The sequence below is a fragment of the Canis lupus genome, chromosome 18, assembly GCF_048164855.1.
Source record: "Canis lupus baileyi chromosome 18, mCanLup2.hap1, whole genome shotgun sequence".
NCBI lineage: Eukaryota > Metazoa > Chordata > Mammalia > Carnivora > Canidae > Canis > Canis lupus.
Genome location: NC_132855.1, coordinates 46,655,355 through 47,770,022, shown reverse-complemented (window position 1 = coordinate 47,770,022; position 1,114,668 = coordinate 46,655,355). Strand labels below are relative to the sequence as shown.

Genomic DNA, 1,114,668 nt, shown 5'->3' with positions numbered 1-1,114,668 from the left:
AATAATTTTCTCATAGCAGTCTTACCTATAGAAAAGACCTTGACTTTAGGTAATTAAAAGCAGCATACAGACTGGCAAAGAAAGGAAAATTTCAAGAAAACTCTAGTTCCCTCGTCCCCGTTCTGGAATCTAACTCAGATTATTCAAATGGTTTGTGATGATCTGATCAATAATTTTACTTTTAAAAGTCTAGTTAAAAAAAATAATATAAAATTCCTAATGAAATTTGAGGGAGGGGGTGTTTAATTGTGAAGGTTTAAATAGCTTAAAGTCACTAGGTGGTCATAAATTTTCCACTTTCATTTATGCAGTACTTACCTGAAAATTGAACCAAACTTTGCTAATCATCAAAAGTCATTGCTGTATCCAAATGATACTAAACATATAGATTTCTTTAAATTTTCTTTTTTAAGTTAGATCAGATGGTAGTGTAATAACTCCAAATTTTAGAGATTGTCTAGGTACACAAAGATTAGGGAAAAAATCTAAATCAATTCAAGCAATAAATTTTCTAAGAATCCATTTTAAACAGTCAAAATGAAAAAATTAATGAATTTTCTGTATTTAGTTAGCAAAGTGATAATAGTTTTGACAAATGTATGTTGTTTATTATACACTCAGGAGGACAGGTGTTTCTGGAAACCAATCTGACAATATACATTAAGTGCCTTTAATACATTTGTGCCAGAATCCAGTAATTTTTAGTTTCAGGACTTTAATTTATGGAACTAATAAGTAAGGAGTACAAAGTTCTGTACAAGAATACTCACCATTGTCTAATACAATTAAACATGAAACAGCCCACGTCTCCGGTAGAGGAATGGTTACATGAAATTACACTACTTCACATGGTAGAACTGTATAGATTTTGTAAACTATGTTTCCCAAAGTATAGTAAATGAGTCAAGGAAATGTTATCCTATAATGTTAATGTAAAAAAACAAGAAACAAACTTTGATAAACAATATATTCCCAGATATAGTGTGTAGGGCAGGAAGTAGTGTTTAAGTGTGCTTTGTAGAAGGAATATGACTAGAAATCAGTATGTTGGCAGTGATAATCTCTTAACAGTGGCATACAGATATTTTTCCTTCTATTTTTTACAGATTCATTTTCAATTTTTTCATAATTATCATAGGTTATTTTCACAATCATTATGAGTTATTAGACTGTTTGTGTTCTTTGATGCCTACCAATCCTACCTCAAGAAATCATCAAAGATATATACAAAAATGTAAGGACAAAAGTGTGCACCAGTGTTATTTGTCAAAGAAAATAAATAAAACCTAAATACCTAATATAAGGGAAACAGTTAAGTAAACAATAATATTCAGTGGTATATCATCTCAACCCAAAGAATTGTTTAATGAAAAGTCTCTGACAGAGGGAAATGCCCTCAAGAGAATTTCAGTTAAATGGGAAAAGTCATGACACAAAATTTATATACAATTGATACATCCAATAAAATAAACATATAAAAAAATGAACAGGAGGCTAATTTCAGGGGTGATTGCCTAGGGAACAAAGGAGACTGAGTTTGGGAAGGAGTATAAAAGGGACTTCACTTGCACCTTTATAGCTGAAGGGAAAGAAGGAGGGAAGGGAAAGAGAAGAAGGAAGTATCTGGAGCAAATATGACAAAATGTAACACTGTTTCATTAGTGTTGGGGGCTATTCTTACAATGGCCAACATTTCTGGAGCACTTGATAGGTAGATACACTGTTCCAAAAGCTTTCAGAGCACTATTTCATTTAACCCTTAAAACAACCCTGTCTCATAGGTGATCTTACTGTCCTCATTTTACAGGTAAGCAAATAAAGGCACAGGTGGCTCAGCAAGATGGAGGGTGAGATTTCAAACACAGGCAGTCCAATTCTAGGGCTCAAAAGGTTAGTTTGTTTTTGGTTTGTTTGTTTTTGGTTTGTTTGTCTTAATTTATTTTTTTAATTTAAATTCATTTAATTTAAAAGGTTAGTTAAAAAAAATAAAATAAAAGGTTAGTTAAAAGGTTAAAAGGTTTGTTTTTGGTTTATTTGTTTTAATTTATTTTTTTTAATTTAAATTCATTTAATTAACATATAATGTACTATTAGTTTCCGAGGTAGAGGTTAGTGATTCAACAGTCTTATATATAATATCCAGGAGATTAGTTTTATTACCCTCTGTATTTTTCCATATTTTTTAAATACTTAAAAATTTAAATTACACATTGAATATGATCTTTACTAGTTTTTTTTTTAATCCATATTAAAAAGACTGAAAGGGATAGACCAAATGATTCACAACGATGTTTTCTGGAAATATGATCTGGGTGATTTTTTTTTCTATTTCTCCATATTTTTTCAACACTTCTAATTTTTTTTTACAGAAAATACCTATTGGTTTAAAACAAGATTTAAAACAAGAAAGCTGAAGTATATTAAAATAGAGTGTGATCCTTAAACTATTCTTCTATCATATCCTGCATTTTATATATCAATTTGTCCACCATATTTTAGATAACTAGTAGGGGAAGAAGAATGGGGGATTGGGAAGGATAAATAGAGAGGATTCAAAGAGGAACAAAAATGCTTATTCAAAAAATGGAAAATAGGTCATATGAAGAAAGGCTAAATTAGGGTGTCTTGATTTACTGTCTCTAAGTCCAGAAAGACTTTTACCAGTGAAATATATGTCCCTTCCTCTCCATTTCCTTCAAGCATCAAAACAAAACTATTTTTAGTAAAAGGAGAAAAGTTTTTCACTTGGGTATACAGTTATACCTTCCATGAGAAGTTGTGGAGATATTAAAAAAAGATTATGAAGTCAGACAAACCTGGATTTAAAGTCAAAACTCCATTGCTTGCTGGCTGTGTGATCTGGGGAACATTACTTACTCTCCCTTGGCTTCAATGTCTTCTCTGTAAATCAGAGTTAAAAATGCGTAGGCTTGGTTTGCAATGAATTCATAAATATAATGAATTAATGTGCCTAAAGCATTGCCATGCTTATTGATGTATTTGTAGCTCTTTATAAACGTTTCTTCCTTTTTTCAAAAAGATTTTATCTATTTGAGAGAGAGAGAGAGAGAGAGAGAGCACAAGCAGGGGGTGGGGCAAAGGTAGAAGCAGGCTTCCTGCTGAGCAGGGAGCTAGATGCAGAGCTCCATTGATTCCAGGAACCCAAACATGACTCAAGCAAAGGTAGACACTTAACCCAGGCACCTCTATAAATGTTTCCTCTTAGGAAATAAGAGCATTTTTCTACTTGAGTCCAAAAACCCCCATGGTGGGCTGGGGAGGGAAACACATTCAGTGTCTTCTTAGAGATCAAGGATTTTCTCTGATAATTTTTTATTTTGTATTTGCATTTTGTTGATAATCAGAAAGATTATATATGTATACATAAACATATACTTTTTTTAGGTTATTTGCATGTTACTCTTTAATGCAAAATGTTCCTTTGTTTGCACTTGACTTTATGACCTCTAAGTTTCACTCCCTGTATGCCAGCCACACTGGCCTCCCTGCTGTTCCTTCAACAAACCAAATGTGCTTCTACCTTAGGGTCTTTGTATTTGTTGTTTCCTCTGCCCAGAATTCTCCTTCTTCTTCAGGTCTTTACTCAAATGTCCTCTTTACTCAAATGTCTCAGTAAAGACCTCTCTGGCCACGTTTCTAACATCCCTGACTCTCCCTACCCATTTCCTGCTTTACTCTTCTCCCTGGCAGTGTCATCATCTTGCTTGTTGCCTATTTTACTTATTGTCTATTTCTCCTCACTAAAATGGAAGTTCCATGGAAATAGGTTTTGCTTTTGCCTTCAATCGCTGTGTTTCCAGGTCTAGTACATAGGCACACAATAAACATAGGTGGCATGAATGAATACATTATGAGATTTTCATAAATGAGAGCAATTAGTTTGTTACTGTTAATATGAAATATTTCAGATGCATAACAATGAATTTAATAGTTTCTAAAATTCATCCAAAGATGAATTTGAGGGGAATCCTCAAATTCTTAATTTGAGAAACAAAGGATGAGTCAGGAATAATGGAATCCACTTTATCCAGTGTAAAGAAAAAGGAACTTAGTGCACAGTATTGGGTACTTTGCAAAATGTCTTGAGGGACCAGGGAACAGTGCTTGGATTTACACAGCCAGGAGGATTCCACAGCTAGGAATGATACCATACCATCTCATAATACTGCTGTGGTGGGAACTCCACTGCAGCCTCCACATACCACACAGCGCATGTGATGTTAAAAACTAAACATCCAAAAAATAATAATAATAACCCTAAATATCCAAACCTCTGTGCCAACTAGAGCAGAAGACCCAAATGGCCCTGTTGCCTTGTCAGCTGGAAGAACTAATCTACACTCACACAGCTGCTGTTTCACATTGCTCACCCCCTTCTTCTGAATCTCATGTGAGGCCATTTCCTTGGCAAAAATCTAGTTTTAGTGTACAATCTGGTTACAAAGGAGTCTTGGGAATGTTTTGGCTAGCTGTCTCACCTCTTTGGTTCAGGAAGACATGAAGTAGGACACATCGGGTAAAAGTGAGTCAAAGTACACTTTCTGCAGCAGTTCCCCCTCCTGCCACTCAACCTATGAAACACCCGCCCCCCTACATTAAAACTTCCATCTCTGGGGGATGTTCATTCCTCTTCTAACTCGGTGACAATCCCACCTTGATATCCTGAAATCTATCAGGTAAATTATAAAGTTAACTACCACCAATCCACCATATATTAAAAACAAGGGGGTTGCTATTCAGTAATAAAAAGAGAGGAACGATAACATGATTATAACTTGGAGGAATCTCATAGGGCTTTTTTTTCTGTTGTTTTAAAGATTTTATTCATTTATTCTCACACAGAAAGAGGCAAAGACACAGGCAGAAGGAGAAGCAGGCTCTCTATAGGAGACATGTGGGACTCCATGTGGGACTCCATCCCGGGACTCGGGGACCACGCCCTGGGCCCAAGGCAGGCGCTAAACCGCTGAGCCACCCAGGTGTCCCTCTTATAAGCCTTATGCTAAGGGAAAGAAGCCAGTCTCGAGTGTACACACTGTATGATCCCATTTATACGGCACTCTCAAAAAGACAAAACTATCATGATAGAAATCAAATCAGTGATCATCAGGAATTACAGTGGTATTAGGGAAGGGTGACAAAAAGGAATAACACAAGGGAGATTTTGGGGGAGTGATGAAATTGTTTTGTGTCTTGATTGTAATGGTGGTCACGCAAATTGACGTATGCATTAAAATTCATAGAATTTGGGATGCCAGGGTGGCTCAGGGTCTGGGATCGAGTCCCACATCAGGCTCCCCACAGGGAGCCTGCTTCTTCCTCTGCCTATGTCTCTGTTTCTCTCTCTCTGTCTCTCATGAATGAATAAATAAAATCTTTAAAATAAATAAATAAAATAAAATAAAATAAAATAAAATAAAAAATTCATAGTATTGAACACCAAACAAGTCAATTTTACTGTATGTTGAAGAATTAATTAAAAAATATAGTGCAACCCAGTGACTACTAAAGTTAAAACCACTAAAGTTGACAATGTTAGGTTTTGTAGACATTAAATATTTATTAAATTTGAAAAAAACTAAGAAAACAAGAGAGGAAAAACAATATACTATTATTACATACATACAGAAACAAGAAAATATGAATAGGGACAATAGTTTTCATTTCAGCAATTGCTTCCAATGTTACCTTTGGTATAGTATACCTTTGGTATAACTTTCTTCACCTCCCTTTATGCTAAGGCAGCCGGTCAGCTGATCATGATTGTTTGGCGAAGCAATCCAAAACTGAATTCCTGACTGGTCTGAACTTTCGTGACCCTAACTGGGGTTGCTGAAATCTCCTATTAACTCTTATCAGTATATATTACAATACTAGGAGGCCCTCCAGAGGCATTCCTGAGCTCCATCAATGAAAATCATAGTAAACTTTTTTGTTTTCTTTTTTGCCTCCTGGTCTATTGTCAGGAGGAGCCCTAAAAGGCCAAATGGCCATCTTAGCATCTCAACTCCCAGTTCAATAGTCTCCTTTGGTGGAATATTTCTCCACTAAATACTAAGACCTCCAAATTAGCAGCCTCTAAAGGAACAGACTTGGGAAGGAAAAGTTTTGCGCTTTGTTCATTCAATGTAATGATGAAAAATACTACCCCTACTTCACTCCTCAATTTCTGGACCAACATGGTCTGGTTTTGGAAGAAACATTATCATATATTAGTCACTAGTTTGGAGAATATGCTTTATCCTGTTGGCCACCACTCTGATGTCAAAAGGTACTGTCTACCAGCTGACACAGTAAATCAGTTCCTTCCGTTATTCTGCTATATCATAAGCCAGGTGCTCTAGGTCAATGTTTTGTGGAAATAACCAGCCACGGGCACTGACCTGAATTATTTCATTGTGAAATGAACTTCTTGATTAAAAGTAATATTGTTTGAGAAAGCAATATTGTGTTGTGTAATAAGACATGACATAGGGGATCCCTGGGTGGCTCAGTGGTTTAGCGCCTGCCTTTGGCCAAGGGCATGATCCTGGAGTCTCCGGATCGAGTCCCACGTCAGGCTCCCGGCATGGAGCCTGCTTCTCCCTCCTCCTGTGTCTCTGCCTCTCTCTCTCTCTCTCTCTCTCTCTCTCTCTGTCTATCATAAATAAATAAATCTTTAAAAAAAAAGGCATGACATAAATAAGTCATTAAGTCAACAGAAGCAGCATACTGGACCGAGAAAACAGTCTAGATTAAGCATTTATTTCAGTGAGGATAAAGCACTATTCATTTTGTAATGTAAAGACGCCAATATAATCAACCAGCAGTTAGATTGGTCCCCTCTTGATATCATCCAATTTCAAGAGCTCACTGTTGGTCTCTACTGCTGGCAGATTGAGCATTCAGCGGTCGTAAGAGACCCAGGTCAGCCTTGGAGACAGGCAATTGATTTTTTATTAAAACATGTACCGTCTTCATCACTGCTCTAATGCACCATTGTTTATGAGCTCATTGACACAGTGCCTTAACCAGAGAAAGGAGTTGACTCAACAGAGTGAGTCATTTGGTTCACTCGGTTATTGAACACTTGGTGAAAATTCACATGGGCCATTCATATTCCAATGCAGTAGGCTCTTTTTGAGATTCATTTACATGATTCATCCTCAATACACTTTATCAGCAAACCTCCAATATTGTTTCTTCCAATTCCTTCATCATATGCCAAATTTTTGGCTATTACCCGTGCACTGGTATAGATAAGACATCATGTCATTTTCTTCCAGGCAATGTATACCATGAGGTTATATCTGTTGGAAAAAAATCCCTTTTCCATTGTCCTTCAGAGCCACACATGATTTATTTGTTAATTGATATAAAAGCAGAGAGATAGTCTGAGTTTTTCAACACATAATTCTAAGGCCATAAAGCATAAACTAAAAATCAAAGAAAAATTAAACTACGTGGAAGCAGACTATTATACTAAATGAGATAGTAAATGTCAATACAACTTCTTCCTATGAGACTCATTGTTCAAAGAATTCTCTGCAATAACAAGCTTGCTTGTGAATTGCATACCCAATATTTGCATGTCTATTAACTAATAATGACATTACTTGGAACAAATCATTGCTGACTTTTAAAACTGAGCCATCAGAAATCCTGTGACCTGACAATTCTTTAACCATTTTATCAACTTCCCTATTTTAAAAGAAATGCAAGTATGATTGGCACATGCAGATTCTGCAAATCCATTTGCCCAGAAACTACAGATAAGAGCCGTGAAGGAAATAAATTTAGCCCTTAAAGGTCAGGGATATGCAATTCTGTCTTTGGGTGAGATGCTTCAGTCAAATAGTTTTTTGAAAGAGAAGACTGGGTGACTGGACACAGATTTTTTTAAAGATTTTAAATGTTAAGCACTGTAAAGAAGTCAACAGCTGCAGAACCACAGAACCTTAAGAGAGGTTTGGCCTTTAAAGATCACTGAGCCAAATCCCATCTCAAATCCCTGAATCCCTGAATCCCTGAATCTCCGCAACTCTCCATCAAATGACTTTTCAGACTTAAAAAAAAAAACTTCTGTCATGAGCAATCACTCCTTTCCCAGGCAGCCATTCTACCTTTACAGAGCTCTCCCAGGAAGAAAGTCTTCCTTCAGGGAAGAAAAAAAAAAAAACCGTCTCATTATCATAATCCTAACTCCAGGGCCCACAAGGTTCCTCTTCCCATGGAGACCCTTCAAAAAGCTTTTTCCTATTACAATCTTCTCTTCTCCAGAATAAGCATCTCCAGTTGCTGCCATCACTTTGCACATTATTTGATTTTATGTTCACTTCAGTTTTCCAATATTCCTCTTAAAAGTCTGCATTTAAAGTGAGGTAATAGCATAGATTTCCTCCATAATAGAGAAGTATAATTTCCCTTATTCTAGAGAGGCTATAGTTCTATTTTTGCAATTTCATTCCAGGTAGAATTTCTGCAAGTCATACTAATGTTCTCTGTAATTACTACCACTCATTAGGAGCTCACTGTGTGCCAAGAACCTCAAAGAAGCCCTCACATACATCATCTCATTTACTCGTCATGACAATCACCTAGGAGGCAGGTACTATTTTTATCCCCATTTTCAAGTAAAGAAAATGAGGCTTAGAAAGAAAAGTATCTTACCCAAGTTCAGATAACCTATCAGTAACAGAATTTGTTGTTTTTTTTTTAAAGATTTATTTATTTATTTGAGAGAGAGAGAGAGCACATACATGCATGCAAGTGGGGGAAGGGGAAGAGGGAGAGAGAGTTTCAAACAGACTCCCCACTAACCAGGCAGCCCAAATCAGTGCTTGATTTCACAACTCTGAGATCATGACCTGAGCTGAGATCATGAGTCAGACACCCAACCCACTAAGCCACTCAGGTGACCTATAAGTGTCAGAATTTGGATTCTATCCCAGGATTTCTGGAAAAGTAGTAGCTAACATCTATTGAGCACATACTATGGGCCACCACTGTTCTGAGACCTTACCTCAAACTGTTAAATACCTAATATTATTATTCCCATTTTACACATAGGGAAACTGAGGCTGAGAGATGTTTAACAAAGTGGTTAGAAATTAAGAACTAGCTTATTGGAACAGGATTCCAGATTCAGGATTTTATATTTATCTCTTATGAAATTTATCTTACTGGATTCCATCCATCCCTCTACTGTGTCAAAATTTTTTAGAGATACTGATTTGATCTAAAGTATTTTTATACTTGCTTCTTTTTTACAACTGCAAGTCTTAGGAGAAAGGTTTCCATGTATTCAAGTTACCAACATATTACATTGCATAGAATAAGGCCTAGGAAAGAGTTATCCACAAACCACCCAAAACCTCTCTCCAGACGCCATCAATTCACTCATCAGACCATATCTACCCAGTCATTCAACCTCTGATACACTGTCTAATCTGCACCATATTTCTTCATTTTGTCCACAGGAATACCATAAGTGTGTTAAGTGTTCTACTGAAATATATATTTGTGACCCCATCTCAAACTTAACGACCCTATCAAGAAAGAATATCATATTAGTGTGAAATAATTTAGAAAGGGTAAACCTATCTTGGATCTTAGTGATTACTATTTCTGCTTCTAAGTATTTAATATGTTTTCAGAAACAAAACACTAAATTATGTGTTAAGTTGTTTTCATACTGATGGTACTACATTCTTATTCATGTAATTGGAGGCAGCCCTTTCTGCATCATCGAAATGCAATTTGAGTTCCAGTGTCTTCCCACTCAGTCTGCTGGGTTGGTTTTGAGTCTTCTGAGTTGATTTTGGTCAGGCAGCGTGACAGACAGTATGTTGCTTTTTATAATCCATGCTTGTGATCTTGGCTCTTGGGTATCTTTAAGATTGACAGTATAATTTTAGAGTTTTGTTTGCATTTCCTATTTGGTTAAGCTTATAGTTTCACTTTTTTCCTTAATTGAATTACCCATCGCTGTAAGTGAATTGCCTTCTCTTGAGAGTCATCCAGAAGCTTTTGATAGATAGATGCTTGGCACCTGAGTAATAATCCTTTAGGACCACAAATCTGTCATATAATCTTTCCTGGCTTTGAAAGGCCAATAGATTTGGCAGTTTCCTACTACCTTGGATTTCACTGTTTGCCATTTAATAGTCGTTCTTTGTATAAAATGATGTTTTCTTTCAGTTCTGTATTACAGTGTTGTTTCTTTTAAACTTTTAAAGCAACATTACAGATTCAAACTTAATTCAAGCATTGAATCCCACCACATACGACGGTATTACAACTCACAAAGATAATGACCACTAAGAAAGGTAGGAAATGGGGCATATTCTTTTTTAATATTGCTTTTGAAGGAACACCCAGATTTCAAGTATATCAAAATATGAAAAATATCTAACTTTAACAGTTGAAGAGAGACAATAGTTATGCTAATTATTGTGGAGTTTAGGCTATAAACTGTGCCCATATTTCAAAGCAATACAAAATGGAGAATTTTCAAGTGTTTTTCTGTCCTCCATTCCCTATCTACAACCTATAACAGAAGATAAAGTTGTTTGATTAGGAAGTGACAAAGTGATTAGGAAGTGAAATGCTTTGTATCACATACTCTATATTTTTTAACTGAATCCCAAATTTTCCCACGTATTTTTGTAAATCTGGTGTCCTATTCCAATTAGATTTATCTTAAATATATCTGTATGGTTATTACCCCTCTGAGAGATACAAAAGGTCACTTTCCTTTTCTAAAATACAGAATTATTCAACAGAGCTTAATAACTGCACTGCTAATGTAATTCTTACTATACCTCTGAGAGAAAATGCTGCTTGAGATAGATTTGGGCCAACTTTCATTTGTAATGTTAATGTATTTTGCCTGAGAAAGCCTCAGCTGTGTCACTTCGCCACAGGCTGACCAGAGCCTAATGAGGTTTTGGTCCTGAAGTGGAGAAAGACACATTCTCATTTTTCATCTCAGTTCAGAAATAAAAATTACATTAGCCATTTGTAGTATGCCTATTAGTATTCCTTTGATAATTTTATGATCCTTAGCATTTTTAAATAGACCTTGAATATTGATACCATAAATCCTAATTGGCATTTAATGATTCTTTTTCTTATTAGCAAAATGAGTTGACCTAAGAAATTTATAGAGATGTTCTGTTAAATGACTATCATAACCTAAAAAAAAAAGATAAAATGACTGAAACTGAGCAAGAACCAGCCCAGTTCTCTCTTTAAAATATTAGGGAAATATTAGTTCCTAAATACTATGTCCTTAGAGTTATGATTCAGGCTTGAATCTTAACTCATGGAAGGAAATACCAAGATGTTGCTCCAAATCGATTTAGAGAATGTTGGTTTTTTTTTTTTTTAAAGATTTTATTTATTTATTCATGATAGAGAGAGAGAGAGAGAGAGGGAGATTGGCAGAGACACAGGCAGAGACCCAGGCAGAGGGAGAAGCAGGCTCCAAGCAGGGAGCCCGACGCAGGACTCCATCCCGGGTCTCCAGGATCAGGCCCTGGGCGGAAGGAGGCGCTAAACCGCTCAGCCACCCGGGCTGCCCTTCAGGGTTTCTGATGATGGCAGAATGTTGTTCACATTATAACTTTCTTTTTTTTTTTTTTTTTTTTTTCACATTATAACTTTCTAACACTGCTTAGAAAAAAAAAATTTCTAGGGCAGCCCAGGTGGCTCAGCGGTTTAGCGCCACCTTCAGCCTGGGGCCTGATCCTGGAGACCCGGGATGGAGTCCCGCGTCGGGCTCCCTGCATGGAGCCTGCTTCTCCCTCTGCCTGTGTCTCTGCCTCTCTCTCTCTCTCTCTCTCTCATAAATAAATAAAATCTTTTTTGAAAAAAGAAACCCTGAATAAAATAAAATATCCATATTTTGCTTGCCTCATACTCCCATACTTCATCCATCCTTATTCATGCCTATTTATAATTACAAGAGATTAACTGAGTAAGTCTTGATACCACTATCCGCCTCTCATAAATAACATATTTTAAACTATATAAAACCAAGAGGTGTATGTATCTATTAATAACTCAGGCCCCCTACTAATTTAAGTTCAAATTGCTTGGCCTAGAATTCATGGCCCTTCTTATCATTAACCATTTCCTTAAAATCACTATGATCCATTGAAGCATATAGTTATCTAAAGCCATTCCATGCTTTTTTATCTCTACACCTGTGTTCATGCTCTTTGATCCTTCTACCTAGAATGAACTGCCATTCATCCCCCTCTGTCTACCCTATCTACTAAGATACAATATCACCTTCTTTTTTGTTATTGTTAATTTATTTATTTGACAGAGAAAGAAAGAGAGCTCAATTACGTGGAGCAGCAGAAAGAGAGAGAAGGAGAAGCAAATTTCCTGCTGAATAGGGAGCCCAATGCCAGGCTCCATCCTAAGACCCTGGGATCATGACGCTAGCCAAAGGCAGATGCATAACCAACTGAGCCACCCAGGCACCCCAAAAAATCACCTTCTGTGCAGTGATTTGCTTCACTTCCCCAATTGGGTATGAGTAATTAGTTTATACCATCTTTATGAAATTTATCATTGTATCTGTAAATGGTATAAACAATCTTTGAAGCTCAGGGACCTTTCAGTATATTTACTGGTATCTTCTTCGGTGTAACACAGCACCTCACAGAATACTCAGTGAATATGTGTTAAAGACTGAATAACTGAATAAGTGTTTAGCCTGTGATCTTATATTTATACTATGTATTATTCATAAAGATATCCCCATTCTTTTCATACCTGTGCAACTTTATTATAGGAATAAGTTATTTTCAAAGACCCTAAGAAATCCATTTTCCAGTAACATGACACACTTGACACATGATCAACCCTCCTACTGAAAGTAATTAAAATAATTCTAAAAATTTTAAATATATCCCTATGTTAGCAAGAAAGTAAGGATCTCAGACACCAAAAACTAAGTGAATACAGGAATCCAGAGAGGTAACCTGAGCTTTGAATCTGGCTTTCACTTTAAGGACATTTGCCAATTAAGGTGAACTTGAGCTTCTATATTTATAGGTAACAGGAGATAAATCCTAAGAGGCACCTTACCAAGATGAGGAATATAATAGGAGATGCCTTAATAAATCAGGTACCCCAGAGTCCTAAACCCTCCAGGTATATGTGAACTAAAAATAAATCCAGGAGACAACAAGGAAAATTGCCTATTATAAAATGTGGCATTGGGTAGAAGGAAACATTAAATCCTCCCTTGGAATTTGTATCCACAAGCTGGCCTTCACTGGAGGTCATACTATCTGGGAATACCAAAAAAACAAAACAAAACAAAAAAGATCCTCAAGCAAGAAAATGTAAAGTGTTTCTATGTCAGTAGAGTTCCCCAATGTTTGGCAAAAGCAAATGCAAATAGTCACTGGAGGTATGAATTCCCAATACAGGACTTGAAAAATTTGAACAGATAAAATTCCAAAAACTAAGATTTTACAGTTAAAACTTGCAAGATGCATGAGGAACCATGCCACCTGGACTGGAAGATGGTAGAAGTGAAGACAGTAAATTTAGATGTGCAAAAACTTCAGATATTGCAATTAGAAGACAATATTAAATATACTTAATATGTTTTAAAAATTAAAAGAGCCCTAAAGATAAAAGGGGAAAATAGAAGAAAATATGTAAAGATTAAACTGGTTTTGGAGCACCTGGGTGGCTCAGGTCATGATCCCAGGGTCCTGGGATCTAGCCCTGCAACAGGCTCCCTGCTCAGCAGGGAGTCTGCTTGTCCCTCTCTCTCTCTGCCCTCCTCCCCGGACCCATAGCCCCACTTGTGCATGAGTGTGCTCTCTCACTCTCTCTCAAATAAATAGTAAATAAACACATACATACATACACATTTGTTTAAAAAGATTAAACTGGTTTTAAAAGAGACAATGAGAGAGAGGAAGGAGGGAGGAAGGAACTACATAGGACACTTCAAAATTAAAAACACTAAAGTTGGAATTAAAAACTCAATAAAGTTTTCCTTTTCCTTTTCCTTTTCCTTTTCCTTTTCCTTTTTCTTGTTCCAGCCCAATGATTCAGGCTTGATATTTTTTAATTAGCAAAATTTCTTCACCTGATCTGCCAACTACCACTGAACATCATACTTACATGCAGAAACTAACAAAGTTTATTAAAAGCATCCTTCCAACAGACTTATTATGTAAAAATGCTTTGTACATCTATACCTGTCACCATATCAATTTTAATAAGTTAAACATTGAAGTCATCGTTTTTCCTAAAACCAGAGTTATCTAACACCAAAATTTGTAGTTACACTTACCTTATTTTGCTTTCCATATTCATGTGTTTACCAAATACATTCAGCTCTTCCTCTGAAAGTTTCTCACGTTTTTGTTCTTTCCATTACCCTGTCACTGTCATGATTCAGAGCTTCATTTTCTTAAATGTGATAAGCTTCTAACTGGTCTCCCTGTCTCAAAGCTACCTTTTACACCCTTCCTATTTCCTGATCACCAGACCTAGATTAATCTACCTTAACCACACTTTAGTTTTCAATGAAAACATATTTAATCATAACCATAATAACATGTTAAAAGTGTTCTAAAAATGGGGAGTGACGTTTTAGTTATATGTCATAAAACTTGATATATGAAAGTACACCTCAATTTGGTGTATACTAATTTGTGAACCATATGAAAAAAATTATATTTCTAAAGTACACTATATATTAAGAAAATCATGTATAAAAAAGTGAAACACTTTTGAAGAGGTAGGAGACTATCTTTACAACCACAGAGTACAAAAGCTTTCTTAACTAGGACATAGTAAGTACAAACTATATAAGAAAAGATGGTAAGTTTTTTTTTTTTTTAATTTTTTTATTTATTTATGATAGTCACAGAGAGAGAGAGAGAGAGGCAGAGACATAGGCAGAGGGAGAAGCAGGCTCCATGCACCGGGAGCCTGATGTGGGATTCGATCCCGGGTCTCCAGGATCGCGCCCTGGGCCAAAGGCAGGCGCCAAACCGCTGCGCCACCCAGGGATCCCAAGATGGTAAGTTTGACTACATTAAAATTTAATGCTTGTGTTTACTAAAAAAAATCCATTAAAAACTGAGAAGATAAATCATAAACTGAAAGAAAATATTTGTCTCACAAATTACTGTCAAATGATTAGTGTCCAGAAAATATGTTTAAAAAGTTTTGTCCAAATCAATGATAAAAGACAAATAAACCCAATGGAAAATGGACAAAAATCTTGAAAAGTAATAGAAGTGGAAACATAAATGACAAAAAAGCCTAAGAAACCATGTGTAATCTCATTATTACTCAAGGATATGCAAGTTTAAACTACACTGGGGCACTTGGGTGGCTCAGTTCCTTAAGCATCTGCCTTCAGCTCATGACCCTGAGGTCCCGAGATCAAGCCCAGCATCATGCTCCCTGCTTAGCAGGGAGTTTGCTTCTCCCTCAGCTCTTCCCCCTACCCATGTACTCTCTCTCTCTCTCTCTCAATTCAATAAATAAAGCCTTAAAAATACATACATACATACATACATACATACATACATACATACTACACTGAGCTACCACATTGGCAAGAGTCAATTGACAAAAACAAATCTAAGATGTGGTTACAGAGCAAATAAAACTGTTATATGGCTGTTACATGACTATAGCATAACTAGTCCAATCATTATGTTGTATATCTGAAACTAGTGTAACACTGTATGCTAACTATACCTCAGTCAATCAAAACTGTTACATGGCTACTGGGAGTGTAAATTGGCACAACATTCACTCTGGAAAAACACTATGACATTATCCAATAAAGTTGATGCCCTTACTCTATGACCCAGCAATTATACTCCTAAGAATATATGTCCCCTACAGAAACACTTGCATATGTGCATTAGGATACTTGTAAAAGAATGTTCACACCAGAATTTGTTACAGCCAAAGCCTGGAAACAGCCCAAATGTCTGTCAACAACACAAAGGATAAACAAACTGTGGTCTATATATACAATGGAATTTCACATACAGCAGTAAAAACTAAACTACAGATTACACAGAACAACATAGATGAATATGAAGAACATAATATCAGACATAAATGCTGACCATAAAAGAATAAATAAGTAAATAAATGCTGACCATAGAGAATGTAAATAATATGATTCCAGTCATATAAAGCATAAAAGCATTTATGACATACATGGCTATTTTTCTATAAGCAATGTTGTTGGTTCTTCACAATCTGGAGGCAAGCAATCTAGCTAGGAATTTGAAAATAATTTTACTACATTATTACTTTCCTGGGAGTCAGCCAAAGAACTTCCATCAATCCTTTTCCAGAAATTGATGATATATAAATTAGAAAGGAAGAAAAAGAGAATGAGAGCATGAACGATAGAGTGAGAGGTACACATATTTTTTTGTGATGTCAAATCAATATGTTTCAATATGTCACCTTTCTTTCATCTTTTCTGTAGAGTTCAACTAAGCAATCTTTTATTTTACCTTGCATCACTTTATAAATTGTTCAAAATATCAACCATTTCTTGTTGGCAGTAATCGGTTAAATTTATGTCACTATTATAATGGAAAGCAATGAACCCTGTCCAAAGACTTGGTTTCTAGTTCCAGTTCCACAGTTCATCATGTGTCCTTCATTGGGCTTCAGTTTTCTTTTCTGTTAAAAGAGGGAAAATCATGCCTGCTTCTGAGCATCCTCATGAGAATTAAATAGTCAACATTTTTTTCAAGTGCCAGTGTGGTTCCCAACATACAACATGCATTTAACAAATATCAATCTCCTACTACTATCATTGGGCTACTTGACTATCTGAATCATTTAAAAATAATAATTGGGGTTCAGGGAGGCAAAATTGGCCTCAGAATGCACGCCACTTATTTGCTTTCATCTTATAATTACAAGGTCACCAAGTCTGTTGAAAATATGTTTGTGTCTGTTGCAACAAAAAAAGAGGTCATAGTAATTTCAAACTTACATTTTCTTTTCTTTAGCTATTAACATCATTACATGTTCAATAATTGCACTTATTTTATATAACAGTGCTTGACAATTTAATGACAATCATCATGTCTTGTCACTGTTTTCCTGTTTGTTTATATAGTTTTCTCATGACCCAGGTGCCTAGTCCTGATCCCACCCTCCTTTAGGTTGCCACTGATTGCCTAACATGCAATATCTTTCTTTATGCTTATTAAAGAATTAGCATGTTACTGGCATACCCAATTCCCTATATTGCTTCTGCCAATCCTCTTCTGTTACCTCAGCTGTTGAACATGGAGGAATGTTTGCAATCACTACCAGGGATCTAGGTACCTAATATTTGAACTCAGGAAACATGTTTTCTAATACACACACTATAATTTATACATCACTTCCAAGAGTTAAATATGCCCCTAATTTCAAAACAATAACAACAACAACAACCAACTAACCTGCAATGGAGCATTGGACTTAACCTATTACTAAGTGATTAAAAAGAATGAATCAAAAATGACTTTTGCCTGAACCAATTCTCTATATCCATGCATAGGAACTTTTGACTCTCTTCTCACCTTCATGATTGCTTAATACAATGACATGCAAAAGCTGATCATCAATAAATACTGTTGACCGACAGATTCTTATTTAAGTATATGACAGAGACAATAGGAAGACCATATTTCCCCACCCTCTGCATGTAGGTCAGACTGTATAATTAGTTTGGGCCAAAGAAATATGAATGGTGTTATACCTCACTTTCTGGCCTGACTCTTAAAACATCCCATGTGATGCTCAAAACTCTTTGTTAGTCAGCTGCTCAAATGGAGGGTATGCTCTGAAGGAGTCTGGAAGCCTTACTGAAAAGTAGAGCCACCAGATGGAAGGACCCTGGGTCCCTGACTCAATATGGGGGGTAGGTGGGGGGGTTGGAAAATCCCCAGGAGAACTAGCTGACCTACTTTGTTCTGTGATGTGAATAAGAAATGAAACTTTTTGTCTTAAGCCACTGAAACTTGGGAATTGTTTGTTACAGCAGCTAATGTTAATTACCCTCGACTAATAGCATGAATTACTTTACTACCTGACAGTTTACATGTCAAAATAAGATGCAAAACATAGCTGTGATATACTCCTAAAAGTAATTTGCCAATTCAGGTAAATACAGTCTTTAGAGTTGGAGAAAGAATAGCAAATAAAGGCTAAACCCAGCAGGAGAAGACAAATAATAAAGATTAGAACAGAAATCAATGAAATAGAAACCAAAAGAGCAGTAGGACAGATCAACAAAACTAAGAACTGGCTCTTTGAAAGAATTAATAAGATTGATAAACCCCTGGCCAGACTTATCAAAAAGTAAAGACAAAGGACCCAAATAAATAAAATTATGAATGAAAGAGGAGAGATCACAACCAATACCAAGGAAATACAAACAATTATAAGAACATATTATGAGCACTCATATGCCAACAAAATAGGTAATATGGAAAAAATTGATGCATTTCTAGAGATGTATAAACTATCAAACCTGAAACAGGAAGAAATAGAAAACCTGAACAGACCCATCACCAGCAAGGAAATTGAAGCAGTAATCAAAAACCTCCCAACAACAAGACTCCAGGGCCAGATGGCCTCCCAAGTGGAATTCTACCAAACATTTAAAGAAGAATTAACACCTATTTTTCTGAAGCTGTTTCAAAAAAGAGAAATGGAGGGAAATCTTCCAAACTCTTCCTATGAGGCCAGAATTACCTTGATCTCAAAACCAGACAAAGACTCCACCGAAAAGGAGTATTATAGACCAATATCCTTGATGAACATGGATGCAAAAATTCTCACCAAGATATTAGCCACTAGGACCCAACATTCATCATGACCAAGTGGGATTCATTCCTGGGATGCAAGAGTGGTTCAATATCCACAAACCAATCAATGTGATACACCACATTAATAAAAGAAAGAACAAGAACCATATGATCCTCTCAATAGAGAAAAAGCATTTGACAAAGTAGAGCATAAAGGGATAGAGGGAACATACCTCGATATTATAAAGGCCATCCATGAAATCCCACAGTGAATATCATTCTCAATGGGGAAAAACTGAGAGCTTTTCCCCTAAGGTCAGGAACACAGCAAGGATGTCCAGTCTCACTGCTGTTATTCAACATAGTACTAGAAGTCCTAGCATCAGTGATCAGACAACAAAAAGAAATAAAAGGCATCCAAAGCAGCAAAGAAGAAGTCAAACTCTCACCCTTCACAGATGACATGATACTTTATATGGAAAGCCCAAAAGACTTCACCCCAAAATTGCTAGAACTCATACAGGAATTCAGCAAAGTGGCAGGATATAAAATCAATGCACAGAAATAAGTTGCATTTCTGTACAGTAACAATGAGACAGAAGAAAGAAGAGAAATTAAGGAGTTAATCCCATTTACAATTATACGAAAACCATAAGATACCTAAGAATAAACCTAACCGAAGAGGCAAAAGATCTGTACTCAGAAAACTATAGAACACTCATGAAAGAAATTGAGTCAGACACAAAGAAATGGAAACACGTTCCATGCTCATGGGGTGGAAGAACAAATATTGTTAAAATGTCCATGCTACCTAGAGCAATCTGTACATTCAATGTAATCCCTGTCAAAATACCATCAACTTACTTCACAAAGTTATAACAAATAATCCTAAGATCTGTATGGAACCAGAAAAGACCCTGAATAGCCAGGGGAATACTGAAAAAGAAAACCAATGCCTGGGGCATCATAATGCCAGATTTCAAGATGTATTACAAAGCTATGATCATCAAGACAAGATGGTACTCTTGCAAAAACAGAATCATAGATCAATGGAACAGAATAGAAAACCCAGGAATGGGCCCTCAACTCTATGGTCAACTCATCTTCAACAACGCAGGAAAGAATATCCACTGGAAAAAAGACAGTCTCTTCAATAAATGGTGTTGAGAAAATTGAACAGCCACATGCAGAAGAATGAAATTGGACCATTCTCTTATACCAGACACAAAGATAAACTCAAAATGGTTGAAAGATCTAAACGTGAGACAAGAATCCATCAAAATCCTGGAATAGAACACAAGCAGCAACCTCTGTGACTTTGGCCATACCAATTTCTTGCTAGACACATCTCCAAAGGCAAGGGAAATAAAGGTAAAAATGAACTATTGGAACTTTATCAAGATAAAAACCTTTTGCACAGCAAAGGAAGCAGTCGACAAAATCAAAAGACAACCTATAGAATGGGAAAAGATATTTGCAAATGACACATTAGATAAACAGCTAGTATCCAAAATTTGTAAAGAACTTATCAAACTCAACAGCCAAAGAACAAATAATCACATCAAGAAATGGGCAGAAGACATGAATGGATATTTCTCTAGAGAAGACCTATACACGGCCAACAGACACATGAAAAAAATGCTCAACATCACTTGGCATCAGGGAAATATAAATCAAAACCACAATGAAATATCCCCTCACACCAGTTAGAATGGCTAAAATGAATAAGTCAGGAAACGACAGATGTTGGCAAGGATGTGGAGAAAGGGGAACTCTCTCACATTGTTGGTGGGAATGCAAGCTGGCACAGCCACTCTGGCAAACAGTATGGAGGCTCCTCAAGAATTTGAAAATAGAGCTACCCTATGACCCAATAATTGCACTGGGTATTTACCCCAAAGATACAAATAGAGTAATCCCAAGGGGCATCTGCAACCCAATGTTTATAGCAGCAATGTCCACAATAGCCAAACTGTGGAAAGAGCTGTCTATTGACAGATGAATGGGTAAAGAAGATGTGGTATATATATATACAATGGACTACTACTCAGCCATCAAAAAAAAAATAGAAATCTGGCCATTTGCAATGACGTGAATGGAACTACAGGGTATTATGCTAAATGAAATAAGTCAATCAGAGAAGACAATTATCATATGATCTCATTCATATGTGGAATTTAAGAAACAAAGCAGAGGAGCATAGGAGAAGAGACGAAAAAATAAAACAAGGTGAAATCAGAGAGGGAGACAAACCATAAGAGATTCTTAATCATAGGAAACAAACTGAGGATCGTTGGAGGGAAGGGGGTAACTGGGTGATCGGCATTAACAAGGGTATGTGATGTAATGAGCCCTGGGTGTTATAAAAGACTGATGAATCACTAAACTCTACCTCTGAAACCAAAAATATATTATATGTTAATTAATTGAATTTAAATAAAAATCTAAAAACATATAGTCTTTAGATCATGGTCCTAGACAAGAAAATATCTCTATTTTACAAACATCAGACACTTGCAATCTTCCTAAGTTCTAAATAGAAAAGGTAAAAAAATAATAATAAAAAAATAAATAGAAAAGGTATAAGAATACGAAAGTAATAGAGAATTTGGGCACTATTTGGGTAATATCAAGTCAGTATATTTTGTCAATAATAATCCCTAGTATCTAGCATTCTGAAGCTCTTATAGCAATAGTCAAGCCTAAAAGACTCTGATCATAATTTCTTCTACAATGTAGAAATAATACACCTTCTATCTTTAAGGCTGAGCTGTCAAAAAATGCTTACAGGTTAGGAATGTGTGGCTTGGGTGACAATTCTCCGTGAATTTTTACGTTTCTTCACATCTTGTAAGTAGAGGCACTGACAGTCTTCTATTCTGGACTATCTTTTCTAGGATACTTTACAAAGAACAGTCTTAAAAGATGGAAAGAGTATGTCCCTATGGAGCATAGGATAGGGTTGTTTGCTATCTAGTAAAATGAAAATAATGTCTCCCTCTGGTTCAAATTTTGGGCAGATTTGGGGTTCTCCTAAGCTTGGAGTTCCTCAGCTGTGACATAAATCCACTGTGTACATAGCACTCATTAGAGCCATCAACATTGCTCCTGTGGGATTTGGAGAAAGTGGAGAGTGGGCTAACTAACGTGAAGTTCAAACTACTTCACATGTCTTGAGTAATAAAGCCCCCTGTCTCTGACTCGGAGTCTTATGTCTTCTGCCAGATGCCATGAAACCGTGGCAAGCTAACTTCCTAGCTTGAGAGCAGGGTAAAAGCTCAGATCATGGTTCTTGACAACATGATACATGAGAAGTCCACTAAAGAGAGGAGGAGGACAAAAGAAAGCCCACACTCAGTGTCCAGGGAGAGTGTAGAAAATAAAATGACAAGAAAATGAAGAAAAAACATCAAATAACTATGCCCCTTCCTTTCCCTCTCAGAGCAGAATGCCTGGACAGAGCAGGGAAATGGAGACACAAAGAAATATCCATATGAATGAGGGGGGATCCGATCCCAGGAATGTCAATTGGGAGTCAGGAGTAGCTAATGACATGCTTCCCCAGGATAGTGGATGCTATGGTATGGCTCCCAGTTCTTCCCTCTTTCAAGACTAATGCACTCATTTCCCTAGATGGTGGCAGTATTGATGTCTGACAGTTTACAGCTAAATATTTCTCAGAGAACTGCTTTCAGCTGAAAAGAGCTGCACTGCCCAAGGGAATGTCCCCACAGGTCAGGTGGGCAGGGAGCAATTTTCATCCAGTGACTGGTCAATACAAGTCTAATATTGATCCAATACTAGTCTACATAAGGTGCCTAGCCCCCTTGCCTTAATTCAGGACATCTTTATGGTTTATTTCAGCTTCAAAGATTCTCTACAGGATTGGCTGAGATTTTGTGGCATTCCGTCACACTTCAATCCTGCTTTGATCATTCCTCCGCCGCTTCTACCCATGTGTAAATTCTAGGAGCCCTTCTCACCAAACTTCTGCATGCAAATCTCCACCTCAGAGTGTGTCTCCTGGAAATCTTACCTGCAACACTTGAGAGAGTTTATGCCCCTAGAGTGCCACACACAGCGTCATCCAGCATGATGCAGAAGCAATAACACTTCATTGGTGAAGGATGCTAAGTAGGCCTGAAACAGCACTCATGTCTCCTACAGCCCACACAATGGGTGCAAAGACACCCAGTGGTTTCTGTATGCTCTGATAAAAGGACATGAGTTCTGAGAGCTGGAGGACGAGCAAAAGCGTAGAGTTGGGATAGCAAAGCCACAATATGTGGAGATTTCACTTCTAGAAATATACATCTGGGAGCCAGGATATATGCCAGCACAGTATTCAAATGACCACATGGATGTTTCAGCAGATACTAGTCTAGGGAGAAAACCAGAATGGCCACTCCATAGCAGAGACCACTTAAAATCCACAGGCCCTTGTAGCCTCCTGCAATCATGTGGTCACATAAGCCTCATCCCCAAATACAACAAGATACCATTTTAAAAAGATATAGAAGGAAGGGAAATAAATTATAAATCTAAGACTCTGAATCATTCAGAAAAGAATATTCAAAGCAGAAGATATTATATACTGGCAAATTTGAAGTTTATGTTCTTACCCCTTCCTCCCCAACTTCTGTCATCAGAAGGTATAAGAAACTTGAGGGCTACATTCCCTTGGCACATTTGTATTAGTGAATTTGCAACCATTGGTAAATATAGGTCGATAGCAATTCCATAAAGAAAAATTCTAGTTTTTAAACCCTAATGGTATGAATGATAGTACAGCTACAAAGGACTAGAACTTACATGGGTGGTTTGAAAGTCCTCTGATCCAATAATATGAATTTTCAATCGACCAGATTAACAATTCACTGAGAACTGAGCTTTTCTTATCTCTGAATTCCCCCCAGCAACTAGGGTAGCATATGATGAATAAATATTTGAATATAATTTACTATCATCATATTACCAATTTTGGATCTTATAGTTCCATTCTGTGTCTTAAAGATTTAGAAGTCTTTTGATTTTTAAAACCTTTTAATAACATGAAAATATCTGCATGAACATCATTTTTTAAGTTCCTATTACAAAATACCTTATCAGGATTAGCCTAAGACTAGGAGTAAGAAAAGAGAGCAGAGTTCTGGGAAGGAAGAAATAAGACTTAGGGAGGGTGCAGGGCAGAGGGGAGTGCAGTGCGGGGGAGGGGCTGCAGGATAGACAGACCAAACAGATTTGTGGGTTCACAATTTGCCTCAGGCCAGCCCTGAAAAGGAGCATGCAAGAACAGTAATTTTATCCCCAAAATGTACTTTGTACTGCAACAGCTGAAGTAGGAAACAAGTATGATTGAGAAATAGCAACAGGAAAACAAAATCTCCCCAATGATTCTGTTCCATTTCAGACATTATCTACTCTTTTGAGTTAAAGTGCTTGTGGTAGGCAGAATAACGCACCCACCAGAAAGATGCCTACATCCTAATCCCCAGAACCTGTGAACACACTACCTCACATACCCAATGGGACTTTGAGCTGTATTTAAGCTGTGATTAAATTAAGGATATTGACCTGGGAGACTTCACCATGGATTATCCATACTGGGCCCAATGTAATCTCAAGGGATCTTAAATGGGGGAGGCCCAGAGTATTGGCGTCAGAGGAATGCTATGTGAGAAAGACAGGCCATTGCTGGTTTTGAAGATGCAAGTGGAATAAAGTGGATCCTGGAAAAAGCAAGAAAACAGATCTTCCCCTACGGCCTCCAAAAAAGAACACAGCCCTGCAGTAACCTTGATTTCAAGCTAGTGAGAACCATTTTGGACTTCTGACCTCCCAAAATTATAAGCTAATAGATGTGTGTTGCTTTATGTCACTAAACTTGAGGTGATTTATTTCAGCAGCAATAGGATACTAATACAGTGTTCACTGAAGCAGAAGGAAGCAAAGCTGAAGAAAGAATCAAATCACTATTCAGTCAGTATATTTGTTTAATCACTTGAGAAAAGGTGTTTGAGTAAGTCTTCAGACTGACACATTATCCATTGTTCTTCCATTGGGAAGCATTCCCACATGAAGTCTCTCTGGAAGACAAATCTGACCAAGAAGCATTGATGCAGTTCCACAGGGAAGACAGCAGCTAAACAAGAGTGTGTGTCACAGCAGCACTGAAACAGAGATGGGTCCTGGGGGCTTTTTATGTTTCTACTTCCCTGAGAGATTTTTAAAATACGAATGGTGAAAAGGAACATAGCAGTAAATATTCGGGCTCGTGGGATAATGAAAAAAAAATCAATCATCTCAAAACAACTTCATCTCCGGGATGACTTCAGTAATTTAGGAAATAATGGCCTGTCCTGGATATGAACTTGTTTTTCAACTTGTGGAAAATACATGCAATCTTACATTCCTCAAGAAAAAAAGAGGCAAGTGATAACTAATTATTTATTGACTAAATATTCTATAAATATTACATATGATGCTAAGCTAGAAACAATTAGAAAATAATGAATGCATCTATTTTTATATTTGTTTAGCACTTTTCAATTAAAATTAATATTCTAAAGGAGCCCAAGTTGACAATTAACCATTATTGTCTTTAGGTGATTGGTCTACAGAGTTATGTTGAAAGAGGGTTTTTAAAAATATAATGAATGTTGTGAGCCTGTGTGGCTCAGTCAGTTGTGTATCCGACTTTTGGTTTTAGCTCAGGTAATGATTTCAGAGTTGTGAGATCGAGCCCCATGTGGGGCTCCATGCTTGGCAGGGAGTCTACTTGAGATTCTCTCCCTCTCCCTCTGCCCCTCCCCTGCTCTCTCTCTCTTTCTCTCTCACAAATAAATAAATCTTTAAAAATATATATATAGTGAATGTTAGCAAATCTGAAAAGCAAAGTTACCTCTTAATCATCAGGAGGCAACTTTGCTATTTTACCAGTGACCTGTGAAAGTTCTCTCTGGTATTTATACTCTTTAAAATTCATCTGTGAAAAGGTAAACGAAGGGTGCCTGGGTAGCTCAGTTGGTTAAGCATCCAACTCTTGATCTCAGCTCAGGTCTTGATCTCAGGGTTGTAGGATCAAGGCCCACATCTGGCTCCTCACTCAGCAAGCAGTCTGCCTGAGATTTTCTCTCACCCTCTGCCCCTCTCCCTGCTCATACTCTCTTTCTCTCTCAAATTAATAAATAAAATCTTTAAATTAATTAATTTAGTTACATTTAAAAAATAAAAACGGGGGATACCAAGTAGCTCACCTTCTTTAGGAGACAGTCATTCTGTTCAGTCTTCTGGAAAAACTGCCCCATCTTTCCTACTGACTAGAGAAATCATAGATTATTTAAATTTACAATTAATCTATAAACATGGAAACACAATATTACCAAATTTATGCTGATAAAAAAGAAGAGTGATCACACGAAACTTAAGCTTTATCGTAAGTGCTTTTATTCTTAGGGCAGGGGTAGGCAAACTTTTCCCATCAAGGGCTAGATAGTAAACTTTTAAGGCTTTGCAGGTCACAATATCTCCTACAACTGCTCAGCACTGCCTCTGCAGTTGGACAGCAGCATAAAAACTCAAGTGGCAGCTACTGTGATAGACTGCTGCATTTCGTTTTGCATGTTATGAGATTTTCTCATTATTTTCTCCCCATAAGTCATATGTGAGGAAGAGAACAAGTGTGCATGAATATACACATATAAAACCAAGTAACCTTGAGTCTTGAAGTATATACCAGAAAAGCACTAATGGATTTGAACCTAATGATGCTTAATGAAGGGGTCTCAGACTAGAAGTCAAGAGATACAGGTTATGGTTCCACTTCCTTTCCCAGCAAGCTTAAATTTGGGGAGCTTCATTGTCTTCCTGTGTAAAGAGAGTCAAAGCATTCTGATGCCGTATCCTAAGCCTCCAGAGAACAGCTACCACAGTCATGCAGTTTTTTAGACACTGGAGCTCCTCTCAATAATACATCCCTCAATGCCTTAGTGAAAAAAGTCATCACTGGGCTCTCTCTAGTATTATAGAGAAGGGGGTGGAGCAGTGTGAGGCTGCCTATGATTAATCTACTCCAAAGTTTGCAATGTCTAAACCTTTGTTATTTCTTCCCCAACATTGCTCCCAGAAGCTTTGACATCTGAACCTCATTGAACGTACACAATCAATGAGCCCAAGTGTCAGTCAATCAACCAAGCAAACTGTTACAGATATGTTCAGCTGCTTGAGCGAATACATTAAATACAGACTCTCTGTGAACTCACATCAATAAAGTTAGCCTAATACAATGTTATATTCCATCTATCTTAATTTAACAACCAGAAAACCCATTCCCACGTAAATTCATCACATTTATGCCAATACATAATAATGAAATTTTGCAATTATTTTGAGCATAACTACACCCTCCTGACACTACCTTGTATTTGTTCTGACTCAAGTTATAGAGGCCATGCGAGGTGGTGTTGGTAGTTCTTGACAAGGTGAGGCAGAAGTAGCTGATTTTGCTAGCAAGGGAGTGTTAAAAACCTCAGGGATTCAACACTCTCAGCTTTGAGTTTATACAGATACCCCATTCCAGGTCCCACTTCTTCCCAATCTTTCAAGTAAGAAGTTGGCAGGTTATAAATCCAACTGATATTGTAACTGCAACCTACCCAGTTAAATTATGGACTAATCTGCAGCAAAGTCAGTTCATTGTCTACAGAAAATAAGAGAATCTTTTAGGGATGCTCTAGAAACCCTGATTTTTACCTAACAATGTCTTTAGTGGAAATTTTAAAGGCCTAAAGTTGGTCATTTTTCTCTCAGTCAACTCACCAGTGCAATCAAAAGCAGTCACCCTACCTTCTAGTTTTTGCAGTTTTCATTCTTACTGAAATAAAAGGAAACAAAAAAGTAAGATAGCTGCTTGGTCGCCAAGGCATTTGCTTCAACAATTAACCACAAGAGTTCATTTACTTAATCGTGATACCAATGCATGTCATGATTAGTAACTTTTTTTCCAGGCCAAGGAGTTTAGCAGTGTATTTAAGGCCAAGAACATAACTGAACCAATTCCAGAATTCTATATTTTAGGATATGTTTCCTGAGACCATTCCTATTATTACATAGTAGGATCTGGAAGAGAATTAAATATAAGGAATCGATTACACAGGTGGTTTGTGGGATACAAGAGCAAAATAGAAACCCTGAAATAACAGAGATCCTAAGTGTAGCTGCCACCCCTTAGGCCAGGGGAATACAAATGTTTAGATTATCAGAGCCTAGAAGCTCAGAGGAGGGAAACTTGGATGCTCCAGGTACCTCCAAGGAGACACACAAGCAAAGTACAAACACAAATGGAGACTGGAACAAAATGTGATGTAGGGGCCTTTTTAACAGGAATAACAAGCAAGCAGGATGAAAATCCCTTCTGTCCTAACTCCCAATTTCTTTGTAGGGCCTGCTGCTTGAGGTGCCTAACAGGCAAAGAATTCTGGGAAATGTAGCCTGCAAAATCCCAGCTACATCATCACTGAGCAGCACAGAGAAGGTTCAATTTGGAGTGAAATAATAATAGCTCCATCACTGGTACCTGCCATGTCCCAAGGGAGGACTCCTATTAACCCCTAGTAATGCTACCAAAGCATTAAAAAAACAAATGCCAATGTAGTATTATACAATAAAAAATAATTGCCACAAAACCAGAATGCTTAAAGTCAATAGGATGAGCACTTTTTCTCCCTGGAGGCAGAAAGCTCCATGAGAGTAAAAAAAAAAGTCTTGACCCTCAGTTCCAAATTAGCCTTTACACTTTGAGCTTTAGATATGTGTAAATACTAAAAGCCTCCATAACTCTGATGTCAAAAACCTGGAATTATTTTCCCATTTATAATTAGCCCATCTGAACACCATCTGAGACCTTACCCTCCAAAATCAGGAAAATGAAGTCTACTACTTCTTCAGTTCTTCAGATTCCCTGGAAATCTCTCCTTGTATTTAACAGAAAAAAAAAAAAAAAAACATTTCCCCGAATTATGTGGCCTGATTAATCAGGACTCTTTCTGGGTACAAATTACAAAAATTAAACTCAAATTGGGTTAGGTAAAAAAAAAAAAAAAAAAAAAAAAAGCAGAATTTATTAGCCCGTGCCAATGAGTCAGTATGCATGTACTGGGTATACCTGTATTCAGCTATTCAGGAGTGAAGAGATAAAGTAAAAAACTCTTCTTCATTGTTCTGGCCTGTTCCTGACCTCAAGTGCCTACCCTTGTTGCTTATTATTCTGCTTGTGACCTTACAAAAAGGATCTTCTCTACTCCGGTCACTTCCTCTTCCACCTATGCTCAGGTTTCTGGTTGGTTAAGATAAAACATAAATGAAGTTAAAAGAGGACTGATAAACTGGAGAAAACTTTAGTGATATATATAATATTAACTAGGAGTTAATATACAGATAATATCCTTTAGTAAAAGAGCTCTTTAAATAAAACACTTTGAAAGAGATGAACAACCCAAACAAATATGTAAAGAACATGAATAGGCAATTCCCAAAATAAGTGAAACATTCAAAACACCAAATCATACTCAGGAGAAAAAAGTTTCCATAAACCAATAGGGAAAGCAAAATTTTGTCACTTTAACAATGAGTATCAAATCATAAAATCTGTACAATTTTTGGCCCAATAATTCCACTTCTAATAATTTAGCCTGAGGAAATCATTAGACAAGTGTACATGTATAAAGATGTTGAATGTGATACTTTCTATAGCAGTAAACCCTAGATATAAGTTTAGTGTTCTTTAAGAACACTATGAACATAGTATTACTATTTTTTTCATTTCTTTGCCTCATGCTCCAATATGTGTAGCATGAAGCTGTTCCTGATCCTGTTGCTATTTAAACTTTTGAGAATTTTTGGCATTGATTTTTTGCATTACTTTCAGTTTTTTAAAATATTGCATTCAGATACTATTTATCTTGATTAGTAAGGATCTTTTGTGTGTGTGTGTGATGGTGCCCTTTAAATGTGCTGAGGCAAGTGTTTCATTTGCTTCACCCCATTTCCAGTCTTGTTTAAGAGAAACGAAACAGAGATTAACTTTACTCGTGTGTATTAGTTTGCTAGGGCTAATGCCACAAACTGGATGGCTTAAAAGAGATTTATTGTATTACAAGTCTAGACTCTAGAAGTCCAAGATGAAGATGGTAGGAAGCTTGGTTCCTTCTGGGGACTATGCTACAGAATATGTCCCATGCTTCTCTCCCAGCTTCTGGTGATTTGCTAGAAATCTTTGGTGATTCTTGGCTCATAGGTGCATGAATGTGATCCCTGTTTTCATGTTTACATGGTGTGTGTTTCTCCAAATTTCCCCTTTTTATAAAGACACTGGTCATCTTGGATTAAAGGCCCATCCAATTAATATCTTGGCTATTAATTCTGTACCTACCCAGAAGCAATTACCTTATAGGCTGAGAGATGTGTAGCACCTCAAGATTGCCTATTCACCAGTCCATTATTGCTCACTCTTATAACTCAGGTTCTGGAACAAAAGGAAGCAAAGAAGGGTTGAAAAGTCAGTGAACAACACGAACCCTAGGAGAAATGGGTCTATAGTTTTTTCTTCTCTTCCCTCATCAAAATCTTTGTACAGATGGTTGTTCTTTGCAAGGATTGTATATAAATGAGCAGAACTCACAAGTGTTTTTCACCCTGATATAATTTAATGTTTTAATGATGCCACTTAATGACGTGCAACAGATAGCAGAACTTCTGTCTCTGTAACTCATGATAATTAATTCAAGGGATAAACAACGAGTATTAACTGATGCTGTCCTAAGCCCAAGCAAAAAAGAAAAAAAAAAGGAATGGGAGAAAGAAATGCAAAGCTTGAGAGATCTCAAATCATGCTGTGGTATCATTCCCTTTTTGAGGGGATTTGTGGAAATAAACAGTAACAAAATTAAGAAGGAATGACAAACACGTATATCTCCTTGTTATTTGTTTTTTTTTTTTTATTGCCATCTTTTCATGACAAAATGAAATTAGACATGGTAGCTCTCAGGAAAAATTGGTCTATGTATTAAATGATATTCTATGCATATTCAATTATCTGTGCCATGCTGAATTGTATTAAGCTTTGTCATCACTGAAGTCTTATTGCTGTCATCCTCCAAATCATTGTTTGCACATTTTCTAGAAGGCATCATTCTAGAATTCTCAGGATAGGAAAATGAAATGTCCACACTTAACATAGTCTTCTTTCCCATCATCACTGGCTCCTTACAATTTTACCATACCTACTTCCTCCTTCCATTATGCCACCATCTCTCGATTTAGTTGTGGTCAGAGCATGAGAATTCTATCACATGAATTGAAATCACTTTACCACTATCTACTGTGATTTCCCAGTGCCTGGCTTACTCTTTGACTCTAACCTTCCAGAGATACACAACTTATTATTTAAATCTTGTAGTGAAAAACAGTTTTGGAATCATTTTGGAGCTTTGAAATAGATCACACAATCAAAAATTAAATATAAAATATGTATTTGAAGTTAAAATGTACTGCAATAGAGAAGACATCTGTTCATTATGAAATGTGCTCTCTGATGGGATATCTACAACTTCACAGCAGAAATAAATGTTTACTTGGAACATTAGATCCATCCTTGGACTATATATTCCCTCTGTTCTCTTTGTTATTTGCAAAGAGGGCTATGTAACTCAATCTACCTGTTTCCTGTCACCTTTACCTCTTTAATCCTTCTAGAAGAGGTATGACTATCCATACCCAAGGTGGAAACTACTCAATAAGAAAGTACAAGTGTATCTAGCTTAAAAAACAAAACAAAACAAAACAAAACAAAACAACTTGATAAAATGGAAACTTACAGAAAACAAAATAATGCACTACAGAGCCTTAATTATTACTCAACTACTTATAACATTTACAAACAATTTTTCTGTTATCATTGGAAGGAATATATCTATAATTATGAGAGTAAGGTCCTGGACCTTCAGATCCTACCACTCTTCCCCACTGGCAGCAAAGTAATTAGTGACCTACAAATCATTAACTTTAATTATAGGTTCTTTAGAAAAAAAATTGTATTCATTCTTCCTATTTGGAAGGGAAATCATGACATTATCATTTAATGAGTAGGTGCCATTTTAAAAGAATTACAAATATCTTGGTGAAAGAAATGCAGTTTTCCCAAACAAAAAATGAACAAATGCCTACAGTCACTACCAGTACAACCAGCCCTTTCTCTCGAAGTATCAGGTCCTTCCAGAGTCCTCTGGAATACAATATAAACATAGACAAGCCTCTGGTGGGTAGAACCTTTAGGACTATTATGCAATTCAGCCTACTGGCATGATGGGTCTATGTAATGAGATGCTCAAAACCAGCTCAAAGGCACACATTCTTGCAAAGTTCATATATGAGTTAAGAACCTGTCCACATTTCATTACATCCTTAAAATTCAATACCACACTAATTACCATTACAACCTGCTATAGTAAACACTAGGATATAGAAGATGGGGTGGGGAAAGGGGGATCTCACAACGTTGTTACTATCTGCAATTCTGAGATACCGTCCTGGTTGGGGAATGCGAGGTCTCAGTGACCTCATCCTCTTTCAGAGATGTTAGAGCATCTCATAGAGTCTTAGCCCTTAGCACAGGTAAAAGCCTCCAGATAGATAAGAATACTCCAAACATCACATCAACAGGTATGTTACTTAGATTATAGATGGACTTCCCAAGATTTTGTTCTTTAAATCAAAATTATTTAAAAACAGTACAAAAAAACAAAAAGGAGAGGAACAGACCAAGGTGGGTTCAAAATAGACCCTGTCTTCAGACTTCTGTTGCTTAAACTGAATTCTAGCTTTTCTACTTGGAAAACCTCTCTTTTTAAACTTAATCCAGACATAGAAGAAAAAATACATCTGCCATTCTACCCACCTTATGCCAAACCCTTTCTTCTCCCTGAGGAAAGAGGAATTGCTAACCAGATTGATAAGGCTCAAAATATTCATTTGGCCACACTTAAAAGTATGAGAATTCACTGTGCATTTAAAGTGCATAAGGCGCACACAGATTCTCTCTTGGCTTTCTTTCTTCCTGGCACTGCGTGTGTAAACAGACTTGGAATTACCACTAAGAAAGGGCAGGTCCTGCCAGATCTTGAGGAGCTGGTCATTACTTCTCACTACCATAGCTTGTGGCTGCCCAGAGGGTGGTAATGTGACAAGATAGAGACTGGGGCTGGGAACAGAATGCAGGAGGCCTCACTTAGGCTCACAGAAATGCCTTTAAAAGAAACACTAATGAACTGGAGTGTGTCCAGAGGTACACAAAGTATAAAAGTAACCCTTTGGGAAACACTAATATAGGATATGCGTATCAGATAAACAGCCCTGAGGCACCTATGCTTCCCCTTCTCTTATTAATCTCTTCTTGAAAGACAAATTGTAATGCAAGGAAGGAGCCATGAGTGAGGCAGGTGTTGGTTCTACTGGCTAGTCAACACCTGAGTCTATCAACACACTGTGTGAGCACATCTTATCTCAACCACACAGCTCAGCTGGAGGAACTGCCTCTCCCTCCCTGCCTTGCACCATCCTCAAGTTAGCCATTTTAATTTTAGCACCTTTTTGCTACCAAAGCTGTCTGTGTTCCTCATGACCTGATAGCCCTAGATTAATAAGACTGGTGGAGCAGACAAGGGGACATATGATATGACCTGTACCCTCCACCCCATCCCAAGGACTGCCCACTTACTAGAACTAATTAGAAAAGCACAATCAATAATGCATTAGCCAGCCTTTTGAAATTTCTCATGGGTCAGCAGCCATGGGCCCCGTTGAATTTTACACTTGAGAAGTTAACTGACTCTTACTATCATCTCAAAAGTCAGAGTAATAAGGGAAATACTTCTTTCTTTTCCAGGAAATTCATTTAAAAATTGGCATCTCACATAGAATAATATCACTTACAGTAAGTCTGAAGCTAAAGTAAAAAAAAAAATGTTTTCTAAGAATCATCTCATTGATTTTTGAAAATCCCCAGGTATTAATTTAATTAATAATATCTTCCCCACCAATAATTACAGTCACATAATATGGTGATTCTGATAAAATGATGTTCAAATATGTATGCACCTGAAATATTAAAAATTTTAAAGTAAAAGAGAAACTAGAATACTACAAGATACCATGACTGTATTCATGTGCTACATTTTTGATACAGCAAACTCCTGGAATCAAAAGCAAAATATCCATCAATAGGGTACTAGATAAATGAATCACAGTACATCCACAAAATAGTATTACATTCTGCCATTTGCTTTTTTATTTTTAGCTAAATTTTATATCCTGAAGACCTTTAAGCCATAAAAAAAAAAAACCTCTAGGTAGATCTGTCTGTTTTTCTGTGAAAATCTCAAAGATACATAATTAATTTTATTTTTAAAGATAACATGATCCTATTGGCATAAATTTCTTTGTGTGTGTGCACATGCTTGTGTGTGTGTGTGTGTGTCTGTGTGTCTGTGCGTCCTTGGGAAAATGTATTCATTCATTCCAAATATGCATTATACCCTCTTTTGAGTCAGGCACTGTTCTTTTCTAGGTTTTATGGGAACTTAGAGAAAAAAGACAAAGTCCTCATTCTTATGGAATTTACTTGTGCGTAGAAGACAAATAAAATGAACAATTAAAAGATAGACACTTTTGGAGAGTGACCAGTACCGTGAAGAAAATAAACCACACCAACAGATAAAGTGTATAAATAGGCTGAGGAAAGACCTGAAAGCCAGACTAGATCCGGGAGAGAAATCATTTAATGTAAGACCCTCAGACAACACAAAGCCAGGGAAGTGAAATGGGCTAAAAGAGACAGTAGGAAAAGTTAAGGAAGCAGGCAGGGCCAGATCATGAAAAGTCTTTTAGATCATGTAAAGGAGTTTACATTTTATTCTGTATGCTCTGGGAAACGAATGAAGCTAAGGTTAGAGCGTCAGGGGAGGTAAGCCAAAATGAGTTACATATCTTAAAGAGTACACAAACGCTCCCCATGCCAGTCCCCAGGGTGCATTAGAAACATCTAATATGAAATACAAACTCTTTCTTTATTGTTTTATTTTTTAACTGTGTGCATATAATATTTGAAATTTTTAAAAAAATGTTATTTACTTATTCCTGAGAGACATAGGCAGAGGGAGAAACAGGCTCCATGCAGGGAACCCAATGTGGGACTCCATCCCAGGACTCTGGGATCACGCCCTGAGCCTAAGGCAGATGCTGAACCTCTGAACCACCCAGACATCCCAATATTTGAAATTTTTAACAAAAAAAGGGTGGGGGCTAAGAATATAAGGTGGCAAACAAACACGGAGAATATTTGTTTCTTAATTTAGTGTACAACACTTCTTTTAAGCTTACCTGGAATGTCACCAGTCCTCACCAAAATGAGCAAGAACAGTGTCATATTAACAGTAACTAAGGTTTCCAAGCTTCTAAACTCCCCACCAAATCAGGTAGAAATTCCTTTTTAAAAGTTCCTCCCTATCTTCCAGCCCAATTGGAACCAATCATTTAACTTCTGGGAAACACAGCTTGGAATTATATAAAGAGAGCAGTGATATATACCTTAGGTATAATGAGTTCATGCAAGGAGAACTGAAACTTGAGTACCTATTGGAGTACTACTTGAAGAGTTAATAAAAGACAAAAGGCTCCCTGAAGTAGGATAAGACTTGAACATCTGCATTGTATGCAGAGTTCTCAGGTGATTCTGACCCAACATTGAGAACCACCAAGTTAATATATTTGGTCCATTTAGTGGTCCATTCCTGGCTATGCAAGCCCCAATTAAGAAAGGGTTTGTGCTTATCCTTCCCTCTTCTGCCTGAACTACAGACTTCCTATGACCCTGCTCACCAGCTCTTAAATGAAGTTAACAAAATTAAAATTGACCAAAATAAAAGATCCTGCATAAATAAAAAGTCACTTGTGTAAATATTAAATATTATATGTTATATGTTGTAGTCAGTTTTTACAGACACTTTGGAATTTGCATGTGCATGAGATGGGTAGGAGTTTCATGAGACCCAGCCTTCTCAGTGAGTGGCAGTGGACGGTACTGTCTTCTCCAGTAGGGACAATGATGCACTTGGGTCCATACTTAACCATGCTATTGGCAGTGTCTCCCAATACCAATGTCTGACCCAGTCTTGGGCCAAGCAGTGGCATGGCTGCTGCTGTGCTCTCTATAACACAGCCACCACAGTTCTTGTGTCCCTCCCAGGTAAAAAGGGACCCAGTGAGGCTCTGGCTCTTCCCATTACTTCAGTGCTGAAAAAGAGCTACATGGGATCTGCAAACCGCCACCACCACCACTACCCTCTACAGAGGGGCCAAATAAACACAACTTACAAATTTGAAGAAGGTTATGTATTCTAAGAGATAAAAACAAAAAAAGAAACCAGCAGATAAATTCCTTGCCTTTCTGGTCCTAACCCTACCTCTCACCTATGTCCCTAACCCTGTCCCCCAACTCTACTCATATCAAATTGATGGTTCCATTAGTCAGTCCCTAAAGCCATCCTCAAGAACCCCAACCTCACACCAACTAGAAGTGAGCTGTTAAAACTGGCAGTTGACCTCCTCACCTGTGGTCATGAAATATAATGGGCAAGAAGGATCCCATACTCCCACCCTGGCAAGTACCAGAGGCTGCAGAATGAAACAGAGATTTCAAAAAAAAAAAAAAAAAAAAACAGAAACAGAATCTGCTATATTGGCAGCAACTTCCTTGACGCCAGAGAGAGTTCCTTGCTACTCCGACCCATCAGGATTTGATATTTGCTGTGGACCAGTGAGAGCTGGATGGTTTTTTGTTTGATTTTTTTTAACATCTCATTCCAAACAAACCTACAATTATTATTGTAGTTTTCCTGGCACTTCTTAATAATCACACATGATTATGTTGAGAACCAATATTCTATAAAATACAAACAATATTGTATTTTAATTTGTATTTCACTTTAGTCCAGGGAAACACAAGAAGACCTGATGGAATGGGGTGAACATCAACCAGAGAACTGGACTTTGAGAAAAGAATGAGAGGTTATATAAATGGAAAGAAAAATGTGATGTTGGGCACCAAAGAGGTGGACTATGAAAATTCACTTTCACCAGCATGATAACTGTACTTTTGGCTACTGAATTCCTGCTTACAATAGTTATTATATCATTTAAAATATATACCAGTCTGGCAGGTATAAAACAATATGTCAATGTTAATTTAGTTTGCATTTTTATGACTACTACTGCATTAGAGCATCTTTTAATATATTTATCAACTGTTTGGATTTGCCCTTGTGAACTGCAGACTTATATCCTTCATCTATTTCTCTATTGAGTTGTCCTTTTTTGTCAAATTGTAAAAGCTGAGTATTATAGTTACTAACCCTTGCTTAATCCATCATCTGCTTTGCAAATATTTGTTCCAAGTCAGGTAACTATCTGCAGGAACTGCTTATCATTTATTTTACATACAAGATTTTAATTTTTTAAGATTTTATTTATTTATTCATGAGAGACACAGAGAGAGGCAGAGACACAGGCAGAGGGAGAAGCAGGCTCCTTGCAGGGAACTCAATGCGGGATTTAATCCCAGAACTCCGGGATCATGCCCTGAGCCGAAGGCAGATTCTCAACCGCTGAGCCATCCAGGCATCCCATCATACAAGATTTTTAATATTTATATTCTCAGATATGTCAATTTTTAAACATAGCTTCTAGAAATAATAATAATATTATTATCATCATCATCATAAGATCTTTCTTCCTAGATTGTATGTTATCTCCTAAATTTCTTTCTAAAATTCTTAAGACTTTAATTTTTATATTTAAGTATTTGAACTGAAATTGACTTTTATATATATATGAAATGTAGGAATCTGATTTTATACTCCTATAGGTGAGCAATCAGTTTTACCAGCACCAACTGTTAAATAAATCCTTTCTCCCTGAAATATTCTTGTCATATATTACATTTTAATGTTTTCTGCTCTATATCTGGATGAACAATTTGTCTACTCTTATGCCAGTTCTATATTACTTGGGTTTTAGTGGTTTCATACTATGTTGGGATGCCCCCTTCACTATTCTTTTTTTTTTTTTTAAGATTTTATTTATTTACTTACTTACTTACTTAACAGAGAGAGAGAGAGAGCACAAGCAGGGGTAGCGCAGGCAGGGGGAGAGGAAAAGCAAAGCAGAGAGCCCAACATAGGGCCAGATTCCAGGACCCTTAGATCATGACCTGAGCTGAAAGCAGATGCTTAAGTGACTGAGCCACCCAGGCACCCTCTCTGTCAATATTCCTTTAGATAAATTTCCTGGCTATTTTTAATATTTTTTTTTGTCTTCCAACTGAACTTTAAGTGATTGTGTCTATTTCTAGAAAACAAATCCAAGTTGGTATTCTAACTGTAATTATATAAAATATATAAATTGATTTAGGAATAATTCACTTTTTTAAGATTTTATTTATTTATTTATTCATGAGAGACACAGAGAGAGAGAGAGAGAGAGAGAGAGAGGCAGAGACATAGACAGAGGGAGAAGCAGGCTCCATGCACGGAACCTGATGTGGGACTCAATTCCAGGACTCCAGGATCACACCCTGAGCCAAAGGCAGACCCTCAACAGCTGAGCCACCTAGGCGGCCCATGGGAATAATTCACTTTTTACAATTACACAATTACAATACATGGTATGCCTCTCAATTTGTTCAGACCTTGATTTTATGTTGAAATTGCTATAGTTTTCCTCACATAGAGATTTTATTCATTTTGGGTTTTTTGGTAGATTGATTGTGTAATGTCAGCATAAAGACAGACTATCTTTCTCACCTCGTGAAACTTGCTTTGACAAAAACAGGCACGCAACAGTGATAAAATGCTAGTTCCAAGCCTAGGCCTTAATATGCCTTGCATGTTTCTGCTTGTTCTCTTCTACTGTTGCCATAGCCATGAAAAGAGTTTTCTCTATAGCCACTGACATTTCAACCTAAAGGCAGATCTTAGAGCAAAACTCAGCCAAGCCCAGCCAAGAGTTATGAATGAAATTGTCAAGATGGACCTGTCAAGACAGAACATTCAAAGATCCCATCTGCCAATCCCACTGTGTCCTTGTGAGGAAAGCAGCCCCTGCCATCTCTGCTGTGACTTATACCAGGTACATCAAGAACAACCAGCCCTGCCACTTAGAGCACAGCAGATTGGACCAGATATTCTTGTCCATGCTAAAAGCAGACATGGTAAGCTGAACATTAGGAAAAGCAAATCCTCTGAGAAACTTGCAGTGAAGCTCTGCCCAGTTGGAATACTCTATCAGATGGTAACATATCAACACCCTCAGTTCCTCTTGCTAAGGATGAAATAATATGCACACATAAGTGGGTCTTACAGGCACTGTATAATAAACAATTGCTCCACCTCTCCCTGTAGTTTGCTCACAGGCCAATCTGAGAAGTGCTGCCTACTAACCTCTTTGGTTTTGGCCTGTGAATGTCAACAAATCTCTATACTCTGACTTTTCATTTTCCAACAACAAAAATAATAACTGGTATATTTTAGTATTTATCATAAAAATAATTTCAAAACATGTCAATAATATCAAAACAAACAATACCAAAGAAATCTGGTATTGTTTTCCCAACATTTATGTTTTCCCAACATTTATATGTCTCTTTTTGTGCAATCCTAACAAATGAATCTATTATTGTTCCCCTTTTACAGGTGAGGAAACTGAGCTTTATTTTATTTTTTTTGTTTTTGTTTTTGTTTTTGAAACTGAGCTTTAAAGTGGTAAAATAACTAGTTCAGTGTCACATAGCTTGAAAGTAGAGGGACTGAGATACAAATCCAGACCTGTCTGGTGGTCTGGGTGGTCTTCTATGCTTCCTAAGCCATGGTTCTCAATGTGTGGCTCTCAGGCCAGCAGCATCAGCATCCCCTGGAAACTTGTTAGAAATGCACACTCCTGGCTCCTACCCAGACCTACAGAATCAGAAGCTCTAAGAATGGAGCACAGGAATATGTTTTAATCGAGCCCTGTCACTAGGATTCCAATGACTGCTTAAGTTTGAGAGCCACTGCTCTAGACCATACCACCTCCATAAAATGATTGTAAATGAAGGAAAGAATTTTGTGAGCAGAAGTGATCCGAAAGACTTCCTGAAGAAGATGTACTGTAAGCTGAACTTTAGAGGATGGAAGAACAGAAGTGGGTGTAAAAAGGAGATGGGAAAAGCTAAACCTACTCTTACCATATGATCCCACAATTGCACTCCAAATGAGTTGGAAATTTATGTCCACACAAAAACTGGCACATGGATATGTTTAGTATCACAGCTTTATTCATGATGGCCAAAATTTGGAAGCAACCAAGATGTCCTTCTGCAGATGAATGGATAAATAAACTGCTACATCCAGACAATGGGATATTGTCCAGTGCTAAAAAGAAATGAGCTATCAAGTCATGAAACGTCATAGAGGAGCCTGAAATGCACAGTACTAAGCAAAAGAAGCCAATTAAAAAAACTATTTACTTACAGTTATATGACTCTAACTATATGACATTCTGGATGTGGGCAAAACTGTGGCAATAGTAAAAAGATCAGTGGTGGGGGATTTAGGGGCTAAAGTAGACATTTTTAGTAGGTAGTGAAAATCCTCTGTGTGTTATTATAATGATAGATACATATAATTACACAATTGTCCAGCCTATAGAATGTACAACACCAACAGTGAATCCTAATGAAACTATGGACTTCAGATGTTATAATGTGTCAACAGAGGTTCATCAATTATAACAACATATCACTCTGTTGGGGGATATTGATAATGAGAGAAATTGTATGCGTATGAAGGTGGAGGTATATGAGAAATTTCTGTACCTTCCTCTTAATTATGCTATGAACCCAAAACTGCTCTAAAAAATTAGTCTTAAATAAATTAATTAAAATGCCAAGAAGCAAAAGTACTTTGCTGAGGAGAGTTCAAAGTCAAGAGTGAGGGGATCCCTGGGTGGCGCAGCGGTTTAGCGCCTGCCTTTGGCCCAGGGCATGATCCTGGAGACCCAGGATCGAGTCCCACGTCGGGCTCCCGGTGCATGGAGCCTGCTTCTCCCTCTGCCTGTGTCTCTGCCTCTCTCTCTCTCTCTGTGTAACTATCATAAATAAATAAAAATTAAAAAAAAAAAACAAAAAAAACAAAGTCAAGAGTGATTAGGACAACACCAGCTTTCATAGAGGAGATAATCATTACAAGTAGCCATAAAGAGTTTGGAATTTGCCCAAAGAGAAAGGAAAGTGCTATTTAGGTATGGTTTCTTAATGTTGGCACTAGAGATACTTGGAAAAGATAATTATTTGTCATGGAGGGGCTATCCTGGGCGCTGTAGCAGCATCCCCAACCTCTACCTACTAGATGCCAGTAGTACCCTCCAGTTGTGACAACCAAAATCTCCAGATATTGTCAAATGTCCATGATGAGGGGAGAAGGGAAAATATAAGATTGCCCCGGTTAAGAACCAGTTAAACAACCAAGTGAAGAGAACACATGGAAAAGGCATGCAGACAAATAGCATAAAGGAAGAAAATGGTTTGGTTGAAATACAATGTTGTAACAACTATTCATTATGAGAAGTAGACCCCAAGTCTTCATACTTTTGGTTTAAAAGTTTGAGGTATATTCTGTAAACAAAGAGGAACTACAGAAGGTCTTTGATCTGGGAGTAACAGGTTTAGAGCATTAGGATTTTCAACCATAAGGTTATTTGGAAGGGATTAAAAAGAGTGGCTAATGTGCCTTGGTGAGAGAGTTTTAACGAATTTTTATGTAGTTAAACCATTTATACTAAATATTTTCTTTGTCAACTAAAAGGTGGTGAAATTTTTTTTTTTTTTTGGTGAAAATTTTATACGTGTGCAATATATTTCATAACAAAATCTTCTCCTGGGGTGCCTGGGTGACTCAGCTAGTTAAGCATCTGCCTTCAGCTCAGGTCATAATCTCAGGGTCCTGGGATCAAGCCCCAAGTCAGGCTCCCTGCTCAGTGGGAAGTCTGCTTTTCCTTCTCCTTTTGTCTGCCCCTTCCCCCTCCACTAGTGTGCACTCTTGCTCTCTCTCTCTCAAATAAATAAATGCAATATTTAAAAAAAAATAATAAAAACTACTCCTTAGGGGCACCTGGCTGGCTCAGTTGGTTAAGCATCTGATTCTTGATTTTGGCTCAGGTCATGATCCCAGGGTTGTAACATTGAGCCCTGGGAAGGGCTCCATGCTTAGCAGGGAGTCTACTTGAGATTCTCTCTGTGCCTCTCCCTCACCCTCTGCTCCTCCCTCTGCTTGTGTGTATGTACACTCTCTCTCTAAAAGAAATAAATAAATCTTACAAAAAAAAAAAAGGCTTCTTCTTAAAAAGCTCATTTGAAAAAAAGAAAGATGGCACTGTTTCTAGCCATTTACTCCTGTTTTCTCTATCATACCATGAGCTTTATTTTTAGAATAGTTTTATTCTATGTTGAAAGGTATCTGACATTTAAAAAACATTTTAAGAAGTAATTATTTAATAATTTAAAACATGAAATAATTTGAAACATGAAATAATTATGTGATTATTAATATTATACTAGCAGATTTTTTTCAGACATTTAAAGAATAGTACAAACGCGAAGGTAAAAAGCTGGGGCATCTGGGTGGCTCAGGCAGTTAAGCCACTGCCTTTAGCTCAGGTCATGATCCCAGGGTCCTGGGATTGAGCCGACATAGGGCTCCTCCGTGGGGAGTCTGCTTCCTCCTCTACCTCTCCCTCTGCCGATGCCTCTGCTTGTGGTCTCCTGCTCTCTCTCAAATAAATAGTCTTAAAAAAAAAAAAAAAAAAAAAAAAACGAGATAAGGTAAAAAGCACCTCGAATCTATTTATCTATTTGTAGTCTTTTAATGTTTTTCTGAATTTTCTTTCAAATATATTTTATTTTATTTTATTATTTTTTTAAGATTTATTTATTTATTTATTTATTTATTTATTTATTTATTTATTTATTTATTTAATTTATTCAGAGAATGAGAGAGAGAGGCAGAGACACAGGCCGAGGGAGAAGCAGGCTCCATGAAGGGAGCCTGATATGGGACTCCATCCCAGTTCTCCAAGATCACACCCCAGGCTGTAGGCGGCACTAAACCACTGCGCCACCAGGGCTGCCCTCAAATATATTTAAATATAAGAATTCATACCATGAGCTTTAAAGGAAGTGACAGTTCTTAGCTCTGAACTGGCACATAGGGATACTCCATACATTTTGTTCAATGAATAAAATTTTTGATGAAATATAATGAAATATATATTTTATTCTAGGATTTAAGAGAAATTGATTTTTGTACTCCTGTATTGTCTATGTACAGTGATTATATTTCAGAGTTTTTTTGTCTTTAAAATCTATCTCTGTACTCTTGGACTCCTCAGCAAAAAATGTTCATGCCCTTATTTCCCATGGCTCTCAACATAGGTGCCATGAGCTCCTGTAGCACTGTGATAATAATATGGCCCATAATGTTCAATTAGCTTTTGCAACAAGTAGAATATTGCCTGAACAGATGAAAAGGGATGCTCCAAATTTAGTCTTGTTAAACTGAAAACTTTCAAAAATTGGGGAAAATCAAATCATATGAAAACCAAAAATAATACATTTTGTAGAATATAACTTATTAAAATCTGAAGTGAACACAAATTCAATAAGCAGAAGATTAAAAGTGGCATCCCATTATAATCATGTAACGCTGAACTAAAATGATAAGGTTGTTAATTCTCTTCTATTAGAGATAGTCTTATTGGTGTAGATCACATAATAGAAACAGAATATGTATATTTTCTATGGAGCAATTCCTTTACTATGATTTTGATCAGCACATCTTTAATTATGCATTAACACATAAATAATAACACAATTTTGAAATTATATAGAGTTCTCCCACAATCACATGGCCTGAAAAATGATACCCTAAGTGACCCTGAGTGATTAAGATTTTCTTTTATCATAAAGTGTCCTCCAGCTCCCAAGAGTAACTGGGAAATAAATAAGAGGCAGACAAAGCATATGAATCAAATATAAATATGAAGTCTTAAATACTTTGCATACTTTCTTGAAAGATGGTAGAGACTTTTTTAGGAATATGGTTATTTTTATTACTATATGAATGTATATTATGACTTGCTATAGGATATTTTAAAAGGAGATCTAGCTTGATTGAATTTAACCTATTGGAAAAGAAGTAGTTCAAGGCTAAGATGAATAAACAAAATAGAAAGTGCAGAGATAAATATGGAATTTTAGATGCTCTGAGTCAGCATGTAAAGGCTATAATATCCCATGACTTAGAACAGAGAAGTCCTATTTACAGCAAATAAGAAATGCACTGATCCAGGCAGTTAAGGTTTCTAATCCCCTCCCCTTGGGTATGGTCTGGGTTAATGACTTGCTTCTAACAAATAGAATATGGCAAAAGTGGCCATAAAATCAATGGCCTAAGATCTGAGGTGAGGTTACAGAAAGACCATGGCTTTTACCTTGGGTGCTCTCTCATACTCTCTTACATACTCACTTTGAGGCAAGTCAGCTGTAATGTTAAGAACAGCCCTCTGGAGATGCAGAGCTTGGAACTAGAGATACATAGCAAAGAACTGACCAACAGCCAGTACAAGAAAAGAAGCCCTCAGTTCAACATCCCAAAAGGAACTGAATCCTGCTAACAACCAAAGAAGTCACAGAAGTGACTGAGAAGTGTATCCTCCCCAGTCAAAGCCTAACATAAGACTATGGCCCCATCTGACAGCTTAACTTCAACCTCACCAGAGACTCAGAACTAGAGGCATCAAGCATCTGACTCAGAGAAATTGTGAGATAATAAATGTTTACTATTTTAAGCCACTAAGTTTTACAAGCTAAACTAGAACTCACAGCTATAGCTTACCATTGGCTCAATGGTTGAAAGAATGCATTTTTAAGGTGTGAAACTCAGAGACTAATCCTTAGACAAGAGATAAGATCTTGAGACCAAAGGGTAATAATGATGGCAGAAGAAACTGGAAAAGATGTATCTAGATTTTAAAGCCCTCTCAAGTAACCCAGTAAAGTGAGAATTTACTTTTAATTTTGCTTAAAATATATGCCTTTCTTTGTGAAATAAAAACATTTAGTTCTACCTTGGAACCAACCATTCCAAGGACTGTACTTTAAAAAAAAAAAAGCAGAGAGGGAAATGGGGAAGTATCAAAGGAAGTGAAAAATGAGGGAGAGATCAGATCTTAGCCTTTAATAGAGAAAGTTCCCTGCTTGGGGTTTATCTGAAAAAAAAAGTTCAAGATCCACTATAGTACTTATTCTGTACTATAATTGCCAGTTTGTCTTCTGTGCATATTCTGAAAACCTTGGGTAGACATTTGATCTTATTTATACATGTATTCCAACACACTTTTTAGGGCAGAGAACAGGGTAAACATTCAATTATTTAGCAAAAAAAAATGAATGAATAGATAAATCCAGGGGATCGAGGTTCCTTATATCACAGTACATATGGAATATATGATCACACAGGATTGGGGTACCTCAATTTAAAAGATAACTAAAGAGTTTCTGATTTCAGGTAAGTCATTTTAGCCCCCTACACTCTAGTTCTCTTGGTGATTATAACTAAAAGTCCTGCAAGAGAATACAAAGAGCAATATCAGAGAACTCTGAAAATAAACAAGAGCAGACATATTAGGGAAGGAAACCAAAACTTAAAGAAAAACCTATGCAACAGTGTCCCAGCTTAGACTTGAGAGCAGCCCAATTCCTACTGTGCAGCACACATGAACATGAATATCTCCAAGAGAAATACAATTTCTCATCACAGGATGTGATAGTAGCCTGCCTGAGAGCATGGGAGAAATTTTGCTTTGTTTTGTTTTGTTTTTCTCTGTCCCTGCCTTCCCCACAGCAAATGCCCGGTGAAAGTCAAGGTCTTACAGGCTCCTAAAACCCAAAGGAAACCCTTATCTCCAGATAGAAGACAGGGGTAGGGCTGCTACCCATACTCCAAAGTGTGAGAAAAATCCAAGGTATTTCTCTCACATTTTTTTTCTTTATTCTTTTTTTCTCTTGCCCCTGGGTCCCAGGGATGGGAAGAGCACAATGGTTGTGGGGAGGCTAAAACTCTAAGACAAACTGTTGCTTTCTAGCGAAAGGACAGAGGACAGGGAAATGGTGTCCTTGGAAGATAGGAAATCACAAAGCCGGGAGCTGAAGGAGAAACTCTGGGTCTGTGTATCCCTATGTGAACTTGCACAGGTCTTAGGTTTACCGTGAGATGCATGTGCAAACAGCATAGCAAAGGCTTTACAAGCCAGCCAAGATATAGTGCCCCACCGAGGTCCCAGACTGGCTGGTGGGACACACATGGATGGGTTCCAAATAGGTGTAAAGACTAAAAATTGAGTCACTGCCCACAGAAGACAAGATCTGGAATTTGAACCTTTAGTAACCAGGATGTCTACTAAAACAACAATAAAATCAACATTTCTAAAGGATATTTACATGATCCCGGACACCTGGGTGGCTCAGTGGTTGAGTGTCTGCCTTCCCCTCAGGTCGTGATCTCGGGGTCCTGGGATCCGGTCCTGCATCAGGCTCCCTTCTCTTTGTGTCTCATGAATAAATAAATAAAATATTTTTAAATGATATTTATAGGACCTAGAGACTTCTAATATTCAAAATACAAGAAAATCTAAACAGTTCTTAAGAGAAACTACAATCATCAGATGCCTGGAAATAGGCAGAAAAGTTAAAGCATGTAGAGGTCTCCTGTGAACCTATAGTTGTGCAATTTGAAGCAGTTTCACAAACCAAGATCCAGAAGATGACTGATTTTGGAAAAGAAAGCTTCTAGGAAAAAAGTAGGAACCCCTAGAAACCATCAGAACTTTGCAGTGGGCTCTGGGTGCACTGACACTCCAGCGATGCCACTTGCCAGCTTTGTAATCTTGGCAATGTTAGGCTTAAGTCACTGCTTGGTGCCAGTTTCTTAATTTGCAAAATGGACATAAAACATCACCTGTCCTCAAGATACTTAAAAGTTAAAAGTACATGTTGTGAGAATGAAAGGACTTAAAACATGTAAAGCACTTAGAGCAGCTCCTGAGCAGACCACAGACTGCAGAAAAAGGAAGCAAATGGATGGCACTGCCTGTGTGCTCTTGTGCCTGCTGTTCCCTTCTCCATCCCCTTGAAGCTTTTCTAATGCCATAGGCACTGTACTAAATATTTGACATACTTTCCTCTGTTTATCTTCAAAAGGCCACTGTGAAATAGGTGCAATTATTATTTGTATTTTTCAGTTGAGAAAATTGGATTGATTTGCTTTATATATGCACCTACTCACAAATATATACACACATATCACCAATCAGGTCACCATTACGTCTTACTCTTATGTGTGAGTCTTGCTGTATTGCTGGGTAATATTGTATATGTTTGATGCAACCGCTAGTTGTTGATTTTATACAATACAATAAATCACAAAGGAAAATGCTATTTTCCTTTTTAAAAAGTCTCTTGGGTGGGACCCCACTCTTGTTCTCATATACCACCTACCTCACCACTGATTACTTTTCTCCTTTAAATATGTTATTTTATAGACTTCCATCTGGATCTAGCTCCTTTGGCTTTGTAATGGGCACACCATGGTGCAAGTGCAGAAATCTGACCAATGGAGTGTTTCCTACGTCTGAGAGTAGGCATTCTTGGAGGCAATGTAGGAACAGTTTTTAGTAGCTACTTTGTGTTGTAATGACAGAAATGTAGTATTAATAGATTGGACTCTCCCTAGCATTTGAAAGCAGACCTGATTCCTTTGGGATGTTTTCTTTAAAATAAGTTGATCAATTTTCCTGCACTTAATGCCAATGGCTGTGTCAGCGTTGCTGATTTGGAGGCTAATTACATGATTTCATAGCTATTCTGGGAAAACATGAGCATACTGGAAATAGAAGGAGGGAGGGTATGAAGAGTGTTGACCTGAAAATGGAGACAAGCCAAACTGTTAATGACTTCCATGGTATTCAGCAGAAATCATCTCTCATGGTGTTGTTGATATAGTTAGAATTTAGGAATTACAGATTTCCAAGTTACAAATCACTTAGCAAGTGACTATAGGAAGTCATCAAAATCCTAGAAGAGAATGCAGGCAGCAACCTCTTCAACCTTGGTCTCAGCAACTTCTTGCTAGACACATCTCCAAAGGCAAAAGAAACAAAAAGCAAAAATGAACTATTAGGACTTCATCAAGATAAAAAGCTTTTGCACAGCAAAGGAAACAGTCAAAAAAAAAAAAAAAAAGACAACCGACAGAATGGGAGAAGATATTTGCAAATGTCTTATCAGATAAAGGGCTAGTATCCAAGATCTATGAAGAACTTCTCAGATTCAACACCCAAAAAATAAACCATGCAGTTAAGAAATAGGCAGAACACATGAACAGACATTTCTCCAAGGAAGACATACACGTGGCCAACAGACACATGAAAAAATGCTCCACGTTACTCAGAATCAGGGAAATACAGATCAAAACCACAATGAGATACTACCTCATACCAGTCAGAATTATTAAAATTAACATCAGGAAACAACAAATGTTGGCAAGGATGTGGAGAAAGGGGAACCCTCTTATACTGCTGGTGGGAATGCAAGCTGATGCAGCCACTCCAGAAAACAGTGTGGCGGTTCCTCAAACAGTTAAAAATAGAGTTACCCTATGCAATTGCACTACTAGGTATTTACCCAAAGGACACAAACATACTGATCCGAAGGGGCACCTGCATCCCAATGTTATAGCAGCAATGTCCACAATAGCCAAACTGTGGAAAGAGCTGAGATGTCTATTGACAGATGAATGAATAAAGAAGATGTGGTATATATATACATATACAATGGAATAGTACTCAACCATCAAAAAACCAAAATCTTACCATTTGCAATGACATGGCTGGAACTAGAGGGCATTAGGCTAAGCAAAATAGGTCAAAGAAAGACCATTATCATATGCTCTCACTCATATGTGGAATTTAAGTAGCAAAACAGGATCATATGGGAAGGGAAGAAAAAACAAGAGGAAATCAGAGAGGGAGACAAACCATAAGACTCTCAACTATAGGAAACAAACTGAGGGTCGCTGGAAGGGAGGGAGATGGGGAGATGGGGTAACTGGGTGGTGGACATTAAGGAGGGCATATAATATAATGAGCACTGGGTGTTATATCCAACTGATGAATCACTAAACTCTGTCTCTGAAACTTAATACACTATATGTTAATTAATTGAATTTACATAAAATAAATTTTTTTTAAAAAAAAGAAGTCCTCTCTTCCTGAAATTAAAAAAGAAATTAAGGTCTACTTTAAAATAAATAGTGGTTATTCAACAACATTTATTGACAATTTTAACTTGGTCCCTTTATGAAGGAAGTATAGTATATCTCATATAAAAAATTACATGTAAAGACAGTAATCTTTGGAAATCCTTCAAAATTAAGTGGGAGATAGAGGTAGAAGTTAGGAGAGATGAGAGCAGAGCTACTCACAAGGGTTAAGGAACTCAGACCAATCATTTTATGTGGCTTCTTCCCGTGCCAATATTTATATACAGGTGAAATCAGGTAAAAGTATATTGCATGCATTTAAAACAATTGTTGAATCCATTAATAATCAGTATATATGAAAGAAAAACCTACTCAAATTGGCTTTAGCATTAAAGGAGTCTGTGCCATTAAAGATTCAGTTTTCTTTCCATCTTCCCACTCTGCCTTTCATAACATAGGTTTTATCATCAGGATCTATATAATGGCCTTCCAGGGAAGTCTCACAATTTCCCTGCTGGTGACAGTAATATGGATATAATCAAATCAACCTTGCATGTTATAACTCATCATCCAGGGCAAAAGAGATATCTTCTCTGCCATTTTCCACAATTAAATTTTTTTCTTTATCTTTCTTTTAACAAGATAGGTAGACAAATACGACCTTAAATATTGTTCTGATCTGTTTATGCACCCATGTCTGAAACAATCACTGTGGTTAGAAGGATGGGATGCACAGATCGGCTTAAGTCAACATGGCTCAAATGTTCCAGAATAGATGGGTTATGTACCCAGCTCTATGTTCATGAACTTCCAGGTTTCCATTATCAGACTACTTCCCTCCTTCCCTAATCTTTAGCAACCTTTGGAAGACTTTAAGGACGTTCTGACAATGGTCTTCCATTAGGACCAATACCACCCATTTAAAAGATTTTAATAAAATTCAACCTCAAAAGAGAAGGGTTTGGTAATTCAATTTCTACTCCCCTAGAAAGTACCTCTCCTCACATATGAATCACTCACTTCATGCTATGAAGGGCCAGCCCTTCATAGCATGGAATCATGGGAGAGATTGTCCTTATAAGGCCATATTTCCTCCAAAGAAATGGTTCCTATTGGCTTATCTTTTTATAACTTTTACTCTGGACAGAAGGTAAGGAGCTATATTTCTTGATTCAAAATCAAGCATGTTCACTTTTAATTTTTTGATATGTGTAACAAACAAAAAAGAAACATGGACAAAACATAAGCATACAACTAAATAAATTTCATTAAGTGAACATACTTTATAACCAGCATCCAAAGCAAGATACAGACCATGACCACCAGCCCAGAAGTCTCCCCTCAAGTTCCTCCTAGTCACTTAACCGCTATGCATCAAGACTAATCAGGATCCTATGTTCTAATACCGTAGATTGATTTTGCTTCTACTGACTTTATTTAAATGAAATCACATAGTATCTACTCTTTTCTGCCCAGCCTCTTTAGCTCAACATTATCATTTTATGTAATTATATTTCTTTTCATTCTTACATTTATATTGTGAGAAAGAAAAAAATGGTAAATTTATCATTTCATTCAGAAAAATAAGCAAAATGGATGTTCAAGTTATACAAGCTTCTTTCAAAGATGCAGCATGAGGTTTGATTCCAGAGCTCCAGACTTCCAGGTAGCTGAATGGTGATGAGGACACCCACTCTGATTGGACCCTGACAATGAGAGCTAATATTTCGAAGTGCAGCCAGCTACTGTACTGTTTAGTTTTATATGGATTACTTAATCCCCACAACTTTATGATGCTTTACATTTAGTAGAGGAAGAAATTGAAGACTTATGTTATAAAACTTATCTAAGATCACAGAGATAGTAATATAGCAGTGCAAGATTCTGGATATGAATCCAGGGTCTTTGGAGCCCATGTTCTTAGCCACTAAGTCATGTTCTCCTCTGAGACACTGAATGAAATAATTCGCATTATTCAATGTAATGTGCATATCTATCTCCAGTACACTACAATACTACTCCACATCAATAATAATAAGAAGAAAAGTATTTTAGATGACTTTTCCTTATTGTAAAAAATAATGCCTGTAATTTCAAGGATGATATTTTATTAAATTGATCAACACGTTAAGGAATTTATAGACTTGGTTTGCAGCCTATAGTGGGCATTTCCTCCTTCTTTCTCCTCTTAAAGAACCACAGTTTTCATTCCAGTGTCTTCCTTCTCCCATTCACTCCATGTGTTTCATGCATATACACTGATGGGTTTACTCCAAATAGCATACTCCATTATCTGGTCACAGTAATTAATTCAGGAAAGGGCCCATGATGCAATTCACATCAATGAAAAAAGAGATGTTTGCTAGAGGCTTTCAGGAAGACAGCCTGAAAGCTACTTTATGTTCCTGCTGAAGCTACTTGAAGAGATACTTTGAATCCTCCTGATCAGTGGGGTATATGGATGTGAGGCCTAGAACTTCAGCTGTTTTTCTATCATAAGGGCAGTCAGCCCAAGGATGGAACCAAGACACAGAGGAAGGAAAATCCAAGAGAATCTTGATGGACGAAGAGTCCTGATTTATTTACCATGTGTGGAGAAAATGGAGAGATGGAGAAAATGCTCATTAGGGATGATTGGAAAATACACAGAACTTCCTAAGATACATTAAGATGTAACTCTAGGGGTGCCTGGGTGGCTCAGTTGGTTAAGCATCTGACTCTTGATTTCAGCTCAGGTCAATCATGACAGTCGTCTCACAGTCATAAGACAGAGTCCAGTGTCAGGCTCTGCGCTGGGAGTGGAGCCTGCTTAAGATTCTCTCTCTGCCCTTCCCTCTGTCTCTCTCTAAGAAACAAAAACAAAAAACAACCATGGACGGAGTCCCCCCTCAACAGTACAGAACAAAGTCTCAAGACCACACCACCATAGATATATGATGAATCTACTTAACACTTGTAGTTGTCTTTTCAACCATTATCCAACTAAATGCCCTTCTGGAAAACTAACACTCTATTTCTTCTATAACCTTTTATAAGACATACTTACTAAGACCCATATCACACTATACAATCATGGATAATACTCTTCTCCTTTATGCCCACATTTCTTTTCCCATCAGTTGAATTGCATTGTCATCAAGTTAGTCAGGTTTGCTCAAACCTGTTCATCCAGCGGAGCTTATTACTGTAAATACATAACTCAGATAAATACAAAAAAAACCAATTAAATATAAATGAAAAAGGCAAAGTTATTTTTAATAAAAATTAAGTTAAATGTTTTAGAAATGCTAAGTAATAGAATTTCACTGTCTTATTCACATTAGTGATTCAATAAAGGTGACTCTCTAAGAACTATTGTCTTTGAATTACAAGTTGAACAGGAGCTCCAAAAGATAGGTAAACAAATCTTAAAAATAGATTTCTCACCATTCATAAGTATTTTGAAGTTTCCATCCCATTTTCAGGAAACAAAACTGTGAATAACAAGTTATAACTATTATGTGTATACATCATGTATATATGAAAGAGATTACAGAGTTCCAATCACGAGACCCATGTGAAAAAAAAAAGCCATGACTATTCCAAAAGCTTGACAAAAGGATACATATTTATGTCCTAAGTTTGAATTACACATTTAATATATTAATTTTTAAAGCTTCCTTGAAAAAAAGGAAAAGGAGAAAATTTAAGAAAAGATTCTAGGTTTTAGCCACATTGTTGATTAGCCAACCAACTACCCATCCCAGCTTTGTCAGGTAAGAATATTTCTGCCATTGTTCAAAAACAAGTAAAGCTGCACAGTGTTCCTGTGTCCCCAGTAAGTATCTTGGGCCCAAATGAGATGTGGAAACCAAGCGTGGATTATTACAAACAAATCCAAGTGTATACTGAAAAGGATGATAGCTTATGGAGTCATACTGTCTTTCATTATCTTAAATGCCTCAGAACTGCAACAATGTCTCTCCCATAATAGGTGATCAAAATATTCTTGTTAAAAAAGCTATTTAACTCGTATGTTGTTTTTATTAAAGACTGCCATTTCAGCAGTGGGGCATTGCTCAATGATTGTAATAATAAATCATTCCTTGTATCATACTCAAAGGGGTCTGAGATTATTCCTTACTACTTTTTCAAAAAACTAAAGAATGAGATAAAGTCAACAAAAACATATCCTATTCATTCACTCGTTCATTGTATTCAGCCTCTTTTTTAGTGTTTTTTGTCTTGCCCAGATAGAATCTTTCTAATGGGTAATTATTCTAGTGTACAAAATGTTCTAATTTCAATTAACTGTCTCACTTTATATTGAACTAGTAAACAGCTCCAAATTGATTTGTCTATATTTCCAGGAAAAGTCCCATTTAATTTATTTTTATTTCATTCTGAAAGGTAAGCTACATAAAGATAATGCTATATGTACAGATTGCTAAAATAAAATGCTTTTTCTTTATTGTTTTTATAATCTATTTTATTTATTAATGTTTTCCATTTAATTTTATCTGCTAAATACTTAAGTTAAAATTTAAAGTTCTGGGATAGAAAATTTTCAAACTGACATAATATAGATATAATATAAAATGTGAACTAAATGCCATACCCTTACAAGTGATAGTACAAAATACATGCCTCTGGAGGCAACCCAGAAACTGCAGTGGACAGGCCCTAGTCCAGTTTCTGCCATAGTGAGCTTTCTTGATCCTAGTATAACAAAAATAATTTGTGACAATTTGTTACCACTGAATGACTGCTACTTGACATGGAAAGCTTAACTTTCTCACTATTAACAAGATTAGAAGTCTATCTGTTCTTGCAGTCATCCCACATGGCCTTCTTTCTCTCATGTTAATGTTTGAGAGTTTCATTTAACTCATTTCTGACAATAACCTAAGCATATTCTCCCATGTGAGTTGAAATGCAATCCTTTCAAATATCCAAATAATAATCATTGGGGCACCTGGTGGCTCAGTGGTTGAGTGTCTGCCTTTGGCTCAGGTCATGATCCCCTGTGGGGAGCCTGCTTCTTACTCTGCCTCTGATTCTGCCTCTCTCTGTGTCTTTCATGAATAAATAAATAAAATCTTTTAAAAACTTAGAAATAATAAAAAAATAATAATCATCAATGACTTAATCCATCAAATACTTTATTTTACACTTAGATTATGGGAAACAAAAGCCTGCACAATTAAATCACAGTCATAAAACTTCATTGAATAGTATAGCAACATAGCCAAGCTAATTAGGTTGGCAATCTAGAAACAGTACAGATTATGACACTGAAGAGATTGGGTGGTAATCCACATCACAGCTATTAAAACAGCTATACATGTTGATTTAGATGTTTCCATGGAGAAAGGCTGAGATAAGAGGAAATTACCCAGGTTTCTCTTATCAACGTGAAGTCAGAAATTTAGCAAAACTCAGGGGAGGTTGCCTAAATTAAATAAATAAACACATCAATTTCAGAATAATACTTCTAATATCAAGCGGAACAATAAACTTTAGAGTCTGTGAGCTACACAAAACAGGGTGGTATCATCAGACCCAGATCCTTTTTATCAGGAAAAAAAAAAGAAGAAGAGCAATTTCAGGCAAATTGGGATCTGAATTGTTTTCCTAAAGTCAATAAATAAATATGACATTAAAATAAATAGAAAAAAGAAACAAAACTTTCAAAGCACACCTGTTAGGAAATCCTTTCTTTAATTTCTCGTGTGTGGTCATAATATTCCTGTTTCCTGCTGATACGTTCACGCCAAAATGGAAGCAGGAAGAAGACTGGGAAGGTACACAGATACTGATATGCTACTAATACTGACACACTTGATTAATTTGAGTTATATAGACTAGAAATCTGAAGAAAATATGCTCACATGCATGGCAGTAGTTGGAGGAAAGATGAGTAGCAAGGAGGGTTGAACTACTCATTCAGCTCCTAGCAGTCTGGCATTACATTGATAAATTCCTCACAGGCTTGGCTCGAGAGCCTTGAAAGCTCATAAGCCTGATGTCTCAATTCACCATGCAGCATTCCACTAATCCAGCTCACAAAGACTGATATATAAACTCAATTTCAAGTCTATTAATTCACAAAGAAAAGTATTCACTGCCACTCATTGCTATGGCCTACGCATTCCTTACCTGCAGGACCACTGTATGGGAAGCTAGATTATAATCAAAAGGCTTCTTGGTGATCATAACCTCAGAATGAGGAGTGTCAGTTCTATGCTTCCTCTAGGTCAAGGTCTCTTGTTCCTAGGTATAGTCAATCCTTGCACCTGTGATCTTTCTTTTTCTAAAAATTTCAGAGCTAGCTAAGGCCCCGCACCATCTGACTAACACTATTTCCTTTAGCTACTAAATATATTCAATCAGGTTGCAGTTCAATATTACCAGCTGAGCAGCCATTCTTTCCATTTAAAGAAGATTTTGTTATTCTATACTGTGATCCTCTTAAACTTTAAATTCTTAACAGACAGTCTAAAGTCTGACTGAGGAGGAAGGGAGTTCACCTTCACCTTCAAATATTCACAACACATTGTAATCTTGAATTTTAAAAATTCCTCTTTAGTTAGACTTTCTTCACATGTCTCCAAAGCGTCATCTGGGCAAAAGACTATTTCAAGCAAGGGTGTATCTGTGAGGGAAGGGGAGGTAACCGAGAAGCAATGGTACTCGGACACTTGGATATGGGATACCAGTTTATTTTAGCCATAGTCAGTTTCCAGACCAACCTGTGAGAAGCTCAAAAACATATCTAAAATGAAAGTAAGGATGGGAAAACTAAGAGGAAGCAGAAACCAGAAAAGCCAATAGAAATCACAGTTAGGAACAATGAAATCCAGAAGGTAGGGTCAGGCAGAAAATGGGTATAGGCAGGACCCAAAAGAGTCAGAGTAGAACTAGGGCTGCCTTAGTGGATATCCCAGAGGGCACCTTTCATGTCAATGTCTGTTATGAATGTTACCTACTACACTTTGGCCACACACATGCACAGCATCTTCAGAGGCTCTAGACATCAGAATAAGATCCCAGATCTCAGGAGTAAGTAAGGGGAGCCAAGGAAACTGAAAGGGAAAGACAAAACAGGAAGGACAGAAAATGTGAGACCACTGCACTGAGAGGGCTTTAAAAAATAAAAATGCTGTCTTAGGGAGCTTTTCTATGGTTCTGCCAAGGTAGGAAACATTCTTTAAATATGACTAGTCTATGACAGCAAATCAAAACAAGCTACACACCCTGTTAAAGTGGGCAGGGATATGTGGGGAAGATGGCAAATCCCAAGAAATGCTGTTTTCAAGTTGCACACTTGATGGAGGATGATGTTTCCAAACATATACTCCAAGACGTCAAAGGTACCATTGAAAAAAAGCTTGGGTGGTAAAGAAATAGTTGTTAACTTAGTAGAATGCATTCCCCTGATGGAAATTTACAATTCTCAGTAATTTATAATGATTCATATATAAAAGGCTAATCTATTTTTTTTCAATATGGCATGTCTTTTTGTGACATGAACATTCTGTGTAACATGCTTTAGGAACTATTTAATTCTCCCTCAGGATTGATAGTATATTTAAGTTGAGAAATACTATACTCCTAACCAAACAAGATAAGAGGAAAAGAGATCAGAAAAGTACAGTGGTTAAGGAATGGTTTAGGCTGCTAGAACTGATGCTCAACTATAATGACTTACACCCATGAGGTCTCAATCTCTCTCTCTCTCTCTCTCTCTCTCTCTCTCTCTCTCTCTCTCACACACACACACACACACACACATTCTGGAACTACACAGTCTACCAATATTATGTGGTCCTACAAAGTCATGAAGAACTTACACTTTGTCCTTCTATTCTGCCATTCTTAACTAATGACTTCCACACTCAAACTTACATAACAGTTGCCAAGCAAGATAAGGCATAAAATCCTCTTTGCCAAGCTAAGTCAGCCCATCACTAATTTTTTTAATTGAGTTAAAATTTACATATGGTGAAATGCACAAATCTTACATGTACAGTTCAATGGGTGTACTATAGAACAAACACCCCAATGAAGAGATCAAATATTGCCATAATGGCAGCAAATGACTTTGGGTTCCCACTCAACTCCATGCCCTATAGGCCACCACTGTTCTGGTCAATTGCTATAGGTTAGTGTTGCATGTTCTTGAACTTCATATAAATGGAGCATTCTTCTCTGTACCTGGATTCTTTCATTCAACACTATGATTTTGAGGTTTATCCATGTGATAGCATGTATCATTCGTTCTTTCTTTCTCCTTTTAAAAAATACTTGCTATGCAGTATTTTATTGTATGAATACACCACAATTTTCATGTACTCTCCTGTTGGGAGACGTCTGTGCTACTTCCAGCTTTGAGCTTTTATGAATAAAGCTGCGTAACTATTCTCATATGAATCTCTTTATGAAGACATGTATATATTTCTATCCACTGAGAGGCCTGGAAACAGCAGCATTCCAATAGTTATAGCCACACCTAGTACCCAATTCTTGATTCCTAAATACGATCCTACACTAAAATATCACTATAGGAAATATACACAAAAGTAATCATGGGTAATGGTATATATATCATGTTAGCAACTTACTTTCAAATGGCTTAGGAAAAAAAGTTGATTATACTGTATTACCAACTATTCTGTCAGTTTGAGATTGCTTCTCTTTTGAATAAAAAATAAAACAAGGGGGTGCCTCGGTGGCTCAGTTGGTTATGTCTGCCTTCGCCCCAAGTCGTGATTCCAGGGTCCTGGGATCAAGCTCCGTGTTGGGCTCCCTGCTCAGCAGTGGGTCTGTTTCTCCCTCTGCCTCTCCCCCCAGCTTGTGCTCTCTCTCTCTCACCTCTCCCAAATAAATAAAATCTTAAAAATTAAAATTAAAAATAAAACCGAGGGGGAAAATCCTTTATATACAGATTATATTTAAGTCTTCAAAATACCATGAATAAGAAAGTTTCTGGTGTGAATTAACTTGCCAGAGGACAGGTAACAGTAAATGACAGAGGATAACATTAAATAAGAGATGCAAAAAAAAAAAAAAAAAAAAAAGAGAGAGAGAGAGAGAGCGATGCAAACTTCTGGCCCAGATTTATAAAGATTGTTCTCTGCAGGAAATAACTATTACGTTATTTTGGGTCATTTTAAATTGTCCAGTTCTTCATCTTAAAAATTTCAGATGTTTCTGTCTTCAAAGTTGAGTTTAAATCCAGTTTCTGATTCTATTCTCATTGCATTGCTCAAAGAAGGCACATAGAGATCTTTCATCTCTTTGGGTATAGGTCATCTAAATCCAGTTCTCCAGTGGTGGTGGGGAGAAGCAGTTCTCCAGTGGTGGTGGGAAAATAACAGATGAGAAATAAAGAAGGTTATTCTTTTTCTTCAATGTAATTCTGTCTCCGCGTTTCAGAACATTCTTCCTACCTTCCATTTCTCCCCCAGTTAAAACTCAAAGTGACATGTGTACCAAAATATTTTGGGAATATAGAGTGTAGTGGAAGAAAAAGAGAACCATCATATTTCCTTCTCCCCAACCTAAGAAAGTATAATGGCACAGCCCATATATCATTATATAATTTTTCACATATTGTAAGAAGTCATTCTCATTATGACTTTTCATGTGAGTATTTAAAGTGCCAGCATTTCCAGTACTCTCTGATGCATTACATAAGATCATGGTTCTAATTTAATATCCTTCCATTTTTGTCAACAGCTCATCTATGTACTGACAGCTCAAACAGGCAGCATATACTCTTCATTCATTCTTGTCCCAAATAATTATTTGAGCAAAAGATTATTAGTTATTAATTTACCATTTGTCAAAAGATATTTTTTTATTCATTCATTTAACTATCAAGGGGATCCCTGGGTGGCTCAGCAGTTTAGACCCTGCCTTTGGTCCAGGGTGTGATCTTGGAGTGCCAGGATTGAGTCCCAAATCAGGCTCCCTGCATGGATCCTGCTTCTCCCTCTGCCTGTGTTGTGTCTCTGTCTCTGTCTCTCTCTCTCTGTGTCTCATGAATAAATAAATAAAATCTTAAAAAAAAACTATCAAGTCCCTTGTTTGGGGCACATACTGAGATACTGCAACATGGAATAAGTACCCTTTGGAAGCTAAATCTCCATCTTCTCCCTCCTTCTTTCACAGTTTTCTACCTCTGCCAGACACTTCATTATCTCTTTCTATTGCATTCTGTTGCATCCCTGTTCAACAGTAAAGAAACTCTATGCACCTTCAGGCTTTTCTAGAAGTATTTTTGGTTATAGTAACATAGTCAACATCTGGCTTTTCCTTGATGATATCTTCAACCTTGAAATCTTCTATAACAGAATAATTCTTATTCTCTCCAATTCAAAAGAAAGAGGGTTAAGCCTCAACTTATTGCCCAACCACCCATTAGTTGTCCTCATGCAAACTTCCCCTTCTGCCTTCTATGCCTTATACAACCTGCTCCTGATACTTATGCAACCTGAGCAACATCAGCCTACATTTGTAGGGGCATGTCAAAGGGGGCAGAGGAGCCAATTCAAATAGCTCCTAGTCACCAAAGCTGAAACAATTCAAGCTAGAAAATAGAGATCTGTATTAAATTATAACCCAAAGTATATGATAAATGCTTATGAGTCCATACTGATACATATAAATTACTGAATAAATTACAGTGGACCCTTGAACAATATGGGTTTGACTGCATGAGTCCACTTATATGTAGATTTTCTTTGATAAATACAATACAGTACCACAAATGTATTCTTTCTTATGATTTTCTTAATAACATTTTCTTTTCTCTAGCTTACTTTATTGTAAAAAATACAGTATATCATATATATAACATACAAAATAGGTGTGAACCAACTATTTATGTTATCAGTCAATAGTAGGCTATTAGTAGCTAAGTTTCTGGGAAGTCAGAAGGAATAGATGAATCTTCAGTTGTGCACCGCTAATCCCCACACAGTTTAAGGGTCAATTCTAACAATGGGGAAGAAGAAATAAATCTCCCATATAAGAGTATAATTTCAAGTAATTTATGTAGACATTCTACCCTCAAGAAGGGGAGAAAAATGATCTATTCCTTAAGTGTGATTTGAGCAACGTAACTTCCTTCCAAAGGGGATATGGTGTTGGGGAGTGTGGATCACAGAACAGTAACTTTACAGTGCAGAGACCTGATAAAAACTATCTTAGCCAGGTGATAAAGATTCACATTAACAGTAGAAAGAGTTGTACCTTTTTTTTTTTTTTTGAAAGAGTTGTACCTTTGATATGATATGAAGAAACTGGTACTTTACCTCTGTGGTCTTCCTTCCAAAAACCTATAAGTTGTGGCTAATCATGAGAAAAACATCAGACAAATTTCAACAGAGGGGCATCCTACAAAATGCCTAACCAGTACTCCTCAAAACAATCCAAGTCATCAAAAACAAAGAAAGTCCAAGAAAATGTCATAACCGAGAGGAGTCTAAGAACACATGATAACCAAAGGTAATATGACATCATGAATAGGATTTTGGGACAGAAAAAGGACATTAGGTAAACTCTAATAAAGAAATCTAGAGTCTGCTGGGAAGATGGCAGAGTAGGAGGACCCTAAGCTCACCTTGTCCCACAAGTACAACTAGGTAACACTCAAATCAGCTTAAATAACCCCCAAATCAACCTGAGGACTGACAGAACAAATTCCACAACTAAAGGTAGAGAAGAGGCAACATCACAGAAAGTAGGAAGGGGGTTTGCCTGGGTGGTTCAGTTGGTTAGGCATCTGACTCTTGATTTCAGCTCAGGTCTTGATTTCAGTTCAGGTCTTGATCTCAGAGTGGTGAGTTCAAGCCCCATGTTGGGGCCTGCACTTTGCATGGAACTTGCCTAAATTTTTTTAAGTTAATCAATTAAAAAATTAAAAAGAAAATAGGAAGAATAAAGATATGGTCTGGGAGCAAAATGGACCAGGGTCATCAGTGATGGGTAGGGAGCCCATAGCATGGAAAAGACAAAAAACAGACTTTCACACCAGGGAACCTACAAATGAGGAGGCTGAATTCCAATAGTATTTGCCTTTGAAAGTGAGAGGGGCTGAATTTTGTGAGTTCTTACAGCCAGTAGGACTTAAAGCCTGGAACTTTAAAAATCAGTGGGCTGAGGGCTCCTTGCTGACTCAGTCAATAAAACATGCAACTCTTGATCTTGGGGTCACGGGTTTAAGCCCCATGTTGAGTGTAGAGCCTACTTTAAAAAAATTTCTGGGCTTAACTCTGGGAGAGCCTAGAGAAATTTAGGAACTAGAGTCCCCATCCTTAAAAAGACAGCACCACAAACAGGCCATGTAGTTACAGCATAGAACCAGCAGTTTGAAAAATTCCTGGGGAAAATGGGAGGGAAAGTGATTTGTTCAGCTCAGGGCATGGCCCACAGAGAAAGGGATCACAAGGACACCCCTCCAGGAACAAAAGAGTTGGCAGGTACCATTTCCCTCACCCACCCACAGCATAAGTAACAGCCACCTTTGGGAACCAGCACAGTGCCTACACTTGATACATAACTTGCTTACACCAAGTCCTAACCTCCCCTCACTTCCTACCTCCTATCCTCCCTTACCAGCCCCCTCACCAACCATGCTTCCATGGATACACCCTTCCTATGTTTGCCTCAGTGCCATCCCCCAGAAGAACAGTGCAAACCCTGCTAACACTACATCTCCCAACCCACATGTCTTGTAGGACCTCAGTTCCAGCAGTAGCAGGGGAAGTTCTCATTTTACAAGCAGACCAACATACATCTTGTTAAAAAGCACTCCACCTCTGCTGGAAACCAAATACTACACAATAGGCAAAGAGAACCCCTGCAGACTAGACTGAAGGAAAAAAAGGCCAAGAATCAACAGCAGAACATATGTGACATACATAGTAGCCTTTCTCTGAGGCACCAGGCCCTGGGGAACATGGGAGACTGCACTGCAAGGCACTGTGGGGCCTCTTCTTCATAAGGCTATTATAATTAAGAGCAAAAGAAATAAATGATTTTCCTAACATATAGTAACACACAGAAAGTAGACAAAATGAGGAAACAGAGAAATAAATATCTCCCAAATGAAAGAACAGGACCAAGCGAAAAAAGATATAAGTAATATGCCTGATAGAGAATTTAAAGTAATGATCATAAAGATACTCACTGGACTTGAGAAAAGACCAGAGGACAACAGTGAGAACCTTAACACAGTGGTAAAAAAGAATTAATCAGAGATCAAGAACACAATAAATGAAATTAAAAATAAACTTGATGGAATAAATAGCAGTCTAGAAGAAGCAAAGGAATGAATTAATGACCTGGAAGACAGAGTAATGGAAAATAACCAAGCTGAGCAAAGGAAGGGAAAGAAAGAAAATTGGGCAAGTTAATAATACTCTCATGGAACTCAGTGATTCACATCAAGTGTAATAACAATCACATTATGTGGATCTCAGAAGAAGATGAGAGAGAAAAGGGGACAGGAAATTTATTTGAAGAAATTTTAAAAAAGAAATAATAGTGGGGATCCCTGGGTGGCTCAGCGGTTTGGCACCTGCCTTTGGCCCGGGGTGTGATCCTGGAGTCCTGGGATCGAGTCCCGTGTTGGGCTCCCAGCATGGAGCCTGCTTCTCCCTCTGCCTGTGTCTCTGCCTTTCTCTCTCTCTGTGTCTATCATGAATAAATAAAAAAAAATTTTTTAAAGGAAATAATAGCTGCAAAATTCCCTAGTTTGTAGAAGGAAATAGATATATAGATTCAGAAGGCACAAAGATCTCTCCCCAACCCCTGCCCCAGAAAAACTCAACCCAAGACACATACTAATTAAAATGGCAAAATGGAAAAAGTAGTGATAAAGAAAAAAAATTTAAGCAGCAAAAGAAGACTGTTACATACAAGGGAAACCCCATAAGGCTATCAGCAATTTTTTAGCAGAAACTGCAGGGCAGAAGAGAGAGGCAGGATATATTCAAAGTGCTGAAAGGGAAAAATCTGCAGCCAAGAATATTCTATCCAGCAAGGCTATCATTCAGACTAGAAGGAGAGATAAAGAGTTTTTCAGACAAAAAAAACTAAAGAAGTTCATGATCAGTAACCCAGCCCTACAAGAAATATTAAAGGGGACTCTGAAAAAATAAATAAATAAAAATAAAAAATAAAGGGGACTCAGAATGGAAAACAAAAAGCATAAGTAAGAATATGAAAAGAGGGATCCCTGGGTGGCGCAGCGGTTTGGCGCCTGCCTTTGGCCCAGGGCGCGATCCTGGAGACCCGGGATCGAATCCCACGTCAGGCTCCCGGTGCATGGAGCCTGCTTCTCCCTCTGCCTGTGTCTCTGCCTCTCTCTCTCTCTCTGTGACTATCATAAATAAATAAAAATTAAAAAAAAAAGATAAAAAAAGAAAATGATAAAAAAATTATGAAAAAAAAAGAAAAGAAAAAAGCAGTAGAAAGAAATATTTCTATAAAATTTCTTCAAGGGATTCATAAAATTAAAAGATGTAAAATATGACAACGTATACCTAAAACATCAGGGGAGAGGAGTAAAGAATAAGCTTAAACTTAAGTGATGATCAACTTAATATAGATTGTTATATGCAGATGTTATATACAAACCTAACAGTAACCACAAATAAAAACCAGTAATATATATGCAAAGAATTAAAAGAAAGGAATTCAAGTATATCACTAAAGAAAACCAAACCATAAAAGAAAGCAAGAGAAGAAAGGATCAGAGAAAATCCATAGAAACAATCACAAAAAAAGTGACAAAATGGCAATAAATACATATAGACCAATAATTACTTCAAATGAAAATGTAAATTAATCCATCAACATGCTACCTGTAAGAGACTCCTTTCAGTCCAAAAGACACCTGTAAATGGAAAATGAAGAGAAACATGTATCATGCAAATGAGTGTCAAAAGAAAGCCAGTGTAGCAATACTTACATTGAACAAAATAGACTTTGAAACAAAGACTGTAATGAGACAAAAAGGACACTATATAGTAATAAATAATAAAAGAAACAATCCAACAAGAGGATATAACAATTTTAAGTATTTATTACACCCAAAATGGGAACACCTAAATACATAAAATATTTAATGACAAGCAGAAAAGAAATAATCAGCAGTAATATAATAATAGCAGGGGACTGTAATACCCACTTACATCAATGGATAGATCATCTATACAGAAAATCAACAAGGAAACACCAGCTTTGAATGACACACAGGACCAGATAGATTTAACAAGTATATTCAGAACATTCTATCTTGAAACAGCAGAATACACATTCTTTCAAGAGCACACAGAACATTCTCCAGAATAGATCACACATTAAGTCACAATACAAGTTTCAACAAATACAAAAAAATTGAATTCATATCATTCATCTTTTCTGACCACAATGCTATGAAACTAGAAATCAATTGCAAGAAAAAAATCTGGAAAGAGCACAAATACGTGGACATTAAATAAAACATGCTACTAAACAATACATGAGTCAACCAAGATATAAAAGAAGAAATCAAAAATTACATGGAAACAAATAAAAATGAAAACACAATAGTCCAAAATCTTTGGGATTCAGTAAAAGTGGTTCTAAGAGTAATTTATAGCAATACAGGCCTACCTCAAGCAGCAAGAAAAATCTCAAATCAACAACCTAACAACCTAAGTAAAACCAAACAACAAACCCCAGCAAAAGGAAAAAAATAATAAAGATTAGAGCAGAAGTAAATAATCAAGAAACTAAAAAAATAATAGAACAGATTAATGAAATCAGGAGCTGGTCTTTTGAAAAGATCAACAAAATCAACAAACCTCTAGCAAGACTCTTCAAAAACAAAAAGAGATAGGACCCAAATAAATAAAATCACTTATGGAAGAGAGAAATAACAATCAATACTATAGAATATTATAAAAACCTATATGCCAACAAACTGGACAACTTCAAAGAAATGGATAAAGTCCAAGAAACATAATCTACCAAATGTAAAGTGAGAAAAATAGAAATTTTGAACAGATCATTTACCAGCAATGAAACTGAATTAGTAATCAAAAAACTTCCAACAAACAAAAATTCAGGACCAGACAGCTTCCCAGGTGAATTCAACCAAACATTTAAGGAAGAGTTAACACCTTTCTCCTCAAAGTATTACAAAAAACAGAAATGGAAGGAAAACTTCCAAATTCATTCTATGAGACCAGCATTACTCTGATCCCAAAACCAGATAAAGACATCACAAAAAAAGAAAACTACAGGCCGATATCTCCCATAAGCAGAAATGAAAAAATCTTCAACAAAATACTAGCAAACCAAATCCAACAATACATTTAAAAAAAAAATCATTCACCACAATCAAGTGGGATCTATTCCTGGGTTGTAAGCACTGTTCAATATTCACAAATCAATTAATGTGGTATATCACATCAATAAAAGAAAGGATAAGAAATATACAATCACTTCAATAGACACAGAATAAGCATTGGACAAAGCACAGCATCTATTCTTGATAAAAACCCTCAACAAAGTAGATTGTTGTATGAGGGAACATACTTCAACATAGTAAAGCCATATATGAAAACCAGCTAATCATCTTTAATGGGGGAAAACTGAGAGCTTTTCCTTTAGGGTCAGGAAAAGACAAGGATGTCCACTCTCACCACTTTTATTCATCATAGGACTAGGAGTCCTAGGCACAGCAATCAGGCAACAAAAGAAATAAAAGGCATTATGAATTGAAAAGGAAGAAGTAAAACTTTCAGTATATGCAGATGACATGATACTATACATAGAAAATTTGGAAAAAAAAAAAAAAAAAAAAAAAGGAAATTTGGAAGACTTCACCAAAAAAATTGCTAGAACTGATACACAACTTTAGTAAAGTCACAAGATACAAAATCAATGTATAGAAATCTGTTGCATTTCTATACACCAATAATGAATCAGCAGAAAGAGAAATTAAGAAAACAATTCCATTTACAGTAACACCAAAAACAATAAAATATCTAGGAATAAATTTAGCCAAAGAAGTGAAAGATCTGGACTCTGAAAACTATAAAATAGTTTTGCTGAAAGAAATTCAAGATGACACAAAGAAATGGAAAGATATTCCATGCTCATGGTTGGAAGAATAAATATCATTAAAATGTCTATACTATCCAAAGCAATCTACAGATTAAATGAAATCCCTATCAAAATACCAATAGCATGTTTCACACATTTAGAATAAACAATCCCAATATTTGTATGGAACCACGAAAGACCTCAAATAGCCAAAACAATCTTGAAAAAGAAAAACAAAACTGGAAGTATCACAATCCCAGTCTTCAAGTTATTTACAAAACTATAGTAGCCAAAACAGCTTGGTATGGGCATAAAAACGGACACATGAATCGATAGAACAACAGAAAACCCAGAAATAAGCCCACAATTATAGGTCAAGTAACAACAAAGGAGGAATGAATATCCAATGGAAAAAAGACAGTTACTTCAACAAATGGTACTGGGAAAGTGCTTGAGCGAGGGGTCTTCCCTTCTTTGCTGCTGCTAGAGGAACAAGCCCAAGGCAGGCACCTGATTTGACAACATGGAGAACTGAGCCACACTAGCCATCAACCTATCAGCTAGATGTGTGAATGAGGCCATCCATTCCCAGTTGATCCTCCAGCTGATTTCAGCTGCAAGAGTAAACCTAAGGAAAACAGCTGAAGAACTAACCAACTGCTGCCAGTTCCAATTGCCAACCCATTAAGTAGTGAGTAAATAATTGTTTTAATACACTAAAACTTGTTTATTTTGGAGGGGAGGGTGTTATTACATGACAAAACAGCAAAGATGAACTAATGGATGCCTCCATTAACTTATTCCAGCCAAGTCACATTTCCAACTTTGTTTTCCAAAATTCCCCTATGCTCCACCAAAATTGCATGTGTTTTTATTCCCTAGAAATTCTTTACACTTCCCTCAATATTTCTTCATGAATTTTTCTTCCACCTGAAGTGCCTTTACTCTCATATCTCTTGAAGAAATATCATTCATATTCCCCTTGTACAGAAAGTTTCATATATAAAAATATAGAGGGAGAGAAAATTTGGTGCACTGGAGTTCCTCTCAGTATTCTTAAGAAATACGTTGGTGAGATGAGAGGGAACTTGAAGGGCATTGCATGGATTAGAATATAGACTCAGCTGCAGAAACAAAAACTCAAAATATGAGTGGATTAAAAAGAAGATAGGGGCACCTGGGTTGCTCAATCAGTTAAGCATCTGCCTTCAGCTCAGGTCATGATTTCGTGGTCCTGGGATGAAGCCCTGCATCCAGCTCCCTGCTCAGCAGGGAATCTGCTTCTCCCTCTTGCTCTTCCTGTCCTTCCTGCTCAAGCTCAGAAAGAAAGAAAAGAAGGAAAGGAAAGGAAAGGAAAGGAAAGGAAAGGAAAGGAAAGGAAAGGAAAGGAAAGGAAAGGAAAGGAAAGGAAAGGAAAGGAAAGGAAAGAAGAGAAAGAAAATTTACCTCTCTCTCAGTCTCTCAGGGCATAGTAGTCAGTCAAGGACAGGGATAGGGACTCCATCCTGTCAGTACATCTTGTTGCTCTACTGTTCCTGTGGCTCTTATCTGCATAGTTCAAGATGACACTGCCATACCCACATTCCAGCCAGAAGGAAGAGGGGAAAGTGAAAAGGCAGGCTCATTCTTTTATGGAGAAAAACCCGGATAGTGTATACTTCAGTTTCCGTTTACATTACATTAACTAGTGATAGTCATACAATTACACCTAGCTGCACAGAGCTAAGAGATGTTTTGTTACCTTGGCACTCAAATATTCTACTAATACTATGGAAAAAGGGAAAAACAAATATAGGGATCTGTAGTAGCCTCTACCACAAGTTAGATCATGTGCATTAGCCCCATAAAATGCTATGTATAAGGCAAGAAGAGAAGTTGATTTTGTTCCTGAACGTTAGGAGAGAATAGGAGAGGGGAGAGAAAGAAGATGCTATGACTCCTCCCTGAAACCTTTTTTTTTTTTTTTAAGATTTTATTTATTAATTCATGAGAGACACAGAGAGAGGCAAAGAAATAGGCAGAGGGAGAAGCAAGCTCCCTGCAGGGAACCTGATGCTGGACTCCAGCCCAGGACCCTGGGATCATGACCTGAGCCAAAGGCAGACACTCAACCACTAAGCCACCAAGGTGTCCCGTCCAGAAACCTTTAACTCCACAACAAAAGTTCTAAATACTTGGAATGAGAAACCCTGTGATGACTGGTAAAGAGATTCAATTTTTCAAGGTAAACATAGAGTGTACACCTGGATGCAAGAATTAGAAGAAGAGGGAGCCAAGTAAAACTCTGAGAACCTACAGAAGAATATGGAAAGCTCTGAACCAAAGTGGACTTTGGAAATGAAGCAATCTTACATTGATTTCATGAGATGGGAGATAGGATGCCCCAGCATGTGAGTACAACCACAGTTCCTTTTAAATTCCACAACTTTTAAATAAACAGGGGTTTTAAGAGCAAGATTAAGCATAGTTGAAAAAAACACAGTCAAAAAGAAATCAATGTAGAATTCCTAATTGTTTTACTTATAGCAACTATAAAATTAGCAATTTGAGAGAGCTTTAGTTAGGCTTAACATAGTAGTGAGTTTTAGCTACTGGAAATAGATCAGAAGTATGAATCACTTTCTTAACTGAAAAGTAGACTAAATATAACCATCACAGATCTTAAGAATTTCACCTAATTTTTTTCTCAATCACATTTTGTATACTGACACTAACACATCAGTAAAGAAAACAGGATGAACTGGCCAGTTCCCTGCTGGGAGCCTGATGCGAGACTCTATCCCAGGACCCCAGGATCATGACCTGAGCCAAAGGCAGATGCTCAACCACTGAGCCACCTAGGTGCCCCAGTTTCTGTCTTTCTAAATGAACTCCATAATATTAGTGGAAATGACCCAGCAGATGGACAAACTGTGCGTTTCTGACAGACTGCAACGTGACTGATTACAAAATAATTCACTGCTGAAGAGGCCTCATCACCATCAAAGCTGTCATGGAGGAAGTTTATTTAGAACCAAATAAATACAAATCAAGAGTCATCAAGAAGACCTATGTGAGCACCTATGTGTCATTTTTCACAGAAAGTCATCTTTCAGATGTTAACCAGGTACACTACAAGAAGGCCTTCTTAAAAGAAATCCCTTGTTGAACAATATGGTCCTGTCTTTCCTAAGTAAGCTTTTAGGGGAATGTCATTGAAAAGACATGACCACCAATCAACCCCACCTGGAGACTTCTCAACCCTGTTCCCATCCTTAGGATGTGGGGTTCTGCTTGCCTTTCAGCTCCCAGAAGCTGCCCCAAGAAGAGAGTCTTGAGGCATGGATGTGGTATTGAAAACACCTACACAGCATATGTACTTGAGCCCGGTTAGGCCCTCTTTCTAAACTTTTAAGATGAGGAGGGTGGGTGCAGGGATCCAATCATCTTGCTGCCACCCAAGACAGCCTCATATGTATATCCCCTTTGTTCACTAAAACTGCCACCTACCAACCTGGAGTAGTCTGAGTATTTCTTTAATCGCTCCTCTTCCTCCTCCTGCAGGGGCAGGTTTCAGATCACACCTGGGAAGCTCCTTAGAGAGCTTCAAACCAATAAAACTGTATGAGAACAGAAGTTGAAAGTGTCTCATTAACTGGAAATGTAGAATATGACTGTCTTATTTGAGCTTGTGGTGAGTATTTCAGTTTTCTGCCCAGATATTCAGGTTATCTCCATGTTACTGATTACTGACAAGCAGAATTTCAGATAATTTGGTAATACAACAAATATGGGACTATCTATCACACTCAGATACCATTCCTTTTCTGCCCACACCATGGCTTGCAAGTGTTTGTGTCAGTTATATTTAAAAAAATGTTAAAAGTAATATATAACAAATTTTTTCAGCTTCTAATATATAAAATTTTAAAAATCCTCATCTTTCTAATACCTTCATCTTGTGTAAGAGGGCTCAGCAACTCTGCATTGTGCCTTATTGCCACTTCTATGTCCTATTAGCACTGTCTTATCTCTCCATTGCTATAAAGGACTCAGGTGGATTCATCACTTCCCACCTTTTGAGACCCAAAGGCATCGCTGTAGTCCTTGGAATGTGCTCTGCTGATTTGCTTCTCTCTTAAAAATGCTGATATTTTTCAGGTATATATTTCCTTTAATCTCCATTTTCTATGGTAGAATGTTGTAAATTAAGGATTCCAGTTCTGGGATCCCTGGGTGGCTCAGCGGTTTAGCGCCTGCCTTTGGCCCAGGGCGTGATCCTGGAGACCTGGGATTGAGTCCCACATCGGCCTCCCTGCATGGAGCCTGCTTCTCCCTCTGTCTGTGTCTCTCCCTCTCTCTCTCTCTGTATCTCTCATGAATAAATAAATAAAAATCTTAAAAAAAACAAAAAAGAATTCCAGTTCTGGGTATGAATTCCATAGCTCTCAAATTCCAAAATCTATCATTCATAGATAGAGAATTACAACAGGAATACATACTTTGTGCAAACTTTTATTAATTATCTAAAATCAGGTAGCACTTAACATAGATATCACATATCAAGTATTTTTTAGTAAAATAATAATTTTGAGCTACTAATGGGTTGCTGTCTTTCCTGAACTTTCTCATACCTGTCATCCTTCATGAAGGCAACTTTGATAGTTTTCTCTATGCTGCCTCAGAGGAGGAACAAACATACACACTAGAACTAAAGAAGTAAGTTAAACTTCTGAATGGACCTTTATAAATTTATATGAGACAATATTGAAACCCAAAGTCTTATCTTTAAGAGCCAGGAGGTATGGAGGAAAAAACAAAAACAAAAACAAAAACAAAACATTGAGGGATTCTAAAAACTTTCATTTAAAAATGAATAGAAGAGCCTAAACTACCAGATCAGAGTTTATATCATGAACCAGAGCATGGGAAGAGTGTTGATGATACAAGTATTTGCCAAAAGAAATGAAAATTTTGACAAGAGAACAAGCAGGAGTAGGTGAGAAGGGACTCCATATGCTATTGCCTTCTTGGAGACAAAATCCTAGGCCAGAGGGAGAGAAAGGAATAGAAACCCCAGATAAATTTGTGGGGACCCCACAAAAGAATAAAGTAGCTTTTGGCATTCTAGGGTTTAGTCCAAAAGGCTCCATGTTCTGGTTAGCTAGTACTGAAAAGAGAATTACTCCAAAACACAGTGGCTTAAAACAACAATAATCATTTTATTATTGCTTATAGCTTCTACGGATGAGGATTTGGGGAAAGGCTAGGATAAACAATCCCAGCTTGCAGATCTCTCATGCCTTTGCAGTCAGATAATGGCTAGAGCTACAACAATGGACGGAAGGTATCTGCAAATCCCTTCAAAAAGTAGAGCCTGATCCTACCTTATTGATTGTGGGCTGGACTTAGTGACTCACTTCCAATGAATAGAATAAAATAGAAGTGACAATGTGTAACTCCTGAAGCTAGGTCATAAAAAGAATTGAAGCTTCCTCCTTGCTATACTAGATCTCTTGCTCTCAGGGAGGCCAGTTGCCATGTGATTGAGGACAATTGAGCAGCCCCGTGGAAAGGCTCACATGGTAGGAATTGAGGCCTCCAGCCAATAGCCAAGGATGAAGCCTCTTGCCAGCCATGTAAATAAACCATCTTGGACTAGATGAATGAAGCCCCAGCTGACATCTTGCTTGACTGCAACCTCATGAGAACTGATTTCCAGCTAAGCCACTCCTGAATGCCTGACCCACAGAAACGAAGAGGTAATAAAAGCTTGCTGTTTTAAGCCACTATGTTTTGGGTAATTTGTTATGCAACAATAGATACCTAATTTGAAGAGGAGTTTGGAGCAGCAAGGGGCTCTCTAGTCATACTTCTCTTTTTACATGGTGCCTCTTCATGTGGTTTTTCTGAATGGGCTAGTTTGGGTTTCCTCACAGTATGGCAGCTGGACTGCTTATATGGTAGCTGCTTACATGATGGCTGATAGGCTTTTGATGATCTATCCTCAGAAGTCACATAGCACCACTTTCTGCATACCCTATTGGTTAAAATAGCCACAGAAGCTGTGCCATTTCAGGGGAAGGAGTCCCTTCTCTTAATGGGAGGAGGGTCAAAGATGTATTGCATGAAGAACACATTGGATGAGAAATAATGATATAGTTGTCTTTGAAAAATACAATCTTCCACATTTAAGCCAAGTGCAACATCCAACAGGGCATTTGAATAGGAGATTGTCAGAATTACAAATGTAGGAGTCATCAGTATTTAGAGAGCAATTGAAGCCCCTGGAGTGGATGAAATCACTTAGGAAGAAAGAATAGAAAGAGAAGGAGATGTAGACCCAGGAGTTCATCACAAAGAACTCTAAAACTTAAAAGCCAGGCCAGCCAAGATGTTTAGAGAGACAGAAGGAACTCCAGAGTGATTTAAAACTGCCAGCTATTGCATGCTGCCTAAAACCATTAAAGATGAAATATAAAACTTAAACCTTCCTAAACAAATAAACAAACACCTTGTCTAGAAGAAGAAAAAAAATATATGCATAGCAGATTTATGCCTACAGCATAAGGAGTGTCTATAAGTTTCTAATTCTCTGTTGTTGTTGTTCTTGCCACTCAAGGAAATCTGAATTTATTGTGGCCAATAGTATTGTCATTGCTTCAAGCATAACCTCCCTACATCATGCTAGGCTAAAATATTAGGCATCTAGTGTTGATACACTAAAAAAATGGTGTTCTTCATGCCTGAGAAAAAAGAAAAACAACAGAGTATAGGATTTCAATATCAAGAAAAAAAAAGAGTATTCAAAGAAAGAAGAGGTAATCATTTCAGGAGAAAAGGCTGCTGAAAAATTAAGTTAAGTGATAATAGAATATTATTCACTGGATTTAACAACATGGAGGCCATTAATGATCATCAATCAGTGGCATGTTGGGAGGCAGAAACCAGACTATAGTGGTTAAAAACATAGAAGAAAAAATAAGCATAGTCCTGGCAGGGAGACAAATCAAAATCACAAAAAAAGAGATTAGCCTTGTGAATAAGAAAACCAATATCTCTAGGATTGTAGAGAAGGAGGTTAGATGAACACAGATGACTATATAAGTGGGATCAGTCCATTGAGGAAATTCATACTATAAAGGACCTATAAAGGTCATTTGTTGAGAGAGAAGAAGAAAAAATGGCTATCAGAGCCTGAGGAGCTTTCCGAAGGCTCATTACTGAAGAAATGGCAGACATATTCCTTGCAAAACTATAGTGTATGATCTATGTCTTTAAAATTTTCATTAGGACTGAGCTTTACCTTTTATTTGTTTAAAAAACAATAAAAAGAAGTGAAATCAACCATTTTGCTTTCCATTTAGTGTTTTTTTAAATAAAACATCTAATAATATTATATATTACTACCAAGTCAATATGGGAATGGTAGGAAAACCCTGGTCATTTGTTGCATCTTACTAGCAGTTATAAGCCAGCTCTCCTAGGGAAATCTAATTTTTAAATTCTTCATCCAATCTATTACTTTCTCAAAATGTAGTTGCAGTGAAGAGAGAGGTAGGAAAGGCCTAAAAGCAAAGGCTTCAGATTCATTTTTGGTTTTAGCCATTGCAAGAGACAGATTGCTTATAGAGTACTATATTTACTGTGACCTTTTCAAATAACATAGTTATTTATAACATTATGTATGAGATATTGTTCTATCATATATTTTTCCTGCAATTGGTTTACAATGGTAAAGCAGCATGGATTCCTTCTCAGAGGAGATTCTTGTGAAAATTTATTACAGGCTCAAGATCAAGAGTGTTCTCAATAATGATTTCATAGCAGATGGCTCTTTGGCAAAGGAAAAGAAAGAAAAGACTGCAGCGTCATGTGAAAATGGGCTCCTGTTCAACAAAAATAGAGCTTATCCAATTATAATGGAAATAGAGAAAGGAGTTTCACCTTCAAAGAATGGCTTTAACAGCCTTATGTCCTACTACACCAGACTGAACTAACACAGACCAAAGTTCAACATAAATGTAAATTTCTAGTAAGAAACATAAACAAAAGAAAAAGACATTAGTGATACTGTGACTATAGGAGCCACATATCTTCCTTATGCTAGGTTTGCTGGTATCAGTATAATACTGCTGCAATGGCTACAATTCTAAAACAGGATTATATGTAATAATATTGTTCTCCAGTCTGAACAGATGGCCCACAGAAGCTCTGCTTTCCTAATCCTGTTATTCCCAATCTCATTAAATTAAAAATTATATATTCCATGTTTTTACTGGATCTGCTCATTTAAGATGCAGTCATTATAACAAAGGTATTATGCTCTGGAATTTAATTTGATACGGTTATATTTAATACACTGTAGATGTTCTTAAATTGGGCAGGTATTTTAAAAGACTAGGTTGATATTTCAGGTAATTGTTTTTGGAGGAATTGCTTCTTTAATAAACAGTATATTTTGTTGTGTTTGGGTTTTAAGTCTAACAATTTCAGGCCAAGACCTTTAGCTTGCATTTGCTTATATGCATCTGTTGTATCCAGTGAACCTTAGTAGAAGGAGATTCCTCAGATAAGTGGCCATATCACTTTCTCCAGTGCATTAAGCACTTTGTCCAGAAACATTAAAACTGGCCTGTTTCCAAGAAGTTTCAGAGAAACAAAAACTTAAAACAATGGAAATTATAATATCCCTTTCCATATCTATCAGCAATAGACTGACATTTTGGTTTTGGGGTTTTTTTTTTTTCATAGATTTTATTTATTTATTACTGAAAGGCAGAGAGAGAGAGAGAGAGAGAGAGAGAGAGAGATGCAGAGACACAGGCAGAGGGAGAAGCAGGCTCCATGCAGGGAGCCTGACTTGGGACTCCATCCCAGGTCTCCAGGATCAGGCCCTGGCTGAAGGCAGCGCTAAACCACTGAGCCACCCGGGGCCGCCCTAGACTGACATTTTGAAAGGCAGTTTAAAATATATCTAAAAACAGACTACTTGTTATTTGTATTTGGAGATAAATCATTTTCCAGTCTAAGTCTTAATAAATAAATTTTTTATATCCCAAACTTATTCACTGAAATAGAATTGTTATTCTAATAAATCCTACTCAATAGTCAAATAACACAATTCTCTCCTGTTTTTCATTTTTTGTTCTTATGATGGGCAAGCCAAATAATATCTGACATTTTGGAGAACCTGCCACTTGCCAGATATTGTTCAAAGTGCTTCGACTAGAACAAATACTTGTTAAAGTGTCTATACTACCCAAAGCAATCTACAGATTAAATGAAATCCCTATCAAAATACCAATAGCATGTTTCACACATTTAGAATAAACAATCCCAATATTTGTATGGAACCACGAAAGACCTCAAATAGCCAAAACAATCTTGAAAAAGAAAAACAAAACTGGAAGTATCACAATCCCAGTCTTCAAGTTATATTACAAAACTATAGTAGCCAAAACAGCTTGGTATGGGCATAAAAACAGACACATGAATCAATAGAACAACAGAAAACCCAGAAATAAGCCCACAATTATAGGTCAAGTATCAACATAGGAGGAATGAATATCCAATGGAAAAAAAGACAGTTACTTCAACAAATGGTACTGGGAAAACAGGACAGCCACATGCAAAAGAATGAAACTGAGCCACTTTCTTTCACCATACACAAAAATAAACTCAAAGGGGATGAATGACTTAACTGTGAGACCTGAAACAACAAAAATCCTAGAAGAGAGCACAGGAGTAATGTCTCAGACATCGGCCATAGCAACATTTTTCTAGTTATGATTCCTCAGGCAAGGGAAATAAAAGCAAAAACAAACTTGGGATTACATCAAAATAAAAATTTCTGCACAGTGAATGAAACAATCAACAAAACTAAAAAGGAAACTTACTGAATGGGAGAAGATATTTGCACATGACATATTCAATACAGGATTAGTGTCCAAAATATATGAAGAACTGATACGGGGATCCCTGGGTGGCACAGTGGTTTGGCGCCTGCCTTTGGCCCAGGGCGTGATCCTGGAGACCCAGGATTGAATCCCATGTCAGGCTCCCGGTGCATGGAGCCTGCTTCTCCCTCTGCCTATGTCTCTGCCTCTATCTCTGTGTGTGTGACTATCATAAATAAATTTAAAAAAAAATAAAATAAATAAACCAAGGGAAAACCAAATCATTAAAATAAAAAAAAAACTGATACAACTCAACATCCAAAAACCAAATAATCTAATTAAAAATGGGCAGAAGACATGAACAGACATTTCTCCAAAGAAGACACACAGATGGCCAACAGATACACAAAAAGATATTATCACTTCCCATCAGGGAAATGTAAATCAAAATGACAAGAAGATATCACTTCACACCTGTCAGAATGGCTAAAATCAACAACACAAGAAACAGCAAGTGTTGGGGGAGGAAAAGGAACCATGGTGCACTCTTGGTGGGAATGCAAACTGGTGAAGCCACTGTGGGAAACATTATGGAATTTCTTCAAAAAATTTGAAATTGGGGAACATGGGTGGCTCAATGGTTGAGCATCTGCCTTTGGCTCAGGTTGAGCTTGCCTGGGATCAAGTCCTGCATCAGGCTCCTCGCAGGGAGTCTGCTTCTCCCTCTGCCTATGTCTCTGCCTCTCTCTGTGTGAACATGAACAAATAAATAAAATCTTTTAAAAAAATTAAAAGTAGAACTACCCTATGATCTAACAATCTCACTATTGTGTATTTATCCAACAAATACAAAGAAACCAATTCAAAGTGATACATACACTCCTATGTTTATTGCAGCATTATTTACAATAGCCAAACTATAGAAGCAGCCCAAGTGCCCATCAATAGATGAATGGATAAAGATGTGGAATATATATATATATTTATATATATAATGGAATATTATTCAGCCATAAGAAAGAACAAAATCTTGCTATTTGCAACAACACTGTTGGAGCTAGAATGTATAATGCTAAGTGAAATGAGTCAATCAGAGAAAGACAAATACCATTTCATTTTACTCATGTGTGGAATTTAGGAAACAAAACAAGTGAGCAAAGGAAAAGAAAAGAGAGAGAGAGAAAAAAAAAAAAAAAACAACAAGAAACAGATTCTTAACTATAGAGAACACATGGTGACCAGAGGGGACATGGTGGGGGAATGGGTGAAAGAGTTGAAGGGGATTAAGAGTACACTTACGAGCTGAGTAAGGTATAGAATGGTTGAATCACTATATTGTATTCCTGAAACAAATATAACATTGTATGTTAACTATACTGGAGTTAAAAAAAAACTTAACAATAATATTAAATAAAGAGATGTAATTTAAAAGAAAAAGTACTTTGATGAAGACTAATGAGCATTGATCCACCTTTCCTAATATTTGCCATTCAGATTAATCAGATGATACCAGGTGATTTGATTCATATTCTGTCTTAATCCCTCATTAAATTGTTAATAATGAGCAAGTTTTATGGGCAGTTGCAACAAATCAATAAATTGGTACTTTAACCAAAAATTTTTTACAAAGACACATTGAAAAAAACTACTAAAAATGTAAGCTCCTCCTTTAGAATATACATTCTCTGAGGACAGGGACATTATCTCTCTTGATCTCTACCATATTCCCTCTCCCTGAAATAGTGCTTAGCACAGAGCAGGTGCTCAGGAAGGCCTGCAGAATGAAACCAATGAATAAGTGTATCACAGATGCTCAAACTCTTGAAATCTATAGAGGTTACATGAGTTCCTTATTTATTTTTCTGTCACTCACTGAGTATTCTGTGCAAGGGAATTAGATGTACATTGAATAAAAGAGGAGGGGATAAATCAATGACAAGTCTTTAATGCTAGAAGATGCTGCACATTTGGATTTCAAAGCACATCCCTTTGGTTTTCTTATTGTTGAGGCCTGTCATTGGTCTACCATAGTGTAACACTAATAAATTCAAGCCACAAATTCTACTGTTGAAGCTACTACTCGGGAAAGAAAAAAAAATCCTGCTGAACAACAGGGACATCTGCTGGTTAAAATATAATGCTTCTACCCTTCAAATATTGCATCTAGATGGATAAGGAGATTTGGGAAATAAAGTAACACCAAAACTTCTGTTAGACAAATGCTTACTTTCAGAGCATTCTAATAAAATGATCTCCTCGCACTACAGCAATAATAAAAGGTAGCATTTGCTTCATTCTAGAGTCACACAAATAGTGACACCATCTGAACAACTGAGCTCTCCGTAGTCAGTAACTATTGCCCTAAAGTAATTGCCCCAGTAACTATTGTCTATTCTAAAGAAGAGAAATGGCTATCTTCCTGCTCTTCTGGCTTAACATACTTAATTATCTTTGATCTCAACATTTAAGTCTATCAAGTTAAAGTATTGTGCCATACACTTGCAAACTGAAGCTATGAGTCAGAGGTGGCAGACAGTCCAACTACCTCTGAGCATGAGCTGACTCCCATCTTAGAGGAAGGGACTTAAAATGAATTAACGTTGCAAGAGAGACTGAGCCTACCCCTAACTAACACTGTGCTCTTTCCTTTTTACAAACATCATATAGTTCAGTTGCTTCCTACAAATACACTCTTTCCTACATTAACTGGACAAATGTTCTCCCATCCTTTACCTCCTACTATGGTGATTTCTTCTCATCTTTCCAGTCTCTGTTCAAATGTCTTCTCAGAATACCCTACTCTAACCATCACTTTAAGGGCATTCACTTTGTGTCCTCCTTAGAACTTACAAAAATTGGCAATTTTTTATTGACTTATTGGTGTATTATCCCTCTCTCTCCTATTACAGACTGTAAAGGAACAGGTCTTGGAATCTGGGTCCAGACATTCTCCCAATTCTAAAATTGGTAAAGTAAATTAGCTGGTTTATTTTGCACAAAAAAATTTCAAGAACAGAATGAAAACTTTTATCCTTGCTTGCTAGGAGTATCCAGTTTTAGTTCTCCATTTTCTTAACTGAAAGAGAAACCAAATTTTGCTAATGTTCCATTAATAAGTCTCAGTAAAGAACTATTGCAAAAGAAAAAGTGAGGAGGGTATAAAAAGGTGGTGACTAGATTGAGAGATTAAAAGAAGTGTGGAGATGATATACTGACACAAAATGGGGGGGGAGGCAGGAAAAAAGGAGAGTTATATAAGCTCCAGAGAAAAGTGTAGAGGAGAAATGTGAGACAAAAGTGAACCTGGAAGAGCCTGATGTGTGTGCCTAATTAGGGACAGTTTGTTCATTACCCTATTACTGTAGGAATCCTCATCATATTTCCGGAATTTCTTGAAAGCCTTCCAGTGTAAACCATGAACTGTATTAACAGGACTCAGAAACTGTGTGCAAAGAAAATGGACTACTCAGTAATTGTATTTTTCAAGTACTTTGAACAAAAGCCCTTGCAAACTTCTCTTTCATACCATCCAGGACACAAGATGATCATCATACACCACACCTTGCCTCTCAGTATTTGAAATACTTTTGTATTAATATATCACCCTTGCATAAAAGAAAGGTAATTCTATTAGTATTCTATCATTGAAGATCTTCAAGAAAGTGTTATAAAAAAATCTAGAGTACAAGAGAGTTAATCATAACTAGCAAGTGCAGCAAATACTGTAACTGTGCTGTAAATACTTTTATAATATAACTTCTATTCGGGATAGAAATATTTCTCATGATTTTTCTACAAAATATTTAATTCCTAATTAGGTAAATCTTAGGATAATAATAAAAAGCCTCCTGCATTTCCTAGGTATACAGTGATGAAGTACTAAGGGAGAAATAACTTAGATGTACAACTATAGAAAGTTGCCCTAGACTTTGAATTATCTTATGGATAGTCCTTACAATGATTATGCAAGTTAAAGATATAATGGTGTTTCTATAATTAATTTTATTATTTTTTCTTATTACTAAAAAAAAAAAATTTAAGTACACCCGTTTCTCCCACCCTCCACCCATCACCTCTGGAAGCTATCAATTTGTTATCTGTACATATGAGTTTGGGGTTTGTCTTTTGTGGGGGGAAGGTGTATTTGTTTTTAAGTTTTCACATTAATTATATGGCATTTGTCTTTCTCTTATTTCACTCAACATGATCAACCCTTAGGTCCATTCATGTTGTCACAAATTTCAAGATTTCATTTTTTTATTGTGAAGTTTTATATATTTATATTGATGGATACTTACATTGTTCCCATAGCTCGGCTATTATAAATAATGCTGCGTTAAATATGGGGTGCATGTATCTTTTTGAGTTAGGGCTTTCATTTTCTTCCACTAAATACTCAGAAGTGGAATTGCAGGATTATATGGCTATTCTATTTTTTGAAGGAATTTTATTGAGGAATATCCATACTGTTTTCCATAGTGGTTGCACCAATTTACATTCCCACCAACAGCATGACGGTTCCCTTTTCTCAACATTCTCATCAATGCTTATTTATTTTTGATAATATCCATTCTAACAGGTGTGAAGTGATATCTCTTTGTGGTTTTGATTTGCATTTCCTTGATTAGTGATGTTGATCATCTGTGTTTGCCTTGGAAAATGTCTATTCAAATCATCTGCCCATTTTTAAATCAGATTGGTTTTTTTGCTATTTTCCTTTTAAAGATTTTATTTATGAGAGAGAGAGAGAGAGAGAGAGAGAGAGAGAAGCAGGCTCCATGCAGGGAGCCCGACATAGGACTCGATCCCGAGCCTCCAGGATCACACCCAGGGCTGAAGGTGGCGCTAAACCTCTAAGACAGCAGGGCTGTCCGTTTTTTTTGTTTTTTTTTTTTTGTTTTTTTTTTTTTTTCTGTTTGTTTGCTTGTTTGTTTGTTTCCGTTGAATTGTATGAGTTCTTTACATATTTTGGTTATTACTCCCTTATCAGGTATATGACTTGCAAATATGTTCTCCCAGTCAGCAGGTTGCCTCTTCATTTTGTTCATGGTTTCCTTTGCTGTACAGAAGCTTTTTAGTTTGAGGTAGACCAGTTTATTTTTGCTTCTGTTGTGTTTGCTTTTGGTGTCAGGTTCAAAAAATCACCACCAACACCTCTGTCAGGGAGACTACTGCTTATGTTTTCTTGCAGGAGTTTTATGGTTTCAAGTCTTATGCCCAAGTATTTAATGTAATTTAGGTAATTTTTATATATGATGTAAGATAGTGGGCATTTCATTCTTTTGTATGTGGCTGCCCAGTTTTCCCAGTACCACTTATTGAGGAGCCCATCCTTTCATCATTACGTATATTCTTGGCTCCTTTGTCATAAATTAATTGACCACATATGTACAGGTTTACTTCTGGGCTGTTTGTTCTCTTGAGCTATGTGTCTGTTTTTAATGCCAGTACCATACTGTTTTAATATAGCTTTGTAATACAATTTGAAATCAAAGAACATGATGTCTCCAGCTTCGTTCCTCTTTCTCAAGAATGCTTTGGATATGTGAGGTCTTTTGTGATTCCACACAAATTTTAGAATTATTTTATTTCAGTGAAAAATGCCATCAGAATTTTTAAGGAATTTCGTCGAATCTGTATATTGCTTTCAGTAGTGTGGACACTAATAATATTAATCCTTCCAACTCATAAGCATAGAATATTTTTCCATTTATTTGTCTTTTCCTTCATTAATGCTTCATAGTTACCAACACGCAGGTCCTTCACCTGCTTGGTTAAATGTATTTTTTACATATCTTATTCTTTTTTAATACAGTTGTAAATGGTATTGTTTTCTTAATTTCTCTTTCTGATACTTTGTTATTGGTGTATAGAGATGCAACCAGTTTTTATGTATTGATTTGTATTCTGCGATTTTACTGAATTGATTTATTTTTTTTAAGATTTTATTTATTTGTTCATAGAGACAGAGAGAGAGAAAGAGAGAAGCAGGCTCCATGCAGGGAGCCCGACGTGGGACTCGATCCCGGGTCTCCAGGATCACACCCCGGGGCTGCAGGCGGCGCTAAACCGCTGCGCCACCGGGGCTGCCCACTGAATTAATTTATTAATTCTAAAAGTTTTTTGACAGTCTTTAGGATTTTATATATATAATACCATGTTATCTGCAGATAGTTTTACTTCTTCCTTTCCAATCTGGATGCCTTTTACTTCCTATTCTTGCCTAATTGCTGTGGCTAGGGCTTCAAATACTAGGTTGAAAAAAAGTGGGAAGAGTGGGTATTTCAGTCTTATTCTTTTTTTTTTTAAAGATTTTATTTATTTATTCATGAGAGACAGAGACAGAGAGCGAGAGAGAGACAGAGACACAGGCAGAGGGAGAAGCAGGCTCATGCAACGGGAGCCCGAGGTGGGACTCGATCCCAGGTCTCCAGGATCAGGCCCTGGGTGGAAGGCAGCGCTAAACCGCTGAGCCACCTGGGCTGCCCTCAGTCTTATTCTTGATCTCAGAGAAAAAGCTTTTGGCTTTTCACCGTTATGGTTAGCTATAGGCTTGTCACATATGGTCTTTACTATGTTGAGGTACATTCCTTCTATATTCACTTGTTTTTATCATAAATGATGAATTTGCTTTTAGAATTATATATTAAATATTAAAATACATTTGTCTTCCCCAAGTAAATACCAACTGACTTTTGAAAAGGTGGTTATGAAAGAAACTCATCCAGAAAGGGAGAATTATAAGGATGGGCTTGATTTTTTTCAGGGAATTAACAGCAGAGTGCAGCAGAGTGCAGGCTGCAAAATTTTGCAGGGGATAACAGACAGCCAGACTATAATTTAGATGCTACACTGTTATGCCTTGGTGAAAAAGAATCCTATACACTTGTGCTTCATGAGAAATGTGGCTAATTAGGGACTACTTCCTCATAAATGTTAATGTTAACAATTTTACATATGTAATTATTTCATTAGAACTACTCTGAGAGTAATTGCTTTTCTAGTTTACTTTTAAGTGCTTATTACTACACATTAGGCTCTGTGCAAAGCATGTCTACAGTATTTTGGGAGGTAGATTAGATTATTCCCATAATTTGAAGGCAAATGAAGTTGAGCAGTGAATTACTATACCCACTACTAAGCAATAAAGCCAAGATGCATACTCATGTACCCATTTAAAAATTGAGTGATATATGTAATACCCAAATAGGATATAGAGTATCACATACTGGTAATAAAGTTGATGTGATAAAATGCTGCTTAGCATTTATTTATTTTGAAAATTGGTCAAACATGTCCATCTTCCAGTTGAGTAAAGACTGGAAACTGGTTGAAATAACTTGTTTTCATTATAAAAAAGACTGTTGCCAATGTGTACTTTGTGAAATGCAAAAGAGTAATAGTTCAGAGCATAGGCTCAGGGGCTGAGGCTTCAATTCTGACTCTATCACTTCTTTGCTGTGTGCGCTTGGACATCTTTTCATTTTTTGGTTGTCTAAAATAGGAATCTTTTGTAATAACTATAGTGATGCATCTGGCATTTGTGAACATTAAATGAGTTTCATACATGTAAAGCATTTGACACATAAGCACTCAAAAACTGCTGGCTCATATTGTCCAAATCCAGAGGCTTATTTCACCCTTTCATTCTTTTTCAAGCAGACTTTTTTTGAGGAGTAGTTTAAGGTGCACAGCAAAATTGAGAGAAAGATACAGACTTCCCATATACTACTTGCTCTATACATGCGTAGTCTCCTCCATTATTGTCACCCAGAGTGGTACATTTGTTACAAATGATAAACCAACAACGACACATCATTATCATCCAAAGACCACAGTTCACATTAGGGTTCATTATTGGTGCTGTACATTTTGTGGGGTTTGATAAATGTAGAAGCACTTGTGTATTATCTACCATGTTAGTATCAGAGAATTATTTCACTGCCTTAAAGATCCTCTGCTCCATCTATTCCTCTCTCCAACCCCAAGCCTTGGCAACTACTGATCTTTTTTTTTACTGTCTTCAGTTTTGCCCTTTCCAGAATGTCCTATAGTTTGAATCATACAGTATGTAACTTTCTCAGACTTATTTTACTTAGTTATATGCATTTAAGCTTCCTTCATGTCGTCCACAGCTCATTTCTTCTCAGCATTAGATAATAATGTATTGTACAGATGTACCACAATTTATCCTTTCACCTACTGAAGTACATCTTGGTGTCTTACAAGTTTGAGGCTTTTATGTGGATGTAACTTTTCAACTCATTGCATAAATATCAAGGAGCAACTGTTGGATCGTACAGTAAAATTGTTTAGTTCTGTAAGAAACTGCCAAACTGCCTCTCAAAAGGACTATAACTTTTTGCATTCCTACTAGCAATTAATGAGAGTTCCTGTCCCACATCATCACAAGAATTTGGTGTTATCTGTGGTTTTTATTTTAGTCATGCTAATAGGCATATAATAGTATGTCATTTTGTGAAACCCAACGTTTATGACTGAGAAATTCTTTTACCCCAAAGAATAGCATGGTAATGTGGACTACTGCTGAAAACTATGTACATTTGACGTAAAATGTAAATATTTATGTTTCTAAACCCATTTCAGTATGTTTTTTACCACCACCCCACAGTTTCCTTGATGAATTACTGTCCCTTCCACAAAGTCAACAATACTTTGTAGTCAAAGGAAACAACTGCGTAGAAAAACCAAAACAAGCTAAGATAACTGGGGGGAGGGGGGGCGGTGATTATTAAGCATTATTAACCTCATTAGTTACTTAAGACCAATTAAGGAGTACATATTTACGTTCTCCATAGCCTTTATTTGACCTTTACGACTGAGGCTGAGTAAAATGAGATTGGAATCATAGAGTTGTAACAGACTCGCACCACTCCACCACAAGATTTTCAGGGCCTTGAAACAGAGGCACATAAGTGGCTCAGTGGTTGAGCATCACCCTTGGGTTGAGCATCACCCGGATCCCAGGATCGAGTCCCGCATCCGGCTCCCCGCAGGGAGCCTGCCTCTCCCTCTGCCTATGTCTCTCATGAACAAGTAGAATCTTAAACAAACAAACAAACAACCCAAGCCTCTGCCAGGGTCTCACGGAGCTTCTGAAAGACTGGCCTAGGGGATGGTCCCAAATATTGGTCCTTTCTAAAAGTCTCGGCCGTAACTGCGGAGCGGCCGGCCTAGAGAAGCAGAGCTCTGAGGCGGACAGCGCACTAGAGTGGCAGCTGCCTAACCCGCAGAGGGTGTTTGGCCGGAGCCGCATCCCACGCTCAAAGAGGTTCACACGTCCCTTCAAGCGCCCACCGGAGTGCAGCCTGGGCGTGAAGGGCCAGACACAGTGCCCGGCTTTCTTTCCCATCTAGACACGGCTCGCGTTCCTGCCACACCCGGCTGGCTCTGGAGCCCGGGAATTTACGAAACTCTGCCAGGGGGTCCAAATGCTCCAGGAGCCAGAGAGGCAGACCACAGTTACACCCAACAACGGTGGGCCTCCTCCTTCAAACATCAGCAGAGCCAGTGTCGGCACCGGGATCTCACAACGAGAGAGAAGAGCGGACCACAGGCGACTGACTGCCAGAGAAGGGCACCGACGCGCCAATACCCCGGGACTTTTTTTCCGCGCGCCGACTTGGCCGGAAGTGACGCGAGCAACCGACGCGCAGAGCGGTCCCCAGGGAGAGGAGAGAGGGAGGGGGAGCGTGCGGGGGCTGGGGGCGGGGCGCGGCCGTAGCTCCGTTTCCGGTGGCTCGTCGCGCTCGCTCACTCCAGCTGCAGCCACTCTTGCCCGTGGCTGCTTCCTCCATCCTGGTATTTTTTGGAGCCTCCATCCTGGTTCTTCCAAAGTGCCCGGACCCAAAACAGGAAGTAAGTGCGATGGAACCTTCAGGTCCCAACCGCCGCCAGGGCCGCTCCGCCCAGTGGAGCCTGTCCGGCCCCCTTGCTGCCAGCTTGCTCCCGCCGATCGGCGCAGGCTGTGGGCGCCCGGGCACCGCGGGCGGGGTCGGAGCTGGGCCTTCCTGACGCGGAGGCTGCCGTCCCCGCACGCTCAGGCCAGGGCCTCCCTCTCGGGGCCCGGCCCGCGGCGGTGACTCTGGCTACAGAGTGCGGGAGCGAGCGGCCGCCGAGGCGCAGCAGCGATCCGGCGGGGGCGGAAAATGGCGGCGGCTTCGAGGAGCTAAATGGCGCCGGGACCCCTGGGGGTGGGGTGGGCCGGGAGCTTCGGTAGAGAATTGGGCCTGAGAATGCGGAGAGTGAGGAGCCTTACTTGCTCTCTCGTGGTGTTCCTTTTTTTTTTTTTTTGTTACCTTTTAGGGTTTATGCGGTCCGGTGACGGAGAGGTGGGCTGGAGAGAGTTGGGCGGGTCTCGTCCCCCCCCCCCCCCCTTTTTTTCTTTTACCTTGTTTGCGTCTTAGACTCTTCCATCCTTTGGGATTCGTCCTAGCTCTGCTATTGAAGGCCCATGCGGAGGCAGTCGGGGGTGCTGGCCGCATTATCTCGGTCAGCCTCTCTTGAAAAGGACGGACAGGACTGACTGCGGGGAGAGAGTGTCCTAGTCGAGCGAAGAACAGTTTTAAAATGCGTCTGCAAAAGCAGTAATTGTCCTATTTTACTGAGTCCTGCGGAAGTCTTAAGATTTTTTTTTTTTTTTAGATCTTCTTGTCCTCTAAAATAGACTTTGTTCTGACCCTCTCCCCGGCGTAGATTGGAGAGTGGAGGTGGCCAAGTGCCGTTCTCTGCAGTTGAATGAGACAGCATGTGTGTTTTGTTTTTTTAATAATAAAAATACTCGGTGAAGGTAAGGAGAGCGTGATAATTGCATGACATGTATGTAAGTCAGGACTCCCACTCCCTTTCCATGTTTGAATTTGGAAATAACGTTTCAGTGTGTGTTTGCTTTTCTTGTAACTTGATTCATCGTCGTGTTGCTCCTGACAGGCGAGGCTGCTGGTTGGGACATCCGACAAAACACATAGGATCTAGGGTGACTCTCGAATATGCAGTGCTTGAAGCCTAGGATAATACCATCTCGAAATTTTGTGTCTTTTCCTAATCATGTCTTCACTTTTAATTCGTGCAAGACCATGAACCATTTGTAGCTTTTAACCTCCAGTCCAAGTAAGAAAATATTCTTCCATTGTGTTGAAAGTTTTACGGAACGGAATTTTTTTTTTTTCTTTTCTGTTTTCGTTTTCAGTTAAAGGTTTTCATGTGTGTGTTTTGTTTTGTTTTGTTTTCCCCATTAAGATTCCTTTTCTGAGCCGGCTTTAAATTTGTTGTTTCTAATAATCTTTATAGTATTACTGATTTAATTTTTAGTAATTTGAGTAATTATCACCACTTTAACATTTAAAGATTCTTTGATGATGATGATGATGATATACCAAAAACTTGGCATCTTCCTATGGTGATATAGTGAGAGGTCTTAACCTTATTAGGTTAAGATTCAGAAATTTAGTTAAGATTTAGGAAAAAAGTAAAATTCAGTCCTTTAATCTTAGAATTGTCAGGCTGTCCGAGAACTGTTGTTTTTTCATTCACAAGGGACAAAAAAATAAATTTTATGTTTTGTGATAATATTATGTCATTTTTATTTCCATATACTTCTGTGCCACCAAAAAGCTAATTTTTTTTTTTTTTTTACTATTTTAGTTGATAGGCTCACCCCAAAATATGCTTTTTGGGACTGATCTAGAATCTGCATTTTCTGCGTGAATCTCTTTAATTGATTGCAGTTGAGCTAGATGATGGAGCCAAAATGCTATTGCCCTTTCTTCATCTACAGTTAATCAGTAAGTACTGGGCATTGCATACTTGCTTAGAACTTTTAAGTTCATACTTTGAGCAGTTAGATGAATAAATATGTATTGTGTAAATATTTTTCTTAAAATGTTCAGGTTTTAGAAATACTTTGAGGGGAAGCAGTCACGTTCTGGAGTTAGGCTTTGATTTTTGAAAGCAGAATATGACTGAGAAATGATTACTAATAGAGAATTATATTAAAAGAAGGCAGATGTCCTCTTGATTCTTTAAGTTCTCTTCTTTTTACAGGGTCCCCCCCCTCCCCCCGTTTTTTGTTTTTTGTTTTAAAGATGGGGCAAGTTTATCTCCTTTTACCCCAAGGCAACAGGAGAGATAAGCATATTTGTAAGGTTAGATATTGCTAGTTGGTATTGAAATACAGACAAAAGCTTTCCTTTTTTTATTCACTTCATTTATCTCTCCATCTACAGACCTTATTTTATTAACGTTGTAATAAGATTGTATGTCCTGACAGTAACTTCACATTATTATAAACAGTTGCTTTTGTCATGCTCCATTAAGTTCATTGGCTTAAGTTAACACAAGTGAGGATGAATACACTAATGTGAAACACGAGCATCCCTAGGGATTTACAACCTGCATATAGATGTTAAAAATTTAGGAGGACTGGGATGTGTGTTTTAAAAGTATTGAGGTCTTAGATCATAGCGAACACACTTCTATATCTGTTGTAGGGACAGCAAAACTTTAGAACAACAATGGTTTAATAAGAGTTGTACTTTCTCTTATGTCTTAGAGGCTACTTATTTAACAAGGGGTGTTTATCTTCTCAAAATGGAGTTTTATTTTTAATAATCAGTTTTACTGCCCTAATCTTGAGCAGTTTTTTTCCATATAAATGGTTGACTAAGAAATGGTGTACCTCTAAATGCTTTGCAATTTCAGTTGCAAAGTCTCTTCTATCCTCAAATGATAGGAAATGACCTGGAAAAGTGATGAACTTCTTGCTAAGTGTATTAAATGTATAGATTTATTAAATGTATGTGGCATTTGTTTGCTTTCATATCTGAATTCCCTCCCCCTTTTTTTTTCCTTTTGTGAAGAAAATTCTTGTAATAGAAATCACGAATAGGTTTTGGTTTTGCTTTGATTCCATAAAGATAAATAAAAGAATGAACCTGTTTATCATGTCTGCTGCTTCAAGTTTGTGGAAAGACACCCCAATCCATGACTGAATTCCAGAAAGATGTTCTCAGGAAACAGCACATTGGACAGCCCTTTATGAACAATTTTTTAATTTTTTTTAAACTGTCATTTTGGTTATGTACACTGTTATCAGGCCATTCTCCAAGCACTGAGTTGTCAACACTTTATTTATCATCACATGTTATGTAGCAAAAGAAATGCTCATTATGTTTATTTACTGTCTATTTGTATATTAGTATCTGTCAAGTGTCCTTTAAAAATCAACTTTAATGTAAATCGGAGGACTATGATGAAAATTTGATGTATTTCCATATATAAATGTAGCCAAATGCTCATCATAAGTTCTGAAACCATGTACTACTATGTGAAAAATATTCTTTCAGATCAGCAATATGATTTTATTGCCAAACTAGGTACAAAATTCTGCACCTTGAACCATACTACCAAGTAATCGTCTTTGATAATAACATTGTTTTTCAATAGTTTGTAATTGGGGGCGAGGGCAACTGAATGGCTCAACTGGTTAAGCCTCTGGCTTTGGCTCAGATCATGATCCCAGGAGCGGGCCTGTGTCAGGCTCCCTGTGCTACAAGGAGTCTGCTTCTGCCTATTCCTGGCTTGTGTGCCTCCCCCCCCGCCCCCCAATAAATAAAATCTTTAAAAAAAATAGTTGGTAATTGAAATCAATCTTAAGCAACTAAAGCCTTTTACAATAAACTCCACAAACAACTTTATTGATGTGGTGTGTAGTCATATTTTGCTACCTTAAAACTAAGGTATTACAATCATTAGTTACTTTAGTATACTTTATATTCATTTATAACTTTGCTTCTCAAACTTATCCACAAAGTGTACAAAAGAGCAAATCCCCAGGGACTTGGAACCACAGTCCAAAGCATTCAGCCTCAGTGTAAAATGTCCCTATCCCTATCTTGGATAAAATCAATATTCTGCAGCTTTCTATTCTGCCAGCAATCTGAGTACCCATGTTCAGGATGTAGCCATTTGTTACTTAAGCTCTTCCACTAAGACTTTCTAACTAGCAAAGAGTCTTATTCTTTCAAAATATCTTAAAACCTATCTTTAAATTTTTTGTTACATGTTAACTAAAATCCACTTATAAGCATTTCCTAAGGCATTAGTTGTATGCAATGATGGGTTTGGTGGTGTCAATATGGGGTTTTTATAATAGCACAACCTCAAAAATGTTGGCTTTACAGGATAATGGTTACATATATTTAGATACTATGTACCCATTAAAAATGAAGTAGAAGAATAAGTAGAGATACTGGGAAATACTCTAATAAAGTAAGTGCAGGAAAAAGTTATAAAAGGTGTGACATTGTTTGGAAGATTGTCACAAAATGTTAGAGGAATATATGAATAATTTGTCTTAGATTGGTTTAAGTAAAGACATTTAAAAATTAAATGCGGCCTTATTGCCTTATTAGTTGAATTACACCAGAAACCTTGTATCTGTTTTTCGGTCAACTCATTCAATAAAATTCTAGTGTTAAAGGTCTGTAGCTTGCGTGATTTTCCCTAACAAAAGTATCTTATAATACTGAATGTTTAGTCTCATCACATCTTTTGATGTAGAGTCCCAATTTCAAGCATGTAGAGTCAGCAACTTTTGGCTCCTGTGCTTTTCATGATCTCCACTAAAATATACCCTCCCACACTTGGACTGTTCAGAAACAGATACAAATTTATCTGCAAAACTAGTTCCCACAGTAGGAAGAAATGCTGCTTTTCCTGGTTGTAGTTTTTGGAAGATAAACTTGACACTTCATTTGGAAAATTAGGACAATTAAAGGCATACTTTAGAGATAACTGCAGCGGTTCAGTCCCAGACCACTGCAAAAAAGCAAAGATTGCAATAAAACATGTCAAATGAATTTTTTGGTGTCCCAATGCATAAAAAAATTATGTTTATACTTTAGTTCATTTAAAAGCATGCAAGAGCATGTCAGAACCAATGTGCTACAAAATGTTATCTGAGCTTTCATCTAGTCTTAAATCCTAATCACAGATCACTACACCCAACACAGTTTTGGGGAGCTTAAGGGAGATGGCCCCCTGGGTGGTGGAAAATCCCTGTATAACTTTTGACTTGCCCAAAACTACTAAAAGCCTACTGTTGACCAGAAGCCTTACCATTAACAAACACACATAATTGTTTATGTGTTATATACTATATTCTTACAATAATAAATTAGAGAAAAAATTAAAATACCTTTACTATATTTTAAAAAGTCCACATGTAAGTAGACATATGCATTTCAAACTTACATTACTCAAGAGTCAACTGTAATAATGAAAAAATTGAAAATAGTTTGAGAATTACCAAAACGTGATGTAGACACGAAGTAAGCAAATGCTGTTGGTAGTGCCAATAGATTTGCTTAATGTGCAGTTGCCGTAATCCTTCGTTGTATTAAAAAGTAAATCTTTTTTAAAAATGTGGGTGAGGGACACCTGGGTGGCTCAGTAGTTGAGCCTCTGCCTTTGGCTCAGGTCGTGATCCCAGGGTCCTGGGATTGAGTACCACATCAGGCTCCCCCGAGGGAGCCTGCTTCTCTCTGCCTCTCTCTGTGTCTCTCATGAACAAATAATAAAATCTTAAAAACCTCAGTATCTATGAAGTGTAATAAAATGAGTTTTGCCTGTATATAGTTGATGGAAATACCAGTCTAAAGTAATGCCATTGAGTAAGAACTTTACATCAGTATTGGAGTGAAGTAGGGTGAAGGATTCATTTCTTTTAATTCTGTATTAAATACCAGATCCAGAATTGTCCTTTTGTTCTACGTTAAATAGGGTTCTTGTTCATTTGGAGCTCTAAATGAAGACAAACACATTTCTCACTTAAACATGAATATAAATAATCCATTATAAATGTTTTATACCACATTTCACATGTTCTTTTCTTCATTTTATTGGCATATTGTTGCTGTGTAAGATATTTACCAGATGATGGATAGAAACATGCTAAAATGCCATTTCACTAGGTAAAATGGCTGTTAAAATTTCTTTCTTCTTCTCCCTTCTAGTTAGTATAAATATAGTTCATACAGCGTAACCCTTGACCGTGAAGGAAGAGAAGACCTCAACAGGCTGATGGCAGTCCAAAAGAAAACTAAATAGTTGAAGGTAGAAGATAAAAAGTTGATGTATCTTTCTGACACATTTCCCCTGTAAGCCAAATAAGGACTAGGTCTAGAAATTAAGCATAGTTTCATAATGAATTACAATGGGAGGCACCGTAACACTCAGCTTTATACCTTACTGTCATAAGTTTATTCACCAGCATTTTTCAGGCACTCTAATAGTCCTATCAGTATACAGCTGTGCTTTTCTAAATAACAGCTCTTGAGACGTTAAAGTAGCTAGTATTTGCTCACTTGCTGTGAAAGCTAAACCTCATAAAAGACCTGTTGTTTGTCTTGTCTCCCAACTTTCAGTTCTCCACATAGTCCAGCAGGGCTTCTGTTCCCACTATACCTCAGACTATTTTTATTAAGGCTGCCAATGTTCTCCATATAGACAGATCAATTAGTCACCTCTCCATCTTTTTTGCAATATTTAACATGGATGACTACTTGAAAAACACTCTTTGTGTCTTTTAACACTTCACAGTTTTCCTTCTCTATCATTAGCTAGTCCTTTTCAGTTAATTTTATAGCTTGATTTCCACCTGTTAAAGGGTGCTCTAGAACTGAAATCTAGGTTGTCTTATCTAACCTTTCTGGGTGATCTTAAGTTTAAAAATTATTTGCCAGTGCGCCCTGGGTGGTGCTATATCAGTTAAGCATCCATTGGTTTGGTTTTGGCTCATGACATGAAATAGAGCCTCTCTGATTCCACACCCAGGTCAGAGTCTGCTTGAGACTTCCTCTTCTTTGCCCTTTCCCTGTACCCCCCACCTGCAAATAAACAAATCTTTAAAAAAATTATTTGCAGGCCACTAACTCAAGTTTGTCTTGATATGTCTAATCTGTTGAATTCCAGCTTCCAACTGTCAATGTGAAACCCTCATTTGAATGCCTTATAACATTATTTATACTAATAGTAATAAAAACACATAATAAAATATATCTAAGTGTTACCAAACTCAATCAGCTGTTCAAGCAAAAAGCCTAGGGTTCAGCTTAAGATAGTTACCCTTCTCTTAATCTCCATGATCCCTTCATTCAGCAAGTCTGTCAACACTCTCTCCAGAATGTATCCTTTGTTCAGCCTCCTTTGACAGTCCAAACAAGAATCATTTCTGGGACCACCATTTGTCTTCATAACTTACCCATTCTCCATACTGCAGTCTAAGTGATTTTTTTAAAAATGCAAATTATATTCCCCAGCTGAACACCATCCAAGGATTTATAAGGCCTTGTGAGATCTACCCCTGTCTTTATCTCCAACCTTATATTCAGCTACTCTTCCTCTTTATGGAAAGCCTCTGCCACGCTGGCTGCTGGGTTTTTTTTTTCCCCCCTTCAACAGGCCAAAGCAGGTCCCACTTTAGGGACTCTGCTATTATTAATCAGTTGGCTAGCTTATACTGGTGTCTCATCTTGCTGCTGAGGTACTAAAAAGTAGCCATTAAGGTACTGTTCATTGTTGGTATTATAATACTATTTCTGTAAAGAGACTGTAGCAGGAAGGGCTATATTGACTTACACAGGCATAAAATCATTGGAAGGGAGCCTGAGATTTTTTTTTTTTTTCCTGAGGGAGCCTGAGAAATTGATAACAGTTTACCTAAAGAAGGAGGGGGACCAGGTGACTAGGGAACTGAAGGAGGAAGTAAACTTCACTGTATAACCACTTTTATCTTTTGAATTTTGAACCATGTAAATGCGTCACCTATTTAAAATAAATTGAAAATAAAACCAGATTAGTTTCTTAAATATTAATAAATACACTGACCTCCTAGCTCCCAACTACAGTGGGATGTGGGAGAGCCCTGGGAAAGTGAGTCGAGACTATCTAAAGAGACACTTAAAAAAAACAAAACAAAAAAAAGAGTGGCCACCATATCCCAGTGCCTAAAGAGTGCATATATAGTAGAGATGTGATAAATATTTCTTGACTGAACAAATATGCTTGTTAATTTGCAAACCGCCTTAGAACCATTTACTAATCTCAAACATGAATTGCCAAATTTTTGAAAATGAACCTAGATTTCTGATTTAAAGCTAGTATGTTGCATAGGATCACCTGTAACCAGTACAAGTTGTTAAGAATGAAATACTTTATTTCAGCTAGCTATTTCAGACTTCTTTTTTCTTGTATTATCTCATATCTCCATGTTATCTTAAATCTACCTTTATTTTTTCTAAAGTTTTAGATTAATTTGAGTCCTAATGACACTGATTAAAATGCTAAACTAGTGACTACTTTGCACCTATCCAATGAACTTTTGTGCTGTTTTTTGCTTTGTGCTTTCTTTTTAATAAAAGAAAGGTTGCCAAGGATTAAGTTTCTATCTCAGTGGTTTGGGTATAAATTCAAACAGCCTTTCCAGAAAACAGATTGCAGTATTGATGCAGGCAGACCAGGTCCAAGTATACAGAAGGGGTCCCACAGGACCAGCCAAGGCAGTTCTTGGCTTCCCACAGGATGGAAATCAAACTCCAGCCAGCAAGAAGTGAGAGCAGAGTTGATGAATATAGAAGAGAGCAGATACAGATGAAACATCTGGGATACTCAAAGGGGTATCTTTGTTTGCTGGTCCAGAGTTATAATTAAGGACGGTGGTTTGGTGTACATATCTTCTCAGGCATTCAGGAACTGGTTGAACAAGGACTAGTGTTCAGGTGTCCTTAAGTCACTGATGCCCTGGAGCCCAGGGTCTTGGCGTCTGGATGTTTGGAGTCCATGGTCTTGGGAGAACTTCCATGAGGACCTCACGTGGTCACTCCTTAGATGTTATCAGTTGTGCTGGAAGACTTCAAAGAAATCATTAACTCCTTGACCTTTACAAGGAGGACATACATTAATGCATGTCTAAGGTGGGGTGTGGGTCCTAGCAAAAACAGAAGCAGGAAAAGGAACAAAGAAAAAAACAGCTTTTTTTAAATTTTTTTTTTCTTATGGGGTCCCTTACAGTTTCTGTCTCAGTGTGACTCAGGAGTTCTAAATTTTGTCATATTCCTTTAATAATTTCCATTAATATTGTTTAAGGAAATAGAGTGTATAAATGTTTCATTACGTTTTAAGGAAATGAAAAATTAGGAACAACACAAATGTCCAGTGATAGGGCAGTTAAATAATGTCATGTTTTTTATGTGATGTAAGTTTTAAGTGATACAGAAAATCTTCAGTTAGATACCTGGCTTGGTTTCATCATACCTTTAATATGAATAAACTGTAAAAAGGAGGATAATAGTTGCTTGTTTATACACTTTTACAAACGCACGCACACACACCAAAGAGAGTGAACTCTACTTTTGGTAAGTTTAAGGATGATTTTTTTAACATTGAATTTCTCTATCTTCTGCACAAAAATATTACCAGCTTTTTAAGAAAACTTAATGGATTCAAAAATAAGAACAATGTGAAATCTAATAGCTGACTAGAGGTTTCTCTAGCAGGATCTGTACCTTTTTTACTTTTTTATTATTTTTTATTTTTATTTATTCATGAGAGACACACACACAGAGAGAGGCAGAGACATAGGCAGAGGGAGAAGCAGGTTCCACGCAGGGAGTCCCATGTGGACTGGATCCTGGGACTCTAGGATCACGCCCTGAGCCAAAGGCAGATGCTTAACCGCTGAGCCACCCAGGCACTGCAGACTTATTTATGTATGGCAGTTCTCAAAATATAACCATCCTGGAGAGAGGAGTTCTAATTAGAACACTGCTAAAATGGAAATTTCAATTGTTAGCTATTGCTGAAATACCCTTTAAATCTCAAATCACAGGCAACCTGGGTGGCTCAGCGGTTTAGCGCTGCCTTCAGCTCAGGTTGTAATCCTGGGGTCCCGAGATCGGGTCCCACGTCGGGCTCCCTGCATGGAGCCTGCTTCTCCCTCTGCCTGTGTCTCTGCCTGTCTCTCATGAATAAATAAATAAAATATTTAAAAAATAAAAAAATAACTATTAAAAAATAATAGTAAATAAATTTCAAATCGTGTTGTACTCCTTGATTCTTTGGTTGACCCTTCGGGATGATAATAAGAAGTTTATTGAAAGAAACTTTAAAAATCATTTCAGATTTTGTAGGGCTCACCTTGGATTCAAGAGCTTGCTTATAATTTTACCTTTTCTGGCTTAGTTGTTTAGGGTTTCTTTTTTTCCACAGATCCACGGGCAAGATTATTCAGATATGATATAGTTTTAAATACTTTAAGATGAAATACAGTATTGTGTATAAAAAGAGGTGTGGTAAATTATTATAAAGAAAAAATGTAGTTACTGGTAGTATTTGGCACTGTACATCCTGGGTGATATTACACATACTTGGGTCTACAGTAGCATAGTTGAAGCTCTTTTTTTCTGAGAATATTTGCCGGTTGAAGGACAACTTGGGTTGAGAAACTGCCTATAAACTAATTTACTAGGTATAGGACCTCATCATTTTCTGCCTTTCATTGGGGAAAACTTCTAGAGGCTGACTTCTAAAGGTCTATTTAGAAAAAAATTCTGTTTTTTTAGTTAAGACATCACAGAGGCTTGTGGCTAAAGTGTCATGAACATACCGATAGAACACAGTTGTTTGTTCTTATTTAAGCCGTATTGTATAATGCTGTTACTTTTTCAGAGTGTTGCAGAGGTAGGAATATGGGAGAGAAGTAATCTGGATAACATGAAAGTGATGCTGGTATCTAAGGAAAGGCGACTTGATTCTGTGGGAAGGGCTATACCTGATCCATCTATTTTCTAGGTAAGCCTGCCTTTGTTCCAAGGACCATACCTTGTTTTTTGCAAATTTTAGTGATAACTAGACCATGATTTCTATTTATCTTTAATTTGGGGAATGTCATCTTTATTATTGTAAAATGAACAATGTCCTTTTAAAACAGTAATTTGTTTATAAAACCTGAGTGAATCATTGGATCTTCATCATGTAAATGTTGACAGATCTTAAGTTTTTCTGGCAAGGGAAGATACACTTGAATAAATGGTAATTATATGAACAGACTAATATGTTGTATATAGAAGCCAAATATATATTAAGTGATCATTAAGTGATCAGTACACATTAAAGCTTATGGCCTTCATTTTAGTTGATAAAAAGTATGTGGACAAGACTGAAATTGAGTACTGAGGGAAGAACTTCATTGAATATTATAAAAAGAACCTCAAAGACTTTAATAAGGCCCTTGATTTTAATTCAGTACATTTCCTCCCATCAGCCAGTAGGTATTGTATTGTGAGACTCTGATCATTCAGTTTGTCTGAACAAGAGGAAAATTAGATATATGTATAAAATATCAGGTAAGGGCACTTTAAACAAAATCAGTTCTCTATTTCAAAAGAAGGCCTACCTCCATATCTGTTAAAAGCAGTTTGGAGTGATGGTTATATACGCTTTAATATTTTGGAAAAAAACACGGTGAAGATAATTCCATAGTGTTCTTAGTTTTCAGATAATAATAGAGCTTAAATACTTGTAAAAAGTGTTTTTGGAGCAATAATATTGATAAGACAACTTGGAACAATCTTTTTCATTGGATGTGGTAAAACTAAATCTTAATCCTATAGGTTTTTAATTAGAGAAGTCGGATTTTTGTAGATTATTACATCTCATTCTAAATAATGGGTATAACCTTTTAAAAAACAGTTTTTGCAGTCTGAACTGTCATTGCAATTTCACATAAAGAATGCTGAATCAAATTTAAATTATGGGTTTTTTTTTTTGTGGGGAAGAGGGATAAGTTGGGGGCTACTTTATGTTCATGTTTGGAAATAATGTTTTAAATCTGAAACCTATCGTCTAGATTTGAGTATGAGCACAGTTGAAGAGGATTCTGACACAGTAACAGTAGAAACTGTGAATTCTGTGACTTTGACTCAGGACACAGACGGGAACCTCATTCTTCATTGCCCTCAGAATGGTAGGAGAACTTTCTGTCATATAATTGTGGATCTTTCTATATTTCTGGATTTTATGTCACCTTTGATCCCTGTTACCCAGATAGACAGTTTAGGCTAGGACAGTAGAAAAGGGAGTTATCTCTTTGGATCATGAATTAACTTAAATTTATATTTTTATTTTTTAAATATACCTTTGTAAAAAAAAAAAAATATATACCTTTGTATTTTTAAAATTTGTCAGGTATTTGAACTTTGATTAATCTCATAGCTACTTTCATGGATAAGTAGAATCTCATGAGCCTATAAAGATGATGATGGATTAACTGTAATATACTTCCTCTTTGATATCATTTGGTGCCAGCAATGTACATTAGGAAATGTAGTAGTCCTGTCAGTTTTTTTTTTTTGCTCCAGTCTGTTAAAGGATTTTATATGACTGAATAAGATTTAATGTGATTACCTATATAATCAATCAAGATTCAACAGGCTTGTGATTTTGTTGTCACTTCTCTACCTATTTATTATTTATATTTATTATGTATTTTGCTGTAATTTTATCTTTCCTCAACCTAGGCTTTATCTCCTTTTCCCATTCAATACTTAATTTCTGGTTATTTTATTCAAACTTGTGATTTTAACTATCACCTACTATTAAAATGATTCAAACTTCTGTCTTATTTTCTGAATTCTTTGTGTTTCTCATAGGCACCTTAAATTTCACATGTTCCTAACTGAATTCTTCACAAAATTCCCAGACTAGTTTTGTTTCTCAGTCAATTTCATTACTTAGCAATGCAGGTCATAAATGTGGGTAGGAATAAACTCTTTTCTCATCTCCTACTTTCATTCTATCATGAAGATTTGTTGATAGTATTTTGTTTCTTGAATCCATTGCTTTCTTTGCCTCAAGTCCCCCTTTCTTAGTTCAGAGTCTCATTTCTCACCTGGGAGGCCCCACTAGCCTAATGAGTCTCCCAACTTGAATTCATCTTTCAAACTGCTGATGACCTTGCTCATGATACTCAGTAGTGTAGGAAGGTTTGTTTTTTCAAGTTTCCCATGGTTTTTAGAGTACAGTGATGGCCTCCCATCATCTCCGCTTTCCTTACAGCCTCACTTCCTGCCACATTTCATATATCTGTGTCCCAGCAATTCATAGGTGTCTTGTTTTCCTTACGTACCTTAAGCTTTTCATACCTCACTGTCACTGCAAATAATTATTCCTAGTGCCAGTATTATCATTACCCCTAGCTTCTATTCATTCAAGTTCTTTCCAATTCAAGACACCTTCTCCAGGAAGCCTTCCTTTACCAGTAGACAAAATTAGATGTCTCTCCCCTCAGCTCATGGAACAGTCTCTTCATTCCACCTGCACAGCTCTTACAGCACCATTTTGAGATTGTTGTTTTAGTCATCTCCTCCATCACCCTGTGAGCTCTCCTTGACAGTCAAGGGTATCTGTCATTGTTCTCTTCCCAGCACTTAGCACATAGTAGGCATTCAGTGATTATTAGTGAATGATTTAAATTACCAACGCCTATCTTTACTTGTGAAATATTTGGAAAGATAGGTAGTTAGTAGCACTGAAATATGATATTTAAAAAGTGGCCCCTCTGTTCTCCTAATTCTTGTTATCAGAATAGGAGCTGAGATACTGTCCTGGGGATATAGAAGACAGGGTCGTTGAAGTCCTACTTGCACAATTGGGTTAACTGAGCAAATTGATAAGAAAATTATTTTATAGTTACTTGTTGAAGATTTTGGGTTTTCTCATTGGTTTGAAGATTTTGAGTTTTTGTTTGTTTGTTTGTTTCATTAGAAGCTGATGAAATAGACTCAGAAGATAGTACTGAACCTCCACATAAAAGGCTTTGTCTGTCTTCTGAGGATGATCAAAGTATTGATGATTCTACTCCTTGCATATCAGTTGTTGCACTTCCACGTAAGTCACTATGTATTAAGAACAGAGTTCCCTTTTGAAATCACATTGTAGCTTGGGAGAGATCAAATTGGCATTTCAAGGTAGACTTAGGTCCATTATTTTCCTCTTCATTAGTCACAAAAACCTTCCTAACTAAAACACTTAATGACTCTAAATGCTTTTACATATATTGCCTATTTTAATCTTCTCAGCCTTTTTAAAAAATTACTGTCATCCTTCCTACCCCAAGCTTTTTGAGACATTTTCTCTTGATCATGTTCTCCCCCTTGATATTGTAATATCACAGATATACTGTTGTTTTTTTAATGTACTGTATTGTATATGTTGTTTTGTCAATAAAGAGAATTTTTTTTTTTCACCCACACCTCACCCAGAAGCATTTTTGGCCCTCATAGAGAAAGAATGCTCTAGAGTAGGTGTTATGATTCCTGTTTTTAATGAGAAAACTAAGACATGGAGAGGTATGAGAACTTGTCTAAGGTCATACCAGGCATTCTGGTACTTGAGAACTTTCATTTTGCACCCAGGATCAAGCAAAATCACATCTTTATCCAGTTGGAAAAAAGTAAGATTAGGTTTTCATCATAGCAAAACCTTGTCTTTACAAGTAGATGTGTACTTTTTATGTAGAGTTTGCTTATTCAGTTGAACAGAAAAACCATTTTATATCAGTTTACTGTGAGACTTTATTGAACAATGGTTCATATTAATGCCACTAACATTGCTCCTAGTGACATATACAAACATAATGCATTTCTAATTAAATGATCTTTCCTTCTAGTGATGATTCATGATTTTTAAAACTCCTGATTTGACTATCATTAGGTTGTGATCCAGTCTTAAAATTTGATTGGCCTGTCTGTACAGATATAATCCTATATGGACATTTTCTAAGCTGGAAGTTTTTTTAATTCAGAAATAATTAACCTGTAACATTATGTTAGTCTTAGGTGCACAATAGTAATTTAGTATACATACATGTTGTGAAATGAACATAAGTCTAGTTAACATCTGTTACCACACATAGTTACAGTTTTTTCTTGTGATAAGAACTTTAAAGATTACTCTTAACAATTTCCAAATATATCTTAGATATTATTAACTATAGTCACAGTGCTGTACATTACATCCCCAGGATATAAAATAAAATGAAAATACTTATTTTACTAAGCCAGAATTTGTGAGGGATTATTTTTACATAAATTATGGCTGGTTAATTCATTTGGTTAAAGTTGAGTACCTTGATCAAACTACAGTTGATATTTTGTTCTATTTTATGGTGTTAGACTGAATCCTTCACACACTACTTAGCTTAACTGGGCAGGATGATATGGATGTGCTGGCATAAAAGCATCTGAATTGCTTGAAATCAGGTCAGCATGATGACGTATGGAGGACATTCTGGAGCCTAATATTTACAGTGAGACTAAATTTATGAAAAGTGGACTTGAAGTATTCCTAGATTTGTTAAAAGTGTGTTGATAAAATCACAAACAAGTTTAGGGAAACTTCTCCATTAAAAAAGTCATATAAAAACATAAAATGCTGTGTTTGTCACCATCATTTAGCACTGATTGAATGGGCAAGTCATTTTTTGCTGAACTTTAGGGAAGTAAATATTAGCTTTTAAAGATAGTTATTAATTTAAGTTTTAATTTTAATATTCAAGTTTACATTCTTTTAAAACTGGTAAAAATTTGATCCTTAAAAATCCTCTTAACTCTTATGTTAGTCATTCTACATCACTTAACACTTCTTACTGTGATTATCTACCACCATATTTACTCCATTCCCTAGTCACAGTTAGAACTCTTGGTAATTATTCATTTAGATAATTGTTGCAATATCTTAACCTCTTCTACCTTTTGTTATCCACACTACCTTGTTTATTACTCCCATTACCTCCTTTGCTGTTACTTATTAATGAGATCTACTTCCTATCTTTCCAGGGAATCCATTTGTGATCTACTTCCAGCACTACTTCCTATGTTTCCAGGTTATTTCTTCTAATACTCTTTATTGCTTATAGTCCTTTGCCCCACTAGGACCCACTGATCTGACCACTTTTACATTGTTCTTTTCCACTTGTATCTTTTGTTTCTCTACCCAGTTTGTTTCATGGTTAATCATTATAATCACTCTTGCATTTACCCTCAAATCCTTTTTTCATTCTTTTAGTAAAACCACAACCCTGGTTAAATCTGTCTACCTATTTATGTCTATACTGGCACAGCTAATTGAAAAAGAGCACAAGCAAGCTGAGTGATCTTACTTTAAACTCATGATCATTAACTTGAAGTGGGCTCATACTGTTGCCTGCCAGCTATGCCACACTTACCAAATGGATGATTTTTCTCCCATTCAGTGATGACTGTCATAAACTCCTGAAACTTCTAGTATTTTCTCCACCTTTGTTCCTCTCAGCAGATAACCTTGTTTCTACTTACTGAGAAAATTGAAGTAGAACAAGTTCCTACAAAATTCCACTACAACAAATACATATCCACATGTAGCTAAGTCCATACATTCTCTCTTTTCTGCTAACGCTGGCCCTTTGCTTTACTAGATTGCATCCCTTTTACCTACTCAAGGACATCGTTGCAGCATTTGTTTCCTGTCTCCTCTGAATCATCAGTTTTTTATTCTCTACTGGATCATTCCCATAGGCGTTACTAACATACTATAATATCTTCTTTAAAATAAAAACTCCCATTTGCCCACTTTAGGCTCCCATCTAACTGCTCTCCTTCCTTTAGAGCAGAATACTTCGAAAGAATTGATCACTTACCTCCATTTCTTCTTTCATTCTTCCTTAAACCCACTCCAGTCAGGGTTTCACCTCTAACAGTTCACCAAAACTGTTCTTCCCAGGTCTACTGAGACTATCATGCTGCTACGGCCAGTGGTGGTTATTGTTTGTTTTAGTCTTTGTCATATTTACTTGATCTGTCCACACTTTTTGACAATATTTATCACTCTGTAACATTTTGTCATTTGATTTCTAAGGAACACTTTCCTCTAGTTTTTTTCTACCTTAATATCTGTGCCTTTTGAGTCTCTTATACTGTTCACATCTCCCCAGGCTCTAAATTGCAGTAGTCCAGGACTCAGTTCTTAAGTTGCTTCTGTTTTGTTTTCTTTCTTTCCCTAGAATTCATGGTTTTAAAACCTATCTCAGGTAATGATGCCCAGATTTATTCCATTCCAGACTTCATCTTAATTCTAGATGTTTTATCTCAAACTAGTATGTTTAAATCCAAGCTCCTGAAACTTCTTAAATTCTAAAATTTGATTCTTCTGTGCTCTTCCCCATTTCGTTAATGGAAGATACATTCATCCAATAGTTCAAATTTTTGAAACTTTAATAACATCCTTGACTTTTCAGTTTCTTTCGTATTTGGTTTATCTGCAAATCCTTTTGGTTCCCAAATCAAAATATATCCACAATTTGAACTACTCATCACCTTCACTTGCTTCAGCCCTTGTCCAAGTCACTGACTTCTCTTACCTGGATTACTGAATTAGCCTCTTAACTGATTTCCCTGCAGCCCCTCTTGCCCTTCAGTTTGTTGTCTGCTTAGGAGCCAGAGCGAGCCTATTAAAAGTCAGATTATGTAACTCTGCGTCTTCCAGTAGTTTCCCATTTGAGCATTAAAGCCAAAGTCTTTACATTGCCCTTCAAGTCTCCACACGACATCTTTATGTTCCTGTTCAGTCTTCTGTAGCCACTCTGTCTTCCTTGCCATTCCTTTGAACAGTCCAGGTGTGCCTCTATCTCAGTCTTTGCCCTTGGCTTTCCCTCTGCATGAAGTGCTCCTCTTTAAGATACCTATGCAACTAGCTCCTTTTCTCACTTGCGTCTAGCTCTTGTTTACTTTTCCTGGCCTGCTATCTAAAATTTCAGTCCCTACGTCCAATACATTCTCTTTTCTGCTTTATTTTTTTCTCATTAGTTATCAACATTTGACATAATATGTTCATTTTGTGTCTTCCTTACTAGAAGTACCATGAAGTCAAGATTTTGTTTCATTTGCTTACTGCTGTCTTCCCATTACCCAAAGCAATACTTGGTGTGTGTGATTAGGCACACAATAAATTTTTGTTAAATATATGTGTATTTGTTAAATGTATATATGTGGGCTTAATTGGCAAGGAATGTGTTAGGAAATGAGATGGTCACATATTTTTTTTTCCCATGGATTTTTTTTTTTAATAATTAAAACTTGTATATTCTGGAGTTGAATTGTTCTTTTTTTCTTTAAGTTTCAGAAAATGATCAGAGCTTTGAGGTGACCATGACTGCAACCACAGAGGTGGCAGATGATGAGATTACTGAGGGAACTGTGACACAGATTCAGGTATAGTGAGTCTTTTTACTGACTACAAGAGGATTATCCTTAACACATACTTTAGGTGATAAAATGATGAGAACATAATTTATCTGACAAGACAGAATTGAGGTAAGATTTATTATTTCATTCATATTTCCAGTCCCTGCTTACATGAATCTCAGAATAGTAGACAAAGATAGAGTTTGAAAATGCATTCCCTGTAGAGTGGTTCACATCTGTTGAAACAGATGGTGCACATGCATTCATCAACTACATGGAATAATCTCACTTGAGCTATTCAATAACCTTAAGTTTATCTTAACAATTATATAAGATATTGATATAAAGCCTTTTAAGTGTTAACCCAACAGTTAATGTCTAGTAACTGATTTAGAAAGGCCACATATGTTCCCTGTTCTAATATAAAGGGAAACTACTCATCTCACATAGATTTTAAACAACAGTCGAAGTCCCTTTTGGTGCCTATAGGACTAAGATACATTTTACCCTGAGTTAAGAGGTTGAATAGCAAGTAGGACTTACTGCTTTCCTTTTCTGTGAACTTCTTTGTCTCATATGAGTCATTTCTGCCAAACGTAATCAGAATTCTTTGCTCTCTTTGATAACCTGGAGCTTAAATCTATTTTACTTTTAAGTTTATGTCTGGCTGATTGTGCCTTTCTTTTTTAGTATCTTGTCCTTTTGCTTCATTTCTTTATTTAAAAAAATATTTTTGAAGTAGATACTAGAGACATTATGACATTTTTCTTATGTGAAGTATCACAATGACCCTTCAGTTAAGTGTAAGAGTTACGAGGTGATATATAACATCAAAGACTAAGGACATCTCAGGTGGGTGCACTGTGAACCTTTTTCAACAGGAAGCTTTACAGTGATTCCAGGATGACAGCATTTTTAGAGGAGTAAGTCTTTCATGTGTTTCAAACAGTATTGAGCCTGGCTAGAGATCCTCATAATCTGCTCTTGGATTTCAGTGGGTGATTTGGAAGGAATTTTTTCCAAGTCCTCTGAAGCCATAGAACACATTCTTCAAAATGGGGCTTCTCAAATTCATTCCAATTCAAAGAATGTATAGTCTCACTTCAATTCTGTTTTGAAGAATTGAAATCTCACTTCAATTCTAGTAAAAATAGCTGTGTATATATACGTGTGTGATTTGGTTTACAACTTGTTAAAAGACTGGGCATTGTCAGTGTTAGACAAATCATAGGGTGTTTTTTTGGGGGGTTATTTCTTTAGAGTTAATGAGTTAATAATTTGCTGTTGGCCTCTTGGTTTGTTATTACCAGTTTAGTGAATGAAGAACATTTAATAATTTCTAGTAGCTGTTTCACAAGAACACCGTTAGGTCGTGAGTTCGTGAGTGAAAGCATAGTTCAGAGTTCAGAACTAGTCTGCTTTTCGCTGTGCTCTGTGTCAAAGCAGGTGTAATTATTTCGCATATTGTAGCAGTTGATGTACTAGTTCCATTTCAACAATGGGAGATGCTTGAAAAGTAATTAGAAACTAAAAAAGGTTCAGAGAGTGAGCTGTATATTCTAGACTCACTTTGGGAAATAGTGATTTTATTCTTTTAACCAGGTGATTAACATGTAAGAGAAGGTCATCTCAGAATATTTTCTACATTACATTTCTTAATAGTGGGTATTATTTTTATCAAAGTCTTTCACAGCAATCTATATCACCCTTGAAGAATAACCTCTGTGTATCAAATCTTAGACAATTGGGATCTTCAGAATATGAGAGGCCTTAGATATTACTTGTCTAGTCTTCTCCATTTTCACCTTTATAAAGGTAGCCTCTTGATCTTTAAAAAAAAAAAATATATATATATATATATATATATATATATATATAAAATGTAGGACACATAAACACAGGGTTACAAAACTTTTCATACTTGTTCCAGTGACTTTAGCCTTTTGCGCATGGATTTAATTAAGAACAGCACTCTCTTGAATACAAGATATTCATTACTCCCAGATATAAAAAAACATAGGTGACAATGGAAATGTGACATTTCTCGTGTTCACTGACAGCTTCTCTCTTTCCAAGTAGGATAATTTCAGTTCCTCTTGAAATTAGAAATTCAGTTTCTGCCTATTCAATAAATAGTCCAGTGTCTGTTAGGACTTCCCTCTGGCCAGTGACATAGTGTAGTTGATCTAGTCAACTGAAATTGAACTTCGTTGAGTGGCCACTAGCGTGTGACTTTCCTCCTGGTCTGCCTATGATAGATGGACTTATCCCTGAAATGGTGTCACGGTTGCCACATCTTCCTGATTCACGCTATAGCTGTATCTAACCCAAGGCACCAGCTCTCTTAAGCGGCTTTAGTTCCTACAGAATTCGTTAGATTAGGTATGTCTGTAATTGAAAATATACCTGGTGTGATAATTGCATACATGTACTGAAAGCCACTGAATTGTATACTTTAAAGGGTGAGTTTTATGGTATGTGAATTATATCTCAAAAAGCTGTTAGTTTTTAACTCTACATTTCTTGATAAAGACTGCTTTAGCTACAATAATAATAAAAAAAGGAATACCATATAGTTCTTTGATAAGAAGGTACATTGATGAGGTTAGGAACCAGTTTTAGAGATTGGTGAAAATAAAGTTGTCAATAAAAAATAAGCAGACCTTGATTTTGTAGTGTCTTTTGATTTGGCCTGTTAATCCTTTAAATTTAACCAAGAGATTACATTACAGATGATTATATATTTATCAGCAAACTACCTATGAGGACATGAACAGTCATGATATTCAATCAAAGCATTTCCATTTTATTGTATGTATGAGCTCATTTTACATATCTAAATATACGTATGGCTTTAGATATCTTATATTGGTTTAAGTACCTAATGGAATCTTAGTTACTCTATAAATTCAGGCCACTACTACGGAGTTATTAAACAAAGGCCATATTTTGTTAGGCAGTTTTGTTTTCAAATTACCGTAATAAAAATAAAAAAATACTTGTTTTTCTATAAATTGAAATTGTTTTTACTATATCTAAAGCAAATGAATTCTGTATTACTATATTAGAGTTTCATAATGTTTAGTATCGCAAAGAAAATGAATCAGGTTGTATTAAATCAACCTATACTTTTTTTTCTTTTTTTACCTTTACTTCTTCAAGATTCTACAGAATGAACAACTAGATGAAATATCCCCCTTGGGTAATGAGGAAGTTTCAGCAGTTAGCCAAGCATGGTTTACAACTAAAGAAGATAAGGATTCTCTGACTAACAAAGGTAAAATATATATATATATATTTTTTTAATTTATTTATGATAGTCACACAGAGAGAGAGAGAGAGGCGGAGACATAGGCAGAGGGAGAAGCAGGCTCCATGCACCAGGAGCCCGATGTGGGATTTGATCCCGGGTCTCCAGGATCGCGCCCTGAGCCAAAGGCAGGCGCTAAACCGCTGCGCCACCCAGGGATCCCGGTAAAATATATTTTAAATTTTAGTGTCCATTGGGAATAAATAGAGATAAAAAGAACTTATAGTCATCAGGATTTTGATGATTTCATAATTGTGATTGAGTAGTTACAATAATTGAGTTTTTGTAATTGTTTAACTTTGGCTCTGAATGAGACCATGAAACCAACATTAATTTTTTAATAATTGATCATAACTTCTCTGAGATGCAGTAAATTATAAACAGATGCACAGTGGTAGCATTTAAAAGAAAGTATAGTTACTGCACATGGGAGTGGGAAGTCAAGTCTTTTCAGAGATCTAACTTTGGCCTGATAAGCAGCTTAGAAGATTAAAGTGTTTATAGAGCTATGGAGTTCATAAGGATTGGTAGGGAGCTGTTATAAGAAAGTGGGGGTTGTGTGTACACCACTCTGAAGTAAGAAAAGGAAGCAAAAGTAAGTAAATTGATTGTTTTCAACCACTGCATAGTAAATACTCATTTTGAATATATAATTCACTTGATATCCAACATATTATTTTTACCTTGTCCTAGGATCTTTTGTGTGTTCTCTTGCCCATAAAATATATTATTTCCATTGATAATTTTTCAGACAGTTTTGAGCATGATTTGGTTCTTTAATTTTCATGTATTTTTAGCATGCCTTTATTGCTCAAAGAATAAGACATACAACTGAGAAGAAGTAATAGTTTTTCAGTCTTTTACTAATTATTGTCTTTATTTAATAGAATCAATTGTATCCGTTTTGTTTTTGTTTTTGTTTTTGTTTTTGTTTTTGTTTTTGTTTTTGTTTTTATTTTAGAGAAGAGGAAAGAGTGAGAGGGGAGGGAAGGGCAAAGAGAGAGGGAGAGACCAGATCTCAAGCCGACTCTGGTCTGAGCGCAGAGCCTGATGCAGGGCTCGATCTCATGACCCAGAGATTATGACCTGACCTGAAAGCAAGAGTTGGACACTTAACTGACTGAGCCTCCCAGGTGTCCCAGAATCAAATGTATTCTTAAAAACAAGGGGTTACAGGGCCCCTGGCTGACTCAGTCAGTAGAGCATTTGACTATTGATCTCAGGGTCATGAGTTCAAGCCTCACATTGGGCACAGGGCCTTAGAATAAAAGAGGTTACAGACAATTAAAATACTTAAAAGAGGTTGCAAAAATAACTCCCTGGGATCTTTCAGATTTCAGATAAACAAGAAATTAGCTACATTTTATTCCCTCAGATAATTTATTTAATCACATAGCAAACTTTAGTATCTTATTCCTCTTGAGGGATAACATTTTCTATAACATTATCTGTTTTTCTTTAAGGACATAAATGGAAACAGGGGATGTGGTCTAAGGAAGAAATTGATATTTTGATGAACAATATTGAACGCTATTTAAAGGTATTTTATGGCATTTTTTTTTGTTTCACGAATTTTTCATTGCCAATTGCAAAAATTAATCACAGCATTATTGTATCTACTTACTAGGAGCTTTGCAGTAATTTCTGTAATGGATGATTGACTAATATGTATGTTATAGCTTCATAATTGTAAGGTGTATGATTATAGTATATTTTAAAATAAATTTTGAATTCATAGTTTACAGTAGCTTTACTGCTTTAGGAAACACCTGAAGTTTATACAAAATCCTAAAAGCTTTTCAGAATCTTAAAGCCCTGTCTTTTCAAGCAGCCTATAAAAGAGTTTAAGCTTATATTGTCTGAAGCCTAATATACACATCTTCTTTGAGTGAACTTATGACATGAGAGTCTTCCTCTTTTTAAAAAAAAATGAATAATTTAGTTCATTTTCATATTGAGGCCTATTTGCTGTTAGCTAAGTCATTCTTTTCATTAAATATCTCTTGAACAAAGTGTTTTTGAAGTACTGGAGATATGAATTGCCATAACCCATGGTATTGCCTTTTTAAAAACCAGCAGTTGATTTGGGAATGTTGAAAGCAAGTAAAAAATAATACAAGGCTTTGTACCCTTGAGTGATACATGCTGTGAATTCTGCATGAGATTGGAGAAGGAAGAATATGTTCTTAGGGTTAGGACAGTTATTGAAAATATTGGAAGAACAGGATATATATATAATTATATATATATAATATATATATATATATATATATATATTTTTTTTTTTTGGAAGAACAGGATTTGAGTGGAGTCTTACAGGAATAGAACTTTGGTAGCGTGGGGCCGGAGGGAACAGCATGAGCAAATGCTGAGCACCAAGGAGTCAGAAATGAAACCCAGAGCACATTAAGTTAGCCCCTTTAACTTGAACTGAATAATTAGCCTTTGGAAACTTGACTGTGAAGTCCAGTCCTATAGGAAATGAGAAAAACGGGTAACTTAGTTGAGTGAGGGATTGGTGGAGTAGGTCTGTGCTCTTCTCAAGGAAATCTTTCCAATGATTTGCTTATCATTCCCTTAAAGGAGTTAGTGCATGTTTGAAAAACAGACCATAGCATTGTTTGGGAATGGGAGGTGTACAGTATTTATTTAGCCATTCTCCTATTGTTTGATACTTAGGTGGTTTATATAATTTTTAACTATTATACATACATTGCTGCCTAGAATGTCCACATTCTTAAGCTTAATTTTAACCTGCATTCTTCCCAAGCGAAGCTCTGTAAATTATAAAGAGTAAATTAAAAACTTCAGTTCTGGGGCGCTGGGTGGCTGTCGGGTTAAGCGTCTGCCTTTGGGTCAGGGCATGATCCCAGGGATTGAGGCCTTCGCTGGGGAGCCTATTTCTTCCTCTCCCTCTGCTGCTTCCCCTGCTTATGCTTGCTCTCTCTGCCAAATAAATAAATAAAATCTTAAAAAAAACAACAACCCTTTAGTTCTTTGTTAATGAATAAAGATCCTTCTCACCAAACTAATTTTTTAAAGAGAAACACAGATACAATGACCACTGAAAAACGTATTCAGAAGTGTATTAAAGTTATCCACTGGTCACATACACTTTAGTTAAAACTTGAAAAATGCTGCAGATTTAGATAAGGCAGTAACGAATGGTAAGAACACAGAACTTTGGGAAGTAAGCTGATTTGTTGTCTGGAGAATTGGAGTGGATGGTTTCCAAGGACCCCTTCAACTCTATGATTAAAGAGTGGGAATGCGACTGAAATTTGAGACCTTGTAGAGGATCATTTCACTTGACCAGATAAGAGTAGTTAAAGACTTTAAAGGACAGTGGTGGAAGAATTGGCAGGGAAAGGGTAGATAAGCAGGTAGTCTCTCTAAGGACACTTGGTGACTGGATGTTGGGGAAGAAGGAAAAGAAGGATTCAGAGTGTTTTATTTTGGATGACTGGGAGAATGATGAATGGATTGGCAGAAATAGGAAATGTCCAAAAAGATGTACTGATCTTGGTAAAAGATATTTTATCTTATATTTGACCATGGTTTTTATTATGTGCTGCTGTTTAAAAAGATAGCAGAAGAATCTTTTCATCTCACTATATGGTTATCCTGCAACACAGTGTCTTTCATGTATTAGGCTTGTAAATGTTACGTTTAATTATTTGCAGAACTGGCATAAGAGAATTTTAGATTCTAAAATTAGAAACTTGGAGCACCTTGCCGGCTTAGTCAGTAGAGTGTGTGACTCTTGATCTCAGGGTCTTAAGTTCGAACTCCACATTGGGTATAGAGATTATATAAAATTACTAAAAAAAATTTAGAAACTTTTTACTGTGAAGGGTTTTTTTATACATTCAAGAGAATGGATAAAATGCATATCAATGTAATTTTATTTCTTTAATTGGCTTCTGTTATTTATTGTGGTTTTGTGATCCATACCCTGTTGACTTTTTTTAACTATTTCATTATGCTAGTATATATACTGTAGTAACCTATGTGCAGTTAATGGTCATTTGGGGTCTTTTTAGTTTTTTTGATATTAATTTGTACAAATCTGATGGATGTAAATGGTATTTTATTTTGGATTTAATTTGTATTCCTCTGATTACATAATCTTATATGTTTAGTGGCCACTTTTTAGGTTTCCTCTTTGAAATTCCTATTTGTGTTTTTAATCAGTTTTTCTCTGGGGTTATCTTTTTCATTTTCTAGACACTCTTAATGTATGCTGGATACTAATGGCCTTTTGTTTATTTGTAGGACAGGTATTTTGTCCCAATTCAGTGGCCTATCTTTTCCCTCTCTGTGGGGGTCATTTGATGAAAAAAGATTCCTCATTTCAGTATCAAAATAACCATTTTTTCCTTTTATATTTTGCATGGTTATTTAAGAAATCCTCTTCTGCCTCAAGGGCAGAAAGATACTCCCCCATATGTTGTCACATAAAAGTTTTAGAGTTTTACCTTTCCTGTTGATTTTTTTTTCCTATAGCTTTGAGATGGGGTTTCACTGTTGTTGGAGGTTTTTTTTTACACAGAAGACAGTTGTCCTAGCATTGCTATGGAGTGTCAGTCTTCTCCCAGTCTTCAGTGTCCATTCTGTCCCAAATCAAGCTTCCGCAGATTTGTTTCTAGGTTTTCTAATTTGTTCCCAGGTTCTATTTGTTGATACTTGCACTAGTATAGATAGCACAGTCTTCAGAAGTCATAGCATCTGATGGGGCAAGTCTCTTTATTTATGAATGTCTTGGTTGATTTTGTCCCTTAGCTTTTCCATTACAAATTTAGAATCAAGTGGCAGAGAATGGAAAACTGTTGGCATTTTATGGGGGCTGCACTGAATCTGTACATCAATTTAAGGGTAATTAACATCCATACCGTATTCCATCTTCCGACTAAGAACATTATATACCTTCCATTGTAGTGGGTTCCTCCTTAATTCCTTTTGATAGTTTGTTTTCCTCCAAAAAGGACTTGCCTTAGATTTAGTCCTGTTGCTTTTAATTTTGATGTTACTGTAAATGGGAACTTTTAAACTTTTTTATGATCTTTGTATAGAGATGCAAATCACTTTTATAATGATTTTGAAACCAGTAGACTCACTAAATACTGTTTAAGTTTCTACATACGTAACATCTGTGATTTTTCCTTTTCAGTCTATACTTTTTATATATTTTCTTTTATCAGATTATCAGTAAATCCAAACTTGATAGGAGTGTAATCCCATATGAATGTTCTATGTTATGAATGCTCTTTCCACATCTATAGAGATTAACATTTTCCATAAATTTAATAATACTATAATAATTAGTAATTTTTCTGAAATTAACACAGAATTCCTATAATAAGCTCACTTTTCATATTGACTGCTAACCTTTTTATACATTGCTGAGTTCAGTGTGCTCAATATTTTAGGGACTGGGGATCTGTGTTACTCAATGAGCTTGCCTAAAAATTCTTCTCTGAAACAGTCTTGTCTGATTTTGCTATTGAGGTTATGCTAGCCTAATAAAATGAGGAAATGTCCCCCCTGTTTTTCTATACCCTAGGATAGTTTAAAATCAGAATTCTGTTTCTCTTGATTGTTTAGTAGGATTTACCTGTAGTGTCATGTGGATCTGGTATTTCCATTGTGAGAAAATTATTAATAACCGATTAAATTTTCTTGGTGGTCTGTGCTTATTAGATTTTCTATCTTCCTGATTCTGTTTTGGTAAGTTGACTTTTTCTAGGAGTTTATTCATTTTATGTAACTTTTCAAATTTTTTGCCATAGAATTTTCATAATGTTCAGTTCTCTTATCTCTTTAACATCTCTACTTAGGCTCCATTTTTTCATTTCCAATATTGTTTTGTCTTTTAGTGTTGCCATAGTCTATCTTTTCATATTTTATTAGTCCTAATGAGTTTTTTCAGAGAACTGTTATTTAGCTTTGCTTGTCATTTGTTATTTATTTGATTCCTAGGTCCATTAATTTTGTTCTTATGATTCTTTTCTACTTTCTTTAAATATTAACTTTTTATAATTTTGAAAGGGGTTGACACAACTTGACTTTATTGAATTTAATACAATTCATTTTTGGAACATTTAAGTATCACTTCATTATCTCTTGAAACATTTTAAAGTTTATATTTGACTTATTAATGAATTAGCAATACATTATTTTTCTAAATGCCATTGATGATCTTGAACATTAAAAAACAACTTATAGAAAGCATAGTATATCCAAATGCATTTTACCAGAAATCCCTAAATCAAAGAAATGTAACCCATTTAGGCACGCGGAATAAAAGATGCTACAGAAATCATCTTTGAGATGTCAAAAGACGAAAGAAAAGATTTCTACAGGACTATAGCATGGGGTCTGAACCGGCCTTTGTTTGCAGTTTATAGAAGAGTGCTTCGCATGTATGATGACAGAAACCATGTGGGAAAGTATGAAAACCTGTAATGCTGCATGTTTTCATGTAATTAGGGGAAATATTTAAGGAGCAATCATTTTTAAAATATAGTTATGATCAGAACTTTAATTGGAGACAGTTATAAATTACTGTTTGTTGTGTTAATGTTTTTTTCTCCAGGTCCATGTTATAAATATGGAAATCTCATTATAACAAGGCCTTTTAGAAATTAGTATCTCAATCACCTTATATATGTCAGATTTTAGACTTAGCTGTCTTCATACATCAAAGTCTGCTTTATAATAAAGTAACATTATAAAAAAATTATAGTGGTTCAAGATTTAGTGTATGGAAAAAAACCCTCTAAATTCATTAGTAATATTGTTCCTATTCATTTTTTGGTTAAAGCATGTATTTATACTATAGCATTTCCTAGGTTAGTGACTTTTTTTTTTTTAAATAAAACCAGAGTGAAAAATAACTAAATTTCTGAATATAATGCGTGGATTTCTGTTATAGGTAACATTGATGGGAAGGCATCATCTTTTTCAATGCAATGATTCTGTAGTGTTCCTGACATAGTTTTAATTTCTCTTTGGGAATTTTAGGTAGTCATAGTGTAGTTTATAAGATCATGCTTTCTAAAAAGAACATTGCATTGACTGTATTGAGTACTTGTCAACTAAAGAAAAAGAGCCTTTATATTGGAGCAAGAATATGGCAGATGTCCATGCATGGGTAGGGGAAATGAAGAGAATTTTTAAATTTTTTGGTGCCTTGTGAGAATTTACCATAAATTTGCATTTTAGCTCTGGTTTACATAAGTGTCATTCATAAGTCTTTAAGAATAGCTATGATAAAAAAAAAAAAAAAAAAAAGAATAGCTATGATATTAGAGGGTCTGAAACCAGTTTTGAAATAAAGGAAGACTAAGAATAGAAGCAAATATGCTTTAAATGTTGAATTTTCCTAGAGAAAAATGTACATTGCTCACTTTTATTATAGCTAAATGTTTGTTTTTTAAAAAGAGAAAATAAAAGCATCAGTTTTAATTTTCAGTAATTTACTTTGGAATTGGTTATTTTAAAAATATTATCAATAATGCTAAGTGACTTAGTATTTGGCTTCCTAAGTGAAATTCTGATTTTTATTAAAGTTTTTTAGTATTCTTTGTTTTAATTGATCTTTTTAAAAATGTCTTTAAATTTCTAGATACACACCTGAAGAAATTGAAAAGCTCAAGGAGTAAGTTTAAAATTTTTTTCTTTCCATGAATTCTGATAGTTGGGTTTTAACTTTTTTAGTATCTTCGTTTTTTAAACTTTTACTTTGAAAATGTCAAGAGATTTTATTAAGCATGATTGACCATAAAAAGAACTATTCAGATCCATACCTGCACAGAGTAGCCATGCCCATAAATTTAGTCTTCTACTATTGTGAGTTGCCAAATATGTCCTCAAACCACTAATAAGAGTTACAGAACAGAACAGATTAGATGGCCATTCCTGGTAGCCTGAAGACTAAATCTCAGGAACTTACATACCAAGATCAAAACCAGGGTTCTACATCTTAGTTTTAGAACTGCGACTTGGCAAATGTTTCACTTAATGTCTGGGTGGACTCTACCTTAAAAAGACTATTTCACAGGAAAAAATTTTGCTTTGTTGAGTGGGGCCATAAAGTATGAGTTAATGGATTGTATGGGTCGTGGAAAAAAATTGAAAGTTGATCCTCTTTATGATGGTAGCAGCTTGGGAAACTTTTTCAGTTGTCTGAGAAGAGCTTGTTAGGAGTACTCAAAAGGGTACAATCTGGGGATTGCCTGGGAAATTATGTCAGTAACCTGAGGGGAAATTTGGTCTTTTTTGAACACATATCCAAGTTACTTATTTCTTCTCTGACCCAGGAAAAAGGCAATTGCTGCCTGTTTTTTTTTCACCCACAGACAACTGTGGACCCCCCAAAAGGCCACACTTTCAAACTTTGGCTCTCAAAGTATTGCTGCCCACAACTTCCAAACCAGTCAAATGGGAAGAAGAAGAATGAAGAATAAATGATGAAATTAAAAGGGAGAAAACAGTTGAACCCAATGCTGATTGGCAGACTCTTGTTTTAGGCTCCGGATAAAGCATGGCAATGACTGGGCAACAATAGGGGCGGCGCTAGGAAGAAGCGCGTCTTCCGTCAAAGATCGGTGCCGACTGATGAAGGATACTTGCAACACAGGTACTGTGAGTGCTGCTGGGGGCTGCTCCTGTCTCACTGGAGCCTCCCGCCCCTGCACTTAACTGCTTTCTCTTCTGTTCTGGAAAGACATTTATCATTCACTCAAGTTCACATTTTATTTTCTAGTCTTCCTTTTTCTTCACACTTTATAGACCCAAGTAATCATTCATTTTTCTGCATTTGTGTAAAGTAACATTGTTCACAGGGACACAGCTCCTCAGTTTCAGAGGTTTCAGGTGTAGCCCATTTCCATTTTGTAGCAATTCAAAATTGCGCCAGTGGGGAGAGCACTTACTACTAAGGCTTATATCCAGGAAGTAGTTTTAATTTAAGCCCATCTAACTGTTGAGCTTCTGTTAACAACAGCTTATCAACTCATGTTTATAAAAAACTTGAGTTCAGGCAGATCCCAACGTAAGTTATCTTCCAATGCTGTGGCTGTTTTGCTTAGTTCAAACAAGTAAGTATATTTTCCGTACAACAAAGTCATTAGTGTTTTAGTCTCTAGTCCAGACCACAAATACCTATTTAATGTTTAATATATATAAACATACTAATGATACTATTAAGCCTAACCTTTGTGACCAGCAACAGTATTGAGGCTCTGACACTAACTTTCACATAACCTTTCTGAGCCTCAATTTCCTCTCAAATAAAGAGGTTAGAAGAGGTGATCTCATAGTTTCCTTTTAGCCCTAAAATTCTCTAAAGGAGCCACAATCTGTGCTCAGTCTTTGAATAAGAAAAATAGTTCTCAAGGTAAGCTTACGCTTCCAGGGTATGTATTTTCTTTTTTCTCTTCCCTCCCTGCTAACGTGGAACCGGGAGTATTTCCCTCTTAACCATTTCACCAGCACTATGACCTGCAAGACATTGAAAACATAAATTCCACCAATTCTGTCATTCCATGATTCATGACAGCTTAATCAATGAAGCAGGAATAGGAGCTCTAGATTTAGGATGGGACCCCAGAGTTTTATATTAGGCACTGTGAATACAGAACCCCTTTTATTGCCCTGCTAAAATAGGAGAGCAGGACTTTGTCTTGAAAATTGGTATCCACAACTGTGCCTAGCACATAATGGACATTCAGTAAATATGCCTAGCACATAATGGACATTCAGTAAATATTTGTTCAATAAATGAATCCCTGATGTAAGCACACAGCTCTTCTGAAATTTTCTAGATTATTTTAGCTGCTAGTCACAAAATGGAAACAAGTAGAAGGAGTTAAAAAAAAGTTTGGTCTTTCCTGTTTCTCTGCTCGAGTTCCTTAAGGAAAAAACAAGAGGATCATTTGGTGTCATGACTGGTTTATGGCTTCAGGAAAACCTGGAATAAAATCATGTGTGAACACCAGTCTCAGACTTCTGTTTGATCACAGTATCTTGGAGTTGGGATAATGGGGAAAGGAGATGGTATAAACCTGGTTTTCATATTTACTAAAGTGGGTAGAAGCCCATGGGAGTCATTCCACTTGCCTCTCATCATTCATTCCTGTAATGAAGGATCTCTATTGAGCTTACCCCACTTCTGCAGAGCAGGGAATCTTGGGCAAGACAGGAAAAATTGTGATTATGAGTTTCTGTGTCCTGTCAAGCCATCCCTGAAGCTCTTCCCACTTAGGATTAGTACAACCTGACAGCACATAATTCTTCCTAGGTATGTACTGGGTAGTTTTTCTCTCCAGAGTCAGTGTTTTCTTTTAGGATTCTGTATTTTCTTTTGTACGAAGAACCTTACTGGGCTACTCAAATGCAACTGTCTTAGTAGATATGTGCAATTTACCACCCCACAGTCATTCAGAAATACTTTTGGTGCTTCTGTGTACTTCCCATAAGTCCTTGGAAATACAGGGCTGTATCTGATTTGTAAAAAAAACAAAAACAAAAACCAAAGAAGGTAGCAGTAGTAGTCTAGATGACTTCCTTCTTTCAGGGAAGTGGACGGAAGACGAGGAAAAGAGACTTGCAGAAGTGGTTCATGAATTGACAAGCACTGAACCTGGTGACATAGTGACACAGGGCGTGTCATGGGCAGCTGTGGCAGAACGAGTGGGTACCCGTTCAGAAAAACAGTGTCGTTCTAAATGGCTCAACTATCTGAACTGGAAACAGAGTGGAGGTACTGAATGGACCAAGGAAGATGAAATCAATCTCATCCTCAGGTTTGTGTCCTAAATATTTTAATGAACAAAAACTGCTTCATGGCTACAGGTTATTTCCCCTTTTGGTTTCCCTAGATGCCTAATGTCTGAGAAGCATCCTTTCCATAGGGAAAGGATCCACAGAGGATCTTTTAGATCCTATGCATTTCATATTGAGTTGTTCTTTTTTTGTTTTGTGTTTGTTCCTTTTTAGTGGATTTAGTACTCGTGCAAAGTACCAGATTGAAGGTGTGGAGACTGAAGTCCTCTGTATATCCACAGAACAGGTATGGCACAGTGGTACTACAGCCTGCCACTGTCCCACCAATGTGCCTCCATGCTAACCTAGGGGGCCAAGTTGCAGGGAAGAGGGCTCTTCAGTCTCCATGCCCTTCAATCTTGGGCTGTCATGCTAAGATTGCCAAGGAGGGGGCCCAGTGTACAGTGACCCACACACCTTCACATTGGACCCAATCAGAAACTTCCATTTTGTACATATCCTGAAATAGCTTTAAGATCATAATCCTAAGCCTATTTTTTTAAGTTAGTCGGTTTAACCATTAAGACTCAGAGACTCAAATGGGCAAAAAAAGCAGCAAGAAAATGTATGAGGCACTGAAGTAGTAAAAGCTACTCCCTCCTGAAAATCAAAATCATGACAGTTGAAGCTGGAAAACAAATAGATCATTAATACCCCAGATTTAGTTGTACTATTACATTGCTGTTTTTTGTTTTGGTTGCTCCTGGAATATTTTTGTCTTTTTAATTTTATTTTGGGTTTTGTTTTTATTTTTTGTTTTTATTTTTATTTTTTAAAAGATTTTATTTATTCATGAGAGACCGAGAGAGAGAGAGCGAGAGAAAGACAGAGAGACACAGGCAGAGGGAGAAGCAGGCACCATGCAGAGAGCCTGACATGGGACTCAGTCCTGGGTCTCCAGGATCAAGCCCTGGGCTGAAGGCGACGCTAAACCGCTGAGCCACCTGGGCTGCTCAGGTTTTGTTTTTAGTATACTTTTTCAACTAGTCATCTGCAAAGGAGCTCACTTCTAAACATTTTTGTTGATTATAGAAATGGAAAAGCTCAGATTTAGGCAATAACTTGCTGTAACACACTATAAAACATTGCAGAACACTATACACACACTTAACCCTGTTCTTACCCCGTTCTAACCTTTAGCTACTCCCTTTCCTTGACAGAGCTTCATCTGCTTCTGGCCATTTACGGTTTGGCCCGTTGCTTGTACCATTAACAAAAGGCTCTTGCTAGTGCTATGTCCTCGCTATTAGCTCTGGGAGCAGTTCTGCACTCCTAGAATCCTCTCCCATGCAACTAGCAGCAGCGTGCCCATGACATAGGCTACCATCCCCTCTGTTGCCAGGGCTGTCACATGTCATCAGAGGAGGGTTCTTCCAGAGAAATAAATTAACATCTAACAGACGTTTGTTTTGTAACCTGTAGGATAGCAGAGCTTGATGTAGCTGATGAAAATGACATAAACTGGGATCTGTTAGCAGAGGGATGGAGCAGTGTCCGCTCACCACAGTGGCTTCGCAGTAAATGGTGGACCATCAAAAGACAAATTGCAAATCATAAGGATGTTTCATTCCCTGGTAATGTATTATTTGCTTCTTAAAGTCCTACCCTTGTCTTACCATATTTACTCCTCAGGAATTGCTTAAAGGTTCAAAGCCCTTTGCCTCAGCTATAGAGATAGGAATCTTAGTAGATCTTCACTCTCTTTCTTTGGGTAACTGTTTTGTCTACCCTTGAGAAGAGCTGGGGGTGATGGGTAATATTCAAAGCACCTAAGACGAAAGTATACACATTTGCACACATTCTTCTCCTCCTATAAACTGTGAAGAAGAAAACGATTTTACATATTGTGTACAAAGCTCTATTTCTGAAACTTTAGGTTTAAATCAACTGTTATGTGTTGAATAATGTCACATATCTTTACTGGGTTTGTTATTTAGAGAGATTCTTTGGTAGTTTTATAGTACAAAAACTATAAATTTGTAATTTATTATGTAAATCTAGAGATCTTAAGTTGGGTTTGCTTAAAAGTGAGGCACAGCATGCTTAACCCTTCATTGCCTGCTTTGTACTAGGCATAAAACTAAGTTGTACAATCCCTTTAATTAAGGCAGTCAAATTCATTCCCCTTAGTAGAATGCTCCAACTTCTTTTTTCCAAAGGAAAATTAAACGCTGAAGAACTCTGGCTTAATGAAAATAAGATTTAAAAAAAAATACAGTTGTAAATTGAATATTAAAACCAGAAGAGTGAATGAATACCAATGTCACATGAACCCACCCAGGTTGCAGTTATCACCTGAGAGGATTGGTAGTTAATCATGACTAGTGGAGGGGGGCAAGTCTAGATTTGACTTTCCTGTACAAGAAGTCAAGGTGGTTGCATAATTACTGTTTGGAAAAGATGAGCTGCTACTCTGGAGTTGTGAGTTAAACTCACAGCCAACTGATGATGCCTTTGCAGTAGCTAAAATAGTCCATTCTCTTTGAATACTTTGTGTAAGTGGAGGGGGAAGTACACTGTTCACTTAAAAAGAGAAATAAGCTATTTTGCATTAACAATATTCTTCCCAAATTTTATCCTGAAGGCCTAGGACATAGTGAAGGTCTTATTTTCATGTTCCTCACAATGGCTACTTTTTAAATGCATCTTAGATGGCAAGAAAACATTATGTTATTTAAAAAATTTTTTGTTATGTGATAATGTTTCTAAAAATATCCAGATAGGTTATAGCTTTCAAATATTTCTATTGTTATTTTGCTGAGATCTCACATGCAGTGTACAATTATTTATTCCAAATACTTTCCCTCCTTACCCCCACCTGCCTTGCTGCTTAGATGGTGGTCTGTCGGAGAATCAATGTTCTTTTTGTCTACCCATCTCCCTTCAGTCTTAATAAAAGGTCTTAAACAGTTACATGAGAATCAAAAAAACAACCCAACGCTTTTGGAGAATAAATCAGGATCTGGAGTTCCAAACAGTAATTCCAATTCCAGTGTACAGCATGTTCAGATCAGAGTCGCCCGCTTGGAAGACAATACAGCCATCTCTCCAAGCCCCATGACAGCCTTGCAGATTCCAGTCCAGATCACCCATGTCTGTAAGTGTTCATTTAAGACTCCTGGCTGTTGGACCTGTATGATTTGGTAACGACTCTAATACCTTTCATTCTTCTAGAATGTTGACAGAAATTTGTGGAAGTTAACAAAGGCAGTCTAAGGCATTTTATATTTGTTAGCTCAATTAATATTTGCACAAAAGAGTCATCATAAACCATTTTAAATCTTACTTTTAGATGTTACAAAGAATTAATGATTAATAGACTGCTACCTAAAATACAATCAGTTGAACAAAGAAATAAGAGTTCATAAGGTGGCACATCATTTTGTAGTAATTCACCAGACACTCAAATTGGGGGTGAATTTGAGGTTGTGTGTAGAAGAAATGGGTTTGAATGAGATTTTCTTCAGGAAGTAAAGAACCAGTTTCCTGTGGAAAGTATCCTGTTTATCCTTTTTTTCCTTAGCCTCTGATATTTTTGTGTTTAATGAGATTATGAGAACCCAAAAGGGAGGGGAAGTTTATTTCCTAAGATCTAAGCCAAGTTGATATTTCTACTTTTTTTTTCTATAACAGAAAAGGAATGAAAATAAAATTCTCAGAACCATACGATTCTTCACTTTATCATTTCTTTTGTCTACTTAAACACTATGCCTATGGAAAGATGATTGCCAAGAGCATATCAATTGCTGTGTGTTATTCTCAGGGGATTATTGGCATTTTGAGTGAGACAATTCATTGTGGGCTGTCCTACACATTGCAGGATGGTCACTGTCCCCTGCCTCACCCACAAAATGCCAGTAGTACTTCCTCATTATGGCAAATAAAAACACCCTCCGGATTTTCAAGTGACCACTATGACACCATTTTGAGAATCACTGCTCTCTGGTGGTGGTGGTGACACACTATCCACATATCCAGTGACTGTCAAAGTTTCCTTGGAGACCTTTAAAAGTAATCATGCCTGTCTTTAAAGTTCTACTTTAAGTTTGGTTTTTTGCTTTAGCTTTCTACCAATCAAATAAAACATGAAGAATTTCTTTAGCCCTTGCTTATTTAACTTTATAGCCTGAAGAACTGCAAAAGAACGTGAAATTACTGATCCGCCATAAATGTGAGAGCTACTGTTGGTTATAGATTGTGCACAGAGATTGTTAGAACTTTCCCTGGCTGTTGGGTTACTATACTTTGTGGGAATGCAGACATTTTAGAATTGGTACCTTAGGATAGCCTTTTTTTAAGATGTAGAATGATTTTATTTCTTCCAGCAAGAAATGTTAGTAAGAAAAAAAAAAAAAAGAAATGTTAGTAAGAGTTTTACATTGTATCAGTTATTCTTTACATTCAGGCTAAAATTTCATGTTTGTTTCTTCCTTTATGTTGTTAGGAGTCAGGGACTAGCAAGCTTTAGAGCCAGAATAATAAACAAACATGTTAGACTTTGCAGCCCATAGGTCTTTGTGGAGTTTTCTAGTTTTTAATCAATCTTTTAAAAGTGTAAAAACCATTCTTAGTCCTGAGCCACATTTGTCCCTGCCCATAGTTTGCTTAACCATGACAAAGGTTATTTATCTGGAATCACTTTAAATTATTCTAAGTATGACCTTAGGAGTCATCAAATAGAGAAATACTAACATGAATCAAGTATATGTCTTTCGAAAGGTGTCTCATTTCTTTTCCAACTTAGAATTATCATAAACACTGCACATTAAAAGTTAATTCCAAATCACTTTTCACATGGATTCATATACAGGTGCAAATGAAAGCACCAGGAGATCGCATTTTGTCTAGTCTTAGTTCCTTATAATGTTGGTCAGGTGTAACCAACACTAAAGCCTCAACTGACACACCTATAAAGAGATGATACTTTGTGATCTTTAAAGCACCATTCAGTCTCCCAAATGTGTTCTTACATTTCATGTTTGTGGTTCCTCCCAACAACTACATGAAGTAAACAGGACAGATAAAGTCTCTGAACTTTAGTAGGTTCAAAGCAAGCTGTTTTCTCAGGCTTATATTGCTCAAGAGTAATACTGGTAGAACTGAAGCCTCATGTTCAGGGACTACTACCATTTCAGTCATCTGTACTGCTGACCAGAATGCCCAGGATTTATTTTATTTTATTTTTTTTACCAAGTTCCTGTTGACTTGTAAGTTAGCCTTAGTGTATTCTTCTTACTTCCTAATATTAGAAATATTTTGTGATCTATACCAGGGGTTAGCACATATTGTATCTATAGCAGCTAGTCAACTCTGCCCTTACAGTGCAAAAGCAACTGTGGAAAATAAATGGGTATGGTTGTGTTCTTATAATACCTTATTTACAAAAACTGGTTGTGGGTTGGATTTGGATGTAAGCCATAGTTTGCCAACCCCTGATCTATGCCATCCCAGGTAAATCCATTAGAGTTCTTCTAAGAAATTTAAATGACTTCAGGTTTCCAGGCAAATTATTCAGTTTGAGACTGTATTTTATTATTATCATTGTTCCTACCACAGCTTCATCAGAGTCCCCTGCTGCTACCGTTGACTCGGAAACAATAACACTAAACAGTGGAACACTACAGGCATTTGAGATTCTTCCAGTGAGTAACACTTCACAAAATAGAAATTGGTCATTTTATGCATAAGAAAAAGGATTGGTTTTAGCGCTGTTATCATATGAACAAAGGAAATAAAAACATTGGCATTAAGTGCAAGTATATCCATGTTTTTGAGGCCATGTGGTTAAAAGATAACATAAATAAGACTTTCACTTTTATACTTCACTCTTTGTATAGGCTTAAAGCAATAATGTGCTCTTTTTATATATGAAAGTGACAGGGTTTAATGAGTAAGGTGCATGCTATGGACTTGTATTTAGTCATAAACAAATAACATATATAATCAAAAAATTTATTGTACTGGCCCTGGGGATATAGAATATAAAAGTCCCAGTCCTATGAGGTGTAACCACTTTACAAAAAATCTTGCAGTTCCTAAAAAGGTTAAACAGTATAGTTAACATCTGAGCCACCAATTCTAATCCGAGGTATACCTAAGAGAAATGAAAGTAAGTTTGCATAAACTTGTATATGAACGTTTCTATTCCTAATAATCAAAAAGTAGAAACCCACTTGTCTGTCCACTGACAAATGGGTTAAGAAAATGTGTTGTAGCCATACAATTATTCAACAGTAAAAAGGAACAAAGTACTAATACATATTCGAAGAGTGAACTCTGAAAATCTTACGCTAAGTGAAACTAGCCACAAAATACCATCTACTGTTTGATTCCCATTTATTTGAAATGTCTCAAGTAGGCAAATCTATATAGAAAAAAAAAAAAACAGATTTAATGGTTGCCTATGCTAAGAGGTTTTGGGGAGAAAGGGACCAAGATTGCTAATCTGAATGGAGTTTGTTTTGGGTGTCATAGAAAAACTTTTAAGTCCCATTGCTTGTCCTGTTTTCTTAAATAGGTAGTACCCAGAATTAGTTCATTTTTTCAGGAAGAAAATCTAAAGTAGGTTTTATTTCAATTATGTCAAGGTTTATTTGCTGTGAAGACCATAGGGATGTTATCCTTTGCACAGCCAGATCTCATGAGGATGTCCAACATGGCAAAAGGTTCTCTTTTAGAACAACTTTGGAACTTCCACTAGCAACTTTTACTTAATCTAAGCTTCCACTTCCTAATCCTGTGGTCTCCAAAATAGGGATGTGTAATAACCATTTGCCACAGGTAGAAACCTTTATTTGGCCACTTCCCCTCCTCCCCCTGGCCAGATAATATGTATACATATATTTAGAGTCTGTGTTCAGGTTTTTACTTATTTGGGTCACAGAGACTTCTGTCCTAATTTATTAGTAAAGGAAGATAGTAGTGCCTCAGTTTCAAAAAATCGTGAGCATTACTGCATTTAATAGAATGCATCTATATGTCAAGTATTTACTGTCTGACTACATGTAATTTACTAAAAGCTGTGTTTGTAAACAATCAGCTTTTACTTTTATGGGGAGGAAAAAAATTGAGTCCTCCTATGTGCCAGGCACCATTTTTTGTGATTTGTAATGCTCACAACCCCTTCCCTGAGAGTTAGTGATTAGGCCTCTTTTAGCAATAAGGAAACATGGATTCATTGAGCCTGGTACCAGGAGAGCTGCTGTAACTTCAGTACATAAGACCACAGGCTCTAGGACTTTAACATCACCCTTTGTTTTAAGTGCAAATACTTTCCCTTGGGGGGACGGGGCAAGGAGTAGCATAAACTGAACTCAAATTATCAAATAGAAGCTTATGGCTGTGAAAGACTTATTGGTGTATAGTTTTATTGTAGTTCTGTAAAAACACTTTGAGATAAACTTATCAGTTAACCAGCTTTTCAAATAGCAATAAGTATTCTGAATGAAAAAGAATTCCTTGGGATCCCTGGGTGGTGCAGCGGTTTGGCGCCTGCCTTTGGCCCAGGGCGCGATCCTGGAGACCCGGGATCGAATCCCACGTCGGGCTCCCGGTGCATAGAGCCTGCTTCTCCCTCTGCCTATGTCTCTGCCTCTCTCTCTTTCTCTCTCTGTGACTATCATAAATAAATAAAAATTTAAAAAAATTAAAAAAATTAAAAAAAAAGAATTCCTATCTGTACATTTCTCCTTAGTATAAAAAAATTTCCTAAAACTATACTATGAAAAAAAATGGTTCAAGTAAGTAAACTCTCCTGTGGTACCTTTCCGAAAATGTGAAACTTTTAAAAAGCAGGGAGACTGCCAGTTCTGCCTGTGCTAGATAGACAGTAAAGGAAGACTGGGTGTGTAGGTTACTGTACTGGACCCAGTGGCTCATGCAACCATGTCTTGATGCCTTGGAATAAAAAGCTAAGACCAGACCATAGACATACATGAGAGCATCAAAGAGCAGGATCCAAGGTCTGGCCTTGCCTCTGTTAAATTTCCAAGACAAATAAAGACGTAGAACATGTCAAGAATGTTATACCTTTATTTTGTTACGTGACGGCACCTTTGGAATTGGGAAGTACATTTATGGCTAGACAGTTGGAGTCCCCTTTTTGGATATAAAGCTACACTTAATAAGTAAGCATACTTACTCAGTAGTTTGTTGCGCACCTGTGTTGATATTAATTTTTTTTTCCTTTAGTCTTTCCATTTACAGCCCACTGGCACTCCAGGCACCTACCTACTTCAAACAAGTTCAAGCCAAGGCCTTCCCCTCACTCTGACGGCTAGTCCCACAGTAACCCTGACTGCTGCTGCTCCTGCTTCTCCCGAACAGATCATTGTTCATGCTTTGTCTGTATGTTACATCAATTCCTTGATTTTTTTTTTTTTCTAGTTTCTGTAGAGAAGACTAGCTGATAACAAAAAGCTTCTGGTGACACTTAATTCTATGATAGAACTTATGTGCCTTCAGTAACAATCTAGGGGGAAAACGGATTATGTACTGTATTTAAAGATCTGTTAGGGACCACAATTAATTGATACAAAGTCTAGGAGCCAGAACTAATAGAGTCCATTTATTTAAATAATTTTTCCTACCTCTGTTATCTCAGGAATGTAATTTTACACCATCAGTTTATCTTCATGGGGTATAACCCTTATCCCATGGGTCTCCATACATGAAATGGAAATGATAGGGGAGGGGGGTCTAGAAAAACAGCAGTTAAGAACACTGCAGTTCCAGAGGTGAACGGATGGGGGAGGGGGGAGGAGAGGGGGACTGTTAGGTACCACCTATAAATAGTATCTGTCACCTGTAACTCAAGTCTGGTAGGGACTTTCTCATTTTGCCACTGATCATTTTCTTTAACATTTTATAGCCAGAACATTTGTTGAACACAAGTGACAATGTCACAGTACAGTGTCACACACCGAGAGTCATCATTCAGACTGTTGCCACTGAGGATATCACTTCTTCCATATCCCAAGCAGAACTGACAGTAGATAGTGATATTCACTCATCTGATTTTCCTGAGCCTCCAGATGCCCTAGAAGCAGACACTTTCCCAGATGAAATTCATCAGCCTAAGATAACTGTAGAGCCATCATTTAATGATGGCCATGTATCCAAATTCAGTGACCAAAATAGCACAGAACTGATGAATAATGTTATGGTCAGAACAGAAGAAATCTCTGACAGCGACCTTAAACAAGAGGAGGAGTCATCTTCTCCTTTAGCCCGTGCTTACGTTACTGAGGTAAGTTGCAATTAAAGGAATGGCCTCTGGGTTCTCACCCTCAGCCTTAAACCTTCAGTTTGGAAAAAGCCTAGAAATGATTTAGGGGGACAGGGGTGGTGTCCTCCATTACCTACCTTCTCTCTGTAGACAAAAAAAGCAAATGTAAACCCTACCTGTGACCTCACAAGTATGAGATAGCAGTGCTTAGCCTTAGTACTAAAACCTTTCCCCCTACATACCCTTCCAATAGATTGAGAATTGCTAGAACCTATGGAACCATTTTTAAGAGAGTGCTTAGTAGTAAGTCTCCATGATGCAGCTTAGAAACCTTACTTACCCCAGTGTAGCAGCATTATTTCTTCTATGTTCAGGGGACCTGTAACTGAATTGCTTAAGTTCTATTTGTCCATTTTTAGGCTTTAATTTTCTTGTCTTTATAAAATGGGATAGTGTTTGAATATTAAGTCTTTTTAAACCTAAATGTGTTTGGAATCTTAAGAAAAACTAAAATAGGAGTCCGAACCCTCCCTTTTTTTTTTTTAATTGCTGTTTAGGATCTAGAGTCTCCTACCATAGAAGAACAAGTTGATCAAACAACCATTGATGATGAAACCATACTTATTGTTCCTTCACCACATGGCTTTATCCAGGCATCGGATGTTATAGATACTGAATCTGTCTTGCCTTTGACAACACTAACAGGTACTGTAATATAACTGTGTCATGTGCCTGATAAATCTTAAGGGGAAAATCAGGCTCCTTGATCCAACAGTAGTCATCTTGTTAAATTTTGGTAGAGTACTTACTGTACATTCTTGACATGGATTAGAGTACATACATGTTAAACTAACTTTACACTTAACTCCTTACAGATCCCATACTCCAACATCATCGAGAAGAATCAAATATCATTGGATCATCTTTGGGCAGTCCTGTTTCAGAAGACTCAAAGGATGTTGAGGATTTGGTCAACTGTCATTAGGTAATTCTTAAAAAGAGACAGGTAGCTCAGGCAAAGAAGCCACACTGTTAATTACAACATCTCCAAAGAAATAGGAGCAACTCGCAAGAGGCTTAATTCACCATTCCTTTGGCTTTTAAACAGCTACAGTGCATAAGCCACATACAGTGTTGCTGCTATGACTTTTTACCTCCTTTAAATGTACCATTTGAGGTCTAGTCTTAGGAGTCTTGTGGGTAGGTGAATTGAGTATGGACGTCTTAACTGCGTCCATCCCTGTGGTTCATGTTAACTGTCAGCAGGGATTTCATTCACTTCAGCTACTGAGAAAAGTTTACAATCACCAAAGCTTAACTGTGTTTTAAAAGCAGTAATGTTCATCTCTCTTAAGATCAGACATGGCTCTATCCCATCTCAAGTTGGCCTGTTCTTATTTTAGAAACATCCCATCAACATGGTGTAGAGCTTACCAGTGACCCTCAAAAATGTTCTAAGTATCTTTACTTTGAGAGGTTACTAGCATACACAGAGATCAAGGAGGGGATTGTGTGGCGGTTACTGTTGTTTTACCCATTGCTGGCAGTGGGAGCTGATTCAGGCTGGGTACACAGAGAAGCATTATAAGAATTAAAAAAATTCACTACAGGTTTTTTTATTACTTTTAAAGGGAATATGGAATACAGCTCACCAGAAGCTAAGTAGAGTTTTTACCCCTTCAGAACCCACTATGGTCAGTTTACAAAGTTAGCACTTTGAAATAAAATTAAACTAAATGGGAAAAGTAAGGTTGCCTACCCTATACCATGACTCTTTCTTACATGTTTTGCTATACAAATTACCCAAGAAATAGTTGGGGAAGGTATCAGAGTCTGCCCTTCACTTTAGTGCAGTAGCTGGTGGGGTGACATAACTTCTCCCTCTCAGGCAGTTTAAAGAAACAAAATTTGCTTCTGTTATCAAAGGAAAGAAATCAGGAGCCATTCCTGTATTAGAGAAGGTGAAGCCAAAATTAGCCACTAGGGCTTTAATGAACAGGATCCCTATAGAAAAGTCACAGGGAAAGAAAAAAAAAAAGCCCATGTATAAATTATTTTATTTATTATTGTAATTAGATCTTCACAATCAAAGTTGTCTTTTCACCATCTGTGTTTTGTTAATGTGAAATTAAATTGTAGTTATAAGCAAAAGTTGGTTGCCTAGGGAACAATTGTATATTCAGTTTAACAGAAATAAAAGAATATTTGTCTTAAAATGCAAGATTGTTACATAGCCTTTCGCCATGCACTTACAGTATAAAAAAATTTAATTTCAAAAGTGAAAATTGCTTGTGCCATTTGAGCTTTAAGGGTTGGAATGTTTAAGTGCAACAACACCTCCTTAAAGAAAAAGCAAAGCAATCTAGGTCTCCCCTGCAAGAGGGTATTTTAGATTTACAATTAACATGAAAATCATGTATCAGACTTGTTCAGGAGATTCTTCAGAAGCTTACCCAGCTCTTGTTCACAGTCCTAATGGATAGCTTTGAAGAGACCTGGTAAGTATTTCTCCTATAGCAGCCTCACCTCCCCACGTCATGGAAGTATAGGTTTGCACATATACATAACATGATGATAGAAAATAAGATATAGTAAATTAGATTTCTAAATTTCGGTTCTAAGTCTCCTTGTCGATACCAGTAGATCTAAAAGAAGAAGAATTAAATAAGAGTTAAAATCGTAGTCACTGGACCTGGTATAAAAATTTCTAAAGAGAACTAATTCTTTTCAACTGTGACCAATTTCATCCATATATACTTTTCCCCCTAAGTGAGACAGTCTTTATGTTAATCTACATTTCTGAAACTACCACAACTAGAATGTAATTTTTCTCTTTATAGTTCTAGTAGTATGGAGTTTCCACATCCAAGATCATACTTATTCCTGCTTTCTCAGCTACCTTTATTCTCTTCAAACCAGTAGTCATCCAATTACTGACAAGCCATCCAAGAATTTATACCTCGTAGATCTATTTTAAATATATTTGAGTAAAAAGGTACAGCTCTCTTAGGTTCTGGAAGGGATAACAACTTTTAAGTTCATATTACAGAGTCAGATTGCCAATACAAGAAAAGTTTTTATACAAAACTAAATCAGGTTAGTCACTCCTGGCTTTAGGCTGGGAGTGAGAAGGAGTCATTTTCTGGTAGCTTTGTTCCAAAGGCTCTAGAAGTGGATGGGACAAGTCTTCCTCATATCATAAGAGTAGAGCAGGATAAGTTAATTAGATAAACACATTGCAATGGAGATTTAAGCCCTATGTGAGTCAAAACTATTACTTTTAAAGGTTTATAGTTTTGGTTCTACTGCTCCTCAAGGGAAATAAAACAACAGCCAGCTAATGAATGACTGAACAATTGGCAAATATCTAAGTGAGGATTATCACCATCTTTCTTTCTTTATATGAAAGAAAAGCATCTTTACAGTAAAATTGTACATTCTTGTGACAAGGATACAGCTGCAGTTTAAGGTTTCCCAGGAGATTCTTGGTGTTAATTACTTTCATTTGGGGAGATACGCATAGAGATTAAAATAGACTAATTCTGTAATTAGAAATTAATCCAGAATGCTGTATCTCTTCCCTTTAGAGCAGTAATGGCATCTGGCAAATCCTGTTGGGCCTCTAAGTCCTTGAAGGAAGATGAATTAGGTAAATTAAACCAAAGCTTTGGCCATCCCAGTCCTAACTATTTTCCCCCTTCCTTTTTTTTTTTAATCTTTCAAAGGAACAGTTACCCTTTACAGTTAACAACTCCTGATCCCAAAAACAAAAATCTGCCAATTAATACTGAGATTTCTGACATCCTTTGTTGCAAGGTGAGGGTGGGTAATTAGACCTACCCTTTCTTACAGAGCCAAGGCTGGGAATCTGTCCTAAATAGGCACTGCAGCTTTCAGCGATCAAGGATACTCAATTTAAATTCTAAATAGTACTCACAAGTATGCAGGCAGTAATACTACTCAAAGAGATGCAGACAGCAAAAAATATATTCAGCGGTTTTGGAGGTAGTTGAGGGAAAACAAAAGCACTGATCAGTGTTACCTGTATGAAAAGAAATGGTGTCAGACCTTATGAGTAATTCCGACACTCTGTTAGATTAGAATTTAAGCAATGTCCTATTAAAAAACACTTCACACTGTAAAACAGTATCTTACCCCCCCCCCCAGGTTGCCTTCTGCTAAGTTAATATTTAGTGAAGGATTTCTAAATCTGTTCCAGTAAGTTACTTCTTTTAACACTTCCTTTTTCTATCCTTTTCCTCTAACTAAAGGAGACAGAAAACATCATAGCTCATAAAACTAGCTAAGCCCAAAACAACCCCTTGACAAAAAGATTACAAAGCATTTAAATGTCATTCCCAGGATTAAGGATTACACGGGGTAAAGTTCTAAACTTTGTTAACATTACTTTGAATATGCCGACAAAAATTAAAACCAAAAACGTTTTTGCTGAACATTTTGGAAAATACTGAGAGATCGGTTTCTAATAACTGGAGTTCTGCTTCTACCACAGAAAAGCATTCTGTGATAGAAGAATTCTTTTCATTAAGAAATCAATGGAACTTCACTAAAATTCTCAGATTTAATGAAATTGTGGTACAAAAATGCCATTTTCACACTATGGGAACTATAGCTTTGTTTTCATTTTACAGCAGTAGCAACAAGCTACATTATATAGGATGAAGTATGACTACATGACCAAATAATCTTTTTAAACCAAAGGATAATAGGCTTTAGGAACAAAAAAAAAAAAAAAAATGAAGGTATTAGCAGAAATGGGGAGTTGTGGGGTATATACAGAGGGGAATTGCTGGTGCCACTGACAAGTTACAGATTTATTAGACAAACATGGCAAACACAGAGAAACTACTTAATTGCCATGTGCTATTTCATATACTCATCTGGGGGGTGAAGGTAGAAATCTATCTATTCCTGTTGCCAAATGCAGTTTTCTTCAAGCAGTTATAAAACAATACTAGGCTATGACTAGAATACTTCACGTGTTCACGTACTGGCCTTTTAAATATTTTTTCTGAGTGTTAAACTGAACCACAATACTGAGGCTTTCAAAACTTTGGCTAAGAGCCTGGGTGAGACACAAAATAAAGATACTTACTAGAATCAATAAGGATGTTAAGCTGCCAACAACTAAATTGATGATTCGATCCTGAAAGAGAAAAGAGTTTTTGAGCCCTGTGATGGATCCACAGCACTTTCAGGCACAATGCTAGCCACTGGGGCGATTTAGAATTAAGAAACTAAGGTCCTGCCCCTCTGAGCTTTACACACATACACAGAACTGCCAAAAGGCCAAGCATACTGAGCCACTCTGGGAAGACCCGGACCACTCATGAGAAAAGGTTTCCTGAAAGGAGAGGATGTTTTTACACTACAGTCTTTTGAAGACTGGAAAGGACTGAATATCAGGGAAAGGATGCTTATATTCCATGTGCTGCTGGGAACAGTTTAAACAGAAGCAAAAGGACAAGGGTACTGGAATGGCCAGCCCAGGGCCTCGGTGACAACAGAAACTGACTGCAGATGATGCTGAGTGCCCTGACTTTGGGCCTACTTGTATTACAGGTATCCCAGTCTAATGTAATTTAAAAGTAGATGCTACTGCTGGAAGGGATCACATAATGGCAGAACTGGAGGCAATCTCAGACTATCTAGGCAGTGCTTTTCCAACTCCTTTAATAGCAAAAGCCTTCAATAATCAAAGAATCATTTGACGGAATGCAGAGCCTGGGGTCCTACCTACTGAGCCTTGTCACTCCCATCCCCACTCCAACCAATTCCATAGAATGGTTTAGAAAACTTCTCATCTGGGCAGCCCGGGGGGCTCAGCGGTTTAGCGCCACCTTCAGTCCAGGGCATGATCCTGGAGACCCGGCATTGAGTCCCACCATCGGGCTTCCTGCGTCGCGCCTGCTTCTCCCTCTGCCTGTGTCTCTGCCTCTCTCTCTCTGTGTCTCTCATGAGTAAAAAAAAAAAAAAAAAAACTTAAAAAAAAAAAAAAAAGAAAACTTCTGATCTAATTCAATCCTTATGTTGCTTAATATATATTTAGGTCCAGTGAGTGTGGTTAAATTATTTGCCCAAAGTCCTACAGTGAGAAACAACTTTGTAACAGGACTCCTAAGTCAAGGTCACTGGTTAGATAAAGCTTCAGCTGTAGGAACTCAAGATTTTATTTACACCTAACTAGTATAAAGTAGTAACATGTAATACACTTGTAATATATAGATTTGGTTGAGTTTACAGAACAGAGTTCTGATTAAGGAACACTTACAGGCCATTGAGATTACCAAGTAGTCTTATTTTTGAGGAGTCAAAACTAAGAAATCAGTAGTTTTATAAAGATTATTTTGGTATCATCTGTGCAAGGAACAGCAGGATATGGAACAGGAGTAGCCAATAAACAAAATCTCATGGATGAAAGGGCACAGGAAGGAACAAGCACAGAGCAGCATCAAATACCCATTTCTGAGTCGTCCATATTTAAAGCTAAGAATCCAAAGTTAAGAGGCAGGCAAAACTGGGAGAAAGAGTAAAGGAAAGCCAAGTATTAAATTGGATGTGCCTGATCTAACCAAGGACAAACCACTCTCTACAGACCAAGGCCACTGCAATTCACATGTTATACAGGGCAAAGGTAACACAACCAGCCACACCCTTACTAAACCTAGAAGGACTCAGAAAAGATCTTTTCATGGCCTCAGCTAGAGAAGCCTGCCCAGCAAACCCCAGAGTCTGAAATTATGACCATTTCTGAGGGGAGAGACCCAAGGGCAAATTACACTGATCACTAATAACTTATTTCCACACATTAGTGTGTGCCCTAACCAAAGTCATATAGACCGCCAGTATATTAACAGGAGCCCCATTATTTTTACCTTGTGAAAAAGGTTTAACTGAACTCTGATCTATTCGGAGAATATCTGCTCTCTTTTCTAGGAGTTCAGGGATTTGCAAAAGTTTACAAATGTCTGCAGACCTCACCACAGCTCTCTTACCAATAGATAGAAGACAGTGAAGAGGTTCAGGTGAGGTAGCCAAGAAGAATCACTTATCTCCAAACAGCACAGCAAGATGCCAACTAGGATGAGAGCAGGAGAAAAAGTAATAGTGAAGGGATAGTAACTATGCCAAGAGCGTTTGCATATCTTCTTTTTAAAAAAAAAAAATTGGGGATGAAATGGTACTAGGACTATTTTACAAGTGGCAAAAGACGCTCTGAGAAACAATTTGCCCAAGGTCTCAAGTATCAGTCAAATGACAGAAACAGGATTGAGCTCCAAGAGAGCAGATCTCATTTACACTTCTCACTGGAAGCACAACCTAGCATGCTACATCTGGTCTAAATAAACACATCAAATGACAGGTGGCTCCTCAAAAGATCATTCACAAAGAACTACAGTGCGGTGTCTTTCAGGAATGAAGAGTTCTTGATTTTTTCACGTTAAACTTAACTTGTGTATGCCTAACTGGTTTTAATCTTTCATAATAATGTATCTAAACTTTAATGAAGACTCCTTGTTTGCCTTCTAGACAGTTCATGGAATAGAATCCCAAGTCATCTTCATGAATATCAGTTATTCTATCATAATGCAGCCCCCCTGGGACTCTCAAGATGGGATGAACCATTTAGGATATGGTCAAGTGTTTCTCACAGGGTTTTCTGAGAATTCTCCAAGACAAGGACTTGGCTTCAGGCCTTCTGTAACCAAGTAACCATGAATCCAGGCCAAAGAAAGAGCATAGTTGACTTAGTAAGACCTCCCACTTTTAGCCTCTTCTAAAAGTGTGCTATGGAAAGTGTGGTCTGCAATGTAGCAGCATCAGCTCAAGTGAGAGCCCATGAGGAATGCAGAATCATGGGCCTTGCCCCAGGACCTATTGAGTCAATCTGCATTTTAACAAGCTCTTCAGATGATTTGTACATTAAAATCTGAGAAGCACCACTCTACCAACAAGTCCAAGCTAAACCATTCTGATTACTGAAAAGTTTAAATAATAAGAGAAGACTGTTGCCTGGGCCCAGAGATTACTTTTCAGGGCTTTAGCATCTCTCCCAGTTCCCAGTCTCCTAAGATAGAGCAACAAAAGCAAATAATTAGATAGCATTTCAAAGGGCAGTTTTCAAACTAATATGAATACCAATTTCTCATAGAAACTGTCTCCTCCTGTTTCATTATTCCTATTTCTGCCGACCAAAACTTCTCCCCTCCCAGACCTTTAGACATTCTACTGTGTTTTATTTTCACTCCCCACAAAAGTTCAACAGGATCATAATCATCCTTGATCCTTATGTGCATGCGCAGAGAGGATAGGATAAGCAATTTAGGACATTCTAGAACCTGAACACAGAAATATATAGTGCAGTCCTGAGAGAGATTCTGCATATATTACTTTGCAAGTCATTTATTCACTTAAAGATCTCAATTACAGTTCAATAAAATGAAGAAAATTACTATATTCCAGATGCAAATACAATGAGTAAAACTGTCTAACCTGCAGAAGTTGACACTGTTCAGAGCTCGAGAGGGCACTAAGGAGAAAGGAAGGGAGGTACCTTTGTCAGGTAGAGAATGTAAGACAAAGCTGAAAGAGGACTGGCAGATGAACAAAAAGAAGAGAGGGTAGTCCCTCAGGACCTTAACCACGACCCCAAAGAGAAAAAATGCATGGCAAATGGAGATAGCCAATAGTTGAGCCAGCTTCATTAAAGCTGAGCAAAGGGCCTCCCATCAGCCTGAGCCCAGAGCATTCAGGTCTTCATCTTCTTTCAAATGGGAAAGGAGAAAATGATGGACATACATGCCACTGGTCTGTACCTGGGATGACAGAAGGTAACCCTTGAGGCAAGGTAGAAATACATGATCTCCATTTGCCAGTGGGTAACTAGGTTCAGTGAAACACCCAAGGTCATACAACCAGGTAATGGCCAACTCTATCCAATGCTCTCTGAAAAATCCAAGCCAAAAGGTCTAAGAATCCTTAGACTAGTTATATATAAGAATCCTGAAATTAGACTGAAGAGACCAAGTTTCTCATCTCGGTTCTGCCACTGGCTAATCATGGGACTTGAAAAACAACCCTTAACACATTTGGGTCTGTCATACAAGAGGACTTGGCTTCCTGGTATCTGGACCCTTTGCTTTAACAATTAATGGTTCTGGATGGTCAGCTCCAAACTGCACTTTGGCCAGAGAAGAAGGCCTACTCCCCAGCAATCAAAAAAGCAGAGAAGTCCCCAATCTTGCCTTGTTGGTCATGAGCCAGCATCTTTAATACAAGACAGAGAACCCCAAACTCCTGTCAAAGGCTCAGCTATTTCATGATAGCTCTGGGAGAAAACTGGCAGCATCCCAAACAAAAAACTGGCATTTACCCTCAGCAGCCTGGAATCATCCTGGTTCTAGGCTGTTTGGAACGCTAACAAGTATTCCATTTCCAAAGCAATTTATTTTTTGCTTACTTCCAAAATGAATTTAAGGGCTTGTGCTACTGCAGTAAAACCCTAACTCATTTAAGCAACAAGCAAAAAGAGCAAAGCAGAATTTCTAGAGCAGTTTGGGAAGTGGAATGAGAGGAAGGACACAGAAAAGTTAACTCAAGAAAACTTTTCTGATTTAAGCTCAAATGTTAGTCCTAAGAGTGCTGACAACCAAGAGTGCTTGTGGGAAGTGCAATAGGGTTTAAGACTGCTTGCTAATTTAAGCACACTGGATCATTCAAAGAGGCAAACTTCTGGATGTCAGTTTGTTGCATGGGTCTGGAGGACACAGGGACACAGAAAACACAGCAGCTACTTCACACACAGTCTCTTATATTGACCCATAAGAAAAAAAACAAAGGCATAATGGTCTCAAAAGAGTAAGCTGTGGGGCGGGAGGTGGGATGGCTAACATGCCACACTCCCAATTTGAATGCTCACCCTTCAGAGCTCAAGTCAAACATCAAATCCACTGTAAATCCTTTCTGGACACTATCCTCTGGCACCTTCCTCTCAGGATGAGATGCTCTCATCTCAAGACACTAACATCACATTGCCCACACTTTATGCTTACTGCACCAAAATAAAATGTATTGCCCATCTCCTGCATTAGGACTGGAAGTTTAGGGATCCCTGGGTGGCGCAGCGGTTTAGCGCCTGCCTTTGGCCCAGGGCGTGATCCTGGAGACCCAGGATCAAATCCCACGTCAGGCTCCCGGTGCATGGAGCCTGCTTCTCCCTCTGCCTGTGTCTCTGCCTCTCTCTCTCTCTCACTGTGTGCCTATCATAAATAAATAAAAATTAAAAAAAAAAAAAAAAAGGACTGGAAGTTTACAGCAAGGCAGGCAGCCTACTTGTCTTCCTTCACTGCAGCCTGGCACACTGTTGACACTCTGCGAACACTGGTTAACATGGAGAATCATAAACTGGAGTGGCCAACGGCATTTCCCTTAGAAGGCCTCTCACCAACAGAGGCTGGAAGCCTGGCTCTCCAGAAATCTCAGCTCCCAGGCAGAAAAGCATGTGGCCTCACTGTTCTGGGATGGACACACTGCAACACAGCAGAAGCCATGGCCTGGTCCTGCTGCCTAAAAGTTCATGTTTTTGCCAGCCACGAAGGTCCAACACCCTACTGGTGTCTCCCAGGCTAGGTTCCATTAATTCCATAGAAATATCTAATAAACCAGGGGCCAGGTTTCCCTACCTGAGTATAAGCCCAATTTCTCACTTTCTGCTAGAGCAGAACCAAGCACTGGTTTCAGAGGCATGGGAGCAAGGCCTCCTACTGAGGAATTCATCTTTCATCAGTGCTGCTCAGCATCCCCAGGGAGAAACAAAGGAAAACAGAAAGCTCTGTGCAGACCACTTGGATGGACAAAGCCCCTGGATGGACAAAGCTACAGAAACTTTCCCCTCCTCTTTCTGAAGGGAGACAGAGCGGGTGAGGGTTGGGGTAAAGTTGATAATTCCATTTTTGGCATTGTCTCTAGTTTTGTGGCTCCATAAAATCCTTCACCTCAGACAACATCGCAGGTAGCCCAGCAGACCCACACCCTCCCGCTCAATGTTCTCCATCAGTCCTCACACCCACACTTTCAAGTCCTGTGAGCCATCCCACCCCCAGAAACCTGTTCCATGAGAGCCAACAGGCTTTGTGCACTGCAGAGTTCCACACCCTGGATTTCCTTGTTGTCTGTCTTTGAACACTGTCCCCAGTAGAGCCCATTTCACCCATGAGCTCATCCCAGGTTCATGGCTGAGGAGTAGGATGCAGGGCATTCCCTACTCCCTGGGCCAGATGGAGTTAGCTTTAGTAATGCCCTGTGCTGTGGTCTGAATGTGTCTTCCTAATTTCTCAGGTGAACATCCTACTGCCCAAGGTGACAATATTAAGAGGTAGGGTCTTTGGGACATCATTAGGCCACAAGGGTAGAGCCCTCAGGAATGGGACTGGTGCCCTTATGAGAGGCTCCAGAGATCTCTCTCACCGCTTCTGCCACATGAGGGTACAAACACAAGCTACAACCTGGCAAAGGACCCCATCCAACCATGCTGTCATCCCTGACCTCAGACTTCCAGCCTGCACAACTCTGAGAAAGACCTGTTTGTGGTTTATAAAAATCACCTAGTACTCAGTCCATGGTATTTTGTTGTGGCAGCCCAAATGGACTAAAGCATCCTCTTTAAAATCTATGTCTCTGGCAACATCTGGTCCACTTGTTCCCCCTCTTCTTCTCAGTTCCTCAGTCATTTCTGTACCTGCTTTTGCCCAATCAGTATCCCTGCCATGTTGTGCCCTACTGCCCCTGCATCTGATCTTTACCCACATCCACTGACTCGATCATTCCCTACCTGTTACACCAAAGCTCTAACTTGAGGGCCTCCCTACCAGTCTCAGACCATGGGTTCAGCAGTTTCAGCAGTGCATAGACAACTCCCGGTCGGATCTGTTCCTGTGCTCCTGAGGCTCTGAAAACCCAGTCCTGACTCCCCTCTTCCTGCCCCAAACCCTCAACCACTTCTATGCTCAAGTGCTATGCTCTTGCTGTAAAGCCTTCCCACTGTCCTGACCTCACCTGTGGGTTACTTGTCTGTCTCCCTCTCTATACCATAAGGTCTGGGAGCCGGAGGGCCACATCTTCCTAGTTCACAGTCAGACTGTGAGCCACTCACAACACATGGCTGCATGGCTGCTGTCCAGCCCCATCCTTCCCCCCTCCCAGCTGAGCACCCTGGCACCAGCCTGCATCACCCATCGGCAGCACCTTTCTCTCTTTCAGACAAAGCCAAGCCATGTGGCTGAGGGAGCCGCCACTGCCGAGAGCAGAGATAATCTCCTTTTGTGGGTTTTTGATTATGTGGCCCAAAAGTGCCACTGCATGGGGAGGAGTGGGGAGCACAGTGCTCAGCATATATTAGGTGCCCAAACATTAGCTGAAAGACGGGCTAATGGAGTTGGCTGCAAATTCCCGTTTTCAGCTGAGCCTTCACTGTATTTCCATGGCCTTTCATTTTGAGTTGATGGTCCCTGCATCTTTACAGAAAGTGGTTTGAGATGGCTCAACTCAGCTTCCTGGTCCCACTCTATCCTAAAAAAAAGATGCCACGAAAAAGAGGAAAACTCCTCCTCCTCCACCTCCTGTTTCCATTCCTTCCAGCCCAAAGAGGACCAGAAGGTGACCTGTTTCTCTGCCCATCCTGCACCCCTTCTGTGGCCCAATTAACTGTCTCCATCTTCTTCATCTCTAATTGAATCTCTCCCTCATGGAGTCCATCTCCAGCCTGAAAAGCTCAAGTCCCAGGAACATCATAAGAGCCTTCCATCCACACTACCTCCCACTTTGATGTCAGGCATTCATTCTCCATTCCTTTTACATGTCAAGTGTGAGGAAAGTTGGAAGAAAATAAAACTGGGTAAATGAAGGATGGCCAGGGTGGATATGGGAGGCTATTTTTAAAAAAGAGGTCTAATAATCCTTTCTGAGGATGTGACCTAAGGAATGGAAGAGGAACGAGACGTGCAAGAATCTGGGAGAAGGGTATTGCCAACAAGCCACCGCAGCGAGTACAAAGGTCCTGAAGCTTGAAGTGTATCGGGAAATGGATTTAAAAAAAAAAAAAAAAAAAAAAAAAGGGCCAGGATGGCTGAAGCTCAAGCTCAGCAAGGAGGGAACAAGGAAGAAAAAGGATTCGTTTAATGCCTTTCTATCTTCCTCCAGAAGCAACTCCTACTCCCTAGCACAGGATTCAAGCCTCTCCACCCAGCCCATTCCCATCGAGTTCTCGAGTGCAGTCATAGTGGTACTCAAGAGTTCCTTCACTATTTCCTGCACCTTCCTGTTCCCACCCCTTGACACAAGCGAGACCTCCCATTGGGGATCCCCAGTCACCTCCTCTGTCAAAAATCTTACTCCTGGTTTCAAGGTCTAAGATGCAAAAGCCCTCTGATCTGGTGCCCTGAGTAGAATTTTCTCTTTCTTCAGGTTCCCAGAACTTTGCTCATCCTTTCATTAAAGGCCGCAGTCCCATTTTAAATCCAGAACTTACCCTCCACAACCTACAAGAGCTTCAGGTCACTGAAGACCATGATTATTTTCTGGTGAGGCAAAGAGACAATAATAGTCTGTTTAGCGTGTAGGAGACGTCCAAAGGGCACCACTTCCTACCATTGTTAACTGAACTGAGTGATTCAGACCTTTGAGCCACACCCTACAATTTTGTATCAAAATTTTTTGCATTTCTTAAACTTAACAGTTCCAATACCATATATAAATGGCCAATTCTCAGAAAGGATTTTCCTTTTATTTCTTCCAAATCTCAGTGGAAAACTTCTTGTCAGGAAAAGTCTGGAAGTGGCGTAAGAGGTCTCAAGAGGCAGCCCTACAGGAATAAACCTACCAAGAGGGGCAGGGTAGCTTAGGCAGTTAAGTGTCTGCTTTTTGGCTGAAGTCATGATGATCCTCGGGTCCTAGGATCCAGTCCCACATCAGGGCACCCTGCTCAGTGTGGAGTCTGCTCCCTCTGCCCCATCCCCCTGCTTGTGATCTCCACTCTCTCAAAAAATTTTTTTAAAATAAATAAATAAAAGTAAACCTATCGAGATGTAAAATGGGGGAGGTTGGAGCCCAGCTGAAGCAGGAAATCTCATGCCTTGCCAGTAGGTTAACCTGGTTTCCCCAGAGCTATACAGCTCTAAGTAGGAGCCTCCTCTCCCACTGTTATCTGGGGCAAACCTAAGGACAGCACGCACAGGGTAGAAAGCCAGGGGACATCCTACGTCACTGGCAACACACAGGAAAGAGTAAACTTGATCATAGGTGCGTCTCTTCTGAGACCTCCCAAAGAAACACCAGACTTAGAACAGCGTAAGGAGCAGAGGCCTCATGAGCAAGTAGTCACGAGGATACAGGCACACCCACACTATACAACCCTCACACCCAGAGAGCTCTCTCAAATGTGCCGTGACCACCACTGCTGCGTGTCCATCTGGACACCAAATCCCCCCTCATCTCAGTTTAGAGAAAGTACGTGCACATTTTTCAATTTCTCTTATTTCACTCACATTTTGAAGCAGCTTTCATTTGTGAATATTTTTGTACATCTTTTGTACATTGTAGGACACCAGATTCTCTTTCTCGTAGATAGATGAAGTTGAATATATTAATTTCATTAAAGCACTACTTATGGAAATCACATCACAGCGAAAATAGAAAAATAAACCTCCTACATAAGTTTAAGGGGCAAAATAATCCCTAGGATCCCGGAACAGGAAAGAGTGTGACCTCCAGCATGAGAGGCACAGTGCAAGATTACAAGGTTAGGAGACTGTGGATGAGACGGATTTATTCTCCTGCCATATGCCAGCCTTAGAGAAGTCTTTCAACTTTTAAGCCTAAATTGCCATATTTGTACAATAGTCGAACATGTGGGGCTGCTATAAGGATTTGTAAGAGAATATATGTAAAGCCCCTAGAACAGAGTGACATTTACCAGAGTTGGTAAACGGCTGCTAATATGGTAGTATTATTTCTCCATCTAATGAGGCATCTTGCCAATGAGACGTTGGGTCCTCAGACATGAGTGGGAATAGAGGGGGGGCCCATACCCTGGCCCCAATTTCTAAGTCCCAATTTTAAATGCATTCCATCATTCCTACAGGGACACTCAAGTCTGTCAACCCATTTAATCCTAAAGCTGCTCAAAAAAAGTCTAATTATACATATACATGACCCATAGACTGACCCTAAGGGGAAAAAAAAGACTCATTTCTGCAGACCTAACCTACCACCTCAGACCTGCAAAAATCCCGTCTATGGAGAGGACTAGTCAGTGGACCAGAGAGCTTCTGGGAGGCCAACCCAAAAGGCCTGGTTTAAGTTTTTTTGTATAAAACTGTATTAGGTATACTACCTGCCCCTTTGCTGAAGTGCAGCAAGGAGAAATCACAGGAGGCCATTGCTGCAGGAGAGCCTGAAGCACCCTTTCCTGGTTTGGTATCCAGTGTTCCAGGCTTCTGAACACCAGCCCCCTCTCCTGCTGTCACCCAACACGTCCGAAGAATGTAGATTACCTTTTTGGTGATGCTTAGTTCTCACATCTTAATATACTTAACATCAAGACTGGCCATTGTGCCCACTGCCAGAAAGGTTGGAGAAATGAGGCAACTGGCTCCTACCCTCAAGGAGCTGACGAGGATGCAGAGGATAGCAAATACCCTCGAGAAGTTTCGAGAACCCCTTGAGAAGTTTCAAGGTCCATCCAGGTCCTGTTCCAACTGCCACATACTCTGCTAATCCTATCAGCCATTCCTAAGCTCAACAGGGTAACTCTGATTTGGCAATGTTCTTCCCTGCCTTGTTGGGCTGCCCTTAATACAACTTTCTCTGCTTCAAACCCGGTGACTCAGAGACTGACTTACTGCACATCACGAGTCTGATTTCAGGGTTCAGCAAGAACACTACAGAAAGGTAAACAGCATTGGCCAAGAGCAGGAGGCAGCTAAAGGAAAGAGGTGTAGTGGTGCCAGCCTGCACTGGGCTTCCACACAGCATGGGTAAAAGACCAAGGGATTTCAGCCCTCTCTCTACACCAGCATCCTTGGAGGGGCTTTCTAAAATTATAAATGCCTGAACCCAACCTGCAGAGATCCCCAGTCCTCTGGTCTGGGGATGGAAGACAGCAAATTTATTAGACTAATAAAGAAAAAAGGCATGGCATGGACCATCCTCAACTATCTCCAGCACAAGAAATCTCAACTCAAAGCGGTTTGTCAGGCAGGATGAGAGGCAAGGGGATAGCTGATCTGGTACCCTGGGCTATTAGCTCCCCTTGGAGGGAGACAAAACTTGGGTTCAGAGGATCACCCTAAAGCTGTATCAAGAGGAAAGAAGCTAGAAGCTTGCATCCCTCAGAGTAAAGGCTTTGGAGTTCTAGGCAGTGGGGGGTTGGCAGCCAGACATAATAATCTTCATCCCAGCTCTGTTATTAATTAAGAGTAACTCTTAAACCACCACCCCCCCTACAAAAAGCACAAAGTAGCCCTCACATTTTACACCATCATTTGCAGAAGCTAAATCCTCTAAGCTGGAATTGCTTTAATTGGAATACAGGTCATAAAAAGACTTTTTTGGCCCTCCCATCTTATTTATTTATAGGAAGAAGGAAGGAAGGAGGCAGGAAAAATACTTTCTCGTACATGAGCCCTTTGCCTTTGGAACCAAAAGATCTGAACCTTGGGGCCCAGTAACTTATCCCCTGCACAGACCCCATTCTCCCCATATCATCTGAGTTCAGTATACATACCTTCACCAAAGTCACTCACTCTCTTCTAGCACATCCACGTATGAATGGAGAGGTCACCATGATCACCACCTGCCTTAGAAGATGAATCACTCATTTTTGGAATCAGTGACCCATCAACAGAACAGGCTGGTCCAGAAAGCAGTTTACACTACATTCCACCACGGGTGGTATCTCCTTTCCCGTCTGTGCTTGCTATGGGAGCTGGTTTGCTTTCTCCCCAGAGAGAACCATCTTCTCCCTCCCATCTAGGTTCATCCATCTGGACTGGATGAAACAGATTTCAGATGATGGGACAGGCAGCCGGCAAACCAAAAGAAGATGGATTCAAGCCCTGAAGTTAACTTAGGGCCCCTCTGATACTTAGTAAGATGGCCCCAACTATGTGTGGTCCTAAAGCAAACTTTAAAAGGCAGCCACGGGTAAGAGAGGGAGAATTTCTCCAGGTTTTAGTTCATACCAGGGGAGGGAAGGGAGGAGCAAAGGAAGAGACTTCCTATAGTAACATTTCCCAGAAAGTGTTCTGTAGAAATTGGGTGTCACCGATGCTCCCAGGGGGGAGGTAAGAACTCTAACTCATTGCGCCAGTCCCAGAAGGCTAAGTTACCAACAGTCTATCAGTAGGGCTTACCTATCCTCTCCAACCAGAGTCCCAGGGAAAACCAGCATATTAAAAGTTCTGAGAAGCCCCACAGAGAATAATATTCTGTGAAAAGGACTACGGGAACACCTAGCTACGAACTCCTCAACTTCAGAACTGTGTTGTCCAGTAAGGTTAGTACTAGCAGTCTGTGGTTACCCAGCACCTGGAACGTGCCCAGAACGGACATGGGCTCGGAGGAAAAAAATACATGTTAGATGTCAAAGGCTTAGTTAGCCCAGAAATGTAATAATGTCTCTGCTTTTTATGTTAATTATACATTCAAATGTTATTTTTGATAGGTAATTAAGTAAAATGTATTAATTTTACCTGTTTATACTTTTTTATGGTTACTAGGACATTTAAAATCACATGTGGCTCACATTACATTTCTACTGGACAAGGCTCCTTTAGAAAACGCTAAGCCAGAGCACAGGTTTATGCTCTCTCTCGGCAGATACGCCATCTCAGCAACTGATCTATTCACCTTAGCAACTGCGCCAACTTAGCAACTGGTTTTTCACTCTAAAGAATGTACAAAACTACATGCCAGACTCTGGGGATGGATAAAAACAGCTGAAAACATTGTGACCAGGATTCATCAGCTAGCCCACCTAGCAATATGTAATTCCAAAGGAATGACGGATAGGTTTCCTTTCTTGTCTATTATCCCTTAGATATTTATGTAAGTACAGAACGGTCTGTCTCACTTTGCCGTTCCCCCACCACTCTACGTGAGAGGTATTGCTAAGTCTCATGCTGAAGTCTAGGTTTAGAGTTTGGTAGATGAAAGAAACAGAAGCATCCCGTGAAGTCAAAAGCGACTTCAAAGACCTGCCCACGAGGAAGCTGCTCAAGGCCCACTGGATTCTGTCTTCTAGTGAATTCTAGTATCTCTCACTCACTCACTCCACAACTTTGGATGAACCCTTTCACCCATTTCCTGGGAAGGGGTAACTCTTACATGAATGTCTACAGTGCTTTTCTAAGTATGTAGTACAGACTGCACCATTCAGTATTTACTATCCTCGTCATAAAAGGGACTTGTTAGAACATTACCAGGGAAGAGCTACTAGTGTGAGTGAACAAGTAGCCTCCTCTGTGGATTAGCTTCCTTAGTGATACAACAGAAGTCACAATGCCCACCTCACAAAGGAACTGGATGACCAACCAAGGGAAAGCCTGAATGCCTAGCATGCTGCTGCCTAGCAGTGAGGAAAAACCACCTCCCTGGAGACTCTTTACTGCTCTGTGGGCTCTTAGTCATCTCTGCCTTAGAGTTAGACACTAGACCTGAAGTTCTGGTCTTTTCTAAATTTACATTGAGAGGTTAAAAAAAAAAAAAAAAGATAAAAATAAAATAAAATAGATGGTCAATTGTTGTTATATGGCAAACAAGATTCCTGAAAGTTCAGAGAATCTAACAGACTATGACAGGAAGTGGGCTTTCCCCTTTCTGGATTTTCTCCTCAGAAATGGTAGCTCCTTAATACAAAGTTTCACAGTTAAGCAGCTTGTGTGTCCAGTTTCCTGGCATCTGGAAGAGAGCAAGCTGGGAATACATGCACACAGAGGCCAGTGAAGGGTTTCTCGGGGTCCCCGGGAATCTGCTCTGGCAGAGACTGTTCTCCACAAGAATAGCTGCTCCACTGCAACTTCTTCTGCCTGCTTCCTGTGCCCTGTCCACTTCAAATCCTCCAAAAAAATCATTCACTATGGGCAGCCCTGGTGGCGCAGCGGTTTGGCGCCGCCTGCAGCCCAGGGTGTGATCCTGGAGACCTCGGATCGAGTCCCACGTCCGGCTCCCTGTGTGGAGCCTGCTTCTCCCTCTGCTTGTGTCTCTGCCTCTCTCTCTCTCTCTGTGTCTCTATGAATAAGTAAATAAAATCTTTAAAAAAAAAAATCATTCACTGTCATTAAAGACCTAGGTCTCTCCTTCACACTTGACATCTCAATTTATAAGACACATGATGGGGGTGCCTGGGTGGCTCAGTCGGTTAAGCATCTGCCTTGAGCTCAGGTCATGATCTCAGGGTCCTGAGATCAAGCCCCATGCCTAGCTCCTAACTCAGTGGGGAGTCTGCTTCTCCTTCCTTCTGCTCATGCATGGGCTGGCTCCCGCACGTGCACGCTCACACTCACTCGACTGTTCGCTCGCTCGCTCTCTCCTCCTCTTAAATAAAATCTTTAATAAATATATATAAGACACATGATGTTTTCTCCCATCCTCAGACCAACAGTCTCTTTCCTTTCTCAGTTCTAATTTCTGTCCCATCATTCTTTCAGCCTCATGGAGGGAGCTACAGGGAGTAATTCTGGTACCTGGAATTGATCTTCATTCTTCATCTCTGAGCAGCTGAACCCACTGTTATCATGCCCGAAGTTGCCTACATAATACCCGGCCTATAAACTCTTGGACTAATAAGGATGCAACAAAGAGAGAAACATTGCCAGCAGTCAAGTTCTTGGATGGGTTTCAAACTGACCACAGGCAATAGGAAACTTACAATCACTGTTTAGGCCCAAGCAAGTCAGAAAACATCAGTACTTTTCAGTGCCTTATAAATCAAGCCCATTATCAAGTCATCTACCTCAGTATTAAGGGGCTGCCGGGTTTAAAGGAGGTACAAGTCTACGTGACCCGGAACCCCAATCTGCGTATGATGCCATTTGAGGAAGACACTGAACCTCTGAGTTCCCGGGACAACAGGACAGTCAGGTACCTGAGTCCAAAACCTTCAAGGAACAAGCTGCTGCCACTCTCCAGGCCCTAAATCCTCTTCTTGTTAAACCCCAATTTAGGGGCATTCATCTGTGCAAGCCCAAGGCTACCAGAAATTCTGAATGGAAAAGCCATCCAAGATCTTCCCCAAACTTCCCCAATGAAAGTCATCAGTTTCTCCTAGGTACCCCAACACTCCCCGTCTATGCCCCAGTCATAGCACACAGCCAATGCACCGCATTTGTTTACAGATCTCGCCCACCCACCTGTGCTCCTTGGAGCCCCAGGGCCTATCCCATGATATTCAATCATAGTAGAAATAGGAACATCTAATGAAGTAGAACCATGCTTCTCAAACCATATGCAGGGTGAGCTGGGATTACGCAAAGCCACGAGATAAACAAGGTGAATCTTCCTAGAGATCAAGCTTGAAACATTTTCTTGTTCAGATACTCTTAAAAAAATAAAAATAAGAAAGAGGAATACCCACAGAGAGATTAAAGGTAGAAGGCTGGCAGCTTCCTAATTCAGGGCTATGCACCCCCCTGCCAGGTGTACAAGTTTCCTATCCTTTCTCTTAGATGCCCCCACCAAAGCTGAAAAACTCAGTCACTTCCGGACTCCGGTTGTGCCCTACTTTTTTGAGAGGCCTGAAAGGACTCTGTCACCATTCTCCCTCTGCCCCTCCTGCTTGCACACTCTCGTTCTCTCTCTAAAATAAATAAATAAATCTTAAAAAAAAAAAAAAAAAGAGGGACTTTGTCAGGGGTCAGAGGTCACCAATACCTCTTTCTAGGTGTAAAAAACACAAGCTAATATTGCCAAAATGACTCAGAGAGCGGAAGACAGGCAAAGAGCTCTCTTCAATTACCGGCCCGGAACATCACATGATAAAGCCTGTAAGAAGGCATCATGCTTTTTAAAAGGCTAAAATAAGGTACTCCAGCTTGTTTGGGTCCAGGGACCCTTTGCTGCCTTCCCGGAATGGAGCAGCATCAAAGAAAGCCTCCCGTCGAGCCTCTTTCTCTCTCTCTGGCTGCCTCAGCCGCAAACCCTCCAAGGCCCTGGATAAATACTCAGCAGAAGCACCTCTCTGGGGTTGGTTCTCACTGAAGCTTTAGTGGCACACCTGAAGCCTCTCGAAGATTAGCGCTCCGGCTCCACCTCCCCTCCCCGGAAGGGCCTCCAACAGCCCAGAACTTTCCAAACGTTTCTCCATCCGCGCCTCCAGGGCCCCCGGGCCCTCCCCATCCCGAGGAAAGTGCCGAGCGGCGGGGCAAACACGTGCAGGGCAAAGCCGGGTGGAGAAGCAGCTCGCTCTCCTGCAAGTGCCTTGGGGGCCGCAGCCAGGGCTCCGGGGGGCGGGGGGGGGCAGACACTCGGACACACACACGTCCCCAACCCGCGTCCAGGTCCGCACTCACCTTGGCCGACGTCTCTCCGAACAGAGGTCTGTTGTCCAAGCCGCTGGTGCCGTAGGTCCTGGTAGAAAAGTCCTCCATTTTGGGGTTTCCTCGCTCTCCCGGGCCACTCAGGACTGGGCCGGCATCACCTCCCGAAGGGTCGGGCCGCGACTCCCCGGCCGCGCAGTCACCGGGAGCTCACGGCCCGCGGCGGCGGGTGCGCGCTCAGGCCCGGGGAGCACGGCCGCCGCGCCCCAGGCCCGCGGCCCTCGGCATCGCGAGCAAGCGCTGCAGGAAGCGAGAGGAAACGGGCCCCGCGTGGCCGACTCCCCTCGGACGCCCCGCCCGCGCGGCCCCCACTTCCCCAAATCTCGGCGCGCGGCCCGCGGCCCTCGGTCGCACCCCCGCCGCCGCACGGCTCGCACGCTACCCCGCACGCCTTCCCGGTGCTCCGTAGGGCACCAACACCCCCATGCTCGGGGGGGGGGGGGGCTCCAGAAGAGTTCGGGCCGAGCCCCCCCCCGAGCCCTCCGCACCTCTCCGCCCCTCCAACTCGCCGGCGGGCGGCGGGAAAAGTGAAGTTGCCCAAGCCGAGCGCTGCAGCTGCAGGTCGCGGCCGCGGCCCGAACCCCGGCTCCCCGTCATCGGCCGCAGCTCCCCGCGCCCGTCCTGCCACCCGCGGCTGCCCGGCGCCCCCCGCAGGACCCGCGGCCGGAGCGCCTGCCCCCGCGGAGCCGCGGAACAGAAGAAGCCTCCGTCCCGCACAGATTGGCCCGCCCCGGGGCCGCCCCGCGCCCGCAGGCCGCACCCGGCGCCCCTGCCGCCCTGCAGCTGGGGCGTCCCGGCCGCGCGGGGCCGCCTCTCCCGGGCTCACCCCCGCCGGGACTCTGTGCCGAAGGCTCTGCGGTGCGGGCGAGACGCGCGGAGAAGCAGCCTCGGGGCTGGCGGAGAGGCCCGCGGGCCGGCGCGGGCTGCGGCCCCGGTGCTCAGGGCCCCGCCCCGCCCCGCCGGGACCCGCGGCCTCCGGCGCCAGCCGACTTGGCCCGCCCCGGCGACGTCACCGCCCCGGCAGCCTCTCCCGCCCGCCCGGGCGCCGCACGCGCTGCGGAGCTTTATCCCTGGAGGTGCCGGGTTACTCCTGGCGGGGCGGTCGGTCTCCCGGCTGCGCGTTTCTCAGCCTCTTAGCAATTAGCGTCCGCGCGCCACGTGGGTAAAGAGCATCTCCGAGGCCAGCTCTGCGCGTGGCTGGAAACCTCTTTAAAGCAGCCTATTTTAGCCAGCCTAGTCTGTGCACGACTGGAATGCAACGGGGGGCACTGATAGGTTTGGTTTAGGATTGTCCGTATGTTTGTTTTTGTCTTGTTTTGATAGGGATCCTGTGGCATTTAAAGAAACAGTCGGGACGTGACACTTGCAAGGTACCGCTTTGACTTGCACACTCATGCCGGTCGTGGATGTGCTGACTCAGCATGTTTGCAGCCACAGAGAACACTTCGTGTGTCAACCTCTTTAACGGGTGTTAAGAGCAGAGAGAACTGGAGGTGGACAGGCCTAACAGGCAACATAAGTGTCACCGCATCTGAAGTCATAAATATTAGGGAACAAACGCAACCCGGCTAGGTTCGCTGGACGCTGCAGCTCCGAGATTAAAGAAAGCTCCAGGGCAGCCCCGGGGCGCAGCGGTTTAGCGCCGCCTTCAGCCGGGGGTGTGATCCTGGAGACCCAGGATCGAGTCCGCGTCGGGCTCCCTGCATGGAGCCTGCTCCTCCCTCTGCCTGTGTCTGTGCCTCTCTGTGTGTGTGTGCCTCTCATGAATAAATAAATCAAATCTTAAGAAAAAAAATAAAGCTCTGACAATGCTCCTATGCAGGGAGAACCCGTGTTGGAACGCTGTAGCGGTGAAGCATTCCCAAGCAAGGATTCCAGGTGGTCTTTTGGTGGTTCAGGTCAAGGGATTAGAACAGGAGATGGACTAAGAACCACAAATCCATCGATTTGTAATTTGCAGCACTGAATAGAGTCAGGTATGGTGCATATCTGGTCTCCCAGTTATGTATTTCATAAATGATCTTGTGCAGGATTTTTTGTTTTCATGAGAATGCTACACAGTCCTGCACCCAGTTCTGATAGAAGATTGATGGGCTTAAAAAAAAAAAAAAGATTGATGGGCTTAACAAATAACTTCATTCACATTCAGCCACATTCATTTAACAAATACCTTTGGGAGCCTGCTCTGTACCAGTCAACCACCAGACAGGGAATAAAGGTAATCAAGAAAGAGACAGACAAGATACAGTGGCTAAGAGCACAAGTTTTGAAGTAGATCAGATCTGCCCTCAAACCCTAATGGCACCACCCATAAGATTTGTGATCTTGGGCAAGTCATCTAACCTCTCTTGAGCTCCTTCTTATATAAAAAGTAAGGGATGCCTGAGTGGCTCAGCAGTTGAGCATCTGCCTTTGGCTCAGGATGTGATCCTGGGATCCCGGCATCAAGTCCCACATCGGACTCCCTGCATTGAGCCTGCTTCTCCCTTTGCCTGTGTCTCTGCTTCTCTCTCTCTGTCTCTCATGAATAAATAAAATCTTTTTTTAAAAAAGTGAAGATTATGTTAATAAATGGACCTAGAATATCTAAATTCAACCTGTTTTTACTTAAAAAAAATTAGTAGAGAATGTACAAGACACCTGACAAATATCCAAATGGACACCAGTGAGTGCTATAGGGAAAACCAGGAGGGCACCTACCAGCTTCGGTTGACAGGGAAAGCTTCCTCAAGGAGCCTTCTAAATCAAGACCCTGAAGAAAAGTATGATTCAGCCAATGTGAGGATAAAAGTCAAGAAGGCAAGCCAAAGAGGCCAGGTATTTGTGTAGGGCCTATTTGAGGAGGAAGATTGAATTGGATATAATGACCCACTTACTCTCAAGCTTCTTATTCTTTTGTCTCACTACTTTTCTATGCCTCTGATCCATTCTTTTTTTCCTAAGAACCGGTTTCTTCATGATTATCACTCCCCAAAATTTCAAGTGACCTATGGCCTAAGATTGTTTTGCTGCTGAACTTGGGAAAATAGATCATATAGAGCCATTGCCCACTACTGGTTTGCAGGCTTAGTCTCTGTTTTGTTAGTTCAGAATCTCGTGAAAAATTTCAATCACCTGAGTTTGGATTATGGGTGGTTTTCACCTGTCTTAGGTCCTCTACCCCCCCCCCAACCAGTCAACAGGTGGGGCCAGGTACAACAGGTATCTACTAGGGTCCACCCCCTTCTGCAAAGTGGGATAGAGGATTCTTTAAATAAAGAAGGGAGTATGTATAGAAGACCATGATGGGGTTATCTAGTGTCTCGTCACTCAAAGTGTGGGTCCTGGACCAACAAATTGGCATCACCTGGACTCATTATAACCGCAGAGCTTCAATCTTCATCCCAGATCTACTGAGTCATAACCTGAATTTTAATAAGATTCCCAGGAGAGTCACATGCCTATTGAAGTTTGAAAACCACTTCTTTCGTCCACTTTTATGTTTACAAATTGGGCCTCAGGCCATATAGATGAGCTTTCCAATACTGATAGCTTTTCATTTCTTGATTTTCATTGTACTTAAGCCACTCATTCTAATACAACTAGAGGTTTACTAAGCCTTATCCTCCAATCCTTCCACTTTACTCATTCCATATCAGTTGCTCGGCCACTTCAGTATCTCTGATCCTTTGGTTTCTTGAATTTCTCCCAGTGGATCTATTCCCCTGTTTTCACTTTCTCTCCTTTCAGGTTGTGTGTGCTATCAGTAAATTTGCTCTTTCAACAATGTCTTCAGTTCCCTTGTCCCATTTATTTTACCGTACCTGTGCAGAAAGTCCCCTGAGATAGCCATCGTTCTGTCATCTCAGCACCCATGGCCAGGTGTCTAGAGCAGCTGGTGGGGGGGGGGGGGAAGGAATCATGAATGCCCCTAATTAGAATAACTTTAAATTCAAGGCAGCCAACCTCAACTGCGCCCCTAAAACCAGCTGGAAATCCTGTCTTACCTGGGCAACTCTCTCTTGCATTGTCTTTGTTCCCCCGCCCTTGACAGATAAGTCAGCCACTCATGTCACAGGAAAGAAACCAAAGCCATCATTGGAGGTCCCCTCAACTCCAGCAAACCAACACATGTACTATAACCACCCTCTTCATTTCTCCTTCTCTCCAATTAGAATGAAAGAGACACCATCCATCTTTCATGTTTTACTTCCCATGTATCCCACAATCATGGGGGCCCCTCTATTATGATCAATTTTTTTCTATGAAAAGCATTTAAACATGCCCAGCTTCAACCATATTAAAACAAACAAGCCAGAGTCCATGTTTACCTCTGGCTACCATGCTCTCCTCATACTCTCTGTGGAACTCTGTGGTCACCCATGTAACCATCCTTCTCTTTCCCTACTTCTTTGAAAGCAGAACCTACCTCCCAATATATAGGACAGAAATGCCAGATGTTCACTTGCTGAAAATCCCTTGTAGGTTTCCTCCCTAATAAAAGGAGAAGCATAAAAGGAGACCTATCCCTTTGATGTTGTCATGTGAGGATATCATATTTGAAGATGCATCTGCCATCTCATGACCATAAATGGTGGCCACGAGTATCCCAGAGAAGCCAACTAGAGTCTAAATCTATGAACTGCCCTCCTCTGGGCTTCTTGTTATCTGGTGTGTGTGTATGTAGAGTGAGAGGGTCTCTATTGTAGAAGTCACTTTTATTTAGGTATCCCTATGCTTACAGCTGAACACACACCGATACATTTTTAAAGCCAAAATTTCAGTAAAAAAAAAAGGTCCATATAGATTGTTTCCACTTCCTTACCTCCCACATTTGCCTCAATCACTGAAATCTGCCTTACCCATACTGCTCCCCCATGTTCTCCCATGAACGTTCCCATGAGGACTTGGTGCTGATTCCACGGGTTTTCAGGCCTTCTCCTACATGGCCACTTGACAGCCCTTAGCATTGAAAAATCCTGGCAATAACCTGTATTATAGCTCTTCTGCTCTTTTTCTACACAGCTCTTAAATACTATCCCCCGGGCTCTGTTCTTCTTTTTCCCTTCTCACTACATGCTTTGCAAGAGCCAGCTTAATTACAGCCATGGCCTCACTTTATGTCTGTATGCTAATGACTCCGAGACTCACATATGTAGATGACCATAATTCGGCAGAAGACATAAAACTTATGAAGCCGTTTTTGAAGTTAAATAACTCATTCATTTCATTTATGATTTACTTGTGTTTCTCCTCTTCTGTTGTCTCTACAATAAAGCTATCACAGAGAGCAGTATCTGGACATTAAAATACGTGGAGTGTTGCACAACCTGATGCCTGGGGTCGTACCCCAGGCCAGTTACATCAAATCTCTAATATGAAGCAGTAATATTTCTTAAAGCTCCCATGTGATTCTGGTGTACAGCCAGAGAACCACTGGTAGATAAGTAGCATAGACTTTGAAGTCCACACACCTTGGTTTGAATCCTGACTTATTACCCTCTCCCTAGATGCATGAATCTGAGCGAGTTACTTAACCACTCTGAGCCCGTTTTTACTTTGTAAGTAAGATGAAATGAGCAAAACAATACTTCCCCTGTAAGGTTTTGTGGGAATTAAAGAACATATTTTAAACAATGGACACATAGTTAACACTCTGGAAATTATGCATAGTATGCATCTACTAAAATGAACATAATGACAACTATAGCAAAATGAAAAAAATGCACCTGATTTAATGTTAAAGGGAAAAAAATATAAAGTAGAATATAGTATACTTGCTTAACATATCTATGCATGTGAACTAAGACTGGGAGGAAACATGAAAACTGTAAAAACATGAAGAACATGAAATCTGGCTGGCTCTGTTGGTGTAGCACGTGACTCTTGATCTCAGGGTCATGAGTCTGAGCTTCACTTTGGGGTGGAGATTACTTTAAGAAATGAATAAAATCTTAAAGAAAAAAGAAAAATATAAAAACAGAGTTGTTATTTTTAAATCTTCCTCTCTTTTTGGTTCCATGCTTTTGCCAGAACATAGGAAAACTGGCAATAATGCATTTGTGCTTCCATACAGTTATTCTTTCTCTTTAGTATATGCTCTTAGTATATGCTTACTAGCATCACATGATCCTTCAATAGCCAAGGTCAACAGTCCTTGGGTCAGGAAAGGGTGAGGACGGAAGCTGTGTTCACAGTCCAGGCGGTGAGAACAGTCTTGAAAGAAAAATTCATATTCCAACACCTGTTCAGTGAGGTGGCTTGCAAAAGGAAGGAAGCAGGTATGCACACACAAACTTTGCTGGGAAGAGGAATATACTAAGTAGCTTCAGCTAGGTAGGATCACAGAACCAAATTTCGAAGAAGTGTGCTTCTCCTTGATCCCAGAGATCAAAAATGAGAAGAGTGCATACCAGGTAATTTGTATCTGAATCTTATTAAACTGAGATGTCTCTCTTTTTATATAAGATTTTTATTTATTTATTTATTTATTTATTTATTTATTTATTTGAGAGCACAGGCAGGGGAGGAGCAGAAGTAGAGGGACAACCAGACTCTGCTGAGCATGGAGTCCACCGCAAGGCTCAATCCCACAACACTGAGATCCTGACCTGAGCTGAAATCATGAGTCAGATGGTTAACTGACTGAGCTACCCAGGCACCCTTAATTGGTAGATGTCTCTTAAATACTAGGGGTGGGGAGAAGCACACATCTTCAGAATTCTCATGACTGCCACTTTTACATCCTCACTCAGTGGACACAAGAAGAAAGATAAATGGGAAAAAAGAAGTCAGTTGACAAAAAGCTGCAGTACCAATAACGAGCAACCAGAAACAGTAAGGAAGCAAGTGTCTTCCTACATCACCGGACCAGATGGTAAGAACTGCTGGGGGCCTTTGCAGGTGCACATAGTTTGAATAGTCATGTCATTGGAAGATCGATTCACAAATATAATGAATTTAGGCATTGCAACAGATTGTACATATCCTTCTGCAAGTGCCTCCAAAAGGAAGTAGGACCTGTGAACTTGCTGACAAAATTTTTAGAATCGAAGTATGCAATTTCTACATGTGCCCTGCAAATCAAGCAGGTATGGTGAAAGAGCCAGCTTGGTAATTGGGAGCCTGTCTGGTTTGAGTTTAGGAAAGTCAGCTTGGGCACCAGTTTCCTTATCTGTAAATGAAAAGGTCATATTCTCCCCTGCCAGATCTAAAATGCTACTAAACTCTGAGAATAGAGGACCTATTTTTAAAAATCAAAGTTTTGCAATACTTTGAGATTTACCAAAAAGTTACACAGATAGTACAGAGTTCCAGTATACACTTCATCTGGTTTTCCCCATTGTTAACATTTTATGCAACTATGGTACATTTATTTATTCAAACCTAAGAAAATTAGCATTGGTATAATACTATTACCTACAGACACTTTATTTGGAGTTCTCTAAATAAGACTGATGTATAATACAGAACTGTGACTATAAGCAAATCTCAGAGGCTCAGTTTTATAAGTGCTAAAAAACGTTAAGGAAAATAAATTCCCCCTTAAGGCTGTTGTCTGAGAATTTAAATGAGATATCCTGGGGGAAATTGATTCTTATACTCTGAAGTGTTATTTGCTGGAATGAGACACAACTTATAAAAAGTAATTTTTAGGGGTTTTAATAATGAATTTAGTACTGATACTAAAGTGGATAAAATCTGAAGCAATTGCCTATTGCCCACAACTGAAACACTACTCTCAATGAGAAATGCAAAATTTGCATAGAGAAATTGAATTAAACAACATGACAATTTAAGCTAACCCCCTTAAATAGGAACAAATAGAATTTTGAGCACCTAGGCACTTCATTACTGTAACTACAGTAACTTCTGGATTTCAAATTTTGTATGTGTATGTATGTGTGTGCATTGTTTTTAATTCTATGAATTAGATATTTGAAAACAAAGATGCAAGACAAAGTATTCTTCAGATTTTGAACTGTAATATACCTCTTAAGAAAACTTAGAAAAAAACTGATGGGAATGACAATTAACTTTTTTAATCATTTCATTTGATATCTAGAATCTTCCTGATCATGATTTTGAATGAATTGCTTAAAGTTCAGTCATTTAGCTGCAGAAGTGTGTGCCAGGCGGAGGCTTTGTCACTAACTGTGTCACATTCACTTATTTATTTAACCTTAAGATTTTCCATTTCCTCACTGTGAAATGAGAACAATAGAATAACTTTTTGAGGGTTTTCAGCACAAAAATCATGTGACTCTTTGAGCTTAAGAGAGGAAGGTCAAAAGTTAAAGGGGAGAAAAAAATATATAAATGTAATATAGTTCACGGTACAGTTATATTAACTTTTCACATAGTGACTTTGGATCCTTTGGACCTTTTTTTGGAAGAGGGTAAGATATTTTTCACAAAGGTATTTTCCCTGTGATCCTTAGATATTTTTAGTACTGTATGCATAGCACCACACACTCTAGTCTAAACCTGCTAGCCTTGCTATTGGCACCTGTCCTGTAATACATAGGGTGTTGTCTAAGCAGACATAACAGTGGGGCAATCACACTTCTTTTCTTAGAATAATGTCACTTTCATTTTTTAAGGGCACCTAGGCAGGAATACATTATTTTATTGCTTAGAAATTCAGGTTCAAGGATGCCTGAGTGGCTCAGTCAGTTGAGGGTCCAATTTTTGGTTTTGGCTCAGGTAGTGATCTCATGGTCATGAGATGGAACCCCAATGTCAGGGCTCCACACTCAGTAGGGAATCTGCTTGAGAATTCTCTCCCTCTCCCTCTGCCCCTTCCCCATATTGCAGGTTCTCTCTCTCTCTCTCTCTTTCTAAAATAAATAAAAATAAATCTTTAAAGAAAAATAAATTCAGGTTCAGAGTGAACAATAAACATCTGAAAGAAGTAAATGATATTATTTAAAATAGCTATGCTGTTTCTTGCTAACTATGGGAAATTTACTGAATTAACTATTTCACTGTAAAAATAGAGAAAAGTTTTTTGAAAAGAATTAAAAAGTTCACATGTTTTCATTCTTCTGACTTTTTCGATAAAATACATGGAATGTTACAGAAGTTACAGAATAGGTTTATTTTCCAGGGAACAACTTTGGGGGGGGGGGCTTCTTCTTTTTTCTTTTTTTTTTAAGAAAGATATTAAGATCAGGGGAAAAAAAAACTAAATAAATAACAAGCAAGATAAAGAAATTCTTTTGCAACCTGTCCACCCAACAGCACACATATTTTTCCTTCTTAGAGAGTCATTTATATTCTCCCTGGTGGAAATATTAACACTACCTCCTGTTGGCTGGCTTCCTTGACAATCCCTGTGGTGAGATCAGACATCTGTTACTGATCCTTTATTTAGGGAAAAGCTATTAACTCTCAGAATACACAAATGAAGAAATCTCATCTCTGATACCCAGCATGGTGTTTTTCCACCCCACCCACTAAAAGAGAGATATGAGCAGAACCTCTGAATATCTAATGTAATTAGCTGTCCTCTCAACTATGTCTTTTGTTGCCTCTGTTAGCAGATTGAATTGTGGACTCCCAAAATATATGTTTACCCAAAAACCTGTAACTGTGACCTTATTTGGACAAAGGGTCTTTGCAGGTGTAATTCAGGTAAGAATCTCCAAATGAGAGCATCCTGGATTAAGTTGGAGCCTAAGTCCAATGCCTTTATAAGAGAAGATGGCCATGTGAAGACCGAGTCAGAGTGAAGGAATGCCAAGGGTTGCTGGCAGCTCCTAGAAAGTAGGAAAGAGAATGGAAGGAATTCTCCCTCAGAGCCTCCAGAAGGAAACACCCCTACTGATACCTTGGTTTGGACTTCTGGGCTCCAGAAATTGTGAAAGGATTAATTTCTGTTGTTTTAAGCCACCCAATTTGTACTAATTTGTTTTAGCAGTCCTATGAAACTAATACGGGGAACTGCTACCTCCTTCACTAGAGATATTGCAAAGATTTATTAATTTTGACAAAGCTCTCTCCTATATTAAGTCCTCTAGAAGATCCACTTGTTCCAAAGCTAAAAAGATCTTAAGAAAACCATTAAGTAAGAGTACAGACAGAGAAGGCTATCAGCTGTATGGTATGAGACCTACCTGTAAAATAACAACAGTGAATTTATTTTTTAAAGATTTTATTTATTTATTTGAGAATGAGAAAGAAAGAAAGAGTGGGGCAGATAGGGTGGGGAGAGGGAAAAGCAGGCTCCCTTCTGAGCATGGAGCCCAATGCAGGTCTCCATCCCAGGACTCTGAGATCAGAACCTGAGCCAAAGGCAATATAAATATTTATATTTATTATAAAACATAGACTCATGCAATTATAAAGTTTGAGAAGTCCCATGGTCTGCCATCTGCAAGCTGAAGACCCAGTAAAGCTGGTGATATAAATCGGTCCCAGTCTAAAAGTGTGAGAACAGGGAAAGCCAATGATATGGATTCCAATCTAGATCTGAAGGCCTAGGTACCAGGAGTGCCAAGGGCAGAAGAACATTAATGTCCCAGCTTAAGTACTCAGGAAGGACCAAATTCTTCCTTCCTCTCCTTTTTCTTTCTCTTCCAGCCTCAACAGATTGGATGACGCCTACCACATTGAAGGCAAATTGCTTAACTGAGTCCACTGATTCAAACACTAATGTCATCTGGAAATGCCCTCACAGACACATGTAGAAATAATGTGTAGCCAAATATCTGAATGATCCAGTCAAGCTGACACATAAAATGAACCATCATACAAGTTATGCAAGCAAAACTGGTTCATTGATTTATAGTCACAACTCCAAGTGTTATTCTCAATCTTTCTTCTTCGACAATTTAAATTACAATGACAGAGACTAAAATTGAACTTGAATCCACATGACTTTTAAATTTTAAAAATGCATGTATGTGTATGTATATCCACCCTTCACTTTATACCCACCAGACTGGCAAAAATTAAGAGTATAACAATATCATTTTGAGCAAAGATTTGAAACTTTAGGAAACCTGAGATTCTGCTGCTGATAATTCTACTGGAAAAACTACTGTCCTCATTACATACTAAAGGTTAAGATGCAAATATTTTCTACACCAACAATTCTAAAAATGGGTATAGAGGAGAAACTCTTGACATATGCAACAAGAGATGTGCAAAAGAAAGTAACATTATTTCTGATAACAAAAAGTAGAAATAGGCCAAATGTCTATTAGCAAAAGAAGGGATTAAAAAAATAAAGGATAAATAAATGGAATATAGTCATAGAATGGAATATAGCAGTGAAAATGAATGAACCCCAATTTACATGTACCAGCATGCCAGCATGGATGAATTTCACAACTACAGCAGTGAACAGCAAGCCAAAAAAAAAAAAAAAAAAATAAGCTCATAGAGTGTGTAACAAGATACTGGAGGTGTCCTGCTTATAATCCCTTAGGCCTTACCATTACAGCCAAGGTCAATCCAACCTCTATGTCAGTAATTTCAACCCTCTGCCAGGGGATTTCTCTGCAAAGCTTGCTGTCTACACACATGGCAGGCTCAGGAATTAACACCCTCTAGAGCCAGGCCTCAACCCATGATTGCCAGGAGTTGCTATATTCATACTGTGGTTCCCTCAGCCCTTGGGTGGGATAAATCTTTAGCGTATTTTCTACTCTGGCTCCACAGTATGACTAAGATATAGTTGGCACAGTGGTGACTTCTTTGTTGGATTTCCCTCATTGTTTCAGTTTTCCATTCCCTTACCGGGTTTTTGTGGCCATGTTGATTAATTTTGTCAACTTCACTGACTGAACTAAGGAATGCCCAGATAGCTGGTAAAAGACTTCTGGGTGTGTCTAGGAGAATGTCTCTGAAAGAGATTAGTATTTGAATGATAGACTGAGCCAAAAAGATGGTCCTCACCAATGCTGGTAGGCATCATCCAATCTTTTGAGGACCTGAACAGAAAAAAGAGGCAGGTAGAGGACAAATTTGCTCTCTGCTTGAACTAAGACATCCATCTTCTCCTGCCCCTGGACATTTATGCTACTGATTCTTGGACTTTCAGACTCAGACTTACCAGGCCGATTCTCAGGCCTCTGGACTCAGACTGAATTACATCACCAGCTTTCCTGGTTCTGCAGCTTGTAGATGACAGATGGTGGGACTTCTAAGCCCCCACAACCATGTAAATAAAAATAAATCTTATCTTCTATATATCTACGTATATCCTATTAGTTCTATTTCTCTGGAGAATACTGCCTAATACAGTGGGTTGCCTCCCAAGTAAACCACTCTCACTAGAACCCACATCTCAGAGTGTGCTTCCAGACAAATAGAGCTAACACAGTAGGATTCTGTGTGTATATAATTTAAAAATAAGGAGAATGACAATATATTGTTAGGAGTCGGTGGACTAAGTAGTTAATGGTACAGAAGCTAGAGCAAACTGCTGAGGTTTGAAACCAGGGCCTGCCGCTTACTAGCTGTGTGACTTTGAGCAGGTCACTTAACCTCTCTGTGCCTCAGTTCAGTAACTGCTGAATTGGGATGTTAATGTTTACCCTTTGTGGTGGTTGTGAGGACTAGAGTTAAAATAAGTGAAAATTTTAGAACAATGTCTTACAAAGAGCAAGCATGCAAAGAATGTTAACTATTACTGTCTTTTTTTTTTTAAGATTTAATTATTTATTTTAGAAAGAAAGAGTGTAAGAGTGAACACAAGTGGGAGAGGCAGAGGGGGAGGGAGAGGGAGAGAGAATCTTATGCAGACTCCTCACTAAGTACAGAGCTCCATTCAGGGCTTGATCTCATGACCCTGAGATCATGACCCCGAGATCATGACCTGAGCTGAAACCAAGAGTCAAGCGCTCAACCAACTGCACCACCCAGGCACCCCTAGCTGTTACTATTCTTAAGGATGCATACATTTGCAATAAAACCATAAGGGACACATTAAACACAAAATTCAGAAGAATGGTTACTTTTGGAACTGCAGGAGCTTGATGGATTCAGGGAGAGGTATACGAGGGTCTCAAAGATATTAACCATGTTCTATTTTTAAATGGGATAACAGATATATTTTTGTTGTTTAATTATTATGCTTTATCACTTACATATAAATTATATCACTTTGAATGTTTACCAAAAGGGCATAATTTTTAGAATTCCAAAAAGATAAAACAATTTCTACCAAACATACTCAAATGTTTGTGTCCTTTGAGAGCGGGGGGTTATCTCTGCTTCAGCTACAGTCAGCGTTCCACCATTCTCCCAGTATTCCCTAGCAGGACTAGCCTCTCAGACTTTACTCACAGTGGCCTCTATGAGGAAAGGTCCCAAGACACCTGCACCCTGAAAGGCCTCTGGGACTCAGACCAAATCACAGTATCCTTTGGAAGACACTCAGCAACCTTGTGCTGTTATCTTTAAAAATATCTTGGTTTTTAAAAATTCCTTCTTTCTTTTTAATGAGCACTACACTTAAAACATTAAACAATTAGTATATGATTATTTTAGAAAAAAAACTTGTGCAAAAAATAGTATGCTCACAACTCATCATTCAGCTATGACTGGTTAATATCCCGATGTATACCCTTCCAGATTTTATTTTATACATTTTAAAACAAAATTACATTAAAAGGAAATACTCTGAAGTGATATTCTTTTTTTAACTTAATATGCTGGGAACATCTTTCATTTTGTTTTTGTTTTTTTTTTTGCAATTAGTCTCCTTTGTAGGAATAACAGACTTATGGGTCCACAAACAGAGGAAGAGTTTGCTGTAAGGATCCCTGGCACTCAGGAATACGGGATCCAGGAGACTTCTAGAAAGGGAATTCAAATGTGTGACGGGGCCTCTCAGAGCTGGAAGTTCTAGAATTGTCCGCAGCAGGAGTGTGGGATCCTCCCTCTGGGGTTCCACCATCCATGTGACTGCCCCTCAGTGTATATTGATGCTATGATGCTATCCCCCCTTCCCCCGGGCAGGCTTCCCTGCTCTAGGTATCTTTTTAAACTTCTTCTATCTTCTTGTTCAATTTCACCTTCCAAACATAACTTGAACTTACTGAACCTTTGGCTTATTACTGACCCACTATTACCTTCCAGCTTCTCATTATCTCATGGATTTTCACCTTTATTCTGCTAATCACTTAAATCTCTGCAGTTTCCGTGTCAGATGCATGTGACTGACACCCTGATAGTTTCTACAGGAGCAGAGATTTTTGCGTCACACCTTTGGATAGATTCATGGTCAAGGGGGGAGTTGTCCTTTGGCCAGGTGCTTTGCACCTGGTCCATTTAATTGTGTCCTGCAGAAGACAACATCCCTGCCCTCTCCCCATCCCCAGTACCCTGGTGCCGGGAGCCTTTAATCTAAAAATGTGTGTGGCTAGAATTGTGGTGCCTTCTTGTGGAAACTTCAGGTATTACAAGCACCATGGTTTTCTTCCAGAATCGGTTTCAAATTATGCATACATTAATTTAAGGATGATGAAATCAACTAGAGACCAACAACCAGAATTTTAAGAATGAAATAGAATAGAATAGAATAGAAAATATAAGACTGCATCACACTTAATAAGACTGAGTACTGTTTGCATGAAACTTCTATTTCAGATGTGTGTGTATATATGTGTAACACAGTGTATATGAAACTCCAAAAATTTAGGAATTGGCATGACATAGGAAGCCCTCAACCTGTCATAGATGGGCATGGTTGTAATGCAAAATATTTCTTTTTTTTTAAGATTGATTTATTGGTTTGAGAGAGAGAGTAAGGAGGAGGGGCCCCAGGAGAGGGAGAGAAGAACTCAAGCAGACTCTGCACTTCATCTGGAGCCCGACTCAGGGCTCAATCTCACAACCCTCAGATCATAACCTGAGCCGAAACCAAGAGTCCCACAACCACTGACTGCACCACTCAGGTGACCCAAGGGTTTATTTCTTAATATAGGACATGCCAAAAGAGTTTGAAAGACAGTGTTCTAGAACACAACTCAGTACAGGCAGACTTCAAAGATACTGTGGGTTCAGTCCCAAACCACTGCAATAAAGCAAGTATCACAATAAATTGAGTCTAATGAATGTTTTAATTTTACAGTACATATAAATTTTATGTTTATACTCTACTATAGTCTATTAATTGTGCAAGAGCATTGTCTTTAAAAAGTGCATATCTTAAATAATATTTTATTGCTAAAAAAGCTAATCATCATCTGAGATTTCAGCAAGGTGTAATCACTGATTGCAGATCATCATAACAAAAATAATAATACTTAAAAAGTTTGAAATAGTGTAAGAGTTACAAAAATGTGATGCAGAGACACAAAGTGAGCAAATGCTGTTGGAAAAATGGTGCCTGGGACACCTGGGTGGCTCAGCAGTTAAGCATCTGCCTTCAGCTCAGGGCATGATCCTGGAGTCCTGGGATCGAGTCCCGCATTGGGTTCCCTGCATGGAGCCTGCTTCTCCCTCTGCCTGTGTCTCTGCCTCTCTCTCTGTGTGTCTTTCAAGAATAAATAAATAAAATTGTTAAAAAGAAAAATGGTGCTAATAGACTTGCTTGAAGCAAGATTGCCACAAAACTTTAATTTGTTAAAAAAATGCAATATCTGCAATTCATAAAACAAGGTATGCCTATAGAATTATGCATCAGAATTTTTAGTTATTGCATGGTATTTGTATACATGTGCTATAATTTACATACCCTCTCTTTCTTCCTTTGTCTTTTCCTCCCCTCCCTCTCCTCCTCCTCCTTCTCTCTCTCTCTCTCTTTCTCTCCCACCCCCTCACATGCACACACGTGGAACATTACTAGTCTTAACCATTTTGTGATTATTGGCTGTTTAGATCAGGCAGGAGGTAGAGTGGAATGGTTAAGAGCATGGACACTAGATCTAGACAGCTGAGGCTAAATCCTGACTCTCAGTTATTGGGCAGATGACCAGATTACTTAAGTTCTGTGTGCCTCAGTACTCCATCTGTAAAATGGGGATGATAATCATAATAGTATCTCCCCCATATTGTTTTTATGAGGTCTGCATGAATTAAGCTGTATAAAGTGTTCAAGCAAGTGTCTAGAACATAGTAAATACTCAGTTAAATGTTAACTATTATCATTATTTGGATTGTGTCCAGTTTTCCAGTATTAGTAAGTCCAAATACTGACACAGTGAGAATATTTATAGTAAAATCTTTGGAAAATAGATTTACTTAAGTCTACTTGTGGAAATAGAATTGCTAGATGAAGTATGTACATTTTTAAGGTTTTAAAAAATTTTGCTAAATTATCACCGCAAAGAATCTATTACAGTGTTTGAGAGCCCATTACCCCAAACTCTAGTCAACACTGGATATTATGACTTATTGGCAAAGGAAAGCTTTGCCAATTTGATCAAGGAAAATAGTATTTATTATTATGTATTTGCTTGTCTGTGATTACTAGTAAAGTAGAATAATTTTTCAAATGCTTAGTGGCCGTTAATATTTGACCCTCCAGTAGGGCACCTTGACAGTCTCTCTCTCTCTCTCTCTCTCTCTGTGTGTGTGTGTCTCTCTCTCTTTTTAAGATTTAGTTATTTATTTGAGAGAAAGAGAGAGAGAGAGAGTGGGAGGCGGTGAAAGGGAGGGAAAGAGACAGAGAATCTTAAGTAGGCTCCACACCCAGCATGGAGCCTGCCACAGAGCTCTGTCTCATAACCCTGAGATCAAGACCAGAGTTGGAACCAAGAGTTGGCCACTCAACTGACTGAGCCACTCAGGCGCCCCAATGGTGTATCTTGATGTAGAGTTACTTTTACACGTGCCTGTCCCAATTAAGCTATGAGGCTCTCACTTTTTGCTCTTCTTCTCTGGTTGAGCACAAGTTTGCACATAATTGGTCCCAATGCATTTTAGCCAAACTAGAGATCATGGTCACTACATCTAATCTCTGCAGTGAATTTTTGAGCAAAATTATCTGGCAGTCAGAAAAAGAAAGAAGACATTATTGATCTCCTCTCTACTCTCTCAAAATGGCCTTGGGCAAAGGGAGGCAGTATCGTTTCTTTGTGCTCCTGAGAACTGACTTTGTAAGAGTGTTTACATGCATTTCTTTTTCATTACTTTTTTTAAAGATTTATTTATTTATTTATTTATTTATTTATTTATTTATTTATTTATTTATTGAGGCAGAAACACAGGCAGAGGGAGAAGCAGGCTCCATGCAGGCAGCCTGACGTGACTCAATCCTAGGTTCCCAGGATCACACCCCGGGCTGCAGGTGGCGCTAAACCGCTGCGCTTTACTCTGGTAGCTATATGTTGAAATATTCCCCTTCTCAAAGAAAAAAGGATTGTTTTCATATCTGAGACTACACAAACACTGCAGTTCCAATGGGACTGTCTTTGTATTACCAACAAATATCTATAAAACGATGACTGGGTGTGAAGCAGGGGTAAGGTTATGTGGGTTTATGGGGATGGTGGGAATGAATATGTATACAAAATACAAAATACATTCTCTTCCTACAAGGAAGTTAGCATTTAGTTGGTGAAGGAAGCAGTATAGTGTGAGAGGAATGATACTGAAGGGGCATCCAGAAATTGACATTCTGTACTCAGTCCTTCTATCACTTACTGTGCCAACTTGCATAAATCCCTCAGCCTCTCCGTACTTTCGTAATTGCCTGGGAAATTAAGAACAGATTATGTTTCTAACATCTGCCTATGAGCTATACAGCGTAAGAGATAAAGGGACAGAAACAGAGAGACATGGTAAGACTCCTAAGTGGTCACTGTCAGGTGAGAGATAGGCCAGATAAGGGAGAAGGGTTTCAAGTGGGTGACGGCGGGGCACCTGGGTGGCTCAGTGGTTGAGCATCTGCCTTCGGCTCAGGTTGTAATCCCCGAGACCTGGGATCAAGTCCCACTTCTCCCTCTGCCTATGTCTCTGCCTCTCTCTCTGTGTCTCTCATGAATAAATAAATAAAATCTTTAAAAATAACTTTTTAAAAAACCATGGGCGTTGGCATGTCCAGTTGGGGCAATTGAAGGAGACTGTATAGAGGTTAGAATCTGATTTCAAGCTATACAATAAAGCTGTAGTAATCAAAACAGTCTGGTACCAGCACAAAAATAGACGTCTAGATCAATGAAACAGAATAGACGGTCCAGAAATATATCTACCCTTATATGGTCAATTAATCTATGACAAAGGAGGCAAGAATGTACAATGAAGAAAAACAGTCTCTTCGATAAATGGTGCTGGGAAAACTGGACAGCTACATGTAATAGAATGAAACTGGGCCACTTTCTTATAGCATACACAAAAATAAGCTCAAAATGGATTAAAGACCTAAATATGAGACCTGAAACCATAAAACCCTTAAAAGAAAACATTAGTAGTAATCTCTTGGACGTTGTCAGCCTTGACAATATTTTTCTAGATATGTCTCCTCAGGCAAGGGTAACATAAGCAAACATAAACTATTGGGGCTACCTCAAACTAAAAAGCCTTTGTACAGCAAAGGAAATCATCAACAACATAAAAAGGTAACCTAATGAATGGGAAAACATATTTGCAAATGATGTATCTGATAAGGGGTTAATATAAAGATATGCAAAGAACTAATACAATTCAACACCAAAACCCTCCCCCAAATAATCCAATTAAAAATGGGCAGAGGACCTGAAATAAACATTTCTGAAGAAGATATACAAATAGCCAACAGACACATGAAAAGATGCTCAACATCACCCATCATCAAGGAAGTACAAATCAAAGCCACAGTGAGATTTCACCTCACACCTGTCAGAATGGCTAGTATCAAAAATATAAGAAATAATAAGTGTTGGTGAGGATGTAGAGAAAAAGGAACCCTCATGCTCTGTTAGTGGGAATATAAATTGGTGTAGCCACTATGGAAAGCAGAATTGGAGGATCCTTGAAAAAATAAAAATGGGAATACCATGCAATCCAGTAATTTCAGTGCTGGGTATCTACTCTGGGAAAATGAAGACATTAATTTGAAAAGATATATACAGTCTTACATTTATTGCAGCATTATTTGCAATAGCCAAGATATCGAACCAACCTACTTGCTCAATGACTGATGAATGGATAAAGAAGATGTAGTATACATATACCATGGAATATTAGCCTTTAAAAAAGAAATGATATCTTGCCATTTGCAACAACATGGATGGACGTATTATGCTAAGTGAAATAAGTCAGACAAATGAAACCAGACCCCATAGAGTTAATGAGGTTGAAACTAACAGGAAATTTCAAGCTTATTTTTTGGAAATCTGTTTCTCCCTCATCAGCTACTGTTTCTTTTCAGATTCCACTAACAAATACACTAGAAGGTCATTGATAGGGTTCCATCCAAGAACAAACATGGTCTTGCATTCCTTACCCTACATTAATGAGCCCAAGACCACATCCAGTTTCTATAGGCTCTTGGAGTGTGCCAATAGCTCTCTCCTTGTCCTAAGATGACCTCCTGTCAGAAGGTGAATTTTGCCTCATTTTAATATTAAGTGTCCACCCCAAAGTGAACATGGGATGCATTTTACATCTATGTTTGCCCAATGCACATGCTCTATCTTTCCTCACAAATAGTCATAAATTTCTCCACCTTTTTCATCAATATGTATGTAATTCCAACCCTTTGATTATGAAACACATGATTCTAATCTTAGTTCAGGAAACCAATCTGAGCCAGCCTCCTGTCTTCTCATTCAGCTATCTCTATAATAAACCCTTTCCTTCCTACATACTCAGTGGCTTTGCTGTGCATGGAACCAACGAAATTGGGCTCCATTACAAATACATACTATTCCACTTTTATGTGGAACTAAAAAACAAAACAAACAAACAGAAGCAAGGCTCATAAAGATAAAAAACAAACTGGTGGTTGCCAGAAGGGAGCCGGTGGGGGGATGAGTGAAATAGATAGAGATTAAGAGGCACAAACTTCCAGTTATAAAATAAATAAGTCACAGGTATAAAAAGTACAGCAGAGGGAATAAAGTTGATTATATTATAATGACCTTGCATGGTGACAGATGGTGACCAGACTTATTGTGGTGAGCTCTGCATAACCTACAGAGTTGTCAGACTTGTTAAATCACTACGTTGTACACCTGAAACCAACATAACATTGTATGTCAACTGTACATCAATTAAAAAAAAAAAAAGAGGAGTTAGAATCTGAACTGGATCTGGCAGGGAAGACAGTTAGGTTGGTAGAACAGGGGACATGGGAAGCAAAGTTTGGAAAACAGCATAAGGAAAGAACAAAAGCCAAGGTGAGAAAGAGCCATGTGCCCCCGGGATGGTGAGTAGAGCATCTGGGCTAGAACAGAGGGCTCACACAAGTATCCACAGAGATTTCACCAGAAGAATGAAACCTTTAGTGGGGAGCGCCTTGAGCACGCAGTCTACCCTCAGGGCTCTGGGTCACAGCACCAGAGGGTGTCTCCTCTGCACCTGATGAGTTGGGGTTTCCAGAAGCACCAGGTTGAGGGAGAAGACTGCTGTGGGGTGTGAGCACTGTGTGCCCTGATTAGGGTCAAGGACCACAGGGGCACGGTGGGGCTCTTCTGTGACCCATGTTTGTCATTCCAGCCCTACAGCTTAGGAAGATTTGAAGGCTTTAGAACAGAGTCCACACAAAAGCAGGGTTTAAGTGCAAGCAACCTGTGTGAGATATGAGACTGGAAGACAGAAACTCAGTAGGCGGCTATTATATATTCAAGGCCTTACAAGTAACTGGGGATGAGCGAGGGCCTTGAACATGTTCCGGCTCCAAGAGCAGGTGGCAAGGAATGGAAGACCCCAGCAGGAAGTTGGCGACAGAGGCCTGGAAGGTGGAGCAGGTGAGGAATGGATCCGGTCAGGTGCAGACAGTGGGAGGAAGGAACACTGAAAGGTTCCAAGTCAGGGAGGAGCTTATGCCTCTGGTTTTTTCTTTTCAGTTCAGTGCACGTGGTGGGAGGCAATCTACTGCAGTGGTTAGAGTCCTGAGCTTTGCAGCCAGCCAGACACACGACGATTTTTGGTCACTGAGTTTTGTTAGCAGCCTCACCACTGGTGGAATATGATGATCAGCAAGTTAGTATGAACCTACCTAAGCAGGACACCTGGGTGGCTCAGTGGTTGAGCGTCTGCGTCTGACTCAGGGTGTGATCCTGGGGATCCAGGATCGAGTCCCCCCAATCGGGCTTCCTGCTGGGAGCCTGCCTCTCCCTCTGCCTGTGTCTCTGCTTCTCTCTTTATGTCTCTCGTGAATAACGAACAAACAAAAAAGAACCTGCCCAAGCTTCTATGTCCTCTTCTGCACGTGGAGATATTAACACCTCCTGACTGGGCCATGGGGAAGATATTCATCTGGGGCAAATAAAGACAATAAAAAATATTTCCTGGTAAAAGTATAATTTTTATTTTCAAATATTTACATTTGTATATGTACTGAGAGTAGAAGGGTTCACCACTGTGGCTGGTGGCTATAAAGTAGTCCAGGTTAGAGAGCCCTTTAGGGAAACAGAAAAGGGAATCCTTTTGTGATCAAACCTCTGGATTCTCCTTTTTTCTGTCTCTTAAAAAAAGTGTTTGTTAAGGACATTTTAAAACAAATATAAAGGGATCCCTGGGTGGCGCAGCGGTTTGGTGCCTGCTTTTGGCCCAGGGCGCGATCCTGGAGACCCGGGATAGAATCCCACGTCGGGCTCCCTGCATGGCGCCTGCTTCTCCCTCTGCCTGTGTCTCTGCCTCTCTCTCTCTCTCTCTCTCTCTCTGTGTGTGTGTGTGTGACTATCATGAATAAATAAATAAAATCTTTAAAAAAAATAAAACAAATATAAAAGTAGAAGAAATAGTATAACAAATCCCCTGTGCCTGTCACCCAGTTTTGCCAATCTTGTATGGTTTTGAGGAGCGATGGAATTATTTTAATGCAAATCCCAGGTATAATTTCATGTAATCTTTTTATTTTATTTTTAATTTTTATTTATTTATGATAGTCAGAGAGAGAGAGAGAGAGAGAGAGAGGCAGAGACAATAGGCAGAGGGAGAAGCATGCTCCAATGCACCGGGAGCTCAATGTGGGATTCGATCCCAGGTCTCCAGGATTGCGCCCTGGGCCAAAGGCAGGCACCAAACCGCTGTGCCACCCAGGGATCCCTCATGTAATCTTTTTAAAAGAACACACAGGGGCACCAGGTGGTGCAGTTGGCTAAGCGTCCATCTCTTGGTTTGGCTCAAGTGGTGATTCAGGGTCATGAAATAGAGCCCCATGTGAGGCTCCAAGCCCAGCAAGGAGTCTGCTTGAGACTCTCTTTTCCTCTCCCTCTGTCCTTCCCACTTGTGCTTTCTTTCTCTCAGATAAATAAGCATTTTTTTAAAAAAAAGGTAAAAAAAAATAGTTAAAAATGAAAGAACACACAAGTTCATTTTCCAGCAATATCATGGATGAAGTATCTTCAGGAATACCTCACTAAATTTTTTTTTAATGCTGGATTAAATTAAGGGAGAAAATCTTTTAAAATGCATTGAAGAGGGGCACCTGGGTGGCTCAATTGGATGGTTGTCTGCCTTGGGCTCAGGTCACGATCTCAGGGTCCTGGGATCAAGCCCCATATTGGGCTCCCAGTTCAAAAGGAAGTCTGCTCTCCCTCCCCCTGGGCTGCTCCCCCTTCTTGTGTTCTCTCTCTGTGTCTCTCTCAAATAAAATCTTTTAAAAATAAAATAAGTACATTGAAGAGTTGGTAAGAAAGAAAGGAATTCTCAGAGGCAAAAAACTATGTGAAAGTAAAAATCAGAGCAGGCAAAGAACTGAAACTGGCTTTCACCTTGAAGATTTTAACTAAGCCCAGATGCACTTGCATTTCCATTCTTAATGACAACTATGGATTCAGGGACAGAGCCCAAATCCCAAAATCAACACCAGGTGAAGAGAATAGTTAAGACCTTCCTCCACATTTATGCTGGGTGCCAAAAGGCTACATCCTCAGGGTGAATGTAAAGTAGAAATAATGAGCTTTTCATGGAGCAACAAGGAAAATGGGTTGTCTCAAACCTTGTTATCAGGTGAAGATAAAACAACAAGAAGAAATTATGACCACAAAATGCCCTCACAATAGAGCGTGGCCCCCACATAGCACTATTGGGGTATTCTGGAAAAAAGAAAAGCCCTCAGGGTGAAAATTTAAAGTGGCCCTGGGTTTGCAGAGCCTGAAAACTCTGGAAAACATATATTCTTGCTGGAGGAAAACCTCTAAAGTCAGTCCTCTGAGAATTCCCACAGATAAAGTTCCAAGAAATCTGAACTCACTGTCAACAATCCCAATGCTCATAAGGAAACAAATAGCCATGAACAGGAGCTCAAAGAAACAGAGGCATTGGACCCCCAGAATATATACATATGTGTATATATATATATATAGAATATTACTCAGCCATCAATGGAATATTACTCAGCCATCAAAAAATGAAATCTTGCCATTTGCTAGGAAGTGGATGGCACAAGAAGGTATTATACTAAGCGAAATAAGTCAAGCAGAGAAAGACAACTACCAAATGATCTCACTGACATGTGGAATTTAAGAAACAAAACAGAGGCTCATAGAGGAAGAGAGGAAAAAATAAAACAGGATGAAATCCGAGAAGGAGACAAACCATAAGAGGCTCTTAATCATAGAAACCAAACTGAGGGTTGCTAGAGAGGAGGTGGGGGGGTGGTTACTGGGTGATGGGCATTAAGGACAGCATGTGATGTAATGAGCACTTGGGTGTTATATAAGACTGATGAATCACTGACCTCTATCTCTGAAACCAATATTACATTATATGTTAATTAATGAATTAAAAAAATGACCAGTATCAGAACATAAGTTACGAATGCAGAGCAGTGAAAGCTCCAAGAAGTTAAGGAACTCACCTAAGGACAGAGCTCATAAGTGAAAAAGCCCAGAGATTTTAGCTATGGTCTGAAATCAGGTGTGTCAGATGCTGAAGCCTTTTATTTTTTTTCTTAAAGGTAATACTTAACACGTTACATACATACTGCCCCTAAGCTTTGCCAACACTTGATCGTGTTTGCTGCATATTACCAAATAGCATGGAAGCCCCACTTGTAACCCTGCCCCATTTCATTTCCATCTCTCTGCCCAGGAGTTTATAATATTTATGCATACTTTTGTAATTCTGCAGCTCTTCCTTTCCCTTAACCTGTGTTTTTAAGATTTATCTATATCAATACATGGAGCTCATCTCATTCATTTAGCTATTGTTTGAAGATACACCACGATTCATTTGTGTACTTTCATATTAACAGAAATTTAGGTTGTTTCAAATTTTGTACTGCATGTGGGAGTTTCTTTGGTATACACCAAAAGCAGGAACATATGAACATAACCCATACAGCCAAATGGCTTTCCCAAGGGCGTCACAGGCTTATGCTCCCACCAGCTGTGCAGGAGTTACCATGGCTCCACATTCCTACAGTGTTCAGTATTGTTTGGTGTTTAAATGTTTGCCAACATTTTGGGTTGGAAATAGTATCTAGTATTAATTTATATTTTCCTGATTACTAGTCAGACTGAACATCTTTTTAAATGTTTATTTGCCTTGCATTTTCTCTTTAGCGACTTGCCTGTTCAGATCCTTCACTCATTTTACTAGCAGCTTGTTTGAACCTTTCCTTATTGATTTGTAGGAGTTCTCTGATAAATTCTGGATGCCAATTCTTTTTTGTCGTAGATGCTATGAATGTCTTCTCCCAATCCATGGTTTGTCTTTTCACTTTTTGAAAGGCATCCTCTGATGCACAGATGTTTTCATTTTGACACAGTTGATGAACATTTTACTTTGTGATTTGTTTTATGTCTTATTTTAAAAAAGCATTTTTCTATTCGAGGTCCTGCAAATTCTCTCCAAAATTTCATTCTAGATGTTTTGAAGTTTTGCTTTTCACATTTAGATCTTTAATCTATCTGAAATATGTTTGTGTTTGATGTGCAATAGAGATCTAATTATTTTACCCCTTACAGGTATCCCATCCTTCCTCTACTGATCTGTAGAGCCAAGCCAATAAAGAAATGGAGGAGAAAGACTCACACCCACGCCAACAAAGAAGGCCATTCTCTGACCAGGGACCCAACTTTATTAACCCTACTAGGAATGAACAAAAGCACAACTGGAAGGCAACCTGTTTTATGCCTTTAATTTTTCTCCACCGTCTTGCTTTCCATTTCAGAAATTCAAGGTGGGCCATTCATGGGTGCTGCTTTGTGAGGGCAGCCATTGTGCTTTTCCCATTTTTCCTACTGCCACCCCCATCATTTTGCTTTTGTGTAAAATCCTTCTTTGAAACATACCTGTCTTACTTACCTTGATGTCTGAGTGCCTATTATAATGCCTAACTCATACTCTCAAGTGAGTATTTGTTGCATGAGTGTATTAGGTGAACCAGGTACTTTCTTTATTCATCCAGTGATCACAATACTCAGAAATAGGCAAAAGGATATTTGGAATCACACAATACATGCTGGAATTGGAATATACAGACCCCATGGTAAAAGCTATAAATAAGGGCAGAAACAGATTTTGGGAAATATATTTTTTTCCCAGGTATCGGATGACCTACTAGAGGCAGAAGACAGTTCCATTTCAGTTGACAAAATCACATGAGAGTGAGTAGCGGATGCTGAACAGTAGGTGAGAGACACCTAGCTAAAAACATAGGAAGTTTATCAAAGGCCTATGAAATGATAATGTCTATGTCACGTACCACACTTGCCATCTAAAAGTAGCTTAATAAGCCTCAGTTTATCATGGTAGTTGCTATTTATATGCTAGGCATGTAGAAAATAAGAGAGGCCTTAGACTAAATTTTTGCTCTAGGACTTTTTTTTAAGATTTTATTCACTTACTTCAGGGAGAGAGAGAGAGAGAGAAAAAAAGAACAAACAGGGAGACAGGCAGAGGGAGAAGCAGACTCCCCGCTGAGCAGGAAACCCAACGTGGGGCTCCATACCAGGACCCCAAGATCATGACCTGAGCCCAAGACAGATGCCCAACCTACTGAGCCACCCAGGCACCCCATTTGCTAAAGTACTTTAAAATGATATTTGTATTAAAAGGTGGGGAAAGCCAAACTACATGAGAAATGAATTGAAGGGCAGAGATAAGCTTTGAGGAAGAGCAGAAAGGGAAGGGGGTATTTTTGTCAGGAGAAACTGAAACGTGTGTAAGTCTAATAGGAAGGAATCTGAGAAAGAATAATAAGATATAAGAAAACCAGAATGTGATTAATACAGGAAGTAGTAATAAGAAATGCAGTCAAGAGCTCAGGTGGGCAAGTTACATTTGGAAAGTATGGAAACTTCTCAGAGAAGGCAGGTGAAGATTTCAGGAAGCTAAGGTAGATTCAAGATCCACTGGGCTTGCCCTATGTGGATCAAATCCTGGTGACATGAGTCAAGAAGACTACTATACTGGGTAAAGGGCCTTTGGAGCCAGATAGACCCAGTGTCAACATCCTACGGCTCTGAATATTTATTTTTATTTTGTTTGTATTTGTTACAACCTTTTAAAGCAGAATGTGACTTGAATATTATGTTTCCACTCACAAAACTTGCGGAGTTACTTCTTTAACAGCTTTACAACATGCCTAAGGGGCTTACAATTTTGCTACTCTAAACCATGCTCTTCTTTAGAAAACAAGCGCTATACATGGCTACTCCCATCCAGTTGGTTCAGTTTCACTACTAGTTTCTAGAGGCTTAGTATGTGCAGTTGATAACTATAGGGGATAGAAGATTTAAAAAGTAGATCCTAGAAGGTGAAAATTTTTTTTTTTAATTTTTTTTTTTTTTTTTTTTTTTTTTTTTTTTTTTTTTTTTTTTTTTAGGATAGTCACAGAGAGAGAAAGAGAGAGGCAGAGACACAGGCAGAGGGAGAAGCAGGCTCCATGCACCGGGAGCCCGACGTGGGATTCGATCCCGGGTCTCCAGGATCGCGCCCTGTGCCAAAGGCATGCCCCAAACCGCTGCGCCACCCAGGGATCCCCTGAAAATTGTTTTAACTTCATCAAGTTTCTCAGTATCTCTCATCTTTCTTTTCATCATCTGTAAAATGGAGATAAAATGAGAGAACTGAGGTGAAGGTTCACATAAAATTTACATAATCACATGTAATTAATTCATGTATGTAATATGCATAGCACAGTATCAGGCACACAGCAAATACCATGAAGAGCAGTAATTATTAACAGGAGGCAATAAAGGAAATCTGCACCAAAGACTGGGTGGCTTATAAACAAGAGAATTTTATTTTCCTCAGTTCTGAAAGGTGGAAATTCGAGATTAGGGTGCCATCATGGCTGGGTTCTGGGGAAGACCATCTTCCAGGCTGCAGACTATGGACTTCTTGTGTCCTCACGCAGCAGAAAGAGGACACGGGGGCTCTCTAGGTCCCTTTAATGAAGGCAGTCATCTCAGTCATCTCATTCAATTAAGTCACTCTCATGACCTAATTACCTCCTGAAGTCCCCACACTCCAAATGCCATCACACTGGGGGGTTAGGATTTCTACAATATCAATTTAAGGAAGACACAAACATTCAGTCCTCAGCAGGTACCACTGGGAGGTGGTTGGCCCAGTAGGAGGGCTGCTGGTGGTGCTCACTCAGTCATGGCTGGGCAGTTCCTTCCACATGGTTCCCTGGCACTTGTTTGGTTTTTAAGATTTATTTGAGAGAGAGAGAGATCATGAGCTGTGGGGAAGGCAGAGGGAGAAGCAGACTCCTGGAAGAGCAGGGAGTCCAGTGCAGGACTCAATCTCAGGACCCTGGGATCATTACCTGAGCCAAAGGCAGACCTTTAACTGACTGAGCCACCCAGACACCCTCCTTGGCACTTGTGTTGGAGGCTCCTTGCTCCCTCACCTTCTAGGTTCTCCACTCTCCCTCTACTCCTTTGTCCTGGTCTCTCTTCACTCTCCTATCCCCTTCCTCAGTCTCATCTAGTTTCTGGACATGGAAAGTTTGTTTTCTAAGTGTGCTTCTAAAGTAAGTTAGTTCTACTGAGATGGGGCTGGGAAGAAGGAAGAAGCAGAAATGAGAAAGAGCAATGGGAACAAGAAACACATGGGACATATGCTTATGTCTTTACAGATGTGACCTGCCATGCATGCATTGGTGTGAAGCTATTTTCAACGTGGTTGTGAAAAAATAGAAGTATCTTAGTTATTATGTGACCTCATCATTCACTACATATTTTCTTAATTTGGAACTGAGAATCTGTTACTTTTTTCTTCTGTTTCAACCTGTGAGTCTCAGTCTTGTGCTTATTGTAGACTTTTTGCCATAGAGTCTTCAGTTGGAAATAAATTTGGGGGCAGCCCCAGTGGCCCAGTGGTTTAGCACTGCCTTCAGCCGGGGGTGTGATCCTGGAGACCCGGGATCGAGTCCCACGTCAGGCTCCCTGCATGGAGCCTGCTTCTCCCTCTGCCTCTGTCTCTGCCTCTCTCTCTCTGTGTCTGTCATGAATAAATAAAATCTTTTTAAAAAAGGAAATAAAAGTTGGCTGTACTTAAAATGAAAAATAGTAATTCACAAATATAGGTACTTTTGAACATGAAAAGAATCTATGACTTCTGTAGTTAGGAAGGTGGTTTCAGATATAGTTACATTGATTTGGTTTTCAGTATTGCATTATACCACAGTTCAATAGCTTCCGATTTTGCCTCTTCACTCATACTATCAATATTACTTACAAAACCCAAACCGAATAATGTCAGTTCATTTTCCTCAAGCTTTAAACCAGAGAACCTTTTCTGAAATCTTTTCTTCAACTCCACAAGTTACAAATGTAGCTCCTTAGACCTTATTCTTATTTCTGGGAACCAACTCCAGTACGAGAAAGCAGGACACATTATTTCTCGCCAAATTAGTACATCAACTCATACATGTCTGTGATTATTGTTAATACCTTTGCAGAGGGATGTGCTTGCATTCATGGAAACTTCAACCCCAAAGGCTTTTTGGTTCATTCTTTGTTGGTAAACTGAGGAAGGGACTTTTCCTTGAATTACAGGAGCATTCTGATTTCTTTAATTTTAATCAACCATAAGAAATTACTTGGCATTGTCTTCTGTTCTCAATTCTCTAAAAAAACAGTGAGTGATAGCTAATTATGTTGTAAATCATCTAAAAACAGTGCCTTATGTCCTGGCCCAGGAGTGGGGTTCATCATGACTTATGTCTGGTAGAATGCAATGCCGTTGCAACCGTTTTCTATTACCTTTTTATATATTCAGCCATTGCCTCAGAAAAAATACAACTTTAATCTGCCTGATAAGTTTTATCTACTGCCTCCTCTTTTTGATAAAAAGTTTGTGGGTTTTTTTTTTTTTTTTTAGTTTTCCATTTTCTTTGCTAATTAATAGCCGAGCAAGAGGGGTTTTTTTTCTTTTTTTTTAATGTTTACTGTCAAAATGGTTACACAGTTACCTTCTTCACTGTTGAGCAACACATTTGTATGCTAAGTATTAAGTTTTTCTAGTGTATTAGAAATGCTATTGTAAATACTTGTAATACTTGTAATTTAATATAATGATTTAATGATTTAGTATAATAATTTAATTAATGATATAAATTACTGCGATTTAATATAATGATTCTTCTAGAATATAAAGTTTTTCTAAGAAAAATGTCAGGTGAACATCAGAGCACCAAGGCATTTGAAATATTTTAAACTTTTAATCTTGTGTTTTTACATGGATTTATTAAGAATACTTCTAAATTGTGGGGCAGCCTGGGTGGCTCAGCAGTTTAGTGCTGCAATCGGCCCAGGGTGTGATCCTGAAGACCCAGAATCGAGTCCCACGTCAGGCTCCCTGCATGAGGCCTGCTTCTCCCTCTGCCTGTGTCTCTGCCTCTCTCTCTCTTTCTGTCTCTCTCATGAATAAATAAATAAAATCTTAAAAAAAAGAATACTCCTAAATCATGTTATAAAATGAAGCAATTGTTTCTAAGAGATAAAATCAGATTATCATTTTTCTGTAGCTATGTTGAATCATTTTCTTTGTGGTTTAGTTTTTCAGTAAAACTATGGACTTTTGATTATTGATTTTGCATATTAGGACTGCCAATAAATGATCTGAGTCAAGATAACAAGAAAAGAATATAGAACCAACCAGCAATGAAGAGATTAGTTGAACCCTTGGTGAAGGAAATTAGCAACAGTCTGAAAAACAGAGTTCCAGAGTCTATCACATAAAATCAGGAGATAAAAAAGAAAAAGAGCAGAATACAATCTTAATATAATTAAAAATGGAAAGTGCTAAGGGGATCCATGATGTTATACAATCGGGTAAGTAAGTCCTAGCTGAAATGTGGGTTGGGGGTCCCTCATTTACCTTGTTGGTCATATCCAGTTATAAGAAAGACCATGCTATGTTCAGCTCAGGTACACTCAACCTGGTACCCATTTTTTTTTATTTTACTTATTTATTCATGAGGATACAGAAAGAGAGGCAGAGAAGAGACATAGGCAGAGGCAGAAGTAGGCTCCCTGCAGGAAGCCTAATGTGAGACTCAATCCTAAGACCCTGAGATCACACCCTGAGCTGAAGGCAGAGGCTCAACCACTGAGCCACCCAGGTGTCCCTTGGTACCTAATTAATTCAACAAGTGAAGGACACCCACTGGATTCTTGTCCTGCTGCTGTATCACATACCATAGTTAGAGAAAAAAGCAAATCAAAAATGCAATCTCATACGAAATGCTATCTTATAGCGTCATTTCTTAAAAGGTGCCCTCTTTAGCACTAGATGAAATCAACTTCCTTTTTTTTCTTCAAAAGATTATATTTATTTATTCATGAGAGAGAGAGAGAGAGCGAGAGGCAGAGACACAGGCAGAGGGAGAAGCTGGCTCCATGCGGGGAGCCCGAGGTGGGACTGGATCCTGCAACTCCAAGATCATGCACTGGGCGGAAGGCGGCGCTAAACCGCTGAGCCACCCAGGCGTCCCTGAAATCAACTTTCTAGCCAGACTAGATTTGACCCGGACATTTGTGTAACTGACGTCTATAAATATCGATGACTCTTGCAGATGGAATAATCACATGGAGGGGGGTGGGGAATGCTCCTTTTCCGGCATGAACAGACCAATCTTGGCAACCTTTTGTCTTAAAATGCTGAGTTGTTGTTGTTGTTTTAATTTGATGAAGCATTTCTTTTAAAATCTGACTCCTTCAAAAAAATGTGCAAGTGCAACTCACTTTCTTTTCTTAATGGTTTTGTTTCTGTGTCTTCCCTTCACACCAGTAATTATTTTATGGTCCAAAATCTTGAATCTAGAAACCTCAGGCCACCAGAGATGAGAACTCTGTTTATAAACTTTGTTCTTACTGACATGAACCTTGCATATCTTATCATTTAAGGCATCTGTATTCTGACTTTTTCGAGAATCTGATATATTAGCCATGTGATTTTTTACTTGAAATGTGGGATTATACTTTCTATTGTGATTTAGCATGTAGAATAATTTGATCAAGTTTATAAACTGGATTTGGATGTTGGTGAGAACCTAACTTATAACAGCTGAATACTAAGAAAGATCTTGCTTATATGTCCCAGTTGGCTGCTTCATTAGATATTTGAAGTATTCAAGAAAATCAGATACTCGACATCTGTATTGGTTGGTTTAGAGGATTAAGATAGTGGTTCTCAAAGCATGGTCTCCAGACCAGGAGCATCAACATCTGGAAATGTGTTAGATATACATATCCTTGGGCCCCACCATAGGTCTTCTTTGTCAGAAATTATAAGGTGGGGTCACTGATTTGTGTTTTAGTGAACTTCCCAGAAGTTTAAGAACCACTGGTTTAAGGTAACTTATTGAATAAGTTTATAAATAGGTTATTTGTCCAGGGGAGTTTAAACTGTTAGGGAAACTTTGGTTAGAGAATACTTGAGTTTTATTAGGATATGCAAAATTACTTTACTTATAAATGGAAAATCAAGATGAACTCAATATCCTGAGTTTGAAATTAAGTTGAATGGAATCTTTTAAGAAAAACTAAACTTGTTACTAAACTAAGTAACTGTAAACAGGCTGTACTTCAGAAAATTTAACTGTGAAAGACCTGGATATATTTTAACTTTGTTTATTTCCTTTGGTGAAACCAATGTCAGGTCAAACAATTACGTGTATTTCCCTGTTCCTTTCATATACATTATTTTAAAAATATTGGAAAAAATGATGTACTAAATTAGAAAGGAAATATAACAAAGGAAAAAAATTTTAAGATTGATTAGGAAATCAGCATGCTTCTCTGAACTGCAAATCTTAGTACTAAATATTGGGCACTTCTAAATTGTTTCTTTCCTATGGGGTTCCTGGGTAGCTAGAGTACAAAAACAATTCCTGTATAGCTACTATACAGTGACTGTATGCACGGTATAGCTCACTACTCTTTGGTGACATAATGAGTTGTTTGCTACTTCAAGTTACATAAGAACTTTAGATGGCTGTATAATTTGAAATAATTTTTAGTGTCAATTTTTATTATAGAAAGCAATTTGTGGGCCACCTGGGTGGCTCAGTTGGTTAAGCATCTGCCTTCAGCTCAGGTCATGATCTCAGGGTTCCGAGATCAAGCCCTGCATTGGACTGTCTGCTCAGTAGGGAGCCTTCTTCTCCTTCTCCCTCTGCTTCTACCCCAGTTCATGCTCTCTCTCTCTTTCTCAAATAAATAACATCTTTTTTTTTTAAAAGTAAGTTGTTCATTTTCTGTCTAGCACTGAGTTGTTTTCCAAATATCACAAGAACAATCTTCACTATAATAGGAATCCCTGGTGCTTTATATCTTCACAGTCCACTGGTAGTGCCAAGTACTGCATTTTTAACTTTATAATTCCCCTAAATTGGTTCAAAACAATGCAAAATAACAAACTACACAAGTACTACACTTTTAGTTTTAAAATTCCCTAAAATGGAGACAGAACATAAAGACTGCTAACTCTGGGAAACGAACAAGGGGTGGTAGAAGGGGAGGAGGGCGGGGGGTGGGAGTGAATGGGTGACGGGCACTGGGGGTATTCTGTATGTTAGTAAATTGAACACCAATAAAAAAAAAATAAAATAAAATAAAATTCCCTAAAATGGTTCAAAATAAGTGCAAAATAACAAACTACACAACTGAAATTACCTTTGTATGGCCAGAGATTTTAGCTGTTCTGGAAAATCAGTGGCAGTACAAATTATGCTCACATCATTTAACTCTTTATTATAAAAAGTATGGTTACTAACAGATATGGCAGAAAGTTTGTTAAAGTATATCAAAATACATTGGATTTATTCAACTGTGAATCATTTTTGCAAAACCACTTTAGGACCATTTTCCTTTTAAGTCATTAATACCTTACAATGTGCTGAAATAAAATTTTTTTGTTGTTTTAGGGATGTGTTTCAGGTATTACTATTTTCTACCATAATTTATGACAGTTCAAATAAAAAAACATAAAGCACTACAAAGTACGTGGCATATTATTCTTTTAATCCACTCTAAGTTCCTTTGTGCTTCTGAAGCAGCAGTTTGGGTTTAGCAAACTATTTTCTTCCTGAAATATGCTTGACTTTTAGTGGTGAGCTACAGTCGGCTCCTGCCAGCTTGCACGAGCAAAATGTTAAATTCTCAGGAATTTCATGAACTAGTTGTTAAACCCAGCCATTATTAAAAATTAAAGTTCAAAAGCTTACAACTGAATGCATTATATTTAAAACAAAGATATTAAATAAATACTCAAAACTTGCCACTTCTGAGCCATTTTAGTACACTCTATCATGTACTCTTGAGGCTATATAGTATATCATGCCTCTATGGTGGATACACACTGCATAACGATGAGCTATTGCACGTCTCTTCCAGCTCCCAGTTTAGTGACATCACCTTGGCAGCGTGAAATCAGTAACAGTGAGAGTCTTGACACGAGGCAAATTAGCAAATACTCACAGTCAAGATGTTCAGGTGTTTGGTCTGTTTTCCTCCAGCAAGCCGGACATGAAACATTGGCACACATACCACTGGAGATACTGGGTAGGCCAAAACATGGGATCAAAAGTATTCCCACCTCTTTATTTATTTGTTTTTTTAAGATTTTATTTATTTATTCATGAGAGACGCAGAGATAGATAGAGGCAGAGGGAGAAGCAGGCTCCATGCACGGAGCCCGATGTGGGACTCGATCCTGGGTCTCCAGGATCACATCCTGGGCCGAAGGCGGCGCTAAACCCCTGAGCCACCCGGGCTGCCCTTCCCACCTCTTTAGAGTTGCCAGATAAAAGACAACATATCCCATTAAATTCGAATTTTAGACAAGGAGGAAATTTTTAGTATACCTATCACTCATGTAGTATGTGGGTATAAGTATTTTATTTTAAAATTTTATTTATTTATTTGAGAGAGAGAGCACGAGGTAGGGGTGGGGTGGGGAGGGGCAGAGAGAGAGAGGGAGAAGCAGACTCCTCCCTGGGCAGGGAGCCCGGCGTGGGGCTCAATCCCAGGACGCTGGGATCATGACCTGAGCCAAAGGCAGACACTTAACTGACTGAGCCACTCAGATGTCCCTAAAAGTAGTTTTTAAGTATAAGCAGGCACCAAATATTTCAGGAGATATGCGTATATTTAAAAATTATTATTTGTTTGAAATTCACATTTAGGTGGGCATTCCATATTTTTATTTGTGCAATCTGACAATCCTACACCGACTCTCTCTCTCTCTCTCTCTTTTTTAAGATTTTATTTACTTATTCATGATAGACCTAGAGAGAGAGGAGGGAGAGAGGGGGGCAGAGACACAGGCAGAGGGAGAAGCAGGCTCCATGCAGGGAGCCCGACGCGGGACTCGATTCCCGGACTCCAGGACCACGCCCTGGGCGGAAGGCGGGCGCTAAACCGCTGAGCCACCCAGGGATGCCCCGACTGTCTCATTCTAAAGGATTCTTTTCCATGGAGTCACCATGCTTTACCCTTCATGACCCACCATCGTCAGCACTGCTAGCCGATGGAGCTGTGGGAGGGCACTGGCTAAGAACTAGCCTATCAGTTGGCCTCGTGTGAAAGTTTTGTCCAATTGGGATACAAAGTGACTAGTTAGATATTGTCTTTTTCAGATGTGAAACCAAGATTCAGGAGAGAGTCAGGCAGTTGGCAGTGGCAGTAACAGGTAGACAAGCGGTGGTGCCAGAGGACAGGTAGCAGAGACCTTGAATAAAAAGCAGCTTACCTGTTCCACAGAGTGGAAGATGAGGAAGTAGACTGTCTCCTGCAAGGCCTCCACAAGCAAAGACAGTGGTGACTCAGAGGCGAAGCAAATTAGAATCACCTGGCAGGCTTTCAAAAATACCGATGTTCTGTACACTCGGCAAATCAATTATTTCACAATCTCCGGCAATGGGACTCAGACTACAGTTGTTTTTGTTTTGTTTTATTTTTTAAAGCTCCTTTGATGGTTCCATTGTACAGCTAAGTTTACATTTCATGAGAGCAAAAATTTTCTTCAGCTTCTAGAGGCAAGGTGCTACCCAGGTTACTCACTGCATTCTGAATGACCTTCAGCTCTAAACTGCACTCTGGTCACCTGAAAGCCTGGCGGGGTTGCAGTACCCGTCTTTCCAGTGCAGTCTTGCTTTGAATTGACATTCTCTGCCTTTAAAAAATGTCTGTCTACAGTCTTACAATATCTAAAATTCATTCAATATTCTATATTTTCATAAGAGGCTTTTATTAATTCAGTTAATCTGTGTTAGTTTCTGTCTATGTAACCCAAAGAGCTCTTCCAACACAGTAAAAAACCCACAAGGAACCCTTTAGTTCCTTGGCACTTCCACTTGCCTTTTCTTCTCATTTTCAATCTTTGGACTTGTGGTCCTTAACCTAGGCCCCCTGCAGACCTCCTGCATCAGCACTGCCTGGAATGCAAATTCTCCAGCCCCAGAAACTCCAGCGGGGGTGGGGGATGGTGGGGATGGTGGTGATGGTGGTGGTGGTGTGTGTGCCCAAGATCAGTGTTTTAACAAGCCCTGCTGGTGACTCTGAAGCACTTCACAGTTTGGGGACCTTTGCTCTAGAGGCAGCCACTAATTCGGGGCGAACTCTGGGTCCTAGCTTCTCCTCTTTGAGGTTGTCGTGTTGTGGTTGTTGTTTTTCGTTTGCAAAATAAGAAAACCAGAAGTGCTTGCTAAAAGCTCTTCCAGCAGCCAAGTTTTATAATTGTGTGAGATGTGACTTGGAAATTAGAACATCTGATGTATAAGGATATATAAGGAGAACTCCTAAAGCCATAGCACATTTATTGACTTTTCCTAGATGATCAGGCTAAAATATATCCTACATTACCTTCTGTACATTACCCAGAACTACCAAAAGATATTTGTCTTGTCCTAAGTCCTCTACTTGGAATCTACAATTGGGGACTGAATGTGCCCTGGAAATCAAGACTGAAGCGCTTGGAAGTTTTTACTCCTTCTTTTGTTTTGGTGGGTGGGGTGGGGGCTATTGTTCTTTAATAAATGAGGCACTGATTTGATGAATCCTTGCCCAGACATGAACTTGAAAACCATTTCCAAAAGGTTAGTATTTTTTTTCTCACCTTGGAAATACTTGTTAAGCTTAAAATTTGGGGATCCCAGGAAATGCTCAGAAGAAGCCTTATTTCCTTTCATTAGTAAAAAAACAAAAACAAACAAACAAACAAAAAAAACAGCTCCTCTCTAGAGAGCCATTCCCCACTCTTTTACCAAATAAAGGCTCCAGGAAATGGTGGGAACTGACTAGAAGCCAGACTCACCTTGTACCTCAGATGCCCGCCCCCTCCCCCCATTTCCCATAATGTAGACAGGCAAGCAGAAGTCTATCTCAGATTGAGCACACTGCTGGATCAGATGGGTTTCCCTGCTGCTCCCAGTTCCCCATTGGGTCACCACTAGCTGCATGTTTCCCCACTCATTATTAAATAGTCCATCTAACTGGATAATGTTCTTTCTCCAACAGAGCCAGGGACAAAACGGGTGACTCAGGCTTCTCTCTCTGAGTCAACAAGATTTCCAGCTCAACAAGACTGTCCCGTGAGGACATATAAATGCTTTCTTTGAAAGGTTAGGGAGATCTTCAAAGAAATTCATACCACAGGAAATCAATCCACCAAAGTGCTTACTAACTAGAGCTCTACCCGAGAGTCCTATGGGATAGCATTAAAGGGTGGAGAGCCCTTCACAGAGGGGATTTCCTCCTGTATGCTCCCCACCTCAAAGAGCTTGGTCTCTGTTTCTTCAGATAAATTTCAATGATCAAGCAAATGGCCGCTAAGCAAAGGGAGCGGCCACAAACCCTGGATCCATTCTCATCCCCACTGTGTAATTTACTCGACTGAGTCATCTGGTCTGAAGGAACCCCAGGGACTTGGCTGATGATGGTGGGTTCAGCTCACAATGCAGGGACAGGAAGGATTCTTGTTGCTCTCCAGCTTTTCCTCCTCAGCCGGTTTGTGTCCTCGTTGGCTTCTCAGAACTTTCACCAGCATGACCTGTTGGCATACCTGTTCTGGAAGCATGAAATACGTACATGCATATCTCTCATGGACAGCTTTTACTCTTTGGAGGAGAAATTAGGAGAGAAAATCTTTTCTGGATATTATGGATTGAATTGTATCCTCCCCACTCGCTCCAAATTTCTGTGTTGATATCTTAACAGCCCCGACTCCAGCACCTCTGAATGGGACCTTACATGCAAATACCATTGTTGGCAGTTAAGATCAGGTCACACTGCCCCATGAGGATGGGCTCCTAATCCAACATGACTGATGATCTTATAAAAAAAACACCGTGTGAAGAGACAGAGACACACAGAGAGAAGAATACTGCCTACACAGAAGGTGTGGATCAGATTCTGCCTTGGAGCCCTCAGGAGGAACCTGCAGGTCTCAGACTTCTAGACTCCAGAACTGAGTGCATTGTCCATTGTTTAAGCCATCAAGTTCGTAGTACTTTGTAACAGCTGCCCAGCAAACTAATACAGACTTGAGTATTGGTCAATGAGGTACTGTTACCTTAGATACCTAAAAATGTGGAGATGGCTTCAGAACTGGGTAATGGGTAGAGACTGGAAGGGTTTGCAGTGCTTGGTAGAGAAAGCCTTGGTTGCCTTGAGGAAACCATCAGTAGAAATAGGAACATTAAAAGCATTTCTGGTGGAGGCTCAGATAGATGTGGGAAACATGTTTTTGGAAACTGATGGAAAGGTGATCCACTTTATAAAGTGGCAGAGAATTCAGCTGACTTGTGTTCTTCTATTGGGTGGAAGGTAGAACTCCATGGAAAGAACTTGGATATTTAATTGAGGAACTTTCTAAGCAGAGTGTTGAATCCATGGCCTGTTTTCTCCTTGCTGCTTCTTGTAAAATGCAAGGGGAAAAAAGTAAACTGAAAAAGGAATCTTTAAGCATAAAGGAAAGAGAACTTGAAGATTTGGAAAATTGTTGGCCTGTCTATATTGCAACAAATGAGAAAGTGCTCTAGAGGGAACACCAAGAGATTAGACATAGGACCTTGTGGACCTCATCATCCATCTCTGCAGACACTCTGCAAGTGTGGACTGAAGAGGGGCAGAGACTGCAAGAAATGAAGGGAGGGTGGGGATCCCTGGGTAGCTCAGAGGTTTGGCGCCTCCTTTGGCCCAGGGCGCGACCCTGGAGTCACGGGATCAAGACCCGCATTGGGGTCCCGGCATGGAGCCTGCTTCTCCCTCTGCCTGTGTCTCTGCCTCTCTCTCTCTCTCTCTCTCTCTCTCTCAGTGTGTCTATCATAAATAAATAAATAAATCTTTTTAAAAAAAAGGAAGGGAGGCTTTTGGATTTCTGGGATGTTCTAGGCAAGAAACTGGACAATACAGCTATTTCACAGTGAACATGTGTTATTCTTCTTTAAGAAAAGGGAACTACCCCTGAAACTAATAATATACTAGATGCTAACCAAATTGAATTTAAATTAAAAAGTTTTAAAAGAAAAGAAATAAAGGAATAAAAAGGAGAGGGGAAGAATGTCCTTGCAGAGACCAGCTCCCCTGTAGTTCCAGAGGGCAGGGCCACATCCTGGTTCCAGGAGGCTATTGCCAACCCAGTGCACCTGGAGGACAGCATCCATCCAAAGAAAATTATTCTCAAGTCTCACAATCTAATGCACTTTGCTGTGCTAGGTTTCCAACTTGCTTGGGATCCATGACACTTTTTTCCATTTCTTCTTCTTTTTTTTTTAAGTTTTTATTTTAATTCCAGACAGTTTCAGGTGTGTAATATAGTGATTCAACACTTCCATACATCACGCAGTGCTCATCAAAACCAGGACACTCCTAATTTCCATCACCTATATCACTCATCCCTCCCACCCCTCTGTCTCTGGTAACTGATCCAGCAATTGCACTTCTCACTCTTTACCCAAAGAATATAAGAACACCAATTCAAAGGGATACACACATTCTTATGTTTATAGCAGCATTATTTACAATAGCTAAGATATGGAACCAGCCCAAGTCCCCATTGATTGATGAATGGGTAAGGAAGATGTAATATTTATATATATATAAATATATAATATTCAGCCATAAAAAGAATGAAATCTTGCCTCATTTTTCCTTTTCAATTTTTCCATTTAAAAAATTATTTAAAATTTGTTTTGTATTAACAAATTGTTACAATTTTTAATTGTTGAAATTCCAAATATATTCAAAAGTAGAGAGAATAATATAATGAAGCTCCATGTATCCATCACCTAGCTTTTGAAATGATCAACACATGGCCTATCTTACAGGTTTGTTTTGTTTTGTTTTTTAAAGCGTGGGAGGAAGGGAGTGGGAGAAGCAGAGGAAGAGAGAGAATATTGACCAGGCTCCATACCCAGCGCCCAGCATGGAGTATAGAGCCTGAATAGGGCTGGATGCAGGGCTCAATCTCACAACCCCAAGGTCAGGACCTGAGCCAAAATCAAGAGTTGGATGCTTAACTGAGCCACCTAGGTACCCCCAATCTTACAGTTTTTTAAACACAATACTTTGTTCAAAAGAGACAGCCCTCATTGTATTGTGTGTGAACGAGTGTGTATGGCTGTGTCTGTTTGGCCGGAGAGGGGTATGGTGCCTAAAGCACTGAATTTCAAGATGCTACTTCCTTTCAAAGAGAATAATGAGCATTTGTATATGGATAATAGGGGAGCAAAGTAAAATTTCTCTCCAGTTGAGGGAGCTTGCTATAGAATGCTAGGTGAGACAGAGAACATGGCCAGAATTCCCCAAATACAAATTGAAACACAGGCACAGATATTGGTAAATACTCGTAAATGTAATCCCCCAAATTCTCCCTTTTGGAATGGGATTGTCTGTCCTATGCCTGCTTCATCTTCAAATTTTTTTAAAGATTTTATTTATTCATGAGAGAGAAAGAGAGGCAGAGACACAGGCAGAGGGAGAAGCGGTCTCCATGCCGGGAGCCCGGCGAGAGACTCGATCCCAGGACTCCGGGATCACGCCCTGGGCCGAAGGCAGGTACTAAACCACTGAGCCACCCGGGGATCCCCATTATCTTCAAATTTTGCAAGCAGACAACTTGTTTGGTTTTATAGATTCCCAGACAGAGAAGAATGTTTCCTAGGACAGCTCATACCCTGGATATCATCCATACCTGATTTAGAAGAAACTTTGACTTAAAGTTGATGCTGAAATGGATTAAGACTTGAGAACATGGGGATGGAGTGGCTGTATTTTGCATGTGAGAAGGACAGGAGTTTTGGGAACCAAGGGACAAACTGTTACAAATTGATATCTTAACCCTCCAGCACTTCCAAATGTGACTTTATTTGCAAATAGGGTCATTGCCGATGCAGTGAATTAAGGTCAGATCATAGTGGAGAAGAGTGGGTCTCTAGTCTCATGTAACTAGAATCCTTATAAAAGAACACCATGTAAAGAGACAGATATACACACCAGGAGAATGCCATCTGAACATGAAGGCAAAAACTAAAATGAAGTGTCTACAAACCAAGAAACACCAAAGATTTCCAGAAAATCCCAAGAAGCTAGGAGACAAGCATGGAACAGATTCTCCTGCACTTCCCTGTGATGGAAAACAAAACAAAACAAAAAACCAAAAAACAAAACCTTGCTGAAAGCTTGGATCTTGGACTTCTAGAGGTGGAAGACCATACATTTCTATTGCTTAAACTCCCATTTCTGGTACTTTGTGACGGCAGCCCTAGCAAAGAAATACATTTATTTTTTATTTTTTTACTTTTCTTTTTAAAGAAATACATTTAAATAGCCATACACTGTTTTATTCCTATGAAGTTAAGAACCCCATTATCATATTTATGGGTTCTTTCCTCCTCTGTCTCAGGGCCCACTAGAATAATATGAGCCACAACCACCATAACAAGTTGCCTACGTGGATCACTCAGAGAGGGTGTGGACTGGTGGTCACTGTTGCAAAGACTCCATTTAATGTTTGGTCCTATGAAGTGTCCTTTTGGGTTGGTCAAAAAGTACGGGGTAAGGAGAATTGGGTTGGTACATCCCCATGCTTTAGATGATAAGTGTGCTTGTTTCTCTTTAGGAGGCCTGTGGCCAGGAACAACCTGTAACATTGAACAGTGGACATTATTAACTCTCCAAGCAACATGCTCCGTGCCAGGTGACCCTGGTGACCCTGGTGATGAAACTGAACCTGGTCAGTAGACTTGAACTCTCTCTTTTTTTTTAAATTTATTTATGATAGTCACACAGAGAGAGCCAGAGGGAGAAAGCAGGCTCCATGCACCGGGAGCCCGATGTGGGATCACACCCTGGGCCAAAGGCAGGCGCCAAACCGCTGCACCACCCAGGGATCCCTGGACTCTCCTTTTAAGGCAGACCTGAACAACAGCCCCTCCGAGGGGGCCGGCTAGCATGCAGTACTCCAAGTGTGCCAGAAGGTGTCGCTTCCACAACCAGCATTTGCAGGAGTTTAGAACAGAATCCAGGTCTTTAAATCCACAACAAAGCGTTTTTCCAAGATGGTAGCTGCCCGGGAGACCTTAGCTTCATCTGGTCCCAGGAACTCGGCTAGACAGCTGTCAAATTATTCTAAAAACCTGTGAACTCAACCCAAGATCTAGAAAAGAATTGCTACAATTCTAAAATAGAAAACAACCACTTCCTGCAAGATAGAAGGTGCAGAGCAGTGAATCCAAGGTGATCTATGGGAAGATACAACACAAGGAGAGGGAGCCCCCCCCCCAGCCAGTTACTAGAAAGTGACAGAGCAGCAGAGCAAAATCCGAACTGTCAGAGCAGCTCCCCTGAGGATGGCCCTGCCTGAAAGGCGCTCAAGTGGCGAAGCAGGTCAGAATCCTGGTGGGACAGCGTGGTCTCAGGATCTCTGGGGTCACAGGAAGACTGGGGGTTCTTGAGTGCTGCAGAGTTCCCAGGCACCCACCCAGGGAAGCCGGCTGCCATCAGCGAGCCCATAGCTGGGCTTTCAGCTTGGGCTTGCCATAAAGCATGAACCACGGCACCTTCTGGCAACTGCTCTCCAAAGCAGGGGCCCAGCAAGTGGCAGAACCACAGCGATACCTCCCGACCTGCCCCCAGGAGGAGGGGCACAGGTGCACGCCACGGGGTCCCCACGATTTACTGAATGGAACCAGGGTCACGTGCCTAAGACATAACCCCTCAGTCACAGCCTAGGCGAGCACAGAGGGTAGACGGAACCCAGGGAGACAGGACGGACTGACTGCTTTTCCCTGAGGGAGCACTGAGCAGTGGGGCCCTGAGCTTTAGGCTCCAGGGCTGGAGACTGGGAGGCCCCCGGGCTCACTCTCATCCTCTAAAGCAGTGCAGGAAGCTTTCAGGGAACAAAAGCCACAGAGAGCAATTCTGTGTGGCCCCTGGCAAGGGCGGTGCAGTTCTGCCCTGGGCAAAGATAACCTGAGAATCAGGGCAATAGGCCCCTCTCCCTGAAGACAGCAAGAACTCTGAACTAAGACCAAGTCTGGGGATCATTGACAACTGCAAAACTCCAGTGCTAGGGAAAACAGTACACAGAGTTCTCAGATTTTTCCCTGTAATTCTTTACCTTTTACATTTTAATTTTTGGTCTCTCTTTCCTTTTAAACTAAATTCTTATGTTTATCAACTCCTTTTTTTTTAGGGGGGGTCTTTTGTAACTTTCATTTTTACGGTTACATTCTATCATTTCATATTTCATTTTATTTTTGGAGACATACGGTTTTCTTTCTTTATAATTTTGGGATGTAGTTCCTTCTAACAAACAGACCAAAATACACCCAAAATCTAGTGTATGGTGCTGTTCTCTTCATCTATCTAAATGCTGTCTTTTTTTTTTCTAATTTTCATTTTTACAGTTACGTTCTATCCTTTCATTGTTTTTAATTTTATTTTCATACATCGATAAGTCTTTCTTTTTTTTACAATGTTGGGATCTAGTTTTCTAACAGAACAAAATACACACAGGATCCAGTGTGTTCCTCTTTCTGCTCACCGGTCTGATTACATTCTCTTTTTTAAAAATCTTAATTATTATTATTATTTTTTGCTTTTTTTCTTTTTTTTGGTTTCGAGTCTCTTCTGATTTGTTTACTGTATATTTCTCCAAGGTCATTGTTGCCATTTTAATACTTTGCTCTCTCGTTGATCTATTCTTCTCTAGACAGAATGACAAGATGGAAAACCCATCTCAAAAAAGAGAACAAGAGGCAGTACTGACTGCCAGGGACCTAATCAGTGTGGATATAAATGTCAGAACTAGAGTTCAGAATAACAATTATGAAGATACTAAGTTGGGCTTGAAAACAGCAGAGAGGACGTGAGATAATCCCTTTTTGGAGAAATAAAAGAACTACAATCTCATCAAGTCAAAAATCAAAAAGACTATTAATGAGATGCAATCAAATGGAGGCTCTAACTGTTAGGATAAATGAAGAAGAACAGAGAATCAGTGATATAAAGGACAAAATGATGGAGAATAAAGAACCTGAGAAAAAGAGAGAGAAACAACTACTGGATCACAAGGGGAGAATCTGAGAGATAACCTTGACCATAAAGCAAAAGCACATTAGAATAATTGGGGTCTCAGAAGAAGAGGAAAGAGATGAGGGGCAGAAGGTATATTGGAGCAAATTAAATCAGAGAACTTCCCTAATATGGGGAAGGAAGCAGGTGTTCAAGTCCAGGAGGCACAGAGAAACCCCCGCAAATCATTAAAACTAGGTCAGCACCTTGACGTTTAATAGTGAAGCTTGCAAATCTCAGAACCAAAAAGAAAATCCTGAAAGCAGCTCAGGACAAGTCTATAATCTACGTAGAAACATTAGACTGGCCGCAGACCTATCCCCAGACACCTGGCAGGCCAGAAAGGACTGTCATGATATATTCAGGGTGCTAAATGAGAAAAATACGCAGCCAAGAATACTTTGTCTAGCAGGGTTGTCATTCAAAATAGAAGGAGAGAGAAAGGGCTTCCAGGACCAACAGAATCTAAGAGAGTTTGTGATCATGATACTAGCCCTGCAAGACACATTAAAGGGGATCCCTTAAGTGATCCCAAGAGAGCCCAAACCAACACAGATCAGAAAGGAACAGAGACAATCCACAGAAACAGTGACTTTACAGGCAATCCAATTCTCTAAATTTCTCCTTTTGATTGTTACTCTGAATGTAAGTGGGCTCAATGCCCCAGTCAAAAGACACAGCGTATCAGATTAGATTAACAAGCAAGACCCATCAATATGCTGTCTGTAAGAGACTCATTTTAGACCCAAAAACACCTCTGGGTGGAAAATGAGGGCATGGCAAACCATTTGTTATGCTAATTGGCATCAAAAGAACACTGGGGTGGCAGTCCTTATATCAGACAGATTAGATTTTAAACCAAAGACAGTAATAAGAGATCATACTTAAAGGTCTATCCAGCAAGAAGATCTAACAATTGTAAATATGTATGCCCCTAACATGGGAGCAGCCAATTAAATAAACCAACTAAAAACAAAACTCAACACATCGACAATAATACAGCAATAGTAGGAGACCTTAACACCCCACTCACTGCAATAGTAGACTTAACACCCCACTCTTCATCTAAGCAGAAGATCAACAAGGAAATAAGGGCTTTGAATGATGCACTGGACCAGATGGACCTCACAGATATATTCAGAGCATTCCATCCAAAAGCAACAGAATACACGTTTTTCACAAGTGCACATGGAACATTCTCGAGAACAGATCACATACTGGGTCACAAATCAGGTCTCAACTGGTACCAAAAGACTAGGCTCATTCCCTGCATGTTTTCAGACCACAATGCTTTGAAACTGGAACTCAATCACAATAGGAAATTTGGAAAGAACTCAAATACATGGAGGCTAAAGAGCATCCTACCAATGAATGAATGGGTCAACCAGGAAATTAAAGAAAAATTTTAAAAATTCATGGAAACAAATGAAAATGAAAACAGAACTCTTCCAAACTCTTGGGATGCAGCGAAGGCAGTCCTCAGAGGGGAGTCTATAGCAATACAAGCCTTTCTCAAGAAACAAGAAAGATCACAATACACAACCTAACCTTACACCTAAAGGAGCTGGAGAAAGAACGGCAATTAAACCCAGCAGGAGAAAAGAATTACTAACAATTAGAGCAGAAATCAATGAAACAGAAACAAAAGAACAGTAGAACAGATCAATGAATAGGAGCTGGTTCTTTCAAAGAATTAGTAAGATTGACAAACCCCTGACCAGACTTATCAAAAAGAAAAAAGACCCAAATAAATAAAATCATGAATCAAAGAAGAGAGATCACAACCAATACCAAATAAATACAATTATAAGAATGTATTATGAGCATTATGTTGTATGTATGCCAACAAAGTAGACAATACGGAAGAAATGGATGCATTCCTGCAAATTATAAACTACCAAAACTGAAACAGGAAGAAATATACAGTTGACCTTTGAGCAATGTAGGGATTTGGGGCACTGACCCCCTGCACAGTTGAAAATCCACATATATAACTTTTGACTCCACCAAAACGTAATTATTAATAATAGCCTATAGTCGACTGGAAGCCTTACTGATAATATAAAGCCATAACATGTATTTTGTATATGTTTTAATATACTGCATTCTTCATAATAAAGTAAGCTAGAGAAAAGAAAATGTTACTAATCAGTCAAGAGAAAGTACATTTATAGTGCTGTAATATATTTACTATACTATACTATATTTATTGGCAAAAGCTGCATATATGTGGACTTATTCATGCATTTCAAGCCCCATGATATTCAAGGGCCAACTGTGTGTATATATACACACAAATGCCACCCGCTTGTCTTGCCTGCCCAATACTTCTCCCAATCTGAACCCTCCCAACCTGGGGATCACTTTGGGCTTCATCCCTCCTCCTACCCGCATGCCTCACCCAGGAACAAACACCACTGCCAGGCCAGCTGCTATTTCCATTTACCTGTCTAGATTATTGCATAGAAATCATCCAGAGATCTTGTAAGGGCACCGGGTGGCTTGGTTTGGTAAACATCTGCCTTTGGCTTAGGTCATGATTCCAGGGTCCTGAGATTGAGTCCTGCATTGGGCTCCCTGCTCAGTGGAGAGTCTGTTTCTTCCTCTTCTGCCTCTTACCTGGCTTGTGTGAGTGTACTCTCTCTGTCTTGCTCTCTTAAATAAGCAAATAAAATCTTAAAAAGAAAAGAAAAGAAATCATTAGCATATCTTGTGAAAATGCAGATTCTAATTCAGTAATTCTGGGATTGGGCCTGAGAACCTAAAAAGCTCCCAGGTACTAGAGCTACTGGTTTCTGGACTAAACTGGGTAGCAAGGGTCTAGATCAGCATTTCTAATAAGGATTCCCTGACACTTTTTAAACATACATAAACTGAAGAGGTTATTTCTAAATCCTTCCTCAAAACATATTGTTATGAATTTGCGGAAGTGTTATGTTAGTATCAGTAATTATCTTTGAACACTGTCCTTTTCGTGGCTCTCTTATGATTAAAACTTTTAAACTTCTTATATAAGAGGGTGAATCTAGTTTCATTCTTTTTACACTCTTAATACAATGTTCAAAGTTTATTTCCTGATTTGGCTTAGAGTTAGGTACCCTCCTCCTGAAGTTCTTGGCAGAACAGAACATGCTTCATCTTGTACTTTAATTGCCAAGGAGTTGCAATAGCTGCAGAACTTGCTAAAGAGTAAATGGCAATTGCTTTGCTCACTGAATTAAAAATCCAAATAATCAGACCCTATTCATTCATCCTGGGTCCCATTAGAGACACAGATCCTATTCTGCAGGTGGGGCACTTTGGAAACTGGTGGACAGTTTTAGAAAAGAAGCCCCTAACATGAGTTATGGCACACAAGATTAATTAGGAAAGAATGGAGGAGGGGCGGTGAGGCGGGTAGGGACTGTTTCTACTCAGGCATCCTCATGAGAAGTAGGGACAATAAATGCAGAGAGGGGCTCATTTCCATCCTTGACCTTCCTGTGTTTTCTATTGAAATTGGAATAGTTGTGAGGAGCAACAGCCACCATCTCCAAGTTTAGTTTCCTGGCACTTGGGGAGGGAGAGAGCTGTGTATCACAAATTTTGGGCAAACCAATTAGTCGGGAATTTTGGCTCTGACCAAGGGCCTCCAGCAAGGTACTTGCCTCCTTGAGGAAAACAGTATTTTCTGCCTAAGGCTGTTGATTACACAAGGTGATGCATGTAGGAGGTTCACAAAGATTGCACAGGATAGCTGCTCTTTATGTTATTGTTAAAACTATCAAGGATTAATGAATGGGAGCAAGTTTTCATGTTAGTGTTCATACTATCAAGCCCTATGGGATATGTCTCAGCAGCCAGCTAGCCCAGTTAAGGGGTCTGGAATTTAACTCGTTCTTCCTACCTTATCAGGAAATTTGGGTAGAGGTGGTGCGCCAGGTGTTGAAACTTGGTAGAGCTTGGGCTATTTATAAGATATGATTTATAGGATATCATATAGCACAGTGATATGTCTGGAAGACAACTGTTATGCCAGGCAGGTCTCAGCAAGTTCACCAAACAAAATGAAGAAACACAAAGTCAAATACAGAGCTGGTTCTCCCACGCAGAGACCTGTGCTAGAGGGAGAAGCAGCTAGCCCCCACCTCAGGTCTGCAGTTTCTGCCATCTATCATTTCCCTCTCACTTTCTTGCCATTGCCCTTGGTTATTGAAACTGAAGGGGTAATTCAAATCTACCCCTTGAATCAAATCCAGGTTCAAATCATGTCTCTTGCCATCTTTTTCAGGCAGCTGACTTTGGGGAAACTGTGTCTCTGAGCTTCATTCTATTTCATCACCTGTGAAACTGTCATCATTTACCTATACTTCAACTTGGTTGGTAACTAAAATTGACAGAGTAGCAAATAGAAATACAGGATACTCAGTTCAATCTGAATTTCAGATAAACAGTAAGTTATTTTTACTATAAATTATACCCAGTTAAATTTGATGTTTTATAATATAATATGTCCCAAATATTGCATGATACACTTATATGAAAAAAAATTTGTTGTTCACCTAAAATTCAGATTTAACTAGGAATACTGTATCTTACCTGGCAACTCTATTTGTGACATTGAAATGTGTGAGATTATTTACCACGAAGAAGGTAATAAACTGGCCATTTATGTATTCCCAAAGAACTCTGTACATAGTTATATCAGGTCCTCAAGGACAGTGAGAGAGAAAGAGAGAAGTAAAGGGGGGGGGGGATGATAGAAACATAATTTAGAGGAAGTAGTATGAGATCTGGCTTTGAAGTGCAAGAAGTTCATCAGGCTTAGAATCCAGCAGAGTGTAAGGCACAGGGGTGGTTAATGAGTGAAAGCAGTTAAGAACCACTGTGAAGCTTGAATATTATCTTGGAATCACTGGAAGAACCACTCATCATCTTTTCCAGGACAGTGATTTGATCAGATTTGGGTTTTAAACAGATAGCTCTGGGAATGGTGGAGGCGGTTGGACAGAGATGGTGGTGAGGGGGGAAGGCAGTGGATGGGGCATATAACAAGGGAAGAGTCTGCACCAAGTTCATGGCAGTGAATGGTGAGGAATGGATAGATTCAAGAGACATTGCAGATGTTGAATGACAGGAATTTGTGAGAGGAGTCGCAATTCACAGTCGCAATTTGACCGTGAAGATGGAGAGAGGAGTCGCAAGTCCACCAAAATAGTGCTTAAGTGAAAATTTTAAAGGGAGAGGGATTACACAGGAGAAAGTGGCATCATAGAAGTCAAGGTGGCAAGATTGGAGGGAAAATGGTGAACAGTGTTGTCACTGGCATCTGATCCTCTAAACTCAGGAAATTCCAGTAGAACCTTCTAAGCTAATCTTAGCTTTTAGGAACAGAACTCCTAGAACCTTCTACCTAAAAATCAATCGTACTTTAAGAAACTAACTGACATGAACTGCTGGAAGAGAAAAAGAAAGTTTTGAGGAAGACACCTGCACAAATGAATCAGAAAGTGTCTCAGCCTCACTACAATATTAAAATTCCCCTCTGAATATTCATCCCAAGCTCTAATAAAATGAGTCTTCTTTCCCTTGCTTGAGGAGTCACAACTTTGGAAATGGTTCCCCATGATCTCCTTATTCATACAAATAAAGATGACCTTGTGTGTGACAACTCTACATGGTGTAGTCTCTGTCTATAAAGCACCAAGAAGGGGACCCACTGTGGCCAGCCAGCAGTGTCTCCTTCAAAGATGAAGGAAGATGAGGGTAGAGAAGGGAAAGAGGTCATTGAGTTTCACTAACCTGGGTACATATGATAGAGGTTCTGGAGAGGCACTTGCATGGATAATTGTAGAAACACCATGGAGTACATGGGAGGTGAGCAGGAGAGAAATGGAAGGTAGTCTGTGCTTTCCCAAGATTTACAGGTGAAAAGAGAAATCAATTCAGGGGAACGCATGATCCACAGAGGATGTTTGGTTTGTGTTTTAGTATGTGCAGGAAATGAGTGATTTTTATAAATGAGGCAAAAAAAAAATCCAGAGATTAAAGATAAGGGAGACTGAGCACATAAGCTATTTGAATAAGTTCTCTGAGCAGAAGGGAGATAGTAACAAAGGTGAAAACTGCTAAAGGACACTTCCTTCCTCTATAGTAAAGAGTTGAGGGAATTCAAGGCTTGATGATCTCCATTTTTCCTGGGAATTATAGATAAACTGAGGGGAAGGGGAGAAGTCAGCAGGCTGTAAGCCTTGTCATGCCAACAAAAAAGATTTAGTGGAAGAGAGAGCAAAAGTGGTATCAGCATCAGCAAGAGGCTGTAGCAGGAAAGGGAATTTATGACAAAGATATGTTTTACTTACCAGAAAATATACATCACATACAATTTACCTTCTTAACTTGAAAATTTTAAAGGGATATTTCAGGGTGGTAAATACTGGATTGTGACCTACTGTGTGGGTTCCTGAAATTGAAGTGAACATACTTAAAGGTGAGGTAAAGAATTGTGAAGCTCAATGAGGGAGAGAATTTTTGAAGGAAGGTTGTAAGCAGTGAATTGAATGAGGCACAAGACAGAGCCAAGACTAGTCTAGAGATGGGGATGTGGGAATGAGCAGACTCCACCTGATACTAAGCAGAGAAATCTTTATTAAGGGACAAACTTTAGGTCTTCAGTTACATTGAAGAGATGGCAGCATTTTAGGAAAGAGCTAAATTTCTAGGGAGATCTCTTAGAAATTAGATCTTTGTGGTTTGAGAACATAAAAGGAAGATAAAAAGAATCAGTGGGAGGAGGCAAGGAAATGGGTAGAACTCAAGTGGGTAGACATGAGCCTATGTAAGAAATTAACCAGATAGTAGGTGTTCTGAGCTGGAACTATGGTGGAGAGATGGGGATGGCAGCTAGAGAGCTTGACTTTAATGGGCCTAACTAGGCTCAAGGTCCATCTGGTATCTAATTACTCTTGTCTCTGCAAACTCTCTATCTTACCTCTAGGCAGACCTGTAAGCTCACTGGGAGCCAAGGACATAATATGTGTAGATTGTGCTGTAGATTATTAGTTCTTTGGTGGCTTTGGGATTTTATTGAGACTTTGGTAGTTCTCATTTAGTATATTTAAACTTACCTCAACCAACTTCTTGATTTTCATGAGAAGAGGCGGGATTAAGACAGTCACGGACACTAAGAAAATAATTTTTTTCCTCAGGTGTTTTTTTTTTAATTACTTTTTCCCCTGAAAATAAAAGAAACACCTCAGTAGAAAGTCTAAAAATTTTAAAGAGATAATGCAAACAAAGAAACAAACAAAACCTTTCTAAATCTACCATTCCAGATTAACCACCTCCAACATTTTGGCTTATTTCCATCCCTTTGCTTCTTCCCTCCTTTATGTAGAATCATAATACAGATATACACTTGGCTTTTATTGCTTGGTATTTTTATAGTAATCTAGTAGGACGGTTTAAAAGGCTTATTTAATAAATTGGATCTATTTTTCTAGATTTGTTCTAGAGTTTGTTCTAACTTTCTTCTAGAATCTGAACCTGGTGGAGAATGACTTCTTGAATCTTCTTCCAAATGCCTTATAGACTTGAAACGCCTTATTACCTAAAATAGAACTTTATGGAAGTTCTACATTGTATGAGGCATCTCATTCATATACTTCTCATTCTGGAGTCTAGAGACATTGATTGTAGATGACAGTGGTATTTGTACTGTACTGATGCATTCTTTAATTGTGTAAACTTTTAAGATTTTTAAATAAGATTTCGATGAGAAAAATAGATACATAGAAAACCACCTTTTTTGGCAGAAAGGTTAAATTTAAATAATATATATTCAGGCTGTAAATCCACTAGATTCATATTGGCAAATTAAAATAAACTTATGATATGGGATTCAAGTGAATTTACTATTTGGAATTCTAAAAATTAAGAAATTTATAACTTTTGCAGATATATCAAAGGAAGTATTGACAAGTTTCCTTATAACTCTGGGCCAAAAATGATAGAAAAATATGGAATCTAATATACTTTTTAATGAAAAAATTTTCATGATTTAAAACTTTTATATTAATACAATGAAAGGAAATTTAAAAGAAAATTAAGGCAGTTTTGAAGCCAGTCAAAACCCAGCATTGCTGAAACACCCCTGAGCTGCGCCTAGAGGGTAGCCCAGGCCGCCAAAGTAGTTACTGGCAAAAACAGAGCCTCTTAAGCTCTTCAAGGCCTGAGCATGGTTGGTCGACTCACCTCAGATTACCCTTCTCTGGACCGAAAAAGAACCATTTGGTTAAAAAGTTTTGAAAGGTGAAAGACCAACCGTGTTAAAGAATTTTGTTTGTCACAGGGCTCCATTTTATAGAGTATAGTGAGCATAAGATATTAGGCAAGAGAAGCCACATAATGACTTACTAATTAAAAAAGGTGTGGAATCTTGCTCACTGGTAGAGATTTCAAAGAACAATTCCGTTTAAGGAATAAAGAACAATGCATTTATCATACTACATCATTTTTCAAAGACTAATCCATCAGACTAAAATTATAAGTTCCAACTCAAAAGCTCCCTCCCCAACTAAAATGAGGGTTTTAAAATTAAAACTTTTATTTTGAGATATGTAGATTTCTATCCACTGGAAAGAAATGATGCAGAATGATCCCATGTCTACTTACCCAGTTTTCCCTAATGAGAAGATATTACAAAAAATAATGTACAATATTACAAGCAGGATTTTGACGTAAATATAGTCAAGATAAAGAACATTTCCATCACTCCAAGGATTTCTCAGATTACCCTTTCATAGCTACCCCTAGTTCCCTCTCACTACCTCCTCCTCCTCATTTAACCCCTGGCAGCCACTAATCTGTTCTCTGTTTTCGTCCTTTCTAGAATGTTATATATACAAAAGCATATGTTAATAACCCTTGTGGGACAGGCTTTATGACAATCAGCACCATCCAGACACCATCCAGAGTTTAACTCTTCATCCATTGAAGGACATCTGAGTTGTTTCTAGTTTTGGCTCTTATGAATAGACATTAATGCACAGTTTCTGTGTGGACATAAGTTTTTTATTTTTCTGGAATGAATGCCAGGAGGGTAATTGCTGGAATGCATAGAACCTGCATTTTCAGTTTTTTTTTTAGGAAACTGCCAAACTGTCTTGCGAAATAGCTATACCATTTTACATTTCCTCCAGCAACATGTAAGTGTTCAGGCTTCTCCCTGGTCTGATCAGCATTTGATACTCTTACTAATTTTTATCTTAACCATTCTCATGGGTGTATAGTATTATATTATTGTGGTTTGATTTTGATTTTGCTAATAGCTAATAAAATTGACATTTTTTTCTTGTACTTATCTGTAGATCCTCTTCAGTGACATATCTCATGCTTCATGTTTTTTGTCCACTTTCCAATTGGACTATTTTTTTACTGTTGAGTTTTGAAAGGTCTTTATATATTCTAGTTCTTTATATATTCTAGATGTAAGTCCTTTGACAGGTATGAGGTTTGCAAATATTGTCACCCACTCTTGGCTTCTCTTAGAATCCTTTTATGAGGGTCTTTGGAAGAACAAAAGTTTAAGTTTAAGTTTTAACTCAGTCCAATTTATCAATTTTTCCTTTTATGGGTCATGTCTTTGTATCTAGTCTCAGAACTTTCTGCTTCATTCTACATCCCCCAAAATTTCTCCTCTTAAGAAAATTGTATTTTTATATTTTGCATTTAGATCCATAATCCATTTTTTTTATAGATTTTATTTAAAAACCTTGAAGTGTGAGGATTACAAAAATGGACGGGGGGAGGGTAGAAAGATCCAGTTTGTTATCTTGACTTCACACCACCATCTTTGTCATGATTCATCTTCAGCCCTACTTCTGTTTTGTTTTGTATATAGTTTTTATCAGGTTTTCTGTGAATGTATTCTTGATTTCTGTACTGACCGTACAAAAAACCCATAAATACAAATCAAGTGAATAGAAGTCTAGAAAATTCCCTCGTGTTGGAGAACATAAGCACATTTCTCTAAACCTTAGAGGGGGAAAAAAGTAGGAAGGGGCAGAAATGAAGGGGAAGATTAAAAGAAAAACGATCTATTATCAATTTGCAATGTTTAGATTTGGGTCACAATGTATTATCTGTTTTATATGTTATTGGGTTTGGTTTGCTAACACATTGTCTAAGATTTTTCCATTTATGTTCATTAGTACATTGACCTAAAATTTTAATTTCTAGTAATGTCCTTGTGGGATTTTGGTATTAAGGTTCTGCTAGTCTGATAAAATGAGATACTATGTTTTATCTTTTTCTGTAAAAGTTTGGATAAAATAGATATTATTTTTTTCCTTTAATTTTTGCTAGAATTCACCAGAGAAGCCCTCTAGCCTGTTTTTGTGTGTTTGTTTGTTTTACTTCTATATACTACTGCGTTAGTATATAAGTGAATAGTTTATACAAACTTAAAATAGAATTAGACTTTTATTGTTAAGGTATGACTTAAAAAAAAAAACTTCTAGTTGGAAATAATTACACACGAAGTTGCAAAAGTAGTATAGAGAGTTTCCACTACATTCTTCCCCTAACTTTCCCCAATGATGCCATTTAACATAACTATAATACATATAAAACCCAGAAAATTGACCTTGGAACAATGTGTATATATAGTTCTGTGTTATTTTATTAAGTTTGTGTAAGTTGTTATAACCATAGCTGTAATGAAAGTGTAGGAGTATTCAACACCACAAAGAATGCCCTGGTGCTAACCTTTTATAATTATATCTGTTCTCCTCCCTTCCCCCACCACAGCTACCCCTGGCAACCACTAATCTGTTTTCCCACTCTACAACTTTGTCATTTCAAGAATGTTGTATAAATGGAATCATACTTGCAAGACTGGCTTATTTCACTAGGCAAGATGCTGCTGATACCTTTCCAAGTTGTTGTATGTTGAAAGACATTTCCTTTTTAAAACTTTTTTTTAAATTAAGTTCAATTTAATTAACATATACTATATTATTAGTTTCAGAGGTGGAGTGTAGTGATTCATCAATTGTATACAACATCCAGGGCTCATTTCTTAAAGTGCCCTTCTTAATGTCCATCACTCAATAACCCCATCCCCTACCAACCTCCCCTCCAGCAACCCTTAGTTTGTTTCCTACAGTAAAGAGTCTCTTATGGTTTACCTCCCTCTCTATTTTTATATTTTTTTCCTTCCCTTTCCCTATGTTTACCTGTTCTGTGTCTTAAATTCCACATATGAGTGAAATTGCATAGCATTTGTCTTTCTCTGATTGACTTATTTCACTTAGCATTATAGCCTCTAGTTCCATCCACATCATTGGAAATGGCAAGATTTCATTATTTTAATGGTTGAGTAATGTTTCATTTTGTGTGTGTGTGTGTGTGTGTGTGTGTGTGTATTACATCTTTTTTATCCATTCTTGAGACATTTTTGGTGCAGAAAAGTGGTTTTATTAACCACGGGGACAGGACCCATGGGCAGAAAGAGCTGTACCTGCCAGTAGGAGGGGTGACTGATTATATATTTAAAGTTTTGTGGAGGGAGGGCAGGTAGAGATAACATAGGTTTCCAAGGGATTTCTGTATGCTGAAAGCAGGGTCTTACAGGACTTTGAAGACTCAGCTATTTGTTAAGATAAAGCAACTTTTAGTCTATGATGAAATATAACATTAAGGTGTTAAGGCAACCATGAACTTCTTGAGGAATGTCCCATTCTGCATGTTTCAGGTATCTATCAGTGAGCTGCAAGCAGTAAGATCTAATTTAAACTACATTTTTCTTGTCTTGGTTCTCCTCAACAGTTGACACACAATGTTACATTAGTTTTGGGTGTATAACGTAGTGATTTCACAAGTCTATGTGTTATGCTGTGCTCACCATAAGTGTAGCCACCATCTGTCACCATAAATCACAATTGACCATGTTCCCTGTGCTGTGCCTTTTATTCCCATAACTTATTCATTCCATAACTGAAAGCCATATCCCCCTCTCCCCTTCCCCCATGTTGCCCATCCCCCCCTTTTCCCCTCTGGCAATCATCATCAGTTTGCTCTCTGTACTTATGGGTCTGTTCTTTAATGAATTTTTTTTGTTAATTCCACATATGAGTGAAATCATATGGTATTTGTCTTTCTAAGTCTGACTTGTTTCACTTAGCATAATACCATCTAGGCCCATCCTTGTTGTGGCGAAAGGCAAGATCTCATTCTTCTTATGGCTGCATAATAGTTCATTGTGTGGGTGGTGGGATGGGTGCATGCACACACCATATCTTCTTTATCTATTTGCCCTCTAATGATATTTATTTTGTAATTGGAATTAGGTAGTTACTTTTCTTTGACAACTCTGCTCATACCAGTAAATCTGCTCCCATACCCCAAAAGTGGCCCTAAAGCTCAAATGGATGTGTGTAGGCAATTTTGTGTGTGTGTGTGTGTGTGTGTGTGTGTGTGTGTGTGTGTATGTAGGCAATTTGAAGATGAACCTATATAGGAATTCATTTTGGCTGCACTTGATTTACCAAGTACAATTTATTTACATATCTTAAATTATTTTATAAAATCAAGATTACTGGGGAGCCTGGGTGCCTCAGTGGGTTAAGTGTCTGCCTTTGGCTCCGGTCATGATCCCAGAGTCCTGGGATAGAGCCCTGAGTCAGGATCCCTGCTCAGTGGGGAGTCTGATTCTCCCTCTCCCCAACCCCTGCTTGTGCTCTCTCGTGCTCTCTCTTTCAAATAAATAAATAAAATCTTTTTAGAAAACCAAAGATTATTTACTTGGATTAAATTAATTTCAACTCACCCAGTTCACATCCAAGTCAGATATTAAAGTTTGACTTCCAGGGGGGGATATTTCAAAATAGAAGGGAAATCTTTGGTTGTTTTCCAAATATTTTGCCAAAAAAACAAAACCAGAAAGGAACAAAGTGACACACAAGGTTATTACCACTGAAAAGATAAATACGTGTTTTGATATTACCAATATTGTAGATTTCCAAGTGAATTGGTACAAATTCCACTGCATGTGTATTAATTTTCAGGAAAGCAGTTTGGCAATTCCTCAAAATGTTAAACATGGAGTTACTATAAGACCTAGCAATTCCAGTTATGAACAGCATGTGAGCATGGGTGTGAAAAGAGGCAGAGGGGAATAGAGTGGGAGAAGCAGACTCCCTGTTGAGCATGGAGCCCAACTTGGGCTCCATCCCAAGACCTTGAGATCATGACCTGAGCTGAAGTCAGACACTTAACTGATTGAGCCACCCAGGTGCCCTGTGTTCTGTTACTTTTGTCTAAAAGTTTCTGTATAGCTGATTTGTCCCTCTCCTGGTCCTTTGGTTAGAGAGAAGGATTTTACTAGTTAGAAATTTTATCCTTTCAGCACTTTGAACACTCTGATGGCCTGCAAAGTTTCTGCTGAAAAACCAACTGGTAGCCTCATGAGGGCTCCCTTCTGTGTAACAAGTTGTTCTTCTCTTGCTGCTTTTAAGATTCATTATCCTTTTACATTTTAATTTTAATTTGCTTGGCATGGTCCTCTTTGGATTCATTGTATTTGGAACTTTTGTGCTTCCTGGATCTGGATATCTGTTTTTTCTCCCAGGTTAAAGAAATTTGAATCCATTATTTCCTCAAGTACATTGTATGCCCCCTTTTCTCTCTTTTCCTTCTAAGATCCCCATATTGCTAATGTCATTCTGCTTGATGCTGTCCTATGGGTCTCTTAAGCCATCTTTACTTCTTTAAATTCTTTTTTGTTTTTGCTGCTCTTTTGGGTGAGTTCCATTGCCCTGTTTTCCAGGTCACTAATCCATTCTTCTGTCTCATCTGGTGTACTCTTGAACCACTCAGTGTATTTTTCAGCAATTGAATTCTTCAGTTCAGTGACTTCTGTTTGAGACTTATAATTTCTAACTCTCTGTTGAAGTTCTTTCTGTGTTCATTTTTTTTTAAGAAAAATATTTTATTTATTTATTTGAGAGACAGAGCAAGTGTGAGCACAAGCAGAAAAGGGGCAGAAGAAGAGGGACAAGCAGACTTCTCACTGAGTGGAGGAGCCTGACACAGGGCTCTATGCCATGACCCTGAGATCATGACCTGAGCCAAAGTCAGACGCTTAACCAACTGGGCCACCCAGGCACTCCTCTTACTATGTTTATTCTTTTTGCAAATTTGGCAAGCACTTTGACCCTTACTTTGAACGCTTTATCAGGTAAATTACTTATCTTCATTTCATTAAGCCTTTTTTTTCTGGGGTTTTATCTTGTTCTTTTGTTTGAAACATATACCTTTGTTTCCTCATTTTGCTTTTCTCTCTGCATTTGTTTCTATGTATTAGACAAACTACAACCTCCCCTAGAGGAGTAGCCTGGTATAGGTGATGAAACTTACCTTTCAACTTTGCCCTACCTCTTGGTTGTTTTTTAAATCTTTGTGATTGTCTAAGCAGCCTTACTTATTCTTGGTAGGTCCCAGTTGTTGAGATTGTGCCAAACCCACTCAGTGCTCCAAAGGGTAGAGGTTCAGTCTGTACTCAGTTTCAAGCTGATTTGAAGCCAGACCCTCAAGCAGGAGCTTTTAAAGTATATACAAATACATATAGCCCTGTGGGACTGCAAGCATAACCCCTACTGGCCTCCAGGTCAGGAGGTCTGTGTGTCCTCTTGGTGATAGCTATAAAAATGGCGCTCTAGGTAAGGTATAAATTCCTTTTTTGGGAAGTACGAGTGAGCTGTAGCAAGGCCAAAAGAAAGTGATAAACTGGTATTCCCTGGCTTATATTCCCTGAGAACTTCTCCACACTCTAGGTATGTGGTAAGCCTGAAGCTTGTCCTTAAGGAAGAAGTTCCAGGACATGTAACTAGTTCTTTGTCACATGAAAACTGGTGGTTTGTTTCAGTTTACTGTCTGGAGTTGGTAACTTGACAAGAACCATCTCTCCACTTATTTCGGTCCTATGGAGTTGAACAGCACAAGCAGAGAGCCACCAGAGCTAGGTGTTTGAAAGGTATTGCCTGCATGGGCTACATGTCCCTCTCTGCTACAGTGGTGCCATGGACAGTGCATGGGTAAGGTGACCCCCTTTGCTGCAATAGGTCTATTGGAGTGTTGGGGAGGTAGGACAAACATGCCAGCTACCTTGGGGTCATGGGAGAATGTGAGGTGGAACAAGCCTGCTGGTGCAAGAAAAGTGGGTGAGCACACAAAAATGGCTCACTAATGTCTCCTTTCTGGAGAAAATCCTACCAGACCCCTGGGTCTCAAGCAAACTTTTGAAAATAAGCTAATTAATCTCCTTCACATATGGAAATACTTTTCAAACTGCTTTTGTGCTGGATCCAGAGTGAGTCTGTGAGCAAGTCCTTTATTAGCAGACTTTTCATTCCTCATAGGCTTTTAGGTATGGAACTGAAGTCAGATGCTTAACTGACTGAGCCTCCCAGGTGCCCTGTTTTCTGTTCTTTCTTTTTTTTCTCTTGGTTTTTAAGATTTTACTTATTTATTTGTGAGAGAAAGAGAGTGAGCATATGAGCAGGGGGAGGGGTCGAGGGAGGGAGAGAAAAGCTGAGCAGGGAGTCTGATGTGGGGCTTGATCCCAGGACTCTGGGATCATGAGCTGAGCCAAAGGTAGACATTTAGCTGACTGAGCCACCCAGGCACCCCTCTTTTCTGTTATTTTTGTCTATAAGTTTCTGTATAGCTGATATGCCCCTCTTCTGGTCCTTGGTTAGAGACCTGGACCCGAGACACAAGCCCCATTGATATTCAGAGCCAGATGTTTTGGGAGCTCATCTTTCTAATGTAGGTCCCAAAGGCTGGGGTGCCTGATGTGGAGTATGAACCCTTTGCTTCTCAGGGAAAAATTCTGTATTTGTGAGATCCACCCTGAATTGTGAGTTGTCATGCCAAGGGTGGGTTTTTGGTAGGATTGCTTTTCTACCTCTCCTAACCATAACTCTGTGACTCTTTCAGCCTTTGCCGTGTGGAGTTCTTCAGCTAGTTTTCGGGTCATTTTTCAGAGGGAATTAATCCATATGTAGCTGTAAATTTGGTGTGTCCATGGGAGAAGGTGAATTCAGGATCTTCCTATGCCATCATCTTGAACCATTCTCTCAGCATAATTATTTTTAAGATTCATGCATGTTGCATATATCAATAGTTCATTTGCTTGTGTAGCTCAGTAGCATTCCATTGCTTGGATATTCCACAAATTGTTCATTCCCAATTGACTTTTAAACATTTATTTTCTAAGCACTCATTGAGGGATTAAAATGTGCTAGGTATACTAGTTTAGAGCCAGTGGTGCACTTATTGCCCTATGAAACAAGATTTACTCGATCCTTAGAAGAATGTGTCAGCACTGCCACATGGGATTTATAGTACTTATAGTTACTGCTTAACAGATTCTCTTGATCTTTTCGTGAGAATATAGATACAACATTTAATTTATTAAAGATGAAATTTAACCAATTAAAAAATACATTAAACAAATGTAAAAATCAATGGCTTTAGATGCATGTGTATCAAGAACTCCAAAAGGTTTCATTAAAAAATCTATGTGCTTTTATTTTTTAACTTGTGGCCAAAATAAGGAAAAGCTTTTCCTGAGGTATTGGCATCAGAGAACTAACAATATCATTAACAATGTGGTAAATGTCTTCTGCAAATGGTTCTTAGATCACATTCCTTTTCTGGCATATACTGATTAAAGGATTAATCAGTAAATGCTAACACCAAGATACAGTGCAGCTTTACAGTCTTCTATTAATGTTACACTACTACTTTATTTTTTTATTTTTTAAAAGATTTTATTTATTTATTCATGAGAGACAGAGAGAGGCAGAGACACAGGCAGAGAGAGAAGCAGGCTCCATGCAGGGAGCCTGATGTGGGACTTGATCCCGGGACTCCAGGACCACGCCCTGGGCTGAAGGCAGGCACTAAACCCCTGAGCCATCCAGGGATCCCACACTACTACTTTAAAAGCATCTCAGATAACAATGTTCATGTCCATTCAAAGAAAGTTTGTAAATTTGCAAATTAGATTTTGGTAAGATATACTTACAGACATATGATTGCCGTTTGAAAATGATCCCTAATTATTTTCGGTACTGAAATACCCTGTTTTTATTTAAAATACCCCTAAAATTTATTCACATCTTATTCTCTGATTAAAATAATTACCTAATGTGGGTCATTGTGATAGTAAGATTCTTTATGGTGTTTTTTGACCTATCCGTTTTTTCATGTTACTCAATACATTTTTTAAATACTCCATGCATTTTTCATTCAGTAACATTTAAGGCAAGTGCTTATTCACTCATTCACTCATTTTCAATTCTCTCATCTCTTCCTTTCACGTGACTATCTCTTTTTCAATTGCATTTCTTTTTCCTCTTATTTTTTTTCTCCTGTTTCTGCCTTTAGGTGATACCAATAGGCTTGAGACACTATTTAATCCCACTGACATTTGAAGATAAAGGTGGTGGTGATTATCATGCCATCAGATATCACTAATATTTAATATATTTGCAAAATTAGGGTCAGCAATTAGATAAAAGCAAAAATAGATTATTTTTGAATAACCCACTATCTACCCCTAGTTTCTCAGACTTCACAAGTTTTTTTTTTTTTTTTTTTTTTTTCGGGTTTTTTTGGTGCAAAATGGTGGTTTTATTAAAGCACAGGGACAGGACCTGTGGGCAGGAAAAGCTGCTGCAGACTTCACAAGTTTATTTATCTTCACAAGTAAGAAAATCCAGAGAGGAGGATTGTATTGTTAATCTCTGTTGATAATAGAAAAAACTAGGGGTAGATAGTGGCTTATTCAAATAATCTATTTCTACTTTCACCTAATTATTGACTCTGATTTTGGAAAGGCTGTTGAAGCTACCAAGTTAAGGGAAGTATAGAACGAGATTTTGCTCTCACATAATTAACTAGGCTAATGGTAATGGTAATTCCTTTTGTTCTGTTCTGCAGTTATACCATAAAGGCTTCTCAGGTTGGTATTTATATGAACATTTTTCCCTGTTAGATTAAATGTATTTGAAGGCTCTGTTTTACACAGGTTCATTTTAAATTCAATGCTCTTGTTAATTCTTTAAAAGCAACCATTAAGTTATGATTCCCCTTTGGAATATAAATGTCCATTAGGTGTAGAACTCTGTTTTCATAGAAATAGGATTTCTATATTTGTTCAGAAGCATCTTTGGAAAAATGGCTTGACTGCCTTTATTTTTATGTTTAAGCTTCCTTTTGAAATGAAAGCTTATTCCAACATGGATTCTAAGTTCAGCAAAACTATTCACCAATGGTTGTGTTTATTTTTTTCTGGCTTTATTGAAGTATAATTGACAAATAAATCATACATTTTTAGGGTATACCACATGATTTAATATTTGGAAACCTTGTGAATGATTACCACAGTCAAGTTAATTAGTACATCCATCACCTCACATAGTTATTTTGTGTGTGTGTTGAGACACTTAAAATCTACTGTCTTAGCAAATGTTAAATAAATGACACAGTATTATTAACAATATTCACCATACTATATATGAGATCCTCAAAATATATTTCTTTTACGTTTGACTGATTTTAAAAATCTCTCTTGATGTTTTGGACATTTCTATTAATTAAATAACTATCTCTGGTCTCACGTATTCCTTTCATATTCAAAATCTCTAGAGTTACCATATTATTTTTCTTTAAGAGCTCTAAGTTGCTTCTTTCCTATTTTTGTTGCTTAACTTACTGAGCCAACCAAGTGCCCCCAAGCATCCCAGGTGTTCTGATGAAAATTATAGCCCACACTTTTAACAAGGCTGAGAGAGTATATATATGAGTATATATATGAATAAGCTTCAGGGCATCTGTGAACCTCCAGAAATTGTTAACATTTTGTTTGTATATGTGTATGTGTATTTCTCTGAGGGGATGTTTCATAACTTCCAATAGATTATTAAAAGAACCTATGATAGAATATTTTTTTTAAAAACCTACCCACTTACAGTGTTAAATATTTACCATGAATACATGTCCTTGTTAAGTAAAATAAAACTTCCTTCCTATTTGAGGAATAAAACATGAATTCAAGAATATCAATTGCCTTCTTAGCAAGATATCAGTTTTGATTAATGATAAAGTATTAAGTAGTTATTATATAAAATAAGAAAAAGATGGGAAAATATAAATGAGAAGGAAAACATTCACCCACAACCCAAAAGCAACAACTGTTAATATTCTGTTATATTTTCTTCAAGTCATTATTATTGAGAATCTGATATGTGCATTTTACTATATAAGGCACTCTTAGATTAAAAAAAGAACAAAATTTTCAGTGATTAAGAACCATAGATACACACACACACACATACACACCTGTATTGTTCACTTTAAATTTCAGAATATCAGAGATTTAACATAAAGCAGGTAATACATATGTATAATGCCAGAGGAAAGGTGGTTCCATACTTCCACCTGCCATGCGCATTTTAACAGGAAAAATATAAAATTAGTAGCTAGAAAAATCTTGGCTCTGGTCCCTCCTCCATTATTTCCTACTTGCATAATTCTTGATAAGCCACTTAATATTTCTAGGCTCCTGATGACTGACCTCTTATAAGGATAATGGCACATAGTATTTCTGAAGGCAGGACACAGGACTGTATGATATCCTAAGATCCCATAAAAATATGTCACTATATATAGATAAACATACAGATATATAGGTATGTATGTTTGCATGCATACATGTGACTATATAAACAAATTATTTATGTTAAGCCAATTGAAAAATGCAGAAGAGTGCAAAGACAAATAATTTCTAAAAAAAAAGAAAAAGAATTTCTACTTTTACAACCCAGAGATAACTCTAATCCATTATTTTTTCTCACATAAAATTTTATGAAGCACCCATTTTAGCATGGCACTGAATGAAAGACATACAAAATATGTCTAATAAAATGATATACAACCTATATATGGATTTTTATTTGAAAGGAAACATTAATACAAGGAATAGCATTAAGCCAGAATTGAATAAGTAATGAAAACATGCAAAATTCAGCATTTATGTTTATACAAACAGAATGGCAAATACACTTTGATAGACGTTACACACTTGGCAGCCTATGATTATTTTTTTACAGTGTATGTGCTTCACCATAAAATATAGCCAAAAAACACCTGAGGATTCCTACCTTATATGAACTGTCATAACTGTGGATACAGAAATTGGGAAAATACAGAATTGACTTGTTGATTTCTATCTGTACTAAACAGAATGTTAGGCAAGGGGCAGTGCTCACTAAATGCTTATTTGTATAGCCTTTTCCCTCTTTAGCTAATCACATGTCAATTTGTACAAAACACAAAGAAAAGGAAGTGAACATTATACACACCAAAGCAGAGTAAACAACATTTGGAATGCTAAGAAGAAAGCTGCAGTATGAGGTGGCCAGTGTCAACAAATGTATCAAATTGCCCAGTCCCATGAACGAACCCCTTCAAGCAGCTTTAATAATGCAGGGATTTGGGGTGAAACTGTACCTGAGAAGGGTTCACAATGACTACAGAAACGGTAGGCAGTGAAAAAGATTTGGTAGGAAACAAGTGTGCAGTCAGCCTGGGTTGATGGTGATGGTGACAAGGTAAGAGAACAAGAGGAGAAAGAAAATTTTCCTACAGGAATTGAGTGTAAGAAAGAGTGGACAGCAGCTCCAAGAAATGATCGAACCTGTTTTGTGTTCTAAGGCTCCTATAAGTTTCCTGCAGTGGGATCATAAATCATACTCACACTATGACAATTCCAGTTCCCCATGAGATTTCTGCTCAGTAGGAGCCATGGTGATGATGAGCACAGCTTTGGGATACCTGGCAAAGTTCATCAGGAGTTTCTCAGAACTATAAAGTAAGTATGGAAGATGGAGCTCAAAGAGTAATCATTTTATATCCTAGAGAACTCTGAAGCCTACCTGGAGCTTGTGTGATTAATCCTCGCATGATTGAGAACACATATCAGAGACAGAGGTAGGTTTCTAAACCTTCTCAGGAGTGCTCCAACTATACCACTCTGCCTCATCCCACTTTATCTGGATTACAATGGTCCTGCTATAGTCTTGAGGCTCTCCAAGACTATTCTGAAATCTGTTTATAAAGATTCATCATTTATTCAAGAATATTATATTGTCAGGGAGCCTGAGTGATTCAGTTGGTTAAGCAATGGATGCTGGATTTCAGCTCAGGTCAGGATCTCAGGGCTGCAGGATGGAGCTCTGGGAGGAGCTCTGCTCTGAGCTCCATTGAGAGTCTGCTTGTCTCTCTCCCTCTGTTCCTCCTCCCCACCCACCCTTCTTGCTCTCTTTCTCAAATAAATAAATACAATCTTAAAAATAAGAATATTTTATTCTCATTCTCAAAATCTTTCTGGAAAAATCATGGTCCTAAAATCTAAATAGTTTTGTCCACCAGGATGAATCTCAGAATCAGGAAGAGACACGGGAAACCCCTCAGGTATTCTTCGTACTATAGATGAAATATATTTGCCACCGTAAAGCAAGAAGACAACTTTGAATAAAAGTTGATATACTACTGTGTAAACGCTAATATGATAGAGTATCTTTAAGCTTTTAAAAATATATTAAAGTACCTTTAATCTTAGTGCTCCAAAGCTATTTTATGTTTACTGATATAAAAGCAGGCCATTTTTTCCTCCTTTGCTCTTTTTTTTTCATTGAAATATGGTTGACACACAGTGTTACATTAATTTCAGGTGTGCAACATAGTGAGTCCACAAGTCTACATGTTATGCTGTGCTCACCACAAGTATAACTACCACCTGTCACCATACAATGCTTATTACAATATCACTGACTCTTTTCCCTATGCTGTATCTTTTGTCCTATCTAAGTCCATTCATGTTGTCACAAATGGCAAAATTTCATTCTTTTTTATGGCTGAGTAGTATTCCAGTATGCATGTGTGTGTGTGTGTGTGTGTGTGTATGTGTGTGTGCATTCGTCTCTTTTATCCCTTTTTTGTTGTATGTTTTTTTTGAATAAATATCCAATAGTCAAATTAATGGATCATATGGTATTTCTATTAATTTTTTGAGGAACCTCCATACTCTTATCCACACCAACAGTACAGGAGAGTTCCTTTTTCTCCACATCCTCATCAACACTTGTTATTTCTTGTCTTCTGAGTCTAGCCATTCTGACAGGTGTGAGATGATATCTCATTATGGTTTTGATCTGCATTTCCCTGATGATGAGTGATGTTGAGCATCTTTTCATGTGTCTGTTGGCCATCTGTGTGTCTTCTTTGGAAAAATATCTATTCAAGTCCAAGAGCAGGTCATTTGAAATTTTGCCATAAAAACTTCATCAAGTTGTTGAATTTCTATTTCTCAGGAGAAAAGCTCTTACTGAGGAAGAGTTCCTACTTTCTTCTTTTAGTACCTGATTAAATGGAATGTTTCCTCAAAAATATTTTGTATCGAATAACAAACATAAGGATTAAATTTATAGTACTTAAGCTCATTCACAAAACTAACTCTCCAAAATGTAGAAAAAGGCATCTTTCAGTGCCTTTCATTTTCTTGGAAAGTAGTGATATGGAATTTCATATTCCACAGCGCAAAGATTGCTACTTAAGAGAATCTTCTACGAAATGTATTGGAGAGGTTGCTCCTAAGAAAACTCATAGTTTGTCTTTGTGTAAATCCATTTTATCTAATTTGCTTAAGTCCTGAATATGAAGTTGAATGGAAGCCAGCTGTCTTTCAAGTCAATTGAGATAGCTCAAAGGACACAGACCATAACATTCATAACACTTCCTAGAAAGATCCATATCCTGATAAATACTCACTTTTATGTTCTTGTCTCTTGCAGTGCAGGAACTATATCAATAACGTAGTGGGCACTGGGAGTACTTCCTAAGCAGCAAGCTCGCTCACTATTGCTTTCTCGTGCTCTCTCTCTCTTTTCCTTCAGTAGTGAATTCCTTTTTGAAAATGAAAGCCTTGTTTTTGGTTCTACCTCTTGAAAGCTTACCACTCACTTTGCTACACTCTCTAAGAGTGTAGAGTGTAGCAACGTGTCTCTAAGACACGTTATAGCTTAGAAGCCTACAACAATGGCTTTCTAGTGTCAAGAAAGATCTTGAAAGGCAATGGGGTACAGCAGAAAGTGAGTAAGGGAATCTGCACTCTAGACCTGTGGCAGTGAAGGGGGAAATTGTACCATTGGGGCCTCGGTCTCTTAAATTTAAAGTAGAAGGTTGTAGTTCCTGCTTTCAAATTTTGCATTTTTTTCCTCTGTAGCATTCAAGGCTCTTCATCAATTAGGACCATTTATCCAACTCTCTCTCTCTATGCATGCCTAATGTGAATCTTTCATCTCCACTGGCTGCCTCATCCTCCCTCACATACTTGTCCAACACTCTACTGTTACTACTTTCAGAATGAAAGCCAATCTTCCTTCCTCCTTACCAACTGATACATTTCCTGTGTGACCAGTCTATCCCAAATTTTCTCCAAGTTAGAGCTTGTGATAATCTCACCTATGTTTTAAAATGCTGTGGCAGAGGGATCCCTGGGTGGCTCAGTGGTCTAGCGCCTGCCTTCTGCCCAGTGCATGATCTTGGAGTCCCGGGGTCAAGTCCCACGTTGGGCTCCCTGCATGAAGCCTGCTTCTCCCTCTGCCTGTGTCTCTGCCTCTCTCTCTGTCATGAATAAATAAATAAAGTCTTTAAAAAATAAAATAAAATGCTGTGGCATTAGTATTTATAGCACTCAACTTTTAAAAGACACACCATATTCTCCAGTTATTTTCACGTGGACATTTGTTTCTGCATCTTTTAACTACATACACTTTTTCTCCCTCTTGGTTTTTTTCCTTCCCACCCTTCTCTCTTATTACACAGGATTTGAAAGTGCTTTCAACAAAAAAGGTAAAAAATATGTATGTAGGACAAAGGACACTCTGTGATCAACATTTTGCTGTTTCCTGCTACCTATAGCTTAAAGGAAATCCAGTTACTTAAATTTCATTACCAAAACTTGCCCTGAACTCAAACCTAAGAGAAAGTTTTAATGTGAGACATAATAGGAGATATCGTAAGTGATGCAATAAATGACTTCTTAACATTTTTATAGCATATTTCAAATTTCATGTGATTGCTCCTTGAGAGAGCCTCCAACAAAGCTGAAGTCAAAACACTGACATAAAACTAGTGAAGATGATGCTTTAAAAACTTCATGTATAGTTCCCTGCAGAATTTTACACATTCAGTACATGCTGAATAATGACTTATTTGACTTCTTTAAGGGAGTTTTTACATTATTGCCTTTTAAAAACTGGGGATGAAAGTCTGCCATGTTTTTCTGTTAGGGTACCTAAGTAATTGAAGAGAACTGGGGATGTAGAGAAAGCCAGCTGTACTAATTTAGGCAGTCACAGCATGGTTGAACCTCCTTCTTTTTACATAGTCGCTTAGACCAGAGCTTCTTAACCTCAACACTATTGACATTTTAGGCCAGATAATTATTTCTGTAAGATGTTTAGCAGCATCTCTGGTCTCTACCTACTAAATGTCGATAACATTTCCACTTACAGTTAAGATCATCGGAAGTATTTCCAAAAATATTTCGGGGGGCAAAATCACCCCATTTTGAAAATTATTGCTCTAGACTATGTGAGACAGCTACCAGGTAGTACTAGCTAAGACACTTTATGGCTAGATTTTAGTTGTTAGGATAAGTTTGTGTTCTGCAATGTGATTTCTACACTCTTTGTGTTAAAATTCTTGCTTATATACCTTTTGAAAATTTAAGTTTGTCCTCATTGAACTGAAAAAGGAATGTCCTCAATTTAGGTGGAGAACTCAGCATGTTAGTAGACAATAAGAGTCACCACACCGAAGAACCCAAGATACAGGATAAAGAGACACAGGGAGAGTTGTAGACACTGAAGTTCTCTCTTTTAAAAAAAGCTCACTACTGTTTCTTCCTTCCTGAAATTTCATAGGATAGTTATATTTTCTTTGCAGCCTCATATAAACTTCCTCTTGAGCTCCAGATTTGTACACCCAAATATTTCCTGAACATGGCTCTGAATATTTCAAGACCACTCAACATCAACACAGTACCTTTGAGATAAGTGAGAGGAACCTGACTACACATCACATGTGTCCTGAGAGATTTAGGCTCACATGAGGTGGTATTCTCCCAAAGTATAACAAGACAGAAATAAAAACAAAAAAGACAAGGATTGTTCTAGAGGTCCCGTGAATTCAGAGAAAGAGAAAGCTTAAAGGAAACCACAAAAATACTAGCTGAGATGGGACATTTTCAAGAACTGAAGTAAAGTAGACAGGGACTATCAGTACAGGAGAAATCAGTGGTCATTAGACAAAGTTCAGATGGTTCCGTCTGGCTCTAATAAAAAATGAAATTACTTCTCCAAAGGAGCATAATTTGTGAGGAGAATTTGTGTTTGAAAAGTACGCAGTCGTTTCCAGCAACTGGAAAGAGGATAAGGAAAAGGATTTGTGTTTATTAATTAATTTCACTACAATAGAGATCTTACTCATATACCATGTATATATCAAGTGGCTTATAGGTTAATATGTTTACATAAACTTGACATGGTGGCAAAAGGATGCTATGATAGGGGAGAAGATAAGTTTGATATTTGGAGTAGAAGTGGAAATCTTTCCTCAGCTTCTTGATATTAAAGATGGTAAGACAAACATCATGCCATGCTTTGCTTGCCTGTGCTTTGTAATATACAGATTGTCAAGAATAAAGTACAATAACTGGTGCTTGATCTTAAGTATGTAGAACATAATTTCATATTTCTTTGGCATTACCGAGGGTACTTCCGATTGTGCAATATTTCAGATCTTTATAAATATCAGTCATCTTGGTAAATACTAAACATTAATTCCAAATATTTGTGCTTCCCATTTTTTAAGTTCCATAATCACAAGAAAGTATGACATAACAGATGACTTCATCTCATCTCATGGTTAACATAAAAATCCTTATTATAAAATTTTCAAATAGTAATTTTAAGTGTTAGTGTCTAATTTTAGTTACAAGCATAATAGACAAGAAGCAAGCAAGAAAACAAAATACAATTAATAAAACAAGAGCTCAGAGGAGTTGCAAATTGTTAAAGGTACTGTGAAGAAAAAATACAAAATAACATGACACCTCCCCTTCTGTATAAATCCATAATAAAGTTCCCCCTGTTTGGTATATGGTATCCTTTCTAATAACTGAAGGGTAGGGGGAAAAAAAGTGCAGAACAATGGTTAAATACCCAGAATTATTTTAAATATGCAATACCTTCAATATACTTCAGAGAAAATATACATGTATTTTTTAATAGGCAAAGTATATTATGAGGCATGTATCAGAATATGAGGTATACAATAATATGGAATGCAAACTTTAAAAGACAAAATATTTAGTTTATTACAAAAAGGTAACAAATTAAAAGTCACTCTCAAAATCTGACATTCTCCTCTAAGCACTTAATGTTGATTGATAGACAATTTTTGTATTGTTAGTAGAACATTTAATAGTTAATTATAAAAACACAACTGAAAATGGAAAAATATTTCTAAAACTAAAACAAGTTCAGGTTCAAATGTCAGTAAACATGATGAAACATAATCAGGTAGCTCATCCATAATTCCATGATAACTAGTTTCTCAAATGACTTTCTTTTTTTTTCCTTTTTTAAAGTTTTTTTTTTTTTTTTTTTTAATTCATGAGAGACACAGAGAGAACGAGAGACAGAGACACAGGCAGAGGGAGAAGAAGGCTCCATACAGGGAGCCCGATGTGGGACTTGATCTTGGGTCTTCAGGATCATGCCCAGGGTTGACGGTAGGCGCCAAACCACTGTGCTCCCGGGCTGCCCTCAAATGACTTTCAGAGTTAGATTCTTGATACTACTATTTGCCTTGAAGCATATGGCCTGGTGATTAGCCCTCACTGATGTTTTTCTAGAGGGCTGACTATAGCATTTTTTTATTGGCAAACTATAGTTATTTAAAAGCTAAATGGAATAAGACTGGTTTCCTTTTGTGGACACATGTACATTATTTCTATTATCTTTTTTTGTTTGTTTCTCTTATTCTCTTATCTGGAGGAAAAAATACTCTATATACTCATTAACATGATTATTATGCCATATATAAATTATAAATCGAGTGTTGCTAATAAATATTCACATTGAATTTCACATTTGTAAATAGCTTTTTCTTCATAACAACTGTGTAAATGAAGATGCCACTGCCTAATACTGGAAAGAACCAAGAACAATGGTATTTCCAGGTCACTGACTAGATTTGGTTTCTCAGAAGCATAATCTAGATGAAAAATCAATATTTACATATCAAATCAAACACTGTATTCTGATGTCCCTAGCTATCTTGCAAAATGTTCTGCCCTTGGAAACAAAGGAAATCCAAAATACCCAAAGCAGTCTTAAAAAAAAACCAACAAAGTTGGAAAACACAGACTTCCATATTTTAACTGTAATAATCAAGACAGTGTGGTACTGGCATAGAACAGACATATAGATGAATCAAAGAGAGTTGAGTGCAGAAATAAGCCCTAAAATTTATATTCCATTGACTTTTGACAATGGAGCCAAGCCAGTGTGACTGGGAAAGAATAATTTTTTCAACAACTGATTTAGGACAACTGGATTTCCAAATGCAAAAGGATAAATTTGGATCCCTTCTTTAGGCCACACATAAAAAGTAACTTCAAGTGGATCATAGGCAATAGGTGTAAGAGCAAAAATGATAAGACTCTTAGAAGAAAACACCAGAGTATATCTTTATGATCTTAGCTTAGGTAATGATTTCTTAGCTACACCATCAAAATTACAAGTAATAAAAGAGAAGACTGATTAGGATATTATTAAAATTAAAAACATTTGTGGTTCAAAGAACACTATCAAGAAAGAGAAAAGACAATTCATAGGAGGTGAGAAAAATATTTGCAAATTGTTTATCTGATGAGATTTGTATCCAGAATGTATAAGGAATTTAACAACAAAAAGACCACCCCGTTAAAAAATGAGTAAAAACTCTGAATAGATATTTCTCCAAAGACACACAACTGGTCAATAAGCACAGGAAAAGATGCTTAACATTCTTAATCTTCACAGAAATGCAAATTAAAATCATAATGAGCTAATACTTCACATCTCCTGGGATTGCTATAATCAAAAGGACATACAATAACAAGTTATTACTGTTATGTTGTTAGTGTTTTTACAGTGTGGAGAAATTGGAATCTTTATTCATCATTGATGGGAATGTAAAATGGTGCAGTCACTGTGGTGAAAAGCTGCGTGGCAGTTTCTAAAAATGTTAAACACAGAGTTAGCATATGACCCAACAATTCTGCTCCTCGGTATGAAAACGTATGCTCACATAAAAACTTGTATATGAACATTTATAGCAGCTTATTTTAATAACTAAGAGACAGAAACAATCCAATTGCCTATCAACTGATGAATTGATAAATAAAATGTGGTATATCCATACAACATGATATCATTTAGCCATAAAAAGAAATAAAGTACAGATATATGCTACAACATGGATAGATCTTGAAAACATTATGCTGAGTGAAAGAAGACAGTCACAAAATACCTATGGTATGATTTTATTCATATGAAGTGTCTAGAATAGGCAAGTCTAGAGACAGAAAGTAGATTAATGGTTGCATAGGTCTGGGGAGGTAGAAATCGGGGGTTGGTGAGGAACGACTGCTCACCAGTGTTCTTTTTGGGACTGATAAAAATGTTCTAAAATTAGATTATGGTGACTGCATAACCCTGCAAATTTAGTGAAAGCCATTGATTTATATGCTTCAAATGGGCAAACTATGGTATGTAAATTATATCTTGATAAGGCTGTTACTTTTTAAAAAATGTTATGTCTGTTTAGTAATAAGGAATTTTATATGAGATATAAAAACATCATAGTTATCTTAACTCTTCCCCAGGATTTCAGTGGTAAATTTTTATATACAGTAAACATCATCAAAGGCAATCCCCAAACAATGATCAGTGCTAAAAAGAGGTCCCTGTGTGTTTATCTGTTGTTGGTAGCGGAGCTAATTTTTAGTCTGTGGTTGGTCTTTTTGTATCCAGCAAGCTTCAGTTTGCTGCTGGGTCCTTCCCAAAATGACCACCTTTTTATCGTCCTCTCCATTAGAAATAAGAAAAGATCACACAAGTATTTTTTCAATATGTTCATTTTACACATTGGGGTGAAAATAAAGATCTATTCCATAGATTAGAGCTATGTATACATTACTGCATTACTTCTTAGTGACGTAGGCAAGCCCTATCTGAGGACCCAAATGGGGTCCTTGGCTTTGTGCAGGATAGAAATCAAACATAAGCCAGAAGACGTGAAAGCAGAGTTTAATGAATAGCAGAAGTGATAGCATATAGCACATGGAGCATCTGGGAGGCTCAGAAAAGGGGAAGGGAATTTCTCCATTGCTTGGGATTAGGGTTTTATATTGGAAAAGAGTCCAGGGCATGGATTCCTTCAGGAATCCAGGTTAGGGTCCAAGTAAAGACGAGTATCTGGTGAACAATAGGAGTTATCCTATAAATTATGGAAGGTAGGGGGTACTGGCACCAGTGTCCACTGAGGTTTGTTCTTAAAATGTCATCAGGTGGATGGGAGCCTAGGACAAAACTCAGGGAATGATCAACTTTCTTGCTTCTTCCTTGGAGAGGCAACATAGCTTCTTTAGTTTTACTCAGATGAAAGATGAAATATAGAACATGAGTAAATGGAGCCTAGCAGAGAAACAATAGAGATGGAGTTTTTCTAAAATGGAGTCCCTTCAGTTCCCTATCTCTTGAGAGTTTCACGTCTTTACATAGTAAACTACATATGCAGATGGACGTGCAAACTTCTAGTAGTTTTACATTTTTTATTATGGAACTTATCCAGACTTGTCTATAAGGGCTTTTTCTATTTGTAGTATAGTGAGAAAGAGCTATGTAGGACTAAATATGAAAGCTCTTTTATGGCAACTTAAAAAAAGAAACTTATTATCACCACTTACAGTACTTAAAAGTTTTTCTCCAGAAAAATATTTTTTTAAAGATTTTATTTATTTATTTATTCATGAGAGACACACAGAGAGAGGCAGAGACACAGGCAGAGGGAGAAGCAGGCTCCACGCAGGGAGCCCGACGTGGGACTCGACACACCCCCGGGCTCCAGGATCATGTCCTGGGCTGAAGGCCGCACTAAACCGCTGAGCCACCCGGGATGCCCCAGAAAAATATTTTGATTCATGATCAGTTTTTAATCTTGAGACTTCTTGTTATCGATGTACATTATGTATCTGAAACATCTTCCTCATTAGCCAATATATTGCCCACATCATTCTAGAAAATGCAAAGTAATTCAAGTTTAACCTGAGCAGAACATAATTTGGAATCTGCCATTAAAATAGACATTATACATTTTGAAGAAAAATCACTTATGTGTTTTTTGGATTATGGGTATATACAATTGCCAGTATAACATGTTTTAAAAGATTGCATTTTTTTTCCCCCTGCACACTCAAGTCTCTGTTCCTGTAATTTTCAATGAGCCCACATTTTTTTCCCCTTTCAAGAATCCAGGAATCTTTACAGAAATGTTTTTCTTCCCTTTAAATCAATATTAAGAGTAGGATAAAGACAGTGAAGATAAGAGATCCTAAATTCTATGCCACCAATGGGCATTAGACATGTACAAACTTTTTAAGAGGTGCCAAAACCCATTAGGAAGAAGAAAAAAATACAGTGAAGGCTTTTGAGCAGTATTTTATTAGTCTGTTTAAGAATACTATCTTGTAAGCGAATTTTAACATTACCCAGGACACATTTCCATACTATGAGAAATGTTCTTTATTGCAGCTTCAGAAATAACTACTACAAATTTACAATTCCGTATCTGAAACCTTGGCCTGGCATATTTCAGAATTCAGAACTCTTATTAGAAAAGTGTGTCTGTCTGTCGGGCAGCCCCGGTGGCCCAGCGGTTAGCGCCGCCTTCGGCCCCGGGGTGTGTCGAGTCCCACGTCGGGCTCCCCGCGTGGAGCCTGCTTCTCCCTCTGCCTGTGTCTCTGCCTCTCTCTCTCTCATGAATAAATAAATAAAATCTTAAAAAAGAAAAGTGTGTTTGTCATGTATTATGCAACACCTTCAACAAGAGTTAGAGCTTCTGTACTGTAATCAAACGCGTTAATAGTTTTTTAGAAAACTGATCAGGGATCCCTGGGTGGTGCAGCGGTTTGGTGCCTGCCTTTGGCCCAGGGCACGATCCTGGAGACCCGGGATCGAATCCCACGTCGGGCTCCCGGTGCATGGAGCCTGCTTCTCCCTCTGTCTGTGTCTCTGCCTCTCTCTCTCTCTCCTCTGTGACTATCATGAATAAATAAATAAAATCTTTAAAAAAAAAAAAAAAGAAAAGAAAACTGATCAATAGTCACACCAAGTGCATATTCAGCTGTGCAGGGCTTCAATTCTGTTCAGATTTAACTAACAAGGGAGTTAGGGAAGACAGATAAAGGACTGGGACCTGTAAATGACATGTTTATCTGAAATCTGGTTCTTTATGAATGGCGTCTGGTTCAGAGCCAGAGTAAACTATAGGTCTTTTCGTCCATAAAAAGGAAACAATGTATCTAAAATGAAAACTGAAACAGTATATTTTGTTTTAACCTGCGAAACTAATTAGATTATGATCTTCTTGAACTTGTGTAGCTCCACTCGGTCAGAAACTCCCATTTTTTTTTGGCGCTATAGTAAAAGACACCAGATCAACCCCAGGCTTGTGGGGTGAGCATCCCTCGCGGCTTCACGGAACGTGGGCATCAAGAAGAACTTAGACGGGCAGGGAAGCCAGGGATGCTGCAGAGCGCTCCCGCGTTATCCACACGGGATCATGCAACTTATGCAAGTTATGCAACTTCAGTCTCAGTTGCATAAAGGGAAAGGGATTAAATAGACATCTCTGAGGCCACCGCTCTCTTGCCAAGACACTGGGCGAACTAAATTCCTTTCAGAGGCATTGGTATAAAATCTTGCTTGGGGGCTGCAAAAAGAACTCTCACAGGTAAGGGGGAGGAGTGGCTAATAAGCCGGAGCCGGGGCTAGAAGAGGAAGGGAAACAGAGTGCCGAGTCTTGCACAAATCGGGTGAACACGAGCCCGAGCCATCAGTTCCTGGATCGGTCCCACAGAGTTAAGCGTACGCGCGTGGGAGGAGCACGGCGGGACCCGAGCCTCGGCGCAGCAAGCAGTTAACTGCTGCGCAGCAGGAACTGGGCCTTTCCTCCGGGGTCCGGGAAGTGTCTCCCAGGGGCGCAGCCCAGAATCGACCTCCTCGAGGAGGACGCCCACGGGAGGCGGGGCTCGGTCCTCCCGGAGCGCAGGCCCAGCCCGTTCCCCCCGGCTTCAAGTAGTGGGCGGGGCCCTCGCGGCTTTCCATCCAATCTTCGTTCCCGGGTGACTGCGGGGCGGGACCCTCGCGGCTTTCCGTCCAATCTTCGTTCCCGGGTGACTGCGGGGCGGGACCCTCGCGGCTTTCCATCCAATTCGCGCTCCGGGGCTGCGGCGGAGAAGCCTGCCTGTGCGGCTGTGGCGAAGCGTCAGCGGTGAGGACCCGCGGGCCCCACCGGGCAGCGCTCCCTTCCTCCCCGAGCTCTCAGTGATGGTGGGGGAAAGTTAAGTTGCGCAGAATGAAGTTAAAATAGCGTAGGACGGTGGAAGTGGCGGGACCCGGCGGGAGCGTGGTGTCGCCAGGCGACTTCCAGCGGGTGGGAGCCGTACCCCTGAGGCTGGGCCCCTGGGCTGACCCCTGGTGCTGTTGAGGTAGATTCCTCTCCCTTGGCGGCCTCTTGAGTGTGCCGAGCCGCTCCCGGTGTGTGCTGGCAGGAGTCCGAGCTCACTTGGCGCTCTGCGCGCCCACTCCTGGGCCCGGGACCCGACCTTGGGAGGCACTTTGTCCAATGAGAGTGTGCTTGCCCGAAACCCGGTTAACCCTCGAGGAATTATGAGCCGCCTGTTTAGCAGATGAACTTTTTGCGTCTGTTGGCTGTGATTCCCAACGGTTTAAGACTTGCGGCTTCCCGGTCTCGAGGTTGGTTTGTGCTCCACGTTCCTTCACCAGTTTTTTGTTAAAAAATGTGTCCCCCCCCCCCGCAGTTCGCCTGCTTGTTTTCCTTCCCGCAGTCGCCAGCCTGGTTCAAACCTCTTGGGTTCTCAAAGCAGAATTGTTGCGGCAGGCTCCCGGCGGTCCTGAACTGTTCATCTGGGTGTACCGGTATGTGACAGTACGGTTGGTTGGTTGGTTGGTTTTTTTAAATTTTTGGTTCTCTTTTCCGCTTGGGGTTTACATTTTCTTACCTTGAGGAAGCCTACTATAATTAATTCCAGTATCATCATTTTATTAATGCCTGTGTAGGTTCTTTTGGAAGTATTTAATCTTCGCGGTTGAGAGTTTTGAACACTCAGCCCTGAAGGAGTCTGGTAGTTCATATTTTCAGTGTGTACCTTTTGATGAGTTAAGACTAGTAGGTATGGGATTGGTAGTCTTGGCATCAGTTTTGTTGAATCAGTTAAGTAACAGGAAGATATACAACGAACAGCATATCTCTTCTATGCATGTGTGTTTAGATTCTTATTCCTGACTTAACAATTTATCACAGACTAAACAGTTCAAAGAAAAAAAAAAATCGCAAATTGGTTATCTCAAAGCTTCTGTAGATCCGAAGTCCAGGTAGGTTTAGCTGGGTACTCTGCTTAGCATCTCACAAAGCTTAAATAAAGGTTTCTGGAGTTCTGCAGTTGCTGGAGACTCTGGAGAAGAATCCACCTCTAGGCTTTTGAGGTTGTTGGCAGAATTCATTTTCTTGGAATTGTAGGATGGGGTTCCCATTTCCTCACTGGGTTCCAGCTGCAGGCTTTCTCAGTTCTGTAGGACCACTTGTATCTTCATAGCCAGACAGTACCTTCAGTCCTTTTCGTGCTTTTAATTTCCCTGAGTCATCTACAGCCAACTTCTGGTGGAGTTGGTATTTGGAACCGTACCTACATTTCTATTAGGTCTAAAGCTAATATTTGTGGAATGTCAAGATAAAGTACAGCCCAAGTTATTGGATATGTTGTACCTTATTTTGGGGCTGTCTCTTTATATCAGTGATGTAGGTTAAACTCTTATACCCTAACAAAGCCCAAAATACAATAGCGTGAATAAAAGTGTTTTTTCATACTTCTAGATGGAGGAGGCTAGGGCTAGTAGGAAGATTCTGACAACCTCCATACATAGCTTCCGTAAACAGTTGCAAGGTGCTGCTTCAGGTGGTCCTGTTAGGCAGTGTGGAGGAGAGAAAGCACGGGGGGATACATGTAGCTAGTCCTTTATGGGGGCATGACCTGGAGGTGACACATTACGAGTCATACCGAGTGAGGTCCAGGGCAGGGTAGGAAAGATAAAACTGTGTGGCTTTACATCAGTTGAAAGTCAGGATTTTGTTAAGAAAAAAGGGGAAAACAAATTGGCTAATAATCTCTACCACTACCCTTGCTTTTGGTAAAGTTTTATTCTGTAACCTGTGAGTGAAATATTTTGTTTGACTTTGCTATTTTATTTTTTTTTAAGATATTATTTATTTATTCATGAGAGACACACAGAGAGAGAGAGAGAGAGAGAGAGGGGCAGAGACACAGGCAGAGGGAGAAGCAGGCTCCACGCAGGGAGCCCTACGTGGGACTGGATCCCCGGGGGATCACGTCCTGGGCTGAAGGCGGCGCTAAACTGCTGAGCCACCCAGGTTGCCTGACTTTGCTATTTTAATTTAAAAAGTGGTATTTGCAAGGATAGATAATTCCTATTATAGAAATTCCTTGATTTCTCGGTTGCCATTATAATATGTAACTTAGTTTTTAAAGACGTCTTTGAGAAATCTCATTTTCTGTTCAACATTTGTATACATCATTCACATTTTGGGTTAGTTTGATTTCTCTGAAGAAAATTAATAAATTTGTGGTAAATGTTTTAGATTGCTTCGGGATACTTGAAACCATTCTGTGTAAGCCTCAAACCTGCATAAGTAGGCTACAGCAGCTTGTCATGTGATTTATGTATTCTGTGATATTCTACAGCTGGATGAGTCTTATACTGCTCTTCATAGAGTTCTCTCTTTCCGCTTTCATACTTTTCTACACATCTGAATTCTACCTACCCATTTAGACCTACTGGGAGTTCCCTCACTCTCACCTAGCTTTTGTGGAGGGTGAAGATTGTGATCAGAGTTGTGGGTTTGACCTCCGGCAAGTTGCTAAATCTCTTGAGGTTTGATTTCTTCATATAAAATGGAGGTGAATACCAAGAGGCAGAGGTAATACAAAGATTAGATAAATATCTTCTGTAACACTTGTTGTACTACTCAACAAATACTAGGCACTCAATAAATCATAATTACGCTATTTCCACTCATGACTTCTTGAGTTCCAGCACTTGGAGACTACACTCTTTTTCTTTTCTTTTTTTTCCCCCAGGTTATTTTCTCTGACAAGTTTATGAATTCCTTAAGAACTAGTACCAAATTCTGGATATACTGGGGTCCCTGAATAATGATTTAGTGAATTGGAGCTGGCATATTTAAGAATATTTATGAGATTAAAACTCTGAGGGCTTTTTCTTTAGTTTTCCTGTTGTGATCGCATCATGGAAAATCAGTTGGCTAAATCAGCTGAAGAACGAACATTTCAGTACCAGGATTCCCTTCCATCTCTGCCTGTTCCTTCACTTGAAGAATCATTAAAAAAATACCTTGAATCAGGTATGTTTATAATCTTTTAGTATATGTTAATATTATTAGCAACATAGAAAACTATGAAATTATTAGAAGTTGATGAGGGTCTAATTGCTTTTTCCTTTAGGCTCTTGATAATTAAAGTATCCTTAAAATGTCCAGAACTTGGGGCACCTGGCTGGCTCAGTCAGTTAAGAATCCAACTCTTGATTTGGGCTCAGGTCAGGATCTCAGAGTCTTGAGATAGAGCCTTGCACTGGGCTCCAAGCTGGTTATGGAGCCTGCTTAAGATTCTCTATCTCCCTCTGCCACTCCTCCTCGGCCAAACAAAAAACAAACAAAAAACATTTTAAAATGTCCAGAACTTTTCTGTCTTTATCTCTCAAGTAATTTTTTCTGTAGTTTAAAAAACCACATAGTACTATTAAGTTTGTAATTATAAAAGTAGTAGGCCTCTGCCTTATTCAGTACTGCCACCCCCATCCCACTCCCTCAAGCAAATATTTTCAAGTAGTTTATCTTTTGTTTGTATTGTTTATCTCTGGATTTAAAGTAACACTTTAATACTACTATTTCTTAGGGTTTTGTAAATTGTAGATATTATAAATTTGTTCCTAAAAAGACGAGGATTAGGTCTTTCACACCTTTAAGCTTCCCCCTCTTCACACTCAACGTATAGGCAATCCAACATATTGATATTTTCCTTTTCATTCTTTCAGTATAGTTGTACAAAATCACCATTTGGGATTAAATTAGTATTCACCTGATTTAATTCCAGGTTTCACTTGATTTAAATCAATATGTACCAGAGTTAATTTACTCAACCGTTTAGGGTTTATTGTTATGCAGTTATTCACAAGAGAACCATTCAGTGTACTTTGGTTGCCTCTGTGCGTTTGTTTTGTTTTGCTCATTTGATATTTGCTTACTTTGCTTTGTATCCTTAAGAATTCACTCCCAAATACTTCAGTATACTGAAAGTCCCTGACTACATTATATACATTATATATGATACATACATATGTACATATACATACTTTATATACATAAGCTATTCTTTCATTTTCATTTCTTGGGAACATCCCTCCTGGGGCCCTCTTCCCTCTTGCTCCAAGTAGTGTGTACTTTTCTTGAGTTGGCTGGACCACTGCTAATCCTGGAGCTTTCCTTCCCTGTCTCTGACAGCTCTTTTTACCCCTCTCCCCTTGGAATCTTGGATTTCCTGGTTGTCTTTCTTTTTATTTGTCTTTTCACTTGTATTTGTGAAGTACATCTTTAGTAGCTGCTTGATAAAAGTTTCTGGGGAGGAAAGAATGTAAAACCTTAACATTTATTCTTCCCTCATACTTGGTTGTATGGCTGGGTATAGAGTCTTCTGGATTGGAAATGATTTTTCTTAAGAGTTTTGAAGGTATTGTTCCTCCTGAGGAGTTCATCCTGAGATGCCCCTCTGTTTGATCCTTTGTGACTTGTTTTTTACATTCTGGATATGTTTGGAAACCTTTTTCTTCATTCCTACCATCTGAATTTCTTGATGTTCCTTAGTGTATAGATTTTTTCATTTATTTCTCTGAATATACAGTAGGTTCTTTTAAGTTTAAAAATTCATGTTATTCAGTTCTAGGACATTTTAAAAATATTGTTTCTTGGATGGTTTTCTCTTTCTTTTGCCTTCTCTTTCTGGAATCATGTTTATTGGATCTGGAGCATTCTGGACTGAGCTTTTAATTAAAAAATTATTTCCCTCATTATTAGTGCCTTTCCCTTTCTAATCTGTTTACTCTTTTGTACCTCCAATCCTATTTCTGCTTATTCTGCTCTTTGATTGTCATGTGAGAGGCTTTTGTCAAGTATCTGACAATCATTTGTCATTCATTTTTGAGAGTTAGGCTCTAAGAGATGCCTGGGTGACTCATTGGTTGAGCAGCTGCCTTTGGCTCAGAGTGTGATCCCGGGTCCTGGGATCAAAGTCCGCATCAGGCTCCTTGCAGCCTGCCTGTGTCTCCCTCTGCCTGTGTCTGTGCCTCTCTCTCTGTGTCTCTCATGAATAAATAAAATCTTAAAAAAAAAAAAAAAAGAAAAGACTTATGCCCTAAAAAGCTGATTGAGAGCTCTGTGTGCATGGATAGGGGCTTTCCCAGTGGGCCTTCTAGTGAACCTTGTTTCTGAGATCTAGCAATTCCACTTGCCATGCCCAGATATCAGTAATACTTTCACTTAGACTGATCTGTTTCCCCAGAGAAGAATCCTCTTTTGTTTAGAAGGCATGAGCCTGATGTCTAGTGTTTTGGTAGCTAAGGAAGGGAAGGAGGCTGGAGGGCTCATTGTTCTGGGTGTACACTTTAATAAGAGTCTTTTTTTAAGTATGGATTAGGATCTGTGTATACTGCTTGCTTGTTGGTTTAATTTCTCCTTAAGATTAGACCTCTAGATTTCTCCTGGCATTGGTAGGAAATCGCCTGGCTATCCAGAATGGAGAAAGATTTGCAGGGGTGGGTGTAGATGGGGTGGTTGTATGCTCCTTCTGAACACTTATAAGCAACCTGTTTTCAGTCTCTTTGCCCCCTGTGGAAGTCCATTTACCTTGAATTCTTGAACCTTTTTGGGGTTCTACTGCAGAAACTGGCTGACTTCTTGGTGTGCACCTTACCCTACCCGGTCTCATCCTACCTTCCACTCTCCAGGTTTTAGATATTAACTTTCTTCTTTCTACAGATTCAGTCACCATTTTCTCATCTGTTTTCTAATTTGTGAAATGGTAGCTTAACTAGTCTGCTGCTGTCTACATTCATATTCTTTGTCCTTCTAGATTTATGCCTTTTTAATTACTGTCATTTTAGTAAGCTTCTAGAAGTATTAGAGATAAATGTATGCATTTAGTTCACTTTGTTTAACTGAAAGTCATCTGATATTTTTTAGATTTTTTCTTTTTCTTCATTTATTTTTATCTGGGAATTCTAGTTTCTTTTTTTAAATTTACTGATTATTCACTTTTTTGATTATTCATTTTGCCTTGTACTTTTTCTAAATATAGCTATTTAAATTGACTTTAAGATAGTATGTTGAAGAGGGGCACCTGGATGGCTCAGTTGGTTAAGTGTCTGCCTTTGGCTCAGGTCATGATCTCAGGGAACCTACTTCTCTCTCCCTCCCTCTGTGGCTCCTGCTGCTTTGTGCTCTCTCATTCTTGCTCTAAATAAATAAATCTCTAAAAGAAAAAGATAGTACTTTGAAGAGACAAAACAGAAGGAAGATATTAATTTTAAACAATAGATTTTCATTTTCATGGACTAGGGACTCCCTCCCCACCCTTGTTTTTTGTTTGTTTTTTGGGAAGAAACCATTATTGGCTCTGGGCAGGCTTTATAATTAAATTTACATATATATTGCGTTTACATACATGATGTTCAAGGCTCTGAACATTAGTGGAAAGAAGCTTTAATTTTATTCATGGCTAAACAGGATTTACTTTTCTGTTGGACCAATACCTAGGTGATAGTCCTGTCTTTATCATTTTAATTTCATTATCCAGAATGATTTTAAAATAATTTTTCAGAAAATGGTTATCAGATTACACAGTATCCACTGTTTAATTTTTTACAGCATTTTGCAATGTTGCTTTTCAGTCATTTTCATGTTGTAAAATCTATTACAATTTATTGGACTGCTGTGATAATTAAGGCATACATAATTGAATCTCAGTATTTGTGTAATGATGGAGATAAGTTTGTGCTACTTGATGTCTAAATATTTAAATGCATATTTTTTCCTTCTAGTAAAGCCGTTTGCAAATAAAGAAGAATATAAAAAAACTGAAGGAATTGTTCAAAAATTTCAAGATGGTATTGGAAGGAAACTGCACCAGAAATTACTTGAAAGGGCAAAAGGAAAAAGAAATTGGGTATTTATGTTATTGTACTTATAATTAGAAAATTGATGATATTTAAAGAATGAAAAATAAAAATGTCAATAGCTTTCATTTTAAAATTATTAGTGTAAATATCCTTGCAGTCATTGACACAGTCATCCAAAAGAACTAATGAATTGTTTAGCTCCAGGGAGTTTTGAGTGTTATGTGTGAGATCCTGTCTTGTCAAAATACAGATTTCCTACGACCAGTGATTCTGAATGGGGTCCTGGAAACCCTTGTTTTAACTGTCCCATGTGGTTCTGGTAAAAGTGATCTGTAGACCTTGCTTGTGAGAAACATTTTGTTCAGGTAAGCCTAGCCTAAAAAAGCTCCAGACACTAAAAATAGACTTATCACATAGGTGGCATACAAATATTTAAACATCATATGGGAGAGAAAGGGCCATTACAAAATTGAAGAATGGTTATCAGTATTACATCTTTCAGTTAGATAGATTGAAGGGGAATGTTGGTATAATAATTACTGAGGCATGCAATAATTTTCTACAAGGAATCTTTGATTTCTTCAGCCTAACTACTTCTGTAATATGAACCAGAGGGTAAGTTTTCATATTTAAAAAACATTGCTTTAATCTAGAAATAATGATTGTAATTATCTTTAAGTTTTAGAAATAAAAAGTAAGCTGATCTTTTCATTAGTCATTGATACCTATAATGGAATAATAAAATTTTATACTTCCAGATTCTTTTATTCTCAATCTTGAGTGATTTTTTAATTAAATCAGGGTAAAGGTAAAGAAGTCTGTATCCTTTTTGCTTATTTCTTTTTTCTGAATAATTGATTATAGTTTATAACATCAGTTTCTTAAAAAATAACTCCAGATAATTTGATGAGATCTGCTTACTTATGCTTGAAATTCAATTGCATATTGTGAAAGAGGGACACAGCACTGTCTGTGAAAAATCTAAATTAGTTTTAAGTGTACTGAAAAGGTTTTATATTTCTGATTTAGTATTTTAGTTTTCGCTTGGAAAAGGAAAATTGCAAATGCCCTAATATTTTTTACAACGAAGTGAGGGTTTGTTTTACATTTATTGTACCTAGGTGCTCTGAGAAAACAGACCTAAGTACTTTGGTATTTGTGACTCCAATTTTTTGTCTGAAAAGATGCCTTTTCAGTGCTTTCTTGTTGCCTGTTTTTGGTAATGTAGTTAAACTGAATAGTATTGAGATCCTACAATTTCAAAAGAAAGAAATGATCACAAAAGCATTTCTCAAAATATAAGTTGATTTTAAAACAAGAAAATGTTTTATTTTTTTGTTTTTAAAACAAACTTACTGAGGTAAAATTAATTATAATAAAATCTGTTGCCCGTGTACAATTGGATATGGGTAAGAAAACATGTTAAGTGTTAGCAGTAAAGAGAAAAGAACAAATAACAGCTTTTTTTTTTCTTCCTGCAGTTACGCATTCAAGTTTCATTAGGTTGATGTTCTTAATTTCTTTTAGCTGGAAGAATGGTGGCTGAATTTTGCCTATCTGAATGTTCGTTTACCATCACAACTAAATGTCAATTTTGCTGGTCCTGGACTTTACTTTGAACACTACTGGCCTCCGAAGGAAGGCACTCATTTGGAAAGAGGAAGTATATATCTTTGGCATAACTTGAACTACTGGCAGCTACTAAGAAAGTAAGGACAGTTGTGTGAATTTTGTAACAGATTTACCTAAGTTTCAGGTGGCAAAATGTTGAGAAAACTTATTTACTTGTTTGAGTATACTACAGTTGTGACTACTTGGTTTATAAGTTTTATAATGACTTGTTGATCAAAATACTTTTTGTTTGTTTTAATAGAGAAAAAGTACCAGTTGATAAAAGTGGAAATATTCCTCTAGATATGAATCAGTTCCGAATGCTATTTTCTACCTGCAGGATTCCAGGGATTTCTAGAGATTCAATTAAAAGTTATTTTAGGACTGGTAAGTGGAAAACATGAGTGCTTTTTTCTGATAAAGGCATTGGGATTTGGGTGGTTTTGCTGCAGTTTCTACTATGCCACTATGGAACATACTATTTCAAATATTTCTTTACTGGATTTTGACTAATCAGAGGCTTTCTGTGAACCTTTTAGTCATTGTGATTTGTCAGAAATAATTTATGGGAATGGATTTTATAAACTGTACCTTATATTGTTATATATAAAACCTGAAGCCTAAGTTGTGTCATTTGAGGGTTTAAATTAATTAGTTAATTAATTAATCAGTATTAGGAAATCTGGAGCATATGATTTGGATCTGTCTCTGACCTCTTCATATTTGAATTCTCCCTTTGATTATGCTTGTCTGTGTTTATCATGCCCCATTTTTCTTTGTGAGTATGCCCTCCCTTCCACCTTGAGCAGTCTAAGGTGAGAGCCTGGTATCAGTCTTCTTGAAGACATATGAGTTCAGATAGACTAATCAAAGTGTTTGTTTCTACTGCCAGTTTAATGGCCAATTCTGCTTGGTGTACCAGCGTATCTTGAAATGGAAAATTCTGTTTTAAGTGCTGGTTTCCAGTTGTTTCAGGATCTTTTTCTTTTTAGAATTTTAATAATATAGTTTATAGTTACTGTGAAATGTAATTATGAAAGGATATTTTTCTTACCTGAAATTTCATTTAAAAGTAAAATTTCTACAACCAATTTTGGTTGTAGTGTGGGAAGAATGAGTTTACTTTCAGTAGAACTCAACTCCTCTTCATAAACCTCATTAGATGTTTGAGATATTTAGTGTCCTCAAGCTCACTCATATTTATCTTGATGTTACAAGTGAAGGATGTGGGTATTTATGGCATAAAGTTTGCTAAATGCCCAAATATGAATAGAAAAGATGAGCAGAAGAAAACGGAGAATAGCAGTAGCAAAGAGAGAAATATGCCTATCAGGGTCTAATATCAGTAGACTTGGTTTTCAGTTCAATCTTTATCACTTCATAGGTCCTTAGATAAGGTAATCCTTTAAGTTGTAATGTGTAAAATGCAGATTCATTAATAACGTGTCTCTTAATGTAGTCCTTTAAGCTGTCATGGCTAGTATATTCTTATACTTAAGACCATGTGAAGTGTCTTAAGAGGTGTAGATAGGGATAAAGCTGAGGGAATAACTAAACAAAAAAATAACAGTTAGTGATAAATACTATATAGAGAATTCAAATAACATGAGTAACTGGGTGGCTATTTTAGAGTAGGTAATCAGAGAAAGCCTTTCTAAGGATCTGAATGATATGATGATCCAGCAGTTGTTTTGCTTTTTGTTTTTGTCTAGTTCAGTTTTTTGTTTCATGTGTTGAGGAAGGAATCCTGTAGGCATGAATAAACTTGGAATGTTCAAAGGGGAATATGGATGGGGCAGAGTAAGCAGGAGGCAGAGGGGACAATTAGAGTGTTGATTAGAGGCTGGATTGTATAGTACTTTGGAAGCCAACTAAGGTTTTTGGCTTTTAAAATGTGAATAGATAGTTTTGAGAAAGAAAGTGACGTGATCAGATTTGTGTTTTCAAAAGATGATTCTACCACTGTTTGAGGAATAAGATTTTTAGAAAACAGATCAGAGTAGAAGCGGGGAGATCAGTTAGAAAATTGTTTTAGTAGTCCAAGAGAGCCATAATAATGACTTGTAACTAGGGTGATAGCATGTTGCTGGTAAAAAGTTGTTAGATTCTGGGTATATTTTGGATTTGAGTTTAGTAGAATTATTTATAGATTGGTTGTGAGATGTGAGAGAAAAGGGGGAATCAGAGATGACTTCAGGATATTTGGCTTGAGTAATGGGATAAGATAGGTGTGTTGTTTCATGAGGGGAAAATTTGGGAGGAAATATTTAGGGAGGAAATTAGGAGGTCCCTGAGGCCATGGTGAATTTAAGATGCCTTTTAGACATCAAAGTGGAAATGCAAGTAGGTAGTTAGATACAAAGTTTGGAGTTCGGGAGAGATTTCAGTACTACATGTAAAGATTTAGGAATCACCATTAGTAGGCATCGAAAACATTTTTAAGGCCACAAGAGTGGCTAAAGTTACTTTTGTAACACATATAGGTGAAGATTATCAGGAGAAGCAGTACTGATTATTACCACAATTAAATAGGGTATTTGGTAGTCTGAAGAGGAGAACACAGCAAAAAAAAAAAAAAAAAACCCAGATGGGAAGAAAGAAAGGGGCAGTGGCCTCCCAGAAGCCAAGAGAAGGAAGTGTATCGAATGCTCCAGAGGCCAGATGAGTTACAAATTGAGTGACCATTGTATTTATTGACATAATGGGGACAGAATCTTCCCTGACAAGAGCAGTCTTAGCGGAAGTTGGGTAAGGGAGCTCAACTGGAGAAAATGAAAGCAAACCAAATAAGTACTGATAAATAAAGCTTACACAAAGTTTTCATGTGCAGTGGGAGATATTCAGTTATTTTAAAAAAAAATTAGTGATATTATAAAATAGGAATGACATAGGAGAGAAAGAAAGCAGGGAAAAGAATGAAGTCATTGAAAAGTCATTGAAAAGCCAAAGTCATTGAAAAGATAAGAGCCGAGAGGGTCAAGAGTAGAATTGGTCTTTGGGAGCAACGATGAGAAGGAATGCAAAAAGTGTGCATCTAGCTGCAAACAGATTGGCCAGTTTTGTTGTGGGAAGATGAGGAGGTCTATGTATGCCTTGTGTTTTCCTTGGTGAAATGAAAACTGAGGTCATTAGGTGGGTAAAAAATTTGAGAAGAAAGGGGAAGGTTTAAAATACTAGGCATTTTGGGAGGGTGCCTGGGTGGCTCAGTTGATTACGTGTCTGACTCTTGGTTTCCACTCAGGTCATCATCTCAGGGTTATAGGATGGAGCCCCATGTTTGGCTCTGCACTCAGCATGGAAGCTGCTTGGTGTTCTCTCTCTCCCTCTGCCTCTCCCTCAGGTCTCTCTCTCTCCCTCTCTTTAAAAATAAATAAAATCTTTAAAAAAAAATAGAAGATAGTCATTTTGGAAAGTGGGAGAAGCAAATGTATTATGGGAATGTAGGGTAGCTGATCAGTGTTCAGTGCCCATTTGAAACGGTTTGTTTATGAATTTAAAGTGAGATTAGATGGTAATGTTGTGTTTTTTTCCTTCAGCAGCAATCAGATGGAGAGGGAGAGAGTGAAGAATTTAAGGGCTTTACAGGAAAGAAATTAAAATGCTGGGCCATGGAATCTATCTTTGATACAGAGAAAATCGAAGAGATTATCCATGTGAAGGGAGCATGTAAGCTGTTATGGCTAAGAGGATAGTGTCATTAAGGAGGTGCAATAGTTAGAACTATTTTTATTTTTACTTACCCCTTAAGAAACTATTAAGGCTAATTCAGTCATTTCTTTTACCCTGTTTACCTCATTTTGCTCAAGCAGTTCAAACCTCTCAGGTAGTCTGTTAACATCTGGGTTCAGGGATTTGTGCATAGCTTGATTTGATCCAAGTTTCCTACAAATGTGATCCACCCTCCCTCCCTTTCCCAGTGTCTTCTAATGTACTTTCTGGAGCTCATGGTCAGCAAAACCCTTTATATCTTCAACCTTTTCTTTGAAAGTACCTGTTTCCTTCTGAACGGTACTGTTGCTGAACTTGGTTATTCTTTGAGCTTACTGCATTCCCTATAACCATCTCAGGTGGGTATATTTTTTCTCATGCTTTGGTACTAGATAGTATGTAAGAGATATTGGTGTCCTTTTTATTTCCGGTCGCCCTTGTCCCTTTTCCTTCTTTGTTAGAGTTTGAGCTCTTAAAAGAAGGAAAGCTATCAGGTTATGTCACCACTGCTTGTCGTTGTGGTAGTGACCTTTACTTTGTAAAAAATTTTTTAATTTAAATTCAATTTAATTAACATATACTGTATTATTAGTTTCAGAGGTAGGATTTAGTATCCCCCCCATTGCTTTATCATCAGTCCCACTATCCTTCTTTCCATTACTACCTCATTCACACTGTTGATGACTTTAGCTTCCAGTTGTAGATGATCCGTGACCTCTCCTTTCCTTCACTTTTTCCCTCTAGTAATCTGTACCTCCGTACCTCCTCAAGCACACACTCTTGCGCTCATGCATTAGAACTTGTTAATAAGAAACTCTCATCTCCTCTGACATAGAAATTATAAGCATCTCACTCTGATCTCTACCTTTTCTTCACAACTCATTTCCTTTTGAAGTCTACCTTAGATATTTCTTTGACCACATTGTGACTTAAATTGAGTTATGCTACAGTTCTTCACAATTCCTCTACCCTCAGTCTGTACCTCTGTCCTTCTCCACTGTAATCCCTCCTTTGCATACACATTCAAACTTTTGCCCATTGACTCCCTCACGACTCTACCCACACCTCATTACTGTTAAATTTTAATCTTCTGTCTTACCTCAACACATTAAAGATACCTACCCTAGCAATTTACTTGGCCTGAGAAAACCAGAAAACCTCATTTAATCTTCACAAACCTCAAGTGGATCCATAGCATGACTTTGTCATATTATTTTGTCAGGTTATTCTCTCCCTTCCAGGGAGACTGTTTCATACCTTTCTCCTTCCTTAGTCTCAGCTAATGAACTCTTATTCTCATCAAATGTAAAGCTCTTTCCATCATTAAATTTACTAGCCTGTTAGGCAAAATAATGCCTCCCCAGCTCCCCAGAGATGGTTGTTTCCTAATCCTTGGAACCTGTTGAATGTATTAGGTTACGTGGTAAAGGGGAGTTAAGGTTGCAGATGAAATTAAGGTCATTAATCAGTTGACCTAGACATGGAAGATTATTCTGGATTATTCAAGTGGGTACAAAGGAATCACAAGAGTTCTTTTAAGTGAAAAGAGAGGCAGAAGAGAAAACTAAATTGATGGCAGCAAATTGATAAAAAGTTGTGATCCTCCGTTGATGGCTTTGAAATGGAGGAAGAAAGCCCTGAATCCAGGAATGTGGGCAGCTTCTAGAAGCTGGGAAAGCAAAGGACATTGATTCCCACTTAGAGATTCTAGAAGGAACACAGCCATGTTGACACTTTAATTTTAGCCCACTGAGATGCATTTCAGACTTCTGGTCCCCAGACCTGTAAGATAATAAATTTGTGTTGTTAGTGGTAATTTGTTACAACAGTCATAGAAAACATACTCATTCAAATATTTTCTCATCCTGCAACCTCCTTGCAAGACATTGTTGTATGTTCATATACTTTGTCTTCCCTTGTTTAAACGGATGAACTGCTCTGACTCGTAAAGATAGCTCATCTGTATGGTGCACTGGGTCCCACCTCTGTGGGACCTGTATTATCTCTCATCTTAAAAAAAAAAAAATTGACCTCTTGTCTCCTTCAAGTGTCACACCGCAGTTAAAGCCACTGTCACTTTTCATTTAGAGCATTCTGACCTGGACTACTTTAGTTACTTCCCAACTGATCTTGCTGTATATTCTCTTCTCTTTTATGATCTCTTCTCCATATAGCAGTGTGAGTGACCTTTTTAAAGTACTAATGAGATTGCATTATTAATCTCCTGCTTAAAACCCTCCATAGGCTTCCTTCCCATCGTATTTAAAATTGAAAATGCTTTCTGTGGCCAGTATAGACTGGCCCAAGCTTGTCTACCATTCTAACCTTTTCTGTCTCTACTATGAGTGTACTTTTTTTTTTTTTTTTAAAGCAAACTATCTCATTTTGTCCTAATGCCTTGGCACTTGCTGTTTCCTCTGCCTAAAACTCTCTTCCTGAAGATATTTCTATGGTTTACTCCTTAACTGCATTTAGCCTTGTGTTAAAATATCCCCACATAGGCCCATCCTGAGGTAATGCCCTTCTGTCATGCCACCTTTCCAACATCTGTTGATTATTTTGTCATCAGTCTTACTTTCTTTTTTCTTTTCCAGCCCTAGATTTTGAATAGGATGTGGTCAGTAAATGACAGCAAAAAGGATATAGTATTAAATGTAGAAAGATACAGCGGTTTTTGAAGGAGAAGAGGGAAGAAATATTTTGGAAATAGCCATGAAGAACAAGGAAAATACATACCTCACCTACTAGGACTTGAGGAAATAGGATATAAGAGAAAAAAAGTGCTATCAGGAGATAGTGTTTCCTTGATAGTTGATGGATTCCATGAGATAATGTGTATGAAACATTTACTACAGTTCCTTGTACATAATATCAACCAGTAAATTTCCTTCCATTGGTAGTATATGTCTTCTCTGTCTTTTTTTTTTTATTTAGATGGAAGGGATAAGTGCAGGGATCATATAAGAAGCCCTGTGTTAAAGGGAATAATAAGTGAAAAATTAGGCTAAATCAGAATAGTCTGAGATTTACAGCACAGAAGTAGTTTTTAGGGAGTTAAGGCATGCCCAAAGAATCATAGAATCAGTTATCAGTGGCTTTTCAGGTATCATTAGAACCTTAAGTAAAGCTAGATTTGGCAAAAGGCATTCTCCTTACTACTCAGGCAAACAATGCCCTTTCTCAACTGAAAACTATTTTATTTAGAAATCATAGCTAGTTAATACTGCAATTATCTGGTGAGCAATCAACATTGAAATAAACCCAAAGAGTTCTTCTCCAGGATACCTTGCTACCTTTTTCCCTTGTCATTCCTATCCATGAATAAACTAGAAAGCCTTGCAGTAGTTTGGGATTTATACAAATCCCAAGGTGTACAAATCCCAAGGTGTACAAATCCTTGAAACTCCACAGATTTTTGGATGTTTCACATGGACATTTTCAAGAGTGTATATTTATATCATGATTGAAAGTCCTTCACCTTATTATTGATATATGTTTGATGAGTATATGAAGTATTGGGGCAAGGATTATTTTCTTCTATTGGATGTAATTATGCAGTTTTACTCTTGTTTAACTTTGAGAGATTTAGTTTGTGTTTTTGTTTCTTTTTCCAGAGAGCGAAGGACATTCTCCAACTCACCTTACAGTGCTTTGTCGTGGCCGAGTTTTTGTCTTTGATACAATACAGGAAGGATGTTTGATCACCCCACCAGAGATTTACAGGTTTTCAAACTACTTTCTTGAGTCTTGAGGTGTTAAACTTCTGCATGAGTTAAAAAAAATAAATGTTTAGAATTGCCTGTTTATAAGATGATAACAAGCTAAAAAATAAGAATTTTATGTGTGCTGATTTAAAAAAAAATCTATTATTTTATTTTTAGTTTGAATTAATTTTTATTTGTACTAGATGTATATTAGAAAAGGAAAAATAATTGCAAATATTATCATTTCCATTTTTTGCCCCAGAATTAATCACTTTTACTAGTTTGATATATTCTATACTACCATATCTGTTGTAATGAATTTATATGCACATAAAAATTTGTAAAAAAGTATTTTTTTTATACCTAGTATATAGTTAAATACATAACCTGTGACTATCAGTCTATGGATTTAAAATTTAAATTTGATGGTTATTTCACCTTTGGTTAAAGTTCTTAAATGGTTCTTTGTGGTCTAGAATAAAGTCCCAGTTCCTTAGCAGTGGTCTAAATTTGACCTTTGCCTGTCTTTTTAGCCTTGTGTCTGGCTCTTCCTCCTTGTGCATCTTCTATTCCTATCCCATTTCTGTGATAGCAATTCATTTTTTTTTTTTTTTTACAGTATGGCAGTAACTTATTTAGTGTTACCTCAGCTGCTTAAAGGCAAACCAATTTCAACAATATCTCATTTAATGTTTTATTCATTCATAAAAATAGAAATAAAAGTGTATGACAGTAGCAGGAAAGAGATCTTACATTTGTCTCCCATTATGCAACTTAAACTTCCTTCATTTTTCTTGAAAAAGTCAAAAGATTGACAAATGCTGCATCAGACAGATAAAATATGGTGTTATAATTTCCTATGTAGAGCTACACAAAAAAGGAAATATTTCAAATGTATATAATTTCATCATAATTTCAATCATTACCTAATATTTCATTTATAAAACTGGTTTCCTTAGTTTAAAACTTATTTTTTGAGGGTGTGAACAAGGTTTTATTTTTCAATATATTTTTAATTTAAATTCAATTAATTAATATAGTATATTATTAGTTTCAGAGGTAGAGTTCAGTGATTCATTAGTCTTATATAATACCCAATGTTCATTATATCACATGCCCTCCTTTAATGGCCATCACTCAGTTACCCCATCACCACACCTTCCTCCTCTCCAGCAATCCTCAGTTTCCTATGATTCCTATGATCCTCTTATGTTTCCCTCTTTGATTTCATCTTGTTTTATTTTTGCCTTGCTTCCCCCATGATCCTGTGTTTTGTTTCTTAAATTCCACATATGCCTGAGATCATATGGTAATTGTCTTTCTCTGATGGACTTATTTCACTTAGCATAATATCCTCTGGTTCCATCCATGTTCTTGCAAATAGCAGGATTCATTTTTTTGATGTCTGGGTAGTATTCCATTATATGTGTGTGTATATATATACATATACACACACACATACACACACACACATACATACATACATACATACATACATACATACACACCACATCTTATTTATCTATTTATCTGCTGATGGACATCTTGGTTCTTTCCATAGTTTGGCTATTGTGGACATAGCTGCTCTAAACATTGGAGTGCAGGTGCCCCTTCCCTTCAGAGCACTCCATTTATATCTTTGGGGTAAATACCTAGCAGTGCAATACTGGGTAATAGAATAGCTCTATTTTCAACTTTTTGAGGAACCTCCAGACAGTTTACCAGACTTAGCTGTACCAGCTTGCATTCCCACCAACAGTGTAAGAGAGTTCCCTTTCTCCTCCTCCTCACCAGCATTTGTCATTCCCTAACTTGTTCATTTTAGCCATTCTGACTATAAAGTAGTGGTATCTCATTGTGGTTTTGATTTGTGTTTCCCTGATGCCGAGTGATGTAGAGCATTTTTTCCTGTGTCTTTTGGCCATTTGTACGTCTTTTTATGAGAAATGCCTGTTTGTGTCTTCTGTCCATTTCAAGGTGGGATTGTTTGTTCATTGGATGTTGAGTTTGATTAGTTCTTGATAGATTTTGGATACCAGCCTTTTGCAAATATGTCTGATAAGACATTTGCAAATATCTTCTCCCATTCTGTAGTTTGCCTTTAGTTTTGTTGGCTGTTTCCTTTGCTGTGCAAAAGCCTTTTATCTTGATGAAGTCCCCGTAGTTCATTTTTGCCTTTATTTCCCTTGCCTTTGGAGATGTGTCTAGCAAGGTCACAGAGGTTGTTGCCTGTGTTCTTCTCTAGCATTTTGATGGATTCCTGTCTCACATTTAGGTCTTTCGTCCAATTTGGCTCTATTTTTGTGTATGGTGTAAAAAAATGGTCCAGTTTCATTCTTCGGCATGTGGCTGTCCAGTGTTCCCAACACCCTTTGTTGAAGAGATGGTCTTTTTTCCATTGGATAGTCTTTTCTGCTTTGTTGAAGATTAGTTGACCATAGAATTGAGGGTCCACTTCTGGGTTCTCTATTCTGTTCCATTGACCTGTGGGTCTATTTTTGTGCCAGTACCCCACTCTCTTGATGATTACAAATTTATAATAGAACTTGAAGTCCAGAATTGTGATGCTACCAGCTTTGGTTTTCTTTTTTAATGTTTGTTTGGCTACTTGGAGTCTTTTCTAGTTCCATACAGATCTTAGGGTTTTTTGTTCCAACTCTGAAGAAAGTCCATGGTATTTTGACAGAGATTGCATTGAAGGTATAAATTACTCTAGGTAGCATAGACATTTTAACATTTGTTCTTCCAGTCCATGAGCATGGAACATTTTTCCATTTCTTTGTGTCTGCCTCAATTTCTTTCATGATTGTTCTAGTTTTCTGAGTGCTGATCCTTTGCCTATTTCATTAGGTTGTTTCCTAAGTATCTTATGGCTTTGGGATCCCCCTTCACAGCATTCTACTCATTCAATTCTGAAAAGGAGGGTTATGAAAAGGAATTCAGCCAAGAAAGACAACAAGAAATTTTGAGAAGAGCAACAAGGAACTTACCAATCTATGCCTCATCAGCTTCAAGGAGTAAGAAAAATCAGTCTTAAGCTTTCCTTTCCAAAGAATTTTTAAAATATGATTAATCCTGCCAAGATAATCTGCATGAGTCGGCAATTAAATGGATATTGTGACTTCTACATATAACATCTACAAGAACAAGAGAAAGGGGTTCGGCTCCTTAGTTTTTCTCTCTTCAGTCTCATTTTTAGTGTATAGAAATGCAACTGATTTCTGTGCATTGATTTTTATATCCTGCCACTTTGCTGCATTCCTGTATGAGTTCTAGCAATTTTGGGATGGAGTCTTTTAGATTTTCCAAATAGAGTATCATGTTTCTGTGAAGAGTGAGAGTTTGACTTCTTTGCCAGTTTGGATGCCTTTTATTTCTTTTTGTTGTCTGATTGCTGAGGTTAGGACTTCTAGTACTGTGTGGAACAACAGTGGTGAGACTGGACATCTCTTTCCTTTTCCAGACCTTAGGGGAAAAGCTCTCAGTTTTTCCTCATTGAGAATCATATTCGCTGTGTGCTTTTTGTAGATGGCTTTTATGATGTTGAGATATATTCCCTCTGTCCCTACTCTGTGGAGAGTTGTAATCAAGAGAGAATTCTCTACTTGGTCAAATGCTTTTTCTGCATCTATTGAGAGGATCCTATGCTTCTTGTCCTTTCTTTTATTAATGTAATGTATCACATTGATTGATCTGCAGATGTTGAACCACCCTTACAGCCCAGGAGTAACTCCTACTTGGTCGTGGTGAACGGTGCTTTTAATATACTGTTGGGTTCTCTTGGCTAGTATCTTCATGAGAATTTTTGCATCCATATTCATCAGGGATATTGGTCTGCAATCTTCCTTTTTGATGGGGTCTTTGTCTGGTTTTGGAATCAAGGTAATGCTAGCCTCATAGAGTTTGGGAGTCTTCCTTCCATTTCTATTTTTTGAAACAGCTGCAGAAAATGGGTACTAATTCTTATTAAAGTTTGGTAGAATTCCTCTGTGAAGCCATCAGGTTCTTAACTCTTGTTTGTCAGGAGAATTTTGTTGACTGCTTCAATTTCCTTGCTGGTGGTGGGTCTGTTCAGGTTTTTTATTTCTTCCTGTTTCAGTTTTCGTAGTTTATAAGTTTGCAGGAATGTATCCATTTCTTCCGTATTGCCTAATTTGTTGGCATATAGTTTCTCATAATATGTTCTTATAATTGTATTTCTAGGTATTGGTTGTGATCGCTCTTCTTTTATTCACAATTTTATTTATTTGAGTTTTTTTTCTTTTTGATAAGTCTGGTCAGGAGTTTGTCGATCTTATTAATTCTTTGAAAGAACCAGCTCCTGGTTCATTGATCTGTTCTACTGTTCTTTTGGTTTCTGTTTCATTGATTTCTACTCTAATTGTTAGTAATTCTCTTCTTCTGCTGGGTTTAGTCCTTAAGTGCTGTTCTTTCTCCAGCTCCTTTAGGTGTAAGGTTAGGTTATGTATTGTGATCTTTCTTGTTTCTTGAGAAAGGCTTGTATTGCTATAGACTCCCCTCTGAGGACTGCCTTCGCTGCATCCCAAGAGTTTGGAAGAGTTCTGTTTTCATTTTCATTTGTTTCCATGAATTTTTAAAATTTTTCCTTAATTTCCTGATTGACCCATTCATTCATTGGTAGGATGCTCTTTAGCCTCCATGTATTTGAGTTCTTTCCAAATTTCCTATTGTGATTGAGTTCCAGTTTCAAAGCATTGTGGTCTGAAAACATGCAGGGAATGAGCCTAGTCTTTTGGTACCAGTTGAGACCTGATTTGTGACCCAGTATGTGATCTGTTCTCGAGAATGTTCCATGTGCACTTGTGAAAAACGTGTATTCTGTTGCTTTTGGATGGAATGCTCTGAATATATCTGTGAGGTCCATCTGGTCCAGTGCATCATTCAAAGCCCTTATTTCCTTGTTGATCTTCTGCTTAGATGAAGAGTGGGGTGTTAAGTCTACTATTGCAGTGAGTGGGGTGTTAAGGTCTCCTACTATTGTTGTATTATTGTCGATGTGTTGAGTTTTGTTTTTAGTTGGTTTATTTAATTGGCTGCTCCCATGTTAGGGGCATACATATTTACAATTGTTAGATCTTCTTGCTGGATAGACCTTTAAGTATGATCTCTTATTACTGTCTTTGGTTTAAAATGTAATCTGTCTGATATAAGGACTGCCACCCCAGTGTTCTTTTGATGCCAATTAGCATAACAAATGGTTTGCCATGCCCTCATTTTCCACCTGGAGGTATCTTTGGGTCTAAAATGAGTCTCTTACAGACAGCATATTGATGGGTCTTGCTTGTTAATCTAATCTGATACGCTGTGTCTTTTGACTGGGGCATTGAGCCCACTTACATTCAGAGTAACAATCGAGAGGAGAAATTTAGAGAATTGGATTGCCTGTAAAGTCACTGTTTCTGTGGATTGTCTCTGTTCCTTTCTGATCTGTGTTGGTTTGGGCTCTCTTGGGATCACTTAAGGGATCCCCTTTAATGTGTCTTGCAGGGCTAGTATCATGATCACAAACTCTCTTAGATTCTGTTGGTCCTGGAAGCCCTTTCTCTCTCCTTCTATTTTGAATGACAACCCTGCTAGACAAAGTATTCTTGGCTGCATATTTTTCTCATTTAGCACCCTGAATATATCATGACAGTCCTTTCTGGCCTGCCAGGTGTCTGGGGATAGGTCTGCGGCCAGTCTAATGTTTCTACGTAGATTATAGACTTGTCCTGAGCTGCTTTCAGGATTTTCTTTTTGGCTCTGAGATTTGCAAGCTTCACTATTAAACGTCAAGGTGCTGACCTAGTTTTAATGATTTGCGGGGGTTTCTCTGTGCCTCCTGGACTTGAACACCTGCTTCCTTCCCCATATTAGGGAAGTTCTCTGATTTAATTTGCTCCAATATACCTTCTGCCCCTCATCTCTTTCCTCTTCTTCTGAGACCCCAATTATTCTAATGTGCTTTTGCTTTATGGTCAAGGTTATCTCTCAGATTCTCCCCTTGTGATCCAGTAGTTGTTTCTCTCTCTTTTTCTCAGGTTCTTTATTCTCCATCATTTTGTCCTTTATATCACTGATTCTCTGTTCTTCTTCATTTATCCTAACAGTTAGAGCCTCCATTTGATTGCATCTCATTAATAGTCTTTTTGATTTTTGACTTGATGAGATTGTAGTTCTTTTATTTCTCCAAAAAGGGATTCTCTCACGTCCTCTCTGCTGTTTTCAAGCCCAACTTAGTATCTTCATAATTGTTATTCTGAACTCTAGTTCTGACATTTATATCCACACTGATTAGGTCCCTGGCAGTCAGTACTGCCTCTTGTTCTCTTTTTTGAGATGGGTTTTCCATCTTGTCATTCTGTCTAGAGAAGAATAGATCAACGAGAGAGCAAAGTATTAAAATGGCAACAATGACCTTGGAGAAATATACAGTAAACAAATCAGAAGAGACTCGAAACCAAAAAAAAAAAAAAAAAAGCAAAAAATAATAATAATAATTAAGATTTTTAAAAAAGAGAATGTAATCAGACCGGTGAGCAGAAAGAGGAACACACTGGATCCTGTGTGTATTTTGTTCTGTTAGAAAACTAGATCCCAACATTGTAAAAAAAAGAAAGACTTATCGATGTATGAAAATAAAATTAAAAACAATGAAAGGATAGAATGTAACTGTAAAAATGAAAATTAAAAAAAAAAAGACAGCATTTAGATAGATGAAGAGAACAGCGCCATACACTAGATTTTGGGTGTATTTTGGTCTGTTTGTTAGAAGGAACTACATCCCAAAATTATAAAGAAAGAAAACCGTATGTCTCCAAAAATAAAATGAAATATGAAATGATAGAATGTAACCGTAAAAATGAAAGTTACAAAAGACCCCCCCTAAAAAAAAAGGAGTTGATAAACATAAGAATTTTTTTTTTTTTTGATAAACATAAGAATTTAGTTTAAAAGGAAAGAGAGACCAAAAATTAAAATGTAAAAGGTAAAGAATTACAGGGAAAAATCTGAGAACTCTGTGTACTGTTTTCCCTAGCACTGGAGTTTTGCAGTTGTCAATGATCCCCAGACTTGGTCTTATTTTTATTTTTTATTTTTTATTTTTTTATGATAGTCACACACACACACACACACACACAGAGAGAGAGAGAGAGAGAGAGGCAGAGACATAGGCAGAAGGAGTAGCAGGCTCAATGCACCAGGTGCCTGACGTGGGATTCGATCCCGGGTCTCCAGGATCGTGCCCTGGGCCAAAGGCAGGCGCTAAACCGCTGTGCCACCCAGGGATCCCCCAGACTTGGTCTTAGTTCAGAGTTCTTGCTGTCTTCAGGGAGAGGGGCCTATTGCCCTGATTCTCAGGTTATCTTTGCCCAGGGCAGAACTGCACCGCCCTTGCCAGGGGCCACACAGAATTGCTCTCTGTGGCTTTTGTTCCCTGAAAGCTTCCTGCACTGCTTTAGAGGATGAGAGTGAGCCCGGGGGCCTCCCAGTCTCCAGCCCTGGAGCCTAAAGCTCAGGGCCCCACTGCTCAGTGCTCCCTCAGGGAAAAGCAGTCAGTCCGTCCTGTCTCCCTGGGTTCCGTCTACCCTCTGTGCTCGCCTAGGCTGTGACTGAGGGGTTATGTCTTAGGCACGTGACCCTGGTTCCATTCAGTAAATCGTGGGGACCCCGTGGCGTGCACCTGTGCCCCTCCTCCTGGGGGCAGGTCGGGAGGTATCGCTGTGGTTCTGCCACTTGCTGGGCCCCTGCTTTGGAGAGCAGTTGCCAGAAGGTGCCGTGGTTCATGCTTTATGGCAAGCCCAAGCTGAAAGCCCAGCTATGGGCTCGCTGATGGCAGCCGGCTTCCCTGGGTGGGTGCCTGGGAACTCTGCAGCACTCAGGAACCCCCAGTCTTCCTGTGACCCCAGAGATCCTGAGACCACGCTGTCCCACCAGGATTCTGACCTGCTTCGCCACTTGAGCGCCTTTCAGGCAGGGCCATCCTCAGGGGAGCTGCTCTGACAGTTCGGATTTTGCTCTGCTGCTCTGTCACTTTCTAGTAACTGGCTGGGGGGGGGGGGGGGCTCCCTCTCCTTGTGTTGTATCTTCCCATAGATCACCTTGGATTCACTGCTCTGCACCTTCTATCTTGCAGGAAGTGGTTGTTTTCTATTTTAGAATTGTAGCAATTCTTTTCTAGATCTTGGGTTGAGTTCACAGGTTTTTAGAATAATTTAATGGCTGTCTAGTTGAATATTTGCAACCAAAGAAAACTAATGTCTGCTACTCCTCTACTATTTTGGAACATCCTCTGTGTTAGCAATTTTTTTTAAAGATTTTATTTATTTATTCATGAGAGACACACATAGAGGCAGAGACATAGGCAGAGAGAGAAGCAGGCTCCATGCAGGGAGCCTTATGTGGGACTCCATCCCGGGACTCCAGGACTATGCCCTAGGCTGAAGGCAGGCACTAAACCGCTGAGCCATCTAGGAAACCCCTGTGTTAACAATTCTTAAAACACTTCATATTATATGTAATCTTTGCATGTACTCATGCTTTCTATTTGGAATGCCATTTTATGTCTTTTCCATTTTTGAAAAAGCATTCTCTGTCATGCCATATATCTCTGTTCACATATCACCACAAGGTTAGCTCTCCTAATTTCCCATTCTCTTTCTGATAATAACCATCGAAATAGCTGTGAAAATTTCCTTCTCCTTTTAAGGGTGTGTAATATTCTTTTCCATCCTGTGTGTGTGTGTATAAAATATTTTGTTTATCCATTCGTCTGTCAACAGATAGCTATGTTGCTTCTACCTTTTGGCTTTTGTGAATAATGCCACAGTGAACATGGGGGTGCAAATGTCTCTTTAGAGTCCTGATTTCAGTTCCTTTGGATATATACTCAGAATGGGATTCTTGGATCATAAAGTAGTTCTATTTTTAATGTCTTGAGGATCCTGCATACTAGTTTCCTTAGTATCTGCACCAATTTACATTGCCACCAACAGTGCACAAGAGTTTTTTTCTCCACATCCTCACCAGCTCTTATTTCTTATCTTTTTTAAGATTTTATTTATTTATTCATGAGAGACACGCACACACACACGCAGAGAGAGAGAGAGAGAGAGAGAGAGGCAGAGATACAGGCAGAGGGAGAAGCAGGCTCCATGCAGGAAGCCTGATGTGGGACTTGATCCCGGGACTCCAGGATGACACTCTGGGCGAAGGCAGGCGCCTAACCGCTGAGCCACCTGGCATCCCCTCTTATCTTTCTTAGAATAACTATCCAAATAGCTGTGAGGTGATAGATTGTTGTGGTTTTAACTTATATTTCTGTGATTAGTCATGTTGAATATTTTGTCTTTTACTTGTTGGCCATTTTTATGTGTTCTTTGTTCCATTGCCTACTTTTTAATCAGGTTTTTTGGATTTTCTTGCTATTGAGTTGTAGGGGTTCCTTATATATTATGGATGTTAACCTCTTATCAGATATATGGCTTGTAAATACTTTTCATATTCTGCAGGTTGTTTAATTTTGTTAACTGTGTTAACTCTTTTGGTTTGATATAATCTCACTTGTCTGTTTTTCTTTGTGTTGTCTATGCTTTTGTTGCTTTGCTAAGCCTCTGTGGATTTTTTTCTGATGAGTATGTATTTCTTTATTGGAGAACCCTGTTATTTCCCTGTCATATGTTTAAAGACACATGAAACTCATCAGACTGGGAGAATAGAGTAGTTTTGGAGGAAATAATTTGTTTTTATCTAATAGAGTCTTTAAAATATAAAGATCATAAGTAAGTAACAACAGTAAAGGTCGAAACATTTAAATTGACTATAGTAACTCCGTTTTTGAGGTTACACAAGAGTATTAATCAGATATAGAGTAATTCCTATGTTAAATATATATGCATATTTTTTTTAGTTAGATAAGATATGCATAATATTTGTAATATTATTTATCAGAATATTTTTCATGTTCTCTATTGTATGGAGTATTTACTGTGTAAGAGATATTTACTTGGACTCCAGAAGTACAGGTACATTTTGAAAGTATAAATAATTCTAGCCAAGTATCCAATTTATTTACTTAAGTTATTGTCAAAAATACATTTGCATTAATAGGCCACATACTTCTTTTTTAAAAAAAGATGTGGTGTGGGAAATCCAATTGCTGTTGAGATTACAATCCCTTTCTTTGGGTAATATATCAAAAGATTTATATAAGTACTGATAAACATTATGACCTGTTAAAGACTGAAAGTAACTAGTGATCTTGCCTATGCTCTTTTTAAATACTTTCTTTAATCTTCCCTAAGGCAATTGGCATACATTCACAAGAAGTGCCATAGTGAACCTGATGGACCTGGGATAGCAGCATTGACTAGTGAGGAGCGAACTCAATGGGCTAAGGTTATATAGTTTCATTTAAGACTTTATTTAATTAGTTTATTTATTTAGAGGGCATGTACGAGCAGGGGGAAGTGCAGAGGGGAGAAGGAGAGCATCTCAAGCAGACTGCTCACAGAGCTTGATGGCAGTGCTTGAGCCCATGAATCTGAGGTCATGACCGGAGCTGAAATCAGGGTTTGGACACTCAACCAACCAAGCCACCCAGATGCCCCTCTTTTTTTTTTTTTTTTAATTGAGATATAATTGACATAACATTATATTAGTTTCAGGTGTACAACATGATTAGATATTTGTATATATATATATTGCAAAATGATCACAATAAATCTTGTTAACATCAGTCATCTCGTATGATTACACATTTTCTTTCTTGTGATCACTTTTAAGATGTGTTCTATTAGCAATTTTCAAATATGTAATATAGCATTATTAACTGTACAGGTATCCCCCACTTTGAAAGTTTACATTATGCCACTTTCACAAAGGGCCTACACTAGTACTTTTGCTTTTATGAAAAAGGCAAAAAGCAAAAATAGTGTTCAGCATTTGTTTTTCACTGCATGCTCTGTGAGCAGCAAGAGTGGTACGCAATGCTACCCTCAGGAGCTAATGCTCAGTTTCTCAGCATCAAGCTTTTGAACACCTGTGTCTCTGAGCCTCTGTGCTTTATCTCACTTTTTTTGTGCATCCTTTATCAAGATGTGTCCTACTTTATCAGTAAAGCCTAAGGGAGGTTATTTTTTGGGCCTGGAAATGTTCAAACATTTTTCCATATAAATTAATAGTAATTGCTTCTTTGCTTTATACCATTTTGGCTTATGAAATGTTTCATAGCAATGCTCTATTTTCAGATAGCAGTTTATACTTTTCTTAATGAAATTTTTCTCTAAAGAACTGTTTTGAGATCTTCTGGATGTATTTAATTTGTAACATTTAATCTTTCTTTATCCATTAGGCACGCGAATATTTAATTAGTCTTGATCCAGAGAACTTGACTATGTTAGAAAAAATTCAGAGCAGTTTACTGGTATATTCCATAGAGGATAGCAGTCCACATGTAACACCAGGAAATTATTCTCAGGTACTTAACTATCTTGCTATTGTATTTCTCTCAAATTATTCTGGAAGACTCTTGTGTATACTGAAGATGAGAAGATTTTTGTTACATGCAGGCTCTTAACATTTTTTCTTAGCTGACATATATATGTACCAAATTAAAGCTTATACATAAAGAATCCTTTGTAAATTTGCCTCATTATTTAGGTAATTTAGATATATTTTGAACATTGTTTAAAGAAGTATGGCCATTGTTTGTATGTGGAGAAAACTTGCATAAAACACTGGACTAGATGAGCTTATCATGCCAAAGGTGGCATGAGAATCTTTCTGTCACTCACACCAGTGTGTCTTGCGTGATACCTTAGTAGGGTCTGTCCTAAGAGTTACAGCACTCTTGTAATTTATTTTCATGTTTATTTTTATTGACAGACATACTTTAATGAGTTTAAGAGTAAATGTGGCCTTACTTTATACTTCCCCTTGTAATAATACTTCCTGGGAAATAATAAAAAGTAGTCATATTTGTAGAAGTCTCTTAGTCTTTTGAAAACACTTAAATTATTTCATAATTCATTCATCAATATTAGATGATAGAAATAATACAGGATTGAAAAATCTTGTAGGTAGAAATAACTTTCCTTTATATAACTTCAGCTGAATTTTTTTAGGAGAGTCACCAAACTTCTTGAGGAAGAATGTATTCTAATGTAGTGTTGTTTGAACTTTTACTGGTAGAATCTAATTAGACTTGCATTTAGATTGCAACCCGTTACAAACTTATACATCACTTCAGAAGTTTCACAAAATAGTAATTACTTTTACTATCTGTGATAGATTATAATATTTATATTCTCTTTTGTTCTTTTATTTTTGTAATGAATGTTTACCATGATACACTAAATCGATTTCATGACTCACTAATGGAACAGAGCCTACTGTGTGAAAAACAGGCTTTGCGGGATTTGAATTCTTGAAATATTTTCTTTATAACTAGATTCTAATGACTAAATTTACCATAGCTTCTTAGACTATTCATGTTGCAAGGGCTTTGTTTTTTCCTTTGTAAGTTCTTTCATGAGTATTGTACCAGCGTTTTTCTGGTAGGATTTCTTGAGATTTTGAGAAATACTTAAAGACAGGGCTGGAATTAGTATTTTTTTAAAATATTTTATTTATTTATTCATGAGAGACACAGAGAGAGAGAGAGAGGCAGAGACACAGGCAGAGGGAGAAGCAGGCTCCATGCAGGGAGCCTGATGTGGGACTCAATCCCGGGACTCCAGGATCATGCCCTGGGCCGAAGGTAGGTGCTAAACTGCTGAGCCACCCAGGGATCCCCAGGGCTGGAATTAGTATTATCTTTTGAGTATAATTACCATTTTATTAAATTTGGTTTACTTGAAGAGGAAAAGTGGCCATCAAACATATAGTGTATAGGTATAGGTGTGTGTATATATATATATATATACACACACACACACATATACACATACCTATATACACACACACACACACACCTTAAACACGTTTTAGCTATGTATGTATGTATACACTTAAGAAAACCTTTTAATATTAAAATTTTCTTGTTTTTAAAATATTACATTTATTTTAGGTAACTGCACAGACTCTTACAGGAGATCCAACTGTACGCTGGGGAGATAAATCTTATAACTTGGTTTCCTTTTCCAATGGAGTATTTGGCTCTAGTTGTGATGTAAGTAAACTTACAGAAGTTATTTTTCCTTTCAATTGTTTAGGTTAATTTAGTGGCAATAAATTACAATAGTTAGGCTATGCTGGCAATAACTACAATAGTCTATGAACCAAGAAAATTTTAAAAAATTAATGGAAGTCAGAGGTTGCAATATGCAATTATAATCTCATCCTAAGACCTTTTGTAAAATATATAATTCCAATAAAGTAGCATGAGGTATGTTTGTTTTTAGTGACTACAATGGTTAGGCTATTTATATATTAAATAGGCTATTTACTATATAAATACTTACATAGCTCTGTGGCATATACTAAAAGATTTAGTTACAAATTCTCAGTGAAAACAGAGTATAGGACAAGTTATTTTCATTTTTTTTTAAGATTCTATTTATATATTAATGAGAGAGACAGAGAAAGAGAGGCAGAGACACAGGCAGAGGGAGAAGCAGGCCCCATGCAGGGAGCCCGACGTGGGACTCGATCCCAGGACTCCAGGGTAATGCCCTGGGCCGAAAGCAGGCACTAAACCGCTAAGCCATCCAGGGATCCCCCCTATTTTCATTTGTAATATGGCTAATGGTTTGTATCTGCATAGTAGAATTTGCATGTATTTTATGTAGTCATGGATTTATTATTTTTTAAAATATATTTTTATTTTTTATGGTTTTATTTGAGAGAGAAGGTAGAATGAGAGAGAGCATCGGGGGAGGGGCAGAGGGAGAATTGGCTCCCTGCTGAGTAGGGAGCCCAATGCTGGCTCCATCCCAGAATCCTGGGATCATGACTTGAGCCGAAAGCAGATGCTTAACCAACTGAGCCACTCAGGTGCCACATAATTACGGATTTTTAAAAAATTATGAAGCTCTTTCACCACTGTTACCTACCTGCTTATTGAGTATTACAACCTATTTTTAAAAATACAGCATTATGTTTATATTCTGTGTGTAGAGAAATATATGTGGGATGTATGTGGATATATTCTAGATTTACCCTGTAATTTTTAAACTATTCTCCTAAAGTGGCACATGATCTTTGGAACATTTATTTACCCTACATGTTAAAGTGTCTGGTGTTTTTACCATTTTTTACCTTCTTGATTTAAAAAAAAGAAAAAGAAAAAACTTCTGTGTCATCTTTATTAACTCTACCTTGCCATTTTCTGATGGATATTCAAGAAGTCTATGAACCAAGAAAATTTTAAAAAACCAATGGAAGTCAGAAGTTGCTATATACAATTATAATCTCATCCTAAGACCTTTTGTAAAATATATAATTCCAATAAAGTAGCATGCGGTATGTTTGTTTTTAGTGACTTCCAGAAGTATTTAGTGACTGTACAATACTAGGAAGATCTGTTATATTGATCTGGGATCAATAGTTATATAATTGGTATTTATTCAGTTTTAGGGGATGGAAACCTAAATTATACTGGCATTAGTTTAAGAAAGTATTCATTGACCTAGGGGTACAGCTAAATTTGGGTAAGACTGACTTCCAGTGTCCAAATGCTATTAGAAATTTCTCTCTCCATTTTTTGGCACTGCTTTCCTGTGTTTGACTTCGTGTTTAGGTAGATTATCCCACGTGATTGTTGAACACACAATTTCATGTCTTCATAGCTCCCTTCATAGATGAGTGTTCCCTATGCAAATGGGTAGCTTACACCACCGCTTTCCCTCCCACCCCCAGTAGTTCCAGCAGAAGTCCTGAGAATAATGCTCTGTGGTTTGATAGGCCTTTGCCTATCATGTGCCCATTCTGAGGAGTCAGGTGCTCTGATTCATCTGGCCTGGGTCACATGTTAAACTTTGTAATCTAGGGGGTAGAACTAATATCATTTGAACCACCATAGATGTGCGGTGGTTGTCTACAAAAAAATAAATCTCAGAAGGAGAATTGGTTGATGAGCAGGTAATAAAACTAGATGTCTATTATAGTAGCTCATCAGAGTAAAAGTTTGCAATTGAGTCCCTTTAAAGATTTGTTGTCTTTCCTCTTCCTTGGAGTCCATTGTTGATAAAACATTTCTTGTAATTACTTCAGTTTTCTTCTCTTGAGTTCTTTTATTTTTCTTGACTTTCTCAATCTGGTTTATATCCTTCATTTCCTGGAAAGAATCTTTGTAAAGTAGCTGAGTACTTCCTGTTGTTTTCCTTTATTTCTCTTTGACCTGTCTGCTGCAGTCGATTACCCTCCTCATACATATTTCAACACTGCCTCCATCTTAACAGAATCTACTGATTCTGACCTTAATGTTCATCTCACTTTACCCTCCTGTGCATGTTCTCTTGCCTGGTTTAATACTTTCATTGACTGTTTTTATATAGATAGCTTGCAGTTAGTCTTTTTTTTTTCTCCAGTTTTTGTTTGAATTCCAGTCAGTTAACATACAGTGTAATATTAGTTTCCAGTATACAATATAGTGATTCAACACTTCCATATTTCACCTAGTGCTCATCACAAGTGCATTTCTTAATCCGCATTACCTATTTCATTCATCTCCCACTTACCTCCCTTCTAGTAACCATCAGTTTTCTATAGTTAAGAGTCTGTTTCTTGATCTCTTTTTTTCTTCCCTTTGCTCATTTTGCTTGTTAAATTCCACTTATGAGTGAAGCCATATGGTATTTGTCTTTTTCTGACTCATTTTGCTTAGTGTTATACTCTCTAGATTCATCCATATTGTTGCAAATGGCAGAAATTTAATTTTCTAGCTGAGTAATATTTCATTGTATATGTATACCACATCTTCTTTATTCATCACTTGATGGAACAGTTATTCTTTTTTAGTTTTTACCTCTTATTCTCATTTTGTTTCATTGTATGTTGTTCAAACTGGATATTATATTGTTACATAGATTAAATTGTTATCATCAAGAACTCATCATTTAACTTGCCTTCCTCACTTCCAATTCTCAAACCCCCAAAAAACCACATTATGCTACTCATATTTTTACTAATAGCACTAAACTCTTTCTGTTTGTTCAAATTTAGGATGAAAATAATGATCTTTTTTATCTCTAAATAAAGAATATTGGTCCCAGAATGAACACATATCTTAGTGCAACTGAGATCTTTCTTGTAGTAAGTGTATGGACATGTTTTATGTGTATGTATTAACACCTGTTTATTTATAAAATTGATCTGATTATTTCCCCCTTGATAATCTGCTTTTAGAATCATGTGTAGGTTTCCCTCATAACCTAAGATGATATAGAAAAAGCAATATAACCTATGTAAAACATCATTAGTAAAGTGTATACGGTTGACCTTTGAACAACATGAGTTTGAACTGTGTGGGTCCACTTAAATACATGAATTTTTTTTCATAAATCCATATTTTATACTGTGATTGAAGAATAAGGTAGAAGTTGCCAAATGACTAAAAGTGAAGGGAAGGTGATGGAGAGATACTGGGAAGGCTGGAACAGCAGGCTCTCACCTGCTTGTGGCATTCTTCACCCCACATCTGTGCAGTTTGATTCACTGAGATCTTCAACTAAAAGGTACAAAGAAACCAACTCTGGAGAGGGATTCTCAGTAAAGTGACAAGACCAGTCATTGTCCACAGTTGGCCAAAGACCACAGAATGATAATCTGCACCCCCTAGCTGGCTCCCCGGGGGCCTGGGAGAACACTTGGGGCAGGCTAGCACCAGGTAGTAGTAATGTGGGCTGCAGAGGACATGGCAGGAAGGAGCGCTGTCTAAGGTGCTGAAAGTTCTCTGAGGCGGAAAACTAATACTGCTGAGAGCAACTTGCCAGCATTTCCCACAAGCAGAAATTGAGTTAGAACCATGTGAAGGGGTCAGGTGGAGCAAGCAACCTAGAGAGAAAGCTAACAATGCTGTACCTTCCCTTGTTCTCTGCCTTTCCCTGAACTCTACTTGGAAGGAGGTTTCCTGCGTTCCTGGGTGGCTTTGCTAACTTTGGGTGGGGATGAGATGTGTGGTGCCTTATTCTACTATTGTACTGTGTAGCAAATGTCTTTTCCCTTCCTTATGATTTTCTTAATAACATTTTATTTTCTTTATTGTAAGAATACATTACATAGTACTTAGAACACAAAACATGTTAATTGTTTATATTACTGGCAAATGTTTCTGTTCTGGTCAACAGTAGGCAATTAATAATTAAGTTTGTTCTGCGGAGTGAAAAGTTATATGTAGATTTTTTATTGCATGGGAGGTCAATGTTGTTCAAGGGTCAGCTGTATACTATAAAAGTTGGTCTATTCTAAATGTGGAGCCATGCTGTTACTCTATTCCATTAATGCTTAAATACGTACTTTGGTGATTATAGTAGTTATTACATTTCCCTCTTGGGATTTAAAATCCTGGGATCAACTATTTTGTCTTCTCTATCTAGGCTTTATTATACGGCTTTGTGAAGGAACAATAGGAAGCATGTAGTAAACAGTTAAATAATAACAGCAGTTACTGATTACTGCTGTAGTCCAGGTTCTGTAGTAAGCACTTTATAAGCCTAATTAAAATCATTTTTTCACACAACTATATGATTATTATCCCTACTAATGAATGAGGCAGTTTACTTAAAGAATTAAGTAACTTAAACAGTTGCATAACTGGGAAATGATAGAGTTTGAATGCAGAATTGAAGCCATCATTCCTAAAAAATATGTTATATATACTGTCTCCATAGAAATAAAAAAAGAAAGTTAAAACTTTATGAACAAATAAAGCATCAGGAAGGCATATGAAGTTTTCATATTTCCTAACATTTTTTAAAATTAATGATTAGCTTTTCCACCCTGAGTTGGGTGGGTAGAATTACCAGTCAGAGAGATTTTAATCCTTCAGTCTTGCTCTTTCTACTGGGTCTAGTAAAAGTGTTAGTAAGTAATATTATTTTATCAAGTGAAACCATATATGATATCTGTGCAAATTCTTTGTAAAATTTGTAAGATGTGGTTAGAAAACAGGTTTGTCAGTGACCTGTGAGTCTCATTATTATGTCAAAGGGCAAGTGGAATGAGTTGCTCATGCATCTTCTGACCTCCCTCCAGAGTCTTTCTTGATATTGTGGCTGCTATCTAGTTGGTAACAGTCTTCATACTATACTGTTAGGCCCTCCTGTGCTGTGACATAAGGCAACAGATCTCTGTAATGTTACTCCTCTGAAAGTGAGCCCAAGTGTGGTAGGCCATATCATAAGCCTCCTTTCTTTCTCTCCAAGGCTGGAAGTGCCATATTCAGTTCATAAATTGTAACTATCTAACATAAAGTGATAGCAGTAGCACAGAGGAAAAAAACTGATGTAATTGTCATCAAAGGACATGGAGAAAAAAAGGCAAAAAGTTTGTTCTCCAGAATAATGAAGGAAAAATTCACTAGCTGAGATTTCTCTTTCAGTATAGCTGTCAAACCTGTAATGCTCCTGTAACTCAGCCCATTTTTCCAGCATTCCTTAAACATTGAAAATTATTTCTGCTGCATCTGAACATTCTTGTAGACATGAACACAAACTGATTATGCTTTTAAATACTCACCTAGTGGCCTGTGTCTTTACCAGTAAAGTTCATATCCATGCTCAATTTAGCCTTCAGAAAGTCTGTCATCCTCCTTTGCTTTTTTCAAAGTGCTCTTAAAATTTCAGAACATCTTAGCACTGCACACATACACCTCCTTTCATTTCCAGTTTAAATAGTTATTTTCTCTACATTGTCCATGTTTGCTTTATACCTCTCCCCATTACCTCAAGATCTCTAATCAGGTGCTTCCAACTTTAAGTATTTTTTCTTTTGCAGCAAATAAAATATAGCAGTCACTTCCTATGCTATAGGATATCTGTATCTTATCATTAGGTGAGGCATTTGAATTCTGCACTTTACTATTTTTTAAGATTGAAGAGGAGGGAAATTGAAAATAAAATATTGGGTCAAGTTGTATGAGTTGACATAAGGTATTCAAAATCTTGTGTATTTTCATTAGCATGCTCCTCTTGATGGAATGGTTATTGTGAACATAAACCATTATGTTGATCAGAAGATTTTTGAGAATGAAGGAAGATGGAAGGTATGTTAGAAAAAGTATTTCATCTTTTTTTTTCCTAATAGTTCTTTAATTTAATATTTTTAAGTCTTTTCCCTATTTTCAGGGTTCAGAAAAAGTACGGGATATATCACTTCCAGAGGAGCTTGTTTTCACTGTGGATGATAAAATACTAAACGACATTAATCAAGCTAAAGCCCAATATCTCAAGCAGGTAGATTTTTAAACATTTTTTTTTCTTAGATAGTAATGGTTTTTCTTTTAACTACCACATCTAAAACTTTGGCTATTATCCAAGCATGCCAACCATAAAACATTTTATTTATTTTTAAAGATTTATTTTAGAGCATGAGCAAGGGCAGGTGGAAGGAGGGGCAGAGGGAGAGAGGGAGTAAGAATCTCAAGCACACTCTCCAGACTGAGCACAGACTGATATGGGGCTCCATCTCATGACCCTGAGATCATGACCTGGGCTGAAATTAAGAGTCCAGTGCTTAACTGAGCCACACAGGCACCCCAGCAACATAAAACATGTTAAATTACAGCTTTAATGCCTTTAAGTTTTTTTAATATCTAATGGTTAATGCAAATGACGATTTGGTTATCTTTGGGATATTCTTCTTAGCTGATTTTTCACTTTTCCCATTTAATTTTTTTTGTTAGGCATCTGATCTGCAGATTGTGGTGTATCCCTTTACATCTTTTGGCAAAAAGCTAACCAAGAAGAAGATGCTTCACCCTGATACATTTATTCAACTTGCACTTCAGCTGGCCTATTATAGACTTACTGGATGGTGAGGAGCATTCATTTACTATTTTCCATTTTCAGAACCTTAAAGTCCAAGAACAAATCTTTACCATAGCTATTCCATCCTAACTCCCCAGTGTTTTTCCTGACTTTTTTTCCCAAGTAACATCATGCCCTAATTTGGATTTCCATCATCAGTGTATTAGAGTTTTGATGTGTGACACTTTTATGTTTTTAAAGATTTTATTTATTTATTCATGAGAGACACAGAGACATAGGCAGAAGGAGAATCAGGCTCCCTGTGGGGAGTCTGATGCGGGACTCAATCCCAGGACCCCGGGATCATGACCTGAGCTGAAGGCAGACGCTCAACCACTGAGCCACCCAGGTGCCCCGATGTGTGACACTTGTAGTCTTGTTTTTCATCCTCTGAAGTGTCTGCTGTCTTCTAGGAGGGGTTTTACTGTTATTTGGAATTCATATCACTTGGTTTTCTTATAGCCTCAGTTTCCTGATGGGTTCATGATTTTATAGATTATCCAGTCTTTACTAATTTTTAGGATAGGAGAGATGGTATGTTATGACTTTCTACATCCCAAGCAGAATTAGAAGCTCCTTGCTTTTGAAATATCTAATCTGAGAATATGTGCCTTTAAATGGGATAGTTATGTCATTAGCATTTAATATAATAATCAATAAGGTTGGGTTTAAGTCTACCATATTGCTCTTTCTTTTCTTTCTATCATATCTGATTTTTCTTCTTTTTATCTTCTTTTGAATTCATAGTGTTTTTTTAATTGTTCCATTTTATCTCCATTGTCGGGTGTACTCTTTTTTTGGTTTTGTTTTGTTTTTAGTAGTTGCACTAGGGTTTATAAAATACACCTTTAGCTTACTAGAGTCTACCATCAAATAACATTTTCCATTTGAAGTGTAACATAAGAATCTTAAAACAGAATGCTTCTCTTTTGTTTTTCCTATTTTTTTTTGCTGTTGTATATGATACCTCTACATATGTAATAAGCCTCACAATACACTGTTATTATTTGCATTAAACAGTTGATTATCTTTTTTTTATTGTGGTAAAATATATATAGAAGAAAGCTTGGCCATTTGAGCCACTTTTAAGTGTATAATATAGCAGCGTCAATTACATTCTCAAAGTTGTGCACCATTACAACTATTTGCAAGATTTTTTCATTGCCCCCAAGAGAAACTATACCTATTAAGCAATAATTTCTCATTCCTCCTTTTGCCTCAGCCCCTTGTAGTCTCTAATCTACTTTCACTTGTCTTGTTTGTTCTAGATATTTCACCTAGGTGAGACCACACAATATTTGCCTTTTTGTCTCTGGCATATTTAACTTAGGATAGTGTTTCCAAAGTTCATCCATGTTGTAGAATCACAACTTCATTCTTTTTGATGGCTAAATATTCCACCATATGGGTATACTACATTTTCTTTATCCATTCATCTGTTGATAGAGACTTCTTTCCGCCTTTTGGCTATTGTGAATGATGCTGTTGTAAACATTCACATACAAGTATCTGAGTCCCTGTTTTAATTTCTATACCTAGGAATGGGTATAGAAATTAAATCACACACCATGTTGTGTAATTCTTTTTCACTCTTTAAGCATTTGCCAAACTATTTTCCACCATAGCTATACCATTTTACATTCCCACCAGGAGTATACAGATGTTCCAGTTGTTCCACATCCTTGCCAACGCTTATTTTTTTCATTAAAAAAGTTGTAACGAGGGCAGCCCAGGTGGCTCAGTGGTTTAGCGCCGCCTTCAGCCCAGGGTGTGATCCTGGAGACCTGGGATCGAGTCCCACATCAGGCTCCCTGCATACAGCATGCTTCTCCCTCTGCCTGTGTCTGTTCCCCTCCCCCATAAATAAATAAATAAATGAATAAATGAATAAATAAAATCTTTTTTAAAAAGTTGTTAACAATCAGTTGTGAAGTAGTGTCTTGTTGTGGTTTTTGTGTTTCTCTATTGACTAATGAGGTTGTGTATCTTTTCATATATTCATTGGCCACTTGTATATCTTCTTTGTCATACTGTCTATAAAAGTCCTTTGTGCTTTTGGTAATTAGGTTGTCATTTTGTTGTTGAATTGTAAGCGTTCTTTATGTATTGAGGATATGAAACTCTTATCATATATGTGATTGGCAAGTATTTCCTCCATTCTGTGGGTTTTCTCTTCACTCTCTTGGTGGTATCCTTTGAGCACAATGTTTTTTAATTTTGAAGTCCAGTTTATTTCATTTTCACTTGTTGCCTGTGCTTTTGTTGTCATATTCAAGAAGTCATTGCTAAATCTATTGTCATGAAGTTTTACCCTTATATTACCTTCTGGAGTTTTACTGTTCTAGCTTTTTATGTCTTTTATGCTTTTTTCTCTCTCACTCTTTTTTTAGAGAGAGAGAGAAAGAGTGCAAATGGTGGGGGAGGAGGAGGGGCAGAGGAGGAGAGAGAATCTTAAGGAGGCTCCATGTCCAGTGTGGAGCCCAATGCAGAGCTGAATCTCATGCCTTGGAAATCATGCCCTGAGCTGAAATCAAGAGTCTGACATACTAACTGTGTGTGTGTCAGAACCAACCAGGCCACCCAGGCACCTCTCTTTGATGCTATTTGAATTAATTTTTGTGTATTGTGTGTGGTAAGGGTCCAACTTCATTATTTTGCAAGTGGATATCCAGTTTTCCCAGCATTATTTTTTGAAGAGACTATTCATTGAACGTTCTTGATGATGTTGTTTAAAATCAATTAATTATAGATGTAAGAGTTTATTTCTGGACTTTCTATTCATTGTTCTCTATGTCTCTTCTTGTGTCAGTACCATACTATCATGATTATTGTAGCTTTGTAGTAAGTTTTGGAAACAAAGGTATCTTTCACCTTTGTTCTTTTCAAGAATGTTTTGGCTATTCTTGAAATTCCATATGAATTTTAGGATTAGTTTTTCCATTTTTGCAGAAATGTTGGAGTTTTGAACCTATAGCATTGTCACCTTAATAATAAGTCTCCAATCCATGAACACAGAGTCCTTTTCCATTTATTTATATTTTCTAAAATTATTTTAAGCTGTGTTTTGTAGTTTCCTGCGTATAATATTTCTTTTTTGGTTAGTTTAATCTTGAGTATTTTATTCTTTTTGATGCTATGTAAATGGAATTGTTTTCTTAATTTTCTTTTCAGGTCATTCATTTCAGGTGTATGGAAATGTAGCTGATTTTTGCATGTTGGTTTTGTACCTTTAAACTTTGTTGAATTTATTAGCTCTAATAGTTTTTTATGGATTTGAGATCAGATCATCTGTGAATAGTTTTGCTTTTTTTCTTTCCAATTTGAATGCCTTTTACTTCTTTTGTCTTGGCTGTAACACCCAGTAGTATATTGAATTATCCTTGTTATATTCCTTATTTTAGGTGGACATTTTTTATTCTTTCACTATTGAATATGATGATAGCTGTGAGTTTTTTAAAAATGTCCTTTATTATGTTGAGGAAGTTTCTTTTTATGCGTAGTAGATTGACTGTTTTTATTATGGGAGAGTGTTGGATTTTGTCAAATGCTTTTCTGTCTCAATTATCCTGTAGCAATTATCCTTCATTCTATTAATAAGGTATATTATATTGATTGATTTTCATTTGTTGAACCACCCTTACATTCCTAGCTATATCCCACTTGGGCATGGTGTATTGTCCCTTTAATATGCTGCTGAATTCGGTTTACTAGTAATTAGAAGATTTTTGCATCTATATTTATAAAAGGATATGAGTCTATTGTGTCTTGTAATAACCCTTTTTTAACATTTTTATTTAAATTCCAGTTAGTTAACACAGTGTAACATTAGTTTCAGAATCAATTTAGTGATTCAACACTTCCATACAATACCTGGTGCTCATCACAAAGAATGCACTCCTTAATCCCCATCACCTATTTGATCCATCTCCCATGTACCTCCTCTTTGATCACCATCTATAGTTAGAGCCTATTTCTTGGTTTGCCTGCTCCTTTTTTATCCCGCTTTTGCTTGTTTTGTTTCTTAAATTCTACATATGAGTGAAATCATATGGTATTTGTCTTTCTCTGACTGACTTGACTTTGCTTACTCTCTAGCCTCATCTGTGTCATTGCAAATGGTAAGGTTTCATTCCTTTTTATGGCTGAGTAATATATACACCCCATTCTTCTTTATCCATTCATCAGTCAGTGGACATTTGGTCTGTTTCCATAACTTGGCTTATGTAGATAATGCTGCTATAAACATTGGGGTATACGTGCCTCTTCGAATCACTGTTTGTATCCTTTGGTTAAATACCCAGTTGTGCGATTGCTGGATCATAGGGTAGTTCTATTTTTAACTTTTTGAGGAACCTCCATATTGGTTTCCAGAGTGGCTCTACCAGTTTGTGTTCCCACCACTAGTGCAAGAGGGTTTCCCTTTCTCCTCATCCTCACCAACACGTGCGGTTTATTGTGTTGTTGATGTTAGCCATTCTGACAGCTGTGAGATGGTATCTTGCTGTAGTTTTGATTAGTATTTCCCCAGTGATGAGTGATGAGCATCTTTTCATATGTCTGTTGGTCATCTGAATGTCTTCTTTGGAAAAATGTTGTGTCTTTGTGTTTCATATACAGGGTAATGTTAGCCTCGTTTATGAGCTAGGAAATGTTCCTTCCTTTTCAGTTTTTTGGAGGAATTTGAAAAGAATTGGTGTTAATTCAAGTGTTAGAATTTGCCAGTAAGTTATCTGGTCCAGAAATTCTGTTTGTTGGGAGGTTTTTGATTACTGATTCATTTCCTGACTGGTAGTAGATCCAATCAGATCTCTGTTTTATTCTTGAGTCACAATTGGTAGTTTGTGTGTTTTTTGGAATATCCATTTCATATACATTACCCAGTTTATTGGTATATAGCTGTTCATAGTATTCTCTTATAATCCTTTTTATTTCTGTAAAGTTGGCAGTAATGTCCTCTCTTTCATAACTAATTTTAGTAATTGGAGTTTTCTCTCTGTTTTTTCTTAATCATTGTAGTTAAATGCCAGTTTTGTTGATCTTTTCAAAGAACCAAGTTTAGTTAACTTTCTCTATTTTTAATTTCTGTACTTCATCTCTAGTCTTAATTATTCTCTTCTTTTTGCTAGCTTTGGGTTTATTTTGCACTTTTTTCTTTTTATTTTTTTTCCGAACAAAGATATTTACAGCTATAAATTTCCCTTTGAATACTTTTCATCCGTTAAGTTTTGGTAGGTTGTGTTTTCATTTTCATTCATCTCAAGGCATTTTCTAATTTCCCTTGTGATTTCTCCCTTGACCAGTTGGTTGTGTGTCATTGGATTTTTTTACATTTGTGAATCTTCTAGGTGTTCTTTTACTGATTTCTGGCTTCATTCCATTGTCATTGAAGAAGATGCTTTGAAAAAAAAAAAGAAGAAGATACTTTGTATTAATTCAGTATTTTTAATTTTTTTTTTAATTCATGAGAGACACAGAGAAAGAGAGAGAGGGGCAGAGACACAGGCAGAGGGAGAAGCAGGCTCCATGCAGGTAGCCTGACATGGGACTCGATCCCAGGTCTCCAGGATCAGGCCCTGGGCTGAAGGCAGCGCTAAACCTCTGAGCCACATTGAGACTTGTTTTGTGGCTTATTATATGGTCGTTTCTAGAGAGTGTTGTGTGTGCATGTGAGAAGAATTTGTATTCTATTTTTATGAAATGACATGTTTTATATATGCCTGTTAGGTCTGGCTTTTTATATTGCTGTTCAAGTCCTCTGTTTCCTTGCTGATTTTCTGTCTGCCTGGACTATCTCCATTATTGAAAGTTGGATATTGAAGTTTCTAATTGTAGTTGAATGAATGTCTGGTTCTCTCTTTAATTCTGCCAGTATTTGCTTCATATGTTTTAGGGCTCGTTTTTGGTGCATATATATTTATAATTGTTTTGTCTTCTTAATGAATTAAACCTTTTATCAGCATGTAATTGTTCTTTTTGCCTCTTTTAACTCTTTTGACCTAAAATCTGTTTTGTTTGATAATAACAGCCACTCCAACTCTCTTTACTTACTATTCTTATGGAATATCTTTTTTCATCCTTTTATGTTTAACCTCTTAATGTCTTTGTATCTACAGTGAACCTCTTATAGAAAGCATATAGATAGATTATGAGTTTCTTATCCATTCTGTCAATCTCTGCCTTTGATTGGATAATTTAACATATTTACATTTAAAATAATTACTGATAAAAAGATATTTATTCTGCCACTAGCTATATTTTGCATGTTATTTGAGTTTTGTTTCTAAATTCTTCCACTATTTTTTTTTGTATTTGCTTATTTTTTTATAGTGTACCATTTTAATTCCCTTTTTATTTACATTCTTTATTTTATTCATGGTTACTTGGGAGAGTACAATTAATATTTATAATAACCTCATTTGAATAATAACAGCTTAGTTTTAGTAGCATGTAAAATTCTGCTTCTGTACATCTCTGTACCCTCTGTATTTTGTCACATATTACATCTTTATATATTGTGTGTCCATTGATACAAGATTATATTACTGTTTTATGCATTTGCCTTTTAAAGCCAAAGAAAAATAACTGTTAAACATGTTGCTCTGTCTCCCATGTTTCCTATAAACTGGAAGTTAGATCTAGAGACTTGAGAATAAGAATCAGTTATTTTTATTATTTTTTACAACAGAAAATCAAATAATGTCATTTGTTTTCTGTTTCATCTTGTTGAGATTGAGTGGATTTGTTAGCCAATATCCATTATAAAGTTTCCTCCCTTCGTTTTTTACTTAATAGTTTTAGTAGTCATTGATAATCATAACCAAGATCTATTATTTTATTAGAGATTACAGAGCAGTGATATTTTTACTTACTGCTTTTATTTTTCTAAAGAATGTTAGTGTTAAATTTTTACTTATACTTTAATACTATTCCAGCTCAGGGAGACAGCATTATAGAAACACCAGGCAGTAGAGGTTTAGTAATTCTGTTTGAGCCTTCTTAATGCCTATGTTCACATCTTATCCTCTCACTCCATTTGATCTTTATAACTATGAATTCCAACCACCAGGAAAAAGAATGTTACATAAGTAAGAGAGCTGTACATCTAAAATTGTTGTATCTTTCTTCAACCCAGGAAAGCAGTCTTCACTCTGGGGAACTTTTCAGAGAATGCTTTTACTTAATTCTGTAGTCATTCATGTTGTATATGAAGGAACTAAAGGCCAAGGGCTCTGTATTATCTATTGCTGTGTAACAGTTACCACAAACTTACTGACATAAAACAACAAATGCTATTTCATATTTTCATATTTCATATTTCCTGTTACACCCAGGTGTAGGCTAGCTAGGTGCTTCTGACTTCAGGTCTCCTGAGATTGTAGTTAGAGTGTCATTCAATTCTTTTCTCACTTGAAGATACCCCTCAGAGGGGGATCTGCTTCCAAGCTCACTTGTGATTATTAGCAGAGATCAGTTCCTTCCAGGCTATTTTCCAGAGGCTTACCTCAGTTTCTCACCAGCTGGACCTCTCTGTAGAGCAGTGTGGCAGCTGGTTTTCCTCCTAACAAGAAAGTGAAAGTAAGTGAGATCTAGTTTCAGAAATGACATCCTTTCACTTTTGTCCTGTTCTTTTCATGAGAAGCAAATCACAAGGTGCATCTCAGACTCAAACTGAGGCGTTACACCAGAGTATTACTACCAGGAGGCAGAGATCAGTGAAGGTGCATCTTAGAGGCCACCTACCAGAGATGTACTGCTGAACATAACCTGACCACAGCCAAGCCTTTGAAACAGCCCATATTGTACCAGCCCTGTTTATCGGAGTACTTTTTTACTCTTTGATCCTGGAAGTAGTCTCTTTGTTATTGAAAGTCTCAACTACGGTCTGTAGTTGTAGAACTTAGTTTCTGACCAAAGCCAGCTTTATTAGGTAAGCTTTCTTTGTAATAACATTTTAACATTTTCTTTCTTATGAAACATTCTTTTCATTTTTTTCTTCTTTATTTAAATTCAGTTTGCCAACATAACGTATAACACCCAGTGGATATCACATCACGTGCCCTCCTTAATGCCTGTCACCCAGTTACCCCATTCCCTCACCCACCTCCCTTTCTGCAACTCTCAGTTTCTTTCCCAGAGTTCAGATTGTCTCATTTGTCTTCTTCTATAATTTTTCCCTAGTCAGTTTCCCCTTCTTCCTTTGTGGTCCCTTGCACTGTTTCTTATATTCTACATATGAGTAGAATGAATCATCAATGAAACCATATAATTGTCTTTCCCTGGTTGACTTATTTCACTCAGCATAACCCCCTCCATTTCCATCTACTTCGATATCAGTGGTAGGTATTCATCCTTCCTGATGGCTAAGTAATATTCTATTCTATATATGTGTGTATGTGTATGTGTGTATATATATATATACACACATACACATACACACTCCATTGTATATATATACATCTTAGTTTTCCTTTCATCTGTTGAAAGACATCTCGGCTCCTTCCAGTTTGGCTATTGTGGACATAGCTGCTATGAACATTGAGGTACAAGTTACCCATCATTTCACTACATCTGTATATATGGGGTAAATTACCAGTAGTACAATTGTTGGATCATAGGGTAGTTCTATTTTTAGAACTACCAACAGTGTAAGAGGGCTCCCCTTTCTCCACATCCTCGCCAACATTGTTGTTTCCTAACTTGTTCATTTTAGTCATTCTGACTGTAAAGTGGTATCTCATTGTAGTTTTGATTCGTATTTCCCTCATGACAAGTGATGTGGAGCATTTTTTTCATGTGCTTGTTGGCATGTGTTGGTCTTCTCTGGAGAAATGCATCTTCATGACTTCTCCCTATTTCATGATTGGATTGCTTGGTTTTTGGGTGTTGGGTTTGATAAGTTCTTCATAGATCTTGGATACTAGCCCTTTATTTGATATGTCATTCGCAAATAGCTTTCCCCATTCCGTACATTGTCTTTTAGTTTTGTCGATTGTTTCCTTTGCTGTGCAGGACTTTAATGAAGTCCCAGTAGTTCATTTTTGCCTTTGTTTCCCTTGCCTTTTTTTTTTTTTTTTTTTTAGATTTTATTTATTTATTCATGAGAGACACAGAGAGAGAGGCAGAGATATAGGCAGAAGATGAAGCAGGCTGCCTGTGGAAAGCACGATGCAGGACTCAATTCCAGAACCCTGGGATCACACCCTGAGCCAAAGGCAGATGCTCAGCCATTAAGTCACCAAGGTGCCCCTCCCTTGCCTTTAGAGATGTGTCTAGCAAGAAGTTGCTGCAGCTGAGGTCATAGAGGATGAAGGGCCTGTGTTCTCCTGTCTCACACTTAGATCTTTCATCCATTTTGAGTTTATCTTTGTTTATGGTGTAAGAGAATGGTCTAGTTTCATTCTTCTTGCATGTGGCTGTCCAATTCTCCCAACACCATTTGTTGAAGAGATGGTCTTTTTTCTATTGGATATTCTTTCCTGCATTGTCAAAGATAAGTTGACCATAGAGTTGAGGGTCCATTTCTGGGTTCTCTGTCCCATTCTTCTGTACCATTGATCTATGTGTCTGTTTTTGTGCCAGTACCATGCTGTCTTGATGATCACAGCTTTGTAATAGAGCTGGAAGTCAGACATTGTTATGCCCCCAGCTTTGGTTTTCTTTTTCTACATTCCCCTGGCTATTCAGGGTCTTTCTGGTTCCATACAGCTCTTAGGATTATTTGTTCCAACCCTGTGAAGAAAGTCCATGGTTTTTTTATAGGGATTGCATTGAACGTGTAAATTGCCCTGGGCAGCACAGACATTTTTACAATATTTATTCTTCCAGTCCATGAGCATGAAATGTTTTTCCATCTCTTTGTGTCTTCAATTTCTTTCATAAGTGTTCTTTAGTTTTTTTTTAAATTTTTATTGTTTTTTATAATAAATTTATTTTTTATTGGCGTTCAATTTGCCAACATACAGAATAACACCCAGTGCTCATCCCATCAAGTGCCCCCCTCAGTTCTTTAGTTTTTAGAGTACAGATCTTTGGTTAGGTTTATTCCTGGGTATCTTATGGTTTTGAGTGCAATTATAAATGGGATTGTCTCCTTAGTTTCTCTTTCTTTAGTCTCATTGTTAGTGTATAGAAATGCCACTGATTTCTGTGCATTGATTTTGTATCCTGCCACTTTGCTGAATTCCTGTATGAGTTCTAGCAAGTTTGAGGTGGAATCTTTTTTGAGTTCTCCATATACAGTGTCATATTTCTGTGAAGAGTGAGAGTTTGACTTCTTTGCCAGTTTAGATGCCTTTTATTTCTTTTCGTTGTCTGATTGCTGAGGCTATGAGTTCTAGTACTGTGTTGAACAACAGTGGTGAGACTGGACATCTCTTTCCTGTTCCTGACCTTTGGGGAAAAGCTCTCAGTTTTTCCCCAGTGAGAATGGTATTTGCTGTGGGATTTTCATAGATGGCTTTTATGATATTGAAGTATGTTCCCTCTATCCCTGCATTGTGGAGAGTTTTAATCAAGAAAGGATGCTGTACTTTGTCAGATACTTTTAAAGCATTTGAGAGGATAATATAGTTCTTGTCCTTTCTTTTATTAATGTAATGTATCACATTGATTGATTTGCAGATGTTGAACCACCCTTGCAGCTAGGAATAAATCCCACTTGGTCAAGGTGAATAATGCTTTTAATGTACTGTTGGGTCCTATTGACTAATACCTTGGTGAGAATTTTTGCATATATATTCATCAGGTATATTGGTCTGTGATTCTCCTTTTTGGTGGGGTCTTTGGTTTTGGTATCAAGGTAATGCTGGCCTCATAGAAAGAGTTTGGAAGTTTTCCTTCCATTTCTATTTTTTGAAATAGTGTCAGTAGAATAGTTATTACTTTTTCTTTAAATATCTAGTAGAATTCCCCTGAGAAGCTATCTGGCCTTGGACTCTTGGGAGGTTTTTGAGACTGCTTCAATTTCCTTGCTGGTAATGGGTCTGTTCAGGTTTCCTATTTCTTCCTGTTTCAGTTTTGATAGTTTCAAAGTTTCCAGGAATACATCCATTTCCTCCATATTGCCTAATTTGTTGGCATATAGTTGCCCATAATACGTTCTTAAAATCATTTGTATTTCCTTGGTTTTGATCATGATTTTTCATTCATGATTTTATTAATTTGGGACTTTCTCTTTTCTTTTTATTAAGTCTGGCTAGGGGTTTATCTGTTTTATTAATTCTTTCAAAGAACAAGCTCCTAGTTTTAATTGATCTAGTCTACTGTTCTGGTTTCTGTTTCATTGATTTCTTCTCTAATTGTTCTTATTTTTCTTCTCCTGCTTGGTTTAGGCTTTATTTGCTGTTCTTTCTCCAGTCCTTTAGGTGTAAGTTTAGCATGTGTATTTGAGATGTTTCTGGTTTTTTGAGAGAGGCTTGTATTGAAATGTACTTCCCTCTTAGGACTGCCTTTGCTGTATCCCAAAGGTTTTGAACAGTTGTGCTTTCCTTTTCTTTAGTTTTCACCAATCTTCTTAATTCTTCTCTAATTTCATGGTTGACCCAGTCATTCTTTAGTAGGATGCTCTCTAACCTCCAAGTGTTTGAGTTCCTTCCAAATTTCCTCTTGTGGTTGAGTTCAAGCTTCAAAGCACTGTGGTCTGAAAATATGCAGGGAATTATCCCAGTCGTTTGGTACCGGTTGAGACCTGATTTGTGATCAGTATGGGGTCTATTCTGGAGAGAGTTCCATGTGCACTTGAGAAGAATGTATATTCTGTTGTAGGATGGGATGTTCTGTATATTGAAGTCCATCTGGTATAGTGTGTCAAAGTTCTTGTTTCTTTGTCGATCTACTTAGATTATCTATCCCTTGCTTTGAATGGGGTATTGAGGTCTCCAACTATTAATGTGTTATTATCTATGTGTTTCTTTACTTTGGTTATTAATTGGTTGATATAATTTACTACTTCTAAATTAGTAGCATAAATATTTTTAATTGTTAGATCTTCTTGTTAGATAGACCCTTTAAGTATGATATATTGTCCCTCTTCATCTCTTACTTAACTACAGTCTTTGGTTTAAAATCTGATTTGTCTGATATGAGGATTGCTAACCCGGCTTCCTTTTGGGGTCCATTTGCATGGTTCTCCACCCCCTCATTTTTAGTGTGAAGGTATCTAGGTTTAAAATGAGTCTCTTGTAGACAGCATATGGATGGGTGTTGCTTTTTTATCCAATCTGAAATCCTGTGTCTTTTGACTGGAGCGTTTAGCCCATTCACATTCAGAGTAACTATTGAAAGATATGGATTTAGGGCCATTGTATTACTTGTACAGTCCCTGTTTCTGCAGATTAACTCTATTTCCTTGGACTCCCTCTTTGCTTATAGGATCCCCCTTAATATTTCTTGCAGAACTGACTTGGTGGCCACATATTCTTTCAGTTTCTGTCTGCCCTGGAAGCTCTGTGTCTCTTCTTCCATTTTGAGTGACAGCCTTGCTGGATAAAGTATTCTTGGCTGTGTGTTTTTCTCATTTAGTATTCTGAATATATCATACTAGTTCTTTCTGTCCTGCCAGGTCTCTTGGATAGGTCTGCTGTTAATCTAATATTTCTTCCTTTTTATATTAGGAATCTCTTGTCTCAGGCTGTTATCAGGATTTTCTCTTTATCCCTGAAATTTACAAGCTTCACTATTGTATGTCGGGGGTTGATCTGTTTTTATTGATTTTGGGAAGGGTCCTCTCTACCTCTTGGCTATGAATGCCTGTTTCCTTTCTCAGATTAGGGAAATTCTCAGCTATGATTTGTTCAAATATAACTTCTGGTCCTCTCTGTCTTCATCTGTATGCCCTCAGGAATTCCAATAATACTGATGTTATTATTTTTTTTTTCAAACTATTGCTTATCTCAGAGCCTCTCCTACTGGGCTCTTAATTTTTCTCTTTTTTCCTCAACTTCCTTCCTTTCCATCAACTTGTCTTCTATGCCACTTATTCTCTCTCCTGTCTCATTTACCCCAGCTGTTAAAGCATCCAGTTTAGACTGCATCTTGGAGTATTTTTTATTTCTGCCTGATTAGATCTCATTTCTAAGAGATTCTCTAGAGTCATTTATGCTTTTTTCAAGACCAATTAATAACTTTATAATTGTGCTCCTGAACTCCATCTCTGACATCTTACTTAAATCCATATCCATTAGATCTGTGGCAGACATGAATACATCTGGTTCTTTCTTTTGTTTTGAATTCCTACTTGGAGTCATTTTGTTAAGTAAAGAATCACTGTATGAGTGGGCAGAGTCAAAAACATCAACCATGACCCAAGCAAAATACACACTAGATAACTCTGAAGAGGTCAGGAACTAGAAAATAAAAGAAACAAGATGAAGACAAAGAGAAAGCCCCCAAAAAAGGATGGGGGAGGGAAAGGGAGAGAATGGGCAGAGGAAGAAGGGTAGGGGCAGAGAGAATATAATCTCATAGCATGGACAAAACAAGGTTATCCACTTGGTGTATTTTGGTCTGTTTGTTAAAAGATACTAAATTCAAAATTATTTTTTTAAAAAGTAACACACATATGTGTGTGTGTGTATGTGTGTATATATATATATACACACATACACACACACATTTTCTGTTTTGTGTGTATATATACACACACACAAACATAAAATTGAATACATTAAATGAAGCCAAAAATGAAAAATATATCCATGACATGTAATTGCAAATAATAAGTTAAAAAAGAAAAGACCTAAAAACACAGAGTTAATAAAATAAGAAACTAGTTGAAACAAAAAAATTTTTAAAAATTGGAAAATTTTGAACTGAAAGATAAATCATAAGAAAATAAAACTTCAAGTTCTATATACTATTTTCCCCCAGTCCTGGAGTTTTCCAGTGCTTCTTGGTCAGTAAACCTGCTGTTTCCCTGTTCTTCCAGCTGGTCTTCTGAGGGAGGGGCCTATTGTGCTGATTCTCAGGTGTCTATTCCTAAGCAGAGATGTACCATGTACCGCCTCTTGCCAGGAGGCATGCTAAGTGTAAGCTGTTTGCTGTGTAAGGCTTTGGTTCCCTGGAGTCTTTCCATACCTCTTTAGAGGGCGAAAACAAAAATGTCCCACCCAGATCTCCAGCCCCCAAGCTGAGAGATCCTGAAGTGTGCCAAACTCTGCAGACTCCTATGGTGCCTGCCCAGTCATTCTCCTGGGGGTAGGCGAAAGGACTGATTTGTGCAATTTGTAGGGTTCCGGCAGGGAGAGCCTCTGCCTGCTTGTGTGTGCTTCCACTCCCAGAGGAAGCAGAGGGTCACCCGCTTCTGCCTGCTGCAGAGCCCTGGAACAGAGAACATTCATCCTGTCTAGTGAGCATCCACTCCACCTTTCTCAGAGGAAGGCAGAAGGTTGCCATGTTCAGTCCTCTGCAGGCACCCAACACAGAGAGCCCTCATTGGATCCACCTTGGTTCCGGTTTATGGCAAAACAAGCTGAGCCTCCTCCCAGGCTTACTGAGTTAAACCCATTTCCCCACTCTTTTTTTTTTTTTTTATTCATGACAGAGAGATAGAGAGAGAGGCAGAGACACAGGCAGAGGGAGAAGCAGGCTCCATGCAGGGAGCCTGACGTGGGACTTGATCCCGGGTTTCTAGGATCACTCCCTGGGCTGCAGGAGGTGCCAAACCGCTGGGCCATCAGGGCTGCCCCCATTTCCCCACTCTAATGTTAGGGAACTCTACTGGCTCAGGTACCTCTCTTCCCTCTATGCCTCTGGAAATATTGAGGTCCCACTGTCCCACTTGTGATTCTGCCCTGCTTCATTGAGCCCCTTTCAGGCAGGGAAGTCTCTCACAGGAGCAGATTTCTAGAGGTCCCAATTTTGAGCTCCTGGGCTGTGTCAGTTTCCCCAAAGTGACTTACAAAAGCTCCCCCCCTCTGCTCCCCTGCCATTTATCTTCTGATATATCCCCTCCTTTTTTCCTCTGCAATCCTACCTTGAGAAAAATGGTCACTTTTCTACTTAAAGAGTTCCAGCTGTTCTTTCCTTACATCTCAAGTTGAATTTATAGTTGTTCAGAATGATTTGATAGTTATCCAGCTAACTTAAGGGGATTAGATGAATAAAGGACTCCTGTTTTCCTGCCATCTTGCCTCCTATTTTCATGTTTTCTTGTAGTCCTGGCAGCTGCTATGAAACTGCTATGACGAGGTATTTTTATCATGGCCGTACAGAGACTATGCGATCATGTACAGTAGAAGCATTGAGGTGGTGCCAATCCATGCAGGATCCTTCTACTAGTGTGAGTATTTGAAAGGAAAAAAAACTCACAGTAATTTTTATTTGTTTAAAGGAACCTTAGTCCTTGAATAGCTAACTTCTCTGCTTAAATTCCCCTAGATCAGTAAAATACTGTCAGATATTTTTTCCTCAGGTTTTCAAAGCATTCATTTACCAGTGAAGTATATATTTGGGAAGAATATGAAACAGGAAAGACCTGAGAAGAAGCCCATTTGTGTCACTTTTTAGGCAAAGTATCTTTAATACCATGAATATTTTACTGTTACTGATCTACCAGTAAAGTGCAAACTGTCCCAAAGTGCCTTTAAAGGAAGCTTTTCTTGATGTCATTGAAAGTTTTTGAAATCACAGATGCTTATTTTCATGTATTAGAACCAGAACAGTTCTGTTATATGCTTCTTTTTTTTGTTAACCCTATCAGGAATCAAATTCCCTACCAACCAAGCCAGCCAGGCACTCCTATACTTTTTTTCTTTTTCTTTTTGGAAGAATTTAGACAATATGTTAGCTCCTTCCCACCGCTGTTTTGATATTTTTCTTTAGTTTTGATAAACACGGTTATGTATATGTTAATTTATTTTAATGTCATAGAACTGTTTCATTATCATTTTTTAACAGCTCTGAGTCAGTTTTGAAATCTTAGTTGCTTCTGTCGTTAACACTTTAATATCATTTCAGTGCTGCCCACAAGTTCCTATTTTCCTTTTCTGGGAAAGAAATAACCAAGGTGAAGGACAATATAGGACAGAAAAGGCAGTAGAAGAAAGAAGGAAAATATATAGAAGCATGAGTCTCAGTGTCTTTCTGGAAATCTTTTCTCTCTCAGGTTACCCGGATCCTGATTATGTTGAATTCAGGGGTTTTAAAATTTGGCTTCTGTATAGTTTATTGAAGTATGTCTTGATTTTTTTTTTAAATACAGTTCCTTGAGCAACAACAAAAGATGTTACAAGCTTTTACAAAACATAATAAAATGATGAAAGATTGTTCATCTGGAAAAGGTACTTACTTTGGAATTATTCTGACTTAAAAATAATCTCTCATGTTGAAAATTTTTTTCTACCTTCATTCTTGGGCTTTCATTGCAGGATTTGACCGTCATCTTCTAGGTCTTTTACTCATAGCAAAAGAGGAAGGTCTTCCTGTTCCAGAGCTATTTACAGACCCACTTTTCTCCAAAAGGTAATATAATATAGTGTTTTCTAACTTGATCAGTCAGATCCTTTTTTCTGAAGGTTAAAAATTCTTCAGAAGGAATGTAAATTTCTGTAAGCCTGGTAAAATATCTTTTCTTTATGCCACACAGTGGAGGAGGTGGAAACTTTGTTCTCTCAACAAGTCTGATTGGTTATTTAAACATGCTGGGAGTGGTGGCTCCCATGGTCCACAATGGCTATGGATTTTTCTACCATATCAGAGATGACAGGTAAAGCTGCTCTTCTCATTCTTACTGTACTATTAGAGGAATGTCTTCCTTGTGCTGTGATTCTTTCTGTCACTTGCAACATAATTATTTTTACCAGTTTCTCTGTCCTGTTTTGGGACACTTTAGGCATTTTGTGCAGAACACCATTTAAGGTTCAGTGACATACCATCATCATTCTCAAAACTCAGTACATATATTAACATATTAGTTCCACTCAAGGTGTTTTCTACTAAGTTCTGATAAAATTTGATTGTAAATATGTGGTGGTTCATGTAGTCATAGATAGTACTGAAGTGTCCAAGATAATAGATTAGGTAAAGTAATTTATATTAAAAAAAAGAATGTCTTACCAGTCTTACCAATTCAGATGCATTTCATTTGTGTTGTATGAGGTTTGTGGAAAGAATGAGAAAGAAAATACTATAATCTGGTAGTTGGAGAACAAGGTAATATGAAATTGGTAGAAAGGCTTAAAAAGCCCTCATTCACACAGTCTGGCCATCTCTTCTCAGAGGTCTTTGAGAATATGAGCTTTAAAAAAATGATGTGGCTACATTTAGCACTATGTGAATAAGATAATAAGCATGGAAGCCTCAGACGGAATGGGAAAAATTGAAAAGATAATATGTATGACATATTTCAGTGTGTAATATATTTTTATACTTTAACTTTTTTTTTACTTTAACTTTTTTTTTTACTTTAACTTTTTAAAAGAGTTTAGTAGTGTTATTTTTCAAAATTTTATCATCTGTATCTATGTCAAGTGTCCTCTGTGCATAGTCTGTTATACCATAGGTACATGTATTTGTTAGCATCTAAGTCCTAAATGATCATTATATATTCAGTTATATTCAGTTCATGTATATTAGTGTACAAATTAAAGAGTAAATTACAAAGATTAAACATAGATTTTTTTTTCATAATAAAGTGTCAAAGGTCTAAAATCATCAGACACAGAGGATAAGTAAGCATTCTTACATACTTCCAGACAAATATGGATATTGTATTGTGTGCAGTGATAGGAGTTCCAGCCAGACACACCTCAGCTCTCTGACTTTAGAAGAAGACCTGATCCTGGAGCAGAACTTCCATTCATTCATTCATTCATTCATTCAGGAAGTATGTAGTGAGAACTTGTATTTTAGGTGCTAAGGACATAAGACAGACAAGATTTCCCTTTTACAGATTTTATTTTCTACTCGGGAAAGAGAGCCAAAAGCAAACAAATAAGGAAGATAACTAATGATGAATGCTATGAGGGAAATAAACAAGTTGATGTGGTAGTAGACAAACTGGCAGCTGGGGAGTGGGATGGAGCTCTGCTTCATTTAGTGTGGTTCGAGAGGGCCAGTGAAGCCGAGATGTAAAGGAGGAGAAGGAATTACTCACATGAACAGCCAAGAATATAGCTCTCCAGACTCTGATCTGTTGTCTGCTATCTCCAGTGCTACCCCCATAATGAGCCACCACCTTCTCCCACTTAGGTTTTTGCAACAGGTTCGCCTGTGGTCTTCTTACTTCACCCTTTCCTTCCCTGCAGAACATTGTCTACGCAACAGCTCTTGATGCCCTTTTAAAAATGCCCTTCCACTCAAAATGTCTCAAGAGTTTATTTCACTCACAGTAATATCTGAAGTCCTCCTGTGAGATCCTGCATGATCAGGCTCTCAGTTATAGCTCTGACCTTACCTTCTAGAACTCTACTCCTGTTTCACTCTACTCCAGCCATTCTTCTCGTCTTCTTGTACTTTGAATATAGCAAGAAAGCTCCCACTTCATGGCATTTGCAGTTATGATTCCCTCTGCCTTGTACTCTTCCTTGAAATATATGCAAGGATCACTCCTTTACTTCATATAGGTATTTGCTTAAAAATTTTCTCTCATCTGGGAGGCCTCCTCTGATAATCTAAAATAGCACCCCCCCCCCACTATATTTTCTTTGTAACACTCATAACCACCCAGTGGGCATACATTATTTGTATATTAATCTTTCTTTCCTTCCTAGAATACAGGCCCATAAGAACAGGGTTTTTTATTTGTTTGTTGTATCTCCAGCTCTGTAACAATGCCTAGCAAATAAGTTGAATTTAGTAAATATTTTCACAATGGCTTTGTCTTTGAAAATAATTATATGGTCTTCAGTTAGAAAGAGCCTGACATTTATAAGGACAGAAAAAGGCAATATAGCTATAAATTAGCCATGAAGTTGAAGTGGGCAGGGGCGGTAGAAGAAGTTGTTGAGGAGAGGTAGAGAGGAACTAAATCTGGTAGGACAGCATTCTCAACTCTGAGTGCACAGTAGAATCTACCTAGAGAGCTTTAAAAATATTGCTTCTGGATACATTGATTTGGTTGGGGTGGTCAGTTGATAATAGGGCTTTGTAACATGGTAAGGAGTTGAGATTTTCTTCTAAGGATAATGGGAAGCATTTTACCGGTTTTTAAGCATGAAAAGTACACATGCTTTATTTGTATGTATAAAGGACTGTTGGCTGTTATACGGAGTGCAAGTAAGATGAACAGTAATATGAGCAAGAATGAGATGAGGGAAATCAATAAACACAAATGATAAGTTGAACAAAGGAATGGATAATGAAGGTAGAGAGAAGTGGAGGGATTTGAGAGCTATTTTGAAGGTGACTTACTGATGAATTGGTAATTTTTGATGGTAACTTTTATTGGGATGGTAAAAATTGGAGAAATGTGGTTGGGGTATGTTAGGATAGAATTAAGAATCTTGTTTTACATGTTGACTTTGATATTTAATAAAAAATGTATTCGTATATGAGGGAATTTGTCAGTAGGCATATGGTTATATAATTGTGAATCTCACAAAAGAGGTCAGAGCTAGAGCTACACATTTGTAAGTCATTACTATGAATACATATTAAATAGTTTTCACTATACGGAAAGCGCTTTTCATTCATTGTTAAATGAATATTGGTTTTTTAAATAACATTTTAAATGTACTGCATGCTCATAAAAAGTTTGTAAAAAATGAAAAAAAATGTAAGAACAGAATCATTTCCATTTCAAGATACAAGTCTGTTATTATGTTTCTAGTCTATAATGCATATAGTGTATAATTTCTGTAAATTTAGATCACATTATAAATATTTTAGTGTCCTTTTTGGGAAATTCATTTCTATTTAACATTATTTCAAGCAATTTCCACTGCTGTTAAATATGCTTTGAGATGTTTTCAAAGTTAAATAATGTCTTATGGATTTCTATAATTTATGTAACTACTTCCCTATTTTCAGTTTTTCATCATTACAACTAACGTAATGTTGTAATGTTACGATATATTCCTTTTCATTTCATCACATCACAACTCTAGGCATTATAAGTCATTGTTGGCCAGTTTTATAGGCAAAAATAACATAACTTTTTGAATGCTTACAAAGCAAATTTTCTCTGCATTGGCATCTGTATACATTCATTTATAAGTTATGCATGTAGGAAAGCTTTCTTTCTATAATTTAGAAAGATCACTGAATGTTTTAAAATGTCAGTACTTAAATAGCAATTGTTAATCATTGCAAAGAAATATATTTATATGGCTAAATATTCCAGTGTAGCTGGAGAATGATGAGTGATGATGAATCACTAGATGAAAACAAGGCAGAACTTTCTGTAGGTTTGTGGATATGTTTCAGCAAATATAACCAGTCAAACATAAGTTTCATCATTAAGCACTAGGCCAGAGCATGTTTTTATTGCATCTGCTTAATCGAAAAGTACATGTTGAAGTTTTAATTTTCTGTCTTTTTTAATGATGTGAACATTACATGATTATCCAGAAGCTCTGCATTGTACCAGCAGCATTTTGATTCCAATTTATGCTTAATGCATGGTTTGCTATGGAAATGTGAGTGTCTGGAAAGAGGAATGCTAGTTTCAAGAGGGTTAGTACTGCCAGATAGGGGATTTTTTTTTTTTTTTTTTTTTTAAATCAGGAGACTCTAGAAGGAGATGGTGGAAGGCATGACTTTTCCCAAGAGAGTTTCTGTCTGGCTTTCCTAGAAATAGCTTTTCTCTCCTCTTATCCTTTCTCTGATTTTTTTTCTTTTTTAAACTGTCTTTAAATGCTATATTCCTGAAAAATAGTTCAAGTTTCATTGCAAACATTGCATGAATTCACCCTCGAACTCACTATGTTTTAGGAAGGGGGTTTGTTTGGTTTTTTTTCAGGAAGAGGTGGGTGGGTTGGTTGAACATAGTGAGACCTTACTCCAGAGCGCTCTTGAGCTCTAATTTTTTTTTCTCTTTTGTCCTTAAGTCACACAGTACATTAGGTATTCCTAGCATTATGTATACATAGAATTTACCTTCAGTTGTGTCCAGTTACATATACCTAATGTCAATAAGAATTCACACTTGATATATGAATAGCTAGATGGAATAAAGGTCATGGCTGTATTCATCATCACTTTGGAGCCTCTTTGTGTTCTGATTTTTGCATAGTACTTACTCATCTTTTTCTTTGTGCTTCACAGGTTTGTTGTGATCTGTTCAACTTGGAAATCATGTCCAGAGACTGATGCAGAAAAGCTAGTTCTGCTGGTTTTTCATGCTTTGCATGATATGATGCAGCTAATGAACACTGCTCATCTTTAGAGACTAATCATTTATTAAGCATTTACAAAAATATTAAACTGGGTGTGGAGAGTGGTTTGGTGATGTGAGATAGAAAGGTTTCCTTTAGGGTCAATATCCCTATTAAATCTAGAAATTAGTAGAATCATGCTAAGTTTATTCTCACATAGAAGATTAAAGTATGAATTTTAAACTTCCTCTGATGCAGTAGCAGTGCAGATATTAAATGTAGAACTATGAAAAAGTTGAAGATAAGCCTCAACAATGCAAATCTCTAAATTTTAATAATGCAAGTCTTACTCTAACTTACATTTTTGTTGGTTGCCTATATAGGTTATAAAATGCTCTCTCTGAACATCATTATAGGGTCTGTCAGGCACTCTAACATTTCCTATTTGCCAAAGGGAATGGAATACATGAGTAGATGTTAACTTCCCTGAAATCACTGCCTTCCACATGCACCACAGGAATACAAGCCTACTATGTTAGATGGGAAAGACCACTACAATTAAGTGGTCATTTGAAAGTAGAGATTCTGTTGGACAGAAGAATTAGAGGAAGGTTTATACTCTGACACACACACACACACACACACACACACACACACACACAGAAAAGCCTTAACAAAATTCATTAGAGTATATTGTAATTAGTTTTGTGAATATAAAATTAAAGCACTTATATTTAAAATTAGAATTAGTGACTTTAAGATTGAATGTTGAATCAAATTCTCAGGATTTTACAGATTTTTTTCCTGCTATTCAAAATTTAAAATAAAGCTCTCAATCATATAGCTTCTTGTTTGGTGTTTGGATTAAGTAATCCACTCTTATTTGACCTTATGCTTTCTGATCTAAGTTACGTATTGCTGTGTAAAAAAAACACCCAAAACTTACTGTCTTAACTCAGTGTATTATTTCTCATGAGGGTGTCAGTTGATTGTATCTGGTTGATTAGTTCTAGTCTTGCTGTAGTTTATTTCTACAGCTGCGCTCAGCAAGATGATAGGTGAAGGCCATGAAGGTGGCCTTACCTGCTGCCTGGAGATGTGGTGCCTGAGACTCTCTCCATGTGCTGATTCTTCAGTGCCTTGATTTATGTACTTGGCAGTGGGAGTGTTCCAAGAAAGAACGGTAGCATCTGCAAGGCCTCTTCAGGCCTAGGCTCTGAAGTCACAGGAAATTATTTTGCATTTTATTGGTGAAAAATTGCAATGGAAATTCCTAGATTCAAGGAGTAGGGAAAAGTGTCATCTCTTGATAAACAGCCAAGTCATTTTTTAAGTGTAAATAAGTAGGCACATTTTTTGTGACTTACTGGGGGTCATTTTTGTAGCAATGTTTTCCATCAAGATCACAGTGTATTTACTGGTTGTATACATTTTAAAATTTTCACATCTGCATTTGATAAGACCGGTTTATTGTTTCTTTGGAAAACACTGAGTTGGCTTCTGTGGCATTTGATACATCTGACAGTTCAGATTTCTTTTTCCCATTCTATGGTGTGGACCTTTTCCTCACTAGTACAATTTAATAGACTATACTGCCCATGGCTTTTAGCATCATTTGGTTGGTTGGTTTTTTCTTTTAAATATTTTATTTATTCATGAGACAACACACACACACACACAGGCAGAGACACAGGCAGAGGGAGAAGTAGGCTCCATGCATGAGTCGTGTGGGACTCAATCCTGGGTCTCCAGGATCAGCCCCTGGGCTGAAGGCAGCACTACACCGCTGAGCCACCCAGCCTGCCCCGGTTGGTTGTTCTTGAATAAGGTCTAAGACTTGGGTATTTTAGAAAGTGTTCACTTCCTACAGAGAAACCTGTTCTGTGATACTTTAACATGTTTCTCTGACCTGCCTGAAGTTAAGAATCACCTGGAATGCTTTTTAGAGATTTCTGGGCCTCTACCCAGTGCTATAGAGTTAGAATTCCCAGAGGCTTTTGAGTCACTGAGGTAATGTACCCCTCGTCCCAGTCTTTTCTTGGTTAATCTGAAATTTAGTCTACTGTACACATGGTTCCATTTGAAAACGTGTGGTAAGATCTGGGGTGTTATAGATGGAGGAACTTATTAATTTGGGTAGTTAACTGACCTAAAGGACCAGTGATACTGGTGAGAATTGATATTGCTTCAGTAAATAATAAGGAAAAAATATTAAGGAAAAACATTTCAGTGTGGCTAGCCTCTGAAGGTTGCCTAGTTTTTTGTGCTCTAAAGATTATTGATAAAAAGTAATGGAGATGCTAGAGAGCCTCAGCATTTCATTGTTATTTCCAGTGTTTCAAATTGCAGTTGATATAATTGCAAGTTTTATTAAAATTTTCAAAGATACTCAATGGTATGCTTTTTCTCTTTTTCCTTTATGGAACACATATCTGTAAAGTTAGCTTGTCTAAGGGCCATCTCATTTCCTCTTGCACTTTGATAATAAAGCTGGGACTACATTTACTTAACAATCCTGAAGGGGGATCCCTGGGTGGCGCAGCGGTTTGGCGCCTGCCTTTGGCCCAGGGTGCAATCCTGGAGACCCGGGATCGAATCCCACGTCGGGCTCCCGGTGCATGGAGCCTGCTTCTCCCTCTGTGTCTCTGCCTCTCTCTCTCTCTGTAACTATCATAAATAAATAAAAATTAAAAAAAAAAAAAAACAATCCTGAAGGGAGGGGCAAGATGGAAGAGTAGGGGTCCTCAACTCTCCTGGCCCCACAGACTTACCTAGATAACTCTGAAAACATCCTGAACACCTATAAATTTGACCTGAGGTTTAATGAGAGAACAGCTGGAATGCTACAGAGAGAAAAATTTTCACTTCTAACAAGGTAGGAAGGTAGGAAAAAAAAAAAAGATACAAGGTGGGGGAGGGACACCACAAGGAGAGGGGCTAAAGCTGAGCGGCAAGAACAAATGGGGCAGGAAAGCCCAGCCCTGGAGAAGCAGGAACTTTAAAAATCTGCGCCAGAGTTTTCCCTGACAGAAAAGTGCTTAGCAGGGAAATCGGGCAGACTCACAGGAGCGGCAGTGAAGCCTCCAGTCTCCGGGAGTCACTATAAGAGGAGAAACCCAGAGGAAAGCTCAGGGCAAACCGCAGTCTGATATCAGTAAAGGGCTGGAGGCCGGAGCCCTCCGGGGCATTTGGGAGAAGCTAGTCAGGTGGGCCAGCTTTGGCCAGAGGTGGCTGTACCCGGTTCCCTTTAGGAGAGGCAGTTCCCTGGAGTGTGGGTCCAGCGGCTCTGGGCCCCGGGTCCCAGGGCACCCAAGCAGACAAAGCCGGGGATCCTGCACTCCCCCTGGGACAGGTGGAAGCAGGGAGGGCACAGGACAGCAAGAGCTCTCCTGCCACTGGGCGCCCTCCAAGCTGTGCAGATCAGTGCACCCGGGCCTGCCCCCAGGAGCATCTAGGCCAGTGAGGACTGGGAGACTGCGGTTAGTTACTCATGGGGAGCTCGACTCCAGAACAGGAAATCTGGCCGCTGCCAGTGTTGTTTTTCCTCTTTGTTTCACCTTGTGCCTGGGAGGGGAGGGGCCACCAGGGAACAGAGGCCTCACAGAATAAAAGGCTCACACTGAGCCCAGCACCGGGGCATCTCCCCTCAGGCACAGACACCTGAGAATGAGCACAGCAGATCCCTCCCCCAGAAGAACTGCTAGAAGAACAGGGGAAGAGCAAGTTTACTGACCAAGCAGCACCGGAAAGCTCCAGGATTCAGGGAAAACAGTATATAAACTAGAGGGTGCTTCCCCCACCACCCTGCCACCCATTATGACTCATTTATATTTTCAGACTAAAAATTTCCAATGTTTTTCTCTTTTCCCATCTTATCTACAATATTTTTACCAGCTCCTTTTTAAGTTTTTTCCTTTTTGGCTTTCATATTTCTACAATTACATGTCTTAGATACATTTTTCACTTCTGGATTCCCTTCAACGTATTCAATTTAATTTTGGTAGATACATGAGATACAGTTATTTTTTTTCTGCCTCGTTTTGTTTTACAATGGGGGAAGTCAGTACCTTCTAAAACATGACCAACACACACCCAGAACCAAGTAGAATACTGTGTTGGTCCATTCTGTGAGATTCTCTCTTCCTTCCCATTCTACCCCTTCTATCTTGTTTTTGTGGTCAATGTTGGGGATTTATATAAGTATTGCTGGTTTACATAAAATTGAGATTGAGCATCTTCTAACATACAGAACAAAATACACTCAGAACCAAGAGGATCTCCCTCTAGGCCCCCTCAGGTAGACTGCATTCTCTCTCCACTACCACTTCTTCACCACTACCATCCTCCCCCCCCCCCCCCCCCGGCCTTTTTTTCCTTTTTCTCTTTGTTCTTGGTTTTTGGCTTTTTATTTTGACTACTTTGTTTTAAAATTTGTTTTTCGCTTTAGTGGTCCTTTTATTTTATTCTTTTTCTTTTATTCTCTGGTCTCTGACCTCTTTGGAATCATCTAGGTGTATTTTACTTAGGTTGTGGTTGATATTTTTGACTCAGCTCACTCATACAGCCAGTCTGCACTAAGCAAAATGACTAGAAGGAAGAACTCACCACAAAAGATAGAAATGGAAACAGTACTCTCTGCCACAGAGTTACAGAGTTTGGATTACAATAGGACGTCAGAAATTCAATTCTAAAGTACAATTCTAAAGTTAAAAAGCATAAAAGACTCTAGATCTCAATTCTGCAGTAACGAAGTCTCTAATCAGGCCGAAATTAAAAATACTTTAACCAAGATGCAATCCAAACTGGATGATCTAACTGCTAGGGTTAATGAGGTGGAAGAGAGTGAATGACACAGAAGACAAGTTGATGGTAAGGAGAAAAGCTGAGGAAAAAAGAAAATTAAGAGCTCACAAGGAAAGGCTTAGGGAAATAAAGGATTGCTTGAGAAGGAAGAATATACATCAAATTGCAATTCAGAAGAGAGAGAGAGAGAGAGAGAGAGAGGACCACAAAGTATATTTGAACAAGTCATAGCTGAGAACTTCCCTAATCTGGGGAAGGAAACAGGCATTCAGATCCAAGAGATAGAGGACCCCTTTCAAAAAAAAAAAAAAAAAATCAATAAAAACCATTCAACACCTCAAACTTGCAAATTTCAAAGATAAAGAGAAAATTCTTAAAGCAACTTGAGAGACAAGAGATTCTTAACTTATATGGGGAGAAAATGCAGATTAACAGCAGACCTCTCCACAGACAGCTGGCAGGCCAGAAAGGGCTGCCAGGATATATTCAGGGTCCTAAATGAGAAGAACATGCAACCAAGAATACTTTATCCAGCAAGGCTCTCATTCAGAATAGAAGGAGAGATAAAGAGCTTCCAAGATAGGCAGAAACTGAAAGAATATGACCATGAAGCCAGCTCTGCAAAAAAATATTAAGGGGGACCCTGTAAAAGAGACAAGAAGCCCAAAGAAATAATTCACAAAAACAGGGACTGAATAATATAATGATACTACACTCCTATCTTTCAATAGTTACTCTGAATGTGAATGGGCTAAATGATCCCATCAAAAGACACAAGGTATCAGACTGCATACCAAAGCAAGACCCATCTGTTTGCTGTCTAAAAGAGACTCATTTTAGACCTAAAGACACCTCCAGCCTAAAAATGAAGAGGTGGAGAACCATTTACCATTCAAATGGCCCTCAAAATAAAGCTGGAGTAACAATCCTCACATCAGATAAATTAAAGTTTATCCCAAAGACTATAGTAAGAGATGAAGAAGGACACTATTTCTTACTTAAACGATCTATCCAACAAGAAGAGCTAACAATCATGAATATTTGTGCCCCTAATGTGGGAGTGGCCAAGTAAATCAATTAATAGCCAAAGTAAAGACATACTTAGATAATAATACACTAATAGTAGGACACTTCAACATGACAGTTTCAGCAAATGACAGATCTTCTAAGCAGAACATCACCAAAGAAACAGGGCCTTAAAAGATACATTGGACCAAATAGATTTCACAGATATATACAGAACTTTCCATCTGAACACAACTGAATACAGATTCTTCTCAAGTGCATATGGAACTTTCTCCAGAATAGACCACATACTGGGTCACAAAACAGGTCTCAACTGATACCAAAAGATTGGGATTGTCCCCTGCATATTTTCAGACCACAATGCCTTGAAACTAGAACTTAATCACAAGAAGATATTTGGAAGAAACTCAAACACATGTTGGTTAAAGAGTATCCTACTAATAGATGAATGGGTCAACCAGGAACTTAGAGAAGAATTAAAAAGATTCATGGAAACTAATGAAAATGAAGATACAACAATTCAAAATCTTTGGCATATAGCAAAAGTGATCCTAAGACGGAAACACATCGCAATACAAGCCTCCCTCAAAAAATTGGAAACACCAAGAAACAAGCTAACCTCGCACCTAAAGGAACTGGAGAAAGGACAGCAAGTAAAACCTACACCAAGCAGAAGAGGAGAGCTAAGATTTGAGCAGAACTCAATGAAATAGTGACTAGAAGAACTGTAGAACAGATCAACAAAACCAGGAGCTGGTTCTTTGAATTAATAGGATAGAAAACCCCTAGCCAGCCTTACTAAAATGAAAAAGGACTCAAATTAATAAAATCATGAATGAAAGAGGAGAGATCACAACCAATATCAAAGAAATACAAACAATTTTAAAAATGTATTATGAGCAGCTATATGCCAACAAATTAGGCAATCTAGAAGAAATGGACGTATTTCTGGAAAACCGTAAATTACCAAAACTGGAGCAGGAAGAAACAGAAAACCTGAACAGGCCAATAACCAGCGAGGATATTGAAGCAGTCATCAAAAACTTCCCAAGACGGGGATCCCTGAGTGGTGCAGCGGTTTGGCACCTGCCTTTGGCCCAGGGCGCGATCCTGGAGACCCGGGATCGAATCCCACGTCGGGCTCCCGGTACATGGAGCCTGCTTCTCCGTCTGCCTGTGTCTCTGCCTCTCTCTCTCTCTCTCTCTCTCTCTCTGTGACTATCACAAATAAATAAAAATTAAAAAAAAAACAAACAAAACAAAACAAAAACTTCCCAAGACACTAAAGTTCAGGGCCAGATGGCTTCCCAGGGGAATTCTATCAAACATTTAAAGAAATAATACACTATTCTACTAAAGCTGTTTTGAAAGATAGAAAGGGAGGGAATACTTCCAAACTTGTTTTATGAGGCCAGCATTATTTTGATTCCAAAACCAGACAAATACTCCATCTAAAAGGAAAGTTATAGACCAATATCCCTGACGAACTCGGATGCAAAAATTCTCAACAAGATACTAGCCAACAGGATCCAACAGTACATTATGAGGATTATTCACCATGACCAAGTGGGATTTATCCCCAGGATGCAGGGTTGGTTTAACACTCATAAAACAACATGATAGATTATATCAATAAAAGAAAAAGCAGAACCATACAATCCTCTCAACAGAAGCAGAGAAAGCATTTGACAACATACAGCATCCATTCCTGGTCAAAACTCTTCAGAGTGTTGGGATAGAGGGAACATTCCTCAGCATCTTAAAAGCCACTTATGAAAAACCCACACCAAATATCATTCTCAATGGAAAAAAAACTAGAGCCTTCCCCCTAAGATCAGGAACACAACAGGGATGTCTACTCTCACCACTACTATTCAACATAGTACTAGAAGTCCTAGCCTCAGCAATCAGACAACAAGAAGAAATAAAAGGCATTCAAATTGGCAAAGAAGTCAAACTCTCCCTCCTCGCAGATGACAAGATACTGTACATAGAAAAACCAAACAACTCCACCCCAAGATTGCTAGAACTCATACAGCAATTCAGCAGTGTGGCAGGATACAAAATCAATGCCGAGAAGTCAGTGGCATTCACTAACAATGAGACTGAAGAAAGAGAAATTAAAGAAATTAAGAAGTCAATCCCATTTACAATTGCACCCAAAAGGATAAGATACCTACCTAGGAATAAACCTAACCAAAGAGGTAAAGGATCTATACCCTAAAAACTACAGAACACTTGTGAAAGAAATTGAGGAAGACACAAAGAGATGGAAAAATATTCCATGCTCATGGATTGGAAGAATTAATATTGTGAAAATGTCAATGCTACCCAGGGCCACTTACGCATTTAATGCAATCCCTATCAAAATACCATGGTCTTTCTTCACAGAGTTGGAACAAATAATATTTGTATGGAATCAGAAAAGACCCTGAATAGCCAGGGCAGTATTGGAAAAGAAAGCCAATGCCAGGGAGCATCACAATGCCAGATTTCAGGCTGTATTATAAAGCTGTGATCATCAAGACAGTGTGGTACTGACCCAAAAACAGACACATAGATCAATGGAACAGAATAGAGAACCCAGAAATGGGCCCTCAACATTATGGTCAACTAATATTTGACAAAGCAGGAAAGACTATCCACTGGAAAAAAGGACAGTCTCTAATAAATGGTGCTGGGAAAATTGGACATCCACATGCAGAAGAATGAAACTAGACCACTCTCTTGCTCCATACACAAAGATAAACTCAAAATGGATGAAAGATCTAAATGTGAGACAAGATTCCATCAAAATCCTAGAGGAGAACAGAGGCAATAACCTTTTTTGAACTTGGCCACAGCAACTTCTTGCAAGATACATCTATGAAGGCAAAGGAAACAAAAGCAAAAATGAACTGCTGGGACTTAATCAGGATAAAAAGCTTCTGCACAGCAAAAGAAACAGTCAACAAAACTAAAAGACAACCACAGAATGGGGGAAGATATTTGCAAATGACATCTCAGATAAAGCGCTAGTATCCAAGATCTATAAAAAATCTTATCAAACTCAACACCCAAGAAATAAAAAATCAAATCATGAAGTGGGCAGATGAACAGAAATTTCTCCAAAGAAGACATAGACATGGCCAACAAGCACATGAGAAAATACTCCACATCACTTGCCATCAGGGAAATACAAATCAAAACTACAATGAGGGGGCACCTGGATGGCTCCAGGTGTGGTCCCAGCGTCCCAGGATCGAGTCCCACAACAGGCTCCCTGCATGGAGCCTGCTTCTCCTTCTGCCTGTGTCTCTGCCTTTCTCAGTGTCTCTCATTAATAAATAAATAAAATCTTTTAAAAAACACACACACGCACAATGAGATACCACCTCATACCAGTGAGAATGGTGAAAATTAAGATAGGAAACAACAAATGTTGGAGAGAATGTGAGAAAGGGGAACCTCTTGCACTGTTGATGGGAATGTGAACTGGTGCAGCCACTCTGGAAAACTGTGTGGAGGTTCCTCAAACAGTTAAAAATAGAGCTACCCCAGGACACAGCAATTGCACTACTGGGTATTTACCCCAAAGATACAGATGCAGTGAAAGACCGAGACACCTGCACCCCAATGTTCATAGCAGCAATATCCACAATAGCCAAACTGTGGAAGAAGCCTTGATGTCCTTTGACGGATGAATGGATAAAGAAGATGTGGTCTATGTATACAATGGAATATTCCTCAGCCATCAGAAAGGACAAATACCCACCATTTGCTTCAATGTGGATGGAACTAGAGGGTATTATGCTGAGTGAAATAAGTCAGTCGGAGAAGGACAAACATCATATGGTTTCACTCATATAGGGAATATAAGAAATAGTGAAAGGGATTATAAGAGAAAGGACGGGAGCTGAGTGAGAAAAATTAGAGAGGGAGACAAACCATGAGAGACTCCTAACTCTGGGAAACAAAGGGTTGTGGAAGGGGAGGTGGGTGGGGGGTTGGGGTAACTGGGTGACAGGCACTGAGGAGGGCACTTGACAGGATGAGCACTGGGCATTATACTATATGTTGGCAAATCGAACTCCAATAAAAACAAATGAAAACAAAACAAAAAACCTCCATTCCCCAAAAATTATTTTGAAAAGTCAGCAAGGGAAAGAGTAGGCAATGAAACAATATAGTTTTCCTTTGTTCTTGTGAAAATTACTCCCCACCAATCTGTCATCTACCCAACTATTTCAGGACCAGAAGAAGTTTACCTGTCTCTGATTTGTTAGTTCTACAGCTTTAATATATCTCAACTTTCCTTTCTCTTTACATTTCCAATTCAAGAGGTAGGCTGCTGTTTTTATACCTCAACAAGACAGGTATCACTTTTTACTCTTAAATTTCAGATGCTATCTTATCAACACCAAATGGGATATTCTATATTGATATAGAATAAGATAAACCTGTAGTTTTTGATGATTTGTGAAAGATGCTTTCTAGTTTAAGTCAGAAAAAAAGTTTTATTTTGTATTTATTTTTAAGATATAGCAAGAGTTCCTAAGTTCTGTGTTCCAGTCTGGACACTGACCATGGAAAAATAGATGCCTTTCTGAGCCAGCAGCTGTTGATGCGTGCCATGCTCCTTGACTTTGCCATTCTGAAACACCACTATTATGTCTGCATTCTGGATGGTGGACAGGCGGTGGGCAATCACGATACAGGTCCGGCCTTCTCGTGCTTTGTCCAGGGCTTCTTGGACAATCTAAAGATAAATCATCACAGAAAAAAATGTTACCTTTTATTTTGCATGTGTTTACATAAATAGCATTATAGTCTACAGTTAGTTCCTATTATAAAAATGAATTCTCACACTAAATCACAAGTATCTAAATTTTCTGTCCACAATCCATCTTACTAGTTCCCTTTTGTTATTTTATTTTCTAGTTTTCATTATTAGTTAATGTGCTAAAAATATGGAGGTATGCAGCTTTCTTCTGAATGCTTTTATTAGTTTATGAAATTAGTAATATTTTACAAAATTTGGAAAATACTAGAATAGGAAAAGTTTAACTCCAAAATAAACAGAAAATTTCAATTTTTTTCATGGTTGACAGTACCAAAAAACTTCTGTTGTACAAATTAAATGGAACAAGAGTGGAAAGACCCCACCTTTTCACTTTCAGTATCCAGAGCTGATGTAGCTTCATCCAACAATAGGATTTGAGGTTGTCTGATGAGGGCTCGAGCGATAGCAATCCTCTGTTTTTGACCTCCTGAGAGCTGAGTTCCCTTATCTCCCACTCTTGTTTCATATTTCTGCAAGTTAGCCATTAGTTAAGTTAAACAAGTCCTCATGACTTGGTATAGGACTAATAGTATACTGAATAAATGTGTATTTCTTAATATTTGACAGTTCTACTTATATAGGAAAAAGCATTTAGAAACAAAAGTTACTATAACAGCCACATAGTGATCCATTTAATATTTTTTCCAGGTAATACAATAATCATTTTCAGAATCAAACTTAGTTCTTAGTGGTATTCTGCAACAGAAATTTGAGCACTGAATTCTGGAATTCCTATCATTCTCATGATGCCAATTGATCTTTGGCATCCTCAAAAGATTAGATAGAAATAATTTAATTGAGATAATCATAGGACCTACATGGAGCCTAGTTTATTCTCTTTCATTAAACTCATTCCTTCATAAGTACTGAATAGCTGTTACACTAAAAACTGTAAGAAATACAAAAATGGAGAAATACAAGAATTCCTGCCCTGAAGAAATTTATAATTCAAGGAGAAAAACTGGATGTGCAACATTCAATGTAAGGTCCAGTAGGTACCAAATTAGTAGTATATTCAACATGCTATGAAAGATCAGAAGAAGCAAAGAGAAATTATGGAGATAAGGTAGAAACAAAGGAGAAATGTACGAAAGAAAAGATACCTTTGCTAGTTTCCAAGATCTATAAAGAACTTATTAAACTCAACAGCAAAGAAACAAACAATCCAATCATGAAATGGGCAAAAGACATGAACAGAAATCTCACAGAGGAAGACATAGACATGGCCAACACGCACATGAGAAAATGCTCTGCATCACTTGCCATCAGGGAAATACAAATCAAAACCACAATGAGATACCACCTCACACCAGTGAGAATGGGGAAAATTAACAAGGCAGGAAACAACAAATGTTGGAGAGGATGTGGAGAAAAGGGAACCCTCTTACACTGTTGGTGGGAATGTGAACTGGTGCAGCCACTCTGGAAAACTGTGGAGGTTCCTCAAAGAGTTAAAAATAGACCTGCCCTATGACCCAGCAATTGTACTGCTGGAGATTTACCCCAAAGATACAGATGCAGTGAAACACCGGGACACCTGCACCCCGATGTTTATAGCAGCAATGTCCACAATAGCCAAACTGTGGAAGAAGCCTCAGTGTCCTTCGACAGATGAATGGATAAAGATGTGGTTTATGTATACAATGGAATATTCCTCAGCCATTAGAAATGACAGATACCCACCATTTGCTTCAATGTGGATGGAACTGGAGGGTATTATGCTCAGTGAAGTAAGTCAATCAGAAAAGGACAAACATTATATGTTCTCATTTATTTGGGGAATATAAATAATAGTGAAAGGGAATAGAGGGGAAGGGAGAAGAAATGGGTAGGAAATACCAGAAAGGGAGACAGAACATGAAGACTCCTAACTCTGGGAAATGAACTAGGGGTGGTGGAAGGGGAGGAGGGCGGGGGGTGGGGTGAATGGGTGACGGGCACTGAGGGAGGCACTTGACAGGATGAGCACTGGGTGTTATTCTGTTTGTTGGCAAATTGAACACCAATAAAACATAAATTTATTATTTAAAAAGAAAAGAAAAGACACCTTTGTACAGAATTTGAGAAACAGGATCATGAGAAAGAACATTCTAGGCCAAAAAAGTATAGAATGAATAGAAGCCCAAAAAACTACCATAGGACTTATGCAGTAATGTGAATCAGTCTGCTAAAGTCCAATATAAGTAAAGAGCCGAAGCCTTTAAGTTTTCCTATTAATCAAATCCTATCCTTGACTGAGGTCAATGACTCCCTGTTAAGGGTAAGGCTACCCAACATGAAGGGGTTGAATGTGTGACTGCTAATTACAGCAGAATACAGCAGTACAAGTTAAGATTCATTTCCTGATTCAGTGGAACCTTAGATGCTAAATGAATACCACAAGATCAATGATCCCTGCCATCACTTTTAGCAGTTTCAAATAATCTTTGCTGGACTAACCTTTACCAACTACTAAAGAAAAATTTCACTGAACTTTTCCTTATTTTTCAAATCCATATTAACTTCACTGCACTTTGGCTACAGACATAGCAGCTATAAGAAGCTAACAAGGGAGAGTTAGGGACCATGGAAATTGGAGAGTATATGCCCCCACCAAAGGAATAAAATGAAACAAGAAATAAAAACCTTGCACAAAAAATGAACTTAGAATGGATCAGGGACTAAAATGTAAAATCCTAAAACTTTAAGGAAAAAAAATGGAGAAATTCTTTAGGAACTAGGACTAGGCAACGAGTTCTTATATTTGATACCAAAAGTAGTCTATAAAAGGATATGTCAGGCTTTATTGTGTGTGGTAAAATTCCATGGGATATGATTTGATTTAGAATATATTCAAATTCTTACAATTATGATACTGAGTTATGACAGACTTCTGTTATTTTAAACCACGAGTAGTGCTTTTTTCTCCCTATATGAAGAATGTTAATATTTTGGATTATAAGTGTTCAAGTTGTAGGCTGAAGTTACCTATGCAAGACGAATTCTGTGCAACATTTTTGTGAAAATTAAAAGTAGGGTTTTAAGAGGGAAACCTGAATGTTTTTATGTACAAGTGCCCAGCTGAAGAACCATAGAAACAATAAAATCAAAATCTCTCAAAAGAGATTTTTTTTTTTGGAAAAGGTAGACTTTTAATAACTGCTTTTATCACCAGGTTAAGTCATGCAGTTACAAAGTAGTTAGAAATTTTGAAAGGATATTGTTTAAAAAAAAACAAAAAGCTCATTCTTACATAAATAATATCTAGTACTTCATTGGGACACTACTGTTCAAAAGGCCCTCGTGAAATAACTCCCAAACAAAACACTCAACCCAAGGATGTTTCCAGCCCAGTGGTAATGAAGCTGCGAGCAGAATTCAGGCCTCTCAGGGGACGCCGAGGCAGGCCGAGTCGGGGCCCCTGGCAGGGCTCGGAGCCGCCAGCTAGACTCCAGAGCGGGAGTCCAAGTGGTTTTTTTCTGGGACGCTCTACTTGAATTGTTCAATTAGACAACACAGTAGATCTTCAGAAGAGAACAATTAATCACCATGATAAGGAGGTTACTGCACTCTTTGGACTCTGTCGTAACTGTGGTTAGTAAATTCAATTATATTGAACCTTATCAACATTAAAAAGTTTGGCTCTGCATATGACCCGGTTAAAGGATAAAAAAACAAGCTATCAACTGAGACAAAGTATTTGCAAACTATATATCTAACAAAGGACTGATCTATCTATCTATCTATATATATATATATCTCAAAATTCAACATTTAGAGAAAAATCAGAAAGTGGACAAAAAACAAGCAGAACATGGATCCTGCTTCAGATTCTCTCTCCCGCTCCTTCTACCCCGCCCTGCCCCTGCTCATACAAGCTTGTGCTCTCTAAAAATACCAACATCATTTGCCATTAAGAAATCCACAACAATGAACTTTACTGCACGTCTGTCTGAATGACAACAGCAAATGTTGGCAAAGAGGCAGAGAAAGTGTCATTCATACCTACTGGTAGGAATGTAAGATGGCACAGCCATTCTTCAATTACCACAAGGCCCAGAGCAATTGCACTTGTGGGTATTCATCCCAGAGAAATAAGAACTCAGGTTCACACTAAAACCTATACACAGGGCACCTGGTGGCTCAGTCCATTAAGCATCTGCCTTTGGCTCAGATCATGATTCCAGAACCCTGGGATCAAGCCAGGCATTAGGCTCCCTGCTCAGTGGGGAGTCTACTTCTCCTCCCTCTATCCCTCTCCCTTGTTCATGCTCTATATCACATGTGCTCTCTCTCTCTCAAATAAAATATTAAAAAAATAAAACCTGTACACAAATGTTTACAGCAGCTTTACTTTTAACAGCCAAAAAACTAGAAATAGCCTAGATACACTTCAAAAGGTGAGTGGTTACCCAAATAATGGTACATCCATATCATCCAATCTTAGTCATCCTACTAAAAATAATACCACTAAAGAAGTAAAAAAGAGCCAACTATAGAAACAAGAATTTCAGGGATGCCTGGGTGGCTCAGTAGTTGGAGGTCTGCCTTTGGCTCAGGTTGTGATCCCGGGATCCTGGGATCAAGTCTCATATCAGGCTCCCCACAGGGAGCCTGCTTCTCCCTATGCCTATGTCTCTGCTTCTCTCTCTCTCTCTCTCTCTCTCTCTCTCTCTCTCTCTCTCTCTCCCTCTGTCTCTCATGAATAAATAAATAAGATCTTTTAAGAAAAAAAACTTCAAGGAATTATGGTAAGTGGAAAAAGCTAACCTCAAAAGGTTATATACTGTATGTGTGCTTAATAATAACATCTTCAAGTAGAAAATTACTGAAATGGAGAACACTTAGTAGTTTCCAGAGGTTGGGTGGAATGAGGACAAAAGGGAGAGGGGTATATTGTAGCAGGGCAAGATGAGGGATCTGAGTGGTAAGGGAAACATTCCGTATCCTGACTGGTGATGGGTACATGAGTCTACACATGCAATAACACTGCAAAGAACTATATATGCAAATGACTACAAGTAAAACTGGAGGTGTGAATAAGATCAGTAATCAGATCAAGTTCAGTAAATCTGATCAAGGTCAGTATCCTGGTGGTGATATTGTACTACCATTTGGCAAGATGGCACCAGGAAACTAGGTGAAGGGGACATACAATCTCTGTTCTTTACAGCTGCATGTGAAAGTTTAACTATCTCAAAATAAAATAGTTAAAAACACAAGTACCATAATGGATAAATTAAATGTGACTGCGATCTGAATGCTGCCCACAACCACCAGTTTGCAACCAGAGATAAATGGTGCTTACAATTAATACCACCTCATTGGCCTCTCACTACATTTATAAGCTCTAAACATGATGCCTGATATTCTCATTTGGCAATAGGGAAAACTTGGTTTCATGCAGTTCAGTTTTTTCTTCAAGGTCCTGGTGCCACTACATAGACAAGTCTTCTTATAAGATTTTGTTGGTATATAACTTTGGAAATTGTTTTTGAGGATGAAATTAGTTTGTAGTTGATTGCTATTTCATCCTAATAAATTACAGTTAACTTACATGGGGTAAGGTCTCGATGAAAGGATGTATGTTGGCTGCTTTGGCTGCATTCACAATTTCATCCTGTGAGACAGCCCGACTATTGTCTCCATAGGCAATATTCTCAGCAATGCTGCAGTCAAACAGGACAGGCTCCTGGGACACAATTCCAAGGTGGGCTCTGAGCCACTGGATGTTAAGTTTCTTTGCTTCTTGACCATCTAAGAGCTGAAAACCAAAGTCCACAAACTGTAAGAAGTTCTTAAAAAAAAAAAAAAACAACTAAATCCTAAATGAACAGATTAACCATTTGGAACATTGTGACATGTGGGTATCATTGGTTTGGGAAATACCAAGCTTCACAACCTCTAAGCAATTATTACAGTGTTGGAGGCCAACAAAATGATTTTTATGGTGATTAGACCATCCTTTATCTCACTGGCAAGACAGTAGCACATTTGGCCCTGTCTTTCCACATTCCTCTTTGTCTTTATCTACCCTTCTTCTCCTGCCTCTAAAACATTTGCAATTAGGTATCCTACTCATATCTACAGTGCCCAGAATGACTCCAACCTTTCAACTGGACTTTATTCCCCTCCTCTAGGCAGACCAGAATAAAAATGCTGATTGTTAGCATGACCCCAGATTCTCAAAGTTGGTTACTTTTTGTCCTTCCTCTATCACTATCCCCTCTACCACCCCTTTCCCCAAGTAGTATTAGCTTTAAACTTCTCCCATTTCTCTTTGACAGCACTGAGGAAAAGAGTTCAATGGAAAGTGAACAAGCTCAAAGGACAGTATCTTTGAAAGCATAGTTTTATTGATGGTAGTTTTGATTATTTTTGTTGTTGTTGTTTAAGCAGGAGGCATGTTTCTTCTAGAGGAGTCTTGTGATATATCAACTGAGAATTCAGCTTCCTTCTGGGTGAAGGAATAGAAACAAGTTCAATTACTCTCTCTCAAAGAAAGAAATTCTACCATAGTATTAGCACAGAGTGCTGACAAGCTGGTTTGCCTATAATAATACCTATAGAGTAGTTTCAATAGTGGAAGCAGAAGATTTCCCAAAAAGAGCTAATTACACAAGGATTAACATTTTGGTGACCATCTCAATGGGGATGGACTCCTAGGGCTTGGTCAGTGGGTGCCTAGGGCAAGGCAATGGGAGATGCAGGCATTATCAGTAAGAGCCAAGTGTTCACTCATGGAAGAAAGCCAGGAGCTAGATACCTGAAAATCACTAATGAAAGCTAAGTATAAAAGGGCCAGAGACGAGGGTAAAGTCAAAGAGCCTTGAGTTCAGGGTTCAAGAGATGAGGCTAGGCAGAAGGAGCAGGGAGGGATTAAGAAGGTATTAGCCTGTCCCGGGTGTCTGCCTAGAATTCTGGCCAGAATTCGTGGCTTACCTTTACAAACCGGGAAGTGGATATTTACTTAGGAGGATCAGGATGGCTCTAAAGGCCTACAGCAGGGTGGAGGTTAGCTTCATATTCAGTATTTTCTGAACTATACTCTAGATGTTCTATACTACTGTCCCCATGTATTTGCCTGAGTATGGGTACCAGTTTGGGTTTTTTAGAATGTGGTCATTGCATCAAACAGGATTATAGGCCTTAATTTTTCCAATGTTTTTCTAGTATAAGAATAATAGTTTATGGGGCACATCTGGGTGGCTCAGTCACTTAAGCATCTGCCTTCGGCTCAGGTCATGATCCCAGGACCCTGGGATTGTGTACCTACTGAGCAGGGAGCCTGCTTCTCCCTCTCTCACTCCCACTTTCCCTGCTTGTGCTTGCTTGCTCTCTCTCTCTCTCTCTCTCTCTGTCAAATAAATAAATAAAATCTTAAAAAATACTGGTTTAGTAGCCACTTTAAATAAAGCCTTAAATAAGGTACTAACTTAAGCAAGTGTGCTTACCACTGTTCCAGCGACTGGGTCATAGAAGCGCTCTAGGAGCTGGACCACTGTGCTCTTCCCACAGCCACTGCTGCCGACCAGGGCCAGCGTCTGGCCCTTCTTCACCTTAAGACTCAGCCCCTGGAGCACGGGCACTTTTGGCCGCGTGGGATAGTTGAACATGACTTCATTAAATGTCACATTTCCTTCAAATTTATCCTAAAAAAAAAAAAGTTAATGTTGCTATTATAATTGGTCTGATAATTATTGGAATAAGAAGTATTTCACAGAAGCTTTACCAAAGATGGTAAGAGAGGAACAGAAAATTCCTAGTCAGTCTAAGTGTTGGCACCAGTTAATACTGAAAGCAAGCTTTGTTATATAAAATGAAGATAGGAGATGGGGGTAAAAGTTAGATTAGACAGAGTCACATCACAAAGAGTTGTTACCAGAAAGGAGAGATCACTACCAACACCAAGGAAATACAAATGACTTTAAAAACATATTATGAGCAGCTATATGCCAATAAATTAGGCAATCTAGAAGAAATGGACACATTTCTGGAAAACCACAAACTACCAAAACTGGAACAGGAAGAAATAGAAAACCTGAACAGGCCAATAACCAGGGAGGAAATTGAAGCAGTCATCAAAAACCTCCCAAGACACAAGAGTCCAGGGCCAGATGGCTTCCCAGGGGAATTCTATCAAACGTTTAAAGAAGAAACCATACCTATTCTACTAAAGCTGTTCGGAAAGATAGAAAGAGATGGAGTACTTCCAAACTCGTTCTATGAGGCCAGCATCACCTTAATTCCAAAATCAGACAAAGACCCCACCAAAAAGGAAAATTATAGACCCATATCTATATGGGATGCAAAAATTCTCAACAAGATACTAGCCAATAGGATACAACAATACATTAAGAAGATTATTCACCATGACCAAGTAGGATTTATCCCCGGGATGCAAGGCTGGTTCAACACTCGTAGAACAAACAATGTGATTCATCATATCAGCAAGAGAAAAAACAAGAACCATATGATCCTCTCAATAGATGCAGAGAAAGCATTTGACAAAATACAGCATCCATTCCTGATCAAAACTCTTCAGAGTGTAGGGATAGGGGGGACTTTCCTCGATATCTTAAAAGCCATCTACGAAAAGCCCACAGCAAATATCATTCTCAATGGGGAAGCACTGAGAGCCTTTCTCCTAAGATCAGGAACAACACACTCTCTCCACTGCTATTCAACATAGTACTAGAAGTCCTAGCCTCAGCAATCAGACAACAAGAAGAAATAAAAGGCATTCAAATTGGCAAAGAAGTCAAACTCTCCCTCCTCGCAGATGAAATGATACTGTACATAGAAAAACCAAACAACTCCACCCCAAGATTGCTAAAACTCATACAGCAATTCTGCAGTGTGGCAGGATACAAAATCAATGCCGAGAAGTCAGTGGCATTTCTATACACTAACAATGAGACTGAAGAAAGAGAAATTAAGGAGTCAATCCCATTTACAATTGCACCCAAAAGGATAAGATACCTACCTAGGAATAAACCTAACCAAAGAGGTAAAGGATCTATACCCTAAAAACTACAGAACACTTGTGAAAGAAATTGAGGAAGACACAAAGAGATGGAAAAATATTCCATGCTCATGGATTGGAAGAATTAATATTGTGAAAATGTCAATGTTACCCAGGGCAATTTACACATTTAACACAATCCCTATCAAAATACCATGGACTTTCTTCAGAGAGTTGGAATAAATTATTTTAAGATTTGTGTGGAATCAGAAAAGACCCCGAATAGCCAGGGGAATATTAAAAAAGAAAACCATAGCTGGGGGCATCACAATGCCAGATTTCAGGTTTTACTACAAAGCTGTGGTCATCAAGACAGTGTGATACTGGCACAAAAACAGACACATAGATCAATGGAACAGAATAGAGAATCCAGAAGTGGACCCTCAACCACATGGTCAACTAATATTCGACAAAGGAGGAAAGACTATCCACTGGAAGAAAGACAGCCTCTTCAATAAGTGGTGCTGGGAAAATTGGACATCCACATGCAGAAGAATGAAACTAGACCACTCTCTTGCACCAGACACAAAGATAAACTCAAAATGGATGAAAGATCTAAATGTGAGACAAGATTCCATCAAAATCCTAGAGGAGAACACAGGCAACACCCTTTTTGAACTCGGCCACAGTAACTTCTTGCAAGATACATCCACGAAGGCAAAAGAAACAAAAGCAAAAATGAACTATTGGGACTTCATCAAGATAAGAAGCTTTTGCACAGCAAAGGATACAGTCAACAAAACTCAAAGACAACCTACAGAATGGGAGAAGATATTTGCAAATGACGTATCAGATAAAGGGTTAGTTTCCAAGATCTATAAAGAACTTATTAAACTCAACACCAAAGAAACAAACAATCCAATCATGAAATGGGCAAAAGACATGAAGAGAAAGCTCACAGAGGAAGACATAGACATGGCCAACATGCACATAAGAAAATGCTCCGCATCACTTGCCATCAGGGAAATACAAATCCAAACCACAATGAGATCCCACCTCACACCAGTGAGAATGGGGAAAATTAACAAGGCAGGAAACCACAAATGTTGGAGAGGATGCGGAGAAAAGGGAACCCTCTTGCACTGTTGGAGGGAATGTGAACTGGTGCAGCCACTCTGGAAAACTGTGTGGAGGTTCCTCAAAGAGTTAAAAATAGACCTGCCCTACGACCCAGCAATTGCACTGTTGGGGATTTACCCCAAAGATACAGATGCAATGAAACGCCGGGACACCTGCACCCCGATGTTTATAGCAGCAATGGCCACAATAGCCAAACTGTGGAGGAGCCCCGGTGTCCATCGAAAGATGAATGGATAAAGAAGATGTGGTTTATGTATACAATGGAATATTACTCAGCCGTTAGAAATGACAAATACCCACCATTTGCTTCAACGTGGATGGAACTGGAGGGTATTATGCTGAGTGAAGTAAGTCAATCGGAGAAGGACAAGCATTATATTGTCTCATTCATTTGGGGAATATAAAAAATAGTGAAACGGAATAAAGGGGAAAGGAGAAAAAATGAGTGGGAAATATCAGAAAGGGAGACAGGACATGAGAGACTCCTAACTCTGGAAAACGAACTAGGGGGAGTGGAAGGGGAGGTGGGTGATGGGTGGCGGTGACTGGGTGACGGGCACTGAGGTGGGCACTTGATGGGATGAGCACTGGGTGTTATTCTATATGTTGGCAAATTGAACCAATAAAAAATAAATTTATAAAAAAACAAAAACAAAACAAACAAAAAAACAGAGTTGTTACCTAAATTCCATATCCAGTTCATTTAGAAAAATATTTAGCTTTCCCAAATGATGGTTCTGAAGCTAGAGCCAAGCCAGTGGCCAAAGGCTCAAAAGCTGGGGAATCTGGCACAGTGCCTACCTGAGGTCTCAGTGGGCAGCCCTTTCTCCAACTCTGGCTGCCTCCTTATCTCATTCGCGGGCACAGTAATTTCCTCAGCATACAAAATCCATGGTAAAGCCCCCCAAAACTGTCTAACTCCTGATTACCTATACTGCTGCTCATGCATTAATATGGGCAGCAGCCTGTGTCATTAAAACAAAACAAAACACAAAACTTACTTGGGTCTAGATTTAACTTTGAAGGTGGTATAGGCTTATTAGTCTTAATGTGATTAAAGTAAGTCTTCTCAGCAGTTGTAACTCCGGCACTACAAAATGTGATTAAAGCCAGGATGCAACTTGCATTTACCTCCAGAGTTACATCTGCATACCTTCATGCAGAAATAATGAACATTTCTCACGGAAATTACTCAGTTCTAGTATATCTGGATTTTTTTTTAAGTTTATTATGACTTTTGTTTGATAAGAAGGTTAAAAAAAAAAAAAACTGGAGTAAGCTCTATGCCCAATAATGCAGGGCTTGAATTCATGACCCCAAGATCAAGAGTCACATGCTCCACTAACTAAGCCAGCCACTCACCCTTTTCTTTACTTTTGATGTGCTCAACTTCAGAATCCTCAAAAACCCCTGTGAAATTTTAGAAAGTTAAGAATGGTGGCCAAGGGGCACCTGGGTGGCTCAGTGGTTGAGCATCTGCCTTTGGCTCAGGGTCTTAGGATGGAGTCCTGCATCAGGCTCCCCACAGGGAGCCTGCTTCTCCCTCTGCCTATGTCTCTACCTCTCTAGGTCTCTCATGAATAAATAACTAAAAAAAAAAAAAAAAAAAATAATTGTTGGCCAAATAGTAGCCCTGTAAATACCACAGAGTAAGCTAAATAAAGGTCAGTGTCGTCATTACAAATTTTTCCTGTGGTATAATCTAGCAGATGGCAAACCTTTAGGAAACATTAAGCAAGCATTCACCAGACAGCAGAGAACTCACAGGCCTCAGGCCTTCTTCACTGTAGCTGTCAATCAGAGGTTGTCTTTCAAGCAGCATGAACAAGTGGGCGGCAGACAGCTTGGCTTTAGCATAGTCTGGCGCAAAGGAACTGGCATGTCCGAGAGCCACTGCACCAAACACGATTGCTGAAAACACCCTGGACAAAAGTAGGGGAATTAAAAACTTAGCTTCTATAATTAGCTCTCTGATGTTTCAAAGTCCAAAGACATAGTGCTTACCAGTGTCAATGTTCTTTTTTCCCTCCACCCCCTGCCGAAACTACTACACACATTTCCATGAACTTCCCACTAACAAAGGAAATCTAGAGGACAGGCCAGAGCTAATGTAACTTCCCACAGTTCTCTTTCAGGAAGTGGCTTGTAACTGAATCCGACTTGTGACCTTAAGTAATTTTAGTCATGAGTTCTATCCTTTTTGGACTCTGGAGAACTGAAGCACACAGTGCCGGAGGGATTTCATCACCATTGGACAAGGAGTGAGGTTTCCTATTCATTCGCTGGCCCTCACTTCCAGTTCACTTCTATGCGCCTACACAAACAGTATTAATCACTGCAGTTAAAGAAATTTTATGAGGGAAAATAAGCCTTTCTTAGAACTAGTTCTTCTCTTATTATTAAGGTAATTGTTGGCAGTACCTGGAGAAAACAATTGTCCTAAGCTAAAGTTCTATTGTCCAATGATAGGCTCTTTGAAGAACGGAAATAAATTATAACATTTTTTAGGAAGGGCTTCAGATTCTGGGATCTACATCTCCGCAAACCTATTCACTTCTGATACCCAAGCTCCCCTAGGACAAGAGGAGGGACAAGAGGAGGAGGACAAGAGTAATACTGGAGAACTTAACTTTTTCATTTCCAAACTTCTAAATCTGAGGTATTAAAATGTGTTCTAAATACATGGGAGCAGGAATGGTAGGTATAGTAAGGCTCTCCCCTTAAATACTTGTTAAGGTTGGCTACCAAAAATTAAATTTTAAAATACTGATGAACAACCCACATGTGACTGCCTTAGTTTTCTCATCTAGCCTATAATCTAGTGTTAGCATAAAAGATTAAAATGTCTTGCAATTATCCAGAATTTAATTTTTTGATGGTAGAAACAAAACAAAAAAAGCAGGGCCAATTTCCTCAGTGATGCTCTCCTAGACCTAACTGCCAGAGCTGGATATTGCCACTTATCTCTCTAAAACCACTTTCTGTTCTCGGCTCACCTCTATCTGACACCATCCCACTCCCTGCCTGGGAGGCTGACCTTCATGGACTGCATCAAAAGGCTTTTCTTGTCCCCTGGCTTCTGATGGGGTTTGTCAATGAAAGGTGCCAGCAGGGGAAGGGAGGGCAGGAGGAGCATGAGGTGAGGGCATTTGTTTCCTTGGCTTCTTTCTTGTTAGACTGTGTGATTGGCCTCCCTCCACCAAGGACCACAGAAGCCCCCTATGCTGGGTTCTGAACATCCTTCCCTCCTCTTGCACTTTAGGCAGAAGATCTGAGTGGTTTCTAGCTGGTAACTGCTGGGTAGTTAGTTAACAGCCTTCTTGGGTACCGCTTCCCTTAACACTTCTCACACCTCTGTACACAAACAAGCCCTTTAGGAACCCTCTTAGTTACTCCATCTGAAGGGGCATTTGTTTCCTGCTGGGATCCTGAATGATACCAAGATTGTACATACTTTTTTCATAGTTACTTTAATTTTGGATGAAAATACTTTGTCTTGACCCTCTTCAAAAAAAAAAAAAGGCTGTTCACTACTACTTTAAGAATCATCCCACCAGAGCAGAAATAGGCCAAGTGATTTTCAAAAGAATGGCTTCCCTTTGTCAAGACAAGAGCACAACCTAATTGAATGTATTTAGCATATTTTGAAAAGACAAATGCATCAATTAGGAAGACTACTGGCTAGCCTTGGAAACCAAGAAAAAAGGAGAGGCTACAAGGCAAAACGTTGGCAGGGTCATTCCAGGCCTGGGCAGGGGAACAAGCCTTTGCCAGATTTTAGTGAAGCATTCCCAACCCTATATCAATGCCATCGTTTGGTTGCAGATAAACAGCAAGCTATTTAACCCTCTTGTTTGAGTCCATGGTAACCAGCAATTTTCCCCTTATGATTTATTTCTGCCTACATTGTGCAACCAGAAGGTTTGCTATCCTGGAGCTCTATTACTACAGTTCCGGTTTATGATCATTTTTATGAGCTTGGTCAATTTTAGCCCACTTGGATGATTCAGCTGTGTTTGGAGTATTATGAAGATCAGATTTCTGTGGCAGATTCAACTCTCTGACTTTATTTTAGAACAAGTGAGTTTTTTCCGCCCTACTCCCAAATTTTGCATAGACCTACTAAAACCATATAGAATAATCTTATATTTTTAAAGTTACTTACAGAATAACATCTCTAAAGCGCATATGTCCATTCACAATGAGATAGGCACCAAATCGAAAACAACCGGCATAGGAAAAATACATAAATGCTTGTGAAATACTAAAAGTAATTCCATAGATGTGTGCCTTCCGCACAGAATTCCTGAAAGGCAAATTAGTATATTCATAATCATCTCTTTGGCCTCTCTCAGCACAGCTTCTAGTGTAGTTGACTGGGTTTATATTCTGCCCCTAGTTCTGTTAGAGAAGTTGTCACATACTCAACCTACGTATTAATTTTCTAATTTGTATAATAATGGGGATAACCAATAGGATACAGAATTCTTTTTAGAACTAAAGAAACAATATAAATGTCTAGAACAGTACTGCATATTATTGGTTCAATTGATAGTTGTTGGTATTACTACATGTTTATATGAATCAACTTCTATGATATAAATGTGTCTGTTGAATCAAAAACATGGAGGATGTCAAAGTTAGGAGGATGTCAAAGAATTGTCTGAATGGGATTTCTTGAGTATTATCTTGTCTTCTGTGACTAGTCACAGTCTTATGTCACAATTCATGTTTCAGATTCGCAAAAGCAGGGTCACTGAGGTTTATACAGACACACATCAGAAGATCTGCCCTGGGCTAGATCCCACCATTTCCAATACAATTTGTTTTACACCATTTCTAATTAGACCACATGTTACCCTTTATTAGTATAGCTACTTAGTATTCTAAATCCTCTAAAAGAACAGTTATTTATTTACTCCCAGGTTAGAAGGAAGGCATTTGGAAAGACTGGCAAATTTCAAACAACTACTGATTTGGATATTTTCATTTGCATGCTGTGAGCGTGGTCGTACACTACTTAAAATTAATTTGCAATGCTCTTCAATCATTAAATTATTATCAAATTAAAAATTGGCTCTTCCTTAATTCCCTTGAAGTTCAAACTGACCATAAGTTTTAGGTAATGGAACATATATATCTACATATCAAACATCAAATGGAGAGAAAAGAATGCAATTTCATGAAGTATAATTAAGGAGATAGAATAAAATGCAATTTTTAATTTTCCCTTTTCAAATTTGTAAGTATTCAAGCTACTGTTCTAGTCCCCTGGCTTATATATAAGCTATATTAAAGTCCCCTGGCTTATATATAAGCTATATTAAAGTCCCCTGGCTTATCAAAGCTATATTCTAAGCTGTGTTCAATTTTCTTAGTGTTAAAAAAAATATTCATTTATAAAAACTTGCTTGGAAGCAAGTGACACACCGAGCTGCTGGAAGTTTCTTAAATTGCTCAAATATGAACCAGTGAAAGAGACTATGTGTATGTTCCAAGAGTAGATTGGATCTGGTCCTCATCCAGAGAACAAATGGAATACTCTAACTAAATAGTAAGTCTCATCCTTAGTTCAGTCTACACAATTCCAAGAAAATCAAAGTTCGAAGAATTCTCTGAAGTACTTCTCCTCCATCAACCAGATAGGTTGTTTACACTGTCTGCCCTGAGGAGCATACACTGGTACAGTCCTCTGCACCTTCAGGTCTTGGAGACCCTCTCTGTTGTTTTCACAAGAGATGTAACAATCCAATCCTACAGCCTAATCGCATCAAATAGCTACTTATTTTCAGTGAGATAGTGAAAACATGTCATCCTTACAGTCACAGAATTTTTATTTTCTTTTAGGAACAATTATTAAGCCTCAGGAAAGTACTAGGGTCTTAATAACAATAGTTTAGTTCATTACCTGTAAGCTCCGTATAACTTTTCAACATACATCGATTCAAATTTTCTTTCCCGGGCTAAGGACACAACTGTCCTAATATTTTCTATTGCTTCTGTTGCAATCTGTAACATAGAACAGATCTTGATTAGAAATAGGGCTTTTACTTCTGGATAACGAAAATTAGAAACCTTAGGGCTCTATCAGAAGAATCCTGAAGATTATATTGACAGGTTTTTAATCCCTTCAGTTTGAAAGCAAAGGCATAACCTGTTCTTCAAGATGAGCTCTATGACAGAGTTGCCCATCTTAAAAGCACATCTGGTTGTACCAGATATGGTGGGCATGTCTTCATAAGCCTGGGGAGACTGAGAAGCTTAGAGCAGGCATGGTGATCTAGACACCAGAAACCTGATTTTATCCCAGCCCTGCAACCAGTCAGTTACTAGACTGGCTTCAGTCACAGCCTTTTGTGGCTTTGCTTTTTTCACAGGGTCGGGTCCCAAGAGAGCATCAAGCTAGGTGATTTCTGTGGGCCCACTGGAGGTACCAGGCATTTCCTCTTTGCACAAATCCCTCCTTAGAGGGGCCAGTCAGTCACAACCAGAACAAAGATCCCAACTGTCAACATGACCCTGCCTTAAGTCCCCACTTAACCCAGCAATAGACACTGGACTATCAGTGGCCTGGACTTGGAGGTCACTACATGAACTGGGAGGTTGTGTAGATTCCGAGGGGAAGGTCTCCATTTGGGGAGCCACACTGGGTATGTGGAGGCAGCTAGTCTGAATGCTCAGCAGGTGAGGAACAGAACACAGGTGTAGAGAGACTCCAACCCAACAGAGTCCGTGGCTCTTAGAGAGCCTGTGGCTTTACAGCAATATAATCCATGTGTATTCCCTGAACTTCAGTGCATCCTTGCCTCAAATTCCTTTTTGCCCAAACCAGCCAGAGCAGTTTTCTGACTCTTCCAGCCAAACCACCTTGACTAATGTTAGTGGTCACTTAGCTGTTCAGCTTAAAGACTAGTTCTACAGCTGACTTACCTCAACCATGAACACAAAGAGCATCAGGTTTTAGTTTTACGTTTTTGTTTTATCAGCTTTAAGACTTTTACCTCAGTTCTCAGCTTCTGTAACCAGATGAAGGCAAGAGATCTGATACCTTAGGCTGTATAAACTTATATCTTTAATTACAAATGAAAATTCTAACAGCAACAATAGCCAGAACAGAGAATATTTAGTGAGCTTTTACTATGTGCCAAGTATTACTTTGTTTAACTGTCAAGCACCCACTTAGCCTTACACAACCCTGTGAGGTAAACACTATCCTGTTTTCACAGATTAAGGAACTGAGACACAGAGAAGTTAAATGACTTCCCTCAAGTTCTAGAGATAAGTAGGCAAGGATTCTCTATCAGGCTATCAAGTCCATGTTCTTAAACCATTATGCCTTCTTGCTTCCCCTGCTTTGTGATTTACACAGGGAGAAGCTGGTTGTTAATGAACTCACACTCAACTCATGATTTTCTGGTCATGGATTAATTGCTCCGAGGCCTATCCTGGTTTAGCAGCGCTGTCGTCTCAGTCATTATGCAAGGCGTGAATCAGGAGGGTTAAATGCAGCCTATCCCTACCTCCTTACCAGCCAAGAAGTCAACATCCTCACTGTCAAGCCCTTTATGAAACATAAAACTGCGAACATATCTCAAATCCTGATGCACTTTAACCATGGTTTATCTGCAACCAGGTTAGTAAGAGCTTTCCTTTTGAAAAGAAAAAAAAAAAAAAAACCCAAAGAGCAGTGATGGGGTGGAAGGTATTCCAAGTCCTTCTTTCTAATCCTCATTCTGTGTTACATCAGGAGTTGACAGTAAACAAAATTGAATTATGATTGCTAACAATTAACATCAAAAATTTTAAATCTTTCACACTATTTTTTAAAAAAACTCATCAGGTTAAAGCGGCTATTAAAAATAATTTTGGTCACTCTGAGTTATACATGGATTCCCAGAATGAGAATATTAGCTGGAAGGAACTCATGACATTATCTAGTACAATTTTCCATTTCATTCAAGTGTGAAGTGAAGACCAGAGAAGTTGAGGATCTTCTGTATCATACACCATGATGAGCTAGACCAAGACTAATAATCCAAGAGGCTAGGTTTCATTTGCTATAAACTCATTTCAACTGCCCTGTTCCTGCCAAAATTCTGATGCCTTTTAGTGTTGTCATTTTAATAGAGTCAAGACTATTATCTTAACTGGATTCACAATGTTTTCTTTCATGTAACTGGTCTAAGAAAACTTGATCTTCGTCCTATCTACTGACAAGTTTCCCTTCTGAAATGTGGAAGAACCAGGGTTGGGGGAGAGAAGAAATAAAAGCTACAGTGTTTTCTCAGCATTTAGTTGTGCCAAACAGAAGACCAGGAAATGGTGCCCTCATGTACACGCAGCCATCGGCCATGAGGATCTTCAAGCACTGTGAACACCCAGGGCTTCAGGAGTCCCAGAACCACAAAGTGGCCTGCAGATCTCTGGCTCCCGGGCAGAAGGCAGGGTGCACACCAGAAGCAAGCATTCTGAGGCACACCATGGGGTGACACCAACATTGCACTGAACTGTGGCCCATGTGGGTGGGCAGACAAGGGGAAATGGTTTCACTGGACATAACTGGTTTAGTGCAAACACGCTTGGACGGAATTTTCATTTCACTTCTAACATGACACACATCTGGAGCAAGTCACAAAACCTCGGAATGCTCTCTTCCATGTGAGGTGGCCACACTACCTGCCCCACCTCACACAACCACGATGAAGGCTGCTTGCCAGAACGTGTGCAAGGGCCCTGTCAAGTGCAGTGCTGCAGAAACTTTATCACGGTTTATATTGTCTGCTTCACCTCCTGATGTGTCAGTTAAGGATAACATACAAGTAAGTAAAAATATTCCTGGCTGTAATCTACATTTAAATATTTAAATGCAGGTGCATGCAAGTAAAATGTTTCTATGTAGATTTAGGCACATCTCAATACATACCACAGACTACAGAGTAAAGAGCTTTGAAATTAGACCAGGACTTAAACCCTAGCCATACCTTTATCTAGGTTTTCAAGTTCCTCATTTATAAAATGGGGTAACATTAGAACCTGTCTCATGGGATTACCGTGAGAGTGGCAGGTGTCGGTGCATATACTTCACACGATAATGGGCATACACAGTAGGGCCCAAGTAAATGTTTGCTCAATTGCCAGGATAGTTACAACCACAAATCGCAGCATTTACTGCCATCTGGTGGCTACCCACCTTAGCTGTAGAAATCACAGCCTAAGTACCAGCAATTAAACAATGTACTTATACTCTCGGCCCTAAGGACGACTTCTGTAAAATAGGCGTGTATTGGTCTCAACAGTGACATTGGGTTATTAAGGGGAAGGTTAAATGGACTTCAGATATTCAGAAATTATAAAAAACCACACCTGAAGTGCTTTTTGAGAGGCTAAGAGCCTTACATTAATTATTCCCCTGTTATAGACATTGTTATCGCAGTAAATATTCTATGCAGTGTTGACAGTTATCGGTTGTAGCAAGCATATTAACCTATCAAAGCATGCATTTTGGAATAAATCAAGTAAAACGCATGTCTAAAAACAATATGTATACTCACTGAAGCCTTCTTTGACCCACCTTTCCAGCAGTTTCCAGTTCTTTTTTATCTCTCTTGGCATTTCCAGCCAACATTTTCATTTCAACAATTCCTGATACAGCAATGACTGGCACAACGACTAACAGCAGAAGGGTCAGCTGCCAACCGTAGATAAATGATATGATAATACCAGTTCCGAGGTTAGCTGTGTTCTGGGCAATTAAAGCCAACCTCATCCCAGTGGCCTGCAAGAGCAAAAGCAAAGAGGGAGCCATGTTTTAAGTTGTAAATCCATAAGCTGCAGTCTCAGGCTTCTTGGCCAGAATGAGGAGAGGGTTCTGGGTCCGGCTTACATTTGCCCCCTTTCATAGCAATCAACCCAAGATACCTGTGCCTCACTCGTGAGGCTCTGCAGGTTTTTCTGTGCTTGGCCCTTCAATTCTCATTCAGCTCACAAAAGCAGGTCCTCAGCTGCTCTGCTTTGGGAAGAGGATGCACATCCTCTTGCACTCACAGGTACTTTTGCACAAAGGCAACATTTAAAGAGAAAACTCACCCTAGTACACTCTGGTCATTTTAAGAACCCTTTGCTGCAAATGGATAGAGAAAAATTCACACACTCCAAGAGGTCATCTGCTTAAAGTGTATCCATCCTAAGAAACCAACCCCCACAAAGCATAGATTCAGATCCGTTACTGTTTATATGGCTCAGAAAAGGAGGACTGGTGTCCTGGACACTGCAGGTGACTCTCCTACCACTGCTTCTGCTTCTGGGTTGTGTGGAAGCAGGAAGCTTCAAAGTAACAGCCCTCAGTTCTAAGGGTGGGGACCTCAACCAAGGAGAGCATGGCTGTCTCCAGAGACAGGAATCTGCTGCAGGTTGGGCAGATGACCCAAATTAGCCTAAATTAGATTTAAGGGAAGGTGGTTGTTTGGTGGTTGAGGTACAGGTGGGTGCTCTCTCACTGGACCATTCTATTTGCTGCCCGCAGCCATCCTGGGGCCATGAGGGAAGGAGCAGTAGGAAGAAGCCACCTCAGAGGCACAGAGGGGGCACTTGTGAATCAATCAACCCTGAAGTCAAACCTTCCTTTTTATTGTTTAGGTCAGTGTGAGTTTTCTTTCATTTCCCCCTGAAAGCAACTTAACTGATGTAGCTACGCCATATATTAATTCAAAACCACATTAAAGGAGTACCTTGGTGGATCAACTGGTTAAAGCATCCAACTCTTGATTTAGGCTCAGGTCATGATCGCAGTGTTGTGGGATCAAGCCCGAGCCCCTCAGAGGGAAGGCTCAGAGCTTTACGGAGAGTCTGCTTGTCCCTCTCCCTCTGCTCCTTTCCCCTCCAAACCTTCCCCCTCCCCTTTCTGTCTCTCAAATGGGTAAATAAAATCTTCAAAGAAAACCCCCACATTAAATAGTAGAATGAAGTCTACATACTCCTTGGACCTGGGAGGCATCAGTTGCAAGTCTTGTAGAAAGCGCACCAGTACTGTTTTTATGATCATCAAACCAGCTCATGTCCTGTGGCACAAAACACACCTTCAAATTAGTTCAAAATTAAAATGAGCAAAAAAATGTAGATGAAACCCCCAACGTTTGACTGCTGGAAATACCCACCCCTAACTTGGCCCTGGAGTTAAGGGAGAGATGACACACAGCACAGAAACCCGGTCCCTGCCATGAGCATGCACCCTTGAGGTCCAGGCTGCTCTGCTGTGGTAGGGATAGCATGACTGATCTGGGAGCTAGGGGTAGGGTAAGGCTTCTTTAGATTGCAGCTGTGCTCCTTGCCAGCTGGACCTGAGTAGTGGGCACAGGTGAGCATTCCATCACCCAATCCTTACAACATGCACTACAGACACCACTTCCCTGACGGGTTGATGCCCATCATAAAGGGGCTGGAGTTGTGCTCGACACAACTCTCAAATTCTAGGCATGAGAAAATCAGCCCTGGTTCCTCACCATGTTTGGTTTTGTTGTTGTTGTTTTTAAAACAAGAATTGAGGGCAGCCCTGGTGGCGCAGCGGTTTAGCACCACCTGCAGCCCAGGGCGTGATCCTGGAGACCCGGGATCGAGTCCCACGTCAGGCTCTCTGTGTGGAGCCTGCTTCTCCCTCTGCCTGTGTCTCTGCCTCACTCTCTCTCTCTCTCTCTCTCTGTCTCTATGAATAAATAAAATAAAATCTTAAAAAAAATTGAAAAGGTGTATATTAAAAATTATCTTAATGCTCATCCATAGCATCTGCTAGCTTCACATGAAATAATTCTCCCTACACAGTAACACTTAAAAGGTACTGGAAAAAACCTTGTAGGGATCCCTGGGTGGCACGGCAGTTTGGCGCCTGCCTTTGGCCCAGGGCCTGATCTGGAGACCCAGGATCGAGTCCCACATCGGGCTCCCGGTGCATGGAGCCTGCTTCTCCCTCTGCCTGTGTCTCTGCCTCTCTCTCTCTCTGTGTGTGACTATCATAAATAAATAAAAATTTAAAAAAAGAAAAAAGCTTGTAAACTCAGACCTGCTCAAAACAGGATACCTTCCATGGGCTCTTTTGTGAACAGGAATATAACAACTCCTGTCAAGTGCATGGATGATATTCTGGCCCTCTTGTAGGCCTCCTCTATAAACACAGAGAATTGAAATCTGCACATAATCCCACATGTCCAGCACTAGACTGGACTTCTCAAGAGGGCATATCATTCATTTTATAGCCCCAGCTACCAGCACACTGGCACATAGTTGGTAATGACTGAGTGAATTAACAAGTGAGTTAACAGAAAAACAGCTCAAATAAGACAACACCAAAACTCAGTTACCAACATTTGGGAAGCTGTTTAGTTAACGTAGTTAATCATGGATATTACCAACCAGCTTTCCCTTTGTTTAAAGGTGGCCCGAAGACCTGGAGTCTCAAATGCCTTCCTAGGGCCTGCATAGAAACCAGAGAAGAGCTACAGGTCCATGAAATGACAGGATCCATGTGAATAGAGATAGTTGCAAAATAAGCCCAAAAAAGCTACCTAAATGAAACCCATGAAATGTCCCATGAAATCCCTGAGAAGTCTTTGGATGTTCCAAGACCAGGACAATTTGCAGGGCCCTGATCAGTCCCTGCATGAACACATGGAAAGGGCAGATGGGTAGAGATACAAACTATAGTACACCAGAACAACAGAAAGAGGCTTTGAATGAAAGAAATCTGAACAGAGGGACTTCTCAAGTGCACACACCTACCTGTCTTAGCATTGCTCTGAAAGCCAATGATCGAAGCCTTGTGGTGAGGATCTCGCCAGCTTTCCCAAAAGTGAAGCCCTGGTTGAGAGAGGGAAAAAAAAAAAAAAAAAAAAGATTGTCCCTTTTGATCATCAGTATTCTGACCCAAGTAGGTATATTCACATTGATTTTTACATTATTTATATATTAATCCACTATTCAGAGAGCAAAACTCTATGACCCAAGCCTAATTCAAAGTCCCAACTTCAAATTCAAGTACTACCAAATCATTAGCATGCAAAAGAATCCTAACACCAAAAACCTTACAAATGTCCAGTTCTGGCTTCTGGAACATTCTAAATATATTTTCTTTTCTAAACTTTCAAGGACAACATCTTAGTAAGAACACTATCATATATAATTACAACTTTCAGTGTGTTTCTGATACTTTCAACAGTTGAAAACAGAAGTAACAAAACTGTGTGCAGGAAGACGTTTTGGCTCTTGTAGTGCAGAGTGCAGTGTAGAGGAAAGGAGGATGTGTACAGAATCAAGTTTCAAATGAGTTTGCTGGTTGACTGTCACAGCTCCACCTACTCTCAGATTGGGGAACAATTAGGCTATTCTTTCTTCCCAAGCATCCCTGCCAGAAAAACTTCTCTCTTTCTGAATTACACCATGGAACAACTGAAGAGCAGCCCGGATGTCCACAGCTGGGCCTGCTTTTGGGGGTCTGGGGATGGATGAGAGCCTCCTGGCACACACAGTGGGGATGTAGGTGTATAGAGTGTGTTGTGGGGAGGATGCATTAGGAGTCTTGATTAAGCCAGGAGGATTGGTGATCGGTGTCTGCGGACGAGTCAGCCCCAGTGTCTGAGACTGGACTGCTACTCTGGTCTCCTCCTTCAGCCGGCAGGCACTCAAGGCCGGTGTGGGCACCGCAGTTCTGTGCATCATCCCCATTCTCACAGCCTCCAAAAACACATTTATAAAACCAGCTCTACTCCCTAACACACCAGGGCCTGTGGCTGGATGGGTCACTGAGTTGCTACTAGTAATTCTAAACAAAAAGCTTGGCTTGCTTTTACCAACGGTTCCACAATGACAAAAGACAAGTGTGCTGCATGTGACTAGGAAACCTCATTGTATTGACTTAATGGTCTATGTTAGGCCCAGTGGTCTTAATGGTCTCTGCTACAAAGACAAAAGATATTTAATAAGAGTCTAGGTAGAAGGGTACAGACAGAGCAAGTCTGAAGAGTTTCTTCTGGCCAGGTCTACAATACCTAAATGCAATATTATGCATGTTCTTTCACAGAATTCCTCCATTAAGGAGGAAAAGATCAGAGAAGTTACCTGATACTGTATAAAGAGTAACAATAGAAGAGAGAATCCTGTTGGACTTTTTTCCCAGGTTATAAGTTTAACTGGTACTTATGTTTTCCTACGGATTCAAGTCCCTTTTTTCCTCTGTAATGAATGTTTGCCATGGGCAAACCTGGAACGTAACATAATTTAGTGTACAAGGAAGTCACAATTATTTCCACTAAGGACACTGCTCTCTGAAACAGCCTCACAGACTGCATTTGCAATTCATTTCAATCTAAGATTTGGAAGCTCCATTAGGTTTTGATAAACTAATAATGTGTATTAATAGATAATGAAAATCTAGCTAATAGATAATATATATTCTCTAATAGAATGTGGACTCGAGAAAATGAAATCATAGGAACCTACCTGAAGGAAGAAAGTAAAAAAGGAAATAATTCCCAGACCTAAAAAAAGCAATGAAAACATGTTGCATTTCTGCTGCTTCACTTCATCATCGCCTGGTCCAAAAACCTAGAAAAGAACATTTATTTTTTTTATTTTTATTTTTTAAATATTTTATTAATTTATTCATGAGAGACACAGAGAGAGAGAGAGATGCAGAGGCACAGGCAGAGGGAGAAGCAGGCCCCATGCAGGGAGCCTGATGTGGGACTTGATCCCGGGTCTCCAGGATCACGCCCTGAGCCAAAGGCAGATGCTCAACCACTAAGCCACCCAAGGATCCTGAAAAGAACATTTAAAATGCCTACTTGGAGGGATCCCTGGGTGGCTCAGCGGTTTAGCACCTGCCTTTGGCCCAGGGTACAATCCTGGAGTGCATCGGGCTCCCAGCATGGAGCCTGCTTCTCCCTCCTCCCATGTCTCTGCCTCTCTGCCTCTCTGCCTCTCATAAATAAATAAATAAATAAATAAATAAATCAATCAATCAATCAATCAATCAATCAATCTTAAAAAAAATAAAATAAAAATAAAATGCCTACTTGGATTACATGATCCTCTTTACTTTTCCCATAATGGCTTGACCATCACACCTTGAAAAACCAGGCTCTGACCATGTGGGAGATTTTGTATTGTAAAATATATATGCAACAAAAAATTTACCATTGTAGCCACTGTTAAGTATGCAATGCAGTGGCATGAAGTTCATTCAAGGTGTTGCACAACCTTCACCACTACCGGTGTCCAGAACTTTTTCTTCATGTCAAACTGAAACTCTGTACCTGATGAACAGTAACTCTGCCCATCACCCCTTCCCAGCCCTCTGGGAATCCCTATTCTTTTTCCTGTCTTTATGAACTTGAGTAATATGTGATTATTAACATGGGTTGCAGCATTGCATGTGGAATGGGTGTGGTTGCTCCCTTGACCCAGCACTTGCTGCTCCCTCTGCCCCAGCTTCTTCCCACCAGGCCCTAGCCCTGCACCCTGTCCCTCCACAGAGCTCTGCTCTGCTCCCTACCAACCAACCTCAAACAGCACCTCCAGCTCCAGCTCTCCTGCTACCCTTGTCAGGTCCTGCCTTTCAAACACTTGCCATCCCTTGACGCATTATGTATTTGGGGTTTTTTGTGTGTGTTCTCTGTGTGTGCCAGTAGAAAATAAACTGTTCTGAGGGCAAGGCTGGGTTTATCTTGGTCCTATCTCCAGTGCCTAGAGCAGCATCTGGCACATAGGTAGAGGCCTCAAAATATAAATATAATCCACACAACTCTTGAATTGCAAGAGATACAGGAACTGCTTTGTTTTATCATTTTAAAACATTTGGAGAGTACTTTCTAATTTATCCCTTTTTTTGGCTTCTGCTCTTAATTGTAGACCAACATCCAATGTCCCAAGTACCATAAATTCGTAACATGATGGAGAGTAATTCATCTTAACAAGAAAGTCTTGGGACACCTGAGTGGCTCAGTGGTTGAGCATCTGCCTTTGGCTCAGGTTGTGATCCCATGATCCTGAGGTCCTGAGATCTAGTCCCACATTGGGCTCCCTGTATGGAGCCTGCTTCTCCCTCTGCCTGTGTCTCTGCCTCTCTCTGTGTGTCTCTCATGAAAAAATGAATAAAATCTAAAACAAAACAAAACAAAAAACCAAGGAAGTCTCTCCCACAATGTTAGAGGCTAAGATTACACCATATAAATGGTGGGTTTTACAGAGCCTTAGCTGTTTCTGATGACTTCCTATAAATATCCCCCACTGCACTTAACAACTGGAGAGTAAGAGTTTTCTAGGTTTCAGACTCCCCAGGCCTTGGAAGGACTGCTAAAACAATGATATACTTGCTATTGCTTTTTGAATACTCACTTCAAAGCAGACACTCTTAAAAGCTCCAGTTCATCGTTTTCTATGTAATCTCTTTCCATCCTCAGCCATCCTGTGAGGTGCATTTATTTTAAGGATGAAGGAGTGAGGTACAAGGAGGGACAGCATCCAGCCAAGGTTGCACAGCTGGGAAGTGGCGGGCTGGCCTTTGCCTGGTGCCTGGGCTCTCTGAGGCTGTGATGCTGTGACATGAGCCTGTCCCTTCCTTTACCCCACCCCACCCTACTGTGAGCCTCTATCTCCTCTCCATGAGTGTGAAGGGGGTCATTGCCTCACAGTGACCAATTTCACCAGTTTCACCCCAGTGAAGAGACCTGATTAAATGCCTCCATCAGTGATTTTTTTTAACATATAATATCCTTAATATCATAACTTGGAATGGGTTGAAAGACTTCTTTTCCTTTTGCCTCATAGCCTTCCTCAAAAAGGGCATTAAAAACTTCGGTTCTCTTTCACTTGAGGCTGCTTTACTCCAAAATGTACTGAGCGGTGAAGCTGGCATGAGAACTGATTTAATTCAAGCTACTAAACGAGGTGTTCACACTTACCGCTATCATTTCTGAGAATATGATGGAAAACGCTGGCTGAAGCGACCCGTTGGCAATGGCGCACATGGTGCCTATCACAAAGTATGGCCATTCTGTTTTATTCAATTTCAAGACCTTCAGAAAAGACACTGATGGCACATTTTCATCCTAGAACACACACACACACACACACACACAGGAGAATCAGGAGAAAGTGGTGAGGAAACAACAGTTAGCAGAATTTGTAGACAAAGACAGCATTGTCCTCAAAGGACTTGCAGACTAGGTGCAGAGAATGACACGTCTACTTCAAACTACTGAAGAGTGAGACCATCTATTATAAAATACTAACAATGTCCGTTGATTACACGGCATAAGCTGAGTGAGAGTTGTTCACCCAAGAAGCAGTGTCCATGGTATGATCAGCCTATCTCTATTCCAGCCTCAGCAAAGGGAGGTGATGCTGGACTTGGGCACAAAAGGCTCTAGCATTCAGGTCCCAGCTCAACTCCAGGAATGATGTAGGGGTCAAGTGAGACAATACCCATGAATAGATGGAGAAGGTCCTTACAAATGTGGGATACCATTATTAACCTGAGAAGATGGGCCTAGTCTCCTCACCCCCAGAACCCTGTCCAATGCTGCCTTTTTCTGTGACATGGCCCCAATTCACAAAACCAAATTAATTATGCCCATTTTCTGCTATTACTGTTCTGTGGAAGGCTTCTCCTATTTCAAAGCTTAGCTTGTTTTGTGATCTTTTTTTTGTGTATTTACATGCCTCCTTTTCTAATACATGAGTTTTGCTTTTAAAGGTGAAGACTACATGTCTTTATATTCCAAGAAACTATCCCAATACTTGGCACATTGACCAGAGTCTCAGCAAATGTCAAACTCAATGTCTGCTCAAACTTGAAGGATTTAGGTCATACAAATTACCCGTACAGTCAGAATATTCTCCTTTAAAATTAAACTAGATACAAAATGTGCCTATGAAAATCCCATAGCTTTATGGCTGTTAATAGATCATGTTTGGGTCTCTATGAAACAGGACACAAGGGAAGCGCTCCTTTGGTATCTGGAAATACCAGACTGTACAGTCGTAGCAGTGTAGCTCTAAAGGTAAAAGAGAAAATAAAAAGTGGATACTTCCAGATCCAAAGGTGGGGGGGGTAGGTGGGAATTGTTTATCTTAAGATAAAGCAACTTCACAATAGTATAATTATTACTCTTCTTTCCATAAATATACTAAGATTAAGACCTCTAAGAGAGCCCTTGTAATTTCTGCAGTAAATAATATTGTGGGCAGAGAAAAGCAGAAGCAATGAATTCTCTGTAGGATTAGTTTCTTCAGGCCAACACAAGAGTTAAAATTAGCCACCTTTATCAAGTAACATCCAAATGTATTTTCAAAGATTTTCTTGAACTAAGAAAATACCTTTTCTTAGAATGGATTCCTTCTCCATTATAAAAGTTTCTGTTAACTTGATCTAATGACATCATAAGTCTTCAAGAGGGAAGTGTTAAAGAACATACAATTTCACTATTTCTGGACATTCCCCCCTTCTTCTTACTAAGAGAATTCCAATCTAATTCAGAGAGGCAATACATACAATAAAAAGATTAAATTTTTTATCCTCCTTTGTAGCTAGAGATGGCTCTGGGATTAAATTATGGCCAATGACATGTAAGTAAAAGTATTGTATGGAATTACTGGAACATCTCTCTGTTTCTTCCTGCTGCTTGGAATGTGAATGTTATGGCTGGAGCTTCAGGAGCCTTTTAGATCCCTGAGGATGGAAGTCACCTGCGAGCACAGTGAAGAACAAAAGGAGCCCGAATCTAAGGGACCTGTGGAGTCACCACCATGCAAGCGTTGGGTTTCTCACTACTAAGGCTTTTTTAGGTGAAAGAGAAATGAAACCTCTTAATGTGTTCTAACTGATGTTATTCTGGCTTTTTCAGCACATACCATCAGAGGTAATCCTTCCTAATAGAATGTACATATTAGGGCCTCTTTTCTAGATTTGTCTTGGATCTCAAAAATGAATGGACTATCTACTTTTAAGCATCTAAACACAAAGACTATGTTTCTGAGTCTATTTTTCCCCCACTGGAAATCCATTTTTAATTGGAATTGATTTCAGTTCTTCATCAAAATGCATTTGAAAGTTGAAATTTCCTTTTTTCCAGGAAGGGTATCATTTATAGTAGGAATCACTTGTGCCTGCAATATACTTTCAAGGGTAAGAATTTCAACAGCAAAAGTATAACATATAAGCTTTAATTTAAGAGAAAAAAACAACTTACAAGTTCTTTGCTTTCTACATCAAGGCCATTATGATACTTTTGTGAATTCCTAAGGCTTTTCTGTGTAGAATTCCTAAATATGCGAGATTTCCAGCCATTTGGAGCCTTATCCCCAACAGCCTTTTCATTATTTAGTTCAACATCAAATTCTCCTGATTGGGTTTGGTTTCCTGAGGTCTGAAAGAAGAGAAAATGTTAAGTTGTGTGTGTGTGTGTGTGTGTGTGTGTGTGTGTGTGTGTTTCCAATCAGATATAACCTCCAAGCTTAGAACCATAAAGCCATTTTGAATATTACATGTATCATGACTTGCAGATTCCCTAAAAGCTTCTTAATCAAGATTAGTTTGAAAAGTGTCAAGTGTTTCAGCCCAGAGAAGTTGTGTTAAAGGTTTAAAAGGACAGGAAGGATATATTCCATTTGAACAATATAAAAATTAAAGCATAAAATATTTTATGCTCTAAAAATTCCTAAAAATTAAAAGGCAAATTTTTCATCATCTAGCAGATACATAGGAGTTTTCTCTATATGTGAGAATGCAGGGAGCCAGTCGTGACCACCACCAAATAGAAGTATTAGCAAGGACTAATTTTTAAAGCTACAAACAAGGAAAAGCTGGTCACTCCCCATGGGAGGCAATTAAACTGCTTTCCTCCACTGGCTGGGTGTATTCATTTTCCTCCTTGTATCCTGCTCAGACTCACCTCACCCCAGGTGACCCCACCTGCAGGCTAAGCCTCCTTGCCTGCATTAGGATGAATTCTCTCCTTAAAGAGGCAAGGCGAAGGGTAATTTCTGACCTCTAGTTCAATGCCTGGTGAGGAACTTTGAGTCTGGTTCTCAGTTGGCTTCCTCATGTTCAAGTCCACCTCTTAGTGGTTTATCTAGGACCTGAGTTATTGCCGTATTGTCTTGTGCTTGCTTCTCTTTAGGTCATGTCCCCATAACCAATCCTCTGACTAGCACCTTAAAGCACCTACAGTAGCCTCTCTAGAGCTCTGCATATTATCTGATCCTAGCTTTCCATCTGCTTTCAGTCCCTGACAAAACCTCACCCATGTGCCTCAAACCACACTGCAGTGATGTGTTCTGAATGAGGGACTTCCTTTCTCGCTTCAAACTGGAACTGTATTATATACCATCTCCCCACCCAAACCAAACTAAGCCTTAGTCTTCTAACTCATCCTTGCAGCCTCACTTTCATCAATCCCCACACTGCTACCAGCTTCCTCAAGGACAGTTCTACTCAAATCACATCCCAGCTCAAAAATCTTGCACAGGTCCCCACTGTACACTCAAGCCTGGCTCCCCCAAATTCTAGCTCATGGCAAGTCAAACTGGACCACCTCTTGTGAATGCCTTTTCTTTTCCTTTTGTCATCTCCATGCTATCAAAGGGTCCATCTCAATGGACAATTCTCCCAATGAGTCCACTCTGATTTTAGCCTTCTGTGACAAATGAACAACCCCTCTCTCCTGTGATATTTTTTTTTCTATGCCTTAATGTAAAGCCCTCATTTGGTGGGTACTGAGGTCACTGAACTCCAAAGTTGAGATGGCCACTTTCACCAGGTGATGAAAAGTATAGATTTAAAATCAGTAGCCTTTATTTCTTATACCAAATATACCACAGCTGTCTCAAATAGTTAATTATAGAAAGTAAAACAATAGGGGATCCCTGGGTGGCTCAGCAGTTTGGCGCCTGCCTTCAGCCCAGGGCGTGATCCTGGAGTCCCGGGATCGAGTCCCGCATCGGGCTCCCTGCATGGAGCCTGCTTCTCCCTCTGACTGTGTCTCTGCCTCTCTCTCTCTCTCTCTCTCTGTCTCTCATAAATAAATAAAATCTTTTTTTAAAGTAAAACAATAAATGTTGAAAGAAAACATGGGTGAATATCCTAAGAACAACTCCAAATCCTGAAGACATAAAGGGAAATAAAATAATAAAATGATAATATAATTACACATGATTTTAAAGCTTTTTTTATGGTAGCCAAAAAAACTACAAAGCAAAATTAAAAGAACAAAGCAGGAGGCACCTGGTGCCCCAGTTAAGCATCTGATTCTTGATTTCTGATCTGGTCATGATCTCAGGGTCGTGGGACAGCAAAGTCTAACCCAGAAGTGAGAGATGTGAGAGTAGGATAGAGAAGTTTAGGGGACTAAGCATTAAAGAATGCCAGAACTCGTGGAAACATTAGTGAAACATCAGTGACCACTGATGTGGTCATCTTAGGGCACACCCTGCTCACTGAACAAGTGAAGATGCCAGAAAACTAGGACTTGCTGAAACCACTGCTTAGCTGGTGACAAGCATCTTCTATCACAGGAGTGTTCAATCTTTAATTGTATGACTTTTCCTAGGAGAGAAAGGCTATGGAATACAATATAGAAGGGTCAGAGCTGTCCTTCACCCCTTGGCAGCCTCCCAGCCTAACTGTGGGTGGGTATGAAAGGTCATTCCTTCCGGGGCACAGAAGTGACCAGCCAGAGGAGAAAGTAGTTGCCTCACTTGTGGATCTAACATGTCTTCACAGGCAAAACCATACAGCATTAGGAACCATTAATAAAATGAAAACTAAAACTAAATTAAAGGAACATTATTTTTTAAAGAGAGAGTGCGTGTGAGAGAGTGAGCATGTGAGCATGACGGGGGTGGAGATGGGGTGGCAGGCAGAGAGAAGAGGGAGAAACAGACTCCCTGCTGAGCAGGGATGCTGGACTCAGTCCCAGGACCCTGAGATCATGATGTGAGCCAAAAGCAGCTGCTTAATCAACTGAGCCACCCAGGTGCCCCCATACTTATTTTTTCACACCAGGAAAATGATAAAGACCCTGTGATGCCTCGGCCATATAGAAGCAATTAGTAATAACACTATAATTATTCCCCTCCTGCTGGAAAATATTCTCTGGCAAATTGAAGCAAGAGTTACAAGACTTTCCATCATTTCATTTGGTAGTTTCACTTCAGGGACTTTGTAAATTTCGGTAATTATTATTTATCATTTTGTGTCCGGTGCCTCCTTTTAAAAAATAAGTTTTATTAAAACAACTCACATATTTTTTTAAAGTGTTTTTAAAGTATATTCAGGTGCTATTTCGTCACCTTATAACAAGCTTGCATGGTAGATTTAGTATTTTAAATGCAGAAACTAAGGCTCAGAGAAGTTACCTGTCAGAAAACAAAGCCAAATTTTGACTCAACATTTTTGGAACCACATTTCCAAGAGGCAATATAGGTATTCTCTGCTTTCTGAAAGTTCGCATTTCACTGCTTCAATTTTACAAAAGACCTACATGAATACCTGTTTTCACTAACAAAAAGAAATCTGAGGAGGATTTTTGTGCTGGTGAAAAAGGTGAAAAGTGAAAACAGTATTCAACATTTGTTCTGCAGCCAGCTGCCAGAGGGGCAGCACACTCCTCGCCTGGCAGCACAGTGGGCCAAGCTCTTTCCCTAGACTATACTCTGCATCTCAGCACCAGGCTGCCAGAGCTCTGAACTGTGTGAACTATGAGCATCCGTGCTTTATCTCCATTTGTTTTGTGCACCTGTTAGCAAGATGTGTCCTAAGGTATCAGAAAAACATAAGAGGTTATTTTCTGGCTGTGGGAATGCTCACAATTTTTTTCCATGTAAGTTAATGGTAATTGCTCTTTTGCTTTATACCATTTTGGCTTATGAAAGGTTTTATAGGAGCATTCTACTTTTGGACAGTGAAGGAAATCTGTATTTAGAATAGAGGAATAGGGGCACTGAGTGGCTCAGTCAGTTAAGTGTCCCGACTTTTGATTTCATCTCAGGTCATGATCTCAGGGTCTTGGGATCCAGCCTGCCTGTGGCTCCCTGCTCAGCAGGGAGTCTGCTTGAGATTCTCTGTCCCTCCCTCTGCCCCTCAAAGTGCTTATGCACTTTCTCATTCTCTCAAATACATACATACATACATAAATAGGGGCACGTGGGTGGCTCAGTGGTTGAGCCTCGGCCTTTGGCCCAGGTTGTGATCCTGGGGTCCTGGGATGGAGTCCCACATCGGGCTCCCCGCAGGAGCCTGCTTCTTCCTCTACCTAGGTCTCTGCCTCTCTCTCTCTGTCTCTCATGAATAAATAAATAAAATCTTTAAAAATAAATAACTAAAATCTTAGAGAAATACGGGAAATAAATCCAGAATCCAACTTTAGAGAAACAACTAAGCAATTTATTACACATTAATATAATGGACTGCTGAGTACCAATTCATGTTAGCAATCTGGGTGATATATATCTGAAATGTTAAGATAAAAACCAACAATATCCTTGTACATACTAGTTACAGTTATATTTATAGAAGTATATGCATTTGTTTTAAGAATCATGTTTCTAGAAAAAATATTTCTAGGTTATTTTGCAAAGTTGCACAAGTAAGCATAATACAACAGTAATACAAACCGATGATTATCATCAATATTACCTGTTTTAGGAACTAGAATGAATGATTTTTTTTTTAAAAAGAAGACCACACTACTCACTTCCTAGAGCCATGAATCTTGCTAGTGGTTTTGTTAGGATAATCTAGGAAGCATTTGGAAATCACATAGGACCTCTCCAACTGCTGGAGATCCTAGCATTGCCCTCTTACTCCTGCCACTTCTCTGGTCCCTAATCTGTGGGTGGGAAGAACCTGCTAGTTTGAACACAGGTAATTAAGGATCTCTGTGGTGAGGAATAGATTCAAAACGTTTTTGACATCTTCCTTTACCTTCCTCTCTCACATTTCTTTCAGGATTCTTGCCTGTTTCTGAATTCAAGTCTCAGATGCCCATTTTTGGCATAGTCCTGAAGTTTTATATTTCTCAGCATGGCATTAGCTGCCTGATGTTTTAAGAGTATAAAGAATGCTATATTGAGAAACAGAAAGAAAAATTCTTGGAGCACATACCTGCATGTTAACAAGCTTGAAGTACACCCCCTCCTTCTTCATCAGCTCCCTGTGGTTTCCTTGCTCCACAATGACGCCATCCTCAAACCCAGCAATGACATCTGCATTTCGGATAGTGGACAGTCGATGGGCTATTACGATGGTGGTCCGGCCTTCTCTGGCCTAAAAGGGAGGACAGGTGTGATGCAACAGGGTTACAATGTTGATGCACTTGCCAGTAGCATGCACGGTTCAGCAATTGGTCTCATGTGTTTGCAGTTGATGAGCTTAGCTTCCCCCTTTGTGAACAGGGCACACAGACATCCTCATCTATGGAAGGCTACAGTGAGACTTGAGCTCTGGACCAGAAAAGAACGCCAACCCCTCTAGTATGAGGATGAATAATTTTGAAGGCTCATGGTAGTATAGGCTTACCTAAGAACAAGAAAAGGTCTGACTCTTCTCAAGTGCTTTCATACTCCTCTGAGGAGCCCTCCTTGTCAGTTACATGGCAGGCTAGAGCTTTAGCAACCACATGTTAGTAGAATTGTTGCCAAATGCAGCCTTCTCCAGGGCACTTCTGTAGGGTTTCTTTTGAGGTGCCTGATTTCAATTGTAATTCTGATGGCCTGCATGCAGGAAGTTTAGATGAAAATGTACTTTGGGGTCAGAATGGTTTAAATTATAATCCAAAGACCATCTGCGTAACTATCTCCAGAGTGGGGCCAATAACTGCTTTTTAACAAGTGCCCCAGGTGAGTTTTATGCATGCTAAAATCTACAAATCACCCCCACTAAGTAGTTCTGTGAGCTCACATGTTGGCTTGGTGGATTTATCAATGGGCATTGAAATCCTGGAAAATGCTCATCGAATTATTCACGTTATATCATTAAGAAAGGTTATTCTTTTTGATACTCATTAGCTCTGTTAGACTATAGCTTCTTAAGACCACTCCTCCTCTGAGGCAATAAAACATGTCATTAGGATGGTTATTAGAGTATTGCTTAATTCACCTAAGTAGTTAAAAATGCAAATTAATAACGACAGCTGAGATTAATAATAGCCAAAAAGTGGGAACAATCCACATATTCATCAGTTAATCAAAGGATAAACAAAATGAAGTAGATCCATACAATGGAATATTATTGGGCCATAAGAAGGAATGATATTCTGATGCATGCTTGAATACGGATGGACTTTGAAAACACTGAAATGAAAGAAACCAGTTACAGAAAACCATGCATTGTATGATTCCATTTATATGAAATTTCCAAAATAGGCAAAACTGGTAGAGACAGAAAGTAGATGTGTGGTTGCCAAGGGCTGGGGTAAGCATAGAATGGGGAGTGACTGCTAATGGGTAAAAGATTTTCATGGGGATGACAAAAATCTTCTGCAATTACACTGTGGTGACTGTGGCAAAATCTTGTGAATATACTAAAAATCAGTGAATTGTACATTTCAAAAGGGTGAACTTCATGGTATATGAATTATATCTCAATTTTTTAAACAAACAGCCATGAAATTTCTGAAAAAGAAGTTAGTGAGCAAAGAGTGCTTCCCCCAGATATTACACCATAAAAAGCTACTTAAGATAGCAATTAAAATAGTAAAATCCAAGGGAAGCGATCAGTGAATAGGTGACTTGATCAATAAAGCAAGATAGAGAGTCCAGAAATAGATATAAAACATTGAAGAATTAAAAAAAAAATTGAAGAATTAGCACATGATAAATCTGGCATTATCTATCAGTAGGAGAAGATGGATCGTATGATAAATGGTATGAAGTCAACTGTGTAACCACCTGAAAAAAAGTAATGTGGTCTTTCTCCATCAGTCCTTACATTAATATTACCATCATCGACTGTGTTTAAGTATAAAAGAGTTAAAACATAGAAGAAGACAGAGTCTAGAGCATTGCTATATTGGATAACATTTCAGACTGTTCCATTTTTAGTACACAGGCCCCAAAGAAGCATGCATAAATATTAACCGATGTGGAAGTTGCATGGCTTTGTCTATGTATGATAAGGCACGTAGGAAATAATTTGATAATTCTAATCTTATTCGTGATACTAATAGTGATGAGTAAATTGCTAACAGTCACTGTGTTATATTATGATAATCATAGGTTGATACTATGTCAATATAAAAAAAAAAGCCCAGAGGAATTACAGTCAGATTTGTGAGTAAATTATTGATGTGCTAGAAGAAACAAAGGATGTACTGGTGAGTTTAAACGTTAGAAACTGTCACCCTTAACCAAGAAATTCTGGCCAGATTAGAGATTTGACACAAAGAGTTTTTTTTCAGAGCTCTCAGATGCTCCAATGATGAAAAAACATTGGCAGATAAATATCCTAGATTCAAGGACACCAAATGTTAAGAAATTTGAACCTTCTGCTAACTTTGGGTGTGCAGGGATGAAAGGCAAGTTCAAACAAAGAGAGTACTAATCCATTAGCCTTTCTGGAACTTCTGAGGGAAAACAGGGGGGTGGGTATAAAGTGAAACCTTTGGAATCATTTGGTAAAATCACATGGAGGCTAATTTTTATTTTTCTCTTGCCCCTCCAGTATGGTAACGCTATGAGTAGGAGGAGAGTCATATAGGCATGAATCTTTGTGATTTAAAAAAAAAAATCAAAATAGCAAATCTGTATTTGTATTTTTTAAGACCTTATATGGAAAAACCTATTGTTTGTTTTGATAAATAGTCACTATCTATGGAGTCATCAACTCATATGGTCCTTAAAAATTTTTAATGTATACATGTATTATTTCAATGAACTGAACCATGGTAATCTATTCAGTAAATATTTATTTAGGATCTACTATATGCAAAGCCCTGATTAACTGTTAAAAAGATATAAACATAGAGGCACTTAGCTGGCTCAGGAGAGCATGCGATTCTTGATCTCAGTGTAGTAAGTTTGAATCCCATGTTGGGCATAGAGCTTATTTTATTTTATTTTTTAAAGATTTTATTTATTTATTCATGAGATTCAGAGAGAGAGAGAGATTGAGAGAGGCAGAGACCACAGGCAGAGGGAGAAGCAGGCTCCATGCAGGGAGCCTGATGTGGGGCTCAATACTGGAACTCCAGGATCACACCCTGGGCCCAAGGCAGGCAATCAACCGCTGAGCCACCCAGGCATCCCATAGAGCTTACTTTAAAAAAAGATTTAAATATGAAGCATTTATTAATTCTGTCTCCTAGAGGATTTATTCTTTCTAGAATATAGAAGGCACATAAATAAATAACTACAATAAGTTGGTGCCACACACGAGGTACTGATAAATGTATAAAAGATCCATAAAAAATATTCTTCTTGCAGGATAGGTAATCAAGGAAGGACAAAAATAGATATAATAGTGTTACATCCTTATGCTCCTCAGAGGAACAATAATAAATTACAAAATTCAACTTGTCATTGTTAAAATATAGTTGGTTTGTGACTGGCCCAAGTGACTGACTAGTATTACTGAGGAAAGTGCAGTAACAAAGGATTTGCCTTTTAAAGATAGGATTTATTGTCTGCAAAATATATTAGCTCAGTTATCTTGCAAAGTATGCAGTCGATTGGGTAGATTATAAACTATAACGACTATGGTACATTAAACACAAGCACAAACACTCCCTCCCGGAGGTAGTCTATTTCTCCATCTCCTCAAATCTGAGCAGGCCCTGTGACTTGTTTTGACCTAAAGAATGTGAAGGAATTATGCAATTTCCAGAGCCTAGGCTTCAAGAGGCCTTACAGTTGTGCGTTTGCTATCTTGAATCCACAGTAAAAGGAAGCTTGTCTAATCTGATGTAAGATGGGAAGCCTCATGGGCAAAACTGAGCTGCCTCAGGAAACACCCATTACCAACTGCCAGGCACAAGAGTGAGGCCATCTTGAACATTCCAGGCCAGCAGACCCTGAGCTGAAAAGAGCTTCCTAAGAGAGACTAGGCAAAACCAACAGAGGGACACCACCAGCCATCTCACTAAGTTTTGCCTTAAATGCAGAAATCTTGTTAGTGAAAACTGGAAGAAAAGTAAAGACATTGCTACTGGCTCTTGGAAAGAGACTTATGTGACCTTCTAATAACTGGAAAAGAAAGTGTCCTATGGTCACTTGAAAGAAAGGTATTGTATCTAGTGAACTTGTACATCTGGCTAAGAAGATTCCAGAGATCTCCAAATAGAATGTTGAACGTGCCAATGGGATTCCACTGGCTGTAGGTTATAAGGTACAGGAAGAGAATGGTGAGCTTCAGAAGGAGCTATTTGGTTTGCAAGTTGAATTTAGACCAAACATAGAAGACCCAGTACCTGCTTTTTTGAAGAATCAATTGTTAGTAGTCCAGTGAAATGAAGCCAAAGATCAAATCAGTGTGTGAGTATCAGATTTTTTTGTTAAAATCTCTCAGAGAGGGGTGCCTGGGTGGCTCAATCAGTTAAGCATCTGCCTTCAGATCAGTCATGATCTTGTGGTCCTGGAATTGAGACCCATATTAGGCTCCCTGCTCAGTGGGGAGCCTGCTTCTTCCTCTGCCCCTTCCTCTGCTCATGCTCTCTCTCTCTCTTTCAAATAAATAAATAAAACCTTAAAAAAATCTCTCAGAGATTTAAGGCAGATTCTAGAGATGCCTGCAGCTACCTAAAAGGACTTTGGAGACTCTTAATTAAAGATTTTCTCATGGCAGCTTCACATACAGCCCAAAGTAGAAAGAGGTTCATATTGAAAAAAAAATATATAGATGTAGGTTTTGGGGCTTGAGTGATCCATGGCTGTATTTCAAACAAACTCATAGTTTTTAGGAGGGTCTACCAGCTTGGACTGAAAGAGATTGAGAAAATTCAAAATGTAAAGAGGCCTGTAGGTCCCAAATTTTATGGGCAGAAAGATGCTGAGAAAGCTACTCAGCTGCATTCACAAGCCATTTCTTATTTATTCCCTTTTCAGGAAGTACTTCTCAGAGGAAGGATCTAAGAACCCCAAGTGTGGAGCCTAAAGCCAAAGAGAACATTTCACTGATGGGGTAGGACTGGGCCTTAATCAAGGAACATTCCCTTTCCCTGGAGTAATTGGCTACACACCTGACTGCATTTCAGAATGGACCAGTAACTGCTATGTGCTTCCAGTTCTAATTTTACAATGGGAGTGACTATTATTATCTTATTCTTGCATCAACATTACATGTTGGGTATATGTGTGGAAGACAATTTGTCTCTTGAGTTCACAGATCTCTGGATCAAGATGAGCATAACATGAAAAACCTATCCATATCTGGATCCCATACAGATCTTCAGGTACTGGACATTGAACCTGATGTCATAGCTGCATGAGAATTTTGAGAGTATCGAGAAGAGGTGAATTTATTTTGTACATGGGAGAAGGGTAAGTAATTGTGGGAGAGTGTGCTGTGGATGGTTAAATATGGTCACAGATCCTTTCCAGCTCACCCATCAAGAGGTCGAATCTATCTCCTCACTCCTTCAGTCTGGGCTGCCTTGTGGCTTGCTGTGATCAACAGACTGCGATGAAACTGACACTTTGGAAGTCCTGGAGTCTAAGCCTCTAGGTAGATGTCTTCTAGCTTCTGTTTCTGGGTACAATGTCCTAAGAAGGCCACATAAGGCAGCCAGGCTAGCCTACTGTACAAGTATTAGTATGAGAAGCCACATGAGATGCCCAGTCAATAGCCAGCCTGGGAGGAAGGCCATGTTGGACTATTTTAGCTAACTCAATCCTGCTTATGCTTAGGTGAAAACAGCAGAAGATCCACCCAGCCAATCCACAGAATTATTGTTTTAAGTCTGAGTTTGGGATGGTTTGTTATACAGAATAGGTAATCAATTCAGCAAGTAGCACAATTAATAAAAATCATGGTAATGGCAGTCACCATAATAACAGCACCAGCTAACATTATCATTTCCCATGTGCAAGGCATGTGCTAATAACTTTACATGTGGTATCATTTAATCTTTTCAATCACCCTATGACATTATTTCTTCCTCTCTCTCCAGTTACTTCTACAAGATCTCAGGCTTAGAGAGAGGTTAGTTAATTTTCCCAAGATCATGCAGCTGGAAAGGGACAGAGTCAGGACTCCAACCTCAGCCTGTCTAGCATCAAAGCCTGTGCTCTTAACTCCTCCCCAAGCTGCTAAGGGCTTTTCTTGGGAATTAAAAAAGAATTATAAGTGATTCATCAGCTATTTTTAAAACCTAAAAGTTTATCAACTGGGGAGATCATAATCCTAGGGGACACAAATTACTAAGATTGAATGAAGTAACTTGTCTAACTATGAATTAAAACTTGCAAGTCCACAATTTTTCTGGTAGCATCCATGTAACAAAAAATTACTTGTCCACTAATTCTGTTCTCTTAGCACAGAAAGGGCTAATATATTGAATATTTGTATCCTAGAAAGTATTGGGACCTGGGCTCTAGTGATGAATGGGACTTTTTCCCCCATAAATATCTTTCTTATCCTACCTGACTTTTCCTTAAAAAGTCTATGTCAACACATGAATGCCCATGTAAGGTAATTTTTAAGTTTTAATTTATGTACTTTAAAAAATAATTTCCTGCTTTAAGTCATGCCTGATTAACCAACCAAATGCCAGTTTCCTGTATATATACTTTGGTTCCTTAATATTGAGACTTAACATACATGAAAGCAATATAATTCAATGTAAGAATTTGTGAGTAATAACTATCATCTCATTAATCATTACTAGATTAAGTTATATAAGACAAAATATTAATCTGATAAACCAGGCAGCCCTGATTACAGTTTATAACACACAGTGTTTACTTAGGATTCAAGTATAAATTTTCCTGAGAAAATAAGATTCATACGGTTTACATCCAAAATTGCAAGAGGTAGTTTGGATAGAAGTTGTCAAGTAACTTGTACATTTGATTACTAAACCTTCTGAGACCAAATATGTTTGTGATATTTATGTTTTTGAGACCCATTTATGTGGTGTCATCTGACTCTGGTTATTATACTGGGTTATCAGTACTGATGATATCAGCACTGATCACAAAAGTCCCAACATAAGGTGCTTCCTGTGAAGCTTCAGCTTTTAAAAATGACAGTGAGAGGTTTAGAAATGCCTGAGCTGGACACATAAACTGGCATCCTTAAAATGTGTTTCTTATGTGCTTAGACAAACACACAAATTGAACCTTACTTCCTTTCACCTTCATGAATAAAGATAGTGGTATTGCCTACCTACAAATAAGGCAAGTATTTTGAGCTCTTTTTTATCTGGACCAGTTTCTGGGTAACCAGATTTTTCTTTGTACATTTTAACACAGCCACTTCTGATCAAAGAAATAGCCTCTGTGCAAGAAGTAAACGAAGCTAAGTGGCTCATTACCTAGGCCTGATTTGGCACCAGTGCACTTGGGTCAAAGGAAGCCAGTTACAGAATGGGCCATCTACCTCTCTTTGCAATGTGGCCTGACAGAAAGGGGAAATCATTACAGCCCCAGGAGAGAGCTTCACTTGCTCTCATGTGTATGTTTTTCAATCTAGAGTCACAAACTATTAGCAAGAATTTCCAGTAAAGCTTCAGTTTGCTGGTCCTGCAGGTGTTTCGGGTTGACTGACCTTATCCAGGGCCGCCTGTACCTCTGCTTCACTTTCAGTGTCCAGGGCTGACGTGGCTTCATCCAGCAGGAGGATCTTAGGGTTGCGAACCAGGGCCCTCGCAATGGCAATTCTCTGTTTCTGTCCACCACTCAGCTGGGCCCCTCTCTCTCCAACCAGGGTGTCAAATTTCTATGACAGAAAACATGGAGGAGCTCCTGATGTATCTCAAGTAGAAAAGGCTATGGAGTTTAGAAATTCACGAAGACAACATGGAGCTTCATATTGACTATGATAATGGGTCCTAAGTTATAATAAAATCAATAAAAAATGACTAACATATACTCTGTATAAAATTTTATAGGATTCATGTCCCAGGCTGTATGTACTCCTTACACCTCCAACTGAATAATGCAAGGGACTTGCCTAAGCAAAGTTGAACAACCTTGCCTCTCAAACATTATTAGGTTAAGCTTTGAAGAAAGAACTCACTTGCCTGAAGTCAAAGTCAAATTTCAAGGACAACTACATTAACAGAGACTTTACCTGTGGTAGTTTCATGATAAACTCATAGGCATTGGCTTCTTTGACAGCTTTCTTTATCTCATCCATGGTGACATTTCCACGGCCATAGCGAATATTTTCAGCAATTGTGGTAGAAAACAGCACTGGCTCCTGACTCACCACTCCAATTATTTCCCTGAGATACCTTACATTAAAGGTCTTAATATCCTGCCCATCAATGTTAATCTGAAAGAAAGAAATATTTCCATGAGATATTTTAAACCATCTGACATCTAAAGCATCAAGACGCTTTAATTTGTGACACAAAGTCTTAGCTAACATTTAATGTTTAACTTATTAACTTATTTAACTTATTTTCATGGCTAGAAATGGTTGGAGATGAGAATTAGGAACAAACAGTAATGTGCAAGAATAAAAATAAAGAGCATATTTATTATCTTACACATACAGTTTTTTCATGGGTGGATTATTTTCCATAACTGGTACTAGGTTATATATTTTTAGCGTACTATTATTTTTTGCTTACCACTATTTAAATTTGAATAAGAATGTCTACTTAACTACATATCATTTTGATGGCATTATGATGTCTTACTAGATGTAATATGCCATAATTTACTTTAGCGTTTTCCACCTGCTAGATATTTGGATATTTGACTTCTTTCGAGGAACACTGAAAGACAATCTGCAGAAGTAGAGAGTCACCAGATAGAAGAGTATGAGTTCTTTTTATTTCTCTGATAACAACTGCTTATCTGTACAATAACTGGTGATATTGGGCATTTATTATTTGCTGAATAAAGGCTGAATAAACAACATTCTAAAAAGATTTTTAAAATTTACAGTGTCAGCAAAAATATGTAAATGTATCTGCTTTTGCAATTTACTAGCTCTGAGTTTTATCATTTTAATTTGTTTTTTTCTAATTAATAAGTGCAAACTAGTACCTTATATTTGCTTTGTTTTATGTATATTTATAAATGAGGCTGGACATTTCTTGAAACTTTTTACAGATGCATACTTATTCTCAAAAGATTTTCATGTTCGTATCCTATTACAGATTCATATTAATATCTCAAATACTAAATATAATAGTTTTTCCATATATATCACAAACCATGTTTCTATTTATTGCAGCTTTACTATGTTTTATTATAGAGAAGTTTAAGCAAAAATTAAATGAATAAACTGTACCTCTGGACATTTATTATTTTAGTAAGCAAATTGCTAAATCATGATGTGAACAGTGAATATCTCTGAGTTATAGAATTTCTGAAGACTTTTTCCCTTGTTGACATGTATATTTTAAAAATATGTATTACTCCAATAATTATCTTTTTTATTTTTTATTAAAAAAAACTTTAAAAAAAATTTTAACTGGGCTTTACACCCAATGTGGGGCTTAAACTCATGATCCCAAGATCAAGAGTCACATGTTCCACTGGCTGAGTCAGCCAGGCACTCCTACTCCAATAATAATTTTAAAAATACTATATTTTCAAATGCATATTGTTAATGATTAGTATTTTATTAGGTTCTTTTTTTAAAGATAAAGAAAAATGTTTACAGTTGGACCAATCTAGAGTTTGCTTTAGTAAATAAGGATAGGATTATGTTCCCCTCTAATATCAGATTTTTCCAAAATGTGTATTTTATTAAGTTAATTAAATAAATAATTCATGTACCTAGAACTCTGTATTCACTCCTGCAATCTGTGTTCTATCTCAAATGCCTTTTAACATTTTTTGCCTTTCTTTGTAACTTGTAATCTTCTGTTTTCAAAATTGTTGAATTATTATGTATTTTAGTACCAGGTAAGCTCAATGTCCTAAAGTTGGCACAACTGAGGAAATTTGAATACATACCATGGGCTAGTATCGTATTAAAATTGAATTTACTGATAATTGATAACTGTTTTGCAAGAGAATGTCCTTCTTCTTAGAAAATACATTCTGAAGTATGTAAGAGTCATGATGTCCTTAACTTCGATTCAAAGGTTCAGAAAAAAATCTGCCTTCGTGTGTGTGTGTGTGTGTGTGTGTGTGCGTGCATGTGCATGTGTACTTCTTATATATGTGGAGAGAGAGAGAAGACAATAAAGTAAAAGGGCCAAAATAGAAACAGTAAATCTGAGTAAAGACTATATGTGTTTCCTGCTTACAACTTTTCTTTAATTTTCAATTTATAAGAAAAATTTTTTTAACATTTTATTCATCTATTTTTTAAGTAGACTACATGCCTAGTGTCGAGCCCAATGTGGGGCCAATCTCACGACCCTGAGATCAAGCCCTCAGTGGAGAGCAAGAGCCGGGTGCTGCGCTGAATGAGCCACCCACATGCCCCATAAGAAAAATTTTTAAAGGCAAAGAATATACCCTAGGCTAATAATGTCTTGCAAGTCTTCAGAAGTTTTTAAAGAAACTATCCCATTTTCTCCTTCAGATATTCCAACACTTAAGAAAACTCAACTGTCTTTGATGAATTTAATTCCTGTCCTGAGATTTCTTGTGACCTTGATTATCAGGTTCTCAAAAATTGCTATGTGGAATATTTTTTACCAAACCCAATAATTCCTTAAAAATAACAGTCTCAGTTGTCTGGATGAGTGTCTTACAGTTGATTTAGTGAGTTAGGAAATGCTTAGTTAGAACACTAGAAAGTGTCATCTATCTTTTTTGGCTTTTATTATCTTGTATATTTTTTAAACCAGCCTAAGTGGGGTTTTTGTTTTTGTTTTTAGATTTTATTTATTTATTCATGAGAGACACAGAGACAGAGGTAAAGATACAGGTAGAGAGAGAAGCAGGCTCCCTGTGGGGATCCCGATGTGGGACTCTATCCCAGTACCCCGGGATCACGCTCTGAGCTGAAGGCTCAACCACTGAGCCACCCAGGTGCTCAGTCTAAGTGTTTGAGTGAATTATCTAGAGGCATTGCAATTCTATAACCTTTTTTTTTTTTTTTACCAAAATTAGATTCACATGCAAATTTTCTACTAAAAAAAAATTTGCAGGGCTAATTGGTAGCCAGCTGACCACTTTGCGAACTTGGTTCTGACCACTTACCATACCCTCATCAGGGTCATAGAGCCTCTGCATCAGCTGCACGGTTGTACTTTTCCCACAGCCACTGTTCCCAACCAGCGCCACCGTCTGCCCGCTCTGAACCTTCAGGTTGAGACCCTTCAAGATCTGTGAAGGAAAAGAGAGAAAGAGAACACTCTTCACGACAAAATCCTGGAAGGGGACTAATTTTTTAAAATATTTTATTTATTTATTCATGAGAGACACAGAGAGAGACAGAGCCATAGGCAGAGGGAGAAGGAGACTCCCTGCATTGAGTCTGATGTGGGACTCCATCCCAGGACCCCAGGATCACTCCCTGAGCCAAAGGCAGATGCTCAACCCCTGAGCCACCCATGTGTCAAAAGGGGACTAATTTGATTCAGTTTTAAATTGAAGAAAGTAGCAAATAAGGAAATAAAACCTGCCACAGGAAAAAAATCATATAAATATCAAAATAACAGACTTCAGAGTCCTTATGATGATTAAACAATCAGAGTTAGGAATTCTTATAAAAACATCAGTGACAGTACCTTTACATCAGCTCGAGCTGGATAAGAAAAATGAACATCAATGAACTCCAAATTCCCTTTGATGCTGTCAGGTTTGTGTCCTCTCTCTGAAAAACTGTCAATTTTAGGATTCTAAATAAAACAAAATTCAATGACTATTCCATCATAGGACAACCAACTGCACTTTTAAGGAATATGATTTAGCAAATTCCAAAAAGAGGACCTTGAATGGCATAACTTCCTTCCCATGAAACAGAACCTAGTTGTAGATTGTATGTGAATGTGTGTGTATGTGTGTGTGTGTGTGTGTGTGTGTGTAAGGAAATATTCCTTCACAGAAAACAGACGTTTTCTGAAAAGTACCTAGGGATATATTAATATCATTTCCCAGGATATCTCACTTTAAGTTTTTGGCATATTCCCATACATTTTCCAAATGGTCAGATACCCATGCTTCCTACAAGTGCAATAACCAGACATACTAGTAGGATTGAGATAACCAAGTACTCAAGCATTTAGTGAAAATAAACTTATCCCTAAACAACAAAGGAAATGGATTTGGATTGTGAAGATGGAACAATTTGTCAGGGCCAACTTATTTGGGAGAAATGTAAACTGTAAATATATTTAGAAGCTGAATAATTTTCTCCTGATTCAGGTCAATAAAACAGGAGGATCTGCTTGGATTACTTGACCAAACTTCAGGCACCTACTTTGCATTTTATTTATGTAAATGTGATGACGTGCTTCAGTATGTGAAAACTATATTCTTTATGTCACTGCAGTTAGTAAAACTCATTCCACATTGATGATTCAAAGTCATATGAATCATGCAGTGATTTTTTTCTTCAAAGGGGGCAACCCGCAGCAAAATATACTGTTGATATGGGTCCCACCAATAATTTGTCCATCTACTCAGCCTGTGTACAGAAATCATAATATTCCTCATCTAGTTACAACATGGAAGAGCAAGGGAGAAAAGCTTGGAAGAGCAAACATCTTTGCTCTGAACTCTAATAATAAACACATTGGTGCAGATGTACATTTCCAAAGCAAGATCAGTGTTATTAAATTATTTCAAGATGAACTTTTAGAAATATTAATGAGGCATTTTGTTTCACTCATTACTAAGAGGTCCCTTATTTTCACATAATTAACTTTCACATAATTTTTAACCTAAAGCCAGATTTAAGTGTGCAAGCCTCAAGGAATTTTTTTTGACATGGAAATAATAAATGACTCACACTGTCAATAATGTTGAAGATCGCATAGGCGGCTCCTCTTGCATTGGCAAAAGAGTCAATACATGGAGCAGCCTGTCCCACACTGAAGGCTCCAATCAGGATTGAAAAAAAGACCTGAGCAAAAGAACACAAGAAGAAGTTATAAGCCCCATTCTGTGCCTGTTTTTATCTCAAATAGGACTGCTTGAAACACATGCTACACTAAGGATGGAGTTTAGGTTTATCCCTTATTTTTTTTTTTTTTGCAAAAGGGCAAAATCTATAAAGTTAATATAGCTTTTCATTGCACAATGGGCTTCTTCAACCTCACAAATATTTCCTTGTCTAGCTTGTCCAACTATCTGTTGTCCTTTTCCTGCACTTACAGAGTCAGAAAGGTTTTTATACCTACTTTCCTGACTCTAAAGCTGATGCCAATAGAGGGAAACATTTCTCATTTGTATTATTATTCAGTCCTTGCTGACTTTGTCTACTAAGCATAGAACTACACAGAATGTTCAAGATGAAACAGTAGATTTCGGTCCCATGGACTTTCCCTAAAAAAAAAACAGTACTTTACATACATATTTTGATAAGATTTTTTAATATAAAATAACAGATCCCACATTATATATAGCTAAATCATACCTGTGTGCCTTGATTAATAATTCCTTCACATGATTATTCTATACTATAGCACAGAGAGATTAACACATTTCCCTTTAATATAGAAAAGCCAAGGATATAGCTCCAGGAATGTATATTATTAGTATAACTTAACCAAAGAACTCAAACAGATAGACAAATTACTCCTCTCTCTTTGGGCATGATGAAACTTCTACATACAGCTTAACTTTTCTCCGAAGACAGTAATAATAAAATGTCACATACCCAGAATTCAAATATCCCACAAATATCTATCCAGTCTGCAATACAGATAAGAACCAATAAGGAAGCCAAAATGTCTCTACCAAAATAGATGTTACAAAGTTCATGCATCAGAGCTCTCTACGTTTATGCAGAGGGTGTAGCTGGGTTCTCTGCATCATGGCTCTCACTCTCCAGCCCTGCCAGGGAGATGTCACTGTCCACATGGCACAAAAGAGGAGACTGGACCAGAGAGAGGAGTCAGGATTCTCTCACCTTTACAAAATTTAGAAAATGAAGATGTGGAGAAGGTGGAGAGCTTCGGAGCTGACCACCAGAAAGGAGGCCAAAATGAGAAAAGGGAAAGAAGAAAGAAAAGAAAAGAAAAGAAAAGAAAAGAAAAGAAAAGAAAGAAAGAAAGAAAGAAAGAAAGAAAGAAAGAAAGAAAGAAAGAAAGAAAGAAGAAAAGAAAAGAAAAGAAAGAAAAGAAAGAAAAGAAAAGAAAAGAAAAGAAAAGAAAAGAAAAGAAAAGAAAAGAAAAGAAAAGAATGAATTGACTCCACAATTATAAAAGCTCATCTGGCAAACACACCTCAACACCTAATGGAATCTGAAGATATCACTCTGGAAAACATTTTGAAATGCTTTATTTTCATAATGACACTCATTCATCACCAAAGTACCAAATGGGTCAGTATCCTCTGCTTAGAAAAATAGGAACATTTAGGTTTTAAAAAATTGGACTTGAGCAGCCCAGATGGCTCAGCGGTTTAGTGCTGCCTTCAGCCCAGGGCATGATGACCCTGGAGTCCCGGGATCGAATCCCACATCGGGCTCCCTGTGAGCCTGCTTCTCCCTCTGCCTGTGTCTCTGCCTCTCTTTCTCTCTGTGTCTCTTATGAATGAATGAATAAACAAACAAATAAACTTCAAAAAAATAAAAAAAAATTGGACTTGGAATGGTTATATGTTGTTTGATCATCACTGACACATAAAAATGGTATAAAAAAATTGCTGGTCTATAAAAAAGGTTGGACAGGTGTCTGGGTGGCTTAGTCAGTTAAGCACTCAACTCTTGATTTCAGCTTAGGTCATGATCTTTGGATCCTGGGATCGAGCCCAACATCAGGTGACATGTTTAGTGGGGAGTGGGCTTGAGGATTCTCTCCCTTTCCTTCTGCCCTTCCTTCTGCTTGTATGCTCTCTCTCTACCAAATAAGTAAATCTTGGGATGCCTGGGTGGCTCAGCGGTTTGGTGCCGGCCTTCAGCCCAGAACATGATCCTGGAGTCCTGGGATCGAGTCCCACATCAGGCTCCCTGCATGGAGCCTGCTTCTCCCTCTCCCTGTGTCTCTGCCTCTCTCTCTCTCTCTCTCTGGGTCTCTCATGAATAAAAACAAACAAACAAAAAACAAATAAGCAAATCTTTTAAAAAGAAATCTTTATGAAAAGATATGTATGATATAATCCCAGTCTTGAAAGAAAAAAAAAAATATATATATAACATTATCTGGGAGATCTACACCAAAAGTTATCATTAAATATATATGGATTATTTAATTGAATTTAATTTAAAAAATTTTAAACTAAAGAAAACAGAGATATGGATTATTAGATTCTAAGTAATTCTAAGTCATTTGTAATTTTTAAAATTCTGTATTCTAATCCTTTGTATAACTACTAGTATATATTATTTTTAGGATCATAAACTAAAACCATGTTCATCCTCCTTATATTTTGGATAACTGATATTTTATATTATGTAAATTTCTCTCATACTATGTCCCATCTATAATAATGTTTACTTTCTTATATAATGAAACTCAGTGGCAGAAAGGGGATGCCTCAAAACCATATTTGTTCATTGATAAGTTCATTCAATTTTTACTTTCTTTTATGTATTATATAGCTTTTATATATTGTATGTGGTCTAACTACATGCTACTTTTCTGCCCCCGACTCATAATTGGGCCTTGTGTATTCCAGAAGGCCAGTTCTGCCCATGGGATAGAGCAAAGATTCACCAAAAGACGAAAAGCCTATAATCAGACTCATTCTTTAAAAGGAAGACTATGAAAGAAAACACAAGGTAGATGGATAAACAATATGTTTGGTTTCTTCACGAATATTAGAAAGACTACTTACTGTCATTGCATTTCCAATAGTATATTCTTTTGATATAACTAAAGTGGATCCATACCAGAAGGCCAGCGCATATGATGCATATATTAACAGGAAGGCGATGCCCATGGAGATGTTTGCGGAAATAGCTTTTTTAATTCCCATCTTTTTGGCATGTTCTAGATATTTCTCATACCTATCAGAAAATGAGGGGGAAAATTGTATCAAGAAAACAGTCCATAATCATAGCCATACTTGTCTCCTGTATAGTTGGAAATTTAAGGAACAAAGCTAATGAAGTAAGAAGCTACTGCTGAGACCCAGCTCCCTGGGAACTGAGCCAGTCCAGGACCAGCCAAGACTAGAGCCCATCTGAGCCTTCTCTTTATTGGCCTGGACTCATGTGCCCTGGTCCCTACCAGTCTAACCAGTGTTCCTATAGCTGTCCCAGAATGGAGCTTCACTCCTGGGATATGCAAAACCTTCACTATCACCTTCATGGCCAGCACCACCAGCCAAGGTTCAGGTGGAAGAAGAGAAACCAAGCCAATCAAGAATGGCCCTAAAATATAAAAACCTTTTGGGGTGTTCAAACTAGTTAGCTTCTTTACACAACTCAATTTTTCTTCTCTAGAGAAGAGGACAATCTCCCTCGATTGCGCCATTGGATGAGGCATGGGAATTTTACACATTCTTGTACTTAAACGTGTGCCTTTGCTTTTTGTTTTGTTCTGGTTTTTGTTTTGTTTTGTTTTTTGGTTAGGCTGATCTTTGACTGTCAGGCCAGGGTACAAGGTAATAAAGTGGTTACTACTTACAGGGTTCTTACTCAATTTTTCTAGATTTTAGTTACATTAACTATAAAGTGGAGTTAATAATGCCTACCTTGCAAGATAATTCTGATACTGAGAGATAATTATAGAGAGTAGTACCTGGCACACAGTTGGCAAAACCTGGTAATTCCTATTCCTATTATTACTATTACAGTTTTAGAATTCAAACTCCTGAATAGTGCACATTCTATGGTGTTTTTGAATAGTAATTAAAATTCATATTCCTGGTTTGTAGGATTTGATACAAAGGTATAAATGTCTACAATAGGTCTGGTAAATTACAATTTTTGTTTTTTACATCAGTCTACATTAAATCTGCCTTTCCATGCTAGAAACAGAAAGTGTGTAAAATCTAACTTTGGCTTCCTAAAATCAGAAAAAAAAATACATTACAGCTAAAATGAGGAAAATATCTGTGGGGAAAATGTCATAAAAATAGTGTCTTTCTAACCAAAACCAAATATCTTTCTTTTTTTTTTTTTTTTTAGTGTAACCAAATGAGACACTGTGAATGTATTCTTTTTTTTCTTTTTTTAATGTAGTTGCCACCGAAACGTTTCTTTGTTTAATTACTTAAAGCAGCCAACTCCTGGGTGTGTGTGTGCCTTGCTCGTGTCCCCGGGGAGGTAGCCGGCCGCTGCTGGCCACGCTGTGATTAGTCCTGGGTGGCCCCGGGAGATTCAGGTCAGCCCCAGCGTGACACCAGGCTCCGGTGACGAGGACACGCTGTAATTACCTTCACTCAGGCAGCTTACTTCCTGCCGCTAATGGAACCGAAGTGATTACACTCACATCCTGAGGTCCCAGTGAGAGTTTGTGTGCTCTGTGTGGGCTACTGTGTGCAGGAAGCAGCAGTGAGAGAGAAAAAAGAAGAGATTAGAGAACCAGGAATGAGGTGGTCTTGCAAGGGGCTGGACGAATAGAGGGATCGGAAAAGAACATGGACAGAATGCGGGACACTTTGCTCCTAATGAGAGCGAGTTTCCAGAGAATTTCCCTTGCAAGAAGTTGCGGGTATCAGGAGTCCCTCCAAATGGGGAGAGAGAAGACTCGATGCCGGATCATGCGTCCACTGTTAGGGCATGTTATTTAAAGAAAAGTGGTCGGGGACATTAAAGAAAAGCAGAATAGCCTTTTTCTGGGGGCTTTGTTCTGACATTTCAGTTTCTGTCTATCAGGTTCCTTTAGAGCAGGGCTACTTGGTCAAGCGATCCATGGTCAAGGAATTTGAATGTGGAAAAAAAATTTTTTTTTTCACTAACCAGTACCTGTACCTGAAATGTAGCATTTCCTCAGATTATCAGCACAGGCAACAAACCACTATGGAGTTAGCAGTAACTATGACTTTGTTGCCATTAGAGATCCCTTATCCAGATCATTTTTATATCATGTTACAATTGAAACAAGTATCTTCAAACATCTTTTAAGTGCATTTCTACTTCAGAGTTACAGTAGTTATTGAACCCACAGTTTGCTCTTACTGTTTAATATGTTAACAAAATCAGATATTTACTATGTCACAATTTAAAAATATTTTGAAAATTGTGCTTCATTATAATCGGTTTCCTTTGTAATCATCTGTATTTTGTCTTATGCATTTAAAATTATTATTCTAAGGAGGGAGTCCATCAGCTTCATCAAACTGTCAAAGGAGGCCATGGAACATAAAAGGGGTAAGAGTTCTGCTTTAGAAGCTGATATTAAGGGGCACCTGGGTGGCTCAGTGGTTGACTGTCTGCCTTTGGTTCAGGTCGTGATCCCAGGGTCCTGGGATTGAGTCTCGGGATCTAGTCTCGCATCAGGCTCCCCGCAGGGAGCCTGCTTTTCCCTCTCCCTTTCTCCATGTCTCTCATAAACAAACAAATATATAAAATCTTTAAAAAAGAAGAAGATGACGTTAAACTTCAGAATCAGGAAGGGGTCCCTATATTTGGGGGGGAGGGGTTAATATTAAGAAAAGGAAATTGGTAAACACACACCACAAAAGAATGAGCAACAAAAAGCAAATGTGGGAAAGCAAAAGTAGGTTCTTTGAACCAGTGGACAAAGAACCTTCCTGACCTCTTCAGCTCTTTGTTCTGGCCTCCAAAGGCTATCACGGTCCTGATGGCCCCCAGAGCCTCTTCCGCCACAGCTCCTGCTTTGGCATATGCAGCTAGTTCTTTGTCACTAAATGCCGAGAGTATCTGGACAGAGAAGAAACATTCATGAATTTTGTATTGGGGGTGGGGGAGAGTAAAAAAGGCAGTCTGGTCAACTCTTTAACTTGTTTTTTTCTTCCCAAACCCTATCCTCTCCCAAACACTGAAGTCATGAAGTCATGAAGCAGTCAGTGTCCAAGATCCAGAGGCTCCTTCCACCCCCGCCCTACAAAGGCTGGATCTGATCCACTCTGATGATACATGCTCTAGATCAGGAACAGAAAATATAATCTTTGAATAGTGTCTGGAGGAATAATGTCAAGTGCCACATCTACTGTGTTTTTTTTTTTTTCTCTGCTAATTGCAAAATAAACTAAAATAAAGCCTGATTGCTTTGGAAAGTCACTCTTCTTTCTTTTATTGTATCACAATTTTAATGACTATGGAAACTACTTCCAGATCTACTCATGGACATTCTACTTAATCATAAGCTAAACTAGATGTTACAGGAAACAGGTAAAGGAATAATTGAAATAAAATGAGTACAAGTAAGTTCCTAAGCAAATCATCAACCTCCAAAAGAGCAAGAATTGTCAGTCAAATTTCTCAATTCTTCAGCATTGTCTGAAGTAGAACAGGTTATATATATTTTATTGCAAGGCAAAATTGGCAGAGTGCCACTTAATTGTCACTGGTAACAATTAAAAGTAAATAAAACAAATCTAAACTTAATTTGGATTCATTAATTTATATTCATTCAATCGTTCAGAAAAATGTTGTTTTAAAATCATGTTTCCTTAAATAAGGATATAAACCATTTAAGTAGTTTAAAGTACTATGCCAGAAGATTTACCCACAGAAATAATAGCAGTGCAAAAAAATCTACAATTGAGGTAATAGCTGACATTTTAAATCATCTTAAAAATAAATTTCTTTATTACAGCATTCACAACATGCTTTTAAATGTGGTTTCAACTGACATGTAACACAGATATGCACAACTATTAGAACCAGAACCCTGCATGTTGAAAATAACTCTCATATGTGTTGGCTAACACATGTGAAAATGTTCCCGTTTCACACACCTTTGCCCAAACAGCTGCAGAGAGTCCCAGAATAGGGCTGATGGCCATTATCACAAGGGTGAGCTTCCATCCTCTAACGAACCCTACTATGAATCCTGCAAAAAACGTGGCTACTGCTTGAAAGAACATTCCAACCTTGTCACCAATTCCTTCACTGATTTTGGAGATGTCACTAAAAAAGATCACACTTAAGTGGTTACAGGCAGGAGGTCTTCAGTTAGAAAGCAGAAGTAGACATCTGACAAACACACAGGTAAAACTCATTCACACTACTGCAAGCCTCGTTCACAGTCTTAGCCTCTTGAATGGTACTTTCCCCCACCAAATACTGTACAAAGGAAGAAATTCAGGTTCAGTTCATGCTTCTAAGAAGTTCGTATCATTAAAGTTGATGCTATTAAATTAGTCAATTCTATTCAAGAAGCATTAACATTTTGAATGTGTGAGTCAGTTGGTTTAAAAGTAGGGGTTAGGAAGTGCATTGCAACAGTCATAGGGAAGGGCTACTGGCTTCTACCCTTGGCCCTACTCTCAACCCACTCTATTCTCAATACAGCAGCCTGTGTGATCCTTTGAAAATGGAAGTCTGAACATGTTACTTCTCAGATCAAAACTTCAAGTGGCTGCCCATTTCACTGCAAGTCAAAGCTGAAGTCCTTAGCGAGGTCAACCAGGTCCTAAATGCCTTGACCTTCTCTGATTTTTTTTTTTTTTAATTTCATTTGCTCACTACTCTTGCCAGGAACTCCCGTAAGAAAAAGTTTGTCATCTATTTCCCCCTGCTAGAAAGTAAACAACTTGGGGACAGAGATCTTTGTCTTGTTCACTGGTATATCATAAACATCTAGAATCGTGTATAATAAATAGGCCCTTAAATATTTGTTAAATAAGTGAAGAGCCAACAATTACTAAGACAAATCTCACTGTGCCTTCATTCACACATTTACTCATTCATTCAATCATCTTAATTGAATGTATAACATCAGGATCATAGTCAGACCTGTACTAAGCTCCACAGAGAGGTAAACAAATATAAGATGTGAGCTCAGTTTCAAATTAACCAACTAAATCACTGAGGAGAAAAAAACTAACAGATAAGGAAAATACATGGTGGCACAGGCTATAAAAGCTAGAAATGGCTGTCGGATGATCTATTCCCAATACATATCAAAAGTTTCATTTAGTAATTTTTTTTTAATTTAAAATCTAACCATGACAAATTTTCATATAGTTAGTGGTTAATTTCATTACAAAAGTATGACATAAATGATACACTTACTCTGTTAACCGTGTATTAAGTTCAGTGGTGTCATTGACATCAAACCAGCCTATTTCTTGTCGTAGAATAGCATGAAAAAACTCCTGTCTAATTTTCCTGATCTGTCGGCCGGCTGCCAGAGTCCAAAATGAAACTTGTATATAGGCAGCAACGAGAACTCCAGCACCTAACCCTGAGTAATAATATGCATACCTGGAAATAATTAGAAAGTTTCTTTTAAATATTGTTCTTTATTCATCTCTTTCAGGAAGAATTTTCAGAATTGGGAATTAAGTTTATTGAAATTATTTAGATTGTGTAGGACATCATAACAAATACCCATTAAAATTTTTTTTCTCTTTTCTTAAATTATAAGAGGATGATGGCAAATCCATTTACTTGAATTATTAGCCAAAGAAGACAGGTACTTTTTTGTGGTTAACTGCAAAAAATAATGGTGTTAATGAATCATCTAAAAACTGATAATGACCATTTGTACATACATTGTGATTCTTCTTTCATAATTAAGATCCTAGACTTGCATATCTTATTGTATTGAAAAAGTTCATTACTATTCACATATTACAAGCATAGGAATAAGATCAAGCATGTGAAACAGTTCCTGGAGTAAATTTTCTTGTATTGTTTATAGAAAGAACCCCCTCACACACACAAAAACCAAACAAATCCTCTTTTTCTTTAGCAGAATTAAAAAAAAATTTAATAGTATGCTAAAAGTGTCATAAATTCAAACTAACTTTGAGTAATGTCTTAGGTAAATTAGAGCAAAGTCTGTATCCTTACTCAGTTTTGATACTTTCAAAGACATTTTATATAATTTTACCAAGGTCTGCAGGAGCATACAGATAGAGCTTGTTTAAATCAGCAACATTAGGGGATCCCTGGGTGGCGCAGTGGTTTGGCGCCTGCCTTTGGCCCAGGGCGTGACCCTGGAGACCTGGGATCGAATCCCACGTCAGGCTCCCTGCATGGAGCCTGCTTCTCCCTCTGCCTGTGTCTCTGCCTCTCTCTCTCTTTGTGTGACTATCATGAATAAATAAATAAAATCTTTAAAAAAAAATCAGCAACATTAATTGATAAGTAAACATACATACATTATGTTACAGGCTTTTGAGATTTCTATTAAGAAGGCTGAAGGAAGGGGAAATGCCACAAAGCATATTATTGGATCAACTGACAAAACTGGAATACAGATGGTAGATTAGATCAAAGTACTGTATCAATATTAAATTTACTGAAATTGATAACTGTGCTGTGGTTATGAAGAGAGTATCCTATGCTAAGGTAACATATTGAGTATTTATGAGTAAAGGGCCATGATGATGTATGATAGTTACTTCAGATGCCAAAGGTGAGGGAGGTAGGTGTAAGTGATAGGAATAGGTCAGGGGCCCCTGGGTGGCTCAGTCCATTAGGCTGCTGACTCAGTTTAGGCTCAGGTCATGATCTCAGGGAGCCCCAGTCAGGCTTCATGCTCAGCACAGAGTCTACTTGAGATTCTCTCCCTCTCCCTCTCCCTCTGCCCATACGCTGCTCACGCTCTCTCTCCCCACCCCCACTTCTAAAATAAATAAATCTTAAAAAAATGATAACAATGGTTCAAAGAATATAATAAAAGGTTAAGAGTATACAGAGATCTTTGTATATTCTTATAATTCTCTGTAAGTTTGCAATTATTCTCAAATAAAACATTTCTAAAAGTACATCATATTTACATATAAAATACATATATTTATATGTATAATACCTACATATATATATATATATATGTATTAGCCAATTACCTAGTCATTTCTTCTTCCAGAATTCTGCCTGGATTTAGCATTGATAATGAAAAATTCACTAAACAAAAACAAAACAAAACAAAAATAAGACATTTTTGAAAGGCTGAACTATTAATAGGTGTTACTAGGTTTTAAGAATCTTTTTTTCCTTTCAACCTCAATGAATTCTTTTCACTTTACTCAAATAAAAAGTCCAAGGGTTTAGGTGGAGAACATCCAGGTCCAGGATGGAGAGAGATAGCCCCCCTAGGTTCATCCCTGACCCTGGCAGTCTCAGGCCTTTAGCAAAGCAGCTTCCTAAGACAGCAGAGAGGAGCTGATGGAGGGCATACAGAGCATATACAAGGCAGAGGAGGAAAAAAGAAATGGTAATAGTCTCAATAGAAATACAAGATGTAAGAGGCGCTTTTCTTATGGTTAAAAGCACTTTACAGATAATTGTTTCTGTTCATTTTATTTTAATATATGTGTGTTTTCCCTACATGCTTCCTTTTAACATGAGGAATAGAAAGTCTGACTTACATGCATTGTAAAGGAGAGAAGATTAGAGACAAGGAAGATAAGTGAGTTATTTAAAGATGAAACAGTGGATCATTGACAATTTGTCATCATGTGCATTCCAAATCCTGTTTGCTGACAAAACTGTATTCTGGTATTTTTAAAGCAGTATTTATTGGAAGGAAATATATTGTTTATTAATTTGAACTAATTTGATAAAAATGCCTATGTGTCATTCCTGTTTTAATAAAAGCTAGCATGTATTTAATATTTATTATCTGCCAGGTTCTGTTCTGAACAACTTATATGTATTCATTCATTTGATTTTTATCACAACCCTATGAGGTAGGACTGTTTTAAGAATCCCCATTTCTGGGGATCTCTGGGTGGCTCAGTGGTTTAGCACCTGCCTTCGTCCCAGGGTATGATCCTAGGGTCCCGGGATCGAGTCCTGTATCGGGCTCCCTGTGTGGAGCCTGCTTTTCCCTCTGCTTGTGTCTCTGACTCTCTCTCTGTGTCTCTCATGCATAAATAAATAAAATATGTTTTTAAAAAAAGAATCCTCATTTCACAGATGAGGAAATTGAGACAGAGAGTGATAAAGTAACTTCTCCAAAGTCACACAGTTAGCAAGTAGGCTGAGGGTCCTAACACTATACATAGAGCTTTTAGCTTCATACTACACTAATTGTTACATGTGATAATGACTTCTTTTCACTTTTTAAAAAAACACAAAGGGGCACATGGGTGGCTCAGTTACACATCTACCTTTGAATCAGGTCATGATTCTGGGGTCCTGGGATGGAGCCCCCCTTCACCCGCACTGCATAAGGCAACTCGCTCAGCGAGGAGTCTGCTCCTCCCTCTCCCTTTGGCCCCTCCTCCCACTCATGCTCACCCTCTCTCTCAAATAAATAAATAAAATATTTTTTAAAAATAAAAAAACACAAAGTGAAAAAATATAAAGGAAACAGCCCATGTCAAAATAATAGGACAAAATATCACCACAGCATTTGTTGAGAAAACATACCAGCATAGGTAATTCCCATTTACTATGATGCTAGGACAGAAGTTAGTCTTTGTTCACTTATCACATGTAGATAACCCAGTAGTCATGTATTATGGTTGTGGTGTATCTTCTTTATTTTCTTCTAAAGAGGGCTAAGGTCGAGATGTATTTAAGACTTAAACTACTGTCAGGATTAATTACCCAGCAGGTGGCCCTGCCTGTGGCATAATTTCTCCCTCAAAACTGTAACTTCTGCTGATGTTCACAGTAGAGTGTTTCCACTTATTAATCTAGCTCTCCATCAGCTATCAGATCCTATTTTACTTCTGTTTTTATCAGGTCAGTTGTATATGCTCAATTCTTCCCTGAGTTCTTAAATATGGTAGCTTTGAGATGCCAAATGGGAACGGTATTTGGAATTAGAGGCAGACAAGCTCCCTAAACCTTGGTAATGGTGGAAATCATTGTTCAAATCTTGAGAAAACTCGACATATATGTGTACAGTGCTAGTTTTCCCTCAGAACTTAAAAATCAGGCAGAATCTGAAACGAATTTTGCTCTCCTTCAATGCCTACCTCAAATGTTTCAATTCTCTCAATGATTATAACTCAGACTGATCCTTCCTCCTAGGAAATAAGAATCTACGGACATTGAAAATCTGAAATGTTCCTTCCTCAGAGTCCAAGCAAAGAATGGCAATCCAGGTCTGAGTTAGTAACCCAGGGGCTCCTAGGAGAGCTTCTACTGCCCAAGGACTAACATAAGTCAGATGTGTTCTCAGAAAAATCATGGGACTCTAGATTTGGAGTTCTAGATCAGGAAATCTCATGGGACTCTAGATCTGGACATCTTATGGGGTCCTAGATCTGGAATTCTAGGCCTAGAAATCCATGGGACTCTAGATTTGAAAGGGCCAAGGCCTGGTCTTCTCAGATGCTACTTATTAGAGCTCAGTCTCATAAACAATCACTAAGTTATCTGGTTCAGGGGTTCTCAATGCTATTTTGCCTGTTAGACTCACATGTAGAGCTTGAAAAAATACACCTGCCCAGGCTCCCATGCAAGAACAGTTAAATCAGAACTTTCGGCTGAGTCTAGAGAATCACATTTCTAAAAAGTATCCTCACTTGATTCTAATGTGCTAGGATGGAGAAGTCTCACTCTGGTCTACCTGAATGCTTCCCAGAACAAGGAAATGGAGAATTCTTGAAGCTGCCTCTTCATTTTAGAGAGCTTCCATAAAATCCATTCCTTTTATGGATGAAGAAACAGAATTTTAGAGTGGTTGTTTCATTTCCAAGTTTTTACAGCTAATTCTCCCCAATATTTATTGATCATTTACTACATTCCAGATGTTTTACATAAATCATCTCATTTAATTCTATCAGTAAGTCTTCGATCACTTTTTAAAGATAAGCACAGTAAGAATTACAAAGGTTAAGTAACTTGCCCAAGGTCATACAGCTGGTAAGTGAAGGGCCTAAGTAACTGCCTATCTTAGGTATTACCTAGGGATACATGACACAGAGAGTCCTGACTGTCATTTTTAAGTCTCAGACCAATGTCTGCTTTCCTTAATTCCACCTAGAACTTCTCTTATCTCATGGAAATGTACAGCACAAAATAAAGAGTGTTTGTTCAGGTAACACAGGCCGTAGTTAGTTAAGGTAACCAGGGTCTCCAATATGGCTCTTCCTCTCAATCATGGCAGGGTGTATTGATCTCTCTACAGAATTTTCTAGATATTACAGTCACATAGACTTGACATGAAATAGATCAAGTTCCTGATACTCTGCATAAAAAAAAAAAGTCTCCTCCGAGTCTGTCCTTGAAGTTTTAGATGTAGAATGTGCATAGTTTCTGTACAACTGTTTCATTGTCAGAGAACAAACTTTGCCACCAAGTAGCTTTATGCTGTTGACAAGGATGTGCTCTGTTCACAATCATTTACTGTCAAACCCTCTTGGAATTTAAACCCTTTTTTTTTTCTTTTAACATCCCCTATTTGGCTCCCATTAAGTGTAGCTGTCCAAGAGCCTAACAATTCTAAAAAACAGACTTTGAATAAGCATCATCTCTACAAGATGAGCAAGTGAGCTCTGCTCAGGCTAAGTACAGCTAAGTACCTGATATTCTCTCAACTTTCATGCTTTTTGCTAAACTCTACAATTCTTTACATACCAGTGAGCTCTCTGGTTTTAGACTGAGTAGGAAATTTAAAGATTTCCCTTTCTCCAAAGAGGTATGACAATATTATCTTTACAAACTACTAAAGAGTGGACATTGGAAATTAGTAACATTTGAGGGACTTCCCATCACAAATCCTCTAAGCCTATAGGCCTAATGACAAATGTAGTTATAGAAAACCAATGGTAACTTCATCTGGAGGTTACAGAAACTGAGTTGGCAACTCTGGTGAGTTTATTGATCCAGCAATCACAGGTTTGTAAGTGACTTGTTCATGCCATTCCCCAGAGAGACCTTGGATTTGGCCCTGGGCACACAGAACATGACACTCATCTGCCATGCCCAGCTTCAAAGCTATTTGGTTGCATAATTAGAAACACACTGTTCCAAATAAGAAACGTGTGGAATTATTTTGGTGTTAGTAAAAAAAAACAAGACTCATAAAATTGGTTCAAACGCTAGTTCTTCTGTGCTAAGTGTGTGACATTATTTAACCTAATTTAAAAAATTTTAGTTGAAAAATAACATTGACCATCTTAACCACTTTAAAGTGTACAGTTCAGTAGTGTTAAGTGTAGTCACACTGTTGTACAATCTCCAGAACTTTTTCATCTTGTTAAACTGAAACTCTATGCCCATCAAACAGCAACTTCCTATTTTCCCCTCCCCCCAGCCCTGGCAGCCTCTATTCTACTTTCTACTTCTGTGAATTTGACTACTTCAGATACTTCATATAAGTGGAGTCATACAGTATTTGTCTCTTTTGTGACTGACTTATTCAAGGTTTATGCATGTCGTAGCATGTTAGGATTGCCTTCCTTTTGTTTAGCCATTCATCCCTTAATCTATTTTTTAACCCTAAATTGAAATTAATTTTGATTGACATGTCCAAATATGGATTATCCTGCCATATATATAAACACATAATAGAGCTAAAGATCTTCTAAGAAGTAAAAGGAAAACAAATAGAAAATCCCTGCCCCTTATTCCCTTAAAGACTTTTTAAATTATCCTATCTTGCTCCAATTTTACCTTTATAGTGTTTGTGATAAAATTTTGGTCACTGGTCAAGCAAAGTAATCTATTTAAATCTTCCAAACCCATTTTTTGTGTTTTTTAAAAGATGTTATTTATTTATTTAAGAGAGCAAGCAAGTGAGAAAGGAAAAGAGCACACAAGCAGGGGGAGGGGCAGAGGCAGATTCCCCCTTGAGCAGGGTACCTGACACCAGGCTCTATCCCAGGACCTGAGCTGAAGGCAGACACAACCGACTGCACCACGCAGGCGCCCCTCCCCTCATTTTTGTTTTTAAGAGAAAACATAATCGGGATCCCTGGGTGGTGCAGCGGTTTAGCGCCTGCCTTTGGCCCAGGGCGTGATCCTGGAGACCCGGGATCGAATCCCACATCAGGCTCCCAGTGCATGGAGCCTGCTTCTCCCTCTGCCTGTGTCTCTGCCTCTCTCTCTCTCTCTCTCTGTGTGACTATCATAAATAAAAAAAAAAAAAGAGAGAAAACATAATCATTTACATTGGGAGTATAATGTCTATAGTCCTGAGCATTGTTTGGATAGCAGAAAGGCCTGGGTTTGAACTCTGTCCTGACCCCCACCAGCTGTGTAACTCAGGACAAGGTCTTTATCCTCTCCAAGCCTCAGGTTCCTCATATGTTACAGAGGATAATATTACCTGCTGTGTAGGATTGGTTTTATGAAGGTTAAGTGAAATAGGACCTACCAGATAATAAATGTGATAAATTACCATTATTATTATTTTATAAGAAAGAGGTTCTGGGCAGCCCGGGTGGCTCAGCGGTTTAGCGCCGCCTTCAGCCCAGGGTGTGATCCTGGAGACCCGAGATCGAGTCCCACATCGGGCTCTCTGCATGGAGCCTGCTTCTCCTTCTGCCTGTGTCTCTGCCTCTCTCTCTTTCTGTGTCTCTCATGAATAAATAAATAAAAATCTTTAAAAAAAAAAAAAAGAAAGAGGTTCTTCTCAGAAACAATAGTATTAGAACATAAATTGTGTTTTTGTAGGATCTTGTTTTAATTATTCAAAAGACAAGACACCTGGGTGGCTCAGTCAGTTAATTTTATTCCTGATTTCAGCTCAGGTCATGATCTCAGGGTCATGAGAGCAAGCCCTGCTTCAGGCTCGCATTCAGTGCAGAGTCTGCTTGTTTCTCTCCCTCCCCACACCTGATCTCTCTCTCTCTCTCTCTCTCTCTCTCAAATAGATAAAAATCATTTTGAAAAAAAGGCACATTTACTGGATTTCTAAAAGATATTAATATTTATGTAAACAGACCCTATTGCTGAATCAAGCAATCATAATTACACTTAAGCTCTACAATGCTAACCAAACATGTAGCTCTCAATCAGTAGACATTGAAAACCCTTATTGATCTAAATGATAGAGTCCACTTTTTCTCAAATATCTGCTCTGTAGGCTGCCTTTCCTTTATCAGTTTTTTTCCCTTATATTTCACCATCTGTGTACCAATAAAACTTCACTTCATCTTCTCCAGCCTTATACCCACAAGGTCTCTTGGGAGGAACTAGGCCATCGGGTCTGGTAGAAAGCACCAAAATCTTCCCTTCTGTGTTTAATCTGACTAATATGAACATAACTGTCCACCGGAACCTGACTCCAGTGCTCTTGCCTCCTGTAGAGGCATTAACTTATGGGACTCCTCTGGCTCTTCAGTAATTACACTCCTCTGTGTGAGTTTCAAAACACATCATTCTCATACTGAAAACACCGACTCTTTAATGAAGTGTTATACCAAGTTCCAGTCAACCTGGTTGATCCACAAATTAGACACAGAAAATGAATATACTTTTAACAAAAGGGGTGGAAAGAGAGAAAATAGAAAGAAAACAAGAAACAGATTTACAAGCTGAGGATAGCTGAGAAGTACTGCCATGCTAACTGGGGTCTTTTCAGATGTGTTAGTCATCACCAAAGAGATGGACATTGCACAGACATATTCAAGTATGGTTCCACCGTCCTCAAGTAGAGGGACTTCCCTGCTTTATTTAGATGCAGAGCTTCCTGCATATTTCCTCATTCTGTCTTAAAAGTCAAACATATATACCTATTTGTTGAAATATAAATGAGTATTTGAGGAATTTTCTGATAATTTTATAACTTCTTATGATATCTGGAGTCATCTAGAAGTGCAAACCATTAAACAAGTAGATGAGGAATAGTAAAATCAACTTCTAATCTTTCATCCAGTTTAAAGAGTATAATGGATGTTTAAAAAAAAATAGACAAATGCTTACCTGGAAAGGAGAAGTTTCCTGCAGTATCCACAAATTTGTCAGTCATTTGTCCAAAAACGATCATCATGAGGGGGAGACCTGATCCATGAGCTATGGCCATGATAGTGCCCAGGGACATCAATAATTTATCCTGCCAGTCAGAATATCTAAACTTAAAAATTAAAAAAAAAAAGGAAATAAAAAAATACTTCATAGGAAAGAATTTTTCCTTCCCCAAAACTATATGTTTTTTGGATTTTTATTTAATGTCAGTACTTTTTTAAAAAGATTTATCTATTTATTTTATTTTTTTAAGATTTTATTTATTTATTCATGAAAGACACAGAGAGAGGCAGAGACATAGGCAGAGGGAGAAGCAGGCTCCCTGTGGGGAGCCTGACTTGGAACTAGATCCCAGGACCCAGGGATCAACACCCTGAGCCAAAGACAGGTGCTCAACCATTGAGCAAATAGCCACCCTATTTAGTTTAAAGACAGAGAGCAAGCAAGTGAGAGTGAGCAGTTGGGAGAGGCAGAGGGAGAGAGAGAATCCTCAGGCAGACTCTCCACTGAGTGTGGAGTTGGATGTTGGGCTCAATCCCAGGACCCTGAAGTCATGACCTGAGCCGAAACCAACAGTCAGACACTTAACCGACTGTACTACCCAGGCGCCCCTAAGGTCAGTACTCTTTATTTAAGGTCAGTACTTTTTACTTAAGGTCAGTAGTTGCAGATAAATGTAATAGGGAAGAAGGAGGATTTCAACCCAAATTATTGACAGATTAATTTTGTGATTCTATTTATTTTATATTCTGTGAAGAAATCAATCTGATTCCATTTCATCAGTATCTTCTTTGGTTGAATGACATCAATATAACCAGAGAGGATTAAAGTTTAGTTCTATTAAGAAATACTGTTGGATCTTCCAGAGCTACTTATGTAGTGAGTTAAAAACAGCTTGGAGTAAACATTAAATACACACACATGCACCTACACATCACATCCTTTAAAACAACATTCAAAATATTTCAGAGGGAGAATTACAAATAGGGAGGAAACAGATCCCCTGAGTCTTATGGATAGGTTCCCTTTAAGAGGTTTAAGTTAGCCTTGAAAAGGCAGCTCAGACGCGGAATGAAAAAACATTATGGAGTGCCTACATGTGTACTTTAGGGAAGACATACTTAAGGAGAAAATGCTCACTGCAGAATCTGGAAGATAAGGGAGAAGTCGCTGAAGAAGAAATGCGGAGTCCTGATAAAGTGGAGGTGTTTCGGCTTAGCACAGCAAGGTGCCTAGAGACCGCATGCAGCACTCAGGTAACTCCATGCAGTGGAAGTCCTGAAGCGCACAGTGTGGAAGATAAGATTAGAAAGAGGTAAAAAAGGCCTGGTGGGCCACACCAACTGTCTTGGACTTAGTACTATCAATGTAGAGTGTACTTAGTACTAGCACTTAGAAGGCTGACACCAGTTAGTACAGTGACACATACAGTACCCAAGAACTAACCAGCCAATCAATATCACAGTATTCCAAAGGCTTTGTCCCTCACTGTCTTTTTAGCCCTAACTTCTTTTTCTTCACATTTTTGATTGATCATTCTTTTTTTTTTTTTATAAGACAGGAACAGACTGTTCTTTTTTTTTTTTTAATTTATTCATGAGTGACAGAGAGAGAGAGAGAGAGAGAGAGAGAGGCAGAGACACAGGCAGAGGGAGAAGCAGGCTCCACTCAGGGAGCCTGACGTGGGACTTGATCCCGGGTCTCCAGGATCACACCCTGGGCTGCAGGCGGCGCTAAACCGCTGCGCCACCAGGGCTGCCCTTGATTGATCATTCTATGGCTCTCTCTGTCTTCTTTCTTCTTCTGCCTTCTAGATTACATCTATCTTCTCTTATATTTCCATTTCTATACCTTCCCCTCTGTCCTTTGCATCTGTCCCCTTTTTTTATTTATTCCTTTTTTAAAAAGATTTTTTATTTATTTGAGTGAGAGAGAGAGGGAGAGGGAGAGGGAGCAAAGCTGGAGAAGTAGAAGCAGACTCCCCACAGAGCAGGGAGCCTGATGCAGGGCTCCATTCCAGGATCCTGAGATCATGATTTGAGCCAAAGGCAGACACTTAACCAACTGAGCCAGCCATTGCCCACCCCCACCCCACTGTCACCCTGTCCCCTCTTTTAAATTTTTTCCTTCTACCCATTTCCCTCACCCTGCCTCCTTTGGGGGATGAGACATAGTCATCAGGAGACTGAGTGATGAGTCAGGTTTGGCAGAGTGGGATCTTTGAGAACTGAGGGTGAGTCAAACAGAGGCAACAGGCTAGGGCAGTCTGAGGTCAGACACACTGGGTGGGAAGGAGGGGTGTGCAAACTGTTCTCACAGAGTTCCAGAAGTTCAGTATGGAGAGGCCAAATTCCATCCTCAAACATACAGGGCAAGCAAGTGCACCAAAAGAGACAAAAAGTCAGAAGCCAGGTAGAGCTTGGAGCAGAACAAGGGGAGTGGGTAAAGTCAAGAGCTAATGGAGAAGTGTCCCTAAAATTGCTACAAAATGGACTTGTGTTCCCAGGGTTCAGTGGCTCTGAGGGAAGGGAGATAGAGCACTTGGGTCTACTGGCCACAGATACAAGCACAGGATCAGGTCAGTATGTCATGTTCTCAATAGTGAACATTTACATAAAATTGAGGATCATGTTAAGTGTTTTTCATGCTACTTAAATAAAATTTCATTGTCTCCAAGCTTAAATTTAAAAATATAAGAACTTCACAGCAATATCCTAAGCAAATTTAAATTTGTTTTAAATGATTTTCAACAAAACAATGAATTTCTAATTCTTGTTAGAAACAGGTTTGTCCTGAACCCATCTCAGGACTAAAAATATCTATTCAGAAGCATAAAAGATTATATTTCTTTTTTTTAAAAAAAGATTATATTTCAATTCAATTTAAATTTTAACTTTTAAGTTCAGATTAAACATATTAAGTTTCTGTCTCAAGGTTTGTGGTGTCTTATTTGCTATAGGAGGCAGATTTAAAATATGTGCATTCCAATCAGATTTAGTTTTATAATTTATTCTCTAAAGCATTGATTTTTTAACTCTGACACTTTCAAATAAACACACAATAAGGGAGAAGAGAATGAAATGTGGTGGTGTGGTGACATGAGAAATGTGCAGCAATACTTGAGACTGAGGAGGTTTTGGTGTCTTTTCATCCATTTACTTACAAAGCTGGATATTTCAGCTGACGTGCCAATTAATACCAACTTCTTTGCTACAGAATAATGGCTGTCATAGTTCGAAATCAATCGTACTTACTCAAGGTAGGCAAACATCTTCTTGGGCCACCTCTCTGAGGCATATTACAAATGAAAAACAGATTAGATTTCTTCCAAAAAATATGTTGGCTTGGCTTGTACCAGCAGATTGTGGTACATAGTCAGAATTGACTTACGATTGTGTCAAACATAGTCAGAATCTCTAATAGTTTTTCCATATTTAGTCAATTTACTTGGAAGTCAAATGTGAACATAGATGTCTTATTTCCAAATTTCTGTAATTAATAATCACTTTCTTTATATGAAAGCTTATTTTAAGCAAAATTGGGTGAGTGGAGGGTGTGATGGTGGTAGTGTGTGTATGTGTGTGTGTGAGAGAGAAATAAATATAAAGATGTGTTTTCCTGAGATTGGTTATTTTGTGAGGTGCTATGAATACAAGTCCTAGCTCTGCTCTACTCTGCTCGCCTATCCCCTACCTCTTTTATCATCCACTTTGAGAATGTGGTCCATTGACTACAAGACGTCAACCTAAGACTATCTTAAAGCACTGACTCCATAACTATTGTTTCAAGACACCAGATTTGAATGAAAACAAGAATTACTCATATTTAATATTTCACAGCTTACCAAAGTTAATGATCCAATCAGCTTCATTCTCTTCATTTTTTTCTTGTCTTGGTAGCTGTAAAGAAACATACTTGTTTGAATTTAAAACTGTTACCAAATGTTTCATAGCCAACTGAATATAAACTTGAATAGTTATCACATCCAACTGCTATAATATTTTCAAATATGAAACAGTGATACCTACAAATTGTCCAAATTATCTAATTTAACAAATATCGCAAGGCAATCACCGGGTGCCAAGGTAACTGTCCAAGGTACTACAAGGATATCTGGATTAACGAGAGATGGTTGCCTTCCTTGCAGAGCTTGCACACAGAAAGAAAATACATAGGTTAATATCTGCCAAACAATTAAATTATTCTGTTGCTAAAAATATATATATTGTTCTAAAAATAGGGTAAAGTCTACTGTTCTGAAGGACTGTAGGAGTGGTGTCAGGAAATCGTGTTGACTCAACATTCACAATATATCTAGAATTCAACCACTACTCATCACTTTTACTGCTATCCCAAGAGCCTGGGAGAATACCTGCCTAGTCTCTGTATTTTCAATTATGCCAACTTCAGTTTACCTTCAACACAGCACCCATACAATCATGTACAAGCTCAAGTCATATTATGCTACTCCTCTGCTCAAAAGCCTACAATGGCTCCCATTTTTCTCAGAGTAAAAGCCAAAATTCTTTCATTGGATTTTGGCCCCTATATGATCGGTCTCCTTGTTATCTCTCTGACCATATTTCTTACTCCTATTCCTGTTTGCTTCAAGCCACCCTGACCTCTCTGCTGTTACTGTTCTGTGAGCACACCAAACACATCTCCATAGCAGGGTCTTTATATTGTCAGATACCTCTGCTAGGAATGCTGTCCCCTCAGGCACCCACACAGCTCTCTCCTCTCATGCTTTTCCAGTCTTTGCTCAAATACTGCCTTCCTATTAGGACCTATCTTAACCACCTATTGAAAATTGCAAACTACTTCTTCCTTGCACTCCTGATTTCCTTAGCCTTAATATTTTCCATAGTATTCATCATCTTCTAACATTTGCTGTAGCTTACTTATTTTGCAGTATTATTTACGTCTGTCCTCCATACAATAATGTAAACTCCACAAGGGTAGAGAATTTTTTAACCCTAAATGCTCTTATTTAGCTTCATTTGTTAATTATTTAGTTTAGGTATGTGATGAAGTTTTGCTCATAAGACTTGACCCCAAATTATTTAGAACATTTGCTAAAATCAAAGGACAGACATCTGCCACTAAATATGTTCAAAAGAAGGTGCTATAGGCAATATAGCAGTATGAATGCAACTAGCATATAACTAACTTGCCATTTGCCCCAAATAACTGAAGTGACCTTGACTTCCTTGGAAAGAATAAGCTTCATGTGCTTTTTTAAAAAAATAAAAATTAGTCTCAACATGTACTCTCATAATCCTATGGTCTTAACCTACTATTAACTTTCTGTATTTCTGTTCTGAACTGTTCTCTGGTATTTCCCATACAAGGCTGTGGACTTCACTTCTGAGAACTCCTTTGGGTTCTGGAGGATTACTGCATCTTTTGCAGGGATAGCTCCTTTGTGCACTCATCAAATGTTCAGCCAGTGCAATACATAAATAGCCTTCATAAAAATGCCATCTATTTATAGATTCACAGTCAGTCCCAGCTGATGAAAACCACTTTTTTTTTTCTGGTAGAAATAATACCATCCATCTGTTTTCTAATTCTATTTGGCAAACTAAATTTTCTATGAATGAATACCACCCATCTTTAGAAGGAATAAGGCAGTATCACTGTATGAAGAAGTTAACAGACTAAAATAATTCTTTAGCTTAAACATGAGACAAAGGGGCCCGGCTAGCTCAGTCGGTAGAGCATGAGACTCTTAAACATGAGACAGGCATATTTTCAGTTGGTTACTCAGGCCCCTTGCAGCTTGAGGACACACTACAGAACCTGACAAATGTGTCCCTCTGGGTGATTACTTGATGACATAGGTCAATTAGTTCTGGATGGCCTGGCATGAACTCAGAGACCGGAACAGCCTCAGAAACTATGGGAGGCTAAAGGCGAAAATGATTCACTATTCCCACACTGAAAGAGGAAACAAAAATCACACACTGTTGACTGGTCACTTCTGCCCCTACCAAGGCCTGTGAAGTGCGGCTACCAAGGCCCCCTTGGTAGAACCCAAGAGCACAGCCACAGAGAGCGAGGAGCAAGCAAGCGAAGCCTGGAGGTTTTCCCCTTGCATCTGAACAAACACTGATTTGGGAGCGCAGGTTACAGAAGAATGAGGCTGCCCAAGGCCCTCCTCCCCACTCACTGCCCCAAAGGGAGAAATGCCCACCAAGGAGGTGATGCGAGACGGGTGGGGGTGGGGGAGGGGATAACACAGGAGGAAGAGGAATTAACTGGGGGAGGAGGGCTTCCGCGGTTGCTGCTGTTTTTCTGCTTCACTAGTCTTCAAAAGGCGCAACCATCAACAGCAGGTGTCTGATGCTCTATAGCACGAAAACTTTAGTTTAACTTCATCATTTTAGGTGATGCCGGTAAAATCTGTAAAAGTTTTGAGTTTAATAATGCGAGGAGGGATCCCTGGGTGGCGCAGCGGTTTGGCGCCTGCCTTTGGCCCAGGGCGCGATCCTGGAGACCCGGGATCGAATCCCACGTCGGGCTCCCGGAGCATGGAGCCTGCTTCTCCCTCTGCCTGTGTCTCTGCCTCTCTCTCTCTCTCTCTGTGACTATCATAAATAAAATAAAAAAAAATTAAAAAAAATAATAATGCGGGGAATGTTACAGGGCACAGACGTTCATCGAATCACCCCGCACAGAGTTGGGGGAAGTGGCATTTTTAAAGGCAGCTTCTTCTTCCAAATCCGTTCCAAAAGGAGCCTCTGAGACACTCCTTGAGGAAAGTCGGAACCTTGGACAGGACCCTCCAGTGAAGCCTCCGAGACCCGGGCACCAACAGCCCCTGCCCGCTCCCGAAGCCTCGCTGGAGAGCGTGCGAACGTGGGGCCGCGGGCGAGGTACCTGCTGCCGCCTGGTTCAGAGTCGCCCTCCGCCCTCCCGGGGCGCCGCGCCGCGCCGTTCCTTCCCGCCTCGAGATCCATGTCCACCTGGGGAGAGACCAACAGCCTCGGGTCGGGGCGCACCCGGCCCAGCTCGGGGGGCACCGGCCTCCTCACCTCCCGCAACCGAGGGGTGCGAGCCGGGCGCACACGGCCGCGGGGCTGGCGCGACTCACCTGGGGCCTGGGCCGAGTGGCGGAGCAGCCGCGCGCGGACTTTGCCCGTGGGAGCCTCCCCCGCCCTGCACGCGCGCGCCGGGACACGCCTCCGCCGCCGGCTCCCTCCGCCGCCCCGCGCGGGAGGGGGTGAGGGGCGCCGCGTGCAGCCCCGCCGCCGGGGAGGGTGCCGGAGCGGCCGCCCCGCCCCCCCCCGCCCCCCCCCGCCCCCCCCCGCCCCCCACACCGCCCCGGGCGAGCCGCCAGCCCCCGCCCCGCAGCGCCGCCCCGGCCGCTGAGCCGGCGACCAGCCCGGTGTCCTGCGCGCTCGCTCGGAGAGCCTCGCCCGGCGGGCCACCCGAGCCCCCAGGAGGGACTGCCACACGCTCTGCACGCTCAGCTTTCTTTGGACACCCGTGCGGGGGGCTGTTTCCGGACCCTCGACAATCAGGGGGCGTCCCCAGGTCCGGACCCCAACCACCTCCGGAGGCCGCCCCGAATCACCACATCACCACGTTAGGCTCCTTGCAAAAGACGCACGCTGTTGGTGCCCTTTTACTACCGAGGGGCACAGAACTTTAGGGCTGGAAAGGCTGTTAGGGATCTCCTAATTAAAATCCAATTTTTTTTTTTTTTTTTTTTTTTTTTACAAAAATAAATTGATGCCAGAGACGCTGAATCCTGCCTGAGGCTGCATCAGAGAGGCCAGAATCCAGTCTCCAGGGCCCTCCGCGGCCTCCCTGCTCTGATCTCAGACTTCTCCCTACACTAAGTTGTCTCTACAGAGAGCGCCTACCCCAGTGCCCTGTATGGCGTTCTCGTCCCTTCTTTTTTTAAGATTTTATTTATTTATTCATGAGAGACACAGAAAGAGAGAGAGGCAGAGACACAGGCAGAGGGAGAAGCAGGCTCTACGCAGGGAGCCCGACGTGGGACTTGAACCTGGGTCTCCAGGATCACGCCCTGGGCTGAAGGCGGCGCTGAACCGCTGAGCCACCCGGCTGCCCTCGTCCCTTTCTGATTCCTTTTCTTCCTGAAAAGAAAGGATCTAAAACAGGGAGCTATATATCATGAAGGCTTTGAAGCCAGTGGGATTGAAACCCAGAGCTTCACATCCTGTAAGCGCTGTGAGGTGAACCCTGCTCACTTCTCTGGGCTTCAGTTTCCTCCTATGTAAGTAACAGGATAAAGGCAACTCCCTTTCCAGGTTACTGCCAGGAATAAGTGAATCAAGAAAGTAAGGATCTAGTATCATGCCTAAAACATAGTGTATGCTCCACAAATATGGCCTGCTTTCCTCCTGATCAGGTAGCCAGATTACCTGCTGGTCCTTCCTTCTGCTGTGCCTTATTAGTACTAAAGTCATCCCATGACTTTCTTGGGTTCCCCGAGAACCTTAAAGCAGTGCCAGGTATCACAGGAACTGAGTTGTTGGGTAGACACTCCTATGAATCTCACCTCTGCCGTGTACTAGCTGTCTGGCCTTGGGCTGTTTTATTCTTGATTCAATCCCTGAATCCTTATAAGACAGGGGAGTTACTAGAATTAGAAATGATGTATGCCGAGTGCCCAGCACATAGGAAGCACCTGATAAACTGGTATTATGGTTAAAAGATCAGAAGAAGTTGATGAGGAAGGACAAGTGGAGGCAGCTGCTCTGGTCCTCACTCGCAAATGCGCCACTCTCCGTCCTGCTCTGCCTGGTACCTGTTGCCTTGGCAGATCACAGGATGCCTTGAAGAACATGCTGGAGTTGATTGAAACTATGGCATATTTTTGAATTAGGTGATAGAAATGAACTTACATGAGTTACTTTTCCTTCAAAATATTTGTTCTCCTTTATCCAGTCTACCATCACCATGAGGATTCTCTTTCTTGAATCAACCAGAAGTCCTTGTCTTTAGAAGGCTAACAGGTGGTCAGATCACTGTTTTAAAATACTCTGGGACTAAAGTCATTGGAATTGCTTAGTTTGAAAGAAGGCCTGGTAGTAACCGGGGGACGTTATAAGTCAGTAGACAACAAGGATGAGAGCCTCTTCAGTTTCTGTGCAAGAATCTTGGTGAAGTAAAACGGCAGACACTTGAAGCAAGTAGCAAGCTGCTGAGCTAAAACCATGAAACAAACAAAGAAACAAAACACACCCAGTAATGAGATGTGTTTGCCTAAGTCAACTCACAACCCTGTTCCTCAAAAAGTGCTTATCGTGGGTTTTCCGTGTCTCAGATCAGAAGTGAGAACCTAGGACAAGTGGGTGTTTGTGGAGAGATAAGCCATGCCAACATAACTGTGTTCCTGTGTTTGCCTGTATCAGAGCCAATCCCAAGGGCTCCTTTTATGTTTTTGATAACAATGAAGCAACCCTACTTGTGCATCCATCCAGTTATTCACTCATTCAAAGCCCATATTTAAGCCGCCACAATAAACTGGATGACGCTCTCAATGACACTCAGGCGGTAAGAAATCTTAACTTTCTCTTTGAGGTAGGATTTTGAGATACTTCTCTCCTTTGTTCTCACTGATACAGAATTGTCTTTCCACCGCTCTGCTATCTTACCTTTTCCATTTGTCCCACTTATTTTATCTTTCTTCTTTAATGTTAATTTTTATCTTCTTTTGGATCTATTGAATATTTTTATTATTTTGGTTTCATTTATCTTAGCTCATTAAGGATATATTCTCTTATTATCTATTGAAAGTGAAACCCTTTCTAAGGATTATAGCAAGTATCTTCAATTAACAATTGCTACCTTTTCCTCATCTACAACATGCAAAAATTTTATGGCTCTCAAACTTCATTTGTCTACCTCTGACTTGTACACTATTGTTGTCAAATACTTTAATTTTCTCTATCCATTTATGACCCTTAATGAGAATGTTATTACTTTATAGAGTCAACGTTCACTGACATTTATCTATGTATTTGTCCTTTTCCTGCTCTTTATTTCTTCCTACATCTCAGAGTCATGATCCTGGTCATTTTCCTTCAACCTGAAGAACACTTAGATACTTCCTCCCTTTTTTTTTTTTTTTTTTTTGAAAATGTATTCTGCCCTTTTTTTTTTTTTTGATAAATTATTTGGGGATTTGCCTTACTGAATATCAAGACTTTTACTATGAAACAATAGCAATTAAGGCAATGTGTTTTGGACAGGGCTAAACAAAATTAAAGTGGAGCAGAATCAAGATCTCATAACTGACAGAGCTAGAACTCTAATCCAGACGAGGTTTTTAGCTACCATGTTAACCAGGGCAGGGAAGTGGGGATGGAGAAGATGTGTCAGGTGTATCAGATGGTTAAACACCTCCAACCATTGATCCCACCACCATCTTTTTACTGTTCCTGACTTCCTTGATGTACTCTCTTCCTTCGTAACCCATCTTGTAAATATCTGCAACTCCCTTGCCTCTCTTTTTATCGATCTCACTTGGTAAAACCATGATCCTGGCTAATTTAAATTATCCAACTACTGCAAGGCTACACCATGCTACAGAACATGGCTGAAGAAGAACACAAAACCATCTGGCTGGTCTTGCCACGAAACAAAGTACACACCCATATTTGCCACCAGTTCTTGTTTGTAGTTTTATACTATAGATCCTGTCCTTCCGGCATCATCAACTTTCCCATCCTAGCTGGATCATTCTTGTTGGCACACATGTCGCTGTTATTTTTTTTTCCATCTTAAAAAAATCTCTCTTGACCCCACTTCTCCTTCCAATTGCTGTCACATTTCTCTCCTCTCTGCAGCTAGACTTCTTTAAAGAATTATTTCTATCATTGCCTTCATTTTCTGCCCTCCTGTTTTCCCTTAAACCCATTCTAAGTAGAAGTTTGACTCTTTTACACTATGAACACTGCTCTTTTAAGGGTGACTGATAACCTCTATGCTGCTAAACCCAAAGGTCAATTCTTTGTCTTTATCTTACTTCACAAATTTAAGCAATTAACAAGTTTATCATTTTCTTTTCCATAATACTTTCTTCACTTGGATTCCAGGATGCCACATATTTATTGGATTTTGTGATGCTTTACTGGTCACTCTCAATTTCCTTTGTCTTCATCTTTTTTTCTTTTTTAAAGATTTTATTTATTTATTTATTTATTTATTTATTTATTTATTTATTTATTTGAGAGAGAGTGTGTGTGAGCTGAAGGGAGAGGAAGGGAATCTGAAGCAGGCTCCCCACTAAGTGCAGAGCGCAATGCAGGGCTTGATCTCATACCCCCGAGATCATGACCTGAGCCAAGAGTTGGCCACTCAACCAACTGAGCCACCCAGGCATCCTTGTCTTCCTCGTCTCTCAACTTTTAAACTACTGCTGGAGTGTTCCAAGGCTCCCTCCTTGGACTTCTTTTTTGTCTATTCTTGCTCCTTCTCTAATCTCAGCCAGTCTCATGGCTTTATTATTATTATTTTTATTTTTATTCATGAAAGACACAGAGAGAGAGACAGAGACACAGGCAGAGGGAGAAGCAAGCTCCCTGAGGGAAGCCTAATTTGGGACTTGATCCCAGGACCCCAGAATCATGCCCTGAGCTGAAGGCAGATGCTTAACCATTGAGCCACCCAGGGGTCCCTCTCATGGCTTTAAATACCACCTGTATCCAACAATTTCTAAATTATTATTTCTAGCCTAGAGCTCCCTCCTGAATTCCTGACTCATACATATGCCTGTATCTTTGACATCTCTGTTGGAATATCTAACATCTCCAACTTTGACTCTTGATCTTTTCTTCAAGCTGGTCCCTCCAACAGGCTCCTTCTCAGTTGGCAGCTCCAGCCATTCAGGTGCTCAGCCAAAACATTGGAGTCATTTTGCATGCTCCTTTGTCTTCCGCATTCCATACTCCATCTGTCAGTACGTCCTATAGATTCTACCTTCAAAACCTTTCTAGAATCTTACCACTTCTCTTCCTCCAGTTCTACCACCATGATACAGGTGCTATCATCTCTCACCTGAGTTACTACAGTAGCTTCTTTTTTTAAAAAAGATTTTGTTTATTTATTCATGAGAGACACAGAGAGAGAGAGGGTCAGAGACATAGGCAGAGGGAGAAGCAGGCTCCATGCAGGAAGCCTGATGTGGGACTCGACCCCGGTACTCCAGGATCATGCCCTGGGCTGAAGGCAGACATTCAACTGCTGAGCCACTCAGGCATCCCTCTTTTAAAAAAAAAAAAAAAGATTTTATTCATTTATTTGAGACAGAGAGAGACAGAGAAAGAGTGAGGAAGGAAGGAAGGAAGGGAGGGAGAACGAGTTGGGGGAGAGGCAGAGGGAGTGGAACAAGCAGACTCCCTGCTGAGCGGGGAGCCCAATGTGGGAGGTTCAGTCCCAGGACCAAGATCATGACCTGAGCCCAAGGCAGATGCTTCACCGACTGAGCCACCCGGGCGCCTCACTACAATAGCTTCTTAACAATCTCTCTGCTGCTGTGGTTGCCCCCTCTTCTGCCTTTGTCCATTCTCAAAGCAGCAGCCCAAGCTATTCTTTTGAAACAAGTCAGATCATGTCCCTCTTCTCACAATTCCCCAGTGGCCTCCAATGCACTCAGAGCTGTGCCTGCAATGGCTCACCCTCTCCATGGCCTCTCTGATCTCAGTTTCCTCTCCCTGCCTCATTCCATCCCAGCCACACTGACTTCTTTGATTTTCCTCAAACAATAGAGTTCCACCAACTCTGGAACATATTATTTCCTCTGCCCCCAATTTTCTTCCCTTCAATATTCACATGTCCAAAACCTTTAACTTCTACATGTCTCTTCTCAAATACCAACTTCTCAATGACATCAATCGTGATCTCCCCTTTAAAAACTGCATTCTATATCTTCAGGACTTTCAGTTCCCATCTATTTTGATTTTTATTCTCACAGCATTTATCACTTCTAGTATACTATACAACTTATAGATTATCCTTGTTATTTATTGTTACCTCAGTAGTGAGACCCATGTGAGTCAATATTCTTCACTGCGATACCCAACATTTCCTGCCTATGCTTACTATGTGCCAGACCCTACTCGAGCATTTGAGGATATAAAGAAAACAGGCATGGTTCCTGCTCTACAATGGACTGAGAATAAACCAGTTCAAAAATCATGCAGAAATACAGGGTGCTTTATAAAGAACAGAGCCTGTCCCACACATGTATTATCCCATTTGATTATCAAAAAAAGAAGCACATTTAATTAAGGTAAGCAAGTGAGAAGCTATTCTTAATTTAAAGGTGGAGAAACTGGGATTGCTAAAGAGTAGGTGAATTTCCACGTGGCTAGGACACAGTGGCATTAAGAGTCTAACCTGGCCTTGTGACTCCAGTTTTCTGTTCAGTATCCCTGGGGAAGACTACTGCCAGGCAGAGGACATGCCTATCTAAAGTTCTAGTCTCCACAGCAATAGAAGGCTCATTAAATGTGTATTGAATAGGTCAGTATTTTAAATGACATATATGGCATAAAAGATTGTAAAAAAGAGTTTCCGGGCAGCCTAGGTGGCTCAGCAGTTTAGCGCTACCTTCAGCCCAGGGCCTGATCCTGGAGACCCCGGATTGAGTCCCTCGTCGGGCTCCCTGCATGGAGCCTGCTTCTCCCTCTGCCTGTGTCTCTGCCTCTGTGTGTGTGTGTGTGTGTGTCTCGAATAAATAAATAAATAAAAACCTAAAAAAAAAAAAGAGTTTCCTATAGTTTCCTGTAGGTAAGGAACAAATGCCATCTACCAACATATGTTAAAGTACATATGAAATATGATAATATGTAATATTTAGATAATACAATAATATATTATTTTATTTTCTACTTAAATATAAATTAATTTGCAACAGATTTCTCTGAAGAGACTATATGGACTCAGCTCCTTCTCCACTATATGGACTCAGCTCCTTCTCCAGTTGACTTCTGGTTTGACGATAATTTGCTTTGTGGTCTTTCTGTCACTACACTGTATTGGTGGCTAACAACCTTGACACTTCATCCCTGAAGATGGTTAGATACTATCTTCAACTACTATATTTTCATGTGGCTACATTTAGCAGCACTGTTTCCAAACTGTCTGCCACTAGTACTTTTCAACCTCTGCCTAACTTTTCCATATTCTTCTCAAAGTTTATGAACTGATTTCTCCTGTCTTTACCTTCTCCAAACTATGCTACATCTTGCACTTTTCTCCAAAAAAAATTTTTTTAACTTTTTCATTGCTTGAGAAACAAAACAAAAATTCCTCTCCATTTTTGACCTAGGTTTCTTCTTTAGAAAATTTGCTTTTGATCTCAGTCTTCTTTTGTTCATTATAAAATTCATTTAACTAATTTGGCTCAGCACATTGGAAGGCATTCATACGATGATGAAGATGAGGGTAGTACCGATTCAGCTCTCTCTTTCCTGATTAACTCTTCCTTACACCCTCTCAAACCAGGGCCGACTGACAAAGGTACCGTGACCAACCTTTGAGAAGCAGTTGGGAAGAGTTTGCCATGAATCACAGTGTCATATCATTCTGTCAGCATAGAGTAATGGCATGTTGAGAGTTCCAAGGTCACATTGCCTAATGGAATTCTTGTGCTCTGTGAGGGTTATGGGAATGAGTGGACAGGAATGGCTACAGGGTGCCAAGATTGGAGATGAAATGAATAAGCATGACATAGGGTTACTATGCTTTAGGTCATTTATGTTGACTTACTCCTAAGGTTATTACAAAAGTGTACCTTTTCAAAAGATTGTACTTTACTTTGCTACAGATTCAGATATTTGCTAATATTGAAGTGTCCATAAATAATATAACAAAAAGGAACAGTAATATCAAGTTTGTATTTGATATTAGCCTTCAGTCACTCACAGTACTATTTCCTAGCCTCAAAATTGTGGCATCCTAAGGGTTCTTCAACTATTTAAAGGGTGTTGTAAAACGTTCAGAAATCTATCAGAGCAAAATGAACTTGGGTTTGCAATCATGTATAAATCAATTTCAGAACTCTACTAATATCAGATGGAACCTAAGATTGTCTTCACCCACTCCTTTGCTATGGTTTTTTTTTTAACTTTTTATTTTGAGATTCTTATAGATTCACATGCAGTTGTAAGAATAACACAGAGAAATCCCCTGTACCCGCCCCAGTAGTAATATATTGCATTTTTGGTTTGGTATTCATGAGAAATATTGGTCTATAGCCTCCTTTCCTCCCTTCCGCCCTCCTCATCCTTCCTTCCATCTGTCTTTGGTTTTAGTATCAAGGCAGTACTAGTTTCATAAAATGAATTGGGAAGCATTCTCTCCACTTCTATTTTCTGGAAGAGATTGGGGGTTGCCTGAACGCTTTTTAAACTCCCATTGTTCTGAGTATCACACAGCACATACACATACCTTATCACAGTCTATTGTTGCTGCCATTTTACTTGCTCGAGTGAAATGTAGAAATGTCATTTCCATTACACCCATTTACCCTCTCCTATTTATAATCTAATGGTCTTCTATATTCCTCTACTTACATTTAAAACCACATCGGGCTGTGTGGTTAATTTTTTAAATAAAATTTTGCTTCAACCATCAAAAACATTTAGAAAACACAATAGGAGACAGGTTATTGTATTAGCAATACTTTTGCTTATGACATTCTTTCTTCCCAATATTCCAAGTTTCCCTCTTTTATTATTTCTCTTCCATTTGTTTTTTAAAGGTTTTATTTATTTATTTATGAGAGACACAGAGAGAGAGGCAGAGGTGCAGGTAGAAGGAGAAGCAAGCTCCCTGTAGGGAGCCCGACGCAGGACTCTATCCTGGGTCTCCAGCATCATGCCCTGGGCTGAAGGCGGTGCTAAATCTCTGGGCCACCAGGGCTGCCCTCTCTTTTGTTTAACCCTTCTTTTAAGGTGGGTGGGCTAGTGACATATCCGCTTAAGTGTCCTTCAAATAAAATGTCTTCATTTTCCCTTCCTTCCTAAAGGATCATTTCACTGAATTTGGAATTCTGGGTTGAGGTTGCTTTGTCTTCAGCACTTGAAAAAGGTTGTGCCACTTTCTTCTGAGCCTCGTAGTTTCTTATGAGAGATCCAGTGCCATTCAAATCATTTTTCCCTATAATGATGTGTCATTTTTCCATGGCTGTCTTCGACATTTTTCTGTGTATTTAGCTTTCTTTTTTGTATTTACTTTTTAAAGAACAGCTTTAGGTTCACAGCAAAATTAAGTAGAAGGTATAGAGATTTCCCATATTTAGTTTGATATCCTCCCAGTTCTTGGTCTGTTGAGTGTAACTCAGTTGAAATGTGGATATTGGAAATACGATGTTATAAAACTCTAGATCTTACATAAGCCTACTGTTTACCTTGATTTTTAGACATCGCTTCAGCTGAAAAAGGGATACCATTACTGCCTCATTCCTGTAAGTGGAGAGAGAAGTCCAGGTTCTTCACTTGGGCTCCATTCACACTGAGGTGGGAGGTGGTCCTTGTTACTGCTGGGTAGAGGTGGAAGTTCTGACTTCCTACTAGCCTCCACTCCTACCTTCCTGGCTGGGAGGAGAAGTGCATTGTAAGAGTTCTCCACATGGTCTCCACTGGCATCTGGGGTGGGGTGGGGGTGCATAGGGATGGGAGTGGGAGGAAGGAGGATGGCGAGGAGGCCTTGGTATCGCTGTGTGATGGTTAGAGTCTTAACCCTACTGAATCCCTTCTGACACCACCCTGGAGGGAAAGGGAAGAGAATGCTTCATTTCTATTAGGTGAGGAAGAAAAGTTGGCTTTTTATTTACTCTTCCTTGACATGGCTGGGGCAGACAGTGAAATTGGGGTGTCTTCTTACAACCTAGCAAGGATGGGAGCTGAAGCTTGCCACTTAGCTTTTTCAGGTGTGGGTCTGAATGATACCAGTTTTTTTCCTATGTTGTTTGGCTAGAGTAGCTACTGTCTAAACAATTTCTGTCTTGCTAGGCTGCCCCTTTCCTGGTCCTTTGCTGGAGAGAACAGGCTTTTATTAGGGCTCCTTTTTGGCTGTGCATACTGGCATTTCATATTCTTCTCCTCCAAGCCTGGGACATAAGGGGGCAAAAATGACACAAAGCAAAACAAAATGGGAAATTCATCACCATGTCATTCTTTGGATTCAAATGTCCTTAGCTGGTTTGCCTTTTTCAGAGTCTTCTTATGTTTGTTTCATGTACCATGTTCAGTGTTTTTAGTTGGACTTAGCAGGAGGAATAGGAAAAAATACATCTACTCCATCTTCTTTGAACTTGCTGCCTAATTTTCTAAATCTGTTTTCTCTAATAAAACACAGAGGCAAAGAAAGAAGATCCTAAAATCAAATTAGCCAGTATTTGTATTTGTTCATCAATTGAAGAGATGTGAAGTACTTGCTAAAAAGCTTTCTCTAACTTATCTGCTCATTTCCCCCCTGCATCCTCTTAGTAACATCTAGTCCAATATGTCTACTTATAAAAATCTGCATGTTTTTCTACATAAGACATGAGAGTAGGTGGACACTATCTCAGTCTGGCCTCAAGCTTATTCAGCAATAAAATAGGGAGTCAAATGCCAATAATTAGAGATGATAACATGGCACAATAATGAGGCAATATTAAAGAAACCAGAGTTCAGGGGATCCCTGGGTGGCTCAGCAGTTCGGCGCCTGCCTTTGGCCCAGGGTGCGATCCTGGAGTCCCGGGATCGAGTCCCGCATCGGGCTCCCGGCATGGAGCCTGCTTCTCCCTCTGCCTGTGTCTCCCCCTCTCTCTCTCTCTTATCTGTGTCTATCATAAATAAATAAATCTTTAAAAAAAAAAAAAGAAACCAGAGTTCAAGCTCTTCATTCATACAGCCTTATGTCATGTTTTGCATTATGTTGTGCTGCATTCATTATACTTATTTTTACATCTTTCCTTCCTGTGAGCTTCCTAGACTGTGAGCTTCTCCAGGAAGGGAGACAACACAAATATAGTAGCTGGCACATTGTAAGTACCTGATAAATCCTACTTTCTGCCTTCTTGTCCACTCGTTTTCCGTCCCTCACTAGTTCAGGATCAAGGCAGAAAGCCCAGGAGAGAATCTGCATCTGCAATTAATCTAGGCTTAAGGCTTGAAGAAGATCTCTGAATCAATGACCAGTTACCATCAATCAGTACCTCAGACTGATCTTGCAGGAAGTGCTGGCCACCTCCCAACTCCCACCATCTTAGAAGATCATGACAGAGCAGACACCATGGAATTAAAAGGAAGGGGTTTGTCAGAGCACCTGGTTCACTCAGTTAGTTAAGCATCTGCCTTTGGCCCTAGTCATGATCCTGAAGTCCTGGAATCAAGTCCCTCAGGCTGACCTTAGCCCTGCGTGGGCTCCCTGCTCAGTGGAGAGTCTGCTTCCCCCTCTGCCCCTCCCCACCTTGCTTGTGCTCTCTCACTCTCTCTCTCTCAAATAAATAAATAAAATATATTTTTTTTTAAAGCTAAGGGGTGGGGTGCCTGGGCGGCTCAGTGGTTGAATGTCTGCTCAGGTCGTGATCCTGGGGCCTGGGGATCCAGTCCTGCATCAGGCTCCCCTCTGTCTATGCCACTGTGTGTGTGTGTGTGTGTGTGTGTGTGTCTCATGAATAAATAAATAAAATCTTTAAAAAAAAAAAGGAAAGGATTGTAGAACTCTGTCTTCCACTTCCTTTCTCTTAGAGCTCTGACCAATTTTGTCAATATTTGTCCATTTATTTAATATATATTTATGGAAGAAGAGAGGGGTGGAATTAGAAGCATCCCCCTAGAGCCAAGTTTTGCAGACTGTGAACTGGGGATTGCCAGCAAGTACTTAGTAGGCAACAAGGGTCCCTTAGATAACAAGTGTTCATGGTCAAATAAGTTTGAGAAATGCTGCTTACCACACTGCTCGCTCAGAGGATCACAATGCACATCGAAGATCAAGAAGTTTTGGGGTAAAAAAAATCACCTAGCTTTGTTTACCTGTGTTTCCTCCCCACACCCCTATCTCACAATACCCACTGAAAGCATTTATACTCTCTTTAGCCTTACACATAAAACCACTTCTAAGAAAGGTATTCTCAAAGTTCCAAGAGCAGGGAAGTAATGCAGAACAGATGGGAGTGAAGAGTGGAGCCCCGGAAGAAAGATGGTGTGATCTTAATTTGGCTGAGGTGAGAGGCAGATAAGGATGTGGTGGACTACATACGGGGTTTTATCCACTGAAAGACTAAAAATGAAGTGGAAATTTAGACTTACAGAGGCTATCAAGACAGCTTTTAGAGAGCAATCATTGTACTGGTCAAGAATGGTACCTTTTTCAATGATATAAACTTTTATCAGTCGATGTCTCAGCAAGGCAGGAATGGTACATTCAAAATTAGGATATTCGGGGCACATGGGTGCCTCAGTGGTTGAGCGTCTTTCTGTGGCTCAGGGCATGATCCCAGGGTCCCAGGATCGAGGCCGACATCAGGCTCCCTGCCGGAAGCCTGCTTCTCCTTCTGCCTGTGTCTCTACCTCTCTCTCTGTGTGTCTCTCATGAATACATAAATAAGATATTAAAAAACAAATTAGGATATTCAAGGATGATTTAATGAAGGACCTAGTAATAAAGATATCGGCAGAACATAGGGTATAGGGGATATATCATAACAGATAGTGGAGACCTTGGGGCCACAAAAATGGGAGGCATTGCCTTCCCCAGGCCAGCATCGTAGGGGAGGTAGCTGTTGCCAGAACTCATATTAAGTGTCATGCAGGGAAAACTGCTTTGAGAAGGAAAGTGAGGCCCTCCAAGTGCCCCCAGGCTCCCCTTCAGCTGAGCCCACAGAAGTCAATCTCCCAGGGCAGAGAGTAGTACAGAGAGAAGGATGGAGTGTAAATACGGAAGAACAAAGGGAAGATATTTGGCACATGTCTCAAGAAGGAAGCCTCTGGAAAGTAGCTAAAGATATTTGAATTCTGCCATTTTCTGGCCCTGATTATCTATGATTCATGCAATCCTTCTGAAGTGGTCATCTACTGTGTCAGGACACGGCATTAAGCACAGCCAAGACACAGACATGAAGATAGAGACACAGCCCTCAGGTATGCAAAAATAACTATAAACAGAGTGAAAAATGAGCAAATGACTAAAATACAGAGAGAAATATAAACATCAAAAGATGTACAAAGTCTATGGGAGTTTTGGCGCAGATAATTTGCATAGCTAACTTAAGACTTTGGCCTTGATATGCAATGCTAATAGAAAAAATTGTTGGCTAAAGTAACCTGTCTGGTATAAATGCAAATTTTGAGAATTTAAAATGTACTCGATTTAACTTCATCTGTTAATAGCCAATAACAGCCCATAATAAAAAATTTAGCTATTCAATGAATTGCTTTCAGAACTAAGGTATATATGCAAAAGACTTTCACAAATGCTAAGTGTTGTGAAACATCCCATGATCCAACATTTTTAATTTTCCTTTTTTTTTAAGGTTTTATTTATTTATTCATTGGGAGACATAGAAAGAGAGGCAGAGACACAGGCAGAGGGAGAGGCAAGCACCCTGTGGGGAACCCCATGCGGGACTCGGTCCCAGGACCCTGGGATCACAAAGGCAGACGCTCAACCACTGAGCAACCCAGCTGTCCCTCATCCAATGTTCTTAAAGATCCTTTTACATATTTGTTCTCATAGAAGAAACACCCTGAACTAGTTTTTCACTTTATCCTAACTTCCATTTTGGCATATTTCTCTCCAGGTGTTGTCTGTCTGTACATATTCTGGACCTGGGCTGTCTGACCCCAAAGAATTTTATACCATTTTTTACTTTAGGGAGGTAGATTATTACAGCCATGCAGTTTTTCAAATAATTCTGATAGTCTCAGCCCTAGCTTGGCTGAAACTGGCGCTTTACCAAAGCAATGGAGAAAATCCACGGATAAGTCCCAGATGAGTCATCTATTTAAACTCTAAAGGATGGGAGTCATGGGGTCAATGCCCACACTGATTGACATGTTTTGCATAAGAGAATTGAGGAAGGACAATGAACTTTTTTGGAAATGAAAAAATTTGCCACATACCAATTCTGATGGAATTAGGGAAGCCTCAGCTGAAAACTGGTGTGATTATAGAAATAAAATATTAGAGTTATGACTTTGGTAGTACTGTTGAAGCTTTCTCTATCTTTTGACTAACACAGAAATTTTAAAAAGTCCTCCTTTCTCTTAACCGTGCCCTTTCCCTTCCTCCTCAAACAGAATAGTGTGATTTCTTGTGTAAGATGCTAGGAGTTGTGTCTCCCTGATGCTTGTGAATGAAATGTTATGGGCACAGCAGCTCTCTTGCTGGCTACCCACATGCTTTGGAGATGCAAGGTAGGTTTCTAAAGTGTAGTCTTTTCTTTCTTCACTTATGGAAGTTGTAAGGTATGTATTTTCATCTTTATAATGGAAATCAAAAAGGTAAGATGTGGTTCATTTTATTTATTTTTGTAATTTTTTTATTGGAGTTCAATTTGCCAACATATAGCATAACACCCAGTGCTCATCTCTTCAATGTTGTTCATTTTATGAAATCTCACTGCACATTTGTAGGAATGTGAACCCCCTAAAATAAGGCATATCTCAATACTCTCGCCATTTCAAATTGACCACGGCAAGAATACAAATCAATCTATTCTGGCACACCATGCTTTCACACCTGGTCCCTACCTCACTTCCCAGACTTATCCCTCTGACGGCCACCACTCACTCCTTCCAACACACAGCACCGGAAACTGACCACTGTGAGTCACTTCCCATTCCAGCCGTAGGGGCTGTTCTACACTGCTCTTTGCAGCCACACCCCCTTCCCTACTGTCCATCTGTCAGGTAGATAGATACTCAGTTCTCCAGGCAGCATTTTTAAGGCTAGAACACTCCCAGGAGGAGTGATCACTCTCTTCTTGATTCCTCAAGAAGTCTTGCATCATGACACCAATACATATTACTAACCTAATCTCTTTTTTTAATAGATTTTATTTATTTATTCATGAGAGACACAGAAAGAGGCAGACACATAGGCAGAGGGAAAAACAGACTCGTATGGGGAGCCTGATGTGGGACTCGATCCCAGGACCCTGGGATCATGACCTGAGCCGAAGGCAGATGCTCAACCACTGAACCACCCAGGCACCCCCTAACCTAATTTCTTGTCTCTCAAACTGTGGTCTCCTCATCTTATTATTTTGCCCCCAGTATCTAGTCCAAGCACTTCACATAATTGTCAAAGGAATAAATACAAACACAACTTCCTTTTCACATAAGAGAACTGGTAGCCTTGAAGAGCAAGGAAAATACGAAGTGAATGCAACCAACATTATTTTTTTTGCTTATAGTCTACATACTGAGTATTGTCCTAAATCCTTCATTATATATTTCATGCTCAAGTAATCCAATAAGGAGCTATGGAAATCCCTTAATTGCCAACGAGAAAATAAAGGCTTAGTGAAAAATAAGTAACTTGCCCAAGAATCATACATGTTAACAAACTGGCAGTTAAAAGAGAAACCCAGATCTTTCCAGCTGGAGAGACTAGGTGCTTCTCCATACACGAAGGAGCAATCAATGAGAGGGAACACATTTCTGTGTGGCTGACCAGTGAAGAAAGCGAAAACATTAGTTTCCAGCTCCAAGGTCACTTTTCCTTATGACCAAAACTGGCTCTTTTGAAAGAGTCAAAATATTTCATCATGTACCTTTGCCTTTTGCACATATCTGGAAACATTCCTGCTTTTCTCTTTGCTATTCTGATTTCTCCAGACTCCAAGGGCAGAGGTCTTTCACCTTGCTGTTAGAAGTTCCAAGTGGAACAAAGGACTACAGTTGCAGAAGGTGCTCCCTGAAAATCTTTTGTTTAGTCTTTTTTAAAGAGCAAAGATATTTTTTCATTAACATATACTTTTGTTGAGGACTTTCAATGTGCTAGACCATTGATAGAAGTGTTGGAGTACACGGGTGAACTAGGTATCCACCAAGACACTGAAATTTTGAGGGATACTTTTAAAGATTAAGAGAGAGTAAGTGAAAATCCTTTATAGGCTCTGGAAGAGTCATTGCTTGTTAGCCATCAATTGGCTTAAAATAGTGGTTTTTATTTTTTACTTTTTTTTAAAGTAGGCTCCACATAGTGTAGGGCCCAATGTGAGGCTTGAACCCACAACCCTGAGATCAAGACCTGAGCTGAGATCAAGAGTTGGACGCTTAACTGACTGAGCCACTCAGGCGCCCCAAAACTCTGAATTAAGTAGGTTCAGCTAGGTGGTTCTCATCTCATGATGGTGCAGTCAGATGCTGGCTGGGTCTGTACCCTAACACTCAACTGGGCTGGATGTCTGAGATACTCACTCACATGGCTAGCACTTCATGCAGGCTGTGGGCTAGAGGCTCAGTTGAGTCAAGTCATGTGGCATTTCCATGTGTCTGAGGCTTCTCCTTACAGCATGGTGACTGGGGTCTGAGTTGGGGGATGATCATCAGCTGAGGATGGTCCTCAGCTTCCAACACTCCCAAACTCCATCTTGTCAGAGAGGGCTCCCAGAGAAAAGCAAGCAACTGTGCATACCCCACCACAGTGCCTCATGCCACTTTCTACTTCATTTAGTCAGCTCCAACCACAACGTCCTTCTTTCTGTACATCAAATTCTCTTTGAACAAGCTATTTCCTCTACTTGAAATCTCTCCCTCCTTCCCTATGTCCTGTCTCCCCATTTCTACTACTTCCTTGGTAATTCCTCTTTGTTTCAGATTTCAGCCAGAACTATCATTTCAGAAGCAACAAATTCTTAAGTTTAACTGTCTGAGTCTATTTCTTTTTTTAATTTTTTGTTGTGAAATATAGACTCACAGGAAGTTGAAAAAACTGTAGAGTGGTGTGGCTCCCTCATCCAGCTTCCTCAAATGATGGCATATAGTTACTATAGGACAAAATCAAACCGAGGCCATTGACATCGGTACCACACTATTACCAGACTACTCTAATTTCTTAAAAACAAAAACAAAAAATTTCTTTTACAAAATTATGGACATAAATCCCATAAGGGTTGCCTTTTATTCTGCAAAGCAGAAAAGGCTGGATTTTAGATTTTTTTGGTAATGGTCACTTCCCTATTTTTTATATAAAATTATATGGCCTTGGATAAAAATTCTCTTAATATACATTAACAAAGAACTTTCAGATTTTTTTTAAAGAAAGGAATTTTTTAAAGATTTTTATTTATTTATTTATTTATTTATTTATTTATTTATTTATTTATTTATTCATGAGAGACAGAAAGAGAGAGAGAGAAAGAGAGAGGGAGAGAGAAAGATGCAGAGACACAGGCAGAGGGAGAAGCAGGCTCCATGCAGGAAGCCTGACATGGGACTCAATCCCGGGGTTTCCAGGATCAGGCCCTGGGCGGAAGGTGGCGCTAAACCGCTGAGCCACCTGGGCTGCCCCAGAACTTTCAGATGTTAACTTGTGATAAAACAAAACTGACCCAGAGAGGAAAGCACACACTAAATCAAAAACTTGGCAAAACAGCAGGTACTCATGAAACCTCTACTAGATATCAAGGACTTTGCCAAATGCAAGAATCAAGGGATACAAAGACAGTCATTTTCTCAAAATGTTCACAAACTGGGAGCAGGCATCTGAAACAGAGATGTGAGTAAGAAAAAATGAATCACAAAGACTTCTTATCACTGAGATCTGGGAACAAATAGCTACTTTGTGTGTCAAGAAACAGACTGAAACACATTTTGGTCTAAATTCAGAACCTGATTCTGGTGAAGCAAAGAGAAGGGCCATCATTGTTCAGAGTTGGATATAGCTGGAGAATCCTAGCATGGAGCTAGGAAAATAAAAGAGTGGAATCAAGCAAACAGTACACTTTGGGACCCAGCTGTGTTTGGTTAGTACCCTGAGGTCCAAACTTCTGAACGCCTTCTGCTATGATGTCACCTCAAAGCCAAAAGAACAAATCATCTTCCTTCTAAAAGAGTTCCTCATCCTCATCAAACTCACAGCATTTTTCAAGTCAGTTTTTCTTTTACCTTTCTCATACAGATTATGGATGTATCTCAGAGCCATCTATTCTCTGTTCTCACCAGCCCAACTCAGACTCATTACCCGCGTTGTTTTGTTTTTTAAATAAAAGCACCTTGCTTAGCTTCTCTGATTTGAGGCTTTTATCAGTTTCCTGAGGCTACTGAAACAAATCACCACAAATCTGGTGGTTTAACAGAGAAAACAATATGGAGGTTCTTCAAAAAATTAAAAATAGAAATACCATATGATTCAGCAATCCTACTTCTGGGAATATAGCTGAAGAAAATGAAATCAGCACTCCTGTGTTGACTGCAGGATGATCACAGTGGTCAGGATATAGAAACCCACATGTCCATCAATGGATGAAAGGATAAAGAAAATGTTGTGTATATACATATATACAACGGAATAGTATTCAGCTATAAAACAAGGTAATTTTGCCATTTATGATGACATGGATGAACTAGAGGGCATTTTGCAAAGTGGAATAAGCCAGAGAAAAATTTTTTTGGTGGGGCTTTTAGTATTTATACACACACACGCGCGCGCGCATACACATGCACACACACAAGATCCTATTATTTACAAACCAAGACAATTTTACTTCTTCCTTTCTGATTTTTTTTTTTTTTCTTTTTTGGCCTGACTGCTTTGGCTAGGACTTCAGTAGTATATTGAATAGGAATGGTAAGAGTTAACCCTTTTCTTTTTCCTGATCTTAGAGGAAAAACTTTCAATCTTTCACCATTAGGTATGATGTTAGCTGTGGGCTTGTCATACATGGCCTTTATTATGTTGAAGTATGTTCCTCTATATATAATTCGTTGAGAATTTTTATCATGAAAATATGTTGCATTTTGTCAAATTCTTTTTCTGCACATATTAAGAGGATCATAAGGTTTTTAGCCTTCATTCTATTACTTTAGTGTACGATTTATGCATTTGCATATGTCGAACCATTCTTGCATCCCAGGAATAAACCCCCTCCATCATGATGTGTGATACTTATAATGTGCTTTTGAATTTGGTTTGCTAGTATTTTATTAAGAAATTCTGTATCTATATTCATTAGAGATATTGGCCTATAGTTTTCTTATAGTGTTTTCTTTCATTCATTCGTTCAATTTTATTTTTTTAATTCCAGTATAATTAACATACATATTAGTTTTAGATGTCTTGCAGTATTCTTATCTGGCTTTGTTATCAGGGCAATGGTGACCTGGTAAAATGAGTGCTGAAGTGCTTCCTCTTCTTAAATTTTTTGGAAGAATTTGAGAAGGAATAGTGCTAATTCTTCTATGTCGAATTCACCAGTGAAACCATTTTGTCGTGGGCTTTTCTTTGTTGGTTTTCAATTAGTGATTCAATCTCCTTGTTATTGGTCTATTCAGATTTTCTATTTCTTCACAGTTCAGTCTTGGTGGGCTATACGTCTCTAGAAATGTATCCATTTCTTCTAGGATGGCATGTAATCTCTTCATAGTAATCTCTCATAAACATTTGTATTTCTGTGCTACCAGTTGTAATGCTCCCTCTTTTATTTCTGATTTTGAGTCTTCTGTTTTTCTTAGTCTAACAAAAGTTTTGTCAAGTTTGTTTCTTTTCAAAAAATAACTCTTAGTTTCATTGATCATTTCTATGTTTTTCTGGTCTCCATTTCATTTTATGTTTTGATCTTTGTTATTTCCATCTTCCTGCTAACTTTGGGCTTGGTTTGTTTTCCTTTTTCCAGTTCCTAAAGGTGTAAAATTAGGTTTAGTTCTTTCTTAGGTATTTATATTTATAAATTTCCTCTTAGAACTACCTTTGCTGTATCTCCTAGGTTTGGTATGATGTGTCCATTTTTGTTTCAAGGGCCTTTTTTGTTTGTTTGTTTCAAGATATGTCTCTACTTTGATTTCTTCTTTAACTTATTGATTGCTGAGGAGCATGTTGTTTAATTTCCTAATTATTATGAATTTTCCAGCTTTCCTCTTGTTACTGATTTCAAATTCCAAATTATTGTGGTTGGAAAAGATCCTTGGTATGATTTCTTTTTCTTTTTTTAAGATTTTATTTATTTATTCATGAGAGAGAGAGAGAGAGGCACAGACACAGGCAGAGGGAGAAGCAGGCTCCATGCAGGGAGCCTGACATGGGACTTGATCCCGGGTCTCCAGGATCAGGCCCTTGGCTGAAGGCAGCGCTAAACCGCTGAGCCACCCGGGCTGCCCTGATTTCATTCTTTTTAAAATTTGCTATAACTTGGAACCTATCACATGATCTATACTGGAGAATGTTCTATGTGTGCTTGAGAAAAGTATATATTCTGTTGTTATTGGATGGAATGTTCTCCACATATCTGTTAATCCATTTGGTGTAAAGTATAGTCCAAGTCCAACATTTCTTTGTTGATTTTCTGTCTTCATTATCTATCCATCATTGAAAGTAGAGTCTTGAAGTCTTCTAGTATTGTCTGAAGTCTACTATTACTGTATTGTTGTCTACTTTTCCCTTCATATCTCTTACTATTGGTTTAATATATTAGATGCTCTGTTGTTGGATGCATATATTTTTACAATTATTATACCCTTTTGGGCAGCCCAGGTGGCTCAGCGGTTTAGCACCGCCTTCAGCCCAGGGCATGATCCTGGAGTCCCGGGATTGAGTCCCTCGTCGGGCTCCCTGCATGGAGCCTGCTTCTCCCTCTGCCTGTGTCTCTGCCTCTCTCTCTCTCCTCTCTGTGTTTCTCATGAATAAATAAATAAAATCTTTTTTAAAAAATTATTATACCTTCTTAATGAAGTGACCCCTTTAACATTATTTAATGACCTTTGTCTTTGTTACCATTTTTGGCCTAGAGTCTATTTTGTCTTATTAAGAATAAGCTACCCCTGCTCTCTTTTGGTTTCTACTTGCATGGAATATATTTTTCCATCCCTTCACTTTTAGCCTATGCGTATCCTTAAAGCTGATGTGAGTCTTTTATAGGCAGTGTATAATTAGGTCTTGATTTGTTATCCATCCAGCTACTCTATTCCTTTTGATTAGAGAATTCAATCAATTTGCACTGAGGACTTATGATGCCATCTTACTATTTCTGGCTGTATTTTAAGTTCCCTTGTTTCTTTTTCCTCTCTTGCTACCTTTCTGTGAGACTTGATGATTTTCCATAGTGGTGGGTCTTGATTTCTTTCTTTTTGTCTTTTGTGAATCTACTGTAGGTTTTTGCCCTGTGGTTACCATGAGGCTCACATAAAACATCTTAAAGGTATAACAGTGTATTTTACAAAACATAAAAAAATATTAACCTTTTACTTACCCTTTTCATGTTTTTGATGTCACAAGTTGCCTTTTTTATATTGTGTACTCATTAAAATTATTACAGCTACATAGTTAACACTATTGTCCTTTAACCTTTATACTAGAGTTAAGCAGTTAACACACCACCATATTATAGTACTATAGTATTATGAATTTAACTACATACTTACCTTTACCAGTATGTTGTATATTTTTATATGTTCTCATGTTACTAATTAGTATTATTTATTTCAGCTTGAAAAACCCCTTTCAGCATTTCCTATAAGGCAGTTCTAGTGGTGATAAATTCCTTCAGCTTTTGTCTGGGAAAGTCTCTCTCCTTCATTTCTGAAGAACTTTGCCAGACAGTTTATTTTTGGTTGGCAGGGATTTTTTTTCCAGCATTTGGAATGTATTAGCGTAGTCTCTCCTGCTGAGAAACCCAATGACAGCCTTATAGGGGCCCCTTACAAATTACAAACTTTTTTTTTCTCTTACTACTTTCAAGCATTTTTGTATTTGATTTTTGACAGTTTTATTATAATATGTTTAAAAGGGGATCTAAATTGATTTTATGTGATGACCCATGAGCTTTGCAAACTTGAATATCCAATTTCTTCCCAGGCTTGGGATGTTCTCAGCCATTATTTCTTTAAATAAGTTTTCTGCCCCCTTCTACTTCTCCTCTCCTTCTGGAACTCCAATAATTCAGAAACTGGCTCTTTCAATGGTATTCCATGGATCACAGGCTTTCCTCACTCTTTTCCATTCTTTTTTCTTTGTTCTCCTCTGACTGGATTATTCAATGCTGTTGTCTTCTGTCTCACAGACTCTTTCTTCTGACTGACCTATTCTTCTGCTAGTGATCTCTACTACATTTTTCATCTCATTCACTGTATTCTTCAGTTCCAGAATTTCTGTTCCTTTAAATTTTCTCTTTGTTAAACTTCTCATTTTGCTCCTATACTGTGTTCCTGGTTTTGTTGAATTGTCTTTGTGTTGTTTTGAAGTTCATCAAGTCTCCTTAAAACAGCTATTTTGAATTCTTTACCAGATAAAACATAGAGCTCCATGTCATGGAGTCGGTTACTGGAAAATTATTGTGATCCATCGATTGTGTCATGCTTCCTTGATTTTTTTCATGTTCTGTGAAGTTTTGCCTCACTGTCTTCCCATGTGAAGTAGCAGTCACCTCCAGTCTATTCAGTGGCTTCAGGAGAGAAATATCTCCCATCAGCTATGCTAGTAACTTGAAGGTTTCATCTGACCCTCTATGAATAAAAGTGACCCACACTTCTTGCTCCCCTTATTGGAAGAGACCTTAAGCTTATGTGCCTTCTCTTGACTCTATACCAGGCCATGTAGTGATTGCCTTCCTTTTGTTTTACCAAAGGTAGCAATAAAGCTCAAGTCTGTGGCCTTCCCCTGGCCTGCAGACTTGGGCCAGCCTTCTGTGTGTGCTCACTAGCTGTCTGCCAAGTCTTTTGCTCTTACCACTGCTCTTGCTGCCACCTTTGGGAACTTGTACAAAAAACTACCACAGGACTGGGCAGAGGCTATGTGTATATCAGTAAGAACACTGAGTGCTGGGGTGCTCCATGGGCCAGTTGGGGGAATTTGCAGGCAAGGTTTTCCCTGTGGCTTGCAGCCAAGTTTCTTGATAGAGTCCATGACACAGTTGGTAGGATCCATGTATCTTCAACACCTTCTCAGAGTCCAATCTGCTGCTTTCCCAGTTTCTTCCCACACCCTCTCAAAGTCATGCATCTCAAAATCCAGTCCTCTAGATGAGGAAAATAAACCTTTTTGGCAGCATTCTGCACAGCTGGGGAAGCCAGGTACTCCTTCCTGTTTTCACTTCCCTCCACAACAGAAGTCAGGGGCTAAGCTCTCTCCTGGGCCTTCAGCTGTGTTGCCACGATAGAGGAGTGGGACAAGTCAAGCTATTCCTCTTACCCTCTCCAATGCATTCAAGCTAGTATTCTTTTTGCTCTTTTTTTCTGGAACTTCTTCTCTGAACTCCTGGACTTCTACAAAGGCTGTGTCATCCATGGGTGACTGTTTACCACAGTGTTTTCTAGAACTGGGACTGAGAGGGCCTGGAGCCAGTTCACAGGCCACCATCCATAGCCAGGACCAAGGTCTGTCTGCCTATTATGTGACACACAGGTGGGTGAGACTTCCCTCAGGACCCTTGGCTTCTAGATCCCACAGCTCCCACAGAGGCACTTGTGTCTGTGGATGGCTGCTAAATTATTGTTGTTGGGGTAGGGGTAAGGACAAAAACACAGGACATCTTATTTCACCATGAGGCTGCTATTACTCTTCCAGGGTATTTTATTTTAATCTACATTTCTTTCATTATTGAGAGTGTGCACTTCTTTATTTTTCTAATGTATTTCTTCCTTGGGAACTACCTGATCATGTCCTTTGCCCCTTCTTCTTTGGTGGTGGTAGCATTTTTTCTTTTTAAAATTCTTTAGATAGTAAGGATATCAATTGTTTACAATAAATATGGCAAATACAACTCTAGCTTGTGTCTTTCAATCTTGTTTGTAGTGCTTTTGGGCTTATTTATTTGTTTGTAGTCAGAGTATCATTCTTTGTGGTATTTTCTTTTTTCATTCGCATATATCTGCCACTAGAAGGGTCAGCTTTGGAAGAGACCAATTATTGGGAAAAGTGATTCATTATCAAAACAGAAAAAGAGTTATTATATTTTTTAAAGTGCAGAAATATTAAGATCCTGTAAGAGCCCTTTATAAGAGCAACACAAAATATTTGACATATAGCAGAGTATATGCTATACCCTGTATATCCTGTGCCACCCTCCCACCCCTAAAATTCTGCATTGATATGTGTAGTTGGTTTGAGAGCCGTCATAATGTAGAAACACAAGAACCAGCAGGATCAAGTCCACAGAGAATGAGGGCTGGTGGTTCCTTAGGACCCACTGTGAAAAAACATATACAATGGGAATTATTTACACTATTTAACCATTTTCACAAAAATTAATGGGAGTTTTTAAAGAAGGCTTTTTTTAAAAAAAAATACATTAGTAATCTTTAATATTTCATTTGAGAGATGATATACTTATAGGCATTTTAGACAAGAGGACTCTCGTCATATAAAAGTTTAGTTTTATTATAGCTAGCACTTTATTCAAACATTCAGTACTTTTTACCACTTCTATAATCTTTCAGCAAAGCAGTAAGTTACAAATAAAATATAAACAAAAATTATACAATTTATTAACAAAATCTACTTTGAATTACTCTATAATTTTATAATGCAATTAACACCAGTATTTTATTCCATCAGATAATGTTTCTTTTGGTTCCTTTAATTATAAAATCTGAAGACTCTGAACTTGGTGGAATGATCTTCAGTTGCAGCAAGAAATGTTAAACAGGTAGTTCTACATAGTTTTTCCAGTAAGTGCTCACCTTTTAACTTTGATTAAATGCCATGTTTTAACACAAATATTAAAAAATATTTAACAGCTCATATGGCCACAGTTCACTAGCGCTTTGCTCCAGCCTGGACACTGACCATGGAAAAATAGATGCCTTTCTGAGCCAGCAGCTGTTGATGTGTGCCATGCTCCTTGACTTTGCCATTCTGAAACACCACTATTAAATCTGCATTCTGGATGGTGGACAAGCGGTGGGCGATCACAATGCAGGTGCGGCCTTCTCTGGCTTTGTCCAGGGCTTCTTGGACAACCTGACCAATAACCACATAAATTAATTCTGATAAAAACAGTCCTCTCCTTTCCTCCTCCATAATAAGGCTCATAATCATCCTCCCTTCTTTAAGGATGGTATCAGTGAAATACAACAGAATTGACAAAGCAAGGAATCTGTCATAACAGGAGATAAGTGAATCGTAGTCTGGATTAGTTCTGAGACAGAGGTCATCTGTTCTGAAAGTTATGACAATAAACACAGTCTGTTCAATCATTTAAAAACATTTACTGCTGTGCCCACCCACAGAACACCTCCAGGGCCACCCTTCAGTCCAGCTTTACAGCAAATTCAAGGAGAGTGAGCACAAGCTGAACACAGCCTCCTTGAATTTGGTATTTTTAAGACAGGGTATAGCTCAGAATTAATTTGTCTTTCAGATACTCGAATAGTGAACTTTTTGCTCAAACTGAAAATGATTACTAATATTTATCTTAGGGTACAGTCATCTTTTACAGTATATTAAGCTCTTGTTTTTTTATATAGTTGCTGAGGAGATACCACCAGTAGAATGGGAAAGTGACCTCCTTAACACAGCATCTTTGGTCAATATAAGGTGATCCGGGCTATTTTTTGGAGCCTAAGTGCTATAAGACTAATTTCCCTTATTTTGTCTTAGTTCTCTTGAATAACAGCTACAGAAAGGGTCTACATTCTGTTGAACACTGACGTAAGTAACAATCAACATATCTGGACTGAATTTTGTTCTCTTCTGTGAAAGACCGAAGCATTTATTTAAACCTTTCAAGGACAACCGATTCAAGCATACTGAATCCAATTTAAATTCTTACCTTTTCACTTTCTGTATCCAGAGCTGATGTAGCTTCATCCAAAAGCAAAATATGAGGCTGTCTAACAAGAGCGCGAGCTATGGCAATGCGCTGTTTCTGGCCACCAGAGAGCTGGGTTCCTTTGTCTCCTACTCTGGTGTTGTATTTCTGTGAATAGGGTTTTGTTATTGAAATGGAGAACTGATAACCTAAAAAAAGAGTGTGCTCACAGAAAACAGGATAATCACATTCATAAACACACAAAAAAGTTTAGGTTCAGAAGCTAAGAATGGGTTCACAGAGGATTAAACATCAAAAAAATAGCTCTGCATGGCAGGTTTGACTTCTCTTCTTGAAAACAGACATTTGGAGGGCGCCTGGTTGCTCAGTCGGTTAACTGTCTGCCTTTAGCTCAGGTCATGATCCCAGGGTCCTGGGACTGATCCCCATGTCTGGCTTCCTGCTCAGTGGGGAGTCTGATTCTTTCTCTCCCTCTGCCCCTGCTCTCCAGTGCTCACTCTCGCTCTCTCTCAAATAAAAAAAAAAATTTTTTTTTCTAAAAATTGAAAAAAAAAAAAGAAGAAAAAAGGGAGAAAATAGACATTTGGGCATAAGAGGCCATGTTTCAGTGTAAACAAGTCAATATCTTTATGAGGAAGACTACTGTTACAATGTTAGTCTCTTCCAGGCTCCTGGTTTCATTATATTTGGGACAAAGATTGGTTCCAGGAAAGAAATCAGACTTCAAACAGGCAATGCAAAAAATAAATGAAGTTCATTTTACTTATAACCAGCAGGTGGTGCTCTCTGCACGAAAGTCAGGAAGGGAAGAACTTCTTGGGATGCTAATCTTACCTGTTTTTATAAAACTATGTCTAACATTTCAATAATTTTAATGGCTGCTAACGAATTCCATTCTGATCCTTAACTTTAAAAGCTAAAATATCTTTTTAATTTTTTTTATTTTAGAGTTCTCCCAAAGTTCTTCACATATTGTTTCCCACAGTAGACAATTGTCATTTACTACTCAACAGGATGATACACGAGTTAAAAGGTTATGTAGAAGAGAGCAGGAACAAGACACGACAGCATATGTAACCTAGAAAACAAGACTATCATAATTTACAGGCTCTTGCCAGATTGGAAGTATATCTGATTCTGACAATCAGGGTTTGACTTAAAAATTCATGTTCTATATAGGATTGGCTATTTTTATTTGCTATATCTGTCACCCTAGTTCAGTGGCACTCAGACCGAGATGTCTACCTGCAGGCAAAGTCCGAGGATCTCACCTGAGTTTCCAGCAGATGCTTTCCACTGGTTCCCCCACCCCCACCCCGCCCCCCGCCCGCCCCGGGGCTGCAGGTCCCTCAGAAGGCAGGAACACTGACGTGTGTTCTACATAAGTGTAGGGATCCCCGAGACAATCTGATCCTGTTGCAGCAGGTAAAGGCAGAGCTGTTGAAGGAAGTGGGTCACCAGACTAGCCTCCTTTGGGGTGAGGGAAATCCTAGTAGGAATTGCTCAGGTAAAGAAGTGGGTCCTTGGGCAGAGAACAGGACTCAATGGGCTCTGCCTTCTGTTTCCACATCTAGACATTGAGGAAAAGAATCATGATGTCTATAGGTGTGCTTTGTGTGACAGAGACCAGGAGCCCAGAAGGGCTGGGTCCTTGTGGTAGACAAATGAATGCCAGAGGAGTATATTTAATGAGAAGCTAATATTTACTCTCTGTGTTTGTCTCTGTTAACCTCCAGCCCAGTGGTTCTCAAACTGTAGCCTGGTATCTGGGCTATTGAAACACAGATTGCTAGACTCTACCTCCAACACTTCTGATTTAGCTGGTTCTAATGTGATGGTTCATGCCCATATTTTGAGATCATTAGTAAAGGGGATTGAAGCTATGTCTTTCAAGTTTTCTAGCCTTGGGAAAGACCGGTTATCCCACAGCTGGGCAAGAAGGTTGAAAGGAGGGGAAAGGGACAATCCTCTTCCTGGGGGTCTGTGATGTGGGGGCTGCAGTTATCAGAAGAGCCTCAGAAAAAGGAAGTTTGGGAAAGAGTTAGGGCCAGTTGGTATTGCCATCCTTACACATAAGGAAATTGCCTTCCCTACTGGTTTGAGGCTACTGAGCTTTATTCTTTAGGGGTGCTTCCTTATAAGTAACTAGTGGTGATGGGACATGGTGTAGACAAGCCAGTTCAAGGTGACTTCAAAACACAGGATCTAAAGGGAGGGCTTTAGGGAGGGTAGGGTTCCTTTTAACTTCCTGGGAAGAATTCAGAGGGCATCCAAGGACAATAGCTCAGAGAGCCCCAAGGAAGTTTTCGGCAATCAATCCTATAAGAGCTTGGAGGCCATGAAATGTGCAAAGATGAGGGATTGAGGGATTACATGATACCACAGTTATTCCCAGGGCTCAGCTCTATTCAGGGAGAGCCTTCTTTTTGACATGGGTTCAGCTCCCCAGCCTGGCCCAACACAGAGGTAGGCTTGCAGCTTGGGAGAGAGCAGCAAAGAGGCAGAAGGAAGGTCGGGAGAGGAATGAGGGTAGGCGGCTATGCCTACTTCTACAGAGCCTGTACTTGGGCTCAGAGGGAAAGGCTTCCTGCAACCACATGCTTTTCCATCAGGCTTGCTCACAGGAAGAGCCAGTCAGGTGGTCAGGCAAGCATAGTATCAAATGGGCATAGGAAGTTTGGCAAGATGTTGTGCACAGGTGTGTATTCTGGTCGCTCACTTCTCTTCAAGTTTGGAAAACCTGCCTTTTAGAAATCAAAGTGTAGGCCAGGGAGGTTGCCACAGGCTCCTGGGCTCCTATTTTGGAGAAAGACTTACCTCAGGGAGTGTCTCGATGAAGTGGTGTATGTTGGCCTCCTTGGCTGCCTGCACAATCTCTTCATGTGATACGACCCGGCTGTTGTCTCCATAGGCAATGTTCTCGGCAATGCTGCAGTCAAACAGGATGGGCTCCTGAGACACGATGCCCAGGTGTGCTCGGAGCCACTGGACATTCAGGTGCTTTATCTCTTTGCCATCAATTAGCTGAAAACGAGAATTCATGGGTGACTCATGACCAGCACATTTTTAACTTAGCAAAATCACTGTCATTATTTCATACACTAAAATTGTCAGGTTACCATGGGACAATATTTTTGTTGTTGTTGAGTTTGGATTGTCAAAGTTAACTGAACAAGGTCATAATTGTATGCTCTGATAAGTTGTCACGTTTCTTCTGCTTTAACCCTGGTTTCGCTATGTGCTGTGGTAAGTAGGATCATGCCCCTCACCCCCCAAGATATCCACGTTCTAACTCATGAAACCTCTGAGAATATAATGTCACATGGCAAAAGGGAATTAAGGTGTAAGGTTGTTCATCAGCTGATCTCAAAATAAGAAGATGATCTGGGATTATCCAGGCAGGCCCAATGTACTCATGAGGGTCCTTAGCTGTGCAAAACAGAGGCAGGACACTTACAGCTGTGCAATATGGCAAAGCCTCATTTAGTCATTGTTGCCTTTGAAGATCGAGGAAGGGGCCAGGAGTTAGAAAACAGTCCCCTCAAGCCTCCAGAGGGAACACAGCCCTGGTGACATTTTGATTTTGGCCTGATGAAATCTATTCTACATATATGACTTCCAGAATTTGTAGGATAGTAAGTTTGTGTTGTTTTATGGCATTAAATTTGCTAGCATCCTTATTCTTATGTATCAGTTTTTCACAAGAAAATTAGCTAAGATTAGAAATCAGTAATTACTGTGAGCACATGAGAGGTCTGCAGGTCAGGTTTCTAAGAATCAGGTTTTAGAAGAATGGGATGTAGCAGTTAAACGGAATAGAAATAAGATGGCTGCTGTATCTCTAAGTAGTTGTTGGTCTTGGGAAAATGAGCTAATTTCTCTGACAGCTACTTTGTGGATAAAATGAGAATTATGATAATAATTCCTAAACTCATAGAATTGAGAATTGAATGAGATTTCATCTAGACCCCACTCAGCACAGTGCTTCAAGACTGTCAGAGATTGGTTAACTCTGTGTGGCTGTAACTGAAACTACAGTGGACGGATGCAGGCTGAGAAGATGAAATGTTGGACAGACATCTACAATGTTGGGCCAAAGGAGTAGGAAGGAGAAACTGCCTCTTCTCCAGTGACCTGGCTCTCTAGGTTACCGTGCAAGAGCCTAGGCAGTGCCCCTTACAGCCTTGCTCTGATCCACATAGGTCTGCCCAAAAGATCTACTTTGCAAGAGAACTCTGGTATTCAAGTGAGAGAGCTAGTTCATCCCCTCCAAAGAAGCAAGTGACTCAGATGCAGGCTTTTCCCATCGTGCTGGTGAGTGTCTACTGAGCTATATATACTCTTTGGATCCCATGTGCCTGGCTTGGTGCCCCTGGGAGACAGCTGGCCAGGGGTAAGGTATAGTCTTTGCTGCAGGAACGCGGCTTCTGTTTGTGAAGCTGCCAAGTGCAGGGATAGAAAACACAGCCATGACCTTATTAGTACCGAGCCCAGTTGCCATGGAGACTCTTCCAGCATCTATGTTGCAGGCATCCTTATAGTGTTAAGTGAAGGTGGGAAGTAGAGGGTGGAGAGAGGCAGTAAAAATCATACAAAGATGTGGCAAAACAGCAGATCCTGTTAAATGGAACACTGTACTTGAGAAATGGAAGTTTCAGGAAAGGAGTAGCTTAATTTTTTCTAAGCTTATGCTCCTGGGAGGGAAACAGATACTGCCAAACTAATCTAATTAGGCAAATTTGAGTCATCCCATCAGGTTTTAAGGAGTTTCTCTCTATCACGCTGTATATGGTAACACTCTTGGCCCTCATCATTCCCACATGATATGCTGGAATTGCAAATACTTAAAACCTGTGTTAGCTGAAGCATCCTCTCTATAGAGAAAACAGGTTTAGAAACCCAAATGTGGGGATCCCTGGGTGGCGCAGCGGTTTGGCGCCTGCCTTTGGCCCAGGGCGCGATCCTGGAGACCCGGGATCGAATCCCACGTCGGGCTCCCGGTGCATGGAGCCTGCTTCTCCCTCTGCCTGTGTCTCTGCCTCTCTCTCTCTCTCACTGTGTGCCTATCATAAATAAATAAAAAATTAAAAAAAAAAAAAAAGAAACCCAAATGTGATAAAGACCAGTGCAGAGGTTCTTGGGCTGAGGCATGAGTGATGGTCTGAGGGAAGACCAAGGAACTTTGAGGATTCAGAAAACACTGTTCCAAAGATACTGGCCTACATAAAACTTAACTAGGAAAGTAAACACACTGGTAATAATAAGGTAAAATCAGGTTAAATGGCCAGCTATCTCTATTCTAGATTGTTAAATGTGCTGCTTCCTTCATAAGCACAATCATATGTTAAATATGTACTACTCTGTTATATGTATTTACTCTGAAATCATGATTATAGATAAATTAGTGAGCACTGACTGTAAGTCCTGTGATAAGCATGTCTCATGCATTTTCTTGTTTGATCTTCACAACAGCCCTAGTGAGGTAGTATGGTTTTGCTTTCTTTTTTAAGATTTATTTATTTATTTGAGAGAGAGTGTGTAGTGAGTGGGCAGAGGGGCAGAGGGGCAGAGGGAGAGAAACCCAAGCCAAGTCCGTGCTGACCTCAGAGTCTGACCGTAGGGCTCCATCTCACAACCCAGGAGATCCTGACCTGAGCCAAAACCAAGAGCCAGGAGCTTAACTAACGGAGTCACCCAGGTGCCCCTGGGGCAGGCGTGGTTTTAATCTCCATTTTGCAGATTAAAAAGATGAGCAGAAGTAAGTAATTTGCACAAGATCACACAGTAACTAGGGTAGCTGGGATTGAATGTGTACACTACAGGGTGGGTTTTGGTAACACACACACCTTATCATTGAAAGACATTCTGTATCCTCCCTCACAGAGGAAGGGCCCACTTAGCTCAAGTGCCCGCCAGGTAATAACCAGACTATGACCACAGGCTTCTGCCAATGGTGCATGTGATAGATGGGAGAAGACTCAGACCAGAAGCGATTTAACAGTGATGTTAATGAAGTTCATCTTCAAGGGTCCTGAATTGCAGGTGACTGCTGGCTGCTGAACTGTGTTCTGAGTGGGGGGAAAGTGGGGGGCACAGGCTGCAGTCAGGAAGCTCTTCTAGGTGATTTTATGTATCTGCTTAAGGAGGAAAGAGACCTGAGGGGCACCTGAGTGCCTCAGTTAGTTAAGCGTCTACCTTCAGCTCTAACTGAGATCCTGGGATCCTGGGAGGGAGCCCCTGTCAGGCTCCCTGCTCAGGGGGAAGGTCTGCTTCCCCTCCCTCCACTCATGGCGCACTCGCTCATGCTGTCTCTCTCTTTCTTAAGTAATTAAATGAGAAAAGGGACTTGAATCTTTACGTTTTCAATATTTTGTTGTGATTTGTTTTATTAGAAGTAAATATTCACTTTTGTACCTAATTTCTTTGTATTCTTTTAAGTCAAGTCTCTAAAAATGTATAACCTGCACGCCCCACAAAACTTGAAGTACCCACTCTGTACAATTCAGTAGCTTCATTTTTCAAGACTCTCCACAATTTAATCTACATCTTTCCAATTTATCATTTCAGTGGTTCTGAAATGATAGTTGGCATCTGAATCACCTAGGAAAATTGTAAAAATTAATAGGCCGACCGATTGGAATGAGCCAGGGTGGCTGTGTTCTTTAGTAGCTCTGTAAGCCCTTCTGATACACATCATTTTGAGAATCACACCTCTGGTCACTATTTCACAAAGTACAATTCAAGGCCCACTGATGATCATGAGGATTTCCTGACTGTAGGATCACATCCTTTTGCGGTTCTTATGAGCAATCATGCTCAAATCCACACTCATATTTTACATGACAGTGAGAACTAATTATAAGTCACCTACTAACTGAGTTCTTAAGGGTTACTCATTGATATTTATGAACAAAACTTGGCACACATATTAGTGTTTCTTGAGGACACTTGGCTAAGAATTTTGGCTACTGTGCACCACTTGGCAGGACTTCAAAGCTCTAGCACAAATGTACAGGAGCAGACAATAGTGTTCCTACAATAGATAAGGACACTTTGTTTCCCATGTATTTTAAGTGTTGTCTTGAGATGGTTTTTGCCCTGTGCACTCAGCATTCATTTCCATATTCTTCTGTGTATACCCTTCCATATATGACCGGAGTGGAAGGCTAAAAACTATTTCCCAGACTCCCTTCTGGTTCTGGAAGTAATTGTGGTTCTACCAGAGAGATGCACTGTGCAAAATCTGGAAGGTGTAGGCTAATTCTCTTTAGTAGCAGTACTAAACTAACACATGTGAGTATGAGTACAATGGGGAGGCCATGAGTTTTTTTTCTTTTTTTTTGCTCTTCCTAAATGGGTCATAATTTAAAAGTGTGAAAATCACAACTTTCATTAAATCTGCTATTTCAGACAAAAAGAGGTTATATGGACATTGGGAGCAAATAACTTATCAAGCACAGCTCACATTATCTCTTTCATCAAATGATATCTTGCATGCTCACTCTCACCCTCATGCAACCAGCTCTACTCATCCCTTAAGAGCCATCTGTAGGTCTACCTTCCTTTATAGAACTCATGGAAGTATATGTCCCATCTCCTCAGTTAGAGTCTTTGAGTGCAGACATAACCTATAATTCATTAAAGATCAACATTTAATACACTGCTTACTCAACACCTATTAGGGGCCATAATCAGTGTCTGAGAGCTAACATTTCCTTCTGTAATTGCTTCCTTTGTCTCTACCTTTAGAGTCCTCTGTTCAAACTTTAATAGCAAAATTGAAGCATAAAATCAGAACAGAAAATATAAAACAAGGGATCCCTGGGTGGCGCAGCGGTTTGGCGCCTGCCTTTGGCCCAGGGCGCGATCCTGGAGACCCGGGATCGAATCCCACATCAGGCTCCCGGTGCATGGAGCCTGCTTCTCCCTCTGCCTGTGTCTCTGCCTCTCTCTCTCTCTCTGTGACTATCATAAATAAATGAAAGTTAAAAAAAAAAAAAAGAAAAGAAAATATAAAACAAGAAAGTAAAAATAAAGGACAGAGCTTATGTAGGTGTTAAGAAACAGACTGAGTAGAATACAATAAAAAATATCTATGAGTAAGCATGAGTGAATTTAATTTTTTTAAAGATTTTTTTTATTTATTTGAGAGAGAGTAAGCAAGAGAGAGAACACAAGCAGGGTGGAGGGGCAGGGGGAGAGAGAGAGAGAGAGAGAGAAGCAGACTCCCTAGTGAGTAGGGAGCTGGATATGCGGCTTGATCCTAGGACCCCGAGTTCATGACCTGAGCTGAAGGCAGATGCTTAGCTGCCCCAGCATGACTGAATTTTCAAAGAGCTCTGGACTACAGGTTGTAAGTCTATTTTCACAATGGTCATTAATTCAAGTGGATTCCATGTGGAACTGGGGCATCAATATGTACAGAGCAGGTATCCATTCTGTTTGGTCAGTGCTCACACCATTCTAGTCATTAATTTTTTTTTTTTTGAAAGGGAGGAGTGGGGAAGGGGCAGAGGGAGAGGGAGAGAGAGAATCTTAAGCAGGCTCCATGCCCAGTACAGAGCCTGATGTGGGGCTTGATCTTATGATCTGAGATCATGACCTGCACCAAAATCAAAAGTCAGATGCTTACCTGACTGAGCCACCCAGGCACCCTTGTTGTTAATTTTTTTTTTAATAGCACTTCATAGAACAACCAACAACTAAATACCCATATAATAAACATTTCTATTCCTTCCTAATTTGATTCTTTTCCTATTCTCCATTGTAGTCATTTCACAGCTCCCTTCATGACTCCTATCTCATCCCCAGTACCTAAGATAGTCCCTGACAGGCACTCAGTAAATGACTATTGAGTGCTAAATTAATAAATGTGACCATTTATTCTTTTAGTTCAGGAAAGAAAAGGGAATCCCTCTATATTCTTTATCTGCTTCCCAAATCTGTTGATCTCACTGTTGTTGTTGTTTTCTTTCCTTAGGAGGTGTTTCAATACCCTCTCAATGATTTTATCTTATCCTTTGTCATAAAAATGTTCCAGATTTCCCCTTCTCAAACCCCTCCCCTGGACTCTGCTACCCCGCTCAACCTGCTGTTCTTGTTATTCTTTCTTTCACCTTTGATCTCCTAGATAGCCTGCATTCAGTCTCCACTTCCCCTTCCAGCCCTGCCTCAGGAGACAGATGATAACAGGCTGCTGGCAAAGGAGGGTGGAGGGGAAGTTTGAGAGAGAGGCCTGAGAAGCTGCCTCTGGCCGCAGACATAGCTTAGAGCCCTGATCTAGGATGTCAGAATTTCCGTGAGACTGTTATTTCAAGGTTGGAAAAACTGTGGCTTATAGTCAAGAATTAAATACATCCAGGCATTTACATGATGAAAAACTTAAAATGAGGTAAGAAAGTGTGCTCACCACTGAACCAGCCAAGGGGTCATAGAAGCGCTCTAGGAGCTGAACAACTGTGCTCTTCCCACAGCCACTGCTACCTACGAGGGCCAGCGTCTGGCCCTTCTTCACCTCGAGGCTCAGCCCCTGGAGCACGGGGATGTCTGGTCGAGTGGGATAGTTGAACACGACCTCATTAAATGTCACATTTCCTTCCAACGTATTCTAAAATCAGAACAGTAACAATAAAAATGATTATTACAATCCCCAAAGTTTTGTATAGCAAACCCCCTCTACTACCAGGTGTCAAAAGACAGTGAACTTGTATTACAATTAGGCTGCATTTGTAACTGCCAGAGTGCAGTAAATAAGATCTAAGAGTCAGTGTTTTTATAGCACGTATTGTTAATAGAAATGAGCTAACTCAAATATGTTCCCCAAGAATACAGTGACCTACATATAATAAAATCTAATTAACAAGATTTGCTTATAAATTGGGCAGTATTTCTATCTCCCTGTAGCCTTGTTCTACAAAAGTATGGGATGTAAATGTACATTATTAGCATTTATTAAAATGATCTCATGATCTAGAAAGTTTTTTTTTATTACCAGCAAATAAAAAAAAGCCACAAGTTTTATTAAATTTCCTCTTAGAGTACTTGTACTTATCAGTTAGGAATATATCATATCATCAAAACATCAAACTCACTGGCTTGAGGCCGTGAGGGCTGTAGCTGTCAATCAGAGGGCTTTTTTCAATGATCATGATGACGTGGGCTGCTGATACTTTGGCTTTGGCATAGTCAGGAGCAAATGAACTGACCTGCCCCACTGCCATGGCACCAAAGACAATAGCTGAGAATACCCTGCAAAAACAAAGACAAAGCATGCATAGAGTTAAGATTATAATGCTAGACAGCGGACAGTTCTACAACTAGAGAGCATTGCCTCAATTAAAAACAGAAGTTAAAAAATAAAACAAAACAAATAAACACTTTTCCTCATAAAGTTCACCTCAGTGTAACATATTGTAAGATGGCCCCATTTTTCATCTGTCTCTGTATCCTCACCTTCTAGTAATGTGACTTTGCAGCTCCCCCTTTAAGAAGAGGAATTAGTTTTCCTAACTTTTGAATCTGGGTTGGCCTGTGACTTGCTTTGCCCAACAGGATGTGGTGGTAGTGATGGTTGCCAGTCCTAAGCCTATCACTCAGGGGCCTGTGTGCTTCTCTCTCTGCCGACTACCATAAGCCCAGCTAGCCTGCTAGCAGACAAGGCACAGAGGGAGTCAAGCTGTGTGGGCCCTGCCAACTAGCTTTTAGTCCCCTGCACATATGAGTGAGCCTCGCTGAGATCTGCTAGGTCTAACCCAGATCAGCAGACCCATCCACCTGACCCATAGACTTGTGGGCAAATAGGAATGTTTGTTATTGTATGTCACTGGGGTTCAGTGGTTAGTTGTTATGTAGTGTGATTGTGGCCATCAATAACGGATGTAGGCATTTGTGACAACGTGGATAGACCTAGAGGATATTATTATAAGTGGAATAAGTCAGACTGAAAAAGACAAACACCCTATGATTTCACTTGTGTGGAATCGAAAAATATAAATGAATAAATAAAAAGCAGAAGACGACCTATAAATCAGAGAAGAGACTGATGGTTGCCAGAGGGGAAGTGGGTGAGAGGAGGGTGAGCAAAATGGGTGAAGGGTAGTGGGAGAGGCAGGTTTCCAGTTATGGGATGAATAAGTCATGAGAATAAAAGGTACAGCATAGGGAATCCAGTCAATATTATAATAGCATTGTATGGTAAGGGATGATAGTTGAACTTGCTGTGAGCATAGCATAATATATAGAGAAGCTGAATCATGTTGCACACCTGAAACTAATGTAATATTGCATGTCAACTATTAAAAATAACAGATATAGGCAGTAGTGCTGAAATTACATTGGATTCTTGGAAAACATGTGAGCTGTACAGCAAAGAGTGAGTTTCTTTTTTTTTTTTTTTTAAAGAGTTTATTTATTTATTCATGAGAGACACACAGAGAGAGGCAGAGACATAGGCAGAGAAAGAAGCAGGCTCCGTGCAGGGAGCCCTCTGTGGGACTCGATCCGGGACTCCAGGATCATGCCCTGGCTGAAGGCAGGCACTCAACCGCTGAGCCACCCAGGTGTCCCAGAGTGAGTTCCTTATAGAGACAGATATGCTTCTCTCAAAATGCATCCACATGTTTAACCTATGCCATGGGAATCATAGAGGCTTAAAGCTGGGAAGGGTTCTACAGGCTATCAAGAAGTCCAGCTCTCAATATTTGTTCCTTGGGCACTTTTCCTAAGTTGACTTCCATCCTTTGTTTCAGGAAGTAGCAACTTTGACTAAGCCTATTGTTAAAAAGTTCTTTTTCAAATAGAAGAAAAATGTACATCCTTTTACATAATTCAGCCCTTAACTGGAATGTTGTTAAAAAGGCCCTTTGCTTCATTGGGAACTCCTTTCTCTCTCAACACACCAGCTGCCCTCCTCTGGACAGATTTCTCAATATGTCTTTTTATTATTTTATTTTTATGTATTTTTTACTTTTATTATTATTTTTTAAGTTCCAAGTTTTTATTTAAATTCTAGGGAGTTAACATATAGTGTAGTAGTAGTTTTGAGTGTAGAATATATAGTGATTCAACACTTTCATACAACACTCAAAGCTCATCACAAGTGCCTCCCTAATCCCCATCACCTATTTCCACCATCCCCTCCCCTTCCCCCTTCTGGTAACCATCAATTTGTTCTCTATAGTTAAGTGTCGTTTCTTGGTCTGCCTTTCTTCCCCTCCGCCATGTTCATGTTTTGTTTCTTAAATTCTACAGATGAGTGAAATCATATGGCAATTGTCTTTCTCTAATTTTTTTTTCACCTAGCATTATTCTGTCTCCATCCATGTCATTGCAAATGGCAAGATTTCATTCTTTTTTATGGCTGAGTAATATTCCATATATGCCACACCTTCTTTATCCATGCATCAGTCAATGGACATTTGAGCTGTTTCCATAAGTTGGCTATTTCAACATGCCTTGTTAAACAGTGGGCCTGGAATAGGATAATATTTGGGAACCTTCCCAGAAGAATACTATGAGTCCATCACATCCTCTCCTTTGGACTCTAAATAAATCATACAAATGGTTCATCTCAGGCTTGCCATCATTCGTCCCTGTGAGATCTTTTAAAAATGGACTACTTTCAGAAAGGTATCTCCTTTTCTTTATGTGGAAGATTGATTTTTCCAGTCTAAATGCCCACATGTCAGCAATTTTAATCAATTCAATGCCTTATCTTGAAGTAAAGCAATATATCAAATAATTATCTAATCAAAACCCCAATGCCAGTGATGCCTGGTTTTGATCTTTTGGCTCAAGTCAAAAATAGCTCCTGTGTATCATTTGTCAGAGATATTAAGTGGAAATTTTAAATCCTCTGTTGAGGTCATCCTGAGCAAACTATAATGCATACACAAGGGAATGTCTAGATAGAACAAAAATATTATACTAACACCTTATATTAACCAGGCTTAAATGATTCTGATTTAAATGTAAAACTTTACTATCACTAATCATGGTATGCTATCAAAGGGAAGACTCTCACTCACCACCAAATCTAGATGCTCAGAAAGATTATACATACTTTTCACTACCCAACTGCTTATTTAAGTACTTCAGAAGTAAAATTAAGTTCAAGTCTGTCTTTCCCTGACTGAAGTATAATTTTTTGCGTTCATAGCAATGGAGCAGAAATCCTCCTAATCTAGCTTTTCCTTTATCATTTCTGAATTTCTTCAGCTCTTACCTTCTAATCGCTCTTTTTGTGTATCAAGGAAAACAAATTTATCCTAGAATCTCCCAAGGCTTGCAAAACTCAGTGTCGCACACCTGCCCTTTAGCTGCCCTGTTCAGAGACTTCTTTAAAAGGAGCCAGGTGGGCAGCCCGGGTGGCTCAGCGGTTTAGCGTCGCCTTCAGCCCAGGGCGTGACCCTGGAGACCCGGGACTGAGTCCCACGTTGCGCTCCCTGCATGGAGTCTGCTTCTCCCTCTGCCTGTGTCTCTGCCTCTCTTTCTCTCTGTGTCTCTCATGAATAAATAAATAAAATCTTTAAAAAATAAAAATAAAATAAAAATAAAATGAACCAGGCAGTTGGTGCAGGGTTAGGTTTCTTCCCAAATGCCAAAACCTCCTGGAAACCCCTTACTGAATCACTACCATCACTGAGCCAAAGATTCAGAAAGGTCAAATGTATGAGTCAGCACTGGGGAGGAGGCCAGTCATTGATTCCCCAGAAGAAATGGGATTACTTCAGTGATACTACACAGAGACTCAGGAAAAATTCCACCTTTGGAATAACCAGAATCATGAACCTTACAGTAAGGTTTTCTATCCAGGCATGAAGATGTTTACCTCAGTTTTATTTCTAGAGTTCGATTGCCAACATTTACAAGAGAACATCCAATATTTATGATGTACCCAATACTCACAAAAGAACATCCTGAAAGTTCATGAACTCATTTGCCACCAAGTAGGCACCAAACCGGAAACAGCCAGCATAGGAAAAATACATCATTGCCTGGGTGATAGAAAATGAGACCCCGAAGATGTGTGCTTTCCTCAAAGAGTTTCTGAAAAGAAGACATTACGAAACTTACTTGACTTTGATTTCTCAGTTCTTAAAACATAACCTGTGCTAGATCAGCAGTGGGGCATGGTGGGCAATAATGAGTTCAGTTTCCAAAAACATAAGTTTGGTCTTCATTTTTCTACTTGTGAAAATTTAGGACACTGCCTAATGGAGGATTAGCCACACCTCCAAGTGTTAGGGCAACTTAAAATAAGCTGAGGAAAACATGAAGAGCCTGTTAGGGGTTAATATAAATACAAGTGCCTTCCCTTTCTCCCCACTTTTGGGCATACAAAATATATGCACTCTTGAGTAAACATTCATTCAACACACATTTACCCAACATCTACAAGCTGCAAGGACCATGGTGCATGATGCAGAAGAATCAGTCGTGTTCTTGCCCTTGGGGACCCAGCAGTCAAGTTGACTATAATTATGCAATGAAGGAACACTATGAATACCATGTTAGGAAAAGAAAGGAGGAAGCCCTGAACTCTCTGGGGGATTTAGAGAAGGCTTCACAAGGCGTAACATTGGTGGGTTTTCTGAGCCACATTAACTGGGTGATGTAGAGGGATCAGGCTGGTGAGTAGGCACTGGGCCTCCCACCTCTGCTCCAACCATGTCAACTCTGTTTCTATCTGTTTCATATATTGTATTTCAAATGAAGACATCTTCAGAAAAAAAGGCTCTACTATTATTTTAAAAAAAAGTTTGTAAATCCATCAATTAAATCCAGCGGTCTCCTTTTACCATATAAAAAACTGAGATTCAAAGAAGTTGGGCTTAAAAAAAAAAAAAAAAAAAGGTTGGGCTTACTTTTAGAACCCTCACGGATAAGTTCATTAAAGGAAATACAAAAGTTCTCCACTAGAAAACCTCAAGAGAGGAAGGAAAGTCATCCTCAAGAAGTACCACCTCCTCACCCAGGTCCCACAGATACATCTGATTTCATATTCCATAGAGAACTCATCCCCACTGAGAGCAAGTAATAGGGTCATTATCCAAGCTTGGCATTAGAGAGTCATTCTCTATCTAACCTCTCCCTTCTGCTTCCCATCAGTTACTGCTCTTACAGGTTCTACCTTGGAGAGGTCAGGGTCTTGTGATTTCTCTCCTGGATAATTACAAGTGCTTCATGGTTGGTTCCCTTCTAATAGCTTCTCTGCTTGTTCCCCATCTTCTGGCCAAAGTAACCTTTCTGACAACGAATCTGGTGATGGATAAGCCTCCTCATAATCCCCTCCTACTCTTCAGTGGTTATTACCTGTATGGTACTTGCAAACTCTGTGCATACATGTATTCAAACTTCTGCTCCCGAGTCAAAGAAACAACAGTTCGGAAGTTTTCGATGGCTTCTGTAGCAATCTGTAACAAAGAGCCCCCAGGCACAAAGTGAATAGTGGTAATTAGTATGAAGTCCATAAAGAGATTAATAAAGTTAATTTTATTATTATATATTACTCATTTATTATGACCTATGAGCTTCTTCACCATGAATAAGGAGACTAATTTATTAAATCAAATTTTAGATCTGGAAGGAAGATTGGCTAATTCAATTTCCTCTTTATAGAGAGAGAAGCTAAATCTTAAAAAGACAGGATAGTTAGCTAAAGCCGCATAGCTTTACAGGGCCTTTTTTTTTTTTTTTAAACAGGGCTAAAATTCACCTGAGAGCTCAGTATTTTACATCTACATCGCAGTGATCTTTTTTCTATGGCATTTTAGGTTTATAGTTATTTTATATGTATTTTAAATGTGATGTTTATGTTTTTCTCTCTATAATTATCATTCTTGACAACTAAGGAATATTTGGGAAATACTGAGAAGATAAAAAAAACTAATAGAAAACTACATATAGATATATTTTATATATTAGCTTACAAATTGTTTTTTTTTTCTAAGCATATACGTACATAAGAAAATTGGGACCAAAGTCTCTATTTGGCTTTTACATCAGTATTTTTTACCTTGACAAATATCAAGAGCATTTTCCAAGGTCATTAAATATACATTAAATAATGAGCTATTTACAGGCCACATATCTTAGCCAGTAAAGCACTCCTTTATTGTTGAACAAGGTTTTCCATTCTCTTCCTATTAAAAATAATAATACTATGATAGACATCCTTACACATAAACCTTTGTCAAAAGTAAATTATTTTCTTAAGAGAAGTTCTTAAAAGTGAAATTACTAGGTCAAAGGGAATAAACTACTCTTTAAGGAACCTGGCACATATTATCAATGTATTTTCCAGAAAGTTTTTGTCACTCAGTTATTTTTTAACTGAATGCAATTTCCAACAAGTCTTTGTGATTAGTACAAATACATCCTTTTGGATTCTGGGTAAAAGATTCTGGAAAACATGAAAAACTCCAGTGTACAAAATGAGATGTCAGCCTGTATCAGCCATGTGACTAAATTATAAATTATAAATCAATAACTAAGAGAAATCATACTTCTACAAAGATTTTCTTCCTTTCTCTGGCCTGTACACTGGTCAGAGCTGATTTGTTTTTTTAAGAGCAGAAAGAGGGGTAGAGGGAAAGAGAGAATCTCAAGCAGACTCTACACCCAATGTGGAGCATGACATGGGGCTCTATCTCATAACACTGAGATCAAAATCTGAGCTAAATGATTTACGACTTAAAAAATCATAAACATGAAACCTCACTTATTCCTTACTAAATCCTATACAAATTACCTAACATCAAAGGGAAAAGCAAATATTTGATACAACATAAGTCAGTTTTAAAGAGTAACGCAAAGAGCTATTAGAAGAAAAAGAAAAAAAAAAAGAAAAACAATATTATATATACTTAAAAACAAAAACTTATTTAAAAAGTAAAGTTAAAAATATTACACTCCGACCCAATTAGGCCAAGAATATCACACTATATTTACTCTAAACTACTGACAAAGATAGAAAAACATCCAGATTCAATTCATGTTAAAATATTTCATAAAAATCTGTACACACTATGAAAATAATATACATTCATTTTAGAAAATCCTAAAAGTACAGAAAACATAAAGTTAGAGGAACAAATTCACCTCCAATCAAACCCCCACACAATCCTGGTTCAGACCCGTGTTAGAAATATTTTCAATGATAATGCTCCCAACAGAAAGGTTTTTTTGCTTTAGTAAGGAAATTCAACAAATTATAACAATGTCTGCTAAAAACAGATTTTACTGTAAATTTCAATGTGGTTTCTAGGAAAGATTTTCTGTGCACCATTTTCTAAGAGAAGTGTGTTTTGTTTCTGACTGGTCTATAAATGTGGTCACTTCATAGAGAGTGTCAACAGCCCACTACAAGTGAATTTATGAGTCACAGACCTCACGTAGTGAGTAAAACAATACAGTAATCACTTCACAATCATCTTTATCTTGCTTCACAATGAAGCAATTAGGAAAAGGCTTAATTAGTACTCTGTATTCTCAAAGCTTCATGTTCTCCAAGAGTTTTAAATAGAGACTCAGTAACCACTATGAGCAGATAGAACTTCTTTAAATAAGATTTATTACTTATTTCAGGGAGAGAGAGAGCAGGAGGAGGGGCAGAAGGAGAGGGAGAGAGAGAATCTCAATCTGACTCCCTGCCCAGCACAGAGCCCGACTTGTGGCTCCATCTCATGAGCCATAGATCATATGAACCCATGAGATCACCCCCTGAGCCCAAACCAAGACTCAGATGCTCAACAGACTGAGTCACCTAGAAACTCCAAGGAAAGAGAATTTCTAATGTGGAAAGAGTAAATAGCATTGAGTTTCCTTCAGTAGCCATCATGAATTAAATAATTTTGAAGAAAGCAACATATATATTTTTTTCTAGAAAGAAAAAAAATCCCTCCTGGTGCCTCTCTTTTTATCCCCAAATAAACTGATGTTTGCTTATGGCTTTTTTCTGAAAGGGAAAAATCATCTATTTTATTAAGATGTTCATTAGTCAATAATAATGTGACAGAAATCTATGGAGCACAAGCAAGGTAGGGGCCATGAGCAGGCTGACAGCACACAATCCTGCTCTGGGATCCTGGGCCTGCTCTGTTCCTTTAAAGGCAAATCCACAGACATAGTCCTATCCCCATGAAGCTTATGTCTTAGTAGGGAAGACAGACCATGAATCAATAAAGAAAGAAATAGTAAAGAAACCTCAAGTGCTGAGAAGTGTCACAAATTATTTCAAGTTTTAAGAAAAGCCTCTCTGAAGAAATATTAATGCTGAGACCTGAATAATGTAAAGGAACCAGCCATGAAAAATCAGAGGGAGCCAGCATGGAATGTTCCAGGAACTGAAAAAGGAAGCCCATGAAGCCAGAGAGGGGTAGGCATGGGAGAAAGTAGAGAAAGATGAGTTCACAGTTGTTAGGGAGGCTGGGTCATGAAGAATCTTATAAACCAGGGTAAAAAGTTGATCTTATTCCAAGTGTGATCAGAAGCCACTGGAGGGTTTTAAGTTGGTAATTGGTTAGCATGATCTTATTTGTGTTTGTAAGACATCAGTGTGGCTTCTGTGAGAGGAATATAGAAAGCAGGTGGACAAGAAAGGAAGGAGTGGAAGTAGGGAGATCAGTTAGATTATTGCTGTGTGATTTGGGCAGGTTACCTGACTTCTCTGAACCTCAGGTTTTGTCATCTAACAGGCATAATCCAAAAGAGTTATTAAGAATATCAAATGAGAAAATGCATACAGAGCTCCTCTGTGATGCTGGCATATAATAAATACTCAATAAATGGTAACCTGGGAATGATGAGCTTTGGGAGTTGATTTTCAAAATTACATGGACTGGATGATGCTGCAACCTCCACTTTCCCTACCTGCATTAGCCTGTCTCGTGAACCACCACTGAATCAGAGCATTTATCTCACCTACAACATTTGCTCAGTGAGCCTGCCACATTCACACATAACCACGTGCATCGGCACCCTTTCCTTTGCCCCATGTGATACAACTCCAAGAGTCTTAAATCTGATGCACCACTTCAAAGGTGATAACCTATGGTGTGCAATGAATTACCTTATAACTATATCTTATAATTTGATCACTTTCTTCCAATAAATGACCTAAGGCTCCTTTCTGGTACATTTTGAACACCTCAGGAAATGATGATACTACGTTTTCTTTTTATACATGTTGTCCTATATTTTTCTGTCTTCTCATATGAAAAGCCAACAGCAGAGGTGGGAAAAGAAAAAAACAAGACAGTACAATATTAAATGAAGTGACTGGTCACAGAACAGGTTCCCGGACAGGGGCTTCCTAGGTCTGTGCCCTGACTCTTGGGAACCTTGAAGGGTCCACTAATAAATGTATCCCTACCCAGTTTTGGGGGTCACTCATACTCTGACAATTTCCATTTCTGTATTGACAAAAATTATGTGATATCAGATTTGTTTGGCCATTAGCAGACTTCCCTGGGTCTTCACAGAGGCACAGCTTTGGATCTCCACTCTGAGGCTTATCAGTCTAAAGCACGGGGGTCATTACCCATCTTCAGCTGAAAAAAAGAGTTAATGACAGAGCCTACCTTCAAGGCTACAATGAGGAAGTAAAGCTTTACCCAGGAAACACAGTAAATGCCATACAAGCATTTGTTTAAAAAACAACAACTACAACAACAAATAGACAAGTATGCAAGAAGAGAAGGAGAAGAAAGAAAAAAAAAAGTAGTGGTAGCGGTGGCAATAGCAGTAGTAGGATAAAGTTAAATAGAATTAAGATGCTAGCAGGAGGCATGATAAAAAAGGAAAGAGTGCTAATAATTTAACCCCTATAGAATAAATGCCTTTAGGACTTTTCCATATTTTAATCCCCTTAATCATAACATCATATGTAATTAAATAGGGCAACCCTCCTCAGTAAAGGAATGGATTTCAGCCTGCTTGCGGGGATGGGGGGTAGAGGATGTAGAGGAAGAGTGTAAAGACAATGGTTTGAAACTAGAAAAGCCTAATAAAATTAGTCATTGGCCTGTAGCCTCAGTATTTGTTTTGCTCCTTTTCTTCCATTTCCAATCTGCTGAACAAGTGTCAGGTGAGACTGCTTTGAGGAATAGTTATAACACCGTTCTCCAAGCATAGTAAGTAGTAGTGAGTAACAGAACAACACTGATTAGAATATTTTGCTCTATTAGATCAGCAGTGATATTTGGTTGACTCACCTTCCCAGCTCCTTCTAGCTCTTTCTTATCTTTCAGTGCTTGTCCAGACAACATTTTCATTTCAACAACTCCTGCTATTGCAATGATGGGTACAATTGCTAAGAGTAAAAGTGTTAATTGCCAACCATAGATTAAGGATATAATAATGCCTGTCCCAAGATTTGCTATATTCTGGGTAATGACAGCAAGCCTGGAACCTATAGCCTACAAGAAAAAAAAAAAAAAAAAAGACAGAACAAATTACAGAAATGCTTTCATATTCTCTTTAAAAATCTATGCCTAGATTTTCTTCAGGATGATGACAATTCAGCTTCATGAAATTCTATTAATTATCTTCTCAGTTACAAAATAAAAATAAAAGGTTTACTAATAAGTTTATTTGGTTTCTAAAATAAAGATTTCAGAGTAAATCTTGAAAGTAAATACTGAAGACTTCAGAGTAAATACTGAAAGTAGAAGATCAATAATTCAAATCTAAATTACATATTTGTATCTCTTCAATTTTTTTTAAATCCATGCCCAGTGTGGAGCTCAATGCAGGGCTTGAACTCACAACCCTGAGAACAAGACCTGAGCTGAGATCAAGAGTCAAATGCTTAACCAAATGAGCCACCTAGTCACACCTCTATTCTTCTTCTTTTTTTTTTTTAAGGCAGTAAAACAAGGTGATGGCACAAAGCTCTGGAAAAGGGAGGGGACCCGAAAGGGTTGTCACCAGAGTTTCTAAGTTTAGGGGTTTTTTAGGCTTGCTTGGTGGGCTGTTTTAATTTGATTAACCCTCCATGTGCCTGTCATCCAGTCAGGTCTTGGTCATTTATCTATCACATGGGAAAAGGTGGAAGGATCTCTTTTAATTTTTAACACAAAGAAGATTTTCATTAATCAATGAAACTATGATCACTAAAGCAATCTATTCAAATTAATACAAGATAAAATAGTCCAACAGTGACACAGGAAATGTTGGCAATTTCCTATATTAGATGCATAGCTACTCATAAGTTGAACCTAATATTTGTCATTAAGAATATCCAAATATATCTTGGCCTATTTGAGATGCTTATTGTGTTTAATTTAACCTTCATTTGATGTGGAAAAACTACACAGAGCTGGAAGTTATGGAATTTAAGTTAGGATATTAAGCGGGCATCAGAGCCTTTAGTCTGAATGCTAGAGGGGGCCCAAAGCATGACTTTCAGTAGCATGCAGTGACTTCCAGTTCTAAAGCCAAAAGTCAAACTATAAAGTCAATTCAGTCTACTACTCCACACTGTACTTCTCTACCTTAGAAACACCCAAGCCCTCAATCCATTCCAAATTCTTGCTCTGATCCCCAGATCTGGAAACGGCCCATGTTTTTTCTACTCACAAAGTTCTCTCTGCATGCATGGAGCCAGACTCAGGTAAAGATTATGATGGAGTAGAGTCCAGAATGGTCACTATCTCCTCTGTGACTTTGGACAAATTTCTCCCAACCCTCAAAATGAGAAAATATGTTGATTAATAACCAAAACTTCTCTCAGCCCTAAATTTTAGGATGGAATTCTTTATATTCCCCCTTCTCCATCACTCCAGTGTCAACCCTCTGCAATCATTCAACACCTATGTGATGTAAACACTAGGCCGGTAATTAGGGGACAAGGGTATTGCAACTACCAGGAGCCTCTGTACATTAAATTCTATACCAGGATTTGTACCATACAGCATGAAAAATGGAGCATTTCTTTTTATTTGATGCAGCCATTGGATTTCTATCAGAGGGATGCTTAACCAAATTTGACTTAAGCCAAAGAATGAAGTGGATTTCAATGCCAGCTCTTTGTATTGAACATTTTCAATCTGAAAGTCAAAGGTTACAAGCCAGAAAGTCTGTGGCATGGGGATGATGTAGATTGCGCCTGTTCTCAGAATCTACAAATCCTACCCAGAACTCATTTCCCACAGCAACTGACTGAGAGAAGCCTCAGAACATCCCGCAAGCTCACAGCAGGTGAACCACTCTAGAACATTACTGTTCTTTATCCCAAAGACTAACACTCACGGTTCCACATCTATTCCTCATGCGGAATATGAGTCTAGAGTTCTGAGGATCACAGTTAATGGGACAGCAAAGATTAATAGTAGCATGGTAATTTTCATTTCAAAAAAGTAGAGCTGAGGGGAACCTGGGCGGCTCAGTGGTTGAGTGCCTTTTGCTCAGGTCTTGATCCCGGGATCTGGGATCGAGTCCCACATTGGGCTCCTTGCAGGGAGCCTGCTTTTCCCTCTGCCTATGTCTCTGCCTCTCTCTGTGTGTCTTTCATGAATAAATAAATAAAATATTTTTTTAAAAAGTACAGCTGAGAGAAGATAACAATCCAAAAATCACAGCCCAAGCGTGAAACAGGGTCAGACAAAAATAGGCTAACACTTGAAATCCACCAAGACCCCTCATTACCTCTCCACCCTACCACACATTCAAGTAATTATATCTCACTTCCTCTTCTACTCATTTTTCTGCCCATTCTGCCTTGTTACTCCCTGCTCTGCTATTTATTTCCTCCTCCAAACATAACCATATTGCTTGAAATCTAATTTAAAACATTTGTGATACTGAAAAAAAAAGCCTATTTCTTGAACCTCTTTCTGAAATTAGAAACATTTATAACATCATCTTTTCCTCAACCACCTTCTCCTCGGAAAAACATTTTTTAACTACACGGTGGCTTTTGATCTCTCCACGGCTCTCGTTTGCTTTTTTTTCCCTGCAGAATTCTAGTCCTAATACCAAAATAAAACTTAAAAGCTCATCATTTCCCAGGTAAAATATTGAGATATATTTTCTCCTGATTTATTTCTAGCAGAATTATGTTGCTTACTTAAAAATACATCTGAAAACATGTTTCATTGACAATGAAGTTAAATATGAAGACCATTAAACCTAGACAAACATTATCACTAACTATATACACACAAACTTGAGTTAGCCCTGCCTTGGGTGGAATGATTTTTAACAGTACTGCTTACTTTGGATATTTTTAGATATAAAAAATTAGTTTCACTACTTCCCACCATGAAATAGACAGATGGAAGGGTATATACATGTATATATGAGTGTATATATGTACATGTATATATATATGTGTATGTATACATATTTACACATCTCACACATACACCCCATCATAAACAGGTCAGCTGGTAGTATAAAGTGGATACAACTACACTGTCTCTGCTGATTTGTGGTAACAGCTACACTGGGCTTTTCAATTTGTGATGACACTCACAGCCCTACTTGCTTCCTCTTGCTTGGTCCTTCTCTATTAGCTGTTGTTCGAAGTTCTGGAAAACAGTTCTGACTTGATGGCTCATACACGGTGTGCAGGTGCCTGTGCTAGGAGGGCCATGTGAGTGCAGGTTTGAAGAAGCAAGTGAAAAGCACCTGGTCAACACCAGCAGGCAACCAGGGACTGCTGGAGTTCCTGCGAGTGGCCGAGGACCTCAAAGGCAACAGTAGAGGGAGAGGGCTGACCACCCATGTGACAGATACAGGAAAGGAAGGGGGCTAAGGGCAGACCACAACCCCAGAGGGACCTCAGAGGAGGGGAGAAAAACTACCTGTGCATGATGCTCACACTACACCTGCTCATGGTTCTGGCACCCAGGACTGAGTTTCCTCTAGGATGTGGCCTCCACACCAAATGGGCTATCGGCCGAGTGTATCGACGCAAGCATATCGCGCACACGACCAGGTCTCCGTGAAAGGCCTACTAAAGTTATGGCAGCAAAGTTCAACTAGGAAAAACTGGATTTCAGAAATTTAAGTACACAATTTGTCCACACTGATTATGGTCCCCAAGAATGGCTTCTGAAGGGAGGGAGCAATATTGGATTGACCCCAAGCTCACTGGCTGATTCTCAATACAATTTATTATTATTATTTTATTTATTCAGTTTTATAATATTTTGTTTATTTATTCATGAGAGACATAGAGAGAGAGGCAGAGACACAGACAGAAGGAAAAGCAGGCTCCCTGCGGGGAGCCCGATGTGAGGCTCAATCCCCGGATCACCACCTGGGCAGCTGTCCAACTGCTGAGCCACCCAGGAGTCCTGCAGAAAGTCCTTTAATGATTTGTCCAATTGTGTTAGCTCTCTTTTCTCCTTCCTCATGATTCCACTCCCAACAGGTTTGTTCCTACCACTCCCTGGAAACAGTTCTTGTCAACAGCATAAGCACCTCTGTGCCATAAAATGTTCAGTCATCTTGTAAGCTCATTGGCGTGTTTGATATCCTAGACTGCTCCTCCTTAAAATGCTTTTTCCATGTTGTGTCTAGGACACTGCTCTCTTCCCTCTCCGACTCCCTCTCAGTTTTCTCTATGGGTCCATCCTCATAGCCCTGACCTCAGGGCCCAGGACTTGCTATGCTCTCTACCTACATACACTTCTTTAGCTCTCTCACTCAGTCTCATAGTTTCTAGGCCACCACTGCACTGAAAAATCTCCAAGTGTCTATTTCCAGACCAGACTTCTGTGTTCAACTCCAGACTTACACATCTCTCTGCCTTCTTGACATCTCCATGGGGACGTCTCACTGGGCATCTCAAAATTACCATGCTCCAAAAAGAACTCTCAATTCTCCCTCAAATCTGTTCTTTCAACAGGCTCCCAGTTTCATTAAAAAGTGACTCCATTTCTTAAGTAATGCAGGTCAAAAATTGTGGAGACATTCTAAATCCCCATTATCTTCTACCCTGTGTATAACCAACAGATTCCGTTGGCTAGATCTTCAGACTATGTCCTGGATCTGATTACTTTTTGTCACCTTCAGTATGACCACCCCAGTCTTCCAGTCTAAAACATTATCATCTCTCCCCTGATTTATGGCAAAAGAGACCCTGCCTCCACCCTTGCCTCCTTCAGCCTAGTCCTACAGCAGCCTTAAAAAATTTCAGATCACATCACTCCTGTATTTGAAACCCTGCAATGGTTTCCTGTCTATTTCCAGATATAATACTGATCTCAATTCTTATGACTCTTCCTTTCACTTACTTTACTCCCACCCTACTATCCTCTTTACTGTTTTGGGAACAGTTATGGAAATGCTTCTGCCTCAGGGCCTTAGCACTTGCCGATCTTTCTGTTTAGAACACTCCTCTCCACACATCTACAGGGTTAGTACCTTTCCCTCACTCAGGCCTCTTGCGTAACCACCATATCTTTGAGGCCTTCCTTATCTGACAACTAGAAAGCCCCTATCTATACATCCTGCTACCACTTATTTCCCACAGCACTTAATGACAATCTGACATACCATGTAGACATATAAGGCCAGGGTTGTTGTCTGTTTTGAGAAGTTCAAAGGTATTACAAGGAATGTATATTTGGCTCTGCTAGGTGCCATACGACTCAATCAAACCTCAATTTTTGTTGATTTGTTTGCTTTGAGTAAAGAAATCTATATGAAAACAATTCCTAAGACTTATAATTTTAAAACTCCATGTGCTTTCATATTGATCACCTAATTTATTCTTACAGAAGCCCCATTTATTAAATAGAAGAAACTTTAATATAGAGCTACCTTAGAGAAAGACTAAAAGATAAAGATTAGTAAGGTTCAAGGGAGGGAAGGACATGGCAGAGATCATATGCTTTTTTTCAAATCCTACATCATCTCGTAGATTTTTGCCATCAGCAGTTGTAGTTGAAGAAGAAACTGTCACTTCCTCCACAAATCAAGACCTCGTTTCTAGTTATACCAATTAAAGAGAGTCATGAAGTAGTAAAATTTAAGCTTCATAACATCATAAAGCTGTTCCTTCTAACCACTGCTTTAATTTTTTAATGTGTTTCTCATTTTTTTTCTTTTTTCCCTTATTTCTTTCAACCTGTTTTTATTTTATTTTTTTTTACACACAGAGAGTACATGCACGTGAACAGGGTGGGCGGGGAGACAGAGGAGGGAGAGAGAGAGAGAATGTTAAGCAGACTCCATGCCTGCCCAGTGCAGAGCCCAAAATGGGGCTCTATCCACGACCCTGACAGCATGACCTGAGCCGAAATCAAGAGTCCAATGCTTAACCGACTGAGCCACCCATGTCCCCCTCGACCTTATTTTTAGATTTTTTCCCTCTTCTCTCAACTGCAGTGCTCCTAAACATTTATACAGAAACTTTATGCATTCTTTTTTTCAGTAGCAATTACAGTTTTCTGTTGATTAACTGAACACAAAACAGACTGAAGATACATGATATGCTGCTGGTAAATACTTCTTTTTCTAAATAATTATCCTTCCATGTGTATCTTGTTAAAGCATGACTAACTAGTAAATAACAAAAGAAAGCCTATAAATTATGCATATACTATACAGTATATAATGTTTAAATGGTTAACATTTTTGCTATAAGGCACATGATTGGTTGTGTGACATATTTATCTAATATTTTAATGATGATGAGAACACTTGTAATGAGAAAATTAATTTCATGCTGAGATCCAAAATGGCCAATTAAGACAAACACCAGCAGAATGAAGGCACATACCCCTTTAACTTGAGCCGCATCATTGGCAAGCCTGGTTGTCAATGCTCCAGTGGTGTTTTTAGGGTCATCAAACCAGCTGACATCCTGTGGCACAAAAAATGACTTTAGTGTCTTAAAGCTTTATTTATAAGACCCTTAGTTTTGAGGGCAAGGACAGGGTCAGGTTGGTGATTACTTCTATCCCTGCATTTAGCACTCAGGATTTGACACTCAATAGACGAGAAAGGAACAGATGAATACATAAATAATTTCATTTGTTAAGATAATTTTTTCCCTCTCTTCTTCTCTGCCTTCTTTTATCCAAATGTGATTTTAAGTGTTGGATCTATACAACCGTGAACAAAAAAGAAAAAGTTGCTGCTTTCATGAAGCTTAGACTCTAGAGATGGATGCCACAAGTAAATAAATACATATTATGCCAGGTGGTAATAAGTGCTATGAAGAAAAATAGAGCAGAGTAAGAGGGAAAAAGTGAAAAAAAAAAGGCACAGAGAAGGCCTCTCTAATGTGATATTTGAGCAGAGATGTGAGGGAAGAGAATATCTGAGAGAAGGAGGAAACAGCTTGTGCAAAGGCCCTGAGGCAAAGGCATACTTGATCTATCCATGCATTTTCTTTTCTTTTCTTTTTTTTTTTTTTATCCATGCATTTTCAAGAAAGCTTTAAGGGCTTTAAAAACCTTTGTATGAATTTATAAAAGTTGCCTCTTCTTTTGGACAGATTTCCACTCTCATTTGGCTCTCCTACTCCTTCCCTCTCTTATCCTTATGCAGTAAGCCATTGTGTACAGACTGTACAGTGGGAAAAGAGGGAAGCTGTAGGAGATGGGTCTGAGAGTGACAGGGACCACATCATTTATGACCTTAGAGGCAACTGTAAAGATTCCAGATTTTACCCTAAGGTATATGAGTAGCTGCCAGCAGGTTTTGGGTAGAGGCGTGTGATTTAACTTATATTTCAGAAGGATTACCCTGGCTCTTGGAGGTAAAACTAATGGATTTGAATAAGAATGGGGGCAGCGAGACCAGATAGGAGGCTATTGTAACATCACATGGTAAGAGAAGGGTCAAAAATGACCTTAAAGTTCTTAGCCTGAACAACAGGTACAATGGAGCTGCCGCGACAGATATGATGGAAGACTAGGTAAGAAGTAAGCCCCATGGCAAAGGGAGACCAAAAGTTCAATTTTAGAAATGAGCATGAAATGCTACCTAGACATCCAAATAGAGAGGCTGAATAGGCAGTTTAGATAACTGTAGTTTAGGGCAGAATAAATGAAATGGGTTTAAAAAAATCAACAAAAGAAATCTAGATGAAAATTTAAGTTTAACATAAAATAGGATTTTTTTATAAAGCCATTTACTAATTTTTTAATTTTTTAATTTAATTCAATTCAATTAATTAACATATATTATTAGCTTCAGAGGTAGAGTTCAGGGATTCATCAGTTGAGTACAACACCCAGTGCTCATTACATCACATGCCCCCCTTAATGCCCATCACCCAGTTACCACATCCCCCCTTCCCCTCAGCAACCCTCAGTTTGTTTCCTATAGTTAAGAGTCTCCTATGGTTTGCCTCCCTCCCTGATTTCATCCCATTTTATTTTTTCCCTCCTTTCCCTATGACCCCTTGTTTTGTTTCTTAAATTTCACATATGAGTGAGATCATATACTAAATGGCTGTCTCTGATTGACTTATTTCACTCAGCATAATACCCTCTAGTTCCCTCCACCTTGTTGCAAATGACAAGATTTCATTTTTTTGATGGTTGAGTAGTATTCCATTGGAGATATATACATACCACATCTTTATTCATTCATCTGTCAATGGACATCTGGGTTCTTTCCATAGTTTGGCTATTGCGGACATTGCTGCTATGAACATTGGGGTGCAGGTGTCCCTTCAGATCACTATGCTTGCATCTTTTGGGTAAATACCCAGTAGTGAAACTGCTGGATCCTAAGGTAGTTATATTTTTAGCTTTTTGAGGAACCTCCACACAGTTTCCCAGAGTGGCTGTACCAGCTTGCATCCCCACCAGCAGTGTAAGAGTCTTCCCTCTTCTCCACATCCTTGCCAATGTTTGTTGTTTCCTGACTTGTTAATTTTAGCCATTCTGACTGGTGTGAGGTCGTATCTCATTGTGATTTTGATTTGTATTTCCCTGATGCTGAGTGATGTTGAGCAATTTTTCATGTGTCTGTTGGCCATTTGTCCATTTACCTTTTTAAATACATAAATACTAAAAAGATTTTGAGTGTGAAGTATGAATTTATATCTGTAATAAAAGTAACTGTGGTCCTGTTATCTGTACTGGTGATTTGCAATTAAAACAATATCTACCATGGTTTCCCAAAATATTTAAGAAAAATGAAAGTATATAAGTTATTCTAGTATGTATCCCCTTGCCTTTTAAAACTGTGTGTTTGAGTTCCTCTTCCACTGGCATGTAACTTCCTTGAAGACAGGGACTACTAATGTTTGAATGCCTGACAATAACTTTGTATTACAGCTCTGAAAGAGAAGGTCCTCCATATGTATGTACCAGACTTAATAATTTATGGAGAGGTCATTACACAAACCATCCCCTCAGCTTCCAAAGTATAATGTATCCAGGAGTCGGCCTGGGGGCTGGTAGGGTAATGGGGAATTTGGTTCTGGACCTAGATCAGCCTCGGTCCTAAATGGAATCTCAGTTACAAATACGGTTTGACTCAGAGTCCTAGGACAGGGCCCCCATCAAATAGTGCTCTGTTACTCATTCAATTCAGTCCTGGCTCTGTCAGTCACTGACTAGCAATTCCCATAAATATGCTTCTTTTTAAGTAATGGTGGCACAGGTGGGAGAGGATTGAGGAACCAAAGACAGCCAGAAAAATGTGAACGTCATCTAGAAATCCTAATGGAGCAAACTGAAGCTTCTCAACTAGCATTTGGCACTCTTGGCACATCCAGGGCATCCTTCTGGAGCCTCATTTTATTCACTGGCAAGCGACCAGTGATTTTAAAATGGAGAGTTATAAAGTCATATACAAAATTTCCAGGATTGTTAAAGAAACGTTGCCTTTGAACTGGGCTGCTTTGGGTTACATTCCCAGAAGCTCCCTCCCCCTTTTCCTAGAAAACATTCACATGAGCCTGTTGCTAGGGTTTTGAAGGTATGAAATCTAAGAGGCATTCCATTAAGCCAGTATCAGCTTGTTACACTGTGACTTGGATTACTGTATCAGTCTAACCCCAGCAAAGAAATTGGGCAGTGGTGATCTACTCTGATTTGTGAAAAGAAAGGGTGTAGGAAGCATCTCTTGGTGGGAAGAAACATGAATGTCTTGGGTTTCCCAGGGGAAAGAAGGAAAGAGAGAAAGGGATGAGGGGTACCGCCTACATTGCCTCCAATTGCCAAGACAAAGGCTGGAGGTGAATCTGCTCTGGGGACTCTCTGTGGGAATCCCATTCCCTGTCCCACCCACAGCAGCCGACAGCCAGAAGGACCTCTGACCCAGACCTAAGGGGTTGTCCAGTCACATATCTGAGGGGAGACCAACATGGGAGCTTGATCTGAGTAACCTGACAGCACTCCCACTACGTGAGACCATGGGCACAAGCAGGGAGTTCTGCACGGCCCAATCCTCAACAGACATACCTGTCTCAGCATGGATCTGAAAACCATGTATCGAAGCCGCTTAGTGAGGATCTCCCCAGCTTTGCCAAATGTGAAGCCCTGTGAATGAGAACATACCACAAGAAAGGAGACTTGTCAGAGACCCAGCCACTGATTACACAAAAGGAGGGAGACCTGATGTCCCTGCTAAGAGGACAAAATCAGAAAGCCAGATGTCAGGGTTGGCTATGTTCCAGTAACCATGTACTATGGTACAGACCACATTGGCAGCATAGCCAGGGTGGCCCAGTTTTTAGATCATCACTGCTATTCCATAGTTACTGGCAGGCTGATCAGGGATTTATTAGTAAATGTGTTTCTTTGCTCCTATTCCTATTCCTGCTTACTTCTTCCAGTGAACCAGGGCATATCATTCAGAAAACTGAAGTTGTTTCCAAGACAGGAGCACTCGAAGCAGGGTGGCTGTATTACATATCACTTTGAAAATGCAGAAGGATGCTTTTACTAAAATACCAAGACCTGAGGTGTAATCTGGGAAAACGGAAATATTTAGCCACCCTAGCCATAAAGGATGCAAGGAACAAAGATATCAAATTCCTAGTTTCCAAGTTAAAAAAACCAAAGTCCAGGAGCAAAATAGGCTGGGGAAGAAGGCTGACCAAGAAAGAATGCTATACATTGCCCCTCCCCTTCCCCCCAAGGATATAACCTTCTGTGTCTGAGAGGAGGGAGGAGTTACTCTGAGAAATAAAGTCTGGTGTGAGTTTGTGGCCATGTGGGGTCACATCTGGGGAGAAAGGGCAACAGAACCTTCATCCCAATGGGTGTGGGGATACAGGACTAGGAGGAGGCAGTGCTTCCCCATCTTCTGGAGCTCCAGGAAATGGCAGTCTATGGATAAGGTCTGCCACACAATGGCATGGGGAAAGTAGAGCAGAAATGGCCCATGGTGCGTCAGAAGAGGAGAAGCTCCAATAACAGTTCAATTCCCTGCAGAATCAGAGATGTGGAAAGGGCAGTTATATCTCCTCTGTGTCCCCAACTAGCATGTGGAGATTACTGAGAGAGGGAAGAAACGGAGGCAAAGAGCACAAGTGAAGAAAGAGCCAATTCTTCCAACTGGTTCTGATAAAGGCGGACAGCCAGGTGGGACCATGTAACTGAAGGCCTCAGGCTCTACCAGGTGCCAGCAGGCAGCAGGCAGCCACATAATGTCCAAAGACCATCACCCTGCACCCCTCTGCTAACACAGACACTGATCTAGGAGCGGGAGGAAAGGGAGAAACCCTATATTAATGGAATTAAAGCCTGAAATTACTAAAACAATATACTTAGAAATGGCCAGATTAAGGTTTCTGCTACTACACTGAACAAAATGTGAAATATCTGGCTCACTACAGGAATATTACTGTTATTTTTGTTGAGACCTAGCTGTTGTTACGTGCTTATTCTGAACCTGTAGTTTATATACATTACATAAACATATATGTATATACATATGACAACTCTCTTAGTGATGGAAGAATGTCATCCTATGACAACCATATAATCATCACTTTACAAAAGCCACTGAGGTTTAAGGAGGCTGCTAAGTTGCCAGAGGACACACCTGTAAGGTGTTAGAGATGGAACCCGAATCTAGGTCTATGAGAATCCTAACTGGAATGGGAACCCAGCGTCCAAAATTTTTCACCTACAGAGCTCTCCGCTTTTGTTTCTAAATGAGAGGCCGGGCATTCTAACGGTGTTGGCCACTGTGCCATCTCTACATTTCCAAGGTGCTAACATTTAGAGCCTTTGTTTTCACTTAGTTTTGCCAGGCAAGTCAAGCTCCTGTCTCCCCGAGCATCATCATGTTACAAAGGTACTGCTTTCACTGCCTTTGCTTTACCAATTCAAATCTCCAAAGTTTAAGGGACCAGCTTAAAGCCTACCGCCCTTAAAATCTCTTAATCAACTTCACACTCAGGAATCTTTAAGTTCTATGGCATTAACAGTTGCTATGGCAACCGTGCATACAGTGAAAGTGTTACATCTATTCTGCTTAGGTCAAATTACTGGATAACGTTTTAAGTACTTCGTAATGAAAGAGTTCAGTGTTTTTTCTTTGGTACGTCTTATAATGTCAGGAAAAATGTTGTCTCTATAAAAATTAATGCATGCTTATAACATATTAAATAAAGAGATCTGTTCAGAATTTTATCTTAAAAAATTACATATGGTTAACATCCATTCATTTAATAAGTAATTGAGTGTTTGCTACTAACTCATACTGGCCTGAGAACTTGATCACCTTATTTTTTTCTTTTCCTTTCTCTTTTCTTTTTCCTTTCTTTCAATGGTACAGTTTTTTAATTCCTAGAATCTAGATTTGAGGTATCCATTCCTATAGGAACTAGTTGTCTTTCCTACTGTAGCCAAAAAGATTTGTTTGGATACAAAAAAGCTAGCTTTATAACATGCGCACACACACACACACACACACACACACACACATATTTATTCCTTCCTTTGATTTTCTGGCATTTCTAAATTTGTAGTAAAAGTTTCAATATGAATTTTTTCTTCAGTCTGCAATGGAGTAGACACCATTGCTTATGCAAACTCAAGGAGTCCATTCAAACTCATGAGAACCAGACACTTCTAAGAAGACACAGTGAATTGCTGGCACTCTCACAGGGGGTGCTTCTGTGTTAAAAGGTTTAGAGGGGGCAGCCCCAGTGGTGCAGCGGTTTAGCACCGCCTGCGGCCTGGTGCGTGATCCTGGAGACCCAGGATCCAGTCCCGCGTTGGGCTCCCTGCATGGAGCCTGCTTCTCCCTCTGCCTGTGTCTCTGCCTCTCTTTCTCTGTGTCTCTATTAATAAATAAATAAGAAAAATCTTAAAACAAAATAAATAAAAGGTTTAGAGGGTGGAAACAGCTCCTGCAGTTGTATTCTGAAGATGTGTTCTGGAAGGTCAGTGTTAGCAGGCTTCACCCTCTGGGGGACCCAATAGCAAGTAAGTGGAGTGTGGCTAGATACAACAGCTCCTTCTGGAGGAAGAAGAGCCTAAAAGGTTGGTATAGAATGCATCAGAAGCTCTTTTACGTCAAACTTTTTTTCAGGGGATCCCTGGGTGGCGCAGCGGTTTGGCGCCTGCCTTTGGCCCAGGGCGCGATCCTGGAGACCCGGGATCGAATCCCACATCAGGCTCCCGGTGCATGGAGCCTGCTTCTCCCTCTGCCTATGTCTCTGCCTCTCTCTCTCTCTCTGTGACTATCATAAAAAAAAAAAAAAAAAAAAAAAAAAAAAAAAAAAAACAACTTTTTTTCAGGATCTAGCTTTACAATAAGCTTTTGCCTCTGAGTAGAGAGTCCTCTCTGCCACACTTCAAATGTTACAGGAAACAATTTCCTCCCTTCAACTTTATCAAGTTGGCTATTTATCACTACTGAAGAAAAGAGGATGGGCCTTCTAAAACTGATGTTGAGATCAGCAGTCATGACAATTCCCCCAGCTATAATCGCAGACATACCAACAGCAGCATCAATCATGGTTGCAATGGCACCTCCGTAAAGGAATTCAGGTGCTCCTTGCAGGTAAGGACCTCCTTAAAATATGAAAACCACCCTTTTTTTGGTATATTTTTTAATTGGAGTTTGATTTGCCAACATATAGTATAATACCCAGTGCTCATCCTGTCAAGTGCCCCCCATCCCCCGGTTCACGAAGTCACACCATCCCCCCGCCCACCTCCCCTTCCAATACCCCTTGTTCATTTCCCAGACTAGGAGTCTCTCATGTTCTGTCTCCCTCTCTGATTTTTCCCACTCATTTTCCCTCCTTTCCCCTATTTCTATTTCTTATATTCCCCGTATGAGTGAAACCATATGATGATTGTCCTTCTCTGACTTAATTCCCTCAGTATAATACCCTCCAGTTCCATCCACGTTGAAGCAAATGGTGGGTATTTGTCATTTCTAATGGCTGAGTAATATTCCACTTTATATATAGACCACATCCTCTTTATCCATTCATCTTTCAAGGGACACTGAGGCTCCCTTCCACAGTTTAGCTACTGTGGACATTGCTGCTATAAACATTGGGGTGCAGGTGTCCTGCCATTTCACTGCTTTTGTATCTCTGGGGTAAATCCCCAGCAGTACAACTACTAGGTCATAGGGCAGTTCTATTTTTAACTCTTTGAGGAACCTCCACACAGTTTTCCAGAGTGGCTGCACCAGTTCACATTCCCACCAACAGTGCAAGAGGGTTCCCCTTTCTCCACATCCTCTCCAACATCTGTTGTGTCCTGTCTTGTTAATTTTTCCCATTCTCATTGGTGTGAGGTGGTATCTCATTGTGGTTTTGATTTGTATTTCCCTGATGGCCAGTGATGCGGAGTATTTTCTCATGTGCTTGTTGGCCATGTGTATGTCTTCTTTGGTGAAATTTCTGTTCATGTCTTTTGCCCATTTCATGATTGGATTGTTTGTTTCTTTGCTGTTGAGTTTAATAAGTTCTTTATAGATCTTGGAAACTACCCTTTCTGATTATGGAACACTGCACAATCAAAGCTTCAAGGCCCCTGGGAAAAAGTGGGGTCTATGGCATGTGTTCTTTTATAGGCTTTGCGTCAGGAAGAAAGGTTTTGAAGTCTTTGATCCTTCAAGTACACTTAAATTTATATGAAAGCAAATATTTCTAGGAGCTGTGTTCACTGTTCTTCATGAGCTGGTCAAAGAGGAGTCTCATGTCCTTGCTCCCCAGCTGGGGCTGAGAAGAGAATGGTCCTTATCAGTAATCTTCTCTCAAGAAAATGACCTTGGCAGTGACCTCGGCTCCCTCGCCTGTGGGGACGCATGTGCCCAGGGCAGCAGAGGGTGCAGTAACACATGGCTGTTCCTCAGTTTGGCTCCAAGGGTGCGCCAGACGATGCTGGACAGCCGCCTGGCCCCTGCTCCAACACTCCTCCCCAGTCATGGAAAAGGCACATGACATTGGTCACATTATTTTAATCATCAAGAGGAAGGTACTGATATTCTTACTTTACAGATGAGGAAATTGAGGCTTAGTTTAAATTATTTCTTCGTCCTAAACCACAAAATTAGGAATAGGTGCAACTCATACTCAAACCATGTCTAACATCAAAACCAACACTGCCTTACCATACTAGACTTTTAGAACACTTAATTTCTTTGCAATTCTCTTCCAGCCAAATGATTTGCATGCTGTAAAATCTGACTCCTCACAAATGTGTCTATAGTTTCTGTTTAAAGACTGACGTTCTTCCATCATTAAAAAGTTTCTTCTTCCTTTAGCAAAAGTTGAATGATAAACTCTTCAAACTTTTTTTTTTTACATCAGTATGACTTGCTTACAGTGTTTTGCTTTTGTTGTTTTCAGGACATACCAAGACATTTTTGAGTACTGTAACTGACTGGCAGTACTTATATCCAAACTTATGGCCAGGGTTCCTCTGAATTCCATTTTTGACTCCCAGCTTTCATTTTCAATCATCGTATTAGATCAGACACCCTCTTCCCTCTGATTTCACTAACGTTTCATTTAGGGGAGGTGTTGGTGGGGAAGAGAAGGTAAGTAAGTGCTCCAGTGGAAGCAAAATGTCTTTGTTTTAAAATATTTTTATTTTTTAATATTATTTACTTACTTACTTATTTATTTATTTATTTATTTATTTATTTATTTATTTTTGAGAGAGAGAGAGAGCACAGTATGAACCAAGAGGAGGGGCAGAGGAAAAGGGAGAGAGAGAGAATCTTTTTTTTTTTTTTTGAGAGAGAGAATCTTAAGCAGGTTCCATGCCCAGCACAGAATCTGACTCGGGGCTCAATCCCATGACCCTGAGCCTAAATCAAGAGTCGGATGCTTCACCAACTGAGCCACCCAGGTGCGTCAAAACATTTTTGTTTTAAATAGGTCAAAGAAATTTGGTTCCCAGTAGACCAGTTAATAGAGAAAATTACAAAGATGTTTAGAAATTTCTCCAGCTGAATAAGGATGCATTCCCCAAAATGGATAAAGTGAAAATGTAGACACTTACCTGGAGGAAAAATGTAATAAAAGAAATAATTCCAAGGACTAGAAACAATACAGAAAACATGTTACTATTCTGTCGTTTTGTTTCAGGATCCTCATCTCGGGTAAAGATCTGTTAAGAAAATATTTAAAGGTTTTCAGTTCAAAGACTAAAGAAGTCTTTCTGGGTCTGACCCACTTCCCATCAAGCACAATATTTGGGAGTCAAGATAGGCTTAGCATAATGGAAGTCAGGGCTGGTTTCCCTAATGCCAAACCTAAAGATGTGTGTACTCTGCCTTCCTTATGGGCCAAGAATGGGTCTATATCATTTCTAAAGGGACCTACTCCTTTCACTGTGCATACTCTCTCTTGCAATAACGAGTACCATAGAGGCCACATCAACTATATAAAGTAGAAACAAGAATAAAGACTGCCCTCCTAAAAAAAAAAGAAAAAAAGAAAAAAAAAAAAAAGACTGTCCTCCTATTTGAGTGGTAAACTACATTGTATGGCAATTTATTGTTTTACAATTTGGACATTTCAAGCTGGAGACAAATTTGCTGATGCTGTTTTGGTAAACCAGAGAGAGGTAGTCATTCACTCAGCCCAGGCCTTTGGCAAGAAAGGAGCTTCAATGAGCCAGTCTTCTTTGTAGGATGGCCAGTTAGATAGCCAGCCGACCTAGTACCATACTTGGAGATCTTTCTAGTGATGGGAAGAACGCTAATAGGATGTCTTGGGCTTAGAGAACACAAATAACTACTTCATAGGAAAAGAAAACAAGCAACTCCCTTCATAGTGTGCCAAAATTGTCTTATAACAGAGCTACATTCCTAACCCAACCCAGTAAACTTTATCCTTTGTACAGGGGGGGAAAAGGCCTTTTAAAGGAGATTTTTCTTAGTTATTTTAACCAAAAAATAGCTAACAATCTGTGAGCTCTTATTCTGTGAGAGCTATTATTCTCATATTCAAATTCACGTATACTATTCCTCTATCCTCACAGTTACCTCCTAAGGTTTATTATTGTCACCACCTTACACAGAAGCACAGAGAAATTAATTAACTCATCTAAGGTAACAGCCAGCCAAGTGATGACCCAAAGATATAAACCTGAAGAATCTAACTCAGAGCCCATGACCTTAAACCCTGTGTTACAAACCTTCAATGAGGCAGATAACTAGTTGCCTAACCAATATTTAGGAGTCAATGTGCTGGATCATTTGCTTCTAGACTTACTGTTACATGAAGAACAAAGAAAATATAAAATCCTTAGGCTGAGTTTTTGTTACATACAGCCAAACCCATTCCTAACTAGTCCACTTTTTTTTTTCTTTTCCTGATGATGCCACTGTCTACCTCCCTGCCTATAAACAAATGTTAGAACAGGGATGAGTTCCCTGTGGACCACCAGCTAAATGTTTATATAAAGCTTTGATGGAATAGTGCCATGTTCATCTGTTTCTGCACTGTATGGGTGCTTTTGTGCTACAACAGTAGAGCTAAATGTTTGCAGCAGAGACCATATGGACTTCAAAATCTAAACTGTTTACTCTCTTACCCTTTATAGAAAAAGCTGGCTAACCCCTGTCCTAGAACATATGCTCCATGCTATCAGACACTTTGTCTCCTTCTTGGTGTTTTGTTTTGTTTTGTTTTGTTTTGTTTTGTTTTGTTTTGTTTTGTTTTTACTGCCTGGAACAGTATGTGGCACAGAGCAGTCACTGCAAAAATATTTCTTGAATACATTAAACATATGAATACTAACCAGAAAGAAGTTAGCCAGGCATGGGTAGACCTGAATATTTATATATTTTTTGGTATATCAAAAGTCAATGTTTGGCCTCTTTCATGTAGGGATCAACTTCTTTCTCTGTCATATTTTCAGTAGTTATGGCAAGGGTATCCTCAGCTTGATATCTGAACACCAACCGCTAAACAGAGAGCATTCCTGCCTGGGTTGTAGCTTTATTGCTAAAAATGCCATCATTTAAAAACAGGCACAACCACCATATGTCAACCTTTCAGAAGCCATTCCTTTTTGTTTTCATCTTAACAAGTGGGATGGACATCTCAGCAGAGGCAGCATGAGAGGCCTGCCCACATCCTAACAAGTGTGTACGTCACAGGACAGTTCTGTCTCAAGTCAGCCTGACAAGCACACCAAGAGCTCTCTCTGCACACCAGTGATATGACTTTTCATGATGTTTACTCAGAGCCCTGGGACGGCAGGCAAGAGATGCTCACCTAGGCAGGTTTATGGCCTATTACAGGGACCTGGACCCTAAGACAGCCACAAACTACAAGCACAAAGGAAGCCTTGAAAAATTCACCTTCCTGTCAGACCTACATCTTCAAATTGTGGAGTTTCATAGGAAGGTACATATTTTTTGTGGCTTATGAATAAAAACAGCTCATTGTTTACTCAGGAGTCACAATTTTTTTTTTAGGAGTCACAATTAAATCCAAAAAATGGACATAAATTCTTACCCCTATAATCCTTGAAAATATTATTGAAAATGCTGGTTGCAGGCCTCCGTTTATAATAGCACAAAATATACCAACCACAAAATAAGGCCATTCAGTTGAGTTCAGCTTCAGAATCCTCCAGAAGGAAACTGGAGGTACATTCTCATTCTGGAAAACAAAAGATTACAATAGGCTAGTTAGAAGAAGAACTGATACTTTTAATCAATTTAATGATGCACAGTCCTTCAATATGTACAAAAATTTTAAATGAAGATGTTTTATTCCAATTTTCTTATGAATTGATGGCTATTTAATTTTTTTATTTGATTTTATTTTTTAAAAGATTCTATTTATTTATTCCTGAGAGACACAGAGAGAGAGGCAGAGACACAGGCAGAGGGAGAAGCAGGCTTCATGCAGTGAGCCTGATGCAAGACTCGATCCCAGGACCCCAAGATCACGACCTGAGCCAAAGGCAGACGCTCAACCACTGAGCTATCCAGATGCCCTGGCTATTTAATTTTTTAAAATGTGCTGACAGATTCTATTATATTGTTCCTTTATATTTTAAGAAATAAATGATGTTTCCATAAATATTTAATAATTACCTGACATTTAGAACATGACAAGAGAAAAAAAAAAGAACATGACAAGAGTATTTACAAGTAGGGATAAAAGGATAGAACTGTCCATGTTTGAAGACTCATTAGAATTTCTTTACATTATAGGGGCACCTGGGTGGCTCTGTCAGTTAAGCATCCAACTCTCGATTTTGGCTCGGGTCATCATCTCAGGGTCATGAGATCGAGCCCCATGTCAGGCTCCATTTCAGAAGGGAGTCTGCTTCTCCCTCTCCCTTTCCCACTGTCCTTCCCCTGCTCACACATATACACACTCTCTCTCCCTCAAATAAATTTTTAAAAAATCTCTTTACATTATAAATTCTAATTCTAAAATTCTTGTTTTATAAATTCTCATTCATAAATGGTAATCGGAGTCTAAAATGTTGAGATTTTGGTGTGTGGAATATTTAGGGGGATAGGACAGGAGGATTTTGAATAACTCTTGTTCCTACTCCTGCCACCCCAGGGCTAGCCCAGAAGGAGGACTGAAGACATAACTACATCCTCTCCGTACCAAGTCCTCTTTTGTACCAAGCTTTCTGTCTTGGCCTTGTGGTGCATGTATACTCCTGCGAGTTGATCTTCTTTTTATTAAACTGGACCCTGAATCTTTTGGAGACATTTCCAAGGCATCACTTTCACTTTTGGATTCACCAGTGGCATTTTCTAACTCAATTTCATTTCCTCTTGTCTAAAATAAACAAGAAATAAACATAAGCAGGTTAGGCTCAGAAAACAAATGAAATTTATCAAAGAAAGTGGTAATTTACATCACTGTAGGAAAGGATAAAGCTAAACTTCTGGGCACGGGTGTTGTGTATAAATATGTGATATATTTGAAAATTAAAACCAGTGAAGGGGGATTACCACTGAATATGATGAAATAATATGACATCCTGTCCTTGTATCTTACGCTCATAGGACTTTTTGTGGGTGTTTGGGCTCAATAATATTTGCTTTGGACCAGTGCTATCAACAGAAACCCATATTTGTCATTTAAAATTTTCTCAGTAGCCACATTTAAAAAGGCAAGAGATCAATCCATTTTTACTATGTATTTTATTTAACCTAATAGATCTAAAATATTAGCATTTCAACATGTAATCAATATGAAAACATACTGAGACAGTTTATATTCTTTTTTTGGTACCACATCTTTGGAATCTGGAATGCATTTCTACTTAAAACACTTCAGTTCAGAATAACTACCACTGACGTGCTCAATAGCCATATGAGGCTAGTGGCTACTACAGTGGATAGATTACCTTTAAATATTTATAAAATTTTAATTTTCTCTAATTAGCCTTCTTTATTTTCCTTCCTTTTAAATGAGAAGAAAAATATGGTCTTAATTCCCCAAGTATTCTTCTCACTTATCAATATAATCAACACAAAAAGTAATGTTTATTTATAGTACTAAACACGCAAAATTAGTTTATACCTGAGATACTTGAGGAAAATTCTGGAGTTGGACTATTACCTGCATTGTGACAAGTTTGAAGTAAATGCCCTTCTCTTTCATGAGTTCATCATGATTTCCTTTCTCCACAATGACTCCATCATCAAAACCAGCAATGACATCGGCATTACGAACTGTAGACAAACGATGAGCTATCACAATGGTAGTCCGGCCTTTTCTGGCCTAAAGAGAGAAAAATTAGGTTTTTGAAAATGTGTACAATTATAGGCAAAAGTTCATCCAATTTATGTTTACTGAACACCAGTGCTCTGAATATTGCAAAACCATCTAAACTATATAAGGTAGTCTCTGGCTTAATAAATGTATAGTCAATTGATAATGGCTTAAAATGATGTTTTATTATAATAAATATTAACACAAATATTATAGTTACCTATTAATGTTTTTTTTTAATTTTTTTTTATTTATTATTTATGATAGTCACAGAGAGAGAGAGAGAGGCAGAGACACAGGCAGAGGGAGAAGCAGGCTCCATGCACCAGGAGCCCGACGTGGGATTCGATCCCGGATCTCCAGGATCGTGCCCTGGGCCAAAGGCAGGCGCCAAACCACTGCGCCACCCAGGGATCCCAGTTACCTATTAATGTTAAGTAAGCTTCTAAGAATTTTACTTAACCTCTATCAACCCAAGTTTACAATAATAATCAGGGGCTTATACAAAATAAAAAATGCTACAGTCCAGGCACTGGCCAATCAGAGCAGACACAGGCCAGTGTGTGGTACTGGTACGGACTAGATAGCACCTGTCTGGGGATTCATAGTGTCCCATCTCACAGAACTTCTGGATAATTAATACAAATAATAAATGTGAGGCAGCAAAGTCCATTGTTACTGCCACATTGATCTGAACTCAAATCTTAGTTCTGCCATTTATGAATTGTGCAATTTTATCTAAATCTTTTAACCTGTGTGGGGCTCAGTTCATTCACATATAAAATGGAGATAATACTCATTTCTTAGAGTAGCTGTGATAACTAAATAATATAATTACAAAGCGCTGTGATTTTATATATATATATTACTAGTTCCTAGGTAGAAGCGTTATTAAAAGACTGAAGAGCTATGCAAATGATTTTAAATACCCAGTGTCATTTTTGTTTTAATATGGAACAGAGGTTAACAGAGTTTAATATGGAACCAGAACTTGTCTGAGATTTCTTTCATCTCTATAACTTTCCCCAGGGCTTATGACTTTTGTGACTTTGTATTTCTCTCCAGGAACTAGAAATAAAATTTTCAAACTGACAAGAGGTATTAAGATCAATATAAAAAAGAGAAGTGGAAAACTGACAAGAAAAAAAATACATATAGAAAAATTAGGTGGTAGCAACTAGAAGGTAGAGAAGATAATCGATCAGTTCTTTGGATGTCTTTAAGGAAAGGGGGCATGTGGAATTATCCTTCCAAAATTTACATTGTAAAGGAAAAGTATTTTTTAATAGTTAATATATATATTTTGGGGGGGCAGGTTGGAGGGGCAGAGGGAGAGGGGGAGAGAGAGAATCTTAAATACACTCCATGCCCAGTGCAGAGCCCTATACAGAGCTTGATCTCAAAACCCTGGGATCATGACCCGAACTGAAATCAAGAGTTGAGATGCTTAACCAACTGAACCACTCAGGTGCACCTAAAGAATAAGCATATTTTTTAAAAAAGATTTTATTTGTTTATTTGACAGAGAGATAGAGCCAGAGAGCATAAGTGGAGGGAATGGTGGAGGGAGAGGGAGAGAGTAGGCTTCCCCTGAGCAGGGAGCCCAACACTGAGCTTGATCCCAGTACCCTGGGATCATAACCTGAGCTGAGGGCAGTGCTTAACTGACAGCCACCCCAAGAATAAGTATTTTTAATGCAACTTTTAAAAATCATTTTTATTTATAATTTAATACATACTTCCATTGTGGAATAATAAGAAAACACAGACATATAATTACAGATAAGCAAAGTGAAGGGAGAAATAGCAGCCACAATCCCATCTGCCTCTATTGTGATTCATTCAAGTTTTAGTAACCTGCTTTTCTCTCCCTCAATAATCCATTAAACACATTGACAGGATGTTTAAAGGAACATCCAGTATTGTTTTGTTACTAGAGAAGGGGAGAGCTGGAAGAAATAGGAGTTCATCTTTGACTTCTACTGTGATACTTCTATACAGGGCACTTCTGGGTTAAAAGGTCTTTACATTCTGAAGAGGAAGAAGGCAATGGAGTAGGAGGACCCTAAGCTCCTCTCCTCACACAAACACAACTAGATAACTATCATATCATCCTAGAAATTGACGTGAAGACTGGCAGAATAAATTCTACAACTAAGAAAAGAGCCACACTGACAAAGGTAGGAAGTGAGGAGATGTGGTTTAGGAGGAAAACGTCACAGGAGCTGCAGTGGGGACGGAGCCTTGGTTATGGAGAAGGGCATGAGAGAGAGACAGAGAGAGAGAGAGAGAGAGAGAGAGAGAGAGAGCGCACACAGGGAATGTGCAAGGAGAATGTTTCCCCAAAGCCATTGGCTTGGAAAAGAAGATGGGCAGAATTTTGCAAGTTCTTGCAACCATTAGGGCTTAAAGCCTAGAGCTTTAAAGGTCAATGGGCTTGGCTGGGACAAAGCTTGGAGGGCACTGTGCTGGTCCTGGAGAGAAGGCAGACAAATAACCTGGGGGTGGATAGTGTAGAAATAGTGATCTGAAAAATGCCTGGGGGGATATTATGCACTCTTCTCAAAGCACATCCCAGAGACTCCACTTTGGGAACAGGGGAGCTGGCCAGTACCATTTCTCTCCCCTAATCTCAGCATAAACACAGAGCCACCTGCAGGAACAGTGCAGTGCTGATACAGCAGGCTGCCTAACTTGCTTACATCAAGCTCCTGTGCTCAAGCCCTTCTCTGCAGAGCTTCCCTCAGTCCCAGTGTGGTAGACTCCTTCCTCAGAAATCCAGCACAAGACCCTGCCCACACCACATCTCGAAAGCCTGAAGCTATAAAGGTCAGCCACCTTGGCTGGGATAAAGCCAGGAGGGCAGGAGAAATAAATAGCTTTTGTAACACAGAGAAGAAGGCAGAGACTTAGACAAAATGCCAAGATGGAGGAATGTATCCAAATTAAAGAACAAGTTAAGGCCACAGCCAGAGAACTAAGTAAAACAGATATAAGTAACAAGCATGTTGGAGAACTTAAAGCAACAATTATACGGATACTCACTGGGCTTGACTAAAGAATAGAAGACAGGGAGAACCTTACCACAGAAATAAAAGAGTTACAAAAGAATCAGAGATGATAAATGAGGATGGAACCAAATTGGATGCAGTGAACAGAAAGCTGGAAAAAGCAGAGGAATGAATTAGTGGCCTAGAAGACAAATTAATAGAAAATAATGAGGCTGAACAAAAGAGAGAAAGAAGAATTATGGAACATGAGAATAGACTTAGGGAACTCAGTGATTCCATCAAATGTAATAACATTCATATTATAGGAGTCTTAGAAGAAGGAGAGACAGAAAGGGGGGGCAGAAAATTTATTTCAAGAAATAATAGTGGAAAATTTCCCTATTAGGGAACAGATGTCCAAATCCAGAAGACACAGAGAACTCCCATCAAAACCAAAAAAAAGCAGGGATCCCTGGGTGGTGCAGCGGTTTCGCGCCTGCCTTTGGCCCAGGGCGCGATTTTGGAGACCCGGGATCGAATCCCACGTCGGGCTCCCGCTGCATGGAGCCTGCTTCTCCCTCTGCCTATGTCTCTCTTTCTCTCTCTCTCTCTCTCTCTCTGTGACTATCATAATAAATAAAAAATTAAAAAAAATTTTAAAAAAATCAAAAAAAGCAGGCCAAAACAAAGAGACACTGTAATTAAATTTACAAAATATAGTGATTAAAAAAAAATCTTAAAAGCAGCAAGACAAAAGAAGTCCTTAACTTATGGGAAAACCCATAAGGCTAGCTGGAGATCTTTCAACAAAAACTTAGCAAGCCAGAAGGGAGTGGCATTATATATTCAGGTGCTGAATGGAAAAAATCTACAACCAAGAATACTCTATCCAGCATGGCTACCATTAAGAATAGAGGAGTGATAAAGAGTATCCCAGGGGATCCATGGGTGGCTCAGCAGTTCAGCGCCTGCCTTTGGCCCAGGACATGATCCTGGAGTCCCTGGATCGAGTCCTGCGTCAGGCTCTGGCATGGAGTCTGCTTCTTCCTCTGCCTGTGTCTCTGCCTCTCTCTCTCTCTCTCTCTCTCTCTCTCTCTCTATGTCTATCATGAGTAAATAAATAAAATCTTAAAAAAAAAAAAAGAGTATCCCAGACAAACAAAAACTAAAGGAGTTTGTGACCACTTAAATCAACCCTGCAAGAAATACTAAAGGGGACTTTTTGAGTGCAAAGGAGAGACCAAAAGTGACAAAGACAAAAAAGGATCAGAGAAAATCTCTACAAACAATGACAAAACAAGTAATAAAATGGCAATAAATATATATCTATTAATAATTACTTTGAATGTAAATGGACTAAATGCTCCAATAAAAAGACATAGGATGTCAGAATGGATAAAAATATAAGACTCATCTTTATGCTGCCTAAAGGGACTTATTTTAGACCTAAAGACACCTGCAGATTGAAAGTGAGAGAGTGGAGAACATTTATCATGCAAATTGATGTCAAAAGAAAGAGTAGTAATACTTAGATAAACTAGACTTTAAAACAAAGACTTTAAAAAGAAACAAATAAGGGTATTATATAATCATAAAGAAGCCAATCCAACAAGAAGATATAACAACTGTAAATATTTATGCACCCAACATTGGAGCACCAAATATATAAAACAATTCATAACATAAAAGTTCTTACTGATAATAACACAATAATAGTAGGGGAACTTTAACACCCCACACACTGCAATGGACAGATAATGTAAGCAGAAAATCAACAAGGAAACAATGGTTTTGAATGACACAATGGACCAAGTGGACTTAACAGACGTATTCAGAACATTCCATCCTAAAACAGCAGAATACATACTCTTTTCAGATGCACATGAGATATTCTCCAGAACAGATCACATATTAGGCAACAAAACAGGGCTCAACAAATACAAAAAAGACTGAAATCATACTGTGCATTTTTTCTGACCATGCACAATGAAACCAGTAATCAACCACAAGAAAAAACTTGGAAAGACCACAAATACATGGAGATTAAACAACATGCTACTAAAGAATGAATGGGTCAACCAGGAAATCAAAGAAGAATTAAAAAATACATGGAAACAAATGAAAATGAAAACAAAACAGTCCAAAATCTCTGGGAGATAGCAAGAGCAGTCTTAAGAGGAAAGTATATAGCAATACATGCCTACCTCAAGAAGAAAAAATCTCAATAAACAACCTAACTTTACACCTAAAGAAGCTAGAAAAAGAACAAATGAAGCCCAGAGTGAGCAGAAGAAGGAAATAACAAAGACTAGAGCAGAAATAAATGATATAGAAACTAAAAAACAAAACAAAACAGAACAATTGAACAGGCAATGAAACCAGGAGCTGGTTCTTTGAAAAAATTAATAAAATTGATAAACCTCTAGCAAGACTTATCAAAAAGAAAAGAGAAAGGACACAAATAAATAAAATCCCCAATGACACAGGAGAAATAACAACAAACATCACAGAAATGCAAATAATTATAAGAGAATATGATGAAAAACTATATGTCAACAAATTGGATAACCTGGAAGAAATGGATAAATTCCTAGAAATATATCAACTACTGCAACTGAAACTGGAAGAAACAGAATACTTGGACAGACTCATAACCAGCAAAGACATTGAATCAGTGATCAAAACACTCCCAAAAAACAAAAGTTTAGGGCCAAATGGCTTCAGAGGTGATCTCTACCAAACATCTAAAGAAGAGTTAATACCAGTTCTTCTCAAACTATTCCAAAAAAATAGAAAAAGAAGGAAAATTTCAAAATTCATTCTATAAGGCCAGCATTATCCTGATACTAAAACTAGGTAAAGACTCTACTAAAAAAAGAGAACTATAGGCCAATATTCCTGATGAACATGAAGGCAAAACTTCTCAATAAAATACTAGCAAACCAAATCTAGCTATATATTAAAAAAATCATTCATCATGATAACTGAGATTTATTCCTTGGTTCCAAGTGTCATTCAATATCCTCAAATCAGTCAACCTGATACAACACATTAACAAAAGAAAGGATAGGAATCAATTTATTTCATTTCATTTCAACAGACACAGAAAAAGCATGACAAAGTACAAGATACATTTGTGATAAAAACCCTGAACAAAGTAGGTTTAGAGGGAACATACTTCAACATCATAAAGGCCATATACAAAAGACCTACAGCTAATATCATCCTCAGTGGGGAAAAACCGAGAGCATTTCTTCTACCATCAGGAACAAGCCAGAAATGTCCACTTTCACCACTGTTATTTAATATAGTACTGGAAGTCCTAGCCTCAGCAATCAGACAACAAAAAGAAATAAAAGGCATCCAAATAGGCAAAAAAGTCAAACTTTCACTATTCACAGATGACACATTCTTCTATGTCGAAAATCTGAAAGACTCCACCAAAAAATTGCTACAACTGATACATGAATTCAGCAAAGTCACAGGATACAAAATCAATGTACATAAATCTGTTACACTTCTCTATACCAATAATGAAGAAGCAGAAAGAAATCAAAGAATAAATCCAATTTATAATTACACCGAAACCATAAGACACCTAGTAATAAACCTAACCAAAGAGGTGGAAGACTCACACTCTGAAAACTATAAAACACTGATGAAAGAAACTGAAGATGACACACAGAAATGGAAAAACATTCCATGCTCATAGATTGGACAAATATTGTTATAATGTCTATACTACCCAAAGTCATCTACCCATTTAATGCAATCCCTATTAAAATAACACAAGCATTTTTCACAGACCTAGCACAAACAAATCCTAAAATTTGTATGGAATCAGAAAAGACCCTGAATAACCAAACAACCTTGAAAAAGAAAAGCAAAGCTGAAGGTATTATAATCCCAGACTTCAGGCTATATTACAAGGCTGTAGTGATCAAAACAAGATGGTACTTGCACAAAGTAGACATATAGATCAATGGAACAGAATAGGAAGTTCAGAAATGAAGCCACAGATATATGGTCAATTAATCTTTGACAAAGCAGGAAAGAATATCCCACAGGAAAAAGTCTCCAACAAATGGTTTTGGGAAAACTGGGTAGCAACATAAAAATGATGACACTGGGCCATTTTCTTACATGAAACACAAAAATAAATTTGAAATGGATTAAAGACCTAAATGTGAGACTTGAAACCATAAAAAATCCTAGAGGGGAACACTACAGGTAGTAAACCTCTTTAACATCGGCTGTAGCAATTTCTTTCTAGATATGTCTCCTCAGGCAAGGAAAACAAAAACAAACTATTGGGACTTTATCAAAATAAAAACTTTCTGCACAACAAAGGAAATAATCAACAAAACTGAAAGGCGACCTATGGAATGGGAGAAGATATTTGCAATTGACATATCTGGTAAAGGGTTAGTATCCAAATTATATAAAAAACTTATAAAACTCAACACGCAAAAAGGAATAATCTAATAAAAAATGGGCAGAAGATATGAATAGAAATTTTTCCAAAGAAGACATACAGATGACCAACAGATACATGAAAAGCTGCTCAACATCACTCATCAACAGGAAAATACAAATCAAAACTATGGGAAATATCACCTCATGCCTATCAGAATCAACAACACAAGGAACAACAGGTGTTGGTGAGGATGTAGAGAAAAAGGAACTCTAGTGCCCTGTTGGTGGGAATGTAGCCACTGTGAAAACAGTATGGAGGTTCCTCAAAAAGTTAAAAATAGAACCACACTACAAAACAGCAATTGCACTAGTAGGTATTGACCCAAAGGATACAAAAATACTAGTTCAAAGGGATACATGCCCCCCAATTTTTATAGCAGCATTATCTACGATAGCCAAAGTATGGAAACAGTCCAGTGTCCATCAACAGATGAATGGATAAAGAAGAGGTGGCACATATATACAACGGAATATCACTCAGCCACAAAAAGAATGAAATCTTGCCATTTGCAATGATGTAGATGGAGCTAGAGAGAATTATTGCTAAGTGAAATAAGTCAGAAAAAGACAAATACCATATGATTTTTCTCATATGTGGAATTTAAGAAACAAAACAAATAAGTAGAGGAAAAATAAAAAGAAAGAGAGAAGCAAACCAAGAAACAGACTCAACTACTGAGCACAAACTGATGGTTACCAGAGTGGGGAGGGTGGAAGAGGGGATGGGGGAAATAGGTGATAGGGACTAGGGAGGGTACTTGTGATGAGCACTGAGTGTTGTATGTGAATGATGAATCACGAAATTCTACACCTATATTACACTGTATGTTAACTAACTGGAATTCAAATAAAAATTTTAAAAAAGAGGTCTTCATATTCCTTGTCCTCACAGACCTAGCTTGGTTACCAATACATGCCAGGGACCAACCAAACCGTGCCTAGCACAGTGTAAGCACTCAAATCTGATTGGGTGAATGAGTCCCGTGAACTCAAGGATTGCAGGAAGGTCAAGCTCTGTTGATAGTCAAGGACATTTCATGGCCCAGATAGGTTTCCAACATCATCAGTTCTCTGCCTCTTTCCTGAGTACAAGAGGTTTCTCATTTTCCATAGGGTTTTCAATACGTATTTAACATCTTGGAGATAAAATGTGAACCTTAATTATATTTTCCTCTTGTTGACAACAGCAAAAACAGAAAATGTAAATAACAGGGTCATCTCTACATAACAGGCCAAGTTTCAAGATCATAATGATGACCAATTTTCATTTGAAACTCTATTTCTCATTGTTTAATTTTAAAATTTTGCAAGTATCTTTCAGTGAAAGTTTATTCATTTTTACTTAAAAAAAAAAACAGAGAAATAAATAGAAATTTAATGAACAGATCCAAAAAGGACTACAGATTTAATTTTGATACTTGACGGGATCACTTTAGAAGTTATCAGAAATGTCCTTTTTCAAAAATAATATCAAGAAGAATTAACGGTGGGCTCTCCTTATGCTTATAAATCAGGTCAGTTTGAATCAAGGGTCACAGACCTTATCCAGGGCCACCTGAACCACTGCTTCACTTTCAGTGTCCAGAGCTGACGTTGCCTCATCCAGCAGAAGAATCTTGGGGTTGCGAACCAGGGCCCGAGCAATGGCGATTCTCTGTTTCTGTCCACCACTCAGCTGGGCCCCTCTCTCTCCAACCAGAGTGTCAAATTTCTACAACACAGAAAATAAAGAGGGGGTCTTAGCAAAAGAACAAACTATCTCAGCTTACATTTTAAGATGGGAAGTGATCCCATAAACAACCCACAGGGAATACAATCCAGGTCCTTAAAACTTAGCAATAACCAACCCCAATTTTTACAAATATACCTACTATTAGCTGATGGTGCTAGAGCTTTAAAATCTGACATAATCTTGATTTCCCTTCTTAGGAGTTTTCTATAATTTACAGTAGATTCCTAACTTCTTTTTTTAATTTTTAAAAAAATTTTAGTTATTTATTTGAGAGCAAGAGCCAGAGAGATTACAGAAAGAGAAGCAGGGAGAGAAGCAGACTCCACTGAGCAGAGAGCCTGATACGGGGCCTGATCCTAGAACCCTGAGATTGTGACCTGAGCCAAAGGCAAACACTTAACTGACTGAGCAACCTAGGCGCCCCTAGATTTCTAACTTCTAATACAACAGGCCAGCAATCTATTCTATTTTATTCTTTGAACTTCTAGCATGGCAAAGATCAAGAAAGACTTACATTAGGTAGTTTCATGATAAAATCATAGGCATTGGCTTCCTTAACAGCTTTCTCAATCTCATCCATGGTGACATTTTCGCGGCCATAGCGAATGTTTTCAGCTATCGTGGTGGCAAACAACACAGGCTCCTGACTCACCACACCAGTAATTTCCCGAAGATGCCTTACATTTATGGTCCTAATGTCCTGTCCATCAATACAGACCTGAAATAAAAAGTAAGCATGATTTGCATGCCTTGCAGATTTGTAATGTGAGCTGTGCAAATGGTAACTGCTGACGGCTGCAGCATCTAGTTCAGCAGGAGCCACCTCACCATGCCATCTGTGGGGTCATAGAGCCTCTGCATCAGCTGCACGGTCGTGCTCTTCCCGCAGCCACTGTTCCCAACCAGCGCCACTGTCTGCCCACTCTGAACCTTCAGGTTGAGACCCTTTAAGATCTAACAGAACGAATGAGAAATAAACTTAAGGATAATAGTACACAGATTCCGGGACTATGAATTGACTATGAAGTCAAAACCAGGTTTAAATGTACATTTTTTTTAAATCACTAAAGTCAAGTATCAGACACTTTCAACCAATACATGGTTGAATCACTAATTAATCATGTATCACTGTACCTTAACTTCTTTTCGAGAAGGGTAACTGAAGTGAACATTTTTGAATTCCAAATTTCCCTTAATATTATCTGGTTTATGTCCACTCTTCGAATAGCTGTCAATGCTTGGTTTCTAAACAGAATAAAATTTCAGAAGATCACTAGGGTACAATAGCTATTTTTAGTGATGTTTGTGGAGCATTGGATAAAGTGATAAAGAAATTGACATTTAATTAGAAATCTTTTAGAGGGAAATGGCTAGCCTGGACTTACATTGTCAATTATCTTGAAGATTTCATAAGCTGCTCCTCTTGCGTTTGCAAATGCTTCAATGCTTGGGGATGCCTGTCCAATACTAAAAGCCCCAATTAATACAGAAAAGAAGACCTGAGGGATGTGAAGGAAAACCATCAAGTTACTTTGTGTTTATTACAATTTTTTTCATACATCTTTCTTCTGATATAGCCAATGTTGTTGTTGTTATTATTATTATTATTATAAGTTATTATTATTTTTAAGGTGGCTTGTTATGAGTCCTGGTGTTAAAAACACTTTAAAAGTTTAAATCCTTTTTGATTTACAATACATAATGAGTCTTACTTGCTCAGTGAAACAATGGTACAAGTTCCACAGGACCAGAATAGGATAGAATATATATTTATTTAATTATTTATAAATATTTACTTAATTATTTTGGTTCAGATCATCGGCAGGGCATAGGGGAAATAAATATCCAAAGGAGTGTCAGAAGACCAAGGTCCAAATTCTGGGTAAGCACTAACTAGCTGTCTGGCTTCAGGCAATTCTCCTAGAGTCTCCAGGCTTCAATTTCTTCATTTGCAAAACTAGGCAGGATTCTATGGGTTTTCCTTACCTGGCAACCTTAGAGTTGTACCAAATGAAACAGTATATATAAAAATATTTTGTAAATCATAAAGCACACATCTAGGGCATTATTCTTGATCAGGCTGTCTTCTTTCCTCCTACCAGGCTGTGTTTTCTTTGAGGTCTGATAAAAGGGGTTTATTTTTTCATTTTGACCAAATTAAATTGTTTTTCTTTAGGGTTGCAGAGAACTAATATCACCATTCATTCCTTTCTAAATCACATAGCAATTACCCAATAATTCACATAGAAGAAATTTTGCTAAGTGATTCTACATTCATTTTCTCAGTTAGGATCTACAACTATACTAAAAGTTAAGGCAAATTATTCTTGCCATTTCTATTGGCAAAAGAGGTAGCAGAAACTTGAAAAGTCTAGGTGGCCACCCCAAATCATACAGTTAGTAAGTGGCACAGATGGAATTTAAACCAAGTCAGCCTGATTTCCAATCCCATGCTCTTACTCATATTCTGCATGCTTTCCAGCTTGTGAGACAGTTCTGGGACCAGTGATACAAGATTTTAGACTACTTATCTGTATCACAATTAAGTAGAACACATTTCTTATACAACCTAGGTTCACTAACACCATTACTCTCATAATAAAAGCTTTTTTGGTAAAAGCCATTTTTACTAAATAGCCTTGCACATTTTGGATGAGCACAACTGTTATATCTACATTACAAATCTTGTTCCTAGGAGAAAAAATGAGTGGGGAATATCAGGGAGGGAGACAGAACATGAGAGACTCCTAACTCTGGGAAACGAACTAGGGGTGGGGGAAGGGGAGGTGGGCGGGGGGTGGGGGTGACTGGGTGACGGGCACTGAGGGGGGCACTTGAGGGGATGAGCAGTGGGTGTTATTCTATATGTTGGCAAATTGAACACCAATAAAAAATAAATTTATAAAAAAAAAACAAATCTTATTCCTGAGAAAGGGAACTGTTGTAAGGGACTTAAAATATGGTCTGTCACCAACAATATTACTTGTGCTTGGACTGTGAAAAAAGAATTCAAGGACTCTTCTAACAGTATGCACTTTATTAGATCAAGATATAGGTTGAACTATTTCACCATTTTTAAATAAATGAGAACAGTATCAAATGGCAAGCTTTCTGTGCTTGTACAAAGTTCTAAAAGGCAGAGAACCTCCAAATAGAATTTCTTTAAGGAAGAGTAACAATTAATACTCCCATAACTTTGCAAGGTAGACTAGCTATCATTCAAAAAAAATTGAAAAGTAGTTAAATACTGTATTTTGCCATTTGTTGTTGTGAATAGTAAATCAGAAAATAAAAATGAAATGCTTAGCACTGGGCCAACCACAAAGAAATAATCTCAACAAATAAGATTTCATGCTATAGAGATTTGTAATGTCAATATTATTTAGGCTGCAAGACAAACTGTGCAAGAGATTTGTAAAAAAGACACCACTGGTTGCTCAATACCTCTAATTTCCTTTCCACTTTTTAATCTAGTAACACATGGCTCTTCAAATTATTCAATAGTTCTTCAATACCTATTCTCCATCATCACTCAAGCCAACACCACTCAACTCCATTGGAATTTTCACGAGAGATTCATTTCTTAAAATAACATCACTTACAGTGAGTACTTGTCCAATAGTATATTCACTGGAGAGGACCAAGGAGGTCCCATACCAGAAAGCCAGAGCATATGATGCATAGATCAATAAGAAAGCGGCACCAATAGAAATGTTGGCCGTGATAGCTTTCTTTATCCCAATTCTTTTAGCTTCTTCTAAATTTTTGTTGTACCTATGAGAAATAAAAAAACTATCACATATATTCATAAATCATATGAAATGAACCAACATAGCCTGATGGTTATTAAAGACTTAGAATGTGCCCAGCCCTGTTCAGTGTTTTACATGTATTTTCTCCTTTTGTCCATACATTGACCCTATGGTGTTAGTACTATTTTAACCCCTTGTTGTAGAAGAGCAAACTGAGGCTTACTTATCCACAGAGATTAAAAATTTGGGGGAAAGTATTCTAAAGCTTCTTCTCTGGTCTTAACAATAGTTTAGTAAGTAAAATAATGTTTAGTAAACTTCAAGAATTTGCATTGTTTCATAGGCAAAACAAAACAGAGGCTCTAAAAACATTTGTGTTTTCCCTTTAAAATATTCATGCCTTTTAAATTTAATAATAAAAAGCAGATATAATGCTAGATAGTGCACAAGTAAATCCTTTAAATCTCTTAATGTTTAAGGAAATGTTAAGGAAGATTCTTTTTTCTTTTTTAAAAATATGGGCCCCATTAGCTTATCTCATGTCTCTTTTCTTAAGAAGAATCTTTGTAAATATAGAATGATGGTAAAATTATTAGGGAAATAAGACTGATTATAATTGAGTCTTAAATTTTTGTCCTTTTAATCATATTTCCCTAGGAACTTAGAACATTGCCTTATAGAAAGAAAACATTCATAACTGTTAGAAGAACTTGCTTCCATATAAAATTCATACTTTAAGGTTCTTTGATCCATAAAAGCATGACATAGTATTATGTTAATTTTCTTTGGAGGATTCACTCCCTTAGTTGGAATGTACAGACAAATTCAAGTCCCGCTCAGGTAAAAGCATGCATTCTTTCTTGCCGTCGTGACTTTAACTGGCTACTTTACTAGTTAAAAGAATGCCAAATGAAACTTCCATATCCACTAAAAACCAAATTTAAACAGAACTTTATGATGATAAAATAGTAACATACCATTATAGTTTCTCTCTGCAAAAATGTGTATCCCTAACTGCCAGTAATAATCTTTGAGCAAAAAAATTATTTTTGAGTAACATGTTTCAACGGTTGATCTATCTGTCTCCCACTTTTTGAGTTGACCTGAGGCAAAACGTATTACTAGGCGTCAACAATACATGATTACAAAGAAGGAACGTTAATACACATGACTCACACCTTTTTTGTTACTTCCTTTATACCAGTCCTTGCTTACCGAGACTAATGCAGAACTCATTTCACTGATATGTTGTTGTACCATGCAGCCAGAGGAAACATTTTCATAGGAAGAAGCAACAACAAGGAAGAAAATCAGATACCAGAAAAGATAAATGGAAAAAAAAAAAAAGAGGGTAAGGAGGAAGGAGATATCAACAATGCTACAATTACATAGGCTTTTGATTAGGGTTTTGCTAAAAATACCACACTACCAAACCCAATATGAAAACCATCTACTCATTAAAAGCTTTAGTATAAGAATGGTCATTTAAGTCACCATTCTTAAAATGGATTAAGGATACATAACAAAAACCCTGATGTTTAGAAAACAATTCTTTTTTTTTTTTTAAGATTTTATTTATTTATTCATGAGAGACACAGAGAGAGAGGCAGAGACACAGGCAGAGGGAGAAGCAGGCTCCATGCAGGGGGCCCAATGCAGTACTCGATCCCAGGTCTCCAGGATCACGCCCTGGGCTGAAGGCGGCACTAAACCGCTGGCCACCCGGGCTGCCCCTGGAAAACAATTCTTAAATATTATGAAAATATTTATCAGTGATGTAAACAGCCATTTACAATAGCAAGAAACACTTTTAGCTAAGCAGAGAAATCAATACTAAGAAGTAAGACACACAGGTGAGAAAAATATCATTTTAAAATTAAGGAGAATAAAACTATTCCTACACTACGGAATTGAATTCATTGTAAATTCTGGTTAAATTTCCATTCTAAGAGAGCCAGCTTCCGCTTGCACCTATTAATTGGAATAGAAAGTCAGACTAAAACCATTACTTGTCCATGCACAGCAGAGAAAGGAAGGGAAAGAACTACAAAGAAAACTGAAGGATTACATTTGGCCCAAGAATAATTTTAGCAAACATACTTCCAAATGATATCTGATATCTGGGTACTTGTCTCCCCTCTCCTGCCCACAGTCTACATCAGGCCACCACAGGTCTTTCCTCTCAGGCTACAACAGCCTTGCTACCAGCCTCCCTGCCTCCAATCTTTAACTGCTCCCCTCCACTCACCAAACCAATTACAGACAGAGAAATGATCTTAAAATATAATGGGGATATTTGTTCCTTTGTTTAAGACCCTCAACTGCTTGCCTGTGCCCTTAGAGTAAAATCTTAACTCCTCTACAGCCCACACTGCCTTCAACAGCCTCTCTTCTCCATCTCCCATCACTCAACAGAGCTCTAGGCACACAGACCTGATGGCATGTTCTAGAACATACCTACGTTTGCCACCTCAGGAAATCTGGAAGACTCTTCTGTCCCTACCCTAATCCCACCAGGACAGGCTTTTCCTCACCCTTCAAGTCTCAGCCTAGATGAAATCTCCTCAAAGACGCCTTCCCTGGCTGCCAAGGCTTTCCATGACTGCCATATTTAAAGTAAAATTTCCCTTCTCACCCTTATCAGCACACCACTTGATTGTTTCATAGTATGTTTTAAAAGTTGATTATTTCATTCATTTCTTCAGTGATTTCTTTCTTATCTTCCTTTCTACTCTCTTCCTTTCCCCTTTTCTCCACCTTACTCTTTGGACTAAGGATCCTAAGAGGAAAAAGTTCCTCTATTTCCAATTTTCTATTGAAAATGTAGAGTGCAGCACATACATGTGGTAGACACTGGCTAATCTGTTGAATTGATGAACTTTCAAGAAATGCCCAACCTGGAAAGAAAATCAGGCCAGCATGTTGTGGTCCTGAATATCCTCTTGATCTAGTTTCCTATATACCTCTGGTATACACTCTATATTAAGAAAATTAATTCTTACTCTTAGTTTTGAATTTTTGTCATGAATTATACATAATTAATCCATTTTCCTCATCCACCAATACAAAACATTTCTTCCTTTCAATCTGTTAATATGGTTAATTATATTAATAGATTTCCTAATGTTAGAATCATCTTTGTATTCATGAGATAAAGCTAGTAAGTTCCAGTTTTTTTTTTTTAATCTGATGATATTTTTCACATGGATTTGTTTAGCTAATAACTTACGTAGACCTTCTGCATCTAGGTTTTAGGTGAAACTGCTTTATAATTTTCCTTTCTCATATATCTGCCTAATTGTGGCATCAAAGTTACACTGGCCTTATATGGTGAATTCTCGACTTTCTATATATATTTTTTTCACTCTCTGAAACAATCTCTATAAGGTAGGGTTATCTTTCTCTTGAAGTTTTGTTAGAACTTGTCTGTAAAATTATCTGGACTCTGGGTTTTACTGTGTATATAAAGGCAGAAGGTGGCAGTTTTTAACTTTGGATTCAATCCCTTTAATGATTGTCGGTCCACTCAAGTTTTCTTCCTCCTAAGTAAGAGTTTTAGCCTATATATTTTTTAAAGATTTATTCATGAGAGACACAGAGAGAGAGGCAGAGACATAGGCAGAAGACAAGCAGGTTCCCTGTAAGGAGCCTGAGTGAGACTTGATCCCAGGACCCCAGGATCACTACCTGAGCCAAAGGCAGACACTCAACCACTAAGTCACCCATAAACCACTGGTTTATATTTTTCTAGGGTATTGTCTAGTTCATTAGTTTACCAAAAACTTATTGGTATAAAGCTGTACTTTTTTAAAATGAAGTTTTTTTTTTGATCTGTAGCAATTTTTCCTTATTATTTTTTTAAATTCCTGATTAAATTTGCAAAAAATACTTGATTATTTATTAGTCTTTTCAAAGAATTAATTTATGCATTTGTCAGGCCTCTGCTTTCTTACATTTATTTTCTATTCAGTTAATTTTTGCTATTTATTACTCCCTCCTTATACTTCCTTTATTGTTCTTTTTTAAATTTCTTTATTTGGATGCTTATTTAATTAATTTTCAGCAATTTTTCATTTCTTCTACTGGACACCCTAGTGGTTTCACTGGACATGAAATCCTCAGTCTTGGGGAGAGAGCCCTCTCTCGTTCACAGAATTTTATAAATTCAAGCCCTAAGTGCATCTGAGGGTGATACCTGAGATTTTTTATTTCTGTAAGGAGATGCTTTCCAGCTCAGAAACTAGGCAGAAGCAGAAAAGCTTTATTTGTCTCCCTATGTTGGTGGACGTATTCTTTCTCTGGTCCACCCTTCTACTGAGAAAAACTAGAAAAGAATCAAAACTTCATTCTCTGTTTGCTCAAAATTAACTATTTAAAAAAAGCTTCTGAATCATCTAAATAGTAAACCCTATGACTCTAGGGTCATAGTAACCCCTATGACTCTTTATATCCCAAATACTGTTTACCTAACTGGTAAATTAGATATTTTGTTACTTATAGTTGTCTACATTCTTCCCCTTCCCATCCCTCTGAAAGAATTTAATTGCCAAAGAGGAAGGACTGTATTTGATTGGATGCTTGCCAGATCACTAAGTAAGACTTCTCATTTTGCTTATTTGGTAAGCAAAAACCTTACCAAAATTAAGAGAGAACATAGGTGTTACTCTCCTTTGAACTTAGCCATCATAAATTTTTCTCAGAGGACATCTTTGTGGCTATGAAATATATCAGATGAACAAAAGTATACCCAAAACACACAGGCACAGTATAAAAATTATGTACAAGTATTATAATTATGCCGTGAACACCCATCTCACCACAACTGAGGTTAAGACGTAGAATACTGCCAAAACCACAGAAGCCCTCTGCTATGTGTCTCACTCTTATAACTCATGCCTCATTTCTCCCAGGGGTAACTATCATGCTGACTTATAAAAATTCCCTATTTTCCTTATGGCTCTACCAACAATGTATAATGTTCCAAACAATATAATTTAGTATTTCCTAACTTCCAAGTATACATATAGTCATAACATTAAAATACTATAATATCAGATTATAACATATATTCAATAAAGTCTGCCACTGTTTAGCAATCAATGGATCTGATAAATACTATACATTGCAATAAATTTACCATCTATACTCTCAGAAATCTAATAAAATGGGACAGTTGCAAGAAAATACTAAACAACACATAATAAAGATTCTGAACTTTTGTACAAATGTGCTTTTTAGTCATATTTTTATCTTCCAAATCATGGAGCCTAGCCCAACAGATGAGGAGCCTGGGCAAGAGGGGACACTAACTACAGTTTAAAAAGTATCACTAGATCTTATACAAAATACTCATTTAGTCTTAGAGAACCAAGAATTAACTTGATGGGGAAAAATTATTGTCAGATATAAAATATGTTTCAGCCTTAAGAAATATTTTATCGCCCTACCCACCTAGGACATTCTAGAACATATTTTAAATTAACAGATATAAGAAGACTATAACTAAAATTACAACTCTTCCAGAATATTAGCTATGCTGTAGAATATCTAGAAAGCTATTTAAAAGTACACCCCCACACACATACCTTTATATTCAACTCTATAAACTTGAAGGGCATCTAAGATGACATAGAATTTAAAATTACTAGCAACTTAAAACAAAAGACTCAAACCTTTCAAGTTCTTTCTTTTGTCCTCCAAAGGCAATCACAGTTCTGATTGCTGCTAAGACTTCTTCAGCTACTGCTCCAGCTTTTGCATAGGCCAAGAGTTCTTTATCAGTAAATGAAGATAGTATCTGTTTAAAAATTCAATTTCAGATCATTTAATATTCTTTAATGAAGGCAAAGCTGTATCAATGGCCCTCCCCACTCTGCACACAGGACTCTGATGATCTTGTAAAATTTATTTTCCCTTCCAAGGCTGTGTGTGGTGTTCATTTAAAACCAATTTGATGTAAGAGTGGGTAGCAGGTAGAGGTTGGTCCAGTTTGTAATTTCTGTTGAGTTCACCACAACTTAGAGAAAGCACTACAAATTCATTTGGCAAAACCATATAGGTGTTGGTAGGCCAACAAAAGTTGAGCCAAACTCAGAACAAATCAGATGGTAAATATTAAGAAGTTTTAGAAATTTTACCCTAGAGGGTGGATATTATTTTTATATTACAAATAATAACTACCATTTATGGAGCATCTACTATATCAGACAAGTACATACTATCCTTCTGAAGTATAGGTATTATCTTATTTAGCACAGGAAGAAACTGAAGTTCTGAGAACTCTGTTAATTTGTTACTGAGAGTAACAGTGTGTAAATTATATTCTTGGTGGTGATAATGCATTTCTCTATTAGTCAGGTGAAATACTTGGCAAAAGTTTGTGTGTTAATTGATTTTTCTGTTTACCAGAACAAGTCAGGTGGCAAATTCTTCATGTATTTATTGAAAAACTGTTTAATATGTACGGATGTCTGTCCTAGATAAGTTAGAAACAGTTCATCTTTTAATAATGATGCATTGCTTCAGATACTATTTGTTTAATAAATGGAGCCGTAGGCTTATTGCTGGAGACCTAGGTTTTTTGTTTTTTTGTTTTGTTTTGTTTTGTTTTTTTGGAGACCTAGGTTTTAATCCTCACTCTTGGATTAAGTTTTGGTATGATTTCCAACAAATTTCGTAAGTTCTCTGGTTATCAGCCCAGTTAAAAAAGAAATGTGGCCCAAGCTGGGAAGCTTCTTTGTCCCTGTGAGCCTGAGGCTCTTCTCTCTAACAGAGACAAGAAGGAAGAACAGAAGGGACCCAGTCATGGCAAGCTCCAAATAAGCATCTTCAGACCAGTGTGCTGGCACTTGTCACCTTCCACCCAGAGACACCGAGGCAGCTAGAGGGCATAGAATCTACTTGCACTCTCCCAGGTGACAGATACATGAAAAGTACTAGCAGCTCCATATAAACCATGCTGACTGACCAAAATAATGTGCAAAGGGTCTGAATATGACACTGCCACTGGAACCCCAGCTCACAAAAGAAGGCCAGGAATTGCAGGCTAAGCCCACACATGGTAATGACTTGCTAAAATTAAAGACTTTAAATAGGACCCATCCTCCTCACATAAAGGACAAAATGTCCAGGATACAATAAAAGTCACTTGAAAAAAAAAAGTCACTTGAAACCAAGAAACCAAGAAAATCACAACTTGAATGAGAAAAACAACAACAACAATGAACTGACACTAAGACAAATCAAATGTTAGAATTACTTAACATGGATTTTTAAACAGCCACCATAAAACGCTTCACTAATCAATTACAAATTCTCTTGAAATAAAAGAAAAAAAATAGGTACTATACTATTAACATTGAAGTGGAAGTTATAAAAACAGGACGAAATGAAATGAGAAAACTGAAAGATCCAACAGCAAAATTAGAGGTCATGGAGGAAGGTCTCAGTCTCACTGAGTGTCGGTGACAGAACAGAATAGGTGTCCCTAGGATAGAACAATGGAATTCACTTGCTCTGAAACAGAGAGCAAATGAAAAGCTTCAGGGACCTGCGGAACAATGGGAGAAATTCCAACATTTGTCACCATTGAAATCTCAAAGGAAGAGGAGAAAGAGAGTAGGGTGGAAGGAGTAAAGGCCATATAAAGGCCATATATGAAAGACCCACAGCTAACATCATCCTCAAAGGGTAAAACTAAGAGATTTTCTCCTAAGGTCAGGAACATGAAAGGGATACCTACTCTTGCCATGATTGTTCAACATAGTACTGGAAGTCCTAGCCTCAGCAATTACACAACAACAACAACAAAATAAAAGGCATCCAAATCAGCAAGGAAGAAGTAAAAGTTTCAATATTTGTAGATGACATGAACTCTGTGTAGAAAACTCAAAAGATTCCACCAAAAAATTTGAAGAACTGATACACAAATTCAGCAAAGTTGTAGGATATAAAGTCAACATACAGAAATCTGTTCCATTTCTATATACCAACAGTGAAGCAGTAGAAAGGGAATCAAGGAATCTATCCTGTTTACAATTACACCAAAAACTGTAAGATATATAGGAATAAACCTAGCCAAAGAGGTAAAACACTTGTATACTGAAAGCGATAGTACACTTATGAAAGAAATTGAAGACACAAAGAAATGGGAAAAAATTCTATGCTCATGGGTTGGAAGAATAAATATTGTTAAAATGTCTATACTACCCTAGATAGTCTACATACTTAATGTAATCCCTGTGAAAATACCACTAGCATTTTTCATAGAACTAGAACAAACAATCCTAAAATTTGTATGGAACCACAAAAGACCCTGAATAGCCAAAGCAATGTTGGAAAAAGCAAAGTGGGAAGCATCAAATTCTAGACTTTAATCTATATTACAGAGCAGTAGTCATCAAGACAGTATGGTATTGGCACAAAAACAGACATATAGATCAATGAATGGAACAGAACAGGAAACCCAGAAACAGACCCACAACTACATGGTCAAGTAATCTTTGACAAAGCAGGAAAGAATATTCAATGGAAAAATAGTCTCCTCAACAAATGGTGTTGGGAAAATTGAACAGCCATATAAAGAAGAATGATACAGGACCACTCTCTTAAACCATACATAAAAATAAACTCAAAATGGAAGAAAGATCTAAATGTAAGATAGAAAACCATCAAAATCCTAGAGGACAAAACAGGCAGCAACCTCTTTGACCTCAGCCACAGTGACTTCGTACTAGACATGTCTCCAGAGGCGAAAGAAACAAAAGCAAAAGTGAATTATTGGGACTTCATCAAGATAAAACTTCTGCAGAGTAAAGGAAAAAAATCAACAAAACTGAAAAGCAACCAAAGGAATGGGAGAAAACATTTACAAATTATCTATCAGAAAATGGGCTAGTATCCAGAAGCTATAAAGAACTCATCAAAATCAACACCCCAAAAATACACAATCCAGTTAAGAATGAGAAGATACGAACAGACATCTCTCCAAAGAAGACCTTCACATGGCCAACAGACACACGAAAAAATACTCAGCATCATTTATTATCAGGGAAATACAAATCAAAACCTCAGTGGGATACCACCTCCCACAAGTCAGAATGGCTAAAATTAACAACTCAGGAAACAATAGATGTTGGCAAGGATATGAAGAAAGGGGAAACTTTTGTACTATTGGTAGGAAAGCAAACTGGTGTAGCCACTCTGGAAAATGGTTTGGACGTTCCTCAAAAGGTTAAAAATAGAACTACCCTATGATCTACCAACTGCATTACTAGGTATGTATCCAAAGAATACAAAAATTCTTATTTGAAGGGGCACATGCACCCCAATATTTATAGCAGCATTATCAACAATAGCCAAATTATAAAGAACACAAATGTCCATCTACTAATCTACTAATGAATGGATAAAGAAGAACTGGTGTATGTGTACACACACACACACACACACACACACACACACGATGGAATATTACTTGGCCATCAAAAAGAATGAAACCTTGTCATTTGCAATGATGTAGATAGAACTAGAGGGTATTATGCTAAGAAAAATGAGTCAGTCAGAGACAAATCTCATATGATTTCACTCATTTGTGGAATTTAAGAAACAAAATAAACAAACATAGGGGAAGGGAAAGAAAAATAAGATAAAAATGGAGCCAAACCATAAGAGACTTAACTGTAGAGAACAAACTATGGATTGCTGGAGGGGAGGTGGGTAGGGCTGGGCTAAATGGGTGATGGACATTAAGGAGGACACGTATTGGGATAAGCATGGGGTGTTATATGTAAGTGATGAATCGCTAAACTGTACTCCTAAAACCAATAGTACATTATGTGTTAACCAATTTGAATTTAAATTTGTTTTAATTTTAAATTAAAATAAATAAATAAATAAATAAATAAATAAATAAATAAATAATAAAATAAAACCAAGTATCAAGTATAGATCTGGGTCCTCATATGATAAAAACAGCCTTCCACCATGGAGGATGAGGTGGGGACAGTTTAAAACCTAGAATTAGGGCAGCCCAGGTGGCTCAGTGGTTTGGCGCCACCTTCAGCCCAGGGCATGATCCTGGAGACCTGGGATCAAGTCCCACGTCGGGTTCCCTGCATGGAGCCTGCTTCTCCCTCTGCTTGTGTCTCTGCCTCTCTCCCTCTCTCTCATGAATAAATAAATAAAATCTTAAAAAAATTTAAGTAAAATAAAACCTAGAATTATATGCTTTACCCACCTTTGCCCAGATGGCGGCTGAAAGTCCAAGAACAGGGCTGATGGCCAAAATCACAAGGGTTAGCTTCCAACCACGTGTAAACCCCACTATAAAACCGGTGAAAAATGTTGCTATTGATTGAAAGAACATTCCAATTTTGTCGCCAATTCCTTCATTGATTTTGGAGACATCGCTAAAAGTGTTAGAGATAAACAATCAGAACTGTGAACATAGAACTTTTCTCCTGAATCCAGTTAGTTATTTCATTTTGTTTTGAGGATGGGGCAATTTGTTTACACCTAGGATTTTCCTTGGGAATTTCCTTAGAAAGTACTGTGTTGTTGCTCTATCACACCACTCTCCAAGGACTTTCTGAGTCTGGCAGGTATCCGTCACTCATTGCATGCCATGCAAGTCTCCTCATGCCCTGCTGGGGCAGTGAGAATCAAAGGATGTAGAAGACATGGCTGGGGCTCAGAAGGAATGTAGTCTCATAGTCACTTCTGAGTCCTCTGCTGGTATCTCTGAGCAGATCTGATAACATCCTTTTTCACTTAAGTAAGAGTAAGAAACGTGTCTGAGTTCAATATGAAACCAGGTACTGGGGCACCTAGGTAGCACAGTGATTGAGCAACTGCCTTTGGCTCAGGGCATGATCCTGGGGTCCTGGGATCAAGTCCTGCATCAGGCTCCCTGTGGGGAGCCTACCTCTCCCTCTGCCTATGTCTCCTCCTCTCTCTGTCTCTCATGAATAAATAAATAAATACAATCTTTTTAAAATAAATAATTAATTAATTGATTTTTTAAAAACCAGATACTTACTCTGTGAGCCGGGTGTTAAGCTCCCCAACGTCATGCACGTCAAACCAGCCAATCTCCTGTCGCATGATAGCATGAAAAAATTGTTTTCTAATTTTGAGTATCTGTCTTCCTGCTGCCAGGCACCAGAATGAAACCTGGATGTAAGCAGCCACCAGCACGCCAGCACCGATCCCACTGTAATAATAGGCATACCTGCAAAGCAACAAGAACACTACACAGACAAGGCTTTCTCATCACTGCAGCCTTCCCCAACCAATGACTCATACTTTTGCTTTCAGTCACCTGCATACCTTGCCATCCTTAACAAATTAGAAGAGGTGGTAACAAGCAGAACTGGTGGTCAGCATCCAACTACGTCTATGCCAACACAGTGAGATGGTGAGGAGTGTGATTTCTGCTTTGGCTCAAATCTCAGCTCTTCATTTAACTGCTGTATAATCCTGAGCAAGTTGCTTAACCTTTCCAAAGCTCAGTTTTCTAAATTCTTATCTGTAGTGAAATGCAGATAAGAATAGTAACGTGGCAGTGCACAACATGCACTTATGGCCAGGGCCATAAGCTCCAGAGTATATGCCAGTTACTGTGAAAGACTTGTGTGGTGCCCTGAAGCATCACAGCATCAAGTTAAGACCTACCACTGTCTTCCTGTCTACTTATATTGCCTCGTGATCAGTTAATGAGCACTTTGAGGTGCTTTCTGCATATTGGAGAATAGAAAGAAGTAACAAAACTTGTCAGAATGTGGAACCAAAAGATGGAAGTGGTGCCCTGCCCTTTGGGGCTATTAATCTGGCAGCACATAGAAGCCAAATAAAAAGTATTTTTACATTGTCTGCCCAACTACCATTCATGAGTTACCCTAAAATGCTTACAGAATCAAATAGCACTCCTTTCAGTTTAAACCCTGACAGTAAAAAACATGACTATCTTGTAAAACCAGACCTGTGATCATCTAGAAATAGTGAATTTATGTTTCTTTGCTCTGAGTCTTTATATTTTTTTTTTAAAGGAAACAAGTCTTACATCTTACTAAGCAAATTCATTTTTAGGTTAAAGACAAACATTCTAAAATGAAATCTGAGATTCTAATATTCCCATTTTTACAAGTTCACTACTTGCCACCTTCCCATAAAAAGGTTGGTACGAACCATGCAGAAACTATAAAGTGACGATGTAATAACCAGAGAGTCATGGATGTTACTGCTTACAACATAGTGTTCAATCCCGCAGGCATTTTGGTAAACATGTTTTCCCCAAGCTATTCCTTGTGATTACAATATATTTATTTGGGAAAATGTAATGAGAATACTAAATTTTAGTTAATAAGTAATTCAGTAATTAATTATTATCCAAGCGTTAATGATATAGCAAGAAATAGCTCAAAAGAAAACCCACTTAACAAATAGAATGCTTGAGGAGTTAATGTATTTTAAGCCTCAGTCCACATAAATTTAAAAAAATCTATTTATATCTAAGCATTCATAAGATGATTACAAGACAGTTTCATTTTTCTCAATATAAAAAAATACCTCTCTATAGGAATATTTGCTTCCCATCATTCAAAATATGATCAAGAGTCTCTATTTTCTTCAAATCCAACATTTACAGGGTAATGTGGAATCATTACCTTCTGATTAACCAACTTGTACCTTTGGACATCTCTTACAAACTGTTTTGGGAAGCAAACTTCAAGATACATAAATCATTAACAAAAGCTTTTCAGGGCAAATAAAGGTCAGAAGGACTATATTTATTCTGGGATGTTTTGTTTCATTGTTTACAATTTGATGCTGTGTTAAAGAAAAAATTGTATTGATTGGTTTAATTATATCATGACTAAAAAAGTCCAGGAAGTAAGTTAATAATTACAAAGTCATTGTAAATACGTGATTCTTAATTTAATTACATTTTAAAAAGCCACTTCGAACTCCTCTAATTTCCCAGTATATGATATTGTATATTTATAATGCATATATAAATCTAATCTAGGCTTAACTTTGAGTACATCTCATGCAGTAAATTCTTTTCATAAGAAATAAAAAATTTTACATTGTATCCTGCTAGAAAACTAACAATGGTATTCTTAAAAGTCTGAATCTTTATCATAATAATGCAAAATTTTAAACACTGCTATAATTAGATACAGAAAATAGTAAAGAAAATGTTTAATTACGTGGTCATTTCCTCCTCCAGATGGTTGATGAAATGTTGTGTATTGTTCGTAATACCTAGATCACCACAAAACAAACATATACCATCATGTCTCTTTGTTCTCCAGTAAAAATAAGCATATAAAAATTAATCAAACTTGTGTCACTTAATATTTTACACATAAAATTATGTTTTATGTGTAAGCACTATGGCATCCATTCAAATGCTTCACTATTGGCCATCAGCAGCCACACACATACTTAATTCTGGGAAGCTTTTTTTTTTTTTTAAAGATTTTATTTATTTATTCATGAGAGAGAAAGAGAGAGAGAGAGAGAGAGGCAGAGACACAGGCAGACGGAGAAGCAGGCTCCCTGCAGGGAGCCCAATGTGGGACTCAATCCCGGGTCTCCAGGATCACGCCCTGGGCCGAAGGAAGGGGCCAAACCGCTAAGCTACCCAGGGATCCCCAATTCTGGGAAGCTTATTTGCAAGAAGAAACCCACATTTGTTAAGCAGCAGTGTGTCAGCTGGAATATTGGTATCGATGAATTAAAATATTTTATGAAATATCACTCTAAAATGACACAGAGCAAACTCTTTCCTACGGCCTCTTCTTGATAATTAAATACCAATGCATATTTGACACTAAAGCAGTTGGCATTTAGAGTCTCACAATATTTTTCCACCTTTTATTTTTATTTAAATAAAACACAAAAAATTATATAATAAGCACCACTGAGTTCATCATGCAGTATTAGCAAAAGTTGACATATTTAGACAAGGTACATTAAAACTTCAACACTGCCCACTGCAAACTCCCCCCCCAGCCACACACACACACACACACACACACACACACACACATAGTACTGTTCAATATTTTGGTGCATATTTTTTCATTTCTTTTCTATATGCATGCCTACTCACACATAAATACACATACATGCTTGCTTTAAAAAAAAAATCACATCCCACATTCAATGGCCAATTTCCTGTCAATGTGTGTGTATAAGTGCGTGTCTCCATTTTTTCAAATTTGCATCTATTTCAGTTGTTTCCAATATTTTACTGTTACCAGCAATGCTGCATTAAACATACCCACACACAGATATTATATAGGAATGTATGGTATATATTTTTATAGGATGAACTATCATAATCCAGATTGCTGGATCAGTGGGGAAGCATACTTTAAATCCTACAGTCATTTCAAACATTATGTCATAATATGAGAGGGCCTAGTTCAGACGAGTCTGATTTTGACAGGCATGAGAAAGGGGAGGAGACGTTTTTCTGGCAAAGGGAGAAACATGGATAAAAGTTCACGGCATGTTTGAAGAGGGAGTAAGCCTGTTTGGCTGGGGTGTGGGTGTGTTGTGTGGATGGGAGAGGGTGGATATGTGGCTGGAAAGATCAGCTGGGCCCCATAGGTCCAGGATATAAAACTAGAAGTCACTCAGTGGTGAGTGACACGAGGACACGATTAGAGGTCTGGTGTAGGAAGATAGAGCTGCTAGCAATGTATAAAATGAACTAGACTAGAGAGAGACTAAGCAAAGTGAGCTACTGCAATTCTGTAATCACAGAGGGTCAGAATGAGAATAGAAAAGAAGGAAAGTACCCATAAGATTTAAAGAAGGAGAAGTTCCAGGTTCTAGCAACTGCTGGAAGAATCAAGACCCCAAGTCTAAGTATCTGGAGAGTGGTGGTATCATGGTGGGAAATAATTAAGCAAAAGAGAGAGAGAGAGAGAGAGAGAGAAGGTCTGGTCAGATGTGAGATTATTGGCTCCATTTTGAAGATTTTTATTCTGTGGTATCTGGAACATTCAACAGAAAATGTCCTATAACTATTGAGACTATAGTGCTCCAGTTCTGGAGAGAGTTCAGGTCTAAAGATGTAGGAGTCATGTGCTAGAGGCCCTAGCTAAATTCAAGAAAGAAAAAAAGCCATTTTCCCTTAGCTGTGAGGACAGGGTGGCGGCAGGTAAGGAGAAGAGGGTGAGCAAGTACAGAACCCTCAGGGAATTTACATTTAGGGCTAATACAGAGAGTAATGAAGTAATAAAAAGATGCAGAGATGTAGCAAAGCATGTAGCAGAGAACCTTGGTTGCTTCATGTTGCCTTTGGCAGTGCAATAATAAATGTGTCCAGATTGATTTTTTAAATGTTATGAGATTGCTTCTGCTCTATATTTTCAGGGATAAAATATTAAATAGCTAGCTGGGTGAGGATTTTTCTTCACATGAGTCTTAGAATATCTCTCATTAGGGATTTTCGATCTTATCTATCTAGCCAGGAAATGTTTTTAAATGGTATTAACTGTCACTATATATATATATAATATATAATATATATATTATATATATATATTACAATATATATAGAATAACACCCAGTGCTCATCCCATCAAGTGCCCTCCTCAGCGCCCGTCTCCCAGTCCCCCCCCAATCCCCCACCCACCTCCCTTTCGATCACCCCTAGTTTGTTTCCCAGAGTTAGGAGTCTCTCATGTTCCGTCTCCCTTTCTGATATTTCCCACTCATTTTTCCTCTTTTCCCCTTTATTCCCGTTCACTATGTTTTATATTCCCCAAATGAAGGAGACCATATAATGTTTGTCCTTCTCCGATTGACTTATTTCACTCAGCATAATACCCTCCAGTTCCATCCACGAAGAAATGGTGGGTATTTGTTGTTTCTAACGGCTGAGTGAATTCAAATTTTTAACTAATATAAACTTATAATATATATAAGTATACATATATATAGTGTGTGTATATACACACACGTACAATACCGTAAAATATGCGTGTGTGTGTATATATATATATATGTACATGTATATACACACATAGATTCAGTCATCAGAAACTAACTTTAGCACCAAGTACCTTTTACTTCTGCTTCAGTAGTGTCAAAGTGTACCAGTCAGAATAACAATGGAGGACTCAAATCATCTGACAGAGATAATCTCTACTGACCAATAAAATAAAACTGTTACATTCTTTGGACTCCCTCCAACCAACTTCTCTTTTCTTCCCATCAATTTTTATTAATTAAAAGCTCTCTGGCCCAGAGATTCTTACTGTCTCTAAGACCTCACAAAATTCTCATCCTTAGGCATGCCTTCACAAAATCAAAACTTTTTTTTTTAAGATTTATTCATTTATTTTGGAGAGAGCAAGCATGCATGTGAGTAGGGGGAGGGGCAGAGAGAGAATCTTCAAGCAGACTCCCCACTGAGTGCAGAGCCTGACGTGACATGGGGGTGGATCCTATGACCCTGAGATCATGACCCAAGCCAGAACCAGGAGTGGGATATTCAATCTACTGAGTCAGATAGGTGCCCCACAAAATCAAAGCTTCCAAGCTGAAATGACCTTAGAGATCATATAGTCCAGTGACTTTTTACATGTATAGATCTCAAGAGTTACTGCCCACATCAGTAGTTATAAAGAAGAACGTTTGAATAGTATCGAAAAATTAATATTATTTTTCAGTGGGAAAAGCCAAAAACTCTCTATATAACATACAGATGTGTGTATGTGTGTGCATACACATAACAATATCAACCAAATAAGGAGTACAAGAAAGCCAGACATTTAAATGCAGCATTTGTTTGAATAAAATACTTGCTTAGATTCTTGACCACTTTCTCTTCTTCTGGCTTCTAGAACCTCATTCTCCGGGTTCTTCCACCACTGTGATCCTTCTTAGTGTCATTCACTGGTTCCTCATGTTCCCCCATCCCCTACAAGTTGATGTTCCCCAGAACACCATGCACACTCTTAGGGTGACCTCAGCCACTTCCACAGCTTTAGGGATTCCCATATCTGGACTCGAGCTATTCAAATATTCTCTTTCCTCAGGGTCAGTGCTTTGGTTCAGGGCCCCATCATCCCTAATCTCTACTCTATTAAGAGATCCTAACTGGTTTTTCTACTCATTCAGGTCTTCACATTGTCATAAGATTTTATTTTTGCAAACAAAAATGTAATCATATTGGGGCTCTTGGGTGGTTCAGTTAAGTGTCTGACTCTCAGATGGTTAAGCATATGATTTCAGCTCACATCATGATCTCAGAGTTGTGGGACTGAGCCTCACATCAGGCTCCACACTGGGTGTGGAGTCTGCTTAAGATTTTCTCTCCCCCTCTGCCCCTCCCCCCTCTCATATATATATATATATATATATTTATATAACACATATATGTATATATGTATATATATTGTGTATATTTATACACACACACACACACACACACATATATATAGAGTTAGAGAGAGTGTGTCATATTGCTTCTATTAATAGCCCTCAATGACAGTCACCACATCAGGATAAAGTTCAAGGTCCCATAACAGATCACATTAGCACCTTTTCAATCTCGCCACAATACATCCCTGACAGGATAATGTTTTTGAAATGTCAACAAATGATTTTTCAAACATTTTCTTTACCCTTACATCTTTCTCCTTTCAGTACTAAGGCACTGTGCAGTCACTGTCTAGAAGGAGATCTGTTACAGAGTAAAAAGAAAAAAATAGTGCCTAAGTTTTTTCTCTGTGTCCCTGAAGCCTTTGCCCTTGGAGACTGGAGACAACACAGAGTATGACAAAGTATTTTGATTAAATGTCATGAGGCTGAGCTCCAACCTTTTACACTAAATATTTTCTTTTTTTTTCTTTTTTTTTTTCTTTTACTAAATATTTTCCATATACTGAGAAGAGATTCAGTAGAGAAGTGATGTCAGTTTTCCTCCTCTAGGCTTTTATTCTCTCTACCTGGAAAGCCTTTTACTACATTTTTTTCTTCTGCTAAAGGTTCCTCCTCATGAATGAGCTCAAATACGACCTCTCAAATGGCTTAACCCCTTAGTAGAGTGACTCATCTTGTCATAGAACTCTAGAATAATTGACACATGGTTCAATTTACTAAGTCAATGCTAGAAGTATGATGGTTTATACCTATCTCCTCCTTCTACTCCCACTATATGAGCCCTGGAAGAACTGGACTGTCTTAGTAATCTTTACCTACTCAGTACACAGCCTGCCCTAATTGCTATAACCTCGCCTGTCCCAAAGGTTTACAAGTGGTTTCACAGTCACCACAGCAATGCAGACCATTGCTCAAAATATTCCATCCAATCATTCTATTTTGTATATGTGTCTCAAATATTTTAAGATTAAAAAGGAGATACAGTAAACCAGTACCTTACTACCCAAGCAAGACTTCAAAGAAACTTCAAATGAACAGAGCCCACCACGACTGAAGAGACTCCATACCATTAATGAATCGCATTACATTGCATTTTTATCTGCCCCAAATACCTCAGTGTTTAATAATTTTACCTACTGAACACTTAAGAACAGTATGAATAAAAAGTATGAGACATAAATACATTTGTGATTTCCTAAATGGTAAAAGGAGATTGTATTATAAGGGTGATTTTCAGACCATCTTCCACAGAGCCTTCACATTATGCACTAATCCAGACACTGGGGTACAACCTAGAATGAGAAAGCATTTTTTTTTCTAATCTTGGATTTCTGTGCATGCAGGAAATACTTTTACTTTCAGGCCCAAACCTTCTGTGAAGGGCACCACTGCTAAAATGTCTACAACAGCATTTGCCAGAAACTTCCTCTTTTCTCCCCATGCCTTTCTTCCCATTTGACAAGCTGTAAGAAGCAAGCAATCCAATAAATCAACAAGATAGTTTTTGAGTAGTAAATCTTGTTGAGACAAGCAGCAATGCTATAGTGACTTTCAGGTGGGTTAGGGCCAAAAGGCCCTTCTGAGGGAGAAGTGAATGACAAGAAGCCATTACAGAGAAATGGGTAGTTTCTGTAACACCAGGAAGGAGGTGGGAGTGCTCACAGAGAGAAGATTGCAGGTGGGGCTGTCCTGAGTAGGTAATAAGCAATGAGATTTATGGGCATAAGGGGCAAGGTCACATGAGCCAACATAAGGAATCTGTATTTATTCCATGCAACAGAAAACCACTGGGAGAGACGTGACCTGAAGTTCCATGAGAGACATTATATACACAGTGCTGGGGGCAGAAGAGTTGGATAGTGTGATTAAAGAAGAGTTAGTAAACCACAGAGTTAAAAGATTGACAAAGTGCATTCTAGCTTAAGAACACTGAGTCCAGGGATCCCTGGGTGGCACAGCAGTTTGGCACCTGCCTTTGGCCCAGGGCGCGATCCTGGAGACCCGGGATCGAGTCCCACGTCAGGTTCCCCATGCATGGAGCCTGTTTCTCCCTCTGCCTATGTCTCTGCCTCTCTCTCTCTCTCTCTGTGACTATCAAAAAAAAAAAAAAAAAAAAAAAGAACACTGAGTCCAATTCTTCCAGTTTTCTTGCATAGGAAGCTCCATAAAACACATGCAAGAGAAATTTGGGCCTTCTACCTAGATGATCAAATGCCTCTGGCATTTGCCCAGGCTAGAATCTGTCACTCCATGAGACTGGGCTTACTGCAGCCAACGGGTGGACTCCAGGACCCACATTCTCCTCAGGTACGCCGTTTTCACACTCCTGGCCTGAAGAGCTACACCTCATGGCTGCCCTGCCTGACATACCTGTAAGCAAATCTACAGGATGGCATCTTAGGCAGAGAAAAGATCAAGTGAAAAATTGTTTGCCACAATTTTAGGCAGAGTTTGAAATCACTACCAGTAGAGTGGACAAAATATCAGACTAAAAGGCAGCTCTGCCAACTGACAAGCAATCCCATTGTGATCACATTGCTTTAACTTCCTTGGCCTTGTCTTCTACATCTATAAAATTATAGGTTTGGGCCAATTTCTAGGTTCTTTTCATCTATACAATCCCATGATTCAATCTTTCATTGGGCTCATCCCATTTCTTAAGTATCTAAAATAGGTAAATATTATCTATGTATCCTGTCTTTATAATATATTGTAGAAAAGACATTGTAGGTAATCTACTTTTTGGTTTGCAAAAGCATTCTCCTAATAATAACAAAAAAAATCTGGCTATGTTATACTGCTATACTAGAAAAATTAGTCACATCTTAATTTTAATACAAACTTTAAAAACTACCACACTGAACAGCATACTTCCAAATATGTTGTTGATATTTGATACTCAATTTTCCTGAAATTTACCTCTAAGAATTTTTCCAATGAAATAGTTGGGGGCAGAGGAAAGCCTTGAGCAAATGAAAGAAAACAGATCCATTATGGGAATTTTTATGAAGTACCTCAAATTTAAATATTATCTAACATTCTAGTTTGGAGCATACACACTGCTGGCCTTAAGAGCATAATAAAGCGGGATCCCTGGGTGGCGCAGCGGTTTAGTGCCTGCCTTTGGCCCAGGGCACGATCCTGGAGACCCGGGATCGAGTCCCATGTCGGGCTCCCGGTGCATGGAGCCTGCTTCTCCCTCTGCCTGTGTCTCTGCCTCTCTCTCTCTGTGTGACTATCATAAATAAATAAAAATTTAAAAAAAAAAAAAGCATAATAAAGCAATGTTTTCTTTGTGTATATCAAAGTCTTGAAACACACATTCAAGATCTGTACATGATTTACACACTCATAGTGTAAGCAGCAAAATACAGATATTATTTTGAGGATAATTTTACAAATAGTTTTCTTACTCCTCATGAGTTTTAGAGCAAGGGAATAGAAATGATAAATATTATGATAAATATGAAAATAAGCTCCACTTTTCCCCTTTTTGTTTGAATTATGAAATTGTACCAAATTTTAAATGACCCACATATTCTCCATTCCTCAGCCCACAATATGTAGGAGACTAAATAGAACCAACCATAATACAGTTATGGAAAAAGAAAAAAGCCATCCATATGGATGTACCATAAATGGAAGCATTAGAGACAATAAATAATCAAGTGGTTATTTAAAGAGTATCTCTGGGAGATAACCATCATAAGATATGGCAAATATCCCCCATGTTCCTTACTTTCTGGATAAGTATGTTATCTTCAGTGTCTTCCTTTCTGGGTGTCCCTCTTTTCTTCAGTGTGTGGGCTGGGGGCCAGTCTACAGGAGTTTGAATCCTCATTACCAACTCTATAACTGGAGGCAACTTAGATTTACTCAACCTTCTGGATCTCTTTCCTAATCTGTCAAGTATAGATAATAATAGTATCCACCTTAGTGCACTAAAGGAGGGGAAAGGGTCAATACATATAATGTACTAAGAACAGTGCCCAACACATCTTGAATGCTCAATAAATGTTAGCTTTAGTTATTGCAGATGAATGGGTCTCTTCTCAAAGCTTAAGGCTCCTACTCCTTCTACTTTCCTCTGTATCCTATCCCAAGAGGTTTAACATCCCTTCCACTCAAATACTGCCAATTCTCTAGTCCTTTTCTCAATGCCAAGATTCAGTCTTATTTCTTCAACTGTCTGGCTGTCATTTACACTTGTACCCAACCTGTCACCTTCAACACAACATGTCTAAAATTACAATCATCTCTATCTGGGCTCATTTCTAGAGAGTTGTTAGTCTCATGAAGAAGATGCAAACTCATAGAACATTACAGAAATTCTGCAGTGGTTAAGTTTTTTCACCAAAGTTGTATGGCAGGACCAGAGAGTTCCCTAGGCCAGAGTCATCAGAGATTTTTGGGTAAAAGCAAATTTTAAAAACAAGATAAAGATGGATGAAAGTAGGGTGTCAAGAAATCAGGTCCACAACAAAAAGAGCAGGACCAAGGCCAGTGTCTGATAATGAGGATAAGGCATCAGGATAAAATAAAGAGCATTCATAGGGGTTTATTGTAGCAGCAGAGAAGTATCTTCTCACTCAAAGTTTTTGGAGCTATCTAGTAAAATCCAATGTTTAGTGTAAAACTCTCAGGCTTTGAAGAGCCTTAGCAAATCCAAATCTCCTCTACACAAGAAATACTTCTTGTCCAGTCTACCCTCATGGAGAGGTAATAAAGTTCTTCAGGGGGAGGGCAAAAGAAGAAAGATCAGAGAGTGTCGGGGTGCTAGGAGTTCAGTAAACTGGCTCTCCCTCCAGAAACATCAGAGAACTCATTTGCTTTCATATCTAGGACCTCAAAACCTTTGAGGCTGTCCCAAAAAAATAATCTGATATCTGGAAATTTCAAAGCATGCTGCTTTTGAAAAGACATAGAAGGATATACAGCAGGGTAGTGGCAGTAAGGGGTGGTGTTGAGAGAAGGATATTAATTTATTTTTTACTTAGTATTTATTTTAAAAGAATTTCGCTTGTAACACAGAACATGTTTATTTTGTGCATGAGAGGTTTGATGCTGACGAAACCTGGTTATCACCTCCTCTTGGAAGCCTCCCATGATTTGTATATATGGAGTCAAGTGCCCTTCCTCTCCTTTCTCAAGGATTTTGTGTATCTCTGTTTCACAGCACTAATATCTGACTACATTTGTTGATTCATGTGTCCATTCCTCCCACTACACTAAGTTTCTTAGGGGTTGAGAATGAATATTTGGGACATGTACTGTGTCTGGCACATGAAACAGTTTAAAGTAAATTTACTGATGGAACAATTAAAGATAATAACCCCCTATTCAATACCCTACCTCAGAGAATGGCCTTTTACTGGAAAGAGTCAGAAGATAAATATTTTAGGCTTTGTGGACCATATGGTCTCTGTCAACATTCTACTGCACCAGTGTGGTGTGAAAGCAGCCACAGAAAATATGCAAATGAATGGGCATGGCTGTATTCTATTAAAACCTTATTTACAGATGCTGCAATTTCAATTTTATATAATTATCATGTGTCACAAAATATTATTCTTCTTTTGATTTTTTCCCCAATGATTTAAGAATAGAAAAATCATCCTTTAGCTCACAAGCAGTATAAAATGAGGCAACAATCCAGATTTGGCTCCTGAGCCATTATATGAGGCTTCCCAGAAAGGCATAGCTAGTGGTCCACAGTTACTAAGAAAATGCTGCTAAAAGGGATAATTATCCATATCTATAACAGGGACTGAGTAACTCTGGGTATGTCCCAAACTTTAAACAATAATAAAAATTGAGCAAGTATCACAGAGTTCTGTAAAGATGAAATGACACAAAGAACCATGTCATCATTACAAGTTATGTAGGTTCATTTGTTAGAAGCATGGAAGCATGAATTTACTGACAATATGACAATTGTAACGAACATTTGTTGAGTGTTTTTTTATAACCAGGCCCTGCTCTGTGAGCCTTAAATGACGAATCTATTTAATTCTCACAACCACCCCATGAAGTAGTTCTACTGTTAGTCAATTTTTTTTACCGACAAGGAAATTAGAGTATGAAGAAATCCCCCCAAACCTCAAAACTAAAAAATGATAAAGGTGGGGGATGGTTTACAGCCCTGCAGTCCAAATCTAGAGCCTGCTTTCTAACCATTAAATGTCATACCTCCTAAGAACTTGACAGAAACACACTTTGAAGTTTTCCCAAGATCAGAAGAATGAACTAAGTGGGAAGGATGGGCAAAGAACACAATGTGAACTCCAACTCCAATTGGAAACTATATGATGCAGGCGTCTATGAAGAGGAAATCCCAGTGACAGCCCATGAGGTGTGGTGATGCAGGCATTATTCAGCCTGGAAGTTGGATCAGCAGGCAAATACATGCGCCTATGAGGGAGCTAGTCTCCATAGCTGGACCACCATCTGGGAAATCATGCATGCTAGTGGGTAACTAAGTCAGATTACTGTCCATCTCATCATATCTACAGGAGGTAGGCATAGGAATGATTAGTATTTCCACTTAAAGAAATCAATTGTTTTGTTCATAAAGTAACAGATAATATCTGGGTGATAGAGATACGGCATAAAAAATGTTAATGCAGTTTTTTTAAAAGGCCACTGGACACTGCAGTAGTTGAGTAGTTGAGAATTAGAATGGGCACAGATGGGAGCTCCTATGTGGCTCTGTCAGTTAAGCACCTGCCTTTCGCTCAGATCGTGATCTCAGGGTCCTGTGATAGAGCCTCTCATCAGGCTCCCTGCTTAGTGGGCAGTCTGCTTCTCACTCTGCCCCTCTCCCCACTCCTGCATGCATGCTCCCTCTCTCAAATAAATAACATCTTTTTTTTTTAAATGGGCACAGATGTACGCATAATGTACACATGGGCTACCAGAGAATACGATAAGATTTGATTCTTCCACTGTGAAGTAGTAAGAGAACTAACCTCAAAGAATATTGCCAAATACAGCATAAGTGGGAACCAATAAATTTAGCGAGCACCAAGAACTTCCTTTGGGTGAATGATATAAAACAAAGGTGCCATTCCAAGGTAGTATATCTTCTGGTAGGTCCTTCTGAATGCCATAAAGGGACATAAGAAATGCTTAAATTTCACACATATCATAAATTCTCTAGCCCAACTCTTAACTGCATTCACAGAATTGAAGTAAGCCTGCCTCAAGGTAAACAATGTGTTCTTCAGAATTACATAAGAGTTCCTAGGATCCATGGATAGGTATCAAAGGATACATAAAGGATGCATACTTTGGAGGAAAGGACTTACAACATTCATCAGAGACCTGAAGTTGAAAAAGCTATGTGAGTATCAATGTATACTCAAGTGTATTCTCAAACAGGCATTTTCAAAATTTCTACCACTTGAGCACCCACCAGGTTATAAGTCTTTGAGTAGTTTAGTTTAAGTCAATCTAGGCTTGGGGTACCTGGGTGGCTCAGGGGTTGAGAATCTGCCTTTGGCTCAAGGTATGATCCCAGGGTTCTGGGATCGAGTCTTGCATCAGGCTCCCCACAGAGAGCCTGCTTCTCCCTCTACGTATATCTAGGCCTCTCTCTCTGTGTCTCTCATGAAGAGATAAATAAAATCTTTAAAAATAAAATAAAACAATCTAGGCTTGACCAAAGGTGACTTGGGGGCTCAGAGCTATCAACTAGTCCCTCCTCAATCAAGTGTAAGTGTGAGAGTGTGTGTGACACCCAAATCATTTCAATAATCCATTCCCACTCTCCTGGAGGACTATTTTACATCTCTTTTCTTTATTAGTCAAATGTCTTGCTTCCTACTTCACTGAGAAAATTGAAGTAATCCCAAGAAAACTTCCACAAATTCTCACCTCCTTATCAACTCCGCTTTGCGCACTGGTACTCAAATCTCTCTATTTCCACCTGTTACTGCGTATAAATTTATCTGTGCTCCTACCTAAAGCAAGTATTTCTTTTTGGACATTATATTCCATCCTTTGTCAAGGACTTCACTCAAATCTCTTCCCTCTCTCTCAAAGCATCACTTTCTTCTCTCTTTTGGATCATTTCCACTAGCATGCAAAGAAGCTATTATTTTTCTTCCATCCTAAAACACACATACACACACATACACACACATACACACACACACACACACACACACACAACTTCTCCATTTTAGTATGTTTCCAAAGAGCCCAACCTGTGACAATACTTAAAATTAAGTTTCTAGTATTTACTGCCCAAAAATATTCTCTCTTCATCCTCCTTATCTCAGTTGATGGTAACTACATCCAGTTTATCCTGTTTCTTAGGGTAAACATTTTAGAATCATCCTGGTCTTTTCTCTTACATTCATATCCATTACGTCAGAAAATCTCATAACTGATTTCTACTTATTATTCAAGGTCTAGATAAGGTGGTTCCTTTACCTCTTCCTGAAACTTCCTGGGATCTTTCTGAATTCACAGAACTCTGCCTTTTTCTGCATATCTTTGCCAAGACCTCCAGTGTGGATTCTAATACTTATGATTATTATCTTCTCAAACTTATTACCAATATTAACTGTAGCTCAGACTCCTCCCTTTTCCCCCAGAAATAAACACACTAATGTATTTAATGAGGGCTAAACATCCTTCTAAGTAACAGATTTTTCTTCAAACCTCTAAGATCAGTGCCACAAATAATACTTACTTTCATTAATTATAACTGGAAAAGTTTTGTTTCTTGAAATTCCTGCATTTGCAAAGCTATCTGTCATGTTTCCAAAAACCAGCATCATGAGAGGGAGTGCAGCTCCATGGATGATGGCAGCCATTGTCCCCACCAACATATACAACCTATCAAGCCAATTTGAATAGCGAAACTGAAAAAAAAAAAAAAGAAAGAAAATGTAAAGAATAGGAAATTAGCACAGTTTCATGGATAGTTTGCTCTACTTTCCAAATATATTCAAAATCCTAGAATTTCTCAGACTAATACTATTACCATCCTGGTCCAACCTAAACTATTATAATAGCCTAATTAGAAATATTTGACTCTTCTATTGAGTTCTGATCTACTTCTTCATATTGGATTCAGTTTGTCTTCTTTATTATATATGAGTTTTGATGAGAGGAATGGGACATTCTGGGAAATTGTAAAAGTCTTTAATGATACAACAATAGAAATATGTATGTGTTGCTCTGATTTCCAAGAATAGAAACCACTTTTCATCTCAAGATTTTTTTAACCCAGAAAAATCATGATTGCCAAAGGCCCTTCTGAGAACATAATCGAGGAAATGCTTTGTTGCTTTATGAAAGTTGCTTGAGTAAAATATCTGTGGCCTAATGAAATTAGCATTGATGTAAAATGGTTTGAATGCAATTAGGCCTCAATAGTAAGAAGGAAGATGAAAGGAAGAACCAGTTATTTGCATGTTTCCTAAAAAAGGATTTCCTGAAAAGACAGACTATGACCACAGTGACTGACCTGTGTAGATCTGCATAATCTCTTTAAATATAGGCAAGTCAAAAGTAAAGAAAGACTTCTCTGCATCCAGAAAATGATGAGAAGAAGACACAGTAAGGGGAATGAGCTCAGGGCTCTGTGACAGTCCACTTGAAAAGCAATCAATACTTCTGTATAATTCAAGGAACTTAGTTAAGGATCAAAAGAAAACCAAATGAAAGAAAATAGAAACAAAAACAGAGACAAGATGAAGCCCCCTGTTGAGGTTTGTGGATAAACCCCAATGCAGGTGGCTGTACTGTGGATGCATGAGGTATAATCAGCAGGTTTGTAATCTAGGGAGGAAAGTGGGTAAAAAATCATAGGCCTAAGCAGGGAACACAAACCAAAACAAAGACCAAAATCAAGCAACATAAAAGACACATCAATAGAAAGGTTTTAGAGACAAAGAGACAGAAGCTAATCCTAAAGTTAGCTAAAAAGGAACTTAAAATAGTAATGAGTAGGAATAAGTATTAAATTGACAAGTGGAGAAAAAAGAGCAGAATAGTTCTTGGCAGTAGTGACTGGCAATCCATGAAGTAGAAAAGAATTAGTAGAGCTGAGTTGTAAAATTAGCAAAAATTCAGGGCACCTAGGTGACTTAGTTGGTTAAGCATCCAACTCTTGTTTTGGCTCAGGTCATGATCTCAGGGTGGTGAGATTAAGCAGCAAATCAGGCTCTGTGCTCAGGGAGGAGTCTGCTTGAAGATTCTTACCCTCTTCCTCTTCTCCCACACACATGTGTACATGCTCTCTCTCTCAAATAAATAAACAGGTTTTTAAAATTAGCAAAAATTCAAGTTTGGTTTAAGAAGAACATCTAATATATACTGAGGTATTTGCATTTAAATTTTTTTCTAGGGGCACCCGGGCTGCTCAATTGGTTAAGCATCTAGCTCAAGTCATGATGTCATGGGTTTTAAGACTGAACCCTGCATCTGGCTCTGCCCCTCAGCAGGGAGTCAGCCTAAAGATTCTCTCTCTACCCCAACAGGGGCAGAGCAAAAGGCCTCTCTCTCTCTAATAAATATTCTTTAAAAAATAAATATTTCTAGCTCTTAAAAATGAAATCAAGTAAGCTTAAGTTTGAGTTAATGACATATAATCTATAGCATCCTCCTCTTTACAAATTAAAACTGGGAAACTATGTTCTTTTGGCATTTTTTTTCATATTTCATTGAAACACAGGCTAAATTTTGCCATTATTTACTTTGTCTTAACTAAGCATTCATCCACCCCCTTAAAAAAACACAAATAAGGTGGAAGAGACTGGCAGAAGCCATTTATTCTCTCTTAGAGACTCCTTTAAAGTGGACAAAATATCAAATTCCTCACTATAAGAAGAGAAAATAGTTGATATACAAGGATTTCTCTCATCACTACTCCCACAGGATATTTTACCTCCTAAACTAATCACTGGCCATAACAAAACCCAGCAGGCCATGAATGTAAGTGTTTATTCAATACCTACCCAATAACTAATAAAAGCCAGATAAATACCAAACGTTTACATCCTGTCCTCAAAGTCCTTGAAGAGAAGGAGGAAGGCAAAGCAAAAAAATATATGCAATCTATATTCTGCATGTTAAGACAGTATGGTGTACAAAGTAGACATAAAACTGAGCAAATGGTCATTTCCTTCTTTGTGGAAAAGCTTCATAGAGAAGGTTTTGCTTTCTTCCAGCTTTGAATATTTGGCATGTGTTTAGAAGCAAGAAGGAAAGGCATTTCAACCAAAAAAAAAAAAAAAAAGCCAGCAGGCAGAGCAGTATGCTCAGAGAAGACTGGGGTATGAGGTATAGAAGCAGTAATATAAAGCTGATTGACAAAGAAGTACCATTTGCTGAGCTAAGGCAAACCACAAGAGGCAAGAGTTTGAAGGGAAGGGACACAGAGAAACCTCTTTTGTGCCATTTGACTGCTTATCCTAGAAGTGCTATCCAAGAAGCATGTGGAGCGAATTCAGTTATAATACAGTTTTGTGATACTAGCATAAAGAGCAGAAGTCACGGGAGCTGGATAAGATCATCTATGAAGAGAAAAAGAGTGACTGGGATTAAGAATAATGTGAAAATGAAGCAAGTGAGACAGCACGTTGACTGTCCTTTTGATGATCTTGGGGCAAAACAAAAAACAAGAAAATGACACCAGACAAGGATGCAACATCAAGGGTAGACTACTTAATGAAGTCTTACACATGTCTATAGGTACATCACTCACAGAGATTATTGGTGAAAATACAGGAAGGAAATTGAAATGGGCAACATCCTACAGAATAAAGGAAACAAATACTTCAAGAACCTGAGGAAAGGGATCATTGGTGGATGATATACCTAATGGGTGAAACAAGATATCCCATGGTACCCCAAGATAATTCCTAGTGAGGGTAGGTAGAGATCCTTCTACAAAGGAAATGTCCAATCTGCCATCACCTTAACTGAGTGATCAAATTTAGCATGTAAAAAAGTAAAATACTCTTGACATTTGATGTTTCCAGATGTGATGAGATGTGAAGTACACGCATCCTCTATGCAATCTTCTTACCACAAAATATTTAATGTGAATGTATTTATAAGTAACTTTTAGTATATTAAAAATGTAAGCCATGGAAGAACAAGTGAAATGATGCCATAAGGAAACAATGAAAAGAGTCTAGAAGATGAGGCATTCTACAGGACAAATAGTATAGTATTTTGAGCATGTCAATGTCATTTTGAAAGAGAAAGTTTCTAGACCACAAGATATACTATTTAAATGTTGTCACTGACTAGACCCTGTTTTGAACAAATCAATTGTAAAATACATTTCTTTTTTGAGATAATTGCAAATATTTGAATATAAACTGGACATTACATAATTTTAAGGAATTAGTATTTGTTAAATATGATCATTATATTACGTTTTATAAGAAAAAGTACAGGAAAACTTTTGAGATGTCAGGCAGTTAGGTATGGAACATCACAAAATCTACAATTTCAGATGAAATGTGAGGCAAAATGCTAATGATTGTTAGATATAGACAACGAGTATATGAGCATAAATTTACTGTTCTGCTTTTCCACTGAGCCATCAACATGCCTGCTTCACCTTAAACTAGAAGGAATGAGCTAGGAGTAGGCACGAATACAAACAAGTTTCCAAGAACAGGGACAAAGCTGACAGAGTTCAAAACCTCATGTTTAGTTGTGACAGTAGGCAAGATTGATTTCTGGAGACAAAGTGGTAAGAAAACTTGAGGAAAATTGGTAACATAAGGCTAAGTAACACAAAAGCTCAGTGAAATGCCCTAGCTCTATCACTTACTAGAAAGGGGAGTGTGGGGGAAAATAATCTCTTAATAATGCCTCAGTTTCTACATTTATAAAATGAGGAAAATATTCACGTGTGCAGCAAGTCTCACAAACCAGTTGTGAGGATGAAAATGGGACTTAAACTTTAATTAAGTATACAATATAGTAATATGGAACATAAGCAGGTGCTGTTACAGGTTTAGGAAATGTAAAAATTCCTAAGACTTCTCAGTAGCTCACAGTGAAGGAGACAAACAAAACTTGTGACACATCAGGTGAAATATAAGACAGAGGCTTAAACTAATTATAAATGGAACCCTTTAAATACAATAAAATGGAAAATGTTTGGCTAGATATTGATAAGGAAAAGAGAAGGGGTGAAACAGAGCCACAGAGAAGGAAGGCCAACACACAAAGGAGGGTGATTTAGGTAATATTCAGTAGGCTTGTTAGTTAACCTGACTGTACCATGGTCCCTGGGTTGGAGAAGAAAGTCAGTGAACACATTAATTTTTTTCATTCATTCAACATTCAAAATATATATATATATTTTAATTTTTATTTATTTATGATAGTCACACAGAGAGAGAGAGAGAGAGAGAGGCAGAACACAGGCAGAGGGAGAAGCAGGCTCCATGCACCGGGAGTCCGACGTGGGATTCGAACCCAGGTCTCCAGGATCACGCCCTGGGCCAAAGGCAGGCGCTAAACCGCTGCGTCACCCAGGGATCCCTCAAAATATATTTGTTAAGAAACTAATAAAGGTCAGGTTTGGTTCTAGGTACTAGAAACAACAGTGAAAAAGACAAGCTACCTATCCTCATAGAGGATGCAAATAGTAAAAGTGGGAATCAATGTATTCAACATTCACTCAATATCTAAGTACCTATTCTAGGCACTAGGAGTATCTAGTGAAACAAACATACAAAAACTGCTTCCCTCATAGAGCTTAGACCACAATGACCAGCAGGGTCAGCTGGCTTAGACTGGCTGGTTAGGGACTGTCTCTCTGAGAAGACAACATCTGAGCTGAGACCTCAATGACAGGAAGGACTCAGTCACATGATGATCTGGACACAGAGTACTCAAATGAGAAAGAAATTTTGCATGAAGACAATTTGGAAATTTCTGTGTGAAAGTATAAAAATGCCAACACCGTCACTGAGTACTGGGATAAGGGGTTAAGGAACTCTAACTTCACAAAGATGACAAAAGAATGGAAGAGATTGGGGGGCACTTGATGGGATGAGCACTGGGTGTTATACTATATGTTGGCAAATCAAACTCCAATAAAAAAATATACAAAAAAAAAAAAAAGAACAAAAGAGACAAGAGAGGGGCACCTGGGTGCCTCAGTCAGTTAAGTATCTGACTTTTGGGATGCTTGGGTGGCTTGGTGGTTGAGCATCTGCTTTTGGCTCAGGGTGTGATCCCAGTTCAGGGATCGAGTCCCACATCAGGCTTTCTGCAAGGAGCCTGCTTCTCCCTCTGTCTGTGTCTCTGCCTCTCTCTGTGTGTCTCTCAAGAATAAATAAATAAAATCTTAAAAAAAAAAGTATCTGACTTTTGCTCAGGTCATCATCTGGAGATCCTGGGACTGAGCCCCATGTTGGACTCCCCACTCAGTGGGGAGTCTGTTTCTCTCTCTCCGTCTGCCCCTCCCCCTGCTCATGCTCTAATGAAAATAAAATCTTTAAAGAAAATTTTTTTTAAAAGATAAGACCCACATCAGCATACTATAGCATCATGGAAGCAAAGGGAAGAAAGAGTATGATAGACCGTGTCAAGCACTACTTAAAAGTCAAGATGGAATCAAGATATGTCTGCTGAATTTGATGAGTGGTGGAAACAAGCCAAGTTATAATATGTTAAGAAGTGGAATAGAAAGTAAAATTGAGACAAGTAAAGGCAGCTCCTGTGTGTGAAGCCAGCAAGAGAGAGGGGTGGTTTGAAGGATGGTGTTACTGAAACTGAAGACACTTCACATGTAGATGTCAATGGGAAAGACCCAGTAGAGAGGGAGAGACCATAGATACAAAAGAGAAAGGATAATAATAGTAGTAACATAAGGTCCTTGAGAAGGCAGAGGATGTGAGAGTCAAGGTAAATGAGTGAATTACATTTTTTTTTTTTAAGAGAGAGTGTGAGAGAGCACATGTGTGGGCTGGGTAGGGGCAGAGGAAGAGGGAGAGAGAGAATTTTAAGCAGGCTCCACACTCAGTGCAGAAGGCTAACATGGGACTTGATCTTATGACCCTGAGATCATGACCTGAGCTGAAATCAGAAGATGGAATGCTAACCGACTGAGACATCCAAGTGTCTAATGAATGATTAATTTTAAGAACCAGATTCTTCCTCTGTTACATTCAGAGGGAAGGAGGAGGGATCTGATCCAGGTAGAGATAGGCTTGTAGAATGGGCAGGATGAACTTTTGTCAGGTGGCTTCCATTCTGTTTGTGAAATAAAAGGAGAGCTCATCCACCAAAGAGAGAAGGAGAGAAATGGGAAATATGAAAGGAGTAGAGGTTTGACACAGTGAGAAGAAGAGTAGGATTTCAGCTGGAAATACACCCTGTTTGGCCGTGGGGTAGGGGTGGGGGGTATTACAGCAACAATCAGGTGAAGAAGTTCAGGCACCAAGGAAGCAGACAGTGATTTTGCTTGGCCTTTATGTAACAGATGACAGGTGAAAGGGTGTTTATAGTTTGGGCAAGAGAAGTGGCTGGTGGGCAAGGGATGGGTCAGTGGGCCAAATATCCAGAGAGAATAGTGAGCAGATTGAAAAGAAAGGAGATGGCTGACTACTTGAAGCTGCTGCTTCAACTGGTCACTTTCAAATAACAATTTTAATAACAGTTTCAAATAACAATAAAATTCAGGATGTGAGTATACAAGCAGATGGCTGGGGCATAGAAGAAACAGATTACTGCACCTGTGAAGGTCAGGGAGCCATTATCCAAAACATCATAAAAGCTACCCAAGATAGTAAGAATTCTGGTGTGGAAAGGGAGACACTGAACCTGGTGGTAAAATCTTTAATGATCCTAGAATGACCAGGTGGCCAGAAGATAATAGCATCAAAAAAGAACTTTGATTCCAGACAGATAAAAGCTTAACTGATCGATCATAAACTACCATAAATGATTCAAGTTGTTAGAAGCTTTAGCTCTGGAGGGGTGCCCGGGTGGCTCAGTCGGTGAAAGGTCTGCCTTCAGCTCAGGTCATGGTCCCAGGGTCCTGGGATCCAGCCCTGTATAGGGCTCCCGGCTCAGCAGGGGGTCTGCTTCTCCTTCTCCCTCTGCCCCTCCCCCTGCTCCTTCTCTTTCTCTCTCTCTCTCCCCCTTTCTGTCTCTGCCTCAAATAAATGAATAAAATCTTCTTCTGGAGGAAGTAGTCTGTGGCAAATCCTGGGCCTGCCCCCTTACTAGCTACGTAAATCTGTGACTTTGAATGCATTGCTTAACTTCTCCTGTTTCATCATTTAGTGTAAGAACAACACAAGCTCCTATGTCATTGGATCACTGTGTTTAACAAGTACCCGGCACAGAAGAAGTACTAGATAGATAATAGCTATTATCTATTTTGAAAGAAATTAATTTTCCTTTAAATTTTATTTTTAAAGATTTTATTTATTTATTCATAAGAGACACAGAGAGAGAGGCAGAGACATAGAGGGAGAAGCAGGCTCCTTGCAGGGAGTCTGATGAAAAAATTAATTTTTCAACAAGATAGGTGAAGTAAAATGCTCAGAGTTGAATCTGCAGCATGTTCCTAGTAAGAGTGGGTAATCCTTCAGGAGTACTTTGTGTAGGAACTGCAGCCTCACTTGTATTTTTCCTATACTTATTTCCCATAGAGTTTATTTTACTTTTATGTTTCTTGTTCTGTTAAAATAAGATCTGATATTTTTTAAAATGCTCGTAGAAATCCTGAATATCACTTATGTTTTTCATCACTTTTTCAAGACTGCTAAGAAGTCTCATAGTAGAAATAAGTTAACGTTGTAAGCCTGAGACTTGCTATTTCACAAGATCTATGTTCAAGATTGGCCCTTGGTGGGCACCTAGAACTTGGACTTGGGGTGGGTTAACAACACTTAATTGATAAAAGTACAAATTATACTTTGTATAATGTGCTTTTGCTGAATACTGCCTTCCTTCTAGGAGTCTGGAATTCTGGTGTATGCCATGCCCACATAATCAGCCCTCAGTACAAATTTCGGGTACTGAGTTTCTAATGAGCTTATCTGATAGCATTTCAGAATTGTCACAATTTATTGCTGGGAAGAGTTAAGTGTGATTCCACTGGGCAAAGACTCTGGGAGGTTATGTCTGGTTTCTCCTGGACCTCTGCCTGCCTTTTTCCTTTTTCCCTTGTTGATTTTGCTTTGTTGATTTTCCTTTTGCTGTAATAAAGCTTAGCCATGAATATCAAGAGTATGACAATATGCTGAGTCCTGGGAGTCCTCCTAGTGACTCATCAAACCTGGTGTTCGTGGTGAGCCCTAACACACGAGTTTTTGTCTTACCTGACAACATCGTACTATAGTGTTAACTGTCCTGAATATGTCCTCATGTCTATAGTCTTCACATATGAGTTCAGTTCAGCTTTCTATGTCAACTCCTCAGGAAAAAGACATGAGGAAAAGCCACATAAATAGTACAGCTCTTCATCAAAAGGCTTAGAATATATTCCTTCTATGCCATCCTGAGCACTGTGATTTAGATTCAAACCTTTACAGGTTTGAATCCTGGCCCTGTTGCCTATCAAGTGGGCAAGCTAATATGTCTGGCCTCAGTTTCTTTATCCATAAAATTAGAATAATAAAAGTATCTACCTCAAAGGGAGTTGTAACAATTAAATGACTTTGGTATAGAGTACTCAGAACAACACATGCTTTATGTATGTATTATTACTCCCTCACATTTAAACTCCAGATTTTTATTCTTTTGTGGCTTAAATTGTACTGATATTACTTCTGTCTATTAAATGTCAATTTTTCTTTTTTTTTAAGATTTTATTTATTTATTCATGAGAGACACAGAGAGAGAGGCACAGAGACATAAGCAGTGGGGAAAAGCAGGCTCCATGCCAGGAACCGGATCCAGGACTTGATCCCAGAACTCCAGGATCGCACCCTGAACTGAAGCCAGATGCTCAACCGCTGAGCCACCCAGGCAATCCCATATATTAAATTTTCTAAATAAGACTTTAAAAAAAAATTTAAGCTACAAGTAATAAAAACCAAACTGCAAAAGACAGAAATATTTTGGTCTCAAAATGACAAAACTGAAATTAAATCTTGTAAATAAACACTACTTTAACATAAAAGCTTCTTTTAATAAATAAGAAAAACAAAAACTGTCCCTTGATCACCTGAGTAGTCTTTTTTATTAAATATTTATTTTAGAGAGATAGAGAGAAATAGCGAGCACACATGAACGGGGGGAAGGGCAGAGGGAGAGGGAGAGAGAGAATCCCGGACTCCACACTGAGTAGGGAGTCTGACGTGGAGCTCAATCACATGACGTACCCTGAGACTATGACCTGAGCCGAAATCAAGAGTCAGATACTCAAATGACTGAGCCACTCAGGTGCACCCATCTGGGTAGTCTTTCTGAGAATGACCTATTCTCAGAATGTATTTAGTCTCATCCCCAAATCATTCCAAAGAGAGGAGAGACAGGACAAAAAGTGAAAGAAACCATAACCAGAGCAACTTTAGTGCAACAAGATGATCATGGAAGATAACCACAGAGTCCCCAGTTAGGGGACTATTTTTTTTTCCTGCCTGTTACTATTTTTATATTCAATTTGCTAATATCAATTTTAGAAGATAGCCTATCCCTCCCCCACAACCGACATTTAAAAACTATCTGATGTGTTATGACTGAATTATAAAGTATGCACTCACTGCCAGACTTAATTGGTACAAGAGTGTTCTAGATTCTTAGGAAAGAAAAAAAGGAGGACCCAGGTAGATAGACACTAGAAACCAGTCACACCTATAAAATCCCTCTTATTCCAAGTCTGATTGAAGAAAAACTTCTAAGCAACTACCAAGCAACCAGCAAATGAGATAAAGAATTATAAAATGTTTTTCAAATTTGAGATTATCAGTTACTCAAAACAGAGGAATAATTACATGTACTAAGTTCCATAGTAATAAATAATGCATTGCTAACTTCTGCTTTTTGGGTGCCTGAGACTTTGACCTCAAATCTGCCAGAATTTGAGAGCCACTGATGACAAGGAACTTTGTGTCCTGTAAGAACATTACTCTATCTGGTTTCCTCTATCCAGATGGCTGAGACCATCACTGGAAGAAGTGAATAGATAACAGACCACTGGCCACATAAATAATTAGCAGACTATGGAAATCTAGGCCAAGAAGAGTGGCTGTTGAGGCTCAATATACATGGCAAATTATGATCAGCATTCTGCTGAAAACAAGCTAAATTAAACCTATTTGTTTTACCTCTTCAGTAATATACTTTCTGTGAAAATATTATACCAGATGAAATATCTCTTTTCTAGGTAAGAAGAAGTCAAATTTCCAAAGCATTCTGAACACTGAATAAATTCAGACTCACCATTGCAAACGTGCTGACAGTTGGTTTCTTTTCTTTCTTCTCTTTTTTTTTACTGAAAGACAGCAACAGGATTACACAAAACTTTTTAAAAAATGTAAATTTATAAATGACAAAATTAACATAGATCCTATATTTAATAACAAATAGGACAAAGAAACATTTCTATATTACTCTGCAAAAATATACGTTAACAGTGTGACTCCATTTATAAGTTTAAAAATGTTTTTATCTTAGAAATCTGTATATATGGTTATCACTAAGTACTGAGATTTCTATCAAAATATTTTCTTTTTTGTGCCTTTGGTATTTCTTAATTTTCTATGATGAATACACAGACATACAACTTTTGTAATTATTAACAATAATGCTTAAAAAAAGAGCTTCCTGTTTTTATTCTACAGTCGGTCCCCGATTTATAATGGTCTGTCTTCAGGATGGTAATAAAGTGTTATTCATTCAATAGCAACCGTGCTTCCAGTATGGAATTTGGAGGTCTTCCCTGGGCTAGCAACATGCAGTACAGTACTCTCTAGTGATGCTGGGCAGCAGCAGTAATCTATAGCTCCCAGTCAGCCATGCAATCACAAGAGTAAACAACCCATACACTTAAAACCATTCTGTACCCATACAACCATTCTATTTTTCAGTAGGGTATTCAATAAATTACATGAGATATTCAATACTTTATTATAAAATAGGCTTTGCGATAGATGATTTTGCCCAACTACAGGCTAATGTAAATGTTCTGAGCATGTTTAAGGTAGTCTATGTTAAACTATGATGTTCAGTAGGCTACGTGTATTAAAGGCATTTTCAACTTATGATATTTTTAATTCACGATGGAGTTATGGGGAAATAACCCCATCGTAAGCTAAGGAAGACCTGTAATTAGAAAATCATTCATGTTCTCCAGAGTCAATTCTCTTAATTATCATCTAAGCAATTCTAGCAGTTGATATTCTATGTATTACCTATGTATTATTCTTAATCATTCTCTCTACAAATGGAGAGTAACGGCAATCAGATGCTGAGCATAAACTAACCTCAGAAGAAAAGTAATTAAATCATTCTCTATAATCCAATCTAATTCTGAAAGGATGTCTGGAGCCCTAAATGTACCATTACAGCAATAAATTCAATCTAGAAAAGCTATGATCAAAAAAGATGGTCTGTAAACCGTCATAAAGCTGTCCTCAGGAAGAAGGCAGCTAATTATTATTTTGAGCCCAGATTCAAATGACTCTAACTATAAGCTGTTTTCCACTCTGTGTAACTGCCATCTACAGCATGAAAGCAAACAGACCAAAAGCAGACTCGGCATCTTTATTTTCATATGTACATATGTAAGACTATTCCAAGTAAGAATCACATCATTTTTATACAGATTTTCAAGTTCAAAAGTAAATTTATCTTTGTTTTTTACGCTGCGCAAGGTCAAAGAATTGAAGAGACTTCTAAAAAAAAATCCACAGCTTATCCAATTTTTGGCTTTAAAATAATGTTAGATGGACATGAAAACACACAAAATACACAAACATAACTTCAGAGATAGCCCCACCCTATTCCCAGTAAAGCCTGGTTTCAGTATTTCTGGAACCAGGATTAGAGGGAAAACACAATCACATATAATTGAATTTTAGCTCGAAGCCTTTTATTTATTTTTTCATTCTCTAAAACTGCTCCTACTCTGGAAGACTTATAACATTCCAAATGCGCCTACGTAAACACTTCCCATACACAACCTTATTTAATCTTATCTCAATCTCTGCAAGGCAGGCACGTTTTTGTCCTTCTGTCAGAGCTGAGAAAACTGCAGGTGAAGAGAGTTCACGAACTTGTCCAAGGTCACACAGCTGGAACAAAGCCAAGTTTAAATGGAAAAGTCTATCCCCTGAACACTAAGCTATTTATTCAGTGCAACCTCAGACTTCTGAGATATTGCATTATACAGAAATGCATTTCTATACTGATCTTTCATCCCTACTAGATCATTAATTTATCCCTATCGGCTTGAAACACAGGATTTACAAAAGTCAAGTCGCTTATCAGACCTCTAGAAATACATATATCCCACATGATACTATCATCCAAGCATTATAGATATTAGCAAAGCCACATGTTTCTTTATAATTCCAGTTTTGAACTTTTAGTTGTTAAAAAAAAAAAAAAAAAAAACTCAGAAAAGGAGATGAGGTTTGTGCTTATCACAGGCTGAGAGGGAGGTGGAGACTGGAGGAACTTGATCCAAAGGTACAAAGATAAGGGAGTCAGTGCCAGGGGTGTAACATACATGATGCATACAGTTAACAGTGCTGTATGATACATATGAAATGTGTTTAGAGTACATCCTGAGTTCTCATCACAAGCAGAAAAAAAATTTGCTTTTTTTTATTGCATGTGTATAAGATGATAGATGTTAGCTAAACATAATATGATAATAATTTCACAATATATGTAGGTCACACCATTATGCTGAGTACCTTAAACTTATATAGTGTTGTCAATTATTTCTCAATAAGACTAGGAAAGAAATCTATAGTTGTACTAAGAACAGATTAAAATCAGTGATGATGAGCACAGTTTAATAAGAATTACTTGCCAAAAAAAAATTACTTGCCAAAAAAACAATTTTTGTTTAAAAAAAAAAAAGCTAAAAAAAAAAAAAAGCTGTATGCATAAAAACCAATAATAAAATGAAGGTATGTGTGGACTGCAACATACTTCTTCACTATTTATTTCCACATACCCTCAGTACTTTTTACTCCAATATCGCTAAGTGTTCATGTATTAAGGATGTAGCTCCTTAAGGTATCCAAAAAAAGTGTAAAAATAAAGAGCAATATCTTCCTTCCACTCCATGAAGTCTTTTTTTCTTTTTGTGTATATGAAAATTTTCATTATGAAAACTTTCAAATAGAAAAATTGAAATACTTATAATGCCTACCCACACAAAATTCACCTAGATTCAATAACTGTTAACATTTTTACCATATGCTCTTTATCTATAGAAGTAAGTATACATTATCATTGTTAATATTTTGCTGAGGCATTTGAAAGTCAGTTGCAAACATCATGGCAGTTCAAGTATTTTCCTACCATTTTCACATTTCAGAAAATTAAAAGCAATTTTTATATCAACTAATATCCAATCTACATTCAAATTTCCCAAGAACATTTTCTACAGATTTTTCCTTTTTTGATTTTGAACTCAGATGTAATCAAGGTTCACACATTATATCAGATGGTTTTGTCTCTTAAGTCTCTTCTAAATCCAGAAGTTTTTCTGCCCCCTCCACCCACACTGACTTTTTGTAGTAACAAGATATCTTGTAGAAAATTCCGCATCTTGGATCAATGTCAGTTTCAAAATAAGTTCAAGCTGAGATGTGCAGGAAGTATAAAATACAGAGCAGATTTGAGGACTTAGCATAAAAATGAGAACGTAAACTGTGTCATTAACAATTCTGATCACATATAGAAATAATATTTTAGATATACTGGGTTCTTTACGATATACTTTCAAAATTAATTAATCACTGGTTTCTTCTCACTTTTTTTTTTAAGGTTGCTACTAGAAAATTAACAATTACAAATGTGGTTCACATTATATCTCTATTGGACAGCATTAGTCTAGAAGCTTGATGGGATTCCGACTAAATGTTTTTGCAAACATACTTCCCAGGTGGTGTCATATCACAAACACAAGACTCCACCATGAGTGGTGCCAGGTCTCATCACTTGGTTATGATTGTTAACTGCAAAAATCTCTCCACTGAAAATTCCCACTTTCTTTTTTCCAATTAGTAAAAATTTGGGATAATTCTTAGAACTTTTGCCTGAGTGGTTTGAGATCCATAATAATCCTTGCCTGAATCAATTATAACAATGCAGATTCCAATATGATAACTGGCATTTTTCTGTGAAGAATATTCCTTTATTCTCACTACCTCTCCCACCTCTTCAGTTTTCTTCTTCGTTTCAGAATTTTATTAAAGATTCAGGGACTATACTGTATACAGTATTCCACAATCAAGCATAGTGAAGTCAGCTCCTGTGTTCTTTTTGACAATTCTCTTTGAACAACAGGATGGTCCAGGCTCATTTTGTATCTCCCCCGCGCCATCCCCAATATCCATAGTTGTAATTAGCCATTTCTCCATGGAGTACAGATTCCATTTAGTGAGGAATGGTATTCATAAACCAAGATCTGGCAATAAGTGTACTCATTCCTACTGTCCCCTTCGGTAGAGAGAAAGTAAACTATTTTAAAAATCATGAGGTCCTATTGAAGTCAGTTAAAATTTAACATTATTTTTAAAAACCCACGTGATGTCCATATCTGCATTTTTCTTTTATAGTGAAAAACATGGTTTCTAATATTAATATATTTACTAACTTATCTTATAATTTTTATTACAATGTGCAACTAACAATGAACCTATTGAGCAAAGTTTAAAATTCCCCGTATAGACACTGTACCATGATTAAAATGTACTTAAAAATTCCCTGTGTGGTTCCATTACCAATAATTTCACACAATGCTAGTAGCTTCTTTGGTACTGCCGTCTTCTCCTTGAGAATTTCTTCTACAAGGGTCAGTTTGTATTGGCCTTTAAAAAAAAAACCAACATTAACACTTAAATGTGGTTTTGGCCTTCTGTCCCATCTGCCAATGCCACAGACACGCAATGTTTATGTGGCCAGAAGCTAGAGACCAGACCACGGAGCGGAGCACAAGCAGCACATGTTCGGGTACGTGGGCGATCAACATCGCTTATAAAGCAGAAAGCTCATAAACCACAGAAAAGGATGTGAGCACGGGGCGCGCAGGGGGCAGGAAGGCTGAGGAAGCAGCACGAAGGCCAGGCCGTGGGAAGATGTAAACGCTGTCCTCAACTCAGCCAGTGAACCTCTGCAGAAGAACCGCTTGCATTCGAGGTTAAAAATGTCATGTCTTCATTTATTTCAGAGCTGGAGACTAGAAATCCATCTCCCCAATTTCGCAAGCCATGTAAGGTATGAAAGTGAAAGAAACTGGCTACCTTTTTTTGCCCATTTTCCAGAAGTTCTTCTCTGCACTCCCCTTACGGCCTCCTTCAGGATCCATCGTCACCTGAGGATAAAACAGAGGCCATCGATGAGATGGGTGACCCGCGGGGGGCGGAAGTGACAGTCCACACGGCCAGCCGGAGGGCGGCTGGGCATCCCGGACTTCGCCCGCCGCCTCTGCGGCTCTGGCCCCGGCTCCTCTCGGGCGCTGATGCTTGCCCCGGGCACCTGCTCGGGCACCTGCTCGGGCACCTGCCGCGCGGCTCTCCGCGCTCCGGACAGCAAAGCTCAACGCGCGCGGCGAGCGCTGAAAACCGAGCTGGGCGCTCCACGAGCCCCCCGGGGGACTCTAGTTCTCACCCCACTGCCCCGGAGGACTTGCCGAGAAGACTCGCCCCCTCCCTCCTCTCCGAAGCCCTTCTCCCCCGGGGACCAAGCGCGGGAGACTGGGGACCCGACCCTTCCTGCGAACTTGTCCCCATCGAGCCCTCAGCATCGCGCGCCCTACCTCGGGCTTTCCTTCGCAACCTCCACCGAGAAGGGAATTTGGGAAGAGGAGAGTCAGACTTTAAAGACCCGGAGGGCACGAACAACGGCCTGGGCTCCTTGGAGCCAGGAGGAGCCGCTGCTCGCAGGCGCCCGGGTTTCCTGCGTCCCGGGGAGCGAGGCGGGGGCGCGCCGTCCACACCCTGGTGCTCCTGCGCCAGCCAATCGGCCTCGGGGTTCCGCCTGTCCGGCCCGCTCGCCCGAATGCTGATTGCAAGGCGAGTTACGAAACAGGTTGGAGTTCCAGGAGGAATGTCCTCCTTGCTGTTGCTCCTTAGAAGAGCCAGGAGAGAAACGCATAACGGCTGAATCACTGGGGACTCTTAACATTTCATAGAGTCATGTCTCTGCATGTCCACATAAAGCTCCATATCCGTGGAAATATACAGATGTGTATATATATACATATATGCACATAATATATATGTGTGTATATATATTTATGTGTGTGTATATATATGTATATGTATATGTATATACACACATCTAAGCGGGGCCAGCTTGTCTGGTGACTTTGGAGGCTTATCCTGCTTTTCTAGTGGATGCGTCCTTTATACTATGTCACCACCACAACAATTTCATGAGCGATCTAAGGAAAATCTATTGCTTCCCTGCCTCCCACTTCAGTGCGAATGTGTTAATAAAACCCCTACACATAGAATTTCATGCAAAGTAAGTCAAACAGCAATTATAGTGGTATGTGATGTGTTTGGCTTAAAGAAGCTTGTGTTACTGAAGTTAATGCAAAAGTCTGGCCTCTGCTCATGGTGTTACTAAATATATATCCTAAGGGATCAGTCATCTGTTATAAACGGTCATATCCCTGGGTATTAATAAACATTTCTTTAGAGTTTGGGGGGGAAAAAAAATATATATATACCCAATTGTTTCCATGGGTCTTGAGTAGATAAGGGAAATTTTCTTTGCCATTGCATCTAATACAGTTGATAAAACAACCTCCGACCTCACCCATTCTGTAGTTAACACGAGTTAAACTTTCCTTTCTAGCAGCACCTGTAAAAAAAGCCAGGTGAAAATGTTCTGCAAGTCTTCAGTGTGTTTGGCAGTTTCTGAGGTGTAGCTGTTCATCTTTTTTTGAAAATTAATGAAAGAGAAATATTTTTAAGTATGTAAATCGAAACAGACATTTCAGAGTAAAAATAATATTTAGAAGAATGTGACCTTTACAGTTTAGCCATCAGATCAATGCCCATGTTTTCCCCAAGGCCTTTCTCAACTCCTATGTTTTAGTTCTGATAATTAAAAAAAGTATCGTGTATTTTAGCATATTACTTTAGTTGTAATTTAATTTCATATTTACTACTACCATTTACTGTTTTTTTCTTGTCCACTGTTTTTTTCACATTGATGAAAAGTGCAATCTTCACAATAAAAATTCATAAGGCAGTGTTAACTCATATCAGAGCTTTTCTTCTTATAAATCTAGGGGAAATAAATGTTTTTGTCATCTTTAGTCTTCATTCACATATGCATGTGCCCCTCAACTAGCTGCAAAAGTTCAAAAGGAGAAAAACCTTTTAAAGTGCATAGTGCACTTTCTCTACTTTCTTTGAGAAAGTCATTCTTCAAAACCCTAATTTTCTTTCCATCTTTTACTCCAAATATTCTATTCTATACTCTGGTTTCTTTTTAGTCTGCATAAATCCTTCACCTTTTGCCAAAAATCCTCTGCCTTGATTTTTTTTCATAGCCATACCATCAAGTTTCTTTACAAACTGTAAATTAGATTTTCTAACAGGGCACTAATTTTTTCTCTGTTGTAATTGGATATGCATGTGAACAGCATTGGTTCACTGGTTAAAAGCCTATAATCAATCCTGTGGTCCACCTGGGGCAAATGTATACAGCTTTCATCTTTGCCACATCCATTTTTTTTTTTTTTTGCCACATCCATTTTTAATCTGATTCATGACTCTGCTGTTTCCACTGTTGTTTTACTTTGTCCCACCTTTGGTTTATGTGATCTTGTTACATTTTATGTATCCATAAAAATGGCCTTAAATCCTCCCTAAAACAATGCAGGTTTTTTTTTTTTTCAAGTATAATATTATGGTAATACTATGTCTACAGGCTTGAGCTTCGAGTGAAAATCTCTATCAAGGGCATATGTTGTTTAAGAACTAGAATAGCCCAAAGAGGTGGGGTTTTTTAATTTTTTGTAATTTTTAATTTTTAAAAAATTTTATTTAAATTAAATTTAGTTAACATATAGTGCATTATCAGCTTCAAGAGTAGAATTTAGTGATTCACAGTTGCATATAACACCCAGTGCTCATCCCAATGTGTGCCCTCCTTAATGTCCATCACCCACTTAGTCCGTTCCCTACCCACCACCCCTCCAGCAAGCCTGTTTCCTATAGTAGAGACTCTTATGGTTTGCCTCCCTCGCTGCTTTATTTTTATCTTTATTTTTCCTTCCCTTCCCCTGTGTTCTCTGTCATCTTTCTTAAATCCCACATGAGTGAAACCATATGATATTTGTCTTTCTCTGACTTATTTCGCTTAGCATAATATATTCCATCCACATCACTGCAAATGGCAAGATTTCATTCTTTTTGATGGCTGAATAATATTCCATTCATCTATCTGTCTAAAAATTTGGATATAAGATATGGTGGACTTAAAACAACAGCCTGTTCTAGCTACTTCTAAGCCACAGTCTTGACTTTTTTTTTTAAAGATTTTATTTATTTATTCATGAGAGACACAAGCAGAGGGAGAAGTGGGCTCCCTGCGGGAAGTCTGATGCGGGACTCAATCCTAGAACCCTGAGATCACGACCTGAGCTGAAGGCAGACGCTCAACCTCTGAGCCACCCAGGTGTCCCCCACAGTCTTGACTTCTTTAAAGATTTTGACACCTGTCAGGCATTACTGCCCACTACTCCTGGTAATATCTAACAGCTGAACTTGGCAGTTCCTCCCAGAGCTTCATTCATTTCCAGTGAAACCCAAGTCTTCACTTATACACCTTCATACAGGCAGCTACTTTTCCTTTTAGAAGTGTGCTTCCCCATAATTCTGTACCTTCCTGTCCTCCACCGGCATGCAGTCCTTTAACCAACTTGTCTCTGCTCTCCCATCCCTCAACATTTGTGTTCCTGCACATACCTGTGGGATTCATAATACTAACATTTCCTAAGTACTGGCCAGGTACCAAGAACTGCCCAAGCACTTGAAAGAGATTCACTCATGTAATCCTCACAAGAATCCTATAAAGTAGGGACTGTTATTAATTGCTCCCATTTTACAGGGAATAAATAGGTTTATATCATTTGCCCAAAGTCACCTAATTGGTAAGCAGCGGACCCAGGACCTGAAAGCAGTTCAGCCCTTCCTAATTACACTCTTAACCACTAGTCTATACTACAGCGCATTGCTATAGTACATTCTACTGCACTGCTTTTTTTTTTTGCATCCAATGAAACATTTTCGTCTATGACACTGTCTTAGAAAGCCTGCAATGGTTCCCTATCAGCAACTGTATCATATCTTAAGGGTTTCCACCCAACTTTGAAGGACTGCAACACATCACCTCTCTGTGACCGTCTTCACCTACCTCACCTCTTTCTATTCTCTCCCTTACCCCCAATACATATATACATGTTTATTCCATTTCAGCCTCAGATGATTGGCTCTTTTTCTTCACTCTAAATAGGAATCTTTCCACATGTAAATCTGTAAATTGATTTTCAACAATTTCTATCTTTGGTATCTGACTCCACTAAATAATTTGGGATTTAGAGTCAGAAAAACAGGTTCAATAGCATTTCTGCTGTTTTTGCTGCACAAGTTTGAATGGGTTCCTTAATTTTTCTGTCTATGTCTTGGTAAAGAGGAGATAATCATGGTATTGTATGGTGTAATTGAATGATTAGATGATTTGTGTATTTAAAAGGCTTGTATAGTGCCTGAAACAGCCCCCAACACTCAGCAATTGCTATGAATTAATAATTAGATCCCTTCTCAATCGATTTTTGCGCTTCGGTGGCAGACTTCAGCACTCATGTATGTAGCTGCATTTATGTGTTCTCTACTACTTTTGGTAGGGTAACAGAGAAAGGAAAGACAGGTGTGAATACCATTGCATACCTGCATTGCCACTCCCCCCAGCATCTGTCACCACGAATGTTAAATACTGAAGTAACTTCAAAACTGGTCTCTCTACTTCTACCTTTATTCCAAAAAGTCTCTCTCCACCCTCTCCTCCCAGCTCTGTTGTTAAGACTAAGTCAAGTCAAATTCTGTCACTATTCCATGGTTTCGCCTCTTACTCAGAGTAAAATCCAAAATCCTTCCCATGGCCTATAAGTCCCTACATGATCTGGCCCCCTCTCATGTCTAATCTCATCTCCTATTATTCTTCCCTCATTCTGTTCCAGTCTTATCAGCCTCTGTTGTTTGTTTGTTAAGATTTATTTATTTATTTTAGAGAAAGGGAGAGATAGAGAGTGCATCAGTGCAGGGAGGGGCAGAAAGAGAGAGAGATAGGAAGAGGGGAAGCCACACTGAGCACTGAGTGCAGATTCCCCCCACCTCACTTTGGGGGCTGATCCCACAACCCTGAGATCACAACCTCTGAGCTGAAACCAAGAGTGGGAGGCTTAACTGATTGAGTCAGTCAGGTGTCTCTCATCAACCTCTATTCTTTTTTTCCCCCAAAGATTTTATTTATGTATGTATGTATTTATTTATTTAAGACAGAGAGGAAGACTGCAAGCAGGGGGTGGGGCAGAGGGAGACGAAGAAGCAGACTGCACACCGAGCAGGGAGCCAGACTCAAGACGCTCAATCCCAGGACACTGGGACCAGGACCTGAGCTAAAGGCAGTTGCTAACGGACTGGGCCACACAGGGGCCCCTTATCAGCCTCTGTTCTTTGAACATCCAGGCATGCTCTCACTTGGGGCATTTGCACTTAACCATTGCCTCTGCCAGAAACTCACTTCCCTTAAGGCAGCTATACAGCATGACTCATTTCCTCATTTTTTCAGGTTTACTCAAATGTCACCCTATTTTGCTTAAAGCACCTAGAAACAGTGTCTGGCTCATCATGGTAAATGCTCATGAAAAATGTGTTAAATGAATGAAAAAAAAAAAAAAAAAAGAATGAGCAGCTTGACTCAGGAATGTGTAGACTAAGTGTAAAATTATATAAAAGCTTTTGATTCTAAGATAGAACATTGCTCCTAATTCATATGCTTCTTAAAATTTATAATTATTTTCTAATTATCTGAAAACAATTACACTTATTGGAATGTTTCTTCATAGATCTGGGCTCCAGTTCAGTCAATATTTATTCCACAAACATCTACCGCGTGCCTGGCTTATGCCAAACATTGTGCTAAACTGTAGTGTTGGATGATGTAAATATTATATTCTGCCTTCAGGGAAATTGTAGATTATTTTATTTGTAGACATTCTGCTGGCCCAGATGGGCTGGGATTGTGTGTCTTACTTGTCTGTTTGAATAGGAGTCAGTATAATGCTTTTCTAATAGTGGGGATTCCGTAAAAACTATCATCAGGCTAGTTGCCTTATTTTCCCGGAAACAGTTTTTTTTTCCATCCAAAATAACACGAACCCAAAATAGCATGAATCTCTTCAGAAACATACCTTTCTACCCTACCTCAAGCAAAACTAGTATGTGAGGATCTACCAAACAACTCAAGTGAAGAGTACTTGACATGTAAGTTCCGTAAATGCTGAGTTTCTCCTGGTGCATTGAAATATTTGATATTAGATGTGGAAGGCCCTACCAGTATTTTAGCTACTCTTTATCTCATTTAGTTCTCTTTATCTCACAGCCTGTTAAACAATGCACAAATAAATCTTAATTATAATTCTTTCCTTTTAGATTTCTGCAAATGTGTTGTAAATAAATGTTTATATTTCTTAAATGTGGAATGTTCAAATCCATTTTGAATTTTGCCATGAATAGAAAATCCATTATATGTGTTTCTATCAATCAACAAGCATTCACTAAAAATATACTTTAAAGGAAGTGCAGGCTCTTTGGTTGTATTTTCAGATAAATATTCATATTCCAGCTCCTTCAACTCTATTATTTTTTCAAGCCCCTCTTAAAATTTATCTATTATGTTTTCACCTACTTTCCCTTCTTCTCCTAAGACAGGAATTCTTAATTCTTTAGAAGTTTCTTCCCTTCCTCTTTTGTTGTAAATCATGTTTCTTTCCCTGATCTCTCTTACAATTCATGTCTCCTATTTCCCCTGGCTCCTCTATGTCACCAATCTGAGTCTGAACTGAAAGTTCAATATTGTGAAAGAAGAAATACAAGTTCATGTCAATGAACTTAATTGATCTGAGTCAGAGGAAGAATATATCTGAAATTTCTAGTTCAAAGATCAAGACAAATGACTCAGTTATGGCAATAACAATAAAGCGTGACAGTATTCTCCACCCATTTAGGTGTAATTGCCTTTTATGTATGAAGGATATGGGATTGTCTTAATGGCAGGGACATTAAATGCCTGTATGTCAACTCACGTTGGATTACCTCAGATAGCTTCTATGCACGCGTGCACTTAAAAAAACAAAAACAAGGGTGCCTAGGTGGTTCAGCCAGTTAGGCGTCTGACTCTTGATTTCAGCTCAAGTCATGATCTCAGGGTCCTGAGATAGAGCCTTGACTCAGGCTCTGTACTAAGCTGTTTACAATCCCCCCACCCCCTCGCCCCTCGCCCATGCCTAGGTGGCTCAGTGCCTTTGGCTCAGGTGGTGATTCTAGAGTCCTGGGATGGAGTCTTACATCAGGCTCCCTGCGAGGAGCCTGCTTCTCCCTCTGCCTATGTCTCTGCCTCTCTCTCTTTCATGAATAAATAAATAAATAAATAAATAAATAAATAAATAAATAAATAAATCTTTAAAAAAAATGTGTCCCTCCCCGCCCCTTTTAAAACAACAACAGAAAGTGAAACACTAGACACTTAACAGATTCTGTTTATCTCCAAAGTGTTTATCCCCAGTGGTTATTTCTGGTAATATCATTTAGCCAAAGTTGCAACATTAAAATGGTGATCAGGTGATAATAAATTGATGTAAAATTAAATAATTTAGTCATGTGTCAGTCGATGGCAAATAGAAGCCTGAATTTTACTCCTCTAGGAAGCCTTCTGTCTACACCAGCCAGAAGTGATTTCTACCCCTCCCTAATCCTGCTGCTCATTATTTGTAGCTCTTATTCAATATTTATTAATGTCATTTATGATTAGAACTTTTAAAATATTTTAACAATATAGCAACTTACACAAAATAAAGATTCAATAAATGTTGTAAGTATTAAGGGTTGCTAGTCTGATGTCAGAGACAGTTTTTGAGGATTTGGATCAGCAGGCTAACTGCCCAAGTTATCATTAAGGTCCTTTGAAAGTTCTATAGTCTCTACCAGCTTTAAAACTGCATTAGAAAACCATCTCTCTGAGTAAGTCATTGTTTTCTCTTAAAATAAATTTACCATAAAAGCACAAGAAGAGTTGTTGTTGTTGTTTAATGAATTACAGAATCAATGGAAGAGAGGACAAAAGAGTATGATGAAGGAAAAGGTAGGAATGAAGCTGGGCTCAGGAGGTGTGAATTTTAATCTTATCATTTATCAGCTGAGTGGCTTTGGACTGATACTCAGCCTCTCAAAACCTTGACTTCTCCTTCCTGAAAATGGAAACAATAAGAGAATCCACTCAGGTGTATGTAAGAAGTAAATCCAGTAAGACTTAAAAAGTGTTTGGTATTGAGTAAATAGGATTTTTACTCAGATACCCTAACAAAGATGACCCATGAGCTACCAAGACAATAATAAAAATGAGGGATCCCTGGGTGGCGCAGCGGTTTAGCGCCTGCCTTTGGCCCAGGGCACGATTCTGGAGACCCGGGATCGAATCCCACATCGGGCTCCCGGTGCATGGAGCCTGCTTCTCCCTCTGCCTATGTCTCTGCCTCTCTCTCTCTCTGTGACTATCATAAATAAATAAAAATTTAAAAAATAATAATAATAATAAAAATGAAAAACTTGAAAGCAAAAGTGTCATGACTAGAAGAGAGGGGCCAGTGATGAGCATTAAAAAAAAAATAACAATGTGGAAATAATTTTAAGTAGTTGTTTTAAATAAAACTAAAAAGAATATAAAAATTATCTTGAAGAAATTCACATTAATGGCAACAACTAACCAAATAGTTATTCATTGTAAATATCACAATGAGTTAATATTTTTAAATACCTTTTTAATTTAAATTCAATTAGTCAGCATATAGTACATCATTAGTTTCATATGTAGTGTTCAGTAATTCATCAGTTGCGTATAACACCCAGTGCTCATCACATCACATGCCCTCCTTAATGTTGTTGTTCTTAAGTGTAAAGCAATTCCTTTACTTAAGCATAAAGTAATTTATCTGACTGCTTTTCTGTGTAATTCATTTCCTAACTGAATTAAGAACTGCTTTTTTTGAGGCTTTGTGAACCAAAAGCTTTTTACTAGTAGTTTACATTCTTAATATAATAAGAGCTCATATAAATTGATAAGACAATTCAAAGGCTGAAACAGAACCAGGCAAAAGACACAAAAAAGGCAATTTGCACCCAAAAGGTATCAGCACACTGGTGAAAAAAAAGCAATGGAGTGAAATGTTCACACTAACTATAAAAAATGCAAATTAAAACAGCAAAGACTTTGAAAAAAAATATGACTACCAAGTGTTCACAGAAGTGAAGTAAAATAGGTAGGGAGTGACAACTATAAAAATGAGTAAGGAAATAATATGACAATATAGACCTTAAATGTGTCTGACTTAATTCAGTTTTAGAAAACTCGTCCTAAAGAAATAGCCCAAAGTACTGAAAAAAAAAAACAAGCAGAAGGATGTTCATCACTGCTTTATTTCATAACAGTGTAAAATGAGAAGTGACCTGAGTACATAACAACATGTGTGGTTGAATAAATTATTATATGTTCACTTAAAGAAAGTATAATATTAAATATGCTCCCAAAGTGATTGCAATAACATTCAAAAATACATATGTTAATATTCAAGGAAAAGGATAGGGGAAAATTGCAACAGCATGATATTAACTATTAAATTAAAGCAAATCAACTGCTATAATCCTAGAAAGAAATATATGAAAATGTGAAGAATGCTTTTTTGTGGGGCAGGGGGGTTTAAGTGGTGGAAGTTAGATCAGTTTTTTCTTTTATACTTTTCTGTTTTTCCAATTTTCTATATTAAAACAAATGAGCAAAGGGGAAGAGAGAGAGAGAGAAAGGGAAGCAAACCAGGAAACAGATGATGATCACCGAAGAGAGAGCAGAGATGGGTGAAATAGGTGATGGGGATTAAGAGAACTCTCATCATGGTGAGCCCCGAGTGATGTGTGGGAGTTCTGAAACATTATACTGTACACCTGAAACTAGTATTACACTATACACTAACTGGAATTTAAAGGAAAACTTTAAAAACTAGAAATATTTTATTTTTACAATAGAAAAACAATGAAATGAAATACAGTATATAGCACACAGATGAGGATAAGGAAGTGGGTCCAGGATCCTGGTTCTTGTTATCCATCCCTCAGTGGAGTTTGCTGTTGATTAGGGAGCAAACAGCAAATACTAATTATGTGGCAGATACTCTGCCAGATGCTGATGATATAGATAAACCAGCACAAAGTCCGTCAAGGAGTGTGCGTGTGTGTGTGTGTGTGTGTGTGTGTATTTTTGGGGGTAAAAACTATTAGTGTAATTTTAGCATATGGGGCAATTGTTTTGTATTTGTTTTGTTTTGTTTTACAAACAAAACTGAACTTTTACATTTAAAATGACAACTATCCTTTTCAATGTCAACACCCAAGGAAGCTAGGAACCAATTTCAATGCCTACCAAGAAATAAAGTAGTGTGAGCTTTTTAAAAATTTGTTTTCAGAGTCTACAGAAACATGTTTTGAATGTCCTCAATAGTAGCAAATTCTGTTATTTACTGATAAATTTATTTTAGAAACGAGACAACCTGGCATTGTAGTGAAGAACATGGGCTTTACCATTAAACAGTTTTAAATTCTGGTCATGTGCCATTGAACAATCTATTTATTCTCACTGCGAATGAAATTCTTCAATTGTAAAATGAGATCGTGAGCAAAGAGCAGTTCGCTTAGTACCTGGATGTGAAAGTTCTGCATGTTTACTTCTATTGTTCTCTTCATTATTGTTATTATTAATAGATTAGTGAGGGACTTACTTAAGAGAAGTTTCAGTTGAAAAATGAAATACTGCTACCATGTAATGAGCCTAATTTTCTTGTGTGCTTGGTAAATTTGTCCTAAAGATTATTCCTAAAGGGAAATTCCTTTGAAGTTCAATACTTACTTGGTTAGATCAATCTTGGCATATAGTATCTATTTAATCATTGTCTTACTTAACAGCCAAACCTTTTGCCCTCACACATCAACACTGAGGAATTCTTAACATAAAAATAATAACATGTCTTTAAATAGTTTTTGAATTTGCAGAGTTCACAAAAAAAAAAGTCATTTCCTTTTTAGTTCTTTAATTGTTTTATGATTCACTGACTTGGAACTTGTCTAATCTTAAATGAACTCTCTCCTGGGAGCAAGGTCAAATCAGTTCAGTGAGCTGATGTGCACTTACTTTTTTTTTTAAAGGTGTGTATTATTTCACGGGATGAATCTATTTTAAATATACTTCCATATGTAAGGAACATTGTGCTAATAGACCAATTCATGTTTGGTTAGATATGCTTTTACAATTATAACCCAAGTTAAGGAATGCTTCATTTTAAATTTATATTTAGGAATTCATTCATTCATTCATTCAACACTAGTATTTGAGCACCTGCTATATGCCATGTGCTATTCTAGACTGGCATGCATCCATGAACCAAACAAACAAAACTCCCTGCCCATGTAGAACCTTTATTTGATGATGGGGGATGTGGGTAGGCAGATTGGCAAAAGCATAAAACAAAATAAGTGACTTAGTAGGTTAAAATGTGGACAGTACTATGGGGGAAAACAGAGCAGAGGAAGGAGACCAGGTTTGCTAGTTAGGGAAAGTTAACGATTTTAAGTAGGGTGACCTCATTTGAGCCAAGACAGGCTAGAGCTAAGGAAAGGTTTGAATGAGTAGGTGACCTCTTGGAAATCCTTGAATATTAACACTTCTAAAGTTATTTCTGTAAAATGGTTTCTACTGCAGTTTTCTCATGCTCCAGTGTTTCTAGATTCATAGATATTTCAGTTTAGAAGAGAATGTAGAAGTCATCGATTGCAGTTCCTTCATTACACTGAGTCTCTAAAACGCTAAGAAACTTGACCAAGGCCACACAATCAGTTAGAAAAAGGGCCAAACCAACAACATAGGTTTTCTGATATGGAGTCTGCTGTTAGAATATTTAGAGGGACTTCTAATGGTGAGGATTTCAGATTGGCTAGTATGGGATACATGTTAGGAGGACAGGTGAATTCATATCATCTAGCTGTTTTACTTCACATTTGAGTAAAGTTTCTCTCATTTTTAATTTTGTTTTTTGCCTTTGATCAGTCAGACTACCTTGTTTTAATTATCATTCTTCAGGACCCAGGAGAAGGGCTACTGGTTCCAGAGTGCATTCTATTTATTTGTCTTAATAGTGTCTGCAGTTCAATTACCTAAAATTTGGGGCCTGAGGTTTATTTTATTGTTCAATACTTAGAAAAGGATGAAAAAAAATAACGTTCATTGCAAGTTGCATTTTTGTTGTTTTAACTGTTAATAAGAGGATCTATTAAAATACCATAAATATTAACAAATTGAGGGGAGTTACTTTGGCTCCTGTGTGAGGAGTGGATTAGAAGAGATCTAAAATAGAATTGGAGAATTTAATCAGGAAGCTCTGATAGCAACCCAAGTTAGAAAGAATAGTGGTTACAATGGTTCGGGAAGTTTTTTGTCACCGCTGAGAAGAAGCTGGATTTGGGGACTGAACAGAGAAAGCTAGGAGAAGGCATTCCAGGGATGACTCTTGTCCATCCCCAGGTTTGTGACACAAAGTAAATGCTGCATATAGAGATAATATTAAAAAAATTGTAAAACTTTTAATTTATGTGTGACCTTTTCATAAGACACTGATGACATCTGATTCTTATCTTTTAGTTTCCCTTGCATTGGTCCTTCCCAGTAAAATACTCTATAATTCTGCCAAATATTTGACTGTCCTGTCTCTGTTGTGTGATATGCATGCCATGACCTTGTAGTTATCGTGTTCCTTCTAAATGACCAGTCATACTACAGTGCTTTTTTCTGAGAACTGACAATTGAGTTTGCAATTAATATTCTACTATCATTTCTAGCTTTGTGCCTTTAATTTTACTGAATACTATGCATTTCTGCATTAAAATCAAATAGTGTTCACCCATAGTCAACTATATTACCTATATTATAATTTCAGCATATGACAAAGGCAGACCTTCTTACTATTTGGTAATCAAGTTTTCCTCACCCTCTCCCATCATCTTTGTAATTATTAAAGACTGCAAATTCTAAAGCTCATTCTATAGAAGTTGCCACCCAGGTGGCTCAACAGATTTCATGTCAAGCTCTAAATTTTTTATCTCATCTCCAAATGGTTTCTCTTTTAGTGAGCACATCTCAATATGCAGCATTTACTTTGTGTCACAAACCTGGGGATGGACAGGAGTCATCCCTGGAATGCCTTCTCCCTGCTTTCTCTGTTCAATCCCCCAAATCCAGCTTCTTCTCAACGGTGACAAAAAACTTTCTAAACCACTGTAACCACTATTCTTTCTTACTTGGGTTGCTATCAGAGCTTCCTAACTAAATTCTCCAATTCTATTTTAGATCTCTTCTAATCCACTCCCCACACAGGAGCCAAAGTAACTTATAAAAATGCATATATGACCATGTTAAACCAACAGATAAAACTTGCAATGGTTTCCCTTTGCCCTCAGGTTCAGTTATGAAGGCCCTCTATGATCTGGCTTTTGCTCATCTCTCTAGACTCAGGCTAATTCTCTTTGCTCCCTCAGGATCCAGCCATGCTGGCCTTCTGGCACCTCCTTAGAGCTTTGCTGTGCCCTATGTTCCTACTCCCTGGATTCCTGACACAGTCTTTCTGTACACTATCCCTCCTCCCAGCTGCCCAACATGCGTTTGCATGAACACATGCATACACACACACACACACACAAACACACCCTTCATCACCTAGCTAACATGTAAATTCTTCTGACTTAGTGTAAAGATCACTTCCTCAAGGAAATGTTCCCTATACTTTCTGATTAGATTTGTTTGCCTTGATAGTAGTTCATAGGTATTTTATATTTCTCTCACATCCTGATTACAATTTTTGCTCATTACAAAATGTGTCTTTCCCTTTCAGATGTGAGCTCTATAAGCAAGTTTATCTCTGTTTTGTTCTTCTGTTTCCCAGCAAATAAAGCACAATGTGCATTTTGTAAATATTTGCTGAGTGAAGGAATAACTAAATTAATAACATTGCTCCTTCCACTCATTTTGCCCTTATATAATACTGGGTACTCTTCTTTTTCAATACTCATTCCACATTAGTAGAACAGTATTACAAGGTCTTTGCTGGGAAACAATATGACTACGTTCATTTGTAATTCTAAGAACGATTCCTATTTCTTGAGACTTGGAAGAAAATAATACACTAGTATTTTTTTTTTTTAAATTGGTTAGACCAAGTCTGAAATTCTTGGATCTCTGGAGATTTGATTTTGGGGTTTACATACATGTTGTTTTAATTATGCTTGGAAATGTTAATACTTCTTTAATATTTTGTCATTAGATTTGGACATCTTCCATTTTTAGGGTTTGAAGTAGTATGTAAATTTTGTGAATAGAAACTAAGTGACATGTATGCTCCTTTTGTAACTAAATGATGTTCTATAAACAATACATTTCAAATACCAATTGTATGGTGTCTGAGTATTATCTCTTAGATGAATGACTAAAACACATTGTTTTAGCACTTCTATAAGCTCTAAGATATCTGAAAGATAAGATATTCACTAACCACTTAAGTATAGAAATTCAGCTGGAAAGACAAGTTCTCATTTCATTGAATGTAGAATAGTTTGTTAACTTTCTTTTTTTTAAGAAATCATAGAAACTGTAATCTACCTTGAGAAAAGATCTATGCTTTTGGCTGAAGTGTTCCTTCTTACACACCATGTTTGGACAGTGGTAACAGTGATAATATTCACTGAATACTGTTTATGTAAAGCCATTGTCTTCCACTAACTCATTATTGAAAATTACGGAATGTCAAAATGTGGAGGGAGAAAAAGATCTTAATACATATGCATTCATGCCTTCCTATTCTATGTTTTTCCTCATTCTCCCAACTATTCCCATTTTCCCAGACACTTCCTTTGCTTCCTTTAAAGGAAATAACTGCATAAATCCTGTAAACTTATTGATGGAGAAGACTTATTTAGAAAGAAGAGGGTTTTTTATTTTTTAAAGTTTAACTTTTAATTTATATCCTGGTCTGAACTGCTTCATCAGAACCGATAAGGCAAATTTTCATGAAGATTAATTTTAAGATTGAGGTTCTTAGAATAGGATTTTCTCACTGCCACATAGATTAAGAATTCCTTCATGCTTTCTTGCAAACACTCCCATGGCCCTAGCATTGTGGATGAAGGACTCCAGGAAGGATACCCTGATCAAGCTGACATCTGCATCCACTAGGGATTAACTCTCCAGGATTTTGTTTCTTATCCACCCTTTCTTAATTGTAGGAAGAAAAAAATACTTACAAACCATAAAACCATTAAAGTAGGATTTTGGTGTTTCTTCACCATCGTAGAATCATGATACATGATACTCTTTTAGTCTACATTCAAGAAGACATGAAGGAATACATAGAATTGTACAAATCAGACAGACATCTAGACTAAGTTGCATGCCATCACTCCCAGGCTGCAACAATTACCAAAAAATTCTTCCCACACACTCCACTCACAGAGACTGTGACAACACCTTTCTGGATTTAATTACTAATCTTCTCATGTCCCAAGGCTATCTACCCTGAGTGCCATGTCATCCAGAAACTAGCTCTGAAAATCACTCATCAAATCATTCAAATATACTCCAGCTTATTAGTCTGATTAGGCCTAACTGTACCTTTAAGAAACTTGAAAATACTTAACAATCACTAGTTCAGGCTTGAAATCTTTATGAACCTGAATTGCTGTCCTTGACACCATGATGGAGACCATTTTAAGTTCTCCTTCCAACAACAAAACAATGCACTTCAAATATTTATCTTCTCAAGGTCTGATATAGCTACATTTAGTATTAACTCATGTGGTTTACTTAGAGGGAAAAAAAATCAAACATGGAAATATGGGTTCTCAAAAAAAAAAAAAAAAGATGCCCTTAAGTAGTACACTAGCTGTCTGAAAAATCGTAATTATGTTTCTTAAACATGTGATGTTGTTCTGCACCTGAGGAACCATGGAGAGGTGATTAAATACATGGATTCTAGAACTCAAATTTCTGTATGGGATCCTGGATGCAAATTTCTGTTCTACCACTCACTGACTGTGTAGTATTATACAGCATTTAACTTCACTGAATCTTCATTTCCCCTTCTTTAAATGAATATAATCATAGCCCTGCTTGTGTCAGGATTACTTGAAAAAACACCAGATTTATAGTTCAATTTTTTATTTCCTTCCTTCAAGTGCATTAGGAGCTCCTTTGAGGGAAAGGATTAACTCATTTCTCTTTATATCTAGAGTACTTGTTGCAATTGCTCAATAAATATTTGTCAAATGTTGTTATGGATTTCATAGATCTCAGGGAACATCTGCTACATGCTATAAAAAAATTTAAAATAATATATTTCCTTTGGAATCAGACTACCAGGGCAAAGACTTGTATGTGGTGGCAAAGAGCAAGGTATTCCTCCTGATACTGATCACAAATCTAGATCATATCAGAGTATCTAAAAAGTTTCCAAATTATATAATTCCCACCAATATAGGTGATTCATTATATGCATGACTAAACATGGTTAATTTATACCTCTGCAACATTTTTTTATGTAATCATAAATCAAAAATGATTTCTTCATGAAAACTTGTGTCTTGATTCTTTTATTTGAAACAAACATGTATACAAAACAAAAAACCAAATCTGCATAGATCAAAGAATTTCAGAGAAACATTTAAAAGAAATCAATGCTTTATTTTCTTTATAGTCTCAAGAGATGATACTGACACAAACTGAATAGTCAGAAGAGAACAGCATGGTGATCAGAAATAAACTCTTCCAAATTGTATATTAGGAAATAATATTAGTAAAAGAAGCATTACAAGTAATGGTAAAGAAGGGATCTTTCAATAAATTGCATTTGAGCAATTGGCTATTTATGTAAAAATAGACCCATTTAGATTTTTACCTTATACCACCTACCAAGGTTATTTTAGACATGTGCCTTAAAGTAAATAAAAGAGAAAACACAGACAAATTGGAGGATATAATTAGGTATGTATCAAACCTCTGAAGAGAGAAGAACTTTGTAAATTTAAAATTAATAAGGAAAAAGTCACAAAAGAAAGTATTAACACATTTGACAAAATAAAGACATAAAACACCTGTGGGTAAAAATAATTAAAAGGCAAACCAGACTAGAGAAAATGTTTATAGTGGACACGAAAGACAAAAAATTAGTATCTTCACTGACCATTGAGCATACTATTGTAGAGAATTCCTACTAGGTCTCAATTTCCACATTTGCAAAATGGAGATAAAACAGTCTCTTATAGGGTTTTTATTTGAATTAAATGAAACAATGTATGTACAAGGCCTAGCACAGAGTAAGCAAATAATGAGTTTATTTTTAATTTACCATTATAAAAATACAAAGAAAATTAATGACTTTAAAGTGCTGAGATAGCAGTGTCAAGATAAATGGCATGTAGCTCTTAGCTAAACTAGACTTTTTTTTTTAAGATTTTATTTGTTTATTCATGAGAGACACACAGAGAGAGAGAGAGAGGCAGGGACATAGGTAGAGAGAGAAGCAGGTTCCCTACAGGGAGCCCAATGTGGGACTCAATCCCAGGATTCCAGGATCACGCCCTAGGCTGAACCCAGCTGTCCCATAACTAGACATTTTAAAATATTGAAATATTCAACCCAAATGCAAAATAATAATTGGCACTTAGTAATAATAACTTGGCCTTTCTGTTGTTGTTTTGTGTTTGCCTGTCCTCTAAGGAAAGATTTTTTTAAAGTAATATCTAATTGGCAAGGTGTGGTGAAACATGCATTTTTATGTGTTTTTATTGTGTTTGTTTTGGGGTTTTTAAATAATATTTTATTTATTAGAGAGAGAGCAGAGGGAGGGGCAGAGGAGGAGGGAGAGGGATAAGCAGACTGCGTTGAACACAGAGCCCAAGGTAGAGCTTCATCTCACAACCCCAATATCATGATTTGAGCTGAAATCAAGAGTCATCCACTTAAGCAACTGTGCCACCCAGGCACCCTAGTGTTGGCACTGTATTTGTAAATTAATGTAAACCTCTTAGAAAACAATTTGGACTTAAAAAAAGAACCTTATAAATGGGGTGCCTGGGTGGTATAGTAGGTTAAGTCCAACTCTTGATTTTGGCTCAGGTCATGATCTATTGGGGTTGTGAGATCTAGCCCCACCTTGGGCTCCATGCTCAACAGAGAGTCTGCTTAAAACTCTCTCTCCCTATCTCTCTGCCCTTCCCCCCAAATAAACAAAAAATCGTAAAAAACAAACAAAAAAAACAACCTTACAAGTATTAACATCTGTTCTTATAACTAGACTCCTAGATAATGGTTTTGGAAAAGTAATTCTAAATACAAAAATGCTTTACAACAAAGATGATTGTCATAGTATTATTTGAAGTGCATGTAATGTACTGGAAATTAACTAATTATCCTACAATAGGGATATAAAAGTAAATTATGGTTTATGACCACTTTCATATATAAAAGGACTCTGAAATAACACAGCAAGAGTTTGCCATATGAATAAATAAAAAACATAGGATAGAGAATTGTTTTTAGCATTTAATTACAATTGTATAATAATACTTGCACAGAAAAAAGCCCTGAATATTTGGAAAAAGAAAATGTGAATTATTCTTTCCAAAATTCAAAAATAAGCACATACTATTATTCTATGAGAAACATGATATATTTCTATAAATATGACACCTTTTTAAAATAAAATTTTTTTTTTTTTTTTTTTTTTTTTTTTTTAATTTATGATAGGCACACAGTGAGAGAGAGAGAGGCAGAGACACAGGCAGAGGGAGAAGCAGGCTCCATGCACCGGGAGCCCGATGTGGGATTCGATCCCGGGTCTCCAGGATCGCGCCCTGGGCCAAAGGCAGGCGCCAAACCGCTGCGCCACCCAGGGATCCCTAAAATAAAATTTTACTAAAAGAATAACTCATCCTTTTAGTTTTTGAATTTTATAAAGTTTTATCAGAATATAAGGGATTATTATTTAAAACGAAGAGTTTATATATATTTTAAAAGTCCATTTAGTGTCAGTTTTTCTGTTTAAATGTTTGATTCTGTGTTAAGGCATTATACTCTGTGGCACAGGTTTTGTGGCAGAAAAGGAATGCAAATTGCTATTGGCTTTAAGAAACTCATAATTGGGGCAGCCTGGGTGGCTCAGCGGTTTAGCGCCGCCTTCAGCCCAGGTCGTGATCCTGGAGACCGGGGATCGAGTCCCACATCGGGCTCCCTGCATGGAGCCTGCTTCTCCCTCTGCCTGTGTCTCTGCCTCTCTCTCTCTCAATCCTCTCTGTGTGTTCTCATGAATAAATAAATAAAATCTTTAAAAAAAAAAAAAAAAAGAAACTCATAATTGGTAGAATAAATAAGGTGTTGCCATATAACAAGATTTATTTTCTGTAGTTAAATTTAGTACAACATATATTATGGAAAACATAGGTAACAAATATTTTAGGAGAAACATACCCTTTAAAACTTGCTCTGAGTTATTAAAACATAAGACTATATTTGAGCTGTCTCCCTGTAAGTATGTCAACCCTTACAGAGACAGTAAATGAGGATACATGAAAATTATTACATTTAGGTGTAATTGAAACACACATATCTTATGTCTAGGTACACAGTAAAGACATCTGTCCCTGGGGCAAAGAGGCATCTTGAGTGAGGGCACTCCTCACATAAATGGGTCTTCCTTGGGCTCTGTCAACACTCAAAAAAACAAGAGGCTTTCAGGGCTGTTTAAGCTAGGTACTACTTGTTCTACTTGTTTCTCTTTTTTTCCTTATATGTATTAACCCTCTCACATTTATTGAATACATCTAGCTTTACATATGTTTTAAGGTATTTTGGTATATTTTTATTCTGAGTCATTCTACGTAGATTTTAAAATTTAACCATCAGAGGACAATCTGATATCCAGGTTCAGTAGGAAAACTTCATTATGGTTCTTGAGAACAGAGCAGATGCTTCAAACATAATTATTCCAAGTAAATTTTCTATTTCTCTTCTTTCTTGTTGTCATTTTGTATTTTATTGCCCGGAAACATCTGAATTATATTATAGTAAATTTATTTTAAATATTCTCCTCTCAGAAATAAAACTTTAATTTCTTTCAGTCAGATATTAGCTCTAAAAAGGGAAATTGCCAACTTTGAAAGCTTTACTTCTATTTATTAACCTGTAAAAACTTGACTTCTGTTCCTATCCTTTGGGTTCATGATAATATTTAATGTCCTCTACTTGCTTGTTCCTCATTTTAACCAAACTATTCTAAATACTTTAATAATTCTTTTACTTTATAGGGTTGCCTGGGTGGCCTAGTCAGTTGAGAGTCTGCCTTTGGCTCTGGTCATGATCCCAGGGTCCTGAGATCAAACCCCACATAGGGCTCCCTGCTCAGCAGGAGCCTGCTTCTCCTTCACCCTCTCCCTCTTCTGCTCCCTCTGCTTGTGCTCTCTCTCTCTTTCAAATAAATAAAATCTATTTTAAAAATATTTTTTTACTTTATAAAGCCTTCCAAACCAAAAAATAAACTTACCATGTGATGAAATAAGAAAACTTGACTAATATTTATGTACTGTAGCTTACAACATTTCTAGTTTATAGCATTTCAAAGTTCATGCATGACCTTGCATTGCAAAGCATCAAATGAAATAATGATATTTCTCAAGGTGAATTTTATTAAGTAAGAAGAATGTTGCAATCTAAAATAAAGCAAACTGAAATCTGTTAAAAGTCAGTTTAGGTATTTACAACAATTATACTATTGGTCTCACCTTTTATTTTTGTTATTGACTTGTTTCCTGTCTCTCCTGCTACTCTGTAAATTCATTAAGGATTCATTAATGTATCTTGTCCACTGCTATTATTCCTCAAAGCCTGTGCCAAGAATAGGGGCTTCATCTGATTTAATGAATGAATAAGGTTGGGCTGTGTGTTCACTCCATGGAGTTAATGAGAAGCCTAGAAATGAAGAAGGCAAAAATGAGGAGTTACCCTAAAATAATCCACCTGCTCCCTGCCCCTGGTCTCACTCTCTCCCATTCAAATTCCATATGCACCAGAGTGACCTTTTTAACATTAATAGAAAAACAAATCTGACCCAGCACTTTTCTGACTAAAACATTTCAATGACTCTCAACTGCCTACCTATCACAGTCCAAGCTCCTTTGCCAACAAGAGCTTCCGAATTCTGGCTTCTCTCTTGACCCTCTACTCCGGACTTACCTTACCAACTGTAGCCCCAATATTTGCATGTTCTTCACTGCCCCAGACTTTGCCTATGCTGCCCTCTGCTTGGAACGTTCTTCCTCCTAAAGTCCAATCAGTTAAGTACTTCTGTCACCTACTCAGCAATTCTTTCTTTCCTACCTCTGGCACCCAAGTAAAATGAATCATGCCCCCTTTGATGTTCCAATATGTATTGTATGAGGTTTTATTATGAGAGTATTCATTGGTAGGTTGTAATGACTGGTTTATGTGTTTCTGTCATCTACCAGTCTGTGAGCACTTTTGAGGGAAGAAACTGTCTTATTAATTTTTGTAAGGCCAGCATAAGACCTAGAATACAAGTGCTCAATAAATGATGAGTGAATGAAAAAAAAGGAGATAAAGTAGGAAAAGAAAGCTGAGGCTGGTCTCATTGATTCAAAAAGTCACATTTGAACAACTATCAAATGTCAAATTCTGTTCTACATCAGTGAACAGAACATGAAAATTTTTGCAGTGATGAAATTTCATGGCATAGTGAGAAGAGATAGAAAAGGAACAAATATATGAGTGGAGAATATATAGTATTAAGATGGTGATAGGCCCTACAGAGACAAACAAAGCAGTGGGAAAAATATAGGGAATTCAGCAGAAAGGGATTTGTAATTCAAATAGGGTATAGGGAACTCCTTGCTGAGTAAGTGACTGAAGGAAGAAAGACAATGGGCCCTGTTCTTATCCGGGGTACAGCATTATAAAGGCCCAAAGCCCCAGGGCATGCCCAGAATGCTCCAGGAGCAGCAGGAAGCCAGTGTGGCCAGAACAGAGTGACCAAGGGGCATTAGCAGAGGATACCATGTCATAGAATTAACAGCGACCTATAATTAGATCCTTGGAGTGAGAGAGAGAATCATCAGAGTTTGGAGCAGAGGACTAACGTAATCATCACTGGTTGCTAAATTGAAACAAGAATGTTGGAGGCCCAGGGCAGAAATAGGAAGCTGACTGGGAAGCTATGTGTAACCCAAGTGATCCCAGAGGAGCAGCAACGGAGGTAATGAGAAATGTTCAGATTTTGATATATGTTGGAAGTACTGCCAAAGAGATTGTAGAAGTGATCAAAGGAGGAAGGAGAAGAAAGGCAAGTGGTTGTATCAGAATTTCCAAGGTTTATAAATTGGGGAAAGTACATTTAATCTAATTTTATGTTGGGGAAAATGATTTTTCAATACAAATCACAGAAAGAAATCACAAGGAGATCTACAAAATCTCCTTGACTGGTGGGGATGATGGATCCTCAGAATACCAAAGAGATCACGGAGAGAGAGCCTAACAATTCACCTTGTGCTTGGCCTCATTATTAAGTATGTTCATAGTAAATAAATGGAAGGCATGATTTATATCTCTACAGCTATTGCTTCAAGTAAGTATAACATGTTGTAAGGAGAGTAGATTTTAACATAAACTTTGATGTTGTAGTGATGGGATAAAGTAATAAGAAGCATCTGCCCTATAAACTTATGTACCTGACTGCTATTTACATCATACAGTGATATCTTCTATTACTTGGAATAATGAGTATCTTAACTGTCAGCATATCCTGAGCTGTTACTGAACTATTGTGACTTCTGGGTTGTTAGTTCTTGGAAGTCTTGTACAGCATGAGTGTATAGAAGAGAAGGACAAAGATGATTTAGAATACCCGATTAGCAAACCTGGAAAATTAGAGAATATACTTTATAAAACTACGAAGAGGAGGAAATGTCTGACAAGGAAGGATAGATTTTCAGTCCAATCTGGAACTGGCACAATTTCTTTTGTTTGAAGGAAAAATAAGAAAGAAAACAGCACTAAGGTCAAATTCACAACGCCCTTGTCAAGCCACATAGTACAATTTTGGAAGATACTAGCTAAATTCAGACTTAAGGTTCTGCTGCTTCTTTCAGGAAGAACAATTAAAAATAATAGCTAATAGCTAACACTTGTTAAACATTTTCTATACACCCAGTTTTAAGAGCTTCATTTGTATTTCATTTAATCTCCTTCAAACCCTGTGTAATAGGTACTGTCATTGTTATACAAACTTCAGAGATCAGAAAACTGAAGGACATAGAAATGTAATTTCCCCAAGGTGATATAGAGTTCATGAAGGACAGAGCCAAGAGCTATTGCACAGCTTCATGGTTAGCGAAGATAGAATTTGTCTGAAAACAGCTCAGTAATCCATAATCACTGTATCCTTTGAGAGTTAACAAGAAAATTTGCATACATTGTTAAGGAGGATTGGTAGAGTGATGGTTAATTTTGTATCAATTTGACTGGCTATAGGGTGCCCAGATTAACATTACTTCTGAGTTTGCTAGTGAAAATGTTTGGATGAGATTAGCCCTTGAATTGATGGATTCAGTAAAGTAGATTTCACTCCCCAACATCAGTGGGCATCATCTAAGCCACAGAGGGCTTGAGGAGAACAAAAGGTGGAGAAAAGAATTCATCTCTTTTCTTTTTCCTGCCTCACTTCTGAACTGGGACTTCTCATCTCATATTCCCCTGTTTTTGGGTTGGAAAGTGGCTCCCATAGTATATATACTATATATACTTAATATTTTATATATAACATAGAGATTATATAGTATTATAAATATTTACATGTAGTGTTATATATACATATAACACAATAGTACATATATACATAAAATACAATACATATGTATATATAAGAGCATACACACACACACACACACACACACACTATTGGTTCTGTTTCTCTGGGTAATCCTCACTAATACAGGTAGAGAATGTGTATATGTGACAAGGGAGAGCAGGGTGCAAACTCATGGGAATGAGGTATGGGTTGATTTATGTTATAAGGTCTATTTAGTCCATCCTAACTATCAATTAGTGTTCTGTCCAACCCTGCAAACTGAAAATCACAAAATTAGTAAAATAAGATTATCGAGATCTGCTGGCCTGGGGTTTTGTGAAATGGTTTAAGACACTGGTCTGATTGCTAAATTTCCATTAAGTAGGGGGTTGTGAAGCATAACCAGGACAATTCTACACTCAGGCATTGCCTTTAAAAAATATTCATTAGTTAAAATAAAATAAAAAATAAAGAGGAAAGAATGAGTGAGCCAGCATCCTTGAGGGTGGGTAGGGATGGGTTAGGGAAAAGACTAGACATCCTGAGGATCAAGGGACTGAATTGAAATGGATGGTCTCTCAGGAGGACCTCCACCTACCAGACATCATCCACCAAAGGACCTGCTCGGCTTCCTCCTCCCTCCATCCCACCCTAGCAGACCCATTTCCCCTGAACAAACTTCTATCATATGATTGTTGAGGGTGAGGGCATAGACATCTGTGTGGGGCTGTGGGCAGGAGAAAGTCTCACTCCATACCTAAGCACAGGTTAGAACCAGTTTGGATTTTCCCTATGAATCAGAGCAGGATGGGCATAGCATGTCTGTCATAAAACTACAAGTAGAAAATCAGAAAGCAGTGGAGTACAGCCTGTGAGTCAATAAAAAGACACAAACATTTAATCTGTGATCTACATGGTTACTATACCTCAGACTGATGATTGGTTCTGAACTTCCTGACAGAATGTAAAGTGACAAATGGTCTAATATATATAGCCTTCAAGGGAAGGGTTGCCCACCTAACAATGGAGTCTAAAGGAAATTGTTTTTTTTTTTTTTTAAAGGGGGGTGCCTGGGTGGGTGAGTTGGTTAAGTGTCTGCCTTTGGCTCAGATTATGATCTCAGTGTCCTGGGATCAAGCCTTGCATGGAGCCTCACCTGGGGCTCCCTGCTCAAGTGGGGAGTCTACTTCTCCCTCTCCCACTTTTCTTGCTTGTATTCTCTCTCTGTGTGTCAAATAAATAAGTAAATAATCTTTAAAAATAAAAGATAAAAATTTTTAAAAAGAAGAAAAAAGTTATTCATTTTGCTCAAGAAATTAACATGCTTTTGTCTGTTCTCTAATTTTTCTTTGAATAGAAGATGATAATGACCCAAACAACCAAACCTTGATGAGGCATATGTCAAGTGGAAATTCCCATATGTTATAAAGAAGGGGTTTTCCAACAACAATCTCATACATTGTGTTGATGCTTAGAAAACTCTGAAGAATAACAACATGTAGCCTTCCATCTGAGGCAACACTGCAGGTATATTACTGCAAAAGCAGTGGAGATCTTTGTGTTTGGGTATTATTATCTTCTTCTCCTACAAAGTACAGCTTGGCCCAGTATATGAGATTGCATGACATGAGTACCTGTTATTAGGACCTACTAAGGCTTTATTTTTTTTTCCTACAAAGGCTTTAAAGGGAGAAATAGAATTTTCAATCACAAAGCCTATAACCTTAAGTTATTAGGGAAACTCTAATGAAGACTTGCATTCTGAGTGCTGTCAAATCATAATGCAGTAGCACTTTTTACTTGCTGCTTTCAACCATTCTCTACATGGCAGCCCAAGTGAGCATTTCAGAACTCAAATATGGTCTTGTCAGACTTTTGCTACAGTTCCAGGACTTCTTGGTGCTCTTAAGATAAAGATAAAAATGCATAACATGAGGCTCTGTGTAAAGCAAATCTTATCTTCCTTTCTGGTCTTATGTCCAACAATACCCTCTCCAGGGGGAGCTGGGCCTCCCCATCCTGTGTGTGGGCTCTGTGTGGAAGAGCTGGGAGTCGCTGAGGGAAAGTTTCCTTCTGGCATTGACCCAGGGCTGAGAGATCCAGGCCCAGAACTCCTTCTCCAGCTTCACTCTGATGAAGCTGTAGACACTTGTCTGCCCTGGGTGGGGTCAGCCTTGGGGCCAGGCACATTGGGCACCCCCTCCCCATGACCTACACTGCCAATGCTGTTGCCTTCTACTTCCACACCTTTTCCTAGGGCCTGGCTCCACACCTCCAAACCCAGTGGACATTGGGTGCTGGAAAGGAGGAGGCTTTTTTTCCCTTTTTTTTTTTTTTTTAAAGAAAAACACATATAAAAGAAAATAAATGCACTTTATCCACTCCTAAAAAAAAACAAAACCTCCTTTCACTAGGAGTTCCAGGTACATTAACCTCAGGCACAGAGTATTTCCCCCAGCCACAGGTCATTAGTACATGCTCTTAGTCTTGCCTGCATTCTTTCTCCCACCATAACCCCCTTTTCCTAGGTAATTCCTAATTCTTCCTTCACACCTGAGCTCTATTATTAATTTTTTTCTTGATATGCCTGCAGGCATTCAATTCCGGGAGCACTATTGATGTTACATTCTATGAGAATAGTACCTCTTGGAGTCCTGTTTTTGCTTTTATGTGGTTTTTCTCTCCTTTGGAACATTTACCATTAATTTGCATAAGTTTATATGTGTTTATTTCATTGGTTTGTATTAACACCTCTCTTTTTCTCTTTCATCTAAACTTTAAACTCAAAGAAACCAAGAATTTCGCTGTACCTCCACAGCCTAGCACAGTGTCTGCCATAAAAAGGGCAACTTTAATGATTAATTTCACACATCAGCTTTAATAGGCTCAGGGATGCCTTAATAGGTTCTAAAACGCTATTTCTGGATGTGTCGTCTGTAAGGATATCTGTGGAAGAGATTAGCATTGGATCAGTAGGCTGCATAAAGAAGATTACACTCACTGATTGGGTGAGCATCATCCAATCTGCTAAGGGCTTGACCAGAATAAAAAGGAAGAAAGAGGGAATTACCTATTAGAAAAGCATCCACAGTCTCCTATTCTCAGGCTTTTGGACTCAGAACAGGACTTACACCATCAACCCTTAGATTCTTGGGCCTTTGGAGTCAGACTTACAAGGGCTTCCGACTTGGACTGAATCATACCACTAATTTTTCTGGTTCTCTAGCATGCCTATGACAGATCCTGGGATTTCTTGGCTTCCAAAATTGCATGACCTCCTTGCTATAATGAATCTCATCTTACATCTATCTTTTTTTAAGGTTTTAAATTTATTTTAGAGAGAGAGAGTGGGGGCGGGGCGAGTGGGGAGGAGCAGAAGAGGAGGGAAAAGAATGGGAAAGAATCTCAAGCAAACTCAACTCTGAGTGCAGAGCCTACTGTAGGGCTCATCTCATGACCCTGAGATCATGAACTGAGCTGAAACCAAGAGTCCAATACTAAACTGACTGAGCCACCCAGGCACTCCATATCTATCTTTTTACATACATACACATAGTATTGGTTCTGTTTCTCCGGGAGATCTTGAATAATGCAGCAACTGAAAATATATGTATTGAATGAATAAAAATGACAAATGTTGTTTTCTCAAGCCTTGGGAAAGCCTCGGAGACCCCCAGTGGGTTGATGGTCTCTTTGAAGTTAGCTGTATCGAAATTCCTATAAGAATATCAATAGAAATGATTTGGAGTGGGGAGGACAACACCACCAAGTTAACAAACATTTAGCAAAATAAATGACTTTAAGGAATGCATTGTTTCTTTCACCACTGCAGTAGGCAAAGACCTAAAATGGTCCTTATGATCTCAGCTCCCTGCCTTTACACATATGATTACATTATTTTCCATGGCAAAAGGGATTTCGCAGATATAATTAAAGTTACTAATCATTTGACCATGGATAGGGAAATAAGCTAGGTGGGCTAAACCAAATCACACAAGCTCCTTATTCATTTATTTATTTTATTTTTTAAAAAGATGTATTTATTTGAGAGACACAGAAAGAGTAGGGGGAAAGAAAGGCAGAGAGAGAGGGATGAGAATCTCCAGCAGATTCCCTGCTGAGCATGGACACAGGGCTCAATCTCGGGACCCTGAAATCATGACCTGAGGCAAAATCAAGAGTCAGATGCTTAACTGACTGGGCCACCCAGATCCTCCTATTTTTTATTTTTTTAAACATTTATTTGAGAGAGAGAGAGAGAGAGAATATGAGTTGAGGGAGGTGCAGAGGGAGAGAATCTTTAAGCAGACCTTCTGCTGAGCATGGAGCCTGATGCGGGGTTCCATGCAGGGCTCCATGCGGGGCTCCATAGTGGGGCTCCATCCCATAACCCATGAGATCATGACTGTTTAGATCATGACCTGAGCTGAAACCAAGAGCCAGACCCACTCATCCCACTGAGCCACCCATGTGCCCCAACATGAGCCCTTTAGAAGCAGAGTTTTCTCGGGCTGGTAACAGAAGAGAAAATGGGAGTTTCAAAGCATGGGAGGGTTTTGGCACATTGTTGCTGATTTGAAGATGGAGGAAGGGGTATGAAAAGGATTAGAAAGTTATTTTTGATAGTTGAGAATACCCCCAACCAACAGCCAGCAAGAAAATAGGGACCTTACTCCTACAACAGCAAGGAACTGGATTCTACCAACAACCTGAATGAATTCATAGGTAAATTCCACCCATGGCCTCCAGATAAGAACATAGCTTAGCTCACACCTTAATTTCAGCCTTTTGAGACTCTGAGCAGAGAACTCAGCCACCTATAGAACAGTGAATTAGTAAATGGGTATTTTTAAGTCCCTGTATTTGTGGTAATTATATAACAATAGAAAATTAATATAACCACCAAGTGTTGGCTTCCAAACTCTGCCAACCAATATCTGAGAGGATATTAACCTCATTATCAATTATATGAACCACAATAAATTAAACATAAGTTTGGTAAAAACTCCAATAATGACCATAACATTCTTCTTTTCTTTACTTATATTCATTGGATGGCATAGATAAATCTACTTCACTAGCTTTACTAGTTGAAAGATGCATTTTTTAAACACCACATGAAGACTTTAGTCATCATAAATTAGTATACATATGAATAAATATATAAATATATATGATTAAATTGACCCTGAAAATTTAGGGGGGCAATCATTATTATCATTGTTATTTTAACATTTTTAAAGTATGCATAAGCAAAATTGAGTTGTGGGTATAGCAAACTGGCACTAAAGTGTGTTTTAATTCTCTTGACTTTATAGATCTCTCAGGGAGAATTTTCTTGAAAATTGTTTAAGGGGAAAAAGTCTCATTTAGTATCTCTGCAGGAAGGATTAAAGCGATATTCTTTTTTTTTTTTAGAGATTTTATTTATCCATTCATGAGAGACATAGAGAGAGAGGCAGAGAGACACAGGCAGAGGAGGAAGAAGGCTCCCCATGGGGACCTGGATGTGGAACTCCATCCCAGGACACTGGGATCATGACCTGAGCCAAAGGCAGATGCTCAACCACGGAGCCACCCAGATGCCCCAAAGCAATATTCTTTTTGATACCCTTGACATCGTGGCCAAAATACTATTTAGAACTTTGTGAGTAACCCATTTCTCACTGATGTTTAGCTTTGCCAAAATATCCCCAAGTTAATTTTTTAAGAGCTTACATTTGAATATGTTTCCTCAGATAACTTATAGAATATTATTTTGTAGAATTTATAAAATTGGTATTCACATATTCTTACCTACGAAAATAAATTCTTGATGTTAAAGGGATTTCTGTGTTACTGCACTAACCTCACTATTAATCTTTATTGTTTTGAGCTAATGTCTTGCTATTTTATAATATGTTTTTATATACATTACAACATATTTTAATATCTCATAAAGCAAGTCTTCTGTTACTTTTCTTTTACCAGATATTCTTGGCTATATTTGCATGTTTATACTTACAGAAAAAATTTAGAATTACTTTTCCAAGATCCAAAAATGTAAACCTGCTTACTTCATCATGGACAATTTAGTCTTTCTGATAACTTACTAAGATAAATAATAAGAATCATAATAATTCCATGTAATGCTTATTGTACACCTAATAAGTGCCTGTCAATATTATGAGTGCTACATGAATAAACTCAAATATATAGTTGTTTACCTGGAAAACTAAAAGAATCAACTAAAAGCTTATTAAAAGCAACAAACACACTTAGAAAGGTATTGTGCAAAAATGAATAGTTTCCCTATGTAAAAATTATACCTATTCAGATATATAATGGAAGAAAAATATCATAATATCAATCTAGAGCTCTATGGCAAAAACTACAAAACTACACCAACTGAAACAAAAGAATATTCAAGGAAATAAAGACATACCATAGGTCTTAGAACAATGTAAATATCATAAAGTTGTTCATTTTTTTGTTTACCTAATCTAGAAATGTAATGCAGTTCTAATCAGAATTTCTATAGGCTTTTTGCAGGAGAAAATGTGTCACAATTGAGTCTAATGTTTATATGAAAGAAGAGGCATTCCAGAATTACTGAAGAATATTCTGAATGAAATAATTATGAGATACTAGCCCTACTATATATTTAGAAGAATTATAAAGCTTCAGTACTTATTCAGTTTGGTACCACTAACTCACAAATGATAAATCAATGGATCAGAATAGAAAACCCACCCAGAAATGGACTCAAATATATACAAATATTTAGTACCTAATGAAGGTAGCATTTCATATCAATGGAAAATAATGCATTATTTAATACCACTATTGGATAACTATTGGCCATTTGGAAAAGTTAGACTTTTACACCAATTGATTCCTACACCAAGATAAATTCTGTAAGTATCAAATATACAAATGCAAAAAAAAAAGAAAAATAAATAAACCACAGAAAGATATGTAAACATTTTTATAATCTAAGCATAACAAGCTTCTCTAAGCATGAAAACTCAAAAACCATAAAAATGAAAATATGTATATTTGGCTGCAAAAAATACGCAATATTTGAAAGAAAGAAAACATTAATAAACAAGCACAAATAGTGATAGACGGTGAAAATATACATCAACTGTATGTTGCATGAGCCCATCTGGGTAAAATTAAGTACATATATCACTATTGTATGCCTGGAGAGATATCTTGAAAAAAATTACTGTGAAATATTTATGTTAATTGTCTCTGTGGATTTATTATCAAGAACATAAAACTTTATCGCAAGTCCAAATTTAAAGCTTATTACATGATAAATTTAATATCTCAAATCAGTAGGGAAAAGATGGATATTTTAAGTAGTAGTAAAAGATCCATAAAAGATGGATCATTTAATAAGTAGAATTGGACAAATGGCTAATCATATCTTCATGTAGCCCATATATATAGATAATCTTTTTTCTTAATTGAAAAAATATTCATTGAATAGTAAGAAAGATATACCAGGTGCTAAACATAAGGAACATGATATCTGTCCTCCTGGAGCTATAGTGCATATAAATTTTACAGAAATATGCTTTTAAAAATGAGATTAATGAGATTTATTTTTTTCTTTTTTAAAAGATTTTATTTATTTATTTGAGAGATAGAAATAGGGAGAGAAAGCAGGAACAGGGAGGAGAGGGAGAAGCAGTTTCCATGTGAGCAGGGAGCCTACCTCGGGGCTGGATCCCTGGACCCTGAGCCATGACCTGAGCCAAAGGCAGATGCTTAACCAACTGAGCCACCCAGGCACCCCTACATGAACTATTTCTGATATAAACAAGCAACCATGAAATCTCTGTATAGTCTTGGGAGTGGCAAAGGCCTTTCTAAAATGACCAAAGGAAAAGCCAATGAAGGAAAAGATTGATGAAGTTCATTTATATAAAACATTTCAACGTCTCTCTATATAATAACTGAATGGGCACTATAAAAGAGGCAACCACAAACAAGAAAAAGTAGTTGTTATATGTATAGCAGATCAATATAATAATAGGCTGTTATAAAAAAGACTAATACTCTTTTAGAAAATACAGGCAAAGTGCTCAAATAGGCAAAACCCAAAGACAAAATATAGCTGGCCAATAAGCATATGACATAAATGTGCAATTTCATTACTAATACAAAATTAAAATATAAATACGATAATGCTCTTTTCTTATTTTATTAAACAAAAAAAGACAGCAAGAAGAATGATAGCTCCCAGAGTGAAAAGGCTGTAAAAAAATGCTCTTATGTGCTGCTGTTAGTAGGAATGTAAATTGGTAAGACATCTCTAGAGAAAAGTTTAATTTGTATTCATTAAAATTTTTCATATTGTTTGACTCAACAATACTTTCTGAGTCAAAAAGTGTATGCGACAATTTCCCTTAAAGCAGTAATCATGGATATGCGGATATTACGGTAGTAATGCTATGTATAATCACATAATTGGAAAAATGTTGGAAGTTCAACAATGTGGGATTGATTGAATAAATTATGATACAAGTACACCATGGAATATTATCTTGTTATTATGGTACTGTAGAGAGTTTTATTGTCATTAAGGTGACGTAGAAAAATGCTGATGATACTTACTGGAAACACAAAGAGGAGAGGAGTGGGTAAAAACTGAAAATAATGTGTTGGAGAATGCTGACAACAGTTCCCTCTGGGGAAAAATGATTCAATGTGGTTCTACATGAGGCTGAGGCTCTAGTGCAAAGAGAAGAGTGAGATGGAGGAGAGAGATGAAAACACTGCTACCCTCCCTAAATTGATCAGGTGACTTTCTTGCTAGCTCCAATGAAGAAATTAATCCCACTTTTCTTATAAAGCATTATGGAAGCTTGAGCTCTGGTGCTTTCAACTTTGGAGACTCCACATTCCATGAGTGGTACAATTGGTCACCGTATAGAACTCCTGATCTTAAGCATGATGTGTGCAAAGCAGAGGTTTTGTGTTTAAGCCTCACCTGGAGCTACTTAAAAAGGTAGCGGAATATGCTAGGAAAAAGAACGGATCTGATAAAAACAGCATGGAGGTTCCTCAAGAAATTAGAAACTGAAATACCACATGCTTTAGTGATCCACTACCAGGTGTTTACCGAAAGAAAATGAAAACAGTAATTCAAAAAGATACATGCACCCTCATGTTTACTGCAGTATTATTTTTAGTAGCTAAGATATGGAAGGAACTCATGTGTCCATTGATAGATGAATGGATAAAAAAGATGTGAGATATATATAGATATATATCTATATATATCTCATGGATATTATGGAATATTACCCATGAGAAAGAATGAGATCTTGGCATTTGTGGAAGACCTAGAAAGTATTATGCTAAGTGAAACAAGTCAGACAGAGAAAGACAAATACCATAAATTTTACTTATATGTGAACAAAAGCAGAAATACCTGCATAAATATAAAAAACAAACTGATGGTTGCCAGAGGAGAAAAGGGGAGATGGGAAAAATGGGTGAATGGGAGTGGGAGATACAGGTGTCCAGTTATGGAATGGGTAAGTCACAGGGATGAAAGGCACAGCATAGGGAGTAAGTCAAAGATATTGCAACAGGGTTGCCTGGTGATAGGCAGCAGCTACACTTGTGGTGAGCATAGCATAATATATAAACTTGTCAAATCACTGTGTTGCATCCTGAAACTAATGTAACTTTCTGTGTGAACTATACTACAATAAAAAAAAAAAAGGATGGTGAAATGAAAAAACATGGATCTAACAGATCCATTTTGCATTTAATAGATCAAGATATTAATCTTGGCTCTGTGACTTACTGTGTGACTTTCTGCAAGTTTCTTAACCTCTCTAAGTCTTTGTTTCCTTGTTTGTAAATGGGAGACTATAACAATGCTTACTTCAGAGAATGGTTCTAAAGATTGATATAATCCAAGCAATGTCTGGAGTCTGTAACTTTCCATTTGTTAACAACCCTCTCCAAGATTTAAAAGAAAGAAGGAAAGGAAGGAAGGAAGGAAGGAAGGAAGGAAGGAAGGAAGGAAGGAAGAAGAAAGAAAGAAAGAAAGAAAGAAAGAAAGAAAGAAAGAAAGAAAGAAAGAAAGAAAGAAAGAAAGAAAGAGGGCAGCCCAGGTAGCTCAGTGGTTTAGCATCGCCTTCAGCCCAGGGCATGATCCTGGAGACCTGGGATCGAGTCCTGTGTTGGGCTCCCTCCATAGAGCCTGCTTCTCCCTCTGCCTGTGTCTCTGCCTCTCTCTCTCTCTTTCTCTCATGAATAAATAAATAAAATCGAAAGAAGAAAGAAAGAAAGAAAGAAAGAAAGAAAGAAAGAAAGAAAGAAAGAAAGAAAGAAAGAGAGAGAGAAAGAAAGAGGAAGAGGGAAGGGAGGGAGGAAGGAAAAGAAAGGGGAGGAGAGGAGAGAAAAGGAGAGGAAAGGAAAGGAAAGGTAAGGAAAGGAAGAAAAAGCCATCTCAATTAAGGGTCCATGTTTCCCTCCTTAAGGAAACTATAAAAACAAACTTAACTTGTTTTGATCATCCATTAACCCAAAAAGTAAGTTTTTTTTAAAATAAGATTTTTATTTTATTTATTCATGAGAGATATACAGAGAGAGGCAGAGACATAGGCAGAGGGAGATGCAGGCTCCCTCCAGAGAGCCCTATGTGGGACTCAATCTCGAGACCCCGAGATCACGAGCTGAGCCCAAGGCAGCTGCTCAACCATTGAGCCACCCAGGTGTCCCCAAAAAGTAGGTCTTTAAAAAAAAATTTTTGTGACGCCTGTCAAAGTACTCTTCAAAACAGCCTATGATTCCAGCCTCACTATCCACACCTTCTTCTTTTTTTTTTTTTTTTTAAGATTTTATTTATTTATTTATTTATTTGAGACACACACAAACAGAGAGGCAGAGACACAGGCAGAAGGAGAAGCAGGGTCCATGCAGGGAGCCTGACGTGGGACTCGATCCCGGGTCTCCAGGATCAGGCCCTGGGCTGAAGGCTGCACCAAACCGCTGAGCCACCCGGGCTGCCCCCACACCTTCTTGTACCAAAATATTTTGCACTTCTTTGATGTTGACTTTGTCTGCCACACCTTCCATGATGACTTCTCAATTTTTGCTCTTTGGTCTCTCCACCCTCTTTCCTCAAAGGAAGCCTGGATTTCCCCTGAGGACTCAGCTTCCCTTGTACTCTCAAACAGATTTTTGTTTAGTTTGTTTAGTTTTGTTTTGAAATATTTCCATTTCTTTCATACCTTAGAGCCAGAAGAATAGGGTCCTCCCTGGTTTCTACTGCCACTCCTAGACTATTATTACTCCACTCTTGTAAAAAGCAAGCAAACCAACAAAATTTGCTCTCAGTCCTTGAGGTTTGGGCTATTTGACAATACTGTCATCTACTAATCTTCCACTTACTCCCCTTAAATTATTGGAGGTAAGATACCACAACTGCTAATGGTGTATTCTAAATCCTGGGTGACTTCATAACAACATAAAAAGCCATTCAACCCTCTGACTTCTGAATCTTTTTACATACTCTCATCATTAGACCTACCCATACATTCCTTCACTGCCACACAATACCATGATTACAAACCTTAGATTTTTGTCATCGCCCATAAGTGCTATAATTCCAAAATTATCAGTTTAAACCTACTACTCTCTGACCACAATATCCAATCTCTTCTTCCAGTTTGCTCCCTTAATCATACCCAGTTTGCTCTTTGAACTCAACAAACCATCCAGTCCTTTGGTCCTTCTCTACCTCAACTTATCACTTCCCTCCTTTTTTTCTTTCCCTCTTTATCCAACTTAAAGAGCATTAGAGTCATAGTCTTGTTAATACAAACTTCCATGTATCTGTCTTTTCCTTTTACCCTCCCATAAAATCTCAGTCTTTCTGGAAATCTACATCTTCCTTATTAACTGCATGTCAGCATTCTAACTGTTCTGGACTGAATGTTTGTGTTCCTCCCCAACCCCAATCCATACATTGAAGCCCTCACCCTCAATGAGATAATATTTGGAGGTGGAGCCTATGGGGAGTAATTAGGGTTAGATGAGCTCATTAGGGCATGCACAGATGATGGGATTAGTGCCCTTCCCAGAAAAGACACAAGAGAGTTTGCTCTCTCTCTTCCACCCCGAACCCCATCCTTTGCACACAAAGAAGAGATCATGTGAATACAAAGGAAGCCATCTACAAGCCAGAAAGAGAGTTCTCACCAGGAACTAAATTGGCTGGCCCTGTGATTTTGGACTTCCCAGCCTGGAACTCTGAGAAAATAAATCTCTACCATTTAAAGCCACCAAGACTATGGTATTTCATTATGGCAGCCTAAGATGTCTAAGACAACAACAATACCAAAGAAAATCACATGACTCAATGTGAGTTCACCATCATCACACTCAAATGGGTCCTCAAACACTGACCAGGAGTCTTAAATATCATTAGCCAACTTATTCTACTACTCACAATTAGAAGGACTTTTGCAATTTTTCAACTGGTGATGTCTTTCATTTTGCAGATAATGTAGAAGTTGTCAGGTGGGAACTTCCTGGACTTTCTAACAAGAAAAGTTCAAAACTATTTACATCAGCACCAACATTCTCATTCTTTCCTGTGGTGACAACTGGAATTGGTGCCTTTAACCAAAGCTCAGTCTATCCATCTGTGCCTTGGATCCCATTGCTTTTTTGCATTCTCTTTTCTGATCACTTTTTTGCTCTCTTGTTTTACTAACCTTTCTTTCCTAGTGGATTCATTCTGTCAGCTTTAAAATGTACTCAAGTCACTTTAGTGAAAAGCAACAACACAACAATAGGGTTAAAATACCAACATCCCTCTATTTAATATCCCCCTATGCCACTCCTCCCCACCCCCACCCCGTTCTCTCCTGCTTTGCTTTGTTTGGTTTCCACCTTCCTCGTGCCACTGAAACAGTGCTTACTGATCTGTGGGAGTACTGTGTATATAAAGGAAATGTTCGTTTTCAAGTATGTTTTCTCAGTCTTTCATTTTTCTTTTGTTTTGTTTATGGAGAAACCTGCCTCGTGAATCTTTTAAAAATCTTTTCAAATGAGAAAGGTGCAGAAATTTCTGTACATCCCCTCCCGAGAAAAAAATTTCCTAGGGTTAAGTTGGGGAAAGAATGCCAGACTGGTCTAATTTAGCACAAGAGATCCTCTATTTGGGGAGCAGCTCTCTTCATCAAAGTGCTGTGTAACATTGTTATGACCTTGTCTGAGACAATTAAGAAACCTAGAGTCAGTGGAGTGGCTCTTACTTAGCTTACTGCCAGCTCAATGAGTACCAACAATGTGATATGTCCACCCAGTTCATGAAACTTGAACTGTATTAAGAATAACCTAGAGACTAGAATAAGTGAGAAGATGGCCCCACCACATCCTCTTTACAACAGATCACATCTCGAATCATCTCTTTCTAGAAATGCAAGTTGGGGTATCAGTGATACTACAACTTTGAGAAATTGTGCCCAAACATTGATGTATACTTTGTCCATGCTCTAGAGTTCTCAAAGTGGCTACATTTATTATCTCACTTATCTTCAATATAAATCTATAATGTAACATTATCCCCATACTACAGATGAGAAAACTGAGGCCCAGAGGAGGATGGTAGACTAGCCAGGAGATGGAGCTTCCAGAATTTGAATATAAGCTTTTTGAATCCAGGATTGGCTTTTTTTTTTCTTTTCTTTTTCTTTTTCTTTTCTTTCTTCATTTCTTTCTTCCACGAATAGAAATGCAATAAGCCTAGGGGCAGGGGGCCAGGACTGAGGGTACTGGAAGCCATATTCCAGAAGGAGATTTTGAAGAAACTAGAGATGTTTGGCCTGAGAGATTCTTTTAGATAGTCTGTGGTGGCTGTTGCCAAATATTTGAAACCCATCATATGAAAGAGGGAGGAGACTTCTTTATAACTCCAGAGGGCAGACCTAGGACTAATTGATTGAAATTATGATGAACCCTGGACGGTGAATACAAAACTGTGAAAAAGTGACAAGTGTTGAGCTGCAGAACTGTGTCCAGATAGGCCAAGAAAGTAATATCCCAGAGCAAGAGAGAACCAGCCTGGTTGCCTGAAGCTGGTAGGAGGCAGGGTCATTGGCACTTGTCTGCAGTACCTGTTTTTGTGAGCCAGCTGTCAGTCGAAAGCACCAGTCCTGTGCAGTTTTGATTCTAATCCCAGTGGTTTCCTTTGATGTGGGGGTCTTGTCCCGGAGGCGAGCCCTGGCCACTCAGTTTGGAAGGTTCATAGTTCAGAGCTGATTGCAGACCCCTCCTACATCATCCTATCATCAGAATATAATAAAACACTTCTGTGTAGAAGCTTGGAGTTACAAAAGAAATTAAACTCTGCTAAAACATGACTTTAAAAGGAACCCAAAAAATTTTGAAAGCAAATATAGACTACTTTTTTTCACAGTGAGTTATGGTCCTGGGTTGGTAAGAAATGCCATTTATCCACATTTTTGCATTCTTCACCCCAGTAGAGAACAATTCTCACAGTTGGACGTCTGACTCAGTAATCTGTCGGTTTTGCCTGACTAAAGTCACATCACTGATTGATGCCAAATCTCGCTCAATTAAAGGTTCATTTTTCTTTTGGCTGTTGGCAAATGCAATGCTGATTATCGGTTATTAGCACCCACCCCCTCAGATCTCTAATGTGCTGGGACAGGAGCTGGGAGCACTTGCCTGCATGCCAATTACAGCAGCAGCAACAGAGCTCTGCCCCACCTTTCTATTCTGGGCCCAAAGACACCTGCCAGTATGTCTGCCTGCAGGGAGGGATATATGTTTATTCAGGACCTTCCTAGGGAGATTAAAAGAAAAAGGGATGCTTTCCAATCTCCATCTCCCTGCCAGCTCTGCACCTCCACGCTAAGAAAAATGGTGATATTTATGACAACATTTGGTTCTTTTTAACTTGTCTATTCACTTTGTCGTTTGCTCATTTATTTTGTTCATTCAATAAATTTTTTTGAGGACTGGTGTGTGAGGCAAATGAAAACAGTACAAAGACCACAGAAGGAGGAGACTGAGTCTCACAAGCCATGTGTGAAAGTAGTCTTCGCTTTCTTGCAGAAGGTCCTAGGCAGGATGTGGAAACCCTGAGACAACGGTGGTAGTCATTATCTTCCTGTCGGGCCTTTCCTCTGATGTTTTCTGAGAAGGAAAAACCTGGTCTGCCTTTGGCTCATTCTGCCAAAGGACTTTAAGTTTTTTGATCCCCTATCTTCTACTCTAGGATGGCCTCTCATCCCCTCAACATGCTCCGGCCTCGAACTGTGCCCCCATCGATATCAAGGCTTTATGACAATGAAAAGTAGCTGATCCTCCCTGCATAGCTGAGGTGGCCCCACGAGTGAGCTAGCAGCAGAGTCCATGTCCTCGGGCTGTCCCTGTAGATTTTTTCTGTGTTCTTGCTTCCATGCCTGATTGGGCCCACTGGTCTCCACTAATACTCAGTGCATTTGTGAGGGCTGCTTTTGCAGCTTCCACGGGCCCCTAGTGGTCCTTGGCTCCTGGCCCTCTTCCTTCATTTTCAAAGCCGGCAGTCTGGTGTCTTCTCTCCTCTCTAACTTCTGCTTCTGTCTTCACATCCCCTTCGCTCGCTTTGTGGAGTTCTAAAAAATTCTGTGTCTTCAAATTTACCCATCTTTTCTGTGTGGCTCCTGTGTTTGGGCATGCTTAGAAAGTCCACTTCTTTGAGATGAAAATAAACAATGGTTTTATAATCTTTGTCGCTTACGGCATTTAGATCTGAGGGTATTTAGATTTGAGGATATGTTACAGTTGTAATATCGTTTTCCTTGATGAAGAGAAAGAGGAAGTTGGGAAAATGGTGAATAAGTATGGTCTGCCCATTCGGTTCTACAGCATTCTTATATTTTAAATTAGGCATCAACTATTTCCATTATTTTTATTGGGAGTCTTTTTACATCTCTGAGTAATCTTTGTTCAAATGCTCGGATAATTGAAATAAAGAGCTGCAACTGGTGCCTAAAAATAGTTGAAAAAGTTGTGTGAAAACTCATGCGGCTTTATAATAGTATTATACTTTGTAGTAGATATAATTGATTATTTCCAGACTTGTCATCTAGAGAAAGAAGGAGACTTTGGACATATTGCTCTGGATAATTAAGAAAAAGTGTTATGAAATATGGCCCCCATGTGGCAGTTTAATGACTCGCTGTACATACCAAAAAGAAAGGTCTTTCCTGACAAGAAATCTTTTTCGGCAAGTACCTATGTCAACTGAATCCCCCCGAAAAGTAGCATTTGAAAAAACTTTATTACCTAATCGTGTAAGATGGGGTTTTACTAAGTTTTCAGCTGTAAATATAAATTTATACTACAAACAACCTGAAAATGTACTTGAGGCTAGAAAGCCAATCTTGAGAATAATGACACTTCACTCTTCTGTGCTCTGCTCATTTGACACGAGCACTAGGTTTTGTCTTCTTGATAAATGTTAAGGATGTGTGTGTGTCTTCTTCCTTACAGGGGACAAATCAGCATAGCAATTTTCTTGGTAATGGATGGCTTTCCATTCCTTTCCTTATGCAGTTTTCATCTGTGTTTAAACCACAAAAAAAGGGATCCCTGGATGGCGCAGCGGTTTAGCGCCTGCCTTTGGCCCAGGGCGCGATCCTGGAGTCCCGGGATCGAGTCCCACGTCAGGCTCCCGGCATGGAGCCTGCTTCTCCCTCCTCCTGTGTCTCTGCCTCTCTCTGTCTCTCTCTCTCCCTCTATCATAAATAAATACATCTTTAAAAAAAAACACACAAAAAATTTCAACTTGAGCAGAATTTGTCATTGCCAATGCAAATACTTCGCAGACACTGCCTGCATAGCTAGTGCATCTGTTTCCTGACGGCTACTTCTGAATTGAAACTGTTGGTGTAGCAAGAGCAAACAAGCTAAATCCGAGCTTCTAGAATGGCAAATCTCTTTAAAAGCTTCCATGTTACCATAGACAAGAAACGTTTGGGAACAAGTGCACTGGAGTAGAAAGCTCTCTTGCTCTTATTATTGTGAAACACGAAGTTTGAAGTCTGTTATTTTCTCTAAATATATGTGAATGTTTATCGCAGTAAGTTAACGTATTTCTTTCCTTTACAGATCTTCTTCTCTACTATGATTAGACTTAGTCGCAGAAAGCGCTCTTTGCCTTAATGATCTTGAGACTTAAAAAATTTTCCAAACTCAAATATTAGTAATCCACAGCTTTATTATACAAAACTCTGTTTTTAAAGCGTTCAAGATAGAGTAATAGTCCCTCCTTTGTATGATATACATGAAGTACAGGGATATCTGTACTAAACCATATGTTTTATAACAATCTTTGGCAGAAACTTCCAAACCAGAGGTGGAATTTATATGGATTTTGGAGCCACCAAAATCGTAACATTTCAGTAAGATAATGCCAGGTGTAACCTCAAGTTACTGTTGACGAACAATTATTAAGAACCTGTTGTAAGCAGGGCACCGTGCTAGGGACAGGGACCGTAGTTACGGATTTCACTCTGAAATCTGAGCATATCGACCCAGGGGAGATGGACGGCCACTTCGGTGAGTGCGGGAGAATGCGACAAAGGCTACGACGTTCATGCTGGTCAGGCCAGAGGGTGCAGAAGCTTGGCAAAGTGGGCGCTACTAGGGCGGCACTATTTTCCGGGAGCAGCCCAGGGGAGCCAAGGCTCAAACTATCCCTAGACCCCCTGTTCCTCACCCAAAGCCGGGGTCACCGCCCAGGCTGGGAGAAGGGTGCACATCAGCACGGCGCTCGTTCTCACGTGGGCTGTCAGTCCCGCCTGCAGGACGTGCTCGGGGCTGGGGTAGGAGCGACGTGGCGTGGACGGACAAGAAACCCCACCTTCAGACGCCCAAGACGGATATTCTACAGGCATTTTCCCTCCCCCCACCCCCTCCGCTATTTGTGGCTGTTTTCCAGGCCAGCGGAGGGAGTTAGGACAAAAGGAACCCTGCTCCTTTCCCGGGTTGACTGCAAGTGCTGGGGCTGCTGCGAGCGCCGCGCCGGGCGGCTGCATTTTCCGGGGCGGAGGACCTGAGAATAGGGCTTCCGGCGTGAAAAAGATCAGCCGCCCAAGCTGACGATCCCGACGGGTTAAAGCTGCGCTCCCGGTACGAGCCGCGTCCCCCCCGGGGCCCTCCGGCGCCCCGCATCCCACAATCCCCGCGCAGAGCGCAGCGCAGCTCCGCGGCGTGCCGGCCGCCTGCGGTACGCGGGCTGCGAGCGCGAGCCCGGCGTCCTGACAGCTGCCCACGCGCCGGGGCGGCGCTCGAGCACGTGAACCTCAGGAGCCGCGCGGCCCGCCCCGCCCCTCGCGCGCCGCGATTGGCTGCAGGTGCACAGCCTCGGCCGCGGAGGTGCGGGGGGGCGGGGCCGCGCGCGCCAGTCGCCCGCGGCCTCCCCGCAGCAGTCGCCGCTGGGGCGCGCGGGCGGCCGAAGGCGGGTGGCGGGGCGTGCGGGCCGGCGGGCGCGCGCGCGTGCTGCCGCCGAGGTCCCTCGGGAAGCCGGGGAGCGCCCGGGGCCGCCCGGCACGCGCAGCCCGGCGGCCGGCGGCGCGCGCGAGGGCGGGGGAGGTGCGTGCGTGTGTGCGCGTGAGTGTCCGTGAGTGTGTGTCCCTGTGTGTGTGCGCGCGTGCGGCGCTTGGGTGCGGAGCGCCAGCCGCCGGCGCCCGGGTACGAGTTCCCGCGCGGTCTCCCGCACCCTCGGTCGGTCCTCGCTCCTGCCCCCCGGCCCCCGCCCCCCGCCTCCCGCCCCTCTCAGGGCCCCCGCGGTCGCAAAGCGAGCAAGAGCCTTGGGGAGCGGGTGTGGGGGGGCGGGAGGGTCGCGGCAGACAAAAGGGGCGCGGGGGTCAGCCCGCCATGGCCACCCGGAGCCTGGGGGGCCTGAGCGGGAGCCGCGGCGGGGGCGGCGGCGGCGGCGGCGGCGGCGGCGGCAAGAAGAGCCTGAGCGCCCGCAATGCTGCGGTGGAGAGGAGGAACCTCATCACCGTGTGCAGGTACGGCGCGGCCCGCGGCCCGCGGCGAGGGGGGGCGGCGCCCAGGGCTTGGGGCGAGCGCGCGGGCGGGCTGCGGCCGGAGCGTCTGCCGCTCGGGCGTGTCCGCGGGCGCCGGCGCCCGGAGAGGGGCCGGGGCCGAGGCCGGGGCCGGGGCCGGGGCCGGGGCCTCCAGGCCGCCCACTTTCCGTCAGTTTCGGCGCTGGAACCCCGGGAGGGTGAGGCGCGGGGCGGGGCGCGGGGGGGGGGGGCTTGGTTCTGAGCGTGCCTTCTAGTGTCCGAGGAAGGGAGGAGGGCAGGACGGACCGTCGAGCTGTCAGCCAGCTTTTGGTAAAGTCGTCGTTAGTGTGGTTGTCTCCCGTGTGGCCCCCAAGTCGGAATGCGTCCTCTTATTGTTTTGGCTTCTGTACGCGAATATTCAGTTATTCCATTGCACCAGTACTGAACGTCTACTACCAGCCTGCCCCGCGTGTGTGTGTGTGTGTGTGTGTGTGTTCTCTCCACTTTTAAATTGCGGTGCTAGTGCGGTTTCTGCAGTTGTTCCTGAGAGCGGGACTTGTGCAGGACCCCTAGTCTTCGTGCCACTGATTTATTCCACGTCTTGCCTTCCCTCAAAGGTTTTCTAATTATGAGTGTAATATTCCTTTACACTACAATAATATGGAAACATAAAAGGAATAATTATGCGCATCTGTATTCAGAAATAACTGATTTTTCACCAAACATCTCGGCAGCAACCATCGATAATCTTCCAGGAATTAAAGAGTGATGACACCTTTTCCTCCTTTTCAGGTTCTCTGCATTTCTTCTTGTTTAAAAGTGTGCCTAGCATCTGAGGTAGCATACAGATACTTCTATTAGGACTTATATTCAGTAACTTTGAGCGAGTTTTTCTTTTCTTTTTTTTTTTTTTTAACCTGGACTATTACAGATGTTTGTCTAAATAGCAGGAAGACCTGTCTCACCAACTGTATGGCACTTGGACCTATAAACAGTAAAATAATGTGACCTTGGTTTAATTTACCATTTGTGCTGTCGAGGATGCAACTTTTTGAGGAAGACAGGTATTAAATTTTTTTGATCCAGGAATTTTTTTTTTTTTTTTTAGTTAGGAAAATAGAACAGTAAGCAAGGCTAATTTATTTTATTTTATATATATATAAAAAAATTATTGTTTTTTTTTAAAAGACGATCATCTCAAGCAGGCTCCAACCATGCTTCTTGGAGTAATGCATTTCATTAAAGCTCCCTCAGTTAAACTTTGCAGGGCAGCTTTTTGCGATTGTCTTTAAAGAAAAATTATTCACACTATAGCATCTTATGTTCAATTAATATTTATTGAATGAATAAATTCAGTAATGGGTAGTCTTTCTTCTCCTTCTCCATTTTTGTCCAGGATGATTTTAGGTTACTTGATGTTCATCTGCTTCCTCATCAGAGGCAGGCCAGAAGAAAGGACTTGTATCTCAACCTTATTTAAATAACATTTTAAGTTATGTTTAAGAAATTTCAGTCAAATCACACTGATTGGTGTGGACAGCTGTCTAAGCTCACTGTATTCTCATTCATCTTATTTGCATAATTATTGGTTTCTATTGCAGAATGAATGTAAGTACTGACCTTAGTTTACACATAAATTTTGTATTGTAGCTAAAGTAAATTTCGATTTCTGGCTTAGATTTCAATTTGTGTATGTATTTGTGTGGACTTACTACTAAGGCTGTTCTTCATGTATGAAGAGTTGATGGTTTACATAAATTATCATCCATCTCAGTAGTAATGGGATCTGTTTCTTAGGCTTTGTCTAAAAGGCTTTTACTTTTTGGAAAAAAGTCATTCTAGGCCATTTGTGTGTTTAAAGTAGCCCTGCTTAAACAAATCAATATTTATGCATTCATGTTTCTTTGCCTTTCAGAGTTACCAAATTGTGGTATCTCACCCTTGTCTCTTAACGAATTCATTTTTAAATTTTTATATATCAAATTAGAGGTGATTTGATATTTAAGTTGGAAAGAAATTGGTTTAGAGTTTGAGTTCTAAGTTTACTCTGTCATTAACTGGTTGTATATCCTTTAACAAGCCACACAAACACCTCATCTAGTTTTCACATCTGTAAAATCATCTTGGCCTAAATTTTTAGTAACCTTCAATAACACCCGTAAAACTAATAATAGACTTCAAATAAAATGTGTTGACACTTTCTTAGAATTTCTCCAAATATGACAGGGTAATGGTAGATATATGTTTAATGGTAGCTAGATGAGTATGTGCATTTTTCTCTCTAAGCAGAAACATTCTGGACTATGTTCCATTTTATGTTTCTCTACTGATGTTCTAGAAAACTTGTGAACAGTTTACCAAAGCAAATCAAAACAAAAATTCTCCTCCCACCACGTATCATTCTGTATCTATAATGTTTATACAATAATGTTTTTCCTTACCCCTTAACAACATATTCTCAGCTTAGTTTTAAAGTCTTGTTATATAATTACACAATTTTTTTACATTAAAAAAATTTTTTTTTTACATTTAAAGCCTTGTACAAGAACAGTATTGTTATGGTGTCAAAGTTTCAAAGTGGGTGCTCGATTAGGTAAGATAGTCAGGATGTGAATTGAATTGAATTTTGATTCATTGTGATTATGTATATAATTATTTTATCTCTTGTTTTTGTTCTATTGACCATTTATGTATGGTAGCCTTAAAAATGCTTGTATGGTACTTGGTATTATTTTATCATGCTTTTTTACGGATTGTGGTAGAAAGAAAGTAGGTCATTTGAGGCCTCTAAATATTCCACACTCAACTCCAAAATATTCATAGACTGATTTTGGCTCTGTGTACCGACTAGTATTTTCCCTGCATGTTCTTTACATTAAGAAGTTTGAAAATTAATTTTTTAAAGTCCTGCAGGCTTTTTGTTAACCTCTATTTTTCATCCATAAAAAATCAGGTACATTAGTCATTTTTTCTGTCATTTTTTTTTCAATTTTTATTTATTTATGATAGTCACAGAGAGAGAGAGAGAGAGAGAGAGAGGCAGAGAGAGACATAGGCAGAGGGAGAAGCAGGCTCCATGCACTGGGAGCCCAACGTGGGACTCGATCCAGGGTCTCCAGGATCGCGCCCTGGGCCAAAGGCAGGTGCTAAACTGCTGCGCCACCCAGGGATCCCATTTTTTCTGTCATTTTTTAAGCTTCATGTTTTATTGAAAAACTTACATATTCCTTTGATTTTTACTTTTGTTGACAAAGACAATTAAAATAGAAATTCTCTTTCTGAGGGTTAACATTGTTTTAAAAGAACGTTTACAGTACTATATATATGTATACAGTTTATAGATTTTAACTATATACTGCATAACAGATTTTAGAATAATATTTGCTAAACTTTTCATCAATACCTTAAGAGAAACTACTCACATAGTCATAATCTTGTTTTGTGGCTGGAAAGGATTAACAGCCATTTCAGGAGAAAGAGTGATGAGTGGAGACAAATGATGGTTTTCAAAATTAAAGTACTTCTAATAGGCTTTACATAGTTATTCTTGGTTTTGTGTGGGTAAAGATATTATTTCATAATTTGAATGTTATTTCAAGTAACAGTAGGGCCTTATGTTTTCCAGTGTAGTCAGGGAATGAGGTGCTCATATTTCTCTATGTTATAAATGTTTGAGTTAAGCTTAAAATCCTCCCATCAGATACAGTGCTTTCTCTACTCAGCATTAGTTGTGGAGTGCAATCTTCTGTATAAATGAAGCTTATAATTTAAGTGTTCACGGTTAAGGTACAATAAATAATACTACTTAAAACATTTTGGGTGAACTACTTTTAAAAATGGATTACATGTTTCCCTACCTTCTTTAAAAGATTCTCTAAAGAATAATATAATCTTTTTTGAGGATTTTACTCTAAATCTGTTTCTGTGAATATGCCCTGGTGCTGTGGCTCCCCTTGAGGACTCTTGAGATGCATAGAGCTTTTTGCTACGTGGTCCCAGGAGATTGTGTTTGAATTTTTTTGTGTGCCTTTGCATTTTGCTATTGCTTCCTACCAAGTTATCTGTTATTTCTTACAACTCTACCTATTTCCAGCAGCTGTTTCCTCTGTGCTTCCTATTCTCACTTGTTTATTACAATTGGCTGTGAACTAGGAAAGCAGATAAGTAAATTTATCATGTGTTAAAATAAAAAGGCAGCCAGAGGCCTCAGTTGAATAAATGAGCATTAGCACTCTGAGCTTAACATTATAGTTGATGAATAATCAGAAAAAAAAAAAGTCTATTCCTGTGTTTGAACTCTGTGGGTGAACTTGCAGATATGTAAAATGTTAGTATGATTGGCAGTATTATCTTTTAAATAACTTTGAATTCAGTGACTTTACTTTCTTTGTCACTGTTTCTTTGCGTATGCCTCATGAGACTGTTCATACCTTGGCCACAGTGATTGTATTTTTGGCTAAAGCTCTTTTAGTCATACCCTGTGTGGCAGAACTTTGGTTTTGGTCTCTGATTAACATGTTTAGTTGTATTCTTTTAGAGCAGGTTCAGTATTATTTCTAAGGATTGTTTAGAGCCCTGATAGTAGGTATTCATGATGGAGGTAGCATGATCATCTTTTCAGCTATTAGGCTTGGATAACCTTCTCAGCATTCAGAGAAGGTGATTATCTCTTCCCCTAGCTAGAATGGGTTTTTACTCAACTTAGGGAGAATAGCTGTCCTCCACACATTCAACTTCACTGCTTATCTTAACTCCACTGTGTATTGATAAATGTCGGAAGCTCTGTTGAAAGATAGGATATTCAAGGGGGAATATGTGAAGCTTATCCACTCTTATATTCATTCTTACAAGTTTAAAAGATATATCTCTGAGTTGGTCCAGATCATCAGAAAGCAGCTGGGTACGTAGACAGCATTGCTTCACAAGCTCCTGTCAACAGTTGCTTTTTCACAATTGTGCATTGGTAAGTTTCCATCAGCCTATATTGTGAGTGATCAGAAGAAGCAGTCACAAAAGGTCTTGAAGTTGCTGTCAGGAACGTTGTTTATTATGTCAAGAAGTGTCATCTTTTTGTGAAGATTGCTATGGGAAATATTTTAGTGCCAAGGATTGTATCTCTAGGCAGCTGGTTTATTTATATCTACTGGACACAAATGTGTTAACTGACAACTTCTTTTTTACACAGCTTTAGAAATTTTAGTGTTAAATCTGTGGCCAAGCAGATTTATAAAGGATATATAAAACATGAGTGTAATGCATTTAGCTTTATTCTTAGCTTTACTTTGCTTCCACATTTTTCATTTAAATTATTACTGATTTATAATCTGCATACAGAGAGTACACATAGCATAAGCATACAGGTCAGTGAATTTTTGCAAAGAAGACCCTACATTGTAACTAGCACTCAGGTCAAGGAAAAGAACATTACCCTTCATGTATTTAAATATTCTGAATTTTTTCTCAAAAGTATTTATAGTTTTGAATATACATATACACCTCTTTTTAAAGTTTTTATATTTTTATATTGTAACTGATGATTAAATTTTTACATTTCCTTTTTTGCTGATATATAGGCATATAATCAACCTTTTAAAATATTTGTCTCATAATGTAGTAATCTTACCATATTTACTTATTAATTCTAACAGATTTTCTGCAGTTTTTTTTTTTTCAAAGTTTGAACACGGTTATGTCATCTCGTTTAAAACATAATGCCATTGTTTTCTTGTGTTCCTGCACTGGCTAGGACCAGAGGATTGCTGAAAACATTAAATATTTTACCATGAAGTAGATGTTTGCCATCAAATGTTTTTGTCTATCAAAGTAAACATAATTTCTCTTCCTTATTTTCTGTTTATGTAGTGAATTATATTGGTTGACTTTTGAAGGTTAAACTACTTTGGAATAAAAACTCTTGGTTGTGCTATATCATCTTTTTTATGTATCTTTGCATTCAATGAGTTAATATTCCATTTGGGATTTTTGTATGTATGTTCACGGAAGAGGTTTATCTGTAATTGTTCTTTCTTACAGTGTCCTTGTTTAGTTTTGTCATTAAGATTATCTGACCTTATAAAGCAAGTTGGGAAGTATCCTTCAGTAGAATAATTTGTATAACATTAGATTATTTCTTAAACTTTTGAAAGAATTCACCAGGGAAGACATCTGAACTGCTAATTGTCTTTGTGGGAAGTCTTTAAGTAACAGATTCAATTTATTTAATAGACACTGTACAATTCAGATTTCCTGTTTCTTCTAGAATCAGTCTTCAGTGAGTTCTCCATGTATATTACCACATTTATGCTTAAGATCTTTAAAATATCCTTTTCATATATTTTTGTTGTTTAAAAAATCTATAGTAATTTTCCATTTTCTTTCATGATACTGCTAATTTCTGTTTTTCCCATTTTTTTCTTGTTAGCTTATGAATTTTATGTATCTTTTCAAAAGCCAACTTTTAGCTTTGTTAATTTTCCCTGCCATACATTTATTTCTGAATTCATTGACTTCTTTATTATTTCTTTGAGTTTAAGTTCCTCTTTTTCTAATTTCTTGAGACAAGAGTTTAGATCATTGTTTTTCAGCCTTTCTTTTTTTATAAATATGCCTTTGACATCTACAGATGTCCTTTTTTGACATTATTTTAGGATTGCTAACAAGATTTGAAATGTATCTTTATTATTAATTAGTTTAAAATGTTTTCTCATTTCCATTGGGTTTTCTTCTTTGACTCATGGATTATTTTAAAAATTTATTACTTTCAAATAGTGGAGGATTTTCCAGTTATTTTTAGATACTGGTTTTTAACTTAATTCCACTATATTTATAGAGAACATAGTCTGAAAGATTTCAGACTTTTGAAGTTTTGTTTATACTTGCTTTATGATACAACATATGGTTAATTTAGATAATATTTTATATACATTTGAAAAAATACTGTCATTAATTGCATGTTCTATATTAGTTATATCTAAGTTTAATTGTGTTATTTATACTTCTTTATCCTTACCTGTTTTTTTATATGCTTAATCTATCTAATTTTGAGAGAGATGTCTGTCACTGAAGGTACCTTTGTCTATTTCCTCTTTTCTGTTATTTTTGCTGTCAGTATTTTGTTGCTTTATTATTGGGTGTGTGTGGATGTATAATTGTGATCTCTTGGGGTGCCTGGGTAGCTGCAGTCAGTAAAATGTCTGACTCTTGGTTTCAGCTCACGTCATGATCTCAGGCTCATGAGATGGAGCCCTATGTTTGGCTCTGCTTCAGAGTCTCCCTCCCTCCTACTCATTCTCTCTCTCAAATAAATAAATAAATAAATCTTTTTTTTTTTTTAAACACAAAATTGTGATCTCTTCCTCGGGGCTGGATCCTTTGTCACCATGAAATGTTTTTATCTTTCATACCGTTATTTTCTTAATGTCAATTTTGTCTGCTATTATTATAGTTTAGACAGCTTTCTTACAGCTAATGTTTGTATGATGTATCTTTTTCCATCCTTAACTTTAAATCTTTTTGTCCTTAAATTTAAAATGTCTCTTGTAGGCAGGATAGAATTGAGTTTTATCTCATTAGAGTATTTAGTCCATTTACATTTAATGTTATCTTATTTGGGTTTATAGCTACCATTTTATTCTTTGTTTTATGTTTACTTTTTTCTCTTTTCTTATATATCAGTGAAATATTTTTTATTTATTCCACTATTCCAGTTTTTCTCCCAATGAACTTGTTAATCATAAATTTTTTTTCTTCTTCTGTGTACATGTTGGATTCCTATCCTTTTGGCAGTTACTCTTAATTTATCACAGTGTAATATAAATTTAACTCTCACTGCTTCTCCAGTAATGTTAGAACTATTTATTCCTTCTTATTCTGGACATTTTAAGTCTACATATATGGACTTTATATTTTTTATATATATTTACACATATATTTTAAGTTGCACAAGATTCTTTTATTGCTATATTTTATTCTTGATATTTAGGCAATACACATTTGCATTTACCCACATATTTACCCTTACCATTGTTCTTCCATCAGGTTTGGAAAAATTTTGGCTACTTTTACACTCCCCAGTTTCATGTATGTTAAATTTTATCAGATTCTATTTGACTTACATTCTTTCTTTTCTGTATCTTCTCTTCTTTATTCTCTCTTTACTTCAGTTTGTATATTTTGTATGACTTCTTTTCATTAATCTTGTCTTCTGTTTCTCATCTACTGAGTAAATTAAATGAGTTTTTAATTTCAGATAGTTTTGAATTTTAATTTCTCTAATCCTCATATAAAAATACATATCTTTTTATCTATATCCATCTTTTCCTGTCTTCCATAGATCCTATTAATCAGTTATCTAAAAGTTCTGATCACTAATTTAGAATATTTGGATCATTTTACATCTCTTTTTATTGTGTTTTCTCTCTTCCTTTCTTTGTCATGTAGTCTTGTTTTTTGGCATATATAGATTTCTTTTTACTGAATACCAGATGGTGTGTATTAAAATTTTCAGCACTTTTGTTGTTCTTTGAGTGCTATTATACTTACCACTTGGTCAACCATCATGTCAGAAGTATTCATCAGAACATAACATACAGTAGAAAAAGACCACAGGTAGAGTGCACCCATCAATTTGAAGAAAATGTGGCCAAGAGCTTATTAGTGCCCATGGCTCATAATATAGCATAGTGCTTACTTTCCTTACTAATGTTATCTCTTCTGGAAAGATAGAGTGGTAGCTGATTGCCTTCATTCAGTCAGGGAATGGTGCTGAATCCAGGCTGGGTTTCAACTCTGGTAAGTAGTTCATTTCCAGCATTTAGCACATAGTAGGGTTTTGAACCTACTAGGCTTGGTATATTTTTTAGCACTCTTTCTCTGCTAGTCTTAAACTATTATTTGTCTTCTGGAACTACGAAGTGCTTTATTGTGTTAATCAGAGGCTTTCTGATTAGGATTTTAGTCTTCTGCTGACAGAAAGTGTTTGTGGCCTTCCCAGAATTCCTTCAAAAGCTTTCCTAGTTTTTCTGTTCCCCACTAGCACTCTTCTGTGGGAATTAGACCCTGCCATACTCAGAATTGACAGACACTCCTGGGTAAAAGCAGCTATAGCAGTCAACCTATTTTTGAGCTTTACTCTTTCTGGAGTCTTAACTCCTCTGATTCTTAATGTTTTAGCCACCGTCCACAGGCTTCAAACATACGATTTCTGTAGTTCCTCCCCCTTCCCCAGTTTTTCTAGCTGTACTCTTTGGGAGCACTGGTCTACCACCATTTACTCCATCCACCTTAGTCTATTCCCACATTTTTCATCTTCCTCTCTAGTTTTTTTTTTTTTTAAGATTTTTTTTTTTTTATTCATGAGAGTCACATGGAGAGAGGCAAAGACAGAGGCAGAGGGAGAAGCAGGCTCCCTGTGGGGAGCCAGATTTGGGACTCTATTCCAGGACCCCAGGATCACTCTGAGCTGAAGGCAGATGCTAAACCACTGAACCACCCAGGCGTCCCTTCCTCCCCAGTTTTAATTTATGCAGCCAACTGATGGTATTTTATATGCCCCCATAAGCAGTCTTAAGTCTTTTCTGGAATAGGTTATATAAATAACTATAGCACCAGTTATGCTGTAATCTGATTATCTTTTTGTCTTTTACTAGAATGTGAATTTCTCAAATATTGGAATCATAGTTTATTTAGCATCTAGTTTATTTCCAGCATTTAGCACATAGTAGGCATGTTTCAACTGAGGTAATTATATTTAGTAAAGAATAATATCAGTGCAATGGACATTTCAAAAATAAAATTGAAGGTTGAATTGAAGAATCATCATCATTTATTTTTTAAAAGTCACCCTAATGGTTAATCTCTAATGATTAGTAGAGTTTCAACATGTAATAGCTTCAGCAGTAGAATTTACTTTCTTTTGAATGGAATTACTACTCTAATTAAAATTTAATGTGGAAATGGAAAAAAATTCATCTTTCTAGTGTTTGAATAATAGTTTAAGAAAAGGTGAGACTAAAAAAAAATTTAAAAAAAATAAAAAAAAAGAAAAGGTGAGACTGAACTAACCAAGTATATTTTTTGTTATTTCCTTATGGAGTGTACCTTAATATTCAATTTTATAGAAGCTGTTTCACGAAAATAGGTAAAAAGTATAAAATGCATACTATTTTGAAAATATCATCTCAAAGATAGAAAATACACATTTTTTGCATTAGATAAAAGGACATTGCCTTTTTTTCCAGTGATGGTAATTGTCCTTTGAAGAGGATAACAGTATTCCCATATATCCAAAATGTACACTTGAGTTCTTTTGTATTCCAGATATAGTCTCAAAATTAATATTAAAAATATAAATTAAAATTTTAATAATTTATAAAACAAAACATCTGTGCTTAACATCTGAGGAAAATACATTATGTCATGCATGCAGAATATCCTTTTTTGGAGAAAAAATACTAGATGAGCATTTATGACTAGTAATGAAAATTCTTTAACTGAAGCAATTTCTGTTTCAATCAGATTTGTTTTATAGTTAAGCCTGATATTGCTAGAATTCAAACCCAAATATATCCGATTTTAAAACTATACTTTCGGGATCCCTGGGTGGCGCAGCGGTTTGGCGCCTGCCTTTGGCCCAGGGCGCCATCCTGGAGACCCGGGATCGAATCCCATGTCAGGCTCCCGGTGCATGGAGCCTGCTTCTCCCTCTGCCTGTGTCTCTGCCTCTCTCTCTCTCTCTTTGTGTGACTGTCATAAAAAAAAAATATATATATATATATTAAAAAAATAAAAATAAAAAATAAAACTATACTTTCCTCTTATGTGCTTCCTTCAGTGTCTGTGGATACATAAGAACTGGTAGTAAATCATGTGTGGGTATATGTGTTTGTATTTGAGCCATAGCATCAGAAAAAATCAATTTACACACACTTGAAAATCCTTTTTCTATGCTTAGATGTTACTTAGAGAAATGCTGCTGCTCCAAAAAGAAAGTGGATGTGTGCTAACATTTAGTAATTTCTGTGTACATTGAAACTGTATTAAATACTTTATATATCTCTTTTAATCTTCACAATAACTTAGTAATTGATTACTGACAAAACTGAGGTTCAGAGGAGTTAATTGTCTTGATAGAAACAGTTAATAGCAGAGCCAGGTTTGAGTCCAGGGCCTGATATTAAAGCCCTTGTTCTTTCTATTGCTGTACTGCTGCCATGAATAGCTAGATAGTTAACCTATGTTAAAATATGTTACTTGAATATTTTTGTTTGTCATTGGATAAAGAGCGGTTAGATTCCAAAAGGATATGTGATCCAAGGGTATAAAGTATTCTTTATTAATAGGATTTTAATTGGGAGTTCTTTCATATAAGAGATTTAATGAGCTATTTATATTAAGATGGGAAGTTTTCTTGGTTTGATAGCTTTCTAATTCTAGATGGGTTTTTTTTTGGAAAATTTCGTTTTATCCTTAGGTTTTTTTTTTTTTTTTTTTTTTTTTTTTTAAGATCGTGTGTGTCTAATGTTATTTTTCATGTTGGGCAATCTGTTGTCATCAATCCTGCTTATATAGCAATACAAGATGTTAAGTATATAGTATCTCATCCTTAAAGTACCTAAATTACAAATTCTCTTTAAAAGGAATTTTGTCAGTGCAGGTGGGAAAATATTTTAAAATACAATTTTCTCTCTCCTTTTAATTTTTACATTGAGTAAAATTTTTAGAAATAGTAAACACTATAATAAGAGAGAGAATCTTAGGCTATACATTCCAGAGAAAATGATTGGAACTTTTTAATCCCTGTGTTCCAATAAAACTTTATTTATAAAAACTGGCAACAGGTTGGATTTGGCCTGTGGTAGTAGTGTGCAGACTCCTAGTAAAAGGGTATATATAAAAAAATTCTTATTGTAAAAATATTAAAATTATAGGAAAAGTGGGATACACATGATTTTGGAGAATTCTTACTTTCCTAATACTTAAAAAAAGAAGGCAAATTGCTGATTCAAAAAGATTTTTTGAGTTTCTGGTATAAAATGTGAGAAAGGAAATAAGCTATTACCCACACTGATTTACATTTTATTTGAGGTAAATTGTATCCTGTTTCCGGTAGCCATCTCTGTGTTGACTATTTATAATCACTGATTTATATTAATATGCAGAAGATAGTTATCTGCCCCTTTGGGAAAGACAACTAGCAGTAATAAACATTATAAAGAATTCTGTAATTTTGGTGTGAAATAGTGGAAAGAATTCTATCTCAGGATTTGGATACATTCTACTTAAAAATATCACTTATGAGTGACTTTTCTAAAGTCCTTTTAGTTTTGAAATGTGATGCTTCTATGTGCTTTGGTTATCTTCAGATATAATTCTGTGGTAAAGACATATAATGGTATAGGTAAGAAAATCTGTTCTGTATGAAATTTATGGGGTTTTGTTTGTTTGTTTTTAAGGGGGGGGGACAGAGGGAAAAGAAGAGAGAGAATCCTAAGCAGGCTCCACACCCAAGGCAGAGCCTGATGGGAAGCTCCATCTTACAACTCTTGAGATATGACCTGAGCCCAAAACAAGAGTTGGACGTTCAACTGACTAAGCCACCCAGGTGCCCTGAAATTTATGTTTTTTGAAGTATTTTGATTATTGTAAGGGGATGGGACATATTTTTTTCCTACTTGAACACTCTGCATATATGTGAATATATGTATATATTACTAATGTAGTGCCTTAAGTATTAAAGGTGAATTTCCAATTTTTAAGGTTTCTTTCCAATAATGTAGAAATTAATGAGTAATATTTCTTATTTTGGTGTCACATTTTTACTTTTTAATTATAGTTAAAATTATGTTACAAATCTATGACTCATGGAAAGAATTCAATATAGTGTAATGAAAAAAAATTTTTTTGTAATGAACATTTTTTAAACATAGTTTAAATAGTTTTGGTAACTATCTTATTTTTCTCGGTATGTTGCCAAAGAGAGAAATGATAGTTTGTGCTTTCTTAGGTTTGAAGATGTTATTCACAATCATTCTTTCCTATTTCTGACCTAACAAAAATTTTCTTTGGGCATTGAAAGTGGAAAAGAGAATCTTTTTAGACAGAGATATTTTAAAAACTGTGCTTAATTATATGACCCTTTTATGTACATTTTTTATTTTTATTTTTATTTTTATTTTATTTTATTTTTTTAAGAATTATTATTTTTTTATATATTTTATTTATTTATTCATGAGAATACACAGAGAGGAGAAAGAGAGAGACAGAGACACAGGCAGAGGGAGAAGCAGGCTTCATGCAGGGAGCCTGACGTGGGACTCAATCCAGGGTCTCCAGGATCACACCCTGGGCTGCAGGCGGCGCTAAACCGCTGAGCCACTGGGGCTGCCCCATTTTTGGATTTTTAATTCTTATGTAAACGTTGTTACTTAGACTTGATTTGGTATTTTTAGGCAATTCATCAAATTGTCATTTCATTATTTTAAAGTCAGTCCTCTTCAAGAAATAGATGACTAATATTAATGTCATCATTATCAGGAAATAGCTCAGCATCTGTGTGATACTTTTTTAGATGTATTGAAATTCTTTTTACAGGTTTGGTTTTTATAGCACATCTTAGCTAGTTACTGTGTTATAGAGGAAAAGATTCTCATTATTTTGGCATAATGGAGCTAGCTACATGATTCTAGAGAAGTAAGTGTTGAGTGGGAAGACTTGGCTAGCTAGAAGTAAAACATGGATTCTAAGGAACCAAGTTACCTTCTGAAATTTTGATTTGTGTTGGTAGGAGGAGAGTAGGCTATAAATGATGAAGCAAAGGCAGGAAACTTTCTTTTTTTTTTTTCATTATCAACCTTGATGTAATAGAATATTTAAAATGCTTTCCTACCCTTAAGTATCTTTATGCTTGGAAAAAACAGAACCTAAGTCTAAAGGTATGCTTTAGGATATTTGGGCTTTGTTTTTATTTTAGTTTTTATTTTTATTCAAGTGTTGGATTAAAAGTAATTTAGTGCTCTGAGATTCACCATTCTAGGTTTTTGTCATGCAACTAGTATCTTCTATAGGAATAGAAACTGCTGATAACATGATAAAAAGATGCATGTACTTGATTGACAACTGATGTTCTTGGTGCTACAAAAATATATGTATTAATATCCATGGCCTTTCGGGATCCCTGGGTGGCGCAGTGGTTTGGCGCCTGCCTTTGGCCCAGGGTGTGATCCTGGAGACCCGGGATCGAATCCCACATCAGGCTCCCGGTGCATGGAACCTGCTTCTCCCTCTGCCTATGTCTCTGCCTCTCTCTCTCTCTCTCTCTGTGACTATCATAAATAAATAAAAATTAAAAAAAAAATATCCATGGCCTTTCTTCCTGTTCTATTTTACAATGTAGATAAATTGTTAGGAAATTCTGTATTATTCCTGGAGGACAATAGTGACTGAAATCTTACCAGATTGTTATGGTAGAAATAGAATATTCAAGCGTAGCTCTTTTTGATCTAGTAAGTACTGTATTGTTTTTATGTTTAAGTAAAATTTTCAGTTCATTTCACTGCTGTGCATTAGTATCTTAAATGCCATAATTTTTAAAGCAGTAGATTACTTCTGCCATGAATGTTTGTGAGTCAGACTTCCTATTCCATTCTACCTAATAAAGATTAGAGGTAAACATTTAAATGTTCCAAAGTTTCCTTTTATTTAGTTCCAAAGTTTCCTTTTATTTAGGTTAAAAACCAAACTAGGGGTTTGTTTATTCATTTTAGGAACACTTCATTTTTCAATCTCATACTGAATAAGAACATTATACTTATTAAAAGTTTGCTAACGATTGACAGCATTTTTTTCATGTATTTTCAATGCGATGGACATAGGAAGAAAAACAAGTTTTCAAATCCCTTTCAATCTGGTTTATCTGTTTATCTTTTTTTTGTTTCTGTTCATTTACTCATGCATTACATCTGATGTTTATCTAATTTGGCTATCTTTTAGGTACAAGAGACCACTTCATCAATGTTACTTCTTAGCTTTTCTTATTTTTTCTGTACATAATGGCTTCCACCTATGAGTCCCATTTGTAGTTATAGATAGTATTATGCACTGAACATTAATCCACCTCAGTCTAGGTTATTGTCCTAATCAGAGAAGACTGAAAATTATTTGAATAATTATTTTCTTAATGCTCTGAAAAATATATAATTACTACCACTCTAGTTACATAAGAGAAAAGTTATTTCATTACATACAAAAAGTGCCTTAGAGTAGTGGTTTTCAAAGTGTGCTTTTAGACCCTGTCCTTTCAGAGGTCCAAACGGCCAGAGTTATTTTCTTAACAATTCTAAGACATTATTTGCCTTTTTGTTCCCATTCTTTAACAAGTGTACAGTAGGTTTTCAGAGGCTACACGGTGTATAATATTAAAACCGATTGAATACAGAAGCAGATATGGGGATTTATTATATTCTATTCAATATAACATTAAAGATATTTGCATAGAGGTACAACAGTACTGTTCCTGCTAATTTTTTGTTGTTTTGGAACAGATGCATTTTATAAAAATACATTATTTATGCTAACATGTAATGAATTGTTTGTGATTAATAAATGGGGCAGTCTGTACTGTCCAAATATGTACTATCAGTTACCACAATTTAGTTACTATCAGGTCTATACTAACACACTTCTGCTTTGACTACCGTGGTGTATTAACTATGAGTAATTGCATAAAATGAAATTTTGTTGCTGGCACCTTAGTCTGCAAACCATTGTGTTAATAACAAATGCACATCATTATCAGTGAGCTGTCATATCACTTCTTTCTAAATCTGCCCAGCATTGGTCACCATTCAAGTGCTATTAGTTCCTGCACAGAAATGAAAACCTATAGTTGTGTTGCCTCCTTATGTCCTGGTGTTAAACCCAAATGCTGTTTTACAAAATGGATAATTGAAAGAGTGAATTGACCAACAAAGATGAAAATGTGACAAAGACACATAAAGTGCTAACATGGGAAATAAAATTTGAATTAAAAGGAATTATAGAAGATGGTATCTTTTTTTAAAAATTTTTATTTGTTTATGATAGTCACACACAGAGAGAGAGAGAGAGGCAGAGACATAGGCAAAGGGAGAGGGAGAAGCAGGCTCCATGCACCGGGAGCCCGACGTGGGATTTGATCCCGGGTCTCCAGGATCGCGCCCTGGGCCAAAGGCAGGCGCTAAACCACTGCGCCGCCCAGGGATCCCCAATTATAGAAGAAATAGTTAGTCACGAGGGCACTTGGGTGGCGCAGTTGGTTAAACATCCAACTCTCGTTTGGTTCAGGTTGTGATTTCAGGGTCCTGAAATGGAGCCCTGTGAAGTCTCCTTGAGATTCTTTCTCCCTCTTCCTCTGCCCTCCTGCTGGAGCTCTTTCTCTCTCTCTCTCAAATAAATCAATAAATCTTAAAAAAAAAAAAAAAGAAAGAAAGAATCATGGGAATACTGACACTGCTGCTATTCCAGGGAATTAGGTACGCAGCCAGAGGAACTTAGTGAAGGTAAATGAATTGATATAAATGAACAGAGTGGTTATGACAAAAACTAGCTTCTGGGAGAAGTGGTACTGGCAAGCCACTTCACGTTCTAGGGCCTCTCAGAGATTTTCATATTTGAAACTGCAAGGGGTAAAATGTTGTAAACTGATTCAAACTTAGAAAGGAATAATTTGCTAAGGAATAGAAAGTATACTCAGTCCATATTTTAAGTTGTACACTAAGAATGCAAGCGCTATTCAAACTACTGTTGGTAAATTTTTTTTTTTTTACAAAGAAAACACTTAAATTCTCAATAGCTCTAATGTTTTATAGTGTACTATATAAATGTTTTACTGTTTTCATTCCCCTATATATTATAAGCGGTGGTGAAGAGTTTTTAGGGTAGGGTTTTTGGATGTAATCATACAAACAAATATCTTTATGTTACCCTTTATACTTACCTCCTATATTTTCTGTCCTTATGAATAGTATAACCAACCAGCCTAAGACCTAGGGAATGATTTGTACTCCTCTTCCTCCCTCATAGTTTACATTTTCTAATTATTTAACAGCTTTCATAGGCCTCCCCATTGCTTCCTTCCTCATAGATTGTCCTTACTTACATGTTTCTCCACTGAAGGAATTTATATTCTAGTAAGGTAGATACTATAGATAACAGCAGTAAGATAAACTATAATTGTCTCTTAAAGGGCCATACGAACAAAATGCTTGTGCTAAGAATATGCAAGAGGATAATTCTTCATTGAAGAGGTGGCATTTGAGCTAAGTCTTGGAAAATGCACTGATTATGACAGTCAAAAATAGAGACAAAGGACATCCTGATAAGGAAAAATATAACATACTTTATAGATTTGTAATTATTCCTATTTATAAAGCTCATAAAAACTTTGGATCTGCACTACTTGCATCCTGTTTCATTCAATTTTGTACTCTAAAACTCTTAAAAGCATTTAGGTCTGACACTTAAATTTCTTATATGCAGTATTGTAGCTTTTGAGTTTTTAGAATTCATAATTAAGGTCATATTTTAAATTCTGATTTTAATGCTATGAAAATAGTGAGCTACTCCTAAGTCTTATTGTGTTCAATAGACAGTAAATATATAACTGAAAGCCTGATTTTTATGTAAAATTTTCTATTCACAGAGTAAATTTGAATAGTTTTCAATATATATAATACTTAAGATTATTTTTTGTAATACTTCCCTAAATTGCTTCCTTTCCATTTTTCCTGCTTAGGTGAATGAATCAACTCTCTTTTTTTCACAGGTTTTCTGTGAAGACGCTAATTGATCGGTCCTGCTTTGAGACAATTGACGATTCTTCTCCTGAATTTAACAATTTTGCAGCTATTTTGGAACAGATTCTAAGTCACCGGCTAAAAGGTAACAGAATTAATATAAGTTTATTCTCACAACAGCTTTCTTTTTTATAAGCCTGAAATTTTAGAATCCATACAGTTTGATATGCTTTTAGATAATAACCATATTGCATCTTGAGAAACATAAAACTGATTTTAGAATGCCTAATCTTTTGACCTATGCTTTGTCCCTGGAAATGAATTTCTGTTCTCCTATTTATGCCTGTTTCCAGGGTGCATTAAAAGTGTTGAGTGCATTAAGTGTCACATACAGGGAGCAGAGTCACTTTCCGTAAGTAATTAAAATAAAAGCTTCAATTAAAAGGTAGCTCATCTTCAGAGGCTACTAGATGGTATTTTGACCAACTTACAAAGAAGCATGCAGGCATTAAGTTTGTTTGCTTAACCTCTATTTCATTAAACTTTGGAATCTTTGAAAAGGTTTTCTGCCATAAATAGTTAAAAGAGGTATGTGGGAAATATGCTCATGTATGGTTTTAAAATAAATCAGTAAATATATTTACATTAGAAAGATAAATCTCTTAAAATTTAAAAGGTAAGATGGGAACTGTGGTCTCTCAGAATTATAAAATATGTTTACATTAAAAATACCTGTAAAATATAGATGATAACACCAAGAAACATTACGTAGCATAACTCTTAGTAATAAGTAAATAACTTTATTACATTAATTCTATTATCTTCCTGAAGGAAACTTGATCATCAGCTGTTTTCACTCAAGTTTTTATTATCTTTACTTTTTTAATGGTATAGTTTGAAATAAGTAATCTGCTTTGATCAGACAACTTGTGAGAATTTCAAATTTAAGCTAAAGGATAATTCTTTTATGTGGTTTTTGATGCTGAAAGCCTCAAGTTTTACTCCTAAGTGTTTAAATCAGTTGAGTAGTCTTGTGTGCCTATAATAAAGGGTTGAAATTAATTCCATGGGAAAATAAAATCTGGATTCAGTCATTCCTTTGCAATTTAAAATGGGGTCCATAAAATCACTTTTCTGTTAAAAGTTTGCTTTTCTGTTAAGTTATTTTGCATTTAAAAAGTTATTTTTGCTGTCCTGTATTTCCTAAATTTTCTGCCATTTATGTTACCTTTTATAAGAAAATACGTTTCTATAAAAGCAAAGGATAGGAGACTATTTTGAGATATTGTTTGAGTTACTATATTGTGTGGTGATAATACTTTAAAATTTTACATATAAAGTTATAAATAATACTTGACTAAAAAACACATGCAACATAGGAGAACTCGATGTTCACAACTATTTTATCATAATACCTCAATTCCCTTGATTCAGTATACATTTAGCTTATGATTCACTCACAAAATACATAAGCAACTATCAGCAGAAAAAAGGCCATGCTGAGATACCCATGCTAAGTGATTGAGCAGACTCATGACCACATACATGGATCCCTCCTGCACACCAGCCTGCCCTCTTTTGAGTCCTGCCTCAGCAAAATCTAGATGATAGACCTTTAGAATTACTTAACAGTGAGTGTCATTTCTAAGAAACCAGTGAACTACCACGTTGAAAATAGAATCCCTAGTTGATTTATGGATAAGAATTCCACTACAATGACTAAGAATGATGATATGTTGAAATTTGTGTTAATTTTTTAAGCTAAGTAAAATTAATAATTTATGCTTTTAAAAAAAGTTCCTGTAGATTGACTAATGTGGTCACTGTGATTAATATAGGTATGAGTCATGAAATGATCTTTAGCTTTTGGGATGAAGTATTTTAAATACTCAGGCATTTACAGACTTCATATTATTTTAGTATTTTAATATGTAACAAATTGCTTTTACTTATGGAGAAGTTATGATTATTTTGATGGTGTGTTCACCTAAAATTTAGTATATAACAGCTAATTTTTCCAAAGTTTCTCTTTATAGAAGTATAGATTTAAAATGTATAACTTTGTGTGTTTGTGAGATTTACTTTTCTATAGCTACTTTTTATTTTTTAAATATAAAGGGCATTTAGTTTAAATATGAAATCTTTCAGAGAAAGATAAAATTCACCTCCAGGCACAAAATAGGCTCTACTGACACAGGTAAAGTGGAAAACTGAAACATTTATTGATTCATTTTAAAAATCCCATTATTGAAGAGAAGGAAGCTTTTTAAATGACATAAATTAATCTTGTTTGGAGTTATCGCTCAATAAAATGACAATCTTAGTTTCCTGGAATATAGCTGAGAACCACAAACTAATCAAAGAATGTAGAATTCAAAGAGACCTCAGTTCATATCTTCACTAATTTTTGGATTTTTTTTTTTTAAGTACCATCCTTCTCTCCACCCCATCTGCACCTGTCCTAATAAAAGCAGCTGTAGATGTTGAGTATGTAAATGAATGTCTTATTGAAGCAATTTGGGGAAATTGGGCATTTTATGTGTTCAGCAGCAGTTGTACCTCACCCTACAATCCATAGTGCCTCTTCAGATAGCTCCACAAATCACAGATTAAAAACTACTCTAGGCTCTCTCCTGAGGCAATCCACTCAACTATATTTGTAACTAGTGGATGTACAGTCTTTGTTTTAATACTTCTGATGCGTGGGAACTTAGGATAGTAAAGTAGTTCATCACATTTTGGGGCAATTTATATTGCTAGAAAAATCCTACATAAATAAAGCCAACCTATCTGACTGCTTTTATTCTATTTTCTGCCATTTTTTCCAGTTTTGAGCTTAATAAATACTAACAATTGCTATTATATAACCCTTTCTCCTCAGTCCTCCTTTTTTCTAGGTAATGTATCTCTTGCTCCTTCAATGTTCTGAAACCATCACTATCTTATTTTTTTAATCACTGGTTTATTAGTATTGCTCTTAAAATCTGATACTCTAGGCTGAGTGAAGTGCTTCAGAGAGGTGAACTCAGTGTTAGTTTAGAACTTAAAATTACAATGACATTTGATTACCGTATCACACTTTTGGTTTACCTTGAAATTAAGGCTATGTCCAGTCCCATAGAGTTTTAAAAATTGAACTATTACTTTTTTTATGTTTTAGTTCTCTAATAAATTAGTTGCCTGTGTACAGGTTTGATAGGGATAAATAACAGTATTCTTTCCTTCATCATCCACTTTAGAGATGAATGAGCTAGCTATAAAAAAGAAATTTAGGAGACTTTCTAAAGATGAAGGGGCCATACTTTCCCCTATTTCTCTTACTAAGTATATCTAAAACCCTGGATGCTATTATATAAAACAAATAAAACAAGACTCCAAAAGGTAGAAGAAGGGAGACTAAGGACTCTAAGACTTTAGGAATGATGTGGTGGGTTCTTTGAATTTTCTGATTGCCTTGTATGTCCAAGACTGGATAAGCTAGTAGCCTGTAAATATCAGCAGGTACAGAAAACAAGGCAGAAGACTTTTATTTTTAATTTTTGTTAAAGATTTATTTATTTTAGAGAGAGAGCGAGTGAGCATGAGCAGGAGGTCCAGAGAGAGAGGGAGAGAGAATCTCAAGGAGACTCCAGACTGAGTGCAGAGCCTGACTCAGGGCTCAGTGTCAGGACCCCAAGATCACGACCTGAAATCAAGAGTCAGATGCTTAACTGACTGCACCACCCAGGTGCCCCAAGGTGGAAGACTTTTAGACAGTCCCTGCTCTACCTTACCCAAGTGCACTGAAGAAGTTGGTACCACCCCCCATCCAGGCCAGAAAAGGCTAGATGGGGAATTTAGAATTTCCTCTTCATAAGATGGTAATAGACTGTTCCACCACCACCATTAGAATGGTATCAGAGAAAGCCAAGCAGAGAACTGGGACCTTTTCCTTCCCTGCTGGTTGTGAACCTTATCTTCCCATTGAAAAATCTTACCAAATGAAAAGTATGGACTTCCATACCTACCCGGCAGTAATGAGGGGTCATTTCCCTGCCATCCTGAGATTGTATTAGAGACTTATGACTTTCAACATCACCCAAAGTAATAAGGCTACTCCCAGTGCATTGTCAATGGAAACCATGTAGAAAACCTGGACTCCCACCTTCACCCAGCAGTTATGAGGACTCCCCACATTCAAATGTCAAGGGAGGCCAACTGGGAAAAGTAGACTTCTCCTTCCACTTGACAGTAATGAAGTGGTGCTCCCTACTCCTTCCCTTCCCCTGTTAGGACTGTCGTAGAAAGCCAATGAAAACACAGAAGGTTTAAGGTCCCAAGACTCATAATATGAACATGTTCAGGATCACTTGTCATACCAAGAACCGGAAAGATCTCAAATTAAATGATAAAAGACAATAGATATCAACACTGAGATGACAGAGGTCTTATGTATTTGTGACAAAATCCTAAATTGGTATGATAAAAAATGCTTCAATAAGCAGTTATAAAAATGCTTAACAAATGAAAAAGTAGATAATATCACCAAAGAAATAGAAGATATAAAGAAGAACCAAATAGAAATTTTGGTTGGTGGGTGGCTGGGTGGCTCAGCGGGTTGAGCATCTGCCTTTGGCTCAGGGCCTGATCCCAGATTCCCGGGATCAAGTCCCCCATCGGGCTCCTTGCATGCAGCCTGCTTCTCCTCCCTTTGCCTGTGTCTCTGCCTCTCTTTCTGTGTCTCTTATGAATAAAAAAAATCTTAAAAAAAAAAAGAGAGATTTTGGTAAATTTTGAAAAATACAAAACCAAAATAAAAAGCTCAATGGATAGACTCAACAGGAAGATGGAGGGGACAGAGCAAATAATCTGTGAACTAGAAGACAGAAACATAGAAATTTTTTAAACAACAAAGACTAACAATAATCTAAAATTAAACAGTAGACTTAAAAAATACAGCTGCAGGGACCTATGGGACTGTAACAAAATATCTAACCCTCTTTTCATCAGGGTATCTCTGCGAGGAGAAGAAGGGGCTGAAAATGAGCTAAAAACATAATGGCTGAAAATTTCCCAAATTTGTCAAGAGACATAAACATAAAAATTTGAGAAACTAAGTGAATAATAGAATAAATCCAAAGAAATTCATGCCAAGATACATTATAATTAAACTTTTGAGGAAAAAAAAGATGCTGGCCATTATATAAGACTGATGAATCACTACCTCTGAAACCAATAATATATGCTAATTGAATTTAAATGAAATTAAAATAATCTTCCATCAAAAAAAGAAAGACAAAGAAAAAATGTTGAAAGTAGCAAGAGAAGAATTACACCTTGTCTGTAAGGAAAAAACAGTTTGGATAATAGAGCTCTCATTAGAAACTGTGGAGGCACTTCTTTCAAGTGCTAAGAGAAAAATGTCAACACAGACTCCTGTATCTAGAAGAATTATCCTTTAGTAATAAAGGAGATATCTAGACATTCATAAGGAAAACTAAAAAATTTATTGACAGTAGATTGGCTAAAGAACTGTCTTCAAGCAGAAGTGAGATGATAAAAAGAAGCAAGAAAGAACATGGTAAATATAATAGTTGTATTTTTTATTTTATTTTATTTATTTTATTTTTTAGTTTTCTGTTCCCTCTGTTTTTGATTTCTCTGTTTTCCTTTTCTTGTCTTCCTGTGGGTTACTTGAATGTTTTTTAGAATTCAGTTTTTATCTGTACTTTTTTTGAGTGGATGTCTTTGTATAGACTTTGTAGTCATTGCTCCAGGTACTACTTTGTATATATATAATTTATTACAGTCTATGAATGTTATCATTTTCCAGTCTTAAATTTAAGAGCCTTATCTTTCTTCATTTCTCTTCATTCTCCCCCATTTGCAATATAATTTCTTTAAAAAATTAAAAATAGAATTACTCTTTAAGCCAGTAATTGCGTTACTGGGTATTTATCCAAAGAATACAAACACACTAATTTGAAAGGATATATGTATTCCTATGCTTACTGTAGCATTATTTACAATAGCCAAATTATGTAAGTAGCCTGTGTTCATCAATAGGTGAATTGATAAAGAAAATATGGTATATATATATATATACAAACACACACAAAATGGTTATATTTAACAAGAAAAAAAATGGGGCACCTTGGTGGCTCAGGTGTTACGCATCTGACTCAATTTCAGCTTAGGTCATGATCTTAGCGTGGTGAGATCAAACCCCATGACAGATGGGTATGGAGCCTACTTAAGATTCTTTCTCTTCCTCTCTTCTGCCCCTCTCCCTCCCCCCACTTGCTCGTGGTCTCTCTCTCTCTCTCTCTTTCTCTCTCTCTCGATAAGAAAAAAAAGAATGAAATCTTGCCATTTGCAAAAACATGGATGGAGTTAGAGAATATGATGCTAAAAAAAAGAATATGATGCTAAATAAAGTAAGGCAGGAGAAAGACAAATACCTTATGATTTCACTCATGTGAAATTTAACAAAGTAAACAAATGAACAAAGGAAAAACAGAGACAAACCAAGAAACAGACTTTTAACTATCTGTAGAGAACAAACTGACAGTTATCAGAAGGGAGGTGAGGTGTGGATTAAGAGTATATTTATCATGAGGACCCCTGAGTAATGTATAGAATTGTTGAATCACCATATTGCATACTGAAACTAATATAACACTATTTGTTAACTGTACTGGAATTAAAATTAAAAACTTAAAATATGCATATAATTGCTTTACATACTTCCCTACAAAATATTAGAACCACATTAGACTGTTAAAATTAATGTTTCCACCATTAAAATTAACACTCAAGAGGAGAAGGCCAGCCTATTTCAGGTTGCCAGTGTGTCCACCACAGAGTCTGGGATGTACAAGGCAAAGAAACTTACCTGCTGTGTCATTTCTTGGCTTCCAGGGTCCTCTAGCAGTCTTTCTTTTATTCTCCATCTTCAGAATCTTTTCATACTTATTTTATATGTATGTCCAGAGTTTGTAGTTGTGTTTAGCAAAAGTAAAGTGCATCTATTTCATCTTGTCTGGAATCAGAATTCTCCTTTAATTTTTTAATGTGAAGAATTATACCAGTGGTTTTCCTAATGTTAAATCATCCTATATATTCTTGGGATAAATCCAACTCAAGCCTCACGTATTGTTTTAATATACTTGGCCAGGTTTAGGATTTAGTTTGCTAATATTGTAGGAATTTTGGTTCTGTGTAATTTCTCTGTATTTTGTTATCAAGATAATATTATCTTCACTAAATGAATTAGAGTTGTTTTATCTTTTTAAATTCTTTGTAAGAATTTTCCCTAAGTTTGGAATTGTCTGTTGCATAGATTTTGCCAGTAAATAACCTGGGTCAGGTGGGGTGGTATGCATATGCTTACAGGTCACTTTAGGTTTTTGACTTCTCATCTATCTTCTTTCCCACTATCAATTTCTTCTTTTCCGTGCCCTCTTGTTTAATCCCTGTTAGTTGCAGTTTTTCCTTTCACTGTGCCATATTTAAAATAGCTAAATTTATCTAAGTGGTTTTAAAAAGTTGAAGCTCACTGAAGAGATCCTAAAACTAAAACATGTAGCACGTATTTATCTTTATAATACTGTTTTAAAAGCTGAGATTCTGTTTTTTTTTAAAAAAAACTTATACCCTACCCTCATTATTTGTGAACCATCCTCTCCCTCTTCTGAAGGGTATGATGTGTTTCATTCATGTTGCTGTTAAGGAACAAAAATTCCATCAGTGGATATCTGTTGTTAATTTCCATGCATTTGTCAGCCAGTGCATGGAAGTGCTTGGTCCCCTTTTGCATTCCTAATATTATTAGTTCTTTTTCTTCTTTTTTCGTAAACATTATTGCCAGAGATTTGTTAATTTTCTTAGTCTTTCAAGTAATTAACTTATGGCTTTTTTGATCATTAGTGTATGTTAATGACACCATTGTTTCTTCTGTTTTCTTTGAGTCTGTTTTATTATGTTGGACTCCTACCAGATTATTTTTCAACCTTCTCTCCAAGTACTGCTTCGCTTACATATATAAGTTGGGAAATACAATATTTTTATTAATATTCATTTTTAGGTAATTTCTACTTTTCATTATTATCTCTTTTTTGGCTTATGTGTTATTTAGAAGTTAATTTTTAATGTTACTGGAAATAAGAATTTTACCTATTAATTTTTATTTCTATGTTAACAAAATGATCAAGGAATTTGGCCTGCATGGCAGATTTTTTGAAATTTGTAAGTTTTGCTTAATGGCCTAGCTTATGGTTAGTTTTCATAAATGTTTCATCTTGAGAAGAATGTGTATTCTCTAATTGTTAATGTTTCTCAAGTGTTCATTTTTGACAGCTTGATCTATTAATAACTTAAAAGTTTAAAACCTTTGTTATTATGATGGATTAATCAGGTGATTCTTACAGATATGTCTATTTTTGCTCTCTGTATTTTGAGCCTATTGTGGTATATTCAGTTTTAGGGGTTTTATAGATTCCCTTATTTTCTATTTACTTACCATTTTTGGCTTAAGAATTTCTGTGATTTTTTTCATATACTAACTATATTATATATATTTATTTTTTAAAGATGTATTTACTGGGGTATCTGGGTGGCTCAGTGATTAAGCATTTACCTTGGCTCAGCTCATGATCCTGGGATCAAGCCCTGAGTTAGACTTCCTGTTCATTGGGTAACCGGCTTCTCCTTCTTCCTCTGACCCTTTACCCTGCTCATGCTCCCTCTCTCTCTCAAATGAATAAATTTTAAAAGAAATTTTAAAAACATAGATTTGTTTATTTTTTGAGAGCAGTGGGAGAAGCAAAGGGAGAGGCAGAGAATCTGAAGTAGACTTACAGCTGAGCCCAGAGCTGAGGAGGGCTCTATCCCATGACACTGAGGTCATGACCTGAGTGGAAACCAAGAGTCAGACACTTAACCAACTGAGACTTCTGGGCACTCCAATGTACTAACCATATTTTAAAGTGTGTTTGTTATATTTTATCCAGAATTTTTAATTCTCCTATTTTGTGTTGGGTAGAAAAGCGATGGTCCTCAAATTCCATGTTTCCCACTCCATAGACAAATTATTGATATATCTAAAGAGAGCTCCAAAACTTTCTCCTTTTCTTCTTTGAAAGTTATCCTTGCCCTTTGTGGTTGATTTGAGTGAATAGTTAAACTTAATGGGCAATGTATGTAACATTGAGATAAGACAGCTGTGGTCCTAATTTTAAGTGTTCATTAGTTCCTTTTTAGATAGGCTCTGTTGTCATGTGATTAAAAATATGTTTCATTGAATACTCAGGAGTGCCTGGGTGGTGCAGTTTGTTAAGCATTGGACTCTTGATTTCAGCTCAGGTCATGATGTCAGGGTCCTGGGATTGAGTTGAGCCCTGAGTAGGGCTCTGTGTTCCGCAGGGAGTCTGTTGGAGATACTCTCCAACATGTATGTATATTTGCATAGTATATGTTATATATACTGTAATATATCATCACTGCATTATATATGTTAATGTGTGGTATAGCATATAACATATATTTTCTTAAGTTAAGACATGCCCTTTTTCCTGTGTGTATTTATATGAGCCTACCTATTTCCATTCTCTGGACTTGTGTTTTAATTTCTTTTTTGTTCCTTTGGATGGAAGGTTCTTTTTTAAAAATGAGATTTTATTTATATGAGAGAGAAAGAGAGAGAGAGAGCATGAGCGGGAGGAAGGGCAGAGGGAGAAGCAGACTCCCCGCTGATCTGGGAGCCTGACATGGGGATTGATAGAGGACCCTGGAATCATGACCTGAGCCAAAGGCAGACGTTTAACCAGTTGAGCCACCCAGGTGCCCTGTAAGTTTCTTTTCTACTTGAGCACGAGATATACTCTTGGTTATTACCCACTGAAGCTTTTATTTGCATAGTCATTTCATTTTCCAGTTCTGCATTCTTCTGTTTTCTTCCTATTCCTTTCTTTCTAGCCAGTTCTCTCTCTCTCTCTCTCTCTCTCTCTCTCTCTCAAGATTTATTTATTTATTTTAGAGAGAGAATGCTCAGGGAGAGATATGGAAGGAGAGGGAAAGTCTCAGTGCAGAGCCCAACATGGGGCTCTATCTCAGGACCCTGAGATCAGGACTTGAGTCAAAACCAAGAGTCAGATGCTTAACCAACTGCACCACCCAGGCATCCCCCTAGCCTCTTCTTAATAAGCTTTTCTTATTGATGGTTTTTCTCTTTCTTCTTTCCTCCAGAAGTGCATTCTGAATTTTTCATTTCATTCTTCTTATCTCTGGCAAATTTACTAAGAAAACTTCTCTTATCTTTCTACTGTATCCTTTTACAGGTAGCATGGTTTCTATTTCTCTTATGTCTTTTATTACACTTTACCATATTATGGCCTTCAAAATTACAATGGGGGGCACCTGGATGGCTCACTCAGTTAAGTAGCTGCCTTTGGCTCAGTCATGATCCCAGGGTCCTGGGTTTGAGCCCTGCATTGGGGGGTCTCTGCTCAGTGGGGAATCTGCTTCTCTCTTTCCCTCTGCTTGTGCTCTCTCAAATAAATTAAATCTTAAAAAAAAATATAATGGAAAAAGATAAATGAACTTACAGATCTAGCCAGACGGAGTAAGCCCACTACTGTCCAAACTGTCTGTTTTAGTCTGCTCAGGCTGCTATAGCAAAATTCCACAGACTGGGTGACTTAAACAACAGAAATGTTTTTTCCTCACAGTTCTGGAGGCTGGAAAGTCCAAAATCAAGGTGCTGGCTGATTGTGATTCTGGTGAGAACTTTTTTCCTTGGCTTGTAGATGGTCACCTTGCTGCGTCCTCACACAGTGGAGAGAATGAGCGTGTACTTTCTGATGTCCTTGCTTATAAGAAAACTAGTCCAATATGATCAGGAACCCACGCTTATGAGCTCATTCAACCATAATTACCTATATGATCACATTAGGTGTTAGGACTTCAACAGATGACTTTAGAGGTACATAATTAAGTCCATACCACACTCTCCTATTGATTGCATCTAAAAACTCTGGACAGAATACAGAAAACAACTACTTGTCTACTTTGAAAAATAAACAGTAGGAGCCAGATTGGGGAGAGATATCAAAATTTGAAGAGGAATTGTTATAGGAGTGAGTTTCCTGTGTTTTTTTTTTCCCCTCCTATATCCTCAGCTTTAACTGGTGAAGGTATCAGTTCTTAATTGCAGATAGCAAAAACTCCAACAGTAACCTTCTCTTTCTGGTCAGAGGATAAGGAAAAAGAACTTCTGTGAGTCAGGGAGTGTTGGAATCTTCCCATTTTTTCTCTTTTTCCTTGCTGCTTTTCACCCAAGTGCAGCTTCAGTTGCCCAGATCTGTTTGACAGTGGGGGAAAGGGGTAAAGAAGTTCTGATAGAAGGGAAAAACCTTCCATAAGCCTAGAGAAATTAATAAAAGAGGGACCTTGGAGCTGGAGATTGTATCAGGGAAGAGAGAGCTGGAAAAAAGAATGTCCTAATTCTGTATGCTAATGACCAGCATGAGTCCTGGCTTCATACCCAAGATTCTGAGGACTGAGTTAGGATACTGCCCAAGTCCCAGAATGGCATATATAGGGGCCAAACCCAAAGAATTCAACTTATATTGGAATTTCTGCCCATATAAGGCAAGAAAGAACTTGGCTATCTGAATTTAACCAGGTTGATTGCCTACCAAAAAAAAGCAAAAGAAAAATCAACATACTCCAAAGGATTTTAACAGAATTCAGAGTTTAAATATAATATTAAAAACATCTAACATAAAACCTAAAATTGCTTCACAAATGAATAACTAGGAAAATATGACCATTTCTCAAAAAAAAAAGACAAAGATGTCAATCCTGAGATTAATTACCAAAGATATTATAGCAGCCATTATAACTGTGTGCTGCAAGATGTAAATATTCTTGAAATGGTAAAAAAAAAAAAATTCTGAATTGAGAAGTACAAACCTTGAAAAGAACAAATGGAAATTTTAGAATACAGAAGTATAATATCTGAAAACACTATGTGGGACTCTAGCAGTATGGAGATAATAGAGATCTTTATGAATTTGAAAATAGATCAGTAGGAATTACCTAGTCTGAAGAACAGAGCATTCAAGACCTATTGGACAACAGCAAAAGTTATAGCAGACAACAGTGAAACAATATCTTTAAAGTTCTAAAAGAAAAGAACCGCAAACTCAGAATTCTATATCCAGTGGAAGCATACTTCAGTAGTGAAGGCAAAGCAAATACTCAGATGAAAGAAAACTAGAATTGTTACTAGAAGACCGGAAATGCTAACAAAATTCCTTCCTTTTATAAATGGAGATGATACCAGAGGGAAACTTGGAACTGCATCAATGAAGAAAGGACAACAGAAATGGTGACTATCTAAGTCAAATAGAAGATTTTTTTCTCTTTTTACAATCTTTAATATATGATAAAAAATTAAAATTACCAACATTGGTTTGGAGGTTTTATGATTTCATATATAAGTGACATTTATTTTTTTATTTTTTTATTATAAGTGACATTTAAAATAGAAAGCAGAAAGTAAAGGGACTGTCGTCATCTATTTTACTTGAAATAATAAAATAAAAACTCTAGACTGTTAAAGATTAGGTATTATTTTGTAAGTGCTAAAGCACTAACTATAAAAATGCTAAGAGATGTAGCCAAAAAGCCAATAAATAGATTAAAATGGAATGCTAAAGGAATACCTAGGTGGCTCAGCAGTTGAGCATCTGCCTGTGGCTCAGGGCATGATCCCAGAGTCCCGGGATCAAGTCCTGCGTTGGGCTTCCTGCATAGAACCTGCTTCTCCCTCTGCCTGTGTCTCTGCCTCTCTCACTCTGTGTCTCTTGTGAATAAATAAAAGTCTTTTTTAAAAAAATGGAATGCTAAAAATATTCAAATGATCTAAAGGAAGGGAGAAAAAAAGGGTTAAAGAGAAAACAATAAAATAGTAAACCTGAATCCAACCACATTAGTAAATGCGTTAGGTGTACATTATTTATTTGAAATAGTAAATATAAATGATGCACCAATTAAAAGAGATTGGGTAAAAAAAGTAGACTCAATGTACAAAGAAATTTGCTTTAAATATAGCGATACAGATGGGTTAAAAGTAAAAAGATAGAGAAAGATACTGCATGAAACAAAATTGGAGTGGACTATATTTAACATCAGGCAAAGTAGAGTTCACAATAAGGAAAATTAATGGGATGGAAGGTGGACATTTATATAATAAAAGAGTTTGTTAAGATAAAAAAATCCGGGATCCCTGGGTGGCGCAGCGGTTTAGCGCCTGCCTTTGGCCCAGGGCGCGATCCTGGAGACCCGGGATCGAGTCCCACATCGGGCTCCCGGTGCATGGAGCCTGCTTCTCCCTCTCCCTGTTTCTCTGCCTCTCTCTCTCTCTCTCTCTCTGTGACTATCATAAATAAAAAAAAAAAAAAAATTAAAAAAAAAAGATAAAAAAATCCTATACAACAGAGATTCAAAAAGTAAAAGCTTATAGAACTGACTAGAGAATTAAAAAATAGAAAAATCCACAATTCTACATGGCATCTTCAGCAGTCCTTTCATAATAATAGATCAAGTAGACCTAAAACCAGTAAGGACAGAAAAGATCTGAACAACATATCAACCAACTGACTTAATTGACTTTTATAAAACAGCTCATTCAACAACTACAGAATGTATATTCTTTTCAAGGGCAAATTATTTCTGAATATTCAGAAAGATCTAATTCTGAGGCATAGCACAACCTTTAACAAATTTAAAAGAATTTATGTCATATAAAGTATGTTGTCTGATTATAAACAATTAACCTAGAAATTAAAAACAAAGATATGAAAAATCACCAAATATTTGGAAAAATTTTTAAAACTTATAAATAACTTGAGTCAAAGAGGAAGTCTCAAGGAAAATTACAAATGAAAAGGCATCCTAGACGAGAACATGTCACAAGAAAAAATTAAAGACCAGTATCCCTGATGAACATAGATGCACAAGTCCTCAAGTAAATATTAGCTAACAATTCAGCAACACATTAAAAATATCATACACCATGATCAAGTGGGAACTATTCCAGGGATGCAAAGCTGATACAGCATCTGCAAGTCAATCAGTGTGATACACTGCATTAACAAAGGATAAAAATCATGATTATCTCAGAATTTTGACAAAATTCATCCATTTTTTAAATAAACATTCTCAATGAAACAGATTTAGAGGGAACACATTTCAACATAATAAAGACCATATATGACAAGCCCACAACTAACCCCATACTCAACAGTGAAAAGCTAAAAGCTTTTCCTCTAAGATAAGGAATAAGACAAGAGTACTCACTCTACCACTTTTCATTCAACATAGTATTGAAAGTCCTAACCAGAGCAGTTAGGCAAGAAAAAGAAATAAAAGGCATCCACATTCAGAAGGAAGAAATAAAACTGTCACTATTTGCAGATGACATGACATTATACATAGAAAACTCTACAGGCTCCATTAAAAAACTATTAGAACTAATAAATTCAGTGAAATTGCAGGATACAAAATCAGTACACAAAAATCTGTTGTATTTCTATACACTAACAATGAAGTTTCAAAAAGAGATTAAGAAAACAATCCCATTTATAGTTGCATCAAAAAGAATAAAATACCCACGAATTAATTTAAATGAGGTAAAAGACTTGTATATTGAAAACTACAAGACAGCAATGAAAGAAATTGAATAAAACATAAATGCAAAGATATTCTGTGCTCATGAATTGGAAGAATTAATATGGTTAAAATGTCCATACTACCCAGAGCAATCTAAGATTTAAAGTAATCCCTATCCAGTGGTTTTTTTCACAGAAATAGAACAGTCCTAAAGTATGTAGGAAGCCATACAAGACCCCACATAGCTAAAGCAGTCTTGAGAAAGAACAAAACTGAAGGTATCATATCAGCTTGATTTCAAGCTATCTTATGAATCTTTATTAATTAAAATAGCATGATGTTGGCATGAAAACAGAATCATAGATCAATGGAACAAAATAGAGAGCCCAGAAATAAACTCACATATTTATGGTCAATTAATTTATAGCAATATACAAGAATATACAGTGGGGAAAGGACATTGTCTTCAATAAATGGTGTTAGATAATTGGATAGCCACATGTTAAAGAATGAAACTAGACCACTTTCTTCTCCTGTACACAATAAATTAACTAAAAATGGATTAAAGGTGAATGCAAGACCTGAAGAAACTCCTACAAGAAAACATAGGCTGTAAACTCTAGATCTTGGTGATTATTTTTGAAATCTGACACCAAAAGCAAAAGCAATACAAGCCATAATAAATAAAAAGCTACACTAAACTAAACGTTTCTACAAAGCAAAGAGATCCACCAAATGAAAAGGCAACCTACTGAATGGGAGAAAATATTTGCAAGTTGCATATCTGATAAGGGGTTAATATCTAAAATACATAAAGAACTCCTTACAACTCAATAGCAAAAACAAATCGATTTTAAAATAGGCAGAATGAAGGAGGCAAAATGGTGGAATAGTATGGGTCCTCGTTTCATCTGGTCCCTCAAATTAGCTTTCAATCCAGCCTGACACTTTTCTATAAATAGAAATTTATACTTTCTATAAATAGAAAAGTGACCACTTCTTGCAAGAGAGGTGTGACTTCTAGGAAACAAAGACCTCACAGGGCAAGCAGCTTACACTGAGCACCCTCACCTGGCAAGGGGCAGGACATCTCTACTTAGGCACAGACACCTGAGAATCAGCACAGCAGGCTCCTTCACCAGAAAATCAGCTGGAAGAACAGGGGAACAGCAAGTTTACTGACCAAGGAGCACTGGGAAACTCCAGGACTGAAAGAGAATAGTATATAGAATTCAAGATTTTTTTTCCTTATGATTCCTTTATCTTTCAGGTTAAAAGTTTCCAATATTCTTTCTTTTTCACATCTAACTACAATATTTTATGAACTCTGTTTTTAAGTTTTTTTTTTCCTTTTTGACTTTCATATTTTTTACAATTACATGTCATAGGTATATTTTTCATTTTTGGTTTCCTTTCAACATATTCAATTTAATTTTTATATATATATAAGTTTGGGGGTTTTATTTGTTTTGTTCTATTTTGTTTTATAGTTTTAGAATTTAGTACCTTTTTTAACATACAGGCCAAAATACACTCAGAACCAAGTAGAGCACTATGTTGGTCCACTCTGAGAGATTATATTCTCTCTTCCTTCCCATTCTACCCCCTTTTTTCTTCTTGTTTTTGTTGTTGTTGCTGTTATTTCTCTATATGTTTTGATTTTTTATATAAATTTTGAACTTAGTATCTTCCAACGTACAGACCAAAATATACTCAGAACCAAGAGGATCACCATCTTGGTCCACTATGTGAGACTATATTCTCTCTCCCCACTATCTCCTCCCCCCTTTAAAAATTTTTATTATTTTTAAATTTGTTACTTCCGTTGTCTTTTTTCTTCTATTTTCTGGTCCCTGACCTCTTTGGAATTGTCTAGGGTGTATTTTGCTTGGGTCATGGTTGATATTTTTTATTCTGTTCACTCATATACTTTCTGCACTGGACAAAATTACTAGAAGGAAGAATTCACCACAAAAGGAAGAATGAGAAGTGATACTCTCTGCCACAGATCTAATGGATATGGATTTAAGTAAAATGTCAGAGATAGAATTCAGGATTACAAAATTACTGGAGGCTCGTGAAAAAAAGCACTAGGGAAAAGACTCTAGGGAATCTCTTATTGCAGAAATGAGACCTAATCAGGCTGAAATTAAAAATACTCTAACTGAGATGCAATCTAAACTGGATGTTCTAACAGCTAGGGTAAATGAAGGCAGAAGAGAGAGTGACATAGAAGACAAGTTGAATGAAAGAAAGGAAGCTGAGGAAAAGAGAGAACTAAGAGCCGGGAAGGAGAGACTGAGAATCAAATGGTAGTTTGAGAAAGAATAACATTTGTCTTATTGGGATTCCAGAGGATGTGGAGAGAGAGAGAGGACCAAAAGCGTACTTGAACAAATCATAGCTGAGAACTCCCCTAATCTGGAGACATATAAGATAAAAGGCTAGTATCTAAGATCTGTAAAGAATTTATCAAACTCAATAACCAAGAAACAAACAATTCAGTCAAATGGTCAGAAGACATAAACAGACATTTCTCCAATGGCCATCAAGCATATGAAAAAATGCTCCACATCACTTGCCATCAGGGAAATACAAATCAAAATCACAATGAGATACCACCTCACACCAGTGAGAACGGCAAGACAGGAAACAACAAGTGTTGGCAAGGATGTGGAGAAATGGGAACCCTCTTGCACTATTTGTTGGTGGAAATGCAAGCTGGTGCAGCCACTCTGGAAAATGGTATGGAGGTTCCTCAAGAAGTTAAAAACAGAGTTACCTTATGACCCAGTAATTACATTACTGGGTATTTACCCCAAAGGTACAGATGTTATGAAATGACGGGACACCTGCAACTCAATGTTCACAGCAGCAATGTCCACAATTGCCAAACTACGGAAGGAGCCACGACGTCCTTCGACAGATGAATGGATAAAGAAGATTGTGTGTGTGTGTGTGTGTGTGTGTGTGTATACATGCACACAATGGAATATTACTCAGCTATCAGAAAGGACAAAAACCTACCATTTACATTTGATGTGGATGGAACTGGAGGGTATTATGCTGAGTGAAATAAGTCAGTCAGAAGAAGATAATTACCGGGGCAGCTCCGGTGGTGCAGCGGTTTAGCGCTGCCTGCAGCCCAGGGCGTGATCCTGGAGACCCTGGATCGAGTCCCACGTCAGGCTCTCTGCATGGAGCCTGCTTCTCCCTCTGCCTGTGTCTCTGCCTCTCTCCCTCTCTCTCTCTCTCTCTCTCTGCATCTCTATGAATAAATAAATAAAATCTTAAAGAAAAAGATAATTACCATATGGTTTCACTCATATGTGGAATCTAAGAAATAGTGAAAGGGACCATAAGGGAAGGGGGAAAACTGAGTGGCGAAAAATTAAAGACAAACACCATGAGAGACTCCTACCTCTGGGAAACAAGCAAAGGGTTGCAGAAGGGGAGGAAGGTGAGGGGAAAGGGTAATTGGGCAATGGGCATTAAGGAGGGCTCATGATGAGATGAGCACTGGGTGTTATACTATATGTTGGCAAATTGAATTTAAATAAAATTAAGAAAAATAAAATGGGCAGAACATCTAAATAGACATTTTTCAAAGAAGACATAGAGATAGCTAACAGGTACATGAAAAGATGTTCAGCATCACTTATCAGGAAATGGAGATCAAAACCACAGTAAGATAATACTTCACACCTGTCAGAATGGCTATTGCCAAAAAGACAAGAAATAGCAAGTACTGGTGAGGATGTAGATAAAAGGGAACTCTTGTGCACTATTGGTTGGTGAGCATGTAAATTGGTGCCGTCACTATGGAAAACAGTATGGAGGTTCATTAAAAAATTAAAAATAGAACTACCATATGATCTAGCAATTCTTCTTCTGGCTATTTATCTGAAGAAAACTAACTCAAAAAGATATCTGCACCCCCATGTTCATTGCAGCATTATTTACAGTAGCCAAGATATGGAAACAAATTGTGTCCATCAATGGATGAATAGATAAAGAAGATATTGCATATATACACATGGAATATTCTGATATAAAAAAAGAATGAAATCTTGCCATTTGTGACATGCATGGATCTCGAGTGCATTATGCTAAGTGAAATAAGCCAGAGAAAGACAAATACTATATGATCTCTCTTATGCAGAGTCAAAATATAATAAAAAATTTAAAATATCAAGCTCACAGATATAGAGAACAAATGGGTGCTTCCAGAGGTGAGAGATGAGAGGGTAAAAGAAATGGGTGAACTTTATTTAAAAAAAATCTAATAATAAAGTATTTTGAGCTGAATGAAAAATGAATATACATCACATCAAAATTTGTGAGATTCAATTAAAGCAGTGCTTAGGATATTTAAAGCACTAAAAGCTTATATTAGAAAAGAAGAAATGTCTAAGGTCAACAATCTAAACTTCCATCCTAAGTAACTAAAAAAAAAAAAAGAAAAGAAAAAACCCAAATCAAGCAAGCAAATAAATAAATGTAGAAATCAGTGAAATAAAAAACCCAAAAAAGAATAAATAAAACCAATGACATGAAAGGCTAGTTGTTTGAAAACATTAATAGAATTCATAAACCTCTAGTTATACTGACCAAGAAAAAGAGAAGACACAGAATACCAATATCAGGAATGAAAGAGGGCATTACTACAGACTCTGTGTTCATAAGATAAGTGAATATTGTGAACAACTCTGACCATAAATTTGACAACTTGGATGAAATGGACAAATTTCTTGACAGACAAATCCTAACAAAACATACAAAGAAATTGATAATCTAACTAGTTTTGTATCTATTAAATTAAATAAAATACCTTCAAACAAAACTCAAAGCCTACATAGGGCTCATGTGTTGATTGTGACCAGCTGTTTAAGAAAGAAATAATAGTAATCCTTCTCATTCCCCAAAAGAAGAAACCGTACTTCCCATCTCATTTTATGAAGTCAGTGTTAAACTGACCTCATAAACTGACCTCATTAGCCTGACCTAGCAACACTAGGCAAAATATTACAAGAAAAGGAAACTATATACCTATACTCTTGGTGGGCAAGGGCATTTCAATATTTGAAAATCAATTAATGTATTTCATCTTATTAACATTTTTTTCATCTTATTAACATTAAAAAAAGATTAAAGAATCATAATCACAGAATTATCTTAATAGATCATTTGGCAGAGTTTCAGCATTTATTTATGATACAACTTCTTCACCAAACAGGTATTAGAAGAGAACTTCCTTAAAGGGCATTATGTTAATCTGTTTTGGCTTCCATAGAAGAATACCATAGACTAGGTGGCATATAGACAACAGAAATTGATTTCTTATGCTTCTGGAGACTGGTAAATCTAAGATCATGTGACTGGCAGATGTGTCTGGTGAGAGTCTGGTTCTTGGTTCATAGCTACTATCTTTTTGCTTTTGTCTTCAAATGGGAGAAGGAATTAGGGAGCTTTCTGGGGTCTATTTTATAAAGGCCCTAATCCCATTCATGAGGGTTTATGACCTAATTACTTTGCAAAGGCTCCACCTCCAAATACCATCACACTGGGGATTAGGTTTCAATAATGGGTAAACAAAAATGTTTCGTCTGTAGTAGGCGTCTGCAGAAGTCTACCATAGGGTTTCTCTACTTTAGTACTGCTGACATTTTGGATAAGATAATTCTTCCAAAACTGAAATTAAGAGGTCAGTTCTTTCCATATTGGTCTGTAGATTCAATTCAGTTGCAGAGTCTTAGCAGGGTTTTTTATAGAAATCAAACTAATTCTTTATATGGGCAGACAAAACAGGCTAAACAGTTTCATAAGGAAGAACAGAGTTGTGCACTCAAACTATCTGATTTTAAAACTTACTATCAAGATACAGTGAGTAAAACAGTGTGTTATTAGTGAAAGCATAGATAGTAGGTAGGTAAAGAGAGTGGCATAGAGTCTGGAAGTATACCCACACAACTGTGCTTCATTGGTTTTTGGCAAAGATGAAAAGGCAATGTCCTGGTGAAATGATAATCTTTTTCAACAGATAGTACTGGAATAATGAGATACCTATATGCAAAAAATGAACATTGAGCCATCCCTTATACCACATAGAAAATTTTTTTTCCACATAGAAAAATTAATTCAAAATGGACATAGACCAAATTTAAAATATGAAAAGTATAACAATCTTAAAAATCCAGAACACCTTTGTTATATTCAGTTAGGCTAATAGATTTTAGATGTAATAACAGAAGCTCAGTCTATAAAAACAAAAACGTAAAGTGAACCTTATCAAAATTAACAATTTTCATCCTCCAGAAGACACTGTTAAGTGAATAAGTCACGGGCTGGGATTAGCTGCAGATCATATCTTGAACCCAGAACATACAGAGAACTATAAAAATTTAATAATATGAAAACAACCCAATTTAAAACTGATACTTTGGGATGCCTGGGTGGCTCAGCGGTTGAGCGCCTGCCTTCGGTTCAGGGCATGATCCTGGAGTCCCAGGATTGAGTCCCACATCGGGCTGGGCTCCCTGCATGGAGCCTGCTTCTCCCTCTGCCTGTGTCTCTGCCTCTCTCTCTCTCTGTGTCTCTAATGAATAAATAAAATATTTTTAAAAAATGATAATTCAGGGGATCCCTGGGTGGCTCGGCAGTTTGGCGCCTGCCTTTGGCCCAGGGCGCGATCCTGGGGTCCTGGGATCGAGTGTGTCAGGCTCCTGGCATGGAGCCTGCTTCTCCCTTTGCCTGTGTCTCTGCCTTTCTCTTTATCTATGTCTATCATGAATAAATAAATCTTAAAAATAAAAATGATACTTCACCAAAGACAATACACATATGCCAAGTGATCACATGAAAAGATGCCCAACACCATTAGTCATTCAGGAAATGCAGTTAAATACACAGGTCCTACAAATCTGTATGAAATTCTGATGGCAATGTGAGTAAATTGGAATTTTTATATGTTACTGGTGGGAATGCAAAAAGGCTTCCCAGAAATCCCACTCCTTTACTCAAGAAAAATGAAAACTTACGTTTATGCAAAGACCTGTTTATAGTAAATTTATCCATAATCGCTAAAACTGGAAACACCCCAAATGTCCTTCATGAGATGAATGGATAAACCTACTGCTACATATCCATATAATGGACAAACTCAGCAATAAAAAGGAAAAAACTTGTTTCTATATGAAGCAACGTGAATGAATTTCATATGAACTATGTTAAGTGAAAGAAACAACTCTGAAAGTCAGATATTATATGATTCCATTTACATGACATTTTAGCAAAGGTAAAACTACAGTTTCAGAGAATAGGATCAGGGGTTAGGTTGGGGGGAGGTGTTAATTTTATAGCACCAGCATAAAGGAATAGTTGTTGTGTGTGTGTTTGACGATTGGAACTATAAGTATCTTGTGAGCTTTGTTACATTATTCCTTACATTTTTCAAATATCATAGAACTGTACACCAACATTAAATTTACCATAAATTTAAAAATATGACTCATCCAAATTCTGTTGCTTCCCATTAAACCATTGTAAAATGGGGAAAAATCCTATTTTTTCATTGTAATACTTAAAATTCCCACTCTTTGATCCATAGTTACTTTAGGAAGTTGAGTAGTTTGTCATAGAACACAGAAAAAAGAAACCCCAAAGAACATTCTTTTACCATCACCTTTCCACATTTTTCTTGGCTAAATGTAACTCTTACTTTACCTCTCCTTTGGAAATGCATCATAGCATGAATTTCTTTTTCTGGAGTATATGTCTTAAATTTGACATTTCACCTATACTTTCCTCTTCCCACCGTCCCTACCACCCAACTTTCCCATGTTTCTCCTGGTTATTTCCACACCTACATATCCTATTCTCTGTTCCACTCAATCTTTGATTTAGTAATAAGTGTAGGCCCTCTGCAAGAGTCTTGGGAGATAGTTAAGGAATGCTTTCACATGAAAGTCCTTGGAGGGCAGAAGGAGGCTACATTAATAATAGTGTATAGAAAAGTCATTGAATTATAATAGAATTATTAGTGAGCAAAAGAAGGAATAACTCATTCTGCCTGGACAGGTCTGGAAAGTCTTTATACAGGAAAGAAGCAGAAAAGCATAAAAATTAAAACTGAATTCTTTAAAATGTCATCTGTGACTTTGATTATAGACTAGTATAGACAGTTTAAGAAAAACATGAAATACAAACATTATATGGTGTCATTCATTTGGGGAATATAAAAAAATAGTGAAAGGGAATAAAGGGAAAAGGAGAAAAAGTGAGTGGGAAATATCAGAAAGGGAGACAGAACATGAGAGACTCCTAACTCTGGGAAACGAACAAGGGGTGGTGGAAAGGGAGGTGGGCGGGGGATGGGGGTGACTGGGGAATGGGCACTGAGGGGGGCACTTGATGGGATGAGCACTGGGTGTCATGCCATATGTTGGCAAATTGAACTCCAATTAAAAAAAAACCATGAAATAAAGTGGTCAGAAATAGTCTTGTAAACTTCAGCTAAGGTGGTATGGGGATGGAATACAGAAGTGAATTTTGTAAAGACTGTGTGAAATATAACTGATTAAAATGAAAAAGCTTCTGAGTATCATAGAAGACTACAGGCTGTCAACTAGTAATATATCACTTCCTTAAAAAAAAGGTGATCAAATACTATGAGACACTGTGTCAGATTTCCTGTGAATCTGCTAATTATACTTACTAACATTGGGCTTGCTGACTCACATTCAATTTAGATTTTGCCTTGATTCTGAATATTATTTTCTGGTTATACTTGGATATAGTGGATTCCTTTTTTCTTTTTAGATTGCTATGTTCTTAGCCTCATCAATCTTTTGCTTTCTCTTGATGGCACCAGGGAAATTCCTGCCAGAGTGTAGTTGTATAGTGTATGTTCCCTGTGTATAGAAGACACTTTTAGACATCTGAATGGTTAACTCCCCCATCCGTTCAAAATTTCTCCATGATGCCTAAACCCTTCCATAATATTTTAAATTATAATTCACCTCCTTTCCTTTCATCCCCAAGCACTCCTGACCTCTTTTCCCTGAACTATTTTTTTAGTGTTAGTTTCTAATGTATTATGTGATTTACGTATTATGTTTATTATTCATTGTCTGTCTTTACCGACACTAAAATGTAAGCTCCACCAGGGCAAAGATCTTTGTTTTGTTTGTTGATGTATCCCAGGTCTCTGGTGCCCCAGATATGGTAGGCACTCAGTATTTGTTGGAAAATAGAATCCTTGATGCAAGAATAATAATTTCTGAGGCTTTTTTCCTAATAGCATCTGGATTCAGATTCTTTTAAGTTAGAATGTCTGTGACTTGACATTTTAGAATTTCTTCAATTCAGTTGAACTGTTATGATACTAAGCATTGCTCAGGAACACTGGCTTGAACCTCAAAGCTCTTCCTGACTTAGATGATAAATAGTTACCTCCCCATGAGGCCACCTTTTGAAGTATAGAATAAACACTGTTAGAAACAATGGATAAAGATAAACCTGTTAATTTGGCTTTTGAATTTTCTTTTTTCATTTTTGAAGGTTTTCCAACTTTTGATTCTTGGTTTGCACACAAAATGAGACTGGAATTGTTTCTGTGGTAACATATGAATGCAACTCACCCAATAAAAACCCATATCCTTAAGCCAAAACATGATATAAGAGATATGAAAGTGGCTCTGAAGGTTACCAGAATTTGGCTTTTAGACAATGAACAAGGCCGTTATGAGAAACACCCTTTTAAGTTATGTACTTGGCAATTTAGGAAAGCTACAGCAGATTTTGTATTTCAGAAAATGATAATATTCAAGTAATTCTTGAAATACCTAGGGTTATATGTAGTGTGGTAAATTTGGTTTAGGGTCTTAAATTGTATAGGGAATATACATTAAATTTAAATTTCAGTAGTAAATAAACATGTAGATTCTAAACACAAAAAGCCTTAGTCTGTAAGGCAGGTATGATGGAAAAAATTAGTAACTGGAAAAATTTAAGTGTCCCTCAAATTTCTGTATTTTTCATGTATCTTTTAAAATTAAAGTTATATTCCTATACTTTATTTACTGTTATGCTTGTAGCCTTATTTGTTTTTCTGATGCCTTTTGAAAAGCCTCATTCTTCACTTTAAGATTTTATCCTATAACTGACATGTAGACTGCTTGATTTTTTAATTTAACCTCGTTCTGTATATACTTTTATCTTCTTGGGCTACCAGCTTTTTTTTGCCATCCCTCTTCCTCCTACTGCTCAAAAAAAGTGACCAGAAGTTCAAATTTAGAGCTGTAGGAATATTAATAAAATCTTCCACAGAAATTGCAGGTATAATTGCAGCTGATATGACTGTCACATATGTTATATATTTATGTGCATATGAATGTATATGTATTTGTATTTCCTTTGCTGTGATCTGTATTTTGCGCTTAGTATATTATAGGCATCTTTTCATGGCCATACTGTATTTTCCATTTAATTTTGCTTTTTAGTAGTTTTAAATGAGATTAATATATCATAAAACTCACCATTATAATCATTTTAAAATGTATAATTCGTTGCTATTTAGTATATTTACAGCATTGTGCAATTACCAGTACTGCTTAGTCGCAGGACATTTTCATCACCCTAAAAAGAAACAATACCCGTTAAGTGATCACTTCTTTTCTCTCTACCCCTGTCCCCTGGCAACCAGTAATTAAGAATTTACTTCTTCTGGACATTTCATGTAAATTAAATAATAAAATATATGACCTTTTGTGTTTGGCTTATTTCACTTAGCATAAAGTTTTAAAGGTTCATCCATGTTGTAGTGTGTATCAGTAGTTCATTTTTTATGGCTTAATGATATTCCATTATATTGATAATACCATTTTGTATATCTATTTAATGGCAAGATTGTTTCTACCTTTTTTTCTCACAAACAGTGCTGCTGTGAACATTCATGTGAAAGATTTTGTTTGAACAAGTATTTTCTATTTTCTTGAGTATGTTTCCATTTCATATTTAACAAGTACATAATCGATTGCATGAATTAACCAAAAGTGATTTTGTATTTATTTTTTTCTAATTTACTCTTTCATAAACATGCTATTAAATTCCTGAAAATTTATGTTTACATAGTTTTCTAATTTCCTTTTTTTTTTTTAGTTTTCCAATTTCTTTAAAATTATTTTCTGTTAATGGTAATAGCTAATGAATTCTTAGAGTTGTAATTACTGAAATCACAGTGTGTGCACATTCTGATATATATACTATTATTATAATATATGTTGTTGTATTGTCTACCAGAAAATTATATCAGTAATGTATGTAATTGTTATTTTTCTCATCTCCTCATTGTATTATTGTTAATATTTTTAAAAATCTTAATACCAAAAATTTTAATTTGATAGAGGAAAATATCTTTTGGTCTTTTATTATGAAATACATAAAATATTTTCTCATTTTAATTCGCATTTGTGTGCAAATGAGATTGAGTATATTTTCATGTTTATTAAAAATCTTTTTTTTATAATTTCTTGATTATAACCTTTGCATATTTTGTGGAAGGAGTTATCTTAATTACCCTCAAATTGAAAAAAAACTACATCACACGGAACTAGCTTTTATGTAGTCCATTTTGATCAATAATAGCCTTTTATTCTCCTTGTTATTGGTCTTTTTACATGATTACTATTGGTATTTTATTATTTCATTTTATGCTTATCATTTTTCACTTGAGAGTTTATTATTTCTGTTTTCAAACATCTGAAATACTTTCCTTGTCTTAGTTTCATAATATCTTATATAATTTTGTGCATGTTTAGAATTCTAAGACACATAATCCCCACATATTTAGGTACTTCCTTTTGTTTGGAGCCATATGTTTGTAGTAGTACTCTTAATTATGGTATTTGCTATAAGCATTTTTGGGTGAAGAACAGGAAAAATACCTTCAGTATTTGTACTTAGACAAAATGGTCTTTACACCAAACCAGAATTTTTAAGGAGTCATTTTAACCCCCCAATTTAAATATTTATTTACAGAATGAGAGATTTACTAGTAGTTTTAAACTTTGTTATTTCTGGAGAAATTTTAGGTTTATTTTACATGAGCTTCCCTTCCCAAACCCCTTCAAATTAAGGATTCTACATTTAGATTTGACTTTTGAATGAAAGTACCTCACAGAAATAAATAATATGAAAATACTTAAATAATACCTATCATTGATAACATGACCTCAGATGTTTTTGAATGTCTTTTTTTAATATGTGAGAGACGTAAAGAAATATATGATTCTACCAGGTAATCCACATTCTTGGATTTAGGAGGAATTGATGATCTGATGGTAGTTCAGTTTATGTTTATTTATCTGTGTTTGTAGCCCTTTGGATTTCTGCCAGAAAAACAATGGGCTCCAATTTGACCTGATGATTTTTGTGGAATTAGCGTAGAGCAGCTTACAGTATTTGTAATTATTAAATTATATTTTATTTATTTTCAGTAATAGAAAGTTGCTGTCTCATTATTTTTTTGTTATGTAAATTCAGCACTTTTAATGCTCAAATATTGCTCAAATATTTCTCATTTTTATAGAACAAGGAAGAGGTTGCACAGTTTAACAAACTTCAGTTCATTTTTGGAGAGCATCATGATATTTCATTTCTTATGTCTTTCTGATTTTCTCATTTCAAAAGTTCATTCATATAACCTAATAATTTTATTTGAATAAAATTCTTCCTACATAACTTTCCTTTAAAGTCACTACCACGGGCAGCCCCGGTGACTCAGTGGTTTAGTGCCTCCTTCAGCCCATGGCCTGATCCTGGAGATCCGGGATTGAGTCCCACGTTGGGCTCCCTGCATGGAGCCTGCTTCTGTCTCTGCCTGTGTCTCTGCCTCTCTCTCAATCTCTGTCTCTCATGAATAAATAAATAAAATCTTTAAAAAAAATAAAGTCACCATGAGTTTTTAAATGTAAAATATTTTCATATTTTTGATAGTTTATAAAAATTGTTGAATCAATGCACAAATACTTTTGTTTGTAATGCACCTACCATCTACCTATAAATGTCATTTTATTTTTTATTTTTTTATAAATGTAATTTTAAAGCAGTCTTTTAAAAGCTTAAGATAAGTTTTATGTAATAGTACAATTTAATTTCAGAATCTATTAAATGAAAAATTACCACATAGAAAATAAGGTGATATTCATTGTTAGCTGAATTACATGCATACTACAATTGCAAATATTCCTTCACTGAATGATTTTTCTCTTAATATATAAATACATGCTTGAAGATTCAAAATTTCAAATAAGAACTTGCATGAATATTATCAGTGACAAAATAAAGTATATTCTATTTGGCATTGCCAGTTTAAAAAAACTTGAAAAAATCTGAATTACTATCTGATAATTTATAATCAGTTTTGCTATTTGCCTTACAAACGGCAATTTACAAATCCACTTAGGAATCTTTTCTTAGACTCCATCTTGGATCATTTAAAAATAAACTCATCAGTCTATAACTTTATTAGAAAAATATATACACAGAGAAGGAGAAAAAATTAGAATATAGTGAGGGCAGATGTTCACCTTCTGCATAGTCATTAACATTTATCAAATTATATCAATCATGATAATTAATGTAGCTTAGTCATCAAAGAAATCAAAATGAGTAGAAAGCTAAAGTTGGAACAAGAGGTAACAAGGAAAAAATGGAAAAATAAATGTCATATTCATGAATTAGAATTTATATTCATTCTTATCACCAAGGCAAATTTATTTGTGGTAGGTGATCTTTTCAGTATGAGGGCCAATTTTCATATTAATAAAAAGATTATAGATTTATTTTCTGTTACTTGTTTTTAAAAGTTCAGTACTGTTTGGATCAGAAAATACTGTATTGTTAGTATGATTCAACATTCTTTTATTGTATCCATCTCTGAGTATATATTTCTTCTGACTGAAATTTCAGAAATTAACACCTCCTATAACCATATATGATACTATTGTAATGGTGCATTTGAATGATTTTTTTTTTTTTGATTTTTGTTTTTGAACAAAACACGTTGGTTTACTTACTTTTGTTGAAACTGTTTTTCTAAGCTACTTAATGGTAAAATACCCTTTCACTTTCTTTTAACCTTAATATATTTTATAACAAAGGTTTTTATTTCAGTTGCAAATGAGAACCTTTTTTCCAAACAATGCAAAGTGGGCCACTTTGAAATAATGTGAGCTTTGTGGTTCACTTACTCATTTGTTCATTTACTGCTATGCTAAGAATTTAAATTGTATATGAAAAATATTCACCCCAGTCACACTGTATGTTTACTACTCATTTTTTTGGTTTTATTTTTTGTTTTTTCTTATTTCTGAGACTATCAGTGAGAACTCATAACCAACCAGGAAAACCAATTAACTGATTTTCCTACATCTGTCAAATCTTGTCTTATGAGGAGATCAGCATGAGGTTACAGCAAACAGAGATGAGTCTAGCAGACTGTCTCTGGGCCTCTCCGACTGTCTCTGGGCCTCTCCTTTCTCATCTATAAAATGAAGGAGTTGTTGAAATTTAATTACAGATAATTTGGAATCTAGTGGATTGTTATTTCGTCTGGATGCCCCGGTTCCTTACAGCTGATGTAGAGTAAATTATGATTAAAGCAATTAAGGCCTACAAATAAGTAAAACATTTTAATTTTTAAATTTTCAGATAGTATTTTATAGCCAAAATAAAAATCATTTGTATAATGAGGACATAAAGGCTAATATACTAACAGATTTTAAAAAACTAATCTATAAATTATGATTTATAATAGAGTTAGTAATTGCTTCTCACTTTATACCAGGAATTACATCATGACATAAATCTAGACATGATGTATCTTATTTATTTATTTTTTTTAAAAAAGATTTATTTATTCATGACAGAGAGAGAGAGAGGCAGAGACATAGGCAGAGGGAGAGAAGCAGGCTCCATGCAGGGAGCCCGACATGGGACTTGATCCCGGGTCTCCAGGATCACACCCTAGGCCGAAGGCGGTGCCAAATCGCTGGGCCACTGGGGCTGCCCTGATGTATCTTATTTAATACATTTTTTTGGAGTAAAATACCTTAAGTAAGATTTTCGTGGAAATTGTTTTTACTTTGATAACTTCTTTGATTATGTTAATGACTACAAATAAGATACATAACTTTGTTTTCAGGGCAAAGATAGTGTGATTTAAACATTGAGAATTGATATTATTAATATATGTAATAAAAAGCATTCTATTGTGATTTACATCTCAGTGCTGAGATATTTTCATTTTTGTAGTAGTTGTATCTCAGTGCTATTTTCATTTTGTAGTATGTTATAATGTGGGTTCAACTAGAGTACCAAATTATAGTTCCTTTTGGATATGTTTCCAAATTTAATATTTGTTAAAAATGTTATATGTTGAAGTAGGAGGATAGAGAGTCTGTGGTCGACACATAGATGTAGCCGATAGCACAAACTATATATATATTCTTCCTTTCATTTTCATATATAACTGACTGTGTGATTGGTTTTGTTTGGTTTCATAAAGAGTACAAATATTTGACAGAGTATATGCAACCATGTCCCTTTAGAGATTTCTGTGTTTGGTTATGAGAGAAGAAAAGATCATTTTGGGGGAATGCGACTTTAGAAATTTGGCTTTGGAGTTTTAGTATAATTGTACTAGGAATTTCCAAACAACATAGCAAGAATTTACAGTACTTTTCCAGATGGTGGTGGTTAAACAATAATTGGAAGCTGTATGAAATAAAGCAGTATTTTGTATGAAGTAGGTATTCAGTCAACATTGGTTAAACTAAAGAACATTCTACTTGATATCTAAGTGCTGTTCTCATAATTTACAAAAGATAAAAGTACAAATTTTAACTGTTAGGCCCCTGAAACAAGAACTGTTCTTCAAAACGAATTTGCTTATAACTTTTAGAAAAGTTAATGGTCAAAAAAAAATGTACTTTAAGTTAAAACTTGATAAAGCATATTGTTTAATAATAATTTTCCTTACCATTCTTATAAATTCTGAGGTGCAAAGGTAACAAATTCAGTCAGGCTTTTGCTCCTTTTGCCCTGTCATCATCAGTGTATTCTGTTTGGGAAAGAATGATGGCCCTGAAAGCAAACAGGGAACCTGTTCAATGACTTACAGATACCTTCCCTTCTCTGGTAGAATAGGTGACATGGGACCAGCTTGATTTATGTGCTGAGTGTACCTCATATTTATTTTAACTGAGTTCATTTTATTTATTAGGCAACCATAGTGTTTATTGCATCAGATAATGTATAGCCATCTTATTTGGGCTATTCAGTTTGCAATTGTAAACTTGATGGCAGGTTTCTTAAATATTTGTGTGTTGTTGTTGTTGTTTATTTTTTTTAAAGAGATATCCCAAAGTTGCAGATGGCTGGCTCATCTCCAAATACCTCTTCAAGGTACTCTATGCTGGTGATGTCTCCCGCCACTGAGCTGCACGGGAGCATGGAATTGACTTACTGGGGAGGGCTGTATCAGTTAAGTGATCTTTTTTAGTACATTGCATGGGTTTTGCAAATCTTTCTATTTTTGTTTTTGTTAATCCAGAGGGCACGAATATGCTTATGCTAATTTTTAAATTAAAATCTTGTTGTAAACCCACACAATATAATAACTCATTTACTCTCCTTTCTTTTTCACGTGACTCCCTCCATATTTAAGTTCCATGGTTTTAAAAACTTTTTAAAATCATGCATATTTGTGCAATTACATTTTATTGTCACTCTTAATGATATAAGAATTATCTCAGTTTTTTAAGTGCTGTGTAATGATATTTGTATTACATACAGATTGAGGGCTTAGGGAAGCTGTGTGATTTTTCCAAAGTCACTGAATAAAACATACGTAGGCAGTATCAATAACTGCTTTGCCATTCTGGAATCATTAGTGGGAATATATTCCTTAGTTTCCTTTCTCCCAGGTAGAATGCATGCCTTTATTCACTTACCCTGAACTGTTTGAGTTCCTGCTGTCTGCAAAAACACTGCTAGGCTCTGTACTTAATGACCTAGCTTTTTATTAGGTTTTCTAATTAGAAAAGAAATATATAGTATTATTTTTAAGGGTTGCAATTAAGACAAAAGATGGAAAGTAGAAAACAAACATCTTCTCTTTTCCTCAACCCTCATTCCCACAAATAGTCATTTTAAACAGTTTTGTTTTATGTGTCTATGTATAGACTTAATCACTACTGAAACAAATTATGCTTGATTTCTTCAAGGTTGCACATTTACGGGTTGCTCTCTGTATGGATTTCAGTCTTTGGGATTCTAATTCAATCTGCCAGTATTCTAAGCCTTTTGTTAAAAAGCTGGTAGAAGAAAAAGACAAAATCTTTGTCCTCTACTTGGAAAGATGGTAAAATTACTGGGATACAAAGCTTAAGTCAAATTCAATTTCCAGGTTTTTGGTGAACCTGGTTATCTTAATTTTTTTGTTTTAGAAGGTTAAGAATTGACTCATTTTTATTGTATAGATACACATTATAGATATTTGTAATAAGGAATTGTCAACAACAAAGAATAATATTTTATAAATTAGTAACTGCAATTCATAGTTGTTAAATGATTTACTTGAGATGTCCTGTAGGTAACATACAGAGCTAGCTATGTAAGTACAACTGAGTATCTAATCTAGACTCATACTTCTTAAGATTCAGCTTAGTATGTAATTAAAGTTATTTTTAAAGTGTTTATTTCTTTTTTTAGAATGTTAATATGAAATTTTATTTAAAAAATTAATCAAGGTCATTATATTACTTTCAAAGCTGGATAGTCTAATAAATATGAACCTCAGCTAAAAATAGTACTTTCTTTTAAAAAAAGAAAAGACTGCCCTCTTGCAGAAATGGGAATTTTCCCTGTTTAGCAAAAATATAGTAGAAATATTAGACTGACTTTTATAAATTAGCAGTGAGAAATTCAGGATTGCTGTTAGAAAATTTGAAGTAAAAAGTTAAAAGTTGAATTCATCTAAATACTAATAATACTAATACGAATCCACAGATAACCATTTTCCTGTAAGTATCTGAAATCTTTTATAGTGATATCAGAGTGGTTAATTAAAATTTGATGGGCCTTTCTTTTATTACTTGTCTCGCTAAATAGCAATTCCAAGGTAATAGTCTTTGATATTACCATATAGGTGATGTAACATTAACAGGACTTCAGCTTGTGGATGAGTTTTTCATTTGCTTTCATTTCATTCTTTACATAGATAGGTAAGCACTAATTCAAAGGGTAGAAAAAGGAAGTCACTTAACAGATTCATTTATATTTTATATTATCAAAAGATGATGTGTCAGCCACCACTTAGTAGAGAACCACTTTAGAAAATTTAGTTCTTGTTCTTAGAAGGTCTCATTCTAGTTGTGAACTAAGATATAAGCAAAACACAAATGTATTGCATGATGTAACAAATGTCTTAAGAAATGTAGAAGAGTAATTTTATTGTATTTTTAAACTTTTTTTAGAAGAGTAATTTTAGAATGATATTGGACCCTAGGGGTCACAGGCCATTTTTAGGTTTTGAAAATAAGGCAGTTTGGTTGGAAAGATACAACATAGCTGGTTAGTAGCAAATTACCTTTTAGTCTAGCAAGCTTTTCACCCTTTTTTCTTTGCCTTAAAATGCAGTAGAGTTGGATTGATGGAATGTCAGCATGTTTTGGAAAGTTGTTTAACTTCATCATTGGTAAAAGTTAACTTCTAAGAAAACATTTAACAGAAAGCATATTATACACATCAAGAACTTCAAAAAGAATTCTATTAGTGACAGTTGTATTTCTTCTCTGGAATAAAATTTCTTCAAGATATGGACTAGTTGTTTACTTGTGTGATTTACTTTTATGGTTATTTTTAAAAGAAATGAAAATATTTGGGGAGTGATTGTTTATTACTTCAGTAGTTATTTTAAAAGACATGATCTTCTTGTAGCTTTGTTTTCTTAATTTTTCTGTTGAATAGTGATTACAGACTAATAGCCTAAGTACATCTTTTGCTATTAATCTGTGTTTAAGTAAAAGTCATCTTCAAATAATAATATCTCAAGTAACCAATTGAAATTTCCATTATTTTAAATTAAATTTAACCTTTTCATAGATGCAGAAATTATTTTAATATTTACATAAAATTCTAGAATATACAATTTACAAGAGAGTTGGTAGGCTCTAACACGGGAGTACATCTCTTAAAGCACATTATTTTGAATGTGAAAAATTCAGTGTCTTGAATTCACTTCACTTTGGAAATGATGTGACTATGGAAGAGGAAGTCAGAATCAAGCCAAGTCATCCTCACATCTAGTTTGCTAGGTTAATAAAAGTGTCATGAAGATAACTACAGGTTTATTTTTTTAAGGTCCTATGTATTGTGATGACATGTCATTGTGTTAATTTTTCAGTTTCTCAGTTTGTAATCTGGGAAATCTTGCCATGGTCTCTTGGGTAAAAGCCTTATAGAAAGCATCTCTTACCCATAGCTGGAGTTCCGCAGGATTTAGTGCCTATGCCTTCTCTGTTTAACCATAGCATAGATTTTGGTTTTTCATATCTTTGTTTCCTCTCCTCCAAAATGGAGCTTTGTTATTATTCTTTTGTGTTTTTTTTTTCAAAGCTTTATTTTAAACCTTCTCATAATTATTTTCCTTAGTTAGCCCTGTCAAACTCATGAGAAGGTTTAAAAATAAAGTCAAGAGAGAAACCTTGTGATGTTCCCTTTAAGGTCCCTTCTTGGTGGAAGTCTGGCAGCTATACCTCTCATTCTAAATTATGGAATTATCTTAATTAATAGAAGCCAAAGAAAATTAGTTGAGACAAGAAGTATCTTGGGGAGGTAAATTTAAAATGGTTGATAAGGGAAAAGGCTGGACTGGGAGTAAATTTTAAGGATTTTTCTAGATTCTGAGCAAGTAAGGGGAAAAATTTAATTTTGCATCCAATTTCTACTTCCTTTACAGTACAGGGGAGCTTAGTCCCTTAACTGTGTGATAATAGTAATAACAGTAGTAATAATTGTTAACATCTGTAGGCTATATACTAATTGTTGTACAGAGATTATCTCATCTAATACTCTCAACAGTGTTATCATGTAGGTACTACCATTATTGTCAACTTACAGAAGAAACCGAGATTTATTTATTTATTTTTATTTTTTTTATTTATTTATGATAGTCACAGAGAGAGAGAGAGAGAGAGGCAGAGACACAGGCAGAGGGAGAAGCAGGCTCCATGCACCGGGAGCCGATGTGGGATTCGATCCCGGGTCTCCAGGATCGCGCCCTGGGCCAAAGGCAGGCGCCAAACCGCTGCGCCACCCAGGGATCCCAGAAACCGAGATTTATAGAGTGAAATTAACTCATTTGCTCAAGATCCATAGCTAGAAAGTGATCTAATTCAGATTCCCTTGACTCAAAAGTTCATATTCCTAACCACTAGGCATCTTGCCTCCTCTCCAAATGGCTAACAAATTTATTACATGAAAATTGTGTTAAAGACAAATTATATTAAGGTAGTGTACTAGGACTTTTTTAACTAAAAGAACAGAGGGGGCAAAGGAAAGTGATGGGGAGAGATTGAGAGGAAGGAGATTGTAAATTTTCCGAAAGATTTCTATTTGTAGGTAGTAAGATTTGATTTTTAAAGAAACAGGTTATAGAGACATTGAGTTGAATAAGGACTCCATGGATAATTTTGTATTTTTATTTATATAGGCAAAGGTATATTTGTTCAGATGTTTGACATTTGTAATCTAGAATGCACATGTCTTAATACCAGATTGTCATTGAATATCACTATAGAAAGATAGTTAGATTTTTAAAATTCAAATTTTATGTGCATTGCAGTTAAGCTGAAGTTTTGTGTTGATTTACAGTTGATTTATTTAACAAATATTTACTGAGTGCCTACTATGAGCCAAGCATTAAATGTTGGAGATTGATTTAAAGACAAACAAGACATAATCCCCGCCTTACTGATTTTACCACCTAATATATAGGATAATCATGTAAACATTTATAAGGATAAACACAGGGTACTATGTCAGCACATAGGGAGGGATTGACCCACTGTAGAGATTATACATGGCTTACAAGAAGAAAAGGACTTTAGAAATGTCCTGAATAATGAATAGAAGTTATCTATCATGTATAATTTCTATTGGTTAAGTAACCATAAATATATTATTAGAAACACCAGGGGACTCTCTTTAAAAAATACCTGGGCCTGCCCTTAAAGATTTTGGTTATTTACCTTGGTGTGGAGCCCAGGCATGGGTATTTTTTAAAAAGCAGCTCAGTCATTGTTATGGATGCTGTGGTTGGAAATCACTGAACTGTTATTTGAGACATTGCTCCTAAAATGGTGTTTGCTGACTAGAATACTTTTGGTATTACTACAGAGATGCTATTACTGGGGACAGGAAGATTTGAGATAAACAAGTTATTAAGGAGGTCCAGATTTAAAATTTAAAAGCAGATCTTTCTACTTTAAGATTAAACAAATTCCCTAGGTGAGACTAATCATTCCAGAAAACTACAGAAAGAATTAAGTTGTCTCTCATATCCTACTTAAAAATGCTCGGACTACAAAATGGTGCAGTGGACCCACTACTTAGAGTCTTGCAGAGAAATATTAATACTGATGTCAGAATGTTTATTTGCAAAAGAACATTTGTTCTTGAGTAGACACATAATTACCCATATATGAAAAATTATAATAGTAAATGTCTGAAGGACTTTTCATGGGTTGCCAACTAGAAGAGAGCAGATGAAGGACAAAGGGGAACTTTATGGCTTTCTAGATGAGAATGGTTGGGTTTATTATGAATGATCAGTGAATGTAGGATTCTAATTCATCATGTTTACTTAGAGGATAGACCACGCATTGTTTCATTCCTTTGAAGTCTCCTTATAAAGAGGAGGAAAGGGGTTGTGTTGTTATTTTTTCTGTTTCTCTAAGTAGAAAAAGCTTTAGAATGCAACTAATGACATGTGAATTAATGGTTAACTAGAACCATAAGGAGGGTTTTCTGGGAGCTATCTAAATAAAAGACTTTCTTAGAATAATGGAGTATTAAACTGCAGGATATCTTTTAGTGTCTGATCCCTTTTTCTTTCATTTGTTTGATTTTGTTGTTGAGAAAACTGTGATCCAGATCCATTAAATAAATTACCCATAGCACAGCTAAGTAAAGGTAGAGAAGGACTAGATTTAAAGATTTTCACCATTCGGGTCAGTGCCCTTTTTGCTATGGCACACTAGGCTTTTACTTTTCAGAATTTTATTCTTGCATTTTGAATTTTCTAGTCTAGTTTTCTTTTATTTTGTATTACAATTTGTCTCCTGAAGGTCAAGTAACCTGGTTTGGTTATGAAAGTCCTCGTAGCTTCTGGGACTATATCAGAGTGGCTTGCCGGAAAGTTTCACAGAATTGTATCTGCAGCATTGAAAATATGGAAAATGTCAGTTCCTCTAGAGCTAAGGTAAGACATAAATAATCATATACAATGTTTATAATCTAGTCCTCAGCAGTTTTGACCCAAATAGAAAATTCTGAGCTCTTTGGTATATAAACTTTTTTTTTTCTTTGCTGGAATTAAGCACTTGACCATGTTTAATATCTTTTATAGTCTTGTTTCTATTTTTTTAAGCTGCATATAGTTATTTAGAATGCTCTTGAATCTTCCTTGTTGCCTTAGGAATAGCAAGAAGGTTTGAAGCTAGTCACTATGAATTCTTTTCTGAGAGCACAGTAAAATATTTCCTGTTCTGTGAAGTTTCTACATTTCTTGAGTTCCCTAAACCAGTGGCTCTCAGTGTCCCATTGAATCCTGGGGGTTCATAATGTCAAAAGTATTTTCCTGTAGTAACAAGATGTTATTTGCCTTCTGCACTGTCTTGACACTTGGAGTACTTATACAGAAAAAATGATGACAAAATTGCTGGTTCCTTAGCATGAAGTAAGGCAATGGCATCAAACTACTAGTAATTACTGAATTTTTCCCACTGTACTAAGTCAAAAAAAAAAAAAAAAAAGAAAAAAAAAAAGAAAAGAAAAAGAAAGAAGAGGAGAAAAACCAGTGCCTTTTCAAGACGTCCATGATGGTGCAGATTTAGTTTATTAAATCTCAGCCTATCTTTTTTAATATCCTGAGTAATAAAATGGAAAGTATGCATAAAGCATTTGCAGCATACTGAAATATGATGGCTGTCTCAAGGAGAACTGCTCATGCAGTTGTTTGAATTGTGAGCTGAATTAGACACTTGTGTAATACTATTTTTACCTAAAATAAAAGCATAAAAAACTATAGTTTTTTTAGACTTAGGCATTTGTTAGGGTTTTCTTGAATAAAAATGAACAAAGTAAGCCTGTTAATTGAAGGGAGACAGCTGTGACAGGGTTTGTTGCCAATGGTAAAATTAAAACTTTCCTAAAAATTAGAATCTCAGAAAACTTATATTCACCATCTTAGGCCTAATAGTTTCCCTGTACTTAAAGACTTTTCTGATAATAGTGATGTTGATATTAGCAAATGTATTTTTAAATTATTGAATGAAATGTGTTAGCATTTGGTAAACCTGCAAAACTCATAATTTCCAAATGATCAATGCATGGAATTATAAAATCTTGCGTCGGTAAGAGATCTATTTAAACTAATGGATTTAATGAAATACAGTATGAAAAGTTCATTGATACGGTTATATTTTCCGTGTCGCAATTAGCCTTTAAGAAAATATCAGTTACTGAGTTTTAATGTAGAATGAAAGGAGAATATCCACAATTATCTGAAAAGGCTATCACAGATTCCCTTGTGCAGCTATCTATTTGTGTGAGGCTAGATAGCCTTCATATGCTTCAACCAAAACAACACATTATAACATTAAATGCAGCAGCAGATATCTAGTTCTGTTATTAAGCCATACATTAAAATAATTTGAAAAAATGTAAAACAGAACCACTTTTGTCATTAATATTTTTGTTTAAGAAAAGAGTTATTTTTCATAAAGTATGTTATTTATGTTAACATGTTTTATTTTTTTTAATTACCTAATATTTTAGAAGTTTCTAGTTTTGACTTGTAATACAGTAAATATCAATAGCTATAACCCATATAAAAGCACTTTGAAGTCATCAATAGTTTTTAAGACTATAAAAAGTCTGACCTGCTCATGTAAGCTGTATCCACTTTGGTGTAGTAGTTTTATTTTATTATTGGATTGTCATACTAGGTTTCCTTACTATTTCTGGCACTTAAGAATTACAGAATGAAACCTAAGTAGAAAGTAAAGATTGAAAATAGATAGGTACAGTTTTTAAGATCAACATAATTCATTTCATTATTTCATAGTTACATACTTACAAATTACATGTCTGTAATAAATGAAAATATAACGATCATCTTTCAAATGTATAGTTTCTGAGTTTATTGTTCCTGCATCTATTTTTATTTAGGATGTTTTTTCTTCTGGAAAATGATTGGTATTGACCGTGATATATTGAGATTAAATATTTTGTAAACAAAACCTGAATAAGATTTTTTTATTTATTTTTTTTTTATTTTTTTTATTTTTTTTTTTTTTTGAATAAGATTTTTTTAAATAAGATTTATAGAAAGGAAAAAAAAAAGATTTATAGAAAGGAGAAAAAAAATGAGTGGGAAATACCAGAAAGGGAGACAGAACATGAGAGACTCCTAACTCTGGGAAACGAACTAGGGGTGGTGGAAGGGGAGGTGGGCGAGAGGTGGGGGTGACTGGGTGACAGGCACTGAGGGGAGCACTTGAGATGAGCACTGGGTGTTATTCTATATGTTGGCAAATTGAACACCAATAAAAAATAAATTTATAAAAAATAAATAAGATTTATAATATTTAAATGTAGTGAAATAATTGGAAACATAAACATTTTTAAATTTGTAATATGGAAATGTATTTTTGGGTAAAGTTGATAGCTATGATTTGTGAAGACTAAAGGTGTAGAGTTCACTTTCTAAAACTGCTGCTCCCTCCTTCACTGCCTCCTCCCAGTCCAACCAGGGGGCTGTCTGAGCAAGAGTTAACTTTCTGATTCAGGACCTCCTACCCTTTTTTAGACTGAATCAGTTTTCCTCTCTGCCTCACACATTTTTCAAGCCAAATAATGCCTTCATCTTTAAGTCAATCATAGCTAGATTTTTTAAAAATATTTTTTCTTATAGAAAACATCTTAGCCATAATATTGTCTTCATATCCTTTGACCTCTGTTTTCTCAAACTTTTGACTTTATGCATTTATTATCTAATTGATAGACTACAGGCTTAAAAATGTACAATCTGAATTCCCCTTTGCATCTTTGCTGGGTTCGTATCATTTTTCTTTTCATGTTTTCCTTGTGGTTTAAGAATATCTTGGTTTCTGTGGGTTAAGATTAAAAGGCAGGCTATAATTTGAATGAATCAAGTCTATAAAAATAGAAACTACCCCAGGTGGCACATAAACTTTATTTTCAAATTAAAAGAAGGAACAATTAACATGACAAGTGTATTCTAAGCCCCTTCAATATAGCAGAGAATATATTTATAGAACCAAATTATATCAAAATACAAAAGGTAATTGAGAAGTTAACAAACATCAGAAATGTAGCATTTGGACCTGGGTGGAGTGCAGAAATACAAACCCCAGCTGACCACCTCTCTTAATGAGACTCTTGTGACTAAGCCCTGTGTAGCAAGATGCTGCCCAGCAGAGAGAATTAATATTTATTCTGTCAAAACCATTGTTGAGTAGCAAAACACCAAAGAACAATCATGTTCCAAATCCTACATTTATATCTTTGTTTTGCTCAGGCCTTAAACAAATCCATTTGTGGGAAAAGAGAGATCTATGATTTGCCTGGTTATGCTGGGAAGTCTGCAAGCAAAGATTACTTCTGTCTTTATTCATTGCAGTGGGCAGAGCAAAGTACTTAATCTACTCAGTAAATCACACCTGCCAACTGTCAAGATTGAAGGATTAAGCAAATATCTCAGATGGCTGGTTTATTGAGCCTTTGAGATGCCTTCTAGAGTGACTACCAGCCTTGACACTTATGAAAACATACCAGAACCACAGCACCAAATTTACCTTCTAAACAGTGTGCAACTCAGTTCACTTTGAAACCAAACAGATCTTCATTTTTTAATTCTATGTAAAAAGCAGAATACCTTTGGTTATACCTTTAGGGCTGTGTGGATGACATTTTAAGCAGTGAAAGACAAGATACTTTACAGAACAATGACTAATTCAATATAGAAACATTATTTAAATTTAGTTTCATTAATTGAATCAGGATTGTCTGTGTCCTAGAACTACTGCACATCTTAGATTCATATGGTAGAAATTTACCACCATGGGAGAGCTGATACTTAGACACTCTAAGCTGAGATCTGTGAAATGCTGATAGTCCCTTTGCTCAGTCCATGACCAGCTGAGCCTGTTCTCCAGGGCTTAAACAAAGCCTAACAATGGAATAGAATATTTGAATTGAAGATCATGTCTGTAATCTTTCCATCTCAGATATATTGGCAGCTAGCCTTGCTATAATATGCAGAGGTTCTGGGAATGGGATTTCTGCATATGAGATTTCTATTTTATTTTATTATTTTATTTTATTTGTTTATTAGAGAAAGAGAGAGGGAGGGATATGAGCAGGAGGAGGAGCAGAGGGAGAAGGAGAAGTAGACTTCTCATTGAGTACAGAGCTTTATGTGGGGCCCACTCCCAGGACCCTGAGATCATGACCTGAGCTGAAAGCAGATGGTTAACTGACTGAGCCACCCAGGTGCCCCAGGGGATTTCTATTTTAGGTTTCAGATTAAATTAGGACTCTTAGAAAACTAACTTCATCTCAGCAGGCATTGATTTCACTCCCTTCTGAACACACCCACTTTTCCCATCTGCTATTCGGCTGATTACTTATAAGCATAATATATGATTTCTGACAGAAACTCCCCTAATTGGATCCTTAGTTACTACTGTTATTTACCTTACAGATATTTCATTTGAATTTTCTTGGTATTCCAACTGATTTCAAGCTCAAGCAATCCTTTTCTTCCTTTTGTTATTGTTGGTTTTTCCATCCAGAATATGAGCTCTGTTCTGTTCTTGAGTTCTTCTTGCCTTCCGGCGTATGTGTTTTTCTTTTTCTTTGTTTTTAAGAACAATACTTGTTTGTGGGTGAGTTAGGCTTTCCTAGTTTGTGGTTGCTTACCCTGTACATTCCTTCTGTTACTGAGTTTGACATATTAGACCAATTTCTGAATATGCTGGTCACATCAACCATTCATATATTCATGCATCCTTCCATCAGATAAATTTTTATTGAGCACCTATACCATGTCAGAACTATGAATGCAGTCCTTAACACATTCTTAGGACAGAAATCCCTAATCCCTCCTTGTCTTTTTAAGACTAATGCTCTTGTTTACTTTTTACTTTTTCCTTTGTTCAGAAGCTGACTTTGTCCCTACTCTTCTTAGAGGCAAGTTAGCCAAATTTTCTATGGAAAGAGGCTGAGGCAGGGGCAGAGGGGACATTAATCACAGATACACTGGAGTTATCAAATACTAGAACTGAGTAGACTATGGAGAATGTATATTGAGGGAAAGTCATGTTAGAAGAGTTTGACTGGAGTAAAAAAAAAAAGATATGATCCTGGAGGTGAGAAATGAATCCGTTTCTGCTTCTAGTGATGACAGCATAGCTTATGTCAGAGCAACTCTTCTGCCAAGAACAACTATAGACTGGATAAAGTACGCAAAGCAACAAGTTTAAGACCTAAGAGAATAACCAAGTTGTGAGGACTAGAGTGGCCACAATACTGGATAGAACAATGGTATATGAGGTGAACATTACGTTCATCTTGGCTTTTGGCCTAAGGGCATTTATCTGTTCACATAGTTGGTATAGAGGCTAATCAGAGAATTCTTAGGGGTTCTTTCAGTTCCCCTGGGCTAGAGAAACAGAAATGGGAGCTGGGAACTGCCAGTGAAACCAGGACTTAATATATCAAGGGTCCGTAGACATATGTGTCTGAAGTCATATATGCAGTCTTCTTGTGAGCTATTTGCCAGTTATTAGCCACCTTAAGCACAGAGCAAAAGTCTCATAAACCTAGCCGAAAGCAGCAGGTAGGAGGCTAGAAAAGCTGATTAAGATTTCACAGTCTTGTTCTGGAGAAACAAAGTTTAGAGTTCCAGGTCAAATAAGTTGGAGGGGCCCTGTAAAATACTCTAGGCTTTTATTTGAGACCCCAGAAAGGCTCTACCTTGGGAATAAGGGAAATTCAGATGAAGACCAGCCCCAAAAAGACCTAGAAGTGGTGTCCTTGAATAGTGCAAAGTGATTTTCAACTATACTGCTTGCTTCCTTGAAGAAAAATATATCTGAGGAAAAGTAGTAGCATTAGTACAGCTACAGACTTTTATATACAATGTCCAATATTCAATCAAAAACCAGTATACCAGGAAGCAAGATCCAATGACCAAAACTAAGAAATATAAAAAAGACAATTGAAACAGACCTATGGGAGATGCAGATGATGAACTTCTAAGTAATTGTAATAGAAAATATAAAGACTAGTAGTACCAGAAAACTGGAGTATATAATAAAGTGTAAATAGAAAACCACAAAATATTCATTCATACCAAACATAGAACTTAAACAGAAATTTATCTTTGGCTGAGTTACAATTCATTTCCATGTGCATTTCAGATTGAAATCATCTAAAGTATGTTCTGGAATAACAGTAGAATTAAGCTATAATTAATAACAAAAGATAACTAGAAAATGCTTAGGTGAGTCAACTGAAAGAAGAAATTACAATTGAAAAATATATGGAAAGTATTGATAATAAAAATGTAAAAACTTGTGCTTAGAGGAAAATAGGCTTAAATAGGCTCTTAGGTATATATAAACAAAGACTGAAGGCTAAAAATCTGTGATCAGAGTTTTCACCTGAAGAAGCTATTTTTAAAAAGTAATATATTCAAAAAGAAGGAAAGAATGAAGAGCAAACATTGAATTAAATGAAAAAAATGTACACTAGAAGAAAATCAATAAAACTAAAACTTGGGGGCAGCCTGGGTGGCTCAGCGGTTTAGCGCCTGCCCAGGGGGTGATCCTGGGGTCCCAGGATCGAGTCCCACTTCGGGCTCCCTGTATGGAGCCTGCTTCTTCCCTGCCTGTGTCTCTGCCTTTCTCTCTCTCTCTCTCTCCTCTCTGTGTATTCTCATGAATAAATAAAATCTTAAAAAAAAAAACAACTAAAACTTGGTGGTTTTAAAAAGATTAATACAATTGATAAACTTCTAGCAAGACTATTCATAAAGAGAAAAAGAGAGATTATAAATTACCAGTATTAGGAATAAAGAAGAGGCCTACCAACCCCATAGACCCCGCAGGCATTAAAAATCCTACAAGGATATTATGAATAAATTCATACCTATAAATTACAAACTTTAAATGAAATGGACAAATTCTTTGAAAAAAATTATGACTAATATAAAAATGAAGAAAACATCTGAATATTCTGATATTCACTAAAGAAATTGAATCTATAGTTCAAGCCTTCCCCTTGCAGGCCCCATTTTTAATTGAGTCATTATGGATTTGTAAGAATTATTTGTATTTTATAAATGAGCCTTTTGTCAGATGCATATAATGCAGATATCTTTGATAACTCTGTAATTTGTCTTTTTATTTCCTTAAGCGATTACAGTTTATCCCTTGAAACTGGAGGGAAGATAGGATATATAGGTTTTAATTCAATTAAGTTGGTTCGTTTGGTGTTGAGATGTTTCCTATCTTCTTAATTTGTCTATTTTTTATTTCCTCTTAGAAAAAAGTGAGGAAAGTATTATAATCTAACTCATACAATTCTTGGGAAATTAAATATATATATATTTTTAAGATTTATATATTATAGAGACAGAACACAAGCCAGCGGAGAGGAGAAGGAGAGGGAGAGGGAGAATCTTAGACAGAATCTCTGATGAGTGTGGAGCTCCACTGAGATCCTGACCTGAGCCAAAAATCCAGAGTCTGACGGAAGCTTAAGTGACTGACCTCCCAGGTGCCCTGAGGAAGATTAGATATCTTAATGTATCTGAATTTCTTAATGTATCTTAAAACAGAGCCAAGCATATATTAATTACAGCCTTAAGAAGTGGTGGCTGCTGTTTATTTACTTTTCAAAAACTTCCAGTAACAAAGAAATGAGTATTTGTGTTTCTAGAGAAAAAAAAAACTGTATGTGGTTCGTCATTACCCAACTGATAAAGTCTAAAATCCTAAATCTGGTTTTTCGACCCCTATTTTATGGCCCCAACAACCTTTATGAGTCTGTTTATCGTCTATTCTAGTAAAAATTCTTTTGTTGAAGGAAAAGAAACTGTTAAAATTAGCACAGTGTATTATCACAATATAATAGAGAATTCCACAAACATCTAAGGACAGGAAATTAGGTGCAGCCCAGTTTTGCATGGATTGAAATGAATAAATCAGGAAGCAGGACTTTCCTCACGTTTCTTATCTAGCAATAGCACAGTCTCCTGTGTCTGACTTTCTCTGGAGAGCAACTCTCCCAGCTTCTGCTCTGGTGAAATCTTAGCCTTTTGATTTAAGCCACCATTACCAGCCTCCATGTCTTTCAAAGGAAATTTCAAGACAGAAATTTGGGATTGCTGACCCTGACCAGTGGTTTACCTCTTCCTTCATTTGTCCTATGAGCCACAGTTAATTTTCAGTTCCCAAGGCTTACTCTGCAGAAACAGTGGACTGAGCACCGTGCAAGCTAAAGGAGGTTTTGAGCTGAGGGGCAAATTGACTGCCTGTGCTAATCACACCCATATCATTCTTTATTTCCTAAAAATACTGCTGCTTCTAGTTGGCCAGGTTTTACCACTGTCTAGATTGCTTCTTGATCCTTCCTGTCTAGAAGTTTGGTGAATTCAGTAGAGTTGTAGATATTTTTTAAAGAATGGTTTTTTCTTCCATGTGGGTAGTCAACCATCATATGCATTGATTAGTGTCACCTTTGTTCTCAATTGCCATTGCAGTGTTTTGACTTTCTATCTCATTAATCTTAATGGATTTTCTGGAGACTTGAAGGAGGGCTGAGTGAAAATGAAAGTAATCAAATTTAAAAATTCTCATTGCAAATATGTCCTTTAAAAATGCTTATTGCAAATATGTCCTCTTATATTCTTTTATTCTACACAAAGAGTCCAGGAGAAATGCTTTGGATTATTTAAAAAAAAATCAACTGACTAGTCTCAACTATTGAATGATATTACCCCTTTCAAAAGTAAAACTAAATTATTCACATTTAGTCAGAATTGTCTGCTTCTGTGATTTTCTGCTAGAATATGGTTTTGAGTAATTTTGCTGTGTGTTAGGTTGTTTTTTTTTTTTTTTTTCCCCCCTGGGTTAAAGATTCAGTAATAGTTTTTAGAATGTCCTAGGTGTAAACTCAGTAATTCATGATTTGGATGCATGATAAATAATGAAATTTGGTTCATTATTAGTTATCTAAAACCTCCCTCTAAAAGTGTATGTGGGAAATATTCTAAAGCAAGTGGTGTGACAGCTTATTTTTTTCGAAGAGAATGACTCTGTTCACGTTTTATAAGGGGACTCAATTTTAATTAGCATGTTGATATGGGCATTGAGGTAGAGTTATGAAAAGAAGTCCCTGACTCATTATTAATAATTATGTCCCTTTAGAGGATAGAAATTTAGTATGATACACTGTACCCTATATCTCTAGAGAAACAAATGTATACTATATGTAAGCAAACTTTACCTGTTCTTATCTACTTAAGTATCTTTTAGCCTTTATCAAACATATATTTTGACTGAATTGTTTTTTACATATTAAAATGCTTATATTTTTGATGACACAATGGGCAGCGTATTTTTTTTAACTTGTAATTTTTTTTCACATTTGTTTCTTTCTTCTTCCTTTTAGGGTAGAGCCTGGATCAGAGTAGCACTCATGGAAAAACATTTATCTGAATACATCTCTACAGCTCTGAGAGACTTCAAAACAACCAGGTTTAAAAGTCCTTTTGATTTTCAGATATATATTTAAAAGATTAGACATAAAAATAGAATGAAAATTCATTCCTTTCTAAAGTCCTCAGCTATTTTATTTCCTCTTTTTTGTACTGCTCAGGTAAATCCACTGTCTTCTCAGAAAAATGACATTTGTCAGCTAAACATACATCTACTTTGGTGTATCTCTTCAGGCTTCACATTATACCTAGAATATCTTTTCTCTGAATCATTTCTGTTTCTCACACTTTTATACTTGAAGTTTCATTCTCTCCATAGAATTTTCCCTGACCATGAATTTGAAGAAAAATCTAACCATGAAATTCCTATAGTGTTCTTTCTCTTTCCACACTTTATTTCTTTGTTTTAATTTGTATATATACCTAATGATCGCTCAATTGTCTTTTTATGGCAGGCTGTACCAGTGTTGTTTTTCTTAGGTTGTATACACTTAAGAGATGACATGTTGTGCCATGTGAAAAACAGGACTTTATTATATTTTTACAATGGTAGAAAAAATATTCATATTAGGACAACAGGCATTCCTATAAAATTCTGGTCTACTAATCTCTGTATTTATAGAAACCACTATTCTATTTAAGAAATCACTTTTCTCCATTTCAAAAGTATTTGTAAATGAAAATATTCAATAATTTGAATAACTTAAACATGTACTGTTTAATACAGTGGCCACTAACCACACACCACTATGTAAATTAATATTAATTAAGAGTAGGTAAAATTCGCAAATCACTTCCTCTGTTTCCATATCACATTCCAGATGTTCAGTAGGCATGTGTGGCTAATGGCTATCGAATTGGTTAGCACAGATGCAGAACATTCTATTGGACCACACTGCCTTAGACACTTCTAAATTACCATACTTATTTCTACCTCATAGATCATATTTCTGAAAGAGAAGAAGACAGTGACAGCTATAAACAAGTTTTTTTTTTTAACAAGTTTTTTTTAAAACAAGTTTTGATAGAGGAAATTAGGCACATATATAAAGAAATCATGTATCTGGAATCTTAATTTCCATGTCCTGATGCAATATTTGGCATTTTAGATTTGGAGAATATCTGGGCCTTTATTATGGTACATTCTTGTTTTGTTTATTTGTTTGCTTTTTCCCCACTTTACTTAGATGTAATTGACATACTCTAAGTTTAAGATGTACATGTTGATTTGATATGCTTATATAGTACAAAATGATTACTGCCATATCATTAACGCTGTTACCACACCACATAATTATTTGGTATGTATTTATTGAATTCTTTGATAGCAATATGATTCTTAGGGATATTTCTAAAGATAGGCAGTGAAATGATGATTAACTCTTAGGTGTTTGAGATGAACTTCATGAAATGAAAAATTTGTTTCTTCTATTATTACTGGTAAATAAGTTTAATTGTGAAAGATACTAAATATTAAGGTTTCTAAGGCTTTGAAAATAAAAGTAGTATCAGAATCTCATAGATCAAACCTAAAAAATCCTAAATTAATAAAATCGAATCCAAGTCTACACAATAATCATCTCCTATGCAATAACAAAGTTGCATTAAGGTTATGACAGTCTTCTGAGTAGAAATTAAAGCATTTATTTTAATGCTTAATAATCTAATAATAATAATCTAAGTTACCTTTGTTTCTTAGACAATTGGGTGGAGTAGAAATAATTCTTGAATAGATTATTTTTAGAATGAGTAGTTCAAATATTTAAAGGGAAATGCTTTTTGCCTTGTTCTGAGGTTTTAGTTGTCCTTTTTGATAAAAGGAAATGATTCGGCTCTAAAAAATCCACGAAATAAAAATACTCTTGCAGCAATGTATAAGCATATATTATTCAAACAGAAACATGGCTCAGTAAATCTGCACACATACCTGCAAATATGTCATCTTTATCTATATACACACACATAGTATTTAAATGTCAATATAATGGCTCCAGTTCCTGGAAAGGAAGTAGGGAATTATTTCGGAATTCTCATTAAATAAAAAACACAGTTGCAAAGTTGTCTTTAAAAAAAAAAAAAAAAAACTACGCTATTTTTTTTGTTTTGTTTTTGTTTTTGTTTTTGTTTTTTTTACTGAAATCAAACCAAAGAAACCTCTTAATTATAAATGAATTTGATTGTGAACCTCTAGCCAAAGCATATCTATTACTTGGAAGGTTAGGTTTGTAAAATATAAGCAAACTCTTGGAAAGAATAGCTATATCTTACCTTTTGTCTAGATGCTGCCTGATATAAGTTCTTGTAGAGCAATGAGAAATGATCTCTGATCCTTTAGGAATCTTGGGAGTATTTGAATCAAGTGATTTCTTCTTGATCTTCTCTTCAAAGATAAAGAGTAATGACGTCCTTTAAATGGTATTATACAAGTGTTTATCCCAGTACAGAAGGAGGAGCTACATAAGCTAAGACAGGCAAGCTTGAGAATACTAATCAGTGAAAATCTAAGGATAAGATTGGATGGAGGAAGTATAGGAATGAGAAATACAGTAAATCCTCTGGTAGTTGTATGTCACATGGCTCCATAGTGTTAGAGAATTAAAGTGATTTTTTTTTTTTTTCCTGAGGTGGAGGATGTCTTAGTGAGCAATTGAAAACAACCCTTGCAGAGTTTCATTGCTTAGGGATTGAAATATTACTGTGAAATAGCCAGAGTTGGGAGGTTGGCAGACTTGAAATTAGAATCTAAGCTAAAAAAAAAAAGAAAGTGGGGAATTGTTTTGGTAGTTTGCTGGGAAGACTGAGAAATAGAGAGGTAGGTAAAGTAGAAACTGAATTAATTTACTCCAAGTTTTATTTTTCCCCACCCACAGACTGAAAAATAATTTAGAAAAGTCAATCTAAGAAATACAAATGTGACACTTCAAACAAGAATGAAAACATTCTGGTAATTTGAAGTAGCATGTATGGAAAAGATAAAGAAGAGGTAAAATTAGTTTTACGGACACCTGTTTATTACTTTACGGTTGTACCACAGTACTTAATTTATAATGACAAAAGTTTTTCTCAGAAAAAATATTAATTTTCTTGATATTGTAGTAGGACTAAGAGAAGCAAGGAGTAAAGTATAAAAGTTCAAAAATTACTGAGCTGTCACAAAGTGAAAAAGGAATTGATAAATACTTTTCTCACTTATAGAAGAGTAGATAGAATAGTGAACAATTAACATATCTTTCAAGAGCTAAGGAGGACTTTTAGAATCTTAATCTGTTTAAAAGTTTTACATTATTAAGATGAAAAATATTAGTAAAAATTGCTTGTATACTACTGCCTCATAGCATATACAAAAATTACTGAAAATGGATAAGACTTACATGGAAAACTCTTAGAAGAAAATACAAATGTAAATTTTCATGACCTTGGATTAATAATAGTTTCCTGGATGTAATACCAAATATATAAGCCACAAAAGAAAAAATAGATAAATAGGCATAATCAAACTTAAAAATTCGTGCCTTTAAGAATACCATCAAGAAAATGAAAAGATGACCAAAAGAATGGGAAAAAACTTTTGCAATGCCTATGTCTGATAAGGAACTTCTATCTAGAATATGTATAAAGAATACTTAAAAGTTAGTAATTGAAAATAAAACATTTTAAAATGGGCAAAGAATTTGAATAGACATTTTTCCAAAGAAGATATACAAATGACCAATAATCCTTAGAAGATGCTCATTATAATTAACCATCAGGGAATTGCAAATCAAAACCACAATGAGATACTACCGCACACATACTAGGATGGCTAAAATCAAAAGAACACATAATAACAAGTATTGATAAGGATCTGGAAAAATTGAAACCCTCATACATTGATAGTAGAAAAGCAAAATGATGCAGACCCTTTGAAAAACAGTCTGGCAATTCTTCAAAAGGATAAATAGAGATTTACAATATAAACTAGCACGTGACTCTCTATATATTTCCAGGAGAATTGAAAATATGTTCATGAAAAGTATCTCTACAAATGTTCATAGTAACATTACTCATAATAGCCAAAAAGTGGAAACAACCCAAATGTCCAATGAACTGATGAATGAATGAATGAATGAATGAATGAATAATGTGTATTCCATACAGTAAGATGATATTCAGCCATACAAAGAAATGATGTGCGTCTTCTGCCACTACTGATGCTTGCTTGTGTGCTCATTCGGTGTGGATGGTACCTCCTTTGTGAATTGGCAGCTGAGGAGACTCCGAAGTTCTCCATGGTGGATGAAAAGCCCAAGGAAGGAATCAAGACTGAGAAAAATAATCATATTAATTTGAAGGTGGTGGGCCAGGAAGGTTCTGTATAGTGCAGTGGAAGCTTAAGAGGCATACAACATTAAGCAAACTCAGGAAAGCCTACCATGAAAGACAGAGTTTCTCTATGAGGCAGATCAGATTCCTGTTTGAAAGGCAGCCAGTCAGTGAAACTGACATACCCACACAATCAGAAATAGAAGATAAAGGTAAAATTGATGTGTTCTAGCAGCAGACAGGTGTCTACTAAAGAAGGAACCTGTTACTTTATTCCAGAACTCTTCCTATAGACCAAGACGCATTCTCTGTTTAAAAAAAACGAAAACACAATTGGTTCTACCACATCCTGACTACAACGTGATAGTTCTGTTTTTTTCATTTCCCCCTTTCCCATTCCTTTACTGTACATTAAATAAGTGGCACATCTGCACAAGCATGTTGTGCTTTTTTAATACTAAATGTCCAGTGTTATATTTTGATTGATATCAAATCTAGATGAGATGGGGAAAAATCATGATTCTGTGAAAATATGCTCATTCTCCATGCTCATGCTCATTCAGCTCTTTATATTTCAGTAAATTATTTTGCTTTCACTGTTTAAGAAAAACAACAACATCATGAAAATTCTGGCATACCTTGTTTGGAGAATTTTAATGTTTTTCATTTATTATTGTAAAATCAAGGACAGTTTTGTAACACTTTTGTATGTAGATATTAAATGAAGGGTATTCTCTGTTTAGTAGGAATACATTAGTCTTGAAGAGATGAATCCTAGATAGTGTTCCCTTCATCAAGCATCTTGTCTAAATAAACTTTGTATTTAAAAAAAAAATGAAGTACTGATATGGGCTATAACATGGATAAACTTTGAAAACTCTTTCGCTGTCCAAGAGCCATGGAAGCAGTAATTCCTGGAAACAATTAAGAAAAACTTCAAGGATACATTTGATGTTATTCTGTTGTAAAGGTAAGAATAATCTTGGTCATACATAAAGACCATGTGACCTGAGAGTAATAAGCATTCTGAGTGCCCTGTAAAAATTACCATTTAGAAAGAACGAGGTATTTTCATTAGCATAATAATGTCAGACCTTCTTTCATTAGAATATTAAACTCAACATAAATGAATCTCTTATTCCTAGCCGCAGTCACACTGTAAGCCTATTCTCTTTGTTCTTTTTTGTTGTGTTGGAATGTCTCTCCTCCTGTTCGGGCCGCCTTCTTTTGGATCCTCTCCCCATTCACCTCTTCTATTCATTTCACCTTTCTTTTTTTCTCATTCTGAATCTCTTTCCTACTGTTGGATCATTCCCACCCCTGTAGAAACATAAACTAGTATCTCCTACTTTGAAAAGAAGAAAACTTCTCCATTGAACCTGTATTTCCTTTTGCTCATTTCTGTGTCCTGCTTCATCACCTCACTTCTGAAGAAATGTTTATACCTACTGTCATCATTTCAGAGTCTCTCTTGTATCCACTCTTTTCCAGGTTCTGTCTCTCATCATTCCACCAAGAGTAATTTTTAAAAGGATACCAACAATATACAAGCTACCAAATGGATATTTCTCTTGTCCATACTTTATACCATTGCCCAGCTAAAACAGTTAAATACTTCTTCTTTCTTGAAAAACCTCTGTCTTTAACCTATATAACCTTCCTTGGCTTTTCTTTCTTTTTCTGTCATTGCTCTTCTGACTTGGTCTCTGTCTTTCCTTTTGAATTCTTTTGCTCTTTACAACTTTGAAAGGTCAGTATTCTTCTGGCTCAGCCCTGCATTATGTGATCTTAATCTCTATTCATTTTCCATTCTATCTTCATTCGAATTTTTAGAATGTCTTTAAATACTACCTGTATGGTCATGACACCACTTTTATATCTCTGCTTGATAGTTCAGATATCTTGATTTTTTTTTCTCCTCTAACCCTCTTTACCTCTTTCTTAACAAATGGTTTCACAGCCTAGGTACATGTTTGATCAAGTCAGAACCTAAAAGTCATATTTTATTTCTCTTTCTTCTTCATTCTCTATAATCATGCCTAATTAGCAAATCTTGCCAGTCCTCTCTCCAAAATCTATCTTGATGTATCTCTTGACCTTAATGTCCATGATTGCAAGAGCAATAGTACCTCATTTATCTCTTTCTACACTCCCCTGTTGGTGTCCCAAGTGAGTTTCCATTTCCTCCCCTTTCTTCCAGCCAATCTTCTTAAAAGTTAAAAAGATTGTGTTGGTTCCCACTTAAAGCATTAAAATGTTTTCTCTTCAAATACATTTCCTAGAGTCAAATCCTGGTTAAACCACTTTCTAGCTGTAGAATCTTAGACAAATGCTTCGTCCCTCTCTGGCATATGTGCTGGTAAAGAAGATAATTCATATAAAGCATTCGTAACTGTTCTTGGCACTCGTAAATATTTACATTTATTATTAATGTTATATGGCCTATAGAGCCCTCTGTGATCAGACCTCTGTGGGTTTAAGGCCTAAACGCTTAAGTGATTTTCTTCAGAGTTGAGTTCTTCGGTTCTCCTCTGCCTCAATAACCTGTTTATTTGCTTTATACTACTTATCATCAGCTCTAATGACCTTTCTCTTTTGTTTGTTGCCTGTCCCCGCAAAGGTGCAAAGCTCCATGGAGAGGGACCATGCTTAGGTGGTTCACCATTTAACTTTAGTACCTAGCACAGTTCTCGCCTCTTAATAGGAATTTATTATATATTTGTTGATAAAATCATTAATGAATCTGACATTCTTAGCAATATCTTTGGAGATTTACTTTTCATCAGTTTTCATTCTGATTCAGTTGGACATTGAATGAAATAAAACATTTATAAGGCTAAAATCTATTTTTCATGTCATGAGGGAGACTCTTCTATAATTTCATTTATAGAGACTAAATTGGGCAAGAGAACAAGAATGTGATAATGAAATTTCTTTGGTTTATAAGATAATATTTCTCATAATATTCCATTTTCAGTACGTAGAGTAACTTCTGACTCTCAAAGGGGAAAATTTGAAGCATGATATTGTACAGTGCTTATATGATCTATACTGGTGGTTCACCGTGGACGCCATCCAAAGGGTATTTGTTATTGAAGTACCTGAAAGGCCTTCGAATAGTCTTAATGAATACTAAAGATAGCAGTATAGAGATATGTTTCAATTAGAGTTAAATTATATATATTTAGAGAGGAAAAGTGCTGTTATTATTAGGTGTTACTTTGTTTTCCTGGTTTTTAATATTTTTCTAGTCAACAGACAAATGGCAAGAATATACCTAATAAAAAGTGGAAGTTTTTCTTCCAGATCACAGTAATATCAGAAGTTGCTCACAATTTTCATTTGCTTCTCAAATGAAAAACTTCCTTATAGAGATACAATCTAACGTATAAAGCTTTACATGGAAGTTTTACATATCTTTTTTACCTTTCACTTTCAGCATATATAATGTGTTTTGGCAATTCAGTGTACTGTTTTGGTTAGATCCTTTAGAACAAAAAATATTTTCAACTAGAGAAAGAGAATTTTCTTTTTTAGTGTATACCTTGTTATTGAATTTAGTCATCTTAGGGTTTATCTTTGGCTCATTTGTTACATAACTTTGGTTATATAAGCAAGCTTTATTAATGCTCCAGGTTTTCTATGAGATAAAAACTAAGAAGTTTAAAGTTTACAGTTTTTTGAAGTCTTTGGAAGTGTTGATGACAAGAATCAAACTTTCAGTCAAAATTATTGGGGTGTTTATTTGATTAAGAGAATAAAAATTAATTTTCCTAACAGCTTCTATTCTGTTAATACATGTAAAGGACGTCTTTGACTAAATGATAAAAATATCTTTTTCAGTTCAGTACACTTCATTATTCTTTTGAATACTGAATTAAGTTACTTTTAAAATGTTATCTCAAACTTAGAAGTGTATTTTATTAAAAATGTTTTTTTAGACTGTTAGACTGTACTAACAAGATGCTCAGCCTACAATGGACAACTTGTTTTTTTTTTTTTTTTAAGGAGAGAGAGAAAGAGATCATGCACGTTGGTGGGGGGACGGTGGGGCAGAGGGAAAGGGAGAGAGAAATCCCAAGCAGGCTCCACGCCCACCCCAGCAGCATGGAGCCCCATGTTGGGCTCTCTCACAACCGGAGATCATGACCTGGGCTGAAATCGAGAGTCAGACACTTAATGGACTGAACCCTCTGGACAGCTCTTTAACTAGAACTTCGTGTTCCATTTGTTCTCCCACACCCTCTATTGCAGTAAAGACTGTTATATTAAATGAGATCTGTGCAACATTACACTTCAGGTATGGTTTTATATGAGTAGAAGTATTTCACATGTAGCAAATATTTCACAAAAAGCGTTTCACTAAAACTAGTTAGATTTGTGTGTGTGCTTGGTATTTTTCAACAGTTCATAATACAATGTTGACATTAGGAAGCAAGCAGAAATAGTTTTGATCTTACTCTTAGAATATACTTTAAACATGGTGGACTCAATATGGAGAAAAAAAAAGTAGACCTTTTCTTATATAGGGGAATGCCAGGAATAGTGGGTAATTCCTAGTATCAAAAACCAGAATTCTAAAAAAAAAAAAAAAAAAAAAAAACCAGAATTCTGTCTCAGGCATGTGTCCCATGGAATTTGGGGGTCTAGAGCCATTGTAATCATAGTTCTTCTAGGAGTCAAAATAATTTTGTTAAGAGCCAATTTAGCTATAGGGACAGTGACAAAAATCGTAGGTATATAGATTTATTTAATATCTTTATCTTTTTGTGGAATATCTTAGTTAAATATATAGGAATTTCTTCCATTTATTAATCTTTGTTAGGTTAAAGTTTTCAGTTTTTCTTTTTCTTTTTTTTCGTATAGATCTATAAAAGAAATTCCTGTATTTCCAAGGAGACAAAAAACATTTCTTCCCAGCTAGTCTTCCTATCATATTTATTTGTAGCCTTACATCTGACAGAGAGTAAAATAATGGCCTCTTATTTTCCTTTGTACTTTTTATTCATTTAAAATTCCTGGGCGCCGAGGTTCCATCTAGGAACTGACTCAATAATCAGTCAGTTGAGCTCCTGTCTTTGGCTCAGGTTATGATCCGGAGTCCTGGGATCAAGTCCCGCGTTGGGCTCCCCTGGTCAGCGAGGAGTCTGCTTCTCCCTCTGCTCCAGTGCTCTGCTTATGCTCTCTCTTGCACACACGTTCTCTCTCTCTCAAATAAATAAGTAAAAATCTTTTTTAAAAATTCCCTATGAACTATAACATAGGTTAAATTCTCTTTAAATATTTTTGTGTTACAGGAAATGGTATGGTTTAATAGAAACATATAGAACTTAAAGTAAGAATTAGGTTTCTTCCTTGAGCAGTTTATCTGCATGAGCTTGGGCAAATTGTATTAATCTAATTCTTAACTTTTTCCAATGGTAAATTTGAAACTAATGATAGTTCTTTCCACCTTTGCTTCATGGGCTTTTTAAGCAAGTATCAAATGATATGTTTGTAAAAGTATTTTTAAATGAACTGTGCAAAATTGACATTGGGATTATTATGAGCATATTAAAATCTTTTTTATCAAAAAGAGTAAGACAAATTTCATTTACTAAAATGTTTTCCTTTTAGTTAGTGGGGTTTTACAGAGTGGCATCCACTGTCTATCTCTAATATAAATAGATATAGCAAATGATTCCTGCTTACTGAACATAAACTAGCTATTGCATAGTATTATTTTTTTTTTAAGTAAATACAATGATCTTACATTCTTTTGTAGAAAAATACCTTAGGCTCATATCATGATATTTTCTCAAAATATTTATTTTAAATATATTAAAATAAAATTTTAGTATTTTAACAACTAACATTAACCAAAACAGAAAGCTTTATAGGAATTAACACAGAAAGGTTCATATTCATATTTTGTCAGAGATATGAACACTTTCTCTTTCATACACAGATACCCTGCTAGTCCATTAGTTTGTTGTTAAAGATTAGTATGAATTACTAATGATCACATCTTTGTAGTTCTTCATTTAGTTAATAACCCTTGGAATTAAAGAAAAACTTTGTGTTTGTTCTGTGTATACAACAGTAGTCTATATAGTTTCACAAATAGACCAGTATAAATGACTGTCACTTTTCAAATTACATTCGAAATGCTTCACTATTAGGGAAAAATAGTAGACAAACTTGACCCATTGGAAGAGTCAGGGATTCTTTTTAAGAGAAGTGGAAACAATGATATTTTTTTGTTACTGCTGGCATTGTTTTCCTAAGTATCTACAAGAATTGGATGATCCATATAGTTTTTATTTTGATAAATTAATTAAAATTTAGTTCTTTCTACTTTAGTTTGGTCTCTGATTTCTATAGATGAAACTTCAGTCTGCTTTTAATATTTATATATTTACCTGTTTCATTTTTTAGACGATTTTATGAAGATGGAGCAATTGTCTTGGGTGAGGAAGCAAATATGCTTGCTGGCATGCTGCTTGGACTCAATGCTATCGATTTCAGGTACTTAATCTAAATGTGTTCAGTTTTTAAGTTATTTGACCTCATAATGGTTTCTACTTAGGGTTTTTTGTTTTGTTTTGTTTTGCTAATAAGTAAAGCATACAGCTGGATATTGATATTTGATTCATGTTGTTCCCTATCCTGTGACATCAGTTGTCTGACTGGGTTTACTCTCAGAAGTTAGAAATTTACTCTCAGAGTTAAGGAATTAACTATCATGTTGCTTTCTAGATTGGGCAAAGAGACTGAGAGTTAAGGAATTAACTGTCCTGTTTGCTTTCTAGGTTGGGCAAAAAATCCTAGACTGCATTAACCCAGTAGAAAAAAAAGTATATACCCTGCTAGCACTGAAGGAAGTTTTTGGATCTTATCTCTTAGTATTTTTCAGCGACTGCTTTAAAATGAAAGAAGATGCACTAAAAGATTCAAAGCCAGAAAGATTTTCATTATCTCATGTATTGAAATTAAAAAGATCCTGGCATGATATATTGGGTGTCTTGGGCTTCTATTATGTATCTAGAACATCAAAAATATTATTAATATTTACCTTTACTATCAATAAGATGATTTCAGACTAAGATCATAAGTGCTAAAAATATAAATGTAAGTTTTTCACAGATTTATGGGAGTATCTTTTTACATTCTTTAATTGATCCAGGTTATACTAAAAGTAAAAGGTTTGCTTATAACAAGAACTCAAACATAAGAATGATGGAAATATTATAATTTTTTGGAAAATATCACTTAATATTCCAAGAGTTTCAACAAAGTATAAAACTTAAATGAAAATCTGTTAGATCTTGAATCAAAAAATAATATTGCAAAATAATAATAATAATAATAATAATAATATTGCTCATTTCCACTGAGGTTACCTTTTTTTAATCACTTCCTTTTCAAAATATTTTCATTTTGTCGGTATAATTTTCCTCTATTTAAAATTTAATAAAATAGTATTCAGTTATTAGCTTAATTGTTTAGAATATGAATATGATAGATCTAATATGGATCTTCTTTTTTTAATCCTTCTGAATGTGTTACTTTTTTCACCTGTCATGCTGCTGGCTCTGTCTGAATCCTTCACAATTCTGTTTTTTGATTAAAAAAAAGACGAAGGAAGAAAGAAAGAAAACCTGGGATAAATGCATGAACTGTTGGCTTGTTGTAACCCATTGATACTATATAAATGGCTGAAAGCAAGTGTCTTAAAGATACATTAGTAATAGTTCTGTAAATGAGGTAAAGCTCCTACAAAGTATTGACACTTTTGATGACTCCTTATTCAAGTATGAAAAAGTACATACATACCCTTGATACTAACACATTAGAATGGTATTTCAACAGGCAAACTTACTAACGAAACTAGAAGGTGGGAGTTCACAGATGACTTTTTTTAAAAAGATCCACATACATCTTGTAAATGTTATTGTTTATGTTCCTAGAAGATGTACTTTTTTCTTTTAATAATGGTAATCATAAAACTAAACACTTTTTTTTTGTTATCCAATTGGATATACCATCAATCAAAGCAAAGACTACTGGATTGGGAGACCAGGTGATCTAGAGTTGCTTTACTGGCTTTATAAGACTCCCAGTATGACTTTGGGCAAATCTCAACCTAAATTTTCCTGTTGCCAAGACCTCAAAAAGAATGGACTAAAGAGTAAAAGGTTTTTTTTTTTTTTTTTTTTTTTTAGCATTCTCTATAGGCCTAAGACCCAAACCTTTTCACCTATTCATGTAGTTTAGAAAACTTTCATTTTCTAATTAGTCAGAATTTTTATTTTTTTTTTATTCTTTTAGTCAATTTTTAAGGAGGTAGTCAATATCAGGTAAGAATTTGTATGTAAACATGAACAAGTCTTCATTTGAAAATCCACCAGTAACATCTTAAATCCAGTGAAGACCAAGGTAGTGTCCAATAATGTTTGAACAGATTTCTCAGTTTTTCTTTTGCATAATATATTCATATTAGAGTGTATTAACTTGTGCACTCCTTTGTCATCAATAGTGAATATAGAGTATCTTTATTAAGGCGTTTATTTGTAACAAGTAACATTAAAAAGTAACATTTAAATTATAAATAAAAAAATTTACCTGCAATTTGATAAAACAGATGTCTCTAACAAAGATTATTTAAAACATTTAACATCAATTTAAAGGTTTATGTATTATGTGACATATTTATTGTCTCTTGTCTTAGCTTTTGCCTCAAGGGAGAGGGATTGGATGGAAACTTTCCTGCTGTAATAGACTACACACCATATTTGAAGTTTACCCAAAGGTAGTTGACATCTTAAATATATTATTAAAATCTTAATTTATAGTTGAATATCTTGTGTAATATATTCATCTGATTAAAATTGCTTTTATTTCAGTATCAGAAATAGTTCAAAATTATAGACTCCATTTGCATTTTTAGTGTTTATGTAAATACACTTTTTACATAATTGCAGTTCCAGCATAAACACAGTTTTTTTGAGAATAGCATGTATTTCTATTGCTTTAGTCATTATAATGATAACTTTAATAGCTCTATAATAGTACATTGACAGTTCAAAACTGAAATCCATCATTCAGATTCTCCATTTTCCTTCCATTATAAAGGAAAAAATAATGAACATTTTGTACAAATCAATTTTCTTTTTGTTTCTACTGTGAATTTACAATTACTCAGGCAAATATAATGAGAAATGTTATGGCCCTTAAAGTGTATCTTTATAAAGGAGTTGTACCAATTTATCTTACTACCAGAATTGTATGAGAGTTAAGAATCTCCTACAATCTCATCAGCATTGAAAATGAATCAGATGAAATCTATAGATTTTTTTGAAGGTCTCCTTGTGTAATTGGTTTCCTGAATAGAATGATCATCTTTATATGCTTTAAAACTGTTATTGTTTAATATCAGGCCAGAGCTATAAGGGAAACAGAAAGAGTAATACACGTACACATACACACATGCACACATACTGAAGATGGATTTATTGAGGACCTAATGTAGAAAAGAAATTTTCCTAACTGCCAAGGATACATAGCTGTCAGGAGTGTAGGTACTTCATGAAATTCTGAAAAAGAGTTTAGTCCTTGTCCCCAAAATAATCGCCATCTAGTAAGAGAAGTCACTGTTTGACAGTGTTAAGATACTTTAGGTGGTGAGGGAGAAGTAGTAACACAGTATTATGGTACCAAGATTTCTAACTTGAGTAAGTGGATCACTTGGGAAAAGGGGTAATTCTAGTATATTAGATCTGAAAAAGGAATACAGCAAGAATTTTTGAACAGGTAAAAAATTATACTGTTTGGGATATATTGGATTTTATATTTACATTTTATGAAGATAAATAGTTCAAAAATAATACTAGTAAAAAGAATAGTGATAATACTTATTGAATACTTACTTGTATCTCAGGCATTGTTCAAAGTGCTTTCCTTCTATTAACTCATTTAATCCTCAGAAGCCAGTGACATAGGCACCACTATTCTAATTTTATACATGAGGAAACAAAAATGCAGAGAGGCTAAATAACTTGTCCATAGTTTTAGAGCTAGTTTGTGTAGAATATGCCACAGGTCTGGAATTAAAGAGCAAGATGACAGCGGGACATTAGGTGTTTGGCCATTAACATGTAAGTAGAAAGGCTATTTTTAGGGATTTAGGAAGTGACCTAAATTAAGATACAAAGATAAATGTAAAAACTAATTTTTCCTTCATACTTACATAAGAGGCTGTAGTAATTATTACAACACTTTACAGTAATGGAACCTTTTCAACTGGTCCCCTCGGAATGGATCTGATGATACATGCTCTTTCTCCAACTTGCTTAACCACTTTTTGTCTAAATTTTTATGCAACTTCCTCTTTCTTTGATTCACTAATCCAAACATGCAAAAAAAGCTTCCTTTCCTTTATATGCTGAGGGATTTCTACTATCTTATGAAAAGAACACTAAAATTAGAAGGGAAATACCAGGTGAACCTAGTCATAAACAAGTTTGCGTTACTGACCACAGAGGTGGTCTTCTTTTTAGGATTTAAACTATCCTGATGGTCATAAAGAACCAGTAGTTTAAACACATGGTGGCTTCCATGAGATATGCTTATGTTCGATACATTTTTAAAAAGCCCTATTCAGGGGCACCTGGGTGGCTCAGCGGTTAGGCATCTGCCTTCAGCTCAGGGCATGATCACGGGGTCCTGGGATAGAGTCCCACATCGGACTCCCTGCAGGGAGTCTGCTTCTCCCTCTGTCTGTGTCTCTGCCTCTCTCTCTGTGTCTCTCATGAATAAGTAAATAAATCTTTAAAAAAAAAAAAAAGCCCTATTCAGTTTCTAATTTTAGGAAACTGTAAAAGTCTGTCCCTAACAAAATTACTGCTTTTAATTTATTGGTAAGGTAATACATATTAATTATAGAAAAATTAGAAAATGAAGACAGGTAGGTAAAAGAAAGTTTAAGTCACTCATAATCTTACCTTTAAGAAGCAGCTTCTAGAAGCATTAACATTTTGGTGAGTAGCTTTCCAGCCTTTTTATGCATAGATATATTTTTTAATTAAGATGGAATCATAATATACATGTAATACTTATTTCCCTTAATACTGTATAATGGACATTTTTGCATGTCATTAACTATCCTACTACAGCATAATTTCCCTAAATGAATAGAATTTAATTATTTATATAATGTATCTACTCAATTATTGTTAGACCTTTAGGATACATTCAGTTAGTTGTTTGCTGTCATATACATTATTGGAATTAATAACCTTGTAACTACATCTTTTTAAACAGACCATGATTATTTCTTTAAGTTAAATTTCTTGGATAAAGCATATATATTATTAAAGCTTTTGAAATAGGCTGTCAAAATGACCTCCAGAGAGGCCATGCTTATTTAGTTTCTATAGGCAATATGTGAGATTGCCTGCCTCCCACCATTGCCAATTAAGTATAAAAGTGTGGCAAAATAAATAAATAAAAGTGGCCAATTCTGTAACTGAAAGATGGTATCCTTTGGAGTTTTTTCCTTTTGTTTTAATTTGCATTTTTTTGATTACTGGTGCTGCTAATCTTTTAAAAATGTTTATTAACCATTAGTCTTTTTAAATGAAGTGTTACCTTTTGAAGCAATATATGTGAAATATGTTAATAGATAGCATCCCAAAATGTTTTATTTATTTATTTATTTATTTATTAATTAATTAATTTATTTATTTATGATAGTCACACAGAGGGAGAGAGAGAGAGAGGCAAAGACATAGGCAGAGGGAGAAGACATGCATCGGGAGCCTGACATGGGATTCGATCCCGGGTCTCCAGGATCACGCCCTGGGCCAAAGGCAGGCGCTAAACTGCTGTGCCACCCAGGGATTCCCCCTAAAATATATTTTATGTTTAAAACTGGTTTTTAGTTTTAGGTTGTGTGCCAGTGAGAATACTGAGCTTTTCTGAGTTACATCTTAATGTAACTTTAAACATCTTTAAACCTTTTTGTTTGAATGGATTTTAGGCCTGTAATGTCCAGTAGCTAATTATTATTGCTCTCTTAAGACGCCTTCACTTTTTTGCTTTTAAATATAATGTTGTCATAGCATTCTTATAGCTAAGTCTTTGTACTTCAACATGATTATTTCCTTAAAGAGGCACATTTCTACAAACAAAATCGCTAAAACAAAGAAGACTGTTAAGTCCCATCTGCTGTTAAATTGCCCTCCCTAGACATTCTACCCTATATATTCTGCCTTTCCCTGGCTCTTACAGAGATCATCATTTTGCTATGGAAAACCAGTCCTATGACCTGTGCACTACATCCCATCATCCCTCTTATGTTAAGGTCTTCACCCAAACTCTTGTCCTCTTCTGCTAATTTTCCTTCTTTTCTAGATCTTCCCACACATCACAGCATACAGGTGTGTTATTTTTCCTGTGTTAAAAACAAAACAGAGAAACTTTCCCCATAGTCATTTTGAGCTACTTTTCAGCCACCTCTCCTTTATTACAAAACTGTGCCTCCAGTTTATTTATTTATTGCCTCCATTCTCCCTTGTGCTATTCAAATTGAGCTTTAATACTTACCCCTGAAAGTGCTCTTGTCAAAGTTAGCAATAATGTCTCATTGCCAAATCTAGTAGTTAATTGTTTCCTCATCTGTCTCAGTGTTTGACTTTCAAGCAGTTTGATACATGTGAGTGCTTTGAAGAGATCACTTCTCCTTTTGGCTCCTCCTTACTCCTCTTCCCCGTTTCTCCTTATTTCCCCATCCTCTAAATGTTAGACTGTTGCAGAGATCATTCCCAAATCATCTTTGCTCTGTGTATTCGCTAAGTACTTTGCTCCAGTTTCATGGATCTAAATACTATATCTATGCTACTCTTTCCCAAATGTGTATTTCTGCCTGGAACACTGCCCTAAACTCTAGACTAACATATCTAGCTGCCAGCTTGCCACCTCCACTTGGATGTGTGGTAAAGCATCTCGAATGAGCATGTACAAAACTGAACTCCCAATTTCTCAGCTCCCAACTTTTCTTCCTTTTAACCTTTCCCTTTCCAAGAATGGTAGTTCTGTCATTCTGGCTGCTTATGCTCAAAACTTTGATATCATGATTGAATTTTCTCTGCCATAATCCACATAGGATCCATCAGTAAATCCTTTGGTACCATCATTATTACCTCCTTAAATTAAATTAAGGTCCATTATTTTTTCTTTTTAAAAAATAAATGCTTAATTATAAGAAGTAAAGGAATAATGAAGGTGATCATAATTCTTACTCTCTTTTTAACAATTACAAATAGTAAAGCATTATAAAGATTTGATAAAAAGGGATACTTGGATGGTTCACTGGTTGAGTGCTACCTTCAGCTCAGGTTGTGATCTGGGGTCCTAGGATCAAGTCCTGTATTAGGTTCCCCACAGGGAGACTGCTTCTCCCTCTGCCTATGTCTCTGCCTTTGTCTACGTGTCTCTCATAAATAAATAAATAAGTAAATAAGATTTTTTTATAAAAGAAAACTATTTTTCCTTTTTTTTTTTTTTTATATTTTTTTTAATTTTTTACTTATGATAGTCACACAGAGAGAGAGAGAGAGAGAGAGGCAGAGACACAGGCAGAGGGAGAAGCAGGCTCCATGCACCGGGAGCCCGACGTGGGATTCGATCCCGGGTCTCCAGGATCACGCCCTGGGCCAAAGGCAGGCGCCAAACCGCTGCGCCACCCAGGGATCCCTATTTTTCCTTTTATATCACTGATATTTCTTTCATTGCCTCAGTAAAAAATTGTAAAATATTTTGTTCTTTAAAATATATGAATATTTCTGAAACTCTTATCATTTTTCCACCAAAAATATTTGCAGAATTTCTGTCTTTTAGAATAAGAGACTTTTATCAGTATCAACTTTTCTTGTGAATAGGATAGAAATAAGTCTTAGCAAATCATATAGACCGTTCGTGACCTGGCATCAGTTTACCTTCTTAGCCATATTATTTGTCTAACACCCATTCAGCTTTTTTGGAAAGCTATAGTATTATTGGCCGTTGAAATGTTGAAAGGCAGTGTAATATTGTTTAAAAGCTTTTTATTTTATTTTATTTTTTTTAAAGCTTTTTAAAGCTTTTTAATACCAATTCCTCTACTAGGGTGACCTTGAGCAAACTACTTATCTCTTATTCTTATTATCTTCCTTTGTTGGATGAATCTATTAAATAGTAGAGTGATATGTCATGGATCTTTCATGAGGATTAAGGAGATAATGTATATGAAGTGTTTATATAGTTCCTTGGAGTCATTGTAGGTAGGTATTTATTTTCTTTCTTGTCCTTGCAAGGAACTTCCTTATTATCAGTCTTCTTTTTCTATTCTTTGAAGTTTTAAAATATTACTAATTTAATTTCATTGGTAGTCATATAATCATTCTGATTTTCTATTGATTCAGGTTTGGTAGATTATATTTTATTAGAATTTAAATTTGTCATGTTGAGAGATTTAATCTCTATCTCTTTTCATTTCTAGTTATCTTTTGCCTTATGTGTTCATAACCCTTTTTTTGCTTAATTTTTAAAATCATTCTTGCCAAAGTTTGTCAATTTTATAGGTTTTTTTTCAATTTTTTAAAAGATTTTATTTATTTGAGAGACAGAGAGAGAGAGCACGAGTGGAGGGAAGGAGCAGAAGGAGAAGCAGACTCTCCTGCTAAACAGGGACTCCGGGATCATTACCTGAGCCAAAGGCAGATGCTTAACCAACTGAGCCACCCAGACACCCCTGAAAAATAATTGATAAATATCACTGTATAAATTTAAGGACTACAGAATAAAGTTTAATTCATATATATTGTGAAATGATTACCACAAAGGTTCAACTAACATCTGTCTTCTCATAAGGATACAATTAAAAAAAGGGAAAAAAATTATCCTTGTGATGAAAACCCTTAGGATTTATTCTCTTAAAAACCTTCCTATAGAGGGGAGGGGCAAGATGGCGGAAGAGTAGGGTCTCCAAATCACCTGTCTCCACCAAATTACCTAGAAAACCTTCAAATTATCCTGAAAATCTATCAATTCGGCCTGAGATTTAAAGAGAGACCAGCTGGAATGCTACAGTGAGAAGAGTTCACGCATCTATCAAGGTAGGAAGACGGGGGGGGGGAAAAAGAAAGAAAGGAACAAAGGCCTCCAAGGGGGAGGGGCCCCGCGAGGAGCCGGGCTGAGGTCGGGGCGAGTGTCCCCAGGACAGGAGAGCCCCGTCCCGGAGAGCAGGAGCTGCACCGACCTTCCCGGGCGGAAAGGGGCTCGCGGGGAGGTGGAGCAGGACCCAGGAGGGCGGGGATGCCCTCGGGCTCCCGGGAACACTAACAGACACCTGCGCCCCAGGAGAGTGCACCGAGCTCCTTAAGGGCTGCAGCGCGCACGGCGGGACCCGGAGCAGCTCAGAGGGGCTCGGGCGGCGGCTCCGCGGAGGGGGCTGCACGGCCCCGGGAGCAGCTCAGAGGGGCTCGGGCAGAGGAAGAGGCTCCGTGCGGAGGGGGCTGCGCGGTTCCAGGAGCAGCTCGGAGGGGCTTGGGCGGCAGCTCCGCGGGGCTTGGGCGGCAGCTCCGCGGAGGGGGTTGCGTGGTCCGGGAGCGCGAATCCAACAGCGCAGGCCCCGAAGCACAGGGCGCCGGGACACAGCCCAGGATCCGGCCTCCCCCCCGGGACAGGCAGAGGCCGGGAGGGCCCAGGACAGCGAGGACGCTCCTGCCCCAGCTGAGCAGATCAGCGGCCGCGCCCCAGAGCCTCCAGGCCCTGCAGACGGAGTTCCTGCCGGAGCTGAATCCAGGTTTCCAGAGCTGCCCCGCCACTGGGGCTGTTCCTCCTGCGGCCTCACGGGGTAAACAACCCCCACTGAGCCCTGCACCAGGCAGGGGCAGAGCAGCTCCCCCAACTGCTAACACCTGAAAATCAGCGCAACAGGCCCCTCCCCCAGAAGACCAGCTAGACTGACAACTTCCAGGAGAAGCCAAGGGACTTAAAGTACACAGAATCAGAAGATACTGCCCCGTGGTTCTTTTTTTTTTTTGCTTTTTGATTTGTTTCCTTCCCCCACCCCTTTTTTTCTCCTTTTTTTTTCTTTCTCTTTTTCTTCTTTTTTTTTTTTTTGTTTTTTTTTTCTTTCTTCCCTTTTTTTTCTCTTTCTCTTTTCTTTCCTTCTTTCTCTCCTCTCTTTTTCTCTTTTTCCCAATACAACTTGCTTTTGGCCACTCTGCACTGAGCAAAATGACTAGAAGGAAAACCTAACCTCAAAAGAAAGAATCAGAAACAGTCCTCTCTCCCACAGAGTTACAAAATCTGGATTACAATTCAATGTCAGAAAGCCAATTCAGAAGCACTATTATACAGCTACTGGTGGCTCTAGAAAAAAGCATAAAGGACTCAAGAGACTTCATGACTGCAGAATTTAGAGCTAATCAGGCAGAAATTAAAAATCAATTGAATGAGATGCAATCCAAACTAGAAGTCCTAACGAGGAGGGTTAACGAGGTGGAAGAACGAGTGAGTGACATAGAAGACAAGTTGATGGCAAAGAGGGAAACTGAGGAAAAAAGAGACAAACAATTAAAAGACCATGAAGATAGATTAAGGGAAATAAACGACAGCCTGAGGGTTCCCGAGGGCGCCGAAAGGGACAGAGGGCCAGAATATGTATTTGAACAAATTCTAGCTGAAAACTTTCGTAATCTGGGAAGGGAAACAGGCATTCAGATCCAGGAAATAGAGAGATCCCCCCCTAAAATCAATAAAAACCGTTCAACACCTCGACATTTAATAGTGAAGCTTGCAAATTCCAAAGATAAAGAGAAGATCCTTAAAGCAGCAAGAGACAAGAAATCCCTGACTTTTATGGGGAGGAGTATTAGGGTAACAGCAGACCTCTCCACAGAGACCTGGCAGGCCAGAAAGGGCTGGCAGGATATATTCAGGGTCCTAAATGAGAAGAACATGCAACCAAGAATACTTTATCCAGCAAGGCTCTCATTCAAAATGGAAGGAGAGATAAAGAGCTTCCAAGACAGGCAGCAACTAAAAGAATATGTGACCTCCAAACCAGCTCTGCAAGAAATTTTAAGGGGGACTCTTAAAATTCCCCTTTAAGAAGAAGTTCAGTGCAACAATCCACAAAAACAAGGACTGAATAGATATCATGATGACACTAAACTCATATCTCTCAATAGTAACTCTGAATGTGAACGGGCTTAATGACCCCATCAAAAGGCGCAGGGTTTCAGACTGGATAAAAAAGCAGGACCCATCTATTTGCTGTCTACAAGAGACTCATTTTAGACAGAAGGACACCTACAGCCTGAAAATAAAAGGTTGGAGAACCATTTACCATTCGAATGGTCCTCAAAAGAAAGCAGGGGTAGCCGTCCTTATATCAGATAAACTAAAATTTACCCCAAAGACTGTAGTGAGAGATGAAGAGGGACACTATATCATACTTAAAGGATCTATTCAACAAGAGGACTTAACAATCCTCAATATATATGCTCCGAATGTGGGAGCTGCCAAATATATAAATCAATTATTAACCAAAGTGAAGAAATACTTAGATAATAATACACTTATACTTGGTGACTTCAATCTAGCTCTTTCTATACTCGATAGGTCTTCTAAGCAAAACATCTCCAAAGAAACGAGAGCTTTAAATGATACACTGGACCAGATGGATTTCACAGATATCTACAGAACTTTACATCCAAACTCAACTGAATACACATTCTTCTCAAGCGCACATGGAACTTTCTCCAGAATAGACCACATATTGGGTCACAAATCGGGTCTGAACCGATACCAAAAGATTGGGATCGTCCCCTGCATATTCTCAGACCATAATGCCTTGAAATTAGAACTAAATCACAACAAGAAGTTTGGAAGGACCTCAAACACGTGGAGGTTAAGGACCATCCTGCTAAAAGATAAAAGGGTCAACCAGGAAATTAAGGAAGAATTAAAAAGATTCATGGAAACTAATGAGAATGAAGATACAACCGTTCAAAATCTTTGGGATGCAGCAAAAGCAGTCCTAAGGGGGAAATACATCGCAATACAAGCATCCATTCAAAAACTGGAAAGAACTCAAATACAAAAGCTAACCTTACACATAAAGGAGCTAGAGAAAAAACAGCAAATAGATCCTACACCCAAGAGAAGAAGGGAGTTAATAAAGATTCGAGCAGAACTCAACGAAATCGAGACCAGAAGAACTGTGGAACAGATCAACAGAACCAGGAGTTGGTTCTTTGAAAGAATTAATAAGATAGATAAACCATTAGCCAGCCTTATTAAAAAGAAGAGAGAGAAGACTCAAATTAATAAAATCATAAATGAGAAAGGAGAGATAACTACCAACACCAAGGAAATACAAACGATTTTAAAAACATATTATGAACAGCTATACGCCAATAAATTAGGCAATCTAGAAGAAATGGACGCATTCCTGGAAAGCCACAAACTGCCAAAACTGGAACAGGAAGAAATAGAAAACCTGAACAGGCCAATAACCAGGGAGGAAATTGAAGCAGTCATCAAAAACCTCCCAAGACACAAGAGTCCAGGGCCAGATGGCTTCCCAGGGGAATTTTATCAAACGGTTAAAGAAGAAACCATACCTATTCTCCTAAAGCTGTTTGGAAAGATAGAAAGAGATGGAGTACTTCCAAATTCGTACTATGAAGCCAGCATCACCTTAATTCCAAAGCCAGACAAAGACCCCACCAAAAAGGAGAATTACAGACCAATATCCCTGATGAACATGGATGCAAAAATTCTCAACAAGATACTGGCCAATAGGATCCAGCAGTACATTAAGAAAATTATTCACCATGACCAAGTAGGATTTATCCCTGGGACACAAGGCTGGTTCAACACCCGTAAAACAATCAATGTGATTCATCATATCAGCAAGAGAAAAACCAAGAACCATATGATCCTCTCATTGGATCCAGAGAAAGCATTTGACAAAATACAGCATCCATTCCTGATCAAAACTCTTCAGAGTGTAGGGATAGAGGGAACATTCCTCGACATCTTAAAAGCCATCTATGACGGGATCCCTGGGTGGCGCAGCGGTTTAGCGCCTGCCTTTGGCCCAGGGCGCGATTCCGGAGACCTGGGATCGAATCCCACGTCGGGCTCCCGGTGCATGGAGCCTGCTTCTCCCTCTGCCTGTGTCTCTGCCTCTCTTTCTCTCTCTGTGACTATCATAAATAAATAAAAAAAAATTAAAAAAAAAAAGCCATCTATGAAAAGCCCACAGCAAATATCATTCTCAATGGGGAAGCACTGGGAGCCTTTCCCCTAAGATCAGGAACAAGACAGGGATGTCCACTCTCACCACTGCTGTTCAACATAGTACTGGAAGTCCTAGCCTCAGCAATCAGACAACAAAAAGACATTAAAGGCATTCAAATTGGCAAAGAAGAAGTCAAACTCTCCCTCTTCGCCGATGACATTATACTCTACATAGAAAACCCAAAAGTCTCCACCCCAAGATTGCTAGAACTCATACAGCAATTCGGTAGCGTGGCAGGATACAAAATCAATGCCCAGAAGTCAGTGGCATTTCTATACACTAACAATGAGACTGAAGAAAGAGAAATTAAGGAGTCAATCCCATTTACAATTGCACCCAAAAGCATAAGATGCCTAGGAATAAACCTAACCAAAGATGTAAAGGATCTATACCCTCAAAACTATAGAACACTTCTGAAAGAAATTGAGGAAGACACAAAGAGATGGAAAAATATTCCATGCTCATGGATTGGCAGAATTAATATTGTGAAAATGTCAATGTTACCCAGGGCAATATACACGTTTAATGCAATCCCTATCAAAATACCATGGACTTTCTTCAGAGAGTTAGAACAAATTATTTTAAGATTTGTGTGGAATCAGAAAAGACCCCGAATAGCCAGGGGAATTTTAAAAAAGAAAACCATATCTGGGGGCATCACAATGCCAGATTTCAGGTTTTACTACAAAGCTGTGGTCATCAAGACAGTGTGGTACTGGCACAAAAACAGACACATAGATCAGTGGAACAGAGTAGAGAATCCAGAAGTGGACCCTGAACTTTATGGTAAACTAATATTCGATAAAGGAGGAAAGACTATCCACTGGAAGAAAGACAGTCTGTCTCTTCAATCAATGGTGCTGGGAAAATTGGACATCCACATGCAGAAGAATGAAACTAGACCACTCTCTTTCACCATACACAAAGATAAACTCAAAATGGATGAAAGATCTAAATGTGAGACAAGATTCCATCAAAATCCTAGAGGAGAACACAGGCAACACCCTTTTTGACCTCGGCCATAGTAACTTCTTGCAAGATACATCCACGAAGGCAAAAGAAACAAAAGCAAAAATGAACTATTGGGACTTCATCAAGATAAGAAGCTTTTGCACAGCAAAGGATACAGTCAACAAAACTCAAAGACAACCTACAGAATGGGAGAATTTATTTGCAAATGACATATCAGATAAAGGGCTAGTTTCCAAGATCTATAAAGAACTTATTAAACTCAACACCAAAGAAACAAACAATCCAATCATGAAATGGGCAAGAGACATAAAGAGAAATCTCACAGAGGAAGACATAGACATGGCCAACATGCATATGAGAAAATGCTCTGCATCACTTGCCATCAGGGAAATAAAAATCAAAACCACAATGAGATACCACCTCCCACCAGTGAGAATGGGGAAAATGAACAAGGCAGGAAACAACAAATGTTGGAGAGGATGCGGAGAAAAGGGAACCCTCATACACTGTTGGTGGGAATGTGAACTGGTGCAGCCACTCTGGAAAACTGTGTGGAGGTTCCTCAAACAGTTAAAAATATACCTGCCCTATGACCCAGCAATTGCACTGTTGGGGATTTACCCCAAAGATACAGATGCAATGAAACACCGGGACACCTGCACCCCGATGTTTCTAGCAGCAATGTCCACAACAGCCGAACTGTGGAAGGAGCCTCGGTGTCCAACGAAAGATGAATGGATAAAGAAGATGTGGTTTATGTATACAATGGAATATTCCTCAGCTATTAGAAATGACAAATACCCACCATTTGCTTCAACGTGGATGGAACTGGAGGGTATTATGCTGAGTGAAGTAAGTCAGTCGGAGAAGGACAAACATTATATGTTCTCATTCATTTGGGGAATATAAATAATAGTGAAAGGGAATATAAGGGAATGGAGAAGAAATGTGTGGGAAATATCAGAAAGGGAGACAGAACGTAAAGACTGCTAACTCTGGGAAACGAACTAGGGGTGGTAGAAGGGGAGGAGGGTGGGGGGTGGGAGTGAATGGGTGAGGGCACTGGGGGTTATTCTGTATGTTAGTAAATTGAACACCAATAAAAAATAAATTAAAAAAAATAAAAAAAATAAAAGGTGTGACAAAGCCAAAAAAAAAAAAAAAAACCAAAAAAAACCTTCCTATACTCATACAGCAGTGTTAGCTCCAGTCATCATGTTGTATATTACATCCCTAGTACTTATTTATCTTATGACTGGAAGTTTGAACCTTTTGACCACCTTATTCTAATTCGCCTTCCCTTTCTCCAATTCCTCCTCTCTCTTCCCTCTGCCTCTAGTAACCCCAAGCCTGATCTCTTTTTCTAGTAGTTTGTGTGTGGGGTGTGTATGTGTGTGTGCATGTGTTTGTGTTTAGATTCTACTATATGAATGGAATCATATGGTATTTCTCTTTCTCTGCTTTATTCACTTAGCATAATACCTTCAAGGTCTATCCCTGTTGTTGCAAATGACAGAATTTTTCATATTCTGTTGTATGCATGTACCACATCTCCTCTATCCATTCATCTACTAATGGACCCTTAGGTTGTTTCCATGTCTCAGTTATGGTACATGATGCTGCTGTGAATGTAGGGTGTAGATATCTTTTCAAGTTAGTGTTTTGTTTTCTTTGGATATATTCCCAGAATTGGAATTTCTGGACAATATAGTAGTTCTATTTTTAGTTTTTGGAGGAAACTCCATTCTGTTTTCCATAGTAGCTGTATCAAATTTACAGTCCCACCAACTGTGCACAAGGGCTCCCTTTTCTCCACATCGACACTAGCATTTGTAGGTCTGCATTTATGCCAGTGCCATTCTGTTTTGATTACTGTTGATTTGTAATGTATTTTGAAATCAGTAAGTGCAACGTCACCAGCTCTATTCCTTCTCAGGATTACTTTGGCTGTTTGGTGTATGCTGTTCTATGCAGATTTTAAGATCGTTCTAGTTCTCTGAAAAATGCCATTGAATTTTGATAGGTATTGCATTGAATTGTAGGTTGCTTTAGGTAGCATGATCATTTTAACAAATTTAATTTTTCTAATTCATGAGCAGAGAATGTCTTGAAGCTCATTTGTGCCTTAGTTTCTTTCATCGGTGTTTTCAGTGTACAGGGCTTTCACTTTCTTACATCTATTCTAAGGTATTTTATTCTTTTTGATGTAATTATAAATAGGATTGTTTTCTTAATTTTTTTGATAGTTTGTCATTAGTGTGTAGAAACACAGCTTATTTTGTATATTGATTTTATATTCTGCATCTTGACTAAGCTTGTTTATTCTAACAGTTTATTGATGGTGTCTTTAAGGATTTCTATATGTAATATCTTGTCATCTTCAAACTGTCCGTTTTACTTCTTCCTTTCCAATTAAAATGTCTATTTATTTTTCTTGACTAATTGCTCTGGTTAGGATTCCTAATTCTAGATTGAATAATGGTAGTGACATTGTCTTCTGATCTTAGAGGTAAGGTTTCCAGCTTTTTACCATTGAGTATTTTAGCTGTGGGTTGGTCAGATATGGCCTTTATTATGTTGAGATATATCTGTTATACCCAGTTTATGGAGAATTTTTATGATTTTTTTTTCTTAGTACTTAAATTTACTTCGTTTCTTATAAGTATTTAAGGCTACAAATATCCCTTCAAGTACTACTTTACTTTGGCTTTATAAACTTATAGAAGTTTGATAAATTGTTTTTTATTCTAGTTGTTTTAAGTAAAATTTCCATTATAATTTTTTGACCAAAGAATATTTGAAATGTAATTCTTAATTTTCACATATTTTCAGGGCTTTTTTACAGTTGTGATTGGCTATATAATGATAGTTTCTTGAAATTTGTAGGGCTATATAATAATAGTTTCTTGAATTTGGCCTAGAATTGGTCAGTATTCTAATGATTGGGTAGTATATTCATTAGACTGTGCTTGTTATGACTGTTCTGCTACTCTGTATCCTTTATTATTACTTATGCTTCATCTCTTTAATTGAGTTGATTACTTCTTTCATTGTCATATCTGATTTTTCAGTTTTTTTTAGGTGGTAGTTTACATTATTGCTTTTTGGTTTTTGAATCTAACTTAAAAAAGATACATCTAAGTTTTGAATTCTTAGATATTCCTGAAATAATGAATTTTTTGTCAATATGTAGTAGCTATAAATATGTAGTAATTTTTTGTCTCTTAAAGTCCATTTTGTCTATTATAGAGTCCTACCAATTTTCTTTAGGTTAGCATTTTATATTATATTTTAATCTTTTTTAACCATATTTAATCTAACCTGACATGCCTTCTGTTGTATATCAGTTCAGAGACATTAATATATGAGAAAATGGTTTGGCAGCAGGTAAGATGTCATCAACTGTAAGTTGTATCCTGATTTCAGATATGTTAATATATGAAAAAATGTACAGCAGGAATTTATGAAATAGAATGCTTTTCAACGTGTCCTTTTTTTAGGTATATCTTTTAAAAATAGTACTTAACTGGAATTTTGTATTTCCAGTGTAGTTAACATACCATTTTATGTTACTTTCAAGTGTACAATACAGTGATTCAGCGGCTCCGTATATTAGTCAATGCTCATCAATATATACTTAACTGGAATTTAAAAATCTAGTCTAAAAGACTTTGTCTTCTTTTTTTTAATTTAAATTCAATTTAGTTAACATATAGCATATTATTAGTTTCAAGGGTAGAATTTAGTGATTCATCAGTTGCATGTAACACTCAGTCCTCATTAAACTGAAGTGAGGGCATCTGGGTGGCTCAGTGGTCATGACCACGGGGTCCTGGGATCAAGTCCCACAACGGGCACCCCAAAAGGAGCATGCTTCCCTCTCTGCCTATGTCTCTGCCTCTCTGTGTGTGTCTCTCATGAATAAATAAGTAAAATCTTAAAAAAAAAAACTGAGGTGATTAGGACATTTACTGATACATTTGGATTGATGTCTACAGTTGTACTCTTTGCCTTCTTTTTTTTTAAGATTTATTTATTTATTTGAGCGAGAGAGAGCAGGAGTGGGGACAGAGGAATAGGGAGAGAGAGCATCTCAAACAGACTCCCTGCTGAGCTTGGAACCCAATGCAGGGCTTGATCCCATGACCCTGAGATCATGACCTGAGCCTGCAGGCATCAGGAGTCAGATGCTTAATTGACCAAGCCACTAGATGCCTCTGTCTCTTTGCTTTCTATTCTACATTTTTGGCATTTCTTTTTCTACCCTTTCTCTATTTCTCCTTTTCTCTTTCTTTTCTTTCTGTATTGATTTTTTCCTCTCCTCCCATTTTATTTCTCTACTAGTGTATGAGTTACATACTATACTTCTCTTCTTGTTTTGATACTCCATTGATTTTAATATGCATTTTTAAAAGTTAAAGTTAGTATCTTTAAACCTATTCATATAAATGAGGACTTTGTATAATTTTAACTCTAGTCATATCATTCTTGACATATGCTAATGTTATCCAGAATTGTAGGTCTCTCATTGATGTATTTAAAATTCCACAAAGGAGGCATCATTGTTAGTGTTTCATGCTCTCAATATATATTAAGGTTTACTTATAAGCTTCAAATTTTCTTTGCTCACTGCTTCTTCTTGGATCATTTTCTTTTTCTTGGAATATGATCATTATAAGTTCTTTTAGGAGAATTTATTGGTACAGCACTCAGGTTTTATTTTTCTGAATATGTACGCTTATACTGCCCTATTTCTGGGAAGATAATTTTGCTGGATATGCTATTCTAGCATAGCAGTTATTTTTTCTAAGTATCTTGAAAATCTTTAATAAATAATTATAATTTCTTCATATGTTTTATTAATTCCCTCTTCGGTTGTATCTGATTATTAGTACATCCATTTAATTTTTAATGTCAAATATAAATTTTTTTAGAAGTTCTGTTTGTCTGTTTTTTCAGAGCTGTTTATCATGAGCCACTGCTTTATTTTTTCTAGATCACTAAAAACCATGGCTCTTGACAGGCAAGTTTCCTTTGGTGTGTGTTTGTTTATTGATTTGTTTTCTAGATCATTAACTGAGAGCATCTCCTTGGAGATAGGGTCTTTCCTTATGGAGAGGTCTCTGATTCATATTTGCAACATACTTGGTCCCTAGATTCTGGAGCCCAACAAGTGCAAACACAGATCACAGAAAATGAAATATATATCTTTCTTTGATCCTTATGATATTTTCTACCATTATATCTGTGTAAACCTATGAAATTATGATTTCTGACCTGGATTTGTTTTGAGTCATATTTTCTTGGTGTGCTTCCATCTCTTTAATTGTTCTGTATTCATATGTATTTTGTAGGCAACTTGTTGTTGGTCCTTATTTGTCTTTTTTTAAGGTTTATTTATTTATTTTAGAGAGCAATTGCATGTGAGCAGGGAGAGGGGCAGAGAGAAGAGGGAGAGGGAGAATCTCAAGCAGACTTCACGTTGAGCACAGAGCCCAATGGGGGCTTGATCCCATGACACATGAGATCATGACCTGAGCGAAAATCATAAGTTGGACACTTACCTGATTGAGCCACCCAGGCATTCCAGTCCTTATTTGTCTTAATTAAACTTAAAAATTTGGCTTTTACTCTTGAGTTTAACCCATTTAAGATTTTTGTAACTTATTTTGTATTAGGGATTATTCTGTCATCTTATTTTTTGTTTTGAATATACTATATTTTCATATTTTGCTTCTTCATTTGCTAGAGATTTTATTTAATACTTTGAAGATTTTACAGAATATTTGTATTGTTTTTGCTTATATCAATATCATGCTTATATTTCAAAATGTATTTTTCTCTCTCTTTAAATATAACACTTCCTCTTCTAAACCAGACATCCGTTTTACTGCACTTCTTCATTTAATTTTTTCTTCTTATTTTTTTCTCTTAACCTTATTTTGTCCTCCTGTATGGATAGCATTAGGAATTTTAGATATGGATTGTAAGCAGTGCTTCCTCTCTTCTACCTCTGCTTCTTCTTTCCCCAGTGGAAAATGCTTAGAAGTGACTAGTTTTTCTGAACCTCTTATTGTCTTCTCTTTGCTAAAGCTGAGCTGACCTCAAACACTAACCTATTATATCTCACTGACATTAGGCTGGTAGTGCTGTTTGTCTGCACTGCAGTGGATACTGGACAGGCAGTGATTCTACCTGAGACAGAAAAAACTCAGAAATTTCTTTCTAAAACATCTAGGTTTTCTGGTTCACTTATCTGGAAATCTTTTCTCTCTCCTCAGAACATTCTCACAGTTCTTGTGTTAATTCCTTATGTCTGTAAGCCTCATTTGAACTTCTGTAACATCTCAAGGCTTGACTGTGTGAGAGGGAGTTGGCAGTCTATACTAGATTGTCATTTTTTTCAGGAAGCTAAAGTCTTCATAATATCATTATTATAATTGTATATGGAGTGCTAAATATTTTGGAGTTTGCTCACCAGTAGCTTAATAAATAGAGAAGTATTTCTTAATGGAGTAAAACATACTAACTTTATTTTTAAATGTTTAATCTTCCCAGTTCTGACAGTATCAGCAGTGATGAGGAAGAGCTGAGGACTTTGGGAAGCAGTGGTAGTGAAAGCAGCACTCCAGAAAATGTCGGGCCTCCTTTCATCATGGATGAGAATAGTTGGTTCAACAAGTGTAAGAGAGTTAAACAAAAGTATCAGCTAACCCTGGAACAGAAGGTATTTATCAGTTGCCAAAATTCATTTCATTTGATTCTTGTTACTGTCTTTGGACTGTCACTACCAAAAGATCTCTTACCTGAATGTAAGTGCTGACCCACTGCTTGTTTCCTTTCTGTTCTTGAATTGTCCTTGTCTTGATGAAAAATCAGGGAAGGTCTTAAAAGAGGCTTTTGTTTGTTCATCTTCTTCTAATTTTATGTTTTAATATAAAAATTAGCCATTTAGGGGCACCTGGTTGGCTCAGTGAAGCATCTGACTCTTGATTTCAGCTTGAGTGCATGATCTCATGGTTGTGGAATTGAGCTCCACGTTGGGCTCCATGTTGAGCATGAGCCTGCTTAAGATTCTCTCTCTCCCTGTCTCTCTCTGTCCCTCTCACCCTCTAAAAACTTTTCAATTAAATTAAAAATAAGTCATTTGTTCTTCTGTATGTGGTTTCAGTTATATGTTTGGGATTTTAGCATTTATTAGGAGGATAAAGATAAAGCAGTCAAATATGAAACAAAAGAATTCTATATTAATATCATTCAACATAGACCTTAAAGCAAAAGCATTATTAAGACTAAAGAAATACATTGCCTTTGAAAAAAAAAAGAAGAAACTGTTCACCAGGAATCTATAACATGGTAGAGATGAGTAAAATGGGTAAAGGGGTTCAAAAGGTGCAAACTTCCAGTTTACCCACCTCCAGTAAACATATCTTACTGAACATCAGGGAATGGCTTTAAGGATAGGAAATACACATTAAATTTTTATATTCATTTAAAATGATCTTTTTACTACTTCATCAGCAATACTTTGAGATTATTTCATTATGATATGGAAAGAATAGCATTTAACCTACTCAGTATTTATCTTCAAAATATACATTAGAATTTTGCAGTTGCTTTATCTTGTTGATACTGTATTTTCAGGGTTATCTTGAAGAACTCTTACGACTTCGAGAGAACCAGCTGTCTGAATCTGTCTCCCAGAATAAGATACTACTTCAGAGGATCGAAGATTCTGATCTGGCCCATAAATTGGAAAAGGAACAATTAGAATATATAATTGTGGAGCTTCAAGATCAGCTGTAAGTAAGATCCTTTTAGGAAAATCTTGGCAGTATGTAGACATAAGAAAATGTCATGTTTTGACATAGGATTCAAATTCCAAGAAGTCTGGTTTCTTGCTATTAAGTTCTTTTTCCCTTATTCTTTTTTAAAAGTTTACTTTTCCTTTTCTCATTATAAAAGTAATCCATATTCTCATTACAGATATTTTACAAAATATAGAAAGAAAATAAAAATTATCTTCAGTTGTGTACTACCCAGAGTTAACTTCTATAACTTGATGTATATTCTTTCAAATGCATATACATAATTTAAAAAGTATTTAGTTAGTTATTGACTGAATGATTGATTGATTGATTGATTCAAAAGATGTTATATAAGACCAGTATCATTCAAAGTACAATGATGATGAAATGTTTGTTACCATGTGTGCCAGAATATCACTTAGCACCATCCAGTATAGCTTTTTTCCATAGCAGATTTGGGTTTTGTTTGTTTTTGTTTTTGTTTTTGTTTTGTTTTTTACTGAAGAAAGGTATGTATTGATCTACGCTCTGGTATAAGCTCCATAATTTGTCACTATTTAAAGCCCTTGTATAAATCATACCATTTTGTGAAACTTGATTTTATCAATTAATTGTTTATGGTGAAAATTTCCCACATTAATATTTATTTAATCTTAAAGGATAATTTTAAAAGTTTTTGTTTTGAAATAATTTCAGAATTTTAGAGAAGTTGCAAGGATAGAGCAAAGAATTTCTATAGGCTGTTTCTTAGTTTTGCCAATTCTCAACACTTCGCCACATTTGGTCATAATTCTCTCCCTCCTGCATACATCACAACTCTCTACCCCATAATACTTCATTTGTGTCTTTCCTCAGGACAAATATAATCTCTTATATAATCACATCTATCAGTGTAAGAAATTTAAATCAGGGTAATACTTTCATCTTATCCATACTCATTTCAATTTCATTAATTGCCCAGTAATGTCTCCTATTACAGCTTTTGTTTTTCTGGTACAGGATCCAGTCCAGAATCATGTTTTGCATTTGGTGGTTTGTTTCTTTACTTACCTTTAACTTAGAACAGTTTCTCACTCTTTGTCTTGTATGAGATTGGTATTTCCAAAGAATGCAAGCTGGTAATTTTATAGAATGTCCCTCAGTTCGAATTGGTTTGCTTTTCCTTGTGATTAGAATGAGTTTATCCATTTGTGTTTGGGATATAAGTGGTGTGTGCATAAGTGTTGTGGATATCATATCCAGAGGTCTATGGAGTCTGTTGGCCTTTTATTACAGAGATTTAATTTTAATCATTTGGTTAAGGTATTTTTTTTTCTCTGTATAGTTATTGTGGTTCCTTTTGTGATTAACAAGTAATTTCCAAGGAGATCCTTTGAGACCTAGTAAACATGAAAGATGACTTCTTTAAGTAAAAAAATCTTTTATTAATAAACATAAAACTTCAATATTTTCTAGGAATTTGTATCTTGATGAAAAGAATTATGTACACATACTATTTCTTATTTTTTCCTAATATTTCACTGAGAGTGTCCTATGGAGTATCACTCATTGAGTAGATTAATACCTTCCAAAACTCTGGTTCTGTAAGCAGGGAGAAAAATATCAAGAGCCAAACAATAGAGATTTCTAGTTACTTATCTATTATTAAAAGAGTAAGAAGATAATTAAATTTTTCTTTTGCTGTTGATACTGGTAGTTTGTTTCAGTGTTTTTAACTTAAAAAAATTGTAAAATCAGTTTTTATTTTATCAAAGAGATATTTTCATTTGAAAGCTAAAATGTATCACATTTATTATACTTCTAATAATTTAAAGGAAAAGACTCCCAACTTTTTAGTTTTAGAATCTGAGTTACAGTTTTAGAATACTTTTATGATAGAAGAGTGTCATTGATAGAGTTTTCTTAGTGCCGCTAAGGAGATTTTAACTAAATATTACCAGAGCAAAAAATAAATACTGAAGGCCACCCATCAGAATTAGCCTATTTTCTTGAGTTTAGGGTCAAAGATTTACTTTCATATAGCATGGCTACACTCTTAGCCAGGTTAGTTGGTGTCTTACAAGATGCCTTTGTAAAAAAAAAACAAAAAACAAAAACACAAGGATACTGAAGAAGAGTAAGATATATTCCTTTGAGAATCTTCACAGTTCTCACTACATTAACTGGATCATCTGTAAGGTACAGAATACTCTGGGCACTTTTGTGACTATAAGGAAAGTGAACATTTTTTTCCTTCTTTCCTTGCTGAGGTTTTTTTTTATCAGCAGTTAGAAAGGCCTGCAAGAAGTGCTGGACACTGGAATTCTCTTTGTTAATCCTGAGATTGTAGTAGGGGCCCTGAGAAGATTAAAATTTATTAGGCATAGAAGGAGGAGGGGCAACATGGCGGAAGAGTAGGGTCCCCAAGTCACCTGTCCCCACCAGATTGCCTAGATAACCTTCAAATTATCCTGAAAATCTACGAATTCGGCCTGAGATTTAAAGAGAGACCAGCTGGAATGCTACAGTGAGAAGAGTTCGCGCTTCTATCAGGTAGGAAGACGGGGAAAAATAAAGAAACAAAAGGCCTCCAAGGGGGAGGGGCCCCGCGAGGAGCCGGGCAGAGGCCGGGGCGAGTGTCCCCAGGACAGGAGAGCCCCGTCCCGGAGACGCAGGAGCTGCACCGACCTTCCCGGGCGGAAAGGGGCTCGCGGGGAGTTGGAGCAGGACCCAGGAGGGCGGGGATGCCCTCGGGCTCCCGGGGACACTAACAGACACCTGCGCCCCGGGAGAGTGCGCCGAGCTCCCTAAGGGCTGCAGCGCGCACGGCGGGACCCGGAGCAGCTCGGGGGGCTTGGGCGGCGGCTCCGCGGAGGGGGCTGCGGGGCGGGAGGAGCTCGGAGGGGCTCGGGCAGAGGAAGAGGCTCCGTGCAGAGAGGCCTGCGCGGTTCCAGGAGCAGCTCGGAGGGGCTCGGGCTGCGGCTCCGCGGAGGGGGCTGCGAGGCAGGAGCGCGAATCCAACAGCGCAGGCGCCGGAGCACAGGGCGCCGGGACACAGCCCAGGATCCCGCCTCCCCCGGGACAGGCAGAGGCCGGGAGGGCCCAGGACCCCAAGGACGCTCCTGCCCCAGCTGAGCAGATCCGCGGCCCCGCCCCGGAGCCTCCAGGCCCTGCAGACGGAGTAGTTCCTGCGGGAGCTGAATCCAGGTGTCCAGAGCTGCAGCAACCACTGGGGCTGTTCCTCTTACGGCCTCACGGGGTAAATAACCCCCACTGAGCCCTGCACCAGGCAGGGGGGCAGAGCAGCTCATCCAAGTGCTAACACCTGAGAATCAGCACAACAGGCCCCTCCCCCAGAAGACCAGCTAGAGGGACAAGTTCCAGGGGAAGTCAAGAGACTTAAAGTATACAGAATCAGAAGATACACCCCGTGTTTTCTTTTTCTTTTTTTTTCTTTTTGATTTCTGATTGCTTCCCCCACCCTTTTTTTCCACCTTTTTCTTTTTCTTTCTCTTTTTCTTCTTTTTTCCTTTTTTTCTTCCTTTTTTCTTTTTTCTTTTTCTCTTTTCTTTCCTTCTCTCTCTCTCTTTTTCTCCTTTTCCCAATACAACTTGTTTTTGGACACTCTGCACTGAGCAAAATGACTAGAAGGAAAACCTCACCTCCAAAGAAAGAATCAGAAACAGGCCTCTCTCCCACAGAGTTACAAAATCTGGATTACAATTCAATGTCAGAAAGCCAATTCAGAAGCACTATTATACAGCTACTGGTGGCTCTAGAAAAAAGCATAAAGGACTCAAGAGACTTCATGACTGCACAATTTAGATCCAATCAGGCAGAAATTAAAAATCAATTGAATGATATGCAATCCAAAATAGAAGTCCTAACGAGGAGGGTTAACGAGGTGGAAGAACGGGTGAGTGACATAGAAGACAAGTTGACAGCAAAGAGGGAAACTGAGGAAAAAAGAGACAGACAATTAAAAGACCATGAAGACAGATTAAGGGAAATAAACGACGGCCTGAGAAAGAAAAACCTACGTTTAATTGGGGTTCCTGAGGGCGCCGAAAGAGACAGAGGGCCAGAATATGTATTTGAACAAATCCTAGCTGAAAACTTTCGTAATCTGGGAAGGGAAACAGGCATTCAGATCCAGGAAATAGAGAGATTCCCCTCTAAAATCAGTAAAAACCGTTCAACACCTCGACATTTAATAGTGAAGCTTGCAAATTCCAAAGATAAAGAGAAGATCCTTAAAGCAGCAAGAGACAAAAGCCCTGACTTTTATGGGGAGGAATATTAGGGTAACAGCAGACCTCTCCACAGAGACCTGGCAGGCCAGAAAGGGCTGGCAGGATATACTCAGGGTCCTAAATGAGAAGAACATGCAACCAAGAATACTTTATCCAGCAAGGCTCTCATTCAAAATGGAAGGAGAGATAAAGAGCTTCCAAGACAGGCAGCAACTGAAAGAATATGTGACCTCCAAACCACCTCTGCAAGAAATTTTAAGGGGGACTCTTAAAATTCCCCTTTAAGAAGAAGTTCAGTGCAACAATCCACAAACACAAGGACTGAATAGATATCATGATGACACTAAACTCATATCTCTCAATAGTAACTCTGAATGTGAACGGGCTTCATGACCCCATCAAAAGGCGCAGGGTTTCAGACTGGATAAAAAAGCAGGACCCATCTATTTGCTGTCTACAAGAGACTCATTTTAGACAGAAGGACACCTACAACCTGAAAATAAAAGGTTGGAGAACCATTTACCATTCGAATGGTCCTCAAAAGAAAGCAGGGGTAGCCATCCTTATATCAGATAAACTAAAATTTACCCCAAAGACTGTAGTGAGAGATGAAGAGGGACACTATCTCATACTTAAAGGATCTATTCAACAAGAGGACTTAACAATCCTCAATATATATGCCCTGAATGTGGGAGCTGCCAAATATATAAATCAATTAATAACCAAAGTGAAGAAATACTTAGATAATAATACACTTATACTTGGTGACTTCAATCTAGTTCTTTCTACCCTCGATAGGTCTTCTAAGCACAACATCTCCAAAGAAACGAGAGCTTTAAATGATACACTGGACCAGATGGATTTCACAGATATCTACAGAACTTTACATCCAAACTCAACTGAATACACATTCTTCTCAAGTGCACATGGAACTTTCTCCAGAATAGACCACATACTGGGTCACAAATTGGGTCTCAACCGATACCAAAAGATTGGGATCGTCTCCTGTGTATTCTCAGACCATAATGCCTTGAAATTAGAACTAAATCACAACAAGAAGTTTGGAAGGACCTCAAACACGTGGAGGTTAAGGACCATCCTGCTAAAAGATGAAAGGGTCAACCAGGAAATTAAGGAAGAATTAAAAAGATTCATGGAAACTAATGAGAATGAAGATACAACCATTCAAAATCTTTGGGATGCAGCAAAAGCAGTCCTGAGGGGGAAATACATCGCAATACAAGCATCCATTCAAAAACTGGAAAGAACTCAAATACAAAAGCTAACCTTACACATAAAGGAGCTAGAGAAAAAACAGCAAATAGATCCTACACCCAGCATAAGAAGAGAGTTAATAAAGATTCAAGCAGAACTCTATGAAATCGAGACCAGAAGAACTGTGGAACAGATCAACAAAACCAGGAGTTGGTTCTTTGAAAGAATTAATAAGATAGATAAACCATTAGCCAGCCTTATTAAAAAGAAGAGAGAGAAGACTCAAATTAATAAAATCATGAATGAGAAAGGAGAGATCACTACCAACACCAAGGAAATACAAATGATTTTAAAAACATATTATGAACAGCTATACGCCAATAAATTAGGCAATCTAGAAGAAATGGACGCATTCCTGGAAAGCCACAAACTGCCAAAACTGGAACAGGAAGAAATAGAAAACCTGAACAGGCCAGTAACCAGGGAGGAAATTGAAGCAGTCATCAAAAACCTCCCAAGACACAAGAGTCCAGGGCCAGATGGCTTCCCAGGGGAATTCTATCAAACGGTTAAAGAAGAAACCATACCTATCCTACTAAAGCTGTTTGGAAAGATAGAAAGAGATGGAGTACTTCCAAATTCGTTCTATGAGGCCAGCATCACCTTAATTCCAAAACCAGACAAAGACCCCGCCAAAAAGGAGAATTACAGACCAATATCCCTGATGAACATGGATGCAAAAATTCTCAACAAGATACTAGCCAATAGGATCCAACAGTACATTAAGAAAATTATTCACCATGACCAAGTAGGATTTATCCCCGGGACACAAGGCTGGTTCAACACTCGTGAAACAATCAATGTGATTCATCATATCAGCAAGAGAAAAACCAAGAACCATATGATCCTCTCATTAGATGCAGAGAAAGCATTTGACAAAATACAGCATCCATTCCTGATCAAAACTCTTCAGAGTGTAGGGATAGAGGGAACATTCCTCAACATCTTAAAAGCCATCTACGAAAAGCCCACAGCAAATATCATTCTCAGTGGGAAAGCACTGGGAGCCTTTCCCCTAAGATCAGGAACAAGACAGGGATGTCCACTCTCACCACTGCTATTCAACATAGTACTGGAAGTCCTAGCCTCAGCAATCAGACGACAAAAAGACATTAAAGGCATTCAAGTTGGCAAAGAAGAAGTCAAACTCTCTCTCTTCGCTGATGACATGATACTCTACATAGAAAACCCAAAAGTCTCCACCCCAAGATTGCTAGAACTCATACAGCAAATTGGCAGTGTGGCAGGATACAAAATCAATGCCCAGAAATCAGTGGCATTTCTATACACTAACAATGAGACTGAAGAAAGAGAAATTAAGGAGTCAATCCCATTTACAATTGCACCCAAAAGCATAAGATGCCTAGGAATAAACCTAACCAAAGATGTAAAGGATCTATACCCTCAAAACTATAGAACACTTCTGAAAGAAATTGAGGAAGACACAAAGAGATGGAAAAATATTCCATGCTCATGGATTGGCAGAATTAATATTGTGAAAATGTCAATGTTACCCAGGGCAATTTATACGTTTAATGCAATCCCTATCAAAATACCATGGACTTTCTTCAGAGAGTTAGAACAAATTATTTTAAGATTTGTGTGGAATCAGAAAAGACCCCTAGGGATCCCTGGGTGGCGCAGCGGTTTAGCGCCTGCCTTTGGCCCAGGGCGCGATCCTGGAGACCCGGGATCGAATCCCACGTCGGGCTCCCGGTGCATGGAGCCTGCTTCTCCCTCTGCCTGTGTCTCTGCCTCTCTCTCTCTCTCTCTCTTTCTCTCTGTGTGACTATCATAAATAAATAAAAATAAAATAAAAAAAATAAATAAATAAAAAATAAAAAAAAAGAAAAGACCCCTAATAGCCAGGGGAATTTTAAAAAAGAAAACCATGTCTGGGGGCATGACAATGCCAGATTTCAGGTTTTACTACAAAGCTGTGGTCATCACGACAGTGTGGTACTGGCACAAAAACAGACACATAGATCAATGGAACAGAATAGAGAACCCAGAAGTGGACCCTGAACTTTATGGTAAACTAATATTCGATAAAGGAGGAAAGACTATCCACTGGAAGAAAGACAGTCTGTCTCTTCAATCAGTGGTGCTGGGAAAATTGGACATCCACATGCAGAAGAATGAAACTAGACTACTCTCTTTCACCATACACAAAGATAAACTCAAAATGGATGAAAGATCTAAATGTGAGACAAGATTCCATCAAAATCCTAGAGAAGAACACAGGCAACACCCTTTTTGAACTCGGCCACAGTAACTTCTTGCAAGATACATCCACAAAGGCAAAAGAAACAAAAGCAAAAATGAACTATTGGGACTTCATCAAGATAAGAAGCTTTTGCACAGCAAAGGACACAGTCAACAAAACTCAAAGACAGACAACCTACAGAATGGGAGAAGATATTTGCAAATGACATATCAGATAAAGGGCTAGTTTCCAAGACCTATAAAGAACTTCTTAAACTCAACACCAAAGAAACAAACAATCCAATCATGAAATGGGCAAGAGACATGAAGAGAAATCTCACAGAGGAAGACATAGACATGGCCAACATGCACATGAGAAAATGCTCCGCATCACTTGCCATCAGGGAAATACAAATCAAAACCACAATGAGATACCACCTCACACCAGTGAGAATGGGGAAAATGAACAAGACCGGAAACAACAAATGTTGGAGGGGATGCGGAGAAAAGGGAACCCTCTTGCACTGTTGGTGGGAATGTGAACTGGTGCAGCCACTCTGGAAAACTGTGTGGAGGTTCCTCAAAGAGTTAAAAATAGACCTGCCCTACGACCCAGCAATTGCACTGTTGGGGATTTACCCCAAAGATACAGATGCAATGAAACGCCGGGACACCTGCACCCCGATGTTTCTAGCAGCAATGTCCACAACAGCCGAACTGTGGAAGGAGCCTTGGTGTCCATCGAAAGATGAATGGATAAAAAAGATGTGGTTTATGTATACAATGGAATATTACTCAGCCATTAGAAATGACAAATACCCACCATTTGCTTCAACGTGGATGGAACTGGAGGGTATTATGCTGAGTGAAGTAAGTCAATCGGAGAAGGACAAACATTGTATGTTCTCATTCATTTGGGGAATATAAATAATAGTGAAAGGGAATATAAGGGAAGGGAAAAGAAATGTGTGGGAAATATCAGAAAGGGAGACAGAACATAAAGACTGCTAACTCTGGGAAATGAACTAGGGGTGATGAAAGGGGAGGAGGGCGGGGGGTGGGGGTGACTGGGTGACGGGCACTGCGGGGGCACTTGACGGCATGAGCTCTGGGTGTTATTCTGTATGTTGGTAAATTGAACACCAATAAAAAATAAATTTATTATTAAAAAAAAATAAAACTGTTTACCACAAAAAAAAGATAGTAAATTAAAATAATGCTAAAATATATTGCATACTCTGCTATCTGTATAAACCCAAAAGAATCAAGAAGATGCATCCAGAAAAGAAAAAAACAGATAGCAAATAGTTTGGTAAAACTATATTGTATTTTACTTTCTTGAGTGGTAATGGGAAATTACATATTACAACAAGAAAGGGTACAGATTTGGTTTGGATGTTATTTCATTGCCTTTAATTAGAATATTTGATTAAAACTGCTGGCAGATTCTTCAGTAGAGCAGATGTCATTATATTTGGGCAATGAGCCTAGCAACAGTTGGGACTAAGTACAGTGTTTCATAGAGAAGTGAATCAGAGTAGAAAAGAGGCTTACTTTTGGCATCCCAATTTAGTAAATGTTTTACGCTGAGTACATGAAAAAAGGAAGTCTCCTTAAATTACAAATTATAAATAACATGTATACATATCATTATCAATACATCAATAGCATTGTTTTGTTCAGCTATTTCCATTCTTTTTTTTTAAAGATTTTATTTAACGCAGCGGTTTGGCGCCGCCTGCAGCCTGGGGTGTGATCCTGGAGACGTAGGATCGAGTCCCGCATCGGGCTCCCTGCATGAAGCCTGCAAAAAAAAAAAAAAAAAAAAAATTACGAGAGAGACAGAAAGAGAGACAGAGATACAGGCAGAGGGAGAAGCAGGCTCCCTGTGGAGAGCCTGATGTGAGATTTGATCCCAGGACCCCAGGATCACAACCAGAGCCATTTTCTCAGAGCTGTTTTCTCAGATAATCTTATAATCACACTTGATAAAATTAAGGACATCCCTTTTATCATCTAGTGCTCATCTATAACAGATGTCCCCAGTTGTCTTAAAAAAAATACAAAAAGTTGTAATTTTGAATTAAGAATCAGAGTCATCATGACATATAATTATATCTCTGAAGACTTTAATTTAGAGTAGTTTCTCTGATTTTTACTTTTCCTATCATTATCTATTTGCAGACTTTTCCTATAGAATGTCCAGCATTAGTTCTTTATAGTTTATTTCATTTTTCTATGCCCGTGCTGTCCAGTACCTTAGCCATTAGCTACATGTGACTTTTGAGCACTTGAAATGTGAATAGTGAGAACTGAGATATGGATGTGCTACAAGTATAAAACTCACATAAAAAAATATGAAATAATCTAAAATATCTCATAAAAACTGTTTATATTGACTACATATTGAAATGGTAATGTTTTAGATATATTGGGCTAAATAATACATTATTAAAATTAATTCATTCTTTTTACTGTGGCTACTAGAAAACTTTAAATTATATATGCCACTCTTCTTATATTTCTGTTGTACAGCACTGGTCTGTATCCTCTCTACTCACAGAGTACTGGCTGCTTTAGCATCATTTGGGAGCAGATTCTTGGCACCCTTCCTAGACCTGCTAAATCTGAATCTGTTGTTTAACAAGTCCTCAGGGAATAAACTAACATTAAAGTTTGAGAATCACAGCTCTGTGCTGTATATCCTATAAAGTATATCCTCTTAACTCTGTATTAGTGGTTTTTCAACTCTGGTTGTATATTAGAAGCACTCAGGGAGGGGAATCTCTGGGTGGCTCAGCGGTTTAGTGCCTGCCTTTGGCTCATGGTGTGATCCTAGAGTCCTGGGATCGAATCCCACATCGGGCTCCCTGCATGGAGCCTGCTTCTCCCTCTGCCTGTGTTTCTGCCTCTCTCTCTTTCTGTGTCTCTCATGAATAAATAAATAAATAATATCTTTAAAAAAGGAAGCACTCAGGGAGCTTTTAAAAATACTTTTTGAAAAATAAGGATGCCTGACTGACCCTCACCTTAAGAGACATTAATTTAATTGGTCAAAAGTAGGGCTCAGGAAAGTGTAAAAAGCCACCCAGATGTTATGATGTGCAGTCAGGGTTGAAAACCTGTACTAAGAGGCTAGTTAAATGTCAGTTTAACTTTTTTGATAAGAACGTTTTGTAGGTGGTCCTGTGTACCTCATATTGGGAATCACATTGGTTGTCCCACTTTTAACAACCCTGACATTGAACAGTGAATTTGGGTTGTGACAGCTTTATTTCTCCTTTGTATAAGTTTCTGTCAGCCTTTCATCTAATGTTTTCAACGTAGGGCTCTTGATTCAGTAGGAGTTGTAAAATGGCGATTCCTAAATCTTTTCCCTTCACCCACATAGACTGGAATCATCTGTCTATACACAAGAACTTTCCCTCACCAGTTAGGACTATAGTATATTATTAGTTCTTATAGGATAGCATTGTTTTTATAGGCTATTATATTAATCCTCATAGGATATTGTTAATTTTCAGAAGAAACTGATGCCCTCCTTAGTTACCAGTGAGATGAAGATTTTGTTCGTTGTTTAGCTTTCTCTCTTTTACTTTTGAGAATATGAACTTGTGAAATATAGTCACTTTTTTAATGTGAATTAACTCATACTGGATTCACAGATGAGGGAATGATGTCAGCATAGCAAAGAAATCACCTTGAGTCATGGTTGATTTTCCTGGAGGTTGATGTTTCTCAAGAAATAGCAACAGAATGCAAAATACACCACTCTGAGCAAATATTGCAACACACCAATAGGTGGCATTCTCTCACTGTGTGTATTACTCTTTCACTGTGCATTCTTTTGGTTCAGGTGAACTTCACCTTGAAGATGCTCTTTTTGTAGTTACCCCAGTTGTGTGCATTTTGTCCTGGCCTTCATGGCAAGCCTCAGCACCTTCAGCTCTTTCTTTCACCCTTTACAGCCCAATGGCTTTTACTTTGTTGTTGTTACTGTTAAAGTTGTTATAAAATTATTGCATTATTTCTTTACTTAATAGGAATTTAACCAATATTTTAAATTCGGTTTGGAATTTTATTAGGATTGTCACTTTTTCTTAGTGATCTAGTTAGAAAGTTGAGAAAAGGCTTTGAATTGTTAGCTCCTACATTCTCCTCATAAGGCCAGCTATTTCCAATGTGATATCAGAACACTTTATTTTGTTTCTGCATTCTGGCAGAAATGCTTATATTCAGTGCCCTTCTATTGCTTATATTTATTTTTCATTTTTATGTTCAGATTGTCCCATCTTTGTCTAGTGGAAACTTCTTTATACTAATTCTTGTTTGGTGTCTTTCTCTTTCTTTGATCTTTGGGGCTTTCTGCACAGCCATTCTATCCATCAGCATAAAAATCTGCATTCCTATAGTCATGATATATCTTTTATTTTCATGATAATTATAGCTTAAGATTTTTTCATGTGCCATGTCACAAATGGCTCTGGAGTATATCCTAAGAATTACAGCATATCTGACAATAAGTGATAAATGGAAAATAAAGCAAAGGTTTGCTGCAGTGGTGGTAGGAATTTTGCTAGACTCACTCTCAGAACCTAACTCATAACCATGGGCTTCAAATGTATTGCTTTACCAAATTAAAAACTGCTTCATATCACTCATCTTTGGGGTTGCTCAGGAATACTTGGAATCACAGATATTAAATCCTAAATGCCAATGGTCATATACCTTATATATCCAGCTGCCAAAAATATACCCTGATGGATATCAGCATAGCCTCTGAAGTAAATGAAAATGAAGCAATGTGAGAGAGAGAGAGGATAACCCTCAATTTTGGAGACACAAGCCAAAGGATTGAACAAATGAACAAAATAATAGCTTTGAATTGACTAAGCGCCACTATCAAAATAGAGAGTATGGATTTCTAGATCTTTTGGAAGAACTTGTAATAGCCGACTTGAGCCTGATCTCTGAAAGGAAGGGAAAAGATCAAACTGTGGAAATCTTATCTTTTCCTCTTTTGTTTAAAATAATGAATGTTATATTAAGGGCTCAGAAGAACATAGAATCTTGTTTTTAAAGCCAGGTACTCTGTATTTACAAGGAATCTTAGGAATTTGAAAACAGAAATAGAGGGAATGATTGGGAACACCAGCATTTAAGGATTAAGTGGAAGAAGGTCCCTCTGCTGAGACCCAGAAGGAACAGCCAGAGAGATAATCAAGTTTTATCATTATTTTGCAAGAGAAAAATAATTTATATTACATTCATTTAGGAAGCATTAAAAAATGGCATTGCGTGGATCCCACCATCTTAGAATCTCATTTCATTGATCTGAGAGGAGACTAGGTATCAGAATTTTTTAAATGCTGCTCCAGTTATTTGAATATATGTAGTCAGGGTAGAGAACCCCTAGACAAGAAGTTTGTTGAGATGTTTAACAAAGCACAGTGGTATTTATTGTGGTCTAAACAGCAATTTAAAAGCTACCCAGATGTTTTATTTTAAGCAAGAAAGATGCCTTGGTATTTCATTTCTAATAGTTTAAAGTAGAATATATTTTGTATTTGCTATCTTCCCATGCAGATTTATTTTTCAAGGATCCTTTTCTTTAAGATTCTGAATTGTCCTTTGGATTCAAAAAAGTAGGCCATTCAAGTAGTAGGCCTACTTTTGATTTGATAATCAAAAATTACCAAATTTTTTGATAATGATAAAATTTACTGATTTATAGCTTAGTATTTGTTTATTCTACTGACATTTATTGAGCCGCCTTCTGTCCTAGGTGCTTGGCGTGGTGCTAATAACAGAAATAAATACGTTCTAGTTCTTGTCCTCATAGTGCTTACAGAGGCCACAAACATAGAAACAATAAGAGCAAAAAGATGTCACAAGTGCTATGAGAGAGGGGTGTATGGGATACAGTGGGAAACAGGATTTCATTGTAAAGGACTATGAACTGGGAAGGGTTTAAGAAGGTGGAGGTGCTTATACTTAATTTCTCAAGGTGGTTTTGACATTTGATAGACTACTATGGGAAAAGATGGGCTTCCCAGGCAGAAAAGCCTGCTTCTCCCTCTGCCTGTGTCTCTGCCTCTCTCTCTCTCTCTCTCTCTCTCTCTATCATAAATAAATAAAAATTAAAAAAAAAAAAGACCACAAAAGCAAAAACAGATTAAAGATCCAGCAAATTTAGGGAACTACATGGTGACCCCTTGTTATTCAAACATAGAGGACAAGCATGTATGTATGTGTGGTGGCCAGATGAGAAAGGACTTTATATGCCCTGCTAAGGAGCTCTGTGGAATTACCATGGGTACAAAATATGTGAGGCAGATCAGTTTAATAAAATACTAAATAAAGTATTAGAAGCAAATAGGTTTTCTGGAAACATTGAAGTATTTTTTATTGGGACTATACATTTTTATCTGAGCTGAGTCTCTATTAAAAATCAAAATGCCAAACGAACAAAGGAAAAAAGAGACAAACCAAAACACAGACTCAACTATAGAGATCAAACTATGGTTACCAGAGGGTGGGAGGATGGGTAAAATACGGAATGGGGATTAAGAGTATACATACCATGATGAGCTCTGACTAGTACATTGAATTGTTGAATTATTGTATTGTACCCCTGAAACTAATATAATATTCTGTTTTAACCATATTGAAATTAAATAAAAATAATACAATTTAAAAATTAACTTACTAAAATACCTGTAAAATAATTCACATTATCAGAGGAGAAGGATAAATATACCTTCTTGTTTCTCTTTAAAAACTTTTTAATTCCCGTATAATTAATACACAGTGTTGTATTAGCTTCAGGTGTTCAATATAGTGATTTAATAATTCCATAAATTAGTGCCCATCACGGTAAGTGTACTTTTAATCTCCTTCACTCAGTTCACCCATTCTTCCACCCGCTTCTCTGGCAACCACCAGTATGTTCTCTGTAGTCAAGATTCTGGTTTTTTTTTTTTTTTGTTGATCACTATTTTTCTTTGTTTACTTTCTTAAATTCCACTTATGAATGAGATTTTATGGTATTTGTATGGGTCTTTTGAGGATCCATACAAATTTTAGGATTGTTTCTTTTAGTTCTGTGAAAAAGTATTATTGGTATTTTGATAGGGATTGTATTAAATATGTAGATTGCTTTTGGTAGTATGGACATTTTTTAAAAAATATTTTATTTATTTATTTTGAGAGAGAGAGAGAGAGAGGAGGGGTGGAGGCAGAGGAAAAAAGAGATCCCAAGCAGACTCCACAAGGAATGCAGAGCCTGACACAAGTTAGATTAAATGACCCTGAGATCACAACCTGAGCCAAAATTAAGAGTTGGTCACTTAACCAACTGAGCCACCTAGGCACCCCGGTAGTATGGACATTTTAACTATTTGTTCTTCCAATTATTGAGCATGGAATGTCTTTCCATTTCTTTGTTTTGTCTTCAATTTCTTTCATCAGTGTTTGTTTGCAGAGTACAGGTCTTTTGTTTCCTTGGTTAAGTTTATTCCTAGGTATTTTATTACTTTTGGTGCAAATGCAAATGGAACTGTTTTATTTCTCTGTGCTACTTCAATATTAGTGTATGGAAATGCAAGAGATTTCTGTATATTGATTTTGTATCCTGATACATTACTGAATTCATTTATCATTTCTAATAGTTTTTGGTGGAGTCTTTAGGTTTTCTTTATATAGTATCATGACATCTGCAAATAGTGAAAATTTAACTTTTTCCTTACCAATTTGGATGCCTCTAATTTCTTTTTTGTTGTCTGATTGCTATGGCTAGGACTTCCAGTACTATGTTAAATAAAAGTGGTGAGAGTGGACATCCTTGTCTTGTTGCTGGTCTTAGGTGAAAAGCTCTCAGTTTCTCTCCATTGAGTATGATGTTAGGTGGTGTTTTCTCATGTATGGCCTTTATTATGTTGAGGTGTGTTCCCTGTAATCCTACTTTATTGAGTATTTTTGTCATGAATGAATGTTGTATTTTGTCAAATGCTTTTTCTGCATCTATTGAAATGATTCGATGGTTTTGTCCTTTTTCTCATTGATGCAATGTCTCTTATTGATTAATTTATAAATATTGAGCCACACTTATAACCCAGGAATAAATCCCACTTGATCTTGGTGAACAATTTTTTAAATATATTGTTGAATTTGATTTGTTAATATTTTGTTGAGGATTTTTACGTGTATGTTAATCAGAGATACTAGCCTATTGTTCTCTTTTTTAGCAATGTCTTTATCTACTTTTGGTATCAAGGTAATGCTGGCTTTATAGAATGAATTTGGAAGTTTTCTTTCCTCGACTATTTTTTGGAATAGTTTGAAAAGAATAGGTATAAACCTATAAATGTTCTTTAATGTTTGGCAAAATTTGCCTGTGAAGCCATCTGGTCTTAGGCTTTTGTTTGTTGGGAGTGTTTTGATTACTGATTCAATTTCATTGCTGGTAATTGGTCTGTTCCAATTTTCTAAATCTTCTTGATTCAGTTTTGGGAGGGTATACATTTCTGGGAATTTATCTATTTCTTCTAGGCTGTCCAATTCGTTGGCATATAATTTTTCGTAATATTCTCTTATAATTGCTTGTGTTTGTTGTCCTCTAAACTACTTCCATTGGTGGGCGGAGCCTGCAGTCAGACCAGGTATCTGCTGCAGCCTACTACTGGGATTGCAGCAGAGCTGATGTGTGGATATATTTCCCTCTTGTCAGGGCAGCAGTCTTTTTGGAGTGGTGTTAGCCACTGTCAGGGCTGCTTGCATAATGCTATACTTGTGGCACCTCTTTGGATGGACTTCTGCCTAGGGCGGGTTGGATGGTGTGGGTTTGCAGAACACTGCAGGAGTGGGGCACACTGTAAGTAAGGTCTGCTCACTAACACACTGTTGAGGGGGTCTGCTGTGGAGGGAACCTGGAGCCATTTTGGAGAGCTCCTGAGGTGGAGGGGGCAGTCCACAGGAGAGCGTAGGGGTAGGAGGCACTATTAGCAAGCTACATGGAGAATGTTTGGCTGGTTCTGCAGGCATCTGCCTATCGAGGCTGTGGGAGAGAGTAGGGAAATAGTGCCCATCAGCTCTTTTGTTCTTGGAGAAGCCTCCTAAAGCTCCCTGCTCCACCAGCACACATCTTGCTAGTAAATAAATTAGTAAATAAATCTCCTGCCCATATACTCCACGTGTTTTTCAAACTGCTGCTTCTATGCTGTATCTCAGTGTGGATATGCTGGCTCTTTAAGAGCAGGGACTTGGTTTCCTATCACCCTCCACCTCTCCCAGAGCTGAGCACTGATTTTTAAAGTTCTAGGTATTATGCCCTACTGATGGTAAAAACTCAAGTTAAGTTAAGCTCCTCTGGTTTTCAAAACCAGATGTTATGAGGATTTAGTCTTCCCAGTGTGGGTCCCTCATACCTAGGATGTCTGGTGTGAGATCTGCTCTGTTCCCTTCTCTGTGCCTTTGGTGTCTCTCCCTCCCTTGGACAATCAATCTCATTGGTCAGTTTGGTGTCTGACCACATCTGTGTCCTTCCTGCTGTTTTTGATGTGACCTTCCCTACAATTAGCTGTGAAGATTCTGTTCTGCCAGTCTTTGTGTCATTTTCAGGGTTATTTATATTGATGTGGTTGTTATCCAGATATATCCATGGGACATGGTGAGCCTAGGATTGTCCTACTACTGTGCCATCTTCCCAAGAAGTCACCTAAATATACTCTTCCTTGATGGCTCATATTCATGTGACAAATTCTCACAAACTGAATTTTAGCAAATTACTTAATGAACAATGTGGCTGTGGAATGCTGTTTTAAAAAGAGACAGTAAATAACAGTGTATTTTTACTAGATTTGTTTTTTCTTTAAAACAAATGGGAAACAAATTTCCTCCTGGGAGGGCATAGAGGATTCATAGTGAAGTCTTTGGAGTTTAGTGTCAGGCTAGAGTTGTATTGTATTATATTGTACTTAAGAAAAATAAAGTGTTTTAGCAAATTATATACTTATATATAGTAAAAATTACATACTTAGAAAGTATAGGAACTTTTCAGGCTTTAGCTAGTTTCTACAGAATAAATTGTGTTCATCAAATATCTCTGTCATGCCTAGGAGGGCTTAATTCTAAGGTATTTTCCTTTGGAAAATAAAACAATTCCTTGAACTTGAACTGAGAGCTGTCCTGTTTTGTTTCAAACTATTTCACAGGAGAGCTGGACTCCCTGTTTCATAGAGAGATTTGGGTGTTTATAAATCCACAGTATTTGAATTTATGTATATCCATCAAAGATATGCTCAGATCAGACAGTTAAGGGTATATTCAAAGGGCTCATGAAATGATCAATTGATAAATTAATACTCATATTTCAATGTAGTTACACATGAAGAACCAAACTTTACTTTCACATATGTTTTTACTAAAATGTCAAGTAAAATAACTTTGTGTAAGCAAGACAAAGATTCTTCAAGAATCCAGAAGCCAATAACTGGGAACAGTAGAATAAGAGGAGGATCTAAGTTGTACTTTATGGACTTTCTTTTTTGAGAATGGTTTTTAAAAAATGATAATTACAGGGTTTTTTTAGATGGTTGCTTCTTTACATATTTTAAGTGTATGGTTCATGAACCAATTTAATACAGTTACTTGGTATTAGTTGCAAATACGTTTTTTGAATTTTCATGAAAATGTCTATAAAATATTTTGTAGATTTAATTTAAAATTTTGGTTAAAACTGAACTTGAGCAAATGTACTTAAAAAATGGTACAGCACTCTCAAAGTGCTTTTTACATGGCGTGTTTTTAGTATGCACTTGAAGTTATCAGCTTAAAATGGAAAGTTATAACTACATGCAATTTTATTCAAGACTCAAACCTGCAGAGAATAAACGTACAAACAAAAAAAAGATAAAAAGAATGGAAACAGATGACAAAAAAATCATCAAATAACAAAGTAAGCAAAAGTGGAAGAGAGGGACAAAACAGCAAAACAGACAAAAAGCATTTAACAAAATAGCCATTTAAGGATTAAACTCACCAATCAAAAGGCATAGAGAGACTAAGTGGATTAAAAGAATAAGGTCAACAAGAGAATGCTATCAGCAAGAGACTAATTCAGATTTAAAGACATACATAGGGTGAAAATGAAGGAACAGAAAAATATATTTATGCAAATAGTAACCAAAAGGAAAGCAGGGTGTCTGTACTTGGACAAATGGACTTTGAGTGTAAAATTCTCTCTAGAGGCCAAGAACGTCATTATTTAATGCTAAAAGGGTCAGTTCAACAGGAAGGGGGGGGGGTGTGTGTATGTATAAAATAATCTCTGGATATTAAATAATATCTAGAAAGGAAATTTTAAAAACAACTCTATTCACAGTAACAACAAGAATAAGATACTTAGGAATAAACTTAACCAAAGAGGTAAAAGATTTGTACACTGAAAATTTTAAAACATTGGCAAAGGAAATTAAGACACATGTTAAAGTAAGAAGATATCCTAGGTCACCTAAGTGGCTCAGTTAAGCATCTGATTTAAGGTGGTTAAGCATGGGACTCTTGATTTCGGCTCAGATCATGATCCCCAGGGTCATGAGATTGAGCGCTGGTTTGGGCTCTGTTCTGAGCGTGGACTCTGCTTAAGATTCTCTCTCTCTCTCTCTCTCTCCACCCCCCCCCCCTCGCTCCTCTACTCCCTGTGTACATGCTCTCTCTCTCTAAAGATAAATATTTTTAAAAAGATGTCCTGGGGCACTTGGGTGGCTCAGTTGGTTAAACATCTGCCTTCAGCTCAGGTCATGATCCCAGGGTCCTGGGATGGAGCCCCATGTTGGACTCCCTGCTCAGTGGAGAGCCTGCTTCTTCCTTTCCTTCTGCCCCTCTCCTGACTCTCCCCCTGCTTGTGCTCTGTCTCAAATAAATAAATACAATCTTTAAAAAAAAAAAAAAAAAGATAGACCTGTGTTCATGGATTAATAGAATTAATATCATAAAATATGCATAGCATTCAAAGTGATACACATATTCAGTGCAATCCCCATCAAAATCCTGATGTCATTTTTCACAGGAATAGAAAAAGCAATACTCACATTTGTATTTTATTTTATTTTATTTATTCATGAAAAACAGAGAGAGGGAGAGGCAGAGACAGGCAGAGGCAGAAGTAGGCTCCACACAGAGAGCCCGACGTGGGACTCCATCCTGGGTCTCCAGGATCAGGCCCTGGGCCGAAGGCAGTGCTAAACCGCTGAGCCACCCAGGCTGCCCTCACATTCGTACTTTAGACCCCATATTGCCAAAGCAGTTTTTAGAAAATCTGAAGACAAAAAGAAGAAAAAAAGAAAGAGAGAGAGAGAGAGAGAGAAAGAAAGAAAGAAAGAGAAAGAAAGAAAGAAAGAAAGAAAGAAAGAAAGAGAAAGAAAGAAAGAAAGAAAAGCTGAAGACATCATATTTCTTGATTTCAAAATATATTACTGATTTATATTAATCAAAACAGTATGCTACGGCACCAAAACAGACATATAGACCATTGGAACAGAATAAAGAGCCCCAAATAAATCCACACATTTATAAGTCAACTGATAACTTTGATAAGCTTACCAAGAAGAACACACAATCAGAATAGGATAATCTCTTTCATAAATAGTGTTGGGGAAACTACGTACATACGAATGAATAATATTAAACTCCTTTCTTACCATTTACAAAAATCAATTCAAAATAGATAACAGATTTCAGTCTAAGATCTGAAACTGTAAAACTGCTAGAAGAAAACAGGGAAATAACTTTTTGACATTACTCTGGGCAGTGATATTTTGGGCTATGATACCAAAATCACAGGCAATAAAAGCAAAAATAGAAAAATGGATTGAATCAAACTAAAAAGATTCTGTACAGCAAACATTCAATAGAGTATAAGGATAACCTATAGAATAGAAAATATTTATAACATCTGTTGATAAGGAGCTGATATTCAAAATATAAGGGACTCAGACAACTTAATAACAAAAAACTAACTCTGTTTAAAAATGGACAAAGAACTTAAATAGACGTTTCTCCAGAGAAGACATAGAATGACCAGTAGATATATGAAAAGGTGCTCAACTTTACTAGTCAGTCAGGGAAATGCAAATCACAGGCACAGTGAATATCTTCTTACTTAGAATGTCTGTTATCAGATAGATGGTAGATGATAACTGTTGCTGAGGATGTGGGAGAAAAAACCCTCATGCGTTTTTGGTAGGACTGGAGATTGGTATAGTCATTTTGGAAAGCAATAAGGAGGTTCCTTAAAATATTAAAAATAGAACTATCTTATGTTCATGTAATCTCACTTCTAGGTATTTATCCAAAGGAAATGAAATCAGAATCTCAAAAAGATATCTTTACTCTGTATGTTAATTTCAGCATTATTTACAATAGCCAAGAGGTCGAAGCATCCTCATGGATGGGTGGATGAATGGATAAAGCAAATGTGATGGATGAAGACCATGTGTCTATATCCACACATGCACATGCTAGAGTATTATTCCATCTTATAAAAGAAGCTGAATTTTGCCATTTGAAACAATGTGAATGAAGCTTGAGAAAATTATGCTAAGCGAAATAAACCAGATACAGAAAAACAAATAGTGCATGATCCCACTTACACGTGGAATCTAAAGTGGAATCTAAAATGGAATCTAAAATAGTGAAACTCATAGAAGCAGAGAGTAGAATGGTTGTTACCAATTTGGGCCTGGACAGAGGGAGAGGTAAGATGTTGGTCAGAAAGTACAAAGTTTCAGTTATGCAAGATGAATAAGTTTTGGAGATCAATGCACAGCAATGTGACCATAGTTAATACTGTATTGAATTCTTACAGTGTTCTAAGAGGGTGTACATCTCAGGTGTTCTTATCACACAAAAGAGGTAACTGAGGTGATGGATATGTTAACTAGCTTGAATGTGATTGCATTGTATATGTCTATCAAATCATCACGTTGTACACTTCAGATTTATATGCTTTGTAATTGCTTTTTATGCCTCAGTAAAGCTGGTGGATGGGATTGAATTATAATTTTGTGGCCAACGTCCTGCTAATTCCTATTGAATATCTGAAGAAAAGCTATCTATCTAGCAATTTATGGGTAGTTCTTAAAATTAGCTGTGATAAATATGTTGCTATTTTCATAATAAATAATTTTCCTTTATTGTATCTTTCTGCAGAATTATTATCTTAATGAGAGATGTTCAGCTGTTAATGAGAGACTTGTATCATAGAAGTGACAAGTAGAATCTATCTCATAGAGAATGATTTAATTTTTAGATTAGATCATTAGTATTAACATTGGTTAGAGCTTTAATTAAAGTTAAATGCTAAATATCACATAATTTTACCTTTAATTGCCACTGATTTCACACTAGGAAGTAACAGTAATTTTTCAGTAATTTAAGATGAACCTATTTTTAATTTGGTCAATGAGAAAAATATCCTCATTTTTCATAATAACCTCATCTAGATCACCTTTGTCTAGGTCCTAAAGTTAACTAGGTATGTTTTGCTTATTCTGGTGAGCAGCAACAGGATTCTTTGATTGTAAGAAAGCACAGTCAATCCTTAAGCATAAATGGAATTCGTTAGATTTATATCAACAACTCAAGGAATGGAAAGAAAGATGGAAAAAGTAGGTTTGGAGAGAGGGAGGCTGAGCTGTTTCAGAGGGTTAGCAAATATGAACTTGAAGTATGCTGAGCTCTGCTGGTACATTAGCTCAAGGGCCCACTACTGGAATGAATAACCTGCTTTGTCTCTCTATTATCTAAGTAGACAGAGTTCAGATTCAGAATTCAGAGGTGGGGCTTTTCATGGCGTCTTAATCCACTTGCCTTCCCCATGGTGTCTTCGAGAGGTGAGAAAAAGGGCCTTACACAAGGGGCCCCGGGGAACCCTTCCATTTATTTATTTATTTATTTACTTACTTACTTACTTACTTATTTTTAAAGATTTATTTATTTATTTATGCAGAGATCGGGAGAGAGGCAGGAACACAGGCAGAGAGAGAAGCAGGCTCCACGCAGGAAGCCCGACATGGGACTCCATCCCAGGTCTCCAGGATCACACACCGGGCTGCAGGTGGCGCTAAACCGCTGCGCCAGTGGGGCTGCCCACCCTTCCCTTTTAGATTGGCAAGGAAGGCAAGAGCCAGCTTTGTCATCTCCACATTCCTCATAGAAGGTGGAAAGAAGTTGCAGCGTGGATGAAAACTGGGCCTCTCCAGTCCACTGAATTCTCTATGTCCTGTTCAAAGGATTAGGCCGCTGCCCATACAAAACCATGTCATTAGGATTTCTAAACACAATATGATAGGTTGTCATGAGGCAAAAATTTTCCAGGGGCAATAGTGTATAAAAACTTTTGTGAAACTTAGTTCCTTTTTTCACTTTATGCAGTGTAAAACTTTTCACTTACCAGAAAGAATGTATTCTAAACTGGAGGTTGTCCAATTACTTACATTAACTGAATTTTTCCAATATCATTTCCTCACAGATGCACATTTGCCTTTCTTGCACTCTGTTCAGCATATTGCCTGTAAAGCAGTGGTGACATTAAAGTTGAGTTTTCGAGTGACATTCATTAGAGAACTTAGAGTGAATATGGGAAAGAGAACAGTCTAATAAGAGAAGCCAAAATATGGGCAGCCCCGGTGGCGCAGCGGTTTAGTACCGCCTGCAGCCCGGGGTGTGATCCTGGAGACCCAGGATTGAGTCCCACATCGGGCTTCCTGCATGGAGCCTGCTTCTCCCTCTGCCTGTGTCTCTGCCTCTCTCATGCTCTCTCTGAATGAATAAATAAATAAATCTTAAAAAAAAAAAAGAAGCCAAAATAATGGTAGCTTATTTTAATAGATTCTCTGACCAGTAATCCCCATCTCTGCTTAATATGATTTTTCTGTCAGTCTTGAGGTTTTTCCGAACTCTTTACTGTTTGCATAAAAACTTCTGTTAAAGTGCCTTAAAAGTTCCCTTTAAATTTTTCATTCTTTTTCCAAAGAAATAAATTTTTTACAGGTAGCCCAGAAGGATATTCTAATGATGCATTCTCACAGACTTCTGCCTGTTTCACTTTTTTTTAAGTATTCCATTTTGAGACAGAATCTAGGATTTACATCAAATAATGTTTTTTTGTGAACATAGTGGAGCAGATATTTTTAAATATACACAAATATCCTGTAAAATCAGGGATATTCATAGGTAGTCTATTAGAGACATATAAATGGGGTTTTTCTATTTGAATCATGGTCTACAGCTAAAGGTGTTGTGCAGGCTTATTTTCTTTAGAGCAGGATCATCTTGCCAGCACTCCACTGACTCTGCCATACACAACAGGACAATTGTTTCCAACAGTTCGTGGCAGGCACATATTCTTTCCCTTCTTCTGAGCTGATGGCTCAGATTTTGGTCCCCCAGTGTCGTGGACTCCCGTTTGAGAAGGCGGCTTGCCTATGCGGTATTTTGAAGCCTTTTAGAGATAGAATAGGGCTTTTGCAAACAGAATTATTCCTTTAAATGATCTTTAGCCACCAGTTCAATTATTGCATTAGTCTTTTGACAGTGATTAATTGGTTTGTGAGGCTTAAATTTTGGCCAAAAGTTAGCTGTTTTGCAAGTTGTTATTAATGAGTAGTGGCTCTGCAAAAATGAGAGTAAACCATGAGCTGTTACAATGGCTTCATTCTATAGTTGCAATTTTTCCAGTGGGTTATATTGTTTAGTGTAGTTATCGTCAATTTAATTATTTTCACAAAGATTTATTGGTAGTCCTTTCTATCAAAAGTACAGAAACCTTACAGATTTTTTTATTTTATATTTTTCTGCATTTTTATTTTTGATTTATTTTAACTGTTTTTTTTTACTGAGTAAAGTGTGAATTTTGATGCTAGAAAATCATATACATGGAATCTTTTCTTATTTTAACTGGAATCTGATAATCGCTAACTTTAAGAAATCATCGTAGTTTTTTAGGTAAGGTGTAAAATGCAGCTTTATAGCCCTTTAGCAATATCTCTGTGGAAGAGATAGGAAGTGTGAATTTCACGTTAGTGACTTGGGGTAGCCTTTAGAGAAAGAATGAAGAGCACGTGTTGTAGGAGACATTAACAACCCCAACTAGCTTTCCTGTAGTTCTCTTGACAGTTTGTTAACATACCATTTAAAAAAGATGAATTTTGGGGGCCAGATTAATTCCATTAGGTTCCTCTGCCATTGCAGAACAGTGAAGACAAAAGCACTCACCATCTTAATATTCACAGGACTGTGCTAAAGAATAATGATTTAAGATCAAGACAAGAGTTAACTGCCCACCTCACCAACCAGTGGCCTTCCCCAGGAGCTCTGGATGTCAATGCTGTTGCCTTGGATACGTTGCTTTACCGAAAACACAATAAACAGTGGTATGAGTAAGTGTAATACTTTTTTTTCCAACTAATTACAAATTTAGTTTTACCAAAACATATGGTTATCCACTTTGGTTTCTCACCTATTCTTTCTGAATTCATTATTTTTTACCTTAGGCTAAAGTAGTATTTAATACTACTTTGGCTTGCAAAAGTAAGATTAAGGCAGTGAATATGTTAACGTTTTGAAGCCAAGGCACCCTGGGGAAGTAAAATATGTAAGAAATTCTCATGCAGTATTGTACCAGCTACCTGCTTCTCCCTTAGGTCTTCAGCCAGTCCTTCAGTTAAGTCTATGAGCTTGTATTTGATAAGCCATCTCTTTTTGAATTTTAGCTTTGGTATTTGTATTTGCCTTAGGATTACTTTTCCTGCTAGTTAGGAAACACAGAATTCCATCTCATGAAAGAATGAAAAGATACTTGTCCTTGGTGGGTCTGAGGGAGTTTAGTTTATTTTTAATCTAATTTTTGGAGGTTGTAGAAGATCTAATCACCCCACCTATGAGCCACAAGATTCTTTTCCTATTTCTTTATTGCACTTTTCAGGACTATTTCATTAAGCCATAGTGTCACAATGTTGAGAGCTGCAAAATCTTAGGCTGTATCCTTTTGGGGTATCTTCATTTTGAAACTTGTAGATTGTATTGTATTCTTTTGTCTTTTAGCCACTTTTCCCACCTTGATAACTTTTTCAGCATCTTTATTTTCCTGTCTTCAGCTAATTTTCTAATTATTTCTCTGCTGTCTCTCCATCCCTTTCTGTTCTCTCTCCTCTCTACTTCCTGTCCAATCTCTCTCTTCTCTCCTCCTTCCCTTCCCCCCCCCCCTTTTTTTTTTTGGGCCCTTCCCCCTTTTTAAAAAAGTTTCTTCTCCACTCTTCATATAGATCCCTTGTGTATAAACTTCACAGGTAGGTGTACACACTTCTCTCTGTGCTCCAAAGGGTGCTTTTCACTAGGGAGTTAGTAGCCACACATTTCTGCAGGGATTGTTTTAGCATAGATATAATTTCTAGCTGCTTTACTGTGTGATTTTTTTCATTTGTCAAAGGGAGCACTCAAAATAAATTTGACCTGTTGCTAAAAAATTCTTTTGTTTGTTGGTTTCACTAATGCTAAAAATAGGCAGGAAAAGGGAGCAGATTATTTACAGAGTAAATCAATAGAACGCTCTTCAACATCTACTAAACCCTGCTGCTTAGTATGATTCAGGGGGTTGACTGAGTCTTTCATGAATTGTATCTAGTTCCCTTATATACCCCTTTGAAAGTTATAAATAACTTGAGTATATCTTCTTATGTTTGTCTATAGTTTTATTTTTCTGTGACATATGTAAATAATAAAAGAACATTAGTTTATTCATATTTCTGATTTATTATTGAAAAACAATCTGTTATAGTAATTGGTCCACTTATCTCTGTATAACACAAGTTGCTCCCACTTTTATAACTGCAAAAATATTATAACATTGACTCCTGACAAGTTAAAAGGCTAATAATATGCTTTTTATCACAATAACCACATTGTCACTTTATTTTTTTTTCCACATTGTCACTTTAGATAGTAGGAGGTAAAATATTTTAGCCAAAAGACCTGTATGTAGCCCTGCTTGCCTGTCGAACTATCTATCGAGGAACCAGTGAGTCTAAAGTGGAAGAATTATTTCTAGTTTTCCTTTGCATGTGGTAATAATGTCTGGCTTTTACAAAGTTATAGTAGCAGCAAGAGCAATTGCAGTATCAGAAAAGGAAGTAGTAAAACTGCCTGTTTATTTAGCCTGGATCCAGATTTTATATTCCTTGACTCAGCTACTGCATTAGCTGAAGAAGGGATCCCCTTGTCTCTCAGCATCATCCTTTCATGAGGCCTTACCATAGATGTTGGTGTTGCTTTTAGATTCCCTGTTGCCAAACTGCTATTCCTGAACAAAATGTGTGCCTGGAGTGTAGTATGGAGATCACTGGACCTAGACTTTAAGGTCAGGACTGGAAAGTAGTCTCTGCTACCCTCTTTGATAGGTAACACTAAGCAACATGTCCTGTTACCTTCTGCACGTGTAATACTGGGGGTAATGCCTGTTCAAGTGAGTAATAAATTGTGTGGCATCTACTACTTCTCAGGGAATCTTTTTTTTTTTTTTTTTTAAAGATTTTATTTATTGAGTCATGAGAAACAGAGGAGAGAGAGAGACAGAGACACAGGCAGAGGGAGAAGCAAGCTCCATGCAGGGAGCCTGACGTGGGACTCATCCCGGGTCTCCAGGATCACACCCTGGGCTGAAGGCGGCGCTAAACCGCTGAGCCACCCGGGCTGCCCAGGGAATCTTTATTTATATTCTATAAAATCTCTTTTTGTTTATGTTCTTATATAACCTTGTATCTTCTATGTTTGGAGAAGATACGCCCATTCACTGTCCTAAGTTCTACTTTGTTAGAGACTTTGTAAAACTTACGTAAAATTAAAATGACCAGCAGATCCCCAGTTCTGAACAAAAAATCCCAACTACTTAATGTAAAAAATGGAGACTTCAGGTTTCCAGAGTAGAATTATGCTCTATAAATCATATTTGAAACTAATCTCAGGATCTAGTTTTTGTACCCCCCCCATCTGTAAATTAAGCCAAAGTTCTTGAACTAATTCCTCTTAATTTGACTAGTATCTTCAGTAAGCTTAACATACATTTATCAAGAACCTACAAATTATGGAAGAAGTGGCCAAATCTCTTAATAAGGAACTTTAGTGATCTTGATAATTTGGAGAAAGAAACTCACCCTATAATTAGTCATTATATTATAATTTCCTGCTAATAATATGGGATGTCTGTATTTCCCTGGGAGCTCTGTCAAGTTAGCTTCAAAAAGAATGATAATATGCTGCTTGATTTAATGAATTTCTTGGTCTAGTTGACATTTCTTAAAATGAATGGTAACTTGGCTTTATTGTCATCTACTCATGGAAGAATCTTTTTCACAGTAGAAGATCTTAAATATATTTTCATTTACTGTACTGTTTATAAAGCATTTCTAGTTTTTTCTTGATTATATAGACCTAACAAGGTCTAATTAATTATGCTGGAGTTTATATTTGTTCCCTTATTTCAAACATAGGAATTTTTTTTTAAAGATTTTATTTATTTATTTGAGAGAGTGAATGAGAAAGAGAGCACTAACAGGGTGGAGGGGCAGGCGGGGAGAGAGAAGCAGACTTCCTGTTTAGCAGGGAGCCCAACTCTGGGCTCGATCCCAGGACCCTGGGATCAAAACCTGAGCCGAAGGGCAGATGCTTAATTGACTGAGCTACCCAGGCCACCCCCATGTTACAATCTTTTAAAGCATTACAGGCTGGCTGTAAAAACTCAACAGTAAACAAGTATATAAAACACACACCTAGAGCAATTGATTACTGTTTCCAACAAGTTCTATTTTAGTGTTTTTTATATGTAAAGTCGAGGCCACATAAGCTTGTTAGATATTGGTTATATAATCTTATTGGATTGTATGTTATATAATCTTGTTAGATTATTGCCTAACCCACTCATTTCCATCCTAAAAGATCAGATTCATTGTCATCATATTTTTATTTTCTACTTAAGTTTTCTTAGTCTTCTAAATTTATCATTGCTTTTAATTTGGCTATCATTCACAAAAGTATTGAGAATTATGAGCTTTTATATGCCCTTTGTGATCTTTGTAGGCTAATTTTTTTTGATAACTTAGGAGTAGATATAATTACTTGATATGTCTTATAACTCCTCTTTCCCGTGTGCATCTTTCCAGTATTTTTGGAGTAGAACTCCCTCAAGCACAGGCTGAAAAAATCTTTTATAACTCATAAGGTTTGCATTGACCTGACTCAATATGGCCTTCCCTTTCAGTCTGCATTGCATCCTTCCATTAATTTTAGCAGATTAAGAGTATATATTCTGGCAAAGGAAATGCTTATTTTGTTCCTTAAACACATTTCTGTGAAAACCAGACCAAAAATAAAAAGAACAGCCCATCTCTGGCTTCGTGCACATTCATGAGCCTCTATGTGTTCAGTGTGTATATCTTTGTTTTTATTTTCTACACATGGATAACCTCTCCTTCTGAGCATAACACTCCTTTTCACCCAATGACTACCAGATAATGTAAATTATTATTGACCTCAGTCCATCTATTGGGCAAATAGGTGATGTAGATTATCCATGTCATTCCTTCTAATCATTGATACAGTGTAAGAGTTTAGGAAATTTACTAATAAGTGATTTCAGGCCTATTTCTCAGTTTCTTTTAATTTGCCTTTGTTTGATATCCAATTTCTTTGTATAGAGGCTTGTATTTGAGTGATTTAAAATTTTAAATAATTAGGTATTAAATGCAGTGGGTTTTATTATATCCCAGGTGTTTATGACAGTTGATATGGTTCCTATCTTACTGTCCGGGATTCTTACTTTGATTAAGTAAGATACTGCTATTTAAAAAAAAAAAAAAGTGTGACGGGCACTGGGGGTTATTCTGTATGTTAGTAAATTGAACACCAATAAAAAATAAATTAAAAAAAAATTGGCTCTGGGAAATAGAATTTTACTGTTGATTGGTTTGATGTGCCTGGTAGGTTACATTTGTATCTTACAGTATGATTTTAAGGATTCTAAAATTCTAAAATAGAACTTAGTGGTGACCTTTTAAAGATAGAACTCCCATAGACAGTTTATTTCAGGACAGCATGTTTGTCAGTGGGAGCTATTAGATGTATGACAATCAGGTAAGAATGTGGAAAACCCAGTCTTTGTCATTGCTGCCAGCAGCTAAACTAGATTCCTCCCAAGTGGTGGGTCTCTGTAATCACCTTCATGCAAGGAAGATATTACATGGTACTGTTATATCTTTTGAATAAGGGGCCTAATTTTGGCTTGGACTTATTATTTTTGCTTCAGAAATCATTGTCTACCAAATTCTATTTCTGTATTCATTGGCATTTGGCTGAGAGAAGCCTATAACCTGAAAAATTGTTCACTAAATGTACCAAACTAAAGGGTAAATAGTTTCCACAGTCACTTTGTCCTTGGAAATGCGATACCTAAAAGGAATTTCAGTAGGTAATGCAGAAAGCTCATTTTGTGTTGCTTTTATCAGAGGTGGCTTTTATAGGCTTTCCTCCCCAACTAGTGAGAGTCCTGGATTGCTGTAAATGTGTGCTGTCAGGCTCTGAGTCCTTATAATTTTCAAATGAATTTTATGTCTTTTTTGCTTCTAGGTATTTTATTGTTTGTAAATATTCCTATAATATTTTAATAATATTGACTAACAAGTTTCCTGTGATGAAAAATCAGTGTCAGAAACTCATTTAAAGCCAAAAGTTTAAAAACAAGCCTTCTACCTATTAGGCACAGAAAAATAATTTGGAAAATAAATTTATAAGTTCCTTTATTAAATTCCTGTGTTCCTGCTTTCTTCTATAGCTAAAGAAATAGCATGTTGATGAAAGTCAAAAGAAATTTTCAGTGATACAATTAAATAAAGTTTATATGGTCAATCTCAGCCACAAGGCTGTTCTTTGAAAAGGGTTTCTAATAAAACAGAAAACTAGATTTTTTCTTTTTGTACTGGAGAAGGAGATAACAGAGAAGTTAAGGCCTTAAAATCTGTTCTCTTTGTGCCCTGGTTAACTGTGCTAAAAAATGGGAATAGCAGTAATTCCAACCTCTTAGGGTAGTTGTGAGGACTAAATAAGTTAATAGATGTAAAATGTATATGGACAGTGCCTAGCATTTGGTAAGCATTATATAAATACTGGATATCCTTTATTACATGTTCTATAGATCATATTTGTTGGATCTATTATCTATTTTATCTATTATCAGAAATTGCCTGTTTAGAATTTCCTTCTACTTAAAAATATAACTAAGAACTCCTGTTCTTGACATTTGAAATGTCATCGTGTTATAAAGTGAGAACACTGTAAGCTAGAAAAAGTTATTCCGTCACTTTATTCTTCACTTCTGAGATGAAAAGAACAAATGGGTACTGTTGTATATATCCCATCATACATAATATATATACTTTCATTAAATTCTTAAGTTGACTCTGTATGAACAGAGAATAGCTCTGGAATAGCTCATTTAAATTATATATACTTTCCTATAATACTATCATAGAATACATGACATTTATAGGAAATTAGTTAGAGTTTGGCTACCTTGGGAGATATTTTTTTTAAAAAAAATTTTTTTATTTATTTTTGATAGTCACAGAGAGAGAGAGAGGCAGACACACAGGCAGAGGGAGAAGCAGGCTCCATGCACCGGGAGCCCGATGTGGGATTCGATCCCGGGTCTCCAGGATCACGCCCTGGGCCAAAGGCAGGCGCCAAACCGCTGCGCCACCCAGGGATCCCTACCTTGGGAGATAGATGTTAAGCCTGAAAAGTATATTCTTTCTCCTGGATCACATGTATTTGCAAATTATAATGAATCTCATTCTCTTCCTTGAAATGTCAATAACACCAAGCTGTATACATCTTTTGAGTTCTTTTTATCCTGACAAAAAAAATATGAGAAAGGTTTAATAATAACCCTTATTAACTTTGCATTTATAAATGAATTTTTCCTCTATTATTCATTTCTCATTAATTTGTTTAATGGAAATTGAGCTCACAGTAGCAAATACACAAGGGAAGGAGGTTAATTATCTTGATAGTGTATTAACAGAAACAGCTATTTTATTATCCAACATTTTTAAGCTTGTAAATTATAGGAATTTGTCATAATAATTTGTAATTATTGTTATGTAAAAACCATCTGTAAAAATATCAAGACTAAAGAATTTTCAAGCGCCTAGGAGATACTGGGTCATTAAGTTACATCGTTTTGGTTTCTGCATTAGGAATAATCTGTAGATTTTCTGCTCCTTTGAAAACTGGTAATAACCAGAAGGTCCCCATTTTCTCACTAGCTGGATAATTAAAAATTGGTGTAAGGATTTAAATTAGTTTGACAAGTTGTCTTTCTTTTCCTTTTTTAATAGATTAAACACACAGACCTCTAGAGAGGGTGGAGGGAAAAGTTAAATGGAGATCATATTGCAGCCACAATAGAGACAGAGTTTAGGGGAATAACTGGGGAGAAATAAGCCAGAAATTCAGTAAATTGAAGCAGATCATTAAATAATATCTCTAGAAATTCTTTTTTTATGAGAAGAAATCCAAGTAGCATTTCACCCTTGTTTTACAGAAAAAGTTATCACAGTCTTGACCAGTTATCAGCTGAAGTTAGCCTTTCTCAGACATCATTGGATCCAGGTCAGTCACAAGAAGGAGATGGAAAACAAGACACGTTAAATTTAATCAGTGAAGGTAAGAAAAACAAAGTCTATTTGGAAACTACTTTTTCCTACTGTGTATGCTTTGGGTGTGGAATGCTGAAGAACAGCTGTGATGGTTCTGTGAAGCATGCTGGGAATGAAGCTGTCAATTATGATTTAAAAAGATCTGCTTTTGTTTTTTTCTCATGTGTTTGTGGATAACCTTCTCAGAAGATTGTCATTTTTTCCTTTATTTCATCACTTCCTGTACTGGTTGTTTGTCTGTTTTTGTTTTTACCCATGCCGATTGGGCTTTTTGTGTCTCTATCACTAAAATGACTTTGATTAAGCTGGTCCACCCCTGCCATATTGCAGTTCAAAAGAAAGTTCTTGGTCTTCATTCTTTTAAACTTCTCAGCAGCTTTTGATACAGTTGACCACTTCCTCATTCTTGAGTCACTTTTGGTACTTCATTTATTGAATATTCTGAAAACCTTGGGAATAAATATGAAAGAGTTTGAGTTTTCTCAAACTGCTGTTACTGCTTTCAGCTGTACTCCTTCAACCCCTCTTTCCTTTGTGTCTCAACTTCCTGGATAACATCATGGTTCAATTCCAAAACTTTTCAGGACATTTTCATTGATCACATTCCATTTTCTAAGACTCAAGTCTATGTATTTTTAAACTTCAGTAGCTTTCTTTCCTGCCCCCAGTACAGGCTTAGGCTGTGACTCTAGCACTTTGGGTTGGACGAGTGGTGCTGGTATGATAGGGCATGCACATCTTTTATCTCTGCATCCCAGCATGTGTGAGGTGAGGACTAGGGACCTGCACTCCTCTGGGTCTCCATTTCTTCTCTGTCTTCTCCACTGCGATAAATAGCACCACTACACACATTACTAAGTTCTACTCTTCCCCTTTACAACTCCTCGTCCGTTTATCAGTAGGTCCTGTCAGCGCCCTATGCAAGACATGCTGCCTACACTTATTTGTCATCATCTTCACAATTACAACCCTCGTCTAAGCCATGTGGAGCAAGCCTCGTGGATGAACTACTCAAAAGCTTTTCTTTGAGTCTTTCCTCTCTCATTCTTGCCTTCATGCAGTCCATTGTCCATATGTTAATCAGTCATCTTAGAAAACATAAATGAGAAAATATTATACCCAAACATAAAAATCTCCAATGGCTCTCAGTGAATTCAGAATAAAATCCAGACTGCTTGTCATAGCCTCCTATATGATCGTGTCCTTGCCAGCTTCTGCTTTTTCTCATACCATTCTTTTCCTAGCTCCCTGCACCCTAGAATACTGACCTTCTACCTATTCCTTCAGGTTGGTTCCTGCTTCAGCTAGCTTTGCACCTGCTTTTCCTAGTGCCCTTGAAACTTCTTTCTTGGGCAACCCTGGTGGCTCAGTGGTTTAGCGCCACCTTCAGCCCAGGGCATGATCCTAGAGACCTGGGATCGAGTCCCACGTTGGGCTTCCTGCACGGAGCCTTGCTTCTCTCTCTGCCTCTCTCTCTGTGTGTCTCTCATGAATAAATAAATAAAATCTTAAAAAAGAAAAAAAAGAAACTTCTTTCTTAAGGTCTTTGTATGGTAACCTCGTTATCAGATCTCTTTTGAAATAGCTCTTTAAAGAAGTGTTCATACCTTAAATAACCATCGTCTCCATATTCGTGTCCACCTCCTCCCCCATCAGGTATTACTTGGTTTCACCCCAGGCACTCCATCACATTGCCCTCTGGTGTATTATGATTCTAGTCTCTAATTCCCCACTGAAATGTATGCTTTATGAGGGTAAGGAATCTTATCCATATTTTCCACCAATGTATTACCAGAGCCTGTCACATAATAGATAATTATTAAATATTGGTTGATAGAATAAGTATATAATGAATTAATATCACAGAATGTGAGGAACAAGGTACAGATAGTATAAAGTAAAAATTCAATTAACAAGCAGACTCAGGCAATGGGAACTTATGTTAAGCTGAATTTTCTGCCTTTTTTAAGATAGTTGTTGAAATGTTCTCAGAGGGCCTTAAGTCTATTTTAATAGTTTATAAATAATGTGTACTGACTACAAATGAATCTTTTTTTGATGATGTGGATAATAAAGATAGAAAAATAGAGTATCTTCATGGCATGAATATAGATAGAACATAAGCTGAATCCACTGCCATAATTTAGAATTATGTGTATTTTAAAAATTAATCTGTTTGATGAGTGGATTTGTTTGTGATGATGACTCTATGTAAAAGACCCGTTTAGTATTTTAATATATTTATTATTATATGCATTTTAATAGTAATAAGTCAAGATTGATAATGGGTAATTTTTATACTATAAAGATGAATGGATGAAGCAATTTTTAGGGCAGTGAAACTATTCTGTATGATACTAAAATGGTGGATACATGTCATTGTAAATTTGTCCAACTCGTAGAATGTACAGCACCAAGAGTGAACCCTAATGAACCCTGGTTGATAATGATGTGTTCGTGTAGGTTTCTCCATTGTAACCAATGTACCAAACTGGTGGGATATATTCATAATGGGGGAAGCTTTGTACAGAGGTACAGAAAATCTTTGCACATTCTGCTCAATTTTGCTGTGAACCTAAAACTACTCTAAAAAATAATGTGTGTATACACAGAGAGAAGTATTGGCTTTAAGAATTGAGGATTAAATAACAGATTAAGAATTACTTGATTTCAGCTCAGGTCATTGTCCAGGGTTGTGAGATCGAGTCCTGCATGGAGCTCCTATGCTCAGCAGGGAGTCTGCTTGAGATTCTCTCTCACCTCTCTTCTGTACCCTGCCCCCCAGCTAGTGCTCTCTCTCAAAAAAGCAAAAAAATGTTCAAGAAACAGAAGGAAATGAATTGATAGCTGATTACACTCTAGGAAGAAATGGGAAAAAAAGGAAAAATTATATCAGAAGTAAATATTAAAGAATAAGCTGCCTAAAGAATAGATTTGGAAGTGAACTTATTATAGAACATTGAAGAAAAGCAGGAAAGCAACCAAGAGAATGAAAACATGATGAAGAAAGAAGTAAAATGAGTCATGAAGTGTTTGAATTAGAAGTCAAGCAAAGAAGATAAAATTTAGGGGCATCTGGATAGCTCCGTTAAATTTCTTACTCTTGGTTTTGGCTCAACTCATGATCTCAGATCATGGGATCAAGCACTGCATCAGGCTCCATGTTCAGCGGGGAGTCTGCCTGAGATCCTCTATCTCTGCCCTCCCTCTGCTCACACACGCATTCTCCCTTTCTAAATAAATAAATCATTAAAAAAAAAAGATAAAGTGTATAGATTAGTGGAGTCACTCTAAAAGTGTATAGATTAGTTGAGTCACTCTAGAAGTAAAACAGTGGAGAACTAATACTGAATCTTTAAATTAAAAAAAATCCGGAAATTAAGACTGAAATCTATCAATTGACAGAGCTGACAACGGGCCTTAGAAAATTACCTGTGTTAATCAACTCTAAGGCATATCTACTAAAATTATTAGATATTAACAATAAAGAAAACATTCAGGGCTTCTAGGCAGAATGATCAAATAGCTTGTAAGGGGAAGAGAATGAGACTTAGCATTACACTTCCCTAGTAGTATAAAGGTAACAACTAGAGCAAAACTACAAACCATTCCAGATAACATGAAGTTAAAACAAAAAGACATGTTATCATATAGAAAAAGAAATAGAAGTAAGAAATATAAGCTGTAATTGTGAATTTATAAAAAATATTAAAAACTATCACAGCAGACTCTGTGAGATTTACTTAAAGCAATAGAGGAAAATTCATAATATGTATATACCTCTTCATTAAAAATGAAAAAATGAATAAAATTTCTCAGCTGAAAACAGTAGGAAAAGAACAAGATATATAAAAAGCCAATAAAGAAAATAATAAAGATAAAACTACAAATTGAGATAAAGAGATCTAATTAATAAAACCATTCTTTAAAAAAAAATTAACAAATTTGAGACCTAGCTAATTTAATCACAGGGGCAGAAAGAACAAATAAATGAAAATATAGGGGATGAATACAACCTGATATAGTGTGAAAATTGTTTTTAAATTATAGTCTAGTATCGCTTATCAATATTGATGTAAAAGTTCTGAATAATATATTAGTGAGCAGAATCTAGCAGGTCATCAGAGATGATACACTATGACCATGCAGATTTAATCCCAGAATGTAAGATTGTTTCAATATTAGGAAGTCTATTAATATAATACAAAACTAACATATCTAAGATAGAAAAAATTATCTCCACAGATGCCAAAAAACCCCTGGATAGAATTCAACACTTGCATGACACAAATATTCAAAACAGAAGAACTGAATACTACTTCATTTCCATGGGTATGTGTAAATGTCTCTGTCCTAAGATCAGCATCCTACTTAATGAGGAGATACTAAGATGCAGATTGATTTCTACCACTGTATAACATTATGCTAGTAGCTAATGCATTTAAAGAAGAAATTTCTAGAGACACGAGAATTGGATTTTTGCAGATGATAGCAGGAACCTGGAAAACGAGAAATAATACTTAGAATAAAAGTCCTACAAAGTAGCAAAATATAAGATTATGCAGAAATCAGTAGCTTTCACATGTACAAACAATAAGCAAGGAGAAACTCTATTGGGGGGGACAAGTTAAATAGCAACAGAGAAAATAAAATTTTTAGACTTTGCACATTTCTTGTTAAATTTATTCCTATTATAAGGAAAGCTTATAAACCATTCTTAAAAGACACAAAAGTGGAGTCAAGGAAATGGAAAGAAATCCTTTAAGTCTTCCCTAAGTTAATGTAAAGTTAACACACTCCTATCTATATACGGCTCCTGTTTTTAAATCCAGCAATAATACACCTTGGAATTCACTCCAAAGAAATACTTAAGCAGAACAGAAATACATAGTCACAGATTATGCTGCTCATTTAGTATTCCTTCACATTCTGCAGTTTTCCCTGAATGCTTATCACACTGCAGGGAATTTCTCTAGCTATAATTTTTAAAAATTATCTCCAAATTTTGAGGCAATTATGGATTCACATAGAGTTAAGATCCATGTATCCTAAAAAAAAAAAAAAAAAAAAAAAGATCCATGTATCCTTCACTAGTTTGCCTCAGAGGTGACATTGTACATCATCACATCCAGGAAACTGACAGTACAATGCAGTGATTTCTTTCATATTTATGTGTCATCCTCTGTTTTTAGTTCCATGCAGTTTTATCACATGCATAGGTGTATGTCTACATCGCCACAGTCAAGATACAGAACAGCTGCATCATCACAAGAATCCCTTGTATTAGTGATGACACCTACCTCCTTCCCAGCCTTGCCTTATGTCTGCCCCTTCCCTAGCCCATGGCAAATGCTAATCTCTTCTCCATGACTATCATTTTGTCATGAAATTATGAAGAGTACCATATCAATCAGATAGTGTATAGCTCATTGGGATTAGCTTTTTTCCACTCAGCATAGCTCCCCTGAGATCTGTCAAAGTTGTTAAACATATCAATGGCTTATTTCCTTCTCTGCAAAAAAAATATTCCATGGTATGGATGGTTTTATTATCACCCTAAAAAACAATGCCACTAATTGAAGGACATTTGAGTTGTTTCCATTTGGGGGCTGTAAAACTGCTACTCTAGTCTGAATATATGTGTCCCCCAAATTCATAATCTCTAGTGTGATGATAGAAGAATGTGGGAGGGAATTAGGTCAGGAGGGTGGAGCCATCATGAATGGGATTAGTGTCTTAAAAAGAGACCCCAGATTGTTCCCTGGCCCCTTCAGTCACGAGACCAAGTGAGAAGATTGCTGTCTGTGAGCCAAGAAACAGGCCATCTCTAGACACGGGATCTGCAGGTAACTGGATCTGAGATTTCCCAGCCTCTAGAATTCTGAGAAATAAAAAACAGAAAATACATTTTTCTTGTTTATAAGCCACTCAGTTTATGGTATTTCTGTGGTGGCAGCCCAAATGGGCAACACTGTTGTGAACATTTGTTTGCAAGTTTTTCTGTGAACTTATTTTCATTTCTCCGGGATAAATACCTAGGAGTATTGTTGCTAAATTGTATGGTGGTTGCATGTTTAGCTTTCCAAGAAACTGCCAAACGATTTTTCAGATTGAACCATTGTGTATTCATTCCCACTAGCAAGGGATGAGGGATTTAGTTTCTCTACCTCCTTGCCAGCATTGGGTGGTGTCACTTTTTTATTTTTGCCATTGTATTTGATATGCAGTCATATCTCATTATGGTTTTGATTTGTATTTCCCTGATGGCAAATGATGTTCCGTATCTTTTTGTGTGCTTATTTCTCAACTATGTATTCCAGTGAAATACCTCTTCATTAATTTTACCTGCTCTCTAATTGGATTACCTTTTTATTTAACTGTTGGGTTTTGAGAGTTCAACAGATAATTCTAAAATTGATGCTTGCGGTTAATACTCAAGACTTGGTGGACAAAATTATAACCATTATTCATACTAAGTATCTTCTAAATTATAAGATTTATGTTGGAATTCCAGCCTTTCTTTCAATGGCCTCTTCTTATATTGAATCCCAGTTAAAAATAAAATGAAAACTCTTTACCTAGAAGACATTTGAGATATCATCCGAATTTTAAAATATTCTCCTTTTCTGTCAGAATGTAAGCTGGATAGTATTTTATTTAAGATTTTTTGTGTGCTTTACTGTGTTGATTAAATTTTTATAGTATATGTCACATTTACAAACATAGTAGATGGTTTTTTTAAAAAAACAAACATTAGATGCCAAATAAGTCAAGATTTAAAAGTAGTTAATCTTGGTGGTGGAACTATAAATGATTGTTACATTTTATGCATTCTTAGTTAAAAATATTTTTATTAAGAACTCCATATGGAGAGCCTTGAGAACTAGAGATCTGTGGGGCACCTGGCTGGCTCAGTTGGAGGAGCATATGACTCTTGATTTTAAGGTTGTGAGTTCGAGCCCTATATTGGGTGTAGAGATTTCTTAAATAAATTTTAAAAAGACCCTAAGGAAATAGAGATTTGTTACTAATGACTTGAGAAAATAGAAATTTATGCTTGTATTCTAAAACTTGGTTCAGGCCTTTTATGCCTTTACATATTCCCATCGTTTACATTCCTCAAGAACATATTTTAATGAATAATTTGAAAAGGTATAAAACAAGCAATTCTACATTCCTACTGATTATTAAATAAAAGAATACCTCGGGTTGCCTGAGTGGCTCAGTTGGTTAAGTGTCCAACTCGGTTTGGGCTCAGGTCATGATCTCAGGAATGTGAGAGCAAGCCCTGCATAAAGGCTCTGCACTCAGCATGGGATCTGCTTGAGATTCTCTCTGTCCTTATCCCCCTACCCCCATTTGCATGCATGCACTCTCTCTAAATAAATAAAATCTTAAAAAAGAAAATCTCAGAAGTTAAATGGTACCATAATTGTTGATAGAGTGAGAAGTTGTCATTCTTTTCAAGGATTTACTAACCCCTTCATATATGACAGTTACTATGCTTATAACTACTGGTTGCTATCCATATTTCAGCAAGTCTAGGATGCTGTTACTTTATGTAGCCCCCCCCAAAAAAAGAAAAAAGCCAACAATTAAATCCTAAAATATTGTTTACATATCTCTTAGCATTTTTTTAAAAAGATTTATTTATTTATTCATTCAGAGAGAGCGAGAGAGAGGCAGAGACACAGGCAGAGGGAGAAGCAGGCTCCATGCAGGAAGCCCGATGTGGGACTCGATCCTAGGTCTCCAGGATCATACCCTGGGCTGCAGGCGGCGCTAAACCGCTGCGCCACCAGGGCTGCCCTCTCTTAGCATTTTTTATATTTATTTTAAAAGATCCTTGGGTGCCTGAGTGGCTCGTTCACTGGGTGCTCAACTCTTGACTTCGGCTCAGGTCATGATATCGAGGCCTGCATTGGGCTCCATGCTCAGCCCAAAGTCTACTTGGGATGCACTCTCCCTGACCCTCTGCCCCTCCTCCTACTTGCACTCACTCTGTCTCAAAAAAATCCTTTTGACTTAAACAATTTTTTTTATTATAATTCACATAACATAAAATTGACCATTGTAAAGTGTACACTTCAGTCGTGTTTAGTATACTGGTAATGTTGTGCAACCATTGCCACTAATTACAGAACATTGCCATCACCCGGTAAGCCCTGCACCTATTAGTAGTTGGGTCTCAGTGCCTCCCTCCCCCCATCTTTGGACAGCTACTAATCTACTCTCTGTCTCTTTGGATTTGTCTATCCTGCATGTTTCATATAGTACAATCCTACAGTATATAACTATTTTTGTCTAGGTGTTTTGTTTTGTTTTAGTAGGTTCCATACCCAGCATGGAGCCCAATATGGGGCTTGAACTCATGACCCTGAGATCAAGACCTGAGCTAAAATCAAGAGTCAGAAGCTTAACTGAGCCACCCAGGTACCCCTTGTCTAGGTTTGTTGCTTAGCATTGTGTTCTCAGTTTGTCCATGTTGCAGCAAGTACTAGTACTTCATTCCCTTTTATGTACAAATAATATTCCATTATATGGATATACCACAATTTGTTATTCATTCATCATTTGGACATCTGGATAGTTTGCATTTGGGGCTGTTGTGAATAATGCTGCTATCAACACTCATGTACAGATTTTTGTGGGAACATATATTTTTATTCATCTTGGGTATATAATTAGGAATGGAATTGGCTGGAGTATATGTTTAATCATGTGAGGAACTGCCATACTTTTTCAAAATGATTATTCCATTTTGTAATCCCACCAGCAATGAAGGGGGGTTTCATTTGTTCCACACCGTCACCAATATTTATTATTGATGACCTTTTTTTTTTTTTTTTTTTTTTTTTGTGCCAGTACCATACTGTCTTGATGACTACAGCTTTGTAATATAGCTTGAAATCTGGACATGATGCCACCAGCTTTGCTTTGCTTTTCTAGGACTGCTTTGGCGATTCCAGGTCTTCTGTGGTTCTATACAAATTTTTAGGATGGTTTGTTCCAGCTCTGTGAAAAATGCTGGTTGTATTTTGACAGAGGTCGCATGAAATGTGTAGATTTTTTTTTTTTTTAAGATTCTATTTATTAGAGAGAGAGACACACAGGCAGAGGGAGAAGCAGGCTCCGTTTGGGGAACCCGACGTGGGGCTCGATCCCAGGTCTCCAGGATCACGCCCTGGGCTGAAGGCGGCGCTAAACCACTAAGCCACCAGGGCTGCCTTATTGATGACCTTTTTAATTATACCATCCTAAGTGGGTATGATGGAATTTTGTGGTTTGATTTGCATGGCCCTAATGAATAAAATGTTGAACATCTTTTCATGTGCTTATTGGTCATTTGCATATCATTTCAGATAAATGTTCAACTTCTCTGTTTAAAAATTCCATTGCCTTTTTGAGTTGCAGTAGTGTATTCTGGATAATAGAATCTTATCAAGCTGTATGATTTGCAAATATTTTTTTCACTCTGAGGGATGTCTACTTGCTTGCTAGTGTTCTTTGACTCACAAATTTTTAATTTTGATAAAGTCTCATTTAAATCGTTTTCTCCTGGTTGCTTGTGCTTTTGCTGTCACATCTAAGAAACCATTTCCTAATCCAAGGTCATGTAGATTTACTCCTATATTTCTTTTTAAGGGTTTTACATATAAGTTTTAGATTTTCATTGACATATGTTATCTATTTTAAATTTTTGTATGTGGTGTGAGCTAATTGTCCAACTTGATTCTTCTGCAAGTGGATATTCATTTTCCCCTGGACCATTTGTTGAAAAAAACTCTTCTTTCCCCAACTGAATGGTCTTAGAACTCTTGTTGTGAAATGCATTACCCATACATTAATGGGTTTATTCCTGGATTCTTAATTCTGTATTATTGGTCTGTATGCCTGTTCCCGTGCTACATTATCCATATTACAGTATCACACTGTCTTGCTTTATAGTAAGTTTTGAAATCAGGACAACTTAGTTCTTTTTCAAGATTGATTTGGCCATTTGGGCTCCATTGATTTCCATGTGAATTTTAGAATCAATTTGTCATTTCTGAAAAAAAAAGGCAGTTAGAATTTTGATGGGAATTACACTGAATCTGTAGATTAATGAATCTGTAGTTAAGAAATATTGCCATCTTAACTATATCGTCTTCTAAACAGTTTACATGGAGAAGTGAGATGTTTCCCCACTTATTTCAGCTTTGAATTTTTTCAACAATAGTTTATAGTTGTCATGTACAACTCTTGCACTTCTTTATATGAATGTATTCCTAAGCATTTTATCCTTTTAGATTCTATTGTTAATGGAATCATTTTCTTTTATGATCATTCTTTTATTATTAGACTTTAAACATAAGTTTAAAAAGTTAATGTCACTCATCTATAAAAAGGAAAATAAAAGTAAATTCAATTGTAAAAAATTTCTTCATATTCAGAGTCAGTCTCTTCTGAATCATTTAATCAAGAGCCGTTGGCTATGCTTTTGCTTAAAGTATCATTCTGTGTGCCAACATCAAACCATTTCCTAAAACAATCCTCCTTTGATACAGGGGTTTTCTCCCAATTTACCAAGTATTCTACATATTTTTATGTGAGTACTTTCCTATTCACCTAACTTAGAGCTTCGTTTTCTTCCTCAGTTAAACACTTCTGGAAATTAAACAGTTTCTCTTCAAAGGGCACAGGAATTCCATGACAAGTTGAGGTTCAGATCCTAACAGAAATCCGCATGGTACGTCAATCAGTCCCACCAATTACTTGTTGCTCTAAAATTTCTTTTATCTAGTCTGAGGAATGTCTTCTGCCTCCAATTGCACACTTGGCATGCAATAGCAGTCCTTTGGCGTATGTCATCAAGTTTCATCTACTTGCAGGGTTTTTCCTGAGCCCTTTGTGTTGTTTTACAAGGAAGTGTGAATTGCCGTAATTTTTGTAATGAGTATTTGCTTCAGTGAAATTTACATGTTTTCGTGCTTTGCTCTGAACAACTATTAATTTTAAAGGAAAGTAATAATTTTAGGAGCTATTTTAATCAGTATATAAGTAACTCAGCTAAAGAGATATCAGTATGGACATGTGTGACCAAGTTCATACATATACATGCAAAAACAAATATGTCCTAGTAATTCCCTCTTCGCCAGCTACAACTACCACACACATTGGTTTCCAATAGTTTGAAATTTTATTGCACAAAATGAGGCTCACCCCTTTTCTTGAACTTTGATCACAAAAAGGTAACATGTTGCTTACAAAGCAGATTAATATAACATTTTCCCTGTGTTCCTGGGTTTATGCTAATACCTAAGGAATCTCTGTAGTCATTCCTTAAAATTAGGATACAATTTACTGCCTTTTCATTTCCTCATTGACCCCTTCCTCCCCACTCAGACTTTCTTATAGAGTTGGTGATCTCACTTCTACTTACTGTTCTTACTGCACTTTATTAGAATTTTCTGTTTGTGTATGTTTCTACCTTACATTAAGTTCCTTACAGGCAAGAAGTGGTTCTTTTTATTTTTATCACAGTGTCTGGCATTGCGCTAAATGAATGACTTCTAACTTAGTCACATTTGTAGCACTACCATCTGAAGACTTGTAGAGTCTAGACTCTCTCAATACATTTAAAACAGAACGGATCTTTCTTGCTATAAAACAAGAATCTAGTGGTGCCTGGATGGCTTAGTTAAGCACCTGCCTTTGGCTCAGGTCATGATCTTGGGGTCCTGGATGGAGCCCCTGTGTCAGGCTCCCTGCTCAGTGGAGAGTCTATCTCTCCCTGTCCCTCTGCCACTCACCTCACTAGTGCGCTCTCTCAAATAAATATATAAAATCTTAAAAAAAAAAAAAAGGAGGAAATCTATTTGCTGCTTCTTATGACTAATTTGTTTCTGCTAGGGAATTACCACTTTTCCATTCATCTAGGCTAGAAAGTTTTAGTTAACCTTAAAAGAACCTAGTTCTTTCCTCTTGTATCAAAAAGTTGCTTTTAAAATTTCATCAACACAGATTTTAACATACTTATTTTTTAGTCCATTGTGATAATTTTATGTATATGCACATATGTGTGTTAACTGCTGACATCACGATATGCAAGAATATTTTGGAATAATCCCCTATCACTCTCTGCCTTAACAACTATTTCCTTTTGCTTATTTCCTTTTTATATTTTATTTCCTTTTATAGTTGGATGGCTACAATCACAACATAACCACCTTGATTCTTCTGCACATTTTTTCACTTTTATATTTAAATGAAGGCTTACAGTGAAGTCTCTTGGCTTCCTTAAGGGTAACACACTGCCCTGCATGTTCCACAGCATCAGTATTTTCAGAGGCTGGACAGGTGTCTTTGAAGGCTTTTATAAGTAGATTACACTCCCCCTCCCCCCCACACCTCCCTGCCCCATGCTTTCCTGAATATGCCCTAGTCAGCTCTGCTGTATGGTTTGTTTCCTTGGGGCACAACTGAAGACTTCGTGTACCTTTGTCTTCTCCCCCCACTCCAACTTTTTTGGATAATTTCAAACCTACAGAAAAGTTGAAAGAATGAACACCGCTGTATGCTTTACCACTATTCACCTGTTACCATTTTGTCACACTTGGCATTGTCTTGCTTTTGCTCTTGTGGGCACAGACTCCCTCCATTTACTCAGACATCTGCCCTATTATGCTTAACCATTTGAAGTAAACTGCAGGTATCATAAACTTCATCTGTAAATACAACAGCATATATCTCCTAGGGATCAGGATGTCTTCTTACAAAGCCACACCATATGACCCTTAGTTAAGATATTTAACATCAGTATATTACCTGATAATTTGTTAATATACGTATCTCAACTTGTCCAGTAATAAAAGACCTTTACAAGCCTTTATTTGTTCAGGATCCATTCAAGGGTCACATATTACATTTACTTATCAATCTCTCTGGGGTCCTTTCATTGAGTAGAATACTTTCCTTTTTCTCTCATACACATTTACATATTTGAAGAGCCTAAACCAGTTTTGTTAAATGTCCAACAATTTAGATTTGTCTGATGTTATTATCATATTCAGGTTAAACATACAATACAACGTGAATAATGTGTCTTTGTCAGCACATCTCGTCGGGAGGTTACTGTCCTTTTTGAACATTGAGAGACCCTTAAATAGGACTCCTGTGTCCTACCTTCTTTATACTAGGAAATGTTAGAGACCATAATTTGGGCTTATACAGGTTCTTGTTGTTGCTGGAATGGTCATTGTTTCTAGCCTATGGAAGTGTTAGGGATTTATTTTTAAAGAAAAATACACTTTAAATTTATTTTACAATTCTAATTTAAGATTCAGGGTTTCTGTGTACTTGATTTTATGTTTTGGTATCTAATGATGAAAATATTGATTCCTCATTTATATGAATATAATTATTTTTTCATATTATAGAGATTTCAAGATATCGGTTTATTATGAAAATATGGTTATTTAAAATAGTCTAGGATTTCTAGTTATTTTATCTTGAGAATATATGCTAGAGTCAAATTACTGTGCTTAAAGTTCATCTCAGTTCTGTTCACTTCCACTTTCACAGTTAACCAGTTTTATTAGTTTTTGAATTATCCATTTTTAAAATGTCAATTCAAATAATTTATGTCGCCCTTTCTTAGATAAAAGGCAACATGCTATACTCTAATCTGCACTTTGCTTTTTCTACTTGACAGTATGTCCTAGAAATCACTATCTAGCATTACAGAGAGATCCTTCAGATTTTCTTTTACAGTTCTGTAGTACCTCATTGTGTAACTGTGTTAAACATTTAGTCTTTTGCATTACTGTATAATATTTATATTATTCTCTAACTCCCAAAGAATTGAAAACAGGACTCAAACAGATACTTGTGTGCCAGTATTTGTAGCAGCATTGTTTACAGTACTCAAAAGGTAAACATAACCCAAGTGTCAATACAGATGAATGGATAAACAAAAAGTAGTGTATACATACAGCAGGATGCTACTGATCCATAAAAAAGAAATGAAATTTTGATACACACTACAACATGGATGAACCTTAGAAAACATGCTAAGGGAAATAGAGCCAGACACAAAAGGGTAACTATTGTATGATTCCACTTGTAAGAATGATGTATGGTCGACTGATTGATTGATAGAAAGTAGTTTAGAATTTTCAGAGACTGAGGGTAAGGGGACAACGGATAGTTACTGCTTAAATGGGTAGAGAATTTGTTTGGGGTGATGAAAATTTTTGGAAATAGTGGTAATGGTTTCACAGTACCATGGATGTAATTAATGCCACTGAATTCTATACTTAAAGTAGAAATTTAGAAAGACTGTCCAAAGCAGTTGAGTTGAAGGAGCATTTAATAGGAACTCCAGAAAATTGATTCTGGCCCCAAATGGGTCTCTAAACTTAAACATTAAAAGTGCCCTTGAAACATCTAAATCTTTTGATCCCAAAATAACATGATAAACATTCTAAATTTGAATTTGACAATTACTCTTCCATCTCTCCTTCTAACACTGTTGTATTTTCCTCTCTTTTACTTGTTAGCAAAACTGTGAAGTTAACATTGCTTGTCACTTCTAGTATTTTACAAAGGAAAGACTAGGCTCAAAGAAGATGCCTTTCCTAAGGTCATACAGCTCTCTTGGGTCCCAGTACAGTTCTTCCTGAATCATGATTCGTTAATTATGTAATAAGCATCTCCTGTGTGCTAGGCACTGGGAATATAATAATGAACACAACAAATTACATGTCCTTTCTTAGGGTATAGTTTAGAAAAAGAGAGAGCCCTATAATTATCATACAGGATTAACTAGGTGGGACTAGAGTTCAAAGGACAATGGGAACACTTCTGAGGGGCCATTTAAAAGAGCAGCATTCAGAAACACCTGCTGTATGGTCCAGTTTACACTTCCCTGAACAGAACTGAAGCTCTTTATCTGCTTCGGAAACCTAATTTTCAAAGACCTCAGCCTTTCACAGCCTCAAAAAGCCACTTCTTGGTAGTATTTGCAAACTTACTCAACTCTGGAGAGAACTTGTGTTCCCCAGCTGTGAAAACAGAACTGCCCATCTTTCTTCAGGGCCTACTGCAGTCCAGTACATGACAAATTCCTGATGCAAGGTAGATGCTGAATAAATGTTCAATAAGTGAGTTAAGGTTCTCCCAATCCAGCCCTTCTCCTGAACTGAAGTAATGCTTCTGTTGCATTACTTACCTACATAGGGATTTCCTATTTCTGTGGCCTGGGCATTGGTACTGTTATTATCCCTTACTAACTGAACATGAACATATTCTGAAAAAAAAAGGTAGTTTTTATTTTTGTCCTAAAACACAGTATCTCAGACTTCCATATCTAGAACTGTTATGAGGAGCGCATGTAATCCTCTGGTAATGGTTTTTGAAGGGAACACTGAAGCTAGAGAAAAACGTAATTAGGTATGTTTACAGTATTTTGTAAGTTTTTAGTTTTATAGGATCTTTTGGTATTCTTCAAGGGCAATTAAATATTTGTTATTTTATCTTAACTTCCAGGTAAAGAAGATACTCCCTCATTACTCGGTCTCTGTGGGTCTCTAACATCAGTGGCAAGTTACAAATCTCTAACAAGTCTCAAATCTAATGACTACCTTGCAAGTCCCACAACAGAGATGACGAGTCCAGGCCTAACTCCATCCTGAAAAATTTTATGTAAAAGCCAAAAGTTTTTATGTTGCAAATGTTCTATTTACGTAAGTTTGACTGCCGGGAAAAACTTTGGAATTTTATATTGTTCTGGCACATGTCTGGAATTCTATTGCTTCTATTAGAGAATTCAGTCCATTACATGTGCCATTCTGAGTGAAAAAGATCTTGCCATTTTAAGATTCTTATATTTGTCACTGAGGAAGTTTAAAAATGAACAGGCTTTAAAAACTTTCAAATATCCTCTAAATTAATAATCCATTATAAATTGTGATGTATATTTATTATTCAGCTGATTTGCATATATTTAAATGTACCATAATCACCAGAGACTGAGTTCAAGGTTTTATTCTAGAGACATAAGCTAAGTATTTTCTTTTACTATTTTATTCATTGATCACATTTTCTAAAACTGACCATTTTTCATTAATTTCCTCCTAGGTTCTGATGTTTAAATGCCTGGTTTTTAGTATGAGGAAAAGGTTCTCAGCTCATTTCATAGTGGCTTACTTGGTTTTTCTTTAACAGTTATCATTTGGCATCAACATTCCATTAACACTTTATAAATTTTGTAGGAATTATGTCTTAGGCCATTACTAAATTTGTTGGGGTCATAGGGAAAGTATTTCAAACCATTTTGGTAAAATGAATAAATTGTTTCCCCAAGATTTTAAAAGGTTAAAAATATCAAATATTCCTCAATATTTGGAAACATTTAAAAATGTAGAACAGATGTTGGAAAGTTCATTTGAGGATTTGAGAACCTTCAAGTAAGGATCAGTAGAGTATCACCATAGTCAACAGTGTGTCTGACAAACAGTGCTGTTTTGTTCTCCCTCATGTGCAGCAATGAATCATGCCATGTTAATGTTAAAAATTGATACTAATGTAAAAATCCCTGCACTTCTACAAGTAAAAAAAAAAAATCGTTTTGTTTTTTAAAAAGTTAAGTGCTATAAATTTTTTTTTTTTGCAGTTTTTGGAACTATATAGTTCATCCATCAAAATCCCATCATATTAAGACAAAATGTATGAAGTATATTTTCTATAGTAAGTAATATGAGGAAAAACACGATCAGTTGTGCCAAAGAAGTTTTATACATTGTTTACATGAAGAGGACACAATACTTAATGGGGACTTCATATGCTATTTTTGTTTATTAATAAAATACTGCATTCAAACTTAGCTTGGACATATAGAAACAGTGTTTCCCCTACAACAATTTATTTTATTCAGAGGAGGCAAGCTGAACTTGTTACATCATTCTTTGTATTAGAAATGTAGGAGTGTGGTGGTTCTGTGCAATATTTAGAGCTCTAATCTCATAATTTGGAATTTAAGGTAATGATAATAAGGCTAGTCTTATATGAAAGTTCAAATGCTGTCATTTCAGGGACAAAGGAGGCCTGGAAACCGTTAAAGTAAGTTGTCCTAGATGTACCAGAACATATTCAGAGCTTTATTCCTTTAGCTTAAGGCTTTAGCACTTGTAAAAATGCAAATATTCTTGAAAAATGGTTTCTTTAACCATTTAATGGTACGTACTCTTAATTCTGTATACCTTATTATGAGTGGGGTATCCAAAGCAATTTTTAATGGGCACAAAGATGAAAGAAAAATACAAAATAAGGACAGTGGAAACCTAGGGAGGAGGGAATAAGAAATGGCTAAGGAGGGAAACTAGAATATTTTTTAGGCTGGCCTTAAGCACTACTGCTGCTTTCCTAAAAAATGATCAGAATGTTTAAAATGCTTTATCATCCATGATCCACTCTCAACTGATAATTACTATTCCTCAGTAATTAAAAAAAAATCATTGTTAAATTTTGTCCATACATTTTTATAAGGGAAAATCAAGATTCCATAATTGATAACATTTTTCAGATTTGTCTAATGCATACAGTAACTTGTGCATCTTAATGTGCTGCTAAATGCAGATTTAAACATGACATCTGAGGATCATGACTTTTCCTCCTTTCTTGGAGCTCTTGGTATAAAATTCATCTGCTAATGTGAATTCAGGTTTCTATACAGTTCATTTCACACTAGTTAGTTATACATGTAGTTAATGTTTGCATGAGGAAACAATGTATGTCTCAATCTTTAATTTTAGGTGGTAGTGTTTATTGTTTACACACCCTACCCAAAACAGAATGCTGAATTATATGCTAATATTTCCATGTGTATTTTGTTGCCTTGTACTATACTTGTTGCATGTGTATTAAATGTTTTGTACCATGCATTAGTGGTTTTATTTTTTCGTTCAAGACAAGTTACTGGATTCAAGTTGTACACTGACCTTTTTGTTTTAGCAAGTATGGTAAATGTGTATTATTCAACACCTAAAATACTAATAATATGACAAAAGGTTTTGGAGAAATCTTTATTTCAACTGATATTAAATTAAATATCTTTTATTTTAAAAAAGTAACATGACTTGCTTTACAATACACAGTATCTGTCGAAGTGGTACAATACAGCAGTAATTTTGGTAGTTGCTAACCTAGTTATGTAAGAACCATGTTTGATTTCTCACCTATAAAATGGAAACATCACCATCTTCTCAGAACCTATGATGGCATCAAGATGATGTCAGCATTAAATGAAATTATATAAACTTTTTATTTAAGTCCTCTTTATTAGATTTCCACACATGTTTTCAAGTGGTTAAAAGTGGGTCTTAAATTTACAACTTATGGAAATTCTTTGTAAAACTTCCTATCGTTAGGTGAAATCTCCAATTTTGATCAACAGATGAGCTGGATTACCTCTGAAATGTCACACGACTGCTTTGAACATCGGGGCTCTTAAATATTGGTTTCCTTTGTTCTTCTGGAAGCAAAGCAGCTTCTGTTTTTAGCATCAGTTCTTTTTAACTGATAGGAAGAGGGAGATAAAATCACATCATTGTCAATATGGTCCCTTTTCAAAGTCTATTCTGGTCCAAACCAATCAATCCTTACTGTATGTCCTCATTTTCCATACTGGAGATTATTTCTCTAAAACCCAACTAAACCCAAATTCACTACATAAGACTTAGCCTTACTACATGTGACACATTTTGGTGTTTTCTGTGCTGTGCTAAACTGTGCTACCCTATTTTCTTTTCAGTTAAAAAAAAATGCTGGTCTTGGGGAAAAAAAATCATCAGACCCAACTCTATAATTATTAGAGCTGTGGCAAAAATACTTGGTTTCCTGTTGCCTTCCTGTTTTTTTTTCCTCTGGGACTAAATTCCATTGACTGATTGAAACTCCCACCTCCAGGTATGTTTAATTCAATCACCTGTCCTAACCTTAGAAACATTTCCTGACACTCCCTCTCTGCCCCCAACTCTGTGGAGAATTCCTCAGCCTTCCCACTGCTCCCCTTGCAGACCTCAAGTCAATCACAGCTTTGCCATCTCCTTGTAGCCAGTGACAGTATCTGAATGAAGCACTTCTTATCTTTAGTGCTTTTTATACTGCCTACCATATAAAAGATCTGAGTAGATGCTGAATGATTGATAGGTTAAAATTTATTTTAAAAATTCACTTTGGAAAAAAAAGAAAAAGTGACACACTGAACTTTCCCATATCCCTGGAATTCATGTTCTGGAAAGAGGGAGGAATTTAAAAGAGTCATGTGGCTACATAAGCATAGTAAATAGTTTCCTAGAATTAAAAGTAAAATTTATTTTAACTTCCCTATCAACTTTTTCAAAAAAATCAAATGTCTATTATATGGAAGGTGGCAAACATGTAATATTTGATTATCTTTTTAAAAAATGTGCACACACATAAGGAAGTAAATGTATATGTTAGAAAATTTAACACAGATTTAGACTATTTGCTTTCAGAAACACTGAAAACATAATTTCTAGCCAAGTGCTTTTCAGTTGCTACTATATGTTTTGCTTAAATAAAGGATAAATGCTTCTTTACCACTTGAGTATAGAGAAAGTTTCAATTCACCCTTCTTTTCACCCAGATAAATGGCTGTAATATGTAGTAGAAAAACTACTACGGAATTTGGTTTATTATTTTAGGCATAAATGCTAAGAATTTTCCGTAAGTGCAGTCCATTTTTGGGGATGGAAGGGCAGTTGGAATCTCCCTTCTTCTATTTCTATAAAGTTGAAATATGTGACTGCTTCTTAATAATTATAAGTTTAAACGTTTGTCTTTTCTACCAAAGAGAAGCATAACAAAACAAAGGTAAATTTAAATTTAATACTGTTAAACAACAGTGTTCAAGATAAACTTTCTTATATAAAGTATAGCATTAACAATGATTTTATATGAAAATATTAAGCTCGCAGCACAGTGATAATTTTAAGAAAGCATAAAACATTGTAATGAAAATTTAAGTTATAAATATATAGAATTTTATAGATCTGTGTGTTGCCAAACTTAAGGTAAATCAACACAGTATCAAGTAAACACAAAAGATTACATATAAACCCTATATAGCTTATTTCTGATGAAACATATAAATTCTTTTCTACTTTAATACAAAATACATTAATTCCTCTACCAACACCAAAGATCTTTAACTTAACTATATTACCCTATTTTAGGGGGAAAAAATAATTCACATTTTCATAGCATACACACAGACTGCAATAAAGTGCTTTTCTTATAGGATATAGCTCCTGAGGAAATCAGTCAAAACCAAAAAAAGAGAACATTGTTTTTGTCCCACCATCATACCATTGTTTCAGTCCTACAGGTATAAGCTTCAGTGACTAAAAGCTATTTCTTTCAAGGCCACTGCTGCCTCTTTTGTCTCTTGATGTAGCATATTAACATGAAATGTGTAAAATCAAGGAACATTTTGGAAATATTTTGTGGCTTGTGTTAATAATCTCAGTGTTAGGGCAGCCCAGGTGGCCCAGCGGTTTAGCGCTGCCTTCAGCCCAGGGCATGATCCCGGAGACCCGGGATGGAGTCCCGTGTCGGGCTCCCTGCATGGAGCCTGCTTCTTTCTCTGCCTGTGTCTCTGCCTCTCTCTCTCTCTCTGTGTGTCTCATGAATAAATAAAATTTAAAATATAATAATCATCTCCGTGTTAGAAGAAAATACAAGTGATCTCAAGAGCTCCACAAAGTGATACCGAAATCTAAGATGGCTGAAACCAGAGGCCCTTCCTAAACTAACATTATTTTTACTACTCTAAATATAATGTGGTTTTCCATTGCACAACCAAGATTCACTGTGCCAAACATTTAAGATAATTAGTAAAGTCTCCTCTCTTGCGGAAACAGTAGATAAAACAGTCTTTTAGTCACCAAAAATATCTTTGTCACATAAACAGTTATATTCTGGTTCATAAAGATAAAATAGCTGTACCTTTGGGCGAAGAAATCCTAATAATGATGAAGCCTTAAAACAGCAACAGGAGGTAAAAAAACAAAAACAAAACTAATGCCTTTCAATTAAAGTAATAATTTGGTAAATGCAAATGTTTAAAGACTGCCATCTATTTACCTACTTTGTTAGAGTACTCAAAGATCTATGTGCGTGATTTAAGTGTGTATAAAAGACTTGGGCATTTTTTTTCCTAGACTCTACCTCATTAGCATACAATTCAAAATATTCTGATATATCTGACACATTCCCAATGACATTACACCAAAACCTGTAATATCAAACTCTCAGAGACTATCACTTTCAGTGTTAAGGAATAATCTTTCTTTTCTTTACATGAACATTTAATGGTTGTGATTTCTGGAATATCTTTTTCAATATCTCAAAAGTTAACAAAATTTATTTTAAAATTAGGGTTATAATTCATAGGCAAAGCAGAAATTACTGCTCATTTAAATTATAAGGTAAAATATATAAAATCATGTTAAGATAACGGTGAAAGAGTTCTTGCCTAACCTCTCCACCTTATTATTTGGCTTTGGTTGTTATTTCAAGTTGAAATATCATCACTAGTATTGCTGTCTTCGAGCATTTTGAGTCTGGAAAAAAGTCTTCCCAAATTCATAGGTACTGATCATAATGGCACAAGCAGGAGCAATTTTAATTAAACGGGGAATGAGGCCTGAAAAAAGAATAGAAAAAAAAAATCAGGATAAATCTTACCTTATGTTTAAATAATATAATTTTTAAAGTTCATTCTGATAATGATCAGATTAAATGAAGTGATGTATCACATACTGTGCCATAAACTGGTGTCAAAGAACAAGCCAAATTACCTCCAATCCCCTCACTTTAATTCCATGATACTTTTAGAGAAATCTTGTCTTTTTAATAGTAAATCTTTTCCTTACAGAAAAGATGTTTGCTTCAACATCATAAATGTGGTTTGTTTTCATAAATAGGGAATGTTTTCAATAATTTCCTGCTTAAAGTTAATTTAGGAAGATGATAAAGATTTGAGAGTAAAAGTAACCATTTATTTAACAATCTGGTAAAGCAAGTATTTTACCTGTAAATAATCCTGCAAATCCATTCTTAGCAACAATGTTCTTCATGATAGCCCAGGTTGACATATGCAAAGGCATAGAAACTAAATGTTAAACAAATGATACATTATAAATTACCACTTAATAATTTTGAACACAAGTAATACACATAAAAATGTTTACAACCTTTGGGCATGTGTAACTGCATTATAACAGATTTACCTAAAATTTACCCCGTCTTATTTTTAACAGTTGGATTCATTAAAAAGAAAAATTAGAAGAAGGTCATAAATTTAAAGTTAAAGGTGTATAGGACTAGATATAATCAAGGAGGGATATACAGATGGATTCTTCTGAATTTTCTTAAGCTTGGTGGTGGGTGGTATCCTTTATACTTTGTTCCATGCTTTAAAAATCTTTCATAATGAAAAATTTAAAAGATGTGTAGAAATCTTCATGGGGTTCCCAAAGCCAAACAAGCCCTGATAACTATTTTTCATTAAATTTTTATTGCACACATTTTTTAAAAATGCTTTTTTCTAAGAAGAGGTTCTGAAAAAATAGCTCATTCTCTCTAGGGAGGTCTGCCTTTATTAAAACCTTTCTGAATAGGTGTGCCAGTCTTGCTATCAATTATATCAGTCTTGTATCCTCCAGGTTTAGCCTTTTTTTAAAAAATAAAATTCTGCATTTTTATAAAACTTTATAAAAAGTATTTCAAATTGTACAATCACTAGAAGTACACAGTTATAAAAGCACACACTTCACTTGGCATCTCTAGTCTTTAAATAACAGTAATGTCTCATTTGCAACCATTCAAATATCAGACAGTAAAAAAACTATTTATTTTTAAAAAACAACAAAAATATATGTTGCCAAGGTTGAAACATTCAGCTATGAATGAGCAACCCATGCACAAAGTTTACTTACCTTCATTTTACACAATGATTCTAAGCAGCTGGCTTAGCCCACAGATTACTAGATGCAGTAAGTAAAAAAAGAATCTAAGAAGCAAGCATACTACCATGTATGCACTGACATGACGTGCTGAAGTTGTCAAAGTCTTGGTTTGAGATCAGCTGGATGATGGGCAAACTCTGCTATATTATCCTCATTAGCTGCTCAGAGCTGCATTATAAGACTCTAAGATAGTCAGTGTGACCGTGCATAACAACTTGGAGTCATTAAGAAAGATGAAAGTATGTATTACTAAGCATGCCCAGGGAAAAAAGGGAAAAGTTGGGAGAAAGAGAGCTTTCAAAAGTGGCTTTTTAGAATTTTGCCACTTAATGGAATGGGGGGCTCATTATCTCAAATCTCATGTTTATAAATAGCAGTGTCTGAGGATAAGTGAGGCTTTGTGATTTATTCAGGAAGCTATATGATCAATATAAATACTGTAAGTATAAATATAACAACTATAGCAACCCAACAGGAAGGACACATTTTTTAAACTAAGAACAAAGTATTTGTGAATGAAATTTAACTTTCTAAAGAAAGTCAATGACAAAAATTTTACACTACAAGTCAGCAACTTCTTCATGTTTAAATTATTCCATTTAAATTTTGAAAACAACTAATGAAAGAAAAGAAGCCAAGTAGCCAGGTATTTCTGAACTTGTAGAATTCAAGCCCCAAAGTGGTCCTATTAAATAGCAGGGTGCAATTAATGCAAAAGAATGGATAGAAAGCATTATCAGGGATCCCTGGGTGGCGCAGCGGTTTGGCGCCTGCCTTTGGCCCAGGGCGCGATCCTGGAGACCCGGGATCGAATCCCACATCGGGCTCCTGGTGCGTGGAGCCTGCTTCTCCATCTGCCTGTGTCTCTGCCTCTCTCTCTTTCTCTCTGTGTGACTATCATAAATAAATAAAAATTTAAAAAAAAAAAAAAAAAAAAAAAAAAAAAAGAAAGCATTATCAACTGAAGGTGAGCCTTGGTAGAGCTCTAATGGAATCTCCCAAGTATCTCCTGCCTCAAGTTCTAACACTCTAGAGCCATTCCTGGAGGTGATAAGCCACTTTTTATATTGTAAGGAGACCTTGTTTGGTTATTACATATTTCAAGTAGAGACAACAAGAAAATAAACTCACTTACCATCCACATTTAGCAAATCTGAGCAACTGTATCTTTTAGTTACAACTGAAGAGGCCCCTTATATTTCCTCTCAGTATTCCTCCTCTCTCTTCAGAGGTAACCACTCTCTCGTCTTTCTTTTTTCCTTTATCTTTCTCATGCTTGTGTCTAAACTTTCACTACATCTGAATATATACTCTTGCTTTTGATCGTCTTAAACTTTATACAAATGCTATCACACTGTACACTTATGATGTGCTTTTAGAATGATCTATGTTGGCAAGTATAGCTGTTTGATTGTAATTGCTGTATGGTATTGCATTAGATGGATTATCACTGTTTACCCATTTCCTTGCCAAGGACTATTTTGGGCCTTGGCAAAGGACCAAACTAAAAACTAAAACTGAAAACTCTTAGTTCTAACTAAAAACTCTTCAGTGAGTATCAAAGGGCCTTTCTTGATATTGCCAGATTATTTTCCAAACTTAGACTCTTACCCACCTAGCATGAGAGTTCCATTGCTCCATATCCTCCCGAACGACCCAGGGCATATAAAATGTCCTTCCACTGCCCTTCTGGTTGGCATTGTTTTCGTTACTACTAAGATTAAACTTCTCTTCACAAATTTGTCATATACGACCATTTTTTAATAGTTTTAAAATTTCCATTGAAGCATTTTTAAAAAATTAATATATTCATAGAAAAAAGAAGTTTAACAGTTGAAAACAGGTGGATCTGAGCCAGGTTTAAAAAGCTGAAGGTTAAGGTTAAATTCTTTTTAACTAAATGATGGATGCCTAAGTGAGGTAAAAGTCACCCCTGTTATAAAATTTGGCACTCACTACATCCTGATATGCTTCTTTTCCATTACATTATGAGCTGTCTGAGGACTTGGATACTGCCTCACTTCTCTGTATATACCAGCATAGTGCGCTCGAATCAGCGGTCAATTAATGAATGGGAGACATGGTCTAAGTGCACTGATACAGAGATCATATTCTTACAAGGAACTCTCCATCATTCTCCGTATAACACTTATTTGCCTTTTTGCTTAGAGATAATGGATTTGGTATAGCTGAGCTAGAGTGGAGGAAGCCACTTCTAAAGGGAGCATTTACCTCTTTGGTGGGGATGATCTGATAAAAATGAGAAAAAATATGTGCTGTTTATCACTCAAATCAGAAGTGCAGTCTGCAGAAGTATGTCTTGCTAAATATAACTAGTTCATAGCTAAAGGAGAGTAACAGGTAAAAGTGATCAATGATAAGTAAAATTAAGACCCAAGGCTTATTTAAGATTTCTCACTAATGTGATTTAAGAAAAAGCACCCCAGGTGACTCCAAAGGTTATTTACGTAACCAGGTAAGTGGTTCTCAAACCTTTGCATCAGAATTTAACTGTAGAGATTCTCATCTTTGTTGACTTCCCAGGTCTTAGCTAACTCCTATTATTAGAATGGACTAGGACTTTGGACTTAAAGACAGAGCAGTCACTAATATTCACCAGATTCAGTTTCAGAGATTTGTAAACAATGTTTCTTTAAATATAATAAGACCTATTAGACTTGTATGCAGAATATTCTGGTGGGTAACAACAGTTTACTTAACATTATTATGTTTATCAGTCACAAGGCTTACATGACACAATTTTGTAATAGATAATTTCCAATGAGTTTGCCACACTTTCTATAGAAAATAATGAAAGAAGGAATCTAGTGGAAGCAACTAAGAGTGCACTTTTGTTCTAGAAGAAATTACAGGTTACAAAAAAGTAAAAATAGATAACAGGAAGGAAAAAAAAAACATACCAAAAGGAAGGGAAGCTAAAAAAACATTAAGCAAAGGAATGAAATGTATACTCACACTAATGAAACAAAACACACCGAGAGAAAAAGGGTTCCCATTAATTTCCTATCCTTCACCCTAAATTGTCTAGGTTTATTTGAAAGAATGGTTATATAGTATGTAGTCTTCTATCTAGCAGGTATGAGACTTAACTAATGGCAGGCAAATATATATAGATTTTTAAATTTCTTAAATTTTGGAGGGGGTTGAGAGTATTTTTTCTCTGAGCATTCCATACTAGGAGTGTAAACTTTCAGTTAAAGCAGCAGAGGAAAAAAAAATCTGGAAAGAAAAACAAAAATAATCATAGCGTCTTGAAAATGCTTTAAATTATTTAAACTTACTTTTATGACTTTCATATATCCAAAGTTGTGTCTGCTTTTGTGTTTTTACCACATCAAATGGCAAAGTTGCAACAGCTGCAATCTAGCAAAATGTAAAATTAAACCCACTTTAAATTTTTTTTAATATTTTTATATTAAGTAGCATATTACCTAAGGATAATAATGGAAATCATAACTAAACTGAAACAAGATGAAATCAGAAATATTCAAAGAGAAGTTTTTATTAAAACAGATAACATGTCCTGTGTATTTCTCCCAAAATCCAGAAGTAAATAATTTAGTTTCAAAAAAGTTCCCCTACTCTCCTGAGGTCTCACAGCTACTAGTGGTAGAGTCAGACTTACAACTCAACTGACCACTGGGACTCCAAAACCAGTATTCACAATTTCTGATTATTTTCCTATTATTCCTTTACTACACATGATGGTATAATACATATTTTAAAGCAGAAATTCTTGATTATGTAGTAAGCATTTTAAAATTTCCAACAAATGTCTTAGAATAAAAAAATTAAATTTACACAAGCAAACCCTTTTCTTTATGGGTTTCAACATACCAAATAGTTACAATAGTTTACATATCACACTTTAAGAAGAATCTTGAAATGAATCAATGATTATTTTCATAATGACCTAATTAAGGAAGGTTTTTTCAAAGAATAAATTCCCGTAATATTTGCTACAACAGCCATGCAAAGTAAAAACTTTTTTTTCCCAGCTCACATTTGATAGTATGCTCCTAAAATGCTCCCTGAAATCATTCACATTGTATTTCACCTCAACAATGCTGTTTAAAGTTTCTGAACTGAAATCAGTTTTAAAGATCTCACATAGAATAGTGAAAATTAACAAGACAGGAAACAACAAATGTTGGAGAGGATGTGGAGAAAGGGGAACCCTCTTGTATTGTTGGTGGGAATGTGAACTCATACAGCCACTCTGGAAAACTGTGTGGAGGTTCCTCAAAGAGTTAAAAATAGAGCTATCCTATGACGCAACAATAGCACTGCTGGGGATTTACCCCAAAGATACAGATGCAGTGAAAGACCGTGACACCTGCACCCCAATGTTTATAGTATCAATGTCCACAATAGCCAAACTGTGGAAGGAGCCTCGGTGTCCATCGAAAGATGAATGGATAAAGAAGATGTGGCTTATGTATAGAATGGAATATTACTCAGCCATTAGAAACGACAAATACCCACCATTTGCTTCAACGTGGGTAGAACTGGAGGGTATTATGCTGAGTGAAGTAAGTCAATAGGAGAAGGACAAACATGTGGTTTCATTCATTCGGGGAATATAAAAAATAGTGAAAGGGATCATAGGGGAAAGGAGAGAAAATTAAGTGGGAAAAATCAGAGAGGGTGACAAAACACGAGAGACTCCTAACTCTGGGAAATAAACAAGGGGTAGTGGAAGAGGACGTGGGCAGGGGGATGGGGTGACTGGGTGACGGGCACTGAGGAGGGCACTTGAAAGGATGAGCACTGGGTGTTATACTATATGTTTTATACTATATGTTGGCAAATCGAACTCCAATAAAAAATATACAAAAAGAAAAAGAAATCTCACATAAGTGAAAATCAGTTATTATTCCTCCCTCTCCACAATCTAGCATGTAGTAGCAAAAGGCAGTTAACAAATGTTAATATATAAGCCTTTGACACTTTCTAAAAGGATGCAGCTATTCTGTTTTGTGACAGAAAGCCTGAACATCACACTGATGTTTTTTCTGTTGCAGAGGTAAATTTTTATTTGAAAACAGTAAAAAGGCAATGATACTTTCTAGATCATTAAAAAAATTTTTAATTAAATTTTCTGTGTTTAAGCAGTAGTGAAATAGAGAATTTTCCTTCCTATTACTGGAAAGCTGGTACAACATCCTGAAGCTATTCAATTTTTTTTAAAGAATTTTATTTACTTGAGAGAGACAGATAGCATGTGCAGAGAGAGGGAGAAGTAGACCCCACTGAGCAGGGAGCCTGACACAGGGCTTGATCCCAGGACCCTAAGATCATGACCTGAGCCAAATGTAGATGCTTAACCAAATAAGCCACTCAGGCACCCCACATTATTCAACTTTTTAAAAGAGACATTAAGCATTATTTATAAGTACAAAACTGGTTTTGTAATTCAACTGTTACAAATATAAATAGTACCTGTTCTTTTCACTCATGCTGGATTAAGATATAAATGAAATATAATTAAGTTACATGTAATCACCTCAAAAAAAAAAAGAAGAATGAAAACATTATGCTGGTTTTTAACTACTTAAATTACTCAAAAAGTAACTGCTCTCTGTCTCTATCGGCTTAAAAATCCCAGGGTTAATCTGACAGACCCCAGACCTAAGAACACTCCTATCTCAGTTCCAAACACAATCACAGTCGCTTCCTTAGCCCAGGCTTTCTGGCACAGTTATTCTAGTATTTTCCTGCAGGTCTCCATCCCTTCACTATGCTCCTGTACTCTTTTCATTTGGTTCCAATAGGTCAGCATCTCACTCTAGGTCATCACAAATTCATTTTGTAAGTATGTGAAAATAAGAAAACTCTGTGGCCAAGATAATGATACTATGAATCTGCATAAAAGACCACTACACAACTTTACATTATGTGGAGGAATGGAACAGTGAACTTTCTACTTCCTAAAAATGGTCATTTGAGATTCCCGCCTCCTGATTGTAATTTTTGTTAAAATTCTTTTTTTTTTCTGTTAAAATTCTTTTAAGAAATACTTAGCCAAAATGTTCTCAAACAAATAGGAATTAGCAGCAGAGGATGAAATTACTTCTGTTCAATATGATTACACAAAAATGATACTCCATTAAATATAACCTAACCAGATATATTGGCATTAATTTAATGAACAAATTGGCAAGTATTTGGTAAATAATAAAGCACTAATTAAGATATTATCATAACTATAATGATCTAACATACCAAAAATTTTTCAGAAAAACTAATGTAATATAATAAAAACATAAATTATTTCCTCAAAATAGGATAGAAAATTTTTAAAGCAGTGCAGCCCAAATCTGATCTCAATAGATATGAAATGCTATATAATCTTTCATTCTATTTTAATAAGACAATTCCTATTATTCTGGAATATTAACAACAAAAGAATATCAACTTACAGAACCAGACAATGCCCCTGAAGTAAAGTTGATCATAAATGTTGGTTCATATAGACCAGATTTTGCACACAACCACTTCTTTAAAACTTCATAGTTGTACCAGTACATTGCTATAAAAACAGAAAATGAAATGAATACATAATTTAGAAGTGAAATGTGGACCTTAAGTATATAAGGTTATATATTAAAGAAAAAGGGAAAATATGACCCTGACACACTTTACTTTCTGCTTGGACACACATACTAGTTAAGATTGAAAAAAAAAAGCAAAAAAAGGGAACCAAATTCTTAAGAAATATTCTAGCAATCTTATAAATAAAACCCCACCTATATAATAGTTAAGTAGGACTTTAATTCCAAAACCTGACAAGGACAGTAGGAGAAAGACAGGTATAGTTCAATATCATTCATTAACACAGGTATAAAAATTCTTAGGAAAAAAAAAACAACAACAAACGAAGTATTTCATAAAAGATCATACACTATGACTAAACGGGGTTATTGTTAGAAGAATGCAAAGGCAGTAAAATGTAATAATTTCTTTAAATGCCAAACACAACTTTAAAAGAACCATGGGATCATCTAAGATTGATGGAAAAGCCTTTCACAAAATTCAATACATTTTCACTTAAAGCAAAGCAATTTCTTGAAAACTTAGGGGATAAAAGAGAATTTCTTTAACTAGAAAAAGAATATACATCAAGAATCCTTAGCAAAGGGATCCCTGGGTGACGCAGCGGTTTAGCGCCTGTCTTTGGCCCAGGGCGCGATCCTGGAGACCCGGGATCGAATCCCACATCAGGTTCCCAGTGCATGGAGCCTGCTTCTCCCTCTGTCTGTGTCTCTGCCTCTCTCTCTCTCTCTCTCTCTGTGACTATCATTAAAAAAAAAAAAAAAAAAAAAAGAATCCTTAGCAAAAATAATTAATGGTGAAACAACAATTATTTCCTTTAGGATGAGAAAAATGACACGGATGCAACATCATTGCTATTATTCAAAACTGTTCTACAAAGCACAGTAAGAGAGAACCAAATAAAAGCTCTAATGATTTAAAATGAAACAAAGTAGTTATAATTTACATATTTGTCTATACAGAAAATTCAAGATAAGCAAAGTAAAATTAATAGTTTTAAAAGTAGCTGAATATTAAATATAATCTAACACACAAAAATTAATTATAACACTGCACCAGCCTAAGACTTGAAATCTTTATTTTAATAGAGCTTTTAAAATAGCTACTAAAGTTGGAAGTGGTTATAACTATAAATAAATCTAACTCCAAAAAATACAGTATTTATGAAGAAAAATTTAAAACTCTACTGAGACACTTTAAAGAAGAATTATAAGAGAGAGATGACATTTCTATGGGGGAAAATAAGGTAACCTTAATAAGGCACTAGTAATTTAGACAACATTGCAGCATTAGTGCAGGCCTAGACAAACTAGCCAGTGGAAGATATCCATGCATACATGAAGCTTTGATGTGACAGGTGACACATCAAATCCTTGGAGCAAGTGTGTTTACTGAATAAATGATGCTGGGATAACCATTCATGTATAATGGGGAAATAGAGTTGAATATTTATCTCAGTTCTTAACTGCAAATCAATTACAGATAAGTGAATGGCCAATGAAATGATACTCAACTTCATTAAGAATCAAGAAAATATAAGTGAGGTACCACTTTAAATTACTAAACAAAACTTACGAACTCTAACAGTAAAAGTACTGGTGAGGGTATGAAATGAAGGAACAGGAAGCTGGTAGGTGTACTGATCTATACAATCACTTTAGAAAAGAATCTGACATGTAATAATTAAAAAATATATATTTATATGAACTGGCAAAGCTAATACTGGAGAAATTCTTGTACATGTACACCAAAAGTCTGTTAAAAATGTTCACAACAGCATTTACTTGTTTACTCATAAACGAGTAAAAATGAAAAAAGTTTCACATAAAAAAACAAATCTTAAGATTCTTGAGTAAAATAAGCATTTTCAAAATCTTTAAAATAGGTAACAGCATGTTAACTAAGTAACATATTGTTTAACAATAATACACATGTGGTAAAACTATTTTTAATTTAAACGTGATATATACGTAAGACAATGCTACCTAAATTTAGCAGATACCAAGATAAATCCTACCTGAGAATGGTACATCTCTAAGAATAGTAGGAGCCCAGCCCTTCCAAAGGGAAATCCAACCATCTTCAGACACTTTCTTGCTGACAAATCGATGCAATTCTTTGGAAGAAAACTTCTTAGATTGCATCTTGGTTCTAATCAATTCTAATGGACTTATCACAGTTACTGCACCAACTAATACCAACAAGCAAATATAAGAAAACAAACAAAAAGCCATGTACTATGCAAACACACATGCAAAAAATATTTCATGCATTTTATATACTTTTTATTCTGAAATGTCTGCAAATCTTAAAGTCAAATATCTAATGATGCCAACATAATGGTGCACATTTTTTTTTCCCTTAATAAAGGTATTTCTTAAGCCTGTTTTCATATAACTTACTCTTTCTGGTTTCAACTCTTTTTTCTTTTTAAGATTTTTTTTTAAGTAATCTCTATACCCAATGTGGGGCTCAAACTCACAACCCTAAGATCAAGAGTCTCATGCTCCACCAACTGAGCCAAGCCCGGTACCCTGGTTGCAACTCTTTCAAGAGCAGCTCCAGAAATACTACATGTCAATTACACTACTATGAAGCTCACCCCCACAGCACAGAGAAAAATATCTTTCTGCACAGAGGCACCTTTCCTTCCGATTAAATAAACTCTGAATCCTGGAGTCCATAAGGAAGAAGATTCATGACTTAGCCATCAATTTGACATCAACTTAACATCTACTGTCACTCTAAAATCTAAATTCTAAAGCCTAAACTCTCTGTCCAGGATTCAACAGGGATGGGTTGATCCCATCTTATTCTGATGGCAATTGCACATACTATATGACTTCCAGAGTAGATATTAACAAATTAGTACAAACTACAATGCAAAATGTACCAATACTCTGTATTTTATGCAAAATTATCTGTCAAAATTTTAAAAGCTCTAAACAAAAATCAAAATGAAAATACAGTAAGTTTATTACTTACATCTGGCAACAATTCCAGCAATAATTGGTATACGACTTTCATTTTCTCCTAATTTTGATCTCAGAAGAGCAGATAATTGATCATAGCAGGTAAAATAAATAACTGTGGCAGGAACTGCCATCACTCTATTAGAAAGATACCAACAAAAAGATTTGTACGAAACTGTCAAAAGGCTTAAATGTATTAAATTATTATTAAATATAAGCTAAAATCCTTATATTGTATATAAGCTGAAAACTCTAACAAATCAGCCAATGGGATCAATTTTTATTTTATTTTAAAATTATTAGTGTTTAATTTAGTAGGCAACAAAAAGATGTACAACAGGTATCTGCCCTACAGAAGTTTATATTCTAGTTGTGAAGATCAAGTTACAAAGCACTCGATCAGGTCATAAATAGGAAAAGACTAAAGAGGACACTCCTCTACCTCCTTGATTTATTGATTTTGGCCTCCCAAAAATCCTCCTTCCCAATTATATAGTTACTATAACATGAAAATCTCTAAAGTAAAAAATACAAGAGCACTTGTAAAATATTTTTAACTACAGACTATCATACCTACTTATAACCAGAAATAAAGTAAGATTTATGTTGCCAGAATTATATGTGTATAGTTTTGATGAAATTCCTATGGCAAAAAAAAAAAAAAAAAAAAAGAAAGAAAGAAAGAAAGAAATTCCTATGGCATATTCTTTCAAATGAAATTATCAAAAGGGAATTATTAGTAAAATTAAACACAAAATTGCAGGCACTATCATGTTATATATATTAATACAAGAAACCAGTTTTTGTTTATGGTCTAAGGGACATTCACAGACTGTACTTTGAAAATGACTAATGTTCCACAGTGAAGTTTGATGAGAATTTAGAAACAAAATTGACTGCAGGGCTTGGATCAGCCACTAATTTTACAATTTTAAGCACTGTTTAAAATGTAAGCCTCAAAGTATCTAATTTGCTCCACAAAAAGATACAGAAAAGGGAAGGTATACATATCACAGTATCTCTTATTATTGTCATAAAACAAAAAGTCAACGCCAAGTTCTTAATTTCTGAAAATGAAAAAAAATTATGCTTGTGCATCAAAGACTTACCACAGCAGGCCTGGTTGCTCAAATCTTCTTTCTCTTCAGGAGGACACTTTGCATGCTTGATCTTTGGTCAATTCCAAAGAATGTAGCCCTTGGAATATTCCCTATCATAAGGGTGTTTGTTTTGTTTTTGGTATGTCTGGAGCACAAAATCAACTTGTCTAGGTTGTTCTCTGCAAGTGATGTGATTTGCTTTCTTTTTGGAGGTCTGGAGTTTTGGTAGTCACAGGTGGTCATAAAGAAAGAATTTGCCTATGTCACTAATTCTCAATATAAGCCTCAGACTTTGCCACTGAAACTCATTTTAAAGTAGAAATACTTTGCACATGCTGCTGCAGTTCAGTGCTAGAAGAATAAGCATGTCCTATGGGATGTCACCAGGGAGGGTTCTGGAAGCTTTATGCCTGCCTGGTCAGCTACTGTTGTGCCTCTTCCCTTCCTGATTCTGCTTTGTAGCCGCATGCTGTAATAAGTCACAGACAGGAGTATAATCGTCTTTAAGTCCTGTGAGTCCTTCTCTAACAAATCATCAAATGTGTGGGTGGCTGTGGGACTCATAAAACAATGCTTTAGAAAAAGTCCCAATATTATAAATTATGATTTTATCCAATCATGCCAATCATAAGGCAAAACAAAACATTTAGTGAGAAAAATAGTAAATTGCAACTTACAAGGTAGGGGGAAGGCCACTCCACAGGGATTTAATGCCCTCATTTCGAACGATTTTAAAAAAGGCATCCTAAAAGTATAATAGAAAACAGTCAAAATATATCCCTGAACTTGATATATAAACTTTTTGGTAAATGATTGGTACTTTTATTTTTTCAAGCATTTATTTCCAAAATATGAGCTTCTCAGATTTATGTTTTATCCATTCATTTAAAAAAAATTTCCCTCAACTTTCAAACACAAGTAAAGCATTTCTGAATGATACCTTCTGCTGACAGAATAAAATCTATGTTACTCAGCTATGGCTTATTCTACTTAGATGCCAAGTTTTTAAAATATTATTATAAAAAGGAAATGGAGTAATGGCAGAGAATGGGTCAGATTAACTCTCTTGACCAACCACAGTGTCTGAAAAAATATTTAAACCCAGTACTTGGGGATCCCTGGGTGGCTCAGCGGTTTAGCACCTGCCTTTGGCCCAGGGCGTGATCCTGGAGTCCTGGGATCGAGTCCCACAATGCGCTCCCTGCATGGAGCCTGCTTCTCCCTCTGCCTGTGTCTCTGCCTTTCTCTCTCTGTGTCTCTCATAAATAAATAAATTAATTAATTAATTATAAATAAATAAATCCAGTACTTGAAATTTCTGGAATCAAAAACAGGTAAAAATCAGTGAGAAGTAGGCTGTTGAAAGACAAAGAGCAATGAGTGAGATTTGCAAATCTGCAGATTTTTCTCTATAGAAGTGGCAAAGAATAGCACATTTACTTGCTGGAAATGGCAAAATACAGGATTCAGGCTGACAAAATATCTAGAAACTTAGGTAGGAAAAGGAGGCACTACAGAAAGCATAAGCCCCAAAGTTTGCATACAAAATCAGCCACAAGGGATGCCCGGGTGGCTTAGCGGTTCAGCGCTGCCTTCAGCCCAGGGCGTAATCCTGGAGACCCGGGATCAAGTCCCACATCGGGTTCCCTGCATGGAGCCTGCTTCTCCCTCTGCCTATGTCTCTGCCTCTCTCTCTGTGTTTCTTATGAATAAATAAATAAAATCTTAAAAAATACATCAGTCACAAAGCTTGGCTCACCAATAAATTAGACAATCCTAGACCAAGACAACAAAGTCCAGGCTACAAAATAAACCAGCAGCTAAAGGCTGAGTGGAAATTTCAACTGCAAACCAACACAGGGAAGCCTGACTTTAGAGTCTGAATCCAGCCAAAGTTAACTGTCTTTTAAAACAAAATGGACTCTTTGGAAGAATATTTTCACAATGCATCATTCATAATGTCTTCTATACAATCAAAATTCCTAAGGCATAAAAAAAAAAAGAAAATGTGCCCATACTTAAAGAAAAAGTAGTCAATAAAAACCAATACTGAAATTTCAGATGATACAATTAGCAGACAAGAAGTCTAAAGCAGGGATGCCTGGGTGGCTCAGGAGTTTGAGTGCCTGCCTTCAGCCCAGGGCATGATCCTGGAGTCCCAGAATCAAGTCCCAGGGAGACTCGGAGCATGAAGCCTGCTTTTCTCTCTGCCTGTGTCAGAGGCCTCTCTCTGTGTCTCTCATGAATAAATAAATATTAAAAAAAAAAGAAGTCTAAAGCAGCTATTATAAATATATTTAAAAACTTAAAAGATGATATATACACAATGAAAGAACAAATTAGTATTTCAGCATAGGAACAGTTACCATAAAAAACAGCCAAGTGAAAATTCTAAATCTGAAGTAAAAATTCACTAAGTGGGCTTATCAGAAGAAAGGAAATAGCAAATAGAGTCACTGAACTTAAAGACAGAACTTCAGTCTGAAAGAGAAGGAGGAAAAATAATGAAGAGAAATGTCGAGGCTCAGGAACCTGATGGGAAGGAAACATCAAGTGGCATAACAGGTTTACCTAGAATCAGAGGAAAGGAGAGAGAACAGGATAGGAAATATCCTAAGGAAATGATAGCCAAAAACTTCCCCAAATAAGTCAAAGACATCAATTGACAGAGCCCCAAATCCGAAAAGGTTCCAAGAAAAATAAAAACAGACAATGAAAACAGAAAAGCCAAATGACAAAAATACATCTAGAGAAAGGATGATACAAATGAAGGCTAACTTTGCATAAGACACATGGAAGGTCACAAGATAATGTAATGACACGTTTAAGGTGCTGAAAAAAATTATGCCAGAATTTTGTATGCAGCCAAAATAGGCTTTAAAAATGCTTGATAAAGACATTTCAGTAGAACAAAAACTGAGAGGAAAACTGCCAAAACACCTGCCTAAAAGAAATGCTGAAAATAAGGTCTTCAGGAAGAAGGGCCATGCTGCCAAATAGCAACTAAAATCTTCAAAAAAGGAAGGAAGAAGAAATGGTAAATACATGGTTATGTATGAAACATTTCCCCCCTTTATCCTTTTAAATGCTTTAAAAGACATAACTTTTTAAATAAAACATTTTCTAACAGCTGTGGAATTTGTAATGTACAAAGATGTACTATACATTAAGCCATAGCACAAAGAAAGAGGGACAGCATGAATCCTGTCAAAAACCATGAGGGGTCTAAGTACACATACTCTCCTTGCAAGTTACCAAGTCAGCCTGCCACAGTATCCTGAGAGTTGATCAAAGACAAGAATCTCTGGCATAAGAGGTAAAGGACAGTTTATTACTCACAGTAACAGCAGCGGTATCAGCATTTTGTGCCAATTTCCTGAGCCCTAATTTCCACAAAGGAATGTGAAGAAGGCTGGATGACACCTAAACACACAGTGCCTGCATTACAGCAGGGGAAATCTGACCTGAGGGGACCCAAATCCTCTGTAATGTGCAGTGGGGACACTTTCCCTTTGCTCTAGAGGGAGATACTGTATCTATCAAGGTTGTTCACCATACAAACATCATGGAAAAGATGGTAAGGAACATGTTAAGAGCAGTCACAAGATACGCAGAAATGTGAAAGACTTGAAGAACTGTCTCCCTAGAAATGGGAATTGAAAAATCAATATATTATTATTATAACTCAACTAATCCAACAGAATCCAAGAAAGGAGAAGAAAACCAAAAAGCAAAAACAGGGAGCAAACAGTAAAAAAACATACAAAGATAGTAGAGTGACACCCAACTATGTTAAGAATTACTTTAAAGTACTAAGTTTTCCAATTAAAAATCAGAGATTGTCAGAGAGGGGACTAAAAAAGCAAGGCCCAGCTCTATGTTGTCTTGGAGTAATATATATGCTGCTGAAGCAAGCACGACTTGTAGTAGTAGGATAGAAAAAGATATACCTTATAAACAGTATGAGAAAGCTTAAGTGGCTACATTACTATCAGACAAAAAATTTCAAGATAATGAATATTACCAGTGATAAAGACACTTCATTAAAATAAAAATATAACAGAAAAACATATCAAGTATAAATGTATATGTCCCTAAAACAAGGTTTCAAAGGCTATGAAGCAAACCTGGGAGAACTCAAGGGAAAAGAGACAAAGTCCTAATTGAAGATTTTTATATCCTCTTGCAGTGACTGACAGAGTAAAGGAAAAAGTTAATAGGAATTTAGAAGATCTAAATGAAACATCAGCTATCCTGACCTGATGGCTTATAAGACACTATGCCCAACAATTGCAGAATATAGGTTTTATTTTTTTATTTTTTTAATTTTTATTTATTTATGATAGTCACAGAGAGAGAGAGAGAGAGAGAGAGGCAGAGACACAGGCAGAGTGAGAAGCAGGCTCCATGCACCAGGAGCCGACGTGGGACTCAATCCCGGATCCCCAGGATCGCGCCCTAGGCCAAAGGCAGGCACTAAACCGCTGCGCCACCCAGGGATCCCAGAATATAGGTTTTAAAGTGTACATAAAATATTCGCCAAGACAGATCATTTGTAGGGCCACTTAGCAAGATTCAATAAATTTCAAAAATCTGAAAATTTACAGAGTATACTCCTTTGACCACAGTGAAATTAAAGTAGAAATCAGGAATAATAAGATTCTAGAGAATATCCAATTATTAAGAAATTAAATATATTTCTAAATAACTATGGCAAAAAAAGAAATTACAAGGGAAATTAGAAAATATTTCAACTGACTGATAGTAAAAATATAACATTAAAATTTGGGAATACACCCCGAAGGACACAGTTGCCACTTCTTGTCCTCACGACATGAAAAAAGTTTAACAAAATGAAAAGTTAACTCCTCTTAGATTTACAAAACAATTGAAGTCACAGAGCAAACTGCTATCCTGAAAACTGGAGAAACAGATACAGAGACTCACAACTTATTAGAGTGGAAGCCTGCAGTTAGAACCAATGTTAATAACTACACTTTAAACTATAACAAATTGCTGAAAGCTCAGTGTATATTAACTTGAGGATAAAAAAGGCCTGTTGTTAGGGGGCCTCCCACACCTTCATTTTTAGCTCTATGAGTCCTACCAGATTCTCACTGTGAACAGCAGAGAAAAATCTCCTCCTGCTTCCGCAGCAGGTGAAGGAAAAATGTAAACCAGTTTTGAAATATACCCCAAACCTGTATTCTCCTTAATAAAGCATATATTTTAGGGAAACTATTTTATCAGAACTTAAACCACCTGCAGTTTTACAAAAATCTAACCAACCTGGGGCAAGGGAAACACCCAACTCATGTTCCTTAAGAATAAGACCTAGTCACAGGACTGTGGAATATTTCCCTTCCTCCATACCTTATCACCACATCTACAGGGCTCTTGTAAAACAACAGAGGATCACAGCTTTGAAAGAACCACAAGCCTCAGACTCTATTTGAGCAGTCTCTAGGAAAACTTAAGGATAATATGCAAGACAAAAAAAGAGGACACTGGAGGGAATTTTATTCTCTGACAATACAACTACAACAAGCAGTAAACACAGCCTAGCTTCTAATCAGATAAACAAATCACCTGACAATAAAGCTGTATTTACCTCATTTTCTTTTAACCTACTACAACATGTGTGGCTTTCTACAAAAAAATAAAAAAAATAAAAAAAATAAAAATAAATACAAAGTACAAAATACAAAGGCAAAATACACAGTCTAAAGAGACAAAGCAAGCATCAGCACCAGACTCATATATGGCAGAGATTTTAGAATTATCAGAATGGGAATCTAAAATAACTAAGATAAATATGCCAAGCATTCTAATGGTAGTGTCAGAGAGGCAGAGGAGGTGTTAGGGCTTTCACTGTCACCAAGAGTAATGAGATCACTCCACCAGTGTCAGTGGAAACTATAAGGGAAGCCAGAACTTCCTCTCTGCTCTGAGTCTGTTTGGGCTGTTATAACCTAGTACCTTACAAATAAGAGAAATTTATTTACCACATTTCTGGAGTCTAGAAGTCCCAGATCACAGTGCTAGGTCAGAGGGCCCTCTCCCAGGTCTCTGATTTCTTACTGTATCCCCAACATGGTGGAAGGGCAAGGCAGCTCTGGGATCTCTTTTATAAAGTCATTAATTCCTTAGGTCTCTGCCCTCTAATCAACTTCAGATTAGTAACCTAATCACCTTCAGCTCCACATTCTAATACCATCACTTCAGGCATTAGGATTTCAACATATGAATTTTGGGCAGGCACAAACATTCAGATCATACTGTCAATCAGTAAAGATTTCTTCCACTACAGGGTGTGTCCCATGGAGGCTGTTAGAAACATGAACTTCCAACTATATCCAGCGCTAACAAAGTGGCACCCCTCTTCCTCTGAGTTAACAGTGTCAAAAAAGCCAAAAAAGCCACTTAAATTAGGGTGTTTAAACAAGATTCAGAATCTCATAATGGAATACTCAAAATTTCCTGGTTTCAATTTAAAAAAAAATCACTTGTCATTCTAAGAACCTGGAGGATGTCAAACTAAATGAAAAAAGATAACAGACTCCAACAATGAGATAAGAATATTAAAATTATCTGACCTAGATTTTAAAGCAGTCAGCAGAAAAATTACTGAGTGATCATTTATGAACATATCCAAAACAAATGAAAAATTAGGAAGCCTTAGCAAAGAAATATACACACAAAAACTCTATGAAGATGAAATTCTTTTTTTTTTTTTTTGAAGATGAAATTCTTTTAAAAAATGTTCAAGTAACACATAGAAGGGAGGAAAAATAAAACAGCAATGGAAAAAAAAGAAGAAGAAGAGGCACCTGGGTGGCTCAGGAGATTAGGCATATGCTTTAGCGCAGGTCGTGATCCTGTGGTCCCAGATTCGAGCCACGCACTGGGCTCCCTACTCAACGGGGAGTTTGCTTGTCCCTCTGTCCCTCCTCCCACCCATACTCTCTCAAATAAATAAATACTAAAACAAAAACAAAGAGAAAACAAAAAAGGAAACGGCATACTTTTAACGATGAGAGAAACCTAAAATGGAGTCACTTATGCTAATCCTCATGTCAGCACACTGACTTAGGACTTCACCTAATTGTAGTTTCAGCCTTTCCCAAGAACATGACCTTTAACCAGTCAATCTGTAATTACCAAATTAAGACTAGTGAGGCAATCTGCCTGACAAACTCCCAAGTTCCCTCAGAAGAAGGTGACCTTGCCTGCAACAATCCACTCCTGGTTAGAATAACTTCCTGGCCCCATCTTTTTCTGCCTATAAAAGTCTTCTGTTTGGTATAGCTCCTCACAGTTCCTTTATACATGCTAGATGCAATGCTGCCCACATCATGAATTGCTGAATAAAGCCAATTAGATCTTCAGGTTTACTCAGTTGAATTTTTTTAAATTTAAGTTCATTTAGCCAACATATAGTACATCACTGTAGTTTTCAATAATTCATCAGTTGTGTATAATACCCAGTGCTCATCATATCACGTGCCCTCCTCATTGCCCATCAGACAGTTACCCCATGCTGCTCGCTACCTACTTCCCCTTCAGGCTCTCAGTTTGTTTCCCAGATTCAAGATTCTCTCAAATCAAAGTCAATATCCTGATTATGATATTGTACTACTTCTGTATGATGTTACCTTTGGGGGGGGAGGGAGAGGAAGAAAAAGGCACATATCTTTTGTTTGTATATTTTTCTTGAAATTGCGTATTATCTACGATTATGTAAAAATAAAACAATTTAGGGGTGCCTGGGTAGCTCAGTCCGTTAAATGGCCAACTCTTTTGATTTCGGCTAAGGTTATGATCTTAGAGTTGTGGGATCTAGTCTAGAGTCAGGCTCTGAACTCAGCAGGGAGTCTGCTTTTGGATTCTCACTCTCCCTCTGCCTCTCCACCCTCCTCTCACACAATCTGTCTCTCTTTCTCTCAAATAAATAAATCTTTTTAAAAAATAAAACAATTTTAAAAGTTTTTAAAAAATTGACTGTTTTTTCTTTCCATATAAAAAAAGCATGAAAAGATGAAAGTTAGTAACACGTTAATTAAAAGCAAAGAAGCACTTCTCTTTTCCTGCCTCAATATCTACGTTTCAACTGTGGATAAGTGTGCTAACTATATATCATGGACTTTTTACTCTCTTGCATTTGGAAGATCTTTCATACATAAGATTAAATGTAAAGGTAGAAAATACACTGTGATTATTATATAATCTTACCAATGTACCCTGGAAACGTCCTGGCTTCTTATACCATGCTTTGTTGCCTTCCTCTTCACAGACACATAGATGATCCATAAGTCCATTACTATATACAAAACATTTTCCTAACAAAGAAGGTCCCCAAAATCAAAAATTACTTCACACACTGTACTATTTTTACAGAGGAACAAATTCTAAGTACAATGAGTGGACTAGAAAATTATGAAAAGAAATATAACTTTGTTTTTACCTTTTAGGATGAAAAATACATAAACTGATTTACTTAATGACAAAGCACTGGTCTCTAAACTCAAAGTGGGTGAAAAATAATTGAGTAAATTTATGAATTTTATGTTTTCAGAAATGTAGTAAGCATATGCACACAGAAATAAATTCTTTCAGAGTATCTGAAGGAATGCATAGGGAATATAAAGGAGGAAAACCTATTTTGAAAAGAGAACATGTGTATACATCTCCATTTAACAAGAATAAAACTATGGTACACAAGGGAAATTCAGACAAAAAAAATTTTTTTAACTATACATATGTGAAATATACATATGCATATATACACACACATATAAACATATATACAAAAATCTAATTTACATTTGAAACTTAAGAGATTAGATCTTCAAAGTTCTCTTCACAAGAAAAAAATTGTTAATTGTGTGAGGTGATGGATATTGACTAAACTTACTGTGGTGAGATACATCAATGATATACATATATATATACATTGAATCATTATGTGGCACACTTAAAACTAATACAATGTGGGACACCTGGGTAGCTCAGCAGTTAAGAGTCTGCCTTTGGCTCAGGGTGTGATTCCTGGGTCTGGGATTGAGCCCCACACTGGACTCCTTGCGGGGAGCCTGCTTCTCCCTTTGCCTGTGCTCTGACTCTCTCTCTGTGTCTCTCATGAATAAATAAATAAAATCTTAAAAAAAATATATTTTTAAAAAACTAATACAATGTTATATGTAGATTATATCTCAATTAGAGAAATAGAGAATTAAAACAAGTTCTTCTCTATCAATGTAAATCGTGCTATGCTGTCTCTCTTTACTTATGTTGCTCATTCTAGACATTTGTCAGCTCCCAGATAATTTACCTACAACTTTCTCTAAGAGTAACTCTTTCTCATTACTGGACTCACCCCGGCTACCAAAATTATCTTTTCTGTTTGACCATATATAAATCTGTGGGTTTCATAATACATGTCTAAGTGTCTCCTTGTGCTTTTAAGGATTTCTTAAATGTGTAGGAAACTATTTTCCTTTTAGGCTCCTCCTATAATACATCTAATCTGTCCTCCACCTGAAATAGGACTGTTGTTTATTCCATCTCAGTGCTGTGTTCCTCAGAGTAGCATATATCTGAGACAACATTCTTACAGTCCAGTCTGTTTTCTGCTATCTAAACATGTTTGATATGTCATTATCTTTATAAAACTGTAAAAGATTGATCAAGGAATTGCCATTTTTGCCATCTAATAAAAATGTATATTCTTTTCAAATTCATATAAACTGTACTATCCAACAATGAACCAAGCTGTCTGATAAGATAATTATTTCCTAGCACTATATTCAATCAACTGCTGAATGAACTGCTGGTGGATGAATGTTCTAGAATGGGCACAGCTCTTGGACTAAGGAAGAAACTAGATTCTATGGTCTCTTACCCTTAGAATTTTGTTCTTACTTGTGAGGCACACAACACGCTCAAATACTTGTTTTCTGGCTAGACCCCGTCATGTAAATCTAAGTACTGAAAAAACATTTCTACTTAAGGATAAAAAGGTATGAACTTTTAAAAATTAACAAAAAAAAATATTCAAACAAAAATGAATAAAGTAGTATTTAAAAGCCTAACAAGGGATCCCTGGGTGGCTCAGCGGTTTAGCGCCTGCCTTTGACCCAGGGCACGATCCTGGAGTCCCGGGATCGAGTCCCATGTCGGGCTCCCGGCATGGAGCCTGCTTCTCCCTCTGTGTCTCTGCTTCTCTCTCTCTATGTCTATCATAAATAAATCTTTAAAAAAATAAAAAAATAAAATAAAAAAAAATAAAAGCCTAACAATATTTTCAGGATGACTAGTACACATACCTTTGGGGAATGGGTTGTTTTGAGCCTGGAGTCGAATTTTAACCACATCGAGGGGTGTCACTATGAAGAAACATAAATTTCAATTATACGTGATGCCTATAAATTATATAGACATTTTTGTCCAAAGATTACAAAATATATCAAATCAACCCTTCTTCATGACTATATAATGAATAAGATTAATTATCTTAAAATGGTTTTATTTTTTTATTTTTTTTAAAGATTTATTTATTTATTCATTCATTCATTCATTCATTCATTGAGACACAGAGAGAGAGAGAGAGAGGCAAAGACACAGGCAGGGGGAGAAGCAAGCTCCACACAGGAAGCCCGACGCGGAACTCAATCCCAGGCCTCCAGGATCACGCCCCAGGCTGCAGGCGGCGCTAAACTGCTGCGCCACCGGGGCTGCCCTTAAAATGGTTTTAAATGTAACTTTCTAATTTTTGCCCTTGAATTCTGTTTAAAGAGGATCAATGAGAAGACAATGTAGTTACTCTTCTCATGACTACTAAACTGTCACTTATGATACTTCTACAACAATAATTTCATTAGCATTACAACTAATTACTAGTATTTTAAAGACAATACATCATCTAAGGTAAAGAGTAAGTTTTGGAAGTCTATAAATTTGAGAATAACTCTATATTACAAGTAATCAATAATCAAACAATATTAGTCTTCCTAATCTGTTAAATTCAGCTGTATCAAATAAAAACTACACATAATGAAAATTTGAGTAAGCTAGCCATAAATCATCTTTCCTACCACATTGTGTTACTCCATTCAGGAAAAGCACAGTAAAGGAAAAATGGTTTTAATCCACACTCTATTTACCCAAATAGAAAAAAAAAAAAATGTCAGATAGTGGTTCTAAGAAAACTTTTCCTCATCTGAGAATGAAGAGGTTACACTGGATAATCTCTAAAATCTTTACAACACTAACATTCTGACCTAAAATAAGAGACTACATCTGAAAGCAATATGTTTATATTTGTTCTAATTATCTATCTTATTTAAATAAACTAGCCACCTTAAAACTATTGAAGTACACCAACTATACCTAAGTCATTTGTCTTTCTCTAGAAGAAATGGACTATAAAAAACAGAAAAATGTGGCCCAGAGGAATTTAAGAAATTCACTGTTAATATAAGCAAAGAAAAACATAATTTGTATTTGTTGCTACTATAGGTTGCCCAAAGTTTATATTATTCATTATTCTAATATTTTATTCTTTTTTGTTTTCTATTTTTTTTGTTTTTGTTTCTGTTTTCTATTTTTAAAAAGGCTACCAGAGGGTCGGCTGGGTGGCTCAGTGGTTGAGCATCTGCCTTGGGCTCAGGGGGTGATCCTGCTTCTTCCTTGCCTATGTTTCTGCCCTTCTCTCTGTGTCTCTCATGAATAAATAAATTTTAAAAATCTTTATATATAAACAAATAAATAAACAAAAAAAATGGCTACCAGAGTCACAGAATTTCAATATTGATAGAAACTTCAAAGAACTCCTGGTCTCAGCCTCTACTTTTATAGATGAAAAATAAAGTTCAGAGAGAACTAGGGACTATCCTAAAATGCACTCAGCCTGAGAACAGCAAATCAAGGAATAAAATTCAACTCTCTTGACTCTTTGTCCAAGGTTCTTTTCTTATTATGTTGATGCAGAGAGAACATGACGGAGGACGAATGAGAATTTTAGTATTACTGCACAATTGATATACTTAAATGGAAATCATTTAGTTACATAATCTACAACATTACTTTACCCATTAGTGATGTCAGGATAGCTCCAGTGCAAGAGGCAAGCATTTGTTGAACAGGTGTCACTTTGATAATCTGTGGTCCCTCTGATTCAAGATCCATAGTTTTAACTGACTGAAGAAAAATCTGTTAAGAAAAAGCAAGATGTAAAATAAAAGTGTAATGAAAATGCCCTTAAATTTGCTATTAATTAAACTATAAAAACAACTGGTGTTAAAATCAAAGCATATGTTGTTGACCACTATCAAAAATAATATAAGTTCTATATAAAGGCACTACACAACTGTCATTAATAGAATATGTACTCTGATTTCCAAAAATGACAATGCACTTCAGCTGTATAAGCAGCAATGTATTTGTAAGACAAGTAATAGAGCAATAAGAAAACAGACTCCGGCCATGTAACAGAATGAAGGCCAACAAAGCTCAGAATTTGTGCATTTAACCTCATAAGAACTACTCAGATAGTAAATATATCACTATTTGTACTGTATACCAAAAATTGCTATAAAGGTATAAAATAAAAACATATAATGTTTAAAAGAAAACATTTTGAAAAATTTGATGAGAAAAGTAATATATACTCCTTCATAAAAAGCCAGTTAATATAAAAAAAGTATAAAAAATCACTTTTATAAACCTTTTATTAAAAAATAACCGCTAGTAATATAAGGGTGTCATCTTTCCAAATGTCTATGTACACGTAAATACATATGTGTCTTTATGTATATAATATACAGAAACACACATGTACATGCAGATTACATGTAACTAATCAAATATGTATATTCATAGATCTGTATACATGTCTCTTTTAAAAAAAATCTTGTTTAAAAAACATAAATAGATATTGGTGCCTAGGTGGCTCAGTCAGTTAAGCATCCAGCTCTTGGTTTTGGCTTGGGTCAAGATCCCTGGGTCGTTAGACTATCTGGCTCCTTGATCAGTATGGAGTCTGCTGGAGATTCTCTGCCTTTCCCTCTCTTAATACCCCTCCCCCTGCTCTTGTGTGCATGTACTTTCTCTCTTTCTCAAATATGTAAAAATCTTTAAAAAAAAATTCATATTGTTTAGTAGCCAGTGTAGACAGACATGTCTGCATTACAGACATTGCAGGAGTAAGCATAGATGCATATTAAAATTTTTAATACTTAGTTTTTGACTATATTTAATCAATATCATATTGTTAAATATTTATGCTATCAACTTTTCCTTACTCTTTTATTCATACATTCTTATATAAATATCCCCATACCCATAGCTTTTTGTGATCTTCCTAGAATTATTATAGAAGAAAAAGATTGCAAGGCTGAACTGAAAACTTGAGACAAATTGCCAAAATGCTTTCCAGAAAGGTCCCAGAAATTGGTCCCAATTTACACTTCCATTGGAAATAAATTAGTTCTTATTAACCCAGAATGTCACCAAACTCTCTCTCAATCTCATAAACCACTTTTTGTGTGTGTGTGTGTGTGAATAGTTTGAAAGTAGCTTGTATACATCATACCTCGCTATTGTAATTACCTCAGAATACCTTATATTCCACAGTAACATTATCAAGTTGGGGAAACTTAGTACTCTATAGTTCATATCCCAATTTTATCAATTATCCCAATAATGAACTTTATAAAAATGAATGGTAGTTTGTTTCTTTAGACTTTCATTATTACTCACCTGGTTTAAGTCTTTTCCTCAACTCTATGCTCCAATATTTTGTTGTTTGTAACATTAGCAGTTGAAAATCTGTAGTGAAAAATGAAAAAAATGAAAGTAACTATTTTATTTTTTCACACAAGAAAGGGAGAACCTAAAGGAAAGCAGCATGTAAAAAAAACCTTAAAAGACAAATCAACAAATATTTACTCAATACCTTCTATTAAGTGCTTTGAGGAATATGGAGAGCATTCCACAAATGCTCAATTTACATTTATTAAACTTCGCTTATAAAACTTCTCATTGTAGCTCCAACGCCCCCCGCCCCCTCCCCCCTCCCCCTGGCTGGGGACCCCTCCTCTCCCGGGATCCCCCCTCCCCCGGGGATTCCCCACCCCTCCCGCACCTGGCACGAGTCCCCTTGAGTCCCTGTGCGGGCTCCTGGCTTGGCCCCCAGCTCAGAGGAGCCCGGAGCCCGCCCTCAAAGCCACAGCTCAGCGCTGGGACTTCTGCAGTTGGGAGGGTCCGTGCTTGTGATTCTCAACGGAAAGTGAAAGCACAGATTTATAATGAAAACCAGCCCCCATCGGCCACTGACTTTCCAAGGACTGAGGCTGCCCCTTCCTGTTCAAAATGCCCCAGGTGAAACATCAGGAGAGGAACCTAAGAGGCCCCCTGCCCAACAAGAGCCTGGTCAAGCACAGGCCTCCAAGGAGGCGGCAGAGTCCAACTCTTGCAAGTTTACAGCTGGGATCAAGACTCTTAACCACCCCACCATGCCCAACACCCAAGCGGTGGCCATCCCGAACAAAGCCAATATCTGGAGCATCATCACAGCATTGACTGCCAAAGGAAAAGAGAGTAGCAGCACTGGGCCCAACAAATTCATCCTCATCAGCTATGGGGGAGCCCCCACTCACCCTCCAAGATCCCAGGCTCAAGCCCAAACCAGCAATGATCCCAAGAGGACAGAAGTGGTCACCGAGACCCTGGGATCAAAGCCGGCAGCTAGGGATATGAATCTGCCTAGACCACCTGGAGACCTTCCCGGGCAGAGATGGGAGAGCTGTGCTGGCAGTGAGACAGCAGGCTGCACTCTTGACAACAGCTTGACTAACATTCAGTGGCTTGGAAAGAGGAGTTTGGATGGACTGGGCTCCAGCAGCATCAAACAAGAGATGGAGGAAAAGGAGAATCGTCACCTGGAGCAAAGTCAGGTTGAGGAGCCCCTGGGAGCATCAACATCCTGGCAGGACTCTCTGAGCGGCCGCCATACTCTTTTTTTTTTTTTCTAAATTTTTATTTATTTATGATAGTCACACACACAGAGAGAGAGAGAGAGAGAGAGGCAGAGACACAGGGAGAGGGAGAAGCAGGCTCCATGCACCAGGAGCCCAACGTGGGATTCCATCCCGGGTCCTCAGGATCGCACCCCGGGCCAAAGGCAGGCGCTAAACCGCTGCGCCACCCAGGGATCCCGGCCGCCATACTCTTACCTGGCTATGATATAGTTCGCCATCAACAGCACAGAGAGGAAGTACATGACCTTGAAAGGCATCTATACTTGGATCGAGGACCACTTCCCCTATTTCAAGCACATTGCCAAGCCAGGCTGGAAGAATTCCATCCGCCACAACCTTTCTCTCCATGACCCTGGATTTTATTGACAGTTATTGTAGTGTTCTCGAGCTAGCTCACATGCATGTGGTCAGCTGGAGCCTAGGGTTGCTCTTAGCAAAGCTGAGGTGTGAGCTAAGGAAGCTAGGCAGGGCCCTTTCAGTCTTCTCAAGCCTTGGGCCAAGTTCTTGGCAAATGGCTCATCTCTCTGGCATGATTAGGGACGTTATCAGAAAAACATCTAAGGGGAGCACATCTGGGCACCTGCATTCTTTGCTTCAGATGCATCCATTCCCCCACCCTCAATTCAACTCTTGACCATTGACAAGAGACCTTTTTTTGTTAGGATTTCTTCTTGCATGAAAGCTGACTTGGAAACATGGGAAGGTGGGAGGGGAGGGAGACAATAAGCAGGACCCTAGGAAGCAGATCTGCTTGTCTGGGTGCCTACAGTAAAGAGCCCTGAAGGCAGGTGCCCTGGGACTGGAAGAAACCGTACACTGCATGTCCTCCCTTCTCTAGGAATTGAAAGCAAGGAACAGGAGCAAACTGAAACCCCTTGTCATCCTACCCACCTTTCTGGCAGTCTCTAGATAATGATCTAAGGAAATAAGCTTACATTTATAATTAGAGGATCCAGGGTGGAAGTGCTAAAAAAAAAAAAAAAAAATCTCATTGTCCCAGTAAATTTATTCTGCTTAAAAAACAAACAATTCTCAGGGTACCTGGGAGGCTCAGTCAGTTAAGCATCCGACCTTTTATGTCAGCTCAGGTCTTGATCTCAGGGCCGTGACTTCAAGCCCAGTGTTGGGCTTCCACCCTGGGGTATGGAGCCCACTTAAAAAAAAAAAAAAAAAAAAAAAAAACTAAACAGGAAAACACAACAAAAACAATTTTAGAAGCTGAACAGTCTGATCAATCTTGGTATCACGAGTCAACTAGATTTTCTGACACAAAATTAAGTTTCCAGCACTATATATGAAGTATTTTTGGGGAAAAAAACCTTTTAATTTTAATCTAAATCCATTAGATCTAACTTCCAATTTATAGAAAATTCAGAGAGTAAAGTAACATAGTAAAGGATACCACAAAATAGGAGAAGCTGTAATACAACTACTGTCTTGGATCTTCAACAAGTGAAATTAAGGCAGGGGGAAAAGGTAGCAGGGAAGGGAGACCTATTATAGAATAATAAATAATAATAATAATAATAATAATGACATCTTCAGAGAGTCACCAACCAAATACATCCTGGTTTGAATAAATAAAATTTTAAAAGTCAGTTTGCAAGTACATAGAGAAATATGAACACAGGATGGATATTAGACAACTGTTTGGTGAGAGAATGGTATACTGGTTATAATACCAGTTATACTGAAGTGTCTTTTTTTAAAAAGACATTCATATTCTAAGTATTGGAGCTAAACATTATAACAGTTGTAGCTTACAATACTTCAGAAAAAATGAATATGCCAATGTTAATAATCTGCTAAATTTAGGTGCTAAGTACTCCATAATTATTTTACTGTTCTATATTTTTTCTATACATGAGAAAATTTGAACAAAATTTTTTTAGTTCATGAAACTTATGTAGAATCTTCAAGTCTAGGAAAATACTTCTAACACCGATTATATGAACAGTAAGTAGAAAAATAATATACATATGCTAGAACATAGGTACTCTTCTCCTCCAGAAGTAAAAACTAAAAAGGCCTACAATGCTTTATTTGATATCCATTCCAGCAAAGCTGGCACCTGAATATGCTCAAACCTAAAACTAATGCCAGAAAAACGGATATATTTTAAGCAATTATTATAGAATGTTAAGGGGAAAAAGTCAGAAATTTAGATGTAACTTTTTAGAAATCAGAATCAAGGTTACTGGATTTTTTATTACTTCTTTATATAAAAATAGTTTTGAAACGTATATTAATCTCCTAAAATCATAACATGTAACTACTTACAATGAGATCTGTAAAATTAGTCTTTCAATTTATTTGAAAAATAATGTAAGGGGGGGAGAACAATATAATCACAAACTTGAGGTTAGATGAAGAAAAAGTAGGAAATAATCTTAGTGGATTGTCTAGAATTTATAATATATTCTCCAGGGCTTTAAATTCCTTGCAATCCTATCAACCTACTTCCCTTTTTCCTTTGCATCCTTCTCCTCTTCTAGTGGCAGCTATTCTAACCTTTCCAGAGAACACACAGACTAGTGGGAGAAATGATTTTAATGTTAATTTATCCTATAAACAGGATACTTCAAATATTCCGCAACAACAGCTTTCTTCCCAAGTCCCTGACTTCTTTTTATACCCATCCTCTGTCCTACTACTTACATTAGTATCACTAATTTATATACCTTGCCTTAATCTTTTCAAATTTATGTTAAATGCTATCTTATAGTCTTGATTTACCTTCCCCTGCTAAGTAAAAGATGTTGAACATCTCTTCACCTGGAAACTACCATTCTACCTTCTAAGAATTTTACTACTTTAATTACTTCACATAAGTGGAGACATGCAGTATTCCTGCTTCTGCGACTGGCGTCTTTTACCCAGCATAATACTCTAAAAGTTCAAACATGTTATATCATATGAGAGGATTTCCATCATTTAAAAGGCTAAATAGGGGGGCACCCTGGTGGCACAGCGGTTTAGCGCCGCCTGCAGCCCAGGGTGTGATCCTGGGGACCCGGGATCAAGTCCCACATCGGGCTCCCTGCATGGAGCCTGCTTCTCCCTCTGCCTGTGTCTCTGCCTCTCTCTTTCTCTCTTTCTCTCTCTCTGTGTTACTCATGAAAAAATAAAATCTTTCAAAAATAATAATAAAATAAAAATATAAGGCTAAATGGGGCAGCTGGGTAGCTCAATGGCTGAAGTGTCTGACTCTTGCTTTTGGCTCAGGTCATGATCCCAGGCTCGTGGCATCAAGCCCAGCATCCGGCTCCACACTGTGTGAAGTCTGTTTGAGAGTCTCTCCTTCTTCCTCCCCCTGCTCATGCATTCCTCTCTCTTTCTCTCTAAAATAAAATCTTTTTTAAAAAGGCTAAGAGCACCTAGATGGCTTAGTTAAACATCTACTTTTGGCTCAGGTCATGATCTCAAGGTCCTAGAATAGAGCCCTGAGTTGGCTCCCTGCTGGACAGGGAGGTCTACTTCTCCATCTCTCTTTGCCCCTCCCCCCGGACTTGTGCACTCTAATGAATATAAAATCTTTTTTAAAATTTAAAAATGCTAAATAATACTCATTTATATATATACACATAGATGTACATAAATACATATTTTCATTATCCTCTATTGATGGGCAAAAAAATTAGATTGTTTCTACCTCTTGAACTGTGCCTAATGCAATGAACATAGGAGTTCCAATATCTTGAGATTCTGGTTTCAATAATTTTAGCTAAATATCCAGAAGAGGGATTGCTAAATCATAGAGTTGTTCTATTTTAAATTTTTTGAGGAACTGACACCATTTTCCATAGCAGCTATACCATTTTACCAGCAATACACAGGCTTCAGATTTTTTGCATCTCCATTAGCACTTGTTATTTTCTGCTTTTCTTTTTAATAATGGCTATCATAAAAAGTTTGAAGTGATATCTTGTGACTTTGATTTCATTAGTAATGTTCAGGGTCTATTCATATTCCTGTTGGCCATTTGTACGTTTTCTTTGGAAAGATGTCTATTCAAGTCCTTTACCCATTTTTAAATCCAGTTATTATTTCTTACTGAGTTGTAGGAGTTCCTTATCTATTTTGGATAGTAATTTCATATCAGATGTATGGTTTGTAAATATTTGCTCCCATTCCACAGACTGTCTTTTCACTCTGTTGATTATGTCTGTAGCTGTCTAGAAGATTTTTAGTTTGATGTAGTCAAAGTTGCCTTTTGCTTTTCCTGTCAGAGCTTTTGGTGTCATGTACATGAAATCACTGCCAAGATCAATGTTATGAAGCTTTTCCTTATGTTTTCATGCAGGATTTTTATACTTTATGGTCTTACATTCAAGTCATTAATCTACTTGCTGTTGATTTTTGTGTGTAGCGTAAGAGAAGTGTCAAAATTCTTATTGTTAACGTAGTGAAGTTTTATCTTTCCCTTTATAGACAACACCTTTTTGATTCTTCTTTAAGCAATCTTTCCTTACTCAAAAGTCCAAAAGATATCTGCCTACATATTCTCCCTATGTATATTAAAGTTATGCCACTGACAAATTTTAAATCCTTAGTTTATGCAGAATTTTTAAAATAGCATGTGTAATAGGAAGCCAATTTCATCTTTTCCCATGTGAAAATAAGTACTTTACAGTCCATTTTTAGAAGATTTTATTTATTTGAAAGAGAAAGTGAGCATGAGTGGGGGGGAAGGAGAAGCAGACTCCCCTGCTAGGCATGGAGCCCAATATGGGGCTCGATCCCAGGACCTTGAGATCTTGATCTGAGCCCAAGGCAGATACGTAACTAACTGAGCCACTCAGGCCCCCCCCCCCAAAAAAAAAGCTCCAATTATTAAATAATCTCTCTTTTCTCCTCTAACTTGATACACTACTTTGTTATATACCTAAATTCTATTTCCTTGTGGAACTGTTTCTAGACTCTCTATTCTATTCTACTGATCAATTTGTCTATCCATCTTTAAACCCTATCACACTTTACTACTATGGAGTCACAGTAAGCCCTTATATAAGTTAGGGTTAGGTCCACCCTACCTGTTTTTCAGAAGTGTCATGGTTGCTCTTGGCCCTCAGGTCCTTTACGTAAGTTTAAGAATCATCTTCTTAAAAAAATCTCTGGGATCCCTGGGTGGCTCAGCGATTTGGTGCCTGCCTTTGGCCCAGGGCATGACCCTGGAGTCCTGGGATCGAGTCTCACATCAGGCTCCTAGCATGAAGCCAGCTTCTCCCTCTGCCTATGTCTCTGCCTCTCTCTCTCTCTCTATCATGAATAAATAAAATCTTTAAAAAAAATCTCTTTATGGTTTTAGTTGGAATTACATTGACTCTATAGATAAACCTGGAGAAAATATCTATGAATATAGTCTATTCCTTCATTCAAGTCTTCCTTAATGTTGTGAGAAATTTTAAAATTTGTCATATAGTTATCTTTGTGGCATATCTGTGACCAATCCAACCCTAGATATCTGGTAGTTGCTAATACCAATGTAAATAGTATTTTCCTTTTAATTATATATTGCCTCTGCTGTTAATATATGGAAGTAATTTTGTACATTAACCTTATACTCAGCCAACCTTACTAAAGAAAAGCCATTACTTCTAATTTCTCATTTATAGACTCAAGTTTTTTCTGCAAAATAGTAAGTTTAATTTCTGTCCATCATACTCATTATGTTACAAATTTAGTTTTCTTATTATAAAGGCCAGGATCTCCAACACAGTGTTACAGAGTATTGAAAATGAGTATCCTTATTCCATTCCTGAATTAAAAAAAAAAAATCTAAGATTCCACATTAGGATTATTAAAATCATTTGTATTTCCTTGGTGTTGGTAGTGATCTCTCTTTTCTCATTCATGATTTTATTAATTTGAGTCTTCTTCTCTTCTTTTTAATAAGGCTGGCTAATGGTTTATCTATCTTATTAATTCTTTCAAAGAACCAACTCCTGGTTTTGTTGATTTGTTCCACAGTTCTACTGGTCTCGATTTCATAGAGTTCTGCTCGAATCTTTATTAACTCTCTTCTTCTGCTGGGTGTAGGATCTATTTGCTGTTTTTTCTCTAGCTCCTTTAGGTGTAAGGTTAGCTTTTGCATTTGAGTTCTTTCCAGTTTTTGAATGGATGCTTGTATTGAGATGTATTTCCCCCTCAGGACTGCTTTTGCTGCATCCCAAAGATTTTGAATGGTTGTATCTTCATTCTCATTAGTTTCCATGAATCTTTTAAATTCTTCCTTAATTTCCTGGTTGACCCTTTCATCTTTTAGCAGGATGGTCCTTAACCTCCACGTATTTGAAGTCCTTCCAAACTTCTTGTTGTGATTTATTTCTAATTTCAAGGCATTATGGTCTGAGAATACGCAGGGGACGATCCCAATCTTTTGGTATCAGTTCAGACCCGATTTGTGACCCAGTATGTGGTCTATTCTGGAGAAAGTTCCATGTGCACTTGAGAAGAATGTGTATTCAGTTGAGTTTGGATGTAAAGTTCTGTAGATATCTGTGAAATCCATCTGGTCCAGTGTATCATTTAAAGCTCTCGTTTCCTTGGAGATGTGGTGTTTAGAAGACCTATCGAGTATAGATAGTGCTAGATTGAAGTCACCAAGTATAAGTGTATTATTATCTAAGTATGTCTTAACTTTGGTTATTAATTGATTGATATTTGGCAGCTCCCACATTCGGGGCATATATATTGAGGATTCTTAAGTCCTCTTGTTGGATAGATCCTTTAAGTATGATATAGTGTCCCTCTTCATCTCTCACTACAGTCTTTGGGGTAAATTTTAGTTTATCTGATATAAGGATGGCTACCCCTGCTTTCTTTTGAGGACCATTTGAATCCACATTAGGATTATTGATGTCTGCTCTGAGGCTTTTTTTTACAAGACTCTTTTTTTTTCCCCATGTGATACCATGCAGTATCTCTCTGTCTTATTTCACTTAGTATAATAACCTCAACGTCCAAGCACATCTTCCTAAATGGCAGGATTTCCTTCTTTCTCATGGCTGGATAATATTCCATTCTATATACACATGTATCACATTTTAAATTTTATTTTTTAAACATTTCAAATTGAAGTACAGTTGACATAGATATATTAATTTCAATTGTACAACATGGTAATTGGACAATTACATACACTACAAAATGTTCACCACTATTAAGTGTAGTTATAATCTGTCACCATATGAAGTTATTAAAATGCTATTGACTATATTCTCTGTGCTGTACTTTTCATCTTGCCTTATTTTAGAACTAAAAGTTTGTACCTCTTAACCCACTTCACCTATTTCACTCAGTCCCCCACTTCCCCTCACATCTGGCAACCACCAATTTGTTGTCTGTATATATGAGTTTTGGATTTTCTTTACCATGTCTTCATTTGTTTTGCTTTTTTGGATCCCACAAATATGTGAAATATAATATCTGACATTCTCTGACTTATTTCATTTAGCATAATGCCTTATAGATCAAATCACGTTATCATAAATGATAAGATTTTGGATTTTTTTTAACCGCTGAGTAACAGTCCAATGTAAATATATACCATATCTTCCCTATCTATTCATCTATTGATGGAAATTTAGGGGATCCCTGGGTGGCGCAGCGGTTTGGCGCCTGCCTTTGGCCCGGGGCGCGATCCTGGAGACCCGGGATCGAATCCCACGTCGGGCTCCCAGCATGGAGCCTGCTTCTCCCTCTGCCTGTGTCTCTGCCTCTCTGTCTCTCTCTGTGTGACGATCATGAATAAATAAATAAAATCTTAAAAAAAAAAAAAAAGAAATTTAGGTTGTTTCCATATCTTAGCTATTGTAACACTACACTAAACACAGGGGTGCATATCTCTTTTCAAATTAGTGTCTTTCTTTTCTTTGGGTAAATACACCAAGTGGAATTACTGGATCATGATATTTCTATTTTTAATTTTTTGAAAAACCTCCATAATGTTTTCCACAGTGGCTGCACCAATTTATGTTCTCATCAATGGTACATGAGGGTTTCCTTTTCTCCACAATCTCATCAACACTTCTTTTTGTCTTTTTGATACTGGCCATTCTGACTGGTGTAAAGTGTATCAGGGAAATGCAATTCAAAACTTTAAGTAGCAACAATAAGTACCTTTTCATGTGTCTGTTTGCCATCCATGAATCTTCTTTGGAAAAACGTGTTTTTGGGTCTTCTGACCCTCTACATGGGATTGTCTATTTTTTTTTATGTTGATGTGTAAGTATTTGTAGATATTGGATATTAACCTCGTATGGGAAAAATCAATTGCAAATATCTTCCACCATTCACTAGGTTGCCTTCTTGTACTGTTGATGGTTTCCTTTGTTCCACAAAAGGATTTTAGTTTCATGTAGCCTTGTTTATTTTTGCTCTTTCCCTTGAGAAGAATTATCCAGAAAAAATATTGCTAAGACCATTATCCAAAAGTTTACTATGTTGCTGTTGTTAAGTTTTATGGTTCCAAATCTTACAGTTAGGTCTTTAATCCATTTTGAATTTATCTTTGTACATGGTATAAGAAGAGGTCCAGCTTTATTCTTTTGCATGTACCTGTCTAGTTTTCCCAACACCATTTTCTGAAGAGAGTGTCATTCCCTGATTGAACATACTTACCTCTTTTGTTACAGACTGACTATGTTAATTAAGTGTAGGTTTATTTCTGGGCTGTTGGACTGATCAATGTGATCTATCTTGTTTCACTGCATTGCTGTACTCTTTTGATTACTATAACTTTATACTATACTTTAAAATCTAAGACTGTGACATCTCCAGGTTTGTTCTTTCTCAAGATTGCTTTGATTTTGTGATTCCACACAAATTTTATTATTTGTTTTAGTTCTGCAAAAAACACTATTGGTATTTTGGTAGAGATTGCACTTAATCTGTAGACTGCTTTGGATAATACAAACATTTTAATAGATTAACATAAAATATTAACATAAAGGTATTAATTTCTCCAATCCGCAAGCATGGAATAACTGGAGTTCATAAAGAAACAAAAGTACTGGCAAAGGTAACAAGGATAAATATAAAAGAAAATGGATAAAACAGTAAAGTAAATCTCTGTTGATGAGCATACAAATATATAAAGATGTAGTTTGTATAACTACAAAGGCACAAAGAAGGAATGGAGCTATATGAGAGCAAATTTTTCTATACTACTAAAATTTAACTGGTATTAATCCAAACCAGAATGTTATAAGGTAAAATACTAATTGTAATCACCTCAGAAACCACCAGCAAAAACACCCCTCCCTCAACCACCGAAATGTGCTAGAAGAGGTGGAGTCCTGGTCCAAGATGGTGACATATAAAGACTCCCAACTCATCTCTTCCATGGACACCCTAAATCTACATCTACTTATAGAGTAATTCCTCCTAAAGAACTGAGGGCTGAACAGCTTCTGCACACAAAAAAATATATGAAGAAAGGCTAGAGAGAGACCACATAGAGGACAGCAAGAGAAATGAAGAGAAGATAATGAAGGAACGCAGAGAAGTACAGCGGAAAAGTAGGAATGCTGACAATACTGATTCTATCTTTGTCCCTTCACCTTATTCATTTCACTCAATGATCCTTCTTGGGCTATGTGTTCCAGGCCCTTGGAGACTAGTCTACATACCTTGGAAATGTCCACTAAGGCCAGGATAGGGGAAGGCTTGTTTTGGCCTTAAGGATAACATTTCCCATTCTTGACACACAGGTGGTGCCACAATCTAATTAAAGGTTAACTGTCAATTATGTGCACACAAACCCTTTGAGGTGCACGTGAACCCTTTAATCTCATTACAATGCCCTTCTGCACATCCACATATTCTATAAAATCTGTGGACTAAGGCCAACTTTGCAGAGAAAAACTTTGCAGTTGCCATGGATCGTTTTCCAGCTAATCCTCCTGTGTCAGTAAATTACCCTGAATAAAACACTGTCTAAACTGTACAAATTCATCTGCTTTGTTTTCTGGTCTCAAAGTACCTTTTAGTTTGGAGTAGACTTTACTGTCCCTACTGGAGTAGACTTTAGACCTTCTAAAATGGAAGGGATAGTACTGAGGAACCTTGAACAGTTTGTCTGTCTTGGGGCATAGAAAAAAAAGTCTCGGTTTAAGAGATCCAGCCTTAGGGCAGCCCGGATGGCTCAGCGGTTTAGCGCCGCCTTCAGCCCAGGGCCTGATCCTGGAGACCGGGGGTTGAGTCCCACGTCGGGCTCCCTGCGTGGAGCCTGCTTCTCCCTCTGCCTGTGTCTCTACCTCTCTCTCTCTCTGTTTCTCATGAATAAATAAATAAAAAATCTTTAAAAAAAGAGATCCAGCCTTAGAATTCCACTAGTGGGGAAGCTGCTGGACTTCCCTTCAGGTTGGAGGGGCTGGTGAGTGCCACAGTTTAAGTTCACTCACCGCCTCTCCTCTTGATAATGCAGACTGGAGCAGAGTTCTAGGCACCATAGCTGGCCTGCCACCTCAGTGAGCTCTGCTGTAGCTAGCTCTGCATGCCCTGGGACACGGGAAAAAAAAGCCCAGGTTTAAAAGAGCAACTAAAATATAAAAGATGCAGTCCAAAATTCCACCAAAAAGCAAGCAAGCTACTGGAATTCTGAGTCGGTGGGCTGGTGAGCACCACAGTGTATATTCACCTCCACACTGATAACGTGGATAGCAAGGTCTGGGTTCCACAGCTACCTTACAGTTTCAGTGAGCCCCAGGCCCCAGCCCACACCAGACCTAATAGTCCCTCCAAGATAGCCCCAGTACAGTATACACCAAAAGATCCTTGGTGGGTGCTCACTACAGCTCTGACTCCTGCCACGATGACACAGATATAAAGCACTCCAGAACATCCCAGGCCTACACCATATAGCTCCTGCACCATTTCACCCCTGGCACAGAGCACTTTGAAACCTCCTGACTCATGCCTGTTTCAGCTCCAATCACCCTGGAAAACAGTACCTGCATGGAGTGCCCCAGGACACCCCAGTCCATGCTGGTCTTGGCTCCAATCACCCTGCCAGGGCACATTCTGCACTGAGCAACCTTGGACACCCAGGCTTGCACTCACTTCAACTTTAGCTGTCCCCCCAGGGCACCTTCTGGGCGGAGAGTCCAGAGACCACCCCAGCTCAAGCCCACTTGAGCTACAGCTATCCTGCCAGAATGCTCACTATTCAGAGTGCCCAAGGACACCCCAGCTTGTGCCCCAGACTCAAATTTATTTGCTATATAACACACTCGAACCCCTGAAGTATGTTCCCTGCCTCAGCTTCAGCCATCCCACTAGGGTGCCCTCTGCATGGAGAGCAACAAGACACCCCACCTTATACCCACTTCAGCTTTAGCTATCCTGACAGAGTGCCTCTTTATGGAGAGTCCTGGGATGACCCTGGCCCATACCCACTTCAGCTCTGGTCATCCTACCAGGGCAGCCCAACATAGAGTACTCCAAAACCCCCAGCACATGCCAGACACAGCTCCAGCCACTCAAAGAAACCAGGCATACACAGTCCACACAGAGTATGACCATTCACAAGGCCATTCCTTCAAGTGTAAAAGTAGTCATTTCACTAATTCTGAGAAACAAGCCCAGCAAAGTCAAGCAAATGAAGAGACAGAAGATGCTCCAAGTAAGGAATAAGAAAAAAAAAAATTAAAAAGGAACAGATATAGGCAATATGCCAGATAAAGATCAGAAAGCAATGATCATGAAGATGCTAACCAGACTGAAAAGTAAGAACCGAGAACTTCAACCAAGAGATAGAAAACATAAAAAAAAAAATCCAATCAGAGTTTAAAAATACAGTAATTGAAATGAAAAATACACTACAGGGAAATCAACACAGGTTTGTGGATGCAGAAGAACAGGTATGCAACCTGGAACACAGGATAATGAAAAGCTCCCAAGCTTAGCATCAGAAAAATAGAATTAAGAAAAAAATGAGGATAGGTTAAGGGATCTATATCTAGACAATATAGGCAAACAAATGTTCACATTATCGGGCTCCCAGAAAGAAGAGAGAGAGAAAGAAGTGGAAATTTATTTGAAGAAATAACAGCTGAAATTTCCCTAACTGAGGAAAGGAAACATATATACAGGATCAGGAAGCATAGAGTTCCAAACAAAATGAACCTAAGGAGACTCACAATAGGACACATAATTATTAAAATGACAAAGGTTAAAGATAGAGAATTTTAAAATCAGCAAGAGAGAGGGGGAAAAAAAAAAGAGAGAGAGAGAGAGAGAGATATCAGGGAAACCCCATAAGGCTATCTGCTGATTTTTCAGCAGAAATTTTCCAGGTCAAGGGTGCCTGGGTGGCTGAGTCGGTTAAGTGTCTACCTTAAGCTCAGTCACGATCTCTGGGTTCTGGGATTAAGTCTTGCATCAGGATTCCTGCTCAGTAAGGAGTCTGCTTCTCCCTCTGCGCCCCTGTCCCCACCCCTGCCGCTCACGCTCTCTCTAATAAATCAATAAAATCTTAAAACAAAAAAAGGTATTTTGCATGCCAGAAGGGAGTGGCATGATATATAAGAGCTGAAAGGAAAATACCTGCCACCAAGAATATTCAATTTAGAAAGGTTATCATTCAGAATTGAGGGAGAGATAGTTGCCCAGATCAATGAAAGTTAAATGACGCCATCACCTAGACCAGTCTTACAAGAAATGTTAAAGGAACTTCTTTAAGTGGAATAGGCAATACTTAAAAGAAAAAAAAAAAAAAGAAAAAGAAAAAAAAAAAAAAAAGAATAAGATGTAAAATATGACAACACATACATAAAACATGGAAAAGAGTAAAAAAGTTCTTTTAGAATGTATTTGAACTTAAATGACCATCAATTTAATATAGATTGCTGTATGTTTTAGAGCCTATACATGAATCTCATGATAACCACAAGCCAAAAATCTACAACAGATACACAAAAAAAAAAATAAAGAAAAGCCAAGGAAAACACTACAGAAAGTCATCACAGGGAAAGAGAGCAAGAGGAAAAAAAAGTAACAGAGAATTACAAAAACAATCAGAAAACAATGAACAAAATGGCAATAAGTACACATTTATCAATACTTTAAATATAAATGCTCCAAGGTACATTTATAAAGAAAAGAAATAGGGTGGCAGAATGGATTAAAAAAAAAAAAAAAACAAGACCCATCTATATGCCAACTACAAGAGGCTAACTTTAGACCTAAGGACACAAAAAGAATGAAGTGGAAGGGTGGAAAAAGATACCATACTCAAATGATAGAAAAAAGAAAAAGAAAAAAAGCTGGGGTGTAAAAACTTAGACAAAACGATTTTATTTATTTATTTTTAAAGATTTTACTTATTTGACAGAAAGAGAAAGAGTGAACACAAGCAGGGGGAGCTAGAGCAGGGAAAGGAGAAGCAGGCTCCTCACTAAGCAGGGAACCCGACATGGGGCTGGATCCCAGGACCCTGGGATCAGGACCTGAGCTGAAGGCAGATGCTTAACCGACTAAGCCACACAGGCACCCAGACAAAACAGATGTTAAAACAAAGGCTGTAATAAGAGATGAGGGATTTAAATAATGATGAAGGAGCAAATTCAAACAAGAAGGTGTAACAACTGTAAATATCCACAAACCTAACCTCGCAGCACCTAAGTGTACAAAGCAAACATTAAGACAGACTTTAACACCCTTTACATCAATGGGTAGATCATCCAAACAGAAAATCAATAAGGAAACAGTGTCTTTGAACAATACATTATACCAGATGGACCTTAACAGATACATATAGAACATTACATCCAAAAGCAGAATACGCAGTCTTTTTAAGTGCACGTGGAAAATTCTCCAGGATAGATCACATTAAGGCCACAAAATAAGTCTTAATAAGTTAAGAAGACTGAAATATCATGCATCTTTTCCAAGTACAACAGTATGAAACTAGAAATCAATCGCAAGAAAACAAAAACACATGGAGGCTAAACAAAACACTATTAAATGGCCAATGGACACCAAGGAATCAGAGGAAATTAAAAAAATACGTCTATAGACAAATAAAAATATAATGGTCCAAAATATCTGGGACACAGCAAAAGCAGTTTTAAGAAGTAAATTTATAATGACAGGGGCCTACCTCAAGAAAAGTATCAAAAAATAATCCAACCTTACACCTAAAGAAACTAGGAGAATAAGAACAAAGTCCAAGAAGAAAAGAAAGGATATATGTAAGATCAAAGCACAAATAAATGAAATAGAAACTAGAAAAAAAAAATCGATGAGACCAAGGGCTGGTTCTTTGAAAATACAAACAAAATTGATAAGCTTTTAGCCCAAATCATAAGAAAAAGAGAGAACAGAAAATGATAAATAAAAGACCAGCAACAACTGACACACAGAGATACAAAAAAATTCTGAGAGAATACTATGAAAAATTATATACTTGTAATTTAGACAACGTATAAGAAATGGATAAGCTCCTAGAAATATACAATTTTCTAAAATTGAATGAAAAATAGAAAATCTGAACAAATCAACTACTGGTAATAAAATGGAATCAGTGATCAAACAACTTCCAACAAACAAAAGTCCAGAATCAGATGTATTCACAGGTGAATTCTACCAAACATTTTAAGAATACTTAATACCTACTGTCCTCAAACTATTCCAAAAACAGAAGAGGAAAGGAAGCTTCCAAATAAATTTTATGAGGCCCTTATTACCCTGGTACCAAAACTAGACACAGATTCTACAAAAAAAAAAAAATGAAAAGTGACCGGGATGCAAATGGGACTTATATATGTTGCTGGAGGAGAGGATTAAAAATTTAAGTAATTTCTATGGTGTTGAACATTCAGTAAATATACGGTCCAACAATTCTAGGAAAAATAAAGGCCCACAAAAGGAGCTGTTCATACCAGCGTTATTCATAAGAGCCAAATACGAGAAACCACCGAAATCTAAATCAACAAGTACAGTGTATTCACACCATGGGATACTACCCAGCAATAAAAAAGAATGAACTACTGATGTATATGGCAATGTGGATGAATCATAAAAGGTTTCTGTTATGCAAAATAATTCAGAGCTACAACATATAAATTATATGATTTCACTTATATTAAGCTGAAATACAGGAAAAACTGTATCAGATATAAATCAAACTATAGCAAAAAGTAGTTACCTCTGATGGGATGGAAAATTGAAATGAAGAATGAAATAACCTTCTAAGAAGACAGAAATGTTCCATATTTTGATTGTGGTAGTAATTACATGGTATATACATACTTATTAGAATTCAATATGAACACTTAAAATGGGTCCATTTTACTGTATGTAGACCCTTAAAAGTACAGTAGCACTCCCTCATCTGCCAAGGGATATATTATTCCATGAGCCCCTGTAGATACCTGAAACCCCAGATAGTAACAAACTCAACATGTTTTTTCCTATACATACACACCTATGATAGTTTAATTTATAAGCTAGTCACATAGAGAAATTAACATAACTAAAAACACAATTATAATTATATACAGTAATAAAAGTTATGTGAATGTGGTCTATTGGACAATAGATCTCAAAATATCTTACTGTACTGTACTTGCCCTCCTTATAATAATCTGAGATGATAAAATGTCTGCATGATCAGATAAAGTGAGGTAAATGAAGTAGTGTTAGGCTACTGTTGACCTTCTGACAATAGGTCAGAAGGAAAATCATCTGCTTCTGGACCATGGTTGACAGAGGAAACTGAAACCTAGGATAAGTAGGGACTACTGTATTAGAAAATTTTAAAATTTACATAATGAAATTTTTATGGGATCTTATGTAAACCAATCTCACTGAGCATAGCACATGGTAGGTGCTCAATGAATGCAGAAGAAAAGAAGTGGGACAAGTAGGTAGATTATTTTATAGTCATGGCCAAATAGTATATACGTATTCTTTACTAACCTTAAGTAATTTAGTCTAGTTCGGAACATGATATATCACCTCTGAACCAGCTCATTATCTTTAACAGTTCCTACAGATGCCACAGTGGCCTCTGAATTAGATCATCTCAGGGAATCCACTTTCAAATTCTGAATCTTCCTGTCTTGCTTATTCTCCAATTTTTACCCTTCATTGAGGTTATGCTCAAGACCTTGAAACACTGAATTCTCCAGGGTTTCTGAGCTTACCATCACCTGACACAGGCACTTCAGTGCCACAGCTATCTTTTCATATGATTAGCCTACAAAATGAACAACTTAACCTTCAAAAACCCTTCTGTCCTCCAACTCACCAGGGTATTGAGACTATAAAATATGAAAACTAAATTTTAAAAATAGCAAGAGAACATATTTCAGAAAATAATATATCAATAGTTAGCATATGAATCAAATAGGAATTTTATGGAAGGCTCCAAATGAGGAGGAGATACAGGCTCAATCTAAGCTAGGCTTGCTATGAACAGGGAAAAGGAATAGGTAGAGAAGCTTAAGCAAAAGATAATAGGAAAGTGATGAGGAGTACACAAGAATGAACAAATCCATTCATTTGTCTAGGCTGTAAAATAAAAAATTTAAATTTGGACATATGTATGAGGTGGTCTGAAAAAGGAGATTAGGCCTCATTTGATAATCACAAAAAGATATGTGGTAGACTGAGCAGATACGGTCTTCATTTACAATGTACTAGAGGAGGTGAAATTGCCCAAGGTAATAAAACTTCTTAGAAATAGAGCCAGTACTGAATGAAATTCATTTATCCTAATTGACAGCCAAATGTTCACTTAACTAAACCATAATTCTGCTCAATGTTTTCCAACTTTGTTTAAAAGAACTTTTTAAACTTCTCAACATAAATAACCCTGCCCTCTCCCCCATTCAGTTCTTCCTGAATGTATATCCTTCACCTAAAGCATACTTTAAGATATACTTTAACACAAACTTGATTAACTTACTAACAGTCCTAATTATTGTCAGGACAGGTAAGGGGGTTTCTATGCATACAGGCCATAGATATATGACTAAGTCTTTCCTGTAGCTACTAAAAGATTTGAGTTCCAGTAGTATTTTTTTAAATTAACCTTGAGTTACAGATTAGAAAATCATTAACACTGACCAGTAAAAGACTTTCTCATTCATAGCTTAGCATTATCACCTATAAGGCAGTCAGGGGTGTGTCTAAAAGCATAGGTTACAAACAATGTTAGTTTCCTCATTATAGTAAATAAGAAAGTTAACTCAGCTTTCACTGGAAAATGAGCTTTCATTTTTTGTTCAATAGAAATACGTTTAAATCTTTCCCATATCCCCTAAACCTTCCAAAGACCCTATCTTCCTTCCTATCAATATAATTCCCTATATTGACTGATTTTTTCAGGATTATGCTCAACCTGTTTCCTCCCCTTCAAGACCCTTATTCTTATCTAGTCCTTACACTTTAGTCATCTGAAATTTTCTTTTCTTTTCTTTTCTTTTTCTTTTTCTTAATTTATTCAGAGAATACAGAGAGAGAGGCAGAGACACAGGCAGAGGGAGAAGCAGGCTCCATGCAGGGAGCCCGATGCGGTATTCGATCACGGGTCCCCAGGATCCCCTGGGCTGAAGGTGGCGCTAAACCGCTGAGCCACCCAGGCTGCCTTGAAATTTTCAATAAAGAAATCAATGACATCTTTTTTTTTTTTTTAAGATTTTATGTATTCAATAAAGAGAAAGCAAGATTGTACACATTCCTACATGATGGTGGGGTAGGAGGGAAGCTGACTCTATTTTTCAAGTCTTGGCCTTTGAACTCTTGAAGATGGAGGAGCTAGTGCAGAGGTCACCAGAAGGATAGCACTCATTAGACTCTCACTCTGTGTGCTAATTAAGCTTTCAGGAATGCTTCATTTCATCCACCTATCTGAGAAATATTAATTACCTCCTTTTCACAGATTAAAATGGAGACTCAAAACTACCCAAAGCCAGACAGCGATGCCTGCAGGATCCCAACGTTTGTAATTCTGTGACTTCTGATAAGTTTTGTTCCCAGTTCTCTTCCTAACTCTAAACCCTCTTCTCCATCTTTCTATTTCTTCATCATCGTCTGCTCATCACTGCTTTTCTTATTTCACATGCTGTCATGGGCAATTTTATTTCCTCCCAGGACTTACCTACATTCTCCATTTGCGCTTCTCAATCTTAAAACTTTTTATGAACAAAAAATCTTGTACTTTTTTGGGAGTTTACATTTTGAAAATAGGTTGTTTTCCCCAAATAGATCATCTAATGATGAATGTTTTGTTCAAAATACACCTCCTCGGGCAGCCCTGGTGGCCCAGTGGTTTAGCGCCGCCTTCAGCCCGGGATATGATCTTGGAGACCCGGATCGAGTCCCAGTCAGGCTCCCTGCAGGGAGCCTGTTTCTCCCTCTGCCTCTCTGTGTGTCTCTCATGAATAAATAAATAAAATCCCTAAAAAAAAAAAAAACCAAAAAAAAAAAAAAACACTACACCTCCTCCTGCCTATCAAGATCTGATAACCTCTTAAGCATCCCCCCAAGGGTGAGGGTCTGTATGCCTCTCAAATCAATCTTTTTCCTCTCTTTACCGTCCCCCCACCTCTCCTGAGTTACAGACAAATATTACCAACTGCCTTATAAATGATAGTCCCACGCTTCTCTCCCTAGGTCCTTCAACTTAAAGCCATTCACAACTAAACTCTCATTTCCCTTAGCAAACCTGGACCACCTACCTCTTTGTGTTCCGCATTTCGGTTAAGGGTTATAACAATACATCCCTGTCTATGCTTTAAAGTACATACTTGTTAAAGTGATATTGGCACTAACTTCTCTGACCTCTATGAGTTTAAAAATCAACCATTAAGGGCATCTGGTTGGCTCAGTTGGTAAAGCTGATGACTCGATTTTTCCTCAGGTCACGATCTCAGCCCATGGTGGGGGGGGGGGGAGAACGACACAAACGGGACACACACACACCCCTCCATGCAGGGCCTAGAGCCTGCTTAACATTCTTTTTTTTTTTTTTTAAAGATTTTGTTTATTTATTTATAGAGACACAGAGAGAGAATGAGAGGCAGAGACACAGGCAGAGGGAGAAGCAGGCTCCAAGCAGAGTCCGACGCGGGACTCGATCCAGGGTCCCCAGGATCACGCCCCGGGCTGCAGGCGGCGCCAAACCGCTGCCCCCTGCTTAACATTGTCTCTCACCTTCTGCCCCTCTTCCTCCTCCCTCTCTTTAAAAAAAAAAAAAATCAGTTAATTAAATCACCATTAAACAATGAGTGATTATTATGTCCGAAAGTTAATGAATGCAAAATAGTACAAAACCTAATCCTCTTCGTCTTTCACAAGTTTATAAGCAGAAACGAACCCAAAACAATTTTGTGAAGCTTTTTCTCCCCCTCCACTTAAAAAAAAACAAAAACTTACTTTACAAAATATTTTAACGTGATCCTTAATATAATCCCATCAGTATCACCATTTTACAAGTGAAAAAGCTGGGACTCCATGGGATTAGGTAATTTAACCACAGTTAGACGCTGCTGCTAAATGGTGGGTCCAGACCCCAAACCCTAAGACTTGAGATCTCAAATTTCACTTCCTATTATTGTTGAAATAAACTTCACGATAAAACGAGAACAGGTCTGTGCACGCAGGAGTCAAAGGAGCAGCACACGATGAGGTACCGAAGGCCCCAGGCGCCCCGAACTCGTTCTAGGCTGGGAGGCGCCGACCGGCCGACGACCCCCGCCCCCGCCCCCGCCCCCGCCGCCGCCCCGGGAGCCCCTCAGCGGCCTGTCTCCCGCCGGCAAGCTCCGCGGTGACTGCAGGAAAGCCTCGCTGCCCACCGCGGGGGCTCTGAGCAGGCCCGCCCGGCCGGAGGCTGCCCCGGTCCGGCCACAAGCCGCCTCGCCTTCAGCCGCCGGGACCGCCGACCCTCGGCCCAGAAGCGTACCTGGTGAAGGAGGCAGCCGGAGGGCGCGCGGTCGCGGCAACCCTAGGAGGCGGGAACGACCCAGGCGGCGGCGGGCTGGGCTAGCCCCCGGGGCTAACTGCAGTCACCACGTTAGGGCACAAGGAGTCGCCAGGACGCTCCAGCCGAGCTGAGGAAGCCCAAGCCGCGGGCGACGAGCCGGGGCGAAGGCCTAGGGGAAAGCGCCGTGGGGGAGGGGCGGCGCGCGGCGCGCGGAGGCGGGCACGTGGGGGCGAGCGTGAGGCGGGGCGCGGCGCGCGGCGCGAGAGGGGGCGGGGCGCGCGTCCGGGCGCCGCGGCCGCGTGACGCGTTTTCAAATCTTCAACCGCCGCAGCCCTCTCGGTTGCGCCCGGCCTCTTCCTCCTCGGCGCCTTGGGGTCCGAGCCGGGCCCGGAAACCCGGACGGCAGACGCGGCGGCTCGGCTGCGTGGGTGTGGTGGTCTGCGGCAGGGGGAGCGGCGGCCGGCGGCTCGGGCGGCCCCGACGAGGTGTGTTTCCGCGGCCGCCCGGCGCGTCACTCCCGAACCCAGCATGTAGGTGCCGGGCGGCTGCCATGAACGCCGGAGCCATGAGGATCCACAGCAAAGGACATCTCCAGGGTATGAAGCCCCTCCTCCGCTGCAGTCCCTTTAATCCTTTCCCGCCCTCGTGGTTCCGCCGTGGGTTGTTTCAGAGTTCTCCCCCGACCCCAGGCCCCTGTTCCTTTTCCTTTCTGGCTTGTGCGTCCTTCTCGGTGGCCTGAAGGAAGGCTCGGTCCAGGGCTGTGCCTCCGACGGGGAAGGGCTCCCAACCGGGCCCCTCGCGCGCTTCGCGCTCCAGCCGCGGCCCCCAGTTGCCGGTGGTGCTTGGGCCGTAAGAGGGGAAACAATGTGCGGCCCCGGGAGCTGCGACTCGGCTCGGGCCCTTGAGGCTGCGGCGGCTGCAGCCTCCAGTTGCAAAGCAGGGGTGCGCGCGGCTTTTAGGCTCTTGATCCAATTCCATGGTGGTGGGTGGGCTTTTGGTCGTATTCTTAAATTTATTTTTCCGCACTCAGTAAGTTAAGAGACTGTCTTTCAAATACACACGTAGAAGGTGTCTGTTTTCAACATAATAGAAACGAAAACAAATTTCCATTTTCGATTACTTTGTATGGTAAAAGGCTACAGCTTCCGAATTTTTTTTTTCTTTCTTTGTAATATGTCTGGAATATGTATGTCGTACATATATAGGGATTTTCAGCTTAAGAACAGATTGTGGGGGATCCCTGGGTGGCGCAGTGGTTTGGCGCCTGCCTTTGGCCCAGGGCATGATCCTGGAGACCCGGGATCGAGTCCCACGTCGGGCTCCCGGTGCATGGAGCCTGCTTCTCCCTCTGCCTGTGTCTCTGCCCCTCTCTCTCTCTCTGTGACTATCATAAATAAATAAAATAAAATAAAAAAAAAAAAAAAAAAAAGAACAGATTGTGTTCCCAAAGTTAATTTTCAAAGCACTTGTTTAGGTCTCAGGTCTGTTTTCAAGGGAAATAATGAAGTGAATGGTGCTCTGGCTCTTCAAACGGATCATTTAGTCATTAATGTGTAGACAGACTACAGGAAACTAAGCCTTAGAACCTTTTGAGGACTAGATTATCATGTGTAACAGAGGGTTTTTTTTGTGTGTGTGTTGGTAAGTGTTAAACAGAATGGCAGATGTCCCGTAAATATTTCTTGAGTAAATACCCCTTGGAGTTTACATCCCAAGGAGGAAGGTCTGTCAAAAGGTTTTATATAGTTCCACTGTAATACATAAAAACATGAACAAATGCGTGAATATTTCCTGCAGCTTCAACTATAGGCTGTGAACGATGATTATTTTACAGTATGGGATCTGTTAAAACAAATATGGTATTCTGGTTTTATCCTAAGTGATACTACGAAGAAATACAGTAAAATGCTATTGAGTGTTTAATTGGTGGTATTATAAAGATTTTTTCCCCCTCTATGAAATGATGACTGTATAAAAAGTATTTTTAAAAGAGAAATTTTCTGTCCACATAAATCATGATCTGATTCTACTTTTTTTAAACAACAGGTGGAATCCAAGTCAAAAATGAAAAAAACAGATCTATGAAATCTATGAAAACTGATAACAAACCAGAAAAATACAAATATAAGCCACTCTGGGGAAAAATATTTTACATTGACTTACCTTCTGTCACCGTATCTGAAAAACTCCAAAAGGACATTCAGGATCTGGGAGGGGTAAGTCAAAACTATACACTTTGACCAAAAAAATGAAAGCTTATAACTAGTACTTTCTAATATATAATCATTTTAGATCATCATTTTGGGAAACGTAACCACCTAGCTTAAAATTTTTATCAGCTGTTTAACATTAATGAGAAACTTTGTTTTAACCTTTTGTAGCCTAATACGATTTTCAGGTTTCTGTGATTTTGAGTCTAATGTAAAGTTCACAAAGTGTGGGAAATGTGACTTCCTCCCTTGTCCTGGTGGAACCTTTGATTGCCTCGTTGTAATGTTTGTATGTCCTCCAGATAGCAATAACTCCTTGATTATGATTGTTGGGAAACTACATAAATTTGTCTGGACTTGCATAACAGGAAGAATGTTATTTGCATAACATAGAGAACCTCTTAGAACCACAAAGAGTTAAATTACTCTGAGTGGTAACAGTCTTAATGTCATTAAGGGAACAGAATTTGGGTTTAAGAATTTTGAAAACTCTCTACCTTAAACATTGTGTAAATAAGAAAGAAAATTTTAACAAGTGGGGTTAAGAGTTCAATCTTCCTAATTCTTCCTGTTTCTTAAAAAAGGTTTGTGCTGTACTTTGAATTTGTTGAGGTTAGCATCTTTGAATATGAAAGAATCCTGGCATTCCTAAAATAGAAATCTGCAGAACATGTAGAAAGTTTCTTGGTATTGTTTATTGATGTGATCTTCACTTATCTTTGAAAAGTTGTTCACTTTACTTTTTGTTACTCATTTTCTTTTTTCTTTTCTTTTTTTTTTTAAGATTTTATTTATTTGAGAGAGAGAGAGAGAGAGAGAGAGCATGAGCATGCAGGGGCAGGGGCAGTGCAGCCCTGTGGCTGAGGCAGACTCCCCGCTGAGCAGGGGGGTCTGATGAAGGGCTTGATCCCAGGCCCCTGAGATCATGACCTGAGCCAAAGGCAGACACTTAATGATCTGAGCCACCTAGGTGCCCTTCTTAACTCATTTTCTTAAAACATCGTACATTTGTCATAGCAGTAACATGTATCATAATAACCATATGACTGCATTCCTAAAAATCATGTTTTGTAGGCCTGCCACCTTTGAATAAAGATTCCTTATTTTAGAAATTAAGAGCTTAAGAGTCCAGAGAAGTGAAATGACTGGTCTAGTGTAGGATTAGCCTCCTAATTCCCAGATTTAACATGCTACTACCATTTTTGTCCGACCAATTAATGGCTACAAAGTAGCTGATACAGTTTCACAGCTTTCTCAAATATGATGAATAACCCATTAATCTTTATGATCTAAATCAGTTATTTGATTTTTTTAATTTTTTTTTTTTTTTTTTTTTTTTTTTTATTTGAGAGAATGAGAGAGCACTAGGGGAGGGAAGGTCAGAGGGAGAAGCAGACTCCCTCCTGAGCGGGGCCACCTGATGTTGTGCTCCATCCTGCGACTCTGGGATCATGACCTGAGCTGAAGGCAGGTGCTTAACTGACTTGAGCCACCCAGGTGCCCCTAAATCAGTGATTTTAGATTTATATTTTTGGTAGTGGAACCCTTCAAGCAAAATCATTCAGGAGTCTAATATATAAAGCCAGTAAAAGGAAACTTCTACCTAAACTAAATGGTTCTAGTTAGTACAGAGATGGTTGTCCTGCCTCCTTTTCTTCTCACAGCAGTTCCTGAGGCACTTGCAAGAAACAAGTTTTGAATTCACTTATGCACATGGTAATAGTTTGGAGACCTTTCAGTTTTAAACACTTCAAATTTTTATCCTGAAATGGTTTGAAGTAGACCACTGAAGTAAAGAGCATATTATGAACATAAGTTTTCACATTCTTTTTTTGAGCTGTGGATTTTCAACTGAATTTCATTTACTAACTGTACTTCTTAATTTCCCTTTAAAATTGTTTTTGTGATCGATTTATAATCCCTCTCTACACTATCTTTCCAATAATTCAATGATGTCCTAATTTCTGTTCTTCAGACATGACTGTCGCTCTCCTTTAAAAAAGACTTCTGTATGGTGATGTGTTACATGAATTGTAGAGGAATCTTGAGCTGTAGACACTAAGAGTTTTAGGGTTCAACTTCAAGAAATACTTAGTTGAATAGATATTCCTTGAAAGGATGATTCTTCATTTTGTAATTTATCTTCAGATTATTACCAGTGTTTTCTTTTTCTGTAATTGTCCACTTTATGCATTTGTTTGTTACTCTTGATGAAAACATATCCCATTTATCTGGAGAGTTCAACCACTGAAAACACAGCAGTGAAATTTGACTTAATAGGGAACTATCTTTTCAATAGTGGCAATGAATGTAGCTGTTACAAAATTATCTTAAAAAGGACATGGAATCAACCATATTTAGGTCCATATCTAAACATTCTGGGCTAAAATAAGACAGTTGGAGAAGAACAAAGATGTAAGGATAAATGCCTTGCATTATCATGAACTTGAAGACAGTTACTTGTTTGATGTTCATTGTAACTGTGAGTGACTCAAAAAGTTTCAGGTTTACTCTTTAAGAGACCTAAATTCAACTATAACTGATAAATTGAAGACCATGATGAAACTAAGCACTAAGGAATTTGGTATTGTTTTGGTAGATTACAAAAATGAATCTTAGGTCTATCCGGCTTTTAACTTCTGATTTAGGTAGAGATTGCATGGGTATAATTAATTGTAACACAACATATAATATCAACAAGGAAAAATTACTTCCACCTAAGAAAATCTTGGAAGCTCTTGTGCAAACACAATTTGAAGTTAGCTTTGAAGAATAATTATGATTTGGTCATGTGGAAATTTATTAAAAAATTAATCCACTAGTGTCTTTCATTTGGTAGCACTGTTTTAGCTGCTGGGGATGCAAAAAATACATAAGATGTATTTATGCATCTACTGCTGTTAGTCTGTGGGAATATCAGACACCTAAATAATTTACAGATATAGCATTGTCAGTGCTTTAACAAAAGTTATGTAGAAATTGCCATTAGAATACAGAGAAGAGGGGTGCCTGGGTGACTCAGTCTTGCTCCCAGCTCGGGTCTTGATCTTACAGTTTTAAGTTGAAGCACCACATTGGGCTCCATGTGGGGCATGGAGCTTACTTTAAAAAAAAAAAAATACAGAGAAGAAAATGATTAACTTTGCCTTTAGGAATCATAGCAGAGATAGAGTTTAACCTAAGTCTTGAAAGTCTAGTAGGAATATATCAGGTAGAATGGACAAACTAAATAGAGGGCAGAATATATTTAAAGTTTATCTATGTATAACGGGAGCAACTGCTAGTTACTACAATGTGACTTGAGCTTGGGATTTAGGTGGAGGGAAATAGCAAGAAACAATGTTATATTGGTGATCTGATAGGTGATTAATATCCAGAATAGGTAAAGAACTCATATAGCTCAACATTGAAAAACAACCAATTAAAACATGAGCAAAGGACTCAAATAGACACTTCTCTAAAGAAGACGTACGCTTAGCTAACAAGCACATGAAAAGATGCTCTCCATCCCTAATCATTAGGGAGATAAAAATGAAAACTAAAAGGAGATACCATGTCACATCTGTTAGGATGGTTAGTATCAAAAAATGTAAGTATTGGCAAGGATGTGTGGAGGTTGGAACCCTTGTGGGTTGGTGGAATTGTAAAATGGTATAACTGCTATGGAAAACAGGTTATACCCAAAACAATTGGAGCAAGGCCTTGAAGAGATACTCATATACCCGTGCATAGCAGCATTATTCACAATCGACAAAAGGTGAAAACAACCCTGATTTTCATCTTCAGATCAGTGGATGAACAAAATGTCTATACGTACAATGGAATATTATTCAACCTTGAAAAGTAATCCCTTGCTAAAACATTCATGAACCTTGAAAACACTGTGCTGAGCAAAATAACTCAGACACAAAAAGACGAGTACAGGATTTGACCTATATAAATTATCTAGAATAGTTAAATGTGTAGAAGCAAAGTAGGACACAAAAGGGGCTGGGAAGAGGAGAAAATGGGGAGTTACTGTTTAATAGAGTTTTAGCTTAGGATGATGAAAAAGTTTTAGAAATGTGTAGTGGTGATGGTTCAACATTGTACTTGTACTCAGTGCCACTGAATTGCATACTTAAAAATGGTTAAAACGGTCAATTTAATAAGTATTTTTATCACAATTTTTAAAAAATATGTGGGAGAGTGGTTCCTTTTGAAAAATTAGAACCTCTGGCGGTGCTGAGGCCACAAAATGAAGAAAGCATTTAATGTGTAAATTGTGCATTTATATTCCTGTTGGCCCTTGTAAGACCTTGTAAGTCATAGGGTAGCTCTATTTTTAACTCTTTGAGGAACCTCCATACAGTTTTCCAGAGTGGCTGCATCAGTTCACATTCCCACCAACTGTGCAAGAGGGTTCCCCTTTCTCCACATCCTCTCCAACATTTGTTGTTTCCTGTCTTGTTAATTTTCCCCATTCTCACTGGTGTGAGGTGGTATCTCATTGTGGTTTTGATTTGTATTCCCTGATGGCAAGTGATGCGGAGCATTTTCTCATGTGCTTGTTGGCCATGTGTATGTCTTCTTTGCAGAAATGTCTGTTCACGTCTTCTGCCCATTTATAATCCTTGAAATAAGTAAATGTGGTATCTTGTACTGGTTGATGAAAATGCTACTCAGAGCAAAGAGAAGTAGCAAGAGGGCCACTGGTGTAAGCAGCAAATTTACTTAACACTTAGATGGAATTTATTTATCTGTTAAATATTTTGCTTCATTTTTTTTAGTGTTACCTTTTATGTGATGAGATCCAATAGAAATTAAATATATAGCTGTTTAAAATATTTTAGAAATCTTTCATTTGTGCAAATAGTTAATGATTTGCAAACAGATTTATTTCTGCTTTAATTTTCCTACCATTCAATATGAATGATCTTTGATAACATTGACACCTGGTACTTGTGTTTATAAATTCAGGATACAAGCAGGGATTTCCAAACATTTTAGTAGGGAAATTATCTTCAGTCTTATACTCTGAGGGTGAAGGTCCCCTTCTTCCTGTTAAAGTCTTATAGAAAGATGTTAACTGATTTTGAACTATCCTGCCTGATATTATAGCCATCAGCTATTTAAATTTAATGAATACTGTATTGAGTAAAAAAATTCAATTGCACAATCACATTTGTTACCTTTGTTATATTTTAAGTGCTTAGTAGCCACATGTGGCGAGTTGCTACCATATTGGACATTGCTGATAAAAGAACATTAACATCATTATAGTATGTTTTACTGGACAGTAGTGCATTAGAGCGTGGACTTGGATCAGAATGTCTGTGTTCAAATTCTGTTATTTACTATGATGTAACCTCAACCAAGTCATATCACTTCTCTTTAATTTTCTTTTCCATAAAATGTGGATATTAGTAATATTATACCATGGGGTTGTTACATGGATTTTTTTTTTAAAGATTTTATTAAAAAAAAAAGATTTTATTTATTTATTCATGAGAGAGAGAGAGAGAGGCAGAGACACAGGCAAAGAGAGAAGCAGGCTCCATGCAGGAGCCTGATGTGGGACTTGATCCCAGGTCTCCAGGATCACGCCCTGGGCTGAAGGTGGTGCTAAACCACTGAGCCACTGGGCTGCCCTGTTATATGGATTAAATTAATTGGGATATATAAAGTACTTAAAAATTGTATCTAGGGATGCCCAGTGGCTCAGTGGTTGAGCCTCTGCCTTTGGCTCAGGGCCCGATCCCAGGATCAGGGATCGAGTCCCACATCGGGCTCCCTGAGAGGAGCCTGCTTCTCCCTCTGCCTATGTCTCTGCCTCTCTCTCTCTCTCTCAATCTGTGTCTCTCATGAATGAATAAATAAAATCTTAAAAAATAATAGTATCTAGCATATGCTGGTTGTTATTGGAACTCCCATTGTACTTCCTCAGAACTCAAATTCAGAATACTATATAAAAAAACACTAATTTACAAAATATTGAAATGCATCAAATTGGTATTTTACACTGTACCTGAAATATGAAATAGTTAATGGTTTATATGGCTTATTTGAAAATACTTTGTTTTCCTTTAGCGAGTTGAAGAATTTCTTAGCAAAGATATCAGTTACCTTATTTCAAATAAAAAGGAAGCTAAATTTGCACAAACATTGGGAAGAATTTCTCCTGTACCAAGTCCAGAATCTGTATATACTGCAGAAACCACTTCACCTCATCCCAGCCATGATGGAAGTTCATTTAAATCTCCAGATTCAGTAAGTCTCTTCAATGCACTTTGAGACGTTCAGAAAGGCTATATATAGCCTGAGGATCTCATGGTTTTCAAGAGTAGACTGGATGCAGAGTTTACTTAGGTAGAACAGTATCTACATATGGGTGGCTTTCCAATCATTAATAAGGTTATTGTCTTAGGGAAAGGTGATTTTTCTCCTAATATTGGGGTTATATTCTGCTAAATTAACACTTTTGCCTTTTAGGATGGCTTTTATTTTTAAGAGTTATTTACAAACAACTAGCAAGTAAGAGCATATTATTATTTAAAGTAGAAGTGGAAACCTTTTGTTTCACAGCAGGAGTAAGCAAACTATGGCATGGGCCAAGTTTTTTTTTTTTTTTTTTTTTACAGCCTTGAGCTAAGCATGGTTTTTACATCTTCAAATGCTTGCGCAAACATTGAAAGTATTTTGTGACATTTAAATTCAGATATCAATATCCATAAATAAAGTTTTATTGAAATACACCCAGACCTGTTCATTTACTTTACATATTAACTGGTTGATTTCCTGCTATAAAGGAGGTATTCGATAGGACAGATGCAGAGGTCTAAAACATGTGCTATCTGGCCCTTTACAGAAAATATTTGCCAGCCCCTGTTTTAGTTACTGATACCATATCTCTGTTACTTCATTGACAAGTTAGAAAATAGAGTGAAAGATAAATTGGGGAGAGGGAAAAATAGAAATACATACAAGAAGAAAAGTCAAGGAAGGCTTATGTATTTTTTCACTTTAGTGCTTTTTTGGAGAACTGAGATTATACTAGTGGCTATTTCCAAATGGTTGCTTTTGTATCATTTTAGTTGCTTTTCAGAGTTCTGTTTAAAATGTGAAGTACCATATAAAAATAATGTCTGATTTAGTCATATTCTCACATCTTCATTTGAATATGAAATTAGAATCTAAACTTACTCCTTAATTACAGACATTTTACTACAGAACTGATGTTTGTTATCATTCAATTGTTTAGTTGCTTTACCAAAAAAAAGAGCACTTTTTAATAGAGCTTATTACTTACTATAAAGGCCCTAGGGAAATTGCCTTTTTCTATACATTTATTGTGTTGATAGTCATTAAGACTTGTACAAACAAACTTTGTCTATTTTAAATTTTATATTAAAATTTATCAATTTAGTCTAGCTATTTTATATTTATTCCCCAATGAATTGTAACTTTTTAATGTTTGATCTCTGGGATTTTTATAGGTGTGTTTAAGTAGAGGAAAATTATTAGTTGAAAAAGCTATCAAGGACCATGTAAGTATGAAATTTAAAAATTTACTGTATACTGTTATTAAGAACTTTCATAATAATATACTATTATGAAATTTTCCTTTCCTCATTTTTAATAGGAAAAGCCTAAATATCATCATGTATTTCATTTTACAAAGAACAGAATCTACTTTTCATGAAGAAACATCTCCATCTTGTGGCCTTTTAAAATATTACTGGAGATGTATGAAGCTTATGGCATTTTTGCATTTTTAAATGAAATGTCTTAAAATTGTTAACTGTATGGCTACAGTTAATGTTAATTGTCAAGTATATGAGAATATATTAAACAGGATTAACTTAGAAATTCCAAAAGAAAAAAAAAAAGAAATTCCAGAAGAAAAACCATATATGGATTGCTATTGTAACTATATAGAGTCTATTCTGAATACTTGCCTCAGTGACATTAACCTTCAAATAATTTTTAAAATTTAACTCATTTAAATCAGTAATTTTCTAGGAAAACTGTTAAACCTTTTTTTTTTTTTATTTTACAGGATTTTATTCCTTCAAATAGTATATTATCAAATGCTTTATCATGGGGAGTAAAAATTCTTCATATTGATGGTAAGAATTTTATCAGTTTCTGATAGTATTTGTTAAAAGTATTAATTTGTGCTCTTGGTTCCTGGTTTTACACAAGGAGAATTCTGATAGCAAGAGATACCTAAAGTGGTAATTTTTTCACCTAACTCTAGTATTAAGAAAATAGCAGTGTTTAATTCCAGAGGAAAAATGCTAATCTTTAACCTTTTTTTTTTTTTATAATGAAGACATTAGATACTACATTGAACAGAAGAAAAAAGAACTATATTTACTTAAGAAATCAAGCACTTCTATAAAAGATGCGGTATGTTATTTTTCTTGATTTTTAAACTAATTAAAGTGATCAAGGCTGTTTTGTTTCTTATCAAGCAGAAAATAATTACTGCCAGAATATCTTAAGGGTAAGCCTTTGTACTGTGTTCATGTTTCTGTTATTTAACTCACAAGGTAAAAAATTGTTCCTGGGAGGATGGCATAAATTTATTTATTTTTTCTTCTTTGATTGCTATTGCTTTTTACCAGATACTTTTTTCATTCTGAAGGAATAATTAGATTAAATCTTGAGAAGCTTCTAGTATATATAATATGCTTCTTTCAATTGCCCCAGACAGCGTTATAACAAAATCTTGCTACACATGCACACTATGACTTTCTGGCCTAACCTCAAAAGGTTTGCTAAGTAAGTGCATCAGGCATTACAGTGTTAGACTTAACGTTGCTATATCTTGTCTCTTCCTTTTCAAACATTAGCTTCCTTCTTAAAGCCTCTACAGAGAATCGAGGCTCTCCGTTCTTTAAATACAATAAAATCTCTGTTAATCTATATCCTTCCCTAATTACTGTCCAATATTTGTATCATCCTGACTTCCCACATCTCCACTTTTATGCTTCCCATTCACTCTTGAACCTATGAGGTAGAAAGCTACTGACTGATTTGCCAAATGGAGTTAATTGTTTTTAAAACCAGTTATTTTGGTTGTCAGCAGTTGCTCATTTCCTCCTTTAATTTACCTGTTTTCTTCTGCAACTTCTCTCATCTCTTAGTTTTCTCATGGTTTTCATGTCCGTGTATTTTTTTGTGGTCTGCTGTTTCTTCCCTCAATCCTTAAATGACTGAAATCTAAAAAGAAAATTTTGTAAGAGTGTATATAAAGACATGTAGCCATAAGTAAATTGGCATGTTTGGGAAATTTTCTATAATATGATACATTTTTGAGTGGGAAAACAATAAGAAATGAAGCAGGAAAAATTAGCAAGTTCAGATAGGACCTTGCACACTATATAAACAAGTTGCAGTTTATCTGAAAGGGTTTGGAAAATTATTGAGAAATTATTAAATAGGAGAGTAACTTAGTAAAATAGGTAGATGAAAGACCTTCTGGTTGCCAATAAAGCATGTTTGCTGGTAAGACTGACATTTGGACTATCTTTTGAACTCTTGAGCAATTTTACAATAAGAAACATTTTACATCATGATTACCCCCATATATATGCATGTTATATGCACAGATACTTGAAGTCTTTATGAATTTTATATTTTTAATACACATTTGTATAAGATAGGAACAATTTGTAGAAAGTGGCAAATTACTTAGGACTTAAATTTGAACTATTAATACTTTCAGTGTTTTTATTTACAAGTATAAAAGAAAAAAAAAAAAAAAACCCAAACCCTCCAAATGTCTATTTCCAAATTTTTATAAAATGTTGGGTGAGTATTCCTTATTTGAAATAAGCTAAATACATATAAACTACCTTTATGCACTTTGCAGATTTTTTGGATTGTATATAGAAATAAATGTAAACTCACAAGGACATTATAGTTTCTGAATGCACCGTTGTATCATTTCTATCTGTACGCTGTGTATATAAATGTATATCTGAAACAAGTCTCATGAAATATTGCTGATCCTTAATATGATTCATGCCAGTATTTCTATATTATTCTATTGTCATCTTAAAAATACTGTAAATTGATACTAAATCTGCTAATAGGTCACAGTTCATAGTTTTAAAAGTGTTCATGGGGATCCCTGGGTGGCGCAGCGGTTTGGCGCCTGCCTTTGGCCCAGGGCGCGATCCTGGAGACCCGGGATCGAATCCCACGTCGGGCTCCCGGTGCATGGAGCCTGCTTGCTTCTCCCTCTGCCTGCGTCTCTGCCTCTCTCTCCCTCTCTCTCTCTCTCTCTCTCTCTCTGTGACTATCATGAATAAATAAATAAAAAATAAAATCTTTAAAAAAAAAATAAATAAATAAAAGTGTTCATGGGAGCACCTGGGTGGCTCAGTAGGTTGAGCGTCAGACTCTTGATTTTAGCTCAGGTCATGATCCCAGGGTTGTGGGATGGAGCCCCAGGTCAGACTCCGCACTTAGCAGGGAGTCCCCTTGAGAGTCATTCTCTCCCCCTCTTTCTGTACCCCTCCCCCTGCTTACTCTCAAATACTTTTTTTTTTTTTTTTTTTAAGTGTTCAGGAAGAGACTGCTAGGTGGCTCAGTTTAAGCATCTGACTCTTGGTTTCAGCTCAGATCACAATCTCAGGGTTATAAGATTAAGCCCCATGCATGTCCAGGGTCTGCTTGAGATATTTCGCCCTCCCTCCCTCTCTTCTGCTCCTCCCCCTACTTGCACACTCTCACTCTAAAAAAAATAATCTTAAAAAGGGGAAGTATTCAGGCATATTTTGGTTTTGCACATGCAATTGTCCATATTCAACAGATCTCAGTCCTGTTAGGTGTTTGGCACTAGGAATATTTGCCCTCGTGAGATAAAAATTAAAGTGTGATAAATAGCAGTGAAACAGATCTTACTTTTCTCTTAAACAAGAAAGGATGAGAATACCAAATATCTGTAATCCAGAATGTATAACTGGTGAATTTGATTCTAATGCTTCAAAATTTTTCTGTATGTAAGAAAGTTTCTGGAAATTTTCTGGTTTGTTAAGTACTAAAAAACTCTTCAATAAAGATGGATTTGTTGGTCTTGAATGGCCATATATAAATCTTCTGCACACTAATACATACAAATTTTAAGGCATTAATTATATTGTATTTAATGCTCTAGTTAGCATGTATCTTTAAAAAATGTTGAATGAATGTATTTTGCTAAACTGTTTAAAGTGCTTGGATTTTTTTTCCTTTTCTGGTTTTACCTGAAATTTTGAGGATTTTTTTTGCGTATATATACACAAGGAATGTTGGTCTTTTACTTTTTCATGTCTTTGGTTTTAGAGTCAGGGTAATGCTGCTCTCGTAAAATGCTGGAACATATTTCCACTTACATTTTCTGGAAAAGTTTTATTTCTTAAATGTTTGATAGAATTGATACAAGGTTATCTGGTCCTGGAATTTTTTTTTGTTGGAAAATTCTCAACTATGAATTCAATTTTTTTATTAGATAAAAGAAATTCAGGTTATTTTTTTATTGAGTGTACTTTGGTAGTTTGTTTTTCAAGGAATTCGTACTTGTCTAAGCTGTCAAATTGATGGCAAAAGTATTTGTAATATTCCCTTATTAAGCTTTTAATGTTTGTCTTTCATTCCTGAAATCATTATTATTTTTCTTTTTCCTCCTTCATCATTTGGGATAGTTTTTATCAATTTAAGTTTTTCAAAGAATAGGTCTATAAATTTTTTTGAGTTCTGTTTACTGCAATCCCACACATTTTATGTAGAACTTTATCTACCTATCTATATATTTATATATGTAGATATATAGATAGATCTATATCTGTATATATGTACATACTCTTTCATAGCCCCTGTAGGTTCATAGCAAAATTGAGTAGAAGACAAGGATATTCCCATATACCCCTTACCTCTCAGTATACACACAGCCTTCCCCATAGTCAACATCCTATACCACGATGGTGCATTTGTTATAAATTGATATACTTTATTGACAGGTCATCATCAAAGTCCATAGTCTACATTAGAGTTCACTCTTTGTGTTGTACATTGTATAGGTTCACATAAATGAACAGTGACATGCCTGCCATCATAGTATCCTCCAGAATAGTTCCCATAAAATTGTTCCATGCTGCATTTATTTATCTCTTCTTCCCTCATTTACTCCTAACAACTACTTATCCTTTTTCCATAACTTGGCCTTTTCCTTCAATGTCATTTTTTTTTTGGAGTTCTAGAATATATAGTCTTTTCAGGTTGTGTTCTTGAGTTAGTGTTAAGCGGTTAAAGTTTCTCCATGTCTTTTTCATGACTTGATAGCTCCTTTGTTGTTATGGTTAATTACTGAATGATTCCATTGTCTGGATTTGCCACAGTTCATTCACCTTCTGAAAGACATCTTGGTTGCTTCCAAGCTTTGACATTATGAGAATTATGTATATAAACATCCATGTGTAGGTTTTTGTGTGGATATTAGTTTTCAACATATTTGGATAATACCAAGGAGCATGATTGCTGGATTATATAGTAAGAATATGTTTAATTTGGTAAGAAGCTGCCAAACTGTCTTTCAAAATGGCTGTACCATTTTGCATTTCCACTGGCAATGAATGGGCTCTTACTGATTTCTGTTTTAATTGTTATCGTCAGAACATAAATTTTGTGTGATTTCAATTCTTTTAAGTTTGTCAAGATTTGTATTGTCCAGAATACAGTCCGTACTTTTTTTTTAATGTATTTATTTGAGAGAGAGAGTAAGTACATGTGTGGTGGAGGGAGAGTGGAAAAGGACCGAGGGGGAGGGGGAGCGAAAGGGAGCAAATCTCAAGCAGACTCTGCACTGAATGTAGAATGTAGAGCTCAACACGGGGCTCAATCTCACATCCCAAAGATCATGAACTGAGACAAAACCAAGAGTAGATGCTTTACCCCCACTGAACCACCCTGGTGCCCCCAGAATATAGTCTGTTTTAATGCAAGTTCCATGTGCACTTAAAAATGTATATACTAAGGTTAATGGGCGGAATGTTCTATAGATGTCTAATAGGTCAGAGTGTATAGCTTTTTTGTTTGCATACTGATGTTCTGTCTTATTCTAGCCATTACAGAAAGAGAGGGGAGTATTAAGTTGCCAAATAAATTGTGGGTTTGTGTATTTTTCCATCTAGCTCATCATAGTTTTTGATTCGTGCATTCTGAGCCTTCTTAGATGTGCACATGTCTAATATTCCTATGTCTTCTTGGTGAATTGACCTTGTTAATATATAATGTTTCTCTGTCTCTGTTCTAAAGATTCTGAAGATACACTATAACCATGCCACCTTCCTTTTGATTAGTGTTTGTATGGTTTGTCTTTTTTTTCCTTCTACATTTAACATGCCTATGTATTTATTTTTAAAGTGGGTTTCTTTTTCTTTTTTTTTTTTTTACGATTTTATTTATTCATGAGGGACACAGAGGCAGAGAAAAAGGCAGGATGTAGGCAAAGGAAGGAGAAGCAGGCTCCATGCAAGGAGCCCGATGCAGGACTCGATCCTGGGACTCCAGGGTCATACTCTGAGCCGAAGGCCAGACGCTCAACCACTGAACCACCCAGGCATTCCCTAAAGTGGGTTTCTTATAGATAGTTGGAAGTTGTCTTTTTATTAATTATTTATTATTTTTATTAGCAATCTCTATATTTTAATTGGTATGTTTTAATTCATACTTAATAATTATTAGTGTCATTTAATTTAGGCCTGCAAATATACGAATATTTTTCTTTTGGTGTTCTTTGCAATTTATTCCTCTGCTGCTTTTCAGATTGTTTGAAGATTTATTTTTTGGCTTTTTGGCTATATCCATTTTTAATTTTTTTGTTTTATTTTAGTGGTTGCTTAGGTTAAACTATACCCGTGTAACTTCTCACAGTCTATTTAGAATTATATTTTACTCCCTTCAAATAAAATGTAGAAGCCTTAAAACTTTTTGAGCCCTTTTATCCTCCCCTACCAGTCCTTATGGTATAGTTATTTTTGTTAAATTTGCATTTATTGAGAAACCCACTAGGCAGTGTTATATCCTTTTTTGCTCAAAAAAGTCATGTAGAAGAGAATGTGAGAATATCTTTATTTTGCCTTCATTCCTGCAAGATCTTTTCACTGGATAAAAAATTCTGAATAAAAAATTATTTAGGTCAGTACTCTACAGGTGTTCTATAGCTATATTCTGATATCCATGATTTTGATGAAAAATCTACAGTCCTTCAGTTTTTTTATATATAATGATCATTTTTCTCTACTTAGATATTTTTTTTTTAGATTTTATTTATTCATTCATTCATGAGAGAGACAGACAGACTCCATGCAGGGAGCCCGATGCGGGACTCGATCCTGGGTCCCCAGGATCTCGCCCTGGCCTGAAGGCGATGGTAAACCGCTGAGCCACCTGGGTTGCCCTGTACTTAGATATTTTTAATTTATCTTTGGTTTTCAACAGTTTGCTTGTCATATGCCTAGGCATGGTTTACTTAGAGATGATTCTGTTTGTGGATCCCTAAGTTTCTTAAATCTGTAAATTTATATTTGGAAAGTTTAGGCTATTTCATTAAAATTATTTTTCTTCACTGTCCTGTTTTTTCTGTTTCTATATTTCCAGTAACAGTAAATTTAGATTTTTTTTATTATTAATTATAGCTAGAAACAAGGTACTTATTGGGTCCTTGAGACTCTCTTTTTTTCCCCATTCTTTTCTGTTTTCTTCTAATTAAAGATTTCTGTTCATCAGTTTTCCAGTTCACTGACACTTCACTTTGTCATCTATGTTGTGTTTTTAAGCCCATCCAGTTAATTCTCTACTTCAAATCATGTATTTTTCACTTCTACAATTTCCTTTTATGTGTGTGTGTGTGTGTGTGAACAAGTATACATATATGTGGTTTTTCTGTTGATAACTTAAATCTTTCCATCATTTTAAGGGCGTTTACCTTTAGAGTCTTTTTCTGATAATTTTTATGTCAAAATTGTCATCCAATGATCTTTTTCCCTTGGGGTTGGTATCCAATTATCTTTTCCCTCAAGAATTGATGTTTTTACTGGTTCTTAATAACGTCAAATAATAAAAAAAAGAAAAAAAAAGAAAAAAAATAATGTCAAATAATTCTTGAATTATGTTAACTATTATAAGTAGACTTCAGAGCTATTACAGTACTCTGGAAGATAATGATTTTGTTGCTGTCATGATTGGTGTGAGAGTGTGTGTGGGTGTATGTGTGATTGTTTTAGCAAACAGTCACTGAGTTTTGTTCAAACTTACTTCTCAATTTCTGTACATGGCAGTTCCAGTCTCAGTTTTGGGTTTCAAAGATTTGTATGCTGCTGTTTGTTCTGTACATGCATCATTTATAGGTTAGTCTAAGACTTGGGCAGTGGTTTTAAATCTTAGTTTTATTTTCAAAGCCTTGAAGTTAAGACTGGCACTTATGTGGGTTTATATAGGGAGTTAGGGATCCCCTTCTCCAGCTTGGTACTTTCTGCAGTTTCTGCTTCACTCTTCAGCCCACAGTGACTCTTTTCTTAGTTCCTCTGTTCAGAAAGTCAGGGTTCTCAATTTTAGCTGCCGAAGGCACCTGCAGTTTTATAATTCTACCCTTCAGGGTAGAACTGTAAAGAAAAGAAAGATAATAGTCCATGGATTCCCTTCATATTCTTTGGATTACAGGAACCTCTTTCTTATTTATTTCTAGCCAGAAATATGTGACTTATATAGGAGTTTATAGGAGTTTTAGCCATTGACTCCACTAACCTCTGTGATTAGAGGTTCATCCTTCAGGCAACATTGTGAGAAAAAGAAGATAAATGTACCCCCTTAAAGAGGCCTCTCAAGTTTGACTTCCTTCTACAATATGCCTGCTTTTGTTTACTTTTTAGTCCTCATGTAGTTGCTTATTGTATTTTGTCCAGAGTTTTAGTTGTAATCAGTGGGATTGATTGGCCATATTGGACATATTCCCCCTTGACAGGAATTGACATACTGTAATAAATGTTTAAATAATTCCTTTGTTTAGTCCATCGCAAAAATTTACTGAGTAAGGGTATAAAAATAACTTATGACTATTTTTAGATTATTTCACTAACTGTACCTTTCCCTCATTGGTTGATTTCTTGCTGTAAAGACAAAAACAATTATAGCTAAAATGCAAGGTATTTGTTGGATGTATTGTAAAAGTGAACTTGTATTATGTTCATTGTTTTCTTTGGTTGAGTTGATTTTTATTTTTTATATTTTCTACATTTTTTAATTTAAATTCAATTTGCCAACATAAAGTATAACACCCAGTGCTCATCCCATCAAGTGCCCTCCTCATTGCACATCCCCCAGGCATCCCATCCCCCCACCGACCTCCCCTCCTGCAATTCTTTGTATCCTAGAGTTAGGAGTCTCTCATGGTTTGTGTCCCTCTCTAATTTTTCCCACTCAGTTCCACACCTTTCCCTTATAATCCCTTTCACTATTTCTTAAAATCTTTTTTTTTTTTTTTAATTTTTATTTATTTATGATAGTCACAGAGAGAGAGAGAGAGGCAGAGACTCAGGCAGAGGGAGAAGCAGGCTCCATGCACCGGGAGCCTGACGTGGGATTCGATCCCGGGTCTCCAGGATCGCGCCCTGGGCCGAAGGCAGGCGCCAAACCGCTGCGCCACCCTTTCACTATTTCTTACATTCCGTACATGAATGAAACCATATAATGTTTGTCCTCCGATTGACTTACTTAACTCAGCATAATACCCTTCAGTACTATCCACGTTGAAACAAATGGTGGGTATTCGCCTTTTCTAATGGCTGAGTAACCATCCATTGTATATATAGACCACATCTTCTTTATCCATTCATCTTTCAGTGGACACCGAGGCTCCTTCCACAGTTTGGCTATTGTGGACATTGCTTCTAGAAACATCGGGGTGCAGGTGTCCCGGTGTTTCATTGCATCTGTATCTTTGGGGTAAATCCCCAACAGTGCAATTGCTGGGTCATAGGGCAGGTCTATTTTTAACTCTTTGAGGAACCTCCGTACAGTTTTCCAGAGTGGCTGTATCAGTTTACATTTCCACCAACAGTGCAAGAGGGTTCCCCTTTCTCCACATCCTCTCCAACATTTGTTGTTTCCTGTCTTGTTAATTTTCCCCATTCTCACTGGTGTGAGGTGGTATCTCATTGTGGTTTTGATTTATATTCCCTGATGGCAAGTGATGCGGAGCATTTTCTCATGTGCTTGTTGGCCATGTGTATGTCGTCTTTGCAGAAATGTCTGTTCACGGAGATCCCTGGGTGGCTCAGTGGTTTGGCGCCAGCCTTTGGCCCAGGGTGCGATCCCAGAGTCGGGCTCCCGGCATGGAGCCTGCTTCTCCCTCCTCCTGTGTCTCTGCTTCTTTCTCTCTCTCTGTGTCTATCATAAAAATAAATAAATAAATAAATCTTTAAAATAAAACGAAATGTCTGTTCACGTCTTCTGCCCATTTAACTGGATTATTTGATTTTTGGGTGTTGAGTTTAATAAGTTCTTTATCTCCATTCTGAAGGTTGTCATTTAGTTTTGTTGACTGTTTCTTTTGCTGTGCAGAAGCTTTTTATTTTGGTTAAGTCCCAATGGTTCATTTTTGCTTTTGTTTCCCTTGCCTTCATAGATGTATCTTGCAAGAAGTTGCTGTGGCCAAGTTCAAAAAAGGTGTTGCCTGTGTTCTCCTGTAGGATTTTTTTTTTTTTTTTTTTTCTCCTGTAGGATTTTGATGGATTCTTGTCTCACATTTAGATCTTTCATCCATTTTGTGTATGGTGTAAGAGAATGGTCTAGTTTCATTCTTCTGCACTTGGCTGTTCAATTTTCGCAGCACCATTTATTGAAGAGACGGTCTTTTTTTCAGTGGATAGTCTTTCCTGCTTTGTCAAATATTAGTTGACCATAATATTGAGAGCCCATTTCTGGGTTCTTTATCCTGTTCCATCGATCTATGTGTCTATTTTTGTGCAAGTATTATACTGTCTTGATGATTACAGCTTTGTAATACAGCTTTTTTTTTTAAGATTTTATTTATTTATTCATGAGAGTCACAGAAATAGAGAGTGAGAGAGAGAGGCAGAGACACAGGCGGAGGGAGAAACAGGCTCCATGCAGGGAGCCCGATGCGGAACTCGATCCCGAGACTCCAGGATCACGCCCTGGGCCAAAGGCAGGAGCTAAACCGCTGAGCCATCCAGGGATCCCCTGTAATACAGCTTTAAATTTATCATTTTGATGCCCCAGGCATTAGTTTTCATTTTCGATATTCCCCTGGCTATTCGGGGTCTTTTCTGATTCCATACAAATCTTCAGGTTACTTGTTCCAACTCTGTGAAGAAAGTCCATGGTATTTTGATAGGGATTGTATTGAATGTGTAAATTGCCCTGGGTAGCATAGACATCTACACAATATTTATTCTTCCAATCCATGAGCATGGAATGTTTTTCCATCTCTTTATGTTTTCCTCAATTGCTTTCACAAGTGTTCTGTAGTTTTTAGGGTATAGATCCTTTACCTCTTTGGTTAGGTTTATTCCTAGGTATCTTATGCCTTTGGGTGCAATTGTAAATGGGATTGACTCCTTAATTTCTCTTTCTTCAGTCTCATTGTTAGTGTATAGAAATGCCATTGATTTCTGGGCATTGATTTTGTATCCTGCCACGCTACCAAATTGCTGTATGAGTTCTAGCAATCTTGGGGTGGAGGCTTTTGGGTTTTCTATGTAGAGTATCATGTCATCAGCAAAGAGGGAGAGTTTGACGACTTCTTTGCCAATTTGAATGCCTTTAATGTCTTTTTGTTGTCTGATTGCTGAGGCTAGGACTTCCAGTACTATGTTGAATAGCAGTGGTGAGAGTGGACATCCCTGTCTTGTTCCTGATCTTAGGGGAAAGGCTCCCGGTGCTTCCCCATTGAGAATGATATTTGCTGTGGGCTTTTTGTCGATGGCTTTTAAGATGTTGAGGAATGTTCCCTCTATCCCTACACTCTGAAGAGTTTTGATCAGGAATGGATGCTGTATTTTGTCAAATGCTTTCTCTGCTTCTATTGAGAGGATCGTATGATTCTGTTTTTTCTTTTATTGATAATGATATCGGGTTGATTGTTTTACGAATGTTGAACCACCCCTTGCATCAGGGATAAATCCCACTTGGTCATGGTGAATAATCTTCTTAATGTACTGTTGGATCCTATTGGCTAGTATCTTGCTGAGAATTTTTGCATCCACGTTCCTCAGGGATATTGATCTATACTCCTTTTTCGATGGGGTCTTTGGTTTTGGAATCAAAGTAATGCTGGCCTCATAAAACAAGTTTGGAAGTATTCCCTCCCTTTCTATCTTTCGAAACCGCGTTAGTAGAATAGGTATTATTTTTTTAAATGTTTGATAGAATTCCCTTGGGAAGTCATCTGGCCCTGGACTTTTGTGTCTTGGGAGGTTTTTGATGACTGCTTCAATATCCTCACTGGTTATTGGCATGTTCAGGTTTTCTGTTTCTTCCTGTTCCAGTTTTGGTAATTTGTGGGTTTCCACAAATTTTATTATTTTGAGTCTTTTTTCTTTTTAATAAGTCTGGTTGGTGTTTATCTCTCTTATTAATTCTTTTAGAGAACCAGCTTTTGGTTTTGTTTATCTGTTCTGCAGTTCTTCTGGTCTCTATTTCATTGAGTTCTCTGATTTTTATTACCTCTTTTCTTCTGCTTGGTTTAAGCTTTGTTGTTCTTTCTCCAATTCCTTTAAGTGCTTAGGTTAGCTTGTGTATGAGTTTTTTCCAATTTTTTGAGGGAGGCTTGTATTGCAATGTAGTCCCTCTTGGGACTCCTTTTGCTGCCAAAGATTTTGAACGGTTGTATCTTCCATTTTCTTTAGTTTCCATGAATCTTTTTAATTCTTCTCTTAAGTTCCTGGTTGACCCATTCATTTTTTTAAGTAGGATGCTCTTTAACCTCCATGTGTTTGAGTTTCTTCCAAATTTCTTCTTGTGATTGAATTCTAGTTTCAAAGCATTGTGGTCTGAAAATATGCAGGGGACAATCCCAATCTTTTGGTATTGGTTGAGGCCTGATTTGTAACCCAGTATGTGGTCTATTCTGGAGAAAGTTGCATGTGTACTTGAGAAGAATGTGTATTCAGTTGAGTTCAGATGGAAAGTTCTGTATGTATCTGAAATATATTTGGTCAAGTGTATCATTCAAGGCCCTTGTTTCTTTGGTGATGTCCTGCTTAGAATATCTGTCATTTGCTGAGAGTGCTGTGTTGAAGTCTCCTACTATTCGTGTATTATTAAGTATCTCTCTATTTTGGTTGTTAACTGATATATTTGGCAGCTCCCACATTAGGAGTATAAATATTCATAATTGTTGGGTCTTCTTGTTGGATAGACGCTTTAAGTATGATATAGTGTACTTCTTCATCTCTTACGACAGTATTTGGTATAAATTCTAATTGATCTGATATTCTGATACGAGGATTGCTACCCCAGCTTTTTTGGGGGGGACCATTTGAATGGTAAATGGGTCTCCACCCCTTCATTTTCAGGCTGGAGGTATCCCTAAAATTTGTAGACAACAAGTAGATGGGTCTTGCTTTTTTATCTAGTCTGATTCCCTGTGTCTTTTGATGGGATCATTTAGCCCATTCACGTTCAGAGTAACTACTGAAAGATACGAATTTAGTGTCATCATATTATCTGTAGTCTCTGTTTTTGTGGATTGTTTCTTTGGGCTCTCTTTCTTGTACAGGGTCCCCCTTAATATTTCCTACAGAGCTAGTTTGGTGGTCACATATTTCAGTTTCTGCCTATCTTGGAAGCTCTTTATATGTCCTTCTCTTCTGAATGACAGCCTTGTTGGATAAAGTATTTCTTGGCTGCATGTTTTTCTCATTTAGTACCCTGTATATATCATGCCAGCCCTTTCTAGCCTGCCAGGTCTCTGTGGAGAGGTCTGCTGTTAATCTGCTATTTCTCCCCATATAAGTTAAGAATCTCTTGTCTTGAGCTGTTTTAAGAATTTTTCTCTTTATCTTTGAAATTTGCAAGTTTGACTATTAAATGTCGAGGTGTTGAATGATTTTTATTGATTTTTAGGGGGTCTTCTATCACTTAGATCTGAATGCCTCTTTCCTTCCACAGATTAGGGACATTCTCACCTATGATTTGTTCAAATATATGTTGTGGTCCTCCCTCTCTCTCAACGTCTTCTGGAATCTCTATTAGACATATATTCTTCCTTCTCAAGCTATCATTTATTTCCCTAAGCCTTTCCTCATGAGCTCTTGTTTTTCTCTTTTTTTCCTCAGCTTCCTTCTTACCCATCAGCTTGTCTTTGATGTCACTCCCTTTCTTCCACCTCATTGACCCTAGCAGTTAGAACATCCAGTTTGGATTGCATCTCAGCGAAACTGGTTTTAATTTCGGCCTGATTAGATCTCAGTTCTGCAGTAACAAAGTCTCTAGAGTCTTTATGCTTTTTTCCAGAGCCACCATTAACTTTATAATTGTACTTCTGAATTGAATTTCTGACATGGTATTTAAATCCACATTCTGTAACTGTGGCAGAGAATACTGTTTCTGGTTCTTCTGTAGTGAATACTTCCTTCTAGTCACTTTGTCCAATGCAGACTGGCTGAATGAGCAAGCTGAATCAAAACTATCAACCACAACCTTGTTAGAAGCAAATACTTTCTCTCTGTAGCATTCCAGCTGTCCTCTCTTTACATATGAGGTCCAATTCATAGGTGTCCAGGATGTTCTGAAAGTTAACCTAGGTAAGTTTGTGGGACCAGATGAGTTGAAGACCCCTAATCTTCCACCATCTTGCCAGTCCCCCTTGGTTGAGTTGATTTTTATTATTATTATTTTTTAATGATTTTATTTATTCATGAGAGAGACAAAGAGAGGGGCAGAGACACAGGCAGAGGGAGAAGCAGGCTCCTCACAGGGAGCCCGATGTGGAACTCGATCCCTGATCTGGGATCACGCCCTGAGCCCAAAGGCAGATGCTCAATCACTGAGCCACCCTGGCGTCCTGGTTGAGTTGATTTTTAAAAGCAAGTTTTTCTTTTTTTCCCCCACAGAACTGTAGTAATCACCTGTTTAAAATATAGTTCTTCATCTTTTTATTTTTATACAGTTCTTATATGATTATCTTCTGGATAAAAATGAGCAGTTGGAGTTGATGCTTTCATTGTACTTTCAAACCCAGTCTGTTCACCCTTTTTTTTTTTTTTTTTTTTTTTAGGGGAAAAGAGTAGGTATTGGCACACAGAAAGCAAGAAGTAAGTATTTTGATATCTTTACCTGTATTTGATTTGCTTTTAGAAAATAAAACAAATCTTTAAAAAATCCTCTAAAGTAACATGTTAACTAAACCCTTCAAGGAATGTGTTTAGTAGGTCTTAGCTTTTTTTTAAGACTGTGGACCTCGGTGGCACACTGGTGAAGCTTACAGACCCCTTTACAGAAACAATTTTTTAAAATCATTTAAAAAATTATTAGATTACTGAAAAAGTCAGGAAGTGAAATAAAGTCAAAATATTTTTAATTTTTAATGATGCTATACTTGATTTTTTTTAAACATTTAAAACAAGTTTTAGCAGTGATTCTAATTGCTACTCTTAATTTTGAAGTGGTGAGCACAAATGATGCTTTGAGATATCTTTAATAACTAAGATAATATGAAGGTATTTCTTTCATTTGGTTTTAGAATTATAGGCACTGCTAATATCCCTGTGATTTTGTTGCTTATATGCATAACTAGAGGAAGCATTAAATTTTAGGGATCAGTGGAAATAGAAGTTGGATTCGTTTCCTGTTTTAGCTCATGATTCTCCTGAATTCTATTCATAGATTTTTGGGGGAATCCCTTCATTTTAAGAATCGCAGAGTATGGACAGAATTTCTTTGACTTCGGAAATGAACTGATACTTTAAAATACCACACCTGAGACTTAGAACTGCGAATTGAAATGAAATAGATAAGGCATAAAGATAGTCCTTGACTTAAGATGGTGTGCCTTAAAATTTTTCAACTTTACAATGGCGCAAAAGCAATGCACGTTCAGTAGAAACTGTACTTTGAATTTTGAATGTTGATCTTCTTTGGGGTATGTAGTATGCCATTGGATAATCTCGTGATGCTGGGCATTGGCAATGAACTGCAGCTCTCATTCAGTCACGTGGTCAAAGGGCAAACAATATTGTTTTTCACTTTTCATATAGTATTCAACAAATTACATCACATATTCAACATTTTTTTATATAATTTTTTTAAGATTTTATTTATTTATTAATGAGAGACACAGAGAGAGAGCGCGCAGCAGAGACACAGGCAGAGGGAGAAGCAGGCTCCATGCAGGGAGCCTGATGTGGGACTCGATTCCGGGTCTCCAGTATCAGGCCCTGGGCTGAAGGCGACACTAAACCGCTGAGCCACCTGGGCTGCCCTCAACATTTTTTTTTTAATAAAGTGGGTTTATGTTCAATGATTTTGCCCAACTATAGGCTAGTATAAGTATTCTGAGCATTTTTTAAGTTAGGCTACGGCTAAGCTATGATGTTTGATAGGTGTATTAAATGCATTTGGAACTTAGGATGTTTTCAACTTAAAAGGAGTTTGTCGAAGTGTAACCCTAATTGTAAATTGAGGAAAAAATCTGTACATGGTTTAATGAGATTTTCTTTAGCCAGAGTTTTTTGTTTTGTTTTAATTTCCTGCATTTGTACATATCTAATAATATGTTTTTTATGTTCTCAAGCAGGTAGACTCAAAAAACCTTTTGTAAAGGTAGAAGATATGAGTCAGTAAGTATCTGAGTTCAGTCAGTAATATATATAAATCTAATATTAAAAGAGAAAATTAAAAAGAAAATTTAAGCTATCTCCTCTAATACTGTTAGGTCTCTTTATGTTACATTTATATTATACTTAATATACAGGTGGCATAAGTTGCAGAAAATAGCATAACTACTTTTTGCTCAAAAATTAAGAATTTTTAGCTGTTTCAGTATGCTATAGATGATAATTCCTTGAAATATCTAGAGCAGTCATGAGACCAGCTCATTTCAAATAACCATTCACTAGCTAAATATAATACCATATGATTTAGAACTACTACTTAAAGATTGCTTCTACTTTTTGAAAAATATTAGGTACTATTTGAAAGTAACATCTAATTTAGTAGCTTTCCTGAACTTATTCTAAAGTTTTATAGGGTAATCTTAATAAGGACTAGATACAGGTGAATTAATTTCGCATGGGAGATTTCGGTAACTTTTTCTTGACATTTTAGTTACTACTTTAGACATGTGTGATTAATTCTTTGGGTACTCACTGAAGTGACAAAGATGTGTTGAATGCTGCTTTATACAAAATGTATTACTATGAAAAAAAAAAATGCAGTTCAAAAGTAGGCACCAGTACATGGAAAGGCCTCTCATCATCTTGGGTTGGAAGACTTCATATTGCAAAGATGTCAGTCCTGCTTAAAGCGGTCTACAGATTCAGAATAATTCCTATCAAAATCCCAATGACGTTTTTGCAGAAAGAGAAAAATCCATTCTAAAATTCATACCAAATCATCCAAAGTAATCTTGAGAGGAAAAACAAAGTTGAAGATCTAAACTTTCCTGATTTGAGAATTTACTAAAAGCTATAGTAATCACAACAGCCTTGTTAATGATGTAAAAACAAATGTGTAGACCAAAAGAAAAGAAAGAGCTAAGAAATCTTTACATGTGGGTCAAATGACTGTTGATAAGGATGTAAAAGATCATTCAGTGGGGAATGGACAGTCTTCAGCAAATGGTATTGGAAAAACTACACATCCACATGCAGAATAAAATTGGACCATTAATTTATAACATGAAATTAACTCAAAATAGATCAAAGACCTAAAAGTTTAAAACTCTTGGAAGAAAATAGGGGAAAAGCTTTATGACATTGAATTTTGCAGTGATTTCTTGGATATGATGTGAAAAGCACAGCAACAAAGTTATAAGTTTGTGTACACAACAGAGTGAAATGGGATGGAACCATGGAATGGGAGAAGATCTTTGTAAAACATATATCTAACAAAATAAAATATGCGGGGGAACTTAGATGATGGAATGGGAGGACCTAAGCTTACGGCTTCTCTTGTGTACAACTGGTTAACACAGCCCTTGCATCCAAATAAACCAGAGAATGATCTGAAAGCTGGCAGAACAAACTTCACAACTATGTAGAGAAGAAGCTACATCTGAGACATTTGGAAGGGCAGAGATGGTGATTAGGAGCCGCCTGCGAGAGGGAGGAAGCTGTAGGCCTTGGCTCTGAGAGGTCAAATCACTAGGGAGCCTTTTAGGGGAAGATGAATCCCCATAGTGTCTGGCTTTGAAAACCAGAGGGGTGAAATTCCTGACTTTGTATAACCAGTGAGCCTGGGATCCTAGAGCTTTAAAAGTCAGCTGACTCAGCACTGGGTAAGCTAGGAGGGCAAGTGATAGCTGGATCTCTACTCTTAAAGAGACAGCAGCCTGTGGAGAGGCAACGTAGAATTTACAGCTGGCATAATACCTGAGGCAAACAGGGACACTGAGTGATTTAGAGAATTGTTAAAATACTGTATTCTACACCTGAAACTAGTAAGACTGTGTTAACTATACTGGAACTCAAATAAAAACCTAATTTATTTAAAGATGAAATATGAACAAATTAACAACGGAAAATCAAATTATCAGTTTTTTGTGTTTTGTTTTAAGATTTATTTAAGAGAAAGCATGTTTGCACTCCTGAGTATAGGGAAGAGCAGAGGGAGAGAATATCAGGCAAACTCCCTGCTGCCCACCTTGGCGCTCTGTCTCAAGGTGCATGAGATCATGACCTGAGCTGAAACCAAGATTCCGACCCTTAACTGACTGAGGCACTCGGTGCCCCTCAAATTATCAGATTTAAAAAATGGGCAAAGGACTTTACATTCCTATAAGATAAACAAATTGCCAAGAAACACATTAAAGATGTTCAACGTCACTAATCATCAGAGAAATACAAGTGAAAACCACAATGAGATATCCATTGCCTCGCACCCATTAGGAGGCTGTTATAAAAAAAACAAAACAAAACCTTTAGAATAATAGGTATTGACAAGGAAGTGGATGATTTAGAACCCTTGTGCACTGTTGATGGGATTATAAAATAGTGTAACCACTACAGAAAACAGTATGGATATTCTTCATAAAATTGGAACTGTGATATGATCTAGCAGTTTCACCTCTGGTTATATATCCAAGGAAATTGAAAGCAGGGTCTCTGAAAAGGTACTTGCACATGCATATTGGTAGCAGCACTATTTATGGTAGCCGAGTGGCAGAAATGATCCATATGTCCATCAAGAGATAAATGGATTATGTGATATATACATAAGATGGAATCTTACTCAACCTTAAAAAGGAATGAAATTCTGACACATTCTCTACAATGTGGATAAACCTTGAGGATATTATGCTGAGTGAAATAAAAGGAAAAATATTGCATGGTTCCATTTGAAGTACTTAAGAGTAGTCAGACTCATAAAATGGAATGATGATTGTCCGGGGTTGGCAGAGAAGGGAGAATGGGAAGTTACTGTTTAATAGGTATGGAGTTTTTGGAAGATGAAAAGGGTTGTGGAAGATGGATGATGTTAATGGTTGGAAAACACTGAATGTACTTAAAGCAGCTGAACTATAGTCCTAAAAAAGGGTAAGATAGTGGCACCTGGCTGGCTCAGTTGGTAGGGCATGTGACTCTTGATTTCAGAGGTCAAGCCCCCTTTTGGGCATAAAGATTACCTTGAAAAAAGAAAAAGGTTAAGATAATAAATTTTATGGGTTATTTTACCATAATTAAATAAAAATTTGTGTTTTAAAAAAAGAATAGATTTAGGAATTGGGAAGGGAAACGTGATTTCTATTATTTATTTCAGATTCCAGATAAATTCCATGATTTTGAAATATAAGATTTCAGTTGTATTTTTTTTATCATAATCTCATGTACTTGTCTTGTTTTTTTTTTAGACTTTATAGACCATTTTATCTTCAGTTGACCAATATGCCTCTTATAAATTACTCTATTCAGAAGCCCTCCAGTCCATTTGATGTAGATAAGCCATCTAGCATCCAAAAGCAAACTCAGGTTAAACTAAGGTTGGTTTAACCCTCTAGTAATTTTTTTTTCTTTTTAAGCCAACATTTAAAATAATTCATGTAATGCCATGATGGGATGTGTGTGTGTGTGTGTGTGTGTGTGTGTGTGTGTGTGTGTATTTGTGATCACTCTGAAGGTTTTTCCCCCTGTATATTTTTAACGCCCCTTTGTTGGATTAGAAGTCTAAATCTCTTTTAAGTATGTCACATTTAGACATGTTAGATCAGTAGATTAAGGTTGAACTGTGGCTTGCAAATATTTACAAGTAATTAAAATGCATTACTCTTCCTAAGTGATCTGAAATACTCTAGAATATGCACTACATTTTTTAGTTTGCTTCTCAATTTCTTAAAAAGAAATATATTTAAAAGTGTTCGTTGATACAAATATCTGTGGAGATTATGGCATGTTTGATACGTGAGGATTGTACATTCTGTAAATTACTTTTAATGTTCAGCACTTAATTATTTCATCATATATTTCTATTAGAATCCAAACGGAGGGCAATAAAGGTGGTGGAATCCCAGTTCAACTCCAATTGAAAGAGAAGAAAAAAAAAGGATATTGTGAATGTTGCTTGCAGAAATATGAAGATCTTGAAACTGTAAATGTGATTTTGTATTTGGGGTTGATATTTCTAAAACTATGAATATTTACAATCTAAATTTTAGCTTATTTTTCTTACTGTGGTTTACAACTTGATAATGACTAAATAGCATGTATTTCTTTTTAATAGTATTATCTTAAATTTTAGAAACCCAAAGTGGGAAAATGTATATTGAAAAGTAATTTTTATTCAATCAAATGTTTATTAAGTACCTGTGTTGTACCAATCACTACTCTGGAATACGCAGTATTGAACAAAAGAAACCAGTTCTCTACCTTTGTGAAAATTACATTCTATGGCAGGGAAGGAGAGATAGCTAACCACATGGTAAGAAAATAATTAGGTATATATAGAGAGAATATCAGATGTATTCAGTGAGAAACTATCAAGCAGGAATGGGGCTATAGGTATTTATTTAGACAAGGAATAGCTAACTGATCAAGTGATGTTTGAGTAGAGACCTAGGAAGTGAGGGAATAAGATTTGTGGATATTGAAATGAGCAGTATAAAAAGTGCTAAATTAAACTGATGGATGGGATTAAAGAAATCATTAAACTAATGGTGATGACCTGGCGGAAGTGTTGAGACTTGGTCAGATTGTGAATATAATCTAAAGGTGGGGCAAAGAGGTTTTGCCAAGTGGATTCAATGTTGGGAGTGAGTAGAAGATGCTTCAGGCCAGAGCAATTAAAAAATAGGTTTATGACTTACTAACGGAAGGATGAGAAGAAAGTAGAGATTATTCTTTGAAGTAGCAGAAAGAGAATATTTGGAAGGCGATTTGGGATGAAGTAACACTTTTGAAGATGCGAACTATTTATAGTTTGTCAAGTGAAATAAAAAAAAGAGCTTTAGATCCATGCTGCCCAGGTTTGTATCCTGGTTTCCTGTTTGTGTGACCTTGGACAGTGGTAGGCTCTGCTTATTAAATTTTAGTTGTTACTATTTAAGTTGTTCATTCTAGTAGGAAGGTGTAGTAGGTAAGTAGCACTAAAACGTGCTTGATTTGGAAGAAGATGGTGGGGAAGTTAAGGAGAATATTTATAAATATCTAGGAGATAACCTATCTCTTTTCAGACTCTAAATTGAAGTTTTATTTTTTAATAACTCAAAATATATTTGTGTGTTTTCATAATAAAATATGATTAAGATGATTTTTTAAAGATTTTATTTATTCATGCATGAGAGACACACACAGAGAGAGAGGCAGAGACATAGGCAAAGAGAGAAGCAGGCTCCGTGCAGGGAGCCCAATGTGGGACTCAATCCCAAGGCAGACACACTCAACCACTGAGCCACCCATGCATCCCATTTTAAGATTGTTTTCAATCAGAAGCTAATTCTATTTCAAATATTTCCCTTCCAAAAATCATTTTGAAATTTAAATTATAGATTAGTCCCTAAATCTTCCTTTGCTGTTATTACAATAGAATAATTTACAAGGATTTTTTTTTTTTTTTAAGATTTTATTTATTTATTCATGAGAGACACAGAGAGGCAGAGACATAGGCAGAGGAAGAAGCAGGACTTAATGCAGGACTCGATCCCAGGACCCTGGGATCACAACCTGAGCCAAAGGCAGACACTCAACCACTGAGCCACCCAGGCACCCCAGGGATGTTTTCCTTAATATCACTTTATAATCTTAATTTAATGCTCAGAAAACATTGGGACAAAAAATTAAAAACCTTGGTCACTGATTGACACAAGGGAGGAAACTTAGTAGTAGATGTTGAGATTGATATTTTAAAATCATTTTTTATTAGTTTTTATGTATATTTCCTTAGTCACTGAGAATAAAATACTCTTGTTTTTTGAATCTTAGATTTCACAGTGCTTCATTTCCACCTGCATCAGGGCATTCATTTAACAAATTTGATTACTGGCTATTAAGCAACAACAAACAGGCAAACGTATTCCCCTTAGATATCTTATGGTTTAACAGAGAAGGTAGATCTAAAACAATGCACTTGCAAGTAGGATAGTGATAGTGTCACAAAAGTAAAGTGTACGGTACAGTAGTAATAATGAGAGTACTTAAGGTAGGATGAGGGGCATAGAAAGCTCAATTAAGAAAAGTAATATTTAAATCAAGACTAAAAAAAGGTTGAATGATAAGAGGTAGGGTTGAGAATAGGGGGCAGCTTCACAAAAGCTGGAGATTTCTCCCAAGAACAGGAATAAATGGATTGTGAACTTAAAAAGTTAATGTTTCTTTTTAAATTTTAATCCTTTCTCATCTATTTAGCATTACTGGCCATAGATAATTTGTATGTGGTAAATTTTTCAGGTAATAATCCAGAATACTATTTTTTGTGATCACTGGAGAATTTAGTTTTTGGAAATACAATCAGATCATCAAAAGTTACATGAAGCTGGAGTAACAGAAATGATCATCTTGGTACAGCCTTCTAAGTGGTGTACAGCCTTTTAGATTCAATTCCTTGATCAGCTGACAGAAAAATAATAAAATTAGCCTGAAGCCTCTGTACCTCTTTAGGGGGAGCTTTATTTCCTTGGAGTTTTATCCCCGTGCACTGAGCTTGTTTACTTTTGTTCTTCACCATTCTTAAGACTGAGAGTAACTATCAACTATATTTCAGTTTTTAAAAAAAGAAAGGCTGAGAATAACTTATATATCCTCTGTTATAAGCATTGGGTAGTTGAGATGTTTACTTGCTCGTTCTCATATATTTTCCTCAAAGAAATTTTTTTTATACTTAACATTCATTGTACTTCATTTGTTTTTGTAAACTGCCTTCTGGATTCTTGTTATGTTAAAGTATAATATTTATTTAATATTTTATAAGCCCTACTATATTTAGGGGTAATTGTATAAGGATAAAATAAAGGGGAAGAATTTCTCAATATTAGCACACTGTAAATTTTAAATGTTACTGTTGTATTTGCCCATCTTTATCTTCATTTTCTGATGTAGTTTATTCGTTGGCAATTCCATTTAAACCACAAATTTACTTAACATTCTTTGAAGTTCGAGTAAGGGACATTTCTTTAGAGTAGTTATTAGAAATCCAGTTTTAGGAGCATGAAAATATTAGAAAACTTGAACAAAAAGAAATCTATTGGCTTTAATATATGACTTATATGCTTTTTTGTTTCAGCATCTTCTAAGTGAACAACACAGAAACTTTGCACAGAGTAATCACTATCAAGTTGTTGATGATATTGTATCTAAGTTAATTTTTGACTTTGTGGAATATGAAAGGGACATGCCTAAAAAGAAAAGGTAATTTATCAACCTAAGTTTTAAATTGTACTGGCATATTAAACAATTTCATTAAACTAAAAATAATCCAAAGTTTTCTGTTCTTAAGAAGAAGAATAATAAATTTTCAGAATGTGAAGAACTGATTACTTCTTTTCTCTCCATTCCCACCACCCCTTCTCCACTACCAAAAGTGCTTCTTTTAGATTAAGGTTTTCATCTTAATGTTAGAGTCTAAAAAACCAGACAGTAAATATTTTAGTTTTTGAACCATAACATCTTTCTTTCACTACTTAGCTTTTTGTCATTGTACAACGAAAGCAGCTTCAGACAATGTGTAAATGAAGAGATGTGGCTGTGTTCCAATAAAACTTCAGATTTAGTCCATATCTTATTTAGTTTATTAGCTTCTGGTTTAGGACCATAAAGTTTACCGACTACGTGAACTAAAAAAACTAGAATTTTTAGTTAATCTTAAGGAGTTTAAATAAACTTCCTCTACTTAACCTCTTGTAGGTCTTCTTTATACTTTCACTGAATACATTTTACTTAAGTTCTACTTGCCGATAATACTTACTAATGGTTCTGACAGGACTTTTAAGTGTGAATATAGTGCTGTTCATTGATAGTTTACTGCACATTGACTAAATGATCCTGGTTAGATTGTCCCTATAAATCCAAAATTTAAAAAAATTCTTTTAAATGCTAAAATTGATAACTCATTAGGTTATTCAGCCCTTATATCTGTTTTTATTTATTTATTTTTTTAATATTATTTATTCATGAGAGACACAGAGAGAGATAGAGAGGCAGAGACACAGGCAGAGGGAGAAGCAGGCTCCGTGCAGGAAGCCTGACATGGGATTCCATCCTGGGTCTCCAGGATCGTGCCCTGGGCGGAAGGCAGGCACCAAACCACTGAGTCACCCGGGCTGCCCCATTATATCTGTTTTTAGACTAATCTTAAGGCATAAGGAAGATTAGAAAATAGGATACCAAGGTACAGCTTTTGAAAATTAACTGGGAAGTCTTGGCTTATATCTAGGTAGAACAGTTTCTAAACTTCATATTTCTGTAGCATTCAGAATGGTTTTTCATGGGTGACTTAATAATACGATATTTGGAGAGGAGGCATATTTTCAACTATTAAAACTATATCGGCTACTGTAAGAATATAAAATGCCCTAAAAATTTAATCTGCAAAATTCTGAACTAGTACTTGGATATAAGCTGGTTTTTCCTTAATTATATTATCTGCACAATTTTTATCTGTATACAAGTCACCTAAACATCTTTAGACATTAAACACCTAAAGCAGTATTGGACTAGTATTTTCAATTTTTAATACTCCCATTTGTTCAAGAGGAATCTTAAGTGAAAGTATAAACAAATATAAAAGGGTCCATGCTGGTTTTGAAGAGGCAGACTGAATTCTGTATTTCTCTAGTGTTATCTGTGATACGTATAACATAAAAACATCGGTAGTGAGCTGGTAATATGTAATTTAGGATTGTGTAATACAAACTACCATATCAAGAATATTAAGAGACTCCATGAAGAAGAGATTTTCAGGTCAAATACACATGTGAAATTTCAGGATTACTATTTTTGTCATTTATAGAGTATCTTGGTGTCTTTACACCAAGTTCCTGGCTTGATTTGTTCTTATATATTTAGTACTTAAATATAAATAAGTGAGTATATGTTTCTGCCCTATCTCCCAATAAATACTCATATTTTACATTGTTAAGTAAAAAGACAATATTGATATAAATGAAAGCATAGAAGTTAGGATATTTTTCAGGATGAAAATAAAATTGAGAGCAGAACCAAATCCCTTTACTGTCCTCTTTCTTTGAATTACATGGTGGAAGTAGTTTTAAACAACACATTTAAGATACTGGTTACCTCTGAGAGGAAGGGGAAGAAAATGGATGAGAATAGGGGGTACACTAGAGTTTTCAGCTGTGTCTATAAAACTTTAGTACTTGAAAAACATCTGAAGCAAATTCAGCTAACTACTAAGATTTCTTTATTTTTAGCATATTTTCTAAGTTAAGTAGGTTTCATAAATAGTTTTAAAAGATTTTTAATTTGACTTTTAAAATCTCAGGAATTTCTTATAGCAGTTTTTTCTTTTTGTTTTTAAAGAATAAAATACAGCATTGGATCCCTTTCACCTATTACAGCAAGTGTCCTGAGAAAGTCTGAACCAAAAGAAAAGCTAGAATCACAACATATTTCTCAGAAAGACTTCAAGGAAAATAACGTGCAGGTAATTGAGCAGCGTTTCCTGTATAAAGAAATCCAGGAACCTGAACAGAAGTTTGTGTTTATTTCAGAATGTGTCCCCTCCCCTTCAAGTGAATTGAGAAGACTGGATGAGAAAGTAACTAGTAAATGTTCTACGTTAAATCCAGCTGAAGATGACATAGGACAAAATTTTACACATCTGCCTCTGCATAAAAATAAACAGGAATGCATTCTTGACGTTTCTAAACATAAATTAATGACAAATGAAAAGGACTTAAAAGAACTAAGGGTAGATCATTGTCCACGTAGGCTGCAGACCTCTGTAAAAGTTTCTAATGTCAGTAGTATGGATAATACTGCATCTCAACCAAAACAAAAGTCAGATACTGTGCTTTTTTCAGCAAAGGATCTGAAGGAAAAGGACCTTCATTCAATATTTGGTCATGATTCTGGTCGGTTAGCAGTAAACAGTTTACAGGAGCACCTAACAATTCGGGCAAAGACTCCATCCCGAAGTCCCCCTGAGGAGCCCAATGAATGCAACTTCAGCAATATGGATGGTTTACAAACTTCTGGTATGATCCATCGGAAAGTGAAAATATTATTAGGAAGAAATAAAAAAGAAAATCTGGAACCAAATGTGGAATTAGATAAGAAAAGAACTGAATTTGTTATTACACAAGAAAGAAACAGAATTTGTAGTTCACCAGTACAATCTCTACTAGACTTGTTTCAGACTAGTGAAGAGAAGTCAGAATTTTTGGGTTTCACAAGCTATACCGAAAACAGTGGTATATGTGATGTTTTTGATATTTGGGAAGAAGACAATTCAAATAATTTGTTGTCAATGTTTTTCTCTTCCCCTTCAACTTCTACATTTACTGGCTTTTAGACTAAAAAGTAAATACCTTCAGAAAGTGATGAAGATCATATTCTTGAAATTTTTATAAATATGTGTAAAAATACTTAGTTTTTTTTTCTTTTTTGTCAACTTTGTTTACAGAACCAAGTGTAAATGTTAACAATAAAGATGATGTTTGCATTTTTCTACAGAATTGAATACCTATTATAAAAAAATCGTAGAATAAACTTGTGGTTCGTTTTACATACTATGTTTTAAGAATTATGAATAGTAATTGTTAAATGTTACTGAAAACTAATTTCAAGTGAAATTTTGGGAATATACCAATATTTAGTATTATAAATTTGGATATAATCTAATTCTTTCTAAAGTATTAAAGTAGATTCTCATAATAACATGGGAATATTGCTTTTAAAAATCTAATTTTCATACAAAAGGAAAAAATTAATTTTTCTGTTTGGGTTCTGGAAATCTTTAGTATTTGATATTTGACCTAGTTGGACCATGCTGGTGTGTTGGCACTGAGAGAGTTAGGTTATTTGCAGGGGTAAATAGAAGCCATAAAGGAAAAACTTAGCCAGATTACTAAATGGAACAAAACAATTTTTCCACTATTCTTAATTATTTACCTTTAGAAATAAATTCTTCCAAAAATGACTCATCCCTTAATTTGGGTCAGGAAATGAAAGAGGGAGGATAGCATTTAACTCTAAATGAAAGTATTGAAACATATATGAAGATTGCTTCTGATCAGGCACTTGGCAAGTCAGTAACTTAGAGAATTTTCAAATATAAGAGAAATTTCAACTTACCTTTAGATAGTAGAGGCATTTGCCTTTGAGTGTGTTCTTACAGGGGTGAGACATTTACAGCTGACATTTTTCAGAATCAAAGTTGGTACCATTGAATATTACATAAATATAGTATTAAAAATTAACTGATTACCCGTCATAATTTTTTGAAATCCTGTATGGCTCCCAGCGTATTAGTTCATATGTTTTGTTGTATGTATTTTGACTGTTTGGAAGTCTCAGTGAGAAATACTAGCTTTTCAACAATTTTACTGGTAATACTAGTACATTAAGTAGGGTCACTGAAATGTTTGTTTGTTTGTTTGTTTTTCTTTTTAAAGATTTATTTATTTATCCATGAGAGAGACACAGAGGCAGAGACATAGGCCAGAGGAGAAGCAGGCTCCCTGTGGGGACCCTGATGCAGGACTTGATCCCGAAATCCTGAGATGACACCCTGAGCTGAAGGCTGATGCTCAACCGCTGAGCCACCCAGGTGTCCCTGAAATGTTCTTTACAGTGCATTTATGCAAACCTCGTTTCCATTGTATAATTACTATACCATTTTCTATCACAAATCCATGTGTGTATATGTAAATCTATGTCACATTTTACAGACAGCTTCTAAAAACCTAGATGCAACTGGGGGAAATTATTTGTAGAAGGTATTTTCCCCCTTATTTTTCCTGATAATTGAGAGGTATTTAAACTTGCACTATGATCCTTGCTCCAAATAGTTTCTTTGGTTTGCAGTTGGCACTGTTTGCCTTAGTTGTATTTAATGTGGTGTAAAAGATTTAAACTCAAGACCTTCCCACCCAGTAGTTAAGAGTTGTTAAACTTTATTTTCACACTATTTTTAAGAACTATTTTAAACACTGGACTTGAAAACACCTTCACCCAAGATCTTCATAATAAATATTTTACATTTTAAAAAATGCTTAAATTTCAGTTGGTGGTAGCAGGATCACTATGTAGAATTTGTATGGATTGTGTTATGCACATGGGTGTCCAACCAAGCAGGAGATGGTAGGTAGTAATTCAGCCTCCAGTGCTCAGTAAGTACTGTGCCCTGGCAAATGAAGTTGCATCCACGTAGAGGCATAAATACTTTTTAATTTTTTCCAAGGCACAGGGGCACCTGGTCAAGGTGCCTTTCGGGTTGTGTTTACCTAAGCACTTAGTTTGGTTCCCAGATTTGTTCACAAAAGGACACAATCTTTAATGTAGCAAGGCATCTTCAGAAGTCAAGCTTCAAAGATCCTCAGCAGAGTAAAAAGAAAACTTGGTTTGCTTGATAGAAAGTGACAAGCTCTGCCAAAAGCGTCTAGACAAACAAATCCCAGCAAGCGCATGATAGGTTTTCTTTGATAACAAGAGCATTGAAGTGGAAAGGTGTTAAGAAAAAAAAGGCACCCTAATTAACTCAGCTGTGGGCAACTGACAGTGTAGCAAAGTTGGTGGCTTTTTTTCCAGGAGTAGCTACAAAGTGGCAGTGAAGACAATGTGGCTTTGTGTTTCAAAATGAATGTTTATTTTTCTAAGGTAGTAAGTTGTAGCAGAGGTATATTATACATGTCAGTAGAGTATTTTAAATGATGTGGCTCAGTGGTTTAGCGCCGCCTTCAGCCTGGGGCATGACCCTGGAGACCTGGGATCAAGTCCCACATCGGGCTCCCTACCTGGCGCCTGCTTCGTCTGCCTGTGTCTCTGCCTCTCCTCTGTGTCTCTCATGAATAAATAAAATCTTTTTTAAAAAATATTTTAAATGGTTTTTGAAGCCAATACCTTTTTTGAATAATGTAGATTAGTATATTAAAATAATTTATGGAACCATATGTAGATGTTATTAATCCTAATGTTAAACTTTGCAGAGAATTTTGATGAGTGTCAGGACAAAATCTATCTAGTTTTATTTTTTTATTTTATTTTTTTAAAACTTTTATTTATTTATGATAGTCACACACAGAGAGAGAGAGAGGCAGAGACACAGGCAGAGGGAGAAGCAGGCTCCATGCACCGGAAGCCCGACGTGGGATTCGATCCTGGATCCCCAGGATCGCGCCCTGGGCCAAAGGCAGGCGCTAAACCGCTGCGCCACCCAGGGATCCCACTATCTAGTTTTAAAAGGAATAGGAAAGATGATGTTATATATAACACTTTAAAACCACTGAGCTTGAATCCTTATTTCTGGAAATATGAGATTATATGCTATCAGATAAAAATTAAAGTTTTTAAAAAACACTTTGGTGCTAGGATGGATGTGTAGTTAATACTATTCTATCCAAAGAATATAATAAATGTATTTAAATATAAGTTTCTATAAATCCAGTTTGGTGAATGTGAGACAAAAGAAAATTTTGTTTCACTTCAGTTAGGAATCATTCCAATGCCATGTTTCACTAGTAGAATGTAAAGTAAGGATGATATTTCCCCTCCCAAAAGAGATGGAAAGACTTTTTTTAACTTTTTTTTTTTTTTTTTTTTTTTTTATGATAGTTGCACAGAGAGAGAGAGAGGCAGAGGCAGAGACACAGGCAGAGGGAGAAGCAGGCTTCATGCACCGGGAGCCCGACGTGGGATTCGATCCTGGGTCTCCAGGATCGCGCCCTGGGCCAAAGGCAGGCGCTAAACCGCTGCACCACCCAGGGATCCCCTTTTTTTAACTTTTTATAGTAGGCTTCATGCTTAGCATGGAACCTAATGTGGGGCTTGAACTCACAACCCTGAGATCAAGACCTGAGCCAAGATCAAGAGACAGATGCTTAACTGACCTAGCCACCCAGGCACCCTGGAGATGGAAATATTTTTAAGAGTAATGTAAACTAAACCCTCACTGGTCTAGTGAGATCTTAAATCATGGAATTGCCAGGTTAAAAAGGTCTGAAAGAATGCTGGTTACATAATAGGTTGCTCAAGAGATATTGAGGCCAAATTACCTTAGATATCAGCCACTTAATAGACTTGCTGGTGTTGAAGTCTTTGCTATGACCAATAATGTATGAGCCAAATGCTGTGATTACATTATTTGTCATGGAGAGTGGGGCAGGGATTGAGAAGGAATGGCATAGTATAAAAACTAGATCAAATGAAAGAGCAGTCTAGCCTTTTAGCTGCATTAGTTGGAGTGTTAAATGCTGTTACACAAAAAGTAATACAGCGTTTATGTTTCCACAAATTCCAACCAAAAAGCCTTTTGCATAAAGAGGCAGTATTATGCCCACCTACATGACTATACAGACTAGTAATTTTGCACATGTCAGGTTGAAAAGCAAAACTTAGACTCTGGCAAACAAGGGCCATTAATGAGCATTAATTTTGTAAGCAATATTAGAAGGAAGTAGCCTCCTTAAAATACCATGCAAAAAAATAGGAAAAATCTAGGAAGAGCACTGGGCAATTAACAATGCAAAAAGAATCTGATAAAATGTGTTACTTGAGCAAGAAAAACGTACTCCAGTTTTGAACACTGGGAGAATAGTGTGGGCCCAAAACAATAAGCTTTGAATAGTAAGAACCAGATTAAGACAAACAGCCGTGTCTATTAAAAGATGCCACAATTCCTTTGTGAAGAAAGAAAGTGGAAATTATCAAAGTCCCTCAAAGTTTATTTCATTTGGTTGTGCTTAAGTGTATAGTAAATTGCAATTTAGTTTATGTTAACTGTGCCTAGTATGATCAACTTGCCATCTATTGTGCTTGACTGGTCTCGACAGATTGTGCCATGTCAGTGTAGGTGTTTTCTGGCAGGTTGAGTATTTGGCAACAGCAGAAACTTCAGCTTCGGTAAATAGGAACTCATGCTAACAAGCTTGTCCGGTACTTTTTTTCCTGCCACCATAATCCTTTTGCTCATGTACCCATTGTGCCAGCATTGGGGTGGCATTAACATGTGATATGAAGATGCTTACACTTCATGCCCACCCCCATATACCATCTGCCATTACCCCTTGTACTAAGTCTTCAGATCTTTTTCTTTCCACATCCCTTAACAGCCAGCCATGTCATTTCTCACTGCTCAGCAGTCCATATATGTTCTAAACTTGGGCCAGTTCTCTTCCCATACAAAGGCAATGATCAGAGGTATACCACTCGAAGCTCTGCCTATGAGGAAGATTCTCTTGTGACTGACTGGCTTTCAGTGCCACCACTGAGTGGAGCTGTATGGCAGCTACCATATATGTTCAGTCTACACCCAGAGAAGCAACTAATCCCCTGACTTAAGTTTGGTGTTTTCCTCCTAGTTCATCTGATCAAGGGGATGCAACCTGAGGGAGAGGAACTGAGGCAATAGTAATGGATGACATGGGGCCCTGGGCTCCCTGCTTATTTCTTGAGCTCTTTGGTCTTGCTCTAGCTCCATCCTGGATATGCCGATTCCAGCTTACGATGGGTTATTGGTGCACCTGCCCCATCTGATGAGAGGTCTGATAGAACTTCAGCTTATGACTGGCAATTGTGACCACATGACGGTTTTTGCCCCACAGACCGGCTCTTCGTCTCCCATGTGTCATTTCATACAACAAACTATTTTTGTTTTTCCAAAAGTACCTAGTTCTCCACTGAAGATGGCATAGCCTTACTCTAAGCCTCCAGAGAAAGTTGTCAGTTCCCTATTGGGGTTTTCCATAAAGTCCAGTTTTCCTACCACTGATACCTCTCAAGTCTTTGAACCTGCCAGGTTATGTGACTGCAGAGTTATTTTTTGCTCACAGCTGGCAGCCTTTCATACCTTGGGTGGAAGCAGTACTCCCATTTGGAATATACTCCCTCCAGAATCTGAAGAGGCTTACCAGCATTATATTTCCTTCATTATTTGGGAAGTTCAGGATGCAATAATTTGTTTTACCTTGAATGGGATGTCCTGTCATACCCTTGACCACTGGAACTCTAAAAATGTTATTGATGTGACAAGTCCCTGAATCTTCTTAGGGTACATCTCTCACCTGCTAGAGGACATGTGCCTAACCAAAATTTCCAACTTCTTATTCATATGGTCTGATAAACATTATAGCATCAATATAATGGATTAACATGATGTTCTCAATGGCAACCTCTTCAAATTATAACAAAGGGCAAGTAAAATGTGTACTGTAATCTTTTCCATGTGCATGCAGTCTGTTCCTGATTTTTTAATTTTTTTTTTCCTGACTGGGATGGAAAACTATGCATCCACCCAAACAATAGCTGTATATCATGTACTTGAGGTGTTCATTTGCAAAGAAAACGATATCACATCTGGCACTGCATCTGCAGTGCAGGCTACACTTAGTGCAGTTTGTGGCAGTCTAGTGTTTATAATGCAGATGAAGAGGATGGAAATCAACCGTCTTTAGATGTATAACAGAGGATTAATTTCCTCCATCACCATTCCCCCAGATTAAGATTTTATTTTTGATGTATTACTTGGGCTTGGCTAAGAAAGGCAGTTTCAGATACTCACTTGGTCTTTTCTTTTTTCTTTCTTCTTTTCAATTTCTATTTCTGTGTCAATTTTTTCTTTTCTTTTCTTTTGGTCTTGTCCACTATGATTCTTACCCTTTAGGTCAGAGATACAAGGTGGATGATTTACTATTTTCTAATGAAACATTCAGAGGCTAAGCAAATGACATTGCTGACCCATTCTTAGCCAAAGCTTGGCCAGGACTCCATTTAACCTGGCTCCCATATGCCCCACCATAATAGGTGCTTGGAGTCCCAGGTATCACTGGCAGTTCAGAACCTGCATCCAACAGTTATTTGGGTATTCTTACCCCTTTCCCCTGTGCAGTTACCCAGGTAAATGGAGGTAAGTCCCTTTAGGGAAGAGCTAAGGGAATCGTTACCATGTGTATGTGTACTTGACATGTGATGCTGGGTCCTTCTCCTGGGGACATGATTTTTTCTTTAGTTGGTGGTTTTTGAGTTGAAAAACTGACTCAAGTCTGGAAATAGAGGATCATAATTCTTGTTTCAAGCAATTTCCCTCAGCCTCCTGAGGCTGATTTTAATGGTGCAAGTTGAAAAATGACTTTGTTATTGTCCATACATTTTGCTTTTTAAAAAGATTTATTTATTTATTTATTTATTTATTTATTTATTTATTATTTATTTATTTATTTATTCATGAGAGACACAGAGGCAGAGACATAAGCAGAGGGAGAAGCAGGCCCCCTGTGGGGAACCCAGTATGGGACTCCGTCCCAGGACTCCAGAATCACGCTGAAGGCAGACGCCCAACCACTGAGCCACCCAGGCGTCCCTACATTTTGCTTCTAAAGGAAGCATGTTCTATTAACCACCTCCACAATTCTTGATATTAACTACCTGGCATTAGTCTTGGGAATACTTTTTTGATTTGACACCAGAACAAAGGCAACAAAAATAAACAAGCAGGACTGTATCAATCTAAAAAAACTTGCACAGCAAAGGAAACCATCAACAAAATGAAAAGACAACCTACCAAGTGGGAGGAAATATTTGCAAATCATATTCTGATAAGGGGTTAATATCCAGAATATATAACTAAGTCCTACAAATCAATAGCAAAACAATTTGATTAAAAACTCGGTAGAGGGGATCCCTGGGTGGCGCAGCGGTTTGGCGCCTGCCTTTGGCCCAGGGCGCGATCCTGGTAGACCCGGGATCGAATCCCACATCGGGCTCCCGGTGCATGGAGCCTGCTTCTCCCTCTGCCTGTGTCTCTGCGCCTCTCTCTCTCTCTGTGACTATCATAAATAAATAAAAATTAAAAACAAAAAAAAACAAAACAAAACAAAAAACTCGGTAGACGGCAGCTCTGGTGGCTCAGCGGTTTAGCGCCGCCTTCAGTCCGGGGTGTGATCCTGGAGACCTGGGATCGAGTCCCACATCAGGCTCCCTGCATGGAGCCTGCTTCTCCCTCTGCCTGTGTCTCTGCCTGTGTGTGTGTGTGTATGTCTATGAATAAATAAATTAAAAAAAAAAAAAAAAAACAAAAAAACTGGGTAGAGGGGCAGCTCCAGTGGCCAGTGGTTTAGCACTGTCTTTGGCCTGGGGTGTGATCCTGGAGACCTGGGATCGAGTTCCACGTTGGGTTCCCTGTGTGGAACCTGCTTCTCCCTCTGCCTGTGTCTCTGCCCCCACCCCTCTCTCTCTGTGCCTGTCATGAATAGATAAATAAAATCTTAAAATAAAATAAAATAAAATAAAAACTGGGTACAGGAACTGAATAGAAAATTTTCCAAAGAACACACACAATTTATTTACCTCTGTGAATAAAACTTTAAGACTGTACAGCAGAAATTGGATATGCTCATTCTGACATTAAAACAAAAGTTGTTGGGCAGCCTGGGGGTTTTAGCGATTTAGCGCCGCCTTTGACCCGGGTGTGATCCTGAAGACCTGGGATCGAGTTCCGCATCAGACTCCTTGCATGGAGCCTGCTTCTCCCTCTGCCTGTGTCTCTGCCTCTATCTCTCTGTGTGTCTCTCATGAATGAATAAAATCTTTAAAAAACAAAAACAAAACAACAAAAAAAACCCACAAAAGTTTTCTGGGGCTCCTGGGTGGCTCAGTCAGTTAAGCGTCTGTCTGCCTTTGGCTCAAGTCATGATCCTAGGGTCCTATGTTAGGCTCTCTGCTCAGCAGGGAGTCTGCTTCTCCCTCTCTCTCTCTGCCTGCTGCTCTGCCTACTTGTATGCTCACTCACTCTCTGTCAAATAAATAAATCTTTTAAAACTAACAAAAGTTTTCCTAATATTACAACTTACTTGCATTTGCACACTAAAGAACTAAGCTGTCTAAGAGGCTATGTACAAAACTAACAGAAATACCAAGAAACCACTCAAGGATCTTGATGATGACATAAGGATCGGTTTGAACTTGATCTGTGAATCCAGACTCCAGAAGTACAAGTGGCCCTATAAATCAGAGTTAACATAAAGGGGCAAAAAAACTATGGCTTTAGTTTTCTCTAACTTTCTAACTCCTAACTCTTGGTGTTAAGACTGGCAGGGCTGGGGCATATGGGCTTCCTCCAAAACTACTGCACTCTCATGTTCATTTACTGCAGTATTATTCACAATAGCCAAGATATAGAAATAACCTAAATGTCCATCAACAGATGAATGGATAAAGAAGATATGGTATATGCATACAATTGAAAATTAGTCAGCCCTGGGCAGCCCGGGTGGCACAGCAGTTTAGCTCTGCCTTCAACCCAGGGTGTGATCCTGGAGACCCGGGATCGAGTCCCACATCAGGCTCCCTGCATGGAGCCTGCTTCTCCCTCTGCCTGTGTCTCTGCCTCTCTCCCTCTCTCTCTCTCTCTCTCTCTGTCATGAATAAATAAATAAAATCTTAAAAAAAAAAAAAAGAAAAAGAAAATTAGCCTTAAGAAAGAAGGAATCCTGCCACATAGATGACACTTGAGGGCATTTTAGTAGGTGAAATAAGCCAGGCAGACAAACACAAATACTGCACGGCATCACTTATATGTGGACTCTAAAGAAAAAAAAAAGTCGAACTTACAGAATAAAGAATAGAAAATTGGTTGTTAGGCCTGAGAGGTGCGGGTAATAAGGAATGGTTGGTAATGGTACAAACTTTTAATTATAAGATGAATAATATCTGGGGATCCCTGGGTGGCTCAGTGGTTTAGCGTCTGCCTTCCGCCTAGGGTGTGATCCCGGAGTCCTGGGATCGAACTCCGTATCGGCTTTCTGCATGGAGCCTGCTTCTCCCTCTGCCTGTGTCTCTGCCTCTCTATCTCTGTGTCTCTAATGAATAAATAAATTTAAAAATCTTAAAAAAAAGATGAATAATATCTGAGAATCAGTGTAAAAAAACATGGTGACTATATTTGATAACACTGTGTTAACTGATTAAAATTTGCTAATAGAACTTAAATGTTCCCATCCCCCCCAAAAAATATATGTGAGGTGATGAATGTGTTAATTAACTAGATGGGAATCAAAAAATTCACTAAAAACCATATAATATCAAATATAAGTACATAGAAAATAGGCAAGATGTGGCCAGAAGCACATTACTATAAAGAGATTCAAAGGACTTTCTCTCCGTATAGGATGAGTACCTTTGTTCTGAAATGTCATGGAGACAACTTTACTCCTGCCCCTCCCCACCACAACACATGCCTTGGAGAAACTGTGTAGTTCATAGCACAGGTATCTTCTCATTTACTTCGCCTCTCAGGATGTCCATTCTGTGCCAAGAAGATGAAGTTATTTAAAGGCATGTATTTATTCATTAAAATAATGTGTAAACCCTATGGACTTTTGCAATTCCTCATTCTGGTATCTGTTTTAGAGAAATGCTCACAACAGATGCACAGTGAGGCATTGCTTATAACAGTAAGAGACCCTTAAGTAAAAAATATGGAGTATACTTAGAACAGCACAATATTTATAAAACCCGTAAAATTAATTATTCCAAATAAGAGAATTGAGTTAAGAATTTAGGTCTATTATGTAGATGATGAAGATAATCGGCTTTTCCAGGCTCTTGGGTGGTTGTTTTTTGTTTTTTAAGATTTATCTATTTTAGGGATCCCTGGGTGGCGCAGCGGTGTGGCGCCTGCCTTTGGCCCAGGGCGCGATCCCGGAGACCCGGGATCGAGTCCCACATTGGGTTCCCGGTGCATGGAGCCTGCTTCTCCCTCTGCCTGTGTCTCTGCCTCTCTCTCTCTCTTTCTGTGTGACTATCATATATAAATAAAAATTAAAAAAAAAAGATTTATCTATTTTAGAGAGAGAGAGAAAAAGAGTGTAAGCTGGGGGGAGTACCTCTCCTCTCTACTGTTTGCTTATAAAACTATGTCTAAGTTGTATTTAATTATGAACACCACACTTTAGCTGGGACATTGACATATTGGAGTGTATTTTCAAATCATCATGATGGAAACCTGAAAACATGTCACAAGATGCAGAGGTAAAGTTTTTTTCCACTGGGGAAAGAAAAAACATCTCCACAGAGCATCATATGTAATATTCTTCTGCATGCTTTATAAGACCAGAATTGGGATGGAGGCTACAAAAACACAGTTTTGACCAGGGAACAGTGGGAAAAGACTCAGATCTGAAAGCAAGATATCCAGCCTACTCTATAACTAGCTATGGGACCTTAGGAAAAGTCCTTTAAATTCTCTAAACCAATAGAGCTGTCTGGGATGGAAATGTTCTATATTTCTATACTGTACTGTACAGTAGCTGCTAGTCACAGGCAGTATAGAAATGTGTCTAATGTGACTGAGGAAGTGAATTCTAAGTTGTTTACTCTGGGACGCCTGGGTGACTCAGCACCTGAGTGGCTGCCTTCAGCTCAGGGTGTGATCCCTGTCCTGGGATGGAGTCCTGCATTGGGATTCCTGCAGGGAGCCTGCTTCTCTCTCTGTGTGTCTTTCATGAATAAATAAAATCTTAAAAAAAAAAAAAAAAAAGGAATCTGGTATCAGAATTTCCCAAGAAACTCTTTAAAAAATGTATTTACTTTTACTTAATTCAAATTTAAGTAGCTACAAGCAGCCAGTGGTTGCAGTATTTGCAAGATGCATGTTTGAGCCTGAATTTCCTCCTCTCTGAAATGGGAATACTACGTATCCAATTGCTGATCCAAAGTTCAAACGGCATTAAACGTGACCTCAGAAAAACTGTATATTACGCAAGTGTTAATTATGGTGATAATTATTGTATGACTGTCTTATCCTCAAGAGTTTCTAACGGTTGGAATTAGAGAAAAAATGGAATCAGCAGCCTGGGAAGATAGAGTTCCTCCAGTCTGGTTTTCACAAAGAAGAGGGTCAAGGGCAAGACGGGAGAGTAGAGTACAGATCCAGCCTAATAGAGATTTGAGGTGAATAGTAAGTTCTCTCTGTTCCATCCATCAGCAGCAAAAGTACTTAAGTTGAAATGATAAAACGTGAAGCCTGTTAGGTCCAATGGTCTTGTATCCCTGGCTGCAGCTGAGTCAAATTTCCCTATAAGAGAAACACTGCTACTCAGAACAAAATTGTCCTTTATAGCAGCCCCCATCAGAGGTTAGGATAGTTCCTTCAGGGTTCCAAAAGGCAGAGATCAGAGATAGTTCCTTCAGGGTTCTCCTTCAGGCAGAGATCAGAGAAAGAACAAAACATCCTGGACACTCGGGCTAAATCCAAGACCCCCTTCCAGTGTCTGCGTAGACCTTCGCGATGTTCTCCTTCCATGACTCGCCGGGCCGAGTTAGTGATCCTCCTCTAAGCATTGCCAGGGCACGTTCACACTGTAAGGTAAACAACGGCGTTTATCCTAAGAGCACGCACGTGCTTCTTACACTTGGTGTTGTGCACGGTGGTGTCCTCGTGAGCCACTGGGCACACAGTAGGTCCTCCATCAGCATTTGATGAATGGTTAATTTGCCATGCAGCTGACAATAATTTAAGGAACTACTGAATCTGGAAAACCTTATTACGGTTCTTTGCGGACGCACAGAGGGAAGATACCGGCTCTCGCAGCTGCACAGTTGGGACGCTTCGGTGCCCAGGAGGCCCGGCAGCGATGACCTCTCTTCTGCCCTCCCCGCCCCCTTCTTCCGGCTCTAGAGGACCTCGAGGTCACGAGGTCGCGACAGTCCGCACCGTCGTGGAGACGAGCGGGACGCGGGGAAAGAACTACATTTCCCAGCTGACTCTCCGGCGCGCGCCCCTGCCCGCGCGCGGGGGGCGAGTGCACCAGGCGCTCGCTCCCTGCTGAGCGCTCGTCGCCCGCCGGAGTCTTTGCCATGGGATGAGGTGGGAGGCGCTAGAAACCACTTAGCTACAGCCAACCGCCCAATGCAGCACTCGCTCGCTCCCCCCGCCAGCGGAAGCGCCCGCGGAGCACAATGCAGCACTGAGGCAGCGCCGCGGCGGAGGCTGCAGCGCCACGGCCGCCGCAGCACCGGCCGGGACTGGGAGGGGGCGGCCGAGGCGAGCCGGGGGGCGCGGGCCCCGGGAGCCGGACCCTGCTGCAGGGGCATGAGGAGCTGAGCGTCTGGAGCGAGGCGGGCTGACGGCAGCACCATGCAGGCGGCGGCGGCGGCGGCGGCCGCGTCCGTGCCCTTCCTGCTGCTCTGCGCCCTGGGGACCTGCCCCCCGGCGCGCTGCGGCCGGGCAGGTAAGTTCGCCTCCCTCTGTGGCTTCGGGACGTACCATTTTCCAGGAGTCTTTGCAGACCTCTAGCGCGCTGGAGACGGCCGTCCCCGTTTCCCGAGTGCGCGGGGAGATTTTTTTTATTTGGAAGGGTGGTGAGAAGTGAAGCAAAAATACATGTGTGGGGGCGCGCGGATGCCTTAGAAGCCCTCGGTCAAATGCCTGTTTTTCCTCTTCTGAAGAAGAGGAATGCGGAGGATGGGAAAGGGGTGCTGTGCCTCTGGGCCCGATCCTGGGTGATCTCAGATGAGCTGGTCCAGGGCTCTTCGGCTGGCGTCCCTGCGTCTTCCCCAGACAGGGACGCGGAGGGAGGGGGCGGCGGGATTTGCATCGCCGAGACGTCGGACCGCGGGAGGGAAGAGTCCGTGTGGGTCAGGGTCATTATCTTCCCCTTGTCTCCCCACTCCCTCCGTACCCTTCTGCTGCCTGGAGGAGACGCCTCGTTGACGGAGCTGGAGAGGAGGGACGAAAACCGCTTCCTGGAGCGCCAGAGCATCGTGCCGCTCCGGCTCCTCTACCGCTCGGGCGGCGACGACGAAACTGGACACGACGCGCTCGACACGCGGGTGCGGGGCCACGCCGCCGGCGGGCAGGTGAGCGGCGCGGTCGGGGCGGGGGCGGGGGCGGGGGCTGGGCGCGGCCTGGCCCCCCCTACCGCGCGTTTGCTCTCCGTCGCCCTGGAGATGCAGCGTCTTCGCTGAAACGAGCGCAGTCCTCTTGCGAGACATACATGGCGCTCTCTGCAAAAAAGAAGGGAGTGGGGGGAGCCAACCCCCCCAAAGAACCACAGGCCGGAGCTTTGCTGGAGCGGAGTTTGGGCGGGATGTCTTCGGCAGTGGCAGTGCGGCATTCTGAGCGCAGGGGTGGACACCCTCTCCCCTCTGTCGGGCAGGAGCCGGGCTTAGGCAAGAAGGGTTATAGGCTTTGGATAGGATTTGTATCACCATTATTGTGGTGCTTGTTTTAATCCTCGAAAAGACTTCATACGTGATTTCAACCAAGGTTAGTACTGTAGGAAAAAAAAAAAAATCAAGAGACAGACCTAGAAATCCCTAACTAAAACTGTGAAAATAAGCTAAACTGCAGTGTTCTCAACTCACTCAGTTTCTGGACACCAGAGATGGACCCATTCACCTCCACTTCTCAGAAAAGGCGTCTCCTCCCCCATTTCTTCTTTGGTAGCAATCCTTTAGTGTAATTTGAACCGTGTTGTTTACTGGACATTTATAAACTATGTTTAAGAAATACTCTTTAAGTTTACCGTCTACCCACATTTAGATCAATATCACGCATCCAGAGCTAATGCCTGAAAACTATTTTGAACTTACTTGCTAAGATAGGTAATTATTTCCGGCTCTGTGAGCAATTTTTATATTCACATACATCAATCAACCTGGCAAAACAGTCCATTGACCTCTAAGTACATATTGTGGTAGGACTTGCTCATGTGGTTGAAAATGTAAACTTTGCTAATCTAAAGGCTGGTTGAACATTTTCACATGTGTAAATATTTTTATTAATACTATAAGATGTGCGGTCTTAAAAAAAAAAAAAAAGGGATGCCTGGGTGGCTCTGCGGCTGAGCGTCTGTCTTTGGCTCAGGGCATGATCCTGGAGTCCAAGGATCGAGTCCCGCATTGGGCTCTCTCCAAGGAGCTTGCTTCTCCCTCTATCTCTCTGCCTCTCTCTGTATGTCTCTCATGAATAAATAAATAAATAAAAATCTTTAAAAAAGCTGTACATTGATGCTGTGATAGTTATGGCATTTGATCTATATGTATAAAATATGTAAAAATAGAAAAATGCCATCTGTGTTTGTAGCCAAGGGCTTAGCTCTGTTGAAATTTTCATATAAGAAATTAATTTAAAGGGCTACAGTAATATCCTTCAAAGTTTGATTATGGTAGTAGAAAATCTAATGTGTCAAATTTTAATGAAGGATTCCATTATTTAATTTAATGTTTGATAAATACCTATTTTCCTTACATTTTGACTTGTTTTCATAGTAAAACTCAAGAATCAAAGGGCACTTTTATTTTTCAGTGAGAATTATTTCTGTGGAGGAATATTCTCTCACACATTTACAACTTTTGATTATGAAAAATTTCAAGCATTCACAAAATAGATTATAATGAACCCCCACCTTCAATAATTAGTGACTCATAGCCAGTTTTGTTTCATTTATCTCCTACCTATTTTCTTCCCTTCTTGTATTATTTTGAAGCAAATCATATGATTTCATTCATAAAAACTTTGTACTTTCAAAAAGATTCTTTCAAAAAATGTAACCATATTATACCTAATGTATAAATGTATATTATATATATAAATATGTTGTATGTGAGTATATTTGATAAATATATATAAATGTAATACACATTTATATTGGAGTTTGTTTAATCCAAGATCCAAATCATGTCTATAGATGGCAATTAATTTTTTGAGTCTATTTGTTTTTTTAAAGATCTGTTTATTTATTCATGAGAGACACAGACTGTGAGAGGCAGAGACACGGGCAGAGGGAGAAGCAGTCTCCTCGCAGGGAGCCTGATGCGGAACTTGATCCGGGATCCTGGGATCAGGACCTGAGCCAAAGGCAGGCGCCCAACCGCTGAGCCACCCAGGCGTCCCTTTGAGTTTCTGTAGTTTTTCCCTCTCTATTTCCTTGATTTTTTTTTTTTCCTTGCAATTTATTCATTGAAGATAGGGGGGTCTTTCATCCTGTAGTTTCCCAGTCCGAATTTTTGCTGAGAGAGTCAGTACATTAAATCACAAAAACTTTCTTGGAGAGAAAGGGCAACAGAAGGAAGTAGAAATGAAGAAAAAGAAAACTGCAGAATTGAACCTGGAAACTCCAAGTCTCTGCCTGGTGCTGGTGGTGTCTTTAGGTACCCTCTGCCCTTTACTGTGTTAGTGAAAGACCACCATCTTTGGCCAGTTTCCTTCTTTCCATTTATGGAGCACTACTCTGGCAGTTTTTGGATCATAGGCTTTTCCACTTGGGGCAGAAGATACTTTGGGTCTGTGCAATTTCTGTTTATTACAATAAAAAACCTCACAGTTGAGAAGAATGGCTTCTGGTGAGGAGTAGATAAACTGGTAGAATTAGGTTGAACAGTTGAAGAGATTACTCACATCAGGATTGAAAGTGAAGATACTGTCTTATCATCAAAGTAATATTTTAAATATATGTGTATTTTTTTTTTAGAGAGAGAGAGAGAGAGAGAGAGAGAGAGAGAGATTCTGCTCATGAGTATGCAAGTGAGGGGGAGGGACAGAGAGAGATGAGAGAATCTCAAGCAGGCTCCATGCCCCAGCACAGAGCCCTTTGTGGGCTTCATCTCACAACCCTGAGATCATGACCTGAGCTGAAATCAAGAGTCAGACGCTTAACGTACTGAGCCACTCAGGTGCCCCTCATCAAAGTAATTATTATCTCAGTGCCTGGCCCCTGTGAGGTACACTCAGTGCATCTGGTTGGATGTCTGGATTAGCTGGGAGACTGTTGCTGTTTACCATGCATTTTAAACTACAGTTAGAGATTGCTGACTACTAGGTCTGAATCTGGCAGTTACAGTTGTTAAGACTTAATTGCCAAATGCCAAATTTTCCTATGATTAGGGAACTAAGTTTTCCTCCATTTTTGGTTTCATTGAGGACTGACATTGGACCTAAAAACTCAAGGTGATTATATATGGCCCTTATTATTTCTTGGTAATTACATAGGTAAAATTATGGCATCTTAGCTACCCATAGATATTTTTAGCAATTTCCTTTCTTCTTCAGGAATAAAATTGGGATGCCTTTCTATCATTTCACAAAACTCTCATATTCATTTGTTGATTTGTGTATTTAAAAGGCATTTATTTAGTTGAGCTCATACTGTGTATCAATTTTTGTACAAGGCTCTGGGGATTTAGAGATAAAAGACACAGTTCAAGCCTTTAAGGAATTTATAGACAAGTGGAAAGATGTATGAATGGATAAGCAGTTATCCTCTGCCCTTCTGTGTGATTTTCTGGAGGTGATCACAGGAAGCTATGGAAGCAGAGAAAACACAGTATTTAACCCAGGTGAGCAGTCAGGGGGCTCTATCTGGGGAGGTGCTATCTTAGCTGTGGTTTGAAGGTAAGTAGGAATTGGCCAGATTAAGAAAAGATGATGGGCGTATCAAATCAAAGGGGCACTAAGTAGATGGACGTATAGGGAGCAGGACACATTTTTGTTAAGTGCACATAGTTAAGATTTAAGGTACAGATGAGCCAAAACAGGAAAGCAGAGAGTAGATTCTGCAGTACCTTTATGATTTTTGGAGGAATTTGGTTTGTCCTGGGAGCAATTGAAGGACTTGAGGAAGAAGAATTAACTGACCAAATTCATAATATTGAGGGATAATCCTAATTGTTAAAAATGAATAATTTTAATTTCAAAGAGTAAGTGAAAGTGGTTGTTCACTTTTGTTCATTGGTCAATGCTAATTCACATACTCATTAAGCTTCACAAGAGTTTAGTTACTAAATATATGGAAAATACTGTATAAATGAGCTTATAAAGCACTTAGAACAATGCTGGGTATATTGTAAGCACTATATGAGTTTTTGTTAAATAACATTTACTCCCTCAGGCCGTTCGAGTACTATTTAGAAATTTTATGACATCACTTTAATGCAAAAACGGTGCCCTAATTATCCGAATTTAACACATTCCCAGAAGTAAGTTACAATTACTAAAATTTACATAACTAAGTGGAATCTAACAGTCCTAGAGGTGGAAGAGACCTCGCAGGTCATGTAACCTAATTCAGGAACTACTTCTTACCTAGTAAGATAAAGCCATTGACCTAGAGTAAGGAAACCAGGAATATATTATTTAATGTTTCAAAAAGCTCACAAGAACTATTATGGTATAAAACACCTTAATTTTACTCTTAATGTGTCCTAGTTTCAATTTTCAGTCACTAGGTAGAGAAGATTACTTATGGGGGGCACCTGGGTGGCTCAGTGGTTGAGCATCTGCCTTTGGCTCAGGTCATGATCCCAGGGTCCTGGGATCGAGTGCCACATCGGGCTCCCTGCAGGAAGCCTGTTTCTCCCTCGGCCTGTGTCTCTGCCTCTCTCTCTGTGTCTCTCATGAATAAATAAATCTTTTTAAAAAAAAGAATACTTACATGTTTGGTACGTTTGGAAGAGATTTTTCTTTTGCTTTTAGGGAAATATGGATAATTTGGTGTGAAATAATAATTCTGTTGATAATAGTCCATATGATAAAAGATTTCTTTACTACATGGCCAGTTACTTGAATGCATACTTTATTTTTATCCCAAGGTTAGGAAAGGTTATTTTGCCATAAAGTTCCAGAAATGATAGTCAAAGAAAGTATATTTGATTGTGGATAACCTTGCTGTCCTCAGGGTTGTCTACTTAGTCTAAAGTAATTTCAGTCCTGTAAATAGCACTCAGAACTAGAGTATTCAAATTATTCTTCTTCTGACTTGAAGTTATTTGTGCTGAAGGAATTGTGTGTTTGTGGATAAATGGATAAAATGTTTTCAATTGGGGATCTATATGGGCAACATAGTACATACTGAGCCTTAGTGATGGTTTCATACTGATAATCACTTAATTGCTATTTTTAAGAAAAAGCACCTAATGGCTACTTTTAAAAAATTATTGCTAGCCAAGCATGACATTTACTGTAGCATCAAAAATAGGTTACTAGGTGGTTTATTTTGATGTGTGTTCATCTCATAGATTTTCAGTTTTTCATCCAGTTGATTATATTTCTCTACAAGTAGCAGAATTTATTTTTGTCAGAAGTCTTTGCTGTCATTGAATAGATAGGCTACTTACTTCTCTCTTTCCTGATAGTGTTGTAGCTTCTCAAGTAGTCAGGTACCAAAAACAGATCTATAATTTATCATAGTTTTGATAATCAGTAATGCAAGATGGCAAGTTAGTGTGCTCCATTTTTATGAATATATTTATACATATGCCTAAGCATGCATGAGCTGTACTTAAAATTGTGCTGTTTCACTTGGGAGCACTGAGTCAGCTTCACGGTAAATTGTCTGTGGGACTGCTTTGCTTCTCTGGCGGAAAAGGGCTCCTAGGAATTACAGCTTTGGAAGTCTTTTGCAAGGTTAGCACAAACAATTTTTTTCTTCTTAATGTGCATTTGTTAAACCTAAGTAGCTCAATATTGATAAAGTTTTGCCACCAATCAAAACTTTGTTTGCTGCTATAAATAGGAAGGAAACATTTTCCAGCATATTTTTATTCTCCTACCAGCATTCATCTCTTAAAATTGAATAGTTAAAAGAAAATGATATTGAGGATTGTTGGAGTTTTCTTTAAGTCTTGGTTTTACTCTATGAGATCCCAATTTGTTTATATGTTTTGGGCATCTTTGAAGTTCTGTTTAATGATCTCACAGTGTATGAAAAGAACCCATCTTTCATCACTTGTTTACAGCTATACCTGGAAAACTATGAATGACTCTAAGAGCTTATGGGTTGATAAAAATCATTCTCAGTTGTATTTGCTTTCTCAAATTTCAAAGAATACCAAGAGTTCTATCATTTTTAATGAAGGGGCACTTCCTAAAAGTACATGGACAGAGGCCTGCTTTCTTGTCATGGCTCATTGAGAGCAAGAATCTGTAAGGTCAGTGTACTCAAATAAGGCCACATCTATCATTACGTTTCATGGATAAGATCCAAATGGAAAAGGATGTTAATTAAAGGAGGAAGGAGAGCAGTAGAGATAGGAACATTAAGTAGAATGGTGAGGAGGAAGGAAATAGAAAACAGGAAAAGAGAGAAGTGCTTATAGTACTTTTATCATTTATGTTATAATAGACACTAAAATACTTAATATACAGTAACTTATGCGGTTACTTTTTATGTGTGCAGCACTTCTTGGTATATGGTACACATTAATTCACTGCAGTCCCGTAAGAATCATATGACCGGTAATACCAGCTATAAGACCACAAAGCTGGTAAGTAGCTGAGAAGGGATTTGAATCCTGGCACTTTAACTCCACTGCACTGGCTCTGCTTAACCTCAGTGCTTAACTGGCCTTATGGTAGGAGGCCCAGAACATTTATTTAGATGTCATTCAATGGCAGTGAGGTCAAAGATTTCTTATATTTGTCCCATTGGAAGTATATATTTCTTGCAACTTGCAGAACACAGGAGGAATGCATCATATCTACTAACTTGAAAATGACTACATAGGGGCAGCCCTGGGTTCAGCGGTTTAGTGCCACCTTCAGCCCAGGGCGTGATCCTGGAGACCTGGGATCGAGTCCTGCATCGGGCTCCCTGCATGGAGCCTGCTTCTCCCTCTGCCTGTCTCTTTCTCTCTCTCTCTCTCTATATATATATATATGTCTATCATGAATAAATAAATCTTTTTAAAAAATAAATGTTAAGTATCTTTATGTAGTCGTTTTTTTTTTTTTTTAAGATTTTATTTATTTATTCATGAGAGACAGAGAGAGAAAGAGGCAGAGACACAGGAGGAGGGAGAAGCAGGCTCCATGCTGGGAGCCCGACGTGGGACTCGATTCCGTGACTCCAGGATTGCGCCCTGGGCCAAAGGCAGGCGCCAAACCGCTGAGCCACTCAGGGATCCCCAAGATACTTATATTTAAAAGGTGAAAAACACCTCTTGAAGGGCCAGTATTCTGTTTTGGAATCAGATATGTATACTTATTGTTATATCTTTCTTTGTAAATTGAAGATTTTTTTTTTTTGTAAATTGAAGATTTTAATATTCATCAGTCAATACTAAAATTATGTATACCCTTTTGTGATCAAAGTTGCATAAAACAGAAACTTTAAATGCTAAACGGGGATCCATATTCCTTTCTTCAGAAGAAAAGAGACAGAATATCTTTTGTTGCTTCCTAGAGCAAGTAGCTCCACAGTCCCAAATGTCAAAGCCTTCAGCTGAAAGAGATACATAATCAGTAATAACCAAAATGATAGCTTCTTTGAACATCTAGTTGGATGTGTTTACTTAGGTAATAAAAGCCCTAGAAAGCAAATATTGAGGGAAAGAATTGAAAAATAAGAATTATTTTTAATATTAATATACCATATACAAGGTGCTGTGCTGAGTGATTTATGTGTTATCTTTTATTATGAAGGAGATATTATATCCATTTTATCACTGAGGCTACTGAGACTTTAGGAAGCTAATTAACCTGCCCAGGGTCATATAACCAATAAGCAGTAGAGTTGAGAAAAGAATTCTCAAAGAAAATGTTAGAGATCCAAGTAAAATAATCCTTTTGTAATATATACTGCTTATTTAACATTTAACCCATTCATCTTTGTGTTGGAGTCAACCCAACATTTCTTTAAGAACTCTTGGTCCTGCTCAAGTCTACTCTATTGCTAACTTCATTCAGGGGTGAATTGATGTCATCTTTAATGCTTATTTTGTGTCATCATTTTGAGAAATGGGTATAATTTCTACTTCTACCTCAGATATTCTTTAACCGCATAGAAATATTTGAATCTGCATCTAAATGTCAGCAGAGAATATCTGTACTCTGAGTACCTGTTGGAGTTTTATCTGCCAGAAGCTTACTTACAAGAAATTCTTTATGGGGTAAAAAAAGAGAAACTGTTTATGGGGAATTATCCTCTATTCCTCCATAGAATGCTGGCCTCACCTACTGAGATTCTGAGGTGAGAGTATTTTTTAAAAAAATCTCCCCAGTGGATTTCCAGTTTGTACGCAGGGTTGAGGAGCTCTGTGTATCCTTAAGTTTAAGAGATTTTTTTTTTTGTCTTAAATCTTTTTGGATTTAAGTTAGTCATAAGAGTTTCATATCTGAATCAGTATCAGTTTTCTCATTTGCATCCCTGAACTCTTCAATAGTTTACCAGACTTTTTCTAAAGGATATTTTGAAGGATATTGTAAGTAATCTTCCTGAGAATTCAATTACAGTATTAGTTGAAGTCTTGGGGAACTTTATGGATGGTGCCAGATCAGTCATGTAATTGTTTCTTTCCTTGAGTTGGATGCTAGTAGTTTAGAGGCAAATTGTGCTGTCCTCCAAAGCCAAAGTCACAGCATGAGTTTTCCTTCCAGCTTCATCCGAGCTCATCAGTGTACTCTGCATCATCCCCATTTCAGCTCAAGTCATCCGAAGTATCCTTTGACTTGGGATACTTTATCAATATGAAAAGTCATATCTGTACACATTTTCATTATGCATGCTATACTTAGATTAAAATATTCAAGCATAGGGGATCCCTGGGTGGCGCAGCGGTTTAGCGCCTGCCTTTGGCCCAGGGCGCGATCCTGGAGACCCAGGATCGAATCCCAGGTCGGGCTCCCGGTGCATGGAGCCTGCTTCTCCCTCTGCCTGTGTCTCTGCCTCTGTCTCTCTCTCTCTCTCTCTCTGTGTGACTATCATAAATAATAAATAAAAATTAAAAAAAATATTCAAGCATAGAAAAAGTAATTTCAGGTTTCCTCCATCTACTTTTCTGAAGAATTCCTACCCACTCCCTCTTCTCACAGCATGTTACATTGTTGTCTTCTTAGTACTTGCCAGCACTTGCCATCCTTTTTTTTTTTTTCTTTAAAGCATTTTTTTTACTTATTTTGGCGGGGGGTGGGGGGGGTGGTGGTATGAGTGAATGCTAGCAGGAAGGGGCAGAGGGAGAGGGAGAAAGAATCTGAAACAGACTCCACACTGAGCGAGGAGCCCCACATGCTGGTCTGTCCCATAATCATCAGATCATACCCTGAACCGAAATTAAGAGTTAGACTCTTAACCAACTAAGCCACCCAGGCACCCCTTCATGACCTTTTTTTTAATGTTTGACTTATTCATTGTCTTTCTTCCAGTGTACCATCACTAAAATATAAAACTATGAGAATAGTGATCTTGTCTGTTTGTTCACGACATCTCCACTGCTAGCACAGGGTAGGTACTTAATAAATATTTCTTGAAGTTTCCTTTCTCCCCAGTTTCCTCATCTGCTTAAAATTTGTATTTTATTGTGTAAGTGTTCATGTAAACATCCCGAAGTCCTCTTTGGTACTGGATAGGATATAAAAGAATGAATATATGGATTAATTTTAGTCTTCAGATATTGAATTTATAGCCTCTTTGGATAATTATAATTATTTTACACATGATTAAAATAGAGTTCAATGTGCTGTATTTTTATTGTTTTACTTATTTTTCAATGTGTTATGTTTTAAAAAATACAAATACTTCATATATGAAAAAATGATTTTAGACTTCTAGTGGTCCTTTATTTCGAATTTCATCATTTGATTTGCTTTTAAGATCAAAATCTGTTTTGTTTTTCCTAGAACAGACTATTATATGTAATTTGATTTCAAAAATAAAAAAATGCCATACCATGACCCAGAAGCATCAGTAGTTACAACTGGGAAGAGGAGGAATAAACAACTTAATCCACTCCCTGACCCCACACTGTCAGCAATTTGTTTCTTTGTATTGAAGAGATTTTTCAGAATCATATTCATGTATCAGCAAGGGTAAATCAACATTTTTTCTCCTTTTTAAAAATCAATTTTGTACCAGAGCAATAGTTGTCCTTTTGCTGCATTTTTTTTGGTCCCAAGTAAAGAACAGTAGATAACTGTTTGAAGATAAGAAATCAATGAGGCTTTCCTGAAGATGGGCTTCAAGAGCTCACGTTTTGCAAGTGGCTTTAAAATTTTCTACCTGAGGCAGAAGTCCTGATTGATCACTTATTCGACTTGGCACTGACTCCTGTCTGTAGCCTATACCTCTATAGTTGGTCAGTTGCTCTTCTTATTTTGTTGTTGTTTTTTCCTTTTAAATAGGTTTGGTTGGGAGAAATTGCCTTCATTTCCTCCACTAGTGAGGTCAAGAGTCTGGTACACGTGATTTGGTACTCATGGTCACAGCTCACGCTTTGCTTTACGTGGTTTCTCTTTCTTTGAGCTAGATAGTAAGATGCTGCAGATGCAGCTGGCACTTCACAAAACCTGGTTCTGTAGATTTTTTTGTGAATCTCCTAGTGTATTTTTAATGCCTCTAGAACATACTGTCAGGGGTCTGGCCAAAACCCAGCTATGGATCCTCATGAGCATAATGAACTGTCAAGGTTACACATGGTAGTATTAAACTAAAGTGGGCTGGAAGAGCAGTTGGGTGAACAGTGATCTAGGGTCATCAGAACATGGGCAGGAGCAGGGTGTGGATAAAAGTGTGGTGGAAGGTAAGGCTCTGGGAGATCACAAAGCACTTTTAGGGAGAAGATAACTGGGGGTACTATGTTGGGTCCAATATCTTCCTGGCTCAACTAGAGCTCCCTGAAACAGTCTGAGGCACGATCTAAGTTTTTAATCTTAGACAGACAGGTTTTAGTGATTAGGTCTACTCTTGATTTAGATCTTGTGTGTTTTGAAGCAAAGAAACAAAAAATAGATCTTGTGTTTTTAAGGACACCTGGTGTTTTTTAGCCTGACATGCTCTGATGGTACCTGTGATTTCATCCTCCCATGAGTTTTAAGTGTTTCAGAGGGAAGAAACCTTTTTCTTCTTCTTCTCTCACTCCTCCTCTTCTTCCTTTTCTTTTTCTTCCTATTATTCTTCTTCATTCTTCCTCCTTTCTTACTCTGTTGGTCATTTTGAGATGTCTGCAGGCTAGTGGGAGAGGATTTTACCTGGCCCACTCTTTGCCCTGTGTAGTAATTCAGACTGTAGACTCTGCCTCTCCTGGGTCAGGAAATGAGGCTTACTGAAAGATTGATGGCTTTTCGTGCTCTGAAAAATCACACTTAGTTTGTACTAAATGAGCAGCAGGCTCATTTTGAATGCCATGTTGTATACATTCAGTAAAGGTATGTTAAAGGTCCTTAAAAGAGTCCTTTTGGGATCCCTGGGTGGCGCAGCGGTTTAGCGCCTGCCTTTGGCCCAGGGCGCGATCCTGGAGTCCCGGGATCGGATCCCACGTCGGGCTCCCAGTGCATGGAGCCTGCTTCTCCCTCTGCCTGTGTCTCTGCCTCTCTCTCTCTCTCTGTGACTATCATAAATAAATAAAAAAAAAATTTAAAAAAAAAGTCCTTTTAAGTAGGAATTTGGAAAGTTTGTTTTATTTAGTTGGATAATTTTGGGATTGTAATCGAACTAACATGAGTCCACTCCTGGGTGAGTTACAGATAGGAACCACACCAAGCAGAGTTGTTACACCAAGGAAAGTTTACTTGCAGCAGATAAGGAGGTCACAGGGAATAAGTTCCAAAGCCATGACCCCCTGAGCAAAGATTTCTTTCCTGACTGGGTTTCTTTTGTTCAGGGTTAAGATGAATATACAGAAAGGGGAGTCTTGCCCTTATTTGTGGAGAGTGCCTTAGGTTGTGCATGTGCCTTAAGGAAACATGCCTATACATATGTTGTGTGTTATGTTAGTGAGGTTTGTGCTCCTTTTGGGCAGAGATTTTAGCATTATAGTGAGGTAACTGCACTCACTCCATGGTCCATGCACACAGGTATGAACCAGTGGTTGAGCTCAAACTGATCTGGGTGGTCTGGCAGGCTGGAGCTCTTAGGGCAGTCCTTATTGCTTGAGAGAGTAGTTTGAGTTTCCATGATGGGATGCTTGGCCTGTTGGGTCTGTTGCTTAAGTTAAAAGATAAGCTAGAAAGAAGACTTAAGGAAAACGTGGGACAAAGGTTGGTGGATCCATGCAGTAAAGGTCAGGTCTTGAGGTCAGTCATGTATGGTCATGCTAGTGATGGTATCAGTCTCTGTTTACATAGATAGTGGGTTATTTTCGCGGTGAGTTTAGGATTCTATGTAACTTTCAGTACTTTCATGCACTTTCCAAGAAAACCTTAGGTAAATGTTTAATAAGAAGAATGGGAATTTGTTTTTTTACAGATGCATTTGCAAATTTATCTTAATGTTAAATAATTAAGTCATTATTTCTTAGGAAGACTTTTATTAACTTTGGTAGAAACTTGAACATCACTGAAGGTGATGAATTTATTCAGGGTCACAAAATTGTTCTCACATTTTATGACTTGGCATGGTGTTCTTACAGTTCTTAATGATCTGGCCTAGGGTCTCATAATTAACGAAGAGAGAATGCTATTAATTTTTGCTTAACCAATTTATGTGAAATCTACTTGAGGTTATTGGTTAATGAGTTGTTTAGGATATCTCCTAAATGTTCTTGTTATGAAATCATTAGAGTTTTCAGTTTTCGTAGGGTGATGGGGTAAAAATTATTTTAATTTAGTCATAAAGAAAAGGAGTGAAGGCATGCAACCTCATCTTCATTTTCATTTCTTCCCAGCATTGACCCAGAGCCTTGTACGTAGCAAGTGTTCAACAGTAGATGTTGACTGGTTGAAGTCATTGATACCATGACTTTTGCAGAGCCTTGTTCCATTCTCATGTCCCCAGACTCCTCTTGTTATGTCAGGTTTTCCCTGGTCAGTTCTTTTCTCTTCATCTCTCATTACAGGTTCTATGACTTTCATGTTGCCTCTTTCCATTTGTTGTTTTCCTATGGGCATAGTTTTGCTCTGTTCACTTTCCCCGTGACCCTTGGTTTATTTCTGTCAAGTTCCTCTTTTTCTCTTAGCAACTAAAATAAAAAACAAGTCTCTGAAATATTATTTACATTCAGTGTTGGGAACTCTCCAGGGTGCACATTGCTGGACTTCATTATTTTGTAACTTGGAAAATGTGGTATAGTTCAACAAGTTTCTCATTTTACCACTTACCTTTAAACCTGTGTTTTGTTTGTTTATTTGGTGTGTGTGTGTGGTTTTTCTTTTTTTTTTTTTTTTCTGTTTGTTTCTTTGGTTCCCCTTCAGTTGTCCTTCATTCCTTATCTTGTTTGGATGTGGAATGACATGTCTCTGCTGTTCTTTAATGCTGGACTAATTGCCTTCCTAAATTCATTTTGGTTTTTTTGTTTGTTTTTTTTTTGTTCTCATTGTTCATCATTCCCTGGATTAAAACTCTGAGTTATGTGCTCAGTCCACCCTCTGCATTTGCTGAGCATGTCTCTTCTCAAACTCTTCTCATCTGATCTGCCGCTCCATTGCCACAGTATTCAGCCTCAGTATTAAGAAATGACGAGGCACTTGTACAGGCATAGTAAAAGTAAAACTTGTCTCAGAGGCTTGTCATAAAATTATTCCTGCTTTTGTGTATATTGGTGTGGAGGGACTGGAACAACTGACAATTAAGTGTGTTAATAGAAGGTATCCCCCCTGAGAGACTGTGCAACGTTGGGCTGGAACTTTGTTAGTGAGACTCACTATTTTTTCACTGCTTAGTGCTGTGCCTGATGCATACTTGATGCTCAGTAAATATTTATGGTCTGCCTTTAATTTTCTGGCTCAAAGATGAAAATCAGTTTTGTGAGCATTTATGTTACTGATTTTATGTACTTTTTAAAAAATATTTATCTATCTGAGAGAGAGAGAGCAGGGGTGGGAGAGGAGCAGAGGGAGAGGGACAAACAGATTCTGTGCTGAGTTCAGAGCCCAACATGTGACTTGATCCCACGACCCTGAGATCATGACCCATGCCAAAATCAAGAGTTGGACACTAAACCAACAGAGCCACCACCCAGGTGCCCCTTATTTTATGTACTGTTGATATTTCCAACAGTTATAGTATTTCTTTCTTCAAGATTATTAAAATGTTTTGTTGGGATGAGTTCCAGAGCAGCATGAGCCTCCTTCCACATCTTTGCCTTATCTCTGACCTCTTTGTTCTTCTTCCTCCCACATCTGTTCTTGCTGAACCAACAGAGACACCCTGTATTCAGTACGCCCAGGTTCTGAGAGGATCCCATTACTGTGAGCATCTGAACTGAAATCCCTCTTGCTTCAGATTTGAGGCAGAGTTTATTATTAGGAAAGATGGGGCCATAAGAGTAAGAAGGGATAACACCAGGGAAGGCAGTGGGAACTCAAACACTGGTTGGCATACTGACATTCCACCACCCAGGGCTGCTTTGCAGTCTGTCTGCCAATTTAATCACTGTGACAGAATCACTCATGTCAGTTTATAGCCTCATCTCTCCCAAAAAAATAAATCCAAGCTATTTAACCTTTGTGTGTGACTTTATTCACCAGAGTTTGCCATTTGGTGCCTGGAGCTGCATATTCTTTAAGGCAATGACGCATGTCTTCTGGGAGAGTGACATGTAGTATTTCTGATGGATCTGAGCTTGTATGACATATTCAACCAAGAAGTTCCCTTGGTGTTTGTTCTTACAATTTTGATTGTTTTGTTAACTGGGGTTTTGAATTAAGTACAACATTTTTTTTTTCCCTTTAAGTCCCAGGCTTTCTTTTCTAATACTTTATTTTCATTTTTTTTCTCCAATTTTTACCACTGTTTTATGGCCTAACAAGTTAATATAAAATATTTACTTTATTTCTTAGGAGGTAAATATTACCTACATAGACTATTTACTCCTTGAAATCTCTGTGACGCTAAACGATCTGCACATCTGATTTAAATCAGAATAAACACCGCAGGAGAATAGTTCCTTTAGTATAAGTAGAGAACTCAGGGAAGGATGGTACTCTGAGCTGTTTTTAAGCACTGACATCTCGGTGTGAATGAAGGATCTGAAAGGTGTAAGATCAGAAAGGAAAGTAAGGGTATAGGTTGGTGAGGAGGTCCCATATCAAAATATTAGGATCGAGGAAGCCTGGGTGGCTCAGCAGTTTAGCGCCGCCTTCAGCTCAGGGCATGATCCTAGAGATCCGGGATTAAGTTCCATGTCAGGCTCCCTGCATAGAGGCTGCTCTCCCTCTGCCTGTGTCTCTGCCTCTGTCTCTCTCTCTCTCTCTCTGTCTCTCTCACGAATAAATAAAGTCTTAAAAAAAATTAGAATCAAGTAGCTGGCCCATAGAAATGAACTTTAACAGTTCTCATGACTTCAGCTGACCCAGATGCAAATTATGTATATTTTAATTGTATATATATTTTTATTTTTTTAATTTTTAAAAATATTTATTTATTCATGATAAACACAGAGAGAGAGAGAGAGAGATAGAGAAAGAAAGAGAGAGAGACAGGCAGAGGGAGAAGCAGGCTCCACGCAGGGAGCCCGATGTGGGACTCGATCCCAGGACTCCAGGATCACGTCCTGGGTGGAAGGCAAGCACTGAACCATTGAGCCACCCAGGGATCCCCCTGTATATATATATTTTTAATAAGAGCTTTATTGGAGTATAAGTTACATGTTATAGAATTCACCCATTTAGCAAGGGTTTACAACTCCGAGTTTATTAGTATTTTTGAACAGTCGTGCAGCCACCCCCGCTGTCAATGTTAAAACACTGTTATCACTTCAGGGCACCTTGGTCGTGCAGTTGGTTAAGTGTCCAACTCTTAGTTTCTGCTAACATCATGATCTAAGGGTCGTGAGATGGAGTCCTGCTTCGGGCTCTGAGCTCAGCTCAGAGTCTGCCTAAGAGTCTCTCTCTCTCTCTCTCTCTCTGTCCCTCCCTCCTGTACTCACATTCTCTCTTTGTGTCAAATAAATAAATAAAACTGTCTTAAGGATTCCTGGCAGGTGAGCCTAATACCAGGGCACCTCTTCCTTTGGGAAGCTCTGGTTTAATGGGTTTTAAAAGATTTATTTAGTTATTTTAGAGAAAGAGAGAAAGGGAGTGTGTATACGTACCTGAGCAGAAGAGTGGAGGGAGGACAAAGGGAGAGGGAGAGAGAGAATCTCTAGCAGACTCTGTTGAGCAGAGTCTCATTCACAACCCTGAGATCAGGACCTGATTCAAAATCAAGTCCAGTGCTTAACCAACTGAGCCACTCAGACATCCCTTTAAAAGGTTTTAGAAAGTTGAGTCAACATGAACCTCCCTGCAGCTTTCAGCCATTAATTTTTATTTTTTGTAATTTTGCTGGCCACAGTATTAGAGACATCTCCACACTCGTGTTATTTATCCCTTAGCTGTTATGTGATATTTACAAAATCAGCCATGTGAAGGTTCTTATGAAAATTTCTTTAGGACAACTTTAGTACTTTTTTTTTTTTTAATTTAAAAAAGCTCCTGTTTTGAAATAGTTCAAACATAAAAAAAAGGTAGTAGATAGAATAATGTGACAGATACTCTTTTACTCATCACACAGAATCAACACAAATTTAATAGTTTTTTTTGTTTTGTTTTTAAGAAGTAAACATTATGATTCAATTGATGCTCTCCTGTCTTCCATTTCCTCATCCTTCTCAGGGGAAATCATTATCTTGCAATTAGTCTGCATCCTTCCTGGCTTTTTTTTTTTTTTTTAAATTCTTTAACTATATAAATATTTATCCAGAAACAATGTATATTACTATATTGTATGTTCTTTACATGTATATATTTGGTATCATGTATGTATATATTTTTGGTATCCTATATATTCTTTTGCTATTACTCAACATTGATTTTCAATTTCTTGTGTTGATGCAGGTAAAATAGTGGAATTCATTTTTTTTTTTTTTATTGTTGTCTGGCTTTCCATCATTCCATCCAAGTTATAAACTTACCATCGTTTATTTCTTTTTACGTTAATGGTATTTATAGAATGTTTTCAAATTTTCACTCTTCTAAGCAGAATTTACCATTGATAGACATGTGCATGAGTTTCTGTGGGGCATATATTTTTAAGTGAAATTTGTTAATTCTTAGGGCTTGTGCATTCTTGACTTCTCTACATAATGCCAGATGACATAGTGATATACCAGTTTAGACTTCACCAGCAGTGCATGAGGACTTCTGTATATTTCTGTCTTCATAATCATTTGGAATTCTAAGACTTAAAAGTTATAAAAAAATATTATGGATATGAATGGCATCTGATTATTTTACTTTCCATTTCCCTGATAACCTAATGAGATTGAGCATCTTTGGTGACCATATTTCTTCTTCTAAATGGTCTATTCATATACTTCCCCATTTTTCTATTGGGTTGTCTTTTTCTTACTAATATATAGGCATTTTAAATATATTCTGGATTCTTTTCTATTGGTTATTGTAAATACTTTAAAAATTATTATTGGCTTATCTATTCATTCTCATGGTATCTTTTACAAAATTAACTTTTTATGTTATTCATATCAGTTCTTTTCTTTATGATTCTTTGTGTATTACTTCACTACTATAGAATCCATGATTTTTTTTTGAATTTTTTTTTGAATCCATGATTTTTAAAGAATGTGTCTTAATATTTAGTGAAATAAGTGCCTGATACAGTTTTTTTTACAAAAGTTTGATAAGATAGTGATTTAAGAGTTGGGGGCCTGAAATGAGGCTGCATGCTTTCCCAGCCTGCCTTTGCCACAAGCTCACTGTGTGAACTTGGCACACTCCTAACTTTTTACATCAATTAAGAACAGTACCTAGTTCATATGTTGTTGCAAGGATTAAAGGGGATCATACACATAAAGCTTATGGCTGAGCATTTAGTAAGAGCTCAATAAATGTTAGCTCTTTTTTTTTTTTTTTTTAAGCTTCCATAATGATCATTTCTTGGTATGAAATCAGTGCCCACTTTCTTGTGTACACAAATCACTGGGTTTCTTGGATTGTTTCATAAGAGCTGTGGTTCCTTTCAAATTTTCCTGGAAAGTAGAACAGTTTGGACCCTGGTGGTAATGCTGGGTTCCAGCTTTGGTGTTATTGGATTCTTTTGGGTAATTTAACAAAACAAGTTAATCTTGTTTCTTTTTTAATTTTTAATTTAATTAAAAAATATTTGAGAGAGAGAGTGTGCACTTTTGAGCACGCGTGAGCAGGGTTGGGTGGAGGCAGAGAGAGGCCGAGGGAGAAGCAGACTCCCCACTGAGCAGGCAGCCTGATGTGAGGCTTAATCCCCAGACTCTGGGCTCATGACCTGAGCTGAAGGCAGACGATTCACTGACTGAACCACCCAGGTGCCCCTTGTTTCTTTCTTTTAAATTGAATTATAGTTGACACATAATGTTAGCTTAGGTTGAGGTGTACAGCATAGTGACTTTACAAGTCTATACACTATTCTGTTCCCTTCACAAGGCAACTAACATCTCTAACTGTAGAAGGCTACTACAATATCATTGACTATACTCTCCGTGCTGTGTAATTTTCTTTTTTTCGCCCCCTCACACAATAGTTCAAACATCAGATGGGATTTGTTTCCTTAAAATTGAAGAAGTGACAATGCAGCTTCATTACTTTGGAATGGGAGACCTCTCTGCATCAGCTGAGATCTCAGTAGTCTATAACCTCCACAGAGCTGTTCCCAGCCAGAAAGTGAGGAAAAGAAGGGAGAGCAGGACATGAAAGGGCTAACAGGTAATGGGATTAAAGGTTAGATTCTAGGGACGCCTGGGTGGCTTAGTGGTTGAGTGTTTCCCTTCCGTTCAGGTCGTGATCCTGGGGTCCTGGGATTGAGTCTTGCATCAGGTGGTGATCTTGGGGTCCTGAGACTGAGTCTTGCATCAGGCGCCCCACAGGGAGCCTACTTCTCCCTCTGCCTATGTCTCTTGCCTTTCTCTCTGTGTCTCTCATGAGTAAATAAATAAAATCTTAAAAAAAAAAAATAAAGGTTGGACTCTAGGTCCCTAAACAACCAGGCTGAGTGTTGGAATCTATATATTGAATTGGATTAGAGGATAAGACGCTCTATTTTAATAGCTTGTTTTATTTTCTTTTTTAAAAAACATGTTCTATTTGAAGAGCTCAGAAGGCAAAAATCTAGAGGAAGAGATCACTGAGGAAAAAATGGCTCCCAAAATTTTATAAAAAGGAACAGTTTTTATAAAAGTCCATTTTGCTTCTGTGAAAACTTTGCATTTGAAATATGTTTATGACAAACATAATCCTAATTTTTAATTTTTTATGTTTTTTAAAAATTTAAAAATATTTAATTTATTTGAGAGAGAGCAGGGAGGATGGGCTGGAGAGAAGCAGAAAGAGAGGGACAAGCATATTCCATGCTGAGCATGGAGCCCAGTGTGAGGCTTGATTTCAGGACCTTGAGGTCATGACCTGAGCTGAAACCAAGAGTCAGACATCTAACCAACTAAGTCACCCAGGTGCCCTTTATTATAATTCTTAATAACAGCTTTGTTGACATATAATTCAGGTACTATATAATTCATGTACCTTTTAGCATGTAAAATTCACTCTTTTAGCAGTGGCTTTTATTTTTTATTTTATTTATTTACTTTTTAAAGATTTTATTTATCAATGAGAGACACAGAGAGAGAGAGAGAGAGAGAGAGGCAGAGGGAGAAGCAGGCTCCATGCAGGGAGCCTGGTGTGGGACTCAATCCTGGGACTCCAGGATCATGCCCCGGGCCAAAGGCAGGCACTAAACCACACTGAGCCACCCAGGGATCCCCAGCAGTGGCTTTTAAAAACATTTTTAGGGATCCCTAGGATTATTCATGTGTCTCTCATGAATAAATAAACAAAATCTTTAAAAAAAATCTTTAAAAAAATGTAGTCATTCTCAATTTTTTTTTTTTTTTTTTTTTTTAACTTTCTAGCTCTTCACTTGATCATTCTATTGTTTTGGGTCCCATTTTAAATAAGTTGTGATCCTAAGTACCTTTGCTGAGCTTCTTGTTGAAATGACTCTACCAGGCATTAGACATAGGCTTCAGCGCAATGGAAGAACTTCCATTTTCTTGAAGTGGATTTCCGTATTTAATAAATATTTTAACACTTAATCAATCAAGCATGTGTTTCTGAATTTCCAACAGTTTTCAACAAACAGTCTTTCCAAAATCTGTTATTTCAGAGTTGATTGTGTTATTTCTCTTTCTCAAGAAATAATTAGATTAGAAGAAGTCCGTATGCTTTTATTTTAGCATCATATGCTCACTGCAGTAAATGTTCAGAAGGAGAAGAACTCCAAATGCAGATATCATTGCTGGTTGTAGTAGCAGGATGTGTGTCTGTGTGGAGAGTCTTTGTGGACCATACCGTCTCCACAGGGCTGTTGGGTCAGTTTTAGTTCTCCTATTCCTCTTGATGAGAGAAACAGCTACACTTGTCTCTGCACCGTCTGGCCCTTGTGAAGTTGGGTATTTTAGTTATGTTCAAGCTATTAATCATAACTTTTTATAGCTCATGTTCTCTACAGCATGTTTTCACTAGAACTAGAGATTCTTGATTTCTCCTTTCGTCATCCTATCTTTGAATAATGAGGGAACAGAGGAGATTGCAAATATTTAATAGACTTTGATTCTTGTTCCTTTTCTTATGGAGTTTTTTTTTTTTTTGAGATTTTTAAAATTTATTTATTCATCAGAGAGAGAGAGAGAGAGAGGTAGAGACACAGGCAGAGGGAGAAACAGGCTCCATGCCGGTAGCCCGACATGGGACTCGATCCTGGGTCTCCAGGATCACACCCTGGGCTGAAGGTGTCGCTAAACTGCTGAGCCACCCGGGCTACCCTTCTTATGGAGTTTAAATATTTTATTTATTTATTAGAGACATAGTGAGAGAGAGAGAGGCAGAGACATAGGCAGAGGGAGAAGCAGGCTCCATGCAGGGAGCCTGAGGTGGGACTCGATCCCGGGTCTCCAGGATCACACTGTGGGCTGAAGGCGTCGCTAAACCACTGAGCCACCTGGGCTGCCCTTCTTATAGAGTTTAACTTGCTAGTTTCACAATTAAAATTTTTCCAGTTTTTTTTTTTCTTTCAGATTAAGGCTTAATAGCAGGTGTGTGTATATATGTGTATGTGTATGTAGGCAAGAAAGAGCGAGGGAGAGAGGAAGAGAGAGAGAGAGATGGAATTATTTCTTGTGATTATATTTGTGGGCTGACATTTTAAAAATTTACTCCACAGATGTTTATTGAGGGCTTACTACATGGCAAGCACTGTTCTGGGCCCTTGGGATACAATAATGAATTAAAAAAAAAAAGATTTCCTTTTTCATGGGACTTATAGCAGATGAAAAACATAATAAATGATATATCATTTATTATTATTAGAAGTATATTAGAAGGTGTATTAGAAGGTGGTGAAAAGGTAAAAATTATAGCATGGTAATGAAGATTGGGAGTATGGGGTGGGGTATGGGTATGGTAGGTTTTTAATAGGGTGGTCTACTATGTCTCACAGAGAAGGGACATTGGGAAAAACTGGAAGTGGGGAGTGAGCCAGGCATATGTATCAAGAAGAGCATTCCAGGATGAAAGAACAGCCACTACAATGACCCCAAGACTAGCGTGTCTGTAAAGTATGAATAACAGGGCTGTTACTCCAAAGATTTGTGTTGGAAGGTCTCATTGAAAACTGTACCAGGGTAAATATTTGGAACTATCCACATGTCTGGAAGTATTTTCAGTTTTATCCTACATTCTCAAAGGATTCCATTTTCTCGCCAAAGAAGACCATACAGATTTTCACTTTGGTGTCTGAATGTAATCCATCCCACTCCATCTCCCCACAATATTCTGCATTTGTATTCTTCTTTGCAGGCAGCATTACTTTTGTGCACTTAAATGTACTTCTCTTTTATGTTTAGTACATGCATGGCTATGGTTTACTTTCTTTGCAGGATGTTTTATTTTGTGTGGTTGGTAGATATTTTTAGTGCTAGCCTGCTGTAAAGCTTACAAAGTAGTACATAATTTCTGCTGTGTCTAATAGATGCATGCTTCCATCCTATCTTTGAACATATCCTGTTTCACAAATGGAGGCAATAGGCCTAAATTGCTTTAAGAGAGTTTTGTTAGCTATGTAAGAGGGAAAATAAGATGATTCAGCATTGGAACAGACCACAAATAGGGGTTGAGGAGCTGTCTCAAAAGCTAATAAAATAGGCTCAATAATCATTTTTTCAAAATAGTTTTTTTTTCTTTAAAGATTTATTTATTAGAGAGAGACAGAGAGATAGAGATAGAGAAAGCATGAGCAGGAGGCACAGAGGAAGAGAGAGAGACTCTCAGGCAGATTCCATGCTAAGAGCAGAACCCAACGCTGGGCTCCGTCTCATGACCCTGAGATCATGCACGAGCTGAAACCAAGAGCTGGATGCTTAATGGACTGTGCCACACAGGGGTAGTTTTGAATAGATATTTTTTTCCTAACTGGTGGGAAATGAAATTGCTTAAGTCATTGAGTTTTTCTAAAGCTCAAAGTCCTGTCTTTCTCCCTCTGTCCTATAGATAATACATATTTCAAGTCATGTAGTCAAGTCAAATGACTACCACACTCACTAACAAATGTTAGTTGACTAAATTGAGCATGGAATACAGGTCAGAAGTTTTCAAGGACCATCAGTGGAATGCACATGCTAAGAAGGGTTGTACCCTCTTTAACGATGGTAGTGTTTGTAACTACTAGAGAACTAAAAGAAGCCAATAAAATAATTTAAACTAAATTAAAGCAACCTTTATTATGGTTATATTCCTAAGAGCTACTTCCCATTTTTGGCTAATTACAATTTACAAAATAACTTTTATTTATATTATTGTCAGATAACAGTTGTCACGTTTATTTTAAATTCATAAGTGAGCACATACTTTGTGCCAAGCAAGGTGCTATATTGTACTTAGGCACTTGGTATAGAGTGAGGGTGATGTAGCTGTAAGGCATGGACCTCAAAGATAGAGGGACAGAGGAATTGTTATCTGGAAGTGACAACAGTAAGGAAGAAAATTTCTGAGTCCTGGTTGTAATACAAAATTCTATTACACCTACTCAGATTTTTCTACTCATGTGATACAGTGATAAACAGCACTGGTGGAGCTAGACTGTTCTGTGAACCTTACATGTACTCCCTCTTCCAGCAGTCCTGAGATTGCTACTGTGGTTCCCACTTACTAAATGGAGTACCTGAGGCATAGAGAGTTTAAATAACTTGTGCGAGATCATTAACTTGGGGAAGGGGTGGAGGTAGAATTTGAAACAGGAAATTTGGCTCTGGAATCTAGAGTCTTAGCAGATACCCTCTGCAGCTTTTCAAATGAAACTGCTCACAGTTTTAAAACAGAGGGAAATTCTTTAGGAGAAAACATTTTAGCGCTGGATTGTTCCCTTACCTAGTAGTAAAATGTCTTTGCAGACAATTAAAATCTGTGGACAGAGACTGTGTCTTCCTGAGTCTTCTGTGGTTCTCAAGGAGTCCTGTGCCCACGGAAAGGGTTCAGGAGGTGGTGGTGGTGTGGAGATAGTATACCCATGCAGGGAAGGCCAGAGAAGGACAAAGGGGATGGCTCGGTGGCAGTTTGCTGAGGATGCTGATCTGGGGAACATTTCAGTCAGGAGTCCCTGCCAGGAGGCAGCTTCCCAGAAACTCAGTGGGTGTGGTTCACAGCCACTAGCTACATACTTCTCAGAAATGAATACATTCTCCTATGGTATCATAAATTACTTACAAAATAAACTCTATGTTATTTCAAAGTATTAATTGGCTTCTGAGAAACAGCCAGTAAAAAACTATCATAAAATGGACAAAGAGACTGTGCCCAGGCTTTTTCCTTTGTAAAAAGAATCAAGATGTCTTGTAGAAATCCTTTCTTTAACCCAGCGTGTCAGATGCACGAAGTGCTCTTTATGCTCCAATTTGTGCTCAGTGGAGGCAACAATTAGAGTTTGTTCAACTTTATATGGAAACACATCAGCAACATAGAGTCCCAGGTCATGTATGTAACATCAAAAACAGTCTAGGGCCCCTGCATGTGTGCTCCTCTGTTAAGGCCGAGTTTAAACAGAGGAAAGAAAAAATGGCTCTACTCCAGCTGGTGGCTCCCCAGCACCACAAACCCACCCTAAGGAGGCCATGGCTGCTTGTTGACTGTTTGCTTATCCTTTCTGTTTTTTACATAGAAGGAGTCAAGTTGTATCATGTCTTTGACATGAAGTTGTTTCTAGCAAGAGCTGCGTGTATGCCACTGAAATAAAGAGTGGTGGGACTAAGGATTTTATTTCTTTTTGTGTTTAGACACAAAGCCATAAAAAAATATCTCCAAGACTACATTGTGTATGTGTGTGTGTTTCGTTTCTTGTGTGAAGATATATTTCAGGGCTAAGGGATACTCTATACTCGATTCTGACTTTCTATCATTGGACACTGTTAGCTCATCCTAGTCTAGAAGACCCCTTAGTGATGATCTGTGTCTCATCTCCCTCTTTTAGGGCAGTGGTTATTCCTTCTATTCAGGCTTTTTGGAGTCAGGCTCATCAGCTTATAGAATTTGCTTATATCTAGTAGTAATTATTTTCTAGGTTACAGTTGGCTACAAACTTTCCTTGCCATAACATAATACACACATGCACAGAAACAGACACATGCAAGCATTATTGGATGCCCACTGGATAATGTGACTCTATTTTTGATTCATTGAGGCTTTCTGTCTCTCCTAATAACAGTACTTTTTAGAATTTCCTAACTTCAGAGATTATTTACAGTCAATGTATTTTTTTTATTTATTTATTTTTTAATTAGTTTTTTTTTTTAAATTTTTATTTATTTATGATTGGCACACAGTGAGAGAGAGAGAGGCAGAGACACAGGCAGAGGGAGAAGCAGGCTCCATGCACCGGGAGCCTGACGTGGGATTTGATCCTGGGTCTCCAGGATTGCGCCCTGGGCCAAAGGCAGGCGCTAAACCGCTGCGCCACCCAGGGATCCCAGCAGTCAATGTATTTTTAAAAGGCATTTCACTTTTCTAGGGAAAATGTTTAGTGCTGAAGATTAGGTGACAAGAACGATCTATTTATTGCTAAGACAAATAATGCCTGGCTCCAATAAATAAAAGAAGTGCAAGTAAAAGTAATTTCATTACCCTCATCCAATAAAATAATTTCATTATTTCGCTACACCTTTGATTTTTTTTCCTAGTAATATGTTTGAAAAATTGTACTTACTTTGCTTGTACATAGAAAGTTTTGATGCTTTTGAAGTTAACATCCCGGAAAGATTATAGACCAGGTACATGTAATGAAGCATACGTGACAAAATTTTTCTTATTGGGTGTTTGTGTTTTCTCTCAAACATACATCATGGATGGATTCTTTCAGTTTTCCTGTAACTTAAGAGCAAGGAGTTATTTTTCAAAGCAGCTTGGAGATGCCAGCTAATAGTATGTGGAAGCCAATCCATTTAAGAATATGGGGGGCAGATTCATGTCATACTGAATCTAACAGCTTCTTGCTATCTGGTAACTTATGTGTGCATGAAAAGATTCTATGGTTTTGAGACATGGTTTCCTCAGAGATGGCTGGTAATGTTTTCTCTCTCTCACACACAAATTTGCATTTCTTCCTTTCCTTCATAGTTGTGGTAAGATAGCTAATGTGTTCTTCATATCAGTCTTCATTCTAGCTGACTTGAGAAACAAAAAAATGGAATATTTTTGCAAGGGTTCTTGTCTCTGGAATTCCGTCATTTTACATCCTAATAAAGAAAGCCCTTAGTGAGGGACTGTCAAGTTATAGATAAAAACATCTTTTGAGTATCTCTGCCATTAGAAACTTACGGCCTTTTTTTTTTCTTCTTCTTTTTCTTTTAAGCAGGAGCTTTGTTCTTACAGTATTTTACTTGATTATTTCTTCACTATGTTCTTGGAAAGTTTTTGGACAGATGAGGTATGTTAGGAAGTTAGGAATCTGGTCCTTTTAAAGTTTACTAAATGTATGTTTATGTTTATGCATGAGCAGAAAGCCCTCCTGAGTTATGTAGTTTTAGTCTTTAGTTCTAGGAGAGGAAAAACCTTTTTATCTCATGTGAATTTGTTTCCCAAGGAAAATGCTATGGAATTCTTATGTGCCAGCTATTCATCATGGGATTTTGTCCAGTGTTATTTCTGATTTTTCTTTCTTTGAACACTTGGAGCTGGCCCTTTAGTGGAAATGAGCCATAGCTCTCAGACATCTCTAATATCTTTGTAATGAAGATGACATTAAGCAAGCAAGCAAGCAAACAAAAGTCCATTGACATACCAGCACTGAGTGAAGTGAATCTTGGTGTGAAGAACTCACCATTCTTTGTTCTTTCCGACGTTGCCTCCAGGAGAGACTGTGACCCAGCTGGCAGAGACAACCCTTACTTTGAGGCCTGTTTTTAAAATGATCTGATTTAGATCTGAACTGACTAGTTATCAATTTGATAATGTAATAGCTTAATCGTTTACTCACTTTCCCTCCTCTGCTCTTCTTGCCTGTCTTTTACTTAGCTTTCAGTAGTTACCTTATTCCTTGTAACAAGCTTTTATATACTTTCACCATAAACAAAAATTTTTAAGTATTTTTCTCACAGCGTTCTATAATTGATACTCTTTTCAGTTCACATTTGGGGAAAGGCAAGATGAAGTATAGGAAAGTTACATAATTCACTCTTAAGTATCAAGTCACAGGTGGGGCCAGAAAGACCTGTCATTTTTCTCCCAAATGTTCTTGCATTAAGGAAGAATATCAGTTTTCCAGGCCTGATTTGTCTTTTTGTTCATTTTTGTCTGCTGATTTTGTCACATCCAAATGTTGGGGTTTCTTGCACTCCGATTTAATTACAACTCAATATCCCTACATATGATATGGCTCTCTGACTACTAAAGATCTGAAAGGTCTGCTCTGACTTCAGAATTATACGAGTAAGCATTTCTTGTTCAGGCCTTAAATGAAGGCCTCATAATGGGCGGTTAATGGCCACCATGATGGAGAGACTGATTTATCAGAAGATAGCTGGAACATAAATAGGTAATGAGGCTGCCTGACTTCCTGAATGGAGATGAGAACATCAGAGCTGCCTGTATCAGCACAGTCTCTCTGCCTGCCTGCAGCTTGTGGAAGCCAGGGCCCCTGGAGAGAAGGGCCTTTGCCTGCCAGGGAATCACAGACCTTGGGGCTTTCAGTGCCACCAGAATGGAAACTTCACCCAGGCAAATTCAGAGAACACTTGTCAAGGACTCACTAAAGAAAGTCTTTCAACATCCTTCAGTTTGGTCACTTTCCTTCGTGTTTATAGTTCTTTATCTTTCTGATCAAAATTAGGAAAATATTTTTCTTTAGATTAAATAAAATGTAATGCAGTGCACCGTGCTAGTTCAGAGTTAGTGGCAAAGAACATAGACCACATCCTCAACTTTGAGAAAAAGTGCTTAATATGCCTGACTACTCTATGATTATCTCAATAAATCTTGAATTTTTCTTAATTCACACATTAGGTAAATCAGCAGGAATGGGTTCACCTGGTTCTAAAGGAATTTGACAGCCTCCTCTTGTACAGATTTTTAAATATGTTCTTTATCTCTTTCTTAATCTACAATAATTCAAAATCCATTACTGCCACAGGTGCTTTGACTTGCACCTATTGTTACGATTAATAAATACATGCGCTGTAAATAGATTAATAGTCTAGTAGCAGCCCTTTCCACTTTTAGAATATTTAAGATGAAACTTCATTTTAAAATTATGACTCAATATAGAAGCCAAATGAATGTGACTGAAATTCAAATTATATTGGTTCTGCAAAGTATTGCCAATGATAAAAAATATATATATTAAATGAAAAAAAAAAAAAGCCTTTTTTTGTGATACGTATGGCTTCATCTAGAGGTTCCTAGGTACTGGGATTTATTATGGCATAATATCTCTCCTTGGGTCATCCATCCCCAAACAAGGGTGTCACATCAGTTGAACATGTTTACATCAGTTGTACAATTTTTCACATCAAATAAAGTCCATGCAAGAACTGGCACTTGAGTTGGAGAGCAAGTCTGGAGGGGAAAACCATGGGAATTGGCTGCATGTTAGGCTCACACATGTTCGCTTTTCACAGAATTCAACTTCACAGATTATTTCCATATCTTTACTAGCCAGGGGGAACACTATCCTGCGGATGTGGCCAAAACAAATTGTAGAATGAGGGCTCTTAATAGATGTGTCTCTTTGAGCTCTTTTGTCAGAAATTTACATAACGCAGTGGAGTAATTATAGTGAGATTGTGGTGATTTTTCACTTGGCCTTTTCTGTTGTAGAGAAAAAGGGATAAAATATGCAAGTGATTATTGATATTTTGCTTTTTCACGGAGTTCAAGGTGTATTAGATGCCAGGAATTACACTTGTATTTTTTTTTTTAACTAACCTGAAGCAATAAAATAGTAAAGAAGTATTTAGGATACAGAAAAGCTAAAGATTCTGTTACATGCATAAAGACTTCTTTTTAATAATGTTAATTACTTTCACAGTTACCAGATTACACAATGCTGTTTGATAATACTCCCACCATTGGTATTCATTGATTCATTATTCAAGTTGGGCTTAATTAAAAACCCAAACTTCCTTGTCTTTCTCTTTGTGTCAAAGTTTTGATTCTACCATAAATAAGTTTTAGTGTCAACTTAACCTTAAAAAATGGTTATGAATAAAGCAGTCTTGAAAAGTTCATTTGTACTTATTTGATCTTTGGGATATATAGGTTGGCCCTGGTTCTTTGGCTCTAGGAGATGTAAGGAGAAAAAGGCTGCCAAGAGGCAAAATGCACAGGAGCATGGGGTTATGTTAGCATTACATTTAAATTTCAGCTGTTATCCATGAATAATAAATAGGCCTCAATCTGGGAATTTATATCAGGTTCTTCTGGTCCTAAAATCCTGTGATTCATTTTTGAAATTTGAAATTAAAATTATCCTTATGTAATTTTATTGATTTATTAAGTTTTCTTGCCATCTGGATAGTTATTTTATATTTTTGCATGTTTTTCCCTCAATCTTTTGTTTCACAGTTTCTGTAGATGTCAGCCTCACTGCTATCTTAGTCCTTAAAACACACACACTTTACCATACCTATGTAATTTTTTTCCTTAAAAAAATAGATTTCCATGTCTACGTTAATTCTTAATTTCTTAAGTTATAATCAAGTTGGCCTCAGAATGTGTGCTTTGTGTCAGATGTGGTAACTTATTGACTATTCGGGTGAAAACAGTTCTGAACATTGTTTTTCATTGTTTAATTTTCTTTTCAGGTGCTTTAACAATGCTCTTTAGAGCATTTTAATACTCTAAAAATGCTCCTATTATAGTAATTACTCATAAGGACCCAGTTAAACCTGCAAGCACCTCCAAGCTGCAGAATGAAACCCAAACGAAGGGTGCTGGAATGGCCTCTGTTACCAAGCAATGTGTCTTTGCAAATGATACTTGCCCACACTAGTCTCAGTGTTCTTATTTGTAAAATAAGGATGTTGTATTATATGAGCTTTAGGGGTTTTCTTCGTATTGTTCTGATACCGAAGTGTTTGATTAATAGTTTTTAAAATCACAAATCATTCTAATGTAGTAACTTGGAAGAAAGCATTTCTGCAAAATTACATTTTATTTTATTTATTTATTTTTAAAATATTTTATTTATTTATTCATAGAGATGCAGAGAGAGAGAGGCAGAGACACAGGCAGAGGGAGAAGCAGGCTCCATTCAGAGAGCCTGATGTTGGACTCGATCAAGGGTCTCCAGGATCATGCCCTGGGCTGCAGGCGGAGCTAAACTGCTGCGCCACCAGGGCTGCCCAAAATTACATTTTAAAAAATATCTCTGAGAGCCATTACTACCTTTTAACATTCAAATGAAAATTAATGAATATGAGAATTTTTGTTTAGCAATATATGTTATTACCTTCTCCTCCCCAAAAGGAGAAAATCCTGATCTTATACAAGTTATCTCTTCTCAAACATTTCCTTTTCCTCTGAACTAAAAAAAAAGCAGAGTCTAAGATTAACTTTCTGAGACCCATCCTGGCTCACATTGATGGTGTTGGCTAAGAAGCTGGATTGTTAATATAGCATCGTGTCAGTGTAATTCTACTTAATTATTTCTCCAAGATAACCTAAAGATGTAAACATATTTGTTCTCTTTGGCCTGCTTTTTAAGTCAAACTTGTGGAAGGTATATTTTGGAAAGAGAGAAGGCCACACAGAATGCAAGGAAACCATGCTCACATTTATTTTAGTGATCACCACTGTGAGTTTTGTTTGTCTGGGAAGTCTTGTGTTTGGAGTTTGATCCTTGTGCCTTCATGAGTTCCAGTCCTACAGCTGTGAGTACCTTGGTTTTAACCAATCTGGGAGAATGACATTGAACCACTAGTGCAATCAACTCTTTTAGTGGAACTGCTTTTCTAAATGACATTGCTAGTGATGCTGTATTGGTTTCCCATTGCTGCTGTAGTACATTACACACACTTAAAATTATAAAACAACAAAAATTTATTTTCTTACAGTTCTGGAGATTAGAAGCCTGGAATAGGTTTCACAAAGCCAAGATGCAGGTGATAGGAGGACTGTGTTCCTTCTGGAGGTTCTTGCGGAGAATTGTTTGTTGCCTTTTCCAGTTTTAAGAGGCTCTAGTATTCATGGCATATGGCCTTTGCCTCACCTTATCCTAACTTCTGTTTCCATCATCATATCTCCTTCTCTGACCCTGACCCTTCTAAGACTCTGGTCTTATAAAGACCTTTGTGATTAGATTGGGCCCACCTAGATAACCCAAGATAATCTCTACATCTCAAGATCCTTAAATTAATCACATAAGTAAACCCCTTTTGTCATGTAAGGTCATATGTTCATAGGTTCTGGGAACTAGAGTGTGGGCATCTTTAGGGCCATTATTCTATCTACTACAGATTCCTTTTAGTCATTCATGTGTCCCCTAGATACCACCTCTGCAGAGAGGCTTCCAGGATCACCTAGGATCCCATCTACCATGATCACCTGTTGACCTTGTTTTATTAAATCTGAGAGTGAAAAAAAATCTGAGAGTGGTGTATTTATTTCTGAATTTATTTTTTATTGTTCATTTTCTGTCATTTTATTTGTCATTTTCTGTTTCCACTAGAAAATAAGCTCCACTAAAAGAGAAACATGATCAGTTTTCTTAAGCACCTTGTCTACCAAATCAAAAGTTTGCAGCACTTGCTAGACTCTTAGAAGATATTTGTTAAGTGAATCAATCTGTATACAGTCTAAGGAAGCTTGCCTTAGGTTAAAACAATTTTAATATACTGTTGTTTCTATTACTATTAATAATGCAAACGTTTTTTACTCAACAGTAGTTAAACATTCTGTCAATAGATTTTCTTTTGAATTTTAAGTAATGCGTTTCTCTTTGGGACACATTGGAGATCAATAAAGTAAGATACTAGATGTAAATTGAAGCTGCAGGAAAAACAAAGCAAGAATTAGATGAAATTATTATAAGCAGTAAACATCTTACTGAAAAAGAATGGTAATGTTATCTAGATCCCTACACTGAATCACAATACCAGGATGAATAACATGGGGCCTCTGCTCTGCTCGCCACAGTAAGTGCCAAGAAAGAATGGAGGGAAGAGAGGTTTTAATTGAGACATCAGTTCTGGTAAACAGAGCTTTCCTCAGGCTGTTCCAAAACATGGTTGTTAGTACTTCAGGAAACTCAAAAAGCTTTTAGACAACAGGAAAGACATTATCCTTTGACATGGCATTAAGAACAACCTTGATGGAAGGAGTGCAGGTAATTTAGGTAATTTATAGCTGTTCAATTGTTGTTTATGTATCCAGGTGACTGATATCAAACAAATCCTCAAATGAGTCAATCAGGAAGTGCTTACTGAGTACCTGAATGCTGATCAGTACTGAGACCCTCATATCAAACTGAACAGTTTTGAGGGAGGTGAGGAGATTGGAAAAGAATGAGAAGATTTCATGCAAGAGGAGTATTTAGACTGAACTGTGTCTCCTCCAAAATTCCTATGTTGAAGCCCTAACCACTGCTGTGAACCTGTTTGGAGATAAGGCCTTTATTTATTTATTTATTTTATTAATTTATTTTTGACATTTTTTATGGCTTTTAGTATATTAGTATACTCAGTGAACTGTATTTTGTTCCCATTACAAAATGAAGGTTTAGGAATCCCCCGTTAATGTTTTTTTTTCTTCTTTTTTTTTTTTTTACATTTTACAAAATTTGAATTCAATTTGCCAATGTACAATATAACACACAGTGCCCATCCCATCAAGTGCCCTCCTCAGTGCCAGTCACCCAGTTACTCCATCCCCTTCTGCAACCCTTTGTTTCCCAGAGTTAGGAGTCTCTCATGGTTTGTCTCCCTAATTTTTCCCACTCAGGAGTTAAGACTTTTGAAGAGGTCACTGAGGTTAAATGAGGTCATTAGAGTGGGCCCTAAATATGGTACGACTGATGTCCTTATAAGAAGAGAGAGAGAGTGATGTCAGATGTGCACATGTATAGAGAAAAGGCCATGTGAGGACAGTGAGAAGTCAAGGAGAGAGGTCCTAGGAGAAACCACATCTGCCTACACCTTGATCTTGTCGTTCTAGCCTCCAAAACTATGAGAAAGTACATTTCTGTTGTGGAAGCCACCTAGTCTGGGTACTTTGTAATGACAGCCCTAAGAGATTGACACAAAGAGGAGTTTGTCCTACATCTTGAGGGATGGATAGGGCCATTTCTGGGAAATGTCCTTGGTGAAGACTGCTATCCAAGGGTCTGGTTCACAAAGGCACTCCTCAGAAGTGATGAATGAAAGCCACACAAAAAAAGTTGAAATTCACACAGCTTGTTGAATTACAGAATAGAACAGAAAATTGAGCATGAATAGGATATGGGTGGGTCCCTTGGGACTTGTGTGCCATTATGTCTGGGATGGAGGGAGGTGATTGTGGAAGATCTTGATATCCAGGGAAAGAAAGTTTGTATTTGACACACTGGAAAAACTGAGGCTTACATTTGGGGTTTTGTAAAGAGTCATTTTAGATCAAATGAGAATATGATTTGTGGCAGATATGGAAATGAGGAGTAAGGTATGGCTTCAAAAATTATTAAAAGGAAAAAAAGCCAGAGTTAGATGATAGCCTGGGTGTTACCTGGGAAGAGCCAGGAGTTAAAGTTGAATGAGGTAATGAGGCTGAGAGGTATCCAAATATTTCTTCATTCTTGGGGTTCCATGGGGATTGGAGTGTGTTAGCAACTGAAGTTTGGCATTCTCCTACCCCTACTTCTTTCAGACACTTTAAAAGACAAGGATTGGGGCAGCCCCGGTGGCGCAGCGGTTTAGCGCCGCCTGCAGCCCGGGGTGTGATCCTGGAGACCTGGGATTGAGTCCCACATCAGGCTTCCTGCATGAAGCCTGCTTCTCCCTCTGCCTGTGTCTCTCTCTGAATGAATAAATAAATAAATCTTTTTTTAAAAAAAAGACAAGGATTGTCCTTTTCTTCCAAAAAGCTTTATTATTATTATTGATTAAGCTCTCTCCTTTCACATAATACCATAAGCTTACTATTTGAAAATCCCAGGAATAATCGAGGTGCCTGTTATGCCTCACAGAATCCTAGGGTGTTTCTTTTTTTTTTTTTAAATGTGCTTGTTCTCTGAGAACAGTAACGCCATCTGCCTCACATACTACTTAAATACGGTAGCTCAGATGGTTTTTATCTATAAAATAGTGTTTGTTTTATTCTCATTGTTGGAATTGTACGTGTTCTAGAAATTTTGGGTACTAGAGAAACATAAACAAAAAATTTAATTCATAGTTCTGCTTAGCTATAACTACAGTTAATATTTGGAGAATCAAACAGAATAAAAAGTTTTTTGCTTCCTTCTCTTCAGTTAATGCACATGGTTATTTAATATGTTAATATTAGTGTTGTTGGTAACATTACATTTTTTAGAGTCCCTTGTGATTTCTCTGGGACTTCCTAAATAGCATAAGAGATAGTGATTTTTTTTTCCAAACAAAATTTCCATAGGCGATATTTGCAATAGATAGTAGAGGCTAAATTTTGCTCTAGGAAGACATAGAAACCTCTATGAAATTATATTTGGCAAATTAGAACTGAAATATTATTCTTAAAGTATGTATTTCAGGTAGAATGATAAAGGGCTTTTTTTGAGATTTAGATCTCTTCCTTGTAAATAGTTCATATTCTTATTATTTTACTCTTGAACATATTTTTCTGTATTTCTTTTTTAATGTACAAAGTTTAATTTTAAAGGAGCCAGTCATTTAATATAGAATAAAATGAATGAAGTGCAGTCTTCTTGGAAATGGACTGTTTAGCTACTTGAGATAAACTGGAAAAGTATAGTACTTGCCCTCTTGGATTAGGTGGTACTTCAGATTGGTGAATGCTTGGCTTCTGAGAAGGTGCAGATTTTATTTTTTGTCGTTTAATCTCTGTGTTGAATTGGTTTTCCAATTTATGATATTAAACCTTTTTGAATCATCCTAAGAAATGCTTATTATCTCATTGCTATGGCTGAATAATAAGTACCTTTTATCTTTTTGATGTTGCAGTTGACTCATGTTGACCAGGCAAGCTTCCAGGTTGATGCCTTTGGAACATCCTTTATTCTTGACATCATGCTAAACCAGTAAGTCTTTGTTGAGCTTCACTCCTTTTGTCAGATACACATTCAATCCACTTTTATAACCTTTTGTGAATTTTTGTTATCTTACTATATTTCATCTTCCCATATCAATTAAATACTACATTTAAAACTTTTCTATCTACTGATTTTAAGTTATGAAGTCTGGCAAAACAGGAAATGGATATCCATTTGAATTTGAACAGCTGTAATAGATATAAGAAGGTAATGAGGGGAAGACTTTAATATATTGCATTACAATATATGTGATCTCAGTTCCTATGAATGCAATAAATTGTGAAAATAATATTTGGGGCATTAAAATGTTTTTCTAAAGAGCAGAAAAGAGTTACCATTTTTGCTCAGTGATTCGGAGGATTGGCTGCATGATGTGTGACTCCTAATAATGGTATTAGATATGTTGAATGGGGAGTCAATTTCTTTGAGATTTAGAGTTCTCTGATTATTCTGTAAATATGATGTAATTTTGGATATTTTGTATTTCAGTTTCATTAGCCACTTTTCTTTTTTTTAAAAAAATATTTTATTTATTTATTCATGAGAGACACAGAGAGAGAGAGGCAGAGACATAGGCAGAGAGAAAAACAGGCTTCCTGTGGGGAGCCCGATGTGGGACTCGATCCCAGGCCCCTGGAATCACGCCCTGAGCCAAAGATGCTCAACCACTGAGCCACCCAGGCGTCCCTCATTAGCTACCTTTCAAGTGTTGGTTACCTTATGGGCCAAGGCAGAGCATTTCCATCACTGCAAAAGGTTCTGTTGAGCAGTGCCAGTTTAGATTTCTTTTGGGAGTTGGGCACATATAAACTGTTGGGTTATTGACTAGGTCAATCAGTATTTGGAAGGAGAAGTCACATCTTCCTTTTAGGTAGCAGGCCATGTCCAGTGGATTAATTTAATAATTAGTCTTACTAGTTTCCTAATTTTTGTGGAATTTGTTTAAAAAGTGTAATAATACCATTTGTGTTGTCTTAATGTTTAAGCCACATATTAGTTTATTTTTTATTTAATTGTTTTAGATTTTATGAATTTATTTGAGAGAGAAAGTCAGGGAGAGGGGTAGGGAGAAAGGCAGGGAGAGAGGCAGAAAATCTCAAGCAGGAGATTCTCTGAGCATAGATCCCATGTGGGATTCAGTCTCATGACCCTGATACCATGACCTGAGCAGAAACCAAGAGTCAGTTGCTTAACTGATTGAGCTACCCAGGTACCCCAGTTTTATTTTGTTTTGTTTTATTTTATTTTATTTTAAAGATTTTATTTATTTATTTCACAGGGAGAGAGCATACATAGGAGTGGCAGGCAGAGGGAGTGGGAGAAGCAGGCTCCCCCATTGAGCAGGGAGCCTGATGCCGGGCTGATCCCAGGACCCTGGGATCATGACCTGAGCTGAAGACAGACGCTTAACCGACTGAGCCACCCAGGCACCCTGCCCCTAGTTTATTTTTTAATTAAGCTGTGTCATAGGTACCTTTCATAAATATTTCTTCCCTTCCTCACATTTTTATAGTTCTCAAACAATTTAAATACTGAAAAGCATTGTGTTAGATGGAAACTGACTATTTGGGTGACCCATTAATAGAAGTTGTTTGTTCTTTGGTTGTGTACCTTTTAAAAATGTAACATAAAAAAGAAATGTAACATAGGGGAGCACCTGGGTGGCTCAGTCTGCCGGGTTCCCTATTCTTGATTTTGACCCTGGTCATGATCTCACAGGGTTATGAGATCCAGCTCCACATTAGAATCCATGGTTGGTCAGGAGTCTGCTTGGGGTTCTTCCCTCTGCCCACGCGTGCATGCACATGTTCTCCATCTCTCTCTAAAATGGGTAAATAGGGATCCCTGGGTGGCGCAGCGGTTTGGCGCCTGCCTTTGGCCCAGGGCGCGATCCTGGAAACCCGGGATGGAATCCCACGTCGGGCTCCCGGTGCATGGAGCCTGCTTCTCCCTCTGCCTGTGTCTCTGCCTCTCTCTCTCTCTCTCTCTCTCTCTCTCTGTGTGACTATCATAAATAAATAAAAATTAAAAAAAAAATAAAATGGGTAAATAAATCTTTAGAAAAAAAGAAAAAAGTAACAAACTATTCTTATTTTGCTCATTAAAATAGAATTTATTGCTTGTTTTTAAAATTAATGGCTTAGAGCATATATAATTAAATGCTTTGTACTACATGGCATTTAACCTAATTTCATAGAGTTATGAGAGACTATGTTAATATGATTTGTATCTTATATTCCTGCTTGATGTAAATGCCCTAAAATTTACATGTTTAAGTGACTCATTGTGGTTTTTCATCAACTTTGATATTATATAGTTTTAAAAAACTCATTATAAAGGAATGCATGCTCCTTAGAAAAATAATAATGTAGCAAAAACAATCTCACATAATTATATCACATAGGAATGGATTGCTCTTCTTTTTTTTTTTTTATGCTTTTTAGAGAAAGAGAGTGAGAGCTTGAATAGGAGGCAGAGGGAGATGGAAAGAGAATTTTAAACAGGCTCCAAGCCCAGTGCAGAGCAGCTATGGGGCTTGATCTCTGGACTCTGAAATCATGACCCTGAGATCTGACTTCGCCCAAAATCAAGAGTCATACACTTAACCTCCCAAGCCACCCAGGGACCCCAGATTGCCCTATTTTAAATTGTAAACCTCTCTGCCCTCACTGTATCATCAACCCTACTACCTATTCTCCCCTGCTTCATTTTTAAAATAATATTCGCTATTTAATATATAGGTTGACTCATATGAAATTGCCATTTGTGTATATCCAAAAGTTCAAATACCAGCATTGTTATATGTTCAACTAATGTTCTATATTTTAATTACTTATATTTTGTTTTTTATCTTTTTCCTCCTACTAGAATGTGAATACTTGAGGGCAGAGATTTTCTTTCCTTCCTTGCCATATTTTCCTTCCTCTGCTGTACAGAATAGGTGCTAAGTTCCAGGCTGAGAAGCCATATAAACTTAGAAATCAGAGACTAGAATTCTCCAGGATACAGAGAAGACCAGATAAAGATGGAGGCTGTCAAATGGGGGAAAGCAAGCAGCAAAGAAAAAGAAACAGAGGATAAGTGAGACTAGCTTCCAAAAGCTAAGCATCTATATGTAGGTTGATTTGGAAAGTCAGATTCCTAGGTTTTTAGTTCATTGACCCTTTCCTATCCCTCCTTTATTTTTAAATTTATTTTAAAATTTTATTTAGTTTTTTTTTTTTGACATAAGAAAATAAAATTTAATAGCATAAGTAGGGGAAGTCTGTGTAAACTTGGAAATTCCCTCCCATTCCTTCCATTAAATCACTATTCCTGTGGATAGCCCGGGCTTGGTTTCTGGCTCCAGACATTCATGAAGCCTTGATTTTCAGTTCACAAACTAAGAAGGGATATTTATTCATGTCCATTCTACCCTAAACCACCTCACTTCCTTTGGGGAAATCTCAGCTCCAAAATATTCTGTTCCTAGGAGAAACACTATGGACCATACTTATCAAAGCATGGATACTCTGGAATACTAAGGGTAAAGTAGAATTTCTTTTGAGATACTGGCAAAAACCTCCATTGGGCAATTTTCGTCTTATTGCAATGGAAATTTGAAATTGCAAGTAGTACAGAATACAAAATAAATGGAGATTCTGGGGCTGGGGAATATACAAAGTACTTTTTTTTTTTCCCCTGAGTTCTTTATTACACATAGGTGGCAAGTAGCTATATGCTGTAAGAGCCAGAATGATTTGATACAAAGATTTTTTTTTATTTTTGTGAAGAATGTTTTTATTTCATGGTTTCAGTTTATATATTGTCTTGTGGTTGTGTCGGTTAAGGAGCAGGAAGGTGAAAAATTGAATATACTGTTTAAAAGCTATTTTTCTTAAAAAGTAATTCTTCGACTGTGGAACTGATAGAGTTTTTTGTTTATTTGTTTTAATCTGGAGGCAAATTAAGTAAGTCTATGTGTAGCTGGATTCCAGTTACAGAATAGACCCAGGAATATATAGTTTTAGATTGGAATGGAAGGAAAAGTATCATTACATAATATTCCTTCTGAATGTCCAGTAAACAAAATTATCTATAACTAAATTATAGGAGTCCAGCCTTTGGGTTGTAATTTCTACAAAAGGCAGATAAAGAATATGGAATGTTTATACATGAAAAACACAACCAATTCCTGTTTTGTCGAGTGATTTTTAATTCTTTTTAATTCTTTCATGGGGTCACACAGTTGTGAAAATTCACTCTTTAGGACAGATATATTTAAAAAACTCAAACATATAACCTGGCCTGGTCAAACTAGTCCTGAGGCCACATTAGACCTTTTCTGAGATCAGCAACTGGTATTGAGAAAGACTCAAGGGAGACGTTTTATACTATATATAATATATATACTACATACATGATAATATATAACATATGTATGTATTGGAGCAATTATTTTCCTGTAAATCTCTCTCCTGTTCTTCAAAAAATGGATAATTTAACTGCCTAAAGTGATACACAGATACTGAAAAGATTTTCTTTCAGTACTCCTTGATCTTTTTACAGCAGATAACCTGACAAACTACACATGTGCTGGCATACTTGCACCCCCACATACCCATCCCCACTTACCCTACAAAGAAGCAAATACTGCACATGGATGTGGCTAGTTATTTTAGGATGTGAAACACTTAATTAGGAAGAAAGAACCCATCTTTTATAGCCTGTTCTTGGGAAGGAATTCTGTGGTACAGCTCATAGATCTTAGATGATCCTATTCCTAAATTTTGATTATATTTTATACGTTCTCTCCCTCTTCTTATTCCAGTAACAACAAAAATAGTTCCTCTAACTTAGGATCCTTATATCAGTGTCTTTTTTTTTTTTCCTGTTTCACACTAAGGGATGGGGAGGACAGGTAGGGACTCAGACATGACAGCTGTCAGCAGATGGGATTGCTCATGCTGCATAGGAGGTGGTGTAGAGATAGAGTTGGAGTGTGGGGAGGCGGAGAAGCAGGGACAAGGTCAGGCCAGAAACATTCAAATTCTGTTCAAATGAGCAAGTCCAGTTTTGTCTTCTCTCACTTAGCAAAATCATTTTCCAGTTACCTTTTGATTTCTTTCCACTAGCACTCTTGAATTCACAGGAAAAGTAGAAATCACACTGGGCAAAAGATAGGATATGACTCGAACTGGAATTGGAAACTAGGTCTGGAAGTCTCATTTCCTTGAGTATGCTCTGTTTACAGTGTGGATAAAAATAAGCAAAGGGATAAGATTATAATTAAATGATGTTATATGATGATAATAAATACAGTCTGTCTTTCACAACTATTAATAAATCTGTAATTTAATATCTTATTGTTCAACTAAATTCATTATGGCAAATATTTGTTTATATGTACATTTAATGCAAAATTATTGCATAGAAGATAAATCTGTTTTGAATGTCCTTGCCGATAAGGGTCCTTATCTTCATTTTATACACACACAAACACACACACACATATGTATTTAAACATATGCATACACATACATATGTATATGTATGCACACAATATATGCATACACATGTATTTGCACATCCATATGTACACACATATATGTAAATTTCTAAGCCTCTAGTAAGTGCTAAGAGTTATTCCAGACTCTGAGGACTTCCTATTCATAGGGATCCTGTATTCTAGTCAGAAAGACAATGAATGTGTTAACAAAGTAATTTCAGAGGATGATGATGTCATTAATAATAAGTGCCTGGTGTGGAGGCGAAGGTGCTGTTTGAGCAGACAGGAGATCTCTGAAGAGATGACATTTGAAGTGAAGGAGCCCCCAGTCAGAGAGAACAGCAAGTGTCAAGGTTGCAAGGCAGGAATGAGCTTGGTATGTATGAAAAATAGGAAGCTGGTATAAGAATAAGGTGAGTCCAAGATAGTTGGTAAATGAGGTTGGAAAGGTAGCAGGACCAGATCATATAAGACCTCCTAGGCCACAGGAAAGACTTTAGATGATAGTCCAAGCAGAGGCTACTGGTTTCCCCACACTGTATCTTGCATTATTTACTTCTTTCTCCCTTCCCTGCTGACTTATCCTTCACTCATCATATTTAGTTATTGTATATTTTAATGTCTTCCCAAAGCAATCTCTTTTGAAGATCTATTCATTAAAATTATTTGGCCTGGGCAGCCCTGGGTGGCTCAGCAGTTTAGCGCCGCCTTCAGCCCAGGGTGTGATCCTGGAGATCTGGGATCAAGTCCCACGTCGGGCTCCCTGCATGGAGCCTGCTTCTCCCTCTGTCTGTGTCTCTGCCTCTGCCTGTCTCTCTGTGTCTCTTGTGAATAAATAAATAAAATCTTTAAAAAAATTATTTGGCCTGATACCACCATGCTATTTATTGCAGCCTTATAAGTGTTTTAATATCTAGCATGTAAACTCTTTCACTATTAGTTTTCTTTTGTAAAATTTCTTAGATATTTTTGCCTTCTCTCATATGGAAGTTTAGGATAACTGTCATTCTCCTTTTGGAATTTTAATTGGACTATCACTAAACTTTAATTTGGGAAAAGTACATGTTTTTATAGGTACTGAGTCTTTCCATCCAAAACCATTGTGTATTTTTTTTTTTAATTTTAGCTTTTATTTTGTCTCAGTAAAGTTTAGTACTTTGTTTTTTATAGGTCCTGAGCATTTCATGTAGAACCTTTTCATGGGAATTGTAGCTTTTGTTGCTATTGTGGATATCTTTCTATATTCTCTAATTTAATTATTGATCATATATAGGAAAGTCATTGATTTGCGTTGAACCTTACTAGTTTCCTTAATAATACTAGTGGTTTTTCTTTGTTTCTGTTTGGTTTTCTAGTTTGACAGTAACATAAGTAGAAAATCATGAAAGCCTTTTCTTATTCCTTTCCTATTCCTTTCCAATTGTTATTCCCCACCTTAATGCTTTTTCTAGAAGTTCCTGAACTCTTATTACTTGTGATAATAGCGTTTTTGTCTTGGTTCTTTGGGTAATAGGCATATGTCTAGTATTCACTGCTAAATAGAATGTTGATTGTTGATTTTTGAGAGCTAGTCTTTATCATGATGAAACAATATCCCACATCTTATTTAATATTTTTTTGTTTTTAAGGGAATATTAGATTTTATTGAATCCCTTTCTAGTAAATTTGAGTGAACATTGATTTTCTTATTTGACAACTTTGTCATGTTGCATAATTCCTCACTGTAGCCCATATGCTGTTGTTGGTCTTTCTATTTGTGACTACAGAATGGAATTACACTTCCTGTTTTTATCTAAATTATTATGCACAAGCCTTTGCTGACTTTTTTGCTATGTTACCTCCATCTCCAAGTGTGTCCCTCAACTGTTTATGAGATTTGTTGTCTTTTACCTTGCTACTCTTTCTGCCTCTGATAGATTCCCTGCAGTGAGCCTCGTGATTAGCTGTCTGAAAAGCCAGCCACCAGTAATGGTTGCTAACATTGACCAGAAGTGGTTATCTCATAACCCACAAACACAAACCCATCCACAGGCCTTCTTGTGGAGAGTTAGTACCACTGGTGGGAGGGCATAGGCATAGCCTCTGCTCAGGGACAGGCAGATGAAAGGGCACATTCTTTCGTTCTCTGGTCCAGGACATTTTACATTCTATCTCAACATGAAAACAGTGGGGACATCCATTCTCAGAAAGTGAAATTGGACGCCTACTCTCAGAGTTATGATCTGACCTGACTGCCATGGCTTGATAGTATCTTTGCCTAAGTATGGTTTATTTAATTACAAACAATATTCCATGTATGGTGACTACAGCCCAGAACACCAAGTACATTTCCTTGTCACAGTATTTTTCCTCCTGCAGAGGTGAGGAATAAATTAGGGTTGTACAGCCCTCCTGCATTCACTCTGGCTCCTAATTTTCCCTGATCCAGTGCTTAGACAAGGATAGACAGTTTTCAGGAATGGGGTGGTTGACGAACAACAGACATGTTGTGGCATGACTCTGCAATAGTCATCAACATCTTGAGAGTGTAATTGCTTTTCTCTATTGGTTCAAACTTTGGAAAGAGTTTACATAACTGCAGGGATTTACTGGGGGCTGGGATCTGTTCCCCCCAAAGGGGAAGGTTGCCCAATTACAGATTCTAATTTCTATTTTAGGATATTACAGCTGATTTTAAGGGAGTTTCTAGTTTTGAATTTTAAGATCCAGTTTCTTTAGGTACCTCATTACTAACTGTGAAAATAGATATGCTGTTATATTATTAGAATTTTTATATCAGCAATAATGAATGGGATTGTATCAGAGTTAAAAAGCTATATAAAATAATTTTTTTTTAACTTACAAGGAAATTCCTTGAAACATTATCTTGTGGACTATGAGTCATATATATAGATATTTTTAGTGTTTAAAAGGCCTTATCTTTATTTTGGCTAGTCCAGCAACTTTTTTTTTTTTTTTTTAGCCCAGCAACCTTTTAAAGAGATGTTTTTGGTAAACAGTAATTTCTGATGGATATTGATATAGTCACCTACTTCTTTTTAAGCCAACTTTGGAAGACTATATTTTCCCAAATAATTGTCCACATCATGGACTGTTTCAGCTTTTTTTTTTGATGTATATTTGTGTGTGCTTTTTAGGAAATAACTTCTAAAATTTCTTCTGTACCTATTGTTATATCCTCTTTCTCAATGTTACTTTTATTTGTGTTTATCAGTATATAACCTCAAAAACTTTTAGGAACATATTTATCACATAAACAACATGATTTTTTAGAAAAATGATTTATCCATTTATTTTAGACAGAGAGGGATCCCTGGGTGGCGCAGCGGTTTAGCGCCTGCCTTTGGCCCAGGGCGCAGTCCTGGACACCTGGGATCGAATCCCACGTCGGGCTCCCGGTGCATGGAGCCTGCTTCTCCCTTTGCCTATGTCTCTGCCTCTCTCTCTCTCTCTCTCTCTGTGTGTGACTATCATAAATGAATAAAAAAATAAAAAAATATTTTAGACAGAGAGATGGGGAGAGAGAGAGTGCGTGTGAGCAGATGTGGGGAGAGCAGAGGGAGAGGGTGAAAGTTTCAAGCAGACTTTCCATTGTGTGCAGAGCCCAGTGCAGGGCTTTGTCTCACACTGAGATCATGACCCGAGCTGAAACCAAGAGTTGGATCCTCAAACAACTGAGCCACCCAGGCGCCCCTAAACATGATTTTAAAACAATTTTATTGAGGCATTTTTACATGTCATAAAATACACTCCTCTCAAGTGTACAATTTAATGAAAAAAAATTTTTTTAATAACTTTACTGAGTGGTGCAACCATCACCATAAATCAGTTTTAAAACACTTAAATTCTCCACTGAGACCCCTCATTCTTATTTAAACGTAATCCTCATTCCTGTCTCCAGTGATTGGCCAGGCAATCACTAATTTGCTTTTCATCATTATAAAACTACCTTTATTGGGCATTTCATGTAAAGGAAATCACACAAAATGCATTCTTTAGTCTGCTTCTTTTATTTGACATATTTTGAAATTCATCTTTGATGTAGCATGTGTCCACCGTTCATTCCTTTTTATTGCTGAGTATTATTTCATTTATAGATATATCACGTGTCCATGCTCATGATGGGCATGCAGGTTGTTTTTAGCAATTATGAATAATGTTACTATGAACATTCACATAGAGGTCTTCATGTGGATTTAAGTTTCCATTTTGTTTTATGTTTAATTATTTTGAGAAATCCTAAACTTTTTTCCAAAGTGGACTTTTTTTTTAATGGTACAGTAATAGCTGTTTTTCTGTAAGTTCTATTTTGCAGGAAGGGTGGTGTCAGGTATAAATAGTTGCTAAGCTTTCAGGTTTTCAGTTCCATGTCCATTGCAAGTCTGGAAAGAGCTGCATACTTGTTACGGTTATGATCTTATGCCCTTTGATTCATAATAAAACTCTACCTTTGGAATGTATATTGAACTTTTGACACTTTTTAAGGGATAAGTTTCTACCATTAGTACTTCGTATAGGAAGTTTATGTAGACTATACATTTGTTTACCACAGCTGAATCTTATTTCATTTCTGCTCTTTTGTTCTGAATTGAAAAATGGTAGTTTTAAACTATGACTTCTAACACTAGGCTTTATCACTTTCTTTCACAGGCAGAAAGTCTTCTGGGCTCAGCCCAGAATGGCCTTGTTAGTTGGACAGACATTGGCTGCAAAGACCGCAGCGGAGGAGAATGGGTGTGTGGTTGGGTAGGGTAAAGAGGGCATTGGATGTGTCTGGCCACCAGCCAGAAAGTGATCCAGTACTGAGGCTGAGACCTTGGAAATTATTTTGAAGGGAGCATCTGGAAGGAATTCTAGAGGAAGCAGGACCCCAAGGGCTGGAGCCTTTTATAGGTTTCAGAAGGCCAAACTCATGGTTGGGAAAATAGCTGTGTGCAAGGCTCAAGTTAGTCCTTTCATAAAAATGAATCAGAGCTAAGCAGACAGGAATCAGGTCCCATACACTTATATATTACTGGCCTATTTAAGCTTTTTGCTTTCTGGTTTGTTATTTAAGTACAGCCTTAGTGCAGACTCATTGTCTTTCATCTGATTGTTTAGTATGACCTTGAGATGTTTTTAGCATTGTTTAGGTAATGACCTGCTCTTTTTAATAGGGGGATCCTGAGATTTCAACACATTTATGAGTATATTAAGTTGTAAATAGAATAATTACAGAATTATTCAGTAAGCAAGACTATTTATGGCCTGTAGTTTCTCAAAGGGAAATAACCATATAAATACTATTTTTATAGTTAAAATGATTACTGTATATTTCTGTGTTACAGATTTATGTGATTTCTTGATATAAGCAAATACTTTTAATGTGCAATAATGAAACTTATAATAAATGTTTTTGCATAATTGCATAGAAACTCCTTGGAGTTTTTAGTGATTATGAAACACATTGAAGATTAAATTATCAGTGCTCACTTCTATTTTTCTCCTAGTTGCCTAGTTATTGAACTCTGCTAAATTATCTAGCAGTGATAGTGGTATATAGTCCAACTACAGGGAACTTTGCAGGTATAAAAATTGGGTTCCTTAGACATATTTAATATATAAATTTAAGATATGGCTGTTAGAATATTGGATGAACAAAATCTTGCAAGCTGAAAGATTCAATTTGAGCAACTGGACACTTGTTCTGTAATAGCAATATTTGTTTTATATAAAGACTGTTTTAGGGTGAGGTATAAAGTACATGCTTACTCCAGGTGATGCCATCTCCACAGAACTGGCTTGTTGCTCTTTGTCTCTGAAATATTTTTTTCTCATATATAAAACAGACTGATACATATTTTTTTATATGTGTGAAAAAATATGTATCAGTCTGTTATCACTCGCTTTGAATATGTGTACATTTTCTCATGTTTCAGCTGTTGACCTAAGTTCTCAGCTAGTGGGATCTGTTGTGGAAGCTTGTACTGTACACTCTTGTCCTCTGAGTGTTAGCTATAACCATTTTCAGGGAGTGTGGCCAAGTTATTCTTTGGTGATTTTTTTTCTTTTTTCTTTTTAAAATTCAATTAGCCAACACATAGTACATCATTAGTTTCAAATGTAGAGTTCAGGGATTCATCAGTTGCATACAACACCCAGTGCTCATCACGTCATGTGTCCTCCTTATGCCCATCACCCAGTTAACCCCATCCCCCAACCTGGCAATTCTTTCATTTAGTCTAAAACAAAACAGTTTTGACTTTCTAAAAAAAAAATTATTTATTTATTTGACAGAGATAAAGATTGAGAGAGCACAAGCAGGGGGAGAGGGATAAGCAGACTCCCGGCTGAACAGGGAGCCTGATATGGGGCTTGATCCCAGTACCCTGGGATAACTACCTGAGCTAAAGGAGGATGCTTAACTGATTGAGCCACCCAGGTGCCCCCAGTTTTGACTTCTAATGGTATACAAGTGATAGTACTAGGCATGCTATACTAAGAAAGAAAGGGTAATAGCTTGGCTATTGAGGGTTTTACTGAGGCTTAAGGCCTTTCCTGGAAACTAGTAAAGCATAAAGATAAGTTTGAGCTTCCTTCAAGGAAAGGGCTCCAGAATAATAGGATAAGAATGCACAGGCAACAAGGAATGGCATCATATGTGATGATAGGATGGGGTCATGAATTTTGTTGCAGCATGGTGGCTAGTTGCAGTTGTATGGAAGTAGCTGGGAGGAATTATATACCTGGGTGCCTGTTATAAAGCTAGGGATTTGGAGAGAAAGGCCCTGGTGTTAAGATGGTGGAGGAGGGTCACTATCTTCCAAAGTGAGAAGGCATTTGGAAACTGGAAAATGAGGGAAGCCACTCCCTAGCACTTACACAGAGTTTAATTCAGGGTAACTTACTGACGGGGAAATTGGGTGGATGGATGATCCATGAAATAACACAGCTATTCTCCACCCCTATTCTCCTCCAAGTCCAGACCTTAACCCTCGGCTTTTAAAGAGCAAAGGGCATGGTGGTGAGGTCACAGTATGGTTATCTAAAGTGGTGTCATCCATCTGTCAGAAGATCTAACTTGCTATCTAAAGTGAGGTCTTTTATACTCCAGCCATCTCTACAATTTACCTGAAGCGCCCCTTCTGTACATCACTTTAGGGAAGTCCTGAATAAACCTCCTGGTGTCCTGGTCAGGGCATACATTAACTTCCACGAGGCCTGGAACATGTCCCAAAGGAGGTCACTGCACAGGCATGAACAAGACGGAGAGCCAAAGATGGAATCAGCGTTGTCAACATTGCTACAATTGGAGTATACCTTTATGAGGACTGTGCTGGCATAACCTGGTGCAGGACCTTTCCCTGGGCTGCATCCCTTGCTCTCAAGGAAGAAAATTAGAACCTTATGGTAGGATCCGTATTAGGTTGGTGTTTATGGCAAGGTTTTTAATATGAATTCAATATTCAATATTTAAATTCAGGTAATCTTTACATATTTTGTTTTAAGAAAACCTTATGGTGATTTACTGTGGTAATTAATTAGCTCATATAAACTTCAATATTATCCAGTTCAGATGTGTTGGAAAGGTGAGACTAATAGAAGCATAGGACATAGACAGCCTCTCTCGAGGTTATTCTTTGTGCTGCCTGCCTCTTTTCTCCTCCTCTGCTTCTTAGTGGGTTAGCAGACTTTTTCAATAATGGCTGAAACAGCAGATAGGCCTCTTCAATTCACAAACATACATGTCCCTCCCTCTCCAGTAGACACAGTAAAATAGGTGTTACAGATAACTTCCTTTTAGTTCTAGTCTAGAGAATTTAGCTTCCCTGATTTATTCTTTTAAAAGAGAAACAGTTGTACAAAAATAAAAATGGAAGATTTGTCCTAAAAAAAAAATCTGTTTATTGTATTCTCACTGCTCATGTCCCAAGGGAAGAAGAATTAGCAAATGAATGATTAATCTTGCTGTTTGCTTATGCTTTCTTGCCAGAGTCAAAGATTAAAAGCAGTCAAACTTTTTACATCTTAATCAGATGTGTTTCCACAGAGATTTTATGTTTGTTTCTTTAAGGTGAAGTATATGACATAGGGTATTTCAGTGAATTTAGACCATCAGGCTTTCATTTATGAATGGGTTCTTTAATCAAAATATCTTTTGGATAAAAAAACAACAGTTATGGGATGTTTGCATGTATATTAAATAGAAACAGATGGAAAGTTTAAATTACTTATTTATTTATTTATTTATTTATTTATTTATTTATTTATTTATTTATGCATATATACAAACACCTAAAGGGGCACCTGGGTGGTTCAGTCAGTGAAAGCGTCTGCCTTCGGCTTATGATCCCAGGGTCCTGGGATTGAGTCCAATATCAGGCTCCTTGCTCAGTGGGGAATCTGCTTCTCCTTCTCCCTCTATGCTCTCTTCCTCTCCCTCTGTGCTCTCTCTCTCTCAGATAAACAAATAAAAACACCTAAAGTTGGACTTTATTTAAATTATTATTATGTTTCATAAACACTCATACATACACACACATAGCATCTTTTCCATATTTGACTGTAGAGCTGAGATTATTCCTATAATGTGTAAAACAATTATTCTATTAGCTTTGTATTTTATGAGTCCTGTTTATTTTATGAAACATGAACAGGGAATCAGTATGATATATGCATCACAATTATTATATATATATTTTATATGTATATATTTTATATATATATTTTATTTTATATATATATTTTATATATATATATATTTTGTATATATATATTTTATATATATATATTTTATATATATATATTTTGTATATATATATATATATTTTTAAGTAAGTGCCACGCTCAACCTGGGGCTTGAACTCATGATCCTGAGATCAAGAGTCACATGCTTTATTGACTGAGCCAGGCACCTGCTCACAATTTTTAAAAATATTTTTATTGTTTTAATATATTTAAATATAGTGTTACTCTCCTTTAAATGCTATTCCCTGGTTAATCAAAAACTAATTACATTTATTTTTCTTTGCTATTATTATTAATATCATTGTCAGAGATAATATATCATTTAAAAAAATGAATTCTTGAGGTGCCTAGATGGCTTAGTTGGTTAGGTGTCTGCCTTTGGCTCCATGATCCTGGAGTCCTGGGATCAAACCCCACACTGGGCTTCCCATTCAGCGAGGAATCTTCTCCGTCTGACCCTCCCCACTCTCATTCTCTCTTTCTCAAATAAATAAATGAAATCTTTAAAAAAGAAAATGAACTCTCTATTCCAGTTAGTCCATCAGTTCTGACTGTTACCTGTCTGTATATGTGACTTGAAGCTTGAAAGTATCAGAAGAGGATTTGTTTTATATTGTTTGCTCATTTATTCACTTATTTATGCATTCATTGATATGTCTGTCCAGCATTTATAGAGCACTCACAACATGCTGGACACTGTTAGATTTGAGGATAGAGAAATGAGAAGATAAGGAGTCTGTCCTCAAGAACATTACAGACTAGAGTGGGTGGAGATGAAAGGGCATGACACAGGTATGGACAGTGACAATGGTAGTATGATGAAACTTTATTGAACAAAAGGATATCATTTGCTGGAGATATTCATTCATAATTTTTCTACAGACATCAACCCTTCTTGCCTGGTTTCATGTTTTTACATTGTGACTGATTAAAATTTTTATTTATTTTAAGTGCTTTTAAAATATTGAAATGTAATGCACATTTTAGAATAGTCCAAATAACATATATAAACAATTTAAAAATATTATAAAGAGAATACCAGTTTAACCACTACCCAGATGTGGAACATTACCAGTGTTCTCCAGACCTGTAGCATACTCTTTCCCTCACCACTGGAAACAACCACCCTGACTTTTCTGATAATTGTTTCAGTGATTTTCTTTATAGTTTTATCATCTCTTTACATATACCTAAACACAAAGGTACATTTCCCTCTCTTTTTAAAATTTTCGAATGTAGGATGTGTATTTTTATTTATGCAATGTCTACATTCAGGTACAGTTATTATTCTTTGTAATGCACAAATTGTCCCAAAGTTGTCTAGTGGGAGCCAACTATGTCTTTTTGACATGATTCCATTAATTTTTAAGGATTTCTTTGCTTTTTGGGACAAGAAAGCTTTCTTTCATATGGGACAACCAGGTTCACTTTTAACTTTATTTTTTTTATTTTTTTATTTTTTTCACTTTTAACTTTAAAACGGATTTTTGTGGTGTCCTTTTTTTTTTTTATGGTGACTAGTTTATGGACTGACACTTGTCTTCATTTTGCTATTTCAATTGTATGTCAACATCTTATTACATAAAAAAAGCCAAAAACTGACAACTATCACTTACTCTTATTTTTAATCAAATGTTGAACCAACACACAAATCAATGACAGAGGCAATTCAAGTGCATGTCTTTGGGGAGGATTGCCTTATACATAATAATTAAGCAGAAAAAGGCTCTCAGATACAGCATTTTTCAAAGTTTTATGGTCATTAATCATAGGAGGTTGAAGTGATAGGATTTGGAAGAAACAGAGTTCTAAGGGGCTAAGTTCTTAGTATCCGCAAGGTTGAAACATTCCATTTAAAAGGGACTACATTTGTTTCCGTACCCAAAGTGAAGTTCTTAATGTCTTTTTCTCTTTCAACCAAAAGAGATTTGATGAGAGATCTGTACACCCTAATCAGATTTAATTCATATGAGAGAAATGATCTTATTCAAGGTAATTTTTGACCATGTGGAGGAAACAAAGACCTATCCATTGATTTACACTGCAAGATGGTCAAAGCCATTTCTAGTGATATCAACCCAGGGAGAGAATGAACAATCCTGCCAAAACAAAAAAAAAAAAAAAAAAATCCTGCCCAGAAGAGACTTCTGGGAAAACGTCATAGAAAAAAATTATATTTTTTCCCTGAGTTTTAAGCTGTATTTTGCAAGGACAGGGATTACATAAAGCAGTGAAGAGGAAAACAATGATATGGTGACACGAAAGTGCTCTGGGCAGAGTTGCATCAAGTTCAGGGAGCCAAGGAGGGCCAGGAGGCCACCTGCTTTGTTAAATTGGGGCTTAACTAAGTGAAGTCTGAATTGCTACCCTAAAGACTAGACTTTATCTGATTGGTAATGGAGAACTGTCAGGTTTATACATGATTCAGTCTTAAAGTTAGTACTGTGAAAGAAAACTTTGATGTGAGTATGGAAAATGGATTGATCATGAAAACAAAAACCTGGTATGTTTTGAGCTAACTTGGTAGGTTTTCTTTTGTTAGTGGTTTTGATTTTCAGAATAATTACTGACTCCCATAGGTAGTATTACTTTTTAGGTTTACCATACATGGTGATTTTGCTTACTGTACTATAAAACTGTTTCCTATATCACATTTTGATAATTAATTAGTTAGGATGTTTTGAGATAAAAGTGAAAGAAAAATGTCAAAGAGTCTCACATAGAAAAAGATTATCTGTCCTAATTCTAAATCCAGAGGCTGGGCAACCCCAATCTCTGTGACTTTAGCTTTGCTGCTTTGCCATTCTCAGGTACAGAAAATACAAAAAGACAACTTCTTCCTCTTTCTCTCTGTAGAGAACCAGAAAACTTTTACTAAAGTTTTTTACTAAAACTTTTTTAGTTTTTACTAAAACTTCCAAAGTCGTCTTGGTTAGAACTGGGTCAAACTTTTTGCTAATCCAGTCTTTGGCAAAGGTAAAGGTATCTCTGATTAGTTAATACTAATCAGGATCACCTTGGAGGTAGGGTGAATTCATCTTCCCCCTGTCACATGGGAGAAGGTAGGATATCTGACCGATTCGGGGTTCTGTTAGCTGGTGGCATTTGGGGTGGATTTGGAGAGATAGCCAACAGGATCTGCCAAAGAATTCTTTGTTGAAGGTGACCTTCAAAGAATAGATTGCAGTGCTATTGTAATACTGCTACTGAGTTCATTCCACAGACTTGTTGAATTGAGAACCCTCTGATCTAAATGCATACCCTTTTATTTGATCCGAGAGGAGCTCCTTTTATAAAAAAGTAATATGTCACGTGACAGTAAAACCTATGAATCCTTACTGGATTTTATTCATTGGTTTTGGTAATTCCATGTGTATCTTATTATTCATATCCACTGAGACCCTGTAGTAAATTGCTTTAATTTTTGTCTCATTTTAGTAACTTTTGACAAAGTAGCTGAATAATCAGATTAGAAGTATTGAATGTCAGGTTGCCCAAGAATAGTCCTAGGCGTGCTGTGAAATTTAGGCCTCTAACTACTGGGCTGTGCCCCGCACCTGAGCCAGTAGCTTCTCTCTGTAGGAAAATCAGGATGCCTCAGGCCTTTACATCCTTGCTTTGCTCCTTCCACTACCTTACTGGTCACAATCCAGTATGTCCTGTTGGGTGGTTATCCAGATGCCTTGGTCCATTTATCATCTGTTCACCAATAAATTAGTCCATGATTATGTGTTGGCTGGTGCTAGTTCCATTCTTGGCCCATGCATATGACTTTTTAGAGGTATTCCTACCTCTTTGGGGTTGCTCAAAGGATTGACTCTGAAAGTTGACATTTCAGGCCAGCTAGGAAGACAGGGAATGATTTTGAGCACTGCGATATCTCTTAAAATTTTACTGCACAAAAAAAGCATGATATGTACAGAATTATCCCCACTCAAAGGGTAGTTAGAACCCATGAATCCAGATTCCTTTTTTTTTTTTTTTTTTTTTTTTTAAGATTTTGTTCGTTTACTCATGAGAGAGAGAGGCAGAGAGAGGCAGAGACACAGGCAGAGGGAGAAGCAGGCTTGATGCAGGTAGCCCAACATGGCACTCGATCCTGGGTCTCCAAGATCATGCCCGGGGCTGAAGGCCATGCTAAACCGCTGAGCCACCGGGCTGCCCTGAACCCAGATTTGTACCAGACTTCACTGAGAGATTCTAAATACACAATAATCATTTAGAGGAAGAACATTATTTTAACAATGGAATCTTCTAAGTTTTCTGATAAGCAATAACATATTGCTCCTCTTTTTACAAAAATTGAGTAGTTTTTTATTAATTAAAGTGAATTGGTTGTCATTCTTCAGTCAGACTTTATGATCAAGTATCTTGTCGTTTGAGTAATCTTTTTGCCTCATTATTTTCTGCTTCTCTGGATCTAATATTGATGTGGATCTAATTTATATCTCTTCTTAAAAATATATCTTTTTCTGACTCTGATCCCATTCTGGTTCCTCTTCTAAAGCTTGTGGCTCAGATTGTAGTAGAAAACAAAGCTCAGTAGACATCACAGAAAATACCAGTTTTCATTTTGCTATGTACCATGTATTTAAAGTGCATGATCACACAGACTTGCTAATTAAAAATTACCATGTGCATAGATAGTCTTCAAAGCCAAAGTGGTGAAGTGGTTCTGAAGCAGCCCTTTGACAGTGGGTTTTTACAGGCCTTTTAGTTAATTAGTAACACATGGCTATGGATATGAATACCAGAGGATTTTAGAGAAATAACAGATGTGGATTTATTCCTTCCTCTGCAGAAATGATCTTGGGAATCACAGGGCCTGGATGGAGAGGCTTAGGGTTTTTCCTCATGTCCACTGTCGATTGCTACTGGGCAATGTCCAGAAGAGCTCTCCTTTTGATGTCAAAAGGGCTCTTCTCACAGGTCATAAACTAGCTTGCATACCCACCCTCCCAAGGACATCTTACCTCCAAGGTTATCCCACCTATGTAAAATCAGTTTCTGCATTATTGTCTTCCTCATTAACAGTTTTCCTAACTATTAGGAAACAGTGATCTCAGCTCTTGCTGCATATTACAATTACTGGGGAGTTTGAAAACTACCAGTACCTAGGTTCCACCTCAGACCAACAAGTTAAGTGGTTTCCCAGTGTAGTCCTTGGACCAAAGAATCTATCAATTGGGAAGTTGTTAGCAAGGAACATTCAGGGTCCTCACCCAAACCTATTGAATCAGAACTTCTGGTGGGGGTGGGGTGGCTTAGGAAACTGTTTTAACAAGCCCTCTGGGTGATTTTGATGTACATTCAAGTTTGGGAACCACTGATCTAGTGTCTTTTTCCTCTTTGACATTTACTTCGTACCATTAATTTGTTCTCACGATCTTGATATAGTCCATACCCCCAACCCAACCCTGTACTTAGGTGCCACTTACCCCCTTACATGTATCTCAAGAAGAGCTTTTTTGGTGAAATTTCTCAGTAATTCAAGACTATTTTCACTCATATTATAAAAAAGATAATGTTTTCTGGATAAGTCCTGTTGAAAACTATCACCATTTTTGTTGTTACTTTTTCTTTTCTTTTCCTTTTCTTTTCTTTCTTTTTTTAAATAAGCTTGGCTAATACAAAGTAGTTTGAAGAAGCTACTGGGCCCGAGGTAGCTTGCTCTGACCTGAGGTCAGAGCTGGAAAGTTGAGCTGGAAAAGTGGTGATTTGGTCAGTCAGTCAGTCACCATGAATTTATTTTGAGCTGGAATTTATTATTGAGCTGGAAAGTGGTGATTTGGTCACTCAGTCAGTCACCATGAATTTATTTTGCAATAATAGGGACATGACCATGAGACCAGGTTGTTTGGGATTTTAAATCCAGGAGTAGACAGGACGTTCCAGAAATTCACAATAAAATAGAGAAAGGTAGCACAATGGGAAACCCTGGGTAGCAGTTTGGGCTGGTTGGCTGGTTAATAAGTACTGTGTTCTCTGAAGACCTTGAGGGATCAGTGCACAAATTTGTACAGAAAAAGATTTTGTCTAAATTCTGGAGTAGCAGGTATTCTGTATTTGTTAAGCTGGTTGTGGGTGTTTGACTAAATGGTACCTGTACCAACGAAGAGGCGATATAGTCAAACGGTTGGCAGCATAGACTTTGTAGCTACACTGCCTGGGTTTAAAGTCTATGCCAGTTACTAGCTCTGTGGTCTTGGACAAGTGAGTTAACTTGTAAAACACGGGTGGTAATAGTAATATCTCTTGGGTGATTGCATGGGTTAATGTATACGAAGACCCTACAATGACTGGCACCTAGAGGTGCTCTGCAAATGTTTAAATATTATTAGCTAACAGAGGCACATTCATTCATTCATTCATTCATTCATTTAGATTTTTATTTATTTGAGAGAGAGCAAGCATGAATGGGGGGTGGGAGTGGACAGAGGGAGAGGGAGAAGCGGACTCCCCACTGAGTAGAGAGCTCAGTGCAGGGCTCGATTGGATCGCAGGACCCTGGGATCATGACCTGAGCTGAAGGCAGATGCTTAACTAACTGAGGTACCCAGTAGTCCTTGGAGGCACATTCTTTAAAAATTTGCTGTGAGGTCAGCTGTCTTGAAGGGGCTGGCTGACTTTGAAAACTATCATGTAAAAGGGAGTTATAAGCTGAGATTACTGTTGGAGGTTTTGTTTTGTTCTGTTTTCTGGGTTTTTTTTTTTTGTGTGTGTGTTTTTAAAGGATAAATACAGTGGGGTGGCTGGATAGTATGATTTATTAAGCGTCCACTTCTTGGTTTTAGCTCAGGTCATGATTTCAGGGTCCTTAGATGGAGCCCCACAGTGGGTTCTGTGCTCAGTGCTGAGTCTGCATGAGACTTTGTCTTCCTCTGTCTTTGCCCCTCCCCACCACTTTTTAAATGAATGAATGAAATAATGGTATTAATAACAAGGTTTTAGTGAAAGTTCCAAAGCCTTATTAGTATTCATTGACTTGATTAGGTCACTGAACATATTTAAATAAGAGAAATAGAGTTCTGAAACCCCCACAACTCTGAACACAGAAAGATTATGTAAATTCGCAGTAACTCATTTAGCATTAAATACCTTACTTTGGGGGATGCCTGGGTGGCTCAGTGGTTGAGCATCTGCCTTTGGCTTAGGGCGTGATCCCAGAGTCTCAAGGTCGAGTCCCACATTGGGCTCCCTGCATGGAGCCTGCTTCTCCCTCTGCTTATGTCTTTGCCTCTCTCTCTGTATGTCTCTCATGAATAAATAAATAAAATCTTAAAAAAAAAAAAACAAAAAAAAAACCTTTCTTTGGGACTCCTGGGTGACTCAGTGGTTGAGCATCTGCCTTTGGCTCGGTGTGATCCCAGGGTCCCGGGATCGAGTTCCACATTGGGCTTCCTGCATGGAGCTTGCTTCTCCCTCCGCCTATGTCTCTGCTTCTGTCTCTGTGTCTCTCATGAATAAATAAATAAAATCTTTAAAAAAAAAACACAAAAAAACCTTACTTGAACATACACATATCGTTTTGTATTGCTGCCATAACACATTGCCCTAAATTTAGTGGCGTAAAACAGTACAAATTGATTATCTCATCATTTTCCATGAGTCAGATGTGCAGGTAATGCTCAGCCCACCTGGATTCCCTGCTCAGTCCCCCAGGCCTTGATCAACATGTCATCCAGGCTGTGCTCCTTCCTGAACACTCTGGGGAAATATTTATGTCTAAGTATTTTTAGGTTTTTGGCAAAATCCAGTGTTTTGAGATTGTAGGACTAAGGTCCCACTTCCTTGCAGGCTTGTGGCCATAGATTGTTCTTCTGGAGGCTGCCACATTCCTTGGCTAGTGGCCCCTTTCTCCAGCTGCAGCAGCATCAGTGGCCAGCCAAGTGCTTTTTAGCCTTTAAGTCATACTGACCTCCCCTTTCTGCCTCATCTTTTCTCTGCCATTCTCTTCTATCGTATCTCTCTGACTCTTTTGCCTTCCCATTCTGCTCTTAAGGGCTCCTGTGATTACACTGGGTCCACCCAGATAATTTAGGATAATCTCTGTATTTTAAAGCCAGTGGGGAGAGAAAAAATAAAGCCAGTGGATTAGTAATCTTAGTTCCATCTTCAAAGTCTCTTCATGACCTAGATTAGCATTTGATTATCCAACTGGATAATGGAAATCTTGGGGGACATCATGAGAATTGTGCCTGCCCAATGCATTAAACTATTTAGTAGTCTTTATTTATCTTTATAGTGTGAATATCATTTGGTACAGAAATATAAATATGTTTGATTATAGCTTGCTGCCCTTGATCCTGCTGGGAGAATTAGGCAATATATGCACATTGTTACATTTCTAAAAATAAAAAAATCTCTCAACTCTAAAATAGCTGGATTTGGGGTTGTGGAAGAGATTGTGGATTTATAATACAAAGTTATCGATGAAAGATATTTTTAAAAATAATTTCTATTTATATTTTAAAATATTGTGAAATGGTACATATGTAACACTCAGTACTTGAGAGCAGGGAAATGAATGTGTTCATACTTAGAGAACTAAATGGGATTTTTGAGATAAAATCGTTTGAAGTTTCAGAAGGAGGCATCTATACTACAGATAAGAAGGGAAAGGATGGAAGACAATAATGGTTATCAAACCCTATACTATTAACTTTGTATACCCACACAATACACACACACATGCATAACATTACACACATGTGTAATTTAATTTGCTCAAGGTCACATAGCTAGTTGATGTGGAACTGGAATTTAAAGTTGGTTCTGACTTCAAAGTCAGCTTTCTCCATTCATCAAAGAAACATCTATTTGGAAGCAGATCTGGGGATTTAAACATTAGCCTTCTGTCCTATTCTATTCTGTTAAAATAGTTGTTTTTTGATCCATAACTATAGATTTACAAGTGCTTTTTGAAATCTTTTTTTTTTTTTTTAAGATTTTATTCATTTGTTCATGAGAGACACAGAGAGAGAGAGAGGCAGAGGAAGAAGCAGGCTTCCCGCAGGGAGCCAGTTGCAGGACTCTATCCCAGGTCCCCAGGATGATGATTTGAGCCAAAGGCAGACACTCAACCACTGAGCCACCAAGGTTCCCCAGTTTTTGAAATCTTTAAAACATTTTGAAACTTCAGGGGCACTTTATAGTGCTTGTCTTTTTGCCAAAATTAATTTGAATTTAGGGTATCAGTTATAACAGATTAAAAATTTCCAGTATTTTAGGATCATTTTTTTTATTGGTTAAAACTTAAGAGTAGAATCTCTTGAATATTTTATTCTTAGATGAATTCCTTATTAAAAATTATTTGCCGTAAGTTGTCATCTCCCAAAATGACACTGTTTATCAATTTAACAGTCATTACTGAGTGTTAGAAATAAAAATACACTTTTCTGATACTGGAACATTTCATAACATTTGGTGTTTAGATATCTGGCTTGGTATTCTTTTTCTATAAAATATTCTCTTTTGAAAAGTAAACAGCTCCCCTGCTGATTCTCTTTAAACTCCTCCTCGCTGTTTTCTCTGTGTAGTAAAGTGTTTACAGAAAGCAACTGTACAAAGACATAAAAATATGCATTAATTAGAACAGCAGATCGCAGTGTAGTTTTCAAGTGAAGTATTTTAGCTAAGATGCAAGAAACACAGCTGTAATAAGTGTCTGAATAGGAGTTTGTTTCAAAATGTTACTAAAATAATCTTATCATTTTCCATTTTATGATTGTCACAGGGGATTGAAAAAACTGGAATAGGCATGCATATTCAAGATTGTGCATTACTTTGAAAAGTAAATATCAAACAAAGACTAAAGATTTTCCCAATGTTTTCATTCTGTTCCTTTTATTTTGTTTTTATATCCACAAAGAAAATATTCTAGTTTAGCATGATTTATTAAGATAAAATTTTAAAAATCTTGGCTAAGGACCAACTTTATGGATTCAACAAAATAAATTTTATGTTACATAACATGGATTAGCAAAAATGTTACTTGGCAAATAAAGCTTTGAGATAGATGCTTATACTGAATATGACTATTTAAAATAGATGCTTATACTGAATATGACTATTTGAATATGTATCTATTTAGACTAAAGCTTACTTTCATATTTCTTTCAGTAGGAATACAGTTTGAGATGACTGTGATGTTTTGGGAAGTTAAGAAGTAAAATGAGAAGAGAACTAGGTTTTGTTTTTAACCTTGGTCTTGAGGAAGGTTACTCACCATCTCTTTTGTTTGCTGTTTATTGTTTGTTTTATAGGCAAAATTCCAGGTCAGGAAGAATGATTGTATTATCTTGGAATTGTTTCTATCATTTTTGGGCTCAGAAAAATTGAGATTGGTTAGATTTTATATGATTGAATCCAAAGAAAACACTTTATTTTTAAAATTTTATTTAAATTCAGTTAATTAACATGGTGTATTAATAGTTTCAGAGGTAGAGTTCAGTGATTCATCAGTTGCTAAAGAATATACTTCATACTCTGGGTCCTGCCTGTCTTTCAGCCAGAAGGTCTATATAGAAATATATGCATGAAAGACATTGAAAACTCAAAGGATAAGATATTTAAGAATAAATAATTCTCTTTTGTTTAGAGGTCTAGTATCTCACTGTCTCTTTAAACAGGGGACCAAGGCTCTCTGATTTCCTGACTTTATCGACTTGTGTTTATACCTGAGGGGTTCTACTGCTCACTCCAAAGTCAGGGGTGGAGGTTGAGAGAGATAGCATTTTGAGTTTTAATGGTAAAATTGATGTGAGTATTTGCTGCCGCTTAGTAACTTTGTATTTTTAAGGCCAGAGTTATAGTGTACCAGACAGTGATCATTTCCTTATTGTTCCCCTATGTTGCCTAACAATGTCCGTGATTCTTTTAATTACCGACAGGTGAGCCTTTTAGGCTCTAACACTTGGGTGAAGAACTAACAAGTTGAGACAAGCAGGAGCAAACCCATTGGAAGTTTCTGTACTTATGTTTGTAGAAAAGTTAAAAATTACAGCAGAGCAGGGACTCAAAAGACCCAGGTTTGAACTATAGCTCTGTAATACTAGTTGTATAACCTTGGTTATGCTGTGTAATCCTTCTGGAGGTCAAGTTCCTTGACTTTAAAATGACAAGTGTTCTTGTTATGCTTGATCTGGGAGAGTTTTTGTGAAGAACTCATGTTATAAATGTTGCCACCTCTTCAAATATGATGTGTATCAGTTGGGGATCTTTCATTTACAAATGACAGAAATTTAATTCAGCTCTAGAGGGAAAGGAAAAAGGGATTTATCAAAGACCAGCGGCAGGCTTGAATTTGTATCAGGGCTTGGCTGCCGGCTATTCTCAGCCCTGCCCCTCTCCATCCTGAGTTTCTAACCCAACGTATTTCTCTAGTCACAATAGGTGATGTGCCTTCAAGTTCAGCCCACTAGGGAGGGCTGCCTGCCTCTGTCTCCAGTGACTCTCATTATCTTCCATCAGCTTTAATTGAGTCACATGCCCATCTCTGAAGGAGGCATCATAACCAGGAAATATGACATATCCAGTGGTGGAGGTCAGTCTGGACCTACCCCTGGAGCTGGGAGTGGAATGGATCTCTCCCAAGGCACATGGCCCCCGTGTGGGGCGGGCTGATTCCTGCAAAGGATTCCAGGGCACACTTCTCAACTTCAGGGTATACTGTGTCAGGAAAACAACTTGCCACTGAACAAGATACTGTTATTTTCTTCTCTGTGAAGAAAATAGTTAATGGCTTAAGAGGAAAGTTAAGAAATAATTGATGGGCATTCATAAAAGTCAAGAACGAACCAGACTTCAAAGGGAACTTTAATGTAGTGGACCAGAGAGGAAAAGGCCAGAAATGTATTGAAGACAGATAAGTACAATGATATGAGTGAGGCAGAACAACCTCCTTTATGCAACTTGGATGAGAATGATCATACCTATTGATAATAGCCTCCTGTTGGATGGTCATTTTATGTGACTATTTTCCCTCCCTTCTTGATCCTAACCCAAGAAACAATTCATTTTTAAAGAGGTTGGGCTCAGCCCAAAGGAATAAGATTGAGAAAAGCTCATCTTTGGCTGAAATAAGAGGAGGAAGTAATTTGTGAAGTGTTGGAACCTTTAGTTAGAACAAGTAATCCTTTGTCTGAAATGTACATGCTATTGCCAGAAAAGTAGCTATACAAGTTGTGAAATTGATGCTGATTTTCAGTGACTCAGTGGCGTCCAAATGAAAAGAGGTGAAACCGGAAAAATTATGAAAACTCAAAATTTTGTTGGGGAAAGGCAGACAGCTACAGGAGGCATGCTGTGGAGAATGGAAAATCTTCAACAATCTGGAAAAAACAAATTTAAGGAGAACGTACAGAGGCAGAAAGTTAAACAGCTATTAACTCAGGAAAGAAATCAACAATTTAAAATGGCTTTCTTTGTTCCAGAAACTTTATATTCATTATCTCATTTAAACCTCATGATAATTCTTTTATACATATGGAGAAACTCAAGCTGAGAAAAGTTAAATCACTTGCCCAAGGATCTACAGCTGCTCAATATTAGAAGTGGAGCTTTACCTGGCAATCAGATGGATAGGTGAGACTCAAGTATTAGGTACAGCTTGCTAGGAATTAGAACTGACAGTATTTGTTTGGGTTGTTCACTCAGATTAGATATATCCTGAGAATCACTTTTAAAATTTTTTCAAAAGGCAGAGTTACATACCCAATTAACTAAGTCAAGTTACATACCCAATTAACTAAGTTAACTAAGAGAAATTTGGGAAATGATCTGCCTTATGTCTACCTCTTGAATTCATATATAAATTAAACATGTGGCACCTGAGAAGTCACCCTTTGTTCCACCAAGTATCAAGAGAGCATTGAGGAACATATGGACTTGTTATTGGTTGCTTGCACCTAGTGAATGGAAGACACAAGATCTGAGTTAGAATAGTTAAGAGTCTAGAAATAAATATATATGTAAAAAAAAAAAAAAAGACTTGAAAACCTCAATGAATCTTTAACAATTCAAGGAGAAATTTCAGCGGCTGAGGCTTTTTTTGTGGCTTTGAAGGCCTGGGAGGCCGACTTCCCTTCCTGAGAGTCCTGCTGCATAGCCTATACTGAGAAGCCTCTTCATACAGTGGAGACCTGGAATCTTTTTCCTGTACTTGGTATCTGTCTGTCAGCTCAGTGACAAATATCCACATTTTAAAGGCTCTAAGAAACCTTGAGGTAAAGAAACTTAACTCAGCATTTCTCAAACTTTCTTGATCATGTATTATATTTCTCTCCCTCTTTTGTGTGTGTGTGTGTGTGTGTGTGTGTGTGTGTGAAAACACCTATTAATATATCCTGGATCACAGTTAAGAGAATAAAGACCTATGGTATGACTAGTGTCAAATTATGAGCTTTGATGCCTGAAGCACTGAAGGACAGTGGCCTTGTGAAATGTAATTAAAAATAAAAACACTGAAGGGTACTGGAGCGGCTCACTCAGTTGAGTATCGACTCTTGGTTGGAGCTCAGGTCTTGACCTCAGGATCTTGACTTTGAGCCCCATGTTGGGCTCCACACTGGGCATGGAGCATAACTAAACAACAACAACAACAAAAAAAAAACAAAATAAAAACACTGAGCTATAAAATAAGGAAATCCCACAAAGTTCTAGTTTTCTAAATGATGAAAACACTTATCTCTGACTGCGTGCCACGTGAGCACTTCACATATATAAATGTGTTCAATACTCAAAATAGTAAACTGAGGCACAGTGAGATTAAATAAATGGCATAAGGCCACCTATAGAGTTTGTGGTAGAGCTGAGATTCAAAATGAGGCAGTTTGGTGTCAGAGTTTATGTTCTTTGAGGGTGAAATTCTATCTCTTAGATTAATAACTTGGATGCTTCTTAGTTAAAAGTCTTCTTTTTTTTTTTTTTTAGGGGGAGGCCTTGATTTTCTAGAGCCCTGAGCACCAGTGTGGTTTGACATTTGGATAATCTAACACTAAATGTGAAAATTTTATGCTATATTACTATAAAACAATAATTGTATCCTCTGTTCCCCCATTCACTTCCTATTTAATTCACATATTATAAGAATAGGAGATTGCCTGTGAGCTGGTTGCCAGGTTGGTGAACTAAGGGAAGGGAATCCGCATATTCTGAGGATATGTCAATGCAGAAAATCACTCTGACAGGAAAGCCAAATCTCTATTTGGGTGGGTCATTCTCATCTTCAATGGAAGTCCTTGACCAGAATTGTATAGTTCAAGGCTTTGGGCATTGTGAATAGTGGGCTCAGATTGAATAATGTTTGGATGTTAGCCAGGAAATTGTTGATGACCATGTGTCAAGGAAACTGGGCATGGAAGTAGGAGATAGGAAGAGGGCAGTTCTTTAATCTACACCAATACACTGTGGCTGCCTTCTTGATGTCAAGGCCTGGGGAGGTGGGGAGTATTTGGGGGCTTTGCAGGTGGGAGCAGCTGTCTGGATAAGCAGACAGTTCCTGTTGAGAAGGCAGATTTTGGAGGCTACATGCTCAATATTGTCACCATCACCATGGGATCCGGTGCTTTTAAACAATTGCAGCTTTAAGGCACTAGAAGAGGTCTCTTTTGAGACCCAACTTGTTCTTATGGAGGTTTGTTTCATTGTACTGGTTAACATGCTCAGATCTTGGTTCTAGGACTAGATGGATATGGCCTCATGGTTGCCAGTGATTTTCTATTATATGCAGATGCTAAGGTGTGTGGGTGAATGGATAAGGCAGAGAGGGATGCTAAATCTACCATGTTAACCATATTTAAAAAAAATACTTTTATTTATTTGAGAGAGATAGAGCATGAGCAGGAGGAGGGACAGAGGGAGAGGGAGAAACAGACTCCTTTCTGAGCAGAGATCCTGATGTGGGGTTTGATATCAGGACCCCCGGGATATTTTTTTTTTTAAGATTTTATTTATTTATTCATGAGAGACACAAAGAAAGAGAGGCAGAGACACAGGCACAGGGTGAAGTAGGCTCCCTGCGAGGAGCCTGATGGAGGACTCGATCCCAGGACCTCAGGATCATGACCTGAGCCAAAGGCAGATGCTCAACAGCTGAGCCCCCCAGGGGCCTTTGAAGGCTCTTTTAAAGAAAAAAATACAAAATCATAAATACAGAGTTAGGTACAGATGTGAATATTTATACAGAACAAGAAAAGAAAATTATGCATTTTTAAAAAGCTAACAAATATAAGAAACATCATTAAGTCCAGAGAAAAACTTCCAAAAAATTAATTGACTGGCAGACATCTTTAATCCTTTATTTTAGTTACCATATTTTGGCTGCATATTTTCTAATTACCTCTCTTAATATGATAATCATTTTGAAATATTTTCTATAGAGAAAAATGGATATAATTCAGTCTTTCCAGTATTGTGGTTGATTGAAATTTAGTTTCACTTACGGATGGTTTAGAAAAATTACTTCCAGCATTTCATTTTGTTATTAATAATGCCTTGTAAATTTGGTGGATTTTTGGCAAAACTTGGAGGGACAGTGATTCATCTTAAATGCACTTTATTAACCCTTGTTAAGTGGTTTTGCCCTCAGTGTCCTCATTCAGTGACCCACTGTGAGCTTTGTGTTACCTTCATTGATACCACTATTTTATGCTAAAGTAGTAAGAAATTTAAATCTTTTTCTAATATGATCATATGCTTAAGTCCTCTTTATAATTAGATTTTTTTTAAGGAGCCCAGGAGCCTGTTCATTATTTTTATTTTTTGATGGATTGCTGCTTTTGGTACAACCTGAAAAAATTATAACATTGTTTCTCAATGTCAAAACAATTTAAATTGGTTACATGACTGTTCTTTGTCACTTTTGCTTCAGATTCATTAATTTTTTTATCTCAATTTCCTTTTAGTTGTTTAATAAATTTAGAAATGACAAAAGAGGATGATGTTCTTTGTATATATCCAAATCAAGCATCATCATTTTTCACTTGTTTTATTGAAATGTCTTTTTAAACTGCAATTAAAAGGCTGTAGACAAACTTTATTACATCTGCCATTCCCATTTAAAAAGAAAAAAGGTATAGTGCATTTATATTGAATATATTTCTTACAAGAGAGCACTTTGAATTTTGACTAGGCAATAGTGATAATGGAATTTTCTGATTATGATTTCAGGCATCTGGTGGCTGGAAAAATTTCACACAGATTAGCTTTTATTTCAAACCTTTCATCTCCAGTGCCTTTCAGTGTCAGGCATCATAGGGCACATCCCTGTGGTGATAGGACTTTGACCATGCACCTTCCTGTCATGTTGGTGGTTAAGTTGGTGCAGTGGGCTGTAGGGTGTACCTGGATGCCCTTCCTCAACCACTAAGCCTGGTAGTCACTTAGCTATACACAAAAGTGATGTGAATCATATAAGTATTTCTCCAACTTTCCCTTTGTCTGGATGCCCAAAGTGCCTACAGCTATTCTAGTCCATTGTGATTAAATATCTTTCACAAACACAGAAAGCAAAACCATGTGAACATACTGCAAGAGTCTCTTGTAGTACTTGGAAGGGAATTGTGCTTGAAAGGGATCTTAGGTTCAGGGTAAACCTGCCTCTGGCTGTACTTCACTTGGGACAAATCACAGAGGGGAACCATGAAAAGACACATTATAGGACACTGGCTAGAGGGTGCCAGAAACTGGCCTAATTTCAAATGTGTTTCAACTGAAATTACAGGAGATTTCTAGTCTGAATTGTATATTTATGAATTTGGTTTAAGATTGTTTTGGTTACAGGTGACAGACACCCAGTTTTGATTGGTCATGGTTTTGGTAGAAAAAATTTGTTGGCTCATGTAACAAACTATTGAAGGTGAGCAGGTTGGAGGTAGTCTGAGGGTCACCTGGATCTAGGGATTTAAAATCTTCATATCTTTTCCTTGATTTCTTTCTTTTTCCCATCTGTTTCTCTGTGTCAGTTTCATTCTCTTTAGCTGAAAATAGCCTCTTTCTGAAAAAGAAAAGGGCTTTCCGCAGGCAGTGTGGGGTTTTGGGACCCAAGAGGCCAACAATTCTTGAACCAATGACTTTTTTATGCCTCCCCATGGGACTAGCAAGGTGTGGGATATTGTGATTGGCATGTGATTGTGGGAGGGAGGAGCAGGTTCCCCAGAGAAGCAGAGTATCATTTTGGAAAGACAAAGCCATAATTGTCCACTGTAGTGGGTAAGGCTAAGACTTGGTATAGATTTTATTTTTAGATTTTTAAAAATTTATTTATTAGAGACAGAGACAGAGGGAGGGAGAGAGAGAGAGAGAGAGAGAGAGAGGCAGAGACACAGGCTGAGGGAGGAGCAGGCTCCACATAGGGAGCCTGACGTGGGACTCAATCCCAGGTCTCCAGGATCACGGTCTGGGCTGAAGGCGGCGCTAAACCACTAAGCCACCAGGGCTGCCCATTTTTTTTTATTTTTAGATTTATTTTTTTTATTGGTATAGATTTTAGGTGAAATGATTCCCAGTCCAAGTCCCACCCACAGGGATTCTAATTCAGTAGACCTGGTGAGGAAGACCTAGGAGTCTGCAGATTTGTAGAGTTCCCCAGGTGATTCTGATATAGAGCTATGATTATGTATGTTCTAGTTTATGCAGTGATCATGGGAATGGGGTAGAAATCTCATCCATTAGTTCAACGTACACATGACACTCTTTTCCTCTCCTTCTAAATAAAGTACCAAACATTTAATGAAAAAGAAAAAGAAATAGATTGTGGATACTGAATATACCATTCTTGTGGAGATCAAAAAAATTTTAGAAACTATCTCAGAAGTTAAGGGTTAGGGGATCCTGGGTGGCTCAGCAGTTTAGCGCCTGCCTTTGGCCCAGGGCGTGATCCTGGAGTCCCGGGATCAAGTTCCGCATCAGGCACCCTGTGTGGAGCCTGCTTCTCCCTCTGCCTGTGTCTCTGTCTCTGTTTCTGTCTCTCTCTGTCTCTCTCATGAATAAGTAAATAAAATCTTAAAAAAAAAGTTAGTGGTTAAAGTTGGTTGAATTGCTTTGAACCCTAATAAATATTTTCTGTGTATTGTTGTTATAGACCAAATGCCTGTATCTTCCCAAATTCATATGTTGAAGCCTTAACCTTCAATGTGATAGTAATAAGAGATTGGGCCTTTGGGAGATAATAAGGTTTAGATGAGGTCACGAGAGTGGGGCCACATGGTGGGATTAGTGCCCTCATAACAGGAAGAAGAAACCAGAGCTCTCTCCCTCTCTGCTACATGAGGATATGGCAAGGAAGTGGCCATCAGCAAGCCAGGAAAAGTTGTTTTCACCAGACACCAAATCTGTGGGTACCTTGATCTTGAACTTCTGAGTCTCCAAAACTGAAATATAGATGTCTGGTGTTCAAGCCACCCAGTTTATGGTATTTTGTTATAGCAGCCTGAGCAGACTAAGGAAGACATTGAGAAGTACTTAAACATCGATTAACTATGAAGTAGGTGTCTTGTCCTGTTTTTAAGAGGTAGAAAGAGTAATAAAATACGTAAATAATCTCCATATTATGTGATATCATAGCAGAGTAAAGCAACTGTGGATTCTGTCTCTGTCCACATAACTAGGCTGTCTCCACCATCCCTAACACCCTTCACTGTACATGTGGAATCAATCATCACAGGCATGCATAACTGCAAGCATTTGGTTTGAGAAAAGAGATTCAGAGAAGCTAAGTGGTCAAAGGAATATAGTTGGATCAAATAAAACAGCCGCATGATGAAACTGCAGGAGGAAATGGAACCAGACCTCCAACCATCACATTTCGTCTTAGTACATTAAATGTCTTCCTACCAAAGCCAAGCAAAGCCTAGGAAATAGTAAAGCTTGACTTCTGAAGCCAGGCAGCTTGGATTTTTCTGCAAGCACCATGTCCCGGCAAATGATGAAGTTTAGTATTCTCATGTATTGTTTTTTATTAGTAATCCAAAAATCTGTGCTTCATTTTGCACTTGTGAAATTTTGTGGTGGAGCAGAGGTATTGGATTTTCCCTTTAAGTTTTTATCTTTTTTATAATTTTAGTTTTTTAAGATTTTATTTATTTGCGAGACAGCAAGAGAGAGCTCGAGTGGGAGGTGAAGAGAGGGAGCTTGACACAGGGCTGGATCCGAGGACCCCAGGATCATGACCTGAACTGAAGGCAAACGCTTAACCAAATGAGCCACCCATGTTCCCCTTGAGTTTTTGATTTTGATCAAAGTTGTGTGTGTGTGTGCATGTGTGTATATTATACATATATACATTTTTAGTGAATTAAGTAGTTATACACTTTCCTTTTCCATAAAGGCAACTACCTTTTAAAAAGATTTTATTTATTTATTTATTTATTTATTTATTTATTTATTTATTTATTTATTTGAGAGAGAGCGAGCATGTGGAGAGAGGGACAGAGGGGAAGGGAGAGGGAGAAGCAGACTCCATGCTGAGCATGGAGCCTGACTCCAGGCTCAATCTCAAATTACCTGAGTCGAAATCAAGAGTCAGACGCTTACTGACTGAGCCACCCAGGTGCCCCAAAGCAACCACTTTCATCTCTTTCTTACTTTTTCATATGTAATAAATATAGAAGGAATGCTATAACTATAGAATGTCTGTGATGCTTTTCCCTAAAACTGTGTTTTTCCAAATATGTTCTCTGGTCAGTATCACCAGAATTGGCTGGCATGATTATTAAAAATGAGAAGTCCTGGGTCCTATTCCAGGCCTAATAAGTCTGCTTTGCTCGAGTGTGCAGCCTAAGCATCTTTATTTTAAACTACCTGTAAGTGATTGTGATGCAAATTAGAGTTTGAAATCACTTTCCTAAGATTTCTTGATTTTTTTCCCAGGGAATATAACATTTATTTTCTTTCTCTCTCTTTCTTTATTTTCTTTTCTTTTCTTTTCTTTCTTTCTTTCTTTCTTTCTTTCTTTCTTTCTTTCTTTCTTTCTTTCTTTCTCTCTCTCTCTCTCTCTCTCTCTCTCTCTCTTTTTCTTTCTTTTCTTTCTCTTTCTTTCTTTCACCCAGGCACCCTGGGAATATAACATTTTCTAATTGTATTTCTATCTTCCTATTTATTGTCAGGTGGTTAGCATCCTGCCTAACAAAGATTACAACTTAAACAGGACAAAATAGCAAGTTCACTTTTCCTATAACAGTGAGGAATGGCTCTCAAGACTGAAATCTGTGTCCTAGATGTGTTTATTGCTGTTGGGTCTTGCTTCAAGGCCCTTTTGGTAGACAGACTTAAAAATTGTGTTATTTTAAAATTAGAAATAACAAGTTTACAATAGTGTGTACATATATGTTTTTTTTTTCTTATGCTAAAATTCATAGTTCCTACAAACAGTAACACAGTTACTTCCTGCTAGTCATAAAACTGCTTAATGATGTTTAAGAGATATTTATATATCTTCTTTATATTTTCTTTGGGTCTTAGAATACTTTTTATTAAGGAAGTACAGTCAAAGTACTATGTTCTGAATTCACTTTACTTATTTTCTGTTTAGTTATGTTACCAGTTTGGTATATCTGTAGGTCATGTAGGTCATTTGTGTCAGTTTGTTTTCAAATAGGGCCAGCATTTTTTTTTAAATTTAATTTTTGAAATATGTAAGGCATATATGTGTTTAAAACTGTATAAGTATATAAAGTGTATGCTCAGAGAAGTTGCACCTATATCTCTGTTCTTTCCACTAGTTCCTACCTGCTCTCCTCATATACATGATCATTTTTATTAATTTTTGGCTTTTTTCCTTTTCATTGTTTTTATAAATGAAAGCATAGAGGTGTATATATATATTCTTGTTTCTTCAGATTTTTTAAACAAATATATATATATCTGTATCTTTTTCCCACACTTTTTTCCTCTGTGTATATCCTGAATATCGTGGAGAAGCCTTATATACTTCCATTTTCTCCCATCTCCCCAAAGACTCTAAGATAGTTCCATGGAGCTTAGTAGCTCATTTTGTTCTCAGGTTCTCTTGTTTCCAATATCCAGACTGGACTCTTTAATAAAGACCTGTTGTCCAGGGTTGGTACTTGATACTTTATGTTTTTGGGAAAGACTTAAGAAATAACACAGCATATTATGTTTGTTTTTGTGATAACTAATATGTAGATGATCCAAACAGTTTTGTGCCAGGTGCCCAAAAAAGAATTTTGCCTCCCTTTTGTCCTCTGAAAGTAAAGGATCCAGATACCACCCACAAACCACCATTTTACCTGTTGTTTCAGTTTGTTCTAGATGCCATGGTCTGTTTGTGTGTCCTTTTACCCCTTAAAACATGGTCAAAAACCATTACAGAGTAGTGTCATTAATGGACTCTGATAGGAAAAAATCTAAATTAGCTAACAGAATTTACTTATAAAATAGAAGGTCCATTATAGAGGAGTCTATTTAAAACATTGCTTTTTTTCTTTATCTGCAACATGTATTTGACAATAAGTCTCCTTGTAAAGAAAGAAAGCACTCTTTCCAAAAGGATTTTCCAACTGAACTCACTTTTTAAGACTCCCAATGGTGTGTTCACTTCCTGTTTTCCTGCTGCAGGCACACAAACTTGGAACATGAAAACCTCTGGAGGTCAAATGTTATTTAAATGGTTTCTTAGCAGTGAAGAATGCCTTCTTAGCAATAACTATCTCTGATTCTTACATAGTAATCTTAGAAAGCAAACTGCATAATTACTTTGTAAGGAATGATTGGATATAATAGTGTTTACATAAAGCTTTGGACAAAGGTAGTATCAGTACACATTTCTTTTGATAGATCTCATATGAGCCCTATAGCTTTTTTTGATATAAAAAAGATTGAACTTAGCTATAATATCAAAATATATATTGTGGTATACTATATAGCATGGTATGTCATACCTAATGGTTTTTTTTTTTTCTGAACTCTATTAAAAATGTGTAACTACTAAACTAGAAATAATTAACTTTAGTAGCACTCCATTTTTATATGGTGGGGAAAAAAACCTAGCACTTCAGGCAGTGTAGCACTGAGCTGGGAACCAGATGCATTAGCTCTGCTCCTATGTCACTCCTATTGAAGTTCACTTGACGTACAATATTAATTTCAGGTGTACAACATAGTAATGCAACAATTATAACATTAGGAAATAATCACTATGGTAAGTATAATTACCATACAAAGTTTTTTCAATATTACTGAAAAATAATATGTGTGCTGTAATTTTCATCCCCATGATCTATTTATTTTTATAACTGGAAGTTTGTACTTCTTAATCCTCTATTTCACCCATCTCCCTATCTTCCTCCTTCTCGGCAACTACCAGTTCTCTGTATTTATGAGTCTGTTTCTGTTTTGTTTGTTCATTTGCTTTTTTTTTTTTTTAATTCCCACACGTAAGTGAAGTAGTATAGTATTTGTCTTTTTCTGTGACTTATTAATTTAACATAATATTCTCTAGGTCCACCCATGTTGTAAATGGCAAGGTTTCATGCTTTTTTTATGTCTGAGTAATATTCCGTTACACACGCACACACACACACACGCACACACCCCATATCTTCTTTATCCATTCATCTATTGATAGAGACTTAGGTTGCTTCCATGCCCTGGCTCTTGTAAATAATGCTGCAGTAAATATAAAGGTGTATATACCTTTTCAAATTAGTGTTTTTGTTTGTTTTAGATAAATACTCCAGTGGAATTACTGGGTCAAATGGTATTTCTATTTTTAATTTTTTGAGGAACCTCCATACAGTTCTATAGTGACACTAAACCTTTTTAAAGATTAACATAATGATTTTGAAATTTTTAAGGGAGTAAGATACTTTTAAATATATTTTGTTCTTTGAATGATTAAACCATGAAAAAACTAGTGTTATTGTCTTCCATAATACTGACAAAAATGAAATAAATGTTAAGTTCCTGGAACTTTGTAAGAGTTCACAAAGAATAGTGAAAGCCATTTCTCTATGTGGATAGTAAATTTTTCTGGGGGAATATAAATGGTAATCAGAAAAGGCTCTGCTCTTGTACCCATGACTTACCACATTGTCATGAGTACTGGTATGGTGTTAATGAGCAGACATTATTACCCAGGGTATTCTCTGTATCTGCCAGTGTGAAAGAACTTGACAATGAGGATGACAGACTTCTTAGTATCTTTTCTCCTGGTGCCTCATTTATGTCAGAACCATAGTCTCCTTCAGTTGAAGGTTGGTAATAACTGCCCAAACCTGACACAATGGGTTTTAAATGATTCTGCCTGTGGTGTGTCAAGAAAGGAGAGGCTGGTGCCCTAACCACACGTAACAACACTCCTCCTGTGGCACTGTTTCTCACAGTGCATCTCCACCTTTTATTAAAGGAGTGCTTCTGCCTCCCAAGTCCATGAGTTAGTGATTCATGCTTCTGGTCATTGGGCTTCCATTGGGAGAGTAGAGGCAACACTGTTGTCCCGGTTTGTTTCCTCCATTTTGTGTTGATCTTAGTCTCACTTCCTCATTCATTATCCCCACCTACCTTGGCACTGCTGCTGAAATTTACTGCTGAAATCAGATGAATTCTCTTTAAATCTGACTCCTTCCACAGCTTCCCAATGCAGTAGACTTAGGTAGTCATCAAGTCCTGCAGATACATATTTACTACGAGGTGACATATATTTTTAAAAATTTAAAATTTATTTTGTATTCATATAGAATATAATTTAAAGTATGAAAAAGAGTGAATCAGTGAGGGGCTCTGAAGGCACCAGATGACATTAAAAACAGGATTATTCCAGGAGGGTTTATTTACAGTGAAACCATTTACAAAAGCATGGGGAAAGGGGAGACTCTGAGGGCTAATGCAGTAACCTGGATGTTAGTGCCAGCTCAGGGATAAGAGGAGGGAGTGGGCACTAGAACTAAGGGTGTAAGTCCTACTGTAGAGTTGCCCTTGAGAGAAGCTATAACCTCCTGCAGAGAGACAGCCAACTCCAGGGGGTCTTGGTTGAGATAAATACTCTGTCCTCATTCTTCTCCCTCCCACTGATCTTTTGTCCTCCTTTCATTGTCCAACTCAGCCAGAGGGCAGGAAACCCTTGATGTTAACCATATCAGTCAGCCTCCTGGGTTACAGGCCAGGTGACACATGGATCTCTAGGAGCAAGTAGAAGATACCTAGCACAAAAGATACATCGGGAAAAGAGTCTCTTGCTGCAGCACCTAGTTCCCCAGTGCAAGAACAACCATTTACCAGGACTTCTCTTCCAGAGATCTTATGTCCTGTTATTCTATAAATAGACTGAGGTGATAGGGATTATTTTTACAGATTTCAAAATTCGCCTAGAGCAAATCTTGTTGCTGGGAAGGATCTCTTGATGTGTGCCAAAGGTTTGCTGAGGGTCATGTAAGATAATATGACACATATCCTGTTTCTGTGTTCTGGGTGCTTTATATGGTCCATTTTGGCTTTAAAAATGCTAAATAGGTTAAGTATTGCTGCCTTGTGTTTCTTATTAGTGATCTGGCTCAGAAATAAAACACATAAAAATATATTGGCTCTTTTTGGACAAGTGATTATAGCATTTTTTCTTAAACAGACTTTTCAGTGGATCCAAAACACAGTTTTCCTAACCTGCTGTTCAGGATGGACACTGAATTTTAGGGACCTCTGAAATTGCATTTAACGTGAATTTTTTAGGAAAGTAGGGCCATGGCTTTCATCAGATTTTCATAGAAGTCCTTGTTTAAGAAAAGACTAAAAGCTTTGGTCTAAAAGGGAGTTTGATTCATTTGGAATTTTTTCTTCCTCTCATTACATATTTTTAACACGACCTCTGCATTTTTAGGGTTCAGTAGCCTGGAGAAATGAATGATAACGAATGTTTTGTGACATTGAAATTTAAATGCCCTCAGTAACTTGCAAGTGAGAATTTTCCAGTGTGAGAGATTGATATGTGCTAATGATCCTTGAAATAGAAAACAGTGTGATCCTGCTCAAGAAATCCCTCTATGGCTAGCTAATAAGATGATTTATGTTCAATGAGAATATCTCATTTGGATTTAAGCAAGAGAAAAATGTTTTGGTTAAGTAATAGGAGAGAAAATTTGGATCAATAGATAAAGTTGTGTACTATTTTTTTCCACATAAAATAGTCCAGAAATTTTATAGTATGTTCTTTTGTGTGAAAATTGTCATTGATGTTCATCATACCCATAAGTAAACTTGATAAATTTTTTTAAAAAGATTTATTTATTTATTCATTCAGAGAGAGCGAAGAGAGAGGCAGAGACAGGCAGAGGGAGAAGCAGGCTCCATGCAGGAAGCCTGATGTGGGACTCGATCCTGGGTCTCCAGGATCACACCCCGGGCTGCAGGCGGCGCTAAACGGGGCTGCCCGCGGCGCTAAACGGGGCTGCCTGGAAACTTGATAAATTAAACTAAGTACTTTCATATTTAAGATTTTTATCATTAAATTATTGTTCTTTTATGTGAACGATTTCAAAGATTTACCATATTTTGGATTCCTGGTTTATGTACTCGGCCCTCTAGCCAAATATTTTTCTAAGAAAAAAATTTTAATTTAATATTAAAAATGACTGTAAGTGAGTTTAAGATATTTTCTGACAGAGTTTAAAGGAATTTTTTCTCTCATAAGGCATACACAAACTGCTGAAACAATTAGCAACAAAATAATTCCTTTTGCATGGTCTTAAAGCATGGTTAGGCTAGATTCAATGAGTCAATCCTTTACTTATACTCTTTTTACTTTTATTTATGATTCTAGTTATAAATGTGAACACACACCAAGTTTTATTGAGGGAAGGGGAATATTTACAGGGGCAGGTAGAAGAGAGGGGAGTCACATAGGGTGGGAGTGAAACCCAATTAACTTAAGCAAAACAGGGAATTAATTAATTAATTAATTAATGATTTTATTTATTTATTGATGAGAGATACAGAGAGAGAGAGAGAGAGAGACAGAGACATAGACAGAGGGAGAAGCAGGCTCCCTACAGGGAGCCTGATGTGAGACTCGATCCCGGGACTCCAGGATCACACCCTGAGCCGAAGGCAGATAGATGCTCAATTGCTGAGCCACCCAGGAATCCTGGAATTTATTTATTTTTATTTATATGAATCATATATAACAGTGGAGATAGACTCGCCTCAGGCATGGCTAGAGCTAGGATCTCAGTTATATCAGGTCTCTTCGTTTTTGTTTTTTGGCACTTCTGTCTGTTTTGGCTTCATTCTTTTTTTCACAAGGTAGAAGTTTTTCTTTATTCAAGTATAATTACATATAGTGTTGTATTAGTTTGAGGTGTACAGTATAATGATTCAACAATTCTGTATGTTACTCAGAGCTCATCATAAGTGTACTCTTTCATCCCCATAATCTAGTTCACCCATATGCCCTCCCACCTCCCCTCTGATAACCATCAGTTTGTTCTTCATAATTAAGAGTCTTTTGTTTGTCTCTTTTTTCATTATTTGTTTTGTTTCTTAAATTCCACATAGGATGAAATTATATGATTTTTGTCTTTCTCTGATTGACTTACTTTATTTAGCATTATACCCTCTGCATCTATCCATATTGGTACAAATGTCATCTCACACCTCTTAGAATGGCTAAAATAAAAAACACAAGAAATACCAAGCGTTGGTGAGGATGTGGAGAAAAACGAACCATCATGCACTGTTGGTGGGAACGCAAGCAGGTACAGCCACTATGGAAAACAATATGGAGGTTCCTCAAAAAAATTAAAACAGAATTGCCATATGATCCTGCAATTTCACCACTAGATATTCACACAAAGAAAATGAAAACATGAATTCAAAAAAGCATATCCACTTCTATGCCTATTGCTGCATTATTTACAATAGCCAAGATGCAGAAGCAACCCAGTTGTCCATCAACTGATGAATGGTGGTGTGTGTGTGTGTATATCACACACACACAATAGAATACCACCCACCCACAAAAAAAATGAAATCTTGCCATATACAAGGTAGAATTTTAATAAATGACATCTATGACTTCATAGAAGTGGCTGTGTCAGGTTTTCCTCAAAGATATGTTGTATCCGTCTGTGCTATGAAGTCTTTTATGAATTCCTGGGATTGTTACAACCTTGGTTGTCCTTGGTTTTTGTCTTATGATTTCACAATAACTAGTATTTTCCTTTGTAAAGTTTTTAAAGTTGTGCCTGAAATGAGGCAGATACCCAGAAGATAGCCCAGCCTAATCACAGTGAGAAGAGAAATATATTTTCTATCTTTGCTTATAAGTATTATTTTCCTTGACTGGGGGCAAATTGAAACAATTTGCAATGAGCAGGTGTGTGAATACAGCAATTTGTTTTAGGGGAAAATTTGTCATTTGTGGTAAAAGAGGTGTTTTCTAAAAGGAATAAATTGGGCCTTCATCCAAAATGCATACTCTACTCAAGAACAAACATGTCAGTTTCACAAGTGAGCAATGATCATGTCTTTCAAGCGCACTAGAGAAACTCATTTTCAAAGAGGCTTAAATAAACAATGAATATGCTTCTAGACTAATTTGCTACAATTACATTCTTTTAGGTTATAAGTTATCTAGATGAAGTGCCACCAGGTCAAACTCTTTGTTCACAACTCATCTTGGCTGTTGAATAAGAATACAGTAATCAGCCTGTTTTTAGGAGGAATGAAAACTTCAGTTTATGAAAATTTTATGACACTGAAAACATTGCATTCTGTGATCTCAGATTTCTGGACCTTGAATAATTTCTAATACTGAGAGGGAATATAGATTGGGAGGAAATGGGATCTAGTATTCATGGTCCCCAATGCCTGTTTTTCCAGATTGGGAAACCAACTCAAAGACAAGTGACAATCTAAGAACATATAGCTAGTTTATTTATTTATTTTTCTTTTTAAGATTTATTTATTTATTTATTTATTTATTTATTTATTTATTTATTTATGATATATAGAGAGAGGGCAGAGACACAGGAGGAGGGAGAAGCAGGCTCCATGCTGGGAGCCTGATGTGGGACTTGATCCCGGGACTCCAAGATCACGCCCTGGGCCAAAGGCAGGCGCCAAACTGCTGAGCCACCCAGGGATCCCCCATACAGCTAGTTTATACCACAAATAGAACCCATGTTTCCCAACTTGTTCTGAGTTTATTCTAAGTCTTAAGTTTTATTTGAATTCAATTAATTAACATATAATGTATTCTTGGTTTCAGAGATCAGTGATTCATCCGTCTTATATAATGCTTCCTTAATGTCCATCACCCAGTTACTCCATCCCCCCACCCCCCTCTCCTCCAGTGACCCTCAGTTTGTTTTCTTTGCTTAAGAGTCTCTTACAGTTTGTCTCATTCTCTTTTATTTTTTTTTCATTCTCTTTTAATTCAGTTTTTGTTCATGTGTGAAGACACTATGGTTATAGAAAGATCCAGACCTAAAACAGTCCAGCCAGCAAACAAGTAGGAAGAAAACATCTTTTTCCTCACTTAAAAATATATAAAAATCCAGGGAATAGAACTTGATTGGCTTTGCTTGGGTCATATGTCCAATTGTTGGATCATCGAATAATACCAGCTGCCTATCCCATGACTACTAGTAAATTCATTCAGTGATGGAGCCACTTCCCAAAGGAAGGGGAGGCATATTCTTACTGAGTAGGTAGGCAGGATTGCTGGGTTGGCCTATCCAGCACAATGAATTAGTGTATACATGTGTCAGAAGATCCTGGGCTGAATTAGTAACTAGAATACTCATCCTCTGTACTCTGTAAGCTAAGAATTAAACTGCTTATTCTATTTTAACTATAAAGGAACAGATGAAGTCTGCAAAAATATGGATCTGTTTGATCTCCACATGGTCTTGGTCTTTCCATAGAAGGAAGTCCAGTAGATAATACTTAAATAAAATCACCATATAATCTTTATTGTTGCAGAAGGCTTTTAAGTTGCTTACTGGCTGGTAAAATTAAAAGTGAATGCAAATGAAAAATAACTAGCACATTATGTTTTATGCTTCTGATACATTTGGAAATAATTTTTACGTGGGTATTTTGAATACAAAAGGCACTGCTCATTTCTCCATGTAATCCTTTTTTTTTTTTTTTTTTTTTCCTTTTGGATATTGCTAAAAACCATCCCTAAAGAGTAAAGACTCAAGACTTATAATTGCTGCAAGGTTTGGTGCCTCTACCAAAGTTCAGAAATCCTCTAGGGTTAATGTCTTCATTCTTAAACTCTTTCAATGGGAAAAATTAATAATACTTTTCTCTTCTGCAGCCTTCTAATTAGGCCTAGGTACAGATGCTAGAAGGAATAAAGGTACATAGTATTTTTCACAAACCCAGTTTCAATATAGCAATTCATTTTATCACCACATTATTGTAATTTATTTTACTTGTGACACATTAACAATACATCAGCAGTAAAATCAGCCGTATACACAATGACCACAGGGTAAAGCTATGAGAAGTTTCCTTCCTGTGACTTTAGCAGTTCATTAGAATAGATAATACCATATCTGTTTCCTCTCTTTTGATTTAAAAAAATCTTTGGATAAATTGAGCTCATCTTTAGTTTCTTTTGATTTTAATAACCATTCCTAACTTCATCTTTCTACCCTACAGGATGAGAAGTAAATTAGGATAAAATGAAAAATCTCTTGATTTAGTTACTCATTTTTGAAGGATTATTTTATAAAAGATATCCACAATTTATGGGAACAATAACAGAAATAAAAAGAAAAGAAAATTCTCCTACAAAATCTTACCATCTAAAGAAAACAACTGTTTTTTCCCTCTTCACTTCTTTCTTGTCTTTTCCCATTGGGGATGTGTATATTTTATGTCATTGTCATCATATTTAGCATTTGTATTCTGTCCATTTCATTTAACATTTATCATAAACGTCACCATGTTTTGCACATGGTTTGGCTACATAAAATCTAATTTGATGATGTTCCATAACTTGCAAAAAAAATTAACATTTTATTGGACATTTATGTTATTTCTAGTCTTGAACTTTATAAATGATTCTATTAGAACATATATATTTGTGTATTAGAATGTTTCTTCCTTGACATTATCTCCAAAAAAAAAAAAATTCTAAGTAATGGGGTTAGTGGATAAAAGAGTGGAAGCATTTTTATAATCTGATAGTGATTTTGAGATATTTTCAAAAATTGAAAATGTGTAGCTACAATGTTATCATACTATATTTTTAAACCAAAGCTTATATGAATGTGGTTTTCATTATTCATTGGCTCCTCCCGGAATTTGTTCTACCAAATTTCCTTTTTTATTGTGTTTATTATGTGGGGAAAAAATGAAAACCTAAAGCAATCGATTCATATTTGAAAGAAAGGAGAGAGAAAGGTGAGGGGACTTGGATTTATTTTCTTTTCAACCTGCTCTCTAATTCTCATGAAGTCCACCTGCTGCCTAATTTCCACTAGGTCTACTTTTTGATTTATCTTATAAACTTTTTGTGTGTAACTATTGATAAAAGCTTATTTCATGATTGTAGGTATTAACCTTTAAACTCAGTCATGGTCAGTGAAGGATGATGGTTTGATATTTCCCCACCATCTTTCCCTTTATAAGAAGTTTTTAGATGATTACCTGGCACCCCACCCCTTTCATATACACATTCTGTCCTGGGAATTCTTTGTAAAACTAAATTTCTTTAATTTTCTGTGATGAGTGTAATCATACATACTATCCCTTTAGCACTTTCAGTGGGAAATTTTGTGTCGATATTCAGAGAAGTCCTAAATGCCTGTTGGACACCTTAGAAAACCAAAAGTAATGGATTAATTGTGAACATTGTACCTCATTAGAAGTTTTTTTCACTGTTGCCAGTGGACATAGTAATATATCTCAGCTGGCATGGAAATATTTAGGAGTTGTGAGCCACTTGATTTTAAGTCTTGGGAAATCAGATGATTGTGTGTGTGTGTGTCTGTGTCCCAGGGACCTAGCTCAGTTGCTGGCAAGTGTCACTTAGCGTTCTCCACGTCTCACAGAGAGATAAGTATATTCCATTGTATTCTGTGGGACAGAATTTAGACTGTAAGGGGACAAGTTCCATGAACAACTGGCTTATTTTCACTTAGGATAAAAAATGACAAAAAATTAGTTCATTCTGCCAAAAATTTTAACATACAGTATAAATTTCAGAAAATGTTGGCTTATGATTGCCAGACATATTCATTGACTGTGAACTATAAAATCGCTGCATGAAAACTTAGACAAGAATTTCCATTTTTAAGCTAGCTCCAAAAAAGTCACATAAACAGAAAGATGCATCTTTGTTTTTCTACCCAGTAATTGTGTACACACATTTCTTAATACAACTGGACAGTTCCAGTTTTTTTCTCAGGGCTGTGATTCTGCAAAGGATGGTAGCCACAATCAATTTTATGAGAAGGAATTCTAAATTAGAAGACAAATGATTTCCCACAAGATAGCTATAATCTGAAATTGGTTTTGTTTCCAAATGAATTTAAGAACTAGAATAAATAACAGGATTATACTTGAAATATTCTTTTGTTCTCTGTGTGCATATGTATTTCCATTTTTATTTATTTATTTTTAAATATTTATTCATGACAGACACGGAGAGGCAGAGACACAGGCAGAGGGAGAAGCAGGCTCCCTGCAGGGAGCCCGATGTGGGACTTGATCCCGGAATTCTGGGATCATGCCCTGAGCTGGAGGCAGACGCTCAACCATTGAGCTACTCAGGCATCCCTGTATTTCCATTTTTAGAATGATCAGTGGTGATTATCATTCAGTATTTATTACCTGTCTTAAAAAAAAGAAAAAAGAATGAACTACTTTTTCACTTTCTGAGTGTCTGGATTTTGCCAGTGTTATTTTTACTGAATCTGCTCTTACCCACATTACCAGTTACATACTTATCTTCAAATTTAATGAACTTTTTAGTCCTTGGTTGCCCTCTAAGTACTCAAAAGAGTTGATTCTCTCATCCTCAAGACTCTTTTTTTTATTTTAAAGGATTTTATTTATTTATTCATGAAAGACAGAGAGAGAGAGAGAGAGGCAGAGACATAGGCAGAGGGAGAAGCAGGCCCCCCCTCCCAGGGAGCCCTGAGCCAAAGGCAGATGCTCAACCACTGAGTCACCCAGGTGTCCCTCAAAACTCTTTTCTTAATACTAATTCATCCTTCTACTTGTTTACTATTACTTCTTTCTCAGGGCACCTGGATGTCTCAGTCAGTTGAGTGTCTAACTCTTGATTTCATCTCAGGTCCCCAGCCCAGTGGGGAGTTTGCTGGAGATTCCCTCTCTTCCTCTCCCTCTGGTTCTCCTCTCCACACTCTCTCACTTTCTTTCTCTCTCTAACAAAATAAATATAGATCTTTTAAAAAATGTAACTTCTTTCTCTGAATGTGGGCATATCCAAGCCTGAGTCAATGCCCCCTTTTTTTTTTCTCCCACGCACCATCAGAGCTCAGCTCTGTTTTTGTGAATACTTCATCTGTCTGACCTCTTTCACAGTCTTCTTCCCGTCTCTCCAGTTTCTCTTGCATACCTCTTCAAGGACGGGTGTTCTGCAGTCACTTCAAGATCAACATGTCCATTGCTAAACTCATCAGCTTTTCCCCTGGACATGTCTTTATAAGATTTTTCACATATCTGTAGGTGAGTCTACTGCTTCCACAGACATATCCTGGCTCCTTACATTATCTGTTGCAAATAATGTGGTGAAGAGAACGTTAGAACTTTGATAAGGGTTAGTTTTCTATTGCTAACAAATTACCTTAAATGTAGTGGGTTGAAACAACACAGATTTATTACCTCATTTTTCTTGTAGGTCAGAGGACCATTTTCAGATTTGCTGAGTCCTCTCCTAGGGTGCTGGGTGGGGAGGCAATTGCATTTGAGATCAAGGATTCTCATCTAAGCTTATTCTGATTGTTGGCAGAATCCAGAATTCCTTGTGATTATATGACTTGAGGTCCCTGTTTTCTTGTTAGCTGTTGTCTACTCTCCTCTTGATTCCTAGAGGTCACTCTCAAGTACTGGCTACATAATCCCATCTATATGAAGTCATAACATGTTTTTTCTAGGCCTGCAGGAGAGCTTCGGCTGATGCTTTCTGACCTGATTAAAGGCTCATCTAATTATGTCAGACCTATTCCATAGGATCTCCCTTTTCCTAGCTGATAAGGGACCTTAATTACATCTGCAAAATCCTTTCCATACAAGGTAGCATAATCATGGGAGTGAAATCCCATTATATTTACAGTCCCACTAACACCCAGGGTGGGATACACCATGGGGTGGGATCCCAGGGCCCATTTGAGACTTCTGCTTAACTAGGGCATAGGTAGAAGCAAGGAAGGTAAGAGTGCTATCTTTAGTTATTTAAGTGATGACATTAAGAGAGTTATGCTTACATAGGTGCTGCCAGTAGAATACCAGTTTAAAATTTCATTAGCATATGTATTGAGTGCTTGAGTGGCTCATGTTAAGATCTCAGGGTCCTGAGATGGAGCCCTGCTTCCCATAGGCTCCCTGCTCAGTGGAGAGGCTGCTTCTTCCTTTCCCTCTGCTGGCCTGTGCATGAGTTCTCTTCCTCTCTCTCTCTCTCTCTCTCTCTCAAATAAATAGGTAAAATAAATTTCATTAGCATATGTGTATGTGTGTTTATGAAAAATTATGGTGAATAAATGTATCTATACTGGTATATATTTTAAAGAACATACCTAGAAATGTTTTAATAATTACTCATCTACATTCTAGTTCTATCTTAAATCTGTCTTTGCTGCTTTTTAGTATATATATCCCACAATTCAACCATATTTGAATGTGAAATTTAAGATTATTTTTGGAACTATGTTTTTATTGAGAGATCTAGGAGTAGTTTTTGCCCTTATTCTTCATTATAAAATTCTGGACAATTAATTATATGTGCTTTTTGCCCCTAGCTAGTCCAGGTAAGGTATAATGTGAGGTGACTGTTGTGGTGAATATGGCTTTTATTCTACTTAAGCCCTCTGACCTTTTTTAGCATTCCTCTCATTTTTTAGTGGTTGTGTGTGTGTGCGCCAAACTGTGTTTGAAATGTTATTTTTCTTAGGACAAATCTGTTAAAAGAAATAAAACTATAGATTTCTTATTTGAATAAAAAGAATAGTGTTTCTGTTCTGGTTTCCTAAAATATACTTATAAATAGCATCTGTTTCTACATAAATACAGAGATTTGTTGTTAATTATTTTCTCCTTGTGTTGCTAAAAGTGGTGATAGAGCTTTTCTTTGAGTCATATCTATTTTGTATTATTTGCTCTAGTGCCTAAACCATTTCCGCAGTCTAAGAAGAAAGCGTCATTTGGGGGAGCCACTCTTTTTCATTCATTTTGCATAAATTGGAGCCTCTTCCCATTTTTTTGCCTATTAAGTTGGCTGTAGGAAGGAGAGAGATTCAGTCTTGCTTTTATTTTTCAGAGGATGGGATTCAAAAATTTACATGAGTTTTACAAATATGGTAAATTAGCTAGAGGATTTTGTAAGAAACAAAAGGAAGAAGTAAATGTTGGTTTTATTTTCAAATCAGTGGGTTATGTTGCTATGGTGTTTAGCTGATAGGAAATTAAATACTGACTCGTGAAGACTTACCTTTTTTTTGTTTAATTTGGAGGTGCTTATAGCTGTCAAGATGATTATGTGGAACAATCTTTTACATATATATTCATAGATTATTCTGTTGTAGACCTTCTAGCACTGTGCTGGATCTGAAGGAATTTAACATGAAATTGGAAATATGCTTATCTCTGTCCACCTATGCATTCAGTCCTCATTTCTCTTCATTGACTTAGCATATCTTTTGTCTTAGGAAAAAAAAAAAGATTCATAGCTCAGTTAGTATTTGTATTCACCTTTCAGTTCAAATCTTCTTGAACTTCTTAAAGTTGTTCTGGTCAGGTTGACATTTTGCCTCAATTAAAGGAGCCTTGATAGATGAATTCACAAGATAATGTCTTGTTCTTGAGCATGATTAAAATGTGCTTCTAAACCCAATCTCAAGGTGCTTGATGTGTCCTAGGCCCTCGTTATCTTGTTCATCCATCAATGTTTCTTCCTACTTTGTGGGTATACCAGATCTGATTTTGACAATATTAATAGCCTTCTGAGGAAAGGTATATACCACAGTTTGTAGAAGGGAAAATGTGTTGCAGTCAGTAGCAGAAAGGTGAATAAGGCACACTTCTCTGCACAGTGGTCACTTTATAAGTCACTAACCTATTTTTTTCTTTTCATGAATGTTTCGAAGCTAGTTGCATATTTCCAGTGTTCAGTTTCAAATGATATTGCTATTTCTTAAACATAGATGTCAGGGAAGTAATCATTGGAAAGTAATGAGTGATTCAGTTCATTATTTTATTAAATGTGCACATTAGGACAGATATGTGAACCTATGGATAAGGAATGTTCTACTCTTTTTTTTTGGAATGTTTTCTTTTTTTTATTTTAAGATTTTATTTATTTATTCATGAGAGACACAGAGACAGAGACAGAAGCAGAGACACAGGCAGAGAGAGAAGCAGGCTCAGGGAGCTCGACATGGGACTGGGTCCTGGAGTCCCTGGGCCGAAGGCAGGCGCTAAACCACTGAGCCACCCAGGAATCCCCGGAATGTTCTACTCTTAATGGGAAAGTTTATAGCATTCTGTATTATAAAAAAAAGTACACTTAGAAATTTACATTTGTTTCCTTTTTGAATAAATAAAAAAACTGAATAAAGGTATAGGAAAAATATTTAAAAAGAAGACCATTGACATGATCTCAGATACATCCATGCACATCTATACATGTTGATATGGTGGGTAGAAATTGTGCAGAGTTTTTCATCACTATGTATTCTATTTAAAAGTACAACAGATCTCAGGAAAAGTAATTTCATTCTTAGCATCAAAGGTAATTCTTTCATCTATTTTATGTATGTGCATTATATAAATCAAATATACCATTTTCATCACTGTAGTATGGCTTATATTAAATCCAAAAAGAAGTAATTCATTTTGAAATTAAAATAGGGAATCTAAACAATATGCAGTCTGTTTAAAGTAGATATTTTAAATGTTTGTCAAAACTAGTCCTATTACTGCCCTTTACAACTCTCAGATATTATGCTGTAATTTTCTTATAAAGGCGATTGGTGAGTTATTTGAAGAAAGTTATTTAAAATTAACTGAGAAGATATTCTTCCCTTTTGGATTACAGATATTTCATTTACATATCATCTGTGATTGTGGGGATGATGGCTTTTTTAGAATGCTTATGAACTACCATGTTACCTACTCTGTTAGATGTTCTCATATTAGTATACAGATGAATGGACTTTTTTTGTTAAAGATTTTATTTATTTATTCATGAGAGACACAGAGAGAGGCAGAGACACAGGCAGAGGGAGAAGCAGGCTCTATGCAGGGAGCCGATGTGGGACTCCATCCTGGGACCCCAGAATCACACCCTGGGCGGAAGGCAGATGCTCAACTGCTGAGCTACCCAGGTGTCCCAGATGAATGGATTTGTGGAATTGTCCACTAATCTACCCTGAAGTTAGAGAAATTCATTCTACATTCATGTATTTAGAGACATTTTTATTGTGAATATCCTTTGCTAATCCTTTCTACCTATTGTAGTTAGGTTATTTTTAGTAGGCTTTCATCTTGAATTATCCTTTCATGTTCATTGCCATATTGTTGTTATAGGATTCAGTCCTCTGCAGTCTGTTTTTGCACTTTTCTAGTAATAGAGGGTTGTGGTGGTTTTTTAGAGCACCAACTCAGGATCTACCTGGGAATTAATCTAGTGCTGTCATTGACCAGCTGGGGAACTTGGAGCTTGCCATTCTCTTTGACCAGAAGAGTAACTTTAGGCTTATCAGTTGACCTCTTTAGGTTTCTCTTTCTTTGTCTACCTAACAGGATCATGTTGATACCTACTTTACTGATAGGTTGTGTGTACTTCATTGAGCTGCTAATGCATTTAAAATACCTAGCACAGTGCCTAGCACACAGTGAACCCTCCACAAATGCTGGCTGTTGGTATAATTTCCTTAACTTGAACCCTTAGCTCTAGGCAGGCTTATCTTCTCATTACCTCTGTAGTCACTTGTAATTTTTCCCCTGCTACAACTTTTTTTGTTATTCTTCTCTTTTGAGGATCCCTCTCCAACCTGCTGATTTTCTATCTGTCTTCTAAGAATGAAGTCTTATACCTTCATGAACCTGACTTGATTATTCTCATTCAGAGTCTTTTCTTTTTGTGGATTCTGTGTACTTATATCATGTTCTTAGTACAGCATGTTGAGCTCTGTTCTATTTTTTGGTTTCCAAGATAAGACGAAGTTCCATGAGATCATGTGCCCTTTAAATTCTCGTATCTACATAAGAATTGAGTATAGGAACATGAGTTCAACTGTCTTTTTTTCTTTTTTAATGATTTTGTGTTATTTATCATTAACTGCCTGTATTTGCAAATGAAAATAATATTCTAAATATTTTAATTCTTAAAAATTTTATTAGAGTATACAATCATATATATATAGATAGATATAGAAATGTCTTGTAATTTATTTTGGAAGAGTCTTTTACAAAAATTCCTTTGGACATTGTGTACTTATAAATAAATAGGTCGGGTAAATGTATCAACTGTATGTACTTAAAATTATATATGTACATATGCATAAGAAAAAATTAAATACATTTTTTAAAAGATGAAAAGATAAAAATGGGGAGAAGAGAACTTGTTTTGTTTTCGTTTTTGCTTTATTACACATTGAAGTGACACCATGCAGTATTTATCTTTGTCTGTCTGACTTCCCTTAGCATAATGCCTCATGGCCCATCCATGTGGTTGCAAATGGTGGGATTTCTTTTTTATTTTATGGCCAAATAATATTCCATTGTGTGTATATACCACTTCTTCAATCATCCGTCGTTGGATACTTAGGTTGTTTCCATGTCTTGACTGTTGTAAATAATACTGCAATGAAGTGGGAGTGCAGATATTTTTGATATTTTAACAAAAGTAGAAGTAGAAGTAGAAGTTCCTTAAACATCTCTGTCTCTTGGAATTTTTCTCTGGCCATGTTTCCTCCTCATGTCTTGCCCTGTTTCTGGTCTGCTACCAAGTATAAAAAAAAATAATTGTGTTTCCTGTTACATATAAAGAAAGAGATAGTATTTGTTCTGATCTGTGGCCTGTTTTTTTTTCATTAATTTTATAAATATTTTCACGTTAATAAGTAGATCAAAAAAAAAAGTAGATCCATATTATCATTTTTTAATGTACATGGTATGCCAATATATATTTGCTCTTTATTTAATTGCCTCTTAGTGAATATTTAGATTTTTCTCTTTTTTTCAAGATTTTATGTATTTATTCATGAGAGGCACAGAGAGAAAGAGAGAGGCAAAGACACAGGCAGAGGGAGAAGCAGGCTCCATGCAGGGAGCCCAACGTGGGACTCGATCCCGGGTCTCCAGGATCATGCCCTGGGCGGAAGGTGGTACTAAGCCGCTAAGCCTCCGGGGCTCCCCTTAGATTTTTTCTTAATAGGAATATCCTTGTTTATGTGTATTAGTGTTCTTGGCCGCTTATTTTCTTTGGACCTCTCCTTAGAAGGAGCACTTAGGTGATTGATAATACAACCTTTATTTATGATGCATTTTGTCAAACTGCCTTCTATAAAGGTTATACCAGTTTAATCTTTCAAGATTACCCTGTTCTTATACATTTTTAATACCTAATCTTCTAAAACCCTTGCCTATGATAAATTAAACATTTTTTATTTCAATATTCTTTTCCTTGTTTTTTGATTCTGGAAAGGTTGAATATATCTTTTGAAATTTTTACTAACCATTTGTTGGTATTTTTTAGGAATCACCTCTTCAGGTACTTCAGGTACATTCCATTTTCAATTGGGATGTTTGCTTTTTTCTTGCTGATTAGCTATTTGTTTGATATATGGGGTCATCATCAAGTCTGGAAACACAGGAGAATACATAATAAATGACTTATAGGTATCATAATTAATGATCAAATAATATTGTCTATGTTTCCATATTTATGGCCACCTTATTTTCTACAAATAATTGTCCCTTCACTCTTCAACCCCCTGTCACTTATCATTAACTGAACTTACTGTTATTTGTCAAAGGGACTATTGAAAATTTTTATGTAGCCAGATCTATTAAATATTTTATTTTCACTTTGGCTTTAGAAAGGTCCTCCTCATTGAGGAAACAGTCATCCAAATTTTCTTCTACTTTTATAATTTTATTTATAATAATTGATGATTTAACCCATTTAGAATTTATATAAGTCTTAGTGTGAAGTAATGTCCCAGTTTAATTTTTTCAAAAAGGCTGCCAGTTGTTCTGGGTGTAGAACTCTACCTAAAGTTTTAATGGCTACTAGCAGATTACATTTCCCTTAGGTTCTCTGAGTCTCAGTTTTCTTATTTATGAAAGAGGGAGCTAAATTATTTCTTATCTCATCTCCATGGGTTAAATAACTTGTCCAGGACTTGACATCTTATTAGGTCTGTGATAGGACTTTTCTGTGTACAGTCTTTCACATGCCATTTGGATACTTGTTTGGGATGAATGAGATTTGTTTATTGTGACATTGATCATAAAGTGAGAAATTTAAGGTTAGAGTTGGTGAGTGCTCTTTAACTTTTATTTTTGGCCAGCAGATGTTATTTTAAATTGATGAAATATGATATTTTATATAAAATGCTTTTTTTTAATTTATTTTTTTAAAGATTTTATTTATTTGTTTGACAGAGAGAGAGAAAGAGACAGAGAAGATAAGCTGGGGGAGCAGCAGGCAGAGGGAGAGGGAGAAATGGGTTCCTCCCTGAGCAAAGAGCCTGACATGGGGCTCTATCCTAGGACCCTGGAATCATGACCTGAATCAAAGGCAGATGCTTAAGCAAATGAGCCACCCAGGTGCGTCTTGAATTTCCATTTAAAAAGCTCTTGTCTCCAAATGATTTTTATTTATTAAGTGTAATTTAAATATTTGAGAAAATTATAAAGCATTAAACAGAAGAGAAAATATCCAGAGTCATTCCTAGAGATCATTATAAAATAACAACAACAAAAAAAGGAATTGGGTAAAGAAGATGATTGGATGGTTTAATATGGTCACTGAAGTCAGAACTGGAGAAAACCTTAGCTTATCTGATTTTTCTACAAAAAGAACATGGATGTATCTCCAATAGTCTGTTTTTTTTTATCTTTTCCTTTTCCTTTTTCTTTTTTTATTAACAAAATTTGCTGAATCTTGGCTTTTAATTTGGCCCTTTTACAATATCATTTCCTGTTGACCAGTGACAGGGTCTTATCACACCTGATTGTATTGTGCCAAGGAGGTGGGAGTCATGGGATAAGATATTTAAATATATTTAAAATATATTTTTAATTCATAAAATAATTTAATAATAAAGTACAAAATTAAAATCCAAGTATGAAAAAAAATAAAATCCAAGTATGATATATATTTTTAATTTTTTATTATTGAAGTTCAATTTGCCAACATATAGTTTAACACCCAGTACTCATCCCATCAAGTGCCCCCCTCAGTGCCCATCACCCAGTTATCCCATCCCTTTGTCTGCCTCCCCTTCCACTACCCTTTGTTTTCGTTTCCTGGAGTTAGGAGTCTCTCATATTTTGTCACCCACTTTTGAATAGGTGATACAGGCATATGGTGCAGAATTTAAAAGAAAGGTTTTTTTACATCATTCTCTAGCTGGCCAGTTCCCATCTCTGCAACATTTGTTATTATATTTATTGTGTGTCCTTTCGGAGATAGTCTCTACATATCTTCATATACTAACATGCATACACATTAGGTAGACCTCAGAGATATTGCAGGTTTGGTTCCAGACCACTGCAATAAGGTCAGGATCTCAGTAAAGTGAATCCGATGAATTTTTTGGATTCCCAGTCCATATAAAAGTCATGTTTACACTATACCATGGTCTCACAAATGTACAGTAGTAATTTGCCTTAAAAAAAAGAAAGTACATAACTTAATTAAAAAATACTTTAGGTGCACCAGGGTGTCTTGGTCAGTTAAGTATCAGACATTTGATTTCGGCTCAGGTCATAATCTAAGGGTAGTGCATAGAGCCCGTTTCTGGCACCCCACTCAGTGGAGAGTCTGCTTGGGATTCTCTCTCCATCTTCCTCTGTCCCTCCTTCCCTCAAATAAATAAATAAATAAATAAAATCTTAAAAAGAAATCTTTTTGTTAAGGCATAATCACTGATCACAGATTACTGTAACAGATATAATAATGATGATAAAAGTTAGAAATATTGTAAGGATTACCAAAATGTGACACAGACATACAAAGTTAGAAATTGATGTTGGAAATGGAGGAGATAGACTTGCTCAATGTAGAATTGCCATAAACTTTCAGTTTGTAAAAAACTCAGTATCTCTGAACTCTAAAAAAAAAAAATGAGGTATGCCTACATATATAATTGTATATTTTCTACATAGTTGTTGGCACATTAAATGTACTCTTCTCACTTTTCTTTCCTCACTTATCAATATTTTTGGAGTTGCTTCCATATGAATATATTACTCTTTTGAAGTGCTTTATAAAGTTTTCCATTGGATGCATTTACTATAATATTTTAAAAGATTTATTTATTTCAGAGAGAGAGAGTGTATGAGCATGGGGAGGGGCAGAAGGAGAGAGAAAATCTTGAGCAGACTCCCCCCTGAGGGCTGAGCCCCACAAGGGGCTCAATCTCATGACCCTGAGGTCATGATCTGAGCCAAAATCAAGAGTTGGATGTTTAACCCACTGAGCCACCCAGGCTCCCCTACTATAATTTCTTAAATAATTCTTTATTGAGGGCTCCTTGGTTGTTTCTAGTTCTTTATTATTACAAACGGTACTGTGATAAGTCATGCAAGCATATTCTTTTGAATGTATGAGATTATTTCTGTAGAATAAATTCTAGAAGTAAAATTGCTGAGTCAAAGGGAATATACAATATTCTCACCAGAAACATGTGAGAGTGCCTGTTTTCTTGCACCAGTATCCATCACATGCAGCTCTCCTCTAGCTGTTTTTGAGCTCCCCGGAGGATCTGGGGGGAATCATGTCCTCTCATGCTTTTCTTTTCAGTGTGTACTTTGTTATGCCATTGGGAAGTTATTCCCGTCCCACCATAGCACCCTCCCTTCCTCTAGTGTTTCGTTTCCTTTCAGACTCAGTTCTACTATAAATTTCTCTCAAAACATCCTTCCCTTGTTACTACTATTCTGTTCTCTTCCCCTGGAACTTTCTAGATGCCCTCTTCTTTGTGTGTGTGAGATTCCTCCATAAACTTAACAGATTTCTTCTGCATGCTTGTGTTACAGTGCTCATCACCCAGAATTGTCCTCAGTGGTTCTTTGCTCATACTTCCATTCAGTCTAGAATCTCTAGACTTTGCCATTTTCATTTCTTTGTTCAAAACACTTTCCTATGCTAACATGTTTTTGAAGCTCAGTAAATGTGTTTTTGAATGAATTAAAATAAATCAGTGTCAGAAGTTTAGGTTGGACGAGACCTTAGTAATCATTTCATCCAACATTTTCACTTTATTAGTGAGAAATAGCATTCTTAATTTTAATGTTCTAAATTAGAAATTAGGCAATTCATGGGGCACCTGGGTGTCTCAGTCCATTAAGTGTCTGATTCTTGATCTCAGCTCAGATCTTGATCTCAGGGTCATGAGTTCGAGCCCTACCTTGGGGTCCATGCTGGATGTGGAGCCTACTTAAAAATAAATAGTTCATTGTTTTTTAAGGAAAAAATAAATTTAAAACCAGTTTTTTTTAACTTACTGCTGATTCTTTCTCTGGGTTCAAATCAGTACTCCAGTACTCTAGTCTTTGATTTGTAGGGTTTTTTATAATGGAATATGCTGTTGTTTCTTCAAACTCCACAAATATCAAAGACATATCTCTTGTTTCTTAACATTTCTTTTATTACTCAGTCATCCTTTGTTTTTAGGACCTTGCTTAGAACAAGTTTCCCATGACCTGTCCAAGTTTGGAAACACTGAGAGATAGACAGGAATTTGGAGAGCAAAAGATTACTGTTTTACTGATAAGACAGTTGAAAAACATCATGCCTTCATGAGAAGGCCAAATGATCCTATTTGTCCTTCCTGTCTCCATTTCCTCCTGTGAAGTCTAGACTTTGGTATTTAGGGAACATTGGGTGTGTAGAGCGGGTATAGTTTCTCATAATCTTTATATTTACATTGGTCTGGAGCAGGGAGGAAAAGAGAGACAGCCCTCAGAGTTTACAAACATTTAAAAGATTAATAGTACCCCTTTCAGAAATGTGGGCCAGTTATTGCTCCTAACCAGGTCAGCTCATTCCTTCAGATAGGGAAAAGGGTAGGAATCCAAGACAGAATCCAGTGCCAATCCTCCAACATGAAAACAAGGTGTATTATAGGGAAAGAGGCTCCCTCTTGTGTTTTTTGTAACCCTTCCCTTGTTAGTTGTGTGCTCTGTCTGTTGCACATATCTTTTTTTAGGTGTTCTGTGTTCTACACCACATCCTTGGGTTCTATCTTCTTGAATTGTAATAAACCAGTTTCCTTAGTCTCCAACCTCTTGTCATGATAATGACAAGTGTTTTACTTGCTGTCTTAGGCTTGCCCAGTTCTCATTTCAGTCCTCAGCCCAGGAATCTGCATATGAGAAAAACTGTATATGACTGACAGCATTTTGGGAAATATTCTTTTAGTTCTATTCAACACCTAGCTCCCACTTCAATTTCATTTCAATTCATTGAGATTTTTAAATATTTATAGAGTCCCTGTTAACTCTCATAGTTTTATACTTCTTGGTACATCTGCATAGAATATTGATAGATTCTTCTCCATCCTCTTTATTTAATAGGCAAGAGAAATGCTTAGGTTTTATTAAAACATTGCCCCAGAATGCCTAATTCATTTGATACCGAAACCTAAAATTAGAGCAAAACCCAGAGAGAGCTATGGGAATGTAGGGGAGGAATTCATTTCCTTTCTTCTCTTCTAGGTTCTCTGGCCCGTCTAATACTTAAAGTGACACAAGACAGATTAACAGGGAAAAAAACAACAGATTTTAATTTTGTACATATGGGAGCTCATAGAAATATGAGACTCAAAGAAGTGACCCAAGCAGGCAGTTTTTAGACCTTTTAGACAAAGAAACAATTTGTGAAGAATTGACAAGACAAAGAAGTTTGAGTATGGCATATAGTAAAATAGCAAAGAAGTAACAGGGTTTGTTTATAGAGCCTTTTCGTTTCTAAATTCTCTGTCTCTCTGGTGGTGAGTATGTCTCTTTACCTTCTGATACAGGGGAGGTACCTTTCACAAGGAAGATTTATTTCCTACTTTCACGGGCACAGAGGAGGGTCAGAATGACCTTCTTGCACTGGCTGTTTCTTAAGTAGCTTTAATTCAAAGTAATCGGTATGCCAGCATGGCATATTTTGGGGCAGCCTGCCCTGAACCCCATCAAGAGGAATATCAAGTTTGTATATATAGCTTGGGTCCTTTTCAGCTAGATGTTTGTAATAATAGAGGTTATTTTGTTTCAGGATCTCTGCTTATTTCCCAGTAGCTGAACATGAAACCTTACATTATGCATTGATTTCTCTTTTGTAAAAACATAATTTGAAATTTATGACTGAAAAGCAGCAGTGAAAACACTGTTTTGCCATTTCCTGTGTTGGTGGCTAAATTTAGATTGAGAGGAATACAGTGGTTCATCAGATAATTATGGAAAGAGGTACCACATGTAGAGGCCTTAGGTAATCAATCAGTCCTCCGTGACTGGAGTGTAGGTAGTTACCACTAATATATGTGATGCTTTATTCTTTTCCTTTTGTCTGCTTTTGCATATTTTCAAATACAAAAATTTCAATAATTTTCCACTAGAAATATCTGCTCCTGAAAGTTTTTCCTAGAGCTAATATTGTGAAATCTAAGAGACTATGAGAGCAAAGCCTATTTAACTTTTATATTTGCAGTTTTATGTTTTGATTATTGGCGTTTAAAATGTAGAAACTAACTCAGGGTCAGGTCAGAGTGTCAAGATCTTAATTAGTTTTCTTTCTGTTTATTACTTAAGCGAGTTTGAGTAGTGATAATGACGTAATGAAACTCTCTTTAAAGAAACTTTTTAAAACTTGAACAGCTGAGTGAGTTGTCCCCTTCAAAGTTGTTGCTGTAGGAGGGCATTGCATTTATTACAATAACAACTCTATTGCTCAAAGAAATGTTAGATCTTTTGAGGAGGATTTCTATCAAAGTCTATAGCGTATCTTTTGAACCTTTTAAATGTAGGCATAACATTAGTAACTAAGGGTTTTATTTGAGTATTGGACACAGGTGACAGACATTCCACCGTCTTTTCACTAATATGGTTAATGAGCCTATTTATTATTTAGAAGATATGGTTAGGAAATAATGAGACTGGTTTTCTTATGTGTCACATAAATTGTCTCTGAAGGAATTTCCGAAGGGGAAATTTTAACAGAGTTTTGAGCAATTGCAGTTATCGCTGGCATAGGCAAAGAGGATCTCAAGATGATGGTTTTGAGAGTGACAAAATTCAGCTGGCTATTTAATTCTGTTATAATTTTTAAAAACCACTCATTTTTAATTGTAACATTCTGGCACTGTGAAGAAACAGAAGCATTTTAGTGAAACCAAGATAGTTTGACTTGTGCGATTACCATTTGCTCATAAAAATTTATTGTAAATTGGCTGACACTAGCTAGAAATGGCCCTTGGAATTGAATATAAGGGATATAAGGAAATGACAGCTAATGGAATAGGATGGAATCTGTGAGTGCAGAAAGGGCACCATTAAGAAGTGTTGCTAGAGTTTTGAGAAAATGGTGAGATGTAGTTATCTACTCTCTGGTATCTATTTTGTGCCCATATTCCTTAGATTTCCTTGGCTCAGGTTTAATCTTAAATTTTTCCATTATAAAAATTATATGATCATGATTGGAAAATAAACATTTAAAATGACCTCCATATTTCTGGTTAGATATGGTAGATTGAATGCTCACAAGCATCTTTCCTCCATTATAATAGCAGTGAGGGCATAATAAACTCAAAAGACAAAGTTGATGAGTGACATCAAAATTCAAAAATTTTGAAGATGTCACAAAAATGGATAAAGGGTAACTGATGTAACTGAGTGGAGAAAGGTGCCTCCTAGTTTCAGTAAGAAGCAGAACATGGGAAGGGCTCTGGAAATGGAAGCACCAGATATCTTGGGAAACTGGGCTATGGTGTGATACCTAAAGAAACAATAGGTTATATTAACTTAAAAAGATACTAAACTTTAAAACTCTGTTTTAAAATGGGAAATCAGATAGTCATAGTTTTACTTTGTTTTACATCTCTAACATGTGGGAGATCATAGAAATGCTAGCAACAAAACACTCTTTTGGCTTAACAACTATGCTTTACAAAAAACAGTGTATTTAAAAATTATTAATAGAGTAGCATTTAAGTAAGGAAACCAAATAGAATTACAGACTTTTGAGAGGTTATATTTACTTTCAGAGGCCATAGAGCACTTCTTTATGTCTGGATTTTGTATAAGAATCTATCATTGGAAATAATGTTTTCAAAAACTGTTCTATAACATAGATTATTATTTGCTTTCCTGCTACTATAGAAGAAGGAATGTTTCTTTTTATCTTGAAAAACTTTCTTTCACCAATACAATTGACCTTTGAATAACATGGGAATTAGGGGTGCAGTCAAAAATTTGCTAATAACTTTTGACTCCTCCAACACTTGACTACTAGTAGCCTACTGTTGACTGGTAGCATTACTAAGAAAATAAACAGCTGGTCAACACAGATTTTTATGTTGCATGTATTATATGCTGTATTCTTACAATAAAATTGGGTAGAGGAAAGAAAGTGTTAAGAAAATCATAAGGAAAATACATAGTATTACATGTATTGATAAAAAATCCAAAAATTAAGTGGACCCATGCAGTTCAAACTTGTGTTGTTCAAGGATCAGCTGCTGTTTGGAAGGGCTTATATTGTCAAAGCTTATGTTGGAATTCCAATAGGGAATAAAAGCAGGGTTGAAAAACGTGAAGCTCATAATATGGATTACCAGATATTTGAGAACATCTAACAAAAGAAGAGATCAGAACAAACAAGTGAAAAGAATTCAACTGAAATAAAAATATTCAGAGAATAGAAGGTCTTTTAAAACCCAACCCAATAATATTAAGAGAGAGAAATGCTACATCTAGGAAACAAGAAAATGGTATTAAAAATCCAGAGAAAAGGGATCCCTGGGTGGCGCAGCGGTTTAGTGCCTGCCTTTGGCCCAGGGCGCAATCCTGGAGACCCGGGGTCAAATCCCACGTCAGGCTCCCGGTGCATGGAGCCTGCTTCTCCCTCTGCCTGTGTCTCTGCTTCTCTCTCTCTCTCTCTCTGTGTGACTATCATAAATAAATTTAAAAAATAAATAAATAAATAAATAAAAATCCAGAGAAAAGCCACTAGAAAAAGTAAAAATCGATAGAAAGGTTGAATGGTAAAGTTAGGGGGAAAATGTCTCCCAGAAAATAGGACAAAAGATAAGTGAAAGGTAAGAGAGAAAAGATAAAAACTGTAAGAGGAGCAATCCAGGAGCTTAAACAGCTGAGTAATAGGAATTCCATAAGGAAGTAGAGACAAAACAAGAGAATGGAAATTAGCAAAGATTATTCTTCATAACTCAGGGGCATGAGTTTCTAGATTGAAACAGAATATAGAGTTGCCCAGGTCAGTGAATGAAAGAAGGCCCACATAAAGACATACAATTTTGAAGTTTTAGAATGGAAATAGAAGAGAAGGTCAAAAAAGCTTCTCAAGAGAAGAACCAGGTCACAGTGGAAGGATCAGAATCAGAATAACATCAAATTTTTCATTAGCAATGCTAGGCGCTAGAGAAAGTAGAGCAATGCTGTGTAAATTCTGAAGGATTTCTGTACTTGCAAATTCAAACCATCAATCAAAGGCAAGTTCTCAAAAAATGTACAGGAAAGGTCTAAAATAAATGGACACCATATGATGCATTCTTTGTTTGGAGACTGAATCCCACCAAAATAAATGAGAGATCATCAAGAAAGATGAGGATGTGAGAAATAGGAAACAGATTTACAATAAGAGAATCAAAGGGAGTTCTGAGGATTATGGTGAAGAGAAAGTCCAAATTCCATCTGTGCCACAGGCCTAAAGTGCAGCTAGTCCAGCTAGGAGCAGAGGAAAGAAGGCCACCAGAATGATACAGCTAAGAAAAAAGTGAAATTGACAGAGTACCTGATGTGCTTGACCACAGTGAAGGCTTTACAGTTCTGTGGGAAAGTTTGAGGCTAATTTAGTGACATATATAGAAAACTAATTAAAAATAGAAGAAAATATCAGAGAAGGGAACTTTCTCCATGTTGGAGTTGGGTTTCGTTGGTCAAGGGCCTGAGGGCTGGAGTCAGGCCATCTGAGTTTGAATCCTGGCTCTATCACTTATTACTACCTAAGTGCCCTTGACTAAGTTACTTACCTGTGTGTACTTCAGTTTCCTCATCTGTATGGAGAAAGTAGTAATATCTACTTAACAGAATTATTATAAAGATTAAATTCATGCATGTGAAGCTACTAGGTCAGTAGTATTAGTAAGGACCCCAAATTATTAGCTGTTATTTTTATTATTGCTATGAACTTAAAGCAATAGAGAAATACTAGTTTGAGCACATTTTTCTTAAAAAAAGATTTATTTACTTAGAGCAAGAGCACTGGCAGAAGTAGAGGGAGAGGCAAAGAGAGAGAATCTTTAAGTAGACTCCCTGCTGAATGCAGAACCTGACGTGGGGCTGGATCCCATGACCCATCAGATCATGACCTGAGCCTAAACCAAGAGTTGGGCACCTAATCAACTGAGCCACTCAGGTGCCCCTGAGAAATGAGGTGATAAGTACCCAGAAGAAACTGTTTAATATAAAAAAATTTTTGATGACCTAGAGTTCCACCACTCAAAGGAGACTTTAAAAAAATATTTGGAAAAAAAAATATTTGGGTACATTTTCTTACAGTTTTTTTTTTCCTGTGCATTGTTTTATCTGTGTAATTATTATGTTATCTCTATATGATTTCATGTACTGCTTTTCTTTTTTAACTTAAGCATTTTTCCAATTAACACAAATTCTTAAAAGTTTTTGTTGACTATTTTTTTACTTAATGGATAGAAAGTAATTTGCTCAACCAGTCATCTATTTTTGTATGATTAGGTTGTTTTGTGAATAACTTTGGGTTATTTGGCTTTGAGAAATCCATTTCAAATTTAGTTTCCCTATTTTTATAAAGTTATAACATTTTAATTTCCTAAATGTAGTACATGTTTATTATAGAAATCTTAGATAATGCATAGAGGTTAAACAAGTAAAATTAATGTAGCAGTGGTACATATCCAGGGTAAACATTGCTATCAATTTTTTTGTATTTTTATTTATTTACCTTTTATTTTTGGAGAGAGAGCACATTAAGAATTGGGGAGGGGAGGGGCAGAAGAAGTAGGAGAGAGAGACTCCCAAGCAGGCTCCATACCCACCACTGAGCCCAACATGAGGCTTGATCTCACAACCTTGAGATCATGACCCAAGCCACAATCAAGAGTCAGATGCTTAGCCGACAGGGCCATGTAGCCACCTGGCACTGCTACCATTTTAATTTGTGCTTTATTTCTTTTTCCTTCATACATACATATTTTTCTTTCTCTTGCAAAATTTGGAGCTTTTCTATTTTATTTTTTTAAATTTAATTTAATTTTACTATTTTATTTTAATTTTATTTTATGAATAAGGGAAAGAGTGCATAAGCAGGGGTTGGGGCAGAGGCAGAGGAGAGAGAGAATCTTAAGCAGACTCCACACTGAGCGTGGAGCCTGAAGCTGAGCTCAATCTCATGACCCAGAAATCATGACCTGAGCTGAATTCAAGAGTCATGGGCTCAACTGACTGAGCCACCCAGGTGCCCTTGGAGCTTTTCTCAAGTAGACATCTTATGAACATATTTTAATATGAACACTATGAGCATCCTCTACCATCTTCAGTGACATGTTAGTGTTAATAGTGTTCAGTGGTAAGTTTTTGTACCCTATGTATTTAATTACTCTCTTGTTATTTCCAGTTTCTCCTTGATGATACTGTATTAGTCTTTATGGCTAAACACCTGTGCACAGTAACAAATTATTTCCCTAGGTTAAATTTTTAGAAACAGAATTGCAAGTTCACATTCAGTATGTACTATCTAACCTCCTTGAAAATTTTTAAAAACTCTGTGTTCACAGTGTGCTAATGGTTTCCTAGTAGCCTTGTGAACACTAGGTTAAGTAATAACCATTTTTAAAATGCCACAAAATCTCTTTTATATTTATAGTTACTTTTCTTCATTAGATTCTTGTGTGCCAAAAAGATCAGAATTTTAAAACTTTTACTAAATTTTGAAAGATTGCTTTCTCAGAAGAGGGCAATGATTTAAGATATGGAAGCAACCTAAATATCCATCAATAGATGATGAATGGATAAAGAAGAAGTGGTGCATGCATACAGTGGAGTCTTACTCAGCCATAGAAAGAAAGGAAATTTTGCCATTCATGACAACATGGATGGACCCTGGAGGGTATTATGTTAAGTAAAATAAGTCAGAGAATGAAAGACAAAGAGTAAATAATTCCACTTACATGTGGAATATAAGAAACAAAACCCCAAACTCTTAAAAACAGGCAACAAACTGGTGGTTGCCAGAGGAAAGATGGGTAGGAGGATGGATGAAATAAGTAAAGGGGATTAAGAGGTACAAAATAAGTCATGGACATGAAAGGTACAGCATAGAGAATTTAGTCAATAATATTATAAAGACGTTTTATAATGACAGATGGTAACTACACTTAACTGTGGTGAGCACTAATGGATTCAATCGTCAAATCAATATGTTGAACACCTGAAACTAATATAACCACTGCATGTTAATTATATTTCAATTTAAAAAAGGGCAATAATTGACCATCGTTACCAGTGGATAATAAAGCCTGTTAATCTGTGTTCTCTCTAAAGAAAAGACTAGTATTCACACAAATGATTAGGAAAATATTGACAGGTTGACAGATCTTAAGCATTATAATAATCCAGGCAAGATATCATGGTGATTCAGAGCATGTTGGTGGCAGTAGAAGTTCTCATATTCTGGATCTATTTTGAAAACAGAATTGACATAATCAATTGGATATGGAATGTAAGAGAAATTGAGGAGTCAGTAATCACTCCTTGGTTTTTGGCCAGGGTAACTGGGAAGTGGTTATTTATGAAGATGGGAAGACTATGAGAAAATCATGATAGTCAAGAAAGATCAGGAGCTCAAATTTGGACATAGTTCAGTATGTTTATTTGTTATGGAAGAGATGTTGACTATATGGTTAGAGATATGAAGTTCAGAGGAGAATTCTAAACTGGAGACACAAATCCTGAGAGTCATCAACATATACTTGTCATTTAACTGAAGTCATTAGATAAGCTCACTAAGGCAGTGAATATAAAAAGAAAAAAGGACCAAGGACTGACCTCTGCAGCCACTACATTATTTAAAGATTGGGGAAATAGGAAGAAACTAGCAAAGGAGATTGAGAAGAAGGAGCTAGAGAAGTAGGAGAAAAAACAGGAAAAGGACATGTGGTACCTGGTAGGAAATTGAAGGAAATATTTCCAAGAGAAGGGGTGATCAGCTGTGCCAGATGCTGCTTCTAGGTCAAATAAGATAAAGACTGAATCAGTCATTAGATTTAACAAAACAGAGGTAGGTAATGAGTGACTTTGATAAGAGCAGTTTTGGTGAAGTAGTGTGGTAAAAATCTGATTAGATGGGTTCAAGAGGTAAGAGAGAAGAGAAAGGAAGATATTGACTATGGGTAATTTTCTTGAATGGTAGAATTGTTTTGTTTGTTTTTTGTTTTTGTAAATGGGAGAAAGAATATAGAAGATCATTTGAAGAGATGAGGTCAAGGACCTGAGAAGGCAGAATTATAAGGGTCACCCAATATCAAAATCACCAATAATTACAACAGGAGTGGTGTTTGAGTGTGCAAACATAAACTAGAAGCTAAAATCTTCAGGGAAAGTGACCAGGAATCAATAAATTATTGTTGAGGATCAGTGATAGTCTGATGATAGGAGATACAAGGCGGGGTGATTTTTAGTGCCAGTATATGTGAGAGTGGCCTGACATGGCAATGAGAAACATGGAGGATATCTTTCCCCCTCTTTACCAGATCCCTTTAGTTAGGATATACAGTCCCCACTTAAGTGGGTGCAGCAAACACAGTTCCTGAAGTGAAGAGCTGATTCTCAGAGGAAGAGGTGAAGGAAGTGTTCAAGGAAAAGATTGGAGATTTTGCTGATGGACATGTGTGAGTTCCAGAGGGCATCATCAAAGGGCATCTGGAGGTGGGAGTGGTGGGATGAGGGGACAGAGCCTTATGGGGATTAGAGATCTAGAGATGAGGGATGACTTGGGAGCCCAACAGACATGAGGTAACAGACGTAAACTAGGATAATAGGCCTGATTAAGTTAATCTTGATGGTTTGGGGAGTGTATTGCCATGATGTGGTCCTGTGGGTTGATGGTAGGTAGGTGCCATCTTGCTGCAGACAGGCACCTAGAGCACTAGAGCACCCACTTGACTCCATCTCATGAGGTCACAAAGATAGGGGTGGGAAACATCTCACTTTTAGCACTGGGCTCTTTATTTCTGACAGTGGAGTCTAGCTGAGGGATATGGTCTTACTCCCATAATATGGATGTGGAGAGAAAGGAGACAAAGATGGCAAAGATTCTGATTATGCAGATGAGCAATAGGGAATTTGGGGCTAGCTCTACCTTGTTGAGTGTGAGTTTCAAGCAATTAAAATAAAGAAATCTTTATTTGAACCACATCTAAGAACTATAACTTTTTCAAAATACCAAAACTTTTCATTTCTAGGGTGCTCAAAGGAAATCTAAGTAAATTTTGAAGTAAATCTGTCAATTTTCTTTTAAAAAAATTAGTCTTTGATTTGGCTTTAATGGGCAGGAACATGTTTCCCTCTGTTGATAATGTACCATAAGATTCACTGAGGACTCCTTTTTATTGCTTTGCTGTGAGGTGTTCCCTACTATCTTTGACTTTCAGTGTGGTAATGACTCACAATGATCAAAATATACCAACATACTGTTAATAGAATTTTACTAGAATATTTGTAGACTTAATTTGGTTATACTTCTATGCCCTGGTAACCATTTTTGTATGTCAGGAGATAGCTAGGAGACTCTGATTTGGTAGGTGGGTTGAGGGTGGTTCCCAGGAATTTAAAACAAAAATTCTATGATTCTGGGGCAAAGCCAGGCTTGGAAACCTTTGCCTTAGTAGGAATAAGGAGTCTATAAAAAGAGGTAATAGTAATAATAGTGCCCAACTCAGCAGTCACGTAATCACATTTACTCTAAGTGCCTTAGTCCTGACATATACACTGAAAGCTCCTGGTAAATTTCCATCAGATTATGACTTCCTTAGCAGAGCATAACTAAAGTGTAGTCTTACCTTTAGGCACAGAGTGTACAGAAAGTCCCTTATATGTGCATAAGCAAGAAGGAATTTTCATATTTATAATTTGGAAAGAAGCAAAATGAAACTTTGTTCCAAAAGGCAGATCTTAAAGTAAGTTTTTAATTGTGTTGTTTCCCTTTAGTTCAAACAAAATAAGAAATTTATTTTTAAAAGACTTTATTAAAAAATAATAAATAAAATAAATAAATAAAAAAGATTTTATTTATTTATTTATTTGAGAGAGGGCAAGCCAGAGCATAAGGAGAAGCAGACTCCCCGCTGAGCAAGGAGCCTGATGCAGGGCTCCATCCCAGGATCCTGAGATCATGACCTGAGCTGAAAGTAGACACTTAACCCACTGAGTCACCCAGGCACCCCCAAATAAGAATTTTAAATATTAGTTATTACATATAGAGGATGTAGACAGCAGTTCTGGGGCTGATGAATGGATGATTAATTCTCACTGGTAGAAAGACGCAGGACATTTATCCATTTTCTGTATCGAAGATTCTCAGCAAAGACGTTAGTTTTCAAAAAAGATCTGGAAGGTTAATTATTGACTAGATGAGTAAGGAAAGAGAAATGAAATGTGTGTGTGGGGGGGGAGATGCATAAAATGGAGAGAATTAGAGGAGTGAGTTTTTTCTAAGCTTATAATTTCTTATACCTCTTACATAAGATGATGAAATTTGAATTCTTAAATCTTCCATTTTCCCAATTCTGTTCTTCTGAAAAGCTTTGAAATGAAACAAAATCTCTCATTTTCTTTTATGACTCAATGGTGCTTTTTCCTATTTTACTGGATGGATTATACTCATATTTGAAACTTCTGTGATTCTTTTGTGTTTGTATTATTCAAAGTCAGTTACATTGGGCTCATTTGGAGCCTGCTCCAAGGAAAACATGACGTTAATTTTGTGGACTATTAACAATTAAAAAATTTTTTTCTTTTAAAGATTTTATTTATTCATTCATGAGGGACCTAGAAGGAGAGAGGCAGAGACACAGGCAGAGGGAGAAGCAGGCTCCATGTAGGGAGCCCGATGTGGGACTGGATCCCGGGACTCCAGGATCACGCCCTGAGCAGAAGGCAGACACGCCCAACCACTGAGCTACCCAGGCATCCCTGCGTTATTAACAATTGCTGAATGGTTAGAATAAGCAGGCATGACCAGCCTATTGCCTTAGTATATTATTTTGCACAATTCTGTGGGTTGACTGGGCAGTTCTGCTTTCTATAGTATTATCTGGGGCACTATGAAATCTGGCAGATCCAGGATGGTCTCAATCACATGGTTGAAAATTGGTGCCAGCATTGGCTGGAAATTCAGCTGGGGCTATAAGCTAGGGACTCTGGTTCTTCTCTACAAGTGTAAAGTATATTATTATGTGGTTGCTTAGGCTTCTTTACAGCTTGATGGCTGGATTCAGAGATTCAAAGATGGGCGAAAAGTACATATATGAAAGTAAAAACTGGGAATCTCAGATGTTATACAGTTTCACTTATGTTCGTTGTATTTGCTACAAGGCCAGCTCAGATTCAAGGGGGGGAGAAACAGCCTTCACTTGGCTGTAAGAGGAGTGACAAAGAATTTGTAGCCATCCTTTGATCACAAATTATTTATATTTCTCAATTATTTATATTTACTGCAGATGCAGTAAATTCCTCCAAACGCTCTTGAAAAATCTCATTCCATTATAGTATTTGGCTCAAACTTTGGGGCTCAGGTTGTCATCATCTGAATCAGGTCCTGGTGTTTAATCTACTTTTTAGATGAAGTGACTCAGGTATAGACCCTTGAACTAAAAAAACAAGTTATTGGTTCCACACACATTTAGTTACAAAGGAAAGAACTAGGAAGTACTTAGCTTTCATTGGTCTATTGAAATTCTCATATTTAACCAGGTGTCTATCACCAGTTTCCCCTGTTTTGGGGAAAGCGAATGTGTAAGTTAAGGCTCTCTTTTACTTCCTGGGAGTGATTGCCTGTGGTTCTTGGCTGTACTCTTTGAGTCAACATTTCTTTTCCATAAGTAATGGGCCTAGGCCTTAATCTAAGTATCTCTCAGTCTTCTTCCTGAGTGTAAGAAATTTGAGTTGACTGTCCATTTTGACCCAAGCTGGTGGTTTTTCCATTGGTGGGTTCTGTGTGAATTCATTAGGATTTACCCCATTAGACAAAACCACAGCCACACATCTTTTTGGGAAAGACCCCTCCTTATTTTAGACTTTGAGGTAAGATGCTTGGGACAGTGCCTTTAAGATTCTTTTTTTTTTTTTTTTTTTTTAAAGATTTTATTTATTTATTCATGAGAGACACACACACACAGAGAGGCAGAGGCACAGGCAGAGGGAGAAGCAGGCTCCATGCAGGGAGCCCGATGTGGGACTGGATCCCGGGACTCCAGGATCATGTCCTGGGCCGAAGACAGGCACTAAACTGCTGAGCCACCCAGGGATCCCCTGCCTTTAAGATTCTTAAAAATTCTTTTGTGTAATTGAGGATTTGGTAGGCAGGTCCTTGAGAATCTTACAAATTCTTTTATATAGATGATACAGTCCTAGCAAAACAGCCTTAGGTCTTTCTGAGGTCTTAACAAAGGGTCTTAAAACCATATCCTTTGATTTGATCTTGACCCTGAGGTCACATTTTACTGGTAGTACCTTCAGTTAGATCTTTGTTCTAAGGCCATTTTTGAAAATCTGTTGCTGGTTCAGGTTTCTTCATCCATTTGTTTCTTCGTTTGGTGTTTTTAGTGGGAAAACCATAAATGGTGTGTCCTTCTTGGTGTATCACTTCAGGAGCATAAGTTTTTGGTTTCTTCCATTACTGATGATTTGCATTGATCACTTGGTAAAGGTGCCCCAGTTTTCCTTACTGTTTTGAATTAATATTTTGAATGTAGAAATGAATATTGGGATTTGGATGAGAGAGTTCTGCATTAGCCGTGTTGACTTTGAGATGCCTCTTTACATTCATGTAGAGACTGGTTCAGAAATGGGTCCAGGTTGGTATGTCAATAGGAAAGATGAAGTAGTCTTTTTCTGTTTCCATTTTCTCAGTAAATAAAGAATTGAGGTCATCAACACAGAGTGATGATGAAGGGATACTTTGTAGAGAAAAGCTTGGGAAGGTCTTTTTACAGTAAATTGACTAGGAAAATCTAGTGGATATATAGGCAGTGCTTTGCTATAAGCAGAACCACTTGATAATTGTGCTCATAAATTCATCACATCATCTTTTGGGATGTTCTGCTCTTTGAGAACAGACTATTAGAAGAGTTAAGTTCTATCATAGTTGAGGTTTGGCCAAGTGAGCATAGTGGAGAGAGCAGAGCAAGAGGACTAAGGAAGTTTAGAATGTGTGCAAGGGAGTGATTATCATGACAGAGCATGGAATATAAGCTAAATTGGGTAGGCAGGAGGGAGGGAAGGACAGTGAAAAAGTTCATGGTTTAAAACTCTCCAATAGTTCAAGTGAATGTTGCAGGGAAAGATGGATAGGAGGTGGTGAATAGGGAGGGGAGTTGAAATCCTGATATGGGAGGGATTTCATATACATAATGGTTTAATTTTCATATACATACTGGTTTAATACCTATTAACTTCATATTATCTCCATTTTAGAAATGAGCAAATTATGTTCAAAAAGATTAAATAACCTGACCAAGGTTACACAGCAGGTAAGTGGCAGAGTTTAGATAAGAAATCAAAATACCAGTTTTGTTTTTAAACTCCAGAATCTTTGTACTAAACCAGGTACCTCAGATTTCGTGACTGTTGTCCTCTAGACAAAGAGTAATCATTATGACCGAGAATGTTTACATTGTCTTTGTTTTGCTTACTACAGGCTTATTATGGCATGCAAATGAAGAAAAAAAGGCCTCAGAATACATTTCTGACTTTAAGTACATTTACTTACTTTCTTTGTAAAACAAGTGGCCTTTAAAATTTGATTAAAAATGATTTTCACTTTCATCTTTCAAAATTCACACGTTAGCGTGCACACATAGTTTTGAGTAAGCCATTAGTTATCATGGAGGAAATTCTACTTTATCAATTTACAGTAAAGTAAAATTTCTCAACATTAAGGAGATCATCCTCCATTTTCCTACACTTGAAATTATTTAAATAGATCCTATTTTAACAATAAACAATGACAATCTAAGGAAAAGAGCTTAAGGTAATTTTGATTATCTCTACCTTAGGAGGCTTCAAGAAAATTTGCTTAGGTTCTAAGTAGATGGTAGTAAAGATTTTATGCTTCAGTAGAGGAAAAGTGACATTTTAAATGGAATGTTTTTCAGCCTAATAATTAAAATAACAATACTTAACAGACTTCCACAGTACTGCAAACAAACAAAACCCAATTGCCTGGGCTGTTTTTAGTTTAAATTACATGGAGCCCTTTCCAACACTACTTGTAGGTAGAGGCTTGATTGAAATAGCTGCGTAATTTCTAAGCAGAGGGTTTTCTTTACTGTAATTACATTCATGTGGTGACTCATACTCTCTTAATTTCTAGATTTTATAATTCAGAGGAAAATATTTCCTTGAACTTTGAAAACCTGGAAGATTCAGGGGCACCTGGGTGGCTAAGTCAGTTAAGCATCTGCCTTCAGCTCACGTTATAATCCCAGGGTCCTGAGATCAAGTCCTGCATGAGGGAACGTGCTTCTCCTCACTTTCTGCCTGCCACTCCCCCTGCTTGTGTTCCCTCTCTCTCTCTCTCTCTCTCTCTCTCTCTGTGTGTGTGTGTGTGTCAAATAAATAAATAAATCTTAAGAAAAAAAAGAAAACCTGGAAAACTCAAAAGTTGTTTTTAAAAAATTATGGTTGTTATTACTACTACTACCATAACTTCTTTAAGTGATGTTATAAACTAGTTGCTTTTGATCTCACTCATGTTAGCTCCCATAATGGGAATTTACTTATGTGACGGATGGAGAAAGGATCCCACAGATACTCAGTATCAGGGATGGGCTATTCTGGATCCCAGGACCTAAGCAGCAGAGATTTGGGGTTTTCCCTCTGGTATTCGCCACTGGCACAACTCCATTTCTTTCAAGTGTCTGCTTATTTCTGACTTTCTGCCTCTCTTTCTTTGAATGATTTCTTGTGAATTTACTTGTTCAGATTCCCAAGAGAGGGGATAATAGTTGTTCTGCTAATAAACACTCCCTGTGTATGGCAGTTTTCCTTTCTCACTTTTGGAAAGTTGAGACTGATATAAGTTCTGGAGCCAGTCCTTTGCAAACATCTGGCTGATGCCTCTCCTGTGTAGGGTATGGCTGCTGGTAACTGGGTGAGATGTGGATGCTAGAACAATGACATGTTTTGCTTACAAGGCAGATTTTTATCATGGGGCTTCACTTTTGTTAGAAATCCTTTGAAATTTGTGAAGTACTATCTCATATCCCCATGGGAAAAAAGGAAGGGAGGGAGGGAGGGAGGGAGGGAAGGAGGAAAATGAAGAAAGAAAGGACAAGAAAGACAACTGTTGGTTGGCTGCACAAAGGCTCTTCTCTCCTCCATCCTCCTTCCCCCTAACATTGTTCAGCTCTGAGTACTCATGATGTTCATGCCAGGCTCTGGAGAAGGAGAACTTGATTGTTCAAAGGCAAATGTCCCAGTCAAAGGATTTGTTTTGGTGAGGTTCAGTAAGGTAATTTTGGCAAAACATACTTGAGAAGATGAATACTAGGGGCTTTCAGTGAAGAGTTTACTGATTCTTTTAAAGAAATACAGAGCACCCAGGTGGCTCAGTGGTTGAGCATCTGCCTTTGGTTCAGGTTGTGATCCCAGGATCCTGGGATAGAGTCCTGCATTGGGCTCCCTGTGGGGAGCCTGCTTCTTCCTGAGCCTATATCTCTGCCTCTATGTCTCTGTGTCTCAAATAAATAAGTAGAGAGATGATAGATGAAAGAAAGAAAGAAAGAGAGAGAGAAAGAAAGAAAAATACAGGGCTTTTCTACCTTAGGATATTTTTATCTATGTGAGATGCTTCGAATTGCAGTAACCATGTTAGGGTCATCGTGACCCTAACAAAACCAGTTAAGAGAACAGGTCGCTCACCATACTGGTGGCAGAGCAGAAAGATGAACTTTTGCCTGGTCACATATATATGCTGAGCTGCCACATGAACTAACTCTGGAACTGCCTGATGTCTGGTGGGAAATTACTTGAATGTAATAGGTAGTAGCCCAGGAGTGTACCTCCAGGCAAGCTAGCCCCCACAGACTAAATTAAAATCTTCAAGTCACATGGCTTGCTAGATTAATTTGAGGGACAAAGGACATGGTGAGAAGCAAGAAGAAAGAAATGGGTAGGTTAGCAGACTTAGTATAGGGTACGAGTTGAGTGAAGGATCAGTTCACACAGTGTTCCCAAGTTCTCCTTCTCTCTCTGCTGTGTCTACCTTACCTGCTGATGATGTGGTTTCAAAGACTAGAGCTGAGGTTTGGGCAAGCTCCATAGGTGGAAGGTAGTTCAAGCTAATGACACTCATTTGCTGTATCTGAGTTACACAGAGATAAGTATTCTTGGTCAGGAGCTATTCATTGCCAGTTAGCTTGATGAACAGTCATGAATTCCATTTGTGTTTTTTGGGCAAAGAAAACCTGGGGCAGAAATGGGTGTCAGCAGTGTTTATTAACCAAAGCAGTTTTACCCCTGAGTCTACATTTGCAATGTCTGGAGACATTTTTGATAGTCATGACCAATGTGTCTGTGCGATGCTATTGGCACCTAGTGGGTAGAAGCTGATAAATATGCTACAATGTGTAAGATACTCCCCAAGACAAAGAATTCTCTGGCCCAAAATGTCAATAGTGTGGAGGTTGAGAAGCCCTGGATGTCACCAATAGGCGATTGAATTAAGACCTCATTAATAGTGTTTATGAATAGTGTATCCTGGATATTTAGTATCTTTTGTATATTTATGATATAATGAGCATTTATTACCCAGGTGCCTCATGAATATCAAATATCATTTGGTCACCCATCCCTTTCTATCCATGTGTAACACATACATGATCTTCTTAGTTATACTTTACACATCCTGTGCATCCTGCCACATCTAACAAAATTTTGTTTACTAGTTACTTGTCTATATTTAAATCATCTTAGAAGTGTTTGCATATATTTTGTAAACTTCAAATTTATTCATCTAACAGATCCAGAGATTTTCAGAAGAAAAATCACATTACACTTGTCCTGGAATTTCTAACAAGAAATAAGATTTAAATGTCCTAATTGTTTAAGCCAGATTTAGTTGTGTTTTCTGCATCTTGCAGCTTTAAGCATCCTAGCTGGTTCCCCCAAAATGTCAGCAGGAAAATGTATTCCAAAGACAAGTGAAACAAGGAGTTAGACTGTGATTATAGGTTTCTTAAGTGGTAATGTAGGGATCAGATACTGCAGGAAATTGATTATGGTACTTGTGTTAATATAACATGTGTTTGATCATTCTGTTTACCTTTCAAGCAACTGTAGGCATGGTGCTTATTGTGGAAGGCCTTTGGACTCAGATTAATAGAGACAGAGCATGTGTGCATGAAAAGCAGGGTGGGGGCTCAGGAAGGAACAGAAAGAGGGAGAGAGAGAGAATCTTAGGCAGGCTGCACATCCAGGATGGAAGCTGATGCAGGGCTCAGTCTTATGATTTTGAGATCATGACTGGAGCTGAAATCAAGAGTTGGATGCTTAACCCACTGAGCCACCCAGGTGCCCCAGAAATTCACATTTTTTAAATGACTGGGATAATTTTGGCATGGTGACCTTCAGAGCATTGTGAAGAAGATTTTTTAATTGGCTGAGTATCTATTGACAGAGTTAGAAATTATACCTTCGAGGCACCTGGGTGGGTCAGTGAGTTAAGCATATGCCTTCAGCTCAGGTCATGATGCTGGGTCCTGGGATTGAGTCCCTGCACTGGGCATCCTGTTCTCTGGGATCCTGCTTCTCCCTCTCCCTCTGCCTCTCTCCCATGCTCATGCTCTCTTTCTCTTTCTCTCTCTTGTTCTATACTCTGTCTCTCAAATACATAAAATCTTAAAATAAATTTATAGCTTATTTTTATTTTATTTTTATTTAATAATATAAATTTTACTTATGTTTTAGTGCTTTAAAAATCTGAACACTCTGAGACTTTCATGGAAGGGGTGTCTTGAGGAACTACCATTAAAGGGGGAATTTTTTCACATATATGGAATTAAAGGGAAGCATATTTAAGAAAATATAAACATTTTAAAATTGTATAAGAATGTCGTTAGGAGGAGATCCCTGGGTGGCTCAGCGGTTTAGTGCCTGATATTGGCTCAGGGTGTGATCCTGGCTGGAGTCCCTCATTGGGTTCCCTGCATGGAGCCTGCTTCTCCCTCTGCCTGTGTGTCTGCCACTCTCTCTGTGTCTCTCATGAATAAATAAATAAATAAAATGGTTAAAAAAAAAAAAAAGAATGTCATTAGAGATTTCAAAAGGGTTATTTAAAAATGCTCAAGGCATATTCCTTCTCATTTCTTCTACCTTCTTTTGCCCCTTTCACTGTTTTTGTGATGGAAAGGAATATTAGGTTAAAATATCACACATTAAAAATGGTAATGTATGGTAGCAAATCAGAACTATTTGATAAAAGCTAAAGTAAAAATGGAACGAAGAAGATGTCTTGCAAATAATGGTAGTTTCCTAGAACTGTTGAACTAGATCAGAAGAATAAGCTCTGCTAAGCAATAGGGTGACAGGTGATTTAACCTCATATTTTTTTGGAAGTACTAGGGTGTGTGTATGTAGGACAGAGAGTGAAAGAGAAAGACAAAGACAGAGGGAGAGAGAGAAAGAGACCTAAAAATTTTTACTTTTGTTTTCAAATATGGGCTAAAGCTTTATGTACAAACTTGGCAATTTTCGAATGATTTATATTTTCAAAATCCTCTTTAATCATCATTTCTGTTTGTTACAGTGATTTGCTGTCCTCTGAATACATAGAGAGACATGTTGAACATGGAGGGAAGACAGTGGAAGTTAAAGTAAGTAAAATTTTCTCCCTCTGGGGGAAATTTCTTGAGAATTTTTAAAATATCGATTATGATTTTAGTTTACAGTGATACTTCTATTATACACCTTTGGGGTTTTTATATTTCAGATTTTTTCAAGAAACTGTATTACCCACTTGTGAATATAAACCTTCAGTTACCAGAAAAAGAATTCTTAGTACTGTGGGAATTGTTGGAGTTCTATTTTATGGGATTAATGTAGTGCAAAGGGTTCTTTTTAGAATATGTCATAGAAAACCATTTCTGAAATTTGCCTTTTTAAGGTTAGCTCTGAGAACCAAGAGTGAAGTCTTGGGTCCAGGGTAGGTACATGATTTGCATTCAGTTGGGAAAGACATTGTCTTGGTAAAATGGTAAGTTTATTAGGTCTACAGGGAAGTCCTGGGGATTTTAAATCCCTGGTGGGAGAAATCTCAGATGCTGGTTCTTGTTATGTAAGCTCTGAAAAAGATGACTTGTAAATAAAAGCCTCTTCCAATTTTAGGCATAGGAATGTGTATTTTTGTCCAGTCTACTGATGATGTAACTTGAGGACATGTGAGATCGAATCCCACTCAAGGGTTTCTTTAGGCCCATGTGTGGTATGATACATTTTAGTCAAGTGTTTATTTTCTTCTGAACACTGTTCAGATTTCCTCTTCTTTATCAGAATTATAATGCCATTTATATAGATTTGCTTTCTTTTTCTGAATATAAAAAACATAAAAAATAGATTTTTCTGAATAGACTCATGTTAGTAAACTTACAAATAGAGAAAAGTGGGGAAAAATGAAAAATCACCCTTAAATTCATCACCAAGGTAAACTTTGTTTTCATTTTATTGTATTTCCTTTTAGTATTGTTTTGTCCTATGCACATATTGTAAATTTTTATATAGTTGCTGTCATATATACATGCACTATAGTATCTTTTCTTCTTTTAAAATTTTTTTTATTTATTCATGAGAGACAGAGAGAGAGAGAGAGAGAGGCAGAGACACAGGCAGAGAGAGAAGCGGGCTCCATGCAGGGAGCCCGACGTGGGACTCGATCCTGGGTCTCCAGGACCAGGACCAGGCCCTGGGCTGAAGGCGGCGCTAAACTGCTGAGCCACCCAGGCTGCCCAGTATCTTGCTTTTCAAGCAACATTTCTGTATCATGCATAGGCATCTCTGATAAAGACTTAAAATCTGTTGATTTTTACATGTAAAGTAATTATAATATTTATGCCAGTCTTTCCAGAAAGTTACTCTAAACTTGTTAAGACTGACAGATTGAATGGTTGGTCAGTTTATTTCACTGCCTTACTGCAGAAAGGATGTTAGGATTCTTCCAGATATGACTTAGGAAAATGGTGCCATTTTGTTTGGAGTTGGAAAAAATTAACTAGATTTAGAATCTCTGGGCTTCTCTTATCTTCCCTGTTTATTTGGCTTCACTTGTCTATTTTGTATGATGCTTTTGTGAATGCACAGTGTATCTCATTCCTTTGTCAAATTAAAGAGGGAAAGAAACAGGCAGTTCACCATCTATTTCTATTTATGCCCGTGAGTGGCATAATGAAATGCATATGAGTGTGGAGGGCAGGTCTAACAAAAAGCTATCTGCTGTTGCTACAATAATATCCCTTTTCAGGAAATTTGTACTTAATCAACAAAGCTTCTCCACTCTGAGATCATTAGGCTCCATGGGATATGTAACACCAAGAGCTCTGACATTCTGCACAGTTTTGCTGATTTTTTTCCAGTCTGAGAATTGCATTGTTTTCATTGATGGTTTGCAAAACCCCCAAGCCTTTTAAAGTAGGGCAATAATAAATTCAACCTTCATTCAAACCCTTCTGCCAGAAGACGTTTCTCCCTTTAAGAAAACCACTTGGATGTCACCCATCACCTCCATTTGTTTCTAGTCTATTTAAAAACCTAACTCAAAATTCTCCTCTGGGTTTTTTCCAGGAACCACATTGAAAGCTCTGAATTCTGCCCCACCAGTTCAGTTAGTAGCCACTTACTTCCTGCTGGTTCCCTTGTGTCTTACCCTTTGTGCTTAGCATTTTAGGGTGTTTCTTTTTACATCGAATCTGTTCTCTTTTCCTTACTAATGACTCAGAATTTTTTCAAGGTTTTCTTTCTACTGAACGTTAGAAATCAACTAAAATTGTAGCATTTCATTTTTTTTCTTTTTCTTCTTTCTACTATTTTTTTTCCAAAAAATCATTTTCATACCATCTGTATTAATTTGCTAAGGCCATCACAAAGTACCATAGAGTGGCTTAAACAACAGAAATGTATTTTCTTTTTTAAAACATTTATTTGAGAGAGAGAGAAAGCACGTGTTGAGGGCAGAAACAGAAGAGGGATAAGCAAACTTCCATTGAACAGGAAGCCCTATGTGGGCTCCATCCCAGGACCCCAGGGTCATGACCTAAGCCAAAGGCAGATACGTAACCTACTGAGCCACCCAGGCACCCCCAGAAATGTATTTCCTTAGAATTTTGGAGGCCGGAAGGCCAAGACCAAGGTCAACAGGGTTGGTTTCCTCTGAGGCTTGTGGCTGGTGTCTTCTCCCTTTGCCTTTATGTGGTTTTCCCTCTGTGTGTCTGTACTCTAATTTCTTCTTCTTCTTCCTCCCTCCTCCTCCTCCTCCCCCCTCTCCTCTTCTTCTTCTGAAAAAGAGAGAAAGAGAGAGAGAGTGCACAAGCAGGGGGGGAGGGCAGAGGGAGAAGGTGACTCCCCGCTGAGTAGGGAGCCTTATGTAGGGCTCGATCTCAGGACCTCGGGATCACAACCTGAGCTGAAGGCAGAAGCCAAAGGCAGATACCCAGCCCTCTGATTTCTTCATCTTAATAGACCATTCCTCATGTTGCGTTAGGGCCTATAGTAACAACCTCATTTTAATTTAATTATTTCTTAAAGACTTTATCTTCAAATACAGTTACAGTCTGAGGTACTGAGGGGTTAGGACTTCATCATAAGAATTTGAGAGGAATAAAATTAAGCCCATAATAGCTTTCCTAAGAGTACTGTGTTTTGTTTTTAAGATTTATTTATTTATTTATTTATTTATTTATTTATTTATTTATTTATTTATTTAAGAATGGAAGAATGGGGGGGGAGAACACGAGTGGGAGGGACATAGGGAAAGGGAAAGAGAGTTTTTTTTAATAAATTTACTTTTTATTGGTGTTCATTTTTGTCAACATACAGAATAACACCCAGTGCTCATCCCGTCAAGTGCCCACCTCAGTGCCTGCCACCCAGTCACCCCCACCCCCTGCCCACCTCCCTTTCCACCACCCCTAGTTCGTTTCCCAGAGTTAGGAGTCTTTCATGTTCTGTCTCCCTTTTCTGATATTTCCTACCCATTTCTTCTCCCTTCCCTTCTATTCCCTTTCACTATTTTTTATATTCCCCAAATGAATGAGACCATATAATGTTTGTCCTTCTCTGATTGACTTATTTCACTCAGCATAATACCCTCCAGTTCCATCCATGTCGAAGCAAATGGTGGGTATTTGTCATTTCTAATGGCTGAGTAATATTCCATTGTATACATAAACCACATCTTTTTTATCCATTCATCTTTCGATGGACACCGAGGCCTTCCACAGTTTGGCTATTATGGACATTGCTGCTATAAACGCCGGGGTGTAGGTGTCCCGGCGTTTCATTGCATCTGTATCTTTGGGGTAAATCCCCAGCAGTGCAATTGCTGGGTCGTACGTAGGGCAGATCTATTTTTAACTCTTTGAGGAACCTCCACACAGTTTCCCAGAGTGGCTGTACCAGTCCACATTCCCACCAACAGTGCAAGAGGGTTCCCTTTTCTCCATATCCTCTCCAACATTTGTGATTTCCTGCCTTGTTAATTAAGCCCGTAACAGCTTTCCTAAGAGTACTGTGTTTTGTTTTTAAGATTTATTTGTTTGTTTGTTTGTTTATTTATTTATTCATTTATTTATGGAAGAATGGGGGAGAACACGAGTGGGAGGGACAGAGGGAAAGGGAAAGAGAGCCTTAAGCAGACTTCACCAGCCCCACTTGGGACGCTATCTGATGGCCCTGAAATAACGACCTGAGCTGAAACCAAGAGTCCGACTCTTAATAGACTGTGCCACACTGGCTCTCCTTGTGTTTTTTTTTTTTTAATTGGCTTTTCTTTTGGAAGTGAAATAAATAAAAGGTATATGAAATCATGACAAAAGTCTGTGTTTTTTTTTGATGATACAGAATTAAAATCAAAATCATTATGCCAGGGAAGCCTGGGTGGCTCAGCAGTTGAGTGTCTGCCTTTGGCTCAGGGCCTGATCCCAGGATTTGGGATTGAGTCCCACGTTGGGTTCCCTGCGAGAAGCTGGCTTCTCCCTCTGCCTATGTCTCTGCCTCTCTCTCTCTCTCTCTCATGAATAAATAAATAAATCTTAAAAAGAATCATTATGCCAGATTGAGGTGCCTAGGTGGCATAGTCCGTTAAGCATCTGACTCATGATTTCAGCTCTGGTTGTGATATTGAGGTTGTGGGATTGAGCCCTGCAAGGTGCTCTGCTTTGGGGGAGAAGTCTCCTTGAGATTTCCTTTGTCCCTCCCCCACCCCCCACCCCCCAGCTTGTGGTCCTTTTTCTCTGCTTCTCTCTGAAATAAATACATAAAATCTTTTAAAAAATCATTAGGCCTGATTTAAATAATGGCTAGACACCAATCTAGTAAATGACTCTGCTCAGGTGTCATGGAACCTTTATCTGTGAAACTCAGGTGCAATGCATTTATTTAAGAGTATGACTATGAATGTAGGAAAAGGAATGCATTTGCATGAAAAAATATAAAATCGCTACTTTAGTAAATCTTTTAGATTGCAATTATATTTTTAAAAACTTTTTAAATTGTAAAATATAACACTGGCACAAAAATTACTGAGGTGAATACCCTATAGACGCTATCCAATTAAAAAATAGAGTTTGAGCAGCTGTTCTGTATGCTGCTTTGCAAACCCGAGCCCCGCCCTCCTCCTCTTAGAGACTTGTAAATACTACTGTGACTTTTATGGTTATTATTTCCTCACGTTTGTTTATGGTTTTATCGCCTGAGCATGTATCCCAGCAGTTTAATTTGCCTATTTGAAGTTTTATTTAATGAGTTTTTAAAAATCTCTTTTATTCCCTTGGTTTCCCCATATCTTTCTCTTTTTATTCTCCCTTACAATTTATTTGTTGAAGAAAGACCAAATGAATTGTTTATCCTATGTGCTTTCTCACAGTCTGGATTTTGCTATTGACTGCAATTTTATATTTAGAGTAAAATGAAATGTATGTTAGTGATCTTTCCTTAAGATAGTGATTTGTATTATCTGCAGGGATGTTCTATGCCTTGTTGAAGGTAGTGTTACTCCAGTTAGATAGATACATAGTCCTAATTTAAAGTTCTATTAAAACATTCTCTTCAAAGGTTACAAAGATAAAAGCTTTAAGCAGAAAAAAAGATTTTTGTTCCTTTACTAAGACATATTAATCTCATCTTTCACTTACATTTATTTCCAGTTCATTTAAAAATTAAATTCTGAATTTGCCTCTTAGTTTAGGAAGAACTCTTATGTGTTTGATATGAACTTTTAAAAGAATTTTTTAATATTAAGCCTCAACTGATTAGAATATTTTGGGAACCAAATTTTTTATTTAGACTGTGACAAACTGTGGGTTTAGATTCTTAAGACAAAGTCAACTGGAATAGATGAATTAGCAAATAAATCTAAACCATGCAGTTTACTGCTTTATTGTTAGCTACCTTTTTTTTTTTTGTCTTGAAGATGAAAGCTGCCAGTATTCAGCTTCATTGGTTGCCAGTTATATAGGCTCTAGATAATCAGTATTATAATACTACTACTAATAATCACTGAAATCATTGCTCATGATGTGACAGGTGCGTGAATTTATATGTATTCATTGCTCAAATGACCTGTGATTATAAATATAATTATCACAAAACACTTGACAGAAAACTGAGGTATAGAGAGGTTATATAACTTGCTGAAGATAACACAGTAAGGGGTAGTAGAGCCACAGTTGAAATCTAGGTTACTGAATTCCCGAACTGACTCTACACCATGTTATCTACCATATATTCTATATTATGTAAGATAGAATAGCCATGAAAACTGAAATGTATTTTATTTAGACTTATTTTATACATACCTAATTGATTTTGGATGTACCTAACAATTACTCTTATTTTCTTATTCTTAAACTGAAATGGTGGTCTACTCAAAGACCTTTTATGTATTTCTCTCAAATTTGGTTATGTGTTTGGGTAGTTTTTCAGTAATGTCAGTTGCCTTGGGCAAAATATGGTAGAGGCACATCGAGCACAAAGCCTGTTTTACTTTTCACATCTCAGGAAAATAGCTGTAGTAAGAGTTTTAGAACATTAGGAAAGAATGGCTAAATTCATTATACATACCAAGAATATGTATAGATGTGAAATGAGGCAGATTTCTTTTGGATGAAAAAGTAAAGATAGATATCTTGGTAGAGATATGATTTATTTTATTTATTACCAGTGAAAGGCCATGACCAGTCATCAGTATCATTTGTTCAAACAGTATTTTTTCTGTTAAATTTTTTGATCTTATGATAATACTCAAAAGTAAGAGCTGCTAAATGTCTAATTAGCTCAAATTATTTCTAGTCTACTATCTGTGAGCATTCTCAACTTGTCTTTGGATCAAGATCCTAATCCTTGAGGGTGGGTGTGTATAGATATGTGCATTATACAGCATTGATTTTGACTGGCAATCAACTGGTTACTGCCCATCATTTGCCCATACTGCCCATAATTCCCATCAAGTGAATTGAGTGCACTCAAGGATCATTGTCTCAAATTATGTCTATAGAAGCAGTGAAAAGATGGTAAGAAAGCAAAGGAGTGTGGATCAAGGTTGAAGTCTAGAAATAGGTAAAGGAATTGAAGAGAGTGAGTGCTATGTGTTGGAGTATGGGTGCTAGAGGAGAAAGTGTCTCCTTGAGGGTGGGAGAAGTTATTGTGACTCAAGGGAACTTTTTACTCTAGTGGAATGGCAGTGTAATTTTCATTAAAAATATTTCTAAGCAAATTGAAATGGCTATTGTTACTTCTGGAAATAGAATGTCAGTGAAGTTGATACAGAAGCAAGGAGAAAGCCTGAGGTGGTGGTGGTGTTGTTGTTGTTTTTTAACTAAAACGTTTTTCTCCTGCTGTTCACATCTGTCTTCCCTCCCTGGGGTTGAAGCTCCATGAAAGATTTCCAGCTTAGCACGATACTGCCTGCCAGAATGACTTTTTAACGCAGATTCTCTAGATTCCTTTTGCACTCATTTTTCTAAGTCAGATTTCTAGCTCATTCTACTTCCTTGAAAAAGAGATACTTTTTTTCTTATCCTGCCTTAATCTTTTTGTTTTCCACAGTGAATGTGTCAAAGACAGCAATAAAATTCTAGTGGAGAACAGCCTTAAGAGCTCACTCAGAAAACGTTAAATATGTTGACTGTCAGGACAACAAAGACCTTCCTGGCTTATGATAACTTTGTAGCTTCTATAAGCTTGAACAGAATCCATTGAAAATTGCTTGTTATCTTGAATTGTATTCAAGCTTTCTCATGTCTCATTTCTTATTTCCCCATGGTGAACATAATGCTCAACACTTGAATAGTTTAAAAGGCGTATAACGTGTTAAACAAATCATATTTCTTAAGATATCTTTTAACTTATTTTGTTTGTAAAAAATGCTCCCTAGATAATTATATGGTGGTATAAAATATTGTGGACTTTATTCCTAAGTAAAAAATGTTCTCAATTTGTTATTAGTGACAGAATTTAGTTTATTTAAAATAAGGTTTATTTTTTAATTCATTTTTTAAAAAGATTTTATTTATTTATTCATGAGAGACACACAGAGAGAAAGAGACAGAGACATACGCTGAGGGAGAAGCAAGCTCCATGCAGGGAGCCTGATATGGGACACGATCCCGGGACTCCAGGATCACACCCTGGGCCAAAGGCAGTCGCTAAACTGCTGAGCCACCCAGGGATCCCTTAAAATATAGTTTAGAGTTTAGTGACTACATTGTGCATTGTCTGCTTTTTCTTTAATGATAAGATCTTGACATATCATTTTATGACATAGAGATTTTTTCTTAAGTTCATTGCATAAAATTGAATAGTACCTAAATGCTGAAACTATTTCTTTTTCAGCCATGAGAGCACAAAAATAGCTATTAAACTGCCAAAGTGTCATTATAAATATATTGTGGCTATGAACAAAGGGGTTAATCCACTTTTGCTTATCCTGGGTATAAAGTTTCCTTATTGATTCTCAAAACTGCATTACCATCCAGAATCTTGGTTCTTTCTATAGAAGCAAGAAGAATAAGTGATAAAGAAGAAAAGGAAAACCAGGCGTGGGTGTGTAAATTTTGCTATGTGCATTAATACAGAGCCATCCATGCCATTCCATCAGTGATGCATCTACTGAAATGGAGACTAGTATTTTTTTCAAATGGCTTTTAGGTAATCTCTTGATTTTGAGACTTTGACATGAAATGTAAGCAAAAGCCACTGTTGCCAAGTAATCTATACACAAGCTTTTTAAAAACTTGTTTTCCATTTGTTTTTTTAGGAGAACTCAACCACAGCATTGCTCTTCCAAAATGCACTTCTTATTTATAACTTTTCCTTACATTTGAGGAACATGTTCTCTATTTTGAATTCTCACCACAGTAGCGTTTTCAGAGCCTCTTGGATAAGGGAATAATACTTACTTAGACAGTAATCAAATCACATGGTCTGGGAAGGTGCTTTTAGAGAGGATTTTTTTTTTTTTTAAATGGATCTATTTGTAGAAGTTGTCATGTAAGCTCTTAGTTGAATCACCTTTAATTTGAAATCCAAGGTTCAGGCATTTCCCCTGGCTCGTGAAATTGGGGGAAGACCTTTATCTAGTAAAGTAACTCAGTGATGTGAATTTTGAGGATGGCTGAGTGGCAGACTATCAACCAAAGTTCCTTAGTTAGTTGGTCCTTCGGTGGGGGGGGTGGGGACGGGGGGGTTTTGCTGCACAGTAACTGGGATTTTAAAAAAACAGCTTTTTTGAGATATAGTTCATTTGCCATAAACCAAAGTGGGTTTTAGTCTTGATTTTGTCTTTAGGGAGATATTTAAACTGAGTATGTGGAAATAGAATATGAGAAACAATTTAATGAAGCAATGATAGTATGTTTGGCAGATGCAACTACCCATAAGTCAGAATGTGTACTTATGTTCTTCTTGCCAAACTGCCTGGAAGATTTAGGTTAAGGACACTCACCACTGCACTTTTGCTCTGAGAGCAGAATTCCAGGTGCAGGATGAAGGGCAGTTTCAGGTACAGGTGTTACAGGTTGTGGGATGGATGTGGAGTTACCTCACACTGGTTCTCTTCACCAAAAGGGAAATTTTAAGATGTCATATCTACATACATGATAACTTTTTACACTAATAAAAACCAAGTTCACCACAAATACACAATTTTTAAAATTAGATGACTTCAAGAAATTTCTTCTCAATTTTCTGAGAAAGTTTAGCCATGACTTAACATCAGTCTGACTAGTAGTAAAACCAGAATGACTTTAAAAAATTTTTTGTTCTATATATTTTCTTTAAACATGAATATTTGGTAACCAACCGTGGCTAAACTAGTTTTAAATTTTATTATATTTAATGCCTTCATTAGCTTCTAACTGATGACATAGTTTTTAAAAACCTCACGATTTCAGGATTCTACAAGAAATATATATATAGTTACTCTTCCAGTAAATAAGAAATTATTGAAGTGAGTAATGGGGGATGGTGGGGGATTCAGTTCTAGGATCTCCTGGTATAGAGATGATTCTATAATTGCATATAGATTCAGCACAGGAAACCTTGGCCTTCTGGTCCAGTGAGTTTGAGGTGCTGCTCATTTTTAAATACTTCCATTTTTTTAGTAGTGAATTATATCAGAATGAAGACTTATTAATTTTCTCTGTTACTAGTGCAAGAGCCATAATATCTGCACATAAGTATTTTAAAGTATTTTAATTTGTGAACAAAAATGTAGCTGGAAAAGCCATATATCTGATGGTGAGTGTATGGGAATCCTAGTCAGCTCATCTGGCTTTGTTGATTGATAATTACCATATGTTGCTATACTGTTGAAAATCTGTTTTTGTTGCTGTTGGACTAATCTTAGTGATAAATAACTGCTTCCAGGGGTTTAATGTTAGCTGCTTGGAAGAGTCAACCAGTTCTCCTTACAAAGCCAAACTCATTTTGCTTTCTTAAAGCTATTGGTGGTATGTTCTTTCCAGCTAATTGAGTTCACCTTAATGGAGTTAAAAAAAAAAAAATGACTTGCTGTGCTTCTGTTATATATCATTCTCAAAATTTTGCATTTTTGCAAATTAATTATTATGAACCCATAAGTGCTCATTTTACCATCAGGAATTTATTGTTTCATACATTCTGTCTGAATCATAGTGATATCCCAATCAGATCAATACTGGTAACTGGACTGAGAAAACAGTAGAAGTACTAGTGGTGGTTGGAGAAGTAGAAGATGCTGGAAGGGTACCATGTGCCGGGTATTAGTCTGGTAAGAGTTTCACGTTTGGTAGGTTACTTAGTCTTCCAGTAGTACCATTGTTATTCTCATTCTGAAGTGAAGAAACTAAGGCACAGAAAGTTTAACTTAACCTGCCTGAGAATTTGAAGCCAGGTAGCCTGGTGCCAGAATTCCTGCTATTATCCACTGTAGCCTACCTTCTCTTTGGAAACAAAGAATCACAATAACAGAGGATTCAGAATGCAGATATTTAAGTTAGAACACCTCAATTTACCATCTGCAGTTACATTTCCATTAGCAGTTGTTTTAGTAAGACATTGCAAAGATGTGCTTTGGTTGAGGTGAGTTTTGATTATTTCTAAGTAGAAAATTTCTGTTATTCTAAAGAAAACCAAATGCTTTCTCGGGAAGCCACGTTTTTCTCTTGGGGTTTATTTTTCTCTTGGGGTTTATTTTTAGTTCTTCTTTGTTCTCCATAGAGGTTGGACTGAGTATTGAGCGGCATGGAGAATTGCCATGGCTTCTAAACTACAACTGTTTGAAATATGTTGCACATGGCAGACACATGGTTCAGTGCTTATGCCCATCTTTTGCCTATGCGTATTTTTATTTTCATCTGGAGGAAATGTGAAGTTTTATGGACAAGAGTAACTAAGCTAAAACACATCATCATCCTGCCAACAGACTAGAAGATATTTAGTTGTATTTCTGCCAAGGTACTTCAAAGTACCCATCCCCTTTCTTCCGCAATGTGCATGCATGTACCCACACACACTCAAACACACACACACACACTCACACACAGGAAGAATAAAAGAGTTACACAAATTTAATGTAAAAATTGGTAAAGTGTTTGTTTCTTCCTCACATGTAGTAGTTCTTCCGAGTATGTCTCCCAACATTATTTTTTGGCCATGGCTAGTCATCTATTTAGTATCTTTTTGATGAACTGGACAGTGTGTGCATTTTCTCCTTGGCAGGCTTATGCCGACATATGCTCCTCTGCCATCTTGTAATCAGTGTGGTTTCAGGAAGGTCTCAGATTTCATGATTTGATTTTCTTTGCATTATAGGAGAAAATTCCTTGGTGATTAAGTAAATTTTGCTTTTCCTTGGGACTGAAGCAAGGTTGCTCTAGGTCCATCATCATGTGTAATGTATCAGCTACCTTATTGACACTGTTAAGATTCCAAGTAGTCTTAACTCTATAGCCTGAAGAAAATCTATTGGCCCATTACTAGTTTATACAGGTCAGGTATCTTAGTGCTGAGAGCAGGGAAAAATGAAAAATGACAGCTGGTGTCAGCATGAGTTCTGTTTCAAAGCTCTATTTATAACCAATTTGAGTAGAAAATCCTATTTATTTTCTTTTTAGTGTAAGGTTTTCTTCCAGTTAAGTATCTAAATAATCATTTCATCTGTTAATATTCAAGGTGTTATCCATAAACTTAAAAAGACATGTTCAGCCATAAGTTAAAATTAAAATAGCACTAACTAATGATATTCTATGTTTGGAACCAATTAACTATTTTGTAATAGAATATTATTCCTACTTTAATTCTAATTATAGAATTAGTTTTTCATTATATAGTATCTTATAAAAATCTACTGTTGCAAATTTTTTTGAAATTAGAGTGAGCCATTAAAGTAATTATGATTTTTTTTAATTTATTTTTTATTGGTGTTCAATTTACCAACATACAGAATAACCCCCAGTGTCCGTCACCCATTCACTCCCACCCCCTGCCCTCCTCCCCTTCTACCACCCCTAATTCGTTTCCCAGAGTTAGCAGTCTTTACGTTCTGTCTCCCTTTCTGATATTTCCCACACATTTCTTCTCCCTTCCCTTATATTCCCTTTCACTATTATTTATATTCCCCAAATGAATGAGAACATATAATGTTTGTCCTTCTCCGACTGACTTACTTCACTCAGCATAATACCCTCCAGTAAAGTAATTATGATTGAACAAGAAGTTGTAGAAATGCTTATTATGAAAAGTTTGAAAATGATTTGAAGCAAAAAAAAAAAAATCGTAGATTATTCCCTGGTGTTGTCTTAAATTAGTGTTATTTTCTTAAAAAACTTATTTTCCAGTGAATAGTTGGCCACTATAAAAATAAGAAGGTAGGGGAGCCTGGGTGGCTTAGTCCGATTAAGCATTTGACTCTTGATTTCAGCTGAGGCTGTGATCTCAGGATCATGAGATTGAGCCCTGTGTTGGGCTCCATGCTGAGTGTGGAGTCTGCTTAAGATTCTCTCTCTCCCTCTCCCCCTTCCTCCCCAAACCAAAACAAAACAGATAATAAAGACCAGAGAATAAAGTACCTCGATGTGAGTAGTTTGAGTGTTTACAGCCATTTTGAGGGTAATTGTTCAGGGCTTCACTGATGTTTTATCATAGCAGCCTTTTTTGTTATATATAAAAGGTAGAAAAGGAGATAGATGCAAGTGGACTTGATTATTCCTATAAAAAAAAACTTTTAAAAATGTAGACAACTGAGGTTTAAATGTCTAGGAAAGCTGACATGAGAGATTTATGACAGAGTAGAAAAAAGTCTAAATTCTCAGATACCCAACTTGTGTTCTCAGTCCTCCTTCATTCAATAGATGTGTACTGAATACATGCCATTAGCTCAGGGATGAAGCTATGAATAGTAGATGCAATTCTCAGTCTCATAAAACTTGTAGCTTAATAGGTATGACAGGAATAATGAAAATAGCTACCAAAAGAGCTTTTTAATGACAGTTATGAAAGTGCTGTAAAGGAAATTAAGTCCACATTGTCCTGGAAGCAAAGCATTTGATAGGAGACCTGACCTAGTCTGCTTGGTCAGAGAAGACTTCTGTAGGGAAATGATATTAAGTGGTGTTGTGCCCAAGATTGCAAATCCGAGAAACCACCAAGGAGCCAACACCAATGCAAGTACACAATGGTTTATTTACAAGCTCGAGCTTGGGTCCATGTGTACCCGACACAGCGGAGCAGGGACTTGGACCCCGAGGTTAAGAGGCATAGCAGTTTTATAGGGGCCCGTGGCCAATGGGATTGTAACACACCTGGAAAGTTGCACAGTCATGTTGGTCCACACGCAGGTGGCCAGTTGAATTACAATTTACCCTATGGTGACCGTTTGAACTAGCCTATCACTCTGGTCAGAATTGGCGGGCAGGTTTGGCGGGCAAAAGGCGGGGTTTACATTCCAATGAGCCGGTTTCCGGTAAGGGTGTGCTCGTTGGCTTGACTAGGGTCGGGGAGTGCCTTAAGCAATAAGCAGGTTATGTGGGGGTCATACAGGAGATGGCGAGTGTAAACAAAATGGAGTTAGTCCTGCTCTGCTTGTCCAGGGGTAGGGGATTTTTGTTAAATTCCTTGGGTCCCACAGTGGGAGGGGAACAGCTTCTCAGACAGTGAAATTAGTATGCGTAAGGGTCTAAAGGCCTTGATGCAGGATCTTGGTGCATGAAAGAAATAGAAAGAAACCAGAGAGGGTGGATAGAGCAAGAGGTAGAGATAGCAGTGCAAGAGGGGATGGGATCGAAGCAGGAACATGGTATTTGACTAGAGCCTCAACTCAAGGAAATTGCTATGACAGGAATCAGGCCAATCCCACCTTTGGACTTCACACATTGATCTTTCTATTTTCTTGATATTCTCAAAAAATCTGGAAGTGTACTTCTAACCATCACTGGAAGGCAGAGTAGTTGCTTTGGTAATTCTGAGTAGGGGGAGGTGTCAATAGGTATGCCACATACCAATTAGATTTTTAAGCCGAGTAAGTGCTATGTCCTTTAGCTTTTTCATACTATCTTTCCGATTAAGAAAAAAATTTTTTTAGATTTTTCTTGAGTAGTGTTAACAGATGTAACTAAGCACTTCTTTTGTTTTGAAGTCCAGGACAGGTGTGTAGTTTGAAGGCAGTAAAACTTAAAGACTGACAGTATTGCTAGGGCTAGACAGACCTAATGAATTCATATCCTGACTCTGCCACTTCATATTTGTATGGCCTTGGACAGTACCTACTCCTTCTGCATTTCATTGCCCACATCTGTTAATCGAGGAAGACAGATAGCCCAGAGCTTTGGGTAGGGGAAGTGTTCCATAAATAGTAGTTTTGATTTTTTTTTTTTTTAAGATTTCATTTATCCATGAGAGACAGAGAGAGAGAGAGAGAGAGAGAGGCAGAGACATGACAGAGGGAGAAGCAGGCTCCATGCAGGGAGCCTGACGTGGACTCCATCCTGGGTCTCCAGGATCACGCCCTGGGCTGAAGGCAGCGCTAAACTGCTGAGCCACCCGGGCTGCCCAGTAGTTTTGATATTATTATTAAGGTAAAGTGGCAGTTTGTCAAGAATTTCTGGCTAGGCCTTTGGTGGCTTCTGCCCGTTCTTACTGCTAATTTCTGATCCAACTGAGGACATAGGAGGCACAACAGAATCAACAAAAGGTGTCCTTCACTTCTGTTTCCAACTAAAACAATCATCTGTGCCTAGAGGCTATACATTCCATGAGAAGTTACTCCAAGAGTAGGCTCTTAGGGAAATTTGTATTGTATATGTAGCATTCAGCATTATGTGCACTGAGAAGATGATAAATATCTGAACAACAACAACAAAATAAATAAGTGAATGAATTAAGCCTATCATCAGGAAATTGGGTAGTTTCTGCTGTTTACCCAACACTGTGTGGGGACAAATCAGGTTTGGACAGGCCTGAAAGAGCATAGTGTTCCCCCTGCTATAGAAAATGCAGTAAATATAAACAGGAAACCTAAAAACCAGATAGTGAGAGCACCTGGGTGGCTCTGTGATTGAGTGTCTGCCTTTTGATCAGGTGGAGATCCGTGGGTCCTGGGATCGAGTCCCACATTGGGCTCCCAGTGGGGAGCCTGCTTTTCCCTGTGCCCGTGTCTCTGCCTCTCTTTCTTTGTTTCTCATGAATAAGTAAATAAAGTCTTAAAAAAAAATCCAAACAGATAATAAGCCTCACATCTTCTCACCTACTGTTAAGTTCATCATCTGTGCTGAAGCTCACATTAACATATGTTTACTTTCCAAGGTATTTTAGAGCCCCTTTGAAGTCCATTTTAAATTTCAAGTCATAAAATACCAGCAAATGACCTGTGAGAGAAATTTCTACAACTTTGAAATATATAAAACATTCAAAATTCCATAATATTATAACATAACCATGTGTACACTTAACATGTTTATCTGTTGCTGTATTTATTTTAAATCTTTTCAGGGGTTTTAAAGCCTAATTCTGTATCAGTGTGTCTCCTATTTCATTTTTTTCTGTTTTTCTTTTTTTCCTATTTCCTATTTCATTTCTACTTACTTTATTAACGCCTTTGCTTTTTTTCTTGGTCAGTCCTGTAACTTTTAAAAAAATACTTATTTTTCCCCCCAAGAATCAGCTTTACCTTTGTTACTAATGTTTATTTTCTTTTACTTTCTTTATTTTTAAAAAGATTTTATTTATTTATTTATTCATTCATTCATTCATTCATTCATTCATGAGAGACACAGAGACAGAGAGGCAGAGACACAGGCAGAAGGAGAAGCAGGCTCCATGCAGGGAGCCTGACATGGGACCCAACCTGGGTCTCCAGGACCACGCCCCGGACTGAAGGCGGCGTAAAATTGCTGAGCCACCCAGGCTGCCCAATTTTCTTTTACTTTAAAAGCAATTGGCTTGTGTTCTTTTTGTAACTCATTGAGTTAAATGTTTAACTTACTCATTATTTATTCTGTTTTCTACAAATATCTAGGAGTGTAAAATTTACTCTTAGTAGTATTTTAGCACCATCCATGAAGTTCTGATCCCTAGATTTTTTTTGTTATTCATATATCATTTTTCTGTAATCTATACATGACTTTTATACGACTCAAATTATTTATATTTAGAAACAATTTATAACTTGTTTAAAATTTTTATGTTAAACATTTAAAAATTTCCAAACATATGAGTGTTTTTGTTGTTGGTTTTCAATTTTATTGCTTTGTGCTAAGTGCTGTGTATAAGATACTGATTTTTTGGAAGAAGGCCTGGTTTTTTAAAAAAAAGTTGATGAGCTTTGATTTTTCTTTTTAAGAGCAGATTGCAGAAAACAAAAAACAACAATAAAAAATAGTTAGCAAATCATAGATACCACCAAATTTAATTCCCTCCTTCATTTTACAAGAAAATAAGTAACAAAAAATGGCAAATGACCAACCTGTGTCCATAGAAACAGTTACTGGAAAAAAAAAAAAAGCACTGTACTTTTCCAGACTGTCACTTTTTATCAGATACAGCCTTAAAATACTAGTTTGTGTCTCTAAAGGACATTGCTTGAGAAGTTCCCATTTAGAAAGCCAACCTTTTGTTCATATGTTTAAATAAGTCCTGGGCTAGTTCAGAATCATCCAGGGGGGAAATGCTGCATGCTGGTGTTGACTCTTGAGCATAGTGTTTGAGGTTTGGGTGAAAGAGAGAGAAGAGATGTTGCAATGCAGTCTTCTTTTGGCAGCTAGAAGTATTCCCTGTTTATCCTCGCTTTTTCAGAAAAGGAGTGGATGGGAGAATGATAGAGTGGAAATGAAATTAAAGGAGGATGAGTTCATGCTAGAAATGGGGGAAAAAAGTCCTTTCTTTTCCTTACCCCAGATCCCCATGCAGTTACATTTTCTTTAAAAAGTAAAAAAAAAAGGCAAGAAAACAACAAAAAGCTTTTCAGTTGGAACATAATCTTCTTCTTCCTTTGTTGTAGGAATGCCAAATATACTTTCTTTTTTGTATAAGTATTTTCTAATCAATTATATTTCCCCCTATTAGTGTTCCAACATTACAGAATAAGGTTTTAGATAATATACATCTCTTATGCTAAAAAATTCATATGGAGCAGTAAGTACATTGAACTTCTGTTATTTGTAAAAAGATACAATGATGTAATAATTTTGTGGAAAGAGTTATAATTTCATGAGTTTGTAATTATATAGTCACTGTATGTAGGCTACATTGATTTTCCATTCTCCCAATTTAGAACTGCATCTCAGAGCACCTGGTAAGTACTTTCTCTGTATTACAGTAATTTGTTGCAGTGGAGCACTTTGTGGGAACTTAAAATTTTTTAGTAGTCCAATAAGACATTGTTATATTGTCTATATTGTCATTGTTATATTGATGAGTCTGTCATGATTACCTGACTGCTGAAAAATAACTACTCTTGCCTATTTTCTGGTTAAAAATAAGCAATTTGGGAAGCTCTGAACCGAAGATCAAACTTATTGTATTATTTGTGTAAAAATACTGATGAGTATTTTTAAATGAAGCTAAGGGGAACTAGAATGAATGGCTGCCTAGAAGTAATTAAGATACACCTTAATCTCATTAGGCGAATAAAGATAGGTTAGATTATTCCACTAAGCAAATCTTCTTAGAAGCAAAATCCCTGGATTTAGAAATCTAAAAATTCATTTGATGAGAAGTACTGTGTTGAATAGTGTCCCTTTAAAACCCAGGTCCCTTCTTGCCTGTGAATATGACTTTTTTTTTTTTTTTTTTTTTTTTTTTTTTTTTGCAAATAGGATCTTTTTAGCTGTAATCAAATTACAAAGAGGGCCCTAATCCAATGGCTGGTGTCCTTCAAAAGGGAACGTTAGACATAGAGACACAAATACCCAAGGGGAAAGCAATGTGCAGACAAGGCTGAGATTGGAGGATGTGTCTACAAGCCAGGGAACACAGAGGATTGTAGGCAACACTGGAAGTGAGGAAGAAGCAAGGAGGGATTCTTGCCTAGAATTTTTAGAGGGAGCTTGGTTCTGCCAGCACCCTCATTTCAAACACCTAGCCTCCAGCACTGTGAGAGTATCTATCAATTTCTGTGGTTTTAAGCCACCCAGGTAATTTGGTAACTTGTCACAGCCATCCTAGAAAACTAATACAGAAGGCATTTTGATTATAACTAATATAAAAATCACTTAGAATATATGCTGGGGTACCTGGGCTGATATGCAAGGGGAGAAAGGAGTAAGTCTGTACATTTTGAAAATGCATTTCAAGACTAACAGTTGTTGCTTAGGGTGCTTGTGAGATGGAACTCCTGGAAACTTACCATAGTTTTCATATTTTGTTTTCCCTAGCTGACATTACCCAGGGGAAATCAGTATAAGGAAAGACTCCTGCATAACAATAAAAATAGATTTTAAGTTTACTAGGTCCCCAGTGGGATTTTTTTTTTAACCTAGAGCTCATAAGACAGTTATGGCCCTCATTTTCTGTGGTGTTCATTTTCCAATAGGACTCTTTCTTTATTACCTTTATTTATATCCAGTGACTTTCTAGTTCTATCTCTTTGTTCCTTTTCTTGTAGAAACTTTTGCTACAGTAATATTCTTATACATCTCTTTCACAGGAACCATGCGACTTTTAAATGAAATTATCCCCTTTATTTTGTCAACTAGGTTTGTCTATTAGTTTTTTTTTTTTTAAGATTTTATTTATTCATAGAAACACAGAGAATGAGAGGCAGAGACATTGGCAGAGGGAGAAGTAGACTCCATGCAGAGAGCCCAACATGGGACTTGATCCAGGGTCTCCAGGATCACGCCCTGGGCTGCAGGTGGCGCTAAACCGCTGCGCCACTGGGGCTGCCCTATTAGTTTCTAAGATCTTATTTATTTATTTATTCATGAGAGAGAGAGGGAGAGAGAGAGAGAGAGAGAGAGGCATAGACATATGTAGAGGGAGAAGCAGGCTCCCTGCAAGGAGCCCAATGTGATACTTGATCCCTGACCCCAGGATCATGCCCTGAGCCAAAGGCAGACGCTCAACTGCTGAGCCACCCAGGCGTCCCTTAAGATGTTTTTTAATTGATGACTATGCTATAAGATCCTAGTGCTTATATTATAATAGTGCAGAGATTTTGAATGATGCTTTAGCTCTAGATCTTGAAGTAGGCTGATAATTTGGTGCAGCTTAAATAATTGCAGGTTGAATAGAGTGGCAAACACAAATATCCAAAGTTATTAACCAGTAGTATAAATGAGAGACTGGCTAGTTGTGGTAAAATGGGCAGTGTGGGCCTTACTCATCTTCAACTGGTTTTTGTCCTATAGGAAGATGGAAATAAGGAAATAGAGGCTTACTGTTAACAAATCTCCTAATTTTCAGGGGAAGATGGAAATCTAAGTTTCCAGAACTATGAAGGTCTGAGATTTTATCTTACTTGCAGGTTAACAAGTTAGCCTGCTGGAATTTCATTTGTGCTGGCAGAAGACAGGAAACTCTTGGGTCAGAGACAAAGGACTTTAATACTCATAGCAATAGCAGTAGCTAGAACATCAGTATTTCCTTATACTTGTCCCTTGATTCCAGAGGTTAACAGAGGGAAGGACTAAGTGACACCTGTATACCTGGTGTATTGTGTTACTAGAGAGAAATTCTGAATTTAGGAAACCAAAGTCTTTTTTTTTTTCCAAAATCTTTTTAATAGTAAGTTTGCTTTGCTTTTTCTTCTAGAGGGAGATAGCTCTTTCTTTGAAGGGTGTCCACTATACAGACATTCTTGAAAGGACAGTCCACGAACAATCTCAGAAAACAAGAAGTCTTAAGTTTTTATTATAGCAAAGTGTTATTGATGAACTTTTCAGAATTTATTTCTGTTATATTAAAAATTACATTTTTAAAAAGATTTTATTTATTTATTCATGAGAGACAGAGACACAGGCAGAGGGAGAAGCAGGCTCCATGCAGGGAGCCCGATGTGGGACTTGATCCCGGAACTCCAGGATGACATCATGAGCCGAAGGCAGATGCTCAACCGCCGAGTCACCCAGGCATCCCTAAAAATTACACTTTACAAAAAGATTTTATTTACTTATTTGAGAGAGAGAGAGTGAGCAAGAGAGAGAATCTGAAGCAGACTCCATGGTGAGTGGACAGCCCGATTCAAAGCTTGATCCCACTACCACAAGATCATGACCCGAGCCAAAACCAAGAATCACACACTAAATTGACTGAGCTACCCATGGGCCCCTAAAACTTACATTTTTAACCAATAACTTAAATTAAGCTGATTACATAAGGATGTTTTAAAAAAATCTTTTGAAAATTTATAGTGTGAAATTAAAATCTAGGAAATATTAATCGATACTTTTTTTAAAAAAATATTTATTCATGAGACACAGAGAGAGCAGAGAGAGAGAGAGAGAGGCAGGCAGGCAGAGACACAGGCAAAGGGAGAAGCAGGCTCCATGCAGGGAGCCTGACGTGGGACTCAATTCCGGGTCTCCGGGATCCCGGGATCACACCCTGGGCTGCAGGCGGTGCTAAACCACTGTGCCAGTGGGGCTGCCCTTAACTGATACTCTTGACTAGAGTCATATTTCATAGCCCAATATAAAAATTTCCCTACAACAAGCAAATTTTAGGAATTAATATAGGGTTGCCAGTCTTTTTATTTTTATCGAATAGGCAAACAGCCCTTTCAAAATACCTAAATTCTACTTATTATTGTTACCATAGAATGAATATGACAACTAATGCAGTATGGTACCCTGGATTAGATCTTAGAACAGAAAGAGGAAATTGATGGAAACACTACTAAAATCTGAATGCTCACTGTCTAGTAAAAGGTAATGCATTGCGGTTAATATAGTTTTTACAAGTATATTCAGGTAATGTAAGATGTTAACAGCAGGGGAAACTGGGTGATTAGGTGTACTAGAACTCTGTGTATCATCTTTGCAACTTTTTTGTGAGTCTAACATTCTATTAAAAATTTAAAAATAGATAATAATGTAAGAGAATGAACTAATCTTAAAACAAAGAACAGTTGTATAAAAATGAAATACATTTAGCTTTATGAAAGACTGACTACAGTGTGCTTATTTTTCTTATTTGGCATGAATGGGTAGACTCAAGGATTACTGGCATTTGGAAACCACCATGTGATAGTTTATTTAATTTTAATTTACTATAAAATGAAGTGAGATTGTCTTTCTCCACTTTTCTTAGAGAGCTTGTAGAATCAGATACTCTTATACTTTGTACCTGAACTGATGTTTAGCCTATGTCCCTTCTGTGAATCTAGACTGATTCTTTATAATCTCAAGTTATGAATTTTAATCAGGGTGGATTGGTGGATCCTCTCCAACATAAGATTTTGCTTTTTTAGGAATTTCCTTGATGCAAATGACCCCAGGGAGACTTGGTTTACTCCTGACTCAGTAATGTCTGAAAATGCCATTTGTTACCATTGGGAGGGAGGGGAAAGGTAAGAAAATGTCGGGTTCTTCATGTCACTGTTAATCAAGAGGAAATCGAAGAAGTTATTGTAGAACTTCTGGTTCTACAGAACCAGAATGTCTGGTGGAATGGACTTCAGTCATGTGGCCACAAACATAAGTCTGGGCAGTGTACATGCCCAGAAGGAATCTAATATACAGTAGAGTTCAAGGGTATGGCTTCAGTTCTTTCAAAGGTGTACTGGGTAGAGCATAGCTTCCCAAACATGGTAGCATATTGGAATCATATGGACAGATTTTAAATATGCCAGGTCTCACCCCTAGAGATTCTAATATAACTGATATGGAGTAAGGCTTATTATTTGAAAAAATACTTTCCTGGTGATATTAATGTGTATTCAGGGCTCAGAACTACTGTGCTAGAGTGACCAGGATCTTACCTGTGGAAGAGGATGACTGGCATAAACTCCAGTGTGCAGGGCAGAAGGCTGGTCCTAGGATTGGTCCCCATGGAGCAGAAGAGGGCTTTACCCAGTGAGCAGAGCAGGAACACAAGGGTTACTGGGTTGAAGATTTGGTCTGTAAGTATTGCACTGGCCCTATCCTTTTTATGGTAAACACATCATCTTGATTTGCCTGTGGCTTTCATGGATGTAGCATTAAATAACCTGCATCCTCTGAAACCCCTTGGTCTGAGAGTAACCGGGATGGTTGATCACACTGGTCCCTTTAATGCAGGCCAGAAGCATCCCGCAGACTAGCTCCTACAAGTAGCATGGCTCTTCAGGGCTCTGTACATGGTAGAATTCTCACATATTCTTATCTCACCTTTTACCTTCCATATTGTTTCTGATAAAGCTGGCTGTCCTGGGTCCAACAAGAAAAGATGGAGAAGAGCTGTGACTGTTTGTCTTTTCTGCTTTGTTAAGAATCTGCTGAGGAATTAGTGTAGGATTTCAGGGAGCTCAGCAGTGAGGAGCTCCAGAATGCAGGGACAGTTGTGGTGTAAAGTAGTTGCTCTCAAACCTTAGAGTGCATTGAAGTCAGCTAGAGGGTTGACTAAAATACAGGTGGCTGGACCACATCTCCAGACCTTCCAATTGGGAAGTCCAGGGTAAGGCTTGAGAATTTGAATTTCTAACAAATGCCTGTTACTGTGCTGGAAACTGCCCTGTGATTACTGCCAGAGGAGAGACTTGATTTGGCATCTGGCATACCCAAGTTTAAGTAGGTAGGAAGGTTCTCTCTTAATCTGTGTTTTCTCACTTATATAATATTCACCTCATCTGTCCTTATGAATTCTCTCATAAATCACCAAGATCACTAAGCAGAATGCCTAGGTTATGGTAGATACTTTCATTTTCTTAACGATCCCAGTCTTTCTGGTATCCTTTACAGGGAGAAAATTTGGTATTGGACTGAGTATTTTTAGTTTAGTAATTCCAAACGCAATATTCAAAATCACCTGGGGAAATTTTTGCATCTCTAAAAACCCTGGAGCCCTCCCTCCTTGAAGATTCTGATTCAGTAGGTCTGAGTGAAGGCCTGGGAATCATAGGTTTACAAATCCCATCACAATAAGGCTTTAGTTTGGGGAATAGTTTTGGGAATCATTGCTACTGAGCAACCGTTCTCTAGTGCAGGGGTTCTCAACCACTGCGGTTTCACAGAATCACCTCAAGCATTTATAAAGATGCTGATGCCTGTGTCCCATCTCCAAAGATTATGATTTAATTGATTTGGAGGTTGGCCTGGCTATTGGGATTTTAAAAGCTCCCTGGGTGATTCTGATAGGCATCCAAGTTTGAGAACCACTGTTCTGGTATATTCCTCGAGTGAGAAAAACATGGAGTATTTGTAAAAATGCAGATTCTTGGTCTCACTTCTGAGCTGTGTAAACAAACTCTCAGGGCAAGAAACATAGGTAATCTGCATTATTAATCAATGCCCTGAATTGTTAGTCTTAGCAAATAAATTAAGAGAATCCTAGCTCAAGGGACATGATAGAATCCCTCATTGATTAAATATTCCCTGACTGCACCCCTTTCCCTCTTACATAGTAGTTTACAGTAGGCTTGACTTTGTTATCTCATGGAATTCCTTGCATCCTCTTGTTAGCAGTGTGAATAGATAGTAATCCTATTTTATTGATGAGGAAATTGAGATTCTCAGTTTCCTAATAGCATGTTTGGAGATACAAGCATAGATTAGGTACATGTGCTTCCCTGAAAGACACCATGGGCTAGTGGAGGGCATAAGACAGAAACAGGAATGCAGGTGTAAAGAGATGCAGTACAGACATGAAAGTATATGAAAATTCAAAGAAATGTTGATGAGAAGTAATTTGTGAGAAGAAGGAAATCAGAGGACACTCTTTAGAGGAGGTGGCCCTGGCTCATCTTGGAAATAATAAAGTTGTAGAATTTTCTTTGAGGGTCTGAATGGAGGGCAGATGACTATGGCCTCCCTGCTGTGCTCTAACTGGTTCCCTTTATTGGATTTTTATAGTTTTATACCCTAGTCTCTGTAGCTTCTTTTGTGCTTTCAGTGTATTATATTTATAATAAATTCTGTTTTTCTTTTGAGATCTTTCTGGCTCTTTAATAAAAATGTGGTTTGTCTTTGAATTTTGCAAAGAAATAATTATTTTATCTTTCTTAGAATGAAAACTGTAATAAGCCTTTTGTCAATTGGGAGATAAACCAGTAGACATATGAACTATCATACAGCTCATTTTTATATAGAGGTGGATAGTTTTTTTGGCTGTATCTAATTAGCTAAAAATAAACATCTGTACTGTTATGGTTGTGTTATTGAATCAAGGAATATGAATAAAGTTTCAATGACAGCAGGTTTATCTCTGGAACAAGAGACTTTAAGGACTAAAGCTATGGTTGGCTGTTGGATAAAGAGCTGAACTCTATTAGGATATGCTGCTAGCTTTTCTCTTTCCCTACATCTGTCTTAGATTATTATATATAATAGCTATTTTCATAAAGCATCTGGTTCCTCCAGAAAGTTGTATGAAGATATGGAGAACTATTAAAATTGGTAAGACTCAAGAAATTTGGCTTAAGTAGTGGTCTTTTTTGTAGTATACAATTTTTAATAAAATGAAGTTTATTATTTTGAAATGCAGTGCATCTTTTAAAACAGATATAAGTGCAAAGATACAATTTTATTATTTTATTAATACATATTTTTATTTTAATACATATTTTATTTAAATATGTAAATAAATAATTTTATTTTAAATATACATAAATAATACATAATAAAATAATTTTATTATTTTATTTATTTAATACATATTTTATTTAAAATAAATACGTATTTTATTTAAAATGTGTATTAAATTTAAAAGGCACATATTTTTTGACCTGCCAGGTCCTCTTCTAGTAATGTGTTTTACATATATATCAACAGAATTGCACAAAAAAATTGTAAAAGGATGTTTGCAATATTGTTTATGATGACAAAAAATGGATATAATCTAAATGTCCATTAGTACAGGAATGTTTATTTTTTTTTTTTATTTTTTATTTTTTTAGTACAGGAATGTTTAAATGAATTATGGTTCATCTCTATAATGGAATATTATGCTATCACTGAAAGAATGAGATATTGATATACAAAGAGGTCAAGGTTACCTTAAGGAAAAAAAAATCAAGTGGCAGAACAGTGTGCACAGTGTAAATCCATTTGTGCACTGAAACAGGTACCTATGTATATATTTCCTTAACTATACCATTTAGGCCATTCCTGACATGGTACATGGAGTCACAAATGTTTGCTTTTCAGGAGTCAGCTGTAGCCTGAACAATGTGTATGAAGAGAATATTTTATACTCTTCACCATGTGCATCCTGAATTCTTAGAAATGTTTCCATCAGCATTTACTATTTTTAAAATATGGGATCAAAAGTTACATAAACTCAATATCTATTAAATTTTATTTGTTTATTTTTTATTTTAATAATCAATATATCAATAAAGTTTAATGTAATAATTTCATTTCTTCAGTTCTTGGTTTAAATAATTATTGACATATGGTAAATCCCTTAAAACCACAACACAGAAGTTAATTCCTGTCATTATTTGGAAGAATTACATATACCGCCAGTTGAGAGCCTCAGAATTGTAATTCTAATAGCTCAACTGAAAGAGATTTTACCCGCCTCCCCTGTTGTTTGTGCTTCTCTTGAAGTGTAGTGGAAACATTTGATAATGAGTCAACCATATTGAGTTCTTCACTTCATTTGCAGTGTTAGGCTTTTGTGCAGATGGGTCTTGATCATATGCTGGTTTTGGATCGATTCCTATTTTTCAGAATCAGAAATTAGTGAAAGATTGTTTTTCATTATCCAATCATCTGTTTATTCCCCGTATATTGGAAGCTTGTTATAAAACATGAATTCTTGGGACACCTCGGTGGCTCAGCAGTTGAGAGTCTGTCTTTGACTCAGGACATGATCCCTGGATCTGGGATCGAGTCCCATATCAGGCTCCCTGCATGAAACCTGCTTCTCTGTCTGCCTGTGTCTCTGCTTCTCTCTCTCTGTGTCTGTCATGAATAAATAAAATCTTTAAAAAAGCAAAACATGAATTCTTTGTTTTCTTTATGATTTAATATAACATGGTTCCAAAATTGGTATTTTAAAGAAAACTTTAGTAGCTTATAAAACATTTCTTATATGCCTTTGCCTATGACATATTTTCCCCACATACATTGACTTCCATTGTTCCCCAATTTGATACCATAATTCTTGTGATTATCTTTTTTGTTTCTACTATCTTTATATGTGCTGTTCACTGTAAGTCTTAGACTTCAGAAAGAGATCTGATGAGTTAATCACTGTCCAGTAGAGGGAAACATTTTCACATAGAATTCTTGCTCTATCCAGGTCATCTCATTGAGTGTTGGCCCCTCATGTCTGTCTAGTAAAAAGCTAGAGTGTTGATTTCTGGTCCAATTAGATGTTTCCAGGAAGGACTTTTAAGCATAATGACCTCTAATTTAGAATCTAATCTTTTGGACAGTTCAGTCCAACAACCCAACAGAGGATATTTTAAACTCTATTAAATATACTCCTAGCCCTACTCAAAAGTAAATTTAAACAGAGGCTCAGTTAGTTAAGCATTTGCCTTTGCTTCTCCCTTTCCCTTTGCCTGCTGCTACTCCCCTGCTTGTGCTCTCTCTCTCTGTGTCAAATAAATAAATACGATCTTTTTAAAAATAAATTAAAACAAAAACCCCAAGGAATCAGCTGGGGGGAAAGTTTAGGTTTACACTAGACCCAATAGGTTCTAGGCCCAACTCATAAGTAGTGTAGGGGAAATGACACAGGCCTTGCATTTACATGTTCATGCAAGGTCTGCATCCCTACTTGGCAACTTCCCAGGTGGACAACTTTGGCTTCTGGAGATTGTGACCTCCTATATAGAAGAGAGGTAGCAATATTTCTTTATAGGATTGATGTGAGGATTTAGGGAAATTGTGTATTTAAGTTAAATAGAACAATAGTTGACACACAGTAATTTTTTTTAGAGAGAGAGTGCGTGAGCGAGTACATGAGCGAGTGGGGAAGGGGAGAGGGAGAATCTTAAGCACACCCAGTATAGAGCCCAACATGGGGCTCAGTCTTATAACCCTGAGATCATGACCTGAGCCAAAATCAAAAGTAGGATTGCTTAACCCAATGAACCACCCAGGTGCCCCTATACATAGTAATTATAGTAGTAGCAAACATTGAGGGCTTACTAAGTGCCATGCATTATTGTAAGCTCTAAATGCATTTTACTTTTCTTTAATCACCTGAACAACCTTGTGAAATTGTTACCCCGATTTGACAGATGACATAGGCAGGTTCTGGAACTTGCTGCAGACTGCATAGCAAGTTTAAACAAAGGAGCTGATAGCTCATGCATTTACATCTTTACAAAACCAGCTCAACCCAGAAAGTCAGTGTCTGGCTTTATTTCTGTTCTTAAACATGTGGCCTACTGGGTTACACCCCGTTTCAGGCTTACAGGTGGACTACCACCCTGTTCTTTCTTATCTTTCATCACATCCAACCATAGTCCTCAGTTCATGATGCTCAATGACTCCCTTGAGGATTTGGAGATGTCACAGGATCAGGGATTTCACTGAGTGCCATCTTGTGTGTTCTCTGCCACCTCACCAGAACTGAGGTTCACTCAGCCCTATAGGATTATCTCATGAGGAGCAGCAGTCACAGGCCAGGGTGTCTTCTTGGAATTCCAGGGGAGAAAATGCCTTCAGCCTTGTTATATCCTGTGTCTTCCTGTTCTCTCCCCTCCACATGTCAAGCACTGAATATTTTAGGTAGGATTAATCCTTAAGGCACAGTATAAAGCAGGTCAAGTTTGCCCCTTTAAAATATTCCTTTGAATCTTTTTGTTTTACTGTTTCCTATCCCAGTGGGTCAATTGAATTAGCAGCTTTTAGCTTCTGAAGAAATAGATTAGTGGGGGAATGGCAAAGGCCATTTAGAACAATGCCTTTCAAACTCTAATGTGGATCTGAATTACCAGGGACCTTGTTTAAAGTACCAATTATAGTAAGTAGGTAGATTGGGGCTGGGACTTGTGATTGCATTTCTGACCAGTTCCAGAGTGTCTCAGCAACACCATTGGTTTCTAGACCACACTCAGAATGGCAGATATTTAAAGACTGAGGCACCACCCTGAGAAGGCAGAGGATTTACCCTATTACCTCTTCCAAGAACATTTAATCCAAAGAAATAAGTGTTTTGGGATTAATGTAAGCTGCTAGAAGAAACATTGGAATTTCAAACTTCACCCAATGTGCTTACTGTAAAGCCATTCATAGTTGGAGAACAGAATAGTATAAACTTGTCAAGTTTTGATATCAACGCTATAAAAATAAGTGTTTTTCTCTGTTTAATTTAGTGACTGTCAAATGATTTATATACATTTTTACTCAGCTTTATATGAAAGAGCATCTTCTTGCTGCTGCTCAACGTTGTTTCTCATGACTGGGCAAATGGATGACTCAGTTGATCCTGGTGCAAGGGCCACATGTGTATTTCAGTATCTGTTTCTTTGTTCTTTCTATCATCACCTACATAAAAGGCAAATTAAGTCAACTTTTATTTCCCTGGCTTTAATTTGGAGTTAGCTGGCTCACTAGAAGTGTTTATGAATAATTCTGTTAGAACAGGTTTGATAACACTAATCTGAATAACGAAATATTCTGTAGAGCTTTATACATGGAGGTGTGGTGTGGCAGGAATCTGTGAAATGATGCAGGTGATTTCTCCTGGCAAGGGCAGAGGCTTATGCTCTCTGTTTCTGTTTCCAGGGAGGAGAACACTGCTACTACCAGGGCCACGTCCGAGGAAACCCTGATTCATTTGTTGCATTGTCAACATGCCATGGACTTCAGTAAGTGTCCTCCAAATTTTTGTACCATCCATTCTTTCAATCACTGTTTTCTTTATTTTTAATGTACTGTAATAAAAATCTTTATGTCAAGAAATAATTTTAAATCAGTGATGAATCTGATCTTTTTCTTTTTCAAGGTGTATAAACCAAGCTGATTTTAAAATTGGAGTTGCAGAAACAGACCAGGGTCTTTGGTATTATGATATGATACCCTGTAGTGATGTTCTGGTTTCATCTAAGTTGTGACAAGAATGTTTTGGGTTATGCTGGTTCTCTAGATGCTTAGCCCCTTGGTACCCAGTTCTGCCCCTACCTCTTCTTGATGTTAGTTTTTATAGTTTTATGGAATAATAGAAATTTTAGTAGGTAGAATCTCTCGACTCCTTGCACAAAAATGACAAACTGCAAGTCACCTCAAGAGCTCATGTGTTTCAGCCAGAATCCCACCTAAAATCCACAACAAACTTGTGGGAGGGTCCATCTGTTCTCAGAAATCTCCAAGGAATGGAGTTCATCCTTCCTCAGGGCCTTGCTTCCTTTCTCATAACCTTCATTATCAAAGAATGTTTGCTGATGTTTAACATGGGAATACATCTACTTCCTCTGTTCTGTCGCTAATGGTGATACACAGGTGGCCATCTCTTATTTGTTTTGTTAACGCCTTATAAAGCTACCGTGTCATTCCTCTGCATTCTACTTAGGCTAAATCATCTCAGTTCTTTCTTGTTTGTGATACTTTTGGGGGCACAGAACAAGCTAGCATTTTAGTTTTGTTAAATTTTTGTTTGGAAACTTTAAAATGCATCCCGCTCCCAGGTTAGAGATCCGGCTTTTCCATGTAGCTAGCAGTTACTGAGTGTCTGCTGTGGGCCAGCCACAAGGAAAATCAAGGCCATGAGAACTTGAGTCCCATCCCCAATAGCTCACAGTCCAGTGGGGGCAGCTAAAGCTAGCTCAGCTTCCTGCTATGGAATATGATAGGAATATTTCTTTCTTTGAGAGAGAAAGTAACAGAATAATGCAAGCAGAGAGTGGGCACTGAGCAATGAGGTAGAGCTTGAGGGCTCCAGGGAAATGTCACCTAGAAAAGGTAGAGTGATCCCTACAACAGGCTTTGATAGAATTTTCTGAGAGAGAGGGGTAGGCAGACAAGCTAGGAAAGAGATATAATGGTTGAGCCTGGAAAATTGAGCTAGTCTGCCTAAGTGGTGCCTCGTTAGGCTCAGGCAATTGGTATGTGAGAGGCAGAAGAGAGTATGAGGAGCACCTAGGTAGCCAGAGGAAGGAGGCCAGGTTCATGAGAGCATGGAAAACTTCCATCTGCTTATTGTTTACTCTAAAAGACTTCTACTTATTTTAAATAAATTCTTGGAGATGTTTTTACAAACAGGAATCCATGCCTCATATCTGAAAGCCTTGGTTTTCTTATCTGGAAAAGGAAACACTAAAGTGCCCTTCAGTAATAAAATTCTTACTTCTGATCTCAAGATAATCCCAGCTTTCCACTAAGAAGAGTACCCTAGGCTCATTGATGTTTGTGACAGCAAATGTATGATAGTGATATAAAAAGAAGAGGCATTTTCCCCCCTCTCTTCCTTTTAAAATCTCAAATTGTCGTTTAAGCATCTTGCCCAGTACTTATTCCACGTTGCTTTCCAGTTTTGTAAGAGGATACCATATTGTGAGAAGCAGTGAGAAGTCATCCTTGCCTTCTGAGGGCTCTGATAGACCTGAGATCCCAAGACCAAGAGCTTGCTAGCCATTTGAAGAAGGATGGAAAAGAAACTGTAAGGAAACTTTAGTGAGTAGATCAAGAGTAGAACTCAGAGCCAGCTCAGTTGTTTTAATGAAGTAAAGTTTACCTCTACCTTGAGAAACCTTTTCATTTAAAACTAAGCAAAAAATAACAGAAAATGCACCATGTGCCTGAGAACACTGTGAGGATTGTATATAAGCATGTTGGGTGCTCTGGGACTTTTGTGAGCATGTTGGATAAATTTACTCTTGTTCCTTTTTATTATTTATTAATCAATACTTCTCATGTTGATTTTACCTTCTGAACAAAAACTGATAGAAATATTTCAGAGGATATTACTAAATATTAGTTAATCTATTTTTTTTCAATTACAGTGATTTGGGTATGAAACAGATGATCTCATCCATGATTCATCTTTTATAAATTACCAAATACATATGGAGATTTTTCATTTTTCTTAATTTACTAAATTTAGTTGAGGAACATAAAGGGGAAAATAATCAGCTTTATGTCTTTTTCATAAAGAACCTGGAAATGCACTTTTTTTTTTTTTTTTTTTTCAAATTCGAAGGACTAACGGATAATATTTTGGTCCTGGTACATTTGATGTTATGATAAAATCCTGTAACTATGGGAACCTAAAAGAATGGCATCAAATGTAAGTTTATTGCCCTCTTGTGGCAATTTGTAAGAATGGCTATTTCTTTTCAAAATCTTGTTTTGATCCAGCCTTTTAAAATTTTAGTTCAATTGACCTATAATAAGTAGGTTCTAGCTGTAGGTTTTTATCAAATATATACTGTATGTGGATTCAACGCACTTACTGGAATTTATACAAATATAACAAAGGTGTCAATCCTCAAACAAAGCAATAAAACATATACTTTTCAATAGTTCAAGAATTACTAATGGCACATTGTCATATAGGGAGCCAGAATCTTCTAGACATATATGGTGTCAGAATTTGCTTTCTTTAAACTGTGTATCATGATGTGTAACCCCAATAAAAATCACTTATTTTCACATTCAACACTGATGTAGCAAAAGGAAATGATACCTTGTATTTAAACAAAATAATCTGCTGCTTAATCAGCATAGCTCTGTGAACTTTGGCAAAAGGTGATGGTTCTGTGCAATTTTCTAGGTGAATCTGGCCAGTTCTCAGGAGCAAAGAGAATGTCTACTGTCGCATTTGGTCTACTGTTTTGAAAAGGCTTCCCTCTTCTGATTCCTTAGACATGTATTCTCAGTAATACCTTAAAAAGTGCATCTGTTTGTCTTTAAATTCGAAATGCAGTGTCATCCAAATTCAAAAAGTGTACTTTGGTTGAAAACCTTACAGATGTGAGAGTAGAAGTTCTAAGGGTATATGAAAGCAGAGGACATGTGGAAGATGTTACAGTAGGAATGAAAGAATTTGGAGAAGCAGAGCTAGAGGCCATTATAATTATAGCTCAGGGAAACCAACTGATTTCACTACGCCATCAGTGAGAGATAAATACTATTCTATGTGCAATAGTGGGATCTCATGCAGCATTTCCGTAGAACACTGAAAAATGACACCAGAAAACTGCGCCTAGTCCCTTCTCAGATGCCTGAATGATAAGACACATTTCTTCAGCATCATAAGGAGCTTGATCTTAGTAGAAGGACATGTTCTCCTAAAACGAGTGGCCATTGGGATCTCTCTGGGTGGGAGCTGAGGCCATATGTAGGTTCAAATACCCTCCGGAGAATTCCTCAGTTGGCTGATAGTCATCTCCGGCCTAACAGATCAAAACCCAACTTCAGATTTATGCTCTCCTCCCTGCATCCTGCTTCCATGTGCTCAGCCCCTTCTGTCCTTCCTGTGGCTTTTCCCATTTTATTAAATGGCAATTCCATCTCACCAGCTGCTCAGGCTAAAACCTTGGCGTTCTCACTGACATGACTCTCTCATATACTCCATTTCAAATCTGCCAATAAATCCTATTGGTTCTACTTTTGAAAAGTACCCAGAATTTAACCAGTTCTCACCATCTCCACCAACGCCACTGTGATCTAGGCAAATACCATCTTTTTTCACCTGAATTATTGCGATAACTTCTCCATTTCTATTATTGCCATCTGAAAGACTATTGTAACACAGCAGTTAGGGCAATTAATTTAATATTTAAGAGCGATTGTATTTCCACCTGCTTAAGCCCTCATAGTGGCTCCACGTGTCTCTCAGAGTAAAAGCCACAGCCCTCAGGAGGTCCCGTCTCATGTGGCCCCACTCTTTCTCTGATCTCATGTTACGGTTCTCCCCTCACCCACACCCTCCTCCAGCCACACTGCATTCTTGATGTTCCTGGAGCACACTTCGGGTTCGAGTCTGACATGCTCTCTGCACAGATATCCTTATGGCTCATCCCTTTACTTCTTTCAGATCTTTGTTTAAATGCCATCTTCTCTAGAAAGCCTTTCTCTGAGACTATATAAATCAACAGTCTTCTCTCCCTGGTCTCTACAACCAGTCCTCTGTCACCATTTATCACCCATAACTTCCTTTGTTTTCCTCCCTAGAATTTTTCACCATCACATGTATATTTATTTCGTTGTTGATTGTATTTTTTTGTCTGTCTACCCTAGAATGCACATTAGAACCATGAGGGCAGAGCATTGGTCAGTTTTGTCCACTTCTGTATCACAAGCACCTAGAGCAGTGCATTGTAGGTGCTTATATGTGTTGTGAATGAGTGAATGGATGAAGAGGCCGCCAATTGCAGATGGGCAGTTCAGGAACCAATCTGCCTGGGCTCTAGTCCTGCCTCAGTTCTTCCTGGTTATGTAATTTGGGCAAGTTACTTCATCTCTTTGGGCTTTCCTTCCTTGTAAAATGAATATAGGCAAGTATATGAGTGTACCTCCCTCATACATTTCCACAGATGAGTAGAAGATTAAATGAGTGTAAAGTGTTTAGTTCATGGTAAGCTGTTGGAATGTGTCAGCTCTTGTTACGAGAGCATCTTCCAGGTGTGTGGTAGGTAGGCATTTCTCAGGATAGTCCCTGACAGTCTGCATCAGAACCACCTGGAATCGTTTAAAATGCAGCTCCCTGGGCCTTAGCCAAGAAATCTGAGGAAGGCCCTGAAAGTTTCACACTTTTGCAAGCTCTCCAGATGAACTATTTGCATATTAAAGTTTTCGAATTATGTGTTGGAGGGAGGATTAGAGAATGATAATCCTGAACCTGGGGACACTGCTGCTTATGGGAAGTCAGAGGGATGGGTCTTTCCCTCTTAGTAGATGTGTGTGTGTGTGTGTGTGTGTGTGTATGCACACATGTGTGATATGGTGCAGTGTGCATGTGTATGTGGGATGTATTGGGAAGCATGTGTGGTGTGGTGTGCAATATGTGGTGTGTAATCTGTGTGATGTGATATGTGGGGAATGTATATGTGGTGTGGTATGGTATGTGGGGAGTGTGTGTATGTCTGTGTGTGTATAGTAGGTGGTGTGTATCTGGTGGTGATGGATGGGACTGGGAAGTGAGTGTTGAAAAGTAAATTGGTCCTCTGGCAGCTACTGATTTTAAAATGATCTTGTTCTGAGGCAAGAGTTGATAGCCATGCCTAATTATTTTCTTGTCCTTGGCAGTGGGATGTTCTATGATGGGAACCACACCTATCTCATTGAACCAGAAGAAAATGACACCTCTCAAGTAAGTGCTCCCTCTGTTTGCTGTGGCAAATGTAAAAATTTATATTGGGAGCTTTTCCTCTTCATTTTTCCTCCTCCTTTTGTCTTTATTTTATTTTTATAAATAAAAATATTTTTATATATTTTAATATTTTAAATATTTATTTTTATAAATAAAATTTTTATTTCTTAGAGTCAGGATAGTAAATATAAATATATACATATATATAATTAAATATTGAATAAGTCAAACTCACAAGGTATTTTTTTTTTAGCCTTTTACTTTGTGTATTGGAAATTTCTTCTGAGGTGTTCTGAAACCTCCATTTTTGTTCTGTCTCCACCTTCATGTGCTAGGATTTGTCTTAGTTTGCTCAGGCAGTCAGAACAAGATATTGGAGGGCTTAAATAACACAAATTTATTTTATCATAGTTCTGGTGCCTGGAAGTCCAAGATGAAGATGCTGGCAGGATCCATGAGGGCTCTCTCCTTGGATTGCGATGGCCTCTTTCTTGCTGTGTGCTCACATGACAGAGAGATAGAGAACTGTGGTGTCTCTTCTTCTTAAAAGGGCACCAGCCCAACCCCACCCTTAAGACCTATTTTAACCTTTATCACCTTCTCTTAGGTCCTGTCCAAATACAGTCACATTGGGGAATTTAGGCTTAAGCATATGAGTTTTGCAGGGAGGACACAGACATTCAGTTTATAACAGACCAAATCAATAGATACGTAATTTTCCACCTCTCTTTTGTTTCTAGAGTTCAGATTTTTCTATGTTGCCCATTGTCTGTAGGGCCTTCTGCTGATGAAATGTAGAGAAATCTAAATTTTTTAAATTATTTGATTTATTTTAGTTGAAATATTCATTTTCCACAAGTGAGAAAAGCATTGAGTTTATATGGTAGACTTCAGAGAAACATAATACACCTCCATTCTAGCTCTGTGCAGGCAAATATTCTTCCTTGGGTCATGGAACATTGTTCAAACACTTAGGCAAGTAATTTCTAAAAATACACACTGTTTTGCCACCCATAAAGTGCAGCTATTTGTATTGTATTTTACTTTCTGGATGCCTATTGCTGGCTATTATATCACTTTACCTGGGAGGTGATTTTTTTTTTTTTTACAGCAATATCATGAAACTTGACTGTTTATGACATTTGGGTTTTTTGTTTGTTTGTTTACTAGAAAGGAGCCAGAAGTAATTATTTGAATGCTCATTAATTTTTCTTAGATGAAATATGGCTTTTTGTCTGTTAGTTTGTCACAGAACTTGTATGATATTTGAATTTTTGAGCAGGATCCGTTTGAGCATCTACTTGTACCTGTCATCCTACTCCCTGATACTAGAAGAGTGTTAGCTCTGCAGTCCTTGCCTAACAAAAGTTAGTTATCTGCCTCTTAAAGTGGGGCAGGGATCCATGGAAAGGAATCAGTTATAAAAAGCATTAGTCCATTTTCCCAGATGTCTTACTCCTCCTTGGGGGAATAGGTTCATTCATTTATTTTCCATTACTACAGGCTTTGGCTTCTCTGTCTGCAAAAGCATTTTGTTTCTAATAGATCTCTCCAGTGCCAGGGGAATCCAGGAGCAGGAGAGGCTTGTGTGGTGGCTCCTTGCCTTTTCAAATCCAGAAGAGTGTGTAATCAAGCTAGGATTCTTTTAGGTGTCTTAGTTGCTTCAGCTCTCATTGCTTGAGGTTGGAGATAACTGGTCATTCCCACGTGCTTAATCTCTGTTGTTTGTCTTCTTTCAGGAGGATTTCCATTTTCATTCGGTTTACAAATCCAGACTATTTGAATTTCCCTTGGATGATCTTCCATCTGGTATGACATTCATATTATGATTTAAAAAAAAGTCAACTTTAATAATTCATTTTAATGCTGTGGAGCTTATCTCTATGTGGAATATCCTTAGCTCATGACTGCTCATAACAATTTTAGAGAAAGTGACAGCAAGTCAAGGACATCAAGAGGGAGAATAAAATGCCAACTGACCTCATGTTTGTAGTGGATGAATTTGGAAAGATAGAGCTTGAGCACATTGAAAGACTTTTTAAAATTAGAAAAATCAGAGTAAGGTATTTCTGAAAGGAGAAATAAGTTAGAGCAAAAATTGGACTGCATAGACAAAATATAAACTTCACTTTTGATGAGATACTGATTCTGTAAACAGGGATGAACTTGTAATCATTTTCCCATTTGTTTTCCTCATCTCTTTTTGCCTCAGCATTTTAAGAAAGAATGATTATAGATTAATGCGTTTTATTTTTATTTTTTAAAAAGGATTCATTTATTTCTTTTAGAGAGGCAAGGGGAGGGGCTGAGGGGGAGGAAGAGAGAGTGAGAGAATCTCAAGCAGGCTCCTCAGTGAGCATGGAGCCCAACTCGGGGCTCGATCTCACAACCCTGAGACCTGAGCTGAAACCAAGAGTTAGATGTTTAACTGACTATGCCACCCAGGCTCCCCTAATTCTTTTTATTATGTGTTTTTTTTTTTTTTTTGTAGAAAATAGGCTTTCCTTCTCATATGTGTTTGTTTACAGGCACATTTATTTATAGTTGTTGGTTTGAGCTGCTTCCAAATCTTCACATGACAAGTAGGGCAGCATACTTGTACTTTCTCCTCAGTAGTGGAGCAGTGATTGTATAGAGTGCATTTGCCTCTGGCTATATAAGACTCATTGGCTTTCTCCTTCTGAAGGTAGCACATACTCTGAATATCTAGTGTGGAGGGGCTTCCTTTCCTATTTAGTGAGCCCTATGGCCTTAGTACATTCTAATTTTTAATCTCACTTTCATCTTTGCTACAGCTCTGTGAGATTGATAGAATTATTTACATTTTACAGAAGAAGAAATAGGCTTAGCTAGCTTGTCTTTTTTAGGGTCCCACAGCTAGCTAGGGACTGAGCAGGGGTTTGCATTGTGCCCCTGTAAGAATGTGTGCTGGGAGAGAAGCAGAGGGAAATGGAGGAATCATCCGGCTGAGAGCATATCCTAAACTACTGCTTAGGAAAACCACTTAAACATTTTCATTGTTGGGGCAGCTGGCTGGGTCAGTTGGAAAAGCATGTGACTTCTGATCTTGGGGTTGTGAGTTCAAGCACCACAATGGGTGTAGAGATTATTTCAATAAATAAAAACTTTTTTTAAAAAAGATTTTGTTTATTCATTCATGAAAGACACAGAAAGAGAAAGGCAGAGACATAGGCAGAGAGAGAAGCAGGCTCCATGCAGGGAGCCTGATGTGGGACTTGATCCTGGGATTCCAGGATCACACCCTGGCCCGAAGGCAGACGCTCAACGGCTGAGCCACCCAGGCATCCCCAATAAATATAAACTTTTAAGGAAGTTTACGTGGTCTCCTCATTGGAAAATGAAATGAATGTCTGCTAATGCCCCTTCTCTGAAATAGATTTGTAACTCCTTGATCTTCTGCACTTCTTTTCTCCTGCTGCCAAAGGGATTGGGGATGCTGTTTTATAGAACTCAGTATTTTGAAATATCTGCTAATAACCATAAAGATGCTCTTACTTTACGCAGATACTTTAGACTGTTCCTTCAGTTATCTTATGAAACTTTTACAATCCCTGTGATGGAAGGAAAGTAAATCATGACTAGCTGCCTGAGAATAAAGCTACAATCTAATAGGTCTTACTGGAAGCAATAAACATTAATTAAAATTTAAAGTAATAAATAAAAATCCCCCTAAGGACTTTACTGTGATTGAATCATACAGTTGTTTTGTTTTTTTAAACTTTGTTCAGGGTTTCTTTTCCACAGAATCTTTAAAGATAACATGACAGTTTTGCTGTCATTAAAAATAATTTTGAACATCTTCTAAAACTCAGATCTGTCTCAGTTAGTTTCTGGTTTCCTTTTCTTATCAGAAATTGGCACATTTTTAAGAGTGTTACTTTTCTTTCTAGATGCTTGGATTTATTATGATAGGTTAGAAAAAATTCTTGTGAAGCTTAAGAATAAACTTGTTTATTTTAGGTTTAATAAAGTTTTCCTGGGTCTTGGGTTATCAGTACCCTTGTCTTGCTGTGCATTATGTATTTCCCAGAGAGAATAGAATCAGGTGTTCCCCAAACTTGTTTAACTGTGGAACCTTTTGTTTTATATGACACATCTCTTGGACTAGTTTCCCTAAGAAAACATTTGTTTGTTTCCTTCAGACCCCTTAGCACAGTCTATTTTAAAAATTACTATAATAAAATATATAAATCTTGTATACCATTAGATGAGTTTTGACACATGTGTAAGTCCTTTGGTGAGATTTGGCACATTCCTATCACCCCAGTACCTTCCTTTGTGCCGCGAACCACCCGCTTCTGCAGTCCTTTTTCTGCCCCCCCACCATTGTTTAGCTTGTTTTAGATCTTCATGAAAATGGAATCACACATTGGGTTCAGCTTCTTTTGCTTAGCATATGCCTATGAGATTAGTGTTGTCAGAGGTAGCCACAGTTTATTCTTTTTAATTATTGAGTATGTTCTGCTGTTTGAAGATACCACAGTCTTTTTATCCATTTTGTTGATGGATATTTGGGTTGCTTCCAGTTTTTGGCTGTTATGAATAAAAGAACTCTATAAACATTCTTATAAAAATCTTTTTTGTGGACACATGTTTACATTTCTTCTGTCAAATACCTGGCAGTGGAATTACTGGGTCTTAAAGTTTGTTTGTACAATAGTGCTCTCAAACTGCAGAATGTATCAGAGAATCACCTGGAAGCTTGTTAAACACAGACCACTGGATCCCATGTCTAGAGGGTTTTTTCAAGCCACTTAATTGAGATATGAATGACATTAGAGAAAAGCTGTACATAATGTATACTTAATGTATACAACTTGACGAGTTTGGAGAAAAGTGTACATCCCTGAAGTCATCACCATAATCTATGTCATTAACTCTAAAAGTTTATTTCCACCCTCTTTATTATTATTATTACAGTAGTAGTGGTAGTGGTAGTGGTGAAGAGTATACACTGTTAGCAAAATCTATACATCATAGTATTATTAATTCTGGACATTCTGCTGTACAGTAGACCTTTAGGACTCATTCATCTTGTACAACTGAGACTAATTTGTGCCTTAGACTAATACCTCCCTGTTTCCCCCTTTTCTCAGCTTCTGGCAACTATCATTCCACTTTCTGCTTCTAGGAGTTTGACTATTTCAGATTCCTCATATAAGTGATATCATGTAGTATTTGTCCTTTTGTATCTGGCTAGTGTCACTTAGCAAAATGTCCTCCAAGTTCATCCATGTTGTCACAAATTGAAATATTTCTATTTTTTAAATTCTGAATAATACTTTATTGCATTTAATACCACGTTTTCTTTGTCCATTCATCCAATTATGAACATTTCGGTTGTTTCTATATCTTGGCCTTTATGAATCATGCTGCAGTGAACATAGTACAGCTATCTCTTCGAGATCCTGATTTCAGTTCCTTTGACTGTATACCCAGAAATGGGATTGCAGGATCATATGGTATTTCTGTTTTAATTTTTTGAGGGGAACCTTCATACTGTTTTCCACAGTGGCTGTATCAAATTCTAGAGTTTTTGATTAAATACATCTTGGATGGGTTATTAGAGTTTGCATTTCTAACAAGTCCCCAGGTAATGTTGCCACTCATGTATAGATGGTACTCTGAGAACTACTGTTGTCTGAGAAATTGCTGAACCTTTTTCTAAAGTGGTTATACCATTTTAGACTCTCATCAGCACTATATGGGAGATCTAATTGTTTCACATCTTCATTGGCATTTGGTGTGTTATTCTTTAATTGAAAGTCAGTAGGGAAAGGCTAGATTGGCTATTCAGAAGATTCTTAATAAGGAATATGATGGTATTTATAGGAGAAATATGAGAAAAATTTTGAGATAAATTAGAACAGGAATAGTATTGAGATTTTAAAAATTTTATTCATTTATGATATATTTTTAGTATTAATATGAACACAATTATTTTGATTAATGTTCTACATTATCTTTAAGTGTAACATATATTATAAAATTTATAGTAACTGTATAGTTATTTATATAATTTATGTTATTTATATTAATTATTAATAACTATAATAATTGCTAATAGTTAATAACTGAAGTATTATTATATAATTTATATTAGGATGGGATAGTAAAACTTTGATTGCCCTATCTGGAAGAAACCTGGCAAATGCACTACGTTAATTTATTTTTATTTCCTTTTAGAATTTCAACAAGTACACATCACTCCACCAAAATTTACTTTGAAGCCAAGACCAAAAAGAAGTAAACGGCAGGTATGTATTCACAGGTATATTCTATGATGTTTTGAAGACACTGGCAACTGCCATTCGTTTAAATCTATATTAAATCTCTATAGGAAGGTTAAGTATTAGTTCAGGCATTTGTCAGGCTGTAGTAAACAGTAAGGTGACAGATCTGTAGGAGCAGTGAAGGAGGGCCATATTGTTCATAGACTCAAAAGGGACTTGGGATAGTGATGCTAATATGGTTATGGTTATTCATCATACAGATGGATTATGGCCCATGCAGTGGCATCTTAGGTTCTTTCTATCAGGCCTCTTTCCTTTCCTGGGTTGTACCACATCATGGAGCCTATTTGTAAAGATACCCTCTTAAGAATGAATCCACCAGGTTTTAAAGCCACAAAATGCTATTGTCACACATAAGCTATGTTGGAGTCTGGGATGTAAACTCAGGATGTCAGCTTTATGAATGTTCAGCAGATCTTGGACTTAGCAAAAATAATTACTTGTGTGATGCTTTACACCATAGGTGTAGGTTCTGTTAATCTCCTTTGCAGGAAAAAAAATGATATCTTTGAAATATGAAGATAACTTGGCTAGAAACAGAGCTGGGAAATGGTTTAGGTGAAATAAGAGCTCCAGTCATTAGAATACCATATGATTTCTCTCATTTGTGGAATCTAAAAAGTAATGAATAAACAAACAAACAAAAAGCAGAATCAGACCTGTAAATATAGAGAACAAACTGATGGTTGCTAGAGGAAAGTGAGTGGAGGGGATGAGCAAACTGGGTGAAGGGGAATTGGAGACACAGGGTTCCAGTTAGGAAATGCATAAGTCATAGGAATAAAGGACACAACACAGAGAAGTCAGCCATATCGTAATAGTGTTGTTTGGTGACAGATGACAGTTACCCTTGTGATAAGTACAGCATAATGGATGGAGAAGTTGAATCACTAAGTTGTACATGTGAAACTAATGGAATATAGTGTGTCCACTATACTCAAAAAAAGGAAAGGAAAGGAATGAACAGAACTCTGGTTATTAGAATTAAGATACCATATATTATGTATGTATGTTGGCATAAAAAAAACACAAGCTGGGGATCCCTGGGTGGCGCAGCGGTTTAGCGCCTGCCTTTGGCCCAGGGCGCGATCCTGGAGACCCGGGATCGAATCCCACGTTGGGCTCCCGGTGCATGGAGCCTGCTTCTCCCTCTGCCTGTGTCTCTGCCTCTATCTCTCTCTGTGACTATCATAAATAAATAAAAATTAAAAAAAAAAAAAAACACAAGCTGAGAGAAATAGACCTCTATTAAGATTTCTAGTAAGAAACCAGTTATCTGGGCAGCCCGGTTGGCTCAGCGGTTTAGCGCCGCCTTCAGCCTAGGGTGTGATCCTGGAGACCTGGGATCAAGTCCCACATCAGGCTCCCAGCATGGAGCCTGCTTCTCCCTCTGCCTGTGTCTCTGCCTCTCTCTCTCTCTCTCTCTCTCTCTCTCTCTCTCTCTCTGTCTCTGTCTCTCATGAATAAATAAATAAAATCTTAAAAAAAAAAAGAAACGAGTTATCTTCTGTTTAAAATATTTTTAGTAAGTATGAAATAAAATACGTGTATAGGGTCATTTCTAGTGTCAGTAATAATTACTTTTTTTTATTGAGGCACAGATACCTGTGCCTGGCTCTGTTCTAAGAATTTTAATTGTATTTTTTTAAATTTTTATTTATTTATGATAGAGAGAGAGAGAGAGGCAGAGACACAGGCAGAGGGAGAAGCAGGCTCCATGCACCGGGAGCCCGATGTGGGATTCGATCCGGGGTCTCCAGGATCACGCCCTGGGCCAAAGGCAGGAGCCAAACCACTGTACCACCCAGGGATCCCAGAATTTTAATTGTATTAACACATTTCATCCTCATAAAAATCTTATGAGGAAAGTATTATTATTATCCCCTTTTACTGCTAAAGACATTGAAGTGTAAGAACTTAAGAACCTTGTCCAGGGTTATAGTGAGTTATTCAATGGTAGAGCTCAGATTCTGACTTGGAAAGTCTGGTCTCAGAGAAGTGCTTATGACCACATATGCTTTGTATACTGCCTCTCAGAAAGCTTAGTGTTCCATGAATTGCTACCACAAGCTTTATATATTTTGTGAATATATGTATATACTGAGGGCTAGTTAAATAAATTAAGATTGCCAAAAAGATTAATTTGAAATAGTGTTTATTTTCATGAATTATGAGATCAGAGAATAGGATAGTTTTCTTTTAACACGTTCCTTGAAGTTGGTCACAAACATCTGTGATATCCCATCATTTGAAGGCAGACAAACACTGGATTTCTTTATCTGAGACAGCTGTCTGCCCATGATGGTGAAGTGCTATAAAACTGTATGGCTAGTATAGCAGCTCTCTGACATTAAGAAAATGTTGAGTCTTGTTAGAAAGTCTGCTGTATTAACTGGTAAGGTTCCGGTCTCTTCCACAATTACAAAGCAGATACTATCATCCTAGGCATTGTTTTTTAAAAAGGCTCGTGTCATTGGATGCAGTTTATATTACCTCTTGGTTTCCAGACCGAGAATTATAGACTATTATTCCTTTTCACCTTGGTGTAATACGGGATTTGAATTTTTAAAAAAAGCTTAAAAGTTCGGAAATGCATTTAGTACTGAAACAAAATCCATGTGGCAGCAGGTTTTGTTTATTTTAAATGCATCTCTCAAAGCAAATGTTCATGTATTGATTTAGGTTTGATTGTATACCCCTTCACAAAAATAGCCATTGGACAAGTGAATAAAAAGATTTACTGAAAAAATGTATATCAAAGCATAGAGTAATGGAAAAATTTAATTTTATAGATCTTGTTAAAGATTATATTATAGACGAACTTCAGGATACAAAGACACTGCCTTAGTGTCTCCTACCGTGGCATCCACTGATCATGATTTTGAAGGTGGAGAAAATTCAATATTGAATAGACAGATATATTATAGCTGTACTAGCTAACCCAGAACTTCCTAGAAGCTCTCAAAACTATCAGAACAAAGCTTTTATGTCATTTGGGGGATCCCTTGAGCTGTACCAGAGGAAGAAAGGGCATTCTCAATTTAAGATTTGGAGGTTATAAAATAAAAATGTCCATTAAACACTCCCTGCATCCCTTTAAGATCCTCAGAAACTTAAATTAAATGAGAAAGAATGTATTTCATGTGTTACAATCTCCAAGATAGACTGGTAAATGAAAATTACCTGATACAAAAGCTAGTGAAATAAATGGAAGTACTAAATAAAATGTTATATTTGATTTTATATATATAAATATTTCTGGAAGCAACCAGTAACTGTGGTATACCCATTGTGGGTGAAGGGTTAGCAACTAGGTAGATGGGGAACAGAAATAAGAAAGAAAAAAAAAAGAAATAAGAAAGACTTTGATTCTGAACCTTTTTATAGTTCTTTAATCTTTGAATCATATGAATTTATTACCTATTCAAAAACTGAGTAAAAGTGACAAAAATGAAAAAAATTCTGAAGGAATAAAAGTGGAAATTTTGTTTATTTCTCTCATGTTTTAGTTTTTTAAAATTAAAAACATTTTTCAACCTTGTTGAAGTATAATTAATTGACAAAGTTATAAGGTATTTGAAATGTACAATGGAATAATTTGATATAGATATACATTGTGAAAGGAACTCCCCATTGAGTTAATACATCCATCACCTCACATATTTACCTTTTATCTTAGTGAAAATATTTAAATTCTGTTGGCAAATTTTGATTATACAGTACGGCATTATCCATGTTAGTGTCTATCAACGAATGTATCAAGAAAATATGTTATATATGTTATATACGTATAATGGAGTTTCAGCCTCTAAAAAGAAGGAAATCCTTTCATTTGTAAACATTGGTGAACCTGGAAGGCATTATCCTAAATGAAATAAGCCAGACAAGAAAGATAAATCCTGCATGGTATCACTTATATGTGGAACCAAAAAAAAAAAAAAAAAAAAAGTCAAACTCACAAAACAGTAGAAAAATGGTTGCCAAGGGCTGTGAGAATGGGGAATAAGCAGAGTTTGGAAAAAGGGTAGTGTGATGTGTGACATAATGTATAGCATATTTCTTAGTTTTCCACAGCCAAGTTCAGAGGGCTTATTTAGGTGCTATTTTTCCTTTACCATATTGCAGCTTCGTCGACATCCTCGTAACGTAGAGGAGGAGACCAAATATATTGAGCTGATGATTGTGAATGATCATCTAATGGTAGGATTTGCTGAGTTTTTTGTTTGAATTTGTCTGTGCCTAGAGGTAAAACTGGTGTGTGCAGAAGTAGGTTTTGGAAGAAACAAGAAGCCCAGAAAATTATAATTTGGAGAAGACATTTGTGTAGCCAAATATATTTGTTAGCCAGTAACAACCTCTAAATTGGAAACATTCTTAGGTGGAAGTAACTAGCAGTATTTTGTAAGATCCCAAAAATATTTCTTTGACTTAAAATTAGTCAGCCCTTTGGATTTGTTAAATGAATATTTTAATATTGAAGAAATCAGTGAGGCACCAGTAATATGATGCTTTGGTTTGCAGTGTACAACTTTATCCTAATAAAAGAAAAGCAGCTTTTCAATTTCTGACCTACTCTGCAGCAAACCATATGGAAATGCTTATATAGACAAGCAGTGAAGATTTTGGGATAGGATTCTGGCAAAACTTCCTTCTTGATGAGTCATTTATTTTGACTCCAAGTGTGCATACTCAATTTATGGGCATGTTGCAGTAAGTAGCTTACATTGAGCACTTAACAGTGAGTTATAATGTTAATTGCTCTATGTAGCCACCGTTTTAAACTAAACATGTTCAGTGATGCACATTGCTGAATTTTACTTAATTTCAGGTAAAAATGCATTTTAATTTGCTTTGAGTGATTTGAGGGAAAATGTACCATTTGTTTGCATATGATTAAACAGATATTGATCATCTATTATTACTGTTGCTAATGATAACAACAACAACAATAATAATAAATCTAGATTGAGTGCTGCTTCTTTGTTCAGGCTAAAACTAAGTTTTATCTTTCTAACTTCTTTGAAGTCAATGAATGTTACTGTTTCCTGAGATTTTTTTCTTGATCAGAGTAAGTTTTAAGAACATATATTTGGACATTTTAGGATAGTGCACATTTAGATGTCTATAGAGATCTGTAGGCAGGTAACCCAAATGAAGTAAGCCAGATGTAAAGCAGTAGGGAGAGGTGAGGCCTGTGGCAAAGGAAGAGACACATGGCCTGTCTAGTGGGAGTGGCTGCCTCTTAGTACCTGCTAGTTATCAACATGGGAGGATGCTAATTTTAAGGGAAGCCAGAAATCAGGTTTTACATGGTATTTCCTGGTTTTAAAAACACTGTTGAGGCCAAACAAAAGGTTTATTTCATCCACATCTAGTCTTTAAGCTAACTCTTTGTGACCCTTGCTGTAGGGCTTTCCTCTCCTTACTAATTAAGTCTTGTAGAACCTGTAAGTTTTTATACTTATAGCAGTATTCATGTGTACTTTTTCTATCCACCCTACTTAAATTTGTATGTCTTGCATTCATAGACAACTTTCATATATTTTATCATTTTGAATAACAGTTTTGTGTTAAAAATAAACTTGTGAAATGGATAGAATAGGTATTTTTTACTTCATCTCACAGTTGAGTAAACTGAGGCCTCAAATTTTTAAGAGCCTTGCCTCAGACTGCACAGCATATAAAGAACTAGTTCTCAATTCATGCTTTTTACAGAAAGCCATAGAGATGTTTCAATTACACTGTTTTCTCTGCTTAGGTGATTATTTACTGATGACTTTGGAAGCCCTTCATTTGCTTTTTTGTTTGTTTTGTTTTCAGTTCAAAAAACATCGGCTTTCTGTTGTACACACCAATACATATGCGAAATCTGTGGTGAACATGGCAGATTTAGTAAGTATCAACTGGATTCAATATTGTCATAGAGGAATTTCATCTCCTGATTGCTAACAGATGGGATAATATGGTTCTTAAAATTTTGGTGCTCTGAATTGCTCTTCAGGCAGAGTGTCCCATAAGTTCCTAGTGACCTTGCAGTGGACTTCATTGATTTTGATCTTTGGCTGGGAAGATAATAAAAGGAGGTGGTTAAAGTTACCCATGGATTTATGCTTGAAATTACTCCTTATATTTTTCACATTGAAAAATAAGAAGTTGAGTCCTAGCCCTTAACAAAAATATTCATGATATATTTCCAACATCAGAAAAATATACAGTGGTTGTGCTATTTTCAAGAGAGTGCCTGGTTCTGTGGGAACGATACACTAAGTAATCCTACTGTATTTACTTTCTGAATCTTTTCTTGACAAGGCAATGCCGGTACTTTCTCCACAAGTTTAATTGGAGCCAATCAGGTTACATAGAAATCATATCCTTGAGGATTCTTCATTGTCCTGTTCTTTGCTTGGGAAACCCAAAAATGCATAAATTCTTTCTCCAGGGTACCAGACAAGAGACTCAGGGAGATCCTTGAAAAAGGGTGCAAATATTTGTCAAGAAGTGATCTCTTGTTTCTAATTAGTGCTCTTTTCTTTGGGTATTATTTGTAAATGGTTTGACTGTTACTCAAAGAAAATGCATGTGAATTAGAAAAATAATTATCTCCCTTAAAAACAATGTAATTTTTTACATTTAACTAAAACTCAAGAGTTTTCATAAAAGGAGCCTTATAGACTTATTCATAAATCATTTGATTTTACCTCATGTATAGCCGGTGTGTTCATTTTGTTAATATATCAGATATATAAAGACCAACTGAAGACAAGGATAGTATTGGTTGCCATGGAAACCTGGGCAGCTGACAACAAGTTCGCCATATCTGAAAATCCACTGATCACGCTACGTGAGTTTATGAAATACAGGAGGGATTTTATCAAAGAGAAGAGTGATGCAGTTCACCTTTTTTCGTACGTAGCTTATGATTTATTACTCTTTTTGGTTCCCTGCTGAATGTTCCATTACTTGTGACAGAGATGTATCCTTTCTCCTGTGTAATGCAATTAGGATTTGACATGCTAGATACATTTGGAAGAAGTTTTAAAGTATAGATTGTTTGAAATTGTCATGAAAGTGTAAGAGGTTTAATTTTGAATTATTTTATTATTGCATGCATATTTTTACTTAATTTTCAAGAGATTCAATCAGCGTTTGAGTAGAAGTACTGTTAATTCTCAAAGAATATTCTTGACAGATTATATTCTTTTAAGTTTCTACATTTTAAATGTTAATGTTACCTTTGCTTTGGTTCTAAGGGGAGATCTTAGTATTTCTGGAGTTTATTTTTAATTTTTTCTCACTTGCATGGGTTTTTTTAGGGGGATAAAATGCATAGTTGATATAACAGCATTTAAAAAGAAACCTATTATGTAAAGTAAGATCTGTTGAAGGAAGTTATAAGTGGAAGTAAAAGAGTATTTTGGGTAACTTTTGCATTTTACACAATTTCAAATTTATAGAAAAGTTGCAGGAATACTACAAGGAAATATCATATGCTCTTTACCCAGATTCATCAATTTACATTTTGCCCCATTTGTTTATGGTTTTCTTCCTTCTTTCCTTCTTCCTTTTTTCTCCTCCCTTTCTTCCTTTTTTCCTTTCATCCATTTATCTATCTTTTTTTTTTTTTTCCTGAACCATTTGAGAGCAAGGGGGGAGATACTCACTTATTGAGCCTTCACTACTAAATACATGTATGTTCCCTAAAGATGAAGACATTCTCTTATATCACGAAAGTAAATTATTAAAACTTGAAAATTTAACAGTGATACAATACTTTTAAGTAACCCATCTTCTATATTTAACTTTCTCCAATTGTCTGAATAATGTCATTGATAGCTAATTCCCTCTCCACATTCAGGAGCCAGTCAGGGTCATGCATTGCATTTAATTGTCCTGTCTCTTTAGTCTCCTTTAATTTGACAGATTTCCTTAGCCTTTCTTTGTTTATTGTGGGCTTAACATTTTTGAAGAATGTAGGTCAGCTATTTTATAGAATGTGCTCCATTGTGGGGATATCTGATGTTTTCCTATTAAGAGATTCAAGTTAGGCATTTTGATCAGAAGTGATTTTGTATCTTTCTCAGAGTACATCATATTAATATTTTTTAAAAACAGGTATAGTTCTGTTGAAGATATTGCTCACGTGGGGAAATATCCCTCAGAAACTCTTTTTTTTTTTTCAGTTATGTGTGTAAACAATATTCACATTCCTCCCTTACCTTAGGAATATACAGTATAAGAATGTATTTGCATTGAGAAAATAAGTGTGGTAAATTAATAATGAGTGGTACGGTGATATTTAAACTCTGAACAGTAAGCATTTTTCATTTCCTTTTCTAAAAGGGGAAGTCAATTTGAGAGTAGCCGGAGCGGGGCAGCTTATATTGGTGGGATTTGCTCGTTGCTGAAAGGAGGAGGCGTGAATGAAGTAGGTGTGAACATCTGTACAATACAAAGTGGTATGATGGCTGAAAATGTTTTCCTAATATTTAAGAGATAATTTCTCATATTCCATATTCCCTAGATGTTAGGTTGTTTTATTCAAAACCAGTATGGTTACTATAAATGACTGGAGGACAGAGGATAAGAAAATAATGGAAGATAATATTTGATAATTCTCTTCATAATTCTACCTAGAATAATCTCCAAATATAGCTATTTACAGATTATATAGGTAAAGTCTTTAACTTTATTGAAAATAAGGCCCTATTTTTTTGGCTGATTTCCTAGAGAATTGAATAATTCCCAAAGCACTGGCTTACTATCTAACAACCCAGTTGGAAATTTTCTTCCTTCTTCAATATTTGGCAAATTTTTGGAGAAAAAATAGACTAAGTTTTCCAAAGAGTTCCTTTTACCCCTCAGGTACTAAGTCTGATGGAAGTGATCTAAAAGAAAAACACTTGAGTGTACATATTGAAAAAATATCTATAGGTCTTCTCAAGTTTCTTTTGCCCACACATCATTACCATATCTTATTACTCATACCATTTGTTTGCTGAAGCCACATCCTTTTTAATTTGGGGAAATTTCAGGAGTGCAAGTGGACACACAAAAATGAACAAGTTTCAAATAATTTAGACATTTATTTTTTTATTATCTGAAAGGCTAATTTAAGTATATACAAGTATAGGTTTTTGAGAAATGTCACTAGTGAAATTTGGACTCAGAGTTAGGCTTAAATTTCTACACCCAAAAGGTGGTGATTCTCTGGCTTCTAGTCTTCCATATAAGATTGAATCAAACATGGATTTATTTCTTACAGTGTTTTCCCAAATGTTCCGTAGTTCAGCTTTAGCTACTGTATGTTTAACCTCTGCTAAATAAGATGCTTAGAAATTACTTATTTCCAATTATATTGTGACATTTTTCTCTGGCCCATCTTTAAAAAATAATTTTTGTTTACATGTCTTTTGTTTTTGTTTTTGTCTTTCAGTTTGGGAAAACTGATTTAATGGCAGTTACACTTGCCCAGTCATTAGCCCATAATATTGGTATTATCTCAGACAAAAGAAAGTTAGCAAGTGGTAAGTTCAGCCTTGTGGTTTAGTTGTATTTAAAATAGACCATCTATAAATATTTTGGAGAATGAGATTTTAAATTCAGTTACTTGATCAAAAGAGTTTGGGTGATAGCATAAGATAAACAGCTGGGACATACGATATTTTTTTCAAAAGTGATGAAAGGTGATATTTGCCCTGGAGGTGAAAATTTTTCCACGTGTCATAAACATTTAAAACTGTGCGATGATAAATTCATTGTTGAATTTGACCTAAAAAAGGACAAAATAAACTCAGGTAATTTTAAGTGGCCTAGTAGAGAATCCTAGGCATGTTGGTTTAAGGCATACTGTTTTATTATGGTTTATTTAAAACATCTCTTGAGACTCCTGGGTGGCTTAGTGGTTGAGTGTCTGCCTTTGGCTCAACGTGTGATCCTGGGTCCGGGGATCGAGTCCTGCATCAGGTTCCCCCTCAGGGGAATCAAGCATCATATATTTGGAGTAATTTGATTAGAGCCATATTTATTCCATTATTTTATAAATTTTTAAAAATTTTTAATAAAGATTTTAGTTATTTATTCATGAGAGACACACACAGAGAGAGAGGCAGAGACATAGGCAGAGGGAGAAGCAGACTCCCTATGGGGAGCCTTATGTGGGATTTGATCCAAGGACCCCAGGATCATAACCTGAGCCAAAGGAAGATGCTCAACCACTGAGCCACCCAGGCGTCTCTTATTTTATGAATAACAAATATAAATATGATTGTTTATATTAATAATAACTATGACCATTTTATGAAGTGCCCATTATACGACAGATAACTGAATGCCAGTATTATCTACATCTAGATACTCATTTAATCCTCAAGGTAATCCTGCAAGACCTATTGCTAGCCCATCTTACAGAATAAGGTGCCTGGATGTGAAAGGGTAATGTCTCCAAAATTACTCACATATTAAGTGGCAAGTCCAGATTTGGGGGCCAGGTATTGTAAACCTTTCTGCCTAACCAGTTTACTGTGCTGTCTTCTAACCAGCAGCCTCGGTGCAGAGGTTTTAAATCTGGACTGGACAAGAAATTGTAAGAATTCCCATAAAGGACTATGAAACCAGAACCCTATAGTGATGCTATTTCATTGGTTTTATATTGTTAAGCCATTTTAAAGCATTTAATGAATGTTTTAAAATAAGGCCACTTGTTAAAATATCAAGATTTTACTTTAGTAAAAATTGTATAATCTTGATATGGTCAAAGTGGATTTTTGTTATTATGAATTGCATATAAAACTTTGAATATAAGGAAAATTAGAAAGTGGGTATTGCTTTTTAAAATGTACTTAAGGAATAAGGTGAAGATATACTTTTAAAAATAGACTACTATACTGCACCTGTTTTCACTCTGTAAAAAGGCATGTGTTTTCATTTTCTCTTAGGTGAGTGTAAATGTGAGGACACGTGGTCTGGATGCATAATGGGAGACACTGGGTGAGCCACATCTTTTGAAAATAACTCAGTTTTCCTTTCCCTGCTGTGCTGTTGTCTCCTTAGGAGTATGATACCAACAACTTCGTACGTGGAACCTCACTACAGACATTAAAAAGAAAATTGGGTGTAGATTTTCTCAGTGGCTCTGTATTATAAAATATTTTCATAAAATAGTCTCTTATTTATAAAAACAATTGATGTCAGTTAAAATAGAAGACCAAAGACTTTGTTAGCCTTTAATCTAGGCTAGAAGTGTAAGAAGCAAGGAATAGCTTTGTTCTTCATGAATTACCTACTAATTTTCTTTTCTTTTGACTCTTCAATTCCAATTAAGTGGGTTGTAAAAAGTAGTGTGCTGGTAAGCGGATTCTCAAAATCAAAAACAAGAAGAGCCTGGATTTGTAGCTTTCTCAGATTTTTGTGGCTCAAACACAATGACTGATCTTAAGCTATCAGTAGTAGGGCACCGAGCAAGGAATAGGAAATAGAAGTATACATTCTGCTCTCCTGAGAAGGGTTTTCATTTTTTATGCCCTTCATACACTATCAGGTGCCAATCTTGTATTTATTTCTTCTTAAGAAACTGTACAACCATTCCTTTCGTGCTAAGCTCAATCACTATATCTTTAAACTTCTATCATCTTGAGCTCTTATTATCCTAATAACATTCTAGATACTCAGACAACTTTCAGCCTCCCTCTCTCCCCTCCTGAACTCTGTTTCCATCATCATTGAAAAGGTATAAAGAGTAGAAGAGTGGACCCTTGTATATCATCACCCAGCTTAAAAAAAAATACCACCAACATAGTTAAATCCCCCTTGTGTTCTCTCATACTGCTCTCCAGCCCAAGTTACTGCTGTCTTGAATTTGCTTATTATTATTCACAAACCCTTTTTAATACTTTTATTACTTATATGTATGCGTTGAAGTAATACACAGCATTGATTGCATGTTTTTAGTTTATATGAAAGGAATTGTACTGTATGTACTCTTCCGTGATTTGCTTTTTTTGATCTTTATGTTTGTAAGATTTATCCATGCTAGTAAATATATAGCTCTAGTTCATGGAATGTATTCAGCACAGATTTCTCCCTTCTCTTTTTCATGCATGTGAATCATATCATTTTTCTGCTCAAAACTTTTGTGACTTTCTCTTGTCTGATGAATAAGGTTTAACGTTCTTCCACCAGCACCTGGAGGAAGTGCATTATCTTTCTTCATCCTATTTATAATCTCATTTTCCACTGCTATTCATGGTCATTTGCTTATTACCATAGTTATATAGGGGTTTCCAGCCTTTTTGATTTTCTAACATAATCCTACATGGATTTTAAGCTTCTTAAAAATTTGCTCATCATAAATGTACATTAATTTCCAGCCTCTTTGGAGTCCTTCGATATATTCTCTTGATTTGGAATTCTCATTTTGCTCTAACTGCATTTCTAGCCATTTGAGATTTATTATAATTTTAACTCCTGCATTGTAATTTAATTCTGTATGTCCTTATGCTTTGCCTCACTAGTTCGTTGTGAATTTTTGAGGATTACATCTTAGCTAATAGGTGTTTCTGTTTGACCTTACATTGTAATATCTTGACACACTTGATTTTCAATAAATATTTATTGATATTGTAATTTTGAACTTCCAAGAAATGTATGAGAAGGAAGATAAATGATAGAGAGGACTGTATATGCAAGCATGTATTAAAATATTTTACAAAATATCTTTGGACTTTCTGTTTAGTAATAGAAGGAAATGTTAAAAGTCCTTATCCATAGTTTCAGTTTTCCAACACTTACTAAATTACAAGCTAGAAGTCCTTGTCTTTTAAAAGCTATTTGGTATGTTATGTTTGATTATTCTGTTTAATTACTAAAAACAAAATTTTGTAGACTGTCTGCCTAGATTAAGCATAATGTGTAGCTAAATCAAATGGCAACACTCAGAAATGAACAAAGCTCTTTCTATTGGAACTCCTCTGATATCAAGTAGATGTGTGCAAGAGAAAAACTTTAAAATAAAACGTGTTACATGATGCTATATATAATTTGAGCTGTGTCAAACATCACCAGACTATTAATTATGGACACTTATTTCCTGTGGGTACTTGCCCTCTTGTTTCTACTTTATGAACTTTCTGTTTACTGCTACATGTTGGAAAGCAGGTTGGAATTAATACCAGTCCTATTTAAAGGTATAAAAACTAGAATTTTGAGAAAGCATTGAATATAATAGATATATTTTCCTGCCAAAAAGATTTTTAGGAAGAGCCTAGGGAAATTTCTGCTTTCAGGTATTTGAAGAGCCATGGCATGGTAGAGGAATTAATCTTATTTGGTACAGGTCACTTCAAAGAACTGTGTGGGACAGTTTATAGGAAGTCTGATGTGGCACGGTGAAGGTAAGAACAGTCTACAAATTCCAAGTGTTTATATATAGAAGAGCTTTCCTGTGAGGTCGTGGGTTTCCTATCACTGTTGAGAGCAGACTGAATGCCCAGCTGGACAGTGGGCAGGAGCCTGGGCCAGGCTGAGACCCCGGAGGGCTCCTTTGCAGGGCAGGAGTTGAACTAGACTTGGGAATCCAACACAAAGAGTTATTCACTTTTCCTTTGCCACGAGGGGAATCATCTTGAGTTTTGACCAGTAGAATAAAGAGGGACTTGAAGAAACCTTATTTAAATTCCGTAACTTAGAGATATGTAGGATGGATTAGAGGAGAAGGCAATAAAACATTGGCTAGGGTGCCATTTGAAGGGAAAATTAGAAGTAATATGCATAACAAATTTTTAAAATAAAGAATAAATTTCATGACCTGTTAGGAAGATGAAATGAAGGAGGTAAAATAATTCAGATAATGTAAACCCAGAATACCTTTATTTAGCACAAAACACTTGAAAAATTAGTTTAAGGTAAATTATCACTGTAAGTTCCATTCATTGATTCACAAAGCATTAATGTCTGTGCTAGAAAAAAGTAGGGATGTAATAGGACATAATACTTACAGGCTGGTGGGAGAGACTTTATAAAAACTATCTGTTTTTATTTTTTTAAGATTTTATTTATCTATTCATAGACACACAGAGAGAGGCAGAAGAAGAGGGAGAAGCAGGCTCCATGCAGGGAGCCCGATGTGGGACTCGATCCCAGGTCTCCAGGATCACACCCCAGGCTGCAGGCGGTGCCAAACCGCTGCGCCACCGGGACTGCCCAAAACTATCTGTTATTAATTGTGTCCTCACTTTAATAAAAGCTCAATGTAAAACAATTGTTGAAAAATAGAGAAGGTTAAATTTTTATTACTTCTTGTTATTCAGTAATAGCCATGGTTAATGGTAAAATACTGCTAATCAGTACTTTTTCTTTTTCCATTTTATCATTGTTTTATAAAATTTGGATCTTGTATATGTCATTTGTATATTTTATAGTTAACATTATATAGTCAGCATTTCTAAGTCTTTATTTTTCAGTGTCATAATTATTAAGAATTCCATGGTATTCTGTTTTATTAATATATCACAGTTAACAGTTTTCTTCTAAACATTTATGTGATTTTTATGGCATTTGCTATTACAAATCATGCTACCGAAAGTTTCTTTCTTCTTATGTCTTTGTACCCATAGCTAGTTATTTCCTCTAGAAAAATTTCTTAAAGTAGAATTACTAGATTTAAGAATATTTCTGATTGGGATCCCTGGGTGGCGCAGCGGTTTAGCACCTGCCTTTGGCCCAGGGCGTGATCCTGGAGACCCGGGATCGAATCCCACATCGGGCTCTCGGTGCATGGAGCCTGCTTCTCCCTCTGCCTATGTCTCTGCCTCTTTCTCTCTGTGACTATCATAAATAAATAAAAATTAAAAAAAATATATTTCTGATTGAAGATTCTTAATACATATTGCCAAATTGTTCTCCAGCTACATTTCTTTTTCTTCTGATCCCTTATTACCCGTTTTTGGATTTTGACATAATCTTAAGAAAAGTTGCAAGAATAGTAACAAAGAACCTTTTTGTCCTCTGAATCCTAATTTGCTAATTTGATACCCCATCACCCCCAAATACCTCAGTGTGCATTGCATACAAACAAGTCCATCCTCCTACAGAACCAAAGTGCAACCAATAAAATCATCTAATTCTTAGCCCTCATTTAAGATAGCCTTGTATTCCAGAAATGCCTCCTTAACAAGATGGTTCAGAATCAAGTGTATCAAGTGTCGCATTTAGTCTTTATGCCTCTTATCTTACTTTAGTCTGAAACAGTTCCTTAGTTTTTCTTTGACTTTCATGACTGACACATTCACAGATTATAAAATCATTTATTTTGTAAAATGTTCTGCAATTTGGGATCCAGCCCAGTTTTTATATTTAAGAAAGACTCATTATGAAATAAATTGTTCCAGATGTTCTTTGATTGAAAATAGAGGTATGCGTGTGTTTCTTTTGAATGTATATCCTAATAATGAACAGTCCATAGTCACTATCAGTCACTAAATGAAGAATTTAGAAATATACTGGTAGAATGAAAGTTTTATGGATTTAACACAAATGTACATATGTGAAATTTATTTTTCATTTTTAAGGATGATGTTACAATTTTAACAATGTTCAAGACTAGCATACAGACGAGGGAGACTAAAATTGTACCCAGTTATTGCTTTTTTTTCTGTCTTACAGGTATTATCTTCCTAAAAAGTTCACCCAGTGTAATATTGAAGAGTATCATGACTTTCTGAATAGTGGAGGTGGTGCCTGCCTTTTCAACAAACCTTCTAAGGTACTAAGTGTGATCAGAATTATTAGTAATTAATCTTTCTAAGGTATTACTTAGCCATTGGCTCTTACAAAAGAAAACTTTCCAACTTGACTTCTATGTCCCTATATTAGATACTTGAAATATATGCATTTTTATTTTATTTTTTTAAGATTTTATTTATTAATGAGAGGCAGAGAGAGAGAGAGAGAGAGAGACATAGGTAGAAGGAGAAGCAGGCTCCCTGCAGGGAGCCCGATGTGGGATTTGATTCCAGGACCCCAGGATCATGCCCTGAGACAAAGGCAGATGTTCAACCACAAGCCACCAAGGCATCCCTGAAATATCTGCATTTTATTTATTTATTTTTAATTTTTTTAGATTTTTAAAAAATTTATTTATTAGAGATAGAGACAGAGAGAGAGAGAGAGAGACAGGCAGAGGGAGAAACAGGCTCCATGCTGGGAGCCCAATGTGGGACTCGATCCCGGGTCTCCAGGATCACGCCCTGGGCTAAACCGCAAAGCCACCGGGGCTGCCTAATAGCTGTATTTTAAAGTCAACTTTAATCTTAGACATTTTGGGTTATTTTTTTCTAATTTATTTATTTGAGAGAGAGAGAGAGTGCATATATGTACATGCAGTGAGCTGGGTGAGGGGCAGGGGGAGAGGGAAAGAGAATCTCAAGCACACTCCATTCTGAGTATAGAGCCTGATGCAGGGCCCATGCAGGGCTAGATCCCAGGACCCTGAGATCATGACCTGAGCCAAAATCAAGAGTTTGTTGCTCAACCAACTGAGCCACCCAGGCACCTGGCATTTGAGGCTATTCTGAGGGGAATAGAAAACAAGTGTAAATGAGACAATGTGTTTTCTAAAAAATGATTAGCTTGCAAAGATGGTTTTATTTTCCTTTTTCATTTTCTTGGTTCTTTGTATATGTAATCACAACTCAAACTGATGGAAAGAGGGGAATTTCTTTCTTCATTACTCTCTACCCACTGCCTTTCAGAATGAGCAGCATGATTAAAATTACTTTTACTTCTCAGTATGAAAACCAAGGCTGCTTAAAGCAAAAAAGGAGAAAGTCTTTGTGTACTTAGACCTTGTCAGAGGCATTTCCAACTTGCAGAACAGTCTCTGGTTACTGACTTGAAAGCAGATCTTCCTCATGTATTTGGAAGATTGCAGGTTAAAGCAGAATGCTTTGTCCTTGTTAATTATGTGAAATATTATGTGTTTCTGTGTGTGTACTACAGTGATATGTGGCATTGCCTTTATAATCATTTACCAGGTTTCATTCTTTGTCTATTCCAGTGAAATGTAGGAAGTGTATCATATTGCTTTGAAAAGCAGTGACAGGCAGCCTGGGTGGCTCAGTGGTTTAGCGCTGCCTTCAGGCCAGGGCGTGATCCTGGAGACCTGGGATCAAGTCCCAAGTCCAGCTCCCTGCATGGAGCCTGTTTCTCCCTCTGCCTGTGTCTCTGCCTCTCTCTCTCTCTCTCTCTCTCTCCCCCCACTCCCCCCCGCCCCCCTCCCCCCCGTGTCTCTGCCTCTCCCCCCCCCACCCCGCCCCGTGTGTGTGTGTGTGTGTGTGTGTGTGTGTGTGTCTCATGAATAAATGGGTAAAATCTTAAATAAAAGTGACAATTTTAAAGACTCTTTGCAAAAGCTTCAGAAGGGATATTTGAACTCAATCCTGCTGCTGTGAATGAAAAACAATTCAAGTCTCTTTACCAAAATGACTGATTATTCTGAGTTCAGAGTAGAAGAATAAATGTATTTTTCATCTGGATAAGTTTTAGTTTTGGCTTTCAAAGCTGTTTCATTTATTATGATCCCTTTCAACTGAAAATAGAATCTAGAGATATATTGACTATTTGTAGGAGAGGAGAGAATATTTGAAATCAGGAGGGGATTTTGTTGTCATTGCTGCTTTTTTTATTGTTTTTTTTTCCCTCTAGTTATTTAAGAAAGTGTGGGTGTGGGTATCTGTCTGTTGATAGGTATGTGTTCCATTCCATTCTATAATATGTAAACTTTGATGAACTTCTGAATGAATATTATATAACTGGGACATAGCAGCTACTTATTAATTTTACCTATCACCATAAGATAAGTTATGCTCAAAAAATAATGAAATTAATGGAGAGTCTAAAAATAAAATAATCTTAAAATGTACTCTTGTATAGGCCAAAAGTTGCTTTCTTCTCTGGGGCAAATTATTATTACTGTGTTCTGCAAAGCTATGCTAATAGGGGAAACTATACTTTATATTAAATAAGTGGATTTATTAATTTGCATGATGTTTTCATAACAAATAACTTTTTATTTCACAAAGATATATAGTTTGTGAAGGGTTTTCACAGATGATTGAACTTGATCCTCACAATTTGTGATGTAAATGGGCAGCTAATATTATTATTATTCTTGCTTTAAATATTAAAGCACTTGTGCTCTGAGATGACAAGTTATTTGTCCAAGATAGGTAGCTGATTCAAGATTTGAACCCACACTTTCTGTCTCCAAATCTCTTGCTTCCTGTTTGAAATGAATTTTCAGGAGTCAGTCTGGCTTGGCTTCACTCCTTGCTAGATCATCTTTTATTTTGGTGGCATTTACCAGGCTCCATATGTATATTATTATATGTAAATATAATTAAATCTGAAATAGAAACAGAAGTAGACACTTTTGTTCTAAAGTTCTAGAGTTAGCTTTCAAGTTTGGGAAAATAAAAATATACTTGGAAATGACTGACAGGTATACCGGATGTAGAATTGTGGCACTTATGGTCTCTTATAAGGTCTTTGATCTTGATTTATCCATATTTTAGTTCTCTGTCTGATTTCATCCTGCAGCTTCTCGATCCTCCTGAGTGTGGCAATGGCTTCATTGAAACTGGAGAAGAGTGTGATTGTGGGACCCCGGCAGTAAGTCTCTGGGTGTTTTTTTTTTTTTTTTTTTTTTTTTTTAATTTATGATAGAGAGAGAGAGAGAGGCAGAGACACAGGCAGAGGGAGAAGCAGGCTCCGTGCACCAGGAGCCCGATGTGAGATTCGATCCCAGGTCTCCAGGATCGTGCCCTGGGGCAAAGGCAGGCGCCAAACCACTGTGCCACCCAGGGATCCCTCTCTGGGTGTTTTGATGATTTTATTTTTTTAGGTTATTCAGGGTCATTTCAAGTCCACACACGAGATATACAGAGCTGGTGTTATGTGTGGAAATTTCATAGGCTATATGGAAGAAAGATTTTTATTGGAGGGTTATACATTTATTTAAAAATTATCCTGGTACTTTCAGAAAATGATGCCATTTTATGATGTTTTGCAAATGTTTATATTCCTTAGGAGTGTGTCCTTGAAGGAGCAGAATGTTGTAAGAAATGCACCTTGACTCAAGAGTCTCAATGCAGTGATGGTCTTTGTTGTAAAAAGTGCAAGGTAAATAAACATTAAGCAATGACTAATTGACAGAAAAGAGGATGTATGTGATTAAATCATCAAGGCTAGGCAAATATAATAATAATAATACTGTCTAACATGTATTAAATGACTAAGTGCCACCTGCTTTACAGGATCCTCACAGAATCTTTTGAAGTCTCATTACTATTTTTATTCCTACTTAACGGCTGAGAACACCAAGGCATGTACTGATTAAATAGTTGCCCAGGGTGTTGTACCAAGTTAAGTCAGACAGCTGGGTCCTGGAACTTGTTTACTTCCCAGTTTTTCTTCTCATTACTGCCTGCCTGAGGTGCATGCCCATTAACCAAAGTCAGATGTTCTTAACCTTCAAGTGTTTTTCTTTTCTTTGTAAAGCCAAGTTGATATTTCAATAGATTCTTCTTTTCTGCTGCTGTGCTTAGTTTATTTCTTGCATTAGCTATTGAAGGAGCAGAAGCTATACTTTTAGACATGATAACATCTTATGTGTATTACCATGCACCATGCAAGAGAGTTTAGAATTCATCTTTATGCACATTGTTTTCATCATCCCAATAGCATCCTACGCCTGTCCCCAAATATTTAAGGCTTAACATCATAACCAGAAGATATTTGATCCTTACCTTTTTTTAAGGAAATCTATTTCTTTTTTCTCTTCTTATATAAAATATTGTATAATATTCTGTATTAGCTCTAAGGTTTAGTGTCCATTTCAGTATGTATGTTTTGTGGAGGCACTGCCTGGAACTTAACCAGTAATTGGTACAGGTTCCTTAGTAAATATTTGTTGAATGAATAAATAAATATGCACAGCACTCTCTTATTGACTATTTGCTGATTGACTAACTTTCATCTAATGAGGGAGAGTGGGAAAGAACCTATCATATTAAGTATCTACTGTGTGCCAGATACTGTGTGCCAGATACAATCAAAGAGATTGTGTTAAACACTTTCAATTTATATCATCATGTATCTGGGTTTCTCGGTCCTGGCACTGTCAACATTTTTGGCTGGATAATTGTTTTGTTTTGAGAGTGTGTCTTGTATATTGTAAGTTATTTAGCAACATCGCTGACTTCTACCCACTTAGATAGAAGCACCACCCCTCCCAGTCATGACAACCAGAAATATTTCCAAACATTGCCAAATGTCCCCTTGGGGGCAAAATCACTGCTGGTTGAGACGACTGTTGTAGGTAATGCTCATAACCACACTTTTGGGATAGGCATTATTATCCATATTTTTCCAGTTGAGCATTCCTGGTGTCAGGGAAGTGATATGACCTGCATATGCTCATTCAGCTATTAAGAAATAGATGTGAAGTTACATCACAGATCTGCTGGCAGCAATTTTTGTTGTTTCTACTTTACAACTATGTCTCTGGCAGCTTTTTAAGACAAGCCACTGGCAGAGATCTCTGAAAGCACTCTAAAAAAGGAAGATTAAATCAAATATGAAACAGCATTTTAAGATTTAGATTGTGTCATCTGTTTAGTCTGTCATCTTCCCCAACTGCCATAAAAAGGGTCCCAATCATTTATTTTAATCCTCAACGTTTTTAGTCTGCCCGTTTGTAAGATATCATTTTTATTTTGATGTATAGATTTAGACTTTTTGTGATATGAACATTTCAAGTAACAAATTCAAAATAATAGAATTACAATATATACAATAAAATGTCGTGATTAACTACCTCACAAAGTAAGCTGCAGCTATAGCAGTCAAGTAAGAGCTTTTTGCCAATTTCACTATCTTGCACTCCCAGCTCTTTCTCCATCCTAAACTCATCAAGGAGCCAGAGGCAGGATAATGAATGGAGAAGGGGGAATAGAAAAACAGGCTGAGAAATCCTGTGTATCTCTATTTATTCTATATGCATATATGCTAAAGTATATCTAAATCAGAGTTGGCAAACATTTTGGGGAAAGGGTCAGGTAGTAAATTGTTTAGGCTTTGTAGGCCATAAGGTCTCTGTCTCAGTTACTGAGTTCTGCCTTTGAAAACAGTCATCAAAAATATAGAAACAAAAGTGTTCCAATAAAACTTTATCAAAACATATGACCAGCCACTTTTTGCCCTGGAGCCATAATTTGCTAACCACTACTGTGAAACATTGCTAATTGACTTGTTTATTTTTTTTGTTCACTCATTAGTAAGTTCCAAGAAGGCAGGGATTTGGGTCAGTTTATCTACTGCTGTATCCCAGCACTGAGAGCAAGTTGTCCTTCACTATGCTTTCTTTTAAAAGTGTCTTGGCAGTTCTTGAGGATTCACACTCTCATATAAACTCCATCTTAAATATGCTCATATTTCCACTTCAGACTCTAAAATTGTGGCTTACCGCAATCCCAAGAAGTTGGAAGGAAGAGAACCAGAGTATATGAATTTAAATTGTCCTGCTTATTTCTTTATTTTCATGGCCTATTTACCCCACTAAAATGTGAATTCCTTGCAAACAGGATTCTTGTATTTTGTTCTCCACTGAGTCCCCAGTGCAAGAAACTGCCTGGCACATTTTAAGTGCCTAAGAAATACTTGATGAATGAATGAACACAAATCTTGTTCAGATCTTCTAAAAAATATCTGTTGAAATCCCGATTAGAGTTGGCAGTGTACTATTCATAGTCTATGGACAATAGGAAACTAAGTGCTTGGAGGGTTATGAGCAAGGGAGAGAAGATGAAAGCTGGTGGGGGAGAGAGGGTCTGAGTAATGTGTATGTTTGTATGAGCAGACATAAAAACACAGGAGGATCTAGTCCCCAGTATTAGCATTTTGGAGAGGGAAAGAGAATGAGATTGAAGAGAGGGGAAGGATGATGACTTTGTGTATCTATATTTGTTTTTTTATAATGAGTACTCTCACAATTTATAAATTCAGTGAATTTAAAATTTTATTTGTAACTCCTACACCTACAAGAAATATTTCAGGTGATTGCAAATAGGCAGGAAAAAAAAAAGAAAAGAGAAAAACCCTTTTCATACACAGGTACCAACAATAGAAACATTAGACAAGAATAAAAGATCACAGCATAGATCTATATAAAAATGAGACCTGAGACAAAGGACAGTATGGGAAGAAATCACTTTACCAGAAAATCTAACTTTTGCAATTCAGCCTAGAATGTAATGTTCAGAATCTTGGCAGATAAGGCAAAAAAAAAAAAAAAAAAAGTAAAATGATGAAGGTGCCAGTAAGAATGAAGAGTAAAGTGCAAATCCAAAGCCTTTTTTGAGAGGAAGAATTAGTAGAAATTGGACTGGCTTGTCCTTCTGGGGAGATGGCTCATCAAGACCCATCCTATTTTAGTAGATATTGTAAGACTTACATGTGATGACTGTGTAGATTATTTCATAAACCAGAAGCTTTTCCTGAAAGCTATTAAATGAACAGTTCATTCAGTAATGTGGTTTTCACAGATTACCATCTTAAAATTGCTTGAGATATTCCTATCCAAGAAGACTCATTTTGCTTTTCTTTTGAGATGGTACTGTGTGAGATTTTTTTTCCAACAGTTTTGCACATTGATTTTTGTTCATTTTAGTTTCAGCCTATGGGGACCGTGTGCCGAGAAGCGGTAAACGATTGCGATATTCGTGAAACATGCTCGGGAAATTCAAGCCAGGTAATTTACAGAATCATTGTTCTAAACTCAATGGGAAAGAGCAGGGGTAGCTATAGTGCACTGGTCCCCAAGCAAAATGTAAAGGAACAGGATATCATGTCTTTTTCACATCACTTCTCACTCTCCCATTATTTACTTCTCAGGAATTTCAGTTTCAGTAATCAGACCCTGAGCTGATGTGTAGCATCATTTTATCTCAGTGCTGAACTAACCTCAGACTGCAAGACTGCCTTAACTATTTCATTTCTGTTTTTAAGTAAAGAGTAAAAGGCATTTGCTTTTTGTCTAATTTTCCCTCCAGCTGGTTGAAACAGGAGCCAGCCAACACAGAGAGACCCACAGAGCGCTAGTTCGGAGGAGGAGTCTGTTCTTCTGTCTTGACTCTTCTTTATCTGAGATCATATGCACCACCTCACCCATTAATAATCATGTAGTTGTAAGTGGAGAAGATGGAGAAGCTGATAAACTTTGGTGAGGGTTCACAGATTTCACATGGTGATTATATTTCCAGACAGTCCTCAGTTTGTGTGGTAGTGTAGGGCGATAACAACGGCCATGCAAGCTGAAATCATGTAAAGTCATCTTAATAATCAGTGCAAAACATTACAGTTGTGCTGTGATCTTTAAAAAAAAATGTCAGCATACTAAAACCTTTCTTACTCTTTGTTTTAAGTTAATAGGGAAATGAAAAAATAAACTGATATTTATTCAGCCCACTAACATAAAACAGAAACATTGAGAATTACAAATTTTATTTCTTTGTAAAATCGTATCAGGAGAAGTTTGGGCTGTGCATACCTTCTGGCCATAAGCCTTAAGATCGATCATCAGCATCTTTACTATAGCTTTGTTGAATTGTCAGACTCCCTTCTAAGTTTGGATCAGCTTTTGACATTTTATCCTTTGCACTTTCAATGTCATGAAATACCTCCAAGAGATGTGAAAGTGTCAATGTGAGGGGTTTTTTTGTTTGTTTGTTTTTGCCAAATAGCAGTATCAATGTGCCCAGTCAGTGATTTTTTTTTTTTTTTTTTTTGCTGTGACTCAATTTACAATTGATTTGAATTTCAATTCTAGTGTCATCATTTTTCATTTGTTTTCTGGATTTTCATCTTTGCTGCCCAATTCCCTCTTAGGATTATCTAGTTTTATAAAACGTCACTCACCTGCTATTACCCAGAGACAGAAAGGCAACACCACACCTACAGCCTTTGTTGTCTGTGCACAAACTAAATGACCACAGGCAGTGACCAGTCACTGACAGACTTTGCAAAAAGTGACATGCCATCATTGACCATGATGGGCAACTGTTATATACCTAGTGAGCATGGAATGAAAGGCTAGTAGCAGAGTTTGTGCTTTAGGCAGTTACAGTTATTATGCTTTGGTAACTGAAATTGGAACTGTGTTATTGGGGTACTGATGTCATTTCACAAAACCATGATATCTGAAATTCATGTATATTGGAGCTATGAAAAGCAAGGACAGCCTACATATTTTTCCTCTAGAGAAGAGGGATTCAGTAATAGTATATCTGCATTAATCATTAAAAGGCTTTATTTTAAAGGTAGTCATCCTAAGAGACTAAAGATCTTTTTTGTAGAAGTATTTTATTTTCTTACTATCTAATTGGCATTGTTTTTATAAGCTAATACTTAGTGATAAAAAGGGTATGATGAATGATTGCCTCATATGTTCCTGGAGGGAAAGTATATTAGAGCCACTTCTTTGGACTGTGATTATAAAATAAGCTGGAGCTTTAAAAAAGAATCTAAAATCCAAAGATGATGTATAAAGATGCTCTTGTTGAATTAGTTGTAACAATAACCTGGAGGCAGTTATAAGTGAATATTGTAGTATATTGGTTATATGGTTTGTTAGCTCAATGCAGTGTATTATACCCACCAAAGATGATACCTACAATGAAGCTTATTATGACCTGAGGAAATTCATGTGATGAAAGTATAAGGGGAAGAAGCAGGACATCAAATATTATCTGTAACTTGATGATGTACTAGTATTTAAAAAATCAAATTTCGTAGAAAAAGGTAGAGAAAAAATATACCAAAATATAAAAAGATGTTGTCTTTGAGTGGTGGCTCTCTCTTGAGAGGCTTTCTTTCTTTCTTTTACATTTCCTGCATTTTCTCAAGGGAGTATATAATTATAAAGATAGAAAAAATGTATAATAAAATCTTAAATACTGTTTATTAAGAATGTTTTGCAGTTTTCTGCAATTGCTACAAGGGAAAAATGGGGCTATAAATATGGTTTTTTCTACTGTGCCTAAGTTGGACTTCTGCTCAAGAGGCATTTTAGGAGTAAGGGCTGTGTGCTTCCCATGGCAAAAAAAAAAAAAAAAAAAAAAGGAGGAAACTAGTTATTGCTCCGTTTATGTTGGCATCCTCCTTGCTTCTGTTTTGTGCTCTTGTTTTTCTTGCTCTGAGGAATAGTGTATAAAGCAAGATGCTCTGAAATGTTAGGGTTGGCTGAGGCATAGCATCAGTTCTTTTTATTTGCTACTGTGTAATCAACTGGTAGATCCATACTTTTAGGGGAAAGTGCACCAATTGTTGTATTTCCTTTTGCTTCCTCTTAATCTTTTTTTGTTTTTATTTTCAGATGTTTTAAGGGACTTAGCCATATTATCAGACTTTTATTTTCAAAAAACATGAAAACATTACAAGGATTAGTTCAGCCAGATATTTTGCTGTGCACTTGGTTCATAGTTCTGTTTTCATTTCCTAGTGTGCCCCCAATATTCATAAAATGGATGGATATTCATGTGATGGTATTCAGGTAGGTTACTTCATCTTTACCTAAATCTTTCATGTGTACCAGCATGAAAGAAAATACTTAAATCTTATCAAAATAGGAAAATCAATTTAAATGTTTTGTGATCAATTCTGAAGACAAAAGGTTTTATAATACTCACCTACTAGTTTTCCCAGTCGTATTTTCTTTTTTCAGTGGTCCAGCATAAGCAGACATTGCATTTTTAATTGGTATGCTTTTCCATTTTAGGGGATTTGCTTTGGAGGAAGATGTAAAACCAGGGATAGGCAATGCAAATACATCTGGGGGCAAAGTAAGTAAAGAGTGTGCCTGGATCCTTTTCAAAGTTTAATATCGGTCAAAGGACATGTGAGCTGGAAGTAAATTTTCAACCACTTTATGACCAGAGGATTCTCAAAGACACTTTAGGTCTTACTAGGAGCACTGTTATGGCCATTAGGGAAAAGTAACTCCATTGAGAAGACAGTTGGCTAGTTGGTTGTGCCTTTGGACAAGAATGAAGGTGCCTTGCTGCTGGGCAGATAAAGTCCACTCCAGGGTGTGCAGCCTGGGGAATAGAGCAAGCCTCGATTTCAGTTCCATTCACAGTTTCCTCAGCTGAGGTCCTTAAGCGAAACCTGTACAATCATATGTGATGGGCATGGACCCTGGATAGGGCACCCTGGCTTGGCTAGAGTTACTTTTTCTTCCTAAACTATCTCTCTTAAAGTCTAATTGGCTTTCCTAATTACAAATCACCTTCTGCTGAGGTAGCTGTGCCATGTCAGAAAAAAATTATAGCTTTATTGCTTTCAAAGTTTGTCAGATTTTCAGAGGGAAATATCTAATATTTGTATCAAACATTATTTAAATTGTATCTCTGTGTAAATGTGTATTTAAATACTCTTCCATATATTTCTTTGAAGGCAATTTTTGCTTTGAACTCTTTCAGTAAACAATTTGTAGTAAGAAGTAAGCTATAAAGATAATCTTTAATTGTCACAAATAGTGGCTATATTCTTTCTGAGAGTGCAAGTATATGCCCTCTTGTGAATAACTGGGGAATGGGAGAAAATACACAAATACAGAAAAAAAACCTACCAATGTGATTTTTTTTAAATAGACACAAACAGTTATCTTTGATTAGTTTGCAAAAGTCATTTTGTTCTCACTCTAGGGACAGTTCCATCAACCAGCCCTGTCTTTAGCCAAGATAAAGTCCTGATAAAGAACCTGACATAGCTTAAAATGTTATTTGACTGTCCTAGATTTAGTGTGAATTCAAGCTTGTCTAAAGCCAGAATGAAATTAAATTGTTTTTTTGATAGTTGTTAAGAATTAGTATAAAAGGTGGAAGTTATACTACTTTTTTTTGAATCTTTAGTTACAGTGCCTCGTTATTTTAATAAACTTGTCATTATGATTAATAAAAGTTGCCAAGTGAGAAATTTGTGTTTTACATTTGCACTGAGATTAAAATGTGGAGTATTTATTCCAGGAACAATTTGGTAACATCTTCACCTAATTAGTGGCCAAATTCTGAGGGTGTTGTTCTTGGAACCTATAGCCTCTGTCTCATCAAAGATCTACATAGATTTGTTTTCCAAATTTCCAATGAAGAATGTAACTGAGTTATGGATATAAAGGACAACTCTTGAGAACCACGGACACAGTTTTTGGACTTGGCCACATTGTCTTAAAGAAGAGCCCTTAAATGGCTACTTTCCCTTATTACAAGCATTTTGAGCTGCTCCTGTGTTGTATCCCTCACTGATGGAAAACTCTGTTCTGCTCCAGAGGTAATGGCATCAGATAAATACTGCTATGAGAAACTCAATATTGAAGGGACCGAGAAGGGTAACTGTGGGAAAGACAAAGACACGTGGATACAGTGCAACAAACGGTGAGATGGAGAAGTTTGCCCAGTAATTTTTATTTTTTCTCTAGCTGATGAAGTTTGATATTTCCATATATTATCTTGATAGTCTGCTAATCATTCTTGACAAAATATTTATTAGTATACGTGTTTTTATTATGTATTTTAGTAATTAAAATATGCTAGATATAGAAAATATGTCAATATTTAATACCACTGGAAATATTTCAGAAGTTAAATTAGAATTATATGTGATAGTTGAGGAAATAGTGGATTATATTGAAAAAGGGATCATGAGTCTATGTGGCTGAAAATCTAATATATAGAATCTAGTGTGTGTGTGTGTGTGTGTGTGTATATATATATATATATATATATATATGTAAATTTTTAATTCTGGGGAAACAGTTTGAAGAAAGAGCTGTATTCCAGTACTCATCCAACAGTCATTTATTCACTTGTCAAATATTTTTAAAAATGTTTTAGCATATCCAGTAATGTGTTCTAGGGAAAGAGATTCTGATCTAAAAGAAGTATTTTTGGTGGATAATTTCCTTTAAAGAAATGCTTGAACTAACGGACAGTAAAGGAAAAGCTAGAAAACAATTGGGATTTTGGTATATGGATAACATGTTCAGAGAATACACTTTTAAAGGAGGAGGTAGACTGTTTTGGGCTTAACTTCTAATTTGAGCAAATAAAATATGGTTGATTAAGAAAAATCCTAAAATAAGCTAAGATTATTGTTCTAACTATACATGGTTTGTTCTCTCTTTGGGGAAAGAAGTAAATAATTGGTGTCTTTTAACACAGGGATGTGCTTTGTGGTTACCTTTTGTGCACCAATATTGGTAATATACCCAGACTTGGAGAACTTGATGGTGAAATCACATCTACTTTAGTTGTGCAGCAGGGAAGGACATTAAACTGCAGGTAATTATCTCCATTCTGTGAGAACATTGATTCCTCAAAGGAATGCCATGTAGGGTTACTTTGGTTTTCTGTTCCCATGAGTGTTAGCAAGGTGAAACAGAATCTAGCCCATAGGGGTGACCAAGTAAATCTTGATACAAAAAGGTTGAAAAGAAGGTAAGAATTAGTTGACTATGCTTGCTGGAGTTATATTTAATGGGTTAAGAAAATCTTACAGGACTTAGTTTGTATTTAATTCCTGTCAGTGAAAATGACTCAGAGCGCCTGGGTAAAATCAGCAGATTAAATATATGCGTCTTCCTTTACTCCCTTCTGAAATCCCACTAAAATGACACTAAGTGAGTTTTTTTTTTTGTTTTTTTGTTTTTTTTTAGAATTCATGTGTATCTACAGGGAGGTAAAAAAAAGGGAGCAACAGTAACAAAATTAACAAAACAGTAACAAAATTTTTGAGTGTGGAGAGCCAAATGGATGTGTGGCAAATGATTGTCAAAACTAAGAAACCTGAATTCCTGAGTCGGTAATGGAGAAAATGGAGAGCTACATAGTACATCAAATCACTTCCCCAAAGGCTCAAAAATTGGCAGCGTGATCTACTTCTGAGAGACAGAGTAAAGGTTTCAGGGACAGGGAAGGGTTAAAATAAAGAAGATAGTTGAAAGTCTGCTAACAGATTACTTCCTGACTCACCTAAACTGAGATTGCTCACCCTCCCATGGAAGATTTGAGCTTTACATTCTGCACATAATAAAACAGATTTCCATACTGAAGGACAACTGGCAATATTGATATCAGAGTGTATGTAAGTGTTCTAGCCTCATCCATGTTCAGCCAGAAAGCCCTAAAATTTCCTATCATTTATCTGATTTCTCAACCCAAAATGAGCTGTTTATCAGACATGTGAAGGAAGACACTGATACACATACATGCGTACACACACATACACAAAAAGATAAAAACAACCAGAAAAAAGGGTACCTATCGATATTTATGAGAAATATCTATCATGAAGTAAGAATGCAGTGCTATTTTTTTTTTAAATGAAGAACATTCATAGAAACAAATGCTGTTGGAAATTAAAAATATAGAGGTAGAAATTAAACTCAGTAGTTGAAATGATCTCCCAGAAAGTAGAGCAAAAGCAGCTAAAGGAGTGAGACAAAGAGAAAATCTCACCAAGTTGGAAGAGAAATGATGAACAGGGAAAATAGCAGGGAAGAAATCGTCAGTGAGTGACTTAGATTGTCTACCAAGAATGGACTTGAGTTCCTACATTGAGAGGCTCACTAAGTACAGGTACAATGAATGAAATTAGAGGACGTCTAAACCTATCATTATGCAACTTCAGAATCTTAGGACAAAGAAAAGAATCCTGAATGTTTACAGGGAGGAATAAAAAAAGGATCAAGCTTAAGATCTTTCAAGGAGCCCTGAGGGCCAGAAGACAATGGAGAACATGATTTCTGAACTAAGTTCTGTACCCAGGCAAAATAACAATCAAGTATGAAGGCAGAAAATATACACAACTTTTAGATATACAGTTTTCCCCATAAATGTATTCCCTGATACCCTTTCTCAGGAAGATATTAGAAATTGTGCTGCACTAAAATGAAAGAATAAACTAAGAAAGGGAAAGGTTGGGCATATAGGAAACAAGATGCCCACCATTAAGACTCAGGCCAATCCTGCAATGATTGGTGAGGGGAAATCCCAGACATTACAGTTCTGCACAAGGTACAGTGGGCAGCCAGATCAGACAGGAGCAGGGCACACTCCAGTTAATAACTCCAGGAGAGATTTCTACAGGAAGATGAATTGATGCTCAGACATATCTTGAGGATTTTGGGGCCAGCAGTTTGATTAGTTTTGCATTAATGACAAATTCTTAGAAAAACTAGGTAAAAAGACAACAAACAAATAAGAGACTTGCTAATCTAAGGGGAAATGAAAAGTACAGGAAAAGATTTAATTATGGCATACTGTATCACTCAACTGAATAACATTAACATAGTCCTAAAAATGTGCATTTTTATTGATTTGACAATTAAACAAAATTTATGGTGGGAGGATAGGAGAAAGATATAAATTGTCAGATTCCATTGAGGGAAGTCAGTTGATAGTATCTGAGATGGAAAAATAAAAAATAGTAACACAGACTCATTATTTAAAGATATGTACACAAATAACAAAAGAATCAATTAAATGTAGACAGTGGTTTCCTCCAAGGAGGGATATATGATGGAGGAGAGGGCACTGGACCACTTTATTGGATTTTTAAAAACCAATTTGTCTGTTTGGCTCTTTAAACTATATGCATGTCTCATTTTGATAAAAATGAAAGGAGATTTATGTGCTGACATTGACATGGTACCATATGAATAAATTAATTATGAGTTTACATTTTAACCCTATTCTTTTTTTTTCTATATAACTTGTAGGCTTGTTATATTGAATAGTGAAGTTACAATAACTTAGCCACTCTCAAATATAATTTTTAAATTAGCAGTCTTCTTGGAAAATATAAACCCAAACCACTTTCCATCCATGTTTGAAACATGTGTGAAATCTTGAAACCTACTTATTCAAATCAAATGCTATAATAATGGCTCACTTGACTTGTACATGAGCCAAGGCAAAGTGATAAAGCTGTTTCAATTTAGGCCCTCGATATAATGTTTAAATACTAAAATATGTCAATGTCTCTGAAAGGAATTAGATCAAAAGATTCAATTGCTTTCTCCATTTAGAGGTTGAAAATGGTTATGCTATTGGTTTTTATTAGATAATAAATAGAAAAATAGAGAAAGTAGTATTGCCCACTTTTTAGTATTGTTTTGTTTTGCTTTTAGTGAGAGAAAGACAGCATGCATGCTTGAACAGAGGGTAGGAGCAGAGGGAGAGTGAGAATCCCAAGCAGGTTCCATGCTCAGCCCAGATATAGGGCTCTATCTCACGACCCTGAGATCATGACTTGAGCTGAAATCAAGAGTTGGACACTTAATCGACTGAACCACCCAGGAAACCCCACTTTTTAGATTTTAAGCAGATTCTCAAAATGAATGTGAATTAATTGAGTCCTCTTTTCTTTTTGTTCTCTGTTTTTAGTGGTGGGCATGTGAAGCTTGAAGAAGATGTAGATCTTGGCTATGTGGAAGATGGAACTCCTTGTGGTCCCCAAATGATGTGCTTAGAACACAGATGTCTTCCGGTAGCTTCCTTCAACTTTAGTACTTGCTTAAGCAATAAAGAAGGCACTGTTTGTTCAGGAAATGGAGTAAGTGTTCAGTACCTTACCATAGAGAAACTCCTCTATTCTTTCATATCACAGAAGTAGATATGACCCTAACCTGCTTATTTTGTAAAAATGGAAAATATGCTTATTCATGTTGCTAGCTGGCACGTAAACAGTTATTTGGTCATAGTCATTGGAATATTTCTGTTGTGTGATCTGTGCAAGCCTAGGAATAAGGAAAAGTATAATCTTCCAAACCAAATTCTTCTGTTTCTTTCTTATTATGTTAATGTGATTTCATATAATATAATGTCAGTTTTCTACAAGTGATCTGGGAGAGAAGTTTTAATAAACTATAAAGGGATTTTTTAAAAATATTTTATTTATTTATTCATGAAAGATGCACACAGAGAGAGAGAGAGAGAGAGAGAGAGAGAGAGGCGCCGACACAGGCAGGCTCCATGCAGAGAGCCCGATATGGGACTTGATCCCGGGGCCCCAGGATCATGCCCTGGGCTGAAGGCAGGCACTTAACCGCTGAGCCACCCAGGGATTCCCTATAAAGGGATTTTAAAAGAGTGTAAAAAAAGTGTAAATAGGGGCATTGACCACAATATTTAACAACTGGTATGGTCCAGTCACTGAGCAATTAGAATAGATCATAAATACCTGCTGTAGCCACACCAAGTGTGTATTAGTTGAGGATAACTCCTAGAGGTAAAAACTGAATAAGTCGGGGAAATAAATGTTGATCACAGATGAAAAGAAAAAAATGGCATTGTTTAAAGGACTAAATTCTATTCTTTTCAGTGATATATCTGATAATGTCCTATATAAGTGAGTTTATAAATTAGCTAAACATGCTCTAATAGTGATCACAGTTTGGTCATTTTCAGTTAGGAATTCCTATACTAATAAAATCATCTTTGCTTCTTTTTCCTTTTGGCATGCACTATGATTTTTTTTACCCTAATTAGATTCTTTGCTTGAACTGGTCATATTATCCAGTTGAGGTAAAGGATCCCTGTTCTGAAATTGTAAACCTTTAATCCTGGTCATTGCATGTAGATCCTCCAGGAATATGCCAAGAATTTTCTAGGGAGGTCTTATCAATAGTAACTCTTTGGCAAAGGATACAAATTCTTAAGGCAATGAAAATAGAGAAGGCACATGGTAAGTGGTTCTGCTCCTGTAAAGGACTTAGCTCCTGCTAAGTCCTGTTTCTTGAATAAGTTGAGAAGATATTAAGGGGTAATGCTTTTGGGGGGAATGCAACAAAAACTTGATCATTTATGCTAATGATAACAATGTCTTCTTCATCTAGAGATTCTGAGTATATAACATAGAGATCAAACAGTTTTGTTAATAAACCATTTGTTTAGCAAATGAATAAAAGTGATAGACACAAGTAATTCAGGAAGCAAATATTATCCAAATAATTTGCAATAATTATGCATCATACAGAGATATTATATCCTATGTATTTTTAACTCACAGTAACTATATATACAACAAAAATTAAAATGAGGATACAGTAGATACTCTATGTACTCTACATTATGTAGTTAAGAGTATGGGCTTGGGATCAGACAGTCTGAGTTTGAATCCCATCTCTATTTCTTACTAACTGGGTGAGATTTGGCAACCTATTTAGCCTGTGTGTGATTCAATTTATTCCCCTATAAAATGAAAATAATAATAATATTGCCTGCCTTACAGGATTGTTATGAAGAATGAGTGAATTATATGTAATATTTAACTTATATGTAATATTTAAGACAATGCCTGAGGCATAGTGCATGTTGAATAAATGTTTGCTAGACTGTATTGTGATCACTGTACACTGGAGTCACTGTTCTTGTCACTCTGTCATTGTTGTATGGTGTGGAAACTGATATTTGGAGAAGCCAGTTGACCTGGTTAAAGTCCATTAATAAGATAGGGATGAAATTGGCAGTCACACACTGGCCTTTTGACTTTAAATCTAAACCTCTTTCTGCCTGCATATCTGTCAATCTGCAGAAGTTTGATAATTGAATTAATTTGAAATCTGCAGTTTCTTATCATATTTTATAGTTATGTTTAGATGTGGCTGTATGTTATCTTCTTGTGCACTAGATCAGAGCAAAGACAGAAAGTGATCCAGTGAAAACTTACCTCCTGAAGAACTTTTCTGATCTTAAACCTAATTGGATTCTTTTCTACTTCCCATTCCATTCAAAGTTGTTTTGAAGTATAAGATCTAGGTGTAGATTCTGTTTCCTGGATGTATAAGTGACTATAGATTATTGTCTTATAATTTTAAAAAATTGCCATTTTATGTGAAATTTTTTCCTTACATTTTGTTTGAGGGGTTTGTGGTTTCCATGATGCGGAGGTCGCTCATCAATAAAGCTTAGGTTGAGGTGCCAGGGCTGTAACTTTGTGAAACTTTCTTCTTAGACCACTGTAAGAGACCTTCCCTTTTCTTCCTTGGATTTCTCTTTATCTTATCTGCTTCCTGAAAGATGAATACAATTTTGGTATAAAGACCCTTTCTTTGGAAGAAAGAAAATTTTATATTGGATAATTGGCAAATGATTGTATTTCTGCCTACTTTTAAAACTCTCCTATAAAGTTAATGCAATTCAAAACAATAATTTCATTGATTTCTTTTTAGACTATGAATTGTTTCCACCTGTTAAAATTTTATTCCCTTCGGGTCTAACTGCTGATCTCTAGAAAATGTTATTTTAGGTACTTGAGTAGGAAATCAGGTAATTGGTATGAAGAAGAAAGTACTAATAATTTTTCAGCACCATCAAATTCTAGCCATATAACAGTTAGAAATCAGTGCTTAATTTTCATACCTCTATACCAAAGAGTTGACCTGTACTCTTGATTAATTTTGGATTTCAGATTTGCAGTAATGAGCTGAAGTGTGTTTGTAACAGACACTGGATAGGTGCAGACTGTAGCACTTACTTCCCTCACAATGATGATGCAAAGACTGGTATAACTCTTTCTGGCAATGGTAGGTACTTGATTTGGTGCCGTTACATAGTTTTTACACATAATGAAAGAGAATTGCTCTTTAGATTGTTTCATTCAGATCATTTTTATTTATTTATTTACTTATTTATTTTGATCATATTTATAGTTCAAATATGATCTACAACTGGGATCCTCAGTATGAAATTGATATTTTCCATTTTATTGTAATCATGTGTAATATTAAATATAACTTAGTCTAATGATTTAGCTTTATCTTGTCCTACATCAGACTGAGATTTTTCAATTTTTGGGGGAGGGGGGTGACAACAAACCATTTCTTTTAAATGAAGAAAATAGTCCTATTTCTTAACTCTGAACTTAAGGGGAGAATTTTTTATTTGGGGATTGAATAAATAGAAAAAAACAATTGACCAGATTTATTTTTTAAAGATTTTATTTATTTGAGAGAGAGAGAGAAATGTGAGAGAGAGCATGAGCGGGGGGGTGGGGGGGGGCAGTGGACAGAGGGAGAGGGAGAAGCAGGCTTCCCATTGAACAGGGAGCCCGATGTGGATCTCTATCCCTGGACCCTGGGATCATGATCTGAGCTGAAGGCAGAAGCTTAACCATATGAGCTACCCAAGTGCTCCTGAAGAATTAATTTTAAATATCTTGTTGGCTTTAGTATTTTTTATTATAGAATCTCATTTCTATTCAACCCCAGTTCTGTAGACTGAACTATGGGTAATTCTAGAAGTAGTAACCTGACCAAGGTGCCTGGAAGGGGATTAAGGACATGGATAATAAACAGATGCAGATGTAAAAGCTAGAGTGGCCCAAATGGAGAAGTAGAAATTAAATGCAGATAGTTGAAAGAACACATGCCTTAGAGGTAGATGTCCCCTTTTAAACTGTTTTATCATTTTTCATGATTGACTGTTCTGCATTAAATGATGATCAAATCCTGAAGTCCATTCACTTCCAAAGGGTGAGAAAAAAAGATGTTCATTGTAATCATCCAAACAGGCTAAGAATCTGAGCCAAGATGACTTTATCAGGGGAGGTCAAGAATGATGAAGATTCTGGTATCTTCAGTTTTAGCAAAGGTAGTGTGAAGCTTTTTCAGCAGCTAATGTGCAGAGTTGAGGCTTTTCAGGTCCATTAGATTTAAGTGACTTGTCAAAAGTCATAATGTTACTTAGAAATAACCAGGCTAAGCATCTATGTTTATTGATCCCTGTTAAAATTGCTGAAGAAAAGACTGCTATGTTTGGCCTTAGAGTAGGAAAACCCAATGAGCCAGTGAGTCCTCTGGCATCTGCATCCACCCATCCCATGGAGGATGTGCTCAGGGTGGAATCCTCCAGCTTTCTCAGGTGCCCTGCCATGCTTAGGGCTCCCAGACTGGGAGGCTGCTGCTTCTGTCATGGGGATTTGCAGTCTGTCTAGTTGCCCATGATTACGGATTGTTGGCATCCAAAAGGATGCTTCAGGATTGCAGCAAAGAAAGATCTGAGATGCTCTGAGTGAAATAGATGTGGGTGATTTAAACATCTGGTGTAAATCATTATCAGCAAAGCAGCCAGGCCTCTGATTTGCCTTTTCTGCTCTTGAGCCCTCACTTGAGCTTTTTGACTAAACCTTCGACTTCCTGGGCTGCTTACACTGCTAGGATCTCCCTAAATATCACATCTTGGCCTTTCTGACAGCAGATACTGACACCACGCTGCCATTTCTGAATCCAAGTGCCAGCCTTGCCTTGGCCCTCTGCCAGCCTATTGCCGCCTCACCCTTGGGCCTGACCAGCCCCAAGCTCCTGCTCACCACATGCTGTCTTTTCTTTTGATTTTCCCTTCTCTACGATGCCCTAGCCACCATTACCAAGACTGGGAACTAGAGGCCCAGTGCCTGTATTCTCTATCACCTGAGCACTGATTGTATAAATTGAGAGGCACATTTTCTCTCTTTATGAGCTTGCATTTGAGAGACAAAATATCACCCATACAACTGAGAGTGATAAGGACCTTGCATTAGTTGTCAAGATGGAGTGTTAGTGTCAGTCACATTTCTGGAATTCCTGAGGAAGAGGTCAGGGTCAAAAGGAACATGGGTTTCTACAGGTTCCTGTCCAAAGAGTGCTATGGCAATATAGTAGTGTTTTTATCTTTTTGCTTTTTATCTTTACTCCTTCTTGTAGTCCAGTGACCTCATGTTATTTTTCAGAAAATTACATGGGAAATAAAACTGTGCACCATGCACTGGGACAAGAATGAAAAGGGAATGTAAACAAATATTTATGTAAACAAACAATTGATGGGGATTGCTAAGTAATGATGGTTGATTTTTTGTTCCTTTAGAAAACACCAACTTTTTTTTTTACTTCACAGCATTTATGAATGTCAAATCATTATGCTGTACACCTGAAACTTATACAACTTTATGTCAGTTATAAGCTCAAAAAATTAAATAAAAAAGTATTCTCTAAAATTAAGACTTAAAGGGAAAAAATATCCACTTCGTAAGACAAATAATTTTGTGAGTGTGAGGAGTACAAATATGGAGAATAAAATTCCTAAAGGAATTTTATGTCAAAATTTCAGTAATACACACTGATCGCCATTGTTTTCTTTTCTTTTCTTTTTTTTTTTTTTCTTGTAGGTGTTGCTGGTACCAATATCATAATAGGCATAATCGCTGGCACCATTTTAGTGCTGGCCCTCATATTAGGAATAACTGCATGGGGTTATAAGTAAGTGAAACGTCTCAATATTATTACTATTGAAATAAACTTTAAAACTTTAAGACATTTTGTCTAAATGAATTAAGCACCTGGAAAGTTTTGTGTTATTGGATAAATATACCTGCGGTAAAAATCAGTCTGGTTCAACATGCAAACAGTGATTATTCTTGGCATGATTAGAGGTAATAATAATATTTTATTTTCTTAGATTTTGAGATAATTCCCTTCAATTCTAAAAGATAACTCCCTTCTGTTATATTGTTTTAAGACCATTATGTGAGGTAAAATCAATCTAAATCATGTCTTACACTAGGCTGTGTGGATTTGCTCTTTAGTGACACAGGCTCTTGTCACTTAAACCCATACCCAGAAATCTAGGCAAGGCAGTCATGTAGGGAGCATAACGTTTTAGTAACAACAGCAGTGATAACGTCAGTTATCAATAAGAACAGCAGAGGCATATCTGTGTCTACTTACTATGGCCCTACATCGTGCCAGAGGCAAAACTTCTTTATCTTCACACTCAGTATGAGGGAGGCACTATTATTGGTTAAATATTGGGTGTTTGTGAAGAAAATACTGTTCATAGATTTAATTTGTTCAAATTAGGAATCAACTGTAAGTTACAACTTTTAATATGTAACTCTTAAGCTTCAAATTCAGTGTATCAGTTTTTGATTCTTATTTATGAATTTTAAAAAGTTACAAATTATGTAACATTTAAATACTGAATCCCCTTGAACATTTTAGCTAAGTAGATGACTTCAAACGTTCCAAACTTATATATTTAATATGTTTGGTTTCCTTTTAAAGTACTTCAATCTTATAATGTAAAAAAATTTCCTTAGTATCCAAGTATTTTACGTAAGTTTAATAATTGAAACTTAAATATGTTGAACATTAAGTTCTGTTTAACATTTCAACTTAAAATCATTGTTCTGCTGATCTCTGATAACGATGTGTCAGTACTCCTAGGCCTGGGTGTTTCTTTCCATTTGAAGGGCCTGCAATTTTTTCTAGAAATTCTGGCCATTACCCCATTTTATAGCATCCCCCCCCCCCACTATGGGCTAGACTTACTTCACTGAAAGAATAGAGAATTAGAATATTTTAGGCTTCAAATTACACCAACACCTTTCTATAGACTGGCACTATATAATTATATGATGTTGTTATTATTATTATTATTATTATTACCTGACATGGTCTTAAACCAACTCAATTGAAGGAAATTTCTTTGAAAGTGTATATGGCTGTTGCTTGTTGTGAAGTCAAAAACCTGAAAGAGTTTCTTTGGCAGAAAAGAGAGAGCAGTTAGCTTACTGTCAAGATAAATTTTGTATGCTGAAAGCATTAAAATATCCATTGGTGTTTGTGGAAGGCTATATTAACAAATAACACAGACAGCATAGACAGGAAAGTTTAGCATAACATAGTAACTACAGCATCAGACAGCAAAGGAAGGCACAGCACAGTAGGAAAGCTTTGTCTTGATTAAATGAGTACTTCGTCGTGTACCAGCTCATAGATGCTCAATACCTAGGGGCCTCTTTGATGTATAGGCCATTAACTATATTGTATATTTCTATTTGCATGAGTCAATTTCATCAGAACATTTGGAGTTATAAAATTACATGTCTGAAAGAAAGGCTTTTCTGAATATTTATCATTTGATCTTGCTTCATACCTCAGGTGAATTAGCCCCATCTTGGAGTCACACTATTTCCTTGACTTCCCTGATTTAAGATCTGTGTGGTAATTGCCATCACAAGCTTTGCTCTTTTGAAGTAGCTCAGTGGTTTCATTGGTCATGTGAAAAAAGGAAGGCAAAATTATTAGTTTTGTTTTGTGTGATTTTCTACCACCTGCTGATGCAAATTGGTATTTCATGTTTTTGTAATCTTGGAAAAAATTACATTTCAGAAAATATGAAATCTAAACTTCTCTTGCTAATAATATATTACCTGTATCCATTTGTTTTAAGTAGAATTTAAGTACTTCTTTCTGTACTTATTTCTTATTTTTATGAAATTCTTTTAAGATTTCACTATTTTTTTCACTTCTGAATATATGTTCTCTGCATATTCATTAAGGAAAAAGACAAAAATCGTATTCATACAGTATCCTCTTTGTAAATAATTTGAACCTAAATTATGGAAGTTTTAATGCTACTAAACTTATTCAGAATATGTTTAAGAATAGAATGAGAATGTAGAAGTTTTATTACAGGAATTAAATTCATGAATTTCATGTTCTATTTGAAATTCAAAAATGGATTTAGGAGCTGAGAATTCATTTCCTCATTAATCTTTCCTTTTAAGCTTTCTACCCCTTCTCCAAGTCTTGGACTAAGGGAATGGCAGGAATAGGGAGTGAGGAATACTTATTTGGACCTGATGGACCAGTCGGGTCATCAGACTGAGGGAGTAAAAAGTAAAACATACTGAATAGAAAGATTCTGAGGCTTATTCCCTCCCCCGCCTTATGGTTTCAAGTATGAAAAATGTTAAGTTACAAATTGGCACTTTCACTCTCATGAGCTCATCATTAAATTAAGATACTTACAGGGTAAGTACAAATAATATCGATACGGAAACATCCTTGATCTGGGAAGGAAGCCCACTAAGTTACTGGACCTTTCTAACATGTCTTCGAAATATTCGCACTTACCTAGGTCATGATAGAAAATTAGAAATGAAGCCTTTTGAGTTGTAAGCTAAAAGTCACTGATGCCTTACTACTGCACCCTCTAGAATACACTTTTGTTTAATAGCAGTTTGTTTTAAAACTGTAATTTTGTTTTGGTGTATGGCCAAATGGAAAACAGAGACTAAGCTTTGAAAGAAGTATTTCCAGTGTAAAATTTCAGGAAGTAGTGATAACTTACAAGGTCCCTAAAAGTTGTGAATTAATTCTCTACTATATCATCCATGATGAAATAAGATGTCCTAGTGTCCAATCATATCTTCCTATTTGAAATTCTTAGGAAGAGCTTTAGTTTGAGGTATATATTCCAGAAGGAATGAATTATGATTTTTATTTCTATGAAAGGGGTTAATTTAAATAAGTAACTTGAATAAGAATTGACTTTAGAACTTTACTAACTAAAGGTTTAATATGGTACAATTGATATTGTAAAAACAGATATTCTTAAGTAACTGAAGCTTATTTATGCTATTAAAAATAGTTATTTGAAAATATTGTCACTAACCCTTTGGTATCACAAAGATGAAGGAGAGAAAGAGGTGTGTGTGTGTGTGTGTGTGTGTGTATGTGTATGTGTGTGTGATTGTGTTTGTATTCCACATTTTAGTTTTACAATTCAAAATCCTCTAGTGGAGACCTTTCAGCGAATGCTAGAGCTTTCATGTTTACTGCTCTCTCTGAATATACTTCTATAGGTAACTAATTCTTCTTTTTTTCCCTTTTCTTCTTGTCCATGAAAAGAAATTATCGAGAACAGAGGTATGTGATGAGAATAATCTGAACACATAACTGAAAGGTTTAAATCCTACTAGCATCCTTGGAATTCATACATGCAATTATAAATCATGCTGACTTTGTTACTCTGCTGTAGTGATCATATAGCAACCTTGTTTCTCATGACCTTGAAAGGATAATTTTAATAACGGAGCTGTGGGATGTAGCATTTTAACATAGACATATCATTATTTAATTTTAATGGTTCTTTCATCCAACAATACCATAATAATAGAAGTTACTTGTGTTACTTTTATGGTAATATAAATGGAAATGAGTTTTTTCCCCATCTAAAACAAACTTCCTCTATGTTAGGGCATCACTCATGTTTATATAATTGGCTTTTCTTCATCTTTTGAGCAATCTTATTGCCTAGTACTTTCTGAAGGAATTTATTTTTTGTTACTGTTATATTAATAACTTCCACTCATAAATGATAAAATGTATATGGGCACAGTGTTGGGATGAGGAGAATGTCCTGGTATTTAATGGACCTGTTTACCTCTGCATAAGAAAATATTGTTGTACTGATTAGGTAATTGCATAGGTAAGGAAATAATTTGCATTATTGGAATCTCAGATTGTCTGGTGTACTTCTTTTTTTTTAAATAAAAAGCCCATGAAATCAGACACCCACTTCATCATAACATTAAAATCTATGTTTAACAACAGCATAAAAAGATATACAGAGCATTCATGTGGATTTATAAAAACGCCCATATTGAGATATTCCCTACACTTTTCACATTTAAACAATTATTAATGCTCTTAGCTACTGACACAAAACATTAAAATATCCTGGAAGACCAGATCTTGCACCTCATAGAGTACTAGTTTTGTTCTCAAGATATCTGTGCAGATTCGTACGCACTTAACTTTCCCCACTGTTCCGTTAAATGTCAGGCAGATTGAGAATAAAATTTAATAAACATAACAGTTTTTTAGGCCCCAACCAGCTTTCATTTTTTCACAAATTAAAATTTTGAACTTTATTCTTCTGTTTCATTCCATGTTGTAATTTAAAAATCCCTAAAAAAAAAAAAAAAAAAAAAATTCCTGTAAGACTTTAGGCATAAGTGTCTTCAGTCTCTCTAAATGTGCTCATAGGGAATTAACTGAAATCTTAGACAGTTAACATAGATATTAGAAAATATTCATCTAGCTCTGGGGAAACTAAATAACTTATCATTAATGGAAAAAATAAATCTAAGACAAAATTAGTTAAGTTTAAAAAAAACTAGATTTCTTTTTGATATGTTTAAAACTCTTGTGTTTAGAACCACTGGAGAAGAGCTGGAATCATATAAGTTTTCTCTTGGGTAGAATTTGATCGGTTATATCAAAAAATCTAAGTTTGGTGGCTTTCTCCAATGAAAAATAAAATTAGACTAATAAGATCAAATATTGATGACTCAGCCATTGCCGTAGCAACTAAGGCTATAAGGTAATTTAATATTTCTGACATATAAAAAGGAAAGTGAAATGTCACATGTGTAACATAAGCAAACCTAAAACAGTGCTCTAAGACACGTTCTCACCTGGAGTACTATAAAAATTATTAATATGTTAAACTGTGTACCAACTTCTTATTTTAACTCAATATCTGCATAGGTACAGTTGAGAACATTTTTGCGTTGTTTCCTTTATGTGTCTGATATAATTTCATGCCTCTTGATATTACTGTATCATCATTTTATCAACCTGGTTACTCTTTTGGAATCTAGTTCATATTTTGAGAGAGTCATGTCTTCGACAGATTTATTTTGTGTATTTTGATATATTTCATTACAGTATTTATTTATTTTTGCCCTTGTCCATAGCTAATGAATCTTATACTTGTATAATAATTCTCAAAACGGAGAAGTAGCAAATAATGGACTTTAGATCAGCAAATCATGTATAAATTTCTTTTTTTTTAAGATTTTATTTATTTGATAGAGAGATAGGAAGAGTCAGAGGAGTACAAGCTGGGGAATGGCAGAGAGAGGGGGAGAATCGAGCTCCTCACTAAGCAGGGAGCCCCATGCAGGACTCCATTCCAAGTCCCTGGGAACATGACCTGAGCTGAAGGCAGATGCTTAACCAACTGAGCCACCCAGATGCCCTGTGAATGTATAAATTTCTGAAGGATTTTCCTTTTTAAGAATATATATCGGTTATAGAGCAGGTGGTAAGGCCAATGGACCAAAGCATGCATTCAGAAATGTATAGTCTTAATAAAAGTATTTTCAGATGTTCAGATAGAGATGTGTTCAGTTCCAAAGGATGCTACGAATAGAAATAAGAATTTTGAGTTGTCTTTATCTTTAAATTTAAAGGTTTTCCTTTGAGGTTCCATAGTGGGAGGACCAAGTGACAAGGAATCAGAAAATCACTTGCTAGGATATGATTTCTTGGGAAATTACTTAACTTTAAAATCAGATAAAGCTCTTTGTAATCTGTAAAGCATCATAGTAAGGGAAGTTATTAGTGTGTGGTCTCTGAAGACTCTGTGTTTCTCTAATCTTCAAATGAAGGAGGTGGATGTGTTTGGTCTCAAAGAGAAAGGAAGCATTCATTGACATGAATGAGGCCCACACATATTGGTGGACCTGGTGGAAGGTTACCTTTGATATTAAATGCAAGGCTGTATTAAACATGTAGCCAGTTATCAGATTCTTACTGATATAATGGCTCAAATGCCATTAGGTGTAACTTTCAAATTATTGGAGAAGTCAGGCAAGTAATTCTGTGAAGGAGCTTGATAACTTGGCATGATAGGTTTAATTGCAAGTCTGCAAGAAGACAAGAAGCAAACCACTTGTTTTGTTTTCTTTTTGTTTACAAAGTGCTTGATAAAAAGAGAAGTCCTATTCTGGGCACAGTAGAGGCAGTACCCCATGCATGAATGGTATCACTTTTTTTTTTTGAATGGTATCACCTTATATCTTCCAGTGGTACCTTATGAAGCATTGAACCATGTAACATAGGAACCATGGAGCGTTTTTATTAATCATGTAGTTACTAGAAAGGATGGCTATTCTTCTTTTTCTTTAGAATCTTCAGGAAAGAAGACTTTCATAATATTTTCAGTTGATGCTATCATTTATATTTTAGCATAATTGCTTTAGGATCTAGCAGCTGTATACTCTGTATTTTTTTTTTTAAGATTTTATTTTTAAGCAATCCGTATACCCAACATGGGGCTGCAGCTTACAACCCGAGATCAGGAGTCTCATGCTTCACCAACTGAGCCAGCCAGGCACCTGAACTGCTGTATACTTTGTAACAAGATTTACAGGTTTGAGCTTTAGTTTTCAGATAGGTTTGCAAGTAGCAATAGAGTAAGAAAACATTAATTTGACCTTGGATTTATAAAACATCCATATTCAGCTGAAATATTTTTTGTCTGAAATGAACATACATTATGATTAATGTGAAATAGAATAAATAAGATCATATCTTCTTATCTCTACCTTAAGCAGAAACCCACTTTCCCATTTCTTTTCTCTCTCACCTGTTTTAGCCAGTCTATTTTCTGCTTGTGAACCTCCCTCCCTCCTTTTTTTCAAAACTATGTTAGTTTGTTTTTATATTATTATTTAAGTGATATTCATGCATCTGTCAGTGTGACTTGGTACACATTACACAATATTCTTAAAACAGTAAATAATTCTAATATCAGACAGACACCAGCAAAGCATTGGAGAAATGCCTCCTTTAGCATTAAGGTTAAGACTTATTTTTTTTCATTTTATTCTCATTTTAAGTCTGTGTAAGGATTAAAGTTAAATATATACATTTTATGTAAGTATAAATATAATTTAATATATAATAAAAATATTAATTTATATTAATATTCATTGGACCCTTTAAGGAAAGACCAGATTTCCATCATAACAGAGTTCCTTTCTGAGGAAAAAGAATTCAGTTAAATAACTTTTTATTATCTTTTGGTCATTATTTACAAAAATTCATGTGCGTGTCTACAATATTTGCATATAATGTCGGAAATATGAGGTAATGATCCCATGACAAAACTTGGCACCAGTAGGGCACCTAATGTAGTAATCACTTCTTGATTCAAAATTCCATGAAACAAGCAAAATTTAAGAAGAAAGCCATAAAGACTAGAAAAATAAATTCAATTAAAAAAACTTTAAAGGATCACTTAGTCATTTATGATCTTATATAACCAATGATGAAATGTTATTTTATTGATTATGGGGACCTGATAGTCTTTATCTTCACTAAAGGTTAAACAAGAAGAAATAACTTCATTATAATCTGCAATAGATATTGAAAAAGAGGTACATTTCTGGACAGTGAAGAATGTTAAATAATTATTCTTAAGAGATCTTTAACAAAATTCTTAATCTGTCATTGATATTTTTATTTATTTACTATGTGAAGAAAGTTAAATCCATTCCTTATGGAATTTTAAGGAGAATGCAAACTAGTTTCTGTATTTTAGAGTCTAATTAACGATAGCTAAGAACCTAATCTGCCCATCATGATAAAAATAAAGCCATGCCCCAGAAGCTCATTGAATTTGAACTCCCTTCCAACCCCTTGACTGAAGCCCACAGTTTATATTATGTTTAGCATTTAGGACTTTTGTGCATTGTGTAAAACATGATCATGCACTGCAGAGAAATTACACTGAAGGAATGGTAAAATGTTCATAGTTTTAAAAAAACAAAACCAACAACAAAACTAGGCCCATCCATCATGAGAGGTAGTCTCTTTAAGCCTGCAGCATCAGCCAAGTGAGCCTTTGGTAAATACGCAAATGCCAGAACCACATAAAGAGAAGGTAATTTGGGAGATAGATTAATAGAAAGGTCAAGTGTAGTTGGAACCTGTCTTTGTTTAATTTGAATTTAGTGAGGCATATCTCATCAGCTTACACAGATTATCATTAAAGGTAATAATGAGAAAGGATTTGTTAACCATAGATTATATTGTTGGAAATGTGATGTTGATGAGATATTCTTTGGCATTCTTTTTATTTTTATTTTTTTAGAGGTTTATTTATTTGTTCATGAGAGACACAGAAAGAGAGAGGCAGAGACCTAGGCAGAGGGAGATGCAGGCTTCTCACAGGAAGCCCAATGTGGGACTTGATCCCAGCTCCTGGGATCACACCCTGAACCAAAGGCAGATGTGCTCAACCGCTGAGCCACCCAGGTGTCCCATCTTTGGCATTCTTTTATAAATATTAACATGATCTGAAAGGAAAGTTTCCTCCCTGAAATGACATATGGAACTCTGAGTTTCTTGAGATCATTTGTTTTTCAAGCATTGATAGAATATTGGACTCATGGGAGGCAAGGCAGGAAATGTGATTCCAGAGATTAAAGATCTCTTCCATAACAATATATAGGATTTGTCCTGTATTAACACTATGAATTTGGGGAAATTGTATTATTTTTTATATAAAATGAATATTTCATAATATACTGGGAAAAAGAAAAAAGTTAGTTATGAGCGGAAGCCACTTAAGGGTTTAAAAATATTTTGAAAGAATACATATCACAGGGTTCTAGGTAAAATTAGTCTTATAGATCAAACGAGAAATTTGACTTTCTTCAAAGGGGAGGATCACACAAATTAATATATGTGCTTCAGTGAATTGAAAAATTTTTTTAGATTTGGGGCTATGTGTAATTACATAGGATTGAAATAATGTGAAAGAGGTATTGAGTCATTCAAAAGAAGGAATGACCAAGTATTGTTAACATTTCAAACAGAATGGAAACTGGTACAAGGAAACAAACATCTGAAAGTGGCATTTTTTAAGATAGAATTTAGCATCAGCAAGTAACCAAGGTAAGCATGGAAACTAAGGAAAAACTAAGTAGAAAAAGGAGTTAGCAAATTTGGCCTTTGTTAGAGGCCTATTGAAATTGAAAAATTTGTTTAAAATTCTCAATCCAGCACCGGTTTGTGGCACCTCCCACAACAGTACCGAATGGAACTGAATCAAATTTTGGATGCAGGTGGCTCTTTGGGGGCCAGGCATTGGCAGATGATCATATTAGCTATTGAAGTTGACAAGGTGGTCCATCACTGAGTTTTCTACACTGCTTCCTTAGGGAAAGTGATAAAAATCTGTTGCAATCTTTGCCAATTCAAAATCAGAGCCCATGGGGTCAGTAATAGTACAGATTAAACAGATCATCCTTTGTGGTGTTCCTTCTACTGTGGAGATAGAGAACTGAGGTCACCCAGCAACTGTCTTCCTATAGTCTCAACAAGAATTCAGGTTTTATTTCAACCCCTTCTTCCTTGTGCTAAATGATCTCCCTTTACATATTCTTCTGTGCAGTTGTAGAATTACATTTTTGCTTGGTGTTTGACTCTCTTTCAGCTTCATATTTCTCCTAAATGAACAATGAAGCTGCAACAGATTACTCCAATAAGAATTTATTTGGATTAATTTATAGAAAATTGCTTAGAAATCAGTTATTTTAAGACTTAATTGGTCTTAAGGTTACATTATATAATGGTTAGAATTCATAAATAGTTTATTGGCCAGCCACAGTGAAAGAATTATGCCTTATTTGGGGCAAGGACTGTTTGTCCCAACATGTCTCCTTCAGCACCATTTTTTTTTAAGTCTAAACTTCCGTCAACATCTCCAAGTATAATAAAGTTACGATGAAAAACCTCATCTTTCCATATTTTTCCCCTGAAGCAAGGCTTTATCCATCCAGACTGTATAGACTTCAGTGATTGCATTTCTGACCTCTACAAGTTAGAATGACTTTAACTTGTCACATTTATTAATAATCTTACATGTCGTTACAGATTTGATTCATGTAGATCATTATCCCTACCACTTTTTTCCTAAAATAATATTTGTATATGTCTGTGTTCATGTGTGTGTCTTGTTTTCTGACTCTGAAATGTTTATTATGCCTTAGACAGTTACCCCAGGGAGATTATGTAAAAAAGCCTGGAGATGGCGACTCTTTTTATAGCGACATTCCTCCCGGAGTCAGCACAAACTCAGCATCTAGTTCTAAGAAGAGGTCTGCTTTTCTGTCGCATTTTCAGATTTCTACCTGTTCCATCACACATTATTCCATTAGTCAGAACATTTCATTATTTTGCAGCAGGTTTGATTACTTCTTCCTTCTTTCTTGAATGTTAAAAAATAGTATCCTTTGTTCTTTGATTACTATGCTTCCAAATGCCATATGCTCAAAACCACTTGTTAAATCAGGCCAGAAATTGAACCAAAATTAAACCAAACAAATAACAATCCTAAATCTATATAGAAATCCTAGGGTTTTTCAATCTTGCTCTTATATGGCTTAAGAAACTATACATAGTATTTTATAATATTTTAAATGGTGAGCTTTATGTCATGTTGGGTAGTCAAAGAAAAAGGTTACTGTCATGCTTCAGTAAAGCAGTTGTTAAAATGGTACTATAAATGCTGCGTTGAATATTTTAAGATTTTAAATATACCAAAGCTAAGCTTGCTGTGAAAAAAAGATTGCTTCTCTGTGAATCGTATATTTGAATATTATGATTTTGCCTTTTATTCCTGGAATGATTATTTCTATCTAGACTTTATAATTTAGAGCTTGGTTGCAAAATTAAGTATATTTAATATTTGCCTGAATTTTATAATAGGACAAGTGGGGTTAATATAATATTTATGTTTGAAACCTTGATGTTATATTTTTGTTCCAAGATCTTAAGGTGTATAAGACCAGTTAAAATTCTGCATGCTTTATAACTGCTTAATAAAATAAACTGGTAGAAGAAATAAATAGTTGGAATGTTTTAGGAAATGAAACCTACATTCACATTGGAAGAAAGCTAAAATATTCCTGTGGAAGAGTTTCTTTAAAATTGTTAATAGAGATGTAATGTATAGAAAAAGAAGATTTGATAACCCAGTACAAAAGATTTGATTGCCTTGGGCAGAGTAGGTACCGTGTAGACTGAAGGGGAATTTCGTAATCTCTTCTGGAATTCTACATAGAGTGAATCATATGTAAAAATTCTGCAATGGATCTCACTCTGTAAGCAATCACAAAGGAGAAAAGAAAGGATCAGTAGATCTGGGAACCCTTCTTTATGTGGAACTGTCTTATGCATGAAGGATTGTTTTTACTCAGATAACAGCTTAGAGCAAAAGTAGTTTTTGCACAAGGAGTATAGATCTGTAGAAGGATTTTCAAAAATTTTTATTCTTTTAAATTACTGAGGGGTTTTTTTTGGCTAAGAAAATAAGATTATCTAGGTTCCATATATAAATATTTTCTTGGTCAAATATTTAAATTAACATGAGAAAAAGGTCAAATATTTAATCTTTAATTTAACCTTAAATTAAATATTTAATTTTAAATTATCACAAGAAAAAGGTAGAAAAATCAATGAATTCCAGCAGATTCTTTTTGTTCTTCTGCAGAAAATAGGATTCATTCTATAATTAGCAAATTCTGTTGTAAAACTCCTAACCTGAGGAATTAATATGTTATAATTGTGCTGAGTTCCATTTATTTTCATTCATCAGTAGAAGGCTCCTTTTAAAATAGACATTATTAGCAATTAACTGGATTGATGTGTGGGAAAGATTTTAAATATTTTCTCAAGTTCCTCAAGAACTTAAAATGCTGATTTGAATCATTCCTAGATTTTAGAAAAATGGGTTATAACTTTTAAGCAGTTAAAAATGATATCAAATTATGTGGCTCCTAAATACATGTAGTTTGTCAAAATACTTTTCGTATGTGGTACAGGTATGTGTATAAACTTTGCTTTTTGTAGAATATTTAAGATGGCAGGGCACAAATAGCACAAGGGCTTAATGGTACATGGGCTTTGTGAGAGACGCTTCCATGATAAACATTTGATTCAGTTTGGTTATTGAGCAGTTAACTAACATACTACATTTTGGGCCAGCCATATTTTTGGAGAAAATGCCAATTCTCAAATATAGTTTTATTGTTTAAAAAAAAAAAACCTAAATATTACTTTGATAAAGGTTGACCAGGTTCAATTGGACAGATCTTAGTGAAATCTCTTGGAAGTCCATGTTCTCATAATATTTGAATGAAAACCATTGCTTTACAATTAAGAAACATTTATAGTGGGACCCCATTATAACTCTTCTACTCCAATTATATAACTGAAATATGAAGCGAATTTGCTATCTGTGGTTGTTGGGAATGTAATTGGCCCATACTGTATGCTGATACTTTTCAATTGTAAACTATTGTAATGGGGTTCCATTGTATTTGACTTTTCTTAAATTGAATGTTGTGTAATTCTGCCTTCTTCATGAAGACTTTCATGTTCTCTTCATTCTTTCATTTCAGATTTTTTTCTTTCTTGATTTATTTAATGCACAGTAATGCTTAGAGATTTTGCTTACTGATTTTAAAACTAAATAACACTTGATTATATTTTTGAACAGTACGTATACATTTTTAATTTCAGGTCAAATGGGCTTTCTCATTCTTGGAGTGAAAGGATTCCAGACACAAAACATATTTCAGACATCTGTGAAAACGGACGACCTCGAAGTAACTCTTGGCAAGGTATAGGGCAGCATTCTGAATAGCTAGTGCATCTTTTTGCACAACCCAAATTCAGTGTTTTATGGTTCTTGGTTGTAAAGATTTGTTCTTTTCTTTTTGCTCTTTAGTTCTTCTCCCAACAGAGAAGAGGGCATTTATTATAAGAGCCCCGTTCTTTTTTCTTGGATGGGAAATGATGGGATTCAGTAGCACTGGTGCACAGGACAAATTGAGAAGGCTGTACAGTAGTACTCTACAGCCCTCTCTTCTGGGAGGGGCTGGAAGTACACCACATGAAATACCTGGTGATGACATACGGCAATTGTTTATTTATATTCAAATCTAGCCATAAACCGTCTTTTTCAGGTAACCTGGGAGGCAACAGAAAGAAAATCAGAGGCAAAAGATTTAGACCTCGGTCTAATTCAACTGAGTAAGTCTAAACCTCTAATGGAAAAAGGCATTCCAAGGTCCTGTGCAATTAGTGTGCAAAGTTAATTAACGAGATCATCAAAGAACTGTAGAAACCATGCCTCTGGTCTTGGTTTTGTCTTTTTAATTCCTTTTTGCCGTTTTAAAATTAACCATGGCTTTTCTCTTTTACATAGGCATCTCCGCAACTGTGCCCATACCAATGTTCACTGACAGCAGGGGTCACACCCTTGCTGCAGGCTTTTCCCTCCAGTAACCTGCCATTGTGGTGTCTTGGTTCCTTTTGAAGGGAATTTTGATAACATTCCTTTCTTCTCATCACCTGGGGTCCAGCCATTTCAGAGGGATCACCCTTCCTCTTCCCAATGTTCACACAGCCTAGAAGCATCAAGGGAAAGTTCCCACTGTCCCAGAGCATGATACTGCTCACAGTGTGACACCACCGCTCCAAGAGCTTCATGGCTGCAATCTAAGCATTCTCTCAGACTAATGGAATACGTTTCCCTTTTAAATCTTCCTTCTGAGGACATTTAAAAGGGCACTTACAAAACTTGCTCTTTAAGGGAATCATTGTCACTAAATGCAACACTATCTGTTTTAAATGATAGCCACACATTATTTTTTTTTAAGCAGAGGGTGGAGGGTGGGATCAGAAGTTACATTTAAATTATTCCTAATGAGGTAAACACCATGCTTTTTTTGTTTCTTCACTTAAGAAAGTACAGCAAAACCAAGCTTCCTCAAACCTTTATCTCATGTCCAGGAATAAAACACACCCTCGGTATCCTTCTGACCTTGCCACCAGGTTTTAATTAACCATACTTTTTTGACCTACCTAAATTTTTTTAAAACTTCTTTCTCATTGCAGTGCTAGTTATTGTTTTCAGGATCACTATTGCCTCTTCATGCCTTAATACTTAAAAAATCTGAATAGCAGGTGTTTGTTAACTGCTTGTCAGAAACTTATGTTAGCTTTTCCATCATATACCCTGCCTTTTTCAGTCCAGGAATAAAAACAGTGCCCTGAAATTTGGACCTTCCTGCTGATGGTATTGTCTTGTAAGTGGCTTGTCAAAGTTTACTAGAGGATACTTTATTTTAGAAACACTAGATAGGTTTAAGTAATACCATTGCATGGTCCAGAATGGCATCATAGAACTCCATCATAAATAACTAATCTGTTAGAGTTTATCTTATACATTCCCAAAGCGCTTGGATGCTTTAGGGCTCATTGTGGATAAACTCTTGGAATGTTGTTTGATTTGTTTTGCATGAGGTCACCTGGTAAGAGCTCCTTAGCTCATCTCAGTTGCTCACAAGAATACAGATAAAACTGCAAAATGTTCTTCAGAACTTCCTTTGTGTACTGGTTAGCATTTTAACAGTATTTCCTATAATAAGACTTTGAAAACTCCTGAGTGAAAGCAAATCAACATTATATTAAAGCTATATATTTAGGACCCAAACAACACTTGGTGTTTAGCAAGATTCATACAGTATATTCTAGCATGGTCACTTACTTTTTAAAACTTTTTTGTAAAATTCCCACTCATGTCATGTGATAAAAATTATAATACCAGATAGCCCTTAAGGAATCTCTTGCTTGTGAGATAACACTATAATACTTAATAAGACATCATAGTGAAATCATCTTTGTGAGGAAGAAGTATTAAGGACTCCCTCAGATTTTTCAGACTTTTCAGATTTGGGTTACAGGACTCATGTTAATTAAATGGAACCAAGTCTGTGAAGTTGACCACTATTCTCACATACTTTATTATATGGGCACTATATACATATATATGTTTTTTCCTTGTAAATAATTCTAATACATAGCATATCAGGAATTATGTTGATAGTCTTTTTTTATACTTTCATATTCACTAAAAAACCCCTTTTGCTTCTGATATAACAATATAATTTGTGGGACTATAAGAGAAGCAGAATGACCACAGACAAATGTATCTTTTTTATTTTTTAGATTAAAAGATATCATTGAGCCCATTATTTCAACATCCCCTTCAGTACCCATCATCCCAAAGGATGATGAAACATCAGGACATGAATTAAATCATTCACCACAAATGCATAGTCTGCTAATTAAGAACATAAAATGTCCTTGTTTATTGTATTGTTTCTCCACTCAAAGTTTTTGCATCTTCCTCACTGTTGTACATGATGTGAAAAAGGTTTTGGCTTAGACTTTGTATTATATATTGTGTTTTTACAGGAGGGAGCCCCAAGCACCTGAGCCTGGGCACTCCCTCGCCCAGACAGTCCCATCCCAAGGCATAAGCCCAGGGGGCTCTGACAGCCCCCAGACAGGGAGTCTGGATCACAGGTCAGTCTCCACCTGCCCCTTCATTCTGGGCTGCCACTTAATCTCCCTCCTAGTCCCTTCCTTGGCTGAGAGCAGGGTCATTTGATCTTTGACTGACCTCCTACGTCTGCTTGGACATGGTCCTGGTCCAGCCAGCACCAGCTACTTTTCCTCTGCCTTTCCATCCTGGAGAACACAAAGAGCTCTCCTACCCTGTCTAACGCATTTTTTTTGCATGTTGCGCTACAAGCCACGTCAAGCCACATAGGTAGGTATATAGCAGTTTGATAAAAAACCATCACTTCGGCCACCACCACCTAGAGATGCTAGGAAGCCCGCTGTGAAGAGACTTTCACGGGCAGATCCCCAGAAGGAAAAACCATTGAGAGCTCTCTTCAGTGACCTCTAGTGAAGTGATCACAGCCTTCTGAGATGCTCCTTGAAATGGAGGAAAAAGTCCATCATGTGCAAGCCAAGCCATGCAGCTGTAGGTTTCATGGAACAGCCATGGCATCAGCCCTTTGAGCTTCTAAGATTGTCAGTGAAAGGAACATACGTCTCCTCCTGGAAGCTGCCTGTGGGTGACTCAGTTTGCTGTGTGGCTATGTTTCACCTGATAACAGCTGCATGGGCTTTTTCTACAGTATTCCCCAGGCCAGAGCATTCACTAGCCTTCATCTGTGGCTGCACTTGCTTTTTGACTTTTTCTTTTGGTTCAAAGTCTCAATGGAAATTTTTATGCAAGTTTTAATTGGCTATCTCTGTGAAAAGTGCAAGTTGGCAATGGTTGTGACTAAAGGCAACAGTAGTGTGAGTTGTTCCTGTTCAGGGGACACTGTCTTAACAAAAATGGTCTTACAGACATAAAAAGCAACCAGACCCTTCTCTTTCGAGGGAATTACATTGGCCATAGCTCAAAATGAGGGAAAGGGCTATGGAAAAGGTAATCTAATTTTGTTTATGTAACTGAAAATGTAGTCATGATTTAAATATATTTAGAAGCCGAAACCAAACATGGTGGAAAGAAGCAAAGTTTAACCCCAAACGAATAGCATATTTTATTTTTCCCATGGTTTCTTTCCAAATAGCTTGCAGAGTTTGATGGACCTTACATCTTCGTTCTCTCTATATCTCTATAAGTTACTTTTTAAAAGAAAAAAAATCCCATAAAACCTCCAAATTATTCCAATATTGGATTTGTTGAATCTATTTATTTTACGAGAGCTAAAAGGGGATGTGTCTTTGCTTGGTTCCCTGGGTTAAAATGAAGGGAAACTCTGAAAAAACAACAACATCAACAACTTGCACTCTCAATATACCACCTTTTAAATTTTCCTTTGCGCAGTAATTCCGATGGAGACTTTGCCAGATCCATCAGGGAAGTGCTAATTAAGGTCATTAGTATCCTCTGGCAGTCACTCACATAATTCATGATCAGACATTAAGAAGGCAAATTCTGAGGTCCATTTCCTAATGGAAACATGAACACTTTAGTCTGGAGTGCATAAAAGGAGGAAGGAATATTGCAGCTACAACTGAATTGCTGAACCCAGCTTAAAGATCTCAGAAACCTATTTGGCCCATGCATAATGTATATTGGAGCTCCAGGATCAGAAGAGCAGGATCCTTGCTGCTCTTTATAGAGCCAACTGGAGCACTTCTCTTGTTAACTCCAGCTTAAGGTCTGCTATCTGGAGTGAAACAAGGGGCCATATAAAGTCTATTTTTTTTTTTTCATATTGGAAAGAGAACTTTGCTCCTTTTAATTCTTCTTGGGGTGTTATATACCCAAACACCAGGTTGGAATTGCAGCCATCTGAATATTCTCAAAAAGCATCGTTATCATTTGAAAACCAAGGAACCAAATGAGAGGTGGCCTGGAAAAAGCCACTTTGAGGTGGGTGAATGGGACCTCTGTCAGTACTATGGAAGACACCTTCTGATTCCCTTGGGGAAACCACTGGCAAGGCTTTCCGTGAAATGTTGAATACATTCTAGAATGCCTCAAGCCTTGTTGTAGCTTAGTTTATTCTCATGTCATGGTACAGACTGCCTCATAACCCCCAGCATCCATCCTGGTTTATTTGCCATAGTCACTTGCATTTGGAGGGTGAAGAACATCCTTGCTAAGCTTGTGCTGTGTATTTTCAGATTTTCTATCTTGTTCTGCTTTCTTTGTTCCTTCCATTGCTTTCTGCAGGTATTTAAACCCATGGTTCAAAAGAGACTATAATGTAGCTAAGTGGGTAGAAGATGTGAATAAAAACACTGAAGGACCATACTTTAGGTATTTTATAAATTAATTTTATATCCTTTTCAAACTCTCCCAGCACATACAAATACTGTAGTGTGACTGGCTCTCTATCTTGTATCTCCCAATACAAGTTCCCATAGATGGAAAGGGTCCTTGTTTATTTGCTGCCTTTTGATCTCTGTTTCTGGCTTCGTGAGCAAGTCTAGTTCTTTTCTGAATGTTTCAAATGAAGCCATTTGAAAGGGTTGCCTTTTAGTGCATGTCCCCATCACCATCTTGAGCTTTTTAGTAGCTTTCTCTTCATTTTATGCTATGTAGTGTTCTATGGGCATGAAACATACTTTCCACTAATAAAGAAGCACTATTAACCTGAACAATTCAATTTCTAGAATTTAGCAGTTTTATAGTGCATTTTTCCTACTTACTGCTTTACAAGGGCATAGTGCGTATGAAAACCTAAGGGAAAACATGAAAAGAAACCAAATGAAATGTAGTGGAATTTTACTTCGAGTAAAAACAGTGATTTAATGGAGTTTAAAATTATTGAGAGAATCTTGACCACAAGAGAGTGGATTGAATGAGTTTAGGTTTTATTTATTCAATACAAGCTTTTAGCACCAGACAAAGGCTGTGCTGAGAAGTGTTTTACAGATTCTCAACAAAACATCCAAGGAGCTTTTTTATGCTAGTAAGATGGTGGTTGTCTAACACTTCAGACAGCAGGAAGGAGAGAGAAAACATGTTCTTGATTCACAAAAGAGCAGACCAAGTATCCCTACATTTTAGAGACTAGAATTTACTCAATCCACTGTAGCTCAGTCTAACTTCAGAGGTCAGAGAGAATTTCCAAGAGCTCTTAATGGCATTATTTCACTCTTTAATAATATCAAAGTGATTTCCTAGAGGTAAATGTCCAGAGTACTTTGTGGACAACTAATGTAAAGAAGAAATATGGACTTAGTTACTACCTCTTCTGAAAATAATAGGCTTTCAGATTACTTTTTGCTATGACTTGGGTCAGCATTTAACAGATATCAAAATATGTATATGTATTTAACTCTCAGCACCCATATAAGGTGGACTTTCTCTTCCAGTGTACCATTTAGTTTAGACATGTATAGTTTGAGAAAATGATTAGACCTACTTGCATTTTAATTTGATCCATACATTTGCATATACCCCAAGGAAAGCATAACCCTGCCTGCTCACGACAATATATCCTGCTTTTATACCCCATCTTTCCCTCCTGCCCTGTTCCTCTGCTTTTATCACTTCCCCACACTGAACCTCATACACATACACTCACATTCAAACATCCCACCCTCACCTGTAGCTCTCAAGATGGCCAACGTCAGGAAGACAGGTAAGATTATTTTGAATGTTATTTGGAATCTTGGCTCACCCGCAGTCCTATTTATCCTTTCCTTAGGCTTGTGGGCAGATTGTAATTTGTATTAGCCATGGAACCAAAACAGAATGACTTTGGTCCCATATGGGCTAGGGCTTTTATACCTAAATGGACTTAGCATTTTTGCATCAATAATTTGTGAAATGGTACCCCGGAAGAGTTGTTTCACCTCCCTGGGTCAGCTGAGTAGTTTATGTGGCTCCTAGAGAAGAGTTCACATTTCTTAAAATCAGCACCCAGGTCTGCCCAGAAGCTGCATGACTAAACACAATTTGGATGGGGAAATGCTTTAGCACCCCTGGTTGCACGTGCAAAGCTGCAAGGGCAATTTTAGAGGGTTCCTTTATCTCCTCTTTTAATATGAGAGATCAGTTCCCACAGTGGATAGTCACGTTAAGAATTAATTATTAAAATCCATATTAGTATTTAAAGGCTACATATAATTCACTGGAGGTTTATAATGTAACTATCATTTTAGGATTAATGGGGGTTATGTTGGTTAAGACTTGAAAACCAACACACAAATTCTGTGAAAGTCATAATTAAGATACCCCAGAGCTTTTAACACAGTGAGTCTCACACAACAGAATTTCATCCACCCTTCATCCAAACCAGTCCTTACATAGGAGACCCAGAGTGTATCCTCAGCTTGGTTTATGCTTTGCCAACACTGTGCTTCCGTTCAAATCTTCCTCAGCCACCAGGTTGTTCAGGATTACCTCTCCTGCTAAAACCACTGATGAGGGCAAAGGCCATTTTATTAATCACTCATGTGGTGTGAGGTTTGTGGCATCCTTATCAAAATACAGTGGGGACTTAGTGACTGTGGAAACTGGTCCAAAATATAGCCCATTATTTAAAATATTATATCCACACTATGAAAAAGCAAATGCCAAAAGGTTTTGAGTGATGATAGTGCCAGTTCTGTGTCAGACAGTGGTTGCTCAAATGATTGCCAGCATATAGTCACATCAAGCAGTGTAAGAGCATTGTTTCCCCACACCTAGATCTTGGGGGCAGTTCTTTTGGTGACAGTGCTTTTATAAGCTCTCAACAGGTATCCTTACTCTTGAGTATTATGCATTTGATTACTCTCTTCATCAGGTTGTTGAGTCCCACTTCCTTGATTTTATGGAAAATGCAATAACTCCTGAGACACTTCATAAATCCTCCAGGATGAGGCTACTATAAAATTTGCATCTGAACACTGATACATGAATAAGGGTGGACCTCTGCCCCTCATGTGTGACTGCCCTGGTTTCAGTCCCTTCTGGAGAGGAGAACAGAGATGAGTTTGACCTTACAGGCATGTCTACAAAAGGCCAGCCCAGCAAGTCTTTGTAGCCCCAAGAGAGCCCACAATCCATTGACACACAGGCACACTTCTGTTGTGTAACCTTAAATGGTACCTATTATGCTTATTATGGTTTTTGAAAGTGCTATAATGACAACGGATAACATTTGTTCAAAGATTACTTTGTAGGTGAATGAGCTGGGCCAGTGACTAGTTTTCAGTGAAAGCCAGATTGGAACTAGCAGGCACATAGCCAGTAGCCAGGGTCAGAAAAGAGCCTGGAGGCAGTTTTAGAGAAATGTCTCCTCATAGACATTTGTGACAAAATTTTAGTTTGTTATTTCCCTAAGATGAATTACCCTACCTTGTTCTCTGCTCTTATTCTGATTCCTGTTCTGGTACTGAACATCCCCTCAAGATAATCCCTGTTATGCTATCACACACCACCCAACCTCCAGGACCCAGTGTCCCTCGCTGCTACTCAGACCATCTTGCTTGGCTTTTCTGTTCCCCTCAGTGTTAGTCCAAAGTGTCAGCTAACTGGGGTATTCATGTGAGAGGTAGTATATGTGCAGGTTTCTTGGGCGGGGTGTGTCTGGAGAATATCTCCTGGTTTTGTTCTCAATCATTATTGGATTCCACCATGGAAAAATATTTAGAGGAAAGACCAGATTTTCAGTACCCCTCATTAGATGACCTGGTATGTGTGCAAAGCTGGTCATTTGGACTCATGGCCAAGTGAATGGCTGGCACGTCTCCGGGAAGCTATAAGCCAATAGTTTATGCTATGGACACGTACACTCTGTAGCAAATTGAAAAGACTCATTTTGCATAATCCCCTAAAGTAAACAAGATTTAGTTCTTTTTCATATACCTGACTAGCTTTCCTGAACTTGGACATCTTACCAGTAGTGATTCAGCTAAAATTATGAAGTCAGGTTACTGTCCTTTGTTTTAGAAAAATGTATTTAAATACCTAATACAAAAGTTTATCCTCATTCTACACATACTGAATTTGTTTCCTAAAGGTCACAGTCATATTGGAAATGTTTTCTTAAAACTAAAAATTACCTAATTTCTAACTAGAAACATATGCAGTAGTATATATGCTTTAATAGCCTTTGGAGGATTTGAAGTACTTATATTCTTAGTTTGACCTATCTGCTCTGTAGTAGAAAGCATTATCACAAAAAATATAATATTCTAACAGTTCACACTAAGAAGTGGTCCTAGACATTTTCCAAAAATAGAGGAAATGTTAGGAGTTATAGGTTAAAACCAAATTAAGCCACTGTTGATTCTTAAAATTGAACAAGAATGTTCATGTGGAGCTCAGGGCTTATAGGAAAAAATATTTTCAACATTTAGCTTGAATTTGGTGTCCATAAGATGGGAACTGATTTGAAAATTACAGAACTAGAGTGAAGCATAATATATGTATGGAAACCAAAGGGGGAAAAAAGAGACCTCTTTATGCTGTTGCATGTGCAGTGTAGTAGATCTGCCCCTGGCCAGTGCCACCCTGCTGCCAATGTTCCCAGGTTGTCATTCACTCCCAACAGATGAGCTGCATCCCCCTGAAATAAAAGCCCATTTATGAAGTAACCCCTTGGCAATGTGGCTCACAGCCACCCTGCCCCAGCAATTGAGCAGTCATGGGTATGTTGTGGTAACATTTGTGAATGGGTAGTTATTGCTGAATTAGCACGTCTGTTTCCCATTGATAAGGTGTGAGTGAAAAACTCTTCAGCTCTGTTTTTTACTTGGAGGACGAGATAACAGATGTGGGCTCTTCTTGTGAGCTCAGCTTTGTCACAAATATTACCACTACATGTGCAGAATCAAGAACAGCGTAATACACCACAGCTTACACATATCTTTCATATGGAGTATCTTCATGATGGAGATGTTACCTAAAAAGGAAAGGTTTTATTGTGTTTTGTTTTAGTTTCAGTAACATTCCAGTCAATAAAATGTAGCCATCCTAATGACATGATAAGTGTACCCTACATGAGTCATCAAGATCTACCTCTATGGTACAGAATCCTCCCCTGTATGGAAATGCAGATTGTAGGGACTAATCAGACCATTTTTGTATGTTCTCATCAGACTCTTTGTTTGGCTGGAACTCTGCACTCTTTACTGCTTGCATGTTTACTAATTTATTATTAAAACCCCTGTATTTGCCTTTGTTCTTTCACAACTAACACACTGGCCTCTGAATGCATGAATTTTGTGTAAACTGGTGTGTGACTCAGCAACTTAATGTATCAATTGTATTATATTTTCAGATATTAAAATATAATTGGAATTACTATATTAAAACATTTTTTACATGAAGTGGTAAAAATAAGGCAGTATATTAATATGTCGTACACTTAATTGACCATTATGAGCTCTTAGAATGATTTTATTCCTTCTCCATTTTAGCTTTTTATCTATTGTATAGGGAACTTCATCATTTGCTTTGTAGTTGAGGAGTCTGATTCTGTGTGCTAACGTTTGAACAGTCCATTCAGTTATGACATTAGGAAGATAAGATTCCAGCATTCCAGTGATTGGGAAGGACAGAGAATCTCCCACTAGTTTAAACCTTTGCAATAGTGGCCTATGAAAATAGGAATCAAAGGGTTTGTTCTAAACCCACTTTTCAGATATTTGAAAAAGATGTTAGGCAGTCACATAATATTTATTTCATGTGTTCTCAACGTCTCAGGACTCTGTCTCCTGCCAAGTCTCCCTCTTCATCAACTGGGTCTATTGCCTCTAGCAGAAAATACCCATACCCAATGCCACCACTTCCTGATGAAGAAAAGAAAGTGAACCGACAAAGTGCCAGGGTAGGTGGAAACTGCCATAAGCTAGCAGCCTTGATCATTATCATTTATTAATTCATAGTTTATTTTTTTAAAGATTTTATTTATTTATTCATGAGAGACACACACACACAGAGAGAGAGAGAGAGAGAGAGAGAGGCAGAGACACAGGCAGAGGGAGAAGCAGGCTCCATGCAGGGAGCCTGACGTGGGACTCGATCCCGGGTCTCCACGATCATGCTCTGGGGTGAAGGCGGCTCTAACACCGGGGGCTGCCCTAATTCATAGTTTAAAAGAGAGAGCCATTTTTCCTTTTTTGGTTACAAAAAATAAAAAAAATGGAAGATTTTCAGTATTCCATTAAAAAATGGAGGATTTGGGGGGCTCAGATTTATATTTGCAAATGAGCTTAACTACTGCATTCATAAATGCTAGAGATAATTTGATATAATTTGATCATTCATTGCTATATGTTTATATCTTTTATGATACATTATAGCTAATATATTACAGTCTGAAGTAAATGAAACAGAGAATGTATTTTGCTTTATCAGTTTTTTAGTATAGCCAAAAATGCCAGAGATTCAAAAAAGTAGCCTCATTTCCATGTCTAATTTGCTTACTTAGGCTTTTTACTGGCTAATAACACCCAATAAGACTTTAGAAATCAGAACCTGTGACAGAAAGTTAGACCAGTATCTTGGAGATGAGGATGGAATTTGGATACAAGGATGGAATTTGGATACATGTTTGGATACTAATATTAAAAAATATATGTCAAAGGGTATGGTAAAATTTAGCAACCTTTTATATTTTAAAAAGCCAGATTTAAAAACACAGAAGAGCTGATTATTTATGTTAAAATATGGTTCACCAGAAATTTTATTTATTTATATACTTACTTTTCTTTAGTTTGTCATTAGTTTTTCACATAGAAGAACCAATTCCTTTTATTTTATTTTCTCACTGAAGTATTTTATGAGTCTAATGTAGTGAAAATTCAGCATAATATTATATACAGTGTTATATTAGTTTCTGATGTGCCGGAAGTTTCCTTAAATACTGAGTCTTCTTTTACTTTATGAATCTACTGAGCCTCACAGTGTTCCCAGAACACATCCATTATGTGAAATTTGCGATATACTCAAGTTTAGAGCAGCAGGCCAGCCCTCAGAGGTGTAAGTGAAAGATACAACCAAAGAATAATTACTTTTATTGATATCTAAACTCTGTTGTGGTCACTTACAGTGTAAAGTTGTTCTTCTCGGAAATACTTTGCAATAAAATAAAGCTTTAAAAGCCTGTGCAGATTTATCTGCTAGTGGGTCTTGGGTTTCTGGGATTTTTGGTTTGGAAGATATTTCAGAGCTTATTTGATCCTGAACTTATATAATGGGGTTCAAGGTAACAGATCATTCAAATTTTACCTCAATCAACTCATAGTCAATAAGAGAACACAACTTGCTAAAACAGATTATATTACTGTAATCAGAAACACCTTGAAACCAGTTAGTGGTGTTTTTGTCAATTACATGAAAAATTACCTTCCCATGTGATTATGGGTAATGGTGAAAGATGGCAGGGAAAAAGAAAATTCAAATTCCCAGCACTCAGCTTTCTGGTCTTAAAAAACATAATTGTTAATAGGCATCCAGTTCATGATTTGAGTGAATCATAATGAAATCCAAGGCTAATGGCATTCCATCTAGTTGGGGACATTCTATCAGCTATTGTCATGCCAGGCTGTAGGTTATTAATAATCCCACATAAAGCCCATGAAAATGTCACCTCCCCAGAAGAAATGGCTGGCCCATAGCCTCTTTCCTGGGACAGTTCTGTGAAAGATCAGATGGTTCCATCCACCATGGAACATCCGCATGAACACACAGTGGAATCCAGAATAGGCAGCCCCTGTCTCTGGCTGTCTTTGTGGGCCGTGGAGAATCAAACAAGCAGATCTTGTTATGAGCACTCCTCCATTACGGCTATCTAGAAATGGCCACAGTCTGTACCATCAACTGAGCATTGATCTGGATCTTCTTTCCCTCAGATACCCTGTGGACCCCCTGTTTAGCCAATTCATCTTCACTAGTCTCCACCAACACATGTCATTCACAGACAAACATCCTTACAATTGAGAGATTTAGTCTCCAAAGGGTGAGAACAGAGTCAGCTTTACCACAGTCCTTGTGGAGTAGCTGACATGGGTATTCAGAACAAGATTTCCATGAAGGTTCCAAGGAACCTATTAATGGAACCTATGTAGAAACATCCATAAGACACTTAGCTCTTTCTGCTTTTTCTTTCCCAGAAACTCATAAGGTATACAATGACCTGCCCCAAATTTTTAGTAAAAATGGAATTTGGATGGAATTTGGATGCAGCTTAAGTCACACTGGTCTTAGACTTTCTTTGTTCATGTTTGTAAACGTGTACCCACATCATATTGCCTGGAAACAATACATTGTCAGCTTGATCTTTTTCCTTTTTTTTTTTAATTGGCCATCCTATTGTGAACTGAGTTGCATTCATATTTGATCATGCCAGAGTTGTTTACAGTGCATTAAAGCAATTAGTGAACATTGTAGAAAGCAAATATGAATAGTACCAATGTGTGCAGGACTGGTGACAGAGCAAGGAGAAGGAAGAGGTGAGAGAATTAAACAATTGACATCCTGCCACGGATGCATCATTCTACTCTCATGTCCTGAGAGAGGACAATCTTCTAGGAGGTAGTGTTGGATTTGGAGAGTGGATGGCCTGGTTGTAGGCACACAGCAGAGATTTCTAAGTGGGTGATGGTGGAATTGATGGAATCACACTTCCGCAAGGTTGGTACTCCTCAGGGTTGGCTCTACATGGCAGTTGTTTGAAGGGCTTTTAAACTAGGGCTTTTAAACTCAGGCTGACGCCTGAGTCCCACCCACAGAGATTTTGATGTAGTTGATCTAGTGTGCTATCTAGGTAGTAGGATTTTTAAAGCCTCCCCAGATCTTTGAAATGTGCAGCTGGGTTGAGAACCACTGCTCTTAGTGGGCTGTAGCAGAATCCTGGTTAAAATAGTATTTTAAATTATTTCATTGGAGACATAATATTTAATTTATTGAAAATTTTTAGTAGCATTAAATTAGTGTGAGGGGTTTTGTATTAAAAGGTGGCAGTTGCTAAAAAGGTTGACACACAAATTTAGAGGAAAGAGAAAGCTAAAAATTAGAGCATTTATTTATCCATTCATTCGACTTGAAAAGAGAGTGTGTGCTTCCACAACCACATAAGAATGGATGGAATCATCAACTCTTTTTCATCTTCATAGCTCAGAATGTGACTGTTTCTTGCTTTCACAATGTGCAATTTTGCTTTTCTTTGTGCAGCTATGGGAGACATCCATTTAAGATCAACTGTTTACATGTGATACATCAAAACTGTTTACTTCAACTTTTATAGAAACCCAGCCTCACGGAATCACTGCAAATCTATCTGCTCTTCAGACAATACAAAGACCCTCTGAGATAACACAGAGGAGAGGAAGCCGAGTCTCACATCTGGATACCATTTTCTTTTTGTCATTGGCTTAGGATTTAACCAAACCATGAAAAGAACTACTGAAATGTTACACTAAAACATGGAACAATAAAGGTACCGGTATGTTAATGGATAATCCGCATGACAGATATATGTAGAAATATCACTAAAATTAACTCACATGACCCAAATGTAGCAAGTTTCCTAAGGGGTAATAGTGGATTCAGAACTGACATTCTGAAGCACATCCTCATTGTAGACAGTAATGCTAGTGCATGAAGCTTCTGTTTATTGCAATTTCCACATTTAAGGAAACAACATCCCATAATAGAAACTAGCATGCAGGGCTAAGGCATACAGGATTTTTCTGCAGGACTTTAAAGCTTTGAGAGGCCAATATCCCTTGTGTTAACTCTAAACATGTATCTTATTTTTGTTTTGTTTTTTTACTTTTCATATTTATATCAGCATACAAGGACAATTGTACATATGTAAACATTTTTAAAATAAAAAAAAGCAGCTGTTACACACAAGTGTATTTTGCCAAATGCCTAAAAATAGTCAGTCACAGTCACATCATCACCATCCATCAAGTGGTCTTTAAAGATTATAAGCAGATGACATTGTAAATATAGTGGTCAATGCTATAAATGTGTCTCTCCATAATTGGTATTCATCCAAAACATGTGATACCCCTTTAAGCTGTGCACAGTCTGGAGGGAGTTTTATTGAGTAATTAATTGAGCCAGGGAACAAAATGCCCAGCCAAACTTGGGGCCTCCACAGCTTGCTGGAGCAGGAGTTGGTCCCTGCAACTGCTCTCTTGCCTCCAGGCATTCAGATGCTGATGGCTGCTCCCTGGGAACTCCAGGCTACCCTTTGTCCCTTCTGGGGGCTAAGGTGCCTGCCCCAGCAGCTGTCAGCTTTCAGTACCAGAGCACTGCTAGTTTCACCCTGGAGGCCTGGGAGCCCCTCAGTAGCACATCCTGAAATGAAGCAAGTGCACCAAAGACACACGAGTCCATGGGCCGCTGATACATTGTTAGCTTCCAACTTGCTAAGACTCTAACCCTTTGTGGCCTTTTTGTTATTTTTTTGTTGTTCTTTGACAATACTTTTTAGGCACCCTTACCTGTAAAATGAATGACTTGTTTTAATAAAACCAACTTTACACTGTTCATTAAGGATACTTATCATCAGGAGGATGTGAGTCTAACAGGTCATTCTACCCTGATGTGGAAGCAAGATGGTGGAGGGTTCTACCAGCTGGGCTGGGAAGCCTCACCAGGCCACAGAGGGTTTGAAGAAACCTAAAGCCACAGGTGTGCGGCAGCTGTGAAACGTTACACAAACAGCTGGCAGGGAGGAGAACCTGTTGTTTTGAATTCTTATTTTTTTTTAATACAGAGAAAAGTGAGAAATTTATGTTAAAGCTCCTTCTTAAAAACCAAAGTTTGAGGGCTGTTCTGATGCAGCTCTGTCATTCTAAAAGAAACTGGGGAGGCTACTCTCGCAAACTCAGAAATTGATGGGCTCAATCGGATGCTTTGATTTTCCTCATTTTCTCTCCTTTTTCTTGAGAGGAATGGAATCTGCAGATAAGATTTCAAAAATATCCTCTAAATTTGATCTCTCCCAGTAGTGTTTATGGTCAAAATCCATTTCATCTCCATGTGTAGTCATGTTAGACGCCCACAGTGAAGGACCATGTTAGAGGCAGTGTTTTATACTCTTATGTATTTACGTCGTCTGTAATGGCCCTCTCTTCTGAAAGTCTTTTAAAAATGTTTGAAAAGCAATTTCATCATTCAAAGCTATAAAGTGTAAACATCATTTTCTCATGATAGAAAGTGATGTGATAGTCGATTCTACAATAAAATGATCCATCAGATTAAGATTTGGGTGAGTGTTGGGTAACCATGCCACACAGCTCAAGTGAAGGTCAGGAGAGTAGACAGATTTAAAAATGTAGCAAACAAAGTGGCTTTTGACCAAGATCACTTTAATGTGCACTGAATGTTTTCTGGTATTGAGTGTATAAAAATGCTAATGTTACAAGGTTTATTTTGACTATAAAAGAGTTTATAGATTTGAATGTAAGGTACTTTGTGTAAATATGCTTCGTAGTTATGGTTACACAAACCCTCATTGGAAAGAATTCACAAATGGTGAGCTGCTTGCCACAGATACCCTTTACCCCTCTTTCCTCACTTTCTCAGTTATTTTTACATAAAATTATTATCCCACGTGAAAATCATTGTTACATGTCTTTTGGATGACCTGAGTGTTTATAGTCATTCTCCTTGATAATAACCTTCATACGAAACCAAATGAAAAGCATATGTTTTATTTGCAGAGAGACTATGATTTTATAGTAGCTTTAATGTTTTCTTCTGGGTATCTAAGAATGTTTGAACATTCTTACAGCCATTTGCAGAATTCTTTGACAAGTTCATAATCTCAATGGATAGTTTTGAGAAATGTGAGTAGTCATGGTTGGTATTTAGATGTATTAAATCTGAATGCTTATGACTTTTCTTCCACTGAGCCAGGGAAGATGGACCTATGGCACGAAACACAAGCACAGCATTATTATTTTTTTTAATATCTATATTGGAGAGAAACTTTGAAGTCACCATAGCAGTTTGTATCATGCAACTAATCTTGATAGCCCCTAGACAATATAGGACTATTCTGCTAAGCAGAGAGGAGCAGTTATTTGGCCTTTCTGTTCCATTGTATGCCTTTTTTTCTTCTCTTTCTAAAGTTCTATGCGTAAAGCTTCAGATTGACAATCCCCGCTGCCTGAGATGTTCCATTGTCCATAGACATTGCAGTAGAGCAAACTCAGATTTAAGGAAACATTTAAATCTCTTTATTAAGAATGCCAACAAGGGGGTGGGGGTAAGAGGGAGCCCCTGAAGGTATAGACTGGTCAGACTGGTCTGTGTCCAGCCGACCCTTTCTTTAGTCAGGAAGTGGCATCTGCCTCTGGAGTCTGCCAGCCAGAAAATGATCCCCGGGTGACATGCAATCTGTGGAAAGGAATAAACTCTAACAGTGCAGCATAGTCAGAGTGTTCAATGTAGTGCAGTTGCTCTATATTTTAGAGAAACCCAGTGTTAGTCCTTAAAAAAATTTGACTGATAAAGTAAATGTAGGTTTAAAATGCCAAACATACTTTTTAGTTTGAGATAAGTGCTTTATTAAGTAATACTACAGTTTCTCTTTTTCCCCTTGCTTTCAAAAGGCTTTTAAAATTGTCTTTAAAAATAAGGTCAGTCTGGTGTAGATTTCTGAACATAAGACTGATAGGGTTTCTAAAAGAAGTTGCTGATAAAATTAGATCTTTTGTGCACTTCCAGAAAAGGACTATTTATATTTGAATTTCATAACAGCCTTACATTTCTTTTTTTTTTTTTCATCTGTTGATTCCCTTGTAGACTTGCATAATTTAATCCTGTCCATTGTTCCAGATCTCTTGTGGCTACTTAACCTTCTGCTTTTTAAAGATTTTGTTATTTTTATAGTTACCTGTGGGTCAAAGGAAATACGGTATTTTTATTCACTTCTTTACGTGTTTCAAAAGCTTATTTCATCCATTCTTCATTTCCTGTTGTCACATAGTTCTATTTTAACTTATATATTTAGTGTTTTAAGTATTTCCTTGTGTTATTCAACATGATAATAAATCCTTACCTAAAGAGAAGACTATTTTACTTTATTCTCCTTAAACATAAAGGAAGGGTAGTTCATTGGGAGGATGCCAAGTGACTGGCAGAGAACATGGGAAGGGGGAACAGATGTGGCGCTGCATGAATGAAGAGAGGCCAGCCGGGTGTGGCTACAGCCTGACTAGGACACCATTGTCAAGGGCGCCCCCGTGGACAGTGTATTATAAATATCGTCCTACAAGTGGGTAAGTTGCCATCAGTTTTCCAAGAAATGCTCTCCCATTGGCGGCATAATGTCTACATTTCAGAGTCCTGATGGTATTTTTCCTTTCACTTCTTAGGTTTTTCTCTAAAAATGTCACCCAAGGTTTTGTTTTGTTCAATGGAATCAAGGTGAATTTCTCATCCTACTAGCTTAGATAGATAAGAAGCAGGCATCTCTATGGAATAGAGCTTAATTTGAGCCTCGGGATTTTTGCTTTTCTCCTCAGTTATTTTCTGAATGGATAAAACTACTCTGATTTTGGATGCAGCAGCTTTCCCTCTGGGAAGGGGGCACTAAGGACTTTCATCAGCAGCTTCCCTTGTGTGTTAGATTGTGAGGAGCCCAGACCACTCCTGTGATCAGTTAAGGGGCAGCAGCCCATCATCTGGGGGTTAGGGATGTGCCTGTGTGTGTGCACATACCTGCTGGAACCATGCATGCTCATAGCATATGCTCTATGGGCAGGTGCTTTTAATTCTGAGGGGAGCTTTCCCACCACACCTGCATATGTGGAGCAGAGTTGCAGCTAGACTTTAGAAATCAGGGCATAATATTTCTGTTCACATTTTATTCATGGCTTTTTATTCAGTCCCCAAAATGGAGCACCATCTGGTTCACTTTGTAAGTAGAAAAACAAAACATTCAAAAACAAAAACCCACCTGGTATTTTTGTTTTTTATATCAAGGCCCTGACGAACAGTAAGCATCCTCCCTATGGAGCTTGAGAGATACTTCCAGACCCTACTGGAAGGGTAGGGTTCCCAAATTGCTCTCCTTCAGTGGCTTGTCAGCCCTTTTCTCCTGAGTAGGAACTTTCACTGGCATGGAGGTAAATATCCCCTTTTTTGGCCCCCCCTTTTTTGGCTAAATTGGCACTGGGGAGAACTATAGGAGTACCCAGTAGCGGGGAGAAAGGCACCTGTAGTTTTCTCCCTTTGGCAACAGGGCGTGATTATACAACTTTAGTAATCACTGAGATATTGGTCCTCAGGTGTGTTTCAGGATGGAGAGGAGATAGAAGGCAGCCCTTGGGAGATCAGAGGGCATTCAGCCCTGGCATAGGAGTGGAATGGAGACCCACATGAACTCAGAAGCCAGGTATGCAGAAGGTGGTCACTGGGAGTCTGGTGGAGGCAGAGGGGCTCCTAGAGGGCCAACAACAGACCTATCTGCTCTGCAGTTTTACTGAGTGGTTGGCTCTGTAAATACTTCTTGGGCCAGTCCCAAATGGGCCAGTCATTCTTGCCTGCTGTGTCCCTGCTGCATTGTTCATAAAACCTGTATCCTACTGAGAGGTGCTTAGAGGCTGGCAGGGTTTTTGCTCCAGGGCATCCTTATTTTGTGTTTTTAGATATCCTTGAAATCAAAACCAGAGAAAATGTAGGGTATTTTTTTTTTTTTTTTTTTTTACAAAAAGGCATACAATGAGACTAGCGATCTTAAGATAACGCACTTACAAAATCATCAATAAAGTTTTCAAAGAATTTATGAAGGAAGGGACATTTTCCTCTCAAGTTAAAAAGTTTCAGAGGTGGATTTTTGTGTTTTAATGTTCCAAGTTCTAAAATAATGCGAATAGCCCCCAATCTTTAAACACAAGCGGTGCTAAGTTATACTAGATAACATACTACGGAAAGTGCTGATATGAATTAACAATTTATCCAGTAATAATACAAGAGTTCTTGCTAAATTACACATGTGTATCACTGCCTGATTAGAAACCCCACTTTTCTTTTCAAATCCAGCACAATATCCAACTGTGATTCTATAGCCAGTGTTTTTAATGGGCAAAAAAGACCCAACACCTTTGTTTTGTAAAAACTTTTTTTTTAAACACTAACTTCAAAAGTGCTTAACAAAAGGTTTATTCAGGATAATTAAGCATGTATGTCCTTTTTTTAATCTGCTGGAAGAGACATGCCTCTCCAATCTAGCATCCCAAAAAGACAACTTCTTTTAGAAACAGCATTTACCTAAACATAGCAGTCTATATGTTAGCCAAGGTAGGTCTGCGCTAGTGTTTCCCACAATCCTCATCTATATGGGGTGATGTCCATCAACAGCGGAAGCCACTTCGTAGGGAAGTGTTCATAGCAGCATGATTTCACTTTTGGTAACCAAGGAATCCTGTGTATATACCTAAGATTGGCTTCATTTTAATATATTCTCTGCTCCTCTGCACTTCAGGTTCTTAAGCTATTTTACAAATAACTGGGTTTTGGCAATCACCAACTGATATGTATGTGGCAACTGCTTTCCTGAGCAACCGTGATGTGTTCGATGGCTGTTCAAGTTACTAACTTGTTCTTATATTGTAGGTAAACAAAGTCTTACTGTTTTTAAAGGTCACTGTAACTTGTTCAAATTTCTGGCACAATTTTATTAGTAATTCACTTCTGAAGCTAAAAAGATACAAGTTTTCTATGTTACTCTCATTGTAACATCAATAAAGTGACTTTCAATAAAAGATTTTATGTTATTTTGATGCCCGACTCCGTTTAATCCTGCTTTTCTCCCCATCAGTTTCTCTTTAAGAAACTTTCGTGGTAGTGCTGTTAGGGGCTCCGTTTTCTCTTCATGCTGCCCTGGAAGGCCTGCCATCAACACGATGAGGAGCACAGAGATCCTTTAGTAAAGGATGGCCCACTCACTTTGTTGAACAATTTCCCCAGGATGGCCCACTCACTTTGTTGAACAATTTCCCCAGGTGGGTGGCAGGCGGGGTCTTGTCTCCTAGGCACTTCGTTTCTTGCCCTGACTGAATCAGTCACTGTATCCTGACTGAGCGCCCTAGTGGTGGTGCTGGTAGTGGTGGCAGTACTTATTTATATGCTCTCCTGGGTTAGACTCTAAGGCCTTGGGCCTTGGATGGACTCCACCTAGGTTCAGGAGTCCACTGCCTAAAACACTAGCCCCCTCAGCTGTCTGCCTCTCACACAGCCCTTTCATCTTCTGGTCTCTACCTTGGCACTTAGTTTCCTTGCTGTCAGCTCAGTGTGCTGTGGAAAGAAGTAGTTATAGGTAGTCAAAGTACTGTTTTAACGTGAGAAAAACAGAAGTCATTGACAAGGTTTGTATGTTTATTAGATTAAAAAAACCTTGGGGGTGAATACATATAGCTGCATTTCTTGTATTTATAATATTTTAGGCACAGAATCATCCGGATGAATACTGAAAGAGTAACACTCAGCTGAGCAAAAAAGCAAAGTCTAGCTGGGATAAGTACAAGTTTTAGTTCATGTTGCCTCTCATGGGCTGATGGTACCACCTAGAACATCATGCTGAAATGGGAGTCTCACCTCCACTTTGGCTCTACGAGAGTGCAGGCTATGATTAATTATGTACGACTGCTGTGGTGCAAATCTACGCCAGCTGTCCTCAAGGAAGTGCCTGGCTTCCTGTAGCCACATTCAGTGCCTGAAAGGCACTTCCTGTAGGCACATTCAGTGCCTGAAAAGGGTTACATACAGGTACTTTACCTCTTGCAACACAGTACTAAAAGCACATATCTCCAAATGAAAGCTAAAGCTTAAGCTGGCAGTTTTTGAGGAACTTAATCTCCAAATAACTGAACTAGTCCAGCTTGGGTTCACAGCTTGACCATGCTCCAGCTAGCTGTTTTAAGAGTAGACCAAGAAAGTTTTAAGAATTAGGCAAGGCTGCACTAAAAGTTTATAATGAATGGAACACAGAACCCAACATAAATAATGCAACCCAAGATTCATTTGTAATGAAGACTTTGGCTGTAATTAAAGGGGATGGATATGTTAAATTTGTCAAGAGGAAGGAAACAATTTCTAAGTGCAGGGACATCCTGAAGACTAGGCTCTGTGCTTTCAGAAAGAAACTGTGAAAGCAGAAATGGAGGAGATAAGGAGCCTTGCTATGAAGTACCAATAATTAAAACTGAGTATTTCCAGAGACACAGTTTTGTTGATGCTTCAGCATTTATCCAAAAAGCAAATCCAGAACCAAGACTGACACAGCATACCTTAGGACTTACCTAACCAGTAGGATGGTTCAAATATGGTCCATAATCATGAGCTAGCAAGGGCCTTCCTCCTTACCACATTAGGGTGACCCAGGAGGTCACCATTTCCTCAAACTATCCCTTCTTTATGGGACTCCAGTGAGACTAAAACCAACTCTGAGGGTGAATTCCCTCCCTCCTGGTCCTCTGAGCCCTCTCTGGCCCATTTCTGAACAGCTCTGGCTCATGCCAAGCTGTGTATGTAAAATGAAACCTAGAGTCACCAGATAACATAAAGCAGGCTGCATCACGGTCTGATATGCAAGCCCCAGTGTGACTATTTGATGTGGATGCATAAGCTAAGATTGTATAAATATTTATAAAATTAATGTATTGTAGCAATATTTGAAAAAAACATAACCAAGTGAAATAAGGCTGAAGATGCTTAGGAATATTTTATTTTTTCATTGGTTGACAACTAACTGATCATCTGAATGATAACTCTCACACTATGCCCTGAAGTAAGACACATACTCTGCTGGCAGGGAGAAAACAGGTGAATTTCACGGTTTCATGTGCTATGCTCTCTTGCAGAAAAGAGCAAACCAGGCCAGTTTTAAAATTTAAGAAACAGAAATACTATTGTTATACCAACACACTTTTTCATGTTCAGAACTACCCCCATGGAGTATTAACTTCCTTTTCAAAGGTGGGGAAGCTAAGAGTATCTGAGATGACAAAAATCACATATTCAGGAAGAGGCACAGCCAGCGTGAGAATCCAGATCTTATTTAAAAGCACATGATTTAAAAATTAAAAGAAAAAAAAAAAAGTCTTCCACTACAAGAGTAATACTTATCAGATGAAGAGTCATGGGAAGGAAGAAAATCGGTTCCTGACCCTGACTCCCAGGGGTAGCAGCACCAACATTGTGGTCCTCTCTGTCTGGTCCTTTTGCCATGTACAGTTTTTAAAGTGACTGTGAACACACTTAAAAGATTATTATCTTCTGATTTTAAAAGGAAAGTGCACACATTATAGAAAACTTGCAAAGTACTGAAATCTATAAAAGAAATTACAGTCACCTGGAATCTCATAAACCAAAAATGACCATAGTTAATATTTTCATATTATTACCTTAGTTTTCTTTCTATCAGTTTTCTTTTTTTATACAGTTAAGTTCATAATTTATAAGACTTTTAAGTAGAGCTAACAAAGGTCTAGGTGGTTGACGACAACAAACTTGGTGACAGATCATATTTGCCATTCAACTGATGCAGGTTTTCAAGAGAAAATAATCATTTCTGCTCCCTGTCCAATCATGAGGCCATCAAAAATGTGTAAGCCTTAAAAAGCTGGTGCTAAGTTCCCACTCAAGTGAACCCTATTAATTACCATGGGTTTTTGTTTCTGTTTGCATCCAAGTGAGAATAAATTATAAGAATACTCCATACATAAAGCTTTTACTACCATGTAAAAGCTCCTCTAGGAAAGACAAGAGCTGTGGTCTAATGAAAAGGTTTTTAAGAATCTTACAGTGAAAAATTTGGGCTAGTGATTTAAACATTTTGTACACCAAAATTTACATAAAAGGTTTAGTGAGAAAATAAAGCATCACTGACAATGGCTTTAGGAAATTATAAATGGGGTAAGAGACCTGATTTTATATTCGTAAAATTCCAACGAATTTATTATCAACACTAAAAACTTTGATTGTACATAAAGTAATAAATCTTTATGACAGCTAATAAGGAAAAGCAGCGCTGCAAGTTTACACACAGTGGCTGAAGGCAAAGAGTAAGAGCAAGAGAGAACTCCAATCGGAATGCTGTTGGTTGGTTGTGTTCATACGGCTTCTTGGTTTAAACGCTCATGACACACTGGATGAACTGAAAGAGAAAAATCCACATGATCCTGCAAACATTGCAACAAGTAATAGCTGATTTTTAGACTGCTTACATTTTATTTTTCTAATTTGAATTAAGGATTGAGAAAGATCCCGCTCTAAAATAAGAGTATATGGATGGAAGGGTTCATTTTGTAGGGGAAGCAGTCTAGTATAAAATCCAGTGGATATCTCTTCTTACAGAGAGCAGATTTTACTTCAATGGATAAAGAATTATTTAAATTCGTTATCCCAGACTCTACAAATGGCCATGGTAAAAGGTTCCTTTCTTTTTTTTTTTTTTTTTTTTTTTGGTAAAAGGTTCCTACTCAGAAATAACAGATGATACTGTTCCATCACACGGATGCCTCCAAACTACAGTGTGATCCCACCACTCACAGAGCACCTTCAACAGTTTACTCCCTTAAAATCTGCTTCGCTAAAATAAATCCTAGTTTGCAACTTTATATATGACCAGAGACAGAATATGGGACCTTTCCTCAGCAATTCAGAAACCCGGGTTTAGAAACATCAATATTCACTGTGAAATGTCTGCTTCACTATAAACACCAATAGGCTCTATTTTCTACCAATTTTTTCATTCTTCTGACGCCAGGGAGGCACTATGTACTGCTAATGCCTGCAGCACTGCTACAAAGCCAAGCTGACTATTCCTTTCAGGGAAGGGGGAACCCAGGATCAAGATATTTAAAATCTCTTAGGGGGCCCGTTGGAGGCACTTTCCACTCCATAGGCTGCCTCTCCATCTCTGGAAACAGTGACAGGGCCATCACCTGAGAAACTAATGCACAATAATGAAAACGCCTTCAAGCAGAAGGAATAAACAAATTTACACACAAATCTTTTTAAATTATCAGAACTGTGGCAGCTGCCAAACTGAAAATGTCATCCTTGCAGTTTGTAATCATTATCACAGTGATTTCCATTCTGAAAGTGAGTTTTTTACATCCAAGGCTGAGCAAAAATAGAAACACTATGAAACATTTCCCTAGCTTTGTTATGTATATCCAACTAATGTCATCCAAGATGGCATGTGACTGCATTCCCACTGAGTCTTTGGCATTGTCCTACCTCCTCCAGTGTGGTTAGTAAATGCATTGTTTTAAACAAATGAAATCTGTGCCTTATGTCCTCAATGAACAACACAGGTGTGTTAAGTACAGTTTTGAGCTGTTAAATTTACTTCTCGGTGACAGAGATACTTGTTCAATGAAGGCAGAAACAGACACAACATCTGAATGGTGTTTTCCAAGGACATTTCTGATTGACATCTCCCAATAGCCCAAAGAAGGAGGTATTATTACTTTCTCTCCTCAAATATTCTCAGAGCAATGATGAAACCTATCTCTGTGACCCAGCCAGTAAATGGGACCAGCTGGGCTCCGAACCAAGTCTTTTAATGAAAGTCAAAGTGAACTATATGAGTAAGACTAGTAATAAATGAAATTAATAAATTCTGAATGGTAACTCCTAATCATTTAATCCTTGATTACTCAGCATCCTTAAGATGCTCTTCATGGCTAACTTCAAAACGGATGCCCAACTGGCGTACATCTTATTCATCTTTACAGTTCCGAATTTAGTGAGACTTACATCATCATATGGGAAATTCACAACACCTTGCTGAGCAGTATCCCGTCTTCGAAAGCTGTCTATAAAACACCACAGTAAAATCTATGGTTATTTTTAAACATCTGACATCACAACAGTAAATTATTTTGGCATTGGGTTCAAACTGCAGTAGTATTTGAGTTGTAAAATCAGCCAACATAAACAAAAGCCCACAGTAAAGAAGCCAACTATAATAACGTGGATAGATTTAATATACAACAGAGTAATACAGTGCAGAAATAACAGATGATACTGTTCCATCACACAGATGCCTCCAAACTACAAACTTCTTAATAACACAGATAGTGTTTAGGAAAATGGATGGATGGAGTTCCTAATATGGCAAATGGGCTATAAAAAATATTCCACCCCTCTGAGCTCTGTGCTATTGAAAAGGATTTACTTTAATTAAAAAAAAAACAAAAACAAAAAACCTGGCCTCATACTTTTGTTAGGATGCAAAAGAAATTACAAACCCAGGTATTAAAGAGAGTAAAGACTGGGGTGCCTGGGTGGCTCAGTCAATTAAGTATCTGATTTTTGATCTCAGCTCAGGTATTGATCTCAGGGTCCTAAGTTCAAGCCTCGAAAAAAAAAGAGAGAAACTAAAGAGAGGAATGGAACAAGAAAAATAGAAAAATATACAGAAAAAAGAAAAAGAACAAAGGAAATAGAAAGTAGAGATTACTGATACAACCTCATCTAAGCAGTCCATACATTTGAAACAGATGACCACAGCTTTAAACTACTTTCCAACAGAAGGAATTAGGAGAGAGAGCTAATGAGTAATTTCACTCTCTTCAAATATTTTATATTCTAGGGAGGAATCACAGAGTACCGCTCATATGCTGATAAAAAAATGCACAAATTAGCTGATCATGTTTTGGAACATTTTTGTGAAATTCAGTTAAGATTTTTTTTTAAGGATTTTATTTATTTATTCATGAGGGACAGAAAGAGGCAGAGACATAGGCAGAGGGAGAAGCAGGCTCCACGCAAGGAGCCTGATATGGGACTTGATCCCGGGTCTCGGGAATCACGCCCTGAGCTAAAGGCAGATGCTCAATCACTGAGCCACCCAGGAGTCCCTAGTTAAGATTATTTTAAAAGCAGTTTACCACTAATCTGAAAGGATTTCTGAAAAAAAAAAAAAAAAAAAAGTTATTCTGCTAGACACGTTTACTAGCAGTGTTTAAAAAGCCACTGAGGTTAGGGGGGAGAAAAGATTGTGGGCAACAGAAGTTCAGAAACACTTTACAAACACCCTGGTGAACACCACCTCAAAGAACACACCTGTCAGGGCTCGCAGTTTGACACAGCAGGCGATGTAGTCATCAAAGGTGATCTTGCCATTGGTGCTGTATCGTTTTGCAATTGAATTCACAGCCTGGGGACTCAAACGAAAACCTGAGGAATGAAAAAAGGTAAAGTGTAAGAAAAAGATCATTAAAAGTCATCACAATTTTTTCAGTCTGGGAGTACTCATTTTTAACTATGAATATACACTAGGAATTACATATGTATTATGTACTTCATTATGAACATATACTACTTCTAGAAAACAGAAACTGCCTTTTTTTTATAAATTTATTTTTTATTGGTGTTCAATTTGCCAACATATAGAATAATACCCAGTGCTCATCCAAGTGCCCCCCCTCAGTGCCCATCACCCAGTCACCCCCACGCCCCGCCCACCTCCCTTTCTACCACCCCTAGTTCATTTCCCAGAGTTAGGAGTCCGTAACACTTGGTTTTGGAAATGAAAGGAGAATGATGTCTGCGGTGGCTGGAGTCAGCCATACACACCCATTGTGGTCAAGGCCTTCTGCAGTTCTTGAGGATCCACTGTTCCACTCTGATCACTGTCAAAACTGATGAAGTGTTGTCTCCAGCCATTCAGCACAGCCCAGAGTTCTTTAAATTCATTGAAACCCATTGTGCCTGACATATCTCTCTGAACCGTAATTAAGGATTAGAGCACCTTTATTTGGCAACATTTTCTAATGATTAAGCCAAAGCTCAAGGGTAAGGGAGTTTAACATTCTTTCTGCTAAAAAGGTTAAAAATGTTACAAGTCCCTCTTGATGTGATACAATGAAAGGATACTCTAACCATATAATGAAAAGAGCCTATGGTGAAAAACCTCAGAGTACAGATCACCTGTGAGATGTGATTACAAGGGAGTAAAGTGGGCACTGTGGGCCACACGTGGAAAGGGATCTCGTTACCGGAACCCGACTGCACTTTCTGAGTGCCCTCGGCACTGCTGCTGGGGTCCAGGCACTCCCCTGGCAGGCCCTTCCAGACCTGGGGCTTTCACTTTTGGAAAATGAGGTGGGATGGAAGGCACTGCAGGATCAGTACAGGCTAAGCTGAGTCTAATAACTGTGATGTGAGAAATTCCACAGTGTGAAGGTCAGGTGTGAATCACGTGGGGCAAACAACGATAAAGCAACGATAAACCCTGATTTCACCCTGATTTCTATACTTGTTCTCTTCTGATGCTTCCTTGAATTCCTGAATAACCAACACTATATCTACTAAACTCCCTTCCCTTTTTGCACCAAATTACATGTTAAAAGTTAATGATTTCAAGAACTTTGTGGTCTTTTGTTACCTTATATTTACTGGGTATTAATTCTTAGATGAATTCTTTTAGGAGAAAATTTTTGGGGGAGGGGTGGTCAGGAAAAAACCTTCCAGCAGCAATCAAAGGATACATCCAGCATTGAAACCATAAGCCGACAAGTCTCCAGGTTAAAAGCTGTTAAATCAAAGAAAGTACATACATATTAATACAGTTTCAAAAATTCACATTACATTGCATACATTGAAATTAATTAGGAAAGTGACTATTTATGTACTCTTACTTTTATATACTACTTAATTTATGTAGAACTAAAGTACATGGAGCTTTGAAGGAGATTTTTTTCCAGGTAGTGGGGATTCCTTGTAGAACCTAAATTTGAGAGGTGCCTGGGTGGCTCAGTCAGTTGGGCGTTTGACTTCAGCTCAGGTCATAGTCCTGGAGTTCTGGGGTTGAGCTCCATGTCGGTCTCCCTGCTCAGTGGGGAGTCTGCTTCTCCCTCTGCCCCTCACCCACTCTCATGCTCTTTCTCTCAAATAAAATCTTAAAAACAAAAAAATGAACACAAACTTGATTTTAACAACTTTAATAGAAATCTTTTTAAAAAGTATTGCACTATACTCTTAATATTTTTAGGTATGATAATGGTTTTGAAATTGAGAGGAGAATGTCCTTATCTTTTAGAAAAGTAAACACTTAAGTTATTTCTAGGTGAAATGAATGTTGTAAGATATATGGAATTTACTTCAAAAGAAAATGGACAGAATTACAGATGAACTAAGTAGCAATGGCAACACATTGATAATTACTGAAACTGGGTGACAGGTGCACACAAGTTCACTGCATCATTACCTCTGTTCTTGGATAGGTGTAACACTTTCTATGTAATCATCTTTTTAAAGGTCTATAATCTTCATGCCTTTGAAACTATAATATAGTGAGCTCAATTCACCACGATGAGTAGGAAGAGAGGGTTGCTTTGTTCCTATACCTAACGGACTATAAACAGCTGATTTTGCTAATTCTATTTCATTAGTTTCTTTCCTTCCCCTTTAATGTCACACACTGAATGGTAACCTCCTACCTGAAATAGCCTATGACCTGGTTTCATATACAGTAAGTTTATATATGGAACTGGTAACTATGCTTGCCAGGTCTGTGTTTAGTTAAGAGCATTGTAGAGTAAGATACAATGACCCATTCAGGGATGGCCACTCTTCAGAAGCCTCTTGAGTTTACATACAGCTAGAGCATATTCTGAGGGCATTTCTATACCTCACTTAGAAAACCAAACTAGAATTTACCTGTTGGTTAATGGGCCTACTGATGAACTACCTAAGCATTAGCAGGTTACGAATTAAGAATTCCTTGTACCTTACATTGTGTTCATGGATATCAATGACTGGAAAACATAGGCACAAGGAATGTAAGGCTAGAAGGCAAAAGTGACAGGGTCACATGGGCAAAGCTGGCATAAACTCTGCAAGTGTATTGAGAGGCACACAGAAATAACATTTTTACAGCTCTTACTAGCTTTGTTTTTATCTCCAAGCAAACTGAATTTAAAACATATGTGAGCTAATTCTTCGTACTGTAATGTCTCCAAACAGTTCAAATTGTTTCCCACTTTTAACAGATTCCTATGTTTGGTATATCCTGGAACTTGAAATAAAAGGTGGGGGACTATTCCTACTTTGGCCCTTCAGACTCCATCCAATCCACAGATACAGCTCTTGAGATGACTGGAAGCAACACTTTCCCACACTTTTGAGAAAGAGCTGGTTGATTCTTCATTCTGGCTTTTCAGTTGTGTGGAGGTATGAAGTCTCTCTAAGCTAGGGGGGAGAACTCTAGATGAGTATCAGAATCACCCAGAAGGTTTAAAAGATCCTGCTATCGGGGCTGAACCACAGAATAATTTTTCAGCTCTACTGAGATGTCGTTGACAAATAACATTCGGTAAATTTAAGGTATACAATATAAAGATCTGACATATGTATATCCTGCAAAATGATAACTACAATTAGATAAGTTAACATATCCATCACCTCACATGATTAACTTTTTCATATGTGTGATGAAAACTTTTAAGATCGACTCTCTTAGCTACTTTCAAGTATACAAAACAGTATTAGGTATAGTCCTCATCTACACAGAACAATTAAATCAGAATACCTGAGCATGGAACTCAAGCATGACTATTTTTTTTTTGAAGTTTCCCAAAGATTCCAGTGAATAGCCAAGGTTGAGGCCACTGTTACTCTGAGTGTGATCCCTGGGCCAACCACATTAATATCATCTGGGAGCTTTCAAAACTACAGAATCTCAGCCTTTAACCTACACCAACAAAATCAGAATCTATATTTTAATACTATCCCCAGGTGATTTATATTCACATAAAAACAGCTGGTCGGTCTGGACCATCATCATCCGGAAACTTGTTAGTGATGCAAATTCTCAGGTCTCACCTCAGACCTTCTGAATGAAAAATTCTAGGACAGAGCTCAGCAATCCAGTGATGCTGAGGCAGCTAAAGTTTAAGAACCAGTGCTCGAGAAGGCCTGACAGTCATGACACAGACACACCTGTGTTTGACTTAAATCAAGGGTTTTGAGGGGCCATGAAGCAAACACCTTCCCTCTATCCCAGTGCTATGAATGTCACCACCATCTACTTAGTCACAGGAGCCAGAAACCTGGGAGTGTCCCCAATTCCTTGTCCACTGATATTCAATCACCTTCTTTTTTTTTTTTATAATTTTTATTTATTTATGATAGTCATACAGAGAGAGAGAGAGAGGCAGAGACATAGGCAGAGGGAGAAGCAGGCTCCATGCACCGGGAGCCCGACGTGGGATTCGATCCCGGGTATCCAGGATCGCGCCCTGGGCCAAAGGCAGGCGCTAAACCGCTGCGCCACCCAGGGATCCCTCAATCACCTTCTAAATGGCTTTAGGACCCATCCACTTCCAGCCCACAGTCATTTCCTTGGTTTAGTTAGTATTTCTGTCACCTGTAGGATTCTAATGGCCACTTAACAGGTATCCCTGATTCTCCACGTTTCCCATATCCATGCCCCCCCAATTTGGTTGGTCTTTATCCTATATCCAGGATAGTATGTGCTTTTCTATATAAGATGTCCCAGTACAGATGTTCCACTGCTGTTAGCATGAAGTACAAGCACCCAAGTGGCATATGAAGTCACACCTGTATTTTCCCAATCCAGCTAGTTTCCTGGCTCTTCATTTAACCTCCATATTCTATCTTCACGGTGAATTTCTCTCAGTTCCTTGACTGCACAAGCACATGCTCTCTCTCCTGAGTCTTTAGTATATGCTGCTCTATTTGCCCGGAACACAACTGCCCTGCCCTATCCCACTTGCTTCTAGGTCTGCCTCATTTCTACTTGACTTTCATTTCTCCTCAGTTTAAGTATCGATTCTGCAAAGAAAACCTTCCTGACCACTTTCTGGGTTGTATGCCTACGTGATCCCACAGCCTCTATATTTCACTTATCCCAGCGCCTTCCACAATGTCCCACAGGCACTGTTTGTGGGTGCATATCCTTGCCGCTTGCACATGGTGGGCATCCATTAAAATGTGCTGGTGATATGACTGAATGGAACTTCTCATCCCTATGTCGAAAGCTGTTACTCCTCTCAACCAGTCTAAGGATAGTTGGGGTTTGGTTTTTTTAAGGATAGGTTTTTTTTTTTTTTTTTTTTTTTAAATAAAATCTAATTTTTACCAATACTTAAAAGTAATGTATAATCCCTGAAGACAAATCATAGTCAAAATACCAGTAAGGGTAGAGGGCTATGCTTTTTCCCATTTTAGACAATCTTCCATACTTGTTAATTCAATAAATGCCTACTAGGTACTCATTATGTGCAGGGCCCAGGATACCAAGAATACTGGAAATACAAATGCAAAACTGGATTCTGCTCTAGCTGATGGTCTAAGGAAAAGAGAAGTCATGTGTGCATACAACTCTAATCAAGGCAGAGAATGGGGAACCATAATGGAGACACCAAGCAGTACCAGAAGTATTGAGAAGTGAAAGGTTCCTTCCTAGTAAGAAAGACTTCACAGACGAAGGAGCATTTAAGTCAAGCCTTGAATGATAGGAAAGATGGGGGACATCTGGTGACAGCCAAGTAGAGCTAGGGACCAGAATAACCAAAGAGAAGCAGGACAGTCCGGGTCAAGCAAAGGGAATGGGAGTATGTATGTTTGATGAGGCTGCAGTAGAAGATCTTGAATTCCTACTAAGCTGTTTAGCTTTTGCTTTATAGGCACTAGGGAGCTACTGAAGAATTTTAGGGGAAGAGAGTGACAGGTTACAGTTTTATGTCAGGAAGCCCAGAAAACTGGTCATCTTTTGTTAGAAGGATTTAAAAGAGGGAATGAGATGTGCAGTGAACAAAAGTGAATGAAGAGAAAATTCACATTTTCAGACAGTTCTAATGAACTAGAACACTGATGTCTAACAAGTTTGGAAGGGGAAAATTCTGACTCAATTTTAATTTCAATTTTTCCCCAGAAATAGCTTGTATTAATGCTAATTATATTTTAAATAATTTCAAAGGAACCTTAGCTATAATTTTACTTTACTCTCTCCCTTCTCCTGTTCATTCTACTAGAATGCTTCAGACATCTTTTCTTCCAGTAGAAATCCACAATGTAATGGACCTAGCAGGAAAACCCTACCTTCAGTTGTTTCTCTCAACTTTACCACAGAGTAACAACTACACTTAAGGGAAAAAAAGAAGCTGAATTACTAGCTTATAGACTAGAGCAACTTCTCTTATCAACTCCACCTCTGGTACGACTGCTTCTTTTAAACTGGAGAAGATGCTTGTAAGTACTGGATTGGAATATCCCTCCGCACTGCTCCCCCACCATGTGTGTTCTTTGGTTTGGAAGCTGGGTTTAAAAAACACCAATGGTGGGACGCCTGTGTGGCTCAACAGTTCAGCATCTGCCTTTGGCTTGGGGCATGATCCCAGAGTCTCAGGATCAAGTCCCACATCAGGCTTCCTGCATGGAGCCTGCTTCTCCCTTTGCCTATGTCTCTGCCTCTCTCTTTCTCTGTGTCTTACATGAATAAACAAAATCTTACACACACACACACACACACACACACACCCCAATGGCTGTATAATTTCTGTATTATAAAATTCTGACACCTCACAAGAAGGATGGTTTTATGGTTCCTTACTGCCTCCACAACCAGATGACAGTAAGCAAATAAATTCAATCATATGGTTCTGATGACTCAGGAAATATCTTCCCCATAACTCAATGATCTAAGGCCATTGCTAAACATGATTTTCTCATATGAAATGTTTCAAAGGACTATTCTCCAAGGACATAAATTCATTTCTTAGTCAGATCTTAAAACCTGCCACACCTCTTCTACCAAAAGGGTACAGAATAATAGTTTATGTTGGGACATAGCTCACTTTCACAAACCCTGCTATTAAACCTTCTTTGTTCACTAGCCCCAACTGCTTGAGGTTAACAATTAATAATTTAAATGTATTTCCTACAACAGGAAAAAAAAATCCCCTATCTAGAAAGTGTTTCTTTTGTAAAGAACCAGATTAAATGAGAAATGTAAAAGGTTCCTCTTTCATATTTCTCCAACTAGGAAATATTAATGGGATCTGAAGTCACATAAAAGAAAGGGTAATTAGATGTGCAAATAGTTTAAAAAGAGAGCCATCTAGTAAATATGCCACGTCGAACAGCTAAAAGATGCCGTTATAAATCTTCAGGTGTGATTTCTAGTTTGAGCATTTTAATACACAGTCTACCAACAGCTAAGGCTTTGATTTGATGTTCTGTCTCAGTTAACCACTGGCAATATCAGCAAGTCAAGACACTATTCTCTACTTTGAGTATTTGTCAAGGTCAAGATCTGATCTGAAAAGAAGCATATGGTATAGTGCATGGGATGATGAGAAGCACCGTTGGGATGCAGCACTTCTGCAATACTTCCTTATCTGCAGCCCTTGACAAAGAGCTCTTTCAAAAGGCAGGAATGTGGTGTAAGCACTGAATTTTAAGGCAGAAGATCTAGTCTTTGAGGAACTGAGGAAGCAAGGTGGAGGAAGACTAGTGCAAAGAGTTTAGAAATAAGGAAGGGCACTTCCAACTTAGCCCACACACATTCTCTGAGGTGAAATGAGAAATGAAGACAGACCTGGGGGATGTCATGGCAAGGATTCATGTTGCCAGCACCATACTCAGGAAATAGGAGTGCAGAAGTGGCTCCCTGGGGATGAGAGTGGGGCTCAGCTACTGTGGGGAAGGTGGACAGGATCAGCCACTCAGAACCAGGAGTGCAGGACATGTCACTCAGGGACCAGCTGTACAGGACCAGCCACCCCAGACCCTAAGTGCCATCAGGCTCAGGACAGAGTCGACTTTTGGCAAATAGTCGTAAATGTTAGTTCCTGTCATTGATGACACCCGACCTGGCAGATTTCATTTCAGCACCCTACCGTGAAAGAGGCCACACAGACTGGCTCATTGCTTTGAATCCAAATCCAAAAGACCCAATCAACTGGCAGGCGGGTAGTGTAGAATGATTAACAACTATTTTCATATATATATACATTTTTTTATTTATATATTTTCATTCATTCATGATAGACATAGAGAGAGAGAGAGGCAGAGACACAGGAGGAGGGAGAAGCAGGCTCCATGCTGGGAGCCCGATGCCGGACTCAATCCCGGGACTCCAGGATTGCGCCCTGGGCCAAAGGCAGGCGCTAAATTGCTGAGCCACCCAGGGATCCCAACAACTATTTTCAAATTAACATTTTGTAATGAACAACCAAAATTAGCTTTGGAAAGTCCAATTTTTGCTAAGTCAGAAAAGCCCAGTGTCCTTGAAGGCTATCATCATAAGTAACAGTTAAAATATGAAACACGAGAGTACTTCTAGAGAAACTTTGGGACTGTCAACTCACGTTTGTATCCTCCAGCAATGCCTGACTGTGTCAGGCATCTCTGCAATTCATCAGCATCTATTTGCCCATCCTTTTGAAAAAAATAAATAAATAAAATAGGAAGAGGAATTACAATAGTGATCGGTACCTTTTAGTTCTTTGTTCACTTTCACAGTGTATTATTTCAGCAATAATGATAAAGAAAATGAGCATTTTCATGCATGACACTTTAAAAAATACCTTCCAAAAACAGGCATTCCTTTCTCCATTCCACTTTCAAAAATAATTTAATGATGAAAGAAAAACAAATTAAGTTCTCTTCCACAAATGCATAATTAGGGACACAAACAAAAAATGCATTTCTTGATACCTAAATAAAGTCAGCATTCAATTTCAGACTCTATTTTATTTTTTTATTTTTTTTTCAGACTCTATTTTAAATAATTATTACATAAGAATTTACAAAGTCAGAAAGCTGCTCACATCTATACTTTAGTATTACCAGTATCTTTTCATTATTTCCTCTAAATGCCTCAATTAGATTTGGCATTAAATTTTCAGGTACAAGATTCCTTTTTTAAATAAAACACTGAGGGGAATTCAGTTTCTTCCACTGATGCCTAGTATTTCTAAATGTATGAATAAAACTCGTCTCTGTCTTGAACTACTTTTCTTTTAGCCTCAACAGGGAAACTGCCCATTAAGCACTTAAAATTATTTATATAGTTGCTTAAAAGTCTTATTCCTCTTTCTAGCTTTTGGGGGTTGGTAGGAGTGGAGAACAGGGCACACACCTGATATCCGTAAATAAAATGCTTGGATGAAACAAAGAGAAGCCTTCCTGATCACCTAGGCTTCTGATGAGGCATAATGGTTTTCCAGAATCACAATTTCATCTGGAAGATAAAGGTTCCTGGTGCCTATTGGTGGGCTGATCAAGTTCAGAAATAGACAGATGTTACTTTTAGGGATTTAAAAAATAAAATACCCCAAGCCTCAAGTCCAGGCATATCGTAGATTCTAACCAAGGAGCAGGAACAATAATGTGAAAGACAATGGATATGCTGCTGTAGGCCAGGGCCGCTGCAAGGTAAGCAGGTGGGGTCATTTACAGGACTGGAAGGATAGGCAATCTAAGAACTCAAGTCTTGAGCTTTGCCCTGTCTTGTGGTTTCAAAGATACAGATCACTAACAGATTAAGCAGATACTTCAAGGGAAGCTCTTTCAGTTTTAGACACAATTTTCCACTCAATTTCTTCAACTATATTTCTCAGAATGCTGTTCTGAAAGGCGGCCTTGGGTTTTTATCCCATAACATTTGATAGCATCTTCACATGAAGATTATGTTATTTCTTGTTTTTGATCAAAACAAAGCAAAATCGAATTTCTAAGACTAAACATCCCTTCTGGACATGTCTGGGTTATACCAGCGGTGTATTTACTGTACACAGTGTCCTGGTGAGCAAGGGATGTGTCCTCCCTCAACGTACACCACCCCGTCCTACAGCTCAACCAAGAGAAGTGAAAGGTCTCCAGGAGCTAACACTTGGGTCTCTCTCGGTCAACAGGCCACAACACCTTTTAAGGACATGGAAGAGCTGACCTAGAATAGGCATCAGCCTTAAAGAGAAACCAAACTGCTCACAAGATTAACTTCCTCACAGTAAGGCAGTAATAACTTTCTTATTTTGAAGCTGGTAGTCTAACACAAGAACCTATTTCTTAGGGGGTAACTGATTAACAATCGAATTCAACCCAAAAAAGTGTTCATTAGAATCTGACTTCATAATTACCGGTATGTGTCTTCAAGTTGTACAAACAAGGGCTTGTGGTCGTCAGATCTAGAATTTCTCCTCTGGAAACCACCATGGACCCTGACAATTCATAGTCCTAATAACATCTTTCTACTTCACAGATCTTCACAATATATTTATAACCCCCTATTCCTGTTTAATCTGACCCTAATTCAATCACATGTTTAGTTTGAATTGAACTAACATAAATACAGGCAACACTTTGTCCTATTTGTTCTGAATATTCACAAATAAGTAACTATCCATTTCCTTCTCTCTTTTTCTCTTTTACAGAAGCAAAGGGATTCTTTTCCAGAGGAAAGTTCTTTTTTCCATCCCACTCTAACCATGGCTAATACAGAGGCAGACTCTGACAATTCTTGAATATTAAGGGGAAAAGCTAACCTGTCCAGCTACGGCAGCAAAGTAACCATAGAGCGGATCCTGAGTTTGTCCGGGAAACGTAGGTCCTCCGGGGGCCCCTCCATACTGTAAAACAAGAAGCACAACAGCATCATTCCGCTGAATCCAGTTTTATTCTTTCACCACTGAATGCTTTTGTGCAAAGGCAGGCAACTGCCCGCCCTCCGCAGGGATGGTTCGCCTCCCCAGCACCGGGCACGCTTTAGCTGCAATCATTCCACCCCTTCTCTCCGTTCTCACCGCATCAGGATTCAAACGCCGGCAGCTTGGACCACGGTGAGTCGTGCAGATCGTGCCAGCCGCCTACGGGAAGCGACTCTAAAGCTCCCCACCGGCCTGCAGGTTACCGAGGAAACGCAACCGCGACGAGCAACTTAAGAGCGGGGCGCGAAGTGTTCTCCTTCTACTTTTAGAGCGTTTAAGGGATCTTTCGCGGCGGCCCGGGACAGGTGCACCCCGGCTTCGGGGTCTGGGTTGGGCCGTGGGGCGGACGACGCGCGACCCCGGCGCCGCGAGAGGAGGCCTCCCTCCGCCAGGGCTTTCCCCGACTTTTAAAAAAAATCTCTCACTTGCTTTCAAAGAGGGGAGGTGGCTCTCCGGACCCTTCGAGATTAAAATGGCTGTTTGCTCTCAGGGGAAGAAACCGGGAGGGGGAGGAAGCCGATACCCAAGGCCGCGCATCCCAGGCACCGGGGAGGGGGCGTGGGGGGCTTCCCGGGCCATCACCCCCCACCCCCAACCCCCCACCCCCACCCCCGCGCCTCGGCCCCCACGCGGCCGCCCGCAGCGCGAAGAGGCGGGGAGGAGGAGGGGGCCTGAGGATGGGGCCGAGCGGCAAGGGCCTGCGGCGAGGCACCGCCCCGCGGAGCGGCCCAGGGCGGCCTCCCGGCGTCCACGGGGCCCCGGGGCCGCGGCCCGACTGCAAGCGCGCGCGGGCTCCACTTACCCCGCCCGGGTAGTACCCGCCGCCGGCGCCAGGGTGCCCCGGGTACGCCATGGTGCAGACTGCGCCGCCGCCGCGCCGCCGCGCCGCCTCCCTCCCGCCGGGGCCGCCCCCGGAGCGCACCACCCGGGCGGGGGGGGACGCGCGCCCGAGCCGCCCCCGGCCCCGGCCCCGGCCCCGGCCCCGCCCCCCGCCCCCCGCCCCGCGCTGTCCCGGCCCCGCGGGCGCCCGCCCCGCTCTGACTGCCCGGGGCCCGCGGCGCGGCGCTCACCCGCCGCCTTCCTCCCCGCGCCACGAATGGCACGTCCCAACCCAGGGCGGCGCCCCGGGGATTCTCGATTTCGTCCTGCTGCCTCGGTTCTGACGCTCCCGAGCCTTGCGGGCGGCTTCGGCTGTCGGGCCTCCCGGGCTCCCGGGCTCCCGGCGGAGGGCGCTTTTGGGAGGCAGGGGCTGCACGCTGGCCCCAGGGGCCGCTCCTGCACGCCTGGGAGGGAGGGGGGCGTGGAAAGAGCAAAACATGGAAACGCCCTTGGAAAACAGGAAAAAGCTTCAGGAACTGTGTGCGAGAGAGCATTTGGCTTGCGGTTGCACAGTTCACCGCGAGGGCACCCAGTCCGGTCCTGGTTCAGCTGCGGCGACACCCAGGGAGGACAGAGGCCACTCACTGGCAGGGCCTCCCCGCCCAGGCTCTCGGGGAAGGAGGTGTTAGAGTTATCTCGATGATTCAGGCGATACGACCACTCTTCCCAAAAAATTACTCAGCTACTTTTTTATACGAGGAAACTACAGCTAGGAGTGTGCTGGTAAATCGGAAGGTGAGAGGTTAGAACTCTTCCCGGAGGTAGATTCGGAAAATGGTTCTCTGCATACGTTTTCCTTTCTCGCCTGGTTGAACAGTCCGATGTGAGCAATTCAGGTGTCAGATTTTCGTTTGGTTTCGTCTCATGTAATTTCAGTCCTAAAGAATTTTTTTTCCCCCTGAATTTTATCGTTTTAAGAAATGCATTCATAAAAAAAAAAAGAAAAAGAAAGAAATGCATTCATGAGCAACATTCAGGGTATTTGCTATGGCGGTTGCACGGAAAAATTGAGCGTCATCAACATTTAACAAATACTGGATCACCTGCAGAGTGTGGTGATGTGCTTGCTCAGCATGGTAGACGGGGTTCCTCCACTCCAAGTCCCCGGGCTGTGTTCCCACTGGGGTCATTGTTTTTCTCTTCCTTCCAAGTCCCCTTTTTGGATAATCAGACTCCAAAAATGAAACTCCTGAACTGTCAGAACAATTTTTATAATCCCCGTTGTTACATATCAAATAAACTATAGATTACCTTTTTTTTTTTTTTTTAAGATTTTATTTATTCATGAGAGACACAGAGAGAGACAGAGACACAGGCAGAGGGAGAAGCAGGCTCCATGCAGGGAGCCCGATGTGGGACTCGATCCCTGGTTTCCAGGATCAGGCCCTGGGCTGAAGGCGGCGCTAAACCCCTGGACCCCTGGGGCTGCACTGGATTAACTGTTTTAGGTTTGATTTAGGAAGTAGGAAGTAGACTATTGTTTTCAAATACCAAAGCGATTATCAAGATAGATTAGACATTTTATGAGTCCTTTGACCTCTGTGGGGTTCTTTTTTTCTATGTATGTATGTATGTAAGAACAACGCACGGGAGATCTGTCTACCCTCTCAACCAATTTTTAAGAGTACGATACAGTATTGTTGACTGCATGCACAGTGTGGTACCGCAGGGTCTCTAAGGTTTTTCATCTTGCCTGACAAAATCTATACCCCTTGAACAGCCACTCCCCATTTCTCCTTCCTCCAGCCCCTAGCAACCAGTATTCTACTTTCTGTTTCTATGAGCTTGATTATTTCAGATACCTCATATGATTACAATAACCAGGTATTTGTCTTTTTGTGATTGGCTTATTTCACTTGGCATAATGTCCTTGAAATTTATCCATGTTGCAGCATATCGCAAGATTTCCTTCATGAATCTGGATAAAATTCCATTGTAAGAGTAGGTCACATTTTTAATCCATTTATCCTTAAACTATTTTTTTTTTTTTTTTTTTATTTACGATAGGCACACAGTGAGAGAGAGAGAGGCAGAGACACAGGCAGAGGGAGAAGCAGGCTCCATGCACCGGGAGCCCGACGTGGGATTCGATCCCGGGTCTCCAGGATCGCGCCCTGGGCCAAAGGCAGGCGCCAAACCGCTGCGCCACCCAGGGATCCCTCCATTTATCCTTAGATGGACATTTGGGTCGCTTTGGCATCTTGGTTATGGTGATTAATGCTCCAATGAACATGGCTGGAGTAAATAGCTCTTTGAGATCTCATTTTCTATTCTTTTGCGTATATGTTCAGAAGTTGGAGTGCTGGATCATATGGTAGTTTTATTTCAAATTTAAATTTAACTTAATTGAGGAACCTTTATACCATTTTCCATGGTGGCTACACAATTTTGCATTTCTACCAGCAAAGTGCTAGAATTCTAATTTTTCCACATACTTACCAACATTTATTGTCTGTTTGGTTTTTTATTTTATTTTTTTGATAATAGTCACCTGGACAGGTGTGAGGTGATATCTCAGTGTGGTTTTGATTTGCATTTCCTGATAATTAAAAACACTGAGCATTTTTTCATATACTTGTTGGCCATTTGTATATCTCCTTTGGAGAATGTTTATTAAATTCTTTAGCCCATTAAATGTTTTCTAATTTTAATTCCAGTATAGTTAAATTAGTTTATATTAATGTTGGGTGTACAATATAGTGTTCAGCAATCTATACATTACTCAGTACTCATCATGATAAGTGTACTCTTAATCTTCTTCACCTATTTCAGCCATCCCCCACCTACCTTCCCTCTGGTAGCCACCAGTAAGACTCTGGTTTGTGGTTTGTCTCTTTTTTTCCTTTGTTCATTTGTTTTGTTTCTTAAATTACACATATGAGTGAAATCATATGGTATTTGTCTTTCTCTGACTGCTTGGCATAATACTCTGTAGTTTCGTCTATGTCATTGCAAATGATAATATTTCACTCTCTTTTATGGCTAAGTAATATTCCACTATATATCTATATCTGTATCTATATCTATATCTATGTCACCTATATATCTCACCTCTTCTTTATCCATTCATCCTTCTATAGACATTTGGGTTGCTTCCATAATTTGGCTATCATAAATAATGCTGCAATAAACAAAGGAGTGCAAATATCTTTTCAAATTAGTGTTTTTGTATTCTTCGGATAAATACCCAGTAGTGGAATTACTGTATTATATGGTAGTTATATTTTTAATTTTTTGAGGAAACTCCATACCGTTTTTCACAATGGCTGCATCAGTTTGCATTCCTGCCAATAGTGCAAGAGGGTTCTCTTTTCTCCGCATCCTTATTAACACTTGTTGTTTCTTGTGTTTTTGTTTTTGTTTTTGTTTTTGTTTTGAGAGAGAACATACACGAGTAGGGGAGGAGAGGCAGAGGGAGAGGGAGAGAGAGAGAGAATCTTAAGCATGGAGCCTGACACAGGGCTCAATCTCATGACCCTGAGATCATGACTTGAGCCAAAATCAAGGGTTGGGTACTTAAACCAATTGAGCCACCCAGGTGTCACTGTTTCTTCTATTTTTGATATTAGCCATTCTTAACAGGTGTGAGGTAATGTCTCATTGTGGTCCTGATTTGCATTTCCTTGATGATCAGTGATGTTGAGCATCTTTTCATGTGTCTGTTGGCTTTTTCAGCCCATTTTAAAATTGGGTTATTAGTTTTTTTGCTGTTGGGTTCTAGGAGTTCCTTATATATTTTGCAGACTAACTCCGTATCAGGTATATAGTTTGCAATTTTTTCTCCCATTCCATGGTTTGCCTTTTCATTCTGTTGTTTCTTTCACTGTGCAGGAGCTTTTTATTTTATTTTATTAATTTTTTTTGCAGAGGGCAGCCCGGGTGGCTCAGTGGTTTAGCACCACCTTCAGCCCAGGGTGTGATCCTGGAGACCCGAGATCGAGTCCCACATCGGGCTTCCTGCATGGAGCCTGCTTCTCCCTCTGCCTGTGTCTCTGCCTCTCTCTCTCTCTGTCTCTGTCTCTCTGTGTGTGACTCTCATTAATAAATAAATAAATAAATAAATAAATAAATAAATAAATAAATCTTAATTTTTTTTTTTTTTTTTTGCAGAACCTTTTTAGTTCATGTAGTCCTATTTTTGTTTTTGTTACTTATGCTTTTGGTATCATAGCCACAGCCATGAAATCATTGCCAAAACCAATGTCATGAAGACTTTCCCCTATGTTTTCTTCTAGAAGTTTTATACTTTTCAGTCTTATATTAAGTCTTTAATCCATTTTCAGTTGATTTTTATGTATAGAGTAAGAGAAGAGTCCAATTTTATTCTTTTGTGTGTGGGTATCTGATTTTCCCAAAACCATTTGTTGAAGAGACCATCCTTTCTCTGTTGTATATTTTTGGCATTCTCCTAGGAGATCAGTTACTTGTATATGCATGGATTTATTTTGGGGCTCTCTCTTGTTACTTGACCTCAGCTGTTAAATCTGTTTCTTCAGAAAGAGGTAAGTAGGATGCCTGGGTGGCTCAGCGGTTGGGTGCCTGCTTTTGGCTCAGGTCATGATCTTGGGATCCAGGATGGAGTTCCGTGTCGGGCTCCCTGCGAGGAGGCTGCTTCTCCCTCTGCCTATGTCTCTGCCTCTCGCTCTCAGTCTGGTCTCTCATGAATAAATAAATAAATCTTAAAAAAAAATTTTTTTAAAAAGAAAGAGGTAACTATAAAGAATGGATAGGGAGGACTGAACTCAAAGTTGAGTGTAAGCTCTCTCAAGACTCAAGTTTGAAAGAGCATATAGCATATAAAATATGTGTAAGTATGCAGAATGAGCTTTATGGATGAGCAACTATGCTAATTGTCATTTCAATTATCTTTAGACATCTTCCTACTACTCTGCTGCTAAAGAATTAATTTAATGGAGTGCTGCAGATGAAATTCCTACAATTATTGCTAACAAATTGGTAAGCTGCTCCTGCTTTCATTTATGAAAAAAACTGTGGTAACTAATAATAACATAGAACTTAATATGTACCAGACCCTCTTCTAAGCACTTTACGTATTTACTTAATCCTCATAGAATCCCATGAAATAGATGGTATTATCATCTTCATTATACAATTGAGAAAACAGAATGGATAAGAGAATTTACCCAAGTGGAAGGAACACAGAGCTGAGCTATGCTGTCAAGCCATCTTGGCTCTGGAGTCTGTGCTCCATACTAGCAGACAGCAAACTTTGTAAAAAGCCAGATAATAAACATAATAGGCTTTGTGTGCCATGTAATCTCTGTAGCAACTATTCAATTCTGCCGTGGTAGCATGGGAACAACCATAGATAATACACAAGTGAATGGGTGTGTTTCAATGCAATGTATTTACAGACACTAAAATTTGAATTTTATGTAATTTTCATATATCATGAAACATCATTCTTTTTATTTTACTCAACTATTAGAATATGAGCATACCATTCTTAGCTCCCTGTTATGCAAAAGCAGTGGGCCAGATTTGGCCCTTGGGTAGAAATTTGCGAACCACTGCTAAAAACCTCTCTAGGATTCTGGCTATGACTCTGGGAGAATAGCACCTTAGCAAATGATTTGCTGCTTTTAAGATAGAGCTATGGGTAGCAGTGCCTGAGTCACACTGAGGAGCGATGACCTCCCTGGATTAGGATCTGATGTATAAAATGGCTTCTTCAGAGTCTTCCCTGTAGTCCATCCAGTAAGAGGACCTAAAGGAACACTGTGAAACCCTGACTTGTCAGTCTCACTCTATGTAGTAGTAGCTAGACGGCCTGTTCAGGGACAAAACTAGATGCAAAGCCAGCTTTTAAATGTTTATTCATGTAACATGGATTCCCTTATTTATAGGCTGAGAATTGTCAAATCCTCCCCCAAATTAGGAAAAAATCCTGAATAGGAACTCCACAAAAATAGAAGTAAATACAAGCAATTTACTTGTATGATTTTGACAGTCATTACAAAGGAAGGGGTAAAGATGGAGGGAGAAATAAGCAACTTTTTGAAGTTCTTGCCAAGTGTTGTACTAGATACTTCCTTCTGGTATTGCATGTAAAGAACAGTGCTTTCAAAAGGAGTTGCAATTACCCACATTTTATAGACAGGGAAATGGAGGCATAAGTAACTTTCCCAAGGTTACATACCACATCTTTGACCTCTGATCTACCTAACTCTAAAGCATTGGTGTTTTAAAATATGAAAAATCATAAAGATATTCAACCAAACTTACAATTTTTTCCTCATTGTACTGCTTCTTGAGGAGTTAGGGCAGAGGAGGGACTGTAGGAAAAGAATTTTTAGAGGTAGAAAAACGCTTCAAAGTTCCTAAGTGTCAGCCTTGGGCACAACTGCACAGATTGTCAGAGTGACAATTATTTCCTTCATTTCCTAAATATAACCTGGAGAAATCAAATCTGCTCCTTATGTCTTTGATTTTGAATCCAATAAAAACCCCAGTGGAATAAGAACTCATCCTTATACCTTCAAGTTACAGAGGCCTGGATATGGACATTGCAATTCCCAAGTTGTTTAGAGAAACTCAGCAACAGAACACCCAAGCTGTGTAGTTAGAGGGTTTACTGGGGCACTAGGGTAGCTCAGTCTGTTGAGCTACCAACTCTTGATTTTGGTTCATGTCATGATTTTGAGAGCCCCGAGTTGAGCTCTGTGCTCAGCAGAGTCTGCTTGGGATTCTCTCTCTCCTGCTCCCTCTGCCCTTACCCCCTGCTTGTGCTCTCAATAATATATATATATATTATTATTTTATATATATATATATATTTTTTTTTTTTTAAAGGAGAAGGATTTCTGACTGCTATGGGCAGTGTGGGGAACTAGAATACTGTTATTTGTTTTAATAGTATTGCTAGAAAAAGGCTGGAAATTAGGCAGCCATACCACAGTGGTTGAGGGGAGTGGCAATAGCATGGGTTATGCAATCACAGATACCTTGGCTATCATCTCCAACCATGCTGTTTTGTGAAAAAGATGAAGAAGGTAGGAAAAGGTGGGAAACTGTAAATGACTGGCCCAAGATCTTGAAGGTATGACCCTAGCCTGATGCAAATATATCACTTTTTCTGATTAAAGTTGTGGTGTTATCTAATAATGTTTCTCAGAGAAATTATTGTTCTTTGTGGCATACCCTCCCCAATCCATCTTTATTCTGTTTTTAAGACAAAAGACAGGTGGACTCTCTTTTTGTTCCTGGAAAAAAAATGTAATATAAAGCACTGTGTAGATTTCAGTTATAGAATGAAGATGTCACAGGGATAAAAGGCACACAGCATAGGGAATAGAATCAATGGTACTGTAATAGCGTTGTAAGGTGGCAGATGGTAGCTATGCTTGTGGTGAGCACAGCATAATGTATAGAGCCGTCCAATTGCTGTGTTGTACACCTGAAACTGATGGAACATTGTCAACTATTCTTTATTAAAATAATAAAGTACTCTGTAGAGCATTCAGGTGGTACTTGTTTGCTCAGATGCAGGGTGAAATAAACACTCTAGCTCAGTAACTGCTATTGTTTCCTCATTTCCTGCAGTTGAACTAATGTCTAACGTATCAGGAAGAAATGCGCAATAACATTTGCTGGATTAAGGTCTCAACTTTCTTTTAACTCTAATCTGAGCATGTTACCTCATGATTTAAAGATCTCTGCCTTAGAACTCATATCTCAAAAAATGTAAAAATGATTCTGTGGTACTAACATAGGGAGCCAATAAATACTATCTTCATTTTTTTAAAAAAGATTGATGGGAAAAAAGATGAAGAGTAGGATCTTCACTTGGGAGTAAAAGATATCCTTTTTCTCTCACTGCCCAGAATAAGAGCTCAATTAATCATGTAACTATGTAAGTATTTTCAAGGGATAGTAAAGCTTCCATAATTGATGTTTTAGTGCTTGCATAAAAAGTTTTTAATGCATTCCTGGCGCACTGTAGGTGATAATGAGTCATGAACCATACCTGTACTATAGGTTGTGTTTTTGTTGATTTTCCTACCCACTTCCCACACAGAAGCTTTCTAGTTTGTTGTGTCCTACTTGTTTATTTTTTATTGTGTTGCTTCTGTTTTAGGTATCATATCCAAAAATTCATTACCCAGACCCATGTCAAGGAGCTTTATTCTGATATTTTCTTCTAAGAATTTCATGGCATCAAGTCTTTACATAGAAGTCTTTAATCCATGTTGAATTAATTTTTTAAAAAGATTTTATTTATTTATTCATGAGAGACAGAGAGAGAGAGAGAGAGAGAGAGAGAGGCAGAGACAGAGAGGCAGAGACAGAGACATAGGCAGAGGGAGAAGCAGGCTCCCTACAGAGAGCTCAATGTGGGATTGGATCCCAGGACCCTGGAATCATGCCCTGAGCTGAAGTCAGACACTTAACCACTGAGCCACCCAGGTGTCCCCATTTTGAATTAATTTTTGTGAGTAGTATAAGATCTGGGTCTGGTTTCAGACTATCTTTTCTCCATTGAATGTTCTTGGCTCCCTTGTCAAATATTAATTGACTCATATATGCTTGGGTTTATTTCTGTTCCATTGGTCTATTTGTCTGCTTTATACCAGCACCATTCTGTTTTGATGATTAAAGCTTCAGAGTATACTTGAAATTAGGAAGTGTAACTCCTGCTTTGTTCTCTTAGGATTTCTTTTTTTTAAATTTTTTTTATTTTTTATTTATGATAGTCACAGAGAGAGAGAGAGAGAGAGAGGCAGAGACATAGGCAGAGGGAGAAGCAGGCTCCATGCACCGGGAGCCCAATGTGGGATTCGATCCTGGGTCTCCAGGATTGCGCCTTGGGCCAAAGGCAGGCGCTAAACCGCTGCGCCACCCAGGGATCCCCTCTTAGGATTTCTTTGGCTATTCAGGGTCTTTTGTGGTTCTGTATAAATTTTAGGAGTTTTTTTTTTTCTACTTCTATAATAAAATGCCACTGGAATCTTGACAGGGATTGCATTGAATCTATAGATGGATTTTGATAATATTGACATTTTAACAGCATTGAATCTTCCAATCCATGAACATGGGATTCTTTCTCATTTATTTGTGTCTCCTTCAATTTCTTTCATCAATGTTTTATTTTCACAGTAGACATCTTTCACCTCTGTAGTTAAATTTATCCTAAGTTTTTATTGTTTTTGATGCTATTGCAAATGGTATAGATTTATTTATTTATTTATTTATTTAGAAATCTGTGTTAGCATATAGAAATGCTATTGATTTTTACATGTTAATTTTGTGTCATGCAACTTTACTGAATTTATTGCTTAGATCTAACAGGTTTTATTGGTTGAGTCTTTAGGATTTTACATATTCAAACTCATGTCATCTGCAAATAGAGACAATTTTACTTCTCCCTTTCCAATTCTAATACATTGTATTTCTTTTTCTTGCCTGATTGCTCTAGCTAGTACATAGTTCCAGTACTATGTTAATTCGATAGGAGTAGTGAGAGTGGGCACCTTTGTCTTTTGCCTGTGTGTATTTTTTTGACCATTTTAAAAAAAATTGAACATGTGACCTAATTCTGGCAGCAAGATCAAAAGGGAAGTCATGTGTGTGTGTGTGTGTGGGGGGGCATCTAGAAAATATTTGCTTGCTTTTAAGAAAGTGATGTAAGGGATGCCTGAGTGGCTCAGCGGTTGAGCACCTGCCCCTGGCTCAGGGCATGATCTGCGGTCTCAGGCTTGAGTCCTACATCAGGCTCCCTGCATGGAGCCTGCTTCTCCCTCTGCCTACAACTCTGCCTTTCTCTATCTGTGTCTTTCATGAATAAATAAATAAAATTTTAAAAAAGAAAGTGATGTAAGTAAAAATGTCCATAATTGTTACATCTATTTTATTGTTATTCTCAAGATAAACCCACCAGCAGACTCTCAGGGCACATAAGGAGACCACTGAATTACTGCATCTATAAAGTTGTCACACTTCTGAATCAGTGTTTGTTACTTACAGCACAGAAATATCCTCCATAAAAAACCAGAATATTTCTAAAGCATAATTTTAGTTTTTTGGTTTTGACAAGTTATCTTAAATAAACCTACATTAGACCTAGGAATTAATCTATAAATTAGGATTACTTATTTTAAAACTATACAGAAGACTTTCTTTTTATAAAATCAAGTTTATTGAGATATAGTTTACAAATAGTAAAATCCCACTTTTTAAATATATAGTTTTTTATTTTGATAAGTGTATACTTCTTTTTTTTTAAGTGTATACTTCTTTATGGATTAGTCTCTATGCCCATTTACCATGTAAAAAGAATTATGAGGATGTTGTCTTGATTTCAGCTTTTATTTGAGAAGAAAATTTTTCTCTAAATGGAATAAAACTCTTTTTATATTTGTAACTCCGAATTAACTTTAAAGGAGCTGTGAAGGATTCTGTAGCAATAGAGATAATCTGACTTAGATCAGTATCTTGAGTGCCTACAAGTACACTTTACATAGTCACATTATTTTGCCTGTAGTTTTTATTTGCAATAACCTGGGGCTTTCCTAGTTTTCAAGCTGAAAATCCTCAGTTCTGAGAAACTCTCCAGTCCTGGGCAAACCAGGATAGTTGATCACCCTAGGAAGATTCTCAACCTTGAAACTATTGACGTGGTGGGTCAGATAACTTGTTTTGGGGGACTGTCCTGTGTGTTGTAGGATATTTGCGGCACCCACGGCCTCTACCCACTTGATACCAATTAACACTCCCCACCTCCAGTTGTCACAATAAAAAATGTCTCCAGACCTTGCCAAATGTAGCTGGGAAGCAAAATCACCCAAGATAAGAACCAATGACCTAGATAACAAATGCCCTTATATTCCACAAATTTGAAACTCAAAATCTTATTCTTTGTTGCTGTTGTAAAGCAAAAACAAGTTGACTCTGCTATTTTTATCCAGGACTTAAAACTCTGGGAGACTGCTTCTAGATTATTTCTCTTTTGGAAGGCTAACACCACTCCCTCCCTACTCACCCCTGCTCCACCCAAACACTCCTTTTTAACACTGCAAATCACCTGAACAATTATTCTAGCTGCTTCTCTCCTATAGGTTCTGGGAAGCTACCAGTGTGGTTGTGTCAATCTAACTCTCTGGACTCAAAGTTCTTCTTTTGTTTGTTTCTTTGTTATTTCTAATTCATCCATGCTTGCATAATCATGCATATAATTATATCTGTACACATACTTATAGGATTGAATGTTCACGTGTTTTAGCAGGATGGTGTTTTACACACTTTTCTGTTTTTTTTTTTTTTTTTTTTTTGCCTTTCTCGATTAACAATATTACCTGCTACCTGGAAAGATAACCAAAAAGATGAATGAAGCTTTAATTTATACTTTAAAATAACAGTATTCTATTATGTAATTAAACTATATTTTATGTACCATTATTTTATTAACTTTCTTTACCTTAACATGATGTGGTGATAAACATTTATGTACATATATCCTTACCTTCTAATGCTCTTCTTTCTACAGCAGAGATTCCCAGAAATGAAATTGCTGGATCAAAGGCTATTTCAAATTTTAAGAGATTTGCTGGACAAGTTTCTAGAAAAGCTATAATGGTTCACATTTCTATTCATATTGTTAGGGGAAAGGCCACAAAACCAAAATCTTGTACTCCTAGATTCCTGATAGAAATGTGCTATTGTTCTGTTTACTTCTTTGCAAATCTGATGGGAGTAAATTGATGTTTTGTTAATAGTTTACCTTGTATTGCCCTGACTGGAAGAGTTTAAACCTTGTTTAATGTTTATAGGCTGTTTCCATTTGCTTCTTTGTGAAAATTTCAACTTCTACACATGACATTTTTCCCATTGGAAATTTCATTTTTATAAGTTGTAAGAATTTGTGTATATCTCTGTCTATATGTATATTTATATCCATATCTACATATGTACACATAACTTACCACTGTATCACTTTTAACTAATCTCTCCTGATTGTAGTATTACCTGTCCTACCCCTATTTTACTTAATTAATATATTTTTGGTGCTTTCTGCTTCTCCTTTCGTTTTTGGCCTCTCTTTACCACTTTTCTATTTTTTTTCTTGTAAACAGTCTATAGCGAGGTTTTGTTCAATTAATCTGGCTAAGTGTCTTTGCTGATAGTATTTGTAGGAGTATTATATCTTGGCCAATATTCTTGCTATCCCTTCCATAGTTCTTTATTATTTATTTTTGCTTGGGTGTTTACTGTTGCTTGTCCCCTGATTAACTTGTGAATGCCACTCTACTTTTCAATTTTCAGTACTTATAATTAGACATCTATTTCTCTGCTATTATTTGAAATATGATAACCAATATTTCTCCCACCAGAATGGTCACTTTCCTCAATGTTCTCTGCAACTAGATGAGATCTTTAGAATAATTTGTCATTCTTTCTCTGCAGCCAGCCTCCTCTGGTCCCATTTGTTATGCTTTTATTTCTTTCCTGTCCAAACCACCAGTTACTAGGAATTGCTGAGTACTTTTAGTGCTTTCTGTTCATGACTGTTGTTAGAATATCTCTGGCATTGTGTCTCCTCTTTTTTCAGTGCTCCTTGTTTTTATTAATTTTCCATATCCTCAGCTTATCATTATTAATTTAAATTTGACTGTATTTAAAGATAGTTACTTGGGAAATTTGTTGCACATTACTCCTTTCCTCTCTTCTTCATAGGCTCTTATCTTGATTACTCGTTCACATTCATTTGTTGTTGGAAATCTTTCCTTAGATGTATTTTCTAAAATTTTGCATATCCACCAATCTATGGTCATCATGGGAAAATTGGAATACAGCTCTTTTTTTCTCACTGGTCTGTGGATTCTATCTTCATCTTAAAATTTAAAAAGACTTTTAAAAATTCATTTTAAATTTCATTTTTAATTCCAATATAATTAATGTACATTGTTATATTAGTTTCAGGTGTACAATATAGTGGTTCAACAATTTTGTACATTTGCTCACTGTTCATCATGATAAGTGTACTCCTAATCCCCTTCACCTATTTCAGACATACTCCACCCACCTCCCCTCTGATAATTATCAGTTTGTTCTCTATAGTTAAGACTCTGGTTTTTGGTTTGTCTCTTTTTTTATTTGTTCATTTGTTTTATCTCTTAAATTTTACATATGAGTGAAATCATGTGGTATTTGTCTTTCTCTGACTTATTTCATTTATATTATACTTTCTAGCTCTGTCCGTGTTGCTGCAAATGGCAAGATTTCATTCTTTTTTATAGCTGAGTAATACACATACATATGTATGTGAATATATCTTCATATATTTATCAATCAATGGATGCTTGGGTTTTTTCCATATCTTGGCTATTGTAAATAATGCTGCAGTAAACATAGGGGTGCAAATATCTTTCCAAATAAGTGTTTTTGTATTCTTTGTATTCTTTGGGTAAATACCTAGTAGTAGAATTATTGGATCATGTAGTAGTTCTATTTTTAACTTTTTGAAGAACCTCCTTATTGTTTCCCACAGTGGCTGCATCAGTTTGCACTCCTACCAACAGTGCAAGAGGTTCCTTTTTCTCCATATCCTCACCAACACCTGTTCTTTTTTGTTTTTGTTTTTCCCCTTGTGTTTTTGATTTTAGCCATTCTGACAGGTATGAGGTGATCTCTCATTGTAGTTTTGATTTGTATTTCCCTGATGATGAGTGATGGTTAGTATCTTTTCATATGTCTATTGGCCATCTGTATGTATTCTACAGAGAAATGTCTGTTCATTTTTTAATTGGATTATTTCTTTTTTGGGGTGTTGAGTTTTATAAGTTCTCTGTATATTTGGATACTAACCCTTAATCAGATATGTCATTTGAAGGTATCTTCTCCCATTCAGTGGGTTGACTTTTAGTTTTGTTGATTGTTTCCTTTGCTGTGCAGGTTGTTTTCATGCTCCGAATCTAAGGGAAAAAGCTCACCATTTTTCACCATTAGGTATGATGTTCACTGTGGGTTCTTCATATATGCCCTTTATTATGTTGAGGTATTTTCCCTGCAAACCTATTTTGTAGAGGGTTTTTTTTAATCATAAATGGATGTTATCCTTTGTCAAATGCTTTTTCTGCATCTTTTGAAATGATCATATGGTTCTTAATCTTTTATTTATGTGGTGCATCACATTGATTTGTGAATATTGAACTCCACTTGTAACCTGGGAGTAAATCCCACTTGATGGTGGCAAATAATTTTTTAATGTATTGTTTGGTTTGGTTATGCTAGTATTTTGTTGAGGAGTTTTACATCTATGTTCATCAGAGATATTGGCTTGTAGTTCTTTTGTAGTGTCTTTATTGGTTTTGGTATCAGGGTAATGCTGGCCTCATAAAATGAATTTGGAAACTTTCCTTCCTCTTCTGTTTTTTGGAGTACTTTGAGAAAAATAGGCATTAACTCTTCTTTAAGTGTTTTTATTTCCTTCTTTCTATTGGTTTGGGGTTTTGTTTGTTTGTTCTTTTTCTAGATCCTTTAGTTTAAGATTAGGTTGTTTGTTGTTGGTTTTTTTAGATTAGGATATTTTAGATTTTTCTTAGTTCTTGAGATAGGCCTGTATTTTTTAAATTTATTTTTTATTTTTTTTAATTTTTTATTTATTTATGATAGTCAGAGAGAGAGAGAGAGGGGCAGAGACACAGGCAGAGGGAGAAGCAGGCTCTATGCACCGGGAGCCCGACGTGGGACTCGATCCCGGGTCTCCAGTATTGCGCCCTGGGCCAAAGGCAGGCACTAAACCGCTGCGCTACCCAGGGATCCCCCCCACCTTTTTTTTTTTAAGATTTTATTTATTTGTTCATGAGAGACACAGAGAGAGAGAGAGAGAGAGAGAGAGAGAGAGGTAGAGACACAGGCAGAGGGAGAAGCCGACTCCGTGCAGTGGAGTCTCGAGACATGGGACTTGGATTCTGGGCCTCCAGGATCACCTCTTGGGCCAAAGGTGGCGCTAAACTGCTGAGCCACCCGGGCTGCCCAGGCCTGTATTGTTATAAACTTCCTTATTAGAACAATTTTATTCTATCCCAAAGATTTTGGATCATTGTGTTTTCATTTACATTTGTTCCCATGGTTTTTGTTTTGTTTTGTTTTGTTTTTTTTTGCTTTCCTCTTTGATTTCTTGTTTTACTCATTGCTATTTAGTAGCATGTTATTTAACCAGCATGCATTTGTGGTCTTTCCAGATTTTTTCTTGTGGTTGGCTTCTTCTAGTTTCATAGTGTTGTGATCAGAAAAGATTATGGTATGACTTCAATCTTTTTGAATTTGTTGAGACTTGTTTTTGGCCCTCATATGATCCATTCTGGAGAATGTTCCATGTGCACTTGATAAGAATGTGTATTCCACTGTTTTAGGATGGAATATTCTGAATATATCTCTTAGAACCATCTGGTCTAATGTGTCATTCAAAGCCACTGTTTCCTTGTTGATTTTCCATTTGGATGATCTCTTTAGTATGTGGGGTATTAATGTTCCCTACTGTTATTGTATTACTATTGCTGACTTCCTTAATGTTTACTATTAGCCGCTTTATTCATTTGGGTGCTCCCATGTTGCGTGCATAAATATTTACAGTAGGTATATCTTCTTGTGGGATATTTTTCTTTATGATTATATAGTGTCCTTCTTTGTCTCTTGTTACAGCCTTGTTTTAAAGTCCACTTTGTCCCAGGTAAGTATGGCTACCCCAGCTTTCTTTTCACTTCCATTTGCCTAATAAATGCTTTTCTATCTCTTTGCTTTCATTATTTATGTGTCTTTAGGCCTGAAATGTGTCTTTTGTAGGCAGCATATAGATGGATCTTGCTTTTTTATCTGTTCTGTCACTCTATGTATTTTTTTAAAGATTTTATTTTATTCATTCATTCATTCATTTATTCAGAGAACATGAGTAGGTGAAAGGTCATAGGGACAGGGAGAGAGAGAATCCTAAGCAGACTCTTTACTGAGCACAGAGCCCAACCCAGGGCTGAATCCTATAACACTGAAATCATGACCTCAGCCAAACAGACTGAGCCACCTAGGGGCCCCTTACCCTATGTATTTTGAGTGGAGTATTTAATCCATTTACATTCAAAGTAATTATTGATACTTGTTGTATGGTTGTTTTGTAATTCTTCTGTGTTGCTTTCTTCTCTTGCTCCCTTCTCATGGTTTGCTAGCTTTCCTCAGTGATATGCTTGGATTCCTTTCTCTTTATTTTTGACATATCTGTTACTGTTTTTTTTTTTTTTTATTTGTGGTTACCATTAGGTTTCTATATAGCATCTTATGCATAAAGCAATGTATATTAAGTTGAAGATTACTTATATTTGAATCCATTCTAAAAGCACTAAATTTTTCTCCTCTCCTCCACATGTTTTAAGTATATGGTGTCATTTTAAATACTTTTTTTCCTGTAAATTCCTTGGCGTAAAAATCCTTTGATTTTTATAGATATATTTAATTTCACTGTCTTTGTGCTTCCTACTTTTCTTACTCCTGCTTGTAGTCTTTCCTTTCCAAATGCTTCTTGTAAGGCTGGTTTGGTGACACTGAATTCCTTTAACTTCTGTTTGAGAAACTCTTCATCTCTCCTTCTATTTTGAATGATAGCCTTTCTAGATAGAGTATTCTTAGCTGCAGATTTTTACTTTCCAGCACCTTGAATATATAAGGCAATTCTCTTCTGGCCTGTGAAGTTTCTGCTGAAAAATCAGCTGATACCCTATGGGATTTCTCTTGTATATAACTGTTTTCTTTTCACTTGCTGTTTTAAAAAATCTCTATCACTACCTTTTGCCATTTTAATTACTATGTATCTTGGTGTGGATCTCCCTGAGTTGGTTTTGTTGGAGACTCTGTGCCTCCTGGATCTGGAGTTCTGTTTCTTTCCCCAGATTCTATCTGTTATATCTAGCTATTATATCTGTTTCTTTTCCCAGATTTTAGCTATTATATCTTCAAATACATTTTGTTCCCACTTTTCTCTCTCTTCTCCTTCTGGGATGCCTATAATGTAAATGTTATCATGCTTGGTAGTATCACTGAGTTCCCTTAGTCTATTCTAATTTTTTACTTTTCTTTCTAATTTTTTACTTTTCTTTCTTTTTTTCTCCTATTTAGCTTGATTGTTTTACATTACTCTCTCCTCCAGGTAGGTCATCCATTCTTCTGCTTCCCTTAATCTACTGTCTATTCCACCTAGTGTATTTTTTTTTTTTTAGATTTTATTTTATTTAGAGAGAGAGAGAGAGAGAGAGGCAGAGACACAGGCAGAGGGAGAAGCAGGCACCATACAGAGAGCCTGACGTGGGATTCGATCCGGGGTCTCCAGGATCACGCCCTGGGCTGCAGGCGGCGCTAAACCACTGCGCCAAACCGCTGCGCCACCGGGGCTGCCCCCACCTAGTGTATTTTTTATTTCAGTTATTGAGTTCTTCATCTCTGATTGGTTCTTTTTTATGTTTCCTATCTCTTTGTTGAGCATCTCACTGAGATCCTTCACCCATTTCTCAAGTCCACTGATCATCTTTATGACCATAACTTTAAATTCTCTATCTGGCATATTACTTACCTCTGTTTCATTTATCTCTCTTGCTGTGGTTTTGTCTTCTTTCATTTGGGACATATTCCTCTGTCTCTTCACTTCATCTAACTCTTTCTGTCTTTTTCTATGTGTTAGGAAAGTCAGCTACATCTCCTGCTCTTGAAAGTAGTGGCCTTAGAAGAAGAGACCCAGTTGTGATATGCCCCCTGTTCACCAGCACTTGGTACTTCTCCTATGTATGTTTTCTTCATTGTGCTGTTGTGGCTGAGCTGCATTTTCCTTCAGTCCAGTTGTCTGCAGTGGCTGTCTTTGCCTGTTGTGGGCGGGCAGATTTGGTCCCTGTTTTGTGAATAGGCCAGACTGGGGCCACCTTGGGTTTGAATTGGGTCATACCTAGCATTTGTCAGAGCTGCAGTAGCACCAAACTGCAGAGTGCTCTCCCTGTGTTATCCTCTAGAAGCTTTCCTTGGTGAGTGAGGCCTGTAGTCAGACCAAATACCTGCCCCCAGCCCTCTGCTGGGGCTGCAAACTGGTGGGTGTGGTTATCTTTCCCTGTCCCCAGGGCAGGATTCACTTTGGAGTGGTGCTGGCATCTATTGGGGTTGCTTACATACTGCCATGCTTGAGGTGCCCACTTTGAATGGAGTCTTGAAGAGAGTGGTTTGGATGGGGCGAGTCTGCAGAAAGTGAGGGGACAGAGCTTTGGATGTTAGCAAGGTTTGCATAGGTCTGTTGTGAGAGGGGACCTGGAGCCGCTTTGGTAAACTACTGACGGTGGGTGGATTGGGCTGTCTGCTGAAGGGTGTGAGGCCTGCTAGGTGGAGAGTGTCAGTGCTGCACTATTTCCTGCAGGTGTTCCTTTATCTGGGTAAGGTGGGGGGAGTTGGGATGAAGTATGGAAATGGTGCCTACCAGCTCTTTTTGTTCTTGGAGAAGTCTCCTAGAGCTCTCTGCCCCTTTAGCATGTGCTCTGAGATTAATAAACAAATCTCCCTCCAATATACCCCAGGCATTTTTCTTTCTTAATTTTTTTTTTAAAGACAGGCATTTTTCAAACTGCTCCTATATTGCATGTGAGCAGGGCTATTTCTTGTGCTGTCTTTAACGGAGAAGATTAAATTTCCTGTCTCCCTCCTTGCTCTCCCAGAGCCAAGCCAGCTGATTTTAAAGTTCCAGATGTTAAGCCCTATTGGTTGTAAGAACTTGTGAAATTAAGCCCCTCTGGTTTTCAAAGCCAAATGTTATGGAGGGTCGTCTTCTGCATATGGGTCTCCTGTGCCTGAAGTGCCTGATATGGGGTCTGTTCCTCTCCTTTCTCTATGTCTGTCCTGTCCTACTCTCTCGTGGACAGTCTTGCAGGTCAGCTGGGTTCCCAACTGTATCCTTATCCCTTCTACCCTCTTTGATGTGGCCTCTTCTCTATAGTTAGCTGTGGAGTCTGTTTTGCCAGTCTTTGGGTCATTTTCTGGGTTATTTACACTGATGTGGGTGTTATCTAGGTGAGTGTATGGTCCTCACAAGGTGAGTATATGGTCCTCCCACTCCACCATTTTTCCCTCCATTTTGTCTTCTCATATTACAGGTGAAACATTCATTGCCAGTCTCATTAGACAACTTTTTCTTCTGTCTGAATGTTTATAAGGTTTTCACTTTACCCTAGGAATTTAGGAATTTCTAGAATGTACTTGTGTGTGTGTGTGTGTGTGTGTGTGTGTGTGTGTGTGTATTAATCAGCCCTTCTGGGAACTTTAGATCTTTCTTCAGCTCTGGGAAAACTTCTTCCTCTATTTCTTTAATTATAACCTGTTCCTTCTGCGTCTTCTTTTATTTCTGGAATCTTTGTTTGCATATTAGACTTCTTAGATTTATCCTCTAATTCTCTAATTGTTTCCCTCTTTCCTCACCTTTTCCCCCCTCTTGAATCTCTTTGGGATTTTCTCTTTGTTTATTTATTTTTTTGCTATGCTATTTTTTTGAAGGATTTCTTACTTGACTTTGCAGGCCACTATTTGGCATCTCCTAGTCTCCTTTATTCTACAGCTTTCAGTACAGATGCCTGAGAGCACCAGGATTTGCTCTTCTGAGTACCAAAGGACTCTTAATCTCTCAAGATCAAAAGGCTGAAGAATGTTATTTTATAAGAAAAAAAAATCCAACAGATTACCAAGAATGCATAATAGTCATTAACCTTTATACAGGAGTAGAATGATGTGAGACTTTATAAAACAAAACTGAAAGACGTATACAGAGAAATGGCCTAATAGAGCCTTCTGGGAGCTTAAACACATCGCTCCAACACTGAAATATTAGGTAGGTAGAAAATAAGAATAGAGAAAACTAGGATAATTAACAAGCAGAATGTAATACACGTGTACAACTCTGCATCCAAGAAAAAAGGGAATGCATGTTCTTTTTAATATAGAATTTTCTGAGAATCAATTGAAGAGGAAGTTTTCCACAAATGCCCCCAAAACCCCAAACATAACATACATACTTTGTTTCCTGACCTCAATGGAATTAAAAAGGAATCAACAACAAAAGGATATGTATTTTTAAAGATTTTATTTGTTTATTTGACAGAACGAACGTGAGCACAAGTAGGGGGAGCAGCAGGCAGAGGGAGAGGAGAAGCAGACTCCCTGCTGAGCAGGGAACCTGACTCAAGGTTCATCCCAAGACCATAGATCATGACCTGAGCTGAAGGTAGTTGCTTAACCTACTGAGTCATCCAGGCACCCCAATATGAGTTTATTAAAAAAATTAAAAGCTAATTTTTGATGGAGCTTAATACTGTAGAAAACTCTTTGGTATGATTTTTAGAAGAGAAGAGAGGAACAGGAGCAAAAAAAAGACAGGAAATTAAAAAATACAGCTTAACACAAAACACAATACAATCTATGGTATTTTCCATAATTGTTCTCACTTCATCCTTCCTTATATCACTGCTCTGTGCCACATAAATTTGTAGTTCTTTTTGAACTTTTTTTTTTTTTTTTTTATGATAGTCACAGAGAGAGAGAGAGAGGCAGAGACATATGCAGAGGGAGAAGCAGGCTCCATGCACCGGGAGCCCGATGTGGGATTTGATTCCTGGTCTCCAGGGTCGCGCCCTGGGCCAAAGGCAGGTGCCAAACCGCTGTACCACCCAGGGATCCCCAGATTATTCCCATCTTATACAAACTATTAGAGAACATGGAAAAAAATGAGACCCTATATAATTCATTTTTAAAAAGGTAATGAAGGTAATGTGATATTGATAACAATGCAGTATTAGAACAGAAAAAGAAATCATTGACCAAGCTTAATTGAACATTCATGCAGAAATCCTAAATTAAACAGAAGCCAAAGTTACAGTAAAGAATCAAAACTATGTTTTAAAGGAGCATATAGTTAAGAGGCAGAAGTTAATAATAGCATTTATTAACAATAAATACTGTAGCAATGCTAAGACAGAGAAAATCAAAGTATTCCTTTGCACAGCATTTTTTCCATCATTAAATGTCCTTCCTCATCTGTTCTACCAAACACAAATGAATACTTTTTGTGATGTCACCTTAAGAATGGCTAAATCTCTTTGTAATTTAGATTATTAGGTGCACATTAATCCCCCCAAAATGATAAAACTTTAACGGGAGTCACTGGAAGTTATTTGCCTTTATATATATCAGAGTATCTTGCCAAAAACAGACTCTCAGTAATTATGTGATGATTATTTGCCAGATGTATGTAATGGGCTGCTTAAAATTTCTTCCAGACAAAATTCTAAAATAAGTATTCTCTTATTAATAAAAATACCAAGAATAATGCGTGTTACCTCAACTACTTGAATCTGCAGAATACTTTACAATATATAAGTATTTTATGTACATTTCCCTATTTAGTATTGTTAATTTAGTGAGCCATGTTGTAATCCTCATTTTACAGATGATTATATTGAGGTTAATGAAGTTAGGTAACTTGCCCTGGTCTTGCAAATAAGTAGAAGGGCTGGCCTTGATTTTAGGTCTTCTCAACTCCAGTATCTTGTTTTCTAATATGTTATGTGGCCTACTAAACTTCTTTCCATACTAATTTAATTTTAAAACATGAAAGTGATTATATTCTGTTGAAGTGATAGCTGGCATACATCTTATAGTAACAGATGGTTTTAAAAACCAGAAAGTTATTTAAGAAAGGGTAAATTTAGAAAAATTAGAAAATTCATGGATGAACTATGATTATTTCAGGTCTAATATCTTTATCTCACACAAAAACACAATTTTCTAGAATAGATTTCTAAAAGTTCAGTTTTTCTTTTTGACAGGTTGAAAATTTTAATGAAAAATGTTGAAATCTGCAGAATACAACTAGAAAAATTATACAATAAATAGGAAAAAATTTATATGAGAAAAAGGTGAAGATCATTGATTTATTTGAAGAAAATAATTAGGTCTTTAAACTTGAGAAATTAAAAATCACAGTAAACTGAATTGGAGCAAGTTGGTCTTTTAAAGGAAGTGACTTAGTGTTGTGCAACATGAGGAATAGAAACATGATTTCAGGGATCCCTGGGTGGCGCAGTGGTTTGGTGCCTGCCTTTGGCCCAGGGTGTGATCCTGGAGACCCGGGATCGAACCCCACATCGGGCTCCCGGTGCATGGAGCCTGCTTCTCCCTCTGCCTGTGTCTCTGCCTCTCTCTCTCTCTCTCTCTCTCTGTATCTGTCATAAATAAATAAAAAATGTTTAAAAAAAAAAAAAGAAAAGAAAAGAAACATGATTTCACCAACTTGTACAAGTACAAAACTTGTACTTTCTATTATTTTGTGTTTGTTTTTCATTTTTCTAGTTTAACTAAAACATTTTTTTGTTTTTTTTTTAAGTTCCAAAATACCTAATAGCTGCTGGTAGATCTAATGCTACTTAAAAAAAAAAAAATTATTTATGTATTCATGAGAGTCACAGAGAGAGGCAGAGACGCAGGCAGAGGGATAAGCAGGCTCCCTACAGAGAGTCCCCCCCCCCCAACTGCTCCCTCCCTTCTGGGATCACGCCTTGAGCCAAAGGCAGGTGCTACACCGCTGAGCGACCGAGGCATCCCTAACGCTGCTTTTTACTGATGGCTTAGTGCTATACTGCCAGTAACCACAAGGTGTCACTGTAACATCATATTTATTTTGGACTCTGCCTTGCGTTTTCACTCTTAATTTTTCCATTTTTAATAAGCTGGGCTTCTCAGAGGGAGTCCCCCTGGAGGCTGTAGGTTGCTCTGAGGGAGACTGCTAAGGCTGGTATTGGGAGTTCTGGAAAAAGCTGAGGGCTGGACCAGCAAATTTGCTGGTGGGCAATGCTGCCCAGAAACTGAAAAATGGGAAGGAATGCTTTTTTCTTCTCTCCTGACCTTTTACCATCCTTTTAATAGCACAGTAGGAAGTCAGCAGGCAAGAAAGTCTGGGAAATACAGTATGTGGATTCTCAGCACTGAGCAGAGTAGAAAATACTGGCCATAGAGCTTAAAGACTGTGAATAAATAAAGAGCATGAATAAGTCAAGAAACAAGACTATATAAGTAGAAAGGGGTGGCGGTTGGAGTTAAAAGATTTTTGGTACTTGTATTATACAGAAGACGAGTGAAAAGATTGATTATCTTTAAACTTTTAAAAAAGTTAGGTATGCACGTTGCAATCTCTAGTGTACTTACCATGAGGCTACAATAGACTATAACTTTCAAAGCAGGAGAAAGGAAAATATGGAATGAAGGGAAATAATCAATCACTTCAGGAGAAGGCAAGAAAGAGGAGAAAGAATTATTATAAAACAATATAAATAAAAAGAACAAAATCAGGGACGCCTGGGTGGCTTAGTGGTTGAGCATCTGCCTTAGGGTCAGGGCGTGATCCCTGGTCTGGGATCCAGTCCCACATGGGGTCCCCTGCATGGAGCGAGCCTGCTTCTCTCTCTATCTGTGTCTCTGCCTCTCTCTGTGTGTCTCTTATGAATAAGTAAATAAAATCTTAAAAAAAAGAACAAAATAAAACATTTGAAATAAATGCAAATGTATTCGTAGTCACAATCAATTTAAATAGACTGATATATGTAATATATTATGTATATAATTGTAATATAATAGTAATTGCAAGTGTGTATGCCCCATGAGCATAATTTTAAGTTATATAAAGTTAAAACCAACAGAATTACAAAAGAAACCAAATCCACAAATTTGAAAAATTTAACACACTTCTCTCAGTATTTGATGGATCAAGTGGACAAAACATAATCAAGGAAACAGAAAACCTAAAGGAACAAAATAAAAAAAAAACAGAATCAACAAATTTAATTTAATGGATATATATAGAACATTGCTGCCAACCACAGAATTCTTTTTAAGCACACATTGAACTTTTATAAAAGTGGAAAATACGTCAGTCTATAAAGCAAGTTTCAACAAATTTTTAAGAGCTGATGTGGAGACCACATTCTCATACCAATACAATTAAATTACAAATCTGTAACAAAACAGCTACTGTATGTTTAGAAGTTAAAAGCATTTTAAACCAACTTTTTGCTCAAAGGAGAGATTATAGGGGAAATTAGAAAGTACTTAATACTGTGAAAAAAAAAGCATTACATCTTAAAAACTTGTGGATGCAGCTAAGGCATTATAAAGTTGAATCAATAGTCAAAAATCATTCGTCTCCTAAACACTCAGTGGGTTTTGTTGGCAAGTTCTACAAAATCAGGAACAGAAAAGTCCAATCTTAGAACCCACTTATAGATATAAGAAGGAAACATTCTCTACTGCATTTGATTAGGCTGGTATAATTTTGTAAATAAAACTGAATAAAGAAAATATGAGAGGAACTTTAGACCAATTTCATGCATAACATCAGTACAATAATCCTAAATAATAGCAAATCAAATCCATCAAGGTATAGCAGAAATAATACAATTTGACCAAGTTGGAATATTCCAGGAATGCAATATTATTACTGTAAATCACCATAATAATACAGTAGATTAAAGGAGAATAATTTCATAGTCACTACAATTTAATTAATTTATGATTCAGGCTCTAATATTAAATATAGAAGGTCATTCCTTAACCTATAAAGGATATCTAAAGAAAATGAAATACACACAGCAGATTTTATTTACTTTAGAAAAAACTTCTGGGGATCCCTGGGTGGCGCAGCGGTTTGGCGTCTGCCTTTGGCCCAGGGCGCGATCCTGGAGACCCAGGATGGAATCCCACGTCGGGCTCCCGGTGCATGGAGCCTGCTTCTCCCTCTGCCTATGTCTCTGCCTCTCTCTCTCTCTCTCTCTCTGTATGACTATCATAAATAAATAAAAATTTAAAAAAAAGAAAAAATTTCTGTCTAAAATTAAGAATAGGAAACAATTCCTGCTGCTACCACTTTTATTTAACATTGCAGTAAAGGCATTAGCTAGAGCAGTAAGACCAGAAAGAGAAATACACATATAGGAATTAGATAGATTCATAGATTCTATCATCATTTATGTAGAAACTCAAAAGAATCTAAAGATAATAGAGCTTAGCTGGTTCCTAGATATAAGATTGACGTAATATATTGCATACATGTATAGATCTACATCTATGTATAGATCGCTATTTATATGTTGGCATCAAAGAGAAAATTTAAAAATAAAAATTACCACCACCACCATTATCAACCAAATAACCTGCTTAGAAATAAATTTGACAAATGAGGTGTAACGACGTTTTCTAGAGAATTGTAAAACATTATAAATAGGTATTAAAGCCAGACTTAAATATGAATATAGAGACATACAATATTTAAGAATAGAAACATTCCAAATAGGGATGCCTGGGTGGCTCAGCAGTTGAGCATCTGCCTTTGGCTCAGGGCGTGATCCTGGAGTCCCTCTCCCTCTGCCTATGTCTCTGCCTCTCTCTCTCTCTCTCTCTCTCTCTCTGTGTCTCTCGTGAATAAATAAAATCTTTTTTAAAAAAAAAACATTCCAAATAATAAAAAAGTCAATTTTCCCCGAAATTAATATATAGATTCAATCTCATTCTGAGTGCATATTTTTAAGTTGTATATGAAAGTTAAATATATATACATATATAAGAATGTATATTAAAATAGGAGGGAAAGAGAGAGGAGTGGGGAAAAGCAGAGGGAGAGGAAGAAAGAAAATCCCAAGCAGGCTCCATCTCTAGCATGGAGCCCAACTCCAGGCTCAATCTCACATCCCTGAGATCATGACCTGAGCCAATATCAAGAGTCAGAAGCTTAACTGACTGAGCCACCCAGGTGCCCCAATAGTTAAATATGTTTTTTAATGTGAGATCTATTTCATCATGAGGACTAATACTGCATATGAGAGAAAGATCTGCTTATATGGCATATTCTGTCAATTGGATTAGCAGCCTAAAACCACATTTAGTTCTCAGCTGGGTTGTGACTGTGTCCTGTGACATTGGTTCTCAGAAGATGGGTATGTGCTGTGTAGGGAGACAGAGATAAAAATTCCTCCGATTTTCATGGATTGAAGTTGCATAGCAAATACTTTTTTTTAAGATTTATTTATTTATTTGTTTGAGAGAGCATGAATCCGAGGGGGAGGGGCAAGAGGGAGAGGGAGGGGAAATCTCAAGCAGACTCAGGAGGCTGAGCATGGAGCCTGATGTAGGGCTCAAGTCCCTGACACTGAGATCAGGATGTGAGCTGAAACCAAGAGTCAGAGTCAGATCCTTAACCTACTGTGCCAACCCAGTTGCCCTGACAAATATTTAGAATAGGCAAAAGTATCTGATAAACTTGCATTTACTTCATGTGTTTTAATTTTATGAAGTGATCTAGATAAATAATATCATGATGTTTTGCCCCCATATATGTCATATGACATCTCTGAATGATGAGAACATTTTCTATATAAACACAATACCATTGTCTCATATGACAAAATGAACATTAACTTCCTAATCATTATGTATTATTATAATAGTCTGTATTCAAATTAGCCTAATTATTCCTTACGCTTTTGCATTTCCCCTTTATTTTCTTAATTCTGTCGATCACAAAACCTAATGGTGCTCCCATGTCCTCTCTCCAGGGTATTATGGAAGGCTTTCCTAACTCTCAAAATTGACTTGCTGCCTAATTGTTTAACTTACCTTAATCAGCAATTTCAACTAACCTATTCTTACTTTGGAGTAAGGGGGAAAAAATAATTACTAATTCATAAAATGCATGATGCAGGAAGGTCTTACACATTTTGGTTTCATTTCCAGCCTATATAAGATGCTTAGAAGGTGTTAAGTTAAATTCAAATTACTGCCACTGATGTCAGCTGTACAGCTTGTTAGTTCTAAATCAGGTGATTATTAACTGATCATTTCTTATATTTCTTAATATCCTCTGTTGTATGTTGTTCCAATACTTTTGATTGATTGTTACTGCCAAAATATAAATTCTGATTTTTAGAGTGCTTAGCATACATAGTCAAAAGTGAAGATATTTTAGGAAAATCTTTACCGGTTTTCAGGTCCAGTATTTCGTTCTCATATCCACTCTTGTCCCATTTCCCCGTCATCTCAGTATTGGTGTTAAACCTCTTCCCAGAATGAACTGCCATAGAGTAAGCCATATGATCTTTAGCTTAAAACCACAGGAAAAGATGGGAGAAAATAAGCCAGTTTCTAACCAGGTATTTGGGAAGTCTACCTTGAGATTTCTGGCTGATTGGTCACCCTGGAAGCAGGATACTTTTTTCTGTAGCTATCTTTTAGAAGCTAATGTTTTTATGTTAATCATACACATTAGTATCTCCTCCTGCAGGCTATCTAGTGAATTTTGCTTCTATTTATTTTTAACCGAAAAAAAATTATTCATATAAATAAACACAACAGTCAGCATTACAAATTATTTTAAATCATATGTGATGAATTTTACTGGTGCATCTCTAGCATTTGGGCAACCTGTTTTTGTAGAGTTTATTTCCTTTGTACTTTCCTCTTGCAAAATCAGAGAAATAATTTATTTTATCCTGTATTTTTAAGCAGCTCAACTACAGAATTTAATAGAAACTTCAGAATTACAGTGTATATCTTTCTATTTATTCAAAAATATTTTTTAGACATACTATGTGTAAAACATTCTCAGGGATACAGAGTTATTCAGGTTTTAGGGTAACCAATGATTTCCATATTGCCAAATCCAATGATCAGCCTCTCTCATACTGGGCATATCAGAAGTCCTTAACAAAGTCATCAGTCCTGCCTACTTGACACTTTCTCCATGTGGCCTCCAGGTCCTCTTCTTTCAAGATTATCTGTCTACCTCAGTCTCCGTTGCTGAATCTTGCTCATGTTACCACTGTCTAAAGAGTTAGGATGTATCATGGCTCAGTCATGAAACCTGATTTCTTCTCACTCACATCTCAAGTGGTTCATTCAATCCCATTCCACATTTGACATGTCCAAAATGAGATTCCTCCTCCCTCCAATTCTGTTCCTCCCACACCTGACCATGCCTCCCTGTGTTGCCTGCAACACCACCAATCCAAACCACTGTAATTTCATTCCTGGATGATCATCTTATTTCTTCCTGCCTAAAAATGGTTTATTAACTGACTTCTAGTAGAATAAAAACTCCATGAAAACAAGGAATTTACCAATTTCTGGCACATAACTGTCTTTCAAAAACTCTTTGTTGAATGATTGCCTGAATTGATCCTCCTCCTAAATTTCACAATATGAGTTCCTAAGTATTCACTCATTTAACAAATATTGATAACCATTTCCTTCTTGTATAAATGGCATAGACAAATTAGAACTTCCAATGATAAAATCCATTAATTGGGAGTTGAAATTTTCTCAAGTGAAAACAAAATAGTGATTACTCGTACTATAAATCTGTATATTATACTTCTGCAGAATCATAACATTTTAAAAATTTTAATGGAGTACTTTCTTTGAGCCTCAATTCCACTCTTTTATAATTTATAATTTTTTAAAAGATTTTATTTATTTGAGAGAGAGAGAGAGAGAGAGCACGCATAAGCAGGGGGAGGAGCAAAGGGAGAGGAACAGACTCCCCTAGTGGGAGTGGAGCCCAACTGGGGGCTTGATCCCATGATGCTGAGATCATGATCTGAGCTGAAGTCAGACGCCACCCGGGTGCCCCTATAATTTAAAAATTTGATATATTACACTATATCTAATGCTTGAAATCACTTTATAAAAACATTTTAAAAATGTTTTACCACTAGCCTCTGGTAAAACAGTCTCCAGTGGCAATTGGTTCACTCTCAAAATGATCCATTCCACCTTTGGACAACAGTGGTCCTTACAAGAATGCTTTCATCCCCAGGGTTCAGGGAACAGTGTCTCCTCTAATGTTCATTCATCAGTCTCAGGTATGGTCAACTGCTTACCCTCTCCCCTTTCACCTATTACAACAACTCATCAGATGTAATATTTTAAGATTCAATCATTTTTACCAAGATTGCTTTAATTTTGAGTGCTGACACTCTACACTTTCCAGCTCAGTCTCAATCTGTATTTTTTTTTTTTTTTTTGAGAGAGAGAGAGAGAGAGAGCACAAGCATGCGAGCAGGGAGGAACAGAGGGATGGGGAGAAAGAGAATCTTAAGCAGGCTCCATGCACCGTGTGGAGCCCAGTACAGGGCTCGATTTCACATCTCTGAGATCATGACCTGAGCTGAAATCAAGAGTCCAATGCTTAACTGACTGAGCCACCTAGGCACCCCTCAATCTCTGTCTTAATTCTAGCTTTTGATTTTCCAAAAGAACCTGTGTTTAAGGATGCTCATCTGGGGTTACAGCACTAGTTGTCTCTTGAGTTGTAATACAACACTAAAAAATTTAACTTGCTCCCTCTTCAACATTAATAGGCTCTTTTTTTTTTTTTTGATCCAGGGATAAGAAAGTTGGAAACCAACTGTTTGATTCCTGTTTTCCTATCCTGTTGATAAATAAGCATGATATCTAGAGTACAGAAACAACAGCCTTGCTGATACTGAGTGCTAACATCAGCCACTAGAATCTGATATAAAACTCTCCATTTTTTGATCTGGACTATGGCTATAGCTGCTACATTTCATAGAATTTTAGAAGTAGGAGACATATTAGAAAAATGTAATCTAACCCACTTATTTCACATAGGGGAACTCAAGGAAGTTATTCTGGTTAACTGCTCTTTCATGCTTTTGTGATAACTTCATTCTGTGCCCTCTGCTTACCTGTAAAAGTACATTGATTTTACTTTCTGGTGATTGGATTTAGAAAGAAGACTTAAAGTCATCTTGGGGCACCTGGGTGACCCAGCAGGTTAAGTGTCTGCCTTTGGCTCAGGTCATGATCACAGGGTGCTAGGATCGAGCCCTGTGTTGGGCTCCATGCTCAGCAGGGAGCCTGCTTCTCCCTATCCCTCTGCCTGTGGCTTTCCCTGCTTTTGTGCTCTGTCAAATAAATAAATAAAATCTTTTAAAAAAATAAAAGAATTAAAGTCATCTTATTTAATTTCCTAAATTTACATATTACCAGATCTGAAAAGAATAAATGACTTGTCCAAATTCAAAAGATTAATGTCAGGAACTGGTCCCAGGTTTCCCTCTGGACTTTTATTCAAGGACATTTTGTATTACACTGGGATTTAGATTAAATTCTTAGATGATTAGAAAGGAGTAATTATCTATGATCTAAATCCTTCCATTGTACTTTGTAAAAGTAACATGAAATACTTTTAAAAAATTGACAGAGTTCTTTGGGTCCACTTTTTCAATTTCACTATTTCAAATGTATTTCAGAGTTTTAAATATATATATAAATAGGAAGGATGGTATAATGAATACCCATATCCTAGACTCAATAGCCACCAACATTCTGCATCACTGGTTTCATCCATTCTTCTTTTTTGCTAAAATATTTTAAAACAAATTCCAAACATGTTATTTTATTCTGACAGATATTAGTCTTTACTGCTTAAAAATAGATTTGAAAAAAAAATTATGAAACCTATTATTACTCCAACAAAATGAGCAATTCTTCATATCATCTAATATATTTATAGTTCTCCACATGTTTCTAAAATCTTTTTCCATTTGATTTGGTCACACAAGGTACCATACTCTGCATTTGGTTAAATTTCTAGATCCGGTTTCACATCATCCTTGTTGATTTATTGAAAAGTTTGGGTTATTTGTCCTGTAGTATGTTCCATATTCTGGATTTGTCTCTGTGCTTTCTGTTGGTGACATTTAACTTGTTGCTCTATCTCTTATATTTCTTGTTAACTGAAGTTGGCACTGCTTGATGAGATTCAGGTTCAACTCTACTGGCAAACGTTTGTGGTGCTGGTGCTTGATAGAAAGCACATGATATTAGTGTCTAGTTGTCACACTTTTGTGATAATAACAAGCTACAATTACCCATCAGCTTTAGTATAGAAATTTCATCTAATGATGAAAGCCACTTGAATTATTTCATTAGGCAAAATGGCACTTTTCTAATTTTCTTTCTTTCTTTCTTTCTTTCTTTCTTTCTTTCTTTCTTTCTTTCTTTCTTTCTTTCTTTCTTTCTTTTTTTTTCACTTTCATTAACTGGATATTTTTCTGTGGAGAACTTCGTATCACTCAACTACCACTCTTTGGTTACTGGGTAGAACAGAGAAGGCAGGATAAATGCCTAATTCTTTTCTTTTTACTGCCAATTTTCAAAGTAAGGAAATATTCTAAACACAATGGTAACCAAGTAAATGTGTGTGCATTGGGTTTTTTTAAGTGATGGAATGAAATAACAAATGCTAATTAATTAGTTTCAGTTACTATTTTTCATTGTTAGTATATTTTGCCACGGCATTCTTCCCTTATATTTGCTCCTACATGTTTATATTGCTTCTGATATGTCTCATTACTCTGATTGTCTCTTTCTTTCCTAGCATAACTTTTTTTTAAAATTTTTTAAAAATTTTTATTTATTTATGATAGTCACAGAGAGAGAGAGAGAGAGAGAGGCAGAGACACAGGCAGAGGGAGAAGCAGGCTCCATGCACCGGGAGCCCGACGTGGGACTCGATTCCGGGTCTCCAGGATCGCGCCCTGGGCCAAAGGCAGGTGCCAAACCACTGCGCCACCCAGGGATCCCTTTTCTAGCATAACTTGACACAAACTCATTTAATGCATTTTCTTCCCCAAACCTAGAGTCAGAATTCTGCAACAGGTCTGTGGTTCCTGTTAGTAGGAAATGGCACTTAGAGACCAGAATGTGGACATTGAGAGCTCTCTTGTTTTTGGGTGGTCGCTGTCCTCAAGATCTTTGCAGTTGTAAAGCTAAGGAATACATATTTTGAAAAGAAAAATAATGAAATAATACTGAAATTTCATATCAATATTCAATTCAAAGTTAACATCATAGAATTTTCATGTAATTTCTTTAAACTCTTTTACACTAATAATTTTGGCTCTTAGCAAAATTGAACTTTTAAAAATTTATCTTCATGCACAAATGTATATGCATATTTGTGTATATACTAGTTCCAAATTAATAATACTGATACCAATAGATACTGAATTGAGTTTAAGATTAATTAAAGCTCTGTTTTTAATTAGAACACATTCCACTTAATATGAGAAGTCCTCAAAAGCCACTTGAGATAAATCTATCATTTGTGTTATAATGTCATTATTTTGATACATTGATATATTTGATTGTTTTCATTTGTTTTAAGTTTGGAGGCAAAGTGTGGTGTCCAGAATAGCTACTTCAGCATCACTTGACAACCTGTTAGAAATACAAATTTGTGGGCCTCGTATCAGAACTTCTAAATCAGGAACTTTGGGAGTCAAGCTCTGAAGGAGAATTTTATGTAATATTTGAGGATGACTGATCTAATGATAACTATTTTTATTAGTTTCTCTTTTTGCAAATATAAAAGAATTATGTATATATTAATTATCTCCTTTTTTGCTTATCCAAATATTATCATACTATGTATGTTGTTCTGTATCTTGCCATTGAAAAAATATACTTTTCATATAAGTCATTTTTTAAGTTTTTATTTTAATTCTAATTAATTAACATGGTATTATATTAGTTTCTTCATAGAAATCATTTTTTATTTTTGCGAGAATATTTTGGAGGTAGATTCCTAGAACTGACACTGCTAGATAGATTGCTAGTTTTTTTGCTTTTTTAAAGATCCTATCAAACTCCTTTGCCTGGACGTACAGTTGTTCTCTAGAACTTTGCCGATAGAGACTTTGGCAGACTTTGGGATGTTTGCCAATCTGATATATGAGAAATCGTAGCTTGTAGTTTTCACTTGCATTTCCTGATTAAGAATGAGTTTGGGCATCTTTTCATATGTCTAGGGACCATTTTCGTTTCTTCTTTGGAGAATGGCTGCTGGTATATTTTGCCACTTTTCCATTAGGTCGTTAGCCTGTTTCTTCTCAGTTTGTAAGAACTCTTAATACATTAAGCATATTATCCAGTTAAGTGCAAATATGTTTTCTCAGTTTTTCATTTGTCTTTTACCTTTAGCTTTTACCTTATGTTATGTCATATCATGCTAACATTTTAAGGAAAAGGAACATGATTAGATTTATTCTTGTTTTCTCTTGTAGCTTCTAGATTTTGATTTTTTTAAAAAAGATTTTATTTATTTATTCATGAGAGACAGAGAGAGAGAGGCAGAGACACAGGCAGAGGGAGAAGCAGGCTCCATGCAGGGAGCCCGATGAGGGACTCGATCCCAGGGCTCCAGGATCACATCCTGGGCAGAAGGTAGATGCTCAACCGCTGACCTACCCAGGAGTCCCTAGATTTTGATTTAGTAAGGCTTTCCTCAACTCAGGTAATAAGGCAGTTCTGCTATGTTTTCTTTGAGTATGTTTTTCAGTTTTTAACATTTAAACTTCAATTTATCTGGAATTTTTCCTGGTGTGAAGTGCTGACCTGATTTTATTCTATTTTCCAAACTTATGTCTGGTTGTCCTCACACAATTTATTAGTACAGTTCATCTCTTTCCTCAGCAATCTGAGATGCTACCTTTATCCAATACTGGGTTTCTATACACCCTGTGTCTATTTATACACTCTCTTTTTTGTTCTATGTGTCTGTCTATATTACACTGTTTTAATTATAGTGGCTGTAAAATATGCCTTAATATCTGGTGATAATTAGAAATACTTTTCATTTTTATTCTAATTATTACTTTTCTGCTAATGTCCTTAGGCTTCTCTGTCTTAGATCCTCTCCCTTGACTTCCTGTGAGATCTGGTACTTAAAATAGCTGATTATTGCTACCTCTCCTCTGCTCTTCCTCTCTCCCACCGTTCAAATTTATTTTTTGTTTTAATTTTCATCTTTAATATTAAAAAGACAAAACATGGTAGTTTTATCTAATTTTAGTCTGTATATTCTTAAGTACAATTAAACAACTATTTTTTGGCTTATCAGCTTCAGGAGATATCCTTAGCTCACATTTTCTTTCACTGGGTATCTTAAAGAGTATAGTTGGGAAGTTCACACCTAATATCTGTTCTACATTCCTTGTATTCTTTTCTTTCCCTTCCCATTTTTGCTATTTGTATAGATTATTCACAGGTTGTCAGAACATCTGGAATTTTTTTTTTAAATTTTTTTTTATTTATGATAGTCATACAGAGAGAGAGAGAGAGGCAGAGACATAGGCAGAGGGAGAAGCAGGCTCCATGCACCGGGAGCCCGACGTGGGATTCGATCCCGGGTCTCCAGGATCGCGCCCTGGGCCAAAGGCAGGCACCAAACCGCTGCGCCACCCAGGGATCCCAGAACATCTGGAATTTATATGCTACTTTGTCACCCTTATTCCTATCTTCTAGTCTTTGTTCTATAGTTTGATATATTCAGTGCTTACCTGTCAGCCTTATGCTGAAACTTCTGTAATCCTCTTGTGCTAGATTGTTCTCTACTACCTTCTTCAGGAAGAGCGTTAGTGTGTTAATAGCTTTTTATCTGTGGCCTTCCCCTTTTTTTTTTGAGAGAGAGAGAGAGAGAGAGAGAGAGAATGAGAATGAGAGGAGTGAGGAGGGCCAGACAGAGAAGGAGAGGGAGAATCCTAAGCAATCTCCACTTCACACTCAGGTGGAGCCTAATGAGGGGGGTGGGGTGGGGGAAGAGCAATGGATCATGACCCTGAGATCATGATCATGACCTGAGCTGAAGTCAAGAGTCCCACGCCTAGGGGATCCCTGGGTGGCGCAGCGGTTTGGCGCGTGCCTTTGGCCCAGGGCGCGATCCTGGAGACCCGGAATCGAGTCCCACGTCGGGCTCCCAGTGCATGAAGCCTGCTTCTCCCTCTGCCTGTGTCTCTGCCTCTCTCTCTCTCTGTGACTATCATAAATAAATAAAAATTTAAAACAATATATTAAAAAAAGAGTCCCACACCTAACCGCCTAACCGACTGAGCCACTCAGGCACCCCTGTGGTCTTTGCATTTGAAGAGTAATTTGATTAGATGTAAATCTTTAGTTTATGTTTTCTTTCATTGAGTAGCTTAATTATATTGCTCCAGTGTTTTCTACCTTAAAATGTTGCTGCTTAGAAAATGGAAGACAATCTGATTTTCATTATTCCTGACAAACTAAAGAATTTTTTCCTTATCTTTGAAGTTTAATAACTTTACTAAGATATGTCCAATAAAATATATCATTTATAGATTAATATACATTTCTCTTTGATACGTAGATCTAAGACTTTTTAAATTTAGGAAAACTTTTTCTTTTTTTTTTCCAGGAAACTTTTCTTGAATTACAGTCATAAGTATTTTATTTGTTCCATTTCCTAGGTTATCTTACAGTTCTCCAATTGCATCCTCCTTTGTTGCAATTGCAGGTCTCCTTTGTTTGCTGGCTATTTCTAGTACTTTCTCCTAAGTCTTCACAACAACAACAACAACAACAACAACAAAAACATCTTTGAGTTCCTTCACTTTCTTTTTTATGCACTTATGGCATCTATTTGTGTGTTCAATTTAGTTTTTCTCTTTTTTTGCTCTCTTTTCCCAATTCTTTTTCGACATCAGTCAATTCTCATTTTCTGTCTTTCCATAACTTTTGGTACACAACTCCTGGGTATAAGAAACGCTACAATTCTTTAGTTCTTTAAATCTGAGTAACTGTTCATGGAGCTACCACTCCACTAGCCAATAGAAGATTCAACTTAAGTAACTCTTTGTGGCTTATGCTCCTTCACTTTTTAAATCAAAACAGAAACTGTTCATTGCTTGTGGCTAGAGGATGGTGGGGAGTGGTCTGGTCCTGTGTCCATGGTGGTTGGCATCTTTATTCTGGCTCCTCTGGCTCCATGACAGTGCTATTAAGACTTGGCCTGATTTAGGCTCCTTGCTTTGAGTGTCCTTAGAGCTGTTTCTGAGAGTACTTCACTACGTTCTCAGATTCTTACCAAAACGTTTGTGTCTTACTAAGACTCAGTAAGGCATGTCTTATCACTTGGGTTGCTTTATTCCATATGCCTCATTCTTCTGGCCACCCCAGTCTCTGGGCAGAGGAGGGGCTAAACTCATACGTTTCACTCAAATTTGGCCATTTTCAACTTCCGTTGCCCAAGCTTCTTCCCTTCGTGACCCCCTCAACACATTTAGCCTCTCTCAGAGACCATCAGTTTAATAATTTTTGGTGAAATAGAAATACTTATTTTTCCTCTGTGTGTCTTGAAAGATATTTTATATCTTTATAAAGGATATATATACTGTGTGTTTTGAAGGGTATTTTATATCTTTAAGGATATAAAGATATATCCTTTTTAGGAACATATGTTATCTTCTGTTTTATGGGTAAGGATTGGATCCTGGAAAAGTCAATGCCACCTCTAGTGGCACGTTCCTAACACATTCTGTTACACGCATCTTGGCTTATTTATGCCTGTCTTACCTTAATATATGAGTTAGTGAAACTCATTGTTGAAGGGTTTATTTTAATGAAAGACATAATTAATGTTATGATATTGAAGATACATCATAATAAAAAATAATTAACTTTGTGACTTTTCAGCCACTGATGCTTTGTCAGTTAGATCCTCCAAGAAGGAAATAGCAAGTAGAAAGAGAGATACATGGGAGGAAACTCCCTGAAGGATAACGCAGGGGGGAGCCTTCCTATGGGAATACAGGTCTTACACCTTTAAAGGTGAAAGTGAGGGAAAGGTCAGATAGGAAAAAATGCAAGCATAAGTCTCTTCACTGCGATACTTCCAAGGACAAAAATTCAACCACAAAGCAGCCTAGCTGGCCATCTTATGGGAACGAAAATACACATGGCACAGTAGAATTCTAGGCAGCTCTTAACATGGTGGCTACAAAAATTTATCTTAACATAAGCTGCTTCCTAAATATTGACTGGAAACCTTGTGGATAATCTTATTAAGAAAAATGTATTTGTGGACAGCCCCGGTGGCTTAGCTGTTTAGTGCCATCTTCAGGGCCTGATCCTGGAGACCTGGGATCGAGTCCCACGTCAGGCTCCCTGCATGGAGCCTGCTTCTCCCTCTGCCTGTGTCTCTGCCTCTCTCTCTCTCTCTCTCTCTCTCTGTCTCTCATGAATAAATAAATAAAATCTTTAAAACAATGTATTTGTGTATCCATGAGCATGTGTGTTTGTGCTTGGAAGAACATGCAGGAGAAAGAATAGTGCTAATATTCTAGACAGGTAAGATTGTAAGAGATATTTCTATTTTGGTTTTTGGCATTTTCTCAAAACATTGTACAAATTTATTAACTTGAAAAAGCAGGGAAGCTCTTCCCATATAACACACACCTGTGTGTATATGAATGCGCTTTCCAATGTGACTTGGAACACCTTCCATTCTGCATTCTTCCCCATGTATAACCTTGTTTTCTTGTTTGTTTGTTTTTTTTGAATGCACCACATTCGCATTTTTTTAAGCAAATGACAAAGACCCAGTTTACCAGCTTTACTTTTTTTTAAACCTAAGCTTAACATTACATATTTAAACAATTGTCAAATCTTACTAAGTTGCCAGCATTCATGCACAGCTAGAAAAACATCCTCAATTTATATTAAACAAGAAATGTATTACCATTAATGCATTAATATCTCTCACTACTAAATACTGAAAAAATTTGAAATTATTTTTGTGGAAGATTCATCCTGGCAATGTTAACTTCACAGCAGGCTGACTCTACTTGGCTCACGTTTCAAACACAATGGAAAAGCAGGTCCGTGCTGGTGTCAGTGTACGAAAGAGTCACGGCCACCTTGGATTATGTTGAATAAAAAAGCAAAGTGCATACAGAGATTTACAACAATTTTAAAGACAAAAACAAAACAAAACAAAACAAAGAAACCCCAAAACAATGGTCCTATTATGTGGTCCCAACAATAAACTCAAAAGTCTATGACAAATAGGGCTCCGATGAGCTGTGTATAAATACTTTAGGTACAGTTATACTGAAAGTTGAGTTCGTTTGAAATCTTCAAAAAAAAAAAAAAAAAGAAAAAAAAGCGTTCCTGTCCGTCCTCAGTGGTGCCCGTTACAGCTAACATTTCTGCTACACGCGTGCGTTGTTACTTGTTATCCAAGCGCAGCAGCTGCTCCTTTTACCATATTAAGGACTTTAACTGGCCGTTCTCTTCAACTTCTACTCTTTCTTCACCATTCTCCACAATTCTCTTTGTAGTGATTTTTCTGCCATTAACCACTTTAGTAGAAGTGGATATAGATTTGAAGTTGCCCATCCCACCACCACCAAACGTCGTGGAAGAGAATGAAGCGAGGCCCCCGCGACCTGGCGATGCGAAGGCAGTAAATCCTCTAGCAAAAGAAGAAAAGCCTCGCAGAAGACGCAAATCCACTGGAGACGGAGGACCACGACCCGTGCCTCGGATCCTGCTCCCCCGGGGCCTCTTCGGCTCCCAAAGAAGTCCTCAAATGGGTCTTCTAGGAAGTCCAAGGAAAACGGGTCCCTTCCACCAAAACATTCCCTGAAGACATCATCTGGGTTACGGAATGTGAAGCCAAAGTCAAACGGAGTGTCAAAAGGAACTCCACCCCCACCCCCACCCCACCCCCACCCCCACCCCCACCTCCACCTCCACCCCCACCCTCACCCCTACCCCCACCTCCACCCCTACCCTCACCCCCACCCCTACCTCACCCCCACCCCCACCCTCACCTCCACCTCCACCCCCACCCTCACCCCCACCCTCACCCCCACCCCCACCCCCACCCCTACCTCACCCCCACCCCCACCCCCACCTCACCCCCACCCCCACCTCCACCCCCACCCCCACCTCCACCTCCACCTCCACCTCCAGCGTTTAGTCCTTTGCCGTATCTGTCCTGGATGTCCCGTTTTTTTGCATCTGATAACACCTCATACGCCTCAGCTACTTGCTTGAATTCCCTCTCTTGCTTCTTCTTTATTTTCAGGGTTTTTAGCTGGATGCCACTTTAGGGCCAGTTTCCAGTTCGCCTTTTTAATGTCCGCAGCTGAGGCATGTCCCTGCACGCCCAGAACTTCGTAGTCCTCCACCACGTGTCAACAGGCTGCTGCGGTGAGTCCCGGGCGGGAGCGCGGCGGGGGCGGCGGCCCGGGTCCCCTGGGCTCCCGCAGGGCGGCGCTGGCAGCCGCGGCCTGTTTTCTTGTTTTAAAGAAGGGAAGGGATTGGGATCCCGGGGCAGTTGTGGAAAACTCACTCATGGCGAGGCAGGGCAAAGGGAAATCCTCAAACAAAACTTGACCATTAAAAAAATCTTGCCTGAGGCAGTAGTCGCTTGGTTCCAGTCCCCGGGTCATGCACAGGCGCAACCGGGAGCAGCCCCGGCTCAGCGTGCATCATGGATTGAGCGCATGGGGCGGTGCACTCCAAGATATGGCAGTGGAAGGCTGTCAGCAGGTTCTCCTGAAGGGCCGTGGGAGTGGGTCATCTCTATGGCTGCCCGTGATGTCTGCTTGATACGTTAGCCGGTTAAAAAAAAAAAAAAACACTTTTACCATAAATTTCTTTTATATTAAAGCAATTTGACAAAGTCATCTTCTTATGGGGAAAAGATTCCAACAGAGATTAATAATGTATAACTTCTATCGCTGGGTATCTCTCAAATGTTTACTAAGACTCTGATATCTTAATTAGAGAATGTGAAAGGAGTTAAAATATCATTTAGCATTATTTAACATTCTAATAATCATAGGCAATATAAATAAACCACTAGATTGTATAATGGTGTTCTTTTAGTCTTATTTGTCACTTTTCTAAAGGTAAAGCTGCTCATCACTGCCTGAAAAGTCCGAAATTGGTAGCTGGATATACCTGCTTCTGATCAATCTGTCCTTTTGACCGTTTTGATTTTGATCTCCAGCCAATTTGTTTTCAATGGAGTCATCTGCTTCCAAAAGGACCAGAAAAACTCTGAGCCTGGGAATCAGGTCATCTGTGGTCTAATTTTACTTTGTTACAATGTAGCAGTGTGACCTTGCAGAAATGACTTCACCCCCTTGGGCTTCAGTTTCCACATCTGTGAAATGAGTTTATTAGATTAGATAATCTCTAGGCTTCATCTAGCCTATGAAATATCACAGTTGAAGTTGGAAGTTATGGATAAAATGTTTCTATATTTGTTATCAAAAACTAAAATAAGGACATGGAAGCTATATTTAGGAAATGTGTAGACCGCACACATGTTGGAAAATTCAATTAATATTTAAAACAATCTTCCAGGCCAGAAGGATAGGTTATTTTCTACAAAATACACTTTAATAAGAATAGGATAGATTGTTTGTCAATTTTTTTATTAAAGATTTATTTATTTATTCATTCAGAGAGAGCGAGAGAGAGGCAGAGACATAGGCAGAGGGAGAAGCAGGCTCCATGCAGGAAGCCCGATATGGGACTCGATCCCGGGTCTCCAGGATCACACCCCAGGCTGCAGGCAGCACTAAACAGCTGCGCCACCAGGGCTGCCCCTGTTTGTCAATTTTTAAAAATAAACCTTTTATTTTAGGACAGTTTTAGATTTACAGAATTATGGCAAAGATAATAAAGAGTATTTATTTGTTTTTGCTTTACACTTAAGTTTAAAAATATTTGTGGCAATCAGTGTTCGGTGTGTGTGGTTTTGGTGATGGAAGGGGCTGAGATGAGGCCAATAGGGCAGATTGTGGAGAGAATGGACTTCATATTTTATGTGAAAAGAATTTAGGCATGTAATGTGATGCAATCCTGGTGTGTGACTATCAAAAAACTTCCCAATGACAACCTAATACAAGCTTACCTACATTAATGATCTGGAATAGGGAAGTAGCAATCATATTGTGCTCCAATGTGACTACACCTCATCTAGATTGTTTTTGGGATCATTGAAATGCTTGTAGGAGGCTCAAAGAAGATGGAATGGTATGACAACAAATTTAAAAATTATTGTATAAGAGGAAAGACTGGATGAGTTGGTGAGGCTTAGCCTGAACAAGAGAAGACTTAGCAGAAACAAGCAACCAATTACTTTTAAATTAAATTTATTTTAAAAACCTAGGTAAATGACTCATATAATCAAAGAATTAAAGTGATGTAAAAGATATCAGTGCTTCTACGTCTGTTTCTACTCAGTTCCTCTATCCTGTTTAGGTATGATTTTTCATTCCTTTCTTTTGAATCCTTCCACAGTGATTCTTTTTCTTTCTTTTTTTTTTTTTTTAGATTTTATTTATTTATTTATTTATTTATTTATTTATTTATTTATTTATTCATTCAGGAGAGACACACAGAGAGAGGCAGAGACAAGCAGAGGGAGAAGCAGGCTCCCTGTGGGGGAGCCCAATGTGGGACTCAATCCCAGGACCCTGGGACCACAACCAGAGCCAAAGGCAGACGCTCAACCACTGAGCCACCCAGGTGCCCCCACAGTGTTTCTTTAGGCAAGTAAATACACATATACAAAAGGAATCAAGCAATGTATGTTGTTTTGCAACTTATTTTTTTTTTCTTAATACATTTTGGAGATCTTTCCATATATATAAAGAAGGTACCTCATTTGTAGTTTAAATAGTTGTTTACAATCCCATTCTGTGAAAACATCACAGGTAACTTAATCAGTTACAAAAATCAATGTTTGAGTTCTTGCCCATGTTCTGTTGTTACAATGTTGTTATTCACAGGAAAAAAAAAAAAAACAAGAAGAAATGAGCAGCAATGCTGATTTTTCACCTCAAATTAGTGCAGGCATATCCATAGGACAAATTCTCAGAAGTGGGGCCCCAGGTCAAAACCTAACTATGAATTTTTAACCTGAAAGATATTGCCTTATTGCTGTCCATAGGGGTGGTCCCAGTTTGCATATTTCAAGAGCAGTAGACCGGAATGCATGCCTTCACAGCCTCACCCACACAGAGTGTGCTCAAACTCTTGGAGTTTTGCCCACCCGCTAGGTGAGAAATGGCATCTCAATGCAGTTTCAGTTTCTATATGCCTCTGCTTATAATTGTAGGAGAATATCTTTTCACATTTTGGGGAGCCATTTTTTCCCTCTTAGAACTCTATGCTCAAGCCCCCTGCACAATTTTGCACTGTATTGTGTAGCGGCCGTTAGTGTCACACCCTTGCTCTGCTGGCACTCACCTCTGCAGACTGGAAGCTACTTGTGTCAACACCTGTGATGCTTGGCCTGCAGGCATTGTTTTCTGGCCACAGTGGCATATGGGGCAAGAGTACTGCAAAAGTCAGAAGAGCCAGAGGTTAATGCCCTAGAAGCTTTTTTGATCCAATAACAAACAGGGATTTGGTGCATAAAACTCCCATCTTCCTTTCCTCTTGATAGGGAGAAATCTGAGATCTATTTAACACTGTCTTCCAGAGTTTCCCTGTGGAGTTGAGCCCACAGTGGAAAATGGCTTGAAAACCCACCCTTTATTCCTTTTCTACTTTCCTACTCCATTCCAAGTACTTAATGATTTCATTTCCAAAGTAACCTAGCTGTATTAGAATTCTTGCCTCAGCCTTGGCTTCTGGAGGAACCCAAGCCAAACCATGTAGTCCTGTCCTTGAGTGCTATTCCAAGGGTAGTCTGCAGATGATGCTGGTTTGTGACCTGCTTGTTACCCATCTGATAAATTCAGAAATTGAGCATAAAGCCTTAGAAACTTTCAGGTTGTCTGGGTTGTGCAGTCGATTAAGCGTCCGACTTTTGGTTTCAGCTCAGGTCCTGATCCCAGAGTCTCTAGATGGAGCCCTGCCTTGGGCTCCACCCTTAGCATTGAGTCTACTTGAGATTCTCTTTCCCTCTCCCTCTGCCCCTGCTCCCACACACTATTTCTCTCTGAAAATTAAATAAATCTTTTTTTTTTAAAGAAAGTTTTATAGCAATTTGATGTCACCACAGTATTTAAGCATGTGATTTTGTGTTTTACACTCTGGTGCATGCAGGCACACAAACACAGAATCTTTGGTGAATTGGCAAAAACAAAAACAAAAGATCTGGCTTTTACCTCAGATAGCTGGAATGGCACTACTTTATATGATGGTACTAAGAACAATGGGTGGAAGTACAACTGGAAAAATTTTGTTTAGATATAAGAGAATTTTCTAATTGCCTAGGGTGCCTAGAACAGGAAGAGATGGCAGTCAACACTTACGAGAAGAGTGAGCCTGTTTAGCTGGTTGGCTGTAGAGACTGAAGAATCCTGTACTCACTGGCAGAGCTCTTTCATTTCAATAGATTCTACTACTCTGTCTTAATGAAATTTGAGCAGTAACTCATTCCTTTTCTTCTCTCTCATTTTCATCTATGTTCATTTTAAGTAGTCTTTCCTCTTAGGTTTTGTATTTTATTTGCTTGCTCTAGTGTTGTGTTTTTTTTTTTTTTCCTTCTCTTTCTTTACGAGAAAGGATTAGAAGAAAATGGAATCAATATGCTGGTTGTGTTCTTTAAAAACCTGTTGACTATCTTAAAATGATCAGGGAAAGTTTAATTCTAGTTGGTCCTGTTTTGATAGCTTTTGGTGTACTGTGAGTTCTATTTCAGCAGCTGAGAAACTGTCAACTAGGTCATGTACTGAATCTTTTTTTTTTTTAAACACTAAAATTTCTCAACTGGTATTGAAATACTAAGTGAAAAGTATTATGAGATTTCCAAGGTGAGTCACTAGATCTCAAGAACAAATATGTTCACTCAGTGCATAAAGCCCTAGAGTGAAACCAGAGAGAAAGAAAACATTTGTCTTTGATCTCCTGGAAAAGAATTCTACTGTCCTCGGCTACTCCTCAGGTTAGGGGTTTAGTCGGCCTCCAGCTGAACCAAGCTCTCCCTGATGCATAGGACAGCTTGTCAGACTGGAATGGAAAGATTAACATGGCAGTTACAGCAGAGTTGAACTCAATGCTGAAACTGCAAATTTCAGGTCACTACAATATTACAGGATGTACTAAAATCAATACTAGGCAAATGTAGAGTATTAAGGACGGGCAGTCAGGAATATTGAAAGTGCTAATGAACTTCCTTTTTAAGCAATCTTTCAAAAACCATGCTTTAGTCCATCCAGCCTAATATATGGATTTGAAGGAACATTTTGGAAGCCAGCGTGAGTGTCCTCCAATTTCTGGTAATGTTGAAAGGGACTGGTTATGGAGGCACACTGTCTCCAGTTCTGATTGCAGCTCTGCCTCTTACCAGGCAAGGCACTCAATGCTTTTAAGGCTCAGTTTTTAATTCTGAGAAATGGGGGTAATTGGTATGATGATTAAGTAAGATTATGTGAAGTTTAGCACAGGCTTTCCTATAGTATTAAACAACGAACATTATTATTAAAAGCCTTGCAGGATCCTCTTGAAGCAGGAAACATGTAGAACTGGATGCTTCTGTCTTTAGGCTAGGGCAGGGGTGCACTGTCCTGATCATCCTTGCTCCCCTTTTCTCTGACATCAATTCCTTTCCCTTTCAACCTTGACTCTGCTCCTCCTCATTGTGGTCTTTTTCTTCCTTCCTCTTAGCTGGGAGTTCAGGGGGTTTCAGAGGGAATTACACTGCGTGCAGCTATAAATTTGGAGTGTGTGGGAGGAGCCTCTTCGGTTGCCATGTTGGCCTGGAACTCTCTGGGCTTTGGCTTGAGCTTGAGGAAAGGCAGTGCAGAGGAGAGTAACTAGAACTCTCTTTTCCTTTATTCTCCTAAACAAATCTTTAGAAGAGTGGAGGGTTTTTCTACATTTTAATTCTAACTCATAATAAAGAATTGGAGCAGGATCATGCAAGGATATGTTTGGTGTGTGAGTGTGTGATGGACAGGTGGTATGGATGCTGTTAGTAGGGGTAGAGACTAAAACCAACACCTGGACTGCCATTTTACCTTGACTTTGGGATGAGGTCCAGAATCTTTTGGGGTTCCTGGAGGTAGAATTCATTATATACTTTCATCATTGTTGTGGCTCTTTTCTGGTCCCTGAACGATTAATGCATGAAGAGCTTTAAGTGCAATTTGTAATTGAAGTAGCTTGTGAGTAGGGGCTTTTCTATTTGCTTCTAGCTTGTTCCAGATTTATAGCCTCTATTTATCAGTTTTTATCTTGCTTTTGAAAGAATGATCAACCCATCAGGGCTGTTGCTGTCCAGTTGTGCAGGGCGTTTAATGTCTGGTCTGCTGGCTGAAATCCAACCTGAAGTCATCCATTGGTGAAATTATTAGCCTCGTCCTGTTGGTATCTACCTGGAGGAAGGAAAGCTTTTTGTTCCCCCCTACTTCTCACCAAAGTCCAGTGTGGGATAATACACCCCTCCCTCTGTTTGGCCAGCTAATACTCTCCCCTCTCTGAGAGTAAAACACAGACACATAGGATTTTGGAGTGTACCTACTGCTGAGCTCAAGTATGTATTACATAAAACTGCAAATCTGTTAATGTGCTTTAGAGCTCATGTACTGCCTCTCCTTTTCCTTATGCCTGAAGGGAGGTATTTTTACTTCCAGATGCCGGAACTACTGTGATTTAAAACCTTTTAATCATTTTCTTTTGGAATGCCAATAAGTCAAAACAAGAATTAAACAAAACTGGAACATATTTTTAAAATAACATTTAATGAATACAAACTTATAAAAGTAGTCATCCCTTAACATGGGGAGAACATACAAAAATAAAAGGTCTATGAGCTTAAAGCTTTTCCTAGAATACAGTGCAGCTTAGTCTAACATTTTTATGCAGAACAGTTTGGATTTGTTAAAAGCTGTACAGTTCATTATTTCCATCTACTCCAAACTCATTCTTTCCAACCCAATGTAAACTAGAGGAGTCAGCTGTGTTAGGATAATCAAGTTGGTTTGGTGGTTTGGGGAGGAAGGATGTGGAGAGGGACAAGAGGAGGAAATTGGCTTCTCTGGTCCATTGTGAGGCTTGGAGCCCTTGTGGTTGAGGCCAAGGGTCAGGCTTGGCACTGTAAAACACCAAAACCACTGGAGGTGTTCTTCAACTTCTGGCTTCATGGATGGCTTTTCTTAACTACACAGGCAGAACATTTTTACTAGGTTATAAAAATAGAGTTTTACTCTAGGTAGGCTTGGTTTTACCTCAGTGTGGCATTTCAATTTTATTGACAAACTATGGCCCAGTAAAAGCTCTTTACCAAAAAGCATGGTTAACCCCAGAGGCTTTCTTTACATCAACCTGGATAGTATTTAATTTTGAAGCAACCATTCTCTAGACAAAGAGCAGCCTTCAACTCTGGGACACTTACATGGCTGTTTTGCACAAAATGGAGTAGATGAGTAGCAACATTTTCTGTCTTTTCCCTTGATACTCTAGGGTCAGCATCACACACCACAGGTCTGCTCACAGTTTTCCAGGATTTTCGTAACCTTGCTTAGGTGGGTCATGGATAAATGAATGAAGCATGTGTTCTGTGTATCTTCTCAGTGTACATGAACTGATATGAAAGACAAAATCTATGAAAGGTATGATGAAACCAATGCCTTCATCCAATGCCAATGATATGGACAAGGTTAATTTAGAAATAATTTGGCAATATATATCAAATGATATTAAAAGTTCCTTAATTTTGTAATCTCAATTCTTGCTAAGTATTCTAGTGAAATAATTTAAAAAATGGAAAAGAGTTATAAGTGCTAAGATATTCTCTGAAATGTTATTTGTTTTAGTAAAAAACAGATATAACCTACATGTTTAGTGTAATGGTTGAATAAATGCCCATTTGATGTAATATAATTCAGCCACTAATAATACACATATATCATGTAAGTCAGAGAATAAAACCACTGATACATTAAGTGAAAAAGGAAGGATGTAAAATTGAATGTAGATGGAACTATTTTCAAAAAGTTTTATAGAGAAATATCCTAGATGGTGGGTGATGTTTTAATATACTTTAATCATTTTGCATCATGTAGATATGATAAGTTGAAAAAAAAGAAAAAATAGATGGCCTTTATAAGGCAGGCAGAAAAATGCCAATCTCAAAGCCTTTTGTTTATTTCAGTTTGTGGAAAGAGGGTACATGAGGCTCCTTTCAGCTCCATGCATGAGCCAAGAAGGCCAATCCTGCTGAAGGTCATCTTGGAAATGGCACTATCATTAGAGACGGAGGAAACCATCCTGCATTCCAGCAAAGATTTGAGAATGAACCAAGTCTCATATTGCAGCTACTGTTCATACCTCTCTAACCCTAAGATTTTACATAATTCTCTTTCATCTATGCATTGGTCAAATTTATACTTTCATTATTCATTTAATTTCACTGCTTAAAATTATAGTAAGCCCTGATTATAGAAGCCACTTTTTAATACTAGAAATCCATTTCATAGATGATTAGTATTGAACGATATTTGGAATATTCTATTCACCAAGCATACCATAATACCTAAATCATGCAATCCTAGTATAGTGCAACTTTACAAAATTCATTTAGCTTGCTATCTAAAATTCTGGGTTTTTTTATTTCAACTTCTTGTGCAAGGGCTTTTATCAACCCTTCCTTGCTTATTGTATAATGAGAAAATCCAAGCAGATATCTCTCAATTTTAACTCAGTGTACACCTTTCCCTACACCTATTCCTTTTAGAGAAAGGATCTTATGACAAGAATAATAGATTTGCATATATCCAACCCATGGTTACTTCCAATCAGTTGTGATATTTTTGTGGTGTTATAAAATAGTTCTCCACAGTACAGATCCATGTTGGCAAAAGCAAAATCAAAGAGTACATTAACTACAGAATTCACTATAGCAATACTTATGATCACTTTCACTTACAAAGAACAGTAAGAAAAATTCTCATTCCTTTTACTTCATTTGGCCCTCCTTCTCAGATGTATCTCAGAAAGCCTTTATCAGTGGCCACCATCTTACTGTTTCTTTTTCTTTGCATTCAGCTCTTGAACCAGAAAAGGAAGTTGCATGTATTTCCCCTGGATTTTGCAAGACATTAGGTCATGCATGTTGCCCAAAGCAAAAAAACTTTTTAGCGTGAAACCACAAAGCTAACTGTGACCTTAGCCCCGCTGCCTCCGGGAAGAAGAGAGGCAGGGACCTCCATAGATTCATCACTAACCTGAGATTAAATGGCAATCTATTCCTGTCAATTTCTAAAAGTCAGGCAGCAGTTCCTTCTCTGTTAACAAACTTTAAGCTATAGTGGGAGAAAAATTCTTTCTTAGCTGTGCGCATTACATAGTCTCCTCTAAATATACAATACTATAATTGAGAGTCCAGGTGAATTGAGCTTTGCTTTAAATATTGTCCATCTGATGTTGGTTTTGAGTTCCTCTCCCAGCCCTGGCGGATTCGTGTAAGGGTCTTGTCTATACATGGCAGGATGAGGATAAACTTGATCACCAGCACGGTGCAGGGAATGATGAGCGCTATCACATAGGCTGAAGGAAGATACCATATGAGACTTGCAGGACTGAGGAACCTCTTTCCGCCGTACACCAAGGTGTGGGCTGTGCACAAGATCAGGGTCAAGTAACCCAATTTGGACTATATAAGCAAGAAAAAATACATATAAAAAAAAGAAAAAATACATATATATTAGCACTATATTTACAACTTAAAGTGAAACACTCTAAGCCAATGAAGAATATTTATTACCAACCACAAACCTTTGACATCTGTACCATTTAGAACACTCTTCTAAGTACTGGAGAAAGCATTAACCCTCCTTTGGGATGACAAATATTTCATTAAAAAAAGATTGTGCTTACAAATGATATGGTGGTTTTATCTTTTTTAAAAAAATTTTATTCTTGAAGTAGAGTTGGCATACAATGTTGTATTAGGTTCAGGTGTCCAACAGCTTGATTCAACAATACATTTTGTATGCTCACCATGATAAGCATAGGTACCAGATATCACCATACAACGTTATTACAATATTATTGACTATATTCCCTCTGCTGTACTTTTAATTCCCAGGATAGGTGACATAGGTGAAGGGGATTAAGTGGTGGTTTTATCTTAACTTGGCTGGATGGGAAAGTTTGCTAAGAGTAAACTCTTTTGAGTTAGAATAAATAATATACTTTGGCTTCTTCCCCAATGGAAAACTCTTTCCTTGATCAACTTTTCTGGAGGCCAAAGGTGAATAAGACACAATATGTCCTCAAGAAGCACCACATTAGGTTATGTTACTGACTAAAAGCAGATGCTAGATTGTTTCTATCACAATAAAGAACAATTAGAAAACTTTACTTTTGTTTATGTGTTTTGGCCTAAATTCTAAAGCTCAACATTTATTTCTGTCTTAATGCCTTGACTAAAGGTGTTAACATGAGAAAATGTTGACTGTATTTGTTCTCGGGGAAAAACTGCAAGACTTCTGAAATTTGAATAGTTTTATAAAATTCAAATCTAATTTCAGTTACTAAAGGTCTTTTCTCTTATACTGGTTAACAATGAGCTACATCAGAATAATCTGGAAGGCTTGTTAAAACACATTGTAGGGCCGCACTTCCAGAGTTTCTGATTCATTAGGTCTGGGTGGAGCCTGGGGATTTGTGTCTCTAATAAGATCCCAGGTGATACTGGGGTTCTAGGTACACACTTTGAATACTATTAGTTCATAAGAATAGTAACTAAATGCCAGACATGTCTGGTGGTTGATATGTGGGAAAAAAACAATTTTCCCTGTTACAGATCGGCCTTGAGTCTGGTATGATAACAGTCTAACATAGCTTGCTTTGATGGTTTTAAACTTGAGTTTAATACATGCCTTTTTGTATCAATATATCTGTATTCTAAGGTTGATTTTTCAGAAGTAGAAATTTTGTCTCTGGGTTTCCTTTACCTTGTGCCTAGCACAACCCTATGCACAAAGTCTATTAGTTGTTGGTACTTTTCACTAGCTACTCTTACCTGTGGCCCTGGAAGTAGGCAGTGATCTGGGCAAGTGATGCCCAGTTACGAAACAAAACTATTATGCTAGGCCTTTTGGTGCTAGAGTTTAGCATTTTCTCACTTGAACTTGGTTCACTTGCTATTTTTGTGACATTGCTAGGGAAGTGAAGGAGCAAAATGAAAATCTATGTGTGGTATGAGAGAAAAATGAAAATATTTGTTAAGCTGGACTTGTGCAATATAAAGGAGATTAAGTCTTGAAGCCCTTACCTGTACAAATCGGAACTCTCTCCAGTTGACCATATTGCTAACTGATGGCAAAGAAGTGATTCCCAGGAGTACAAACAGGAAAAACCCAAGGATTCCCAAAGCTACGTAGGAATCACTAAGCCAGGCAGTAGAAGTGCTAAATAGATCTTGTGTCTTGGCTGTTGCCTAAGAAAAATTATAAGTAATTTTAAAAAATTACATTTTTTTACAAACTGCCCAAACTTCTAAGGGGACTGAAAAATACCTCTGCATGGTATATTTGCTCAAGATAAATTGTATGTATTTCTTAATAATCACTTGAAAATAACTGAAGAGAAAAAATATACTTGGAAGTGATATTTCTTGGTAGGAAAAGTAATTGGTTCTGCTGGGACTTTATTATAATAGTTGACTCCAGGAGTTGTGTAGAAAGTTTTAATTGACCCCATAAATTTGAAAACAAAGTAAGCATTTACTTAAACCTTCTTTACTATATGGCTTTTTGTTCCCCAAGCAAAACTTGATGTTCTCAAATGATTATACCAAGGATTCTCTTTTTCTGCCTTACATGCTGATTATTCATACACAGGAAGCTTGGGTTCTTTCATGTTTATTTGTGTCGTAATATAGCATCAAGTCTGTCACACCACAGATTGAGAAAAATCAGGCCCTTAAAATGAGACTCTTACCCAAGAACTTCCCATGTATTTGTCAGGGAAATAATGTAGAGAAATCCACAGAAGTACCATCAATAAGTTATTGACTCATAAACTTTGAGAATGCAGTAAGATTGATCAAAACCAATTATTTCCAAACTAGAATGGATGGATAGCACTTCCTCTGGGACTGCTTTCAGACTCTCTAAGCTGATTCTCTCTGAATTTTTGACTATGCAGAAAATAGTATTTGACATTTGCCCAGAATTGTTCAGTTTTCTAGTTATTGAGGATGGCTCTCCTTGAGTCAAACATTAATGAAGTTATAAGCACCCTTTGTGAATTTGTTTACCTTCCTGTGACACAGGTTTGAACAGCCCCCTTATTTATAAGATGGTTGGTTTTGACTCCCATGTATAAAAATAGAAGTTTGAAAACACATTGGTTTACATTTATTGACTGTACCCCTCCACAAGGAATTCGAGTAGGTGTTATTAAGTTTCCTCAGCCCCCAAATCTGTCAGTTTGCCAGTATTCCAGTGAGTCTTGTAAATCTAAATTTCATTCTCAATAGTTGTACAAGATCTCAACTGAATTCATTAAAAAACCAAAACCAAAACCAAACCAAATCAACAACAACAACAAAAGAAAACAACCAAAAACAGACAGTAGCTCTAGTTACTTTAAAAAAATAAAGATGTGGTGATCCCCGGGCGGCTCAGCGGTTTAGCACCTGCCTTCGGCCCAGGGCATGGTCCTGGAGTCCTGTGATTGAGTCCCTCATTGGGCTCCCTGCATGGAGCCTGCTTCTCCCTCTGCCTGTGTCTCTGCCCCTCTCTCTCTGTGTCTCTCATGAATGAATAAATAAAATCTTTAAAAAAAAAACAGTAAAAAAATAAAAAAGATGCTTAGAAAGTGATTTTTCTGTAATTGTGAAGTGTAATATGATGTAGCAAGATTTCTCTTTGATTTAAGGAACTGGAGAATATAAATGAGTAGAGATTTACCTGGGTAATGGTTCTGTTTTTCAGTGTCCATCGTACATAATAACGGATAGGAATCACAAGTGTGTAGAGGACATGGAGGAAGGCAAATCCCAGAGCTACCAAGCCAAGCTGCTTTCTGCAAAGCATCCAGTGGTCAAGCCAGTCTGGGAATCGGCGGTATTTTGTACCTCGGTACAGTTGCAGAATGGCAGCAATAACACCAGGGAGGTAAACCAAGGCAAGCAGTGTAAGCGCTGCTATCGGAAAGATACGATTTGGAATGGAAATAGCCAAGCGAAATGTGATATCTTTCTTGCTATTAACATAAGGGTAGATTATGTCTCTTATAACACAGTAGAAGAAGAAGAAGACACATAGAATAGCAGACAAATAGAAGGGGAACTTCCACATTGGAAATAGTTGCAGGGGGTAGTTTTCAATTTCTTTGGCTGCCATGAGAGATCCTTGATCCAGTGGAGTAAGCCCAAGAGTACGAACAATATCCATCACTCTTTGCTTGGCATGGCTATCATTTCCGCAGACAAACACCTGGGTGAAGAATAATTAATTAATAAATAATTAAATAATACTTATTTTTTGTTAATAGTTACCTTGAAAGTCTATATAAGCACTGTGCAGAACAAGGACATGCTTTTCAAACAAGGATGGTAGACACATGTTTTAAACTTGCACAGGTGTGCTGGATATTTAAGCACTAAGGTTTAGGTTGAGGGTGGTTTTAAGCAGATTGACCTGATATAATAGGACCTGGTTCTCCACAGGGTGAAGGGTTTGATTTTTCTTCTGTATTTGTGGGTGCTACATCATCTATGGATTACCTTAATCTCAGTGAATAAATGGAACCAGTTTCATACAGTGTAATGGGAATGGAAAGGATATCCATCAACAATTTAACTGTGTTATTTTTTAGTACTTACACAAGGCCTCTGGAGCCTGACACCACTGGGTTCCATCAATCTAAAAGTTGAGGGTGCTGACAGTGGGCATAAACCACAACAATCGACTGTTTTACTTAGTTAAACCCAAGAAAATTATACATGGCATGTATTAGCAAACTGACATGTAGTGTGTATTTTATTTTGGAATTCTATGTTGGCGTCTTTGAGGTAAGTGCCCATTACAACATTCACTTTTTAAAGATTGAGTGTAACTTAATCCTTTAATTTTACCTGCCGATTTGCATCCAGTGTTCCAGACTGGAGAGCCCAGGCTGAGATGGTGTTAAATGCTTTTACTATGTGGGCTCCTGGCACCAAATGAGCAAGGTACTCTGCATTAGATTCTGGATACTGATTGATTTTGAGGTTGTTGCTGATGTCAACCAGTATTTTTCCTTTGAACACCTCAGTTAGTTCCTTGAGAAAATCATAATGCTCTCTGTGGACTGCTATGATTATGATGTCCGATTTCTGGGCTGCTTCTGAATAGCTGAAGATCTCTGCACCATGGGGCAGCAGACTGGACTTCTGGGGATTTCTACTTCCAAAAACAATAGAATAATTACACTGGAGCATTTTAAATGCTAGTGATCTTCCAAAATCTCCAGTTCCAAAAATGCATACAGTCTCTTGCTTTTCTGAAGAATATATAGTAGAAGGAAATGCATCTGTAGAAGTTTTTTCCATAACTGAAAGATAATAACAGAAATGGGAAACAAATATGAAAGCTCAACATGGAACAATTATTGTCATATATATTCTCATATGTGTCTTACTGAACAAAATCACTGGTCAAAAACTTCTTTTGTTGTATAAAGAGATGCAATGAAAAACCAGGACACTTATTGGCAGATGCTTTAAAGTTATATGGACATGTGTTGCAATGATACTGTTTGTCCAATACTTTAACAGTTAGAAGAGTTCTCAGAGCAAAATCTAACAAAGAATTCACTAGTAAGGAAATTGTAGAGCAATTTACTTATGTTTCATGATACAGAAAATCCTAAATAAGACATTAGCAAACAGAATCCAGCACTGTTAAGAGAAAATGTACATTGATCAAATGCAGGTTATTTTAGGAGTGTAAAGATGAATTCTGTAAATTCAATATTAGAAAATCTACTAATATAGCTTACCATATTTAGAAGACATAAGGAGAAAAACATAGTCATATTTATGGATGCTGTATGGGCATGTGTTAAAATTTGACATTTATTTTTGACTTATAGTTAAAAAGGAACAGATAGGTATTTCCTTAACATACAAAGTATCTTTCTCAACCTAAAATCTAGTATCTAACTTAAAAAATAATTACCAAAAAAAATTATTAGAAACACTCCCGGAAAAGTCATTAGTCAAACAAACATGTCTGCTTTAACCACGTTAGTTAGTATTGTTTGGAAATTCTAGCTAACATAACTGACCAGAGAAAGAAATTCCAAGTATAGAAACTCAAAAGGAGTTGTGAGTGATGAAACTAGTTTCGCAAAACTGGAAAAAGTCAACTGAAAAGGTACCATACATATAGAGTCAACCCAACATCTTGTTTAGGAACCCAATTAATATCAATATTTTTCATATATTAAAAAATTGGTTTGAAGATTTAATAGAAGAAAGGGCCCTACTTAAAGCTGCAACAAAATAGAGAAAATATTTAGGAATAAACTTAACAAGATAACAAGACAGATACATGGTCTACATGAAAAGAAATATAAAATTCTACCCAGAGAAGATTTATGTAAATGGAAAGGTACAGCATGTTCCTGGATGGGCAGGCTCAGTTTTATGCAAATACCAATTTTCCTGAATTTAATCTCTAAATTCTGAACAAGAAAGTACTGAATAGGGGATAGTTCTATTAAATATTAAATATTTAATATCTAAATATTATAAACTTAAAATAATGAAATAATATGGTGTTATCACAGGAATAGAAAATGTTTAGTGAAATAGAGTAAAAAATATAGAAACTGACCTAAGCACATATGATAAAGATGTCATCTCAAGTCAGTGAGAAAAAGGTTGATTATTCAGTAGCAAATATTGATTGGGACAGCTAAATAGCCAATTGGAAGAAAAGGTTGAATCTATACCTCATATTCCTGGTACAAGGAAAATTTGAAATATATTAACGATTTAAATTATCTATCTATCTATCTATCATCTATCTATCTATCTATCTATCTATCATCTATCTACCTTCCTACTTTAAGTAGAACTACAATAAAAGTAGAAGGAACCATGTAGAATTCTTTTATAACTTGAGGGAAGAAAAGCCTCTTTCCTATATCACAGATCCCTGAAACCATGAAAGAATAAAGGGCTAAATAAAAATACAAAGTATGTCTCTCAACCTAAATGTAGTATCTAACTTAAAAGTAAAAATTGTCATTTATATTACATAAAAAATGTGATTTCATAAAAACAAATACCTGCAAAGCAGAAACCACTGTAAGCAAAGTCAGAAGATCAACAAACTAAAAAATATTTTTAATTCCTACAGATAAAAAAAGATTGCCCATTAGAAAATTGGACAAAGAATATAACTTTCATCCTAAGGTGATGCAACAATAGTAAAAAAATCTTAATCATATCCAAAATAAAAGAAATGCAAGATAAAATTAAATAGAAATACTGTTATAAAGCATGTGAGTTACTTTTTTAAAGTTTTTGAAATTTAAATTAAAAACAAACCAAGTAAATGTTTTAAAAGTTCCTATGGTCCAATAGAATAATCTAGGTTGTCCTGAAGTATATTATTTTTTCTTTCAGTAATGAATTTTTCTCAAAAACTTTATTTTAAATAACATTTATTATTTACTTTAAATTTTTCTTTCATCTTTCTTCTTTCTTTCTTTCTTTCTTTCTTTCTTTCTTTCTTTCTTTCTTTCTTTCTTTCTCTCTCTCTCTCTCTCTCTCTTTCTTTCTTTCTTTCTTTCTTTCTTTCTTTCTTTCTTTCTTTCTTTCTTTCTTTCTTTCTTTTTCTTTCCTTCCTTCCTTCCTTCCTTCCTTCCTTCCTTCCTTCCTTCCTTCCTTCCTTCCTTCCTTCCTTCCTTCCTTCCTTCCTTCCTTCCTTCCTTTCTTCTTTCTTTTTCTTTCCTGTCTCTTTTGTTCAGTAATGTATCCCCAGTGTTAACAAGAGCACTGACTATGACAGACTAGGCACTTGAAAAAATTTGTTGAATGATATTAAAAAGGTGGAATGTAGATGTTGGAAATAACTGTTTGCTTCGTGTGCCAGGCACAGTGTGGGCACATAATGAAGAGGAAGTTGAATGATTAAAGTGTAGCCCCTAGGAAGAATAAAGGAGAAAAGAAGTTGGGAGGGTGTTGTGAAGACATTGCTTCTTTCACCCAAATGGGTTTAAAGTAATCCTCAGTGAATTTGCTGTGGAATTTTAAACTAGATGTAGTCACTATTCAATTCTTTTTTTTTTTTAAAGCTTTTATTTATTTATTCATGAGAGAAAGAGAGAGAGAGAGAGAACGACTGAGGGAAAAGCAGGCTCCATGCAGGGAGCCCGAAATAGGACTCAATTCCAGGGCCCCAGGATCACACCCTGGCTGAAGGCAGACGCTTAACAGCTGAGCCACCCAGGTGTCCCACTATTCAATTCTTCCATGGTGGATTTCATGCTGATTGTAGAGCAGATGAAGCTTGCACATTTTTAATGGGATTTCAGAAATTTGCCCTTTCCTTCGTAGCCTATGGAAAACACCCATATTCTTACCTGAGTTTATGCAAAGATGTGTCCCTGTATCACAAGCAGATCATTTAGAGCTTTCAAGTATTCAGAAGTCATGGAAGAAATGAACAAGAAATACAAGACTTTCCTGCACTTCCACAGGAACTCTTTGAATAATTGAATTAATCACCACAACTAACTCACTTTTAAAACTAGCTGGTGAGTGATATCTTGAACTATGTCAGAGAAAGGCATGAGCACATGTGGAGAAGCACCTGATGATGATACGTGGCCTTTCATATGGAAACATAGCTGAGCTGTTGAGAAATTCTTAGTAGCATCTGCAAACACAAACCAGTTTAGCAATTTATATTATATTGGTTAGCTGCTAATCGGTTAACACCTGCTTGTTATAACTTAAATCTCTCCTACTGGTGAATGAAGCCTTGATTATTGTGAATGTGTTCAAAGAATGTCAGTTGGCAAGCTATCCCCTCACCTTTTATTGAATCTTTTTTCCCCTCCTATGTTATTTTTCTCTCTCATAATCAGATGAACATTTGCAAGCAAAATACAGATTTGATAAAGTTACCAGTGTCCTGTAATGAGATGGATGATATCTTTATTGACATATTCTCACTTGGATCATTTTAATTAATGCAAAGAGAGAGTGATTCCAGACTATTTTGACAATTTGGCAACTACCTTAATTTATTCTAACCTGTCATAAACTTTATTTTAATGGAGATATCAACTAAAGAGCTCTTTTTTTTGGGGTGGGGGGAGTCCAGCTCTTACTAGCACTATCAGCTTGAGTAAATTACTCAAACTCTTGGTGTCTCAGTTTCATCATCTTTTTTTTTTTTTTTTTAGTTTCATCATCGTTCAAATGAGAGATTGATAGTACCTACTTTGGTGACTGTGAGAATTAGATGAAATAATGTTTGTTTTGTTTTGTTTCTAAGAGAGAGAGGGAGAGAGAATAGAGAAAGAGAAAAGGGGGAGAGGAGAGAATCCCAAGCAGGATCCATGTCCAACACAGAGTCCCATGTGGAGCTCGATCTTACAACTCTGAGGTCATACATGACCTGACCTGAAAGCAAGTCAATCACTTAACCGACTGAGCCACCCAGTTGCCCCATGGATTAATGTATCTTAAAACAGTTCTTGAGACATAGTAAGTACTCAGTAAATTGGCTATCATTAATAGATTATTCAAGTATCTAGTGATTTTCTAATTTTCCAATCTATTAATTACCTAATTAATATAACCTTTATACAAATTCTATAAATTAAGGGTTAATTGTGCTTCTATAACTGATTATTGGAAATATTTAAAATTTATCTGAAATAGTATTCAATAATTCTTAAGAAATTTCTGCTTTCCCCACTTACTGCTTATAAATAAAATCTTATATGAAACGGCTTTAGAACATACAAGTTTATCAAAACACAGATGTATAAACAGCTCAAGAGTGAATTTCTCTCATTTGTAATTCTTACTCATTTTAATATTTCCCTCTTAAAATGCAGGTTGGCAATCCAGTGTAAACACACTTGGACTGTTACCAACCATTGAAATTATTTTTACTTTCTTAAATTTTCAGAGTTATCACTGGACAAACTGGAGATACAAAGACAGTAGGAAGATATAAAATAAAATATCACTTACTGACTTAAAAAAAAATACAGTCATTCCATTGGGCAATTAATTACTCCTTATCAAGTTATAGAAGTTCTAACGTTGATAATTGTGTTGACCACATCTTGAGCTCCTCCTCTCCACATCCTCCTGGTTTTACTTCCAGTTACTGGGCAGTAATGGAGCTCTGCTGAACTCCCTCTGCCCAACAAAAAGACTCGCTTTGGGGACCCACATCTTGTATCTCTTGATTCTTGTCCCAAGGCTTCTCTGATACCTACTTCTGCTTAATTTTCACACATGTATGACCCATGGGGCCAGCATTGACCAATGGGGGATGGGACTCCAAGGATAAATGCTTACCCTTTCATCGTCTGGCACTCAGTTCTGACACATTTTATAAGGCTCCTCAGAAAGTCCCAGTGAATTGAGCACAACTCCTCTGTAGTAGTGGCCTACTTAATGTTTTTTCCCACGATCTTTCTCATGTTCCTGATTTATGCTTCTTGTCCTCACTCCTGCTCCTTGGAATCACTTCCCTGGTAAACTATCTGCATGCAAACCTTTGTCACAGGCTCTACTTGCAAATCAACCCAGGATAATACAACTTTTTGATAATTTATTTTTCTGGAAAAAGAAAAATGATTGGACCTCAGGTTTCCATAACTGGGATGATGGAATAACATGTGAAAAATAAAAAGTTAGTAATTCTTTGGAAGAATTTCACCCTGAACTCTTGGAAAAAATTCTAATAAAAGGAGTTCATAAAAATGAGATGTATGCATAATCTAAACCACAAGGGAGATCAAGTTGAGGGTATGTTTTACAGTAAGTACTATGTAAAAAAGGAAGTTATGCCTATTTCTGACTATTTATAACTCAAAATTGCTCCCATTTGTAAACATGGATTAATGGAGGTAGTAAGATTTCTTATGCAACGACTTAAAAAAAGTTTCGTAATCCTAGTTTACTCTTAGATGTAGGAGGAAGGAATAAAGAAAATAAGAAAGGTGGTACACAGGGAGCAGAGTTATTAAGGGGAAGAAGAATTAAGATAGTTAAAACATAGCATGGTGATTTCTTTTTCCTTCTGCTTTTTACAAATCTCAGTTCTGTGTAACAGAAAACACAACAGGAATACCCCCTAGATTGGAAAAGCTCCAGGACTGATTTTTGTCTCCTATGGAAGCATCTCCCACAGAGGCTCCTGGAGACCAGGGCCAAACAGGTAAAGTGATCCTACTGGATGTTCATATAGATTAAGAGATTGGTAATCAATAGTGCAGATGCAAAGGGTTGAAGATGACTTTGAAGCCATGGTAGCAGCTGCCAGAGAATCATGTGTGCGTGTCTGTGTGTGTATGGCATTAGACGGGGAACCAGGTGTGGCTCATGTAGAGTCTTGCCTGTCGTCTCCCTTGGTCTGCAGATCCCACCCCAGGCTTGGGGAACCTGAGGTGGCATTCTTTGGGATATTCCAACTAGATGTCCCATAAGGATCCTAGGGCTTGTCTGGCTTTTGCATTTTACTTCTATCACCACCCCCAGAGGTCAGAGATTAGGGAGGCCCTGGCTATTTCCAATTTAAGAGGATTCTAGCATATTAAAAACATGGAAATGTCCAAATGAGATAACAAAACCTGCATTTTTAAAATGTTTACACTTAACAAATCAATGCTATTAATGATAGAATAATTTTATTTGAAATGGTTATAGAAAAAAAAAAAAAAAGAAATGGTTATAGACTCACAGGAAGTCCTAAAGCTAGTACAAGAGGTTCCTGTGCATCCTTCATTTGCTCTACTGGTTGCACTGTACATAGCTATAGTGCAGTATCAAAACTGGGATATTGACATTGGTGTAATGTGTGCATATGTCATTTTATCCCATAGGTAATTCGTGGATCCACTGAGGTTAAATCAGGATACAGAGCTATTCCAGCACTACCCTGTGATTGTTGTACTTGCCCTCTTCCCTGCACTCCTAACCCTTGGAAACCATGCATCTGTTCTTTAAATCTCTAATTTTGTCATTTTTGAAATGTTTTATTTTTTTTTATTTTTTATTTTTTTTGAAATGTTTTATAAATGAAATCACACCAAATGTGATCTTTTCATAATGGCTTTTTTTTCCCATTTCACATAATGCCCTTGAGGTCTATCCACTTTGGTATGTGTATCAGTAGGTTCTTTTTTATTGTTCAGTAGTGGTCCACTGTATGGACTTCATTTGCTTATTTTTTACCTATAGGCCATTTGGTGAAAAGTCATCTCACCTTATACCATCTTCCAGTCAGATTTTTATGTTTTAGCTGTTGAATTTTTATATATTCTAGATATGAATTATTTGTCAGATATGTGGTCTTCAAATATTTCATCCCGCTCTGTGGCTTGTTTTGTCATCATCCTAGCAGGGTTATTGATATAGCAGAAGTTTTAAATTTTGATTAAATTTAATATATTGCTTTTTTTCTTTTATGGATTGTGCTTTTCATGTCATATATAGGAATTCCTCACTTAAACTTTGGTCCTGAATATTTTCTCCTCAAAGCTTGATAGTTTTATATTTCACATTTAAATCCATTATCCATTTTGAGTTAATTTTTATATAAAGTCTGAGGTTTAAGCCAAGTTTATTTATTTTTTTGCCTATGAATATCTAATTGCTTCCCTACCTGTTATTTAAAAGGCCATCCTTCTTTCATTGAATTGCTTTTGTACCTTTGTCAAAAATCAGTTGCCTGCACACGTGTGGCTCTATTTCTGGCCTCTCTATTCTGTTCTATTGATCTATGCATCTGCCTTCTGCCAATTCTAAGTAGCTTTGATGCCTTAAAATTAGGTAGACTGATTCTTCCCACTTTTTTTTTTTTAATTTTCAGAATTGTTTCAGATATTCTAGTTCCTTTGCCTTTCAATGTAAGTTTTAGGATAATCTTGTCCATAGCTATAAACAATTGTATATTTTAACTGCTTATACTCCAACAAATCACTGATTTTGGCATATTCTAAAAATACAACACAACCTATTTTGTTTATTTAGGAGATAATTACAGTTTGTATAACGATATTAATTTATGTTAAAGCATAATAGCAATGTACGGTTATCTGATAAATAGATACAAATCTAAAGTTGTATAATGGACTTCTTTTCATCCTAAGCAGTATATTTCTGTATATGCATAGCTGTCATTTGGAAAATACATCAAAATAAAAATTTAAAGTCCCTTGTGTATCAGCAGCCAAAGGCTAACTGACTTTTCCCCCCTCTTTTTGCCCTGGAAGAGATCCTATTCCTTATTCCTCTTAGTGAGAACAGGAATCAACAATCCAACCAGGCCACTTCTAAAAGGTGGGCACTTTTTTGCCTTTCTTTCAGAAAATGGGCGATTTGATTCCCCTAATGTTTTCACAGAGTGAAGAGGAAAATATGTGAATACTTATGAATATAAGATCATTTGTAAAAATGGGAAGAGGAAAGAAAATCTTCCCCCTCTTTCTCAGGTGCAGATAGACCTGAAAGGAAAAATTAACCTTCATGAATCTTCTTATATCTTGTATCCTGAGAAATTTATAGAAAATACAAATTAAGGTAAATTCTTTTATATAAAGATTTAATCTTAGTTATACACAATATTATATTTGTTTTTGGCTTACCCAATTTTGCATATTTATACAAACTGAAAATGCAAAAAATATTTCTTTAAAAAGGTTTGGAAGTAATCATGAGAAGGACTATAAAGACAAAACTATCATCACAACACACAAATTTGGGTAATAGAAATAGTGTGCTGGGAATCATAAAGACGTATAAGTGACAAAAAAAAAGGACCCATTTAGAGAATTTGGTTTGGATGGGAATGCAGGAAGAGGAGGCCATGATGGTGGTACAGACAGATGTCTTCCTGGCACTCTTTCTAGACTTTTATTTGACCATCAAAGCAACTTCTTAGAATAACTAAGGTTTATAAAATGCAAATACCACCACAAAGGATTATACTAGAAACCAGGGGTTCTCAGCCCTGGTGCATATTATTATTATACAAAGAACTTTTCATAAAATACAGATGACCAAACTCCTGGAGAGTCAATCAACAAGTCTAGGGTAGAGCCTGGGCAATTTTTTTTTTCTCCAAAAAAAGCTCCCCGAGATGATCCTACTGTTGAGCCAAGAATGTGAACTAGTGCCTGTTAGCTTTCAGCTAACGGCCTGCTACAGTGGTTTTCTTCACACATTAAAATCAGCTAGGTAGATATTAAATGCTAGGACACAACCCTCCTGAGATTCTGAATCAGTTGGTCTGAGAAAGAGCCCAGACATCTGTTATTTATTTATTTATTTATTTATTTATTTATTTATTTATTTATTTATTTATGATTTTATTTATTTATTCATGAGAGACACAGAGAAAGAAGCAGAGACATAAGCAGAGGGAGAAGAGGACTTAGGGAACCACTCAACTGCTGAGCCACTCAGGCATCCCCAGACATCTGTATTTTAACAAGCAAACAAAGAAAACAAACATACAAACAACAACAAAAACCAACCCAAACAAGCAATCAATTCTAAAGAGCACCCAGGACTAAGCACCACTACAAATGAAAAAAGATAAGGGTGTCTTTTTTGGAGAGGGATGGTGGGGAAGAAAAAGGCAGAGAGAAAGCAGGGTGTTGATGAGGTTGTCAGGGGTTGCTGGAATATTTCACCTGCCTTACAACTTTTTCCACGAAATAGTCATTGGCTGAATCTGAGAGGCTAGAATTCCTATTTTTATGAAAACCAGAGGCAAGAATGAGTGTGCAGGACCCACAAGGAAGAGAATCAAAGGAGCCAGACTCAGGGCTTGGTGTCAGACTGCGGGTAGGCTTTGTCAAGGAAACCTTGACAAGTTGTTCTCCATGAGCCACAAAGTTCGTCGGATCAAATCCTCCCACAGATCTAACAGAGTACTCCTGAATATTAACTCTCACATTGTGCCATTCACTACCTCATTTATCATTTGGATAAAATAATTATTAAAGATATTCTCCCCCTTTTCCCACTTAAGAATTCAGCTTTGAATTCTGAAACGATTGCTCATCGAAGAGTATGAATTCTTTGGCAGGTAGTATCCCCACAGGATGCATACACTTCCACTGATGTTGTACCACACAAATCCAGTGATCTGGCTTAGCCCCTTCCAGGGAGTTAGAACACAAATAACACTTTTAAACTCTGTAAGATGTGACATGATTTGTCATTTTAATTTGATGCCTGGAAACAGGGATTTTTTTTTTTTTTTAGTCCTTCCTTCTGTTTTATTTTTCCTTCTGAATTTCAACCCGAAAGCACTACATGACTTGACAACATATTTGTAATGAGCTGAAGCCCATCAATCAAATATTTCCTTTTATCACAAGGCATAGGGGCAGGAGGGAGTTCTGCAACAGTGCCAGGCTTTTTGTGATTAGAGCATTTGTTTTAATATATCCCAGGGAGAAATGGAAAGCAAAAACTATTTTAAAAAATTTAAAACCTTCCACTAACATGTGAACCCATCCAATTTTTTTCACTGAGGTATTTCTGTATTTAGTGAGATCAGGGTTCTTCAGGGAAAGCAAGCATATTTACATTTAAGCCCATATCCTTTTCTGACAGGTATATATTATTGCAGCAAAATCAGAAGACTTTGGCTTAAAAAGACCTCTGATTGCAGTTTATGAAAAATGTAACATCTAGAATCAATGGATTCTTTTACTAATTATATTTTTTGACATTCAGTCTTCAGTGTCTATATGTTATTTGAAAATATAGTTAAAGTATATTTCTTATTTTAGCCTCTGTGGTTAGAAGTACCTCTGTTAGTAACAGCCACTGACTAACATATCTAGCATTTAACGCATTTAATCTAAATAAGGAAACCACTGCCGGTTGGTTGCTGAAAAACTGATAAATTATTGCAATTGTATTGTAAGAAAATGTTATTTATCTCATAGCAACCAAGTTTACTGGTGATTCGTTTTTATGCTAGCTAATAGAATAATACAAAAAGAAACAGTAGTCTTAACTTTTATGGTTTGATCAAGTCCTAACTAAATCTAACCTTCACATTAATGTTCTAGAGGGATATATACCTCCTCAGGAATTGCTAATAAGTAGAACTAGCTATGGCCTGTGCTATAACCAAATGATTGTTAGTAACATTTCATTACTAACCAATGAATTACCAAGACAGCAAGGAGATGCAGATCTCTGTTACCTATTTTAATTGTACTTTAAAAGAAAAAGGATTTACTTTTAAGTTCTTTGTGAAATTCCAGTTCATTCAAAAATCTTTTTAATGCATGTTTTCTCATTTAAATCTCAGCTTCATCTGTCAAGATAGATGAAGATTGTGTTATGATTCCCTGGCCAAGAATTTTATCATGTAGGTTCATTATCTACTGACTAGGCTGGTTAGTTCATTTGATTAAAGCCTGGGGCTCATGACAACAAGGTCAGGAATTCAGTCTTGTCTGAGTTAATTTGCCTTGACCTCTATTTATCTTCTAAATGCTGAACAACTTCTTACGAATCTGTAATTCACCAAAGATTCAGCATCAGGACAGAACCTGGGCTGCCACCACCAGAAAAACAACTGTATCTCATGGATTAGGTGGCATTTTGCTTATACACACTACATGAGCATTTGTTTACTGAATAATTTGGGGATTGCAACAACCCACTTAGTATTTAGTGTTAATGGATTTTGCTTTTTCTAGGATTACTGTGGTCAGAGATTTTTAGCAAGAGATTTGATCATTTCTATTTTTTTTTTGTATTGAAGACTTTATTGATTTATTTGAGAGAGTAAGAGAGAGAGAGAGCATGCAAGAGAGACCACCAGCGGGTGGTGAAGGGCAGAAGGAAAAGGGAGAACAGCAGACTCCCTGCTGAGCAGGGAGCCCTACTTGGGGCTTGATTCCAGGACCTAGAGATCATGACCTGAGTCAAAGGCAATGAGTAACAGACTGAGCCACCCAGGTGCCCTGATCATTTCAATTTTGAATGAAAAAAATTTTTTTTTGTTTCAGTAAGCTTTCTATTAATAGTCTTTTATCTTCATATTGAGACCACTAAATTATCTGAATATTGATAATTGCTAAATTAGTTTGGGGGTAGAGGAATTTTGATGTGAATCTGATCCTACTCTGAAGTCTTTGCTGATGAAACGCCATTCTGCTTCATGTTACCTATCTTCTTACCATTTTTTAGAACTCTCCTGGGGGTGGGGCACCTGGGTGGCTCAGTTCATTGAATGTCCAACTCTTGGTTTCTACTTGGGTCATGATCTCAGGGTTATGAGATCGAGCTGGTCGCTCCCCTCCTTAGACTCTGTGCTCAGCGTGAGTCCCCTTGAGATTCTCTCACTCTCCTTCCGCTCCACCTCCTGCTCTTCAGCACACATGTTTTCTCTCTCTCAAATAAATAAATAAATAATAAAAAAAGAAAGAAAGAAAGAAAGAAAGAAAGAAAGAAAGAAAGAAAGAAAGCAAAGCAAAGAAAAAAGAAATCTCCTGGGGGTGATTTACAGATTCTTGGGAAAATAGTCTCCATCTTTTGGGTATCATTTTCTTCTTTCTAAGCTGGCTCTCAGAGGCAAGGAATCCCCAGTGGCCACTGGGCCTCTAATGTTTGCCAAAACTGATGAGCTTGAGCTTGAGGGCAAGACCTGGCCTTGCAGCTGCTCCATGTCTTACCCCAGGGAACAAAGTGCTCTTGAAACTAACTCCTTCCCCCTTCTTTGTGTTAGCCTGTGATAGACAAGTTTGAGAGAGGTCCTGGTTGATAAATATTTTTTAATGAGATGCTCCCTATTTTAAATTCCTTGGTTTTCAACCTCAGCTCATTTCAATGGTATGGCTAGAGCTGGCCTACCAGATGAGGGCTTGAAATCAGCCATGGTGAGAGTTTTCCCCCATGAAAACCAGCAAATGCTAGCAATTGGGACTTTTTTTTTCTTAGTCATTTACCAGCACTCCACCGGCTGTTTCTCTTCCACTCATCCCTTCTCCTCAAGAATGGCATGTGATCATGGAAATGGGAAAATAATTTGGCTGATAGGGTGAAACACTTTTCCATTCCTACCTGCAATTTAGGCCTAAATCTCTTTCCCTAGGGGCCTCCCTTCTCAGAGGGCCCCTACACTCTAATGCAAATGGGGTCTGTGTGGCTCCCTCTTGACCAGGAAAGGACCTACACACTGTCTGCCCCAAACATGGAATTAACACAATGCTGCCTATAAATCTGATACTTTTAGACTCTTGCTTCCCTCAGGGAGATAGAGGTGGGGGGCCTCTTGCTGTACCACCCTCCCCAAACGTATATCTTTCCATTTTGAAAGGTATGCCTCAAGAATGCACAATTGGGGACTGCAGTCTGGGAAAACCAGAGGCAACTGGCACCTTTCATTATTAACTGAGCCAAACCATTTGCCAATCTATGAACTGTTTTCTCCCCAACATCCTTTCCTTTTCTATGAAGAAATAATGGGGAACATAATTTTTTTGTATAAGTATGATTTGCTGTAACTTAATTCTTTTGAACTGTTCACTAAGCTTCATATCTTATGCCATGCTTTCAGGTATTAAGGAAGGTCTAACGTGCTTTACTTAAGTTAAACTAATTAAAGCCTTTAAAAATTCAATATTCCAATTTTCATGACCTCAGTTAAATGCCTTAATCGTATTGTATCACTCTTTAAAATGAATTAGACTCCAAAGTATTATAGTTACAAATTTTTTTTTATGAAACTTACCCGGTATAAATCTTTTTTTTTTTTTTTTTTTTTTTTAATTTTCTTATTTATTTATGATAGTCACACAGAGAGAGAGAGGCAGAGACATAGGCAGAGGGAGAAGCAGGCTCCATGCACCGGGAGCCCGACGTGGGATTCGATCCCGGGTCTCCAGGATCGCGCCCTGGGCCAAAGGCAGGCGCCAAACCGCTGCGCCACCCAGGGATCCCGAAACTTACCCGGTATAGTAACAACCTAATAAGGTTACTAAAATTAAGGTTAATGAGAAAAAATGCCAAGGTTCCTGCAATTTCCTCCTTCCTTAAAAAAAAAAAAAAACCTTATAATAATCTCCATTATTTATTTTATATGCACCATACAGTGCAAAGCAAGCTTATGCTTCTCCTGGATTGGCAAGCAGTTGAAATCTGGACACTTCAGCCTTAGGTTGTACAGTGCAGGGGGCACCTCTGCTCATGTCCTGCTACCTCCATAAGAGTTCACATCTTCCAAAAATAAAAATCAGTTTATCAATGTCTTGGTAGGGCTTCATGTTTTCAATAAAGTTTTTGAACAGATTCTCAGTGCTAGGCACTGTGCTGTGCTCCAGTCTTGGGGAGGATGGAGACACATCATCAAACTGCTCTAACCTGCTGTGTAAGGACCCAAGCACAGGAATGTGCACAGCAGACCCCACATTAGAGAATGGGCACTAATTTAGAAAAAGTGGAAACAGAACAAGGAGTATACTAAAGTCTGCACGAAATTGCTTCAGCCATTGTTTAATTTGTGTTCAAAGCTGTTTCCACACCCTGTAAAAAGAGCAGGCATAGATGAAACACACAGAATCAGTGTGGACCATTAATTGCTCCCTCATCTTCCCAGCATTGGTGCCATTGCCACTGAACCTGATTGGAGCCTTCTGCTCTGTTCTTAATGCCATTTTTTCCCTTCAGTATTTGGATCTGAGACAGAAGAGACTCCCTAGTTTGCATTCTAATAACCTTCTATGAGGTGTGATATATAGTTGTACTGCTACCTTTTTGGTTTCTTTCTTTTTTTTTTTTTTTCAAAATGATAGTTCCTAACTTTTCAAAATTACCCTTCACACACATTTTTTTTTCCTTTTAAGATGAAAAGTGGGCTTTACTTCAGCCTGACATTAGGATTGCTCATACAATCTACATTTAAAAAAAACCATATTTCTCTCAAAACAAGTCTTCTGAAATATTTGACTGTCAAAGTACAACGTAGTAAGAACTCTCCCACATGGTATCATAAACTCTTCTGGGGCATTGTGGAGAAGGATTTGGATCAAGATGTCAACATCCTGCCTAGTTAGAGTGGAAACACTTCCTCTAGTAGAATAGTACATTCTTTTTGTAGTGATACATTTCTGAAAGATGATCTTCAAACAGTACAAGCATTCTTTGTTCTCTTTTTCTTAATGATTTTGGAAGAACAAATTGTTTATGTATATAGGCCAAATATGTTTTCTGATCATGCATTGTTTTAAGCATTAATTATCCTTTAGTTACCTTCTTGGCTTTGTTCCTTCCAGGACTAATTTCTTCTCAACAATAGAACAAGTGTTAATTAAAATCATTTTGGAAATGTCCTACAAGTCATTCAAAATATCCTGAACAGGTTTAATACATCATGCAGAACTATTCAGAAAGTCTTCATCATTAACTAATGAATGATTTTCTTTGGATTTACAAAGAACAGAATCAAATAGGTGACTTCAGAGTTCTTGTCTTTGTAAATCTTATTTCTGTTATTTCTGGAGTAACTACAACTTCAAAAGAATCCTCCCACCCAGAAAACTACATTATTCATAGTCTGCATAGAATCTTACAGTAAGAATTATAGGTAGATGTGGGGATACGCACTTAGCAAATGACCTCCTTCTTGGAGGACAACCCAGAGGACACTAGCTATAAGGAACCCTAGCAAGTCTTCAAGTTTGAAGGGTTATTAGGCACATACCTTTGTCAGTAGCTTTGTGGCCTTCTTAAGATTTTTAAAAGGAAATGATTTTTAAATTCCAGTTGACAAAAAGATCCAAATGACTTCTAAAGAGAACAAGAGGATGAGGATCATGAAACACTAGATTGCATTTCTGAGGGTGATTACAGAATCAGCTACCTGGGAGACTTTAAAAGGAGAATGAGGGCAGCCCCAGTGGTGCAGCGGTTTGGTGCTGCCTGCAGCCTGGGGTGTGATCCTGGAGACCTGGAGACCTGGGATCGAGTCCCACGTCGGGCTCCCTGCATGGAGCCTACTTCTCCCTCTCCCACTCTGCCTGTGTCTCTGCCTCTCTCTCTGTGTCTATGAATAAATAAATAAAATCTTTTTTTTAAAAAAAAAGGAGAATGAAAATAAAATAAATAAAAAAGAAAAAACTAAAAAAAAAATAAGAGAATTTATGTCCTTTTAATAATGGCATTAACAGTGGTAGAGTGAGTAGGGGCAGTCCTTCAGGAGATAGGGAAGAGCAGAGTGACTGCCCAGGATTGCTTCGATTTTGAAATTCTATGACATCTGAATCCATTTTTTTTTTAAACTGTTCAGAAGCAGGCTCAAGGCCCAGGGTTTTCAATTTATTAACAGGCATATAAAAATGTATTTGGTTACTTCTAACAGCAGTTAGCAAGTGTAAGCAAGGCAGAAGTCTAGAAATTATTCTCAGGTTAGGGGTCAGGTCTTGTACATATTGGTTTCTGAAACCTGAAGCTTCTATGTGAACTTCTGCAGAACCATAAATGTTGCCAGTGGAGAAAGTGCTATGACCCAATTTCTCTGTACACATGTACCATTTACTTTACAACCACAAAGCCTGATAAATAGAGGAAAGCTTCATCCTGTTTTCTGAGTTGGCAATGTTTGCCATGCAGATAGAAAACATGCAGGTGGAATTTCATTCCGTGCTAAATCATAGCATTCTGAAAAACTCGAGGCCTTGCAAAAGGCTGTATCTCAAAAAGTTACTGCTTCAAATAAATGTGCCATTTTATAAAATTACACCTACTGGATCAGAAAAAATGTTCTTTCATGTGAGTGACATTTATATGACTGCCATTTATAGGGAATAGGACATTCTCACATAGCATGGCTGAAGAATGCTTTTGAAAGCTGAGAGTATTCTCTGAATGATAAACGTGGTAGAAGTCTAAGACACTTGTGTGGGAAGAGATGCCCCACAACCGAGTAGCAGCCCTATGAAAATGAAAATTGGCTTATTATGAGGAAAGTAATTGCTTGGTTATATTTATTGCATGAATGAGACTTTCAATGCATTTCAAACCAGCAAGCATCTTTAGTAATGGACTTTCACTTTGTTACAGTGTTGGACTGTGAGGATCATCTGATCCAATAGCCTTTTATTTTACATACAAGGAAACAGAGGCTAAGGTGGTGAGCTGCTAGTTGGAACTAGGAATAGGATTCTCCAGCTTCCCTCCCCTATCCTCCATCCAATTCATCTTCATCACACCAGTCATCTTTTTTAAAAAGTTCCTAAATTATTGGGTAGCCCCAGTGGCCCAGCGGTTTAGCACCACCTTGGGCCCAGGGCGTGGTCCTGGAGTCCTGGGATCGAGTCCCACGTCGGGCTCCGTGCATGGAGCCTGCTTCTCCCTCTGCCTGTGTCTCAATCTCTCTCACTCTCTCTCTCTGTCATGAATAAATAAATAAAATCTAAAAAAAAAAAGTTCCTAAATTACTATCTGGAGCGAAAAACTACCATCCAGCTGCCTCTGGACAAACAGGGAAACCAGGCTATATTTATTCTTCACAATAAATTACACGTCAAAGTGTCTCTGGAAAGGACACGGATATCGAGGTCAAGGACGGAAGCGGTGGCAGCTCTGAGGACAGATCTCGGCTCTTGGGAGGGTCTGGGGCTGCGGAGCCCGCCAAAGCTACCTCCTTGCAGGCTCCCTCCCCAGGAGCGCCGCAAGACCGCTCGCACCCCGAAGTGAGGCGCGGAGAGGAAGGCACACCCTCCGCGCTCTCCGGGGCGAGGAGCCGTGAGCTCGGGGAGCTAGACGCCCGCGGACGCCCCCTCCTGGAGCGCGGCGGGGCGGGGGCGCGGGGCGCGGGGCGCGGGGCGCCAGCTGGCGGGGGACTGGGGTCCTGGACGCAGGGGCCCGGGCGGGTCGAAGCGAGCAGGGAGCGGGGCTGGTGGCGCAAGGTGCGAGGCCGGACCCACCTGCTGAGACGTGCTCGGGCGCAGCTGCGGGGCGCGGGCGGGCTCGGCGAGGGCTCGGCGAGGGCTGCGCGTGGCGCCTCCGGCGGGTATAAGAGGCCGGGGAGAGCCGAGGGAGGGCCCGCTAGTTTCGCAAGATGAGCGGCGAGGAGAGCGTTTCCAGGAAGAGTTCGAACTGGGAATCCCGGGCAACTGGAAGAACCAGACCTTCCGGCGCTCCGCTGCTGCGATCGCGGCAGACACTGCCCAGGGACCAGCCTCCCGGGGTTTTCACGGGTTTTCCCCAGAGCCCTTGGAATCTGTGCAGTCCAGGCAGATGGAAGCTTAGCGAGGCTGAGCACGATCCCTCTCCTGAGGCGGCCAGACAGCCCTGAGTAGCTGTGAAAACACTGCCTACCTGGTCTAGACTTCCAGGCATTTCTCCCATTGCCATTTTGTCTCAATTCAGCATAAGAGGTGACACGTCTTTCCACCTCTGTCTGGAAGCCTTGTGTTCTTGTGGGGCCCATAGCATGGGTGATCTTGAATTTGGAGGGTTTAATTTAGGTGGAGTAAATCGTTCAAAAGAAACAAGCCAAATGAAAAAGAGGGATGATGAGATAGATGCCTTATTGTCTATATAGATCTATATACTATTGCATAATAATATGTAATAATATATGCTGCATAATTATGGATATGTAATTGGATTGATAAATCTTTACGTACAGGAGGAGAGCAGAAGCTACAGCTATGAGGGGTTTAAGATTTAATTCATCATGATAACCTATGTGGCAAAGCACCACTGCACTCTCAAACTGCAGTTTAGAACCTAGAGTCCTTCCAATCTTGCTCTTGCCCAGCCAACTGGTCTTAAGTTTCACGGCCTACTAGCCAAGACCCAGATGTTCAGACACATGGAGGCTGTTCCTGACACTTCTGAGCCAAGCCTTCCTTTGCCTGAATTGCAGTTCTCCCCGGAGTAGCTTGTGGAGTTAGCTCAGACCCCACATCTTCACTTCTTTTCTAAGCCTCTCATTACAATTAAACTTTCCTTTCTCCATACAGTGTAGTTTATGCTTCCAATACAGTTAGGTTAGGATGCTTTGTCTCTTTAGAGAGTTACTGTGTCTGTATCACCTCTCCTGGACCGCAAGCCCCGGGGGTGCCGACATCCTATCCTGTTCAGCCTGGGATTCTCCACCACACCTAGCGTAGTGCTTTGCTTATAATTAGTACCCAATATTTGTTACACTCATTAATAAACCTGTCAATTATATTTTATAAAAATTTCATCTGATTTTATTCTTCAGAAGAGGAAGAACTTCAAAAGGGATTCGTTGATTTTAAAGCATCAATTTCTCCAGCTTGAAGACTGACGGGGGGAGAAAAAGGGGTACAACTAGGAAAGAAGGCCTCCTGGTGTGTCCCTTAGAGGCCTCTTGATTGATCAACAGGGTTTGAGTCACTTGCTCCTGGTCTAGGACCTGGCTTTATGCCTTGTGGGCACAGAAACCGGATTCTTAGTGTATTGAACTTGAGACTTCCAGCCAGAATGCTGAGTTGTTAGTTGTTAGTGGAATATAAAGGAAACAATTACTGTGAAAATACAATTGCTGAGGGTACCCAACATTCTAGCCATCACATTTTTTCCCTGGGGATAGATCCTGAGAAGGCCATTTTATGCAGAAGTGTGCTCCATAAAAGGGGGGGGGAGGGAGTGAGTTATCAGACCTCAAGGTTGCTGGCTTCTAACTGTCCATCACTGACACCATGGGGTCATATCTGCCACCAGGAGCATGTAGCTGGGTCTATGGACCAGGTCATTCTGGTTTCTGGGTGGTGTTTGGATCCATGATGGGTTGACATACGGACAATCATATTCCCAAATGCAGCCTCCAACTAATAACAGAATCATTGCTTTTTATACTTATTTTCAGGTGGGTAAAAAATTTTAAAACCTGGTTTTTATGACAGGCAGATATATTTCAGTTATGTAAGCTCTTTTCTTTGCCAAAGGCAACTAGAGTCCCAGAAAGGGAAGATGAAATTACTGGAATATGAAGGATAGAAGAAATTGGCTTTATTAGTACTGAACTTAAGAGGTACTTGACTTATTTATCTTGTGGTCTAAAGATTGATTTTTCCCGTGGTCCTAGGAAGGACACAAAATTCATAACTCTGCTAGTCTTTCCTTAAATCCCTGCTGTTGGGAAAATTAAACTTTCAAAGGTGCCAGCAACCTGAAGACTCAAGGCTTTGCCATTGGCAGAATTCATCTTTTTCCTGAAAGCTTAACATCAGAACTCCAGATAAGCCTTCCCAGATGTTGCGCACACCAAAGCATTCCTGTTTAGAGATTTCCACATTTACTGTCTTTTCTACCACGTTCTCACTTGCCACTCTGCTCTATCCATTCTCTATATGGCAGAACTTAGGAAAATTGATGAAGTAGGCCTAGTGCCAGTACTAAACGATTGAATAAAAGTATGCCTTTAGGGACGCCTGGGTGGCTCAGCGGTTGAGTGTTTTGTCTTCAGCTCACAGCATGATCCTGGAGTCCCAGATCGAGTCCCGCATCCGGGTCCCTGCATGGAGCCTGCTTCTCCCTCTACCTGTGTCTCTGCCTCTCTGTCTGTGTCTCTCATGAATAAATAAATAAAATCTTTAAAAAAAAAGTGTGCCTTTAACCTTGTATCTCCTTTTCTTTGTCATTTTTTTCCTCTTAAGGGGCCGTTTTCTGTGCAGTCTCAAGTCCTTACCATTCCTTCCTCTTCCTCAAGGCCTCTCCTTACAACGCATCACACTATTATCAAGGGGGGCTGGCTCTGGAGTGACTAACTTGATAGTCTATAATTAGCATGTATATGGGAAACTCTTATTGACCTAAAGATTTGCCGTCTAGCTGTTTTTGAAAAACAAAGCAAAACTGAAGGATATTTGGAGATGTCTGGCTTTTCCAAAGAAATAAATCTCTAATTGGGAAATTTAAGCATGCTGGGAGATATTTCTGAATACGGGTATAATGAGTATTTTGTCTTTTGCTTGCATAGAGTCCAGGTGAGATGAGTGGGATGCCTAGGACACAAAATTTAAGGAGGGACTCTCTCAAAAGAGACCCTCATGAACCAGAAAATGAGTGTCTTCCTTAAAGATAGGCCCCTTGGTGCTTCATTGACTTCCTCTTGTCCTGGCCTTGCAGAATCCATTTCTCTACCTGCTAATCATAGCTTCATTTTCACCCTTGCACATCTGAGTCCCTGTGGTCCAGGTGGAAAGTGAGAGCACCAGCGGGGAGTGGGGGAGGAAATGTTGGTTTCAGGCATAGATTCATGATTTAGGCCTGGCCAGTCAAAGAGCACAGCCTCGTCCACAGTGATTGGTCCGCTGATAACATGTGACCTAGGCTTGGCACATAGGTATCATCCCTGGAACAACCCAGAAGGAAGCGTGCTCTCTTTACAGTGAGTTGTTGAGCCGCTAGACGGTAAACCTACATCATTGTGAGCAGACAGTTAGCCTGAGAAAGAAGCCAGTCAAAGCAAAGCAGAGTGAAAAAGTGAGAAGGGACAGATTTCTGAAGTTATTGGAACTCTACACCTGAAGAGTGTTCTGCACTGAAGGATTTTGAATTGCATATGTCAATGATTGTGTGTGTATTATTTGTACAGTCCTGCCTAATGAAGTGGGTCTGGGTGGGGTGAGCAGGGCACCTACTCAGTCTCTCTTCTCCCATCAGACTGCTTACTAAGGAGACGCCATCACACTGCTCAGTCAAAATGAGGATAACATTTGTCGTTCGGGGAAAAAAAAACCCTCTCACTTTCTGAATTGTCTTGTAGCAGTTTTGGGACTTGAGTGAATAATCTCTGTGGCTTAAGTTTCTCAGCTACTTCTCGGTCTATGTGGAAATTGTTTCTTGTCCCAGCCAACTTCTTTTTCTACTTCTTTCCTACTCTACTGGGAGGTGGGCGGATAGAACCATCTTCTCTCCCCGCCACAAACTGTGAAACTGCAAAGGGTTAAAACAGGCTGGTGACCTGAATTTACTATATTGATCTCTAGGATGCCTGCCAATAAAGAACAGGAATCAAAACCAAACATTTTGCCACCCACCTGTTACCCAAAAAAGCACTGATGGGAAAAATATGCCAGACGGATGCTGACACTACTGGAGACTAGGCAAGGCAATGTCAGGAATGACAATAAAGAATTTAAAAATAAAACATGCCCTAAAGACCCTGATTCTGTCACAGAAATTCAAGAGAGGTAAAAGTGGAAGAGTTGAGTGTGTGAGGTGAGTGAATAATAATACTTTAAAAAGTCACTAACTACAGGTATAAGGCAGCTACTTCTGGGAATTGGCTATGGGGAAAGAATCCCTATCCTCTTTACCTGTGTCTCTGACTCTCTGAGCATCAAAGTCTATGGTGATTTGGCAGGGCTATGAACTGACCATCCCGAAGAGAAATCTGGATGTGGCCCAGGCCAGACCTGCTGATCTCAGGGAAGGTCACTTGGCCGTGATATCATCAAAGAACAAGATTTTCAGGGTTGTCTGGGTGGCTCAGTGGGTTGAGCGTCCAACTCTTGATTTTGGCTCTGGTCATGATCTCAGGATCACGCAGGCCTGCATACTTTTGACTGTTTATAGAGATCAATTACTTAATAAGTTATTTTTCTTCCTTGAGATTTCCTTAAAAACGACTATAAAACTTTATCATGTTGGTAAAGAAATGCCAAATATAGGTGATTTATTTTATATTTCTAGATTATTTGCCAAACAATTGATTTCACTACTGTAGATTATTTTCAGTCCTGTAAAACTTCATTTTAAAGGATTCATTAAAATATTTGAAAAATTCATGCACAGGTGCAAAATTCAAGATATGAAAGCAGTACCTTAGAAAGCATTTTCCCCCAGACATTGAGTTCTCCTGCCTGGAGGCAACGCTGTTGATGATTTATTGGATTTCTCTCACAGACAGGCTATGCATATAAAACATATCTATTTAGTCTTAAAAAAATCCAAGTGGCAGCCTACTAGTCACATTCTCTGCCTTGCTGTTTTCACCTAACAATGCAACTTAGATAACATTCAGAAAGAGCAGTCAAGGCAGGCCGATTTGAATTTATGCCCAAGCATGCCCAGCTCCCTTTACCTTGTTGCCCCTTTCTCTGTTTTGTTTCCATAGCTCCTGTTACTTCCTATTGCACTGTAATTGAATGATTTATTGTGTTTATTGTTTGTCTTTCCTCCTGGATTGCAGGAGCCACAGAGATAAAGAATTGTTGTATCATTTGTGGTCTGCTGTATATGTAACACCTAGAATGGTGATTGGCACGTAGCAGGGTCTCAATAAATATTCAGTGAATGAATGAATGAATGAATGAATGAGTGAATGGAGTGTTTCAAAGGAAAAATGATACACTGGTGGAAACCCATAGAGAAACAAGTAGAAATTTAAGATCTTCGAAACCATTCATGTAAAAACTGTATTGATGTGATTAAGCCCACTCTTCCGCAGTGGAAGTGGAAAGCTCAAGTAACTGCCTCTGCTGATTGCCAAACATTTTTGTGCTAAAATCATTCAAAAAGGCCAGTGCCTCTGGCTACTTATCTCTTGTTATTCCCAGGGTTCTGCCTCCCGCCCCCCCCCCCAGACTTCTTTTTCAGCTCTAACCTTTTCGTTTAATTACTTCTCTCCCAGCTCCATATCTCCTACGCCTGCAGTAGCATTTTGTGAAAATGTAATGGAGTTCCTGGGTCTTCTTTCTGAAAGTGTCTTTGTAGTGAGATATCTCATGAAGTGCCAGCAGTTAGGACTTGTAAACAGACAGTGGGAAGATGTCCAGCCAGCATTCCTTTTAGAAAAGGGAGGAGAGCCTACCCTCTTCAAGACTTTTGGGGATGGTACAGGAGGCATTGAAAGAGTTTGGATTCGTCAGAACTGTCACCTGTGTTTTTATATAATGATTGCAGGGAAAAGGGATGTAGGGCAGATGCTTTCAAATGGCATAAGTAAAAAACAATATTTGGAATCATTTTAAAAAAAAGGGAGGTGGGGAAAACAAAATAAATGTCTTATTTTCCTGGCCCCTTTAGGTAGATACCCTGGAGGGACTAGTGGCTATTTGGAATATTCTTAATTTGTGCTTTCTTGCATTTTGTAAAGCCGTGATTACATAATGGATTGATACACGAGGAAGGCCACATGGGAAAGAATACTTGGCGGTAGTGGAGGGTAGGTTATAATTTTTTATGTCATTCAAATGTGAATTACTTAAAACCCTAGACCAGAACTATTTTAACTTTAAACTTAAATCCAAGGTCATTCATAATTTAATGGCTATTACTTAAGAAGAAAGCAAGAGACATGTTTAATTAAGCACTAGAAATTTAAATAGAAGTTTGTCAAATCTTGTCAAAACCTATTTGCTAGAAATAAAAGCTTATTTTTTAGAGGGGGACCTCTGTCCATTCTGGTGTCCCTTATCCCCATCAAAGAGTAAAGTTTCATTTGGCCAAAGGGAAGGAAGGAAGCCAAGTAAATGTCACCTAGGAAACCCAAACAGATTCAGTCAAGTTCATAGACTTCAATTGTAGTGCCATTAAGACCTTCTAGAGAGCGATATGGAGTCCCTTGTCAGGCTGGAGCCTGTGCCAAGCAATGAAGCAAGCAGTTAAGGTACTACAGCTAGGAGGTATTCCCAGGACCAGTATCAGCTGACAGCCCAGAACTGATAAGGAGCAGAACCAGAGGAGGTCTTCTGAGGGGATGGGGTACCCAACACTGATCAAATCCCTTAAAAAAGGGGAGGATTTGGGCAGCATCTGTCAGACTCTTAAGACCTGACCTCTCTACATCTGATGACTTAAAAAAGGCAACTGCCACCAAAGGCTCTGCCCAATGGGTCTCTGAACAGGACGCAGAGCCTTCCCTGCTTGAACAGAAGTAGCAATAAGTGCCTAGAGCCACCCGCACCGCCTGAGGCCTGATCTTAGCTGTGTGCCCACAGAGTGACTTCCTGTTTGGTTTGTTAACTTCCTGCACCCTCTGTGATCCTGTTTGTTGTGTGCCTTGTCTTTTGTCCTGTTCTGTGTGTGGTGTAAGAAGCCAAGTTTAATCACATGAGGATATGTCATTGAGTTTGGAATCCTGAACCTGCTGTATAATTGTGATTTAACTTTACTTTATCATTGAAGAAACCTGACACTCGAAAGACACCACTCATCTGTGCACTTCCACAGCATGCTCGTGACAGACCCTCACTCAGGGACCCTTTAGTGAGTTCTAAGAAGTCCAGTTTTGAGGCTATTATGCCTGAAAGGGAAGAAGGAAGAGACAAGAAAACTAAAAAGTAGACTCAAGGACTCCAAATACAACAGTCTGGAATAGTTTATTAGAGAAACAAAACAATTAGGAAATACTGAGGAAATTACCAGGTATACCATAATATATTAATATTTATATTAATAGCCATACTATGACAAAAGTTATGTTTAGTGTGCTTCAATAATATAAGAAATGGAAAAAAGCCATTATAATGGCATTTCTATCCAAAATGATTGTCATAAAGTCGGATTTTTGTACTGACCCACCCTCCTTCCTGAGAATCCGCTCACAGTCAATCATATCCACCTTTTCCTAACTAATAATTGCCACACTTTCATTTCAACCCTCTCATTTTATCATCATGACCTCTGTCCCTCCATCCCACTCACCCTGTCTGTCCCACTCTTGCTAGTTTCTAGCTTCATTAAGACCTCTAATTCCTGTTATTCATTTTTCTATGTGTCACTTGCTCTTGCTTCCCCGATCTTTTCACTTCTCTTACCCAGCTGGGGTTACATGTACTACCATGACCCTTTTCTCGAAAATGGGTCCCCAGTGAGATCCCCTTGGCTATCCCTTTGTCCATTGCTCTCATCTGGCAAAATCTCAAGCTTGGTTTCCCCCAGCTAATTGCCTACGCTGCAACTCCACTCAAAGCAGCTAAGTGTTGCTGGAGAAAATCACACAGTTGTGCTGGCTCGAGTCATTTCAACACCATGACCTCACACGGCACATTACACTAAGTGCCGTCCTATGGTACCTGGCAGGCATAGTCACTAACTCTCTGAAATGACGCCTTAAACCTTCCCATCCCTTCCCCAATCAGTCACGTGTTATGAAGTCACCATGATCTAATTTTCCTACCGCCACGTTCATACATACTCTGCCATGTCTTTTTGGCCCCAAGGCCATTTTCTCCAGGTATGTCTGGCCCCCACCCGACGCTGCCTGCATAAAGAGCACTCCTCTGATTATCATCTTCCTTTTCCCAGTCTTCAGTTCATCCTTGTCCACCAGATTGTATCTGACAGCATTCAAGTAATGACTTTGTGCCCTAACCTTGAGCACTTGTTCTCATTGTAGGATGTTTGCATGCTGTGGCTACTACTGCTTCTGCTTGGAATGGTCTTTGCCCAGAGCTACAAGTGATCAGTGCATTATTCTGGTCTCAGCTCATCTTCTCTTCTTGTTGCCTTTAATGACCTTTTTAGTTCGAGTTAGCTCTGCCATCCACTGTCTTTCAGGTAGGCACTGGATGTCGCATTACATAGCTTAATTTTCCTCATGGTACATATTATCTGAAAACATCTAACTTTTTTTTGATGTGTTTATGTATTTCTTTTCCCACTGGAGTGTAAGCTGATTGAAGGCCAGGGACCATTTCCATTTCATCATGGTGTTACTGTATTGCTGTTACGGTCCCTGGCATTCAGTAGGTGCCCAATAAATACTGATAGATGGACTGATTGATTACTTAAAGGTAGTAGCTACAATAATTTGGGAGACATTGTTCCCCAGCAATGTGGATGAAAAATGTATTATTGTGTTTTCTCATTCAAACAATCTTTTTCTAGAAGGCTAGTGAAAAAGAGTAATGCGAACACCACTGCTAAGAAAAATGCTTATATAGAACTTATGGTGTGCCAGACATTCTTCTGGACACTTCTCAACTCTTAATTTATTTAAGCCTCACAACAATCCTCTGAAACATGTACAACAAATGAGGAGACTTGAGGCACAGAATGTACCAGCACACTTAGGTGTCTCCCAAACTCAGGTTTCACTGTTCCTTCAGTGGGAAAAATGTTGAGCAGTATTTATAACATAATTCCCTTCAGATCATCACATTTGCAGGTGGTGATTTCCATAAGAAGGAACAATCATTTAGTATAAAGTATCAGGCAATCCTGTAGTTCCCATTGATCTTGGATTCACTATACCTTAGGAACTGTGCTAGACATTGTGGGAGATACCAAAGAAGGATGAGACTGGGTCCTTTCTGGAAAGGCAGAGTTAATCTGTTTAGTAAGTCGAAGGACTATAAATCTATCAGGGACCATATCGTATCAATAAATAAGATGAACACATTGATAGAATATTTACACCTTTGAAAGCATCCTTCTTGTTTTTCTGTGATGATATTCTTTCTATTCTGAAGACATGGAAAATTTTTATGAAGTTAGATGTGTGGATGAAGGCCACATCATCATACCTTGGCACCTAGCTTTCAAAATCTTAGGACCTAAAGGGTGTTGGACCCAAATTAGAGTGTCTATATGTAGGCATCAGGCAATCTCCCCTTTCTGAATGCATCAGTTGGTCTACCCAGCTCAGATACCATTTTTCTTAGTACCTCATTAAGAGTCTTTTTTCCCACTTTTTAAAGGACTTTATGTAAACATAAAGCCTTAGTTTAGCAGAATTGGCTACATACTGCTAGATGAACTATAAATTTTTGAAAACTCACAAAGTGGTAATTTAAGAACAAATATAGACAGCATTAAACAATCCAGTCATAGTTCCAACATGGGGTGGGCGATACTCAGCTTATTTCCTTCAAGAAAGAGGAACACCCTGAGGCAGCAGTGACTAAGGAGACATCTGTCTTCATCCTGTTTTTGCATCCTACACTAGCCCACACCTTCCAGGACTGGCCTGGGCACAGCTCATTTCAGAGATGATTACCGGGAGTTTCTGGTTTGTGTCTATAATTTCTCAAAGTTGAGTCCCTAAAATATCTTAACTTTCTGTTTCAACTACACAGTCTGCACCAACTCTATTTCAGTTCTGTAGCTACATATACTCCTTGTGTTTATTGTTCAGGTCTGCAGTGCTAAGTATTTATGATGTGCAGTTTTTTTAAAATACAGAAGTACCCACTGAGACTGTGTGTAAGAAAAAAAATGCTTTATATTTTGTGTTACCTCCTGTCATCTTCTACATCTTCTACTGAAAGCCTCAGTAACTAGAATGTATGAAATTTTAAGATTTTTCGGTGTAGTAAGTTGAATCGGTGTCCCCCTAAAAGATATATTCCAGTCCTCCGCTCTGAGTCCCTGTGAATGTGAACTTATTTGGAAATAGTCTTTGCAGATGTAGTTAGTTAAGGATCTTGAGATGATCTCAGTCATCCTGGATTTAGGGTGGGCTCTAGCACCAATAACTTGTGTCTTTCTAAGAGAATGGTTTGAGACACAGAGAGGAAAAGGCCAGGTGAAGACAGAAGCAGACCCAAGCAAAGGAATGTTATACAGATCCAAGCAAAGGGATCCCAAGAGTTGCTAGAAAGGCCTGGAACTGGACTCTTGGGTGGCTCAGTGGGTTAAGCATTTGCTTGCTTTCCACTTAGATCATGACCCTGAGTCGAAAACTGAGTCTCACATCAAGCAGGGAGCCTGCTTCTCCCTCTCCCTCTGCCTGCCATTCCCTCTGCTTATGAGTTCTCTCTCAAATAAATAATTTGTTTTTGTTTTTGTTTTTGTTTTAAAGAAAGGCCTGGAACAGATTCTTCCTCAGAGCTTTCAGAGAGAACCAACTCTACTGAAACCTTGATTTTCATCTTCTGGCCTTCAGAACTACGAGATAATATATTTTGTTGTTTTATGCCCCTAGTCCTGTGGTAACTTCTCATGGCAGTTCTAGGAAATTAATATACGTGGCTTTAGGTGGGGAAATAACAAATTCATGACTTGAGTAATGCCATGAAGATCCTCACGTATTACCGATTATTGCTTCCTTTATGGTTATGTCCTGTCTCATATGTCATCAATTGCTTACTTTTGCTGTGCTACCTTGGTTAAGGCAATTGCTCCCAACCTTTACAATAAATACAACCCAATACCAACAACAATCAACCCACCAAGTAATTAAAAAGAAATCTGTTCTTCTGATTTTTAAGCATTTCTTGTGTACTATTATAAACATTCTGATTATCATGCATTTTTAAATATTTTAATGTGCAATGCCTAACTTAGAATTTTGGTGAAGCAAATCTTTTTTTCTGGTAGAAGTGTAATCAAAATCTGCAGAGAGAAATAGACTTAGCAACATGATCTTAGATAAGATTGTCATTTGCACATTAGCGGTTTTCAGGACACAGGGTAAATCACGTCAGGCTGGAGTAACTGAAGGAACACGGCTGTGCTCAACCTTCTTCAGAGCCCTTCCAGGAGCCAGTTTGGCAGTAAAATGAATTTCTTGGATGTTGCTTGTCAGAGCGTATCAGAGATTCTCTGCATCCATGGACTTTCATTCATCTTTCTCGTGCCAGCTTCAGTTACAGTTCTTGGTCTTTGCTCTCTGATCATTCCCTGAAATCTAAATAGTTCTAGAAGGTAAACACTTGTGCTTATTTTGTTAATAATCACAGTTGGTGAACACCAGTTATATTTGTCCTATTTATAAAAGGGACAACCAAGGGTTCTTAACCTGGCATCTGTGAAGTCAGGTTCGCGGCAAAAATTCTCTTATTTTTATTAAGCATGAACTGATACTCAAGTGTAATTCAATTTCCGTTGCTTTTGAAAACTTATTTTATTGTATGCATTTATCAATTTTATTCTGAGAAGGAGTCCTATAGGCTTCACCAGAATGCCAAAGAGGTTGATGGCACAGAAAATTTGCATTAGCTCTTAGAAAGAAAGACAAATAGGGTCTGAGGCCACTAAGTCATTTGCTTCTGCAGCCCTGGCTTGTTTAGCACAGTTCCTTTCAAGGGCACAGACAGATGGCTGTAGGTAACATTCTAATTTTCCAAAAACTGACTAAGCCCCCCTTTTTTAAATTACTTTGCATTTTACTTACATCTCGTGTACCAGCTTTTTTTGTTGTCACACTGAGCATGTTTTGTTTGGTTTTCTGCTGAAGGGTACGCTAGGTTATCATCATTAGTCATCTGCAACTCTCAGCTTTGATTCTGAGCATGTGGTAATCTTTGCTCTGCCTTGATCATATGCGGACCTTCCTTATTTGGCTTGTCACTGGAAATGAGGTGTAAGCTACTCTCAGAATGTGCTGGAGGGCACAAAGTCATTTTATGGGAAAATGGGGACATTAGAGGCAGGACATGGAAGGGTGTCATGGCGTTTCCTTTCCGGCAATGAAAATGCACTCTGTTTATAGTACTTGGACTTTCATAATGGCAAATTATTCTGTGATGCTGTGGCTTCCGAGTGTATAGGTGTGGCTGAATTAGCTTGGGTATGACACATAATGGCATTCCTCTTCTCTGTGTTCAAGGCAAGTAGAACTTATTGTTATTTCTGGCTCTCTTTACAGCCAATGGTTATAGGATGCTCTCTTCTCTGAACTATTTTTAAGAACCATCAGCAACAAACACATTCATGTCTACATTCATGCATATGTATTGGAGTGGTAGAATCATTTATTCATTCGACGAACGTTTGTTCTGCTCTGAACTGCCTGCCAGGCCTGTGCTATGGACTGTGATTTCACATGCTGGCCTCATCATTTCTCTCAGGAGGCCCCTCTTGTGATTTTACAGGGGATGGAAGACCTCAGGCTTTCACTTAACTCTCTCCTTTTCCAAATCAGATTTTCTTTTTCAGGCACCCTCACCTCACACTCATTACCCTTCCAAGATTTTATTCCTACCAATTTTACTCCCTTTTATGCATTTTCAATCTCTAGGGTCACTGGTCCCTTTCCCACTACAATACCACTAAAAATGATGGTATTGTTGTTCCATAGTCAAAACAATGACAACAGCGACACCCCAAAACCACCATCCAAACTTAAACGACAGAGAAAAGAAAACACTCATGATCTGGCCTCACCTCTCTGCTTTTCTTCTCCAAATGCACTCAGCAGATCTTGGTCTCCTCAACTTGCTCCTAACTACTCACTCTTAGGACCTCTGTCATTTGATAATCTCTCTCATCAAGCCATGGAAAGGCTCAGTGGCTTCTTAAGCTTGAAGGCTAGTCTCAAATTCTCACTTGTTTTCTAACCTCCTTGAGGTGTTTAAAACCGTGGCCTGCCCCCTCCTGAACCCACTCTTCTCCCTTAGTGTCACTGGCACTGTGCTATCCTGATTTCCGTTGCTTTCCCTGGGGCATTTTAGTCATATTTCTGCCATCTGTCCATTCCCAAATGTGGCTCCTCCCGCAGCTTTGCTTGTCCTTCTCTCTCTGTCCCTATGAAGCTCTGCCTGAGTTAGCTCATGTCAACAGTGAGCCCTGATGGCCAACTCCCATATCTGCAGCTGCAGTATCATCTTCCCTGCTGGACTGGTAGGCATCCCCACCAGGGCCAGGCAGACACCTTGTGTACACATGAGCTCTGGCCCCTTAAACTGGAGCTCCTCCCATTTTCAGAAGGAGTTACTGATCTTACATCTGGAGTCACCCAAGCCCCCGACCTGAGACAGTTACCTTGTACTCCTGCTTTCCTCCATGATCCCATGCAGCCAGTCAGTTTCTAAGGGTCATCCGGTCTTCTTTCTCAGCATTTTTCACACTATCTTCCCCTTTCTATCTGTACAATATTTTGTTATTGTTGTTGTTAAGGTTTGTTCTCAATTCCCAACTGATCTCTCTTTTATATTCCCTTCGGCTTCCGTCCCCCACTCCCAAACCCATTCACCAGGTTCATTTTCCCAAAGCACTGTTAAGTTTAGTCTGGAGATGTTTGTTTTTCAACCAGATTCGTTGTTCTCGGTGCTAAGAACACAGGTAGGTCTCAAAGGACTGGAATAAGGATTGCAAAACCACTGGGTACTTTCTTTGTGTCTGTTCCTTGATTCTCCTTGTGCTGCTACCTCATCCCTCTCTCTGCAGACTCATCTGACATTTATTCTCAGAGTGGGATATGGCCCCTCATAGCTCTGAAATTTACATACGTTATTTTCTGGCAGATAGAGACACAAACTCCCCTTATCTTGGCTTCATTTCCCAAAGTCTTCCTTTAGAGAATCTAATTTTCCTGCTTGGTTCAGTGTATCCTTGAGGTCCAGTTAACTAGGGCCTGAGTAAAGATGTTACTGGTATAGCATGGCAGCTTGTGGCTGGATAAGGGACGAGGGGCAATTTTCAGAGAAAGAAGAGGAGGTTGATGATTCATAAGTTTATGATTCAGGAGTTCCCAAAGCTGATTCAGTTAGAACTGGGACTCAATGGTAGGATAACAGGGAAAAGCTGTCTTGTCTACTTACTAACTCTGTGGCCTGGAGCAAGTCACTAAGCTTAACTAATATTTCACAGTGCTACTAATCAAATGAGACAGATATCAACTCATACCAGTTAACATGGCTAAAATTAATAAGTCAGATATGACAGATATTGTCAAGGATGCAGAGAAAGGGGAACCCTCTTAAACTGCTGGTGTGAATGCAAGCTCAAATGGCTACTCTGGAAAACAGCATGGAGGTGCCTCAAAAAGTCAAAAATAGAGCTACATACGACCCAGCAATTGCACTACTAAGCATTTACTCGAAGAATACAAACATAGTGATCCAAAGGGGCACCTGCACCCCAATGTTTATAGCAGCAATGTCCACAATAGCTAAAGTATGGAAAGAGCCCAGATGTCTATTGACAGATGAATGGATAAAGAAAATGTGGTATATTCATACAATGGAATATTACTCAGCCATCAAAAATGAAATCTTGCCACTTGCAACAATGTGGATGGAGCTAGAAGGTATTATGCTAAGCAAAATAAATCAGGGATAGACAATTATATGATCTCACTCACATATGGGAATTAAGAAACAAAACAGAGGATCATAGGGGAATGGAGGGAAAAATAAAACAAGATGAAATCAGAGAGGGAGAAAAAACATAAGAGACTTTTAACTCTAGGAAATAAACATGGTTGCTGGAGGAGAGAAGGTGAGGAGATGGGATAAGTGGGTGATGGACATTAAGGAGAGCATGTGATGTAATGAGCACTGGGTGTTATATGCAATAGATGAATCACTAAACTCTACTTTTGAAACTAAAAAAAATACTATGTAAATGGTAAGGAACTACATAATAGATGTTCATTGTTATTGTGGGCATACTTGGTTAGTGTCATAAGATATCTGTAAGAACATGGGAATAAGGGAATTAAACATATTCTCTTTATAAATAAATTGTAAAATTAGTCCTTGTAAAGGGCAGGAAGTCTCTAAGCCCAGCAAAGCTAGACCACTATTTTTTACTATATTAACTTATCTCATGAGTGACTATATCAATCAATAAAGGAGTCAATCAGGCATAAATCTTGATTATTTGATGATGATTGATATAGTTAGTGATAATTTCATTGCTACCCCCCCCCCCAAGAACTGTTTGGATTTGTAAACAACAGTTGTCTCCTCTTTTGAATCCTATATAATTTGTTCAGCTTCTTTTTTTTAAGATTTTATTTATTTATTCATGAGAGACACAGAGAGAGAGGCAGAGACATAGGAAGAGGGAGGAGAGCAGGCTCCATGCAGAGCCCAATGTGGGACTCGATCCCAGGACTCCAGGATCACGCCCTGAGCCATAGGCAGACGCTCAACAGCTAAGCCATCTAGGTGTCCCTCAACTTAACATACTGGAAAATTTCCTTAGTGGGCTTGTATTGACAGAAAGACAAGACATATATACTTTTTGAGTAAATCAAATACATTTTACTTGGGAATGCAGTTAGAATAAATGATGGCAAGATCAATAGCAGCATCCACTAGAAAGATACAAGCTTCCTAGTGCCCGTTTTCTAACCAGAGATTACACAATTGTGAGTGCAGATTGCAAATCTTTCTAGAAGTGTGACTTTTCCCTTTCCATGCCAGTGTTTAGGCATAAGGCTGGAGAAGGCCTACACATTGTCTAGTCTGGAAATGTGCTGATATTTCCTTACTTGGTCCAGGTCATCATCAATCTCAAAATTATAGAGTGCAAATACAATTGAAGCAGTACATTCAGTTCTTATCCATTACCTTTAGACCCTTGAGGATAGTTCAGCTGATCCAACCACATTCCTGAACTTTATAGAAGCAGAATAGGCATCAATTCCCCAGAATTCTTTGGATCCATTCTAAGAAACTCTTAGATCATCTAAAGGGCATATCCTAAAAGTCTTAGAGCATTAAGAAAAAACATATAGCCTTGTCACGTGCATCTGTGTGTTATCTCTCCTTCTAGATGATGCAGTTATTGAAAGAAGAAATTGTAATTTATTATTTTTGTGTCTCCTGTGGACTTAGCTCATTTTATTAACAAGTGAGTCTTCATTATTATTGAAAACAAGGATACCTATTTACTTCTTCCAATTTATTTCTGGAAACTCCTGCTTGTCTTTTAAAAAACTTAGATTGTGGGGGCACCTGGGTGGCTCAGTTGGTCAAGTGTCTAACTCTTGGTTTCTGCTCAGGTCTTGATCTCAGGGTGTGGGTTCAAACCCCATATTGGGCTCCATGCCCAGGGTGGAGTCTACCAAAGGAAAAAAATGAATGAATGAATGAATGAATGAATGAATGAATAAATAACTTAGATTGTATATCAACTTTCCTTGATATGTCCCTGACACTGTCCAAGAAGTTAATCATTCCACTCTCTGTCAGTAGCAGTTTGGACAGAGTTCTATGAGCACCGTTTTCATTGGGTTGTAGTAATATATCCTCCACTAGACTGAGTTTATCTAAGGCTAGAAATATGATTTGTTCATTTTTGTGTTGTTCCAAGTAGCTAAAGCTAGAGTCTGTTCATGCTAAATGTTTACTGAAGTAATGAATGGTATAGTATCTCTCCTTCCCCTCTCACTCCCCAGGTTTGTAGTATTACAAAGCAGTATTGATGTAGGAAAGACATTAGGGTTTGAAGCCAATGGCCGAGAAAGAATTCTTGAGATGTCTTTAGTGCTAAAAGATGGATTTATTAAAGCACAGGGACAAGATCCATGGACAGAAAGAGCTGCACTGGAGTCAGGAGGAGTGGCCCGTTATATACTCTCACGTTGGGAGGGGGTTAAGAATAGGGTAAACCTCCTGGGTTTTTGGAAACAAGGATTCCTGAAGGGGCTAGTTATTGTTAGGGAAAGGTCATTTATTACTGTTTATTAAAGCTCAGTCATGAGACTCTTCAGATGTATACCAGTGGGTCTCTGTGGGTATATCAGTGTATACCACTGTATACCAGTGGGTGTATATGCTTGGAGGATGATCACCAACATGTAGCTTGCAGGGTAGAGATAAAGGAAGTTTCCAAAGGAATTTTTATATGTTAAAATAGACTTACAGGGTCCTGGGGGTCAGGCCTAAGGTTGCCTTTTGCCTTTAGTGAAGTATTAACATAGAGGCAGCTGAGTTCCTAGAGGAATGCCACTCTGCCTGTTTCAAGGATTTGTCAGTGGGCTGCAAGTAGTAAGGAAATTTAATAATTTTTCTTCAGCCTTTGTTTGCCACATAAAGTTTTAGAGTAGAACCCACAAGTGGATGCAATAACGGTTCCCTTGCACATAACTTAGTGAGTAAAAATATGGTCTCCTGAACTGGATTGCTTGTGTTGAATCCTGGACCTGGTACTTACTAGCTCTGTGACGTGGGTCTCTGTGTGTTAGCTTTTTTGTCTGTAAAATGGAACATTAATAATATCTACCTTATTGAGTCATTGTATTAAATGAGATATTATTTGTAAACTGCTTAGAGCCATGCTTGGCTTATAGTAGGTGCTCAGCAAACATTAGCTATTATTACTAGAAAAGTTTTCTACTGAATTTAGTAAACTAGGGAAAAGGAAAAGAATAGAATGAGGTATTTTTCTCTGTTGTAATCATAATTTTGCTTATTTTCCCCTTCCATTGATTCCTTACATGTTTTCCCCTTTATTCCTTCCTCCCTTCCTCTTTTTTACTTTCCTGATCTCAGGTCTTTTCTTTTTCTTGAGATGAGTGGTAGGAGATGTTAATAATAGGGTTAGGGTTGGGCGTTGAAAAAGTAACAGTTCTTGGAAGTCATAGATTAAGCCAAGTAAACTGTGATAATGAGAGTTTGATATACATGAGTCATTTGAAAGGGTTTCCTGGATGTGGGCCTATAGGGTTTCAGGAGGAGGAATATCCAAAGATTAAAGGACTGTGAGTTGGCCAGTATGAATGCATTTGCTATCTCTTACCCTTCTTCAGTATATGATAATTCTTTGTTTAGTGCAAATAAAATGCCGATTACATTTTGGGTGAACTATACTTCTTTGTTTTATAGATTTAGGACTTCAAGTCTCCAAGGCTGAAATTTCCTAATTTATAGAGAAGTTTACACTGCAATATGTACATGTATAAATCTTCATCTTTTGATCATTATGTTAATTGTAGAATCTCCTTTGGCAATTAAAAAACATATTGCTATTGACATAATTTGGTCTTTGGTAGTTGTATGAAACATGAACAAGCCAGGGTTGTTTATTCTTAAAATTCTAGATACATTTGACTACTCTCTTCAACTCTTTGTAGGACAGTGGTTGTGTACTACAGAATAGAATAGAACTGAACAATCAAATTTTTGAAATTTGGACTTGCTGTTTGTTTTAGAACTTCCTTTTAGTTCTAGATTAGGACAGTTGCCACAAAATACATTTAACTTAATACTTTTAGCATAAGCAGACCTGTTTATTGAAAAACAGGCATTTGCATAGTTAGCCTTTGGGTGTTTCTTCATCCCTTCAATCATACTGCATTTCCTATGAATCAATTATCTAAAAAAATCAGAAGTGGGATGGGGCAGGGCATGAAAGTGCTACAAAACTATTAGGGTTCAATGAGGTAGATTTCAAGATTAGAACTAGGATTGAGATGTTAAATGCACTATTCAATGTTTTGATAAAAGGCTAAGTTTAAAAGATTTTAAAAATAGATCTGATATGAAATAAGATTGTTCTTAGTAAGTAGACTATTTGGATTGGGTAATAAGGTGAGCATGAGAGAAAAGCATATATATTGTGGTAATTGAAAGCTACAACAAAGCTACCCACAAAATGACTAGAAACAGGGATGCCTGGGTGGCTCAGTGGTTGAGCACTTGCTTTCTGCTCAGGGCATGATCCTGGGATCCGGGACGGGGTCTCACATCGGGCTTCTAGCGGGAAGCCCGCTTCTCCCTCTGCCTGTGTCTCTGCCTCTCTCTCTCTCACTGTGTCTCTCATGAATAAATAAATAAAATATTTTTAAAAAACCCTGTCACTAACATATTTAATGGCAGAGAATCATTATAAAAAAATGACTAGAAACAGATTCTGATGATACATTAACCACGAAGGTGAAGCTTGAGTGGCTTATAAGGCCATCAAAATTCAAGAGTAAGAGAGTATACTTATTCACAGTGTTCTTTTGTTAAAGATGCTGGACGGATGCCTCACAAGGTCAATGAGAAACACATGTTCAATGAACTGTTCCCTGGTTTTCTTCAAGGCCTTGATTAATAGAAGCATTCAAGTAAAATGTCCTTGTTTTCTTAATTTTTCAAGGTGTAGCCAAGCAGAAACTTTAAACAAGTCCTCCATTTTCATATTTTTTGGAATAGCATATTTATACAATTCTTTGAATATATTTTTATTACTTTTGACTGCTCAATTTGAGTGAGTCAATAGGTTTCTGACACAAAGATTAAGTTAATATGTCAATTCTGGCATCAGCAAACATGTCAGTCTATTTAAGGATACATGTTTATTATGAAGAACTTTTTCAGTGATGGGTGATTGGATGTGTGGAAACTTTTGAGTGAATAAGATCAAGAAGGGTATTTCCATTTCCTCTGGTTATGCCCCACAACCACAAACATTAGCAAGTGGTGACAGATGACATTTAGATTTAAAGATTTAAATAGCTAACTAAATATTTCTTGAATAACAAACTATAAAATGTAACACTTGTGTTTTTTTCTTTCTTTCTTTCTTTTTTTTTTTTTTTTTAGTAATGAGGGGGTGAGGTAGGAGGAGGGTCTAAATATATAACCTGAATTCAAAAAACTTCTATGTAGTACTTTCTTTTTATGTAATACTTTACATTTATTTTTTATTTGTGGTAAGATACACATAGCATAAAATTTACCATCTTAATCATTTTTAAGTGTACAGGTTAGTAGTATTAAGTATGCTCCCAAGGTTGTGCCAACATAATCACCACCATCTAGCTCTAGAACCTGTTTAATACTGTTTGGTGAGGTGAAATTCTCACCTCTACAGTTCAACCTACCAAGTATAGAAATCAAGGACTAGAACTACTTTATAAGATATGTGAATTATGACTAAAGGTAGAATTTAGTGATATGCAGTCGGCATGAGTAGAAAAAGACTAAAAAGCCAGGGAACCATGTTTATGTGATTTCATTATAGGAGATAAGCACCATTTACCTAAAAATATACACAACCTGACCTTGTCCCCACAGAATTTCCATTCCTAAAATCTTGTTATGTGTTTAATTGTCAAGGATTAGATTAGATGTTGTACTGTGTGCTACTTTAGTCACAAATTGGATGATAAGAGCAGGGGTCATAATTTCTATTCTAGGATTGGAAAGAGGCTCTTCACAGCTCTCCAGAGGTTTAATGACCCCCTTCTTGCTACAATCTCATGTCTTCCATGTCCACAATAGGCAGAAGAACTTTAGGTCATAGAGTTGTTCTTTATTTTCCCAGGAGAAGTATTCATTCCCCACATCCTGCATGTTCAGGAAAGTGTAGAGAAGGGAGAGTAGCTGATGACAGGGTAGAAATCCAGGTCATCTGATCTAGTTGGGAATCTTAGAGAAAGTCTGTAAGGGTCTTTGTTTCCCTTTGTACTAAGGAGAGCTTAACCTTGGTTCTACAGTGTGGGACTGGGCTCAAGAGTGGCCAGAATGGAAGACAACACATTTTTCCATGTAATAATCTCATTGGAAAGATTGGTTGTATAGTATTTTTTCAGATATGAGGTCACAATCTTTTAATGGTGGCAAAATCAATGATAGATTACTATCAACATTTTAATAAACTGAGATAAAAGAGAGTAGAGAATATCACAATGAGTGCTGCTTCATGAAACATTTTTTAATTATGTATGTGCAAATGCATTTGTTTATATATGTATACATGGGTATGGACATGAATATTTGCTTTTGTATATTTTTTATTGGAGTTCGATTTGCCAACATATAGTATAACACCTAGTGCTCATCCTGTCAAGTGCCCCCCTCAGTGCCCATCACCCGTCCCCCCGCCCACCTCCCCTTCCATAACCCCTTGGTCGTTTCCCAGAGTTAGGAGTCTCTCATGTTATGTCACCATCTCTGATATTTCCCACTCATTTTCTCTCCTTTCCTCTTTAATCCCTTTCACTATTTCTTATACTTCCCGTATGAGTGAAACCATATGATGATTGTCCTTCTCTGATTGACTTACTTCACTCAGCATTATAACCCCCAGTTCCATCCACGTCGAAGCAAATGGTGGGTATTCATCATTTCTAATGGGTGAGTAATATTCCAGTGTATACATAGACCATATCTTCTTTATCCATTTATCTGTTGATGGACACCGAGGCTCCTTCCACAGTTTGGCTATTGTGGACATTGCCAATATAAACATTGGGGTGCAGGTGTCTTGGAATTTCTTTGCATCTGTATATTTGGGGTAAATTCTTAGCAGTGTAATTACTGGGTCATAGGATAGCTCTATTTTTAACTCTTTGAGGAACCTCCACACAGTTTTCCAGAGTGGCTGCACCAGTTCACATTCCCACCAACAGTGCAAGAGGGTTCCCCTTTCTCCACATCCTCTCCAACATTTGTTGTTTCCTGTCTTGTTAATTTCCACCATTCTCACTGGTGTGAGGTGGTATCTCATTGTGGTTTTGATTTGTGTTTCCCTGATGGCAAGTGATGCGGAGCATTTTCTCATGTGCTTGTTGGCCATGTATATGTCTTCTTTGGTGAAATTTCTATTCATGTCTTCTGCCCATTTCTTGATTGGATTGTTCCTTTGCTGTTGAGCTTAATAAGTTCTTTATAGATCTTGGATACTAACCCTTTATCTAATATGTCATTTGCAAATACCTTCTCCCATTCTGTAGGTTGTCTTTTAGTTTTGTTGACTATTTCTTTTGCTGTGCAGAAGCTTTTTATCTTGATTAAGTCCCAGTAGTTCATTTTTGCTTTTGTTTCCCTTGCCTTCGTAGATGTATCTGCAAGAAGTTGCTGTGGCCAAGTTCCAAAAGGGTGTTGCCTGTGTTCAACTCTAGGATTTTGATGAATTCTTGTCTCACATTGAGATCTTTCATCCATTTTGAGTGTATTTTTGTGTGTGGTGTGAGAGAATGATCTAGTTTCATTCTTCTGCACATGGCTGTCCAATTTTCCTAGCATCATTTATTGAAGAGACTGGACATGAGTCTTATAAATGGGTGTTTGTGTGCAATGGACAATTTGTTGCTTACCAAGAAGTCATTGAGAAAAGTTTGAGTCTACTGAAGTCACAACTGCTTGCTTTTGAGTTTTAGAATCTAATTTCCTCAGAGTATTAACTAATACCCAGTTGCAATTAAATCAAATCCGGAGCTGTTTCTAGTTTCCTTCTGTTTCCAAATAATTCTTGTTAACTTGAGTTAGTAGAGTGCTAGTCAGTATGTAGAAATGGTGATTCACTACTAAGTTAGCTAACATTTATCATATTGTCCAATATTGTGCTAAGAGTATTATATGTACTGATCCTTACAATTCTTTGGGATGGGAAATATTATTATCCTAATTTTACGGAGGAAAGAATGGAGGCGCTGAGAGATTTAGTGAATTGTTCAAGCTGGTAGCTGACATGTGGCCCAGCCAGGATTCCAACCCACAAGTCTGACTTCAGAGTCCATGATCTTGACCACTACACAATACTACCTCTCACTATATTAAACAGAAGTATTTTGTTAACAAAAATGTAATGTTTTTAGTGTCACACTGTGTATTTGAGTCTTTGGTAACACCTCATTCAAAGTGATTGAGATAATGTCATCACTAGTCTTCTCTGATAATTCCATTTCAGAAAATATTTGCCAATGAGTTGATCCTTACTAACTGGTGTGGTGCAGAGATGCAGTGTGATGTTGTCTAAGACTAGGCTAGTTCATAGTTCATTCCTCTCTGTGTGAAGAGGAATGGTATCTTTGAACACTGAGAAGTGCTTCATTGAACAAGTTGACTTTTAGTTCAAATTGTCAGACATTTCCAATTGGTAGGTGGCTGCCTAAGGAGGCCCAGAAAACAACTATGCCATTGTTTTACCCAGAAATCAGATAAGGGCTATTACTTGCCCCTTGTCAGGCATTGTAGTGTCTCAGGAATTCAAACAACAGCAACACAAACTTCACACACAGCAGAGTTTGAATTAGAAACAAACTGACTGAAGCTAATCACCTTGGATGCTTTGAATCACTTTGGATGGTAAATAATGTGTTGTGTATAGACACAGACAGGGTTTCATAGTATCCAGAGGGCTTGCTCTTTCTGGGTGTGATGGAAGAGTCCTGACTGTGGGTATCTGGCTTAGAAAAATAATTAAATTTCCTTAGTACCTATAGCCCATTGACAAGTCTTGAAACAGAGTGAACTTCCTCTAGGAACTCAACTGCCTTGATGTCACTTTGCTAAGGGCAAAAGGCAACCTTAGCCTGATCCTCAGGATCCTGTAAGTCTACTTTAACATATAAAAATCCCTTTAGAAATTTCCTTCATCTCTAGGCCTCCAAAGTACGTGTTGACAATCATCCCCCAAGCGTATGGTCTACCAATACACATCTGAAGGGTC

At 37.6% G+C, this 1,114,668-nt stretch overlaps 11 protein-coding genes, 5 long non-coding RNA genes and 3 pseudogenes across 103 annotated transcripts; 10 read left to right on the top strand and 9 right to left on the bottom strand.

Moving 5' to 3' along the window:
* Positions 1–14,935: 14,935 nt before the first annotated feature.
* Positions 14,936–106,321, bottom strand: LOC140609158 (uncharacterized). 4 transcript variants are annotated; one of them, XR_012011102.1, is made up of 6 exons: positions 105,090–106,321; positions 30,276–30,354; positions 28,996–29,166; positions 27,651–27,705; positions 26,090–26,152; positions 14,936–16,707 (listed from the first exon to the last, which is right to left on the bottom strand). It is a non-coding gene; the product is annotated as an uncharacterized lncRNA (long non-coding RNA). The 4 variants fall into 4 exon arrangements; XR_012011101.1 differs by lacking the exon at positions 14,936–16,707 and adding an exon at positions 24,809–25,021; XR_012011103.1 differs by lacking the exon at positions 14,936–16,707 and adding an exon at positions 24,809–24,975.
* On the top strand, positions 85,971–130,125 carry DMTF1 (cyclin D binding myb like transcription factor 1). Of its 12 annotated transcripts, none has more exons than XM_072784367.1 (20): positions 85,982–86,130; positions 86,917–87,061; positions 87,916–88,055; positions 96,997–97,119; positions 98,177–98,293; positions 100,093–100,215; positions 104,479–104,573; positions 107,709–107,823; positions 109,320–109,396; positions 114,148–114,305; positions 115,484–115,516; positions 116,388–116,497; positions 118,436–118,664; positions 120,106–120,257; positions 121,571–121,780; positions 124,240–124,325; positions 126,874–127,029; positions 127,553–127,930; positions 128,467–128,614; positions 128,785–130,125. In XM_072784367.1, the coding sequence occupies exons 5-20, from the start codon at positions 98,185–98,187 to the stop codon at positions 128,892–128,894; spliced, it is 2,289 nt and encodes a 762-aa protein (XP_072640468.1). In that variant the 5' UTR covers positions 85,982–86,130; positions 86,917–87,061; positions 87,916–88,055; positions 96,997–97,119; positions 98,177–98,184; the 3' UTR covers positions 128,895–130,125. The 12 variants fall into 12 exon arrangements, with proteins under 12 accessions (XP_072640462.1, XP_072640472.1, XP_072640470.1 ...); XM_072784362.1 differs by having other exon boundaries at positions 86,917–87,381; XM_072784365.1 differs by lacking the exon at positions 86,917–87,061 and adding an exon at positions 87,202–87,381 and having other exon boundaries at positions 85,987–86,130.
* TMEM243 (transmembrane protein 243) lies at positions 129,950–150,496 on the bottom strand. The gene is made up of 5 exons (XM_072784373.1): positions 150,347–150,496; positions 149,494–149,760; positions 133,026–133,076; positions 131,847–131,951; positions 129,950–130,554 (listed from the first exon to the last, which is right to left on the bottom strand). The coding sequence occupies exons 2-5, from the start codon at positions 149,569–149,571 to the stop codon at positions 130,432–130,434; spliced, it is 357 nt and encodes a 118-aa protein (XP_072640474.1). The 5' UTR covers positions 149,572–149,760; positions 150,347–150,496; the 3' UTR covers positions 129,950–130,431.
* Positions 150,497–187,277: 36,781 nt separating this feature from the next.
* On the top strand, positions 187,278–199,211 carry LOC140609153 (uncharacterized). Its single transcript, XR_012011098.1, has 3 exons — positions 187,278–187,571; positions 191,131–191,244; positions 193,225–199,211. It is a non-coding gene; the product is annotated as an uncharacterized lncRNA (long non-coding RNA).
* Positions 199,212–226,227: 27,016 nt separating this feature from the next.
* CROT (carnitine O-octanoyltransferase) lies at positions 226,228–284,399 on the top strand. Of its 9 annotated transcripts, none has more exons than XM_072784351.1 (18): positions 226,228–226,301; positions 226,852–226,969; positions 229,355–229,490; positions 233,240–233,364; positions 234,845–235,026; positions 235,191–235,315; positions 242,251–242,359; positions 252,645–252,738; positions 253,694–253,819; positions 255,410–255,511; positions 261,461–261,544; positions 261,627–261,734; positions 262,184–262,314; positions 277,461–277,584; positions 278,506–278,584; positions 278,672–278,765; positions 278,890–279,009; positions 283,509–284,399. In XM_072784351.1, exons 3-18 carry the CDS (start codon positions 229,376–229,378, stop codon positions 283,627–283,629), a joined length of 1,839 nt encoding a protein of 612 aa, XP_072640452.1. In that variant the 5' UTR covers positions 226,228–226,301; positions 226,852–226,969; positions 229,355–229,375; the 3' UTR covers positions 283,630–284,399. The 9 variants fall into 9 exon arrangements, with proteins under 9 accessions (XP_072640452.1, XP_072640457.1, XP_072640455.1 ...); XM_072784356.1 differs by having other exon boundaries at positions 226,252–226,301; positions 229,207–229,490; XM_072784354.1 differs by having other exon boundaries at positions 226,260–226,360.
* Positions 284,400–293,863: 9,464 nt separating this feature from the next.
* Positions 293,864–365,716, bottom strand: ABCB4 (ATP binding cassette subfamily B member 4). Of its 10 annotated transcripts, XM_072784346.1 has the most exons (29): positions 365,565–365,716; positions 365,351–365,436; positions 362,497–362,617; positions 362,313–362,367; positions 358,427–358,577; positions 351,448–351,505; positions 349,664–349,855; positions 348,385–348,556; positions 347,220–347,344; positions 344,350–344,521; positions 341,360–341,473; positions 340,137–340,247; positions 339,607–339,732; positions 336,563–336,766; positions 336,038–336,208; positions 328,442–328,603; positions 323,529–323,705; positions 321,240–321,386; positions 318,778–318,882; positions 317,062–317,139; positions 315,267–315,350; positions 313,865–314,068; positions 310,202–310,302; positions 308,459–308,599; positions 306,059–306,215; positions 301,643–301,840; positions 299,746–299,952; positions 294,533–294,679; positions 293,864–294,125 (listed from the first exon to the last, which is right to left on the bottom strand). In XM_072784346.1, exons 4-29 carry the CDS (start codon positions 362,346–362,348, stop codon positions 293,901–293,903), a joined length of 3,765 nt encoding a protein of 1,254 aa, XP_072640447.1. In that variant the 5' UTR covers positions 362,349–362,367; positions 362,497–362,617; positions 365,351–365,436; positions 365,565–365,716; the 3' UTR covers positions 293,864–293,900. The 10 variants fall into 10 exon arrangements, with proteins under 10 accessions (XP_072640447.1, XP_072640443.1, XP_072640445.1 ...); XM_072784342.1 differs by lacking the exon at positions 362,497–362,617 and having other exon boundaries at positions 365,565–365,690; XM_072784344.1 differs by lacking the exons at positions 362,497–362,617; positions 365,351–365,436.
* Positions 365,717–389,956: 24,240 nt separating this feature from the next.
* On the bottom strand, positions 389,957–487,954 carry ABCB1 (ATP binding cassette subfamily B member 1). Its single transcript, XM_072784285.1, has 28 exons — positions 487,778–487,954; positions 487,263–487,333; positions 482,221–482,272; positions 471,536–471,707; positions 458,639–458,693; positions 456,466–456,657; positions 455,665–455,836; positions 451,100–451,224; positions 445,278–445,449; positions 443,061–443,174; positions 442,810–442,920; positions 442,504–442,629; positions 442,190–442,393; positions 441,484–441,654; positions 432,325–432,486; positions 431,359–431,535; positions 430,243–430,389; positions 427,775–427,882; positions 421,751–421,828; positions 418,105–418,188; positions 411,584–411,787; positions 406,683–406,783; positions 405,276–405,416; positions 401,462–401,618; positions 400,780–400,977; positions 394,188–394,394; positions 391,371–391,517; positions 389,957–390,559 (listed from the first exon to the last, which is right to left on the bottom strand). The coding sequence occupies exons 2-28, from the start codon at positions 487,325–487,327 to the stop codon at positions 390,356–390,358; spliced, it is 3,846 nt and encodes a 1,281-aa protein (XP_072640386.1). The 5' UTR covers positions 487,328–487,333; positions 487,778–487,954; the 3' UTR covers positions 389,957–390,355.
* Positions 487,955–509,535: 21,581 nt separating this feature from the next.
* On the top strand, positions 509,536–677,626 carry RUNDC3B (RUN domain containing 3B). 15 transcript variants are annotated; one of them, XR_012011083.1, is made up of 14 exons: positions 530,144–530,298; positions 548,096–548,211; positions 579,135–579,185; positions 585,131–585,264; positions 594,768–594,853; positions 605,533–605,622; positions 607,826–607,906; positions 625,982–626,150; positions 627,068–627,225; positions 652,235–652,381; positions 659,593–659,714; positions 663,953–664,039; positions 675,236–675,432; positions 676,362–677,626. XR_012011083.1 is itself a non-coding variant. In XM_072784317.1 (13 exons), exons 1-13 carry the CDS (start codon positions 530,162–530,164, stop codon positions 675,379–675,381), a joined length of 1,524 nt encoding a protein of 507 aa, XP_072640418.1. In that variant the 5' UTR covers positions 530,144–530,161; the 3' UTR covers positions 675,382–677,626. The 15 variants fall into 15 exon arrangements, 14 of the variants coding, with proteins under 14 accessions (XP_072640421.1, XP_072640430.1, XP_072640418.1 ...); XM_072784317.1 differs by having other exon boundaries at positions 675,236–677,626; XM_072784321.1 differs by lacking the exons at positions 663,953–664,039; positions 676,362–677,626 and adding an exon at positions 668,038–668,140 and having other exon boundaries at positions 675,236–675,359.
* On the top strand, positions 597,822–599,543 carry LOC140609145 (small ubiquitin-related modifier 2 pseudogene; annotated as a pseudogene).
* On the bottom strand, positions 636,249–658,900 carry LOC140609148 (uncharacterized). The gene is made up of 3 exons (XR_012011095.1): positions 658,761–658,900; positions 650,438–650,512; positions 636,249–636,747 (listed from the first exon to the last, which is right to left on the bottom strand). It is a non-coding gene; the product is annotated as an uncharacterized lncRNA (long non-coding RNA).
* Positions 677,627–677,755: 129 nt separating the features above from the next.
* Positions 677,756–728,566, bottom strand: SLC25A40 (solute carrier family 25 member 40). 11 transcript variants are annotated; one of them, XR_012011089.1, is made up of 14 exons: positions 728,339–728,565; positions 707,147–707,215; positions 705,478–705,598; positions 703,714–703,773; positions 701,621–701,727; positions 694,066–694,133; positions 692,302–692,426; positions 691,334–691,507; positions 689,184–689,293; positions 686,043–686,124; positions 681,804–681,884; positions 681,251–681,416; positions 680,717–680,749; positions 677,756–678,262 (listed from the first exon to the last, which is right to left on the bottom strand). XR_012011089.1 is itself a non-coding variant. In XM_072784335.1 (13 exons), exons 3-12 carry the CDS (start codon positions 705,572–705,574, stop codon positions 681,304–681,306), a joined length of 1,017 nt encoding a protein of 338 aa, XP_072640436.1. In that variant the 5' UTR covers positions 705,575–705,598; positions 707,147–707,215; positions 728,339–728,565; the 3' UTR covers positions 677,756–678,262; positions 681,259–681,303. The 11 variants fall into 11 exon arrangements, 6 of the variants coding, with proteins under 6 accessions (XP_072640436.1, XP_072640434.1, XP_072640435.1 ...); XR_012011086.1 differs by having other exon boundaries at positions 680,717–681,416; XR_012011087.1 differs by having other exon boundaries at positions 677,756–680,749.
* On the top strand, positions 707,695–709,537 carry LOC140609144 (forkhead box protein M1 pseudogene; annotated as a pseudogene).
* Positions 728,567–728,625: 59 nt separating the features above from the next.
* On the top strand, positions 728,626–764,952 carry DBF4 (DBF4-CDC7 kinase regulatory subunit). 2 transcript variants are annotated; one of them, XM_072784315.1, is made up of 12 exons: positions 728,626–728,955; positions 730,406–730,575; positions 736,639–736,818; positions 738,045–738,095; positions 738,608–738,677; positions 738,884–738,960; positions 752,840–752,876; positions 754,355–754,400; positions 757,631–757,759; positions 758,250–758,364; positions 761,491–761,615; positions 763,746–764,952. In XM_072784315.1, the coding sequence occupies exons 1-12, from the start codon at positions 728,910–728,912 to the stop codon at positions 764,737–764,739; spliced, it is 2,040 nt and encodes a 679-aa protein (XP_072640416.1). In that variant the 5' UTR covers positions 728,626–728,909; the 3' UTR covers positions 764,740–764,952. The 2 variants fall into 2 exon arrangements, with proteins under 2 accessions (XP_072640416.1, XP_072640417.1); XM_072784316.1 differs by having other exon boundaries at positions 728,656–728,955; positions 754,358–754,400.
* A 12,227-nt stretch (positions 764,953–777,179) lies between these two features.
* ADAM22 (ADAM metallopeptidase domain 22) lies at positions 777,180–1,001,801 on the top strand. Of its 30 annotated transcripts, none has more exons than XM_072784293.1 (33): positions 777,180–777,610; positions 778,081–778,238; positions 812,940–813,016; positions 889,909–889,975; positions 919,163–919,245; positions 924,623–924,686; positions 926,426–926,495; positions 930,894–930,964; positions 935,126–935,200; positions 936,821–936,892; positions 937,739–937,905; positions 939,341–939,425; positions 940,434–940,524; positions 941,935–941,986; positions 946,658–946,757; positions 949,592–949,663; positions 950,081–950,173; positions 953,721–953,801; positions 956,550–956,600; positions 956,826–956,889; positions 958,374–958,479; positions 959,266–959,385; positions 962,491–962,659; positions 965,516–965,630; positions 968,249–968,339; positions 971,778–971,795; positions 978,719–978,913; positions 981,252–981,352; positions 981,698–981,764; positions 983,994–984,104; positions 986,284–986,370; positions 991,756–991,879; positions 995,227–1,001,801. In XM_072784293.1, exons 1-33 carry the CDS (start codon positions 777,517–777,519, stop codon positions 995,245–995,247), a joined length of 3,012 nt encoding a protein of 1,003 aa, XP_072640394.1. In that variant the 5' UTR covers positions 777,180–777,516; the 3' UTR covers positions 995,248–1,001,801. The 30 variants fall into 30 exon arrangements, 29 of the variants coding, with proteins under 29 accessions (XP_072640394.1, XP_072640393.1, XP_072640400.1 ...); XM_072784292.1 differs by having other exon boundaries at positions 777,181–777,610; positions 778,078–778,238; XM_072784299.1 differs by lacking the exon at positions 983,994–984,104 and having other exon boundaries at positions 777,181–777,610.
* A 1,921-nt stretch (positions 1,001,802–1,003,722) lies between these two features.
* On the bottom strand, positions 1,003,723–1,020,097 carry SRI (sorcin). 2 transcript variants are annotated; one of them, XM_072784339.1, is made up of 8 exons: positions 1,019,780–1,020,097; positions 1,018,548–1,018,631; positions 1,016,370–1,016,439; positions 1,009,524–1,009,567; positions 1,008,610–1,008,757; positions 1,008,097–1,008,210; positions 1,006,786–1,006,844; positions 1,003,723–1,005,175 (listed from the first exon to the last, which is right to left on the bottom strand). In XM_072784339.1, the coding sequence occupies exons 1-8, from the start codon at positions 1,020,080–1,020,082 to the stop codon at positions 1,005,149–1,005,151; spliced, it is 849 nt and encodes a 282-aa protein (XP_072640440.1). In that variant the 5' UTR covers positions 1,020,083–1,020,097; the 3' UTR covers positions 1,003,723–1,005,148. The 2 variants fall into 2 exon arrangements, with proteins under 2 accessions (XP_072640440.1, XP_072640441.1); XM_072784340.1 differs by lacking the exon at positions 1,019,780–1,020,097 and adding an exon at positions 1,019,512–1,019,631.
* Positions 1,019,786–1,022,745, top strand: LOC140609146 (uncharacterized). The gene is made up of 2 exons (XR_012011093.1): positions 1,019,786–1,020,323; positions 1,021,596–1,022,745. It is a non-coding gene; the product is annotated as an uncharacterized lncRNA (long non-coding RNA).
* A 34,303-nt stretch (positions 1,022,746–1,057,048) lies between these two features.
* LOC140609373 (dnaJ homolog subfamily B member 6-like) lies at positions 1,057,049–1,058,680 on the bottom strand (annotated as a pseudogene).
* Positions 1,058,681–1,065,177: 6,497 nt separating this feature from the next.
* STEAP4 (STEAP4 metalloreductase) lies at positions 1,065,178–1,090,853 on the bottom strand. Of its 2 annotated transcripts, XM_072784331.1 has the most exons (6): positions 1,090,611–1,090,852; positions 1,088,387–1,088,472; positions 1,072,546–1,073,003; positions 1,071,377–1,071,904; positions 1,069,735–1,069,899; positions 1,065,178–1,068,108 (listed from the first exon to the last, which is right to left on the bottom strand). In XM_072784331.1, the coding sequence occupies exons 3-6, from the start codon at positions 1,072,999–1,073,001 to the stop codon at positions 1,067,824–1,067,826; spliced, it is 1,434 nt and encodes a 477-aa protein (XP_072640432.1). In that variant the 5' UTR covers positions 1,073,002–1,073,003; positions 1,088,387–1,088,472; positions 1,090,611–1,090,852; the 3' UTR covers positions 1,065,178–1,067,823. The 2 variants fall into 2 exon arrangements, with proteins under 2 accessions (XP_072640432.1, XP_072640433.1); XM_072784332.1 differs by lacking the exon at positions 1,088,387–1,088,472 and having other exon boundaries at positions 1,090,611–1,090,853.
* On the top strand, positions 1,071,366–1,080,864 carry LOC140609147 (uncharacterized). The gene is made up of 3 exons (XR_012011094.1): positions 1,071,366–1,071,583; positions 1,078,753–1,078,870; positions 1,079,535–1,080,864. It is a non-coding gene; the product is annotated as an uncharacterized lncRNA (long non-coding RNA).
* Positions 1,090,854–1,114,668: the final 23,815 nt, after the last annotated feature.

Coding starts and splice junctions, on each gene's coding strand:
- DMTF1 (XM_072784361.1), top strand. CDS start 98,185: ATGAGCACAGTTGAAGAGGATTCTGACACAGTAACAGTAGAAACTGTG. Junction 116,498..118,435: donor GAAGGATACTTGCAACACAG/GTACTGTGAGTG, acceptor TCCTTCTTTCAG/GGAAGTGGACGGAAGACGAG. Junction 118,665..120,105: donor GAAATCAATCTCATCCTCAG/GTTTGTGTCCTA, acceptor TGTAACCTGTAG/GATAGCAGAGCTTGATGTAG.
- TMEM243 (XM_072784373.1), bottom strand. CDS start 149,571: ATGGAGGACTTTTCTACCAGGACCTACGGCACCAGCGGCTTGGACAAC. Junction 133,077..149,493: donor TCGGAGAGACGTCGGCCAAG/GTGAGTGCGGAC, acceptor TTTCTCTTTCAG/GATCGAATCATCAATTTAGT. Junction 131,952..133,025: donor TAACATCCTTATTGATTCTA/GTAAGTATCTTT, acceptor CTTTTCATACAG/GTAACACTGATCAGTGCTTT.
- ABCB4 (XM_072784342.1), bottom strand. CDS start 365,430: ATGGATCTCGAGGCGGGAAGGAACGGCGCGGCGCGGCGCCCCGGGAGG. Junction 336,767..339,606: donor ATGACCCTGATGAGGGTATG/GTAAGTGGTCAG, acceptor TCTTTCTTTCAG/ATTAACATTGATGGGCAGGA. Junction 336,209..336,562: donor TTATCATGAAACTACCACAG/GTAAAGTCTCTG, acceptor TTTCTGTCATAG/AAATTTGACACCCTGGTTGG.
- DBF4 (XM_072784315.1), top strand. CDS start 728,910: ATGAACGCCGGAGCCATGAGGATCCACAGCAAAGGACATCTCCAGG. Junction 754,401..757,630: donor AAGGTAGAAGATATGAGTCA/GTAAGTATCTGA, acceptor TTTTTTTTTTAG/ACTTTATAGACCATTTTATC. Junction 761,616..763,745: donor GACATGCCTAAAAAGAAAAG/GTAATTTATCAA, acceptor TTGTTTTTAAAG/AATAAAATACAGCATTGGAT.
- SLC25A40 (XM_072784333.1), bottom strand. CDS start 705,574: ATGGATCTTGAATCAGAGGGACCACAGATTATCAAAGTGACACCTGTT. Junction 691,508..692,301: donor TGCTGGAATTGTTGCCAGAT/GTAAGTAATAAA, acceptor TGTTGGTATTAG/TTGGTGCAGTAACTGTGATA. Junction 681,885..686,042: donor GATATATGAAAGTCATAAAA/GTAAGTTTAAAT, acceptor TTTAACATTTAG/TTTCTATGCCTTTGCATATG.
- RUNDC3B (XM_072784317.1), top strand. CDS start 530,162: ATGGCCACCCGGAGCCTGGGGGGCCTGAGCGGGAGCCGCGGCGGGGGC. Junction 594,854..605,532: donor AGAGACTTCAAAACAACCAG/GTTTAAAAGTCC, acceptor TTCATTTTTTAG/ACGATTTTATGAAGATGGAG. Junction 664,040..675,235: donor ATACTACTTCATTTCCATGG/GTATGTGTAAAT, acceptor CTTAACTTCCAG/GTAAAGAAGATACTCCCTCA.
- SRI (XM_072784339.1), bottom strand. CDS start 1,020,082: ATGCTCTCTCGCACACAGTTCCTGAAGCTTTTTCCTGTTTTCCAAGGG. Junction 1,008,211..1,008,609: donor GAAGGCCTTGACCACAATGG/GTGTGTATGGCT, acceptor TTCATTCCTCAG/GTTTTCGTTTGAGTCCCCAG. Junction 1,005,176..1,006,785: donor TGAATTTCCCATATGATGAT/GTAAGTCTCACT, acceptor TTTCTCTTTCAG/TTCATCCAGTGTGTCATGAG.
- ADAM22 (XM_072784286.1), top strand. CDS start 777,804: ATGCCTGTTTTTCCTCTTCTGAAGAAGAGGAATGCGGAGGATGGGAAA. Junction 919,246..924,622: donor TCAACATGCCATGGACTTCA/GTAAGTGTCCTC, acceptor TGTCCTTGGCAG/TGGGATGTTCTATGATGGGA. Junction 926,496..930,893: donor CTTGGATGATCTTCCATCTG/GTATGACATTCA, acceptor ATTTCCTTTTAG/AATTTCAACAAGTACACATC.
- ABCB1 (XM_072784285.1), bottom strand. CDS start 487,327: ATGGATCCTGAAGGAGGCCGTAAGGGGAGTGCAGAGAAGAACTTCTGG. Junction 401,619..405,275: donor AACTTTCAGGATGTTCTTTT/GTGAGTATTGGG, acceptor TTGTTTTTGCAG/GGTATTCTCAGCTATTGTCT. Junction 391,518..394,187: donor TCATCGAGACACTCCCTGAG/GTAAGTCTTTCT, acceptor CCCTATTCACAG/AAATACAACACCAGAGTAGG.
- STEAP4 (XM_072784332.1), bottom strand. CDS start 1,073,001: ATGGAAAAAACTTCTACAGATGCATTTCCTTCTACTATATATTCTTCA. Junction 1,069,900..1,071,376: donor AAAACAGAACCATTACCCAG/GTAAATCTCTAC, acceptor AATTTTTCTTAG/GCAACAGCCAAGACACAAGA. Junction 1,068,109..1,069,734: donor GAGAGTTCCGATTTGTACAG/GTAAGGGCTTCA, acceptor TTGCTTATATAG/TCCAAATTGGGTTACTTGAC.
- CROT (XM_072784351.1), top strand. CDS start 229,376: ATGGAAAATCAGTTGGCTAAATCAGCTGAAGAACGAACATTTCAGTAC. Junction 278,585..278,671: donor AGATTGTTCATCTGGAAAAG/GTACTTACTTTG, acceptor CTTTCATTGCAG/GATTTGACCGTCATCTTCTA. Junction 279,010..283,508: donor TACCATATCAGAGATGACAG/GTAAAGCTGCTC, acceptor TGTGCTTCACAG/GTTTGTTGTGATCTGTTCAA.